This window comes from Canis lupus, chromosome 20 (genome assembly GCF_011100685.1).
Source record: "Canis lupus familiaris isolate Mischka breed German Shepherd chromosome 20, alternate assembly UU_Cfam_GSD_1.0, whole genome shotgun sequence".
NCBI lineage: Eukaryota > Metazoa > Chordata > Mammalia > Carnivora > Canidae > Canis > Canis lupus.
Genome location: NC_049241.1, coordinates 6,421,180 through 7,504,009, shown reverse-complemented (window position 1 = coordinate 7,504,009; position 1,082,830 = coordinate 6,421,180). Strand labels below are relative to the sequence as shown.

The 1,082,830-nt window shown below is 42.3% G+C and overlaps 8 protein-coding genes, 4 long non-coding RNA genes and 4 pseudogenes across 48 annotated transcripts; 6 read left to right on the top strand and 10 right to left on the bottom strand.

The window, feature by feature from the left end:
- The first annotated feature begins 46,398 nt into the window (after nucleotides 1–46,398).
- On the top strand, nucleotides 46,399–88,465 carry SLC6A1 (solute carrier family 6 member 1). 2 transcript variants are annotated; one of them, XM_038565636.1, is made up of 16 exons: nucleotides 46,399–46,475; nucleotides 68,638–68,700; nucleotides 69,844–70,173; nucleotides 70,719–70,850; nucleotides 71,439–71,539; nucleotides 72,408–72,517; nucleotides 74,124–74,256; nucleotides 77,067–77,201; nucleotides 77,426–77,529; nucleotides 77,814–77,938; nucleotides 79,304–79,416; nucleotides 79,813–79,944; nucleotides 81,795–81,897; nucleotides 83,361–83,461; nucleotides 84,197–84,364; nucleotides 86,071–88,465. In XM_038565636.1, exons 3-16 carry the CDS (start codon nucleotides 69,936–69,938, stop codon nucleotides 86,173–86,175), a joined length of 1,800 nt encoding a protein of 599 aa, XP_038421564.1. In that variant the 5' UTR covers nucleotides 46,399–46,475; nucleotides 68,638–68,700; nucleotides 69,844–69,935; the 3' UTR covers nucleotides 86,176–88,465. The 2 variants fall into 2 exon arrangements, with proteins under 2 accessions (XP_038421564.1, XP_038421565.1); XM_038565637.1 differs by lacking the exon at nucleotides 46,399–46,475 and adding an exon at nucleotides 64,628–64,743.
- On the bottom strand, nucleotides 50,397–55,459 carry LOC119864633. 2 transcript variants are annotated; one of them, XR_005374599.1, is made up of 4 exons: nucleotides 55,289–55,459; nucleotides 54,843–54,979; nucleotides 52,721–52,872; nucleotides 50,397–51,436 (listed from the first exon to the last, which is right to left on the bottom strand). It is a non-coding gene; the product is annotated as an uncharacterized LOC119864633 (long non-coding RNA). The 2 variants fall into 2 exon arrangements; XR_005374598.1 differs by lacking the exon at nucleotides 52,721–52,872.
- A 31,981-nt stretch (nucleotides 88,466–120,446) lies between the features above and the next one.
- On the top strand, nucleotides 120,447–130,320 carry LOC111091425. The gene is made up of 3 exons (XR_005374399.1): nucleotides 120,447–120,726; nucleotides 121,356–121,418; nucleotides 129,277–130,320. It is a non-coding gene; the product is annotated as an uncharacterized LOC111091425 (long non-coding RNA).
- A 9,868-nt stretch (nucleotides 130,321–140,188) lies between these two features.
- Nucleotides 140,189–195,057, bottom strand: LOC102151123. Of its 5 annotated transcripts, XR_005374595.1 has the most exons (8): nucleotides 184,058–184,106; nucleotides 180,256–180,313; nucleotides 175,042–175,194; nucleotides 172,793–172,882; nucleotides 156,776–156,893; nucleotides 149,622–149,770; nucleotides 144,739–144,915; nucleotides 140,189–141,699 (listed from the first exon to the last, which is right to left on the bottom strand). It is a non-coding gene; the product is annotated as an uncharacterized LOC102151123 (long non-coding RNA). The 5 variants fall into 5 exon arrangements; XR_005374592.1 differs by lacking the exon at nucleotides 140,189–141,699 and having other exon boundaries at nucleotides 144,478–144,915; XR_005374596.1 differs by lacking the exons at nucleotides 140,189–141,699; nucleotides 180,256–180,313; nucleotides 184,058–184,106 and adding an exon at nucleotides 194,669–195,057 and having other exon boundaries at nucleotides 144,478–144,915.
- On the top strand, nucleotides 194,470–269,330 carry HRH1 (histamine receptor H1). 8 transcript variants are annotated; one of them, XR_005374587.1, is made up of 5 exons: nucleotides 194,470–194,945; nucleotides 204,747–204,906; nucleotides 230,101–230,218; nucleotides 233,078–233,203; nucleotides 233,526–234,544. XR_005374587.1 is itself a non-coding variant. In XM_038565634.1 (3 exons), exon 3 carries the CDS (start codon nucleotides 266,493–266,495, stop codon nucleotides 267,954–267,956), a length of 1,464 nt encoding a protein of 487 aa, XP_038421562.1. In that variant the 5' UTR covers nucleotides 195,252–195,291; nucleotides 220,480–220,582; nucleotides 266,458–266,492; the 3' UTR covers nucleotides 267,957–269,330. The 8 variants fall into 8 exon arrangements, 4 of the variants coding, with proteins under 4 accessions (XP_038421561.1, XP_038421560.1, XP_038421562.1 ...); XR_005374586.1 differs by lacking the exon at nucleotides 204,747–204,906 and having other exon boundaries at nucleotides 194,472–194,945; nucleotides 233,526–234,541; XR_005374583.1 differs by lacking the exon at nucleotides 204,747–204,906 and having other exon boundaries at nucleotides 194,473–194,945; nucleotides 230,070–230,218; nucleotides 233,526–234,539.
- Nucleotides 248,235–275,224, bottom strand: LOC111091238. 4 transcript variants are annotated; one of them, XR_005374591.1, is made up of 6 exons: nucleotides 275,206–275,224; nucleotides 269,478–269,710; nucleotides 265,814–265,910; nucleotides 260,752–260,996; nucleotides 259,986–260,129; nucleotides 248,235–249,825 (listed from the first exon to the last, which is right to left on the bottom strand). It is a non-coding gene; the product is annotated as an uncharacterized LOC111091238 (long non-coding RNA). The 4 variants fall into 4 exon arrangements; XR_005374589.1 differs by lacking the exon at nucleotides 248,235–249,825 and adding an exon at nucleotides 252,865–254,534; XR_005374588.1 differs by lacking the exon at nucleotides 248,235–249,825 and adding an exon at nucleotides 257,808–258,530.
- Nucleotides 275,225–275,766: 542 nt separating this feature from the next.
- On the top strand, nucleotides 275,767–514,742 carry ATG7 (autophagy related 7). Of its 14 annotated transcripts, none has more exons than XR_005374579.1 (22): nucleotides 275,767–275,826; nucleotides 293,058–293,230; nucleotides 294,139–294,193; nucleotides 302,665–302,782; nucleotides 304,596–304,673; nucleotides 307,796–307,912; nucleotides 309,193–309,342; nucleotides 315,688–315,776; nucleotides 317,393–317,514; nucleotides 321,926–322,016; nucleotides 322,774–322,918; nucleotides 326,557–326,715; nucleotides 333,117–333,311; nucleotides 334,531–334,734; nucleotides 336,664–336,779; nucleotides 341,706–341,781; nucleotides 355,215–355,295; nucleotides 391,992–392,114; nucleotides 424,804–424,886; nucleotides 429,720–429,927; nucleotides 430,460–430,505; nucleotides 514,442–514,742. XR_005374579.1 is itself a non-coding variant. In XM_038565624.1 (20 exons), the coding sequence occupies exons 2-19, from the start codon at nucleotides 293,068–293,070 to the stop codon at nucleotides 430,490–430,492; spliced, it is 2,115 nt and encodes a 704-aa protein (XP_038421552.1). In that variant the 5' UTR covers nucleotides 275,767–275,826; nucleotides 293,058–293,067; the 3' UTR covers nucleotides 430,493–430,505; nucleotides 514,442–514,742. The 14 variants fall into 14 exon arrangements, 3 of the variants coding, with proteins under 3 accessions (XP_038421552.1, XP_038421551.1, XP_038421553.1); XR_005374578.1 differs by having other exon boundaries at nucleotides 429,668–429,927; XR_005374575.1 differs by lacking the exons at nucleotides 275,767–275,826; nucleotides 424,804–424,886 and adding exons at nucleotides 282,526–282,698; nucleotides 282,813–282,892.
- Nucleotides 460,278–461,017, top strand: LOC111091446 (annotated as a pseudogene).
- Nucleotides 514,743–515,445: 703 nt separating the features above from the next.
- Nucleotides 515,446–678,759, bottom strand: VGLL4 (vestigial like family member 4). 6 transcript variants are annotated; one of them, XM_038565627.1, is made up of 6 exons: nucleotides 678,407–678,759; nucleotides 663,424–663,500; nucleotides 559,309–559,498; nucleotides 523,674–523,896; nucleotides 518,622–518,745; nucleotides 515,446–518,226 (listed from the first exon to the last, which is right to left on the bottom strand). In XM_038565627.1, the coding sequence occupies exons 2-6, from the start codon at nucleotides 663,485–663,487 to the stop codon at nucleotides 517,955–517,957; spliced, it is 873 nt and encodes a 290-aa protein (XP_038421555.1). In that variant the 5' UTR covers nucleotides 663,488–663,500; nucleotides 678,407–678,759; the 3' UTR covers nucleotides 515,446–517,954. The 6 variants fall into 6 exon arrangements, with proteins under 6 accessions (XP_038421555.1, XP_038421556.1, XP_038421557.1 ...); XM_038565628.1 differs by lacking the exon at nucleotides 678,407–678,759 and adding an exon at nucleotides 677,481–677,509; XM_038565629.1 differs by lacking the exon at nucleotides 678,407–678,759 and adding an exon at nucleotides 669,085–669,103.
- Nucleotides 678,760–714,818: 36,059 nt separating this feature from the next.
- On the bottom strand, nucleotides 714,819–715,156 carry LOC119864568 (annotated as a pseudogene).
- An 11,908-nt stretch (nucleotides 715,157–727,064) lies between these two features.
- On the bottom strand, nucleotides 727,065–776,907 carry TAMM41 (TAM41 mitochondrial translocator assembly and maintenance homolog). The gene is given in 8 exon segments (NM_001206935.1): nucleotides 727,065–727,196; nucleotides 736,669–736,731; nucleotides 737,981–738,146; nucleotides 748,925–749,070; nucleotides 763,025–763,175; nucleotides 771,397–771,489; nucleotides 773,843–774,025; nucleotides 776,708–776,907. Coding segments are annotated over 8 exon segments (1,014 nt in total). The 5' UTR covers nucleotides 776,843–776,907; the 3' UTR covers nucleotides 727,065–727,119.
- A 6,947-nt stretch (nucleotides 776,908–783,854) lies between these two features.
- On the bottom strand, nucleotides 783,855–785,099 carry LOC100684637 (annotated as a pseudogene).
- Nucleotides 785,100–829,891: 44,792 nt separating this feature from the next.
- LOC119864631 lies at nucleotides 829,892–854,906 on the bottom strand. Of its 3 annotated transcripts, none has more exons than XM_038565620.1 (4): nucleotides 854,442–854,906; nucleotides 851,736–852,028; nucleotides 835,244–835,353; nucleotides 829,892–830,366 (listed from the first exon to the last, which is right to left on the bottom strand). In XM_038565620.1, the coding sequence occupies exons 1-3, from the start codon at nucleotides 854,813–854,815 to the stop codon at nucleotides 835,322–835,324; spliced, it is 699 nt and encodes a 232-aa protein (XP_038421548.1). In that variant the 5' UTR covers nucleotides 854,816–854,906; the 3' UTR covers nucleotides 829,892–830,366; nucleotides 835,244–835,321. The 3 variants fall into 3 exon arrangements, with proteins under 3 accessions (XP_038421548.1, XP_038421550.1, XP_038421549.1); XM_038565621.1 differs by lacking the exon at nucleotides 829,892–830,366 and adding an exon at nucleotides 832,806–833,206; XM_038565622.1 differs by lacking the exon at nucleotides 851,736–852,028 and having other exon boundaries at nucleotides 829,908–830,366; nucleotides 854,442–854,886.
- A 6,132-nt stretch (nucleotides 854,907–861,038) lies between these two features.
- On the top strand, nucleotides 861,039–1,061,819 carry SYN2 (synapsin II). Its single transcript, XM_038565619.1, has 13 exons — nucleotides 861,039–861,505; nucleotides 1,014,649–1,014,706; nucleotides 1,015,963–1,016,054; nucleotides 1,018,167–1,018,323; nucleotides 1,022,760–1,022,849; nucleotides 1,032,944–1,033,006; nucleotides 1,033,408–1,033,550; nucleotides 1,037,362–1,037,436; nucleotides 1,037,893–1,037,995; nucleotides 1,039,337–1,039,486; nucleotides 1,054,114–1,054,174; nucleotides 1,058,266–1,058,485; nucleotides 1,060,910–1,061,819. Exons 1-13 carry the CDS (start codon nucleotides 861,111–861,113, stop codon nucleotides 1,061,043–1,061,045), a joined length of 1,743 nt encoding a protein of 580 aa, XP_038421547.1. The 5' UTR covers nucleotides 861,039–861,110; the 3' UTR covers nucleotides 1,061,046–1,061,819.
- On the bottom strand, nucleotides 866,654–867,240 carry LOC119864632 (annotated as a pseudogene).
- Nucleotides 1,025,050–1,030,618, bottom strand: TIMP4 (TIMP metallopeptidase inhibitor 4). The gene is made up of 5 exons (NM_001314106.1): nucleotides 1,030,454–1,030,618; nucleotides 1,029,142–1,029,239; nucleotides 1,028,630–1,028,744; nucleotides 1,025,932–1,026,056; nucleotides 1,025,050–1,025,285 (listed from the first exon to the last, which is right to left on the bottom strand). The coding sequence occupies exons 1-5, from the start codon at nucleotides 1,030,590–1,030,592 to the stop codon at nucleotides 1,025,088–1,025,090; spliced, it is 675 nt and encodes a 224-aa protein (NP_001301035.1). The 5' UTR covers nucleotides 1,030,593–1,030,618; the 3' UTR covers nucleotides 1,025,050–1,025,087.
- Nucleotides 1,061,820–1,082,830: the final 21,011 nt, after the last annotated feature.

The window sequence follows — 1,082,830 nt, the reverse complement described above, 5'->3', positions numbered from 1 at the left end:
GGTCACCCTCCCAGCCAGATGTGACTCTCTGCAGCCTAGCTCTCTTAGACACATCAAATAACCAGAGCAGAGGGGAGTTGTGGAAGTGAGGTCAAAGGTTACTTCAGAACTAGGATTCTCAATTTTGTGGGTGAGGAGTAGGGAGGGAATGAGAATCAGGCACCAAAGAGCTGACCATTTCTGCTGACAGCTACAATTTTTGGAAAAGAGGGTCTGAGTATGCATCATGTTTCATGTCTAGACCTAGAACTAGGGACATTGAGACAAGTGGAACAGCCCCTTTTCTTGAACGTTCCTGCTCTTTTAGGTCAAGAGGACAGGCGTCCACACTCCTATGGACAGGAGTAAATACATGCAGGAGCTGTTCTTCCTTCTTCTTTCTAGCCTTTGTTAGCCAGTTTGAGCTCTGTGGTGTGACCCTGGGCAAGTCTCCACTTTTCCAGGCCTTAGCTTAGCCATCAGGAGAAAGGTGAAGAAAATGAGACCCAGGGAGGAGAAACATAGCTGACTCAAGATCCTCCTAGAAGCCCTCTGCACCTTCTCAGGCTATTAAAAATCAAATGGGTCCTTGACCTGGGCACCTTGCTTGGGAGCAAAGTCAATCTGTTGCCAACTCTTAGCCTTCTCTGCCTCTCACTTTTAAATAAGATCCACTTTGCAGGGGATACACATGCATTTTTTCTCAGAGCTCTCAGGCCGGCTGACGTGTCAGAACTACTCCCATGAGAAACTAGAGGGCAGAATGTTCCAGGGACCAAGTTTCCAGGCATTGCCAAGCATAAGAAATAAACTGTTCACTGAGCACCTACTATGTTCCAGGTGTCATACCTGCATTACTTCATCAGCGCCTTATAACAAATCTAAGAGGAAAATGTTATTAATCCCATTTTTCATATGGAGGAATTCAAGTTTAGAGATTATAAATAATTTGCCCCCCCAAATAATACCAGCTATACCTCCTGGAAAGTGGAGAAACTGGACTGGATCAAGGTTTGCTGGGTCTAAATAGAGCCATGAACCCAACCACCTAACCAAGAATATGGGACTTGAGCTATACCTTGAGGGATGGGAAGATTTCACCAGGCAGGAAAGAGCAATTGACATGAGGGAACAGCCTAAGCAAAAGTAGAGGCAGGAAAATGTCTTTGGGTGAACATGGTGGAAACCCAAATCCTCCCCATCCCTGGTCTACTTTTGCAACTTCACCAGCTCTGAGGGTGGCCCCTCCCCATTCTCTGAGAGCAAGGGGGTTAGGTAGCACTGTGCTCATCAAAGATGGCACCTGGTGCAAGTTCTGGCACAGAGTGGGTGCTCCATCAGACAGGGCCTTCAATGAACAAGTGCTTGGCTTGCCCCTGAGTAGGGAGCCACTGAAGACCCACCTGGTGCTGAAAACCATGCTGGGTCCCTTCTTATGTATTATCTTGCCCTCAATCACCTTGTGGATTGGCAAGGTGTTCATATCTACCAGTAAAGAGACAGGCTCAGAGAAGTAGAGTCAGCGGCCCTAGGTCCCAGAGCTGGTTAACAGCAGAGCTGTGGTAGCAGCTCCATGGGGTTCTGGCTCCAAGGCCCATGCACTTTCCACAGACCACTTTTGGGAGCCTCTGTGTGCCACCACAGCCACCAGCACTGATGAATCATTACAGGCCATGGAGAAACAGATGGTAGAGGTCAGGCAGAGAAATCAGAAAGGCTCTAGGAGCCTTGAATTATCTTTTGGACACTGGGGACCTCTGGAAGCCTTCTTGGTCTCCCAGAAATGATAGAAGGTCACTGGGGTTCACTGGGATGGACAAAGGGATGTTTGGAGGCTAGTGGAAGGGACCACTGGGGCCCTGGAGACCTGCAGGAGAGATTGAGAGGTCCTGAGTGAGGAGCCAGAATTATGTGGAGTCGTCAGTGAGAGACGAAGCCCCTCAGGAGTTATGGAGAGTTGAGCATTCTGGAGGGTGGGCACAGGAGTTGTAGGGGACCGCTGGGAAAATGAAGGACTGTTGGGGAGACACTTCAGAGTTGCTGGTGGCCATCAAGAGCTATACAAATAATTAGAGCCCTTGGTCATTTCTGGAGGGCACTGGAGCCGTGCAGAGTTCTGGGACTCCATGACCTTGCCCTCACAAGAGTGGAGCAGGCTTGGCTCTTCTGGAAATGCCCCACCTAGGTATGCCAACCAGCCAACGCTTGGCTTTTCTTATTCTCCATGGAATTTTTTCTGCCTTCTTTTCGGGTATTTTTCCAAAGCCAAACATTTCTGGAACGAGCAGGCTCTGGTAGCCTTGTCTGAGAAGGAGCTTGGGCCCAGTAGAGAGGTCTGGGCCTGATCTGTGGGAGCCCCTGGTCAGACAGTGGGAGGGGACAGAGGAAATAGTAGAGCACAGGCAAGTATCATTGATCACCTAAAGTATCATCTATTCAGTACCTACCATACACCTGGGATAGGTTTGGGTATTTTCCATAAGCCTGAACACAACCACTGCAGCTCTGATTTATTCCCATTTTATAGACATGGAAACAGGCAAAGAGAGGTAGGGAAAGAACTTACCCGACATCACATAGACTGAGCTGGAACTCCAAGCCAGGTCTATCAAACCCAGGGACCATGGTTTACTTCCCTATGGCAGGTGGCTATTGGGGTGGCCCGAGTCTCTAGCAGAGATTAGGCCCTGGGCCTCCCTCCCCTCATCACCACCCTCCCATTGGGAGTCCTGGGCTCAGGCAGACGTTGGTGGCAGCAAATCAGCCACCAGGTGGCACTGCTGCTAAACCCAAGCCCCCTCCCCAGGGTCCAGGCCCTGACTAGTGAGGTGGGACTAGGAGCTGGGACTCCAGGCCCAGAGGCCCCACTCTAGGTGCCCAGATGAGGGACAAGGAGGCTGCCCCTTGACAAAAGGGCGCAATTCACCCTCCTCACACTGCCCTACCTCCCTGCTCCTGTTTGAAGCATTACCTCAACAGCCAGACACCTGCTTTCACTTCTCAACTTCCCCACTAGTGGCCGTGTGGCCTCAGGCAAGTGACTTCACTCTCGGACTACAGTTTCCTCATCTGTGCAAACAGACACAATAGAGCCCTCCTGGCAGGGACATTGAGAGAATTATATGAGACAATAGTGCCACATGGCTGACACACAGAATCTTGTTCTTATGTGTCATTCTTCTCAGGACGACAGTCAGAAGGGCCCCCACCAGCGTCAGGAGACCCATGTCCTAGCTCTCAACTCTCCGTCTGCCTTGGGCGAAGTCACTTTGTCCTCCCTGGGCCTCGGTTTCCTCATCTGTAAATTGGGGTTAATCATAAGAATTCTCTTGTTTGGCTATTTTGAGAATTAAATGAGACAGTGGCTCTAGGACATTTGTTTTATGGAGCACCAAATGAACAGGAAAAATGATTATTGAAAATATTAATGTTTCCAGGGTGTTGTAGTTGGGTGGATATGAAAATGGTGATAAGGTATGAGGAGGGCAGGGCGGCCTCTCAGGGACTGGGTCGGGCTGTGGGTTTGCCCTGACCGTGTACCAGCAATTACACAGGCCCCATCAGCCAGGCCCTGCCATGCACCAGCCCAGCGCCTCCGCCCCCTCCAGTCCCTACTTCCCACTATCATCCCTCAAATCCTGCCCCCAACACATTTGGACACAAAAATATAGAACAGAGATGAGAAGGCTAACCACTGAAATATGGAGGGTGATCATCTTTGGGCAATAATGTTTGGCTAATTTTAATTTTCTCCTTTTTTTCTGTACCATCTAATTTTTCTTTAACAAAGAACTTCTATAGTTTTTACATTCCAAAAAAATAAAACCAATAAAGCTATTTTTAAAAATCCTCTCCTCGCCACTTAGAGGTTGGTTACAAAGGAAGACCCGGGTGGGGGGAATGAGGAAGGATTCTGATATGGTTGAAAGAAATGATGAGCAGGAGAAGGGAGCGGGTGTGTTGCCGCGGCACACATTTCTTTGGTCCTCTGGCTCCGACCTCCTCTGGGGGAATCTGGGCCTCAGGATGCAGGAGGAGCAAATGGAGCAGGACCCCTCCTCTGGGCCGCATATGCTCCACATTTCTGGGTGCTCCAGGCTCCAACATCTTCAAGTGTTGCAGGGAGAGCTTGCAGCTGTTTGAAGAGAGAAGGAGACAGACATGCAAGGCAGCCGCCCTTGGTTGAGGGCTGACCATGTGCTAATTACTGCCACTCCTTTTATCTCATCAGAACCCCCCTACCCTACCCACACATGTCCATTGAGGGAGCTGGGATTATTAGCCCAATTTACAGATGAGGAAGCCAAGGTATGAACTTGGGTATCTGACTGCCTTCTGGGTATCCTTTTGGGCGTCTGTTGAGGCCTCTCAGCAGTTAAATTCATCTCCTCCATCCCCCATGCATCACAATCTATCCCTCCCAGTCTCAATAAATGACACCATCATTCAACAACGTCCTTCATTCAGCAAATATGATTTAGCAATCACTATGAACCTGCCCTCAAGGAGCTAACATTCTAGTGGGAGGACAAGATAATGAACATTTTTAAAAAGGAAGCATATATAGTACAGCAGAAGATAATAAAGGATCTGGCTAAAAATGAAGTGGAGGGGCAGCCCCAGTGGCGCAGCGGTTTAGCACTGCCTTCGGCCTGGGGTGTGATCCTGAAGACCCCGGATCGAATCCCACATCAGGCTGCCTGCATGGAGCCTGCTTCTCCCTCTGCCTGTGTCTCTGCTTCTTTCTCCTCTGCGTCTTTCATGAATAAATAAATAAAATCTTTAAAAAATAAAAAATAAATAAAAATGAAGTGGAGCAGGGGTATAAGGAGGGCCAGGGAGTAAGGGTTTGGGTTGGAATTTTAAATGGGTTCGTAAGGAAAAGCCTCCCTGAGAAGGTGAGAAATAGAGCATGTGATTGTTAGGGGGAAGAGTGTTCCAGGTGAAGGAAGTAGCATTTGCAAAGGCCCTGGGGTGAGAGCTTCTCTGCAACATTCCCAGGGAACTAGGAGACCATATTGGCTGAAGCAAAGTGAACAAGGGGAAAGTATAAAAGTGAGGTAAGAGAGGTGAGGGGCAGATGACAAAGGACTGGTGTAGATGTGAGATCAGGAAGGTTTTGAGCAGAAAGACATAATCTGATTTCTGTTTTAATAAGATCATTTCCAGGACACTTGGGTGGCTCAGAGGTTGAGTGTCTGCCTTAGGCTCAGGGTGCGATCTCAGGGTCCTGGGATCGAGTCCCGCATTAGGCTCCCCGCAGGGAGCCTGGTTCTCCCTCTGTCTATGTCTCTGCCTTTCTCTGTGTGTCTCTCCTGAATAAATGAATAAAATCTTAAAAAAAAAAAACAGTAAGACCCTCTCGAGCTGCAGCGGTGGGCTTGAGTGGAAGCAAGGAGGCTAGTGAGGAGCTGTTAAAATCCAAGGTGAGAGATGATCCTGGCAGGACCAGAGGAGACAGAGAAGGACAGACATGATCAGATTCTGGGTGTATTTTGAAGATAAAGTAACAGGATTTCCTAGTGGAATAGAGGTGGGATATGAGAGGAATCAAGGATGACTGAAGGGTAGGGTCAGCTGGTCAAGTGAGAAATCCTCCTCACTCCCCACATTCAATCTATCTGAGAGTTTCTTTGGTTCTTCCTCCATGAAATCTCTCAAATCCACCCACTTTCCTACGTCTCAGCCACCGCTCTGGTGGGTCCACCATCACCTGGACCACTGCTGTGGCCTCGTGCCCGGCCTGCCTGCCTGCCTCTACTGCACGCTCTTCTTATGATAAAGTGCTTCACACCTTGTGCTCCCGGATGGGTGGGCCTGAGCCAGAACACCTCCCACCTCACTCACAGCCTCTGTCAGGGAGCTTTCCTTCTGCCTGAGAGTTACCACCCCAAAAGGAAATCGGGAGGGCAGGGGAGCTGGTACCAACAAAAGAGGGAAACCCCACAAAGTCTGCCACCCAGCCATACCCACTCAGTTCCCTGATAAGCAAGCATCAATCAAAGGGGAGAGAATGGTGGCCCCGGAGTTAGCAGGGAAGGCTTCCTGGAGGCGGTGGAAGGGATGGGTCTTTGAAGAAGCTCTGAGCCTAGTGATGTCAGGTGGTGGGCTCTGGCATTTCACAGATGTGGGTTTGAATCCCGGTTCCACCTCACACACCCTCTGGGCGACCTTCAGCACGTCCTTTTGTTTTTCTGAGCCTCAGTTTGCCTTATCTGCAAATGGGGACCCATAATCCTCAAGCCTAGAGATTTTTGCAGGATGTGGGAATTTCATTAGGGTGTTGGCTAAACGCAAGATACTGTCTCCTAGGGCCTGATCGTGCCCTCCCCCACGAAGGAATAGGCACAAGCCTCGGAGTCAGACGGGCTCTATTCCCACTCCGGCCCTGCCGCTTACCAGCCTAGTGACCTGGGGCAAAGCCCCACCGTCTCTGAGCCTCCGTTCCTCCCCCTGCAAAATGGAAACCACGCAGAAAATGGAAGCTGTCCATGCACGCGGCACATAGTAGGTGCCCAGCCAAGGTGCTAAGGAGTTTGGACTTCACCCTGGCCGCAGCTGGCCCCACTGCATCAACGCCCCCCTTCCTGGGCCAGGGCAGCTGCAGCCCCCCGTGCAGTGCTTTTTATCTGCAAGCTGCAGTGGGCTCCGAAGAGCTCGGCAGAGTCCCTGGACAAAGGGCTGTTTTTCCCGCGGATCTAAAATTGCCTCCCTCTGATTGCCGCTATACAAACCCGGCGGCTGCTCGCTTCCCCCATCCAGTTGGGTCTATTTCAAGAACACGCTGATTAGCGCTGATTGCGCCTTGATTATGGAGAGCGCATCGCTCAGCCCCCTCCCCAGGCTCTGCGGGGAGTACAGGCTCCCACACCCACCCGCCCCCTCCCCCGTGAGCCGCGCAGCGTCCCGGGGCCGGGGTCCTCATTCTGCCTGCACCGCCCACGGCACCGGGTGCAGGTCCCTGTCCCTCTCCCTGGCCTCGATTTACTCCACTGCAAAATTCTGAGTTAGAAACAAAAGGGGCTCCAAACAGAATAGTGCCCAGGGCAATGCGGCTTTAATGGTGGGCTTTTAGACACGTGCTAGGTCACCAGGGGGAAGGACAGGGTTTAGGCCGGAGACTGGAGAAGCACCTCTTCAAAAGACCCCCATCACACACATATGCACACGCGCATGCACATTCGCAAGCACGCACGCACACACGCACATTGCTCCTGCCTCGGCCTGTATTTGAGGCTGCCCTTGGCAGGATGGAATTGGACTTTAATAATGAGAGCTTCCCTTTGCTGAGCACATGCCAGGTGCCTTGGGCGCATTATCAAGTGCAAATGCCACAACTATTTTTTTGAGGCACGTGTTTTGTGTCCATGTGCAGGTGAGGACCAGGAGGCTAACAGAGGTGAAGTGAATTGCCCCGCATCGCCCAGCTAGAGAATGGCGAAGTCAAATTTGAACCGAGGTCACTGTGAAGGACAGCCTGTGCTTCTCACATCCCCACAGCACGCTCCAGATTCTTCGCCAGGTTGAAGGGAAACCACAAATGGGCGTTGTGTGTCAGATGCCTCGTGCTACTTATTTCTCCTATGCCAGTCCTGTGTGGTCTTGGAAAGGTATTTTCCCCTCCCAGGACCTGGTTTTTTTTCCTCTGTAACATGGAGAGTGGGCTCAGGGCAGCTCAAACCCTAGACCATTGCCCATGGCGGATGTACTGATTCTTGGAATAATCTAGAAGCACGTTTTTAAGATGCAGATTATGGACTTCATCCTTAGAGATATGAAATCACTAGTCCCAGGATGAGCCCAGGAATCAAGGTCCATGGTTCGGACATCAGTCAGTTCCACCCCAAACTCCCTCTCCCCAGCAGCCCCATCCATGCACAAGACCTGCCCGTCCTACTCTCTAGGGTCTGCAATCAGGCTTCTCCATAGCCCTGTTGCTCCCTGCCGCCAGCCCAACCCCCCATTATCTTGTGCCCAGACCACTGCCACGGCTTCCTCCTTGGACTCTCTGCTGCCCTCTGGTCCTCTTCGGTCCATTTCTTATACAAAAGACTGAAGGGTATTCTTGAAATGCCAATCTGAATACCACCATCATCAGCTTCACCCTCTGCCCCTAGTTTCCACCACCAACCCGCTCCCCATTGCTCCAGGACTAAACCCCACACTTTGCCTCCCCATTGCTCCAAGACTAAACCCCACACTTTGCCTACCAGATCCTGCAGGGACTGGCCTCTATTCCATCTCCAGCCAAACCACCACCAAACTCCTCCTTGCAACTCCCTGGTCCTCTTTCAGATTTTAGATCTCAACCCACTCTATGCCTGTCTGCCAGAGAGGGCCTTTGTGTTGCTGTTCTTCTAGAAGCACCTTTTCATCCTTCTTTGTCTAATTAACTCCTGCTCATACATTATATACAGCTCAAACCTCACTTCCTACAACTATCCTGGAGAGACTGGGCTGCTGGGAGGAGTAAGCTCCCTGTGCAGGGAGGCATACAAGACAATTCTGCTTATCTACTTGGAAAAAGATCATGGAGATTATCTGCTTTGGGTCTGAGCCCTAGATCCTTCTCCCCACCTAGGAGAGCCTGTAATTTTCTGGGACAAGGGGGCCCTTGCCCTCCTGGGGTGTAGGAGCCAAGGGGACAGTGGAAACCTGGCCCCTGGTACCCAGAACTCCAAGGAGCCTAAGCAGAGGACACTTGGCAGCAGTAGGGTCTCCAGAGCTCTGGCAACAAGATTGGAATTCTCATTAGATTTTCCACTTAAGGCACCTGGATGGCTGAGCAGTTGAGCATCTGCCGTCGGCTCAGGTCGTGATCCTGGGGTCCTGGGATCTAGTCCAGCACCAAGCTCCCTGCAGGGAGCCTGCTTCTCCCTCTGCCTGTGTCTCTGCCTCTCTCTCTCTCTGTGTCTCTCATGAATAAATAAAATTTTGAAAAAAAAAAAAAAAGATTTTCCACTTGGCCCCTGGGTCCTTGGCAGCCCTGGGAAGTGAAACAATCTGCCCCTGACTCCTGGTTGGTGGGCACTTGTAACATCCAGGGCGATTGCTGTGAGCTCCTCTCCCGTCTACTACTCTGAGACACCTTCTCTCTCCAGCAGCCTCCATCCTTCCTCGCCTCTCCCTCTCTTCAGCAGCTCCTCTCCCCTCCCCCTTCTGCCCCTTCCTAATGCTCACTCCTCTTCCTCACACCCACTCTCGCAGGTGGCTCTCGCCTCTGCACACTCCTGCTGGCTCCTCTCCCCTTCCCATCCTTTTTGTACCCTTCCCTGTCTCACTACCTGGTCCCTGTTTGTCTCCCTCTCTGCAGCTGCCCTTACTCCTATCAGTTTGCCCGACTGGGGACCTCTGTCCACCTGGGTCAGGGTGCCAGGGAGGGCTGCAAGTGCCAGGAATGGCCTCCCTATGGACGGAACAGGCAGGAAACTTGACCTGCTGCCCTTTGCTATTTTCCCTGGACTTCAAAGCCCCTACACCACTGTTAGGAGGTGCTCTCCAAAGTCTCACTCTTAAGGAAGAAGAGGAGGGAGACAGGATCCCTCAAAATCTCTCCCTGTGCAGAGCAGAGGGGCCCTGAGGGCAAGGAGGAGGCCCAGATGGTAAGGGGAAGTCACAGTGCCAAGAGGAACCTGGAGGCAGGGTGAGGGGCTTGTCTGGTTGGGGTTTAAGAACACAGGCCTGGGTTCAAATTCTGACTCTGACATATCCTGGCTGTGTGACCCTGGGCTAGTGACCTGAAATCTCCAAGTCTCAGTTTCCCCATCTGTGAAATGAAGGTAAAGCTAGTTTCTGCCTCCAAGGGATGCCATGAGGATTCCACGAGCTAATGGAGCACCAGACCCGACACACACATTGGGTGCTCAATAACCTTAAGGACAGCTCACAGTCTCAGGCCTGACGTCTGGGGTGGGCAGTGGACATCTGAGCCAGTCTCTGGGGTTTTAGATGAGCACTTGGAGGGAGGAAGCAGATTCTAGGCACCTTCCCACCCATCACCCTCAGGACCCAGTGCCTCCCCTGGTTTGGGATTATTCTCTCCCATGTTACACATGAAACAACTGAGGGTGAGCCCGTGAACGCTGAGCCCTTCAGGGACTGGGGCTCAGTGGGATGGCCCCACAGACCTGTCTCCCTCCACTTACTTGGTGCTGGGCCCCAGCCCTGAGGACTCTCACGGGGCCGGCGCGGGATGTTGGAGACCCATGCCTGGGGTGTGGGAGATAGGATGTTTGCCCAGACTCTGTGCAGAACCCCCCAGCCCCCCACCCATCCCCCGTTGCTAGGCAACGGCTGCTCATCCCTGAGGTACCAGCGAGGGAGGCTGAGCAGCTGGCTTCCTCCTTCACAGAGAGGCCAGCGGAAGCTGTGGCCAGGCCAGGCCTGATGCAAATCCGCGCCTCAGGGACGGGCAAGGACTTGCCCAAGACCACTGGTGGGGAAGGTTAACATCCCAGCACCAAAATGTCAGCACTGGTAAGACCCTTAGGAAGGCAGCTCTTACACAGCACACGCACTGTCACCCCTCAGTCCCTCAGCCAAGGCAGACGTTGCCTGTCCATGACCGTGCTCCTTCCACTGAGCCCAGCCTTAGCGTCAGAATTCTCCACACAGTGGTCGGGCCAGTCTGACAACGGCTCAGAGCTGGCGTGCAAGATCAACGTCTCTCTCATCTCTTCTCGGTTCCTACGGTGTCATTCTACAGACAGGGAAGCGGAGGCCCCGAGGAATGTGATTGCATAAAACGCACGTTGGGCCCAGGAGTCAGAACCCGAGGACCTGGCTCTGTGCTGTCTTGCTCTGTGACTGGGGCAAGCGGCTATGCCTCTCTGAACCTCAGACTGTACCGCCTGCAGGATGGGCTCGACCAAAGCAAGCCTTCCCCATAAACATTAGCTGGGGGAGCAGCTGCAAGCATCCCGCGGAGTGTCGGATGTGGAAGTGGCACTCAAGGGATTTTGCACCCCATCCTTCCTTTCTTGTCTGTCTCCTCGAGTGGCAGCAGCCAGGCTGACATCCAAGCATCCCCGCGACACACCTTCCTCAGTCTCAACCTGGCCGGCAGCTTCATTCCGGGAGGGGCAGATGTTTGCCCAACCAGTGGGTTTAACTGCAAGGGTTTGGCGGAGGGGTAAGGACTGGCGCTCACCAGGTCCTGCGGTAGCTGGAGAGGGAAGAAGAAGACGCCCCGTGTGGGTGGGGAATAGATACCAGGCTGGGGAGGGGAACGCTGAGGGGCACCTGCTGGGGTTCAGCTGGGGCTTAGGTGGTCTGGGGTCTGCCACCTTCTCTGCCCTTCCCTAGACTCCGATCCATCCCATGCCTACTTCTGCCTCCTGGTGGCTGCTGGAGAACCTGGCAGGCTCCCCCTCCGTCACCGCACACCGCGCCACATACCACACCACACACCGTATGTCACAGACATACCACACACCACACCTGTGACATGCCACAGACCACACCTATCTGAGGTGAGGTCATTCAACCCCATGCACAGGGACCGTCACTGGCCCCAGAGCCAGGCACTTGCCACCGGGCCACCAGGTCTCAGCTCCTCTGATCCAGGACAACAAGGCACAACCAACCCTAGGCCTTGCAGTCCCAACCGCTGCCGCCCTCACAGGGAGGGGCTGAGCCCTTGACACGGGGGGTCATGGAATCCACTGTCATCCCAGTCTCCCAGCCAGGGCTCCCTAAAGGCAAGGCCTTGGCCCGGGTCCCCTATTCACCCAGAGCACACAGTAGGTGGTCCTGGTAACTGCGCAGAGCGGCGTTGGTGAGCGTGTGGTGCCGGGGGCACAGAGCAAGCGAGCATGCCTGCTGGATTGGAACCTTCCCGAAAGCCAAAAACCGTGACACAGCTCAAGCGCCACCAGACTGAGAGAAGACGAGGCGCTGTCTGCGGCTCCTGACCGACTCTCCGACTCGACCTCGGAAGTCCCTCCCCTCCCTGTGCCTCCATTCTCTCCTCTGCCAATTAGGGAGTCAGAAGAGACGCTCAGATTCTGCAAGTCCAGCACCCAGGGATGCGGTTTATCCCTTGCAAGCCCTGCCCCTCGGGTGCATCTGGATTGGGAAGCAGCTGACCAGGAAGAGGGGAGGGAGAGAGTCTCCTCCTCCCTGGTGGGTCAGCTTGGGGTCACCTCTCGCTGGGGACAGGCCCTCTGCCCCGTCATGAAGGACATGGTGATATTGGCTGCCAGCATGGAGCGGGGATGAGGGATGGGAAGGGGGTTTTCGGAGAAGAATCATGCTGGAGGGAGCTTCCGGTAGAGATTCTTGAGACTCAAGGGTGGGACTTGAAATGAGAATGTCTGGGGGAGATGTGCACGCACCCCCGCACATGTGCACGCAGGTGTGCGAGCATGCATACACACTCCACACACGTGTGTGCGCGCACACACAGTTTTCCCCGCGGAGCTGGTTGTATTTTTCCCCCTGAAACGTTTCCGTGGTCTTCTTGATCTCATCTCAAATAAGATCTTTCCTGACCCAGCCAAGGCACACTGAGAGGTTCTGCTGTCATGCAGCAGGCGGCACGGGGCCGTGGGGGGCAGTGCAGGGGCTCTGGTGCGGGTGTGAGCGGAGGGGAGCAGCTGCGGGTCCTGGGTGGTGAGCTCTGCCCTGGGGCCCAGGTGTGGTGGCTCATGCCACCTGCAGGGAGCAGCCCCGGGCCTACCTGGGGGAGGGAGTGTCTCCCCTGCCCCTGCCCAGCGCCCTCTCTGTCTGGTTCTCACTGCACCTAATTTGGCTGAAGGACTTTGTCATAGCCTTCGTGTGTCTGTTTTGATGGCTTTGGAGACTCTCACCAGAACCACTCTTCCCCAGATCTCTCTTTACATTTTGTTAAAGTCATCTCTTCCCTCTGATTATGTTGAGTCCCTTTTGTCTTGTTTTCAAGGGATCCAGAAGTGGCAGTGAGCCAGGAGCAGGAGTGAAGACATCCAGTCAGAGGCGATGAGTTTGAGATCGGTTGTTAATCTTTCATTAACTCACTAAAAAAAATTTTATTGAGCGCCTACTCTAAGCTAATTACCACACTAAATGCAGCTTCTTGCCCCATGGAGAATATATGCTAATAAATCTAACCCATAAAAACATCAAATAATGATAATGCTGTGTGCCGGGAGGGGGTCAAGGACCCAAGACCGTGAATGTTAAGGCCAGGGGTGGGTTGCTCCTGACAAGGTGCTCAGGAAAGGCCGTTCTGAAGGAGGCACTCAATCAAGGGGAGAAGGAGCGAGCCCAGCAGAGCCAAAGGAACAGCATTACAGGGAAAGGGTAAAAGCAAATGAAATGCACGTTCCCAGGAGCAGATGCAAAGCGTGTGCCCAGGACAGGGAAGAGGCCAGAAGGACTGGGGGTGGGGGGTGCAGACGGCGGCACCACAGCGGTTAGGCAGGTGGGCTGGACCAGGGGTGTCTGGTGTGGTGGGTGCGGAGCAGGGGCTTAGGGGAGGAAATAGAATCAAGAAGAGTCGGTTTCTGCTTTGGGCGCCTGGAGGCCGCGCCTGTGATCTGTGGAGGGTCCACCATGTGCCAGATCCGTGTGCCGCCTCAGGCTGGCGTGCGGCCCATCGCTGCCTTCCCCGACACAGGCCTGAGTCTGCTGGCCAGGCAGGGCCCCAGTCAGCTGTTCAGGGAGCAGCTGCAAACACATGCTCCCTTGCTGCCTTCCCCTGACCCACAGCAGCTCCTGGCTTGTGGGCCCCAGGCGGGGACTCTCCTCGGAGACCCGCCTGCTGGGATTGAAGCTATGGAGCATTCAGGAGGCCTGGTGCTCAGAAAACAAATTCCTTCACGTTCCAGGGATTTCTGCCATTCTGTTCCCTGGTCTCCCATTCCAGGGGGACTCGACTCACGTAAAAATGGACGAACAGTTGGTCTCAGGCTACCCTCAGACTACCCCCCGCCCCAGAATTTAACTTGCACTTTCAGATTAGGCACCTCCTTAAATTGGGGCTCCCAGTCCCACCAGAAACTTTAAAAGAATCCGGGTTCTCAATACCCCCTCCCAGGGAATTCTGGATTCTTAATAAGTTTCTCTGTGTCTGGGAACCACGGCTCTAAAATAGAGAACTGGCGAGCCTGAGGGAAAAGGGCTGGAGGCCCTGGAAGCAGAAAGCCCTGGCTTAAATCCCAGCAAACCTACTGTGTGACCCTGGGAAAGTCGCTGAACCTCTCTGAGCCTCCGTTTCGTCATCTACAGCGGGGAAATTGAACATAATTCTGGTCCCTCCACCCATCGAGAGGATTCTTTGGAAGATACGTCAAGTTCCTGGCACATAGTAGGTGCTTAGTCAGTAACAGCAGCTTTCCCAGTTGCCTGTGAGGTATGTCCTTTTTGTGGATGTTTAGATAGAAATCGCCGGCTTGTATCGACTCTCCAAATGAACCCCAGGGCCGGCCGAGCTAGCCCCTTGTTCCTGCCCAGACAGGCATGCTGAAATCTCTCAGGCAGGTCTCCTTGACGCTGACGGTGCCAGGCATGTGCTTTCCCCGGCAAAGACAAAGAGGAAAAGACCTTTCTAGTGTCCCCAGTTGCCCTGTGGAATGGGGGGCAACCCCACTCACCCAGTCCGGATGGGCAGAGAAGGAGGGGCTTGAGGAAGGCTTAGAAAGAGGAAACAAACCCCAAAGTGGGTCAGCGCTGCCCTGGACACTAACCTATTTCCATTCCCTCCTGCCCACAGGCCCGCCGGCCACGGGACTGTCATCTTACATTCACTTCTCTCCTGCCGGAGACTTTGACCCCATTTTCCTACCTCTTGGCAGCGCAGGGGGAGAGAGCTTTGAACAACCTGAGCACAGATCACGGGGGCTGCAGGGAGGGCTGTATGGTTCATTCTGGATGTTCTAGGAGGATTTGTCACCCACATATCCTGACTTTATTTGGAGTGAGGATTATGGGGGGATCTGGGAGCACTATGGTAGTCAAAATAATGCAGGCTTTAGGGCAGCCAGCTCCTCTGCTTCTGAACCATGTGGTCTTGTGCAATTGGCTTCATTTCTCCTGAGCCTGTTTCCTCATCCGTGCAATGGGCTGTTGCAAAGGTTAAATGAGATGTTATCTACAAAAATTTTTCTGGGGGCTTTTCTCGGAGGAAAACTCCATCAACAGTGCTGCAGTGCTTATTCTAGCATAGCAGAGACTAAGGGGCCAGGCCTGGGAATCAGCCAGACCTGGGCTAGAATCCCTACTCTGTTCCTCCCAGCGGTGTGATTTAGAAGTGGCTTACCTTTTCTCAGCCTCCATTTCTTCATCCAGAAAATGGTGATGCTCACCTCCTAGGCCCATGAGGATCACATGCAGTGATGTTTGTAACAGTCTCGTGCAGAGGAAGCTCTCAGCCAGCAATAGTCATTAATAATGATAATTGGGGATTGGATATGAATCTATTTGCTACATGTTTATTAAGCACTTACCTGCTTGCATGGCAATGGCATCTAATAGAGAAGAAGACACCCAGGCCTCAGCGACAGAACTTACCAGTGGATGCATGGTCCCAATGTGGATTATGGCCCGACTCTATCTTCTGTAACTTCAAGTGGGGAACCTGGTTTAACCCAATCCCTTTGCTCTCCAAAGGGTGCTAAGGAGGGTGAGGGACCCTACTTTTTCCAGCCAGAGACGGCTCCAGGTACCTCAGTACACCATGCAACTTCCCCATCATATCTGCCCCCTTAATGAGCCTTGACCCCTACCCAAGTGAGCAGAGGGGAGGGGGGCCTTGAGCTTCCAAGGAGCCATGCATTCAGGAGCAATCAGCTGGCACTTGTGGCTTGGCTGGCTTCCCAGCTATCAATGACCTAGCAACTCAACTGCCACAGCTGCTGGAAACCAAGCTGTAGAGGCCACTTGCGCTGGGTGTCTATTTCTCAGCAGCTCTTGTGCCTGCACCTCCAGGATGTGAGACAAAATTCTGCTAAGACCCAGGCCCGAATGGGTTGCCAGAGGCAGAAGAAAAAACCGAGAGGAGTCTGTGGGCAGCAGACCCACAAGAGACCTGCAAGAGTTAAAAGAGAAACCCCCAGGCTCTGAGGATCAGGGGAGCATCATTCTCTGGGGTCCTGGGGATGCACTCTGCCCAAAAGCTCTCCCAAGGAAGTGACCTGAGCCACCTGCTCAGCTGGCCACATGCTGCTGAGATAGAAATCTCTCAGAACTCCTCGGGGGCTGGGCACTTAGGGACTCAGACTTTTGACCCAGGTTTGTATCCAACCATTGTCACTTACTAGCTGTGCTTCCGTATTTTCTACTGTAAAATGGAAACAATGATAGTACTGATCCTGGGGATGAGGGGAAGTTGGGAGATTTAAATGAGTTCATATATGTGAAGTGAGGAGGACAGGGCACATAGCAAAGGTTTAAAGAGTATTTATTTATTTGGGAAAGAGAGAGAGAACACAAGCAGGTGGAAGGGCAGAGAGAGAAGGAAAAGCAGACTCCCCGCTGAGCAGGGAGCCCAATGCTGGGCTTGATCCCAGGACCCCAGGATCATGACCTGAGCAGAAGGCAGATGTCTAGCCAACTGAGCCACTTAGGTGACCCGATAGCAAAGGTTTAGTGAGTGTCATCTGGTCTTATTATTCAGAGTGAGCAATCCTGCCAGTGCCAGGGGGCACAGACAGGTGAATTGTCATGGAGATACCCAAAGGAAGCCAACATGCATGGCAGATGCATTTGGTGGCCAGAATTCATCTGATACCTCTAGTTTTGACTCCCATGCTCTTGACCACTTTGATTTCCACCATGGCTGTCATTGTAATCTCCTTCTCACTTTATTCAAGGATGTGCCAGAGCCTTTACCTAAACATGAGGGTGCCCATGAAGCTCACTGGGACCTCATGGACATGCAGCTCAGAAGTACAAGGGTGTTAGCATCCCTGTCCCAGGAAACCCCTGAAAAATGGGGGCCTGGACCTGATGGACAATTCTGGAAGGATTTCTGTATACTCTGCAGAAGGTCTTGGTGGATTTGAGTTCTCTTTGCGACAATGGCAACCTGGCTCACACAACCCTACATTAGTGTCTCCTTCCTGGCCACCCTACTCCCCCACTCCTATACCCCACATCACCTTCACACAAACCACCTTAAGCAAATCCTTGCCTCAGATTCAGGGTTCAGGGGAATCTGAGCTTTGATCAGGAGCTTGGGTTCTCTGACTCTGCCATCTACACATGATATGACCTTGCCCAGGACCATGGCCCTTATGGGTCTTGGTTTCTTTGTTCCATGAGTAGGTTGGATTTTTGTGACTGTGACATGTGGCCATGAATGGTGCACTCAGGGAACACCCAGACTTACCTCACCCTCCACTTGTTCCTCTCCTCCCTCCAAGCCTTAGATCCTGTCCTTCCCCAAGCCTCAGGCTAAATCCCTCCCTCACCTGCTGTGGAATCTTCCCATCTTCCCTCTGTCTCACCCGGCACTATGTGTGATGATTCAGGGGTAAATGTCTGCACATGTGCACACATACACGTGTGTGTGTTCAAGTCCTGTGCCTACATGAACACCACATGTACAAGCACACACCTGGGGATGTGCGAGCCCTCTGTGTGTATGCACACACATAGGTGCATACTTTCTCAATATCCACACTGCAGCCTAGGAACTCTCATACAATCCAGCCACAGCTACTCCATAGGTAGAAAAGGCCCAAGGTGCCCACAGCCAGAGCAGGAGCCCCATAGGTCATCTGTCTGCAAAGCAGACCAGTCAGTCCCAGGGAGAGCAAGGGGGGCATGAGGCGGCAAGGTGCTGGGAAGGGGGTCAATCAAGAAGGAGGAAGGAAGAAAGGAACTTAGTTACTGTACCAAGTGCTTCATAGATGCCATCCTCTCTTATCCCTACAACCTCACAGACTAGGCAAAGTGGCAAAGGACAGGAAGACTCATAGAGACTCTGAAGTTCAAGTCCTGATTCAGTACTAATAAGCTTTGGGAAAGGGCCTTGAGGTCTTTGAGTCTCAGTATCCTCATCTATAAAATGGGGCTAATGATTTCTGCCTCTCAAGATTCTAGTGGATATCAGGGGAAAAAGAAATTATTTGCAAAGTGCTTTTAGCCTCGTACCTAGAACTGAGAAAGTGGTTATAAATGAGGGTTGTGATTATAACCAGGATGATAGAGATGGGGGCCAGAGACTATGGTCCAGACTCCTATCCTGTGCTCAAGATCCTCTTCTCCCTCACAACTGGCCCTTTGGTGGCACTGCTTAGCCCCTTGCCCTTGGCTCCATAAGGTGGAAGGCAGCTTTTATGGAAGCGTCATCCTCATCCCACCAAATGCACCCACTACTCAAAAGCAGAGCCTTGGAGAAGGCAGTTAAGGTCATGAGAGCCCCCCTCCCAGCCTTTCAGAGACAAAAATAAAGTGTGGAACTGTCAGAACCATTATGGAACTGTCAAAGGTATATGAAATCACTCCTGTGAATTATTAATAAGTCACGGGCCTAATTATTCAGTGACAGTATAAAAAGAGACAAAATGTTTATCAAGAGATAAAGTATTTTAAAAACCAAAGAAAAGATGTGAGCTATGAGGATAGTTGGCCATGAGTTTCCAGAACCAGGAGCCAGGAGTTAGGAGAAGCCAGGAGCCCTGGGGCAATGTTTCAGGACCATGGAAAGCAGTGTGGATGCCAGAAAGAGGGCCTCCTGCCACCATGGCTCCTCTGACCAGGGGCAGCAGCCCCAGATGTCTGGACCTCTACTCCTCCTCCTTTGGCTTTTTGCTCCAAATGCAATTGCCTTTGCCTAGACCATGGTTGGAGCTGGTGACCCTGCTGGCTGCGACCTCATCTCCCTAGACTGCTGTTCACTGTAGAAGTCATGGAGCCCAGTACCCCCATCATGGCAGGAGAGGCTGGGGGTACATCCTGAGGATAATCATCTTTCTCTGAGCAACTCAAGGTAACTAATCAGCACCATGATGTTGGCAGCTGTGACTACTAATGGAGTTAGAAGCTGTCAAACTGAAGGTAATAATTGTCTCCTTAAAAAAAAAAACAGTTAATTAGCATAATCAGGGCATAAACGGGCCAATATTCCTAACCCAAAGTGGGAGGTGAATATGAATTGTGGTGCCTTCAGGGACTCCAGTAGAGAAATCGACACCAGCCAGGAGTTGGGAGTCACCAGTTCAGGAGGGAGAGAAGAGGGCAGGAAATGTGTGTATTCAAGGCTGTTGCTGTGCAAGTGTCCACAGGAGATGTTGTTTTATGTAAAACGCACCCTTGTTTTCAAGGCATCAATGTTCACTTGGCATTTTTCCAATCCATCCTTTAATGTGTATTTACTGAGCACCTGCTGGGAAGGCAGCCAGGATTCATTCTTGACAAAAAAAAAATTTAAGTTCACAGAGTGTGCTCCCCATCCTCTAAGCCCCTCATCCTCCTTCCCACTCACAGAGAGATTTGCTATCTGTTGCAGAGTAAGGTGATGGCTCTAAGTTATACATGTCTGGTAAGGATCCATAAAGGGCCCTGGGAATTGAAAAAAAATAATCTCTCATGTCTCTCAAAGTTTTCTCTCAAATTACAGCAGGTAATGGCTCCCTGAGCTATGTGCCCTTCAGAGGAATACAAATAGGGAGAATGGAGACAGGCATGATACGATCCCAGTAAAGCAAACACTCTCACAGCACTTTCTGTGTGCTGGGCACTGACTGAGAATATACACACATTTATTTCATTCTCCCCACAGCACTACAAAATAGATACCATGATCATCCCCATTTTATGGAAGACGAAATTGAGGCACAAAATGGTTGAAGGACTTGCCCAAAGTCAAGTGCCAGCGAGTTGCAGACCCAGGATTTGAATGCAGCCTAACTCCAGAGTTTATCTTCTGAAATCTCAATCTAAAAAGAGGTAATAAAAAACAAAACAAAACAAAAACTAATAATAAATAAAAAATAATAAAAACAGGGAATATGCATAATGCAGCTAAACATTTGTTTAAAAAAAGGGGGGCAGGGGGCACAGGTAGCAGAAGGGAAGCAACATATGCTGAGCACCTACTATGTGGGAGGGGGAGGCACTGAGTTGGGTACTGAAGCCACCAAGGGAGCTGAGACCTCATTCCTATAACCAAGGCACCTGCAGGCTGAAGCTGAGAGTGAATGATACGCACAATACTGGGCTCTTGGACAGTCACTCTCATGCTCTGGGTTCAAATTCTGGCTCCTTCACTTATCAGATAGGTGCCTGGGGTAATGGTCTGAATGTGGGTTTCTCCAGGAGCTCATCTTGAAACAAGGTTTTAAGTTTAAATTGTTTGCTTGGGAGGTGAATATAGGAAGCATCAACAGTGAAGGGAGAAAATGTATTAGTTACCTACTGTCATAAGAAATTATCCCAACACTTGGCAGGGTAAACAACAAATGCTTATTATCTGATAATTACTGAGGGTCAGGAATCTGGAAGTAGTGTAGCGTGGCAGTTTTGGCTCAAGAGTCTGTCATGAGGTTTCAGTTAAGCTGTCAGCCAGGGCTGCAGTCATTTGAAGACTCAACTGAGGCTGATGAGTTCACTCCCAAGTTCACCCTCGTGGTTTTTGGCAGACCTGGATTCCTCACTGGCTGCTTACAACGTGGGCCTCTCCGTATCACAGCCCATGACACGGAAGCAGGCTCTCTCTAGAGTGAGCGATGGGGGATGGGCTGGGGACCAGGTGGGCACACAGATGAAGAGAGAAGCCACAATGTCTTTTATAACCGAGTCTCAGACCGACGTCACTTTTGTCTTATTGGATTGGCCACACAGACTAACCCTGATAGAGTGTGGGAGGGGCTGCAAGGCTGTGCAGACCAGGAGGTGGGGATTGTGGGAGCCTTCTTAGATAGAGGCTGGCTGTGGCAGAGAGACAGGGAGAAGCAACAGAAGGCAGGAGAAAGACATGTTATCAAGCCGGGTCCCACTGTGGACAGCTAAGAGCCCCCCTCCAGAGGCCCTGGAGGACAGTGTAGAACATGCCTCAGAGTCGTTGCAACCTAAACATGCGGACTCTGGGGTACTTTTCCATCCAATCCTCATCCATCAATGGTTGAGAACTGCTTCCATGGGCATTAAATCCAGCATTTTCAGCTTGTTCTGTGCACTGGGTAAGTATGATGGGGATGCGCTGCGGTAGTGACTCTCTCTTGCCTTAGACTCCCTAGGTGAGGTATTAAGAGCACTTGGATGATACAGTAACTGCGCAGTAGTCATGCCTGGCAAATGGTAGGTGTTCGATAAAGTATATGATGTGGCCAAAGTGGTCAATCTGATGGATGGTTATAAGGATGAAGGACAAGATGTCAACACTGCTTTAGTGAAATCCTGATTTCCTGACTCCCATTTGTGTGCTCTTTCCAGCTCAGCACATCATTTCCCAAACTCCAGATGATAACACTTCAGTCTCAGTGCTCTGAGGCTTAGGGGACCCCAGAGGCAAACTGAGGGAGCAGATTATTTCAAAAGTTCCTGCCAACATCAGCATCCGTAACACACATGGGACTCAAGATGCCCTCTGCGGGATCACCTTGGACAGCTTCCCAAGGCCTGGTCCTGGCACAACCCTGCCTCACCTGGCTTGATCCTCTCCTTCTTAGCAATGCCTCCCTCCAAAGTAGTAACGTGTCTTGAGGCCCCCCTGTGTGTCACTGAAGTAGTTTGTCTGAAGCCTCACAGCTACAAAGGGCCAGAGCCAGGACTCAAGACCAGGCATAACCGTCTTGGATAATGTGTCATTTCTCTGCCTCGGGTTCCCCATAGGTAACAAAGGAGCAAGGTTGGCTTGTCATGGGCATGGGACATGGTTTAATTCTCTTTTGTCACTGTTTTGAAATTCTCAGTATTTTTTGAAGATTTTATTTATTTATTTGAGAGAGAAAGAGAGAGCATGAGCAGGGGGAGGGGCAGAGGGAGAGGGAGAAGTAGACTCCCCGCTGAGTGGAGAGACTGATGCAGGGCTCAATTCCAGGACCCTGGGATCATGACCTGAGCTGAAGGCAGACTAATCCACCCAGGTACCCCTCTCAATAACTTGTTAACGAGGATGTTAGCATTTTCATTTTTGCACTAGGTCTTGAATATCGCTTAGTCCTGCGAATAGCACTCATTCCTGTGGGAATAATCATCGCCCAGCACCTCCCTCAGCTGGACGTGCTCTATGCCCTGCTCCAGGTCTACTCTCTAGCCTTCTCTACCCTGCCCTGTGGCTCAGGAGGCTGGCCTATGAGGACTACACCAGTCAGGCTCCCACGTCCTGACACATGGTTGTATTCAGCCAATGGGAGGCCCTGACAGGACATGATAGGGAAAGGAGAGTGAATGTGCTCAAGTCCAAGGGCAAACTACCCATCCCCCAGTGGGGTGCTTTCCCCGGGTTCCCTCCCTGCTGGGTCATTTCAGAGTGGCCGCATTTCTCTGTTAAAGCTACAGTTCCTGTTCCACAGCCCTGCCTGGGGCTGTGTTCATGCTCATCATGTTCCAGTAACATCTCCTTCCCTTGGTCCATTTAAGCCCATCATTGCTGACCTCAGGTGCTTTGTTATCTTTTGTTGTTTTCCCTGCTCTTTCCAGTCATCCTCCCTGGCCACAAGGCTCCCAACACATGCACAAATGTGCATGCACGTACATACCAATCCATTGAAAACAGTTCATTTGGTGAAATGTAGATAACCAGAGAGTGTTCTCTAGAGATTTCTGGCTTTGAGAATGAAGCTTAGAATGTAAATTACTCCAGGGACCTCTTGCTTCCAGCCCATGGGCTCTAGAGTGCTCTCTGATTCTCATCTCCCTTTCTTTACCCCCATTCCTTCTAAGACATCCAGCTTAAAAAAAAAAAAAAAAAAAAAAGACATCCAGCTGACCAGTTGGTCTGTGGAGGCTTCACTACCCCACTCTACTCCCCCCACCTCGCCCAAGACTTGGGTATCTGCAGCCTTGACCCTCCTCTGGGACACATGAGCTCTGCATGAAAAGACAGGAGCAGGACTTTGTTCCTCTCTATTTGGATGAGACAATCACATCTCAGCTCTATTGCTCCCTTCCGAGGGTAACTGGGACATCTTGCAAGACCAGGAGGTGTAAAAAGACCTCTACAAGGTGGCCAAGATGGTGCTAGGACCACCAGCCAAGGGTGCTAAGTGGTCACTGCCATTTCTCACAGCAGTGCTAGGAACCCTCAGAGGGCAAGTTCAGTTCCCTTCACTGGGTTCCAAATCCACCAGACTCCCAACAGCATAGATCCCCAAAGCCTAGAGAGCCCTGAGATGGCCTTGCTGCCCCAGAGCCATATCTGTCTTGTTCTCCACTGCATCATTGGATCCTGATATATGGGGTGGGGGCTCCATATATGTATGCTGAATGAATGAATGAATGAATGAGTGAATGAACCCTTCAGTCCATAAGCTGGCACAAACACTGGCTGAACTCTTCTCATATTTTAGGACTAACCTATTTCAGACAAGGTCTCCCTGCATGTATGGCCCAAGGATGCCCCAGAAAAATACACCCACAAGGCATTTTTCTCCCAGTGACCTTTTGACTCAATCAAATATACACTTCCTTGACCTGTGGCAATTCTAGTTGGAGGGAAGAAAATCCTTAACTATTGTAAGTAGTTCTCCCTCTCTCATGCAGCCCAGATCCTGACCAAGAGCCCCATTGTGAGGGCAGGTGGAATTCCAAAGGAAAGTTCCAGGAACACTTTTGAGAAAACCACAGACAACTCTTGGAATGGAGACTCTTGGCTGGGCTGTCAAAGAAAAGATGGCAGAAGTTCCCCATGGAGACTGCCCTTGCCAAGAATCCATGTGTCTTGAGTTTGTTTCCCTCAGGAAACAGACTTTGAGACAAAGATTTGAATACAAGAAGCTTATTTAGAGGATGACCCCAGGAAGCTCTGGTAGAAGCATGGGGAAAGAGTAAATAAATGGCTCATTACTGAGCAGGTTACCACTGTGAGTAACTGGGGACAATCCTCCCAGCAGAGAGCACACCTCAGCACCATCCCCTGGAGAGGCAGGAAGCTGGGTATCCATCTTCCATCTGCCATCCCTCGTTGGCCAACATTTGCCAGGAGCAAGAAGTTTTAGCATGTCCAGCCTGTCCAGCATGGCCAAGAGGAGCACTTGGCTGGAGAGGTGTAGGGCCTTGCAGTGGGAACTACCCATACCACCCCCCCAAAATGCACCATCTGTCATCCCACAATAGGACAGAGCCTCCTGTGAAGTGTGTCTGGGTCACTGGGTCACTATTGGGTCCATGGGTCTGCATGACTACCCTGTACAGAGCTTTGCCCTTTATACATCCACCACCACGGTTTTCACACAACCCCATGAGGCTGCAGGGCCAGCCATCTGCACTTCACAGATGAGGAAACTGAGGCATGGGTATGACATTGCTTTCTAAAGGTCTTCCAGCCAATATATGGACAAAATAAATGAAAACTCCTACCCTGACACGCTTAAATTCATGGAGAAGACAGACAATAAGCAACACAGATAAGTAGAATATATAGGGATTTTTAAAGCCTACTAGCTCTGTGTGTGTGTATGTGTGTATGTGTGTGTGTGAAGAAAAATAAAAGAGCTATATATATAAAATACAGGAGCTATATATATGTACAAAATATAGGAGCTATTTATATGTGTAAAATACAGGAGCTATTTATAAAATAAAGGGAATTAGGAATACTGGGGGGAGCAGTACAAAATGAAAGAGGCGATCAGAGAAATTTTCCCTGAAATCACGGCTGTGTGTCAGGGCTTGCAGGAGGAACCTGAGCAATGGAACTGAGTTCCAGGTAAAAGGAAGGCTCATACAAACCTGTGAGGTGACAGTCTGCCTAAGTGTGGAGATGGGAACCCTCAGGAGCCTAGTGCGGCTCCCCAACCAGGAAGCGGGCTTCTCAGGAAATGAATGGGGCCACAGGGCCATGATGCGGGCTTTGCAGGCCATTGTGGGGGGGCAGGCTTGGATTTCCACTCTGAGGAAGGTGGCTTCTGAGCAGGGTGGGGGCCCCAGTCTGACCTACCACTGCTCATGATCCCTCTGGGGACAGGTTTGAGAAGAGCATAAAGTCATGTGTGAATACACGAGTGAGTGTGTGAACCAGGGCATGAGTATCCTGATACCTTTGTACAGATCGGTCCCGCCCACTTACTTTAGGGAGAGATGGGAAGGGAGCGAGGCCAAGAAGCTGCTGGAAGCCTCAGCCACACGTGGAGTCTGGAATGCAGGCCCTGGAGTCAGGCAGCTGGGCCTGGCGGGGAGCTGATGGTCTTCCTGCGTTCCCAGCTGCCCCTGCCGGCCCTGTGTTCTCACCGCCAGCACGACCTCAGGGAGCTAGTGTGATCACAGACATGAAAGGGAGCTCCACGCAGAGAAGATGATCCTGCATCTTGTGACAACTGTGTTCCTCGGAGTGCCGCTTTCCAGAGGCCCCAGGCCATCCTGGCAGCCCTCCTCATCGCGGCCAGCCCGGGCAGGCAGCCCCAGGCAGCAGGCTGAGGGCAGAAGGCGCACAGCCAATAGGAGAAATGGCACACAGATGTCGAGGTGCCAACACTGTCCTGTGCGGGCACCCCTGCTCTGCAGGGCGGAGGCTCCCAGCTGCCTCCACAGCGCTGGGTAAGGATGGGCCCACCGAGGCCCAAAATGCCCCCCAAGAGAGCAGTAGCTCCTTAGAATCAGGCATTGTCTCCCCCACCCCACCCCCGTCTCTCTGTCTCTCATTCTCTCTGCCGTGTCAATTGTCAAGGTTGAGAAAGAGGAAGGAAGACAAGCAGCTGAAACTCAAATGGGAAAAGGATAAGGGAAAGAAGAGACAGAAGAATGGAAAAGAAGAAAGGGACAGGAGATCCCCAACTCCAGACTTCTTGCCAAAGGCTTTCTGTTCATGATTTCACTTAGGCCGCGCCACAGCCCTAGGAAGCCGGTCTCATCACTGCGCCTATTTCACAGATGTGGAAAATGAGGCCCAGAAGGGTTAAGTCACCTGCCCAAAGACAGAGCTGGGGTTCTGCGACTCACCGCTGACCCTGCCTGCACACCGCAGGCCGATGTACGGTGCACCATGAGCCTGGTTCCTCTGCAGGCTGAGGACCCGGCAGCCTGGGCTCCCCCCGGGCCCCCGGGAGTAGTGGAGCCTGAGAGAGGGAAGGCCTCTAGGTGAAGGGTTGGCATCCAACCACCAGGTCTCACTGGTTTTCCCACTCGGCTACCAGCCAGGGGATGGGCTATACTGGCTGGGGACTCTGAGAGGACTCAGACATCATCGGGTTCATGGGGCTACCAGTTTGGGGGCACACATGACCAAAACCCAAGGTGGAAGTTTCCAACTACTCCCAAACTCCTATGATCTTCACCAGGATTTGACTAATTCTATCCATTCCACTCCCTGTTCCCTGAGTCCCTGTCCATGATGGGCTCTGTGATTGATCCCTGGGCTCCAGTGGTGAATAAGTTGAAGTCTCTGCCCTCAAGGAGCTCTCAGCCAGGCTACACGGGGAGGCACATATGTATCCAGACAGATCCAGAGAAAGTTTACAAATTCCTCTCAGGCCATCTTTTCAGGGCTGATTGGAGAAAGTCAAGTGGGCTTCGAAGCATGATTACAAGTTTTCTTAGACCAAGAAGAAAGGCCTCGGCATTCCAGAAAAAGAGAAGAGCTTGAGCAAAAGTCCAGGGATGTGAAAGGTCATGATGTAGCCAGAACATTGCCAGGAGACCAAGGCAGAAGGAACAATTTTCAAGGTATGCTCCACAGCTCTTCATTTCTCTTCTAACCACGTAGTCTCCCAAAGTCCTCTCTACTTGCTTGAGCATGTCCACTCTGCACTCACTCTATGATCCTCAACTGGTCGTTTGCCCGATATTGGGGATCTCGCTCCCACTCTCCCAAAAAGTATACAAATATTCATTCAGAGAAAACATCTGTCTTTCTAGGGAGAAAATGAGCTTCTGAGAGTAAATGATTTTCTGCATGTTGTTACCCAAGAGATGGGAAAGTGTAATTTCATTTAACTGGTAAGCGAGAGTAGGGGAAGAGGCCACCATTCTAGCTAAGGAGGCTGAATGATTTAGCATGTTATGGGAGTGGATTAGGGTGCAGGCAAGAGTGATGAATGGAAAGGAGAGAGAGGCTGGGTCCAGATTAAGGAGGCCAAGACCCTGGGCTGAGCTGCTGACATGCTGCTGGGGGCAGGGGGTGTCCTGGGCAGCTAGGCCGGCCTTGACCCTGAGTGGCTCAGCCAGTGGCCACCCCAAGCTTGCTCAGGGTGAACACAGAGTTGGCGTTCAAAGCTGTCAGAAGTGATTAATTCGTTAATAGCACAGCCCACTGAATAACTGGCTCTGACTCAATGGCTCTTTAATACCCAGATTCTGATCGGGCCACAGATGCTAATCCAAGCCATCTGAATAAAGGGCCACCTCCTGAGAGGTCTGGCATTAACCTCTCCCTCACTCCCCCTGGCAGGGCACACAATCAGGACCTGGGGGAGGTGAGCAGGGGTGTTAGAATAGACAGCAGTGTGAGAACAGAGTGCTTGGCAACTCTGGAGAGACAGAGCCCTGGGGCACTTAGAGATGATTGGGCCTAACCCCTGCCACCTTACAGATGGAGAAACTACGTCTCAACAAGGTGCAGGGACTTGCTCAAGGTCACCTAATACGAAAATAGCAGAACTTGGACTCGACTCCAGGCCTGAGCCCTTCCGACTCTGTCCTTCTGTCTATCAGCCCCTGATGCACACCTGTGTACCAGTCACCACTCCAGGCAGTTGGAAAGAAAAGAGCATGCCACAGCCCTCACCTAACAGCAGGCAAATGAAGGAGACATTGCTGGAGGCGCAGCAATCTCATCTTATTCCACTCCACATCCTAGCCCCCATCCCAAGGCCTCGGACAGGGAAGATGCTTAATAAAACATAGGACAAATCCATTAGTGAGTGAGCTTGGTCATGCCAGAATGTGACCAGGTGTACAAACTGCAACATGATTTTGGAAGAGGAAGAGATCAAGAAAGGCTTCCTGGAGGAAGGAGCATCAGAAGTGGTATAGAGGCATAGACTGGCTCTGCCTGGGGCTTTGCCTAGCATCTACTCATTTTATCCTCACAACAGGAACCCAATGATAATTATAGTAATGATTATACCCATTTTACAGATAAAGACATTGAGGCCTGGTCAGGGTAAGTCCCTAACTTTACCCAAAGTTCCACAGTCAGGAAGCAAAGGAGTTGGGACTTCTTATTGAAGTCTCTACTCTCACCAGCATCGGGAGACCCTGCTCAAATATGTCCACCAAAAGGAAGTCTTCCCAAACTCCCTCAGATTATGGCCACTTGCTCCTTGGGACCCCCATCTCACTTCATCTCAGGATCACACTTGTCTTCTTCTTCTGTAGGCTCCAGTCAGCTGTGTCCAAGGCGGGGTTCATCACTGCATCACCTGCACCCACACCCAGCCTAGGGCTTTGCAGCCTAGTGGCCACCCACACATCAATACCAAGGGGACTTTCATCCAGTGAAATGTAAGGTCACAGAGCACTGCAGACGCTTATGAAGAGATTGGCTCACTTACCACAGGGGAAGGCCACGCTGGGCTGCTTATTGTTATTTGGATTCGACAAGCCCCCCTTCCTGGATTCAAAGCAATTCCTGCCCCCAGATAGGGGCAGACCAGAGAAGATCACAGAGCCACATGAGGCTCAAAGCCAAGTTTCCCTACCCCCAACTCCCCAGCAAGCGCTCCTTGGCCTTCAGAAACCTCACCACTCACTCATGGTTGAGCTCTGCATCCTTGGATAACATAGAAGCCCTTCCTAACAAAATAATTCAACCACAACAGTATCACAGAAGCACACAACTGTTCCTATTTCATCCTGTCCCTATCCTGTCCTTGCGTGCCAGACTAGCCTAGAGTGTGTTGGGGAATGTGTGAACCCAGGGGAGTGTGCGCACGTATGTGTGTATGTGTGTATGTGAAGTGCACAAGCCCAGCAGGAGTGTGCGTGTGTGTGTGTGTGTGTCTGTGTGTGTGTGAAGTACATAAACCCAGCAGGAGTGTGTGTACGTGAGTATTATTTCAGCCAGCCGAGGCTGTGCTATGCTGCTGTAACAAATGGCCCCCAGAGCTCCAGCGCTCACAGCAGCAGAGATTTATTTCCCAGCATTTACCAGTTAATTCACAGGTCATGTGCCCCCTGTCAGCTGCACCCTGGACCCAGACTAAATGGACAGCCTCCAGCTGGAATGCTGTGGGTCGCCACAGCAGAGGGAAAAGAGAACACAAGTAACCGTGAGCTGGCTCTTAGAGCTCCTGCCCTGAAGTGACACATGGCTCTCCCACTTCTCTTTCACAGGCCAGAGCTGGTCACGTGAGCAAACGTGACTTCAGCAGGATGGGAAGTGGACCCCTCCCTCAGTGAGAACTAGGAAATCTGTGAACAAGGAGAATATGAATCCAGTGTGTGAGAACCCAATTCAAATGACTGTTGCATCTTAATGAGTATTGGTTTATGTGAGAAGATGCAGGTGTGCAAACTTACCTGTTGGAGTGCCTTGTGTTCTGAGTGTAGACAGGGCTAGGTTGGCATTTCTAGATGTAAAAAAGTGTGTAAGAGTTGTGTACAAGAGCCTGTGGATGAATGGACAAATGTCGGTGTGTGAGAGAAGGAATGTGGTTCAGTGGAGTGTAAGCATGTGGATGTGCCTGCACGTGTGTCAGCATGTGTGCATATGTGTGTGTGCAAGTGTGTGGCGATGCGTGCGTGTGAGAGCATGTGAATACTAAACATGCATGTGTACTCACATATGCATGTGTGTGCACACCCATCCTGGCCACAGTACTGAGTCTGTTTGTACGTACGCTGAATGCCCCCCGCACTCACACCTAAACATATGCTCCCTTCCACAGGGAAGAGGCTCTCGCAGATGGGAGGTGAGATGCTCAATTTCCCAGCTGATGATTTAGCAGGTTCATTCACCCCTCATTTGTGGCCATCTGTCACCTTCCACACAGTGGCTGTTTCTACCTGGCCTGCACACTGGGTGCAAAGGAATGCTGGTAGGACCGGGACACAGGCATTCTGCCCTCAGTTACCAACTCCAGAGAATGGGGTCCCCCTCCCAGCCCAGGAATGACTCTCTTGGAACTGCCTTGGGGGAATGGGATCCCGGTAGGGGGCAGCCCTGAGTGGTCCCCAAGAACAGAAGGGAAGTAGAAGTCTCCAAAATACTTGGACTCCCCCAAACCTCTAGCAACCCTTTCCATCTCCCAGCTCATCCTCCCACTCTGATAGGAACCCCCAGCCAGAACAAACCAGCCCCTAATAATTGCTGAGAGTGCCCTCCTCTGGGTGCTGGTCCTATGCCAGGCTCGTGCTAAGTGCTTTACATGGACTGTCTCAGTTAATCCTCACAAAACCCGAGACAGGCGCTACTGTTCTCCCTTCTTGACAGATAAGGAAACTGAGACACAGAGAGGTGTCCAAGCTTTCCCACCCACTTGTAACCAAACTGGGTCTTGTGCTAACTTCTCCCTGTGCAGCTCTTCTAGATGAGTTTAGGGCTGTTCCAGGTCACCTCCTCCAGGAAGCTGTCCCATTTCACAGGCTGGAGGGATCGGGCCTGGGTCTCTGGCTGGACAGCAGCCCTGAGTGTGGATGCTGGAGGAAGGAGGTGGAGCAGGGTGCCCAGGACACCCCATCTTCTTCTCTGGCAACCACCCCACCCCTTTCAGGGGAGAGACCACCCTCTTGGACTGGCCCCTTCCCTTGGCCCTGCTTTCTAATTCTAACACATCCTTGAAATGAACCTTCTAAGCCCATGGCTGATTTTGTCATGTCCCAGCTAAACTACGCTTGGGGGCCCCGCTACCCTAGGGATAAATGTCCAGTCCCCCCAACACACTGTATCAGGCCCACTCGTCCAGCCTTGTCACCCCATGCTCCCTTTCTCTCCTGCTTTGAGTTCCTGACTGACATTCCTTTATCTCTAATCCTTTGCATACATACGGGACTCCTGGCTGAGGAAACAGCAAGTGAAAAGTGAAAAGGCCCCCGGGTTGAAGTAGGTTTAGCATGTTTGGGTTATGCCCAGGTCGCTGGAGTATAGAGAGAGCTGGGGGAGGGGAGGGTTTGGAGAGGTAGCAAAGCAATTCTTGAACATTTAAAAATTCTGTCCTTGAATGCTCTAGACAGCCTCCTCCAGAAAACCTTCTCTGGATTGCCACTCCTTGTACCTCTGAGCTCTCCCAGTCCCTACCCTGATGACCCAAATCAGTTCCTGGCCCCTTTAAGATAGAGGAGTCTTAAACCCCCTGCCTTGTCTTATTCAAAGGATGGTAAAAGCATTGTACAACTGGGTCCTTCCTCTGGTCCTGGGTCCCAGGGCCAAGAGAGCATCTGTGGGATTTATATAGGGTCCCAAACAGGACAGTGTCCTCTGTGTCAGCTCCAGCTCCAGTTAGCAAGTCTCTAGGGGAGACAGGCTGGACTGGCTGGGATGTGAGGCTTGGTTATTTATGGATTTCAATTTCCCTGGCTCCCTGTGACTCCCAGGAGCATCCCAGGGAGGCTGCAGAAAAATATTTGTCTGGGCCTAGAAGAAAGATTCAACTGCCAAATGAATCAAACATCCCCAGAAAGACCCCTGATCATTTTGGTGTCTGAGAGACCAAGGAAGACAGTGCAAAGGGCTCTCACTGGGAGTCAGAAAACCTGGGTTCTAGCTCTGGCTTTGCCCCAATTTTAGGATAGCCCTAATTTGGGCCCCAGTTTCTACCTCAATAAGAGGTGAGAGAGATTGATGTAGGTCAAGAGTTGACAAACATTTTGTAAAAGTCCATGTAGTAAATATTTTAGGTTTTGTGGGCCATAGGATCTGTGTCACAACTACTGAATTCTGCCCTTGTGGCACAAAACGGCCACAGACAATATGTAAGCAAACAGGCATGGCTCCGTTTCAATAAAATTTTATTTATAACAAAGAGGTGGTAGGCCCAAACTTGTAGATTACTTACCCCGGGTCCAGGAGACTCCCCTGGTGTATCAGTCAGGATAATTTAGGTTCCAGGCAACAGAATCCCAGCGCATACTGGCTTAAGTTAAACATTGTCTCAGGAAGGAGGGATTATTGTCTCACAAAAGAGAAACGTCCTGGGTAGATTTCAGGCATAGCTGGATCAAGGGACCCAGAAGCTAGAGCTAGAGAGGAATCCAGGTTTACACAACCTTGCAGGGGCAGAAGGGTGGTTCCCCAGAAGGAATTTAGGGTAGTAGATGGGCTGCACTTGCCTATAGGGAGTCTTCATGTGAAATAGAACAGCACCCTCCTCTGTGTGGACTTAGCTGCACACTTTGGCTTGGCCTATAGAGAACAGACTGGATTTTAGACCCACTTGCCCTCTTGGTGACGTGTGATGAAGGATCGGCACCACAGAATATGAAGCAGACATATGCTGGGAGTGGACACCAGAAAAGGTCCATATGCTTGTGATCCTTCCAGTGGACAGTCCGGGGGGTTCTTGGTGCGGGGTTTATACTCAGGGTTTCTTCTCAAGGTGTCCTCATTCCTTCTTGGATAACCTTTTAATCCTCACTCTCTCTATCCAGGCCTCACCACCCACCACCACCAGATTAATCTTCCCAATCTGCTAAGTCCTGGCTCAAGAACCTTCCTTTGCTCCCAGTTGCCATCAGAACAAGATCTTTATGTCTTAATCTGATGCTCAAGGCCCCCAAGATCTTATCTGACTTCTCCTTCTTAGCCTTTTCTCTTCTAACCTTCTATACTGGACTAAGAGCCCAAAACTTGAGTTAGCACCAGTTTTCTAATGAGCAGTGACCTTGTGTGACCTTGAACAAATTTCTTTCTCTCTGGGCCCTCAGCCTCTCATCTATAAATTGGGGGATGACAATGGCTATGTCTTGAAAAACATGAGTCAAATATTCTGCAAATAAGGATTATTATATCTTGAGTTGCCTAAGCTTCCCCAGCATATGGGTTCAGATGGGGTCCTGGAAACAGCTTAGCTCATGTTTCATTGGCTCTACATCCCCCTCATGTGGGCCCTATGACATCTTGCCAGTGCTCACCAACCAACCCATCAGTGGCAGTCACCTGCGGCATCCACTGTGATCTTCCTCTCTAGCAGCCACATTGGCTATTGCCAGCAAGGCTGTCCCCAACTGTCTTTACTGATGCCTGGGCCCTGGGTACTGTCCCCATGTGTCTCTCAAGCTGCTGGATAGATGCTTCAGGCAAGGCACAAATGGAACCTTTTCTCCTTTTCCATCATGCCTGCCCCCAGAGCCTGGTCAGAGCTGCATGGATCCATAGCCTCATGGGGACTCCCATGGAAGGGACCCCTCCAGCTTCTATGGCAGCCCCCTCCTCCTGGCCTATAGACCACCATGGAGAGAACTGAGGGAGGGGGGTGTCCGTGAACTTGCCAGATGGATCATATCTTTATTTTCATTAAGTCCCTTCCACTATGAATGAAGGTAACAAACCACGGTCATTTGGGCTGTATCTCTACCTTTGTGTGACCAACAGAAATCATATGCATGGTTTACAAAAATTAACACAAAATGGATCATAGATTTAAATGAAAAATGCAAAACCGCAAAACTCTTAGAAGATAACGAAGGAGGAAATCTATATAACAGTGGGGATGGCAGTAGCTTTTTAGATATAATACCAACAGCATGATCTAAGGTCTTCAGTAGGTGAATGGACAAATAAACTGTGGAAACATTGAAATATTATTCATATAAAAAGAAAGGAGCTAGCAAGCCAAGGAATACATGGAAGAATTGTAAATGCGTACTACTAAGTGAAAGAAACCAATCTGAAAAGGCTATATACTACATGATTCTGACTAGCTGGTATTCGGGAACATGCAAAAGTATGAAAAGAATGAAAAGATCAGATGTTGGGATGCCTGGGTGGCTGTTCAGTGGGTTAAGCTTCTGTCTTTGACTCAGGTCATGAGTCCTGAGGTAGAGCCCCTCATCTGGGTCCCTGCTCAGTGGGGAGTCGGCCTCTCCCTCTCCCTCTGTGCACTCTCTCTCTCTCCTGTAAATAAAATATTTTTTAAAAAAAAGCTTAGAAAAAAAAAGATCAGTGGTTGATAGGGCTTGGGGAATGGGGAGGGATGCAAAGGCAGAGCAGAGGATTTTTAGGGCATTGAAAATACTCGGTATTGTCCTAGCATGATGGATACATTTGTCCAAACCCATAGAATGTACAAAGCTGACTGAACCCTAATGTAAACTGTGGACTCTGGGTGACAATGATGTGTCAGTGCAGGTTCATCAGTTGTTACAAATGTACCCACTGCTTGGAGATGTTGGCAGCAGGGGAGGCTGTGCCTGTGTGGGGGCGGGGAGAGTGTGGAAATTGCTATACCTTCTTCTCAGTTTTGCTGTGAACCTAAAACTACTCTACAGAAAAGTCTTTTTTTAAAAAAAGCAAGTGGCAGAATGATAACTAGAGTGAGATGCTATATTTAGAATATAAGCGCACACACAAGAAACCATTGTTACATGTTTTCTAGGTATATATAGATGTATGCAACTGGAAAGGGAAAAGTCTAGAGGACATGCGGCACACTCTTCCTGTTGTAGCTGAGAAGGGTGGAGGAAGAAATGAAGATTAAGTGGTTGATCAAAAGCCCTTAAATATTGTAATAGTCTATAGGGAATATACACCAGAAATATTGCATCATTAATAGTATTTTATAAGAGGAAAACAAAGGAGAACAAAATAAGGAGAGGAAGGAGAGAGAGGGAAAGGAAGAGAGACCAGGGAGGTAAATGGGCAGAGAGAGGGTCAGGGAGAAAGTGAGGGAGAGGAGGAAGCAGGGGTGGGGAAGCAGGTTGCAGAAGCCCTGTGAGGTCCCCTCCCTCTGCACCCGCCAAGATCTCTCCAGTCCCATCAGCCTGGGGCAGACAAGCTCAAATCCCAGAGCTCTGCAGTGTTCTCTCCCATTAAGATGTCAACTCTTCTCCTGGTCCCCACCTGCCCCTAGCCCTGGCCTTCTGCAGAGGCCTTTATTCCTCTTATCAGAGAAAACCAGAACGGACCACATGGCTGGCCCCACGCCTGGCCCACTGATTGCAAATTGTTTCTGAAGGAGTGTTTAGCAGTGGGTTTTCCCTCTCCCAGGACTATTCTAGGAATGTCAATAGCTTCCGTTTGGAATAAAAATGCTGAATCCATTTTTCTCATAAATACTGATATTGTGATTAGCTGCCATTCTGATGGCAGATAATGAAAGTAGATCATGCATTTGCTGCTTCCAGATCTCCTAAGATAGAGATGTGTGGGTGCCACAAGCCCTGATGGGGCATCTGCTCTGTGCCAGGCTTTGAGTCCATGCACTCCTTCCACCTCTCCTTGGTAGTCGTGGCTGTGTCTACATAGCAGAGGAATAGACTGTGGCCCAGTGACATCATCCACCTACAAAGTCCTAGAATGAACTGAGGACTTCTCTCTCCAAGATCAGGATTCACATCTCTACACCCCAACTGCCCATTACTTTTGGAAAGCAGAAATTCTAGAAGATGAATAAGATGAGTAGACTCAGGGTAGTGCTCAGTGGCTCACCCCCATCAGGCATCAGCCCACCCCTTCCCCAGTGGAGAAGACACAGTATATTACCATAACCCTGCACCTAACCTTTTCCAGGGACTCTGGCCAACCTCCTACTCCTTTCCCTGCATCTCTGCCTGCGGGCTTCCCCATAACACCTATGAAAGTTGTTTTACCAAGTGCTCGCTGGTCCAGAAGTGTCAGGAAATTAGCACTCTTGGAGCAGTCTTCAACCAATGGCTGGCAGGATTTGGTGTATAGATACCCCAGCTCCCTCTCCTCTCAGGTGGGATGATTCTGAGGTGTATGTGGCACACTCTTACCTAGGTTTTCTCACTGGAATTGAGCACCAGTTGCCCACCAGCTAGTGGGCTAGGTCATGCACTCCGTACTGGCTGCCTTCCCTTCCCAATCCCACTTCCCTACTGTGTTCCCTAAGCTTCCCAAGTAGACCACTCCCACTCAAGTCCTTGTCTGGGGGCCACCTTTGTTTGAGAGAACTCAAGCAAAGAGCCCCTTGGAAGCCAAGATCCAGATACGTTGTAACCAAAGCTTCAGTCACCAGCAGCAAATCTCCTAGCAGGAATTTCCTAAGACGCAGATCTGATCCCATCCTTCAAGGCTCCCTAGGTTAAGTTCAAACTTTTTCTTCTTTTGCCTTGTTTTGTTTTGTATTGAGGTACAGTTGACATATAACATTATATTAATTTTAGATACAACATAATGATTTGATAAATGTATTTGTTGGGAAATGATCACCTCAGTAGATCTAGTTAATATTCGTCACTACACCGATCGTCACAGACTTTTTTCTTGTGTTGAGAACGTTCAATATCTACTTTCTCAGCAACTTTCAGATAGGCATTACAGTATTATTAACTATAGTCACCATGGATTCATTTCACCCCTATGACTTCCTTACTTGGTAACTGGAAGTTTGTACATTTCCACTCCCTTCAGCTACACCCCCACTTCCCTCCTCTGGCAATCACAGGTTCAAATTCCTTAAGGTGGTATTTGGACACTTAGAGGTTTTATCTGTTCAGAAATCCTTTTCCCTGGTCTGTTTACAACCTCTCAATTTGGGGGCGGGGGCAGGGAATTACTTCTTCAAACTCAGTCCAAAGAGAACATAGGAGAGATCTCATCCTTGGTTAAGAGTATATGGACTTGAATCCTGTCTGGTGATGTGAGTGGGTAGTTCATGGAGCTTCTGTTCTTTAGGTATATTCTTCACATGATGGGCAACAAGCTGAGTACCTCCCACATAGTCTTGTGTGGGTTAGAAGAGCTCATACACACAAAGAGTTGAGCACAGTGCCTGGTATATGGTTCTGATGTGCTGGTTCCACCAAGACTCCATGAAGATGGAGTGTGTATGAGTCAGGCTTAGCCAAAGAGAGCATCAAATACCTCTGACCGTGGCAGCTGGTTCAGTAATGCGTCCAAGTTAGTCCAACAAATGTCCAAGCTGGGAATTTTCAGGGAACGCTGGGAATGAGAGGGTTTTCCCTGTCAAGAAAATAAAGATATTTGTCTGGAGCTGTTGGTAGCCATATCGTCTACACATGGGGGAGAGGCTGCCCAAGAAATAAGTCAATTCTGAAGAAAGCAGGACCAAGAAAGGTAAAGGAGGGAGGGAGAGACAGAAAGCAGATCCAGGCAGAGAAATGGAAAGACAGAGACGTGGAGTAGATCCAGCTATGTGAACTGGATATATCCTTGACATTTTCGCTGTGCAAGCCAATAAGTTTCATTTTGTGTTTCAGGTAGTTTGAGCTCAGATATCATCTCCTGAAACCAAAGGGATTTGGAATGGAAACTTGCTTAAGAACTAAACTGAGTGAGCCAGACAGCCCTTTAAGATTCTAAAGCCAATGACTTTTTTTTTTTTTAAGATTTTATTTATTTATTCATTCAGAGAGAGAGAAAGAAAGGCAGAGACACAGGCAGAGGGAGAAGCAGGCTCCATGCAGGGAGCCCGACGTGGGACTCGATCCCGAGACTCCAGGGCCATGTCCCTGGGCGAAAGGCAGGCCCCAAACCACTGAGCCATCCAGGGATCCCTAAAGCCAATGGCTTCTAACTTTTATCTTTCGCGACATAAAAATTGTATCAAACAAAATTGTAAGTAGAAGCCCAGATTATACAAGTGGAACTGTTCTGGCTAAATCAGAGATGTGGGTCCTTGAGTCTGCCCACTGCCGCCCTCAACCACCACTCGCATGTTCCTGGCCTACAGGGGCACCTCCCCAGGAAGATCTAGGGACCAGTGGGAGCTCATACCACTGTCCTATCCCAGTCCCATAACTCTCCAGCTGAGGGGTCAGGAAATTCATGGCCATACAAGAGCTTCTGAAGCACTAGACTATGGCAGAAAGTCCTTGTCAGATGTCTACCACTGGCGGGCCAGTGGGGTTTCCAGGTGTATCTGGACATGGCATTAAACAACACTGACCCACAAACACGGAAAGTGACTTCCTCTTCAATTCATTTCCAATTTCTGTGTTCACACCAAAAAGAAACATTCACATCAAAACGAATGTGTGACCTTGGGCAAGTCATGGTTCTGTGCCACAACTGGAATCCAGGTGAACCTCTGGCTCCACCCTCAGCCCCCGGGTTTCTGAAGTTTCAGCCACTCACATATCACGTTCATTTTCGTTCTCATCATCCACACTTTAATTTAGGAATTTTGCCAGATTTGGGCAATAATCAGATCTTTCTTTAAAGCAACTCTCCTTGAAACAACAGTAAATTTATTTAAAAGGAAACATTTCACCACTGCAAATGGAAAGCCAATATCCTTTGCCAAAATAGAAACCAACTTAAAATCATGACAATAACAATAATAAGCAAAGAACAATGCTACTAAATTCTATGTTGCAGAAGGGAGGCTGCAGCCGGTTCTTTGTTAAAAAGGAAGATTAGCAAGTATTGGAGAGGTGTTAAAGGCATGGTAGCACCAATCTGAGCCTTTCTTTTTGATGTGACAGCCAGGAGCCAGGCTGAAGGAAGCCAAGGAGATAAATCTGCCTGCCATCTTTGGCAGCTAAGGCTGGAATAAAAAAATTTTGGGGTTTTTTTTTTTTAAACAAATATATGGGGAATTTAGATAGGAGTCCATTTCAAGGGCTCCTTTTTCCCCGTCAAAAGAGGCAGGTCCACCAAGGATCCAGAGCTCTTAAATAGGCTGCTGGCATACCCACCAAAGTTAAACACATCCATGACCAGCAATCCCATTCCGAGATTGAAAAGACAAGTCTGCAAGTGACTCTTGGCTTAAAAATGCATGGCATTTTATCAGCAAATCTGTAAGTATGAAAGAAGACCACCAGCCAGAAACGCATTCACGTGTGCACTGAAGGGCACATATAAAAATATTCCCAGCAGCACTACCTATTATTGCCCCAAGTGGAAAACAATATAAATGTTCATAACAGGAAAATATATAAAGAAATTATACTATAGTCATGTGATGGAATACCATATAGCCCTGGAAAAGATAAACTAATTCCTACACATAACAGTGTGGGTAAATCTTACAAACATGATACTGAGGGAGTGAAACCAGACAAATAAGAGTATGATTCTATTCATGTGAAATTCAAGATCACAACTAATTTATGATGCTAGAAGTCAGAAGAGTCGTTACCTCTTGGGGGTGATATATCGAGAGGGAATCTCTGAAAAGCTCAAAATGCTCTATGTCTTGCACATGGAAGTGTGCACATGTAAAATTTCACTGAGCTGTCCACACAAGGTAAGTATTTTCATGCACTTAAGTTTTAAAATTTTAATTGTAGTATAGTTCTCTATATTATACTATTTTCAGGTGTACAACTTAGTGATTATATATATTATGAATTGCTCACCACATGTGTAGTTACCATCTGTCACCACACAAAGTTATTAAAATATTACTGACACTTTAAGGTATGTATGTTATACCTCAATTTGAAAACTATATAGGCTGCTGGCTGAGCCAACAGATAAAGTGAGTTGGGCTGCTATGGGTGAGGAAGTAAGGTTGGTACCATCTGATTGCTGATGGCTTTTGTCACCCGGTTGTGGACAAGGGTGGGGTCAAGGAGGCACCCAAAGGCATGGCAGGTGGGGAACTACTTCCTCTTCATTTTCTTACTTAGTGCCCATTTCTCGCAGACAACACTTATCTCAAAAGCTGCCCAAAGATGCCATCATTTTTTAAAGCCGTCGAAAGCCCTCTACTAGAGCTGCCATTGCACAAACTGCTACCTTGGCTGGGCACTAGGCACTTGATGGCCATCACCTTACTGAACCCAGACCACCAGCCCAAGGAGCAGAGACACAGCAGAGAATTTGAGCAACTTGCCTGAGGTCACCCAACCGGGAAGGGGTGATGTGGTTTTTACCCCTTTCTGAATTAATTTTAAAGATCACACCTGCATCTGTATCACATATGAATGCTCTACAGACAAAGCTTCCCCCAAATTTCTTACAGAGGTGAGATGAAGTCAGATGAATGACATAGGCATTGTGATACAGTGTTAGGCTACTACTTGACCTTTGGGCGATTCTTCAGAGGGAGAATCATCTACTTCCCAACTGCAGTTGACCTTGGGTAACTGAACTAGAGGAAAGCAAAAGCAAAACGATTGTACAGGGGGTGACTGTATGCAGAGTTCCCTGAATATACCAGGGAACTGGTCCGAGCCAGGAGGGCACGAGGTGTCCCGCTGGCATCCAAGCCAAAGCCTGCAGACCGAAGAAGGGTCCGCCAAGAGAGGAGGATAAGGGAACAGTATTCCTGGCAGGGGGAATGGTATATGCAAAGATTCAGACTTGAGAACTTTTGGAGGGGGACTGAAAATAGCCTCAGGGCTGGATGCAGGCAATGAGTGTAGAGGGAATCAGAGTCCTAGGCTCTCTGCCCTGGGTGAGGATGAATAGTGAGCTCCTATTGTGTGCAGGGCTTGACGGGACAACAGTCACTGGATCCACCAAAAGGAGAGTGGTTACGTACCTACAGGGAAGCAGGAACAAGATCTATCTGGGGATATGAGAAAGAATCCACATGCAGCTGAGCAAAATTCCAGCAAGATTCCTGGCAGTGGTAGCATTTGAGCTTGCCTTCAACCCCCAACTAGGATCATGTCGACTGGGAAGGGAAAGCAAGGAGCTTCCTTGTGAATGGCACCTGAATAATGAAAGTATATTGGGTATTGGCCGTGCGTTATCTGGCTTTCTCCCAGGAACATTGTCAGATGGATGCTGTTATGATTCTCATTTTGTGGAAGAGGAAACTGAGGCCCAAGAAGGCGAGATCATTTGGCCAAGATCTGCCTAGCTGCAAAGCCTGCACGTTATCCAAAATGCTGCACGCTGCAGAGAAATGTTTATTGGGCCGTTCCCGCAGGGACAGGCTCAGCCCCCACCCATCACAGACTGCTATCCACCCGTCTTTTGGGGGGTTAACTCTTTGGAAGTGGCATTCTGTTGAAGTGTTAAAATATTGATCCCAGCGTGGTATGACACACACAAATATTTGAACATTCAGCAGCGAGGCGGCTGCCAGGGATCTGCCCCAGCGTGACTCGTGGGCAGGATAACAAAATGATCTTATGTCCTATTATCCCCTGTGAGGTTTATTGTGGGTTTTCAAGTGATTATACACATTACAGCTGTGGCTCTTTTGCTAATGGGGGAATTTCCTGCATGGAGGGGGGTGTGGTTAGGATAACAGCGTCCCTTCAGCAAACAAAACCTGAAGCTCTGTTTCCCCACAGGGGATATTTTCTCAGGTGGAAGGGATGCGTCTCAGTTTTACTATAATTTTGGAGAAACTCAAAGCGGGAATTCCCTCAAAGAGGGAGACAGTCTGCTGGAAGCAGTGGACAGGGGTCCAGGGCAGGAGGCCTGGGCCAAACAGTGGGAAGCAGACTTGGCACGACTTCCCCCTAAGCCTCTTCCCCAGCAGCCTGGTGACTCGGGATGGCAGAAGGGAGTGCCATCTTTTTAATTGCAGGTGAGCAAACGGGGGGCGCAGAGAGGGAAAGGGACTTGCCCAAGGTGACACAGAGGGTTAGTGACAGATCTCAGCATCCTCACCCCCAGATCAGGCCTCTCCCCACAGCACCACTTGTGGCCTTCATGGGAGGCAGCCAGCGTTGGCAGAATACCCCCAGGGGCAAGATAAACCAGTTTAATGGCTTAGTGGCTTTGAGGTGGCCCGGGCTTGAGCTGGGAGTCCAACTCTGCTCCTGTCTTGCTGTGTGGCTTTGGACCAGTGACTCTCTGGGCCTCTGTTTCCCTACATGTAGCACGTGTTCCAAAATGTAGCAGGTAGTCAACATCTTCCTAGTTTCACCATCACACACCAAGGTGCTCTCGAGCAAGTCACCTCTCTCTGGGCCTTGATTTACCCATTTCTAAAATAGAAGGACTCAACTAGGTACTCTCTAAGGACCGATTCCAGTCTGAAGGCCTGTAAAATATGACTTCATGAATTACCTTAAGGCAGGGAAGAGGGAAGACTACAACATTAATATTAACAATAACAGTTTCAACCATTTATTGGGTGAATTGGGAACTCTGCTAGGTACTGACCCGTCTCATGTCACACTTACAATGCTACAAAAGCTCCCTGCTGGTCTCCTGGCTTCCACTCTTCTCCCCGTCAATCCACCTTGCACATCTGGCCAGTCTCAACCTTTCTTACCTTACTCTTCTGCTCCAGCACAATCAATGGCTCCCCAGTGCCCCCAAGGTCAAGTCCAATTCTTTAATGTGCTGGTTAAGATTTCCATGCTCAGGCCATTCCCTCTCTAAGGAGTTTCCTATCAACTGTATTGTCTCTTTGTCTGGTCCTCTTCCATGCCTGGTACTCAGAGGTGCTTAATAAACATCCTTTAAGTGAATGAACACATGGGTGTAATGTTTCTCTAAATTAGGCTACTCAAACTTTAGTCATTTGCAAGCCACTTACAAGAGTTTTGTGAAATCTGTGCACTGTGTCTATTTTTATTTACTTAAATATTTTTCTTTTTTAGATTAAATAAATGTATCCCAAAAGGAAACTGTACATCATGCTATAACTAGAAGATCAGTATTGCTTGCCAGAAATAGGTCTCATTAAAAGAAATGCAAGGACAAATGAGCAATGCATTCACTTCTAACTAGACATTGTTGTCTACCAAGGCTGGAGTCCTAGAGTTTCTCTCTCTCTCTTAAATGGGATTGGTCAGGACTTTGGAAAAGTAATGAAAAATTAGTACCAACCTGAGACTTATCCCTGGACAAAAGTCACAAGCATGTTATAGGGAGATGAACACAGAAGAGCTTTTCCCTTCCAGATTTTTTTTAATTAATTAATTTATTTTTTTTAATTTATTTTTTATTGGTGTTCAATTTACTAACATACAGAATAACCCCCAGTGCCCGTCACCCATTCACTCCCACCCCCCGCCCTTCTCCCCTTCCACCACCCCTAGTTCATTTCCCAGAGTTAGCAGTCTTTACGTTCTGTCTCCCTTTCTGATATTTCCCACACATTTCTTCTCCCTTCCCTTATATTCCCTTTCACTATTATTTATATTCCCCAAATGAATGAGAACATATAATGTTTGTCCTTCTCCGACTGGCTTACTTCACTCAGCATAATACCCTCCAGTTCCATCCACGTTGAAGCAAATGGTGGGTATTTGTCATTTCTAATGGCTGAGGAATATTCCATTGTATACATAAACCACATCTTCTTTATCCATTCATCTTTCGTTGGACACCGAGGCTCCTTCCACAGTTTGGCTATCGTGGCCATTGCTGCTATAAACATCGGGGTGCAGGTGTCCCGGCGTTTCATTGCATTTGTATCTTTGGGGTAAATCCCCAACAGTGCAATTGCTGGGTCGTAGGGCAGGTCTATTTTTAACTCTTTGAGGAACCTCCACACAGTTTTCCAGAGTGGCTGCACCAGTTCACATTCCCACAAACAGTGCAAGAGGGTTCCCTTTTCTCCGCATCCTCTCCAACATTTGTGGTTTCCTGCCTTGTTAATTTTCCCCATTCTCACTGGTGTGAGGTGGTATCTCATTGTGGTTTTGATTTGTATCCCTTCCAGATTATTCCACTCCACCAACAACATCCTAACTACCACCTAATGGCCAGTCCACATTTGGGAATGCTGCTTAATGGAACCCACCACTCTAGCCCATGAGGGGTGCCTATGAATTCTCTGGAAGACTTTAACTGGGGATTTTTAAGAAGGATGAAGGTCCTATATACACTTGCCTCATCTTTATAGTATAGTGGCCCTTACCCAAACCCCATGGCACAGGAGACAGTTCTCAGAACTCCACTGAGATAAGAGTTTGTTGTTTGAAACCATCTGCCTGGTGGAATAAGGAGCTCCCATCATTGGAGACGTGCAGACAGATGCTAGACAGTCATGGGGGGAGAGGGGATGGGGAGCAGGAAATGTTGTGAAGATAATTCAAGCATCAGATGGCGGCCTATGAAACTGACCTGACAGCTAGAATTCGCTTTGGTATGTAGGCAAAACACATGTACTGCAATGAAAATAGCAGGGAATTAACTTCTGATCAGGAATTTAGAAAAAAGAGAGACAATCGTGAATGAGGTTATTCAGGAGACCCAAAGGCAGAAGGGGAGATGGAAGTGGTTATGATTATTTCTTTATATAGGTAATGCTTCATATTTCTCAATCCAGCTCTGGATTCATCGGGACAGTTTTGATTTTAAGCAACGGAAACTGAACTCAAACTTGCATAATTGACAAAAAGGAACTTAATGGGTTTTAAAATAACTAAACAGCCTACAGGCATGGCTAGATTCAGAGACCCAAACAATATTCATCAGGACTCGGTCCACTCTCCATCTCCCAGCTTTGCCCTGCTCTATGTTGGCTGCATTTTCAGGTAGGGTCTACTCCAGGTGTGAAAAGTGGCTGCTGGCGGCTCCAGGCTTGGGACCGCGGTGGAGGTCAAGCTTCTGTTCAACATTAGTTTTCACAAAAGTCCCAGGGAGACTTCTCACTGAGCCAGCCTACGCCACATGTTCCGTGCCCCCTCCCCATCGAGGTCATGGTGGCTCTGGCTATACCCAGGGCATGTGTCCACCTCTGGAAGAAGAGAACCCCACCCGGCCATAGGAATGAGGGGAGGAGGGGAAGTTCCCCAAATCAAAACTGAGGTGCTATCACCTGAAGAAGTTGGAATGAATGTCAGGCAAGCAAAAATAGCTTCCATTTTGCTACCTTCGTATCTTTGCTAAGAGTTGTGTCCCACCTCTCCATCCAGGCAGCTCCCAATCATCCTATGGCCCTCAGTTCAAATGGCCACCCCGAGCTGGCCTGAGATGCCCCTGAAATGTGTGCTCCTGGCAAAGCTTTTCACTCTGGGCTTACTTGGCTATTGGACAGAAGCCCATCTTCCATGCTGGACCAAGACCACCTTGAGATTTGTCTTGTCTACCGCTGTGTCCCCAGAGCATAGGACAGTGCCTGGCAAGTGGAAGCTCAATAAATATTTATTTGAAGTCCCAGTCAGTGGAGGTTATAAGCCTGTGGGAGCTAGTGACCAGTGAAGTGGGGGGAGGGACAGATGGAAGATATCAAGGAAGGCATTGGGATGCCATGCTTGTGGGTGCGTGTAGGGAAAGAGCCAGGAGAAGTCAGGGTGGTCATGGGGCCCCAGGATGGATGACCCAAGTGGGGGGCAAGGTGGGTAGAGGATGGCAAGTCCATCAGGAAATGCCAGCCCTAGGGGAAAAGAGAGGAGGTGAAGAGTAGGTCAGGGCTGGAAAGAGGGAATTCTATGAGTCTTTGGGAAACCCAGAGAGAAGGCCAGTTGTGACCCCAATTCCAGGAGCCTTTGTGAAAATGGAAGGGGGCAGCGGTGCCAGGACTTGCAGGCGGTGTCAGCAAAGGGAAGGGAGGGAGTCCTCCCGCACTGGGTTGGGATCAGCTAGGAGAGAGGCTTCTCCAGAGCAGGGTCCCTCAAACCTCAGACACTGCAAGTAGGAGGATGTCTTGGGGGTTCCACTGCCATCCCTCGGGTGTTTCTCCAGTTTTTAGTCATGTTTATCCACCTGTGCACCCACTTGTGTCTCCAGGACCAAACCCTGGTAGCAACCTGCCCCACCGTGCCACAGGCACACCCCAGACGGGCACCAAGGGCCAGTTAGCTTCGGGTCGGAAGTTGTGTTCCCCTCCTAACAGGCAGCGGGAGGCAGGGGCCCACCGCCCCCCCCACCCCCACTCGGGGGGCCCTGTAACCTACAGAGAGAAGAGGGGGCCAGAGGGAGGCAGAGAAGCTGAAAGGACAGACCAACCGCAGAAGCGGACAGTCAGGCTGGAAAGAGAAAGCCAAGAGGGGAGTCCGTGTTGCAAAGGAACGAAACCGAGCCCACGAGCGGCAGGCTGAGGACCCGAGGCCAAGGCCCGAGAGGCCACCCGAGAGACGGGGGAGGAGGGGCTGGGAGGAGGGAGAGAAGGGAGCAGCGGGTGGGCGGGCGGAGGGAGAGCCGGAGGGCGCGCGGGGAGGGCGCGCGGGGAGGGCGGGAAGGCGGGATGCGGAGACCCCGCGGCCGGGGCGGGGCGGCGGGGGGCGGCGGGGGCGATGGGCGGGCGGCGGGCGGCGGCCCTCCCGGGCGGGGCGGGCTCCCGGAGCAGCGCCCCGCCCCCGGCCGCGCGCTCCCGCCCTGCGCGCCTCGCTCCCCCGCCCGCCCCTTCCCCGCGTCCCTCCGCCCGCCCTCGGAAGACCGAGCCGCGCTGCGCGGAGCAGCGGAGGAGCCGACGAGCCGGGAGCGCAGCGCGGCCCGAGCCCGAGCGGCCCCGCGCCCGGAGCGCACCGGAGCGGCCGAGCTGCCCGCGCAGCGCCCGCTGCGGGCAGCGCAGCCCGGGCCGCAGGTAGGATCGGGCGCCGGCGTCGGGGCGCGGGCCGCGGAGCCCCGGACCGCCCGGGCAGGTGCGGCCGCGCGGGGTGGGGGCGGCCCCCGGGGTCGGGGCCGCACGGAGGAGCCCGGGCCGCCCTCCGACCCGACCGCCGACGTGAGCCCGGCCGGTCCCCGGGGGCGCGCGAGGGTCGCGAGGGCCCCCTGCCCCTTCCCCGTCGCGGGCACGCGTGGGCCCCCTCGCTGGCGCTGGAGCCTCCTAGCTGGAGCCGTCGAAGCGCCGCGTCCGTTTCCGGGGTGGCGGGGCCCCGGGCAGCGCAGGATACGAAGAGGAGCGTCCGGGGGCCGTGGCCACTGCTCCGTCCCGGGGTCCGATGCGCCGAGGTCGAGCCGCGCGCCTCGTTCCTTCTGTTCCTTCTCCAAGGGCCCTGGCGCGAGCGACTCGGGGACGGGTCACCTCCTTGCCTCCGGGGGCAGCGCAGGCTCTCCAGAGATGTTGGCCAAGGAGCGTTTGCCACCGCCGGGGCTGCGCGCACGCTAGCTCCGCCGCACTCTGCGCTCCGTACCCGAGGAATGTGGGGTGAGGGCAGGCCCCCGGAGGGTTTGGGGACACCGTCCCCTTGTTGCTGAGGAAACTGTTTTCACCTTCTTGTGTCCCGCATGTGCTCTCCGGGGATGGGAAAAGGGAAAGTGCCTGCCGTGGTTACCTACCCCGGGGCAGTGACCGTGGGGTCTCCATGTCCGTCCCCTTTGTGCCCACCATCCCTACGGGTGGCACCCACAGATGCCCTCTTCTAGCTTGGCTTGGTCCTCAGACAAGGAACTTAGACTGGGCAACCCCTTACTGAGGCTCTTAGCTGATCTCTTCCCAAGATAGACATGGACCCCAAGGAGAAAATTGGATTTTAAAAAGCCAAATGATAAAGCCCTGTTTCTTCCCGATATGGGGCTGGAGCACTCCCTCCCTCTCCTAGAAACCCCAGCCTCATCCCCATGAAGAACTGGGGTGGAGGGGAAAGCACTGAGTAAAATGGCTCCTGAGCTTTGGTGACAACCCCAAAATCTCAGGCTGTCGGGCTATGTGAGTGGACTTTGGGGTCGACCTTCATTTTTCTGTGACACACTAAGTGGGTGTCTGGAGAGAGAGGAGGTGTTTGGCTAGATGGGATGGTGGGTGCTGGGTATTGCTTAGGTTCTTCTTTCTCTTTGGGAACTTTGGGGAAACGTATTCACAAGGGAGTCTGAGAAGGCTGCCCCGACTCCCAAATTCCAGAACAAAGGAGATCAGTGGGAACTACAGGCAACTTGTACCCTCTGTGTCTCTCTCTCACTCTCTCCCTTTGGAGCATTCTCTCTGGGAAGGGTTGACCCCGCCTCTGCTCTGGTCTGGGTCTGAGTAGTCCCAGGCCCTCCCTCAGGCAGAGGAGGAAGAGGGGACGTTGCCCTTAGAGGTGCAAGTCCCAGGAGGAGTGGGAGAGACCTTTCCTCAGAGCATCCAGGGCAAAATGGCTGAGCCTCTCTTGAGTCTCAGAAATAAATTGTCAGGCAAGCAGCAAACAAAGAAAGAGCTCTCTCTCTCCAGCCAAGCGCTGGCTCGGTGGCCAGGGCTTGGAGGACAAACAGTGAGTCCCAGGCAGGGGCACACAGCCGGGCTTGTCTGGCAGAGAATCTGGAGAGTGGGGCGATTCCTAAGAACCACACAGGAGAGAGGCAGCTGCTGTGGGAGAGGAAACCGGGACCATCCGTCTTGTGTGCAGCCCTTTATTCCCAGGCTGGAAGGTCTGGTGAGAAGTGGGTCCCCAGCAGCTCAGGATGGAGCTGAGAGGGGCATCTAGAGGCCCAGAAGGAAACAACTCAGAGGGTAAAGAGAGGAAAGAGCAAGTCCATCAAGGCAGAAAGAAGCACAATAGCTCTGTGTCTCCGGATTTCACATGCCCGGCAATCAGGAACCCCAAATGTCATCTGTTTATGCGTGGCCCAGCACATAGCAGGCACTTAGGAAGTGTCTTAGAATAAAGCCTGCACCGATGGAAGGTGACGACAGTGCTGGCATGGACCGACCTGCAATACCTTTCTATGTCATTGAGCCAGGGAGGCTCGAAAAGGTGGACTCTGAGACTAGAACCAGCCCTGGCTCAGTTGGCTTTGAGCTGGGGTGCTGCCATTTTCTGGCCCAGTGACCTTGGGTAAGTTCTCATCCCCACTGGAAGGAAGGGAGGAATGGAGTACTGCAAGCTTCCAGTGTGGCCAGCATAATTCCGATAATAACCTCCTGCAGCCGCTACTCTTCTAATCCCCGCTTCAGAGGTGAGGGAACTGCAGTACCGAGAAGGGAAGTGACTTGCCCAAGGTCATCCAGCTGGGAAGAGGCAGGGCAGGGATTTGAACCCCAATCTTCTGATTTCCTGGCCAACACTCTGCCCCTCTCCTGGGTCTCTGGGCCTCAGTTTTCACCTCCATAGAGTGAAGTGGAAGGGTGATCGTGAGGATTTAATGGCTGGCAATGAGGCCTCTAGGTCTGCTGTCTGAGCAGTGGCTGTTTCTCTACCTTCCCAGCATAAGTTAAGAGCTTGAATAAAGCACCAATGTCAGGTGGCTTCTCGCCATCATGTAAAGATACTGTTTGTAGGCTTGGCTGTGAGCTCAGCAGCTGAGATAGAAATGTCCCAAGCCACTTGGAATTCGGAGATGTCTTTTTCCTTCTTCTCTTAGCACAGATATGCATCACAGACCAAGTGCCAACCATTAAGCTTTGCCCACCGCCCCTAGCCCCCTGCATCCAAAGTCCATCCTCAAGCCCCGTCCCCTTTGTCCTTGGGAGCAGATGGGATGCTGGAGCCCCTCCCTGTCACCTGGTCCCAGGTGTGCCCACCTTCCTTCCCTTGGATCACCAAAACCACACCACCCCAGCATCCCTGTCCTTCAGCTACAGCTGCAGTGCCAAACCCAGTTAGAGCCCTTTAATCGCCTTATTCCCCGGAAGGACACGGAGATGTGTCAGCAGGCCTGTTTTTGCCCCTGTCAGAGCAGCCCCTTCAGTCCCCCATGCAGACTCACCGGAGCTTCTCTGTGCCCAGAGAATGGTGGACAGAGCACAGCCCCTGCCGTGATGAAAACAACCTTGAATTGACTCCAATTGCAAAGAGCAGCAGGGCCCCTCTCAGTGAGGAGATCGGCAGACGTCCACTGCTCCGTGGCATTCCTCTGCACCGGCTCCTCAGTGGGCCCAGCACTGGTGCTCCTCACTGTTAGCTTTTTGCTCCACTCCCTGAAGGTTGCTGAGAGGTGGAGGGAAAGAGTGTGGTATCTAAGAGGGGGAAATGGCTGGGAGGCCAGATGTGGACCCCAGCATAGGCCTTCCCAGGAAATGTGGCCTCTGTGAGCCTTGTGAACATCCAGCATCTTTGCTCAGAGCTCACCTGCAGACCTCAGAGCCAGGGGCAGGTTGGCATGAGAGTCAGTGGGAAGCCAGCTAATAGTAGGGATAAGGCCTGCCTGGCATAGATGGTAGGTGTGAACACAAGCTGTGATATTTCAGCACAGACTTGGATTCAGTCACAAACGGAGAAAAAAAAAAAAGAAAGAAAGAAAGAAAAAAAAAAACCACTAAACATTGTTCCAATGATAATATCGTCAATAACAATCATTGCTAACAGTTATTGCAAGTTGACGATCAGCCAGGGAATGTGCTGTGTGCTTTACTTACATCTTTGCATTTAATTTTCACAAAACCCCGTGGGGTACATAGGGTTGTCCCTGTGTCCCTGTCCCTGTTTTAAGGAAACAGAGGAAGAGAGGTGAAGGTGCTTGCTGCAGGATTGCTAGGCCCATAACTGGCCCCTGGAGGCCCAGCTCAACTGCCATGTGCTGACATCCCTGCCCCGGAAGAGCGCTCCCCCCCCCCACCCCCCGCCCCAGTGCTGCTCACTTGGCAAGGACCACACGCCCCATTTATGGAGCTGCACAGTTAGAAAGCACTCCCCCTTTGTTTTCCAACAGTTGAGCTTGGCCACAGCTCTGGGAGGGTGGTGGTGTTCTTTGGGGGAAGCCAGGGCATGGAGAGATGAGTTGTGCCCAAGGTCCCTCCGCTGCTAAGGTGTAGAACTGGGATCTGCACTCGGGTGCCCTGCCTCTCACAGCATATTTGTGAGCTAGACTTCAAATTCACTTGAAGCTGGTTTTAATATTGTGCACCCAGCCACCTTTCCCCAACTCTTAGGTGTCCCACAATTTGTCACCACCCTCTCACTGCTCCAGAAGTCATTGAGAGTGGCCGACGAAGTCATCAGCTCTGTTTACTGTGATCTGACATGACACGAAAGTGGCATCCAATTTGATGCGAGCCGCCTGCATCGAATGGCCTTCTATTTTTACATTTGTCACAAATTGGAAATTACAAGGAGGCCAGGTCTTGCAGAGTGATTGGCTGGGGCTCTTTGAAAGCAGGGGGCATGCAGCCAGGTGGAACAGGCCACATTAAGGTGCCAGGGGCTGGCTGGCTGCCAACGGGGCCCCCAGCTTCCGGGGCCGAGTGGAATCCTGGCATACAGACCAGGCTGCAGGAAGCAGGAGTTGGTGGCTGTCTTGGACGGTGACCTGCAGCTCTGCCCACCTGTCTGTGCATGGTGTCTGCAAGATCAGTGTTGCATGCCAGCTCCTGACACAACTGAGCCCTGGCCAGAGGGACATTCAAGGTCAAAGATGCCCCGAAAGACATTGACAGCAGGTTGTTTTCATGGCCTTATTGTTTGGTAAGGAGGTTCTGTCCAGGGAGAAGGCAGCAGCCACGGGAGTTGAGTGACATTTGGTATCAGTATAGCAGTTTGCTGGAACTTGGTGCTGCTAAAACTTCTGGTCATCACAAGAGTCCTTTGCAGGTTGCAGAAAAATGTTCTTGAAGCTGTTCTGTCTTTTGATCCCGTATCAAATATTCCAGGGGAAGAAAATGCGGTCCTTGATATCCTGGAGAAGAATCGTCTGTCAAACAAAAAAAGACATTTTTTTTTTTAAAAAAGCTAGTTTTCTCAAAAAGCCCAAGTCAGAATGACCTTGACTCAAATGAGGTCTCTGTATACATGTGAGTACATGCACGCCTAACACTTATGTAGAATTTTATAGTCCAAGTTTGCAACAGCCCTGGGAGAGCCAAGTGAAAATATTATTGTTATTATTATTGCCATGATTATCTCCATCCTTTGGATGGGGAAACAGAGACTCAACAAGCCCTGAACACAGTTATCCCCAGGTGACGGGATTCACCTCTACTAAACCCAAGTCTGAATCTAGCAAGTTGCCCCTTGAGAAGGAGCCCGACGAGCTTAATCCATGCAGACTGAACCCCGAGCACATAGGGACTGATCTCAGGATAGGACGGGAAGGCACAGCCCTGCAGTTCAGGGGCGGGTGGGGAAGAGCCCCGGCATCGTTTTCGCCTTCCCTCTAGTTCTGAGCTTGGGCCAGAGGTTAACATCTCCACAATTATTCCCAGAGTTTGTGGAATCTGATATGTGCTCATTTGGCCAGGGGGGCCCCCAGCGGTAGCCAGATTTGGGAGGAAAGGAAGGGATGATTATTCTCAGTGCGTGAACACAAGCATGCTTATCTAGGTAGATTTGGGTGAAAACAGATACACCAGGGGCCCTGTGAGGTTGTCTAGAAGGATCTCAGGGCCTCGGCAACCAGGAAGGGCATGAGGAAGCATCCATAGGTGAGCCTTGGGTTGTTTGGGACCTGCTGGAGGTGCAGGCTGAGTGGTTCTGAGTCCTTTCCAGTCAAGAGGATAGGAAAGGGGACGGAGTCACTCATTCAGGCCATTACTGCACTTCCCCCTCTGTCCTTGCTGAAGATTATGAAAAATCAAAGTTCTGGGAGCTTCCTTCTGGGGTGTTGGGGGGCAGGGGCGCCTGAGAGTTTAACTCTTCCTCTCAGCCACCGAGTATGGAGTGCCCCCCTGGGCACGGGTCCTGGACCGCCTGAGGCCGGTGAGAAGAACCGCCTGAGGCCGGTTGACTAAAGGAATCTGATCTTTAGTCAACTCTATGCCCCTTCTCACGGGCATAGGGGGATAGCTGTTACTGTCCCCGTGGGCCAGAGGAGGACCTGGAGGCTGAGGTAGACGGAGTCACTCACCCTGGCTTGCACAACAGAGTTTGAACCCAAACCTTGCTGATGCCCCCTCTCCATGTGCCTTTTCATGCTACCCATTGCTTTTGGAAAGCACCTGAGTGGAGTCACAGTGGAGGAGGCAGGGGCTTGACTCACCGAGGCAGAGAGTAAACTTTACAAAATAAAAGCCACCAAGGCCAAAGGTTCCCGTGCCCTTGATTATGAGGTCCAGCTTCCCTGCTGCCTAAGTCCCTTTGCCCCTTTGCTCCCATGTCCGATGTTTTCAGAGCTTGAGATCAAGGACTTGCCTGTGATTTAAAAACAGGAAAGAAAGTAGGCTTGGGAACAGGGAAGTTGTCCTACTGAAGAGTATTATGTGAAGATGACATTTAAATGCATGCATTTTTAACAGGTTGGTAGCAGATGATCGGATAGCTGCAAGCCTTGACTTTGAGGTCTGACTGTGATCCAGGCACTGAGCTGAGTATTTGACAAGCAGTGTTCTAGGATCCTCCATAAGGAAACTGAGCCCCGGGGCGTTCTCATGGTTACCCAGGATCGCCCCACTGACATGCCACAGAATTGCCACTCAGATCTAGATCTGCGGGACCCTGAGGCTTGTCTTGGGGTCCGGGCAGGCTTCAAGCTTGCAGGGGATAAAGGGCAGGGTCCTTCCCCTCTCTGGACTTTGATTTCTCAGTCCATAAAGCTAAGGGATTTGGACTGGACTGGACGATGAGCTGCACCCAAGCCCGGAGCCGGCTCTCCAGGCAGGGGAAGGGCGGCTGCATGCCCCGCTTCCTCCTCCATTTCCCTCATAATAGCCTCCCGAGACTAATGACTGGGGAAGATAAAGCCCTTTCTCCAAATGGCAGTGAATGCCACTAATGACAGAGCAGATGCAGCACTGTTAATTATGCCGCGGGTATTAAATGAAAATGCCAACCTGGGATGAGTTTAATAGTGCTGCTGGGCTGGCAGTGGCCATGCCTAAAAGTGATGCCATGGACCTGGGCCGAGGCACAACCACCCCCTCCCCAACTGTAGGTCCAAGACAGGAGCCACAAAGCCTGTCCACACTGGTTCCTTCCCCAGAGCGGAGTCCACGGTGGCTCCTTGAAGCAAGAGATGTTGGTGGCCACTTGGGACATTTTCATAGAGGCCTCTGGGGGCCTGACAGGTTATCCTCAGGGGCAGATGTGGGCAAACACCTGGACCACGGTGGGTGGCCCAAACACGGTGGGTTGTGGAGACAAACCAGGCGTTTCTGGCCTCTCACAGTCAAAACTACACATTCCCTATGAGCAGGAATACTGTGTCTTCTGGCATCTCTGGGGTTCAGCATAGTTCGATACATCGTATTACTCCCTTTGCTTTTTATTATCTTCTTCTTCACTGAGTCTTCTTCAGTGAGAGCCAGAGGCCACTATCAACTGTGAGATGAGAGTGAGGCAGGACAGGCAGGTAGACCAGCTCTCACACCAACCTGGCCTTCCTGGACTGCAGGACTTTCCACCTGTCGGGCAACCATGGACAACCCTTTTGCCTTCTAAGCCTTAGTTTACACATCTGCAAAATGGGGAGAGTAAGGCAAAACTATGTCTCCTAACCAACCCCAGCTCTGGACCCCGAGGGTCACGGAGGTTGCATAAACATCTGAAAAGTGACGTTTGGTGAACAATTCAGCAAAGGAGTTTGGTCACTGAAGGCAGTTTCTGGTTCTTCTTATGGATTTAGGATGTCACCCAAACCTCCATCCACTCCCCAGTAGCTCCAGTCCCCTGCCTCCTGCCTTCTGGACCTGGATAACTGTTTCTTGGGTTTGTCTAGGCCAGAGAAAGTCACACAATCCACTCATTTCAGACACCCCTGTGTTACAGATGAATAAACTGAGACCCAGAAGGGAGGAGCCCCAAGGCCATAGTCTCTAGGACACAAAGCTTCTAACCCCTAACCCAGTGCTCTTTCCCCTGCCCCAAGCCAGCCCAGCTCCACTGTTGAGAAATTATTAAATAGAGTTGGTGGAAGGACTCTGGTTGCCGTGACAACGGAGCCTGTGTCCTCGGGAGATAATGGCGTTGTACAGGCAGAGTGATGTGTGTTGAATGCTGATTCGGGACCTGCTGGAGCGAGTGAGCAGGAGTGCAGAGGGAACTGTGTCTGGAGTTTGAGCTCCCCCAGCCAGGAGACTCAGGCTGGGTAGGTGGGGACAGCCATGGGGGACCCTTGCCCTCCCTAGTTCCATCTTCCCACAACCTCAGCAGAGAGAGATAATTACCTTCTCTTCATGAAGGCACGAAATACAGCCAAGAGAGGTGAAGGGACTCTTCATCCGGGTCACACAGGCAAGACATGAGATTTAAACTTCAGACTGGTGTCAAAAGTTGAAGCACCGGGGAGGACCTGGAGGGGCACCTAGAAAGGGCGGGCGGTGGGTGGCATCAGGAACCAGAAGGAAGCCGGCTCTGAGCCCTGCACCCAGAGCACCTCAGCCCCCATAAAGACTGCTGAAGAGGGTGCTCGGGATTCAGATGGGCCCGGGATGACATTTCTAGCCCAGGAGGAGTGAGGAACCAGTATGTCACGGTAGCTACCCATCTCAGCATTGGAGCCAAAGTCAGATCCCACCCTGCTGCTTCCTAGCTGCATGACCCTGGACAAGTCACTGTACCTGTGTGGACCTCTGTGTCCTCATCTGCAAAACAGAGACCATAACAGACTTACCTCATAGGATCGTTCTAAGACCAAATAAGGTAAGGTAGATGGAGCGTCCAGCCCTGCTCTTGAGCGTCCAGCTCCATCAACGGTAGCTGTGATTATTAACCAAAGAGGAGAGGGTAGGAGAGGGATCTGCTCCCAACCGTGTATCAGCTTGTAATTTGTGGTGTTGGGAGAGTGAAACTGGCTAAAATGAGTATGAGAATGATGAATAACAGAGCTCTTCATTCCGGGCTAGTGAATATCAGCAGAACAAATGAACAGCCCCCGTTACCAAAAATATACATAAATATTTTGCATTTGGAAAGCGTGATTGATGTACCTCGCTGCAGCACGCTGTCCCTAAAAGCCCATGTGCAAACCATGCTAGGGGAAATTGCCTTTTCTCTGTGCCAGCTATCTAAATGACCCCGTGCTGGAAACCCTTTCGGAGAATAAATACTCTCACCCACGCTCTTCATTTCTCCCTCCTGCACAGCTGGTCCCAACTGTTTACTCCTCTCCTTGGGGATCGGGGAGCATGGGGTTAACACCCTGAGAAACCCCAAAGTGCATCATTTGCATGCTGGCAAAGATGTGATGTAGCTGGCAGACAAGCCCACTCCTTTTGGGAGGCAGAAAGAGGGTGCCGAACCCAGGCCTTTGCTGTTTTGAAAGCGGTGGTGAGAGCTGGGATCCTGAGGACTTGGAGGCAAGCAACCATTTTGTCTGTTTCCGCAAACCTGTCTGAGCAAATCCCCCGGGAGGTGACAACCTGTTTCTGGATTTCCCGAGAGGGAAGGTCATTTGTTCACTGCTGATCCTGGGGCTGGATGACAGGGCGTGAGGCAGTGAGCCTGAAGGCCCTGGATTCCCGACCTGGGGAGACTCGCTCGGTGGGCGCGCGGGGAGGCGCACGTTAGCGCGGATTGGAGCGAGTGTGCTGATTGCGGGAAAGGTACACATGTCCACTTCGGGGGAGTCGTGTTTGATGAACCATTCGCTTTGAGAGTTTGATTGGATCGGCATTTCCCAGTGGCTGGCCCTGTTCCCTTCTATTGATTGCCTATAGGTTAAGATAACTGCGGCATCGTGCCCAGGACTTTTCCCCGTAGCTGTCAAAAACAAAACAAACGATTCCAGCGCTAATCAAGTGGTTGATTATGATACCTGCCAGGTAGCAACCAGGTTCTGTGTTAACCGCTTTACATATTATCTTATTTAACCCTCATAGTAGCTGGAAGTAGGTATCATCACCTCGGTCTTAGAGAGGAACCCGTGGTCACACAGCATCTGAGCTGAGGCTCAAAACCCGGGTTTTTCCTGTTCTCGGCCCGTGCCCTTAACCATGAGCCTGTTCCTCCTGCCCCTGTCGTAGCTGCCAAATCAGCTTCTGAAGACCCTGTGACACCCCCAGCGGAAGATATTCATGAGTTTCTTCATTGGCCCTGGACTTAAAATGCACTCAGTAAAAATCCCATTTTCCCAAATGGGTAGATTTTTCTTGCTGCATGTGAGTTTTTCGCTTTGCAAAGAAGGGGAGATTCATACTATAAAGATTCCTCTTGAAAGCTAAGTGAATGAATCAAGAACAGATGCACTGGCTAAAGTGAGCATTCATTTGAGGCTTTTAAAAATAAAATCAGCTTTTTCTTGTGGGAGATATCAAGACCCTGGAATCTGACCTTTAGTCAATTCTGAAAACACACACCCTCCTCATTCTTGCAAAATATGCTAAAACAGTGTCCCTCTACATTAAAAAAAAAAAAAAAAATTCCAACTGAGCTTGTGTTAAGAGAAGACAGGATTTGTTGTTTCCCAAATATAAATTACAATTACAATACTGAATATGCTTTTTTGATCAATACCATCCACCCCTGGAGTTTTGCCCATCTCCTAGGGAAGTTCGGGAAAGAGTAACTTTGTCCTTCTACCACTTAGAGGAAGAGCTTTCTGGAGTGACTAGATTGCAAACTCAGGACCCACTGAGAGCCAGGCAGGTCAAAGAAATGACTAAAGAGGTCAGGGAGAGGGTAATAGTCATGGCAGGACGTACAGTAAATGGGAAAACACAGACCTACTCCCTTCCCCCAATACCTGCCCATCCAAGTTTTAAGGTTCTGATATCAGTCAACCAGACACGCATAAAGGACCCATTCGGCGCCCCCACAAGCCATCAGTTTGAAATCCCCGCTGCTTCTTATTGTGACTTTGTGCGGGCTTGGTCCAGACGGTTGACCTTTGGGGTCCTCAGTGTGTTCATCTCTAGAATGGAGCCAATAAGCCAGCGGAGTTGGAAATGGAGCCCCAGATGTGGGTGCTTGATAATGAACTGAAGGAATGCCAGGAGCCACAGCCACTGAAGTGCTCTTCTGTGACACACAGTCAGCTCTCCATTTAGGTGGCGTGTCTGCGTGTGACTTATTACAGATTATCATTTAGTTCGGCCCGTGCCTGCAGTACTGCGTTTTCCTTTTTCCCCAGTCTGAGATTTTGAAGGGCGTTTATCTTAATGCCCTTCAGAGTCCTTCAAGCACATCTTGAACAGGAGAGAACAATTATTCAACACCCTGATTTTCTCACAAGTGTATCTAAAAAGGCAAAGAGTGATGTAAAAGAACGCTAGGTGGTCATCATGTCACTCTCATTTCCTGATCAGAATTAATCCTTTCTGACTGATTGAGCCCGGGCCTTTTCAGAGGCAGCCCCCAGAGCGCAGCCCTACAAGATTGCACGTTCTCGACTGAGGGAGGGAGGAGGAAAGGCGCAGCCTGGAACAGGACTGCGAGAGCCCCGAGGCTGGTGCCTGGCGCAGGGTACCTCCCAGTAGGTGCCTCGAGCCCTCCAGGAGAGCACAGACCCATGGGCTGGCCCACAGAGCATCCAGTTAAACCAAAGGGAGGAAGCCAGCGTGGCAGGCCCTGCGGCCTCTGGCCAGGGTCACAGCTCCTCAAATGCTCAAGACTGGGGCTCTGCAACCACGTTTCTTCCTGCTAAAACACAGGCCCCCTCCTTCGCTGGTTCTCCGGAGGCTCCAGTGAGATCCCAGAGTAGAGCCTCGTGCAGCCCACAGGAAAGGGACAGCACCCCATCTCCCCTCCCTCCACTGCCCTTTTTATGTTTCTTTTTCCTCCCATCTTCCTCCTGTGCCCCTGCTCTCACTGCTTGCTTGCTCTGCTACTCACCTCTCCCTCTGATATTCCTCACTCTCCTCCTTCCTGCCCTCTCTCCATCCCTCCCCACCCCTCAGCACCCACCACCCACGGAGGGCTGGACTCTGTGCCCCAGGCACCTGCTGGAGCTGCCCCACTCAGGTGCCAGCGGAGGAGGTGAGTCCCGGCTCTCCTTACAGGGAGCCCTCAAGAGCTCATCTCTTGGCAGTCCTGTGACCTCATGGTAGGACCCTGAGCTGGCTGCAGGGGAAGCATTTATACCACAGAAATCAACCTTTTGTTTGCTTTCCCCGGGGCCTGCCTGGGACCCCCCAAGATGCACACCCCCTACAGTGCCCAAGGTGAGGAGGAGTGATTAGAAGCATGCTACTGCCTCCTGGATCTGGGAACGCAGACAAGGTGCTTTACTACTTTGAGCCTCAGTTTCCACATCTGTGCAATGGGGTGTGGAGAGAGGTATATATGATCATCTGTGAAATGCACTAAATGTATTAAGCATTTAATAAGCATCTAGTGTGGTCCTTGTTCTTATTACAGGACACATTGCACCCCCTTTTTCCTGCATTCAAAACCCTTTACTGCTGCTTTCCACCTCTCCAGCCCCAGCTCCTTAAGTCACCTCAGCTTCTAGCCAGCCATGCCTGGCTCCTCACTGGTCCCAAATACATTATGCATTTTCACCTTCTTCTCTCTGCCCACAGTGGACCAGCAGCTAGACTTGGGGTAAGACAAGGACTCCAGTCCTGCTTCTCTGGCTCTGATTATAGAGAACCCCCCACCTCTGTCCCCTTCTGCCCGAGGGACACAGTGCCATCCTCTCCCAATTGCCTGCCAAGGGGGCCAACCCTCCTTCTCTAGCCTGACAAAGAATTTATCACATGGATTGCTGGTTACCTGTGGCCCAGCCATCTGAGAACTCGGTGGCAGCAGAGCGAGACCCCGACTGGCATCTTTATTCCCCTGCACCTAGTGTGGGACCTGCTCCCCAGGGGCATGCACGGTCTGTGAGGGCTGGATTAGACTGAACATTGCCTTGACAAGAGGAGGTGCTCAGTGGGGCTTTGCAGACAATTAGGGGCCAGGACAGATGTTAGTAAACCACTGATTGAGCTAGACACACAGGGTGAGATGAGAATCAGGACACAGATTGGAAGGCGCCCTAGAAGGCGCAGTCTGGCACCTCTCCTTGCACACGGAGGAGAAGCACAGCACAGAGAGCAGAAGGGGCTGGCTAGAGATCACACAGCTAGCACTGTGTGCAGTGGATTCCCCCGGGGGCCTGCGGCTCCCAAGTCTGCGCCTGGCCATGCTCCCTCTTTGCCCTGCAGACGTGGCCTGAAGGCCAGCCTCCTTCCTGCTGCACCCAGAAGCCACATGTGCAATTGGAGGAGAGCTGGGGACTCCCAGAGGGGATCACTACCCCTTGGGGCTGGCTCCCCTTGCCCCCGGGGACTCTATAATTAGAACCTCTAGCCCGTGGGGCCTGGTGAGAGCTGTTTAGCCTGGATCCCAAGTGGCCTCTTATTGGCTCCTGGGACACTGGCAGGCTTTGCCCGATAAAACCATGGGGACAAGTTAGCCTCTCAGGGAGCCAGGCCTCCGCAGCCTCCCTTAGGGTTTCTTAAAAGGAGTGGCAGGCCTTGTCCTTGTGAGGGTTTGCCCTGGAGGGAATTGCTTGCTGGAAATAGGCCACTCTTACCCTAAAGGTGGGGTTTGGGGGTTCCATGAGTATCCCACTAGAGACAGCAGAGTGTTTAAGGTCATGTATACAGGACCCCAGCTGCCTCATCTTAGCTCCCCTCGCCCCTAGATATGAGACCTTTGGCAAGCCACTTTAACCTCTCTGTGCCTCAGTTTACCCATCAGTAAATGGGGAGGGAGTGATAATACACAAAAATTATTTAAAGCAGGCCCTGGCATGTTAGTAAGTGCCGGGCTCACTTCCTTCCTGCACTCTGAGCTCTTCTTTTCCTTTCCTTCTTTGTTCATGAAAAGTTGGGAATCTTTTTTCCTGTGTGCAACCACAAAAGAAAGAGAAGCTCAACTCCTTGGAGTTTAGTTCATTGTTAGATGGGTCTGTTAAGCCTCTAGCAGTTATAAAGCTGATTTTTTTCCCTCACTGCTCGTTGGGGGTGTGTGGGTGCATTCTCTCGCCTTCTCCTACATTCCAGCTTTGGGGGGGACCCTGGAAAACCAGAATTCCAGGCTCTCAGAGGCTTCAAGTAGAGGGGAAGGGCTTGAGTCTGAGTTTTCTCATCTGCATGGGGCTGTGAGGCTGGGGAAACTCATCTATGTGCAGTCACATCTCTTCCCCTCAGAACCCAGCCGGAAGGCTCGAATAGGTGGTAAGGCTACATCTAAAGACTTTGAGAGCTTCACCCGGCCTATGTCTGGGAGACCCCTGCTGGGTGAGCAGATACCACCATATTGTGAGAGGGCCTGGGTTAAATCCTGTGTGACCTTGGGCAGGTCATTTGGCCCCTCTGAGCCTCATACCATCATCTGCAAAGTGAATCTAGTGATCATTTTAGTTTCAATGCATTTAGCACTTGCTGGGCCAAGCACAGCCCTAGAAAATTCAAACCCAGTCCTCACTCTGTGTGAAGTGGTTACTGTTGGCTCCATTTCCCGATGAGGAAATGAACACTTTGAGAAAATAAGTAACTTACTTGAAAGTCACAGCAGGATGTTGTGAAGCCAAAGGCATTCAACAGATGCTACTGAGAAATGCAGGGGGGTCTGCAAATTACCTCTCAGGTATGTCGAGGTAGATGAGTTCGAGCTGAGATGTGGAGCTGCTTTCCTTCATCTCTTGAGTATGAATGTGTAGTGAGCTGAGAATTGATTGGGGCGGTGGGGGTCTGCAAGGATCATACTGCTTGTGTCCTGTGTGACCTTGGGCCAGCCACCAGCCCTCTCTGGGCTTTGTTCTTCATCTGTAGACTGCTGGTGTAGACCAGGTGTACCAGTGTGGCAGAGAGCAAGTCTGGAGCAGGAAGGAGGCTGCGTAAGTCCTGGCTCTATGCCCTATTGGCTGAGGGTCCAAGAAAAGGACCTACCATCTAGACCTGTGGCCATCCCGTTTGCCTGCAGCTCGCACCCTGGCCGATTGACTCCTCACCCCCAGACTCGGGTCTCTGAGACCTAAGTCCTGAGGCCTCCTGGACCTCTCCAACTGCCCCTTCTACATCAAAGCACCTTCTCCAGGGAACTGTCCCTGACCTTCAGGGCAGGTGGTGTCAAAGGCTACCCACAGCACTTGCATCCGCCTGCCCACTTCCATCCTCCCTCTAACCTTCTGCACATGATTATCAGCTATTAATTGGTCCTCATATTTGTGCAATGTTTTTCAATTACAAAGCACTTCCCCAGCCATTCATCTCTTTGAATAGCAACCTAAGCTGCTGTTTATTGAGCACTTCCTGTGCACCAGGCCCTCTGCTCTCACCACCCTCTTTCCATGCATTATCTCGATTCAGAATTTCACAACCATCCTATTGAGTACAAGAGTCCATATTTACAGATGAGGAAACTGATACTCAGGCACACTAAATATCTAGACCCCGGTCACACAGGGATTGGAACCAAGCTCTGTGAAATAATCAGTCATCCCTAGCTGACAGTTGCCAAAGCTTCTGTGTACACCCAAATCACTGGGACTTTGTTAAAATGCAGCTTCTGATCCCATGGGTCTGGAGTGGGGCCCAAGATTCTGCATTTCTAACAGACCTCTGGGCCATGCCAATGCTGCCTCTTGGAGAACCACACTTTGGATGGCAAGGCCTTGAATCACCAAGCAATCTGAGACTGTTTTACAATAGTCACAGGCTGGTGAGCCTCAGTTTCCCTTTCTGTCAGATGGGTGAAATAGCCTCTGGCTTACAGAGATGGCATGAAGGCTGTATGATACAGCACCTATGAAATGCCTGGCACGCAATAGGTGCTCAATAAATGCTGGCTCTTCTCCTTTGATAGGAGCTGGCATGGGTCTAGATACCCAACAGATGCTCAATAAAGCCTGTCCAATTTATTGAGCCTAGCATTTTTCCCTAAAGCAGAGAATAAACTGCATTATGTTTCCCTTTGGAATGAAGCCAAACCCAATATTAATTTTTTTCTTGAACTGCAGTGTTCCAAAAAGAAATAAAAGCAAGTAGAGTGATTGCAGTATGAAGCAAGCCTCTGTAATTTCTGTAATTACAGAATGGGAGCAAGACAAAGCAGGAGTATGTACAGCGTCATGGGAGGGAGTGGGGCCCCTACTCCCAGGCCTGCTGCTCCCGCGGTTGCCTTCCCGGCTCTTCATGGTGTCCCTACTCCCTCTGAGCCTCGTTCTGGATCCAGCCCTAGCCTTGGACAATGGCAGCTCTGAGACACCGGCCTTGGCCTTTTGGCCTCTCCCCAAGTCCCCACCCCACGCAGCCACCAGTCCCTCTGATGCAGAGGGACAGAGAGGAGATTGTCCAAGGTGGCTGCCACACAGTCCCCTCCCCCCAGCCTGCCATCTGTGCAGGGCTGGGCTGCTGATAGCCAATCTGCTAGCAAGACCAGCAGGCCCCACTTCTAGAATTAATCCCTGGTCCCACTCCTCACCACCTCTGCCCTGGCTGCCACCATTTAGGTCACTGTCCTCCCTCACCTGGACTCAGCCCCTTAATGAGCCTTCCTATTTCTACCCCTGCCCTTCTGTAGCATCTGCTGGGCAGCCACAGTGAGACTCCTACATGTAAGTCAGATTTCCCCCACTACTTGCACCCTCTACTCTCTCCTATCCTGTTTAGAAGAAAATGTGAACTTCTTGCCATGGTCTCTGAGACCTTGTGTGATCTGGCCCTTGCCCGCCTCTGACTAGTTCTGTTCCCTCTTGTACTGGACTCCAGCCAGCACAGCCTCCATGCTGACTCTCAAACATGCCAAGCTTATTCCTGCCTCAGGGCCTTTGCACTTGCTGTTCCCTCTGTTTGAAATACTGTATCCTAGAGAGTTATATTTCTGGCTCCTAATTCAAACTGAAAAAGTTTTTGTTCAGGCCAGATAAAACAAGCCCAAGGGCCAATTTTGACCCATTTTGCCACTTCTGATCTAGAGCTTCCCAATTTCATTTTTTTTTCTTATAAAGCATTTCCTCACTGAGGGATTGGCAGAGGTATTCTCTCTGCTTGGTTTGGCCCCATTTTTATCGATAGCTTTAGGACTTGGTCTCAAACTGCACATCGAGGAAGGAACATGTTCATGGGAACATTTTCACCACTTTCCTGCCTCGAGTCTCTTTCTTTAACTCCTTCCCAGAGCTTCCCTGAGTGAGTCTTCTTCTGAAATACTAATCTAATCACATCATCACCCCTGTTGCATTCCTGCTACTGGTCCCTAAGTTCCTTAGCCTGGCTTTCAAGGTCCTTTGCAAACTGACCTTCCTATCTTCAAACCTCTCTCTTTCTGTTCCTGCATTTCCCTCCACTTGGGAGGCCCTTCCCTCTTTTTGAGCTTGTTGAATACCTATTCACCCTCCAAAACCCAGTTCAAGTGTCCCCTCATTTGGGATGCCTTCTTTTTTCAAAATTAATTTATTTTAGAGAGAGAGAAAGAGAGCAGGGGAGGGGCAGAGGGAGAGAGAATCCCAAGCAGGCTCCACACTGAGTTTGGAGCCCAATGCGGGGCTCGATCCCATGGCCCTGAGACCATGATCTGAACCAAAACCAAGAGTTAGAGCCTTACCTGACTGATCCTCCCAGGCACCCCTGGGATGCCTTTTCTGGTTTAATTAAATCATCTCTTTGAGGCCCACAGTGTCTTGTTCATACAGTCTTACAGCACATATCTCAGGGTACTATGGTTGCTTACACGTGGAGATATTTCTCCTTCTAGGTCATGACCTTGTCAAGGTCACAGACCTTGTCTTATTAATGTTTGTGACCCATGTGTCCAGCCCAGCTCAATGTACACATTAGGCCCTCGGTAAATATTTACAAAATGGAATCTTTCTGCTGGCTTCTGTTACTTCACTGATTCGAACTCTGGTTCAGAATACAGAGTGCTTGAAATGATTGCTCCATCCTCATTTCAGCACACAGCATGTGCAAGTAAATACTTGCTGAATGAAGGAAGGAGTGAATGTGTAGGGGAGGGAATACAGAGGATGTGTCACTGTGGTTTCACATTACAGTGCCCTTTTGAACATTGCTTCAGCGGGATTCAGTTAATAAAACATTAAGGACTTGGAGCATGTAGGCAGGTTCTTGGTCTGCAGCATATGGTCACCTGACGTGGAAGAACCAGAAGACTCTGAAGATGGCCCCAAATCGTGAAGTGGTGAGAGGCATTCCTTTTACCCATCCTGCCAGCAGGTAGAGCAGAGTCACATGGTCCAGGCGGGTGGAGAGATGCATGGTCCTACTGCTGTAGAACACAGCTGTCCTCTGACACTGGGCGGCCCCAGTGTCAGAGGACAAAACGGGAGCCTATTTCAGGAAAGAGGAAATAACAACTGGCTGGAGGGTGGCTCCTACTTCAGAGATCCTTCATCTTCTAGAAGGATAGCCAGATTCCTTTGCTGTGAATTTGCACATGGATGTGCTTTCTGTGTGCTGTTTCTCGCGAGAGAGGGAAGCTGGTGTCAGGAATGAAAAGGGACAAGCAGCTACTCCTGGGGTATGTGAGTGAGGCCCCTTCTGGAAGTGCTGTCTGTAAGCCCTGGGCCCCAGGCTTTTTGACTAACAAGGATCCCTTGATCACTTTCCTCCTGTCTATTAGATGCTTCTGACCTTTGTTCTTGCCAGACTTGACTAGCCACAGAATAATTCTTTATTTTATTAACCAAACACACAAGTGGACCTCTCTCAGCTTCTGGCTGGCCTAGGGTGATGACCTGGACCATTCTCCAGATGGTATACAGAGAGCCCAAAGCAGGGAGATTTGAAATTTTTATTAGCTATTTTTCCCCACGGAGGCTAAAAGGACAATTTCCATCAGTCTTCTGAAAATGCTGCAAGTCTCTGGAGGGCCTTGGATAATAAGCTCTCGATAAATGTTAACTGCTGTTAGTAGTAGTAATATCATCATCACTGTGCCCATCATTGTGGTGATGAGAACGGCTGGGATGGCCTAAACCCTCCCTCTGAGCCAGATTATTCTATCGTAGGCTTTACATGCATGATCTCATTTACCCTTTACTACAACTGTACGAATGAAAGATTATTATTATTTCCCCATTTTACAGATGAGGATCAAAACGGGGAGGAACGGGCCCGGCGCTTGTAACTGTCTAGGGGAGCCGAGGTCTCTGACGTAGCACCATCTCACTGCCTTGCAACTCAGGGGCCCTTCTCCATAGGAATCCCCAAGGAAGCACCAGTGTATCAGTTCACGGCCTTATGCTGTTACCTTCACGTTTTGTCTTCTAAAAGGAAAACTCCACATACGGTTGTGTGGTTCTTTAGAGGGCAGTTACAGCATCTGGCTGAATCTTTCCCATATTCCGAAGATAGCGTGAATGCCTTCCTCACGCTGAGCTCTTTAAGCGGCCACAATCTCTGATCTCTCTGGCCTTTGCACGAGGAGATGCTAAATGTACTCATGGAGAAGACCGTGGAATAAACCTCCTGGTGAACCAGAACTCTGCTTCCTTCCGACCCTCTACTTTCCTCTCTGTTGATGCTGAATGGTTTCTTCAAAGGACATACACACCACATTTCATCCCATTAAACACAGCCTGCCATCTTGCCTGCTTGCTAGGGAGTGAGCCACAGCTGTGTCTGTCTGTCTGTCTCCCTTCCTGTGTGGTGTGGCGCAATCTGAGGTCCAGTGCACAGATTTTGGAGTTTGGTTTGAGTCTCCATGGATAATCAATCAAGATATAAGTATAAGAGTGTATCCAGAGCAGAGGCTGGAAGTTGTTCCCATAGGCTACTGGCCTACCTCAGAGCTCAGTCAAGTTGGTAGAACAGAGATTCAGGACTTTAGCAGGAATCCCCTGAGCCAACATGAGCAAAAACAGGGCACTTATTTTACCACAGTGGGGATGCTTTCTTTGTAAACTCTAAGCGTAGGAATGTAGTCCGTTTTAAGAAAGCCTGGAATGGCAAAGATAAATGCTGTCAAGACTCTGCAACGTTTGACCTCAATTTATTCTTTCCTCCTCAGCAGACCAACTCTCCCTGCTACTCTGAGTACAGGTGGGCAGAAGATAGCTGCCTAAGAGTTCCCAATTCCCCCAGACAGGCTGGCCTTCTTTCTCAGCCTCATGCCAAATTACCAAGGAAGGAGTTTTGTTTGACTAGCCAGAGTCAGGTGATCAGCCCCAGTCCAAGGTGTTTGGATCCTTTTGAACAAACATGGTGGCTGGAGCCCACAAGGGTAGGTCATGGGGACAGTTAGGGGCATCACTGATTTGACAATTAATGGCTAACCCCCCCCCAACACACATATACACAAAAGGGGGTCCATTTTATTTATTTTTTAAATTTAAATTCCACTAATTAACATATAGCGTAATAGTGTATTATTAGTTTCAAAGGTAGAGATTATTAATTCATCAGTCTTTTCTTTTAAGGATTTTATTTATTTATAAAAGACACAGAGAGAGGCAGAGACATAGCAAAGGGAGAAGCAGGCTTCCTGTAGGAAGCCCAATATGGGACTCAATGCCCGGACCCCGGGATCACACCCTGAGCCAAAAGCAGATGCTCAACCACTGAGCCACCCGGGTGTCCCAATTCATCAGTCTTAATATAACACCCAGTGCTCATTACATCATGTGCCCTCCTTAACGTCCATCACCCAGTTACCCCTTCCCCTCACCTCCCACCCTCCCTCCAGCAACCCTCAGTTTGTTTCCTATGATTAAGAGTCTCTTATGGCTTGTCTTTCTCTCTGATTTCATCTTGTTTTATTTTTCCTTCCCTTCCCCTGTGATCCTCTGTTTTATTTCTTAAATTCCACATATGAGTGAGATATAATAGTTTGCCTGTGTCTGATTATTTCGCTTAGCATAAAACCCTTTAGTTCCATCCACATCATTGCAAATGATAAGATTTCACTGTTGATGGCTGAGTAGTATTCCATTGTGTATATACACCACATCTTCTTTATCCATTCATTTGTCCATGGACATCTGGGTTCTCTCCATAGCAACAGTGGATGTTGCTGCTATAAACATTGAGGTGCAGGGGCAAGGGGGTCCATTTTAGCCTCCCCTTTCCTAAGGCTGCTCTCTCTCCTGCATATCCCAAGACTTCCTGGTAGACCAGAAGGTGGGCTACCATCCCTGACAGTGGGAGGTCACCCTACCTGAGTCTGGAGTTCCTTCTGCTGGTGCCATGCCAAGTCAGGAACTAGTTAGGCATCCAAGCCAAGCCTGTTGGTCATGTCTGAAAACAAGAAACAGGATTCACTGTAAGGTTTGGATTCCAAAGGTAATCTGGTTTTCTGTGAACTCTAGGAAGAGACCGTAGTGTTTGGTAATGAGGACTGCATGTGAGGAGCTGGGAGGTGAGTGCACCCCAGTCAAGATCCTCCCCTGTAGGGCAGAGCTGAGGGAGGAGGCCATTGGGCCTGAGCCACACACTGCTTTGGCTCTGCTCTTACATTTCAGAGGCCTCAGACCATTGTTCCACACAGTCCTATTTGCTCTGAAGGTTCCGTAAGTTTATTCTGTGTCATTAATTTAAATTTTTTGTAGAAAACTAGAGATAATTATAAAAATCCAGAAAAGCACAAAAAAGGAAACAAAAGTCACATATAAAGTAATCACTGTGAATGCCTGAGATATATCCTTAGGGTTTTGGAGGTTTTTTTTTTAACGAATAGATTTGGGGGTTCCTACTAAATAGGATCCTACTAAATAAACTATTTTGAGGTCTGCTTTCTGCACATTTGGTCAGGGGATGGAGAAAAATCTCGGCTGCATCTGTTGGCTCCCCAATGGGCTACAGCCCCTCTGTTGATATCTTTTCCTTCTGATAAAATGATGGAATGCCGTCCCGTGTTGCCCTCATGCCCACCCCCCAGCTGTCCTGAGAGGGCAGCGGGCCCCTTCCAGCATGTTCCTAATGCCCTGTGGCTAGCACCACACTGCATGGACTCACACGGTCACCCAGCTGGGGGGCTCTGATGGGCTTCCTGCACCCCTACTGCTCTTGCCCCAGGGCTGCCCATTAGCTACCACTTGCCAGTTCACTGTGGTCCCTCCTCATCTCTCCTTTGTAGGCTTGCACCCAGGGGTTGCAGAGGGAGCTGCTCTGGAGCTGACTGACCCACCAGGACCATCAGGTAACACCCACAACCAAAACAACCATTTGTGGAATTCTCTTTCTAAACCAGTCAGGTGAAAAATACCCATACGACCATTAGAGCTTATTTTTGCCACAATTCTACAAGCCAGATAAGATTACTCCCATTTTATAGATAGAGAAACTAAGGCTAGAACCATCAAGAGCGATATCTAGGGTCACTCAGCTTATAAGGTAGACTAGAGTTTTGAATCCAGGACCGGGTTGGGTCCAAAGTCATACACCATTCTCTGCTCCATGCTGCCCCTGGAACTAAAGAGACAAGAAGAGTGCAGAGTGTAGGTGGAATGTCTTGGGTCAGAGAGGTCATGTAAACCAGTGATCGTTCTTCACTTGAGGGCTGGGACTGGCTCCCAGCATAAGAATCTCCTTTTGCAGAATTTGTTAAATGTATAGATTCAGGACTCATCTTGAGATTCTGATGTGGAACATCTGAGGTGGGACCTGGAACTCTGTATCACTACAGAGCTTCGCAAACAACTTGGAAGCATAGCCAGGCTTGGGGACTGCTGACAAAATAGTCCCAAGTCCCCGCCATTTGCCAGGCACAGGAGCCTTGCTGAATAAGAGAAGAACAACCACCTGATGTCCTATTAGTGTACTCCATTTAGAAGATAGGAAGAGCGGGCTCCAGGGAGGTTAAGCAGTTTTTTCAAAGTCACAAATGTGAAAGAGGACTTTGACCATAATTAGATCTGTGCTCACTTTCACCCACCACCTGTAGCCCAGTCACCTCCGCATTTGGCCCCAGGGTAAGCCCCTCCGTGGCTTACATTCGCGTGGTTTCTATGGCCTCAGGGTTCCTCAAAGACGAGCAACACTTAATATTTCTGTCTGGAAATTTGCTCTCCTTGGTTTCTTCTCAAGGAAGACACATACCAGGGGACATATGACACAGATGCAGATCTGAAGTTGATTTAGGAGCTATCAGGACAGCCCCGCCCGCGCCCCCCCACCCCAATCTGGAAACAAAAGTCACCGTCCTTCCTTCAGGAGAAAGAGGGCTTATGAGAGAGGCTTCTCTACTCCCTAGGTTGTGGGTTATTTTATTTGTGGTATTTTGGGGCAACTCCAGGATTTTGCCATCCTTCCACGCCTGTCACCCCCGCCCCCATTCTCCTAGGGTGACCTTGAGCCGCAAAACTGCTGTCTGCGTGGACTGGGGCCGACATCACACGCCCATCTACCAGGACCTCTGTGTCCAGACTCCGAGACATGGCGACCAATGGCAGCAAGGTGGCCGATGGGCAGATCTCCACGGAGGTCAGCGAGGCCCCCGTGGCCAATGACAAGCCCAAAACTCTGGTGGTCAAGGTGCAGAAGAAGGCGGCAGACCTTCCGGACCGGGACACGTGGAAGGGCCGCTTCGACTTCCTCATGTCCTGTGTGGGCTACGCCATCGGCCTGGGCAACGTCTGGAGATTCCCGTATCTCTGTGGCAAAAACGGTGGTGGTAGGTGCTGGCCTGGCAACCTCCCAGCCGGGTATGGACCCCTTGAAGGGTATCACCCTTGGGCATTTTCTGGGACAAGCTTAGGGGAGGGGGCCCCTTAAAGACCAGGCCCCATTTCCTGTTTTTATTTCTTTACCAAAAGATTGCAAAAAGTTTACCTCTTCATTTTGCAAAGAACGAGGGATGTAGCTTGAGCAGAGGATATTCTTGGGCCTCGTTTTGGCTATGGGTGCTGCTTTTTTTTTAAAGACTTTATTTATTCTTGAGAGACACAGAGAGGGGGCAGAGACACAGGCAGAGGGAGAAGCAGGCTCCCTACAGGGAGCCCGATCTGGGACTCGATCCCGGGACCCCAGGATTACGCCCTGGGCCAAAGGTGGCACTAAACTGCTGAGCCACCCGGGGCTCCCCCTGGATGCTCCTTTTAAGGCAGGGTGTAAGGAAATTGTGGCTGGGGCCCCAGAACGCCCTGGCGTGATGCTTCCTCTGAATGGGGCTTCTCCAAAGCCTTGGGACTATGAGCATCTCTCTTCTCAACCCCACAGGAGCCTTCCTAATCCCCTACTTCCTGACACTCATCTTTGCGGGGGTCCCGCTCTTCCTGCTGGAGTGCTCTCTGGGCCAGTACACATCCATCGGGGGCCTGGGGGTATGGAAGCTGGCCCCTATGTTCAAGGGTAAGTCTGTGGAGTGAGGCCGTCTGGTAGTGCTCCTGCCCACAGAACTGTGGTGAAACCAGGGCCTTCCTGATGCTCCTGGCCACGCTGGAGAGGGACCTGCTTGGTTTACTTCTCAGCAGAGTGGAGCCCTTGCAGGGGCCAGGTGGCAGATGGCAGCCCCGGCTAAAATCTAGGGTGCTGGAGGTGGACAGGAGGGCCCAATCCAGAGACTCCATATGCACATCATCCTGCCCTGTCCTGTGAGCTCATTTCCCCAGCCAGGGCTGGGTACCACTTTCTTTGTTTCCTCGCTCAGTGCCTGACAGACACTCAGATGGATGCATGGAGAACCCTTCTTGCCTGGCAAGCTAAGACCCCTGTCCTATCTACAACCAGCCAGTGCTGGGCCTCAGACCCAAGTCCTCACCTGCCAGATGGGGGTGACCTTAGCCAAGCTGCTCCCTTGTCTCTGAGCCTCAGTGCCACCTGTATCCAAGGTCCAGTAAGCTGGTGGGCCTCATGGAAAATGATGAGAATGACGCTCACTGGGATAGTTATTATTATTACTCTAGGAAACAAATATCATGATGCTATGTCTGCTCCCAGGTGTGGGCCTTGCCGCTGCCGTGTTGTCATTCTGGCTGAACATCTACTACATCGTTATCATCTCCTGGGCCATCTACTATCTGTACAATTCCTTCACCACAGTGAGTGGCCCCTTGGACCATCCTCTGCAGAAGGAGCCAGACCCAGAGCCCACCCTGTGTTGGTTGGGACAACCATTCTGCTGGAAGAGCTGTTCCTGGGGAGGGGGGGCATGGTTTGTCTTCAGCAGCCCCTATCCTCCCCACAAGTCGTCGTAGCACCATGAACCAAGCATCTGCTCTGGGCCTGTCACTGAGCCTGGTGCTTCGTGTGGGCTGACCCCTAATCCTCCTGACACGCCCTCTTAAGGTGGCTATTGTTAGCTTATTTCATATGGACTCAGACTGCCTGGGTTCAAATCCTAACCCCAGTATATACCAACTGTGCAACTTTGGGGAGGAGACTTACCCTCTCTGAGCCACAGTGCCCATATTTATGAAAGGAAGGTAGAAATAAAACCTGCCTCATAGAGTTGTGAGGATTAAGGAGTAAATATGTGTAAAGGGCTTAGAGCTACCTCACAAAGCAGTGCTGTTAAGTGTTCACTGTTCTCATCAGTGCACAGAGGGCCAAACAGGCAAGATCTCTTACCTGAGGTCATATAGCTGGGAAGTGACATCGGGATGAACACACAAGACCTTATGGTGCAGCTTGGGAAGCTGGCTTTCAGAGTGAAATGATCAAGGTTAAAATTTTAGCTCTGACACTTAGGAGCTGTGTGATGTCGAGCAAGTTGCTGCCCCTCTCTGATCTCCAAAATGGGGATCTCAACATGATCTGCATCTGGGAGCTGATGGGAAGGGGAGGGGAGATAATGGATGGCTTTGAAGAGGCTCAGGGGACCATGAGGACAGATGAAGGGCTCTGGGACCACTGTCGCCATCCCTTGGGGGCTCAACAGGGCTTGTCTGTGCCACTGTGCCTTTGCAGACGCTGCCGTGGAAACAGTGTGACAACCCCTGGAACACAGACCGCTGCTTCTCCAACTACAGCATCGTCAACACCACCAACATGACCAGCGCCGTTGTAGAGTTCTGGGAGTAAGTGTGGGGCCATCAGAGCTGCGGGTCCTGTCAGCCAGGGCCAGCAGGAGACAGAGGTGACGGGAGCTGGTGATGTGCTCAGGGCTAAGGGAGATACGAGACAGAGTGAGGCCTTTTCCTCCGCCATAGAGAGCTGGGCCCTGGAAAAGGCCACTAGACACAAGCTCGAGAAAATGAATTCCTGCTTCCTCTCTCTTCCTGCCCACTGCTCCTGCCATTGGTCAAACCTGCCAGAAGCCAGAAGGCGAGGGAGCCAGTGATGGCTACATCACTAGCCTCCTGGGGTGTAGAGCAGGCCGGACAAGGGTGGAGAGTGTGCTGCTGGAGGGGAGTAACCAGCACAGGCCAACGAAATCCCAGTTCATCCTGAAAACCAGTCCAGTCTACTTAGAAACCCAGAGTTGTTTGCCATACAGGCACACGCTTGCGTGCACGCTCGCACACACACACACACACACACACACACAGTTCATATTGAGGCCATGCTTATTGTATCTTCAGGAGAGCACATCCTAGATGGTGTGTTGGGGTATTGCTTTTACAAAAAGGAGGTCTTGGGATCCAAATCTCTTTGGCGTGAAGGAAGCATCTGTGGCTGGCAGCTTGAAAGGGCCTGGGAGCGCCCTGGAAGGTTCCACTGCACCTTGCATGGGCTGCCAAGAGGAGCTGTGCTCAGGAGGTGTCAGAACACGTGATGAGAGTCTCTTTGTGCAGAAATGTCCTTGGCTTAGGCTGTCTCCTTACAAATAAAAATCAGATTCTTCTCCGGCTGCTTCTTCTTTCCAGCATCTGCCACACACATTCAGGATTGCACTGAACCATTTATTCAGTAAATATTTCTTGAGCCCTACTATGTGCAGTCTGGTTAGAGAAAAAGCAAACATAAACAAACAGGCAGTGGAAATGCCAGAAAATCAGTGCTAAGGGGAGGGGATGCACTGGAGGCCATAGGAATCCCAAGTTCGTACCTAGACAAGCCCAGGTGAGGAGTGACATCTATGGTGAAAACCACATTAGAAGAGAAAACCACAGGTGTTGGCAGGAGGAAGAGAATGTGAATGAAGGCTTGGAGGCAGGTGAGAGCAAGCCAGGCACAGGTGAGGGCATGGGAGTCATCCAGCCTGATGAGTGCTTGAGGGGCTTCGGGGAGAGCTGAGACTGGACAGAGAAGCAGGGCCAGCTCAGAGGGCCTTGCAAGGTCAGCCTGGGGAGGTTGGGCTTCATTCTGAGGACAGTAGGGAGCTATTCACTGCAGGGTTTTAAGCGGGAGGGTGACATGATCAGACATATAATTTAGAAGGGTCCCTGAGGCTGGAGTGGGAATAGAGCAAAAGTCACAGTGAGGGTCCTGTTAGGACAGCAGCCAAACAGGTGAGCAATAATCATGGCCAAAATAAGGCATCGGCAGGCCCCTTGAGCAACTAGTGCTTTCTATGGGTTAGTATAATGGATCCTGCATTCTCCAGCCCACTCCTGGGTGTCAATGATCACAGATGTCAGTGCCATCACAGTGGAGGATCTTTCATCCCCGGGGCACCCCCCCAGGTCACCCCAGCTCCCACCAGCCCCACATGACTTTCTGCTCCCTCCACTGTCCCACCAGGCGAAACATGCATCAGATGACAGACGGGCTGGATAAACCAGGTCAGATCCGCTGGCCTCTGGCCATCACCCTAGCCATCGCCTGGATCCTTGTGTATTTCTGTATCTGGAAGGGTGTTGGCTGGACTGGAAAGGTAAGGCATGTGCAGAGTGGGGAACAGAAGGGATGCATCTACAAGGGGATTTCTGTCCTAGACAAGGAGTCTGTGCTTCCAGGAACCCCACTGAACCTGGAGTGCAGAAGGTCCCTATATCTCTCTCTGCCTTGATTTTCTTTCCTGTAAAATGGAATTAATAACATCACCTACCTTCTGGGCAGTTGTGAGGATGAACTATGATAATGTAAGTCAGTTACACACAGCCATCACAAAACAGATGGTTAACTTTGCTCAAGGACCATTGAACAAACAGTCCCTGAGCATCTCTGCTGTCCACGCCATCTTGTTCTGGAGAGATCCAGAGATGAATATTCCACATCCCAGCCTTGGAGGAGGAACACAGATGGATCAATGAATGGATAAATACCCAGGCTCTGTACTGAAACATTCCTGAGTTCAGATCCCACCTTGGCTGTGTACTTGGCTAGGTGACCTCAGGCAGATCACTTCACCTCTCTGAAACTCAGTTTCCTCCTCTGAAAAATGGGGCTTGTATGTTGGCTTGTTAGGAGAATCAAATGGGATGGTGATTTTGCAAAATACTTGGCAACTAGCAGGAAGAATTGTACTTGTTTTTGTTTTTATTATCAGCAAGGGCAGAGCCAGATCAAGCTGGGGGATCTAGCCTGGGGACATCTGGGGAGCTTGCCAGTCACTTTAGAGGGAAGGGAACTGGCCTCACTCCCACCCCTTACCCCTTAAAGCCCCACCTCAGGGGTCCAGGGACAGAGGATTGCCCAGCCTCTCACTGGACCCTGGCCTGAAGGAAACTTAGAGGAAACCTCTGTGAGTTCTTACAGCAAAGCAAGTAAGGGAGAGAAGGGATTGAACAAAATTATGCTGGAGGAGGGAGGTCCAGGCTATCCAAGCTGATGTGAGCAAAACAGAACTTTAAGGAGCTCCATACTTGGGCATGAGTACAGTACGCTGATGAAAAACTGCCCAATTCCAGTCTGGTGGGACCTTTGGACCTACCAGGTTCTCAGATCCAAAGCCGGTGTCAAAACCTCTCCGATGTATCCCTACATTAGGCAGGCAGCAGGAGGGCACAGGTGTCTCCCCGCCCAACTTTAAGAAGTAGAAGAACATAGGGCCTAAGGGCTCCAGAAGAGAGAGAGGTAAGCTTGAATCTCAGTCTCCTGATACCTAGCTATTTGTGCTTGGGCAAGTCATTTTCCCTCTCTGTGCCTCAGTCTCATCTGTTAAGTAGCTACAATAATAGTACCTTACAGGGTTGTCATAAAGACTGAGGAGAATAATCTATGTAGAGTGTGTAGCATATGCCTAGCACCTAGCAGGCAGACAATACATGGTATCAATTATCTTTTGAGGGAGTCATCCAAGTCATCAGTAAACATTTATTGAACAGCTTCTGTGTACCTAGCCCCATGCTAAATGTGGAAGACAAATTCAAGTGCAAGACCTAGGCAATATATATTAAGTATATTGTATTTCCTATATAACTAATCTTTTCTGAGTAGGCAAGTTGATTGTACCCATTTTCCAGACAGAAAAAAAGCAAGCCTCAGAGAGAATAAAAAATTGACTCAATGTCAAACAGCTTATAGGTGCCACAGATGGCTTCGAATTCATTTTTCCTAATTCTAAGTATGGTAGCTTTTCCAGTGGATCATGGCTGCCTTTCCTAACTCTGGAGATTCTCAGATCCATTCAGGGAAATGAAATTAACCTGGAGAACAATTCATGCTGATCAGAAAATAGGGTCACATCAGACTGTGAGATAGAAGGGTTGCTGAGCTTGAAAATTGCTCATTCACAACAGTGGGCAAAGAAATGTCATTTCAGAAAATGACATCAGTCTTTTGATTATCAATTTGGCAGAAAAAAAAACATTTTAATGATTATACTCAGTGCTGGCACCTTTGTGGGGAAGGTGTGCTCTGAAATGCTGGACAAAGTTCTGTTTCTGGAAGATAATTGGGCAGTGTGGCTCACAAGCCATTGAGAAATTTATCCCTTTTTTAAGTCAGTAATTCTACTTCTAGAAAATTTTCTCAAGAATGGTATAATAATTTTGTAGACAAAGTTTTATACACAGAGATATCCAATGTAGTGTTAGTGAGATTCACATGAAGGGATAACAATAGGGACAATTTTAAAGAGGACGATAGAAACTCCTGAGGGACTATTTTACATGATTAAAAATCACATTGTTATGAGACAGTAAGACAATGTTTAGTAAGCAGAAATAAGGTATGCACTGTTTTCTAATTTTAAATATGTTAAAACAAAAGGCAAGCGCATAATTGGAGCATCACTTTGTAAGAAAATATGATAGCAATAGATACACAGCAAAAGTCTCAAAAGAGGAACATTAAAATGTTAACATCTGTGCATTGATATATTAGGCATTTATTTAGTGTATCTTATAAACCATGGACTGTTCTGGGCACGGGAAAACAAGTGAAGGAGACAAGCCCTCTCCTTCACCTAACTTAAATTCTAGGGGCTGTTGAAGGGAATTTTAATTGTGTGTGTGTGTAACTTGAAAATTTTCCTGATACCATGTTTTACTTGAACAGTTTAGACAAAAGTAAAAAAAAATAAAGGAGGGGTAGGGAATGGAAAAACCAGGTGCTGAGCTGGTTGGTTCAGACTCCAAGGAGAGGCTTCAGAAAAGTGGACAGTTAGGAATCCAGGAAGGCTTCCTGGACGAAGACAAACTGGAAGGCCCAGGGCCACAAAAGATATGGATGTAAGTGAAATGGAGAGGAGGGAAAGAATGGGTGCGCTGGAGGGGACATCGTTGCCAACTTTCCTCCCAGGTGGTTTACTTCTCCGCCACCTATCCGTACATCATGCTGATCATCCTGTTCTTCCGTGGAGTTACGCTGCCTGGGGCCAAGGAGGGCATCCTCTTCTACATCACACCCAACTTCCGCAAGCTGTCCGACTCTGAGGTGAGTGACCTTCCCAGGTTCCCCAGCCCCCACTGGCTGAGTTAAGGGCACACCTGAGTCCTGAGCCACCACTTACCAGCTGTAGGAGAAGTCACGCTATGCCTCTAACCTCATATGTAAACTGAAGGGGTTGCCAGGTACAGCTGGTTTCCACCTGCAAGAGGCCATGGGGCGCTGTGGCTATGATTATAATTTTGACTGTTTTTTGTTCATTCTTCCTCCAGGTGTGGCTGGATGCAGCAACCCAGATCTTCTTCTCCTATGGACTGGGCCTGGGATCCCTGATCGCTCTTGGGAGCTATAACTCTTTCCACAACAATGTCTACAGGTGAGAGAGCCCAGGAGTCCCTTCCTTTCTGGCCACACCCCCTGTAGGCCCGCCCCCGTGGCCTTTCTCCACTTTCAACTCCATTCCTGTCTAAGCCGCTGCCTGTGGCCACTCCTTCCGGGTTCCAGTCCCTCCCTGGGGTGGGGTGGGGCACCTGCCCTGCAGCCCTGCTCCCAGGCACCCCCTCCTGCCCCCGCCCCTTGGCCCCTTGTCCTTCCCCCGCGCACGGGTTCCTAGCTCCCCTGCTTGCCAGCCCCCCCCACGGCCACCTTTCCTCTCTGCAGGGACTCCATCATCGTCTGCTGTATCAACTCGTGCACCAGCATGTTCGCAGGATTTGTCATCTTCTCCATCGTGGGCTTCATGGCCCATGTCACCAAGAGGTCCATTGCTGATGTGGCCGCGTCAGGTCAGCGCCACACATTGGAGGGCCGGGGCTCCTGGGGTGGGAGGCGCCGACACCGGGCCTCTTTGGTCATCACCACCGTGGGCAGCGGCAGCGGGAGCCAGAGGACGAGCACGCAGAGGGAAGAGCCAGTAGGAAGGCCTAGAGTCAGGGATGAGTGCGGTGGGCTGGCTCCCTGGCACGGAGCATCACTATGTGCCAGGCTGAGCAGGGAGCGTTTCACATGGGCCATGTCCCTGAAACCTTCCCACGCGATGGAGTCCGTGCTTTTTTATTCCATTTACTGAGTGAGGAAACTGAGGCTCTTGGACCACATTCAGCAAACTAGAAAGCTGTAGAACTGGAGTTGAGCACGGACCTGGCTGACCAAAGAAAGCCCGGGCTCTTAATCGCCTGACCATACTGGCATTTCGACACAGTCCTGCCTTTTGCGGGGGGAAGACCCGACTCTCAACCCTGGGATAGAAACCTTGTTCCCACTCAGACATGCTCACCGCCACGACTGAGAGTCCCTAAATCTTTGCTTCTGTCTCACTTCCAAATGTGTTCCCACCAAGCAGGCTGTGCCCACTCGTGGTCATCGGTGCTGCAGGGTCCGAGGAGAACCCCAGCAACCCCTGCCTGCCTGCTTAGCCAAGAAAGCAGTGGGCATGAGGCACCCACTGCATGCACAGCAGAGTCCCTGAGGCTTGGGGAGGCAACAGGACTTGTCCCTCTGCCATCCTGGAGAACTGAGCTGGTCATGTAGAAAGGAACTTTCTCCTACTGTTGTCCTCATCTTCTCTCCAAGGGCCAGCTCTTTCCTCTGGAATTCCCCAACCACCCCCTTTCCTAAGCCAGACCCAGGGAGGTTATGATTTCTTTTCTTCTCCTTCCAGGGTTTCCCCTGATCTCTTGACTAACCCCCACCCAGACACTCAAACACCATATGTCCCATACTGACCTCTTTAAGCCGCCTCCTTCTCTGGGCTCCCCACTGTGCCAAAGGGCGCCATCATCCCATACCCAGGCCAGCCCCGGCATCATCCTGGATGCTTCCTTCACCTTCACTCTGCAAACCAACTAATACCTGCCCATTCCACCTGCTAGGTGTCTCTCCGTCTGGCCCCCTCTCTGCCCCTGTACAGTCCCCACCACCAGCCAAGCCACCACAGTCCCTCATTTCATCTCAGTGACACCCTGACCTCTGGACCTGACCCTACTGCCCCACCCCCCACATACACTGTATTCTCAGTGAAAGAGGAGCTTATAGTATTCACCCAAAAGGTTACCCCAAAGATAAAGCTGAGAAAGTGGGCGGTGTGCTGGGTATGCTGTGAATGCTCAGTACCTTTTATTTTCTTTTTCCTTTTTGTCCTCTCTCCATAGGCCCTGGATTGGCATTCCTGGCATACCCGGAGGCAGTGACCCAGCTGCCCATCTCTCCCCTCTGGGCCATCCTCTTCTTCTCGATGCTGCTGATGCTGGGCATTGACAGCCAGGTGAGGACACCCTCCCTGGCACTTCGAGGAGCCCCCATCCAGCATTGTCAGTCTGGGAAGAAAGCAGAAAGACGAGGCCATTGTCCATTGTCTTAGGCCCCCAGGAAGATAGCCAAGAGTTTCAGACCTCTAGACTGTTCCACCATGTGAGACTTCAGGGTGGATCAGCTCAGCCACCTTCCCCATTTTCCAGATGGTAAAACTGATGTCCAGAGGGGAGGGACTCTACCGAGGTCACAAAGAGGCAAAGGTGGAATCAGGCCTGGATCCCGGGGCTTCTCTGGCTCCGTTGTCCCAACAACGCCAGACCCCTTCCATCTTGTCCCAGAGAGTCAGGTTCTGGGTGGCTTGGGGCTGGGGTCTGCCGCACATGGCTGACCTTTGTCCACCTTGAAGTTCTGCACCGTGGAGGGCTTCATCACCGCTCTGGTGGATGAGTATCCCAGGCTCCTCCGCAACCGCAGGGAGCTCTTCATTGCTGCTGTCTGCATCGTCTCCTACCTGATTGGCCTCTCTAACATCACCCAGGTGAGTTCACTGGGCACCTGGCACGCCTCTAGTGCCATCTGCCCCAGGCCCACTTCCAGGTCCCCTCCACCCTAGCCTCACGCCATCCTACCCTTTGTTCATCAAGCACCAGTTCTGTGCCAAGCCCAGCATACACAGTAGTGAGTCAGATAGGGACCCTGCCTTCAGGGTGCAAGGGTGGGAGACACGACATTGAACTAGAAGTGCTAAGACACAGCTGGAGAATACAGCCTGAGGCACCCAGAACTGCTTCCTGGAGGAGGGGATATGGGGACTGATTTTTTAAAAATGGACAAAAATTAGAGAGGGATGCTTGGGTGGCTGTTGGTTAAGCATCTGCCTTTGCTCAGGTCATGATCCCGGGGTCCTGGAATGGAGACCTATGTCCTTAGGCGCCCTGCTCAGCCGGGAGTCTACTACTCCCTCTCCCTCTGCTCCTCCTGCTGCTTGTGTGCTCTCTCATAAACAAACAAACAAACAAACAAAATCTTTATAAGAAAAAATTAGAGAGTCAAGCTGGAATTAGGCCTTTGACATCGACACTGCCCCTTCTTCTTGCTCCCACTTTTCTTTTTCTATTGATATTAATAAGCAGTTGTCTCTGCACTCAAGGCCGTCCTGGTCTGGTCAGAAGGCATACACATACCTGATGCATTGTACAATAAATGTAAATGATCCTATAGCCATGAGCTCAGCCCTGTGAGTTTGCTTTATGATTCACAGAACTACCTCTGGATTCAAATACAGTTCATTCCCAGAACGAATTATTCCTCCATTATTGTTACTCACCATGGGCCTGTCATGACACTGGAGATTTAGTAGTTAACGTGACAGATGTAATATCTGCTCTCTTACAGCTTATGCTTTGGTGGACAAGACTGACATACAAATTAGATAATTTCAGAGAGTGTTCAGTGCCATGAAGAAAAGAGGGCAGTGGGACAGGGAATGACCAGTGAGGGTAGGAGGGATGCTACTTCAGAGTAGTCAGGAGAGGGCCCCCTGAGGAAATGGCAGTTGGGCTAAGACTGAAATGATGAGGAAGAGACAACCAAGGGAAGATGGAGCTAGGGGAAGAAAACATAGCAGGTGCAAAGGCCCTGAGGTATGCATGAGCTTGGTAAGTTTGAGGGGCAGAGGGAATGAGGGGATTGCTAGAGGGTACAGAAGCAGACCGTGCAGGAATGTACAGATCAAAGCCATTTGGATTTTCTTTTGTATTCTATTCTATTCTATTCTATTCTATTCTATTGTCTCAACTTCTTTTTTTTTTTTTTTGTCTCAACTTCTTGATGTGTTATATTTATGTTCTTTGCAAACCATGGAAGGTTTTTTTTTTTTTTAATTTTTATTTATTCATGATAGGCACACAGTGAGAGAGAGAGAGGCAGAGACACAGGCAGAGGGAGAAGCAGGCTCCATGCACCGGGAGCCTGACGTGGGATTTGATCCCGGATCTCCAGGATCGCGCCCTGGGCCAAAGGCAGGCGCCAAACCGCTGCGCCACCCAGGGATCCCATGGAAGGTTTTAAGCAGGGGAAAAACATAACTGATTTAACTTTGTGGAGAGATGGCTCTGATGACTAGTTCTTCTGTGAGTCTTCCAGCATTCCCAAAAATGAGGCATTCCTCTTCCTTAGACATTTTTCCCCCATTCCCAGGGAGTCGACGATCACACCCCCTCATAGTTACTAGGCCCTCAGTGCTTCTTTTAGTCTTCCCTCAAGCCTCCTCACTGCAGTGTTGTCTCACACCTACCTCGCCAGACTGCGAAGCCCACATTGGCTAGGAACTGAGTGCCCTGGGCCCTGGTGGAAAGTGGACCCCTCTCACTGCTTTTCCTCTCTTAGGGGGGCATCTATGTCTTCAAACTGTTTGATTACTATTCTGCTAGTGGCATGAGCCTGCTGTTCCTCGTGTTCTTCGAATGTGTCTCCATTTCCTGGTTTTACGGTGAGTGTCAACCCTCCTTCCAGCTTCCCTCCCTGCCTCCCTCCCTCCCTCATTCATTCATTCATTCCTTTCTTCAAGCATCATTCGAGATATACAGCGTGAAAACCAAGCCCTTTCTGTACATTGGTTGACAACTGATGCTTAAACAACCCTGTTGGGAACAGTACAGCCTACTTGTTCTGTGTATAAATACAGTAGAGCATTTTTCCATTACTCTTTTCACTACAAGACAGTACTGCAAATGTATTTTCTCTTCCTTAAGATTTTCCTAATAACACTTCTTTTCTCTAGCTTACTTTATTCTAAGAACACAGTACATAATACAGAGAACATACGAAATATGTATTGATCAATTGTTTGTTATTGGTCAGGCTTCCAGTCAACAGTAGGCTACTGGTGCTTAAGTTTTTGGGGAGTCAGAAACTACATGAGGATTTTCGACTGCATGGTGGGGTCAGCACCCCTAACTGCCACATTGTTCAAGGGTCGGCTGTATTCGGTCCTCACAACAATCTGATGAAGTTAGCAGAGGGGGTCCCGTGTTCAGGAGACACCGTAAGACAGGCTAAATAAATTCACTTAAAATGGGAGCCAAAATTTCTTCATAGATTGGGATAAGAGGGATTTTTATCTAGAAAAGCGAGACCAAAAGTACAAAAGAAAAAGTTCTAAAGTTAAATAGTTAACAAAAGTGGGGCCATGATTAAAGCATGCACTCCCTTAGAACAAAGAATGGAGGAAACGATGATTTTATTTGTTTACCTTGTGGACTGAGGTTCCAGACCCTGCTGCATGATGGTCAAAAGATCCTTCCCTGCACTTTGATTATCACAGCAAGGCATTGTGTTCGAAATGTTTTTCTGGGTCCCTCTTAATCCTTGATATTCACTGTACTTTCTTCACCACCTGCCCCTCCTTGTCATCCCCACCACTTCGCTCTCAACTGGCTTAATGCTGTGAGATTCTCGCTGGTCGGGGGCTTTGTTCAGAATCCGAGGGATGTCGGATGTCAGTCTGGGAACTTCAAAACACCTGTGGCATTCTGCAAGATTTGTGGTTCTTTGCAGGCCATCAGCAGTCGCTTATAGCATCAGATCAGCAGGGCTTTGAAGGAATGGCCTTGTCCACAGGGCTTTGAAGGAATGCCAGGCTACCTGTTGGGTGGGAGGGACTTTGAGAGAGGTGAGGACATGCTTTATAAGCATATCCCTTTGTTGGTGGACATTTTCACATGTAGGTGCCTGGCTTTCTTCCTGACATAATCCACCTGCTGGGGGTTATTGAATGATTAGATAGGGAGGCCCCCCCTAGAGTGTTAGCCCTATGTTACAAAGAGGCTCAAGCTCCTAGAGGTCAGGCGACTTGCCTATGGTCATTACTCTAAGAAAGTGGCAGACTGAGACTTTGAGCCTGCAGTCCCCACAACTCATTCATACCTCCTGCTCTCACTCCGAATGTCACAGGTGTCAACCGATTCTATGACAACATCCAAGAGATGGTTGGCTCCAGGCCCTGCATCTGGTGGAAACTCTGCTGGTCTTTCTTCACCCCAATCATTGTAGCGGTAAGGACAAGTCTTGACCAGCCCCATTAGGATGAGACCAGACCAGGCCCTGGGGCGACTCAGGTCCAAAGAGAAATTTCTGGAAGCAGAGGCACCTATTTCCTAAAAATACTACTACATCCCATTTGCTGAGCCTCTACTTTGTGCCCTATACAGCACCAGACACATTACATAGTCCTCGCAAACCTCAGCAAAATAGGCATTCTTGCCTTCACTTTGCTGCTGAGGGACCCGGGTTCACCCTGCCAGCATCACCCGGCTAGTTGGTGCTGCATTCAAACCAGGCAGGCCTGATTCTGAAGCCCCAGCCATGGGCTCAGGAAGGCTTCTCATCCTCAGCATCCTTTATTCCCTCACGCAGGAGGAAGCTGAGGCCTAAGCAGCCCTGGGGTGGCCGCCCCAGGTCCTTGGGGTGGGGGCTAGACCACTGGATTGGTCGTGTCCTGCACTCTGGCTTGCCAAGCTGATTAACTTGGAGGAACGGATGCCTTTTGCTACTGATCCTCCCCGGGGGGGGGGGGGGGGGGTCCCTTTCTCTATCCTGTACAGAGATGTCTTATGTAGGAGCAGTGGCCTTCGGTGCAGGATTCCCACATGCTGGGCCCTTGTGAGGGTCTGCCTCATGGCAAGGGAGGTGGTCAGTGGATCTCTCAGCTTCAGGGTCTGGGAAGGGGCCTTGGTTGTCCAATCTGGGTGACTAACTGTGTCCCATTCCCTCTCCTCCACCATCCGCAGGGTGTGTTCATTTTCAGTGCTGTGCAGATGACTCCTCTCACCATGGGAAACTACGTTTTCCCCAAGTGGGGCCAGGGTGTGGGCTGGCTCATGGCTCTGTCTTCCATGGTCCTCATCCCTGGGTACATGGCCTACATGTTCCTTACCTTAAAGGGCTCCCTGAAGCAGGTAAGTCCCTTCTTCACCCTTCAGATTGCTAGTCCCTTTCCCCTACCCTTGTGGAGATCACAGTCTAGTTAGGAAACAGACAACTCCATTTCCAATGATAGCAGAATGTTGGAAGTGCCAACATGTGCCAATCATACTGGGGAGATGGGCAAGCCCCGCCTGGATTGAGGAGGGTTAAAGACGGCTTCTTAAAAGAGGGGATAGCTAAGAAGAGGCCTAAGGATGAGTCAGAGTTAAGAGTAGAAGCAGAAAGAATGTTCCAAGAAAGGTGGATGGGAAGCATGCGCAAAGGCCCGGGGGTATAAACAGCATTTGGCGAACTGAAGGGAGATCATTGTGGCTGGAGGGTAGAATGGAGAAGGATGCAGAGGGGGTGATAAGAGAAGAGGTTGGGGATGTAAGAAAGGCCAGATCATGAAAGGCTTTCAAAATTAAGACAAGAACTTTGGACTTTATCTTGAGGGTAATGGAACGCCTCAAGAGTTTGAAGCAGGCGAAGGGTGGGGTCAGTTGTACTGCGGACTTACTCTAGATCTCTTTTGTGAGCTTTATAAAGACAAAATGTGGTCTTACCCTCAAGGAGATGTGCCTGCCAGCACATTCTAGGTCCACACTAGCTCTTTGTTAAGTTATATCAAATTCTCAAGTGAAACAAGGCAGTGCTGGAGGTACCCAGGTGCTAGAGACATTGATGGATTAAGGTAAGCTGAGAAGATTTCCCTGAGGAGGGGTGAATAATCAGATACAGAGGGCCACGGCTGGGAGGCCCCGGGATCAATGGTTCTCAACCTTATTTCTACTAAGATGGACCTTCCAGACTAATCAGAACCAGAAGAGGGAGCTCTGTGGTCTGTGGTCTAAGGAAGACAGTGTAAGGGAGGCTCTTGGACCAGCCTCCTCCTTTTACAGAGAAACTGAGGTCAAGCGAGAAATCACTTCCCTACCCCTTATAGTAAGTTATTAGGAGAGCGGAGGCTTGCAGCCCTTTCTTCAAATCCAGGCCCAATGCTTTCATTTTCCACAACCCTGGAGCTGTGAAAGGCAGTCAGGTCTTGGAGTGAGAGAGAGGCAAACGCAGTGCATTTGACGAGGGGTACACAGCCTGTGCAAAGGCCCAGGAGTGGGCACATCTGAAGACACGGTGCATTATCTGAAGTGACAGGATTTCAGGGAGTATGTGTAGAGAAGGTAGTGGGAGATTCATCCATTCAGGAAATCTGTATTGAACACCTACTGTGTGCCAGACAGTGTTGTCAGTGCTAGAGACACAGCTGTGAGAAAAAATAGGCAAAAATCCCACCCTCATGGGGCTTACATTCTAGTAGAGGAAGACCAGCAATAGCAAACTAAAAACATGTTAGATAGGAATGACTATGGAGACAGAGTAGAAAGGGAGTGCTGAGTGAGGCCCTGCTGGGAAGGTAACATGGAGCCAAGACCTAGGAGGTAGAGATCGAACTGTGTCATGATCTGAAAGGAAGGATGGATCAGACACAGGGCACAGCAAGTGCAAAGGCCCTGGGCAGGTATGTGTTTGGCATGTGAGGAGCAGCGAGGAGGCCAGAGAGTACAGAGGATGTGGGGACGAGGCCAGAGTCTGGGTGCGTTTTGAAGGCAGAGCAGGCCTTCCTGACTTGAAAAGAGGGTGGGGGAACGGAGAGGCCAGTCTTCCTCCTCCCAGCCCAAATTCTCCCTGGTGCCCACAGCGCATCCAGGTCATGATCCAGCCCAGCGAAGACATCGTTCGCCCAGAGAACGGTCCGGAGCAGCCCCAGGCCAGTGGCTCAGCCAGCAAAGAGGCCTACATCTAGGGGTGTCTGGCGGCTTGCCGACCCGACACTCACCCCCCAACCTGGCTGAACATGACCACCACTTGATGTCTGAAGATACCATCGATCTCAACCTACCTCGAGTGGCGAGTCCAGACACCATCACCATGCAAAGAGAGGGGAGGTGGGGGACAGTCACACCCCCGGTGGGCCCCGCCGTGGGCAAAGATACCCGATGGCTCCAGCACCTGCAGGCTGGTGACCTTTTGAATCCGGGCCCCATAAGCATCAAGCAATCAGCCTTCGTGACTGTGCAGTAGATCATTTTTATCCTGCCAGTGAGTGTGGTGCAGTGAGGCTCACACACTCGGGGCTTTTAGTCATATTCCTGACTGTTCTCTTACTGCCGAAACCCATGACTCTTACTCTCGGACTTTGCCGGAGTTTGGTTCCGTCGGAACGCTGCTCTGTACACACGCAAAGGGCATTTTGTATAATGGGGATTTCCAGGGAGAGCTCACCCTTCAGTAGCAGGGAGCCAGCGGAGCTCTTACTTTCATTTTTTTGTTTATCCTTCCCGAGGCAGCTTGACAAAAGCACCCCCAAGGACATCCATCAGTGTCCCCCCACCCCAAGCTGCCAGCTGAGCTGTGTCTCCAGCAATCTGCAGAGCATCCTCCCCGCCCCCTCCTAGCCAGGCCATGCTGACTGCACCTGGCCCAAGAGCCATCATTCCAGACGGCCCAGCTCCCTCACTCCGTCCTTGGAAAACTGCCACAAGCACAATTGATTTTTTTTTTATTGCCATTCTGGGGGACCTAAGATTCCGCTGGGGAAATTCCCTAATCAGAAGCCCCAGTTTTTCTTAGGCTTGCCCCGTTTCGTGGAGCACAAATCAGGTGCGGAGGAAATCAAGGTGAAGGTTTCTCTGTCCTTGAGTCAAAATGGATGCAGTTATCTTTCCAGCTCCCCCTTCAGCTGTGTCCTCACTGCCGCCCCAGTCAAAAATGCTGCCTTCTTCGTTCATATTCCTCAGCGGGAATCCCCTCACTGCCACTGAATCTCCCCAGCTACTAACTGAGGAGCTAGTGTTAATCCAGACCACCCCCACGCCCCCACCCCTCAAAGTGCTTCCAAGATTAAACTGCTTCATTGAGAGGTAGTATTTGTTTCTTTCCGGAACTGGGCTCCGTGGTGGTGGTGGTGGTGGTGGTGGTGGTGGTGGCGGCGGCGGCACATCAGGCAAAGACAGTTTCTTGCAAGCTCCAGTGACTCAGCGTTTCTCATTTGCCAGGAAGATGGGTTCCCATGTAGCAAATCGTATGTTGTGTCCCGTAGCTCCTTAGCTAGTTAGCTCACAAACTGTGTTTTACAACTAATCCTTAATAATTATGGTAAATAACTGTGACTGTGGGTTTTTTAATCTCTTGTCATTCTCATCCGACAGTGACCAGCATACCCGTTCTTGCAATAAGGTATTACCCTCAGAATATTAAGCACATTCTTGTAGAGAAACAAAAAGTACATGTACACATATAAAGGCACACACATATACATTCATCCTCCCGTGTGGTATATAGGGTCTTATCTGGTATCGTTTAGGAAATCTCAAACCTTTTCCTGAGGTCATCTGTAAAATAGTCTCATTGCTAAGGCATCCCAAATGCCAACTGGTGAATCCATGATCAAAATGCATATGTGTTGTTAAATTATAGGGTTTAGAATGAAAGGAACCCTTCACTGTGTCTCATGGTCCCACCCCCCCATCCTGTGTGAATTCCTTTAGATTAAGGGCAGGAAAACTTCTGACTTTCTCTTTGTTCTTCAATGTGAAACTAAGGCCGAGTCTTTCTAAGACAAATACAGTGTACTTAATGTTTGTATGCAAATCTAATTGAGATGTTTGGCAAGAAATCCCCTAACTGATTTCCATCCAAACCTACTTATAGAGCACAATATTACGTGTCGTACAATTCCAGTGAGAACTGTGAATATGTGTACCTTTTTTTAGTATTTGCCCTGGGGGAAAAGATATTGTATTATCATATATGCTTTTTTTGCAATAAGGGTTTATTCTCAGAACACCAAGTAAATCTATCTCTATATAAAAAAATATATGTAATATATACATATTCAAACTATATACAGAGCCTGTTTTAAAAAAATTACAGTATTATTTAGAAAAATTATCTGTTCTATGGACCAAATGTAAAATATTTATAAATGAAGATGCATTTTAAATGTCTATAAATGGTGTCATAACTAGAGCACGGGCGTTATGTACGTTTCTAAGAATTTAGAGGAAAAATAATAAAGGTTCTATGATATACAATGTCAGACCTTCAATTCTTTGAGCTGGGGGCACAATAGCTTCTTTCATTGGAACAACACTGCATACACACAGAACCATTTTTTCCCCAAGAGAGAGAGAGATTTGGGCTCAAATACCCAGCAAGAGGGACGCCTGGGTGGCTCAGTGGTTGAGCGTCTGCCTTTGGCTCAGATCATGATCCCAGGGTCCCGGGATCGAGTCCCACATCGGGCTCCCTGCATGGAGCCTGCTTCTCCCTCTGCCTGTGTCTCTGCCTCTCTCTGTGTCTCTCATGAATACATAAATAAAATCTCATAAAAAAAAAAACAGCAAGATACAGCTTGAGTTTGCCAAAAGTCCTGGAATGAGTAAATAAAAAAAACAACTCTGAGCTACATAAAGGAGATGTTTTCACTGTGAAGCAGGGCTCTGAGAGGTCACAACTCTGTTCAAACGAGAACCTGCTTCCAGTGCAGAAAAAGGCAGTGGCGCTCGAAGAAATGCTCAGCACCCAAGGACCCCTAGCCTGTGCTTTCCTGCTTCCCCCTTCTAGCCAACCACTCACACTGAAAATGATGGCATAGAAGGAAAGGGAAAGCTACCGAACCCCATACTTTCCCCGAGCATCAGTAAGTGGAAGTAGTGAGTATTGGCAAAATGTGCACGTCTCAAGAAGTGAAATCGAAACAACTCAGTCTTGTGCACGTCTCTTCTGTTGGGGAGAGAACAGAATACACGTGCATGTATTCCATTTTTGAAACGCATATTGTGTAATTCACATAAGAAGTACGTGCTCCTATATTGGCATTTGCATAGTATACAGGTGAACAATAAAATGTATGGTGAAGATTTAGATTTTAAATTTTCCTTTACTTAGAACGACATTAAACAGCAAATTTAAAAATGCCGTGACCAACCGAGAGAAAGACCGTGGAAGGAAAGAAAAGCCTTATATTTCAGTACCTTTATCAGCACTTCTTCCTCACTTGCTGAACAAGGGGTCCTGTGTTTGCCGTTTGCACTGGATCCTGCAACCAAAGGAATTGCTCTGGGGAATCATCTAGGGACGGCCATCGCCTGCACAGAGCTTCTGACTCTGGATGTGGGGTGGACAGTTGGAGCTGCCGGTCAGCAGGCCCCAGGGCAGGGGACAGTGAGGACAAGCTGATCCCTGAGCACTCAGATCTCTCACTGCCTTTGACTTTCGAGGCTTCCGGAGAGGAATGGCTCCTGCTTCATTTCTGCCTTCCAAATCTTGGGCAAATGTCGATTTTGGCCAATTCTCACTCAGAACCATACATGGAAAGGGACTCTGAGAAATGCTTTCAGCTTAACCAAGTAGAGACTATAATACAGAGAGTTCCCTTTACTCTCTCTCTCTTTCCTCTCTCTCTCCCTCCCTCTCATACAAACACACAAACACACACTAATCGTAATAATGAAATGATTTTGCTAAGCTGTTTGAGAATGACTTGTGGACATTTGGGGCCCTATTTGTTTTTAAACATGATCATGTGTCCTCTGAAGAAAGATCCCCTTACATAACCACAAAACCTTTATCATACTCAAGAAATTTCACAGTGTTACAATATTATTATCTTACCTACAGTCCGTATCCAATTTCTCCAATAATGCCCTTTAGAGCAATTTCTCTCTGATTCAGGATTGCACATTGCATTTAGTTGTTGTATCTCTCAGCAAGTGTTTGTGAGCACCTACTACCTGTCAAGCAGAGAGCGACCTTGGCCAGCCTGGCTTTCCCACCCCCCCATCCTTCCCCCACCTCTGAATGAAGTAGGGGGAGGTCACTCTCTCTTCCACTATCGTCTCTCCCAGGAAAGGACAGCCAGGATTCTGTCATGGGCATCACAAAAAAGAATGTGTTTCTCCCTTAGGAGAGCAGACACAAGGTTCACTTAAGGAAGCCACGTCCCCCGGGGCAGTGTCCCAGCTGCCCCCCGCACTTCTTTCTCTGGCTACTTCCCCGGGGCCTCTCTCCTTTCCACACCCTTCCTGGCCTTCATCCATCCCTAAGCCATAAGCATGTAAAGCACAAACAGAAGAGAATAAAATCCAAAATGTGAAGCTCACCTGTCAACCATGGCCACGGTGATGGCCCTTACGTCTGCCCCTGACGTCCCCCACACTGGGGTACTTCCTCCCTAGCAGCTCAGAGGAGAGACACAGGTCAGAGGTCCCCGGATTGAGAAGAACCTTGAAGGTCACCTGGTTCTACTGAAGCTTGGACTGTTTTCAGGGACTTGTTTCTTCAACAGCAATGTGCATACAAATCCCCTAGGAGATCCTGTCAAAATGCAGGTTCTGATTCCAGAGGTCCGGGGATTTGCATTTCCAATAAGCTTTAGGTGTTGTCAGTGGGCTTCCTCCTGCTCTTTACATGGTAAGAATTCAAAGAAAAGCCACCCAGCTTCTTTTTAAATACTCAGAGTGTTTGCCACCTCCTTAGGAAACCGACAGAAACCCAAACTGTTTTAGGCATAAAAAAGAATTTGTTAACTCAAAAAATTTCCATGGGCACTTGCTTCAGGCACAGCTGGATCCAGGTGCTCAAAGCATCAGGAATGCATCTCTCAGGACGCCTGGGTGGCTCAGCGGTTAAGCGGCTACTCAGCTTAGGGCGTGATCCTGGAGTCCCGGGATCGAGTACCACGTCGGCTCCCTGCATGGAGCCTGCTTCTCCCTCTGTCTGTGTCTCTGCCTCTCTCCCTCTCTGTGTGTCTTATGAATAAATAAAATCTTAAAAAAAAAAAAAAAAAGGGAATGCATCTCTCCACCTCTCTGCTTTTTTTCTGGCTAAGCTTCCACTCTCTGACTGTTTCTACTCTTAATGAGGCTTCCAGAAGTTTCAGGCTAACATCCTATCAGATGGGCAACCACACCATAAAAGTGAGATTTGTCCCCAAAACTTCTGTCACAGTGCAGGGACTGAGTCGCATTGAGCCAGCCTAGATTGCATGCCCGTCTCCTTACCAGTCAATGTGACCAAGAGGATGGGATGGACTGACTGCCAGGCCTGGGTCACCTGGCCATCTCTCGAGCTGGGGGATGGGTCAGTTGCACATAAGCATGTGAACTAAGAATGGGGGCAGGAGAGGTGGGTCACCAAAGGAAAAAGGGGGAAATAGATGCTGCACAAGCAAACAGGATAAAGACCCCCCACCCCCGCCCCGAGAAACCCACTATCTCTTCAAATAATCCTCTGCAAGTCCTTCCCTGAACAGTTGCGCCCATTTGGTCCAGTTTCTAGCACAAGTCCTTTGTGCTGTGATGCAGTCCGGAAGGCAGATGGAGAGGAACGGGGTGTGTGTCTGGAACAAGTTGGGATAGTCCAGGGTGTGGCTACTGTTGGGTGGACCCAGAGGTGGAGTCAGGAATGCTGCCTCCACTCAGCCCAGACCATCACCGTGGCCCAACTAGCTCCCCTGCAACAGACCGCTGACTTGTCTGCCTGCCCCTCGTCCTGCCCCCATCACCCACCCCGCAACAGCAGCCAGAGTGATATCCTGAAAATGTAAATCAGATCGTGTCATCTCCCTGTTTAAGATTCTCCAATAGCCTCTCCTAGCACATTTAGAAAAATGTTCCAGCTCCCTACTCCGACCTGTAATGCTCTCCATGATCTGATGACCACTAACTCTCTGATTTCTTTTTTTTTTTTTAAGATTTATTTATTCATGAGAGATACAGAGAGAGAGAGAGAGAGAGAGAGGCAGAGACACAGGCAGAGGGAGAAACAGGCTCCATTCAGGGAGCCTGATGTGGGACTCGATCCGGGGACTCCAGGATCATGTCCTGGGCTAAAGGCAGTGCTAAACCACTGAGGCACCTGGGCTGCCCTAACTCTCTGATTTCAATGTGTACCACTTACTCCTGCATCAGTATTTGGCCATCTCAGTCCCTCAAGCCCTGCAACCTTGTTCCTGCCACAGGACCTTTGCACTTGTCCTTCCCTATGCTTGGAACACTGCCTAGGGGATGGGGGGAGGTCACCAAAGAGGCACCTGATTCAGCTTGGTTCAGGTCAGGGATGACTTGCTGAGGAAGGAACCACCTCAGCTGGGAACCAAAGAATGACTTAGCCATGGAACTTTGGTCCAGCTCTACTCCCAACCTGCCCAAAGATGAATGATAACAAAGACTTGGTGAAAGGAACGGAGAGGGCAGAGTAAGCAAAGACCCAGGGCTCTGGGACACAGAGGCAGAGAAGCACTCCTGGTTCTGTACTGGGGGGACCAGGCACACATTCTGCCTCTGGTCTGCTCTTCCTCTAAAGATCTTCAAGTTTGGTTCCTTTCATTCAGGTCTCTGCTCAAAATGTCACCTCCTCCCAGAAGACTTCTCTGACCACCCTAGCTAAAATAACACCCTCCCCTCTCTCTCTCTCTCTCTCTCTCTCTGTGTTGCCTAACTCTGCTTTATTTTTCTTATTCTCAACACTCATTGGCTCATTAATTTGTCTGCCTCCTCCCACTCCAACAGAAGCTCAGGGAAGGTAGGGGTTTTATCTGTTCACCGCTATGTCCCAAATGTCCAGGACAGTGCCCGACAGTAGGAGGTCGATGAATACAAGAATAAATGAATGAATGAATATGAATGGCCAGGGAATGGCAGCGTAACAGCCCTCAAGGTCACAGGCTTTGGAATCAGACAACCCTGATGTGAGAGTCCTGGCTCTGCCACTCAATCTCCATGGAACTCTGACCAGGTTACTTAAATCTCTTTGTGCCTCAGTTTCCTCACAAAAATGTGGTTAATGTGAAACGAGTTAAGAAAAGCACAGAGGTCAGCCCCTGGCCCAAAATGAGCACACACGAAACAGCAAGTGTTATAGCAGTGGTCCCCGAGACACTCTCCTGGAAGGACCTCGCTCATCAGGGTCCACCCTCTCCCCCAACACAGACCTCCAGGATTTACCTACCACACTGTGGCTTAACAAGCAAGTCCCCCTTTTGATTAATCAGATGTGGCTGCTAAAGAGAGCTCCCGATTAGCGTGAGGTAGCCAGGGTGACAGCACTGAGCTGGTATCATTCCAGGCAGAAGCAAAGCAGGCGTTTTGGGTGCACAGCTCACCCTGACAGTGCATTGTTAGGTGATTTCCTCTGGGCTCTGCATAACATGGAAAAAGAGGCTCCAGATGCCCCGCTGGTCTTTTCAGGGATCCTCACAGATCCAGGGCCTCAGATGGGGTCTGAACCCACACAAGTCCACAGCACATTTTCTGTGGACTTTGTATCGCCCCTCTTTAAAATCAAAGCCACACAGGTTGCTTTGAGGAACAAACTTGCAAGCAAGGTGACCACGACCCTTGCTCAAGCAAAAAAAAAAAAAAAAAAAAAAAAATCAGGAAAATGGCTCATGGTCTTGAAGCTCAAATTGTTCTCATCTCTCTATTCTTCAGGAAAACCCGTAGTGGTGGAAATGCCACCAAGTCCATTTTTAAGGCCTGTGTGCTTTCCTTTTTAGTTTTGATTGAAGTATAGTTGAAATATAGTATTAAATTAGTTTCAGGTGTACACCATACTAATTCAGCTATTTTTTTTTAATTCAGCTATTAAACACATTATGAAATGTGCTCAGCATGATAAGCACATGACAATGTTATTGACTGTATTCCCTGTGCTATACTTTTCGTCCCTGTCACTTATATATTTTATGATTGAAAGTTAGTAGCTCTTAATCCCCTTCACCCATTTTACCCATTCCCCCCACCCATTCATATCTAGTGCTAAATTGCCTTCCAGGAAAGTTGAGTCTGTTTTCCGTTCTCCAAAAAAGTAAGAAAGTATCAGAAGTGATAATCGCTCCACACCCTTTCCAAAAGCAGACCTTGTTATTTTCAAAACTCCTTACCAGTTTCACAGCCAAAGATATCTGAATGTTGGAGCTTAGATGTCTTTGAATGTCACTGATGCTGGTCTTTTTTCAAGTGTTTTCTGCCCTTTTATATTTGTTTTGTGAATTTACAGTTCCTAGACATTTTGTTTTTATTTCTTGTTTGGAAGTTTGTTTGTTTTTTTTAAATATTGAGAACATTAACACTATATTTTCTATGTTAAAAATACACATTAAATCTTAGACAGCTAAATCACAAGACACAGATGTAGATGTGTAGGTGTACATATGTGAGTGTAGATGTAGATATGTAGGGGTAGTAGTGTGAGTATAGATGTGTAGATGTGGGTTTGTGGGTATGGGTGTAGATGTGTGGGTATGGGTATAGATGTGTGGGTGTAGATTTGTGGTTGTGGGTGTAGGTGTGTGGGTATAGATGTCTGGGTGTAGATGTGTGGGTGTGGGTGTAGATGTGTGGGTGTAGGTATAGATGTGTGGATGCCAATGTGTGCAAGTGGGTGTATGTGTGTGGGTGTAGATATGTGGGTGTGGCTGTAGATGTTCAGGTATAGATATGTGGGTGTAGGTGTGTGCATGTAGGTGTAGCTTTGTGGGTCTAGGTTCATGGGTGTGGGTGTAGGCCCGCGGGTGTGGGTGTAGACGCCCGGTGTAGGTGTGGGTGTGCAAGTGTGTGTGTAGATGCGCGGGTGTGGGTGTGGGTGCACGGGTGTGGGTGTAGATGCATGGGTGTGGGTATAGGCACATGGATGTGGGTGTAGACCTGTGGGTGTGGGCGTGTGGGTGTAGGCACGCGGGTGTGGGAGTGGACACGCGGGTGTGGGCGCACGGGTGTGGGTGTAGATGTGTAGGTGTACATGCATGGGTGTAGGTGTAGGCACACAGGTGTGGGTGTGGGTGTGGGCGCGCGGGTGTGGGCGTAGGCACACGCGTGTGGGTGTAGACGTGTGGGTGTGGGTGCACAAGTGAGCGTGTAGACGCGCGGGTGCGGGTGTAGGCGCGCGGGTGCGGGCGCGGGGGAGATACGCCCCCGGAGCCGTCCTCCTCCGAGCCTGGCTTCGGGCCTGCCTTCTCGAGCCGAGCCGAGCCGTGGCGTGAAGCCGGGCACAGGCGGTCCACGGAGGGGGGGGCGGGCGCCTCCTGCGGGGCCTTCCTGGGGCGCGGGCGATTCGTGCCTTCCCACGGCCCAAGTCCTCGGAGCCGCACCCGGAAGGTTCTCGACGCACAGGCGGGGCCTTGGGAGACCCCACGGCATCGGGCGGCGTGCGTCTCGGTCCTCAGCCGTCCCCTTGTGACCTTCACAGAACCTTCCGGGACGCGCCTCGGGCTCGGGCTCGGGCTCGGGCTCGCGCAGCTGCTGCGGGAGCTGCTCGGGTGCGCCCGTCCTGAGCCCCTGCTAAGTGCAGGTGCTGAGCCCACAGCCCCCCGAGCGCGTTCTCGTTTGACCTCGGGACCCATGAAGGGCAAGGGGTCCTCACAGCGGCGGCCCAGCCTCACCCCTGGGATCCCTTTCCCTTGTTCGCGCTGTATACGTGCGCCTTCACCCCCATATCAGCACCTCCGGTCTGTGGCACAGACATGGGCATTACTTTTTATAATGGGAAATTCATAATAAACTTTTTTTTTTTTAAATCACAAAGCCACGTGGGCTTGCCAACGTGGGGGAGGACAGTTTACTGACAAGAGCATCTCATTATCATGCACGTACAGTGAAGGACTGTGCATATTTTGCTCTTGGAGGCGAGCGTTCTTATATTAAAAAATGCTAACGGGGACATGGGTGAGCAGCCCAAGCACGACGGAGAGTTCTAGTAACATCGGGACACTGTCTAACAAGAAACCAGGAGCTCCAGCAACGTGATCAAGGGAGGTTTCTTTCATCTGATGTTTAAGAGGATTTGCTGGTGTTTCCCTTGAGGTTTGGGTCAGTTGGGGTCTGAACAGAAGCCGACACCAGGACAGAGTCAGAAGCACAGGAGGTTTACTAGGGTAGATGCCTTTGAGTGACACAGGGGGAGGAAGGGCAGGAGCAGGCAGGGGGACGCCCCGCTGGGCAGCTGGGCACCTGGGCACCTGTGCCAGGAGGGAGCAGAGAGGAGGCCCGGGTAGGAAGAGCCTCAGCCTGCAGGGCTACACAGAGGCAGTGCCGGCCAGGCCCAGAAGCGTTCTGGGTCACTGGCTGTCACTAGAGGAGTCCACACTGGGGGACTGTCCGGCCCCAGCACCTCCAGCATGCTAGGCCCGCGGCTGCGGCTCCTGGGGGAGTGTGGACACGTTGAGAGTTGCCACAGCTAGAGGCCGTGCCAGCTATACTCCACTGCAGCTCTGCAAAATACAGAAATATAGGGACAAGGAAAGGGTAGCCACGTTCCCTGATAGTGTTCCACATGCCTAGCCCTTTCTCAAGGGAGGCTGTTTCCTATCCCACTGCCACCCTGCACAAAGATGCAGGTCATTCTTTCCATTTATAGATGAGTATCCCTGGGATTCAGACGGGGAAAGCAACGTCCCCAAGGCCACACAGCTGCAAGTCATGGGGCAGACACCACAGTGGCCTTCCCTTGGGCAGAGCCACATACAGGGCACCAGGCAAAGGTCTAAGACCAGCCAGAGTTAAGCCAGAGGGTGGTCAGGAAAAATCTGTGGCCTAAACGTCAGAGGCTTCTGACCCTTTTCTGTTGGCGCCTCAGGGATTGGCCCCACCCCTTGTGCCAGCCCCTCTGGGTGCAAGCGGTCTGCACCCACCCCTGAGTGCGGGGAGCTGTACTGTGTGGAGGCACAGCGGAGGTGACCAAAACCATACCAGGCAGCACCACCCCGAGGCCCCAGCCCCCAGAACCGGAAGTGCATCTTCAGAAGAAGGCCTCAAGCCAGCAGCGCACCAGAGGGTCAGGAAGGGTGTCCGATCAAAGGCTGATACCCAGGCCCATTTCAAATGTTCTGATGCGGGAAGTCTGGCCTGGGGCCCAGAAAATTGCCTTCTAAAAAAGCAGCCCAAGCTTTTCTGATGGAGAAAACTGGCTGCCAATCGCATCAAGAAACACTGTTTGAAACAACCCAGGAACCCAGATTGAGGGACATTTTACAAAACAACTGGCCTATGCTCTTGTAAAATGTCAAGGTCTTAAACAACAATGGAAGAAATTTTCAGGTTAGGGAGAAGTGACAGCTGAATGCCACACATGGTTCCGAATTAGATTCTGAGCCGGAATAAAAAAACAAAACAAAACCATTTTTTTTTCTTTTGCTCTAAAGGACATTTGTGGGATGATAGGTGAAATTTGAATAGGCTATGTAGATTGGATAATTATATTATATCTGTTAATTTCCTGATTTTGATCCATGCACTGTGGTTATGTAAGAGAATGCCCTTGCTTTAAGGAAATGCATGCTGCAGTATTGAGGGGTAAGTGGATATCAGGTCTACAATGTATTCTCAAATGATTGAGGTAAAATGATAATATCCACATATGCATGACTGTGTGTGTATGCAGCGGGGGTGGCGGGGGGGGGGGGCGGCGAGAAGGAGTGCATGACGCAGCAGGAAAAGGCAGGGAAATAACCCTTGAGGGATCTGTGGGAAGGGGATACAGAAACTCTTTGCACTAGTTTTGCGACTTCTAAGTCTGGAATTATGTTAACAAATGACCGAGGAAGAGCCTGGGCATCACCTGCATTTGATGAGAGCTGTCCAGGGGTTCCTGCAGGGGTGTAGGGGGCTGGGCCACGAACACACAGGCTTCAGTTTGGAGCAGGCTCACACCTTGCTCGCACACGCCTGCCCATCCTGTAACTGCCCTCTTCTGGAAAGCAACTCTTTCAGGTCTCAGGTGAAAAGTCCCCTCCTGCAGCTTCTCAGGAGCAGCAGAGCACCCAGGCTGTACTAGATGCCTCCACCATGCTCCCTGGCAGGTGCTCCCCTCACTGCTTGCTCACTTGTCTCCCCCACTGGCCCAAGGGGAATAGACTGTGTCTTATTTGTCTCTGCGTCCCCAGTCCTGGCACAACGTTTATCGCAGACCAATGCTCAAAAGACTGCTTTGGGTTTCTTATGGCTGAAATCCAGCATTTTGCAATACATACTCGCTAACAAAGCTCTGCCTTCCCTGTCTCATTGGCACCCATAAAAACTTGTAAGGTAGCACTGATTACTCTCATTTGTTGGATGAAAAAATGCTTAGGAAAACGAAGTGACTTGCTTGGGAAAAAAATGTATTGAATGAATAAGTGAATAAGGCAGAGGGTGCAGATGTTCTGGGATCCCAGAGAGGCCATAGTTGTGTTTAGTAAGGATAAGGGAGGGGTCCCAGGAGATAAGCCCCAGTTCAACTGAAGGAAGCGGAGTCTCATGATCAGGACTGTCCTATAACACAAGTGGCCTTGGTAGCAAGTGAGCTTCCCTGTCCCTGGGCTTATGCAAGCAGAGGGCCCCACCTTGACAGAGATGAAAAGAAGATGAGAGGTGGCTGCACAGCAAGCAGGGACCCATTCTGCAGGACCCAGAAGCAGATGGCTTCTGAGCTGATCTGGTGGGAGAGGAGACCTGGGACTGGGACACGGTGGAAAACCTGAAGATGAGTTTTTGTTCCCCTTCCTCATCCTCCACCTTGCCCCCACTCCAAGAATATCATTTCCCCAAGGGCATGTGGCCAAGTCCTGGCCCATCGAACATTAATTTAAAAAATTGGCCCTTGCACTTTGAATATTTTTAAGCTGAGTCTTTGTACCAAGACAATGGTCTCATTTGACTTTAGTTGAAACAAGGGAGCCGACCCCCAGTCAGACTAACAATGGTCACGTGGGACCTGCAGGCGGCCCCATCTGGGGCTTGAGGGCCAACCTGGACATTCATAATCGAGTCCTCTCAGCCTCAGCCAGAACCCCGCCTCCAGCATCCATCCCCAGCCAGCTCTCCACTCCAGGTCCCCAGGAGCCCTCATATGGGACCTTCACCTGGGGGTGCCCCCTCCCAATATATCTCAACTCAAGTTTCTCCTGTCCCCCACCCCGGGCCACTGCATGGTTCACCTGACAGCTGCAGTGTCCTGCTCTCTGGCCTCTGTCTTCTGCTCTTCACCTTCCAAACCATTCTCCACCCACAACTGGAGAGCTTTTTCTAAAGCTTAAGTCAGGTGGTGAGACTCTCCTGCTGAAAAACCCGGAACATCCTCCCACTGCGCTGAAAATCAAGTTCAAACTCCTTGCCGTACTCTGTGGGGCCCTGTCTGACCTGGTCTCCAGCCCCATCCAGCTCTGCACACTCAGCTGGATGTTCTCATGTCTGGGTTTTGCTATCAACTGTCCTCCCTTCACTCTGCCTTGAAAACTCCTACTTGTATTTCAGAAGCCCTCTGGAACACCCCCTCCCTGCAGACCCTTCCCTGAGCCAGCCTCCCCACCCCCCACCCCGTGCTCTGGAGGTGTCTAGACCCACCTGGTTGTGCACAAATATGCACAGTATTGGTATCAGCTCTTCCACACTCCCTCTGCAGCTAGACTGTCGGTTTCATGAGGACAGGGACTGTCTTGCTCATCATTTCCCCAGCACCAAGTGCATGCCTGTCACATTATAGAGGCTCGATGAATGTGTTGACTGAAGTGGGCAAATGGATGAATCAGTGAGAATACCAGAAGCCCGATTAAACTGTATTCCCCACAGGAACAAACTAGCACATATGATATAAATACACAAATGTAAACACAAATTAATGCTCACATGGATGAAGGCCTAAATGCAAGTAAAGAAGTAAGTGATAGAACATCCCCCCCCACCCCAAACGTGTAAAGCTATGGTTCTCAAACCCTGGCTTCCCGCTGGAACCACATGGGAGCTTTTAAAATAACTGGCCCAGGCCCATCTCGAATCAGTTAGCTCAGAATCTTTGCAGGGGAGGTGGGCAAGACTTCAGATTTTTCAAAGCCCAAGTGACTGTCACAAACAGCCAGGGTTGAGTGGTTCTCGAAGTGTGGTCCCTGGACCAGGAGCATCAGCTTCACCTGAGAAGGTCAGTGTTTCTCAAACTCAGCCTAGGCAATCTCCTGACCCCAGAGCTCTGCGGTGGGCTCCTGTCATCTGCTTGTCTGACGAGTTCCCGGATACTGCTGGTGCTGCTGGTTGGGGTAGCACTTGAAAGCCCAGGGGGCTCGAGAGGCATTCTCTCTCCCCAGTCCTGAACAGAGAAAGGAAGATGGAAGGTCGGGTGGGGGAGTGGGGGGGACGACAGACAATGCTTGCTGTTCTGGGGTCAGGAGGCCATGGATGAGGGGGGCAGATATTGTTATATCAATTTTTTCCCTTTTTCTTTACTTTCCCATTTCTGCAGGTGAGGAATCTGAAGCCTGGGGAAGAGCAGTAATTTGCCCAAAGGCTGGGGATCAAATCTCTAAAAAAAAACAAAACGATGAAACAGGATATTTATTGAGCTGTTGCTAAGTACCAGGCACAGTTCTGAACTGGGGGATCAGGCCTCTTAACTCAGCCCTGCTTCTTCAGAGTTGACACCAGCACCCCAAGGGCAGAGCCTAGGGATGAGAGGTCTCTGGTGAGGCCTCAGCTCCAAGTTAGCATACCCTGGTGAAAAAGTAGATTTATCCTCTGCTTCTTGAGCCTCCAAGGTCTGCCAAGACCCAGAGGGAAAATGATGAGGAGCCAATGAGGCAAGGCAGCCAACTGGACGCTCCCTTCCTCGGGGGTGCTCAGCCTCTGCGCAGTCCATTCTCGTGTCTGCCAAGGTGGTCTCTGGAGACAGCATGAAAGACACAGCTGGCTGGGAGACAACAGCCCCTCTCCCACATCGCCTGCTGGAAGAAACCCAGATCCTGTTGAGCTCTGCCCCAGCTCCAGAAGGTAAATCTGGATTGATCTATGTTGATTATGAGAGTCCATTCTCCTGGGCAAGTGATTGGTGGAGTCCTAGGCAGCGGAGCAATTATGGCCAATGAAGTGTGAAGAGCAGACTGGAGGAGCGAGGGAGGGGGTTTTTGTTGTCGTTTTTTGCTTTTGAAAATAGATGCTGAGAAAGGTGAGCCAGGGGAGGATTTGCCTAACACACCACTGGGATGTCCAGGGTTAGAACTCTGGGGCTCTTCTCATGAATCCCAGGGCTGCGCCCCAAGGCTGAATGCTGCCTCTCCTCTCTGCACCTACTTCTGCATAGCGTCCAGCACCCACGTTGTTCTCATTTGTTGGCCAGCCCACCTCCTCCTGCCAGGCTGGGGTCTCCTGAGGGCAGGGTGGGGTAGTAGGTGCTCAGTGAATCTTGATTAACCAGGAAAAGTATGGGGCTCACCGTAAGGGTTGCCCACCTATAACCATTCCTCCCTTCTTGCATGTTGATGGAACCCAATGGTATTTGGGTAGTGATGGGCTCTGTCACTGAGGACAGATCATGACTGGTCTAGTCTGCTGGTTCTCAACTCTGTCTGTACATCAGAATTATCTGGGGAGATTTTTAAAAAACACCCAGCCTGTGCCTCATACCTAAAGATTCAGGTTTGCTTAGTTGGGGATTTAGGCATCAGTATTTTCTGAAAGCTCTTCAGATTACACTAAGTGGCACAACTAAGGACCCCTGGTCTAAGCCAATCATGGTAAATCCAACCACCTTTGCCAGATGCTCACTTCCTCAGTCTCTCCTAGCTACAGAGGTGCTTGTGGCACAGTTGTGTTGGCATCCCTACCCTATCTCTGCCCTGAGTACACTAGAATGTAAACTTCACAGCAGCATGGGGACTTTCTAAGCTTTTTCTGTAGGCCTCAGGGTCCTGGGGCATAAAACAGGAATGGAAAATGAGAAAGTATCTAAGGGGAAGAGGGAAAAGGAGTTTCTGGGAGAGATATTCCTTCCTGAGAAAAAGATAACAGAGCACTCCTCCTCTTCTTCCTGCTATGAACACAGTTGCAAGGAGCATCATGTAGGGAGATGGAGCAGCCATCTTGTGATCATGAGGTAAGAAGATAAAAAGTAAAGGACACTTGTGCTTGATGACATCATTAGGCTATTGAATCAAATCTGCCTCCTGAGTTCTTATTAGGCAAGATAATTTATTATGCTGTGTGAGCCTCTATTATTTAGGTTTTCTGTAACCTGTAGTTGTATATATCCCAACCAATACCAAAAAAATAAGAGAATGGAAAACCAAGTGAGTGTTTTTCCCTATTAGCTCCCTTCTAGGACCTCCTCACCAGCCAGAAATGTCTCTTCTCTCAGATTTCCCCCCTCCACATCCATATATTTGCCCCCAAAGTCCCTCCTTTCATTCTTGGAGCTTTTCCGGGTAGCACTGTGCCAGACCTAGATGAGCTTAATCCCCAGCTATGCCACTCACTGCTCTGTGACCTTGGAAATAGGACTCTCCCTCTCTGAGTCTCCATTTCTTGGACCACCTTGTAGAGAACCTGTGAGAGAGAGACAAGGTGCTGCCTGTGAAGTTCAGCGTTCAATTCACAGCACATGCCCAGAAATGAGCTACTCCTAAATGTTATTATTTGCTAAGTCATGTCCCCCAGAGATTGCTCCCATACACTCTTTCTCTCCTGGGCCCCTCCCTCAAAGTCTCTAACCACCCTTCACCTTTCAGTTATTATGTACCATAATAACTGAAATTCACTGCACACGTATTCTGTGGTTGGCAGTGTTCTGAGCCCCTAACACACGAGATCTCATCAAATCCTCACTTAAACCATAGGGGGTGGGTGCTATCATCATTCCTGTTTTATGCCCCAGGACCCTGAGGCCTACAGAAAAAGCTTAGAAAGTCCCCATGCCACCGTGAAGTTTACATTCTAGTTTACTCGGGGCAGGGATGGGGCAGGGGTGCCAAACAGAAATTCAACAGTAGAAGAGATGTTACATGCAAGGAAGAGCAAGGAGAGCTCCCTGGCGGTGAGCTGCAGGGACCCCTGTGGGCTGGAGTGTCCGGGGAAGCCTTTCCTCACAAGTCCTGCCTCTTCTCTCACCATTCACCATCCCTGTCACCCACTGGGGACACTGACGTCCCCAACCCCTGATGCTCTTCTACCTTTGGCCTTTGCACATGCTATTTGCTCTACCAGTTTCCTCCTCCTTTTGTCCAGCTGGTTAACTCTATCTCTGCCTTCATGTCTCGGCCTAGGTGGCCTTCCTCCAAGAAGACCTGGGCTCCCCACATATCTCTTGGGAATCTGAAACTCATGAAGCGAGAAGAGAGGCAGTAAACCTTTATACATGCCCAGCTCTCTGAGAGGCAAGTCCACGTTCAGCCCTTCCAGTGACTTCCCAGACCAGACAAGGCAGGCTTTCTCAGTCCCGTTGACAAATTAAGAAACTGAGGACCAAAGAGGACAAGAGACCTACACAAAATCACACAGCATTCTTTCGGTCAGAAAACAGGCCCTGGACCGCACCTGTGGAATTTGGCAACAACAGCAACAAAGATAATATTGCATGCTGAGGGCTATTTGGCACTTATTGAGAAGGGCTCTCAAAGTTTATATGTATTAACTCCTTTAGTCTTCACAACGACCTATGAAATAGATATTTTTATCCTCAGTTTATAGGTAAGGAACCAGGCATGCAAAGAGATGAGAAACTTGCTTTCCCAACTAGCAAATACTGATCAAGTCCCAAAATACTCCTCTTTTCACACAGTAACTAATGCAACTAGAGCGATCTTCCTCATCCATTAAATCCACAAAACTTTAAAAAATCATAGACAGGGGATCCCTGGGTGGCGCAGCGGATTAGTGCCTGCCTTTGGCCCAGGGCGTGATCCTGGAGACCCGGGATCGCATCCCACATCGGGCTCCGGGTGCATGGAGCCTGCATCTCCCTCTGCCTGTGTCTCTGCCCCTCTCTCTCTCTCTCTCTCTCTCTCTCTGTGTGTGACTATCATAAATAAATAAAAAAAAAATTTAAAAAAAAATCATAGACAGCAGTATCAGTTAGAAAAAAAAAAACACATTCATGCACGTTGGACAGACACCTAAACTGATTTTTAAATATCTTTCTGAAAAAAAAAATCTTTCTGGATGTAATTTGGTAAAAATACATGGTAAGATATATAGTAAGAATATTTATTCCCTTTGACTCAGCACTGCCACTTCTAGAAATCTCTTTCTTAGGAGGTACTCAGAAATGTGGGACAGAATTGCAGCAAAAGGAAAGGAATTCACCTAGATGTCCAATAGTAGCATTAGTGGAATAAACCATGGCACCCCCAGCCCATGAAATATGACTCAGCCATAGAAGATGATGTTATAAAAGAGAAATAGATGTCATTTTGGGGAGAATGTTCAAAATTCAGTTATAAGTAAAAATAAATTGATGCAAAATTATCTATACATAATATCATTCACATTGCGTTGTGCTGTATTATTATATACAGGGAAGGAAACCTCTCCAAGCATTGACGCTGTGTGCAGCAATACTGGCTGAATTTATTGAACAAGCTGGACAGGGTACAAAATGAATTAATTCCTCCTCATAATGGTCCCTGAGATAGCCACTGTTGTATTATATTCCCATTCCACAGATGGGACCAGTGAGGCACAAGAAATTAAGCTCCTCACCAAGGCAAGGACTGTCTAGCTCCAGAGTCCACACCCAGGCCCACATCTTCTATGCCCTACTTCTCTACATACCATCTCTCGGTATGACATTATAGGTACATGGGTAAAACTTTTTCTATGCCTTTAAAACTTTCTTCTAAGTTGTTTACAACAAACATCTATCACTTATATGATAATAGAGAGGGAAAGGCAATGAAATAATCTGTGTATGCAAAGTGTTAGAAAGTTCTGGAAGGCTGTACACACTCAGGTGTTATCCATGATTATCTTCAGCTGGTGGGAGGACTGGGGCACTCTGGGATCCTCATTTTGCTCTATTTTGTCATTTTTCTGTAGAAAGGGAGCACATGAGTTGTTTAGAAGTTGGGTATGTTGGGTATCTGGAGCTTGCATGAGGTCTGCAGTGGCTTGGCCTGATGTGATAGTGGAGGGGGCACTCCAGACCCCTGCCTGCCTCCTGCCCACCAGCACAGGCACGGCTGCTCCCTCCCCCAGGAAATGTGGAGAGCCAGCACCAGCTTGTGTCTCTCCTCATTCCCTCCCAAGAGGGCCATGTCCTTGCTCATCTGTGACTTTCAATTAACCAGGCACCAGGCTCCAGCTCAGAGGCTGAGCAAATGTTCTGAGGAAGAAAAGGGAAAACAGCCCGATAACTCCAGGAGGACATTTCCTTTTAATTAAAGTGAGGATCCAGGTGGCCCTAAAAATCCCTTTCTGATGAAAGTACAGTTGGCCAGGATGGCAGAGCAGGCAAGAGCAGGTGCTTGAGGGAGCAGGGATGTGGGGGAGGGAGCCACCCTCCTGTCCCTGCAGTTCTCTCCTGATCCCTTAGAGCACTGAGATCTGCTCCCTGCTGTGAGGAAGGGTGGCTAATCTCAGAACCCAGGACCCCCTGAGAGAGCCCGTCCCCAGAGGTGGGATTATTGCTGACACTCTGACAAGTGGAGGAGTGGGGAAGCGGGGACCAGGTGAGTGCAAGAACAGGGCTTGGCCCATTAAGAGCACTGGGTCTCCAGGCTTCCTTACTCTTCTCCCTTGCTGGGCCAGCCTGGCTTCTGAGAGTTTCTGTTCAGATAGAATAAAGGGGAGGAAGGACTCTGCTTGGGGATTGTGACTTCTCTTGCGCCAACTTCCCAGAGGCCTGTCAGCCTAGCTGGAGGCACACCGGACAGTGGGTGGTGATGGCTACAATTATTGCAGCTGATATGCATTGAAAGTAACTGCTGCCCCTGGGGGTTTATGAATAGGCGTGCAGACTTTGGGGCTCAGCCTCTGTGAGTTTGAATCTGGCCTCTGCTACTCCCTAGCTATGTGGCTGAGGGCAACTTAATTCACGTCTCTGGACCCCAGGTCCCCCAGCTGTAATAGAGGGGTAATAGTGAGGCCTGTCTCACAGGGAATAAAATTAGTGAGTATGTGTCCAGTGTAAGGACAATGTCTGGCACATGGCCTACATTCACTAAGTGTTAGCATTATTAAAACACCACAATTATACAGGTTAATTCATTGATCCACCCCAATATCCCATGTGGTGTCATTTTCACGAGCTCTCTTGGCAGATGCAAACAGAGGCACAGAAAAGCTAAGTAACTTGCCCAAGTGCACTCATCTCACCTAATAAGGAGAGGGGCAGGATTCAGACCAGGCCCTCTGGGCGTCATCTTATTCTGCTTCTAGTGTGGCTGTGTGGAGGTAGAAACAGATGTGAATCATGCTCATCTGCAATTTTTTTTTTAAAAAGATGATGAATATTAAAGGAGCAGCTCCCAAAGTTGAAGAGCTATGGCTCGGGGGTCAGGCCAACTGGCATTCAAGCCTCAGTGTGGTTGCTTCCGAGGCACCTGCCTTTGGGCAAGTCACTTGGCCCCTCTGTGCCTCCATTTCCTTGTCTGGAAAATGAGACCCCTGTCGCTTCCCAGGGCTGCAGTAGAGTAAGAAGCAGTGCAGGAACAGTCTCTGGGAGGGTCACTGGGTGAGATGGGAGGAGAGTGGAGGGGCACCAGGAGAGGAGCCTGTCCCTGCGGCCCCCAGACCCCTGCCCTGGGAGGGGCTCCTTCTCCCTTCACCTCCACCACCAAAACTGCTACACTGCTTCCTTGAAGAAACTCTTCCCAATGTCCCCCAAAGTCCACTGCTAAAGTTTCCATAGCCTAAGCTTCTTTTGTTCAGCATTTACCATATTCTGTTGTAATTACTTTAGAGTGTGTCTCCTCCATTGGATACAGGGAACTTTGAGGATGGGGACCAGGTTGGAGTTGCTCATTACTGAAATAATAGTTCCTGGGGTAGAGGATCTGATGGATGGATGGATGCATGCATGGATGGATGGATGAACAGTTGGGTAGATGGATGGAAGAGTACATGAATGAGTGGATAGATGGATGGCTGGATAGCTGGAAGAGTGGATGGATGGATATATGGTTGGGTGGGTAGATGAATAGATGGATGGGTGAATAGATAAGTAGGAGAATGGAGAGAAGGAATGGTATATTGGGAGATGAATAATAGAAGGATAGAGAGATTAATAAATTGATAGTGGATAAATGTGTGAATGGTTGGATAGATGAACAACTGGAAGGCTGATGAACACAGAGATAGATGTTGGTCCTTCCTCTATTATTACAGGAAGAAAAACTCCAGTCTTAAGATCAAGATTTGGAAGGCAAAAAAAAAAAAAAAAAAAAGATTTGGAAGGCTCTGTGCCTGCCCCCAGCTCTTATTTTCAGTGGTTACAACAAAAGTAACATATTCTTAAACCAGACTTCTTTTTTAAAAAAATTCAGGTAAGATTCATATAACATAAAATTTTACCATTTTAAAGTGAACAATCCAGCGGTATATTCACGATGTTGTACAACTATCACATCTATCAGGTTCTAAAATATCTCATCACCCCAAAATAAAACCCCAGTAAGCAGCTTCTCACCATCCTCCCCTCCCCCAGCCCCTGGCAGTCACTAACCTACTTTCTGCAAAGGACATTTCATATAAATGGAATCATACAATCTGTGACTTCTCGTGTCTGGCTTCTCAAATCAGGCTTATTGTGGGCAACAAAAACTAGCTTCTGAGGTTGGGGAGGAAGCTGTGAAACGGCAGTATGACCAGCCCTGCCTGGCCACTTCACTGGGAAGGTAAAAGAACTGATGGAAGCAGCCCGACCTGAGAAGCAGGCCAAGACCCCAAGGCTCCAGGCCATGAAGTGGGCATGGAGAACATGCCAGCCTCTCAGGGTTTGCCAAGTACCTGGCTTAGGGTCTAGCAGGCAGTGAGTACTTAGTGGGAATTGGAGTGACCTTTATTTAATGGTGTGAGGGGAAATAAGGATTCTCTTCACCTCCTAGTCCTGTAATGGTCCTAGAGAGGACCTTTCTTTCCTCCACGTCAATAAACACCAACAAATGCCAATAAACATGGAGCACTTGCTATGTGCCAGAGACTCTAGCACGCCTTTCACTTACTCTTCCCGACAACCCTGCAGAGAGTCTATCAGAAGACTCATTTTACAGATTTGGAAGCTCAGAGAGGCCAAGACACTCACCCAGTGTCAACACAGCAGAGAAGCCTCTGAGCTGGGCTGGAGCTGGTGTTTATCCCGCGCCATCCCAGTGCTCTTTCCCCTGCAACATGCTGCCCCTTCCTCTCCTCTCCTTTGCCGGGGGCTTTGCTTTCTGTATAGGATTCAAACTCTGAAGGATGTAGGCCCCTGTGTCCCACCCCCTGAAACCTTCTTAATCACCTCCTGCCCCGAGAGTCCCCGGCAGGCTCCCTCCCGCTGCTCACCTCCCGGGCGGCAAAGCCTCTTCGCGGTACGAGGCTGCCACCTGGTGTCTGTGCCGAGTGCAGCAGCCCCAGAGGGGCCGCGGGCAGCCTGGGATTTCCCTGCTGGGGAGGGAGCACTGCCTGGCCTGGAAGCAGCAGCTCGGAGAGGAGAATAGGGCGGGGGGCGGGGGTGGGGTGGGAGTTACTGGGTCCGTTTTATGTGGGCTGTGTCTCTGGCACCGGCCCGGTGCAAGGTGCTTCACCTCCACTGATCTCATTCAATGCACACTTCAGCGCTGCAAGAACTACACCCTGTGTATGTAGCAGGGGTTCAAGAAATACGTAGGGCAAAAAGATAAATGCCAGATGATTCCACGTACATGAGGTCCCTAGAGCAGTCACTTGCCGAGAGACAGGAGGTAGGATGGAGGTTGCCAGGGGATTGGGATTGAGGGATGGGAAAGGGGAGTTAGTGTTTCACGGGGACAGAGGTTCCTTTTGAGAAGATGAGAAAGTTCTGGAGATGTGTGGTGGGGATGGTTGTGCGAATGGACTTAATGCATTAGAGCTGAACACTTTAAAATGGTAAGAGTGGTGAATTTTATGTCATGTGGATTTTATCACAATGCAGAAAAGAAATTGTAAGAGTGAATAAGAACCGAGCAAATGGACAAAGGAATGCATAATCACAATAACGGGAATATTTGCTCAGTACTTAGCACGGGTCAGTCATCATGTAACATGTTCTTCAGCTCGGAGGTATATTTATCGAGACGTGTCCAGCAGTGCTAGAGGCTCTTGGGGATCAGTAGCGAGCAAAGTCCCTACCATGATGGAGTTGGCATTTTGTGGGAAAGATAGTAAACAGGGACTATGAAGGTGTCAAATGGTGCTATGTACTGATGAAGTTAACTTGCGTCTCAGGACCCTGAATATAGAGGCTGCCCCAGTGGCCCAGCCCATAGAGGGCTGGACAGGACACACCTAAGAAGCCTAACGCACACCCATCAAATCCTCCAGCTCAGCTTTAGCTAGCTGACCTGCCTTCCCCAGGGAATATAGGACCTGCTAGCCTTATAAGGAAATGCTCCATCTCGTAGCCAATCATGCCCCGTTTCCCCATTGTCTCTTCTGAAGTTCTATAAAACTTGCCCTTGTCCCAAATCCCCTCAGAACAGTGCTCCACTGCTTGTGAGGCTCTGTCCTCTCCCAGTCCATGGATTGTTTTCCCTTAAATAAAGGACATCAAACCCATTGCTCAATTGTTTTGTCATTTTACAATGCTATACAGAAAAAATAAGGCAATGTAAAAGGACGAAAAATGTCTCAGATGGTGATGGGGGAACTCTTTCCGGCAGATGTAACCTGGGAAGGCCTCTCTGTGGAGGTGGTATTTGGGTGTCCTGGTTTGATCCTCACCACACCCCTGTGAGGTAGGTACTGTAATTATACCCATTTGACAGATGAAGCATCTGAGGCATGGGGTGAGGGGTGCTCAGAGTTGCCCTCTTAGGAAGTGGTCCAGCCCAGAACTGAATCCAGGTCTGTTGGAGCCTAGCCATGAAGCTCTTAACCACACTGAGTGAGGACAGTTATCAGTTCACATCCCGAAGGCAAATAACTTTGACTCTTTTAATTAATTAATTAATTAATTGAAAGAGAGAATGAGCAGGGAGGGGGAGAGAGAGAAACCCAAGCAAGCCCCATGCCCTGTGCAGAGCTTGGTCTCACGACCTCCTGAGTGAAGTCAGGACTCTGAGATGGTGACCCTGAGGTCATGAGCTGAGCTGAGTCGGATGCTTGACTGAGTGAACCACCCAGGCGCCCCAAATACTGCAACTCTCCCAGGGCCTCAAAGCTCTGTCCCAGAGTGTGAACCTGGAGCTTCCCTCCGGACCCTCAGGTGGCAACAGAAGGCTCAGACCGGTACGCGTGTCCAGCAGGTGGCGCTGCTGCCCGACCCAGGGCCCACAGTCTCACCCAGGTGGGGTCAGTCTACGCAGGCTGCAAGGGAGGATGGTGGGTGGGTGGGTGGGTGTATCAGGGCATAGGATCCGCCTGTGAGACTAGGCGGGGCGCTTCAGATGAAGATGCCAAGTATTGCCAACATGCTGTGTGTGAGAGAGACGGGCCCACTTCAGAAGGTCAGGCCTGTGGCTCCCTGACAGCTGAGAGACCTCTGGCCAGGTGCTGGGTCTCTGCTTCCTTCTGGGAAGATGCTCTAACAATCCCTCACAGGTCGTTGGGAAGATCCAGGGAGCTCATGTGCTCATTCATTTGAATGAGTTGCCTCCTCTCTGCCAGGCCCCTGGGATTCAGCAGGGATCAAAGCTGACAAAAAACCCTGCTCAGCCCTAGGGGAGACTCTATTCCAGCAGAGAGACAGCAAAGAAGAGAAAGAAGGCAAGCATTAAATCATGGAAAGGTGATAAGGAAAACCAATAATAAAGCAGAAAAGGCAGGTGGGAAATGTGCATGCAGGGGGCCAAACACTTAGTGAAAACACTCAGGGAGCTCAGGAGCACTTTGCTGAAAAGGTGACATTTGAGCAAAGGAGGTTAGGGGCCACATCATAAGGAAACACAGGGCCATGATTCTGGGCAGAAGAAATAGCACCCTGAGCAGGAGAACGTGCTTGGTGTGCTGGAGAGACAGCAAGGAGGCCGGCAGGACCCGGGCCGGGGTAAGCGCGAAGGGGAATCTGGACAGGGCACCAGAAAATGAAGGGCTTTCCCAGCCACAGTGGGAGGAACTGGGCTTTCACCATGAATGAGATGGAAAGCCAAGAAAATTTTCAAGAGTGGAGTGCCATGACGCTTACACAGCAACAGAGTCCTAGCTACTCTATAAAGAAAAAGTATGGTGCATAGCAGATGCTCAACAAATGGTGGTTTGCGTTTTTTAAATAGATACAGTCAGAGTAAACAATAATTGTAATTCTGGGTAGTAACCCCACAGCCCAGCTGCTTAAAGCAACAAAGATATATTTCTTACATTACATGTCCAACAAAGGGTTGGCCCCAGTGGTTTGGGGTGACCTTCAGTTAGGGATCCAGGGGATTTCGGCGCCACCAATCTATGACACTGATGCTTTGACAGAAGCCTTCAGGGTTCATCAAGCCAGGGGAAGAGAATGGTGAAAAGTTGAAGAGCAATAGTACCAACTAGATGCTTCTGACTTGAAATGATTTATATATACTCCCTCTCACATTTCAGTGGTCGGAATTAGTCACAGACCCATGCCCAGGGGTTTATTAGTCAGGATTCTTCAGAGAAAGAGAACCAAAAGGAAGTCTATAGATATCCCAAACTATCTATAGTTCCATTTGTAGATCTCTATGTCTATGTACATAAAGAGATTTATTACAGGAATTGATTCATGCCGCTGTCGAGGCTGAGAAGTCCCACAGCCTTCCATCGACATGCTGGAGACCCCGGAGAGCTGGTGGTAGAGTTCTAGTCTGAGTCTGAATGCCTACCTGCCAGGGATGCCTGGGTGCCTTTGGCTCAGGGTGTGATCCCAGGGTCCTGGGTTCAAGTCCCAAGTCAGGCTCCCCACAAGGAGCCTGCTTCTCCCTCTGCCTGTGTCTCTGCCTCTTTCTGTGTGTCTCTCATGAATAAATTTTTAAAAAATCTTTAAAGAAAATGCCTACTAGCCAAAGAGCTGATGGTTTAAGTTCCAGTCTGAAGGCAGGAGGAGAAGAACAATGTCCCAGCTCAACAGTCAGGCAGAGACAGAGAGGGAATTCTCTTTTTTTTTTGCCTTTTTGTTCTCTTTTTGCCTTTAAAAAAAAATATTTCTGCCTTTTTTGTTCTCTTTTTGCCTTTAAAAAAAATATTTCATTTATTTATTGGGATCATGCCTTGAGCCGAAGACAGATGCTTAACCACTGAGCCGCCCAGGTGCCCCTATTCAAGCCTTTAATAGAGGGGTGATGTCCACCTGCACTGGTGAGTGAGACTCTTTTACTCCACCAGTCAGTTCAAATGCTGATGTCTTCTGGAAACATACTCACAGATACACCCAGAAATAATATTTAGCCAGATATCCAGGCACCCCATGACCCAGTCAAGTTGATACATTAAATTAGGCATCACAGAGTGGGAGAGGGAAGTGTCACCTTCCAGATACTCAGAGAAGGGCAGTTAGATTAGCAATGGACACCACATTGGACGTTGTTGCTTTCTAGTGTTGTAATCTTTTAAAATATTTGAAAGTTACAGAACTCCCACTGGAGGGCTAAGTACCTCTACTTTCCAGGGAGGGAATCTATGCTGACATCAGGTGGAGGCCCTTAAAAAGATCAGAATCAAGGGATCCTGTCTGAGTCAATGGCTTCCCCATCCACCCAGCTTCTCACGTTGGGAACCCAGGCATCATCGTGGACTCTTCCAAAGGTCCAGTCACCACTTCCCATGTCCAGTCACCACTTCCCAAGCATCTTTACCTCCTAAGCCACATCGCAAGTGTATCCTTATCTTTCAACTCCAACCACAGACCACTTCCCAGCTCCGATTACAACCATCTCTCACCACGTAATATAGCCAGTCTCCCACTGGTCTCCCCACCCTGGTCTGCCGGCGTGGTCTCTCTCAATGGCCACTCCCAGCACATCATTTCCCTGACTTCTCCCCAGTGGCCCCAGATGGTATCATTTAAAAACCCTAGTGCTTTTCCTGGCATTCAGACCCTTTGGGATCCAGCCTTCTCTTACTTTCCAGCCTGATCTCATACCATTTCCAGCCACACATTCCGTGCACCAGGCTCCCTGGTGGTGTGGCTCTTCTCTCTGCTTTTCCTTGCCTCTGTGCTTTTGGGCATGCTATTCCCTCTACCTGCAATCCGTTTCCTCTTCTTTTAGGGGAGAAAACTCCTGCTCATTGTTCACCTACCTTTTGTGTGAAGCCTCCCCAGTGTCACCCTGGCAGAGGGACTGAGCCCTGCCACACACACCCACACACACACACACACACACACAGCACATCCTGCCATACCACCCACCATGCCGTGTTGGCGTTTGTTTCCATAGCCCCCATCGCCCCCACCAGAAAATACATTTCACATCGAAATCCAATACCCACAATCATATGCACAATGGACGCAAAAGTTTCTCAAACACTATTTTTCCCTTGCTACCTGCTATGCACACTAATATTTTCAATTATAGTCTATTCTGTTTCATTTTTTAAAACGAGCTAGTCAACCCATTAAATTCATTTTGCTGCAGTCTGAAAAACACTGCCCTGGAACCTCCTGCCGGGCTGCAGGGACTGCATCTTTAATTCTCTCTCCGACTCCCAGAGCTTAAGACATTAATAAATGTTTGTTTAAATAAATAAGTAAATAAATGAGGGGATAGTTATTTAAGTGTGAGTGGAGGAGTGAATAATTGAGTGAGTGAATAAACTGATGAGTGGATAAGAGAATTGATGAATCAGTGAAGGAATGGATGAAGTGATGGCTCTGTTGCGGGGACAGCCGCTTCAGCCAGTGGTTATAGCTCCTGGGGAGCAGATTAAAAATGCAGGTGCATCTTAGACCCACAGAATCAGACGTCTGCGACGGGGCACAGGAGTATGTCTTTTTGACGGTGCATTTTGCCCAAGTGATTTTGAGGTGTGTTAAAGTTTGAAGATGCTGTTGAAAGAGACATAGCGAAAGAGGCAGAGCAGAAGCCCCAAACACAGAGAACTACCTCCCTGCCTCCTTCCCTGCCTTGCTCCTAAAAGGAAGGGACTTCCGGCGACCCTGCTCCTTCGCCACCTCCAGCCAGTGGTGAGGGGGCGACAGAGCCCCAGCCACGCTGCTGGCTGACGGAAGAGCAGGAAGCAGCAGTTGCCATGGCAGCACATTAAGAGAAGCAGAGCCACCTCCAGTTTCTGCATCTGGAAAGGGTCAAGCCTTTGGAACATGGAGTGGGAAGGGAAATCACTCCCCTGGGATCTTTATAATTAACAAAACCACAGCACAGTGCCTGTTACAAAACCCTTTCAGCAAGCACTAGCTTGTGGGGCACTCTCACAAGGTAACTAGCAAATGGTGTTCCCATTTTACAGATCAGAAAACTGGGGCTGGAGTCACTTGCGAAGCCAGTCAGTGGCAGAGCTGGTATTTGAATCCAGCCTTCCAGATTTCAAAGCCTGTGCTCTTGTCCTTCTTAGGGAGTGACAGACAAGGACACAGAGACTCCAGAATCCCATTGGCATTGGGGCTTGGGGGTGGGGTCACATGCATTGACTTGGCACTATCTGCAGCCCACTATGCTTGGTACCCATCTAGGAAAGCTCACATTTGTGTGGTCACACAAGGAGAAAAGCTCCCAAAACATGTCCATGCATGCATGCATGTAGCACAAGTATACACACTTAAAGAAGGTATACACACACATGCCTTGCATGCACACACACTTATGCCTGAACACACTTATATTCACATACAAATACACATATACCTGTGAACATAGAATGCCTGCTGAGGCTTTGTGGTTGTTTGTCATACAGATTTATTATAGCAATGAATGACTGATACATACATACACTACAAGGGAATTTGTCATGCGGTGTATCGGCCTTTTAAAGGCCCTACGAGGAGATCCCAGCAATGTGTTTACCTAGTCATATGGTTTTATAAAATTTTCAAAAGTAATACTCTTTTTTATGTAATAGCTTGAGATGTAATTCACTTACTACCAGACTTACCCATTAAAGTGTACAATGCTGGGTGGTTGGGTTTGTTTGTTTGTTTGTTTGTTTGTTTGTTTGTTTTAGCATATTCACAGAGTTGTACAACTGTCACCACTATCTTATTCCAGAACTCTTTCATCACCCCCAAAAGAAACCCCATACCCATTAGCTGTCACTCCCCCATTCCCCTGCCCCCAGCCCCAGGCAACTAATTATCTATTTTCTGACTCCAGATTTGCCTATTCTGGACAGTTCATATAAATTGAATCAGACAATATGTGCCTTGTGTGTCTGGTTTCTTTCACTTAGCCTAAGTTTTCAGGATCCATTCATGTTGTAGCCTGTGTTGGTACTTCATTCTTTTTACGACTGAATAACATCCCATTGCATGGGTATGCCACTTTTGGTTTGTCCATTCATCAATTGATGGGCCTTCAGGAAAAGCAGCACATTCTAACCACAGTCAGTTAAAACTACTAGCTCTTTCCTCTCTAACTCCTTTGGTCACATGACAGGTAGCATTTTGGGGCCATTGAGTTGGGTACACCTTTAGTTTGGGACCAGTGGGGTATAACATGTGGTTCACATTCCCTTCCACGGACAGTTTATTATTAGCAATGCTGGCATAGTGATGGCTTCCAGAAATCACGCTGCTGCCCTAGTGCCACCTGCCCCAGTTCATGACATGAAGGAGTGAGATCCCTGGTTGTGCTGAAAGATCTGTGCATGCCCTGGTGCCTCCTATCCTGGAAATATGTCAGTAACAAGAGAAACAAGACTGGAAATGTACAGAGCTGGAAATTAGTCTTGGAAATGGAAGTGGGACATTCTTGTCATCATCAGACGTGTAGTATTATAATTGGATTCAGTTCTCATCGACATCTAGTCAAAAATGAAGAGCTTATCTAGGAGTATACAGCCAAAAATATAAATAAATAAAAGGTAGGAAATGCATTTCAGGAAGTTAACTAATACATATTATTCTAGGTGCAGTGATGTTTCTGGTATTTGTTGGTTTTTTTAAAAGATTTGTGACACTCTGATTTCTTTTTTAATTCCAAATACATATTCACATGGGTACCTAAATTTGTATTGATCATTTTGAAATCTTTTACTTAAACAGGGTCCCCCCAAATTATATAAACTTTAAATCCCACACCCTTCTCCCCACACACATACAAAATGTAGCCCCATCCTTGCTATGCACCAATGCCTGTCCGTGTTCCTCCATGCACCTAGAGCAGGTGCTCTTACAGGTCAGGGATGGCAGATAGAATAGCAGCCATTTCTTACGGGGTAAGTGAACCCTAAGTTACATATATGATCCCACCTGGCAAACTTTTCTGTAAAGAGCCAGATAGTTGAAACGTTTTATTTTGTAGGCTGTATGCAGTGTCTGTTGCCATGACTCAGCTCTGCCATAAGCAATACTCAAATGAATGAGCAAGGCAATATTCCAGTAAAACTTTGTTTACAAGAATATGCAGCGGGCCAGAGTGAGCCTGAGGGCTAGAGTTTGCAGACCTAGCTCTGCACCCAAAGCCTCATGAGGGTGGGGTGTGATTTTGTCTTCCTCACTACTAAACCTTGGGGGCCTCCCAGCATGGCTGGTGTGGAGTGGGATCCCTGCACACACTAGTTGGCCTGTACTCTCTCAGTCTGCTGCTTTGTTTCCTACTCCTCCGTCTCCCTCTGTCCATGAACACTCACCAGGCCTCAGCCTTTCAGAATCACAACCACCTCCTCCCAAGTGAGTCAGGCAAGGAAAAGCACCTCGTGCTCTGACAATCAGCTAATTGGCACAGCTCTACCAAGCACTCAGGCGGTGAAGGGAGCTCTGCACTTAATTCAGCCTTGCTCTCAAGGCTCACCACCGACCTGGGAGAGCCGTTAAGTTGGAGGGACCGAGGAAAGCTCAGGGACCAGCAGAGCTGGCAGCTTGCCAGCCACAAACCTCTTTCTCCTTTCTTGTTATTCATTCATGCACTCCTGCAGGATTTTGAGTGCCAGCACTGCACTAGGCACAGGAGGGCTGAGCTTGTGGTCTGTCTAGCAAGGGAGACAGAAAATTAACACTAACATGGTCACTGATGCATGGAAAATAGCCAAAAAGTTGTTAGTGAAGCAAATGAACGATCAATCAAACAAAAGAATGGAAACAAGGATTGGTTCCACCAGCAAAAAACAGGCATATTTTCCTAGGGATAAGCACAGTAGGCTTGGGGCCTCAGGATGAGCAATACAACCTCTCAACAAAGGGAGGCCCAACTAGGAGGCAGGATTGATTTGCCAAAACAAAAGGCGTTAACAAAAAATTTATTTCGAAAAATAGGCAGGGGGTCTGAACAGACATTTTTCCAAAGAAGACATACATATGGCCAACAGGTTTATGCAAAGGTGCTCAATGTCAGTCATCATCAGGGAAATGCAAATCTAAACTACAATGAGATAGCACCTCACATGTGTTAACACAGCTATTTTCAAAAGACAAAAGATAGCAAGTCTAGGTGAGGATGTGGAGAAAAAGGGACCCTCGTGTATTGTTGGTGAGAATGCAAACTAGTGCAACCACTGTGGAAGACAGTATGGAGGTTCCTTAAAAAATTAAAAATAGAACAACTGTATGATCCTACAGTTCCACTTCTGGGTATTTATCTGAAGGAAATGAAAACATGAATTCAAAAAGATATCTGCACTCCCATGTTCACAGCAGAATTACTTATGATAGCTGACATATGGAAGCAACCCAGTGTCTGTTGATGTGATGGATGAATGAATACATAAATCGTGGCACATATATATAATGGAATACTATTCAGCCATAAAAAGAAGGAAATCTTGCCATTTGTGACAACATGGATGGATCTTGAAGGCATCATGCTACATGAAATAAATCAGAGACTGATAATACCATTTGATCTCACTTATATGTGGAGTCTAAAACAAGAACAAAAACAAAAGCAAGTCATCGATAAAGAGAACAGATTGATGGTTGCCAGAGACAGGGGATGGGAGATGGGGGAAATAGGTGAAAGGGGTCTAAAGGTACATACTTCCAGTTATAGGATAAATAAGTCTTGGGGATGTGAATGCATAGCATGGTGACTATAGTTAATAATACTTTATTGTATATTTGAAAGTTACTGAAAGAGTAAATTTTAAAAGTTCTCATCACAAGAAAAAAAATGTGTAACTATGTATGGTGATGGGTGTTAACTAGACTTATTGTGGTGATCATTTCACACATATATACAAATATCCAATCATGTTGTACACTTGGAACTAATATGTTATATGTCAAGTATATCTCTGGGTGTGTATGGCGGGGGGAGAAAGGCATTGGAAAATGATCAGCCTTGTCCACAGGGAGCTTGGAAGTGCCTCACTAAGACTCAACCTTCAGAGAGGATCCTGTGCCAAGAGCATGAGGCACCAGTCATTCTAGAGATCAGGACACTGAGACCCAGGGGGAGGGGAGAGTTGACTATGGGAAGCTTACCACCCTATGTTGGAAGTTAAGTCTAGTATCCTTCTAAGAATATAATGTAATATGAGCCTGTGTTCCTGTTCAAGCTACAATTCCATGGGAGTGATCAGTTACTTATTCTGGAATTCACAGTCCAGGGGTAGCCAGCTGGCATCCTCTCCAGAAAGGCCTCATTGGCTCCAGAAGGCACTAGGACAAGAGCCCCGTTTATCCTTGATGTTGATCAACACTAGAGGTTTTGCTGATTAGCATAATGACTGTTAAAAATAAATGGGTTCTTAGAGGTGAAATCAGTGGCTTGTTAGCCAGCTTAATGGATGCTAGAAACAGGCACTTGTTGATGAAATTGATGAGATTCAGAAGATAGAGCTTGGCTAAAAACATTTTAGAAATGCTCCCTCCCTGGCATGGATATGGTCTAAGAGTCCCACAAACCCTCAGGAGGGCACTCCAGGCTGGTCCCTGTGGATCTGCATCCAGCCATTGGTGTAGGGTGATTCTGGTTGTCTGACATGGATTCTAATAGTCACAGAAATGTGGCTCTGGAATATTTTTACATCTGCCTCAGATTTATTGAACTTAATAGCACATCGTATGCACTGTTTGGGGCCTATTTGCTCCTAATAGTTGCTTAATAAATGTCATTGTGGTAGAATTCTGTTCACCAGTTGCTTTTATTGTAGCGTGGTAGCAAGGCAGTGGGGAAGCAGCAAATCCTCCCTTGGTCCTAATTGTTAGCTATTGCTATTGTCCACCAGAAAAGAACTTCAATCATGCATTTCAGATCACATTCGTTCTTTTTTATTTTTATTTTATTTTATTTTTATTTTTATATTTTTACATTCGTTCTTTTTTACAATAATGGCCCAAAGAGTCAGCGACCCTGGAATGAGATCTAACTTCCAGACCATTACTCCATCACTGTCAGTTGGAAGGGGACTAGATGTAGCTCTATCACCTATTTGAAGGCCTGTGCTGGCCCCTGGCCAGAAGCCATTTGCCCAGTGAATAAGATGGCTGGGAGAGAGCAGGTTAAGTGTGGAAAATACCTTAGACTTCCTGAATTTCATTAGAGATAACTGTGCATGAGATCCCTCTTCTTTGGTCACCAAAGGGCTTTTTAGAGTCACCCCTCCACCTACTGAAATTAATGAAAGGAAATCTCACTTAGAATGGAGTGGGGAGAGGTACCTGGGTGGCTCAGTGGTTGAGTGTCGGCCTTTGGCTCAGATTGTAATCCCGGGGTCCTAGGATTGAATCCCACATGTGGCTCCCTGCAGGGAGGAGCCTGCTTCTCCCTCTGCCTATGACTCTGCCTCTCTCTGTGTGTCTCTCATGAATAAATAAATAAAAGCGTTTTTTTAAAAAAAGTTTTTTTTAAGGAGTGGGGAGGCCAGCAAGAGGCGCTCTCACATCCTACCGCTCCTTGTCAATTGCAGACCCAACAGGAAAAGAGGGACCAAGCAGGTGGATGCTATTTTACTATCCCAGCAGGAGGAAGAAAGGCTTTTCTCCTCCCATGGCAACAGTTGCAGCCAATGAGAGGCAGTCATGACTCAGCCAATGAAAAGCCACGATACTTCCAGGGCCCAGTTTATACCAATAGATGTTTTGCTTATAACAGCGCTCCAGCCTCCCCCCCTTTCCCTTATAAAGGAACCTTACTCTCTATTCCGTGGGCTACCTGTGGTTTTGCTGGGTCTTGCTCCTGCAAGGTCTCAGTTCTCTGTGATTTCCAGATAAACCTTTTTTTTTCTTTGCTGGCAAAATAACTGGTAGTTTTATTTTTAAGATTAACATTAGTGGGTGACCAGAAGTAGGATCCAGAGAAGACCCCAACAACACTCTATGCTGCTGAGCGAACAGGGGCTGGTACCCACGGAGCCAGTTGAATTCACTGCTTTCTTGCCCACCCTGGAGTCTGAGGGTAAATTTTCTCCTGCGTCTCAAGCCTATCTTTTGTGTTTGAGCTCTGTGGGCTTTATGAAGGGTTTAAGGTCTTGGTCTTTTTTTCTCTGAGAGTACTGGGTTGCCCTTCAGTCTGACTCCTTTTCAGAATCAGACTGTTCCTGTTGAAACTGTGCTGGTTAGAAATTTCTTCTCTTTGCTGTAGAGAGAAGCCTCGAAGGAATGGGATCTCTGTCATCAAAATGTTTGCAGGGTGGTGCCACAGCCCCCTTTCTGGGACCCTGGTTTTACACTTAAAAACTATGGTCCCTCCGTATGTGCATTTATAACTAAAAGGACTGAACAGAAAGTCATTTAGAGGGTGCCTGGGTGGCCTAGTCAGTTAAGGATCTACATTTGGCCCAGATTGTGATCCCAAGGTCCTGTGACTGAGTCCCTTATTGGGATTCTTGCTCAGCAGGAGCCTGCTTCTCCCTCTCCCTGCAGCTCCTGCTGCATTTGTGCATGCTCTCTCTGTCAAATAAATCTTTAAAAAATAAAAAATAGAGGGGCGGGGCAAGATGGCAGAGGAACAGGGTCCGCAAGTCACCAGTCCCCACCAACTTACCTAGATAACTTTCAAATCATCCTGAAAACCTACGAATTCAGCCTGAGATTTAAAGAGAGAACAGCTGGAATGCTACAGTGAGAAGAGTTCATGCTTCTATCAAGGTAGGAAGATGGAAAAATAAATAAATAAATATAAAAGCATGGCAGGGGGGTTGCTGCTAAGGCCAGGCAGCGAGAGCCTCCAGGACAGGAAAGCCCAGTCCCGGAGAAGCGGGAACTTTACCAATCTTTCTGTATGGAAAGGTGCTCACAGGGAACTCGGGCAGGGTCCCAGGAGGGGCAGTGGAGCCCCCAGGTTCCCAGGGTCACTAACAGAGAAAGGGTGCCGGGGGAGAGCATGCCACACCCCACGGGCTGAGCTCCCTAAAGGGCTGGAGTGCAAGCCCAGCAGGCCCCGGGAGCACTCAGGCGGCAGCTCCGCACAGAGGAGGCCGGGCGCCCCGGGAGCGCGATCCCAGCGGTGCAGGCCCCAGAGCCCAGGGCGCTGGGGGACACAGCCCAGGATCCTGTGCTCCCCCCGGGACAGGGGGAGGTCGGGAGGGCCCAGGACAGCGAGGATGCTCCTGCCACCAGGTGACCCTGAGCTGTGCAGGTCAGCGCCCCCTGCCCCTGGAGCATCCAGGTCCCTGCGGACTGGGAGACTGCGGTAGTTACTGCGGGAGCTGACACTAGAGCTGGGGAGCCGGCCGCCGCCACTTTTGTTGCTCCTCCTGGTGTCACCTTGTGCCTGGGACTGAGCGGGGCCACCAGGGAGCAGGGGCCTCACAGGATAAATGGCTCCCACTGAGCCGTGCACCTGGCAGGGGCGGGGCAGCTCCCGCAGGTGCACACACCTGAGAATCAGCACAGCAGGCCCCTCCTCCAGAAGACCAGCTGGAAGGACAGGGGAAGAGCAAGTTCTTGGCTGAGCAGCGCTAGAGAGCTCCTGGGGAAGTTGAGGGATTTACACTATATAGAACCAGAGGATACCACTCCTTGCTTTTTGTTTTGTTTTGTTTTGGTCTTGTTTTGTTTGTCTTTGTTTTGTTCTTTGTTTTCCCTTTTCCTTTTTTTCCTTCCTTTTTCCAGTACAACTTGTTTTTAGCCACTCTGCACTGAGCAAAATGACTAGAAAGAAGAACTCCCCACTAAAGAAAGAATCAGAAATAGTACTCTCTCCCACAGAGTTACAGAATTTGGATTACAATTCGGTGTCAGAAAGCCAATTCAGAAGCTACTGGTGGCTCTGGAAAAAAAAGCATAAAGGATTCAAGAGACTTCATGACTACAGAATTTAGATCTAATCAGGCCAAAATTAAAAATCAATTAAATGAGATGCAACCCAAACTGGAGGTCCTAACGATGAGGGTTAATGAGGTAGAAGAATGAGTGAGTTACTTAGAAGACAAGTTGATGGCAAGGAAGGAAGCTGAGGACAAAAGAGAAAAACAATTAAAAGATCATGAGGAAAGGTTAAGGGAAATAAATGACAGCCTCAGAAGGAAAAATATATGTTCAATTGGGGTTCCAGAGGGTGCCAAAAGGGACAGAGGACCAGAAAGTATATTTGAACAAATCATAGCTGAGAATTTCCCAAACTTGGGGAGGGAAACAGGCATTCAGATCCAGGAGATAGAGAGATACCCCCCCAAATCAATAAAAACTATTCAACACCTCAACATTTAATAGTGAAACTTGCAAATCCAAAGATAAAGAGGAGATCTTTAAAGCAGCAAGAGACAGAGATCCCTAACTTATATGGGGAGAAATACTAGATTAACAGCAGACCTCTCCACAGAGACCTGGCATGCCAGAAAGGGCTGGAAGGATATATTCAGGGTCCTAAATGAGAAGTACATGCAGCCAAGATACTCTATCCAGCAAGGCTCTCATTCAGAATAGGAGAGATAAAGAGCTTCCAAGATAGGCAGAAACTGAAAGAATATGTGACCACCAAACCAGCTCTACAAGAAATATTAACGGGGACTCTGTAAAAGAAAGAGGAAGCCCAAAGAAACAATCCACAAAAACAGGGACTGAATAGGTGGTATGATGACACTAAATTCATATCTTTCAATAGTAACTCTGAACATGAATGCGTTTAATGATCCCATCAAAAGGTGCAGGGTTTCAGACTGGACAAAAAAGCAAGACCCATCTATTTGCTGTCTACAAGAGACTCATTTTAGACCTAAGGACACTACAGCCTGAAAATAACAGGTTGGAGAACCATTTACCACTCAAATGGTCCTCAAAAGAAAGCAGGGGTGGCAATCCTCATATCAGCTAAATTAAAGTTTATACCAAAGACCGTAGTAAGAGATGAAGAGGGACACTATATCATACTTAAAGGATCTATCCAACAAGAGGACCTAACAATCATCAATATTTATGCCCCAAATGTGGGAGCTGCCAAGTATATCAATTAATAACCAAAGTTAAAACATACTTAGATAATAATACACTAATACTGGGAGACTTTCTGTAAATAACAGATCTTTTAAGCACAACATCTCCAAAGAAACCAGAGCTTTGGGATCCCTGGGTGGCGCAGCTGTTTGGCGCCTGCCTTTGGCCCAGGGCGCGATCCTGGAGACCCGGGATCGAATCCCACATCGGGCTCCCGGTGCATGGAGCCTGCTTCTCCCTCTGCCTGTGTCTCTGCCTCTCTCTCTCTCTCTCTCTATCATAAATAAATAAAAATTAAAAAAAAAAAAAAGAAACCAGAGCTTTAAATGATACACTGGACCAGACAGATTTCACAGATATTTACAGAACTTTATATCCAAATGCAACTGAATACACATTCTTCTCAAGTGCACATTGAACAGTCTCCAGAATAGACCACATACTGGGTCACAAATCAGGTCTTAACCGATACCAAAAGATTGGGATTGTCCCCTGTATATTTTCAGACTATAATGCTTTGAAACTAGAACTCAATCACAAGAAGAAATTTGGAAGAAATTCAAACACGTAGAGGTTAAAGACCATCCTGCTACAAGATGGAAGGGCCAACCAGGAAATTAGAGAAGAATTTAAAAGATTCATAGAAACTAATGAGAATGAAGATACAACAGTTCAAAATCTTTGGGACACAGCAAAAGCAGTCCTGAGAGGGAAATACATCTCAATACAAGCATCCCTCAACAAACTGGAAAGAACTCAAATACAAAAGCTAACCTTGCACCTAAAGGAACTGGAGAAAGAACAGCAAATAAAAACTACACTCAGCAGAAGAAGAGAGTTAATAAAGATTCAAGCAGAACTCAATGAAATAGAGACCAGAAGAACTGTGGAACAGATCAACAAAACCAAGAGTTGGTTCTGTTTAATAAGAATCAATAAGATAGATAAGCCATTAGCCAGCCTTATTAAAAACAAAAAAGACTCAAATTAATAAAATCACAAATAAAAAAGGAGAAATCACCACCAATACCAAGGAAATACAAACGATTTTAAAAACTTCTTATGAGCAGCTATATGCCAATAAATTAGGCAATCTAGAAGAAATGGACGCATTTCTGGAAAACCATAAACTACCAAAACTGGAACAGGAAGAAATAGAAAACCTGAACAGGCTGATAACCAGAGAGGAAATTGAATCAGTCATCAAAAACCTCCCAAGACACAAAAGTCCAGGGCCAGATGGCTTCCCAGGGGAATTCTATCAAATGTTTATAGAAGAAATAATACCTATTCTACTAAAGCTGTTCCAAAAGATAGAAAGAGATGGAATACTTCCAAACTCGTTCTATGAGACCAGCATCACCTTAATTCCAAAACCAAAGACCCCACCAAAAAGGAGAATTCTAGACCAACATCCCTGATGAACACAGATGCAAAAATTCTCAACAAGATACTAGCCAATAGGATCCAACAGTATATTAAGAAGATTATTCACCAAGACCAAGTGGGATTTATCCCCAGGATGCAAGGCTGGTTCAACAGTCATAAAGCAATCAATGTGATAGATCATATCAACAAGAGAAAAAACAAGAATCATATGATCCTCTCAATAGATACAGAGAAAGCATTTGACAAAATACAGCATCATTCCTGATCAAAACTCTTCAGAGTATAGGGATAGAGGGAACATTCCTCAGCATCTTAAAAGCCATCTACGAAAAGCCCATAGCAAATATCATTCTCAATGGGAAACACTGGGAGCCTTTCCCCTAAGATCAGGAACACGACAGGGCGACAGGGATGTCCACTCTCACTACTGCTATTCAACATAGTACTAGAAGTCCTAGCCTCAGCAATCAGGCAACAAAAAGAAATAAAAGGTATTCAAATTGGCAAAGAAGAAGTCAAACTCTCCCTCTTTGCAGATGACATGATACTGTACATAGGAAATCCAAAAGACTCCACCCAAGATTGATAGAACTCATACAGTGATTCGGCAGTGTGGTAGGATGCAAAATCAGTGCCCAGAAATCAATGTCATTTCTATACACTAACAATGAGACTGAAGAAAGAGAAATTAAGGAGTCAATCCCAATCACAACTGCACCCAAAAGCATAAGATACCTAGGAATAAAGCTAACCAAAGAGGTAAAGGATCTATACCCTAAAACTACAGAACACTTCTGAAAGAAATTGAGGAAGTCAAAGAGATGGAAAAATATTCCATGCTCATGGATTGGAAGAATTAATATTGTGAAAATGTCAATGCTACCCAGGACAATTTACACATTTAATGCAATCCTTATCAAAATACCGTGGACTTTCTTCAGAGAGTTGGAACAAATCATCTTAAGATTTGTATGGAATCAGAAAAGACCCCGAATAGCCAGGGGAATATTAAAAAAGAAAACCAGAACTGGGGGCATCACAATGCCAGATTTCAGGTTGTACTACAAAGCTGTGATCATCAAGACAGTGTGGTACTGGCACAAAAACAGACACATAGATCAATGGAACAGAATAGAGAATCCAGAAATGGCCCCTCAACTCTTTGGTCAAGTAATATTTGACAAAACTGGAAAAAAGACAGTCTCTCCAGTAAATGCTGCTGGGAAAATTGGACAGCCACATGCAGAAGAATGAAACTAGATCATTCTTTTACACCAGACACAAAGATAAACTCAAAATGGATGAAAGATCTAAATGTGAGACAAGAATCCATCAAAATCCTAGAGGAGAACACAGGCAACACCCTTTTTGAACTTGGCCACAGTAACTTCTTGCAAGATACATCCACGAAGGCAAAAGAAACAAAAGCAAAAATGAACTATTGGGACTTCATCAAGATAAGAAGCTTTTGCACAGCAAAGGATACAGTCAACAAAACCAAAAGACAACCTACAGAATGGGAGAAGATATTTGCAAATGACGTATCAGATAAAGGGCTAGTGTCCAAGATCTATAAAGAACTTTTTATTTTTATTTATTTATTTATTTTTTTTTTATAAAGAACTTTTTAAACTCAACAGCAAAGAAACAAACAATCCAATCATGAAATGGGCAAAAGACATGAACAGAAATCTCACAGAGGAAGACACAGACATGGCCAACAAGCACATGAGAAAATGCTCTGCATCACTTGCCATCAGGGAAATACCTCAAAACCACAATGAGATACCACCTCACACCAGTGAGAATGGGGAAAATCAACAAGACAGGAAACAACAAATGTTGGGGAGGATGTGGAGAAAGGGGAACCCTCTTGCACTGTTGGTGGGAATGTGAACTGGTGCAGCCACTCTGGAAAACTATGTGGAGGTTCCTCAAAGAGTTGAAAATAGAGCTACCCTAGGACCCAGCAATTGCACTGCTGGGGATTTACCCCAAAGATACAGATACAGTGAAACGGCAGGACACCTGCACCCCAATGTTTATAGCAGCAATGTCCACAGTAGCCAAACTGTGGAAGGAGCCTCGGTGCCCATCGAAAGATGAATGGATAAAGAAGATGTGGTTTATGTATACAATGGAATATTACTCAGCCATTAGAAATGACAAATACCCACCAATTGCTTCAACGTGGATGGAACTGGAGGGTATTATGCCAAGTGAAATAAGTCAAACGGAGAAGAACAAACATTATATGGTCTCATTCATTTGGGGAATATAAAAGATAGTAAAAGGGAATAAAGGGGAAAGGAGAGAAAATGAATGGGAAATATCAGAGAGGGAGACAGAACATGAGACACCTAACTCTGGGAAAGGAATAAGGGATGGTGGAAAGGGAGGTGGGTGGAGGGATGGGGTGACTGGGTGACAGGCACTGAGGGGGGCACTTAACAGGATGAGGACTGGGTGATATGCTATATGTTGGCAAATTGAACTCCAATAAAAAAATAATTTAAAAAAATTTAAAAATAAAGTAATTTAGAACACCAATGCCCATTATGGGGAATTGATATCTTTCCAAATTTGTTTTACTCAAAATTAAGTTAGACAGCCACTGCTCCAAAACCAACTGACAAGAAGCCAAAGGGGATGGCCATTTTAAATGGGACCTCGAGGCTTCCAGATGTTTTCAGGATTCTAAGTTTGCCTCCTTGCAAAATACTCTAAGTTAATTGAGGCAAACAAAAAAAATGAGAGGGAATCAAAACAGCTTCTTAGGCCCCTTTTGTTCTTCCCTGTCTTCATAATCTGCAGCCACCTTGTGCTCTGGTCCCACCTCTCTTCTCCCTGCCAAAATTCCCTTTTTCTTCCACTCTCTCCCCACACCCTGCTCTCCTGAATTGATTAAAGTCTGCCTTTTTAAAGTTAAGTCTTCTGAGGCCCTAAGTAAAGCCCCAGTTTTTTTTTATCTTCCCTGGTCTTCCTTCTCATATTGCAAGCCATAGTTAAGGAGTTTCCTAAAGTGACTGAGGACTCCCTTAGGTTTGCCAGAAAATTAAGTGTAGTCATTCCAACTTACCCTCTAGGTTTCTTAGATTTATATCAGTGAGTTCACATGCTTGTGGGTGAGGGCCAGGCTTCACATTGGCCAGACATTGGATGAAACAAGCTGGAAGGGAACCTCCTGAAGGGAATTCAAAGAAACCACTAACTTTTGGCAAGATGCTAGAACACTCTCGAGAAATCTCCACCGCAAAATTGCAGTAGCTTTTCCCAAGCCTGCTGATTGGAACAAAATTCCAGCTTGTGCACAAGAGCCTGATGAACCTGTTCATAACTAGTACAATCAATTCCAAATTGTCTTTTAAGAACATTCTGGTCTTCCTTTAGATGTTGAATCCACCCAGGTGGCATGTGACGCTATGCTTATTAACAGGTTGAACTGGGATCTTTCTCTTTTAGGTCAAAGGGCCAGCATCGAATGGGAAACTGCCCTCTCCAGATTTAGTTAAGATAGCAGGCCAGCTCAAAGACTCATCCTAAATGAGTCACTTTTTCTTTCTAAAAGAAAAACCACTACAATTCTCAACTTTCAATTCCAGCAAATGAAGACTCCTCAAACCAACCCAAAAAAACCCTAGTTTCTTGTTTTGCAAAAGGCCAAGTCACTGGAAAAAGGATTGTTAGAAATGTTATGTGTTCCAGGTACTTTCAGCCTTCTAGTCAGTATTTGCAATGCCCTCCTAATTCCCATTAAGGAGGGTATGAGAAACTACAGGGGCTCTTCCCAATAGGCTTGGAGAAACCACTCTCCAGATTGGAAGGACATTCTGTCCCTGTTGACAGCAGAGCTACACTCTTGGCGCTCAACCCTCTGCTATAAAGCAGCCTCTGCCTCAGAGTGCTAAAACAGCTCAAATAGTGGCTCAACTCCTAGACCTCAACAGGTTCCTGTCTCTGAACCTATTCCCTAAGCCCTTTGAGAGACACGCATCCTTTTCTCCTCAATTCCTCTGCCCCTAGCCATTTATTGGACTGAGATTTCTTAGAAAAGGAGTATGCCAGAATTTTTTTCTTCCAAAAGGAGGTAACAATTCTAGAATTTGACAGCAGTAATCAAAATAGCTAATGGGGGGAATTAAATGACCCTTTGACATTTTTCTATTTGTTCCTTTTGGATCAGCTACCAGTCTCTTTACGGGCAAGATCCTCAATGATGCGAGCAGAATCCACACTACACCTTCTCCATCAAGATTCCAATAGATCCCTCAAAAGTCTCTTCTCATAATTAATCAGTACCCAACAAATGAAGAAGCCTTCAAGGCATGAAGCCCACAAAAAATATTACAAGGCTCAGGGCCTCATTATCCCCTGCACTAGTCCCTGTAATACCCCTATTTTACCTGTGAGAAAACCCAGTGGCTGAGGATGGAGGTTTTGCCAGGACCTCTGAGCAATAAATACCATCCTTATCCCTTGGCACTGTGTTCCTAGCCCCCATATGCCACTAACATCCTATTCCCACTGAAAGCATTTTCACTGTAATTAATCGGTGCAGTGTAATTTTAGTATTCTAGGTGATAAGGATAGCCAAAATCTTCTTACTTTCACTTGGGAAGAACAGAAATACACCTAGACAGTAATGCCAGTGTTTCAGTCTTTACTTTTCACAAACCTTATAGACTAATTTGGATGAACAGCAGGTTCTACTTTGTTATAATACGTAGATGATTTACTTCTCTTCTTCCCTTGCTGAACCAACCACACCCAGTTGTCAAAACTCTTGGCTTTAAAGGGACATCAAGTTTCCAAAGAAAAATTTCAGTTTATCAAACTTAGGCTCTATACGTAGGGAATCTGATCTCAAAACAAAAACTACTTTTGGATTCAAATGAAACCCCTCATGACTGCTTAATGCTGACAGGTTACCTTTCTAATCCCTGTGGCAATTCACAGGAAACTCCTCTAATTAATGCAGATTTTCATGGTTTACTGATGGTTCCTATAAAAAGGATGAAAATGATAAATACTGTGCTAGTTTATTATTGCGGCTCCTTTTGAAGTCATCAAGACAGTACCTTTACTTTGTGGCAAGTTCAGCCCAACAAACAGAATTATATGCCCTACTTACCCTAGCCAAGGGTGAAATGACTAGCATTTATGCTAATAGTTGGTATGCCTTTGGGGTTGCTCATGACTTTGTAATATGGAAAAAAAACAAATTGCCTTTATCGCCTATGGGAATAAATTAAAAATGTCTATGTCCAGAATTTGTTAAAAGCTGCACTTTTTAAAAAGATTTTATTTATTTATTCATGAAAGACACACACACACACAGAAAGAGAGAGAGAGAGAGAGAGGCAGAGACACAGGCAGAGAGAGGAGAAGCAGACTCCATGCAGGGATCCCAATGTGGGACTCGATCCTGGGTCTCCAGGATCACGCCCTGGGCCGAAGGCAGCGCTAAACTGCTGAGCCACCCAGATGTCCTAATGCTGCACTTTTGTCAGCTGCTCTAGCTATTAAGGTTCCTGGGTGTTTTAGACTTGACTCTACCTTGCTGATATTTCCATCAAAACCTGCCACTGTGAGGGAAATCAGTAGCTAAATCTCTATCATGGTCCAAAGGAACATTATCACAAATGATAATTTTAGAAAAACTGACAGGAGATATGTAACAATTGGCTCCAGAGAGGGGAAAAAAATAATGTGAATCTTATAATTGTCAGCTCAATAAAGAGAAAAGTCTGGTTTGGACCAAATCATAATCTAGTCTTACCAGAAAATTTTAAAATTTCCATTACTTACTGCTGTACATGCATCAAACATGTACCTGGTCTACTGACAAGGTGATAGCATTCATGGACCAGCACTGGTGTGAAAAGTTAATATGACCATAAAAGGCGCCTGCCTCATTTGTCTCACTTGTCCAAAGTACATTCTAGGGAAACCTGTTGGCACAAATGGGTTTCATACAACTTCCTCCTCTCACAAATAAGTATGTTTTAATCGTGGTCTGTATGTTTTCTCACTGGACCAGAACTTTCTCTTGTAGATCGTCTAATGTTGCTTCTGTTAGAAAAGATTATCTCTACCTGAGAACCCCTTTCAAACTTGTCTTGGCAAATCGCTGCTGTTTAGCCAGTTTTACAACACTAACATCAAGCACACCACCCTCAACCCTCAGCATTCGTTGCATGCACTAATTTGAGTAAGACTCAACGGGAAGAATTTGCAGAGACTCTCCAAATACCTTGGCCTAAAGTACTGCCATCAGCCCTTCTAAATCTCAGACCCACCCTCTTGGGAACTCAGAGACACTCAGAGTCTTTGAGATAGTCCCAGGAGAGCCAAAGCATTTAGCCCTGCCCCCTTTGACCCAGAGTTGATAAAAGAAAACCTGTTTTGGTAATGTAAAGGCCTAATTGCTTCTATTGAAAATAACCAAGCTTTGGTAGAGCAGTTTTCACAGCACACTCCTGAGGGTTGACCTTAAGCATCACACCTTAAAACCCAGAGATTGCATCAGTTAAAGAAAATAGACCCTCAGAAAGACCTTTCGGCCTCTCTGGAAAGGCCCTTATCATAAACTACTAATCTGTGCCACTGAACTCCAGGGAATAAGACTCTTGGATTCACGTGACACACCTAAAAAAAGCACCAAGCCCCTGACCAGAGCTGTATACAATCTGGTGGCCTGAAAGTAAAGATTTCCTGGAACTAAAGTGGATAACATCCAACAACACATCAAGAGCAGGCCTGTACCCCTTTTTCTCACTATTCCTTCTTTCCAAAGCCTTTGAGAGTCCATGAGGCAAGAAGTGCAGAAAGGAAGAAAACAGATCTACTTCTCAGCAGTGTACCCCATGCCCACCTGGATCAGTAGCAGAGGTACCACGTGGAGAAAGTGCCCTGCTGGACAGTGAGAAATGCAGCTTTGGGTGGGTGTCTGGAAGGAGCCCGGGGCTTTGGGGAAATGTACTGCTCCAGGAAATAATCCTCTAGGACTCAGACCAGCAGAAGCGCTGGGGGCCTGGGCTATGGCAGATGAGCCACCGCTCTGATAGGCTGGTGAATTTGGAGCTGTTCCTCCACCTGGTATCCTCTCCCAGGCCCTCCAAACTGCATGGAAAATGTCACCTCCTGTACCTGACTCATCTGGGTCCAAACTCTGAGTCAGCCTGGGCTAGGCTGGACAGATGCCCTTGGGCTCCTTTCATGGATAGGACACTGGGGAAGCTGGCTAGCCTTCTGCAGGGATGATCTCCCCTCCTCTTGTTGGGACACTGTCAGGAAACTCTATGCCTCCTCTTCAGTGGTCTTGGGCACAGTAATAACCTTGATGACACAACTGTATACATTGGCTTTTTCCCTGCCCTGTCCCACCACCTTTCTCCCTACTTGCTGATCCCCAGGACAGCCCCTTTTCCAAATAAACCCCTGAAAACCAGGTCCCCGCCTTAAGCTCTGCTCTTTAGGAACTCGGCTGAGGTCCTCCTCATGAAGGCTTTCCCTGATCCCTTAGAGGAGGCTGGGTCATCCCTATACACTCTGGCAACTCCCTGCATCTTCCATTCATAGCTTTTATCACCCTTGCTATTAAGAAACCTTTATTTAGTTATCTATTCATGTCTCCCTCCTACTTAGACTATAAACTCCACAGGCCAAGAAGAGTCTATTTTCTTAACTGCTTTATGTCCAGAGCACATAGCAGGTGTTCAATAAATATCTGTTGAGTAAATGAATGATGGATGCATAGCAGGTGGAGTGGATATAATTGCTATCACCAGTTCGTCCATGTTGTTGAAGCTACTAAGAACCTCTCTGCTGAATGTCCTCCCTTGCGTGGGGACAAAGCCCCATGGGGCTCTCCTGGGGAATGAAGGAGACTTCGAGTCCTTTGACATTGTAAAGCCTGAGCAGAAGGAAGTGAGGACCATGGTAACAGTACCCAAGGGAGTGCTGGGCCCTTCTTCAATTGACCTGTGAGAAGTTGGGGGAGGGGGAATTAACATTTATAGAGCATCTACCATGTGCCAAGCACTTGGCTGTCATTATCAAATGTCCATGTGCTACCCTGTATCCTACAACACTCCCTATAGCCCATGACGAGCTGTGAAGAATAAGGCCTACTTCAGCTCACACTGGAGAATTTACTATTGGGTGAGTAAACCATGCACCAGGCCCTTATCTCAACAACAGTAGAAGATAGCATTCACTACCCACAAGCAGGTGCCTCAGTAACATTTCTAGGGAAGGATGATTGTTATCCTCATTTCACAGGATCCGAGCAATGAAGTCACTTCCCCAAAGACATGTAGTTTTAAATGAACAAGAGAGATTCAAGCCCAGGTCTATCTGACATCAAAGTCCAGATACTTTGCCTTTCCCTGGAGAGGGCCTCATTAACCACTTTTCCAGATGGCCAGAGGAAGGCATAGGGAGCCAGGAATCCTGATTGTTTCCTGGAACCTGGGGCTGTGCCTTCTTTGCCTTCTTGTCCACATGCACAATGCAGGCATGGAGCGTACAGGTTGAGAGCCTGAAGAACACTAAACAAATACCAACATTCCATTAAAGGCTGGGAGTCCTATTGATGCCCTTAGCTAAACTTTTACTTCCATGACAACTACAGGACAAAAACAAGCCAGGAAACGCTACTGGCCAAGGCAGATCCTAGGCCAGAGGGTGGGCTGGGGTTGGGCCCCAACTGTCATGACCCTCAGGGGAACCATCAAGGTGGGCATACTCACCCCTGTTTTCCAGAGGAAGAAAGTAATGTTCAGAGAGGGGAAGTGCTTTCCGAGCCTCCTACAGTTGCTAGGTGACTGAGACAGGATTCAACACTTTGCCTGAACCCAGCGTCCCCATTCTTCCCAGTTACCACATTGCCCCCATTAAAAAACAAAAATTCAGCTGTGTAAATTTATTTATTTATTTTTTTAAGATTTATTTATCCATTCATGCAGACAGAGAGAGAGAGGGACACAAGCAGAGGGAGAAGCAGGCTCCATGCAGGTAGCCTGATGTGGGCTTGATCCCAGGACCCCAGGACCACACCCCGGGCCAAAGGTGGCACTAAACCACTGGGTCAGCGGGGCTGCCCCAGCTGTGTACATTTAAAGAACAAACTGACTTTATTCAATGGTTCAGGAATCAGGCACCATCCCATTTAGCAGTAGGAAGGAGTTCCATGATGCAGTAGAAAAGGCAAGGTCTTGAAAGGTGAAGAGGAGGAAGAAAGGAAATTATTAGCAAAGTGTGCATTGTTTCAGGCAAGGTTGCCCTCCTGAAGGGGAGCAGAAGGGCAAATTATCTCACTATTTCACCAGTGCTGACCAGGTAATTCTATAATGACTGGTTTAAGTTTGCATTTCTGGGGGCATAAAATTGGTTAGGTTAGGTATTAAGTCTTGGTTTGCATTTTTGGATTAATCTTTGTGATCTTCACAGGCCAAGACCTTAGGTTCACAATTCTTAAATTGTCCTCTTCATTCCTTTCTTGACATTCCAGTCTTCAGGAGATTCTTTGCTTGGTGGTTCATGGCTACAGATAGGCATTTAAATCTTTTGGGAGAATACAATGCACCAGGGAGATTATGATGGTTATTATAAGCAAGATAATTCTCAATGTTTGGACTGTGGTTCAGAACATTGGTCCCCAAGACCCGAACTGATTGAAATCAGGTGAGTCAAAGAAAGGCTCATTGGAGGGCATCACTATTTTAAGCCAAGTGGTTTGCTCAGTGATATTATGTGATTGAGTTTAAACTTCCCCAGAATTGTTAATCTGGTTATAGCAGGTTATGTTGGCCATAGCACAAACACCTCCTTGTTCAGCTAAATGGTAATTGAGCTGTCCTGTTTTCAAGACAGCTTTGATGAGAGTCTAAGGATTTTGGGGGGCATCTATTGTTTTAACAGAGGATTCTGTAATACTTTCAAGAGTAAGGAGAAATTCCTGATCATAGCCTCATTTACATTTACCTTGAATCAGGCAAGTATTGAAGAGTGATTCCTGAGTTATGTGAGTTATGTGAGTTAAGTGAATCCTGAGTTATGAACGCTTCCTGGCAATTCCTAACTCATTGGTGTAAATTCAGGAGAGTTGACCAATCAGGTGTCTCTATTTGTGAGCAGTTAGGGGCACAGTTAAATAACTTAGGAGGCATTGTCCAGTTATATAACAGCCATCTAGGCATTCATAAATCCATGGAGAATGATAACTACTGCAGGCAAAGGCAATACCTGCTGGGGCACACACCACTTCCTGATAAGGTGGCATTGTTAATAGACAAGTTTCTGATGAAAAATCCAACAGTCTGAGAAGTAAAGCCTACTCCTCTCAGCAGTGGCCTGGGGGAGTTGCATAAGGGTGTTATCTTTCCAGGCCACTGCCAGAGTAAAGGAAAGAAAGGGGGGAAGTTTTTGTTAAAGTATGAAGTCTTTATTTGGCATCTTGGGAGGAGGCAGTCTACTTCCATGTCAGCTCCTTCTCCTGGTCAGTTGGATTCAGATCTCCAGTGTTTGCACAGGACATAGCCTTCTTCAGGTAGAGCCTTCTTCAGCTGTGATATGTGGACACAAGGTTCAAGTCCTTGAAGTTTGGCTGCCATCCAGGTAGGGAAGAGGCCCTGGGATAGTCTTTCCAAGGAGAGTAAAGGGCTTGTTCTCAGTGATTCCAAATCAAAAGGGTGGGAGAAAGTTAGAGACATTAATTTGATGCATCATAGCCAGATATTCAAAGAAACTAGAAGAATTCTCATGCAAACTAATGAAAATGAAAGTGCAACTATTCAAAATCTTTGGGCTATAGCAAAGGCTGTCCTAAGAGGGAAACACATTTTAATACAAGCCTCCCTCAAAAAAATTAAAAAATCTCAAATACATAAGCTAAACTTACAGCTAAAAGAATTGGAGAAAGAACAGCAAATAAAGCCTAAACCAAGCAGAAGAAGATAAATAGTAAAGATTAGAGCAGAACTCAATGAAGCAGAGACCAGAAGAACTGTAGAACAGATCAACAAAACCAGGAGCTGGTTCTTTGAAAGAATTAGTAAGACATGGGATGCTGGGGTGGCTCACTGGTTAAGCATCTGCCTTCCGCTTAGGTCGTGATCCCGGAGTCCTAGAATCAAGTCCCACATCAGGCTCCCTGCATGGAGCCTGCTTCTCCCTCTGCCTATGCCTCTGCCTCTTTCTCTCTCTCTCTCTCTCTCTCTCTCTCTGTGTGTCTTTCATGAATAAATAAATAAATAACACCTTTATTAAAAAAGAATTAGTAAGACAGATAAACCCCTAGCCAGACTTATTGAGAAGAAAAAAGACTCAAATTAATAAAATCATGAATGAAAGAGGAGAGATCACAACCAATACCAAGGAAATACAAACAGTTTTAAAAACATATTATGGGCAACTATATGCCAACAAATTAGGAAATCTGGAAGAAATGGATGCATTCCTGGAAACCTACAAATTGCCAAAACTGAAACAGGAGGAAATAGAGAACCTGAACAGATCAATAACCAGTGAGGAAATCGAAGCAGTCATCAAAAACTTCCCAAGAAACAAAAACCCAGGGCCAGATGGTTTCCCATGGAAATTCTACCAAACATTTAAAGAAGAAATAATACCTATTCTACTAAAGCTGTTTGAAAGTATAGAAATGAAAAAAAAATGAAAGTATAGAAATGAAAAGAATACTTCCAAACTTGTTCTATGAGGTCAGCCTTACCTTGATCCTAAAACCAAAGACCCCACAAAAAAGGAGATTTATAGACCAATATCCCTTATGAACATGGATGAAAAATTCTCACCAACATACAGTCAATAGGATCCAACAGTACACTAAGAGGATTATTCACTGTGACCAAGTGGGATTTATCACTGGAATGCAAGGATGGTTCAACATTCATAAAACAACGTGATAGATCACATTAATAAAAGAAAATAGAAGAATCATATGATCCTCTCAAGAGATGCAGAGTAAGCATTTGACAAAATACAGCATCCATTCCTGCTTAAAACTCTTCAAAGTGTAGGGATAGAGGGACATAGCTCAATATCATAAAAGCCATCTATGAAAAGTCCACAGTGAATATTATTCTTAGTGGGGAAAAACTGAGAGCTTTTCTCCTAAGGTGAGGAACACAACAGGGATGCCTGCTGTCACCACTTTTGTTCAACATAGTGCTAGACGTCCTAGCCTCAGCAATCAGACAACAAGAAGAAATAAAAGGTATTCAAATTGGCAAAGAAGTCAAACTCTCCTTCTTTGCAGATGACATGATACTGTATATAGAAAACACAAAAGCCTCCACCCCAAGATTGCTAGAACTCATACAGCAATTTGGCAGTGTGGCAGGATACAAAATCAATGCCCAGAAATCAGTGGCATTTCTATACACTAACAATGAGACTGAAGAAAGAGAAATTAAGGAGTCAATCCCAATTACAATTGCACCCAAAAGCATAAGATACCTAGGAATAAAGCTAACCAAAGAGGTAAAGGATCTATACCCTAAAAACTACAGAACACTTCTGAAAGAAATTGAGGAAGTCACAAAGAGATGGAAGAAAGAGACTGAAGAAAGAGAAATTAAGGAATCAATCCCATTTACGATTGCACCCAAAACCAGAAGATATCTAGGAATAAACTTAACCAAAGAGGTAAAGGATCTATATTCTAAAAACTACAGAGAAAAAAAAAAAAATAAAAAAAATAAAAAAAATAAAAAAATAAAAACTACAGAACACTTCTGAAAGAAATTGGGAAGACCCAAGGAGATGGAAACATTCTGTGCTTGTGGATTAAAAGAATAAATATTATGAAAATATCTATGCTACCAAGGGCAATGTACACGTTCAATGCAATCCCTGTCAAAATACCATGGACTTTCTTCAGAAAGTTGGAACAAATCATCTTAAGATTTGTATGGAACCGGAAAAGACCCTGAATAGCCAGAGGAATGTCGAAAAAGAAAACCAAAGCTGGGGGCATCAAAATGCCTGACTTCAAGCTATATTACAAAGCTGTGATTAAGACAGTGTGGTACTGGCACAAAAACAGACACATAGATCAATGGAACAGAATAGAGAAGCCAGAACCGGACCCTCAACTCTATGGTCAACTCCTCTTCGACAAAACAGGGAAGAAGCCAATGAAAAAAAGTCTCTTTAATAAATGATGTTGGGAAAATTGGACAGCCACATACAGAAAAATGAAACTGGACCATTCTTTTATACCATACACAAAGATAAACTCAAACTGTGAGAGATGTCTTGGTGGCTCAGTGGTTGAGTGTCTGCCTTCAGCTCAGGGTGTGATCCTGGGGTCCTGAGCTCCCCATGGGGAGCCTGCTTCTCCCTCTGCCTATGTCTCTGCCTCTCTCTGTGTGTGTCTCTTGTGAATAAATATATAAGATCTTTGAAAAAAAAAAGATCTAAATGTGAGACAAGAATCCATCAAAATCCTAGAGAAGAACCCAGGCAACACCCTTTTTGAACTTGGCCACAGCAATTTCTTGCAAGACACATCTATGAAGGCAAAGGAAACAAGCAAAAATGAATTATTGGGACTGCATCAAGATAAAAAGCTTCTGCATAGCAAAGGAAAATAGTCAACAAAACTAAAAGACAACCTACAGAATGGGAGAAGATATTTGCAAACTACATATCAGATAAAGGGCTATTATCTAAGATTTATAAAGGCTTATCAGACTCAACATCCCAAGAAACAATCCAGTCAAGAAATGAATAGAAGAAATGAACAGTCATTTCACCAAAGAAGACATACGCATGGCCAACAAGCACATGAAAAAATGCTCCACATAACTTGCCATCAGGGAAATACAAATCAAAACCACAATGAGATACCACTTTACACTGGAGAGAATGGTTAAATTCACAAGACAGGAAAAAATAAATGTTGGAGAGGATGTGGAGAAAGGGGAATCCTCTTGCGCTGTTGGTGGGGATCCAAGCTGGTGCAGCCCCTCTGGAAAACTGTGTGGAGATTCCTCAAGAAGTTACAAATAGAACTATCCTACAGCCCAGCAATTGCACTGTTGGGTATTTACCCCAAAGATACAGATGCAGTGAAATGACAGGACACCTGCACCCCAATGTTCACAGCAACAATGTCCACAATAGCCAAACTGTGGAAAGAGCCGAGATGTCCATGGGCAGATGAATGGATAAAGAAGCTGTGGTATACACACACACACACACACACACACACACACACACACACGATGGAATATTAGCCATCAGCAAGGACAAATACCATTTACATTGACATGGTTGGAACTGGAGGGTATTATGCTAAGTGAAATATGTCAATTGGAAAAAGATAATCATCATATGGTTTTCACTCATATGTGGAATATAAAAATAGTGAAAGAGACCATACGGGAAGGGGGAAACTGAGTAGCAAAAAATTAGAGAGGAAGATAACCCATGAGAGACTCCTAACTCCAGGAAACAAACAAAGGGTTGTAGAAGGGGAGGTGAGTGGGGGAACAGGTTAACTAGGTGGTAGGTGACAGGTGACAAGCATGAGGAGAGCACATGACAAGATGAGCACTGGGTGTTATACTATATGCTGGCAAATTGAATTTAAATTAAAAAAAAAACTAGAAGAATTCAGAATCTAGTCCAGTTGAAAGATATGTAACAAAACCTAAAAACAATTTACAGTACTAAACTCTAATAGCTGCAAAGGTACAAACATAATTTTTCTTCCTATAATTATCCCCCAATTTTTAAAAGATAATCACAGTAAAACATTTGTTTGTGTTAAACTTGGCCTGATTGGGGATCCCTGAGTGGCACAGTGGTTTAGCGCCTGCGTTTAGCCCAGGGTGCGATCCTGGAGACCCAGGATCGAGTCCCACATCAGGCTCCTGGTGCATGGAGCCTGCTTCTCCCTCTGCCGGTGTCTCTCCCTCTCTCTCTCTCTCTCTCTCTCTCTCTCTCTCTCTCTCTGTGTGACTATCATAAATAAATTAAAAAAAAAAAAAAACTTGGCCTGATTATTTACATAAGTGCATTGAAAATGGTGATTGACCGTAAAAGCTCTTTTTAAGACTGTTTTGCTGAAACCTTGTGAGCAAGGTACCAGGTTGACTTTTCCAAAAGGTTTTATTGGTTCCATAAAGTCAATCTTAAAGTGGAGACTGCGGGCTGGAACTGAGGAATTGCGGACTGAACCAAAGCCCAGGGATTCGCATTCCAGATGGAACTGTCTGCCAGTAAGTCTACCCATTAAGCTCTGGTCTGGAAAGTCAATTAGATTGGGAGTTCAATGCAAAACGAACAGAGCTCAGAATCAAGAGGGATTTACTCATGGATCTCAGAAATGGCAAGAAAGGGAGTGATCTCAACAGGGTTTTTACAGGGCACCATGCCTGTTTCTTGCTGTCCCCAAATGCCATCACTTTGGATTTCACTTTAGATCCCACAGCTACCAACTGAACCTGTTAAACAAATTCACCTGAATAAATTTAAAGATTAAATTGGCTTTATTCAATGGTTCATGAATCAGAGAGCATCCCCATCAGAAAAAAAAGCTCTACCAAATCTATAGAAAAGGAAAAGTTTTTAATGACAGAAGGGGAGTGAACAGAGGAAGTTTTTAGCAAAGAATGCAGTTTCAGGCAAGGTCACCCTCCTGAGGGGAATGGTGGGGCTCTATCAGATGGGTTTTCTCACCTTGATCTGGATGGGAGTTATAGCAGTCTAAACAGGGGAAAACTTCATCGAGGTGTACACCTAAGATGTATGCATTTTCCTTTACTTTAATAACAATCTCAGTATATGTAATTACATAAACCGCAATATATAAACATTCAAATATAAAAGGATAAAAGTCTGAGTGTTTTGCTTCTAGAACTATACATAGTTAAAACCGTGAGAAGTGTCCAAATGCCAAGTTTTCACAAAACAATTGACAAAGTATACCCGTGGGTGTGATTATGTCCTCAAAGGAAGAAAAATGATCTGACTTTCTTGATAAAAATTTCTTGGTGTGACCAACTTTAGAAAATGCCACTGTGTCCAAGAGGCAGGAGGAAAAAAAAAAGTTTCGGGTTTGACGCAGTCTGTTTAAGGCCCAGGGCAGCCAAATCAGTCCCACGAGGTGGGGAAGCATGCAGGAATATGGTCAGAGAGCAGTTTTCCAGATGTAATAGGCACCAAGCCCTGCCCTTCTCGGCACAGCTAGAAGTTGTTGGGAAGCGGACATGTCTGGTCTCGGGCCTCGCCCTGCTGCAGACCTTTGAGGCCCTCTGGGGGCCATCTGCCTGTCACCTCCAGACTGTGTTCTCACCTGAGAAATCGCAGCAGCTGCCCTGGCAGCGTCCCAGGGGCCACTTTTGCCCTGTTGTATATGTCTGCTTGGGCTGTTGTCTGTGACAGCACCGCAGACTAGCCAACTTAAACCATAGAAACATGTGTCCACATGGTTCTGGAGGCTGGACATCCGAGATCAGGGTGTCAGCAGGGTGGATTTCTTTTGAGGCTTCTCTCCTCGGTTTGCAGATGGCCATCTTCTCGCTGTGTCTCTTCGTGTGGTCTCCCTCTGTCTGTGTCTGTGTCCCAATTTCATCTTTTTATAAAGACACCAGACATCCTCTATTAGGGCCCATCCATATGACCTTACTTTTCCTTAATGACTTATTTATTTACTTAAATTACCTCTTGAAAGGCCCTATCTCCACAAGCAGTCACATTCTGAATTTCTAAGCGTTCCAACTTCAGCATGTGAATTAGGGGGTAGGGTGTGCTTCAGCCCATAATACTCATCAAGGACACTTTCTGCCCAATTGCCAGAGGAAGTCTTCTAAAAACTCAAATGTGATTGTGTTTCTTGCCACTTAAAGTACTTCACATCCTCCTGCCATCCTCAGGATACTTTTCATACTTTTCATCTGGCATCAGGACCACCCCCCTACCCCCCCAGCCCCAGTCTGGCCTCTGTCTACCATCCCAATCTCATTTCTCACCATTCTCCCTTGTTCTCTCTGCCCACCCCTGCCTCCTTGTGGTTCCCCTCCTGCCCCAGGGCCTTTGCACAGCAGGTCCTTCTTTCTAATGTGCATGTGGCAAAGTCACTCATTACAGAATTCATTTCTGACTAATTCTCACTCCTGCACATGATTCAGAAGTGATGTTTTTACCCATTCCTCCTCTCCTTCTCTCTCTCTCTCGCAAATCCCTTTATAATTCTGAGTGCGATTTCTGATATTTCCAGGAACTTTTGTGTTTCAGAGCCTCAAACAGAACTTTCCAGGCCTCTGCAAGGGCCCTCACCTACCCCAGACTTCAGCTAGGGAGGGAGGTCTATGGAAGGAGGCAGAGGTGGGGGCTGAGATCTGACTAGGGAGGAAGGGGCAGGAAAGGAATGGAGGGGTTCTCAGGGTGGTCATTTTTGTAGGGAGGGAAGAGATATTGTGTCCCTGCCTTTGCAGAATGCCTGGAGAAATAGCCCTGAGACCTTGAGTGAACTCATGAGGGTTTCCACATTCAGACATATGCTGAAGGAAGGGAAGTTTTCCTAAAGAAGACTTTGGAGGCAGTAGGGGCTGATGGAGCAGAGAAGCAGGCCAAACAGCTGCCTCAGGGAGCAGAGGGAGACATGGTGACAGTAGCCTTCATGTGGACAAGGGAACAGGCCTCATCCCTGCTTTCCCAGCAGTCCCAAAATGCCCTCATCCCTGATTCTTGTTTGAGCCTAAAACAGGGTAGCCTGCCAAAACATAGCTGAGACTGAAATGCTTGCCAAGTGAGTGTGGCTAGAGGGACACCCTTAAGTGACTGAGACAAAATAATGTGTTTTTTTCATATGTCTATATGTGTAAGCTGATGCTTTACTGGTCAATGTTATGTCTCAACTCGACCGGACCACAGTGGCCAGACATTTGGTCAAACATTGTTCTGGATGTCTCTGTGAAGGTGTATTTTGGATGAGATCGACATTTAAATAGGTGGGATCTGACTAAAGCAGATTGCTTTTCATAATGGGGGTCCATGCCTAATCAGTTGATGGCTTTAATAGCATAAGGACTGACCTCCCCTGAGCAAGAAGAAATTATGCCATGCAGGAGGCCTTTGGACTCAAACTGTGACTCTTTTCTGGGTAACCAGCCTGCTGTCCTACCCTGCAGATTTTGAATTTACCACACTGCCACAATTGTATGAACCGATTCCTTAAAATAAATTTCTATGTAGGTGTTCTGTTGATTCTGCTCTTCTGAAGAACTCTAATATAGCACCACACGCTTTTTAGCTCCACCCACCCAGGGAAGATTGTTCATATTCATCCTTCCTGTGTCTGCTTTTAGACAGCACTTCCTACAGGAAGTCCTCTCAGGCCACCATAAGTCTCACCCCAGAGCTGCATTGGGTGGCTCCTTCGTGTTCCCATAGCAACATGTACATTTCCCATTGTGCAGCTTTCATTTTCCCCTGACAGAGCTTTTCAAACTGAGTATTATTTTCTGTGTCCTCAAGTAGATTATGAGCAGAAATGAAATCTGTTTTACTAACAGGGCCTGATACATAGTTGCTGAATGATGAATGAATGAAAAGAATAAGTAGATGTATGAATGCTTGTATGAATTTCTGCCACTGCTGTTAATAAATTACTACAAATTCAGTGGCTAAAAACAACATAAACTGATTGTCTTGCAGTTCTGGAGGTTAGGAGTCTTGACACCTGTCTCCTTGGGCTAAAATTAAAAGTGTCAACAGGGTGGCATTCCTTTATAAAGGATCTAGAAAAAATCCCATTTCTTTACCTTTTCTGGTTTCTTAGAAGCTGCCACATTCCTTGGTTCAAGGTCCCCTTTCTCCATCCTTCAAAGCCAAGAATATTGCATCTCTGACCTGATTCTTGAGTTTTTTTAAGGACTGGCATGGTTAGGTTGGACCCATCTCTATATAGGAAAATCTCTTTGTCTCAAAATCCTTAATTTAATAATATCTTCTGAAGTTCTTTGGCCATGTAGTGTGACTTATTCACAGGGTCCATCCAGGGATTAGGATGTGGACATTTGGGGAGTGTTCTTGCTATCCCAGTGCTCCTCTGTTACTTTAACAGACTGCTCAGATTTCCCCTTTATGGTCTCCATCTCCACTAAGAAGCATTGGAACACAGTTCAGTGCACCCACCTGACAACTGAGAAAAGAAGCCCTGGAGAAAGGGGCATTTGTTTGTTTGTTTTTTTTTAATAAATTTATTTTTTATTGGTGTTCAATTTGCCAACATACAGAATAACACCCAGTGCTCATCCCATCAAGTGCCCCCCTCAGTGCCCGTCACCCAGTCACCCAGTCACCCCCACCCCCTGCCCTCCTCCCCTTCCACCACCCCTAGTTCGTTTCCCAGAGTTAGGAGTCTTTATGTTCTGTCTCCCTTTCTGATATTTCCCACACATTTCTTCTCCCTTCCCTTATATTCCCAGAAAGGGGCATTTGAGTGCCTACTGTATGCCAGGTGCTGTGCTAAGGAACCTCTTGTGGCTTGTCTTCAAGCAACCAGAGAAGAATACATTATTGTATATATGACGCTACTGAAGGACTCTTCAACGCAAAAGATGGAAAACCCAACACAACTTGCTTTAGCAAAAAAACAGTGATAACAAACCCCAATGAGGTATTCAGGTCCAGCTGGATCCAGGTGTTCAAAGGATGTTATCAGAAACCTTCCACTCTATCTCATGGCTTTGTGTTGGCTCCTTTCTTGTCAGGTTCTCCTTTCATAGAAGCAATATGGCCATGAGTAGCCCAGAATACAAACCCTTGCCGGAGATCTCTGAAACCCCTGTGGAAAGAATTATTTCTCAACACTTCCAACAGAAGTCCTCGAATTGAATTCCACTGAACCTTCAGGGGTCCAGCATCCATCTCTGAACAATGAGGGCCTGAGGATGGAATATGCTTGTAGGCCAGGGCTGAAATACAGGCCTAGTTTGGAGGCCAGCCTTTCCCAAACACAGGGCCTGGGTGTGCAGGGACTGCTCTCCAGAAGAAGCAGGTACTACTACCAGAAGTGACAATGCCTATGTGTAAAGGAAGAAAGCCCTCACTATCAGGGAAAAATGCCAATTATCATCATATCCATTTTATAGGAGTGGCAACTGGGGCACAAAGTGGTTTGGTACAATGCTCTAGATCACATAGCTGGGAAGCGGCCATGCCAGGACTCAAGCCCTGATCCCATTCCCTTGCAGGTGGCAGTTCTAGAACTCAGGGCAGGGCTCCTGCACACCTGGATCTCTCTCACTTTGTCTCAACACTCAGACCATATCAAGAGAGGCACTTTGCTTGTTAGCTGCCTCCCTGGACCTCAAGGTCAGGCTGGGATTGTGCTGTCTGTGCCCTGATATTTATGTCCTGTAAGTGCCTCCTCTCCTGCAGAAGCACCTCTAATCAAGGCAGGAAATAGGTACTGGCCACCAGCTCCTTTGAAATCATCTGTGGTGACAGATTTCACGTGAGTCTTCATCCCATCTTAACACATTTCCAAACAACAGACACAGCTTACTGGCAAAGGCTCTACCTCATGGAAAACCCTCTTTCCAAGGAAAGGGAGGCCGGATGGTGGGGACAATGAGGGTGGTCATAACAGAGATGAGTCTTCTGGGAGGTTTAATAGCTGAGAAAAAAATAACCAAGCCTTTGTAAGGCAGTTCCTGGAACTAGAGCCAGAAATTAAAAGGATGAGTATCCCCTCCCAGAAGGTAAAGAGTTTCATTAGGGTAAACAAGTGGGATGAGCAAGACCCCCATGGCAGGTGGTGAAACTAGGAAAGTTGTTCCCCCAGGGATGACAGGACCAAAAATACATTGTTCCAAAAGAGGGAAGGGGCAAAGAACAAACATTTACCAAGGGCTTACTCTGTGCTAAGTATGTGACATCATGAGGCTTACTTCTCCCAGTCATTATTCTGAGCAGGCACATTAATTTATCCCTTTAAGTTTATTATTTTTGTTTTATTTTTTAACAGAGAAGGAACCTGAGGCTCAGAGAGGTAAGGCAACTCGGTCAAGAGCACACAGCCAAGAAATGGCAGAGCTGGATCCAAACTCAGATCTTTCTGATTCCAGTCAGTGTTCTTTCCTCCCATGATGTACACACAGTAGGTTATGAGAGAAAATGTGGACCTCCCATGAACATTTTAAACTCACTGTTTCTGGAAAGCCCCCATCAAAAGCAGAGTGCTGGGGTGAACAGACCAGATGATGTTCAGTGGTCAATGCTCAACTTCTTAGGAGCATATAATAGAGAAAATGTCAGGAGGCAGAGTGTGGAGAGGTGACCGGAGGCTCCCTCATCTCCAGTAGGTGTATTTAAAGGTCACACAAGTACATGGCAGGAAGGCAGAATGATGCAGCAAGCTGGTAAGACCAGATTATTGGTAGCTGCTGTCCCAGGTTCTTCAAGGGTTCCCCATCACTACCTCAGCTTCTGTCCTCAGAAACCCCAAACTTTCCTATGATCCAGGAACTAAACGGGTCTTCAGGACCCAGCTACCCTGCCAGCTTCTTTTTGGCTATTAAGTATTTTTGATATTGCTCTTGCTTAGATGCATAGACTTTCAATTCTCACTCTGCCCTGGTCCTTAAAAGTGCTGGATCTGCAGTAGGCAGGGCACACACACTTGCAGTACTACATGCCATTTCTCATGCATCTAAGAAATAATTACTATTTCTTCACTGCCTATTGCCTATTATTCACTTCACTCACAGAAGCCCTGGGAAGTGGGTATCTTACCCCTTGAATATGGGCTGTTGGGACCCCAGTCAGGTCTCCATAACCAGGCCAGTATACCCACCACCAGCTGTGTAGATGTTGCCAAGAGCTCAAAGCTGCCCCCATCTCTGGAAAATTGTACTATGCTGATAGAAGTCTCACCAGTAGATTACACCCCTCCAAGAGCTTTCCACAGCCAGTGTTGAGAAAGGGATGCAAAAAACCAGCTCCCCATTCCACCTGGGGCTGTGAACAACTTAGTAGTGCAAGGAGTCCCACAGTCCCCAGGGGATCCGGCTGAGGCTGGGCCCTTTTTTTTTTTTTTTAAGATTTTATTATTTATTTATTCATGAGAGACACAGAGAGGCAGAGGCACAGGCAGAAGGAGAAGCAGGCTCCACGCAGGGAGCCTGATGTGGGACTCGATGCCAGGACCTCAGGATGATGCCATGGGCCGAAGGCAGGTGCTAAACCGCTGAGCCACCCAGACATCCTGAGGCTGGACCTTACCTGGGGTCACTTTCCCCCTGGGCCCCTCCCTCTTCCCTATCCTGTTTCTCTCACCCCTTACAAGTTTTCCCTCAGTAAATCACATGCACTCAAAGCCCTGAAACACCCCTACCCCATTTTACAGGACGAGAAACTAAGCCTTACCTAGAAGGACCCCAACTTGGTCGGTCCCCAAAGTTCAAGCCCTTTCTGCTTCTTTCATCCTGTCTGCCCAGAATGACAGGTCAGGAGCGGAAACCCTCGTCCCCACAGGGATGGGCAGCTTTTCCTCCCTCAGCAGCAGCCCTGGGCTGCCTTGGCAGCATCAAGGCTCCTGTTGCCTCCCCCACACTGAGTCATCAACCATGCAGAGCAGTGACAAATCATAGAGCAGAACTGGGCGGCTGGCTGGCACTCAGAATGGGATTTCTCAGAAGCCTCAGCCCTGCTCAGCTCAGGAAGGCAGGGGTTTGGGAGGGAGGGGGTGGCTCCTCTTTACTCCTGCCTCACCCAGGACTGGAGACCCGGGGCCTAGGCGCTGCTCTGCCTCTTCCAGTTGAGCATCTCCTGAGGGACAAACCCTCCAAGGTGTTTCAGGAAGGATGGGGCAGGTGGCAAAGCCCAGATCCTAGGAGCTAAGCTGACTCGGCCACCAAAGCCACCAGTAGGGTAGCTGGAGGCAGACGATGTCCCTGGAATGCACCAAAGGCTAGCCACACACACCCTGTTTAGTTAGACCCCTGTGGCCCAGAATGTCAGAGGCAAACTCTTCAACTATGAATTCCTGCCTCTTCCAATTTGGCTCCAGACACTTCCTCTCTAATCGCCACTTCTGCTCTCATCGTTTTCATTTCTTTTAATTAAAGAAAAATTTACATACATTGAAATGCACAGATCTTGGGTGTATCAATAAACAGAATTGGGTAAATGTATACACCCACGTAATCAACATGACTCTCGGCATACAGAACATTTCCATGTTCCTTTCGCATAGGCAATCACTGCTCTGGTTTCTATCACTGTGAATTAGATGTACCTGTTCATGAAAATCATATAAATGGAACCACACAGTATGTACTTTTGGGGGGTCTGGCTTCTTTTATTCAACATCATGTCTTTAAAATCCATCCATATTGGGCAGTTATGCCTTCCTTCCCATTACTAAGTGGTATTCCATTATGAATACATCACAATTTGTTTATCCATTCTCCCACTGATGGCCATTTGGGTGATTTCTCCTTTTTGGCTTATGAACAGACTGCTATGAATATTCTTGAACAACTCTTTCTGAGGGCATTTGTTTTCATTTCTTGAGGATTAATAACTAGGGGTGGGTGGGTGGATTGTAGGGTAGGTATTAACTTTGTAAGAATCTAACAAAATGTTCTCCAAAGTGGGTGTACCATTTTACACGCCGACCAGCAATGTTTGATATCTCGAACTGCTTTATGTCCTCACAAACATCTAGCGTTTCAGTGCTGTTAAATTTAGAAGTGGCATTTCCCTGATGACTTACGAAGTTGAGCACTTTTTCACATGCTCATTGGCCATTAGGATATATTATTCTATGAAGCATCTGTTCAAGTCTTTTGCCTATTTTTTAAAAAGCTTTTTTATTATTTATTTTTGCTAACCATTTTCATTCATAAATTGAAAAGAAATACTCTACAACTCATCCTGTCTTAGGAATAATTAGAAATTGATTTATTTGTGCTGTGATACACATAACGTGTTCTCAGGTTGGGGCTCTCTTTATTCTATAGTCAATGTCTCTTCTAGAGGATGAAATCTCTCTGGGAAACCTCTGGCAGAGAGGATGGAGGTCATGATGTATCCTTGGTTGGTACTATTACATCTTAAATCTCCATGGAGAACACTGGACTTCACATTGTCCGTGTACTTTTTTCTAGCTCATTGGCTGAGTATTTTAATACTTTGTAATCAAATTTGTAAAAGTTGAATCAGTCATCTTCTATTGAGATAACTTAATTATTGGCTTCCCATCCAACATCTATTTCCCCCTTCCTTCTAATTCTTACTGTGTTTAGCACTCATTCTTTACCCATTCAGCCATTTGCTGCAGGGAAGGTTGATAGCACCCCAAGATCCAGGCTGGGCCTCAGTGACTTGAAAGTAAGTGTGTCCATTGGAGGCTGGGGTGGGGGGGGGGGGCGGGATTTTCCTTTCTTAAGAGAAAATCCTAAGAAGGTGAGCTTTCTTTTCTGCCTCAGGACATTGTTTTGTCTGGAGTCCCTTGAAATAGCCTACTACCAGTCTAAAACATACCTGATACTTGAAGACTGCTGAGCAGAGAGATGTACCAAAATCTGAATCCTTGACACCAACATTCAGCTACTGAATCAGTTGATCTTGCGGGCTCCATCTGCCTCTGGACTGCAAGCTTCTTGAGTCAATAGCCTTTCTTATTGATTAAACTAGTGGAGATTTTATTTATGTTACCTGCAGCTAAAAGCCTTCTAATACAAATGCTGTGTGTATATGCTATTCTTTTAATTATTTTATTAAACTATATAACAAAGAACAAAGTATATGGTTTAGTGTTTTTAGTATAGTTATACAGTATATAGTATAGTATATACAACTCGTAAGGTTATGCAACCATGTCTGCTATTTGATTCCAGAACATTTTCACCACCCCAAAGGGAACCCTGTACCTATTAGCAGTCACTCCCCACTCCCCTCCCCTAGCAGCATCTGGCAACCATTGATCTACTTACTGTCTGACTCTATGAATCTGCCCATTCTGGAAATTATATATATATGATCATACAATATGTGGCATACATACATGTGGCATACATGTTTGGCTAGTTTTTGTTTTTTGTTTTTTTTTTTTAAGATTTATTTATTTATTCATGAGAATCACAGAGAAAGAGGCAAAGACACAGGTAGAGGGAGAAGCAGGTTCCATGCAGAGAGCCGGATGTGGGACTCGATCCTGGGTGCCAGGATCACGCCCTGAGCCAAAGGCAGATGCTCAACCACTGAACCACCCAGATGTCCCTGGCTTCTTTTGCTTGGCATAATGTTTTCAAGATTCTTCCATGTTTTTATCTTCATTCCTTTTTCATGGATGAATACTTTTCCATTGTATGGATAGACCATATTTGTTTATCCATTCATCAGTTAGTGGACATTTGGGGTGTTTCTACCCTTTTGTCTCTTATGAATAATGCTGTTATGAATATTTGTGCACAATTTTTGTGTGAACATATGCTTCCAATTCTCTTGGGAATATACCTAGGAACGATATTATTGGGTCATATGATAACTTTCTGTTTTACTTTTGGAGAAACTGCCCATCTGTTTTCTACAGCAGCTTGCACCCTTTTTACATTCCCACTAACACGCATAAAAGGCCCAGGATCCCTACATCCTTGCCAACACTTGTTATTCCTGGGTTTTATTTTTCCCTTTTATTTTAGCCATCATACTAGATGTGAAGGGGTACCTCACTGTGATTTTGATTTGAATTTCCAAATGACTAATGATGTTGAGTTTCATGTGCTTATTGGCATTTGTACATCTTCTTTGGAGAAATGTCTTTTCAAATCCTTTGCTTTAAAATTGGGTTATTTGTTGGGGTTTTTTTGGGTAAATATTTATTTATGCATTTGAGAGACAGAGAGAGAGAGAGCACAGTGGGAGAGGGACAGGGAGAAGGAGAGAGAGAATGTCGAGCAGACTCCCTGCCAAGTGGGGAGTCTGACGTTGGGCTGTATCTCAGGACCCTGAGATCATGAGCTGAAATCAAGAGTCAGACTGAACAGACAGACTGAACTAACTCAACTGACTGAGCCACACAGGTGCCCCTGGTTTATCTGTCTTTTTATTGTTGAGTTGTAAGTGTTCTTTATGTGTTCTGAACATTGGACTTTTATCAAAGATATGATTTGCAAATATTTTCTCCTGTTCTGTGGGTTGTGTTTTTCACATCCTTGATGGTGTTATTTAAAGCACCAAAGTGTTTAATTTTGATGAAGTCCAGTTGATCTATTTTTTATTTTGTTGCTTGTGCTTTTCTCTTTTTTGGTATATTTTTTATTGAAGTTTGATCTGCCAACATATAACACCCAGTGCTCATCCCATCAAGTGTCCCCCTCAGTGCCTGTCACCCAATCACCCCATCACTCCACCCACCTCCCCTTACACTACCCCTTGTTTGTTTCCCAGAGTTAGGGGTCTCTCATGTTCTGTCTCCCTCTTTGATTTTTCCCATTCATTTTCTTTCCTTTCCCCTATAATCCCTTTCACTATTTCTTATAGTCCCCATATGAGTGAAACCATATGATTGTCCTCCGATTGACTTACTTCACTCAGCATAATATCCTACAGTTCCATCCATATCGAAGCAAATGGTGGGTATTCATCATTTCCAATGGCTGAGTAATATTCCATTGTATATATAGACCACATCTTCTTTATCCATTCTGTCGATGGACAATCAAGGCTCCTTCCACAGTTTGGCTACTGTGGACATTGCTGCTATAAACATTGGGGTGCAGGTGTCCTGCCGTTTCACAGTATCTGTATCTTTGGGGCAAATCCCCAGCAGTGCAATTGCTGGGTCGTAGGGCAGGTCTATTTTTAACTCTTTGAGGAACCTCCACACAGTTTTCCAGAGTGGCTGCACCAGTTCACATTCCCACCAACAGTGTAAGAGGGTTCCCCTTTCTCCACATCCTCTCCAACATGTGTTGTTTCCTGTCTTGTTAATTTTCCCCATTCTCACTGGTGTGAGGTGGTATCTCATTGTGGTTTTGATTTGTATCTCCCTGATGGCAAGTGAGATCTAAATGTGAGACAAGAATCCATCAAAATCCTAGAGGAGAACACAGGCAATACCCTTTCGAACTTGACCACAGCAACTTCTTGCAAGATACATCTAGGAAGGCAAGGGAAACAAAAGCAAAATAGAACTATTGGGACTTAAGATAAAAAGCTTCTGCACAGCAAAAGAAACAGTCAACAAAACTAAAAGACAACCTGCAGAATGGGAGAAGATATTTGCGAATGACATATCAGATAAAGGGCTAGTATCCAAGCTCTATAAAGAACTTATTAGACTCAACAGCAAAGAAACAAACAATACAATCATGAAATGGGCAAAAGACATTAAAAGAAATTTCTCCAAAGAAGACATACACATGGCCAACAAGCAGATGAGAAAATGCTTGTGCTTTTCATGTCATAGCTAGGAAACCCATTGTATAATCCAGCTAAAAATAACACCAGTTTCCTCTAAGAGTTTTGCAACTTTGGCTCTTACACTTAAGGTCTCTGATTCAATTTGCATGTGGATGTCCAGCTCTACGATCCTTTGTTGAAAAGATAATTCTTCACCTGTCTTGGCACTCTGTCAGAAATCAGTCATAAATGCAGAGGCTCATTTCTGGACTTTCAACTTCCAGATGTATATATCTATCCTCATGCCATTACCACAATCTTGATTACAGTATGTTTGAAGTAAGTTTTGAAATTTGGAAGTATGATTTCTCCACCTTTGTTGTTATTTTTGAAGGTTGTTTTAACTATTCTGGCCCTCTTGCATTTCGACATAAATTTTAGGATCAGCTTATCAATGTCTGCCAAAAAAAAAAAAAAAAAAGGACAACTCTAATTTTAATAGAGAATGCATTGAATCTGTAGAAAAATGTGGTCGGTATTGCCATCTTAACAATATTGTCTTACCCATGAACACAAATGACTTTCCATTTTTTTAAGTCTTTTTTAGTTGCTTTCTAAGTGTTTTCCCTATAAAAGTCTCTCACTTCTTTTGTTAAATTCATTCCTAAGCATTTTAATCTTTTGATTCTAAATGGAATTGTTTTCTTAACTTCATTTTTGGATTATGCATTGTTAGTACATAGAAATATAGTTGATTTTTGTACATTTATCTTGCATTCTGCAACTTCCCTGCACTCATTCGATCTAGTAGTTCCTTCCTTCCTTCCTTCCTTCCTTCCTTCCTTCCTTCCTTCCTTCCTTCCTTCCTTCCTTCCTTCCTTCTTTCCTTTCTTTGTGATTTCTTCTTCTTCTCCCTCTTCTTCTTCTCCTCCTCCTTTCTGATGTTCATTCCTTAGGATTTTCCATATTCATAATTATGTGAAGACTTTTCTTTCCCTTGCCTAATCTTCCTGGCTAGAACCTACAGTACAATAGTGAATGGAAGTGATGAGAGTACATACCCTTGACTCATTCATGATCCTAGAGGGAAAGCTTTCAGTCTTTCACCAATAAGTATGCTATTAGCTGTGGCTTCTTCATCGATGTCTTTTATCAGGTTGAGAATGTTCATTTCTATTCCTTCCGGGTTGAGAAGTTTTTGTCATGAGAAGGTTTGGGTTGTCAAAAGCCTTTTCTGCAACTCTTGAGATGACTGTGTGATTTTTGCTTATTGTTCTATTGATATGATTAAATAATTTTTGGATGTTGAACTAACCTTGCCTTTCTAGGATAAATCTGACTTTGTCATAGTGTGTAATCCTTTGTATAGATGGCTGGGTTCTGTTTACTAGTGTTTTGCTGATGATTTTGCATCTTTATCCACAAAGGATGTTGGTCTGTAGTTTTCTTATGACTTTTTCTGGCTTTAGGTATCAAGGTAACATTGGCAATTTGTTATTCTGAAAGGTTGGTAATAATTTCTGCTCTTTCATTCCTGATTTTAATAATTTGAATCTTCTCTCTCCTGTCCTGATCATGTAGCCAAAGGTCTATCCATTTTGCTTGTTTGTTTGTTCAAAGAAACAACTTTTGGTTGTATTAATTTTCTCTATTATTTTTCTGTACTCCCTTTCACTCATTTCCACCATAACGTTTATTATTTTTTTCTTCTGTTTGTTTTTATTTCAATTTGCTCACCTTCTAGTTTCTTAAGATTGTTAATTAAAATTGGGTTACTGATTTGACATCTTGCTCCTTTTTTTATAGGTATTTACAGATGTAGTGATTTTCTAATTTCATTCAAGTGTAGGCCAAGAACACACTTTATATGATTTGTCTTTAAAAAATGTATCAAGTTTTGAATTATATTGAGACTTATCCTATGGCCCAGTTTATGATCCATCTTAGTGAATGTTTTCCTGTACCTTAAAAGAAGGGTATTCTGCAATTATTGGGGGGTTGAGCTCCTAAAATGTCAGACCAAGAGGATTGATAGTGTTCAAAGTTTCTATAGCCATACTGATTTTTTCCTACTTTTTCTTCACTTGCTGAGAGTTGTTACTTTGCCAAACATGATGATAGATTTGTCTGTTCTTCCCTTAAGCTATGGGGTTTTGCTTTACTTATTACAAAATTATGTTATTAAGCGCCTGTACATTTAGGATTAAATTGGCTCTCTTGTCCTTATGAAAAATCTCTCTTTATCTTTGTTAGTTCTCCTTATCTTAAGTCAGTTTTGGGGTGTCTGGATGGTTCAGTCAGTTAAGCATCTGCCCTTGGCTCAAGTCTTGAGATTGAGCCCTGAGTCGGGGCTCCTTGCTTGGTGGGGAGCCCGTCTCTCTCTTTGTCTGCGTACCCCTCCCCCTGCTTGTACTGTGTGTGTGTATCAAATAAATAAATAAAATCCTCTTATTTTTTTAAAGATTTCATTTATTTATTCATGAGAGCCAGACAGGCAGACAGAGAGAGAGAGAGGCAGAAACACAGGCAGAGGGAGAAGCAGGCTCCATGCAGGGAGCCCAACATGGGACTCGATCCCAGGTCTCTAGGATCAAGCCCTGGGCCAAAGGTGGAGCTAAACCGCTAAGCCACTGGGGCTGCCCTAAAATCTTCTTTAAAAAAATGAATTGTGTCTGATATTTACATAATATCAGCTTTTCTTTAGCTTACCGTTTGGAGTGGTATATCTTTTTCTGTCTTTTGTGCTAGGACATGGCCCTAGTGCTTGATCTTTACTCTTAAGGTGTGGCCTTTCTGAGCTGTCAACTTAATGTCCAAGATACTCAGTGAGGTCTGTCCACTCTGGGATGGAACTCCATCAGGTGACCACCAGTGTCTGGGCCTTGCAGACTCTCCCTCTACATGTGCACTCCAGTCCTTAGCCAAGGATCTACCAGAAACCCCCACATGGACTTCTCCTCCTCCCCACCCCCCACCCACCGCCATCCTCCCCTGTGTAAATCCCTCCCCTCTGGTTCTCTGACCTGAAAATGTCAATTACTTCATCAGATTCAACTCTGCTCTCTGCCACCATCCTACACCGTGATCTGGAAAGTGCCTCTAGGCTAAACATCATGGTGAACATGAGGCTTCACTCATTTGTTTCCTCTCTTTCCATCTGGCTGTTGGCTTTTTCATGGATGAAAAGTGAAATTCCCATTCTTAGTTTCTTTAATTTCATAAATTAAAATGCACACAGTAAAAAAAATAAAAGCGTATAGGAAGTTATCTGGTAAAGAGTGTCTCAGCCATCTTGAATCTAAATATCCCACTTTCTCTCCCCAGAGGCAACCAATGTCACCAGCTTCTTAACTATCCTCTCAGTGCTATTCTCTAGATGCTCCTTCTGAAAAGCAGGAATTACAGATATCACAAACTTGCTTTAAGAGACACCGCTGATGTCCTGCCCTTACCCCATGTCCTTGCAATTTCCTGACACTCTACGCTGACTACTTCCAACTCTAACTACCTGGCTTTCTTTGCCTGCAGATTTCGTCTGGTCACAGGAGTCCTCTCAGCCTGTGCCAGGGCAGGCTGCAGTGCCAGGAACTTCATGCCTCCCTCTAAGAACTGACCTCAACCAATGGCTAGCAGGAGTTGACACATAATCGTGCCATCCTCTTGCCTCTCCACTGGGATCACCAAGGTGCATTCAACACTGTCTCCCAGAGCTCCCCAGGGGGATTGAGTCTCAGTTGCTGAAAAAATAATCTGCTCAGTAGCACACACTTTGTTGTCTTCTCTCCCTTTCCCATCTCACTTCCCTCTTTCCTCCCAGTGCTTCCTGGGATAAACTATTTACTAGGTCTGTCTCAACGTCTGCTTCTAGGGAGAAGTGACCCAAGACTGCATATCTTACAGTTTGATTTGTTTACCTAACAATGTATGTCTGAGATCATTACATTGTTTCCAGCATCCAACCACTTCTTGACACTACTGTGTGGCTCAGGCCACCATTATCTCTCCCCTGGTTGCTGCAGTGACATCCTGAAAGGTTTTCTTGCTTTTGCTATTGTGTCCAGTTCCTAGCTCATCCTCAACACAGCTCTGGGGGTCCTGCTGATTCTACCAGGGTCTCTCCTCTGCTTAGAGCCCTCTACTGGCTCCCCATCATACTCAGAGTAAATAATGAAGTCCTTGATAGCTATTGGGGCCCTACATGAACCGACCTCACCTATTCTCTCCCCATTACTTTGTCCCAGCCATTCTGGTCTCCTAGGTTTCTGGAATATACCAGGTATTCTTGAACTCACCTGGTCATTCTTGAGCCTTTGCTCTGGCTATTGCCTCTGCTTGGGGGAACTCTTCCTCAGGTATCTTCATTTACTTCCTTCAGGACTCCATTTTGGTGGATCTTCTCTGTGAGGCTTCCTCAAGAAACAAATTATTTATTTATTTATTTATTTATTTATTTATTTATTTATTTTCTAAGATTTTATCTATCCATTCATGACAGACATAGAGAGAGAGAGGCAGAGACACAGGCAGAGAGAGAAGCAGGCTCCATGCTGGGAGCCCGATGCAGGACTCGATCCCGGGACCCCAGGATCGTGCCCTGGGCCAAAGGCAGGCGCCAAACCACTGAACCACCCAGGGATCCCCCTCAAGAAACAACTTAAATTTTAACACCTCTCTCTCACCATTCCTATCTTCCTTCCTTATCTTATTTTTTCCTATCACATCTCAGCAACATGTAATGCCCTGGAATCACCTTTTTTCTCCTTGAATGTCTTTTATTCTCTCACTTGCCAAACATAAGAACAATCTCAATATAGTGCGCTATTACTACCATCATCATCATTCTGTTCAGACCTGGTTTATAACCTGGGCGCACCATGCCATAGTTATTCACATGTCTGTTGTCCTCATCAGGTGTTCTCCAAGGGCTGGGCTCAGGGCTCTTTGAGCTACATGTCCGGGTGCCTAAGACAGGGTCTGACACAGCCAAGGCCCCTGTAAGTGTTTAATGAAGCCTGGGTCCTTTTCCAGCACTATGTATAGAGCAGGCAACAGACAGCTAGAGCAAAATGAAACCAGAATGAGAAAGCTTTCTTTGAGCATCTAGAATTGGCATGACTGCCCTCAGGGCAGAGGGAGGAAGGCCCCGATTGATTCTCTAGGCTCACTGGTAAAGTCCTCGACACAAACATCAGGACTGCTGGGGAGGCCTGGACAGAGAGACAGGGCCTGGAACTCAAGCTGAGCTGAGTTTCAGTCCAGATCTGACACCATCTGTGTGACTTTGGACAAGTCCCTTCATCTGCATGAGCCTTGTTGCCTCATCTGTAAAATGGGCATGACAACACTTACCTCAGTGGTTATGTGTATTGGGGTACCACTAAGGCACCTGACACAAAATGGATGCTACATATATGACCATATGAGGCAAATTTTTACCTAGCACTTCCCATAGGCCCGGCCTTGGAAACAACCCTTTATAAGCACAATCTCCTCTAATCCTCACAATACACCCCACCAGGGAGATGCTATTATCACCTACCTTTTACAGATGAGGAATTTAAGGCTTAGAGAAGTAATGTGATTTTCCCCAAAGTGACCGAGCTAATTAGTTACTAAGCAGACTTCAAACCAAATATGTCCAGGCCAGAATCTGTGTTCTTAACTGTATTCTCCCCACTTTCTGCAGCCTTTCTTAGGTATTTCCTCTCTTCTCCTGCCCCTCAAAGACCAGGAGATAGCATTACCTAGAGGCCAGGGACCTGGGTATTGATGATAAATGACTTTTCACCTCTATCATTTACTGACTATATGGCATTGAGCCAGTTATTTGCCCATTCTGAACCTCAGTTTCTGTATTCATTTCCCAAGGCTGCTCTAATGAATTACCACAACCCAGTGGCTTAAAATAACACACAGTTATTATATCACAGTCTGTAGTTCAGAAGTGTAAAGGGCTCAGCTGGGTACTGTGCTTGGAGTCTCACAGGCTGCAATAGAGGTGTTGGCCAGTCCAGGCCTTTGCTGGAGGCTCTGGGGTAGAACCCACTTCAGAGTGGAGTCAGGTTGTAGGCAGGATCCAGATGGTATGGCTGTAGGACTGAGGTCCCTGTTTCCTAGCCAGCTATCAGCTGGGAGCCAGCCTCTGCCTCTAAGGGCTGCCAGCACGCCTCAGGCAAGCCCAGTCTCTTCCATGCTTTGGACCTCTCTAGCTGCTCTATCTGCTTCTTCTTTGTCACTCCAGCTCAAGAAAGTTCCCTGCTTTTAATAGCTCATGTAATTAGATTGGGTCCACCAGATAATTTCCCTATTTTAAGATCTGTAACTTTAATTACATCTGCAAAGTCCTTTTGCCATGTAATATAGCATATCCACAGGCTCTTGGGATTAGGCCATTGACATCTTTGGGAGGGGCTGTTCTGCCTTCCACAGTTTCTTTTGTTCCTTTATTCAACACATATTCATAAGCGATGTAGCAGATACTGTGAGTGCTGTCAGCACATGCCCAGCCCAGCTTCCCACAGCCAGCCCTGCATCACCTGGCCACAAGCTTTTCCCAGCCAGATGCCAGAGTGATTTCGAAGAGTCCCCTAGAGTAGGACAGAAGTGCTGGGGAGCTCACATACACCCAGCAGCAACTGTCAACCTATGGCTGGTGGAATTAGTGGATAAATCCCCAACTCCATCCCCCTTCAGATGGGGTAACTTGGAGATGTGTGTGTATACTGGCTGCTGGCAGGCTTCATCTCCAATTGCCCAGGGTGGTAACTTAACAGAGCACGCTTTCCCCGCTGCCTCCTCGTGCTTCACTCCTTCCTGCTTGCCTCAGATCTCGCCAATTTTTGCTGCTACCCTTGTTGCAGGGTCTCCTCTGGGGGTAACCAAGACCAGCATTTGTGACATGACAGCCATGTTCCCCATCTCATAGCATCCCTGTGAGGATTAAATGAGATAGTGCTTGTAAAGGCTTCATTATAATACTGGCACACAGTGAGCACTCAGTAATTGGCTGACTAGATCAACAACACCTCTGCTAATAGTAATCACGTCTCAGACCCAACTCTGAGGCCAAAGGCCAGGCCAGTGGCTGGGCAGTTTAAAGGGAACCAGTCACTCTACAGGCAGATCCATTATCAAACAGGGACTAAATTGCCTGGCTAAGTGCAGAAGAAGGTGGTAGGTGTTGTTATAGCAACTGATGAGCCTTTCTGTGTCCTCAAGGCCAAGTGGGCGGTGGAGCAGGGGAGGAAGAAGCTCCTCAAAGGATACCATCAGGAAGCAAAGGGGGGGGCAGGCCAAGGGAAGCCCCACTCCCTGCTCCATCCTGGCCTGAGAACCATGACTTCTATGCCCTGAGACTAGCAGGGGGCCAGGCAGGCTGCTTCCCTGCTGGGGTGAGGGGCGCAGAGGTGATCAGAGGCCAGGCAGGGGGGAAAAGCATGCAAGCCATAGCCCTCAGGCCCTTAGCTCTGAATAATCACAAGGCTATAAGCTTTATGGACACAGGAAAGCAGGTCCTCACCCTGGGTGGAGTGAGTGCTCTGGAAGTGCTATTCTAAGAATAGAATCTGAAAGCTCTGGAATGGGACTGGTCTGGCCTTGTAGACCTGGATAGAGGAACTTGCTAATGACTAGTGGTGCAGCCACATCCAAGCTAAGAAGCCAAGTCACCTCTCTTCCCTTTCTCCCTTCCCTGCCCCGTATGATATTGATGCATATCTTTGCATTGTCATCCTCTGTGAATTTTGTGACCTCTCTCCCATCTGTCCATCCATCCATGGGTATATTGAACTCTGCCATATGCCAGGGACTAAGCAAGGCAAGAGAATCATGATCTTGGCCTTCTTGAGACTCATGAGCTCATGGGAGAGGCAGACATACAGACAGACTATGGCCATCCAGAGAGGAAAACACACAATGTAGGTGGTAGACCAGCAGTTCCCAACTGATAGCCCATGGGATGAATTCATCCCACGGAAATTTTTTAGAGTATTTTAAAAATAAGTACATTTAGCATAAAATTCTTAAGTTTTAGGTTCTCATGAAAAATAAGGTGATCTGGTAATCCTGAGCCTCATGGTGACATCACTAGAACCTAGTAGCATAACCCCTCATGTTCTCTCCAGTTCCCACTGCCCCCTATTGTCCTACACCTGGCCCCAGGCATTTCAATCAACTTGCCAGAAGTAGGGTCAGGACAACTCAATACAGCAAAAAAACACCTCAACCTTAAAGGTCTAGCCTCTGAATAGCTAACAAGGCTGAGCTACAGCCCTTACTCCAGGGATGTCATAGATGGAGATATGTCAGCCGGGGTGAGTTGGGAGAGAAATGTTCAGAGAGCACCATCCTAAGCACAGGTTCTGGGACCCTCAGGCCAATACCACCAGGTATGCAGCCCAGGAACATTGATAACCCAGCCTAACCTCTGGCATAGGAACCCTGGTTGCCACATCTGCTTCTCCAGCTTTGCCTGATTCAGGGAATTCTTCAAGCTCACTTCACAGCTCTGAGGGTTCTGGACTGTCACTCTGGGTGTCTATCAGAACCTGGATTAAGTACTTAACTATGCTATGTGTTGCCGGAGGTCTGTGCGTCAGTTAGGAGTCTTAGAATGCAAACTGCAGAAAGAGACTCAAGCTAATGTAAGCAAAAGGGAACTAAGTGGATTCATATTGGGGGGCTTGGAACTGAGTGAAGGTTGGAGAACCTGGCTGGGATGGAGGCAGGAACCCAACCAATGTCAGAGGGCTAGGATGCTAGGACCTCTAGAGTGGGGCTGTAGCAAGGGCAGTCTGGTCAGGATGTCACCACCTGATGAGTCAAGTCCAAGTGCTTTCATGTCTTTGTCCCTCTGTTAGAGTTTCAGATTCCCAAGAGAGATGATCAGTAAGTTTGTTGGTAGGTCCTGGGTCAAAATTTTAGGCTGGAGGAAGGTTCCTGTCTTTACTCCCATTAGCTATACCAAAAGGTGGAGGTAAGTCCTCAAAAGAAAATTGTCAGGGATTGGAGTCAGACTCCTTTGAATATGCCTTGTTTTCTAGACTTGGCTTGGGAAGCATCCAAAAATTTTACATGATTATAAAATAAAAGTTTTAAAAATCACTAAAAGTGAAATACAACAAGCCTTAAAAAGGAAAACATTGTGGATGTAACCAGACAGGGAAGAATTATGATTGAAGACACAGTAATTTGACTGTACACCCATAGTGGGATATACCTGAAGAGCCCTAAGGACAAAAATAGCTGCAAACATAGCCAAAAAGTGACAAATGTGCTAAGGACCTAGCATGTGCAGTCTCCATGTGAGACTCTAGGAGACACTAGTGAATAAGGCAGACATCCCTACCCTGGTGCAATCTCTCCCTTTCCAACATCATCCCAACTTCTTTAAAATACTTTTTTATTAAAAAAAGAAAAAAAACTTTTTATGATGCAAAATGTCAAACATCCACAAAAGTAGGCAGAATGGTATAATGAGACCCATAAGTCCTTCACCCAGCACCCCCATTATCAATCCTGTTTCATTTCACTCCATCTCTACTACTCTTTCCCTTCCCAGATTATTCTGACAAATTCTAGACTTCATATTATTTCAGAATACCTCCATGAATATTTCAGTGTGTCTCTCTAAAAGATAATGACTCCTTGAAAGAATAAATAACCACAACACCATTATCACACCTAGAACAAATAACAACTCTTAACAGCAACGAATACTCAGTGTTCAGATGTCCAATTATCTCATAAACATTATAAAATGCTTTACAGATTGTTTACAGATTGTTTGCTTCAACCAGGATCACAGAAGTTTCACATACTGTGATTAGTTGATATGAAGACTATTAATTTATGGGTCCTCCCTCCATTTTAAAGGGGAAATTTTCCCTTTAAAATTTATTTCTTGGGGCGCCCGGGTGGCTCAGTGGGTTAAGTGTTTGCCTTCAGCTCAAGTCATGATCCAGGGTCCTGGGATAGAGTCCCACATTGGGCTCCCTGCTCAGTGGGGAGTCTGCTTCTCCATCTCCCTCTCCTGCTCCCCCTGCTTGTGCTCTCTCTCTCTCAAATAAAAAAATAAAATCTTTTTTTTAAGATTTTATTTATTTATTCATGAGAGATGCAGAGAGATTGGCAGAGACACAGGCAGAGGAAGAAGCAGGTTCCATGCAGGGAGCCTGAATCAGGACTCGATCCTGGGACTCCAGGATCGAGCCCTCGGCCAAAGGGGTGCCAAACCACTGAGCCACCCAAGGATCCCCTGAAATCTTTTTAAAAATGTATTTCTTTTTTTTTTTAAGCTAGATTGCTTTTTCTATAGAGTTTTCCAAAAAAATCAGTTTGTGGACTTTGCTGATTGCATCAGGGTGATGGTGTTCACACATTCCTGTCTTCTGAATTTCCTGGAAACTGGTAGTTGAGCAGAGCTGTGCCGTCCAGGACAGTAACCACCAGCCACGTGTGGCTACTGAGTACTTAAAATGTGGCTCATCCAAGCTGAGATGTGCTGTATGCATACAACACACACCAGATTTCAAGGACTAAGTATGAATGAAGGATGGAAAACAGTTCATCAATCATTTTTTGGTATTGATTATATATTGAAGTGATAATGTGTTAGATATATTGGGTTAAGTAAGAGCTGCTATTAAAATTAATTTCAATGGATAGTCTTTCCTCCTTTATCGAATATTAGTTGACCATAAAGTTCAGGGTCCACTTCTGGATTCTCTATTCTGTTCCACTGATCTATGTGTCTGTTTTTGTGCCAGTACCACACTGTCTTGATGACCACAGCTTTGTAGTACAACCTGAAATCTGGCATTGTGATGCCCCCAAATATGGTTTTCTTTTTTAAAATTCCCCTGGCTATTCGGGGTCTTTTCTGATTCCACACAAATCTTAAAATAATTTGTTCTAACTCTCTGAAGAAAGTCCATGGTATTTTGATAGGGATTGCATTAAACGTGTATATTGCCCTGGGTAACATTGACATTTTCACAATATTAATTCTGCCAATCCATGAGCATGGAATATTTTTCCACATGCAGAAGAATGAAACTAGACCGCTCTCTTTCACCATACACAAAGATAAACTCAAAATGGATGAAAGATCTAAATGTGAGACAAGATTCCATCAAAATCCTAGAGGAGAACACAGGCAACACCCTTTTTGAACTTGGCCACAGTAACTTCTTGCAAGATACATCCACGAAGGCAAAAGAAACAAAAGCAAAAATGAACTATTGGGACTTCATCAAGATAAGAAGCTTTTGCACAGCAAAGGATACAGTCAACAAAACTCAAAGACAACCTACAGAATGGGGGAAGATATTTGCAAATGACATATCAGATAAAGGGCTAGTGTCCAAGATCTATAAAGAACTTATTAAACTCAACACCAAAGAAACAAACAATCCAATCATGAAATGGGCAAAAGACATGAAGAGAAATCTCACAGAGGAAGACATAGACATGGCCAACATGCACATGAGAAAATGCTCCGCATCACTTGCCATCAGGGAAATACAAATCAAAACCACAATGAGATACCACCTCACACCAGTGAGAATGGGGAAAATTAACAAGGCAGGAAACAACAAATGTTGGAGAGGATGTGGAGAAAAGGGAACCCTCTTACACTGTTGGTGGGAATGTGAACTGGTGCAGCCACTCTGGAAAACTGTGTGGAGGTTCCTCAAAGAGTTAAAAATAGACCTGCCCTACGACCCAGCAATTGCACTGCTGGGGATTTACCCCAAAGATTCAGATGCAATGAAACGCCGGGACACCTGCACCCCGATGTTTATAGCAGCAATGGCCACGATAGCCAAACTGTGGAAGGAGCCTCGGTGTCCAACGAAAGATGAATGGATAAAGAAGCTGTGGTTTATGTATACAATGGAATATTACTCAGCTATTAGAAACGACAAATACCCACCAATTGCTTCAACGTGGATGGAACTGGAGGGTATTATGCTGAGTGAAGTAAGTCAGTCGGAGAAGGACAAACATTATATGTTCTCATTCATTTGGGGAATATAAATAATAGTGAAAGGGAATATAAGGGAAGGGAGAAGAAATGTGTGGGAAATATCAGAAAGGGAGACAGAACGTAAAGACTGCTAACTCTGGGAAACGAACTAGGGGTGGTGGAAGGGGAGGAGGGCGGGGGGTGGGAGTGAATGGGTGACGGGCACTGGGGGTTATTCTGTATGTTAGTAAATTGAACACCAATAAAAAATAAATTAAAAAAAATTAATTTCACTTCTTGGGAATCCCTGGGTGGCTCAGCAGTTTAGCACCTGCCTTTGGCCCAGGGCATGATCCTAGAGACCTGGAATCAAGTCCCACATCAGGCTCCCTGCATGGAGCCTGCTTCTCCCTCTGCCTGTGTCTCTGCCTCTCTCACTCTCTCTGTCTCTCATTAATAAAAAAAAAATAAAATCTCGGGGATCCCTGTGTGGCTCAGTGGTTTGGCATTTGCCTTTGGCCCATGGCGTGATCCTGGAGACACAGGATCGAGTCCCACATCAGGCTCCCTGCATGGAGCCTCCTTCTCCCTCTGCCTGTGTCTCTGCCTCTCTCTCTGTGTCTCTCATGAATGAATAAATAAAATCTTTAAAAATAAATAAATAATAAATAAATAAAATCTTTTAAAAATTAAAAAAATTAATTTCACTTCTTGTTTCTCTTTTTCCATGTTCTTTCTAGAAAATTTTAAATTACATATGTGACTTGTTTGACTTGCATTTGTGTGTATTTAATTGAACAGTCCTGAGCTAAGGGCTTGATCAGATTTAGGTTCAATTTTCTGGCGATTTCAGGGCGATGCTGTGTTCTTCCATCGGTGGCACTTAGTATCTGCTGGTCTCCATTTTTGTGATGCTTGCAGCCACTGATGTTCAAAGCCTGGTCCATTATTCTTTTTGGGGTTGAAAATTATGATAGTCTTATGCTGTTACTTCATCTTTTATTTATTAACTGCCATTCTACAGAGGAAAACTTCTGGTCCTCTTAAGGAATGTACGTCAGCTCCTTAGAGAGGCTTCATAGTACTCCCTTTCATTGCACTATTGGTCTCCTTCGTGATCCTTTTCACCATTTGTTATTATCGCTGTATCTGCTTGCTAGCCTGTTGATGGCTGCAAGCCCCTGGAGGGGAAGGATGAGCTCTGGTTTCCTCATCCACAAAATCCCGAGGTCCCCACTCTGAGGAGGTGCTAGGGAAGTACCTGTGGCACGCAGGGAGGGATGGTGAGATGGACAAAGCCCCAAACCATAACACAGGACCCCTGAGCTTGGATCCCGGCTCTGCCACATGCCACACATCAGTCCAGCCTCTCGGAGCCCTCACATGGGGCAAGCAGGTGGGCAGTCCAGCTGCTGGAGCATACTTTCAGCTCTGAGGGGCTCTCATGCTGCACAACTGGCCTCCCTTCAGCTCATGCTTCTAGAGGCCTCTCTCCCGCCCAGGGCAGAGCTGGGGCCAGGTGGCAGATGATTAAAGCGACACCCCACAGCTAAGAAATCCAAAAGCTAATTAACTGCAGCTCAGCACACTCAAAGGAAGGCAGTCGGGCCGCAGCACTGATGGTGGGTGGCGTTAATACCTAATGGTCTCTTCTCTTCTAATCGCTGCCTTTCCCTCAAGTTCCTCCTGTTGCCCAAAGCACTTTAAATCAAGCAAAGAGCATCCACAGAGCGTTTGTGAGCCCTATCCCCTGGAGGAAAGAGGCCAGGAAACAGAAAGCCACCCCACCAGGAGCTAACAAGGAAGCTGGCCTGACCAGATTTAACATTCAGGGAGGAGTGAAAAAGCTGAGCAGAGCAGGGCAGGGTGAGGGTTTGTCATACGTAACTCCATTTGCCCCCCATGGCACGCAGGATCATCTCTACCAATGGGATTACCCTGCCTGGCCTTTGGGACACTGAGGCTCAGGATCAGGACTACCTTGGCCAAGGTTATAGAGTTAATGAGGGGCAGGGCTGGGAAGCCAAACCATACTGATTTATTCATTCACTAAAAATAGTGACGGGACACCTGCCGTGTGCTGGACAGTATGCCACACGTGGAGAGCACATAGGTGTCTTAGGGCAGGTTCCCAGGAAGGGGAGAGCCAGCCAGGATGCTTATGTACATGTGGGGTGGGAGCTAATGAGGATGCGACCTTCCAGGGAGGTTGGCTTTAATCTGGGCCTGGCAGGTGTGCAGCGCTGAATTGGCCCCACCTTGAGGTAAGGGGCAGGATTTTTTTTTTTTTAAGATTTTTATTTATTTATTCATGACAGAGAGAGAGAGGCAGAGGGAGAAGCAGGCTCCATGCACCAGGAGCCCGACGTGGGATTCGATCCCGGGTCTCCAGGATCACGCCCCGGGCTGAAGGCGGTGCTAAACCACTGAACCACCCGGCTGCCCAAGGGGCAGGATTTTGCACCTGTGGCAGTCACTGGCCGCAGACTCTCCTGGGTGTGGAAGGCAGGACCTCCCAAGCAAGAGGGCTCCCGACTGGCGGAGGGCAATTGTAGCGCAAGACCTCAGCGAGTAAGAGAAACATTAAGGACGGGGACACACATAAATGGCAACAGCTCTATGCATGTGGCAAAAGCCAATTATTCCTGCTATGGATCTGTGCTGAAAACAGCACTGATGCTGGATAGATAGCCAGGCCTGCTGAGGTCACCTCTCTGTCCCCCGCAGCCCCCTTGTTAAGCTCCTCTGAGACCCATGCAGATAGTCACGGACGCAGTTCCTGGCCACCCCTCTCATGATTGGTTTCTTGAGTTCTTTTTCCTTCCTTGTTTCCACACACTTAACATTCTATGATAATAAAATTGAGAGCCAATCTGGACTCGAGGCGTCACGTTGGCACCTGCACCTCTAGGCGGTGCCTGATGGTGTATCCCCTTCCGGCCTCTCATTGTTCCAAGACATTGGACTCTGAGTCATCACTTCGCCTCTCATCAGAACACACCACACCGCAGGCAATTCTCCGGAGCACTGGGAGGGGCGCGGAGGGCACACACTACAGAAGGTATATCAGGAGAAACCCTTAGAAAACTGAGACCTCCTGACACCACCATATAAGGATACTTGCACTTAGACTTCTCATGGGAAATAAAAGAGATTAATAGTTATTGGTGACAATTTTGTGAGAACTACTACGTACTGAGCAGTGTTCTAAGCATTTCAGATAGAATAGTGCGTGGGGGGGGTCAAAACTTATATTCTGATGGGGGACAGGACCACCCTGCTGCACAACTCTAGGAGGTGCCATTGCCCTTTACATCGTAGTCTGTGTAAATAGTGACTTCTGGAACTGTGCAGTGCACACACACCCTGTGCAACAGGACACAGCTGTCCCAGTTGTGAGAGACAGATAATAAACAGCATAGGTAAGTACAATATGTACCACAGTAGATGGTGAGAAATGCTGAGGAGCATAACGCACAGAATACAGAAAGGGTGTGGACATGTGGGAGGGTGCAATTTTATACTGGGTGGCCAGGGACAAACTCACCAAGATCACTGCCTCCGTCAGCACCCCAGCAGGGAACTGCTGGCACACCAAAGTGGGTCATTGGAGGAGTGTTAGCAGAGAGACTACTTACTATGATGTGGGCAGGATGGAGAGAAACCACAGGGATGGTGGAATGAGGCTAGCAAGGGAGAACACAGGACAGAAGACAGAGGCTATGGCAGAGAGGCCACCTGACAGGGCCACAGCTGGCCTGTAACAGTCTCCTGGGAGGGAGCACAGGGAATAAATACCTGGCCTCACTCCTTATGGAGCCTTCCATTGGCCAAACCCAGTGAAAGCTAGAGGGCGAAGGTTCTGTTGATCTAGTCCCTATTGTAAGCACCAGGAAGACGGAGCAGGGTGGAAATAGGTGTTGAGAAGATCCAGGCATGCAAACAGAAGCTGCACAATGACATTAGACCAGAGACCTGAAGGGGATAAGTTTGAGTGGACATCTGGAAAAGAGTATTCCAGGCAGAAGGAAGAGCATGAACAAAGGCCCTGCGGTGGGAATGTGCCCAGGGCATCTATGCCACAGCTTACTGGCCTCTGGCTGTAGCAGAGGAGGGCAGCAGACGAAATCACAAGGTGATGGGAGGCTGTGTGGGGGTGACTGTCTAGGCTTTGAATGAGATGAGAAGCCCTTGGAGGGTGCTGAACAGAGGAGGGGTATCCTCTGGCTTCTGTCTTGACAGATCCTTCTGGCTCAGTGCAGAGATGAGGCTGCAGGGGGCAGAGGTGGGGGCAGTGAGAGCAGAGAGGCAGCTCTGCAGCAGCCCAGGTGAAAGACAGTGCAGGCTGGGACACAGTGACAGGAGCAGAGGTGGCGACGTGTGGTTGGATACTGATTCTATTTTGGAGATAGAGTGACGGGCTTTTCTGATGGATTCGTTGTGAGGTCTGGGAGAAAAAGAGCTTGTTACTCTTGTCTGTTATCCTTCAGCAACTTATTCATAGCTGATGTGTGCCTTTCCTAGGATGTCGCCTGGAGGAGAAGCTGCAAGATCTGCCAATTCCCTATGAAGCCCTTTTGGGGATTATTACTGGCAAGGGGCAGGCGATAGACCATAAGGGTAGTGTTGTGGTTCTGCTTAAAAGTGATGTCTTTGTCTCTTGTCTGATATGCTTGGCATTGAAGTGATGAGAAGGCTGGGATTTGCTGCATAATAATCCGGGAGTAAGCAAGGCTACAGAGGAAACGGAATCAGCCATAAACACAGAGTTACTGAAGTTGCCTGATGGCACGTGGTATCAATAACACCTTGCTCTCTACTTTTGTGTAGTTTTAATTTTTCCAAAACGAAAGGGGTTTTTTAAAAATTTATTTATGATAGTCACACAGAGAGAGAGAGAGAGGCAGAGACACAGGCAGAGGGAGAAGCAGGCTCCATGCACCGGGAGCCCGACGTGGGATTCGATCCCGGGTCTCCAGGATCACACCCTGGGCCAAAGGCAGGCGCTAAACCGCTGCGCCACCCAGGGATCCCCGAAAGGTTTTTTTTTAAAATCCCTATTGTAGATCTTTGTGATGGAATTGTTCTGTATTTTGACTACAAGAGGAGGGTCACCTGAATCTACAAGGAGGATAAGTTTGCAAAAAAACTGCTTCTAGACACACACACACACACACACGAATGCATGTAAAACTGACATCTGAATAAGGGCAGCAGATTGTTGTAATGGCAATATCCTGATTGTACTATTAGGCTATACATGTGAAAGGTGTTACCATTGGGAGAAATTGACAGAAGAATATATTAGCCTTCTCCACAGTATTTCTTAAAATTGTATGTAAACCTACAATTACCTCAAAAAAATGTTAAGTCCCTCTGAAAGACTATAGGAAAAGTTAACAAGTATTGGAGAGGATGTGGAGAACTTTTGAAGGCTTGTGGATTGCTGGTGGGAATGTGAAAAATTGCAGATGCTGTGGAAAACAGTGAGGTAATGCCTCAAAAAATTAAACATAGAATTACCCTATGATCTAGCAACTCCACTTTTGGGTATATACCCAAATAATTGAAAGCAAGGATTTGAAGAGATACTTCTATGCACATGTTCATGGCAGCATTCTTCATAATAGCCATAAGGTAAAAAAATAATTCGTATTTCAACCGATGAGTGAACAGGCAAATAAAACGTGGTAAATTTATACACGAATATTATTCAGCCTTAAGAAGGAAGGAAATCTTGACACACACTACAGCATGGATGGACCTGGAAGACATTGTACTAAGTGAAGTAAGCCACTCACAAAAGGACAAATAGTGTGTGACTCAACCTCTGTGAGGTCCCTAGAGGAGTGCAGTTCATGGAGATGAAAAGTAGGATGGTGGGTACCAGGAGCTGGGGGAGGGGGTCGGGAGTCAGTGTTTAACAGAATTTCAGTTTCGGCAGATGAGAAAGTTCTGGGGGTGGATGGTGGGGATGGCTGCACAACAGTGTGAATGGATGCATTGCCACTGAACTGGACACTTAAAAATGGTTAAAATGGCAAGTTTTATGTTATGTATATTGCAACAATTTTAAGAAAGATTAGGGGAAAGCAGTTTCATTGGTATTTCAAAAAATGTAAGAATGGAGGCGCCTGGGTGGCTCCAGTTGGTTAAGTGTCTGCCTTCAGCTCAGGTCATGATCTTAGGGTCCTGGGATCAAACCCCATGTCAGGCTCCTTGCTTAGCATGGAAGTCTGCTTCTCCCTCTTCCTCTGCTCCCTACTTATGCTTGCTCTCTTTCTCTCTCTCTCTCTCTCTCTCTCTCTCTCTCTAGGGCTCTCACTCTCTTGCAAATAAATAAATAAAATATTTTTTAAAAAAAGAAAATTCTCTATTAAAAAAGGTAAAAATAGGTTATAATCTAATGTCAACAGATTCCCTTATTCTCTGCCCTGAATGACATAATCAAGGGCGGAGGGAAAGCTATCGACAGATTCTTCCAGGCGCCCTGTGTTTCCATTTCAGTGCCATCAAAAGAATACCAGGCAGCGGTCTTCCAGACATTGGTGACATCCCCGACATGGGTGTCCCTAAGATGGTGAGAAATCAGTCACCAAACAGTTAACCAACTCTTATGGTGCCAGCCATACAGGGGGGATCACCAGGCTCTGATGACATACGATGGAAGCCCAAGCAACCGGTTAACTTCCACATAGCCTTCAGATCCTGGCTCTAAAGTCCCTTTCTCAAGGAGGTCTTCCCTGGGCTATATGGGGCTTCTCTATTTCAGGATCACTGTATATCCCAGTTTTCCTAAGATAGTCCCAATAGATGCCAGTTGTCCAGGCATAATTATTAACAGCATTCACTTTCACTCCAAAGGGTCTAGATTTAGATGGTGAACCAAATGGTCACCTACTCCTGATAGACACTTTTAGTGTCTTTTTTTTTTTTTCCCTTTTAGTGTCTCTTAATTGTGACTGGTTCATTGTGTGATGCTGTCTCTCCAGCTGTGCTATAAAAGCTCTTGGATGGCAGGAACATGCCTGCCTTGTTCACCATCATAGTCACACTGTCTTTATGTTTATCATGAGCTCGATAACCTTGCCTGGACAAATGAATGTTTCCATTGTTGGGTAAGTGTCTGCGGTGGCCATGGAGCTGCCCCTTTAAGACCCCCTCCTGTGCAGTTGGCTCACTGCCTCCACTTGCTGTCCTAGTTGGCTCCTAACCACTGAGCACAGTGGGGGTATCAGAGCTGGGCCTTCCCTCCCAGTGGAGACCTCTAACAGACAGTCTTTGTTTGGGGGCTCCCCATTTTTCCTGGCCTTGGCTTTCTCTGCACTACTCACTCCTGGACTGGAGGCCTCTTCTCAGCTTTCACAGGTGTCCAATTGCACTTGGATCTGAGGCTCTCCTGTTGCCTTCTGCTCCTCCTCCCCTTCATTATTCCTCACAAGTGTCTCCCCCACCAAATCCTTTGCATGCCTCCTGTCTTGGGGTCTTCTCAGGGGATCTGGACTGGTGCCCCCTCTCAATAAGACTGTGAGGTGGGACCCTCCAATGGTCCAAGGCTCTTCTCCCTACCAAGAAAGACACCCCCTTCCTCTGGAAGGATGGAGCCCCTGCCCAGCACGCTCTCTCACCACTCATGTTTGGCACTGATCTCTGGCTGATGCTCTTGTGCTTCCACAGATTTTTCTTTGTTGTTTCTTCACTTACTCTTGGCCAATTAACTCAAGAAAATATCTCTCTCCCTCTCCCTGTGTCTCTCTTTTTTTTCCCCTAAAGAAAATAACTTTATTTCTATCATTCCTTTTTGAAGAACCAAGGAAACATAGAAGGTATAAAACAACACAAACAGCTGCAATTCGCAGGGATGGGGTGGGAAGGGGCGGGTAAAGGAAAGAATGGCACAGCTCTTGAAAGCAACAGCCTCCAGGATGGCCTGAGCCACATGAGGGGTTGGAGGGGTGGGGGGCTCTGAGAAGACAGGCTCCTATGTCCTAGCTTGGACCATAATAAATCAGAATCCTGAGGGGGTGGGACCCTGGAATTTGCCTTTTCAAAACAATTTTTCCCACTAATATTCACTTTGCAAGGTCTCGCCCTAACACCCAAGGGAACTTTGGTAATATTTCCTCTCTTCCTCCCTTCCTCCCTCTCCCTCTCTCTCTCCCTCTCTCCCTTACTCTTCCTTTCTCTTTCTCTCTCTATGGGTCTGAGCTTTTGAGGGTTTCTCTCCAACTCTTACTTTCTTTAACTCCCTCTTCCAAAAATTAGATTTAGGAACATGAGTTTTTCCTCTGACAAAAACTGAATAAAAAACAAGTTAAGAGTAAGATAAGAAGCAACGTACAACTTGTGAGGCCTTTGACAGTGTCCAGACATTGTCTTCAGCATCTTCACAAATGTCTCGTCTCCTCTAATTAAATCCACTTTTCTCCAGCTGCAATATTTGAGATCAATTAAATAGATAAGGAGTATTGATTAAATGGCTCTACCTCCAGCAGTCCACAAGCTTGGCTGCACATTAGAATCCCCTGGAAGCTCCTGAAAAACAGTAATGCCCAGGTCCCACTGCCAAATGATTAAAAAGGTGATACCACCCTGGTCCAGAAGGTTCAGATTTCATTGTTTGGAGGTGGAGCCTGGGCATCAGCTTCCTGAGGGTTAGAATGTGCAGCAGGTTAAGTTCCACAGGCACCAGAAAGTTTCCCATGTGCTTTAGTGAATTCTGTCAAGAGAATGCTGCTGCCTCATTTCACAGGTGAGGAGCCTGAGGCTTGGGGACCGGGATGAGAGGGGCGAGTAGAATCCAGAGATCCCAGGTCTGTGCATGCTGCTGGGCAAGGGGAGCCTGAAGCAGAGACAGGAGAAGAACTGGCAACTTCCCCCTGTCTTCCCCCTCCCCCCATCTACCTCCACCCATGCAATTCACCAAGTGTCTTTTTTGGTGTCATTCCCTGTAGTAAGACTTAAGGCCCAGTGATTGTGGTTTTTTTGTTTGTTTGTTTGTTTTTGTTTTGTAAGCATCCTGTAACAGTTATCCTATTACTGTCACCTCAGAGGTCAGAATTTTATTGTCATGGATTTGACTCTAGAGCCCAGCACAGCGCTTGGCCAAAAGCTAATGCTTCAAAATTGTTTTGTTGAAATATTGTTTGGAAATATGTTGGATGGGATGAATGGATAGATAAACAGACAAGTGGACAGATGTGAATGGGTGGTGATAAGCAGATAAATGGATATGAGTGAATAGATAGGCAGTAGGTTAGATGGATGGATGGATGGATGGATGGATGGATGGATGGATGGTTAGATGAGTAGGTGAATGCAAGAATAAATTTGTCCACAGCCTGCCTTGTGTCACAAAGAATTTGAGATACTCAAAAGGATTCAAGATACTTATAGTAAAATTAAAAACTAAAATTTTAGCACTGTCCCTGTACCTGGATTTACTCTAGGCAATAGAATGCATCTGTGAGCAAGAGACGAAGATTCTTCCCCTTGTGACCCTTCAATTTTAGCAGCATGAAACAGACAATAAACAACAAACATAACAAATGACTAAATTATATAGAGTATGTTAGAAGGCTAAGAGCTATTGATGAGAGAAAAGAGCAGGGAGAGATGGAAAAGCCAAGCAGGCAGGGATGGGATGCCATTCTAAACAGGGAGATGAAGGATGGACTCATGAAGAAGGTAACCTCCGAGCAAAGATCTGAATGAGGTAAGGAAAGGAGCCCTGAAAGGGCTAGGAGGAGAGCATTCCAGGTGGGGGAATGTTCCATGCAAAGGTTTTGGATGTTAGTGTGCCTCTGTGTATCAGCAATAATGTTAGAGGCCAAGCACCTGGAGCAAAGTGAGTGGAGGGGAGAGGGGGAGTCCAAGGTCACAGGGTGGCCAGGTCACATAGGGCCTTGTAGGTGATGGTGAGAACTTTGGTGTTTTTGCTGAATGACAGGGAGCCACAAGAGGGTGTTGAGCAGAGGAGGGATGTGACCTGGCTTAGATTTTAAAAGGATCCTTCGGGGGGATCCCTGGGTAGCTCAGCAGTTTGGTGCCTGCCTTTGGCCCATGGTGTGATCCTAGAGTCTCGGGATCGAGTCCCACGTCGGGCTCCCTGCATGGAGCCTGCTTCTCCCTCTGCCTGTGTCTCTGCCCCAATCTCTCTCTCTCTCTCAATGTGTGTGTGTGTGTCTCTGTGTGTGTGTGTGTGTGTGTCTCATGAATAAATAAATAAAATCTTAAAAGAAGATCAGTTGACCTTAAATGTAAGAGTTTATTTCTGATTTTTTTTTTCTGAATTTAAAAAAAAAAAAGGATCCTTATGAAAACTCTTATAATAAATCAGTAGACCATGGGAGATTGGAATCGAAGCAGAGCGAGCTATGGGAAGTCATCCATCTAAGAGGGGATGGTGGCTCACAGGGGATGGTGGGGGCAGTGGAAACGACAGAGATAGTCAGAATCTGGGTATATTCTGAAGGTGGACCCAGCGGGATTTCATTTGGATTTGGATATGGATGTCAGAGGAAGAGAGGAATCAGTTTTGATATCGGGGCTTTTGGCCTGGGTAACTGCGAGTAAGGAGTTGCCACTCACCTAAATGGGGACAGCTGGCATCAGGTCAAGGTTTTGGGAGGGCACACAATCAGGAGCCTGGTCTTGGACACGATGGGTTTGGCTGTGCATTGGCTCTCTGGTGGAGATGTCAAACAGGCAGTCACCATCATTGGAATTTAAGAGAGGTCTAGGCTGAAGACATAAAGGTGGAGTCACTTACACATAAATGGTATTGAAAGCAATGACATTGGATGAGGTTACCAAGATCATGATGCAGATGGAGGAGAGAAGAGGATCAAGGACCGAGCCCTAGGTCCTGTCAGCATCAAGAGGTTGGGGAGAGAAAAGAACCAGTGAAGGAGAAGCAGGGGAAACCACTGAGCTAAGCAATGACTAGACGAGCACAGGGTCCTGAAATCAGATGAGAGAAATGAGCAGTCAACTTCGCTAACCCAAGTAAAAGACGAGATCTGAGAAATGAGCATGGATTTTGCCATGAGGCGGCCACTCGCCATCTTGACCAAAGGGACATCCATGGAACAGCAGGAGTGGCCCTCTGATTAGAATGGATTTACAAAGAACAGGAGGGAGTATTTGCAAGGATTGAGGATGGACAGTTCCTTTGAAGAGTTGTAGTACAAAGGAGAGTGTGATAGTTTGTTGCTTGGTTGCCCCCGGGGACCTTGTCTCCTGGTATTCAAGGAGGATCTTGGATCTAGGCTGTCCCTGTGACTGACTTTACCCAATTAAATGTGGCAGAAGCCACACTGTGCCAGTTCCAGGCCTAATTCATAACATGGCCTGGAAGCTTCTGCACTGCTAGACCCCAGGCAGCATGCTGTAAGAGGCCCAAGCCACACAGGTAAGCCATGTGGAAGAGAGAGTGGAGGTCTTGCCCTCGACAGGGCCAAACCAAGCTCCAGCCACCAGGCAGCTCCAACCACAGGCCTTCGGACAACTGAGCCCAGTGGAGCCTCCAGAAAGCTACAGCTGCAGCTGACACCACACAAAGCAGAATAGCTGCCTGGGGGAGCCCAGTCAAGGGGGCATAATAAAACAGTTGTTAATTGAAAGAAGTCATTAAATTTGGGGTGGACTGCCATAGAGCAATACTAATACAAACAGGGAGACGTAAAGGGATAGTCAAGGGGGAAGAGGAGCCAAGAAGATCTTTTTTAGTAGTGATGGCATCACTGTTTCTTTATTGAATTATAATTGACATATAATGTTATATTAGTTTCCAGTGTACAAGATAGTGATTGGATATTTTTATACATTACAAAATGATCACCAACATAGGTCTAGTTACCATCTGTCCCCATACAGTCATTACACTATTATTGACTGTATTCCCTAGGCTGTACATTATATCCCTGTTACTTATTTATTTTATAAGTAGAATTTTATACCTCTTAATCCCCATCACCTGTTTCACCCATCCTCTCACCCACCCCCTGGTAACCACCATTCCTTCTCCGTACCTAGGAGTCTGTTCTTGTTTTGTTTTGTTTTGTTTGTTGTGTTTCTTAGATTCTGCATGTAAGTGAAATCACACCATATTTGTCTTTCACCGTCTGACTTATTTCATTGAGCATAGTCCCACTTGTTTATTTTTGGTTTTGCTTCCCTTGCGTGAGAAGATAGATCCAAAAGAATGTTGCTAAGACGGATGTCAAAGAAATTACAGTCTATGTTTTCTTCTAGGAATTTTATGGTTTCGGGTGTTACATTCCAGTCTTTAGGCTATTTTGAGTTTATTTCTGCATATGGTGTGAGAAAGTGGGTCAGTTTTAATCTTTTACACGTAGCTGCCCAGATTTTTGTTGTTGTTTTAAAGATGGGAGAAATAATGGCGTATTTGTATGCTGATGAGAATGATCCAGAAGAGATTAAAAATGATGGTATGGGAAGAAAGAGCAGATGAAGGGGGCTGGGGTCCAGTGCACAGAGACAGGTAGTCGAGCTCATGGGCTGTTCACCTGTGGCGGCAGGTGGGAAGCCTGAGTACAGGGGGTGGAGACGCTGGTGGAAGGGTTCTCTCATGGTCGGTGTGTGGACATTTAGACCACTTCAATTTTGTCAGTAAAGAGGCAGTGGAGAGTGTGGGCGGGGGCAGGCACTATGAATTTAGGGGAGCAGAGAAGTGGAACAGTAGTCTAACAGAGCTGGAGACCAATGGGTAGGTAGGTAAAGCCTAATTGCCACGCAGTACCAAGGGCTCTCTTGACATTCAAGGTCACGAATTTTAAAGTGAGTCCAGGCAGAGTGGTTGTTTAGTGCAGCTGTGTGGGGGTGGACACAGCATTGGCTGAGAGTGGACATGATCAGAGTGGTAGCTTTGCCGAGCAAGTATGGAAAACACACACAAAAAAAAAATGTATGGAAAACACAAATAATAAATGAAGAAATAAAGACCTGGGGAAAGCAATTTAGATTATGAGCTGAAGACCAGAGGCAAAATTAAAAAGCAGACCAAGGAAGGACAGGTGAGGGGAGGGAGGAAGGAAGGAAAGAGATAAAAGAAAGAGGGAATACAGTCATGTTTTAGACTGCTATTATTAGACAATTGCATTTGAGTGTGGATTTGAGACAAGTGCATTTGAGGTTCAGACCCTGTCCAGAGAACATATTTAGATGGAAAGGTCAAGGAGGGAGCGAGAAAGGTGCCAGGAGCCTGAGACAGACAAGGAGATGACTGCTTAAGCGCCTGCCTTAGCCAACCCCCTCCTCATTGCAGTCCCCACTCTGCCCCAAGACAAATCTGTTTCCTTTTAAATTTGGTTTCAGTTCTCTTCGCTATAGGATGGAGGGAGCTTCCCTCCCCAAACCTCCCCTTCCCAGCTCATTAGGGGTTGTACCGCCAGAGACTTCTCTCCCCAGAACATCTTTAGCAGCCAAATCCAGCAGGGAGAAATATTTTCAGCAGCTTGGCAGCAGGAAAGCCAGCTTCTGGCTTCCAGTCTGGGAAAGTAAGGTGGCCAGCCACACACCGCTGGGACCTCAGTGACCTCTTGCCAGAGGCACATCTCACAATTCTGGGAAGAGGGCACCTGGGTGGCTCAGTGGTTGAGTGTCTGCTTTCAGCTCAGGTCATGATCCTGGGGTGCTGGGATCAAGTCCCACATCAGACTCCCTGCAGGAAGCCTGCTTCTCCCTCTGCCTATGTCTCTGTCTTTCTTCGTGTGTCTCTCATGAATAAGTAAATAAAATCTTAAAAAAAATAAAAAAAAAAAGAATTCTGGGAAGAGAAGCAGAATGCACCCTCCCACACCTTTCCACGTATCCCCAGCACAGTCGGCTGTTCCCCTGGTTCCCAGCAGTCACCTGTTAAAAAACACAGACAACAGGACCCCTATCAGAAGCCATAGTAGGATCCAGAAATCCTTGTTTTCAACAAATTCTCCTAGTGATCTTTAGCCACAGCCAGGGTTGAAAATTACCAATTTGTCTCTTTAAGTCTCAGTTTCCCCATCTGTTCTACAAGTTAACACAACAGTCTAGATGTGCCTTCCAGACACATGTGTTCTTTGAGCTCCAGAACAGCCCCAGGGGGTGCCATTATTTCCAGTTTTGAGGTAGGAAGAATGGGGTTTTAGTAGAGGCACACGGATGAGCGGTGGGCCACGATATCTTTAGGGCTTTCTCAGTGCTTGGGTTTGAGGAACCTAGGAGGGTCCAGGTGGCAGTGGAACCTGCCTCCCAACACCTAGGGCTGACTCAGGCTCTCACACACCCCAGAGACTCAGATGAGACTGCTGAGTACCTAGCAGGCCTGCCCGTCCAAGTCTGAACATGTGGCTGCAGGTGCATGATTGAAGTCCTCTCCCCTCCCCCACACAAACTCCCAGCTCTTCCCTGACCTATTGCTGTCCAGCCCATGACCTATTTTGGAGTTTCTCACTGACATCTCCTTACTATTTCCTGTGTCAGAGTGAGTGATTTCGGCCCAGTGTGGAGGTGGGGTGAGTTGGGAAATTGGGAGAAGGTTCAATCTGCTGAGTTAAGAAGGAGGGTGGAGAAAGCCGTCTAAACCAAGTGCCTTCTTTCTTGACTGTAGATGTTGTTGGTGAGGGAAGACTCATGATGGGATTCTTTCTTAAGAAAAGTCACTCTGCTCCTGCGCTGATGGAAGGGAAAATGGACTGGAAGAAGCAAGTTGGGATGTCTAGGGGCAATTATCGAGCTATTGAAATCTTTCAGGTAATGGGGAGGGGGCTGGACTGGGATGTGGGGGCAGGAGACAGGAGGGAGATGAGGGCTACAGTGGGAAATTGGCTGGTGGTCTGAGGGGGCACTGGAGTTTCCCTCCTGAAAGTCTGGGTGATTGTAGGTATTGTTCATGGAGATGGAGAGCCCAAGAGGGAAGGGACCATGTTGTCTTCAGACTTACACCCTGAGTGCCTGGCAGGCAGGGCACTCACTGTAAAGGTATACTGAGGTACTAGCATGTCCTCTTGGGTGAGACCTCTGGGGAGCCACTTGTTTCCATGGTGGGAGAGTGTTCCATGCTCTGGCACCAGGGGTAAGGTCCCTACCAGTCCCAGAGGAGCCCTATTCATCAGAAAACAGGAGGAAAGAAAAAGGGAACCCCTAGAGAATGGGAGGAAATATTTGCAAATCATATATCTGATATGGGTCTAGTATCTAGATTCTATGTAGAAGTCTCACAAAAGCAAACAACTAAAAAGTGGACAAAGGATCTGAATAGACATTTTTCCAAAGAAGTTATATAAGTGGCTAATAAGCATATGAAAAGATGCAGAATATCATTAGTCATTAGGGAAAAGCAAATCAAAGCCACAATGAGATACCCTTTCACACTCGCTGGGTTGGCTATATAAAACACCAGACAAGTACTGGCAAGGATGTGGAGGCTTTGGAACTCAAACACTGGGGATGGGAGGGTAAAATAGTACAGCTCCTCTGGAAAGCAGTTTGGTGGTTCCTCAAAAGTTAAACATAGAATTATCATAGGATGCAGCTATTCCATAACCAGATGTATACACAAGAGAACAAAAAACGTATATTCACACAAAAACTTGTACAAGAATGTTCATAGCAGCAATATTCATAACAGCCAAAAAAAAGGCAGCAACCCAGTGTCCATCAACTAATGAATCAATACAGAAACATGTAGAATGTCTACACAATGGAAAATTATTCAGCCATAAAAAAGGAGTGAAGTAATGTTACAACATAGATAAATCCTGAAAGCCATAGATAAACTTATGCTAACTGAAAGAAGACAGTCACCTCAGACAACATGTGGTAAAGTGGATTCCATTCATATGAAAGTGTAGAACAGGGAAATCTATGGAGATAAAAAGTAGATTAGTGTTGCCAGGAAACGGGGGAGGGGGGAATTGGGATATATGGAGTTGTTTTTTTGGGTAATAGTAGACAGTGGTGATGGTTGCAAAATATTGTGAATATTCTAAAACCACCCAAGAAGCAAAATAAGCTGCTTTAGGCGCAGTAGTTGACTTTGGCCCCAGCTCCACCATCCCTCACTCTGCACAACCCTTCTGCTGCAATTGCACCCAACACCCAAATTCCTTCAGCCAAACCTCTTCCACACACCCAGACTTCCTCATTCTTTCCATTCTGGCTATATTCCCTTTTTGCCTTCACACCTCCCAGGAGCCTCCCAGGGGCTCACCCTGCCCCTCTAGGCCCACCACACCCCATCCTCTGCACTATGCCACCCCCCACTTCAGAACCCTGCTCCCTGCTCACCTCTTCCCAGACCTCCCTTAGATGAACCCTACTAACTCCCTATCAGCCCTTAGCACTTGTAAAGACACCCAATTGCCAGGTTCTAATCTGAGCTCTGCCACTTAAAGCCTGTGTGACCCTTCAGAATCCTATACCTTTTTCTGGGTCTCAGTGTCCACATCTGTAAAACGTACATTGCCATGTGTCTTAGTCGGCTTAGGCTGCTGTGACATACCCTGGACTGGGTGGCTTAGACTACATAAATTTATTTTCTCACTGTTCTAGAGTCTAGAAGTCTGAGATCAGGGTGCCAGCATGGTCGGTGAGAGCTCTCTTATAAGGCACTCCTGTCATAAGACCCCACCCTCATGACCTCATCTAATGCAAATTACCTCCCCAAGGCCCCACCTCCAAATACCTACCATATATTGGGGGCTAGGGCTTCAACATATGAATTTGGTTGGGAGAGGGAAGACACATTCAGTCCATTAAACCAAGCTTACTTGACAGGTGGGATTCCATGGAATTCTGAAGGTATGAAGCTTAATATATGCCAAGTGCCAGACTCTTATTAAGGGTTATTATTTTTCATCATTACTGTGTAAATGTGTGTGTGTTTCTCAGCAACAGAATACCATACACTATTCATAAGCATCTGATGCCCACTAATCAGGTGCTCAAGGGCAGGGGGTGTGTCTGCTGCTTTCGGAGTGTTCTCTCAACCTACGAGAAAAACTACCAGAAACCAGATCCAAAATTCCTCTCTCCCTCCTGGGATCCTAGAGCCATATTTGTCTTGGGTCATACGTATCTGATTTTCTGACTCTCAGGCCTGACCATAAAGCTTTTCAGCTCAGGGGCTCTGTAGGGAGAAATTTCACTGCCCTCCACCTCAGTTCTCTTGTCTATAAAACAAGCATAAGAATACCGATCTCATAGCATTACTAGGAGGGCTTGATGAAAAACCACATGGTAAGCTCTCAGTATATGTCAATGATAAAGATGAATAAATATATTAGTTACCTGATACTGTATAACAAATTGCCTCAACATTTAGTGACTTGAACAATCAATAATCATCTATTTTCTCTTGTGGTTTTAGTGGGTGAAGAATGCAGAAGTACTTTAGATGGGCAGTTCTATCCCAAGGTCTCTCATGAAGCTGAGGCTTCAGTCATCTGAAGTCTTGACTGGGCTAAATAATCCAGTTCCAAGTGGCTTGCTCATATGTTCCCAAATTGGTGCTGGCTGTTGGGGTTGGGGATGGGGCTTGGTTCTTCTTTCCACAGAACTCCTTAAGTGTCCTTACAATATGGTAGCTGATTTACCCAATGAACCATACAAGAGTCCAAGGAAGAGCTGCAATATTTTTTATCATCTAGGTTCAGAAGTCACACACTATCACTCCTGTGGTATTCTATGGGTTGATGCAGGCCCATCCTAATTTAATGTGGGCTACACACAAACATAAATACCAGGGGGTAAGGGGTATCAGGACCCATCTTGGGAGACTATCATAGATGATGCCAAGTATATTCTTCATGTGAGATCAGGTGTCCAACAACTAGAAAGTGGCATAGCCAGGATTTGAATTCAATTCTATCTAGCTCAGACTTTGAGGTCTTAACCACCATCCTTTGTTGAAACCCATTTACTTCATGCAAGCAATCACTTACTCATTCAGCAAACCTTGTCTAAGTGCCTACTCTACTATGAGTGCCCTAGATGCTAGCAATGCCTCTGTCCTCAAGGAAACCCAGTCTGGAGGGTGTGTGGATGGCAGAGCTAGACCCAGCTCCCAAGTCCCTTGGTCTCTAGTTCACTGTTCTTTCTGTTCTGAGATACTTGCATCAGAGGGGAAAATCACTGCAGCCTTGCAACTCTTTGGGCAAAAAGTGGTGGAGGGGAATTACAGAAACTGAACTGAATGTGGAACCAGGAGTCTGGGTCTAGGTCTGTCTTTGACATCGATTTGTAGGATGCTTTTGATAAGTCCCTTCCCCTCTCTGGGCTCAGCTTCCTGACTTGCAGAATTGTCTGTAAGAAACTCACCTGTGCAAATGGTTCACTTAGTACCATTTATTAAGCACATACTACAGACCATGTACTGGTCTAAGTGCTGGGAACATGAGGAACAACGTTCCTGCCCTCCCGCTGCCCTCCTACATTCAAATGTAGGCTGAGAAACAATAAACACAAACCAACAAAGAAAAAGACCATTGCAGATAGCCATGAGAACATGAAGGGTGAAATGATAGGCAGGGGGCACTACTGTGTTCAGGGAAGTTTTCTCCAAAGGGCGGCAACTGAGTATAGATTGAATGATGGTGAGGTGACCATGGAAGGATTGGCGGGGGCAGGGTGGGAGTGGGGGAGGAAATGACTGTCCCACTTAGAAGGACCATCAAGTGCAGAGGCCCCAAGACAAGACAAAAGATTGCTCTGTTTGCCTGCAGCAAGGAAACTACAGTGGCTGGAGGGTAGGGAGCCCAGGCAAGAGGGTGGGACTTGAAGACAGAAAGGTGCAAGGGTAGATGACAGGGAGACTTGTAGACCTTGGGAAGGTGTGTGAGCTGAATTTTAAGTGGAATAGGAAGCCCCTGAATGATTTTTAATAAAGATTATTTAATGTGCATCAAAGGGGCCTCTACCTGTTGTGTGGGGAATGGGTCACTTGTCTCTCATAACATATTCTTTCAAAAGTTTTAATTAACTTTTTTATTGTGATAAAATAGACACAACATAAATTTTACCATTTTAATCACTTTTGAGAGTACAATTCAGTGGCAGTAGGCACATACGCAATGTTGTGCAACCATCACCAGCATCCGTTCCCAGAACTTTTACATCACTCCTAACAGAAGCTCTGTACCTCTAAAGCTTTTCAGTGGAGCCTGTGGTCATCAGAACTTTTTCAGTTAAAAGTGACAAAAAGCCCAACTCAAATAGAATTACACCAAGGAGAGAAGTGATTGGCTCACAAAAGTGAAAAGTACAGGTTAGTCTTCAGGCATGGCTGGATCTAAAAGCCCAAGCAATATCATCAGGCATAGGGCTCTCTTTCTTTCAGCTGTTTACTCAAGTGCTGGCTTTATTCTCAGGCAGTCTCTCTCTCTCCCTCTCTCGATTTTATTTATTTGTTCATGAGATACACATACACACACACACACACACACACACACACACACAGAAGCAGAGACATAAGCAGAGGGAGAAGCAGGCTTCCTGTGGGGAGCCTGATGTGGGACTGGATCCCAGGACTCTGGGATCCCAACCTGAACCAAAGGCAGACACTCAACCACTGAGCCCTCCGTGTGCCCCCAGCCGTTCCCCTTCTTACTGACAAAGAGAGCCATCGGCAGCTCCAGGCTTCCATTCCACCAGCTAGGCAACCCCAGAAGTAAATAGAGGATTCTTTTGCCAAGAGTTCCAGCAGAATTTCCAGGGCTAACTCTTATTGGAGCAATCTGGGCCACGTGTCAATCCCTGAACCAATCACTGCATTCCACCAGAGAGCTGGAACTTGCTGATTGGCCAGGGCCACATGTCCTACAAGCTGGGAAGTGGAATCACCTCCACTTTAGGTACTTGGCCTGAGGTTAGGAAGGAGTAACTTCTCAGTCCCAAAGACAAGGTTCTGTCACAAGGGAAAGGGGCCAGCAGGGGCTGCACAGGCAAAGCATCTGGCTAACCACTACAACACTTACAGATGTTACCTCCTCTGATCTTTTTCTCAGCAGTTGGCTCCACTACGACATGAAAGACGAGATCCTGACAGTCTCCTTAACTTCCCCCCACTATTACAGTTGCCAAGGTCTACCTCCTCAGTGTCCTGGAAGCTCTTCTCTCAACCCCAAACTCTTTTTCCCCTGCCCTAGCTCAGACCACACATCCCCATCTCTTGGATTATTGCAACTCCCTCTATATACCACTGACCTCCCTTCCTCCTGAGGGAGGTTTTCTAAAGTCCAGGTCTGACCACAACTGTTCAGGCCCCCACTTTGAGCTCCTCTTCAGCTTATGAGGCTCTGTCAGATCTGACTGCTGCTGCTTTCATCTGCAGTCTCATCTCCCCACCCCCACACCACCCCACTTAAGTCCTCTTGTGACTCATCCCGTCCTTTGGCATGCTGCTCCTTTTGCCTGGAATGCCCATAGCGACATCTTTTGCTTGACTTTCAGTTCAAGTCCTTTGAAGTTTAGTTGAGCTATCATTTCCTCCAGGAAGTCTTCCTTAGGGACCCACCCCTCCCTCCACACACCCATCCCACACATGGTGTGGTTAATACCCCTCCTGGGCTCTCACAGAGTGCTATGTGTTTACCTCTTCATAGCACCAAGAGTGGCATGTTATTTTTGAAATATTAACCTCTGTTTTTTAATTAAAATGAGATTTTTAGAACTGATTTACACATGGTAAAATGCACAAATGTTAAAAATTTTTACCTATCTCTACATACCTGTGTCACCATCCCAAAGATCAAAGTATAGAATTTTTCTGGCACCTGCTTCTAGTGCCTCTTCTAAGTCACTAACAGTCCCATTCCCCACCCCTCTCCTAGAGGTAACCACTTCTAAGACTGTAGATTAGTCCTGCAAGTTATTGAACTACATATAAGTAGAATTGTACAATATTCACTTTTTATGCACTGGTTTCTCTTATTCAAAATAATGATTTTTTTTTCTTCTGTGTTGTTGTGGGCAGCAGTAAGTAGTTCATCTACTTTTATTGCTATATAGTATCCTGTACTATGAATTTGTTTATTCAAACTCCTGTTTGAGTGGATATTTAGGTTGTTTCCAGTTTGGACTATTAGGAATAAATCTGTTATGATTTATGTACAGATTTTGTGGACATGTTTTCATTTCCCCCAAAGATATACCTAGGAGTGGAATTTCTGGATCATAGGCAGATCTATGTTTATTAAAGCTGCCAAGCAGTTTTCTAAAGTGCCTGTACCATTTTGCATCTCCACCAGGCATGTATGAGAGTTCCAGGGGCTCCACATTCTGGCCAATACTTGATGTTGTCACTCACTTTTATTTCAGCTATTCTGATTGGGGCGTGGAGGAAGCTCATTGAGTTGTTTTCCATTTTTGCTAATTTCTGTTACCCAGAAGTCTTATCTTAAGCTGCTATCTCAAGGCTACTTTCTTTTTCTGGCTGTGCAGGAAAAAAAAAAAAAAAGAAAGAAACCAAACTCTTTTCCTGGCTTTTGAGTTTCAAAACTCTAGGATCTCAGGAGCAACAGGAAAAGATTCTTGTGTACTGATGACATGATTAATAAAGGGAAATGCAGCGTATTTAGGGGCAAGGCTCCACTTCTCTGAAACTAGGCAAGAGTTTCCAGATGTAAAAATGTGTTAAGGAAACCTAACTCAGAATTGGAGTAGGGAAGCCATGGTTGCAGCTTGCATAGTGCAGCAGGAAGAAGGAAGTTTTCCCTTGGGCTGGCAAAGACAAGCTGCCCTCATCTGCAGCCAATGAGAGGCTGCCACCACTTCAAACTCATTTTTCTTCCAATGAATTTTGTTCAAAACAACCTCACCCAACTCCCTTTCTTCCTCTATAAAGAACACTCTCTTCATTTGTTCTGGGGACTCACTTATGATTCCTTTGCTTGTCTCGAGTTGCAATTCCTCTACTATTCCTGAATAAACTGGATTTTACTTACTTTTTCCTTTTAAAAGGTTGACAGAGACAAGGGTAGGAGAGACAGCTGGAGCAGCAGCAAAGGGGGAGGTAGATGGTACAAACTCCTGAGGAAAGGCACACTTGAACTTGCCCCTTCACTGGATAGGGCCCGGAGCTTGGAGAAAGAGCTACAGAGCTTGGAGAAAGGTCCCAGATTCCCCACATAACTTCAAAGAGATTGAATGTAGAAAAACCCATGCTCTTCTCCTAAAGCAAACTCTGGCAGAAAAATGGCCATGTGGCTGAGCAGAAGAATCTTAAATGCCTAACAGAGTTTTCTATGCCCCTGGGGCCATGGGAGCTGAGGTCAGACTATGATTACCTCATTTTACAGATGGGCATATGACAGCCAACATTTACTGAGCACTCACCATTGCCAAGTAGTGCTCTAAGCATTTTTCATTTATTAACTCATGTTATCCTCACTACAACCCAATGAGGTTAATACTACTATTATCTTCATATTACAGATGGAGAAACTGAGGCATAAAGCAATGAAGTGACTTGCTAAAGATTGTGATAAGATTTGAGTCCAGGTTGCTTGATTCCAACACACATGTGCCCATCTCCAGCCCATTCCAATGTCCATTTCCAGCTGTGTGCTCATGCTCCCTGCATGATCCACTCCGCCTGAAACCCTCTAACTTCTCAACTTCTGCCCATTCCACTGGTGAACTCTTCACACACTTGATACCTCCTCTGACTTCCTTGATGCTCAAGAGTAGAAATATTCATTCCTCCCTCCCTTCCCTCCTCTGTTCCCATAGCACTTTACTTTTAGGAATTGTGTAAATTAGGATTGGGTTTATCTGTATGAAAGAGAAACTTCAAAATAATGGAGTGATAAGCAAAATAAGTTTCTCTTTCATGTAAAAGAAATATGGAGGTAGACAACCCAGGGCTGATACAGCAGCTCTATGGTTTCAGTGACTGAAGCTGTTTTATTTGCTCCATCATCTGAGTATGGGGCTCCCTTCCTAAGGTGACATTACAGGTCAAAATTGCTGCTAAAGTTCCAGCCATTGCATCTACATCCCAAATGGTAGAAAAAAGGAAAGGAGCATTTGCTTGATCCTTTTAAAAAGATTTCCCACACAGGCAAACCTTTCAGTGACTGAGCTGCCAAATCTGCACATGCTGAGCAGAGACCCAGAAGCAAAGGCTCCAGCTACGTGGTGCTGCTTTGCTTTTCTCAGCCACAGCCATGCAATACTCCTTCCAGAACAGGCTGTGCACAGAAAGCATTGCCACACTGGCTGTGCCATCAGCCACATGAGGACCATGCTTTGCGAGATGTCTTTCCACCAGGGGAGGTGAGGACAGGGAGACAGAGCTTACTTGTCACTCCAGGCCCCCGTCCACTCCACTTCGCCCTACAGGTTCCGGAGTCTGATCAGCTTCTCCGGACAGCCCCGGAAATCCACCTGCAAGGTCCACCCGGGAAACGACCTGAGCCGCTGGGGCCCCACTGCCCCGTGCCCGCGTCTGCCGCCAGAGGGCTTGCACTCAACATGTCAAATGTCCCCAACAAGCACACCTTTATTTTAACACATGTTTTCCAGACATGACCAACTGCTTTATTTTCCACAATTGGGTTGAATGAACAGTGGGCCTGGCTCACAAACAAGCTTGTGTCGACTTTAACTTGCATTTAGATGTTGCAGTTGCCCAAGACTGACGGGGCCCTTTTACAGGGGACCCAATGGTCCTAAATGCCTTCCAAACAAACGCCAAGAGCACAGGGCTCTGTGTGCCCTGAGCACGCACTCTGGATGAGGCATGGCACTAAGTGTTTCAAACACACTGTCGCCTCACTGCAACTTCTCGGGGTCCTAGGAGCTGAGTGCCGTCACTCGTTATTCTACTTATTCTACGGCTCAGAAATCCTAGAGTCAGGGCCACCTGGGTGGCACAGCCATTGAGTGTCTGCTCAGGTCGTGATCTCGGGGTCCCACATCAGGCTCCCTGCATGGAGCCTGCTTCTCCCTCTGCCTGTGTCTCTGTCTCTCTCTCTCTGTATCTCTCATGAATAAATAAATAAAATCTGAAGAAGAAGGGAGGAGGAGGAGGAGGAGGAGGAGGAGGAGGAGGAGGAGGAGGAGGAGGAGGAGGAGGAGGAGGAAGAAATCCTACAGTCAGAGGTGGGACATCACCCAAGGCCAGTAAATCATAGAGAGAAGATGGGCTCCCAGGCAGCCATCTGCAAAGCTCACACTTGGAAACCCACACCTTCCCCTGCTATTTACTGAATGCTCACTAGAGCACAGTGCTCTCACCCTTCACACACCCACACACACAATGAATGCCAGGTGTCCTCCTTCCCTTTGGTCTTCCATCACACCCACACTTACACACACATGCACTTGGAAACTGCATTAAAAAGCGTGTTTGCAAAACACAAACACATGAACGATCATCCGTGCCATTTTAACATGTAACAAAAACTGAGATCCCATCGTATTTCCCTTTTTGCCTTGGCCATCAGGAAACCCAAAGCAAAATTCATTTTTCAACAGTAACACTGTCTTGTTTCTGGATTGTCTGGTGCATTTTTTTTTACCTTCGTGGTATGCTTTGATTGTGTCTGGCTCTTCACTGTATGTCACTGCAAATTCTTTTTCAAAGTGGGCAGATATAGTAAATAAAAATACTGAAAGCCATGGCCCATGCTTTCTGCTGGGGCTGGAGAATATGGAAAAATAAAATAAAAATAAAAAAAATAAAAAGATTTCCCAGTAATTCCCAAAACATTTACCCTTACATCTCATTAGCCAAGATTTAGTCACATGACTACACCTTGCTGCAAGGGAGGCTGGGAAATCCAATCTTTTAGTTGGATATTGAAAGAATGATTATTAAGAGGCAGTCTTTGCCACATCATTACTGTAGCATTTATCCACACTATAACTGGGATATTTTATTTGGATGTTTTTCTCCACAGATAGAATATCTTGAGGGCAGATTCTTGTCATCTTCATCCTCACATCCCAAAGTCAAGCACATTTGGAGACACTTGAGATGAAGGAATAAGTGACTAAGTGTTACCTTTCTTTAGATGCCCCAGGGGCCCATAGCACAGATCTCTGCTCACAGCAAGCCTCCAAAAATTGATTGAAATGAATTTACGTGTTCTTAACCTCAGTTTCCTTATTTTTAAAATGGATATAAATGACTTCAAAAGTTAATCCCAGTTTAGGGATAATTAGAGTCCACTGTATAAAATTTGAAAAATACAGCTAAATATTAAAAAGTGAAAACCCAGCCAGAGATAGAGGTTGTATGTAGCTTCCATTTTCACTATTTCTTCTGCATAAACACATAGACATGTTTTGCATATGAATAGGATCCCACTGTGCATACATTTTATAACCAGCCATTTTCACTTAAATAACGTATGACTGAACTTCTGCTCAAGACAAACTAGCTTGCAGAGAACAATCCTCTCAATATACAACTGGAAAATCCGGCTGGAAAAAAAAAAAAAAAAGAAAATCCGGCTGGGAGAGCTGTTAAAAAAGAACATAAAAATCTGCTAAAGGCATCAAAGAGCTCTCCAGGAAGCCAACACCTGAAGGATCAAGATCCCAGAGTGAAGAGAAACACATGGAGGGGAGCCCAGCATTCCATGTGCTTTCCCCCGGAATCTGCCAATTCCTAAGTAACTAGGTGGAGAGACAGAAGCTGAGAAACAGTAAAGCTGAGCAGGGTTTTCGGCAGTCGTACAGGGCTGGAGAGGCAAAAGTAATTTATGCTGAGCCCATTTCTAGGCCATACATGTTCTCTGGGAGCATATATGAAGATTCACTGGAGCTCACAGACATTTTTTATACATAGAGTTTTGGCCTTGGAAAGAACTCCAGAGATAATATAACCAAACACTTCATTTTAACAATGTGGCAACTGAGGCCCAGAGATGCTGAGTGACTTGCTCAGGGTCACACAGCAAATGGATAGAGCCTCCTGGTACAACCTTCTTGGATTGCCCTGGTCTGCAGCTGTTGTTACTACTCCCAGCCATAAGCTCCCATTCCTCTCACACATCCTAGCGAGAGAGAGAGAGAGAGAGAGAGAGAGAGAGAGAAGAGAAGAGAGGAGAGAGAAAGGGAGATAGGACTAATTAATCTCACTTCTGATTTGTGATCTTTTAATAAATGAAAGTGCTTTTCTAAAAGGAAACCAAACACATCCTTTTATAACAATTATTGGACATTATTCCTAATTACCAAAGTAATACAAATTTACTAAAGAAATATTGGGAAATATAGATAAGTTAAAACCAAAAGCATCTATTCTCTCCTTCCCACTATGCCTTATATAACCACTGTTAAGTTTTTTATACATAAATAGGTATATTTTATTTTTTTCACAAAATGAGTTCACACATACCTAGTCTTCTGTAACTTGCCCTTTTAACTTAACATTCATGTCATAAACCATTTTCACATACTTCCATAATGTCTAATATGATCTTAACAGTCCTATAGTTAGACATTTGGATTATTTTCAATCTTTTCCTCTTACATGCAATCCTCGAATGAACATCTTTATGTATATCCTGGTGATATTCATTATTATTTTCTCAGGAAAAACTGTTAGAGTGTGGAATAATAGGCTGAATATATTTAAAGCCTTCAATATTTGGTTCCAAATTGCCCTCCAGGAAGGCTGTATCAATTCACGCTTCCACCAGCAGTGTTCACTCCAAGCCTACTCACTTTACTTAAGTGGGCAAGAAAGGGGCAGGTCTTATTCCAGGTTGATATTTGCCATTCTTGCTCACCTTCCTTTAAATGCATAAGCTTCACAGCATGCCAATCTAACTAAATTTAGAGTGGAGAAGTCACTAACTGCCCAAGGCCAAAAACTTTGAAACTGCATCAGGGCCAAGTTGAAGGGGCAGTTTTAATAATTCCACATAACATGCTTGCCACTTGGCCTACTTTGGCCCTGAAAGATGAACATCTGTTCTCACAAACGGAGCAGGAAATAAAATAAGAGAAGGGCCATCTTGCCTTCTTTGGGCAGCTGTCTGAAACATAACCACTTGGAATTCTCAGCACCCAGAGTACAGAGTCCCCAGAGGAAATGGCTGAGTGCTGGGTGGGGAGTTGGACTGAGCACTCTGCCTATGTCTACCAGTCCATTGCTTTTTGCTCAGTCTGGGAGTCCAACATAAGTAGTATTCGTTTCCTCTGGGTCTTAAGGACTTTGTGATTTCCAGTGTCCCCTGTGCTAATGCAAAGAATACTCCTTTGATTAGTGACAGACCTAAAATTTCTCAGCTGAGACTTTAACTAGAATTTGTTTCAGTTCAAGGGACATGGATTTTTTTTTTAATTTTTAAAAAAGATTTAATTTATTTATTCATGAGAGACACACAGAGAGAAGCAGAGACAGAGGCATAGGGAGAAGCAGGCTCCCTGCGGGGAGCCCGATGCAGAACTCCATCCCATGACCCCAGGATCATGACTTGAGCTGAAGGAAGACACTCAACCATTGAGCCACCCAAGTGCCCCAGGGCATGGGTACTATGACTGGGCTCTGTGACTGGTCAGCTGGGTCACCTGGTCCATTCCCCTCTCCATGTGACCAAGGAAGCAGTTGGTCTGGATTTGGCAAGCCATGAAACATGTTTCCCACGAGAGAGATCTCAGGGTCTGAGCACCCACCACAGCCAAGCACTTTACACACATGAGCGTATTAATCCTAACAATGCTCCTTAGTAACTGGACATCTGGGCCTGTCTAGCACCAATGCCCCATTATTCTGTTAATAGCACCCTGACTTTCTTTTAGGGACCCATCCCCTCCAGTACTCCTAGTCCCTGTCAGTTAGGAGGGGCTGACCCCACTCTCTGACACTTGCCATAGGCATGTAACTCAGGCTTAGCCAATCAGAGCAGTTGTAATGGGTTCAGCCTGGACATGTGACCCAATCCAGGCCAATGGAGATCAACCCTGGGATTTTTGCTGGAAGTATTGGGAAGTGATCTCTTTGTCTTGAGTTTGCTTAATTGGCCATTTCTGCTTCCCTGCAGAAAGACCCCGCCTGCTAATAAAACAGAGTCAAGACACAAAGGGAGAGAGATTCATGACGACTTCTGTTGAGCTCCTGGCATGCACTATGGTCTGAATCCAAAACTTTTCAGTTCAGAACTCTTTTTGGCTGAACCTGGTTATAATTGGGTTTATGTGCCCTGCAACCAAAAGAATCATCATTAAAATCCTGGATATGATGCAGATGTTATCACTCTCATTTAACGGATGAGGTCGTTGAAGATCAGAGAAGCAAAGTAAGCCCTGAACTCACAAGTGGTAGAGCAGATTTTTTCATCTACCGCTTCTTAATCTGTACCTCTAATCTCTGCTCAGGGGCTCAGACAGTCCCCCTTTCCTACCTTCCTTCCACAAAGCACAAAGCACGGAGGTAGGGGCAAGCTTGTGAAGCCAGGCCAAGCCAGGTTCCAGGCCTGGTTCAACTGCTTCCTAACCTAGTCTGATCTTGGAATGACTTACTAGACAGACTCTGAACCGGTCTCTTCCCCAATTTGCGCCTCACTCTTCCCATCTGTGAAATAGGAAATTAATAGTATCTTGCTGGCAGGATTGTTGTGTGGAGCAGGTGTAGTGCATTATGTCTAATGCTCTTAGAGCCTGGCACATGGTAAATATGACAAAGGGCTTACTGTTATTTTTCTCCTGCTGCCTGTATGTTATTAGTAAGTTGGTTACCCACCTCCATCCCACACAACCAGGATGTGGCCTATGTTATGATATGTCAGTTCCAAACTATACAACAAAGCAACACATACTGTGCTCCCCAGGGGCTTCAAATAATGTCTGACATGCTGTTTCTAAAATTCTGAAGTTTCTAAAAATGGTGACCACTATGCGCTTAGCAGGCCTAAAACCAGCCCAGGAAGTAAAACCTTGGAGAGGGATTCCAAATAATCAAGCTTTATGAGGAACTGCAGAAATGAGACGGGATGGCAGTGGACCCAGCCATTTCTAAGCGCCCCCACCCAACCTCTTGCTCCCATCAGCCCCACAGCTATAGGGGGTAGACTGCATTTCCCTTAGAGTATATAACAGTCGCTCCCCCAAGGGCTAGCTCAATTCCAAAATGGCATCCATCTGGTAAAGTATAAAATACGGAGGCCCTGGAGAATCACCAGGCAATGGATGGGGGATCACTGTGGATGCAGAGTGAGTCCCAGTTGGGGGGTAGGCTAATCAACAGAGGTCTGGTCAGAGGAACAAACAAGGGGAATCCCTTGCCTCTTGGATTCGTGAAAGTCAGTAACATGGCTTGTTGGCTATCTTGAACCCAAAGTCTCCTATCTCTGGGCATCATCATCAGCCCTTTAATCCCCACCTTGAAGAAAGGCTCCGCAGTCTATGAGCCACCACTTGAGGACTTGCTAAGTCCTTTATGTAAAAGACCTCATGGGACTTTCCAGCAGCTGCAGTGAGATGAAGATTACAGCGCAGTCAAGATGATCTTGCACCTTGTAGCCAGGTTGCTACAAGGTTGGGTGGATACTCAGTCCTCCTCTATACTAGCTGTGTGACCTTGAGCAAGTTATTTAACCTCTCTGGACCTCAGTTTTCTCCTCTGTGAAACAGGAATAACAATAGTTCCCACTTACTCAGGGTGTCGTGAGGATTAAGTGAATAAACACCTGTAGCACTTAGACGAGTACAGGGCACCATGACAGCTGTTTTCATTACCCTCATTTTGCACATTGAGGCGGAAAGGCCAGAAAGATACAACATCCCATGCGTATCTTGTGAGGCTGAGCCTCAGACTAGCTCCATGTGACCCCACAACGACTCAGTGGAATTTACCTTCTACCCAAAGGAAGCTAAAAGCCCCACCATGCCCCAAACCCATACTCCCCCCCACACACCCTCAACACAGGGTTCTTTCCTCCTCAATACCTTTCTTGCCCTCTGAACTTGAGTGTCTCTTTCTGAAGCCTGGAGATAAGATCTGAAGTCACAACTGCTATGAGGTTCAGATGGAGTTTTCCTCACACTGAGCAAAGAACTCTTTGCCTCTCTTGCCTGGCTTTGGAACTGAAGGCAGCCTGTAAGGATTCTCAGGCTGCCAGAGGCAGGGGCGGAGGCTCCCGGGGACCTGCGGAAGAACCACCCCCCTACCCTCACCCAGGCAACCTCCCCGGGCCACACGGCTAGATTCAATCTGGCGCAGGCTGCTAATGGAAACACCTTGTCATTTGGAACGTGAGCTCACCTGGAGGGGGCTACGGAGAAATGGGGGAGGGGGGCTGGCGTTCCAGACCTTGGAGGTCTCTCCAGTTCCCCAGGAAACCTCTCGGGCAGGGTCCCTATCCGGCAGTCTTGGTGCTTCTCTGGCTGGCTCTGTCCGTCTGTTGGTATATCGGGCGCTCCCGGGGTGCGTGGAGGTGGGGCCTCACCGTCTGCGGGTGGCTCTGCCAGACATCACCCCCTCGGACTTTCGACCTCGCCTTCTCTATCTGGACTGACCTATTTCCGTCGCCCACTCGCAGGTGAGCGTGGGCTCGGACCCCTCTTCTCTCTCTCTCTCGGTTCTGACCGCCTGTCCCTTCTGCGTGTGTCCAGGCTCGAGGAGCCCGAGGCGAGAGCGTGTCGCGCCCTCTCGCGCCCCCTCCCGGCGTGGGGCGGCCCCGGAGCGGCGAGCGGGAGGCGGGGGCGCTGCAGCCGGCGGGCCCGGGTCCCCGCCCCCCTTCCCGGCGGGCCCCCCTCGGCGCCGCTCCTCCCCCGGCGCCCCCGCCCCCGCCCCGCCCCCCGCCCCCGCCCGGCCGCCGAGCGCCGAGCGCCGAGCCCCGAGCAGCCCGGCCTCCGCGCCTCCAAACTTTCCCCGGAGCCGGCGCGGTGAGTCAGAGCGGGGCGCGGGCAGGGCTCGGCCGGGGCGGACGCGGGGCCGCGGCGGCGGGCGAGGCTGGGCGCCGGCCCGTGGGGTCTGGGCGGCCCTGCGGAGCGGCGGGGCCCCCGGGGCGGCCGGCGCGGGGCGGGCGGGCTCGGGCTCGGGCTCGGGCTCGGCTCGGGCTCGGGCTCCGCGGCGGCTCGGGGCGGGTCCCGCCGCGCGGCTCGCTGCCCGGCACCTCCCGGATCCCCCGGGTTGCGGCGCGCAGACACCTGTGGCTTCCCCGGCTCGCCGGGGTGCGCGCCCCGAGCTTCTGCCTTCGGGCCGTGGGGCGGCGAGGACGGGCCCCCAGCTTTCAGAGCCGCCCCTGAGTTTGATGCTGCCCGCAGCCCCAGCCCATCCGATGGGCGCGTTATCTGTGCCGGGCGCTGGGCATCCATTACCTCTTGGGATTCTCCCGGCCACGCCAGCAACCAGGTATTGCTGCGCCCGTTTTACAGGAGACGAAACTGAGACTTAGGGAAGGAAAGTTGTGCGCAGGAAGGCAGCCAAGTCAAGGAGAGAGCCGGGTTTTCGAGCCCCAGATGGCCCGACCCTAAGCACTTGAGCGCACGCGGGCAAGCCCGAGGTTCAGCGTCACCAGGGGTCCGGGATGGGAAGCATCAAGCCCTGCGTCTAGGCTGCAAGCCCAGGAGGGACGGACCACCTCCTCCTTGCACCCCTCGGAGGAGCCTTTGGAACAGTGGGTGGCCATTACTGCCAGGGTCTGGATTTTGGTGCCCGAAGGGCACCAGGGCTGCTCTTTGAGGGCAAGAGTGAGAGGGAACCAAATTCTGGAAGTTGCTCTAGATTTTTCTGGAAGGAGCCAAGGAATTCGGGAGCAGGGGCTGAGCGCAGCAGTTCTTTATGGAAGCCACTTTTTGTCTCCGGGTGATAACCCATCTCCTACCCCACTCCCCCTGTCCCACAAGAAGAACACCGCCCCCCCCCCCCCCCACCACCACCACTACCACCAATCCCTTCATCCCTGAGTGTCCGCTCAGCCTGGCAGCTGGTAGTGCAGAGATGCTCCAGGCAGGGTCACTGTTCTCCGGCAGGGGGCTCCCACCTCAGCCTTGGAATCTGACATGAGGGGACCAGTGCTTGTTGTACTATGTGAGCCTGGCTGGAAGATGCTGAGGTAGCTCATTCCTTGATGTGTGTGTGTGTGTGTGGGGGGGGGGGGGGGGGGGGCGTAGGCCCTTGTGAGTGGAGCACAGATGGAGGGTATCTCCAGAACGTGAAAAGAGAGGAGTTGGGGGTCTGACATATTCCCATTCTTGGCAGCCAGGGACCAGCATGCACCAGGAGAGGGAGAGATAGAGGACTGATCATAGTGTCATTATGCATTATCCCATTTAGGTCTCACAGCAACCTTACAAGATAGGCGCTGTTACTACTAGCCTCATTGAACCTATACTCTGGTGAGGCTCAGGAAGGTTGAGAATGGAACACAAATCTTACTTGATTCCTTCCAGGTTATCAGTGAAACTCAGGCTGCAGATGGGACCTTAGGTCCCTCCTGCTTGTAGCTGGCAGCAGCAGAAATAAAGAATAGGGTCTTTGATGCCTGTGCACCACTCTCCCTTTTCTCTGATGGGTGTCCTGCAGGAGGCCTCCTGCTGAATGGGTTATCATTCACAGGAATCCCTGAAAACCCCAGGTAAATATGCTAATACGATTGAGGGCTTGCTAGGCCCTTATATGAGCCCAAGGCTGTCTGAGGCTGCCTGGCTTTATCAAGAGGTATTTCCCCTGGAGAGAGTCTGTGGACAGAAGAGAGAAAGCCTGGCACCATTTTCAAGTGTGATGCAGAATCTTTCCAAGGCAAGAGATGGCCCAGCACTCCCTGTCCATGATTTCAGAGCTGGGTGGAGACTTGAGCTGCCGGCAAAGGAGCCTGCAGCCCTGAGGAGATTGGGCAGTCCTGAGCTGGGAGTGGTTGGTTCCTCCTGGCTCTCAGCTGAATGTCCAAGGGAGGAAGAACTTGTATTGGAACTTCCTGCCTCTGCACTCTCTCAGAATTCCATGTTTGCATTTTCCTTTTCACAGCTGAGTTGTGCCTGGTGGAAATGGAGTGGCCTTTCGATAACACAGAGGAGGGATAGCAAAGAGAGCAAAAGTGTGGATTCTGGAACGGGTTCAAATTCCAATGCTCTTTATGAACTCTGTGGCCTTGGGCCAGTTGCTATGCCTCTCTGTTCCTCAGTTCCCTCATTTCTAGAATAGGAAGATTCATAGAACCTTCCTCACTAGGTTGCTGAAAGAATTGTGTTTATATGCATGAAGGCTTTAAATGATGCATGTAATACGTAAAAGTGCTATTTAAACATTAGTTGTCATGGTGGTTACTATTAAGGTCCAACAGGACCAAATTTGCTTCTTGGCTCTGCCTTCTGCAAGCTGCCTCACCAGTGCAAGCCTCTGGCTTTCTCATCTGTCGAGTGGGAGACATAAGTGTGTGTCCCAGAAGTCTTAAGTGTAGTTACAAGCTTTAAATAGCCTAACACCTGCTATCTAGGGGGCAGACTTAGTGAAACTTCTGGCATCCTGCTAGGTGCTCAGCAAATGCTGAGCATCACCACAGTTATCATTGTTATGCTGAACCACATTCCTTCACACTGTAGCTTGAACTCTGTACTTTGGCTTGGTTTCATGGGCACTGGGTTTGGGATAGTTTTCTGACCTTTCTATGGGTAAGAAAAGGATTCTTTCTATCTTTCAGCTAGGTTCTCTCTTCATGATCATTTCTCAGTTCCAAGCATGGGCCTCTTGGTGGTTGTAGGATGGCAGAGGGTAGGTTTGAAATTCATTTCAGGGAATCCCTGGGTGGCTCAGTGGTTGAGCATCTGCCTTTGGCCCAGGGTGTGATCCTGGGGGTCCCGGCATCGAGTCCCACATCAGGCTCCCTGCATGGAGCCTGCTTCTTCCTCTGCCTGTGTCTCTGCCTCTCCTTCTCTCTGTGTCTGTCATGAATAAATAAATAAAATCTTTTTTTAAAAAAAGAAATTTATTTCATAAGGTGCCCTGCCCTCACCAAGGCAAAGGCCCCAACACACCACTCGAGCTGCCTTTCAGATTGTCCTACTAACTTGAGATATTTTGTGCACCTTTCAAGTGAGTGGACATATCCAGAGTTCTGAAAATGTCCCTTTAAGACAGGATGGTGAGGTTAAGAAGAAAAAAAAAAAAAAGCTCAGGGTTACAACCCCAGCGCTTTGAGCTGAGTGACCTTGGGCCAGTCTTTTCATCTGCAAAATGGCCACTAATCATATTTCCCAGTGTCTGGTTCCAAGGATCAATGGCAAGATGGAAAAGCAGAGAAAAGAAGGGAAAAAGTAGATAGTATAAATGGCAAAGAATTACATGCAATTGTAAGTAATTCTCATTAGCATTCAGGCTGAGCATTAGTTGTAATTGCTCCTGATCCAAGACGTTTTATCTGAAAGATGTACCTGGCAGAGGATCATTCAAGCCCCAGTCACCTGCTGCCCTCCCTTTCACAGTGATGCTGAGCATTTCTGAATCTCAGGATGTAATTATAATAAAGCTCCCGTATCTTATTTATAAGTGACTCACTTCTGCCATTAATGGTGACAGAGGACTCAGGCACACACTCGTTGGGAACAATACTGCTGATGCCGTTGGGGGGGGGGGGAGCGGTTCCAGGGTGCCTCTTCTCTTTTATGCATTTATCTTCCCGGCTCTAATTCTCCAGTGATAATGCACGAGGATCACGTGGGCTGGGATCGAAGCTGACAGCTCTCAATTTGTGTAGCAGCTTGCATGGCAAGGCCCTTTGGAATTTTACTCTGCCAGCAGAATGGATGTTAGAAATCACTACATCACAACAGAGAATGGAGTAGAGGAGGTTGAGGAAGACACCTTCAGGGAGTAGCTAAAAGTGTAGACTCTGGCTTGAGTTCAGTTAGAGTTTGAATCTTGGTTCTTCCAGTTCATTAGTTGTAGCATGACTATTGGCCATCTTCCCAGCTAAACTATCAGTTTTGATCGAGCGGGGTCCATGCCTATCTTAATTCACCACGATATTCACAGCTCCTAGTGCATAGAAGGGGTTCGTGAATATCCAGTGAATGAAGAATTGGATATATGAATGACAAGTTGCTTGATCAAGCCTCAGCCTTCTCATCTGTAAAATGGAGTTAATATAGCACCCACCTTGTGGGTTGCTTGAGTACTGAATGAGGAAATGCTACGCACAGAATAAATACTCCGCAATGCCTTTGATGATAAGTTGTTGAGCAGAGTCTATGGAGAACTTTTTCCTCACACTCAGACCAACAAGAGGCAATAATACAGGCTATAAGGATCCCTGTATTTATACAGTACTCTACAGAGTGCTTTCATGTCCATTGACACCCCCCCCCCCAACAACTAGACAGAATGACTACTTCTGTTTTACAGATGAGGAAACAGGTTCAGAGGGGTTCGTGGGATGTCCAGAAGCAACAGGAAGTAGAATACATGACAGTTTGCTCTGATCTGCTGCTTAATATGACTGAGCCCTCTGTTGCCCCCAATGGGGGCTGGAAGGTGTAGTATTTAGTCTTCCATGAACATGGTATCTCTCTTCATCATTTCAGATATCTTTAGTTTCTCATGGTATAGTGTCCTAATTTTCCCTTGGTGGTCTTACACCTCTTTTGTTAGATATATTCCTAGTTATTTGATATTTTGCATTCTATTATAAATTATATATATGCATATGCGTATTTTTAAGTTAATGTTTTCTTGGTTACATTTTGGAAAAATGTGTTCTCGTTTTGTATATTGATTTTGTATCTAGAAATCTTGCTAAGCTCTCTTACTAATTAAAAAAATGTATTTGTAGATTCTTTTGGAAACAATGTTAATAGAATTGTAGAATATTTTTCTTTTTTTTCAACCCTTTCAGTTTTTCTTTTCTTTTCTTCTTTTCTTTTCTTTTCTTTTCTTTTCTTTTCTTTTCTTTTCTTTTCTTTTCTTTCTTTCTTTTCTTCTTTTTTTGTTTTAACTTGCCTGACAGCCCTAAGACTTCGGGGACAGTGGGCATCTTGCCTTTTGTAGTTCTTATGGAGTAGCTGTCCACATTTGACAGTTAGGTATGTTTAGTCTAGAGTCTTGGTAGATAAAGGAAGTTCCTTTCTAATCCCATTTTGCCATGTGTGTTTGGGTTTTTTTTTTCTTTCTTTTCTTCTTTTCTTTTGTTATAAATGGACATGTTTTTTCTTTATCTGCTCAGATAGTTACATGATTTTTCTTTTTCAATCTGTTAACATGGTGAACACACTGACTTTTACACTTCTGGAATCAACCCAACTTGGGTCATCCTGTAGTATATTTGTTGCTGGACTCTTTCTGCTCACCCTGTTGTTGAGGACTTTCACATTATGTTTTCATGAGGGAGATCCACTGGTGATTTTTCTTTCTGGTGCTTACTTGCCAGGCTTTGGTATCAAGGTTATGCTGGCCTCGTGAAATGAGTTGGGCAGTGTTCCCACTTCTTCAGTTCTCTAGAAGAGATTGTGCAAGCTGGGTGTTACTCTTATGGAATATTGGTAAACTCACCAGTGAGGATCCAGAGGGTAGAAACTAAAGAGAAAGGTGAAGAAGACAGCTGGTTTCAGCTCTGTCCAAAGTGAAACTTCCTAACAGTGAGAGCTCAGGCTGCCTCAGGTAGAGGTTCAGGGACTATGAACCCCAGCTTTCATGAGTGCTGTGGAGAGAGCCCAGCCTAGGTCACTAGGTAAAGTTTTTGCAACCTTGGACCCTGGATGAAGGGAGCTCAGTCCAGGGTGAGACTCTAATGACTGTGAGCTCTGCTTCAGTGTCTTCCTACCTCTAAAATTGCCATGGCTGCAGACAGAGTGCTCACAGTGAATTATTATTCCCTGGTGCCCACAGCTGGAGGGACCTGCTTCCACGGACCATTCATCTTCTAGTTGGTAGGAGAGGCTTTCTGTCTCTGTGATACCAGTTTGTCTGGAATCCCCAGATTGAGACCTGGGACCACTTCCCTCCTGCTGATTCCCCCATCCCCTTATCCCTCTGGGGTAGCTAGATTTGGGCAAACTTCTCAGCCACACCTTCCCTCAATCTTCTTTTACTGAAGCACCAAGGCACTGTGCTAATTTGGATCATCTCTCTTAATCCTCATACCAGTGCTATAGGGTAGTGACTGTTATCCCCATTATTCATGTTAGGAAAACAAGGTTTTTGGTTGTCATTATTTGAGTGGTTTCATATTTCACATTAAATTGTCCTTCTCTAAGCTATTTGAGTTTGGGTGTGAGATAAAGGTGACTTAACTTGCTTGTCACATATTTAACTAATTGCTCCCATCCTGTTTATGGCACCTTTCTTCCCTTCCTCAGCTGTATGCTACCTATATCAGACCCTAAGGCCCTCTGTATAGTCAGAGGCAGAGGTGCAGCATTGTGCAACTCCAGAGGACACCGTTCATATGGCTTCCAATCTTGGGCATCAGGGGTGTATGACCTGGAAATCATGTCATTAGGAACCGGTCTCTTTCCAGGCTATCTGTTTTGGTGTTGAGCTTTCTGCTGATTCTAGTGGCCGACCCATTGACAGGATCATGGCAGAAAACAAAGGGCAGATGGCAGCTGGTCATAGTGCAGGTGAAGGTGAGGGGCAGGGACCACACCACACTGCTTTGATGATTATCTATGTACTGTATGTTTTAATAGCTGGCAAAGACGTTTGCTTCCTTTGTCTTTTTTTTTTTTTCTTTTTTCCCCCTTCTTTTAAACTTTTCTAGGCAATTTTTGCTTGGCTTATTCTTTCTGAGAGCTTTGTTTATTTACTAGCTGGCTTTTCTCTGTCCCTGGAGAAAAATCATCATTAAATAAATCCATCCTGCTATCCCTCGCCCTGACCTACGTGAAACACAGTCCATCGCCAGCCCACACACGTGGTCTGGAACATCTGCCAATATGACTGTTGATCTTGGGCTGAGAATGGAAGCCTCAGTTTCTTTCCTCTGTCCTTGGCGCCTAACTGCCTGAATGGTGAATCTAGGCCCAGGGGGCCTAACATGGGCCTCTGATGGATCTGGTTTCAGCCTCCCTGGAGTACGATGGTCTAGCTTTTTTGTTTTTTTTTTTTAATTATTTTTTTTAAAAAAATTTAAAGATTTATTTATTCATGAGCGATAACAGAGAGAGGCAGAAACACAGGCAGAGGGAGAAGCAGGCTACCTGCAGGGAGCCCAATATGGGACTCGATCCCGGGTCTCCAGGATCACGCCCCGGGCTGAATGCAGCACCAAACTGCTGAGCCACCCAGGCCGCCCGGTCTAGCTTTTTAATGTGCCTCCCATGAGCTCCCCAGACTTTTTAATGTACCTCCCATGAGCTCCCAGAACAAAACAAGCTCATGTGAGACAAAAAGAGAGAAAATGTTGTATATGTAAATATAGTATAAGTGGCACTCATAAATTCAGTTTATGGTCAGAGCAAAGATTCCAGGGCCGGATGACATAGGTTTGGATTCTGGCTCCACCACTTGCCAGAGTATGTCCAGGGCAAATCTCCCACCTATTTTTCCTTTGATCCCCTCAACTATAAACTGGGGTTGGTGACTATATTAACTTATGGCATTGCTGCAAGTAATAAGTAAGTCATGAAATTAAAAAGAATTCATGTTTGGGGGCACCAAGGTGGCTCCGTCGGTTAAGGTCATGATCTCAGGGTCCTGGGATCGAGCCCTGGGATGGGCTCTCTGCTCTGTGGAGAGCCTGCTTCTCCTTCCCCCACTCTCACTCATGCTCTTGCTTGTTGTCTCTGTCTCTCTCTCAAATAAATAAATAAAATCTTTAAAAAGAAAAAGAATTAATTTTTGAAAAGGATTTACCATAGAATCTGGCAACTCATAAATGTTTGTAAAATAAACTAATTAGTAAATAAATATATTACATGGACTTCTTTTCCCCTAAGAAATTGGGAGTCATTTTTTCATGTTCCAGAATAAACCCAACTGAGTTTTAAAAGTTGAAATTGTGTTAATCCTGTGCATCAATTTCTGACCCTCCTTGTGTGATTAGTGTTTTCAGTGTGAAGATACTTTCTCAGATTAGACTGCAAGCTCCTTGAGGGCGTGCTAAATGCCCCTTCACTGAAGTAGAGGGGTCATGGAAGTGAAGTGGTAGTGAAGTGGTCATTAGTGGTAGTAGATTTGGTGGCAGTAGTAAGGGTTTCACATCAATATTTACCTCTTTGGCCTCAGAGGAAGCATTGTAACATCCCTGGCCTCAGTTTCCATATTTGTAAGAGGGGAATAATAATAAGAGAGCCTCTTCTCATACACTTAGAGTATCTGATCTTCTCATCACCAAGGACTCAGCTGTCCCCTCTGTGGAGAGACCTTACCAGACCACCCTGGTTTGGCTACCTATCCCCAATTCCAATCTGGTTCCACTGCATTAATTTTCTTCATAGCCTCCATCAGACTTCCAGCCCTAGGGCTGTCAGGATGTCATCTGCCTGGTTTATTGCTATACCTGCAGTGACTGCATTACTTAGCACTGGCACCTCGCAGGTATAGCCCTAAAAACTTATTGGTTGAAGAAAGTAAGATCACAGCTAAAAGCATTTTTAGGTGTGTGAATGCAACAAAGTACCAGGTACATTCGCCATCTTGGTGGTGTTCACTGCCAACTGCATGATCAGGGCAGGGAGGCTTAAGGCTCTGCCTGTGTCTCTGCCCCTCTCCCCCGTGTCTCTCATGAATAAATAAATAAAATCTTAAAAAAAAAAAAAGGAGAGTCATGACCCTTCTGAGCCTTCCCATCCAGCTGACCAAGGAAAGGAGCTGCCATCTATTAAGAAAGCACAGGAAGCCAGGGCTTCCCATTTATTTTGTCCTTACAGTCTCAATTGTCTTACGAGATAAGAATTAGTGTGCACATTTTATAGATAAGAAAATTGAGGTCTGAGATGTTGACTAACTCACACTTGTGCAGAACTGGAGAGACCAGTAAGGAGGCTCTTGTAGTCATCCAGATGAGAAAGGATGGTCACTCAGATCAGAGGGTGGTGGCAGTGAGGAGAAGGGACAGACTGACACTTTTGGAACAGGTGCTTTTTTTTTAGATTTTATTTATTTATTCATTTATTCATTATTCATGAAACAGAGAGAGAGAGAGTCAGAGACAGAGGCAGAGGGAGAAGCAGGCCCCATGCAGGGAGCCCAACGTGGGACTTGATCCCGGGACTCCAGGATCACACCCTGGGCTGAAGGTGGTGCTAAACTGCTGAGCCACCTGGACTGCCCTGGAACGGGTGTTTTAGGACAGGCAGATAGTTGAGTGTGGGGAGTTTATTGGGGCATTACTTGAGGAGAGTGTTAAAGCAGTGCCCTTGGGTAGCTTGTGGATTTTTCTGCTTGTGTTTCACATTTTGGGTAGAAAAGACATGATCCTTCCAGGCAGAGATTATGTGAAGAATTAAGAATTCCATAGGACCACATCTGCACATCTCAGCGGAACTGAAACTGATGATCACTCACTCTTAATTGGAAATGCTGGCTGGACCATGCTGAAAGAGAATGAATGAAAACACACAGGGGTAAGGTTGGGGTAAAGGGAAAAGATGCCTGGGTCTGTAAGAGGGTCCTACCCACTCCCTCCCCCATTTTCTCCCTCCCTCAGTATTGACAGTTCTGCACCACTGTCCTTTCCTGTTCCTCCTGGAGCCCAGCCCCCTCTGCAGCCTCCCTATTGCAGCCTGGGCTTAGGCTTTGCTCTCCCTCCCCAGGAGCCCCTCCAGCACCCTGCTGCCTGCCACCCCCTCCCCCCGCCCCACACACATGCTGAGGGCTCTTTGCCAGGCACAAATCTGAGCATGTTACTTCCCTGCTCAATATCCCGTCACATCCTCTGTAGCCATTAAATAGATTGAAACCCCAGTATCACAACATGAGATGTCCATGGTAAACATACCAGTAAGTGAAAAGAGGACGTGGAAGGATAGCTGTGACAGCATAGAATGGGACAGTGTAGTGGTCACAAGCATGGGCTCTGGAGCCATGCTGGCTTTGCACCCCAGGTCTGCCTCTTGATAGCTGTGTGACCAGGGCCAAGCTCTTAATGTCTCTGTGCCTCAGACTTATCTGAACAATGGGAATGGCAACAGTGCTTACTCCCAGAGGGTTGAAAGGGCTAAAGGGGCTTAGCCCAGTGCTTGGCTCCTAGCAGCACTCAGTAAATGCCGGTCATCATCATGGCCATAACTGTATATGTTTATATACATTTATATGCACCTCTCTCTCTTTTCATCCCACTCTTCAGAACTCAGATTAGAAGTCTCCTCTTTGGGTGCCCGGGTGGCTCAGGGGTTGAACATCTGCCTTTCGCTCAGGTCATGATCCCAGGGTCCTGGGATTGAGTCCCACATCAGGCTCCCTGCAGGGAGCCTGCTTCTCCCTCTGCCCGTGTCTCTGCCTCTCTCTCTGTGTCTCTCATGAATAAATAAAATCTTTTAAAAAGAAAGAAAGAAAGAAATAGCTTCTTCTAGGAAGCTTCCCTAAACATCTCCTTCCTCCTCTAGACCCCCCCTCCCCAATCCCACTTAAGGGCTAGGCTAGGACTCCTCTCTGGACTCACAGCACCCCTGGTCTTACATCTACCACACATATTACCCCCTTATTGTAGCCTTCTGTCTCCTCAAGGCTGTAAGCGGTCCAAGGATACAGGCTGTGGCTGCTTCCTCATGAGATCCCTGGTACCCATCACAGTATGGGGGGCATAGTAAGCGCTCAGAAAGTGTTTGTTGAATGAATGGATGGGTGAATGAATGAATGCAAGCAGGGCTTTGAAACCTAAGGTTTCAGTCAGTGGAGGTGTAGAGGAAGGCCTTTTAGGCAGAGAGAAGAGCGTGAGCAAAGGCACGCACAGGTGGGAAGGAAGGCACACTGAGAAGAGCAACCAGGCGGGTCCGGATACATCGTAGAGTGTGATCACGGGGTGACAGAAAGTACTGAAGGTAGGAAGGTAGGAAGGGAGCACAAGAAATGTCCTGTGTAAACAAAAGGAAAGTAGATGTAATAAGGGTGGGCATGGAGAAGGAAGTGATCTATGGAGGGGCATCATGCCCTCCTGTCACTCATACCCCGATCCCCCAGACTGGCTGAGGTGCTTCTGTGATGCCGTGTGTTCAGCCTAATGTAAAATAAACACGTGGCTTACCTGTCTCTTTCCACCTGCAGACTGTGAACCTCTCAAGGTATGGAAAGTTATGTTTTCTCTCTTTTTTCTAAAACCTTCTTGCCCACAAAGATAAGCTCTTTGCTCCTCCATGCCTACTATCCCCTGCCATGTAGGGCTATAGACGTAGATTGTGTTGGGCATTCTGACATCTGGATCCTAGTATAAATCACTCTGGTTTTTGTGGGAGCAGAGGATTTATACCTTCTCTACTTAACCGAACCATCTATGTGACTCTGCTTCCTTCATGGAGTTCTTGTATCAAGCCCAGAACAGAAACAGCCTTTGCAGTTCACTCCTGGGTCAGATGGGGACATCGGTCTTTTGAACAGAGTTCCTGCAAAAGAAAAAGTTCTCATTTAAGTTCTTGGGGTTAAATGGAATCCTTGCCAAACCCAAACAGGTAGTGTTGCCTAGGTTCAGCAGGAGAGGTATGGGAAGGTAAAGCAGGAATTGGAGTCTGTGGGGATCGTGCCCCTACCGTGTGCTGGGGACACTGCAGTGGATGGACAGCTACGCCCACTGCCTTTACAGGGTGGTGGAGAAGACAAGTGCTGGCCAGGGAACAGTGAAATGGGATGTGAGGTTCTCAGGCAGGAAAGTGCAACCCTAAGGGGAGGCTCAGAGAGGCTAAGTGGCTCGCCCAAGATAGCACAGCTAGTTTAGCCAGCCTGGCATTTGAACTGAGATCCTCTGACATTTTTTTCCTAGTGCCATGAAGCCCCTAAAAGGTAGTTGCCTAAAACATTTTAGATGTTTTTTTTTTTTTTAAGATTTTATTTATTTATTAGAGAGAGAGAGAGAGAGAGGCAGAGACACAGGCAGAGGGAGAAGCAGGCCCTGTGCGGGGAGCCCGATGTGGGACTCAATCCCGGGTCTCCAGGATCACACCCTGGGCTGAAGGTGGCGCTAAACCACTAAACCACTGGGGCTGCCCCTAAAACATTTTAGAAATTGCTCCACATAACGCAATCCTGACTCTTCACTTGGTATCCCAGATTACATTCCTCCATTTATTTCATCCCCCTCTAGAGTTAAAAAGTGGATCTTTCTAGGTGTGTGAGTTCCAGGGTAGGTAGCAAGAATAAGTCACAAAATTAAACCCAGGGTTAATGGAGAGCTCATTGATACCAAGAGATTTCACTGTTTTCTTTCTGTTACAAGCAGAAAAAGTGCCCAGGCAAGTAGGGAAAAAAACTCAAATGAACATTTGGCCCTGGGGATTGAGGCAGGAAGCTTGAGCGAGTTACAGGCATTTGGACACCCAGGTTGCCTGGTCAGTGCTGAGTTCCCTAACAGCGAGCTCACCCTGCCAGTTCTGAGCACTGAGGGCTTTCTGCGTCCTTGGTCGCTAGGGGAAACCAGGCGTTTTCCTGGTGAATGCATCTTACACCCTTTCATCCCAGACACAGAGCTCTGTGTGTATCTGCACACTAAATGTTACTTTGAAAGCACTGCAGTTGGGAGCAGATCTCAAGTTCTATGCTTGTTATTTTACAGTATTGCCCTCACACATCTTATTGGCATCACCTAACACAAGGAACTGGGAATAATGGTACACATTGAGCATCTACTATGTGTCTGACATGCTGAGTGCTTTATATTTGTCACTTCATTTGGCCCTCTAAATAGCCTCCTGTGGTCAGGACTGTTGTCCCTATCTTAATGATGAGGAGCCCAGGATCACACAGACAAAAAAGTGGAAGGACTGGGGTTCCAAGCCAGATCTGGCTCCCATGGGGGCCATTGCTGGGTTTGTGCAGACTATTCTCTTTCTAAGACTTCCCACATCAAATCTGAACTCCAAGCCAGAGTTCTGTCCATGAGCACTTTGCACACTGGCCCCATCCATACTGGACAACTCACCCTTCCCCAGATGCCCCTTGTGCCTCCTCATCACCATGGCTTTGCTGCCACCATACCTCCCACTTCCCCTGCCCACTCAAGCCCTAAGTTCCCTCTGAATTCTACCCTTAAAACAAGTGAATTCTTTATTCTTTATTGTGGGAATTCTTTATTGTGATAAGTACACATAACAAAGTGAGTGAATTTTATGGTTTGTAAATTATATCTCAATACAGCTATTCAAATAAAGCAAGAAGGGAAAGGAGTCAGGGGAATGCTCATTGAGTTCCCCCTTCTGTGATACCTCTTCCAGGAAGGCTTTCCCATTAGCAGATTATTTGGGGTTATAACGACCAGAGTTGCACCCTGGGGTTTATTGTCTGCATATAGCGAGATGGGAGGAAGACAAAAAATAGTGTCACCACCATGTTGCCAGGTCCCACGAGGACCTTGAGGGTTGTTTGGATCCCCTGGAGACTCATTAGCTTTTCCTGCCCCTGCAGCAGTGTCCTCTGCTCCCATCCCTAGGACAGGGACATCCAATGAGGGCCTCAGCAACCTGCTCCTTAGCTTTGGCTCTTCTTGCTGATGCCAACTGATTCTTATTTTTGATTTACTGTACCTTTCATTCATCAACAAATTTATTGAGCACTTACTGTGTACTAGGCCCTCCTCTAGGCACTTGGGATGCTCAGCAGAACAAAGCAGACAAAGATGCCTGTCCAGGTGGAGCCTATGTCCTGCTTTCTGGATTCTGCTAGCCCATGACATCGGTTGTGTCATTGTTTCTGGGACCTCATGGCTTTTGATGTTTGTCCCCAACTTCTCCAACTGAAGCTGCTCTGGATATTGCACATTCTGGTTCAAGAAACAATCTTATAGTTCAGTTAGCCAGTATTTCAGTGTCCAGAAACTTTGCCCCAGGCCACTGTACAGATAACCCATGAATGACTGTCAAGGACTGTTCTGGATGCTAAGATACAGGGATGAATGAGACAAAAGGTGCTGCCTTAGCGCTTATGCTCTAGTGGGAGGACAGGCAAAAAATGAATCAACAAATGAATATAAAAGGCAACACTTTGAAGAGCAGTAAGTGATAAACAGAGTGGGAGAATGAAGGGTATCCATTTAGAAGGGTGGCATTTGAATCAAGTAAGGAGCTGAAGCATGCTTATATCTGAGGGAAGAGCATTCTGGGCAGAGGAAACAGCAAGGCCCTGGGCTGGAGGTGGTTTGGAATATTCTAGAAAGAGGGAGGAGGCCTGAGTAGCTAGAGCAGAGTATGCAAGGGCAAACATAGGGGATCAAGTCAAAGTCACGGGGCCAGGCATGTAAGGCCTTCTTGGCAATTGTGAGGACCTGGCTTTCGTTCAGAAAGTACTGGGAACTTCCAATGACATGATCAAATGTGTGATAAAAAGCATCACCCTGGCTGCTGTGTGGATGATATACTAAAGGAAGAGAAGAGTGGTAGTAAAATGACTTCAGGGAGGCTAATGCCATCATTCAGGCAAGGGGTGGTGGTGGGCTAGACCAGGGTATAGTGTAGATGTGATGAGATGTGATGAGCTCCCGGGACTATTTTGAAGAAAGAACTGAGCATAATGGTTGTCTCCCTGATATACTTTCCCTGCCAGTTGTCCAGGCAGATGCAAGTGCTGCCTCCTGTCTATTCCTGAAGTGCTTACCTTGGGTGTCACTGATGAGTTTCTATAACAAGTAAATGAGGATCATTATTGTTAGGAACACAGGAGGTGGGGCAGCATGCAGGGGACACCTCTAGGTTGGATTTCTCCCAGTGGATTTTGGGCAGCCCTGGCTCTGCTCTGGCCAGAACCCTGGGATTGGGAACTTTCCAGTTAGAAATGGAGGGCAAACCCCTTTACTGAAATCCAAACAAGAGCCTGGAGCTTGCCCTACCGTACTTTAGTTCTCACAGCCCCTTGGAGTAATGGAACTCACCAGCCCCATTCTGCGGAGTCTTGGAAAGGTGAAGGGATTCACCCAAGGGCCCGTGGCAAGTGGCAGACTTCAGGCCCGAACAGCTGGCTCCTGGCCAAGAGGCAGAGTGGTATAGTGATTAAAGACCTGGGCTTGGGGCTACAGAAGTCTAAGTTTGAATCCTGGCTCTGCTCTGTGTGATCCTGAGCATGTCTCTTCCCCTTTCTGTGCTTCAGTTTCCTTAGCTATAAAATAGGACAATACTGGGTTCCTTGCTTGTTGGGGTGAGGTTCTAAGGGAGGGGCTGGATGTCAAGTCTTGGGTGGGACCTACATAGAGTAGACACTCAACAGCTAAGACCTCTCCTCTGTTGCCCCCAGGCCTGTGTCTCTGGCTCCTGCCTGGCATCCCTGCCAGCATTTTGAAGTAGATGCCTCATTGCCAGACGCTGTCATGGAAACCAAGAGATGGGGGAGTAGGAGAGGCCTAGGAGAGATCTGGGGGAGGGGCTGTCATTCCCTTGCTCACCCTCTGGCCCACCTCAACCAGCTCATTATAGCAGTGATGGCTCAGAGGAACAGACTGGGGGCGGGAAGCCAGGCTGTGATGGATCAGACAAAGGCTAGCTGGGCTCAACTGGAGGCTTTGTTCCTATAGGGAGTGTGGGACACAGGGCACCACCTGTGGGGCCACTCACAGCCACCTCCCAGGCCCCCCAAGGCTTGGGCAGACTAAAGCCGGGATGTGACTCATTCTGGAGTCCCTTATCCACCTGCTGTTCTTTCCACCCCCATCAAGAGGCGACACATTCATTGTCTTGCCCTTTGAAACAATCTCCCTACCACATCTCTGTCAAGTCAAAGCCGACAACCCTTCTGACTGTTTCTCTGAATTGATATCAAAAACGAGTTGCTCACTGTTTTGCAGCAAGAACAGTTCCATTTGGAGATCTAGTCCCACTCTCTGGGAGTCCTTCAATAATTAGATCCTTTTTGACACCTTGTCTCGAAGAAAGAGTCTCCTTGCCCCTTCTCTTTACCCCAGCCCTGTGGAACTCCATCCCACAGCTCTTACTTCCTCTCCACCCACCTCCCAGCACGTGGACACTGTTAGGCTCTCCTTCCCTACTTAGAATACACACTTCAGGGATGCCTGGGTGGCTCAGCGGTCGAGCGTCTGCCTTTGGCTCAGGGCGTGATCCCAGGATCCGGGATCGAGTCCCACATCAGGCTCTCTGCAAGGAGCCTGCCTCTCCCTCTGCCTGTGTCTCTGTCTCTCTGTCTCTCTCTGTGTCTTTCATGAATAAATAAATAAATCTTAAAAAAAAAAAAAGAATGCACACTTCAAGCCCTATTAGCTTTGGAGGAATTCAGCAGAAGGACCCCAGGGCTTGGAGTTAACACAAAGCTGTGTTGAAATCTCCACCTGCTCTGCCATTGACACATCATGTGACAGGTCAGTGGCCCCTGTGAGTGCTAGTTTTCTTATCTGTTCAAGTGGGGGTTGATAGCTGGATCTGCCGCACAGGACTCAGTGAGTTAACCCAGGTGAAGCAGCTATAAACTGCATTACCGTTCATACCTTTCTTTAAACTCAGGAGCAAGGAAAGAAGCAGGAAAAAAAAAAACCCAGAACACATGGTGTTTATAAAATTAAGTCTTTTCTCTTTAAAATGGGAAGAATCTGTGAAACTCTTTCCTTGGAGGAGATGTTATCGGCTTTGGAGCAGTGCACCAGACATGTATCGCACACCCACCATGTGCCAGGCTCTGTGCTAGGCCCTGAGGAGACAAAAGGAGACAAGGCATGATTTATGCTTTTGAACTTGCAGCATGGCAGGGAAGGCAGGCCCGCATACAGTCAGTCTCCTGGTAATGAGCTATGCGTATGGTCTAGATGGACACAAGGCTTATGGCTGCATGGCTGTCAGTGGGGTGTGCCTCAGGGTATGCCAGCATAGTTTTCAAAGATGAGTAGGATGTAATTCAGCAAAATAAGGTAAAAGGCGCTTACAGGCAGAAGTCAGTCTCAACAGAGCAAAATAGCATTCCAACCAAATAGCATGGTGCGTGCAGAAAGCCGTAAGGAGTTAGGTTATCCAGAGTATAAAACAAAGCTTACTGGCAGGGTGGGTGGTAGGAGATGGACATACCTAGAGAGATAAGCTGGATCATTAGGGATTGTCTCCCTTGATCTAACGTAGAATCTTTTCATCACAATGAGTGAAAGATTCAGGGTGGCCAGGAGACCCAGTGGGTGGGTGGAAGGGTTTTCATTGCCCATTTATTCTCTGAAAACTTGCGCTTGGTGGAGTGATTCTAGGAACGGCAGTGACAATGTAACTTGGGAGCTTGTTATGAACACAGAACTTCAGGCCCTGCCCCAGACCTGCAGAATCAGAATCTGCATTTTGGCAAGATGACACGTACACACCTTAGAGAGGAGGTGATGCAGTGCCGGAAAGCATCCAGACATCACCTGCTCTGCTTCCAGTTCCCTGGCAAGGGTGGGCTTATTGCTCTTCGAGCAGTGCAGGACCTTCGAATAGGCATGTGTCATTGGTCTCAGATGAGGACCAGGAGGGCATTGCTCCAATGTGGGGACTTCCCTAAAATGGGAGATGTCTGAACCTCTTTTACCACCTCCCTGTGGTCTCTTGTCTGGTCTCAAGCAGGATTGAGTGGGATATATCAATACAACTTTCTCTCTTAGTAAGGAGAAAGCTTTTTTCTGTTCCTTGTTAAAAAGAGTCTCCAAAATAAAAAATATCTGGGCAGGAGATGTGGTAGGTGCTATTTACCCGGCTCCTTCCATGAGATGGTCTGTCTTCAGGGACAGAGTGCATGGACCTTATGGCCCCTTTGTTCATCCATGTGTTCTCTTGAGAAAGAGACAATGACTACAAAGTCTCCCACATTTCCCAGGACCTTGAAAATAAGGCCAAGTGATTTGGACTTATACCAGGGCACTAGAGAGACATTGAGGATTTCCAAGGAAGGGAGTGTCAAAATGTTGCTGATTGAAAGACCACTCTGCCAGCAGTGAGGAATTGGCAAGAGGGATCTGGAGACATCAGGGCAGAGGCTGATATTGGGGTCCAAGTGAGAAAGATCAGACCTGGCTCTGGCCAGTGGCCCTATTTGGTGACACTGCACCAGCACTCAGAGAGCCCATACTTTGTTTTGCTAAGTGGGTAATGTCACAAGAATTCTGGGTTCATACCCTATCTAGTCTGTTGGAAACAGAAGCAGCTGCTAATTTTGAAGCAGTCACTTAAAACGAGCTGAGAATAAGATTTGGAACCCTCTGTGGGTGATGTGTACCCAGTGAGGTCATCTGTTTAGATTTGGATAGTTTAGGAACTCCTGGTTAGACTCTTGGCCTCTCCCGGGAACTCCTCTGAATTCTCACAGTGGTTCCTGGGATGAACATGAAGGGTCTGCCGAGGACTCAAGACCCCTGGCCCAGCTGAGAAGGGAGAAGAAGAGAGAGAAACAGAGCCTCAGAAGTCCTTCTGTTGTCTTTGGTGAATCTTACTAGGAAGAAAGTAGAACAGTGTTTCCCAAAGTTGCTCTGTAGAACCCTGAATAGAAGGATATTCCATGGCTACATAAGTGTGGAAATGCTACATATCATATCCTAAAAGATTAGGGATTCACAATGCCCGGTAAAGGATGAGGCTTTAGGTCAGTCAGACAGGACCTGACTTTGAACCTTAGCTCCACCACTTACTGTGTGATCTTGGGCAGTGAACTCTATTTCTTGGGTTGATGCAGTCTGCAAAATGGGAATAATGGCAGTACCAATGACGTAAAGTTATTGTGAACATTCATGAGATAACGCATAGCACCTGTCTTGCACATTTGGAAAACTAATAAAAGCTTTTAAATTATTATTATATTTTTAATGTTATAAAATATTATCTGTAAAAATTTATTTTAAATATATAAATTACTATTGTCTTATTATTTTACCTTTAAAGGCTCTGAGAGATCCTGCAGTAAAACCTGCTTGACTTTGATTAACTTAATGTTTCTGAAATTTAATTTCGGAGTGGCCCTTTTCACGTAACATACAGGACTTTCTAAGGAATTCATGCTCTGTGGGACTCTGGGAAATACTGATTTTTGTGTTTTAGGAACAGTCTGGGGAAACCAATATCTCTGAACCAGGATCCAGCCTAGATATGGATTATTCTGGGTGTAAAGAGTTGTGTTTCATTCTCAGTTCCTTCTCCACCACCTCTTCCCCCAAGATTGTGACTCAGGAATAAAGATATGAGCTAACTATGTGAGAGTTGTAGAACTAGCAGTGTGGGTGAAGCTTGAGAGTCTAGTCCAGGCCTTGGAAAACTACTCATCCTTCAATGCCTCATTCCAATGTTAACTTTTCTCAGAAAACTTCCCACCTTGACTGGGCAGAATTAGTTGGCCATTCCACCATGATAAGGTCCATGGCCTCTAGAGCAAATGTCATACTCAACACGTACTACATTTAACTATAGTTATGTTACATGACCATCTCCTCCCAGCTAGACCGCGACATTCTTTGGGGCAGGCATCCGTGTGTGTGTTGTCTCAGTCCTCTCACCTCTTAGACAACACTTGATCAAGACCAAATTTCTTTCATCACCTTCTCTGAATTCCTAATGACCCAGCCAAAGAGAAGAGGTATGAAGATATGGCTCTGGGTCTTTTGAGACTGGGAGAGGACATCTCTACTCTGACAACTCTGCTGGTTCCCATTGCCTTGGTGGAAGGAATCAGTTCCCTTTAATGGCCAAATGCATGGTTCAAGGCCTGCCTGGGGTTCCTGAGAACAGAGGCCAGGAAGCAGGATGTGAAAACTGGGATTACTCAGAGGAATAGAGAAAAGGTCAGTGAAAGAGCAGAGACCTGCCAGAATGATGATAAGAAAAGCCAGCTCCCAGGGCCCACTCCAGAGTTTGTATGCCATGAACTGTAGCTTGGTGGCTTGTGTAGAGCTGGTTGAGGGCTCTGTGAATGCCTAACCGTGGGTGGACTCAGCCGTTTCAACACTCTGAAGCTGGCATGGGCCTGGTGCAAAGGGGCCCCGGCTGACCCTGGAGGCTCAGAGGCTAGAGCCAGAACCGGCTGGTCCCCACAGCATATGCAGGGCATGCCAGGGCCGGAGCAGCAGTGGGAAAAGTAGGGAAGGTGAACTCAAAATCAGCTCAGAGACTGGAAGACTTTTGGACAATAGAACACGCTCCACCCCCACTACCCAGGGCAACATTCAGTAGCTAATCAGGCCTGATTCACATGGTCCCAACAGGGTGTCTTGGTTTCATGGTTCGTATGGATCTCTCTCAGTGTCTGGGGATCAGGATGCTGAGCCAGACTGTAAGTGGCAGGTGTGGTTGAAACGCTAAGGTCTGTTCACAGCTCAGGGTTCTAGCTGGGGAGGATTCCACAGAGAAACAGCAACAGCGACATGATAAATCAGTTCCTGTTGTTACTGAGCACGTAATTTGTGCCTTTCCACAGTCAACCGTGTTGAACCCTCACTATACTCCTTGGAGGGGCTGTTTCATTCCTATGTTGCAGACAAGGAGGCTAAGGATCAGCAGGATTATACAAACTCCCCCAGGTCATATACCTTGTAATCAATAGAGCTGGGTTTCAAGTTAAGTCTTTCTGGCTCCCAAACTCTGGCTCCTATCCATAGGCTATACTCTCTGTCCTCCCAAAGAAATGGGGAGGATTCCCACTTGTGTGGACTAAACCAGTGGTTCTGAATCCCTCAGACCCAGTGCTCCCTTTTATTACCAATAGTCCATGATGCCCTCTTTACCATCCTGAAATGCAGTTCCAACAAAGATAAAACAATCTATCTTCAAATACTAAAAATAGTAGTAACAGTAGTAATGTAATTAGTAGGATGTAATGTACTACAACTAATATAATTAGTAGAAACTAATCTTATGGTAAAGGAGAAATGAAAAGAAAACCATTTATAATGTAATAGTAATAATACATATTTCACTCCATAAATGCTTGGGCATGCCCACACTCGAAGATTTCCTGAAGTGGAGCAGGTGCCTGCAGCCACATCTAGAATCAGGTAAATGCACAGCTACAAATGCAGGTGGACATAGGTGTGTTGAATTGGCACATTGAATGCCACCAAGTGATTAAACCCCTGTCAAGCTCCCTCAATTTATCAGTGTATCATCTTCCCTCAATTTACATGATGAGAGCAATATTAGACAATTTAGAGCAGATTAAAACCATGCAATGAGTTCTTGTGTTTGCATGTAAATGGAAGTAGGGGTTCTGGATTTAGATAATTTTAAACTTGTGTTTCCATCTCCAGATAGTCCAGGGAACCTTTGAAAGGTAGGCAGGACAAAGGACAGTGCTTGTTGTATGGGACTTAACTGGCTGCTGCCCACTGAATGACAGTTGTGCCCTCCACATCATGGTAATAACTCAGAATACCTCTGTCATTTCCAGATGCTGCATAGGTGATACCCCCAAACACCACCACCACTGCTGCCACCACCACCGCTGAAAACCATTCTTCTAGGTTAGCATGGTCCGGGGTAGCGTCCAAGGTTTAGAGAGGTACATGGGCACCATGATTCCCACCCCACCATGCTAGACTCTGCATTGCAGGCATCTGGTGACAATTCCAGGAGCCACCTATTGGTGAACCTGAAGCATCCAGTGTCTCAGGTTGGCTCAGGGACTGGACAGGATAGGAAAGAGAGAAAAAGAAATGAATGACTACTGAGTGTTTACTGTCAGCTAGGCACAAGGTCATACTGTTAATGAGTGGTGTGAAGCCAGGATTCAAATAGGACTGACTCCAAAGGGGATCATCTCTATTGCACTTTTTAAAATTGAGGTTGTCATGTGGGAGATTAATGTAATGGGACTATTGGATAGTGTTAAATACTCCAGAGGACAACATGGAGTAAAGTACGAACGCAGTCCTGGGTTCATCCGCTGAGTAACTTTGAAATGGCACTTCCCTCATGCTTTTCTGGTGAACTCCTGCTCATCCTTCAAAACCCACTTCAAATATTACTTCATTTGTGAATTATCCCTGTCTCCTCCAGGATGAGGGAATAGTCCCTCCTCTGGGCTCTGGGCTCCCATCATTAACTCACTACGACACTTACCACCCTGTGTTTTGTTTCCTGCTGTCTGTCTCCCTTACACAGGGATGATGAGGTATAATGATGAGCTCCTTGAGGGAAGAGACCTTGTTGGATTCATTTTAACAACTCCACCCTCCACCCACAGTGCCCAACACAGAACCTTCCAGGTGCATCACAGGCATGAAAAAGTGCAGAATTTATGTTTGATTGAATCAATTCACTTTGCCTGCTAAGTTGCTCACAGAGCAGACCCTTCATACCAGGTGACTAAGTAGAGCAGGTCACAGTCACCTGGGATTTATGAGCTGTTTATGGCTTCCTTTAAACACAGTAGCTTCTCAGTTGGCACAGATACAGACAGGAGTCAGCCTGTGCCTTCGGCAATTCAGCCTCCCTCTGAAGAAGTTTATCCAAAAGAGTTCCCTCCATGGGGGTTCTTTCAGACACATCTGCTTCCTGCAGGCATCTGTTATCTGGGCCCTTCCATCCCCACACCAGAGCTTCCAGCAGCCGAAGAGGTGGCTGGATTACATTTAGGAGGGAGGAGGTGCTGTTTGCCGTCCCCGTCATCGTCCTTCAGCCCTCCGCCTCATATGTACTTTATCCTCTCATCTCCCTGGGAACCAGGTTCATGTCTTCCTCAGACTGTGGTCTCTGGATGCCATCCTTTCAGGGTCTGGCTTGTTGTCCTCGCCCCTGTGGGCCTATACATTTGGTCCATTCCCGAGCCTGGTCTACGGGCGCATCCCCACTAAAGAGGGTGCCAAGGCCATGGGCTTTGGGACCAGACCTAGTTTCGAATCCCAGGTCCCTTACTTCCTACCTAGGTGCTTGGAACAGACGGTATTGGTGATCTACAGTATTTCCAAACAGTGTCTGTACAACCTCCCTCCAACTCACTGTGCTTTTGGCTCCAAAGGCATGGCCTGTGACCCTTCTCTGGAGGGCTGCTGTTGGGCCATGAGCCATTTTGTCCACAAGTGCAGAGATCCAGAAGTGTCCGAGAATTCACACTTCCACTCCCATCTCCTCGGCCCTGGACCAAAGACATCTGCAAACCCATCTCCCCAACCTGGGCTGGGCCAACCCTGGGCTGTGGCAGATGCTTCACAGCTCCTGCTTAGGGTCAGCAGGAGTCTGCTTGAGATCATCACATACCCGCTTGGCTCTTTCTCCCCCACCCTCTCCCTGCTTTTTCCTCAGATCCTGCCTTAATACAACTCTCACACAAGAATCCTCGTCTCTGGCTCTGCTTCTGGGGAACCTGGATTAAGACAGTGACTCAAGCAGCCCCTTCACACTTATGTGCCTCAGTGTTCTCTGAAACTTGAGGCCAGTAGTGCCTATGCCTTAGGATTATTGGCAGGATTGAGTGAAAGAGTGCAGGCAAGGTGCTTGGCACATGGCGTGGAGGATCCTTTAAGGATCCCTAATTTTAAGGATCCCTTTTTTCAGAAAGTTAGCCGAGTGCATTGGTCTGGGGAGTGAGAGCCCCAACTTCTGTTTTGAACCTCCTGATTGAGTCTCAGGAAGTTTCTTTGCCTCCCTAGACCACAGTTTCTTTCTTTTTCTTTTTTAACAGCTTTATTAAGACATAATTCACATACCATATGATTCATCCATTTAAAGGGACACAGTTCAATGGTTTTTCATATGTTTACAGAGATGTGTAGCTATCCTCGTGATCTAATTTTTTAAAGATTTTATTTATTTATTCATGAGAGACACACACACAGAGAGAGAGAGAGAGGCAGAGACACAGGCAGAGGGAGAAGCAGGCTCCATGCAGGGAGCCCAGTGTGGGACTTGATCCCAGGTCCCCAGGATCACACCCTAGGCTGAAAGGGGTGCTAAACCGCTGAGCCACCCAGGCTGCCCTATGATCTAATTTTAAGACCTTTTTATCACCCTGCAAAAAAGCCCCTATCCATTGCAATTATTCTCCATTTCCCCCCTCACCTTGGCGAACTCCCCAGACCCTGACAACCGTGAATCCACTTTCTATCTCTATGGACATTTCTTATTCTGGACATTTCCTATAAATGGAGTCATATAATATGTGGTCTTTGGTGGTATCTGACTTCTTTCACTAAACATCATGTTTTCAAAGCTCATTCATGTTGTGGCATGTGTCAGAATTTCACTCTTCGCTGTAGCTGAGTAAAATTCCATGGTATGGATGTACCACATTTTGTATATCCGTTCATTAGTAGATGGACATTTAGGTCGTTTCCACATTTGAGCTATTATGAATAATGCTGCTATGAACAAGTTTTTTGTGTGACTATGTTTTTATTTCTCTTGTGCATATATATAGGTATATGCTTAGGAGTGGAATTTGTGTCATATATGTTTAACTTTTTGAGAAGTTGCCTATTTTTCTAAGAGGCTACATTATTTTACAGTTTCATCAAAATGTATGAAGATCCTGATTTCTCCATGTCCTTGACAACACTTATTTGTCTTTTTTCTTTTAGCCTTGCTGGTGAGTGTGAAGTGATATTTCATTATGGTTTTGATTTGCATTTGTCTGATGGTTAATGATGTTGAGCATCTTTTTATGTCCTTACTGACCATTTATAGATCTTTGAAGAAAGGTCCATTCAGAGTCTTTGCTCATTTTTTAATTTGGTTAATTCCCTTTTTATTGTTGATTTGTAAGAGTTCTTTATAGCTTCTAGATTATTTTTTCTTTATCAGATATGTGAACCCTCATTTCCCTCATCTATAACTTACTGTTTCCTGGATTATGATACAAAGTATGTAAGATGCTTGATAAATACTGGATAGCAGTTAGTAGTTATCATTAATAGAACATTCTTAAGATTTCTTAAATATGTATTGATTTATGTAATCTCTATATCCAATGTGTAGCTTGAACTCTTGACCCTGTGATCAAGAGTCGCATGCCTCTCCAACTGAGCCAGCCAGGCACCCCAATAGAACATTTTTTTCATTCACAAGGCCAGATAAACCTCTTGATATTAACCAATCTGTCCTCCCTTCTTTCTACCCATTTCACAGATGAAGCAATTCGGACCAGAGAGAAAAGTGACCTTCTGCTCTTGGTTTCAGAAATGGTCTGAAACATATCTGTGGTGGAGCTCAACTGCATGACCTTGGGCAGGTAACTCTTCTCTGTGCACCTCACTGTTTTCATCTGTAAAATGGAGGTGAACGAGGGAGTTACAGCTGGCCTGCACTGAGCAACTCCTATGTGGCAAGCACAGTCTGAAATGCTTCCATGAATACCATCTTGTTCAATCTTCCCAACTTCCCAAAGTCATAGGTGTTCTTTCCTGTCCATTTTACAGATGTAGAAATCGATACTCAGAGAGGTGAAGTCCCTTGCCTGAGAGCTCCTGCCTGGGAAGTGACAACATCGGGATTTTCTAACCTCAGTATCTGTCTTCTCTTTGGCTGCTACCCAATGACTCCTAGGGTACTCCATCTCTTGGGTTGCCCCAGGAAAGCACCTTTTCTCCCCCCTTTTCTCTTTTCTGATGTTTATTGTGATTGTATCAGAAATTAATAACCACAGAAGAAACCTGAGGAAAAAAGAAAAGGCATTCCTACTCTGGTCATATATGATGCTTTCATCACCTCTTAGACTTGAAGGATTTTGAATGCAACGTAGGCCCAGCCAAGTCCCACCTTATAGAAGTGGTGGCCTGGGGAGGCTAGAAGTTCACCATTCCCAGGACCAAACTTCGCCTAGACAGTGCTGGGTTTGGGAGGCAAAGATACCTTGGGCCCCACCTTCTAGAAATCAGGAAAATCTATGTTCCTACTAGTTAGGTGGTGGGGGTCTCTTGGACAGTGGGTGGGGGGGACTCAGATTCTAAAGCAGTGGTTCTCAACCCAGAGTGGTTTTGCACCCACTGGGCATTTTTCTGCGCTGTTTTTGGTTGTTGGGACTTGGAGAGGGTTGGGAGAGTGGGTGCTACTGGCATCTAGTGGGTAGATGTCAGGAATGCTGCTAAACATCCTATTATAAGGCCCAGGACAGCCCCCCAAACAAAGAACCCTTCTGCCCCAGAGTGGCAGTACAGAGGCTGAGAAATTCTGTTCTAGGCAGATACAGTTGTAGGATTGGTCCTGCTCTCCCCAGGGGCCCATGAAGGGGCAGGGACCTATGTATGTGTACATGGGGGTGACTCTACTCCCCAGGAAGATCTTCTTTACTTGATGCCTGGGGATCCTTTTCTTCTCCTGCCCCTTCCTATGTTTTAGGCTGGACATTGCAAATCAGCCTGTAACGAAGCCAGGAAGTGGGAAAGCTTGCTTTGTTGTTTTAAAGCACCCATGATCCCGCTTCTACAGGCTCAGAGAGGCAGGTGATGGAATGGTTGGCTCATTTCTTGAAGCAGGGCACCTTGTGAGTGTCTTGTTCACTGCTCTGTCTCCAGTGCCCTGCACAAGTAAATGAACATAGCTGGTTCTCAGGCAGGACTTGCTGTATGAAAATGATTGGTCAGAGAAGATGCCTTCTGTTGGTGTAAGAGCTGCCCCAGTCTTGGCAATGGCCAGCCTCCCACCCCCCAACTTTCACCTCTAAATTCCATGTTAATGTAATGAAAGCAACTAGTAAACTTTATTATATCTGATGGGCATGATTCTAAGGCCTTTCTTTTTTTCTAAGACCTTTTACATATGGGAACTCAGGTAGTTCTCACACAACCTATGAGATAGAAATTGCTGTTATCCCCATTTTATGGATGAAGAAACTGAGACACAGGGAGGTTAAGTAACTTGTTTGCAATTATACAGCTCAGAAGTAGCAGAGGCTGAATCTGAACACAGGTGGTCTAACTGCATCCTCTTTATCACTAAATGTTTTGTTCCCTTTCTTAAGAACTGCCTTTGAAGCACAGCCTACCCTCCATGCCTCATGTCTTCGGGGCCAACTTTCTCCCAAATAGACACAAGAAGTTCCCAGAGCTCAAAGCTTTTCTAACATATTGGGCAATATTAATGGGAGTGGAGGAAGCACTTTCCTAACTTACCCAGATAATGTTTTTCAAGCACAAAGGAGAGAATCAGACTAATTGTGATAGGATAAATGGGCATGGGGCTTATCCATGGGGTTTCTGTCTTTGTTCTTCCACTAGATTTAGTTTTTCTTAAAATGAATAATGCTCGTAAGAAAAAACTGCCAATAGCTGACCATTAGATAGCAAGCCCCAAATGCACACCCTCAGATAAAAACCTGGGTGGTTCAGAGAAAATTCAAGTGCCTCTGGGTACTAGCACTATAAATTCAGACTCAGAAATTCTGGGGTGAGGCTTAGGAATGGGTATTTTTAACAAGATTCCTGGGAAATTCTAATGTATGGCCAGGGAACAGGAGCCCCAAGCATAGAAATGGTGGGCCTGGGAACCTAACTTTTCGGTCACTGAGGAGTAAATCAACTCCTCATCATTGATAAAAAGCATCCTTCAATTTCTGTCTCAGAATTGCCTCCTCTGGGAAGGCCCCCCTGATTCATGGTAGGTAATTGCTCCTTCCCTGACCTCCCACCACATTTGGTACACCCATTACACTTGACATCACAGAGTAGTTATTTATTTGGCCTTTTTGAGTGAGAAAAGTCTTATCAGCCTCTGCACATCCAGTGCTAATATGAAGTTGATATTGAATGAATGCTTATTGAACAAATAAATGACTAAGCATCCAGGCTGCTTTGGCCTCCATCCAGAGCATCTCGTGGTCTAGCCTACAGTCTGAAAAGACCTGAATTCTCACTTCGTGACTTTCTATCATCTTGACTTTTGGGCTACACATGGGCTCCAGGTGATCTTTAGTTTGCTCATCTGGAAAATAGGAATAATGCTTTGCTCTTGGGAGGGACTTAGATGATACAGGATACAGTGTGGTGATGGTCTGTGAACCTGAGGTACCAAGCTGGTGTGGGGTGAAGGAGGAAGGTTCCTGTTCAGAGCATGGGCATTCTGAGAGATGAGTGATTGGAATAAACCAATCTCAGGGTCATTACGGTGAGCCCCACTGGCCACTGAGAACAAAGATATCTTTTTCTCTGCTGATTAAGGTGGCAACAGAATGATCTTAGTAAATCATAAGTTTTCCATCTCCTGTGACACAAACACAGGGGCCTCTTAACAAATTGGAATTAGCCATTTGGAAAGTCACCTGAAAATGTGTCTTTAAGTGTTTTTTTTTGTGTGTGTGTGTGGCAGCAAGCAGGTGCCAGGTCTCCACTCATCCCCTCCCTGGCTCGCTTGCTTCCCCCACCCCTGTTGTTTATACCTGGGCTGCTGGCATAGGCAGTCCCCATGACCCCTACTTGACTTATTCCTTTGCTTGGAAGTCAGGTCGTGGCAGAGTCATCTGCACATCCCCAGCCCTTCTGTCAGGCTGCATTGCATGCTTATTGACTTTACAGGTGAGTAAAGGGACACCCAGAGGAGAGTGGTGTGTTAGCCAAAGTCACCCAGTGGTGCCAGGGGGGTGGAGCCAGAACCAGGAACACATCTGGGAACCCAGAGGAGAATGGGGTGATAGGTGATCCCTTCCTATAGGAAAGGATCTTTCTGGAGCGCCCCCCCCCCCACTTTCCACTTAGGCTAAGGGGGAAGTACGCAGCTCTCAGTTCTCTTGAATAGATGTATTGTTATACTGTGGCTCACAATAGTTTCTATGAATATTGGGCAAGAAGGAGGACTTTTCAGAGTACCAGGGTTTGGGAAGAAGGGAAAGGTGTGGCAGGAACATTGATCTACTCTTGACTTGTTTTGGGTCCATGGGCAAGCCATACTGCCTCCATGAATTGATTTCCATAGCCATGATCCACTCACCTACCCCTGGGTGACCAAAGGACCCAGAGGAAGGGTTCAAGACAAGAAGGGTTGGAAGCATTGTCAAGAGATGCAAACATCTCATCGTCTTGTCCTGGGCAGTCCTGTCCTCTCTTCTCTTTCTTCCTCTTTCAAGTGTGAGTTCATGGCCTGGACATGACCTGGGGTTTTCCCTTAAGTGAAAGGGCATTTGTAAATGTCCTCAAAACAAATGTTGTCTATAAAACTAGAATATCTGTTTCAATGATAAACTGTAGGGTAAGAATGACAAACATCTGCTGAAAGTTAGAAAAAGAGAGAAAACCATTTTTGCTGGTAAATTATTACATCATCAGAGAAGACTTCTTTTTGACTTGGGTCTTAATTTCTCACCATGCCTGGCATGGTGTTAATTATATCTAATATGCCTGGCACGGTGTTAAGCACTGTGGAAGAATCAAAAGTGAACAAAATTTGGCTCCATATCACATAGAGTCATGCTTATCTAATAGTACACATGTTCCCCTACATTTCCTGGCCCCCTTGCAGGCAATCAGGGCCAGTAACTAGTTCAGACTAGTCAAGTCCAAAGCACTTAATTGGCACTCTCCGTTTCCCTGTGGTGTTAATAACAGTATTTTAGATGATGAAGCCTCTTCATCCTGGTTCCCTGAGTGACCACATGGATCCCCTGCTGACCTGCACTGGCCACTTAGCTTGAGTGAAAAATTAACCTTTGCTTGGTTATACCTCTGAGATTTGGGTGTTAATTTGTTTCTGCAGCATAACTCTTCCTGTGCTGACTAATACAGTCGCTATATGACCTCAGTAATACCAACTGCCATTTATTGAATGTCCTCCTATATACCCAACCACTTGACTTGCTCCATCCCATTTAATCCTCACAGCAGCCCTGTGAGAGAGCTCCAACTGTCTTCATTTCTCCAATAAGGAAACAGAAGCTCAAGGAGCCTTGCTCAGCCAGGGTCATGCATCTAGGAAGTTGCAGAGTTAGGGTTCCACCTCAGGTCTGTCTGACTTCAAGGCTAGTGTTTTCTTTCTAAACTAGTTTCAAGCTCAAGAGAGCTTTGATAAGAAAATATATTGTGTGAGGTGAAGGCTGGAGTTCAGGGAGGCAGGACAAAGGGAAAGTAAGTCCATTGTTCAGGATAAGAAGGAACATCCATGCTCAAGATCCCAAAGTAGAATGCTAACATGATGGAGAGACAAAAATGCAACTTTAAATATTACTTTGGTAGTGACCTCCCCTTGATGTTGTGTGTAAAGAAGCCATTAGTACCTGACACATCACTGCTGTGTATTCCCACCAGTGAGAAGAATCCCTAATGTGAGCCGTTTGCTGTTTCACAAATATGTTAACATACAAACAGGGTGAAGTCATAGACATTAGAACAGAACGGGACCTCCCCTTAACCTCGGCGTTGAGAAGGGTGAAGCCTGGAGCTAGGAAGTACTCTTTTTCAGATCACATAGTGTGTTCCTGGTAGCTGTGCTAGCTGTGCCTCAAACACTTCGCCTGAGTGTTTGCAGAATCCACAGAGGAAAATGCATGTGTGCTCTGCTTTTCCTCTACTATAAGATCCTAAATGTGTCCTGAAGGTATGAGTAGCATTGGACTTAGCACTTGTCTCTATCCTTTCATGCATACATTTAGCAAAAACTAAGTATTTGCATGTGACTGATCTCTTCTGACCTTCACAGAAACCCTTTGAGTGAGCAGGGCAGATTTTGTCTCCATTGTACAGATGCCAGAAAGGTCTCAATGAGGAGTGTTTTGTTCAAGGTCACATGGCACATGTGTAACTGTAACCCAAATTCTTTACTCTCAGATAAACCTGTTATCCTTCTGGATCCAGGGGATACCCTCAAAGTCATGTTATAAATCAGCTCAGTGATTAAGGGAATGGCTCTGCATCCATAATCCAGCTATTCAGTCCTTCTGTGACTCACTTTCTTCATCTGTAAAGTTAGGAGGATAATAGTAACTATCTACCTCAAGAAGAATTAAGTAAACATATACAAAACTCTTAGAATAGTGCTTAGGACATAGTGCTCCATGGATATTAGGCAAGACTCTAATGACATGCTTGGCATCCATGGATGTATAGTTTGGCAATTCTCAAAGGACCTTAGTGGTCCATGATGTGTAACAATTTGTTGTTTTGCCGAGGCAGAAGTTAACGACTCACATGGAATGATATTGTGATGATCATCTTAAAACATGCATGCGTACTTTTTTATGAAAAGTTATCAATAAGGGAGTGAAAATAGTGTAAATCCAGGTAACTGGGGGAGAGACAGGCAGGAAGCATGTGCCTCTAGAATGGCTGCCTGTAGGCAGAGAGCCAGGAGCCTTTCAGGAGCAGGACAGGAAGTCTCTGACTCTTATGGATGTTGGTAGAAGGGTGTCATCCAGATGGCATTTAGCAGGGGCCCTGGAACACCCACTCCAGCCCGGGAAGTCCCTGTAAGTGCCCAGAGGACACAGAACAAAGTATCATTCTGCAACTGTGGCTCCAGAAACCCACCTGGATGCCAAGTAAGCATGACCAGACCAGACTGGAAGGGCCCCTTCCCTGGTCCTCACTCAAGCCCCAACACTTAGCACCCCAGTAGTGGGAAGAGACCCAGCCATCCCACACTATCCCAAGGCTAAGCTAACCTAGGCTCCTCACTTCAGGCCTCCTGAGGACAGGGCAGTGGGCTCATGATGTGGCAGGAAGAGCTGGTCCTGAAATTTATTGGGTTGATACTGGGTTGTCCAGGCACAAATGCAAATAGATAATGTGGCATAAATTAGTGCATTGGGGTAAAATTGGCCATGCCCCAAGTAAGCATTTATGAGCTGTTTGTATGAAGGATGGTTGTTTTCCCTAGAAGTGAGAGAGAATGATATATTGTTTATGGTGGTATGGTGCAGAGAATCTGGAGACAGGAGGCAAACAGACCTACATCCAGATCCCACCGTTGACACTGTGGTATTCTGCATTTGGACAAGCGATCCCATTTCTCCAAGCCTCAGTTTTTTTTCAACTATAAAATAGGAATAGTGCACTATTATTATTTACTTAATAACTTTCTAAGTCAACTCACTTCTTAGTTTAAGCCTCCTCCTGAGCAATAGTAGCCATGAAGTTATGGGTTTGATATGCTTCTTTTTCTGACATGCTTTAAAATATACGTGTAACCAGTAAAACAACAGTTTTCTTTGTATGAGACCAAAGAAAGAAGAAAAAGAAAAAAAAAAAAAAGAATCAGTGTACTAAGCAACATTGATATGCGCACCACACTTGGGGATGCCCAAATGTCCAAATTTAATCCCCAGGCTGTCCTGTCAAGAGCAGAACTACCCTTCTTTTTGAGATAAAGAAATGGATTTCCCTCTCAACAGCACGCATCCAATCAGTAACTTTGAGAGGTCAGCTTGACATTCCTTCAAGATGTTTTCTTTTCAAGAGACATCTTTCAGATCCTCAATCTTCTTGCCAGTTACCCAAAAGAGCAAGATGTTTTAGGGAGTGCTCCTTGGAGCACACAGTTTCCTTCAAGGTTGTTTTCCTTTGGAAAAGATTCATATTCATCTCAGTCCCTTGTAAGTCAAACCCAAACCTCCAACGTGAGGAGGAAACATAAACAACTTTGAATGGGGCTGACTAGACGGTGCCAGCGGCGAACCTTCAGAGCCAATTTGTGCTTCCAGCCAGACCACATTTAGGCATATCTGCCATGTGATTCCTTGACAGCCTCTCCTTGCCCAGCTCACCTTTGCACTTCTGAGTTGGCTAGAAATCCCCTCCACTTCCACAGAGGGCATGGGGTGACCTCACGTGACCCCCTTGGAGCTCAGAAATCTACATGTATTCATCAGAACCAAGCAACTTCGACGATGGTGTGGCTTAAATTATGGGGCCTCTGGAGACTCCAATCCTGGGGCATTGCGGCTTGCCTTTGGAGTGGTCTCACCTGTGAAAGCCTCAGTTGAGGTGTGTCGCAGAATTCTCTAGGACTCTCTGGGCCGCAAGAGACAGAAGCCACCTCAACCAAAAAACTCCTCATAAAGGTATGGAGGCATCCTAAAGAAATCAGGCAGGACTGCAGAGGAGCCTCAGGAAGGAAGGGCCCACAGTGTAGCAGAGCTCCTCTCCCACTCCCCTGTGGCCCGCTCTCTCCCAGCTACTTCCTGTGTGTCTCCTTCATGCCCTGTTCTGAGCAGGTCATCTATCCCCGCTTGCAGCATCCTTGGGGAAGGAAGTGGCCATCCACAGTTTTAGAGTTTTATGCCACCCAGAGAGAGACTGCAATGCTCTATTGGGCCCAGTTCCACACCCCCGGTGAAGGGACTAGACACTCTGGCCCATCAGTCAGTCCATTTTCCTCCCTGTAACCAGTGATCTCTTTTTAAAAATACTTATTTATTTCTTTGAGAGAGTGAGAGAGAGAGTATGAGGAGACAGAGGGAGAGGGAGAGAGAATCCCTGGCAGACTCCCACTAGGCAGACCCCTACTCAGGGCTCCATCCCAGGACCCTGAGCTCATGACCTGAGTCGGATGCTCAATCACCTGAGCCACCCAGGCACCCCATGATCTTTTCAAAATGTAATCTGGTTATAGTCTTCTTCCCCCCATATTTGTCGTATTTGTCTGTATTATGATATTTGGATTTTTACGTGTCTACCGCCATTCAACTGTTCACTCCATCAGGATGGGGATAGGTCCATTAATTCTCCCAGCACATGGCCAGTGGTCCTCAGCAACAGCAGCATTCGTGCTGCAGCCTTTAACTAAGTCATCCCTTGGAGCCTTTCAGAGCAGCCAAGTCTCAAACCCATATAAAATATTTGAGATGCTGGGGATCCCTGGGTGGCTCAGCAGTTTAGCACCGCCTTCAGCCCAGGGCCTGATCCTTGAGTACCGGGATCGAGTCCCACGTCAGGCTCCCTGCGTGGAGCCTGCTTCTCCCTCTGCCTGTGTCTCTCCCTCTCTCTCTCTCTCTCTGTCTCTCATGAATAAATAAATAAAATCTTTAAAAAAAATATTTGAGATGCTGCCCTTTTAGAGACTGTTCAGGATGCTGTCATAGGAAATTATATCCCAAATCAGAAGAAGCCATTCAGCTACTCAAATTGTGGTCCAGGCAGCATCAGCATTGCCTGGGAGCTTGTTAAAAATGCAGAATCTCAAAACCTACCCCAGCCCTACTCAGTAGAAATCTGTATTTTAACAAATGGATTCATGTGCACGTTACAGTTTGAGGAGCAGTGCGTTAGGACATCCTTTTATATGTTCCTATAACCTCCCTTGATTTCTTTCTACTTACCAGTGCTTCTTTAGTGCTGAACTTCTTCTTCTAGCCTGTGAGCCTCCCAAGGGCAGGAACCTTGGCTGCTTTGCCCAGCTCTGTAAACTCGGTGCCTGGGAGGTAGGTTGGCATACACAGGCCAGGATATTTTCCCCCGAAATTATCCCCCAGAAAAGGGCCCATCCAACATCTTTCATATTATAGAGTGCTCCATAAATTACTTTGTTTTGAACAAAAGGTACTGTCTGGGAAAGGCACATAAATGTGAAAATGACCTCAATGCTAGTTTGGATGTTTATAGAGGTCATTCAGCGGATTCAATGGATGATGGGTAAAGAAATGCAATCCAATTTAGTCATCATTTCTGGAAAGTATGACTTCACAATTGAAAAAGCTAGACAGCACTATACATGCCTTTTGAGGACCATCTTAAAAAGTATTACATATATGGTTATGTTGTAGGGTCATGACATACAACCACAGAATTTTTTTTTTAAAGCCAAACTGTTCATCAAAGACTTCTCTCCCAGCTGTGTACTGTTGCTGATGCTACAGTGTTAGCCTCCAGGAGCTAAAGAAGAAAGACCACAACTGGCAGGTCATGCCTGGGAAGACCCTGCCCTGCCTTTTGCCAGCTGGTGATTGCAGGTGACAATTTTACTTCCTCACCTGGGAAATGGGATGCTGTTCCCCAACTCTGCTTGTCTTTTGGCATCATGTATCCCACTAACTTGCAGAGGACTGGGTTGACTAGCTCTCTGCGGGGCCCTCCCTTCTTCCCAGCACCCTCCATCATGTGCCCCCTGCACTACCTGTGGCCTCCGCTGTATATAGCACATGGGATGTTGTGGCCCTGGCTCCACCTTCTGCAAAGCTGTGAGGTCAGAAGAGCTGCAGTTTGTCCTGTGTGCCCTCACACTTTCTGTTCTTACACACCCCTCCACCTTGCACCACCTCCATGTGCTTGCTTGTTGCCCCCCCCCCCAACAAAGTCCTACCCAGATCTGCTTCTGTCCCCTCTCGCCTCACTTTCCAATTCCCCATACTCCAAACATTCACTCTCTCTGATCTAATTCCCTCCTCCAAGAGCATAGGAATGACTGAGAGATATATAATATCCATTGCAGTGGGTTGAACATCTGGTTTTGCCTGGCTTCTGGGTTGGATGTGCAGGTGGATGGGAGTGCCATTCACTGGAATGGAGAGGAGGAGAGTGGGGACTTCCTGTTGAAATGTCTGACTGAATGGCCCAGGGAGCTACTTATCCCTGGGCTCACCCCTTAGAGCCCTGAGGCCCAAGGCAAGAAAAAGTACAGATAGTCCTGGGGGTGGCTGCGGTAATGGATTTTGTGGGAATGTGGGAGTTAAGCTTGTTTGGATCCACATTATAAGAGATCTTTATGGAATCATCCTGTGGGACATGGGGATCCAGTGAAGAGTCAGACAGGATGGTGGCATGATCTAATCGGTGTCTTAGGAAAATCCCTCCAGTAGCAGCATAGAGAAGGGACCGGGGAGGGCAAGACTGGAGGCAGACAGACCAGTTCAGAGAGGGGCAGAGTATTCCTGCTCTGGGCCACCTGAACGGAGGCAGTGACATGAAAACAACAGGTGAGGGTTGGTGTGTAAGAAGTTTCCAAGGCAGAAACAGGGTGGTGAGGAAAGAGAATGACTGAAGGTGACTTCCTACCTTTCAGGTGCGTGGCTGATGAGGTGTGGGAGGGGACCCCGTCACTGATGTGGGTACCCCAGAAGGGGGTTTGAAAGTGCCAAGTTTGAGGTGCACTTCCAAGAGGAGTTGTCCAAGAAGCATGTAGATATCTGGGCAGAGTTTAGGCAGATGTGGGCAGATTTAGGAGCCACCAGGATCAAAAGTTAAGGCAGGGATACAGAAGGCTAAAGCTGCTGTCCAGATGAGAGGCAATGGTGGCCTGGTCCAGAAACAGTGGCAAAATGACCCAAAGAGGTGAATGGAATTGAGAAGCATTTAGGAGGCAGCATGGGCAGCACTTAGAGATGGTTGGAATCCAAGAGGTGAGGTGGAGGGGAAGGTCAGGGATGGTTCCCAGTTTTCTAGCCACAGCATCTGAGAGGAGAGCACTCCCATCCATGGGACAAGATGTAGTTTAGGGGGAAAGATGATGACTTAGTGTAGGTTCTCCTCAAAGCAGAGCTTGAGGCAAGGATTTTGGTAAGCACTTTATTAGGGAGGTATTCCAGATAGGAATTGGAAGTGAGCCAGAGCAAGGAAGAATACTGATGGAAGGTGTGTTGGCACATGGATTACTGTTGTGAGCAGTGCCTCAGCTCACCTGGGAACCTATGACAGACTCTGGGCCATGCCTGTGTGTGGTCCCCAGAAGCTGGTTTTACATCGCTCCTGGGGTGTTAATTCTCCAGCACTTCATCCTGCTCTTCATTAGGGATAGAAAGAGACCTTTCTCTGATGGTATAGACAGGTGTCTTGGAGTAGACCGGAGGTATGGATGGGACACCAGAGGCATTCGCTACAGGTGATGAGACAGCTCAAATGGGTTGAGTCTCAGGCATCTAGGACTTCCAGCTTTAGATGTTCCCAAACAGAAGATGGTGACACTGCAGTAGCCATCAAGGATTCCTGACACTGTGCTCTGGAGGGGTGAGGGTCTTCATATGTGTTTATCTTATTTTTTTTTTAAGATTTTATTTGTTTGAGAGAGAAAGTGGGAGAACATGCACGTGCATGAACAGGGGGAAGGGCAGAGAGAGAAGCAGACTCCCCACTGAGCAGGGAGCCCGATATGTTTACAGTCCTCAAGTATCAGTGGTCTGGTGGGACCCACAGATGAGCTCCTCTCCCACCCCCGGGACTGACTGCAAGGCCACTACTTAGAGCTCAGTCCACCTCTCACAGAACAGTCATTAGCTGCTTGTACAGCCCTCCCTCCCTCTCTGTATAAAGAGAGTGCCTCTTGTCAACAGTTCCAAGAAGTGGAGCTAATTAGGCAAAGAGGAAGCTGGGGACCTGGAGAAGACAAACTAAGGATAAACTAGAGAATGAAAACCCATAGAGTTGGGGTGGGGTGGGGAGTGCCACCACCATCACATCAGCCAAGTGTGTAAGTGAGAGGAGAGCGAGTGGAATGAGTACTGGCCAAGGAGTTGATGCCATGGCCCTCGACCACTATACCCTCTTAGCCACAGAATGCAGGCAGGTGTTGAATGTGTTCGCGTTTCCATTTCTTGACCTTTGTGGTGGGATAATGTGCTTCACCCAGCACTACCCAGTAGAAATAGGATGCCAGCCACAAATGTAATTATAAATATCCTAGGAGCCACATTTTAAAAAGCAAAAAGAGGCAGGTGCAATTCATTTCAATAGCATATTTTATCTAACCCAGTATATCCCAAATACTATCATTTGAACATTGTAACCACTGTAAACATTTATGAAGATAATTATCAGATATTTTACATTTGGGGGCGTGGGGCTAAATCCTCAAACCTGTGTGTATTTTACATTTACAGCACATCTGAATTCGGACCCACCGCATTCAAGGACTCTCTAGTCAATATGGCTGTGACCACTTACTGGGTGGCCCAAGTCCAGCCAGTCTTGAGGAGGAGCCAGTTGGATCCCGCCCATCTCTCTCGGTGCATCTCTTCATTGTAGAGTCCAATCCTCACAATATGCTAATTATGATAATTGAGAATTTATGCTGTCAGGTGTCAGGTTTATGGACTTGACCTTATTTGAGCCACACATTCTGTGAGACATGTAGTATTAACCCTGTATTATTTCTGAGTGTAATAGTTCATGCTCTGAAAGGTCAAGCAGTTCACCTATGGTCGTATTCTCCATTAGTACTGACCCTAGGATTTGAACACAAATCTCTTTGACTCAGAGGTCTTGCATTTCTGTTTGATGCATACTGCCAGTCCCAGGGGTCATCTCTCTTTCTCTCATTCACCTCAGGGCCTTTGCATGCACTGTTCCTGCTGCCTGCAGTCTCCTTGCCTGGCTAACTCCCACTAAGGAAGACACACTTAGAGAGGGATGGTTCTTCCTCAGGATGTTGTCATGTGCGAGTGTGACCTCTGAGCTCCTGGCAGCCATCTTGTGACCAGGAGGTGATCTGGTTTGAGGATATTCCTGACAGACACCGAGGATGGCAGAGACAATGATGTCTTTGAGGTGTTGAATTAACCAACTCTGGAGCTGCCCTAACTCAAGACTTCTTGTCAGAGGGAGAATATATTTCCTTATTACATAAGCCAAGTGTGTTGGGGTTTTCTGCTACTTTTAGCCTAAACCATCCTAACGATTACACTGTACCATGGAGAAACAGTATAGTCCGGGACCGAGTGGAGAATACAGCAGGGACATGGGCTCTGACTCCAGCACTGAGGGGCCTGGGGTATCTTTTGTGCACAAATTGGATGCCACTTTCACACAAAGCCTTCCTAGAGCACTGCCCTTCCTCCCCAGCCTCCGAGGAAGTCATTCCTCCTTACTCTGGACTCCTCTATGTATCTTTTTTTTTTTTTTTCCTCTGTGTATCTTGATAATCTATTCATGTGTCTTCTCTCCCTGCTGCTTGTGAGCTCCCCAAGAGGAGGGCCTGTGTGTTGGTCATTTTTGTATCCCCCCAGTTATATCCTATGCATAGTAGGTGCTTAAAAATGATTGAGGAATAAATGGAAGGGCAAATAATATTAATATTTCTACTTCCTAATTTGTAAGACAGAAAGCATTTCCCTTAAGCATTGCACCTGGGCTGACAGATGAGTAAGTCTTTTTTCCTGCTCTGGGGCTCAGCTTTTCCATCTGTAAAATGGGAAGGTTGGATTAAAATCTCCAGCTCTAAAAAACCTCCATGACTTGATAGTATTTTATATTAAGCATCTGTTCTGTGCAAGGCTATGCATTACAGGAAAGAATCAGACATGTTCCCTTCTCTTGAGATACTCAGGGTCTAGGGTGGAGGTTCTTTACCTTTGCAGGGTGGCGGGAATAGATCCCTTTGATGGCTTCTCCCCACAGAAAAATGCTCCTGCCCTCTTCACATCTGTGGGCAGCCTTAGGAAATCCTTTCAGCTAAACAAAAACCTCCAGAGGCCTACACTTGTCTTCTAGCCCTGTCTGAGCTGGAGCTAGAGGGGACAGAGGAGACTTCAATGCAAAAGAGGAAGTAGATGTGCAAATAAACCACTCATCTCCAATTTGAGAGGTGCTGAAACAGACCCTAGGGGACAGCAGAAACTACAGAGGAATGCAGGGTAAAGCCTTGCTGCTCATGTAGGAATTCACCAGGTTCTCAAATGAGAAAGACCTCTTGGTGGCCCAGCAGACAGACAGCACATGCACATGCCCCGGGGTGTGCAAGGGTGCTGGGTTTTATGGATGCTGAGTAACTGTGCGGCTAGAACAAAGCAGAGAAGAAACTGGATCGATGGTGGAGGCAGTGGAAGGGACAGATAATGGTGGGTGGGAGAGAAGCCAAGGGGAAGTGGCCAAGTATTGGATACTCTGGGGCGTGCTCTATGGGTGGGGATCAGGGCAGGAAATTTCTGTAGAAGTTCACAAGGATCTAAGGTCAGACCCGGGCCTTCCAAGAAACAGGCTGAAAAGTCAACACAGCCTCAGATTCTGTAAGCTCAAGGTGTTACCAAGGCTGTCACTGCACCCTGAGAGGGAACCTTCCAGGCAGAAAGCTGTCCTGACTGGGCCTTGTCATGTGTCTGCTGAACTGCCAACAGGAAGCAGCTCTAGCTTAGAAAAATAAAAGCAGAGAGCTTTTCCCTTTTACATGGTCCCATGGTGACTCTTAACTCTGGCCCTTGTACCTGGCCTCCAGAGGCTGTTGTTAACATTTTGGAAAGTTAAAGGAAATCATTTTCCTGCTGTCTGGGCCCCCGCGGGCCTGGCTTTTTGCTGGAATTGCTTGGTAAGGTGTCTCTGCATGGCTCCCCTCACGCTGGGCAGGCACCAGGAGGATAAAATAGAATGCCTTTGAGTAATTCAAAGCTAGGAAAGTGGATGTTTTCCCTTAATTCATGTAGTTTTGAGGTAGATGAAATTGTTGCATGGCGGGAAGATTAAAAGGGGCCTTTGTCTGGGAACAAATTAACTAGATCATTTCTAAGGTTTCTTCCAGATTTTACATCCTGATCCTATGTGGTATCAGCTTCTGGGCTCCCTACACTCTGCTGTGCCCTAGCCAAACTGCTCTTTGAGCTAGCTACACGGCTTCTTCTGAGTTCCTTAATCAAAAGGAATGGGGGCATGGAGTGATGGTCCATTTGTAACTATCGTGTGCCAAAAATTGTTTGGTCATTTCACAACACCATGACGTGAGGGTGGGATTATGGTTTCCATTTGACAGATGCATTCAGTGAGGCTCGAGGAGATGTGCAGAATAAACAAATATGAAGGAAGGACCTGTGTGATAAAGCCTAAGCCAGGAGTTGGAGAAAAAACAGAGAACACAATGGAAGTGTTTCCCATGCTCGTGGAGCTTATTGTCTAGTAGGGGAGAGAGGGACTCTAGTGAAATAATCTCAAAGATAAATGGTGTCGGGAGAGTGTAGTCAGAGCTAGGGAAGGCTTCCTGGAGGAGGTGACACTTGAGTTCAGATTGGAAGCATGAAATGAGTAAGTATTAAAGGAGAGAGGCAGGGGCCAGGTGATCGAAGCAGAGGGAAGAGCTCTTGCAAAACCCTTGAGGCAGGAAAGAGTGTAGAGCATTCCAAGGACTCAGAGGTGTGTGTGGTGATAGCATGGAGGGGGATGATGGAAGTGGTGCAGAGAGAGAGGGCACAAGAAAGAGAACAAACTAGATGCTAGGTTCTGTGCCAGGTGCTGTTGTACGCGTGATCTCATCTGATCCCAGGAGCCACCCAGAGGCAAGTGTTTTCACTATCCCATTTGATGCAGAAAACTGAGGCTCTGAGGGGGCGGACAGCTGCAGTCCCACAGCTGGTCAGAGGTGGCCAGGCTGTGTACCACATCCAGTGCAAAGCCCAGGCTGTCCTCGGCTTCCCATCTCAGGGGTCTGGACACATGGGCCACCATCCCTGCACTACGCCCACCTCGACTCTCCTCGTCCAGGTGTAGGATTCCCCGCAGGGAAAGCCCAGCCACGCTGTCCTCCGCCCCGCGTGCTTGGCTTCTGGCCTGATCCTGTGGCATCCTTGCTTGGAATCAGAGCGAGAAACTCAGGGTCTGGTAATTGTATTCCATTAAGCCTAATTAAGATGCAAATTTGTACAGTTAATGAAGAAGGCAATTTGGAGGCAATTTCGCTGTGACACAGGACTCTCTCGTTGGTGCCTCTCTTCTCAGGAGGTAGGTCTGAGGTTATGGAAATGTATGCACTGCCACCCACCAAGCTGCATCTGGCCGCTCTCCAGGGAGAAATTCTTCCTGCTGGGGAAGCACCACCCACCCCAGGTGGAACACACTGAAGAAACTACTCAGATCACATAATCCCAGATGTGGGGATCACCCGGTTCTGGGCCCCTGGACCCTGGATGTGGGGTACCGAGGTTCCAGTTTTCTGGAACCAGACTGTCTAGCTTTAAATCCTGGCTCCTCCCTCACCAGCTGTGTCTTTGGGCAAGTTTCTTTTTCTTTCTTTCTTTTGATTTTATTTATTCATTCATTCATTCATTCATTCATTCATTCATGAGAGACATGCAGAGAGAGGCAGAGACACAGGCAGAGGGAGAAGGAGGCTCACCGGGAGGAGCCTGATGAGGGACTCGATCCTGGATCCTGGCATCACGCCCTTAGCTAAAGGCAGAGGCTTCAACCACTAAGCCACACAGTTGTCCTTTTGGGCAAGTTTCTTAACCTGTCTGGGCCTCAGTTTCCTCCTCTGTGAAATGGGACAAATAGCATCACCTGATGAGGTTGCTGTGAAGATGAAATGAGATAATGCATTAAATCATTTAGCAAGCCCTCGGCACATGAATGTGGGACATTTTCAGTAGCTCTGTCACCTACCCATGCTCCAAATGGGAAGGAGTTCTGCCCCCAAACCCTCAGCTCACAAACTTTTTTTTGCTGCTGTCAGAAGTCTGCTGTCTTGGAGTTGGACTTTACTCAGGTCCTGGGTGCCCTGTCCCTGCGGTTCACCTGGCTGCGCAGTGGGGGCACATTCAGCAGCTGACCTTTGACATGGATTGCCACTTGTCGGTTGGCTGTTCTCCCATCCTTGGGTGCCAAAATTGGCCTGCTGGTACCTGAGTCCCTGTCCTCCCACCACCCGGTCCCCCTGTACCAGTGGAACTGCAACTGACATCATCCTGATTATAGCCAATATTTGTTGTGTGTTTGCTATGCCAAGCTCTTTGCCTAAAATTATATTATTTCATCCCCACAACCATTTACAGATGCAGAAACTGAGGCTCAGAGAGATAGAGTGACTTTTCCAGGGTCACACAGCTGGTATGATGTCGATGTCTGTCCCGGCTATCTGTCTGGTTCCTAACCTGATTTTTAAGCCCTCTAGTCCATTGCTCTACAGTTCCCAGGTGCCTGTGGTATGCTATCTGTAACCTCAAGGGGGCATGCAGACTTGTAGGAAGGAACAAATGGGAGGACACACTATGACAGCAGGGTGGAAGTGCTGTGGTGGAGAAGCCAGGGGAGTGGCATGTGGGGGAGCATTTGGCTGGGGAGTTCAAAGGATGGGTAGAAGCCTCTGGAGATTTACAGTGGAAAGGGCATTCCTGGAGGTGGGTGACAGCAGGAGCAGCGACATGGGTGGCAGTGCATACATTTCCCATAACCTCAGACCTACCTCCTGAGAAGAGAGGCACCAACGAGAGAGTCCTGTGTCACAGTGAAATTGCCTCCAAATTGCCTTCTTCATGAATGTATTGAACCTAGGACTCAGGGGTTGATGATGGGCAGGGAGTGGCAGTGGGATGGGCAGGCAGGAAAGGCAGGTAGAAGTGAGATCATGCTAAGCCCCCCAGGCCAAGCTAAATCAGAACTCAGCAGAGATTTAGTGATGTGTTCAAGACTCAGACAGACCAGGGCTAGAGTCTGAACTTTTCCACATACCGGCCGTGTGACCATGGACAAGACTTTACTTCTCTGAGCCTCGGCTTCTTAGTCAATAAAATGGAGGGAGGTGGTAATCCAAAGGCCTCCCTTTCAGAGTGGTTAAGAAGATGCACAGAAGATTAGCACGGTATTTACAAAATGAAGATCCAGTATGCACACACTGCTCCCCTCATTTGGGGGGTTGGGGGCTAGGGAGCCACTGCAAGACCCAAAGAAGAAGAGTGGCCATCCCTACATGTCCAGTGTGTCTGTCTAGCCTGTGCCCTGATAGCTGTCAAGAAGGGTAGGCGTTACGGGCCACCGAGACTAGAAGTTTATCGTTTCAAGGTGAGAACACTCTCCACTTTGTGGAAGGTACACAAGAGCAAGGTGAAGAGGAATTTAAAACTGCGAATTTCAAACTTTCACATTCCCTTCACAATTTTTTCGTGTCTCTTTATTTCCTGTTCTACCTGTTGTTCCCTTAACACTTTTCTTGAAATCAATTTTAAGTTGACTTTTTTTTTTTTGTCTTAACTTGTCCCAACACAACACTATCTATTAAATCAAACGCTTTTTAAAAAGTCACTTAAAATCCTTCTACCAAGGTAAAACCAACTGTGAATTTTCAGGGAACTTCTCTCCAAGGATACACACTCATCCAATTTTGCATAATAGAGTTACATACTATTCAGTAACCTTAATTTGACAGCCACGAACATCTTCCCACCTCCACAGAGCAAGCACGTGATTATTAACAGCTGCATATGTTCTCAGTGTTTCTATGAACCAATACTTAACCAATCCCGTAATGATTGTCGTTGATAGAGCTTCTGGTTTTCTAATGATATAAACAGCCACAGTGAACACCTTTTTGTATGCTGTGAGATGCAGGATTCTCAGAAGTAGGGATCCCTGGGTGGCGCAGCGGTTTGGCACCTGCCTTTGGCCCAGGGCGCGATCCTGGAGACCCGGGATCGAATCCCACATCGGGCTCCCGGTGCATGGAGCCTGCTTCTCCCTCTGCCTGTGTCTCTGCGCCTCTCTCTCTCTCTCTCTGTGACTATCATAAATAAATAAAAATTAAAAAAAAAAAAACCATATGTTTAAAAAAAAAAAAAAAAAGGATTCTCAGAAGTAGAGCCACTGAGGAAAAGGATGTACATTTTAAAGACTTTGAATAAAAAAAACCCAAAAACCAAAAACGAAAAAACACCAAACTGCCCTCCAAGAAGAGAGCCCTAATTTATACCACCAGCTGTGAGAGACCAGCTTCCCGCACACTCATCTACCTTGTATTGTTCATGAGGACATGAAAATTTTAAAAGCCCAATTAAGAAATGCAGTTGGCCCTTGGACAGCACAGGTTTGAACTGATAAGTCCGCTCACACATGGAGTGAGTACAGTACTGTAAATGTATTGTTTGTATGTTCTCTTCCTTACAAGGAAGAGGAAGTACAGTACTATATTGTAAATGTAAACAGTATTATATTTTATAGTACTGTAAATGTATTTTCTTTTCCTTATGATTTTCTTAGCATTTTCTTTCCTCTAGCTTACTGTAAGAATACAGTGTATAGTTTATATGTAAAATATGTATTAACTGACAACTTGTGTTATCAGTAAGGCTTCCAGCTAACAGTAGGCTATTAATAGTTAAGTTTTGAGGGAGTCCAAAAGTTATACATGGCTTTTCGACTGCATAGGGGGTTGGTGCCTCTGACCCTTATGTTATTCAAGGGTAATCTGTACTTAACAAAGAGATTTGGAAGTTATTTATTTGTGGTGGTAATTTTTAATTGTGTAGAGATTCTGGATTCCTTTCTTGGCACTGATCTCATAATAAAACTGCTTCTGGTCTGTATGATGGAATTAAATCTACCAATAGTTTTACAGTGTTTGGCTAATAGCCCTGTGACCTCTAGAATCTCTTCTCTCTTAACTTGGGCTGCCATAAAAGTACCATGGACTGGGTTCATAAACAACAGACATTTGCTTCTCACAGTTCTGGAGGATAGGAAACCCAAGATCAGAGCATCAGTATGGTCAGGTTCTTGGCAAGGGCTCTCTTCCTGGCTTGCAGACAGCCACCCTCTCACCGTGTCCTCACATGGTAGAGAAAGGACCCTCTGGTGTCTTTTTTTCATCTTATAAAAGGCACTAATCCCATCATGGGGGCTCCATTCTCACAAACTCATCTAAATCTAATTACCTCCTAAAAGCCTCATCTCTAGATACCATCACATTGGGAGTTAGGACTTCAACATATGAATCAGGGGTGGGAAGAGATACAAGCCTTCAGTCCGAGATATCTTCCATAAAGACAAGTTTGGGAACCAGTGGGCTAGGTCATTGCTTTTAATGTGAGTTTTGTCTCTCCAGTGGTAGCCAATAAGCCCGATTATTTATTGAGTGTTTACTATACACCAAGCTCTGTTTGGTACACTATCTATGTATTGTCTCAGTGGACATCCTTACAAGGAAAGAATTATTTCATTTTACAGAGGAGGATCCTGAGGCTCAGCTAATGAGAGATGGAGCTCAGATTGGGAGGCTAACTCCAATTCTCTGCCCATTGTCATTCTGCTACATGCCCAGGTAGACTGTAGGTACAACTTCTGGCGGGTAGGGGTTTCTCTTGCTTGCTTCTGAATCCTATTCCAGTGTCAACACAAGGCAGATAGCATCAAGTCCAGCTGTTAATGGGTAGAGCAAAGGCCTTAGCCTTAAATGACTTGGGTTTGAATCGCCCCTCTGCCCCTTACCAGCTCTGTGGCTTTGGCTTGGGTTTTCCATCTCTTAAATTGGATTCATAATTCCTACCCCTCAAAACTGCCTTAAGGACAAAATGAAATAGTGTACATACCCAGTACATAATAAGCACTGAATAAATTTACTATTTTGGGTATATTCATTTAGTCCCTCAAAGACCCCGGGATCCAATGAGTAGAGCGCCATGGAGTTAAAGATGGTTCCATGGACTCTCATGTATAATAACATCATCTGTTCACTTATCCATTCACTCAGCAAATATTGATGGAGTGCCTTTACGTGCCAAGCATCAAAATCCAGCGGTGAACAAGATAAAAGGCCAGCTCCCCAAGAGCTAACCTGCTAGGGGGATTGAGATAGAAGATAAAGTAGCAGGCAAATAAATCTATTCCATTAATGCTGGGTGCTATGAAGAAAAAAAGAAAGTAGGGTAAGAGGAAAAATAAGGCAAGCTAAGAGGTTAGAAACAACAAGAGGCTTGGGGAAGAGAATTCATTAGACAGAATGGAGAGGAAGGTGGCATCCAAGCACAGATATAAATGAACTTGAATGCAGCATGGAAAAATTTTAATTAGCAAATTTGGTGCCTGAAGCAAGCAACTAACAGGGCTCTCAAACCACTATTGTAAATCCTGAGGAAAGGGTGCCAGCCAGGAGCTCTAGCTAGTGGCCCCCTATTCCAGTGATTATAATAATAATAAACGTCCATTGAGCTCTGTTGTTTCCAACTGTTAGGAGAGTACCTATTGCCAATATGTAAATCCAGCAAGTTGAGAAAGGAAACAGTATTTCATAATCAGGATTAGGCCTTGTTTTACCTTTCACATCAGAGCACATCTGGTACCCTCTCCAGTCATGGCTGTCCCCCGAGCATCTGCAGTCCCAGGGCAGCTCCTTCCTGTGTGGGACCCAGAGAGCAAATCCTGGGTGGTGTGGTAGCTCAAGTCAGGATAATAAATGCAGATGGTTGGGATGAACATCAGCAAGGACTGGGATTTCAAGATTCTCCTCCACTTGGATTTACCCAGGAGAGTTCCCACCCCTGCCAGGAGCCAAAATGTACTACTTATAGTCAGAAAGGATTGGGGGCCACTTTCTGCAAGCTTAGATGCAGAAAGATTGGGCTCTTGGTGCTATTCCTACAGTTTGCGGCAGTGTTTCTCAGTCCGCCAACATCAGAATCATTGAGGACTCCTTATTAAAAACTCAACTTCTGGGCCTCATGCCAGACGTCCTGGGTCCAGTTCCCTGGAATCTGCCTTTTAACAGGCTCCTTACTGACTGCTATGCCCTCCAAAGTTGGGGGATGGATGGTTGGTGGGGGTACCCATCAGAAGGATATTCATAGCTGGGATTGTTCTGGGACCAGCAGCGCCTGTGTCTGTTCCTGGTCAGGCTGGGGGTTGGGGCCTGGCCATATCCTCAAGTTTGCATTTTTGTCTCAGAAAGAACTGCAGTAAGAAGGAAGGCAGGAATTTCAGGAGATGGTTTCTGTCATGCTGTGAGGCACTGTGTGTGAGAAGGTTCTGCTTCTAATGAGAAGGAAAAAGAATAAGCATACATATATAATATATGTTAAAAATTTATATTATATATAAAAAGCATTATATATGTGTGTGTGTGTGTGTGTGTGTGTGTGTGTATATATATATATATCCTCCAGAATATAGGCAAATGTGTGACTTTCAAATAGATTGTTTTCTAGCCTGGACACAATTTTCGTTTCTCTCTGGTGAGTCATTACAGAAGTTGCCTTTTTCTCTCTGCCTCTTTCAAGCAAAGAACACATTTCTTGGAGGGGCTGAGACCTCCCCAGGAACAGGCCTGGGAAGTTAACATTTGGCCAAGTCCAGTGAGAGGAGCCACTGAGGTAACCAGAGAACCCCAACCAGCCACAGAGCCTCCTGACAACCGAAGGGATGGCCATGCCATCCCTGTCAGCTCAGATCTTGCTATCTCTTGTGGATTTTGGCTGCCTGGCTGCCACCCTGCTGGTTTTAATGAGAAAATGTCCCCAAATGCCTTTTGACACTCATTCAAGTCAGAATCAGAAAGTTTAGCATAGTAATAAAGAGCATGGGTTCTGGGAACCATCCTCCTGTGGCTCCCCATTTCACTCAAAGTCGAAACCCAAGTATCTACCCCTTCTCTAAGGCCCCAGATGATTTCATCTCTTCTACCTCTCTGCCTTTCTCACTCACTCATCTCCAGCCATCCTGATATCCTGGGTGTTTATCAAACATGTCAAGGATGTGTCTACCCCAGGTCTTTTGCACAGGCTGTTCCCTCCTCCTGTCATGCTCTTTTTCCCAGATCTTTATGTGTTTCATTCCCTCACTTCCTTTAGGACATAATAATCCCAGACATAATAATCCCCTTGTTTTCTCAAAGCATTTGTCACTACCTAATGTAGTGTTTATTTACTTTTTTTTTTTTTTTATGAACTGTTTCTCCCCTGTCCTATCTCTTTGTGAATGGACACTTTGTGTAAAGTGATTACTGTTATTTTTCCAACATCTGGGAATGGGATGAACATCAGATGCCTCCTGATTCTCTGGTATGTGTCTAGTATATTACAGACCCTTAATAAATAATGATTGATTGATTGATTCATTGAATGAATGCTTGGCTTTGTTACTTGCTAATTGTGTGACCTTGAGATTCTTAGTATCTCTGAGGCTGAGTTTCCAAGTCTTTAAAATGGACATGGTTATAGAGGTAGAGGCTTACGTGTTAAATGAGACAATGCATATAAGTTCTTTGCACGGTGCCTATCACAATTAAAATTCTCAATAATGATGATTGACCTTAGACTATTATTACTTAGATCTATAAATTAAGATAGAATGTACTAAAGAAAATGAGAGAGGTGTGCAAAAGACTGTCATATTGAGAGATGAGAGGTTCTGACCAGGCCAGCTAGTAGGAATCAGGAAATCATTTCAGAACGGGGCCCACTTGAGTTGGGCCTCTGGGTTGGGCAGGATCTCAGTAGGTCAGTACTGATTTTATATAATGGTGGTACAGGAAAAAGGAACAGCATGAGCAAAGAGGCAGGAAGCAGAGAGTTCAGGGACTGGTCATGCTTGCTCCTGGAGTGGGGAGTAAGGTCCTCTTTCTTGACCTGGATGGTGTGCATCTTACAATAACCTATTGAATAAATTCATTAGATTTGTGTTGTTTCCTGTGTTTATGTTTTTTAAAAAACACACTTTTAAAATAAGAATGGGGGCGCCTGGGTGGCTCAGTTGATAAAGCATCTGCCTTCAGCTCAGGTCATGATCCCAGGGTCTTGGGATTAAGTTCCAGGTTTGGCTCCCTGCTCTGCGGGGAATCTACTTCTCCCTCTCCCTCTGTCTGCTGCTCCCCCACTTGTTTCTCTCTCTCTCTCTCTCTCTCTCTCCCAAATAAATAAAATCTTTATAAATAAATAAATTGAATTAAATAAGAAGGAAGGGTGTATTGGATACAATCAGATAAAAATCCAGTTTCTGCCTCCTGTCAGCTCTCTGACCTTTGGCAAATTACTTAACCTCTCTCAACCTTGGTTTCCTTCTCTGGAAAAGAAATTATAATAGTACTTAGCTCCTAACATTGTGCTGGTCATTTAAGAAGAGAAAGCATGTAATACCCTAGCACACACCTGGACCCCAGTAAAAGCTATTAATGTGAATTGGTGGTCCTGGGATAAGGAGCCCTGAGTGCTACCCCTGACTTGCTGTGTGATCTTGGCAGAGTCACTTCTCTGCTGTCTGATGCCTCCTGATTCTCCTGAAAATCCCATCCCTTGTAAGAACTGTAGCTGATTTTGGTAGGCTGCTTGCTGGGCCCCGGGTGCTCCAGGCTGAGCCTGCCCGTTCTTATGTTTCCTCCAAACACGCGGAACCTCCAGTGGCCCCAGGAAACAGCAGCAGTGAGAGGTATGGAATCTTTAGCACTTCCCCAGCATGCCGGTGGCAGGTGAAGATGTGCTGGAGACACACAAGGCAGAGAGGCAATAAATTGCTTTCAGTTGTTTTAAGGAGGGAAAATGGTGCTGCTTTTACCCTTTAGGCTTGGGCTGCCTCTTGTAAGCTTTGTTTGCCTCAACTGCCTTTCTACTGGTTTTTACCAAGTTGTGTGAGATTAAAGAACAGAAAGGGAATAACCTGGGAAGGGTTCCCTGCCTATCAAAGGGTCACTTTTCCTAGCTGGTGTCCTTCACAATCCTGCTTCCTTGGGACCAGGAAAGAGACGACCAACCCCTGATTCCTCTTTTTTTTTTTTAAGATTTTATTTATTTATTCATGAGAGACACACAGAGAGAAAGAAAGAGGCAGAGACACAGGCAGAGGGAGAAGCAGGCTCCATGCAGGCTCCCCCAAAGTGGGACTCTTTCCTGGGACTCCAGGATCATGTCCTGGGCCAAAGGCGATGCTAAACCACTGAACCACCTGGGCTGCCCCCAACCCCTGATTCCTTGACTGAACAGAGAAGAGAAATCAAGTCAAGTGGAGTCACTAGGGTGGCTGCTCCCAAAAATATGAGTTTGTGATAAAATGTAAAATGTAGCAATTCAGTGAATGCCTAGACAGCTGCTAGATACTCACATTCAATCTACCTTGAATTCCCAGGAAGACTCCCTCTAAAGATCCCCTTCGACTGACAAATCCTTTCACGTTAGACACAAACCTATCCTAGAATGCTATAAAAAGTTGCTTGGGCCAGATCCTTTTTCATCTTTTTATAAAACTGATCCTCTGTACCCATCAAACACCAGCAACCTCTTTTCCCTTTCCCCAGCTCTTGCAACCATTATTCAACTTTCTATCTATAACTTTAAGTGTAGAATCATACAATATATGTCTTTTGTGACTGGCTATTTCACTTAGCACAATGCCCTCTAGGTTCATTTTTGTGTAGCAAGGGTCAGAATTTCCTTCCTTTTTGAGGCTGAACAGTATTCCATTGTATGTATAGACAATATTTATTCGTGTGTTCTTGGATATTTGGAATGCTTCCACTCTTTGATGCCACTGTGAACATTATATCAGTTTTTCCTTAAAATTAATCATATATTCCAATTATTATGTAGGTGTTCTGATGCCATGGGGTACTAACAGTCAGCCTCTCTTTAATACCTACATCCTGGTCTCAGGAACTGGGGAAATAGCAAAGTAGCTGGAGGCAGGGGCCAGGACAGGAGTGAGGGACAAGCCAGGGTTGAGCCAGGACAAGGAACCAAAAAATGCTGTACATTCACAGCTATAATGTCCCTGGATTGGTAAGGTTTTCTTGGCAACCATTTATGAAGTAGATATCCATTTAGGGAAAAGATGGCAGGCTCACAGGAAGGTACAGTGGTCCGGGTTGCTGACTGCTGACATGCTGTGTAGCCAGGACCAAATTACAAACCTGTCCAGGCAGAGCAAGTGGTCTTCTCTATCCAGTGTGGTGTCAAGGCACCAGGAAGCATCCATCTTTCATTGTGAGACAATGCTACCTCTCCCTTCTAATCAAAGTGCTTCAGGTTCCACCATTCAGACACATTAGACGTGCAATAAAGAGTTGTCCAAATATGTCACAAAGGTTTTCCCTTTACAGAGCAGATGTTCCTTAAAGGACTTTTAGGGTTCATCTAGCTTGATAGTTATCAAACTTTACTCTGAGGAGCTTCTGGGGATTCTTGGACAAAAATGGAGGGAAAGAGCCAAGCAGATGGGGCTCCGGGACTCCCACTCCTCTCCTCCAGCCAGAGCAATATGCTTTTATCTGATTATAAATTTTTATAAGGACCAGTCGTTGTGCTACCAAGAAAAGTGGTGGGAGCTTTGAAAGCCTCTGATCTAGTGAGACCCCCTTGTTTGACAGGGGAAGTCCAGAGAAGTTGAGAGAAGTGTTCGAAGTCACACAGCAGATTCATTCAACAAATACTTAGCAAACACTTACTATGAGCCAGATGCACAGGAAACAAAGATGAGCAGACAAATCCCGTGCCAGGATCTTTAGGATGGATCCCCCCCCAGATTTGTAGAGGATGGGGATTGGGTACATGGGGACCTGTCGATAGGGAAGGGAACAGCCTCCCCCCCATCCACAATGTGTGCCCTCTGGATTATCCTCACACCCCACATATGAGTGATGCCATAACTCCTGTACATGCAAAAAAGGAACAGATCTGTGTTCTTTTTAGTATATTTTCCTCCCACCATATCATTCCATCCTTGCTAAAGCCCTGTCATATATGTACCTACTATATGCCAAGCAGTACTGGCATATGAGGCTATCAAACTGATGAGGACATGGCTCTTGCTGCCAACAAACTCCCTGCATAATAGGGGGGAGAAAAGCTCTACACAACTGACTACACTATAGAGTCAGTGCTAAACACCACTCTTGGCATCTGGGTTAGAAAGGGAATGTGTCTCTTCCCTACAATGTTAGGGAAGTGGCATTGAAATGGGGCCTCTCTTACCTTCCCATATTTTCAGTTAGGAATTTGGGTGTTGGAGTAAGGTAGCCCTTCAAAGCCCAGCTGGGCCACACAGCCAGGGAGCTTGGGCAAGGCACAAGAACAGAGTCTCATCTGAAAAATGAGAGTGATAGGGTGCCTGGGTGGTGCAGTTGGTTCAGAGTCCAACTCTTAATTTCAGCTGAGGTCTTTATCACAAGGTCATGAGATGGAGCCCTGTGTCAGGCTCCATGCTCAGTGGGGAGTCTGCTGGAGAGTCTCTCTCACCCACGTTTTCAGAAAGATTATCTGCCCCCTCTAAAAAAAAATGTGGATGATAATAACAGCTCCTTCATGATGGGGTTGCTGTGAGGATTAAATGAAGCTATGCATAACAAACTCTCAGCTTCAATAGATGTAGCTCATATTTCCAGAGTTTACAGATAAGGCGATGGTGGGAAAGAAGCATTCCAGACAAAGGCACTGCCCAGGCACAGTGCCAGAAGGGCAGACAGGCAGCTTGCACAGGACACTCCGTCTGCTGATGCCAAGAGCACTGGAAAGGAAGGTGTGCTGGCAAATGCCACAGGAAGGTGGATCCAGGTGGCAGTAGGGCTCCTCTCATCCCAACTGAGGACTTGGGCCCCCCAGACTCATTTATTAGCTCTCATCATTTTCTTATAGGACCCTTAGGATTTCCTTGATACAAGATCCTGTCATCTGCAAAGAAAGAAGTTTTATTTCTTCCTTTCAAATCTGTATACCTTTATTGCATTCTCATGCCTAATTGCTGGGCTGTCTTTAAATCCTTTTATTTTTTGACTAGGTGAGAACCAGGCCTGGCTGGGGTCAGAGGGAGGGACAGACTACCCTTTGGAGAGCTGGCCAGATATAACCATGTGAGTGCCAGGGCAGATCTCTCAAGCACCACTGTGACATGCACTCCCAGGCTAGTGAGCAGAGGGGAGAACACTGGGAAATGCTTTTCTGTAGCACTCATAGCTGGAGCATATTTCTAGAGCTTTCAGTAACTGTTTATTGAGCAGCTCCCTGGTTCTTGGGAGGACACAGAGATGACTCAGACTTAAATTTGGCGCCTACGGTCTAATGAAAAAGTCTGCTTAGTAATTACGGAATTACAACCCAACTTGACAGGGGTTATAAGAGAGGTCTCTACAAAGTTCAGAAAAACCCTGAAGAAGGAAGCCAATGAACCCTTCTCATGGAATTGAGAAAGACTTAAAGGAAGTGACATCAGAGCTCGTTGTAAAGAATTAATTGAATGTGTTCCTTTCCTCAGACTGAGAGAGAAGGACCAGGGATCCCAGATGGAACAGTGTTTGCAAATGTAGGGGTTTGTGAGAGCCAGGCCTTTGGAGGCAAAGTGGAGCCCCACAAGAGGAGGCTACATGGGAAATTGGACCCAGATGGAAAAGGCTCTTGTGTGAGGTCAAAGATTCTAACATGCCACTAACCACTGCCTGGCCCTTTCTCCTGGTTTCCCGAGTAGAATCTGTTTTTGAATGCTTGTCTCTTGGGCTTCTGTGGTGCTGATTGGAGTAATGGGAAAATAAGAGAAATCAATGGGAAGATGAAGTAGATTTATGTAACAAATGTAAGGTACCACTCAATAGGTCAGAAAGATCAGAGTGTAGATGGGAGAAAGAACACAAGTGGGGACCAATGCAAGCTACAGTTTTTGAGGGGAGAAGGGGAATTCAATGGCAAACAGCTGACATAGAAAGTGACACAATAGGGTAGTAGATGGGGGAAGAGGTGCTTTAGTATTGATTGATTGATTGATTGATTGATTGCCTCTTTAGGAGTCTTCAGTAAAGGTTTAAGTCATTTTCTGTTTTCTTCCTGGATGTTGGACTTAAATTTCTTCTGATTGTAGTACCATGGTTAGACTGGACACAAGACAGCCCAGTTTCATTTGGTTTACCCTTGTCTATGCAGCGGGGTCATCCTCTGTATCTCTTTTGTGGTCTCACAGCCATAGCAAGCCATTAGAGTTTCTGTAGGAAAAAGAGGCGATTGGATGGATATGTGGTTTTCAGAAAGATTATCTGGCTTCTGCATGTGGGATGGGCTGAGGGGACCCAGATCAGAATCAGGATGACCAATTCGGAAGCTGTTGAACAGTTGAGCAGAGATATTATCAAAGTCTGAACCAGAATAGCAGTGACACAAAGGGTCATTATCTCTGCTTCTCAGTAATCTGTGGTACAGATCTTAAAGCAGCTCTAAGTATGAGAGGACAGCAATTGGAAAGGAAATTCTCTTTAAGTGTGAAGCAATTTAGAGCTTAATCATATCCTAAGGTCTTAGATTTACTTTATGTAAATATACACCCAGAAAGCAGTTTATTTAAGTAGAGTAGGGTTTCACCTGTGAGACTCAACTGACTCTGCCACCTGTGAGACTCACCTGTCACTTCTGCAGTGCTTGGAGAGATCTAGACTGGACCACTTTTTGGTGTGTAGACTCACTGATACCCTCCAGGAACTTTCTGTCGGGAATTTATGGAGTCTGTCCTTCCATTTGCCAAAGGAAGCAGCTAGAAGTAAAATTTGCTGTCTGTCCATGGAGAGATGGTTGCTGTTGGTACTGGCCAATTAACCAGCAGGACAGAAAGTTCTTGGGCAAACAAGGACACAGACCCAGCTTTCCCAAAGGCACATTAGAATAGGGGGAGAAGTGGGAGTCTTGCTCATGTTTCCATCTCCAGCAGCGTGGCCTAGCATAACACCTGCTACTGCATTCTTGCTTAATTAATAGTTCCTGAATATATTAATGAATTAGCATAACATGAAACCCTGAAAATGGTCATGTTGGGTCAGGACAGTGATGTGTTAAAAGAATTCATCCATTCACTCATTCATCATTATTGAGCTCCTCCTACCATTTAGCTTTGGGTTAAGCAATGGTTCACAGTCTTGGCTGTGTTTGGAAAGTTTTCAAAAATCCTGATACACCAAACGAAGAAAATCAGGATCTTGTCTGAGGGTGGGAGCAGGATATTTGCTTTTTTTTTTTTAAAAAAAAACTCCTCATGGGATTCTAATGTGTAGCCATGGTTAATAACCTCTGAACTAGGTACCAGAATAATAGGTCACTATCATATTGTCCCTGCCCTTGTAAGGGTCAAAGTCTAAGTGAAAGATACCTAATGTGTTCATTCATTCATTCATTCATTCATTCATTCATTAGAACGCAGAGCATTAAATGCCTTAATAGAGATATGGGGGATGCCTACATGGCTCCATCAGTTGAGGATCTGACTCTTGGTTTTAGCTTAGGTCATGATCTCAGCATTATAATTTCAAGCCCCACATCAGATTCTGTGCTCAGCAGTGGAGAGAGGGGAGAGTCTGCTTAAGATTCTCTCTCTCCCTCTCCTCTGCCCCTCCTGTCCCCCACCACCCCCACTCACACATGTGTGCATGCTGCCTCTCAGATAAATCTTTAAAAAAAGATACAAATATGGAAAAAATACTGTGGGAACCCAGAGGAAGAAACGACTTAGATGTGGCAATAGGGTATAGGAAAGCTTCAAAGAGGAAGGAACTTCTAAGATGAGTTTTGTATGATAAATAGAGATTCAGAGGTGCCTGGTTGGCTCAGTCAGAAGAACATGCAACTCTTCATCTTGGGGTCATGAGTTTGAGCCCCACATTGATATAGATGACATAAATAAATAAACAAACTAACTTTTTTAAAAAAGAAGTTCATCATCCTCCTTCCTTCTTTCCCTCCCTCCCTTCCTTCTAGCCTTCCTCCCTTCTTCCTCTTTTCTTCCCATATTCTTTTTAAAGATTGATTGGTTGATTGATTGATTGATATTAAATAGCATGCATGAGCAGGGAGAGTGGCAGAAGGAGAGGGAGAAAGAGAGAGAGAGAGAAGCAGACTTTCCACAACCCTGAGATCATGATCTGAGCCAAAATCAAGAGTTGGATGCTCAACTGACTGAGCCACCCAGGTACTCCGCTTTCCATCTTATCAACCTTTATCAACCATCCCCCTCTTTCTCCTTCTCATCCTTCTCACCTGGTTGTTGCAGGGCAGCCTATCAAATAAGCCCAGAAGGAGAAAATAGTATGCAAAAATGAGGCCCCCACTCTGAAGGAACCTCCTCTCCCAGGAGGAGGAAATAACATGTGCAGATCCCAAGGCTGAAAGAACCTGAAGTGTCTGGGGACTGTGGCTTCATTTTTACTGGAGTATAGTGGATCAGACATGAGGGAAATATCATGCCAGTCGTCAAAAGAGTTTGAACTTTTACTAAAGGCATTTGGGAGCAAAACGATCCTGTGATGAGATTTAAAACAATGCTTATCACATTTTAGGTGGTACCTGATATGACTATAAATTGTACACAGTCATGACATTGATTAATATTGACTCACACTGGTTTTTGATTCTTTTGGTTACCTGCAAGAGAGTCTCAATTTAGCGCTGGTAGATCTTTAGTACCCACATTATAAGTACTCATGTTTTGTTTGTTTTTTTAATGAAAAGCAAAATATCTGGCTAGAATTTAATCATCTTGTTTTGTTTTCATCCTGTTTATTCTTATGGAAAGCTTCTATAGACGACAAAAAAATAGGTGACTGGATTTTCATATGTGATAGTAAAATAAACTTAAGCTTAAAAAAAGTAGGTCTATATATATATATATATATATATATACACACATATATATATAATATGTATAAAAAGGAAATAATGGTATAAGATATGCATAGACCCAGCAAAGATTGCAAAGATTACAATGGGAGTAGGTAAGTAACTGATGTAGAGATCCAATTAATTAATTTTTCATTTTATGGGTCATGCTTTTTGTGTCAAGTCTATGAACTCTTTGTTTAGCCCTGGACCCTGAAGATTTTCTCTAAGGAGTTTTTCTACAAGTTTTATAGTTTTATTTTTTAAGAGCTTTTATTTATTTGAGGAAGAGAGAGATAGAGGAGAGAGACAGAGAGAGATCCTGAGCAGGGGGGAAGGGCACAGGGAGAAGCAGACTCCCCACTGAGCAGGGAGCCAAGGCAAGGATCAATACCAGGACCCTGGGATCATGATCTGAGCTGAAGGCAGACACCTAACCGACTGAGTCACCCAGGTGCCCGTTCTTTGTTTTACATTTAAGTCTGTGAACTATTTTTGAGTTAATTTTCTTATGAAGTATGAGGTTCTGAGTGAGGTTCAGTTTTTTGCCTATCGATGTCTAACTGTCTAGCACCACCTTTTGAAAACACCCTTTCCCCAGTTAAACTGATTTTGCACCTGTGTCAAAAGTCTCTTGGGCTTATTTGTGCAGGTCTGTTTCTTGATTCTCTATTCCATTCCATTGGTCTGTGTCTACCCTTCTACTGTCTTGATTACTGTAGCTATATAATAAGTCTTGAAATCAAGTAGCCTAATTTCTCCCATTTTATTCTTCTTTTCAAAAATCATTTTAGCTATTCTAGTTCCTTTGTATTTCCATATATATTTTAGAATGGTGTCATCCATATCTATAAGACACTTGGCTGAGATTTGGATAGGGATTGCATTAAATCCATACATCAGTTTAGGAAGAGTTGACACATTAATATGCTGAATCTTCTAATCCATAAACACTGTGTATCTCATTTATTTAAATATTTTATTTCTTTCATCAGCATTTTGTAGTTTTCAGCATATAAGCCTTGTACAAATTCTTCTTCTGAGAATGTCTTGATTTCCCTTCATTTCCTAAGGATATTTTCACCAAGTATGAGATTCTGGGTTGACAGTTCTTTTCCTATGGCCTCTGAAAATAATTGTGTCACTTTCTTCTCATCTCTATATTTTCTGATGCGAAATCTACTGTCTTTCTCATTATAGTGAGGTGTTTTCTCTAGCTACTTTCAAGATTGTTTTCTTTGGAAAGCCAAATTTTTAAAAATTTTAAATTATTACGTATCCTGGTGTGGGTTTTGAGAGGAGGTCATCCTGTTTGAGGTTCACTCAGCTTCTTGATGAAGGTTTATGTCTCTTACTAAATTTAGAAGTTTTCTTCAAGTACCTCTTCATCCTTACCCTCTTTCTTGTCAACTTCCAGCACTAAGCCTACATGATGTTAAGTCTTTTGTTATATAGATCACTCTACAGATCTCTGGGACTCTGTCCTTCCCCCACTCCCATTCCAGAACTTCCTTCAGATGTTCAGATTGGGTAATTTCTGTTGTCCTCACTTCTGGTTCACTGATTGTTTCCTCTCTTGGTGTTGATCCCAACCATTGAGTTTTTGTTTCAGTTATCAAATTTTTTTGTTCTAAAATTTCCGTTTGGTTCTTCTTTTTTTTCTTCTGTTTCTTTGTCTGGAGTTTCTATTTTTTTTTTTTTCATTTGTCTCAAGCATGTTTCCATTTGCGTATTGAAGCATTTTTATGATGGTTACTTTAAAGTGTTTTTTGGGTCATCCTAGCATCCCTGTCATCTTGGCATTGGTATCTATTGATTGCTTTTAAAAATTCTGTATGAATTCTTCCCAGCTTTTCATATGAGAAATTATTTTCAACTGAAATGTGGGTGTTTTAGGTCGGCATTTGAGACTCTGGATAAAAGTCTTCTGTTTTATCTGTGTTCATGAGACACTGCTCTGGCAGGGGAAGCAAGAGGTGGTGGGATGAGGGTGCTCTTCCTCATTACTTGGAGGTGGGGGTAGAAGTCCAGGTTCCTTGTTCAGCTTCTTTGACACCTGAAGAGGGAGGGTCTTCATTACTCATGAGCAAGGACAAGTTCTAGCTCCCTACCAAGCCTCCAGGAATAACTCCCTGACTAGGAGGGGTAGAGGTGCCTCTCCTTACTGTTCTCCATGTGCCCTCCACTGACTTCGGGTGGGGGAGGGTAAAGGGGGAAGAGGGTGCAGGTTTATCTCCACCTGATGAGGATGGAAGTCCCTATTAGGGACTGTAGGGACACCACCCCAGTAGGAGGGTCAGTCACCTTGTAGCCTGACAACGATGGATATCTTGGCTCCACTTGGCTCCTCTGCTGGCCAGGATGGGAACAGGGCTCTAGTATTTTTTTTTTTTTTTTCTCTAGTATTTTCTGTGGAGTTAGGCTGAAAGTAGACTAGTTTTAGTCTAGAAGTTTTCTATTTTGCTAGGCTGTTCCTGGTCCTTTGGCTAGACACAACAGACTTTTGTTGGGGCTTTTTCTTTTTTTTCTTTTTTCTTTCTTTCTTTCTTTTTTTTTTTTTTTTTTTTTTTTTTGGTCTATGACCATTGGTGTTTCTGAGCTGCCAACCTTCATAACTCAAAGTTTCAGATATATATGGCCAAACAAAAACCCAGGGAATTCATCACTGTGTCATTCTTTGGGTCCTGGGATTCCTAGCTGATCTGCCTTTGCCTCTCCATCTTTTAGATTTGTCTCATATTAGCTTTAAATATAATGTTCAAGGTTTTTTTTAATTGTGTTTAGCAGAAAAATAGGAAAAAATACCTGTACTCTATCTTCCCTGAAACAGATGTCTCAGTATGTTTTAAAAGGTCTCCAGGTAGCCAAGGTTGAGAACCACTGGAATAGGCCATAAGTTCCATGAGCACTGGGGTTGTATCTGTGAAAGCCTATCACAACATCTGTGCCCGATGCCTCAATAAGGAGTTTTTGAATGGATGGATTGGTGGAAGGAAGGGAGGATGGTTGAATGGACGGATGGATGGGTGGGTGGATGAATGGGTGGGTAAATGAGTGCATATGAGAATGGAATGAGCAGCTAGACTGATTCACTCTCACCTGTGCTCCACTTTGCACAAACCTCGGCCTAGAGACAAGCCTGGCCCCAGCACCCGTAGGGTGCTTGGCCAGCAGGTGGCACTGAGGAGCCCCAGGTGAGGTGCTGGGACTGCCCAGCTGCGCAGTCAGGCAGGGGGTCACTTGACTGAAAGAGACAGACATTAAAGAAACTCCCAATTACCTAGGAACTCTCTCTTGCAAACATCTCATCTGCCTCTCCTTTTTCTTCTATCAGCTCTTTTATTTACTTCAATATCATAAATCATTCTTTTTTTTTCCTCAAGAAGAAAACAGCCTGGATAACTTTGGTCTTTGAAATGCCTTTCTCAAGGCTTAATCTCTGGGGATTTGGAACAAAAATAAAGCATTATTCATTGTGTCCTGAAATGATACGTGTATGCAGGCTGGGCCTGGTGTTGTGTACAGTGTCCTTGTCTAATGTTAGCACGGATGTTCATAGTTCTAATGCCATGAAATCTTTATTTTAAGCATATGTTACAGCTCTCTCTCTCTTACTATACTGAAAAGGTAAGTGGGTTAGGGCAGGTGGGTGTCACTTGGGCCATTAAGGGACTTGTTTTTCAGTCATCTTTGGATCTTAGTGTGGGGTACCAAGCCCTATAAACTCCAGAAGCCTGTTTTTTAAATTAAAATGGAAGCAAAAAATGATTCCTTTATCCTAAGGTCATCAGCACTGTGAGGATTCAATAAAGCAACATGGAAACCATCCTAGCCCAATGCTAGTATATAGGAAACCTTGGAAATACTACTTTTCTTCTCCTTCGTTGCTTTTCAATGTCAGAGGGTAAGAGAGGATGGAGCTGGACTTTTATATTTCTTTTGTTTGCCATAATAAAGGGATAATTACCCTTCAGCTTCCCCTTCCTGGCCTAATTTCAAAATCCCAGCCTGTCATACTAGGGATGGAGCATGGGAGAGCAGACAAACAAGTCCAAATTATATAGTGAGAGAAAATCATGGAGGCACAAGAAGAAAGAGTTGATATAGCTAAATCATGTCCACACTTGGGCTTCTAAGAATTAAGAAGTTATGTGTAACATCTCTCTGTGCCCTCTCTACAAGAAACTGTAAGATACATTTTATCTAAACTTAGTTCCAACTAAAGCTGTCTTTCTGCTAAGAGACTATTTTACTTTCATTCAAAGGACAATAGAATCTTGTAATTGATCCTGTTTTTCTTCTTTGCTCTGGCTCCTGGGAAGCTCAGAGTCAGAATTGTGGCCCAATTCTGGTGGCTCTTTAGGATCTAACCTGAGTTTCATCCTTATTTGGCTAACACTCCTTTATTTCCCTTTAAAAAATCCTAGTGCCTGGTAAGTATTTTAGGGAGTAATAGTAGTATACCCAAATAGGTTTTTAAAACAGACAGAGGTCTGGAAATCTAGACAGCCTCTTGCTTGTACCACTGAATTTTTTTTAATCAACTTTTTTGAGGTATAATTTATATACCATGAAATTCACCCATTCTGAGTAAATCATACAATTAAATTATTGTTAGTAAATGTCCACAATTGTATAATCATCAGAATTCAATTTTAGGACATTGCCATCACTCCTGAAGACTCCTTCCTGTTTCCACCCCCCCAGTCTCAGACAACCACTAATCTACTTTCTGTCTCTCTGGGTCTCCTATGCTAGACTTTTCCTGTAAGTGGAATCATACAGTGTGCTGCCTTTTGTGTCTAGCTTCTTTTACTTGCATGATGTTTTTCTAGTTTATCCATGCAATAGCATGCGTCAGCACTTTGGGTTTTTTTTATTGACAAATAATATTCCATTGCATGGACATATCATATTTTGATTATCCATTCGCCAGTTGATAAATATCAGAGTTGTTTCCACTTTCTGGCTATTATTAATAATACTAGAAACATTCACATGCAAATTTTTGTGCTGACAAATATCTTCAGTTCTCTTGAGTAGATATCTAGGTATGGAATCATTGGTTATTATGGTAACTGTATTTAACTGAGGAACTACCAGACTTTTCAACAGTGGCTGCGTCATTTTACATTCTACCAGTAGTGAATGAAGATCCTAATTTCTTGACATTCTCATCAATGCTTATTATTGTCTGTCTTTTAAAAGTATAGTCATCCAGTGGATGCAAAGTGGTATCTCATTGTGGTTTTGATTTGCATTTTCCTGATGACTAATGCTGTTGAGCATCTTTTCATGAGGTTCTGAGTCATTCCTATACCTTCTTTGATGAAACATCTATTCAGATCCTTTGCCCATTTTTAAATTGGGTTATTTGTCTTATTACTATTGAGTTGGAAAAGTTCTTTATATATTCTGGATACATCAGACATATGATCCAGCATATACAGGAGGTACAAATATATTCTCCCATTCTGTAGCTTCTTACTTTCTTAGTGGTGCCATTTGAAACACAAGAGTTTTAAATTTTGACAAAATCCAACTTGGCAATTTTCCCCTTTAATGGGCTATGCCTTTAGTGTTGTATCTGAGAAATCGTTGTCTGACTCAAGATCTCAAAGATTTTCTCCTATTATTTCTTCTGATAGGTTTAAGAGGTTTAGCTGTTACACTTAGGACTATTGTCAATTTTGAGTTAATTTTTGTGTATGGTGTAAGGGGATGAATGCCATGACTCCTGTGCTGGAATAACTAATCTCTCCATATGCAAAGATGAATCTAGACATAGCCCTTCTGGGTCAGATGATATCCTCTAGCCCAATCACGTGACTAGAGATCAGGTTTATTTGGTAAAAATTTGGCTGCCAGGGCCCACCCGTAGCTGGATGATGGTTCTCAGGGAAGGAAGCTTATGAGCTGTGGAAATACCCCAAGAGGAGTCTATTCCAGGGTCATTGTCTTATATTCAGCACTCCAGATTCTCTATGAACTAGCTTGACATTTCCAGCTTGGGGACAACAGGTCAGATCCTCAAATTTTGTTTTTGCTTGACCTGTGTTCAAGAAAACAATTGAATAATTGATGTTTTAAAACAAAAAGATTTCATGTAAAAATTCAGCTTTTATGCTTCATTTTAAAAATAGGCAGATCTGAGCCTGCAGTAGTAGTTGGTGGCGTCTGAGCAAGAGCTGTCCTCTTTAGACAGAATATACTCTACAGGTTGCCCCAGGCCCCACCACTCCCTATTTTTATTAAATTCCCCTCCCTGACTCTGTAGACATTTGAATGTGTACCTCCACCCCCAGAACAATCTTCAGGACCTTTCTCTGCCCACAAGGTCATCTACCTCTTGTATCTTACCCAGAGGCTAACACTTAACCCACCACTGCCCTAGACTCAAAGTCAGGCATGTTCCTGCAGTACGGGGTTCATAATGGGATTTTGCTATTTGCAGTCTGCTCTCTGTACTACGACCAGTGGCACTGATAAGCCTAGGTGTTTTATGGAAATTATGCCTTGGTAAGACTCAATTAGAATATGTAGTACTTGGGGTACTTTTATGCATGGCACTTCTCTCTCAGAGTTAAAGCAAAGAAACTAATGTTCAGACTTGATGAAAATAAGCTGCCAAGGCAAATGGTTCTCAGAGGGGAGAGCAGTTTGGAATGAGGAGTGGTGGGTGAGGCAATTTAGAATGTATCAAGAAAGGAATCCCAAATTCTTACTTTTCACTAAAGAAAATAAACAATGGGGCAGCCCCGGGTGGCTCAGCGGTTTAGCGCCACCTTCAGCCCAGGGCCTGATCCTGGAGACTCAGGATCGAGTCCCATGTCAGGCTCCCTACATGGAGCCTGCTTCTCCCTCTGCCTGTGTCTCTGCCCTTCTCTCTCTCTCTGTGTCTCTCATGAATAAATAAATAAAATCTTTTTAAAAAAAGAAAATAAAATAAACGATGTGCTAAGAATATGGAAGACCTTTCTTTAAAAAATTTTTTTCCCGATGGAATAAATCTATTTTATTTTATTTTTAAAAATGGATGCTGTTCCTATTTTTCCCCTTTATAAAACTAGGATGCTCTCAGTGTTGATATCTTGGGAAATGCCAAAGATAATAAACATCACTCACTACCCAGAGAAAACCACTGTTAATATAATGTAACAGAGACTCACCTTTGTGTAAACCTGATAATGGAATTGACATAATCCTGGTGAAACAATGTGCGTTGTAAATTTAACTTCATCATAAGCATTTTTGATATTACTAATGGCCCTGCATAAATGTGATTATCAATGACTGCATGATATTCTATTCTGTAGCTATCCCATAATATATTTAGTTCCCAGATGTTAGATTTCTTTCCTTCTATTGCCTATCATAAATGATGTTGCTGGAGGCATCCTTGTGCATAAATCTGTATTCATGTTTTTGATTCCCATGAGAGAAATTTCCAAAATAAAGTTTCCAGGAAAAAGAAGTTACTGATATTCATCAATAGCATAAATCTTACCTCCAAGTTTTGTTCGTTTAGACATCCTCGTGAAAAATAGGCAATTAGATCCTTCTCCATGCATCTCCTGCTGCTCTTCATTCGTGTCTTGCTTTTTCAGACCCCATCCAACAAGCTTCTGTTCTGCATCCCTCGTGTGCCAGCCTGGTGCCAGCATGGGAGAATGGCAGTGAATGAAAACGTGTGGGCTCTGTCATGAAGGAGGGTGTGTCCCTTGATGCTCATGCGTGTCTCATGTCAGAAACAGAAATAGTGGACACTTTCCATGTCCCAGAGGTGGTCCCTTTTTAGGTAGGGAGAATCAGCTAAAGAAAGAATGATAAGCTAGGTGATGTCAAGGGGAGTGTTAGAAACATTGTGGGGACTTAGATGCTTCAAGGCAAATGGTGCTCCCTTTGGGACAAACAACACAAGCAAAAGCAGAGAGGTGTAAAGAGCTTTCTTATCCCTTGTCCCCTGATGCCTTCCTGGGCTCATCGTTCCAACGATTCCCTCCCAGTTCCTTGAATTCAGCTCTGTACTTTTATTCTTTCTTTTCTTCATCCTTAAATTCCTTTTCCTTCCTCCTGGTGAACTTCTACTCATCCTTTGAAGCCCAGCTCACACATCACTCCTTCTCCAGTGTTCTTCCTGACATCTATATTCCACCTTGAGAGAGGCTGTTCCTCTCTCCTCTGTCCTGTCATCTGCTTTGATCTTACCTCAGTCATCATATTTGTCCCAGTTACATTCTAGAAGTTTTCATTTTTTGATGCTATTCACTTACCTTTTGTCTTTCTTCTCATGTTAACTGGAAAACTCCTTGAAGTCAGGGATCTGGTTTGGCTGTGTGTGATAGAAAACCTAAGTTATCCCAGAGGTAGAGAGTCCTGACTGAGTTGGAAGCTCTGCAGTCACCAAAGACCTCAGCTCTGTCCAAATTGCTGCTTCACTGTTGTCATTATGTGGCTCTTCCTCATGGTCCCAAGAAGGCTGCTTAAGCCATATTCATCCTATTGCCATTCCAGCCAGCTGGAAGAATGAAAGGCCAAAGAAAAGAACACATTCTCCATTTAAGGTTGCTTTCTGGAAGTTGCAAGCTACATTTCCATTTCTGTTTCATTGGAACTTAGTCACATGGTCATACCCAGCTACAAAGGAGCCTGGAAAATGTAGTCTCTATTCCAGGCAGCCATGTACTCAGAAAAAATAGAAGTCTATTCCCAAATAGAGGAGAACTGATACTGGAAGACTATGAGCAGTTTCTGCCACAGTGAAAAACAAGGAAGTTGGGATGATTCCCCTGAGCCAGACTGGGCCAGCTGTGGGATCGTTGTGTTATTCACCCAGAAATGGAAGAAAACAGCTACTATTAATTGACCACTTCCTATATGTCAGGCACTGTATGAGGTGCTTCTGCCCCATTTGAGAGGTGAGGAAACCTAAGACTTGGCAGAGTGAAATATCTTGCCCAGCTAAATAGGGCAGAAATAGGATCAAAGCAGAGGTTAACTGGTTTGCAAAGCTTGGGTTTTTAACCATTGCCCAATTCCTCCATCCAAGTGAGCTCGAGCTTTCTGTGGATCAGCATTGCTGAAATAGGATGGAAAGCAGGGAATATGAGGCCACTGGGTGCCTTCTTTAAAGTGTAGCATCTCTTCAAACCCACCAGTTCTTCTTGCCTCCCCTTCCTATCACAGAGATCCCTGCCTATTGGTCTCTTTTATCCAAAATCAACATCTGCAAGTTTTGTTTAGGTAAATAATTGCCCCTGAGAAAGAAGGAGTATTTCTAATTTGGAATCAGATCCAGGCCACCTCTTCTTGCATACCTCCCATGATGGGGAGCTTATTATCTATCAAGGCAATTCATTGAATTGTTAGATAACATCTATTTTTAGAAAGTCCTTTTTTACCTTGAGCAGTAAGCTATATTCTTTGGCAGTTCATGGTGTTTATTCTTCAATTAGACCAGTAGTTCTCAACTAAGGATTATTTTGCCTCCCAGTGGATCTCTGACAATGTCAAAGAGATATTTTTGGTTGTCATGACCAAGAAGAGGGTGAGGATACTATGGCATCTAGTGAGCAGAGGCCAGGGATACTGCTAAACATCCAACAATACAGGACAATCCTTCACAACAAGGAAATATCCAGCTCAAAATGTCAATAGAACAAAACCTGAGAAACAGTTAGATAGACTGAAGTTTGAACCTGGACTTCACCAGTCTCTTCCTAGCTGTGTGACCCTAGCTGTGTGACCCTGCATCGGTTGCTTCACCCCTCTGAGCCTGACCTGACCATTTCCTCATCTCTATCTTGAGGATCATCACAAGACCTCTCTATGGGCTTGTGGTAGCCATTTAATAACTGATATCTGAAAGGGCTTGACTCCTTACTGTCATAGCTGCTCCAGTCAGCATTCCCAGGATGTGGAAGATACACTGACTACCTCTGTTTACTTGCTGGCACATGGACCTGATTGGATTAGACTGTTTGTAATCACTCTGGAAAAAGTCCTGCTGCAGCTAATAGTTTTGGAATGGAGCCATTGCCTTAATTCAAAAATGATGGCTTGCTTATGCACATGAGCCTCTTAGAGGAATGGGGTTCATTTCTGCTTGTCACCCAGTCCTCATTACCTGGGGATTAGCAGAGCTTTCCTACCCCACTGCCTCAACTGACCCTCCCAACAGCCCAGGGAGGGAGGTAATGATGTTTTCCCTACTTTTCAGTTGAGGAAATTGGAGTCATGGCTGTTTACCCAAGCTCCACACAGTCCACCAAGTGACAGAGCCTGGGGGGGAACTCTCTTCTTCCATCACTTGCTTCTCTAGGGACACAGAGCTATAAAGAGTCTACAGGTGCCCACCATTTCTTCTCCAACTGGCCTGTCCAAAGTGCCTCTTCTAGCTTCCATTCTCTCAGAGCACACTATCGCTTGCATCATCTCTGTAGGCTTGGCTTTGATCCCAGAGAGGGTACCTCAGAACCCAACAGAGTCTGGGCAGCCCAAAGGGAGCATGACCTCCTGTGTAGAATGAGGTGCAGTGAGGATCCATGTCCCCAAATAATTCCTACGCTCAACTTGATATTCCTTTGGCACTTATAGAGAGAAAACCATTCAACCATCTATTTTTCAAAATGCAGATCCCTGAGGCAGGGGAAATCATCTTACATTAGTTACCTCATGGGGTAGGACATGTTCAGGGATTGTGTAAGAGCACCAAAGACAAGGAATGGCATATGGGCCTGTGACCCTGGCAGTCACACAGGCTATGTGCTCAAGAGGCCTCCTGTCTTGGTTTCATATTCTGCTGTTGCCATCTTGAAATTCTCTTTTTTTAACTTATATTTTTTAAGGATTTTATTTATTTACTCATTAGAGACACAGAGAGAGAGGCAGAGATGTAGGCAGAGGGAGAAGCAGGCTCCCTGCAGGGAGCCCGATGTGATACTCGATCCTGGGACTGCAGGATCACACCCTGAGCCAAAGGCAGATATTCAACTGCTGAGCCATCAGGTGTCCTCATCTTGAAATTCTAAATAATTGTTTAATTTTTAATTCTGCCCTGGGCCCTACAAATTACATAGCCAGTCCTGAGTTGGACATGAAGTTAATATTGATATGGCTGCTCCTGTTGACTTTTTGGGCACCCACTTTTCAGGGATCCCTTGGGCTTCCCCTTCCTTCCCTGACACCCCATCCTCCACCTCGCATTCCTCAGGGGAGCCAGGTGCCAAGATTGGTCTGCATACAGCAGGTGGTTGCTGCAGTTGCCTTTCCAGGAATCCTGAATTCCATAGCATCAGAAGACAAAAGTGGATTCTCTTGTTCTAGAGCAGATCACTGAGCTGAAATGAACCTTTCACCAGGAAATACCTGTTGAATGAGTAAGTTCTGAGCTGAGGTGCTTCATAGCACCCTGCCTCTCACTCACTTACTCATCCACTTAACAAATATGTATTGATCTTTTGCTTTTATGTTTATGCAAAATAACATGTCCAAGCTACAAAGGAGAACATGTGATAAAGAATCAAGCTTACAGTGATAGGTGAGGATAAACATATATATGCTACATTAATTTTCCCCAAGATTTTACTATGAAAATGTTTGATAAAATAGAAAATTTGGAAACATCTCCAAATGTTTAGGTAGGGTAAACACCTCTATATCTATCACTTGGGTTATAAATTAATATTTTGCTTCTTTCTGTTTTATTATATGTCTGTTCCTTTATCCCTTCTTCTAATCAACTATCCATCCAACTTGTTTTTTTCATTTCAAAGTAAGGTGCAGACTCAATAGATTCTCACCCCTAAACGCTTAATATCCAATGGTAATTTTTAGTTCAGTGATCTCAGTTCAATCATAACAACCTTTTTTTTTAGCCAAAAGGAAAAAATCAGTGTTTTTTATATAAAAATATCATTTTCTGTCAAATTATTGAATGACAAATAGTATGTGCACGGTGAAAAGAAATTCTCATTTCCCCTCTGTGTGCAATGAGACAAAGAGAGAAATGAGAGAAGAGAATTTTCCTCAAGTCAAAAAGGAAAATAGAGAAACGAGACACATCTATAGCAGAGAGAGTGGTTGGAGCTACCTTGGGAATACCAAGGCTATGGGAGTGTCTGGAGGAACTGCTTCCTGTTTCCTTCCAACCAAAATCGAAAATAAAATTGAGATGAACTTCCTTAGCCTCTTTCCTCCTTCTTGAGGTGGCTGCAATCTATTCCAAGGGATGTGAGCTTGGTCAGGGCTGAAGGTGAAGCTGCAAGGTCCTGGTTTGGGATGTGGAGGTGGAGAAAGAGAGAGGCTGAAGCTGTAGATTTGGAAGCTGTTATCTTCACAGAGCTGATGGCTGGGGTGGATGGGGGTGAGTGGGGAAAGCTCTCAGGCAGACATCAGAGAGTGACAGGAGCAGAGAGCAGGACTGGGTCACAAGAGCAGAAGGTGATGCTGTTCAGAGGAGGCACACTCAGAGAAGCTGGAGGGTTGCCCTGATGGACAGTTTGGAGCTGGAGGAGAATATGGAAAAATGCCTAAAGCAGACTCTAAATAGGATAACTGGAAAAGCCTTGAGAGATCACCTGTGCCACCTTTCACGTTTGACCCGTGAGGAAATAAAGACTGAGAGGTCACTCAAAATATCAGTGGCAGAGCTGGGGCAAAATCAATGCTACCCACGTGGTGCTTTTCCAGCAGAGTAACTCAAGGGTTCCTCTTACAAGGAACAAATAAATGTATTAGGGCCTTGCTTTTTATCATTAAAAAATCATTCAAATTTAGCTTTTTTCTCAAGAATTTATCTGGGTTTGTCTTAATGTGAAAGTAGTTTGTTTTTGCTAAATTATTGAGAGAGATTTGCACTCAGGGCTTCTCAGTTTTCTTCAAACTGTATCACTTTTTGATGAATATCAAAATCTCACAGCCTCTTCCAGAAATTTTAAGACCTACTTCTACCTCTCACCCCAGTTGAGGATCACCAATAACAGGATACAATGTGTTTTCAGTACAGCCTTATTAGCAAGGAAGGTTTTGTTACATATTACTTTGTATGGTTTATATAACGAAAAAAATTTCAAACACAAAAGCAAAATAAATTTAAAAGGTAAAATATGCTTTCTTAAACCACATAACTCTTCTCATTTGAGAACCATTAGTCTAAAGAGGTGCTAGTTTTATTTCCTGCTTTTTGTACCATTGTTATCTCCCCCATATCAGTTACAGATGCTTTTAGCTACAAGTGAACACTCCCACAACAGGTGACTTAAGCAAAGAAGACATTTCATTATTTCCCACTAAAAACCAATATTAAGGAAGTAGATTCCAGGGTTGGTTTAGCACCTTAGTGATAACAGGACTCTGAGTTGGTGTTTCAGTGGTTTTCTTAGCATTTCCCTGCTGTCCCCAAGATGACTGCCATAGTCCCAAGCATCACCTCCTGTCAGGAAGAAGGGGACAAGGAGAAGTAACACTTTTCCTGCTTTTGATCATTTGTCAGAGAGGAAGAACTTTCTAGAACCCTTGGCTCTGCCATGAGACTTCTGTATCTACTTTCTTTGCCACAGTCATGAGGCCTAGATCAGCCACTCCTAGATCAGCCACTGGCTAAGAACTAGAATGCCATGTCCAGCTAAGACCAGCCATAATGCAGCCCACCTTCCCAGAACACATGCAACATAGGACTTAAACTTTGCCTTGCTTTTGCCCAACTCCCTCACTAGAATGTAAACTCCATGAGGGCAGAGATTTTTGTTTTGTTCACTTCTGTATTCTCAATGTCCAGAAAAATGTCAGGAATTCACTGACTAGTCATTGAATAAGTGAAGAAATGAATGACTAAGGGAGAAGGTGATCTAGATTATAGGTAACCAGCAGTATCTATTACCCCCAACAGCATGCAACCCCAATTAGATCAACTTGATGGTACCAAGTGACTCTACTGATCTCCAAGGCTCTGATCTTAATCTCTGTGTCTCTCTTTCCAGGGAGGGAACCACAGCTGGAGGCTGCTCTTGTGCCAATGAACCTTCCCAATTCTTCCTGCATCTTCGAAGACAAGATGTGTGAGGGGAACAAGACCACCATAGCCAACCCCAAACTGATGCCCCTTGTGGTGTTCCTGAGTGCCATCTCCTTGGTCACAGTGGGACTCAACCTGCTGGTCCTGTATGCTGTGCGGAGCGAGCGAAAGCTACACACCGTGGGGAACCTGTACATTGTCAGCCTCTCTGTGGCAGACCTGATCGTGGGAGCTGTTGTCATGCCCATGAACATCCTTTACCTCCTCATGTCCAGGTGGTCCCTAGGCCAGCCTCTCTGCCTATTTTGGCTTTCTATGGACTATGTGGCCAGTACAGCATCCATTTTCAGTGTCTTCATCTTGTGCATTGATCGTTACCGCTCTGTCCGGCAGCCCCTCAGATACCTGAAGTATCGTACCAAGACCCGAGCATCAGCCACCATCTTGGGGGCCTGGTTTCTCTCCTTCTTGTGGATTATTCCCATTCTGGGATGGCATCACTTTATGTCACAGACCTCAGGACACCGGGAAGACAAGTGTGAGACAGACTTCTATGATGTCACCTGGTTCAAGATCATGACTGCCATCATCAACTTCTATCTGCCCACCTTGCTCATGCTCTGGTTCTATGCCAGGATCTACAAGGCTGTACGGCAGCACTGTCAGCACCGAGAACTCATCAATGGATCCCTCCCTTCCTTCTCTGAACCTAAGCTGAAGCCAGAGAACCCCAAGGCAGGGGCCAAGAAACCAGGGAAGGAGTCTCCTTGGGAATTTCTGAAAAGGAAGTCAAAAGATGCCAGTGGTGAGCCTGTCTTGAAGCCACCATCCCAAGATTCAGAGGAGATGAAATCCCCAAGTGTCTTCCGTCAAGAGGAGGACAGAGAGGTGGACAAACTCCAGTGCTTTCCACTTAACATTGTGCAGGTGCAGACTGAGGCAGAGGGGAGTGTCAGGAGTTACGTAGCTATCAACCAGAGCCAGAGCATGCTTGAGATGGATGAACAGGGTCTGAACATGCGTGGGGCCAATGAGACATCAGAGGATCAGATCCTAGGTGATAGCCAGTCTTTCTCTCGGACAGACTCAGACACCCCCACAGAGTCAGGATCAGGGAAAGGGAAACCTAGAAGTGAGTCTAGCACAGGCCTGGATTATATCAAGTTCACTTGGAAGAGGCTCCGCTCACATTCAAGACAATATGTGTCTGGGTTACACATGAACCGAGAACGAAAGGCTGCCAAACAATTGGGTTTTATTATGGCGGCCTTCATCCTTTGCTGGATTCCTTACTTCATCTTCTTCATGGTCATTGCTTTCTGCAAGAGCTGTTGCAATGAGCGTGTGCACATGTTCACCATCTGGCTGGGCTATATCAACTCCACGCTGAACCCCCTCATTTATCCCTTATGCAATGAAAACTTCAAGAAGACATTCAAGAAAATTCTGCACATTCGCTCCTAAGGGAGGCGACCAGGGGTTGCAACCAAAGTGACACTTAGGATGGTCCCGAAGAAAACAGAGGATGAAGGCCTGTGAGTTGCCAGGCACCTGGGCTTTCTGGAGTCAGAAGAATAGTCTTAAAGACTAGGTAACTTAGAAAGTTCTTAGGCACCATTGACAGAACAGCAGATGGCAGTGGTCAACAGAGAGAGCAGGATGTATCCAAGACAATCGGATCTGGATGAGTTCTCCTGCTCCTCAGGAAATGTGAGAGCCTCAGACTCTCAATGTAATTCAAGCTTGCAGACTGGAATTAATTGGAAACTGAAGGGACACATGGAGAGAGTTTTACTGCAGAATTAGATGGAATTCTCAAGCCTTCCTGGAATGGAGTTATAGGACTGTGCAGAGACCTTACATATGCGGATAGATGCTGTCCCTTTCCAGGGGTCACCTTGATAGGCATTGACAGCTATTCCATCGTGACTGTCACTTCTCAGAACACCTGTCCTCTGAGGCTCTTCTACAGTTTTCTCCAGAACCAGTGTCTGAACCACGTTGGAAATTCTACCTTATTGTTTCTCATTCCTACATATCTTAGAGTTGGTAGGACACTATGCAGCTTGATTGTTTTCAATCCCACATTCCTTTTGACTATTAACAAAATAGTGATAAAAGCTACCCTCAAAAGAAAGAGAAAAAGGGTGCTTTTTAATGGTTGCACAATAAAAAGCAAACAAAAAATGGGAATGGGGAGAAGAAAGCCATATTTCTTGAAGGCTGGGTCATGTTTATCTCATTTAAGCTCCATGACACCTCACCGCAGGAGGACGGTATTACTAGGGGAGCAGATTGAGGGACATAGCTAGTTATGTGAGGGAGCTAGAATGAAAATCCAGTGGGGTAGTGGGGCTGCGGCTCGTTGTAACACATTTCCTCCAAAAGGCAAAAATGTGTCCTGTTAAGTATACAACACACGCATGCACACACACACACTATTCCTGAGAGTGGTGGCAATTCTCAAAAGGATGTGTTGAGAGAAGGAACAGCTGACATAGAATATGCCTGAGGCTGCAGAAGGTGATACTTTGAAGGAACAGTTGCATTTTTATCTGTGAGTTCTGCTGTGTTTGTTGAAGAAGTCATCATGTTCTTTTATAGTTACAGTTCTTCAGTAAAAACTAGCAAAGTCATGGAAACATACAGTTTTCCTTGGGGTTTATATCTCAATCTGGTTGTGATTTATATTTTAAAACTTAATGGCAAGCTGTCATATATGTAGCAAAATGGAGTGCGTGTACAAGCTGGTATTTTGTGTCTTGTGTTCCTATTTGCATGATCTGTTACAATGACAGATTTTTACCTACCTAAAATATATTTGAAACTATACTGTTATGACTTTGATTTATTTAATTCTGCCTTTCTGAGTCTCTTGGACTGAAAAGATGTATTGAAACGTACTGTCAAATATTATGAGATCTAATACAGCGTTTCTCTTTGGTTTCTGGTCACATTCGTAAATGTCTTTAGAAAAGAACTTACTTTTTATAACAAGCTTCACTCTGCTTGACATCTCCCAAAGCTCTGCTTGCTCCAAACTTAGGAGAGCCAAAGAGACCTTTATCCTGGTTTTAAAAGCTGCAGCCAGTCTGCTCCCAGGTCAAAAAAGGTTTCTCAAGTGCCCATTATTTATGTTGATGTATGGTAGAGGCAACTAGTGAAGAGAAGTGTTTATGAGCTCTCACTTTGGGCTGAAGAGACTTAGGAATTTGAGCCTGACAAGAACAAGAAACAGTAATTATAAATGGTCAGAGCATAGGAAAACAAGACCCATGCATTATTGAATACAATATTTATGGTGTGTGCAGAGTGTCTGGTACACAGTGGGGACTCATATGTATTTTTTTCATATGTAGTTTTAAAAATACTGATCTTACTATGTGCGAGGCCCCATGCTTTGCCACCATGATCTAATTTAACCTATATGCCAATCTCATGAGGGAAATTTCTGTGTTTTTACAACTAGGCATATTGAGGCACAGAGAGAAATTGAGGAATGGGAAGGCAGACAGAAAAAGAGAAGTAGAAAGTGGCAGACAGAAAGAGCATAAACCGAGTGGCATAATACTAATACACACAAGAAAAATCTACATTCAAGAACATATTCTGCATCAATGTATTCAGAAGTTAAATATATTCAAAAGAAGAATAAACCATCCTTAGCTCTTGATAAATAGAAATTCCTTCAAACGATTCTCTAAAGACCACATGAAAACCAGTCAACAACTGCATCACATAAATCTTTAAAAGCTTGTGAAACTACTCCATATAATAGAAATTGCTATAGATCTTAGAAGTTGGTAATGTTAATAAAGTGTTCATTCAGAAAATCCATTAGTCTTCAGATTGGCCGTTTGATAGATTGGTCATTTGGCAACTTGGCTGGCAGACAATTGCTGATGTCTCTTTTGAAAATGGGCCTTCCAAAGGTAGACTTAAGTCCTAACACAGGGTAAAAAGGATGTTGAGGCTCTTTGGCTGAGATGCATTCTAAGTTCTGTAGAGAAATAATGCTGTTAAGATCCAATTTGCCAATATGTCATTCCACAGTTTCTTGAGCTTTCAAAGCCTAGGCTACGCAGCATATGGTTCCCATTGTGGGGAGCAGGTGCTCTCCTCAACTGAGCTGCAAGTCAAATGATGAAGGTGGATAGATCTGAATCACTGTTTCCTTGAATAAGTGTCATGGGCCTCATTGCCTTGCTGTGTCTGAGAATATTCTCTGCCTTTTTAAGGGTCCTGGTCTTGCATCTTTCATGATGCTCCATCATCTTGGTGCCCCAAGGCATGAACATCAGTTCAAAAGTCCAAAGCTTAGAGTGAAGAATCATCCTGTGTCTACCTCTACTGCAATTTACTCTGAACAGGTTGGGGTGGGGTGGGGTGGGGGCAGATGGCACACGTAGTACAAACATGATTGGAAGACCAACAGTTCCCAGAGAGGTGGAATCATTGTGAGCTGGGCAGAAACTCCAAAAAGGTGTTCACTGTAAGTATCTTGAAGTCCAGCAGAGGGAACAAGCTTATAAAGTACAAACATCAACCTATGCTCATATATGCCTTCACTCTATTGAGTGAAGCCTAAATATGGGTGGGTGTCATCCTACTGGGGTTTTTGAAAGTCAATTTTGTTGCATTGCACCAAAATTAAAATTAAAATGCACCCATTTAAAATGTAGAGGTCAATGAGTTTTGACAGATGTACAGACCCATGTCATCCCCATCTCAATCAAGATACAGAACATTTCCATCATCCCAAAAAATTCTTCATGTCCCTCTGTGCCCCAGACAACTACTGATCTGACTTCTAATCACTATGGATTAGTTGTGCTGATTGTAGAACCTTGCATAAATGGAATTATATGTAATTTTTTTGTCCATTTGTCAAAGATTTACCCACATTTCAACTGGGTTTATGATCATCATCATTATCATTGAAGTATAGCTGACATACGATGTTATATTAGTTTCAAGTGTACCATATGTTATTTGACAGTTCTGATTGAACTGGATCATCTGGATGATTACTGAATGCTCACACAGTAAATGTAGTCACCATACAACGTGATTATAACATTAATGACTATATTCTCTATGCTGTACTTTTCATTTCCATGATTTACTTATTTTGCAATTGGAATTTTGTACTTCTTAATCCCTTTCACCTATTTTGTCCACACCCCACCCTCCTCCTTCTGGCAACCACCAGTTTGTCTCTGTATTTATGAATCTGTTTCTGTTTTGTTTGCTTATTTGGTTTGTTTTTTAGAATACATATATAAGTGAAATAATATAGTATTTGTCTTTCTCTGACTTATTTTACTTAGCAAAATAGGTTTTTCCTAGGTCTTTTCATGTTGTTGCAAATAGCAAGATTTCCTTTTTTTTTTTTTACAGCTGAGTAATCTTCCAGTGTGTGTGTGAGTGTGTGTGTATGTATTATATCTTCCTTATTCTTTCATCTATCAGTGGACATTTTGGCTGCTTTTATATATTGGCTATTGTTAATAATGTTGCAATAAACATAGGGGTATATACATTTTTTCAAATTAGTGTTTTTGTTTTCTTTGAGTAAATGTCCAATGGTGGAATTACTGGATTAAATTTATTTTTATTTTTAATTTTTTGAGGAACTGCCATACTGTTCTCCACAGTGGTTGCACCAATTTATATTCCCACCAATGGTGCACAAGTGTTCCCTTTTCTCCAGGTCTTCACCAACACTTGTTATTTGTTTTTTTGTTGTTGTTGTTGTTTTCTTGATACTAGGCATTCTGATTGGTGTGAGAGGATATCTCACCATGGTTTTGATTTGCATTTCCCTCTCTCTCTCTCTCTCTCTTTTTTTTAAAGATTTTATTTGTGCATGAGAGACAGAGAGAGAGGCAGAGACACTGGCAGAGGGAGAAGCAGGATCCCTGTGGGGAACACTGATGTGGGACTTGATCCCAGGACCCTGGGATCAGGACCTGAGCCAAAGGCAGATGCTCAACCACTGAACCACCCAGGTGCCCTGCATTTCCCTCATGATTAGTTGATGTTGAGCATGTTTCCATGCATCTGTTGGCCTTCTGTATGTCTTTGGAGAAATGTCTATTCAGGTTCTCTGCCCATTTTTAATTGGATTATTATTATTTGTGCATGCATGCATGTGTGTGTGTGTGTGTTGAATTGTGTAAGTTCTTTATCTGTTTTGTATATTAACTCCTTATCAGATATATGATTTGCAAATGACTTCTTCCATTCATTGCCTTTTGTTTTGTTGGTGGTTTACTTTGCTGGGCAAAAACTTTTTTAAGATTTTATTCATTTATTTATGAGAGACACAGAGAGAGAGAGAGAGGCAGAGACACAGGTAGAGGGAGAAGCAGGCTCCATGCAGAGAGCCCGATATGGGACTTGATCCCAGGACTCTGGGATCATGCCCTGAGCCATAGGCAGACGTTCAACCGCCGAGCCACTCAGGTGTCCCAAAAGTTTTTTATTTTGGTGTAATAATAGTTTATTTTTGCTTTTGTTTCCCTTACCTGAGGAGACATTTCCTTAAATTCATTGCTAAGGCCAATGTCCAAGATATTACTGCCTATGTTTTAAGAATTTTATGGTTTCAGGTCTCATATTTAGGTTTTTAATTCAATTTGGGTTTATTTTTGTGTTTGGTGTAAGAAAGTGCTCCAGTTTAATTCTTTTGCATGTAGCTGTCCAGTTTCCCCAGCAGCATTTATTGAAGAGACTGTATTATCCCCATGGTATATTCTTGCTTCCTTTGCCATAGATTAATTGACCATATAAACATGAGTTTATTTTTGGGCTCTCTATCCTGTTCCATTGATCTATGTATTTTTTGTGTGTGTGCCAGTCCCATACTGTTTTTATTATTACAGCTTTGTAATATATCTTGAAGTCTGAGATTATGATACTTCCAGCTTTGCTCTTCTTTTTCAAAATCCACTTTGGCTATTTGGAGTCTTTTGTGGTTCCATACAAATTTTAGAAGCATTTTTTCTAGTTCTAAGAAAAATGCTATTGATATGTCAATTAAAATTGCATTGAATCTGTAGATTGCTCTGGGAAGTATGGACATTTTAACAGTATTAATTCTTCCAATCCATGACCATGGAACATCTTTCCATTTGTGTCATCTTCCATTTTTCATCAATGTCTTAGAGTTTTCAAAATATAGGTCTTTCACCTCATTGGTTATATTTATTCCTAGGTAATCTTTTTGGTGCATCAACTTTTGAAGACAGAGAAAGAATTACACAAGCAAAGGAAGTGTGAGGGTATTGATGGGGGGGGGGAGATTTATAGAATATGCTTAAAATATCAGAATTAGTTTGGTGTGACCCAAGTATGCAGTCTGAGGGGGCCATGGCAGGAGAGGAGCCTGCAATAAGGAAAGAATTTATAATAGTGAATTTTACCTGGTCCCTGTGCTCTTTAAAAAAAACAAAAAAATCCTTTTTCAACACGCTTTCTCTACTCTTTTGTGCTCTAGAAAGGGTTTACTGCAAATAAATATCCATTCCTGTATGACTTAAACTAAGACTCGTGGATACCTTCCTTGTGACAAAGCAAGACAGTCCTTCTGAATTGGTATTCTTTGCCTTATAAATGTTTAGCTGAACTACTTGTATCTGCTGATCAATCGAAACAAAATGCGTTGTTAACCAACTTTAGTTAAGCTTTGCCCATACCTTCCAGGCTCCTTATTTTTGACATACTCTCCACCTGAGTCACAACCCCTCCAGAAAATAGACTGACCTTAAGGTAAAACATTCTCTGATCTACTACTATCCAACCAAGCCACCCTTTCCTCCTACTCTCTCATACCCAGCTTTTTCTACCCTTTTTCACTCTTCCCTATTAAGGAAAAATTCTTTTTGCCTAACCCTTCAGACACTTGAAGATCTTTTAGTCAGAGGGGTCTCCCTATTACAAGAGGCCCTTCCCTCCCCTTATCCTTCCCCTTGCAATAATCCTTTCAAATAAAGTATCTCCTTACTAAGTCTGGATTTGTTTTCTTATTTGACAGAGTCAAACAGGCTTCCATTAGAATCCTATCCCCAAAGCTCTGTAACCTTCAACAAGCCACTTAACTTTTCCTAGTCTCTGTTCCTTTATGTGTAAAATGGGGACAATATGACACCTATGTTTCAGGAAATTTGTGGTGATTAGAAAATGTGAAATCCTGAAAACATGGGAGATAATAGTAGTCATTACTCTTGTTAGGAGTCTATTGAGCTACATCAGAGTCACTTTCATTCCTTATGAATGAATGGCCTTATATGTCACATTAAGTTTATACTCACTATTGTGTCTTCAATACCTGACCAATGCTTGGCATATGGTATATGCGTGATAAATAATTTGGAATGAGTAACTTTATCCCATCGACAGCAGGGAGCTATGGGAATATTGCCTAGTTTAGAAAGAAGAGGTTAAGGGGCACCTGGATGGCTCAGTGGTTCAGCCTCTGCCTTCTGCTGAGGTCGTGATCCCAGGGTCCTGGGATCGAATTCTGCATCTGGTTCCCCAAGGGAGCCTGCTTCTCCCTCTGCCCGTGTCTCTGCCTCTCACTGTGTCTCTCATGAATAAATACATAAATAAATCTTTAAAAAAAAAAAAGGGAGAGAACAGGTTAATCACTGACAATCTTTTTTTTTTTTTTTTTTTTTTTTTATCACTGACAATCTTCATGAGCTTTTACCTATTAAAATTCTCGTCTGGGGATCCCTGGGTGGCGCAGCGGTTTGGCGCCTGCCTTTGGCCCAGGGCGCGATCCTGGAGACCCGGGATCGAATCCCACATCGGGCTCCCGGTGCATGGAGCCTACTTCTCCCTCTGCCTGTGTCTCTGTCTCTGTCTCTCTCTCTCTGTGTGACTGTCATAAATAAAAAATAAAAAAAAAAAAAATTAAAAAAAAATAAAATAAAATAAAATTCTCGTCTGTCTCCACACCTCCTCCTTAATGACGCCTGGGATATGTCTGATGGTGTCTGTCCTGGAAAATGGAAATGATCCTAATTCCTCTACACATTCCCACCGCTGATAAACCGGCTCATCACACCTAGCTCAGCTCTCCCTGGAGCCCCTCGCCCACCTCCTGACCTCCTGACCTCCTGACGCTCCGCCTTCCGTGCAACTCAAGCTCCTCCCACTCAGCCGGGTGTAGGGGCTCGTTTACCAGGTCGGGTCCCCGCCTCCGTGTGCGCACGCGCACCACTGGCCGGGGGGGGGGGGGGGGGCGGGGCCACCCGGGGCGGGGCCATATTGCGTCATCGGAGCGCGCGCTGCGGACGACGCCGTGGTTGCCGGAAGTTAAGCGGCGGTAAGTGAGCCGCGCTGGAGAGGCAGTGGCGGGGTCCTGCGCCTGGCGGGAAGGGGCGAGCTCGGCGGTGAGGGCAGGAGTCTTGGCGGCTTTCGGGATCCTCCCTCCCGCGGGGGGTCTCTAACTCCGGCTCTCGCCGTCCTTCCGCAGCCACGTCCCCCGGACTGTGGGACTGGTTGAGCCCGGGCTCTTCTGACTGGAAGGCTCCTGCTGTCCTAGGTCAGGCCCTCCCGTCGGCTGGCAGGCGGCGCTCTGAATCTCGGGGGTCGGAAGGCCGGAGACCGGACGCCAGGCTTCCTATCCTGGCCTTGCCCGCCTTTGCCGTGCGGCTTTGGCGAGTCAGCGCTTTCGGCCTCTCTTGCCTCATCTGTAGAATGGGAGAGCGAGAATAACGTCATCTGTGAGGCGGGGGCATGAAATGAAGTCCGTTCTTTTGTCAGGGCTTCTCTGAGCCGAGGTTCTCGATTCTTCAACGTGGCCCAGGGGTCACAAGCTTTAATGGTTATTCAGTCAGGTAAGGCAGATGTAGGTGTAAGGAATTTATTTCCACGTCAGGAGCAGACTTCTGTTTTCACCGAGTTGAGTTTTCATGGTGCAGTACTGACACGTATGAAGTGGGAGAAATGGAAACAAGACTTGGGTGCTGCACGCGTGTGAGCTCTTGATCATTAAACACAACTACAATTTTTTTTTTCAAGACCAATTTTTAGAAATTGTGGGGTTTTGGGGGTTTTGTTTGTTTGTTTTTACTCCGCAAGCTGAAACCAGACATATATGTGACTGCCAGTTTCAGATCCCTGGATACCAGGTTCCCTTTCCCATTGAGTACTCGGATTTCTTTTCTTTTTATTTTTTTTTTAAAGATTTTTATTTATTTATTCATGAGAGACACACACAGAGAGAGAGAGAGAGAGAGGCAGAGACACAGGCAGAGGGAGAAGCAGGCTCCATGCAGGGAGCCTGACGTGGGACTGGATCCCGGGTCTCCAGGATCACGCCCTGGGCTGAAGGCAGGCGCCAAACCGCTGGGCCATCCAGGCTGCCCCTGATTCCTTTGATGACACCATTGCCCACTGGTTAAATTTCGTAAGTGGCAGAAAACCCACTACCTCTGGTGATTGTTCGGTCTTCCCCTAGCTTTGACTTGAGTTCTATGTTGAGCCGAAAGCAGCTACCCACGATCTCAGCTCATTGTCCACCATCCTTCAGGCTCCTGGGATCTCCCTTCCACCTGATTGCCCACACACCTTTGAAAGCTGCTGGTTTGTCTTCCCCTTCACACCATTTCTTCTCCAGGCTGAGCACGTTTAACTTATGTACCCATAGTAAACTCCGTAATGATGGAGAATCTTGTTTATGTGCCAGGCAACACTGTGAGCATTGCTGGTGTAGAGGTAAAACCAGACAAAAACAACAACAAAAAAAAACCTGTTTTATGGAGCCTACTTTTTTTTTTTTTTTTAAAGATTTCATTTATTTATTCATGAGACACACAGAGAGGCAGAGACAGGCAGAGGGAGAAGCAGGCTCCATGCAGGGAGCCTGCCCTGGACTGAAGGAGGCACTAAACCGCTGAGCCCCCCTGGGCTGCCTGGAGCCTACTTTTTGATCGTGGTGGTGGCATTTGTGGTAATTGTCAATAATACCCATCTTTTAGTGGGCCAAAGGTGTTTCAGATCCTGTTAGATGCTACAGAAAAAAGAGACCGTAATGGGATGGAGAGTAACCAGGGGTTAGTGAAGGGAGTTTTTGTAAAATCTAGCTGGTGAATTCTAGAGGCAAAGTCTCTGAGTAGGTGATTTTGTAACTCACATGCGAATGAAGAAAAAAAAAAAAAAAAAAAGCCAGCCTTGTGAAAGCTCATCTTGCCTAATTGTTCCTTCTATCCCCCGGTTCTGTGCTGCGGTCTTGTTAAGCCGTGTACAGGTTGTGTCTCACTTGTGCCCTTTGTTCCTGCCCCTTCAGCTCCTTCTGCTGCCTAAAAACAGCTCCCCTTCCTCTTCCACTTTCTTGGCCAACTCCTCCCTGCCCTTCACGTGACATGATCTCAGAATTCTTTAAGGAGTGAAGTACAGGCCTCTCATTCAAGATGTACATCCCCATCCTCAAGGAGTTAATTATTTTTTAAGTCAAGGAGATAGATAATAGCACTCTGGTATGAAGCTAGAGTAGAGATTTGCCAGAGGAGGACTCAGAGTGACCGTAGGTCAGGATGAGGCATCAGAGAAGGCTTCTGTGAGGATGTATTGGTTATGAAGGTTGAGCAAGATTAGTCAGAAGGAGAGGAGTGTGAGGTGGGATGATATTGCATTGGGAGTGGTGTGAGCAGAGAGCTGTTGGTGACTGTGTGACTTGCAGGTAGTTCACCTAGGCTAAGAGGGGACCATGGAAAGGTAAGCAGGAGGCAGGTCACAAAAGGCCTTGTGGGCAATAGAGGATTATATATTGTAATATACGATTAGGATCACAGACTTTGTGATCTAAGTTACTTGTGTACCTAAGCTGGCTTTGCCCCAAGCTAGTTTTGAGACCGTGGGCAAGTTCCTCCCTTTCTAAGCTTCAGTTTCCTCACGTGAAAGCCAACCTCCCAGGGTTGCTGTGAGAATTGAACGCTATATGTTAACCCACCTGATGTTCGTAGATGGTAAATGATAAACTGTAGCAGTTAATATTGCCATGCTAAGAAATTTGGACTTTATCTTGAAAGTGTGATGTTGGAGAGTCCAGGCAGTCTAAAAAAAGGAATGTGACATGCTCTCTTATATTTTAAATTACCCAGGAAGTTCCATGGGGATTACACTGGGGCCAGCTGGGAGACCAGTGAGGACACTGTCGCTTTGGTCCAGGTGGCAGAGGAGGGAGGCCTGAACCAAGGCAGTGGCTGTGCCGAGAGATGCATGGGTGGGTTTAAGGGATATAGGGAGTGGGATTTGCTGGACTGGCAACCCTGTAACACCACGTGGTGAGAGGAGGGAGATGAATTGGGATATGGGTGGGTGCAGGGGATGAATCCTGTGTGTGGACCTAAGTAATAACAAAGTTCTTTGATGAGTGGTCCTTGATTGGTTATCCCTGACCTCCGCTGAGATTTTATGTGGAAGTCCAAATGGCCTGTTTTCTCTACTATTAGTCATGGGAAGTGAAGTTCAGAAATGCCTTCCTCCTTTTTTGTCTCCTAATCCTTCTCACCATCTCTAGTATAAGGCCTGGTTGTGTACTCAAGGGAAAATAACGAGATGCTGCTTTGTTAGCCAGTGGACAGTATGCGTCTCCATGGTCTTGGCAGACTGGGTAGCAACAGTGCAGTGTCAGTCCAGCTCCAATGATCACCTCTGGGTTTTTCTCAACGCCTTCTTTGTTGTGCTTACCCTCCTTGGCACTCATTCCTGTTTGACAGTCTCTCTTTGAGAGTGTGGTATGCAAAGAAAGATCTCTTTCTTCCGGAGTCTGACCATACAGACGGCTGTAGTTTTTTTGGTGACCTGAGGCCCCCCACCCCATCTCTGTTGTAGTCACATCCTGCGCTCCTGGCGCTGCTTGGCACTCCCCACGTGTGTTTGGACAGCTCTTTTGCCTGGCTCCTGCTTGTCTTTCATTTTTTTTTTTTTAATTTTTATTTATTCATGATAGGCACACAGTGAGAGAGAGAGGCAGAGACACAGGCAGAGGGAGAAGCAGGCTCCATGCACCGGGAGCCTGACGTGGGATTCGATCCCGGATCTCCAGGATCGCGCCCTGGGCCAAAGGCAGGCGCCAAACCGCTGCGCCACCCAGGGATCCCCCTGCTTGTCTTTCAGATTTGCATTCCTCCCCTAGCTGCCTAATGTTCCCTTTGACTTCACTGAGTTGCAACATCAGTGAAGGCTCCTCAGCCTCTATCATTTACAAACTTAGCTCCAGCTGACCCTGTCACTGTGCCTCATTCTGTGAAAGAAATATGTTTAGGGGTAATTCTTTTACTTGTGCTGAGATTCCATCTCTTCCTTTTCCTCCAGATCTGGTTCCATCATTTATTCTGTTTCTTTCCTGCTTATCCATCCCTTCTCATGTAAATATCTAGTAAAAAAACAAAACGTCTTCCCATTTACTTCAGCCACCATGCAACCTCATCCCATCCACATTTCTTGACTTCCTGAAGTCATCATTTGCTAAAATCCTGCTTCCACCCACTCGTCCTCCAAAATTGCTCTCCCTAGTCTTCACACCTCTGTGTTACCAAAACTTCTGAACATTTTGCCTTCCTTATCTTTTGAATTCTGAGCACATCTAATATTGCTGATATTCCTTCACTTATGAAAACCACTCCTGCTTTGTGCTGTCTTTCTGGCTGTTTCCCCCTGTATCCATTGTAGGTTTTTTCCCCTCCTTTTGTCTCTTAAATGCTAGTTTTTTCCAAGGCCCTGCCTTATACTCTGTGCTCTTCTCACTCACAACTTCAGCTCCCACTTACATACCAAGGACCCCTGTTCTGTATCCTGAGCTGGGATCTCTCATGAGGGCCCATGCTCAAACTCAGTGAGTCCAAAATGAAGCTCATAAGCTTCCTTCCAAGACTGCAAATCTTTTTTTTTTTTTTTTAAAGATTTTATTTATTTGTTTGAGAGAGAGGTAGTGAGAGAGAGCAGAGCAGGAAAGAGAGGCAGAGGGAGAAGCAGGCTCCTCTCTGAGCAGGGAGCCTGCCATGGGCTTTGATCCTAGGACCCCAGGATCATGACCTGAACTGAAGAGAGATACTTAACTGAGCCACTCAGGCGTCCTCCAAGGCTGCAGTTCTTTTTACATCCTTTACTCTGACTCATTCTCCTCCTTCCATTTAGTCATTCACACCAGAGCTCTGTTGTCATCTTGAACTTTTACCTCTCATGCCATCCAGGCAGTCATCAAATTTCTACAGATTCTCCTTCTTTTGATAGTCCCCCAGATGCTTTAGAAAATGTGTCCTCCGTTTTCTCTCCCACTGCCTTAGTTTGGGCTCTTCTCACTTCTTGCCTATATTCCCTACATGAACACTAGCTCCTTGCCTTGTCTGGCACCAGGTGCCCTTTCTAAAATACAGATCTTAGCTAAAAAACAAATCCCTGCTTTTTCAGTCTAATTTGGATATCGCTCCTTCCTCCTCCCATAACAGCCTGTACAGATACTTACACCATACTGTGTGGTGCTTGTTTTATCCACAAATTGCTCTACTGTCATTCCTGGTCTTAGTAACCCTCAAAACTTAGATCCTGAAAAGCAAAGACCTTAGTTTTTTTGCCATTGAGTGCTGAAATATAGCACGGGAACTTGTGCATGATATTATGTTTATTTATTTATTTAAATATTATGTTTATTGAGGGAATAACTAAATGGAAACCCCTCTGTCTTTGACACATGTTTTGTTGGTAACATTAATTCTTTTTTTGAGTGCCTCCTGTGTCAGTTACCTGCATTTTCTAATTGAATCCTTACAATGACTCGGTATAGCAGGTGATATCCCATCTTATAGCTGGAGAAACAGGCTCCAAGAAGTTAAATGACCTCCCCAAGGTTGTGTGCCTAGATGTAGCAGAGGTGGGATTTTAACTCAGGTCTCTCTGGCTCATGAAGCCCTTCCATTGTCATACTGCCTCCAGCGTATCAGGCTGCATCTTTGCCCAGTAGTTTTTCTGGACTTAGATTTAAGACTCTATATTTACCTCTGTAAAGTTTTTAGTCTTGTTAAAATAGGCCTGTTGTATCAGGTGGTCAGAATCTTTTCTATTCTGAAATTTTGTTATCCATTATATTGCCTATTCCTTCCTGCTTCATGTCATGTGTAGAATTGGTAAGCAAACCCTTAACATTATTCAAGTCACTGGTAAAATGCAGCAAGTATACTTATTGAATATATTTGTTTACACCGTTTCTGTGTGTTTCCCTGCTCTAAACCACTAACACACAGTTCAGTACACATGAAATACTTAGTAAATATTCATTGACACAGATAAATAAAAATAAATTGGACCAAAGACAGCCAGTGACTTATCACCATTAGCTCCTTTCTTCCTAACATTGGTTCATACCTTAACCAGAATTCTTTGAATAAGATTATTTTTTACCAGTTTTTAATCCCTCTGATTATGTCAGTATATCCACTTACAACATCTTCATCTTACCTACTAGGATATTTGGAGCATTCTTGTCAGAGACTTTGGCTGAGGTCCAGATATCCTATGTCCCTATGTCTGTGGTTCTTCTTTGATCAAGGAAGAAGTGCGGTTACTCTGTCATGACTTGTTCTTAAACTATAGTGGCTTCTTATGATTACTTGGGCCTGCTTCATACAGTTCTGCAGGTTGTGCACTGCACAAGAGGCCACGTCTGAGGGTGTTTATGTCATAGGCATCATGGGTTTATTTTTTATAGTGTTAATTTTCTGACATACAAGGGTAAAATGTCTTGAGCCAACCCATCAATGTATTAAGGAAGTTTTTTAAGGGAAGGAAGTAAAATATCTTGAACAAGGGGTGCAGTTTTCTAATTGTACAAAAGTGCCATGTGGTCTAGAAAGGCCCACATGACACTTCCTGGGAGCAAAACCTCTGTCCAGTGGGCTGGAGAGCCCAACCTTATTCTCATCTTTGGAAATTAAATATTTTGAAAATCTGGTATCAAGTGTTGGCTTGGCCCAATTTTTCAGCCCTTCTTTTCCAGGACTCTTTAAATATCACCAGAACTGAAAATCAGAGTCTCTGTTACTCAGAAGCTAGCCTGCATAACTCAGCCTGCTTTTAGGAAACCATCACGGATTTTACTTGTTGGTTGACATAAGGTCTCCACAGTGATTCGGGTGAATCCAGGTAGCAGTCCCTCATATACACGACAGAGCAACGTGACACTGTTGATTGGTGCAGGTAACAAAAAGTCTTAAAAGCAGGTATCATGCATCCAACTTTCTTGTGTTGTTTCTCTCTCCTGTCTCACAGCCTTTCTCAGCTTTTACAGCTTTTGCTACCTCTCCTTCATAGGCTTCCCATGCCCTACAAGGCTGGTATCCAGTGCATCCATTCTCAAAAACTGAGGCTGAACAAGCAGACTATATATGAAGGTAAAGATTATTAAAGCAGAAGGAAAACAACTGCCAGAAGTAGCCAATGAGAATGAAGGTTACAGTTTGAAGACTGGGGAGGTGACTGTCAGTTCTCTGATTGACTTCTTGAAGAAGCAAATAATGCCAATCTGTAGGGGTACACATAGAGGTGAGGGAGACAACTCATCCGTAATAGCAGTTATCATGCCTGCTATGATCACAATTGTGATCACCTCACAGTACAGTTACCAAAAAAAAAAAAAAGCCATTTTAGATGACTTGGTGTCTTGCGGAGACATCGGTTTGGCTCAGGGGCATCTTGATTCTAATGCAATTTTTAAAAGGAATCGAGGCTTCTGAATCAGCTGATTCCTCTGTAGGAATCCTGAGTTTTCATCTTTTGGTAAAGGCTAATAATCTGTCTTCAAAGTTTGGAACTTTGCTCCCCTCCTCTTGGAAGGGAGGGCTTGTAAATCTCCTTCTTTGGCAGCCTTGCACATTATTTCCAAAATTCATGAAGATGCAGAGCATCACTAGCCAACAAAACATGCATTGGCTCCATATGCCAAAGGGGCCCTCTCCCACTCCTGGCCCTCTCTGCCTCTTTTTTTTTTTTTTTTTTTTTTTTTTAAACCCATCCACAGCTAAGAATATACTGCTTGACAGTGGGACTTGGCCATGTGGTTTGGTGCTTATTTTAATGACTGCCAGAGCTCGCGGCCTGTAGCTGTGAGAATGAGAACAGAAGTCTGCTCTATGTGCTCCATTTTGGCCCAGAGGAGGTACTTCAGGGCCAAATTGTGGTTATTCTGGCACTTCTGCTAAGTGAATGGCCCCACGCAACCTCAGAGAAATTGAACACAAAGTGCTCCTAACCCTTAGAACTTGTTCCTCTGCACTTCCCCTTGATGGCCTATAGCAGGATACCATCCGTTCCATTTTAATTAATCTCTGCTGTGAGTGCAATGCTCCTTTGAGGGAGGCAGGGCTTCAATGAGACGTGTTTAAGGCAGAGAAAGTTTTCATAGTGAACATGGGGAAGGCAACCACATTAGTCAGGCTCTGTTGGCTAACGTAGGAGGGATGTGTTGACAAGAAGAACTAACAGCACTACCATGTATTGAGCACTGGCTGTGCCCAGCACTGGGATAGGTACATCATACTCTTTCTCATTTAGCCGTCCCAACGACCTCAGGGCTTGGGTATAATTATCCTTATTTCGGAGATGAGGAAATGAAGGCAGAGGGGATAAAGTTCCCTGCCAAGGCTCCTCAGCCAATAAGAGGTGGAACTGGAACTTGCATTTGGGTTTATCTGAAGACCAGACTCCCAACTGCTGTCACTTTAGCATCCTTTCTCTGAACCATTAGAAGCTTCCCTGCCCTCCCAAAGCAGATGAACAAAAACCCAACAACACACACATGGACAAATTACAGCAATTTAGTACAGTTTGGCTGGCCTCTTTTTCTGCTATCTCTCCAAGGATCTAGTTTCCCTGAAGACAGGTTTGTTTGTTTTATCACTATGATTGTTGTCTATCTTCTACCAATTTACCTTCTTCATTTCCAGAAATCCTACACTGGCTTAATACTTGCTGTGTCCAATCCTATTGGCCCCCCGCTGGAGAAAGACCAGTTGGACAGACTCACCAGGGAGCATTCCTGCTCCAATTAATTATATAACAGCAAAGCCAAAACTCTTCTGTCTTCAGCTTCTTTAATAACAAATGTCAGAGAAATTTATGGAAATGATATTTCATTTAGACTTATTTAGAGCAAGAATTTCTTTTCACCAAAGCTAGATTTAAAGAGGTAATCTGTTAAGTATTAAATGAATACAGGCAGTTCTCTGTAGGGTCACTGTAGGACTTTCTTTCTTTCTTTCTTTCTTTCTTTCTTTCTTTCTTTCTTTCTTTCTTTCTTTCTTTCTTTCTTTTTAAAGATTTTATTTATTTATTAATGAGAGACACACAGAGACACAGACACAGGCAGAGGGAGAAGCAGGCTCCATGCAGGAAGCCCTACGTGGGACTAGATCCTGGGACTCCAGGATCACGTCCTGGGCTGAAGGCAGGTGCTAAACTGCTAAGCCACCCAGAAATCCCCAGGACTTTCTGAATATAGGACTTTCTGTTTTACTTTTCTTGTTCAAGTGTAGTAAACATATAGTAAAATGCACTAATCATAAATCTTTAAGCTCATGGGTTTTTACATAGGTATGTGCCCTGTAACCACCGCCCAGCTCAAGTTACATAGAATATTTCCAGCTCCCCAGGAGGCGTCTTATTGTCCTTTCTCAGTCACTAGCCCCACCCCATCCTGGATTACTTTTCTAATTTCTATCATGTTAATTGGTTTTGCCTTGAGTATATAATAACATAGGCTAGGTGTGTGCAGGTGTTAAAATTGTCTTCATATTTTATTTTGGAACAGTTTCAGACTTGCAGCCTTACAAGAATAAGACAAAGACCTTTCATGTGCCCTTCTCCCAGAGACTTCATCCAGATTCTGTCCCAATAGCATCCTTTATAAAAGCAGAGTATCAACCCAAGATCACATGTTGCCCTCAGTTGTCACATCTTTCTCTTTCACTCTGGGACAATTTCCTAGTCTTCCCTTGACTTTTAAGACCTTGACACTTTGGAAGATTGTAAGCCCATCTAAGTAATTTTGTAGAAGGTTTTCTAGTTAGGGTTTACCTGACGTTTCCTCTCGATAAGCTCCAAGTTGTGTTTTTAGCCGAGTGCTATAGACGTTTGTGTTTTTCATGGCATTCCATCACATAGCATACATGTCTGTTTGTCCCATTGCTGCTGATGTTAACTTCAATCCCTACATGAAGATGGAATCTGCCAGATTTTGTCACTGTAGAGTCACTTTTTCTCTCTTTTGATTAATCATTTTTTTGGTGAGACTTTGAGACTGAATGTAGGCTTTTAACTTCTGTAGCCATGGGAATACTTTCAGGAAGAAAGATTGATTCTTTACTGATTTTGTATTTGGTTGAGTAAGGTTTCATTTCAATTGATTTGTACATGCATATCTCTTGCCCACTAAGATCTTAGTCCTAAAATACAGTAATAAGTTTAGAGACCTTCTAAGTCACATGGCCTATTTCCATATGTTCTTCATGATTTCTTACTCTCATCTCCATATTCCATGGTAATAAGCTTAGAGTTTGTCTTCCCAATTGCAGAAGCCTGGCTTATTTCTTACTCTTGCTTCTCTTGTGATAGGTACCCATAAAAGGTTTCTAGAACTCATCTTAGTAGCATTTGAGAGCCACTCTGCAAGGGAGTATGGTATATTGAGAGGAATATGAGCCAGGATCTGAATCTGTAGAATTTATAATCAGGTTGATGAAAGTAGACAGATCAGCAGAGAGTCAGACAGTAATACTAAATGTAGAGGTAGCTTAGAGACAGGAGTGATTAACCATAGCCAATAGCAGAGCAAACATGGAGTAAAGAGAGTGAAAGGCAGCTTTGGGAAGCCTTTCTGGAGCAAATAATCTCCAAGCTGGATTTTGAGAAGTGCTAGTCACAGAGGCAAGGGTGCCTTTTAGACAGGGGGAGCAGTTTTTTCAGAGTTGCCAAGGCAGCACAGCAGTTGTGTTACAGGAGAACCAAGCAGCTTGATGTTTCTTCAGCATCTAGTCAGAGGAGTGGTGGGGCCTCCAGGGTGGCACCAGAAAAGTTGGGAGGCAGTAGTAGCAGGGGTCCTGGAAAAAGTAGGAAGGAAACTGAGGGTCCTCGAACTACAGCCTGCAGGTTAGATCCTGACCAAGGCCTTTTTGTGTGTGTGTAGTCCATGAGCTAAGGATTGTTTTTACATTTTTTAAGAGTTGTAAAAAAGGAGAAGGAACTATGACAGAAACTGTTCTGGCATGCAGTGTTTAAAATATTTACTATCTGGCCCTTTTCAGAAAAAGCCTGCCAAGCCCTCGTCTCGTCTGATTGCCTGATACAGTAATCCTTTGAACAATATGACTTGGCTAATAGTCATCTAATATATGCTCGGACACTTCCACTAATGGAAAATTCATTATCTCTCCAGCCAATCTGTTTCTTATTTGGACAATTCAGGCTATTAGTAATTTTTAAAGTCTGCTGTAATTTATCTCATTATAGCATCCATCTATTGGCCTTTTGTGGGGGAAGAGTGCTATTATTGCATGTCAACATTTACTGAGCTCCTAATATATTCTAGACAGTGTGCTGAGTGCTGAAGAAAGATGAGTAAGAGACATGGTTGTTGCATCAGAGCTCTCTCAGATGTTTCTTGGAATTAAAGCAGCTATGCTGGTAGTTTTTGGTGTGTTTCATTCCCCATCTTGCCATTGGGTTGGGGCTTTTTTCTTTATTTCTGTATTATTCCACATACACACAATTCATTGAATTTCAAACACTATACAAAGGGAATAGGGCCATACAGTGAAAATAAGTCTCTCCCCACCCTTGTCTCCTGATTCCATAGCTGCTTTCTTGGGAGGCAACCATTGTTACCCATTTCCTGTAGGGATTTGACTTTAAAGAACAGCAGGGGATTTGACTTTAGAGACTTAGAAATGGTAAAGAAACTTTTGGTAAGTACTCAGATAGTGGTGTTTTTTGAGCTCCCACTTGGGTAAATTGCTGAGTGTGATTTCATTTTGTTTTCATAAGACCTGAAATTTGCACCGCCTTTGGGTGGTACACACAGACCCAGAGAGTTTGTATTGCTTAACTACCTACCTGCTACTTCAGTTAAATCTTGACTGGCTGGATGTTTTGATTACTGCTGAGCTTTTTGTTCATGACAGCATTGAATCCTCATCAAAGCCTTTCCTCTTTCAGTGGAAGTGACACAATCCCATCTTGTGTAACTTCTGGGTTTCACATCCTGAGTATGGTAGAAATAGTTAGAAATAAAGTTGAGGGACCCCTGGGTGGCTCAGCGGTTGAACATCTGCCTTTGACTCAGGGTGTGATCCCCGGGGTCCAGGATCAAGTCCCACATCAGGCTCCTCTGGAGAGCCTGCTTCTCCGTCTGCCTGTGTCTCTGCCTCTGTCTCTCTCTCTCTCTCTGTCTCTCATGAATTAATAAATAAAATCTTTTTTTAAAAAAAAGTTGAACCACATTTATATTGATGCCCCTGTCAGTTTCCTTCCTTGAATATGTCAGTATGTGGTTTTGAAATATGATAGAAGTAATCTTTAATGTTCTAAGTTAAGTAAGCAGAGGCCAGAATTCTCACCTTGTGCTGTCTTGGGTTGTATAGGCATGTAATTTTTTAGGAAGCACATGATGTTTGGATATAGGTTAGTGACACATAAATTACTTTGCACCTATTAACTCACTGCTTCCTCCAGGATTCCATTTTGATCATTACTTCTTAAATTTTTTCTTCCAGCTTAAGGAAGATAGCAGTGTGACACAGATATATGGGTTCCTAAGTGATACATTTATACTTGAGTATGGTATTTAGATATTTCCAGCAGTGTCCTCATCACATGTTGCTGCTGCTTAGGACCTTTCTGTTTTCTTAGCCTGTCAAGCAGCAGTTCAATGGCTGAATACCAACCATATCCTCTTGTGAAATAGACTCTTGGGTTCTGTTTGAAATTTCTCAAAGATCAAATAAGTCAGAAAATGTTTGAAGGATGTGCCTCTTATGCAGATTACTTTGTTAGTATGCCCATCTGTTATCTCCTTTTTTTAAAAAAAAAATTCTATTTATTTATTCTTGAGAGACAGAGGGAGAGGCAGAGACATAGGCAGAGGGCGAAGCAGGCTCCATGTGGGAAGCCTGACATGGGACTTGATCCCAGGACTCCAGGATCATGCCCTGAGCCGAAGGCAGACGCTCAACCACTGCACCACTCAGGCATCCCCCATCTGTTATCTCCTAAGTGATCTTCCTGATTTACTTTTACCCAGCTGTTGAAGTGCAGTATAGATGAGAGTTTTCTCTTTTGTCTCGCACTGGTAAAATTTCATGGGGATGACCTTAGCAGATCATCCAAATGATGATGAGTTACTGTTGACCTTTAAGAGTAAGTTGGGGATGACTAAAGCATGTAGGGGCCTGATGACCCATCACACAGAGGCTTTCAAAGATCCATTTGTACCACTGTATGCTTCTGTGTTGATTTCCTTCCATGTTGGATGATTACTCTGACTGCAGTGTTTTTCTTTTGACTGTTGGAGAGGAAGTTAGTATGTAAATGTTTTTCAAAATGGTTATCTTTTAGTATATATGTGGCTGGTGGGCAATATAAAGGCTCTGAAAAGGGGTGTCTTCCTTCAAGGCAGTACAGCGTAGTAATGACAGTTGGGGCTTTGAAGCTGGTTGACCTGGGTTATAATCTTAGCTCTTCTCCTTTCTGAGTGACTCTGGGCATGTTACTTGATATTTCAGTGCCTCCATTTCTCTTCTGTAAAGTAGGCACAATGCAACCACTTCGGGGATATCATAAGATAATGTGTAAAATGTTTAGTGCTTGGCACCGAATAAAGATTCACTTAGAATAGTTACTAGTACTGCTATTATTTAAAAAGTTATAAAAAGAGTATGATAAAAAAAGCAAGTATGAATCATGATGGTAAATGCTCTAATGGAAATTTTCTTTTTATTTTTTTAAAAATATTTTATTTATTTATTCATGAGAGATGGGGGGGGTGGTTGGGCAGAGACAGGCAGAGGGAGAAGTAGGCTTCTCACAAGGACCCCAATGTGGGACTCGATCCCAAACCCCGAGATCATGCCCTGAGCCGAAGGCAGACGCCCAACCGCTGAGCCAGTCAGGCATCCCTCTAATAGAAATTTTCATCTGTCATCATGGGGAAGGGAACCATGGATGCCCACTGACAGTGGGCATTAGTGAGAGCTTTATAAATAATCTTAATTAGATGAGAAGGAATTTTCCTGGTAGAGATGGGGAGAGGTTTCCTAGGGAAAGGTGTAGGGCTGGAAAACAAGCAGACTGAGACAGTGTGGACACCTTACTCTCTGTGGAGTTAGGTGGTAAGCTTTTGTTTGTTTAAAGAAGGGAGCCCCCATGAGCAGATCAGTCCTGGTGGCAGTGTGACATTTTGTTTGGAGAGTACAGGGACAGAAGGCAGTGACCTCTGAGCATGTTACTGCAGGAACTGAGGTGTAAGATGGTGGGCCTGACATGTGGCAGCAGGGATGGAGAGGAGGGAAGCCGATTGAACAGGAAGCACGAAATTGTATGAAGAGTGTGGACATATGGAATTGGACCCTTGTCCTCCCCAGTTCACCCCGCTTTCCAACCTGTATGTCCTTCTGTGGACTTCCTACTTCTCTGAACCTCAATTTCTTCCCCTGTAAAATTGGGACGGTCACTTCTTAGGGCTTTCCGGTGGAATACATTCAGATGCACACTCCTGCAGCAGTGCCCAGTCCTGGGCAGTGCTCAGTAGCTGTTCCCTTCCTCCCATTCTAGAGGCCCATTTAAGGGTGAGCCTCTAGCAGTTGCTGACCTCCTGAACGTGAGAGAAGAAGTGAAGATGACTGAGGTTTTGGCCTCAGATGTAGGTGATACTATTAAGTATCTAAGGTGATACTATTAAGTAAACTAGGACAAATTGGAAAAGGGATAGAGGGCAGCCTGGGTGGCTCAGTGGTTTAAGCACCTGCCTTCCGCCCAGGGTGTGATCCTGGAGTCCTAGGATCAAGTCCCACATCGGGCTCCCTACGTGGAGCCTGCTCCTCCCTCTGCCTGTGTCTCTGCTTCTCTCTCTCTCTATGTCTATCATGAATAAATAAATAAAATCATTTAAAAGAAAAAGAAACATGTAGGGTCCACTTAACCATGGATTCTTTAAAAAAAAAAAAAAAGGAAAAGGGATAGAATTTAGGGAAAAGAAATGTTCAGATTGGAGTTTGTCAAACTTGAGATGTCTCTGAGGAATCCAAGTCCTGGCTTTAAAACATACTTATACAGGTAACCCTTGAACAACATGGAGGATAGAGGTATAACTTTTGACTCCCTAGAACTTAACTACTAGTAGCCTATTGTTGACCAGAAGCCTTACTGATAACATGAACAGTCAATTAACACATAGCTTCTAGGTTATATGTGTTATATACTGTATTCTTACAATAAAGTAAGCTAGGGAAAGGAAAATATTATTAAGAAAGTCATAAGGAAAATGCATTTATAGTACTGTACCATATTGAAAAAACTCCATGTACAAGTGCACTCATGCAGTTCAAACCTGTGTTGTTCAAGGGTCAACTATATATGTTGGTCAGTTGTATCTGGCATATAGATAGAAATTGATATAGAGAGGTGCCTGGGTGGTTCGGTCGGGTAAGCATCTGCCTTTGGTCAGGTCATGATCTCAGGGTCCTGGGATCGAGCCCCACATTGGGCTCTCTGCTCAGGTGGGAGTCTGTATCTCCCTTTCCTTCTTCCTTGGCTCTCTCTCTCACACACAAATAAACAAAACCTTAAAAAAAAGAAATTGATGTAGAAAATGAATAAGTTTGCTTTTGAGAAGCTTACAGACCAAGGAGAGGTCTGACCATGGAATCTTTCAGAAACCAATAGTGGAAAGCATTGTGGAGGAAGAATAGAGGGGAGTGATTGGAGGAGGCTGTTGGGTGTTCTAACCCCATGTTTCTCAACACGAAGGCCTCAGGTCACCTATATGAAGGTCTGTTTTCTCTGTTGGGCATTGAAGCCCCGGTGCATGGGATCTATGAGCTTTCCCTGGGCCTGTGGAAATAGGTGTGACCTGGGAAAAGATGAACATTCGGAGAGTACAGAATTATAAAAAGCTTTTCAAATAACTAAAAGCCAGAAATTGTTTAACATGGGGCGGGGGTACATTTAAATATGTTTGAAATGATTTGGAGGTGGGGCCTCCAAAACTAAGAGTGGCAGTGGCCTAAAACCATCAAGATAGTATCAAACTTGAATCAGACCTGCCAGTCCAACCTGGAGACTCCTCACCTTCACCCTGGTGGACCCCAGGACCTTCACCCTGGTGGACCCCAGGCGTCCTCAGTCTTTAATAAGCCCTCACACTGGGAAAAGTCTTTAATAAGTCTTTAATAAGCCCTCACACTGGGAAAAGTTTGAAAACCTTTGGTCAGATGTCTGAAGCATGATTTGAGAGTGCATACTGAGGCAGTGGAAGTTTTAAAGAGCTTCTTCCCTGAGACTTCCTCCCAGTTCTGCCCCATACTCATCTCTTTCTGGATTTTTAGCACTTTCATGTAGTGATAACTTTGCATTTTACCATCTAGTTATTATCAATCAAAAGCTCATTACCTCTTAATTTCAAAATCAAACAAGTTTGTAAAACTGAAAGCTATGTAATAATCTTGGCTCAAAATTCAGACAATAAAAGATGTGAACTGTTGTCATCTAGCATGATTCTTCATCCATTCTGCTGAAGAAATGTTATTGTATCTGGTCATAGGGAAATTAGGGTGGAAAGTGAAGAGACCTCTCCCACTTTTGCTTTTTGGATATACTGAGTTCCTCTAGTATTGTACTTCTCTAGCTGGGGGTGGTATCCCCCTGAGAGTGTGCAGAGACAGGGGAGTTATAGTGCGCACATGCATGATTGCCTGTAGGGTCATATTTATTTGATGATATCGAGGGATGGGGAATGAAATATTAAAATCTGTATAGAAAGAAAATGCACATTTTCCATGCATTTAAAAGGTAAAATATGTGATATAAAAAAATGCAGGTTAGATGGGCAAAAATTTCTTCATTCTCCTCAGCGGGAGGTGCTCAAGTGCTGCTGTCACTCAGAGGTCTGACAGTTGGCTCTGTTGTGTTTCTGGCCAATTGGGCTTGGGTTTTGTACTTGTGAAGTTCTCCAGGACCATACAGGAGGGCAGATATTTATGAGACAGGGATTATGTCAGGGAAGGAGTAGCACTTGTGCAGCATCAGACTGACTTGAATGAAAAGGGAAGATGTACAGAGGTAAAGGCCAGAAAGGCCTCAGAGAAAGGGCTTTACTTTACTTAGACAATCAGTTGTGTCATCAGGAGGTGAAACTTGGCAACATAGGCAGATTACTCAGGATGGTTTTCAGTTATGTCTTCAGGTAGCCTGTGTATCTCCCATCACTTTTTGTTTTGATTATGCCTTATTACACATGTTTTCTTCCTCATATTTTGTACTGTTTTGCTGTGTTCTGTTTTGTTTTTTTAGGAGGCACCAAATGATGGCAGCAGCTCTGGGGGATCCCGGGCTCTCCAAATTGCTGTTTGCTCCCTTTAGCAGTGCCTTGGATGTGGGATTCTGGCATGAGTTGACCCAGAGAAAGCTGAATGAGTATCGGCTAGACGAAGCTCCGAAGGATATTAAGGGCTATTACTACAATGGTAGGCAACAGTAAACTCCATCGTCTTTTGTTATGTTCTCTGCCCTCCAGTTTAGGATCAGCTTTCCTTCAGAAAAGGGACACCCTTGTCTTTTATAATTAATACCCTTCACTGGTTTCTATTTTACTTCCCAACTGTCTGTCTTTAATTAATTAATTAATTTTTATTTGAGTGTAGTTCACACACAGTGCTATGTTCATTTCAGATTTACAACATAGTGATTTGACACGTTTATACATTATGCTGTGCTCACCACAAGTGTAGCTACCATCTGTCACCATACAATGCTACTACAATAACATTGGTTATATTCTTGAGGCTAAACCTTTTGTCCCCATTTTACTTCCTGACTTTTAACACAAGTTCATTTTCACTTTTCCTCTGTTGTGGGGAAAAGAAAGTGATTAGTGAGACTCCAGTTATTAATCCAAAAAATCAATATCTATTGCTTAGAATTGCTGAGGGAGGAGATTGGAAACTCTTTTTTTTCTGATGAAATTTTTTTAAAGATATTTATTTATTCATTCATTCATTCATGAGAGACAGAGAGAGAGAGAGAGAGAGGCAGAAAGAGAGGGAGAAGTAGGCTCCATGCAGGGAGCCCGATGTGGGACTCCATCCCAGGACTCCAGGATTACGCCCTGGGCTGAAGGCAGGCGCTAAACTGCTAAGCCACCCAGGGATCCCCTGTTGAATTTTTTTTTATATTCTTGATAAATTCCTCAAATTCAGAAAAGCTCTGGCATCTTTCACTAAGTCCCTATTGAATATGGATGACCAGGAATTTGGACAGGAATTTGGACAGGGCACTTACTGCTCAAGAAAGAGAACAAAATTATTCACAGATGTTTTAGTTATGAATGCTATTGCTGACTCATAATGGAAAATGTAATAATGCTTCTGTCCAGGTGATTCTGCTGGGCTGCCAGCTCGCTTAACGTTGGAGTTCAGTGCTTTTGACATGTGAGTATTTTTCTGCTTAAAATCTAAAATGTTTGTTTTTTGTGAGGAATGAGCATCCTTAACCTTGCACCTAGGTGGGCTGCAGGGAGAACTGGGGGAGCCACCAGAAGCAGGGCCATCTCCTCAGCCCCCATTGCACAGAGACATGTGCTAGATGCTTAGGGACTACTGGATTATTTTTTCAGCAGATAATTATCAGAGCTTATTAGGTGCCAAGTATCTAGATTGATTGAGACTTAGATAATATCCTTTCTGCTTTTGATTTTAGTTAATATTTTGTGATTCCTTATTGGTACTTCTTGACTTACTCCTTCAGTTGCTTATCCATGGGCATCAGTGAACATTTATTAGGCTACTTCTGTATACAAGCCACTGTGTAAGGTATTATACAAAGAAATATGACACATACCCCCAAAAAGTTGTTAGTTTTTTTTCTTATTGGGGGCCATAGGGAGTGCTGGAGAGAAGAGAGATATTTATTGACTTGATTTTATGGGTGTTTGCACATATGTAATCCTTTCAGACCTGCCAGATGTGACTTTTCTTTTTTTCCAGACAAAGAAACCATGGGTCAGAAGGTAAAATGGCTTGCCCAAGGTCATAGGTGGCTAAATTTAGGAAGCAGAGATGAGAGAAAAGTGAAAACTATTTCCCAGGTTGTAGTCTGAGTAGCTGGGGGCATTTTGTTATCTTCCACAGAAATAGACCAGGAGGGGGATTTGATTTTTAGGAGGATGTACACTTGGTTTAAAACATATTGAGTTTGAGATGGCATCATCTGGCAGAAATGTCCAAGAGGCACTGGAGTTAAGGAGGAAGGGTCATCCATGTAGAGGAGATCATGAGGCTATCATATAAGAAGAACAAAGGGCCTGAACAGTGAATGAATCTGATGAGGGAGTGCAAGAAGGAAGATACAGAACTCTCAAAGGAGATGAGAATTGTCGGAGAGGAAGAAGAACCAGAAAAGTGTTACAGAAACCAAAGATGGATGCTTTCAGGAAGGAAAGAGTTGATCAACATGTGAGAAGCAGAAAGGTCAGTGTTCAGTGCAAGGGCCATTGGATTTGTTGATTAGGCTGTTTGTAGTTCCAAACTGAATTCCACACGGGAGGGTGGAGCTGAAACAATATTGAGGGGCTATACAACAATTAATGGTTGAAGAATTGAAGGCTTCAGGGTGGTCAGTGTTTTTTGCTTTCTCCACATTAGCAGTGTCAAGATGTAGGCTATGAGAAAAGCCAAGCGGTCTTTGTAAGGACTGCCTGGCTTTTGAAAGTAGCAATAGTCAGAGGTTAGGGTATTGCAAGTAAAGTATCCCTAGAATATATTTTTTATTTTTATTTTATTTATTTGTTTTTGGCTTTTTTTAGTTTTTATTTTAATTCCAGTTAGTTAATACAAGGTATTATATTAGTTTCAGGTGTATAATATAGGAATTGAACAGTTACACACCTTACTCAGTGCTTATCATCACATCGTACTCCCTAATCCCCATCACCCATTTAACCCATCTCTTCATCCTCTTCCCCTTTGCCATCCATCCATTTGTTCTCTATAATTAAGAGTCTGTTTCTTGATTTCTCTCTCTCTCTCTCTTTCTCTCTCTCATCTCCTTTGCTCATTTGTTTCTTAATTTCTTAAGTAAGTGATATCATATGTATTTGAGTTATTTCACTCTCTGGTTCCATCCATGTTGTTGCAAATGGCAAGATTTCATTCTTTTTTCGGGCTGAATAACATTCCATTGTATGTATCTACTGCATCCTCTTTATCCATTCATCAATTGGTGGACATTTGGGCTGCTTCCATAATTTGACAGTTGTAAATAATTCTGCTGTAAGCATTGGGGTGCATACATCCCTTTGAACTAGTGTTATTGTCTTTTTTGGGTAAATACCCAGTAATGCAGTTACTGGATCATACAGTACTATATCTTTAATTTTTTGAAGAGGCTCCATAGTGTTTTCCACAGTGGCTGTACCAGTTTGCATTCTTACCAGCAGTGCATGAGGATTCCTTTTTTTCCCATATCCTTGCCAACACGTGTTGTTTATTGTGCTGTTGATTTTAGGCATAGAATATATTTTTAAAATCTCTCAAAAAGTCAACACATTTGATTCCTCTATCTCAAATTGCAAAATTTAACTGTATAACATAAATTCAAGCTGATACTAGTCCTTTCCCCTATCAAATCCCACGTAAATGAGGGATTTGATATGCTGAAATAAATAATATGCCACACTTTGAGAGGAAAGAATGGCTTAGGAAAAATAAACAAAACATGGTCCTGTTAAAAAATATATTAGTCTTTATATCTTTAAAAGGTATGTGTTGGTGTTTCTTGTTCTCTTCAGACCTTTCTTGCTCTGTAATAAATTCCTTGTGATTGCTTGTCAAAACAAATCCAATCCTGATAATCTCTCTCTTGTTTTGGTAGAGATTAGTTTACCTTTGAAGCAATTATAAGATAATAAGAAAATAACCCACAGTGTACAATCATTAAATTATCTGAAGATGTTCAAGGGGGCATATCAACAGTGTAGTTTTAGTGTGATCTGGAGAATCTAACATTAATTGCCAGTTAGACTTGCTCTCATCTTTATTTTGTTATTTTTTTTTAATTTTTTATTTATTTATGATAGTCACAGAGAGAGAAGGAGAGAGAGGCAGAGACAGGCAGAGGGAGAAGCAGGCTCCATGCACCGGGAGCCTGATGTGGGATTCGATCCCGGGTCTCCAGGATCACGCCCTGGGCCAAAGGCAGGCGCCAAACCGCAGCGCCACCCAGGGATCCCTCTCATCTTTATTTTGGAACTAGACTGAAGGGTTATATTTTTTAATAGATTTTAATAATTTTATTCTTTGGAACAATTAATTATAGGAAAAAGCAATTCACAGAAGTTAGGTTTTGATCTTATTACAAAATCCAAACATCTTAAACTTGAACAATCCAGAAATTTTAGTTGATGAAGGTAAGAAAATCTGATTGGGCAGCTATGACTTTCACATGAATGGCTCGCTTTGACTAGTCCCATCTTTTCATTGTGCTGTTAAATACCCGCAGCGTACAAGGGTGTGTGCTAGGTTGTTGGGGAGATGGGCTGGAATGAAGCATGCCCTAGTGGTGGAGCTGGAGCTGGAGCTGGCCGACCTGAATCTGTAGCGGGTTAACTCTGTTACCTAGAGTAAGTGCTTTTAGTTTCCTCATCTTCAGTTTCCTCATCTCTGGCACTTGGCTTCTGACATTCCTTCTGGTTTTACAAGTCTGTGATTTTCTGAATCTGTCTTAGGATGATTGGTGCTTTTGGTCTGAGTGTTTGTGTCCCTGCCAAAATTCATATGTTGAAAACCCTGTGCCCACAGTGATGGTATCAGGAGGTGGGGCCTTTGGGAGGGAGTTAGGTAATGAGACAGAGGCCTTATAAGTGGGACCAGTGCCTTAACAGACCCCCAGAGATGGATACACATCATCTACCACTTGAGGACATAGAAGTGTGTAGTCTGTGACTGGAAGAGGGCCTTCACCAGAACCTGACCATGCTGGCACCTTGATCTTGGATTTCCAGCCTCTAGAACTATGAGAAATAAATTTCTGTCATTCATAAGCCACCTGGTCTGTGATGTTTTGTTATAGTAGCCCAAAAAGGCTAAGAGAGCTAGGGAGTTTAATGTAAGTGCTTGGAGCTCCACAGAAGAAAGGAGTTCTTCATATCCAAATTATTTTCATTATATTCTTTCTTTGTTTTATTGCTGTACATCTGCATGGGTTTGTAGGGAAATTGTTTATAAATCTGTTCATCAGATGTTGAATGCCTCTTATGTGCAGGATGTGTAGGTGGTAGGAATGCAAAGACTTAGGAAACACAGAGCTCTGGATAGAGGTAGAAGATAAGTATTTGCATTGTAGTATGTTCTGTGCTGTAATAAAAGTGAAGGTGTAATAGTTATTTCAGAAATACTTATTGATTGCTTCCTCTGTGTTTTGACAATAGGATGTGCTAGGCACTGGGCGTGCAGAGAGGAATAAGATACAGCTGAAGAGCTAAGCGTCCTAGTACTCATTTATAGATGCCAAGAGTATCTCAGCTTTTCATAGCATCAGGTAAATCCCTTATCCTCTGAGTCCCTGGAAGCCTAATGGGTGTCTGCCAGCAGTTAGGACTATAAGGTCCTGTTCTCCACATTCACATTAGGTGAATTAGCAGTCAAGTAGTATTTCATCAGTCATCAACCATCTTGCACTGGAGAGAGCTGTCTTAGGGTAGGGTGTACTGCCAAACCAGACCCCAAAATGTAATGATCCAAATACAGAGGAGGTTTATTTCTTGCCCATTTAATAGTCTAGGACTGGGATTCAGTGTTCTTCCCTCTATGTTTCCATCATTCTGGAGGGCTTGTCTGTGTGTGCTGCTTAAAACTGAACTGAATCTTGGGGGCCACCTGGCTGACTCAGTCAGTGGAGAATGTGACTCTTGAACTGAGGGGTGGGAGTTCAAGCCCCATGTTGAGCATAGAGCCTACTTAAAAAAAAAGTATCTTAAATTCTGCATATGAGTGAAATCAGGTGGTATTTAAACAAAACAGATGAACATAGGGGGAGGGAAGGAAAAATAAAATAACAGAGAGGGAGACAAACCATGAGAAGACTCCTACCTAGAGGAAACAAACTGAGGGTTGCTGGAGGGGAGGTGTATGGGGGAATGGAGTAACTGGGTGGTAGGCATTAAGGAGGGCACTTAATGTGATGAACACTGGGTGTTATATGCAAGTGACTAATCACTAAATTCTACCCTAAAACTAATACTGTACTATATGTTAACTAATTTGAATTTAAATAAAACCTTGAAAGAAAGAGAAAAAACAAGTAAAAAAAAACCCACCAGCAACCTGAATTGTCACTTTTTACCTTGCAAAGCAGAGACATGTGTCACTTAGGTTCCATTGGGGAGAGCGTGGGCCCTCACCTGTGTTGCAAGGAAGACTGGGAAGCATGGTGCCCCACTACAAGCAGCATATATGTACTCTATTTCTGCTTAAGAAGGGAAGAATAGATTTCAGTGAAAAATCTCTGCATAAATGTGAAACTGACCCATTAAAACAAGAGTTTTCCTTTCTATGGGCTTCTTTCCCTTTAGGAACATTTATCTTTGCAGTCAGAAGAAATATTTTCTTTCCTAAACCTCAAGTTGGACTTAATTAGAGAAATAGAAGGCATAACCCTTGCCCTCAAAAAAACTTTAAAAAATTGTTAAGGGGGATCCCTGGGTGGCTCAGCAGTTTAGCACCTCCCTTCGGCCCGGGGCGTGAGCCTGGAGTCCTGGGATCGAGTCCCACATCAGGCTCCCTAATGGAGCCTGCTTCTCCCTCTGCCTGTGTCTCTGCCTCTCTCTCTCTCTGTGTATCTCTTATGAATAAATAAATAAAATCTAAATAAATAAATAAATAAATAAATAAATAAATAAATAAAATAAAAAAATAAAAAATAGTTAAGGAAATGAGACTCATATGCAAAATCATCTGGGCAGGATACAGGCTCTTAATCTCTGCAATCTTGTTAGCCCCTAACACAGATCTGACATGTACTAGTTGCTCAAATAACTGTTGAAATCAATTACAAGCAGTCTAAATGCATGGTTGTCTAAAATGGGATGTGGTGTGGTTGGTGGGAAAGACAGCAGTGGAGTCTGTTAGCGGATATTGCAAAACAGATTCTCAAATTATTACAGCAAGCAGGAGATAATGGCACATGCCCCCAGACTGAGTGTGACTTCTAGGTTCCCAGAGTTCCTCATGGGCATGCAGAGCTGTGCATGTGGAGCAGAGATTCAAAAACTACCTCTGTCTTTCTTCTGAGGGATTTATTCTGTCCTGGCCACTACCCTGCCTGTTTTGAGGGCTCTGGCTACATGCCTGCCTTTGGCCAGATGTGAATAACAGGTGCTAACCAGCTTCAGTACTTTCCTCAGTAAGTCCCAGGAGACTGAATGAAGTGAAAGCCAAGTTTCTAGAGCTAGCATCCTCAAGCAGGCCCAGACTTGTGGCCTTTCTAAGATCAGTCCTTTACCTGGTTAGTCTGCACCGCATTGTGAGTTTGCTGCTGGCTTTCGTATATGGGGAAGATTTCTAATTCTGATCTTTTAACAGTGTTATTGAGATATAATTTACATATCATAAAACTGACCACTTTCAAATGTATAATGCAGCAGTTTTTAGTGTATTCACAAGGTTTTGCAGCTGCCACCACTAATTCTAGAACATTTTCATCACTCCAGAAAGCAAGCCTATACCTGTTAGCAGTTACTCTACATTCTTCCCTTCTCCCACCCCCCCACCCCCCAGGCCTAGTAACCTTTCTAACCTAGAAAGTCTACTTTCTACCTTATGGATTTGCCTATTCAGGGCATTTAATATCAATGGAATTTGTAAGAAACTAATAAGTGTCTAGGACCAGGATGTATACTAAATTCTCTTGTATCCAAGTCCAGGGCTCTTTCTACTCTTCTTCTGAGCCATCTGTGTGAAACAAGTGAACTTGAACCTGGAGAGCTTGGCAGAATGGCTTTTCCTCCCCCATCACTTTTTAAATTCGTTTCCTTGGCTACCTTCCCTGGTGGGACTTTACTCCTGAAAAAGTCTTCTCCTTTGAAGCTTCACCTTGTCCTCACTGATTAACCTGCATGAGCACTATGTTCTAGGAGCCTCATCAGTGTGCTGGCAGTTGCTTGACTTTTCATGATGACACTTTGGCACTGCATTCACACACCTGGGACACTCCAGCACTTAGGAAGAAGGGTACCTTCTTCTTGTGCCTGTATCAGAATTAGATCAGAGCTTTGTTCTTTCTGTTTCAGCAGTAATTCATAAAGCCAAGTCTGAATGTCGGGGGCCTAGTATACCAACCACTGTGCTTCTTTCCTCCTCCCTGTCCGCTGAGTCTTGCCCTTTTGTGATTTCTCTTTCTCTTCAAAACTGTTTTTTGATGTCCTCCTCCCACGTGGATGAAAAATATTTTATTGGAGTAGAGTTGTGAGAAACAACATATGATTTGCTGACTTGTCCGCCTCCAAGGGAAAGCTCTGGCCATTGAAAGGTACTTTTTCCTTAGGACTTGGCATCTGAGCCCTGCAGGTAGCATTTGCCACAGCCTTTGCCACCCATCACACCCCTCCACACCTGTTCTAGGTTTCCATCTTTTCTCCTCGCAGCCCCTGTGAATCCAATTTTACACAGACTCCAAGAGATATGAGGTCTTTGAAACTGTACAATCAATAAAAATGCATTCTTTCTGCAGCAATTGTAATTGACAACAATATTAGGCTACTAATGAAATGGGTATTTTCATTTAGCATCTGTAACCTCTGAAACACAAATTAATCATTTCAGGGAAGAGACCAGATGTTTCCACATCTGAGTTTGTATTCAGAATTAACTCATCTTCTGCTCCCCTGATTTTGATTACTCTGTATCATGTCACATGATAGATTGGCAGGTAGCCCGGGTATGACATTATCTGGGTGACTCAGACAACCACTAGGAGTTTGCTCTGCAGTGGCTCTGTGTGGAGCCTGTTTGGGTGGGGTGAGGTCTGGAGACATGTTCCTTGCCCTCAGGGAGCTTACTGTCCTCTAGTTGAGTGTGTATGATGGTCAGTCTTTAAGACACATTAAAATGTGGTGCTTGGGATGCCTGGATGGCACAGTCAGTTTAGCGGTTATGCCTCTGCCTTCAGCTCAGGTCTTGACCCCTAGGGTCCTGGAATTGAGCCCTGCATTGAGCTCCCTGCTCAGTGGGAGCCTGCTTCTCCCTCTCCCTCTGCCTGCCACTCCTGCTTATGTTTTCTCTTTCTGTCTGTCAAATAAATAAAATCTTTAAAAAATAAAGTAAAATAAAATAAAATAATAAAATAAAATGTGATGCTCATTTTCCTCTGCCGGCCATAACCAGAGAAATGGGAGGGGCTTCCTGGAAGGGGAGGGTTTAGAGCAGGGCCTTGAAGCCTGAGAATGTCTGAGTGGGAAGTAGACAGCTCAGTACCTTCAGTACCTTGGAGTCTGCTAGTTCTGGCTTTAGAATACTGCTCTGCCTTTATGTGACCTTAGGCCAGTTACTTAAGCTTTTAACTGGGAGAAAGAGCTGTTAGGAAAATTCAACACTTGTATAGTTCTTGGCACAGTAGAACTTCAATAATTGATGTTTCCCTTTCAGGTTAAAGATGGAAAGAGTAAAAACTAGGTAATGAACTTATATTTGAGGGTGGAGTGGTGGGCAGTGGAAGAGAGATAAGGGCAAAGGAATATACAGGCTTTTTTCATGCATATAATGCCTATTTTTTTAGTTCTTAAGCAAGGATATTCATCTTTTCCCAAAGAAACATGTGATTAATCTTTCTTTACCCTATAGACCACTGTCCTTTGTCTCCCACTGCTATCCTGGCTGTGCCTGCCTAACCATGTTTCTCCCCTGTCCAGGAGTGCTCCCACCCCAGCCCACTGCTGCCCGGCTGTTGGAACGCTCTTTAATACCAACACACTTGAGGCTTTCAAGGCCGCAGATAAGAAGCTACTTTTGGAGCAAGCAGCAGATGAGGTGAGCTGGGAAACGATGGGGTAGCATGGTAGGTCCAGTGTCTCTGATCACGTACATGGGTCTGGCATGGAAACAGGCATAGAGCAGGTACTTAAAGATAGCTGTGGGCTCTGGTTTATCTCAGAGAGTACTTGCAGCTTTCCCGTGTTGGCAGGAAGGTCAGGGAGAAGACCTTCAGGCTCTCAGCTGGGGATAGGCTGGAAAGTCCCGGCAGGGTAGTTGTAAAAAGCTTTGCTGCTGCTTTCAGTTAGCATTTGGAAGCAGCTTGACCCAGCCCTGAGAGTTCTGTTCCTGTGTCTGCATGCCTTTGTGTTCTCTGTTCTTTGTGCTTCCACTTTTAAGCACTGTAATGCTATCAGAAGTAATTGTAGAGTCTCTCTAGGATCTTTCGGGCTCCATCTAAACTACTCCATCTGATTTACAAGGTCCCTGTGGCCTGGCCTCTTTGGCCTTTCTCCCCTGTCATTCTTGCCCTTACCTTCTCTGACCCCATCACAATAAATCACTTACAATTCCTTTCCCTACTTTTGTTCTCACCCCTGTCCTTGGGATATAATATTCTCTCTGCCAAGAGTGTCTTTCCCTTACTTCTTCACATCTGAGTGTTAGGAATTAAAATAGGAGAACAGTTTATTCCTATCCTCTCTAACCTACTTAATCAAGTGGTCTTCACACTAGTCTTAAAATAGAAAAGAGTCTTATTTATGTAGATGCCATGGTCAGAGAAGGAAATCTTCTCCCTTTGGTCCTGAGGAAGGCATCCTTTACATCCCTTGAGATGGGTATAGCTTGTGATACAGGTGATGATGGTGGTTTTCCTTGGCCTGCAGCTTCACTGCTTCTAGGCTCCTGCTCTGGCTGCACATTTCAAAGCCTGTCTCCAAAGAGTGGGTCAGGTTCTCATCCATCATCAAAAATCACAGATTGTTCCCCACAGAAATCCCACCCCTTGCCCTGGGGCTCAGTCTTTACCTCCGTCGACACTCCCCAGCAGTTTCCACACCCTTAGTTTCTCAGAAGTGGGGACCTGCTCTTCTCTGGTCCAGCTCCTCCAAGGTTATTATGTCGATGGCAGGAACTTCTCTTCCACTCAGTGGCTCCTATTGGTGCAACTGTTTGCCTTGCTTAGTGACAGAGTTTAGCAGCTAATTTCAGCTGCTGAAACATCTTGTGATCAGCAGCTACAAACCATACCAGCTCTGCTTCTGGTCGCAATACTTGCTGAGTATGCATAAACTCATCATTCTCTTTCCTTCATGTCTCAGGGCAAGATAATTCCTCTTCTAGAAATCTCCTACATCTAGTTCAGATCACTGCCTCCTAGAATCCCTCCTTTGCTCCTTGCCCTTCCACCTGCTCAGCCCAGTTTGGTGGCAGATCCACCGAATTCCAGGAATTCCATATCCCTTTGAGGTAGCATGTCCTAACTGGTGGTGCACTCGGACATTTATGCCTATCTCCCTCACCAAATCCAAAGCTTCTTGAGGGTAGAGACTGTGTCTTTTATTCTGTAATCCTGATGTGCCTGGTAGCTAGTAGGCAGTAAACATTTGTTGGGGGAAATAAGGAAGGCATGCTTGCCTCCTTGGATGCTGAGACTGACAAAAAGGAGGGTTATTGGGTTTTTTCAATTTTTCAGCGGCCACAGGGAGTGTGGCCAGAGTGAGGTAACAACCTACTTTACTGCCTGGGTTAAGTGGTGCTGGGCTTGGAGGAAAGAAGAGCTCGAAGCTTTTTGCCTCTGTGCTTCACTTGAGAGCGAAGTTCAGAGATGCCTGAGAACCTGCCTTGACACTTCTCTTTCTTATGACAGATATGGGAAGCCATAAAATCAGGCGCTGCTCTTGAAAACCCTGTCCTCCTCAACAAGTTCCTCCTCTTGACATTTGCAGTAAGTAAATGGACTCTTGGGTACATTTAGACTGCTGAAATGCACTGGCCAAGTCCAGGCTGCCGATAGGACGCTGTGCTCTTTTCACTGAAGCTACTACCTGGTATAATTGAAGTCAGAGCTGTTCAAGAAACACTCATTTGATAAGTGGCCCCATAGTGCTGGCACTTAACACCAGTGCAAAACTAATTCATTCTTACTGACCATACTGATCATAATCACATGGTTTGTGTAACATGGTGACCCATGTCTTGTCATTCAGGACACAATAAAGTCAGCTTCAGGGAGTAGTGGTTCTTTGTTGCTAATGTCTTTTTTCAGTACAATCCTGTGGAGCTCAGTTTCTGGGTCCATCAACATAAGGAAAAGGTGACATCTTGGGGATCATGGCTATCCCCCAACAGCTTCTGGACTAGAGGAGTTCACACTACATAGTTTGTCTGTACAGCTGTGTTTCTTTTTAAGAATGAAAAATGTTTTGTGTAAGTGTAACATCTGTTGCCTAGGGAAGTAGAGGGAAGGACCTGGTCTCTATGATGGGCAGTGTGGGAAAATGTAAGGGTGGATTATAGAGATATCAGCCACATACACACCTGTGTATGTATATGTTTGTATGTCTGTGTATATATCTGCCCAAGACAAAGGAGAGAATGATAAAAATCATACTGAAGGCCATGCCAAAGGGTGGCTATTATATAAGGAGCACATTACCTAACGTGTTATAATGCTTTCTGTGTAATAGCGAGAGAGAGAGAAAAATGTTTAAATTCAAAAAAAAAAATTGTTTAAATTCTTCATGAGATTATTGGCTGCAATTTGGCATTAATAATTTGCTTGTAAATTTGAGCAATTTTGTAGATCTGCTACTAAGAGATAAGTAGTGCTAATTAAGGATTTCTGGGTTTGTTACTTTAATATCGATATATTTTCTGTACCAAAGAATTCTCAGTAATAGAATCTGACAATTTGTGTTTAATGAGAAAAATAACATTAGCTCTTACTTAAAGTTTTAAGGCATTTCCTAGAGTTAGTATGTGTGTTGGCCCTGCTGCCCTTTTTACTGATCATTCTTACCTTGCCTTTAAAAAAAAAAAAATTAAAAGTCTCTATCTTTTAAAATCTTCAAACACAAAGGGCTTTATGTTTAATTTAATCGAGGTCCTTTGTATCCTGAAAAGAATTCTAAGAAATTCAAGCCTTTTGACTTTTGAAGATGATCTGATAAAGCTTCTTAGAAATTGTGAAGTTTTTCATCTTGAATTGTTTAACCTTTGACTAAAGATCAGTTATGACAAATCATTTAAGTATAAAGAAGAGAGAATAATCTCTGGAGATGTTTTTACTTTCCTTTCTACTGTTTTTAGGACTCAAAGGAACAGGCACTTCATTCATTTCAATTTTGTATTTTGTTTTGCTGCTGTCAAAAGGGAATTTGTTCTTAGTTGATCGATTAATGGCAGAATTAGAAACTGGAAACTATAATTACTAGACTTCCTCATCCAGACACACGTTTATATATACATTTATATTCAAAAAGTTATCTAGTACAATTTCATTTATATGAAAAGCCCAGAATAGACAAATCCATAGAGGCATGAAATAGGTGACTGGTTCCAAGGGGGGGGGAGAAGAGAGAATGGGGAGCTCTGTGGATGGGTTTTTCTAACTAATAAATTGACAGAGGTGGGAGGGGCTCTGCTATTAGAGTTTCTTTTTGGGGCATTGAAAATGTTCTGCAGTTGAGTGGTGGTACAACCTTGTCAATATACCAGAAAACCACCCAGTTCTACACTTGAACATGGTAAATTTTCTGGTATGTGAGTTTTATTTCAATAAAAAGTCATCAAACAACTACCTATTCTTTATTCTTAGCAAGATTCAAGAAGCAATATTGATTAGCCAATAAATAGACTGATGGAGAAGCTGCCAACTGCCCATATAACTATGAGATCCCACCATAGGAGTGACTTAGGCCACAAAGGCTGCAAGAATCCAGAGGCAAGAGCATCCAGCCTGAGTGGGAAGTTTTCAAGATCAGCTTCATGAGTCATTGTCTCTGCCTTGCATCCCTTGGTGGAGGAGTGGTCAGATACATCCCTGAAGATGTAATCTCATGTCACTGATGTTCCTTTGTTCTCAGAACCTCTTCTGTGACCTGTGGCATTAATCATGGACTCACTTTGTCTCTGCCTCTACAGCTGTCTAAGGGCTGGACTGGGTTTTACTTATCTTTTTGTCAGAGTGTCTAATGTATTGCTTTGTACATAGCAAGTGCTTAATAGTTGCTGATCCAGGGATCCCTGGGTGGCGCAGTGGTTTAGCGCCTGCCTTTGGCCCAGGGCGCGATCCTGGAGACCCGGGATCGAATCCCATGTCAGGCTCCCGGTGCATGGAGCCTGCTTCTCCCTCTGCCTGTGTCTCTGCCTCTCTCTCTCTCTCTCTGTGACTATCATAAATAAATAAAAATTAAAAAAAAATTTAAAAAAAAAAAAAAAAAAAAAAAAAAAAATAGTTGCTGATCCAAATTTCACCAACGAGGCATTTCTGAAAGCATCATTTTACTATCCCAGGCATATGTAGGTTATGGATAGCACAGCTTCTTCAATAACATGCTCAATGCATTTGATTATAAAGAGTGGTAACCATGTTTGGTGGTTGAGCCTCCCCAGATGGATTATTGAATATGGATGATTGGTACCATGAACAGAGTAAATTTCAGAAACAGAATCTTGCCCCCTTCTCCACCACTCAGTATTTTTGTTTTATTGAGTTCTTCTCCCCCTCTGAGCTTTAGTTTTCTGTCCATTAAAAGGGATAATAGTTACTTCCAGGAGTGGTTTTGTATATTAAACAAGGATGATGATCATTGTCAACACTTTCTGTTAGCAAGTGGCTGATATGTTTATCATGAGATATTCGTGTGTGGTGTGTAGGAATACTTTAAGAGAAATTCTGTATTCTATCATGAGGTCTATAGAAGATGAGACTTTCTGACCAGCTGATCATATCTTTTGTGCATCAGTGTGTCTGTCTACATGGCAGTGGGGAATTACATTAATAGTTGCATTTCAATTTAATCATTGGTGCTACTCTGATATCCTCTGTCATATTCTTTCTTCTAGGATCTAAAGAAGTACCACTTCTACTACTGGTTTTGCTTCCCTGCTCTCTGCCTTCCAGAGAGTATACCCCTCATCCAGGGTCCAGTGGGCTTGGATCAAAGGTTTTCGCCAAAACAGGTATCAACAAATAAAACAAAATGCAGCAAAAATTGGACTTAACACACTTGAGTACTTTAGTTCATTCTAAAGACAGATAGGCACTTGCTGAATGAAGAGATGGTCACTGTGGAATCCTCCATACATGGTACTAGGAGCAGACTTATTCACAACATGTGAATAAAATCATATTTTATTCAATTTAATCATATTGTAAAATCATATTGAAAGAGTAGTGAGTGATATTTTTTCAGATTTTCAGTGACATTTGGTGAAAAGCTAAGCTGGTGGGGAGGAGTTATAGGAATATGTTGTTAAGTCTGCAAGAATTTGCCAAAATGTGGTTTTCACTTTCACTGTGAGGATCCTAAGGCAGTATACTTTGGAAAGAGTCTTTGAAACCAAACAAAAGACATTCTACCACCCTCACACCATGTTGTGGAACATCAGGAATGGCACATGCAGAGCTAGTCTTTGTGGTCTACGAAAGACAATAAGGTCATCAGAGATGATCCTGAGAAGAGCAGTGAAAATAATCAGGCCAGTAGAACACAGATCCTAAACCAAAGAATTCTGATTGCTATTGAGGCAAGGATTGTGGTCATGTCAAGATGATCTGAAAATCATGAAGCACGTCAATCACTAAACCATGAATTCTAACACCAGGGAAAAGCCCTTATTGATGAAAAAATAGTAATAAGTTTGTTTAGAACAAATTGAAGGTTGTTTTGTGGAACTAATTTCCCAAGAAATATAAGTGGAGGAAAAGGACTATGCCATAGGACTGACTGCTGATGGATACAGTGTTTCTTTTAGGAATGACATGAATACTGTAAAATTATTGCATTGATGGTTGGGTAATCATATGAACATGCTAAAAACAGCTGAATTATGCACTTTACGTCGGTGAATTGTATAGTAAGTGAGGTATGTGTCAATAATGCTGTTATTTTATGGAAAGGTTCAGGGTAAAATTCATCAGTGGTGGATTCAGTCCTTGGTTTTTAAAGGAGCTCTCTCTACATCTTTGTGATTAGCATCTTAGGGAACGACCATACTGCACCATAAAATGTCCCCTCGTGCCCCTGTCTAAGACACACCACCGTGCACATGGAAAATGCTACACAGAAGTGAAGGGGTATTATTTGAAGTACTTATATGTTCATTTGTTGCAGAAGAATAACAGGGGTATGCTCAGTCATTTCTAGTCTCCTGCCTTTAAAGTGCCTTTTATGTTAATTTTAAGCTCAGAAGTAGATATGTAATTGTCTGGAGAATAACTCAATGTTTCCTGTTCTTAGATTCAAGCCCTTGAGCATGCATATGATGATCTTTGTCAAACAGAAGGAGTCCCAGCGCTACCATACTTCTTAATCAAGTATGATGAGAACATGGTACTGGTTTCCCTGCTTAAACACTACAGTGATTTCTTCCAAGACCAAAGGACAAAGGTCAGAGAAACTCTGAGTTTCATTTTATTAGCCCTAAAAAAATCTGATGTTCATGTCGTACGTAGTAAGACCACTGCAAAATTCAGACTCACTTAGATTTCTTTAGTCCTCCAAAGAATGTGGTGGAACATTCTGTATCTTCATCCTCTCCCACCCTTGTTCCCAAATCAGCTTCTCCTCCAGATTTTCCTAGCTCTGTTACACCTCAGAGTAATTTTGGGTTCCCTACTTCCTATTTGTGATAAAGTTATTTCTGTTTTCCTTTCTGATATTTTAACTTATTTTATATTTTAACTTATTTCCAGAGTTACCAGAGTCTCTTTTTATTGTAGAACTTAGCGTAGTACTGTTACACTCGTTATCAACATCCTTTCTGATAGAGACATCAAATTTTTGACATTTAGTTTTCTCATAATTTCATCACTATTCAAAGCCTCCCTGTGCATCAAATTACTGCCTTCCCCCCACTTATCTTGAATTATCTCCTTAGAAAGGATTCCTAGATAGTTACTTAGTGAAAGGGTTTGAATACTTAAAGGTTTACCGTCAATGGTACACCGGTAAATGTTTGACAGCTGACTCTCAGGTAGGGCAAAACCCTGATTGTATAGTGTTTGCTTCTTTCCGTGGTGCTGCTACTCCCACTGTGGCCAATTTCAAGCTACTAATGTGAAGTCACAGAACATGGAGATGGCAAGAGATGGTAACGGTTGACTCTTCCAAGTCTGCCTGCACCAGCTCTGGCACACCACTGCTTATCTGTCACAGCTCTAGCACACAAACCATGCCAGTTCTTGGTCCTGCCAGCTGTGCCCCCTTACCAGCTCTGGAATGTTGTACATTTTACATATTTGCATCAGTTAAAAATGGGCCTTGTTAACGTTCTTATTTCCCCTCAGGGAAATAATGATTCTGCTGAGTAGTCACAGTGGCAACTGCGTCACTAACAACAATTACTTGTCCTTCAAGCCAGTGCTTGTGATTCCATCAAAAACAGCCCATATCACTATTCCGTTGCCAGTCTTTTTGGAAAGCTTGCTTGAGTCTTTTGCTTTCTGCAGAGCAGTTACTGAAGATTGGATGTTTGGGAAACATTTTGTAATTTTAACAACATTAGCGTTTAATTCTAGGGTTTTAAAATCTTTGGACAAGAACGATAGCAAAGGAACAGCAATTGATATGCTATTAGCGGGCTCTTTCTTCACTTAGCAAGCTCCACGTCTTGGCAGCCATCTGTGACATTGCTGTGCATTAGATACTTGGATTTTTGTCCTTTTCTTTTAAAACCTGTAATCGCCTTTGCGCATTTCCTGTTATATCAAGTGTTTGAGTAATAGATGGCCATTTGTCAGATAAACGTGTTTACTGAAGTTACTCAAGTTGACAATTTTGCCCTTTTCTCTCTTACACTGTACTTTCTCGGCAAATAGCTGGGTGGACCATAGCCAGAGCATGACTGAGCTACTTCAACGAATTGCATGCTCTCAGCCAAGTAGAAAGGAGCATTTATTTCAACAACCTTCTGAACAAATGTTTTTTTTTTTTTTTTCCAATTACATTTTGCTTCTTTCTACTGATTTGTATTACAAAAGGAAATGATTTGCCCAACTTCACACAATGATTGTGTGACAAAGCCAGTTGGAGAACACAGAACTCCTGGCCCATGATGATTTCTGACTGTCACTACCACCAATAAAAAAAATCTATTTACCCAAAGAGTTAAGCTGGCTTACCTACTATTGTGCTGACTAATTTCTACAGTAATTGACGTTCCTGATTTGGTTCCAAAAGCACTTAAACATTTTGGAATAACTTTTGAATCATCAAAGAAATATTAAATAATGTTCAGCCTAAATGTCAAATGGATTCTGTAATTTTCCTGTCTGGATGTTTGCTTTTTGTACTCATGCATGCCTCATGTGGGTAGGAGAGTTGCTTTGTTTATTTATTTTTTTAAAGATTTTATTTATTCATTTATGAGAGACACAGATAGAGAGGCAGAGAAGCAGGCTCCATGCAAGGATCCCGGTGAGGAACTGGATCCCAGGACTCCAGGATCACGCCCTGGGCCGAAGGCAGGCACTAAACCACTGAGCCACTCAGGGACCCCTAGGAGAGTTACTTTAAAGCATTTCCAAGTCGACCTCCCTTTGTGGGTGATAGATTCTCTCCAGCAGTTCATTCCTGTGCTGTAGCTCATCTTAGGTCAGGTTGCTCTAAGAAACCTGTTCCTGGTTTTTGCTGCTCAGAAAAAGTTTTTTTTGTTTGTTTTTTTTTTTGTTTTTTTATCACCTTCTTATCTCATTGTTTTTGTATTTAGTGTCAGAAATATGCTCATTCTTTGAAGTTAGGCACCCACTTATAGTACCTTATATGATATTCTTGTTTCTTTCTTTTTTTTTTTTTTAAGATTTTATTTATTTATTCATGAGAGAGAGAGAGAGAGAGAGAGGCAGAGACACAGGCAGAGGGAGAAGCAGGCTCCATGCAGGGAGCCCGATGTTGGACTTGATCCCGGATCTCCAGGATCAGGCCCTGGGCTGAAGGCAGCGCTAAACCGCTGAGCCACCAGGCTACCCTGTTTCTATGATTAAAATTCACTTAGTCCCAAATCTGCATTTACAGATGATAAAACCCAAGTGTAGAAAATATTTGATAAACTGGAACTTATTCCTTCTTTTCTCTGCCAGTTAGGAAAAAGGAACATTGAGACTGAGGGTACATCTATACTATGTAACAGTAACAGATTGAACCTGCAGGGACTACAGTAGAACTTATCTACATGGCTGTTAGTGTTAGCATTTGTTGAGTGTTTGCCTTGTTTCCAGTCTGAGTCCGGGCAGAGTTCTCCAAGGAGGAGAAACCTAAGGCATAGAGAACTAGTATGAGAGTAAGTAACTTAGGGCATCTGCTAAGAGTCCATATCTACTGAGTCACATTTGAAAATTGAAACTCAGAATCTCAATGCAAACAGGATTTTCTGGATTGATATTATCTAGATTCTTCCTAAATAAAAGTTGAGTAGCCTTTAGATACCCAGTAAGATGAGCCTAATAAGTCTGTGTTGCCTTATAACATATGTAGGATTTTATTTCTCTTTAATGTTCTATAAAGTTTTATAATTCTGGAGGTAAAAGGAATCTTTTGAGATGAAATTATACAACCCATGGGGCACCTGGGTGGCTCAGTGGTTGAGCATCTGCCTTTGGCTCAGGGGGTGAGCAGGGAGCCTGCTTCTCCCTCTGCCTATGTCTCTGCCTCTCTCTCCTTATCTCTCATGAATAAATAAATAAAATCTTTAAAAAGAAAGAAAGGAAGGGAACGAGGGAGGGAGATACAACTTGTTGTATCCTTTTTTTATAGGTGAGGACAGAATTTCCCCCACCATCAGTTTTCCTCCCTACGTTAGTATGCTTGCCTACTCACCCCCAAGGTCTGAAAATCAGTCAGTGGTAGAATTAGAACACATGCCTTCTGACCTCTAGCTGATGCTTTTTCCACCACATCAGGTCATTTTCTTCTTCTAAGCTGTTTTAAATGTTCCAGAAATAGAATGCCAGTCTCTCCCTTCTCCCTCTTTTCTTGCTGGATAATAGAGTTGTAAATGTCTTTGATGAATTTTTAAAAATGTGAAGTCGAAGGAGTGATTACTTTTAAATGTAGTTTGTCCAGTAGATGCTGTCTGTCATGACTGTCATGACTGAAAGAAAGGAACAAAGCTGAAAGGTATCCCAGGTGGTGGTGGTGGCCAATGGGACCAGAACAACTCAAGGGAGAAAGGGAGACAGCTTCTGCATTCAGAGGGAGCCTTAGGGGGAGTGCCTAATTCTTTGAGTTCTCTCGCTTCTCAGAGCAAATCCCTTGAGATTAAACTGTCACATTCTCACCCAGCAGGAGAATCCTAGTGTTAAAATGTCACTGAAGGGAGAACCTGTACTGTTGAGAAGGGAAAGGGGAGGAAAAGGAGCTAGCCAAGATGCTGCACCATGGCTTTATATGTGAGCTTCAGATCTCTGTTGGTCAGCCATCACTTCCTTCCCTCCAGCTGCCCCCCAGGATCCCTGCCCAAAGATAAGGTGTAAGGGGTAGAGCTTTCCAGATAGTGGGACCTAGAGAAATGGCCAATTCTGTCATTTTTTCAGCACTGTTTGCTTAGTATCCAGTACTGTGCCAGGCACCAAGGATGGAAAGATGCATATGTTAGACATTGCTCGAGCCCTCACAGAAGCCAGCAAAGAAACAGATACGAAAGGCATCCTCCATTCTGAAATGAATTTTTCCTTTTTTTAAAAGATTTTATTTATTAATGAGAAATAGAGAGAGGGGCAGAGACATAGGCAGAGGGAGATGCAGGCTCCCCATGGGGAGCGTGATGCGGAATTCGATCCCAGGATCCTGGGTTCACAACCTGAGCTGAAGGCAGACGCTTAACCACTGAGCCACCCAGACATCCCTAAATTGCATTTTTCCTCACATTATTATTTTTCTAAAGTCAGGAATTGCTTGCAGTTGTTGCATATATTTAATGGTGTTTACTCTTTTTTTTTTCTGGTTGGAGAGTGCATTTTATAGTCTGTGGTGCCTTTGAATCAAGAAAATACCAAGGTTCAACAAATAATCAGTTACCATAGGAAAAATATAGGACAAAATATAGCATGCAGATCACCTGGGTCCTTGTTAAAATGCAGATTTGGATCTAGCAGGGCTGGAGACCAGAAGTCTGAGATTCTGCATTTCTGACAAATTCCCATGTGATGCTACTGTTGCATGAACTGCATTTTACAGAGAATGGAAAGACATAGAACCAATCCAGATTTTCTAAGGTAATGAAAGTGGCCCCACAGACTTTTTATTCTTTTGTCTACAAAAGAGAAATAACCTTCTCTAGTGGTTTTCAGAGTATGCGTGTGGACTGGTCCAAGTGCACCAGAATTACTTAGGCACTTTATACAGATACAGATAGCTAGCCTCACCACTGGAGATTTGGAGGCACTAATAATGAAGCAGCACTACACATGTACAGGGCTTTTCATGTCAGTACTATATCCTGTAATCCTCATTACAGCCCTGTGAGGTAGGTGCACCCTTTGATTCAGGTTTAAAAAGCTGAGGCCTGGAGTGCCTGGGTTCCTCAATCAGTTAAGTGTCCTCCTCTTGATTTCAGCTCAGGTCCTGATCTCAGGGTCATGAGATTGAGCAGTCTGTCAGGCTCTGTGCTCAGCGGGAAGTCTACTTGAGGTCCTTTCTCCCTCTGCCCCCCCTCACCTCTTAAAAAAAGGCGGGGGGGGGGGGGGTTGGGGGGAAGCTGATGTCTAAAGAATTTGACTGATTTGCCCTAGGCTACTCACATAGTTAGGGGCAGTACTCAGAATAATAGTTTCTGCAAACTCTGTTTTTAAAAGCTTCCTGGATGCTGGTGTTTCATCTCCCATGGAAAAGGAAATCTCGGATAAAGATGTTCTGTGTTTCCTGAAAGGATGGTTATATATTTGAATCTGTATTGAATTAAGTATGAATCCGTCAGTTTGCATTAAAGGCATGAAATACACCTAGACAAAGAGCTTCAATGTTAGGAATGAGAAAATTTCACATAGAGAATGTAGCAAAAAAAGAATATCCTTGGAATAATACAATAATTATCTGATAAGAGTAAAATTCATTTTCAGAAATATTTATTGAGCACAGATGAAGGCTAATTAATTGTCCTTCAATAGGAAATAGAAAAAAGTTATGGTGCACCAGTACAATGGAATGCCCTTCAGCCACTACTGACAGTGGTTGTAGAATGACATTTATTGGTGTGGAAAGCTTGCAATAGAATAAGAGATAATAAAACAATATTTATAACATGATGTCATTTTTGCTTAGTAGTAAAAATTCCTTCCTGCCTGCCTTCCTTCCTTCCTTCCTTCCTTCCTTCCTTCCTTCCTTCCTCCCTCCCTCCCTCCCTCCTTCCTTCCCTCCCTCCCTCCCTGCCTCCGTCCCTCCGTTGAGCAGTATAGTAAATAAGTGGAATTGTTTGGGCTCGTCTCATTCTTATAGAACTAACTGGAACTAGAGTAATCAAAATTCTTCCCTCTAAATATATCTAGTTCCTACTATGCTGGGCCTACTATAAGGTGTGGGAGAGTGCAGAGAAGAATTTGACAGCCCCTCTATCTAGAAGTTCAGCAGTCTGGTGTGTGATCCTTTTGCTTTCTTCTCTTCCCTCTAGCCCTTCATCAAATGTCTGATTGTTAATGCTTTTGCAGAATAGCATTAAAGGGAAGAAGAAGTCTTAGCAGTGTCTATACTGTGAACCTAACATGATACTTGACTCACTCAGAAAATCTTTTCTGTTCACAGATAACAATTGGTGTATATGATCCCTGTAACTTAGCGCAGCACCCCGGATGGCCTTTGAGGAATCTTTTGGTCCTAGCAGCTCACCGATGGTATTTACATGTGTGTGTCTGTGTCTGTCTGTCTCTGTCGATCTGTTTTTGACATTGTGTTTGCCTCTGCCTGTGTCTCTTTTTTCCCATATGCATTTTTTCATTTCTGGCATAGAAACCAGATAATAAATCAATCCATCAGTCCAGTTTCCATCAGTGGTGAGCCCCTAAGCAGGTATGTTACAGAGCTGCAGACTCTGACCATATTGCACTAAAGACATTTCAGAGTAGGGCAGGGTGAGCAGCAGAGGTTCCAAGCTGGAAACTCTCCAGCCCCTTCCTCCAGACGTCTGGGTCACTCTCAGATAGGATTTTCCTTTGCTACTGTCTTCCTTTTCTCCTAGCCCTAAAATAATGAAAACAGGGTATCTAAGAGGTCAGTATACATTTGAAAAGATGCTCAACATCATTAGTCATCATGGACATAAAATATAATGAGTTTCTACTCAGTAATAGAGATACTGAGGTACCATGCTGAGATACTACTATATGCCTACCAAATGACTTGAAAAAGATGACAGTACCAAGCATTGTCAAAAGATGTGACTCTCACATCTCATTCACATCACAAAGATGTGAATCTCTCCTGCAGACTGCTTGAAAAGTGGCAGCATCCACTAGAGTTAAAACTATGTATGGCTCAATGATTTTTTTTCACAGGTAGATAGTGCACAGAAATGTGCATTCATATACAAGCAAAACATACATGCAGGGATATTTATAGCAGCATTTTTCTTTATAATCAAACACTGGGAATAACCCAGATGATGTCCCTCAACATGAAATGGTTAATAAATTGTGACACAGTCACTGCAACAGAATGGGATGTTATCGTAAATCTGAGTGAACTGCTAATGCACGTGTCAACATGGATGCCATAATTTTGAGTCAAGGTAAGCTAGACCTTAAAAGAATACACACACTAGATTCTTTCCGTGTAAAGATCAGAACAGGCAAAACCCAGGAATGGACTTAGACATTAGAGTAGCAGTTACTCTTGAGGGAGGTAGCCAATGACTGGGAGAAGGCATGAGATAAGCTCTTTTATTTTAGGACTTGTGTACTTATCTTCGTATCTGTTTGACTTACATAAAAATGCTTTAAAAAAATGAAGATAGCTAAATTATAGATTGTCCCTAGAGGGGGAATGATTGCACTTGGTTATCCAGATAGTGTGTCTGTAGAGCACACATGGCTTGCTAACTACTCCTGACTGAGGAGCTGTTTCATAGAATGTGAGTTCAGAAGGGGAGAAGGGGGAACCAGGAGAACCTATGTGTGTCTTAGAGGTTCTTTTTAATGTCCTGTAAGCTTTATTTCCCCTGCACTTAAGATGCATTTGTCAGAATTATTTATTTGCAATGTGATTGTCATCTAAAATTCACTTAGAAAGAAATCAGCCAATTCATTGTTCAGTCTCTAAACATTTAGATAAAGGAAAACATGTGGATGTGTTCAGAATCAGAGGTTAAGGCCATGCCCCAAGAGTGTCAGGGAGGCATAATTAACAATGAATTGAATACTCTCCAACTGGCTTTGCTGAAGCTCTTATGTGAGCTCTTTCTTTTCCTTCCTTTAAAAAAATGAATTAATTAAAATCTGGGACCTGACATCAGGAGTAGCTGTTTCCAGTCTGTTGAAGTCCTCTGCTTCCGGGACCGCACCATGCAGGGAATGAGAGACATTGCCCACAGCATCATCTTCGAAGTGAAGCTTCCAGAAATGGCATTTAGCCCAGGTAATTTGCAGGTCTTTGAGAATGCATATAATTATCATATATCAGAAACCGAAGCAAGCTTAACTTTCATCCCTTCACAATGGCAGCAGAAGGTAGAAAAAAGTACAGCTTCTACCTTTTTGCCCATGGGAACACCTCCCTTGAACAGAGGGCACACACTGCTATTCAGAAAGGAACAAAGGCAGAGAATGTCCTCAGGAAATTTCCTCCAGACCTTTTTTTTCTTTCATTCTTGAGGATTCTTTTCCCCCTTAGTTTTTGTTTCACATAAAATCTTTATTCCTGACCTTTCTTACGGGAAGAACAAAGTATTAATACATTTACGTATTCATTTGTTATATAAAATTATGTGTGATCCTGCTGTCCATGTAGCAAACCAGTCAGCAGAAGTGCCATTTCTCCTTTCACGTTTAGTATTCTTCTTTAGATCCAGGGTGGTAGACGGTAGCTGTTAGGAAACTTTAACTCACAGATATTTTACAGGTGTGTGTGTGTGTGTGTGTGTGTGTACACATACATTTATGTATTTATATGCATGTTACAAAGATAGAATACATACTCAAATTTGAGTAAAATAAAGATAATAATATCCACCTCATGGAGTCTCCCTTAGGACGAATATGTGTCTTATGTAAAAGAACACTAAGTCTGGCATATTATAGGTATTTAATAGATGCTAATTTATGTTAATTTCCTATCTTACACAAAGCCCAGCACTCTCCAAAATGATCTCAGATTTCTGTGACTTACATGCTTTCCAGGGTACCTTTATACACGTTATTTAATTTGCTCTTTACCACCTCTGCATTGTTCCAAGGCGCATTGCTTTCTTTCTTCTGGGGGTTGTGTGTCTCAGAGAGAGACAGACAGAGAGAGAGAGAGAGAGAGAGAGAGAGAGAGAGAGTGTGTGTGTGTGTGTGTGTTGGGGAGGGCAGTGTTATCACCTCCTCTGAGATGTCTTCTAGAGTGAAGTCAGAAGGTTTCAGGATTGACTCTGAGGGCATTTTATTGGTGATTCTTTGCCACAGCACTGATAAATGTCTTAAATAGATCTCTGGGAAAGGTTGATGATGGATTCAGCTTGGTTAGGCAAAGAAAGGCTACAGGTTTTAAGTTGAGAGCCCTAAGAAATCCTCTGCTTCTCTGCTGTCTTTAGATACAGGCATTTGATTTAGCACCCTCTTCTGGCACATTCTAAAATAGCTTCCATATGCTGTTAACTGAGGTACCATACCTGTGTGTACTAAACCAACAACTGTAGATAGTTCTAGGGGAATGGGTGAGTTAACTAACAATGTGTGCCTGGTCTGTGCCTGACAAACCACCAGGTGCCTTCCACACTACTCAATCCTGCCAGCTATCCTATAGAGTAGGGACTTTTGTTTTCCATTTTTATGATAAAGTCTTCATATGATTCTTCCTCCACAATCCCAGCAATCTTGCTGATGTTTGGTGAAGCTAGCAAAGCCCAGAAACATTGCACATCTCCTTTTGAAAACTATATTTTCGGGCAGCCCTGGTGGCTCAGCAGTTTCGTACCGCCTTCGGCCCAGGGTATGATCCTGGAGACCCGGGATCGAGTCTCAAGTCAGGCTCCCTGCATGGACCCTGCTTCTCCCTCTGCCTGTGTCTCTGCCCCTCTGTGTGTGTGTGTGTGTGTGTCTCATGAATAAATAAATAAATCTTAAAAAAAAAAGGAAAGTATGTTTTCTATCATCCAATAATGCCTTCGATACAGCTTCTTTATGCTTGATGTTGAGTGTAGATCATTTACTTTAGAAAAGGCAAATTTTCTTTCTTTTTTTGTGTACATTAATGTTTTCCCTCATAGCTCTAAATAAAACTTTATTTTTTATTTTTCTTAAAAGACTAATTTATTTATTTGACAGAGAGAGAGAGCATGAGAGTGGCAGGCAGAGGGAGAGGGAGAAGCTCTCCCCGCTCTGCGGAGAGCCCAATGTGGGGCTTGGTCCCAGGATCCTGAGATCATGACCTGAGCTGAAGGCAGATGCTTAACCAACTGAGCCACCCAGGCGCCCCTCTAAATAAAGCTGAATAAAACTTTGTAAAGAGTTATTCTATATCATAGTGTGAACTGAAGGTTGTTGATGATAGTATTTTTTATTATTTTGAAGACAACCCATAGTTGCAATGGCAGTGACATAAAAGTATAATTTTAATCATCCTTTGCTCCTTGTGGCACAGTCAAGTCCACTGTCCATTGTTGATACAAAAAGTGTCCTGGCAGCCAGCTGAAGAAGGCAACTGTCTCTGCTGAGAGTGGGAGATTCTTCATTTTAATTCCTGTCCTTCATGTTTTCCTCCTGCTTGTTTAGCTTTTCTCCTAAAAATATTTTTCTATTAATTTGGGGCATGTCTTATGGATGTAGTTGATACAGAGGCAGACAAGATGTACTAAACACTATTGATAGATTAAATATATATCTTTTTCATTATTAAGCTTAAAGTATATCTAATTTTATTTATTTTTATATCTTAAAGTATATCTAATTAGATAATATAGAAATGGCTATAGCCATTTCTATAGCCATATAGAAATGGCTATAAGGTTTTGATTACAGAGATGTTTTCATTTGAAATGAATTTTTTTTTTTTTTTTTTGTCCTATGACTTCTTATCTGTAACAAGAGAAAACTTAGGCCAGAGTTATTAGTTACAGTACTAGACTGTGGTTCTGAAATCTTCAAGGTTTTGGCTATATATTAGAAGCATTTTTAAAATTTAATGTAAGAATAGTTAAGGAAAACAAACAAAATATGAATTTAGTAACATGTCTGAATTCCTTTTCCCAGAAAAAAAGAATTTTGAATTCTTGACTTAAGAACTCATCTATTTTTTTTAAGATTTTATTTGTTTATTCATGAGAAACACAGAAAGAGAGGAGGCAGAGACACAGGCAGAGGGAAAAGCAGGCTCCCTGCAGGGAGCCTGCTGCAGGACTCAATCTCAGGACCCTAGGATCCTCCCTGAGCCATAGGCAGACACTCAACCATTGAGCCATCCAGGTGCCCCAAGAACTCATCTATTATATACGTTTTAATTTTTTATTACATTAAAAAACAAAAAACCCACATCAGAGTGCCTGAGTTAAAGTGGGAAGGGATATTTGTTTTCTGGCTCCTTGCTACGAATGATATTTCCAGCCACAGGGAAACCCAACTAGCTTTTGAGGATAATTGGTTCCAATGTTTTCCATCGGTCATCTTATCCCAGAAAGGAAAGATTGTGTTAAGGAAATCTATACCTTGTAGGTCCCATAATTACATTGAACAATACTGTTTTTAAAAACAAAGGTCAAAAGCTAGAAGATTCCCAAGGAAAGAAAATAGAAGTGTTGACAGCAATCTAAAAGTAGGAGAAAGGCCAAAGAACACCAACATACAAATTAGAAACATATGATTCTTCCCAGTAGTCCTATACATTTTTAAGTCAGGGAGTTTCTGTTCCTTCACAGACTGTTACTTAAGGCAGACATTGGAGGGGATGCTAGCAGCATGGGTTATCCTCCTGATAAGGAGTTGAGGCTTTATTATGAATTTCAGGTATTTGATGAGAAAGGGAGAGTGACAGAGGTCCTAAGATGTGAGGAGTATAAGAAAGTGAGTGGCTGCCATTAGCAGGTCTCCACCAAGGAATTCAGGTCACTGTTAAGGTGAGAAAGTAGCAGGAGTATTCTAGAAAGCAAGTGAGACACTTAAGAGGACTTCGTAATAGTAGACTAGAGCAGCCACGGGACCCTTATCCTCTTAGATCAGACTTTGAGAACTGGAATTGGAAGTTCAGAGGCACCCATAGCAGAGATTAAAAGAAGTTAGTGGAGAAGAGAGAAGTCAAGGAAGGGGAAAGTCTGAATGGATAAGGATATACTTAAAGGAGAGGACAGCTTAATAGAGGGACAGGCTAGGTGTGCAGTGACCGTGTTGAAAGACTGAGCAGCAGGACATGGTAAGGATGAGGAACAGAAAGGATGTACTGAACACAAAGCTTCAAAGCCTGGTGGGAACTTCAGTGGAAAGTGCAGTCATTCTGGCTGGTCTTCCCTGGATAGAGAGCCCCCCAAAGATACCTATCCCAGATAGGATGGTCTATTTTGGTGCGTAACTTCTGGGAACTGCAGAAGTTGACTCAACTCAGGCCAGAGTTGAGGGCTATTTCAGAAGCACCTTTACATGAAAACCATGCTCAGGTCTGGTGGTCTCTCAGCAAGGGTATGGCTAGTTGAGGAAGATGGCGAGCAACTGCAGCAAGTATGCACAAATTCAGATCCTGGAGCCTCTGTGAGAAAGAAGTGAACTGAAAACTTACTAATGTGTCGGCCATCTTGCTACTTGACTTGCTCATTTTTTATTCTTTCCTCCTTCATTCAACTCACTATTGTATTTGCCTTAAGATTGTCCCAAGGCGGTCGGATGGGAAAAAAACCAGAAAGGCGGCATGGGACCGAGGATGGTGAACCTCAGTGAATGTATGGACCCTAAAAGGTATAGTTTGGAAGCTGTTTTCTCCAGTGGGGCTGTTTGTCACCAAACACACAGCAGGTTCTGTCAGGCGAACCGCATCACTGAGTTCAGTGCAGGGGATACCATTCACATTGATGAGTGTTACTCCACTGACTCTTGATTGAAGCGTGTTAGTGCGAATTAATATCCTGATGGAGATTTTGAAGGATGCACAATTCATCTGCTCTCTACACATTATAAATTTTGTTCTTGCTTTGAGCTGAGACTCTCGAACCTAGTTACACCAATACCTACTTTTAGTCCTTTATTCATGGCCCTTTAATTTAGTCCATTGGCCTACATTGAAGGACATTGTAAGAATATTTCATGGAAACCAACGTTGTATTGAAGGGATGATATAAGTGCACCCTTTTTTGAGGGGACATATTTCTTGCTTTTCAGTATTAGGGAAAACTTTCCTCTTAAGTTGCTGGTGTCTTTTTTATTTATAGATATAATAACTCCTATAAGTGGTCATGTTTGCATTTTTACTTTGGCTGCTAGGGGCTCAGTATCAAATTTGTGGCCTATCACTAGCAATTGCAGTGGTCTACAGTGGCACACATGTTGTGTCATTTCTCCTCCCTATTGCCCTAAAGCTTCATCTTATTTTCCCTTTGATCCCATTTTGCTCAGGATTTGTTCTTCATTTTCTTATAGAGATGCTTTCTATCTTTTTAGGGTAAGATGGGGGCATAAATGAGTGACTGAATGAATAAATAATTCTGTCATTTTCTAGGTTAGCTGAGTCATCAGTGGATCTAAATCTCAAATTGATGTGTTGGAGATTGGTCCCTACTTTGGACTTAGAGAAGGTTGTGTCTGTCAAGTGTCTGTTGCTTGGAGCCGGCACATTGGGTTGTAATGTAGCTAGGACATTGATGGTAAGTTTGTGGGGGCCAAATGGTACCTCCAAAGCTGTGTATACCAGTTTGCTTCCTACCTCCCAGATTCCCCTTTTCCTCTTTTTCTCACTCCCTTCCTTCTCCCCTCCCTCTCTCCCTTCCTTTTTTTAATTTATTTTTTAATTTTTTTAAAATTTTTATTTATTTATGATAGTCACACAGAGAGAGAGAGAGGCAGAGACACAGGCAGAGGGAGAAGCAGGCTCTATGCACTGGGAGCCCGACGTGGGATTCGATCCCGGGTCTCCAGGATCGCGCCCCGGGCCAAAGGCAGGCGCCAAACCACGGCGCCACCCAGGGATCCCATCTCCCTTCCTTTTTTATCTCAGTTATCTTTTTAACTAAAAAAGAAACTCATACTTTTATTGTAAAGTAGAAACAGAAAGTCTTTCTCCACCTTCATCTCAAGTCCCATTTCCCAAAATTAAACAGACTTCCTAGATGAGTAAACAGTAAAGCACTCCCTGAAGTTTTCATAGGCAGATACAAATATAGAGAGGGACCTTTGTCATCTTTGCTGTCATTTGTTTATTTGTATTTATAAAAATTGGATCATGGCATACTGTCTGTAACAGGTTTTTATTCTTCATAGAAAAGTAATTGTGGTTCTCTATGTGTTCTGTATTATGTATATGTAGTATTTTGTTGTATGACCATGTCCTCAATTTTTTTCAATTTCAGCATATTTTTGAGATGCTGCTGAAATGAATATTTTTATATCTTTACATATGTATGTGATTATTTCTTTAGGGAAAAAAAAAAGCCCCAGTAGAAATTATTATGTTAGAGAGAATGTATTGTGTGTGTGTGTGTGTGTGTGTGTATGCACACACACTATGTATATATAAGTTTTTTTTCAAGCTAAGTTACCTTCCAAAAACATTTTACTAGCCTGTACTTTTAGAACCATGTACAAAACAGAGCTTTTTAATTTGTTTCTTTTATTAGTGAGAGTATATCTTTAATTTTATTTCCTTTGTGAATATTATTTATTTTATTCATCTAAATTTTAAAATATATTGACACAAAATACATATAATACTCTCTTAGCATCTTTTAAAACTCTGTCTTTTAAAAAATCTTTCCTCACTCCCAAGGTTGCATGTTTACGTTTTCTCCTTTTTCCTATTATTCAGACTTTCCAGAGAGGATTGTCTGTCTTATCAGTCTTTTTGGAGGACTCAGTCCTTGATTTATTTATTAGTTTTATAGTTTTTGTTTTTGTTTTGTTTTGTTTTGCTTTCAGATTCATTAATATCTGTTTTTATCTTCATTAATATCTTCCTCTTTTTGTGAAATTTATTTTGTGTTCTTTTTCTGGCTTCCAGAATTAGGTGTTTAGGTTTTCTTAGCATTATTGAGAATTATAAAGTCATTGGAAATCTACCATAGAAAATTTGTAAAGTGTAAAAGTTATAAAGCAGAAAAAGAAGACACCCATTTTCTTACCACTTTTTCACTTATTTCCTTTAATGTTTGTTAAATATATATTTAAAAATCTTATTTGATTTATATAATGCCCTTCACTTTTATTTATTAACATTGTAAACACTTTCTCATGTAATTAAAAATAATGCCTGTAAAGCGTTTTTAATGTCTATAGAATATGCTTTTTTTAAAAAAAATTATTTATTTATTCATGAGAGACACAGAGAGAGAGAGAGAGAGAGAGAGAGAGGCAGAGACATAGGCAGAGGGAGAAGCAGGCTCCATGCAGAGAGCCTAATACGGAACTTGATCCAGGGACTCCAGGATCACGCCCTGGGCTGAAGGCAGGTGCTACACCACTGAGCCACTCAGGGATCCCCTAGAATATGCTTTCTTATATGATGAAATGTAATGTTCTAAGATACTCCTCTTATGGTAAGCATTAACATTGTTTCCAGTATTTTACAACTGCAAATTATGTTGTGGAACATTTTTGTTAATATTTCAAATTGCTTCCTAGGGTAGATTGCTGGAAGTATTTACTGAGGTTAGATTGCTGCAAATAGGCCAAAAGATATGAACATTTGAAAGATTCTAGAAACATATTGCCAAATTGCTTTCCAGAAAAATTATATCAGTTTATATTCTCATCCAGTACAATAGCTTTTCATCACCACATCCTCACCAGCATTGACTATTACAGTTTTCTTTAATCTTAGCTATTTAAACTGTGTTAGCATTCCAGGAAGCCAAAAGTTGAGTGTGAATGCCCCCCTGGATGTGGCTAACCCATGGCCTGTTTGTAATTTACTTGGCTTTCTTTCCTTTGCCCAGCATCTTCCTAGACTGCCTTCCACTCAGCATTGCTTTAAGGGATGTAAAAATACTTCAGAAATAAATGTGTCGGGGATCCTTGGGTGGCTCAGTGGTTTAGTGCCACCTTCAGCCCAGGGTGTGATCCTGGAGACCCAGGATGGAGTCCCCCATCAGGCTCCCTGCATGGAGCCTCTTCACCCTCTGCCTGTGTCTCTGCCTCTCCCTCTCTCCCTCTCTCTCTCTCTCTCTCTCTGTGTGTGTGTGTGTGTCTTTCATGAATAAATAAAGAAAATCTTAAAAAAAGAAAAAAGAAATAAATGTGTCCAAATCAAGCACAAGTGACTTTTGGATTTTCTGTGTCTTTTTTTTTTTTTTTTAAGATTTTCTTTATTTATTCATGAGAGACACAGAGAGAGAGGGATTTTCCGTATCTTTATTCTGCCTCCACGGTAGATTGCTTTGCTGGTAAAAGTCACTTATAAAACCGGATGAGTATGGGCAGCCCCGGTGGCTCAGCGGTTTAGCGCCACCTTCAACCGAGGGTGTGATCCTGGAGATCCCACGTCAGGCTCCCTGCATGGAGCCTGTCCTGCCTGTGTCTCTGCCTTCATCTCTCTCTCTGTATCTCATTAATAAATAAATAAAAAAAAAAAACAAAAAAAAAAAAACAAAAACTGGATGAGTAGACCAAGTTTACCAGTGGGCTTTCAACACAGATAACTGTGCTTTTGAAAAGATAGATTCTGGCCTGTCCTCAACCCTGAAAATGAACCTTGGATTCTTGTTGACCATCCCCTTGGAAACATCAGTTTAACTGAGTTTCTGAGTCTCTGCTGGAAGGATATTGAAATAAGAGAGAGCAGAATCAGCTTTGTAGCCAAAATCTTCTATGACATTATACAATGGGAAATAACTCAGAAGTCATTTTTCTGAGGAGTTAATTCAGGATTTAAGTGAGTTTTAAGTGAGCTGTTATTTATACTTAATTATTCATTAAGGGAAAGCAAGGACATTTGGGGGCTCATTGCTAATCCTTTTAAGACAACAGCTTAGACAATTCCTATGGGACTTACCTCCAAATTTTTCTCTGGTGTTACTGTCAAAAATAATGAGTTATTAGTCAGACCCACTCTGACATTTCTTAGTCTCATTACTGCAGGAAACCAGGCACCGGGTATATAATTATTTTGTCTTTTAAAGGAAGTTGACCCTCCGTTGATCAAAAACTGAATTTGCACAATCCTTTTTCTGAAGTTTCCTGTATTTTGAAGTTCCTAAGCTACTCCAAAGCAAAACCTCTTTTAGGGATTTCAAGAGAGACACCCTGTGACATGTTTGTCAGAAACACACCATGATCTCTTGTTTCCATGCAGGGTTGGGGTGTCAGACACATCACATTTGTGGACAACGCCAATATCTCCTACTCCAATCCTGTGAGGCAGCCTCTCTATGAATTTGAAGATTGCCTAGCAGGTGGTAAACCCAAGGCCCTGGCTGCAGCAGACCGGCTTCAGAAAATATTCCCTGGAGTGGTACGTTGATGTTGTTTGGGAACGTCAGAGCTTGTCTCCTGTAGTTTCCTACTGATTAATCTTGGGCAATGAAGGTCCTGTGGTATTGGTAAAAGAGAGTCAGACATTTGTCACTTACTACCCAGGCCTTCATTATATGGCCAGGCCTCTGTTTCCTCATCTCAGAGATGGGCATCAAAAAACAAAACTCATATATTGTGAAAATAAAATGAAGAATGTATGAAAAAAATGCTTTTGTAAGTTGCAAAGCATTATCGGAGTCTCATTTGAAGAATTTAGAAGTATGATATTTTTATATACTGCCTTATCCCAAAGGGATTCTTGGTAGCTCAGGTATAGGATTTTATTTCTCCTTCATTACCAGAATACTTGATAGTTACTTAGTGCAGTTTTATGAAATTAAATTGAATACAAGTCTGCACAGAATGAAGATCTGGCTAAATATTTAGCTTTTTACTCAAGCTGCTGGTTGTTTTTGAGTTGCATTATTTACTTTAAAAAAACCAAATAATAAGAGACAAGCCATTCAGCTCATTCAATTCAAAATCTCACCAGTTTTTTTCATAGGTCATCCACAAAAGGAAATGTGCATCTTGCATACTTAATCAGTTTATATGACAGAAGTTAGGTTAGATGTCTCCAAAGCATCTGCTAATACTTAAAGTGCCACAAGAGGCTCTCAGCCTTACCAACAACAACAAAAAAATTTTTGAAAAAAGACCACTTTCTCAAGGTTTTTCTGTTTAATTACTCAGTATTAGATTCATTCATTTTAATTTTTGCTTTAAAAGAAGCAACTTGATGGTTTTGTCCATTTCATCATTGATCCAGAAGAACATCATTTATTGGGTTTAATTCAACACCATTATTTAAGCACCCACTGTGTCCCCAGCTAGGTGCTGGAGGCCAAAAGAAATAAGAGTGCTAGAACCCTATCATATTAATTAAGTTGCTGCTACATTATTGCATATCGCACAGTCCTAACATGAGAGTGCCTTATTATTATAAGCATTTATCTCATACTCACAGGTCTGCAGAGTGGCTATAGCTGGACTCCAGTCTTTAAGTCAGGTTCCAGTCTGTGCTATGTGTTATAGTTTTAAAATCTAGGCTTGAGGAGCAGCAGTCATTTGGGTCATGCTCTTCTTACAATAGAAGGTGGAAATGAAAAAGGATTGGTGAAAACGTATCATACCTCTAAAAGTCTCAGTTCACTGGTGACACAATGCAGCATTCTCCATCCCCATGCCAAAGCTGGTCACAGGGCCAAACCCAAAGTCCAGGGGTATACTTTGCCTTCCTAGTGGGAGGTCCTGCAAAGTCATGTGGCTAAGAGTGAAAACATTAGTGAGAGGCAGTGCATGGTTGGGAAGAATAATCCAACCTATCACTGGAGAGTCTTATGAGCTCCCCTCAGGGCCCAGAGAGACCTGACTTTGAATCTCACCTCTGCTACTTAACTAGTTGCCTGAAATTTTTCCTTGTCCAGATAGTCTATGATCCAGTGCAGTCCTCCCTATTTATCTGTTCAGTTATTCTTTTACTTATTCATTAAATACTTAAGGTTTTCTGTGTGCTAGGAATTGGGTAACAAAACAGATAAAGTTCCCTCTTCTCTGCATGGAGTTTCTGTAGTCCAGAGGGGGACATGGTCAAAAACTAATTTCAGGGATGCCTGGGTGGCTCAGCAGTTGGGCACCTGCCTTTGGCTCAGGTCATGATACCAGGATCCGGGATTGAGTCCCGCATCAGGCTCCCTACGAGGAGTCTGCTTCTCCCTCTACCTGTGTCTCTGCCTCTCTCTCTCTCAGTCTGTGTCTCTCATGAATTAATAAATAAATCTTACACACAAAAAAAACAAATTTCATAAACAGTTGTAATTATAGTAAGTGCATGAAGTAGGAGCTCAGATGCTATAGGGACATTTACCAGGCAGCCTGACCTAAGCTCAAGATGCCCTTGAGGAGCCAAAGTCCTGCAGGATGAGTAGGGGTCAGCTAGATGAGGACAGCAGAGCTGTCTGTGCAAATGCTGGAGGCAGGAGGTGGCATAGCACTTCTGTGGAGCTGAAGGAAAACTAGGGAGGCTGAAGCATGAAGGTCAAGGAAGATAGAAGGGGCTAGGGCAGAAGCTAAAGCCAAAGCTAGGGCTGACTCACATGGAACCTTTTGAGATCAAGTTTACTTTTTCTTGAAACCACCAGCCCACCAGCGTTGAGTGTCCTCCTTGACACTTAAATTGTGCTATTCTGCTTTCCCTACTGGGTTATTCAGTCCTTGAGGCCAGGAGCCAGGTCTCATACTTTTACCCTTCCTGCCTTATCAACAATAATAGATAATGTGTAGAATCCATTAAGGTCCTGGTGTAATCCATCATAATCTCACCTACCGGTTACTCAGGCTTATGGTGCTTTCTTTGTATGTTCAGTTTGGTGGTGTTTATTTCTTTCAACAGATACTCACTCATCACCTTTCTCATGTCAGGCTGCAGACATGTCCTAAGTGAACAAGATATTGGAAGAACTGCTCTGCTGCAAATACCCTGTCTAATCTTGGGGTTGAATTAATTCAATAGGAAAAAACCTGACCATTAATAAATCAAACTATTTGAAGTTACTTTTTTTTTTTTTAAGACAAGACAATAAAATGTAGGATTGTGGAATTGCACTAGAGATTTTCAAACCCGGGAGACAGAACATGAGAGACTCCTAACTCTAGGAAACAAGGGGTGGTAGAAAGGGAGGTGGGTGGGGGTGAGGGTGACGGGCACTGAGGGAGGCACTTGATGGGATGAGCACTGGGTGTTATTCTATATGTTGGCAAATTGAGCACCAATAATAGATAGATAGATAGATAGATAGATAGATAGATAGATAGATAGATAGATTTTCAAACCCAACTCTGAATGTCTGTTATCAACCCTGATGAGTAACTGGTATTGGACCAGCTCTCCTGCCATAAACAATTATGCAACTGGGTAAAATATAAAAATGACTCTCTCTGGACAATGAACAATAGGTAGTGAAAGACAGTGGTCATAGACAGAAAGAAAAGCAAGAATGTTTGTCTTAGCCCATCACATGGAGGCACTCTCTGGCCCATTCCCAAGCCCATGAGGAGCCCAAGGAGATGTTCTTGGGCTTGATGAGCTGAGGAAACCGACATCCAATCTCAGAGCAGCTAAGGGAGCTGGAACATGCAGGACAGAGTATCAGACATGTGGGAGCTGAGCAGAGGAGGAGTGTGGGCAGCACCTTTGATCTGATCTTTGACCAGATCAAGCTGCGTGTGCTCAGGGCATGACTTTGTAAGGCTGGGTAAAAATGCACCATTGTCTGTTGTGGGCCGATTGGAGATTCCAGAGCTTCTCCAAGTCCAGGAGACATTGGAATCCCCACCTTTCCAGAATGGAGTGTCTTCACTGAACACCTTGAGCCTTTAGGTGACACTCTAGTATGTCAGAGCTCGGCATAAAAGCTAAACTATAGAGCTCCCAGGAGAAAGCAGCACAGTATGCTTGTGATAGGCAGAGATTTCCTAAGACCCAGGAAACACTGACCCGTATGTGTAAAAATGGATAACTTTGGACTTCATCAAAACCTAAAACTTCTGCTTCCCAATTGATGCCATTAAGAGAATGAAAAGACTAGTCAAAACCCAGAAAATACTCACAGTATGTCTATTTGGCAAATAGCTATTACCCAGAATCCATAAACACAACTCCTATCACTCAATAATAAAAGGACAGACAAGGGTTTGTTGGTTTGTTGGTTTTTTTAAGGTGCCAGAGACTTCTGTGCAGGCATTTATTTCATATTGAAGATCTATAAATGGCCAATGCACACACAAAAATGCTCAACATCCATGGTCTCAGGGAAAGAGGAATTAAAACCATGAAAATACATCACTACGTACCCACTAAAGTGGCTCAAATTAAGAAGACTGACAGGGCTAACTGTTGTCAGGTTGAGGAGCAACCAGAGCTCTTGGTCTGCTGCTAAAATAACCACTTTGTAAATTAGTCTGGCAGGTTTTCATGAAACTGCTCCTAGCCGATGACCCAGAAATCCCCACTCATAGATGTTTACCTGAAGGACATGAAAACGTATATACCCTAAAACACTTACAAAAGAATGTCCATAACAATTTTATTCATAATAGCCCAAATTTAGAAATAACCCAAATATCTGTCAATGAGACATTGAATAAACAAATGGAGGTATATTCACACAGCAAAAAGGGAACATGCTCTTGATACTTAACAATTTGGATAGACCTAAAAAGCATTATGCAGGGTTAAAGAAGCCAAACACCAACAGATATATACTGTAGATACCATTTATATGAGGTTCTAGAAGAGGCAAAACTAATCTAGGATTTAAAAAGTGATTGCAAAAAAAAGTGATGGCAACAGTGGTTGTCCCAGTGGGAGTGGGGAGTAAGGGGCACAGGAGCACGTTCTGGGGTCATGCAAATATCCTATGTCTTAATAGGTGTATGCAGTGGTTAATCTGCAGTTTGTTGAAACACAGCCAGCTGTATACTTGAAATCTGTATATTACAGTTTCTGTAAATTATGCTTCACCCTGGCTACACATTTGAATCATCTGGGGAGTTTTAGGAAATATTAATGGCAAGTCCCACTCTCAGAAATTCCAATTTAAATAGTCTGGGGAAAAGTCTAGCCATTAGGAATTTTAAACCTCTCTGGGTGGTTCTAATATGCAGCCAAGGTTGAAAACTTCTGTGTTGAAACTTGCTGAATTCTGGCCTTAGGCATGTCGACCTAAATGGTGGGCTGAGAGCCAGTCCTAAGTAGGCTTACTGGCTGAAATTTTAGCAAGTAGAGAATCATTTAGGTCAGTGAAGTGAGTATGGCTCTGTATTACTGAAAAGGTCAGAATTGGTGTTGAGTAATTATGCTTGATTTTGGTGTCACTAATATACCAAAAATACCTTTCTGGATCAAGCCACCACCATTTAAGATACTTTGTCAATTGTAATAAGACAATAAGGTATTAACATTACTGTGATCTTTGCTTAAAGTTTACGACACTATTTGGTATATGGTAAATGCATCTTAATGAGTGAATTAATTAATGAGGGCCAGAAAGTTGTCTCTGTGGTGTTCTCATTGTTAAAATGGACTTGTTTTGAACCCTCTTTCTGAAGTCCTTTCTGTCTGGTGTCTTTTCCTGTAACTTTTTTTTTATGGTTTTAAATAGCATTGCTTTTGCTACCATTGTCCCTTTCTTGAATTCCAGAGATTAGGTTTAAAGTTTAAGATAAGGAGAGAATAGCCACAATCCACAAAATAGATTTTTTCCTTTGTGAAAGGACCTATTTATTCTGGTCCTCTCCCCTGCCCCCCACCAGTTGTTTTTCAGGTAAGTGACAGGTTTTGGCAAATGAATGATAAAGCTAATGTTTTCACACTCCTCTTTGTGGCCAGCGCTATGCAGAGGATTAAGGATGCAGTTTGTGATTCTAGAACACTTTCTTTTCTGTGGACAGTTAATGTCCCTGGCTTCGCTGACACCCCTATGTGACTCACTGTTAATCTGCCAAGAACTGTGGGGCCAGCGGGGGACCAGTCTTACAGAGCTGTTCTAAAGCCCCTATGAAAACTCCTGAGTCACCACACTTGCAGAGAATCTGGGCCACCAGGCAACTTCTTTCGACAGGGAATGAAGCTTCACTTCAGTACCGCACTCTGCTATAGCTCACCACCACCCCCACCGCCCTGTCCCCTCCAAACAAATATCTGCACACTCCTAAGTAGATTTTCTGGTCATAAGTTAGCAAGTGGAGTTTTTCAGTTTAGAGGATTTTTTTTAAAGTTCATATACCTCTAAGATTAAGACAAGACTATCAGTCATTCTAATCTTATGTGAGTTTATTAAATCAAATGTTTTTTGTTATAATATCCTATTTGAAGAAGTTATATATTAAGGAAATGGCGGGGGTGGGGACAATTGGGAGCAAGTAGGGAGAGACAGTTGGCCAGAGGGCACTTTGATAGAGGTTCTTGTCTCAGGTTCTAGGAGAAAGCCAAGAGTACGGTTTTTTCCAGTGTCCTCCTTGCCTCAGATGGGATGTACTTCCCTCCTTTTTTGGAACTAGGATCCATATGTCTCTGCTTGCTACTTTATCCAGGCTTAGGGACCCTGGAATGACAGGAAAAGATAGTCTAGGATGTAGAGGTGAAGAAGGTACAGGGCACGGGTAGCAAAATCACACATAGAGAAATTTCTGGTTGCAGGTGACCACACATGCATGCTTGTAGCTATGGGGAGATATGGGCCCTAAGATATCACCTATATATTTGCTTCAGACGTCTATATATCTGTTTAGACATCTGTATATCTGTTCAGACATCTATATATCTGGGTGTTTCCCCAGAATGCCAGAGGGTTCAACATGAGCATCCCCATGCCTGGACACCCAGTGAACTTTTCAAGCGTCACCCTGGACCAAGCCCGCAGGGATGTGGAGCAACTAGAGCAGCTCATTGAAAGCCATGATGTCGTTTTTCTGTTGATGGACACCAGGGAGAGCCGGTGGCTCCCTGCCGTCATTGCTGCGAGCAAGAGAAAGGTAGAGTGTGTGGATCCTGGGACTTTCAAGTCTGAGTGCGACTTAATGTACCATCACCCTGGAGGAAGATCTGCCTTCCCTCCAGAAGAGAGATGTGCTGTGTATAACCTAGTGACATGGTGCCAAAAGGCTTCTACTGGCAGATGCTATCTTTACCTCACATACCACCATCTAATATAATAGGTTTCTCCTATTATTTAATTTTCATAGCAACCCTTTGAAGTACTCTAGAAGGGATATTCTACTTAGATTAAAATGTAAGTTCCAAGCAGAAAAGACCATCTCATTTACTACTATTTGGTCACTGACAACTTCAAGGACCGACAGTATTGAATGGTTAATTAAATCATGGTACATAAATGTGATGGAATACTATGCAGCTGTGCACAATTATGTTCTCAAAAACTTTAATAACATGGAAAATACCACATTACAGGATACAGTATTGTATATATTTAATATGAACTGTTTATAGCTATAAACAAACATTTCTATCTGTTTGGTGAGGGATGAGGGAGAGAAAAGAAGGGAGAAAGGTGGTGGAAGGAAAGAGAGAGAAAGAACACAGTAGGAAGAAATACCCCAAATTATTAGTAGTATGTGTTTGAGCCGTGAGATTGTGAGTAATTTTTGTTTTCTGATATACTTTTTCCTTTTTTTTCCAACCTATATAACCAGAAATATGAGAGGAATAAGTTATGACTAAGAAGTTCTAGTATAAATGAGAAACAAATTGTCCTTAAAAAATCTGTGTGACAGTTGAATTGTATAGTGTGTGAATTATATCTCAGCGAATCTATTATTAAAAAAAATGTGTGTAGGTATGTCAGATGATAGTGTAATGGTAGAAAGAATAAAGCTGAGGACTCTCAAGACTTGGTTTTATGCGTTTACCTCTTACCAGCTAAGTGACCTTGGGCAAGTTACAGAAATAACTACTCTGACTTTCATTATCCTCATCTGTAAATGGGAAATGTGTGCTGGGAATTTTAAATGAAGCAAAATAAAATAATTAATGTTAATCACTGGTCAAGTGTTTTGCACTTAATAAATCCTCAATATTGGGTTGTTTTTACTAACGTTGGCTTCTAGACACTAATTACATTCATATGCAAATACTTATAAAATGAATTTTAAAAGTTGACCAAATATGAAATTAGCCATGGTTTAAAATGTAAGTGTCTCTTAACTGTAGACTTTTATTCCTCAAAACCCACAGCTGGTCATCAATGCTGCCTTGGGGTTTGACACATTTGTTGTCATGAGACATGGCTTGAAGAAACCTAAGCAGCAGGGAGCTGGGGACTTGTGTTCTGGTCACCTTGTGGCACCTGCAGACCTCCTGGGCTCATCCCTCTTTGCCAACATCCCTGGCTACAAACTTGGCTGCTATTTCTGCAATGATGTGGTGGCCCCAGGAGATGTAAGTGGATTTCTTTGTGCTTCTAGATATTTCCTACAACTGTCTTGCCCACTGGGGCAAAATGGCCCAGCTCTTTCTCTTGTGACTATTTAAATTTTGTCTATTCTTTAAAAAAAAAAAAAAAAAGATTTTATTTATTTATTTATTTATGAAAGACACACAGAGAGAAAGGCACAGACGTAGGCAGAGGGAGAAGCAGGCTCTAGGCAGGGAGCCTGATGTGGAACTCGATCCTGAGACCACGGATCATGCCTTGAGCCAGGGGCAGGCGTTCAACCGCTGAGCCACCCAGGCGTCCCTAAATTTTGTCTTTTAACAAAGAGAAGAAGTCTCCAATTTGGGGGTGACGCTATCACACTACAAGCCTTGATTGGCGTCATCAACTGTGCACAGCTGTTCCTTGTTCACTAGCATAAACACAGTGAGCAACCATTTTTCCAGCAAGGAAACTGGAGGATAGACTGGTCCCTGGCAGCAGTCAGCTCTGTCTCCTGTGCATGTATCATTGAAGAGAACATTAAATGAGGTGTCTGAAGACCTGGATTCCAATCCAGGCTTGGACACTGCCTTGCAGGATAATTCCAAATAAGGCTCATAGGCTGCCTGTGTTTCTGCAGAAGGGGCTGGGCCCTATAAGATTGTCAGATTTAGCAAATGAAAATAGGATTCCCAGTTAACTTTGAATTTCAGGTAAATAAAGTTTTAGTATAAATTTTTGCCATGCAATATTCAAGACCTTCTCATATTAAAATACTATGCATTGTCTATCTGAAGTTCAAATTTATCTGGGCATCCTGTATTTTATCTGCTAACCCAATAGAAGAGGGAAAAATATTTTAACCTATTCATAGTGCAAGGTGGGTTGAATATGAAAGTGCTCTGAACAGCAAGTAGTACCCTGTTCAAATATAAGATTCTGTAGTATTAATGCCAGCACACAAGGCCCAGTCTGTAGGAATGGTCTTTTATCAGAACAGAGAATCATGTCCAGTGAAATAAAGCATAAGTGTTTCTGTGCCCTTCCCTTCATTTTCCCCTTCTTTAAAAATGTATTCCTTAATAACTCCTGCCTTTTTTGGAAGATTGGCTTCTATGGCCTCCCAGTATGAACAAATAAAAGATAAATATTCTCCATGTGAAGAAGGATGACTTGAGGATCTTCATCAGTGGTGTTATAACACATAGCTGGCCCTGTTACCGCATCATTACCAAGAAGTAGGATAAAGGAATCAATTGCAGTAAAGTCGTGTCTGTTCATAAGGGGAAAATTTCAGAGTCAAAATTATCCCTAACAACCACCTCTTAATTTGCCTAAAGTTGTAAGACTAGAATTTCTTTGGTTGCACTATTGAAGGGTTGTATTTGGAGCCATGTTGTAGCAAAAATACTTGCATTTCAACCCAGGGTGAAATGATGGGTGACTTGATGGGTGGGTGACATGATGTCCACACTGTGAGAGGCACGTAGGAACTGAGGACTGCAGGAAAGGCAAGTTATTGTCCCACCTCACAGGCAGTCTGAGGCACTGGCTCAGTTAGAATGGCAGGGCAAAATCATTTGTACTATTCAAGTGATTATTCCTCTCTGTGTCTCTGTCCTTCAGCTACCAAGTGCAGTGGGGTTTGAGTCAGTTAAAAGAGCATATGATGCAACTCCCTATTGGGGCAGCTAGGCCCCCAATCTTTAATTAGTTTGTAACTGTTACTCCTTTTTGGCAAAGTACCTCATTTAGTTACCTGAGTTGTATATTTTGTTTTTTTCTTGGTACTTGCAAGAAGCAGTATTATTTGAGGCTGAATGTTCTTTGTCCACACTGAGTGAGCATCTGGTTATGTTATATAGCTTTACCAGGGAGGAGGTTCATGCTTCAGACAGCACAGTTGAGTGGACTAGAACTTTGAGCACACATCAATGATTGTTTCTCTCTAGTCAACCAGAGACCGGACCTTGGACCAGCAGTGCACTGTGAGCCGCCCAGGACTGGCCATGATTGCAGGAGCCCTGGCTGTGGAATTGATGGTTTCTGTTTTGCAGCATCCAGAAGGGTGAGCTTACTATTTAGAGATGGTCATTTAAACAAAAAGCTTTTTGTATCTCCATTGGGCTTTTCTCATCCTGACTCCTCTGAGAATTGTGTTGCTTTTTAAAGCCGTCCTCGAAAAAACAAGACTGAAAACCCTAGTCTGATTCTTTTTTCTTGGGGAGCTTGTCATTGGACCTTTGGGGCTCTATCTCTGGATTCTTCTGGAATTGAACTCTTCTGAGTTATTTGGTAACTGATGATAAGGAAGAATAAACATTTTGGTGGGGGCCGTAGGGACCCTCATGCTTTTATTCTATTAGTAGGTTTTGATCTCCTTAGCCCTGAACGTTTGTAAGGCAATACATGAATCACATGTGATAGAAATTGTATTGGGCTGTATGTAACATCTTCAGTGACTTGGCCAAATGGGACTTTATTTTGTTTATGTGGCAAAAGCCTGGAGGCAGGCAGTTCAGTGTTGGTACAAAGGCTTTGTTAGGCCCTCAGGGACTTCGGTTCCTTATTAATCACTCAGGTACCCTTAGCATTTTTCCTTTTGCCTGCCACCTTGTGGTCGTGACTACATATTGCTTCTGTGTTAAAGTTAACACATGTCCGCTTGGCTGAGGCTGCCCCCTTTTATCAGAAAGGGAGACAGAACGTAAAGACTGCTAACTCTGGGAAACGAACTAGGGGTGGTAGAAGGGGAGAAGGGCGGGGGGGTGGGAGTGAATGGGTGACGGGCACTGGGGGTTATTCTGTATGTTAGTAAATTGAACACCAATAAAAAATAAATTAAGAAAAAAAAAGAAAAAAAAAAGAACTTACCCGATTCACCCATGGATTCTTTTTTTTTTTAATAATAAATTTATTTTTTATTGGTGTTCAATTTGCCAACATAGAGAATAACACCCAGTGATTCTAACTCCTGTATCACACGGCCACCCTTCACTACAAGGAAGACTGACATATATGGTTATTTTGTCTGGACACATTACCTCTCTAAATAAAGTTGTCTTAAGATAGATGTGGAGAATGGATATTGGGTAGGCAAATAGCACTGTCTGCACACTCATTTTTTAAAATTATGCATATATTTTAAATCCCAGAAGAGATTGTTTTATGGTGGTATTCATTATGTTTGCTAACATTTTCCTTTTCTGTTACTTTTCATTTTCCTCTTCTATCTATCTTTGAGCTTCCAGCCAAGGCTGTATTATCCTTCTGTCAGAAGAATGCCCTTTATTATTTCTTTTAGCATCCCTAAAAGGAATGCTAGTGACAAGATACTTCAGTTTTTGTTTGCCTGAAAATGACTATATGTTTGGAAGATATTTTTGCTGGGTTTAGAATTGTAGATTGGTGATAATTTTCTTTTAGCACATTGAGAGTATAATCTTGTCTCTGGTTGCTTTTATTGTTGAGGAGTTTGGTGTTTATCTCACAGAGGCTCCTCTGATACAGTTTGTTTTTCTCTCTCTTTCCCTGCCCTTAGTTGGTTTTAAGGTTTTCTCATTGCCTTTGCTTTTCAGAAGTTGGACTATGGTATACCTACTTACGTATTTATTCTGGTTGTGCTCTCTAGTGCTTCTTGAATCCATGGCTTGATGCTTTTCATCTATTGTGTACAATTCTCAGCCAGTATCTCTTAAAATATGGCTTCTGCCCCTTTCTGTCTTCTTTCCTTTTGAGTCTCTAATTGTGTGTCAGAATCAATCTATGCCCTTTTTTGTATATTCCAGTATTTGTCTTTCCTTGCTTCAGTTTGCCAATTTGCTTTTTGGCTTATCTTCCAGTTTGCTAATTCTTTTTCCTTCTGTGTCTAATACCATCCATTGAATTTTTAATTATTTTATGTTTCAGTTATAAAATTTCCATTTGATCTTATACATATCCTGATCTCTGCTGAAATTGTGATTTTGATCTTTTTCATTCCTTGAAAACAATTATTATTTTCTTTTAAGCCCTTATCAGGTAACTCTATTATCTGGCTCTCCTATGAGTCTGTTCCTCTTGTCTATTATTTTTTTGGTTTTTGGCTTTTGGTTATGTATTACCTCCTCCAGTATCTGGTACTGTTTCCTTTTTTTTTTTTTTTTTTTTTAAGAGAAAACCTTTTTTATTATGGAAAATTCCAACATCTATGAAAGAAAAACATATATAAAATAATAAATCCCATCGTATAGACCACCTAGCTTCAACAGTTACCAACATATGGCCCATCATTTGTCTATACAGATATCCACATTTTTCTCTCCCCACTGGCTTATTTTAAAGCAAGTCTAAGATGTAGCATTTCATTAATAAAAGGTATCTTTTTAGTGTGTATATCTATTTTACATATAAAAACAAAAGTAATTCCTTCATATCACCTAATATACAATTAGCTTTTAAATTTCCCCAGTTTGTTTCTCAAAAGGAGGGGAACTGAGTGGGAAAAATTAGAGAGGGAGATAAACCATGAGAGACCCCCAACTCTGGGAAACAAGCAAAGGGTTGTGGAAGGGGATGTGGGTGTGGGGATGGGGTAAGTGGGTGACAGGCACTAAGGAGAGCACTTGATGGGATAAGCACTGGGTGTTATACTATATGTTGGCAAATTGAATTTAAATTAAAAAAATTCCCTAGTTTCTCAAATCTGCTTGGTTATTATTATTTTTTTTTCTTGCTTGGCTAATTTTGACTACTGGACATTGTATATGAGAAATTGCAGAGATGATGTGATTTACATTTCCTTCTGGCAAACTGCTAGACCAAGTCCTAGAATGCTTAAGTCCAATTAGGGTTTGTCTATTTCTGGTTCACTCTTTTTCCTAGCGTGTAACCCCCATCGGTCCCAACCCAAAGCCCAGGATATTTTCCATGATTCCTCCTTATTGGCAGACCTCAAGCTCTAGTTTTTCCTTCCAGTTCATTTGTCTGTCCAGCTTCTGATCCTATAGCCAGTGCTTTTGGAGGTTGGCAATCACTTTATGGCAGAAAGTTCCCTTGCAAATGCCTTGTTTACCTCTATGGGCGGCTTCTCTCCTCTCACAGATCCCAGCTCTGCAATTCTTCCCTACTTTGGTAGCTGTCAGGCTTTCAAAGGTTTTAATATTGTATCTAGCTTTCTGTTTGTTTTCAGTGAAAGGTTAGTCATGACTACCTAGTCTATCAATGACATACAATTTTTAAAAATATATTTTTTTAATTTATTAAGCACTCATTGTGTACTAACTTGCATGTGAGAGTAGACAAGTGAGCAGGCTGGTACATTTTGTTTCAACCTGACTTTGGCTTTATAGCAGACTATATATTTACCATACTATAGATATTTTACATTAAAGATATAAAACTTACCACATTTGCGATCTGGACATCCAGATGCTCTAATCAAGAAGATCTTATTACTTTATGACCTATAAACAATAGAACTAATTCATCTTGTAATAAGTAGAAGTGGGATAAAATTAAATTGATTTCAAAAATAGAATCAGTAATTTTAAGAAAGAAAGAAGGAAAGAAAAGATGAGAAAGGGGTGGGGGAATGAAGAGGAAAGGAAACAAAAAATAAAAAAGTAAAAGAAAAATGATTAAACAGTTTAAGATTCTCTCCATATCTGCCCAAGTGTCTGCTGCCAAGTGTCAGCTAGCGTAGGCAAACTGAAGTCAAATGGGTATTTACACCTGACTGTCTGACAAATACACTGTGATTTATTTCATTTGTCAGACACTTATTACATAGTGCTTACCTTGTGCTAGGCACTGTTCTAATCATTTTGCAGAAGTAACTCACTTAATCCTCATAGCAAACCTATTAGGAAAGAACTATTACCTGTCCCATTTTTGAGGGGGGAAATTGAGGCATAGGGAAGATAAGTTGCTGGAATTCACAAAGCTGGGCTTTCACTCAGTTTGGCTCCAAACTCTGTTTTTAATCATCCTGCTATGCTGTTTGTAACACAGGCAGGAGAGACTTGAATTTTCGAAAGATTTGTTTTTCCAATTCTCAGAAATTAACATCAAATATTCTATTTACTTTATGACTCAACAGTTTTTCTACACAATTGAAAAGATGACCCCTGTACAATGTTGGTAGCATACATAGCTAGTCTAGGTGCAAGAGAGTTAAAGGAAAATAAAGCAGCTTTTTTTTTTTTTTTTTTAACTTCCTCTAGTCTCTGTCATCCCCCTGACCACCCCTGCCTTCTAAGTGTTGTGTGGCCTCCTGACAGGACATATCTGGGATAAAATCTTGGAGAGCTGATTGTGCCATTCCTTGACACTGACCCCTCTGTGTGTTCTCCCTGGTCATAGGCTAAAACCAGGCCCTTCTGTGCCGTAAGAAAACATCACACCGTCATTCAGGAAGGAGTGCATTTGTTCTCCTGCCCCATTAATTCCTTACTGTTTCTGTCTCCTTCCTCCATTTTCATAGCATTCATATCACCTCAAGAAGTTATGGTTGGAAAGTTTTCCATTTCAAAATTTCTGTACAAAAATGTGCCATGGTTTTTACAAGACTATCTCAGAGTAAGGGAGTTAACATTAAACAGCTTATCACGTGCCAGCCACTGCACTTGGCAGTTTTTCTAACTTATTCCTAATTTATGCTTCATAACTATCTTATTTTTACTTTATAGGTAATGGACCCAGAGCACAGAGAAGTTAAGCAATCTGCCTGTGGTCACAAGCTCTGGCTTTTCTAACTTCAAGACGCAGGGATGTGTGTGTGTGTGTGTGTGTGTGTGTGTGTGTGTGTGTGTGTGCACGCTCTCACGCATATGTGTGTGTGAGCTCTTCTTCTTTCCTTCCCTTGGAAATTAGGTCTCCGCTAAATCTTGCTGCCTTGCAAGGGTGTTTTCAGTTATCCTTATAAATCTCCCATGGTCCCCCTCCAGACCATCCTCACAGATGTCAAGCATTAACTTTTATTAAATGAGCACCTCTAATTGTTTTCATTTCTCAGGGGCTACGCCATTGCCAGCAGCAGTGATGACCGCATGAATGAACCGCCAACCTCTCTTGGGCTTGTGCCTCACCAGGTTAGTGATTTGGAAATGAAGTCATCATTCTGGACCTGGTGCCAGTGGCACAGGGGGGAATGCATTCAGGGTCCCTTCATTGTCCACTCAGCCCACCGCTTTTCCACCCTCCTTATTCTCCAGCTGCCCTTGAGTTTCTGTGGGAGTGCTTTCAGACTACCTGGAAAGTATCCCATTCCACAGGGATGGTGATGAGGAGAAATCATGAGCAAGCAGCATCACCCAGAGTCTTGGATGCATTAACCATATTGACCAGAGGTCCCATAATGGAGAAGCAGCAGCAAGAACAGACCCTGGAATCAGCTGGATGGCAGTTTAAGTCCCAGCCATGCAATTATTGAGATGGCCTTCCTTGGCCAAGTCCCTAAACTTATCTGAGCCCCTGTTTCTCCATCTATGCAATGTGACAATAATACACCCCTCATGTGGTAGTTGCAGAGATGAGAGGTGATGTGTGCAGAGGGCTCCGCAGTGGTGCCTGGTGTGCCATAGGCCCTCAGTGAAGGGTGCTTGCTATTTTTGCTGTTGTTTATTATTGATTCCCTAGCCACATAAGAAGCCTTATGGGTATGCATGGGAAAACCATTAGAGGTGTCAAAAAGTAAGGTTTCTTCTCAGAAAAAGAATCTGAAGTATCATGAGGAAGATTCATCACAATGAGCTGTTGGTCGGGGAGGGGGGACAAAAGGTGGTGGAATGAAAATTTCAAATTCATGTTGCCCGGTCACTAGTTTTTGTTACTATGTTTTTGGAGGGATGAAGACATTTTCCAATCTTACCTTTTGGTAGTCATTTCTCTAGGACCCATATGTGTATTTCAGTGTGTAAGAGAAAGGCTGTCTCCATGGATGAAGCAGTGAAGGTGCCTGATAGTTCTGGCTGAGGGTCATGCAGACAGACTCACGTGAAGCTGAGGGCGAGAGTAGGGTGGCGCATTCAGCCCACATTTGTCTCCTCCTGCCTCCTGTCATCTACGATAGCCCTATCATTTTTCAATTGAGGATTTGAATTAGAAGAGGGGAAATTATTTGCCCACAGTCACAGAGAGGTAGTGGATGAGCCAAAACATGAACCTAAACTTGACACTCCTACTGGTGTTCTTCATGAGGTTTTATGAGTGAAACTTCCCTGGCCTGCCCATTGGGAGTGTTACCTTCTGGTCGCTACACCAGCCCTCTTGCAGTAAGTCGCCCGTCAGATACCATGTGTTAGGTTACTTACCCTCCCAAAGCCTCGTTTCCCGTATCAGTAAAAGCAGGTGTCTTACCTTGTATCCAGGATTATGCCTCCCATAAGGTTTTGTAAGCCATAAAACACAGTGCAAGTGTGGCTTTCCAGTCTGCCTCACACGGACTGTGTGCCATTGTGTAGCATTTATCTGACATGACTGTGTTCATCTTTCTAAAAACATTTCAGGCAGGACCCAGCAGACACTATAATACCTCTCCATGGCAAGAAAGCTGTCCTCTAGAGCTGACCTCTGCTACTTATGCTCGAAGCTCATTTGAATCCCTACCCACTTCCCCTCTTCACATGTCTCTACCCCTTTCTCCTGACCTTGAGCTGTGCCCTCATCGCCCTTACAGATTTCATACTGAGAAAGGCCTTAATTAGATTTTCAGTCATGCCCCTGCACTTCTCTCCTTAAGTCCTTTATGTTAAATCACCACAGCTGTAGTTTCCTTAGTTCTGAGGCCAGAGGGCAAAACAGTCTCTTTATAGAAGGGGTCCAGTGTCAAAATGCATGTACCCATGTTTCTAAAGTACTATGGCAACTAATCCCTCTCAGTGTCATTTACCCCCATTGAGCCTCACAATTGTTTGTCATTCACCAACTCTTCTAGCTCTTTCTCCTCGTTTTCAAATGTCTGAAGGATTATTTTGGTTGTTGGCCATCTCTTCATTTGGTCTTTTCAAAGGCTGAAGAATAACCCAGCCATATATGGGAAAAGCCCAGCGCTTGTGTGTGATTAGTTGCTTACATTATTTCAAGTTTCAAGCCTTTATTTTTAGCTACTATCTAAAAAAGACAGTGGAGAAAGAACTTTAAAATTAATCAGTGTTGTGTGGTTCCTATTTATAGACTTTAAATTTCTTCTTTTTTTTTTTTTTAAATGGAGTGAGTCCATTTCTGCAACTGTGTTTTGATTAGGAGAACATCGTTTCCACAAAAACACTGGGCTGTGTTGCAATGCCCTGCTGCAGACTCAGCACTTCTCTCCTCCTCTTCCTGGCTCTCCAGATTTCCTCTTGGAGAGGAACTTGGTAAACCCCTTTGTGTGCCTTGCATACAAAGAACAACCCGTGAGTTCCCTGAGCTCATTTTTTTTTTCTGTTCCCCAAAAGAGAGTGTGTGTTAATTGGCCCCTGTGGAATGAGCTGTAGTAGAAAAGTGATAGCCCTTGGATGGGAATCACAAGGCCCCCCACTAGCAGCTCATTGTGTAATCTGGAGAAAGTTGCTTAACTTAGCCTGTGGGCTCTGTGTCTCTGCTTTCTGTGTCAGACCAGGGAGGCCTGAGGATTACTTGGTTGATCTGCCTGTGGAACCACAGGCAGAATTTGGCCCATCCAGAGATTGGCCAAGTGTAGGAAAAGGCTTGATTAGGCCCTGACATTCAGTGATAGCCTGAAAAAAACTTGATTGATTTTGAAAACCATGAGAAAACCATTTGAGGGTAAGAAAATAGGCTTATGGGCTTATTCTTTTTTAAAACTGTCTGGCCCAGTGTACATAGTAGGGATTGTGCAAGCAGCCAACAATAAGCATAACTCTTTTTGTCTGTAAAGGCAATGATTTGGGTAATTTAAATCATCATTTTATTGATGTATAAAGTGTGTCAAATCCTACAAATCATTAAGTATACAACTTGAATTATCACAAAATAAACACTACTCATGTACCCAGCATACAGATCAAAATAAAATGTTATCAAGTATTCCCAAAGCCCCTTCATGATTCTTGCAATTATGATTGCATACTTCCTACGCAGAGGCAAGCATCTCTTGATTCTCAACACTGTGGGAGACTTTTGTCTAATTTTGAACTTTCTTTTTTTTTTTTTTTTTACAGGTTTTATTTATTTATTCATGAGAGACAGAGAGAGAGAAGCAGAGACACAGGCAGAGAGAGAAGCAGGCTCTATACAGGGAGCCTGACGTGGGACTTGTTCTTGGGTCTCCAGGATCACACCCTGGGCTGAAGGCTGCACTAAACCGCTGAGCCACCCGGGCTGCCCCAATTTTGAACTTTCTGTAAATGAAATCATCTAATGTAGTATACTCTTTGGAGTTTGGCTTCTTTTGTAGAGAGAACTTTTTCACTGCAGATCTTACCATAGTATTGTTCCTTCTGCTTTCCATCAAGTAGAATCTTTAACAAAAAAAAAAAAAAAAAAGTTATCTTTTCCTGGCTTTCAGGGTGGTGGCTGAGTTCCATGAGGTCAGACCCTTTTTTTCCTGGTTCTTTGGTGCTGGCACAGCTCAAGAGTTATAAAAGGTACAGGCTACTCTTGATATCTCCAGGAAGTTGGTTTTCAGGTTTATAAGAGATCCTGAATGTGACAGAAATTGGAAGCCTGTGAAGTTACTGATCATTTGACTAGACCTCCCTCAAAAAATGAAAAACAAGGTGGCACTACAACAGTCCTCCAAACACCATGGTCATTAATATAGCAGTCAGCTTTTATCCCGCTTGTGGACCAGGCAGTTCACATTTTTTGTCTTTGGGTGAATGTACTCTTGGCTCTCAAGTACTGATGAATAAAGACCCTGAATGTGTATGCCCTTCCTAGGGGTTTAGACTTGCCAACCCCATGGTTCTCTTGGGCTCTTGGATTCTTTCTTTTAATTACTTTCAGAAACACAGAACAAAGCCGGAACTAGGGCAGGACCCTGGGAGAGACCTGGCCTGGGAAATCTCTGAGACAAGTCTGAGACAGAGCTGGGGTTCCTAGCCATTCCTTGGACTGCTAGTTATTTGGCTTGTCTGCATAGGCTATGCCCCCACAAATCCTCAGGCCTTTAGCTTTGAATAAGCTCTTCTTATGTTGTCAGAAATGCTTATCGCAGTGTGCCTCTAGGGATATGGATGGACTGAACTGCTGAGGAAGGAGATGAAGAAGATAAGCAATAAAAGCCCATTTCCTGAGATGTAGCCCAAGAAAAGGAGTCTCCTTCCCTCTCTGCTTCTTTACCCTTCCGATTGATGATAATGGGAATGGCAGGAAAAATAAATTGTCTAAATGTCTGCTGTTTCTCCATATCAGATGCTGTGATTTGTGACCTATCCATCCTCTTAGACCGTTCAACCATCCCTTCAGCAAATGATGCCCAAACACTGTGCCAAGAACCTTGATGTTCAGAGAAGTTCAGCAACTGACACAAGGTCACCCAGTGTTTATTTCCACTTGGTTTTGGAATGATCTAAGTTGAAGGATATACTCCAAGCCATGTGGATGTAGTGGAGCCTCATTCCAGTGGGAGGCCCCTAAATAGAAGGAGGGATCTGGGTACAAGACCTGACAATGTCTGTGCTTTGTGTGGGGGCCCTAGAAAAAGAGAGGGTGATAGGCTTTCTTTGGAGAATGACAGAGGCAATGAATTACATATAGTACCAGAGTTCAGATGTGTCTTAGAGAGCATCTCTCATCCCAGAGGACTTGGACATAAGTTTATCAGTTCAAGGATGTTACTTGTGCTCACCTGATGAGGTTATCCTGTTTGAGAGGTCCCGTGTGAGAGGCAGCCTGTAGGCTTTGCAATCATATGGATCTGATTAGAATCCTAGGTTTGCTTCTTAATTGCATTTTCATCCATTCATTTTTTTGTCCTTATACAAAAGATTTGAGACAGCTCTTGTCACTTGTTACTGTGTGGCCTTGTGCAGGTTACCAATCCTCTCTGAATTTCACACTTTATGCCAGTAAAATGGGAATAATTATATAATAAACTCCTGGAACTAACATACAGATTACATCACATTTACTAAGCAATAGCACAGTTCTGGGCACATAAGGGATACTAGTAAATGTTTATTTTATCTTTCTCTTTCACTTTGAACTAAAATGGTAAAATAGAGCTTCTGTGTTCTCCTAAAGAGGGAGTTACAAAGATTCTTCATAAAACCCTGGAAGCATTGAGTGCATTGGAAAGAGTTGAAAAAGATTAACCAGCTCTATTCTGCAGGCTTTTTCTAAGAATAAGGCAGGCTCATTTCCAGCTCAGTCCTTCTGTCCCTCGGTGGCTCCATTTCAATAGCAAGAGGTGGATCATTGGTAGTCGCTGACACTGTTGTCTGAAACAAAGATGACTGACTATGCAGTGCCTGGGATTTTGCAATTGCTCAACTCCCCATTTTGGCATTGATTTTGATTAAGATTCTTTATTTTTTTTTTTTTTTTTTTTTTAGATTAAGATTCTTTCAACAGGGGATCCCTGGGTGGCTCAGCAGCTTAGTGCCTGCCTTCGGCCCAGAGCGTTGATCCTGGAGTCCTGGGATCGAGTCCCATGTTGGGCTCCCTACATGGAGCCTGCTTCTCCCTCTGCCTGTGTCTGCCTCTCTCTCTCTGTGTCTCTCATGAATGAATAAATAAAATCTTTAAAAAAAAATTCTTTTCAACATTCTAGAGTAATCTCTTGGAGTTTGGAGTTCGTCTTTATTTATGCAGACTCCAACTCTAGAAATGTTGCCAGATCTGATGGAAACTGGTGTGAAGTCAGTGCAGCAGGTTCAGTTGTGGCCGCACTGTACCTTCTCAGGGTGGCTGTTTGTCTGTGGACATTGGCTCTCTGCTTCCCATCAAGGCGGGGTGGGCTTACAGCTCAAGCTGATTTTACTCAGCTCTGGTGTACACACCGCCAGCAGTAGCCCAGAATGGAAGCAGCTCCTTCCTATACCTGATCTATTTATTTTGTAGCCAATTGGCTATAAATGACTGAAGATCTAATTTCATTTACCCAGACCCTGATAGCCACCAGGTACTGAGTTTTTGTTTTTGCAGGACTTTTTGTTTAATTTCTGTGCTTTCTTTTTCTTTCCTCCTCTCTTTTTATTTCCCGCATGCTCTGCAGCTCTCTTCCCCAGGCTTTGGAGCCAGAAGGAATAGAACTCAGATTCCTGGCTTTGCCACTGAGTGGTTGTGGAATCTTGGGCAAGCCATACTACTTCCCTGAGAAAGTCACAGAATGGTTTTGAGGGTAAATTGAGATAAATAAGTGAAAACACCCAAGAGCACAGGATGACAATAGTGCTCTCCTCCTTCTCTTCCCATTTTCCACATTATTCCAGAACATGCCTTCCCGTACAGCTTGCAAGAAGAAGAGCAGCTGTTTCTTTGAAAGGGAAAAAGGAGAGGGGTAAACACTGTAGGGGAGGCATAAGAGCAGCGGCAAAGATGGGCGAGAAGAGTGCTTGGTGAGTTTGAGGACCTGCAGGGCTGCAGGTGTGCCTGTAACACAGGGCTGAGAAAGCACAGGAGGATGGCGTGGGTGGAGGGGAGTCAGTCAAATCCTATAGGCATTTGAAAGCCATGGATCCTCACCCCAAGGGCAGTGGAAAGCCAGTGAGTGGAAAATCAGGAGATGGACATAATATGGTAAGATTTGGCTGCTGCCTAGAGAATGGCCTAGAGGAGATCTGAGCAGGTCTGGATATAGACTTGGAGTCTGCTACCCATTAAGTGAAAGACAGCCTAATCCAGGGGTTCCCACATCTGACTACATCAGAGTCACCTCTGGAGCCATTTCAGAATCACATTTCCTGGCCCTTTTCTGGATATACTGAATGCCAGCCTCCAGGGACGTTAGAAAAAAAAAAAAAATGGCTTCTTGGTGGCATCCTATGGGACAAAGTACATTACTTTTCAAGTTAACACAGACCAAATTCTGCTCTTTGAACATACCTTTGAATTTTGTGCTCCCACCAACTCAAGTTCTGTTTACAAAAGGACCCTTGCCACCTTGTCCCCAGCCCACACCACTAGCCCAAGCAGGTGTTCCTGCCTGTGAGCCTATGGAGCTAATTAGGCACAGCACAGGTGTGCCTAATGACTTGGGCTGGGACCACGCCCACTGTCCTGCTGGAACAGCTGGGGAGGGAGGCCAAAGAAAGTTTAAAGGCCCTCCTCTGAGACTTTTGCATATCTCCTGCCAGGTGTTTCATTTTGTTTTGTTTTGTTTTGTTTTGTTTTGTGTTTTTTTGTTGTTTTCTGGTGAGGGGAGCTTGTCCTTCTTACAAGGCAAATACCACCAGTGCCTCACTACTGTTGGACAACGGCAATTTCAACTCAGGCTGCTTTCGCCCTTGATGGAACCTGGGGGCCATGAGAGCTAAGGGAGCCAAGAAATGACAGCTAATTGTATTTCTTCTAGGTTCTGTCATTCCCAGGTGGGCTTTTAAATATTCAGGGGGGTAGCAAAAATTGGAGAGCTGATTTGTGCATGATTTTTTTTTTTTTTTTCTGAGGAAGGCAACACAGGAAACGGATGCTGGAGATTATTTTGAGGATGGGGAGTTGGGGGCAATAGGGACTTATATTTTTCATTTTGTGCCTTTCTATATTTTAAAAATGTTAAGATGATAAACAGGTTTTTTAATTACCCTTTTTGAGGTATAATTTATATAGCTCATTTAAATGTACATTTTAATGAGTTCTGACAAGTGCATACACATATATAACCACTACCACCCCAAGTGAGATGTTGAATCTTCCCAGTCAACCCCAAAATTTCCTTTGTGGCTTTTCCCAGGTAATACCCCACCCTCATCACCAGGCAACCACTGATCCATATCCATGCAGGCCATTTAAATTTCTTCCTTATTCTTTCCCGTATTAAGAGGAAAAAAACTTATTGTAAATTAAAAAAAAAAAAAAAAAAACATGTAGAGAAGCAGGCAACATTTGGCTCCTCTAAGAAATCTCTTACTAGCCCCAAAGCTAGATAGAGAGGCAAGGCATTTGTGTTTGTAAAATCTACAGTTTTTCCCCTTCAATACAGAGGAGGTCACGTAAGAGGAAATTAAATATGTAAATATTTTTTAAATATGAAAATGGGAGTAAATATCCTGTTGAGCATGAGTTGTTTTTTGTTTTGTTTCCTGTCATGTGCATTGCTTTTATTTATAGGTAGAATTTTTAAAAAGCTGTTTAGTGCTAACCCTCCTGTATGGAAAGATTGACAGCAAATACTAGTAATAGAATAAAAGTTTACAGTGAACTGTGTGCATTCCCCAAAGTTAGAGAATTTACCTTGAGCAGTATCCAGAGGGCTTACTTATTATTAGTTCTTGTGTGGATAGAGAAATGACTTTACTATCATTTCATAAAACCTTTTGAATGTTATTTTAGATGTGGGCAAAATTTGGTGAGTGTGGTGCTATTTTTAGAAAATGTGGAAAAAAATGAGAAGTTTGCTAAAAGCTGCTTCCATCTGTTTTCTGACGTCTAACAGGTGATGTTGAGTGGTCTAGCGCAAACCACAGGAAGGTGTAAATACAGTTGGTAACTAAAAGCTCCTGTTTCATGTGCTTGCCTGATGAGAATCACCTGGGGCTCTTATTAAACATTCGGATTCTCAGGCCGTACCCCAGGCCTTACCCCAGCCCTTTTGAATCAAGTTCCAGAGAGGAATTATTTCTGATCAGGCAAGTTTAGAAAAACACTGAGCATATTGCTTCACATTGTACACTTCTAAGTAGGAGGTGATGGTGAATTTTTCTCTACCCAAGCTAAGGACAAATTTCTAGAATTTCTTGGATTATGAATTGGGGAGTGGCCGCTTAAATAGATGTGAACATATTAGGATTTTGCATAGGGTACCTGGATTTTAGATTGCTCTGTGATTTCTGTGTGTATCTAAGGAAGGAAGGTGCTAAAACTTTAAAATAACAACCTCTGCTCTTCAAGTTTTATACGATTATTGTAGGATTGAGGGAATGCAGAGCTTTTTGTGGAAGTTCTATGCACTTTTAATACTGGGGATTTAAAGCATTGTTGATGGGGAAGGGCTTCATATTGCCTGGAAAATGTGAATGGTGCTAAATTGGAGTTCTTCTTGTGGTATGAGACTTGTTTTCTCTGTATAGTTCAAATATGAGTAATTTGGTAGGCTTTGGGATGTTTGTATTTTTCTCATTTCATAATAATATGTAGCCTCTTTTATAAACATCTCACTGTGCTTTGGGCAAATGCAAATAGTTCAACCTGTGTCTTGCCCTTTAAAAGCAAGAGAAATAAATGTTTTTGTTAATTGTAGCACACAAACTGATTCTAAAATTCATATGGAAAGACAAAGGACCCAGAATAGCCAAAATAATCTTGAAGAAGAACAAAGGTGGAAGGCTCACACTTCACCAGTTTCAAAACTTACTACAAAGCTACTATAATCAAAACAGTGTTGTACTGTCATTAGAATAGATATATAGATCAACCAAATAGAATTGAGAGTCGAGAAATTAATTCTTATATTTATGGTCATTTGATGACCATTCAATTGGGGAAGAATAGTCTTATCAATGAAGCATTGGGACAATTGGATTTCTACATGCAAAGGAATGAATTGAGATGCTGGTCTCCTACCATATACACAAGTTAATTCAAAGTGGATCATAGACATAAATGTAACAGCTAAAACTATAAAACTAGAAGAAAACATAACCTTCATGACCTTGGGTTAGACAAGGTCTCTTACATATGACACCATAAGACAACCAAAGAAAAAATAAATAGGACTTTATGAAAATGAAAAGTCCTGTGCATCAAAGGACACTGTCAAGAAATTGAAAAGATGACCCAGAGTGAGAGAAAATATTGCAAATCTTATCTGAAAAGAAACTTGTATCCAAAATGTTTTTTAAAAACTCTAAAAATTCAACAATAAAAAGAAAAACCAAATTTAAAATTTGTCTAAGAATTTGCAAAGTCATTTCTCCAAAAAAGATGTATAAATGGTCAAGAAGCACACAGAAAAATGTTCAGCATTATTAGTCATTAGAGAAATGCAAATGAAACCACAGTGAGATACCACTTCAGACTCACTAGGATGGCTGTAATCAGAGACAGTAACAAGTGTTGACCTTATAGGCGAGAAAGTAATACAGTATGGTCACTTTGGAAAACAGTTTGGCAGTTCCTCAGAATGTTAAACATACAGTTACCATGTGACTCATTAATTCCTAAAATAATGGGAATTCTTGTATATACCCAATTTTGTAGATACCCAAAAGAAATGTCCAACTGATGAATGGATTAAACAAAATGTGGTATATCCGTATAATGGAATATTATTTGGCAATGAAAAGGAAGTACATATCCAGGATATATATGGATGAAAACTTGCTAAGTAAAAAAAAGCCAGTCTTGTATAATTCCATTTATAGGGAATATGCAAAATAGACAAATCAGTAGAAATAGAAAGTAGACTAGTGGTTGCCAGGGCCTGGGAAAAGTGAAGAATGGGGACTATTTTGGGGTTCTGGATTTATTTTGGGGGTGATGAAGTATTCTGAAATTAGATATTAATGATAATTGTACTATTCCATGAATATACTAAAATCCTCTGAGTCGTATACTTTAAAAAGATGAATTTTATGGTACGTGAATTATGTTGTAACCTTTAAAAAAAAGATTTTATTTATTTATTCATGAGACACACAGACATAGGCAGAGGGAGAGGCAGGCTCCCTATGGGGAGCCCAATGCGGGACTCCATCCCAGGACCTCGGATCATGACCTGAGCCACCCAGGTGTTCATAACCTGTTGTTTTCTTAAAATAACTATTACACAGGTATTTAGTGATAAATATCAAAAAGAAGGATTTCAAATGATGGAGACATGATCTCTAAGCTTGGTGGTAGGTAGATTGAGGATTTATGAAAGGTGTGTTTGCATTGAGCAGCTTTTAAGGAAGATGGAGATTTGGCTGTGTAGCTCTTTCCAAAAAGAAGAGTTCCAAGTCACAGAATTTAGCATGAGATAAGGTCAGGAACTTGGGAAAGTCTTTGGAAGGAAGTTGTAGTTCAGCTTAGTAGCTGTATGGGGATTGTGAGCAGTTTCAATTTGAGACATAATTAGAAAGACAGGATGGTCCCAGATTAGTGTGTGTGGGGGTTTCTGAATGCCAGCATAAGGAATTCTCTGCCATATTTGTTTCAGCTATAGAAATCGATAAAGTGACACACCTAGGAGCTGTGTATTACAAAAATTATTCAATGGCAGAGTGTAGCATTATGTGGAGAGGAGGGAGCTCACCTATGAAATACCCATTAGGAGTCCGATGCAATTGGTTTGAGAAGAAGACTTTCCTTTTTGAAATTACCTAAAACTAATTACTTTGAGCTCTGGGCCTTCTGATACCAGCTTGGTGAATTTAAAAGGCCTCACACACAGATGTTATTTTACTTCATTTCCTGGGAAAATGAATCACAGTTTCCTAGTAAAGAGCTGTCTGGGGGTGCTAAACAATAGTGTGTGGCCCATGCTTGGCCAATCCATTCATTTTGGTTCCTTTTTCTTCTGTTGCTCACCACCTGTGTTTTTTGTTTTTATTTTTTTCTTTCCTGCCTTCCTTCCTGCTCTAGCTTGGTCTTCTGTCTCCCTTCCCTTCAGCCTTACCTCCCATCTGCAAATATGAGACAGTTTAGCAGAGAAAATTACCAATATTTCTTTATACAACATAAAACTTGTTATTAGCTGTAGGAGAAAAAAGGATGAAGAAAACCTTTTTGCGAAGCCTATATGGAGACATTAACATAGGCTGTATCAACAAACATTTTAATGGAAAATGTGTAAAATATAGTAACATTTTTGGAGAATTTAATATAAAAGTTTATATATATTATATAAATATATAAAATATGAAAGTAACTGAGAAGTGAGAAGGCTCACTTTGCCAATATTTTTAAGCCTCTAACTTCTTGATCTCATGAGGGTCTCAGCATTCCTATTTCTGACTAATCCTTCTTAGAAGTTTGAGGTCTCCTGTTTTGGTGTCCTTGAATAGCAAACTTAAACCCAGACTGTGCCTCCAGTACTGTATAATGAAATGGTCACTACATTCCTGAGATTTAGGGAACTAAAAGATTGTCACATTTTCAAAGCTCACAATGAGGCCATCTAACTAAAACCAGCTGTCTAATTTATCATTTCTACCAAATGCTCTTTTGATCTTGGATTATACTGATAAGGATATTTAAAAGATAGCCATAGCCATGTCTGTACAGGTTCAATTTTCTAGTATGAACATGCAATTAGACCATTAGATCCAGTGTGGGTGTGAAGATGGAGTTATCTCAATGCAGAAGGAAGCCTTTTTCTTTAAAGAGTTTGTCAGGTTTTGTTTGTTTTTATTTTGGGGGAGTGTTGGTAGGGCAGCCAAAGGCAACAAGGATATGTGGCTTGGTTCTTTTGCTCTATTCAGGTGAGACTGTCAATTTGTGCTGAGACCTAATATTGAAGACAAACCTGTGGTATCCTGAGAGAAAGGGAGGGAAAGGGTAGGTAGCAGAAGGAAACTGGGCCAAGTTGAGGGTTAAGACGCCTCCTTTTGAATCTTAGCTTTGTCACTTTCTATTTTCCTCAGCCAACTTGTGTCACCTTTCTGAGCCTGAGTTTTATGAAGATGGGGGCAGTTGGGAAGATGAAATAAATTAACTCATGAAAGGATTCATGTTATCTGATTTACTATAAATGCTGAGTCCTGTGAGACTTCATGGGGTTTACCATTCATATTTTTCATAATAATATGTTAATGATCTACGCAGCAGTTTAAAACTTCCCATTTGGCATACTATAGTTCTAGAGAGATATGATGTTCTCAGTAAATTACGTAAATCATAGTTTTTGAAACCTGGTTATGGCAGATATCCTGGGACAGTGAGTTGCAGTCCAGAAATTTATGCTCAAGGTGGCGCTGTTTCCTCATAAATTTGGTGATGTTTTGCATTGTATCCCTGTCCCAACTCAAGCAAGTAACTAGATGTATATTTAGGACCATCTCTGCCTGATGTAGTCTCCAGACCTTCTCACCTGTGATGCCCCACCCAATATCCTATCCAGGTACACACACTTACCATATTCACTGTAACATGTATGTGACAGTTGCACCATCATGAACTAGTTAACCTGTTTTATTTTTTAAGACATTTGTTACAATGATACTTTACAGCATATCGCTTTCTTTTTGTATTTTGGAGTTTTTAGGTCTCAAATACGTAAAAAGATTGTGGGGCCTGGTTCTTGATGGCATAAAGGACATGATACAGTTCTTCCTCAAACTGATTATAATACAAGGAAAAATGTCCATGCTGAACTTCATTTTTGCTAATCTGTGTCAAGACCACCATATTATTTCCCACTTTTTGTCAGAAACTACAAATATATTTCACAGGTATGGGCATTCTGAGCTTGATGTCAATTGTTTTGCTTTGTTTTTAGATCCGGGGATTTCTGTCACGGTTTGATAATGTTCTTCCTGTCAGCCTGGCGTTTGACAAATGTACAGCTTGTTCTTCCAAAGTAAGTCATTCGGCATTTGAAGGACTTGTTTTTTAAAATGAGCCTATCATCTTTACTAGCCAGAGCACTGAAACCAACTGAGGACTTTTTGGAGGGGGAGAGGGAAGGTCTAAAATACCAGAGGAGATTTGTCATTCATGTGTATTCATTGTCACAGAGAAATCAGCCTGAGAAAGTTTAATTTATAGTGTACAAAGAGAGATTGAATTAGATATTGTAGATATCTGTATCAATACTTGCCTCATAATAATTTTGGCTTGAATATGAACGTTACTAGGTTTTGTTCCTCCTCAGAAGTTCCTTGCTCACATGGACCATCCTAGAGCAATTTGTAAGTGTTATCAGAGGAGGGAGTTAAACCAGGCAGTCCTCGTGGTTTTGTCTTTGGGAGATCTACATAATGACAAAAAGTAAACAGAGATTAGGGGCCTGGCTAGGGAGCCCATAAAAGGGCCCCTTTTGCTTTGATCTTTCCAGAGGCTCTAAAAATAGAGCTGGTATGTACCCCATTGTAATGGGAAACGGCTGATGTATCTCAAAACTACAGTTGATGGCATCTCCTTTTTTAACAGGCCTAGAGATAGGCTGAGTTATTTGTGACTTTATACTGTGTGTTATTGCTAATTTTCTTTTGTATGCCTCTTTAAGCCTTCTGATGCCCAGTGATTTAACTTGGGCTTTTAAAACTCAAGCTTTTTGGTAAGACTTTCATGTACAAGTGTTATGCAAAATAGTATTAGGGTCATTAACCCCTAAGTCTGGCATCTCACTTCTAACTCAGGATTTCTTTGCCTTGGCCTACGACATCTAGCAGTATGGAAGGGATTGAGGTCTTGGGAAATTATCTCCATTCTGAGTTGATAAGCTTTTTTTTTTTTTTTTTTTTTTTTTTAAGACTTGACTTGGTCATATCCTATGAGAAGCATAATCCTACCCAGTCTTAAAAAATTAATTCAGATTGAGAATGCTGATAAATTTGGTTAATTTTAGGTGTTCAAACATTGAGAATAACTTTTTTCTTCAAAAAGTAAACTAAGCTGTTTTATCATTGTGCATCCCAAGCATCAATATTGAGATTTAAAGCTTGCCATTTGTCAGTAGTTACCCACAAGCTCATTCTTTTTGCCATCTCTTTGAGGTATCTTATATCTGTTCACATCAAGGCGTCAAGGATATCTGTACACTTCTGTCTTCAGAAATGCAGATTTTAGGATTATATGTTTTTTAGAGAGCACATTATTTTTCTTTGAATGGCTAAGCTAATTGGTCTCAAAATAACTTGGCAGTATTAGTTTTCATACTGAAATCATTTGGCACAGGTGCCAGAAGTTTTTCTGTGGCTTTATGTAGATCATGCATCTCAATGAAATAAAGATAATTGGGTTCTGTAAGTGAAATGCAAACACTCATTCTTTTTTGTTCTCTTTCTAATTAAATTAGCCCTTGAGATACTGTTTATGAAAGAATCACAGGCATACTAGCTAACTGAGGTCCCTTATATTCTTTGAAAGAATCGCTTTGCATTTTTCTTTCACACTTATTGTAAGCATTAAACTAAATATAGGTATCACTTTTTTGTTAGCGAAGTTAATTCCTCTTGGTGGTCATTCTGAGAGTCCTGCTTTACATAAACATGCTGGACGATTTAATACAAACTGCCTTGAATTTTAACAGCTGTGCTATTCCCAGAGCGATCACTTTTCATGTGGTCTGGGTATTAAATTTCTTTTGTGCTGAAAAGGTTGCTTCACTGGTGCATGTATTTCCTTACAGTAGAAACACAGCATTTACTTACTTGGCTAACTTCTTTATTCGCTTAGGAGAATGTCATTCTCTATTATCTGCAAACCCAACATTAATACTTTGAAATGACAAATCCAATTGCAGTTTCATCTCTGTGCATGTGAATTTTTCTTAATACATACTTAGCATAATATTTTCATACTGAGTCATATCATAGTTATTGTTTCAAAAAGATTCTTGGGGCTAAAAATGACTTTTTAAAAATTCTCCTTTGATATCCATGAAGTAATTTTTTTCCTTTGGTAGTTTTTGGTATTTTTGCCTCCCCTCCTCCCCCCCCAGACCAGAGTCATACTTGTGTTTGATTTAACACAAAGACAAAGATGGGGAGATAGAATAAGTTCTGCTGAGTGATAATGCTGTGTTCCTTAGCATATTTTATATTTGTGTATGTGTGTGTGTGTGTGTGTGTGTGTGTGTGTGTGTGTGTAGAGCTTTTATAAGGCCTGGGGAGAATGCAGTTCTCTGCTATGTCAGGGAAGGCTGAATCATCCATACACAAATTGTTTATTATCTTGTTTGGTTTTAACTTGGCATGTAGCCAGATGAATTGTTCTTACAGAAAAAATACTGAAGAATCTGGAGGGAGTTGGGTAGTAAAGAGGCACTTTCTTTTTTTTTTTTTTTTTTAAATTTATTTTTTATTGGTGTTCAATTTACTAACATACAGAATAACCCCCAGTGCCCGTCACCCATTCACTCCCACCCCCCGCCCTCCTCCCCTTCTACCACCCCTAGTTCGTTTCCCAGAGTTAGCAGTCTTTACGTTCTGTCTCCCTTTCTGATATTTCCCACACATTTCTTCCCCCTTCCCTTATATTCCCTTTCACTATTATTTATATTCCCCAAATGAATGAGAACATATAATGTTTGTCCTTCTCCGACTGGCTTATTTCACTCAGCATAATACCCTCCAGTTCCATCCACGTTGAAGCAAATGGTGGGTATTTGTCATTTCTAATAGCTGAGTAATATTCCATTGTATACATAAACCACATCTTCTTTATCCATTCATCTTTCGTTGGACACCGAGGCTCCTTCCACAGTTTGGCTATCGTGGCCATTGCTGCTATAAACATCGGGGTGCAGGTGTCCTGGCGTTTCATTGCATTTGTATCTTTGGGGTAAATCCCCAACAGTGCAATTGCTGGGTCGTAGGGCAGGTCTATTTTTAACTCTTTGAGGAACCTCCACACAGTTTTCCAGAGTGGCTGCACCAGTTCACATTCCCACCAACAGTGTAAGAGGGAGGGTTCCCTTTTCTCCGCATCCTCTCCAACATTTGTTGTTTCCTGCCTTGTTAATTTTCCCCATTCTCACTGGTGTGAGGTGGTATCTCATTGTGGTTTTGATTTGTATTTCCCTGATGGCAAGTGATGCAGAGCATTTTCTCATGTGCATGTTGGCCATGTCTATGTCTTCGTAAAGAGGCACTTTCATTCCAATTTCTGTTTATTGTCTTACAAGACTTTCTAAAATCTAAAAGCACGGAATTTCAAAAAATCTTATTTGAAGGTATATGAGTTGTTTTTAGTTCTAAAAAGGAATTTAGTGCCAACTAAAGTTTTTGTGGATTGCTACCATAGGGAAAAATAGAATTTTAAAACCAATATTCTTGAAACAATTTCTCATAATACACTTATTTAGTTATTAATAGCCTTACATCTAAATATTTTGGGGGAGGGGACTCCTGGGTGGCTCAGCGGTTGAGCATCTGCCTTCAGCTCAGGGCGTGATCCTGGGGTTCTGGGATAGAGTCTCACATCAGGCTCCCTGCATGGAGCCTGCTTCTCCCTCTGCCTATATCTCTGCCTCTCTCTCTCCTTGTCTCTCATGAATAAATAAAATCTTTAAAAAAAAAGTAAATATCTTGGGGGAGGTTAGGGTGTTTTGAGGGTAACTTTGTATTTTGATATGATTTCATACTTACAGGAAAGATAGAAGAATAGTACAGAGAACCTTCTTACACTCTACCCAGATTGACCAGTTGTTTGTTTACATTTTTGTCCCACTTATATATGCATACTCCCCTCCCTCTCACCCTGCTTCCTCCTCCTCACCCTTCTCTTTTTTCTTGCAACTTTGAGAGTAAGTTGGAAACACTGTGTCCTTTCCAACTAAATACTTCAATGTGTATTTCCTAAGGAAAAGGCTATTCTCTTACCTAAACACAATATACTTTTCAAATTCAGGCAATTAATTTAATGTTGCCACAATATTCTTACCTAATCCACAATCTATATTTTAAATGTTGTTACTCGTAACAGTAACAGTCTTTATAGGTTTCTTTTCCCAAACCAGTTCAGGATCAAGCATGCATTTAGTTGTCGTATCTCTTTGGCTTCCCTCAATCTGAAAAAGTTCCTTAACCTTTCTTTCTTTGTCTTTCTTAACCTAAATATGTTGATATTTTGCCAGTTATTTTGTAGCATTTCCCTCAATTTGATTTTTGTCTCCTGTTTCCTTATAATTTGAGTCAGGTCATGAAATTTTGGCACAACTACCAAAGACGTGATGATGTATCATCATGTTAGGAGGCACATGATATATTTTATCCCCTATGGTGATGTTAATTTACCCTCTCCCATATTTGTAACTACCTTCCCCAATGGTGAAAAACCTGGATCTCATTATCCTGCATGTATTTACTCACTTGCTCCAGTCTAGAATACATAGAAAATAGTTTCAAAATTGCTAGCTCATACCACTCCAGAAAATAAACCTACTAATTAGAGTTCAATCTTTGTCCATGGTTCTTTTTTTCTAGGTAAAATTTATATACACTAGAGAGCATGAATCTTAAGAGCAAACAATCCTGTAAGTTTTGACAAGTGTATACATGCATGTAACCCACATTTCAATCAAGATATAGAATGTTTCCATCGCCCCAGAAAGTCCTCTTATCCCCCTTCCCAGACCATCTCAAGGAAGGAGGACAGTATGTTGAATGTTGTGACCATTCTCTTTCCCTATAAGGGGTAAGCTAGGTACCTTCTGGTATTTTATGCAACAATAGCCTAGTTTCTGGATCCTAGAGGTTGATGAGAAACTTCTTTCAAATCTGTAGTCAGGAACAGGACTGTGCCTGAGGGGATTGCATGTGGATATTCTTCTTGTACAATCTGTCACACACCCTTTGTGATACTACAGGAATAGCCTTGCATGAAGAAGCAGGTCCCGGTCTTGGTTTTCATACTGTCTGGGACCTGCCCACTGCACAGATGCAGCAAGCTGTGCCCAGAAACCTGATCTGGGGATTTTAATTAGCAATTAGCAACCCTAATAATACACTTTGGTGTTTACCACGCCATGGGTCTTCTATTGATGGGTTCTGATTAAACTTCCCACAGTGACTTGCTATTAACTTTTTGTGTGTGCCTATGTACATGTATCTTGAGTGATAGAGAGGGTGTAGGAATAATACACTTTGGTGTCTTCCTGTAATAAACTATACGGGTTGTGTGTTTGTTGCCAATCTGTCCATTTTTTGGATATTTTGTAATCAATGTTTTTCTAACCTATTTCTTTGTTACTTAGGTAGTATGAAATAACAATACTCAATTTAGCTGTTTTAACTTTAGGGAAAACCTCTGTCCGGAAGCAATCTCTCTTGCCTCAGGTTCTACAAATGCACCCTTTCCAGGATAGAAAAACAAATCATAGATATGCAAAGAGAGGTAAAAGTCTTGCTGTATGGCTGTTAGTAGGTTTCATTCATTCAGCTGTCATTTGAGTTCCTGCTAGGTGCCAGAAATACAATGACTTAAAAAGAACGCTATCTAGAGATGAGACAGATCTGTAAACCAGCAATGATTTCCCTTATATAGTGGTATGCTGTGCAGTCAAAAGTGCATCCTTTTGTTGGGGTGTCCCAGTACCCATTAATTTTTCAAATAGAGACCAGGGACAGCATTGCAGAAAGTGACTTTTGAGTTGATGTTAAAGGATGAGGAGGAATTTCTAGAAGCACATGGGAGGGAGGTAGACCAAGAGGGGAAAGCATTGTGGACAGGTGGAATTACATAAACAATAGCCAGAAGAAAGAAAATATGGTACATTTATGCAGTTCAGTATAGCAGTTGTGACAGAGCATTGGACACCCAATTCCCTACAAACTGTCCTCTCTGTGCCTTTTCAGTTTCACTTATTCTTGAGTTGGAATCTAGTGTACTTTGTCTAACATTTGAGGATGCTGTTTTGAATTTTACAATTCCATATAAAATTGTTTCTCACCTAACACCAAGCCTAGGGGGTTTCCTAGCCTAAGGAATCCAGCAGCTGCAACACTGTGGTGTGGAGGCCAGGAAGTTGTTCAGGGGATTTCCAGGGTCCTGGCTCTGAGTCCCTTGCTGGCTGCCTGAGTGACCACAAGCAAGGTGCTCCCTGTTCTGTCCGCCTCCGTTTCTTCTTTTGTTAAATGAGTCAGTTGGATGAGATAAGCTCTGGCTCTCTATTGACACTCAAAGTTATTAGCTTTTATATTTTCTTTACTTAATTTTATTCTTTATTTCACAGCAATCTATTTGAATGATGGAAAAATCAGAAAATATATTTAGGTTAAAGAAGATAATCGACTATTCCAGGCACTCAGACTACAGTTAGCCATTGACCTCTACCCTACTAGACTTAAGGGGAAAAAAAAATTCTATGTAAGGAAGTATGTGTAGATAATTTTTTTCTCTGAACATTCCTATTTTGTGTTTGAAATTAGCTTTAGAGAGGGATTTATGGTGTTGCACCAACACTCCCTGCTTCTCTGATTTGATAGGGTTTTAAATCTCAATCATTTATAAGGACTGGCCAGAGCCCAATCGGAAGAGCTCTCCAAAGTTTGTGCCAGGAATTTTTTCATACAGCTTCTCAGTGGCAAATATTACTCAAAACTGGGCTGCAGCCAGGCTTTCCTTCTCCTTTCCAAAAGGGACATAAATCTCTGATTTGGAAAATGATGAGTAACCCCCAGGTTCTCCTTTTCCTATCTCATTTACCCAGTGAGGCCTCAAGTCTTCTGTTGTAACGTGTGATGGATTCCATATGCATGGTTGTGTGGTATAAACTGTATCCTACATCTTGTGCTTAGCAACTAGTGTTTCCCCAATCTCCAGAACTGCTTGGTTCCCAAAAGGGGACAGAATATCTAGCCAGAGCCAGTGTGGCATATGTAGCTGCAAGCCCTAACCTCGGAGCTCTTGGCTCTTCACCTCCTTGAAAAACCTTGGACATTTCTCCCTTTGCTTTAATTTCCTCATCCATAGAGTGGGGAAAATATTTTCTGTTTCCCAGGGAAATTGCAATGACTGACGTGTATCCAGTTCCCTGTGACCAAGTAGCAAGGCCTTTGCCCACTCCTGGGACTGATGTTGACATCAGAAATAAGAAAACAAAGACCCCTGTGATTTAAATAGGTCACCTGGGGTGTGTGGAGCCCCTTCCAGGCTCACTGTACAAGTAGGTACAATGAGAGGCCTGAGTGAAGGTCAAGGCTGCCCTGGTTTTGAGAAGCTGCAGAAACCTTCCATCGTGACTCATGACAGATAACTGCCAAAACCTTCCCCTTGATTCCAGAGAACTGAGCCTTGTCTGTTACTTTTGACCAGTGGTTTTCTGAGACCACCTAATTGGTAGTTAAGTTTGTACTGCTTATTCTTCTCCCTGTCACCTGTGGTTACCAAGACATGCCTAGTTTGCTTGAACACCTTTTTTTCTTACAGGATCCTTTTACCATCCACACCAGAAAGTTTAGAACTGTGTTCTTAACCTGGTTCCACAGGCTGCCCAGCCCAAATATAATCTTCAGGGTGTTGAAAATCTGTGTTCCTTTTAGTTTGGAATAAATTTCATTTACTTTTAACCTCTCCTCCTCTCCTTCACCCAAGCCCATCCTTTGACGGAGTGGTTCTTAAAATTTTTGAGTCCTGGACCTTGTTTAGACTGACCCTGCTTCCCTGAAAAAGATGCAAAGCCACACACAGTTTTGCAGACAATTTCAGTGGTTTCATGAAGTCCCTGAAACCTTCCTGTGGATCCTAGGAAAGCACCCTTGTTCTATGAGTTTTTCTTTGATACCATTCCCAAGCTGTTCTGTATGAGCCACTGGGGAATGAGTGTTGTAATCAGCCCTACCATGACCTCTTATATGGCTTTGGAAAGTTGCCATCTCTCTCTGGGGACTCATTTTCCTCAGCTGTAGTAAAGAGAGATTCAGGAACTCATCTACCACTGGGTTTTGTTTTATGACTCTGAAATTATAGAATCTCTTGATCAACTATTCCATTTCTTTAGGCCCAACTAACATTTAGGATGGGGAAGATACTGACCCTGCTACCAGTGGACAAAGAGCCGCAATTATCCTTTGCTCATGTTCCTTCTTATATTTTTATTTACACAAAACCTATATTTATATTTTATATTTTTATATTCATAACATGTGTGTTGTCTTTAGAAGGAAGAGAGGGAGGATCATGGTAGTAACTGCTGGGTTTTTTAAATAAGGGAGCCATCAGCTTGAATTGGAAAATCTTTTATGAATGTACATACTTATACATACACAGTTTGTATACAGCATATAACTCTTTAAGTTGAATACTGAAAACACCCAGATACATATTATGTGAATTTATTTTAATCACTATTGTCATAGCAGTTCACTTGAACAAACATTAGAGCTTCTAATTTATGATACATTTTTTAATGATACAGAGGCAAATAAGAGCCTCTGAAGTGTCCAGTGATATCCTTTTGGACAAATAGTAAAATTATATGACATGATTGAACAACTTGCTATCCCAGAATTATCTAAACATCTTTACTCAAGAAATGTACTAGCTTGGAAGGCAAACTAGTTTTTAGTAAATGATAAAACCAGTTTTTAGCATTTACTAGTTTTAGTAAATGATAGTAAACTAGTTTTTAGTTTGAATAGTAGGAAAAAATCACGATTTAGTAGATGAATAAATGAACAGCAAGACAGGATAAGAAAAAATAAGATAGTTTATGTCCTCTAGGAACTCACAGTGTGGTATGTAGCTAAGACTCAGTAGCAGAATGCCCTTTGCCTATTAGTGCAGAGGTGTGATTTATCATTATGCCGTAAGTGGTAGCTAATTACTGCATGTTACATTTCAGTGTTCTGAATATTTACCAGCTGATCTTCTTTTTCAGCTTTTACTGTCTCCTTTGCTTTAGTTGATGCTTTCGATGATTGTTATTATGTTGAAAGATCACTTCCAGAGGATATTAAAAGAAGGAGCCTTTGGGATTCGTCAGAGTTGACCTAACATTTTATTAAAGGACACATTTTGGCAATGAATTCTTTGAAGGGTTTTGCTTACTCTCCTGCAGGATTTTTTTTAGAGTCTCCAATTTATTTCTTCTAAAAGGCCTTCCAATATCCTGTCCAGGTATTTCTAAAAGAACTTATCACCACAGCCTTTTTTTGCCATAGAAGATATGAAAGAACTGTTGGAGAACATCCTATTCCTAAAGTTACTGTCCTTATAACTTGCTTACATAATATTTTGTGTGATGATAGTGATAAATGGTAGTGTCTGGCCTGCCCTAGTTTAAAAAAAAAATTTTTTCTTTTTAAATTTTAAATTCTGTGCTGCACATGGGGCTCAAACTCATAACCCCGGGATCAAGAGTTGCATGTTCTACAAACTGAGCCAGCCAGACATCCCTCGTCTTCCCTAGTTTTAAGTAATTTTTTCATCATAGAAACTAAAGATTCTTTCCTTCACAAGGAAGGAAAGACTACATTATTTTTCTTTTCTAGAATATCTAATGGCTGATTAAAGCATACACCAAAGTTCGACATCTTGAATTTATGGCCATCAGACTAAAATTGCAAAATATCTTCCCTGTGATCCTGAAATGGCTGTAAGCATGCCAAATATAGACAATCAGTGGGAGAACAGACATAGCAAGTTTTTTCAAATAAGAGGGACCGGGCAGCCCGGGTGGCTCAGCGGTTTAGTGCCACCTTCAGCCCAGGGCGTGATCCTGGAGACCCGGGATCAAGTCCCACGTCAGGCTCCCTGCATGGAGCCTGCTTCTCCCTCTGCCTGTGTCTCTGCCGCTCTCTCTGTGTCTCTCATGAGTAAATAAGTAAAATCTTAAAAAAAAAAAAAAAAATACGAGGGACCATGTAGAAACTACATGAGTGCATATCCAGCGGGGTCTTGAGGAATGGCAGTATCTCTGGGATCACTGCCCAGCCTCCCATGAGGACTGCTTTGAAGGGTATGTTGCATAGTCCCAAGACCTGTAGTCAGAACTTATCTGTCTGTCCTCATGACTCTAGACAGTCTTGATGTCTTTGTAGTTGACTCTGGATTCACCAGAGCATTTGGATACTTTGAAGACCTTTGTCAGCACTCCAACTTGAGATAGAAATCTATGTGAATGCATATTTTTATGTTCTTTGTAAAGGCAGGAGAGAAAATTTGGTTTCTCTCCGTCCTTAGTTGTGCCTGAGATTTCCCTGTCAGCTCTTTCATGAAGGACTCTGAAGGGGAAATGGTAACAAAAGTGAGAATTAAGGCAAGTTATTCATTGTTGCGTTAATACTTTTCGCATATCCCAAACATGGGACGTGAGCTTAGCATCACTCTTTATGGGCCCATATTTAGATTTCCTTTTAGTTCAATTTGACCTGACAGACTTGATTTCAATCATAGTACAAACAGATTTTTAAAAATAAGCAAGTACAAACTGACTTAATAGTAGAGTAACATGTTAGGAAGAAAACAAAAACATAACACGCGTCACTTGGCTCTACTAGAGGAGTAAGTTTTATTTCCTAACATCTGCCATTCTTTACCTAATTGCTTACTGCTTGTTTTTGAGAATATTTCAGTAGGCCCTTAATACCTGAAAAATGAGACCTGTGACGCCCTTCGTGCAAAAGGACTGCAAGTCCCAAGAAGTGGCCCTTTCACAGTGTCCCTGAGGGAGGCTGTGTGCTTGTTTCAGTTCTGTTGTACTCACACAAAACAGTTGACAATTCTTAGGAAATTGCTTCAGATCTCAAAATATTTTCCTCTTAATAGCCTCAGCAGTGGTAAGTTCTTGACCTTTGAAGGGTGGGTTTGAATTTTGGAAAGGCTAGAAGTAATTTGAAGCTGTGTGTTGTGAATCAAGAGAACAAGCAATTTGCAAGAAAAACTTCAGGAATTAAAAAACTGCAAGAGCTTCAAACAGTTTATGGATCTGAATAAGTGAAACTACTAGTTGGAAGGGAAGTCAGAGTATGCTAACGTTTTGGCTACAAGCTGGCTGAGAGATAACAAGACATTTTAATATGGTTTGTGCCATAGAAATGGACATTAGCTTTAGAGATAACACTGCCTGCTGTGTGACCGATGAAAAGTATCTCAAACATTCTGTGCCTCCCTTGGGTGGAAAGCAGTTAAGATAACCTTTTTAGTGGCAATGAAGATTAAATCAGACCTCATGTGCCAAGTGTCCTATAAGTGTGCCAAGTGTCCTATAGGTGATACTGTAAATGGTTTTTTTTTTGTTGTTTTTTTTGTTTGTTTGTTTTGTGGTTTTTCTCTTTATTTGAGAGAGAGAGAGAGACCAAGCACAAGTGCAAACAGGGGGATGGGCAGAGGGAGAGGAAGAGCATCTCAAGCTGACTCTGTACTGATCTCAGAGGCCCTACAGGACCCAGAGATCACTGGAGCCTAAATCAGGAGTCGAATGCTTAACTAAGTCACCCAGGTGCCTCAGTACGGTAAATGTTTTTTGTTTTTTTTGTTTTGTTTTTTTTTAAACATTTTTTTTTATTTATTTATGATAGTCATACAGAGAGAGAGAGAGGCAGAGACACAACAGGCAGAGGGAGAAGCAGGCTCCATGCACCAGGAGCCCGATGTGGGATTCGATCCCGGGTCTCCAGGATCGCGCCCTGGGCCAAAGGCAGGCGCCAAACCGCTGCGCCACCCAAGGATCCCGGGTAAATGTTTTTAATTGTTCCTTCTTACAAGCAAAACTCAGATGCCATTTCCATTTCCTTTCACAGAAAGGCTCACTTTGTAATTTACAGCCAAAAAATCTTTCTATCTTTAGAGGCTAAAAAGGGAAGGAAACAAAAAAGGATGAGCAGTTCTTTTAAAAGGGCATGGCCTCGAGAGGTGAGCAAATACTAATATACAAGTTATTAGATTTTGTCTTTTTCCTTCCTTTTCGCTTTTCAAGTAGGCATTTAACTTAGGGGTTTCATTGTTAACCAGAATGAAGCTGAGGTTTAATGTTCCCAGGAATGTGCACTAGGGGAAGAGATGAATCCTCTTATTTGGTGAAATTTCTGTGCATGTATCTGACTAGTGTCAGGCCCACAACTCTAGATGAGCTGGCATGAATCTTGGGGAAGACTTCTTGGTTATGTTGCCTCTGAATTCTGAATTCCTCTGTGCCCTCAGAGGGCAGGGGCATAAGAGAATCAGGGTGGTAGTTCTGTGGCAGCACCAGGCCTGCTGCTGGCAGTACTGTTGTTCTTGCCCTTGTCCCACATTGCTCCTCAGAAGCCTTTCTCCAGCCTCAAGCATCTTGTCTTGTCTTATTGTGGCTATAAGTGGTTAGAGCAACATGAGCAGGGAGGACCAACTGGCTTGGCTTCATCTCCTCAGATGCCGCAGTGTTTCTGTCTTCACCATTTTATGAATGTCTTCTCGGTGCCCTTTCCAAGCTTCCCAGGAAGTGTCTAGCAAAAGGGCTACCCCAACTATCAGGCCCAGAGCTCATTAGGCTCAGAGAAATGACACAGAAACCCAAGATTTCCAACCCTCAGTTCACTTACATACATATTAAGCATCTCGCAATGATGTGGCAGAAATAACTCAGTTTTCATAGAATTCCAATGTCCTTGGGAGAGTTATGGGGTGGAGGGTGGAAAGATTCCATTTAAAATTTTTAGTGGATTGGCGGGATGAGCATTGGGTGTTATGCTAAATGTTGACAAATTAAACTCCAATAAAAAAAATTTTTTTTTAAATTTAGTGGAGGACGCCTGGGTGGCTCAGTGGTTGAACATCCATTTGCCTTTGGCTCAGGGCATGATCCCAGGATCTGGGGATCAAGTTCTGCATATTTATAATAAATAATTTTTTAAAAAATCTTCAAAAAAAATAAATGACATTTTTAGCAGTTTTGAGGACTGATTGGTTAAGCTCCATGGTGAACCAACTGGTTATCCTTGGGAGACTTGTCCTTTTAAAGGAGAATCCTGACCCAGAAGAATGTATTTCTTACAGTCACATTTTCAGACTGACATCAGGAAAACTGTGTGCACTAGAGCAATTTCTAGGTGCCCTCCAGCACAGGTGTGGGGGGGGGGGGGTGGGAATGAGAGTTTCAAAGTTTTTCCTCAAAAAATTGTTATGACAAACATAGTTGATTTGACTGGGTTAATTTTCAGCTTAAATATCTTTATTTTTTTTTTTAAAGATTTTACTTATTTATTCATGAGAGACACAGAGAGAGGCAGAGACACAGGCAGAGGGAGAAGCAGGCTCCCTGCAAGGAACCTAATGTGGGACTCGATCCTGGATCCCAGGATCATGCCCTGAGCCAGAGGCAGACACTCAACCACTGAGCCACTCAGGCATCCCTCAGCTTAAATATTTTTAAAAACATTTGGAAGGTAGGGACATGCAGCTGCTGAGAATCCAAGACAGTACTGTTTTGAAAATGAAAATGATTCTGGTTTGGATTTATTTAAGGAAGTAGGATAGTTGCCTCCCATCTATCTATTCCTTTGAATACAGATACTCTTTAAATGACATCATTTTGAATAAAATATGGAGTCCAGGTGGTTTGGGGGCAGTCAGTGGGAAAAGTTATATATATTTTTAAAAAACAACAACAACCAAAATAATGCAATGCATTATTGCATTCCAAGGGCCAAGAGACAGAATGATGGTATTTTTGGCAGGCTTCCAGGCCCAGCAAAACCCACACCCCAAGGCTGTCTCTGTAGCTTCCTGTGGTTTTCCCACTGAAGAGAAACAGCCTTTTTTCTTGGATAGTCCAGGAGGGCAAGTCTGTACATTAGCTTGATCAGCATGATGCTCCTGCTTTGAGGTTATTGCTCAACAGGATCCTTTTCGGGAATTTGATGCGCCACAATTGTTACAAACTAACATGCATTTTAATCTTTTTGGTAGAAATCAGTAGCTTCCTATGGTTACAGGTTATCTAGTTACTATGTGGTTTGTAACAATAAAGTCAAGTCTCAGACCAGATTTTGTCACACATGTGAATATTTATTAGCAAGCAGACACAAAAGCTGGTCATTCAGCAGTTCTTATAGACTGAGAAAAGCCCAACGTCATCCTTTTCATATGTATCTCACATCAAATATTCAGTAGAGACAGATCCAAACATATTCTTATTAAAGGACATATCTAACCTGTCAGTTGGATGAGGATGGAATCTTCTTCTGTTAACTGTCCAGACCTAGGACCAGAAGCTTAGGCCCAGAGTGCCACTGCAAAGGGTGGTAGGCTTCCTGGTTTGTCCAACTCTTAGAATCCACATGTATATGTAAAGGTATATTTCCAACCAGCCCATCTATCTTGAGCACTATTATTTTCATTAGAAAAAATATTGCCCCACTCCCTCGATAATACTCATTAGAAAAACCCTCCAGTGTAGATTTAGGTAACTATAACTAATTAATACACTCTGATTTGGGAGTTTGGATCTCTTCTGCTTAGTCCTTCAAATGTGAACCAACCACACCCAGATGATGCATTACTCATTAGGGTACCTAGTTACCCCTAGGAAGTAGAGAGTGTATGGTGCTCATCATCCATGTACACTCTACATATGCTGAAGTATTTTAAAATAAATTATAGACAACATAACAGTAGGTATCTCTTTATTTGGACCTGGAATATTGTGTCTTGTATAATGTTGCCAGACATTAATGAGTGACCTGAAATTTCAGTTGACCACTGACTGGCCTGCTATGATGAATAAACCAGAGCCATGGATGAATGGTTCACCTGTGGAGCAGAGAAAGAGAATTAGTTTTGTAGACTTTTTCAAGCTCTTTTGCATTCCTCTATCTAATCTTCTGATATGCATGAAAGTATTTCCCACCCAATTTTGCAGAGAAATCTTTTTTTTAGAGTCACAGAGGAAATAGGAACTGTAACTTGAACCTTTGTTTTTTATAGTTCCTCTGTACTATATGGGTAGATTGCCACCAGGAAGAGCTGTCACAATTCTTCAAGGAATACCATAGAGTTTTCACTTTGGGGCAGGTGTGGGCAAGGTAAGGCCATGTGCTAAGGACATAATACATAAAAGAATATTGAGAGATTAGTAGTTTAACTCATGGTAAGCCATATAATTCAAACCAGCTGTTTTACTGAAATCACCTAAAGAAACTAGATAAATCATTTTTTAATCTTCTTAAACATCAAAGAACTAGTAAATTGTGAAGAATTATTAAGTTGAGACTTGAGAGAGAATCTGAGCCTAACAATGGTGCCTCTTTTGTCTTATGGGCATTTACTGATCAAGAAAAGGAAGTTGTGGGCAGCCCCAGTGGTGCAGCAGTTTAGCGCCGCCTGCAGCCCGGGGTGTGATCCTGGAGACCCGGGATCAAGTCCCACATCAGGCTTCCTGTATGGAGCCTGCTTCTCCCTCTGCCTGTGTCTCTGCCTCTCTCTCACTCTCTCTGAATAAATAAATAAATTAAAAAAAAAAAAAAAGGAAGTTGAGAAACTGAGCTCACCTGTGGTATCCTTTCAAGGTTAAAAACTGTAGCCTGGGCATTGTCAAGCTTAGGAAACGTGGTAAAACACTCCCTCCTTTGAGTTGGGACTCCCTAAAGAGATACACTGAGGAGTAATGGTAACTGGAAGTAAATCAACTCTCACGTTGGCTGCAGCTCTGTTTTTGCATTATCTGATAGCTCACAAACTTTAAGGTTTACTTGGATTAAGATGACTGCATGTAGCTAATGCCCACAGGTGCCAGGTAAAAGCAATGAAATCATATCAAAGAATATCATGATCCCAGTCTTCAAATTACTTCTACAAATAATTTTTCAATTATAGTACCCAGTCACAATCAGAAGTAACCATGCACACAAAGAAAGAAGACACCAAACATGAAAACTAACAGAAGCAACAGACAACATAAATAGACTCACAGAGATTCTAAATATGAGACTTACCAGAAGCACACTGTAAAATACTACATTTTCGGGATTAAAAGAAAAAGCGCCAAACTTTATTTTAAGCAGAGACTGAAAACTCCAAAATGTGGCTTTGGATGTTTAAAAAAAAAAATCAAATTCTACAACTAGAATACAAAAACAAAGTGAACATTTTATAGGCTGTCAGACATAGCAAAGAGCAAATCAGTGACCTGAAAAAAATGGGTTAGAAGAAACTTCAATATTTAAAGTGAAGCATGAAGATACAAAAAGATGGGAAATATAAAAGGTAAGGTAAGAGTGCTCTTATCACTTAGTAAATTACAAGGGTTTCAGGAGCTCTGAAACCCAGGGGCAGATACCAATATATATATTTTCCATTCTCTCACAGAAGCATACAAAAAAAAAGTCAGTGATGGTAATTGAAAATCTGATCAACATGATTAAAAAACCTATTCTAATGAACACATTGCCCCAAACTGTGAGGTACACATTCTTGTCAAGCACAGATATTTTATAAGAATTTTCCATAGCCTGAATTAATGAGCAAGTCTCAATATCAAAGACTGAAACTATACCGAATATATACTTTTAACCCAATGTAATTATGCTAGAAATCAGTAATAACTCAATAACTAGGAAAATCATTGCCATATATTTATTTGGAAACTCAAGTGTCACTCCTAAAGTCATGAATTAAAGAAAGATATAATGGAATTTAAGAAATATTTTAGGGATGCCTGGGTGCCCAGCAGTTGGGCATCTGCTTTGGCTCAGGGTGTGATCCTGGAGTCCTGGGATCGAGTCCCACATCAGGCTCCCTATGTAGAGCCTGCTTCTCCCTCTGCCTGTGTCTCTGCCTGTCTCTCTCTCTCTCTCTCTCTCTCTCTGTCTCTCATGAATAAATAAATAAATAAAATCTTTAAAAAAAGAAAGAAAGAAACATTGTAAAGGAGTGATAAATATTCCATGTAAAAATTTACAGGATATAGGTAAAGGAGTAACCTGATAGAAAAATGGATAGCCTTAAAATGAAAAAAAGACCTGAAACTAGTGAGAAAATATTTATCTGAAGAAGTCAGAAAAGGCAGCACAACAAATACAAACAAGCCAAAGGTAGAAACTAAAGAGAAGAGCAAAAAGAAGATAAAGCCAAGTAGTGGAAGTATCTCTAAAATTGATAAGCCTCTGCTGAGGCCAACCATGAGGAGACAGAAAACACAATTAGCCTGTATCTTAACAACATAGTATTGAATTTTTTAAAAAGATTGTTATTCATTAGAGTGAGCGTGCATGCACACATGCATATGAGGAGGGGAGGGGAAGAGCAAGAAGGAGAAAAATCTCAAGACTCCCCACTGAGCACAGAGCTTGTGTTTGTGGCTCAATCCCATGACCCCCAGATCATGACCCAAGCCAAAACCAAGAGTGGGACGCTCAACCAACTGAGCCACTCAGGTGCCCCTAACATAGTATTGAATTTTTAAAGGTTAGATAGATACAAAGGAATAAATGCCTAAGTTCAGCATTCAAATACAACAGAACTAAGAGATGGTGTTCAGGAAGCAGATTTAGGTGGAAGAATTAAAAAAGAAGAATAAGGAAGTGGTTATCATACAAGTCAGTGTTTATCTGAGAGAGGTAGATGGGGTGTAGTGATTGTAAAGTGCGTTTTGTGGGGACTTCCAATGTGCTGATGTTCTCAATTGTAATACAGGAGTACACTCTACAGTATTTTAAGCTATAACATTTCATGTCTGTGTTATTTCATGACAAAAAGATTAACAAACATGCTTGTAGGTGTTTTCTCGCTCACCCATCATTTACGTTATTCTTTTAGCTCTACACTAAAGGGTCTCAAACTAACACATTGCTTTTTAGAGAATGCTCATTTTAGCTAGAAGGTTTCTAACACAAGAGTAGAGGTGACCTACTGGTAGATCACACAGCTCAACAACCTTAGGCCGTAGGGACCAAGTCCAAAGGAACTTACTTACACCATACTTAATTTAAGCCAGTGTATATAGATTTTTTGAAATTGAGATTCTACTATGTGTTCCTTCTTATTCTGGGCACCTGAATACAGAAGCCTACAGGGCAGGCCGATAAATACATGAGTGGAGTGAACTAGTTTGAAGATGAGAGGAAATGAATGGGGACTATGGCCTGCTAGAGCACAAGTTCTCTCTGAAGAGCAGTGAGGATCCAACTCTGATTGATCACTGACTTGTGGAAATTTGGGAATAAAGTTGCTATATCTTGTTATTTCTTTATTTGAAGAGTAAATGGAAATCTATATTTTAAAGTCAAAGCATCTGATTCTTAGTATTAATTCAAGCATATATTTTCCCCAAATTTTCCATGAATCAAACTAAACCAAACCAGTGTCTGGGCTATTTCCAGTCAATGGCCATTAGTTTATGGCAGTGACATCAAGGGCCATGCAGATAGAGATAGAGAATAATATATAAAATAATATAATCAAATGCCTAGTTTTTTCTCAATGGACCTTTCCTGCCAAGTATGTGCTTGTATAATTCTCAGTTCCAAAATTAAAAGAAAGTCACTGAACCAAAATTCACACATTACAAAGTCAGGGTAATAATTTACTTAATGAGAGCTGGCTCTCTGTGCAGGGAATCTAAAAACTTTTTACCATAAAGAATTTATTCGTCGGGCTCCCGGTGCATGGAGCCTGCTTCTCCCTCTGCCTGTGTCTCTGCCTCTCTCTCTCTCTGTATGACTATCATAAATAAACAAAAATAAATTTAAAAAAAAAAAAAAAAAGGGATCCCTGGGTGGCGCAGCGGTTTGGCGCCTGCCTTTGGCCCAGGGCGTGATCCTGGAGACCCGGGATCGAATCCCACGTCGGGCTCCCGGTGCATGGAGCCTGCTTCTCCCTCTGCCTGTGTCTCTGCCTCTCTCTCTCTCTGTATGACTATCATAAATAAACAAAAATAAATTTAAAAAAAAAAAAAAAAAAAAAAAAAAAGAATTTATTAAAGGGATTGACTTAAACTGCTAAATAAACAGCAATATCACACAGTAATTTCTTTTAGGAGGGACAGCTAAAGATGCGTTTTTAAAGTTAAGGGAACATACATGCTTCTTCATGGGTTGAATCTAAGAGAAGGTCCTCCTGCTTAGATAAGGGAAGCATTTCCAAAAATGTGGTCCTAAGACCTACAGCATCTGTGTCTTCTGGAAACTCACTAGAAAGGCAGATTCTTAGACCCCACCCTATACTTAATTAATGAGGCACTAGGGGTGTGGCCCAGCTCACTAGGGGATTCTGATGTGTGCTCCCAGACCAAGGCTCAGTAGTTTTTGTGCTTTGTGACTTATTTTGAAGAATGGCTTTAGAGAGATGTACATTGTTAAAGTTTCAAGTGTTTTTTTTTTTATTCCCCATTCTCCAATTGATCCTTTGAAGAATATCTTCAGTTTGTTATAGTCATGAAGAAACATGATTTGGGTTAGAGAAATGACTGAGAAAGAAAAGTTCTGTCCCTAAAAATTCCATTTTAAAATAAAGATTCGTATACAAGAAAGATACAATCGTACCTTCTCTTTGCCTTCCTTATCCCCTAGTCATAGGATGAAATAGATGCAGTTTTCAAGGATATTTTTACTGTTAAGGGCATTGGGGGAAGGTAGTAAGACAAATAGATTATCAAGAAAGATTATACATTTTTTAAAGATTTTATTTATTTATTCATGATAGAGAGTGGCAGAGACACAGGCAGAGGGAGAAGCAGGCTCCATGCAGGGAGCCCGATGTGGGACTCAATCCTAGGACTCCAAGATCACGCCCTGGGCTGAAGGCAGATGCTAAACTGGTGAGCCACCCAGGGATCCCCCAAAACATTATATTTTTAAAGATGGTGGGTATTTCAGCTTGTTTGTGTTCAGATGAGAATATGGAGAGGTAGGGAAAATTCTTGTCTGATTCCTTTTGTTTAGATAATGAAGGATAAAAGATCACTTAAGAAACCAACATCTAGGGGGATCCCTGGGTGGTGCAGCGGTTTAGCGCCTGCCTTTGGCCCAGGGCACGATCCTGGAGACCCAGGATCGAGTCCCACGTCGGGCTCCCGGTGCATGGAGCCTGCTTCTCCTTCTGCCTATGTCTCTGCCTCTCTCTCTCTCTCTCTGTGTGACTATCATAAATAAATTTTAAAAAATTAAAAAAAAAAAAAAAAGAAACCAACATCTAGGGATGCCTGGGTGGCTCAGTGGTTGAGCATCTGCCTTTAGCTCAGGGCATGATCCCAGAGTCCTGGGTTCAAGTCCCACACCGGGCTCCCTGCATGGAGCCTGGTTGTCCTTCTGCTTGTGTCTCTGCCTCTCTCTCTCTCTATCTATCTCTGTATCTCTCATGAATAAATAAATTTTTATTTTTAAATAAATCTTTAAAAAAAACCTTCTACTTAATGTACACTTTTTTTTTTAAGATTTTATTTATTTATTCATGAGAGACACAGGAGAGAGCGAAAGAGGCAGAGACACAAACACATGGAGAAGCAGACTCCATGCAGGGAGCCTGACACAGGACTTGATCCTGGGACTCCAGGATCATAACCCAGGCCGAAGGCAAGCACTAAACTGCTGAGCCACCCAGGGATCCCTTAATGTATGCTTTTAACTTATGTATTTTCTAGGATTTTTATTTGTCTCTGTGAGTTATTTGTATTTAATTGGGATGAATAATCTTCCTTTTACATATTACTATTAATTCTTAAGTAGATAAGATAGTCCAGTTCTTTCTCCCTAACTTGGTTGTATAAATTAGTAGTGAAATGATAAAATAAAAACAAACCAACAAAACATCAGATATTAACAAGCCTGAGACCAAAGAATGAATATCACAAGGGTAAAAATAGTTCTGCATGCATCGTGCATTACAATAAATATTTGATTATCTCCTTAACAAAAGATAGCACCCCTGTACACTTCTCTTCATAGTAGCATTATTCACGATAGCTAAAAGTGAAAGGACCCAGTGTCCATCTATAGAAGAATCAGCAAACAGAATGTGTCTATCCATATAACAGAATATTATTCAACCTTCCAAAGGAAGGGCTTTCTGACACACACTTCCTCATGGAGGAACCTGGAGGTCATTATGCTAAATGAATAAGCCAGTCCCGAAAAGACAACACATGATCCTAAATAAGGTATATAGTCAGATTTCTAGATGCAGAAAGTAGAATGGGGGGTTATCAGGGCTGGGGAGGGGAAGGGAATGGTGAGTTGGCATGTAAGGGGTGTAGAGTTTCAGTTTTGCAAGATGAAGAGGCTTTTGGAGATGGAAGGTAGTGGGGATGGTTGCACACCATTGTTAATGTACTTAATGTCACTGAACTGAACACTTAAAAATATTTAAGAAAGTAGATTTTATGTATTTATTTTACCACAACAAAAAAAATTGGAAAAAATAAAAGATATTTCTCATACAGAAACATAGTGAATTTCTCCCAAGAAGCCTGTAACCTAGAGCAGGCTCTGTAAATATTCAAACAATGTATTGAGTGACTCGGGCTATAGTCACTTTTTTCTTTTTTTTAAGACTTTATTCATGAGAGAGAGAGAAACAGAGAGAGAGAGAGAGGCAGAGACACATGCAGAGGGAGAAACAGGCTCCATGCGGGGAGCCTGATGTGGGACTCAATCCCAGGTCTCCAGGATCATGTCCTCCGATGAAGGCGGGGCTAAACCGCTGAGGCTCCTCCCCCTCCCCCCGGGGCTGCCCCCGCTATAGTCATTCTTAAAGCGCTTCTTCTTTGCATTTTTCCAATTCACCTCCTTGTGGACTTCTATCGTATTTAAAATAAAACCCCCTCAGGTTTATGACCTGCCATAGTAGTGGAAGTCTAAAAAGATAGATTAATTGGTCAGAACATCCATTTGTAAGTACCTTGATCATTATAGTACCATGCTCATTAAGCAACTCAATTTTGTAAGATTATTTAAGAAAACCTTATTTTGTTGTTATGATAGAATTAAAAAGAGCTGTTTTATTTTTAAAGATTTTATTTATTTGTTAGCACAAGCAGGTAAAGTGGCAGGCAAAGGAGAGGGAGAAGCAGGCTCCTTGCTGAGCAGGGAGCCTGAAGTGGGGCTCGATCCTGGGACTCTGGGACCGTGCCCTGAGCTGAAGGCAGACAACCCGCTGAGCCACCCAGGTGCCCCAAAAGAGAGATATTTTAGATTTAGATAAAGTTACGGTAGATTAGCTTATTTTGGGGGGCAGGGGTAGAGAAAAATAGCTTTTCCACAAAGGGTCTTCAGTAGTTCTTTGATCTACCACTACTCAAAACTTGAAGGTTGTGAAACCTTCTAAGAGTTTCCTTTTTCTTCTTTTTTTTAGAAGACTTTATTTATTTGAGATAGAGCAAGAAAGAGAGAGAGTGAGCACAGAAGCAGGAGGGAGAGGGAGAAGCAGATTCTCCACTAAGAGAATGGGAGATGGGACTCTGCCGAGGGGCTCAATTCTAGGATCCTGCGGTCATGACTTGAGCTGAAGACCAATGCTTCACCAACTGAGCCACCCCTTTTCTTCTCTTTCTCCTCACTATATATGTTTGTCTTTCCAAGGATCTTCAAAAGTATTGTCACTCTTTTAAGATGATAAACTAGACTTGGTACTTATTTAGTTCCAAACAATTCTAATTGGAAATGGCACATTTTTAAGAAACAATCCACAGATTAATGGGGAAGATTAAGTGTGTCTGTCTGTCCATCAGCCCACTCCTCCATTCCTCCCTCCAGATAGTGTTTTTTATTATTCCAAGCTGCTTTATAGACAGCCTACCTTGGATCCTTATACTAACAGCTCATTATGGGTCTTTTTTTTTTTTTTTTTTTTTAATTAAGGCATAATTCACAGGACACCTGGTGGCTCAGTGGTTGAGCATCTATCTGCCTTTGGCTCAGGTCGTGGATCGAGTCCTGGGTTAGAGTCCTGTATCGGCTTCCCCACCGGGAACCTACTTATCCCTTTCCCTATGTCTCTGCCTCTCTCTCTCTCTCTCTCTCTCTCTCTCTCTCTCTCTGTCTCATAAATAAATAAGTAAAATCTTTTTTTAAAAAAAAGCACAGTTCATGTATCATAAAATTCATCACTTTAATGTGTGCAATTCTTTGGTTTTTAAGTATATTTACAAGTTTGTGCAACCATCACACTATCAAATTACAGAGTATTTTCATCACCCCCCCCAAAAAAAAGCTCCAGACCCCCAGTACCCATTAGTAGTCATTCCCCATTCCCAGCTTCCCCCTGATCCTGGCAAGCACTAATCTACTATCTGTCTCTATGGATTTTCCTATTCTAGACATTTCATGTAAGTGGAGCCATACATGTAGCCTTTTGCAAAGAGCTTCTTTCATTTAACATAATGCTTTCAAGGTTCATCCATAATGTAGCATGTGTCAGTACTCCATTTCTTTTTAAGACTAAAAAATACTACATTGTATGGATATACCACATTTTTTAATCCATTCATTAACTGATGGTTATTTGGGTTGTTTCCACTTGGCAGCTTTTATGAAAAATGCTGCTACAAACATTTGTGTATAAGTTTTTGTGTGAACATATGTTTTCAGTTCTCCTGGGTGTATACCTAGAAGTATAATTATTGGGTCATATGGTAACTCTGTTTAACATTTTATAAAATTGCCAAACTGTTTTCCACAACAGCTGTACCATTTTAAATTCCCATTAGTGAAGGAGGATTTCAATCTCCATCTTCTTGTCAACGCTTGTTTTTGTCTCTTTTTTATTATAGCTTTCTTACTGGGTGTGAAGTGATATTTCATTGTGGTTTTGATTTGCATTTCCCCAGTGACCAATGATGTTGAGCATCTCTTCATGTGCTTTTTGGTCATCTGTCTGTCTTTTTGGGGGGAATGTCCATTCACTTCCTTTGTCCATTGTTAAATTGTTTGAGGGGTTTTTTGTTGTTGTTGTTGTTTTTGTGGTGGGCTTGGCTTTTTATTGAGAAGTTTTAAGAATTCCTTATATATTCTGAATACCAAACCCTTATCAGATACCTAATTTGCTAATATTTTCTCCTATTTTTGTCGCTTATCTTTTCATTTTCTTGATGTATCCTTTGACGCATAGTAGTTTTTGATATTGATGACATCCTTTCTTTTTTTTTTTTTTTTGGAGGGATGGTAAGGGGGTTAAGTATGGTTTTGTTGCCACATCTAAGAAACTGTTGTCTGACCCAAGCTCATAAGGATTTACTTTGATTTCTTCTAAGAGTGTAACTGTTTCAGCACTTACATTTAGATCTGTAATTCATTTTCAGTTAATTTTTATATTTTGGATGTGGTGTTTAACTTCATTCTTTGGCCTGTAGATATTCAGTTGTTCCAATACTGTTTGATGAAAAGAGTATTTTTTTTTTATCCCATTAAATTATCTGGTTATTCTTGTCAAAAACCTAAGGGTTTTGACAATCCATTTGACAATGGATTCTATTCCATTGATCTGTATGTCTGTCCTGATGTTAGTGCCATCTAGTATTGATTACTGTGTCTTTTTTTAAATTTTTGAATCATGAAATGTGAGATCTCCAACTTCATTCTTTTTCAAGATTGTTTTGGCTATTCTGGATTTCTTAGGTTTCCATATGAATTTTAGGATCAGCTTGTCACAGTCCTCACCTACTAAAAGCCAGCTGAGATTGCACTGAATATTAGATCAATTTGGAGTATATTGCTATCTTACCAACATTAAGTTATATAATCCATGAACTTGGAATGACTTTGTATTTATTTAGTTCTTTACTTTTTTCAATGTAGTTTTCAGTGTACATGTACTGCACTTATTCGATTAAATTTATTCCTAGTTTGTTTTTTTTTTTTTGGATGCTGTTAAATGGAGTGGTTTTCTTTTCAAGATTTATTTGAGAGAGAGAGAGAGACTGTGAGCAGGGGGAGGGGCAAGAGAGAGGAATAAGGAGAAGGAGAGAAGAAGACTCCCCCTGAGTGTGGAGCCCCCATGCAAGGATCAGTCCCATAACCCTGAGATCATGACCTCAGCTGAAATCAAGAATCAGATGCCCAACTGACCAAGCCACCAAGGCACCCCTAGATGGAGTGGTTTTCTTAATTTTTTCTTTGAATTATTCATTGCTGGTGTATAGAAATACAATTGATTTTTGTATATGGCTCTTATATCCTTCAAGAATAGAATGTACTCTTGTACTCAAGAGTAGGAGTACTTGATGTACTTTTTTGTTCTAAGTGTTTTGTGGATTTCTTCGGCTTTTCCACATACAAGATGTCTTCTGAAAATAGTTTTATTTTTTCCTTTGTAAGCCAAATCCAATCTAGACAGATGCTTTTATTTCTTTCTTTCTTTTTTTTTTTTTTTTTTTGCCTATTACCCTAACTCTATAGAGCCTCCAATACAATGTTGAATAGAAGTGGCAAAAGTGGGAATCCTTGTTTTAGTCCTGATGGGAAAGCTTTCAGTCTCTCACCATTAAGTATATAATATTGGTGTTTATTAATGCCCTTTAGCAAGTTGAGGAAATTCTCTTCTATTACTAGTTTATTCTTTATTATCATGGAAGGGTGTTGGATTTTGTCAAATGCTTTTTCTGTGCCTATTTAGATGATGGTGTGGTTTTTGTTCTTTATTCTATTAACAGGTTGTATTACATTGATTTTCATATGTTGAACCAACCTTGCTTTCCAGGGATAAATCTCACTTTGTTATGGTGTATATAATCCTTTCTATGTGTTGCTGGAGATTCAGTTTGCTAATTAAAAAATATTTTTTTAAATTTCCTTAAGTAATCTCTATGCCCAACATGGGGCTCAAACTCACAATCCCAAGATCAAGAGTCACATGCTGCTCTTACTGAGCACCCCAGTTTGCTAATATTTTAGATGAAGATACTTGCACTCATATTCATAAAGGACATTAGTCTTTTGTTTTCTTTATCTCTGATGTCTTTGTCTGATTCTGGTATCAAGATAATAGTGATCTCAAAGTGAATTGAAACATGTTTCCTTCTTTTCTATTGTTCAGGGGGATTTGTGAAAGATTGGTTAATTCTTCTTTAAATATCTGGTAAAATTCATCGGCAAAGCCACCTGCTTTTGGGCTTTTCTTTGTGGGAAGTTTGTGATTACTAATTCAGTCTCTTTACTTTTCATGAATCTATTCAGATTTTCTATTTCTTTTAGAGTCAGTTTTAGTACTTGTCTTTCTCAAAATTTTTCCATGTTTATCTAGTTCATCTAATGTATTGGCACACCATTGTTTGTAGTACTTCCATATAATTTTTATTTCTGAAATATTGACAGTCATATCCCCTCTCTCATTCCTGATATTAGTAATTTGAGTCTTTTCCCTTTAATTTTTGGTCAGTCTAAGTAAAGGTTTGTCAGGTTTGTTGGTCTTCTGAAAAGATTTTATTTCTGCTCAATTATTTCCTTCTTCCAGCTTGCTTTGTGTGTAGTCCACTTTTTTTGCTTTTTCTTAGGTTGAAAAGTTAGATTATTGACTTGAAATCACTCTTCTTCAATATAGGCATTTATAGCTATAAGTTTCCCTCTGAGTGCTGTATTTCAATGCATTTCATAACTTTTGGTATGTTATGTGTGTATGCGTGTTTATTTTTGTTCATCTCCAAGTATTTTCTAATTTCTCTTGTGATTTCTTATTTGATCCATTGCTTTTAGGAGTGTGTTGTTTAAATATCCATCTATTTGTGAGCTTCCCAAATTTCTTTCTGTTATTAGTATCTAATTTCATTCTATTGTGATCAGAGACTATAATTTGTATGATTTCACCTTTTTTTCACTTACTAAGACATACTTTATCATCTAATACATGTATATCCTAGAGAATGTTCCATTCTTTGAGAAGAATATGGATTCTACTAATCCTGGATACAGTTTATATAGTGTTGTTCAAGTCTTTTGTTTCCTCAATGATCTCTGTTTAGTTGTTCTATCCATTACTGAGAGTGTAGTATTGAAGTCTCCAACTATTATTGTGTAATTATGTATTTTTCCCTTCAATTCTATTAGTTTTTGCAAAATGTATTTTGGAGCTGTATTGATAGGTACACATAAAATTATAATTATTTTATCTTTTTTAATATATTGATCTTTATCCCTAGTAACAATTTTTGTCTTAAAATCTATTTTGTTTGATATTATTTTTTTTTAATTTTTATTTATTTATGATAGTCACATAGAGAGAGAGAGGCAGAGACATAGGCAGAGGGAGAAGCAGGCTCCATGCACCGGGAGCCTGACGTGGGATTCGAATCCCGGGTCTCCAGGATCGCGCCCTGGGCCAAAGGCAGGCGCCAAACCGCTGCGCCACCCAGGGATCCCTTGTTTGATATTATTATAGCCTATCCACTTAACTGATTTTTGGTTTCTGTTTTCATGGATTCTTTCTCTTTTTTAGGCAGCTTTTTTGAAATATCATTAATATATACAAATTTTACATATTTAAGGTATACAACTTGCTGTGTGTGTGTATATATATTGAAATGATCACCACAACTGAGCTAGTTAACATATCCATCACTCTAAAGAGTTACCATTGTGAGAGTGGGTATACCTGTTGAGAAGTTTAGTATGAGGTCTGTCCTCTTGGCAAATTTCAAGTATGCAATATGGTGTAGTTAACTGTCATCACCATGTTGTACATTAGATCTCCAGAACTTTTATCATGCATAACTTAAACTGCATGGAATATCTTTTTCTAATCTTTAATTTACAGCCTATTCCTGTCTTTGAATCTAAAATGAATCTCTTGTAGACAGCATGTAGTTGGATGATGCTGTTTGTTTTATCTGTCCATTCTACAATGTCTGCCTTTTCAGTTGGAGCATTTAATTCATTTATATTTAATGTAATTACTGATAAAATAGAATTTACATCTGGCATTTTTGCTTGTTTGTTTGTTTTGGGGTTTTTTTTTTTTTTTTGGTTTCTATGTGTCTTATGCCTTTTTTCTTTCTGTATTCCACCTTTTTTGTGTTAGATATTTTCCAATGTTCCATTTTAATTCCCTTGTTATTTTTTCTTACTATATATATATATTTTTTTCAGTTGGTGCTTTTGATGGCTGCTCCAGAGTTTACAATTAAAATACTAATTTATAGGGATCCCTGGGTGGCGCAGCGGTTTGGCGCCTGCCTTTGGCCCAGGGCGTGATCCTGGAGACCTGGGATCGAATCCCACGTCGGGCTCCTGGTGCATGGAGCCTGCTTCTCCCTCTGCCTGTGTCTCTGCCTCTCTCTCTCTCTCTCTTCTCTCTCTCTCTCTCTCTGTGACTATCATAAATAAATAAAGATTTAAAAAAAAAATACTAATTTATAACAATGTGTTTTGGTTTTAACGTCACCTTAATTTGAATACTAGTAAAAACCTTGCTCCATTGTACCTTGGTTTGCTTCCCCTTCCTTTGGGCTTACTGTCACAGAGATTAAATCTTCATATGACAACATAAATGTATAATTATTACTTTATGCATTTGTATTTTATTGTATTATGTATCTGTATTTTAAATCACAAAGAAGAAAAAATCACAAAGAAAAAAGACATTTTTCTTTTATTTTTATCTATGTAGTTTCCTTTACCTGTGTTTTTTGTTTCTTCTTATGGATTTAAGTTACTGTCCAGTGTCCTTCCATTTCAACCTGAAGTACTCTAGAATTTCTTACAGGATAGATTTGCTGGTGATGAATTCTCTTGTTTTTGTTTATCTGGGAATGTGTTAATTTCTCCTTCATTTTTGAAGGTTAGTTTTGCTGGACATAGAATTATTGATTGACAGTCTTTTGCTTTCAGCACTTTGAATATTTCATTCCAGTACTTTTGGTCCCTGTTGTTTCTGAAGAAGAACTGGCTGTTAATGATTCCCTTTACATGATAGGTTATTTCTCACTTCCACTTACAAGATCATCCCTTTGTCTTTTGACAGTTCAATTATGATGTGTCTAGGTATAGGTCTCTTTGAGTTTATTCTGCTTGGATGTGTAGAAGAATGTTTTTCATCAAACTTGGGAATTTTTTTGCCATTATTTTTTCAAATATTCTTCTGCTTCTCTTCTCTTCTGAAACTACTTTTAGGCATATGTTGGTACACTTGATGAATGTCAACAGGTCTCTGAGGTTTTGCTCAATTTTCTTCTTTCTCCTTAGACTGGATACTTTTTGTTTTGCTTTGTTTTGTTTTGAGAGAGAGAGAGGGAAGGAGGGAGGGAGAGAGAGAGAGAGAGAGAAAATGCATGCTCAGCATGGAGCCTGACATGGAGCTTGATCTCACAATCTCAAGATGATGCCCCAGCTGAAATCAAGAGTCAGATGCTTAACCAACTGAGCTACCCAAGTGCCCCACAGACTGGATATTTTCAGTTGACCTATCTTCACTCATTCTTTCTTTGCCATGCCTAAAACTGATTTCAGTCTCTGTAGTGAATTTTTCAGTTGTATTTTTCAACTCCAAAATTGCTCTTTGGTTCTTCTTTATAATTTCTCTTTATTGATATTCTCTATTTTAGTGAAGCATCACTTTCATGCTTTTTTTTTTTGTACTTAGACATTGTTTCTTTTAGTTCTTTGAATTTACTTAAAATAGCTTTTTTTCCCGAAGATTTTATTTATTCATGAGAGACACACACAGAGAGAGAGAGAGAGAGAGAGAGAGAGAAGCAGAGACACAGGCAGAGGGAGAAGCAGACTCCATTCCATGCAGGGAGCCTGACGCAGGGACTCAATCCCGGGTCTCCAGGACCACAACCTGGGCTGAAGGTGACGCTAAACCACTGAGCCACCCAAGCTGCCCTTAAAATAGCTATTGTAAAGTCTTTGAGTAGTATGTTCCCGAGAAATGGTTTCTAGTGACCATTTTTGTTTTTGGTTTGTTTCTATGTATGGGACATATTTTCTGGTTTCTTTACATATCCAGTAATTTTTGTTGAGAGCTAGATGTATTACATAATATAATGTGTTAACTCTGGAAATCAAAGTCTCTCCTCTGCCCATTTATTATTGTTCTTTGCTGCTGCTGCTGTTGTTATTTAGTGACTTTTTTACTGTTATTTAGTGACTTTTTTACTGAACGAATTTCATTAAGTTGATGTTCTTTGTCCTGTGTGACCATGAAATTTCTGCTGTTAGTGTGGTGTCATCTGATGATTAGAGATTTTCTTAATTTCCTTGAACCAGTAAATCACAGTCTTTGCCGAGATGCTCTGTGTGTGTATTGGGGAGTGTTTTCAATGCTGAACCAGGCATTTAAGAGTTCTGCCTTTACCTTTCCTCTCCTGCTTGCACAGATACTGAGGGTCAACTAGAAGTGAGAGCTTACAGCCTTCTCAGACCTTTCCTGAGCGTGTGTACAACTTTGGGCATACAGCTCACCATATGCCTGTTTACAGTCTTCCAGATTCTCATGATATGTTGGAATTTTTCAAAGTCTCTTATGATATTACCCAGAATTTTGTTTTACACTCTTTGGTTAGTGCGTTGTTGCAGCAACTATTATGCAGGTGGAGTTTTCTGAAAATGGAGCTTCGAAGGAGCTTCGAACTCCAGTCTGCCCCCTCTAGTGGCTGCCAGGCTGGTTTCTACTATGATTCTGTATTAGTGTTCAAGGGTACAGTTGAGCTAGAAGGTGGAAGGGGTGGGAATGGAGCATGTTAAAAGCCTCAAAGCCCTTTGTTTTTTTACAGAAATTCAGATGTTTTCCTGAATATAAATACTCCTCAGACTTTGTCATTATTCTCTTTTCTCTTACAAAGAAGAGGATTTACAAGAGGCTCTCACTCTGCTAACATTGCTGACATCACTATGTGTCATCTTGTCATATATTTTCTGTATTTATCAAACCCTAGTTGGCAGTAATATTTTTAAAGTAATAAATGCATAGCATTTCAGTTTCCCTTCATAAACCATTCTTTGTCAGTGATCGAAGTCGTGAGATCCCTTTTGTGTCTTAGTAGATAGGGAAACAGGAATGGAGTTGCGTCTCCATTTTAGAGATGAGCAAACAGGCTCCTAAAGGTGAAGTGTCTTGCCCAGTGTTTCCAGCTTGCTCCCAGTTAAGTGTTAACTCCCAGTTAATCAGTTTCTTTTCTTCTGCCCAGTTGACTCAAGCAGAATTGTGATTTTGGTATATGAAAAAAACAAGATATGATAGTTGATTTTTATATATTTTTTAAATTTTTTGATAGCTGATTTTTTAAATGCAATTGTGTGTTATACCATAAGAAGTTTAAAGACTTAAGTGTTAGAACTTTTATTCCATAGTCAGTTATCTCAATGTCGATACTGTTTTCTGTTTTCACTTGAACTCTTCCACGTCCTTTAATTTATAGTTGTGCCCATTTCGCATTTGGATGCCTAAGATTGTACACTATTCAGAGACTTCAGGGAAACAACAAGAGACTTCCTTGTTCCATATTTTTGATATGCCAGTAATACCATTACATACCCTGAACTCAGATTTTTCTTTTTTTTTTTTTTTTATTTGGCCTTATAAATCCTGCCTATGTCCAATTAAAGTAAGTTGACAGCAGCAGATTTAATTAGATTGATAGCAGGCAGCCTGGGTGGCTCAGCAGTTTAGTGCCGCCTGATCCTGGGGCCCAGGGCCTGATCCTGGAGACCCAGGATCGAGTCCCACGTCGGGCTCCCTACATGGAGCCTGCTTCTCCCTCTGCCTGTGTCTCTGCCTCTCTCACATGCGCTCTATGTCTCTCATGAATAAATAAATAAATCTTTAAAAGAAAAATAATTAGTTTAATAGCTATATGTTTCTATGTGAAGCTGTTTTCTCATCCATTATTTGCTTTATATCACTGAGATATATAGAACAGAAACAAAGTTATCCAGCATGTGGTTAATAGTTGGAAATGCCGTCAACCCTCAGTTATCATGGATAGTATGAGCATTTCCTTCAGTTCTTTTGGCAACTTAGTGTGCCCTGGGAAGTGGGATCAGAATATAAAAGGGAAGAAAAGATCATACGGAGTGGAATTAATCAGGCAAGACTTGATGCAGGAGCTGGTACTTGAGCTGAACTTTGATGGAAGTGAAAGATCTCCCTTGGAGGAAGACTGGAGGTCACTCTCAGTGGTTAACACCAAGAAGGAATAAGAAAGGAGCTGGGAGCAGTAAATGTGGGACAGTAGTTTTAAGGGCTGCTGAAATCAGAGCTTTCTTTCTTCCTCTTTGATTCTTTTTTATTATGGTGAGAGAAATCCCAAACACCAAGAGACAGAAACTGATCAGGGGTTTCCTGGTCTTATTAGTGATGTTTCCAGCTTGTTATCCAAAGTGGGGCTTCTCCACTCTGGAATGGCTCCCTTAGCAACAGAACTGGAAAACAGAGGAGTTTGCCCTCCTTGGAGCAAAGCCTCTGCAGACTACTGGGTAACTGTCCATCTATCAGATGGGAGTGTTTTGACCCTTCTTTGTGGATTCTTAGAGGATGGGGATCAGAGGTCCTGGTGGCTTCCAGCCATAATCTTTTATTACCCAATCTGGGATATTGGGCTAGCTTTCCCTGAATATTTTAGAGATCATGACACATGTAGATTTTTAAATCATTTGGAGTAAGTAAATACAATTTCTAAACAACAGAGACTTTGAATAAGAGGTTGCAGACACTGCATGAAAATACATAAGCTAAAAGAAGAAAACACATAAGCCTTTTTTTTTTTTTTTTTTTTTAGGTTGGGTACTCAGTTCCTGTATTCTTGTTTAAAAATAGGCAAGAGTTGTAGACCATGAATCTCTTCTGCTTCTCGAGAAATGGAAATCATTGTGTGGTATTATCAGGAGATCTTACACCCTGTGAAAGGCATTCTTCAGAGAATTGTCCAAAGTTGGAAGGTTCTAGAGGGACTTAAATGCCTAGCTGGGGGGGGTAAGGTTTGATCTAGTAAAGAGCTGAGAATTTCAGCACGAGACTCTCTCTTAAGAGAGTCTACTATCTTTGTCCAGCAGTATGCATGAGACATGAATAAAGTTAACCTAGCCTTATAAAACAGTTAAGTAAGGAAAATCATGTTCATCAGGAAAGGATCTATATCTTTATATACAAAGAGTCATTATTATTTCTCTACTTAGCAAACTCTCCCAGTACCTTCAGAGTACTTACAATCTATCAAAATGGAGTAAGTACACTTCTCAGGACCATGTATTTTTTAATTACTTAGGAGGTGCACTATGTTTTATGTAGACTGACATGTTGTTGCAATACCCAAATTCATTGTGATAGTATCTTTTTTGGGGGTGAGGAGTAATTTAAAACACATTTTCCCCTTTAAGAAGGTCAAACTATAGGGCAAAATATCCTTGTACCTTTTATAAGCTGCTTATACTCCTAACACAGATTAACTTCCCAGCACATAAAGGGAATACTAGAAAACCCTTGCATGATTAAATATGCCTCTGGAGGATTAAGTTTTTCCACATACTTTTGAAGCCAGAGCTATGAATAATGTTTCAGCATTAAACTTTCTGTATGTCTTGATTATGGGGGAGGGTTTTGCTCCAACTGTTCTTGCTGTTAGTTTTTCTGCTATTCAGATTTGCAGCACTGCAAAATTATCTGTGGAAACATAGACTTGAAATCTGAAAGGTTGATTAAGGTACAACAAAGTATCATCTCTGGAATTATTCTAATTTTTTTCAAAGTTTTTATCCATTTTTCAAACCTGTTTCTTCTTTTTCCTTACTGAAAACCTGGCACAAAGTAGCTAATTAGTGAGCTTAGTGGTTCAGAAATAAGTGATCACTAAGCACATAGTATTTATCATTTTGAAAAAGATCACTTAATTTTCATGCATATTTTTCTAAGACAAAATTCTTTCTTGCAAGGAATCTCTTTACTCCTGAGGGATTCAGTTACTATGTGCCTTTTTATCCAGGTGTTGGGTTGTCAGGTTAATTTACTGGGGTTCATCAGCCAAAGGCTTTGCTTTGTGTACCTTGAGGCATACTGATCACCCTTTTCTCCTCTGTGATTGCCAGTGTATCTCTTCCTTCCAGTCTGCAGGTCTTACCTTACCATCCTTGGCTTTCTTCATTGGTACTCAGCAGCCCCTTGATTTATTTGACCTCTCTTTTACCTTTATCTTTTCAATGCCCAAGTTTAGATGAGTCCTTTACCACATTTCTCCCAAAACTTGTATTTTCTGTCCTGAGAAAGGGCTTCCATTTCCTTTCTTGCATTTCCCACACAGCTGTCCCAGACCATCACCACTGTCCTGAAGCTCCATGGTCCACCCCATCCCCTTCTCTGGCAGCAGATGACCTTGCTGCCTGCTTTCAGACTCCAGGGCTTCTCACCCCCACCTCCCCGCTTTTCTAACTTAACACTACAGCTGCTTTGTTTCCTGCTAAAGGAGGGCTGCTCCTCCTAGCTCCAGCTTCATCAGGGCTTCAGAGTTCTTTCTCTTCTTCTGAGACCTTTCTCCAGCACTGGGGAAAAAACAGAGATTTTAATATTCAAATAAGTAATACATTTACATGGCTTTAAAAATTCAAGTAGTATTTACAGAGGTAACTACTTGACACCAGTTGTGTGTGTGCGTATTATTCCAGAGATCTTATATGCATGAACAAGCATACACATAGGTAAATTTCCCTTTCTTCCTCTTTCCTCCTCTATCTTTGTTTTTAAAACATTAATAGTAGACACGTGGTGTGGATATTGCTTTTAATATTTCTGCATGTCTTGGAAATAAGTTTACATCAATACTATAGAGCTACCTCATTCTTTTAATTATGCCCTTGATTGTAAATACGCCATAATTTTGTTAACCAGCCCCCTATTAAAGAGTAGCTTCTTCTAATCTTTTGTTATTGCAAACAATATTTCAGTGAGCATCATTACATGTTGACTTTTTTTTTTTACTCATGGACAACTATATCTATATGAAAAGTCTTTGAAGTGGAATTGTTGCATCAAAGGGTTTATACATTTTCATTTCTTTATGGAGGAATTTTTTTAAATTGTTTTCTATTTCTTATTTTGCTTCTCCAGCATTTCTATTCATGTGCCATTGATTTCTTGGATTTATCTTCAGTGTCTACTTTTTGATACATTCATCTCTATTTCTTCTGAGTTCCGAGAGAATTCTTGAGACATTCTGGTTCACTGTTTCCTTTCTAACATTCAGAATTCCTGTGATCTTTGAATTTTTAAATATGATAATCATTATTTTGTTCGCTTCTAAGAACTCATACATTCTCATATTGTTCACCTATCAAGACTGCAGGCCTTTAATCTTTTCATCAAAGGACAACATGTTATACAAAAAAAGTGCTTGATGCCTTTTCATAAAGCACACCAACACCCAGATAAAGAAACAAATGTTGTCAGTATCTGGAGCCTTCCTTGTTCCTCTTCCAGTTACAGTCCCTCCATGAGTAACCACTCTCCTGACCTAGATTCATTTTGCCTGTTCTTTTTTTTTTTAATTTTATTTATAAAAATGTAACCATACAGTAAATATTGCTTCTCTCTTCTTTAACATGATGTTTGTAAGAATTATCTATATTGTTGCCGGTAGGTATAGTTTGTTTTCATTGCTAAGTAGTATTCCATTGCATGAATATGCCAGTTTGTTCATTCATTCTACTATTGATGGATGCCTGAGTAGTACCTAGTTTGGACTATCATGAGTAGTGCTGCTATGGACACTTTGGGTCTTCTGATGCACAACTGTATACCTTTTTTGTAGATTATTATATTAATATATTTATATATTATATATATGTTATATATATGTATAAAATCATGTCTAGGAGTATAATTGCTTGATCACAGGGCATATAAATGCTAAGCCTCTAAATCGCTTTCTCATTTTGCACTCCCGTGAGAATCCTAGTTGTTCTACATTCTTGCCAGTACTTGGTATCTTCTTTTTCATTTTAGCCATTTTGGTGTGTAAAAAGTAGGATTTCATTATGGTCTTAGTTTTCATTTCCCTAATCACTTGTAATGTTGAGAGCAACTTTTCATATGTTTTATTGGCCATTTAGGTATCCTCTTTTGTGACATGCCTGGTGAAATTTATTTTTACATTTTTAAGCTATTCTGCTTAAAAAATATATATATATGGTTAGCCAGTAGATCACATTTCACACCCATTTATCCCTCTCTTTGCCTTTATCCTTTTTAATTTTTTTCTTGGCTCTTTTCTGGCTTGTTATTTTTTTCCTTAACAATTGAACATTAGAAGTAGGTAACCCCAGGGGCACCTGGGTGACTCAGTGGTTGAGCATCTGCCTTTGGCTCAGGTTGTAATCCAAGGGTCCTGGGATCGAGTTCTACATTGGGCTTCCTGCAGGAAGCCTTCTCCCTCTGCCTATGTCTCTGTCTCTTTCTCTGTGTCTCTCATGAGTAAATAAATAAAATCTTTAAAAAAAAAAAAAGTAGGTAACCTCAGCTTTTCTGGGAATTTTAGTGAATTTGCATGAGACTTAAATTTTATTTGAAAAAATTGTCATCTGAACTGGAAGACAATGTCATTGTTTCTAAAACGAGAAAAATGATAAATACTAAGCCCTCCCAGTTTTTGCCCACCAGATTGCATTATTATCCCCATATTTAATTCTAGTTTTAGTTTCATTTTTGACAGGTGCTTGTAGAAGTGAAAATATTGTAATATGCTTTTAAAACCTGCAACCTCTTTTTAAAAATTATAAATGTTTTACAGGTTCTTGATCAATATGAACGAGAAGGATTTAATTTCCTAGCGAAGGTGTTTAATTCTTCACATTCCTTCTTAGAAGATTTGACTGGTCTCACATTGCTGCATCAAGAGACCCAAGCTGCTGAGGTAAGAATAAAGAAAGCTCTCTGTACTGAGGACTGGTGTGTTTGAAACCTACTTGATACTCAGGTTTATGGAAAAGTAAAGAAGCAGTTAATTATGATGTTTTTCCTTAGAACAAACATGGCTAAATAATTTTTCTAATTATCAGAAAAGGAGGAACCTTTTCAGTTGCTGGATGTTGATGTGTGCAGATTGTTATATAGTAGGTGCCCAATCCACATAATTAAAGGGAGTAAAGGTTATGGATTTTCAAGCACCTCTGGTCCTCTCTAAAGACTAGCCATGCCTGTGGCCATGGGAGAGTTGGCTCTGATGTCCACACATCAGAATGTAAGACAGTAAAGACAAGGGCTCTGGCCATGTTCTTCAGAGAGGATATGCCTGGCTTTTATTTCATAATTAGATACATCTTCTGAGATCACTGAACTCTATTATAAAATGGCTTCCGGGGGATCCCTGGGTGGCACAGCGGTTTGGCGCCTGCCTTTGGCCCAGGGCGCGATCCTGGAGACCCGGGATCGAATCCCACATCGGGCTCCCGGTGCTTGGAGCCTGCTTCTCCCTCTGCCTGTGTCTCTGCCTCTCTCTCTCTCTCCGTGTGACTATCATGAATAAATAAATTTAAAAAGAAAAAAATTTAAAAATAAAAAAAGATAAAATAAATAAAAATAAATAAAATGGCTTCCCCAGTCACAATCTGAGAAAATTATGCTTTGTCACTTAGAATATATTGCAGATCTTAATTTCTTGTGTAGAAGTTCTTAGGAGAAATGTAGCCTGTCTTAGCATTTCCACAAGCTACATAAAGAAAGCCTTGAGTGCCTATGTCATGATGGAGTGGAACACTTGCAAAGATGCCATTAGTTCTATTGTCCTCTTTATGGATTACCATCCCATTCCCCCCCTTCCTGGGGTTGTGTCTTCCCCATTGGGGCAGTCCCCAGTAGTCAGTGAATAGACATTCAGACCCAATACTAGACTAGCTGATGGCAAACTAAGGCCGCTGTTTGAAAGATTGGAGCTAGTAGCACTAAGGAAAAGAGGAACTACCAAAGTCATATCCTCTGAGGCTTTCAGCAGATGGAGGTGAGAGTTTTAGGCACAACAGAGAAGCAAGATACTATATCTCAAATACTACTTCTAAGACTGGAATCATTTCTGGGATGCCCGGCTGGCTCAGTTGGAAGAGCATGCAACTCTTGAGCTGGGGGTCATGCGTTTGAGCCCCACATGGGGTGTAAAGATTATTTAAATAAATAAAACTTTAAAAAAAAAACCTTGAAACTAGTTCTTCTTTAACTTCCCTTGGTGTCCTCTGGGCATTCAGTAGTTGTAGTATTCCACTTATAACCAATAGTTAGATCTACATATTGTCTCATAGCTTCAGTTTCAGAAGATGAATGGCATCTCTGCTGAACTTACAGAGACTTGAGATTTTTCCCTAGAACTGTGATTGGTTCCCAGACACAGTTCAGAACATTATGTTGCTCATGGCCACCTTTTTATCCTTTGAGTAGCATTGTACTTACTGCCTGATGATGAGGTAAAAATAACTTAAAGATGTTTTCAACCATGCAATCGTTGACTAGTTTGCTGAAGGAATATTTCTCTACCCAGCTAGAAATAATTCATATACTTCTCTTTCATTGGCTAGATGAATTGCAACTTAAAATTGACCCCAAATTTCACTAATTAAAACAGAGCAGATGCTAGGATAATGGGCAGGTTCCTTGATGAAATCTGGCTTGTTTTACATTTGAGTTGGTCAAACATTAATAGCTTTTTCAAAGACCCAGAAAGAGAAGGGGAAGTTTAAGAGAACAATAGTGACTAAATAGATGGTGGGGCAGGAGGGGACATGGCTTCATCCACAAGTCTGTTTTCTTTTTGAAGTTTTCCTCTACTAAATTATATTTATAGTTTTGGAATCATAAGCTGCACATCCGATTTTTGATTAGAGATGGTAGACTGGTTGGCCTGTGAGCCAGATATGGCTTGCAGGTGTGTTTTGTTTGGCCTGCCCTGTGTGTTAAATTCTGAATAAAGTCAACATTTAAAACTAAGGAGTTTTACATAAAAAAATCTGAATTTTCCCATTTCCGACTTTGAAAATACCAGATCTGGCAAGCCTAGGCCTGCATTTCTTAATAGTGATGGTTAGCTGGAGCCAGGATGCAAATTATGTAGATAAATAATGTACTTTATATGAAATTTAAAGATGTAAAAAATATTCTGCATGAAAAGGAAATCTACATTTGTCCCTTACCACCTAGTTTCCTTTCTAGAGACAAATTGCTTTTTTACCCAAAGTTGTTGCTTTTTTACCCAAAGTTATTTTTTAAGTGCTATTCTCCATTTAAACAATGCTCTCAAGTTAATGACCCTAACAAAGGTGTTAGAATTTGCAATCCTGGGGCAGCCATGGTGGCCCAGTGGTTTAGCACCGCCTTCAGCCCAGGGCCTGATCCTGGGGACCCGGGATCCAGTCCCACAGCAGGCTCCCTGCATGGAGCCTACTTCTCCCTCTGCCTGTGTCTCTGCTTCTTTCTCTCTGTGTCTGTCATGAATAAATAAATAAAATCTTTAAAAAAAAAAAAAAAAAGAATTTGCAATCCTTATCTTAGAAAAGGATCATTCTTTTTCCTTTTTGTTTTTTAAGATTTTATTTATTTATTCATGAGAGACACAGAGAAAGAGGCAGAGACATAGGCAGAGGGAGAAGCAGGCTCCCTGTGAGGATCCCAATGCAGGACTTGATTCCAGGACCCTGGGATCACGACCTGAGCTGAAGGCAGGCACTCAACCACTGAGCTACCCAGGTGTCCCCATTATTTTTCTTAAAAAGCTTTAAATGGGGCTGTAGGTTTTTTTTTTTTAATTAAAAAAATTCTTGTCATTTTATTTCCTCTTATTTTCTATCATAGCAAGTATACTCTTTCATCCCCCACCCCCATTTCACCCATGCCTCCACCTACCTCCCCTCTGGTAACCATCAGTTTTTTATAGTTAAGAGTCTGTTTCTCAGTTTGTCTCTCTCTCTCTCTCTTTTTTTTTTTTTCAGTTTGTTTTTGTTTCATTATTTAAGTTCCACATATGACTGAGATCATATGCATATTGGTATTTGCCTTTTTCTGTATGACTTATTTCACTTAGCATTATATTTTCTTGATCTATTCATGTTGTTGCAAATGGCAAGATTTCATTCTTTTTTTTTATGGCTGAATCATATTCCACTGTAATTTTACCACATCCTCTTTATCCATTTATCTGTCAGTGGATACTTGGGCTGCTTCTGTAGTTTGGCTATTATAAATAATGATGCAGTAACCATAGGAGTACATGTATCCCTTTCAATTAGCATATTTTATTTGGGGGGTAAATACCCAGTAGTGTGATTAATAGATTGTAGGATAATCCTATTTTTAATTTTTTGAGGAATCTCCATAATTTCCATAGTGACTGCATCAGTTTCCATTCCTACCATCATTGCATGAGGGTTCCTTTTTCTCCATATCCTTGCCAACACTTGCTGTTTCTTATGTTTTTTATTTTAGCCATTCTGACAGATGTGAGGTAATATATCATTGTGGTTTTGATTTGCATTTCCCTGATGATGAGTGATATTGAGCATCTTTTGATATGTCTATTAACCATCTGGATGTCTTCTTTGGAGAAATGTCCATGTCTTCTGCCCATTTTTAAATTGGATTATTTGGTTTTGGGGTATTAAGTTGTATCAGTTCTTTATATATTTTGCATACTAACCCTTTATTGGATATGTGATTTGCAAATATCTTCTTCCGTTTGTAGATTGTTTCCTTAGTATTGTAGAGTGTTTCCTTCACTGTGCAGGAGCTTCTTATTTTGATGTAATCCCAATAGTTTATTTTTGCTTTTATTTTCCTTGCCTCGAATATAAAAATTAGTGAAACGGAATAAAGGGAAAGGAGAGAAAATAAGTGAAAATATCAGTGAGGGTGACAAAACATGAGAGACACCTTACTCTGGGAAATGAATAAGGGGTAGTGGAAGGGGGAGGTGGGCAGGGGGCTGGGGTGACTGGGTGATGGGCACTGAGGGGGGCACTTGGCGGGATGAGCACTGGGTGTTATGCTATATGTTGGCAAATCGAACTCCAATAAAAAAATTTTTTTAAAAAATAAAGAAAATATTTTCCTTGCCTCAAGAGACATATCTAGAAAATGTTGCTATATTCCATATTGGAGAGATTACTATCTGTGCTCTTGTCAAGGATTTTTATGATTTCAGGTCTCACATTTAGATCCGCAATCCATTTTAAGTTTATTCTTGTGTAGGGTGAAAGAAAATGATCCAGTTTCATTCTTTTTCATGTTGCTATCCAGTTTTCCCAAAACCATTTGTTGAAGAGATTTTTTTTTCCATTGTATATTCATTCCCCCTTGTTGAAGATTGACTGTATAATGGGTTTATTTCTGAGTTGTGTGTGTGTGTGTGTGTGTGTGTGTGTGTGTTTTAAAGGTTTTATTTATTTATTCATGAGAGACACAGAGAGAGAGAGAGAGAGAGAGAGAATGGCAGAGGGAGAGGCAGGCTCCATGCAGGGAGCCCGAGCCGACGGGGAAGTCGAGTCTCCAGGATCACGCCTGGGCCAAAGGCAGCGCCAAACTGCTGAGCCACCGAGGCTTCCCTATTTCTGAGTTTTCTATTCCACTGATCTGTTTCTTTTTTTATGCCAGTACCATACTGTTTTAACTGCTACGACTTTGTAATGTAACTTGAAAACATGGAATTGTGATACCAATTTTGCTTTTCTTTTTCAAGATTGGTTTGGCTATTTGGGGTCTTTTGTGGTTCTATACAAATTTTAGGAATGTTTAGGGGTGCCTGGGTGGCTCAGTTGGTTAAGCATCTGACCCTAGATTTTTGGCTTGGGTCATGATTTCAGGGTCATTGGATTGAGCTCTGCATTGGGTTCTGTGCTCAGTGCAGAGTTTGGCTGGGATTATCTCTCTCCTTCTCCCCACCTCCCACCAAAATAAATACATAAAATCTTTTTTTTTTTTTTAATTTAGGATTGTTCTATTTCTGTGAAAAATGCTATTGGTATTTTGATAGGGATTGTACTAAATCTGTAGATTGCTTTAGGTAGTATAGACATTTTAATGATAGTTGTTTTTCCAACCCATGAGCATGAAATGTCTTTCCATTTCTTTGTATCATCTTGAATTTCTTTTATTAGTATTTTTTATGGTTTTCAGAGTTCAGGTCTTTCACCTCCTTGGTTAAGTTTATTCCTAGATATTTTTTTGTTTTTCATGCAATTGTAAATGGGATTGTTTTCTTCATTTCTCTTTCTGCTGCTGTATTATTTGTGTATAGAAATGCAATAGATTTCTGTACATTGATTTTTGTATCCTGTGGACTTTACTGAATTCATTTATCAGTTCTAGTAGTTTTTTGATGGAGTCTTTGGGTTTTCTGCATAGAGTATCGTGTAATCTGAAAATAGTGAGTTTTACCTCTTCCTTAACAATTTGGATGTCTTTTATTTCTTTAGTTGTCTAATTGCTGTGGCTAGGACTTCTAGTACTATATTGAATAAAAGTGGTGAGAGTGGCTATCTTTGTCTTATTTGTGCCCTTAGGGGAAAAGCTCTTGGTTTTTCACCATTGAGTATGATATTGGCTGTGGGCTTTTAATATAAGGCTTTTATTATGTTAAGATAGATTTCGTCTAGACCTACTCTGCAGAGGGTTTTATTTTTTTTATCATGAAGGGATGTTATACTTCATCAAATACTTTTTCTCCATCTGTTGAAATGATCATACGGTTTTTATCCTTTCTCTTATTGATGTGTTGTATCATGTTGATTGTTTTGTGAATATTAAACCAGCCTCACATCCCAGTAATAAATCCCACTTATTCATGCTGTATGATTTTTTAAAATATATTTTTGAATTCTATTTGCTAATATTTTGTTGAGGATTTTTACATCTATATCCCTGAGACATATTTGCCTATAGTTCCCAATTTTGTGGTGTTTGTTTCTGGTTTTGGTATTAGGGTGCTACTGGCCTCAAAGAGTGAATTTGAAAGTTTTCATTCCTCATATTTTTGGGAATAAGTATTAACACTTCTTTAAATATTTGATAGAATTCATCTCTGAAGCTGTCTAGTCCTGGACTTTTGTTTGTTGGGAGTTTTTAGATTACTGATTCAATTTCTTTGCTGGTAATCAGTCTGTTCAAATTTTCTTTTTATTCCTGCTTCATTTTTGGGAGGCTGTATGTTTCTCAGAATTTATCCGTGTCTTCTGAACTGTCTGTCTATCTGATTTGTTGATATATAGGTTTTCATAATAGTCTGTTACAATTGTTATTCTGTTACTTCTGTGGTGTTGGTGGCGGTTTCTCCTCTTTCATTAGTGATTTTGTTTAAATTGATTTTTCTCTCTCTTTTTTTGAAATGAGTCTGACTAGAAGTTTATCCATTTTGATCTTTTTAAAGAACCAGCTTCTGTTTTCATTGATCTGTTCTATTCTTTTAATTTCTGCATCACTTATCTGCTCTAGTCCTTATTATTTCCTTCCTTTTGCTGGGTTCAGGTTTTGTTTGTTCTTTTTTCTAGCTCCTTTAGGGATAAGGTTAGGTTGTTTATTTGAGATTTTTTTTGCTTCCTGAGGTAGGCCTGTATTACTATAAACTTCCCTCTTAGAACCACTTTGCTATATCCCAGAGATTTTGGACCATTGTGTTTTCATTTTTGTTTCCATGTAATTTTCAATTTCTTGTTTGATTTCTTAGTTGACCCATTCATTGTTTTAGTAGCATGTTATTTAACCTCCATGTGTTTGTGCTTTTTCCAGAATTTTTTTTTCTTTTTCTTTTTTTTTTTTTTTTTGGTGGTGGTTGATTTCTAGATTCATAGCATTGTGGTCAGAAAAGATACATGGTATGATTTTGATTTTTTTTTTTTTAATTCATTGAGACTTGTTCTGTGACCTAATATATGATCTGTTCTGGAGAATGTTCTGTGTGCACTTGAAAAGAATGTGTATTCTGCTGTTATAGGATAGAATGTTCTGAGTTTGTCTGTTAAATCCATTTGGTCCAGTGTGTCATTCAAAGCCACTATTTCCTTGTTGATTTTCTGCTTGGATGATCAAATGTAAGTGGGGTGTTAAAGTCCCCTGCTATTGTATTACTATTATTTCTTTTATGTCTGTTATTAACTGCCTTATGTATTTCAGTGCTCTAAATTGGGCTGTATTTTAAGACAAAGCTCAGCAGAAGGCCTCTAACAATAAAACGCATTGCCCCCTACATTATTTTACAATACTATGAAAAATATGTATGTGTGTGTAAATAAATATATATATATCAAAATCTAGGTGAAGGTAGTGTTTTGGTTTATGTATTTGATTCCCAATGCATTAAGAGGTATTTATTAATAAAAAAACAAAATTCTTCATTCCATATAGAAAGGTCCCAATTTATTTATTTTAGCAATGCAGTCAAGAATGCCCAGTTAAGGGCAGCCCGGGTGGCTCAATGGTTTAGCGCCACCTTCAGCCCAGGGCCTGATCCTGGAGACCCAGGATCAAGTCCCACTTTGGACTCCCTGCATGGAGCCTGCTTGCTCTCTCTCTGTGTTTCTCGTCAATAAATAAATAAAATCTTAAAAAAAAAAAAGAAAGAAAAGAATGCCCAGTTCACATCTTGGGCTTTTTTTATGCCTCAGTATTGGAATTACAAAAGATTCAACCAGATAATTACATGTGAGTGCATCATTTTGAATGTTGTTTATAAAATATGTGTTTGTACACATACTATTTTTATAACAGGAATTACTGAACACCTTTAAAAAATTTGATAGCAAGTCACTGTGCTGGTAACTGAATACAGAAGTTAATGAGATGAACTCATAGTCTAATATGAGAAACAGATGTAAATAGTGCATTCTAATATCAAAAATATTTTTAGTCATTTATATATATTAAGTGCTCAGAGAGCACTTACTCCTGCCTGGGGGAATAGGGATGTCAAAGAAAGCTTCACACAGAAGGGAACAAGTATTCCAGTTAAATTTTAAAATTTAATTTTTTTATTTAATTTTTTACTGAGCTATAATTGACATTCAACATTATATTAGTGTCAGGTGTTCAGTGTAAAATGATTTGATATTTGTATGTATTCCAAAATGACCATCACAATCAGTCTAATTAACATCCATCACCAGTTAGTTTTAAGGGATGAATAGACTGTCTTTAAAAATAAAACTGGATTGAAAAATAAATAAATAAATAAATAAAAATGGGGAGGGAAAGGAGAGGGAAGGGGTGGAAGGCATTCTAAACGAATAAAGGTCTCAGAGGCCAAGAGTCTTTAGTGTGTTACTCAGAATCATGAGCACGTAGTTGGAAGCAGAGTTATCTGAAATCAGATAAGGTGGGTTTTTTAAATAACAGCTTTATTGTGTTGTAATTCACATACCATGAAATTTACCCTCTTAAAGTATACAATTCAGTGGTTTTTAGTGTATTCACAGAGTTGTCATACTACTCTTACTTCTAAGTTTAGAACATTTTCATCGCCCAAAAAGAAACTCCATGCTCATTAACAGTCACTGCTCATTCTGCCTTCTTTCCAGGCCTGGCAACCACTACTGTACTTTCTGTCTCTATGGATTTGCTTATCCCAGACGTGTCATGTAAATGAAATCAAACAATATGTGGCCCATTGTGTCTGGTGTCTTTACCTAAGCATGATGTTTTCAAGGCTCATCAATGTTATAGCAAAATAATTATTTTTTCATTAAAGAAAGAAAAGTTTTGATGCTATTAAACAATCCCCTATCCTTTAACACCTGTGGTCTATCTCCCAAAATATAGACCCTTTCTAAAGGAAGAATGCAGAGCTGATCCTACTAGAGACTATAAATCCCTTTCTTTTCATAGAAAGGAACACAGGAATAATGGATTTGAAGATATATTCTGAGACAATCACCCAGATTTAGTGAGATTGACTAATGCAACCCAGTTTTTCACACCCACCTTTCTTCCATCATCAAATGGCCCCCAGATGATTGTCATTATTTTAGGCTAGTTTACTATTGTTACCACAGTGCTGTTGAGATTGAAATTAACAGACAAATCACCAGGTTGGTTTCTGTTGGAGGAGGGGTGAGGTGTAAGGTGCAAAATAGGGACTGTGAATGTGGTGATGGGGCCAAGGGAGGGGCAGACAGATCAAACTTACAAAGACGAGTTTATTTGGGGGTAATGGTGATTTTGAGGTAATGGCATAAATGAATGGTATTAGAGATAGGATGGTGATAGAGCCTGGGGAAAAAGAGGGAGTCTGGTAGATGGATTTAGCTGGTAAAGAAAATTATCCTGTTTCACTGAGTGCAGTGACGAGAAGCTATTGAGCTAGTATTTAAATGAGGAATGTGTGTGATAGATTGACTGTCTTGAGTTGTAGCTTAAAAAATTAAAAATACTCCTCTCATAAATGTTTTTGCTAATGTTACGTCTCCTAAAGAAGAGGTCTTGGATGGAGACAGTCCTTAGTCTATAGTCCATCAATCTGCCAAATTATAGTTACATTCTACCCATGAGGTATTAGAAGGCCCTATGGAGAAAAGCCCCCCACCCCCCTCAGCTTTTGCCCTCTTAAAATGTTGCTATCCAAATAGGAATTTTGCAAACTTCTGATCCTTACTTTTTGAGAATGGGTTTGGATACTTGGAGATTAACCAGAGTTCCCTGTTGCTTATCCCTGTCTGTTTATTCCAGTTGGAATAAAAGGAAATGGCCTTAAAGTTGACAAAGTACAAGATATCCAAGTCATGAAGCTGTTGAAGTGCTCACCAGATGCTTTTAAAACTGCTGAATTTGTTGAAGAAAGGCTCAGTGTAAATCAAACACACAAATTACTTAGCCATCTTTTCATAAAATTTGCTGTGACTTAATCTTTTTAGGGTTATTTTTCATCAAGTACCTGTTCACATGTACTGAATTAGTTCCAACTGTAGGTTCAACATTGTGCTGGGGGAAATGCCAAATAATTTTCAAACCCCATCTAGAGAGAAAAGACCGATTCATAAGAGAGGTAATAAAGCAAGCTATATCCTTGAGAAATTCAAATAACAAAATTTCATAACCCAATTTCCCCAAAATACTTTATTCTCATTTTTAAAGGTTTGCAAGTTACGTGACTCCAGGATTACTTTTAGGCTATGTTTTCTTCCCTTGCCTTGACTGTGTCATCAATATTTGATGCTGTGTCATGCAGTTACGATTTTAGGATTGCAGTTACAGCACTTCATTAATAGAATTTACATCTTTGTCAAGTGTTTGCTAAGCAGAACTTTTTTCCTGCAGAATCAGAGATTAACGAATGATCATTAAAAAATAGTTGAATGCCAACAATAACAAAGATGTAAAATCATGAACAGGCTGGCAGAAATAAAGAAGGCTGAGCCAAAGGGTTGATTCTGAATTAAAACTCAGGTTCTGACTCATCTACTACAGAATTCAGAATTCTGGAAAATAAAGTGCCCATTTCTCTCATAGCAGGAAAGTCATATGAAAAACATTATAGTCATGTGATATGACTTCATTGGCATGACAATTTACTATTCAGCAAAGTAAATAACACAATTAACAAGTGTTTCTGCTGGGCCTTTTGCACTTACACTGAGTTTTTGGCCTTACCCCCTCACAGATGGTTTTGATTTGGTTCCTGTGGAATATTTTTTTGTTTTGTTTTGTATTTAACAACAGTCAGATATTTATGTACAGCTTCATCAAGAACCTCTGATGACAAATATGCTTTTGGAGGCCAGTAGAAGCTGTGGGAAACCCCCATGTCAGCACTTAGACCTGTTTCCAATGGAGAGAAATTGCTGTGGGGACTGACCTAGCCTGCTCATGAACCTAGTTTGCTTTTCCCACAGTCTTCTGCTAGCCCACTTCCAACCTGCACTGGCCAATCCTCAGACTGTATCCTGCTTTGGTTTTACCTTATGAAGCAATCCCTTGAGACACAGCCTTGGCCTTCTCTCCTAATTTGAGAAAGGCAGAAACAGCAGGCAGAAAGCCATTTAATTCTTAGATTGGAAATAAGAGCCTGGTTTTTGAAATAAGGCTTGGCAGTATCCCTTCAGAACTCAGTTTATAAAATGAATCCCTTTTATTTGCTGTCAGAGTTATCTACATAGATTTGAGATGTTTAGATAAGTTGGTGTTGGAGAAGGATCCAATTGGAGGATAAACGATGAAGTTTGGGTAGAGTCCCCACCCTTCCAAAGAGCAGTCTTGGATGGTATAATCCATTTAGAGATCTATGGGGGAGAGAAGAAGAGAATCATAAATGCTAAGAGAAGAGTTAAAATGGCAAATATTAAGAAATAGAATATGGGTACTGCATCCTTCTATAAATTTCAGTCCTTGTTCTCCTCATGTTCTCCTGAGTATTGGGATAAATATTCAAAACTTGAAAATTTTGTTTATCAGTTTTTTAAAGGAATTGAGCCATATGTGAAATTCTTTTTAGTTCTAATAATCCAGTGGTTTTGTTTCAAATATAGCTGGTGAGACCAAGAAGAAAAGAGATGGCCAAATTTTTATGTCAAAATGTTTTAAAATGTATCAAGATGATTACTTTTTATACATTTTATAACTATTCACTGTTATCTGTCCTATCTGGGTTGTCATGGCTAGAGGCATTTTTTGTTGTTGTTGGATTCTTTAGAGATTTAGATCTATTTGAGCCATATCATAACATTTCTCATACCTTATGTTGATTGGTAAATGTAGCAGTATATATAAATTCAATATGATGTAAGCCAGCATCATAACTCACCTCATTGTCCGCCTTGATGCCCTGGACTTTTGGCTTCTTTATAAACCTAAACCAAAGTTTCCCCACACCATAATCGAGTGTGTTCCTTGAATCTGCCACTCACAACCTCTTGGTACAGCTTCCAAAGATGATCTCGAAAGCCCTTAAGTAATGATAACATCTTCAGAATGTTGAATGTATAATATTCAAGCATTTTCTTTAACAATAAACCACATTACACTATAATACTCATAGAGTAAATGAGTAGCCTGAACCGTGACCTGGTCAAAGGATCTGAGTCCATATTACAGCTTCGCCAAATAACCAAGACTGCTGCCTTTCAGCCATGTGCATTGTGTGGGGCAAGACCATGAGCAGGAGGCCTGTGGGGTTCTGCAGGAGCCTTGGGTCATTTGCCTGATTTCACGGAGTTTCATTTTCTTCATTTATAGAATGGGATCAATAATTCCTGCTCCTCACAACTGCTGTGAGCATTAAATAAGAAGGTATCTAACAAAAGAAAAGAGACAAATTGAAGTACATCAAAATTTGAAACTTTGTGCTTTAAATAGTTTTTTGCAAGTCATATATCTGGTAAGGAACTGATATCTAGAACTTACTGGAAATTCTTTCAAAACTCAGTAATAAAAGGACATAAGCCCAATTAAAAACTGGGCGATGGATTTAAATAGACATGTCTCAAAAGAGGATATGCACATATCCAATAAGTACATGAAAGGAATGTCAGCATCATTAGCCATCAGGGAAATGAAAATCAAAACCACTGAGATACTACTTTGTACCTACTAGGGTAGCTATAATCAAAAAGACAGCAGTAAGTGTTGCCAAGGATGTGGAGAAACTGGAACCCTCATACATTGCTAGTAGGAATGTAAAATTGTGCAGCCACTTACAGTTCCTCAAAGAGTTAAACACAGAGTTACCATATTGCTCAGCAATTCCACCCCAAGGTATATAACCCAGAGAAATGAAAACATTTGTTCATACAAAAAGATGCACACTGATGCTCGTAACAGCATTGTTTACTTGTATAATAGCCCCAAAGTAGAAACAATCCAGAGGTCCATCTAGTGAATGGATCAATAAAATGTAGGTGTTAGACTGGAAAATACTGGAATATTATTTGACAATAAAAAGAAAAGAACTACTGACACATATTTTAACACAGATGAACCTGCTAAGTGAAAGAAGCCAGTCACCAAAGGCTACATATTACAGGATTTCATTTACATGAAATGTCCAGAATTTAAAAATCCATATGGATCTCTTCTGGAGGTGATAAAATGTTCTAATCTTAGATTATGGTGATGCTTGCACAGCTGTGACTATACTGCAGCCACTGAGTTGTGCACTTTAAATGGGTGAATTGTATGGCATGTGAATTATATCTCAATAAAGGAGTTTAACCAAGAGAAGAGAAAGACAGCATGGAGCCCCAGTGCACATAGCTAGGACTCTGTGTGCTTCCTTCTTTCCTTTTCTCTCTCTGGCTTCTAAGGGCAGTGTTGATTTTCTGTTGTGACAGGCTGTCAGATCATGTTAGCTCATTGTTTGTAGAAATGAACTTTGTGTAAATATGATAGTGATTTTTGTTCCCATTTTTGTTGTGCCTCCATTTTCCAGGCCTTAGTCTCTGCTCACCTTATTTCACCCTGTCTTGCACTATGGCTAGTACATACACACAGCACATCACAAACACACCCACACACTTTCTCTTTTCCTGAACCATTTGAAAGCAAGTCCCACATACAATGATACCTCACCTCTAAATTTTTAGCATGAATCACCTAAGAATAGTTATTCTTTTCATATACGCAGAATACCATTATATCACAGAATAATGGACAGTAATTCCATCATGGCATCTAAAAGCCAGTATGTATTCCTATTTTCCCAGTAGTCCACAAAATTTTTAAAGTACCTTTCAAACCATTATTTGCTTTTTTCCCCCCACAAGTTTGTAACGTTATACTTTAAAAGTTTTAAAAAATAAAAATTAAGGGGCACCTGGGTGGCTCAATGGTTTAACGTCTACCTTCAGCTAAGGTCGTGATCCCCAGAGTCCTAGGATTGAGTCCCACATCCAGCCCCCCACAGGGTGCCTGCTTCTCCCTCTGCCTATGTCTCTGCCTCTCTCTCTCTCTCTCTCATGAATAAATAAGTAAAATCTTTTAAAAATAAATAATAAATAAAAATAAAAATTAAGCGTCAGTTACTTGGTATATAAGCTTGATCTTATCTCTAAACTCTTAACACCTTGATTTCTAAAAGGAAAATACAGTTCTCCTATTAGGTAGCATACCCCAGAGCTTCTGCTGCTCTAGACAGGCCTCTTCCTGGTGAGGTATCTCTAGGTATCACCTTGGCATCCTGGTCTGAGACAGCCTCCATAGCCAACCAGCCCTGAGTAGTGGGTGCCTCTTCATCCTCCCATGGGGATACCCAATGCCTAAGGCTTTTGAGGAGGTGATCACAGGACTGTGAAGGCTTTTTTCGATATTTTGTAAAGCCAAACAGAAATTAAACATTTAAGACGGGAGCTTACATTGATCTGTCAAGCTGGTTTTTCTGAATTCTGTTGTCTCAGAGTGGAATGGAATACTGGTTAGCCTGATCCAGCCAGAAGCTCTTTTTGACAGATATATGCCTTTGAATTATAAAAACAATTAGATAAAGTCATGCATTTTGTTGGGTAGTAGCAGTTTTTCAAGATGTAGTCTGAGACAGAGAAAGTGGGGGTTAGGGCAGCCCCGGTGGTGCAGCGGTTTAGTGCTGCCTGCAGCCCAGGGCGTGATCCTGGAGACCCTGGATCGAGTCCCATGTCAGGCTCTCTGCATAGTGCCTGCTTCTCTGTCTTCTGCCTCTCTCTCTGTCTCTCTCTCTCTCTGTCTCTATGAATAAGTAAATAAAGTCTTTAAAAAAAAAAAAAAGAAAGAAAGTGGGGGTTAGAGGAGAGCCCCTGGCCCGGGGCGCCCACTGGCCCTGACTTCTTGACTGTATCAGCAATAGAGGGTCCTGGGGAGATGTTCCTGCAGTTTGCCCTGTGACCATTATTTCAGGGGCTATATTTTTACAGCTGACCCTTCTCATTTGCAAACATAACAGCTGCTATTTTGAATTTGGGGGGTTTCCATGTTTTGATACTGTAAAATTAAATTGACTCTTGGCTCTAAGATCTTAGTTTTGATCCATCTTGCTTTGCCATTAACTGTGGGACAGCAAGGAGAGAAGGGATGTGAGACATTTTAAGGTGTATATTGTTTTTAAATTAAGTATTATTGGGGTTTAATCATGGCTTCTGTCAGTCAACAAATGTTGACCCCTTGTCAAGTTCATGGCGGTGTGGGGATTCAAAGAGGTACACACCAGGCCTTCAGGTGGCTGACGTGGCATAGTTAGGGTAGTAGAAGAGATGAGGCTGTGAGGCAGTAGGTGTGCACAGAGAGCTAGACACATGGTACAGTAAGTCCTGCAAGATTTCAAGAGCATAGGATACAGAGAGTGCTCCAGGCAAGAGTTAGATTTTGAACTAATCCTTGGAGGTTGGCTCTCCAAGTGTATGAGAGGAGAATGTGAGAAGGCATTCCAGAATGGGCTGTGGCACAGGAGCATCCGAGATCACTGATGAAAAAAGTACCAAGAGAGACAACAATTAATACTGATTATGTTATCTGTATTTCTCATGGAACTTTTGTACCTAGCCTTTGATGCCCTAGACCTTACATTTTACAGCTCAGAGGAGTGAATGGATTTGCTAAGTTGACTGGACACTGTTAAATCTACATCTTCAGGTTTACAATATGCTTCATGTACCTGAGAGCAGACAGGAAGATACAGATGTGTTCTGCTTTACTAAGGGTGCCTCTGCTTTCAGATTGAGCAGTTTCAAAGAGTAGTTTGCTTTTTGTTTCCTCCCAACTGCATTCTTGAATAGCATAATTTCTTTCACTGTTCCATCCTGGAGCCTGGTCAGCCAGCCTCTCTGTGCTTTCTTATTCTCGAACTGTCTTTAAGAACAGCCTGGCATCTTAAAATCTGTGGGAATGAGATTTTACTCATTCATGATTCCATCTCCAGACTTAACCAATGGGAAAAGTGCAGATAAGAGACAACTTGTTTCTTCTGGGCCTTTACTTTTCTCCTAATTTGTAAAGAGAAATTAAAGGCTTGTCCCTATTTGTCTTTATTCAAGCATCTGGTTAAAAACAATCAGTGCTAAACTAGAAATATTTAGATTTTTATTGTCACAAAACAAAAGTCATTGAGTTTCTAATTACATGTATATTAAACTGCTGTGGATTGATTTATTTTTAATTATGCCACTAAACTTAAGGTCTTTGCATTTATCTTACTGTAATCTCAGGCATACCTGATTCTGCTTAGCATTTTATTAGAAAGTTTTAAAAATCTTCAAAAAGATTTTTGATATTTTATTTTCATAAAATATACATATGTAACATTGATGATACTCTTTGTCAAACTAACAGTTCTAAGCATTGAATTGATGTCTTAAAGCAGCAGTTCAATACCAAGTTTTTAGAGATAAGTATTTCAACTTTCCAAACTCAAATATTGATTGGTTTATTTATACTCTGCTCCCTCCTTCCCCTTTCTCTTTTATTTTCACTAGAAAACATGTGGTATATAAAATAGAAAATATATAGTATATGAAAAGCTTATACTTTAATACCATGAATGCTAGGCTGAAATGATACTAAGCCTAGCTCCCTTCAGCCCTTAGCAGCATGGGCCTAGAAACATAGTGTTCTCATGGAAGGAAAGACAGGCTTTGAGTCTTGAAGAGTAGGAATTTGCCTGGTCCTGCCTCTAGTTGCATCATTTCCTCTTGTCTGGGCTATATCTGTAAAATGGGATAATACGTACCCCCACCAAGTTGGTGTTATAATGTGCTCTGAAATCTTAGAAATATAATATAAGCATCAGTTCCTGTAAGCTAACTGCAAATGAACCAAATGGAAAACTGCCATAGTTTTTTAAGTAAAATTTTTCTTGATATATCGTAGACCTTTGAACATGAATGTCTTGAATTAAACTTTAAACAATCATTAACCCTTAAAATAATTTGTATTAACTGGATCTTGAGTATCAAAGACATTAGCAACAGACAGTTTTGTTATACAAGAACCTGTAAAAAACTACTTGATTTCAATTCAGGTATAAGAATACACATTAACTTTCAAATAAATCTGGGTAAAACCCCTTAATATGAAAAAGTTACAACTTCTCAATTAATTGTGATCTTTAAAAGAATATTCTTACCTATTCTGAAATTCACTCCTCAAAAGGACAGTTGAATAGCTTTGTCTCTCCCATGCTTCCATGTGTTCACTGTAGTTCTGTTGTGTGTACTTCTGTTCCCTTGCCCCGCCTTCTCCCCATTCCAGACTTGGTCGAGCTGGTCCTTCTGGTAAAGTCCTGTTTCCTTACCCATGGAGTCTCTCTGGTTCCTGCTGGTTCTTCCAATTCAAGTACCAACCTCCTCTGAGGAGTGGTTTCTGACTCTTTTCTTCCCAATGCTGGAGTACACATGAGATTCTGTAAATGAAAGTCTGAAAGCACCATGTACATTTGGGGTGGTTTGTATTATTACTTGTGAGCAGAAGACTAACTGGATCCAAACAATGCTTTAAGGAAAATGAAAATGGCGAAGATCAAGAGATTTCTCCCCCTGCTTTTTTCTTTTATGTCTTAGTATTTTCAAATGAGCTATCACATAAGCCAGAAGAAAGCATAAAGCATTATGTATACAAGAGAATGATTATCATATTCACATCCAGATCAAAAAAATACAGTGTTTCCTTTCTCCCCTCTCATATTTGACTTCCTGGATCACAGCCCTCAAGGTAAATGCCCTACTAACTCTTGTGATATTTCCTTGCCTTTCTTGACAGCTTCAGTTGGGTGTATGAACAGTATAATTCACTTTGCCTGCCTGACTTTGACCTTGTATAAATGGAAATAAGTCTTATATGATCTTTTGTGTCTTGCTGCTTTTGCTCACCATTGTGAAGGTTACTCATGTTGTGTGCAGCCAAAGTTTGTTCCTTTTCATTGCTATATTCTATTCTGTAGTTTACATATGGTGTAGTTTTCCAATTCTACTGTAGATGAATACCTGTAGCCCTTCCAGTTTTGTACTATAATAAAGAGTGTGGGTTGGAGTGTTGAGGTTTTATATATATATATACATATATATATATATATATATCGATCAATCTATCTATATGTCCATATCTGTCTATCTATATAGGTCTATTTACCTATCTATCTCCTGGGCTACATGTGCAACATTTCTCTAGGTCAGTGTTTCTCAACCTTTTTTCCTTTATCACCTCTCCTAAGAAGAAGGCTTAATTAAATTTTTTTTAAAGATTTTATTTATTCATGAGAGACACAGAGAGAGAGAGAAAGGCAGAGACACAGGCGGAGGGAGGAGCAGGCTCCACGCAGGGAGCCTGGTGTGGGACTCGATCCCAGGATTCCAGGATCACACCTTGGGCGGAAGGCAGACGCTCAACTGCTGAGCCACCCAGGGATCCCCGCTTAATTAATTTTAAACTGAAAATTTTAAATTTAAATTAAGTTAATTAATCCTAAAGAGTAGGGTTTTGTTGAGTAGAGCTGAGCTTTGTGGCGGGGCCACAAGCCATTGTGATAGCCCAAGATTTTTTCACCTATCAAAAATTAAATTTTGTTCTTTTGTGGGAATAATACTACCCCTATTGAAAATGCATGTACTAGGTTTTATAACTAAGATCAGAATTGTTGGGTCATGGAAAATGTGAATCTTCAACATTATTAGATCATGGCAAACTGTCTTTCAGAGCAATTATACCAATTTAAATGATTACTAGTAGTATATAGGAATTTCTGTGGCTGCATATCCTTGCCAAAATCCTGGTACTATGATATTTTAAAATGTTTCCCAATCTGTTAGATGTATAACAATATTACATTATGCTTTGTAAAAAAAAAATGTGTAGTTTCTTAATTATCAGTGAGGTTAAACAGCTTGTGTTTATTACTTATTTGGATTCCTCTTCCCTGATGGTTTATTTCTCTATTTCAACTCTAAAAATTCTTGTATGTTCCACTTAGGTAACTCTTGTTAAAACACATCCTATTAAAATAGGGTGATCTAGTTACTTCCTTGAAAAACACAATGGAGCCCAGAGACCTGCATTCTAATCCCAGATGAGCTATTTGTCTTAGAGTCCCATATCTTTGGGACTTAGTGTCCTCATATACTAAATAAAGAAATTGGATTAGAGAGGTGCTTCTCAACCCTGGCTGCCTATTAGAATTGTCTTTTCAGTAATACCGATGTTTAGAGCATACTTCTACTAGAAAGTCTGAGTCAATTGGATTAGAGATTTCTATATCCCTTCCAACCCAACATTGCATGATATTGATAAAATAGTTTTGAGTCATCCTTCTGTGTGTTCCCTAAATTAGTCATGCCAGGGGACTATTTCTCTGTCAAACTATAATCTATTTTTGTAAATGAGTTATAAAGAGGAGGAAACTTGGGGAGCCTGGGTGGCTCAGTTGGTTGAGAGTCCCACTCTTGGTTTCGGCTCAGGTTATTATTTCAGGATTGTGAGATTGAGCCCTGCATTAGGCCCTGTGCTCAGTGCTGAGTCTGCTTGAGATTCTCACTGTGTCCTGCCTGCTTGTGCTGTCTTTCTCTTCTCAAATAAATAAATCTTTTTTTTTTTAAAAAAAGAGGAAACTCCTAAAATTTAGTCCACAAAGGAAAGGTAGTGTCAATGTTCAAAAAAAAAAATTTTTTTTGTAGCTGATTTACATGCAACACTAAATAGAATTTCTTTCATTGACACCTGTCATGACAAAATACACATCCAAAGACAATGCTAAGAAATTATAAATGAGCCTTAGAATGAGCATATGTCTACTTATGGTGTCTGGGCTAAGTACAGCCTGATAAGGCTGAACTCATTAATTCCTGACATTTGGCTTTTTCTGTAAGATCCTATCCCATTGCCAGAAGCCAGACTTTCAATTCCAGTCAGACAAGGAGCTGTTCAGGCCTGGAACCAAGGCACAGAGTGAACCAGCTGTGCTCCAAGAAGAGTTGGTCAAAACCACTGCTCTCCTGGATTGCACTGTGGGTCAGTGGTTATTGGGGCTGAGAGGAGTACCACGAGAGGGCATTATACCATTCCATGTACTTCTGTGTGTCTTCAAAAGTTCCCCAAACAAAAAGTCTTTTTAAGAAACCCCTTTCCTGGTGTCCATGAGCCCTGTTTTTTTGTGCCCACCTGCCTCTCATAATGTGTGATTGCATGCAATCAATACCTGGCACTTGTGTGGCACTTGTATTTTTCAGAGTGTTTGCTTGCATTTACTCAGTTGGTCATCATAGCAACCATTCAGAGAAAAGCCTTTGGTAGCCACCTAGACCCTGGTTGTGATGGCAGAAACCAAAAGCTCAAATTGGCTTTAACATATATGAAGAATGTGTAGGTAGGCCATGGAATCTTGGCTTCAGGGACTCGACATAGAGGGGTTTAATGTCACAGCCATCTTTCTCTTTATTGCTCATCTTTATTCCCTATTTGTTGGCACCATTTTCTCTCACCGCCAACAAGTTCTCTTTCTTTTCTGTTTAGCAAAAAACACATTCTCAGGCAGTTCCAAATCTTATTCTTCCTTTAGGAATATCTTCTCCAATGGCTCCAAAAGGAAACCCCTGGGACACAAACTGTGACTGACCAGGCTTGAGTCACATGCCTTCTCTGGACCACTTGCAATAGACAGGGCTGCACTGCTGTGATTGGCCAGCCTGGGCCACAGGCAGGGTGTGGGGATTGGTGGCATCCCTCAGAACCGGGTGGTTAGTGGGAGAGCAGCATCGTCCTCCCCAAAGGAGGGCCTGATGTGGGTGTGGTAGGTGCAGGCATATATAGAGACATCCATTTTATTCTTAAGTCTGCTCTTTTGTCTGTTCTCCTCCCTAAACAGTTCTGCTTTTCTATTAGCAATTTCACATCAGCAACTTTGTTGCAAATTTTGAAATTCAGCTCCCCAGATTTAACCCCAACCTCAGCTTACTCTGGTTTCTAAATTTACCTCATCTTCTCATCAGACCACAGATACCCTAAGAGCTCTTTATTCATTGAGTCCTTTACAAACTAGCTGCTCAGTCTCTCTCACAACCAGCCTCCAAAGGGGGAAAGAATTTTTCTCCCAAATTGAAGCACAAGGATTGTCCCTTGCTCTCTAGTACGCAAATGTCTAATTCTAGGTTAACACTCTGTTGTTCCTTCTCCCAAGTTCCCACATACCATGGTGAGGCCGCACCTCCTTGGGTGGGGAAGGGATGTGCTCTGGCTGCCTCTGCTGACCAAGTGTGGGCAGAGGAGCTGAGGACCGGGACCAGTGTGCCACTTCATTGTTCAGTCCAGATGGTGACGGTCAGTAACAGTGTCGTTGCCTCAACACATGGGCCTTTACTCTCCTCTGCAGTCTAAAAAATTACTTACCATGCTGCAACTTGTTGATAAACCCAGATCTGTAATTAGGAACATAAACGACACAATACAGGCCTCGCACAAATGAACAGTTGTGGGGTATTATGGGCCCCTGTGGATTATTTGACTAAGAAAAGGAGGGGGGGGAAGCTGGTTGCTGTTGAACAAATTGCTACCAGATGTAGATTTCAATAAACACCACACTGTTGTTCCTTTGCCCGAAGGTGCTATGAATTTCTTGAGGCAACAGAGTAATCAGTAAACTGGTGACTGTTCCAACATGAATGGAGCCTCCTGGTGTTCCCTGGTCCCGGGTGTTTGTCCACAAAATGCAAGGCAGACCCCAGGGGCCTCTCTCCCTACCTGACATTTTACAGGAAAGGAATATACTTAAAATGCAGCCACACATTCCTGTGGAACCTAAAAGAAGCCCGGAACTCTGGTTAGAATGTCACAAAAAGAAACCATCAGGGTTGGGAGAGGAGACTTTAGGAGTCTTTAGGAGACTAGGGATGGGTGGTTTTCCTTACAGATGTTACTTGTAATAACCATGGGAGGAACCTGCCTCAGTCAATAAATATGTGAGAACCTGCCTGTGCCACATGAGGAAGAAAGGCCACTTTCCTTTTCTTCCCTGAACTTACAGATAAGAGGCAGAAGGGAATTCAAACAGTAGTAAAAAATAAAAATTAGCCTTCAGTGTCCTGCCAAGGAGTCCTGTGTGAACTTGCAACATGGAAGCAGCTTTTCCACCTTCACCAGCTGTTGCCATGGGCTGGCCAGCACATGAGCCTGAGAATTTGAGACTAGGCGGTCCTAGAGCCATCATACTACTTTGCTATACCTTGAAGGGAATGGGAAGGGGGCGGGGGGGGGGAGAGAAAGAGAGATGGAGAAGGAGACTAAGAGTTGGAGAGAGAATGTGATTGAATTTAGTTCAGTATAACAGGCTTGTTATGTTCCATAGAATAGAGTTCCCTGAGCTTTCTCTTGGTTATGGCTAATAAAAACTTAAGCACCAAGTATATGGTTGGCCTAAATCCAACATATGTGTCTGTGTCACTGTGTGGTTTTCTGATCCTCTTTTCAGTTAGATGTTGAGCTTCTTGAGGGCAAGGACCACTTTTCCCCCTTATTATTATTGACTAACAGCTGCTTTGCACATAAGGTATACATGGGTTGAATGCCCAAAAAGGCAGTTTTACATGAACAACACATCAGCCCCTGAGAGAGCATTTTTGTTTTGGATTGTATGTAGGAGCTTGAGGGGCATAGGAGCTTGAGGGGCATAGGAGCTAATCAGAAGTCCAGGGCTTGAAGTAAGCTCAGCAGCAGCAAGTTTGTATTTGGCCCTCAGTTGACAAATCTCTGCCTTGAATTGAAGTCTGCGGGGGCTCCCCATCTCACAGGGTGGTCTGTCTTCTTTGGAAAGTGATGATATGATGGCTAACATCTAAGAACTTACTGTGTTCCAGATGTCATACTAAGCATTTATTTGGATTATCTCATTTAATCTTCACAACCCCTTTTTATAGAGAGGAGGAAATTGAGGTGTATACAGGCTAAATTGTCCAAGTTCATGTAGCTAGTAAGTGTTGGAGCCAAGTAGTTTGGCTCCAGAGCCTGTGTTCTTAACTACTGCTCTGTTGGGCCTGCCTATAGCTAGTTGTATCCCTCTTCTAAATGGCAGGCCTTTGTATGTTTGGCCATGGTTTTCACACCTCCCAAACTTCTGTTCTCCAGATTTTGCTTTGGTAAATCATCATAGTATATGGGTCCTACCTTATCTAGTCAGAAACCAGTTTTTGCCAAAGTTTGAAGACTCTCGGGGTCTAATTTCTAACAGCCAGACTCATAAGATATTAATGTATAAGTGAGGCTGTTTAATTTGTTTTGTCTGCCACTCCCCATGTGTACCTGGGGAGACAGTTGGTAATCTGAAGATTTCATGATCGCTCCACTGGAGAGCCTGCTAATTTCTGGACAGTAGCGGAGACATGAACAAATTCTTGCACAAATTCTGAGACTTTTTCAAAATCCACATGGACCCTTTACTATCTATAAATAATATTTTAGAGTTATGTAGGTTGTAGCTTTCTTAATTAAAATGTATCTCCTGATATCACTCCTTTGTAACTTTGATTGAAGATGGAAATTCCCAATCTCTTCAACTGCTTTTCTAGTCTCTTCAGATGACTAACTTCCACACATGGCTGATTTCCTCCAGGGTATGTCAGTTCTTATTCATTCCATTCTGCAAAGCTAACCTTATTTTCAAGATCTGCAGAGAGACCTCTATATCCCTCCACCCTCGGATATGCTAAATACAATCATTATTGCACAGGAAAATCCCAAATACCTTATTAGAAACTTGAGAAAAATATTCCTTTGATGCGTGTGTGTGTGTGTGTGTGTGCATGTATGTGTGTGTGCATGTGTGTGTATTTTAATTCCCTTATGGTTAACATACAGTGTAATTTAAATTTCAGGTGTAAAACATAATGATTCAACACTTCTATATATCACCCAGTGTGCATCACCAGGGGTACCTTCCTTAATCCCCATCACCTATTTAACCCATCTCCTACCCACTGTCCCTCTGGTAACCATCCATTTATTCTCTATTCCTTTGATTTTATTGGAAAGAAAAAGACAACCTGGGTGCATTTAAAAACACCCCCAAACTTCTGAGTCTTTGCCAAAGACAGAATCTTTTCAAAAGGTCAGGTCAGTTACAGGTGCTTGATTAAATAGGAATAAAGTAGACATCTGTAGGCCTGGTCAGCACATGAGATGGAGTACTGGGCACCATCTACTCAATAGAGTTGAACCCAAAGGGAAGTGATGGACATTTTGGCCTGAGTATCTCACTGGTACAAAAGCCTCTGCCGGCTAATATGTATGTGGCTATTGTGCCCAAGAGGAAACGCTGAGAGTTCTGGGCTCAGCAATTGTTTGTTGTTGAACTGTGAGTAACTAGAAGGCAGGCATTAGATTTTACTTAAGCCTGTGATTCCAGCACAGTGTGAGAGCTCATACATAGAAAATACAATAAGGGGTCTTTTTTAAAAAAATGAATGATATCCAATTTATATAAAATATCCAGAATAGGCAAATCTATAGAGACATAAAGTAGATTGATAGTTGTTGCCAGGAGCTGGTAGGGGTGGTGAGTTAGGAAGAAGGGGAGCATTGGGACAAAATAGGGGAATAACTCCTAATAGGTGCTGGGTTTCTTTTGGAGATGATGAAATGTCCTGGAATTCTATCGTGATGATGGTTGCACAACTCTGTGAATATACTAAAATCACTGGATTACACACTAAATGAGTGAATTGTATGTTATGTGAATTATTTATCTCAAACTCCATTTAAAAATGAATGGGAAAGTGAAACTCACTAAAAGACCCACTAGACATGAATTGAAACTATAGTAGGGAAAAGACTAGAGGCATTCTGAAAAGCAAATTAATTTATGCCAGTTTGATCTACTAGAGTCCTTTGGAGTTAGCCCTTGAGGACTGGAGAATCAGCTAACTAGCTTGAGATCCATAATAAAAAGTGTTTTAAAGTTAAGTCACTTTAGGGTTGAGAATTTGTTAAGATTGGGGGACTGAGGTTTACAGGGTAGTCAAAGAGCTGAACACTTTATTGGAACAGTAAGAATTGCAGATATTAGTGTTCAGACCCATTCTGTTTAGTATTTTTTATGCACAGTAAATCTCCAAGTTACCAATAATATTCCACAGTTCGCCAGCATTCAGTAAGCACCTACTCTGTGCCAGTTGGCAAACCAAGGGAGGCCCAGTTCTTGCGTGCTGGAAGTGCATGGTTTTCCCGGGCTGCCGCAGGCACAGTTCCAGTCTGGTAGGGGACAGGCCCACTAAATGCCAAACTGAGCAATCCGGGAAAACCACAGAAGATATTGCAAACAGCCTCTCCTTTTTTACCAAGCATGGAGTATCTGCAGCTCTACTATGCCTAGAGAGCCATACTCCAATGAGAAGATTCAATGTACAGTAGAAGTAGGGGTGGTCACTTTGATGTTGAAGGGGCTCAGAGGTCTCTGGATTCCCAGGGGAGAGCAGAGAGAGTCATGGGCCTTCTTGCCATGGGGCCCAAGCACTGGATGTCCCTGAAGTGCAGAAAGTCCTGTCCACGAGCTTTATTAACGTTTTTTCTGCCAAGAAATAAGCCAAGAAGTTTCAGAGTAATCCAGAATCATCCTCACAAAAGATAATACCAGAAAACTCAGAGGGATAAAAAGATATGCTTGCTAAAAAAGACTATTTCCCAGCTTCGGCTGGCCCTTAGAGCCAACAAAAGCAAAGGCTCATCAGTATTTAATGAGAGAGAGGGAACAGCTAGAAAGGGGTGGAGAAGTAGACAGAAGGAGGCTATTTAAAAGGCCCTAAAGTGCTGCAGCTGTTTTGGCTAATTTTTCTCATTTCAGTGATGTTCCAAGCTCTTTGTCTTCTCTGTGGGGCGAATTTCATTTGTCTCTCTCGTGAGTCATCCTGCCCACAAATAATCTCTCTTGGAGTAGCCCTTATGAAAATAGACAATTCATATTGCATTGTGTGAACTGGCAGTTGTGTGTCCCTTCCCTGGGTGGGCTGCACTGCGTCTGCTCTGCCTGCATCCACATATGTCAGGACTTCTAAGGTCTAGCACACCCTCGGTGTGCTCAGTGACAAGGGGTCACAGAAGGAGACATCTGGACTCTCAGATTGAGTCAGGCTGCAGACAGCAGGCCCTGGTCAATTGATGGCTCCCTCCTTAATGTTTTAGATTTCATAGACGTAACCTTCCCCACAAGGGTTTTAGGGGAATTATCTGTGGAAAAGTAAACATCAGAGGAAATTCTGTGTAAGTAAACACTGTCATTTCAACTTAGATGTCATTGCAAATTGACCTTTACCTTTTAGATAGTATTTTCTTTATCTGACCAGCAGATTTGACCAACCAGCATTTTTCTTTAAGATTTCCTAGGTAGGACAGCCCGTATGGCTTGGCAGTTTAGCGCTGCCTTCAGTCCAGGGTGTGATCCTAGGGACCGGGGATCGAGTCCTACATCAGGCTCCCTGCATGGAGCCTCCTTCTCCCTCTGCCTGTGTCTCTGCCTCTCTGTGTCTGTCATGAATAAATAAATAAAATCTTAAAAAAAAAAAAAAAAGATTTCCCTAGGGAGATGCTGAGCTCTTCAAAGTAGAGACTACAATGGATGGCTATTGTGTTTGCTGCTTAGCAAAATTACTCTTCCCTAATGATCACCTTGGTTTTATTCTGAGAGACCATCTAGGACATTACTTTAATTCCGTGTGTTTGTCTGGTGAAGTTGGCTCCACCCTTGGCTTAGGGTTGCAGCATGTAATTGTGGTCCAGGTCAGTCAATACATCATATTTCCATGGGTCTGATGATTGGTGCAGAACTGGGCATCTGACCCAGTCATGACCAATGAGATCTAATGAGCCTTTGGCTAGGAGGCTGGGGTCAGGGCTTGGAGCTTTGCCAGTGTGAGCTCTGGGCTGGGGCAGTTCTCTAGTAATTATGAGTAGAGAGCCAATTTGAGCATGAAGACCACACATGGAAAAGAGCCAACTCTAACTGAGGAGGGAGAGGGTGAGGATGAGGATGGTCATGGTGTTATCCTCTAAGCCCTCAGCCAAGTTCCCTGAAGACACCATTATCCTGGTCTTTCCAGGCGTGTGAGCCAAAAAGTTCCCATTTGGCTTGAGTTAATCAGGGTCAAGTTTGCTGTCCCTTGCATGAGTTTTAACTCATTCAGGGGCAGCGTTTTACTCATATCTAACATCTAGCATAGTGCCTAGCATGTAGAGGAAGCTCAGTATGTGTTTATTTATGCACAAATTTTCTTTCAGTTGAACAGATACTTTTCGAACACTTACGAGGAACAAATGTATTGTTCTGGCTGCACTGTCCAATATGGCAGCCACAGGCCACATGTGGCTCTTTAAATTTCAGTTAATGAAAATTAAACAATAAAAACTCCAGTTCCTAAATCATGCCATCCACAAAGCAAGTGTTCAATGCTCCTTTCCTGGACAGTGCAGATACAGAACGCTTCTATAATTGCACAAAGTTCTATTGGAAAGTGCTACTGTAGAGAATACAAACATATGTAAGACTCAGATCATAATTCTAGGATGCTGTATTTTTGCAGATGTTTGTTTTGAAATGATCGATAGCACAACATACAGAACAATAGTCTGGCTTACTTGAAAGGAGTGATTTATGAAAGGTCAACTTTTATTTCTCTCGTGTATAATGATTTATATACAAATTCTAACACAGTAGTATAATGAAAAAAATTACCATATGGAGCCACACATTATACAAAATGAAGTGTGTATAAATGTTCTTTCATGCAAGAGCAACTAGCATTTCCTAGACCTGGAAACTGAAGATACTTAAAATGCCTTGTTGACTTCTGGAGCCTTTTTGGGAAATAAGTCATTGATTTTTAAGTGGGCTGTCACTGGAGAGGTAAAGTCCTAAAATTTCTCACAGAGCTCATTCCTTCTTCTTACCCAGTAAGACTTGCACGTGCCAAACCATAATGATGGCCATACTAAAGTACCCTGTTCCAGAGAAATCAGTTTCTGGCAGGTAGCTCCCAGACACCTAGTGATCCTCTTCAGCTCTTTGATGTCCCACATCCAGCTCTTCAGCATCCCCTCCCGCAGAGTAGGGGATCTGAAGCAGATTCTGACTTCAGCATTACTCATTTTGAAGAGGAGTGGAAGCAGCCTCCCAGCCAGCCATTCCTTACTCCAATGGCACCCATTTCCCCTGACAGCTGTGGGAGAGGCTGACAGGTTGTCAGCATGCTGCTTCTTGTTGACCTGGAAGCCAGCAGCACTCACAGAGCTGAATGGATTCGGCCCTCACCAGAGTGAGAGTCTGCCCCTCTGATTTCACCCATGCTGAGACCAACTATGTTTTCTTTTTTTAATATTTATTTGTTTATTTGAGAGAGAGAGAGAGAGAGAGAGATACAAAGAAAGAGAGAGCAGGGGGGAGGGGAAGAGGGAAGAGGAAGAGACAGTCTTAAGCAGACTCCATGCTGAGCACAGAGTCCAACATCGGGCTCAGTCTCATGACCCTGATATCAGGACCTGAGCCAAAACCAAAAGTCAAATGCTTAACTGACTGAGCCACCCAGGTGCCCCACAACTATATTTTCAGCTTCATGTCCCCAGTTCTCCCACTGAAGGCTCCCACCTTAACCAAATTTGTTTACTCAAAGACCAGAGCATCTCTGTCCTTTGGCTTGTACTATGTTCCTATCCATCCACCCCGCCTCCAGTAAATGTGTTCTCCTCAAAACTTTAATACCTCTTTCAAATCATCCAAGCCAGAAATTCTCTATCCCTCTTTTGAGCCTCTACAGCATTGTGTGTACTGTTGTGTTTTTTTATAACAGCTTTATTGAGATGTAATTCACATACCCTGCAGTTCACCCTTTTAAAATATACACTTTAACTTTTTAAATATATTCAGAGTTGTTTTTGAAAGATTTTATTTATTTATTTATTTATTTATTTATTCATGAGAGACACAGAGAGGCAGAGACATAGGCAGAGAGAGAAACAGGCTCCTGCCTGCAGGCAGCCCTATGCAGGACTCGATCCCAGAACCCCGGGATCACAACCTGAGCCGAAGGCAGACACTCAACTATTGAGCCAGTCAGGTGTCCCTGATATATTCAGTTAAGTAACTGTCACCATGATCTGTTTAGAATATTTTCATTGCCCCAAAAAGAAAGCCTGTACTCCTCAGCAGTCAGCCCTCATTTCCTCTGAGCTCCATAAGTAATGACTGATCTACTGTCTATATCTATAGATTTGCATTTTCTGGGCAGGTCATATAAATGGAATCCTACAACATGTGGTCTTTTGTGACTGACTTCTTCAACTTAGCATAATGTTTTCAGGGGTCATCCATGTTGTACCATGTGTCAGTACTCCATTCCTTTTTAAGGCCAGGTAATATTACATTATATGGATAGACTACGTTTTGTTGAGCCATTGGTCAGCTGCTGGACATTCAGGTTGCTTCCATTGGAGACTTATGAACAATGCTGCTATGAACATTTGTGTACAAGCTGTTATGTGAACATACATTTTCAGTTCTCTTGGGTACATACGTAGTAGGAGTAAAATTGCTGGGTTAATGGTAATTCTGTGTTTTGTACCTGTTTTGGGGGACATCATTATATATTCTGATATTTAAATCCCATGGTATTTTATTATCATTATCTTGCCTAACTTATGAAATTTAAACCTTTGAGGGCAGGGGAAAAAAAAGCCTTTTTTTTTTCCCCTTTCTACTCCACCTAGTACTTACCATCATATCTACCTAACAAAAAAACACGGTCACTGTTAGGACAGGGAAATATAATGGAAAGTAGAAAGTAGTGGCATTCTCTTCCTTGGTTAAGCCTAATTTATGTTGCTCCTTTCTGTTAGTGCTGCATGTATATTCTTTTCAAAAGTGTTTGGTCTCCCCGAGCCCCAGCTATTAGAGGTGAATGACCTGCAAGTGCAGATGATCAATGTACAATACCTACAGGTTTGTATATTCTGAGGGAGATGTACTTTGAGGCACAAAGAAAAGACAGCTTCAAACCTGTCTCCTTGCAGACAACACTGTGCACTGTTCCCTGCTGCCAAGAAAGGTCAGCATTTGTGGGGGTAATAATGCACCTCCACAAAGCAGGGCTTCACAAGGCCTTTATTCATGTATCATTGTTAATTAAAACGTTTAAAGACATAATAAAAGCCATTAAAAGAAAAAGATATCATTCTACTTTTTCTGCCCTGATCAGACCCTAAGAAAACAGCTTTAACGAAGGAGAGAAAGGATGCCAAGTTTATAAAACAGAGGCCCTGCATCTGTCTTTAGGTCCACCTTGAAAGGGTAAGATCAGAAGTATTTTTTTCCCAAACTCTTGCTGGCAGGAAGAACTAGACTAGGGCAGCATTGTCAGGAGCAGATGCTTTTCTCAGTTGGTGAAATCACTACGTGTGATAAGCAGCTGCTCTGGAGCAAGGAGTGCAACACCTCTGTCTGATTCTCTTGCAGCAGATGGTAGCTGTGGGTGATGATGAACATAAGATGGAAGGCTGTGCTTCCCAGGCTGAAAGGAAAAGTGCGAACCAAAGAGGAGTGCCTCTTATTGGGACATAATTGGTCTTTCGTGAGCCTTTATAAAGAACTCTTACAGTACCTAAAAGAATTGATCACCCAGGAGTTAAGTCAGTGCTAAATGAAAGCAAGAGTGTACTTTGTTTTGCTCCTCCGAGTGGGGAGACTAGGGTTCTAGCACATACAATAAGGATTTCCAGTTGCATAGTATCTAATAAGCTCATAGTACCTATCCTCGTGTGGAGATGATAGATAAGTTTGTGTGTCTCTCTTATCATTTGCTCATGGCCACATGGAGGATTCTCTTGGGAAGGATTTTTGAGGCCAATTTCAGGCTCAGCAGGGAAGATGATCATATATTGAATTAGTGGTGTCTGTCATGAACACCTAAGAGATTCAGAAGTAGCACGTGTGTTCAGTAGTTGCCCTAGACCTTGAGCTCCTCAATAACAAGGTAGTCTAGTCTCTGGACCTGGCAAAGAGTAAATCAGCAGTAGGTGTATATTGGTTGAATGAGTGATTTGATTTCCTAGTTTTAGAATTACTCCGTAATTCTAAGTAAATGACACATGTTAAATGTCTTAACAGTAAATGAATTTTTTGCAACAGAAGTATTTCCCAGAGAACTTTGATTATCATGGAGCTTTTGCCTTGATGTTTTCAAAATAGCTTTCCATTTTGCTACAGTGAAATAATACATTTCAAGAGTTTCCACTTAAATTGGCTACTCAAAGCAGATTTTCTCATTTTCTATTTCGGTGGCCTAGAGTGGCACGTTGGTATTTTAGAAGGAACACCAGGCTAGAATTCAGGTTTGGATTTTACTTACAGCACTTTGCGGCTATAAGCTAATCACCTCTCCACTCTGGGTCTCTGTGCCCTCCAAAAATATCACAGAACTGAAGTTCCATTAGCTCTTTGGCCCTGTGAACCAGGGTAGAAGATGAAAAAGAGAATGGGTTTCAACAAGATAAGCTTTCTCTCTTTAGCCTAGCTGATTGTTTCTCTGACTTCAGCTTCACTTTCTATCCTAAGGGCAGTGATCTCAGGCTAAGGAGGAGGAATGACATTTTTAATTATGATCACTTACAGTAAAGTGTCAACTCAATGAAAGCATTTTCCGATATCTCTACAGAATAGGTTTGCCCTATATTCCAAGATGATTGTGGTACATGTGATACATAAAAATGTATCATCTCAGACACGTCTTGGCTGACATTCACCAAGAATCTGACAAATAAATGTTTTTATATTTATGTACATTCTGCCTGTTGAAAAATGTATATATAAGAAACTTATACTCAATACCATAGAAATAATTAAACCTAAAAACCTTTAGAGTAAGAAAGGACAAGAGCCAAGTTTATTTTTTTTAAATATATATCATTATTTTAAGATACTTAAAACTATGGAAAGCTTCCAAAGTTGAACATGAAATGTAGCTTCATGGTTCCTGGCAGCCAAGGCAAAGGGGGAGGTAATGGGCTACCTTGTTCTCCTTGTCTGACAATAGCCAGTGTAATAATTTGCTTTAGGGGGAAAAAAGGAAAATGCAAGCTCAATTTGTCATCCTGCCGTGCTTATCAAAGCAATAGCTATCAGTTAATAAAATAAAATAAAAAAACAATTGAATTGTGAATAAGAGTGCCAACGTAGACCAAACCTTATTTTGCTGGTTGTTTGGTGGCTTCTAGACAGGCCACATATAATAATAGCAGCTGGTGCTTACTCTTAAGGTATTTCTATGCCAGACACTGTTGTAAGTATCTTACCTATGTTAAGATATGAAATCCTTATAACAACCATGAGAGTTCGGAACAGTGCTTTGAGGTCTGTGATCTTAACCACTGCACCACACTTCCTCTTATGTCTCTGAAATCACTACAGAAATTTAACTCACCACCAGTTAGCTCCACTCCCCAGCTCTGAACCATCTCAGGAAAGAATGTTTCATTTATAGCAGCAATAACCAGTTTACAAAGCAGGCAGCTTAATAACTGGGTGGATCCGTTGTTTTCTCTCTAAGTTAACGGGTTCTTTTTTATGTTGTTTTAAGGTAGCATCCTGAGTTCCAAAAACAGTGTAGCATTGCTTTGCACATCTCACTGTTGGTGTGAAGAGCATCATATATCAACCATGTGTCCTCTTGTTCCAGGGTATCTTTAATCTACATCAGGGATGCTGAATCAGCCTGCTCCAGCAGGGGAAGTGGCCACCTGGAAAACTGTATTGAGAAAGGTTTGCAAGCCTGGTTCAGATGTCATGAGAGAGAGGTTCATGGCTGAGTGTAACTTCTGCTTTGGGCAAGCACAAGTTCATGTCTTTGCCATCCGTGATCTAGTTCAGGATCAGAGGCTCCCTCTAAACTGCATGGCTTCTAAGGTTATTTTTCCTTCAATAGGAGAACAAGATGTAGTGATTCACACAATTCATTAATTCATTCTACAAAAATTTATTGAATCCCTGCTTTGTACAAGACACACAATAGAAAGATGAATAAGTCATAGTCTCTGTGTCCACAAATTTTATTCTAACCAGAGACCTATAAATTTTAACAATTTCTATACAGTGAAATAATAAGCATTCTTAGAAAGTGGTGTGGGAGCACAAAGGAAAGAGCTGCTGTTTATGCCTGGGAAGAGCGGACAGGCTTCACAGAAGGTGCCAGTTAGTCCAAACCCTAACTCAGCCCATGTGTATGGAACCTGTAAGGGAGTGTGTTTTGACAGCTACCTGACATGACTGACATCTCCCATTGTTTTTATTTAACTATCATATTCAGAATACATACAACACTACCATTAGTATGTCATTTCTTTTGAGTCTCACTGCAGTTATACACCCAGGAGAGGATGAAATTAATCCATCATATTGGGTCAATGTTTTACAAGCTTGGCTCTGTGATCTTTGGGTAAGATAAAGCCAGGGAAATAGGGAATCAGTACTGGACAGGTGAAATAGGATACCAAATGGGAAAATCAGAAATGCTGGGGATGAGACAGCATTGGCATTTCCCCCAGACCAGTTCTGTGTCCATTGGGAAATTATATTCTCTGTAGACATATGAAAATGGCGGAGAGCAGTGGTTGGGGTCAGAAATTGCATTACAGGACGTGAAAAACCCCAAATAAAGTCATTTTGAGGCTAATCTTTATATTTTTTAAAAGGATTTTATTTATGTATTAATGAGAGACACACAGAGAGACAGAGACACAGGCAGAGGGAGAAGCAGGCTCCACCCAGGAAGCCTGACATGGGACTCAATCCTGGATCTCCAGGATCAGGCCCTGGGCTGAAGGTGGCGCTAAACTGCTGAGCCACCCAGGCTGCCCTAATCTTTGTATTTAGAAAGAGATTTGCCCTAATCCTATTTAGGATTTCTATAACAAATTCTCTCTCAGGAGAAGTCGCAAGACTTTCATTTTTCCCTTCTCACTGCCTTGTGAAGACAAGCATTTAAAATCCCCATTTGCAGGTGAGGAAATGGAGTATGTGGTATGGATCACACAATGAATTGAGCCAAGACTCACAAGGAAGTACTTGTTCTGTCTCTTACCCCTACGATTGCCTATACATTTAATGCTTAAAATTAGGACAATTGTCCTTAGTGATTTTAAGAAAATAATGAAGATTTATTTTCTACTTAATCGTCAAGAAACAAAAGATTAAAACTGAAGAGACACTTTGGAGATAATCTTATTCAGTACTCTCGTTCTAAGATATGGAATCTGAATCCAGGGGACAGCTCCTAGAAATTTGAGAGGTCTAGCCATTAAAACCTACTCAGGAGGGTGGGCAGTGGGGGTGACTGGGTGGCAGGCACTGATGGGGGGCCCTTGACAGGGATGAGCACTGGGTGTTATTCTGTATGTTGGCAAATTGAACACCAATAAAAAATAAATTTATTATTAAATAAATAAGTAATAAACAGGGGAAAAAAAAAGAAAAAAACCTACTCAGGAGCACCCGGGGGGCTCAGTTGTTGAGTATCCAACTCTCGTTTCCAGCTCAGGTCATGATCTCAGGGTCATGGGATCAAGCTCTGTCTTGGGCTCCATGCTCAGCACAGCATCTGCTTGGGATTCTCTCTATCCTTCTCCCTCTGCCCCTCCTCCAGCCTGCGCATGCAGTCTCTCTCTCTCTATCTATCTCTCTCTAATACATATATACATACATGCATAAAATCTTTAAAAATTAAAAAAATAAAACCTACTCAGTCCTCATGATTTCTGTTCCTAGCTGGAGGCCAGTGCCTCCAAGCTATTTAAGAGCCTCTGTGTATCCTTCTGGGACTCAATTTAAGGACTTTTACTGGTACCTACCCTTAGTTTGCATTTGAGTTCAGAACCTTCCTGTCACCATTATTAAGAGTCCTGCCTCCTCCCATAGATTTCTGTCCATTTATCAGATGCCCACCATTTCTGTAGCAACTGCTCGCTTCTGTTTGCAGAGGAAAAAAAAAATCCAGCCTTTGCAGTTCACAAAAGACTCAGACTGCTGACCAAAAGGGTAAGAGATCTCCCTCCATCCCTTCCAAAAGTGTAATATACTAGTTCTGCCGTCCTTACCTGCTTCTGGCTAGGCCACCTTACAGGGAAGCATTTCTTTCTTGCCCCTTATGAAAGGTCGGAAGAAGTAGACAGTGCCTCCAATAATCTGGTGCTTTCTTAAATCCCCTAAAGCTCTGGCCTTGATAAACCCATTGTTTTACTGCCTATAGCCACAATTGGGAATTTTTCGGCCCTAGATGGTGGATTCTTTTAGCCTCCCCTCCTGCCTCATCCAGTGCTTTTCTGCTCACTTTCAGCTCTCCATTCCTGGTACCATTTCTAAATTTATTCAGGACTCTGTTGGTTTCAAGTGAAATAGACCCAACTTGAATTACCAGAGATCAACAGAAATACTGAAAGAAAAATCCATCAGGGGCAGCCCCTGTGGCTCAGCAGTTTAGCGCCACCTTCAGTCCAGGATGTGATCCTGGAGCCCCGGTATCGGGTCCCGCATCAGGCTCCTTGCACGGAGCCTGCTTCTCCCTCTGCCTCTCTCTCTCTCTCTCTCTCTCTCTCTCTCTCTCTCTCTCTGTGTGTGTGTGTGTGTGTGTGTGTGTGTGTGTGTCTCGTGAATAAATAAATAAAATCTTAAAAAAAAAAAAAAAAGTCAATCAGGCCCACGTTGGGAAAAGCTGCAGTTCAGGAGTAACAAGAGCAAGTGTTGTCCCTGCAGACAGGCCTCTTCTGCAAGATAGGATATATGGCTGCTGGCAGCTCCAGAGCCTCCTAATTCAGAGCTGCAGTCCCCTTGATGTCAACTGGCCACTCCAGTCCTGGATTCAAAATCCAGGGCCCAGCTTAGGTCTTTTGCTCATCTTGGGGCCAGTCAGGTTGGCCCAGAGAGCCAGGGCCTGTAAAAGAACATGGTTAGCAGTCCCCATCAGAAGGTATTTGCCATTACTAGGAGCCCAAGGGTGCTGAGCATTGAAAACTAAGGGTATCTGAAACAAACTGAGAGTCCGTCCTGAGAGGAATGACTGAGTACAGGTTGAAAAACAAGACGCGTGATATGCTTTTAAAAATATTTATATATTAGGGACACCTGGGTGGCTCAGCAGTTAAGCATCTGCCTTCCAGCTCAGGGCATGATCCTGGAGTCCCGGGATCAAGTCCCACGTCGGGCTCCCTGCATGGAGCCTGCCTCTCCCTCTGCCTGTGTCTCTGCCTCTGTGTGTGTGTGTGTGTGTGTGTGTGTGTGTGTGTGTGTGTGTCATGAATAAATAAATAAAATCTTTAAAAAAAAATATTTATATATTAGGGGGTGCCTGGGTGGCTCAGTTGGTTAAGCGTCCAACTCTTGATTTTATCTCAAGTCATGATCATAGGCTTGTGAGATGGAGTCCTACACTGGGCTCAGGTTCGGCACAGAGTGTGTGTGAGATTCTATCTCTCCTCCTGCCCATCCCCTGCTTGTGCACACATGCTTGCACACTTGCTCTCTCTCAAAAAATTAAATAGATAAATCTTTAAATATATATATTCAATAAAGCTTTCCTAATCAACTTTCCCTTCATTGACTCTCCTGATTAATTAACTATGCACTCTCTTGTTAAAGTAGTATCTGGTACCCTTAGAAGCTGGATGCTGCCAGCTAGTAGGCTGGTTTCTAGAACACCTGCATGTTTCTGCTCCCATCAGTTGAGGGGTGTGCTTTCCAAAACCTGAGAATGCCAGATGGACTTGTAATTATACATTTAATTAAACATTCTCCTAGTGAAAAAAAAAAAAAAAACAATGCAAGAAGAAAATTACTGCTATGAAAATTAAGTTTAATTTGGAAAGATTTGATGAGCCAGTAGCTAGAAGCAATGGCTCTTCTGCAGTGGGAAAGAGGGCTTTTACCTTTTATTGTAGAAGAGGTTCTGGAGTCTAATCCCCTATATTGAAATTCTAGCTGTGTAACCTTGGGCATTAGCAGCAGGAGCATCTTGAGACTTAGACCTGTATTGTAAAATGGAAATAATAACAGCCTTGTTCGGGCAACTGTTAGTATTAAACAAGTTATTTCCACTAAAGAATTTAATAAGTTTACTTCTTTTAATAACAATTAGAAGTGCTTAACTATAAAGAAAAGTCACTTTTAATCAAATCAATCCCTGAAAACCTAAATAATTTTTTTAATGTAAAAGGACACCTCTATAAAGTTCTAGAGGTATGTGAAAACCCGAATCTATAGCACCTCCTTCTTCCTATGTTTGGCTTTGTATTTAAAAAAAGAAAAAAATTTTAAGCCAGGGAAAAAACTAAAAAAGCAGAAGAGATAATTAGAAAGTCTCCATGTAGCTTTAAGGAGCCTCTGGGTTGCAGCAGAAACCATGCTGGCTCTATTCATAACTTTGCTTTCTGGACCAGTATTCTAGAAGTTGGTACATTCTTTTCATTTGTGCCTTGCACAGAGGGCAGTAAAATTTAGTTCTAAGTATATTCTGGGCATCTGGATTCTAGTCAGCATTTCTGGCTCTGTTTTAGAACCTAAAGTCTGCGGCTTATTCCTAATGTGGAAAATGGAATAATCCCCCAGGCACAAGAAGAAGAACTCCCAACATTCAGGCTGCCGTTACTATAGCAAGACGGTGCTACAGACATCACAAGACTTGTTATACAAGGAAACATGATTACAGCGGATTAGAGAAACTCGCCAGAGCCTTGAAGGATTTATTACTTTTTGAATTCTGAATGAGACATAAATATGTTTTTCCCCTCTTAATTTTGGACCCCATACGGAGAAGGTGAGAAAATTCTTCAGCAAATTCTAGAATGCTTAGTTGCTAAAGATTGGTTGGGTATTGTGTCCAAGTCATATTGCAAAGGGCATGAATGCTTGCTTGGCAGAGATGCAAAAACAGTCACTCCTTTCTGTCTGCACTGCCAAGTTAGTTACTGCCTTGACTCCCAGTGGGAGAAAAATGTAGCTCCTTGGGGAGTCTTCTGGAAGGCAGCATGGTGTAATGGAAAAAGCAATATACTCAGAAGCATGAGGCCTGGGTTGCAGCTTCCACGCTTACAAGCTCTGTGATTTTCAACAGGTTACTTAAACTCTCCTATCAAATATACAGACAGTAATCCCCCTCCCAAAGGGTGGCATTAAGGATTAAAGTATGTTAAATAACATGTAGAAAATCTCAAATGTTAGTTGCATTAACATCAAAATGGAAGCTGTAGTATACTCATTTGAGTTCATGAATCTCAGAATTTTGCTGATCTCTTAAAGAGAGGGAATTTTAAAAATAAGGGTGGTCTGTTCTCTTCTTTGTTCTCCAGATTCTTTGGTTTCTCTGGAAGCTGAAGAGATAACATGGGGTAGCAGGTAGGAACAGCTTTGGAATCAGACAGACTTAAGTTTAAATTCACTACTTGTTAGCTATGAATCACTGAATAATCCACCTGACTTTTGTTATCATGTTTCCTCATCTATAAAATGGATATAAAAATAGCGCCTCAACTATTCTTTATCCCTTTACCCCATTTTATTCTCTGTATGGCACTTAATCACTATCTGAAATATTTGTGTTTATTTCCTGTTTCCCACTCCGGCCCCCATTCAGATATAATCCCCAGGGGATCCCTGGGTGGCTCAGCAGTTTAGCGCCTGCCTTTGGCCCAGGGCATGATCCTAGAGTCCTGGGATCGAGTCCCGCATCGGGCTCCCTGCATGGAGCCTGCTTCTCCCTCTGTCTGTGTCTCTGTCTCTCTCTTTCTCTGTCTCTCATGAATAAATAAATAAAATCTTAAAAAAATATATATATAATCCCCATAAGGGCAAAGACTTTATATGTATTTTTGACCACTTTATATGTCTTGCCTAAGGTAGTGACTTGTACGTTGTTGTTATTCTTTTCATTCTTGACTTCTGTTTTTTAAAAATTCCCCTCCCAGTGAGATGCCTGGGTAGCTCAGTGGTTGAGTGTCTGCCTTCAGCTCAGGTTGTGATCCTGGGGCCCTGGGATCGAGTCCCACATCAGGCTCCCTGCAGGGAGCCTGCTTCTCCCTCTGTCTATGTCTCTTCTCTGCCTCTGTGTCTCTCTTGAATAAATAAATAAAATCTTTAAAAGAAAAAAAAATCCTCTCCCAGTATCATGGCTAAATTTATATACAGTAGCTGAGTTAGAAACCAAGCAGGGATGTTTTGCATTTGGAAATACCTGTGTTCTTACAGTTGAGTTTCTATTTCCTAAAGATGCTTACTCAGCCTTCCGTGGCACAGTTTGACTTGTGACATCAGAAGATTGACAGGCAGAAGTCTGACTCAGCTAGGAAAGAGCATGATTGTGAGCCCTGTGAGCCCTGCTCACCCTTTGAGAGATGGCTGGACAAGGCTCAAAAAGGTCTTGTATTTCAGTTCATCTAGGAAGGTATTTAGCAAATTATTTTTAACCATTTGGATCTGGTACAGATCATTTGTGGAATCTGCTGTCTGTGCATAAGTGAAGAATGAGAATGGGAGAAGTAGGTGGAGCTGAGAGAAAGAGAATAGGCTTTCCTGCTGCTTCCCAGGGGAACCTGGTGGCTGGCTCCCTTCCCACTCCACACCTCCAGAGCATCCTCCTTGACTTTAACATACCTAGCACAGTGGACACCACTAAGATTCCAAGGTGCTACATAACCCCTAAGAGTTAGGCCCTGTGACAGATCAGTGTTTGGGCTCAGTTTCCCCTCATTCATTTGCCCTCTCCCTATGAAGAGGGGGCATTCATGGCAATGAACTGCATCCTGAAGAAAACTAAGCCCCAAGAAGAGGAGCTCTTGACTCTCCCACCTCATTCTTTCAAGTCCTATGAACTGGTTTGTCTAAACTCCCACAGGACCATGATAGGCCTGCAGGTGGGGCAGGGATGGTTCCTGAACACTCACGAGTTGTACACAAAAGGTTGCATGTACATGTGTTATGGAGGGGAGGTTCATTGTCACTAAATTCTCAAGAGATATCTTTGGAATCACTGCCCTAAGTGAACTGACTATATTTTTTTAGTGTTTGCAAACTCTGCAGCTTTGTTCCTCTGGCACCCAAAGCTCTGTGTGGGTGGGTTGAGGATAGAGATGCTGAAGCAGTGTACAGCCGCCCAGTCTTGTTGGGTTTTTGCATTATGGCTCTCTAATCTCTTCCTGAGTTTGCTCATTTGCACAAACTATTAAGCCAGGCTCATTGGTAGCCAAGTCCCAACTTGTCCAGAAAAAGGTTTGGTTGAAGAGGGCAGTAGGAAATTCTATAAAGAAACTATCTTTGTAGATGTGGCTTTAGGAACAAAATAAACCAGATCATCAATAAACCTGCTTGTCCCCTGAGTTTCTTATTTCAGTTACAAAACATTCCCTAGCTTTTCGAGGAGGGGCAACAATAGAACAACCTTTTCACTGAGGAGGAACAAGATGAGTACTGCATTTCTGTGTCTAGGAGCATGAACATCTGTTTCACCCTTCACTGTGGCCTGATTGGATTCCTTAGAGGCCTTCCGAGTTAGTGCACTCGTGTTAGTCCATGCACTTTACCTGGTAAAGTGCCTCTGCCTTGCTCTTACCACAAAATTCTATTAACTGGAAGTTCTGGAAGTCCCTGGAAGTGCAAAGCTGCTGGTAGGTTTGAGGTGTCTTTTGTTTCTTGGCAGTGCAGTGATGTCATCTTCAGCAGGAGTGTGGCAGCTTCTGTGTATTGGGTATTTTTCACATCCCAGGTTCTGTGCCGTGCTCTCTTATTCAATCCTTATTCCAAGATAAATGTCTGTATTCCCATCTTAAAGATGTGGAAGTTGAGGTTCAGAGAGGTGTATTCAGTGAACAAGTTTTATAAAAAGTATAGGGATGCCATAGCACAGAGGGCCCTAAGGACCGCTAGCAGATGTGAAGCAGACGCCCGTCCCTGAAGCTAAGTTATGAGGTGGATGGAATTTAGTTTGGGAAAAGAACTTAGGTGGAGGAGGATGAGACCTGGAATCTGAGGAAAGCACAGAGGTGTATTACCATCTCCCTATATTACTCTTGTTCTGTCTTTGTCATTAAGATGCAGATAATCGTCTTGACCAGGATAATTCTCCAGTTCTCAAGTTATCTGTATGTATATATTTATTGTTTTTCAAGTTGGAACTATAGACACTTGCCTCCTAGTCTAGTCTGGCTTTACATCGAAGTCCCACAGCCAGTTCCCATTGACAATCACAGGCTCCAGTGAGTCCTTCAGTCCCTGTCCCCTCCAGCCCACCCTCCTGCAGCCACCAGGCATCCCTTTCTGACACATAGATCCGAGCATGTTACTCAGGGACTTGTAGAGGCTGAACATTGCTTCAGGATAAGATTGGCTCCTCAGGGATCCCTGGGTGGCGCAGTGGTTTGGCACCTGCCTTTGCCCCAGGGCGCGATCCTGGAGACCCGGGATCGAATCCCACGAATCCCACGTCGGGCTCCCAGTGCATGGAGCCTGCTTCTCCCTCTGCCTGTGTCTCTGCCTCTCTCTCTCTCTCTCTCTCTCTCTGTGATTATCATAAATAAATTAAAAAAAAAAAAAGATTGGCTCCTCAGAGTGGCAGTCACAGCTCCTACAGCAGGCTCTAGCCTACCTCCTAAGCTGCCCCATACTTCCACCTATCCCTTGGCACTCATTCTCTCTACTTGACAAACGCATGCTCATCCTTCAAGCTTTCATCCTTTCTGAAGGCCCCCCTGGTTCCCTTCTCACCCTTGTCACATTGGATCATAATCGTCTGCTAGTTTCTTGAAAATAAGAATAATGTCTTGATTATCTTTATATCCTCAGTACCTAGCATACGGCACTTACTAAGAACATTTTTGAAAGAATGAATGACTGTTTGACTCTTTTTGATGGTGAGGTGAAGGTGAAGGAACAGGGACATAATAAATAGAAGGTCTCCTTCTGTCTACAGAAATCTCACAGTGCAGTTGTCTCATGTATACTGCTGTATCATACATATGTATATTTGATGCAATAGGATTGCTGGCGTGAGAAATATAGGTGGTTTCCCAGCATCTCACATATTCTAACTCTTCCCCCCACCCTTTTTTTAAAGAGAACTCAGAAAAATACTTCGTGGATGGCTTTTTTAGATAACTCCTTTAGGATTAAACTCTACAGAATTAATTACTGTTACCAGTCAGACTCTTTGCGTTGGAAGTTAGACACAAACTCAAAGAAATGTAAGCAAATGTGAAGATTTGTATGTTCAAATAACTGAAAAATTCGTGGGTAGTTCTAGCCTTAGGTACCACTAGATCTAAATGTTCAAAAAGTGTCAGTGATAACTTTCCCATCTTCTACTCTTGCCTGGCTTTACTCTATACTGCTTTATTCTTAGGCACTCTCACCTTGGGATAACAAGATGGCACTAATAGCTCACGGCTTCTATCTCCAGGCTTAGCAACTCCCGTGGAAAGAAAGCCTTCTTCCCATTGGTCCTAGCTTAGGTCCTGCGTCACCGGTTGCTAGTGACCCAGTTACCATTTGGGGGGCAAGGAGGTAGCTCTCACTGGTCAGAGCTGGATATGTTTCCATTTCCTGTGGTGATAGGGTAAACAGCCCACCAAAATCACACAGCCTCTGAGAGGCAGGGAGAAATTGGTGAAAAGTTAGGAAACTTGTGTTGTTATCACAAAGATGATGATAAAGCAGGCTGAGCAAACAGAGTGAAAGATATCCTTTTTGCTAATATTTCTAATATTTCTCTTATTTCCTAGAGCTAAATGGTGTGATAGACCCCAAGCAGGTGGCTTGTCTTTTCCCTTTTTTCTATAAATACCCCCCACCCAGGACTGTTGAAGATAGTTTACTGCTTTCTTGCACTTACTTTTCACCCTAGCCTTTGTGATTGGCCAACAGCTCTATTGTATGTGTCAGAGCCAGGGAATGCCAAATGGAGGGATTTGAACACAGCAGTTTTTCATGATGACTTGCATTTCCTGATAGGATCAAGAAATACTTAAATTCCTGATGATTTTTAATTGGAATCCTGTCATGAGTTCTCAACTACTATATAGATTTAAAGCAAATACTGTTCTCAAGAATATGCTTTCCCTTTACTTTCTGTAGTTAACCAGTGATTTTTTTATCTTCAGCAATTGCTTTCTTCTAATATTCATCCCTGACTGCCACTTGTCACCATGACCAAGGCATAAAATAACAATATTGGTAGATCCTTCTTAAATGGGGAGTAATAACAGAACATTACAGCACTTTGGGCCTTTTTTAATCTTTTCCAATTGATAGTTTGTTTTCTTTTCCTACTATGCTTCCTAAACTTGTTTCCTGGCATGCTTTCCACCCCAATTTGGTTGCCACATAGTATTTTTGAACTCCTACCACCTACCCGACAGAAATTGTAATTTATTGAGTACTTGTTTCTGTTAAGTACATCAGTAGACCAAAATTTCATGAAAATAATCCCATTTATTTCTCATAGCAATGCTTTGTGGGATGGGTGTCATCACCACTTAAAAGAGGCAGAAATTAAGGCTAAGAGAGGATAAATAATTTGCCAAATATCATAGAACTGGTGGAAGACCAGGGATTCCGTTGCAAATCTGCTAAATTTCAAAGCCCTTTCTCCAAGAATTAGACTAGGAACTCAAACATATTGGAAAAGTAGAAGCTCCAATTTATGACCTGAAGCCAAAGGGTAAGACTAACACATTGGAAACAGTGAATTAAGATACTGTCACTTCTAAGTGCCATGTGATACAGTATAATTGATGGTGCTCTTCAAGTTCAGAAAATGGTGAATTCTGCCTCTAGATCCCTATCTGAACTCCTTTCTGAACATGACTAGGCATATATAAATACTAAGTCAAGATTTTATTTTAGGGGCTCAGTCAGTTGAGCATCAGACTCTTGGTTTTGGCTCAGGTCATGATCTCGGGGTCATGAGATTGAGCCCCATGTCAGGTTCATGCTCAACGAGGAGTCCGCTTGAGAGTCTCTCCCTTTGCCCCACCCCGACTTGTGTGCATGCGTACTCATGTGCATTCTCTCTTTCTCTCCCCCCCCCGTCTCTCTCAAATAAATATCTTCTTAAAAAAGAGTTTATTTTAAATGTTACCCTGGTCCCAGTTGTACAGTATGCTCATTCACCACTTTGTTTACTGTGTGCCATAAATTTAAGCATTTATGTCTGCTCAGCCTTCTGTTGAACCCAGAAACATTTGTGACCTCTAAGTGTCTTTACACATGTTCACCCCTATGACCCCTGCCTTTTAGGGTTCATGACCTTGATAAACACAGGTCACAGTTATGAGCTCTCCATTGTCCGCCTGATTTGACAAGACTTTAGTCCAGGGAAGATTTTTTTCTATACCCTGGACATCTAGGACTTGGTTGAATTCAGTGCACTTCAGTTCAGCTGAGACTTACTGAGTGCCTAGTAAAGTGGCAGCCGGTATGTCGGGCCTTGTGGGGAAATACAGCTTATTCATTCACTGCCTGCTGTTAGGCTCCTTGTAAGTACTCGTAGTCAAGACACACAGGGCAAGGTCTGTGTTTTCATGGAGCTTCATACACAACGAACAAAGATGCTTTCAGATAATGTCGAGCACAAAGATGCAGACAAAACAGGGTGTTAGGGTAGAGTGAATTGGCATGGGGAGCAGAGGAGGAGAAAAATAGGGGTCAGAAGTTAGACAGTTTAGACTGGCGGGTGAGTGCAGACCCATCTGAGAAGGCAGCTTCTGACTTGAGACCTGAAGGCAGACCCTCACATGTATGCAGAAAGAGACTGGGCAGGGGGACCATCCTGTGCAAAGACCAATGGTGGGAATAAGCCTGTTCAATTTAAGAAAGGGGGGTGGGGGAGGGGGGAGAGAACATAGCCAGCATGGCAAAAGCACAGTGAGTTGCTGGGGAGTGGTGGGAAGCAAGGTTGGAGACACAGGCAGGGAACAGGTGATGGGGCTCTCCTAGGCCATGAGAGAGAGCTTGTGTTGTGTTTTAAGCAGGAGAATGACAGGGAGTGATTTGCATATTTTTTAATGCCTTGACTGCTATGTGGGGAATGGATCAGGGTGTAAAAAACTAGGAACAAGAATGTTTGGGGTGAGTGGCTGAGCAAGATGAGTTATGTCGTTATAATTATCGATGTTATCACATACCTGGCAGAGGAATTTGAATTTGGGGTTTCTCCTAGAGGCAACAGTGTGTGTCAATAATGGCTCCTGCTTAGTGAACATTTATCAGTGCCAGTCACATGGCTTTCTGTGCATTTTTCATCAAGTCCTCTCTCACATGAAGAACCTTATAAGCTGAGTTTGGTGTCAATGTTACCTTTACCTTTTATAAAGGAAGAAACTGTGATGAGGAGAGCCTAGATGCTGACCACTCACTAGCGAGGAAAGGGAACAGGGGCAGCACAATGGCTAGACCCCAAATTCCCAGAAGGGGGCTGGGAGGCTCCTTAGGAAGCACACTGGAGTTTGGTGGTGACTTTGAGATGCAAAGAAGAGCTGGTTCCAGGTGATGGTGAAGAGCCTGCTGTAGGAACACACATCCCAGAGCAGTCCACATGCTGTCAAACTCTGCAGGTAGTGCTGTGGGAGAGCCTGGGATAAAATGGACCATCAAGCCATTCCCCCAGCAGTGTACAGGCCAGGTGATGAGATGCCTCTAACACAGACTAAAAAGCAGGAACCTTTTGAAGGAGAATTTGTTGATACACTTAACTTACAATGTCCAAAGTCCTGGTGTCTTCACTGAATTCCTATACCTTCTCCTAAGTCCGTTTTAAGTTAGAATGGTCTCAGAAAACCTGTCCTGATCTGTCTGCCCTTTACCCCCAAATAAGCAAGTAGGCATTTTTTTCCTACCCCCAGTTCATCTGTGTCCTTTGTCTCTGTTTCTCTCTCTGTCACACACACACACACACACACACACACACGCACACGCACGCACACACACCAGGAACTGGGCTTTCTGGGGCATCTCAAGAGCACCAGGGTAGCCTCTTCTGCTCTGTGTGTTCACCCTGGGACAGAAATGATCCCTAGCTTTGATATGCTTCCCTCAGGGGCTCAGGGGCTTTTCACAGCCCCAAGACATCATCATGACCTCCTGAGGAGTGGCTGTTTCTGTGGGCACCTGACAAGGGTCAAGTCCTGCTCCTTTGTATCCTGAGATACTAGGAGAGCTGTTGGAGCCCAATCTGCTCTCATCTATAGGAACCAGTTTTGGTTTTCTTTTGAGTTATTTTCTTCCTTCTTGAAAGCCTTTAGCATTCACTCTAGCAAAATCTGGAATCTCTGGTGTTTATTGTTGGCCAGGCTCCATATCAGCTGGTAGAAAATGGTTGCAGTTCTAGGAATTGCAGCCTTAATTTGTTAGCCAAATACTCCACACATCAGCAGGGGCAGTAGCTGTCAGTTGATCTGAGTTTTATGTGGTGAGATTTTTTTTGTTTTTTGTTTTCCCCCCTCCAATGAGAACTACTGTTTGCTAGCTGAGATCACCAAAATCATTTCAATTTAGGACTTTGTGTGAGAATATAATTATACCTCCCAAAGATATGGGTCTGGTCTAGTAAAGTGAGGGCAAAAAATAAGTAGGGTCAGTAGAAGGGGAATGATTACTGGTACCAGGTAAGTTGAATGGCATCTCACCGATTTTCAATGATATTATACAAATCAAATAAAATGCTATTCCCTTTTATTTTATTTTAGCTAAGTATTCTTATCCAAAATGAAAATCAGATGTTTTTCTTCTTTTTAATTTTTTTTTCCAAAGCAAATGGTTACAAACACTTACTTAATATAATTTACTGAAGTTTTTTTTTTTTTAAAGAACATTTACATTACTTTCTTTTATGCATGCAGTAACTTTTGATCAAAACATGACTCCACTCTCTTGTTTAATGTTGAGCATCTGGATTAAAGGCTTCTTTTAATCTTAAATACAGATTATGACTCTCTTTCCCTTTAAGCAAACCGCCATAAAACCTTGGCTCTTTTCCAGTTTTCTTTATTAAAGCTCTCTTTATTATAGTGTTTTCGGATGGTAGTCATTAAATGATTGTTATGCACAATGGGCACTTGATTATAATTATTTAACTGGCAATCAGTTATTGCAGCAATTTGGTAGTGTAATTAAAAGGGAGCATGTTTGTACCTGCCAGCATCTTTGAGATGTTCAGCTCTGGATTAGCGAAAGAAGCAGAATCTCAACATATGGAGAGGAAGAATCAAGCCCTTCTATGAATGGAAGCTTTTCTTTTATTCTTTCCCAATCTGGTTCCTGGCCTTTTGTTCCATAAGGTAGATGAAGGATACTGATGAAATGAGATGTGGGTAAGAATTTTTGGGCTACAAACTCCTGAATCAATCAGTAACGAATGTAAATCTGCTCCATGTGCTGAGAAATGCTAAATGGGAACATAATTGTGCTCTTTTTTAAACACAAACATTTTTCCTCGCTCTGTTGTAGGCATATCAGCATTCCTTTCTTGACCTATAAATTGATATGGGATGCCACTAGCAGAACATTGGCATAAGTGGCACCTGGAAAGCCATTAATCACTAATGTTAGTAACACACTTTGGTTCCCAAATTAGGATGGGCCGCTGCATGATCCAGAACTCTTTCCATGTGACAAACATCTAATCCTAACCAACCTTAGCAAAGAGTACATTTCTTGGCTTAAGTTATGTTATTGGAACCACTAATAGGATGAAAAAAAGAGCTGCAAGAACCAGAGCTAGAAACTGGGACTCGGTCCCTCCTGAGACTTACTTTCTGTTCATTTCTCAGTTGAGTCTGCCTGTGCCTGGCCTTGTTTTTAGGATAGGTTTCTAGACTTCTCCCTGTGGTAGGAAACATGGCCATCAGTAGCCCCAGATTCTAATCTTCCTTGCTGAGCAACTCTATTAGTAACATGTGTCTTCTGCCTTTCATAAATTGGCCTCAAGGAAAGACTCCCATTGGCCCTAGTGAGTCATACTCCACCCCCTGGACTAATTCCCAGCCCCAAGGAAATGATACCATTCGATTGGCCAAGCCTGGGTCGCATGTCATCCCTGGGGGCAGGGTAGGGAAGATAGAGTCTCTCTGATTGACAGCCCTGTCGGAGAACTTAGTATGTCCCCATAGGTGGTTCCCTAGTGACTAAGAAAAACACAATGGTTATTTAGAGAATGAATATGAAAATCTGAAGTATCCAAACCTAATAAATAGTCTCTGCCTGTTTTTCCAAAGTGGATCTCCATCTTTCTTTTAGATATATTCGACCTTTGTAAGACCGAGTTATGAAAGAATACATCTCAGTTTCAAATGATTGCCTAACCTCACCTGCAATCATTCTTGAGCCCGTAATAGTGCACTTTAAGGGCAAGGCCCTAAAGAGACGGAACAGACACAAAGATGCCTGCTGCGGTGGCACAGCCACCAGAGCTGCGTTATTACAGGGGACTAAGGATCCCTGGTTCCAGAGAGCACAGTTTTCAACTACTGCCTCAGAGTACCAGACTACTTACCACAATTCTGGATAATACCAATTTTCCATTTTTCTCTTGGTTTAGTTCCACGTTTGAATCTGTGAGGGCAAAGGCTAAACAGTCTTAAAAATGGCAGACTTAAATAGCAAAAGACCTTTAAAAAGTAAGAGAAAACATTAGATGAAAATTTAAAAGTGCTTTTCCTAATCTCCCCCCATACCAACTGAACATGATCTAATCAATAAGGAAAGTATGAATCATCCAATTTTTAAGCATGTGAGGGAGATAATCAAAATGTGCAAGTTCAGACTTGAATAAAAATAAATTCTCAATTTCCTATTTATCTTATTAATCATGCACAATTTTTTGGTTATGTTTTTTTTTCTTTTTCTTTTTTTTTTTTAGTTATGTACAACTGAGATATTTAAGCTCGGGGCAACTTAAACTAATGGAATACTACCCTACCTGAACTCTGGGGTGGGTATGCAGCATCAGCTTCTTCAAATCAAATAAGTGTGTGTATATTTACACACACACACTCTTTTAGTTTGTGGATATTGGACAGTGCTAGAGGAGTTTCTTGGGAATCTAATCTTCTCAATGGCAAGCTCTAGCATTGCCTTTGCCAGTAGTTGAGTTCATACGGACTTGATGCCAATTTTCTTTTCACGTATGTGAAATAACAGTTTGGCACATAGCAAACAAAACAGTGACACCATAGAGAAGACTAGTGCTTTTTAAGAAATGAAATGGGCAGATTCAGAACTAATTTTTTCTTTAGGTGAACTTAGTTTAAATTAAATTAAATGTTGCAAGAGATTACAGTATTTTTGTGACTCAAAAAGTCAAAGGCCATGGCAATAAAGTATTTTCATTTTATAGAGTTTTTCTTGGAGAGGCTGCGTGCCATATGACAGCAGAGTGCTTAAAACCCAGAGGCTGGTGCCAGCACAAAATCCAAACATCATAAAGTTACTTCCAAAGCCTGGATAATTATCGGTCCCCTCTCTTGGAACAGAGCATCTCTCAACTAGTCCAAATCTACCAGCTCAGAATCACCTTCCCAGCCTAGGGTTTTGAGTATGAAACATTGGGTAAGGTATAGTCTCCAGGAACGAAAGGAAAAGTTAATGAACAACAATTGTCAGAAGAATCCAAAACCACAGACATGAGTAGTGTCCCAATGAACAGTTTTTTCTCTGGCAAAATTTATTACTTCAATTTTTTTTTTCTTTTTTGCTAAAGAAAGGTAAGGTCAACCAGTGGCCCAGTGGCCATAGCTATGTGCATGCCTGGTCCCTCAGTCATTTTTTGAAAATCCAGCTAACCTGTCCCCAACAAATAGCCTACCTCCAGCCCTCTCCACTTAGGGCATTGTGTCTTTACCACATTAGATCATTCTGAAGTAAAGGAGCTGCTTGTTGAGGCTTTGCATGCTTCTGTGGTGCCCTGAAATCAATAAAAAGCCTTGTGATCCATGCTTCTCTGCTTCCCCAATTTCACACAAAAGGGTACTGGGGAAGCCTTTGCCTTCTTTCCAGGCAGCTTCTATGCACAGAAGCTCTCTGAAAGATTTGCTCACCAGGACTTCAGATTCATGCTCTTCAGTGAATTTCCATCAGAGGGTCACTGCCAAGTCATACAAATCTGTCAAAGGAAGCTTGTCTAGGAGAGTACTGAGTCCCTCTCCACAGAGTGAGTGACAGGGCAACAACTATCCTTGAGTGCTGGCTAGCCAGCCATCTCTTCTTTCCCACCCCCTTCACTAGACTTCACTACCACCTGCTAATGCATCTAAAAGGAACAAGAGGTCTTAGTCACAACAGATGATTAGAGTTGATGCCAGAAGAGTAAACAAGTCATAAATTACTCTTAATTCTTCTTGGCTATGGATGCTGTTAGTCTTTAGTGATGGAAAAATATACTCACTTTAATCTCTTTTATTTATATAATATAATAGTTGGTCCTCTCATATGACTATAAATCTCACTTTTCTTCAACAAGCATTTTCTAAGCATGTGCTCCGGGCAAAGTACTGTGAAAACTGCTACTTTAAGAACAGATACAGGAGTTCATGTTTAGTGGGGACAGAGTTTGGAAAAATGAACAAATTCTGGAGATGGATGATGGTGATGGTTGTTACAGCATGTGAATGTAGTTAATGCCACTTGAGCTGTACTTTTTTAAATGGCTAAAATGGTAGATTTTATATTTTTTAAATGGTAAGTTGTATTTTTTACCACAAAACCAATTAGGGATCTTAAATTTTTTTCACTCAGGATTAGTTATTTGTTGTACGTTATAAGTTCCACCTATATCCTATAACAAAATAAAATGTGTGTGGGACTACCACAAAAACCTAGAGTTCTACATTTTTTTGTATTTTACATAGCAAGTACTGAGATCATTATGTCACTGATTTCTCCTGTTGTCAAAAGAGTATATAAGGTCTTATTTAAGTTAACAAATTACTATCTTCTGTAATCGAGGTGAAAACAGAATCTCAACAAGTGCATTGTATAACAAACCCCTGAATTAAGCCTTACACTTAACGTCCATACCACAGTATCCCAAAACGGCCAGAACTTTGTTGAGCTTGGTGAACGGAGACTCCGATTCTGCCTTGAGACCAGCTAAAGTGGAGAAAGCCTTGATCTTCAGAACTCTGATTCCTGCCTCTACCTTTGGCCAGTGGTATGACTGTGGACAAATCATCTCATCTTTGTGGGCTGGCTGCAGTGTTCTTACCTATAAAATGGGAGTGAAGATGCCCGCTGTAAAGTCTGTCAGGACCAAACAGGCAGACATTTGTGAGAAACTTAGCACTAGGCTGGGGGTAGAGTAGGTGGCAAATCAGTGCCATTTCCCTTGCCCCTGAGACTTTTGTGACAAAGGACTGTAATGCAGTAGGTATCTGAGACAGCGTCCAGAGTACCCTTTATCCTCCACGTGTGGAAGCATGTGAGACACATCCTGGAAATCTTTTCTCCCTCTCTGGTCTCCTATCACTCTATATACTCTGCTCTCCTGGTCTGCCTGCCTTTAAAATGGAAAGTTCATGATGCGAATATATTGATGTTGTGAAAGAGGGGAAATTGCCCACCCCTGGCCCAGTGCCAGAAGCAGCTGTGGAAATGGCAGCAGCGCTCAGTGTCTCATGGTATTTGGGTCTGCTGCCTCCTTTGAGACCCCAAGGCCTCAGCCTCGCTTCTCAGACCCACTACCTTTCCCTAGAGTTAGAATGTCTTCCCTTTGGTTTCCTTTGACCTCTTGTCCCTCGGTTGGAAGCTAGAAGCAAAGAAAGGTACTTGTTACCCCAGACCTGTGTCTTTTCAGCTGGTAGCTTGGCCCCAGCAGACCCTCTTCCTGCAGGTCTGAAAAGCTGTGTCTGGGGACCATCACCCTTCCTTCCCGTGGGTTCATGCTGTCCCAACTGGCTCTAAGAGACACCCCAGCTTTGCATCAGGCCTCACGAAGACCTAGAATTCAGCTCGTTGAAAGATTACTTTGATGGGTGGTATAATTTCTCAGCTTCCCCAAGTTAACAACATCCTTTTGTATCTTATAAACATTGGAGTGATAAAGAGCTGGGCACCCCTCTCATACCAGTACCATAAGTTAAAGGGGATGATAGTAAGGCTAGTACGAGGCTACCAAGCTGGTGGTTCTCAACCTTTTTGTTATTTTTTTTTAACTTTTTGAGGGTTGTATAATTTATATACAACTAAATCTTGATTGTGTACAAATCTGAAGTATACATCTCAATGAATTTTTCTGATCTGCACACCTGTGTAAATACTACCCACACTGAGATTCAGAACATTTCCAGTACTCCAGAGCCTTGGACCCATTTCTTGCAGTAACCCCAAAGGTAACTACTGCTTCAACCTCTTATCACCTTAGATTGCATTGGGTTCTTGACCTTTTTGCAACTATGCCCACCCCTAAATCCCGATTTTCTACTTAATATCATTTAAGAATTCGAAGTTTATTATGTATTAGATAGCCTGCTATGATCAAAAAGAAACAAAGTAATAGTCATATTAGAAATGCTTTTCCTACGTTCCCCACCTACACACACATTCTAATATGCCCTCTACCCCCACCAGCCACAACCCCCAACCAGGTCATGGTCAGGGAAGTGAAATCCCCATCTTTTCTAGCCAGTCATGCTCTATCCCAGAGTCTGAAAAGGAACAGAAACAGATGCCCTAGGACCTTAGTCCTATTTCCCTGGTGTCCAAACCTCACGGTATAGTGTTTTCTAAGCTGAACAAGAGTGTGGTTCTTAGAATCATCAAATAGCCACTGAGCTTCCAACATGTTTAGATTCCTGTTTTCCTTTTTCTGTCAAAGTGGGATTATCTTTCCCCTGATTATGTTTTCAGTTCTCTTGGGGATGGGGAATGCATTTGATGAGGACTATCACCATTGCACTCCCCTTGTTAACGTTGACCATCTTGAGCTGTTTCTACTAAGGAATATTACAAGAAGATGATTTTATAGGAGGTACACAGAAGCCCCCATTTTGGCATGCACTGCCTTACTCAAATCCTTGTATTTAAAAGTGGAGCTTAGTCTGTTTATCCTACAGTAAAAATATCTACAAGAAGCTATTATTATATTGACATTGGAGCCAAACAGGAAATCAGAGGATTCACAAATGTTGTCTGCCTTAATGCGATGGGTTTTCTACATTCTGACTTTACAGCCAATCAGGATAGACTCCACAAAAGGATTTAAGGAACATGTTATTGACATAATGTGTATTTCTTGGGCTTTGCAGGCTACATTGTGTTCCCCAAGTTCTGAGGGCAAAAGCAAGAGGGAGACTTAAGAGAGGATAAACCCAGCAAGAAAATTGAGATAGATTCCATCATTACCATGAAAATATAATTATAATGTATATGGGGGAGAATTTGGAATAATTTAACAATGTACATAAGCATTTATTATATGGATGGTATTGCATAATGTAGTTTGCAGCCCAAAGGGAAGATGATGTGTCAAAAGGAATAAGTTCTCAAAACTTTTTCAGCATTTTTATCCATGATTTAGGTTACAACAGAATAGACACGTCTAACTAATTCATGGGTGATGCTAAACCTAGAAGGGCACTAAAATCAGGATCTAAAGAGATCATGATGGACACAAGGCTGAACCTAGAAAGTTGAAATATAACAGGCACAAGTGTAAATCCTTAGATCATTAAAAAAGCTTCTGTGAGTCTAGAATGGGAGAGACACAATAAATAGCACCTGTGAGGAGAGATCATGGATGCTTGCAAGTACTGTGTGAGTGAAGCCATGGTATGAAGGGGCATAACATACAGCTTCTGTACTGCAAACTCCCATTTCTCAAAACTGAATGGCCAGTATCCAAACCTGGATACAATACTGACCTCATTTCAGATGACTGCACTTAAAGATGCTGAAAGATGTTGAGAACCAGGATCAGAAACCATGTTACCTGGAACATTCTCAAATAAAAGAAGGGGTAGTTAGTTGGAAAAAGAAAAAGGACACCTATGTCTGATCCCCAAATATCCGAAGGCTGTCCCGTATGTGAGGCACACAAGGCTATGCCCTAGAAGGCCAGCTTAGGATTAGGGAGAGGTTACAGAGAGAGTCTCTGGTTCCATTACCCATACTTGAAGCTGCTGAACAGAAGAAATAGGTGGCCTCATGAGTGTGTGTGGGTGTAAAGGACTCACATTTATGGAGGATGGACCTCATACCAGTCGTAGGGCCCCAGTGGCCACTTGTCAGAGGGTTTGTGAGAGGGATTCATGCACTAAAGATCTTTGGAACAAGATGCCCTAGAAACAACCCTGATGTTCTATGGTTGTTCATAGGTGCACAGTGAAGGCTCAGGTGAGCTCTAGTAAGGTGGTCATGAATTAGAACATCTGGGGAAGAAGGCAGGGACTGTCATGGATCTTGAAGTGTGACAGAATTGAGGAGCACCCAGTGAAGGTAGGCAGATATGAGGTGATGATGGGAGACGATGAGAGAGAAGTTTGGGTAGATACGGTGGGGCAACAGGATGGGAAACCATAGCAGATGAAGATTTGGGTACCCTTACTCTCACGTGGTCTCCTACAAGGACACAGAGTGAAGCAGACTCCAACCCCATGATCTCAGTGATATTGGCAGCTCCCTGTTCTGTTGGTTGACAGGCAGTGGAGGTGTCCTGACCAAACTACTCAAAAGTTATTTTTTTTTACAGATTTTATTTATTTATTCATGATATATATATATAGAGAGAGAGAGAGGCAGAGACACAGGCAGAGGGAGAAGCAGGCTCCATGCTGGGAGCCCGACGCGGGACTCAATCCTGGGACTCCAGGATCACGCCCTGGGTCAAAGGCAGGCGCTAAACCACTGAGCCACCCAGGGATCCCCTCAAAAGTTATTTCTGCTGAAGAGTCATAGGCAGTTTCCCTAAGGCCATGGGGAAAAGGCACCTTGCTAGCACATCAACAGTGAGGCTTTATTTATCCACCTGCAGCCTTATCCAAGATTTTGCGTCTGTACTAATGCTGACTCTACACTTTCTGAAACTTTAAGGTAGTGTTCCCAGTGGCCGTCACTGTCACAAAGTTTGTGTTTTGCCCTTGTTCATAAATGTGGCTTTAGAGAACCCTTCTTAGTTCTGGCCACCAGCATACTTTATCTAGTTTTATTTCCCACATTCACTCTTTATTTTCTCTTATCCGAGTGGCCAGTAACGAGATAAAGACCATATCCAGGGAATGTTGCACTGTAAGGACTTGCATTGTATTACCTTTTGCAAGCATATCACATTTTTATTTCCAGGCATTTTTCCACAGCGGTGTTATGATGTAAGTTAGAGCTCCTTCCCTGTCTCACAGATGAGTAGAGTAATGCAGGAGAGGTGAAGTGAAGCAGGGAGAGTGATTTCGTAAATGTGGAGAACAGCCCGTTTTATGAACAGAAAGGCCATTGGAAGTAGGACGTTTTGCTCTTTAAAGAAATGTTGGCAAGGCCAAGTTAAACAGGATACGGCATTCTCTCCAAACGTTTCCACCACCACGCCCCTCTTCTCACTCTGGGTGCTGGTGGGTCACTTCCTAATCTGTGAATGGGTTCGCTGACCTGTAAGCAAGGGTGGGAGGTAGAGATTTCGCTTGAACAAACTCATCCAGGGAAGTCATTGTGCTAGTTTCCCAAGGATGAGATAGTGTTTTTTTTCTTCCCCCTCCTTTTCCCTCCCCCACTTCCTCCACCATAAAACAACCTCAGCCTCCCTACCCTAGCAAAAGCCACCCAGAGCTGTGTTTGGAAGCCTACTGTGGCTAGGTTTATCCTGGTCTTCTTTGGCGGCCATGGAGGCTTTGTGCCCCCACTAGACCAGTGCCTCTAAAAAGACATTTCAGGGCTATCAAAGAGACTGTAATATCCGGGGGCCATTTAAAAAGCTAGAGACATCTTCTGTGACTCATCACCAGGTCCGGACATTTAATAATCCCATCACCCTAGGAGGTCCCCAATACTATCTCATTTGATCTTCTACCCAATTTGAGTAAAGAATCAGTAGTGCTGATTGTGTAGAATGCATTATCATTCCTTCTGAAGTTGGAAAGGAAAAATAAAGCTGTCATTGCTTGAATTAAAATAAACACAAATCCATAGGACTTTCTTAATGTCCTTTCTGATGTGGCCTTTATTGGGTATTCTTGTGTTTGTAACTGTGTCAAGTTCTAAGCAGTCATTTTGCTCCCTGATTTCCCCTGATTTTCCATCATCTTCTCCCTATCATACTTGGATGCTCCTACTCTGTCTTCATGCAGCTTGTACAGAGCTTGTTTATTCCCTCAAGACACAAAGCAGATATTTGCTTAATTTTTATTTTAAATGTCTGTGAATCGTCATCATGGGGCAGCTTTGGTACATGAAGCTCATTTTTGTTCCCTAGAAGTCTCTGCCAATATTCCGGTCTATTGTATACATTCACTGCTATTACAGTAATAATAGTTTACAGAAGCCCAGATTATGATATTTTAATAATATAGAGCCCTTTGTTGATATAAATGCTTCATGCAAATTGGAATGAAATATTAAAACCACAATTTTGGCTCGACTTATCATTATACAAAAAGATTGGACCTGATTCCTCAGATAGAAATGAGCCCTCTTTGGCAATTCAGGATTTCTTCATGTCTCACATCATAGAGCCCTCATTTTAAGAGTGAAGAAGTGGAGGCCTAGAATGACTCTGAGTTTTTGGTCAAAATGAAATTGGATTCCAGGTATCCTGGCTTTCGATCCAGTATTTTTTTCTCCTATTCTATGTTTAACCCCTCTTTTTTGTATACTTTCCTAGAAGCAAGGCTATGATCTCCAAGCAGAATTTCTGTAAACTCAATTCCAGTGTGCCTCAGTTAGAAAGAATCCTAAAATAGCAATTATCAAGGCATGCAATCAAGGGCTATGATTCCTGTTCTCAGGATTATAGCTTTGAGAACTTTCCATTGTGGACCTCATGTAGTGTGGCTGCTGAAGGAGGGTACTGACTCCTATGGTGTATTATATCAGGCTTGTCCTATACAGGCACATTGCTATTTCAGGTGATATAATTTCCTACCTTCTCACCCTCCAGTCCATCTATTACTCTGCTTGGATTAATCTTCTGAAAATGCTGGCTTTTAATGTATTACTGCTGGGACCAAACACCCAGTCAAAGCTCTGAACTCCTCAACTGCCCCTCCAAGGCCCCCCACCAGACCAGTGTCCTCACCAGAACAGACCATAGTCATTCCCAATCCTCTCTATTCTTGTAAAGGTTCTCCTTCTCCTGTCTGTGGTTCAGGCATTCCCACCCGCCAGGGGCCTGGCCAGTCCCACTTGTTTGACTCTGTCCTATGCTGTGCTCCAGTCTGACCGTACTCCCTCCACTCTGATCTCCTGAAATGTGTACTGATTCTATGAGATTGTATAACTGTGACATTTGACATCCTAATTGCATTGCTGTCATATGAGTTCTGGTTTCTAAGACTTATCTATGAGCTCCCAGAGAAATTCTTAGACTTCTCAGTTCACAGTGCTCTCAGTGTCTCAGAAATTATTCCACAGAGCCCATTAGGCCAAAAGAAATACACAGAATTTTCATTTATGAAGCAATTATGACTCAATAAGTAGTCCTGGCCTAACAATTATTAGCCCTTTGAAAAAAATACTGCACATAAATTGAAAAAAAATCATTGTTTTATTCTGAAATAACCAATTATTTACTAACAGGATCTGTTGGGTACTGCACAGCTTCCCAAAGCTTAGAATCAGATAAGATACTGCCACATTCCTTTCCTGTTCTGTGTTGATTTTCACATAATACTATGATGATATGACTGCCAAAAACCCAGTTTTGCAGAGATATGAGGTCATCAAAAGGAACATAGCACAAACTATAATGTTGAAGCTGTATGCTACCTTGATCTGGTGCCTGACAGATATTATCTGTCACATTTTCCTGAAAAGTTTAAAATATCCCATCCCATGATGCAAATTCACTGCCCTGAGGCACGCACCTTGGGAACCACAGCTCTAGTGTAGTATCACCCTTCTCTAATGTGTTCCGCAAAGTGCATTGAACAATGCAGTCCTCATAGGAGTAGCCAATTAATACTTAATGAGGACTTTAATCCTTGGGCATCTGCTAGGGACCATAAGCACCAACAACGTCAACTTCAGCAGTGTATGGAGTTCCCTGGCATGGCAATAATTCAAATTAAATCCATTTGAACATCTTTTGGGGATGTTGTAAAGGAAATTCCTATACTAAATGGAGGTTGGCTTAAGTGCCCTTTAAATTCCTTTCTATTGCTAAGGTTCTTTAATTCAGTAGAAACAATATGCCATGTAAGACCCACATAAGCACAATTGTATGATGAAGTAGTAAGGACGAAATGTCTCAAACTCCCAGGCCAAAAATATATTTGAATAGAATTCAAATACTTGAATTCTAACATGCTGAATTTGGTATGGATGTGGAGACATAAAACTGCTGTTTCCTTGACTTATAAAATAGATTCATTAATAAACCTTTTTCTTTTCAATTGCCACAAAAATTAACCATATATAGGACACTAAGAAAGCTACATTATATATCAAAAAAAAGTAGAAATAGCACAGAAAACATATCTGATCACTCTGTAATATAACTAGGAAGCACAAATTTAAAAAATTAAAACACAAAAATAAAACATCACTGGGAATTTTAAAAGCTCCTCTTGGGTTAGTGAGGAAATCAGAATGAAAGCTGTAGACAGTCTAGAAAATAATGTGAAAATTTGACACAAATTTTTTTTGACACAGCTAACATGGTACTTAGGAAAATTCACCAACCTAAGTTCTAATGAATAACAAAAATGAATGAAAATAAAAGAAATTATGCATCAAACTTATGACATTATTTTTTAAAAAAAGGAAAATTAACCCAGGGATGGCAGAAGAAAAATATTAGAAAAGTGCCTTACACACAATAAGCACTTAATAGATGTTACCCATTATTATTTACCTGTCACAAAGATTGAGAAATTTCTATTTGGATGCAGGAAATTCTCCTGGATAGATGGTAAATTTGAAAAGCAAGGTTCACTTTTGAGGTAGTTGGGGAAATTTGAATATGGGCTCCACATTAAGATATAGTATTGAATTAATGTTAATTTTCATGGGTGTGATGATTATTATGGGTGTGTAGGAAGACACCCTTACTCTTGCAGGACACATGCTGATGTATTCAGAAGATAAGTGTCATGATGTCTGCAGTATACCTTTCATTGGTTCAGGGAAAAAAAATAAACATAGATTAAGAGAAAAATGTGGGAAAATATCAATATATTTATGGGAGTAGGATGGGAGTATTGATTCAGGTTTTCTCTAAGTTTGAAACATTTCAAAAGAAAAAAAATTGCCAAAAACCAGGATAAAGAATACGTGTGGTATTTTTTTTAAGAATCGTGTATATATATGTGTGTGTGTTTACATGTTTATATTCTTGTACACCATGAACTCTAAAGGTTATACCAGAAATTGAGAACAGTGGTTGCTACTAGGGAAGAGAATTGGTTGGCTTGGGACAGGACTGAAAGGAGACTTAGCTTGTGAATCTTGTAGATGTGCTTCCATTTTCTATCTTAATGGTGGGGGAAGCTATTATAATTTTTAAAAAATTTTAAACTCCACGTTGTATGCTCAGTTTCACTGTTGTGCCATTATTGGATAAATGAAATAATTTATGCCCGGGGGTCAGAAACTACGTAGGGAGTGCCTTATCTCCAGGCAAACTTCTTGGACAGATTCCTCCTTGGACTGTCCAGACTTCACTGCGGGTTTCCTGTAGGCAAGCAGCCGGCATGCCTCCTGCCCCAACATCCCGCCCCCTCCCGCACACAGTGCCCTTTGGCTTTTGCTCTGTGGGGGTTTCATGAAGACGTTTTTACAGCTGGTGGAAGGTGGTAGGCACATGGGATGGTCCTCAGAAGAAAAAGGTGTGGGCTTCCTGTTTTCACTGTGACTCAGGCAAGCCGGAAAGCATTTCTGTGGAACACTGTTAATAAATAATTTGCTCACTCTGACACCGGTGAGGCTCTCCAGTGTCCGACTTCAGGGCAAGAGGCAACTGATTTCAAGGTTTCCTCCTTGGTGAGAACCAGAACTGAAAGTGTTTTGGATGTAGCTTATGGTGCCAAAGATTTCAGAGCTGGAAGGGATGTAACTGAGAGATCCAAACCACCCACTTTACAAATGAAGCCACCGAGGCCAGGAGAGGTCCACTGACTTGGACATGTGGCACAGCTAGTAACCATACATCCCCTGAGCCATCTCTCCAGGGTTCCTTCCATAACGCTGCAGCCTCCTGAGAGGTCCACAGGGACTCACTCTGTGGCAGGCATGAGACTTGTTACACTGGGCAGTAGGTGTTGCAGCTGATCTGCTTGCTTGGTCTCAGAAGAAAAGCATACAATGCAGCTTATAGCTGAAGAGTCAGGATGGGAGTAGGGAGGGTTAGGGAGGCAAGGTTCACTAAGAACAGTGTTTTGCCCATGCAAGGCCTGGCAGGGAACCCAGTACACCTCTTACTTAAAAGAGACTGATAAACTCATGGTGGATTTTATCCTTTGCACTCAGAGCATTAAAATACCTAACACTGGAGATTTTACATAGAACATTTGAGAACTTTTTTTCACTATTAACTTTATTATGAAATACTTCAGGCATGGAAAAAGACTTAGTGAATGTGATGAAAGTGTACATACCACACTGAGCCAAAGAATGACTAGGATGGGGCATCTGGGTGGCTCAGTAAGTTAAGCATCCAACTCTTGGTTTCAGCTCAGGTCATGATCTCAGGGTCATGGGATTGAGCCCCAAGTAGGGCTCTATGCTGAGCACAGAATCTGCGTGTCCCTGTCCCTCTGCTCCTCCCCCTACTCAGCTCTCTCTTTCTCACCTTCTTACTCTCTCCATCTATCTCTAAAATGAATAAATAAAATCTTTTTTAAAACGTAAAAAATAATTAAAATTTTAAATTAAAAAAGAAAAAAGAGTGACTGGGATATTTGATTGAAGCCCCACCTCCCCTTCCCTGATCACAGGCCTTCCCTCTCCCCTTCCCCCAGGGATAAGCCTCACCTTGAATATGCTCCTTATCATTCCTCTGTGTGCCTTTATAACCTGACTGCATGTGTGATATCTCCCTAGATAAGGTATTGCCTTGTTTTTCCTACAACTTTATATAAATGATGGCACATTGTACATCATTTATATAATGCCTTCCACAACTATTTTTTTCCACTCAAGAGTATATTTTTGAGATTCATCCATGCTGCTGGTAGAGCACCAGTTCACCCATTTTCACCAGAGCATTTTATTGTTGACATATTTGAAAATTATCTATTCTTCTGCTGAAAAACATTTAAATTGTTTCCAAGCTAAGCTTTGAAAAAAAAAAAGATTTTATTTATTTATTCATAAGAGACACAGAGAGAGGCAGAGGGAGAAGCAGGCTCCATGCAGGGAGCCTGATGCAGGACTCGATCTCGGGACCCCCAGGATCACGCCCTGAGCAAAAGGCAGACACTCAAGCTCTGAGCCACCCAGGCATCCCCTAAGCTAAGCTTTTGATACAAATACCCCAACAAACATCCTTGTACTTGTTCCTTGTACACACAGTATCCACCTTTTCTCACCATTGTTATATCCTTCATTGATTCACAGACTGAACAAATGATTCTTTCTGTTTCAGAAATTCATGATTCAGGGGCACCTGGGTAGCTTAGTCTCTTTCTCTGTGTCTCTCATGAATAAAGAAATAAATAATCTTTAAAAAAAAAAAAGAAGCTAATGATTCATAGAAGCAGGTCTTTATCTGAGAGACAGCACTTTGATTTACCTCAGAGTTTTTAATTTGGAGAGTGCTCTTGGAAATCACCTGGGAATTTTTTTTTCCTTCCAAATAAACTCAGGCCTTTACCTCAGACTTCTTCTCAGGGAAGAAAAGCTCCTCTTGAAAAAGCTCCTAGGGATCCCTGGGTGGCGCAGCGGTTTGGCGCCTGCCTTTGGCCCAGGGCGCGATCCTGGAGACCCGGGATCGAATCCCACATCAGGCTCCCAGTGCATGGAGCCTGCTTCTTCCTCTGTCTGTGTCTCTGCCTCTCTCTCTCTCTCTCTCTCTCTCTCTGTGACTATCATAAATAAATAAATAAATAAATAAAAAAAAAAAAAAAAAAAGAAAAAGCTCCTAATGACTGAGGCCATCCACACCTATTTAGTACCCTGCTGTACTTTGGCAAGCTATATTCCAGACTCTGGTCATGGCTCTCTAGACAGTGGGCAGACCCGGAGAGAGGAAATGACCTTTCAGCAGAGTACACACTGTGCACCACTGTGGAGCAGTCCTGGCCTGCTGGTGATACCATTTGACTTCCACCCATATCATCCCTTCTAAGTACCTATGTTTATGGCAGGCCAGCTGATATTTCTATTTCTTCTATGTTAGAAAAGGCTCATCTTCTGTAACCCCAGATACTGGGGCAATCAGTTACTCCCGTGTCAAGCTAGACAGGGGTTACAGCCCTGCCTTCAGTAAGGTTGCATTGTGGTGCTAAAGGCTTCAGGCACATACATTTATAATTGTAACACCAGAAATATAAAGACTGCTAGTTGTGTACAGGGGAAAAGTATAGAGTGTCCAAGAGGGAATTGATTCCAGTTTGGGGACAGGAAAGACTTCACAGAAGATAGGTCATTTCAGCTTTATCTAAAAAGGCTAACAGGGCAGCCCCGGTGGCTTAGCGGTTTAGCGCTGCCTTCAGCCCAGGGTGTGATCCTGGAAACCCGGGATTGAGCCTCATGTTGGGCTCCCTGCATGGAGCCTGCTTCTCCCTCTGCCTGTGTCTCTGCCTCTCTCTCTCTCTATGTCTCTCATGAATAAATAAATAAAATCTTTAAAAAAAAAAAGGCTAACAGAGAAGATGAACAATGAGAACAGTAGGTTCAAAGGCACAGATACTGCCTTTTTCAGGTAACTAGAGGGTAGGGTGTATGTAGGGATGGTGCAGAGAGATGAAACTTGAAAGGTAGGAAGGTGAATGGTTGAGGCTAGTCTGGGGAGCATGTTGAATGGACTTCATCCTGATGAATTGGGGAACTCATAGAATTGTGTTAGGCAGCGAAGAGACACAGTAGAGACTGTTAGAAAAATGCCTTTAGCAGCTGGGAAAGACATGCATTGGAAAGGGACAGGTGGAGGCCTGAGCAAGAGACAGGAGGAGGCAGTAGCAATAGAAAGAAGGAAGGAAAGGATGAATTTGAAGGCCGCTATTTGGTCAGGAATGAGCAAAATGCAGATCGGTAGGCAGAGGGCAGTTCCTGTTACTTACTCTTTTTCCGTTTCCACTCATTTTGCCAAACTGAGGTCAGACCAGAGGTAAATAGCAGCAGTGTTTGTATCAATACAGTGTTTGTATCAATAGGGGTATGAAAATGAGAGACAACAAAATGGAGTATAATATGGAAGTAAAGGCATAAACATCTACAAAGGACAAGAGTTTGAGGCATATGAAAGAAATGAATCTGAGTTAAAATTAGAATCATCCCATATCTTAACTCTCGTGTGTTGATTTCTGCACATGGTCAAGTCAGCAAAGGGGGCAAGTCCTTTGTGTTTGGAATCAGGGAGCCAGCATTTAGTGTCCTTGCCCTGCCTCTTGACTATCCTTGAGACCCTGTACATGCCATTTGACCTTTCTAAGACTGCAGTCCCTTCCAGTATAAAATAGGATTTGTCTACTGCCCCAGGATCTCTTCCAGAGCTAATGTCCTCTAGTCTCTTTTTCTTGCCTGATTGCCCTGGCCGTGGACAGGCCCTATTAGCTTTTAGAGCTTAATTCTAGGTTCTGTTGTGACTTTTCCTTGGACCTATGGGTTATTTAGACATGTGTTGCTTAATTTCCAATCACTTGGAGATTTTTCTCATCTTTCTGTTCTTGCACTTTAACTCATTTCCATGGTGGTCAGAAAACATGATTTTAATCTTTTGACATTTGTTGAGACCTACTTTATGGCTAAGATTATAATCTATTTTGGTAAATGTGCCATGTGCACTTGAAAAGAATCTCTATTCTGCAGTTGTTGCATATACTCTTCTATGTGTGTCAGTTAAATTGCATTGGTTAGTCATGTTCAAATCTTCTGTATCCTTACTGATATTTTGTCTGCTTTTTCTGTTAGTGAAAGAGGTGTGTTAAAATCTCTAGTGATGACTATAGATTTGTCTGTTCCTTCTTTTTACTCTCAGCTTTGTTTTATTTCTTTTAAAGCTAAGTTATTTGATCATAAACGTTTAGAACAGTAACATCTTTCTGTTGCACTGACCCTTTTGTCATTGTGAAATGTCTCTAGCTATTTCTCAGGATCCTTCTTTAATATCTACTTATCTTATATTGACATAACAAAAACTTTCTTTTCGTTATTTGCCATGGTATAAATCATTTATTTTCAACCTGTTGAAAAGTAAATTGCTAGGGGTTTTTAGTTGCATCTGTGTTTTTAAAATTACAATCTGATAGTTTTTGTCCTTTAATTAGATTGTTTACACTGCTTATATACAATTACTGATTTAGTTAGATTTAATTCTCTTTTGTATTTGTATTTGTCTGCTCTGTTTTTTCCTCCTTCATTCCCTTTTCTCTGACTTTATTTATTTTTAAAACATTTTTCATGTTTTTATGTTTTCATGTTTTTAATTCTTTTTTTTCTAAGTCAACTCTACCCCCAATATGGGGCTTGAGTTCTTTAGTGGTTATTATAGAACTTTCCGAATTAATCTATTACAGTTTACCTCACCATTGCCTAAGCAAGCAAGAAATTTAAAGTGTATTCCCTTCCCCCTCTATTTCATTTTTGTTACACTTGCCATGTATTTTATTTCTACTAAGTAATAAACCTCACAAGGCATTATTATCACTGTTGTTTTTAATAGTCAGTGACCTTTATATTTATCTATATATTTACATCTTGGAGCTACTGTTTCCTTCTTAAAATTGTGTACTTCCATATGAGAGCATTTGCCCTTGAGCCTGAAGAGCATCCTGTCTTATATTCATCATACAATTTGATATTACTCATAGACGAGTTCTCTACAAGAAACGAATACTCGTTTGTTTTATTTTTCTGAGAGCATCTGTACTGCACACTTCTTTCTAAAGGGCATCCTCCATGGGTATAGAATTTTTAGTTGACTTTTTTTTTCTCAGAACTTTTAAAATCTTTTATTTTGTGTAATTTTTCTTAAGGCAACATTCTTTCTTTTTTTTTTTTTCCACTTAAAAAAAAAATCCAGTATAGTTAACATACAGCATTCTATTAGTTTCAGGCATACAGTAAAGAGATTTGATAGTTCTATGACTCAGTGCTCATCATGATAAGTGTACTCTTAATCCCCTTCACCTATTTCATCCATCCCCCACCCACTTCCCCTCTGGTGACCATCAGTTTTCTAGAGTCTGGTTTTTTTCTCTTTTTCTCTTTGTTTTGTTTCTTACATTTCACATATGAGTGAAATCATATGGTGTCTGTCTTTCTCTGACTTAATTTCACTTAGCATTTTACGCTCTAGGTCCACCCACGTTGTCACAAATGACTAGATTTCATTCTTTTTTTAAGGCTAAGTAATATTCCTCTGTGTGTGTGTGTGTGTGTGTGTGTATACCACACACATCTTCTTCATCCATTTATCTGTCAGTGAACACTTGGGTTGCTTCCATAATTTGGCTATTATAAATAATGCTGCTGTCAAAACAGGGGTGCATTTATCCCTTCAAATTAGTGTTTTTATATTAGGTAATATGTATTAGTGCAATTACTGGATCATATGGTAATTCTATTTTTAATTTTTTGAGGAACCTCCAAACTGTTTTCCACAGTGGCTGTGCCAGTTTACATTCCCACCAGCAGTGTGAACAGACTCCTTTTTCTCCACATTCTTGCCAACATTTGTTGTTTCTTGTGTTTTTTATTTTAGCCATTCTGACAGGTGTGAGGTGATATCTTATTGTGGTTTTGATTTGCATTTCCCTGATGATGAGTGATGTTGAATGTCTTTTCATGTGTCTGTTGGGCCATCTGGATGTCTTCTTTGGAGAAATGTCTATTCATGTCTTCTGCCCATTTTTTAGATGGATTAATTGGGTTTTTTTTGTTGTTGTTGTTGAGTTATAGAAATTATTTATATATTTTGGATACTAGCCCTTTATTGAATGTGCCACTTAAAAATATCTTCTCCACCCATTTAGTATGTTGTCTTTTAGTTTTGTTGATGGTTTCTTTCAACGGGCAGAAGCTTTTCATTTTGATGTATTTGTGATAGTTTCTTTTTGCTTTTATTTCTCTTGCCTCAGGAAATCTATCTAGAAAAATGTTGCTACATCCCATGTTGGAGAGATTATTGCCTGTGTTCTCTTCTAGGATGTTTACAGTGCCAGGTCTCACGTTTAGTTCTTTAATCCATCTTTGAGTTAAGTTTTGTGTATAGTGTAAGAAAGTGGCCTAGTTTCATTCTTTTGCATGTAGCTGTCCAGTTTTCCCAACACTATTTGTTGAAGAGACTCTCTTTTTCCCATTGCATATTCTTCTTTTGTCAAAGATTAATTGACCATATAACTGTAGGATTATTTCTGGACTTTCTTCTTTTTTCTTTGATGTATGTGTCAATTTTTGTGCCAGTAACATACTTTTTATTGCCACAGCTTTGTAGTATTTCTTGAAATCTGGAATTTGGGATCCCTGGGTGGCGCAGGGTTTAGCGCCTGCCTTTGGCCCAGGGTGCGATCCTGGAGACCCGGGATCGAATCCCACGTCGGGCTCCCGGTGCATGGAGCCTGCTTCTCCCTCTGCCTGTGTCTCTGCCTCTCTCTGTGTGTGTGTGACTATCATAAAAAAAAAAAAAAAAAAAAAAAAGAAAGAAAAGAAAAAAAAAGAAATCTGGAATTTTGGTACCTCCAACTTTGTTCCTTTTTTCCTTTTTCAAGATCGTTTTGACTATTTGGGGTCTTTTGTCTTTTGTGGTTCCATATAAATTTTAAGATTATTTGCTCTGGTTCTGTGAAAAATGCTATTGAAATTTTGATAGGGGTTGTATTAAATCTGTAGATTGCTTTGGATAGTATGAACATTTTAACAATATTTGTTCTTCCAGTCATGTGGAAAAACACTTGCTTGTGTCATCTTGAATTTCTTTCATCAGTGTTTTATAGTTTTCCGAATATAGGTCTTATACCTCCTTGATTAAGTTTTTTCCCTGGTATTTTGTTATTTTTGGTGCACTTTGTAAATGGGATAGTGTTCTTAACTTCTCCTTCTCCTATTTCATTGTTAGTGTACAGAAATGAAATGAATTTCTGTATATTAATTTTGTATCCTGTGACCTTACTGTAAATTCATTTATCAGTTGTAGTAGTTTTTTTGGTGGAGTCTTTAGGGATTTCTATATATATTATCATGTCATCTGCAAATAGTGAAAGTTTCACTTCTTCCTTACCATTTTGGATGCCTTTAATTTACTTTTCCTGTCTTATTGCTGTGGTTAGGACTTCCAGAACTATGTTAAATGAAAGTGGTGAGAGTGGACATTCTTGTGTTGTTCCTGACCTTAGGGTGAAATTGTTTTTTCCCATTAAGGATGATATTAGCTTTGAGGTTTTTTTCATAGATGGCCTTTATTATGTTGAGGTATGTTCCTGCTAAACCTACTTTGTAGAGGGTTGTTTTTTTTTTTATCATGAATTTGTCAAATGCTTTTTTTCCTTATTTTTTTTTTTGCATCCATTGAAATGATCATATGGTTTTTATCCTTTCTCTTACTGACGTGATTTATCACATTGATTTGTGAATATTGAACCACTCTTGCATCCACAGAATAAGTCCCCCTGGATTGGGGTGAATGACTTTTGTTAGTGTATTGTTGAGTTCAATTTGCTAATATTTTGTTTGCATTTATGTTCGTCAGAGATACTGGCCTGTAGTTCTCTTTTTGTTTGTAGTATCTTCATCTGGTTTTTGTTTTAGGGTAATGCTGGCTTCACAGAATGAATTTGGACACTTTGCCTCCTCTTCTGTCTTTGGGAATAGTTTGAGAAAAATGGATATTAACTCTTATTTATTAGAGATCCTACCTGTGCCTCAGTTGCACAGTGGCCTTCATTGGTGTCCTCTGCAAGTGCTCCATGGCCTAGTGTCCCCATCCCTGCCACCTGTGATCACAGGCCAAGGCCTTCCAGGGGTCATCACCAAGATTTCCACCCACCCACAAGCAAGAGCTTGGTAGCCATTCCCCCCAGCAGCTGACTTGTGGCCACCTGCAACTATTACCAGCACCGCCTGGATTCCACTTCCAGCAACAGCTCCTGTGGAAGTGCAGAGTATCCTGGGGAAGCCACCCCCAACCACAGCAGTTTCCTCAAGGCCCACTTGGATCACTGGTGGGCAAGCTTCTTTTTTTTTTTGGTAAGTCCACTCTCCCATTCATGGCCATCGTTTTGGAGTCCCCAAAACACTCAGAATATCCCTAGGCCTCCAGTGGCACAGTCACCTGTGACTTGGCTCTGGAAGCCATTAAGGAAGCAGCCTTGTGTCCAGCCTAGCAAAGCCAATACTAGGCCCCAATCCTGAGTGGCCACCACAGCCACCAGGCTTCAGGAGATGCTAGGCTCATCAGAGCCATTAGCCTTCCCTACCCCTTCCCTCCATGTAGAGTAGGCAGGCTGCAGCAAACAGAAGCAGTTAAGTTCTTTTATATTAAAACAGCAAAACACCAAAAAGGGAGTTGAGAAAACCCCGCTCTTACTATCCATGCCAAATGCAAGCTTTCCTGACACCCTGTAACCATGTGCCTTACACCAAATGGAAAATAAATTCTAAGGAGCCAGTAAAAAAGAAAAAAAAAAGATTTAGAATTCACCTGTGAAGCTGTCTGGTGCTGGACTTTTGTTTTTTGGGGATTTTTTTTTAAATACTGATTCAATTTAATTCCTGATAATCTATCTGCTCAAATTTTCTATTTCTTCCTGATTATGTTTTGGGAGGTTTTATATTTCTAGGAATTTGTCCATTTCTTCTACGTTGTCCCAATTTGTTGTCATGTAGATTTTCATAGTATTCTCTTATAATCCTTTATATTTCTGTGATATTGGCTGTTATTTCTCCTCTTTAATTTCTCATTTTGCTTGAGCTCTCTCTCTCTCTCTCTCTTTCTTAATAAGTCTGGCTAAAAGTTTATCAATTTTGTTGATCTTTGCAAAGAATCAGCTCCTGATTTCAATGATCTGTTCTATTGGGACTTTTTAGTTCTATTTCACTTATTTCTACTTTAATCTTTATTGTTTCCTTTCTTCTGTTGGTTTGGGGTTTTGTTTGTTCTCCTTTTTCTAGCTTTTTTAGGGATAAGGTTAGGTTGTTTGTTTATCTTGTTTCTTGAGGTAGGCCTGCATTGTCATAAGCATCCCTCTTAGAACCACTTTTGCTGCATCCCAAAGATATTGGACCATTGTGTTCTCATTTTCATTTGTCTCCATATGTAATTTTGATTTCCTCTTTGATTTATTAGTTGAGCCATTCATTGTTTAGTAGCATGTTTTTAACCTCCATCAACATTCATTATTCGTTCTTGTTTCCTGGAACGTAGTGTGTCTTTTTTTTTTAAGATTTTTTTTCTTTTTCTTTGCTTTTTACCAATTTTTGTTAAACCTAGGTTTTGTTCTGTTTATTATCTTACCTGAGGATCACTGAGCTTCTTGAATCTGTGGGATAGATATGTTTCCTCAGATTTTGAACATTGTTTGGCATTTTTTCCAAATTTGTCTTCTTTTCCATTCTTTTCTTTTTCTACCTAATGGAAGTCTAATTACATGCATACTAGATCATCTGACGATGGCTCAAATCTATATTACTTTCTGTTTTGCTTTTTCTGTTCTTTTTTACCTTTGTGCTTTATTTTGGATATATAATATTGACAATCTACTGGCTCACTAATCCTATCTGCTGTATATCTACTCCACTGTTGAACCCATCCAGTGAGTTCTTAATCTCTGATACTGTTTTTAGAAGTTCTGGATATTGTTTTTAGAAGTTTTAGAAGTTTTGGATTTTTTATTTTTATAGCTTCTAAGTTCAAATGTTCTATATTTTCATCTGGTTTTTCTATCTCTTTTATTATGAATATATTAATCATAGTTATTTTGGAGTCTTTGCTAAGTCAAATATCTGGATCAACTCTACTTTTAATCAGTGTTTTATCCCTTGATAATTGGTGCCTTTTACAGTTTTTAGAGAGTGAGTGGCAATATCTAGCAAATATTTATTATATGCAAGACATTGTACTGCTAGATTTACTCCAGACTATCTTATAGTATTCTACAGAGTGTTTAAATTTGTTCAGCCCACTAAGTTACTAGAAAGCCTTATTTAGGGAAGATCTATTTAGTGTCCTCTTACTGCTATGTGTGATTGATAATCTTATGGGTGACTTTTGTGAGTTATATGTAAATGTTTGGTATGTGTCTTCCACTCTGCCATCACCCCAAATCCAACATCTTTCCAATACTGTTTAATACCTGGTATTTCCACTCAGCTTCGGCTTCATAGCACATGTTTCTCCCAGACTTTTAGGAATCTCAGCCACGACTCAGTAGCCCAAGAGTTAGCCAAGTATTCAAGGGCAATTTCCCTATAGATTTCTGGGTTCTATCCCTCACATTCAACCATTGCTACCACCCTGCTCCCCACCTTAGCAGCATCGAACTTTTATTTCTGACTCATCCCTCTATCAAAACAATTGCGCCCTGCTTGAGTTTCTGTGTTGGTTGCTCTCTGATCCTGGTAACTGTTATATTATATATTTTGTCAAGTTTTTATTGTTTCTGGCAAGAATGTGAGTCTGATACCATCTACTTTATCGTAGAACTAAAAGCTAACATTTTGCTATCTTGGTTTCAGTTACATTTTTTGAGACATTCATTTTAAAAGGCACAATTTATGGATAACTTTTATTTTATGGTCACTTCATGGTAAATTTGTTATTCAGTAATGTTTCCCAACATTATCATTTAGATAGAAAATGACTATTTTTTAGCAGTATCTTGATTAATGTATGAATGTTTCAGTTGGCCTATTCAGAATAGCTTTGGTGCTCACTGTATTAAGACATACCTTCTTTGGCATTTGCATAATTTGAAAATGGTCTAGTGCTGAGAGTCTGCTCAGGCTTGACCCTGTTTTCCTGGTAAGCATAATCCCAGTAACAAAAGTGACCTGTTGTCCTGGGTGACTCCCAAAATGGCAGCCACTAGAATTTAATTCCTTTGGCCTTAAATTTTATCTCCTGTGAAAATTCAGCCACTTCAAAGGAAGAATGGCAGAGTAGCCTGTATTAGTCATTCACACAAAAACAACTTCTCAGTACCCTTCTTGTAGAACTGGTTGAACAATAGCTGGGGAGAAGCTTTTGTGGTTACTCCTTGATGTCTGAGGCAGTGAACAGGGCCATACAAGGTGAGAAAGTGTACATAAAATAAAAGGAATAAAAAAGATAAATCTTATTATTGTTATAATCCTCCCCAAGAAACTAGGCTCCTTCAGTTTTTTTATATGTTTCTTCAAGAAGTTATTCGTGCAATGTGATAGGAACTATAGCAATAAAGCAAAGTCTAAAATGATATAAATAGGCTGATAATATACAGTAAAATCTAGAATGAGTAAGGTAGGCTGAGGGATGCCAGAAATTGGTGACATTGGTTTTTTTCTAGGAGGGCTTTTGTGTGGCTGGACATTAAGGATGAGGGAGAGAGACTTCATTTTGTAATCTCTTTTCCTCCTGAAGCTTGAACCGTATGAATGTGTTACTCAAAAGAAAAGAGAAGAGAAAAAAGAAAAGATCAAGCATGTTTACTTGTTACCTTTCCTATAACACCCTAAGAGTAAAGGGATATGTTTTTTGACCTTCAAAGATAATAAGAATAGGAGTATAAACACTGGCAACAAAAAATTTGGAATCTGGAAAGATGATGCTATAGACTAAATATTTGTGTCCCACTAAAATTCATAAGCTAATCCTCAGTGTGATGGTATTTGCAGGTGTGGGGCCTCTGGGAGATGACTAAGTCATGATGGTGGACTGCTCATGAATGGGATTAGTAGCCTTATAAAAGGGACCCCAGAGAGCTCCTTTACCCCTTCTACCTTATGAGGTTACAGTGAGAAGATAGTCATCTATGACCTAGGAAGCAGGCTGTCACCAAATGCCAAATCTGCTGGTACTTTGATCTTGAACTTCCCTGGCCTCCAGAACTGTGAGAAATAAGTGTTGTTGCTTAAATTACCCAGCTTTTGGTGTTTTTGACATAGCAGTCCAAACTAAGACAGATGGACAACAAGAAAGTTAAATACTAAGCCAGCCAGTAGAGAAAGCGAAGAGTTTCCATAGAGCTACCTGAAGGCTTGGGAATTAGGGACAGTAGATACATCTGAAAATGGGAGGTAAATACGAGACTTAAAACAGGAGGGTTGGGCAGCCCAGTGGCTCAGTGGTTTAGCGCCACCTTCAGCCCAGGGCATGATCCTGGAGTCCTGGGATCAAGTCCCACGTCGGGCTCCCTGCAGGAAGCCTGCTTCTCCCTCTGTCTACGTCTCTGCCTCTCTCTTTCTGTGCCTCTCATGAATAAATAAATAATATCTTTTTTTAATTAAAAAAAAAAACAGGAGGGTTGGTTGAATATCTTAAGAGGCAGTTAGATCCCTAGCCTCTCACCCTAGCTTTGCACAACTCCCTATCAAGCTCTAGGTAAAAACTGAAAGTTTATTTACTGGTGAGAGTATAACAGAGTTTCTAGACAAGGAAGGATATCAGAGTTGAAAGTAGGATGTTTAACACTGAAAACATGGGATTAAACTAATGTTTATGTATCAAATACAGAGAGATTAGACCCTCTCTCCACACTGGGCTCCCATAACACAAGTCATCAAGCTTAAATACCTTCTAGACAGGAGAGAGGATGCTCCATCTCCAGAGAATCTGATCAACTCTAAAAAGAAAGTGTCAGGAGCTTTGTGACATGATAGCTCAGGCTGATGACCCTAGAGTGAAGTCCGTGGTAGACCTCAAACAGCTTTTGAGTAATTCCTTAAATAGGAGCAGAAACTGTGTATTTCTAGGCATCTCACTTGAAAGACAAAGAGTTAACCAAATTTGAAGGAAACAGACTATGTTAAGAGATGAAAATTTTAGATACTCCAAGATATTCTTCTATTATGTATGTTCTCATTGAGACAAAAGATGATATTCATGGAACAAGAACAAAGGGCCATGAAAAGGGATATTCAGATAATGAAAAAGAACTCTCAGAAATTAAAAATATAGTTAAATTTAAAATTCAACAGAAGGAGTAGACAACGTAAACCAGATTATCTTCCAGAAACTAAAACAAAAGGACAAAGAAATGAAAAACAGAGGAGAAAGAATAAGCAAATTATAGATTGGGGTAGGAATGTCAACATCCAGATGATAGAAGTTGCAGAAATCAAAACAGAGAAAACACACTGGAAGAAATAAAGAAGGAATTAAAGTAAACTTCCCAAAATTGAAAGACTCGAGATTGTAGACTGAAAGGGTCTACTGACTGGCCAGAATAGTAAATGGCAATAGACTAACACCAAGGCCCATCATGATGAAATTTCAGAATGGAGGTCAAAAAATACCTACCACTTAAAGTGAGGAAAAGTAGGGTCATATGCAAAGAATCCAGAACCAAAATAGTTTTTGATTTCTCAGTAACTACACTGGAAACCAGAAGCCAATGAAACAGTGCTTTCAAAGTATGAAGGTAAATTATTTCTAATCTACAATTCTGTATCCAAACTGTTAACTGAGTATGAAGCTAGAGTAAAGATATTCTCAGATACATAAGCTCTCCAAAAACGTACCCTTTATTCACCCTTTTTGAGGGAACCACTGAAGAATGAACTCTAGAAGAACAAGAATAAATCAAGGAAGAAGACACGGAAAATGGGAAAAGGCAAATGGCACACAGTGGAACCCTCAGAATAATGGTGAGGGGAAATCTCAGGATGACCTGAAGCAGTAAGGGCTACTAGAACAGTTTGGACCAGGGCAGAGGGCTCCAACACAGATTTGTTAAGGAGCTGAAATTATGTAATGTGTCTGAGCATTTATTTAGGAGATTTAGACAATTGGCAGAAAGTTTGGGATTAAATTGTAAATAAATCCTTAAGAACAAAGTAAAACAAAAAAGACCATTGTTACCTCAAGGGAAAACAGCCTTGTAGATGAAATGAAAAGTAATCCTAGCATATTACACAGCTCACCTTGATATAGGAATTAGATACTGATCAAATGGAATTATAATTATGTTGGTAAGATGAAAGGAGGAGAAGGTAAGAGTTTGTGATTGTGGGGGTGATAGGTGCTTTAGTGGAAGATAGCTAAATCCTCATTTACCAAAATGGGAAATAGATACATAATGCTTAAACCCAGGGAGGAAAAAATCATGAAGCCAAGAAGTAACCATGTAGACATTAAAGATTTTGTACCCAATTCCTATTGGGGAAAGGGTCCCCCATACCTCACAATTCTCTGACACCAGCTGGGTGTCCCACAGTTCAACTCAGTTCTGACACTATCTACCCAGAGATAACATCAGTTTGCATCAGTCCCACAAGACTACCTTCCACTTCAGATGCCAGTTACAAGTCCACATTATTATCCATACTTCTGACTAAGGGGCTATAAATCAGAGGTTCTTGTGACCCCCTTCCTTGGGTTCAATTAATGTGCTAGTGGCTCACAGAACTCAGGAAATCATCTTACCAGATGACTGAGTTATTACATAGGATATTAAAGGATGTGAATCAGTAGCCAGATGAAAATATACATAGGGTGAGGACCCAAACAAAGGAGCTCAGTCCTTGTGGAATTTGGGGCCCAGCACATGGGAGTGTTCTAGATCACCAACTTGGAAGGTCTCTGAATCTCAGCCTTTTGAGTTTTTATGGAGCCTTTACTACATAGGCATAATTGACTACATCTTTGGCCATCGGTGACTGATTCAACCTCCATTGCCGCCTCTTTCCTCCCCAGAAATCAGGGGGTGGGACTGCCATCCAGAGCATTTAAAATGCTGGAAAGTACATGGTGTGGTGGTGGTAAGATCTGGAATTGACTCCTGGCTCTCTTATCTTTGTGACTTTAGCAAAGTCACCTAACCTCTTGAGAATAAGATAGGAGCAATAATAATCACAGGGTGATAATAGATATCAGGCAAAATTATGTGAATGGGAATGCCTTGTAACTAGAAAATTCCTATTACAATTCTTGGTTTCATTAGTGAGTTTCTTTATGTGGTAAGTTTGTACAAATTTACCTTCTGTCCCTGAGTTGCTATTATTATAATGATTCTAGGTAGGCTTGTGTATTAGTTAAGGAGCAGGTTAAAGTGCTAATAACAGACCCCAAAATATGACAGTTTAAACAAGCTTAAACAAGACAAAAATCTGTTTCTCTCTCATTAACAGTGTAGAGCTGTGCTATCCAATATAGTACCCACTAGGTACCTGTGGCTATTGACATTTAAATCAATTACAATTAAATAAAATTTAAAATTCTCTTCCTCAGTTTCCCTGGCCACATTTCAAGCACTTAGAAGCCACTTGACTGGAGGCTATTGTATTGTATTGAACAGCGCATATAGAACATTTTCATCATCCAGAAAGTTTTCTTGGGCAGCCCTGATCTAGAGGAGTGGTCCAGAACCTTAAGGGCGGGTTTGCTCTACAAGGTCATCCATGGACCTGAGTTTCATTAATACTATTTCTCTGCCACCCCCTAGGTAAGGCTTCATAATGTATTTTTGGTCCCATCCACCTTTGGCACTATGACAAAGCCTACAGACTGCTTCACAGAATAATATTTTTAAATGTATACACATAGAATTACAATGGAAATTAATTATGTTGAAATATAATTGTCAAAGTATAAAAAATAAAATGAACTCATGATATAATAATATGTCCTTTATTAATACACCAAGTAATGATCTAGTGGCAAATCTAATGGCTACTGTAATTTCAAGGTATTAATAAGTATATGTGATTTTTCAAGATAGTCCATAACAAATATAATGTGATATGAAAATATAATTTCAGTTGGTGACAGTCATAGATATGGCAATAGCACTTATGGTTTGTTCCATACCTAATAACTGAAGGAAATGCTAAATTTCAGATAGAGGTTAGTGAAAAGAAAGTCATATAGTTTTCTTCCCATCCAGATTTACAGACCAACATTTCTACCTATGGACCCCTCAGGGGTCTATGGACTCCAGATATAAGAAGCCCTGCTGGGTGATGTCAAAGCTGGCTTGACAATGCCAAGTCCACCCTCTAGAATGTGGAAAGGGGAGGGTAAATGATTTCTCTTTTAAAAGACATGACCCCAGAAAGTTAGTTAATTAATAAATAAATAAAAATAAATAAATAAATAAATAAATAAATAAATAAATAAAAAGACGTGACCCGAAAGTTGCTCCCATCCCATTGGCCAACCGCCAGTCACGTGATCACCTGTAGTATAAACCAGCCTGGGAAATGTAGTCTTCAGGCGGCAGCCCTGTATGTTGTTATTAAAAAGCTGTTAAGGGCGGGGAGGGGGGGATCCCTGGGTGGCGCAGCGGTTTAGCGCCTGCCTTTGGCCCAGGGCGCGATCCTGGAGACTCGGGATCGAATCCCACGTCGGGCTCCCTGTGCATGGAGGCTGCTTCTCCCTCTGCCTATGTCTCTGCCTCTCTCTCTCTCCACCCCCCGCCCCCCCCCCCCCCGTGTGTGACTATCATAAATAAAAATAAATAAATAAATAAAAATAAGCTGTTAAGGGGGCAGCCCAGGTGGCGCAGCGGTTTAGCACCACCTGCAGCCCAGGGTGTGATCCTGGAGACCTGGGATCGAGTCCCACATCGCACTTCCTGCATGGAGCCTGCTTCTCTCTCTCTCTCGCTCTCTCTCTCGCCCTCGCTCTCGCTCTCTGAATGAATGAATAAATAAATAAATAATAAAATAAAAAGCTGTTAGGAGTTCTGCTAGTAAAAGAAGGGAAGAAGCAATATTAGGATAAATGGCAGTCTCTGCCACAGCTTGGTTCATCACTGTGGAATAGAAACAAAAAAAATGTGTTTTTGCTTTTCAAAAATGGCTGTTTATTCTCTGACATTTTGTGCATTTTCAGATCTGAGTCAGAAATGCTAGGAAGAGGGATCCCTGGGTGGCGCAGCGGTTTAGCGCCTGCCTTTGGCCCAGGGCACGATCCTGGAGACCTGGGATCAGATCCCACGTCGGGCTCCCGGTGCATGGAGCCTGCTTCTCCCTCTGCCTATGTCTCTGCCTCTCTCTCTCTCTCTCTCTCTCTCTCTCTCTCTCTCTCTGTGGCTATCATAAATAAATAAAAAAATTAAAAAAAAAAAAAAAGAAATGCTAGGAAGAGTTTCACTCTTAGGAGCTGTGGACAGGCTCTCACAGTGTTACCAGTCCTGAGGCATACAGTGTGCAAGGGATGTAGCAAATTTGTAGCTGGTATTCCCCAATTCTGTACATCTGCCTGTAATCACTGGCAACATTGTGACTAGCTCAGAGACAACAGTCTCATCCATGTCAGAGTGTGTTTACCCCTTCCTCAAAGCCGACTCAGTATGCCATGATCTGTACTGTTAGGTATCTACTCCTGTCACCAGAGACCAATAGTCCATCTGTAAGAGAGCATAAAAAGTAGAAGGAGGCAGGCTTTTTCCAAACAGATACCTGAACAAATGCCCTTTAAAGTTTAAAATAACAAGTCCTTGGGTTGTATAGGCCTTTAACTTTTCAGAGATCTTTTAGTATCTTAACTCTTCTCATCTTATTAAAGTATCCAGATCATGAGAGTTTCATTTTTCTTTTTTTTTTTTTTAAGTTAGTTAAATAAATAGCAATTCTGACACAGCACCACATGGCTGACAGCTTTTAGCTTCTAAAAGAAGAGTTTAAAAAGGCATACTTACAGGCTAACCCAGTTGGCTTCTGGCTAGAGGGAGACAGAGCTGGTCCAAGCCCAGATAGCACTTAAAGGGCCAGGCAACCCCTCATGCATGCCTCTCATCTCCACCCCAGGAGAAGTTTTCTGATGGAACATGAATGCTCAGTGTTATTTTCTTTAAAGTCCCAGATTGTGAGCTCCCAAGGGGCAGGCACTGGATTCTTCCTAGCCCGCACAAAGCCTGGTGCAATTCCCTGTACATCACAGGCACTAGACTTCTGCTTGCTGACAAATCGCTTCTATTTTATGAGCGCTTATAATGGCCTTTTAAATAAGTGTGATTTTAAGGTTTGCTGAATGAAGAGTGGTTTTTATTTAGTCTTAGGGTCACCAGTTGTCTTAGATTTTTGGTCACCGTTCCCCCTATCCCTCGCTAGTTTAAAAATATGATTCACTAGGAAAATATGACTCCATTGATTGAATTAATTTTAGAGCCAACTTTTCAGGAACCTATCTATTTCTGTAAAGTGAGATCCACTTGCAAGTGTACCATTTGGTGCCAGCACTCAAATTTTCCCTGACTCAGTTGCTCCAGCGGTGTTTCAAATATCTTCCCATAAATCAGGCAGCCAGTGCCCCATACTTGTGAGGATTATTTACAGGGTCTTGTGATTCAGCCCAGGATCTGATAGTGATCTTGGTCAGGTGATATAAATAGGCTAGGATTTGCCAATGGCTATTTTTATAAGGGAAGCTTTCTAAGTTGATTTCTTTGAACCCAGAATGACTTTCTCCCTCTGGCTCCCCTGTTTTCCTCTACCACTGGGGAGATCCTCTATTCTGCAAGCCTGTCTTTCCACCTCCCTCAGCCTGCTGGTGTCTGCAGAAATTAGAAGAAAGATACGTGCCTGACACAGAGTTGCCTGAAATCCTATATCTTCACCCCCTTTCAGTATCATCTTTCTTTCATCCGGCCCGAGAATGGCACCCACCCCGCCCATCTGGCCACAGAATCTCTGGGACTAGCCGCCTTGTCTGAAATGGATATCTACCAGCATTCAGGCAGAACAATTCCCTACATTCATACCTGAATGTATATTTTACAATATTACCTTTTGTTTGTCTTTGTAGATTTGCCCCGGCCCCAAGTTGGGGCGGGGTGGGGGTGGGGGGACAAAAACCCAAATCCTAAGTTCCTGCTGATGAACCAAACTGCCTCCTTTGAGGTAACCTCAACCCCATTTGTGACTAACATCCCTGTCCTAGGTGATACAGACATTAGAGTGCCAGCTCAGGCCTCCCCCTGGGAGATGTCTTGGCCCAGGGCTTCTAGAGTTCTCTTCCCTACTTGTGGGGCACTGCCCGCCTCACCACACACACACACACACACACACACACACACACTACTAGCACTGTCAGCCAGGAGAGTCTTGCCTTGCAGCACTGCCCTTTCTTTGCATCCTTTCCCCAGGTTTTCATGCCATAAACAGCACATTCTCAACATGAAGCAAAAATTGATCCTGCTCTTTTTCATCCTGTGTTTTTGACCATGGTGTACTTGGCAGTCCAACTTCCAGGCTTGGGGATAGAATTGATAGTTTCAAGTGTAAGTTAAATTGGTTGGCAGTATGCCATGTGTAGCCTCAGCATCCCCCTCCCCCGATAATTTACCAGAATCTGTGGCTTCATCCACCCAGTGGCCTTGAGTGTCTCCTTAACTTTACAACTAGCTTGCCTCTGGGAGCCCTGCCCCCATTCCTTCCACCCACCAGCCAACTCTGAGGGCTGGAGCTCTTTCTCACTTCTTGGGCCAAGTCTGGAAGTAAAAGAGATTGTTTCAGTCTCTGAGTTCCACCCCAGGGTCAAGGGCCCCAGAGCTTGGTGCTGCAGTCTGGCCAAAGGGACCACGGAACCAGGTCACCAATGATGTCTATCCACGCTCTGAGCTTTGGTTCTGCCTTTGTCTGGGATTAATGTTCTATCTCAGAATAATAAGATCAAATAAAATAAAGTATTATACTTGAAATGCTTTATGAAAGGCAGAGAGCATAACAACAGCAAGAATAAAAATAGTAGGTACTATTTTATAGGCATCTGTCATGTTCCAGTTACTTTGTTTAGTGCTTCATGGGAATTACCTCATTTAATCCTGACAACTACTCTTTAAAGGTATTAGTAAAAAATAATAATAATAATTAAAAAAATAAAGGTATTAGTATGCCCATTTTACAGAAAGGAAAGTGAGGCTTAAAAAGATGAAGTTATTGGTGGGTTCACATACCCAGTGAAAGTGGGAGAGTCAAAATTTGAATCTGGCCAGGCTGGCTTTAAGGCCCATGTTCTCATCTATTAAGCAGAATATTTCCCTTCTCATTTCAGGATTGGTAAGAGAAACATAATTAACTTCATAGATGGGCATTTATAGTGTTTTGTTTGGGATACCGACTTTCCCTACCATTTTTGGATCAACAAGCTGTTTCCTGTGCTCAGGCCTTATTTCCAGAGGAGATGGAACTTCATTTTCCTCCTGGGAGAGGGAGACATGAGATGTGTCTGCCTGTTCCAGGAAATGCCACCTACTCCTGTCACCCACACTGCACCACCCCGATGCACTGACTATACATTAGCCAACTCAACAGTGACTCTTATATAAGCCACTAGCTGTCAGGATGACTAAGGCTCAGACAGTGCTCACTGCATTTCTATTACTGTGGTTGACAGAGGTAGGGCATTTAGACCTGCTCTGCTTTTCAGAGCCGTTGGCTAGGTGTGAGTTCACCAAGTTCCTGGCATAGCACACGGCTAGCCACAGAATGAGACATAAAAGTCTTGATCCTTGTGTGACCACCATCCTGTTGCAGAGACAGGACAGGTGTTGTGACTAATCAGTGTGTGTATATTTGGCAGTACAGAAAGAAATGGATCCAACAAGAGGATTCAGAGAAGGCGAAGCCCCCATGAAAGAGTGCGATCTTGATGCTGGTGTGTGTGGATAGAATGGTAAGGAGAGTGAAGAATGTTCCAAATATGAGAAATAGCCAGGGGTATATGGTCAAGGTTTCAGAATGCTGTATTCCTGGGAGGCTTTGGTATAAACTTGGTTTTAATCTTAATTCAAGAAAAGACACATAATAAAACTTGCCGCTTTTCAGAGTGTTTATGTCTTAACTGAGAAATGGTGTGATTCCATTCAAAATGTCTTAAGTATATAGATACAAGACCAAGACAGTGTCCCACAGGTATTGAGGGAATTGAAAGATTGTGGTGTTGGTGGTTACACAGTCATAGGTGTATGTAAAACTAACAGAATTGATCACCCTGAAATGTCAGGTTTTTTACCATGCGTAAATTTTTTAAATAATTTTTTTAAGTGTAAAAGGTTAATCCTTCCTCTCAAACAGCTTACAGCTTAATGAAAAATAAGATAGTAAACTGTCTTCCATAGTTAAATACAGTGTATGTGACAAGAGAAATTGGACATTGTGGGGCCTTGAAGCCAGCACAGACCACTGCTGGCTGTGGGAAACCCAAACCGTCCTGACAGTAGGTGGCATATGCAGGGAGATCTCAGAGGGGGAAACTGCCAGAAGAAAGGCATGGGAGCAGGGAGGTGTGTTTTGGAACAGCTCTCACTCCCTTTGGTTGGTTTGGTTTGGTTTGGGGTTGTTTTGTTTTGTTTTTTAACATACAACATAATTTCTAAGCTGGTGTTTGCTGAGCATCAACTCTGTGCCAAAAGAGTACTTGAAGACTCTGAGATGAGTCCCCATCTGCACCCCCACCTCACCAGAGAACATACACAGATGGCAAAACAGCATATGAAAAGATGCTCCATATCATCTGTTATTGGGGGATTTGCAAATTAAAGCAATAATGACATTCCACTACAGACCTATTAAGATTGCCCATATCCAAAACACTGACAACAACAAATGCTGGAAAGGAAACAGAGCAACAGGAACCCTCATTCATTGCTGGTGGGAATGCAGAAGGGTACAGCCACTTTGGAAAACAGTGCAGTAACTTCTTACAAAGTTAAACACGCTCTTACCATCCAGCAGTCATGCTCCTTGGTATTTACCCAAATGAGTTGAAAACTTATGTCCACACAAAAATCTGCGCACAGATATTTATGGCAACTTTATTCATAATTCCAAAACTTGGAAGCACAGGATGTCCCTCAGTAGGTGAATAAACTATGATACATCCAGACAATGGGACATTATTCAGTGCTAAAAAGAAATGAGCTATCAAGCCACGTAAAGACATGGAGGAAACTTTAGTGCATATTACTAAGTGAAAGAAGCCAGCCTACAAAGGCTACAGGCTATAAGATTCCGACTATATGACAGTCTGGGACGGGAAAACATTGGAGGCAGTAGAAGATCAGTGGTTGCCAGGTGCTGGTCGGGGAGGTGGTGAGGGAACAAGCAGGCAAAGCACACAGGAGTTTTAGGCCAGTGGAAAAAACCTCTGTCCCTGTTCTTAAGGGTATCTGGCCTAGCTGGGGTCCACAGACACCCATATCAGAGGGAGATGGAGGACATACCCAGAAGAAGCCATGGAAAGGAACTGGGACTCTAGGAAGGGGACTTCACTAAAGGCTTTCTAGGGGACCAGGTACATCTAGGGTGTGATTAGAAAGCTGCAAATAGAAAGCAAGAACATTCTAAGGCCACAGAAACTTGATGTGGAAATGCCCAGAGATGAGAGAGAGGAAGAAAAACCATCTGTGACCTGAGAGCTCAGCAGAACTGGGAGGGATGGGCAGGGAGACTGAAGCATGGATGGGCTAGGTCATGCAAGGCTTGGTCAGGCACACAAATACATGGAGATTTCATGTGGAGAGCTGTGGGGAGAACCACGGAGTTTTGAGCAGGGTGACATGATCACATAGATGCCTGCTTCAGAAAGATGGCCACAGGGCAGAGGACAGATTGCAGATGAAGGGCTGGCTCAAGGAGGACAGAGGCTTGGCTAAGACCAGGCCAGAAAGAAGTGGATGGATTTGAAAAGGTAGAATGTGCAGGCACCAGTGATTGGTTGGGTGGTAAGTGAGAGCAAGGACACTGGCACCTCCATGGGCTTTGGTTATGGCTTAGACAGCCAGCAGGGATGGGAGCAGTGGGTGAGGGATCCACAAAGAGAAGATGAAGATCAGGGAGAGGAGGGTTGGGGAATAAGGCTAGAAAGGTGGATTAGAACTGTGCTGTGGTTGCCAATGTGCCAATTGCCATGAGGGAAGCCCAAGGAAGGCACGGTCTTGTTACAAATCACTGTTTTGTTACTGCTCTTTTCTTTGATACATCAGACTTCAGCCAGACCCTGAAATATAGATGGACATCTGGGAATTGTTAGATTCTAGAATAAACATTTGACAGCCTTTGCATTCCCAAAGTGGCCCATACCCAAACTGACAATCGGGTGCTTGCTAAAGCCTGGAGAAAAACTTGATATGAGCCCCAAAGCCAATGTAGTTAAATAAAAGAGAATAGCTTTTCTTGAATTTTAGCAATTATTTCTTAAAGTATTGAATTTAAATGATAAGGTAAACAGCAGAAACAGCCTTAATCTTTCTTGACCCCAGTTTTCTCATCTGGTAAATGAAGGAAACAGACCTGTTGATCTCAGAGTTCCCTTCCAGCTCTGAAATTCTAGCCTAATAAAATTTTTCATCAAGATTAAAAAAAAAAAAAACTCTATGTGAATAAACACAGAGTACAGAGCTATCCCTTATTGAGCCTCAAACCTTTTTTAATCCAAAATTTTAATGTTGAAACTCCAACTTGTCAGATTTCCCAGAGTGTAAATCCTCTGGACCTGTGTGCTGTTATTGTTTGAAAACACTGTAACCTGTGAAGCTGTGACTGAGGGAGGAAGAAGGGAGGCGGAGAAGGAAAGAAGAAGGAAGAAGGGGAGAAGGAAAGTTCTGTCTTTCCAGCAATGAATTTCCTGATACTAATGCAACAAAAATCGCATAACCATCTTGTGTCCTATAAGGAACCCAGGTGCAATTATAATCCTCAGTTTTGTTTGTCATAACCAACTTTACATGCTCGTTTAATCCTCACAGCTCTATGATGTGGGTAGGTTTAGTTATCTTCCTCACTTTGCAGATGAGGAAACTGAGGCAGAAAGCGGTGGAGTGACTGGCCTGAGCTTACAGTTAGTGAATGGCAGACCCAGGATTCAAGTCAAGGCAGTCTGGCTATGGAGTGCATGCTCCTGAACACTCTGTCCTGCTATTCTCACTGTAGTTACCATTGGTGTGGAGTGTTCCAGTTTCAAATACCCTCTCCTATGGTCTTCATCAACCAATAAATAAACTGTGGAGATAAAACCAGTATTTGGTTATCTAAACTACATGCCTTACGAGAAACAGCCACAGTTATCTTGATTCACATCTTTGTCCATATTTTAGGCCTAGATCTTTTTTTCTTTAATATTTTATTTATTTGTGATAGACATAGAGAGAGAGGCAAAGACACAGGTAGAGGGAGAGACAGGCTCCATGCCAGGAGCCCGACGTGGGACTCGATCCTGGCGTCCCAGGATCGCACCCTGGGCCAAAGACAGGCGCTAAACCACTGAGCCACCCAGGGATCCCTAGGCCTAGATCTTATAACCATCTAACTGTTTCACTTGTGAAGTTGAAGCCTTGCTAGGTTACCTGCAAGTGTTTTCCAAAGCTGTGGGATTGGGCCAGCAAATGTGTAGGAAAGTGTTGGAGTGGGGTATATCTCTGTTTCCACTCAAGGCTGAGCGAAGATTTGGTTGCCAGATATTTTTTTCCTGGCCTCCGAATGCCCCCACACTGTTGCTAGTGAGAGAGGTTCTTGCCTCTTGAGGCTGTCGTGTAGGTAGCTCAAACATAAAGAAGTCATTCCTAATTATTACCACAGCAGGCAGTGTCATGGGGAATGGCCAAGGCAAAGGGAATGATGCTTTTGCCTGAGAACGATAGGGGCCCAAGCCCTGCCAAGAACCTCAGATATAAATTGAAGGAATGCATAGAGGCAAGGTGAATACCAAAGAGAAGTATCTTGTACTCTTGGGGAACCTCAGGCTCCCACTATCTTTGCTTCCATCTCACATTGCCCATCCAGTCTAATTATAATCAGTAGCAATAGCAGAAGTACCATTTTGTATTTTACAGTTTACAAAATGCTTTAACTTGCTCTGTGTCTTTTGATCTTCACAACAAACCTGTGAAGCAAGTGATACTCACATTTTACAGATGAAGAGATTCAGAGAGGTCCAGAGTATAGTGGCACAGATGGCACCTGTATCAAAATCAGCAGGCTTTCTACCACACCTTAGGAGAGAATGGGGCTGTAAGAAAGTCTGTATGTCCTTTTGGGGATAGCTAGCAGTAATTGCTAACTTCATATATATATATATATAAATATATTTTATTTAAAAAATAAAGATGCATAGACCTTACCTTGGATGTAACATAAGAGAACCCCAAGTCTGGGTACCTGACATACGGATTTTGGAAAAATAAAAGCAATTTTGATGTGCACCAAAGGTGAAAACACTTGCGTTCAGAGTTCTTCTAAATGTACCAGAATAGTCTGACGAAGCCTCATACCCATCAAAGCAAAGCACGTAAATATTCCCATGGAGAAAACACATCTAAGATTTGATCCCTGATCTCCAGGAACTTCTAATCTGGTTGGGATAAGACATATAGACAGGCAGAGACACTCAACACCATGACACTGGTCTCCCAATGTCTGAGACCTGAGTAGTCAGAGTATCACAAGAGAGGCAGGAGGAGGACATAGATGGCTGGTTTGGGTCAGTGAGGTGATCAGTTTGGCCAGAGCAAATCATTCACATGAGCAAAGACGTGGAAGATAAAGCTTCCCATATAGACAGAAGCCATATCGTACAGGACTTTCCCTGCTGAGTTGAGGTATGAGGTACAGATTAACCCTTGGCAGTGGATAGATTTGGTTTTAAAGTAGAATGTAAAAAAATAAAAAAAAAAAAGTAGAATGTAATTAGACATGTTTTACAAACAATCCTCATTTTAATGATGAAGAAATAAATAGATGAGGATAATTATTTAAGACCCTGTGCTTCCTTGGTGGAATAGATCTGGTTAGTGAATCTTATTCAGATTTTGTTCTGATGATTGCAGCCAAACCTCTTTCTCAGTGCTGAGGGATACACTGCATACAAGTTGTCTTACATTCGTGCTCACAGTATTATTTGCTGTCAGTAAAGTTAGTTGGTGAGAGTTTTCATATAACCTTAAACATTTTTTGTTTCTCTCCCCACTTTCAAATAATGATACTTTTTATTGGCATTTTAAAATGTATATAGTTTGGAGACCACATTCGTATGTACGTACACATTGAGGCTGTGCTGGTCTTGCAGTGACTATGGGAGTAGGGAGCCTGCCAGCTACCCAAATGGCAGCTCTGTGCTTGAGATTTTGCACACAAACTCATTTAACTTTCATAAGAATCTCATAAGACCTTATTAAAAAAAAAAATCTTGTAAGACCAGGAAGCTGAGGCTCACCAAATTCAGTAAACTTAGCCAGAGTCACACAGCTGAGAAGGGACAGAGCTGAGATTTGAACCCACTTCAGCGAGATGCCCCCCCCCCACCATACTTTTCTACTAAGCATGCTGCTTTACCATGACAGGGGCACCCCTGGATAAAATTCCTTCTCTGCCAGTATGCTAGTAGAGAACTAGCATGTCTGAAATCCACTGTCTTCCTTTTGTTTATTCATTCAGTAAACAAGTGGAGATGATACATCCACCTTCCCTCATGAGGACATTTTTTTTTAAATTACTTTTTAGAGAGAGCACCTGCAGGTGGTGGGGGAGGTGAGGGGGAGGGACAGAAGGAGAGGGAGAGAGAGGAGGAGAATCTCTAGCAGGCGGGGCTGGATCTCATGACCATGATATTATGACCTGAGCTGAAACCAAGAATTGTTGTGCCCAAGATTGCGAATCCAAGAAACCACCAAGGAGCCGACGCTGATGCAAATACGTGAGGGTTTGTTTACAAGCTCGAACTTGGGTCCAAGTATACTCCATGCAGCAGAGCAGGGACTTGGACCCCGAGACTAAGAAGCATAGTAGTGTTATAGGGGTCCATGGCCAATGAGATTGTAACATACGTAGAAAGTTGCACAGTCATGTCGGTCCACACGCAGGTGGCCAATTGAATCACGATTCACCCTATAGTGACCATTTGAACTAGCCTATTATTCTGGTTAGAATTGGCGCGCAGGTTTGGCGGGCAAAAGAGGGGTTTTCATTCGTTGGCGGTTAAAGGTCAGAGGTCCCGCATTCCTATGTGTGCTAGTTTCTGATAAGGGTGTGCTTAATAGCTAAACTAGGGTGAGGGAGTGCCTTAAACAACAGGCAGGTGTCGTGTGGGGGGTTTTACATGAGATGGCGGGTGTAGCACAAAATGGAGTTAGTCCTGCTCTGCTTGTCCAGGGGTAGGGGATTTTTGTTAGATTTCCTGGGTCCCACAGAATCAGATGTTCAATGTCTCAAGAATATTTTAAGGATTAGAGATAGAATGCCTGTAAGGGTTTTGGCCTATAGTTCAGCAGTAAGTACCTGCTAAACAGTAGCCTTTATGGCTACTACTAGTGGCTGCTGTGTCAGGTACCATACCAGATGGACTGGGGAAATAGATGTGAGGAAGTTATGTCCCTACCCTGGAAGAGCTCATAGCCCAGTGAAAGAAATGGCCCCAAATGAATAACAAGCATATATTGAAAGTAGGACCTCAGCACAGACTCTGCACCTCTGAGGCTGTCCTCTTGCCTCACAGTAGAAATTTCAGTGACCTGACAAGCTTGATTCTGGAAACCATCGTGGATCCAAGCTTTGGCTTATCAGTAACCAGAAGTGTGTTTGGGATGTAGCTTTTCCCTCTTAAAAATTCAGTATTCATTAGGATCCCTCACCTTCCAATGCCTCACATCTCATTCACCCCTGAGAACAAGGAACAGTTGGTTGTGAATCCTCTCCAGGGGGCCAACACTCTGCAAACACTGGAGCATTTCCTAGCATGAAGACTCCATAACTCAAAGGAGCTGTTGTTCCAGGCCACACGTGGGGATTTGAGGGGAAGAATAGTGGAGCGGACAGCTGTGGATTGTCAGATTCCCAGTTGCCTGTTCTGTAACATGGGGATGATGGCAAAACTGTCTAACAGAGGTGTTGGAGGGATAGCCCCAACACACCAAACACACCATCGATCGTGAGTTAATAGGTATAGCATATTAGGGATCTGTAAAGCACTACACAGAAATGAGTTGCCATTAGTAAGGATGAGGTGGAGAGGCCAGGACCATGTGAAACAGCTGGATGGACTGGACAAGAATGCCACTGTGCACACCATGTGCTGACAAAGGTCTAATGGAAATCAGGATTCTAATTGACACCAGCTTGGGAAAGGGTGGCTGAGAACAGCGTCACAGAGGTGGCGACTCAGTCTCCGAGATTATGGACGTGCTGTCAGGGAGAAGAATAGTCACACATTCTAGATGAGAAGAAAGGCACGCAGAATAGTAGGACAGCAGGCAGGAGCAAGCTACATACGGGACATTGAAGACCTTCTAACACAAGACTCTGCACCCAGTCTCTTCTTTCTAATCCCTTGCCAGAGCCTGCCAGAGGATCAACTTTGCATGGCCATTCCAGGAAGCTTTGTGGGGAATTATCCATGCATTTAGTGACTCTAGATTGGTTTCTGATGACAACAGTAACAGAGTAGTAACAGCTGTGTGTCGGGCACCTCCGGTAGCGCAGCGGTTTAATGCTGCCTGCAACCCGGGGTGTGATCCTGGAGACCCGGGATCAAGTCCCATGTCAGGCTCCCTGCATGGAGCCTGCTTCTCCCTCTGCCTGTGTCTCTGCCTCTCTCTCTCTCTCTCTCTCTCTCTCTGTGTCTCTATGAATAAATAAATAAAATATTAAAAAAAAAAAAAACCTTTGTGTGTCAAGTGGCCCTTTATGTCCTTGGTCTTCACCACAACTGCGTGAGATAGCTACCATTGTTACTCTCATTGTTTTAAAAGGGACACTTGGGGATCCCTGGGTGGTGCAGCGGTTTAGCGCCTGCCTTTGGCCCAGGGCACGATCCTGGAGACCTGGGCTCGAGTCCCACGTCTGGCTCCTGGTGCATGGAGCCTGCTTCTCCCTCTGCCTGTGTCTCTGCCTCTCTCTCTCTCTGTGTGACTATCATAAATAAATAAAATTTTTTAAAAATTTAAAAAAATAAAAGGGACACTTGAGGGGCTGAGAGCTTATGTGACTTGCCCCCAGGTAATTAGCTAATAGTGGTTGAGCCAGAGTTCCACTTCAGAGGGGTCCATCCCCATAGCAGGAGCTCTTAACTCAGCAGTTATTCTTGGGAGGAGGAGATTTTTATGCCTCCTAAACCCATTCACCTCCTTTTATCTGCTTATCTTCTGCTTGAAAACTTTCCAATGGAAGGGTTAAGCTACAGCAGAGACTAGCACTTATCTTTGGTGGAATGTCAGGGAACCCTGACTTCCTGAAACCAAGAGTCGAGTATTTTTGGAGCCTACCATCCTTTTGTGTGCTGGCTACATACACAGTTCCTGTGCTAGGAGACACTGGGGAATTCCTAAATAAGCTCAGAACTTGGTACTCAAAGAGGAACAATGAACCTCACAGAGTTCACAGCTCTGCAGGTTGGCCAACTGAATCAGCAGGGGATGGGCAAGGCCATGACACACCTCTCCTATGAGTGTCTTTACAGGGCTGGGAGGGGCTCGGAACAGGGGCAGTCATTCCCCAAGGTAACAGACATGGTGTTCAAGGAATTTAGATTAAATTCTATCAAAATGGCCCACCCAACTTTTTAAAAGTGTTTACTGGGCAATTCCATGTGACCGTGAATAATGAATTCAAACAAACCTCAACCTTCAGACTAATCTATTGAATGCTCGCTGTGTGTCCTCTACTCTGAGTCTGACATGCCTGTGTTCAAGCACAACCCACGTTAGTCAGGGGCAGGGCTGCCAGGAGATGTAGGCAGGCATTGATCACCTGCACTGTTTTGATTCATGTTTCAAAGATTTCACAAATCTTTGACAAATTAATGGACAAATCTTTTCACAAATTAATGGACAGCTCTGGATCTAGAATCAAACGGTGGAGGTGAAATGCCAGTCGGCCACCCACCAGCCATATGACCTCAAACCACTTGCTTTTCCTATTTCTGCCTTGTTTCCCCACCTGTAAAATGGACACACTGAGACCTCTTAGTGCTTTTTCAGAAGGGCTAATGAAATTGTATGATCATACTTTGTAAAATACCTGGAATTGTTGATGATGTCATTTTGTGTCATATAGGAAATGCTTTCTCTGATTCTTGTAACACCCATCTCAGGTCCTTTCTGAGAACATCCCCAGGCTGTAAGGATCAACCAGAAATTCTGATGATGGTTTTATAAATGGTTTGTAAATGTTTGGCTTATAAACTACAATTAGTACCCATCCTTCTTCATTCTTTGGTGGAGGGATGATGGGAGGAGGAGTTGTCCAATTCTGTTAAAATAATCTTCCTAAAACTCTTACCCTACAATGATTTTACCCTCTATCCTGGTGACCCATTGCATGCAAGGCAAATCCATCTAGCTTGTCTCCAGGCCTAGAGAGAATAAGGGGGAGGATGCTTTCTAATTTGTACCATATGCAAGACTGTTTCCCAACCTACCTTTGGGCAGAGGTGAAGTACTCTGCAGTGTTTGATTTAGCGTAATGGGGAAATCTGCTTTGCCATTCCTCTGGGAGCCTTAAATGTTGATTTGCCTTTGGGAGGGCAGGGCTTCGGTGAAACCTGATTTACTGCGTCGCCCTGGTACCGATTTCCTTTCACATACTCTAAAGGAAGTGCTCTGGTAATATTGGCAAAGGTTTTTAAATGTCAGCTCTGGAAATGAAACTGCACCTTGTGATGTTAGAATAATTATACCATTCTCGATCTCTGATTACAGCCAAAACAACAGTTGCTAAATCCAGCTAACATGGAAAAACCAGACAAGAAGGGGAAAATTCAACCAAACCCATGGCAAGGGATAGAGAAGGAAGCCTTGGTGGGACACAAAATCTTCTATTTTCATTTGTCTCGTTCTAACTGGAACACCTTGTGCCCCCCACCCCACCTCTGCGCAAACCCCCACCCCTTTGTTTTCTGCAGGCATAGGCCCTGCATGTTGACACTAGCTGTGGGAATTCTGTGATTTAACAATGAGTTGAAAGAACTGCTTTTATCATTTCAAGTATGCAGCCCCAGGCCAAAACAGGCAACAGTTTGTAAAAAGTCTGGTTCAAAAGCAGTTTGAAATATTCTGTTTTTCTCACATGCATGATTCCATCAAAAGGAGCCCCACACCTCTCCACTGTTCTGGGTGCCCGACCCCTGATTGCCTGGCAGGCTCCCCCAAGTTAGCAGACTGGCCCAGTTAACCAGCTCCCCTGGGTTAACCTAAGATGAAGAGCATAAAATGAAGCCAGCATTTCCCTCCAGCCTCTGACAGAGCAGCCCATTCCACTGTTGGCACCATGGGGTAAATGTGCATTGGAGAGCTGAAAAATGGGGTTAGGGTCTCCTTGACTGTGGCATGTTAGAGAAACAGAAAAGTGTCACATTAAATGGTGGCAGCTGCTGCATGTTTCTGAGAAAAGCAGAAGAATTCTAGTAAAGAACATACAGTCTGTTTTTAACACTACTAATAAATACCATGCATTCTGAGTCTATAGCAGCCACCACCACCACCCACATTATCCTGTCATCTTCCAGGTAAGGGTCTGTACTCTAGACATCATTAAGAACACAACTGTTTATCAGGGAGCAAATGCTGAAAACGACAGAGCAACAAACCCACATATTCTGTGTTGTCCTCAGCTGCTTCAGGATTTAGGATGGAACTTAAGGGACATTTATTCCTCTGTCTGTTCAAATCATGTTCACATTAGCTATTTCCTGAGGAACAGAAAAAAGAACCCCTCCTCTTTGCTCTGAGTGATTGACTTCACACAAAAGAGATTTGCCATAAATCCCCGGTGGGATTTTTGCTGCCTTGCCCTAGTATTTGATAGGTACTCACTTGTTTGTTAATTGAACATCTTTTATGCATCCAGTAGGAAAATCTAATTATAGACTTATTTTGAAGCAGAGGACCAGGGACTGAGAAACTTTGTAGCTTTTATCTCCTTTCACATGAAATAGGATTCACCTCTCACAGGATGATTCTGAGGATCTGCAGCGTTACTGTGCTAGTTGACGAGACTCATTGAAAGAAAAAACTGTTCCGACTCAGAATGTCTCTGTCCTCCAAATTTGTAGACGTCCACACCGAGCTGTTTTCCAGTTCTCTGCAGACACCGTCTACTTGCCCTGCAAGTCAGTCTGATTCTGGAGGTGGTGTCATATCCCACAGGTTAACGGCTCAGTCTCACAGGACTGCCCCTCCAGCCCCCCACCCCAACTTAAGATGCCACTTGAAAATAGTTACACACAACCTATGTCTGATTTGGCTTACAAATCAGGGATTCCCATGACCCAGTCCCCAGATTCAGTGATTTACTAAAGCAGCTCACAGAACTCAGGAAAACAGTTTACTTACCAGTTACTGGTTTATTATAAAAAGGCAGAACTCAGAGGGCACCTGGGTGGCCCAGTTGGTTGAACCTGGGACTCTTGGTTGCGGCCCAATCGTGATCTCAGGTTTGTGGGATCCACAGTCCCACGTTGTGCTCCAAGCTGCTTGGGATTCTCTGCATCTCCATCTGCCCCCTCCCCTTTCCCCTACTCACATTCTCTCTCTCTCTTTCTAAAATAAATAAAATCTTTAAAAAAAAAAAAAAAGAAAGAAAAAGTACTAAGAAACAGCCAGATGGAAGAGATACCACAGAGCAAGGTACAAGGGAAGAAGTGTGGAGCTTCCATGTCCTCTGGGAACATGCCACCTTCCCAGCACCTCCATGGGTTCAACCCCGAAGTTCTCCAAACCTCATACTTAAGGGGATTTTTATGAAGGATTTGTCATGTAGGCATGACTGATTATTCTTTTTTTTTTAAGATTTTATTTATTTATTCATGAGAGACACAGAGAGAGAGGCAGAGACACAGGCTGAGGGAGAAGCAGGCTCCATGCAGGGAGCCCGATGTGGGACTCAATCCCGACGCTGAAGGCAGCACTAAACCTAAACCACTGAGCCACCTGGGCTGCCCATGATTGATTATTCTAAATCTCCAGCTCCTCTCCCCTCCCACAAGGATGGCAGATGGGGTTGAAAGTTCCAAGTTTCTAACATGGGTTGGTCTTTCTGGGAACCAGCCCCCCTTCCTAAAGCCATCTAGGAACCCACCAAGACTCACCTCATTAGAAGAAAAGGTGCTCTTGTTACCCAGGAAATTCCAAAAGTTTTAGGAGCTGTAGCCAGGAGTCACAAAGACCAAAATATGTTATTTCTTTTTTGGTGGTGTTTATCCATTCATTTATATATTAAAGAAATATTTTCTAAACCCTTCCTTTGCCTGAGACTCAGACTTGGTACTAAGGGCACAGATGAAAGAGATTTCTTGCCTTCAGGGAGTTTCTAGTTTAATCGTCTCATTCACATTTTTCCTTCTTTAATAAAGCTGTCAACTTTTATCCTCCAGAACTATTTTCTTTAGATGCCCCAAAACTTTCTAGGGCAAGCAAGATTCTATTCAAGTTTCCCTTTCTTGAGGCACCTGAGTGGCTCAGTGGTTGAGCATCTGCCTTTGGTTCAGGTCGTGATCCCGTGGTCCTGGGATCGAGTCCCGCATCAGGTTCCCTGCATGGAGCCTGCTTCTCCCTCTGTCTGTCTCTGCCTCTGTGTGTCTCATGTATATTAAATAAAATCTTAAAAAAAAAAAATCTTAAAAAAAAAAAGTTTCCCTTTCTCCATGAAGCTTTCTCAGACCGAGCTAGGCTCTGCATTTCAATTTCTCCAACTACAAAATAAAGCCCAAAGGGAGCTAACAGTATTTCCAAAGATGCTTATGAGGTTAAAGTAGAAAATTTTTAAAAGACTTTATATCTTTTAGGAAAAATTTACCAACCAGGTGTCACTTTACTGTCAACTCTAAGATGTGTTTGCCTGGAGAAATTATTGTTTTGTCTTTTTGTTTGTTTATTGTTTTTTGGTAACAACTTTACTGAGATGTAATTCATATATTATACAATTTGCCCACTAAAAGTGTATAATTTAACAGTTTTTAGTATTTTCAAAGAGTTGTGCAGCAATTTTATTTTTTTATTTTTTTTTTTTAGCACTCAATTTTAGAACATTTTCATCACCCTAAAAAGAAATGCATACCTGCTGGCAGCCACTCAGCTCTTCTTTCTTTTATCAATATATTTCTTACTGTGCACAATAAATATCATACTCAGTAAACCATAAAATGCTTGCCGATACAGATGTGATTATTGCTGATCGTTTTTCCAAATTCACAGGCAGAGTGTGAGATTCTGTGACCTTGGACCATAACCTTCACTAATAGTAGAATTTTGTCTTTTGTTTTTAAATTACCAACTTACAAACAGTGAGATTGTTAGTAATGTCTCTGATTTCCTCCATTACATTTTTCAAATTGGTTATTATCCATATATGGCAAAACCATTGGTTGTTGTACATTGCTTATATGTCCAACATTGTTGACCTATCTCATTAGTTTTCACGGTTTGTCTGAAAATCCGTTTATTTTTTATTTGCCTCTTATTATTTTTAAAGGATTTTTTAAAAGTCATCTCTATACCCTTTGTGGGGCTCAAACTCAAAACCCCACGATCAAGAGTTGCACACTCTACTGACTGAGCCAGTCAGGGTCCCCTGCAAATCTTTTTAGATTTTCGACATAGAATGTCAAATCTTTTTCAACTAACAGTAGTTTAGGCTCTTCTTTTCCATTTTGTATACCTCATTGCTTTTTCTTCTTTTATTTCATTGGCTAAGGCTGCCAAAATAATGTTAAATCAAAGCACTAATAGCAGATTCCTTGAATTGTTCCTGACTTTACTGAGAATGCTTCTAAAGTTTTACCATTTTCATGATATCCACTATAGGTTTTATTAGATTAAGAAAGCTTCCTTTTGTTACAGATTTGCCATTTTGCTAAAATTGTGAGTGAATGTTAACTTTTCTTGATCTATTAAGATGTTTAAATTTTTCCTAAAAATGAGGAGTATGATATACTAACATACTAGATTTTTTAAAATGCTGAGCTATCTTTGCATTCCTGAGATACTGTCATTCTCCTCTACCTGTCTCTTACTATCTCCTGTAATTAAGAATTTGTATTCTTGGGAAATCCTGGATATCACTGACATTGGATTATTTTTCATGTTATGCAGATGCCTTACAACCATTATCAGTGTGTATAAGGATTGAGTGGGAAGGAACACAGGCACAATTGTTATAGTGTAGGACCCCACAGAGTTTACTTAGGAAGCAAACATATCAAAGTTTGAGAGACTTATATCCTAGAAAGGACTTCCAACTGCACTGGAAACAGTACACTGCCTTCCAGCTTTAGGATTTTTCACCCTTACCTATGCAGAAATGCAACAGGGAAATGATTTGGCATATATCCTGTTTCCTTGCCTTTTGGCTTGAAGCATTATATCTTCCCCACTTTGCCCTTCACTTGAGGGTCACCCATGAGTTCATTTCTACTTCAGTTGTGGGCTTGCTATCACCTTCTCATCTTGGGGACTATGGAAATACAATATATGCAGCAAAGAAAACCAACACATTAATGAAGTAAGGCTCTGTTTACCATTCTAATTTCACAAGACAAGATTGTCTATACTGAACCCTATTTTCAGCCCACAAGAATGTTGACTTCATTCAACCAGTATCTATTGAGCTGCTATTGTTAAATCAGCAAGTGCCAGCCCCTGCTGATGTGTCCAGGTATATCAAAGTTTCAATGGCACGTACCTTACAGAAGTATAAGTCATCTCTCCTGCCTTCAGGGAGCTTAGAGTCAGTCATTTATTATCACTAATATTTAGTGAGTCAGATAGCCATGTACCTCCTCTGTGCCATTCACCATCAGAGACCTTGAGAAGACTACAGAAGGTTTGTCTTTTACATCATAGTGTAACATCAAGTCCAGTAGGAGGGACGATACAAAGTACACATAGAAAATGTTAAATAACAGAAATTCAACTGAGTATATTTTCAAGATCTAATTAGCTTTATTGAGTGATTTATGAATCAGGCAGCCTTTCATCTAGCAATAGAAAGGAGCTATATTGAATTGCAGAAAAGGGGGATCCCTGGGTGGCTCAGCGGTTTAACACCTGCCTTCGGCCCAGGGTGTGATCCTGGAGTCTCAGAATTGAGCCCGCGTTGGGCTCCCTGCATGGAGCCTGCTTCTCCCTCTGCCTGTGTCTCTGCTTCTCTCTCTCTCTGTATCTCTCATGAATAAATAAAATCTTAAAAAAAAAAAAGAATTGCAGAAAAGGAAAAGTTTTTTAAAGGCAGAGAGGAAACATACAAAAAGGAAATTATTAGCAAAGGATGCATTGTTTTAGGCAAGGATGCCCTCTTCAGGGGAACGAAAGGGGTCTATCAGCAGATTACCTCCTTGTGCTGACCAGGAATTTCCAAGTTGACTGGTTAAAGGTCACATTTGGGGGGAGGTTGTAACTGCACTTAGGTTGGGTATTAAGTCTTGGTTTGCTGATGTGAGGCTTAGCACAAGTGACTCCATTTCAGATCTGTTATTTCTTTTCAACAAAAGTTAAAAGGCACATTACAAGAATGAGGTCACAATTGAAGGACATAAGTCATAAATAGAATGTTGTTGAACTCCCATAACTACACAAGCAGTCAGACTGTCAGTGGGGACAAGGGAGGTAGAAGAGGGCTTTCTGCAAAACAGATAGAATTGCAAAAAGTGGGCCTGCCTGGGGGACATTTTGGTGAGAAAAATACTGCCTTGAAAGCAGGGAATGGTACATCCAGGTGACAGTACATCCAGCATAGCTAGACAAGAGGGCACATGATGGGGGAGGAAGGAAGGATTAGGAATTAAGATCCTGAGGGTCATGTTCTGGGACACTCAAAAGCCCGCCTGGGTAAGGAGTTTGTATTTCCCTTTGAGGATACTGGGACAGAGGTAGCTCTGTGACATTGTCACCTTCGGGCACTGGCTCTCTCCCTGCTCTTTGCCCTGTTCTTACCCTCACAGTGACTGACAAGAGAGGAGGAGCCTGCAGCCTTCTCTCATACTCTCTCCTTTTCAATTTGAAACCAGTGGAGCAGGTGTGCATTGGCATCTGTGGCCGTGCCTCTAGCTCTGGCTGAGGGATCTGGGGGGTTGGGTTTGAGGCAGGCCTAAGGACTGCATGACCCATGTGGAGAGGGCCAGCACAGATGGACTGTAACATCCTTCTCGCCTCCGCAGACATGACTCAACAAACTGTCTTCTCTGAACAATTAATCTGGTTGTCAGAGCAGCTCACAGGGCGAGCAGCCACATGTTCTCCACAACAACAGCTCCTGGTGTATGTGTGCGGACCTCCTCCTGTTGAGCGCATTGCCAGCCAATGTGCTGAACATGCTAATATCAACTTTGAGGGAAGTGCCACCTTTTGAATTTAAGGAGCCACAGCGACCTGGGTTATGTCTTGGCCCAGAAGTACTTCTGGAACTCCTTTGGTTGGTTTTCTGAGAAACTCAGATGCTGATTTGGGAAGTAATGATTTCCTTTAGTTGAAAACAGAAATGTAAGAAAAATCAAATTATTTCCAACCGGTACCCAACCTGGACCTCATTGTAAAATGCGCTCCCTCCTCTGCCTTCCCGACTCTGCTGTCCATCAGGTGACCCCCATTTACCCCAATTCTCTTTAGTGATAAATAGTAACTCATTTGTTTTATTCGTCAAAATGACGACGGCCTTCCTCCCTGTGGTGGTCCGGGTGAGCGTCCCCTCCCCACAGGACTGTGGAGTTAGGTGGAGCCAGGTTCACCTCCCTCGGTCCAGTGCTCTCAACTATTAGGCTACAGAGTCAAGCCTAAAACCCACTTGTCCTTATCAGGGCCTGGCACTGGGGGAACAGGCGGCTGCGCACAGTCCCTAGCTAACGATAGGGTCCTAGGGGAAGCGAGAAGGAAGAGTATGGGGAGGTGGAGGGGACTAGGCCTGCTGTCCTGCCTGAGAGATGAGAAGACATGAGGACAGGAGGGGACCTCACTCTCACTTCATGCTGACACTTATTTACCTCTCAAGCCTATGTGTGCAATCTGCATGGTGAGGCAAAGCACCTTCCTCACAGCCCCACTTCAGGCCTTTTCTGGATGGCATCAAGAGTATCACCCTTTGGTAATCATCCTTAAGCCCAAGAAATAGTCAAATGGTCTACAAATCTGTGTGTCAGCTTTCACTAAACTTCACTGTGACAGCAGAGCATTTTGAAACTTCCTAAATAGATAAAACTAGGCCTACTAATAATAGTAATAATAGTACCTAACATTTGAGTGCCTTTTGTGTGCCAAGCACTGTTCCAAACACTTTGCTAGCGTCACATTCAATCAATTTAAATTAATTATCAAATCTAATTACTTGATTTTCCCCCAGAATCATCATGTAGAAAGCGACAACTTGTTAAAACTTAGAAATGGAAAGGTTGCATGTCGTGCCTACAGACAGATGGGTCCATCATTAAGCCTCCTGTGCTAGGCAGTGTGCGAACCTGCAGGCACAAGTGGGTGGTCTTGCCCTCAGGTGCTTGAGAATCAAAATGGTAAGAAGAGAATTTACACAGGGTGCCTTGTTCTTTTATTCCTTCATTCCACAAGCATTCGCTGAGGCTGACCTGCTGATTTATGTATGGTTTATGATTTATTGAGCAGTTACTAGCACTATGTGAGTTGCAGGCACAGAGAACAGGTGCAGCCCCAGGTCTGGAGCACATCACCTGCAGCAGGTAAACCAGAGGTGCCCTGTGCTGGGTACCCAAAGAGGAGAAGAACAGAGGGCTGGGTCTGGAAAGATGAATTGGAGTTACAGAGAGGGAGATGGAATGGATAGTTGAGAACACTGGCCTCTCTCCCAGAGTTAGCAATCGTACCATGTCCCTGTGGGCTAAGGATGGATCTAGGTAACATAAGAGTGGTGTTTACCACAGTACCCAACAGGCAGGAAAAACGAGCTGAGCTGTTAAGAGAGTAAGGGGCTCTGACAGAGGCCCCGAGTTTTATTCATTTGTCTGTATGCCATCTCCTAGCCCCCAGTGTTGGAATTGGCTCATTCAAGCTGGGTACCCAAGTGCTAAGATGGAGAGTTACCCAGAAGGGTGGAGAAGAGGAGCAGGCCCCAGCCTGAGAGGGGAGGGCTGGAAGAAGGGGCCCCAGACAGGAACAGCCTAAAGGGGTGCCTTGTGCAGAGCAGAGAGAGAGGGTGTGGGCTTAGGGCTCTGCACTGGAGTCACTGACCTCAAGCCCCACCACCCCAGTGCTGCCTGGGGGTATGATCTGCCTGGAGTGGTCTCTTTCTCTGGAGGCCACACTGGGCTGTGGTCCCCCAGCCCTACTCTCCAGGATCCTTTCATCATCATGGTGCATGTGCATTTAAACTCAGCAAGATCCATGCCAACGAAAACAAAGAAAATGATCTCTCAGCGGTTATTTATATTGTAAACCTCCTCTGGAGTGACTTTTTTCCTAGTTCAGCTTGCAATAATTTATTAAGGAAGATAAAGTGATTTTTAAGTGTGATTTTAAAGAGCTAGGCCCATGCATGAGCTTGCTTTGTGTTATTCTTCTGCTTGGGTTTGATGCTGTTCCCAGTGTGAACTTTCATTTACCTCCTTCTCAGGGTGGTTTGGGACCCCTGAGAAAAGCCCTGTTCTGTGAAGAGTCACTCATTACGTAAATACATTGGAGCAGAAACTCTTCTGAAAAGACTGAAAACTGTCATTAGAAACTTCTTCCTGAGAAGAGATAGGAAGGAAGACACAGAACTGATTCTTTAAAGATTTGAGTTTTTGAAGCCACAGTCATTGGTTTATTCTTTGTTAACCAAAATGCAGCCTTCTGGACTTAATGCCTGGTGTTTATCAACAAACTAAGAAAAGAGAAAAAAACGAAAGAAACTAGAAGCGGGGAAACACGGAATTGTTTTTAAAGTGGATTTTTTTTTAATGTATTTTCTTAAAGATTTTATTTATTTGGGGATCCCTGGGTGGCTCAGTGGTTTAGCGCCTGCCTTTGGCCCAGGGTGTGATCCTGGAGACCCAGGATCGAGTCCCACCTAGGGCTCCCTGCATGGAGCCTGCTTCTCCCTCTGCCTGTGTCTCTGCCTCTGTGTGTGTGTGTCTCTCATGAATAAATAAATAAAATCTTAAAAAAAAAAAAAGATTTTATTTATTTGAGAGAGAGCATGAGCAGGGGGAGGGGCAGAGGGAGAAGCAGACTCCCCACTGAACAGGGAGCCCAATGCAAGACTTGATCCCAGGACCCTGAGAGATCATGACTTTTAGCTGAAGACAGATGTTTGACTGAGCCACTCAAGCGCCACTAAAAATGTATTTTTGAAGAGATTGAACTACCCTTCTTTCCTGTTCTTAAATTTTTAAGCTCTTCCAAGTTATGACAATTTAAAAAAACTTGTAGGGTATAGTAAGATTCAGGTTTCCCACCATCAGAAATGTGTAGCCACTCAAGAATTTCAATACTTCTGAGCAGTTGGGGCTGGAAAAGTACTGACCAGAGAAGAAAGCCTCAGGCTGGGTTCCTTGGGGCTCCATGTCCTCTCCTCCCTCCCGGTGAGAAGCTGTGCGTCTCTATCCAGTTGGCATGGCTGTCCCCCATCTTCACCTGCTGAGGATGTTCAGTCTGAACAAAAAAGGAACTTGGGATTCTAACAACACATAGCGAAAAGCTTCTAGAGTCTTAACACTGTGCCCTTCTGCTGTAAGTTAAACTTCACTGATTCTGTGGCAGCAGGCAGATGTTCTGCACAAGCATCTATATTTAGGTGTGGGCATGAGATTGCCAAGGTAAAGAAAGGCATGGTTGGTGTCACCTCAGCATGCATTTTGTCTTGGAACAGAGGCCCTGTGTTGCTCTGGGGGTTGGACTGTCTCACAGAGGAGAAGGCCTCTGCCCAAAGCCTAGGAATTGGAAGGCCTCAAGAGCCCTTCCTGAATGACTGTCCTTCATGCTGGGTGGCTACGTGCTGCCAAGCAGGACCTGGACACTGTGCTTTCCTATTTGCTGTCCTTTAAGGGAGCTGCTGCACACCCTTTGTTAGCAGGCCTGTGGTAAAGCCCAGAATGACCCAGCCAGGTCTGATGGGTTATTGCTTCTCAGAAGATGTTCTTCAACCCACAGCAGGAAGCTATTCTCACCTGGCTCCATCTCCTGTGTTGCTGAGCACCTGGGGAACAGAGACCCAGTCACTGCCTGCCATCACATACCTGGCTACCTTGGGACCTTTCTAGTGTCCCTCTCCGCCGCCACTCAGGGGCCTGAGCCAACCTGCCTTTCCTTTCCTTACTTCCTAACAGGGTCTCTACTCTAGCTGGCCGTCAGCCCTCTTCCTAAACCTCCTTACCTAGTGCCTTTGTTTCCCTGTATTGTCCATCTATGCTACCAGTTCACATCCTCACTCACTGTGTGAGTTCACATCCTCATTCACCTCCTCCAGGAAGCCTTCTGTAAAGGGCCAAATGATTTCTTCCTTGGCTGCCTTGCTTGGAGTCCTCCTTCTCAGCCATGGTGGCATTCCTTCTGGAATGTTCCATCCTTTTGGGTTCTAGATCCAGACATCCCATGCAGAGCCTTAGCTTAGCTTAGCTTCTAGCCCTCTGCATCCTCTGACTCAGAACATTCCCCTGGGCCCATCTATTAGAAACCCTGGCTAGTATTATCCAAGGTGTGCATGATCTTCCAGGCTGCCAGGTCAGGGGGAAGGGGGCATCCCAGTCCTCCTTGTGTCCCTAGTGATACCTAGCACTATGTCCAAGGCCCTAGCATAGAACCCCAACTTCTGTCACCCTGAAAGTCTCCTGCATCAGCCCCTCCAAGAGCAGGTAAAGGAGCATGTGTGTAAGAGGAGATTCAGAGCGAGCCTTCTTTCGCAGATTTGGGGAGGTGATGACAGGACAGTGGCCTTTATTGGGAGCCCTTGGGCCAGACTGAGATGATTGCTGAAAACCCAGTGGGAGGACCCAACTCTTCAGGTAGACATGGCATTGGAGACCCGGGCTCTCTCTGAGGAGGGCTTGGCCCTATCAGTTTTCAAATCTCCAGGCCCAGGCTCTTTGGCACAGAGGTTGGGGGAGCCTGGGATGAGGCTGGGCTTTGCCTCCTGGGAGAGCTATGGAATGTGCTCTGTCATGCCTCCCAGAGTACTTTGGAACTCCCCTGGACCAAGGCTCCTAGTAATCTTGTATACTCACTCTCATGGTGAAATCACATCAGTCCTTTTCAAAGAATTTCTGCTGAGCCCACAAAAAATGAGCCCCAAAGTTTAACGTCTTCAGAGGGAAAAAAGCAGTTCCATATGGGATGAGCAGAGCCCCTGGCCAAACCAATGTCAAGCCTGGCCGCCATGCCTGGCCATGGGCTGGGCCTCCATTCTTGGGTCAGGAGGGACAAGGCCTCAAGACTGGCCAGTGGGGATGAGAGATTTCCCCTCTTTGCTGAGTAGGTCAAGGCCAGCCGAGCCAGTAGGAGGAGTTTGGAAGGTCTGCCCTAGGGCCCACTGGAGCAGGACTGGAGAGGAACTGAGAGCCTTCCAGTGCATTTGAAATAGCTCACTAGGGATAAATTAGGTTGCAAAAGAAATGTCTTTAAAGACTGCTCTTACTGCTCTTAGTCTTTAAAGACTAGCCATCTCCTCATAAGCCCTTGGCTGGCCCAATTAGCCCTACCCATGTGGGCTCGAGGAAGTGTGCCCACCCTGTTCCATCAGCAGTGACCATCATCATGGACTCCTTTTGTTCCATCCTGCCCGTGGAGCCTGGATTTCAGAATAGGTCAGTGCCTTCCCAGGACCTTCCCTGGGACTGCAGAGGAAGAAAGTCAAAACTTCCCTTTCCCAAGAAAAGTGCCGAGTTTCATGCACACCTAGGGAGGATGTTTGTGTTCTGTGGAGGTCGCTGCCCTTGTTTTCAGAGTAAACTTCTGTGTGAGTACACTCCGAAAGGGGGAGTCCATGGAGAGGGGACCCTCTCACCTCTGTTTCCACAGGCGTGGACCCAGCCGGAGCCCATGGCTCTGACTTAGGAGAGCGCAGGACCACCCTGGTAGTTCAGGGTTCTAGACCTAGCTCTGCCTATGACCTCACTGAGGCCATGCCCAGAAGGGTCTCTGGGCCTCAGTTTCCCCCTCTGTGACAGTGGGAGCTGAACCTGACACATGTAAGATCATCTCCAGCTCTGACATTTTACAATTCTGATCTTAGGTGTTTATGAATATGCTGATTATCCCTCCAAAATATACTTCAGATATGCACACTGCACTCCATTTCTCCTGGTACTATGATCATGTCACTTCTTGCGTAAGTTCAGTGGTTTAGAATAAACCGAGACTCTTCACCATGGACCCTGTGATGGAAGACTTCCCATGACTCTGCCTGGGGCTTTTCCCAACCACGTGCTCTGCTGTCACCCTCTGGAGCACGCCACACCCCCTCCTGCCTGTAGGTCTTGCACCTGCTGTTTCCTCCATCCTTAGCCACCCTCCCTCTGCCCTTTAATGGGTTGGCTCCTTCCCATCTTTCAGATCTCAGCTTAAATGTCACCTCCAAGAGGCTCGACTCAAAATCCTTGTCTAAAGTAAGTGTTCCTCTGTTATCCCACCTCTCACTCTGTGTTTATTTTCCTTCTTGGTGCTTAAAGGTCTTGGAGCTATTTTCTTGGATCTGGTTTTGTGCTAGTCTCTTGTTTGCCTGCACTAGAATGTCGGCTTCACACAAACAGGGACCTGCAAGAGTGGGGGCCTTCCTGATGGCTACTGAGCACCCAGCGCCTAGCATAGTGCCTGCTGCACAGGGGTGTTCCATAAATGTTTGTTGAGTGGATGCATGGTTAAATGGATGGATGCTCCTCCATATAAAGAACTCTATTTTTCCTCCTGACCACTCAGGCCCATTTTCCCTCAAGGGTCTGGCTGTAGCAGGAGGGGTGTTATAAGACAAACCAAATTCCCCTATGAAGCCCTTAGTCAGTAGCCAAGAGGTGTTTTTAATCCCCACTCTACTCTGCTCCTGCAGCCTCAGCACAGTTGAACCAGATTCCTTGAACATTTCCTAGGGATATGCTCAGTGCCAGGTTCTGGGCTAGTGCTTTCCAATCATTATTTTATTGACCCTTGGTGACCTTTGAGAGGTCGATGATAGAAATCGAGTCTCAGAAATTAAGTCACCTTGCTTAAGATCATAGAGCTGAAATGTGATGGAGCCTTACCCCAGGGCCGGTGCTGTTTCCTTCATACCCCATGTCACTGAGCCAAGCTGCAGCCCTGAACATAGCAGGGGCCCAGGAATGGTGGAGGGAGGGCCAGCAGGTACTGGTGTGTGATTCCAGATGGCCTCTGTGGCCCACCTAGCTAGGAGAAACAGTGCAGACTAGGGCTGGCTGACATCCCTGAGTGTCATGGGAACCTAAGGTAAGGTATTGGCAATCCTAGAAACACAGTGTCATACAGAGCACAGGGGCTGTGTTTGGATTAATGATAATAGAAAGCCTAGGGGACGGGTTGGGTGATGCTGCCCCTCAGCCATGACCTGCAGCTGCGTCAGGAAGGCCAGCAAAGATGCTATCATACAGCTGCCTGCCCTTCAGGGGATAGTTCTCTTGGTAAGACACCCACATGGAGCCTCGAAATAGACCTGTTTGCCAGAAGCTGCAGTGGAGAAGGGAAGACAAGGCATGGAACCACAAAGACCTGGGTTTGAATCCTAGCTCTGCTGTTTACTGGCTGTGTGACCCTGGGCAAGTCATCTGTCCTCTCTGAGTCCTATTTGAATATGACACAGAATCAGCACTTAATAATTCTTGTGCCTGTGAGTGAGTGAAGGAATATCATCTAAGATGTCCTCATCCTGAAAGGACAACAGAAAAGAGGAAATCGCTTCATGTTATTTTTAGCATGAAGAACTTTATTTAGGCTATTGTATGAGATCAATTACCTACAACTTCCAAGATCTTATAAAAAATGTTAATTATATGAACAGGGATTTTTTTTTCTTCAGGTTGTAAAGTTGTATTCTCAATAATTTCAAATAACAGCACCTACTCATGTGTTTCATTTAATTATTACAACAACCCTATTCGGGAGATACAGTTTGGCTTTGTTTTTCAGATGAGAAAAACAACCACAGAGAGATTAAGCAAGTTGCCCAAAGTCACACAGCTAGCAAGTGGCAGAGCAGGGACACCATCCAGGAAATCTAACTTCAAAGGCAGAGCTCTTAGCTCTTGAGCCAAGTGATTTGATGTTGCTTGGTGATTAAAGGTGAGCCCCATGTAGGATGCAGGGGGAGAGAAGGCATGCCATTTAGCTGAAGAAGCGAGGGAATGCTGGATTGTGATGATTCTGTTCCACCTAAAGCGACTCAGAAACACAACTTCTAGATAAAATGTCTGGGAAACAGTGTCAGAACTAAAAGGGTAGAAATGGGGTCCCCCTTTAGGATTGCCAGCCCTTTGCCATTTGGGAAAGGACAGTATTCCTCTATTATATTTTTTGAAACTTATAAATATGTATTTATATTTTGTGAATTCCTCCTTTTTAGCTGTTTTGCTGAATTTTTAAAAGATCAAACTTCTTATTTATTGTAATTCACATGTAATAAAATATATGTAAAAGCGTACATTTCTATGAGTTTTGGCAGCCTTACACATACCTATATAACTACTACCACAAAATAGGGACAATTTCTATCACCCCAAAAGGTAAAGATTTACTTGGGGCCTTTCATAGTCAAATCACACCCAGCCCCAGGCAACCAAGGGTCTGCTTTGTGTCATTATAGATCCCACTTATATTTTTTAGGGCTCCATACAAATGAAACCATATTTTTTGTTTTACTTTATTTTTATTTTTGTCAAGACATACAACTGTGTAAGTTTAGGGTGTGCAATGTTGATTTGATACTTTGATATATGGCAATAAGGATACCACCTTAATGTTGGCTAACTCCTCTACCAAGTTAGAATTACTTCTTTCTCATGGTGGGGAAAATTAAGATCTAGTCTCTTAGCCTTAAAGTGTGTAATATAGCATTGTTGACTCTAATCACTGTGCTGTGAATTAGATCTCTGGGTCTCATTCATCTACTGGTTGCATGTTTGTACCCTTAAACCACCTCCCTCCCACCATTTCCTCACCCCGCAGCCCCTGGTAACCACCATTCTACTCTCTTATTTATGAGTTGGGCTTTTTTTTTTTTTTTTTTTTTTACATATCAGAGGTATCATAAAGTATTTGTCTTTCTCCAACTTACCTCATTTAGAATAATGCCCTCAGGGTTCATCCATGCTGTCACAAATGCCAGGATTTCCTTCTTTCTCATGGCTGAATAATAATTCAATTGTGTTTCTATACCACATCTTCTTTATCCATTCATCTGGTGACAGACATTCAGATTGTTTCTGTAGCTTGACTATTGTGAATAATGCTGCAGGGAGCATGGGGGTGAGTGCATCAATCTCTTTGATATCATGTTTTCGTTTCCTTTGGATATATACCCAGGAGTGGGATGGCTACATCAAATAGTAGTTATGTTTTTAATTCTTTTTTTTTTAATTTTTTATTTGTTTATGATAGTCACAGAGAGAGAGAGAGAGAGAGAGAGAGAGGCAGAGACACAGGCAGAGGGAGAAGCAGGCTCCATGCACCGGGAGCCCGACGTGGGATTCGATCCCCGGTCTCCAGGATCACGCCCTGGACCAATGGCAGGCGCCAAACCGCTGCGCCACCCAGGGATCCCTATGTTTTTAATTCTTAAAGGAGTCTTCACACAGTTCTCCATAGTGGATGCACCAGCTTGCATTTCCACCAGCAGTGTGTAAGGGTTCCCTTTCTCCACACTCTCAAGGATACTTAATCTCTTATCTTTTTGAACATCATTATCCTAACAGCTATGAGGTGGTATCTCATTGCTGTTTCAATTTGCTTTTACCTTATGATTAATGATGTCCAGCACCTTTTCATGTACTTGTTGGTGTCTTTTTGGGAAAAATGTCTATTTAGTTCCTCTGTCCATTTTGTCATCAGATTGTTTAATTTATTGTTATTGAGTTATAGGAGGTTTTTTAATATATATTTTGGATATTAACCTCTTATCTGATACATGGCTTGCAAATATTTTCTCCCATTCCATAGGTTACCTTCTCATTTTACAGGTTTTTGCTGTTGTTGTTGTTGTTGTTGTTGTTTTCTGTTTTGTTGGGTTTGCTGTGCAGAAATTTCTTTGGATGACGTCTCACTTGTTGAGTTTTGTTTTTGTTGCTTTTGAGCTTTTGGTGTCACATCTAAAATAATCATTGCCAAGACCAACAATCAAGGAGCTTCTTTCCTATGTTTTCTTGTAGGAGTTTTACTGTAGGAGGTCTTGTGTTTAAGTCTTTAATCCATTTCGAGTTAATGTTTATAAACGGTGTGAGGTAGGGATCCAGCTTCACTGTTTTGCATGTGATTACCTAATTTTCTCAGTGCCATTTGTTGAAGATACTACCCTCCCCAATTAAGTGTTCTTGGCACCCTTGTCAAAAATTAGTTGACCATCAAAGTGGAAGTCTATTTCTGGGCTCTCAATTCTGCTCTGTTGCTCTAGGTAGCTATGTTTATGCCAGTACTACACTGTTGTAATTACTTAGCTTTATGTTACAGTTTGAGATCAGGAAGTATGATGTCTCCAGCTCTGTTCTTCTTTCTCATGATTGCTTTGGCTGTTTTGGGGTCTTTTGTGGTTCCATACAAATTTTAGGATTAATTTTTTTGAATCATACATACTAAGTTCTCTTCTGTCTGGCTTCTTTTGCTCAGCTGTAATATTATTGAAATCCATCCATGTGTTTGCATGTCTCAGTAGTTTGTCCCTTTTCCCTGCTGAATAGTATCCTGTTTTATGAATACACCATAATTGTCTGTTCACTCGCTTATTGTTGAGCATTTGGATTGTTTCCAGTTTGGGACTGTTAGAAATGGAGCTCCAATGTGTGCTTAAGTACAAGTTTCTGTGCAGACGTATCTTTTCATTTCTCTTAAGTGATTTACCTAGGACTGGAATTGCTGGGTTTTAATATAAGTATACATTTAATCTCTTAAGAAACTATCAAACTGATTTTTAAAGTAGCCATACTATTTGCCATTCTCACTGGCAGCACTTGAGAGTTCAGGTTGCTCTGTCTCCTGGTCAGCACTTAGTTGGTGGTCTTGCATTTTAGCTAGTTGGCTGGGTATATGGTGGTAGCTTGTGTTTTTTTTTCTTGCAGTCCTCTGATGACAATGGATGCTGAACATCCTTTCATGTATTTATTTGCCATCTATATATCTTCTTTTTGTGACATTTCTCTCAAACCTTTTGCCACAGTTTCCATTGGGTTGCTTACCTTATTATTGGTTTGTAAGAGTTCTTTACATTTTCTGGACATAGGTCCTTTGTCAGGTATACGTACGACATATATTCTCTCTATATCTTTGGCTTGCCTTTTCATTTTCTTACTGTCTTTAAGCAAGAAAAAGTTCTGATTTTTGACGAAGTCAAGTTTATTTGTTTTTTATTTTATGGTTCATACTTTTAGTATCTAAGGATTCTCTGTCTCATGAATTTTTCTATGTTCTTTTTTAGAAGTTTTATACTTTTACATGTACATCCATGTTTGATTCATTTTAAGTTAATTTCTGTGTATGGTTTGAAGTAAGGGTTGAGGTTCATTTTTCTCCACATGAGTACCTAATTGTACCAGCCCCATTTGTTGAAAAGACTCTCCCTTCCTCCTAGAATTACTCTGGCATCTTTGTTGAAAGTCAGTTGGCCCAGTGTATGTGTGGGTCTCTTTCTGCTCCTCTACTCTTTTTTGCCCTTACTTCAGTGCCTTACGGTTTGATCCTGCACCTTTGTACAAGGTCAGGGGTGGGTGTCTGTCTCACCGCACTGTCTCTCCTGGGGGTGCACAGAGGACTCCGTGCAGGGATACCAAACATTTTCTTGAATGTCTGCCAGGGACTGAATCAGGGCCCTCTCATGGTTTTCTAGGTCCCCTGCCTTAGCATTATGTAAAGTCTCAAAATTATCTCTTACCACATAAAGTCTATATATGTTTATATCCTGCCCTCACCTCACTCTGGAGTTCTGAGCTCTCACCCGTTTCTCCCTTTCCTTCACCATTTCTCCAGTATTGACCCCAAAAGCCCCTTGAGGTAGAGAACAAAGATGCTAAAGTGTCTGCCTTTTTACAGGGGCACTTTTCAGAAAGTTTTCTAAGGAACTGAAAAAGAAGAACTACATAATGGAAACCATTTTGCAGCCTCCAGCATGGCCATTTATCTCAATAACCATTTCATTTAAAATGTGGGCCAAACATATAAATCATATCTTGAAAGAAAGTATGTTGGTGCCACAGAAATTGCCCTGTATTCTTACCACCTAATTTGAAAAATGTGTTTTGAAGCTGGGAAGAAAGCAAACAAGCCTGGGGCCCGGCTGCCTTCTCCCACACGTCCCCTTCCTCCCCTCCATCCCCAAAATAAATCCACACTACTCCCCAAACTAAGTAGAGAAGTTGAAGCATGGAACACACACCCTGTTGTTAGTCATTCTCTGGGGCTGCTGCTGCTATTTTGGAAGTTTTGCCTTTGAATGTCACTTGATGATGAGGAGTTGAGAGCCCAGAAACCAGGCTGCTCCCCATCAGTCCTTGGACTCGACTGACCCCTCTCAGCCCTCCGTTGCTCCCTTGTCCTCCGGCAATAAACATTCGTTGGAGCTCTCAGATGTTGGTACTCCTTTAGGGACCTCCAAAGGGCAGGCACTAAATATAGCAGGGCTCCAAGGCCCACTGTCCAGACCCATCACAGGGGAGACATTGGGCAGCCGGTGCGGGGGGGCTGGGAATTCTGGGGTCTCCCATGGAAAGCTCACAAGGAGTGCATGGCTACAGGGGCAGCCTCTCCTCCTGGCCTGAGGTTTCTGACGGTGCCAGTGGGCACTTCCACAGCCAGTGCACTCACCCCCAGGGGCCCTCAGGGCTCTGCAGGCTGCGTTGTCTTCTGGTCCCAAAAGTGCTATGTGAGCTTTGTGAAAAGCTCCAAAATAAAGAATAAAATTGGCACCCATGACTCCACCACTTGGAGGTTATTCTTCGGTGTTGCTCTTTCTAGCTTTTTTTTTTTTTTTTTTTTAACCACAGGTGAATGTGATTGGGGCACATGGTTTTGTTTTCTCTCTTAACATATCCCTTTCTGACAACTTTCTCGTATCATTAGAACTTGCTTGAAAACATGTTAAATGCCTGCCTATTGCTCATCCTGTACACGGGCCAAGGCTCTCCCACCCAGTCTCCCCTGGTGTGGTGGCGAGGACAGGGCTCCCAGTTTCTCTCTTCTACCCCAGGGGATGGCTTGAGACTCTTGTCCCCCAGGAAGCATTCCTTCTCCCCCTGCCTGCCCCCGTCCCTCTCTTCTGGCCTTGAAGGCCCATTCAGCTCCTGGTGGGAAGGTGGAAAGGAGCAGCCTTTCCTCAGGTGGATTGTCATGGAGTGTCCCTGCCACTGAGTGTTGTCACCTGAGGTCTGCACCTCCCCAGGTGGAGGGGAGCTGCAACCTTGAACTTCTTTTCTCTTCTTTCTCCCCCGAGCCTGGAAGCTGCTCTTAGCAACCCCCCTTCTCCTCTGCTTACCATTTATGCTTCCCTTAAGATGACAACCCTCCGGGTATGCTCCTCCCACCCCCAGGGCGTCCTATATAGCCCTGTATCTTTGTGTTTGAGGAGTTAACTATATGCTTGGTACCTGGACCAGTGACCTTAGGAATGGCTGAGTGCCTCCTCAGGGCTTCTCTGAGTGCAGGCCTGCTGTGTCAGCCTGTCTTTTCCCCCAGATCTAGGTTCCAAAACAAGAGGCCATTTTTCAGGCCCCCTTTTGTCAGTTGCAGCCCAGAGCATCTTAGTTGGGGGGGGAGGGGAGCTGTGGGGGAGGTTTGGGGGCAGAGGCCCCTTGAAGATGGCGTGCAAGCTGCATGTGTTCACAGGCCCAGGCCCTGCCTCCTCCCTTGATGTGCCTTTGATCAGTGGTGCAGCCAGACAGAGGCATCCTCCCCACCCCACCCCACTGCAGGGGGAGAGGCACCCCATCTTGCTGCCAGCATGAAGCATTTCCTTTCTCCTTTGTCCTCCCTCACTACTGGCTGCCCAGTGTGCTTTGTATAAGTCATTGTTTGCATCTTACCAGCTGCCTGGGCCACAACTATTTCTTTCTGGTAAAACCTTAACCTTGTGCTGGAGCCCCTGGAGCAGTGGGGTCAGGGGGCAGTGCATACTGCGTCCCTGAGTTGGCACCTGTGAGGATGGAGATGGGAAGTTCTCCACCAGAAGGCACTGGAAGTTGCCCCAAAAGTTCTAGCTACCCCCCGTCTTTCTTCCCTCCTGCAACCCTCAGCTGCCTGGTGTCTGGGAGGCTGAGTTTGGGGCTGAAGTTCCATGAGAAGAGAGGCTAGGTCATAATTCCTCTCCTAAACAAGTGCCCAGGAGAGGTCAGGCTGGAGGAGATAGTGAGTGTCTGGGGTCTCAGGGTGGAAGAGCAAGCGGGCATCCTTAAAAAGGAAGGTACCAGAGCAGTCGTATATAAGAAAAGGGAGTGCAGAGCCCTGGGGATGGAGTGGGGAAGGAATAATTTCATCTCCACTGAAGGAGGTTGTGACAAAGGCATGTGGATGGAGTGGTGACAGCAAGGGCACCTAGAAGTACCCTGCAGGCCATGGTGGCTGATCCCCAGGGTAGCCCTAGCTATCTACTCCAGCCTTCCTTATGCAGACTCTCTGCCCTTCTCTTCTCCCTTGTTTGTCCTTGGTGGCCATCACCTGCTTATACCAGCTAGCCTAGCCAGTTCACGTCAGCTACCTCTGCCTTGGCAAAAAGGCAGAAGGATCTTGAAGTTTTTGGGTCCCCTGGTACAGATAAAAAGCTGGGGCACATGGTCTATCCTTTTGCATTCTGGACTTACTGTGAAAGAGAGGTCAGGGTTATTCCTGAGTTGGCCCACGTCCCCATGGTGTGATTGAGCTCAGGTGGGAATCTAGGAACTGAGGAGTCAGAACCTGGGCCTTGAACCAGGCACACGCTGCACAAGTGGACACGCTGCATGAAAGGCCCCCCAACTGCTACATACAGAGCATCCTTTCAGACTAGCACTCATCCTGTACTGGAGCTCTTAGGATCTAGAAGCAAGAAGTGTCTGCCATGGTGCGTTGCCATGGTCTGGCTTGGGACCTGATGGGGAGGCCCAGGAAGGAAAACAAGGGTCTCTGCTCTGGAGCCCAGGCCTCCCTTTGGAAAGTTAGCTCTGCTGCCTGCTTATCCCCATGGGCTCCTGCCAGGAGATACCCACAGCCTTTGGGGTCTGGAGGGCAGGGGACTGACTTGCCAGAGTCCCCAGCAACCATCTGGACTGAAGGACCCTTTCCTTAGCTGTTTGATTCTTGGGTATTATGTTCACACCAAAAATCGCCCTTTCTTTTCTTCACTGTGGTATCATGTGCAGAGCAGATGATTCTGAGTCACCGTTGATTCAAAGGCTGTGTTTTGGGTCAGACTCTGTGCCAGCACCTGGGACACAGCAGTGAATTGAGCCTGGGCCCTCCCCTCAGGCAGCTCACACTCCCAGGGGATTTAGGTAGACGCACAGACCACAGTGTGCTGACAAATTATGGGAGGGGCACTGAAGGAGCCAGATGGGTTGTTCATACTGAAGAATGAGGGGAAGTGGTTTCAGCTGGGGGGTTTCAGCTGGGGGATCAGGAAAACAGCAGCCACACACAGGCCAGAGCCAGCCAGGAGACGAGGTCGTGGGGAGGGGCTCCCATGCCCAAGGGGAGTGTCTCCCATGCCCAAGGGGAGTGTGTGCAAGAGCCCTGGCAAAGGGAGGAGCACTCAAGCTTAGGTGGCTGGGAGCAGGTGGGCAAGGAGTCCTGGAAAGTGAGCTCGAGGAGGTCAACAGGGTCATGCATGGGGGGCCTAGTGGCACAGCAACGAGAATGGATTGCACTCTCCCTGTGTGAACAGCCCTCCAGGGACCATGGAGATCCAGGGAGAGCAAGTAGGGGCCAGTGACCAATGAAGACAACAGATCCTATTGTCTGTGGGCCTCCAGAGTGTGCAGAGTGACCCTGAAAACAGTCCTTCCTTGCTCTCAGGATACCGAGGGGTCTCCCCTCAGGGGCTGTGGCAAGGCCTGCGGGTTACCCAGAGTGAGGCAGGGGACTCTGCATCTGCTCCTCCTCCCTCTTTCCTCCTCCTGCCAGGCTGCCGCCTCCTCTCCCTTCCTGTCCAGGAACCTGACCTGAGATATCAGAGACCCAGGGCGGGTCTACAGTGTGCTGGCCATGGGAGCCCTGTAACCACTGTCCTCTCTCTGGACCTCGGCTGTGATTGGGCCCTGCCCTGGCCAGCCCTGCCTGGCTAGGCCTTCTGGTGGCATGTCCTTGGCTGCCTGGCTCCCAAGTCTTTATGGAGCTATCTTCTGGGTGCCTCCTGTCCTCTTTCTCCACAGGCGCCCATGGTTTCTCAGAAGTGCTCAGAAGGGGCTCGCAGACTGCCAGACCCCTGCCCCTCAGACGAAATGGGGCTTAATGCCCTCAACTGTTTCCCATAGTTCAGAGGAAGGTACTGACCACCTGGACAGGCAAGAAATGAAGGACAGTGCCCCACATCCCTGGCTTAGTGTCACCTACCCAGGAAGCATTTTTTTGAATAAGTGATTGTACATGAGTGAATGAATGGAGAGCTAATATAGTGTGAGCTGGTTGGAAGCATGATGGAGCCTTCTTTCTTTCCCCAGTGGACTGAACCCTGGCTGGGAAGTCTTGGGGAAGTCCTGGCTGATGTCCTCATCTGGTCCCCAGCCAAGGCCAACCCCTAGACCCCTCTGTTTTGTGTCCTTCCTGAAGAAAGATGCATACCTATGAAGATCCCAGAGAGGAGGGAGGGGGAGCAGGGCTGCTCAGAGGCCCAGAGAGATCTGGATATTTCCATTTTTATATTAAAAAATAAATGCCCAAACTGGATTTCAGAAACTGTGGTATATTTTAAATGTTTACATTTAACAAATGAACACTTTTAACACACATACACAAATATAATCATGCCATTCAAAGGGTAATTACAGTGTTTATAAAAGAAAAACTTTAGTTTGTGGCAGGCTCCAGGCAGTGTGGTCCAGAAAGGGGACCCAAGTTTGGAATTGGATGATGAACAGCTCCTCTCAAATGTGTCTCATTTGGAGAGAGCAGAAAGTGAAACCATAGGCCCCCCTGGGGTTGTGTGGTCCAGCTGTCTGTCCTACCCGCCCTCTCATGAGGAGTCCTGATGTTGGAAGGTCTCCGTGCTTCGAAGCAGTGGCCCTGGCCCCGCCGTCCCCCGCCTACATGGGCTTGAAGTGGCGCAGCACCTCCTCTGGACAGACCCGCTCCCTGCTGTGGGACGGCTGGGCCTGCGGAGGCCAGGCCTTCAGCCAGCCAGGAGCAGCCTGGGCCTCGGGCAGGAGCCTGGCCTCGCCTCCTGATGGAGTCAAAGACAGAGGTCAGGGGACCCCTGCAGCCAAGATAGGTTAGAGGCTGGCCTGGCCTTTCCCAAGCCCTGGGTGGACACGTGCTTCCCGTGGGTGCTGTCCAGCCGTGGGGCCACCCATTGTGTCAGCCTAGCTGAATGTCAGTCCAGGAAGCAGGTTCAGAGACTGGCCTTCATTGGTTTGTTTGTTTGTTTTATAAGGAATTGTGTTTAACAGTAAGGAAATAGTGAGATGAGGGGAAAAGTCTCAGTTTCCCCCCCTTACTAGCTGGGCCTCCTTGACCAGTTACATAATTTCCTCTGGACTTCAGTTGCCTACGTTGTACACGGTGACAGCACTGTCCTCAGGCTCTTGAGAACACTGAGCACACACATGCTTTGCTAGTGACATCACACCGTCCGGACGGTCCACATTTCCATTCATCAGTCGGTAGGCATCTGTGGCGTTTCGACGTCCTATTACGAGTAATGCAGTGAATGTTTCTAGGTAAGTTTTTGTGCAGACATAGGTTTCTGTTCTCTCGGGTGCACACCCCACGGTGGCATTGCGGGCCACGTGATCGCTGTGTTTGGCTTGAGGAGCTGCCAGACAGTCTTCCCCAGTGGCCGTGCCATGGTGCGTCTTCCCCAGCAATGCCTGAGGTGCGAACTGCTTCAGGTCCTCTCCAGTCCTGTCATCTGACTTGATTAAAGCCATCCCATCAGGTGCAACATGGTATCTCCTCACATTTCCAATTTGCATTTTCCTCATGACTGATACCACGTCCAAGGATCTTTTCATGTTCTTCTCGGCCATTTATGTTTGTCTATGCAGCTCCTTTGCCCGTTCATAAATTAGGTTGTCCTTTCACTACTGAGTCGTAAAGGATCTAGAAACAAGTCCCGTATCAGGTGTGTGATTTGCACGTAGTTTCTCCCGTTCTTCGGGCTGTCTTTCCACTTTCCTAATAGTGTCCTTTTAGGCGCAAAACTTTGTACTTTTGATGAGGTCCAGTGTATCTATCTTTGTTGTTGTTGTGTTTTTTTGTTTTTTGTTTTTTGTTTTTTTTTTTGCTGTACTTTCAGTTATTTTTGTTTTTAATTTTTGACTCTATAAACATGTAGCTGATGCTCAAATTACAAGGGATGCTCAGACCACCCTCGCCTCCATCCCACCCACACACTATAGGGAGCCAGTAAAATTAATTTCCAGTTTATCATTTGTGTTTTTATTTTTGCAAACTTTTAAAAGAATGTAAGATGTTCTTATTTTCTCTTCCATCTCACACAAAAGGTGGCATGCCACAGACACTCTCATTTTTCTTTCTCTCACTAAGGAAATCCTGCAAATTACCCCATCCTGTTCACTGAGCTTCCTTGCTGTGTTTTAGGGCCATAGTGGCCAATGTGCAGCAAATGGCTTAGTGAGCTGGTTCCCCACTGAGGGTCATTTGGGCTATTTCCGATCTTTGCCTGTAACAATCCACCCAGCCGTGAATCACATCCTTTTTTTTTTTTTTTTTTTTTTTTTAATCACATCCTTTTGTATTTGTGGAGGCATATCTTTAGGACAGACTCCTAAAAGTCAGCCTGCTGGGTCAAAATTTGAGACAAGTAATTTCTGTTGAATCCTCCATAGAGGTTGTGCTGTTTCCATAGCACTGGCTTCTAAGGGGAGTGTGCTTTCCCGCTGGTTCACAGATACAGTGAACATATTTGCAAGCTTTGGGATTTGTGCCCCTCTGATAGGTGACAAAATGTTCTGTGCAGCTTTTAAGCTTTTTTTATTTTATTTTTTTAAAGATTCATTTGAGAGAGAGAGCAGTGAGAGGGGCAAAGGGAGAGATGGAGAGAATCTTAAGCAGACTTCTTGCTGAGGGTGGAGCTGACGTGGGGCTAGATCTCATGACCCTGAGATCATGACCTGAGCTGAAATCAAGAGTTGGACCCAAGTTCAACTGGCTGAGCCACCCAGACACCCTTGTTCTGTACAGCTTTTTTTTAAAATCAACTTTATTAAGGTATATATAATTTGTGTACAGTAAGATGTACCCATTTAAAGCGCATAGTTTAGTGAGTTCTTCCTCTCTTTTTTTGTTTGGTGAGTTCTGACAGACAATCTACTTCCTGTCATCATAGATTAGTTTTGCCACGTCTACAATTTTATATAAATGGATCCATATGGTTTAAGTCTTTCATGTCAGGCTTATTTGACTCAGGACAGTGACTCTAAGATGCATACATGTTGCTGCATGCGTTTGTGCGTTCTTCCTCGGATGGTAAGCAGCACCCACTGTATGGCTGTACCAGTGTGTTTCTGTTCGCCTGCCAGTGTACCTTTGGGTTGGTTCCAGTTCGTGCGTGTTAGGAATAGAGCTGCTGTGAACATACTTGAACAAGTCTTTTTGTGGACACGTGTTTTCATGCCTGTGCAGTAAATAGGAGTAGAATGGCCGCACCATACTGTACTTTTAACTTTAAAGTCAGCAGACCTGGGCAGCCCAGTGGCGCAGTGGTTTAGCGCCGCCTGCAGCTCAGGGCGTGATCCTGGAGACCCGAGATTGAGCCCCACATCGGGCTCTCTGCATGGAGCCTGCTCCTCCCTCTGCCTGTGTCTCTGCCTCTCTCTCTCTAGCTGTGTCTCTATGAATATATAAATAAAATCTTAAAAAAAAAAAAAAGTCAGCAGAACTTACTCTCAAATGGTTCTTCCACTTTCTACCCCTGACAGCAGTACGTGAGTTCCTGTAGCTCCACACTCTCACAGACCTTTGGCGCTACCAGCCTTTTTCATTTTGGCAGTTCTAGAAGGTACAATGTGGTGTCTCTTTGTGGTTTGCATTTCCCTGAGGACTAAGGATGCTGAGTCCCTTTTAAGGTTCTCACTGACCATTCTATTTCCTTTTTGGTGAAGTGTCTGTTCACATCTTTCACCCATTAAAAAAAAAAAAAAAAGGTTGCCCATCTCTGTATCACTGAACTGTGGGAGTTCTTCGTAATTCTGATTACAAGTCGTTTTTATATACACTGTGGATATTTTCTTCCAGTCTCTGGTCTGCCTTTTCATTTTCATAGTGGTATCTTTTAAGAGATCAGAAGTTTGGGTTTTTGTGAAGACTCAGTATTTTTTCTGCTGTGTATTTATTGTATCCTAAGAAATCTTAGCATTTCTTTAATTCTGAGTGGCTGAGCCCCTTTTCTTCTATTTAAAGACTATTTGTGTATTTTTTTTTTTCTGTGAACTGTCCATGTCTTTGGTCTGTTTAAAAAAAAAAAAAGAATCCATTTATTGGTCTTTCTCTTCTTGATTTGTAAGAGCTATTTATATACTAGGGAGATTAGCCCTTTACTGTCTGGTGTGGTATTTTCTTCCACTTTGTTGTCTTTCCGACTTTGCATGTAGCTTTTTCTATGCAAAATTCCACAATTATGTGTTTTCACATAATCCAGTGTATCTATTTTATTGCTTATAGATTTAAGGCTATAGGCTCCTCACTCCTAAGTTACAAAGGAATTCATGTTTGTTTTATATGGTTTCACCATTGTACACTTCGATTGGTTTCATTTAGAGTGGATTCTGATGTACAGTGAAGCATGGGATCAATTCTGTCTTTTTGCAAATGACTGTCCAGTTATATCCATATCATCTATTAAAAACTCCATCTTGGGACGCCCGGGTGGCTCAGTGGTTGAGCGTCTGCCTTGGGCCCAGGGTGTGATCCTGGAGACCCGGGATCGAGTCTCCCATCGGGCTCCCTGCAGGGGGCCTGCTTCTCCCTCTGCCTGTGTCTCTGCCTCTCTCTCTCTCTCTCTCTCTGTGTCTCTCATGAATAAATAAAATCTTTAAAAAAAATGTCCATCTTTTTCTAATGATTTGGGATCACCTTCCCCAAACCTTTATCATTAAGATACTAAATGTCCATATGTCCTGGGACATTCTTTTCTGTTGTTTCTGGGCTCACTATGTGCCATTGGCCCATCTCTCTTTTCCCGTGGTGACGCAGCCCTCTCGAAGTTGTCAACTTGATGACCTGCTTGAACATCTAGCAAGTGAACCTTCTCATTGTTTTTCTTTACCAAGGTTTTCCTAGATATTTTTTTCCCCTCATAAACCTTAGGACCAAGTTGTCTAGCTCCAGAAAAGATATGTGTTGATTTTTTTCAAATTGAGATCGTGGTAAATTTCTGTATGAAAGTGGGCAAACCTGACAGGCTTTCTTGTCATCAAGTCGCCCCGTGTACACACAAGGAGTGTTTTTCCCAGTTTGTTCCAGTTTACTTTTCCCAAGGCCCTGGCGTGGACTGCTCTGCGGCTGGGATGACAGGTTTTTCATTTGGATGTTATCCATTTCGTGTAGGTTTATTCCCTAGGAGCTTCTCTTTTTCATCGTTCTCACAATGGGTTCTTCCTCTCACTGTTTTTCAACTGGCTGCTGTTTGCAGATACGAAGGCTAGAATTGGTTGTTGGTAATTTTATACCTTGCTTGTCTTACTGAATATTCTCTATTCTTCTCGATATTTATTTTCCTGGGTTTTCTAGGTGTACTTGCATATCATCTACAAAAAGAGATCATTTATCTCTTCCTTAGGGTATGATTATTTTTAAAGCTTTGTATTATATATTGCCCAATCTCTTCTTTTGAAAAATATGGTACCAATTTATGTTCCTGCTGGAAGTGTTTTGCCACTCTCTTGCCAGCAATGAGTATCAGCATTTTTTAAATCTTTGCCAATTTAATACAACCTTCATTCATTACGAAGAGGACATTCATGGGGCCCCTTGCTGCTGGGCCCCTTGCTGCTGGGCCCTCTGAGGACAACCCAGCCCCAAGGCCTTATTCCAGGGTGAGATGAGACTAAAGTTTGTTTTTTTCCTCCTCCAGCTTCACTGAGGAAAACTGACAAAAAGTATATAAATTTAGGTTTTACAAAGTAGTGATTTAATATATATTATGCAATGATTGCAACCACGAAATTAATTACCATATCCAAACCTTCACATGGTTGTCGTGTGTGTGTGTGTGTGTGTGTGTGTGATGAGAACACTTAAGATTCTATTCTCCCAGTATAATCGCCATGGTGTAGGTGTAGACTGGATCTCCAGAACATATTCCTCTTGTAACGGGAAGGTTTGTACCCTGTGGCCAACATCTCATCTCCCCCTAGTCTCTGGCAACCACCCAGCTGCTCTCTGGTTCTGGGAGTTCGGCTTTTTTAGATTCCATCTATAAGTGAGATCATATGGGAGCGGTGGAGGCTTACATTTCTGGAAGTTTACAACTAAGACTGCTGCCTTCCTGAGCCTAGCTGATGGGAAAAGGATTGGCTGCCCTAGTGGAGAGACCCATCTCAGGCCCAGGGAACTCTTTCTGGAAAATGCCCGAATGGTTATGTAAAATCCATTACCCCTCACTGCCTCCTTCTGTAGAGTCCTGTCATAATAAGCCCTTTGGGTGCCTGACTTGATCCCCTGCACAACCTGGGTGGGGCTAGGAGCGAAGGGCAGAGCCAGCTCCCTTCCTGCTCCTCCTCCCCTGCTGCGTGCACGGGCAGGGCTGGGTGCTGAGGACCTTTCCCTGTAGCTGAGATGCAGTCGAGTCGATGATAAAATGGATGGAGCTCCTGCGTTTCCATAAAGCCCTGTCCCGGGCCTGGCCCCCAGGTGTCCTATGAAAAACCCCATCCATTCAGAGGACACTATTGACCCAGACTGCCCGGGCCCTGGCTGGCATCCCTCCCACCCCCAGCAGGTTATAGCCCACTGGCCGTGGCCACCGCCTCCTTGCAGCCCACCCCAGGAACGCTTGTTATTCACGTAACCTTTTCCCACACACTGTGCTCCCAGCTCACACCTGACTTGCTGTGTGATCCCAGGCCAGCCATCTTACCTCTGAATTTGTCTCCATCTGCATTTCCCAGGCTGCTGTGCAGCAGAGGAGGGAGTAGTTGCCACAGCTCTGTGCAGCCACAGCACGGGGAGGGGCTCCACAGGTGTGTTTATTGGATGACTGAAAGAACGGACGAGCCCCCCAAGACACCCTCTGGCAGCTGATTTCACACTCAGATGGCCTGAACCAGAGCCACCATTGTGACACCAGGGGCTCCTCAGTACCGCCTTTGCTCGAGATGCAGCCACGCCCTCATACCCCTCTGCCCCTCCCCCCCAACCAAACCCACCTGAGGGTCCAGGCCCTGGAGTCTCATTCAAAGCATGCTCTGGATAAGCTGGGCGGGGAGCTGGGCCCAGAGAAGGGCAGGGCCTGCCTGGCCTCACTGGGGTTGCTGGACCCCAGACCAGGCCCCCCCCCCCACATTGCTGCTCCTGCATGTGTCTGGATCTTTGCTTGTGCCTTCCCACTCTGCTATCTTGGGACAGTGGGGTGTACGTAGAAAGGGGGGTGGGTGGGAGAGGCACACGCAGCACCAGCCCTCAGCCTGGGCAGCTGAGGCCTCAGGATAAAGGAAATTTCCTTCTCTATTTATTTTCCACATCCTTGACTTTGAAAGCCAAGCTGGTGTTGATATTTACCTTGGCCGGGCCTCCCCATCTCCCCGGGCCAGCCTCGTGTAAACATGATGTTCCTTCTCTCAGCTCTGCTAGGGCTGAGGTGGCCTTTTGCAACCAATTCTAGGAATTTTGAAAGTCTGAAGGCGTAAGTTCAGGGACCAGCCCCCTAGGGAGCCCAGGGTGCAAGGAGCCTTGGGGGCCTCTATGCCTGCATTGGCTCCCTCCTAGGGATTCATGCAGACGGCCTGCAGAGAAAGAGGTGGCCAGGCAGGGCCCAGCAAGCTCGCCGCTCCTAAAAGCGCCCCACTGTCCCCTTATTCACGCTGCGCACATGAAGGTTGGCCCCAGCAGTCTGGGGCTCCCCAAAGAGAGAGGGACAGAGGCAGGGCCAGGCTGTCTCCCCCAGGACTGGTGGGCCGAGAGCTTACTCCCAAGGGACAGCCAGCTGCAGTCCATGTGGCACCTAGACCACAGCTGACCTGCGGCCCAGGGTGGGAGCCTGCGGAGGTGGAAGGGTGTGTCCAGGCAGGCCGCTGCGCCTCTGAGCAGGGGACAAGCCGGAGGCCCCGCCCTCGGAGACAGGAGGCCACTGTAGAGGATGGCTCGGGGCGCTGCAGAAGCCAGAGGGCGCAGGGCCTGGCGGGGATGGCTGCTGGGCGCGGCCCTTAGAGGTGAGGGGCTCAGGCCCCGGCCCCCCGGCCCTGCCCCCGGCTGGCTGCTGGTTTGCTCACTTCGCAGTGAGGCCTCGGACAAGTGCCTTCCCTTCTCTATGACTTGCTTTGCTTATACAAGAATAGGGTGTCTGTCCTCAGTGACAAGGGCGTTGTGAGGCACACGGTGTGTCCTCTGCCAGTGGGAGCCAGCATTCTTTTGCTTGTTGTCATACTACCCAGATCTGAGCCCACATGAGCGGGTGCCCCCAGGCGGCTGAACACTGAACATCTCCCCCTCTCCACACAGATCTGGGACATGAGCGACGATGAGACCGTGTGACATGGCCCACCTGTGTGCGGCTGGCTTCTCCCTGGCTGCGCGCCGAGGAGCCCTGGGCTACCGGAGCAGGACAGCTGCCCCCAGGACCGATGACTCTGGGCCCTGCACCTTCCAACCTTTGTGGTCTCCTCCTCTGCGTACCCTGAGGGCCGGAGCCCCCTCTCCGCTGCCCAGGAGCTTCTGGGGTTCTCCAGGTCTCATGATTCATGATCCTACCAGTTCTGAGCTAAATAATAACCTTGGCTTTGGCGCTGACAGTGATCTGGGACTTGGTTCGTTCCGCGAGTTCTTTTTTTTTGTTGTCAAGTGTTTGATGGTTGAAACTCCCAGGATCCTGCCCATCTTGGTCCCCGTGGGGTGGCAAGGAGGACAGGAAACAGCCCAACACACACCAACTAGGGAAATGAGAAGGCACCTCTTTCCGGCAGCCACTGTGGGGGGCAATGCCCAGAGAAGGGCCCCTGGGCACCAGTGAGGGCTGATGTCCTTGCTGGGGTGGGGGGCAGGACAAAAGGGCCTGCACTCGTCCCGATGAACCCAGAGCACCAGTAAGGACAGGGCCTGCCACCTACACAGTTGTTCCACCTCCTGGCCTGTCCTCAGCTGTGGGGAGGAAAGAAATTTCTGCTGCTGTCTTGAGCTGGTGGAAGGCCCAGGAACAGGGCTCAGGGCCACAATCTGGTACCCTGGAGGAGGCCTCACACCACCGGAGGCCACACCCGCCCCCCACCCGTGGACACCCAGAGCTAGGGTGTGGGAACTCAGGAGAGGGAGGCACCCCCTCCACACTTGTGTTTTGGGGTATTCTCTTCGGTGTCAGGCCAGGGACCCAGGTCAGCATGCATGTGAAGGCTGAGGGGCACCTTGCAGGTCAGACTGTAAGTGGTGCTTCTCGTGGAGTCAGAGCTACGTCAGGAACCACCCGTGGGGGTGTCGTCGCACGCAGGGGCAGGTGGCTCACACACACAGCCTGTGGTTTAAGAGCACTTTATTATTGTTCTTAAGGCTACTTTTAAGTACAAAAAAAAGATGGCCTGCCAAACCTTTTTTTTTTCTTCTTCTTCTTCCAGGAAAAACAGGCCACAGAGAATGGTATATTACAGATTTACAAACATGGAGAGAACGGTCAGAACGCACTGCGACGGCGAGGCTCTGTGAAGAACTCACTGTGCTCCTCCTGAGGCCAGGGAGTGTGTCCTTTCCCAGTGAAATGTTTGGTTTTCTGCTTCCCCGTGCGCCCGGGGCCCCCCGCAGGGTCCCGCCTATCCCAGATAGGTCAGTGCCGGGGGCCGCCGCCGCGGGGCAGCTGCCCGAGGACCCGCCCTTCACAGAGCCCGCCGGGGCGGCTTGCCCGCCGCAGCGCTCAGTAGCCTGGAGCAGTAACAAACTAGTGGCTATTAAGGCAGATGCAGTGTTCTCATAGAATAACTGTGTTCCTGCACTTTTACAGACACATCTACGACAAAAAAAAAAAAAAAAAGATCAACTTTTTTTTCCAAACAAAAAATATGAATGATTACAATGGGAAAGGGGAAATTAAATAGCTACATATCATTAACAAATTAATTGTTCTTCAAAAAATACCTACAAATTTCTCTGTACATTCTTTACGCACAGCGTAATGATGGTCTTAAAGTTACCTATATAAAAAAAGTGTTCTCACCGATTTTTCCTACAGAAAATATAGGGGCCCAAATGCGAAAGCCTGGAAGCCCAGTTACGTGGGGGTGAAATGTGTGTGCAGGGGCAAAAGAGGGGCCTTCCTTCCGCCTGTGGAAGGACCCGCAGCCACCCTGTGACCACGAGAGCCGATCGGCTGACCTTTCCGCCCAGTGACGACTTTCACAACCGGCTAACCTCCATTTCTCTTATACTGAAAACCAGGCTCGAGGGCTCCCGCAAGTCCACAGTGCCTCGCAGGGGAGGCGGGCCCGCCTGTGTCACCCGGCCAGGCGACTTGGTAAGCCCTCTGGAGGCTGGGCCGTGGTGGGGTGGGGGTGGGGTGGGGTGGGGTGGGGGGGATAGAAATGTACGTTTACCAAAAAGAGGAGCAGCTGTTGAACATCCACAGCTGTGTCCGTCATGCTTTCTTCTTCGCCTAACCTCTAGTTAGTAGCTATTACTCTAGCAAACGATAATAAATGCAGTGATAAGTGTATAGTCAGAGGAATGTATACTGCCTTGGCCCCGGCGTACGAGGAAGCGCACAGAATACCATATCACAGATTGTCAGTAATCTGCTGTTCAGCCAAGAGGGTGGGCAGGGAGCGGTTTCTGCGTGGAGGGAAGCCGGAAGGAGACACAAACCCAACCCCCCTGGGAGCCAGTAATAAGCAGAAAGGGATGCAAAAAATAAATGTCAGCCTGCAGCAAAAAATCTCCAGCATCCCACACCGCGGCTGACCCACGACTGGCCCGCCCGTCTCCAGGGCTGCCGGCCCCACGCTACCTGGGAGCAGTGGGAGTAGCAAACACGAATCTCAGAGTACAACTGTACCAGCAGTAAGTAGATCCAGGACCATAACTGACAAAAATAAACTAATTCTGAAAAGAAGCTAATAAGTATTAAGGTTCTTGTTTACTAGATCTATACAATTAATAGAAACCAGCTATTTTTCTCCATTAAAACATGCATCACGTTGAAAGCACTAAAGAATCCTCCAGCCTCAGCTCTAGTCTAACAAACTGCAGTGTTCAGGAAAGGGAGAATGCCCGTGACGGTAGAGTCTGCAGTCCAGTTGCAAGCACCTGAAATCTAGAGAGAAAGACCTATAACCTGTATGAGACTTCCCCTTCCAAAGCTGTTTTGTCTAAATTAAAAACAACAACAACAACAACAAAAAACACACAAATGGTCAGAAATGTCATCCTTAAACCCTTTGTTTTTCAGCAGTTTGCCCTCAGAGTACTAGCATCTCACATAAAGTTGTCAGGCAGGCAACTTCAGCCCTCCTCCAATAGTGCAAATCAGACGCGACAGTTCTCTGTTCTCTTCAAGTAGACGCACGCACGCACGCAGACGCACACACATGCGGGCCGGACCAAACACCCAGTGGAAGCGAAGCCACACACACCCCGGTCTCGAGAAGCAAATTAAAGAGCACGAAGCATCTGGGTCACGAATGTCATGGCTTGTGACTGAGAAAGCGTGCGCGCGGAGTCCCGCCCAGTCAGGGCAGCAGACCTGCGTCAGAGGTTTCTTTGGTAACTGAGGCAGGGAGGCAGGACGCTACCTTAGATGTTCAGGGGCAGCCCCTGCGGTCGTGTTGGAGGGCCCCGCGTACGAATACCAAGCAAGTACAAAAACATAACCAAAATCCCCACGACATGGTTTTTGCGAATAAACCATCCCTTCCCCACCCTTCCCCCTACCCCACCCCCACAATATTTTTTTTTTGTTTTTCCATTTTTTAAGCACTGACTGTTCAAAGCTCAGGCAAACCATGCAGACTGACATCTTGCTCGAGGGTGGAGCTCCCTTCAGGAGACCACGGAGGGGGAGTGACTGTGGCTGACCATGTGCGCAGAGGGGCTGGCGGGCTGGCCCCTGCGGGAGGCCGACTCAGGACTGCTGGACGCGCCGTCCTTGGCCGCCTTGATCTGGAGCCACGTATCGCCCAGGGCTTTAGCAAAGTGGTCGTCCACGGAGCCCGTGATGGACACGGAGTTGGGCGCCGGCTCGGGCTCCTTGTAGTTCTTGCCCAGGCTCCTGCGGAAGTGCTCCTCCACCACGGGGTCACAGGTGGCAGTGGCTGCGGGGGCAGGACAGCAGGCGGTCAGGGCCGTGGAGACGCGCGTGGGGCCCGGCCCCCACCCACCGGGCTGTTCTCTGGGCCCGTGACACGGCAATGTGCCCGCCTGGGCTACGCAGGAGTTCAGAGACAAGAACAGGGCTTGTCCCAAGTCCGGTGGGATCCTGGAGGCCCCTTCCCGGTCCCACTCAAGCCAGACACAACCCATGTGCCACGTGCTCCAAACCACCACTGTTTCAGCCTCAACAGAACAAGCTCCAGGGGTAGTTGTTCTGTCCAGGGCACAACGTAGGACGGATGCAAACACTCTGCTTGAGCCACGTCCAAAAAAATAGCCCCCCCTCCCCGCCCCTCCCGCCCCGCCGCCGCCTCCCGCCCACCGCAGGGTGACTTACAGCTCGGCGCCCTCCGATAGCTGGCTGGCCCGGCCGCCACGCAGCCGCTGTGTGCGATGGGGCAGTGGGAGAGGTTGCAGTTGCGAGTGCTGGCGGAGGCGCACGTGATCACCGAGGGCCGGTTCTGGGGAGGAGAGGAGGCTGCGGTTGGGGTGGCGCGGGCGAGGAGCGCCGGTGCTCAGGCCGGCCGGCGACCCCGGGCCTTACACACCTGCCAGAGCTGAGGCTGGGTGGTCTGTGTGTCCCTCCAGCACCACAGACAGGCACTCCTCCCACCTGCGGGGCATCAGGTGCCACCCCCCATCGGGTCCCTGCCCTGCTGCCCTTCCCCACAGGAGGCACAGCGAAGCCCGGCCTCCTGCCGCCTCCAGCTTCAGAACGAGTGCACCTGCTAAACCCCAGCAGACTCACAGCGCGTGGGCCTCCTGGGGGGTGAGAAACCTTCACGGCTCCTCGGCTCGGTCCCCAGGGCGCTCAGGTCCCCGTGGTCCACGGCTTCTAGGCACAGTCCCTGTACCCTCCCGGCAGGCTCCCGGCTTTTGCTCAAGCCAGACAGCTCGAGTGTGTTTCTACGAGGACCACACCAATCCCGACGGGCATGGGAATGCAGGAAGTACACCTGAGGGTGAATTACGTGCCTCCCACCCCTGGCCCAGCTGGCTCTGCTGACACTCTCCCTCCCCACGACCAGTGCGCTGCCGGTAAGAACTCTAGTTGTCCTTTAAAACCCTGTTCAAGTCTAACCGTGTCCCCACTGAGCGAGTCGGGCATCCTTCCCAAGTGTGCCCAGAAGACCCCGGCACCGGGCCCTCTACCCCGTGCACACTTTGGAACAAGGACCAGGAAGCGTTCCTGGATCCCCAAGGCCATGGCACGGCATCCAGGACAGGAAACACCTGTGACTCCAACAGCTTCCTCAGGCCCCAGCCAGGGAAGACCCCTCCCGACAGCGCTGGAGATGGGCGGGCGGGGGGGCCAGGCGGAGTTCCAAGACAACTAGAGGGGACCCAGGGAGAGCCCCTCAAAGGGCCCACAGATGCAAACAGTGTCCACGCGGGGGGAAATTGTGCTTGCCTACCCCCGGCCTCTCCTTTAAAGATGTTCAACAGGCAGGACAAAGACACAGAAGGCTTGTGCGCACACCTTCCCACGATGGGAAATGAACAAGAGTGAAAAACACGTCCTGTGATAAAGATCTGGATCCACAAGAATGAGCCAGGACGTGCTTGGGTCTAACCCGCAAGCACTGCCACCCAGGCCGGGGGGAGGTGCGGCTCCCAGCACAGGGGGAGGAAAAACCGGAGGTCTCGTTACCAGCTCGCCACATCAGGCGTGGGGACAGAGGGAGCCCGCACACTGGGCGGGGGACAGGGCTGAGGCCAGGTCCACGTCCCCTCAGCGGGCAGCAGCTGCACAGGGGCTTGGAGGAGCGCCCGAGGCCACCTCCTGAAGGGTCCCTTGGCCCCTGAGCCTGCGGTCTCCCTGCCTGCCCGCTCGCAGAACACGGCCTCCATCCGTGAGGCAGGCCCGGGCGGCCTCGTCCAGAAGTGACCTTGTCCTGCTGGCCGTGCTGCAAATCTGACCCGGCTGGGGCCAACCACTAAGCCAGACTAAGAGACTCGGGCTGACCGGGGGCCAGGCGCGAGGCCGGCGCTGTGCGCGGAGAGGCAGAGGGGAGGACGGGAGACCCGGACGGCTCAGGGACGGGGAGCCTGGCTTCCTCCCCAGCTCTCCCGGGCAAGGGCTGGCCCTTCCTTCCTGAGCCCGCTGAACCCCCACGCCCCAGGTCCTCCCAATAAAACTCCCTTCCTTTTGTGCTTACGCCAGCTCAGGCTGGTTTTTGTTCCTTGCAACTAGAGTCCTGACTGACGCAAATGCCCCCAAACGCGGTCATATTTTGGGGAGAAACGTAAGAAATGTAAGGTGTCAGGGAAAGCTTAGAATAAAGCTAGAATACAGTCAACGCCCAGCCTTTACGTCAGCCACTCCAGGGTGGAAAGCGGCCCCTGAGCCGGAGAGCCCCGGGAGAACGTGGGGATGCTGCGAAGACATCCCAACCTCGCTGGGAGGGGGGCAGCACACCGTCTCCAGGACACCTCCTGGCTGGGACGAAGGCAATGGCATGGACAGAGTGGGCAGGGGGCAGCCCCCCCAGGACACAGCTCCCAGGACGCGGCGCCGCACCACCCTCCCTTCCCTCCCCTTCCGAGCGCAGAGCGCAGGCTGGGCGCCACACACCACCTGGAACAGGCTTCCCACTTCCAAGATGCTGAGCCCTGGGAGCTCACGTGAAACCCCGCCCCCCCACCCCCTTGTTTTGCAGACCCGGAAGGCGAAGGCCAGAAATGAGTAACCTGATGGAGCTCCCACAGCAGGCGGTGGCCGGGCCAGCTCAGACTTTGTGACCCACGCTCCATGCACCCCTCACCCCACGCACTCTGGCTGCACACGGAGCCCCAGGCTGCCCCGGGGAAAGCGCATCCAGAGGAGAACCATTCTGCTGTCCCCGGGCTTGTTAAAATTTAGCCTTATCTGTGTCTCCTCATTTGCTGCGGTCATCAAAACCACTCTCGTGGGCTCTTCCGTAGCATTAGGACACACGATCCCCTCAGAGCTGCCATCACCAAAACAAGAAGTGGGGTGACACTCTCCCCAGACGTCCCTCTCTGTAAACCTTCCTTTCCCCATTGCCAGAGATCTGAGTCACATTTTCCACCCAAAGAGGAAGGCTTCCAGCGCCTGCCCTGCTCAGCCCATCCTGCCTGCCCTCCACACAGAGCTGTGCTATTGCTCCAGGAAGCCCCTCCCCGTCACTTCCCTGGCTCAGAGCTTCCCCACCAGAGCCACCCCGACAGCTCACAAATGAAACAGAACCCCCAGAAATGCATGGATGCCTCCCAGGTGCTGGAGAACAAGGACCATGCAGCTCATCTCTGTGTGGTCTGCAGAGGAGCTGGCAGGGAATTAAGGAAGCCTCAGAGTTAGCTCAGGCTCCAGTGACCAGCCAGGCCACACCACATCGGGCACAGCAAGGAGCTCGATGAATGGTCACCATGTGAACAAAACACATGGGGACCAGCAGCCACGGTGGGAGGGCAAGCTGCCCTCTGCTCCACCACCAACCCCAACCTTAAAGTAAAGTTTAGGTCTGGGCCACCGTGTCAGGGAAGCCAGAGCCATGGTACCCATCCCGGGAAAGCTGGGGTCTCGTTCCACGACCACCTGTTTTGCTCTCCATCCAGGAATCCCCTAAGAACTCAGGTGGAAACTCAAGGTTCTCAGTCCTAGAAAACCCACTCAACAGCCCCCATAGCACATCTGATGGGCCAGGGATCCTCTTGCTAGAGTGGGCAGCCAGGCACGTTTTACAGAAGGGTCGAGGAGACCATGGTTAAAAGGGCCAGGTTACTGTCCAGCAGTATACTTCTCACACAGCGGATATGACCAAAATCAACCAAAAGAACCTCAGAGTCATGGAAACCTATGATCCAAGCCAACACTAAAGCTTCAGAGACAGCTGTTCCAGGCAGATAGTTCCAGGCATTCTGGGGAGCTTCTTCCCCCAAGCCAGCATGGGCTCAGAGACTGAATTCCCAGTGGAGTCCCCATGCCCACATCAAGGACCCCCACCCACCACATGGCAGTGGCTGCAGCCAGAAAGCTGAATTCCCTGATCCTACAAATTCTCTGATGCTTAAAGCACCTCTCCTGCAGCCTCTGAGTGCAATCCTCTCTGCACACACCCATCTCCCTGACCAGGCTGCGGGCTCCCTGCAGGCTGGACCTGTAGGATACACAAGCATCTACACAAGCATCTCTATCTCTAGGGCTTTACAGAGCATCCAAAGCACAGTTAGCATAGTAAGTGTACAACAAAGAACGTAATGACAACCTGGCCCCCAGTTTCTATCAGGTATAAGTGGCTGTCTCCTCCCACATTAATGGTTTAAGCACTATAGTTTTTTGATACCAGTCTCCCCTAGCCTAAAACCAGTAAGTGCCTCTAGTTTCCTTGCCCAGCTTCGAGCATTCTCCTCTTGCACACAGGAGGCATCTACCCGGTTTCATTAAATGAATGAATGAATGAAACATAATGGGATGGAGATGCCTGGCTCCCACATAGGAAGTGCAACTGCCTGTCAGCCTTACTGGGATTCACAGGCACCAGCACCACCTCTCCCAATGCCCAGAGCCCAGCCCCGGCAGTATTAGAGGCGCCGCAGGGAAGCAGTGGCACCCCCAGCAGCAGGGCCTCCAGCTGCACCCTGCATCTCCTCAGGACACAGCACCTGCCTCTGCTCACTGCCCGTCAGTCTTGAACAAATGTTGACCGGGAGCCTATTGGGTCACAGGCCCCAGCGGTTCACAGAGAAACGCCATGGGCTTATGTGGGGATTCCAAACCTCGATGCTAATGCTTCCTGTTATATTTCCCCAGGAGCCCAATTTTTGAAATACTGGGTTTTTTTAATCAAGCAAACAGTGTTTTGTTAAGTAATAATGTAATTTCCTTATTTCCCTTTAATAAAAAACATCCCTATCTGCCAATCACAGATTTCTCACCAGCATGAGCTAATAACTGCTCTGACCACTGGTTTTATAGGATTCCAACCCAAAGCAGAGTTACCTGACATTTAACTTCATCAGCGTGACCTTATATCAGGTAAAGGCAGGATTTTCCTTGATCCTCCTAGAAATAGGATTGCCAAGGAAGACTGCTGAAAACATAGCTAATCTAATCCAGCCCTGCCTTGTGCAAAGAAACTAAGCCCCAGAGATGTTAACCATCTTGTCCAGGGCTGTTAGTCCTGGGAGGAGAGGCCCAGGCAGGTCTAGGTAGGAATCAAAACGCAGGTGGCATTCAGTGAAAGGACCCCTGCTGCTGCTCCCACTCCTCCTTTCCCCCACTGAATGGAAGCTAAGCACCACCTCTCTCACCCCCCCACACCCTTCCCCCGGCCCTCCGCCCTGTGCTCTCCAGCCAGGATGTAGTCCCCAAACCCCCGGACCTCCTATCCGCCACCAACCTGAACCCTACTGGACACAGGCCTACCTGCTGCCGCTCCACCGGGGTCAGCGTGGGCGAGATGCCAGCTGGCCTGCTGGCGTCCATGCTGTTCTTGGTCAGTGCTAGGGGCTGCTCCATGCTGAGGCTGGGGAGTGATGTGTACAGGTGGTTGCCATGCAGGCTCATGGTGGGGGCCACAGCACGCTCGATGGGGCTGCGGCTCCGCTCCCGGGGGTCTTTCCGGCAGTCTCCATTGGCAGTCTTGTTCCTGAAAAAGAGGAAAGAGCACTCAGATGGGAAAATCTGGCATCTTCTGAATGGTGAAGGAGCTGCCGGCCCTGTGCCAGGTGCTTCGGCTGATTATCTCATTGAATTCTTCACTGTGCTGGGGATAAATATTTATTACCACCATTTCCATTTCCTGAGGCTCAGGTCAAACAGCTCATGAAGAAGTAAGGAGCCCCAGCACTAACCCAGGTGGGCAAGACTCCAAAGCCCCTTGGTGCTGGGAGGAAGTAGTGTCCCCAGGGTATGAAGTCGGCTCTGCTGGGCCATCCAAATGAAGATGGCACCCTTCTGCTCAGCATCCTGCCCCCTGCACAGCTGGGTGCCTATCAGAGCCCTTCTTGCTCAGAGCCTGGAGAACTAGCCTATGTGCTCGAGCCAGCTTGGTTTGACAAGGATCTGCCATTTCAAAAGAACGAAGACAACAATGACACAAAGTCACCAGACACCTCCTATATGGTAGATCCCGTTCTGGGCCTCCAGCAGCGTGAGCTCTCCAGATCTTCCCCACAGCATGAAGGAGATGCCGCGACTACCTCCTTTCCAGAGGACAGGACTGAGACTCGGGGCAGTGGTGCCGTGGCTGGTAAGTGGTGGCATCTGCCCTGGCTTATGCACGCCACCCTACGTCCAGAACACACGAGCCACAGCAGTCTGCTCCAGCCAAGTCCCTCGATCGAGGGGCACCCCCGAAGACCTCCGCTGCACGTCTAGCACTTGGCAGGTACTGTGTGGAACATGGACAGGGCTGTAAACACCACCCCCACCCGCAATCTGAGTGGCCTCATCTAAAGGCAGCATGCCATGCTGCAGCTGTCAGGGAGCGACGCAGCGCAGGGGACGAGGAAGGCACAGCCTGTCAAAGACCAGGAACGCCATTTCAGGTTGGGCCCAGGTCCCTCCTGCCCTGTTTATTCCAGAGGTTCTTTCTACCTTGGGTCTCGGCCCCTTCAGTCTACCATGTTCTTTGCTGCCAGCACAATCTTTTTTTTTTTTTTTTTAAATAACAAATGTGGTCTTTTAACTAGAAATGTGGTAGATCAAAATGTCAGTGACTTTTCTTTAAGGAATGCAAATTATTCTCAGACTCTACAGGCAACCATCCTCTTGCCTCAGTGGACAACCAGTTGTATAGCATAGAAGCCTAGGCTCACGTACTAAGAAACCCAGAGAAATGAAGTCACAGCCCGCCTCACTGCCTGAATAAGACAAAAGGTATTTTATACCCGGGCATGCGCACATGTGCAAAAGCACGCCTCGTCCACAGGAGCCTCACGGGCAGGTGTAGGGAGTATCACGGAGCGAGCCGTGTACCCGTCGCCCCATTCCCCGAGGGGGACATCCTGTAGAACCGCAACGCCACACCCGGGCTGCTGACACTGCCACCAGCTGCAGGCCCGATTCAGACGCCCGGCCTTACTCGCATTCATCCAGCGGGATCCTTTTATAAAGTAGCTCCAACCACGTCACACCCGTAGTTGCAACTTTCGGCCGCTCAGGACCCCCTTCGAGGCCTTTCCCGCTCTGGCCCTGACCACCTTTCCAGCCGCACGCCCTCACGCCCTGCACGCTGCAGCTACAGCAGTCTTCTCGCCATGCCTCAAGCAAGACGCACCGCTTTCTGCCTCGAACCGTGTATGTTTTGTGCCGCTTGCCAACTCGCACACACCGCTCGCTGCTAACTGGGCTTTCGGTCCCTAAGCGCCCTGCGCAGACTTTCTAAGATTATTTATTTATTCATTCACTCATTCATTCATGATAGACATAGAAAGAGAGAGAGGCAGAGACACAGGCAGAGGGAGAAGCAGGCTCCATGCAGGGAGCCCGATGTGGGACTCGATCCTGGGACTCCAGGATCACGCTGTGGGCCAAAGGCAGGTGCCAAACTGCTGAGCCACCCAGGGATGCCCTCCTGCGCAGACTTTTAACAAAGAACCCATCACACCATCATTAACAGCCTTTCGTCCGTCTGTCCACCCCTCACCTCCCCAGGGTTTTTTTTTTTTTTTTTTTAAGATTTTTTCATGAGAGACAGAGAGAGAGAGAGAGGCAGAGACACAGGCAGAGGGAGAAGCAGGCTCCATGCAGGGAGCCTGACATGGGACTCGATCCTCAGTCTCCAGGACCAATCATGCCCTGGGCTGAAGGCGGCGCCAAACCGCTGGGCCACCTGGGCTGCCCCTCTCCCCGAGGCTTCTGGGAGTACACCAGGCCCTGCCCACCCTGTCCCCATCCTGCCCAGCACACTGCCTCGTGGGGCAGGCCCACAGTGACCACACTAGACCACGGAGAAGCAGTACAGGGGTGACCTGGAAGGAAAGGCAGGCACTGTGGCCGGGGAACTGAGGATGGGCGGTATCGTGGGGAAAGGAGGGCTGAGGAGCCGGGTGTCCGGGTGGTTCACACCCTCCGATGGGTTCTGTGCCTGAGCCATAAGCCAGTGGGGGCTGAGCAGGAAAAGCATGAGACGTGGCAAGTCCTGCAAGCCCCAAGCTTCAGCTCTGCACGCCACCGCTCAGGCAAGCCACCGAGCCTAGTGTCCTTATCTGCTGTGCGGTCACAGTAAAATATTCCTCGGAGGAGCTTCAGCGGGGCCTGAACAGAACACAGACGCAGACAATCGTGCTCGCACGGTGCAAGGGGGCAGTGGACACAGTGAGGCCGAACTGGCTGTAGGCTTAGGGTAATTCACTGCATAAGGCACAGCATTTACTTTATGAATGATTTTTCTTCCTCTTATCCTCTGGTTGACAATGCAGAATGACTTGAAAGCAATTAGAGAATAAATCGTCAGCCTATTAAGACAGTCACGGAGGACTGTGTTTTGGTATGTTCCACACTTGCCACAAGTACCAGAGCAATTGTCAAAGAATTACAGTACCAAACCAAACAAAAACACTTAATTTTGAAACCAGCCCGTACCTAATTCCATCTTCCTGTGATGATTCAGAAGACACTTCAGGCCTTGCCAGTGAACGCCTCCAGGGCTATGGTCGCAAACAGCCACTATCACGCAGGACAGCTGAGGACGTCCACCGGGAAGGCTTCCTGCCCCTCGAACCCGAGACCAACCAGGCTTTACCCACACGGAAATGTATTGCTAAAGATACAATTTTTCAAACGAGGAGAAGACGATATCATCACACTCCTCATCTGCATCATCAGGTTTCCTTCGAAATTTGGGATAAAACTTAACGGCTGGCAAGACACGTAAGCTGCCTCCTTTACTCGATCTTCTTTCTCCCCACTCCCCGCTGCCCAAGCAAGTCCCGGGAGGCCACCGCACGAGCCGTGGGCGCTCAGGGGACCAATGACGAGCTTCCCAGTCCCAATCCCCTCCATCCAGTGCAGACTCGTTTATCACGCGGTGTTAACTGAGCCCCTGTTTCGTGACCGCTACAGAAAGGAAGACCCGGCCCTGGCTCCTCGCGGGCACGCGGCCGGCGGCAGGGGCAGGGGCAGGGGCTCCAGGCGACAGCGGAGCATCGCAGCCCGGTGAGGGCGGAGGCCGGACAAAGGATGAAGAGACACCCCAAGCTCCGGCGGCGCCCAGCTCCACCCAACGTCAAGGTCCCCCGAACCTCACGGCCAGGGGGCAGCCGGGGACGCCCCAAGGTGGCAGGCAACTGTCTAAAGGCATCGAGCTACCAGGGCAGAGCGGGACGGGCCAGGGCCACACCCCCAGAGGCCTACTCTGAACCCGCACCGCACCCACCCGGGAGCTGGGGACAGGACTCTGGGGCAGCCAACCAGAAAAACGGTCAACGGCAAAGGTGATGCAGTGGGGCGTCACGGATCAGACAAGACACCGACAAACACAGAAAATGTCTGAAGAACTTGCTGTTTAATTTTAGTAAAATTATACATTACTCACATTTCCAGCTCATCTTCCTGGTTCCCGGAGCTCACAGACAGTCACCGTTTTCCATGTTTCCCCCCCAGTGAATCATACCCCAGCTCCACGGCTTCCCAGAGGGTCATGTGCTCTCACGGGCAGCAAACCACACGCTTCCTGCCCGGGAGGTCCGGGCGCCCCCGCTCACGAAAACCCGGTGCGGCCGCGGCGGCCCGAAGGGCTCCCCGGTGCCCCGCAGCCGAGGACGGGCTGCTGGCTCCGTGCACCCCGGCCCCTTGCTGGAAACCCACGCTCCTCCTGGGGCAGCACAGCCACGGCCAACTCTTCCCAGGAGAGGAAACAGAGGGGGACAAACGTAGAGATGAGGTAAAAAAAAGAAGATGCCTGTCGCACGTTCCTCGGGGACAGGGTGCGGAGACGGATCCGTCCTGCTCTTCCGCCCTCTCCGAGCCCAGAAAGCAGGCGTCCGCTGTGTCTGGGGAAAGCGCAGGGACACGGCGAAAGAATCCACCACGTGGAAAACCTGCACCGCGGCCATCTGTATTCTCATTAAAATGAGATTTTCCTGCCCTTAAACAAATAAGAGCTCAGAGTTGAAACCAAACCCTTGGGAAGGTATTACTTGATGTTCTTGGGCCTTAGCTGAATTCCATGAACTATCGATGGCTATTAAATAAACCAACGTGGGTCTGAATTCTTCCAGCAGCGGAGGGGCTATGGGTATGAGGCATTTTAGCTGGTGCTTTCGAGGAAATATTCTGGGCCCTGGGGGCCCGCATGCTGCAGCTCTCTAGGCTCAGGTGAATGAGGCAGGGCCCAGTCCAGACCCCGGGCGCAAGCCCCAGGGAGCACACAGAGCAGCTGTGGGGCGCCAGACCAGACCCCACAGGGGCCAACTGAGCAGTGTAGTGCAGATGTACGTTCCAAGCAGGAGGGCGCCAGGAGCAGGGCTGAGGCCGGGGGAAGCAGGGGCGCATGAGACAAGGGTCCCAGCCGAGATACAGCCCTCTCCCCTGCGCAGTCCTCCTCCCACTCCCACTGCACTCCTTAGTGGGCCAGTCGCCCTCTGGGAACCTACAGGACAGTACTACACCTTCCCAGCCCAGCACAGACAACAATAATAAAGTCAGGGGACGCCTGGGTGGCTCAGCTGGTTCAGTGGCTGCCTTTGGTTCAGATCATGGTCCCGGGGTCCTGGGATCGAGCCTCACATGGAGGCGGCAGAGAGGGCCCTGCTTCTCGGGAAGCCTGCTTCTCTCTCTCCCTCTCCTCATGCATGCTCACTCTCTCACTCTCAAATAAATACAATTTTAAATAATAATAGTCAGTAAAGCATCTTTAATTTTAAAAAGCTTCTCAGACAACATACTTAATGCCACTGAATGGCACACTTAAAAATGGCTAGAGGGGGGCAGCCGGTGGCTCAGCAGTCCAGCGCTGCCTTCGGCCTAGGGTGTGATCCTGGAGACCCAGAATCGAGTCCCACGTTGGGCTCCCTGCATGCAGCCTGCTTCTCCCTCTGCCTGTGTCTCTCAATGAATACATAAATAAAAATCTTAAAAAAAAAAATGGCTAGAGGGGCACCTGGCTGGCTCAGTTGGAGGAGCACATGACTCTTGATCTCAAGGTCACGAATTCAAGCCCCACAATGAGTGTAGACATTACTAAAAACAAACTTTTTTAAAAAATGGCTAGACTGGTACACTGTATGGTAAATATGCTTTACCAGAATTAAACAGAATAATGATTTTTTTTTTAATTAAAAAACATAAAGCATCCCATGGCCATTACTTACTGAGTTCCTCGGGTTTGGGTAGATGATGCTGTCCCTACAGCTTTACACAAAAGAGGAGCAAGATACAGAAATAAACACTTAGCCAAGGATGGGGGTGGAGGCAGAACATCAACCAGACACACGGGCTGCTCAGCCATCCTCCCTCCACCACCTCCTGCTCCACCCCAAGCTTCCAGGAAGCCTTCCCTGACCCCCAGACACGCGTGATAGGCCCAGCCCTGGGTGTCCTGTCAGCCTTGCTTTCCGAGGAGCCGGCTCCACGGGACGCTTTGAGGGCCCCGCAGGCCTCCTGCTCTGCCCTCTCCCCAGCACCCAGTGCAGGGCTGGGCACACAGTGGACATTTAACTCGTCATTGACTAAGTGAATTATTAAAGTACCTATATTACGTGTGCATCCAGTGAGCAGCATCTGTGGTAAAAGAAAAAGGAATTAAGGAAATTTCAGAGGCAATGCCCAGCAAGAAGAGACTGTCTGAAAAAGCAGAATTTATATATTGAGAATAAACAGTAGTGAAATGTTTTCTCCCTGTAAGTACCTTCCTCGTTTTTGTCCTCCCACCTCCCCCACCCCCCATTGTCCCTTAGGTCATCATGCACCACCTCCTGCTTTCCCCCGTGAGCAGGGTAATTCACTGCTTCCCAACAAGCAAGAGGGCACTTGGGTGTGTCTCTAAGACACCCTGGTCAAGCCTGTCACTCCTTGGTACCAACTACAGACAGGAAGCGGAGGGGGCAGTGACACCACCAGGGAAGGCAGACACACCCTCCTGGGTAAAACATGACGAGCTGTGTGTCGCAGGCAGGAAAAGTTGGGAAATACTGGTACTCACAGTGTCCCAAAGACACAGAACCATCTGGGACCTCTGCTTCAACCACACACATGACCTGGTCGGCAGTAGAAAGAGGACGGAGACCGCCTTTGACTTTAACTGTGGGGAGACACTGTGTTCCATATGACAATGATCATCACTTAATATCACTTAACAATCAAGAAAAAAGCCAGGGCAGCCCGGGGGGCTCAGCGGTTTAGCACCACCTTCAGCCCAGGGCATGGTCCTGGAGACCCGGGATCGAGTCCCACGTCGGGCTCCCTGCATGGAACCTGCTTCTCCCTCTGCCTGTGTCTCTGCCTCTCTCATGAATAAATAAATAAAATCTTTAAAAAAAAAAAGAAAAAAGCCAGAGCCCTACCACCGTCAAAGGTCCAAGGGAACCAATCCCACCTGCATGTGGAGGGCGCTGCAGCTGGTGAATCACACTGTTTGCGCATCTATGCACCCACATAACCTTTTCCCCTTTAGCTCTCCACAAAAGCAGCCATCCCCCTTCTGCTAGTTCAGATTTCAAAAAGCAATCACAGGGATCCAAACCACACACTGATTTGCTCTATCGCAATGACATCTGCGATCTCTAGTCCCAAAGGCAAGCATATACCATTGCAATGTCGCCCTTTGAAAGTTGTGTCCAAAAATATAATGCTGCAAAGTTAGGGAATCCCCCTTTTTACCACTATAATCTTTATTATATAAGCTATCATTTATTGAATGCTAATTGCCAGACCATATTCTAGATCTAACTGTCTTATTAAAGCCCTCACTACAGCGCAGAGTTAAGTATCATCCCCATTTTATAGATGAGTGAACTGAGGTTCAGAGAGGCTAAGGAGTTCATCTAAAGTTGCAAAACCAGTACAGTACAAGGATTTTAATTTTTATGTGACTGGCTCCAAAGCCTTTTCCTTGCAGCTTTTCCTCTCAGGAGAGGGGCAGAGCAGGGGGGAAGATGACAAAGACCTATGTACCCACCGCCCAGGATGGACAAATGAAATCACATATGGAATTCGCTTTAGACCTTCTCTTTCCTCTTATGGGAAATTCTGGCAGTAACCAATGCAGCAGAACATGGCAGACACAGCTGGAGCCCTTCCTTCATGCGCCCCCCCGCCCCCGCCAACTCATTCCCCCTCTTCATCCCTAGATGCACCGCTGCCCTGTATTTGGGGAGTCTTCCCATTTGTGCTTATGAACTCTCGCCACCTAGTCTATCTGTAAATACTATGAAGCACGTTTCAAATTGACATCATGGTATCAGACTGTATGTTCTGACTTCAAATCATGCTCTCCTCCCTCACGTGGTTTTGGGGCTCTACTCACGTCCTGACCTAGATTATTTCCCTGCTGCATGGGATTACTTCGTATGAATACACCATGATGTATTTATCCATTCTTCTACTGACAGGCATCTGGACCATCTCTGCCTTGTCCTTATTATAAATAACCCCGTGGTGCTTCCATCCTTGCAGATCTCTGTCCCTGGGTGCAAGGGTTTCTGGGTGTCTCCCAGGAAGATATTTAGAAGTACACCACTGGGTTGCAGAGCTCACCACCTTCTAGACGTCAACAGATGTTGCCAGAACCCTTTATGACGTAGCTGTCCACTCTGCACCGCCTCTGCTAGCAATGTGTCACCACCTCGGCCGATGTGCGGCCTCTATGCTGTCCAGCTTCAGCGGCCCGTGGATTTCTACCATTCTTGTGGTACACAGTCATTCCTCCTTGATGTTTTCACTTGCATTTCTCCAGTTACCAGTGCAGTTGAGCATATTTTCATATATCTATCGGTCATCCTACTTTCTTTTTTTTTTTTTTTTTTTCATCCTACTTTCTAGTATAGATTGCTTTGAATTTGTTTTGGGTTGAATTGTGTTTCCCCCAAAAGATGGTGAAGCCCTAACCCCCAGGACCTGTAAATGTGATCTCATTTGGAAAGAGTCTTTGTAGATAATCAAGGTAAGATGAGGTCAATATGACTGGTGTCCTTATAGAAAAGCGGGAAATCTGAACAAAGTGACACACACACAGAGGAGAAACAATGTGAAGACGTAGGGAGAATGCCATCTACAAGCCAAGGAATGCTTGAGGCTACCAGAAGTCAGGAGAGAGGCAAGAGCAGATCCACACTCACAGCTTTCAAGAAGGAACCAACACTGCTGACATCCTGACCTTGGACTTCTAGCCTCGAGAACTGTGACACAATCTACTCCTCCCTCTACTTTGTGGTACTTTGTCAGGTTGTTCCTGGGAAACCAATACAATTTCCATGGCTTTTCCACACCATTGCTTTATACATCTTTAGACATTCTCCATAATCACGGTTTTTTCTGCTTTATCTATAATTAACACATGCCACCCCCCACCCCCTGCACGAAGTCTTAAAGCTTCATTTTCAAAGAGATTCCTAAGATCCACTGGACTTTGCCATGCAGGCCTGTCATTATGAGGAATATTTAACCAGCACCAAGAAATGACAACACAAGTTAAGACAGTGTGTGTGAGCCCAGGGCTGCCAGTGAGAAGCTGGAGAGCAAGCTGCCCCCTGACCTCACCTCCAAGAGCAATTCAGGAAGGCAGGAAAAGCATCCCCACCTGCCCCCGCATACAGGAGGGAAGACGGTTGTCAGCCAAGTTACATTGCAAAACCTTTTGGCTCGGTAACATTTTGGACAGATGACAGCATGAATGACCCACTAGATCTTTCCATCATTCCTGCATTGATGGGTCCATCGATAACCAACCCCTCAAGGCCATGGGCCAACTGTGAGTACTGTCCCCCTTCTCACATCAATGCCTGTGCAAGCCCTCTGGGGCTCCCACCACCATTGCCTTAGAACATGGGGAGAAATGGATTTGAGAGGTGGGCCAATCACCCAAGGTCACAAGCCTGGTAGGTGGTGAAGTAGGAACTCAGATCAGGCCACCCTTTCTCTTCTGCCGAACTGCCTTACAGGGGCTTCAGAAATAACACATTTCTCTAGTGCAGGGAGAGGGGGGAGAGATCACAAATAGTGTAAGAGGAAATATGTATCTAAGTGACATTTCCGCTGTTACTGACTTGGACTCTGTGTCTATAATTGAGTCAAGGGTTTCCAATCAAAGCCTTCCCAAGAGTGAGAGGCACTAAATTAGTGTAACGATATCTCCAAATACTCTCCAGCCTTTGAGACTCCTCAGACTTCCCTCCATTCCTCCAGCAGGTCAGCCCTAATGAGCGTTTTGTGAACTCCTGTCCTTTCTTCGGGAGACAGGAAGGAACTCTGGGGGCAAGTGGGTCTCTCCTTGAGCACAATTACTATGCAGGTCACACAAGGGACCCTGCGGCACTTACCCAGCACAGCCACTTAAGCTCCTAGATAAAACCAAAACATTAAGCCTTAAGAGATAATATGTTTTTTAAACTATTTTAGTCAGAAACCTGTCTGAAACACCCTGCAACTTCTTCCCTTTCTTGGTGACTCAGGCTCCTCAGTATAAACACTGCTCCCGGATGTGATGTAGCAGGCCTCCACGGGCCTGGATGGAGTTGTTTCAGACTGCTCGGCCGTTTGCACTCTTGGGTCAGTGACTAAAGGGTCACTCCTGGAGAAGCGTGCCTGCCACTGCTGGTGCTACCACTCCTTACGCCGGGCCAACAAACTAGGCAACTAGGTATGCTAGAGTACTGCGTGAAGTAAGAGAGGATGGGCCGAGGGAGCACAGGGCCCACCACAGCACCCTTCCCCATCCCCCGCTCCAGCATTCAGAGAGCTGACCTGCTGCACAGAGGAAAAGCTTTCTAGCGCTGTCACCCACAGAAAGCAAGACTCCCAGAGATGTCAGCAGGCAGGGCAGCGCTCTCACAGATAGCCCGGGGACTCAAGCCACATTTCCAAACAGCTCAGCCCCATGTAAATAAGGCATTGGTTGTCTTTGACTAGAGCTGTCTGCACATGTTTCCCATCATTAGCTGAGACAAGAGAAAAGTTTGAGAAAAGAGGTCAGCCTGAGAACATGACTTGTAAGGCAGCTCATCCCCCTCCCCATGCTGGCAACTACTGCCACCAAAGGAAGGGGCCTCCATGTGTGAGCCGGGGCCCAGGATCCATGTGCACAGCCAGCACTGCTTACTCTTCGGACAGATCACAGGTCCCACACGTGTACACTCAGAGTTTCCAAGTGAATGGAGATGTAGCTGAAATTAATAAAATATAAATTAATTTAAAATTCCTACTGCTACTATATTGGTAGGAGCTTTCATCATTATGTATTCTCTCAATGAATGATGTTTAAAAACTACAACCACTACCATATTTTTGGCATTAAATGGAGTCCTTGGAACCAGAGATGGGACGGAAAACATTATGTCTTCCCTTCTATAACTGAGCTACTACAGTGTCTGAGGTGGACAAAAGCCTAGAAAAGACCATCTACCTCCCCTTCACAAAATCAGAGGCATCAACCTGGTGACACTTTGCTCTGCTGTCCTAATTTAGGGAATGCTTGGGTGAGCTGGGGCAAGGACAGGAGAAAGAGGGGGAGCAAAGGGATCTGCCCACCAAGACTGTCCAGTGCCAATGCTGGCTCTACTGGGGTCAACCCAGGGCCTCAGCTCTCCCTGCTGCTTCCCACCCCACCTCTCAGTCTAAGATCCACAGGCAACACCTTCCTTGTGCTAGCAAAGTGGTGTGGGACCATTACTTTACACACCCTCCTCAGGAAGGCAGAGGAGGGAGGCATCCCCTTTCTCAGCTATCCACTGATCTGAGATCCAGGGGGAAGAAAGGTCCCTCCAGACCTCCAGACACACCTGGAATGAAACAAATGAGGGAGAGTAACTTCCATGCACGATATGCTGCTCAGAAGACTCCATCAGTCGGTGTCTATACAGTGCCTGGTACACAGTGACTAACTTCTGAACCAACCAAAAAGCACATGAATTCTTAGGAAAAACCAGCACTAACTGGTCTGAACAAGACAGAGGAGCTCATGAAGCCGGTGACCAGAGCAGCTCTGGTACAGGGGTAACTTGGAGAGCCAACTCCCGCCATTGCAAACCACTCCCACCCTGAAAGGAGTGGTCTGAAAACACCTTCCATCGTTATTTCTGCTTCCATGCTTCTGGTTTGGTACCAAGCCATCTGTCATAACTCCGTTCAAGTTCTTCAGAAGGCTCACTCTTAGTTTACTCTGCAATTTGCTGCAAATCATTGTAAAATATTAGAGAGCCATTTAGCAGAAAGATGGGACTTTTTGTCCTACTCAAAGGAAGAAAACTTCAAGGTAAGATGGCTGTGAATAAAGGAGAGTGGGTGGGAAATCTCAGCATCCCTAAGATGGCCATACTGCTATTTTTTTCTTAAAGTGTAGCTGACCCACAATGTTACGTTAGTTTCAGGTGAACACAACATGGTGACCCAATATGTCTATACATTATTCTGTACTCACCACAAGTATAACTATTAGCTGTCATTCCACAACCCCATGACAGTACCACTATGTTCCCTATGCTCTGCCTTTCACTCCCGTGACTCATTCATTCCATAACCAGGGGGGTGGCTAACTTCTTAAACACTTCTGGGGATGGGCACTAACTTCCTCTTCAGGCATTTCACTCAAGGATTGAAGAGCTTCAATGAAACGTTCATCCTCACAATAAATGAAATTTTCTTTCCAGTATGATTCTTTGGTCAAAGGTCCAAAACTTTGGGAAGCCTCTGGGAAAACTCAATGAAGTCTTTTTCCTCTTCCTACTCCTAGAAAACTGCTGTGTTAGCCCTGCCATGCCCAGATTTCTCTTCACCCAAGAACTGCTCCAAATTGTCCCAGACCCTTTATCATCCCACCATCCATCTTCACATGCCCTACAAATTAACATTTGTAGGTGTGGTGCACATAAGTGTGGTGCCTAGAACTAAATATAATACTCTCGATGTGATCTAACACAGAGCACACGGGAAAAGATAATTCCCTTCATTTATGGTAGCATATTTCTGCACCAAACATCAGGACAGGGACGCCTGGGTGGTTCAGCACCTGCCTTTGGCTCAGGGCGTGATCCTGGAGACCGGAGATCAAGTCCCACATCGGGCTCCCTGCTTGGATCCTGCTTCTCCCTCTGCCTATGTCTCTGCCTCTCTCTCTCTCTCTCTTTCATGAATAAATAAAATCTTAAAAAAAAAACATGACATAAGATCTAATAAGTAAGAATTAAGGTCAACAGAACAGAACTCGAAATCAAGATGATTTCAACACTCTAAGTCATCTAGAACCACACTTTTAACAGCATTACCCAAGATGCCAACAGTTCCTTCAGCACCTGTGTCATGTTGTAAGTGTGTGGTCATCTAAATCCCTCCTCTTCTTTTTCCTTTAACTCAGCTGTATTTATGACCCCACCTTGGCAAGGATTACAAATGAGTTGCTACCTGTATTTGCATCATCTGTGCTTGCACATCAGACATACACTGGCAAATGTCCTTCCTATGTTTGTTGCTCCTCCCTCTTCCCCTATGCACACCCACCCAGTCACCTTCCTGCACCCGATGCTGGTGCCAACTAGCTCCACATGATTTTATGACTTCTTGATATGAGGGGTTATCCAACCTCAAATTCAGTACATTTATTCAACACTAAACAAAAATTAGCCAGTTTTTCTCTCAAAACCAGCCACCTACCTTGACTGACATCAGAAACTTTTGGGCTAAATAATTGAGTTAAGTTACTATATAACTATACTAAAAAGTTTGAAAATTTAAGATGGTTTATATGAAGTGATTAAATATTCATCTAATAAAATATAATGAGGGATCTATCCAATAGTCTTTAAAATAGTAGTAATGAAGAACCTCAAGGATCTTTTATCTGAGAGTAAATTATGTACTGCATTAATGCTAGGCATTTAGTGCATTAATTCCCTCTGAGCATCTAGGCAGTCCAGGTTGAACCCCATTTTTCAAAGACTAGAGGAAAAGTTGGCCTTTAAAAAAAAAAAAACACAGATTACATGATAGGAACAAGATGTGAATTAATGATTATTACGAGGTCCCACAGGTGCTTGGAAAGGCTATTACAATTGATAGGCAAATCACACATCAATCTCTATTCTTAAAGCAAAGTGCCCAAGGGACCTTAAAAAAACCAAAACACAGATGGCCTATTTCATTTCTGAGTTATAAAGTTGTATTTCTTTACAAATATTCTCATTTGAAAACTTCATGGATTTCAGTACTAATTAAGCTGTCCACTTAGTTTTATTGTAACATCACTAACATCTAAAAGCCATCCCCTGGCTACTAAAATCATGTCCACATCCCAAACCTGGAACCTGGAAGAGAAAGAGGGAAAGGAACCTCCTCGGGAACCTGGTGATTCTGTTCAGCACTGAGGTGGCATTTTCCCCCAAACTCTTGAGTTGATGATTCTAGAACACCTTTGAAGAATCCAGAGGACCATCATTTCCTAATACCCCAGTGACACAACCCCTCTCCTTTTCTTGGGAAGTACAAAACCAAATGGTAATGGTTAATTCTAACTACCCTTTAAAAAAAAAAAAAATTTTTTTGTTTACTTAATCACAAGAGACAGACGGGGGGGGGGGGGGCACAGGCAGAGGGAGAAGCAGGCGCTATGCAGGAAGCGGGACGCGGAACTCGATCCCAGGTCCCCAGGATCACGCCCTGGGCCGAGGGCAGCGCTAAACTGCTGAGCCACCAGGGTTGCCCTCTAACTACCCTTTAAATTAAACTTACCACCTCCAAGAGTCATCACACTGTGACTCTCTTATTATTAGGCACCAAATATCATTATCTCCAGGGAGCTGGACTTCTGCTGTCTTCCAAACCACTTACCCCCTCCTTACACACTGCTTCTCCCAGCTAAGTATGGAACACATAAGAGATTTATTATTGTTTACTCAAGTGAACTAAAGTTAATCATTAGTTCTTAGATTTTTTTATTTTTTTATTGTGGTAAAATACACATAAAATTCACCATTTTAGTCATTTTTAAGTATGTCATTGAGCGGCATTAAATATATTCATGTTGTTGTGCAACCATCACCACCATCTACCTCCAGAATGTTTTCATCTTCCCAAACTAAAAGTCTATCCCCATTAAACACGAACTCCTGTCTCCCTCCTCCTTTGTGCAACAACTACTGTCCTACTTTCTTTCTCTATGAATTTGACTCCTCGCATAAATGAAATCTTACATTATTTTTGTCCTTTTGTAACTAGTATATTTCACTTGGCGAATGTCTTCAAGGTTCATCCGTGTTGTAGTGTGTGTCAGAACTGTGTTCCTAAGGCTGAATAATATTCCATTATGTGCATACATATTCTGTTTACCTGTTCATCCACTGATGGACATTTGGGCAGTTTCTACCTGTTGGCTATTGTGAACAATGCTGCTATGAACATGGGTGTGCAAATAATGGCTTGATCCCCACTTTCAATTCTTTGGGGAACATACCAGTAAGTGGACTTGCTGGATATGGTAATTCTATGTTAAATTTTTAGTCCTTACAAGTTTTGACAAATCATCTACATGTTTGGCCCTCTCTCCTAGAGAAAAATAAAAGGTTTCCAGAAGGATGGGTCTGGCCCACAACAACAACAAAAATGCAAGCCTTGGTAAACACAGTCCAAGTGGTCTATGAGAGAGATGCTCATGAATAATGTAAATATTTGACATAAAAATTAAGTAAACAAAGAACAGCCATCACCCAGCCCAGTAAATTCAGCAAACTCAAGCACACACAGCGACTGCAGTCAGTGATGCTGTAATCACCAGTGAGCATTCTGGAGACTCACAAGCTACATATTTGTGGTTCTCATTTCTCACTATGGGCCTTTAAAAATTACTTCAAGTCATCCAAGGATGGCTAATGTTAATAATAGTAATAACTACCACTTGTATAACATTAGTGTACTGTTTTACAAAGTGTTCTGCACATATATTATAGTTAACAGATCTTCAGTCTGCAACTCCTCTGTACTGCCCGGAAAATGTATTCCTCCAACGATGAAACTAAAACCCTGTGTGCCAACCTGTGCGGGCAGGTACAGGCACCTGGATGCCGAGCTCCTGGGAAGTCGGTTACTTCGCTCTGTTTTCACCTGAGTTTGGATTCAGAGCACGGAGGGGCGGGGAGAAGGGGGTGGCGGGAGGCCGCTCTGTGGAGTTATCTGACAAGTTACTTAGAGATCAAACAAAAGCACTCATTTTCTACTAAAAAGTGAAGGATCTCTCAATCACTGATTAACGCAACTTACAGAGAGGGGACTCGAGTAAAATTTCCACGGAGGGAAGTGGTCAGGTGGCTGAGGTCAAAACCTCCAGACTGCAATCGTGGCCCAGGGCTTTCATTGCCCTTGTAATTTTCTTTAAGAATAAATGTTAAACCTAAAACATCCCCCCTTTTTGGAGGCGATCCTGGCAGCTGCAGTGAGTGGGGAGAAAAAGCACCCCGTACTCCCTGAATCAGCGGCCACTCAAACTATGCGCCACGGTCTCGGGCGGTCCCAGGAAGCCCGGCCTGGCAGGACATGTCAGCCATCACCTGAAGCTCGCTTGCTTCCAATCCATTAAGGCAACAGTTACCTGTGTGCCTTAACCCGCGCGGCTCCCACGTGTCATGGGCGGCCGGCGGCAGGCTCCGCTGCCAGGCCCCTCAGAAGCAGCGCGGGACACGCTCTGGTTGGGACCAGGTGCCATCTGGTGACGGGGAGGGCTGGGCAGGCAAGTCAGCGCTGCCCCTTCGGAGCACGGTCAACCCTACCTCTCCCAGGACTTGCTGCCTCATAGTTTAAATTAATTACAGCTGAAAATACAGGGCTGCCATCTGGTTTGAAAAAGCAAGGATAAGGGAATAAAATGAAAGGGTTTTTGGTACTAACCTCACTTTAATCATTGCCAAAGAGCATGAAGACAGCCCAGCGTCCTCCCACAAGAAAGCCTTGGGCCTCACAAACTTGGCAGGCGGGCCCCGCGCAGAAGTGGGTGAGCAGGGCGCCTGTCAGAATAAGAGTCCCCGTCGGAGAGGCGCGCTGCAAGGTGAGGGGCCGGCCTGCCCCGCGCCGCGAGCAAACTTCCCTGCGGGCCCTGGGATGGGTTAGTAACTCCGGGGAGGGTTTATTTACACAGAGGGTCTTGCCAAAACGTTACATGCATCATTACAGTTCCATTCTGTGCGCAAATAGATCTGCTGTCGGAATTATAGCATGCGATTTCCTCTTTCTTTGTTTCTCCATCTTCCATAACATAAGGCTTTTATGAAAACTCTAAATAAGGCTAAACAAAACACAGGAGAGGAAGGTTGCTGGAGAAGGGAGCCAGCTCTGACGGAACCACGCATGCAACTCCATGGCACCCTTGCATCTGGCCCCTTAGTGAAGGAATGTCAAAAATCCTCATCCCCACCCCCCGCTGCAGCCACAACTAGTCTCGCCTGTGTTTTGTAGGAAGCAACTTCCTTCTGCTTTCCTCCTGCCAGCAGAATCCTGGATGGGAGGCTCTTTTCTATGAGGACTCAGGCTGCAGAGAGACGCTGACTGTGGGCACTGGGGAACCAAAGGTACCACAGCAGTCCTCGCTTTGTCTTGACGGCGGCTCTCGGTGGGTGCAAAAAACTGCCAAGCTTGCAGCTTTCTAGATCAACCGAACTCAGCATCAAGTGGCCTACCACGTAGGGCATCAAGCCGGATTTTCAACCCAATTTAAATCTTCTCCTGCCCATCACCTGAGCTTTTTTCCCCCCCAACCCAGGTGAGTTTTGCAAACAAAACCTGGATGTACCTGAGTCCAGCTGCTTCCAGAAAGGAATCCCCATGGAGGAACAATGGTGTTTATTGGAATAAACTCTAACAGATATAGATTATAGCCTTTCATAAACCACAGATCAGAATGGTAACCGAGAAGGTAAAAACAGATTACGAAGATAAGCATTTCAGTTCTGGGGGAAAACACAACTTCAACCCAAAAGTGATTTGAAAGTTGTCTTCCAAATCCTGCCCTGACACAATCATTGTCTATAGCAACAGTGTCCATAACATTCAAAATCTCAGGAGTGTAACTTTCGAGTAAATGGTAATCTGTCAAACCACAGGAAACATCTGGTAAAATGGTTAAATAAAAACAGAATTTAAACTTTTGATTTCAGAGCTTACTTATGGTACCCAACAAGAGGCTATTAAAACAAATACCGAAAGCGCTCTGGCCACGCACAGTACTCAGTGATATAGTGAAAAACGTTCTTGAGGGGAAGGGAGGAAAAAGCAGACAAGTCAGCAAAGGCAGGCGGTGGCCCTGCTCCTCACAGAGTTCCGTCCTGTACATCATCACCAGGCACAGCTACGTTCCCTCCTCTAACCAGGGCTGACTCCTTCCCTGCACACCCATCAACAAACAGGCACTTGGGGAAAATATTGGATAAACTGAGCTAAAGAAGTTATACACAAACAACATGCTTTCCTCCATTCCACAGCAAACATGCATCAAGCAGATAGAATTACCCTACCATCGAAACACAGCAGACATATTACAAGGTACTAACACATTTCAGTCCCAGAACACTTTCGAAGCCTCTTCCATTAATATATATATATTTTTTTGAATGATTCAACCATTTCCAAGTTTTTAAAAATCTGTATTTTAAAAAAACAGTAATGTTGAAAAGCAAACGACAAACTAGGAAAATGGTTATTTTCCTAACATCTGATGAAGGATGCTTGACATGAAAAGTTATAACACAATAAGAGAAGATGAATGCCCTAATTAAAATAGAGAGAGAGAGAGAGAGAGAGAGACAGGGAGAGGGAGAGGAGAGGGAGAGGGAGAGGGAGAGAGAGAGAAGATACAAAGTAACAAAGGAAACCCAAGTGGCCAATAAGCATGTGAAAAAATCATTCAAGTTCCCTAGTAGCAGAGAAGGGAAAAAAGGCAAGTTACTACAATGATTCCCTATGAATCTAGCAAAAATTGAGTACATGGTAATAGTCATTTTGTGATGATGCAGGGAGACGGGCACGTGCAGACAGGTTACTAGTGGGAATGTAAATCAGAGAACCTGCTAGGGAATATACCAGCCAAAGCAGAAAAGGGTGCCTTCTGACCCAGAAATTCCAATTCTAGAAAAATGGGAAATATGACATAGGCACAAGGATGGATCTACATACATCATCCCAGAAGTTTTGCAAATAACAGTGAAACACTGTAAACAACCCAAATATCTGCATTTGTTTAACAAGTTCTTTTGGTTACAAGCAACATAAAACAAAGCTAGCTAGTTGAAGAAAATAAAGGGGAATTTACTGGAAGGATACTGTGCTACATTTCTTGGAAATGAAAGAAGAGTCAACCAATCCTGGTAAAGGAAAACAAAAACAAAAACAAAAATGAGGCAGCCCCAGGACCTTGGCAGCAGGAGGTAGAAGGAGCTCTATGCTCCTGTGAGCAATACCCAGAGCAACTGCTGCACAGAGCACACCTGCCCTCTCCCAGCACCACGGCAAGATGCTTGGCGGGGAGGCACCATGGCCAACCACTCCAGGTCTTAGACTCAATCACCATGAATAGTACCACAGTCCCCTTTCCAGGTCCTACACATATACTGGAATCCAATCACAGAGTCATGGAGGAGTTATTGACAACAAGTCTTAAAAATTCTGAGACTTTTTATTAGATACCATATATGCTGCTGAAAATTAGAAGATAACTCCCCAACACACACACACCCAAATGGCACCAGTTTTCAATCAAAAGACTTCACCTGAGTTTCCAATGAATTATTTCTCAGTAAGAAATTGGGGATCTTACAGGAAAGCAATCTACTGACGTTTTGAGTTTTATAGGTTTAGGGAGAAAAGGAACAGAGAATGCTCCATCTCTGCCATGAATAAGTGAAGGTACTAGTTCTGTTTTTGTCATTGTTGTTGTTGGAATTGTTGGAATTAAACTGTTGGAATTCCGGGGGTAGAAGTAGAACTGAGCCTTTGGGGCATTAGTAATAAAAGTCTATGAAAAGGTGATTTGAGCTATCTTAGAGCAGGCAGGAAAAATTAAATGTATTGCATAAATTTCAGCCATCTTGTGTTCTAGATCCTTTGCCTCCTCCTCCACCATGACTTCTCTCCCTTCCCCCTCATCCCCCCCACCCCATTCCTGAGCTCTCACTTCCTACAATATAACAATCACACACGTATACTGAATACTGCCTTTATTTATCATCCACAATGCCACCCCTCCCAGGGTTCACAGACAAACAAACCAACTCCCTGCCAGGCGTCCAACTACTGTCCCAAGGGGAGACCTCACCTCACCAAGGTGCTGAGACTTGTCCCTGCCAGGTCCCCTTTCCATTAGCCACCAAAATGCCATCATCATCCACCCCCGCAAAATGGAGAAATCTGTTCTAAATGAAATGCAGAGTATGACTTGTAATCGAATCCTGCATTAAAAAGAAAAATCTATAAAGGACATCACTGAATGTGAATATATTTGTATATTAGATCATATCATTGTTAAAACATATATAAAAGGGAAAGCAAATTTGGCAAAATATTAACTGGTGAATCTAGTGAAGGGTATTCATTGAAATAGTTGTTCAATGTTTCTGCAAATCTGAACTTCTTCCAAAATAAAAAATTGGGGCAGGGGATGGTGGAGGGAGTAAAAGATGACAGGTCAGATTATCATCAAATTTGGATGGTACGTCTAGAATTATCTAATAACCAAATGTAGGCAAAGTGGGATGTTGTGGGACTTTAGTTTTACAGAAGAGCCCACACAAGGATACGGGGAGGAATTGTGTGATGGAGAGGAGCATGCCATATATTTGAAGATGCCATGAGCAAGGAAAATGTTGGTTTCAAATATTAGCCTCAAAATGAAGTCCTGAAGCAGGTTGGATGATCCAAACTGCCCACCCTGAATTGTCAAAGAGCTACTTCTCATACTGTGTAGCTTGCTTAAAGGTATGTAACAGCAGGAATTTAAATACATTCTTTTAAGATTTAACCATGGTTAAGGAGTAGTTCAATGATCGATAGTCCAAGAAGGCCACCTACTAAGAACTAAGTGGGAAAAGGGAGTTTGGGACAAATCACCAAAATTCTTGAAAATCACCATAAGGAACCTGGATTTTATCTTGTTCTCAAAAAGAAGCCAGAGACACCACCCACCAATAAACTTTACCGTGTCCTCCAAATAAGCCCTCAAGATTACCTGCTGACCATGGCACCATGCAGCCATCAGCCCCTTTCAATTAGGTCTCCACTCCCAACCTTAATCCACATTTGACAGACAGCTCTGAGAGAATGCTGTTTCCATCAGTTGATATAACTTACTCTAAAGCTAAAAGCCTAATACAAAACGATGCAAGATCATTCAAAACCAACACACAGGGAACTAGAGCTGTCAGTGATGCCAGCCCAAAGCTATCACAAACAAACAAAAAAAATAAACAATTCTATTAGAATAGCCAATACACTTTGGCTTTGAGAACTTTTTAGGTAGATTTGAAAAAATACCAAAAGTACTGAACACTTGGGTAGATATTTGCTTGCTTTTCTAGTAGGAACAGATCTAGTCTTTGGGTTGATTTCCACCCAGAAGACATGTCTGGCCACCCCTCTGCATTGGGAGGTGAGCCCAGCTGAAGTGAATTTCTCATTTCCATATACCTTACATTATGTACACACTGGCATCAGAGCACAGTGCATAAGAAGAAATATAAATAGAGCAGTGGGGAAAAAAAAAACCCACATTTCATTCATACAATGAACTCTGAAGACTTATTACTCAAAGTCAACATCAGGAAAAGATCATTTGATCCAAAGCAAGCATCACAAGCGGAGCTAGTGATTCGTAAACTGTGCATTTGCCCAGGTTTGCATTTCCTGTCTTGGGGGAGCAAGGGATAGGGAAAGGAAAGAGTGAAGGTAGTAATGCTCTGGTTCTCTCTCTTCCAGCATTTTTCCTCAACTAAACATCAAGGCTACAAGAAAACACAGAAGCACAGGAAGTGGTGCCACGCAGGATTTATTACATATGTAAAAGCAATTCTTAAAATCTTTCCCAAAGGGAGGAGAGTTTTAACAATGCTCCCAGAGTGATTTGTTTTTCATTCAAACACTTATTTAGCACCTAGCAGGTATCAGGTACTGTGCTGGGTGTTAGTGGGACAGACACTCAGCTCCTGCCCTGACTCAGCTCCTGCCCTGGAAGGACCTGCAGTCTGGGGAGGGGCACAGACTGATGGCCACACAATTATAGCAAAGCATTACCATTTTATATAAAGAAGTGTTTATCTTGAAACAAAAGGAATCACCATTTGCCAAGAGCGGGAGGCAAGTATACCAGGAAGGACTGAAGGCACATGGGCTCACTTCAGCAAGTGGGAGCACACAGGGAGAAGCTCCTGCTGACAGTGGTCTGTTTGCTGTTTTCTGCAGCTGACTAGAAATCATGGAAGATTTGAGGAGGAGAGTAAGAACTTCAGAAACCTTCTGAAGTGCCACGACCAGCAAAGAAGGCACTATCATGGAAATGAGGGCCTAAACTATGGCTAGGGCCAGTACCATCATGGGCAATATTTAGCAGGGCATGCCAATGGGTTCGATATGGGAGATGAAGTGGGAAGTGGGAGGAGGTGACTTCCGGGGCAAACAGAAAGACAGCTGTCCCATCAAAAAGATGGGAAGAAGAAAGGAGCTACTAAAATCAATTCCAGCAAAGCAGCGCTGACCCGAGGAGTGTACACAGTATCTCAAATGCAGATGGCTCTACAGGTATGAAGGGTGGCCTCAGCTAGACACGAAGATTTGAGAATCCTCTACCTGGAGTGGTAATCTAGGCCATGAGTTGGCAATGTGACTTCATCAGCAGGGTCTGTACAGTGACAAGGATGGAGGTCTGCAGAATGGCAGTAATGCTGAGTCTTTGAAAGATCCTGAGTGAAGTGGGCACAAAAGTAGGAGAGCAACCAAAGAAAGCAAGAAAGGGGCCATGGGAGACGAGGGAGAAAAGACTTACAAGGAAGAGGGAGTCCAATAAGGAACTTCAGGTTTGTTTCTAGTGATGAGTAGGTCACCAGTGAACGAGGGAGAGAAGTTTCATTAAAATTATTGGGAGAGGGGCGTCTGAGTGGCTCAGTCAGTTAAGTGTACGATCCCTGCTTGCAGTGCAGGTCATGATCTCATCAGAGTCGTGGAATCAAGTCCCACATTGGCCCCTCACTCAATGGGAGTCTGCTTCTCTCCTCCCTCTACCCTTCTCCCCCTTGTACTCACTCACTCACTCTCTCTCTAAAATAAATAAATCTTTAAAAAATATATAAAACTGGGGAATCCCTGCATGGCTCAGCGGTTTGGCGCCTGCCTTTGGCCCAGGGCACGGTCCTGGAGTCCCGGGATCGAGTCCCGCGTCGGGCTCCCAGCATGGAGCCTGCTTCTCCCTCCTCCTGTGTCTCTGCTTCTCTCTCTCTCTCTCTCTGTGTCTATCATAAATAAATAAATAAATAAATAAATAAATAAATAAATAAATAAATAAATATTTTTTAAAGATTAAAAAAATATATAAAACTGTTGGCAGAGACCACAGTACTAGACTGGGAGGTGGATATGGAGTAGAAATAATATGCTGTCTAGAAACAGCTCAGAGAGGGGGAGAAAGCTAAGGATGGATGGTGAGACACATAAGGTCAAGGGAAGACAGGACCTCAGACTTCCTCAACTTCTCTGAACTCAGAGAACTTCCCTAAGAGCCCCAGACAGGAAAGATGGCACCCAATAGCCCCAAATCCAGGAATTATACAATCATTTCATTACAACAGTTGGTACAACAGTACAACATCAGACCTTGGTGAATCTGAAAGTTTATAACAGAATTTTGAAATCAAGCAAAATGCTCATTTTGTTAGGCAAGCGTGCTCCCTGGAATATTCCTAACAGGTCTCATGAAAAGGGATAAAAGATTCCATGGCTAGTTACCCAATAAATCCTGGGCTAGCCAATGTTTTCACGCATTGGACCTCTCAAAGCCTAATACGTGCCATGCATGAGCAGACCTGCAAGATCAGGTGATGTACTTCCCAAATTTAGGCCAGGGAACCCTTTTTTCCTTGGAGCATCTGCTGGCAAGACTGTTCTGAGATCATCTATGGGTAATGGTGTCTTGAATCCATGAGGACTGTCACTTCAGTGGTCACATGCAGCTGAGAAAATGATTCTTGCTGAGTTAGAACACTCCACAACCATTCCTTGATGGGTTTAATGTCAGAGACAAATTTAGGGAAGCAAAGAGATTTCAGTTTTCAGACTTGCTTCTACAGTGACCTGACCTTGTAAGAGCTGGTTTGTTTCTTCCACTTGACCTTCAACCAGTTTCTGGAACTGGTTTCTATGTGGATCCATTAGTTACATTTCTTAGATCGTTTCAAGGAAGGGAAGGCAAGAGGAAGGATAATTTTGAGAAGAGCACAGTAGTGAAGTCAGTTCCCCTCCTCCCCTTTTTTTAAAGAGTTATTTACTTGAGAGGGGTGGGGGAAAGAATCTCCAGCAGACTCCCCAGTGAGCACAGAGGCTGGACCTCATGCACCTGAGAGCACGTCCTGAGCAAAACCCAAGAGTCTAACCAACTGAGCCACTGAGCCACCCAGGCGCCCCACATCAGTTTCCTTCTATTCTGCAGTATATTTTGCCTCTGTCGGCGCTATTGAAGGCTTGGATCCAGAATACAGATCCCTTGTTTGGCAAGGTTTCCAACTACTGCCAGACTCAGAACACCACTGCAACATTAAGTTCTCTAATTATGCTTTGGAGACAATTGGTGAAGAAATTTCAAAATAGAGGGCGGGGGTGGGGAGGGTTGGTTTACCCAGGGATCTAGCAAAGAAGATAGAGACCGAGTACTGGCACTTATCAAATAAAAACTACACCAGACACAGAACACTGGGCTTGTTAACTACCTTCCTATGTTCCAGCTGCACGTAGCCCAGGCAAATGATGGATTTACAATCCAGATCCTAGAGGAAAATAAAAGAACCATCGGTACTCACACACAAGCAATGTTTCTTAGCATTCCTCTCTCTGGTCCGTGGTCAAATCTACTCAAGCGACAGCACTTTCTATACTTGCAGGACAGACTGGCTTTGGATTACAGTAAGAGGTCTGTGTGGTCATAAAGCAACATCAAGACTAATCCTCTAACTTATAAAAATAGCTGCCATTGTGTTCCCAGAGCAGAAGCATCTTCAAGACAACGGCACTCTGAAAAGAGCTTCAGAGCTCGGAGATCAGGATAGGAGGGAGAAACAGCCAAATCTTGTATTGTTTTGTTTCCTCAACTTCTGAACAAATGCCTCTGACTTACTCTGCAAATAAAAACACTCCTTTCTTTCAATTTTAATGTGCCGTTTTAAAAAGTGACTTTATACATGCTAATGGAAGGTTTCTGCTATATCCCGAGTGTTTTTTAATTCCTCTCTAGGAAAAAAAGGCCCTCCTGTTTTAAGGTTCTGGTCGCGCTTTTATATTCTTTGTGACACAGATCAGCACCACAGAGGTCCCCAGAGCAGACCAAACAGGCAAATGAGAATGGTCCTGTTTTTCTCCTTCTTTGACTCTTGGCACTCCTGGCATTTCTTTACTCTGTGAGTAATTTGGCCAGAAAAATACCAGTAGCAGGATGGGTATCTCCCTTTCCAGCTCTCTGCAAAGACTCTTAAGGCAGAAGTGATGCCTGCTGGGAAAAGGCTGATGTCAGCTCTTAAGAGCACAGCTCCCTGCTTGGATAAGGAGGTCTTTGTTTTCGGCTGAACTGTGAAAATGAGAAAATGCCTCTAGCCTGACAAACAAGCAACCCACACAACACAGGTCAGGCCTGTGACCTTTATTTAAAGGTACCACACTTCATTAGCAAAACACTTGCATGGAACACACAGATGCGCCTTTAATGTCACATGGGAGCAGGAGCGGCCATAAAAAATCAGCTTCGTTTCCATCCCTGTTAAGGCTGGCCCACGGCTCCAACTACCGTGTTAGGGGCAAGGTCTCACTCTAAATGGTTCTTAGATTATACTTCCCTAACATGAAACATTTATTAAAGACCCAGGCTCCCTTCTCATTTATTTTTTTTTAAGTAAATATACATATTTGTTGCATGCAGAGGGGAGAGACTTTTTTTTAGTTCTAATTTAACATTATCTCAGTTTCTGAGTTATTTAGGATAACTAGAATTAAGGCTATTAAATATCCTCCTGAATCCCCCAGAACCCTTTTGGGGGTACCTATAAGATTGTGTGTAGAAGTATAGAATTTCAAGGCTAAAATGTTCCAAGTTTGGATGATGCCAAGAAGGATGTGGGAGAAAAGAGAGAGCACATAGTTGGAGGGATTCTATTTCAAGAGCATTTGATTTATGAAATCTGGAAGGGGAAAAAAATGTGTCTCTATATACTTAAACCAAATTTTGAACTGCTCCAATGCAAATCTGTTAGATTAAGGTTACTATTGGCCTGTGCCACTAACTTAAAATTGGGTTAGAAGTTTTAAACAAGAATTAAAACAATTTTTAGAAGATTGATTTATTTATTTGAAAGAGAGAGCAAAGCGAGCGAGAGAACATGAATGGTAGGGGGAGTGACAGAGGGAGAGGGGGAAGCGGATTCCCTGATGAGCAAGACTTACTTGATCCCAGGACCCTAGGATCATGACCTGAGCCAGAGGCATCAGACACTCAACCACTGAGCCACCCACGCGCCCCCCCAAAATTAAAACAATGAATAAGCCCTTTCCTGGGCATAAACGAACAAACAAACATGCTTATTCTTTTAGGGCTCTCACCTGCACAGACACACCATTTCAAGCCTCCTCCAGGGAAGCTAAATAGGAGCTCTTCTTCAGCCATCTTTGAAAGGTCTCATCACTGCTCTGGAAGGATCTGCCTTGCAGAGCATTCTTATTACTGACAGCCTTATGCCCCCATCCTCGTTACTGCTAAAATAAAGTCTCCACCTCTCATCTCCAAAGCATCATTAGTAGCATTTTGACAGAGCTTAAATAGAAAATCGTCCAAAACTGAAAGGTGGGGCAGCCTGGGTGGCTCAGCGGTTTAGCGCCAACTTCATCCCAGGGCGTGATCCTGGAGACCAGGGATCCCTGCGTGGAGCCTGCTTCTCCCTCTGCCTGTGGCTCTGCCTCTCAATCTCTCTCTCTCTCTGTATCTCTCATGAATAAATAAATAAAATCTAAAAAAAAAAAAAAAAAAAAAAAAAACCTGAAAGGTGTTAAGGTCCTATATCAAATGATTCATAGAGGATAGATACTTATGCTATTAAGTAAATGTAACATGGTCTCCAAGAGCACTGGCTTTAGGATCAGACAGGCTACATTTAATTCCTGGTCCCCTGACCTACTAGCTAGCTGTGTGACCTTGACCAAGTACAGAACCTCTCCGGGCTTCAGTCTTACCATCTGTAAGTGAGGGATAATCATAGTATCCAACATCACGGGTTTGTGAGGATGAGATGAGATTATGCCCATAAGGTCCTCAGCACAGTGCTTGGTACACAATAAAGAGTCAATTGTCACTGTTATTAATAAGCCCCGATGCAAAGGCTCTCATGATTCTCTGGATGCTGCAGATCCTGAGCTGTCACCATTCTCAGTAGGGAAGCATGCCTCTCTCCTAAGGCTTTTGTGGACTTGGAACACAACTGTAATACACTCTGTCTATAAATATATGTTACTGTTTACCTTACAAAGTCCCAGTTGCCAGTAGAGTCAAAGTACCAAAATAACCCCAACTTTTCAATTTCCTCTGGGTCTAGTTTTAATACGAAATAAGGAATTGCCCTCTTCACTTTCATGGAGTTTGTGGAATTGTCCCTTGGTAAAGCATGTCCACATATATCCAAACTAAAGGTACTAATGAGATACAAGACACACAGAGTCACCAAAAGGAGTGTGATAATGTTCCCAAGGATTTTATGCATAGACATCACAAACTATAGATATTCTAGAACATTTGAGGTACCATTTATACAATCAATTCCATTGCAAAAAAACAAACAAAATCCAGGTGAAAACCTCAACGCTCACTTTTTTAAAATTTTTATTCATTTATGATAGTCACAGAGAGAGAAAGAGAGAGAGAGGGGCAGAGACATAGGCAGAGGGAGAAGCAGGCTCCATGCACCGGGAATCCGACGTGGGATTCGATCCCGGGTCTCCAGGATCGCGCCCTGGGCCAAAGGCAGGTGCTAAACCGCTGCGCCACCCAGGGATCCCCTTCAACGCTCATTTTAACCAGTAATCAGTAAGTTGTGTGTGTGTGTGGGGGGGGGGGGGTTTCGTTTTTTACTGAGTTTCCATTATAGGACCAGCACTTAATTTCAAAGGCTGCCTCCAACCTTTTGTCAAGCTGAAAGAATGACTGGTTTTGAGTTTGTTTGTTTCTCCTTCTTTTCTGTTCATGCTTATGGAGGGAAGAGTGAAGCTGAGGGATGTGGGAAGGAATAAGGGTAAGGAATGGAGGGAAGGAGAATGCAAAAACAAAAGGAGGAAATAGAGGAAAAGGAAGAACAGAGGAAACAGAGGAGCCCAGGGGCTGCATAGGCACTCAAGGAGAAAGCAGAATTGGCTACAAGAAGCTGCAGAAAGACTTCAAAAGAATGGCCACAGAAGCAAAGACAACAGCACTGGACACATTTCACACCAGGGCAGTATCTCAAAGGAGCACCACCTATGAGGAGAGGCATTGTTTTCTTTCACTGGCCCTTCCCCATGCAGTGTGGACTGCTAACTCAATCTGTGGCAAATTCAGCTGGTTAGAGCACAAGCTTAGTGACCATGGCTTTGATCCCAGTGTGAGCTTACAGAGTTTTGCCCCATCTCAGGCCAGAGGAAACTACTTTGTAACTGTATAGCATGGATCAGAAGAGGATGCCCCCGACCCCACCCCCAAGCTGGGACAGGAGCTGGGACAGAGCATGGTCTCTTGAAAGTGGATCTAATTCACTCCAACACAGAAATTATGTAGTGCCAGGATCCCTGGGTGGCACAGCGGTTTAGCGCCTGCCTTTGGCCCAGGGCATGATCCTGGAGACCCGGGATCGAGTCCCATGTCGGGCTCCCGGTGCATGGAGCCTGCTTCTCCCTCTGCCTGTGTCTCTGCCTCTCTCTCTCTCTCTCTCTTTCTCTCTCTCTCTGTGCGTGTGTGTGTGTGTGTGACTATCATAAGATAAAATAAAATAAAATAAAATAAAATAAAATAAAATAAAATAAAATAAAATAAAATAAAATTATGTAGTGCCTACCATGCACTGGACATTGGATTGGCAAAGTGTCATAAATATAAGATGTCTGTATTTAAGATGCATGTAACCTTGCCTCGGGTAAGATACAGCTATGGCAAACAACTTTTGGTTCTGGTGTCACACACAAAACGGATAATCCCAGCTCTACCATGTTGGACACATGATCCTTTCTGAGCCTCAATTTCTGCTTCTGTAAGTAATAGAGCTCTTACACACACACACACACACACACACACACACACACGTCTAAAAGAGTCACATTTATTGTGAGGCTCAAGTAAGATAACAATATATTTAAAGTGTCTAGCATAGGATGAGTATACAGCACTCAATAAATGTTCCCTTCCTCTCAGAGGTGACTAACTGAACAGCACAACAGCAAACCTTCAACACACACAAACCCTGCCACATACCTTCACACACACACAAAGTTGGAAACTGCTTCATTTCCAAAAGTCATCTTAGACTGTACTCTTCAGCACTGAACTCTCAGTCAAGCAGCCCAAATTAGGTCTCAAAATCAATGAGTTTAGCCTGCTGTTTTAGTCCATCAACTGTCCGCCTTCAGGAGTTTTCTACTGTATGGCAAATACACAAAATATTACAAATGCACAAGTTTATCTACTGCAGCATTATCAGTATTGTAAAAATGCTGGAAGTGACCTAAACGTCCAAGTGAGGGGCACCTGGGTGGCTCAGAGTTTGAGAATCTACCTTCAGCTCAGGGCGTGATCCCAGAGTCCTGGGATCAAGTCCCACAGCCAGCTCCTCTCAGGAGCCTACTTCTCCCTCTGCCTATGTTTCTGCCTCTCTGTGTTTCTCATGAATAAATAAATAAAGATCTTTTAAAAATATATATAAATGTCCAAGCAAAGGGAATCAGTTAGCTGAACGTTGGCACATGCATGCCATGGAATGCTATGCAGCTATAAACAAGGATGAGGCAGTGGCATGAAAAGATTTCCATGGTGTATGGTTGAATGAAAGTTCCAGAGCTTAAATGAGCATATGAAGTGTGTTACCTTATGTGTAAGAAAAAGTCAGTGAACTGAGAAACCATTCATGTATCTGCTTACTTTAACAAAAAGAAACACAAGAAGGATAATAGCCTAGAAGAGGAAGGAGCAAAAGGGAAGGAGAAGACAGAGGAGGGAATAATACTCCTCACTCCTCCAAGTACTTTTATTTTTTAATATTTTATTTATTTATTCATGAGAGACAGAGAGAGAGAGAGAGGCAGAGACACAGGCAGAGGGAGAAGCAGGCTCCATGCAGGGAGCCCGACATGGGACTCGATCCCGGGGTCTCCAGGATCATGCCCTGGGCCTAAGGTGGCGCTAAACCGGCGGAGCTACCGGGGCTGCTAAACCTGGCGGAGGCACCAGGGCTGCCCATCCTCCAAGTACTTTTAAATATAGTTTTCACTTTTAGAAGCACGTTGATGTTCTACATATTCAAAAAAATAAAATGAAATCAACAAAGATGGAAAAAATGTATAGCTGAATGCAAACAGAAACGAACGAACCCAACTATATATTTCAGTTGGCACAACACTGAAAGGGAGAGAGGGGAAGTCAATGGCTCCAAAGTTACAAGTGCTCTGTTACACCCTCAGCACAGAACCAAAAAAGAAGTGCCAACAAAGGTTTGTTTCTCAAAGTGATGTGGGCATAGCAATTCTGAAACTATTTTATGTGAGCTACAGGAATGAACAATAAGTAAATGTTTTACTGGAAAACAAGGAGATGCAAATATGGAATGGGAAATGGGGAGGAAGAAATCTGTGGCATTGGACTAGAATTGAGAGTATTAATATGAACTCATGATTTCTTAGCTCTTTCTCCTCAAAGAGTGTTGTTCAACAGAACTTTCTGTGATGGTAGAAATATTCTATATTGGTGCTGTACAATATGGTAGCCACTAGCTACATGCAGCTGCTGAGCTTGAAATGTGGCTGCTGAGTAGGAAATGTGGCTAATACAACAGAAGAACTGAATTTTTTATTTTATTTCATTTTAAATTTGAATTGAAAAAAAAAATTGAATTGCCACATGTAGCTACTGCCTACTAGCTACACAATTAAGTTGAATTGAGTTAGACAACTCAAATCTAAAGGCAATGATGCCATAATAATACTTAGCACCCAGATTTTGGCTTCTAAATCCTATTCTCCACTAAAAGGAACCAGGTTCCCTAGGAAAAAGGGTTGATTCCATGGCTGGTATAAGCAAGTTATTAAGAGGAGGATAATGTTTGCCAGAAAATAAATGCTTTAAAAAAAAAAAAAAAGGCACATAACAAGGACACAGGAGCCAGCTGAAAGTGCTCTTATTCACCAAATTAGGGACAGCTATAAAACTGAAATCCATGAGTCCACATGGGTCCTGGATGGAGGAAAAGAGAATTCCTACTTAGTAGATCATGCTTGACTACCAGGGCCCTAGAAAAAAATTACTTATTGTCATTTCTACGAAAGGAATCCCAATACCCACACCCCCATGACTTACTTAACCACTTTCTTTCTAAGAGACACAGTATCTTTCAACTTCCAAATAAGACACTCATGTTCTTAACACTTTTCTTAAGAAAAAAAATTAAACAAAAAAAATAGGCTGCTCTGAGTCATCATATCAACAATAAAGTTAATGAAGAGTTCAAATGACCCAGGCTATAAGGAGCTGGAACAAGAGTCCAGGAATTTTCAAATTCCAAGTTCTGGAGAAATTACTAAGGAAACCTCTCTTCTTTCTCCTCCTCCCTGAATTAAGTCAGATGAAATTTAGTCATTCTCTGTAGCTTCCTACTCTGGCTCAGAGACATGCAATCTCGCCTCTTCTCTACTGGAAAATATCTCAATATGATGGTTATAATGAAATACAGCCAAGGCTTGCATTTTTGAAACTCTTACTAGCTGTCAAAACTGTTTTTCAACAACACTCCATGCCCAGAATTATTGTGATTTCTTTAGTGATAAAATAAACAAAACATACTTTCATACACAATGTGAACATTATAATCTTTTTTTAAAGTTTTTATTTATTTATTCATGAGAGACACCAAGAGAGAGGCAGAGACATAGGCAGAGGGAGAAGCAGGCTCCCTGCAAGAAGCCTGATGCGGGACTTGATCCCAGGACCCCGGGATCACGACCTGAGCCAAAGGCAGATGCTTACCCACTGAGTTATCGAGGTGCCCCATTTTATAATTTCTTTTGTTTTGTTTTTTTATTTTTAAAGATTTTATTTATTTATTCATGAGAAACACAGAGAGAGGCAGAGACCCAGGCAGAGGGAGAAGCAGGCTCCCTGCGGGAAGCCTGATGCAGAACTCGGTCCTGGATCCTGGGATCAGGCCCTGAACTGAAGGCAGATGCTCAACTGCTGGGCCACCTAGATGTCCCCATTTTATAATTTCTTAAAGAGACAAATATACCAGACATTCTTTTCCAAAGAAATATCAATTTGTAATTTCTTATAAAAAAATTCTTAGACATATCAAAAAGAAGAAAATACACTATAGCTCAAAGAGGAAAGATTACCTCAAGTCCAACAATACCAAGTACACTACAACATGAAGAAGAGATACAGCATCTTTCCAATTTGCCTACAAAATCTGTAATTCAGCTCTTAGAAGATATAGATAGAAACACTGTTACTGTCATCGAAATGAATAATTATCACAGGTGAACAGTGACACCAGAATGAACTCGATCACATCTTGATCACCTATAAGTTCAGACCGTGTGGCCCATGGGGATGCCGCTCTTCTTGTTTGCCTAAAAGTCTGCACGATGACATCAATTGTGAGTGCACGTGAAATCTAGCTATTTTATTATTTACACTTTAATTACTTATAGTGCCCCCACTATAATATAATGATAACACAGGATGAATTATTTATATTCATCTGTACTAAGGTCATATTTGCAAAGACCCAAGGAGTTACAAAATCATTTTCTGTTTCAACACTTTAATAATAATATTCATAATGACTGAAGCTGGGTGCTTACTACATAGATGCCAGGCACTGCACTCATCCTATGAAGAAGGAACTATGCTTACATTCACTGAATGATAAAGAAGCTGAAATTTGAGCCCAGACCTTCTGAGTGAAATTCACACACTCTTGGGCATTAAATTCACCATAAAAGTATTTTAATCTCTATCTGTATTATCAATATCAGAATAAGAGATTTAATAATAATAAAAGTAATAGCTACCATCAACTGGGTATCTTCCTGCACCAAACTTCCTGCATATGCTGATTCTCATGCTCACGACAGGCCTCACATGAACTATTCTCATTGCCATTGTGCAAAGAAGGATATTGCGCCCAAGCAAATTCAGTGACTGTCCAAGTAAGTGGCCGAATTGCTATTTAAACCAAGGCATGTTTGCTCACAAAATATACTGCTTCAGGGCTAGCTAGCTCCCCTTTGCTTCCAAATAAAAGACCAAAGGTCTCCTATTCGGGTGGCAGGAAAGAGGATGGCAGAGGAGAAGAAATTCCTAGTAACAGGAGAACGAACAACTAGTTCAAGCGCCCAGGATCTCAATTACGAGCCTCTGCCTATTTGGGAGAGCTCATTGTTTTGCAGGGCCTTGTTGCTGGATTCCTGATTGTAGCAAATTCCAGGGCTCCAGACTGCAGGCTCAGCCTCTGACTAACACTACAGTGATTTATTTGAGGATAAATACCTCTGTCAGTATGTCTTATGACTGAACACAACAGTCCAAGCGGGCTGGAATGCACGGAATGCTCAGGACTGCTGGCGCTGAGGCAGCACAGGGCCGCTGGTGTTATCGGCTACCTCTCACTGCACTAGGTCTCCTCCAATGAGAAAACAGGAGCTCTCTGAGCAGTCACGTTCCTGCCAGAAGCAGTCGCATCCTCAGAAATCAGAACTGGGGAAGCCAAGCATTTTGAGTAATTTCAAAACATCAATTCATGCCTGGGGAAGGGAAAAAAAGAGTAGGATCTTTTTACCTGGCTATACAAAGCTACACCTTCTAATAATCAGGACTACCTCACCGCCTCTGACAAGCTCCCCTATGCTGATAATACCAACTGGTTACTCAGTTGCCAGAGCAGACTCTCCAGGCAGCTGGCTGGCTGTCTCCAAGTCCTGAAAACATGTGAAAAGACATTCCACTCCCTTTGCGGGGTATGCGTGTTCAGAAGGGAGTGCAAAGGGGTAGCCAGAACAAGGTGCACAGAATCAAGCTATTTTCTTTTTTTTTTTCCCCAATTTTTAAAAAAGATTTTATTTATTTGACAGAGAGAGAGCACAAGCAGGGGGAACGGCAGGCAGAGGGAGAGGGAGAAGCAGGCTCCCTGCTGAGCAGACAGCCCTATGTGGGGCTCCATCCCGGGACCCTGAAATCATGACCTGAGTGGAAGACAGCTGCTTAGCTGACTGAGCCATCCAGGTGCCCTTGCAAGCTATTTTCCTAATATAAACGTGGTAAGAGCTGTACAGATTCAATGAACCCTTTTGTTTCACAAATAAGGAAACTGAGGCCCAAAAAGTTGGAGCAATTCATGTCACGATCATAGAGAGTGCTGGTGGCAGATGGAGAACTAGCCCCAAGACTGGCTCTCTGGCAGCTACAACAGGCTCACATGCCAGACGTGATAAGCAGTACCGTATCATAAACACAAAAAGCCATCTTCCCCACTTTAGAAAGGTCTCAATTTCGTACCATGAATACACAAGGTGAGAACTGACCTAATCATTCCCCCCTCCCTTTGCTGCAGCTTTGCTTTCATAATCAACTGTGGCCTGGAAGCAGATGACCCTCCTTCTGACACACCATCTGAAAGTCAACAGCAGCTAACGCTACATCACAATGCCTACGTCATTTACCTCACTGCATCACGTAGATAGTTTATCATCTCATATCATCGCAGGATGAAGAAGGGTGGGTACAGTACACTAGATATTCTGAAAGACCACATTCACATAACTATTATTACAGTATGTTGCTATCACTGTTCTATTTTATTATTGTTGTTAATCTCTCACTGTGCCTAATTTGTAAGCTAAACTTTCTCATAGGTATCTATGTCCAGGGAAACATGCAGATTATATAGTGTTTGGTACTACCCATGTATCAGGCATCCAATGGGAGTCTTAGAACACATACCCCGCAGATAAGCAGGGGGGGAAGGGAGGGGTCTACTGTACTTCTTAATGTGTACAATTCTCAACTCCTAAGCAAAATATTTTACAAAGTCTGTTCAGGCGCTAATCTGTCCTTCCATTTCCTGGCTCATAAGACATTCACCATAGACTGATTCTCCTAACAACCATCAGTGGTACAGATAAGAAAACGCGGTCTTCAGACAACCACCACCACCCCACCCCCAGAAGCTGGAAGAGAAAGTTAACATCTATGGGGAACGAACACACACACACACAGGGTCATACAAGTAAGTTAGAAGGAAAGGAAATGTCATCTCTCCGCAAATTATTAAAGATGGTTAATCCCTTGCCTGGCAGGTAAGCACTGTTCATCCTTTCACTTCACACAAAGCTGCGGGAGAACGTGGCCCCAGCACAGAGCGCGGGGAAGCCAACGCCAAAACCAACTTCACTGCAGAAAGATGGAACTTACAGATGGGGGTTGAAGATGCGACTCATCTTAGAAGCATGGTCATTTTCACAGTCCAGGTCATCGTCCCCTTGCTCCACACTGAACTTCCTCTTGCTGGGACTGATGGGCGGGGGGCCTGTGCGGTGACTGGTGAGGGCAGACGCCACAGGGAGGGTCTGCATCCTGGGTTCTCCCCTGAGAGCAGCTTCACCTACGCAAAGAGAGATGATGTCGTCACCAAACAGAAGAAACCACCCCCCCCACCTCAGTGCCCCGCTTCCCCGCCCACCCCTTGCAAAACTACTCCCAGTGGAAAGTTTTGGCAACAGAATGGGCTGCCTGCCATTCTCAGAACATGGCCTGAGCGGGAGGTGAGCTGCCAAGCACAAGACATTTTACATAAATGTGGTTTTCTACTCAGTAACTCACTACCCCCACTCCCACCCCACCCCCCTGCTCCAGCTTTACTGAGATGTAACCGACATAGTGCACTGGGCAAGTTTAAGGTGTAAAAGGTGTCGATTTGATACACTTACATATTGCTAACACCTCCAGTATGACACATAATTACCTTTTCTGCAATAACTCTTGAAGGTAGAGTTTAATATTAAAAGTTGCAATAAAGTAACAGAAGAGTAAAAGTACTGACCACAAACCATCCCAAAAGTTAATTTAAAACAATAAAGGTCTTTTGACGTGTGGGTATTCAGCTCTAAAACTGTAAGAGAATGACCTAACACACGTTTCATTAGAACATGACTAGAGAAACTCACTTTTCTTGCCTATTACATTTTTATTACAATTTTGATATGTTACTTTTTTCAAAAGAATGAGGAAAATTTATGAGTTAATAATTCACATATTTGCCCAAAAAGTTAAAAGAAATGAAAACACATTGTTTAATGAAAAACAAACATTTCATTCTTACAGCACACTAAAAATGGCACACTGAATGTATTTTGACTATTATCAGCACAAAGTGCATAGAATTTGTCATGAGCTTAATACACAGGTGCAGTTCTCAAACTCAAAGTTAAAATCTCAAGTGAGAATTCATATTGTGATCTGATCCAACATCTTGGTATTTTCATTCCAACTACTAAAAAGACTTTGTACTGGGTGGTAACTTTATGCATCATTATTAATTAAAATAAGCACAACTCTATTATAATGAAGGTTTTATACCTTCTAAAATTTATAAACAAGAGTAACTAACATACACTTTAAGAGAAAACTTCAAGTTTTCTAAGTCATATGGGGGGTACCTAAATTTTTCACAAATAATTACCTTTTTGTCATGTTATTTATTCATTCATGCTGGTCTCTAAGGCATGACCAATTTTTTTTTTCCACTTGGTCACAGTTTGAGAGACATATTAGGATAAAGTGAACTTCATCTGAGACTTCATAGTACCTAAGAAAGGAAATCTTTGTTTGCCACCACTAATTTTCATATCATCACAGATGTGTGGACAGTTTTAACAGTCCTTTGCTTCATACACATATGACAAATATGATTTTGTTAGGGAGAGGAGTGAAGGAAAAGCCTCCTGAATGTTTACCAGGAAAAATAAAACTTTTGCCAATTTAGTCAGCAAGATATAAACTAGCAAATATACAGTGACCCCATAATACACCTCCAGGCAGGATTTCTTTTAGAGATTTTGGCCCCAAAGCAAACTGGAACTTTCCATTTTAAATGAAATATCTAAAAACAGGCCATATGCTGGCCTGCCACATTCAGACATTCAGTGGGGTTTTGGTTGTCTTCTACTTCCTATTTATGAACTTTTGGTTTAAAAAAGCAAGCAAACGGGGCGCCTGGGTGGCGCAGTTGGTTAAGCATCTGACTCTTGGTTTTGGCTCCGGTTGTGAGCTCAGAGTTGTGGTATCGAGCCCTGTGTCAGGCTCCGTGGTCTGCACCAAGTGAGCTTAAGACTCTCTCCCTCTTCCTCCACCTCACCTCAAATAAATAATAAATCTTTTTCTAAAAAAGCAAACAAAAAGCCATGCTAATATTTATATTGTGATAAATCGGAAAATATTATTTCCAAATATGCTCCCCCCTCTTGTACCCTCCTCTTCCATGGAAAGGGAGAGGGAATTTCCAATATAAAGCGTCAGTAGCCAGGCTAACTTTTGGAGGATCCCTGATGATACCCCCAGGAACCTGACAATTGCAAATCAAGCCTCATCAAATGGCACAGGGCCACCATGCCCTCCACCCTGTGTTTCTCCACATCCTTGGCAGGTTTAGCAGGGATGAGGAATATTCGGGCTCTGTGTGGACCCCTGGGCTTTGGGAACCATTTTATCAGATGCCAGATGTGTAGCAACAGTAGTTGCCATGGAAACCTGCCACCACAGCAACAAATTCGAATCACTCCAATAAAGAGCCACTCATTACAACACTAGCATACACTGCTAAGCGAAAAGCAGAAGTCTTGGAGTTAGGACAACATCCTCACTCCACTCTCCAATTTCCATCTTAGTATAAGCTTGTTTGTGCTTGTTTGCAGTTTAAGTTCACCAAATGGATGCACTGCTTACCTTTAAGACCAAATGGCTGGTGTCTGACATAGAAAGAAGAAAGGAATCCTAAAAACACTGGGATTTCTAACCTGATAGGTAAAGGATCCACACAGGAACCACAGGTGGTTCCTCATCCTTTAGGGGCTGTGACAAAACTATACCAAATCCCCTAAAGACAATGGGACATGCATGTTGCTAGCACTGGAATCCATGTTGTACACTTGGATTCCCTCACTGGACAGAGAAAACTATGCCCCTGGACATGCAGTGACCTACTTAGGCTCACACAGTTAATGGGTTTACTGTAAGCAAAAGCCCATGCCCTCTGCTTATCAGAGTGACATCCCCTCATAAACACTAAGCAAGGCCTACACACATCCTCATCCAATACCTTATATTATAAAATGGGATTTGCTATTATTATTGCATAAGTAGCAAAGGAAGGTTAAAATTATTTTAGTAAAATTGAAGAGAACACAGTCTGGGAATCAAGACACCAGTAGGGACATTGTCACTTTATGTAGGGCCAGGCGAATACAGACACACACTTCCCCTCTAAGGCCTGACTACTACAAGGGGATGGACTAGCTAATACTTAACACTCCTTCAGCCCTCAGAATTAGTAGTAACCCAATAAATGATCAAATACCAACCAGCCAACATTTACTAAGCAATTACTTGTGTAACATTGACCGAAGGCATCAAAATGCAAAATATGTGTCTCAAGGATCATGTATTTAAAAAACCAAAAAGTGAACCCATGGTCAAATAAACTTGAAAACAACTAGATTAAACCATTTTCACAGGAGTTTCTTCACTACAGGCCTTCTTGTCAGCTTCTGAGCCAGAGACACGGCAGTGCTGCTTTTACTTGCCCCCACCCCCACCATCCTACACATTTCTGTAAACTCGGTCTTCCATGGCACCATTCTGGGTATGTCAACTTACCAGGACCCCAAATAGCCAAGGTCTTGCCAGTCACAGATAAAATAATCTCCAGGCTGCTTCTACATTTACAATTAACAAGTGGCCCACCGGCTTCCCAGCCTTTTTTCCTAATATCCCTCTTGGTAATCTCTGAAAATGTCAGCCCTAGAGGTTAAAGCAGACTGGACACCACTGCACAGAGATCTCACTGTCTAACCCTAAGGCCTTACTCAGCTTCTTCCTCCGATCTTTTTTTTTAAGATTTTATTTATTTATTTACAGAAAGAGAGAGGCAAAGACCCAAGCAGAAGGAGAACCAGGCTACTTACAGAGAGCCCGATGTGGGACTCGATCCTCGATCCCGGAACCCCAGGATCAGGACTTGAGCCAAAGGCAGACGTTCAACTGCTGAGCCACCCAGACGTCCCATTCCTCCGATCTTCTTATACTTAAATCCAACACACCTGGCAAAGGCCACTTAAAATGCCTCCTCTGTCAGGTTGTCTTCCTTGACTCCTCAATCTAAAAGTCATCACTTCTGAATACCATAGAAAATTATCCCTACGTGTTTCCTTTCCTATTTGGTTTGTGTCCCTTGAAGCAGGGAACATTTAATTCATTTTATACACTTGAGAATGCAAAGCACAATCCTTGCACATAGTAGATGGATGGTAAACACTGCTTGAATGAAATCAATGAGTCTGGGCAAGGGGGTGCCCAGGTTAGAGAGGTATAAGACATGTTAAAGATCAGAGATATCATAGAATAAGGAATTTTAAAAGATCCACTTAATATATTTATATAAAGAACTCTCAAAATTCATCAATAAGAACTTAAAAATAGGAAAAGGTCTAAATAGCCTTTCTCAAAGAAAAATAATATAAACAGCCAATAAGCACATAGAAAAATGTCTAACATCATTATTGATCAGGCAATAAATCAAAACCACAATGAGCTACTACTTTACACACACTAGTAGGGCTATACTCAAAAGACAGAAAGTAACAAGTGTTGACAAGGACGTGAAGAATTTGAAACTCTCATGCACTGCTGGTGTGAATGCGACGGTGCAGTTGCTGTGGAAAATAATTCTGGGCAGGTCCCTGAATGGCTAAATATAGAGTTACCATATGAGCCAGCGACTCCTCTCTGAGGCATACAACCAGGAGAAGTTAAAACACATATTCACATAAAAACTTATACATGAATGTTTATAGCAGCATGATTCATAATAGCCAAAAACCCAAATGTCCACCAGCTGATGAACGGGTACAGAAAACATGCAATCTATCCATAGGATAGAACATTGTTCAGCCATAAAAAGCAATGAAGTACTGATTCATGGATGGACCTAGGAAACAGTATGTGAAGTGAAGGAAGTCAAACACGAAGAGCTTATACTGTCTGATTCCATTTACGTGAAATGTCCAGAAGAGGCAAATCTGAAGAGACGAAAAGTGAATTTTTCTACTTTTTGGGTGAGAGTAGAAGCACTTGGAAGTGACTGCCAGTGAGTGCAGAGTTTCTTTTGGGGGTGATGAAAATGTTCTAAAATGGATTTTGGTAAAGGTTGTACCACCCTGTGAATATCCTAAAAACCACTGGAGTGTATAGGCTAAATGGGTGAATTATGTTGCTATATGAATCTCTCAATAAAGCTGTTACCCTCACCCCTAAAAAATAAAAATATAATTATAAGTAAATGATAAAATACTCTAGTATTATATTAGTTCCTCCCCTCCCTCAGGTTTTTCACACTGAACTGCTACATATGAACAAGTACCCATTGATTTTCTCTGGTATAAAACAAAATCTTTTGTTATTACAGCTACAGCTCTCTACAATGTTAAAGTCAGAGTTTTTTTTAATATCATTAAGTTAAGAAAAGGCAAAGCAGGGAACCGCTTGAGGTTATGCAGGCCCTTGGATTCATCAGAGTTCGATTAAGCTCCAGCTCAGCTTTTAATCAGACTGTGTGAGCGCCTGCTGCCTGCCGAAGGCTGTGTGAAGTGCTGTCAGAAAAGTAAATGATGAAATTTATACAGACCCTGACCACAAGCAGGGGAGCAAAGAATACACACCAAAAGGAATTTATCTTGAGGTGTAAAAGACATTTTGCTCTTGAACTAATGTGTATTCTACATTTCACAATGGTTCACTAATTGAAAAGGGAGAAAGGATTATCTTTCTTTTTCAGGAATAAACAGGAGAAAGGAGATCTGAGTAACCCTGGGTTTCAAGTTTCTCAAGCTGGCCTCACTATAATTGTCAATTTAATTAAAAAAAAAAAAAATTCTGGGGCAGCCCGGTGGCCCAGCGGTTTAGCGCCACCTTCAGCCCAGGGTGTGATCCTGGGGACCCAGGATCGAGTCCCACATCGGGCTCCCTGTATGGAGCCTGCTTCTCCCTCTGCCTGTGTCTCTGCCTCTCTCTCTCTGTCTCTCTCATGAATAAATAAACAAATTTTTTTTAAAAAAATCTGACTATAAAAAGGAAATTCCATTTTTTAAAAATGTATTTGGCCTTTTTAATTAGAGATGAGTTACTAAAGGAAAATGCCCAATAGATACAAAGATTATATAACTCCTGTTTTTAGTCATGGTGGCAGCTCTAATACAAGAATCAAAAATGTTCTTAAATATGTCTTCCAACAGAATATGAGCAAAGATCTTTGGCCCAAGATTTCACAAGAATCAGCATACATGAATTTCAATTTTAAAAAGTTTAACAGAGGGCAGCCGAGGTGGCTCAGCAGTTTAGCGTCTGTCTTCGGCCCAGGGCATGATCCTGGAGACCTGGGATCAAGTCCCACGTCGGGCTCCCTGCGTGGGGCCTGCTTCTCCCTCTGCCTGTGTCCCTGCCTCTCTCTCTCTCTCTCTCTCTCTGTCTCTCATGAATAAATAAACATAATCTTTTAAAAAATAAAAATAAGTTTAACAGAGAAATAAAGACAATTGCTTAGCTTTATGATGTGCCACATAATGATTCTGGTGAAATATCACAAGAAACCTCTGCTTTCGAGTCAGAATAAAGCAGGAGAAAAGCAAGGCACAGGGACAAGATCCAGGAAGATGTGGCCTAGAATCCTTTAAAGATTCTAAGACTTCTTATTTCCTTCATTTTAATAAAGCTACTTAAGGTTTGTCTTATAATCATATATTAATAAGCAAGACAGCTTCTTTCTTAGTGGAACACAAGATAATGAGATGTCTTAGACTGGATGCACTATGGAACAACTAGAGGGCCTTCAAAACAGAACTCTGTCTCGTTAGCCTCTGTTTCTTCATTTGTAAAATTAAGTGGTTTGATTACATCACCTTGATGGCCTAACTTCAGCTCTACATAATGTACATCTCCAGTCTACATAATGTACATCTTCCAAAGTTAAGTCATACTTTAATTGCTAATCAAGAAACACTAAACTTTTATAGGATACACTTCACACAACAGGAGAAAAAACTGATTCCATCAAATATTAAGTAACCTACCCTACCCTGTCCTTGAAGAAGATGTAATTAACAATCCAGTACACTTTTTTTTTTTTTTAATTTTCATTTATTTATATTAGTCACAGAGAGAGAGAGAGAGGCAGAGACACAGGCAGAGGGAGAAGCAGGCTCCATGCACCGGGAGCCTGATGTGGGATTCGATCCCGGGTCTCCAGGATCACGCCCTGGGCCAAAGGCAGGCGCCAAACCGCTGCGCCACCCAGGGATCCCGATCCAGTACACTTTTAATTCTCAGTGTTCAAGCTTCACTTGCTCAAATACCATAAGAAAATTATAGTGGAAATAAATATGATCAGATCCATGGAATGTGGATTTAACTTTTATACAACTGAAGGCCCTTGGCCTTCATCATGGAGATGAGGTAACTGATGTGGTTATTCTAAGGGATTCCAAGGAAAAGCAGAGGTGGCTTTAGAACCCAGGTCACAGTGCTGAAGAGACCAACTGTGTGGACCAACTGCCATAAAAGGACTGTGAGTACACGCAAGACTGTGGCATGTTTCATGAGGAATTAATCAAAATCATGGCATTTATTGTCATTTTTTGGAGATTAGTCAAACAGCACAAGGCTGAAATGACAGTGTCTTTGTGTTTATGGAGAAGGGGAAGGTACATCTGTACTTAAAAAACAAAAGTATCTTGCTGTAACTTTTAAGGGTAGATTTTTCACAAAAATCTGTATTGCCCTCCTTGTTCAAAAGCTTTCTTCCACAATTTAAATCGTTGTTGTGTTTAAGACTTTATGTTCTACTCCCCTCCCCAGCCCTTTTATCATTTTTGAACCTAAATCAAAGTAAAACCACAGCTCAGTTCTCTCACATACACATACCCGCAAGCCTCTGGGCTACGTGGAAACGTCTCCTGTCTGACCACAGCCCACAGGGACCAGACTGACATCACCCTCCTGGTGAGAGACACCCAGATAAAACAACTGCACTCTCCTCTCACACTCATGACGGTGCAGGGCAGCAGCCCCAGCAACCCGGGGCTTATTCATTTTCTTTCAAATAATACTTCTTTGTCTCAGAGACTAGCAGCTGGAGCGAAGACAGTGAAGTCAACCTCTTTCACACAGTTCAACTGGTGGCTATCCCCATTCTGGTTCTCTTTTTTCTTTTTGTAAGGAGGGCTGTTAGGCAACATGATGAAACCCGGGCGAGCCAGCAGAGATAAAAGACGTGACGTAGTGTCTGCCAGCGGAGCAAGGATTACAAGCGATTCTACAACTCAGCCGACCGCGCCCCCTCGCCCCCACCCCTCACCCCCCACCCCTTTCCCACCGCCACCCTCAGGAGCCCAAAGCCACAGCTGGAGACTTGCAGAGCCCAACCCCACATCTGGAGGCCAACCCTCAGCGAAAGGTCACTCTTGTGCAGTCAGCCAGGCGGGGGAGGCCAGACCCCCAGCTGAGCACAATTTGAGCAGCTTTGGTCTTTTCTTTAGAGCAGCAAGGAGATGGCTCAGGAAAGGGAAAAAGAAAAAAAACAAAAACAAAAACGCTTACGGTATATTGCTGACTGCTAATAATATAATTAAGGATAAGAAAACACAGTAAAATGTGGAGTTGAAACATAATGCCATTGTAATCAGAATTACAAGTAATCTAAATAATCCCATAAGCATTACACTTTGTCAGAGCTTTCCTGTAACTTATATCAGTATGTTTTATTTTTAAAGCATTTAAAAATATAATGTTATCCCAGTTTTTTTCTTACGATAGTCCTAAAATGGAAGAAGGGAAGAATGATTCCCAAACTATATAGCTAAGGAGACTAGTGTTTCAAGAATTAAGTAAATTGCTCAAGGTCACAAAGCTGATCCAGAGAAGACCTAGCAGGAGAAATATGACATTCAGATCCCTCCATTTTCATATTCCTTTTAGCTGTGCAGGATGCTCTACACATTAAAGAAAAGAAGTGGGAGGAAGACAGGTGAAAGGGAGGAAGGAGGAGCAGCAGGGTGGGAAGGCCGGAAGAGAAAGGCAGGAAGGGCAGTATTATGGGCTGACTTGTGTCCCCCCAAAATTTGTAAGTCCTAACCCTAGTACCTCAGAATGTGACTGTATTTGAAATAGGGTCCCTTCAGAAAAAATTAAGGTTAAATGAGGTCATTACAACGAGTGCTAATCTAATAAATTGATGCTCTTCTATGAAGATATTAAGACACAGACACACACAGAAGGAAGACCATATGAACATGAAGGTAGCCATCTGCAAGCCAAGGACAGAGGCCTCTGAAGAAACCAGCCCTGACCTCAGACTTCCAGCCTCCAGAACTGAGACACAACAAACATTGGTTAAGCCCCCTGGGGTGCTTTGTTATGGGGCCAGAGCTGAAGAGCACAAGGACAAAAGACTAAGGAGGGGAGATGGGTGGTGAGGTGTGAGGCCTCTTCAGTTTAGAACCCAACAGCTTCTGCCACTTAGTCTATTCCACCTGACCTAACATGGCAGGACTGGTCAAGATGGAAGCAGTCTAATGGACAGATGCCACTTTGGAATTAGAAGCCACAGAGGAGAGGAGAACAATGGGTCAGCACTGATAGAAAGTGGACACCGTGGCTGGGTTCCAGGAAAAGTGTAGGCTCAGGCTGAGCCTCAGTGCAAATGGACAGGGTGCTGAGCTGCACAGGTGAAGGGGAGAGTCCCTGCAGAGCCAGTCTGGATGGCCCCTGCTCCCAGAGAGTGGCGGTGTGGCTAGTGCATCGGGGTGGAGAGTGCATACAACCTTTAACATTTTTAAATATCTATAATTCTGTAGGGACTAGAAGGGAAAGGGTAAAAAATAACCCCGGAGGAACAGTAAAATGTCTCAAATTCTCGGTCTCCATTCTGAATAGACAATAAAATACTTTATATAAATTGAACAGAAATTAATCTGAATATCAAAAAGCACTAACTAAAGATATTTTAAAGTCAGTTAAAAATTATTATATTCATACCCATATGTTGCTATTCATTTAATTAACAAGTTTTCTACCACTTAAATAATTTTGTTGTGTTTGGGGTTAAAAAAATAAAGTCCCTCTAATCTCATTTACTCTACTGAATTCACTTTACAACTTCACTCTATCTTCATGGATTATGCAACACTGTAACCTAGGGGGCACCTGTGTGGCTCGTTTGTTAAGTGTGTACTCTTGGTTTCAGCTCAGGTCATGATCTCCTAGATAGGAGACTGAGCCCCATGTTTGGGAGGGGGGCACTCAGTGGGGAGTCTACTGCCCCTCCCCCCCAGTAAATAAGTAAATATTTTTAAAAAATACTGTAACCTCGGTGAAATTATCACAAAGTAAGAGAACTGAAATTGATGTCTTATTTTATATATCACTTCAGCTTAAAGAAAAAGTCAGGTATCTTAACAATGACACAATGAGGCTGAAGATCAGCAGATCTCGGTATCAGGCTGGGTTTTGGCTTCGTAAATCATAACCAGGACTCAAAAAGATCAAACAATTGTCTGCGTCCTTGGTTTCCTGAGCCAGACCAATGACCACACCAACTTCTATTCTTGGTCCTCCAAGCCTAGACTGTGGCTCTGACAGCTGCAAAAGGATTCAGAGTAAATCAGGAAGCCGAGGCTCAGAGTGCGAGCCCTGCTTTCCTGTACTGATGAAGCCGGAAGGGCTGTGTCTGCCTGGATATTAGAACATCGACATAATGTGTCACATGTCCTCACCAATCCCTGTCTGAGGGCTCGGCACCAACACATGACACGGTAAAGGCAGCTGGAGAACCTTTTAGTGCCAAGCATACAGAGCCTTTAATGGAAAGGGCCTCTTAACAGTGGGAATTCTTCACTATATGTACCAGAAAATCTACTTTTGTGACATGTTACTTTTAGTGAGAAGGAGGAGAGTTATAGAAGTTTTTACAGATGGTATTAGAACCAGGCTCAATTTCCTTGGTGGCAGGCCTCATAAACGTGTACAAGGAGTCATCAAACAAGGTGAATTGAAAAAGGCTTGTTCTAGCCTCTACAGTCGAGCTGCCTCCTGAGGAACTCCAGTTGCCATAAAATAGAGATAATAAGCTGTGTGGAAATGGGGGCACCTGGGTGTCTCAGTCAGTTAACCATATGCCTTTGGCTCAGATCATGATCTCAGGGTCCTGGGATCTAACCCCACATAGGACTCCCTGCTCCGTGGAGAGCCTGCTTCTCCCTCTGCCTCTGCAACTCTCCCTGCTTGTGCACTCTCATGCACATGCTCTTTCTCTCTGTCAAATTAATTAATTAATAAAAATCATTTTTAAAAAGATAAAGGATGAGATGATGGGGGCAAAGGAGACATTTCCAACGGTCACTCTCACTATTCCTATTCACTATTCATCTCCTCCCATAGAGTTAGCACATACAGTTTCCACCAACTACCTGAAAAGGTCAGGAGACACAGTGTCAAGGAGCATGGGTGAGTAAGCATTCCCAATCTATTGCACCAGGAGCCAAGAGGTCCTTGGGGCAGCTACCTGACTTCCTAATACTGTTTACACGTGTGTGAAAATGACCATGTGAACCCACACATGGACCCTGAGCTAGTTCAAAGATTAAACAAGAAACTTGGTACAGTGCCTGGCACATAGTTGGTGTTCAGTAAACTAGCACCATTTCCTTCCCAGGCACACTTCAACTCAATATGCTTGCTTCTATATACCTTTCTCTCCACTAGAATGGATTCAGAATCCCTGTCAGCCAAATCATATTCATCTCCACTTTCAAAAACCCAACCCAGAGGCATGCTGCCATCCCCAACCCCAAGAGTACCTCTCCTGACACCATCTGTTAAAGCTGGTCGACCTAACAGTCCTGAGTGACATTCTAGCACTGCCTGCCTCCAATTCAACAACTACAGATTTTTACGCAATACGTGTGCTACGGTCTCTGAAGATAAATAGGCAATCTTGTTCTCTACAATATATTCTAGTCTGGACCCTGAGGAATAACATGAGGCTCCCAGGAACCAATTCAAAATTCTTACACAAATTGGCATATGGACCATTCAAAGTCACATATAGGCTTACCTATTCCAAATATGAAATCTCATTATCAGCTCCAAACCCCCAACAGAGCTGAAGTGGGTAAGTAGCTAAGATGTGACAAATATCCTCAAATACCTCAGAAAGCCATTCTGCTACCCCACAGAGATGCATTAATTCACTGTATTACTTATCATTGCTAAACATGCTGGTTTCAGAAGCCACAGAATAAATTTTCCAAGGATTAAAATAGGACACGGTTCAAATACTGAGAGTGTGACACACAATACTTAGAGAATGAAAGCAGCATGAAGAACTCAGGCATGCACATAATTTAAGTGCCTAATAACCATGAAGACTGTAAAACAAGCCACTTAGAGTAACATTCTGTAAACTTTATCGGTGAAAGATTCAGGCATTTGAGTAACATTTTTCCAACTTTCTATTTCAAAAAAATTTTTAAAGCTACCGAAAGTTGAATGCACAATGAATAGCCCACTTCCTATGCCTAAATTCACCTAGTATAAGCATCTTGTCAGTTTATCTATACACACTTTATCTGCTATAACTGCTATAATCTTTTTTTTTAACTGCTATAATCTTGAAGTAACTTGTACATATTTCATTCCTAAATACTCCAACAAATGTCTTCTAAGAACTAAGACATTCTCCTTCATCACTATAATACCATTATGACACTCAACAAGGTAAAGCTGATATACTATCATTATCTAATATCCAATCAAATTTTCCCAACTGAATGCCTTCTTTTTGGAGAGTATGGGGGAGTGGTGGGACAATCCAGATCAAATCAAGAACCACACACTGCTAGATGTAGTTGTCATGCCTCTTTAATTTCCTTTTATCTAAAGGGACTTTATCCTTTTTCCTCTTTCATGGCACTGACATTTAAAAATGATCAGACCAGGGGTGCCTGGGTGGCTCAGTTGGTTGAGCATCTGACTCTTGGTTTCAGCTCAGGTCATGATTTCAGAGTTGTGGGATTGAGGCCCCCATTGGGCTCTGCATTCAAGCAAGGAGTCTGCTAGAGATTCTCTCCCTTTCTTTCATTCTGCTCTTCCCCGCCCCCCACCATTTTTGTGCACACACTCTCTCTGAAATAAAGAAATCTTACAGAAAAAAAGATCCAGACTGATTAGCTGTCCTACAATTTGTTGTGGCCTACTGATTTCCTCACAATTACGTTCGAGTTGAACATTTTGGGCACAAATACTAGGGAGGTGATATTGTGCGCATTTCATTGTATCACATCATAAGACACCTGGTGTCACTTTATACATTGCTGGTGAAACTAATCTTGATTACTTGGTTAAGATGGTGTCCACAGGATGTGAGGGCGATCTGGCTGCGACATCTGTCACCCCATTGATCGCCAGGGTTGATTCGGCTGATCTGGCTGGCTAGGCGGGTGTCCCCTTCCTCCCTCACCGCTCCATGTGCGTCCCTCCCGAAGCTGCGCGCTCGGTCGAAGAGGACGACCATCCCCGATAGAGGAGGACCGTTCTTCGGTCAAGGGTATACGAGTAGCTGCGCTCCCCTGCTAGAACCTCCAAACAAGCTCTCAAGATGGTGTCCACAGATGTCTCTGCTATTAAAAAAAAAAAAGTAGCCTTCCCCCTTTTGTAGTAACAATGTATATGTATCTTGTCTTGGGGCAGCTACCTGACTTCCTAATACTGTTTACACATGTGTGAAATCTGTCATTATCACTCAATCTCTTGCTCACTTTTTATTTGCTATGCAAGAGACCAGAGCTAAGCTGGATAAAACATAAAGTTCCTGATTATAAATCAGCACAAGTCTGATTTGGGATATAATATTTTCATATAAAAGACAATGAAGAGCACCTGGGTGGCTCAGTCAGTTGTGCATTGGACTCAGTTTCAGCTCAGGTCATGATCTCATGGGTCATGAGGTCTGGCCCTGCACTGGGCTCTGCACTCATCAGGGAGTCTGCTTGAGATTCCCTCCCTCTGCTCCTCTTCCAAGTTGCATGTGCATGCTCTCTCTCTTTCAAATTAATAAGTAAATTTTTATTTTTTAAAAAAGGCAATGAACAAATATATAAAAAAAAGTACTCAATGTTATCAGAAGCTGGCTTATACTCTTCCTAGAATACAGTAGGTGAAAAATAAATATCTGTTCAATAAGTGATCTGTATGGTTCAAACGCTACTGGCACTAACCTCATGTTTCAGCTCTTCCTTCTTCTCACTTCACCTATACCTTGGGCAGAGAGTATCTGGCCATGAGAGATTAAAATCCCTGATGGACTGGACTGCTGAAATAAGGTCTGAAGTTCTTCAACCTGTTAGTCTAGGCCTCCACAGTCATCCCTCTGGCCTTGCACCTATCTCTTTCTGGACCTTACTGTCTGGGTCATGTGCTGTGTTCTTAATCATGTCACCCAACTAGATCACTACTTACATTTTGACAAAGCTGGTAAGCCAACAAGCCACTAGATAGACTCACGTTCCAGGGGCAAACCCTAGTCTGTTTTCCTTTGCTCTGAAAGCTGCCACTCAAGCTCTCTTCTTGAGATGATCCTCCTCACAAAATGATATTTAGTGGGATTTGTAACCCTGCTTATCACCCCAGAAACTGACACATGGAGCTTTTAAAGGCTAATTGCTAATTATTGATGCTAGTCCCAATCTAAACAAAGTATGAGATTTTAGAGCTGGCAGGAGAAATGAAGGGATACTTTTCACTCAATACCATTTGACTGGTGTGTTTGCAGTACTATGCCAGGAACTAAGAAAAATACAAAGATGTTTTTCAGATCTGGCCTTTGCCTCAAGGAACTATATAATTCTTGTAGGACTGGTAAGTCATGGAGATAAATAACTATAAAGAAAAATATTTAAAATGCCAAAATAAAAGAGATATTCTTTAAATGGATGAATTATATGGTGTGTGAATCCTATCTCAATAAAACTCTTACAAAAAAGAATAATAATTGAGGACCACAAAGAGCTTTTGACTGTATAGGCTAAATCTCTCAATAATTACCATATCAGGAATTACAATGGAGAAAATACTCAGGTATTAACTAATTTGAAGATCAAAATAAACTTAATACATAAAAAAAAAAAGGAGGAGCTGTGGGCATTTTGTAAAAGGAAGGAAGACATTAATTCTAGCTCTAATAGAAGTAGGATTTGAAAAACAGGATTTGGACACTTGAAAACTGTGTGAGTAAATGGAGAGAGCAAGGATGATGTCATGTGTGTGCACGTGTACACGAGGTCAACCTAACTGGAATGAAGGGCTCATTCCTTCTAGCAGTAAAGAGTCAGGGCTATATAGACAGATGGGTCAGATAAATAAGGGCTTTGAACACAGCAGAACGTTTAGACTTGGTGTGACAAGCAACTGATAGGGAGCCATTGTAAGTGTTGACACAGCTAAAGCAAACCTTCAGACACTATGCTAATGACTTCTGGGATGGACACACCTGAGCCATGGAACAGGGCAGTAATGTATGTGTAAGTGGGGTGGCCAACTATGTTCACATCTATGAGGGTAGTGAAGAGGCAAGTCCAAGAGACACTTTAAGGAAAGATCTTCTTTATAAATTGAGAAACTATACAAACTGGAAAAGCCAGAAAGCTACACTCTTTTTTTACCTTATCAACATATAAAAGGAAAAGTAAAGATTGAGTTACCAGTTAAGTCCATATTTTAGGTTCTCCAGGTTGATCTACAAGTCTAATTAAGTAGTCTTCTACATCGACATTTTTGTTATGACATTTTCAATATTCTAATAAGATTATTTTTATTGTTGGAGGGAAAAATGTAATATGCCAAAACTCATTTTCTTCAAATAAAATAATATAGATGTCTATTGCTTTAATTGCAAGAGTTATGCAGAGTTTCCAATTGTCCATAAATAATCCAAATTCATTTAATAACTATTTCTTGGGTAACATCTGAGTTGTAAAGAACAAATATCAAGCCTGTCAAATAATAATGGATACATACAGAAGAAAAATTCTTAACAATGATTTAAAATAGACTCAGATGAAATCCACCTTATTTAAAAACACACACACACACAATTCTAAAAAATTATAACATCTTTCATTAAATTAGTGTCAAGTTTATATACAGTTGTTAGTTTTTTTTTTTCCCACAGCATGCAGTATACTTTGGAGTCCTTTTATGGAAAAATTTTACTAATTATAGTTAACATAAGCTATTACTGAAAGATGTTTGCATTCCCCAACCAAAAATTAAACACTATTGGACCTGAAGTCTAAAAGTATAATAACTAGCTTGAAAGAGTATTAAACCATTTATTACAGATTTACTGGAGAGGCAAACAGTTCATTTCATCTATGAATAAGAGTATCTAATACCAAAATGTATTTTGATCTCATATTAAGAACAAAGGAATAATGGTGGTAATAGCAAACCCAAAGAATATGTGAATCTAAAAAAAAAAAAAAAAAAAAAAGAATATGTGAATCTAAGAGTAACTTTGTAAAGGGATTATTGCAGATTTGTTTCCTAGATTTTAACAGTAACTGGAAATAAGTCTTATGCAAAAATTATATTCAATCAAGGAGAACTTTTTGTATCCTTATCAAGTGCCAAGAAAAGATACTGTTAAATAATAGACTAAAAAGTTTTAACCATTAATCTGAAAACAAATGATTTCACTAGCATGCAGAATTTGATGCTTCCCAAACACAATACACCCCCATGATGCTGAGAAGTTTTATAGGTGAGTTTGAAGATGAAGGGGGTTTCCCAAATTAAACAACTTAAAATATTGCAGGAGGTGATGTTGCTTACATTTCACTTCATTCTCTCCATCCTGTCTACCCCCCTCTACCTCTCTTTTAAAGTTTACATTAGCCAGTGAGCAAATTTTATCAATGAAAGGCCAGGAAGGACTGACTCCTCTGGTATGTTTACTTAAGATATGAAGGTCAAACAACCACTGTGCTCATAAAAGTTGTGGCTGGTTCAGGGCCTACACTTCAGGTCTCTCCTTACCTCCAAGTGACTCATTAGGAAGCCAAAGAAAGAAGAAAACTGAGCTGATCAAAGGCTGGGCTGTCATTAAGTGAAAATGAGCAAAGATGAAAGGCTTGCCCTCCACTTCAAAGGTACAGCTGAGGCTGGGTGAGCTGACAGCATGAGTCCTGGGATCCGAGGTACAGACTGCAGAGTAATGGACTAGACATTCCTGAAGCTGCTGCATGCCCGCTATGTAAAATAGAAATGCGAGGACAAACTCCAATGGCTTCCTCCTGAATTTACAGAGGGGTGGGTAATCCAAAAATATAAAGTGGCAGAAACATCATTTCCATATTTGGATAAATGAAAATTTTTAAATGTGATGTGGTTCAATGATGGCTAAAGACAGTGGCATTTCTGAAACAGTGTGCATTTACATTTAAGCAGAGTTTCTCCATATGCCCTCAGCTGTGTAAGGAAACAAATCTTAATTCTGAGAGGTCCTGGATGAAGCAGTAAGACCCATTTCCCCAGCAGTTTAATGCAGGATGCTTAGTGTGTTGATGCAGACCACCCCAGACTTTGTCCTGAGGCTTTCGGGTGGGAGCAGAGCTGGTCTACAGCCACACTAGGGATAGGGAGAAGGAGTGGGAAAGTCAAGTGGATTTAGGATTTCACCCCAGTTCCCTCATCCTACTCTGTCCCATCTTTGTACCCCAACTTCCCCCCTCATTCCCAGTACCTCCACAGACAGAGGCTCCTTCAGGCAGGAAAGATTAGAAGGAGCCCTTAAGTCATTTGATCTCATCTCCATCCCAAGACAGACTCCCTGGAATGACTACAAAATGGGGTAAATGTGCACTCTCTACCCCGAGCCCTCTAACACTTGAAACAACCTTATCTATATGGTTTTGACTACACTGGAGACTTTTCACCAATTTTTGCAATGCCTTCCCATCCTGTAATTTACTGTTAGTAACGGAAGGGCATGTAAGTACAGAGGAAGCACAGACAAGAGAGCCACCCACTCTGCCCCAAATTAATAATCAGAAGGATAGGTAACATTTAGGAGCATGTACTTAGCGTTCCAAAAGCTTATATGCACAAATTCATTTCATCATCCCAATTACCTATGAAGTAGGTATTCTTACTAGTCTCATTTTAGACAGGAGGAAATGGAAGCAAAAAAGTAGCTTAGCAAGTTGCCCAAGGTTATATGCCATTCAGAGAGGCTTAAAGGAACAGATGGTGCTCCAGCTGTGTCTTGAAGGATGAGTAGGAGTTTTCCAGGAGAAAGTGAAAGAGCAGTAAAGTGACAAATCAGGGAAAGACAGCCCCGTTAACAGTGATAGTGGGGAACAGGTTCAGCTTTGGCCATCTAAAGGCTTTAGCACCTCAAAGTCCCCCTCCAATAAATGTTCATTATAGATAAAAGTTAGCTTGCTATGCAGACCAGGTCCAGACAAGGTCATGAGCCCTGCATCCTCCCACTTCCAATCAGACTGGTGCCCCTAGGGTTCTCCTGCATGGAAATTCTGCTGCTGGGCCATGCTCAAGTAGGTTGACTTTATTTTGCAGGCGTTCAGGAGCCAATGGTGACATCCAACCTGAAAAGCAACACACTCACATGTATATATTGCCATCCACACATCTGCCCTTGCTGCTTATCTTCACCTAGACAGAGATGAAGGGGCCCAGGCCCCCCAGGCCCCAAACACCCTCAGCCACAACTTATTCTCTGTAAAGATATCTTAATTTACAACATGTATGATGCCAACTTGCTTTTTATACAATAACTAGTACTGATTATAAAGAAAACATGATACTAGACTGTCAGCTCCTTGAGAAGAGCAGAACAGGTCCCCTAGCACTAGGCACAAAGCCTGGTGCTCAAATATTCATTGGATGACCTACAGGTGCCATTAGTAAGGTTCATCAGCAAACTAAGAATATTTTGCAAAATGTTTTCACTTGTAAGTAAATCACACACATAGAAGACTGCAAATAATCAAATGAATGGAATAACAACACAAACAATATTCTCCCCTTCAAATCTCCAAATTGTATAATAGCTTTATTAAGATATAATTCATATACCACATAATGCACCCATTTCAATATCCAATTCAACGTGTTTTAGTGTATGCATAGGGTTGTACAACAATCACCACAATCTAATTTTAGAATACTTTTTCCCCAAAAAAAGACACTATATCCCTTAGCAGTGACTACCCACACTGCACCCCTTCTCCAGTCCCTGGCACCCTGGCAGCTACTACCCTTTCTTTCTCTATATATTTGCCTATTCCAGACATTTCATATAAATAGAATCATAAGTGTGGTCTTTTGTGTCTGGCTTCTTTATATATATATACATATATATATATATAGAGAGAGAGAGAGAGAGAGAGGGAGAATTCCTTTTTATTGCCAAGTAATATTCCATAATATGAGAACTACCACATCTTATTTATCCATTTATCAGTTACTAGTTGAGGGGTATTCATATTGGTCCTATTTTTTGGCTATTCTGAATAATGCTACTACGGATGTCTGTGGACAAACTTTTGTGGGGCTATGTTTTCAATTCTCTTGGGTGTATACCTAGGAATGGAATCACTGGGTCAAATGGCAGCCCTGACTTTAACACATGACGAACTACCAAACTGTTTTCCTAAGTGGCTGCAAGATTTACAATACCACGAGCAGTATATGAGGGCTCCAATCTCTCCACATCCCCATCAGCACTTGTTATTGTCGGTTTTATCTTAGCCATTTTAGTGGGTATGAAGTGGTATCTCACTGCAGTTTTGCATTTTTCTAATGACTAACAATGTTGAGCCTCTTTTCATGTGTTCACTGACTACTTGTATGTCTTCTTGACATATCTTGAAATATCTATTCAAGTCCTTTATCCAATTTTAAATTGGGTTACTGTCTCCGTATTGTTGAGGTATAAGTGTTCTTTATATGTTTTGGATACAAGTCTCTTACCAGATATAGGATTTGTTCTTCCATTCTGTGGACTGCCTTTTCATTTGAATCTATTATTACCATTATCTAGGGCCTTCAGACAGAAACAAAAGACCCTTACACAAAATCTGACCCTTATTCTTACCTCTTCCATAAGGCATGAGAATTTTATAACAAATGTTCTTCTAAAAGCTATTATCTTTCCAAACTGTTATCTTCTTTTTAAAGATTGATTGATTGATTGATCGATTGATTTTTGAGAGAGAACGAGTGCACGCAGCAACGGAGGAGAAGGGCACAGGGAGAGAGATAAGCAGGCTCCCTGCTCCTCAGGGAGCCCAACGTAGGGCTTGATCCCAGGGTCCAGGATCATGATCCGAGCCAAAGAAAGACACTTAACCAACTGAGTCACCGAGGTGCCCCTCCATCCTGTTTCCTGACAGGCCAACCTATGTTGGAACGAGAGGGCCCAGCTATTACCAAATACCCACCACATCTGCCTGGGCAGCAAACTCCAGGAAAATAAATAACAGTGATGCTCACCATAGCCACTCTGCCATTTTAGAAATTCAATCCATCTTCTCAAAGCCTTGTTTTAATGGTTTTACAAAATAAATAGACTGTCACGCTATTAATAGATTGCAGAACCTACATGTGTCTTGCCAACCTATTTTCTTTAAAACCATGTTGACAATGATTGTTAAAACTGCTCCCATGCTAGAACGCTCCTAAATTGTTTCAGCCTTGACACAAGGTCAATGGGAATTAGACTAATGAAGAAATAAAACAAAACTGAAACATTTTAATTTGGGGCCTACTAAACTATATTAAACTTTTGGCAAATAAAATGGATGAGTGGTTGCAACCACTGACATTTATATTTCACTATTAGTTCTCCAGGGTCCATATTCTCTCTGTGCCATTAACCTTTAGGGCCTAGCTCTTTGTCAATCTCACTTCAACCATGCTTTCTAAGGATTACAGGATCAGTAATTCCACAGCACATTATGGCACAGACCCAGTCAAATCAGAGAGACAGATGTGTGCTCATGTAATTGAGAGGCTTCCATCTGTTGCATTGAAAACTGAGGGGTGAGATGCTCTCATTTTCTTTCTTACACTCACTCAGAGTTGTTCAGGCTTTGGATGGCCCATTTACTTAAGCACTCAGTAGTTTAGCAAATATCTTAAACGGCTAATGTTTCAATCTTTCTGGCCAAAGGTGCATGGACATTTATTGAAGATGCTCATGTTAAACCAATTATAGATCCCAAGTGTGGCTGAAAGCACAGAGGTGATAATCCCAAATGGAGAAAGTGACATCACCTCATACATATCCAAACCCTAGCTTCCACATCAACCCACACATAATCAAGTTACCTCACTGAGACAGCAGATTATCTATTGGGATAATACCAAGGCACTGTAGACCTGCTGGAAGGAAAAGAAGAAAGAATCCATGAAGCAGAAGTAGTAAATGTTCTTGTTTTAGTGAAGAGTTGAAAATAGGTGTTGTATACAAAAGAGATATTGTATTCTTTATCTCAGGATTTTCTGTAAATTTTAATGACTATTTCCATGACTATTCAGATGAAATGGACTCTATGTGACAAATGTTATTACTGAAAATTTGGAAATAAATTCACTTTTGGTTAAATACAATCTTGATCTACTGAGCTCCTATTTAGAGCAAAAATGGTTCTCAGTTTATTTTTATCAATCTATGGAAAGTCTCCTTATTGTTTCTCATTCTGTTACTCTTAATCTCCATCTAGAACAAAGCTTTTGGAAGTGTGGTCCCTGGCCCAGCTGTATCAGAATCCCCTGAGATGCTTATTTAAAATGCAGGGGGGCCTGGGTGGCTCAGTTGGTTGAGTGTCTGACTCTTGGTTTTGGCTCAGGTCATGATCTCATGGGTTGTGAGATCAAGTCCCGCCTCAGGTTCCATGCTCAATAGGGAGTCTGCTTGAAGATTCTCTCCCTCTGCTGTTCCCACCTTTCCACTCATGCACACACTCTCTCTAAAATAAATAAATATTTAAAAAATAAATAAGACAAAATAAAAAGCATATTCCTAGGCCCAACCCCAGTTGTAAAGAAAAAGTAGTGCAGGACCTCTAAAAATATGTAAGTTTGGGGATCCCTGGGTGGCTCAGTGGTTTAGTGCCTGCCTTCGGCCCAGAGCATGATCCTGGAGACCCGGGATCGAGTCCCACATCAGGCTCCCTGCATGGAGCCTGCTTCTCCCTCTGCCTGTGTCTCTGCCTCTCTCTCCCTCTCTCTCTATGTCTATCATAAATAAATAAATAAATAAATAAATAAATAAATAAATAAATAAATCTTTAAAAAATAAAAATATGTAAGTTCAGCATACTCCCCAGGAATTTTCCTGCATTTTGCTTGTATCTTCTCTTATACCTCTTCCACTCTCAAAACGGATCAATAGTATAATCAAGCAATGCTATGATCAATCATTTCCAATTGCCCAAGGGGCATTGCAACAGTGATTGATAGAAGGGAAAATTGATGACTGTGAGTATCTGAATGCCCAAGCATCTAGTCAGGAAATGCCTGAAGAAGCAGAGTTCAGAGGATAGAGTTTAGACTCTTCCCATTACCACCAATAACATGTAAAATAGCTAAGATAGTCTTTAGGAGAGCTCACCTCTGTTTTCAAACAGAGACATATTTCTCTAATTATTTTTAATATTCACTTCTTCAGATGCTAGAATTTTTAAGTTAAATGGCCCTCACTGGTGTCTCAGTTTCCTTATTTGGAAAATGGGTCAACCATCAGTGGCCTTATACTCTCTCTAACGTGTATACTGCCCTCAACTTACTGTATGTCTTTTGCATGACAAAACAACTCATCCCCCTAATAGCTTTGAATTATGCAACAAAAGCTTCAAGATATGCAATAAATATCAGATTACAGATTCTGGGACCACCAATTCATAAATTCCTCAAAGCCTAGAAAAACAAAGGGGCAGGAAAGGGAACAAAGAGATCTTTCTACTTTAACCCCTAAAACTAGCCTTTACTTGCTCTTCAGGAAACTGCTCACTTTCTCCCAACTAGCTCCTCATAATTAAACTGAGGCCAGCTACAAAGCCCCTGTGATCCCTCTCTGAGAGATCACAGCAGGTAAACTGAGGACAGTATTAAGATCTGCTCAGCATGACTGGTATCATTGGAGGAAGAGATCAAAATTATCTGGCGGGTCTGCCTTGTAAAATATCTCAATTCATTCTGTAAATACAAGCATAAGAAATTAAGTAAAAATAATTAAGAAATAAAATAATAAAATAACTTAGAAAAAAAATCACATGCTAACTTTTACAGGTTTCTCTCTTCAAAACTTCAGAAGCACCAGAGGTTTTTCTTTTTGTCCTAGATTGTTTTTCAAATGCTACTTCATGTCAGAAGGGATCACTCATGGGAGCTGCATGTTGCTATTTGTGTCAGATCATTCATCTATGGCAGCGCATTTCCTTTAAATCCTACAAGTAGGCCTTCTAAGTAGGATTGCTAGCATTTGGCAGTCTATCTTACCTGACCCCATGACAACTGAGTACAAAATTATAGAACACTTAGTTTATAACCCATTGTGGTTTGGTTGAATGACATTTGGTTCTTAAGTCTTTCAAAGTACAGTCTTCAAAATGTCAAAGACCATCTGGCTAAAGAGAGATAAAGATATTGATGTAGATATATTTTTAAAATTTATATATAATGTGCATATACTTTATATAATATAAATTTACAAATAGATACATAGCTATATATCCATGTGAAATTACAGATCTAAAATAAAAAGCCAATTTCACTGCCATACACACACACACATATATATATGTAATTTTATATATACACAAAATCACCACATCCAAAGTGTAAATTATTCGAGGGTAAGGAATCTACCAATTACACAAACTGCTATTCCTCTGTGCAACATATAAAACATATAAATAGGTAAATGAAGCTAAATGGAATAAAAACAAAGCCAGAGATTAGTCTACCTGTAAGCAGAAATTATCACTCAGATACTCAAAATAAACCATGCTATTGCTCTAGAGAAGTTATACCACTGGATTGGGACCATGGCATCTTGCTGGGGTTCATGTGCAAATCAGCAAACAAAATGGCATGTTTTTCTCTTGCTTTTTCATAGCTGAAGAAGAGCAAAGAAGACACTGTAGTCAGTATAACTGCTCAGCCCAATCTTTACCCAGAAAGTATTATTACTTTTTTTTTTTTTTACAGATTTATTTATTTGAGAGAGAGAGAGACAGCATGTGAGTGGGGGAAGGGAGAGAGAGAGAGAGAGAGAGAAGATCCAAGCAGACTCTGGCTGAGCACAGAGCCCAACACAGGGCTCGATCCCACAAGTCATAAGATCAGGACCTGAGCTGAATCCAAGAGTGGATGCTAAATGGCTTGAGCCACCCAGGCACTCCTCTATTACTGCTTCTAAAAAATATTATCTTTTGGATAAATAAAATGTGGTATATGCATACAAGAGACTGTATTCAGCAATAAAAAGAAATGAAGTATTAACACATGCTCCAATACAAGTGAACCTTTCATCATGCTAAGTAAAAAAAGCCAGTCACTAAAGACCATATATTGTATGATTCCATTTATATGAAATGTCCAGAATAAGCAGATCTACAGAAACAAAAAGTAGACTTGGGGTTACCAGGGCCTGGTAAGGGAAGGATGGAGAGTAACTACTAATAGGTACAAGGTCTCTTTGGAGGGTAATGGAAATATTCCCAACATAGATCATGGTGATGGCTACACAACTGTGAATGTACTAAAACCACTGAATTGTAATACTGTAAGGGTGAATTCTGTGGTATGTGAACTGCATCTCAGCAAAGCTGTTTAAAGATACTAAGTTTAAAAATAACTATCATCTTAAAAAAAAAAAAAAACTATAGCAGAAACAGAGCCAACAATGAGGCAGGTAAATATGGCAGCTCTTTATCTTTCTAAGATTCTCAGTGAGCCCCGGGCATTAAAAGAATTAACCAACTGTCATAGCTGTAGAGGTAACTAAAATGAGGTAAATCAAACATGGCAGGAAGAAAAGACACACACACACACACACACACACACACACACACACACACACACACAAATGTGCAAAATGAAAAAGGAAAGAAAGACCCCTACACACATAACACAAAATCAAACAACAGAAGTCTCCATATGGGTGCATGAGTATTTAAGTGTCATTCATCTTACCAGAGGTTCTCTCATTCTCCTGTTGTTAATTAAAAGATAAGCCCTTGCAAAGGCAGGAACTTGAAGTTGTGTTTCCTCATGACACATAAGATCTAGCATAGCTGGAGATTTCATAACCTTAACAAGGCAGTAATAAGTATTTTAAGGTGCCATGACTATTTCCCAGGCTATATTCTAAACACCACTGTCATAGCTATGGGCTGTGATTAACCCACCTCTTTAATGGGAATGGAAGATTCATTCTACAGAAAATCACTTACAGACAAACTAAGTGGCATTCACATCTTCCATAAAGTGAAGAACTGGTTGCTGGAAGGTCACAAACAGCCACTGCACTGTGTGACATAGAAATCAGCGAGCAAAAAACACAATAAAGACAAAGCCAGAGATTGTCTACCCAGCGTAACAAAGTATCTCAGCCTTCTAAAGCACGGTTCTATGATCTCGAATCACCACACATTTACTTAGTGCCTGCCACAGTCACAGTGAAAAGTGCTACTGGTGGAGGACACATAAAAGATAACAGACTCCATGCCCTCAAGTAACTTACAGTTTAGATGTGATGTTTACCTATCTAGATGGCAGTGAGAGTGAATTTAAAAATTTTTGGTAGGCATGCAAACGAGTCTTGTCATTTTCAAAGTAGTCATTCTAGGATGATGTGAACCTACTTATTCCAAAGAAAACTGTCACTGATTAAAAGGTATTTTCCAACTCCACTTGTGGAACTGACTTTAAAATAACAGAAAAAAAAAAAACCAGCTCATCATTTTATAGGCATACTTACATAGAACTGAGCCTAGCAAACAGTAAGTACTCTACAAGTGTCTAATATATATATAACATATAATATGTAATACTTATGTGTATATATATACATACATAAATGCATATACATATGTATACATGTATATACAATCACCAGCCACCATATAAAATATTCAAAAGAATGCACCTCAGACCTTGAAGGCAACTTCTAAAAAAAAACCAACAATGTTCTGAGAATGAGATCACCACAATGTTAGGTTAAATGTGTAATTTTCCAAGGCAATTATTATGAAGACAAGTTTGAACACCTTACTTATTCGGATGTGTAAGTCGTTACATTTGTTTGCTTTTAATGTCACACTCTATTTACATTAAAGATAACAAAATACAAGGTGATATAACTCCCAAATGAATATTACAGGCTATAAGCCCCACAGAAATTCAAAAAAGGGGGGTATAAACATCGTCAGACATGAAGGAGGACAAGGTATCTTGTTAGGCACTGAGGATTTAAAAGGTTACACACAGTGCAATTCCTGCCTATAAAAAGTTTCAGATACAGTTTCATAGAGGGAGGCTGAGCTACACTCTGAAGGGTATACAGAATTCACATAGCTGGAAAGAAGCAGGAAGAGCATTCCACATTGGGGGAAATTAAAAGAACCTACAGAGGGAATGGTAGGCAAACCAGAAGATAAATCTAACTGGAGCTAGAAGAGCTTAATCTCTGAGCTTTATTTTAATAGGCCAGTGGTTGGATGAATCATTACCAAATACAAAATAAAGGAAAGTAACACTACACTAAAGGAAAGTGCTCCCAAAAAGAGTCCTCTGTGCCACGTTGGTGTTTGTTCACATCCCTCAATCCGGCTGCCTGCTGGTTTCCATGGCTTGGATTTACCCATTTGGAAAAACAACCCCTCCTTTGACAATACCAAAATCACTACCTCTGTCTGAAATTAGACAAGGAACACACATATTCCAGCCTCTTAGGCAATCAACCCATCGAAAGTAAAGAATACATCTTTTCACAAAAAATATGAAACAGCAGTGTCATAACAGGTATTTCAGCAAGTAATGAATTTTAAGTTAATAATGAAAAACATTTTAATATTGTCTATAAATCTCCAGCAAAGTTAAAATTTAAAAGAGCAGCTACACCAAGTAATGGTAAAGATGTACAGTTCTTGGAACCTTTATACAACACTGGTAGGAGAATAAAACGGTACAACCACTTTGGAAAACAAATGAGAGCTTCTAAAAAAAGTTACATATACCAATGACCCAGCAATTCCACACATACGTATCCAAGAGAAAGGAGTTTATTTGTCCACAAAAAGGCTCATATGGAAAAGTTCAGAGGTTGTGCCACAAAGTGAATGAATTTAAGAGCTATACTCCTAAAAATGGTTAATAAATTTTAGCACATGTATATTTTACCACAAAAATGTGTAGAACAATTTTATTCAGAATCATTAAAAACTGGAAACTATCCAAATGTCCATTGACCTTAAAATAGATGGGCAATCTGTGACATACAATGGACTACAGCACAATAATACAAAAGAAAAAACTATTGATCCATACAATATGGATGAATCTCCAAAATACTATGTTGAGTATAAAAAGTTGGAATCAAATGATTCTATTTATATGAAGCTCAAGAGCAAACAAAACTAATCTATGGCTATAGAAGTCAAAATAGTCCTTGTCTTTGGGGGATATGTATGACCTATCCAAGGAAGCATGAAGGAACATTTCCAGGTGATGGAAATGTTCTAAATCTTGATCCGGGTTGTTCTTACAAAAGGTATAAATGGGAAAAAAATCATTATAAGCCATGCCCTTAAGATTTCACCACCATCAATTATACCTCAATAAAAACAAAGAAAGAAACCAAACAGGTGGAACACCCCAGTAGTCCATTATCCATAAGAAGCCCAGGTTTGCATTTCATCTAGACCTCCCCAGATACTCTTATCACAAAATTAGAGCTCACAAGAAAAACTCCCCCTGAGGTTTGTAGGATCTATTCTATTCAGGGCAGTAACTTTAAAGTTCTGACCGGAATAGTTTAAGAAAAACATATGATTTCTCGAGCCTTTTTAAAACTCACCAATATTTTTTTTTTTTGAGAGAGAGAGAGAGAGAAAGGGAGGAGAGAGGCAGAGGGAAAGGGAGAGAGAGAGAGAATCTCAAGCAGGCTCCAAGCTCAGTGTGATGCAGTACTCGCTCTCACAACCCTGAAATCATGACTTGAACCAAAATCAAGAGTCAGACGCTTAATTGAGTGAGCCACCCAGGTGTCCCAAAATTCACTGACTTTTTTATTCTAAATATATTCTATTCCTCTTAGGACCCAAACAAAAATTGATCTTTTAAAAAAAAAAAAAGAAAGAAAGAAAGAAAGAAAGAAAGAAAGAAAGAAAGAAAGAAAGAAGAAAGAAAGAAAGAAAGAAAGAAAGAAAGAAAGAAAGAAAGAAAGAAAGAGAAAAACGTGTTAATACTACAGTAAATGTTAGTTCCCAATATAAAAACCAGGTACAATGGAGTAAGGCAGTCTGACTCTCTGACCATAGTTTAAAAACCAGGCAAAAGATTCAACTTCTAATATTTCAAAGGAAATTTTCTAAAAGTTTCCTGGATATCCTTTTAAATCCTTCACAATATCATGGGGGAAATAACCATCCACTCAAATATATGCTTTGAAGCTTCAAAATAAAAGCAGTCACTTTTGAAGTACGGATACAACTATTCTAAACAGCAGATCAGCTAAGAGACATCAACCTGTTAATAATGACACTGTTCATAATCTGTAATTATCTTCTTTATTTATATACCTGTTCATGGTCCATCTCCCCTGCTAGAATGTAGGCCCCCAAAATCCGAGGATGTTGCTGCTTATTTTGTTAACAGCTATATCCCCAGCACATAAAATAGGACCTGGCACACAACAGGTATTAAGCATTTTCCCATAAATGTTCAGTTATTTATTTAATAGACCATCCAGAGTGCAGTAACTAGAAAACAATCATTTACAACCAACTAGTCCACTTCCAATGTTTCTCTACAGAAAAAGCCTTAAACAGTTTTCTTTCTTCCTCCCTTCTTTTTATCCCTCCTTTGCCAGCTGCCATTCCACTCTCTTGTGTTACCAAGTAACTGACTATCCCTGGATTAATCACACAAAATTTCAATGTTTCTCTCTTTAATAAAACGACACTGGAGTAGATGCATACCTAAGCAGATGGGATGATGCTTGGTGCTAAGAACAAAGAGATAAAAGACAAAGTCCTGGCCCTCCCAGATCTTACAGAAAGGCAGACAGAGAAGTACATAACATAGTGAGATAAATTCTCTGACAAAAGCATGCGTGGCATGCTATGAAAATACAAACACAACACCTAATTCAGCTAAAAAGGAAGAGTGAGGAGGGTCACTTTCTAGAAGTCTCTACACTTGAGAGGGATGAATAGAAGTCAAGACAAAGAGTGGGAGACGGGGATGAACTTCAGAGATAGGCCACGGTTCCCTCAAAGGAAATACAGCTGACCCTTGAACAACATGGGTTTGAACTGCTCAGGTCCACTTGTATGCAGCTTGTTCCCAGAAAATACGTAACAGTACTATAAATGTACTTCCTCTTCCTTACGTTTTCTTACTAACATTTGCTTTTCTCTAGCTGACTTTATTCTAAGAATGAATACAGTATATAATACACATAACATACAAAAATATACATTAATCACTCTGTGTTTTATTATCAATAAAGCTTCCAGTCAACAGTAAGCTATTATTAGTTAAGTTTGGGGGAAATCAGAAGTCATACACATGTTTTCAAGTGCACGGGGGACGGGGGGCAGCAGGCAGGTAGGCACCCCTAACTCTTATGTTGTCTGAGGGTCAAAAGTATATATTGTATACACATTGTATACAATATTGTATATTGATATATCTGGACTACAGGGTGCGGTCGAAGGAATAATTAAAGATAGGTAAACAGTAAATAAGGGATGGCACTCTGGTAATATTATGTATAAAGGCCAAGAAGGGAACAAGATTAGAAGCAGGGGTCAGTTATGGAGTTATTTTAGGAATAAAGAAGAAAATTGAGGGAGACCTAACTAACTAGAACAGTTCCTAGAACCTCTTCAACTTCTCATTCTGCCCTTTGTTCCTCAGTGACCATTCTTGGCTAGAGCTTCACTTATGCTCTATCCCAAAAGAATATTGCCAGCCCTGGCCTCTTGTCTGAGCTCTAGACCCATATATCTAATCCTGTAATGTTTAGCTCTTCTTTGAAATTTCAAAGTTCCTTCAAACTCAACATATCCAAAACTAAACTCACGATCTCATCCCAGAACCCAATCCTCTCCCTGCGTTTCTCATCTCAGCAAATGGCCCCCTCCCCTCACCCAGACAAGATAGAAACCTAGGAGGCACTCTCCATGTCTTCTATGTCCTCTCCCCCATCCTCTGCTCCAGGCTCTCACCATGTCCCGTCAGTCTTCTCCCTAAATATTTCTTAGTTCAACTACTCCTCTCCTTTTCCATGACCACCACCACAATTTAGGTCACCACCATCTCTTGCTTAAACCATCGCAGCATGTTCACATTCTCTCCTATTTCTACATTCTCTCCTTCTTCCCTTCCAATCTGTTCTCAAGCTGCAACCAGTTTGTTTGTTTTGAATGTTTATCAGCCTGCCTTGTTTTTTTATACCCTCCTACCAACACCAGGAGCTCCCTGTCGATGTTGCTTACCATATGCTCACCAGCACCTCATTCCCGATAGAGTGCATACTCAAAAAGTATTTGAGCCAAGGAATGTAAGAAGTTTACAATTTTGGAAGGAGTCCACACCAAGTGGTACTAGGAGATTCAATTAGGTAAGGACTAAAAGGTGTCCACTGAACTTTCCATTAGGATATATATCACTTAGTGGCTTCATCCAGAACAACTTTATAGAGTTGTAGGAGCAAAATGAGATGAAATGAGATGCCAGTGGATTGAGGAAAGATTGGGCAGAAGGGAAGTAGAAATAAGTTGACCATACTCTTCCAAAAACTTGGATGGCAAAGAAAAAAAGTCTAATAGCTGCAATGAGGGTGGGAGCAGGGGCGCAGGTAAGATTTAGAGATGAATTTGGTTTTGTTTTACAGTTGGGAAAGACTTGTGTGCATAAGTAGATGATGAGGATAAAGAACCAGGGGAGGAAGAAGAGGAAATCGGAAACAGATCATGCGTAAGTCCCTGAGGCCAGAAAGGCTGGGACCCTTCTACTGGTAAGCACCAATAGAAGAATTAGCCTTTCACTGAGCCTAAGGGAAAGAGAAGAAGGATGAAGTTGGGGGCACCTAGGGGGTTCAGTCAATTGAGCATCTGCCTTCGGCTCAGGTCATGATCTCTGGGTCCTGAGGATCAAGCCCCGCATTGGGCTGTCTGCTTAGCAGGGAGTCTGCTCCTCCCTCTCCCTTTGTGATCTCTCATCTTCACTCTCTCTCTTTTTTCTTTTTTTTTTTAAGATTTTATTTTATTCATTCATAGAGACAGAGAGAAGAGAGAGAGAGAGAGAGAGAGGCAGAGACACAGGCAGAGGGAGAAGCAGGCACCATACAGAGAGCCTGACGCGGGACTCGATCCCGGGTCTCCAGGATCACGCCCTGGGCTGCAGGCAGCGTTAAACCGCTGTGCCACCGGGGCTGCCCATCCTCACTCTCTCTCAAATAAATAAATAAAATTTTTTTAAAAAAGGACTTGGATTTGGAAGAATCTGCAGATGGAAAAAACAAGATGTGGTGGTTCTATTTTCTCCTTAAAGGATACATAAGCTCTCTTCCAGCTCTCTGAGAAGGCCCTCTCCCCCTCTGTGTTGAACAAAATACAGAACCAAGCACAGTATGTATGTGTATCACATTTATTGCTGGATACCAAGAGCCACGTTTGAGGTCTGCTGTTTGTTCTAGAACTCCACTCCACCTCCCTCCTACCAACATCAGTCATCTTTTACTGGTATATGGCCTCTCAGAGAATAAGGGCTCCCATCGTGATCTCCAGAAAGCAGTGGTAATTGTTCCCAATTTTGAATTCAGTAAAAACGGCGCTAGAAAACTTTTTATGGGTTTTATCCTGAGAATGGCTACTGTTTTTCATTTCTTTTGCTCTCTGCTCAATAGAACTTAGAGCCTGATACAGCTGCTATTGCATATTCCTTTAATAAAGCTGCTCAAAGCCCTCTAATGGGTGATTTTAAAGACTGGCAAAGAGGTCAAAACTTTCAGCAGGGAAATAAAACAAGAGTTCCCTGTGGGGTCAGCCAATAGTTTATCAATTACTCATCAGAAAAAAAAACAATCACTTAAGAGGACACACAGAGTAAGAATGAGAGAAAATGGGTACCTGAAAAAGCTGCTGACATTAAAATAAAATTTTAAATTAATCCCTTGCCACGTTAATAGTGCTGCCACATAATGGAAGACATGTTTGTTTTCAAAAGGGGGGGGGGGGGATGTCCAGAAATTTGCACTCATCACTCCCTCAACTGTTATCAGGGAAGAAGCACAGGCTCACTCTGTCCAGCTGGATTTGGGGTAGTGTAAACAACTTTGCTAAATTGCTTGGCAGAATGGATCTGCAACAAATCATTAAATTCTGGAATTCACTCTATTAAAATCGAATCATTAGCCAAGAACAATTAACAGGCAACTATTTTCATGCAAAACAGATATAAAATAAAAAATCAGGAGCAATACATATGGATGATTCTTTCTCATTCATAAAGTTAGATGGTGCATAATGCAGACTATTGTTTCAGATCTTTGTTGCCCTCGGACAGCCATCTCTCTACAATGTAGAGTATTGTTTGAATACTGGAACAACTTAAGCTTTTTCTGTGTATCTAAAAGTCCCTGGATTAACATCCAAAGAAATCTGGCACTGTAACAAAGTTGACTTGTAACAAGTCTCAGCCTTTAAGCAAATTGCTTATTAATGCAGAACGAAAGTCGTTGTTCAGATCCTAATTAAGCTATGTATCTCCTCAAGCGTCCCCCACTTTGCACTCTCCAAAACCGTGCAGAAATTCTCACACATACAATTTCCCATTACAGCATGGATGGTAGAAGGCTTTTAACAGGTGAGGTAGACTGTGAACAAAACACAGGCTGAAAAAAAAAAGTTCAGACCAAAGGGTCACCAACTATGTTTAGCAGACAGTGAGCAGCAAGTGAATGAGAAGGATGCTGGGGCGTCCACACATATTCCACAGCCAAGATTTCCCACACTTGAAGATAAGCTGGCTTCATATGGAAAAGACATCTCCACTACAAAAAAACCTCATAAGCAAGACACAAAAGAGGGCACAGAAAATAATTTCAGTATAGGGCTCAAAAAAAGAAAAAGGAAAAACAGACAAAACTAATTTATTTAGAAGTGCACACAGATAGTAAAGGTATAAACAACAGACATGTTACAATTATGATGACCTCTTGGGGAGAGGAGGAATTTGAAAAGGAAAGAACACTTGAAGGAGGTGATTTATTATTTCCTGACCTGGTGGTGATTATAAGGTTGTTCGTTTTTAAACCACATATATGTTTTATGCATGTTTATGTACACATGACATATTTCATAATAAAAAATGTTAAGAGACAGAGGGACGACCCCAGACTTAATACACTCCAGAAGAACACAGGCATTCTATATACGTTTAAGAGAATGGATACTGGGTGGGAAAAGGACTGGATTGAGTTTTCTGTGATCATTTACTGATATATTTGTTTGTTATGTTTACAGACTTCTTTTTTTAAAAATTTAAAATTTTTTTAAAACTTAAAATTTTATTTATTTTTGTTTGTTTGTTTATTTATTTATGAGAGAGAGAGAGGAACATAGTAGAGGGGAAGGACAGAGGTAGAGGGAGAAGTGGACTCCCCACAGAGCAGGGAGCTTGACATGGGGCTCGATCCCAGGACCCTGGGACCATGACCTCAGCCAAAGGCAAATGGTTAACTGACTAAGCCACCCAGATGCACCTTACAGACTTCTTTGTAAACAAAATAGTAAGAGTTCAGAAAGATCATATAAATTAGCAACAAATTAAAGATAACTTGAAGAATAAATTATCTACTTTATTGAGGGTAAATATGCATTCTTTCAACTAGTAGTAATTCACATTGTTAGGATTTAAACATATTCTGTAATACCCCAATAATGTACCAATCTATACCATTCTTTTAAAAAAGGAGGGGAAAGTGCAGAAAAGAAGGCAAGATAACAAAGCAAATGGATGGAAATGATTCCTTAGAACTTAGCAGAACATGTAACATTCTGGAAAGCAAAAAGAGACCAAATGGAGAAAATAAAATCATTTTTCAGGCTGGGGGGTGGGGGTGGGGTGGTTGATAGGAGTTCATTAAGAAATAAGAGGGATTGGGCGTCTGGCTGGTTCAGTCAGTGGAGCGTGCAACTCTTGATCTCCAGATTTTAGGTTTGAGCCCCACCCTGAGTGTAGAGTTTACTTAAAAATAAAATCTTAAAAAAAAAAAAAACCATGAGGGAGAGGGACTAGTCTGTAGGACAAACTGATGTTGATCAGCAAGGCTAGAGAATACTTCCAATGAGCTCAATATGCAAAACAGAAATGCCATTTACATGAACAGTCATTGAATAAATGTTCAGATACGGAGATAAAACAGATATAACCAGAAACAATCCCTGGTAAGACTAGTTTTATATATCTGTATACATGCAGACGTGCTAAGTCTGGATCTAATTTCTTCAGACAAAACCAAGTTTTCTGCAACAATTGAGCAGAACAAGGCTATATTGAGAGGCTATATTGAGAGGTTTTGAATCTTCTCACATGCTGGGGGGGGGATTTTTTTTTTTTTTTTTTTTTTTTTTTTTTTGTATCTTATGGTGTGTTTAAAAAAATCCTTACAGCAACAAATCGCAACACCCTAGGAATAGAAGGCCATGCAGACAATAGGGAAGGGAAGGAGGAAGGAAGGAAGAGAAATCTGCCTTCCAAAACAAAGCCATGTGTAGGCTCCAAGAGATAAACAGCCAAGTAAAATAATCCTTCCAGAGGACAGGAGAGAAACAAGGGTGGGGAGCTGGAAGGAAGGAGGATATAATCACACCTTCCCTTCACAAACTGTAATTAGAAGAAATACAAACTGGCCAGATCTCTTGCAGGAGATCTCTTGGGCTCACCTGGGCATGTTTTACTCATCAGGCTCCTCTCGGCCGCCTCCTCCCCCCTTCCCCTCTCCCCCTCTCTGGGCTCCCCCCTCCCCTCCCTGCCTCTCCGTCCCCATCCCTCTCTTCCCCTCTCCCCTCCCCTTTACCTCTCTTCTGTCCCTCTCCCTCTCCTCACTCTGGACCCTCTCCTGCAAATAAAATGCTGAAGTAAAATGAATTTCCACAGCAAAACAGTTGCAGATGTTCTACTTCAGAATACATCCCTGGATCAAGAGCTGGTCACTTGATATGCAGGGCTGGGGAACATAGGCGGTCTCAAATGGCTCTGCTCTGTGGCCTTTTCACCTTAACAGTACCCAGTACTCTAAGTTTCCTGATGCCTCTGAACTCATTAGACAAAGAATGCTAAACTGCTGCTAGTTAGACTGGCAGAAAACAAAAGAAATCCGTCACCCAACCTTGCTCCTATCTCTGGCACAGTCTCACTCAACAACTCGTGTGCATTTTCCTTTCAATTCCAGAAAATTAATTTAAGTGTAGCCTGTGATGAAATAAGTGATAATTATGTTCTAAAACAATGAAGAGCTCAAAATGTGAGGAACTTAGAATACTCCACTCTTAAGCTTTCAGATGATCACAATATGCAATTTATTCTTACTTTCTCCCAATATAAATCGCACTATTAAATTAAAAGGGGAGAATTCTTCTACCAAATTACACACTAATGGCTCTTAACCCATAATTAAAGTATCACTAACAGCAGCTTAAAGCCATAGCCAACCATGAGCACATTTATTAGGACCTATGTTTTCAGCACCACGTAATTATGTAAATATAACCATCAGCCATCTTGAGAAAAATCAATGGTCTAACCAGTTCTCTACTCCCTTGGGAAAACACTCTTTGTGAACTGGCATTACCCAGGGCCTCCTCCTCTGCACAATCAGAAAAAAAGTAAAGAAAATCTCTAAGTGCCAGAGCAGCAGGGAGAACGAATTCCAACAAGGCTGGTCACCTACAGTTCTCATTACTCTCTTTCGTGACATCACAACAGCCTGGGAACCTAGGCCAGCAACTGGCTTCAAAGCAATGAGGACTCCAGGACAGGCTCACCATGCACTCGTAATCTAAGATGTCATCCCCATGCTGGGAGCTGGGAGCTGGGAGGGTCTGCACTACAGAGCCGGTCCCTATCATCAAGGAGCTAATAATTAAGGAGACAAGACATAAAATGATTGTGGAGAGGCAGTAATGCTACAGAAAAAGCAGAGACTAATCGAAACCACTGAGCCCTCACAACAACTCATTTCTGCTACAAACTTTCTGAATAAACTTGAACAATTTAACTCTCTGGGCCTCAGTTTCCCTGGCCAAAAAAAAAGTCAAATGTCTAAGATATACCTAAGGCCCTGTACAGCTCTGCAATAATTAGATAAGGAATACAAGATATATATAACAAAGTACTAAATTATACAATAGTGACTATGCTGCCACTGGAGAGATTTCATGGATTTTTTTTTTTTTTTTTTTTGAGTCAGCTACTTCCTGGGAGCCAAATCAGGCACTGTGTCAGGACGCCAGGATACAGTGGTGACCAAGAAAAAATGCCCTGCCTTCATGAGGCTTCCAATCTACTAGTGGAATATTCTCAGGAATTCACTGGGGAAAATTGAAGGCCGAGGTTAGCCTATGACCTTTTCATGGAGATACAGGCAAAATTGGGGTTCAAGTGGGTATAACTTGAACATTCAGTAGGATCATGAGTGATTAGCTGGTAAACTGTTGAGTGTGGTAATAAACCATAAGGTTTTTGAACAGACTCATTAACACAAGCAGAGTTCTACTAATTTGTTCATTACCAATGAAGGTAATTGGTTTCCAGAAATTAGCCAGATTCTTTCTGCCCTTTGCCAATCCTCTCCTTCTCCTATCCAATGGGTCTCACCCCAAACCTATCTGAAGTTAATTTTTTCCTTTATTTTCTTCTTCAATTATGCTTCCAGGCTACTATGGTGAAAGTCAGGTGCCAGACAGCAGTCACCAAGCAGTGTCCATATTTGAGCCATTTAGAGTCATCTAACTGTAGGACTTTAGGAAGGCCCTGCATGCTACAAAATAATTGGCTAAAAATGATCTATTTGTGTATATGTTGCCACAGAAGCTGAAGAAATGACAGTGCAGACACATGGTTTAATTTGCAGAGTACGGCAGTGTACAATACAACTAAGGAATTTGGTATAACCTAGAGAATAAGAATAACCATCCGCATCTTAATTTTTAAAACTAAAACCTCAGAAAATTAAATTGCCCCTTATTCTTAAGAGATGTAAAACCTGCCTGTGCCGTAAATGAAATCAAATGCTGCCTACACCAACTGTACATTCCATTTTCCAAATAACTTCCCTGGAATGCTGGTGAGCTGCTATGTTTAATATGAATATTTCCAAAGTACTGGATTTAAAGAAATAGCAATGGTTCCAACTTTTCTTACCAAAAAAAAAAAAAATTCCCATCTGAGATTTATGCCCATCCTCAAAACACCCTTTTGAGTTCAGAGCAGATGTGTGCAGTGTTTATACTAAGAAAACCACCAGTACATAAACAACCCACTAAAAACACCACTCAAGTTTTGCTGTGCTTTTCTTCATTTCCTGTGTATTTATTTTGGTGTTAATATAACGTTAACTTTCGTAGTAAGGAAAATAGCAGCAGATGTTTAAACCAAACAAACTATAGCAAATCATCCTACATATCTACTCAACTTTCAAAATCAAAGTTTCTTCCTCCCCCCAAAAGAGGGAAGCTTCAAGCAGACTACTCTCAAGTATATTACAGACTACAGAACAACAAATCAACCTGGTGGAGCTTTCCGTAAGCCTTTCCTCACCACCCCCAACTAAAGACATAAAAAAGTAATGTGGTATCAATTTCCTAGCAATCCCTCTATCCCTCTCTTAAGCGGATCGTTATGTTTTATTTTGTTTTGGTTTGGTTTGAGAATATCATATTACACAATGACAAAGACAAGCCACCAGATATTGCCTTAAGACTTTGTGATTTCTTGATCACTGAAAAAAAAGATGTTTTTAAAAACTGCAGTATATTAATTTCACAAGAAATGAGCCCAGTCACTCGCTACTTCCACCACCCTGAAGAAGTCTGCCTTTTTTAAAATGAGTGATTTCAGAAGTAACACGATAGTTAAAAACAGCAGATTCAAAGAAAGCAAACACCAAAATTCTCATTAGTGGAACAAGCAGGAGTTTAAATACGTATAACTTTTTAGAAAAAATTTTAAGTATGAGATCCTTATCCTGAGTGAAATAAAAAACAGTATGAATGAGATTTTATGTTCCTTGAAGGGGAAAGGGTAAGTTTTCAACTGACTAGGTAACAGGCCTGAAATTTTACATGAAAAATACAAGTTTCCTCAATGTTTTCTTTTTCAAAAGAAACGTTCAGTTCACTATTAAGGGAAAACATGGAAACTCCTACTGAATCAGAAAGGAGATGTCTCCTCCTCGATTTGTATTTGGTTACAACAAAAAACGCCCCTCCTGCCAAGCTGAATTCCCCCGCAGATGCCTCTCCGGCCACTCAAACCCAGGCCATTTCCACTTTTTCAAATTGCACGTAGATAATGTTCCAACAGATCAAGAAATCGCTTTTTCTCTTCTTCCTACCAACAGGGGCAGCTTGAAATGCTACAAGGCGGTGGGGAAACACCTCACAGTTTAGCAGGAGGTGATAAACAAGAAGAATTCTGAGTAGGTTTCTTTCTTTCTTTCTCTCTTTCAATTTAGCTTTCTGGTTGGTGTGTTGTGCAATCACTTCCACAAGGGACCGGAGTGTGGAGGGAACATCCTTCAATGTCAGAACTCTCTAGAGCAGTACAGGAAATGGGAAATCAGACAAAGAGCCAGTCTGTGCTTTGTGACATGGGTGCCCTTCCAGTCCCCCAAACTGAATAGAAAAATTCTTCATTGTTTGGGACAATAGCTCCTGAAAACAAAAACTCACTGTAACTTTCTGTTCCCCTCTACATGAAAATCCAAAGCACTGACTGGAATACAACATGAATACTGTAGATAGTGTATGTTTAAAATAAGTATCAGAGCTGGGGGTGGGGGAGGTGACCAACTCGTTTAACTTTTCCTGGTCCTAGAAGTTCTTCCTCTAAAGAGAGCACCAGCAGAAAACAAAAATAATCATATTATCAAGAGTTAAAAATTTTGAAGAGTTAATGTTGCAAGCAAAAGGGAAACTTTTAACAGTTTATATTTCACTGCCTTCCCTCCCCCACTGTAACCCTGAAAGCTAAGATAGAAACAGCAAACTTTGTATTGAAAATAGTGCATAATAAATACTCGCCTTTCAAAGCACCCTAAAATCCCAAGAAAGAGAGCAAAATACACAGAAGGCATTCAGAACCCTAAAGGAGGAGTGGCCTTAACAAAAGCAATAGGAGAGCAATTTCTAGAACAGAACCTCTACCTTCGTAGCACAGAATGCCGATATTGTTGTTCATCTTGTCCAAGTACTGGTAGTTCAACAGGTCCATCTTCATAAATAGCATTTATTGGGCTAGCACAGAAAACCAGCTCTTTGCTTTCCGCCCCCAAAGAGTAGGTTTCAAAAATCAATTATTACTGAGTAGCTCCTGGCTCTTCTCAAACTTCACAAAGACAGCGAGGCCCAGCCTCAGACGATCAAAACAAAGTATGTAAAAGTAAAAAAAAAAAAAAAGAAAGAAAGAAAGAAAGAAAAGAGAAAACAAAAACACGCCACCAAAAAAATCAAAGTCACACGGAAACCCTTGGAGGGTTTATTTGTAGACAGTATAGGTTTTGTATCCTCGATGGAGCACTTAAAAACCGTTTCGGAAGTCTTTGCAGGTCTTTCTTCGCAGTAGAAAAGGGGTGAAGACGAAGACCACGAAGCACATTTCCTCGGACAAAGCCGCGCTCGCCCTCCTCACAGCCCGCTGCAAGGGAACCGCGCTGACATGCTGGCTATGCTCGGTATGACTCGAATGCGAGCGAGCTTCCTCTCCCCGCCGAGGGCCACGGAGCATGCTCACTGCGCCCCGCAGCTCCTCAAATGTCAGGGATATTTTCTGCACAAGATCAGTCTCTAAATGCATTAAGTGCTTGAAAGAAAGAGAAAGAGGAGGTGGAGAGTCTGAACAGAGGGGCCGGGGCAGAGCTGCTCTGGACAGGAAGCAGCCCTGCCACTGCAAGAACCCTAGGAGGGAGAGAAAACCCAGGAAGTTTCTTTTTCGGGAGCTGAGTAAAAAAGTAAAAAAAAAAAAAATCCATCATGGAAGCAAACTTCCACAGAATTTAACCTTGGCTGGGTCTTCACTGTGGGGATTCGGGAACCCAGGCTGCTGCGTTTGCCGTGGTACATATACCATGCGTTATTTGGAAGGTTTTTTGTTTCTTTTAAAAATTGGTTTACGATGTCCTTTTACACTTCTACACTTCGGGCTGTATGTTTCAAATTTTGATCTGAATGTTACATAGAACTTCTCTCCTGCTCCTCATGACATGAACCGGGCGGAGATGGTATCACTTTTTTTTTTTTTTTTTTTTTGGTATCACTTTTTTACAGCAGAGAAAACTGAGGCTCAGAGGGATTAAATGACTGACCCAGGACCCCAAAATAGTTGGTAAAACTACTTTTAGGGTATTTTTTCCCCTAATAATTTTCCTTAAAGAAAAAAAGGAGGGAAAGAGAGAAAAAAGAGAAAACAGAGAAAGTGGTTTAAGCAAGGAAGACCAAAAGCCTATTTGAAATGACGGGTCATGAGGAGAATAAAGGCATTTTCATTCGGCACATATGAAAGCTGTTTCATCTATTTATTAGGGGCCAGTAGCATGTTGCTATGCTGTTCCTATACTGTTAAACTGGGGATCCTGGGTGGCTCAGCAGTTTAGCACCTGCCTTTTTGGCCCAGGGTGCGATCCTGGAGTCCCGGGTTCGAGTCCCACATCGGGCTCCTGGCATGAAGCCTGCTTCTCCCTCCTCCTGTGTCTCTGCCTCTCTCTCTCTCTCTCTATCATAAATAAATAAATAAATCTTTAAAAAATAAAAATAAAAAAATAAAAAATAAAACCCTTAAACTTCGTATCTCCAGTATCTAGTACAAGTAGGTACCCAAAAGCTGTTTACTGATGAGTACATCACTGAATGTCCAGAGCCTTTAAGCGCACAAAGAGCACACTAGCAAACAGAGGGAGGAAATTGTTTTATCTTAGCAGGCTGTAGCTAGCTTTTGGCACCATAAATTGACTAATAATTCACCACAGGAAGTGTCTGTGTATTGATATGAATATATGCTATTTGGAGATTTAGAAAATATCAAGGAGTGTCATACTGTAGATCAAGACCTGAAATTTTAATATTCTACAGAGCTGAATAAATAATTTCAGGGGATTTTTAAAATCCATCAGTAGTTGCATTTTGGATGACAGATGTTCACAGCAAATTGTTCTAATCAAATCTTATTAGAAGATTAACAAAACACCCAATACTACTGCTATCACTGGATAGCAGCGGGTGAAGTAGGCAACAGAAAAATCAAGATTTCACAAGCTTTCATTTATAAGGGTATCTATTAACATTGGGTTACATATTCTAGATACTGAATAAGCTGTACAGAAAGATATATATATATATATATATCATCAATTATAATTAAAATAATGGTATTTGGCAGGGAAGGTCAGAAGAAAGCTCTAATAGCATCCACAATACACTAGATTATTGCATTTCAAACAATCTTAATATCTTTAAGCACCACATTCAAATTCAAATGGTAGTTTTGGAGTACAATTACTCTGCTGTTCTTTGACATAAGATCTCAAACAGAAAACACGATGACTCATTAACATGTCCCTATGGGAGAAAGTTGGCTGCACATAAAAATCAATGCAGACGTTTAAAAAAATCCTGATGCTGAGGTAGCAGCCCAAACTAACCTGAGGAGGTGGGACCCAGGATCAGTATCATTTTTAAAAGAGTCCCAGGTGATTTTAATAAGCAATCAAGGTTGAAAACCATTGCTTTTATCCAAGAGGGAAAAAAAAATTACCTCCCTTAAGATACTTCATTTTATATACTTATTTTGAGGAAGAAAGAGTTCTGTTTTTAAAAATATAGTGATTTAGGGGCGCCTGGGTGGCTCAGTGGTTGAGCATCTACCTTTGGCTCAGGTCATGATCCTGGGGACCTGGGATGGAGTCTCACATCGGGCTCCCTGTGAGGAGCCTGCTTCTCCCTCCATCTATGTCTCTGCCTCTCTCTGTGTCTCTCATTAATAAATAAATAAAACTTTTAAATAAAATAAAATAAAATAAAGTGACTTAACCATATTCAAACAATATAGTTATAAAAATATGAGTACTTCATAATTTTCCCTAAATGATGCTATGTCGCTTGGAATGTGGTTCTCAGGGGCACCTGGGTGGCTCAGTCAAGCATTTGCCTTTGGCTCAGGTCATGATCCCAGGGTCCCAGGACTGAGTCCTGCATTGAGATCCCTGCTCAGTGGGTAGCCTGCTCCTCCCTCTCTCCCACTCCTCCTGCTTGTGCTCTTTCTCTGTCAAATAAATAAAATCTTAAAAAAAAAAAATGTGGTTCTTAGTTTCTGAGTGGCAATCATCTGTGTGGACAGTCCTATAGCTCTTGTCTGTCTACCTCCTTGTTCCCTGCTCCTCACTATCATTTTTCCAGATATATGCTTCGATCCTAACCAAGTCTAGACTTTTTTTTTTTTTTAAGATTTATTTATTTATTCATAGAGAAACACAGAGAGACACATAGAGAAACACAGAGAGACACGGGGCGGGGGGGGGGGGGGGGCAGATAGAGAAGCAGGCTCCATGCAGGGAGCCTGACGTGGGACTGAATCCTGGGACTCGATTCTGAGACTCCGGGATCACGCCCTGGACTGAAGGTGGTGATAAACTGCTGAGCCACCCAGGCTGCCCCCAAGTTTAGACTTTAAGAGCAAGGACTACAGGGGCACCTGGTGGCTCAGCAGTTGAGCATCTGCCTTCGGCTCAGGTCCTGATCCTGGGGTCCCGGGATGGAGTCCCGTATCGGGGTCCCCAGGAGGAGCCTGCTTCTTCCTCTGCCTGTGTCTCTGCCTATCTGTGTCTCTCATGAAGAAATAAATAAAATCTTTAAAAAAAAAAGAAAAAAAAGAAAGAAAAGAAAAGAAAAGAAAAGAAAAGAAAAGAAAAGAAAAGAAAAGAAAAGAGCAAGGACTATAGCTTCTTCATTTCTTCAAGGTCAGTCTGGCCTAAGCCTGCCACATTAGGTAGGCCATCAGTGAATATTTGGTGAATTAAAATCAGTAAGATTAAAACATCTCACAGGAATATTCTCTATCCAGCCTCCCGCCCCAGCACACACTGGAATACCTAGCGTTTTCCAGATTGGTTTCTGTAGACATCTTTTGGGAACCACAAGTCCTCACATTTGAGGAACATTCATCTGGATTCTGAACGCACCTCAAGTTATAGTTGGCATACTCAGTTTACAAATCTGAATCCTGGAAAATGTCAATGCTTCTCAAGTTCATTCACAGGCTAATGATATATTCATAATTGAAGTACCAACAGGATTGTTTTTAAGAAATGGGAAAGACTATTCTATATTTTATCCACACAAAAAAATCAAGTAGGAAATTTACTTTTTTAAAAAACAATGAAGAAATTTGAGCTATCAGATATTTAAAACATAAAGCAAAGAACATTTTGGAGGTAGAAGTGGGTACAGAATAAGTAGCATGGGGATCCCTGGGTGGCGCAGTGGTTTGGCGCCTGCCTTTGGCCCAGGGCGCGATCCTGGAGACCCGGGATCGAATCCCACATCGGGCTCCCGGTGCATGGAGCCTGCTTCTCCCTCTCCTATGTCTCTGCCTCTCTCTCTCTCTCTCTGTGTGTGACTATCATAAATAAATAAAAATTTAAAAAAAAAAAAAGAATAAGTAGCATGATACAAGTAATGCAATAAAATTTTTACTGAAAAAACTTTAAAAACTGTAATATGTTCAGACTAATCTGGAACAGGGAAACATTTTCTAAGGCTGAAAATACAAAACAAAACAAAAAACTCCTTAAATCAAAGAAAGAAAATACAGAGGAAAACATTGAAGACTTTGACTGACTATACAAGTTTTAGGTGTTTGTACATATAAAAACCATAAAACCAAGTAAAAAAAACAAACAGAAGAATATATTTGTAACATACATTATGGTCCATGAAGGATAAATGTTTCTGATCTATAAAGAACATTTAAAAGTAGAAAGAAATAAAAGAATCTAAATATTTTTTAAAGAATGCAAGAAATGAATGGTCAATATATTTTTGAAAAACTATTCAACTTTATTAATAAATTCAAATTTTTAGGGCGCCTGAGTGGCTCAGTAGGTTAAGCATCCGATTTCAGCTCAAGTCATGATCCTGGGGTCCTGGGATGGAGCCCCAAGTTAGACTCCATGCTCAGCAGGAAGCCTGCTTCTCTCTCTCTGTTCACCCCTCCCCCTGCTCTCTCACTCTCTCTCTCAAGTAAATAATCTTTAAGAAAAATACAAATTTTAAAAAAATTAAGTGATTTTGCATCTGCCAAATTAACTACAACAAAGACTTTTCAATCTTATTAAATGCGCTGGTAAGGTGAGATCCTAGTACAATTTGTGTTCACTGCTAGTGACATGTTAACAGATAATGCCTTTCCTCTTTTTTGTTTTTAAGAATTTTTTCCATTTATTTGAGAGAGAGAGAGAGATCAATGAAGGAGAAAGAGAAGCAGACTCTCACTCCTGAGCAGAGAGCCTGATGCAGAGCTCGCTCCCAAGACCCTGGGATCGTGACACGCCTCAGCTGAAATCAAGAGTTGGATGCTCAAGGATTGAGCCACCCCCCAGATAATGCCTTTCCACAAAGCAGTCTGGCATTTATATCAAGTTATTTGTAGTGTCAAAAATGTTCATATTCCTTTCCTCACACTAGACTCTACTTCTAGAACTCTGTCTTAAGGAAATACTAAGGTTTGATCAAAGAGTTACATGAGGATGCTTACCAACCTTTTACTTATAATGCTGAAAACTTGAAAACTTAAAGTCCAAAGAGACTGCATTAAAACTACAGTATATTGGAGCACCTGAGTTGCTCAGTCAGGTAAGTGTCTGACTCTTGATTTCAGCTCAGGTCATGATCTCAGGGTCGTGAGATTGAGCCCTGCGCTGGGCTCCACACTGAGTGCAGAGCCTGATTCTCTCTCTCTCTCTCTCTCTCTCTCTCTCTCTTTCTGTCTCTCCCTCTGCCCCTCTCCCCTGCCCCCCTACTCAGCTCTCTATCTGTTGCTCTCTAAAAAACAATAACAAAAAAAATGCAATATATTAATAACAAAATATTATTGTTATTATAATTCCTTCAAAACTATTATGACATGAGGGATCCCTGGGTGGCACAGCGGTTTGGCGCCTGCCTTTGGCCCAGGGCACGATCCTGGAGACCCGGGATCGAATCCCACATCAGGCTCCCGGTGCATGGAGCCTGCTTCTCCCTCTGCCTGTGTCTCTGTCTCTCTCTCTCTCTCTCTCTCTCTGTGACTATCATAAATAAATTTAAAAAAACTTAAAAAAAAATTAAAAAAAAATATTATGACATGAGGAAAGGCTATACTATGTTCTGTATGATAATACTACTACATGTGTTAAATGAATATAATCAAAATAGAATAGAACAGGGGCACCCTCAGTGGCTTAGTGGTTTAGCGCCACCTTCAGCCCAGGACATGAATCTGGAGACCCAGGATCGAGTCCCACTTTGGGCTCCCTGCATGGAGCTGGCTTCTCCCTCTGCCTGTGTCTCTGCCTCTCCCTCTCCCTGTGTCTCTCATGAATAAATAAAATGTTTAAAATTAAAAATTTAAAATTTAAAAAATAACAGTAATACATAGTGTACATAGTGTACTACACCAATTTTGCTTCTATACGGAGTATATACACATATATAGGGAAAAAGTTTGCACATGTATTAAAAATACTATAAAGAATACCAAAATAGGGCAGCCCAGGTGGCTCAGCAGTTTAGCACCTGCCTTCGGCCCAGGGTGTGATCCTGGAGACCCGAGATCGAGTCCCATGTCAGGTTCCCTGCATGGAGCCTGCTTCTCCCTCTGCCTGTGTCTCTGCCTCTCTCTCTCTCTCTCTCTTTCTCTCTCTTTGTGTCTCTGATGAATAAATAAATAAAATCTTTTAAAAATAATACCAAAGTAACAGTGCCTATATATTTGAGTAGTGGGCATTTTTGACATTTTTCTGTATTTCTAATTAACCTACAGAGAGTATATGCCATATATAATCAAGGTGAGGGTGAAGGAGATTCCTCACTTATTAAAAAGCAGGCACATAATGAGAAAATATCCCCTGGTAAAGGCATGAACAGTGGATCATATGTATCTTATTTTTAAATACCATAATATATCTTTTTGATTTAGATTTAACAACTAAAGATTCCAAACATTTATTTAGACCTTTGTAAGACTCAAAGATACTTATGATGTTTTTTTCAAATGTGTCCTAAAGGGACTAAAGAGAATCTCCCTGTACTTTAAACTTTCAGAGCAGGTGGATATGTATGCACATGCTGTCCTCTATTGTTTACTAATTATTTCACTTATCAGTATCAATTCCCCAAGACCTCGCTTTCTTCTGGAGAAAAAGAAAACAGAGTTTCAGTTCTTGGTATAAACCTCTCCACTGCACACAATAAGTGCTCCATACATGTTCACTATGACAGCATCTCGGCATCTCTGTGGAATAATGCTGGCCAAACGATGATAGGACCCCAGGCTGATTACTAGATTCAACTATTCAGTTTGCTAGACAATTGACTACCAATTTAGAACAGAACATCAGAACCGTGACCTGCTTGATAAATGCTAGAAGATAAAATTCACTCTCCAGACACTTTTGTAAAAACAAAAAGCTCTCATTAGAGCATGTGCAGAGAAGGGAATTTTTTAAGTTAAAAATTTAAATTCCAGTTACTTAAGATACACAGTAATGTTAGTTTCAGGTGTACAATACAGTGATTCAACGCTTCCATACACCACCTGGTGCTCATCACAAGTGTCCCCCTTAACCTCCATCACCTATTTAATCCATCCCCCCACTCACCTGCCCTCTAGTAACCATCAGTTTGTTCTCTGTAGTTGAGACTGTTTCTTGCTTTGCTCCTTCGCTTGTTTTGTTTCTTAAATTCTACACATGAGTGAAATCATACAGTATTTGTCTTTCTCTGATTTTGCTTAGCATTATACTTACTCTCTAGCTCCATCCATGTTGTTGCAAATGGCAAGATTTCATCATTTTTATGGTAGAATAATATCCCACTGTATGTACGTATGTATGTATACACACCATATCTTCTTTATTCATCAGTTGATGGACACTTGGGCTACTTCCACAGTTTGGTTATTGTAAATAATGTTGTTATAAACATTGAGGTATGTGTATGAAGAAGAGACTTTTTTCTTTTCTTTTTTCCTTCCTTTCTTCCCCCCTCCCTGTCTTTCTTTCTTTTTTGGCGGGGAGGGTGCAGAGGGAGAGAGAGAGAATCCCAAGCAGGCCCCAACACTGGGCTCAATCTCACAACTCTGGGGTCATGACCTGAGCTGAAATCAAGAGTCGGACGCTTAACTGCCTGAGCCACCCAGACACTCCGAGAAGTGCATATTTTATTTTTTAAAGGTTTTATTTATTTATTCATGAGAGACAGAGAGAGAGAGACACAGGCAGAGACACAGGCAGAGGGAGAAGCAGGCTCCATGCAGGAAGCCCGACGTGGGACTCGATCCCGGGACCCCAGGATCACGTCTGGGCTGAAGGCAGGCACTAAACCGCTGAACCACCCAGGGATCCCCAAGAAGTGAATATTTTAATGTTAAATCTAACAATAATCTCTTCAAAGACACTGGGAAATATAAATAACCCTACAACGTTATTGAGTTCCTTTAATGGACTGAACTGTTCTCTTTTCCCCAGGATTTTATGTAAGCTAGATACTTAGTTAATGCTTTTAAAGTTTTCTCCTTATCACATGTTTATCTTTTTTAAATCACTTCAACCTAATATATGAATAATAATCAAAATAGACCTAATCAAAGGAAGAAAGTAAGTTTGACTATACCTTGACCTAAAGTTTTAGTTGAACAAGAAGCTGGCTATAGAACAATATTTAAAAGCATCTCTAGAATCCACTGTCATATACAGATACATTCCTCAGTATAATATGAACAATAGCAAGAGTAACAATGATGATGTTCATACAACATTTTCTTGGGCAAGGCACATTTCCTTTTTTATCTAATTATACTAATTACTAAGACAAAGGTTGTAAGAAGGAAAGCACAGAAAAGGGATTAAATGAACATCTAGATTGAGTGTCAAGAAAAAAGACTTAAGAAACCAAACTTTCTTTTCCGTTAAATATTGTTCAGAATGCAAAGTTCTGTGGCTCCTCAAAGCCTAGCTAAAACTCCAACTTCTTCAAGAACCCCATTAGCTAGGATTAATCTCTATAATCTGTAATTTTAGATATACTGCACTTGGGGTGCCCAGGTGGCTCAGTTGGTTAAGCATCTGCCGTCAGCTCAGGTCATAATCTCAGGGTCCTGGGATCCAATGCGCACTGGGCTCCCTGCTCAACAGGGAGTCTAATTCTCCCTCTTCTTTTGTCTCACCCCTTCACTCATGTTCTCTCTAATAAATAAATAAAATCTGTTTTAAAAAAACAGATATACTGCACTTAATTCTAAAACAAGGGAGATGGGACACCTGGGTGGCTCAGCAGTTGAGCATCTGCTTTCGGCTCAGGGCGTGATTCCGGGTTCCAGGATCGAGTCCCACATCGGGCTTCCTGCATGGAGTCTGCTTCTCCCTCTGCCTATGTCTCTGCCTCTCTGTGTGTCTCTCATGAATAAATAAATAAAATCTTAAAATATATAAAACAAGGGAGACTATGAGATAATATATGTATCTCTCTCCCACCAGTTTATAAAGACTGCTTTGCACACAAAGGTCTTCAACAACATGGCTGTTGAACTAAATAAGATACCTAAACTAAATAATTTTCAAATGCTTCCAGTATCAATGAGGTGAACCTACATATCTATCAGTTTTCCTATCTTAACTGCATTTTCTTTTGAGGAAATAATTCCTAAATATATAATAAAATATTGCTTATTTTTCTAACTTGGAGTTGCTCACCGTAGAATGATTAAAAATATATACTATTTTGCAAACTTTTTTTTTAAGATTTTATTTATTTATTCATGAGAGACAGAGAGAAAGAGAAAGAGACAGAGAGAGAAAGAGAGAGAGAGAGAGAGAGAGAGAGGCAGAGACACAGGCAGAGGGAGAAGCAGGCCCCACTCAAGGGAGCCTGATGTGGGACTCGATCCCAGGACTCCAGGATCAGGCCTTAGGCTGAAGGCAGGCGCTAAACTGCTGAACCACCCCGGGATCCCCGTCAACTTTTTCACAAAAGTAAATACTATTGAGCTGTATATCTTGATTTCTTTTCTTTCTTTTTTTTTTTTTTTAAGATTTTATTTATTTACTCATAGACACAGAGAGAGAGAGAGGGGCAGAGACACAGGCAGAGGGAGAAGCAGGCTCTATGCAGGGAGCCGGATGCGGGACTCCATCCCGGGTCTCCAGGGTCACACTCCAGGCTGCAGGCGGCGCCAAACCGCTGCGCCACAGGGGCTGCCCTATCTTGACTTCTTTGTTTATAAAATAGTACCATTTCTAAGTTAAAATATTCAACTTTTTAAAATTATTTATTTATTTGAGAGAGAGAGGAGAAAAAGCGAGAGAGAGAGAGCGCAAGCAAGGGAAGGGCAGAGGGAAAGGGAGAAGCAGGCTCCTGGCTGAGGGGGCAGGATTATGACCTGAACTGAAGGCACAGGCCTAACTGCCTGAGGCACCCAGACACCCTTCGACTTCTTTTTTTTTTTTTTTTTTTATGATTTTATTTTTAAGTAATCTCTACAATCAACATGAAGCTCATATCAATCAATGACCCGAATATGGAGAGTCGCATGCTCTACAGACTTGGCCAGCCAGGTTCCCCAAAACACTCTCAACTTCTATTAAGTTTTACTAGATTACTTACTCTAGTGTAGAATTTTAGCACAAATATATGTACTTCAAAAAAAAAACATAAAATGGTGCTTCAAAGATTTAAACTTTCAATACAACAGCGCCCTCTGGGGGTGAGTTTTAAAATGTAATGACAATTTTGAGAATGCAAACCCCCACAATTTGGGCCATTTTCACCTGATAGACCTTATATTTCAAACACAATAAACCTGTTAATTTATTTATTTTTAAAAGTCACAGCAAATATATTTCTTTTAAGTAGACTCCACATTGGCCTGCCATGGAGCCTCACAGCAAATATCTTTCAACAATTACTAAACTTTGTAAAAATTAAAATACTAGCAAAACCAATTCAATTAATATCAAATGATTGAATAGGAAATCTTTACTGACATGAATTTAAGATTTTTTTAATTTAAGATATTAATAGTATTTTAAAAGTATTATTTTATATCTTATATATATTTTGAAGCATAGTGGATGTACAATACCATATTGGTTTCAGGTGCACTACATAGTGAATCAACATTTATATACATTACCAAGTGATCGTCGTGACAAATTTAGCTACCATCTCAGGACTGAAGTCTTAAACTGGAATAAATCAGTACTGGGAGAAGGAATTGAATCAATTAGCATTCCCAAGGAAGGAGAAATCTCTTGCAAAACACCAAATCTTGTAAGTTTTACAACTAGTACCTTATATGCTTGACAACGCAAATGTTTTGTTGCAAACAGAATTATTATTTTACAGGTTTTCATTACTAAAAATTACTTAGGTTCAGTAAAGCCCATCCAAAGAACTTTCACAAATAAAATATTATTCTGATATTCACATTCTCACAAATCATAATCATCCATAAATGTATTCCTTCAAGGCTGGCTGGAACTGCCTTCCACAGTAAAAATCAGAGATGAAATCCAAAGGAGGAAGAGTACCAAAATATATAGCATTTGAAGTGCTAACATCAACTGATAGTCCCACAGTACCACAGCCTTTAGTACTTCAGTATGCAGCATTTTTCTACCTCCAGAATCTGGAGGGTAGAAATAGAATTTCTACCCATTCCACCAGTTAGGATCCCATCCAGAAAACAGACCCCACACCAGGTATTTTAAAAGAGAATTTTAGGGGCGCCTGGGTGGCTCAGTAGTTGAGCACCTGCCTTTGGCTCAGGTGGTGATCCCAGGGTCCTGGGACTGAGTCTCGCATTGGGCTCCCAGCAAAGAGCTTGCTTCTCCCTCTGCCTATGTCTCTGCCTCTATCTCCATCTCTCTCGTGAACAAATAAATAAAATCTTTAAAAAATGATAAAAAAATAAAATAAAAGAGAATTTTAACGCTCCCCTGCCTTGTGCCCCCTTTTGGTCATTACCCGCATAAGGTAACTAATATCCTAACCTTTCACAGCATAAATTAGTTTGATCACTTCATGTAAATAGAATATGTTATGTACTGTGACTGGGTTCTTTCACTCAATTTTATGAGTGTTATCCTTCTCTTTTTTTAAAAAAAAGATTTTATTTCTTTGAGAGAGAGAACATGCAAGCAGAGGAGGGGCAGAGAGAGAGGGGAGGGAGAGAAAGAATCTCAAGCAGACTCCCCACTGAGCATGGAGCCCATCAAAGGACTCAATCTCATGACCCTGAGATCATGGTCTGAGCTGAAATCAAGAGTCGGATGCTCAACCAACTGAGCCACCAGGCACCCAGTGTGTTACCCTTATTTTTATGCACAGATGAAAAATCATTCTTTTTCACTGCTGTATAGCATTACATCGCCCTACCAGAGGAGACTTCTTTCATTCTATTGTTGATGGGCATTGAGTTAGGCAGTCTCTATTTGGGGGCTATTATAATATGTTTGCTACAAATCTGCTAGTGCGTGTCTTTGGTGAGCATATAGCTGGGTTTTTTTTTGTTACTGTTGCTATTGCTATTGTTTTTGTAAAGTCTTAAAATCAGATATTTATACTTTTTATATTTTTTCTGCAGCTTTACATTTTATCTTTTTCACCTTAGTTGCCACACAATGACAACAAAGCAGTTGTACCAATACAGAGTCCTGCCAGTGGTGTATGGATTTCAGGTTGTACCTCATCCTGGCCAACACTTTTCGATCTTTTTCATTCCCACTATTCTGTTAAGTATGGAGCAGCCACACTGTGGTTTTACTTTATACTCCTCTGACCAATAGTGCCTCTCAACCAGGGCAATTTTGCTTCACTCCCTTCCTGGGAGACATTTGGTGATGCCTGGCTGTCACAACTTGGGGCTGTCACTGGCATCTAGCAGCAGATGGAGGCCAGCAATAATGCCAAACATGCTATAGTACACAGAACAACCCCCACAACAAAGAGTTAGCTAGACCAAAATGGCAACATTTGGTTTCTTCATTAATAAGAAACCCTGGTTCAAGCAAACCATTATTAGAATTTTTCTTCTTGGCCATATAATCAGTGGCTGATACAGCTCAAGAAGTCAATTTCCTATTGTCTCAAAATGTTATTTTCTCCCTAAAGATGAAGGGATAAAAGACAAAGGACAGTACTAGGTGTTGGGCAAGTACATGGCGTAGCATTAGGTTCTTTTACATACTTGGTGTCTTTTTTAATCCCCACAACAATGCTATCAGGGACTATCACAGTTTTACAGATGAGGAAGCAGATATCACACAGGCTAAGTGGCTTGTCCAAACTCACAGAAGCGGTGGTAGCTCTGGATTTGAAGCTGTGCTTTTCTACTACACTCCAGGTCTTACTTTTAACTAAAAATAAGAGTTTTTGAAGGCTATAAGGACTATTAACTTAGAAGGGGCAAGTTTCACATTAGATCTGCAGAAAGCAACAGAATAAAAACTGGGTACAAGGCACCTTGGTGGCTCAGTCTGTTAAGTGTCTGACTTTGGCTCAGGTCTTGATCCCAGGGTCCTGGGATTGAGCCCCACATTGGGTTCCCTGCTCAGTGGGGAGTCTGCTTCTCCCTCTCCCTCTGCCCTTTCCACCTCTCACGCTTGTGCGCATGAGCACTCTCTCACTCTAATAAATAAAATCTCTTAAAAAATGTTTTTTAAACTGGATATGAAAAACAGATCATCTGCAATGTTAAGATTAAGGCATGCCTGTAATGGGGCACCTGGGTGGCTCAGTGGTTGAGCGTCTGCCTTCGGCTCAGGTCATGATCCCTGGGTCCTGGGATCAAGTCTTGCATCAGACTCCCTGCAGAGAGCCAGCTTCTCCCTCTGCCTGTGCCTCTGCCTCTTTCTGTGTCTCTCATGAACAAATAAATAAAACCTTAAAAAAAAAAGACAACGCTTTTAAGAACTGTACCTTAAAACTTTTAAATAAATCCATCTTCCTCATAACATTGTGATCTCTTTAAAGCTACATCATGTCTTATTTTTCTTTGTATATGCCCCCAATGCCTATGGGAGTAGGCATTTAAAGTTCCCTGGATCTGACCTAAAGCCCCAGTGAAGGAAGACAGAGTCTTCATAAAGCAAGCAGATGGCTCAGATTTTTTTTTTCACCTAGTCAACTATATTTAGTAGCCTAAAGTAGAATAAAAAGGGTTTTGTTGCAAATGTTTTTTTTTTTAAGATTTTATTTATTTATTCATGAGCAACACACAGAGAGAGAGGCAGAGACACAGGCAGAGGGAGAAGCAGGCTCCCTGGGGGGAACCCGAAGTGGGACTCAATCCCACAGGATCATGCCCTGGGCAGAAGGCAGGAGCTCAACTGCTGAGCCACCCAGGTGTCCCTCTGTTGCAAATATTCAGTTGAGTCAAACAATAGTCAATGCCATCAAATTCTTTTCACAACACAATCAGATTTTTCCAAGGATGGATTGGCACACATAGCCCCGTCAATCACCCTTTGGATGTTTTCACTGATGCTTCCATTAGTGAGGACATCGCAGCCTTAGGGCACCAGTAGTTCATCAACTAGAAGAGCAGTTTCCCATCCTGGACACCTATCACAATCACCCAGGAGACTCAAAACCATGCAGGCCCCGGCAATGTATCTGGAGGGTGATTTAGTAAATCTGGGGTAGGACACAGTGGGGCCCAGAAAGATGTATTTTGAATTTACGCCCAGGAAACAGCTGCACTCAGTACAGTCTGAAAATAGCTCCCTACATCATTTTCACATGCGCCCCTCTCCTTGATGTTCAGGAGCTCTGCAGTGGGAATGTTGAGTTGAATTTAGTCAAGTGCCTGGCTGAGGAAACCCCTTGCCTTCCACACCCTCCAGAGTTCAAGGACATCCCAATGAGTTACTCCTGGGCAGGACTAGGGGACGACTTGAGCCAATCTTTTTTTTTTTTTTTTAAGATTTATTTTTATTTATTTATGATAGACAGAGAGAGAGAGAGAAAGAGAGAGGCAGAGACACAGGCAGAGGGAGAAGCAGGCTCCATGAAGGGAGCCCAACGCGGGACTCGATCCTGGGACTCCAGAATCGCACCCGGGCCAAAGGCAGGCGCAAAATCACTGAGCCACCCAGGGATCCCCTTGAGCCAATCTTAGACACAGCTCAAATTCCTTCCCACTAGGAAGCTGGACTGTGAACCCCATCATCTCAATTTACACATTGTGTCTTGCTTTACAAGGAAGAGACCAACAAATCCCCCTTTTCTCAGCCTGTCTTCTTCAACCACTGACACTCAGTAGCCAGAAGAAAACTTAGAGATTTATAAACTGCCGACACTCAACTATTTTAATACCAGAAATGTATATACCAGGCTTTTCTGCTTACCTACAAATGGGTAAGGGTGTGTAGTGTGTGAGGGATCCTGGAAATGAGACAGGGTATTTACTGGAGGAGCAGAACAGCATTTCCACAGTATGTGCGTCTAGTCAAGGCTGGTGATGGTGAATTTTTAGTAACGTGCAGCACCATGAACCTTCCTGAGGAGGACTCAACTGTGATGTCACATTCCTATGCTCCTCTGGTTAATGGCCATTGCCTCCCCAGCACCTAGACCATGCCTGGCATCTGGCAGGTGATCAATAAAGAACTAGGTTTCTAACCAGGGTCAGAAGACTGATGACATTCCAGCCTCCCAGAGAAGCACTGACAACTGTGGCCACAGGAACAGTAAACCCCAACCCTGGGGAGGGAATGAGAGCCAAGGGCAAGGGAGAAGAAGGTCTAAGAATTAAGGACTAAGCCAAGGAGGAACAGCTGCAGGGGAACATAGCCATCCCCAGAGGAAGTCAGGAATGGGGAGGCGAAGGAGGAGAAGCAGGTAAGACTGGAAACTGATAACAATAATGAGCCTACGTTTTGTCCTCTGCAATCTCAGACTGGCTTTCCAGTAAAAATAAAGAAATGAATGAATGAATGAATGAATGAATGAAAAGAAAAGAAAAGAAAAGAAAAGAAAAGAAAGAAAGAAAGAAAGAAAGAAAGAAAGAAAGAAAGAAAGAAAGAAAGAAGAAAGAAAGAAAGAAAGAGAGAGAGAGAGAGAGAAACGGCACTAGGATTGGGAGTCAGAAAAGTTAGCTTCCTAGTTCTTAGCGAACTCTCCCTCTCCCAGGCTTCATTGCCTTCTCTGCAAACGGGGTACGATAGAACTTCACTTGCCCATCACCCATCACACAGGCTGTCAAGGACCCAGGGAGCCACGGCTATTAGAGCATCGCATGAACTACAGAACACGTACGAATGTAGGGAACTGTTCACGCCATTCCTCACGCAGATGATGAAGTTTCTTGGTATCCCACAAGGAGAAGCAGAGCCTGTTCAGACAGTAAGACTGCCCTGGCCACTCCCTCCCCCCGAAAGAACTTCAAACAGAAACATCTATAAAAATGTGGGAACAAAGGTCGTCTTTTTTGCTGGTTGGCAGTTTCCTTATGCTTAATTAGACTTCTGTGGATTTCTGGAAGGAGCATCCAGGAATGCCCCTGCCACATACCTCCTCTGTGCATCCTGAAGAGGGGAAAATAATTTAAGACGGCTGTGGATCTGCCAAGGAACCCACACACATCATTTTTTTTTTCTTAATTTTAAAAATATGATCGTGATGCATGCCTCACTTAAATTTAGTATCCTTACCCTAAAAGTTGTCAAATATTTAAAAATCACATTGATGACTTATCCATTATTCAGATGAAACAAAACCTATCCTGCAGACTGCATTAAAAACAGAGATGTAGGGGCATCTAGGTCACTCAGTCGGTTAAGCATCTGCCTTTGGCTCAGGTGAAGATCCTGAGGTCCTGGGATGGAGCCTCCCATCCCATCCGGCTCCCAGCTCAGTGAAGAGCTCCCAGCTCAGTGAAGAGTCCGCTTCTCTCTCACCCTCTGCCCCTCCCCCTGCTCATGAGCTCTCTAATAAATAAACAAAATTGTCAAAAATAAAATAAAAACGGGGTCTAATACCAGAACAGATTTACTCTCTTGACATCACAGAAAATGTACCACATTACTTATATACTTCCCTAAGCCTCACTCCTTTCTAATGCACTATATGTCCCACTTCAATATACAACATCCTTCCTTCAACCTCCTCTGTGCATGAATCAGCCTTAAAATCCTAGGGTTCCGGTTAATTCATCCCTTCCTTTTGTGCCCTTATCCCTACCCAACCATAGGCTGCCATGTTCATTTGCAATCTCAAGACAGAATCTCATGTTTTATATAATAAATGGCAGTATTTACTATTTAGAGATGGCTTTTTCTGCTGGGTTTATGGGTGGTTTTTCTTTGGTTTACTGACTGAAAGCACGTGGAGAGAAAGAGCACACTGTACCTCCCAGGGCAAAAAAAAAAAAAAAAAAGAAAAAACAAAGGGAGAGAGAGAAACACACACACACACACACACACACACACACACACACACACATATTAGCCAACAATGGACATGAAGAAAATTGTTTAGCTCATTTTCCTGATGGTTTGAATTGCAATACCAACGATAACAACAAGAGGTCTTAAAGTAATTAAAAGTTCTACATTTCTTGGGGAGGACATGAAGGCAAGACATCTGCTCCCTAGGGGGATCGGACTTTTCAGCTCAATAAGAATGAAAATACCTAAAACTCCTGGTTGTCTTTAGCTCTCGGTTTGGTTTCATTCTAGGTAGTTACCAGAGGGTTAAGGAGCCTAACCAGTTCACCATAAAAGTTTCATGTATGATCCTATTACTTTTGAATGGCTATCAGTGTTCTTTGCGACTCTCCTTGTTCAAGACTCCTGTCACAGGATATCTGTGCTAACAGCCCTGTGGTACAGGTTGCCAACAAGAAAATTATGATCCTTGTGGCAGTAATGCCGATTTACGCAGCATCAAAATAAATGATTCTTCCTGTTCTCTGCTCTCCATTTTCCCAGGAAAACAAGTTTTAAAAAGAGAGAGAGAAACATGAGAAAATAGAGCTTTGCACCTGCATGCTTAGTGCTGCACTTCCCGCACAAATAACCAAATGGCCATATTTTATTTATAGATGCTCTAAAAGTACAACTGCTTCCAAAGTGCAGGCTAAAACACTTCGCGTTTGGCCTGGAACCACCAAGGAAAGGTACACCAATATATTTTCCTTTGGAAGGCTGACACATAAAAAAGAAAAAAAAAGAAAAAGAAAAAAAAAAAAAAAAAAGAAAAAGAAAAAGAAAAAGCTTTCTTTCCCGTGTTTAAGCAAACCTTCCAATTCTCTTCCGGCAGAGCACTGTAGTGTGTTTGCTGCTTTAATATCATCATTAATTAAAGAACCAGCTGCCAACTTTAATAGACTGGGAAGGCCACAGAGAAAAGGAATGAATACACAAACTCTTTCTAGACCTTTCTTTTTATTCACCTGGCACGTGGCCCACTACTCTTCATGAAAGAAAAATCAAGCCTTCAATTCTCACTCATAAATGCACATTTATTTAGTTCACAAGGAACAAAAAGATAAGAGAGTCTGAATAACTTGCCTAATATGCAATTATAAAGTATTGACATGCCTACTGTGTGCACTTAGTACATGAATGTGAAAATATCTTGAAGACCTGAAAAGTGCTATTTGGCTGTTGCTAAAAGACACTATATAGAGATACCTAGAATTTTTGTTGTTGGTAAGAGTGTTGCTGAGCCCCAGAAGGAGAGACATCCAACCAGACCATCCATATTCATCTGACCCCTACTCTCCAAACCTTAGGTACAAATTTATCCTGCCCAGGATCATAGTAGAGGTGAAAATCTACCCAGCACAGACACAATCTTACTGCCTCCAAGTACTGTTTACTTGTCTTTGGGACTCTAGACATATGGCAAGCAAGACATCCATAAAAACATGGCCAGAGGGCGCCTGGATGGCTCAGTCAGTTAAGTGTCTGCCTTTGGGTCAGGTCATCATCCCAGAGTCCGAGGTGGAACCCAATGTCCAGCTCCATGCTCAGCAGGGAGTCAGCTTCTTCCTCTGTCCCTACCAATGCTCATGCTGTCTCTCTCTCTTTCTCTCTCTCAAATAAATAAATAAAATCTTAAAAAAAAAAAAAATGGCCAGAGCCACATTAATGCTAATACCACTTCACTGGCCTAGAAGGGATGGGGGCCCAAAGATGAATAAGACACAGTCCCCGTCCTTGAAGAGCATATACCAGAGGGCAAACAACAAGAACTATAAACAAACCATAGGAAGCAAAGGAAAGAGAGATACTGTTTTTTGAAGGGATTTAGGTGTGGCTTCACAAAGAAAATGGCATTTGTCTGGGCCCTCACAAGAATAGGATTTCAAGGCAGGGTTGAGGGTCAAGACATTCCCAATGGTATTTCCCAAGACACAAACAAAGTAAAATATTTACTATAGCTCAATGAGTTTTCCATAGACATATTAAGTGAACTTCAAGGGATTACTCAGGGCAAAACTAGCTTAAAATATTGAAATAATTAAAATGTGCAATCCTGGAGGCCAGGAGCTAGTCAGAAGCAGGTTCCAACCTTGATTCTGCAAAGGAGTAGCTATGTGAGTTCAGGTGTATTACATAATGCCTCTGATCTCACTTTTTATCTTTGAAAAATGGGGATGATGCCAACACTTTCCACAGACTGATCACTCTCTTGGGATGCCACCACTTCCATGATGGCATTGTTAATACAGTCTGCTATAATCTCACATGGCTTTATCTCCTGGATAGACCAAGTACTCCCTGAGACCCAACTTCTTTGCTTATTTACTCTGAAACAGCCTGCTGCTACTATCAGCAGGCACCCACAGATGCCAAATTCTCTTCCTTTCTATTGAATTTCTTTTTTTTTTTTCTATTGAATTTCTATTCACTATGGAAATTCTTTCCTTTGTACTATAAAGTATACTGTCACTCAAATTCTGAAATATCCCTATTTCAAAATTTGAGTTTCATCTTTTACATTTCAGCATATCTCTATCTCAGTAGGATTTTTTTTCTATGAATAATGTTATAGATTTTAAAAATATATCTATCTCTTTGGGGACCTGGGTATATGAAATGCCAGTAAAAAATCATTCACATTGAGTTCTAAAAATTAAAAAACTTTGAGATCCAAAGACTCAAGTTTTATGTTAACTGAACTTTCATTTCAGCTTTGCTTCCATAATACATCAAGAACACAGAACACAAGAGCTGCCTGGGTGGTGCAACCTGGGTGTCTGACTCTTGGTTTCGGCTTAGGTCGTGATCTCAGGGTTGTGAGATAGAAGTCGGCTTAAAAGACTCTCTATGCGTCTCCCCCACCCCTGCACTTGTACTCTCTCTAAAATAAATAAATAAATCTTAAAAAAAAAAAAAAAAAAGGAAAGAACACAGAACAACAAACAAAACCCAATTCATCATACAGTTGTTTCATCACAGTAGCTGTGGGACCAACAGCAAAACTATGATACATGAAGGTCCTCACAAAAATGAATACACAGAATAGAGAACCCAGAAATGGGCACTCAACTCTATGGTCAACTAATATTCAACAAATCAGGAAAGAATATCCACTGGAAAAAGGACAGTCTCTTCAATAAATGGTGTTGGGAAAATTGGACAGCCACATGCAGAAGAATGAAACTGGACCATCCTCTTACACCATACACAAAGAAAAACTCAAAATGGTTGAAAAATCTAAATGTGAGACAAGAATCCGTCAAAATTCTTTTTTAAAAAAAATATTTTATTTATTTATTCATGAGAGACACAGAGAGAGGCAGAGACACAGGCAGAGGGAGAAGCAGGCTCCCCATGGGAGCCCTATGCAGGACTTGATCCCAGGACCCTGGGATCACAACCTGAGCCAAAGGCAGATACTCAACCATTGAACCACTCAGACATCCCAAACGTCCAATTCTTGATCTCAGCTCAGGTCTGGATCTCAGGGTCATGAGTTCAAGCCCCATACTGGGCTCCACACTGGGCTTGGAGCCTACTTTAAAAAAAAAAAAAAAAAAAGGCAAAGAAACATTACAAGTAACAAGGTGTTTGAGAAAACATACTAGGAAAATTATACAAAGAATGTTGAAAGTAGTGAACCAACATTTCTCTATAAGATTTACCAAAAAAAAGAAGAAAAAGCATAAACTCTGAAGTAAAAGCTCTATTTTGAAGAAACAGTATGACCACATGGAAAGATGAATATAGAAAAGTTCAGGAAAGAAACAAAAAGGAAAAATTCGGCTGTGACAGAAATAGATGCCACATTAAAAACAGTAAAATAAACAGGCATGGATAAACACCAGATCAGGTGTATGAAGGACAGGCTTCAGGAAATCACAGGAGTTGATTCAAGGATAAGAACACACCTTGCATGGGGCACCTGGGTGGCTCGGTGGCTGAGTGTCAGCCTTTGGCTCAGGTCGGATCCCAGGGTCCTGGGATGGAATCCCACATCCGGCTCCCCACAGGGAGCCCACTTCTCCCTCTGTCTCTCATGAATAAATAAATAAAATCTTAGAAAAAAAGAAAAAAGAGCATGCCTTGCACGTTTGCTGTAAGCTTTCTGGAAAGCAGATAAGAGAGCTACGAGAAGAGACAGTCTTCTCGGACTCATATGATGTACCCATGCAGCTTACTACAAAGAAGACTGACCCAAGGACAAACCCACATACTCAGGAAAATCACAGGGAAATAAAGCCAGAACCTGATAACATCAGGATTCTTTGAATCTCACTGCCCCTGAAGTCCATCCTACCTTCAGACTTTGCAGCTAAGTGAATTAATAAGTTCCTTTTATTTTTAAAATCATTTTGATTCAGTTTTCCATTACTTGGAACTGAAAGCTGCTTGATGAGGTTTAAAAAACTATTTTAAAAAGGCAGAATTTGGGATCCCTGGATGGGTCAGCGGTTTAGCACCTGCCTTTTGCCCAGGGCCTGATCCTGGAGTCCCGGGATTGAGTCCCACGTCGGGCTCCCTACATGGAGCCTGCTTCTCCCTCTGCCTCTCTCTCTCTCTCTCTCTTTCTCGGTCTCTCATGAATAAATAAATAAAATCTTTAAAAAAAAAAAAAGGCAGAATTTTCATAATTTTAAAATGACATACTGGGAAGCTGAGAAAAAAAAACTGAAAAATTACTCAAAACAATAGGAAACCGTAGTAAAGTGGCTTTTTATAAAGTTAACTTTTATAAAAATCCAGTATGAAAATAATATGTTGTGTGTAGTAGACACAATCTGATGGCTAACTCAAAATACACAGTCAACTCCCTTCTCCTTTATTACCTCCACTAGGGGGGCTAGGAAGCCTAAATACTCTATTCCAGAATTTCTTATAGCTAGGAGTAGCCAGAGAACACAGGCCTGGCCAATGAGACATGAAAACAAGTCTGCTATGAGCTTCTAGGAAAGCTTTTGTTTTTCTTAATAAAAAGGCCAGTTTGGGCTCATGAGAACCCTTTTCCTCCCCTTCCTGAGTTACTGTCTAGAATGTATATGTGATACCTGGAGATATGGCAACCATTTTGTGACCATGATGCAAAAAGCCTGAGAAGGCTACAAAAGAAACTTACCACTGGTTACCTTAGAAAAACTAGGAACTTGAGAGGGGAGAAATTTTCTTCTCTGACTGAATTTTTCTTTTCTCTAAACATTTTATAATCAAAACTGATAAATAATTATTTTGTAACTACAAGAGGAGAGATTGATTACCAAGGAATCATGCAGAGTAGTTAGGAGGTTTTAGACAAGGGACGAGGTCAAAGTTGGGTAAGCAAAAAGCAGGGGTGGGTGGGTAAGTTCAGGCTACCAAAATGACATGAGCCATGAGTTCAGGAAAGGGTTTGGGGTGGCAGAAAGCAGTAGAAAATATACCTGAAAAGATATAAGGGGCCAGAGGATGAAGACCAGGACTATATCAGGCTTGACTCTGCACAGTAACACACAGTAGTGAAGAATCGCCATTGGTTCCTTTTGGAGAGACGGAAGGATTAATATTATAATAAAAACAATGGCTGAAGATCAGTCTAGGATATAGAATAAGCCAAGAAAGAAGCAAAAGGAAAAGGAAGTGAAAATCACAACTAATTCATCCTGCTGAACTCCCAAGTTTCAAAATTAAATTAGCAGTACTTGATAAATACATATATATACATATGTATATGTATATGTATATGTATAAGTACGTGTGTATATACATATATATGTTGGTAAATTATGTTGAAGAATTTGGACAGCTCTGTCATTACGCACTATTTCTTTATGCAACAATATTTCTGAGATTAGCAAAATGATGGGTTTCGTTTTTCTGTGCTAAACACTAACATAAGACAACACATTTGCCATTTCTTTTTCCATTTCCTTTTAAGCATAAATTCCATCTAAACAGCTCCAAAAAGGAGAGTAGCTAGACACAGACCAATCCCTGGAAGGAAGGCTACCAAAGTCCAATCTACGACTTTTGCAGAGAGGTAATAAAAGAGCACGAATTTAGTAATCTGAAGACCTGGATTCTGGTTTCAAGTCTACTTCTAGCTCCCTAAGTCATCCTAAATAAGTCACTTCTTTTTTTTTTTCTTTTTTTAAGATTTTATTTATTTAATCATCAAAGACACGGAGAGAGGGAGAGAGAGAGGCAGAGGCACAGGCAGAGGGAGAGGCAGGCTCCACACAGGGAGCCCGATGTGGGACTCCATCCTGGGTCTCCAGGATCACACCCTGGGCTGAAGGCAGCGCTAAACCGCCAAGCTAAACCGCCAAGCTAAACCGCCAAGCCACCGGGGCTGCCCTCACCTCTTCTTTCTGCACTCTCATTTATAAAACAAAGGGACTGGACCAAAAGTGTGCTATAATCCTTTCCAATTGTAAAACTTTATGAATAGGTTAAACTTAGATCTGGCAGCAATGGCAGCTGAGAACCTGGGGCCAGCACTAGAGGGCTGGGATTGAACAACAGAGTTCGTGTAGTAACAGGTTACCAGTGACACTCAGAACACACATCATTCCAGTTGGCTACGAAAGACTTCCTGAATACTGAAGAAGTCCTACCCTTAGGAACCTGTATGACCCAGTTCACATTTATCTTGGATATGGAGATCTTAATAGCTATAGTTATATATTATACATAACATACATAAGACTGTTGAAAATTTTGTATATAATTAGTTGATAGTACAAAGAGTAAAAATTCACCCAGACTACCATCATCTTAATGTATAATTGGTTTTCATTTTTTTATACCTGTTCTTTCTCTTCCATTTCTTTAATATAGTAAGAAAACATAGTATGTGCATGTAATAAAGTATTATTCGGCCTTAAAAAGGGAGGAAATCCCGCCATATGCTACATGGATGGACCTGGAGGACATTGTGCTAAGTGAAGTAAGCCAGTCACAGAGGGACAAATACCATATGATTCCACTTACATGAGGAATCTAAAACAGTCAAACTCATGGAAAGAGTAGAAGTTGGTGGCCAAGGGCCAGGTGAAGGGGGAAACGGGGAGTGGCTGTTCAACAAGTATCCAGTGTCAGTTCTATAAGATGAGTAAATTCTAGAGCTCTGTTGTACAACATGGTGCCTTGTAGTTAATAATACTGTTCCGGGGGCGCCTGGGTGGCTCAGTCAGTTAAGTGTCTGCCTTTGGCTCAGGTCATGATCCCAGGGTCCTGGGATGGAGCCCCGCATTGGACTACCTGCTCAGAGGGGAGTCTGCTTCTCCCTCTCCCTCTGGCTGTCGCTCCCCCTGTTTATGTTCTCTCTCTTTCTGTCAAATAAATAAATAAAATATTTAATAACAATAATAATAATAATCCGTGCACTTAAAAATGTGTTAAAGGAGAGGGTGTCTGGGTGGCTCTGTCAGTTAAGCGTCTAACACTTGGTCATGGTCTCAGGGACATGATCTCAGGGACACGAGGTCATGATCTCAGGGACACGAGGGTCATGCCCCAAATTGGGCTCAGCACTCAGCAGGGAGTCTGCTTGAGATTCTCTCTCTGTCCCTCCCCCAGTTTATGCATGCTTAATCTCTAAATAAATAAATAAGTAATCTTTTTAAAAATGTGTTAAGAGGGTAGGTTGCATGATGACTGTTGTTACTACAATTGAAAAAAAAAACCTACTGAAGACTGTTATTCACGATCACATTTTTTGCGTTTATACACACTGCTGTGGTAAGTCATCTAGCAAATAAATTTGTATGCCTTTAGGTGAAAAGGCCAGGTAGATAAATTGCAGAAATCATATATTCAGTCTTACAGTCAGGGTTTTCTTTATATCATCAATGTCTTAGAAATGGATTGTTTTTTTTCATTGTTAATTAAATTAATACAATGATTTAATTTTTGTGCTGAGGTATTCTCTTTTGTAAATCTACATCCTCAAGTACCTTAATATTTTTTTATTTTTTTAAAGAAATTTTTGGGTTGGAGAGAATGTTTATAGCACTGGGATGCGACCCATGCACATGTAAGTAGTCGGGTGATAGCTGGAATACAGCCAAGTTGTGGCTGCACAGATATCAGAAGTCTCAATAGAAAACCATTTAAAATTGTTTTAACTAAATGGTAGGAAACAGACTTAAATGTTTAAGTATTTAGTTTGAGCATTTCCCTGACCAATAAATAAAGCCAAAGCATCTCAGATTTGGAAAGGATCTGGGGGCTACCTAAATATCACCTCCTCACTAGAGTTGAAGAAGTCACTATACAAAAGATCAGTGGGGGCAGCCCCGGTGGTGCAGCGGTTTAGCGCCGCCTGCAGCCTGGGGTGTGATCCTGGAGATCCAGGATAGAGTCCCACATTGAGCTCCTTGCATGGAGCCTGCTTCTCCCTCTGCCTGTGTCTCTGTCTCTCTCTCTCTCTCTCTCTCTCTCTGTGTCTCTCATGAATAAATAAATAAAATCTTAAAAAAAAAAAAAAAAAAGATCAGTGGATGGTGCCCCTACCCCACCCCACTCCTTAGCTCTAGCTGTTGAGGACTCAGGACTCAGCATTTCACCTGTGAGCCTTTTATTCCATTCCTAGGCAACTCCTACTGTTAGACATTTCTTATTTCCAGCAAACTGAAATCAATTCCTGTAATTTCTACCCACAAATCCCAGTTAGACCCACTAGAACAGCACTGGATAAACCTAATCCCTGACCTAAAACAAGAATATTTGTCATGTAGAAACTAGCTCTTCTGTCTCACCTTAGACCTCTCTCTGTATTAATTAACCCTAGTTCCTTCAACACGTATCTCAGTCTTAACCACAAATCATTCTGCTCCACTTCCTTCTTCCTGGGAATGGAGTTTGTTACTGACTCTCTTTTAAAAAATGGTATACAACTGAACACCGTATTTCAGGAAAGGACTGGCCAACAGAACAGATTACTGCTTCCTATGGTCTGATTCTTCCATACTAGTGAGACTTTACTTTCTTCTGTTTCTTCCATTTTAGATTATGTCCCCTCAATTCCCTCCTTTAGATTCCTTGCTGTTTGCTCCCAGGAGGAAGTGAAATAAACCAAAACAAAGCAAAAACAAAACAAAGACACCACAAAGCATGACATACTATTCGCTAGGTAGGTTTCAAAAGGTCTCTGAGAAAAATTACAACTGGTAGGACCTGTCTGAACAGAGAAATCCTATGCATCAGAATCCAAAGAATAAATTACCTAATAATTGAAATTCTATTTGCTCGTGTATTTTTGCCAAGTACAACTATGGTACAATCACATTTAGAAACAGACTCCTTTAAATTGCTATTATCTCATCAAGATAAACATTTTAACTCCTTGACAATTTAAAATGCCTAAATAGCAAAACTCAGTGACACAAGGCATACACAGGCTTAACAATTCAGGGTAGGTACAAGAAGCAATTACAGCAGACTCCTATTTATTTGAAGTTTGGGAGAAACAGAATATTAATTAAAAGCTCTGGTTAACTGAGTTACCCCTTTAAACAATTACTTTTCAATTACTTGGAAGACAGTCATGGAACAATTATTTAAATAAACATTCAGAGCAGAGCACATGTAGAACTACAGTTCAGCCTTCCTCTGACGTCCCTGAAGGCTTCAAGCCAGATCATCAATAGGAATATCAAGTATTTTGGGCTAGGGCTATGTATAAAGCAGGTAATGAGCTCACAACAATTTATACTAATAATTAGTAATCATCTATCCCAATTTTCTAAGACAATCCCAACCGTACATATTTTTTCCAGTATAGGCAATTCCTTTAAAATACAGCCAACTAGATAGAGATGCTCTACCTTAGTAATTCTCTACCTTAGCAGTAATACCCATATAACATATTCACAAATTAAAAAAAAATTGTGAAGTGTCTTAGTATTTTACTTGAAAAATGATTATACCTCTCACATATCTAACAAAGCGCCTTAAAAAAAAAACTCCCTAACACAGAAACACACACACACATATATATATACAAAAATACTCATAACTGCATTGTTTATAATAAAAAACTAAAAATAATTGGAAATTATAAACTAACAAAATAAGTTACAGTAAATCTATAATGAGGTAGGGGGCACCTGAATGGCTCAGTAGGTTAAAGTTAAGTGTCCAACTCTTGGTTTTGGCTCAGGTTGTGATCCCAGGGTCATAACATCGAGCCCTACATCAGGCTGCACGCTGGGCATGGAGCCTGCTTAAGATTCTCTCTCTCTCTCTCTCTCTCTCTCTGCCTCTCCTGCTCACACTCTCTCTCTAAAAAGTAAAATAAAAAATAAAAGCTTAAAACAAAATTTTTTAATTAAAAAATAAAATGCTATAGAACTACATTTAGTGATATAGACAAATGTTCACAATAATTCTAAGTGAAAAAAGTAAGCAATACATATGGTTTTGCTTCAGTTTGGTTTTTTTTTTTTTTTAAGATTTTATTTATCTATTCATGAGAGACACACACAGAGAGAGAGAGAGGCAGAGACACAGGCAGAGGGAGAAGCAGGCTCCATGCAAGGAGCCCGATGTGGGACTCGATCCCGGGTCTCCAGGATCACGCCCTGGGCTGCAGGCGGCGCTAAACCGCTGAGCCACCGGGCTGCCCTCAGTTTGGTTTTTATGTGTGATTCCACTTTTGTTTTATACACATAGTATATATAAAAAATTGTATATCTAGGGGATCCCTGGGTGGCTCAGCAGTTTGGCACCTGCCTTCGGCCCGGGGCATGATCCTGGAGTCTCGGGATGGAGTCTCGTGTCGGGCTCCCTGCATGGAGCCTGCTTCTCCCTCTGCCTGTGTCTCTGCCTCTCTCTCTTTCTCTCTCTCTCTCTTTCTCTCTCTCTGTCTCTCATGAATAAATAAATAAAATCTTTTTAAAAAATTGTATATCTAGCTAACAATACATAAATATTATATATTATTTTATTTTTGTGATATGTTATCTATTTGTACAAAAAATTGTTTGAAGCCTATATACTAAAACTAGTAAGTCATCTTGTGGGCAGAAGGGAGGACTTCAGATAGTTTTTGTTAATTGTTTTATATATATTTTCTAATTTTTAACAAATAAGCAAAAAAGCAAATGATCATAAGCTTATATCATTTTTTACATCTCTACTATTGGTTTATTTTCTGTCATTTGTCTCTCTCTCAGGAGTCACAGAAGTTTATTGCATAGGGGCACTTGGGTGGCTCCCGTGGTTGAGAGTCTGCCTTTGGCTCAGGGTGTGATCCCGGGGTCCTGGGTCCTGGGATCGAGTCCTGTATCAGGCTCCCCACAGGGAGCCTGCTTCTCCTTCTACCTGTGTCTCTGCTTCTCTCTTTGATGAATAACTAAATAAAATCTTTAAAAATTAATTAAATAAAATAAAAAATCTCTGAAGATATGCATACCCTGTGTATCTACACATACACATGCACACACACAGAGTCATTTGTAAAAACAAAAAAACAAAAAACTCCTCCAAGGGTTTCTGATATGCCCTAGAGGTAAAATGCTTTCCATATAAAAGAGACACTAGTCTAGACTTTGGTGAGAGAGGCAGACTTGTCAAGAATTATTACTGGAAACAATTGCCTCAAAGAGAACATAGTTCTCACCAGAAATAACTAGAAAAGAATAGATGTTAACCCTTGAGATTTGTCCAAAATGACAGTCTACCAGCCCCAAATGCCTGCAAGTCATAGAATTCTCTTTCTCAGAAAATAAAACAAATAAATAAATAAATAAATAAATAATAAATAAATAAATAAAATAAAATAAAATAAAATAAAAAAGAAAAGAAAACCGACACCTTAATTAGCCCAAGTGTGTTCCCATTCTCTTTTTCCTCCAAGCACGGCAGCATCTTCCCACATTTCTTACAGGACATACGTAGCACCTTTTGGAGATTTTGTAGTCACTACTGGAGATTTCCTTTAATGTCACTAGTTAATTTTTGTATAAATTTGATTAATTCCAAAATAAAGTTCCAAACAATGCTTACCAAAATGGAAGAGATGTCTTTACTTTAAAAATTTCACCATATTCAAATCCCAACATGCCTCATGCACCTCTAACTTTGCCAAAGCCAATTTACACCATGCTACCAGCCCACGACCTAGAGATGAGTAACTTCTGAGTGGGCAGAGGGAGCTGGCCAAGCAGCTGTGGAGGAAGGAGATCCTTTACCAGCTCGCTCCTCTATAAAGAAAGGCAAGTCCTGTCCATGCATGAAGGTGACTAATAAAGTCTGTAACAGAATACCACCAAGTCTGGGGAAGGATAAGCTGGCATTCAGTACATATTTATTGATCACCTACCATGTGCTGGCACCATAGTAAGCTCTGGAGATTCTATAGTGGATAAAATAAGACAAAAATTCTGCTTTCATTGATTGTACATTCCACTGTATGTGAGAGACAATTTAGATAAAAATACAACAGAAGGGGCAGCCCGGGTGGCTCAGCGGTTTTAGCGCCGCCTTCAGTCCAGGGTGTGATCCTGGAGACCCGGGATCAAGTCCCATGTTGGGCTTCCTGCATGGAGCCTCTTCTCCCTCTGCCTGTGTCTCTGCCTCTCTCTCTCTCTCTGTGTCTCTCATGAATAAATAAAATCTTAAAATAAAATAAAACAGAAATGTGCAGTCAAGTCATAGATGGGGAACAGGCAGGGGATAGGAGGACTGCTCTGAGAAGATTCATTTGAGTGAAGATACAAAGGAAGGGAAGGAACAATCCATGAGGATACCTGAAGGAAAATCATTCTGTGCTGAAGGAACAGCAAGTGCAAAGGTCCTGAGATGGGGCAGAGGGCGGGGGCATGCTTCCAGGAGTCGTGAGGAGGCCAGCTTGCCTCAGAAGTTATAAAAGAACATCAGCTCTTATCTCAGCATGAGAGGGAAAGCCACTGGAAGATTTTTTAACAAAGGAGTGACATAATCTGATTTACATTTTTTTTAAAGTAAGCTCTGTCCAACATGGGACTTGAACTGAACCAGGAGATCATGTTAGTTGCATGTGCTATTGAGTGAGCCGTCCAGGCACTCGGATCCAATTTACACTTTTAAAGAATCACTCTAGCAATAGAGTTGAGAACAGATGGAAAGTGGATAGTTAGTAGTTGACAGCAGCTAGGGAGCTTCTGTGGCATTCAGGCAAGAGGTGAGTGTCTGTGGTCTAGGGTGGTAGCAATGATGATGGCGAAAAGTGGTCAGATTTGGGATACATCTGAAGGTAGATGAAACACAATTTGCTGGTGGGTAGTTTGTGAGAAAAAGACTATCAAGAATGACTCTAAGCATTTTGGCCTCCAAATAAAACTGTTAAATGTATATTTGGTAGAACTACTGCTGAAACACTGAAATCGGACTTGGAATCCAGAGCCAAGGAGACCATAAGCTATGACAGGTCTTCTACAGAGACCTATAAACCTATAGGCTTCTAAGGCTCCATAAAACACTCAACTTAAGAATAAATTCAACTGGGGCAGCCCCGGTGGCGCAGCGGTTTAGCGCCGCCCGTGGCCCGGGGTGTGATCCTGGGGACCCAGGATCAGGTCCCGCATCGGGCTTCCAGCGTAGGGCTTGCTTCTCCCTCTGCCTGTGTCTCTGCCTCTCTCTCTCTCTCTCTCTCTCTCTGGGCCTCTCATGAATAAATAAATAAAATCTTAAAAAAAAAAAAAAAGAAATTCAACTGCAATAATTAGCCACTTACAAAATGTTAATGCTACCATAGTTTTACTGTCTTACTTATTTACTTATTTGCACTCTAGTCTTTGTAGAGGTAGGTATATATTTTTAAGAAATGTATTTGCTCTCATAAATCACTAATAATACATTCTTTAGTTCTCAGTCTTAGTAACTTCTCTGCAGCAAAAACTACTAACTCCCCTTGGTGGAAGAAGTTCCTCTCCCTACCTCTGCGATGTTCTCCTGCCTTCCTGATTCCTTCCCTAATTTCATTTTCTCATTCAACACACCTTGATGCTGATCTTCTGCAAAGTGCCATCCTCCTTTATTTCTTCTTCTGTCTCAACAGCCTTTCACTCTACAATTTTAAATCAATTCACACATCAATCCCTTGAGAGGAAAAAGCACACAGATTTCCATCTCTAGCCTGACTCTCTTTGGACCACAGTTTGCTATTTCAAATGGCATCCCTAACAGTTGTGCTTCATCTCCTGCAGACTCTCAAATCCACAAAGTCCTAAACTAAAGTTCTAATCCTCACTGTTCTCACTGGCTGAAGCCAGGAGGCCGTGACTTTGAAAGACAGGCTGTACAGCTTGGGCCTCTTTTCTAGATAATACAGAACAAAATAAGACTGGTGAGTCTCCTGATAATCTTTCCTTATCTTTTTCCCTGAATTTACATAACATGTTATCTGTCTTGTTTTTATGGTATAATGTCACATTGTACCTGATATAAAGATAAAAAGTGATATAGCCTATTTATTTACTGATATATACTATACACATACACATACTACAATATATACTATTTGCCATTAATCTACTTGCTTTATCTTCCCTATTAGACTATGTAATCATTTAGGACCTATTTGATTCACTTTATATAATTTCTTTTTTAATTTTTTTAATTTTTTTATTCATGAGAGACAGAGAGAGAGAGAGAGAATGACAGAGACACAGGCAGAGGGAGAAGTAGGCTCCACGCAGGAAGCCTGACATGGGACTCAATCCTGGGTCTCCAGGATCAGGCCCCAGGCCGAAGGCAGCGCTAAACCGCTGAGCCACCTGGGCTGCTCATCACTTTATATATCCTGTATAGTACCAGGTGCACATAGACTTTATGCACCACATTTTCACAAAAAAGGGCCCCAATATTTGTTGTATCACAAACAGATGTGAAAGATAATGAAAAGTGACCAAACGTCAAAGCCAGCTCATTAATAATTTTTTCAAAAGGCATTTCCTTTTAAACTGTCTAGATACCATTACCACCTGGACTGCATTGTCTTCATTATGCAATTGAAGGTTCCTTCCAAATAGAGAACTCTTCTGAAATATTTCATGAGGGTCTCAAATTCCTACCTTTAAGCCACAGGAAACAACCCATTTCTTTAAAATATAAACAGAAACAAGTGAACAACAACAAAAAAGAGCAAAATTAAAAGTATATTTTTGAAGGGAGAGAGAATTTTAAACATCAAAACAGCTTTAGTCTCATCTTCTGAATCCAAAATATGGCCTCTTCAATTTCCAAATGCACCATGCTTACTACTGTTCCTGGAAACCTCATTAAAAGGATCAGATCCATTGCATCAGATCCTTGCTACTGAAGTGAGGCACCAGCACTACCAGCAACACCTGGGAGTTTGTCAGAAAAGGAAACTGATGGACCCTCCCCAACCTACTGAAGCAGACAAAGTCTTTAGGTAAAACGCTGGAAGGATGGCTCTGCGTTACATCTTGAAAACAATCCTCAAAATGTCATCTCTCATCTAAAACCTTCAAAGGCCACAAGATACAGTACAAACACCTTAACAAAAAGTGAAGGATTTTCATAATGTAATTGCAACCACCTCCCCATTATATCAATAAACATGTGCTGACTGCCTGATATATGCCAGGTACTCCTGCAGGTAGCAAGGATGTACCTGATGTCCCTATTCTCAAGGAGCTTAGCTTCCCATGGGGTAAAGTGCCCCACCCCCCATGTTCTGGTCATATTACCTAGGCACCCTTCTCCAAATGTATCTGTGCGTTTTACTGACTTCATGCCAGGGTTCATTCTGTTCCCTTTATTTAGAATTTCTTTTTTCTGTAAAAACTCCTTTCAATTCAAAGACTATTGGTAAAACCACTTCCACCCATCCCATGGCCTGTGTCCTTGACTAAATATCAACCAGATTGAAATAATCTCTTCTTTGGGCTTCCACTGATCCTCTAACACAGTGAGGATTGCATCCCTAAACCGTGATTCATATTTAAACATCTCTTTCTCCTCCACTGGGCAGTGTGTACCTTAAGGGCAGGACCATATATTACTCATCTTTGTAGCCTTAGCACCTAACACATGGCTTGAAATAAATAAACACTTAATTAAATGTTTTTCAAAACGCAACTCAGACACAGAATATTGTCTTTGTTTAAAGCTCTTCTTTGAAAATTTTTACATTTTCCTCTAGTTTATCATCTTTTTTTTTTTTCAAAATGACATTAAATGACAAAAAATATTCTTTGAAGACATCATTAGAATTTTAGGAAACAGGGACACCTGGGTGGCTCAGTGGATGTGCATCTGCCTTCAGCTCAGAGTGTGATCCTGGGATCCCAGGATGGAGTCCCCCAACGGGCTCCCCGCAGGGAGCCTGCTTCTCTCTGTGTGTCTCTGCCTCTCTCTCTGTGTCTCTCATGAATAAATAAAATCTTAAAAAAAAAAAAGAATTTTAGGAAACATCTAGCCATTTAAACAACTGATGCAAATTAAAGGGGTGATTAAAATAGCTATTCCAAAAAAAGGTAAATATTAATAAAACTGATTATTTTGGTGTATTTCATAAACTCTTCCCTAAGGCAACTCCAAAAACATCTTGAACTATGACAGTATTGCTGTAATATTTTTATCCTGGAGTAATGGTTAGAACAACATTCTTTGACTGTATCAATTTGGCATAATTCTTTGAGACTAGAATCCTGCTTCCAGAAGGTATGACTTCCATTAAGAAGACCACAGTGGGCAGCCCAGGTGGCTCAGAGGTTTAGCACTGCCTTCGGCCAAGGGCGTAATCCTGGAGACCTGGGATCTGGTCCCACGTCGTTATCCCTGCGTGGAGCCTGCTTCTCCCTCTGCCTGTGGCTCTGCCTCTCTCTCTCTCTCTCTGTGTGTCTTTCATGAATAAATAAATTAATAAAATCTTAAAAAAAAAAAAAAAAAAAAGAACTTTTCTGGCGACCTGTGCACGCTGTGCACGCTGACTGGGAGTCAGTCTCCTCCCTTATCCTACACCATGTCAAGGACATCGTGCTGAGACAGGTGGAGGGAAGACAAAGTAGCAACAGCAGGAGTCCCTGTCCTTAAGAAGATTATACTCTGGTCTCCAGCACAAATGGTGTTTTCAGGAAGTAATGAGCCATTTAGACAAACCTACCGAACTTTTCTTTGCAAGAAAAGCACTGTGTTACAATTTTGCTAAGTTAATTAAGAAAATGTGAAAAAAAATTTAAAAAGTGGTAATTACATGAGGTGATAGATGTGTTAATTCACTTAATTGTGGTAATAACTTCACAATGTGTACATGTATCAAATCATTTAGAGTGTTATACACTCTAAATATATACAATTTTACTTGCCAATTATAGCTCACTATAGCTGGGGGGAAAAAACTGAGACTCCTCCCTCTCCCTACTCCCCAAAAAGAAAGAAAATATAAAAATACATGTTTACCATGGGGTAGAGAACTGCGCTTCTCAAATTTCAGCGTGCACATGACTCACTGGGAGATCTGGGCACAATGCATCTCCATCGGTCCCTCTGCTGTGAGGACATGAAGGCATTTCTAACCAGCTCCCAGGTGACCCCACAGACCACAGTTGAGCAGCAAAGAGGGAGAGAATATATTCTCTGCAGCAATGTGCTTCCTAAAGGAGCTGATTTGAGAATATATCATCTAAAAATTCATTTTTTAAAGATTTTATTTATTTATTCATAGACACACACACACGCACACACACACACACACACAGGCAGAGACAGGAAAAGGGAGAAGCAGGCTCCATGCAGGGAGCCCGATGTGGGACTCGATCCCGGGTCCCCAGGATCACACCCCAGGCTGCAGGAGATGCTAAACCACTGCACCACGGGGGCTGCCCTAAAAATTCACTTTTTAAAAAAAATCTCAACTGGGAAAATTCCACAAAGCCAGGCCCTGGCTCAAAGCCCAGGATCCCAGCCACACGCCTCTTAAAAATAGGTTTTCAAAATGCCTAGCATTTTTTCAAAAAGAATAGAATATTTGGCTAAAATTCTAGCAAAGCTCTTGATACCCATACAATTATTATTTTATTAACTTCATCCTTGTTTCAATTTTCACTTACTGCTTACTCTGCCATTAAAATGGGTCACAAAATTTCCAAATCTCTACTGTTCTTGCTTGCCAGGTAGATAAAATGCCTTTTGCCATCTGCTTATCTCCTACAAAGCAGAGGACTTTTTCCTGGCAAGTTTTCTAAATTCTTTTGTTTTTGTTTTTTATTTCAGCTTTTTTGAGGTATAACCAACATATAAAATTATAAGATATGTTTTAAGTGTACATCCTGGTGCTTTGATATACATATATATTGTGAAAGGATTTCCCCTATCTAGTTAATTAACATATCCATTGTCCTACTTGTTTACTTCTTTACTTAGGTGAGAACATTCAGCTTGTCTTAGCAAACTCAATTTTACAATACAGTGTTACCGACTCTTGTCATCATGTTTTACATTACAGCCTCAGACCTTATTTGTTTAATAGCTGAAAGTTTGAACCCTTTCACCAACCTCTCCCTCTTTCTCTAAATTCTTCAAGATTCCCAATGGCACATAGTATCATGCCACAAAGTAATGGAATTAGGAAGCCAAGAACTTTTGGACTTTCTGAAAGTTTGTGGTTACTTCGAATCATCATCCCAGAGAAAGGGCAATTAGGAGTCCTCTTTGCAAAGCACAAACTCTATTTAACAAAACCAGAATTTAAGTACAGAAGGTCAACTTTGAATGAATCCAGGATGCAAAGATATTTTCAGACACCCAGGAAGTAACTTGACTTTCTAAGACTGTGCTCTCAGAATTAAAATAGCTCAAGAAGAAAGCATATGCTTCTGTTTAGTGTTTTTCCCCCGTTGTAAATTCTACTTTCCTATTATTTTCTTATTTTTTTAAAGACTTATTTACTTATATTGGGGGGAGGACAGAAGGAGAGCATGGAACCCAACGTGGGGCTCAAGCTCACGATCCTGAGATCATGACCTGAGCCAAAACCAAGAATTAGATGCTTAACCAACTGAGTTACCCAGGCACCTCTATTTTCTTATTTTAAAAACAATATTCATTCTCTATCTTATTCACTATCTCTGGAGCAATATCCTCAGCAAATTCTCACAATTCCCGTAAGTCTTGCAGCACAGGCACAGGTTTGCAAGTCAAAACTTGTGCAAACATCACCTGTCAAACTTCTGTAAGGTAAATGACACGTGCATCCTCTGATCTCTAGTCATCATTCCTTGCTGAGACTTTGCTAAAATTCTTAGCACAGCAAGAGAGACTTTCAAACAGCTTTCTCTAGGCTCCTCATTTTACAGGTGAGGACACAGAACCGAAGACATTAAGTGACTCACTCAAAGCCACACTGCTACTGAAATTGAGTCTTCTGGGTTCCTCATCTGTGCATTTTTAAATACTTCACAGGGAGGCAGAGGCAGCCAACTTTGAGAAATAAAAGCTATCTGTATACATTTAAAGAAGTTACCAACTTCTTTAAAGTTAGAAGTTAATAGCAACAACAAAAAATTCTATGAAAGGAAAAAGGAAAAAAGAGAAGGCTGAACTCTTAGCCTTAACTGAAAAATAAAGGGCAGACATCACACGGAATACTTAGGCCAGTTACTCACAGAACTGAATATAAAACAGCAAGCTCTCCCTCATCTGTTCTCCCAGGCCAGGTTCCACAGCAAGTCTCTGCTATTCAGCAAAGGGAGGAAATCTGTTCTTGTGGAGGACGATTGAGCAAGCAGAGCAAGAGACAATCAGTGAAGGATCATTCATAACTACAAGAATTCAAAATGAATTTCTCAGAAAAACTTAAGAGTATGCAACTAACTTTTCAACATGTGAACAAAGACCACTAAACTTCAGTCAAGATATTCATCTATTATTTAATTAAATACTTCTATTTTATACTGGAGTCAATCAAAAGAAGCATCCCAGACTGAAGAAAGTTGAAAGCTCCATCTAGCTCCATGAGAGAAAGGTTTCTGGATTGTTCTCCTTGTTGTGTCCTAGTGCCTAGAAGAGGGACAAATAGGAGAACAGATGCTCCACACATAACTGAATGAGTGAATCAAAGGGAAAAAGAAAAGCAAGTTGCAGGACACAAAGAGATGCATTAAATCCACTGGGATGGCCGCTTATCGGAAAATGGGGATACAATGTAATATAGATAAGCCAGAGCTGCCAGAGCTGAACTTTTTATGGATCAAAGAGATAATAAGACTTGATTTGAGGTTCAGCCAACGAAAAGAGAAAAACATTGAGGGAGATAGGAAAAGGTTGGGATAGAGAAGAATGCTTAGCTTTTAGCCATTAGCAACACACTCTACCTTCAGAGACCTCAACAAAACAAGCTGAGAGGCCAACACCTGCCTTTAGGTTCTTAGGTCCCCCCACTGAAATGACAAATATTTACCAGTAAGCATAATTAAACAGGAAGTCCAATTCCAAATAATAACTATTAGTTTGGAAAGAAGGAATCTGGGAATCCCATTTTTCTAGATCCTAACCAAAAAAGAAAAAGTATACATTTTCAGATTAACCTCAATTAACCTGAGGATGAAAACAAATAATCTTACAGCAATCAAAAAACAACATGGTAGGGCAGCCCTGGTGGCTCAGCAGTTTAGTGCCGCCTTCAGCCCAGGGTGTGATCCTAGAGTCCCGGGATTGAGTCCCACATTGGGCTCCTTGCATGGACCCTGCCTCTCCCTCTGCCTCTCTCTCTCTCTCTCTCTCTCTCTGTGTCGCTCATGAATAAATAAGTAAAATCTTTAAAAATAAAAGAAAAATTAAAAAATTAAAAAAAAGAAAGGTAAGGGCTTAAAAATAAGTTAAATGTATTCCTTATTTTTATGCTTTTTGTAAAGAGATCTTCAGGTATTCTGATTCTAACTACATTTACTTTTTTTAACTGAAATATAATTAACACATAACTATGTTAGTTTCAGGCGTGTAACACAATGATGCAACATTTGTATGAACTGTAAAATGATCACAATAGGTCTAGTTAACAGCTATCACCACACAATTACAATGTCTTCTGATGAGAATTTTAAACATCTACTCTCAGCAACATTCAAATATACAGTATTGTTAACCATAGTCACCAGGCTGTACATTACATCCCTGGACTTACTTATTTTATAATTGGAAGTTTGTACCTTTTGACAAACTTTACTCATTTCACCTGCTATGCTCCTCCCTGCCTCTGGCAACCACCAATCAATATGTTCTCTGTACCTATGAATTTGGGTTTTTATTTAATTTTTTAAAAATTTTTAAATGTTTTTATTTGATAGAGAATGAGTGAGAGAGAGAGAGAAAGAGAGAGAATGTAAGTGTGAAGTGGGGAGTGGGGAAGTGGGGAGTAGAGGAAGAAGCAGACTCCTCACTAAGCAGGGAGCCCGATTTGGGGCTGGATCCCAGGACTCCAGGATCATGACCCAAGCTGAAGGCAGATGCTCAATCAACTGAGCTACCCAGGCACCCTTGTTTTTGTTTTTGTTTTTTTAAGATTCCACATATTAGTGAGGTCATATAGCATTTGTCTTTCTCTGCCTTATTTAACTTACCATAATGTTCTCGAGGTCCATCCATAAAGTTACAAAAAGCCAAGAGTTCCTTTTCTTTATAGCTGAATAATATTCCATTGTACACACATACACTACATTTTCTTTATCCTTTCCTCCACTGATTGACATTTAGGTTGCTTCCAGGTCTTAGATAATGTGGATAATGCTACAATGAGCATGCAAGTCCATACATAACTCCTCAATATCCTGTTTTTGTTTCCTTCAGATAAATATCCAAAAGTAGGACTGCTGGATCATATGGTAGTTCAATTTTAATTTTTTGGGAAACCTCCATACTGTTTTCCACAGTAGCTGTGCCAGTTTACATTCCCATCAATTGGACACCACAGGTTCCCTTTTCTCTACATCCTTGTCAGCACTTGCTGTTTCTTGTCTTTTTGATAAATACCATTCTGAGAGGTGCAAGGTGATAGCTCATGTTCCTAATTTTTAAATATTCTGTTATAAAAGCACTGTATACTTTTTATACATTTATACTTTTAACACTTTTCTCAAGAGGCTCACCAGAAGCAAGGCAGAGCAAGTATTAGTCCCACTTAGAAAAATGGAATACAAAAAGCTTAAATAAATAACACAGTTATCGCCAAAGCAAGGGCTAAAAAATAGGTCTCTGGGGCAGCTCAGGTGGCTCAGCGTTTGAGCGCCTCCCTTCAGGCCCAGGCCATGATCGTAGAGACCTGGGATCAAGTCCCACGTCAGACTCCCTCCATGGAACCTACTTCTCCCTCTGCTCTGTCTCTCTCTCTGTCTCTCTCTCTGTCTCTGTCTCTCATGAATAAGTAAATAATAATCTTTAAAAAATTTTTTACAATTAAAAATAAGTCTCTGAAAACCATTATATATTTAGCTTCAATGTTTTTCTACTCATCATTAGCTCAATGTTTTTCTACTTCAACAAGCAGCCCCACAATCATTTACAAAAGGTGACAGTAAAAGAGGGATTTGCAAAGGGAAGGAAGCCGATAAGCATTTCAAGTGAAACTCCATGCAAACACTTTCGAAGCCTATCACACTCTGAGTACTGTTCTAAATGCTGTGGCTTAGCCTTGAAGACAAATTCTCAGCCCTCCTAGAGCTTACATTCCAGTGAGGGAGAGAGAGGATGCAACACAAAGGTGTTGTTGAAAGGTACAAACTTGCAAACCAGTATATAAATAAGTCCTAGAGCTCTAATGCACAGTATAGTGGATACAGACAACAATATTGTATTACAATCATCAGACTGGCTATGAAACTAGATCTTAATTATTCCAAGACACAAAAAAGAAATGATAATTATGTAACATGAGAGAGATGCTACTGCTACATGGCAATCCTATTACAAAATATGAATGTATGAAATCAACATGTTATACATCTTAAATTTTTACAATGTTATATGCCACATATATTTCAATTAATAAAATGTAGGTTATACAACACTACAAATATACTACTCTGTAAGCATACTAACCACCACTGAACTGTACATTTTTAGTCAGTCATGTGGTACATCAGTCTCAATAAAGCTGTTTTTAAAATGCAGTTTATAAAAAAAATAAAAAAATAAAATGCAGTTTATAGAGGCACCTGGGTGGCTCAGAGGTTAAGCATCTGCCTTCAGCTCAGGATGTGATCCCAGGGTACAAAAGGCTCCCCCACCCCACCCCAGGGAACCTGCTTTTCCCTCTGTCTGTGTGTCTCTGCCTCTCTCTCTGTGTCTCTCATGAATAAGTAAAATTTAAAAAAAATAAAATAAAATGCAGCTTATAGAGGATTAGTGAACAATGGGGTTGGGTACTGAACCTCAGTTCTGTGCTACTTTAAACCCCTACCTAAGTAAGGATAGCAGATTGATTTCACATCCCTCCTTGGCTCCCAGAATGCTGGCAGTTAGGCTTCTGAACTCTAGAGAGCTCTAACAAACTCAACCAACCCAAGATAAAAGATGTACAATACTGAGACTGGAGGTTCCCCCAACAGATGGCCCTCAAAGATCACCTACAGTGGGGCTCAGAGTACAAGCTTCCCTCTGTCTTTTACCGAACTCAGTCATTTCTTCCCTGACCTTAATCATGAGTACACAAGCAGATATTTGAGGAAAGCTACTAACATGTAAGAAAGAGACCAAATCAAACAAAAAAGAAAGCAACCCAGACAACTCAAAGACCGTGCAAGAAGGAAATTTTTTTCAATGTATTAATTGTCTCCAAGAGACATAGCATTGGTGAAAGAGGGTGTAACTTTTAAAAAGAGTTCTAGAAAATTAAAATAATGATAGAAGTTTTGAAAATAATCAATAGAAGGGGCACTTGGGTGGCTCAGTTGGTTAAGCATCTGCCTTTGCATCAGGTCATGGGTCCCAGGTCTTGGGATGGAGCCCCACATTGGGCTCCCTGCTCAGCGAGTAGCCTGTTTCTCCATTTCCCTCTTTCTCTCTCCCTCCCTCCAACTTGTGCTCTCTTTCTCTCTCAAATAAATAAAATCTTTTAAAAAATAAAAAAAGTAAATTACTAATTTCATAGGCCAGCTTCAGTGCAAGCTATTGTTCTCGGAGCTCAGATCTCAAGAATAGAATCCCTAAAGATTCACACCACATAAAATATCTCTGACCCATAGCTAAATTCTTACTATCATGGTATTTTTCACTCCAGAGATAATATAGTATTAATTCTGACCTACATTCTAATTATCTTCCAGCAGGAATGCCATTCCTGGTCACAATGTTGCTTTCCTTTTAAACTGCCTTTTGTTTAGCTGTGACCCTCAACATATCATCCTAATCCAACTAAAAGTGTAAGAGAGCTTATTATAATGTTCTCTCTACTTGTTTAAGTTGTAAATTTTCCATAAAATAAATTAAGTACATTCATTTTTAAAAAAATCATAGCCCAGAGATGCTCCTTAGAAAAGGCATCTGATTTTTAAATATTCCTTACTATTACAACCATGTGCTATTTTCCACAGCAGCATGATAATCAAATATCCCAACACACTACCAAATTCATACCTACTAAGAAAAAAATATATTTAATTTCAAGTAAAATAATTATTTTGCTTAAAGTACTACACAAGGATACTTTGGGAAATCAAAATGTGTGGGAGAGACCGATTGACTGACAAACAAGTCTGAATAGAAGGCAGACTACACTAAGATATAGGGTCCCATAATATACTAAGATTGATCCAGAAGGGCAATGGGGAGGATAGTGGGAAGATACCATGGGCTGCCTTGGTGGATACTACTTTTTTCTCATGGACAGCACTTATGCCAAGTCCCTTAATAAAAGTCTAAATAAAAAGTGCATGATTAACTCCCAATACAATGTACACTTACACCGAAACATCATACTGGAAAGGATATGCACTATGGAGGCAGTCAAGTCTGATTGCCCCCCATCTCTGCCACCAACTGGCTATGAGATAACAAAGTCCTGATTTCTGCCAAAGCAGATACCTCCACATCATTACTTAGCATGACATCTGACATGCAAGAAGCATTCAATAAATGGATGGATGGAAGGCCGGAATTACTGTAAGGACTGCATGCAGAAATGCTCACACCATTGTATTAGGTACTTAGTAAATGGCAGCAGCCTTCCCTTCCTTTTCCCCTCCCCTTCCTTTCCATTCCCAGTGGTTATCTGCTTTGCTCTTATCTACTAGGATTTTCTCTCCCTCACAGATGAGCCCTTCCCATGGAGTTGACTATTATTCTTCCTGGAATAAATTCCTAAATGTACATTTCTAGAAATGATAATCTGACCAGATATCAATAATGTTTTGTCTTTTCCCCAGAATTAATTTCCCTTTTAAACTTTTCTTTTTTCTCAACCAAGCAACCAAAACTGAGCACTTACTCATAAGTTCTATACTGTACTGCGCTGAGAATATAGAATCCTAACCTCAGGAATTTAATATGTACTTGGAAATAATAAACTAACAACATGTAAAACAATAAATAGAAAATAGTAAGTGACTCATTTCCTTCCAAAAGTTTCCTTAACATTCAACTATATGTGATGAAATAAGAACCAGAGAACAGTTTTGTTTTGTTTTGTTTTTAATTACAGGACAGCCATGATAGAAGCATACATACAAATTTGGACCTAGTGATTCCTGTCTGGAAACTCACTGTAAAGAAATAACCCTAAAGGGGAGAAGGGGATGGAGAAGTTGTCTGAATAAAAGTGTTCACTGTAGCATCATGCACAAATGGGATAATTAGAAATAACTTTAAAATTGAAGAATAAAGGAGCATCTGGTTTCGGTTTTTATTATTGAAGTACAGTTAACATACAATGTAATGGTAGTTTCAATTGCACCACATAGGGGTTCGATAATTCTATACATCAATGCTCACCACAGTTAGTGTAGTCATCATTATTGACTATATTTTCTATGCCTTAGGAATTTTTTTTTTAAGATTTTATTTATTTATTCATGAGAGGCACAGAGAGAGAGAGAGGCAGAGACACAGGCAGAGGGAGAAGCAGGCTCTATGCAGAGAGCCCGATGTGGGGCTCAATTCCGGGTCTCCAGGATCTTGCCCCGGGCTGAAGGCGGCGCTAAACCACTGAGCCACCCGGGCTGCCCAGAACTTTTTTTTTTTTTTTTTTTAATCCCATGACTTGTTTTATGACTCAAAGTTTGTTTCTTAATCCCCTTTATCTATTTCATCTATCTCTCCTCTGGGCCACCACCAGTTTGTTCTCTGTGTTTATGAGTCTGTTTAGTTTCTGTTCATTTGTTTTGAAGATTCTACATATAAGTGAAATTATATGGCATTTGTCTTTCTCTGACTTATTTCACTTAGCATAATACCCTCTAGGTCCACCTATGTTATCACAAATGGCAAAGTCTCATTCTTTTCTATGGCTGAGTAATACTCCAGTGTGGTGATAAGTGTGTGTGTGTGTGTGTGTATCACATATCACATCTTCTTTATCCATTCATCTATAGATATACACTTAGCTTGCTTCTATATCTTGGCTATTGTAAATAATGCTGGAATGAACGTGGGGGCGCATATATTTTTACAAATTTGTGTTTTCATATTCTTTGAGTAAATACCCAGTAGTGGAATTGCTGGATCATATGATAGCTCTATTTTTATTTTTTTTTTTAAGATTTTATTTATTTATTCATGAAAGACACAAACACACAGAGAGGCAGAGGCACAGGCAGAGGGAGAAGCAGGCTCCATATAGCGAGCCTGAAGCGGGACTCAATCTTGGGTCTCCAGGATCAGGTCCTGGGCTGAAGGGGGCGCCATAACCACTGAGCTACCCGGGCTGCCCTATTTTTAACTTTTTGAGGAACCACCATGCTGTTTTCCACAATGGCTATACCAATATGCATTTCCCACCAACAGTGCATGAGGGTTTCGGTTTTTTTCCACATCTGTGCCAACACTTATTATTTCTTATCCTTTTGATACTAGCCATCCTGACCAGAAAAAATAAAATACGATAAAAAATGAGAGGAAGGCAAACCATAAGAGATGCTGAACTCCAGGATACAAACTGAGGGTTGCTGGAGGGGAGGAAGGTGGGGGAAGGGATAACTGGGTGATGAGCATTAAGGAGGGCACTTGAAGTAATGAGCCCTGGTATGTAATGAGACCTGGTATGCAACTGACAAATCACTGAATTCTACCTCTGAAACTAATAATATGATATATGTTAATTAAATCGAATTTATATTTAAAAATTTTTAAATAAAATAAACAGTGTTTGGAAAACTGTACATCTTAAATGCAAAACAATGAACTGGATCCTTATCTTACACCATATGTTAAAATCAACTCAAAAGGGATGAAAGACTTAAACACGTAAGAAATGAAACCACAAAACTCCTAAAAGATAATAAGCTCTTTGATATTAGTCTTGTCGATGATTTTTTGGATATGACACCAAAAGCACAAATAACAAAAGCAAAAATAAACATGGATGATTGCATCAAATGAAAAAGCTTTTGCACAGCAAAAGAAAAATCAGTAAAATGAAAAGGCAACCCATAAAACAGGAAAAAAAAATTGCAAACTATGTATCTGATAAGAGATTGATATTCAAAATATGTAAGGAATTCATACAACTCTATATCAAAAAAAAAAGTACCTGATAAAACAAATGGGCAAAGAATTTGAATAGATATTTTTCCAAAGAAGATATACAAATAGCCAACAGATATATGAAAAGGTGCTCAACATCAACTAATCATCAGGGAAATGCAAATCAAAACCCCAATGAAATATCACTTCACCTGTGTTAGGATGAGTATTATAAAAAAACACAAGAACAAATATTGGCAAGGACATGGAGAAAGGGAAACCCTTGTAAAACTGTTATAGGGAATGTAAATTGGTATAGCCTCTATGGAAAGCAGAATGGAATTTCCTCAAAAAATTAAAAATAGGACTACTGTACGATCCAGCAATCCCACTTCTAGGTATATACACTAAGGAAATGAAAATAGTATCGAGAGGAGATACCTGCACTCACATGTTCACTGCAGCCTTATTCACAAAAGCCAAGATAGGGAAACGACCTAAGTGTCCATTAATAAATGTCTGGACAAAGAAAATGTAATGTGTATATGTATACAGTGGAACACTATTCAGACACACACAAAGAAAAAATCCTGCCATTTGTGACACAATGGATAAATCTGGAGGACATGTGAAGTGAAATAAGCCAAAGACAAATATTATATGATCTCACTTACACATGAAATCTAAAAAAAAAGTCAAGCTCATAGAAACGAGAATAGAAAATTAATTGCCAGGGGCTAGGGGTGGTCAGAGAAATGGGAAGATTTTGGTCAAAGGGCACAAATGTTAATAAATAAGTTCTGAGGATCTTATGCATAGCATGGTAACTACAGGTGAAAATACTGTATTTATACTTGAAATCTGCTATCAGAGTAGATCTTAAGTGTTCTCACACACACACATTTGCTAATGTGAGGTGATGGATGTATTAATTAACTTGATTAATTATTTACATTGCATACATATATCAAACCATCATGCTGCACATTTTAAGTATATGCAATTTTGTCAATTATACCTCAATAAAGCTGGAGGAGAAAAGAGAGAAAGGACATCATATAAGAGATAGGTGAGAATATGAGGCATTTCAATAGGGGTAAAGAAGAAACTTAAAGGAAATGTGGTAACTTTCTTCAATTTTCTTAAGGGCGGAAATTAGAACAATTCCAAGATTGGAAGAGGTATTTGGAGTAGCTGAGAGAAGTGTATCTAAGGTGAGAAAGTTATAGAGATGCAGATTTTTACTTAATAATAAAAGTGCTCAAGGGGTACCTGGGTGGCTCAGTTGTTTAAGCAGCTGCCTTGAGCTCAGGTCATGATTCCACAGTCCTGGGATGGAGCCTCTGCCCCACCTCCCACTCCAACCTCCACCACCACCACCCCCACCCTCTCCCTGCTCCCCACTCCCTGGCATTGGGCTCCAAGCTCAGCAGGGAGTCTGTTTCTCCCTCTCCCTCTGTCCCTCACCCTGCCCTGCTTTCTCTCTCTCTCTCTCTTTCTCTCTCTCAAATAAATAAAATCTTTAATAATAATAATTTTTAAAATGCTCTAACTCCTTAAAGTGTTCAACACTGACAGATGCAGCTACATAATAAAGTCTCCATCTCTTACATTCAAGCAGAGGACAGACAGCTAAAATTAGTATTTTCTTTCTTACTCAGAAATATGATATTTTCTTTTATTCAGATCATCTTCATGTCATTCAACAGTTTTATGATTTATTCATGTAGGTCCTACATGTTTCTTATTAGTATTTTCCTGAATATTTCATACTTCAGGAATATTGCAGAGGGCACCTGTGCATCAGAAAGAAGACTGAACAAGAAAATAATCAAGGCCCTATCTCCAGTAATCCTAAATTAGCATCCATTTGCAAAGGTCTGCTATTAGCTGGGTTCACCAGAAAACAGTCTGAGACAGGAGAAAGTGGGAGGACCCTGCAGGGACTGCTCAGGAGCCCAACCTCTCCCTCTGCTCCCATGTTCTTCCCTTCCCCCACAGGGATAATCCTGACAGCACCCCCAGCAAACTTCCTGCACACTATGTCCATCTATTCCACGAAACTTAATTGTAAAATGCTTTCACTACTATGGATTGTAATTTTTTTAAGTTTAAAAAATACTTGCTCTAGTTATCGCAATGCCAATATTACCCCCATTTTAATTACTTCACAATTATAATACAATTTATAGAGATTTTTAGTGCCTGATATAGCAAGTCCCTTCGCTCCTCACCCAAATTATTTTTCATAAATTTTGACATAAACTTTAGAATCAGGGCAGCCCAGGTGGCTCAGCAGTTTAGCACCGCCTTCAGCCCAGGGCCTGATCCTGGAGACCGGGATGGAGTACCATGTCAGGCTCTCTGCATGGAGCCTGCTTCTCCCTCTGCCTGTGTCTCTGCCTCTCTCTCTCTCTCTCTCTCTCTCTCTGTATCTCATGAATAAATAAAATCTTTAAAACAAAAAAACTTTAGAATCAGTTTACCAATTTAAAAATTACATCTGATATTCTGATTAGGGTTATATTGACATATTGAATCTGATTAGGATAACATAGATTAAAATGAATGTTACTGACATCTTTATTTGACTGAATCTTTCTTACTCAGAAATATGGTATTTTCTTTTATTCAGATCATCTTCATGTCATTCAATAGTTTTATGATTTATTCATGTAGGTCCTACGTGTTTCTTATTAGTATTTTCCTGAATACTTCATATCTATGGTTGGTATGTGAATAAGACTTTTTTAGAGATAATTTGCACCTGGTTATCACAAGTGAATAAGGGTAGTATTGATTTTTTAGATGCTACTCTTATAACCAGACACCTTATTTGAGTCTTTTATTAGTCCTAGCAGTCTTTTTCCCATTATAATACATGGGGACATTAAAATTTTTCTAGTAGAAAAAAAAAAATTCTAGTAAACTGTTTATAAACATCTGAAAATTACCGTTTTGCCTATAACTTTTCAGTTTTTAAAAATTCACTAGCTGGAATCCCTGGGTGGCGCAGCGGTTTGGCGCCTGCCTTTGGCCCAGGGCGCGATCCTGGAGACCCGGGATCGAATCCCACGTCGGGCTCCCGGTGCATGGAGCCTGCTTCTCCCTCTGCCTGTGTCTCTGCCTCATTCTCTCTCTCTCTCTGTGACTATCACAAATAAATTTAAAAAATTAAAAAAAAAAATCAAAACAATATATTAAAAAAAAAAAATTTCACTAGCTAGGGATCCCTGGGTGGCTCAGCGGTTTAGTGCCTGCCTTCGGCCCAGGGTGTAATCCTAGAGACCCGGGATCAAGTCCCACATCAGGCTCCCTGCATGGAGCCTGCTTCTCCCTCTGCCTGTGTCTCTGTCTCTCTCTCTCTCTCTCTCGAATAAATAAATAAAATCTTAAAAAAAAAATTCACTAGCTAGAATTTAGTCCCTATCAAAATACCAACAGTACTTTTCAAAGAACTAGAACAATTCTAAAATGTACATGGAACCACAAAAGACCCTGAATAGCCAAAGCAATCCTGAAAAAGAAAAACAAAACTGGAAGTTTCACAATTCCAGACTTCAAGTTCTATTACAAAGCTATAGTGAATAAAACAGTATGAGACTGGCACAAAAACAGACACACAGATCAATGGAAAATAATAGAAAACCCAGAAATAAACCCACAATTATATGGTCAATTAATCTTCCACAAAGGAGGCAAGAATATGCAATGGGAAAAAGTCTCTTCAACAAATGGTGTTGGGAAAACTGTCAACTACATGCAAAAGAATGAAACGGACCATTTTCTTACATAATACACAAAAATAAATTTACAATGAATTAAAGGCCTAAATTTAATACCTGAAACCATAAAAATCCTGGAATCAGGATTTTATGACTTTTATGACTCCTGAGACAAAGTAAAGTAAAAATAAACTACTGGGACTACATCAAAATAAAAAGCTACTGCACAGTAAAGAAACAATTAACAAAACTAAAAAACAACCTACTGAATGGGAAAAGATATCTGCAAATGAAATATCCAATAAAGGGTATCCAAAATACATAAAGAACTTATATAGCTCAGGGGGATCCCTGGGTGGCTCGGTGGTTTACTGCCTGCCTTTGGCCCAGGGCGCGATCCTGGAGTCCTGGGATCAAGTCCCGCATCGGGCTCCCAGCATGGAGCCTGCTTCTCCCTCTGTCTGTCTCTCTGCCTCTCTCTCTCTCTCTCTCTCTCTCTCTGTCTATCACGAATGAATGAATGAATACATACATACATACATAAATATATAAAAGAACTTATATAGCTAACACCAATAAAACAAATAATCCAATTTAAAAATGGGTGGAAGACAGAAACAGACATTTCTCCAAAGATATCCATATGGCCAACAGACATATGAAAAGATACTCAACATCACTCATCACCAGAAAAATGCAAATCAATGAGATATCACCTCATATGGGTCAGTATGGTTAAAATCAAAAACACAAGAAACAAATGTTGGTAAGGATGTGGGGAAAAAAAAAAACCCTTGTGCTCTGTTGGTGGGAATGCAAACTGTTGTTGTAGAAAACAGTGTGGAAGTTTCTAAAGTTAAAAATAGAAACACCCTATGATCCAGTAGTCTTACTACTTGATATTTACTTAAAAAATACAAAAACACTAATTCAAAGGGAAACATCTATCTCTATGTTTACTGCAGCATTAATTACAATAACCAAATGTGGAAGCAGTCAACTCTCCATCAATAGATAAATGGATAAAGAAAATGTGGTACGTGTATGTGTATATGTATGTTTGATAGAGTATTACTCAGCCATGAAAAAGAATGAAATTTTGCCATTTGCAACTACACAGATGGAGCTAGAGAGTATAATGCTAAGGGAAATAAGTCAGAGAAAGACACCATATGATTTTGCTTGTACGTGGAGTTTAAGAAACAAAATAAATGAGCAAGGGAAAACAAAGAAAGAGAAACAAACCAAAAAAAGATCCTTAACTATGGAGAATAAACTTGATGATTACCTGAGAAGAGGTGGCTGGGAAGATGGATGAAATAGATGAAGGGGATTAGTACACGTACCATGATAAGCACTAAGTAATGCATAAAATTGTTGAATTACTATATTGTACACCTGAAGCTAATATAACACTGTATGTTAACTAAACTGGAACTAAAATAAAATTAAAAATTGGGAAAAAATCTGAAAAAATTTTCACTAGCTAGAACCTTAAGTTCAATGCTATTTGAGTTGTCTTGCCCTGACTTAAACTGTTTCACCATTAAACACAGTAATCATAGGTTTCTAGTGGGTTACTTTTATCAGTGTAAGGAAGTCTCTTTTGATTCACATCATGCTAAGAGTTTTTTTTCATAAATTAATGTATTTCATCAAATACTTTTGAATTTCTGTCATGATTATATGATTTTTCTTTTAATCTACTAAAGTAATACAAATAATTTACTACATTCTAAGAGCCCCTGTTATTAACCTATCCTTGCATTCCTGTGATGCAGTTTACTTCGATATATATTACTTTTAATACACTAGACTGAACTTCTTAATATTTAATTTAGGATCTTCATATCTATGTTAGAAGGGAAATTGATTTATAATATCCACATACACTTTGGGCTTTCCTGATCCACTTCTGATATCATAGCTGTATTACTCTTCAGAAGGAGTGAGAAAGTGCTCTACACATAGTGTTATAAGGAGATTTATTTCTTGAAGATTTGTTAATTCCACTTATAAAACTATCTAGGGAGTACCAGGGTGGTTCAATCGGTTAAGGGTCTGCCTTCAGCTCAGGTCATGATCTCAAGGTCATGAGAATGAGTCTCGACTCAGGCTCCCAGCTCAGTGGGGAATCTGCTTCTCTCTCTCTTTCTGCCTCTTCCCCCCTGGGCCTGTGCTCTCTCTCTCTCTTCTTTCAAATAAGTAAATAAATAATTCTTTAAAAACCAAACATCTGGGCCTCATATCTCTGACTATCTTTTCAATTTTTCCTATAATCACTGACTAGTTCAGATTTCCTATCTTCCATGATCCAAATAAAATTATACATGTCACTTACATTTTTCATTGTTTGGTATATGTATATATGTATTCACTTGTATATTATTTTCATCTATACTCATAATAATACCTTTTGTCACCTGTAATGTTCTATAATTGTATGTATTCTCTTTTCCCTAATCAAATTCACCAAAGATTTATGTCATTTATTTGGCTTATTAAAAAAAAAATTGGTTTTACTCTTTAGGTTTATTGATTTTCATTTTTATTTATAAAAATAAAAGCAAAGATCAATTCTTTTCTTTCTACTTTAGCGTTATTACTACTACTACTATTACTATTACTATTACTATTACTATTACTATTACTATTACTATTACTATCTTGGTTGTTCATTGGGTCCACTAATTTCCTATTCTTTTTTTTTTTAAGGTTTTATTTATTTATTGATGAGAGACACACAGAGAGAAAGAGGCAGAGACATAGGCAGAGGGAGAAGCAGGCTCCATGCAGGAAGCCCAATGTGGGGCTTGATCCTGGGACTACGGGATCACACCCTGAGCCAAAGTCAGATGCTCAACTGCTAAGCCACCTGGGCAGCCCTCTATTCTTCTTTTTAAGATTTTATTTATTTGACAGAGCACACAAGAGCACAAGCAGGGAGAAGGGCAGAGGGAGAGGGAGAAGCAGACTCCCCGCTGAGCAGGAAGCCAAAACATGGGGCCAATCCTAGGACTCTGGGGTCATGACCTGAGCCAAAGGCAGATGCTTAACCGACTGAGCCACCCAGTGCCCCTGCTTTTCTAATAAATGCATCTTCTCAGTCCTCCTTTGGCCTCATCTCACCAGAACTTCCATCTGATGGATGTTTGAGATCTCTATTACTTCCCTCAATTCCTTGTGATATTCTATAAAATTTTGTTGCCTATCTTCCAGGTCACTAAATTTGTCTTTAATCATATCTACCCAATTCTCAAGGTGATTTATTTAATCTTTTAAGTTAATAATCCTATTTTAAAGTTCCATGGACTTTATTGCATAAATAATATTTTTTCATAGCAGGCTATTACCTAACATATTCACTACCTCAAATCTTTTTGAAGATACTAACATGTTTTTAGCTTCTCCTATATTCCCCAAAGTCTGCTTACTCTGGGTCTTTCTTTCATCCTATTTGCTTTCCTCGAATGCCAGATGATCCTGGGATATTCCTTCATACTTCAGCAGAAAAGACTAGTTCAATCACCAAAGGCAGCTAATGCATGTCTCCTGGCTAGCTAGCACTGGGGTCTCTCCCTGGAGAGGAGCAGCTGTAGGCCCTAGGTAAGAGGACAAGAGGTGTCCAGCAAGCAGGCTGTGCTTTAGGGTATATGGGTGGGAAACACGTAAGAGAGCAGGCTGGGAGACAAACACAACCTGCCTAAATAAGAGTATTTCCTCTAGTGGTGAAGGAGTTTTGTGACACTGCCTACAGGAAGGCTTACATCACCTTGCCCACCCAGCTTTTGGTTGGGGGTGTCCACACCAATCTTAAACTCTATTCTGCTGCCCTCTCAGCTCCCTTCATCCAGTTAAGGAATCTTACCAAGGCAGGGTGTTTACTTTCTTTAGAGCATAGTTCTCTGTTCTCTGCCAGAGGGTCATTGTCATAAATGCAGTACTTGAGTTTCATGAATTTGGCTCTAGGGCCCCTTCCTGTCAGTAGTGGTTAGTGGCTGTAAGCTCTGCTTTTAATCCCATTTTCTCTTGCACCTGTGCTTTGGGTTATGATTTTTTATTTTTGTTTTTATTTCCTTTTGTCAATCTAATCCCATCTGTTTTCAGTTTTCCAGGAATTCTTCCTACGTTTTGGTCTACTACAGGTAGGCACCTTTTCTGGTTTTCTAGCAGTGTGACAGATTTTTTTTAAATGTCTGTATTTTGGGCAGCCCAGGTGGCTCAGTGGTTTAGCACTGCCTTCAGCCCAGGGTATGATCCTGGAGACTGGAGACTGAGTCCCAGGTCGGACTCCCCACAGGGAGCCTGCTTCTCCTCTGCCCATGTCTCTGCCTCTCTCTCTCTCTCTCTCTCTCTCTCTCTGTCTCTCTCATGAACAAATAAATAAAATCTTTTAAAAAATAAAATAAATAAAAATAAAATAAATGTCTGTATTTTGTTATTTTAAAGGATTTTTATTAAGAGGGGAACTAAAAACATTTGTTCAGGCTACCATTTTACCCCAAAAATCCAGTTTGTCCTCTTAAGTTCCTAAATGAAATATTCCTTTGTAACTTAAACTATTTTACTCAAAGCACCCCAACTACCATTTTTGCCAAGGAAAAGAAAAATCATTCTTCTCCACTCTTGCTTACTGGTGAACAAAACAGATTTCTGTTTGTCAAGTTCATTTAAAAAGTGACTACAAGGGACTCCTGGGTTCCTCAGTGGTTGGGCGTCTGCCTTCAGCACAGGGCATGATCCCAGGGTCTGGGATTGAGTCCCGCATTGAGCTCCACGTTGGGCTCCCTGCATGGAACCTGCTTCTCCCTCTCCATGTGTTGTGTCTCTGGCTCTCTCTGTGTCTCTCATGAATAAATAGATGAATCTTTAAAAAAAAAAAAAGTGACTACAATCCAGTTAAACATGGCAAGTTCCATGAAAGAAGTGACATTTAAGTGATATTTTTCAAAGGGGAAAAAAACACATATAAAGTTTGTGAGAAAGGCAGTCCTAGAGAAAGAAATAGGAACTTACCCAGATTTCAAATGGAAAGATTTATTTATTTCATTTATGAGGAATTACGAGTTTGGTCCAATAAAAAGGCAGTTACAATAAATCTAAAGCCACTAAGCATGTAACAGTTTGATCTTTCAAACTTGATCTTTCCCTAAAAGTGTAAACCCAAAGGTATTGCTTCTGCAATACACACACATCCACTATCAAGTCAATAAGTATTTCATAAGTGTGTAACATAAATCTTTAAGAAAACAAAATAAGGTGAAGCAAAGATGTGGCCTCTGTCTTTTAACAGAAAATCTGATTGGGAAGAAAAAAATACAAACATATCCAAATTCGTTTCCATATTAAGTCAATGACAGATACCAGGAAGTGGTTCAATGTTAAATACCACCATTTCAGCTCTTAAAGAATTGCTATAGTATTCACAACTTACGGGGGAGGGGGGGCTAATCTAGATTTCTTTTTTTTTAATTTACTATTATTATTTTTTAAAGATTTCATTTATTTATTTATGAGATACAGAGAGAGAGAGAGAGAGAGAGAGAGAGGCAGAGAGGCAGAGACACAGGCAGAGGGAGAAGCCAGCTCCCTACAGGGAGCCTGATGTAGGACTTGATCCCAGACCGCAGGATCACACCCTGAGCCAAAGGCAGATGCTCAACCACTGAGCCACCCAGACGTCCCTAAATCTACTGTTATTTTAGGTTGTACTAATAGAAGTATTAAAACTAGACCAGAAAGTACGTACTAGATAGATACTCACAGGTCAGATCTTCAGCAAGGAAATGACTGTTTGGCTCACATGGAATTTTAAAAATCAATACATTTTACATAAAAATTCAGGATTCAATTTGTCTTGAAGAATCAGAAAATTTAACAAATCCAGCCCCATATTCCCATGTAAAAGCAGTCACCAGGAGCCAGTGCATGCTGGTAAACGGTAGCAACTGGCTCTGCTGGGAGGAAAAACCCAACAAGCCCTGCTCCGTAGCTCTTGCCCCAGTGTAAACACTCCCACCAGGGCTGACTGCAAGCTTCTCAACATTGTGTCCTGAGGGGAGACGTGCACAGCCGGCTCTCCTGACAGCTCTGACACGACAGTGACTGGCGCTGGGTTGTGGCTGCCTCTTGCAAAGCGGGAGAGAGCCTTGTGTTCTCCAGGATTCCCCTGCTCCCTACAGTCTTCAGCGTGGCTGCCTCACGCACTTGGCACCAGGCTGCCCTCCCAGTCCCTCCGTCCCTCTGTCCCAGAGAACTCCAGATCAAGGCTGGTGGTAGTACCAGGTACACTATCCCCAGACCACACACAAAAATCATTGTTTAAGTCTGAATGTACCTATTATAGGAGGGACGCCAAGGAGCCAGAGTGGCGGAGTAGACAGTGACTCCCAAAGGTGAGCTTAGAAGGCCTATTCCGCAAAGATCCGCTGCGGAGTGCGGAGGAGAGCCCGCCCAGCCCGCCCAGCCCGCCCAGCCTGCCGCGGACAGCGCCTCGAGCTGCAGAGAGAGACGCGGGAACGTGCTGGGAAGCAAAGGGGACGCCGAGGAAGGCGGGCATCAAATGGAAAACAGAAGGACTTCATCCAAGGATTCTTGACTCTGACTTTTTATTTATTTATTTTTTTTTGACTCTGACTTTTTAAATTGAATTGCAAATGACACTACAATAGCTCATTACATTTTTATAGGTATTAAAGGAAAGCATGGATTTCTAAAGGCTGAGAAATATTGGTTTAAAGAAAACATAATAAACCATCTTCAAGTGGCTAAAGAGCTATTTGGTGGAAGAATCGATTTCCAACATCCACTGTTAATTAACGAGCCATTATTTTCACCAGTGGAGATCCATTTCTAACATTTATTATGCTAATTTGAGCTGGTATAAAAGCACAAAAATAGCAGAGACCTTTGTAATAGCTGTCTCAGGAGGGTAGCCCTTCTGATTGTATGCCAGGCGCCTGGAAGGCAAACTTTGATTAAAGCAGCTGACCACACCTAGAGTGTCTTAAGTTAGCACGTAAATACTATCCCACCTTAGGTTTTATGCACCTTTTAAAAGTAACGCTTCTGCTTCCAGGCGTCCAGGCGTCCGGGTGGCTGAGGGGTTGAGCGGCTGCCTTGGCTCAGATCATGATCCTGGGGTCCTGGGATCCAGTCCCGCATAGGGCTCCCTGCGGGGAGCCTGCTTCTCCTCCCTCTGCCTAGGTCTCTGCCTCTCTGTATGCCTCTCATGAATAAATAAATCTTTTAAAATTTTTCTTTTAATTAAAAAAATAAAAATAAAGCTTCTGAGAGATATTTTCAATGCCATTGTTCACAAAAGGGAAATAACTGAAAAAGCACAAAGCATATTATTAGTGATTCAAACCTTTAAAAAGGATAATAAATTCAGTCCTTATTTCGAAAATCAAAAGGAGGCTTGAAGTCAGAGGAAGAGGTAAGCTCCCCCAAGACCTCATGACTCTCACCCCTGGAGTACCCTGCACTCCCCAGCAACAGCTGACACTCAGTTATTAAGTGCACCTCTGGCAATCATAGTGTGTGACCGCACATGAAGACACTGAGAGAAGAGGCACACTTTGAGCTTTTTCTTTTTACGTTTTTTTTTTTTTTTTAAGATTTTATTTATTTATTCATGATAGACACAGAGAGAGAGAGGCAGAGACACAGGCAGAGGGAGAAGCAGGCTCCATGCACCGGGAGCCTGACGTGGGATTCGATCCTGGGTCTCCAGGATCGTGCCCTGGGCCAAAGGCAGGCGCCAAACCGCTGCGCCACCCAGGGATCCCTTCTTTTTACATTTTAATCCTGGATTAGGCATCCAACTTTTTCAAGCTTAGTTTTCTTTCTGGGACACTCCCACTCAACCTACTGCAAAAATTCCTGTTATAACCATCAAATGAAAATGTTTTGCCAACTATTAATTATTATCAAGTGGAATATAGTACTCCTTTCAATTTGTACACTATTAGTAGTAATAGTGATAATTATAATGAGTCATTTTTGCTAGTGTTAAATAAATTAATTCCTTAGAGATGAGCCTTTCACTACAGCGGTTACTTTATTACCAACAGATGTTTATTAAATGCCAACCATATGCATCAAATGGTACATGCTTGGAATACAAAGCAGTATGGAACAGGATCCTGGCCTTGAGCAAGTCTAGGATCTAACAGACTCAGAGAATCTTAGGTCAGCAAGTGTGGCCACCCACCTACCACCAAGTCTCTCCTGCAGAGACTCTGAATAGTGGTTATGTCCTCTCTACTTGAACTTTGGCAGTAAGGGATCTGTTACTTCGTGAGGCTGCCCATACCATCGGAATGTCTTAACTGAGAGATATTTACTGGAAAAGAAAGCTCCCTAAAAAGAGAAGTTCTGTGGCAGTGAGGATCTGAGTCATGGACACACATGAGAAAGCAGAGTCCCTGCAGTTCTTGAATATGTGCCACCACCCATCCTAACATTTGGTTGATTATAGCTACTAATTATTCCTGAAATGCTATTTACTGGTTGAAGAACATTTTCCAAAGAAAAACCTTTTGCTAACTTATTAGTGGAAGTAGAATTTACAGAAATCTTTTATGTATGTATATATGTATGCATTCATGCATTCATTCATTCAGCAGTCCAGTCTTCAATGCCTTTTCTCTGAGAAGGCATACAGCAGAGAAATTAAGGGTTTAGGCTTCAGAGTCGGGCTGCTTGAGTTTGAATCTTAGAGCTGCCACTACCACCTAAGGATCCTTATTTATTAGTATAGTGAATTATTATAATTAGTATTCACATTATTTAAACTCTGTAAGCCTAAAAAAGAAAATTAAAAAAAAAAAATCTCTGTAAGCCTTAGTTCCCTTATCTATAAAATGGGACTAATCACAATATCTACTTAATAGGGTTTTTGAGGGAACAAAATGAGATAATACAGTGATTAAACTGAGGTCCACAGACAAAGCTCTGAAGGCTGTGAGGAATTTTCACTTGTGTTATTTCAATGAGAATCTTTTTTTTTTTTTTTTAAGAGAAACAGAGTGGTATCCTTTTTTTTTTTTTTTTGGTATCTTTATATGATACACAAGTGTATGTTACAAGAATTTCATCAGGCACAGGAGCCTCAGGTTTAAGGCCTCAATGTTAGGTAAAAAAAAAAAAAAAAAAAAAAAAAGGCATGGTAAAGTTTTTACTTTAACATCTAAAATGTCACTTGTCATAAAGGAGGGTGTAATAGAAATTGTCTTTAATAAATCATATTTTAAGTTCCCCTCATTTTCCTTCCATTAAGATGCTAAGTTTATGTCTGAGCATGAAGAAAGAAAAGATCATGGCTCCCCTGTGGTCAATGAGAATCTTTTTAAAAACCTAACATAAGCAGGGGCAACTGGCTGGCTCTGTCAGGAGAGCATGCAACTCTTCTTTAGGCCATGAGTTCAAGCCCCATGTTGGGAATAGAGCTTACTTTTAAAAAAAGAAAAAGAAAATCTGGGGGTTAAAAATCAGATATTTACTATACAATGAGGTACTGGCACATGATTTCAGAGACTACGTTTGCATTTCTTCCTGGTCTAGTGAGATAAGGACAGAAATAGGCCTAATATGAAATTAAAACATTTGCATTGAGAAAGCCAACTTATGTCACTCACCACCATCTGTACAATAAAGTATTTTTTAAAAGTTTGAAAAGATAAAAGTGGGGAGGAAACTGTGTCAGAGGGCACATAGCAGTACAGGCATTGATGAAGCAAACCCAGTGTGACAGCAGGACCACACTAGTGGAACAGGCTTCAGTTGGAGCAGATAGCTATCTGCTGTATCATGGCTAACTTTTATCACTATATTTAAATTATAAATTCATATTCTGGTTATGAAATTGTAAAAGAACTATATGCATAAAGATTTTATGCCTAGTTTTAGGTTTATATATATTTAAATAACATTTTAATAAGGATAACCATATTGTGATTATGCAAAAGAATGTTCTCATTTGTAGGAAATACATAACGAAGTACTTAGGAGTAAAGAGGCATGCTCTCCCACTTTCAATTGTTTCAGGAAAAATAATCTGCATATATATACACATGTATATACAAATATATGCACATATGTTTGAGAGAGAGACAATGATAACGGAAATGGGACAAAATATAAACCACTGGTGAATATGGTTAAAGAATATAGGATAGCCAAGGAATTACAGCACCTTACATGTAGGAGGACCTAGTCCCTCCTTCTTAAAGATCCAAATCCAGGATTCTCCCAGAGTATTTTTCGACCATTACCTCAACCGGGAGAAGGGATCCAATGACAGAATCACCTGGTAAGGCATTTTCAGAATGCTTCCTTCCTCCCTCTCTTTGGGAATCACTGCCACAATGAACCACTGTCATGGATGAAAATGCATGGTATCTCTCTTGGGTGTTTTAAGATATAAAGGATAAAAATCACTAATGCAATAATTAATGCCATCAAATTAGGCTACAAATGATCAGATGCGTGTTCTCTCAATTACTGTCTATGAAGCAATCTCAATAGAGTGGTAGTACAGCTAGGAGCACACATTAGGGAGCAAGATGGAGTTAAATAAATTTAACCAAAGGAGAGTAACCATTTCATTGAGTACCGCTGTAAAATTTGGGAACAAGGGTGCCTGAGTGGCTCAGTCAGTTAGGTGTCTGCCTTTGGCTGAGGTCATGATCCCAGGGTCCTGGGACAGAGCTCTGCATCAGGCTCCCTGCTCAGTAGAGAGTCTGCTTCTCCCTCTACACCCCACCTCATGCTCTCTCTCATTATCTGTCTCTCAAATAAATACATAAAATCTTAAAAAAAAAATTCAGGAACAATTTAGACTGAGAAAGGGAGGAACTGCCTCTAATGGAGTAGTCACATTTGCTCACAACTGGTGTGCCAAGTCTTCCAGTACTCTTGAAAGAGAGTATGATGATGTCATTCCTGTCTAGTCACCAATGTATTCCAACATGTCTGAATAATCTGGCTCACCATATTTTCATGACCCTGTGTGTTAGTCAAGTCTTCCCAGTACCTGAAGGGAGGAGCCAGCAGCGAGTTTATCCAACAAAGGGGATATAAATCAAATCCTGTTTTTTCAAGTGTGGGTCCCAATTCATCGGTAGATCCTAAAGTCTATTTAATGAGTCATGACCCAATTCTCATTTAAATAGAGTAGAATATAAAGATCAAAACAGGTATATCACCATGCAAAGTCAGGGTAATTTTTGTTTCATGTAGCTTTGCTATCATTTATGTCAATATATCAATACAAGGGTCACAATATGCTTTTTTTTTTCTAAGATTTTATTAATTCATTCATGAGAGACACACACTCACACACACACACACACACACACACACACAGGCAGAGACACAGGCAGAGGGAGAAGCAGGCTCCATGCAGGGAGCCTGACGTGGGACTCGATCCCGGGTCTCCAGGATCAGGCCCTGGGCCGAAGGCGGCACTAAACCGCTGAGCCACCTGGGCTGCCCTTTAAGTACTTCTTTATTCTGTGCCATAATAAAAAATGTTTGAAAGCCACCCTAACAGATGAAGAAAGGAAAAACAACAATAAGAGGAGAAGAAGAGGGATCCCTGGATGGCGCAGCGGTTTGACGCCTGCCTTTGGCCCAGGGCGCGATCCTGGAGACCCGGGATCGAATCCCACGTCAGGGCTCCCGGTGCATGGAGCCTGCTTCTCCCTCTGCCTGTTTCTGTGCCTTTCTCTCTCTCTCTCTCTCTGTGACTATCATAAATAAATAAAAAATTTAAAAAAAAAAAAAAAAGAGGAGAAGAAGAAAGAGAGAAACAAATCAAGGTACAGATCCAGTTGATCTAGAGCACCCATAACCTGTGCACACAGCAACTAGATTACTTTATTGATGCAGAGGCTGATCACAATCTTGCAGGAAGGAAATTTATCTGAGAAAACAGTATGTGAGTGCAATTGATCATTATGTTATAATTAATCAGACAGGCTTCTTTTTCTCCTTTTTAAGGCAAAACAGACCACAACCTATATACTGAAAATGCATCTGGGGCATTGGTCCCCCCTTATAAGAAAAGCTTGCACTCCTAACAGTGCTTTACTTGGAAAGATTACGGTAATTTGTGATCATTTAGTCAACTTTCAGTGACCTTCCCCAAGTGAGAAGTTTGTGAATTTCTAGGATCTGGTGAGTACAGCAGCACCCCCTGCCAAGGCTGTCTTCTCTTCCCGTTCTCCCCACAATCATACCAACCTTATCATGCTTTTTCTGATCATACACATGCTCATCAGAGCAGATCGAAAGTGCTATTCCCTCCACCAAAATCCACAAAACCAAAACTACCCATTTCTTAAAATTATTATTATTATTTATTTTATTTATTCATGAGAGACACAGAGAGAGAGAGGCAGAGACACAGGCAGAGGGAGAAGCAGGCTTCATGCAGGGATCCTGACATGGGACTCGATCCCGGACTCCAGGATCACACCCTGGGCCAAAGGCAGGCACTAAACCGCTGAGCCACCCAGGCGCCCCTCTTAAAATTATTTTAATCTAAGTGAAGAAGTCAGCAAAGACAAGATCTTATCATCAGAAGCTACATGAACAAAGTTACCAAAAATATTTTGTAAACATTAAGATAAAATGAAGTATCATATTAAAGACGCCACAAAGTGTTGGTCTAACAACCTCAGTAGTGTCTAAGTGTCTTGTCCTCAAATTTTGTTCAATTTTGACCACTAAAAACTAGACCTGACAAAAAGTTGGGGTCTTCCCAGCACCAGCATTAATCACAAGTGAAAGGAAAGATTCCTCCAGCACACGAAAAACGGGCAATCTCACATTGTATTTTCCTTAAGTACCTTCCAGGATTACCCTGGATGCTGATTAAATCAATGTCTCATGAGCAGTGGAATGATTATTTTAAGTAAATGTATTCCTTCTAGGCCATCCAGATAAATGACTATTGTGTTACTACAAAACCACCATTTCACTATTGACTTCAGCTCTACAGTGTACCATTGAGATATTTCTTTTATTCTCTGCTAGTAGACATAATGAAGCCTTAAGGCTATCAGGTATTATAGACTCAAGTCCTAATAGGTACTGTTCTCTTCAAAATGTTCAAACAATAACATCTTCAAAAATGCCTGAGTTTTTGGTTCTCTGTGAGCCAAAGAAAAGACAATCATTTAGGTCACCTACATGAGTCGGGAAACTGATCCCAAGTAGTAGAACATTTTTCTGTTTGTAATAAGACACCCAAATCAGATTACATACACAAGACTTTTTTTAAGTGTTGAGTGTAAGAGCAATTTATAACAAAAGCTAAAATAGAATTAATCTAGGGCAGAGAAAGCTGATTCAGGCTGAACAAGCCCAAGTAAGTCTTAAGAAATCTACTGGAAGACTCTGAACTTAATGCTCAACTTTGCCTATAAATTGCATAAGTTTTCACATACTTACATTATTAGGTAACAAAAAATACAATGAATTCCTGCTTTTTGAGCTCTGTGCTCTTGTGGGTAGTGATGTACAGAACACAACGGTAAAAAGGATTCTCAAAAATGTTGCCTACATATTAATAATAATGATTATAGACATTTTTGGACTTTTTCCCTCTTCTTTAAGTGTAAAAAATGATCCCGAGCAACTGAAATCATTCCAGAGGGATTCCAGAATCATGCCAGCCCATTCCTAAACCAATTGGAAGCACCAGAGTCCAAAGAAGAATATTCCAGAATAAAGTCTACTCTGTGATTCATTCTGGCCTTGCATATGCATATATCCTTACTCTGCAAATCACTACCGGCTGTGTTGAACTCAAGAGAAAAGTAAGAATTCCTCTCTCCCTTGGCATTATCATTCATTCTGTTTCTATCACCAAGTATGCCCAGTCTCCCCCTACTATATATACATTTTACAGCTGCAGGAGTTAAGTTCCTATGCTTCATAAAGGCAGTGGCTATTTCCTGTTCATCTATGCATGCCCCTTATACATAATGATTCAATCATTGCTCATTGAATTGGTCTCCAGCCTGAAATCAGTGACCCTCAAGCTGAGCTCTGGGGCTGAATCTCTAAGAAGGGTGCTCAAAAAGGGAAAAAACTTTAACTCTCTACCCCCAAGACACAAAGGGCTGTCTGGAGGTCATTACTTCTATTTATGTGTATAAACATAATCTTGTTTTACTAATCCTAAAGAAATGTGGGCATTATAAGAAATTCAAAATACTGTCTTGCAAAGGTATAAAAACTTCTAAATTAACTATATTCATACTTAGTGAAGCTTGTAACTAGCTATTCAAGTCAATAACATGTACTGCAATCTTAGAGGCATAAAGGAGTTTTTGTGGTTTAGATAAAAGCCTACAACCTGAGCTGCCTCTCCTTAGCTCAGTGTCCTTGGGAATGACACCTAACATCCCTGAGCTTCAATTTCCTTAGCAAGGGATAATTATACCACACCAAAAGGTAGTTATATCCTTCCAACAATCAAAAGCTAAGTAAATGTAAATTATGTAAGAGGTTGAAAAAAAACAAACAAAAAAAGCCCTCTAATTGTTATCTCATCCAATCACTAGTCTAAAGATAACCTTGCAAGAGTTGTTGGGAGTAGGAGAGGGTGGGAAGATACAGACACAGTGATTATACAGAAGACTAGACTAAGTCCTACCAGAAGCCAACAAAGTGCCAAGAGAGGACACAGCATGGCAGTCCCCGCCAGGAGCTGACAGCTAAGATAAGCACAATCTACAATAGCTCATTTAATCCTCACAAATACCTCGTAAAATGTTGTTACTTCAGGTGAGTGAAGAGGAAACTGAGGCATAGAAAAATACACAAGTCTTAGCCGGTAAAAAGTCAAGAGTTTACATTTTAATGCCATGCACCTTCCAGCCTGCCGATTCATTAAGAACTGGAAAGTAGTTCATTTTTAAGAACTTCTAATTATGAAATCTCAACCTCAGATATTTTTTTGTTATTAGCATTTTAGTGCTTACAAAAAGAACACTTAACTTTGTTCTCACGTAAAACAGCCAATCTCGCAAAAATTGTTCAGCAAGCAATTTTTTAACATTGAACAAGAATGCTTAAAAACAAATATGCCTTAGGATGAGCAGGAAAACCACTTTAACACATTGTGGAATAACTTTGTGGAGGACAATGTCATGTTCTCTTTCCTTTCATCTGTCCTCCACCACAGTAGTAAATTTTTCCACACAACATTTGCTCTTTCTCACCATTGCAAAAGGAATTTTCAAGACTGTTTTCCATTATATGCACCGCGTATTACGTATGACAAGAAGGATCTTGATTTTTTTCCACCTCTAATTCTCTGCTGGTCAATTAGTCCATCAAGCAATACATATTTATCTAAACTTCCAGAGACATTTAAGAACTATCTCCATCCTAGAGCAAGGAAGTCAGAAAAGACTTCCTTGAGTTAAGCCTTGGAGCTCCAGCATCCAAAGATGACATTCATAAGACTTACATGTTCTAGCATTGGAAAATAAAAATGAAGGTCCTAACCTGCTATCTCTGAGGAAAACAACCCAAACTAACTGCATATAACCATAAAACCATGTTGGAGAAACACATGAATCTATTATAACGCAGGAGACAAGAGGGCACGGATAAAAATCACTTTAAAATAGGTTCCTGACTTACGTTTTTCATCATCAGCATGCACTAGAGATGCTGCCCTTGACAAAACATCCAATGGTGTCTCCATTCCTGGTTAGAGCCTAGAAGGAAAAAAAAAAAAAAGATGAAAAAAAAAGTTAAAAAGAATTCAAAACACTCTTTTAGAATTCTGGTAGTTAACAGGATTCCCCCACTACATGCAAATCCTAATTCTGAGGATGAAATTCTTCCCAATCTGTGAAGAAATCCAATGGATTTGGTTCAGGCACAGACAGAGCAAAGGGTTAAATTCCATTCAGTGTACTAAGCTAAACCTTGCGGATTCCAGGAAGCAGCCAGTGTTAGCGCTAAAGGAGGGATATTGTGAATATTCACGCCCATGTTATTTGTGCTTATAAATGTTTATGTGTGTGCATAACAACAAGCCCATACAGACATACCTAGTAAAAAAAAAAACAGTTTCAGAACAAAGGCTGTTCTATGAATGTAGCATTACTACCAGTCTGAGATTTCTGTTGTGGTGGTGTTTGTTGTTGGTTTATTAGTTCTAACAGAAATTACTAAGATTGAACTGTTCTGTTCATTCACCTCCTTCGCTGAGAGACTGCATGATCATATCACTTAATATATTCAACATACTCACGAAAGGTCTGTGAATTCCAGTGCTGAGTTAAGTGGTGTTTTAACTCTGAAAGGTATCTTGATTTTAAAATATCATGTGTTGGGGATGCCTGGGTGGCTCAGTTGGTTAAGCATCCAACTCTGGGTTTTGGCTCAGGTCATGATCTCAGGGTTGTGATATCTAACTCTGTTTTGGGTTCACTCCACTGGGCGTGGAGCCTGCTTGGGATTTTCTCTCTCCCTCTCCCAGTGCCCCTCTCCCACTAAAAAAATAAATAAAATAAAATGCTTTTAAAAAAACAAATAAAATACCATGTTTATATGGTATTTATACTTACTATCACCACCACCCATCACCAATTTTATCCTGTGTTTTTTAATAAGTTTTATTTTTTCATTGTTTTCTTAAATTACGGAATACACATAAAAGTAAAAACTGCCAAAGATTTAAAGATGGTGGAAAACCTAGAAAAATCAGGCCACTTTGCCCAGTTTTCCTTTTCTGGGTTGTTTAAACATGCACATGCGCACATATACATAAACACAGAAACAGAGGCACACGCAATTATTGGAAAAATAGGCACACCCTATTAGTACAACTGAGAGAAATACCTTTAAAAAAAAAAAGATTTTATTCATTTATTCATGAGAGACACACAGAGAAAAAGAGGCAGAGACACAGGCAGAGGGAGAAGCAGGCCCCAAGCAGGGAGCCCAACATGGGGCTCAATCCCGGGTCTCCAGGATCACACCCTGGGCTGAAGGTGGTGTTAAACCGTTGAGCCACCCGAGCTTCCGAGAATTACCTTCTTAACTATGCCCCTTTAAAGACACTCAGCATTTATTCAGCCTTCTTCAACACTTACTGAATACCTACTGGGTATGTGCCAGTTACAAGACATGACAGATAAGCTGGCTTTAGAATTTCGTATTTCAGGTCTTCAAAGAAATATTAAGTCTTGCCTGGCAATGTAACTTCATTTAATAAACATTGTCTACCAGGTGCTAAGGCAAAAAAATAATAAAAGGCCAGTAGTTGGGCAGTCTGGGTGGTTCAGAGGTTTACCGCCACCTTCAGCCCAGGGCATGATCCTGGAGACCTGGGATCGAATCCCACGTTGGGCTCCCTGCGTGGAGCCTGCTTCTCCCTCTGCCTGTGTCTCTGCCTCTCTCTTTCTTTCTCTCTGTGTGTGTGTGTGTATGTGTGTGTCTGTCAGGAATAAATAAATAAAATCTTTAAAAAAAAAAAAGAAAAAAGAATCTAGTTGTTTAAGATAGTGTTTTTGAGTGACGCCCCCGTGGCTCAGTGGTTGAGCGTCTGCCTTCAGCTCAGGGGTGATCCGTGTCCTGGGATTGAGTCCTACCAACATCAGGATCCCCACAGAGAGCCTGCTTCTCCCTCTGCTGTGTCTCTCATGAATAAGTAAATAAAATCTTTTTTTTTTTTTTTAAGTGTTTTTGAGGGCAGCCCCGGTGGCGCAGTGGTTTAGTGCTGCCTGCAGCCCGTGGTGTGATCCTGGAGACAGAGGATCGAGTCCTGCGTCAGGCCCCCTGAGTGGAGCCTGCTTCTCTGCCTGTGTCTCTGTCTCCCTCTCTCTCTCTATGAATACATAAATTTAAATAAATAAAAGTGTTTCGCATTATATGTTCATATTTTATAAGGAAAATTTTTTCTAGAAGTTTAGGAAACACTGAAGTAAACCAAATTAAGCAGCTTATTTTCCTTTCTGCACTTCAAATATGTTGCTATGGCTTCCTTCTGCAAAAGGCTAAGATAGTGGGCATAGTAGCTCTCTCCGTATGAAATCTCTCAGGGTTCCCGGCTGGCTTAGTCAGTAAAGCCTGTTGACTCTCAACCTCAGAATCATGAGTTCAAGCCCCACATGGAGGCCTACTTACAAAAAAGAAAGAAAGAAATCTCAAATTTCACTAGCCATTCTATTAACCTGAAACATCTCTTAGAGAACACTTAGGAAAATATGGATTAAGGTAAAATGTGCTAACCGACAAAATAGAGGTATAAACAAAGTCCTATAGAAATACAGAAGAATTCTGACTCTGTGGACAAAACAACCATGAGCTAAGCCTCTGAAGAATGGATATAAAAGTTCTGCCAGAATGGAAGTACAAAAGATGAATCTATTCAGGAACAAGTTGCCCATATTGGCTAGAAGACCAGAGTCAGACGGGGACAGGAAGTACGAGACAGGGATGAGAGTTTCAATTGGCCATGTCATGGAAGGGCTGAGTGCTCTCTGACAAGGCTTGGGTTCCAGGGCTTCTGGGTGGCTCAGGTAGTTAAGTGTCTGTCTTTGGCTCAGGCCATCATCCCAGGGATCTGGGACTGAGTCCTGCATTAGGCTCCCTGCTCCACAGGGAGCCTGCTTCTCCCTCTCCTTCTGCAGCTCCCCCTACTTGTGCTCTCTCTCTCTCTCTCTCTCTCCCCCCACTCTCTGTCAAATAAATAAATAGAATTAAAAAAAAAAAAAAAGACTTGGGTTTGATCCTGTATGCATTAAGGAGCCACCGAAATCTCTAAGCTAAGAACTAACTTGGTCATCTACGTGTTGTATGAAAATTTTTCTGGTAGCACCATGTAGTCCCATTCTATAGAATGGGAAGACAAAGGCAGGATAAACAATTTGAAAGATACAGCTATGTAGCATGCAGAAGGTAATGAGGGGTGCTATTATGGGAGCTGTGGGGACAGGAGAAAACCAGAGACAGACTGACAGGTCTCAAGATGTGAGAGGAGACAGACAAATACTGTAGAGTCTCTCGAATGTGGAATCTAGAAAACAAACTCACAGAGACAGAGAACAGTTTGGTGGTTGCAGGCAGGGGGAGGGGGAGAGGATAGGTCAAGAAGGGAGTGTGGAAAAATAAATAAATAAATTGGTGAGTCATACCAGAAATGGGGGGAGGGGGCAGAAAGGAAAGTGTGAGAGGAAAGTCAAAGCAGGCTGTCAGTGAGTGCAAGGGCAGCAATGTCACCAACCAGAGTTCATGTCTTCTTTCTCAGAGACAAGGTAAGATGAGTACAATCGGAAGAATGAAGGAAAATTCATGACATTCACGTTCCTAATCTTCTTGGCAAGATAGAAAAGATCATCTCCTGAGAGTAAGGACTTTTGAACTTGTCCAAAGGTGGAGAAAGCAAAGAAAGGCTTGAACAAAAGGACAGGAAAAGGCGTGCTGAACCCCCCAAGAACTGTTATCTTCTCTTCACCTGAACCAGTTTCCCATTCAGGCAAGAACTGGGCTTAAAGTCTTTCATTTTGATTAAGTAGATGCTGATAAGCATTCTAGTCCATAATGCACTGTGTAGACTCAAATTCCTTAATTTTCCTGAGGTTGAAGGGCAAGGGTTTTGAGGGACACTCTCTTCCCAATCAAACTCCTGCCTCTCCTGTCACACAGTGAAAATTCTAAACCTGAACAGATATACACTGACACATGCCTCCAGTTATGCAAATGACACATAGAAGTGTTATACATAGAAGCAAAATATCAAAGAATAAAAACATCAAATGACACAAAAAAGTATATGCAGAGTTCTAGCATCTCAGATTACATATTTAAATTTATTCAGGTACTATGAAATCCAAACCCCCAAGCAACCTAACGTTCAAAGTAGGCAGATAAGAGATTAGATGGTTAAGGTTCACCTAAGAGGCACCTGCCATCTGCTGCAGCCTTATTTATGAAAGCAACCAATTTTTATGACACAAGTATTCTGAGTTCAGGGAAGTACTCAGGAGAAGTAAAAGAGAAACAGAAGATGTGATCTCTGCTTTCAAAGAGTTATGATCTTTTTTTTTAAGGAGTTATGATCTTATTGGTGAACCTAAAGTATAAGAAATAGGATAACAGACAAAAAAAAATTTTTTTAAGGAATGGGATAACAGACAAACTTAAAAGAGCATAATAAAAGACAAGACATAGTTTAAAACCAATGTGTGTATTGTGTGATAAAAGAGAGCTCAGTGTCAGCTTAAATGTATACCTTGTGAACATCTACTTTGTTTTGTGTGGGCATGTGTGTGCTTCAAAAAGCCACTTCAAAGATTTCCTTCCAAAGCTTCACTCCCTCAGGCTATCATGCTCCTCTCTGACCTCTCTTACCTCAATCACACTGTCGGAGTATTTCCTGGGTGCAAGGACCCTGTCTTATCCTTACATGTGCAGTCATGTTGGATCAAAAGCCTGAAGAAAGGCTCAGAGGCAGGAATGAAAACCAAGACAGGGAAACTGAGACCATTCCGGTCAGAATGGAGAGTCCTGATAAAGAAGCAGTAGAGGTGGGCAGCCCCGGTGGCCCAGCAATTTAGCGCCGCCTTCAGCCCAGGGTGTGATCCTGGAGACCTGGGATTGAGTCCCATGTGGAGCTCCCTGCATGGAGCCTGCTCCTCCCTCTACCTGTGTCTCTGCCTCTCTCTTCTGTCTCTCATGAATAAATAAATAAAATCTTAAAAAAAAAAAAAAAAAAAGCAGTAGAGGCTGAGTTTGGGTGAGTTCAAAATGGGTAGATGGAGGAACAAGCTGAAGGCTAGCCCAACAGGTTTATGCTGAATGTAGTATGCAACAGGCAGCTATGATTAGCCCCTGAGCAGGCTGGTGATCTGATGTTAATGAGATTTTTGTTTAACAGTTCTGGAGAAGATGGTTTAACTTGATAGAGTGAAGTGAGAAGTCACTGGAAGTAGGTCACTTAGGAGGCTTCTATAGGAACCAAGTGTGAGATAAGAACATTAGGGGCTGGTTCAGGTGGGAGATGAAGACCAGCAATTAGGCATTATCTAGCCACAAAAGACCTAAGCAAATACAGGTAGAAGATAACAGTAATAAAAAAAAATTAATTAAAAAAAACCTTATTGAAAAAAACCCTTATTTATTTTACGGCTTGTTCAATATTCACAATTCAAAAAAACCAATAAAACATGTTAGTAAAGTTGCAGAAGGCTGGGGGGAAACAATGGTTACAGTATTTTATGGAGGGTCACAGCACACTGAGAGGCAAATTAGCAGAGTGGTTATTTAAGAGGATGATCTTTGGACACCTACCTGAGTTTGAACTGGGCTCAGACACTTCCTATTAGTGTGTCCCTGGAAAATGACTTTATCTCTGAGTGTCTGTTTCCCCATCTGTAAAATGAGGATATGAATTCCTATTACCTCCCTCATAGGGTGTTATGGAAAGTGGATGGGCTTTATATGTATCAATATGTCAGAATGTATGCAAACATTTTAATAAGTTGCAAATGATGGTGGTAAGTGTTTTGAAAAAAGGGGTACTGACAATTACTTTACCTGGCAATCGATGTCTCTGAGATGAATGAAAGCTGCGACCTCAAGGAGAAGAATTAGTCTTGTGAAGGGAGGCAGGAAGGAGACAAAGAGCATTTGCAGAACACCCAAAACAGAACCAAACTGGGCTTGGAGATGTGGAGGGAATGACCTCAGCCCAGGGAACAAGGGGGAGAGAACAGGAGGTAGGCAGGGAGGTGGGCAAGGGCAGATCAAGCATGCCCCTTTAGGGCATGACAAAGCTGAGATTTTATTCTCAGTGTAAAGCCCTTGAATGGTCTGAACAGTTTTACACAGAGGAGAGAGATGCCTGGTTTACTGTATATCCTTTATGAACCATAAATCATCTACTACCTTTTGCAAAAGATTATGCAACCTCCAGAAAATAAAGCTAAGTAGATCCTAGTACTTAGGGATCCCCAAGTACATCCCAGTTACATGTTCTCCTTTCTGTGATGGTTTTTACAGTATAATATCACAATACCCAAAAACATAATCGCTTGAAATGCTCACACCTGAAACATTACACCATTCACGTGTGAAGAAAATACTTTTGGAAAAAAGACATCATGTACATCTGAAAAGATACTCTACTCTCTTGCATTCTGTTTCCAGTCTATCCATTTACCTTCTCAGGAGATTACTGACAAGTATGACCATTAGTCATCCTGAACAGAACACACATTTTGTTTTGTTTTGCAAGCAATGGTCAGTATTTTCTCTGTCAGCCCATATTCTTTTCTTCAAACTCCCTTATTGCCTATAATAATGCTCCTACAAAGAGCTTAAGATAGAGAATTGGAGAATAAGAGGTCAATTCTAAAGCTACTAAAATTTAGGGACATGCAGTGATAATGACAAGCTCAGCTATAAATCTGAAAGCCGTTATTTTGGACTTCCACAAAGAACTGTCCCTTTTTGATCAACATGAGGACTTTAAAAGCACCTGTCTTGGAAAGAATCACAGGGTGTATTCTTTTTTTTTTTTTTTTTTTTTTTTCAGGCAAAAGAACAGAATTTTAAAATATGTTATAGAAATGTTCTAAGGAGTTTTCCCAGGTGAAAGCTACAGCACCAGGCCTGCCTCACTCCATGGCTCTGCCAGGAACGGGGACCCAACTACAGTATGATTTAGGAAAGAGTGTGAGAACATGGAGCAACTGTCCTGGCAAGGGGTGGAAACCGGTGGGGGTGGGGAGAAGCACATTCAAACCTCCTGATGTTCCTGCCACACTGTCACTTGGCCAAAACCCAGAAACAGGAAGACATCACTACCGTGGAATACTGATAGCATCTCCAGCTTCCAGATGCACACTGTTGAGTATCTCTAATTCCTATTGGCCCTGTTCCATCCCTCTATTCCCTGCAATCAGGGCCACTTCCTGGGATAATCTAAACCAGCCTCAGCTAATAAAGCACAACTGGAGGACAAGCCTACAAGTATGAACTCTCACACCATAGCAGGAGGTATATGACCCTTTTGGCCATCAAGAATTTAGAGGCTTACATTGTATATCTCCTATTTCTATAAAACCTATATACAAAAAAAAAAAAAAAAAATCCCTATATACAGATGTTACAGAAAAGGAAATCCACTGCCCTGAAGCAACTTACACCAAATATGTATCACACTGCGGTTGATTTGGCTAGCTGTCCATCTCAGTGAGAAGGAGAACTGAAATAAAACTTCAGACCAAATCATCACCAGATTCGGGCAGCCACATGGATGTACATGGATGGGCACATGAAGAAGATGAGTCTTATCCTCCTGGCTATTTCTTCTCCATTATGCGTCCATTTGATGCCCCACTAACTTCTTGCAACACATTCTTCCCATTAACATCCAATTCTCAGACCACCCCTCTATGTTCTTGCAGAAAATATCTCTCATTAGTGTAATCTTTTTTTTTTTTTTTACTTTTCACACTTTACCATCTGTTAAATCAATGGAGCCAGGACATGAGCCCTACTTTTAACACTTTCACTCATTCAGTCAACAATCACTGTTTTGTTCTAGGCCCTGCTCTACAAGCTCCCACTGATTGGATGGGCCAGTCATTTACCTTCCCCAGACCCCAGTTTCCTCACTTAAAGAAAATGGCAATAACATTGTTCCTTCATATGGTCACAAACCCAGTATGTGGATTAAGTGATACAACATAACCAAAAGTACCTTGTAAACTCAAATGAGAAATAGATGTTATACCCATGCTGCCACCACACTCTTAAGGCTACACAGCACATACTTTTCCAAAACACACATATATATTACTTCACTGGATTCTCACTGTAAGTTGGCCACATAGGATTATTAATATTCTTCTACAGATGAAAAACCAAGGTGCCAAGAATATAAGTGACTTCCTGAAGAAGCTAAGACTAGAATCCAAGTCCCCTGACTTATCATCCAATGCTATTTTTACTATACTTCAGCTGATTTTCATAAAGACGTTTGGAGAAAAATACTTATTTCTTTTTAGTTTCATTAAGTTACACCTCACTTCCCCCAAAAACCCATTCCATCATCAACTCAAGGCAAGACTTCTAGTCTGTGCTCTTTCCCCCTTATACCTTGAGATACATCAGGCAATAAATAACTTTATAGTTCCTAAAGTAAGTAAAGGGAAAACAAACCCTCCCCTCTTGGAAATGAGAGAATGAGGCCATATTTTACTTTCTTTGAATAGAGACAGGCATGGAGTCACAGGAATCATAACCAAGCCAGGTGAGAAAATGCTCACAGTCTGCTGGTTCTGAAGTGAAACAAGCGACCACTGGCAGTAGCCTGCTGCCACAGGACTCCATAGGGCTGCAGCTACACAGCAATTAAACATAAGCCCTCAAGGCTTCAGGCTCCATGAACAGGTTCAGTATTGGGAAGGATGGTTTCTACTTAGTCATGCTCCAGAAAACCTGTTTTGGGGGGCACCTGGGTGGCTCAGTCAGTTAAGCATCTGCCTTCAGCTCAGGTTGTGATCCCAGGGTCCTGGGATAGAGCCCTGCATGGGGCTCCTTGCTCAGCGGGGAGTCTCCTTCTCCCTCTCTTTTCTCCTTCTGTGCTCCCCCTGCTTATGCTCTCTTGCTCTGTCAAATAAATAAGTAAAATCTTAAAAAAAAAAAAAAAAACTATTGTTGAGTTCCAATGGTAACTGTTAGAAATCTGTAAATGATATTTTCAAACTTTCACCGTACTTGTATTTCTCACAACCTTAAATTGTATACCACACTACTAAATATAGACCAGCCCTCATTAAAAATACTCTTTCAATAGTCATACTGCCAAAGAAAGAGTATGAACAGATGGATCATTTGCTAGGCCAGCGTTCCTCACCTAGGCATATCCCTGGCATGAATAATTGACCCATACTGCCATAATGTATAGCACCCACCAAGTACAATACAAGAGCTTGGCCAGCTTCCACTTACATTCAATTCCTCACTTCTATATATAGCCACTCCTGAAAATTTATTTCAAGACCAAATGTAGTAAATCTGAACAATATACCTACATGTTCTATGCTTATTTCCAGAGAATTGAAAATATGTGTGTATAAAATCCCTAGTTAGGCTGCATAAGCCCCAGAATGAGAGTCAGCTGATGGCAGTCCTTCCATTGTCCTTTATTGTCCATTGTCTTATAAAACTTGGTAAGTTGGGACAGTTTTATACCCTTTCCATAATGATATAATGCTCTTCCTATGAAAGCTCTGTAGGAGGCAGTCTATAGATTGGACAGCCATCCAACTCTCGCCCTCCGAAGTGGGGGATACATTAGATGTCGGAACAAGGTAATCTCAGGTAACTGCCATTAATTACTCCGCTCTGCCTACTGCTGGTCTCCACCTTCTATCATCTCAACAGAGACTGAGATCCCAGGCAGTTTGGGCTGAATAAAATGTACCACTCTGGATGGAAACTCCAGAATGAATCCCCAACTCAACCACTTGGGGTTTTCTGATGCTAAAATGGCCCAAGGCTTGACTCTATGGACCTCCTTAAGCACCCTTTCCCCAGGGATGTGTGTGTTAGGAATATGATATTTAGTCATCTTGATGACCCTGGCAACAGGAGCTGCCAAACAGGGCTACCACACAGTAACTAAATCCTCAGGTCCTATAATACAGTTTGGTATCAGTGTCAACCATGCACCTGCACAGACAGTATGAAAGCTGACCATATGCCAGTTGAGAGCCCTGTGTATAAGCCCAATGCTGCAAAACTAAACTTAGATTACAGCATATTTCCTGACGTTTTCTATGAGGCTGCATGCCTGGTAAAAATCTCACTGCTGGCTGAAGTTTACCTACCTTACCAAAGGGTCCCCTGGAAACTGTACGGTGCACCCACACTAACACCACTGTGTCTAAGTGAAAGAAAATAAAATTCAAGTCTGGACTTTTAGAGCAGAATACCAGTTCCCACCATGTCTTGACATTACTGTAAAAAAAAAAAAAAAAAAAAAAAAAAAGGACTATCCTTTTCTTTCTCATGTTTAGGCTATTGTGAATCTGTGTCTTTATTTCTAAGACTTCAGCCTTCTACAGCACTCCACATGAAATAAGGGAAATTTCCTGGCATTTTTAGTTTAGTCTGGGTATGCTTGTTCTGACATTTCTTTTATTAGGATATTTAGAATTTCCTATTCACAAGTCCTCTTAAGGACCTTTTTTTTTTTTTTTTTTTTTTTTTAAGTAGGCTCCACACCCAGGATAGAGCCTAACATGGGGCCCAAACTCACAATCCTGAGATCAAGACCTTAAGCTGAGATCAAGAGTCGGATGCTTAACCAACTGAGCCACCCAGGCATCCCTCTCAGGAACCTTTTACCCCCAAGAATGAGAGACATGAATCTGCTTCAAAGTCCAAGTTGGCAAACTTCCCATAATACCTAGCTCTAACTGTCCACTGTTCCAAATCTCAACCCAGCCTATTAAGACCTAGATGAATAACCCATGACACATCATATCATTAGGAAGCGCTCCAGTTATCAGCATCAGGATATATGCTCAATTCTCATTATTCACAGCAGTCACGCTCTCTAAAGTCTCCAAGAACACTGAATTAGCAAACACTGAACCACTGTTCCTAGGGGAAGTACACCTGTTGAGGTTCCTTTGAGCCGCTGGTTACATCAATACATTAACATTGTTTTAGAAGTGTTTTTGTGGGATCCCTGGGTGGCACAGCGGTTTAGCGCCTGCCTTTGGCCCAGGGCGCGAACCTGGAGACCCAGGATCGAATCCCACATCGGGCTCCCAGTCATCCCAGTGCATGGAGCCTGCTTCTCCCTCTGCCTGTGTCTCTGCCTCTCTCTCTCTGTGACTATCATAAATAAATAAATAAAAATTAAAAAAAAAAAAAGAAAAAGAAGTGTTTTTGTTTAAAGACACCTTATGTGATACGACGGGGAAAGTCCTGCAAGTTTGGATCTGGGCTTACAAATAAATTTTAGTGAGTAAACAAACTCAGAAATCCGAGGATAGACAGTATTCGGTTATCAGACCCAAGGCTTAAGACACAGTATATTCTACAAGGTTTTCCTCCCTTGAAAAGGAGCTGTCAAACCGCATCCCAGGTAGCAAGAATTTTTCTGGTTTCAGCACCTCCCACTTATACTCCTGCTTTTCCTACCTTAGCAGTTTATACTCTCAAGATTAGGCAGTCCAATTCTAAGCAGTCGTTGTTGCTGTTGTTGTCTTCATGTGGACAGATTCTAAATGGCTACAGACTGTTGGCAGCATTCCCTTTTCTCACCTATTACATGCTCACAAATCGACTTCTCGACCTTTAGATGGGCTCTCTAAAACAATCACAAATGAGCTTCGGTTATGCACAAACTTAACACACAAAAACTTTCTTTCACCAGGGTCTGCACAGGGTGTCTAACAAAGACCAAAAAACCAGACTTGATATGTTAAAATCGCTATAGTGTCATATTTTTATTTACATTAAAATTTTCCCAATGTATGTCACTTTTACCTCCTGAATTCACAACTCTCATTGTTTTATGAAGTCATAGTCAAAGTCTCAAAGCAATTTTTAGGATGGTTATTTAATTTATTTTACTAAGGCAAACTAGAACCTGCACAGCAAACCGATCCTGGGAAAGATACTGAGAAAAGACACAAAGTAAAACCTTCCTTTGGATTTGTTTTTGCAACCACCAGAGGTTGGTAACATGGCTGACACCATAAGCAGTGAAAAGGAATTTCCCCTTAAAGCACTCTTGTCAAACTGAACATCTGAAAGTGAAAGTTTTGGTTTCATAATGATCACGTCTGTAAGAAGTGTCAAACCCTTCAGGTAATCTCACAATTCTAAATCAGTTGGGGGAAGTGCCAACAACTGTTATTAAGAAAATCTCTCAAATCTTCAAAGACATTTATAAATAACATAATACAACTCCTCTTCAAAGCACATCATTCCTTGTAATTCCAGAACTTCTGTGATGTATTGGGACCAGATACTACCACCCTCTTACAGAGGAAAAGCAAATACAAAGATTATGTAAAAGTAACTTCTTCTGGTCACAAACTTAGTAGGTGACAGAGATTGGATTTAACGTCAAGTCTCCAGAAATAGGCCAGAGCTGTTTTTACTACAACATTCACAGTTTTGGAATGTAGTCCATGGTTATTTATAGCAGAATTATCTTCTTAATTGTATTGTGTTTTGGTCAACATAAAAATTAGTTTGCATTCTCTTCCAAATGGAAAGCAAAAGCGAGCTGCCCCAAAGTGTGACAAAAACAGTGGCAGGGGAAATCAACCTGGGATTAAAATTGCACTAAAATGGGCAGCCTGGGTGGCTCAGCGGTTTAGTGCCTGCCTTCAGCCCAGAGCATGATCCTGGAGATCTGGGATCGAGTCCCACGTCAGGCTCCCTGCATGGAGCCTGCTTCTCCCTCTGCCTGCGTCTCTGCCTCTCTCTTTCTCTCTATGTCTCTCATGAATAAATAAATAAAATCTTTTTAAAAATTGCACTAAAATTAAATAACCATTTGAGGGCTTTACATCCTTTCTACCATGGGGGGGATGATTTTTCAGCCAGATGCAACAGGAAACAGAAGAAAACGAACACGAAATTATGTCTTGAGTATGAGACAAGAAATTTCTGAAGAAAGTATTTCTAAACGCCTTATTTAAAATTAAGGCACTGAGATTTAGAGATGATAAATAACGTGTGCCGAGATCATGTCATCAGCACAGCCCTAAGGCACTGACCCCAAAGCTCCCTTTCAACTACCCACGCTACTCCTCGCAGTCACGCGCGGCAAGGAGGAAACAATGAACATTACAAGTTAGTGGACTAGAGCAAAGAGTTCAAGTGTGGTACGCTAACACGGTGTGCAAAACTGACCTTCAAACACTAACAGAAAAGCTATCGTTCCTTGGTTTTGTCTTTGAATGTTCAGAGGAACCAAATGCAACCCTTCATTCTCGTCAAGGTAGGCTTGGGTTTTGAAAAAGACTTGCAAGATCTACAAACTGGAAGATCGCACCTTTCAGACAGAAGGTAGCAACCAGCTGCGATAAAAACTGGAAGAGCCGCCTGCACTCCCGGCCCCTGGGCTGCTGGTTCTTATTAACCACAGAGAAGGAAAATACAACCAGCAAACACACAGCACCGATGATCAAAGTGAAACCGATTTTAATCATCTAGCTTAAGTAGACGAATATATGCCAGTAAGCGCATAAAGGCTAATAGCCCCAGCAAGTACTGTCATCCTAACCTAAGATCATTTCAATGTCTCAGCGTCAGAAATCAGAGGAGACTTTAAGAAAAAAAAAAAAAAGGAAAAGACCTTTGCGTTTCGGCGAGGCCTGCACTCGGTGCTGGAAGAGTGCGCCGTTCCGTTTTGGGGCAGGGAGCACAGGGAAGCGCAGGAGGGGAGCCCCGTGCCGGCGGCCCCGCCCGGCCCCTTCCCGCAGCCCTGCATCCAGCCCTGCTCCGCCGCCCGCCAGGGCCCCCTCCCGGCCCTCGCCCTCGCGCTCCCGGGATGCCTGCCCCGGGGACCCCCCTGGAGCCGGACCTCCCCCGGAGCCCCGGAGCCTCGCGAGCACCCGCCGGCCCCCCCCCCCCGAGGACGCCTTCCGTCCGGCTCGGACGCCGGCCCACCCGAGCCCCCCGCAGGCCAGTCCGCCCGCACTCACCGCCTCGGGCCGGCCGGGCCCCGGGGGGCGGGGGCGGGGCGGGGGCGCACTCCGGGGCGCACTCCGGGGCTCGCGCCCGCGCTCCCGCACGGCCTCCGGCTCCGCACACCCACACCCACACCCACACGCACACGCACACGCGGGCGGCGCGCGCCGAGCCGGCTCCGCGGCGGACGCGAGCGCGGAAGCGCGAGGAATCCCTGGAATGAGGCGCCGCCCGCCCTCCGCGGGGCTCCGCCTGGCCCGCCAGGACACGCCCCGGACACGCCCCCGGACACGCCCCTCCCGCCAGGCAGGTGGGGGCCGCGCCCAGGTGAGCCGGCCGGGCGGCGGGGCGGGGCCTCGCACGCGGAGCAGACCCCCCCCCCCCGCCGCGCGCCGGGCTGCGGCTAGCACCTACCCCGCGGGTGCCGCCGGCTGCCGGCCTGGAGGCGCCGGGACCCGGCATCTTACACCTACCTGTACCCCCAGGGCCCAGCGGGTGCGACACACCTTCAGGGTCCACGCACAACCGAACCTTGCGTGCGCGTCCAGGTGCGCGCTGCTGTGGACCAGGCGCGTTCCCCACACGCACCCAGTGGGCTCCGCACACGTGACACCGGCGCCCACGGCCGAGCCGTACCCCGCACCCATTGCACCCGCTGCCCCTTGGCCGCCACGCGCAGCCAGCCAGCGCCAGAGCGTTTGAGCCCGACCTGCGGCACCTACGCGGCGCTGGCTTCGGACCCGCACGCGTCCTCTCCCCGACCAGCAGCCCCCGCCCTCCGCGCCCACGCCGGCTCGCCCGCAGGACCGCGGTGCACGGTGCCTCCCGCACACCGGGTCTCCCCGCTCCCCGGGACGCCGCCCCGGACCGCTGCTGCCTCACTTTCTCCTTACCCACACCCCCACGTCGAACTGCCCCGACCGGCCGGCGGCACACGTACCTGCAGGTACAGGTCGCGCTTGCTCGGGGAGTGTGTGCTCAGGTGCCACTGCGATCAGAGCGGCCGCTGCAGTCCGGGGAACTCAGGCGCGGCTCGGTTTCCTCCCATTACAGCATTTTACACTCCACCACTCACTCCACTTCACACACACACACGCACACACACACTCACGCCCCAGGCGCCCAGCAGCGTCTTTCCTCCCCCTCCCTCGCCCGGAGGAGGAAGTCCTAGTAAATGAAAACAGTGTGGAAGGAGGGAGCAGAGGAGGAAAGGGAGGGAGGTCGGAGTGGATAGAGCCCCCTCCAGCCGCTCCAGAGCAGTGTTTGCTGTGTTTGGCAAACTCCTGGAGTCCACAACCCGGGCTGCTCTGCAATGTGCCTGGGGAGGGGCAGAGGGGAGGAGGTGAAACATTTCTAATTGGTGCAGGTTCTTATTACAGCAGCAGCGCAGACATGTGACCACGAAAAGAAAAGCCCTGTCTTTAATTTTTTCCTGTCATTCTCTAGAGATTTGGGCGGGGCGGGGGGGGGGGGGCGGTAAGAGGGGTGGAGGCCTGCTACTCCAGTCTCCAGCAGCCCTTGCCCCATTGTTTTCTCGTACTGCCACAATTAAGAAAACATTTGCTTAACATATCCAGCCGCTAACTTCATAAAATAAATAGTCAGAGACTGGACTTCCTCTGGTTTGCTTTAAATGGCTTCATGTTGCTCGCCTTCTGGCTGTTCTCAAACCTGGGTCGGCATTAGGAGCTCCTACTACAGGACTTTCCCTGGGAGAAAGAAGGCTCTGCTGAGAGGCGATGATAGCAATAAAAAGAAATACCAGCTTACATTAATGCTGGCGGGAGGGGGGAGGGGGGAAGGCTTTGCCGTTTTCAAACTGCTTTTGCATCTATTACCTCATCCAATCATATCAAGTCACAGCATATTACCTCATTTGATCTTAGCCCCTGTTGGGTAGCAGGACAGGTATTAGTAGTTCCATTTTACAGCCAGGCTCGACAGTTTACCTAAAGCAGGTAGGGGTGTTGCCTGTACCAGAGCCTGGGTCTTATGGCCCCTTGTGCAATACTCGCTCCTCCAGGCCACTCAGGACCACTGTAAATGCACAACCCAAGTGACAAGTCAACCCAAGCATAGCTGACCCTGGTGCCCCAGTTCCCAGATTAAAATTCACAAATTAAAGCTGGGAAGGCTCCCAGCCTCCCCAAAGATATTTTTATTTAGACTCCATGTTAGGTCATCAATAGTCTCAGACTAGGAGGGGGGGGGAAAACCACCCTGAAAAGATTATTAAAAGGAGGTTTTCATCCTGCCAAGTTAGGGCAGGGTATGAGGAAAGAGTGAGGGCTGCCTGGGCAGATTTCAGGAAGTGTGGCAGGATGGAGAAAGGGCTTGGGATTTGGACAGAACTGGATTTGAATTCAAACTCTATCTGTGTTTGTTAGAGGACTTTGGGCATGTTATCAAGGTCAGTGTTCTTATCTGTAAAACAGATAATAATTCTTACCTTAAAGATCCGTTGCCGGAACCAAGGACTAGGCATAGGATTCCATGAATACTCACATCCTCCTTCTCTCTTCCTACCTTAAATCCAGTCCTGCTGTGGCACCTTATAAACAGACCCCCACCTTAACATGGAGGGATAGGAAAATGATTTGCCCAGATAATGCAAATGCATAATGATAGCAACAATAATACAACTGCACATTTATAAACTGGCTTTGGGGTTTACAAAGTGTTCCCACATATCATTATCTCATTTGATTTCTATGACAATTCTGCCATTTGTGTGCTGCTAAATGATTTCCATTTGGGGTCAGTGTGGAGGTCCTAAAGCTGCCTCTTTAATTTCCATCACTGCTCAGAGCAAACCTTACTCTGCAGATAAATCTTGGGGACAGAGGGCCTTTTCTCATGGATGTGATCAGTCTTCGACCTTTCCAAGAATCAATCTCACTGCTTCTCTTACATCAGCATTAGTGTGACTTCGCTCTGACAACATCTAAGCATGGTTGTTTAAGCCTGGCTGTTTTAGTTGTGCAGAAGAAAGACACACTCAAGTCATCCTGAGGAAAATGGGGTGTGCCTTCAAGGTATAGATGGACTGGAACTGGAACCTGTCAGGTACACAGACTATTCACACGATGGGATATTAGCAGCCTAAACAAATCACTTATACTAACGTGTAGCAATAGGAATGAATCTTTCTTTGTAAAGATTTATTTATTTATTTGAGACAGCATGAGTGGGAGGGGCAGAGGGAGAAGGAGAGAGAGAATTTCAAATAGACCACACTGAGCCTGGAGCCCTACACAGGGCTTGATCTCACAACCCCGAGATCAGGACCTGAGCTGAAACCAAGAGTCCCAACACTCAACTGACTGTGCCACCCAGGAGCCCCTAGAAATTTTTTTTTAATTCTATTTATTTATTAATTTAAGAGAGAGTGGAGGGAGGGACAGAGGAGAAAGAAAGAGTACTCAAACAGACTCCCTGTTGAGTGCAGAGCCCAACACAGGGCTTGATCTCAGGAGCCTGACATCATGACCAGAGCCAAAATCAGTAGTCAAATGCTTAACCAACTGCGCCACTCAGGCGCCCCCAGAAATTTATTTTTTTTTCAAAGAATGAAAAAGAAAAAAAAATTAAAAAGAATAAAAAAAGAATGAAAAAAATCCACGAGGTGGGTGAGTAGAGATTGAGAAAAAACAAAAACCCAGGCACCCCCAGAAATTTATTTTTTGTAAAAAAGAGTGAAAAATAAAATAAAATAAAAATAAAAAAGAATGAATAATCCACGAGGTGGTGAGTGGAGATTGAGAATAAAACAAAATTCACCCTGAACTGATCATGGTTGAAGCCAAGTGATGGGTACAGGGGGGTTATTATACTGCTCTGTCTACTCTTGTGTGTGTTTGAGATTTTTATATTAAGACATTACAAAATTAAAAGGAAAAGAAAGGGGCAGCCTGGGTGGCTCAGCGTTTTAGCGTCTGCCTTTGGCCCAGGGCCTGATCCTGGAGACCCCGGATCGAGTCCCACGTCAGGCTCCCTGCATGGAGCCTGCTTCTCCCTCTGCCTCTCTCTCTCTCTCTCTCTCTCTCTCTCGAATAAATAAATTAAATCTTTAAAAATAAAATAAAAGGAAAAGAAAGTGCCAAGGATGGAAAGAAGCTCTGTGGACTATAATCCTGCCTCCTTCATGGGCCACAGTGTCGTTGGGCATTCTTCCTCTCTGTTTCTCTGGGCCTCCCCCACCTCCATTTAATTCCTTCTCATCCCTGCACCAAGGAGTTTCCTTGTCACTTTGGCTCCTGTACTACTGTTCCTACTGCTCCTTTTGGCTTTTGTTCCCCTGGTAATGGACTCCCTTTCTATCTTCAGAGTTCAAATTGTTCACAGAGATAATCTGATTCTTCTCTTTCTAGTAATCCTAGAAATGGCATCAATCTGATCTGCCTTGAAGTGGGGTATCCGTGAGGGTCTGTGAGGGCCCATGACATCAGGCACAGTCCAGCAAGGAGAAAGGATAGGGCAAAGGAGAATGGGAATTACAGGATGTATAACACAGCTGCCAGCAGGTGGAGGGGAGCGGCACCCAGAGCAATGCAAGACTTTGAAAGGCCCTCAGGAGTTCAATTGAGAACAAATTCTCTGCTTTGCCATTTGTTCCTTAACGATTTGTTAAGGCTCTCCAATTACTCAGTATTGTAAAAACAGGGGTTTTTTCCCACACCAAATTCCCAATTAATAGTTTATTTTCCAATTTGTTCTCCCATGTTATACTTCCAAGAAGGAAACTGAGGAAACACCAAGATGGCTCCCCACTGAGTTGCTTGTAGTGCAAACATATAGTCATCATTCCTATCAATGCATTAACCTGCCATGGAAGAATGTCCTCTTCTGCCCCAGCCCTTTGCTTATATAATGTGCTCACATGAATGTCTCATTTTTTTTCTTCTCTTCACTCCAAATTATCCCACAAAGATCCCTGAAGAGACAGAAGATATGGATTCTCATTCAGAAGATGTGTGTTCTCTAGGTGACAGTGGGACCCCCTTAAAGTTATTGGACACCTATGTGTCTAAGTCTCCACACCTATGAAGAGCTTAGATCAGAACAGGTTTGGCAAACAGTTGTCATCTTGAGCACCAGCTCTGTCTGCAGTCCTCTCTTGAGAAGACTCTGAAGCCACAATTGAGGTCCAGTGAAAAAATAAGTGTCAAGATTGATTAGTAATGTCTGCTATGGGCACGGAGTAGAAACTGGTGTACTGAATGTTGACCATTTCTGATCTAGAGGAGCTCTAAAAATCCCTTCTAGCCATAACTTCTCTTTTCTCTTCAAGTGGGAACAGGTGAACTACTTTTCCAGAGGCCAAAGTAACCAGTGGAAAAAGTCAAATGATCTTATTCCAGTGTAAGAATACAGAATAAGAAATTACCTAGAGGTACCTGAGTGGCTCAGTCGGTTAAGCACCTGCCTTCAGCTCAAGTCATGATCTCAGAGTCCTGGGATCAAGCCCCAGTCAGGCTTCCTACTCAGTGGGGAGCCAACTTCTCCTTCTCCCCTGCCCCCTTGATCATTCTCTCTCTTTCTCTGCCTTCTCTTTCACTCATTCTCTCTCTCAAATAAAATCTTAACCAGAAAAAGAAATTATCTAAAGTAATAATGATACCTAACATTTAATGAGTACTTACTATGGTCTGGACACTGTTCTAAGTGCTTTAAAACAATTATTGAGTTCAAGTCTCACAGCAGCCTTATGAGGTAGGGACTGTAAATATTCCCATTATTGAAGCAAATTAAGACACTGAACCACAGAGATGTTAAATAATTTGTCCAAAGTCTTAAAAATAATAACAGTACAAGTAGAATTAAACCTGGGAGTCTAATTCTGGAGTCCATGTGCTTAACGTGTCACTCCACATCAGACATCCCCTGGAAGCTTGCTAGGAATGCCGATTCCCAGACCAACTGATTTAGAATCTGCATTTTGGGACACCTGGGTGGCTCAGTGGTTGAGCGTCTGCCTTTGGGTCAGGGGGTGTTCCCGGGATTCCAGGATCAAGTCCCGCATAGACCTTCCTGCACGGAGTCTGCTTCTCTCTCTGCCTATGTCTCTGCCTCTGTGTGTGTGTGTGTGTGTGTGTGTGTCTCTCATTAATAAAAAAATCAATTAACCTTAAAAAAAAGAATCTGCATTTCAACAAGCTTCCCAGATGATTCATAGGCACATTACCCTTTGAGAAATGCTGATCTACACTATATTGTCTTCTAAGAGGACATTAGCTACCGTTATTAAATATTTACAATACGCATGTACTGTGCTACACATTATGCCTATATAATTGCATTTGATCCACATAAAAATCCCAGAAGAGAAATCTTCCAAGATCAATGGATTGATCAATGTCAATATTCTGGCTGTGATATTATATTATATTGTAGTTTTGCAAGATGTTACCACTTGGGGAAATGATACATAGGATCTCCCTGTATTACTTATCATTGCATGTGAATCTATAATTATCTCAAAATAAAAAGTGTAGGGCACCCTGGGTGGCTCAGCAGTTTAGCGCCTGCCTTCAGCCCAGGGTGTGATCCTGGAGACCCGGGATCGAGTCCCACATTGGGCTCCCTGCATGAAGCCTGCTTCTCCCTCTGCCCCTGTCTCTGCACCTCTCTCTCTGTGTCTCTCATGAATAAATAAATAAAATCTTAAAAAAAAAAAAAGCGTAACTAAAAAATCATATGATGTAGGTTTTTATTTTTATTTTTTCCCATTTTTATCACTGAGGAAACAGAAGCTTTAAAGAGGCTAACCTGCCCAAGTTTCCAAATAAGGATTAAGGTCCTACTATGTGCAGGGAACTTTTGTAGGCACTGGGGATATGGCAGTGAACAAACATTGCCCTCCCTGAGCTATTATTCCCCCCCCCCTTTTTTTTTTCTCAGCTATTATTCCAATGTGGGCAGTTAGAATTTAAACCCAGATGTGGGTTACTAAGTCCTCTACTGCTCAGATTTCAGAATGTGGTAAATGATAGAGCTTTGAATGGTTAACACATTTGCAGAATTTCTAGGCAGATGTGTAGGAAAGGATCTAACAGTACCAGGCACAAAGTAAGCACTCAGTGAAGTCCCTTTCTTTCCTTCCTTGCAACCATCTTAGGGCCCACAAATGAGCCTCACCTCTACCATGACCCAACACGAATTTTACCCTTCACCAAGCAGTGATGGGACCATTTGAGTGGTAGTAATCCAAGTCTCAAATTGTTTGTGGAATTCAATGAAGGGGACACTCCGAGGTTTGGAGAGGTACCATTTGAAATCTGTCAAGGAGTCAGTGGTGAGTATTTTCTGAACATCAGCTCTTTTCACAGCATGGTTCTGAATGGACGCCCTTAAGCAAGGCAAGACTTATGGCCAGAACAATTGCTTAGACTTCAGCTGAGTGATATCTGTCTAACTTATCCAAAGATTGGATTCATCCTCACACAAGGAATTTTCCTTCAACTACTATAAGAACAATTCACCTTGGCAATAGATGCTTGCCATCTTTCTTAGAGACAAACAAGTGGTCTGGGCAAGGACATAATAGGAGCCATTTTCCAGGGAAAATAATGTTGTAGATGCTGGATTCAAGGTCATTGAGAGTTTGACCACAGGTAACTAGCTAACTCTCAGACAGAGAATGGTTTGAGTCAGGGAACTTACCAGAAATGAGCATGTGTTTTTCCTTTGAGTGTGGAATCACTCAGAGGACACCACCATCTAGGAGAGAAATTCTTCAAACCAAGATTGCCATGTCTCTCTTGGCTCCAGTTTCTTGCTTTGCATTCGGCTCTTACAAGCATGTGCTATACATAAGCAAGAAGAAGATAAACAAGGAAGGAAGAAGATCAACATTCTTGGGTGCCAACTACATGCAAGGCACTCTGCTGAGCATTCCCATTTGACACAACCTGAATCCTGTGAGGAAGACATTATCAACCCCTTCCTACAGATGAGACAATGGGGGCTTAGAAAGGGTAAAACCTTTGCCTTAGTAGTACAGAGCCAGGATTCAAACCAACTGTCCTGATCCTGATTCAATAACCTTTCAGCGATATCACTAAGTTTACCCAGAAACAACTCTATTGAGAATCTCTAAGTAAACCATTAAATCTACTCTTATAAACCAACACTTCATCTCTGAAGGCAAATGTCTCCTCTTGGTGGCCCATCCTTGGTGGGCTACTGTATGGAATTGGAATTTACTGAGGTTCTAACATCATTTTTGACGTTGTTTGTCAAAGGATGGACAAACACTTGGAACATGAGAATTGCTGAGACATCAGCATCAGCCAGACCAGAGTTCAAACCTCAGTCCCACCATTGTCCAGCTGTATGATGCTGGTCACACACTTGGCCACTGCCCACCCTTCCATCTTCTCTCCTATACATTGGGTATAATTCCTACTTAGAAAGGTTTGGTAAGACAAGTATTGACAGACAAATACAGACAAAGAAAGACAAATATTGTATGATCTACTTATATGTGGAATAAGAAAGAAAGGAAAGAAAGAAAGAAAGGAAAGAAAAAAGAAAGAAAGAAAGAGACAAGAAAGAAGAAGACGAAAGAAAAGAAGAAAGAAAGAGAAAGACTAAAGAAAGAGAAGAAGAAAAAAAGAAAGAAAGACACAACCGAAAAGAATAGACTCCAGAACGAAAGAGACAAATAACAAAGAAGAACGAAGCTCCAGCACCAATCCGCCCGCACCGAAGAAAAAGAAAGAAAGAAAGAAAGAAAGAAAGAAAGAAAGAAAGAAAGAAAGAAAGAAAGGAAAAGAAACCAAACTCATAGAAAAAGAGACCTGATTTATGATTGCCAGACGCAGGGTTGGGGCATAATAGGAGGAAGGTGCTCAGAAAGTACAAACTTCCAGTTACAAAATACATGAGTACTAGGAATGTAACGTATAACATGATGACCACCTTAACACTGACATATGGTATATATTTATATATTTGAAAGTTATTAAGAAAGTAAATCCTCATCACAAGGAAAAAAATTTTCTTTTTCTTTCTTTGTATCTATAGGAGCTGATGGATGTTAACTAAACAATGTGGTGATCCGGGATGCCTGGGTGGCTCAGTGGTTGAGTATCTGCCTTCAGCCCAGGCCTGATCCTGGAGTCCTAGGATCGCATCCCCCATCGGGCTCCCTGCATGCAGCCTGCTTCTCCCTCTGCCTGTGTCTCTGCCTCTCTCTCTCTCTCTCTCTCTCTCATAAATAAATAAATAAATAAATAAATAAATAAATAAATAAATAAATAAATAAAATTTTAAAAAACAAAACAATGTGGTGATTGTTTCACAATATGTGTAAGTCAAGACATGGTATCCAGGGTTGTGGGTCAATTATACATCATTAAAACGGGAAAAAAAGAAAAAACTCTAATTGGCAAAAAAGATTCAGGGTTTTTAAAAGTGTTAAAGTCAACCCTCCTTAGGCTGATGAATTCATATTAGCTTGAATATTTTTTAAAACGGGTATTTGCAGGGCAGCCTCGGTGGCTCAGCAGTTTAGCGCTGCCTGCAGCCCTGGGCGTGATCCTGGAGACCCTGGATTGAGTCCCACATCAGGCTCCCTGCATGGAGCCTGCTTCTCCCTCTGTCTGTGTCTCTGCCCCTCTCTCTCTATGTGTCTATTCATAAATAAATAAAATCGTTTTTCTTAAAAAAAGGGGGGTATTTGTATACATTAGAGCAGTTGCATACTCAATAAAAGTGGCCTCAGTTCAAAGTCTAATGCGCTCCTACTGTATGTAGTGCTGGCATCCCCAGTAAGCAGACTGTGTTTGTATTTAGGGCACCACAATGTACAAACCTATTTTTTAAAGAATTTGATATATACAAATAAATAAATACTCATTGTGGGCAACCATGTCTTTTTTACACTATGTTTACAGTTTAATATGCTTCTGAATCACATATATGAGGAGACACCATAATCTTTCCAGTGTTTATTGGCAGTAAGGGAAATGGGTTTGGGTCCAAAATAGATGAGGTTTCAGCACAGAGAGGAAAAAAGAAGGGCAAGTGTTTTTTTCCCTTCCAGAGTGGGAGCCTGCAAAGCACAGCGAGCTGATGCTCGTGGTGGTAGGTAATGTATTTCTATCCCCTGGAGCTGATTCAGAAGCCACAGGGCTGCTCAGCCTGCCTTCCTTCTGGGTCTCCCCAACCCACTAGTCCCCTATCTCCGGGAACTTTGTGTAGACCATGGGGTTGCACTGTGAGGGGCCTTATCTAATTGGGGCAATTCTTTCTCCCTCTCTCCTTCCTTCTGACTTCCCATCCTCCTTCCCTCTCTCCCTTCCTTTTGTCTAGGGCACCCTCTGTTTGCCATTTACCATTCTAGATATTGAAGCTGTGGCTATGAATAAAACAGATGAGGTTCTGCCCTGAAGGAGTCTAATGGAGAGGTGTAGGGGAGGAGGTGGAAAGAGAGATAATTAGCCATGAAACATAATTTAAGTCACATAAGTTAACTTAAAATAATTTAAAAGAGTGATAAGAGCAATGAAAAACAAAACAAAACAAAAAAAACCATGATCATGAAATAGAAAATGACTGGTGGCAGCGGAATGGCCTCAGTCTGACAGCATGATCAGGGAGGGCTTCTATGAGGAGATGACATTTGAGTTGAGAACTGAATGATAAGGAGGAACCAGTCATGCCATGATCTGGGGAGGGGTGGGGGAGGATTTCCAAATTGAAAAAATAGCAAGTGCAAAGACTCTGGGACAGGAATATGTCGGCCATGTTTGAAGAACTATATGAAGGCCTGGGTGACGGGACCATAATAAGTGAGGGGAGAGACAGTTGAAGTAAAGTTAGGGAAGTAGACAGGCTATAGTAAGGAGTTCAGACTTTATTCTACATGCAAGAGGAAGCCATTTGAGGGGGTTTAGGGAAAGTGGTGACACAGGTTTGGGTTCTTAAAAGACCTCTCTGATGGCTGTGCAGAGAAAGGGCTGTGGCGGTCCCTTACGCCTTTTGGGTTGTATAACAAAAATACTATGGACGGGGGAGCTTAAACAACAAATGTTTATTTCTCACAGTTCTGAAGGCTGGGAAGTCCAAGATCAAGGTGTCCTGTATGTATTTGGTATGAGAGCCAACTTCCTGGTTCATAGGTGAACATCTTTTTGCTGTGTTCTCACATGGTAGAAAGGGCAAGGGGGCTTTCTGGAGTCTTGTATAAGGGCACTAAACCCATTCCTGAGGGCGCAGCTGTCGTCACCTTCCAAAGCTCCCCCCACCCCAACACCATCACATGGGGATTGGGCTTCCGCATATGAATCTTCAGGGAGCACAAGCACACAATCTGTAGCTAGCAGGGAGATAAAGGCAAGGAGATAAGGTAGGAGACTTTCACAATCTTTCAAATGAGAGAGGAGAGTGGCTCACAACAAAAGAAGATATGGAACATTAAAAAAAAAAAAAAAGAAGAAGAAGAGATTAAGGAAGCCAGATGGACAAATTTGAGGTGTATTTTGGTGATAGGTGTATCCGTTAAGGCAATGTCAGCTACTGCAAGAGTTGACCCCAAAAGCTTGGTGGTTTTTCACATAAAGTCTAACAGGTGTTCTAAAAAAGACACCTAAAGGTGTCTAAAAGGCTATCCTGCAAGTGGTGACTCAGTAACCCAGGATTCCTCAGTCTTGTGGCTCTGCCAGCCCCCAAATCTCAAGAATCCTTTGCAAGATCTTCATCCAGCAGATGGAGAAAGAGAGCATGGAGAGTGTACACCTGTGCTTCTTTGTGCGCCTAAACACAAATCACTTCCGCATAATCCCATTGGTGAGAACCAGTCAGATGGCCTCATCGGAGTGATGGGGAGCTAAGAAATGCTAGTCCCCAAGTGGGGAATCACTTCTGGTTGACAGTTCTATACTATGGAAAGGGAACTCAGATCCTTAGTGCCCAACAGGCCATTTCTATCATGGTAGAATTGGCAAATTTTTCTGATGGATTGCACATGGGAATTGAAAGAAAGTGAAGCCCCCAGGGTGATCCCCTGGCTTTTGGCCTGAGCAAAGGTGGAAGGTGGTCATTAACTGAAATGGAAATTTGGGGGAGGAGTAGATTTATACTAGAGGCCGGAGATATCAGAAGACCCATTTTGGCCATATGTACTATGAGCTGCCTATGACACATCCAAAAGGAAATGCTGGAAGGGCAGTTGGGTTAAGTCAGGACTGCAAAGGAAGAGTGAAGACTGGAAATTTAAATTTTGCATTTACCTTTGCCAGGACTTCTAATCCCAACACCTCCTCTTATAGGTAGGGGCCCTTCATTACCCTTGACCCTCAATCATTAATGCAGCGGCATAACTTTACTCCTCTTTAGAGAAAATGCTTGTAATTCTATAACCCATGAAATGACAACTATTACTATTATATGCATTCACTCATTCAACATATAGTTTATTGAGTGTCTACTATGTTCTGGGCACTGTGGTTAGTAAACCCCCATACGGATGCCATTTTAGTAGAAGATGATAAAAAAAAAAAGTATACAGTGTGTCAGTTGCCCTGGAGAATAATAGTGTGGGGTAAATGAGAAAGTACCAGGGAAGTTAGGTGCCAGGGCTATTAGAAACAGAAAGACTTCTATAATAAGGAACACTTGAGCAGAAACTCGAAGGAAGTTGAGAGTTTATGCAAACATAAACGCCATTGCAGGGGCTCATATCCAGATAACCCAACGTTTGCTTATACCACTTTTGTGTCTATATGGAGGACGTATGTGCCAGGTAAGGGCAAAGCAAATGCAAACTCCCAGAGCCAGAAGAGTACCTGGGATGTTCCAAAACTAGCCATGAGGCCATGTGGCCAGAGTGAGGAAGAGTGGTAGAGGTCAGAGAGGTGGGGGGGGTGGGCAGGCCATGCAGCGGCCAAAACGGATTTTTTTTCCCAACGCCTTCATGTAACTGGAGAAGGAGGGAGAAAAACAAACCTATTTCCTGGTGCAGAAATCTTTGCAAAGAAAGCAACACACAGTCAATAACTTCCTGTGCGACTCCCAAAATGAAACACTTTCAAAGTGGAGGATTTGCAACCAAAATAAGAAAGGGTAACAGTTTAACAACATTGAGCTCAGAATGCACAACGTTTCCTCTTGCTGCAGGTTTTCTTCACAGTTAATTGCAGCCACATGTGAAGCCCTCTTGGAGGGGAAGCATTTTTAGCAAGCACCATCAGAGACCCAGGCACACACTTCCCATCCCCTCATGCCTGGAGCTAGACCATTTGCATGATTAGCTCAGGAGGATGGGAACCTTAAAATGCTACAATGATAAATACTCTGTTTTCTGAATTTCAACTCCAGAAACTGAGCCAGAGGCCTTTTATTAGCTGGTCTTTAGAACACTAGAAGAAGCTGGTTTAAATGGGGAAAAAATGTATATTTTCAAGGGATACACAGTTTCTCAGGCCTGTTAAATTACCTTGTATGGTTTTCTCTTTATCTGCTCACTATGGTGAGAGCCATGAAACAGAAAAACCAGTGGTAAAGTCCTAGGCCTTTCAAAGCTGCTCTTTCTTCATCACTGTGGGACTCGGGACAGTGCTCAGCAATGACCGCAACATGTGGGTAGGGTTATACAGTTGATGTTCATGAGGTTGTCTTAGTTAATGCTGACCATCTCTGGAACTGGTCCCATTTTTTCTGTTTTATGGGAAAGTGTGAATTGTGAATATCAACTAGGTTTTGGCTGCCCAGCACCTAGAGGTCCTTCCTATTTGGGGGAAATTCTTCATTGCCTAGGTCTACAGAAGCCAAAGGGCTGCTCCCTGGCAGCCAAGAGGTGGACAAATGGTTTAGGTTCAGCCAACTAGATGTTCCTGCCCAGGATCTTGGTGGTGGCAGTGTCAAGAGTCCTGGAATGGAAGTGCCAGGGCCAAAGAGGTGAATCCAGTGCTGGCAGAGTCAGAGCTGCTTCCACCCCAGATGGTTCTGGGGAAGCCCTGGCCACCTTCTCTAGCTCTGATATTTTGAGTCTGGTTCTCTAGCCTTCTCACCTGTTTTTTAGCTACCCAATACCCATTCAATAAGCTCCATTTCTGCTTCTATTCCCATAGACCATTTCTGTTCATCATAACCCAGAACCCTGGCTTAATATCAAGTAATTTGCAGTCCCCCAATAAAGAACAAAAATTCCAGACTCCCAGGGTTGAAGTACATTATTTTTGTTCTCATGTCACTTGAATATGCATAAACTCCTTAGAGGCTATAGCGACTATCAAACACAAACACATTAGCAAGGTAAATACAAGCAAGGCCACAAAATCACCAATGTTGACATTAACAGCATTGACCTAATATGACAGATGGTGCTGTTTTATGAAACTAAATAGCTATTAATAATATGAATGTGAAACTGACTAATATGGGCTCATGTGTTTTCATTTTATTACTGCCATGGGCCACTTGATGATTTAACCCTTTTACCTTTTTTCTCTATTCAAAGTGATCTCTGTGAACACTTCATTCATACATCATATCCTGAGGTCATTTGCTCTTTACTTTGGATCGGTACACCATTCACTAATGAAGACCACTGATGTTCTTTGGTTCTTTGGGCTGGGACCATTAAAATTGTTCTACTTGGCTCTGATGCCATTGCAAACATAAACACAAATGCAGAGGCTCAATCAGCTGGAAGGGTCACCCAAATAACCCAGTATTTTCTTATATCAGTTTTTTAAAGATTAGCATCAAGAATACTAAATTTTAAAAATTCCCCAACAAAACTCATAAATTCCTTAGGATACACTTGTAAACCTCAGTTTCAGAAATCATGGCAATATAGTTAAGGAGCATAAGCTTAAAAAAAAAAAAAAAAGGAGTGTAAGCTTTGGAGTTAAAGAACAAAAATTCTAGTTTTGAATCCTAATCCTATCCTTTAATAGTTTTAGAATCGTGAGCAAGTCGTAATCTGAACCTTAATTTTCTTACCTATAAAATGGAACAATAATACTTATCTTTCAGGACAATTGTATTAAACAAGATGATTGTGTAACTATAATAAATGGTGGTCATTATTGTTTTCGGTGTCCTAGTTCAAACTGGTTAACACATTTGCCCTGGTTCATACAACAAGTAGGTCCCAAATACAGACCTGGAACCCAAATCCCCTCAACACCTCACGTTTTTTTTCTAAAAGCATCTGTACTGCGCAGCGTGAGGCCCCTAGAGGCAGCTGCCTACCTTTTAGGGCTGTGCTCTAGGGAGCTTGCTGTGTCTGAGAGATTTACACTCTTCAGGAAATTACTCATTCCAGGTTAACTTTGTTGATGATCATTCAAAAACATGATCACATTATTCCCCTACTAGGAAATTGTCCATCTCCTATTCCTTATATCTATGGTCCTCCCTATGGGGTCCCCTGATCAGCAGGGACTTGTTAGAAATGCAAATGCAAATTCTCAGGCCCGATCTCAGACATACTCCAGCAGAAACTGGTGGTGAGGCCCAGTAACCTGTGTTTCAACAAGCCCCCTAGGATGATCCTGAAGCACGCTAGAGGTTTGTTTTTTTTTTAAAGACTTTATTTATTTGTTCATGATAGACATAGAGAGAGAGAGAGAGGCAGAGACACAGGCAGAGGGAGAAGCAGAGGGAGAAGCAGAGGGAGAAGCAGAGGGAGAAGCACAGGGAGAAGCAGGCTCCATGCCGGGAGCCTGTCGCGGAACTCGATCCCTGAACTCCAGGATCACGCTCTGGGCCAAAGGCAGGCGCTGAACCGCTGAGCCACCCAGGGATCCCCCGTGCTAGAGTTTTAATTAAAACTACTGAGCTATAGGACCCGGTCCAAACTTCCTCAGCACAGCATTCAAGTTTCTTCCTGTGCTGATCCCAGGCTACTTTCCTAGTCTTCTCGTAGCACTCCTGAAAATACCTCATGCTCCAGCACCATCAGATTTTACTTTCTGTCTTAGACATGACAGCTCTTATGCCTTGGTACATGCCATGCAGTTTCCTCTATTGGGCATTTCTTCAAAAAGTCTCCTCCTCTGTGAAGCTTTCCCTGATTGCTTCTAGGCTGGATGTGTGGCTCTGCAGCCTTTATGCCATAGTTCTATTACATATAGTGGGGGTTATCACATTGTATTGTCTTTCACTAGTTACTGAGACTGCTAGTTACAAATGTTATCCATCTTCTCCCTGCCCCATCAGGAGAATGCTGATTTCCCAGCTCCCTTGCAAGACAGCAGTGGTCAATGAGATGTAAACAGAAGCTGATGGCTTCGGGGAATGGCTCGATGATTCAGCTGGCAGGTAGTCTGCTTGCTGCCCCTTCCTCCCTCCTTATACCAGCTAAGCTGCATGGCCCACCTTGCAACCACAGGTGAGCTTGAGGCTGGGCGACCAGGCTAAGGATGGCGGAGAAAAAAGATAACAGGAGTCTGGGACCTTAGTAATGTTGTGGGGCCACTGCACCATCTCTGGACCTTTGTCCTCTGGCTTCAGGTTACATGATATTCAAATAAATCTATTTCTTTTTTTTTTCTTATTCTCTTTCTTTTTAATAAATCCTTTTCTTATTGGAGTCACTCACCCCACCACCCCACCCCATCCCATCCCATCCCACCCCTGCCAAGTCTAACAGTACATCGTCTCAAAGGCAAGACTGTCTTACTTATTGCTGAATCGATGTGTCTGGCACAGAGCCTGACCCATAGCAGATGCTTAATAAATGCTTGAGGAAAGAATGAAAAAACAAATCCTTATTATTTCTGTTGCAGGAGGAATCAGAGCTTATACATTGAGCCTAAAATTGCCTTCCTGGAAACTCTGGAAAACCACATCAGGTTAAAAATAAAGACAGATCTTCTAAATTTTATTTTAAATTAAAATGTCACAGTTGTAACAGAAACCAGGATAACATTATCCTAGCGCTGGACAGAAAATCGGTGCTAAATGAAGACATGTGTCACTCCTGCTTAAAACCTCACAACAGTTCCCCACAGCTCTTAACATCTTAAGTTCCTAGTATTCTCTGGTTTTTCACTGTTTTTAAAAAATGCTTATAGTGATAGCTGTAGATGTAACTGTAATAAATAATACAGAGAGATTCCATGTACCCTCTGTCCAGTTTTCTCCAAGGCAAACTATAGTACAATATCAAAACCAGAAAATTGATACTGATACAGTCCACCAATCTGATTCAGGTCCCAGTTTTTGCTTGTACTCATTTGTGTGTATGTGTGCACACGTATGTGTGTGTTTAATTTTTACCATTTTATCACGTGTAAGTATCCACATATCCACCTCCATAGTCAAGACACAGGATATTTCTAACACCACAAGGATCCTCTGCATTGGTCTTTTCTACCCACACTTACTTCCCTCTTACTGTACCCTCTCTCCCCATCCTTGACCCCCGGCAACCACCAATCTACTCTCCATTTCTAAAATTTTGTCGTTTTAAAGTGTCCTATAAATGGAATAACACAGTATGCCACCTTTTGGGATTGGCTTCTTTCCCTTGGCATAATTCCCTGGAGATCCATCCAAGTTGTTGTGTGTATCAATCTTTCCATTCCTTTTACTGCTGAGTCATTACTACTCAGCGTATGGATGGACCACAGTTTGTTTAACTGTTCACCTGTTGAAGGACATCTGGGCTATTTCCATGTTTGGGCTATCACAAATGAAGATGCCTATGAACAGTCATGTATAAGTTTTTGTATGAACATGCCCACTTTTTGAATCCCTTCCTATGATTGAAGTGTTCCCTCCCTTAGGAGTCTCCCTGCCTATTGAAGACAGAAGCCAGAAAAACTCATTTTCCCAACTCGTATCCAAGGCACTTAGGCTCTGTCCATCAGATATAGCCATGTGAGAATTTGTTCACATATGAGCTATGTGAGGAAGTAGATACTCTGAGACCATTTTTAGACAAGGATAAGAAAAGAGGGCAGCAGTTACGGAGGTCTAGATGTTCACATCACTGTAGCCAGTGAGCTTCAGTGACTATACCAGTAGGGGGTTGGCAGTGGTGTCTTTGGTCAAAGTCCTGGGGGCGGGGGTCTGGGCATTGTTTTTGTTCCTGTGGCTTCCCAGCCCCACTTAATGACCCTCATGGGGAGCTGAGCTACTTAATATTCTTTTCAAAGTTTATTTTCTGGGATCCCTGGGTGGCGCAGCGGTTTGGCGCCTGCCTTTGGCCTGGGGCGCGATCCTGGAGACCCAGGATCGAATCCCACGTCGGGCTCCCGGTGCATGGAGCCTGCCTTCTCCCTCTGCCTATGTCTCTGCCTCTCTCTCTCTCTGTGACTGTCATAAATTTAAAAAAAAATTATTTTCTGCTAAATAAGCTTGAGTAGATTCTGCTGTCTGCAACGAAGAACTCCAACCAACCTTCCTTTCTAGCCTCATTTCTAGCCACTCCTTATACCCAATGCTCCAACTATCCTACATTACTTCCAGTTTCCCAAATATACCTTATTGGCTTCATGTACATCCCCATTTACAGCACTTCTCCTATTGTATTAAACTGTTTACCTCTCCGGCCATTCTCAGAGCTGTGAATGCATGCCCAGCCTCTGTCACACTTCAACTGCTCTTAGGATATGCTCAACCAATATTCAGGTAATTATTTATCTTCGTCTTTGATGATATAAGAACAATGCCTGTGACCAGTACTATTATGGTCACTTTGAAACTCTCAAGTTTCATTATCTATAAAACAGAATAACATTACTAAGAGAAGTTTAAAACAACAAAACAACCTGATTTAAAAATGGGTAAGGCATTTGAACAGATATCTTTTCAAAGAAGATACATAAATGACCAATAAATACATGAAAAGAAGTTCAACATCGCTAATAATTAAGGAGATGCAAATCAAAACCACACTCAGTAGTATGGCTGCTACCAGAAAACTCCAAGTGTTGGTGAAGATGTGGAGAAATTGGAACCCTGTGCACTGTTGTTGGAAATGTAAAGTGGTACAGCCACTGTGGAAAACAGTATGGTAGCTCCTCAAAACATTTAAAATGAAACTACCATATGACCTAAAGATCCCACTTTTGGGAATCTATTCTCCACAAATTAGGGCAGCGTCTCGAAGAGATGTTTGTACATTCATGTTTGTATCAGCAATACTCACAGTGGCTAAAAGGCGGAAGGAAGCACCTGAGTGTCCATGGAAGATGAATGGATAAGCACAATGTGGTTAATGTATACAATGGAATATTATTCAGACTTAAAAATGAAGGAAATTTTTAAAAAAGATTTTGTTTATTTATTCTTGAAAGACACAGAGATCGAGAGAGGCAGAGACATAGGCAGAGGGAAAAGCAGGCTCCCTGTGGGGAGCCTGATGTGGGACTCGATCCCAGGACCCTGGGATCACGCCCTGAACCAAAGGCAGATGTTCAACCACTGAGCCACCCAGGCATCCCAGGAAGGAAATTCTAACACATGCTACGTGGATGAACCACAGGACACTATGCTATGTGAAATAAACCAGTCACAAAAAGACAAATACTATATGAGTTCACTTATATGAGGTAGAGTAGTCAAATTCATGGAAACCAAAAGTAGAATCTTGGTTGCCAGAGAATGGGAGTTACTTTTTAATGGATACACTTTCAGTTTTGCAAGATGAAAAGTGTTCTAGGGATGGACAGTAGTGATGGTTGCACAACAATGTAGACGTACTGAATGTGCCACTGAACTTTACACTTAAAAATTATGAAGATGTAAATTTTGTTATGTATTATTTTTTATAAATATTTTATTTAGAGTGTGTGTGCATGCGTGCACACATGTGAGTGAAGAGGGAGAAAGAGAATTTTTTAAAAAGGTTTTATTTATTTATTCATGAGAGACACAGAGAGAGAGAGAGAGACAGAGACAGAGACAGAGACACAGGCAGAGGGAGAAGCAGGCTCCATGCAGGAAGCCTGACGTGGGACTTGATCCCAGGTCTGCAGGATCATGCCCTGAGCTGAAGGCAGGTGCTAAACTGCCGAGCCACCTGGGCTACCCAAAGTTATCAGTTGTTCTCTTTTTTTTTTTTTTTTTAAGATTTTATTTATTTATTCATGAGAGACACAGAAGAGAGAGAGGCAGAGACACAAGCAGAGGGAGAAGCAGGCTCCATGCAGGGAGCCCAAGGTGGGACTCAATCCCAGGTCTCCAGGATCACACCCTGGACCAAAGGCAAGCGCTAAACCACTGAGCCACCCGGACTGCTAAATAAAACCTTTTTTTTTTTTTTTTAAAGATTTTATTTATTTATGCATGAGAGACACACAGAGAGAGAGGCAGAGACACAGGCAGAGGGAGAAGCAGGCTCCATGCAGGGAGCCCGATGTGGGACTCGATCCCGGGACTCCGGCATCAGGCCCTGGGCTGAAGGCGGCGCTAAACCGCTGAGCCACCCGGCCTGCCCCCATCACTACTGTCCATCCGTAGAACACTTTTCATCTTGCAAATCTGAAAGTGTATCCATTAAAAAGTAACTCCCATTCTCTGGCAACCAAGATTCTACTTTTGGTTTCCATGAATTTGACTATTCTACCTCATATAAGTGAACTCATGTAGTATTTGTCTTTCTGTGACTGGTTTATTTCACTTAGCATAGTGTCCTGTGGTTCATCCATGTAAAAATTTTAAGATTTTAATTTATTTATTCATGAGAGACACACAGAGAGAAAGAGGCACAGACAGAGGCAGAGGGAGAAGCAGCTCCATGCAGGGAGCCTGACGTGGGACTTGATCCGGGGTCCCCAGGATCACGCCCTGGGCCGAAGGCGGCGCTAAACCGCCGAGCCACCTGGGATGCCCCCAATAAATAAAACCTTAAAAAAAAAAAAAAAAAAACCCTGTTTCCTTTGCTTTATGATTAGGGTTCCCCGGAGGGCCTCTGAATTCTCTGCAACTCCACCCTACATAGATAAGTCACAGGGATGATGAATGAGCAAGTCTAGTTATTACAGTTGGTCAGGATCTGTTGGCAGATTTTTTTTTCCTTTTCAGCTATTTCTTACTTTTTTAAAAAAGATTTCATTTCTTTATTTGAGAGAGAGAGAGGATGAGCAGAGGGGAAGGGCCGAGGGGGATGGAGAAGCAGACTCCTCTCTGAGCTAGGAGCCCTATGTGGGGCTTGCTCCCAGGACCCCAAGATTAAGACCTGAGCCAAAGGAAGATACTTAACTGACTGAGCCACCCGGGCACCCCAACCATTTATTTCTTTTTATTTAGAGTTGTGTTCAACACAAACCAATCCCATAACATGAGAAATGCTATGAATCAAAGCATAAACACAAAAACACAATGTACAATCCAACACAGATGTATAACATTCAGATATGAAGCAAGAGGGAGTATTCATTCATACCAAAGTAGCTTGAGATCTGCAGGAGCTGTTTGTTTCACGTTGGTTTCTGAGGATGGCAAGAATTGATTTTGGTTTTTAAGACTACTGTGACCATATTGGACACTGGAACATCTCGGCATCAGTTTGTGCCCACATGGACAGAAGACCTCAAGAGTGTCTATTTCTTTTTCTTTTTTTCCAAAAATTTTATTTATTTATTCATGAGAGACACACAGAGAGAGAGGCAGAGACACAGGCAGAGGGAGAAGCAGGCTTCATGCAGGGAGCCTGATGTGGGACTTGATCCAGGGTCTCCAGGATCATGCCCTGGGCTTAAGGCGGCGCTAAACCGCTGAGCCACCAGAGCTGCCCAGGAGTGTCTATTTCTAAAAAGCTTTCTCTGGGGATCCCTGGGTGGTGCAACGGTTTGGCGCCTGCCTTTGGCCCAGGGGTGCAATCCTGGAGACCCGGGATCGAATCCCACATCGGGCTCCCGGTGCATGGAGCCTGCTTCTCCCTCTGCCTGTGTCTCTGCCTCTCTCTCTCTCTCTCTCTCTCTCTGTGACTATCATAAATAAATAAAAATTTAAAAAATAAAAATAAAAAGCAATCTCTGTATTGAGACAGATATAAGAGATCTTTCCAGAATCAAGCCCACAGTAGGCTTCCAATCCCTTTAGACCTATGTTCTAACTCTCTGAAAATATTTATCAATTGTGACAGTTGTGCTGATTGCATATCTCATCCTCGTAACTAAAGACTTGTGGTTTGGATTGACAGCCTATTTCAATAAAACCTACTGATGCGTCTAAGTATTAACAGACTAAAGCCCAGTTCACTCTCAGCTTCCCAGATGCACAGCTGACATAATAGTTATATTGGTCCAGAATCTTTTTCACCCATAAGAAGAATTTATTTACTCTTGGAACTGAAATGTTCCGAGGGAACTGGCTCCAGACAGCTTGTTTCCAGGGATCCCACCTGTCACCAAGGCCTCAGTTAACTCCCTTCCTCAGATCTCTCTCCCATGGACCTTGTTTATCAGCAGGCTCCACGTTCTGTTCTGTGGTAGTGAAATGTCTACCGCAGGTCTAAGTTGCATACTTCCATACCACAACATCCAGAGGAAGAGAAAGAATCTTAGAAGCCCTAGCAAGGGCAGCCCACTGGCTCAGTGGGTTAGTGCTGCCTTCAGTCCAGGGTATGATCCTGGAGACCAGGGATCTAGTCCCACGTCGGGCTCCCTACATGGAGCCTGCTTCTCCCTCTGCCTGTGTCTCTGCCTCTCTCTGGGTCTCTCATGAATAAATAAATAAAATATTAAAAATTAAAAAAAAGAAGCCCGAGCAAGTATCTTCTTGGATCACTTGGCTGTGATCTGGTCCTATGGTGAGCTCTGAGCCAAATGCCTAGGAGACAAGCACATTACTATGACCAGTGAACACTTGTTCTGCTGGGATCAGATCCACCAAACCACATGGTCAAGAACAGGGAAGAACAAATCCCCCAAAGGACAATCAGGGCAGCATTAGTAGACTCTGGAAGGTAATCACACGTTTCCTCTTGAGCAGCTTCCTCTACACTTTGAACTGACCAGCTTAACACTAAAGAACATCAAGTCTGGACATTGGTCAGTCCTTAGCTCGCTGAAACTCCCTATAGCCTTTGCCACTGTTGATTCTTCTTAAAATTTCTCACTCTAAATGTTCTCAACCCTGATTGCCATCTAAATACATTAAGGCCGAGAATTTTACATTAACCAATGCTTAGGCATTCAAATTCTGTGGGTATAAGGTTAGTGCAAGGGACAGGCTTCGTGGGTGACTTTGATGCAGGCAGTCCTAATTGAGAACCACTGTCCTAGGCTGCTGTGACACTCTCTTCTGGCCCATTCTTTCATTCTGCAGATATTTACTGAGTGTTTACTAGGTGCCAGACACTCAGGTAGGTGCTGAGCGCACACAAATGAACAAGGCAGACCAGCTCCCTGTCCCTGTGGAGTTTATATTTTAGTGGGGAATCTGAGAGAGGCAAATGAACAAGTAAATGTTCCAAAGATTTTAGATAGTGCTATGAGCCATGAAGGAAATAAATCAAGAAGTGATAGGAATGAAGAGCTACTTTAGGATAGTCAAAAGTGGCTGCCCTGCATTATTCACAGTAGCCCAGATATGGAAACAATCTAAATGTCTATCAGTAGATTAATAGATAAAGAAAACATGGTATAAATAAACAATGGACTATTCTACAGTCTTAAAAAAGAAGGAGGGGTGCCGGGGTGGATCAGTTAGTTAAGCATCCGACTCTTGATTTCAACCCAGGTCATGATCTCAGGGGTGTGAGCTCAGGCTCCACATCGGGCTCCATGCTCAGTGCAGAGTTGACTTGAGATTCTCTCTCCCACTCCTTCTGCTTTCTCCCTGCTCACATATGTTCTCTCTCTCTCTCTCTCTCAAATAAATAAATCTTAAAAAAAAAAAAAAGAAGAAGAAGAAGAAGGAAGGAAATCCTGCCATTTGTGCCAACAGAGATGGACGTAGAGGACATTATAATAAGAGAAATAAGCCAGACATAAGAAGAAAACTGCTGTGTGATTCCACTGATGTGGGGAATCTAAAATAGTCAAATTCATAAAAGGAGAGAAAAGAATGGTGGTTTCCAGGGGATGGGAAATGGAGAAATAGTAGACGTGATAGTCAAAGAATACAAAGTTTCAGTTACTCAAGATCAATAATTTCTGGAGATCTACTATACAGCATAGTGCCTGTAGCTAACAATACTGTACTGCATACTTAAAGTGTGTTGAAAGGATAGATCTTTTTTTTTTTTTTAAGGATAGATCTTATGTTAACTGTTTTTACCACAAACAAATGAAATAATAATAATAATCAAGGGAAGCAGAGGAAGCTTTAGGAGGTGATGAAACCATTTATGGCTTTGATGGTGGTGATGGTCACAGGTATATATATTTATCCCCAAACTCACTGAGTTGTATACATTAAATCTGTACAGCTTTTTCATGTTGATCACACCTTAATAAAATGTTTTTGTTTTTTTTTTTTAAGTAGAAGACTGCCCTGGAAGGTGGTGTATATCAGAAAGAGCAGACCTGAAACAGGAATGCACCCCAAGAAAGAGGAAGGTCGCATGTGTCTGATCCAAGTAAGGAAGGCGGAAGACAAGGAGGTAAGTGGACGGCGCAGTACCTTGCTGGGCTCCTTGGGCAGCAGTAAGGAACCCAGATTTATTCTCAATGCCCTGGAAAGCCTCACACTCTCCTCATAAGTCTCTTGCATGTCTCTGTGGGGGTTTTTGTGAGCTGCTTTTTCCCTACATGAGGCATAAGTGTTAGTGCTCTCCCAGCTTCTTTCCCTGCCTGGCCCCCTGCTCTTCTCATTCTACCTGGGTGAGTGGGGAAGTGGGGGATCTTGATTGCTCTCAGTTGGGAATTGAGACCTTTCTCCTGGGCTTTGGACTCACATGTCAAACACAGGCTGGACCCTCCATCTGTCTGTCCCACAGGCTCCTCAAACTTGTGCAAAGCCCTCCTGCAGCACTGCCTTCCATCTGCTCCATGTGCTGTCTCTCCAGCTCAGGTAATAATGCTACCTTCTACCCAGACATCCAACCTAGAAACCTTAGTGTCCCTGTGAGTCCCTCACTCTTCCATGCCTCCTACAGCCAATCAATTACCAATTTTCCTTTAAATTTCCAAAAGATTTTTCAAATCTCTTTTTGTCACTGTCCTGTCTAATCTAGAGACAGTGCTAAACCAGATACCATAGCTCTTCCATAGATGGCTGCAACAGCCCCCTAACGAGTCCCTCTCCACCACTCTCCATCATCCTGTTCCCCTCTAATGTGCTCTTCACACTGGCCACTAGGGTGAACCTGCTAACACATGAGTCTGCCCCGATGTAACTGCGTAAGTCCAACTGCTTGTGGGGTGATGGGATCCACTTTCTCTCCCTTCCTTCCCCATGCTTTTCTTCCAGGCCTTGACATATGCCTTGGCTGGGATAACAAAAGGAAGTCTTGGAAATGAGATCAAAGGCAGACAAAGAGATGAGAGGAAGCACAACAATGCACGGACATAAGAGATAGGCAGAGGGGGCCCCTCTCTTGGTTTTGTAGAAAGTCCAGAACTTGCAGATACTTCCCTGACATGACCTACAAGCCCCCGGGCCATTCACTGCCCTGTTCAGAGGATCCATGCAGAAACTAGGGAGAGTGGGCTCCTGGGGGGCGGGGGGGGGGTGGAATATGAAAGGGCTAAGGGACTGGGGGACCATGAGGGGATGGCTCAGGGGTCCAAGTACCCATGTTGGAGGACACATTCCTGTGAAGGAGCTAAGAAAACAAACTAAGATGAGGAGAACCTGCTCTGAGCAATAGGAGCACTCTGCAAACAGTCAGGTGCAAATGTTCAGCTTGAGCTTGAAGGCAAGAACCATTTCCAGTGCACTTACAATCAATGTCTATTCAATGGCCACACCAAGGCTGCTTGATGATGTACTCCTCCTGTCACCATGAGGGGGACTCGCACCACCTGCCGTCCTCCCATACACCTTTTCTGCCTCATCTCTCACCTTCCCCAGATGGACTCCTCCACTCCTGTAAGGCATCTGCTTGGTCATGCTTCTCTAATATGCCATGTTGTTCTTGCTACCTGCAATGACTTCGTCCCATGAAACACACTCCTCTGACCATCTTCTTGCTACTGTCTACTCGTCCTTATGAAGGACATCAGATGTTTGAATATTTCATAACAGGGAGAAAAGATGTTTAGGCATCGCAGTCCTGGATTAGAACTCCAGCTTTAGAGCAGCCTGGGTGGCTCAGTGGTTTAGTACCGCCTTCAGCCCAGGGTGTGATCTTGGAGACCCGGGATCGAGTCCCACGTCACGCTCCCTGCATGGAGCCTGCTTCTCCCTCTGCCTGTGTCTCTGCCCACCCCCCACCCCCGTGTCTCTCATGAATAAATAAATAAAATCTTAAAAAAAAAAAAAAGAACTCCAGCTTTACTTTTGACTCAGCAAGACCTGAGCAATCACTGTGTCTATCCTATTATCAGTAAAATAGAGTGACAATCCTTTCCTTGCACATCTTTCTGGCACTCAAATGGACTTACATAAAGTGCCTGGTATGTAGTAGGTACTCATAAAATGTTCGCTCTCTTTCTTGCCCTTGAGATACTCAGTAAATGTTTGTTCTAATTTCAGAGTCACTGAGCAGTTCCTATTTGCAGGATGCTACTAATAGTATCTGATAGTGCTGCCCTTTCCTTCTTCCTTGACTTCTCTTCACTGGTTAGCTTGAATGCAATTCTCACTTACTATGTGTTGGGAGCGATGCACTTTCCATGTGGAATAATAGGCCAGAGCTATCATTTAATGGGTGTCCACCCTGTGCCTGGCCTTCACTAGATGTTTTTCAGATAGTCTTTTGGTTAATATTCACAGTGATTTTTAGGAGATTGGTAGAATTAATCACTATCCTATAAACAACCAACCTGAAGCTCTGAGAAGTTAAATAGAATACCCTGAAGTCACACAGCCAGTAATTGATAGATCCAAGACAGAAATCCAGTTTTCTGATTTCAGAGCCCATGTTCTTCCAAATAGAACACATTTCCTCTCATGAGATAGATTAATACTACTAACATAAATGGCTAAATATAAAAAATGGCTAAATATTTAGTGATTATCTATGTGCCAGGAACTATTATAGGTTTGTACATGTATTAATTTAATAAACCTTGGCAAGAATCCTACGAAATAGTTACTATTATTATTCTACTTCAGAGAAGTGAAGCATCAAGAGGCTAAAAGACTTGCCCAGATCACTAAGCTGAGTGTGTGTGTGTGTGTGTGTGTATAAAATATGTCATAGAACACTGCAATTTCAAGCTGTCTTCTTTCCTTGGAGCATAAGATCCACAATCAAATGACAAGAGAGAAACTGGGAGAGTTTTACAAACAATGAAGGTTAGTTAGAAGGATGTGAGCTGTTACACTGAAGTTCAGAGGGGAACTTCTATGAGTACACAAGATTTAGAAAGCAGTGAGCAGAGGCACTGTTCTGGAGCTCTGCGTGTGCAGTGGAGGGCACCCTCTCCCTGCCATGGAGGTCTAAGCTAGAGCCTGAGGGTCACATCATGGAGGGTGAATGAATGGGGAGACTGAAGTTTATCATGCATCTCTGGAGACCTCCAGAATCATAAGCCTTACAAAGATGATTAGCAGCCCAAGACAGCAAGGACAGCCTCTTCCAACCAGCAAACAGAGTTGACAACTTGCACGATCCCTTGGGAGTGTGTCACCATGATGTCACCTTGTTTATTCCCCGCATGGGAATCAGGCCCCACTGGGGTTTGATTAACTGCCGGCCACAGGCAGCAAAATGACAATGCTTTTTAACTTATTCTTTAGACCATCAGGAGCCCTTCATCTAAAAGTCACTCATAAGTAAATCACAGGGTTGTTTAATCTTTGCTCTGATTCTGCGATTTAGAAGCAATTCTGTGTCACTTCCTTTCAATCATTGGACATGTCACCACTTAAGTAGAGTGTGTAAATTATTCACGCAGAGAACATGTACTCACTGAGAGTATCTTATATGTCTGTTCACTGAGGAGGGGCTCAGGATATGTTGGTGGACAAGAATGGTCCAGTCCCGGTCGGTGAGGGAATGGTCCAGTCCCGGTCGGTGGAGTTGGGAAAGGGGATATTTAAGAAGTAACCAGAGTTTATTAGAGCTTATTAAAGGCAGTGAACAGAGAGCCATGAAAGCATACAACAAAGGTCTCAACTCAGTCTTAGGAAGGCAGAGGATGCTTCTCTGCAGAACTGATATCTGAGTCCTGGAGGTTGAGGAGGAGTGAGGCTGGTACAAGAAGTAAAGAAAAGCATCATGAAGGCAGGAGACAGCAAAGTCCAGGTTCTCTGCAGGAGAGAGAGCACGAGGGAGAACACTAGACAGAGGCACGATAACTTGGTTATCGTGGTGGGGTCAGATCATGCAGGACTCTGTAGGTCAGGTTTAGATGTGAAGGATTCCAGGGGCACCTGGGTGGCTCAGTCAGTTAAGCTTTGGACTCTTGATTTCAGCTCAGGTCATGATATCAGGGTGGTGAGTTAGAGCCCTGTGCAGAGCCCCACATGCCTGGGCTGTGTGTTGGGTGTGGCGCCTGCTTAAGATTCTCTCTCTCCCTCTCCTTCTGCCCCTCCACTCTCCCTCTCTTAAAAAAAAAAAGAAGAAGAAGAAAGAGAAGATTTGAAGGGTTCCATGGCTTTTCATTTTTTATGGCAATGGAAACATTTAAGGATTTTAAGCAGGTAATGACATGATTGTATCTGCAGGTGGAGAATCGATAGAAGGCAAAAAGGGAAATGGGCAGACGAGTTGAGAGGCTACCACAGCAGTGAAGCTGAGAAACAAAGATGTTTTGGGCTATAATCGAGGTGGTGGGGATGAAGAGAAGTGAAGGGATTGGAGAGATTATTTAAGAGCAAAATTTAGCAGGATTTGATGAGACTGAAGAGTGTAATGGCCGAAGAGCAATATTGTTCATCTTTCACATAAAATAGTTATCAGGGATTCACTGGCAAACACTCGGTATTACTCAGGTCCATTCTGCAGTATTTAAATGGAAGGAATAATTGCCCATTTAGGAACTTAGAGGTTGATCAATGGAGCTTCCACTCTTTTGGCAAACAATTACCAGCCACTTTTCATGTGCCAAACACTGCACCAGGCATTGGGAAAACAAACAAAAATGTAACATCGTCTCTAGTTTGAAGTGGCTATTGTGGAAACAGCAATATGACAGGAAGCAAAATGACAGGAAGACATAGACATGGCTTCAGATTCCCCCCTCACTACCTCCTAGAACATTTGGTTGAGCTACTGTAAATTTCTGGAGTCTCAGTTTGCTCCCTGCAACATGGAGATAAAAATAGCTGACTTCCAGAGTTGGTGTGTGGATCAATGAGAAAATGTGTGGAAAACAAATGCTGTGTGGGCTCAATAAAAATTCATTCCTTCTACCCCACCCCAGCTTCCATGTTTAAGCATCTAGACTAAGACCAAATTCTACAAATCAGGTTTAGGAAAACATCCCTCAATAGAAAACCCACTCAAAGATGGTGGACCCAATAATAATATTTCCAGAACATGCGATTATAGCATTTCTGGATGGGCAAGTTGCTGTCCTCTCAGGAAGCTTTTCAATTTAAGGAAATAACTCCACTGTTGAACAAAGCTTGTTTTCTTCCCTCTAATGTAAGCAATTGCCTACTTTTCTCCCCAAAGCCAGGAGGCCTTTTCTCTGCCTTTTCTGACAACCCAACAATGAGAATAACATTCCAAAATACACTCAAGGAGTTCCCTCCCTGGTGGCACCTATAATCCTGAGCTCTACTTGAGCTCAACCACCCATCGAATTAGGAGCTTCTTTTTCTACTCTTTATTCATACTTCATTGTAAATAGTTGTATTTTTCATTTTCAGCATTTTCTTCTCTTTCATATCCATTTTCTCATTTCTTCCCATTTTTATTTTTTAGTGTTTTGTCCTTTTATAAAAAAAAAAACAGATACTGTTTCTTCCTCTATCCCTTAGAGGACTATAAACATAATCATCTTAAAGTCATCTTCAGGTTGCTTCATTATTTCCTTTTTACCTGGAATGAATTTGTCTCTTGGTTGTTGGTTCTGTTTGGTTGTTTGTTTTAGCATTGATTTTCCTTTTTTCTTCTTTCTTTCTTTCTTTTTTATTTTTTAAAAGATTTTATTTATTTATTCATGAGAGAGAGAGAGAGAGAGAAAGAGAGAGGCACAGACACAGGCAGAGGGAGAAGCAGGCTCCATGTAGGGAGCCCAACGTGGGACTCCCAGGTCTCCAGGATCAGGCCCTGGGCTGAAGGTGGCGCTAAACTGGTGAGCCACCCAGGCGCCCTTAAATAAACCTTTTTTTTTTTTTTTTAAAGATTTTATTTATTTATTCATGAGAGCAAGAGAGGCAGAGACACAGGCAGAGGGAGAAGCAGGCTCCATGCAAGGAGCCTGACGCGGGACTCGATCCTGGGTCTCCAGGATCAGGCCCTTGGGCTGAAGGGTAGGGCTAAACCACTGAGCCACCCAGGGATCCCTTAAATAAATCTTTTAAAGTAATCTCTACACCCAATGTGGGGCTTGAACTTACAACCCTGAGATCAAGAGTTGCATGCTCTACCAACTGAGCCAGCCAGGTGCCCCAGCATCAATTTTTTTTATAGACTTGGGTAATGTTGGTTTGCACATTCATTTTAAGAGTGTGTTTTCTCTCTTGACCACCCCATGGTCCCTGTTGCACTCTTTCCCTGCCCAGCAGTTTCCAGTTGCCAGAGTCTGGCCTTTCACCTTGCTGAGTGTCCTTGTCATTTCTGTTGCTACACAAAAGCCCAATCCCTGGTCATCTCTGCCTGCTTCCCCATCCAGAGCCTGGAAGGCCTATTTATTACACTGGTCTGTCTTCCATTTTTGCTCCACAGAGATTTTTTTTTTAAAGATTTTATTTATTTATTCATGATAATCGCACACACAGAGAGAGAGAGAGAGATAGAGAGGCAGAGACACGGGCAGAGGGAGAAGCAGGCTCCATGCTGGGAGCCCATCGTGGGATCCGATCCCAGGTCTCCAGGATCACGCCCCGGGCCAAAGGCAGGCGCTAAACCGCTGCGCCACCCAGGGATCCCTCCACAGAGATTTTTATTGTAATTTTTTAGTGTGGTTATGTTTTCCTCCCTCTCTTTTCATACTTTATCTATCATTTCATATATTTGGAGCAGATGAAAGCCTCAAAGCATGACCTTATGAGATCATCTTGACCAGAGGCTTCCCAGATCTTCTGCACATACCTATCTTAGCCCATTTGTTATATGGTATTATAATTGTTTCCATGGCTGACTCCATCACCTACCTAAAGTGATAGATAGTTCAAGTGGCAGAGCCAGGACTTGAACCTCAGTCTATATACTCAAAGGCCTCTTGTCTAGAACACTAAGGAATACAGCCCCACTAATCCCCCTATCCCCAGGGCCTTGCACAAAGTCTAGCACAAAGTAAGTGCTTAGTTAGTGTTTATCGAATCACTTCACCTTTAGGCTTCCGTTGCTGTCTTCTAGATATATCATAATCTTACTTTGCGGGATGCCTGGGTGGCTCAGTGATTGAGCGCCTGCCTTCGACCCAGGGCATGATCCTGGAGTCCCAGGATCAAGTCCCACATCGGCCTACCTGCAGGGAGCCTGCCTCTCCCTTTGCCTGTCTCTGCCTTTCTTTCTGTGTCTCTCATGAATAAATAAGTAAAATATTTTTATTTTATTTTATTTTATTTATTTATTCATGAGAGACACAGGGAGAGAGAGAGAAAGAGGCAGAGACGCAGGCAGAGGGAAAAGCAGGCTCCATGCAGGGAGCCCGATGTGGGACTCGATCCCGGAACTCCAGGATCAGACCCTGGACCAGAGGCAGGTGCTAAACCACTGAGCCACCCAGGCTGCCTTAAATAAGTAAAATCTTAAAAAAAAAAAAAAAGGAATCTTACTTTGCTTTCTACTTGCCCCCCATCATGCTAATGTAGTGCACCCTTCTTTTTGGATATGTAAGGCCAAGAATACCTACTTCTTGCCTATACTGCCCTTCGTGTGCCCATGCCAAACTCATAATCAGAACTCTCCCTTATCTCCCAGGCCTTGCTGCATGATTCCTTACCTAGCACTTCAGGCATGCACTATTTTTTTTAAACATTTTTTTAAAGATTTATTTATTTATGATAGACATAGAGACAGAGAGAGGCAGAGACACAGGAGGAGGGAGAAGCAGGCCCATGCCGGGAGCCTGATGTGAGACTCGATCCCGGGACTCCAAGATTGAGCCCTGGGCCAAAGGCAGACGCTAAACCGCTGAGCCACCCAGGGATCCCCTAGGCATGCACTATTATTTGATGAGCATTTGCCTTCTGATGTGGACACAAATTTCTCTTTTATGAATCAAAGATCTTAAAGTTCTTGAAAGACAAAACAGGGAAAAATTGGTAAATTAGACTCCTCCAGTGGTGTTCTTCTTTTCTTTTGGAATTTTTACTTCCTGCTCTAATTTTGGCCTAAAATGCGTAACACTATAATTCAAAATAATAATACAATGCTGTGATCCTGGGTTATCTGTAAACAGCCCACAACTGAGAATGTTCTCTATAATTTCCTATAATGTTACCTTATATTTGAATACAATTCAATTTATCTTAGATAATTTCATACCAAACCCATGAGGTATGTATTACTATTCATTTCTTACAGATAAGGAAAGTGAAGCACAGAGAGTTTAAGTGACTTGACTGAAGTCACAGTGGGTATCAGAACTCCAGATCTTTTCATTTCTAATCTTTGTATTGCCTAGTACATTAGCCATATTTCTACTGTTCTACTGTTTTTCTAAAACTATACAAGTGCCAGAAAGATGAAGATGATCTTCATTATCATTTTTGTTTTAATATTATCTCCTACTGATAAGATAAAACATTCATAGAATCACTGATTTTTTATTTTTTTATTTTTTTTAAAGATTTTATTTATTTATTGATGACAGACACAGAGAGAGAGAAAGAGAGGCAAAGACACAGGCAGAGGGAGAAGCAGGCTCCATGCAGGGAGCGCGACGTGGGACTCGATCCTGGGTCTTCAGGATCACACCCTGGGCTGAAAGCAGGCACTACACTGCTGAGCCACCAGGGCTGCCCTGATTTTTTATATATTACAGATCTCTCTGGGTTTTTTTCTGTGGGTTTTGTTGTTGTTTGTTTGTTACATTTCATAGGTACAGTACCAGGTGTGCCTGAGGACAGGGATTGTTTTGCCTCCTCTGTGCTCGGTGAGGGGTCAGGCCCTGACGCACGTTTGCAGAGATGTTCTGCACAGTTATCCCAAAGGTCACACAATCTTACACAACCTTAAAGCTCAGGTTTCCCAGGCAGGTGCCGATGTCACACAATCTTACACTTTTCAATAAAGAGTAAATGTATAACCAAATTTGATTTAAGTCATATACAAACCTTGTCATATACAAGACACCACATATCACACACATTTCTAAAAAAATAAGTTTTTTTTAGAATACGTATCTTGAGTTTTAGCAAGGAAAATACTGTCAGATTGTCAGATCACGATTTGTATGAAATGCTTCGTGACTCAACCACCAGCTGACCTCAGGACACAAACCTTAGCTGGCCTCACCCCTCCTGTGTTTTTTCCCACACTGTTTTTGGCTTTCATTAAAAATAATATTAGCTTGAGCCTCCAATGTAACCAGGTCTTTGTTCTCGTCTTCCTATTGATCCTCTAGCAGAACAGTGACAATAGAAGCCTTTTCTCCAGCTCTGGTGAAATACAAGCCCATTATCAAGTGAGCCCAAGAACCTACTGGGCTTAGAGCTCTAACCACCAGCTCCAGTCACCTACAAAAATATACGTCAGGAACAACAGCGCATAAATCGCCATGCTTGGTATTATCGTCATCATAATAACTATCTTGTATTGAGAGCCCTTACAATGGGGCATGGGCAGGTACTCTACTGAGCCTTTTACATGAATGAGTTATTCCTGTAATTTTAATTTTCACAACAAGTCTATGGAGTAGATACTACAATTTTCTTTTTATAGAAAATGAAATTGAAATTCAAAGAAGTTAAACACTTATCCAAAGCCACAGAGCTAGCTACAAGATGTAAAGACAAGATTCAAAACCAAGTTACTTCTTGTTTTGAATCTTCCTAATATTCCACATTAAATATTAAGCATTTAACACACACACACACAGAGAAATAAATGAGTTGAGTTGCAGGTCACTATTTGATAAGATCATATTGGGTAGCCATTTATTGGGGGTAGCCATTCAAATATTCATTAATGATTTTAGTTTTTTTTTTTTATTTTTTGGGGACAATAAATATTTTTGTTGCATCCAACACTTTGGTCAACTTTTGAAAAAGTCATAGTAAAGGTTTAGGAGCTAGGTCTACGGTTTCTAAGAAGTAAAAGATGCCATCAAATAGCAATATCATTTAAGGAACATGGACATGATGTTCTGGGAAATTCTTTTTTGGGGGGGTATTCTTATTTGGGGAGGAGAGAAATAGAAAAGAGGAGGAGTATGGTTTTAAATTAAAGTTTTAATTTTTAGATCATCGTAGATTCACATGCAATTGTAATAAATAATAGAGATCCCATGTACTGTTTACTCAGTTTCTCCCAGTGGTAACATCTTGCAAAACTGTAGAACAATTTCCCAACCTGGAAGTTAAACTGATAGAATTCACCAATTTTAGCTGTTACTTGTTGCAGAATACTTGAAGAACAACAACACTGTATAATCCACTACCATAAAATTAACCTATTTAAAATATACAGTTCAATGGTGTTAGTGTATTCACAGAGTTGTACAACCATCACCAGTGTCTAATTTCATAACATTTTTATCAACCCAAGAGGCAACTCCCTACCCATTAGCAGTTATTGCTCATCGCCTCCCCCACTCTCATCCCCACTAAACCCAGCCCACCATTAATCTATTTTCTGCCTCTATGGATTTGTCTATTCCAGACATTTTACATAAACACGATTTTATAATACATGGCACTGGGGGAATCCCTGGGAGGCTCAGTGGTTTAGTGCCTGTCTTCAGCCCAGGGCGTGATCCTGGAGTCCCGGGATCGAGTCCCACATCAGGCTCCCTGCATGGAGCCTGCTTCTCCCTCTGCCTGTGTCTCTGCCTCTCTCTCTCTCTCTCTGTGTCTCTCCTGAATAAATGAATAAAATCTTAAAAAAAATATATATATATATATGATACATGGCATTTTGTGACTGGCTTCTCTCTCACTTAGCGTAATGTCTTCAATATTCATGCATCTTGTAGCATGTGTCAGAATTTCATTCCTTTTTAAGGTTGAATAATATTTCTTTTTTAAAAAGATTTTATTTATTCTTTTAAAAAAATATTTTATTTATTTATTCATGAGACACACAAAGAGAGAGGCAGAGACACAGGCAGAGGGAGAAGCAGGCTCCATGCAGGGAGCCCGACGGTAGAACTCGATCCCGGGTCTCCAGGATCACAACCTGGGCTGAAGTTGGCGCTAAACTGCTGAGCCACCTGGGCTGACCTTATTTATTTATTCTTGAGAGACACACAGAGGAGGCAGAGACACAGGCAGAGGGAAAAGCGGGCTCCCTGTAGGGAACCTGATGCAGGACTCCATCCCCTGGACTGGGGATCAGGACCTGAGCCAAAGGCAGACGCTCAACCACTGAGCCACCCAGGCGTCTCGAGGTTAAATAGTATTTCATTGTATGCACTATGCCACATTTTATTTATTCATTTATCAGTCAGTGGACATTTTCATTGTTTGTACATTTTTCCTATTATTTTCCATGTTTTTGTGAGGATGCATGATTTCATTCCTCTTGAGGATATGCTTGGGAGTGGAATCGCTGGGTCACTTGGTAACTATGGACCTGTCAAATGGTTTTCTACAGCATCTGTACCGTGTTGCATTCCCACCAGCCGTATACAAGATTCCAATTACTACACATCCTCACTGACATTTGTTATTGCCTGCCTTTTTTTATTAAAGCCATACTGGTGGGCATAAAGTGGGATCTCATTGTAGTTTTGATTTGCATTGCCCGAATGGTTAATGATGTTAACCATCTTTTCATGTGCTTATTGGCCATTTGCCTATCTTTGGATGAAGACAGACTTCTTTTAAAAGTCCTAAATGTACTTGATGAATAAAGTAAATATGCCAATGTATTAACTGCATTTTGATGTTAGAATAGAAAGGAAAAAATACATGTATTTTATCTATTTACACACTCACTCAGTAAGACATTTTCTGGGCATCTATGATATTTCACCTACCAGGAAGTATGGAGATGAGAAGAAACCAGATAGTTAGTCAATCATGAGAAGTGGCGTAGATAAGACATTACAGTCAGGTTCCTGGTGCTTCTATAAAGGTCTGTTTCTGACTTACTTGTAACATCCAGATGATTCATCTTCGTTCCTGTCGAAGGCAGAAAGGCACTGAGACAACGTCCCTGATCTCTAAGTAGTTCATTGTCTAGTGGTGGAGACAAACACATAAACACATCATGCAATCCCGTTTGGTCAATACAATGGCACACATCTATCCAAAGAGCTATGGGAGCATTGAGGAAGGAGCAATTAATTCTGCTGGGCATGCAGGAAGGGAGTACAGGGGAGGTGATATTTGAATTTGGTCTTAAAGGATGTTTAGAGGTTTGGCAGATAGAGAAAGTGGGAGGGCATTCTAGGCATCAGGCACACCATGGACAAAGGTGTAACTGTTGATGTCAAAGTTCTGCAACAGCAGAGGTGAAGGGTGCATAGGAGGGATGGAAGGGAATGTGGGCAGGTTGGGTAGAGCCATGCCAAGGAGTTCTGTTTACAGACTGTTGATTTTGAGTTTTTTTGTTTCGTTTAAAGATTTTTTTATTTATTCATGAGAGACACACAGAAAGAGGCAGAGACACAGGCAGAGAGAGAAGCAGGCTCCATGCAGGGAACCCAATGCAGGACTCAATCCCAGGACCTCAGGTTCATGCCCTGAACCAAAGGCAGATGTTCAATCACGGAGCCACCCAAGTGCCCCTTGTTTTTGCTTTGAAGAATGGTGTGATTGCATCTGAGGCTTGAGAGATCATGCTGGGGGCAGCCAGGTAGAGGAATTAAGAGGTTTGCAAACTCTGTAAAGGACCAAATAGCAAATATTTTGGTCTTGCCAATACACGATCTTTGTCACAATGTCTCACGTTGGCTCTTGTAGTGTGAAAACAGCCATAGACAATACACAAATTTATAAGCCTGTCTGTGTCCTAATACAATTTTATTTATTTATTTATTTATTTATTTATTTATCCAGCAAAAGTGGTTCGACTTTATTACAGGGAAGCTAGGGAAGAGTGGGGCAAGTGAGGGTCTCTGTCAGGAACTGCCATCGCTAAGCAGGACTGCCAGGCCCCAGGTCTGTCTGGAAGGCAGAAGAGGATCAGCGTCCTGCTCCCTTTGGTCCATCATGGGCTCAGGGGTCCAGGCCCTCACTACTTGGGGCCGAAGTAGGAAGCGGCCTTTCCTGTTTTCTCCAGGGTCTCCAGCAGAATGTCCACGCTGTGCTCAGAGTTGATGCAGACCTTCTTCTTGGGCAGGTCAATGTCAAACTCAACTCCTCCCGGTTTGTTGAGCACCCGACTGACCGCGTTAGAGCATCCTTCACAGGTCACATCCACAGAGAACTCGTGCTATGGCATGACTGTGGATGGCGGGTGCTGGTGGTGGTGGTGGCGGCCTACAGTTTTATTTATAAAACCAGGTGGAATGGATGTGTGTGTGGGGGGGTTGCAGGCTGTGGTTTAGTGGCTCTTAGATTAGACCATGGGAAGAATGAAAACAGGTGGACCCCCAACTATCCAAAAAATTCTCTCATTAGTGGTGAGAATCAAAATAGAACAAAGGAAGTGGGACTTTTAACTGACAAAGAGGGTATCTTTGGACTTCAAGAGGAGCCGGGTCTTCAACATGGGTTGGGATGGAAAGTGGAACTCCGCTTCCCACCCACCAGCCAGCTCACATCTTCCATTCAGGCCACTGGAATTCTCTGCAGGTCCTTGTGTCAGCAAGGTTGGAGAGACAGAGTCTACACTAGCAATAATCCTGCCAAGGAACCCACAGCCCAGGCAAGGAGAAGCCTGGGTAATAACGTGGAAAGGCTTGCCAAAGCACCATTTGGCCTGAGACAGGAAGGCTTGATTCCGGTTAATTTAGGTAAAAACAAAGTAATTTAAGTAAAGAAGAATGTGTTGGGGGCTCGTTCTAGAACTTAGAAGCGGGATGAGCAGTGCCCCTGGGCTGGAGCCAGGAGCTGCAGAGTGAGGGCAAGTGTCTCCCGGTCTCTCAGGGTCTGCTGCAGGCTTTGCAGAGCAGTTTTCTCACCGCCGTGTGCAGATGACTGAACAGTCAGCACGGGGGAGAGGCCGGAGGGGGTCTATGAGTGGCCCTATAAAGATACGCAGGCTTGCCAACAGCCCTCTAAAAAGTTTTGCCTGCTGACAGAAACTGTCAAGCGTCTTTGCTCTTGGCCAGGATTGTGTCAACCCGAGGTAGGAACGCTGGTTGTCGCACACTAATCAGCCACTCTGATTGGCGGCTGGTGACATAATAGAAGTTCGCGGGCGGGCTGGGCGGGCCAGGCCCTGAGGCCCGGAGCGGGGAGGTGGGGCACTGGGTGCCGCGGTCCGGACGGGGTGGAAGGGCGAAGGCGGCCGCAGGGGGCCCAGGCGGCAGGAACCTCACACAGCTCTCTCTCTTTTTTAAAATTCTTTATTTATTTATGATAGTCACACACACAGAGAGAGAGAGAGAGAGAGAGAGAGAGAGAGAGAGGCGCAGAGACATAGGCAGAGGGAGAAGCAGGCTCCATGCAGGGAGCCCGAGGTGGGACTCGATCCCGGGTCTCCAGGATCGCGCCCCGGGCCATAGGCAGGCGCTAAACCGCTGCGCCACCCAGGGATCCCACATCTCTTAAGCCGTTGAGCCGTTTGAAATAGTAAAGAGCCTTCAAGGCCGTGAAACCCACGCGTGGCCCCAAGGGGCAGCTGGTTCCTCTGGGCTCCCTCGGGCCCTGCGCACCAGGCCCCCCGCCCGCCCCCGCCGCGCCCTCCCCGGGCCTCCCTGCCCCGCCGCCCCACACCCGCGTCCCCCGCGCGGCCCCCCCCACCTCGGCGAGTTCTCCCGACCCAGCAGAGCCGCGGCAGCAGGAACAAGCAGGGCTCGAAGCCCCAGCCGCGGGCCTGCGGGAGCGCAGTGTTTTCTCTACAGGAACAGTAACTAGGACGCGGCCGGGCTCACCTGTGAGTCACGCGCACCCTCCCCTTGGCTGGCCACCAAAAGAGGAGAACACGTGCCCCCACCGGGGCCTCAAGGGCACAACGTGGGGCATTTCAGAAACGCTCTGGGTTTGCAGAAGAAAACAGCACAGCTTAGGGAAGCTGCTGGAGTTGGGGTTCTCTGCCTGGCTCGCGGCAGATTTGCTGCGTGACTTTGGGATCCTCTGTGAGTCTCCGTTGCCTCATCTGTTGCACGGGGGAAACAATTCAATCGTTTCTCTGCCTCTTCTAGCTTAGTTTTTCCCCACTGATGGGACACTGGTGTTTCAGGAGTTGGACAAAGCATTCTGATGTGAATAACACTAACAATACTTGTCTTTTATTAAGCCTCCTACTATGGGCCTGGCACTGGGCCAGGAATTTCACATACATTAATGCTAATCTTGAGACTAATCCTACCAAGGAGGTATTATCTCCATTTTAAAGAAGAGGAAGCAAGCAAAGTTCCAAGAGATTAAGTAACTTGCCCATTGTCACACAGTTAATACTCTTGATTTAAACCCAGGTCTTTTTGGGACGCTTGGGTGCTCAGCCAGTGGAGCACCTGATTCTTGATCTCAGGGTTGTGAGTTCAAGTCCCACGTTGGGCATGGAGCCTACTTAAAAAGTAAAGCAAAACAAAAATAAACCCAGGTCTTTCTGACTCCAAATATCTTACATGTGATCTTTTTTTTTTCTTTTTGATTTGCCTTAAAAAAAAAAAAAAAAAAAAAAAGCTAAAGGCTGGTATTTTTTTTCTCCCAACAATTTTCTTTGATGACTACTATCAAGTACTAGCAGAATATCCAAGCTACTGGCAAATGAATACCGGAAATGGATATTGTGGAGACACCTGAAAACTAGATCCTGCATAGCTCAATAGCTTGTTTCTCCTATGAGCCAGTGCACTTACAGCTGTGATTTTATAACAGTATGCACAATTATTATTATTATTTTTTTTAAGATTTTATTTATTTATTCATGAGAGACACACAGAGAGAGAGGCAGAGGGAGACATAGGCAGAGGGAGAAGCAGGCTCCATGCAGGGAGCCCAATGTGGGACTCAATCCTGGGACCTCAGGATCATGCCCTGAGCTGAAGGCAGATGCTCAACCGTTGGCAGATGCTCAACCCAGGTGTCCCCAGTATGCACAATTAATTGAACAGATGTTTCTAGCCTGACCTAGAAGTGAAATCCATCAATGTATTCTGAGCTAAGTCATCATTCATATAATGAGGCATAGAAATGCCAGTGTTTCATCATCTTCTGCAAAGGGAGCTGACATGCAGGTTCTCTGTCACCTACAACAGGTTTGAGCACCCTTGCTCTCTGACTCTGTGAATGCTCAATTTACACACAGGAAAACTTCCTGGACAAAACAGCAAGGAGAAGTTGTCTTGCCACCAGAAAAATACCAGCTCTGGGAGGTTTTTTCTTCCCTGGGAATCAGAAGGTATTCTTTCCCTTTATATGTGCACCTGGCAAGTTCCTTATCAAACCAAACTGACCCAGACAGGCTCCCCCAACTGCCAACAAAAGCAGTAATTGAGTTCCAGAGTGGCTATTAACTAGATGGCTGTTAACTAGTGCAAGGTCTACTAGTTGTGCAATGGGCAGTAGCAGAACTACCAAAGCAATCACAAGTCGAGCAGGCCGAGGGGTGGAGCCTGCACTCTCCCAAGACTGCCCCCGGACCTTACCTCTTGCCTTTGGAGGTCCAGGCCATGAGCCAGAATACTTTTCTTATTACTATCTCCAAATGTCTTCCCTATATTCCCTGAAGGCTTTGAAATCCTGCTTACCATCTTCATTTCTATCACATTGCCTGACGCCATCCTGTCTTTTTTTTCTTTTTTCTTTTTCTTTTTCTTTTTCTCTTTCTTTCTTTCTTTCTTTCTTTCTTTCTTTCTTTCTTTCTTTCTTTCTTTCTTTCTTTCTTTCTTTCTTTCTTTCTTTCTCTTTCTTTCTTCTTTCTTCTTTCTTTCTCTTTGTTTCTCTTTGTTTCTTCTTTCTTTCTTTCTTTCTTTCTTTCTTTCTTTCTTTCTTTCTTTCTTTCTTTTCTTCTCTCTCTTTCTTTTGATTTTATTTTTAAGTAATCTCTACATCCAACATGGGGCTAGAACTTACAACCCTGAGATCAAGAGTTGCACATGACACCATCTGAGCCAGCCAGGTGCCCCAAGATTTCTGATATCAATGTGAATAACTCACCCTTGAACTATGTTTTCCACGACTGCATTACAATTTTATCAAGGTGGTCAGGACCTGGCAATTCTGTAGTCATACTTCCATGTATAAACTATCACAAATTTTAAGAGATGTGTGTGCTGAGAAGTTTTAAAATAAAATCATACCACTATGCCAGTGGAGGTAATTTCATTTGGATCCAGATGTCATGATTCTTCACTGAGCTCCTACTGTGCGGTAGGTGTTACTATGCACATTGTCCCATTCCAAAGGGTACCATTGGAGCTTTTACTTTTATATTCAGAGCTAACATATTTTTTAAAATTTTTATTTTTATTTATTTTAGGGAGAGCATGAGCAGCAGAAGAAGGAGAAGCAGGCTCCCCACTGAGCAGGAAGCCTGATGTGGGGTTCCATCTCAGGACCCTGGGATCATGACCGGAGCTGAAGGCAATTGCTTAACTGAGCCACCCAGGCACCCCAGAGCTAATCTAACTCTAAAAAGGGTTTGGGCATCTCCAAAAAGGGGTGGAGGTGCTACTGTGTGATGCCAGGATTAATACTGCTAGTTTTATAGACGCTCAGAAAACTGAGCATTAGAATAAATGTCCCCCAGCCCACCGAGTAACTGGCATACTGGAAACTTGACCTTAAATCTGAGAAGTATAATGAGAAAAGCAGAGTGCAGATGGGACTATTAACACCTACCTGGCAAGGTTATTGTAAAGAACTTGATGCACTTATGTGAAGTGCTGGACAGCAGGAAGTACTTATGCAGGCATGACCTTTATCCCCCCTGGGTCCTTCAGATTTGGAACCATTAAATCATGCTTCCTCTTAATCACTGGGATTCATCAGGGAAGATGCATATGTAAGTTCTACAATAGATAAAATGCTACCTTAGTTAACCTGAGCCTCACACCAACCCTTGCAAGATAGTGATTATCCCTATTTGCCAGAAGAGGAAGCCCAACTTCTTGGAGGATAAATGAGGGCCACTTCTGATAAGCTGGTGCTCAAATTTGAACCCAGATCTGATTACCCCCAGAGGTCACACCTTTCCCTTAAACAACATGGTCACTTTCTGAGTTAATAATTAATCTTCTCATAGCCGTAAGCATAGAAAGAATATGTATTGGGACGCCTGGGTGGCTCAGCGGTTGAGCATCAGCCTTCATGATCCTGGGATCCGGGATTAAGTCCCACATCGGGCCCCCTGCAGGGGGCCTGCTTTTCCCTTTGCCTGTGATTCTGCCTCTCTCTCCGTGTCTCTCATGAATAAATAAATATATCTTTAAAAAAGAAAAGAAAAGAAAAGAAAGACTATGTATTTCCTTTCAATAAGTTGATACTATGTGGAAATATTTGGGAACTGGAAAGAGGGGATGCTTTCTCTTCTGTTCTGTGAATTAAAAGGAAGGAGAAATTGAGAAGAGTGTTAGCTACATAATCATATGTACATATGTAATCATATGTAAAATAATCACATAGTTTAAGGTTCACATGCCAACCTGATGAAAACAGCCTGCTTAGTACATATTTTTAAAACAAAATGTATTTTACATTTATAAATGAGTTAAACATTTCTAAAATACTCATTCTTTTATTGGAAAAAAGTCTTTTGCTTTTTTGGTCTTGAATAAAAATATCTGGAAAACATATGTTTGCTGTTCTAGTTAAATAGAACCATCAAAATCACTACATTTGTGCTAGCTATGACTGTACTCCTAATTAAAATAGTGAAAAGATGACCTCAACGCCCCACCCCCGACCTGCAGAATTGGAAATGGGTCACTTCTCAGTGAATTCACAGTTATCTGCTTCGATTAACTTCATAGTCTGGAATCGCTCCAGAATCTGGAAAAAACAAATTATTTGCAGCATCTGGTCCTCCCAAAAAGGAAATCTTAAAATTAACTCAGAGTTAGGAAAGATGCATAATAAGGTTATGTTAAACAACTCGAGTGCACTTACAAAAGAAAAACTTAAATGGAATCTTCCAGGGATCTGCCAGGGATCAAATCGGGTCAAAATAAGTATTGAAATCACCATGTAAATGCATCTGATTAAAAAGTTCCATCATGGTCTTTGAACTAAGACCTAGATTGGAACCCTGCTCATTTGGTTCCAACCAGGTTTTCAATATAAAAGACATGCAATTGGCCAAGGGATGAGGGCTAGAGCCTCCAATCCCACCGGACCAGGCTGGTACGGTAAAGCAGAGTTTGGAGGGACAAGCTTCCCTCTCCTGTAAGATGAGGGAAAAGAAAACGTAGGTCTTGCTGTACTGCTGTGAGGATTAAATTAGATAATGCCTGGGAACAAGCGCTCAGAGCCAGGCTTGTGGCTGTGAAAGACTGCACGAATAGTAACCATTGTTACTGTGGGATCTCCGCCCACTTGCTTTCTTTGCAGGACGTCAGGACCTCCTAGTAAGCTCCTCTTCCTTTCACACACCCTTGACACACCCACAGCTTTCTTCGTTCCCATCTGTGAGGAAGCTAAGAATCCCACAAACAAAATTGCACAGCGGCATCTGAACGAGGGAAGTGAAACAGAATGGGATGTTCCTGCTTCACCATTTTCCTGACCAAACTTTTGTAAGAGTTTACTATGGGCAAGGCGTGGGTGACCGGAAGAATAGAATGAAGAGGGTTCTACCAGCCATCAAATGAGAGAAACAGCCTTCTTCCCACTGTAGAAAGAAACCAGCATACAGACTGTCAGAAAGCGTGCCTGATAGCAGTGCCCACTGGAAATCTAATGGGAGCCACACATTACCTTTCTTTCTTTCTTTCTTTCTTTCTTTCTTTCTTTCTTTCTTTCTTTCTTTCTTTCTTTCAAGATTTTATTTATTCACGACACACACACACACACACACACACACACACACACACACGAGACAGAGACATAGGCAGAGGGAGAGGCAGGCTCCCTGTGGGGAGCCCGATGTGGGACTCGATCCCGATCCCGGGACCCCAGGGGATCATGCCCTGAGCCAAAGGCAGACGTTCAACCGCTGAGCCACCTAGTCGTCCCATACTTTTCAATTGTTTAGTAGTCCATTCAAAAAAAAGCAAAAAAGGGGGATCCCTAGGTGGCTTAGTGGTTTAGCTCTGCCTTTGGCCCAGGGTGTGATCCTTGAGTCCCTGGATCGAGTTCCACGTCAGGCTCCCTGCATGGAGCCTGCTCCTATCCTCCCTCTGCCTGTGTCTCTGCCTCTCTCTCTCTCTCTGTGTGTGTCTCTCATGAATAAATAAAATCTTTAAAAAAAAAAAAAGGAAAAAGGAACAGGTGATATTAGTATTAATATTAGCATTAATATGTTGGGGCAAGGTAGTCCAAATAATTATTTCAATCAATATAAAAAATGATTAATGAGGCATCCTGTATCTTTTTGTCATGTGATGTGTAATCTATACATATACCACACCTCAATCTGGACCAGTCATACTTCCAGGGCCCTGTGGCTCCTTGTGTCTGGTGGCCACCATATTGGGCAGGAGGTCTGTGAGCCCCCTAGGGAAAAGTGCTCACATATAGTGTTAACACTCACAAAAGTGTTAACATATAAATGTTTAATGTCTGAAGGTTTCCTCTCTCTTTATACCATGGAGGCTCTGAGGTTTTACCAGCTGAAAAAGGTCCAGAAGTCCTGTTTGACTGCAGCGCCATTCAGATTTCCCTCCAGCAACAGAGCAAACGTTCCTCCAGCTGTCCAGACTGCTGACGGCTGATGGCTCACAGCTGAGTGTTTCTGTGGCCTCTGTCACCAGCCAAAGGAAGTTGCCTCGCCGAGGGTAGGGCCCACATCCAATAACCAATTGTTGCCTTGGTAAGAAAGCCTGACTGCCTTGTCTCGACTTGGGACCACCCTGTAAGGTCCCCCAGTTCCAGAGCCACCCTGGAGGAATGGCTGGGCCCTGCTGCAGCTGCAACCCAGCTCAGCTTGTCCCTGCGGTGTTCCTCACTTTCTTACAGGTATTGCTCTGGAGAGCATGCTTCACTTCACACCTTCTGCAGGGACGTCCCCTTTTCAGGGCCTGTTTCCCAGGGAATGCACCGAAGGCTTCTATCCCCAGTGTTAGTTTGTTCTTCACAAGGATGGCAGCGTTATTAACAGATCGCGGCTCTTGTGTGTCATACTTGCACAAGGACATTGTAGTCTGTGGGCCTCTTGCCAGATGATCGACTTTGTAATGTTGTGCCCAAGATTGCGTATCTGAGAAACCACCAAGGAGCCGACACCGATGCAAACACACGTGGGTTTATTTACAAGCTCGAGCTTGGGTCCAAGTATACCCGACACAGCGGAGCAGGGACTTGGACCCCGAGGTGAGTTCCAGCTTAGTTTTATGGGCTTGTCTAAAGGACCTCCAGGAGGGGGGGGAGGAATTTCTCAAGTTCTGTTTACATTCTAATATGGGGCTTTCAAGGGCATTAAGCTCTGTTCTCATTCTAATATGGGGCTTTCTAGGGTGTTAAGCTGTAAGCTGTTTTTTTCCTGTAACTGAAGCAAGGTAAATTTCAGCTCTTATTCACAGGGGCCTGGGATGGCTGTACTTGTGCTAACGCTGAACCTAAGGTGGAATGGCCTTAATTTTCTCGGCCTCCACAGTAACTGCACCAAAGGAGGAAAATTGTAATCACCGTGAATTCCCTCTTACAAGTTGCTCCAGTTTTAGGAATCATACTTGTGTCTCCGATTTCTGTAAAAGAACAGGGAGAAACTTGCCACTCAATATACGAGTGAGGTAAGATTGGATGTCACCATGGCCCATCACGTTGGCCCTGCTATCTCACACGGTGGTTTGTAGATTGTCAATTCAAAGGTCCCAGCAACCTGTCTGAGACCAACACTGGCCCTGAGGCAGGCTGAGGAATCCTATCTTCCAGTGGAGGTCTACAAGCAATGCAGCTAGTATCCAAGAATTCTCTGGCTTAGCATCAGAGAGGAAACCAGCTGACCATCTGACCCTATGATTTGTCTCCTTGTCCCCAAGTCTAGCTTGGCTTAGAGATGACAGGAAGCTCTGGTGTGAGATCCTCAAACAAAACCCTAAATTCTCAGGCAAAAAAAAAAAAAAAAAAAAAAAGTCCAACTCCTGTTCCTGTCACCTCCTTACTTTTCCAGGCTTTGTGCTCATTCTTACTCTATCTTTGCTTACTTAGCACCTCACATTCCTTTGAGACCATCTCAAGGGATCTCTCCTCCATGAAACCTTCAATTTTTCAGCATTGATATATGATTCACATACCATACCACTTACCATTTCATGTACTTTAGCAATTAAATTTAAGCACAATTCAATGGTTAATGCCATATTCACAGAATTGTGCAACCATCCATCCCCAAAATCACTTTTAGAACATTTTCAAAAACCCAAAAAGACACCCTGAATCCCTTACTTGTCACTCCCAAGCCCCCTAGGACCCACCTCCTGCTGTGGGGAACCACTAATCTATTTTCTGTTCCTCCATATTTGTCTCTTCTGGGCACTTAACATCGATCAAATCCTACAAGATGTCAGGTGTGGCTTATTTCATCTAGTATTATGTTTTCAAGGTTCGAATATGTTGTATCATGCTGTCAGTACTTCATTCTTTTTTAATGCTGAATAATATTCCATTGTGTGAGATATATCATATTTCATCTGTCCATTCATTGGTGATGGATATTGGGTTATTTCCACTTCTTGGCTATTGTGGATCATGGTGCTATGAATATTCTTTTTTTTTTTTTTTTTTTTTAAGATTTCATTTATTTATTCATGAGAGACACAGAGAGGCAGAGACATAGGCAGAGGGAGAAGCAGGCTCCTTGCAGTGGGCCTGATATGGGACTTGATCCCAGGACCCCAGGATCACGACCTGAATTGAAGGCAGATGCTCAGCCACTGAGCCACCCAGGTGCCCCTACGTTGTAAATGTCTTTTTTTTTTTTTTTTTTTGGTAAATGTCTTTATATCTTCTAGGCATAAGTGCCTTATCAAATAAATGATTTGCAATTATTTTCTCCCATTTTTCTGTGGGTTGTCTTTAACCTACTTGATGGTGTCCTTTGAAGCACACAGTTTTAAATTTTGATGAAGTTACATTTATCTATTGTTTTCTTTTGTTGCCTGTGTTTTTGGTGTCTTGTCTAAGAAGCCATTGACTAATCCGAGGTTATGAAGATTTAATCATGTTTTCTCCTGAGTTTTATAGACTTAGTTTATTTAGGCTTTGATCCATTTGAGTTGATTTTTATATATGGTGGGAGGTAAGGTTCAACTTCATTCTTTTGATGTGGATATCCAATTGTCCCAACACCATTTGTTGAAAAATCATTTTCTCTCATTTATGCCTTGGTGCCCTTGTCAAAAATCAAGAAATCAACTGATTGCACGAAACCTTTTTTTGACACTCCCAACTGAATGAGGACCCCACTGCCAATCCTGTGGCAGAGAGAAATGGGACATGATAAACTCTGGGCTGGCTCTTAAAGTTTTTTTCTCAGAAGTGACATGTCACTATTCCCACTTCATTGGGCAAAAGAGTCATAAGGCCAACCTGATATCCTTGGAGGAAAGAAAATTAGTCCTCCCATAGGTGGGGAACTGTAAGGAGGGAAAATAGGTTATTCTGGGGAACAGTAATACAATGTAATGCTTCCTCACCATCCCCTGTATGACTTGATACCTTGCTCTCCCGATTTTTTTCTGACCTCTCCATTACCCCTTAGATTTCTTGCCTGTTCCTTTCATGTTGGTGTTTCCCAGTGTTGTGAGCTTGGCTCTCCTGTCTTCATACTCTACAGATTTCCTGGGGGGAGTCTTATCCACTCCCATCTATTACCTGCCAACTCTCATAGTTATACTTTCCAGCTTCTGACCTGTCTAGCCGACTATCTACTGAACATCCCCCACAGACATCTCAAACTCTGTGCCCAGGCCTGAATTTATCGCTGTCTTCATGCCACCCCCCCTTTGAACCTCCTCCTAAATCCCCAACTTGGGAAATAGCACACAACTCTCCCAGTTGCCCCAGCCTGAACCTTGGCACCTTTTTTTTTTTTTTTTCAAAGATTTTACTTATTTATTTAGAGAGAAAGAGCACTGGGAGGGGATGCCACTAACTGAGCCGCTCACACGCTCTGGCATCTTCTTTATATTCAACCAAGGTGTATTTTTTTTTTTTAAAGATTTTATTTATTCATGAGAGACACACAGAGAGAGGCAGAGACACAGGCAGAGGGAGAAGCAGGCTTCATGCAGGAAGCCCGACATGGGGGTCGATCCCGGGTCTCCAGGATCCCGACCTGGACTGAAGGCAGCGCTAAACCGCTGAGCCACCTGGGCTGCCCCTCAACCAGGGTGTATTGAGTCTACTTCCTGAGCATCACTTGAATATGTGTCCCTTTGGTCCATTCTTGATTCTCTCCTAGACGGTCATTATCTCTCAGTTGGATAATTATAATCTTGCCCCTACTTCTTCTTCTTTTTTTTTTTTTTAAGATTTATTATGAGAGAGCGACAGAGAGAAAGAGAGCGAGAGCGAGAAAGAATGGCAGGGAGGGGCAGAGGAAGAGGGAGAATCTTCTATGGAAAGTGCTTAGAATACTGCCTGACACTGTAAGTGCTTAACCCAGTATTTGCCATTACTTTAAAAGGGGACTGTCACAGGCTCTTCACCCATAAGTCACTGTGCTACACACTGTCTCAGAGAACAAAGAGAAACATAAAAAGCCTAGGTTCAGGAAAATGTGAATGTGACACTTGTGAGCTCTCAATGGAAAAAGCCAGGTGAAGAGGAGACTTGAGAGACAGAGGGAGCAAAACTTCCCTGCCTGTAGCCCGTTGGCTGCATGTCCACAGTGTATGCAGTTTCTCAGTTTATGAACTCTCATGTACCAAAAACACAGGCCACAGCTAAAGCTCTTATGCAAGCAGGGCACAGATGGTTTCATATGCAAAGAGGAATCTTCTCTTCTCATGCTAGGTCCTCAAAAGTATCTGTACCTCCCCCCCAATAAATGTCTAACACATACATTTCAAAATCAAATATTATACAAACCAAGGTATCTATAAATTCAAGCAATGGGTCAAAGTAACAAATACTGTTCCGTCAAAAAGGATCACTTTATTAATCTATACATAACACATATAAAAGCAAGCACAATCAGGATGTTTTCCTCAGCCATCCTTTCCACATTTTGTGTAGTTTTAGTGAACTATAAACCACTGATTTCTTCATGCCTAAAAGACAAAAAGAAGAGATGGTAAGAAAATTGGTGCTTGTTGACTATGTACTCAGCTAGAGCTTCCATAATATCCTGATCAGAGGCCTGTCTTTGGAGTGAGGCAGTAATGAGCTGACTGGGGGGCCCAGGAGACCCCGGAAGTCAAAGATGATTAAAGGTTACCATGATCAACATAAGGGGAAGAGATTCTGATTTAGGCATCTACTCCTACAGTGGCACAGATACCGAAGGTACCTGGGTTACTGGGATGAGTGAATCTTTTAAGTTACTAGTCTATCATCAGCCTCTGACTTGAGTAGCTCTTTTAAAGAGAAAGAAAAACAAAGACAAAACTCTGTATGTAACTGGGCATCCTCAGCCCCCTTCCTATGCCCACATTCCGACCACCCCCAGATCCCTGCTGCTGTGTCACTGCATATGCCACCAGCCTGACCAGAATGAACATGGGTTCTATCACTTTCCTCCTATATACTCATCCCCTTTCAGAATCCTCCTATAGAAGTGCCTTCCTTGACACCTCAGGCAATTCAAATGTGGCTCCTCCTGGTCCCACAGCAGCTGTGCTGACCTCTCACTCAGCACTTACCATACTGCATGGTGCTCAGTCAGCTTAGTGACCTGGTCCTCTGCCTAGACTGGGAGCCCCTCAAGGACAGGGAGCTTGTCCCATTCATCCCTGTATCCCCATCACCTAGCACATATAGGCACTCAGTAAATGCTTTTGAAATGATGGAACAGATGCCCCTCATGAGATATCTGACCTCCTAACACCCCTTCCCCTGCACCTACTTAATCCCACGTACCTGAGGAAACCAGAGAAGAGGCTCTCTGGGGGTTAATGGGACAGAGGTAAAATGGGGTACAATAATGGGATGCTATTTGTCAGGTCTAATAGGATCCTATTTGCAGATGGTATTATGGGCTTGACTCCCTTTGTACTGAGGATGAGATCATTTAGTCTGTGTTTCAAGGTGTGGCCTAAAGATCTGATCAGCCTTTTTCCCCATGAGATACAAATTGTGGTCTATACTGCAAGTCTGAAATGCACACCTCTGGCAGTTCACTTTAATCACTGGTAAGCACTGTGGATGAGGTAACAGGATTAAATCTGGAGACTCCCAGTACTGGAGTTTGAGTGGTCTCTTGAAAATACCTGGGCCTGTTACCTGTAAGCTGCCCAGTACACTCAGAACCTCTGAAGAAGCTACTGCAGGCAGTGGCAGGTAAAAAGGCCGCATACTAGGAAAATCATTAGCGAATACTTCTAAAAACTCTGGCCCAGCTTGTCTACTGTTTGCAAACCGACTTAGCCTAATCAAGAAACTCAGAGCACATTTCTCTGTCTCCACCTCTTTTAATTTTCTCCCTGGAGCAACCACTTTGGTGAACCTCACCCACTTGAGCATTGAGACTGGAAACTTCTTACGTAAGGTGCTTTTTAATACTCCAGCCAGAACCAATCGAGAAACTAAGCAGAACACAGGTAGGTGCATACAGTAAAGTTTAACACAGCGATGCCAGGGCACTGAGTCACAGCTAGAGGAAGATGCATCGGCCATGATAAGTCCCAGCTCAACTTCACAAACCTAACATACAGACACGGTGGACTTCAACATTTTTCTTTTTTTTAAAGGTTTTTTTTTTTTTTTTAAAGATTTATTTATTTATTTACTTCTTTGTGATAGACATAGAGAGAGAGGCAGAGACACAGGAGGAGGGAGAAGCAGGCTCCATGCTGGGAGCCCGATGCGGGACTCGATCCCAGGACTCCAGGATCGCGCCCTGGGCCAAAGGCAGGCGTCAAACCACTGAGCCACCCAGGGATCCCCCCTCCCTTTTTTTTTTAAAGATTTTATTTTATTTTATTTTTTATTTATTTATGAGAGACACAGAGTGAGAGAGAGAGAGAGGCAGAGACACAGGCAGAGGGAGAAGCAGGCCCCATGCAGGGAGCCCGATGTGGGACTCGATCCCGGGTCTCCAGGATCACACCCAGGCCTGCAGGCGGCACTAAACCGCTGCACCACTGGGGCTGCCCTGGACTTCAACATTTAAGGTAAACATCTGAAGTACATGAGTGTCACCATGTAGCCATGTTTTGATGCTACTACATAGAAACCTCCCTTCAGGGGATCCCTGGGTGGTTCAGCGGTTTAGCACCTGCCTTCAGCCCAGGACATGATCCTGGAGTCCCGGGATCAAGTCCCAGGATCTAGTCCCACATCGTTCTCCCTGCATGGAGCCTGCTTCTCCCTCTGCCTGTGTCTCTGCCTCTCTCTGTCTCTCATAAATGAATAAATAAAATCTTTAAAAAAAGAGACCTCCCTTCATTAAAAACATTCTCTCCCTTCGATGGCTCTGCTGGAGATTCTCAGAAAGACTGCAGCAGGGCATTGTGTTAGGGCACTAGAATAGGAGTCAAGAGATGTGAGTTCTAGTCCCAACTGGATGACAAACTTACAGTATAATGCACCTTCTCTGGGCCTCAACTTTCTCATCTGTAATGAGACTGGTTAGACTAATTTGGGGTTCCCTAACAAGGGGCCATAGGCATGTTTCAATGTCAGTCTGCAGGAGAGTTAAGAAGCAACCGGGAAAGTTTGCTGTGTGTGTGCACATGTGTACTTCTGTGCCAAGGGTAGTTTTCATCAGGTTTTCACAGGGAGCCAGGATTTGCAGAAGGTTAAGAACCAACAGATTGGAATGAAGGATCTTTTCTGTCTTAATATTCTTTTTTTTTTTTTTAAGATTTTATTTATTTGAGAGAGAGAGAGAGCATGTGTGTGTGTGTGTGACAGAGAGACAGAGAGAGAGAGAGAGAGAGCGCGCACACGAGCAGGAGGGGCAGAAGAAAAAGCAGACTCCCTGCCGAGCAGAGAGCCCAACCCACCGCTCAATCCCAGGACCCTGGGATCATGACCTGAGCGGAAGGCAGATGCTTAACCGACTGAGCCACCCAGGCGCCCCTCTGCTTTAATAGTCTAATTGCAACACAGATGGAAAACTAAAACTCCATGAAGTTCTGGTGGGCAACATTTCCTATACAGGACACAAAAGCTGCTACCCATAAAGGACAAAACTGACAAACTGGACTGAGTAAAATTAAAAACGTCTTTCCATCAAAAGCTGTCATTGAGAGAGTGAAGTGACAGCCCCCCAAGTGGGAGATTTTGCATTACATAGATCAGAAAAAGGACCTGTATCCAGACTATATAGGAATTCAGTAAGAAAAGGTAGATAATTCAATAGAAAAATGAGCAAAGGACTAGAATAGGCACTTCACAAAAGAGGATATCCAAATAAACAGGAAGAGATGCCCAGCTTCATTAGTCATCAGGAAAATAAACTTATTTTAAGAATTCTCAGGTTGGGGGGATCCCTGGGTGGCGCAGCGGTTTGGCGCCTGCCTTTGGCCCAGGGCGCGATCCTGAAGACCCGGGATCGAATCCCACGTCGGGCTCCCGGTGCATGGAGCCTGCTTCTCCCTCTGCCTGTGTCTCTGCCTCTCTCTCTCTCTCTCTCTGTGACTATCATGAATAAATAAATAAAATCTTTAAAAAAAAAAAAAAAAAAAGAATTCTCAGGTTGGGATCCCTGGGTGGCGCAGCGGTTTGGCACCTGCCTTTGGCTCAGGGCGCGATCCTGGAGACCCGGGATCGAATCCCACGTCGGGCTCCCAGTGCATGGAGCCTGCTTCTCTCTCTGCCTGTGTCTCTGCCTCTCTCTCTCTCTCTGTGACTATCGTAAATAAATAAATAAAATTAAAAAAAAAAAAAAGAATTCTCAGGTTAAATAATAAGCAAATCACTAGAAAAAAAAACTTAACTATTATCACGTGTTCTTCTTATTTAAAGTGTAGGTACCAAAAAAATGGAAGAAGTGTTTTAGTTACAAGAAATCAGAAGCAGAGGCTAATCCATGATCCATTCTCTTGTGTTCCAGGGAAGGGCTGGTAAGGAACCCCTCAGGCATGCCAGAAACTTTTTAGGAACAAGACTAAACCTGTCTTGTTAATTCAGGTGAATCCTTTGAAGCTAGAAAGGTAAATAGGTATCTGTCCCCAGAGTCAATTCTGACTGACCAGAAAGTCAGGTGGGGAAAAATAAAGCAAGATTTCAACAATTAAGCTCATCCTCCTTCCTTCCCAACCTCCCCCAGCTCTGGGAACGGCACTACTGTCCACCACTTCCCAAGCTAGAGACCTGGGAGTTATCTTTGACTCCTCTCTCTCCTTCACTTTCCATATCCCTTCAACCATCTGGAACAGGTAACTTGCCCTCTAAATATTACATGAATCCCTTCTCTCTGCCTATACTGCAATGACTTGAGTTCAGGCTACCTAACTTCCCCTGACTGGCTGCAACCATAACTAATCAGTTTCCTGTGCAATCATGTTATCTCCCTTCCATCTGTTCTCTACTCTCTAGCCATTGAGGTCTTTCTACAATCTTTCAGTGGTTTCCCTCCACCCTCAAAATAAACTCTGAATTCCTCCGCCTGGCTTTTCAGGCCCCCCTTTGCTGGTTCCTGCTTACTTCTCAGACTTATCACTAAATTCCTCCATCTCTCTTCTATTCCCATACCAGAAAACTCAGGTTAATAACGCGAAGGCTGCTGGTGATCAGAAGACAGTTTGCTTAGCTGGTCTTCTGTGACCAGTTTGAGATGTGATGCCATCTGCTGCTACCATGAAAAGAAGAGCAGGCAAGTATCAGGAGACTAGATGGCTGTTGACTTCTCCTGAACTTCTGGTGAGTTGGGCTAAAAGGGGAAAATGGTGTTTGGCTTTGGAGGCATTTCTGTACTCACCTTAGAATATGGGTGTTATCTGATGATGAGGGGATTTCAAGGGAACTAATGAAGAGTGTGTGGACCATATGAGAACAGGCAACTATGTTATCCAACACAGTTTATTAGAAAAGGTGATCCTCTGGGTTGGTTATAGATGCCTGGCCTCTATCTTTTCTAGGACTACAGTGATATTTAGATCTAGACTTGCCCAAGTTTATAAAACATCCACTAGGTACATACTGAATACTCTCAGAACACATAGCAAGCTGGGTATTACCATCCTCTCCATTTCAAGGAAGAAGAGCTAATTAACATGCTAAGTTACAGAGTGAAGAAATGAGTGGCTACAAATCAAGTCCAGGTCTTTTGACCCCAGGCTTAGCTCCTCAGTTAGCTATCTTTCTGAACTACACTGTACTTGTGTATAAAAGGTATTCACAGGGCGTCCCTGGGTGGCTCAGCAGTTTAGTGCCTGCCTTCGGCCCAGGGCGCGATTTGGAGTCCCAGGATTGAGTCCCACATCGTTCTCCCTGCATGGAGCCTGCTTCTCCCTCTGCCTGTGTCTCTGCCTCTCTTTCTCTGTGTCTCTCATGAATAAAGTCTTTAAAAATATATATATTCACTAGCTAAGGGGGAAGGCTGAACCTTCCTTTTTACCCCCACTGAGTGGGACCATTCAAAAGGGGAGGGGTGAGAACGGCTATTAAGGAATCCAAACTCCATCAAATACACACGTGTTTCCACCCTGCAGGTGATGCATCAGTGAGCTGAAAACCTGAACACAGGTGGAACTTGGAGGGTTTTGCCTTAGCAAAGCAAGCAGAACAGCAACAGGTCCTCTCTGTGACCATGAGAGGACTTCTAAAGAACAATGTGCAAAAGCACAGAGGTTCTGAAACTTGCTCTCAAGTCAGAGGGCAGAGAAACAGTAAACCAGCCACTCAGGGCCTTTCGTTGCTAGTTTACTCCGACTGGAGACCTGGTTAATGGGTAGGCGAATGCCATCTGAATATGACAGTGCAAAGAGGTCTATTCTAAAGAGGGGTCCAGAAACTTTTAGGTAATGACACCAAAAAGACAAAAAGTCCAGGCAGTGCTAAGTGATTTTATTCATCACAAGATGTTATTTACACAACCTGGTGAGGCAGGTATAATTATCTCTATGAAATTAAAACTGAGAAAAATTAGGTAACTTGCCCGAGTCACAGTAGTTAAGTTAGAATATGAGCCCCAGTCTCTTGGCCTTTGGCTTGGGCCACCTTCACTGTGGGTTCACAAGCACCATAAAACCAGAGGAGCCAGAGCATAAGGTAGGTAAACCCACAGACTTTGAAGGGATGCCCATCACTTTCCACAGTTTCTGCACCTGCAGAACAGGCTGCATACATTCTGCTACTCTGGCCTTCCAAGCTCCAATAAGGCATATTTAGGAAGGAGAGGGAAGCAGGCAGTGAGCAGGCACAGAAACCAGCACTGGGCATTAGGACAGCCACAGGAAAACTGGGCTGTGGCTTCTGTGTCACCCACTGCCCTCTGCTGGCCACTGGAAAGAATGGGTGGAAAGAGGACCAAAGATTCATTTCAGGTTGAAGTGCCAAGAGGAGACAATGATGGATTTTTAAAAACGTTTTATTTGAGAAAAGCTCAAACTTATAAAGAAGTGTAGAATATGTCTCATGTTTCTTTACTCAGCTTCAACAATAAATCAACTCCTGGCCAATCTTATGTCATCTACTCCTAACCTCCCTCCCTCTACCATGTTTTTTTTTAAAAAATTCATTCATTCATTCATTCATTCATTCATTCATTCATTTTTAAGATTTTATTTATTTATCCATGAGAGACACACACACACACACACACACACACACACACACACACACACAGAGGCAGAGACACAGGCAGAGGGAGAAGCAGGCTCCACGCAGGGAGCCCGACTCGGGACCCAACCCTGGGGCCTTCAGGATCAGGCGCTGGGCTGAAGGTGGCGCTAAACCGCTGAGCTACCGGGGCTGCTCCATGTTTATTTTCTTTTTTTCAAGATTTTATTTATTTATTCATGAGAGACACAGGGAGAGAGAGGCAGGGACACAGGCAGAGGGAGAAGCAGGCTCCATGCAGGAAGCCTGATGTGGGACCCAGTACTGGGACTCCAGGATCACGCCCTGGGCTGAAAGCAGATGCCCAACTCCTGAGCCACCCAGGCACCCCCACATTTCTATTTACACATCTGTCTCCCCTTCTAGATTATGAACTCCTTGAAGGCAGTATGGTGTTGTGTTCACTTTTGCATCCTGGCATGGCTAGCACATTGAGGCTCAGTAGATGGTCACATGAAGAAAGACCCAACTGTCAAAGTCCATCACTTGACAATATCAAGTGTTGGAGACAATGGGGGGGAAAAGAGAACTCTTGTTTCCTACTAGTAGGATTTAAATTGATATAATCACTTTGGAGGGCAATGTGGCAATATCCAAAGATACGTTCAAATGCTTAGGCCCATAAAACGAGATCAGGATATTTTAAATTAAAAAAAAAAAAGTACATTGAGGAGCACCTGGATGGATCAATTGGTTAGGTATCCAACTGCTGATTTTAGCTCAGATCATGATCTCAGGGTCCTGAGATTGAGCCCTGTGTAGGGTTCTGCACTCAGCGGGGAGTCTGCCTGAGATTCTCTCCCTCTCCCTCTGCCTCTGCCCTTCTCCCTGCTTATGTGCACACACGAGCTCTCTTTTTAAAATAAATTTTAAAATCTTCAAATAAATAAATAAAAATGTACGTTCAGAGAACAAACGAACAAAAAAACAGAAAGAGCTCTTGGAAATTAAAAATACAATAGCAGAAATAAAAAAACTCAATAGAGGGCAGCCTGGGTGGCTCAGTGGTTTAGTGTCGCCTTCAAGCCAGGGCGTGATCCTGGAGACCCAGGATCCAGTTCCGCATCGGGTTTCCTGCATGGAGCCTGTTTCTCCCTCTGCCTCTCTCTCTCTGGGTTTCTCGTGAATAAATAAATAAAAATCTTAAAAAAAAAAAACAAAAAACCCTCAATAGATGAGTTGGAAGCTAAAGTTGAGAAAATCTCTCTGAAAGAGCAAAAAGACAAAGAGATAAAAAATAGAGGACAAAAGAAAGAAAACCAAAGGGCTCTTTGAGGAGGTCCAAAATATGAAAAAAAAGGAGTTCCAGAAAGACAAGAAAGAAAATAGATGGGAAGAAGGTAAAGAAATAAAGGAAAAATTTCTTATATTCTTATTTTCTGAGTTTCCAAAATGAAAGGATAGTGAGTACCCAGGAAAGTAGATAAAAACGATTTATTATCAAAGCGCATCACTGAGAAATGTCAGAGCCATGGGGGCAAGGGAAGACCCAACTGGTTTCCAGAAAGAACATATACCACAAACGACTGAGAATCAGAATGGCTTTGGACCTCAACAGCAATTCTCAAATGAGAAGATAATCGGAATAATGATATCGAAATTCTTAAAAAGATGATTTCTAATCCATCTCCAGCCTAAGTGTTGATTATATGTGAGGGTAAGCTAAAGATATTTCTAGTTATACACAGTCTCCTGATTTGCCTCCTTGCATCCTTTCTCAGAAAAGTACTGGAGGCATGCTTCACCAATATGAATGTACACCATGAAAGTAAGAGACACAAGAGACGGGAAACAGGGGATCCCTCCCATGAGACAGGGGAAGACTATCTCCGTGGGAAAAGAAAGTTGTGCCAGGAAAGAAAAGTGTATGATGTGGCTCACCTGTGAATCACAGTAACAGAGTCATACACCATAAACTCTGACAAGTGGCTTCACCAAAGCTATACAGCAACTACATGAGGACCAAGGGATGGGAGGGGTGAGCTTGTGTGTGACAGGGCGGATACAAGAGCTGAAATCTAATCTCCCAGAGTGAGAAGTCCACAGCTGATGCCGACAACTGGAAAGGAGAGGAGCAGCAGGATATGCCTACTACTTAGACCCTTGCAGTGGGAATAAAACCAACCCACTAGAGGGATTAGCAACATCTGTCTCTGGAGAGGGGGAAGGGCAAGGTACTGCTGCTTCTGCAACATCATGCATATGTGACTTCCATAAATCCTAAAACAAGGGGACAACGTGCACACAGGAGTTATTCAGAAGACTGAAAGGGGTAGTAAGACTTCCAACAGTACCTCACATGTTTGGATTGGTTTAGACCAGATGACAGTGCTATTTTGCCCATCTGTATGCCACTGCTATGTCCTAGTTCATGACCATCAAAATTCAGCACTTCAGAGGTACTTGCAGGATACAGATAAAGCTTTATATCTGAATCAGGAGTGCTGAGGCCACTCCATCCAGTAGATACATTAAGCCTGGATTTTTGAAAAGGAAATTATTTTACTTTGCAAATAACTGATGTCTCTAAGAGGACATTATTAGGTGTTGGTTCAGAGGTTCTTCCCTGCCTTGTCTGAGAGCTCTCATAATCCAGAGCTCCAGAACTTGTCCTAGCTGACAAATAGAGGAGATAAATGTAGCAAATGGTGATCATGAGCTTTATGTAGAGAATTGTACATTTGTGTAATAGGCCTTTTTATGCTTTATGTGTAGGTTTTTACCTGTAACCTTTATTACACTGTGAATTAAATGTAACTTTTGTGAAAAAAAGCATGGACTTTCAAAAGTTCTTACCAGCAGTGAAAATGCCTTTGGTGCTCTGTTTCATACTAGAAGGTCTCACAATTGCTGAAAGCCCTGTGAAAAGAAAATCAACAAGGATGCCAAAAAAAAAAAAAAAAAAAAAAAAAAAAAAGCCAAATGTTAGTTATCTTAACATTTTTAAAATCTAAAATTAAATATTCTTTCCAGTTATCCAATAAAACCAGCACATCCATCTCTGCCCTGATGTTGCAGAATGACAGTGGAAGGGGTATCATGATTGAGGACCAGGAGACCAGAGTTGCCAGGCATGTCAGCAACCAGCTGTGTGAGTTCAGGCAAATGCGTGGTCCTCCCTCACCTTAATTAAAATATGGGGTGGATTAGGTCACCCTCAAAGGTCATTTAATGACTTTAAATCTGCTTAAGGGTGCTAGTTCTCAACCCCAAACCCACTGGTTCTGCCTGGGAGAAAAACTTACATTTTAAAAACATATATGTGACTCCTCAGGGAAGAGCAATAGCATAGTCCTTCACCCTCTCACAAAGGCAGCAGAGATCATATGATGACCAGAATCATGTTAAAATGAAAACAAACAGCATGCCTCCTCATTTATCTTCAGAATAGGTACCTGGCAATCTAAATGTATGCTCTGACAGCCTGGGGCAGGTGCCTGGGAGACTGTGTCATTGGCAAGTGCATCTAGGGCAGTAGCTTGCATCCCTGAGGAGCTCAAGAAATATTTACTCAGTAACACAGGAGAACGTGCTCATCTGGAGAAGGGAGTCATTTTCAATCATGATTATTTCTTTACTGACAGCCTTGTAAATTATCTTTAACGCCTCAAAGAGAAGTGGGTCTCTGAAGATAAGATTTTTGGGTAAACACTGGGAAGGCCCTGGGCCATGTAAGAGGGAGCTGACTGAACCCACTATGAGACACATCGAACAGGAGTCGGCTGATGAAAGCTGTGTTCCTGATGTTATAAAAGCACTAAAAATGTCACTAGCCTCCTTCCTTCTCAGACCACCATGAAGAACACAGAGGAGTCTTTGGAATAACTTCTAGAAGTTATGGTCTTGGAACCAAAACAAACATTGTTTCCCCCTTTGACAGTGATTTAGGACCAAGGAATCTGAAAACAGAAGTACTCTCACCGCGGTACTTCAAACAAATGACAATTTAGATTTGGAAAAAACCCAGGTTGTTAGTGCTTTCTTCTTCCCTGAGACAATCTGTCTCTCGATCTCACTAGGCACGAAAGAATAAAGAATACAGCTCAGTCACAAAGTCTGCTTTTAACCCATGGCCAGCACTTCCTTAACGTCAAATTCATAAACATACCTAGTCTCACCACTTCTCCACAGTCGGGATCATGAGCAACTTGTAATAAAGTTTCTTCCACATCTCTGTTTTTTCCAGGAGGGTCCATAATATGATTTATTTGTCGCTGTAAGGTTTTGGGCAATGTCATTAGCTGAGTGAATTGTCCTTCTGGGCTTTTATCTATCTAAGGGGGAAAAAAAGAAAGATGATATCTATGGGAAGTTCTTTGAATTCTATAAAGATTCAAAGTCATGGCTTCTCTTTCAAGTCACACAGACATGCACGAACCCATCCCCCAGAATGGGGAGCATGCTAAGGAAACTTGCTCCTTTCTGAAACTGAATGCACAAGAGTTCAGATTCTAAGGTCCTTCAGAAAGGCCAACACTTTTCCTGTGATATTATCCTTTTACAACGAGAAAAGAGTAGAGGCCCCTTTCAAGCATCCATTTCTGACTCTCAGTTTTAAAATTTCTTTTTCTTAAATCCAGCGGTAAAGGAAGGAAGGCTGCCGCTAACACTCACTGAGGCTCAGCAAATCCAGACACTCAGACTCTCTCTCTCCCACTGTAAACACAGGGGCACTGAGTGACACAGCCATGGTCATATAGCAGTTGGAGAGAGAGGCGTCCAACCTCGGGTCTCCTGCCTTCTAGGCCTTTTACTCACCATGCTGTATTTCATAAACTGTAGGAATAAACTGATGACAGGACTAAGCTTATTGGCTTTTAATCTCCTGGTACATAGTAGGTAGTCAAAAAACACTAGTTGAGTAAGGAAATGAATAACTGCATCAATAAAGCTTAGTTGTCATTATTTCTTAAGTAGGGTTAAATTACACCAGTGGTTTCTGTGCCCCACATATTCTAGATACATCAAGTTGAAAGAGAAACACAGAAATAAAACACACAAACTTTGCATCAGACTTTACTCCGAATCCAAAGTTAGTCACAGAGCCAAGGCCACACCTAGCTTCTCTAACTTCTAGTCTAATATACTTTACTTCACAGAACTAAGTTTTTACAAAATCACATAAACATTGACTGCCTGCCAAGGTAAGAACCAGTAACACTGGCCTCAACGGCTCATCTCATCATTTGTCAGGCAAGAAATCTGTCCTATATTTTTTCAACAAATGTTTAGGTTTTAACTTTGACTAAGACAACAGTAAGAAAAAAATTTGACAAATTAATTATTAAATTAAGTATTAAATTTTAGATTCAGATTTTCCAGATATGATTTTTTATTAACACTTAGAATTCACTCATTCTACCACTCTTTTTTTCATTCAACAAGTACTCATTGAGTACTAATGTCTGGATTTCCTAGTCTTCTATTAAATTTATGCAAACAAGAACAAAGGACTATTATATAGTGGCTCCAGTAGAAGTAAAGGGGTTTTTTAACCTGAATATTTCATATTTATCATTAAAAGGATTCTAAATTCACAGGATTTGAACTCTACTTAGCTTTGCTTCACTAAATGACAAAAAATGTGCATATTACTATAAAATATATTAGAAATAACATTTATAGACTCATATTTTGGGGTTAAGATTGAGCAAGGCTTTATCTATGAAGCTTTCAGGAATTTTAGAGATGTCAAAATGGCTTTTTAAGTTTGTTTATTTATTTATTTATTTATTTAGCTGCTTCTTTCTTTATTGGACACTTTGTAGATGTCACGCAGGTCTAAAAGTTACACTGTTAAATAATTATTTAAAAACTGACCAGGAAAAAACAAAACAAAACAAAACAAAACCGACCAGGACTAAAGCCCTGGTCCAGAGCTCCAAACCAGAAGCAGAAAGGAATGGGGGCAGTGGGCTGGGGGTATTCCTGCAACATCACCAAAACCCAGACAAGGACCCTAAGTTCTTTCACAGGCCAACCCAGGATGTGGGCCCTTGGGCTAACCCTCAGGTGCCTCTGGCTGCATCACTCTCAGGTCAGTAACCAGCAAGGTGCTGGCAGAACAGCCAGCTGAGTCCAGACATGGACAAAAGTAACTGGAAGGACAGGAGATGGACAGGTACTGTCCAGCTGTAGATAAGGATTAAAAAACATATTTGCCACTGCTTTCTCTTGAGGAAAATAATGCACTGGAATTTTTGCTTGAAAGACAAAATATTAGGTGACATGTTCAAATAAATTGTTAAATTCTGGGTAATTCTTCTTACTCTTTGATTCTCATTAAAACATGGAAGTGAAAGCATTCAGTTAAATCATGAGAGTCAAACTGCATTTTGAAAGCCAGTACAGAAAAGACCATATAGTGTATTGTTGCATTTATATGAAGTGTCCAGAAGAGACAAATCCAGAGGCAGAAAACAGATTAGTGGTTGCTTGTGGGGAGGGGAAGCTAGGGACTGTTAATGGATGTGGGATTTCTTTTTGGAGTGACAGAAATGTTGTGAAATTAGATTGTAGTGATAGTTGAACAACTCTGTGAATACACTGAAAACCACTGATTTTTATGGTATGTGAATTATAGCTCAATAAAGCTGATGTTTTAAAAAAGCAGATGTGGGCATATGATACTGGATTCTGTGTTGTACCACTGTCATTTCACTAGCTGCTGGGAAAATTGGCTGAATCCCACTCTTAGAGTCCTTCCCCAGACTTGTCTTCAGCCAAAGGGAGCTGCCTGGATCCAATGACTGGACACTGCAGGAGTACAAAGGCCTGGCCTTTTTTCCCCAAGTGGGGACAACTAGGAAGGCCCATTTAATTCCACAGTGCTACTGCAGGATTAGATGAGGGATTGTTTCAAATCCACTCAATCCCGATGCTATGCAATAGGTACCAGGATCGGTGCAAAGAGTATACTCTATGATGGCATTTTAGAGCGGTCTTACTATGGAAGGCCAAGTAGAAGACTCTGAAGCTGCCACTTTGCCTCTTATCCAAGACAGTGATTAAAAACAAAATCAAACAACACCACATCTCAGGAGGAAATACAGAGATTAGTGCTATCTGTAAACCTAAAGGATACAGGGGTATGATGTTTAATTTTGTGTCACTTGGCTAGGCTATAGTGATCAGTTGCTTGGTCAAATATTAGTCCAGATGTTATTATAAGAGTATTTTTTAAAATATTTATTTATTCATAGAGACACACACAGAGAGAGATAGACACAGGCAGAGGGAGAAGAAGGCCCAATGCAGGGAGCCCGACATAGGACTGGATCTCGGCTCTCCAGGATCACGCCCTGGGCTGCAGGCGGCACTAAACCCGCTGTGCCACCCCGGCCGCCCTATAAGAGTATTTTTTTTTTCTATAAGAGTATTTTTAGGGATCCCTGGGTGGCACAGCGGTTTAGCGCCTGCCTTTGGCCCAGGGCGCGATCCTGGGGACCCGGGATCGAGTCCCATGTAGGGCTCCCGGTGCATGGAGCCTGCTTCTCCCTCTGCCTGTGTCTCTGCCTCTCTCTCTCTCTCTGTGTGACTATCATAAATAAATGAAAAAAAAAATTAAGAGTATTTTTAAAGATATAATTAACATTTAAGTCAGTAGACTCTGAGTAAAGCAGATTCCCCTCTATAATGTAGGTGAGCATCATCTAATCAGTCGAAGGCCTTAAGAAAAATGACTGAAGTCTCTGAGGAAGAAGGTGTTCTGCCTCCAGATTGCCCTCAGACTTAAAACTATGACATACTCTTCCCTTGGTCTCCAGGTGTGCTGCTGGTATGCTCTGCAAATTTCAAACTCTTCAGCCTCTATGATTTAATTCCTTAAAATAACTCTCTCTTTTTTTTAAAGATTTTAATTTATTCATGAGAGACACAGAGCGAGAGAGAGAGAGAGAGAGAGAGAGAGAGAGAGAGAGGCAGAGACACAGGCAGAGGAGAAGCAGGCTCCATGCAGGAAGCCCGACGTGGGACTCGATCCTGGGTCTCCAGGATCACACCCTGGGCTGCAGGCGGCGCTAAACCGCTGCGCCACCGGGGCTGCCCAAAATAACCCTCTATAAATCTTACTGGCTCTGTTTCTTCGGAGAACCCTAATATGAAGACTAATTGTCTCCATCATATTTCCATTAAGTCTGGCCCTCACAAAATCCAAATGGGTTCTGGAAGATTATACCAAAACTCAATCAAGTAGAAGTCCCAGTGATGTCTGCTCTGCCAGATATAGTAAATCTGCTAGAGCAAGACACAGAACTGCAGGTATCTGGATGAGGCCAAGACCTGGGGAATGCATTCTTTTCCATCTTTATTAGGAAGGAGGATCAAAAGCAGCTTGCATTCATGAGACAGACAATAGTATATCTTATGGTTTGCCTCAGGGATATGTTAACTCTCCTATCCTTTGTCATAAGATATCCCAACGAAACTAGACTATTTGGACATTCTGTATAATCTCAGGCTGATCCACTACATCAATGGTATGTTATTACTGTTACCTGGGAAATAATAAGGGGCAAGTACATTGGAGTCCCTGGTAGATAAATGTACTCCAGGGGGTAGAAGATAAACCCTATGAAGTTACAGGAGTCTACTACCTCAGTGAAGTGTTTAGGAGTCAAGTGGTCTGGAGCATGCTGGGACATCCCTCTAAAGTAAAGATCAAATTTTTGGATCTGATACCTCTCACTGCTAAGAATGAAGCATGATGCTTGGTAAGCCTCTTCAGGTTTTGGAGGCAGCATATTTCACACTTTGGCATAATGTTCAGACTTAATTACCAAGTGATATGAAAGGATGCCAGGTTTGTGAGGCTCAGAGCAGAAAAGAGGTCTCTAACAGATTCAGGCAGCAGTGCAAGCAGCCCCCACTTGGGGCACAGAACCCTATAAACTCTATAGTACTAATGAGATCTTTGGTATCAAAAGAAGCCACAGGAAGCTTGTGGTAGGCTCCCAGTAGGACAATCACAATGTAAACTACTAGGGTTCTGGACCAAGGCCATGCCATCTATGATAAAGAACAATATATCATTTGAAATCAGCTCCTAGATATGAGACCCTGGTAGAGATGGAGCTTCTAACTATGGGTCATCATCAAAAGACCATGTGTCAAGAACTGCCATCATGAGTGGAGGTCTATCCTATTCATCAGATCTTAAGGCCAGGCAGGCTCAACAGTAATCTACTGTAAGATGGGAGAGGTCCACTAGCATTTGACATGAGTAAGGCCAGAAGGCACAAGTAAGCTGCACAAAGGGAAACCTAGGGCCCCATAATATCCACTCTGCACTGTTGTACCAGTGTATACCACCCTATTTCTTCACTGGTTCATGCATATGACTACATGGAAGGTCTCTTGTGATTGGCTTTTGGAGGATAAAGGATGAGCTTGCTGCATGGATGATTTGGCTTAGTACGTACTAGCTGAAAATGATACATTACAGCTTCATCCATGGATAGGCCTGAAAGACATTAAGGAAGGGAAATCCTCCCAAATGGGTATGCTTCAGATAGTGCACATGGTCACCCACTTTACATGGAGAATGTAGCCCCAGGTAAGAACACACACAGACCCATGGGTATGAAGCATGGTTTGCAGGTTGAGTGGGCCCAAAAGGAAAAAGACTGGAAGACTGAAGACAAAAAACTAGGGAGAAGAGGTATGTGGATGGACTTATGGGAGGAGCCCACTAAGCATGAAGAACTTTGTATTTTGGTACAAAGAGAGGATTCTTCACATAAGAATCAACAATGACCAAAAGAACAATTCAGAGAGTTGATTAAATAGCCTGACATTCCAGTGCAGGGACAATGGCTCATAAAGGAGTAGCCATGATGGCAGGAATAGAGGCTTTGCCTAGGCAAGGCTGACTTAGCTACTGCTGCTGTTAGTCTATCCTGACAGCAACAGAAGCCAAAGCTAAAATCCTGATAACAGGACCATCTCCTGAGACTAACCAGTCACTTGGTGGAAGTTGACTACATTGGACTCCTTCCACACCTGGGGCAGTAATTAATCTTAATTGGAAGTAACACATATTCTGAGTATGGGTTTGCCTTTCCTACCCACAGGACCTAGCCAGTACCATTACAGGGCTTACAAACGCACACTTCACCATTGTGGTTGTACCATGTAACATTACACATGGAACCCATTGTAGAACAAAAGAGGTACAGAGGTATGGCGATGGGCATAGGACCATGGCTCCACTTTTCCTACCATACACTGCACCAAAGCTGCCAGACTGATAGAGCAGTTCTCAAAAAGGGGAAATTTGGGGCCCACAGAGCAAAGAATTATAAAGCCTAACATGCCAACAGTACCCTCATTAAAAAATCCTGTTAGGGGATCCCTGGGTGGCGCAGCGGTTTGGCGCCTGCCTTTGGCCCAGGGCGCGATCCTGGAGACCCGGGATCGAATCCCATCTCGGGCTCTCGGTGCATGGAGCCTGCTTCTCCCTCTGCCTGTGTGTCTGCCTCTCTCTCTCTCTCTCTATGACTATCATAAAAAAAAAAAAAAAAAAAAAATCCTGTTAGAGCAATGAGGAACAGCTGAACCAGCAGCTTGGAGATGATACCCTGTGAGAATGGGGTGCTGTACACATCCTACACTAATGCCTGTTATACAGTACCACGTTCCCAACTGATGGAACACATAGATCTGGGAACCAAGGTGTGAAAGAAGTAGGTCTGCTTCCCATCATTCCCAGTGACCCACTCAGGAAATGTGTGTTTCCCATCCCTACAACTTTAAGACTTTAAACTTAACGCTATGATTGCTACCTCCTCTATTCAGATTCAGACATGGAAAGGAGTCACCATAGTGGCAGAAGTAACTGATCCTGATCATCAGGGGTAGGGCTGCTGGTACACATCTCTCAGTACCCCTTGCTCTGTTTAGATAGTAAAGGGAAAGGCAGCAACCCTACCCTGAAATGGGCAGGGTGACCAGGTCTCAGATGCCTCAGGGATGAGGGTCTGGGCTACCTCGTCTAGCCCAGCACAAGTACTAGATGAGGGTGAAGGGAGTTTGGAATGGGTAGTACAGGAAGGAGCAGGTGGGTGTCAGTTATAGCCTCAGCAGCGCTAGGAACTGTAGCTCAGTCACACAACATCAAGAGAAGAGAAGAGAAGAGAAAGAAGAGAAGAGAAGAGAAGAGAAGAGAAGAGAAGAAGAGAGAGAAGAGAAGAACGGAGAAGAGAAAGGAGAAGAGAAAAGAGGAAAGAGAAGAGAGAAGAGAAGAGGGAGAGAATAGAGGAGAACGAGACAGAGGAAGGAAGGAAAAGGAAGGGAGGGAGGGGGGGAAGAGGGGGGAGCGGGGAGGGAGGGAGGGGGAGGAGGAGCGTGAGGGATGGGAGGGAGGGAGGAGTGGCGAGGAGGGGTGATGTGAGGGATGGTATGGAGGTATTGGGATGGTGATGGCGGAGGAGGAGGAGGTCCTAATGGTATTTCTTTCTTCTTTCCCTGTCCCTTCTGCGTTTCTTTCTCTTTCTTTCTTTCTTTCTTTCTTTCTTTCTTTCTTTCTTTCTTTCTTTCTTTCTCTCTCTCTCTCTCTCCTTCCTTCCTTTCTTTTCTTTTCTTTTCTTTTTTTCTTTTCTCTTCTTTTCTTTTTTTTTCTTTCTCATGAGAGATGCAGAGAGAGAGAGGCAGAGACACAGGCAGAGGGAGAAGCAGACTCCATGCAGGGAGCCCGATGTGGGACTCGATCCTGGTACTCTGGGATCATGTGCTGAGTCAAAGGCAGACGTTCAACCTCTGAGCCACTCAGGGGTCCCCACTAACCTTACTTTTCCCCAGGATAAGAGATCAATTAGATTGTGCAGCCTTTCACAGGCCATAGTAAGGAATTTGGAAATGTTTATCTTCAGGGTCTAAAGAAAATTCCCAGCCCTTTCCCCTTGCTCAGTTTTCTGAAAGTTGGCAGCTAGGCATATTATACTTCCTGATCTGAAGCCAAGGAGCAGATGATGTCCCTTTGGAGAAATCTTTCAGATACTGACATTAAAAGAAACAGAGACAATGTAGAGAGCAAGATAAAACTTCAAAAATTATAATAAAGACCACTAAAGGGATGAGAAAAGATATATATTTGGAAAACAGGAATAGGATGCTATAAGAAAAAAGGAACATTCAGAGGAAATTAAATATTTAATAGTAGTGCTAGAAGATCAGTTTGAGAGATTCTTCTGGAAAGAAGAACAAAAACCCCAAAGAAAGCAGAAGGAGGAAAGAGAAATAAAAAGGATCAAACAAGGAGGTCCAACAACCAGCTAACAGGAATTCCAGAAAGAATGAAGAAAATGGATATGAAGAAATTATTATAGAAATAACAAAACTTCCTAGAATTGGAGGTCATGAGTATTCAGACTAGAAAGGCTCATAAAGTGCCAGAATAATAGTGAAAAACACATATACAAAGACAGACTACCATGAAATGTAAGACTGGAAAAAGATCCTAAGCATAGCATTGTCCAAGAGTTAAAAAGGTCATTTCCAAAGGATAGGCAATCTGAATGTCATTAGACTTCTTAACACAACACTTATAAACTAAAAGAAGTAATGCTATGACTTAAAAAGTCTGAGGGAAAAATTCCAACCTAGAATGTGATATGTAGCCCAAACTATCAATCAGTGCAAGGATAGAAGGTTTAGATGTACATGGTCTCAAAAAATTTACCTTCCTTGCAACCTATGTTAGAGAGGTACTAAAAGGTATACTTCACCAAGATTAAAGGGCCACTAAGAAAAAAAAAGAAGATAGAAGATGCAGAAAACCAAAACCTAACAAAGGAGAGAGGCAGAAAGAACCGGCAGGGTGATAATGAAAAGATGCTCTAGGAGAACAGCCACTCAGCAAGCCTAGAAAATAGCCCATCCAGAAAGAACAGGGCACACAGAGCTCCAGGAAGAAATGTCCCCAAGAAAAACAAGAAACAGAAAAAACCTGATGTATTTGTCTATAATGGGGGAAGCTATACAGATTTGTAAGAGGGTATGAGTTAGTGACAGGTACAAAGAAAATCAAGCAGATGAAGAAAATGAGACAATTATTAACTCCAAGAAAAACAAATCTGTATAGGAAAGGAAATTTCATAGTAGCATATCTCAGCAATGAAGAAAAGGTAAGTTTCATAATAATGTAAATATTGAACATTAACCCAACCAAAAATGAAATAACCGTATGTGGAGCAAGAGGGATTGAGGCAGGAAGAGGGTGTGTGCACATGTGCACAAGTGTGTGCTTATTAATGGAAATGACAGAGGAGAGTAAAACAATACTCATCCTCCAGACATGGATAACAAAAATAAAGTATAAAATAAAAAAAAATCAAGAAATAACAGTCAAATCATATTGTTTAGAAACCCGGAGGTAAGCATAGGACCCACTAACAAGATGAAAGCAGTGGGCTCCAGGAAGCAGCATGGAGAACCCAGAAGGTGGCCAGTAGGGAACTGCTACTTTCTGTTATAAACCGTGAGGTCCCATTTGGTTTTTAAACCATGTGCACAGGGATCCCTGGGTGGCTCAGCGGTTTGGCGCCTGCCTTTGGCCCAGGGCGTGATCCTAGAGTCCCGGGATCAAGTCCCACATTGGGCTCCCTGCATGGAGCCTGCTTCTCCCTCTGCCTGTGTCTCTGCCTCTCTCTCTCTCTCCCCATGTCTTTCATGAATAAATAAAATCTTAAAAAAAAAATAAACCATGTGCACACATTACCTCGAGAAAAGTAAAAAATTCTTGCAAAATTTGTTCAACTGAGTGGAGGGTATTCTGGGCATTTCATATTACTCTCATTTTTTTTGTTTAAAGTAATTCCTTTTTCTTTTTTTTTTTGAAAGTTCCCTTTCAGTTCTAGAAATTACTTAATTCCATATTCAATATAATATTAGTTGCCCCTGTTATTTGGAAGAGGAAGAACATTAAAAAGGTAAAATACAGGGATGCCTGGGTGGCTCAGCAGTTAAGCCTCTGCCTTCGGCTCAGGGCGTGATCCTAGAGTCCTGGGATCGAGTCCCACATCGGGCTCCCTGTATGGAGCCTGCTTCTCTCTCTGCCTAAGTCTCTGTCTCTCTCATGAATAAATTAATAAAATCTTAAAAAAAAAGTAAAACACAGTGTTCTTTACGCTAAAGATAAAAAAAAAACCCCAACTCTCTGGTTTCTATAGTTTTATCTATTTTTTATTTTTAAAAAATATTTAATTTATTTATTTATGAGAGACAGAGAGAGAGAGAGGCAGAGACATAGGCAGAGGGAGAAGCAGGCTCCATGCAGGGAGTCCGATATCGGTGGAACTAGATCCCAGGACCCAGGGATCATGCCCTGAGCCAAAGGCAGACGCTCAACCACTGAGCCACCCAGGAGTTCCCAGTTTCTATAGTTTTTTAAAAAATCTTAAATCCAAATTATTTTCCTCAAAGGAAAAGTTCTTTAATATTTATTTTCAAATATTTAATAATATAAATTTTAAGATATCTAGAAAGAAAGTTTCATTTATCAAAAGGAAAACCAAGACATAATAAACATAAGTGAGGAGAAAAACATCAGAGTATGTATAAGAGTCCATTTATATAAAACAAACCCAAATAAAAAAAGACCAAACTTGCTCATACATGTGTATATGTACAAATAAATACAAAAATGCATGCAAAAAGATCTAGGAGAATATATGCCAGACTGTCAGTAAATTTACATCTGGGGAGGCCAGCGGAATTGGAGATGAAGAAGGAAATCTGAGAATTTTTCACTTATTTTGATTGGTAGTATGCATAAGAAGAGTTTCAAATGCCAAAAAGGATGTACATGATGAAGACGGGTCCCTCTCCCACATTAGCCCCAGGTTCCCTTCCCCAAAGGCGGCTTCTTATTACTACTCTCTTATGTTACCATTTAGCATTATTCCAAATACACAGACGAGTATGTTTACATATGAAACTTACTTTTTAAACTGTAAAATGTTGTCACACTAGTCATACTACTCTAACCCTTACTTCTTTCTCTTAAAATCACTCTTGCCTTAGAAACAACATAAATTATTTCCCACATACGGTTTACCTCCAGTCTGCCTTGCTGGATTTTATACACCACTTGGGGATTGTCCTGCAGTATGTTGCCATACAGCTCACGAAAGTGGGCTATGTTGGGCTTCACAATATTCAACACTTTTGTCTTATCCTCTCCAAACACCATCCGAAAGTCGCCTGGTTAAAACAAATGGATAAACAAATTTTCCACTAAGAGTACACATCCTGACCTATAAACTATAGCCCCACATTCATCTGACGCTAGCTCCAGATGACTAGCATCCCACATTCAAAACATTTTATTTTCCTCTTTTTTTTTTTTAAAGATTTTATTTTATTTATTCATGAAAGACACACAGAGAGAGAGAGACAGAGACAGAGACAGAGATACAGGCAGAGGGAGAAGCAAACTCCACACAGGGAACCTGCCTGATGTGGGACTCGATCCCAGGACTCCAGGATCACACCCTGCGCCAAACGCAGGCGCCAAACCGCTGAGCCACCCAGGGATCCCCAATTTTCCTCTTTAATTAAAACCATGAATACATTACCCAAGGAATGCAGGCACTTGGTTAGGGGGAAAACAGACCCTCTCAAGTCATAAAGCCCTTTAGGGGATCCTTGGGTGGCTCAGCGGTTTAGCGCCTGCCTTCGACCCAGGGTGTGATCCTGGAGTCCTGGGATCGGGTCCCGCATCAGGGTCCCTGCATGGAGCCTGCTTCTCCCTCTGCCTGTGTCTCTGCCTCTCTCTCTCTCTGTCTCTCATGAATAAATAAAATCTTAAAAAAGTCATAAAGCCTTTTATGCTAGTTAAAATGCAATTACCTAGGTGCAAAATGTAATCATCGGAAGCTGATTTGTTTTTGTTTTTCCATCGCAGAAGCACCTGTACTTATAATTTTTTATTCTGTGAGCAAAACTGTCTGTGACCAATCACAGAGCTGCAGTGTCTCACCTTAGACATGTCTTTGCAAATGCTACTTGCTACTGTTTATTCAGCTTGAACCTCTTACTGCATTTGTGCAAGGGCTTCTGCGTACTTTATGAATATAAAGAACTTTACCATATTTGATAAGGGCAGGAGCAGTGAGTGTTAAGAGTCCTACCTCGTAAGAAGAGGTTTACATTTAAGATTAACTTCTTGAAAGCAGATGTCTCTTTTTAAATTGCAAGTGGTGAGAAATAAGGAATGTTACATTTGCCTGTGGGATGAAATGAGCTGCAGAATAGTTCTGAAGAATAGAGGCACTTTTTTTTTGTTTTTAAGATTGAGAGAAAGTGAGAGAGCACAAGTGGAGGGGGAGGAGCAGAGGGAGAAGGAGAAGCAGACCCCCCCCCCAGTGAGCAGGGAGCCTGATATGGGAAGAGCCACTTCTGACACAAATTTGAAGTGCCCAAGCCTGCTTATGCCATTGGCAATTACCAGCAAGGTGTAGAGGGAAAAAGATGATGAAATGTAAAAACTTTGAGGGAATGCCTACTGGGCTAATGTGTGTTCAAAATAGGCTGGGTACATGTGAAGGCTTCTCAGGTGAAGCCTGGTGAAAGCACTCTGAGTGAAACCTTTGTTGGACAGGTAGAAAGTCCAGGAAAGTAGTTAGTTAGCAAGTGTTGGCAGGTACCCAGCTGCTGAGGAATTCCAGGGGATCAGGTGATGAAGTAATTCATCATTTGAACTAGGTCACTTTTTTTTTTAAATTTTTTAAAATTTTTATTTATTTATGATAGTCACACAGAGAGAGAGAGAGAGAGAGAGAGAGGCAGAGACACAGGCAGAGGGAGAAGCAGGCTCCATGCACCGGGAGCCCGACGTGGGATTCGATCCCGGGTCTCCAGGATCGCGCCCTGGGCCAAAGGCAGGCGCCAAACCGCTGCGCCACCCAGGGTTCCCTGAACTAGGTCACTTTTGAGGGTGAAGTGGGCATGATGAATAAATACCAGGGTAAGTAAAAATTGGGCAAACCCAAACATATGGTTACCCTTGCCAATTTATCTCCTTGGAGGTGGGGTGGGCAGGAGAGGAAGGAATCATTGAAATTATTATAGGCCAAAACAGGTATTACTAGACCAAACTATTGTTTTGGAAAAAAATAAAGATACTCAATAGTATGTACTTCAGTAAGGAATAAAATATGCTAGGTTTTAAAGCTTCAGAGGACCAATTTATGCTACAATTTTGTGGAGAGCAGCTGGACACTGCAAACTTCAGGAAAACAGATTTACAAACAGCCTCTGGGATCCAACCTTTGTGACATGAGGTCTGTTCAGGGCAGTGAGTAGAAGTGAGTTCCAGTCATAACAAGCTGCCCTAAATATGGACGAACTTATTTTTTCACCTTTATTTTATTTTTAAAAAGATTTTGTTTATTCCTCTGACAGAGAGAGAGAGAGAGAGAGAGAGTGAAGGGGGGGGGGCAGCAGAGGGAGGATAAGCAAGCTCCTACTGAGCAGGAAGCCTGATGTAGTGCTCAATCCCAAAATCCTGGGATTATGACCTGAGCTGAAGGCAGATGCTTAACTGACTAAAGCCCCCAGGGGCCCCTTTTCACTATTATTTTAAAGAGAAAGAGAGTTGTTACGTAGTTAAATCCTGAGATGATTGCTAGTGAGGGTGTAGAGAAATTGGTCCTTTGACATAATACTAAATTGGTAAAATCCTTTGGAAAGCAGTAGATGAAACAATCTCATCTCTAGAGAGTGAGCCTAAAGAAACAGACCCAAACAGAGGTCCAGAGGTAATGCTCACTGAGCATCTGGTTAAGTGCCAAACATTGTTGCAAGTGCTTTGCTATATTACTTTATTTAATCCATACATCCCTATCCTCTCAGATACTATTCTATCCTCATTTAGCATCCGGGCAAAAAGGACAGAGATGAAGTCACCTGCCTGAGATTTCCCAGTAAGTGAATACACTGCATACATAAAACTATTCACTGAGGCACTCAATTATAAAAGCGAAACGCTGGAAGCAGCCCAGAAGTCCAACAACAGGGGAATGGATAAGTTACAATGGAATCCCATACCCTACCACAGAACAGTGTGCAGCCATTAAAAATTACAATACTCACACACGGCTAGATGAAAAATGATTATATAGTAGTAAGAAACTAAGACAAAAGTACAAGAAGAAAACAACTTCGTATAAAAATAGGAAAAAACAAGACAGAAAGATTACATAAAAATGTTGTTTTTGCTCTAATAAGCACATATTTATTATGGGTTGTTTTGGTGTGAGTGTGTTTTACGCTGTTACCTTGTTTAGTCCTGGCAAAGCCTCCTAATGAAGGTACTAAGTATTCCCAATTTTAAAATTGAGATTGAGGTGCAAAGGTCCAGCCACCTCTCGGTATCAGAGTAGTGACATTTTAGGTGACTAGTGTTACTCTACTTTGCAGTTTTTCACCATTTTCCTCACTTCTATAATGTTGGCATATTACTTCTAGCATTTTTAAATAGATGCATGGGATGCACAGACATGCTAACTTGGCAAATGTGCATGGAGAGGCAGCTGGGTTAACTTTCAATCGTGTAAATCCTTATGGTTTTATTCAGAGCCCATAAATGGATTCTATCAATCTTGGAAGGGTTAAATGTCATCGGACTCTGAATCCAACATGGCTGGCTCTGAAGTAAAAGATCAGTTTGTTATCACCACTGAGTTCTAAACGTGTGTGTCATTTCTTTTCTTCCTGTACATTCAACAAAGAGTTCTTACATTTTAGATAGTAACTGAGAGTGGCTGTATTTCACTAAAACGTAAAAGCAAATGAATCCAAATCCTCCCCCAAAGAACATCTGCATGGAAAATACTCTTGGGATGCCTGGGTAGCTCAGCGGTTTAGCGTCTGCCTTTGGCCCAGGGTGTGATCCTGGAAATCCGGGATCGAGCCCCACATCGGGCTCCCTGCATGGAGCCTGCTTCTCCCTCTACCTATGTCTCTGCCTCTCTCTCTGTGTCTCTCATGAATAAATAAATAAAACCTTAAAAAAAATACTCTTGATCTGAGAACGTGGACGGGGGCTTATTCATCCCTGTACCTCCAGCTCCTTATGCACTGCCTGGCACATGGAAGGTACATTGACAAACGTCTGCCGAATCGGATTTCTCCAACTGTTGTGCAGCAGAACTAGCTCAGCCACAGGGAACCACAAGCAAATGGGCTTATTACTCATTTCTTCAGAACAAAATGAATAAAATTGTGGGCACAGCATGACCCAGCATTTTGATCATAAGAATCAATTTTTCTTACCTCCAGAGATGTTTGCAACAAAACACAGGGATTGAGAAAAACTGACTGCTGACTTTTATTTTATACCTCTACTGGTAAGTTTAACTCTTGACTGCTCAAGCCAGAAAACTGCCAGTCTAGTAACAATGGACAACCAAAAGGATAATTTCTCTTTGACTTTGAAATGAAATAAATACAGAGGCTTGTAAAGCATCTGTAGTTGGCCTGCTCTGTGATTCCAGCATGCTACCAGCGGCCAGGGGCCTTAGTATGAATGTAGGGATGTAAGGGGCTGCTCCGTACAGTGGAAAGTCTGGCAGTGCCCTGTGGTGACTGGAGATTGACTGTTCTGAGTCAGCTCTCTTACCTGGAAAATGGCTGTAACCAACATACTGATCTCACAAGGTTATTTTTAGATTTAAATGAGTTAAGGCAGCAGACAAGGCTTTGTAAAGAGTAAAACAGATTATGGTTGCTATGATATCCATATGGGATGAGGAAAGGATGGGGGAAGAGGGAGCCCTTGAGTCTTTGAAAATAATAACTGGCTAACTTTCCCCTAAACTCATTGCAGTACTGCTGTTATTTCATTCAGTTCAATAGATATTTAAGTGGCTAGTAAGTACCAGAAGCTTTGCCAGATGTTAGAGATAAAAAGATACATGCCCTACCCGAGGTAGGAGGTGCTATGAAAACAGATCATTTCACTGTGGGTTGCAGAGGTGGGTATTTCTTATATGGTAGTATTTAAGAACAGTAGCTCCAAACTGGATGTTAATACAGCAGAATTTTAAAGAAAGATTTATTTTATTATTTGAGAGAGAAAGAGCATGTGAGGGGAGGGGCAGAGGGAGAGCAACTCAAGGGGATTCTGTGCTGAGCTCGGAGCCTGACATGGCACGGGGCTCAATCTCACAACCCCGAGATCACGCCCTGAGCTGAAATCAAGAGTTGGACGCTCAACTGACTGAACCACCCAGGCACCCCAAATAATACTCATTGTTCTTTAAAGATTTTACTTATTTATTTAAAAGAAAGCATGAGCAGAGGGAGGGGCAGAAGGAGAGGGAGAAGCAGGCTCCCCACTGACCAGGGAGCTCAGCTGGGGCTCCATCCCAGAACCCCGAGATCATGACCTGAGAAGGCAGATGCTTAACTGACTGAGCCACCCAGATGCCCCTAATATTCATTTTTTAACAGCTTTCCTTTTTTTTTTTTAGGGTAGCTTTTTTTTTTTTTATTTTTTTTTATGATAGTCACAGAGAGAGAGAGAGAGAGAGAGAGGGGCAGAGACACAGGCAGAGGGAGAAGCAGGCTCCATGCACCGGGAGCCTGATGTGGGACTGGATCCCGGGTCTCCAGGATCACGCCCGGGGCCAAAGGCAGGCGCCAAACCGCTGCGCCACCCAGGGATCCCCAACAGCTTTCCTTTTAATATAATTCACATATCATATAATTCACCTATATAAAATAATTTTTTTTTAGTATTTTTAGTATATATCAGAGGGTTATGCAACCATCTAATTTTAGAACATTTTGGCCTCCCTAAAAGAAACCCTGTACCCATTAGAAGACACTGTCTCCCTCCACCCTTTCAACCCCAGCACTAGACAAAGACTAATTTACTTTCTGTATCCATATATTTTCCTATTCCATTTTATATAAATGTAATTGTACAATAAATGGTATTTTACGACTTAGCATTATGTTTTTAAAGGTCATCATGTTGTAGCCTGTGTCAATACTCATTCCTGTTTACGGCTAAATAATATTCCATTGGATGGATGGATGTATTACATTTTTTTTAAAGATTTATTTGTATTTATTTTTGATAGACATAGAGAGAGAGAGAGAGAGAGAGAGAGGGGCAGAGACACAGGCAGAGGGAGAAGCAGGCTCCATGCCAGGAGCCCGACACGGGACTTGATCCCGGGACTCGATCCCGGGACTCCAGGATTACGCCCTGGGCCAAAGGCAGGCGCGAAACCAGCGAGCCACCCAGGGATCCCCTGTATCACATTTTTAAAACCCATTCCTTGTCTGATGGACATTTAGGTTGTTTCCATTTTTTAGCTATTTTTAATGAATAGTGCTGTGATGAATATTTGTGTACAAATTTTCATGTGGATATGTGTTCTTGTTTCTCTTGGGTAGATACTTAAGAACAGAGTTGCTGGGCCATATAGTAATATTTTCAGGAATGGCCAAAGTGTTTTTCCAAAGCAGTTGTACTACTTTACAACCCTATCAACAATGCATGAGAGTTTCAATTTCTCTCCATCCTTGTCAACACTTGTTCTTGTCTTTTTGATTATAGCCATTGTAGTGGGTATGAAGCACTGTTTCTGGGGTTTTAACTGGTATTTCCCTAATGACTAATGATGTTAATCATCTTTTCATGTGTGTACTTGCTATTTGTATACTTTCTTTGAAAATATGTCTCATCAAATCCTTTGCCCATTTTAATACTGGATTATTTGTCTTTTTATTGCATTCCAGGAATCTTTTATATTCTGGTGCTATTCTTTATCAGATATACAATTTGTAAATCTCTTCCATGTTATTAGTTGCCTTTTCACCTTCTTGAGGGTATTGTTTGCAGCACAAAAGTTTAGTTTTCATACAGTTTTCCCATTTATCTGTTTTTTATTTGTTGCTTGTGCTTTTGGCATATATCTAAGAAACCACTGTCTAACCCAAAGTCACTCTGCTAAGAGCTTTTTAGTTTTAGCTCTAAGATTTAACTCTCATATCCATAATCCACTTTGAGTTAACTTTATGCATAGTATGAGTCACGGGCCCAAACTCATTTTTCTGCATGTGTACAGTTAGAATATTATCTGACACACAGTAAGTACTTCATAAACATTAGGTATTATTGACAATTACTATCCCTTCTGGAGTACTACATTCTCAGAAATTAATCAGTGACTGAGCAGAGTTCCATCTGAGGCTTCAGCAAAAAGCTCAAGCTTGCCAAGCATAGAGAAATATGCTCCCAAATTACTGAAATAGTCAATCTCTAATATGCAAGTTGTCCAGTGACACTGCTTGCAAGGTTTCTGATGGTGCGACTCTCGTGGAATAAATCTCAATAGCTCTCTAGAGAAAAAGTTTCTTTATTGGCTTTTACCAGGATCCAGAAATGAGGATGTTTACTCACTCTTTAGAGGGCTGGCACCCATTTCTAATTTCTTTTCTCCAAGAATCATTCAACTGGCAACTTCCTCGCTTTGTCTTATTCCTAGAAGTAGCTGAGCCTGTGTTCAGACAATCTGGCATTGAAAGAAACCCATTCTCTCTCTTACACAAGAGTGTTTAAAGGTTTTTTTCACTCCTTAAGGACAGGAAAGGGCCAAATGAATCCACCTCATCTAAGCAGATTCTAATGCCTGCAAATTTTTGTCATTATATAACAAGTTTAGTAATTTTTTAAAATTTTTTATTTATTTATGACAGTCAGAGAGAGAGAGAGAGAGAGAGAGAGAGGCAGAGGGAGAAGCAGGCTCCATGCACCGGGAGCCCGATGTGGGATTCGATCCCGGGTCTCCAGGATTGCGCCCTGAGCCAAAGGCAGGCGCCAAACCGCTGTGCCACCCAGGGATCCCAAATTTAGTAATTCTTATAACTCACAACAAAATTCCATTTTGGAGAACATATCCGAGGAAGTTAGGGGCCCCCTTTACCCCCTTCCCCTACCAAAGTAATTTCTTTAAAGTGATTCACAGCAGTGGCATTAATAAAACAATAATAAATGGAGCTAACCTGAGTATCCATCTATCACTGAATAAGCAAACAATGGTGTCTCAACCTAAGAAAAACCTGTGTGGCCAGCAATGATATGGGAACAGTAATAAATAATACCAATCATTTTCTGAACACCAACTCTCAATGAGGTATGATGTTGGGGACTTTTATATATATTATCTCATTGAAAACCTTATTACAAGACAGCTATTCTGTTTCACAGTTAAGAAAATAGGCTCAGAAGGGTCCAAGCACTTTTACAAAGCCAGTTTTCAAATTCAGGTCTGTGGTCTTTCCCTTTCTTTTATCTATTACACAAAGTGGCTATGTGAGTACACATATCTAAAATAACAATGGATAACATTTAGTGAGCATTTACTATGTACCAGCTACTCTATTAAGCACTTTACATGTATGATTTGATTTAATCCATATAAAATCCTTCTTTAGAGATGAAGAAACCATCACAAGGAGCTAAGAAACTTGCCTGAAGAGAAAAAAGTAAGAGTGCAGCTAGGTTTTGAACCCAGGCCTCTGACTCTAAAGCTCCAGCTTTTAAACACTTCACTAATTCTGTCTTCCACGAAGTAATATAATGTTAAAAAAAAAAAAAAAAGCAGCAAGGTACAAAATAAGACAATTAATTTAAGAAGTTAAGGGTTTAGGGATCCCTGGGTGGCTCGGCGGTTTGGCGCCTGCCTTTGGCCCGGGGCGTGATCCTGGAGTGCCGGGATCGAGTCCCGCATCGGGCTCCCGGCATGGAGCCTTGCTTCTCCCTCTGCCTGTGTCTCTGCCTCTCTCTCTCTCTCTGTGTCTATCATGAATAAATAAATAAATAAATCTTTATAAAATAAAATTTAAAAAAAAAGAAAGAAGAAGTTAAGGGTTTAGGGGCACCTGGGTGGCTCAGTGGTTGAGCATCTGCCTTTGTTTCAGGGCCAAAGTGATCCTAGGGTCCTGGGATCGATCAGGCTCCTCACAGGGAGCCTCCTTCTCTCTCCGCCTGTATCTCTGCCTCTCTCTCTGTGTCTCTCATGAATAAATAAAATCTTAAAAAAAAAAAAAAAGGAGTTAAGGGTTTAATGTCAATTATTCTCACAAGAACTTATGCACTTCGCTGAGATACTATTCTAATTTAAGCCCTTATCACCATTCACACTGTATCCACCCAACAAAGATATACAGGGTGCTTAGTCTGTGCCCCAGTGCTGTTCCAGAGACCGAAGGAACAAGGCTGGTTGGACACGGGCACCGTCCTTACTATACTCCTCTCTGCCTAGATGGCTGTCCTGTGGGTCCTTCTTGTGGGTCTTTAACCACTGGTGTTTGGTTCAAATGTCACCTCCCGCTGAAACCTTCCCTGGTTACACTAATGTAAGCCATGCTTGCATTCCTCCCATATTCTAGTGTTGCCATGAGTTTGCTGTACAACTTTTCAACCAGAATGAAAGCCTCACGATGGCAGGGACAATAGCTGCTTTCTTTACTTCCTTCATCCATAGAGGTAAAAGAGTGCTTGGCACAGGAGACTCTCATCCTTTCATTGGCTCAATGAGTAAGACTTCTCTCTGTTTTTAGTCCCTCTCCCTCCTGCACAGTGCTGGCAAAATGATCTTTCTGTAGCAACAAATCTCCCACCATCTTGCACTGCTTGAAACCTCCGTGGCTCCTAGTTGTGTATGGGGTGTCAAATTCCAGTCTCATTTAACTTTGTATTCAATGCCTTGTCTGGCCTGGCCAGGGCCTAACCTCTTCTCCAAAACACCTGAGAGACAGTGGAGTTAAGTGGTGAAGACCGTGGGCTAGAATTCCAGCGCCACCACCCACGAACCTACCAGACAGATCTGGGTCTCAGTTTTTTAATCTTAAAATAAGGCAATAAATTAGCACACAAATCAAAGGAGGACTGTAAGGATTAAACTAGTTATTAGATCAAAAGTATTGAGAGTTGTTCCTGCCACATAACAGTAAGTGCTATTTTCTTCTGCCATGAGCCACAGACTTCAGTCACATCAACCTATTCGTTCTTCCCTAAACAAGTCGTATTCTTTCACACTCCCTGCCTTTTCTACACGTGTTGTTTTTGAAGTCTATCACTGACTCACTATGACTGCATGCTTATTAATGCGAAGTTCTTTAGAGAAGAAATTATAGCTTTAATTCTTCATGAGGTATGGGACGCTGATTCATTTGATAAATTGTTAAACCAGGATCATTATGTAAAATTAGTCATTTTAATAGTTCGTACTTACATGAGAAAGGTCAAGGTGACCCTTTAAAGCTCATTTGGTTTTCCTTTTCTGTTTACTTCAACGCTGACTTCTAAGAATAACTGAAGGATTAGAAAGCTTTCTCCTTCCCAGTTTTGCAGGCTCTCATCTTCCACCTACTCCTTTCTCACCATCATTTACAACAATAATGTCATCAATAATGACCCCCAAGGCGGTCAAAGTCTTCCTTAAATACTATATAAAAAGTAAGGGATTATTACTACTACTAGTAATACACAGATCCTGCCTCTGCTAGTAACTACTGGCAGGAACTTGTCCAATAACATGGAGAGAGATGCTGTTTCCTGTCTCCACATCCCTACCCACTTCCAGGGAGAAATGCTGACCTCTGCAGCTTAGGAACAACGTATTGTCTCTCAAATGGAAAACAAATGTCAAAATTGTAAATAAAGAGGAGATTGGTGGGTCGTTTGAAAGTTTGTAATATTCTGAGGGCTTGGGAGTTTTGGGTGGTTTGCCATCAGGACAGAATCCAATCAGTTCAAGGATACTGGATTCTCAGAAGTCTAAGAAAGGGAGGAGGAAAAGCTTACCTTTTAACACATAGCCTGGGGCAGGTCTCTTACTGATGAAAGGCATCTAGCTGTAGGGCCTAGATCCTTCCCCATCCTCACTATTCTACTCTAATTTCGTTTATTATGGATTAAGTAACCATTAATTATATAGTGCCCTGGCTTAGGAACATCATATAATGTTGTCTTGATGGGAAAAATACATTCCCAGTTCTAAACAACTGGCTTATAGAAAGGTTTTTTGGAAAATGTCTCATTCATAAGCTAGGGATGGCCACAGAGTTGGAATGAGTTCCCTCTGGAGAGGATGTGCCAAGTATTGTGTCCTAAGTTTTACAGTAAAAAGAAGCCAACCTCAGTGAAATGAGTAATGTTGGATCCTTGGCCAAATTCTCAGATCCAAATCTGGATTAAGCAATAAATAATACAATGGCAAGAGAGAAAGAGACGAGATGAGAAATGGGAGAAACTGGAAGCTGAGAAAGCCCAAGTCAGGTTCACCGAGATTAGGACCTACCTCTTAGGAAGCAACTCTCTCTCTCTGCCCTTCTCCCAGCAGCTCCAGGTGGGCTCTTGCCACCATGAGATCTGAGCTCAGACATCGCCACCCCAGAGGGCCCTACCTGCCTATCCAAGGTAAAGGCCCTCCTCTTGATTTCTTTTCTTCTCTTCATTGTACTTACCACTCTCTGAAATTACTTTCTGTACTGTCTGCCTCTGCTTAAGGGAACATGAACTCCATGAGGAGTCTTACTCATATCATGCTCACCGGTGTACATCTAGGGCCTAGCGTAGCATGTGGCACATGGAAGGCACACAGGAAATATTTGTTTGCTGTGTGAGGATTCAACTATAGAATAAAAGATCAATCTATCTACATATCTATCCTCCCCCCTTCCCACCTACCAACTTATCTATCTACTTACCCATCTACCTACTGTGTCTGGTACAGCACTGCTACACAGCAGCCCTTAATAAAAATTATAGAAGCAGGAAAACAGACAATGATAGTGTTCTGACTCAGCAAGCACTCACTGAACACCTTGTACATGTCTCACAATACAGGAGAAATCAGGAGTATAAAACACGGCTCTTCCAGGAGGCAAAGTAAAAGTCAGCTAAAGATTGATACCTGCTTGAATGCTAACTTGAAGTCTGCTAATAGGTAAAAGCAGTTATGCCATTCAAGAAACTTCCTTAGAAAATGTTCAGAATTTATAGGAACTCCTAGAAATCCACCTCACATTATGCTGATGTTGATCACAGGGGAGGAGATGGAGGAGTGGCAGTGGTGTGGGCAAAGTAGAAATAGGCTCTGCATCATTCTCCCACAAAGTTAACCCTTCATAAAAGGTTTTGGGTCCATCTTTTTTTCACAAGGGAGCATGGAGAGGGAATCATCCTTACAAGGTGACCACGTTTCCCACACGTTGCATGCAGGCCTATTCATTCTGGTACCTAGCCACAGAAGCCTTTGCCTCTGCACTTCCTGTTGAAAGGCAGGGCTGCTGCCATGTAGAGCTAGAAGCCACCAAGACCGAGGTTACATCACTTTCTTTCTCTCCACTGTTGCAACTGCAGCTATAGTCCTGCTAGCTGTATTTTGGGAGAAAGACTGATGAGCAAGGTCTTTAAGGTCTCTTTCAGCATTATACTTCCATGAAATCTTATCTATACAGGGATTCAGAAAGTGAGTAAACTGCTTTTGCAATGTTTTCAGCATAGAGTTCTCTAACTCACACTCAAAAGTTGGGAAAGAAGATATTTATTATTTTCAAGACAATGGTTTCAAACTCTTTTTCAAGTAGCAGACTACTTTTTTGTAAGTGAAGTTTTACAGGGATCCTTAACACATTAAACAGGAAGGGAGGCTCCCCTCTGGTTGCAGCAAGGGTGAGGGGCCAGGGGCTCTATTGTCTCAAGAGTTTCTCTCTCCCTTTGAAGGGGACTCTGACATCTCTGAGGAACACAACTGGTTTAAGGAGAAATGAAAAGGAAGTTAAGATTTAGATAAATAATGAATGGGGAAGAAAGGAAAGCTTTTCCTTAGTACACAAGGAGAGGTGGAATTCTAAAGTTGCCACTTTGTAATCATCATAGTAAAGACTGGTTGGAGCAAGAATCACCAATGAAAGCTCAAACTAAGAAGGAAAGTTTGCTAAGAAACAGGGTGTTTGATCTTTAAATGTCTCCCCATGGATTGCTTAGAAGAGCAAAAATTATGCTTATCAGGGCATAAGCATCACTGGTCTGAGACTTCAAAATGTGAATGTCATATAAAACAAAGAAAAAAAAGTGTTCCAGATTAAAAGAAGAGACAGGGCATCTTAATAAATATGATCCTTGACTGGATTGTGTACTTGAGGAGGAAAACACACTACAAAGAACATCACTGGGACTACTGACAACATATGAACTATGGATCATCAATCTGATAAAAGTACTGTATCAGTGTTAAATTTCCTGAATTTGATAACCATGCTGTGGTTATGTAACAGAATGTTCTTGCTCTTGGGAAACATATTGAAATACTTGGCCCAAAGGGGAATGGATATGTGTGACCTACTTTCAAATGATTCAGAAAAATAAACCAAAAAAATAATATAGTATTTACAGTTTATAGAGGAGGGCAGTGGTTTTCTAAGTGGGATCCCTGGAGGAGCACTGGCATCATCCACTGACCAGAAATACAAATTCTTAGGCTCCACCCCAGAGTGCCAAAGCAGCTCTGTGGGGGCTGGTCCATATCTGTTTTTCATAGGCCCTCCAGAGGATTCTGATGCACAATGGAGTCAGAAAACCACTGGGATGGGGACACCTGGTGGTTCAGTGGTTGAGCATGTGCCTTTGGCTCAGGTTGTGATCTTTGGATCCTGGGATCAAGTCCCACATTGGGCTCCCTGCAGGGAGCCTGCTTCTCCCTCTGCCTCTGTGTCTCTCATGAATAAATAAATAAAACCTTAAAAAAAAAAAAACATTGGGATGAAGAGAATAACAAAAATGTGGTGAGACATTAAAATTGGTAAATCTGGGCAAAATGTGTATGGGAGTTTTTTGTATTATTATTGAAATTTTCTGTCAGCTTGAAATTGTTTCACAATGAAAATGATTAGTAACAACAAGATTACCCTGGGGTGACCTACATATAGACACAGATGTGGAGAGGCAGAGACCTTGGAGGCAAGGATGTAAATCACAGGGTTCTTGCAAATACCTGCACAGGAAGTGGTGGGATCCAGGAGTAGGGGTGCCACAGCTTCAGCATAGGGTGAAGAGCGGGATGTTTGTTTGCATGGTCTTCAAACAACACATCTCCTTCTTGCACAAAATATGAGCACCAAATCTACTAACCTGAATAAGAGAGTCCGGCAATCTCTATAAAGAGGTCTTCTTCAGAAAAGCTTTCGGGGAGCATGAGGAAAGCCGTGGTCACAGCACTCCTCAGATTTTTATCGAGGGCTGACCTAAGAGCAATATTTTCATTCATTGCTATGATTTTCACCTGCAAAAAAAGTAGAACATTTAGAAGAAAAATTTCAGAAGTGGACTATCGCTCAAGCTACGGTTTACACATGCACTAGAACTGTCCCAAACCCTTAGCCCTGAAGATCTTGGCATATTAGGCCAGTTGACACAAAATAATCATTACTCTAATAAGCAATCCCAGAAGCTTATGTTTTATGCCAGAATCAAAGATATATCATGATACAGGAAAGAAAACAAAGTAAATATTTCTCTTAAATGAGGAAACTCTCCATGGGTTTTGAAAAAGAGTCAGTATAAATGGAATAAACATCCGTTGGGAAATTTTGTATTTTTAAATTTTATAATCTCATTGTTCTTTACTTAATTTTATGGTAGGCAAAGGCATTTTACTTCTTTATTTAGAACTCACCTCTGTTCTTATCCATATATAACCTAAGCACTTCACGCTTTATTTTGAACTGATTTTGAGCCCAACTAAGGAAGAAAAGGAAAGAAAATTAGCTACAGTAGAAACAGCAAGGGCTTGGGAATAGGTATGGGCTCAGGTCTAGGTATTTACTAACTGTGAATTTGGGCAAATTAACTTCTCTGAAGTCCTCATCTATGAAGTGGGGATAAATGTGCGTCAAAGATTGTTACAAAGACTGAATAAAATAATAACTGTAAAGTACCTAATGTACAGTGAATGCCATGATCAATAAAAAGGATTTTTGTCTTGAATATGAAGCAGAAAGTGCTCTTTGATGTTCCTCAAATCCATTAAAATACAAATTGTTCCAGTTTGTTCTGAGATTCTGTTTTGAAGACTGCACTGCAGTTAAGAAAATCTGTTCAAGACCCAGGTCTCTTACTAGCTCTATGACTATGGCCATAATTCCCTATCAGTAAAAATGAGGTTAATAACAGAATCAAATTGATAAGGTTGTGGGTTTAAATGAGATATTCCATACGAACCCTTAGCTGAAGTGAGCTTCCTTTTTTTTTTTTTTTTTTAAGATTTTATTTATTTATTCATAGAGACAGAGAGAGAGAGAGGCAGAGACACAGGCAGAAGGAGAAGCAGGTTCCATGCAGAGAGCCTGACGTGGGACCCGATCCCGGGTCTCCAGGATCACGCCCTGGGCTGCAGGCGGCACTAAACCACTGTGCCACCGGGGCTACCCTGAAGCGAGCTTCCTTCAGTGTCTTTCTTGCGGCATAATCCCAGAGCTTTCCTGGGCCAGGGGTTCTCACCTTTAGCAAGCACCATAATCAATTGAGAGAGCTTCTTAAAATACTTATTATCAGGCCCATTCCCCAGCGTTTCTGATTCAGTAGGCCTGAAAATGTATATTTCTTTTTTTAAAAATATTTTATTTATTCTTTCATGAGAGACACCGGGAGAGAGGCAGAGACACAGGCAGAGAGAGAAGCAGGCTCCATGCAGGGAGCCGGACGTGGGACTTGATCCCAGGTCTCCAGGATCAGGCCCTGGGCTGAAGGCGGCGCTAAACCACTGAGCCACCCAGGCTGCCTGAAAATGTACATTTCTAACAAGTTCCAGGAACCACATTTTGAGAGCCACTGCTCTCAGGTATATACTTAGAAGACGCCAAATGGCTCTTCTGAGTGGTTGTGCCAATTTATAATCCTGGCACTATCTTTTTATATGATCAGGCTGCCTCTGACTGTTTATAAACGAGGAAAGGGTCTAGAAATCCCTAATAAGGACTCTCACCTGTCTGAAATGTATCCACCTTCTGTGACCATTTAGTGTTGTCACAAAATCTTCCCCCAATCTAGGAAATAGGGCTTAAGTTGCCTTTTATCTGTCAAATAAAGATGATTTCTGAAAAAAGCTAAGATGGCACTAAAAGACATATAGTATCAGAAACTAAATTAAAATTTTATTACACAGCAAGGAGAAAGGATGATGTGTATCTCAAAATACAGTTTATTCTTTAATTGTCAAAAAGGATATTATAAAACATAACTGTTTTAATAACTTAAGAACCTAACTTCTATTTTTCACCTTTTGTCCCTACTTTTTTTCTAAGGGAATATTTATAAAATCCAAACCTCCCATATGGTAGGTAAGCCACTTTATTCAATATAACCAACTCCTCCCTTGTAATTACAGCACTTAATAGCCCTTAATTAAGCCTTTCAGCACATGGGTGAGTTTAGCATTATTGCAATCATCTGCAGAAAGGAAAATGAAGGTGCAGTCCAGTAGCATGACTTGCCCAGCATTGCATAATGAGCTGATGGCAAAAATCAGGGTAACACCCTTATACTTGGCAGATCCAGCTCTAAATATTTTGAATTATTCTCATGCATTCAGTTAGGGATCTGTTCTGGCTAACTTTTTTGTTATGGTTGTCCTGGTTAACTTACCTTGAAAGATGATTAAAAGAAATGTTAAGTTCCTATAGAACTCCTATGGTCATTCCTCGAATAACTTTCCCAAACTCTGTATTCCATATAGAATCATGGGTCTAGGAAGGCAACCTCCTCATCTTACTAATGGGGAAACTGAGGCCCAGGGGGTTAAAAGCTCTCCCCTTGAGAAGCAGTGGCACACCAAAAGAGGACCTAAGTCCCTGATCTATCCAGAGCTCTTCTGACAACCCTGTGAAGCCTGTTTAGTACTTCCCAACTCCTGTTCTTCCTCCTCATTCACCAGGTCCTGCTCAATAATTCTTCATCCTCTCTCTCTTTGGTGGCTTTTACAGAAACTCAATGGAAACAGAAGTTAATCTAAGATGCTAACAAATCAGTATGTTTGGAGAAATTTTCCTATTCAATGCAATACATTTGTTCTCCAAGAAAATTGTTCTACTTAGGTTGTAAAAAAGCAGTCTGTTTGCTTTTTAAGGTTAAAAGAGTAAAAATAAAAGCATCCTTACACAAAGGAAAAATGTCAATTCAGAAGACTCTGCTACTGGGCTGATCTGCCTCTCCAGTGTAAAGTGACCTAGGAACTTGTCTCCGTAGCACTGTTATTTGTGGTTCAGAGTGAAAAGCCAGTGAACTCTTGGGACACTGCCAGAGAGGCCTGGGAAAAAAAGAAAGTCCTTAGATTTGTGAATAGCTGTTTGTATCTTACTGGGAATGCCCCGACCTGAACCGCACAGATAGCATTAGCACTACTGCCAAGGAGAAAATCGTTACTGGAGAGAGGAAGGGGCAAATCTTGAAGGGACTTTCAAAAGCTCAACTTGAGAGATTTGTGAGTACCTTTCAAGATAGAAAAAAAAGAGTCACATGTAGTCTCCATTATAATACAGTCACATGGAGACTGTCCTTGAATTGCAAACAGTGAAATTATAGTCACAAAGAACACAGCTCTACCTAGTGTTTAAATACTCAACCAGTAACCAAATGACACTTCCCACAGAAGTTTTCCATTCCAAATGGCCAGAAAAGTTAATTTTCCTAAATGGCCACTGCTTATTGACCATGAAGAAACACTGAACATTTGAGCTGGATGAAACCTTATCATCTACCTGCTGGACTGTGGGTTCTTCCAGGGCGAGTAATGTGGTGTTATTTTTTTATTCCTTTAGCAGCACCCACAAAGAAGAAACTTAGTTGTCTCTTGAATAAGTAAATTAATGGCTTAAATTTTGCATTTCAAAGGCTAGGGGTGCAATTATTTGCTTACAGCTGGGCAGAGCCAAGACCAGTAAGTCAGGTTTTCCAACTCTCTTTCAGGAATCTTTAATATCATTGGGATTTTTCTATCCACAAAAAAGTAAATCAGTGAAGTTACAAAATGGTAATAATTGCAAAACTCAATACTAAAAACCATTGTTCACTTTAAATGAACAATGTATGAATTGTATGATATGTGAGTTAAGTCAATAATTTGATATAAAAAAGCTATATTACTAGCAAAAAGTGAATATTGCAATGAATACATTAAAATAGAAATTTTCTTAACAAAGTAGCAAAATACCATTCTATGTCAATGAGAATGCTTTATAAAGTCAAGCCAAATTATCTATACACTAAAAACATGAAATACAAAAATCCAGACATGATAAATTAAGGAAGTGACTATTAATATTAGAGTTCTTTTGACTTAAAAAAAAACCCTGTCCACAAGATTCTATTAAATTTCATGGCTCTTTCCTTGAAAAATGACTTGGTAAGTGACTCAGAAACTTATAGCTGCAATAGAAATAAAAATGACTTATCTAACCTCAACTACATGGTAAGTTAATGGTAAAGCAGGATAGAAATTTAATTTACACTCATTTTTTTTCCAGAAACGCCCATCTTTTTAAGCAGGGTACTCCTGTATATTTAAAAAATATTATTAATGAACTTTATTTTTTAGAGCATTTTCAGAGTCACAGCAAAACTGGAGAGTACAAAGAGTTCCTATATACCCTCTGTGTAATCCTTTAAAAGACTTGAGAAATTCTGTCCTATTTGCAATATGGAAGATAATTTTAGAGCTTTAGATGATAACTCCTTATTTTAAAATATATAAAAATAAAAAATTCGCACTCATATTCTCACAATTCTAAACCTTCACCTATTTTTTCTTTTGTCCACTATGCTACCAATCCTTTCTTTTCATGGTATTTGTGTTCATGTTTGATTACTATATGCTGCCACCTAGCGGTGAAAATCATTGGCTTAAAGATCGATACCACAGAGCATCCTCTGGTTAGCAGTGATTTCCATGTGACAGGGAAAATGCTAATGGGTGAGAGTAAATTCACCCATTTATTATTTTTTTATTTTATTTTTTATCATGTATTATGTTCAACACTTTCAAATGATTCTTAAGATAGCCTAATTTTCTTGAGTTGTTAATAAGCCTGAAGAATAGTCATTGTTCTCAGTAACATTTTCTTTTCCAAGTTAGCTCAGAAATGCAGTTTTTATCAAGATGAGTGTAGCAGTTACTACTGGTCACGAGTTGCTATTTTTATTTTATAAGGATATGTGACATTTAGATGAAACCTGAGGTCATTTCCAGTGCTAAATTCTGAGATTTCATGGCATTTCATTTTCTAAAGCTATTTTTTTTAAATTGAAATATATTTTTAAAAGATTTTATTTATTTATTCATGAGAGACAGAGAGAGAGAGAGAGAGAGAGGCAGAGACATAGGCAGAGGAGAAGCAGGCTCCACGCAGGAAGCCTGACACGGGACTCGATCCTGGGACTCCAGGATCACGCCCTGGGCCAAGGCAGATGCTCAACTGCTGAGCCACCCAGGTGTTCCAGAAAATTGAAATATTCTAAGCACAAAGCACAGTACAGAGAATAACACAACATTTTCACATTCAATATCTCATTTTATCTCAAAATAACTCTGAGATAAGCAAGGACAAAGAGAAAGGAACAATCATTTCCTTAGTATCTACTAAGTGCCAGGCATTTTAGATCTAGGCATTTCTTGAATGCCGTTAAAGTTGGTGTGTGCCCAATCCACAGAGGAGGATGTCCCAAGGCTCAGGGAAATTAAGTCACTGGTGCAGGGTCATATAGCTGGGGAGCATCACAGCTGGGACCCAAACCCTAAATCTGATTCTAAAACACTCATGCTCTTTCCAGCATTATTATTCTGCCCCCACTTGTCAACACCTTTGTGAAGGCAAGTACTGTATTGTTACTCCATCCTACAGATAAATTACCTGAGGTTCAAAAAGATAAAACAAGTTTTTCAAGTTCACATAAACAGCTAACAAGTGACAGGAATAAATAAGACCCAAGGCTTCTAATTCTGCTTTCATTACTCTTCCCATCAGTCTGTATTTTGTAAATTTATTTCATTTTTTAATCTTTTTTATTTTTTAAATAATCTCTAATTACAACTTGAGGCTTGAACTCACAACCTCAAGATCAAGAGTTGCATGCTCCACCAACTGAGCCAATCAGGTGCCTTCATATTTTATAAACTAAAAAAAAAGAGAAAAGAAAAAAAACTTGGAAAAAAATTAATATTTACAAATCTTCAATGACATCTATTCATTCAATTATTTTACTAATTATCCAGCTTTACTGGATTATCTTTACTAATTATCCAGCTTAGAATGAGAAATTCATCTACATAAATATGAAATTATTAAGCCAACTTTTCTGGACTTTAAAAAATGTTTTTGCTGGGGTGCTAGTGGCTTAGTCAATTGAGTGGCCAACTCTTGATCTCAGTTCAGGTCATGCATGATCTCAGAGTCCTGGGACAGAGCCTCAAGTCAGGCTCCACGTTCAGCAGGGAGTTTGCTCCAGAATTCTTTCCCTCTGCCCCTCCTCCTGCTTGCTCACATGCCACACACACACACTCTCTCTCTCCCAAATCTTTTTTTTTTTTTAAATATTTTATTTATTTATTCATGAAAGACACAGAGAGGGAGAGAGGCAGAGACACAGGCAGAGGGAGAAGCAGACTCCATGCAGGGAGCCAGATGCGGGACAGGATCACGCCCTGGGGCAAAGGCAGGTGCTAAGCCGCTGAGCCACCCAGGGATCCCTCTCTCTCTCAAATCTTAAATTCTGTATTTGCATTTGCAAATCTTAAAAAAAATGTTTTCACTGAAGCAAAGATTACATACAGTAAAATGCACAAATCTTTTTTTTTTAAGGTTTTTAATTTTATTTATTAATGAGAGACACACACACAGAGAGAGAGAAAGGCAGGCAGAGACACAGGAAGAGGGAAAAGTAGGCTCCTTGCAGGGAGCCTGACGTGGGACTCAATCCTGGGTCTCCGGGATCACACCCTGGGTTGAAGGCCGCGCTAAACCGCTGAGCCACCGGGGCTGCCCGAAATGTACAAATCTCTAGGGTACAGCTTGACGAATTTTTATATATGGACATACCCATATCTGTTGCCCTGGATCAAGTGTTTCTGGGTATTTTAATGAGCTACACTATTAAATTCTAAGTCCAGAAGCAAGGCAAGAGAATTGTGATCCTTGTGACTACCTATGTATATCAATAGAGATTGGGGTTGGGGGGGCGGTGTCGGGAGAGGAAGAGGGAGCCAGAGAATCTTAAGAAAGCTCCACACCCAGCACAGAGCCTGAGGCAGGGCTCAATCTCAGGATCCTGAGATCATGACCTGAGCCAAAATCAAGAGCTGGATGCTGAACTGACTGAGCCATGCAGGCGTCGCTCAATAAAGATTTTTATGACACAATCAAGTGAGCTAAGGTTGTATAAATCTCTAATCTTTTGCCATAACTGACAAAAAGGGGAGCAGCAGAATCATACTTATGGAGACATCTGAGAACAATCCACATACTTGATTTTGGGGCCTGAGACCCTCTAACAGCACAAAGAAAATTGTTCCTTGCTGTGAGATTAGCAACTGTGACTATTTCACATAGTTCTTAAACTATGAACAGATTCCTTCATAGAAAATAGGCTATATATAAAGGAGAAACATAATACGCAAATACAATGCCAAAAGTTCGAGTCCTTTGGGGCACCTGGGTGGCTCAGTTGGTTGAACATCCAATTCTTGATTTCAGCTTGGGTCATGATCTCTGGGTCATTTGATCAAGTCTCAACTCAGCAGGAAGTCTGTTTGAGATTCTCTCCCTCCCTCTCCCTCTGTTCCTCTTTCTGTGCTCTCTCTCTAGCTCACTAAAATAATAAATAAATAAATATTAAAAAAAGAAAAAGTTCAAGTTTTTATCACTTTCTTTTCCTGTTTTATTTCTATTACAACCCAGGAGGAAGCCCACCTCTTCTAGCAGCATCCTAAATGAAGGAAGAACCTTATAATAGGATCTTACCACTGGCCTGAGGAGGGTAAGAAAGGGGATCAGAATCTACTCCCTTTTGAATGACTACCTGGTTCATTGATTTATTCAACAAGTGTTTGCTGAATGTTCACTATGTATCAGACACTGTCCCAAGCATTGCTGGGATACATCAGGGGGCAAACAGTGCCCCATGGCACTTAGACTCTGAAATGGTGATCTGAGTCATGCTGACAGAGGCTCCACTGAGGCACTAGGCACCTCTTTTGCCATCCTCCCTAGCCCAAATGGCCTGACACCGAGCCTGATCCATTCAGACAACTAGAGTATCTTTAGAGAGAAGACAGGAGTAGTGTGGGTAATATCTTGATATTGTTTGGCACAGAATTCTATAAGGAGTAAAAGGAGTCTGAAATTCATTTCTGTTTCTTGGAGTTCCATCTCATTGCAATCAAACACATCAAAGCAAGTCAGGTTCAGAGAGGAAAGACATCCCTAACTGTGGCAGCCAATAAGACACTTGCTCACCGGTTTTTGCAGTCGTCCAGCAATATATAAGTTATTCCAGTTGAGGAGATCATCAATCAAAATGTTAGTGCTAATGACTCCGTATTTGATAAGCTAGAAAAGAGAAGATATGGGCATGAAAGACAGCAAAATACCACACTCTTGCTTTTGCAAATGTAAAATATAAGGAAAAAAATTTCTGACCAGACCTGCACCTTGATTTCCAAAGCCACTTAAAATCTCTGCCTTGTGCAAACACACATCTCCATCAGAATCTTTCACAATGGATTAGTTTCCAAGGCTGATCTGTTCCCTCAGGGATGAGGTGAAGCGATCACTATCTTCACTCAGGCTCCTGTGATGTTAAAGGCACAGTGGCTCTTAGAGGCTATCTAGCACATATTGGTACTCACTGAATTGGAAAGAAAAACTGGGTCTGCACCACAGGCAGTTTGAGAAGTGAAAATATAGTTCATGCTTCTCATTTTAGAAATAAATGAAATAAATGGTGTACCCATTATTTACCATTAATAGCAGAGTAAAAACTAGGTCCCTGAATGTCAGTCTGGGCTTCCAACGTTCGTTTTATCACAAAGTACAGGAAATTTTCTTTAAGTAGAAGTTTTCACCAACATCCTTTATGTGGTGAATTTCTCTTTCACCATTGAGTATTTCAAACACTTTTATAATTACAAAGCCACATCCAAAAATTAAACCTCTTTATCAGAACTAAACACACGGAATTATGGCCAAGCTCATTTCAAAAGCAATTTGTACAAACCCTGAATGTAGTTGTTCCAAATTACAGAATCCCATTTGCTTCAACAACTAACTTCAGACTCACATTGCTAAACTTCAGTAGCCAAACAGCCTTCTCAGGCTACAAATATCTAAAAAGTAGCTAAAGAATTTCAATTAAAAAGCACAGTCCCTTTGGCATATAATTATGCCCTAACATTTGCTTACTGGAGCTTATAATATTGTTTGAAACCACTAATTAGAGATAGGCTCAGCATAATACTAATTATGGAGAAAGAACAAAGCTACGTGCTTGGCAGACTAACGTGGATGTGGAGAACTGCACTGAGCAACCATGTTCCCTCCAATCTGGCCACGTTATGGCAGAAAGCCCTTCTTGCTGCTGGCAAGTAACAGCTGGGAGGTAGTGGAAACACCACTGACCTGTAAGTCAGGGGCCTGCCATATCAAGTTGCATGACCTCATGGAAATCATGTCCACTCTCTGAACTCTCATTTCCTCAACTGCAAAATGCAGGTGAAAAGTAAACAATCAGGAAAGTAAACATATGGCCCAGAGGCTATGCAGACATCACCAATCTATCATAGTACTCATTCCTGCCAAGTTCAGACAGGTTTTCAAAATCCTTCTCAAGTCAGTAATCCAACCTCCTGCTTTTCAAAGCGTGGTTCATTGACCGTAGTATCAGCATCACCTGGGAGCTTGTCAAAAAATGCAGAATCTCAAGCTCCATTCCAGACCAACTGAATCATAATCTGCATTTCAACGAGATCTTCAGGTGATTCATTGACATATAAAGACAGCTTGAAGCAATCAGCAGCATAGAGCAGAATTGGCATAGCTGGTGGAAACTGTCGATGGCAGCCTGGCTCATCTCTAAAGATTACAGGACTTAGTCCCCCATTGGTCCTCTTGGGCTGCAGTCCTGCCTAGTTCTTGGAGCTCTCTTAGAGACTGGGCCCCTTCGTGTGAAAAACAGTTCAGCAGGGTTCCTTCTGTTCCTTCTGGGATCTGTGCTTCTTATCTGCTCTCCAACAGGGAGATGGGGTGTATCCTCAAATTCCATCCACTTGCTGGCACCAAAAGGTTCCTATCACATGACACCACATTCTCCTGACTACCTATGACACCCTCATCCTTCATAGGCCTCAGTATTCATCCCACTGACCAAACCAGTGGTTCTTAACATATATTTTCCAGACCAGCAGCATCAGCATCATTTGGAACTTAGAAATGCAAATCCTTGGTATTAAGGGAGTAAATCTTAAAAGTTCCCATCATAAGAAAAAAAATTTGTAACTATGTGTAGTGATGTTAACTAAACTTATTGTGGTAATTATCTTGCAATACATACAGTGTATTAAATCGTTACTTTGTACACTGAACACTAATACAATGTTATACAGTTATATCGCAATTAAAAAAACACAAATTCTTCAAACCTCACCCCAGACCTACTGAATCAGAAATTCTGGGGTGGGGCCTAGCAATCTGTGTGTCCAAGAAGCCCTCTAGGATGTCTGATGCTTGCTCAAATTTGAGAACCACTGGCCAAAGGCAACAATTAAAGACAGTCTCTCTCAACCATCTTTATCCAGCAGGAATGTGAACATTTCCTGACTGCAAGGACATACATATTCAGCTGGTATTCTAATATTTAATTTAATAATAACCACCCAAGTTAAGACAAAGGTCCAAAGTCACTTACCCTACCATCACACATGATGAATGGATTATAGTAGACTCCAGCACCATAGTCATTCTGGACAGTGGTGATAATCTTGGGCCCCAAAACTTTCAGGAAAGAGTAATGGTTCCAATTTTTTTTCAGGTTCTTTGAATGCCATGCAACAGGGTCATCTACTGTGAAAACAAAGTCCAGCATGGCATTCTGGGAATAAAGAGGAGAATGATTTTAGTTTTAATTCCTCAAAGACACCTAGAGTGGAAAGCTTGCCAATATGGCTAATAAATAGAAGCCCTGAGGCTGTCATCAGAAATTTAAGCAAGTCTCTGGAACCGATCTGAGCTTGTTTTCATCAATACACATAGTAATGGCAATACTTCCTTAATATGGATTGTCCTGTATCGTAGTTCATTCTATCCTCAAAAATAATCCTACAAAGTAGGTATTGGTATTATCCCAATTTTATAGGAAAGGAAGCTAAGGCACAGAGTAAGTTCCATGCCCATAGACACAAAGCTAGTGAGTGGCAGACACAGTCTGGTTCCAAATTCTGTGTGCTAAACCTTATGCCACCCAGCCTTTCATCTAAATGTAGCTAAGTGTTCCACTTTTCTTCCAGGTCAAATAACACAGAATGGATAAGCTCTGTAAAGTATTATATAATGGCAAATAAGTTACTTTAACTCTTACCTACTCACCAACCACTCACTGAGCACCTACAAGGAGCCCTGGTAGATTGGGGGTAGAGGTAAAGGAAGTCTACTGGGGGGAATAGACACATTCTCACTAAGTGAATTTGATAGTAGAATGCAAAATGTACTAATTTCACTCAGGATGAGGTCAGAAGAGGAATGAGAAATTTTGCTCTGAAGTTAACGTTCTTCAAGCCTCTGGTAAGTCTCAGTCTTGAAGAATGTGCAAGAGTTCAGCAGGCTTGGTGGAAGTATTAAGTATGGGGAAGGGAAGAGAGTCCTGTTAAAGGAAAGTATGCTTGGGGCTCTGAGAGCTAGGCATATTCTGGATGCTGCTTTTGGTTTGATATAGCTGGAACAGAACAGAAGCAAGGGAGACCAGAGAGGGAGGCTGGGATACCACCTTCAAAAATTTTCCTGCAGAAGAGCTCAATGGAGGGAAGAAAGACTACAGGCTGGGAAACCACATAGGGGGCTAACTGCAAACTCCTAGGTGAGAAACGAAAAGATATTAAGTAAGGCATTGAGCGTAGGGACTGATCTGAGAGAGACTTCATGCTGGAATCTGTAAGACTTGTTATCTTGTAGCGAAGGAAGGTGAGGCAAAGGGAAGAAAGAGCCTTTTCAGAGTAAAATCTTCATGGAAAAATGAAGAGGTGGCTATTGAATCAGGAGGCTAAGGCCCGCTCTAGGTTTCTCAAAAGCCACAAACTACCAGTGAAACTTAAGATTTGGGGTGGATGGGCAGCCCGGGTGGCTCAGCGGTTTAGCACCGCCTTCAGCCCAGGGTGTGATCCTAGAGACCCAGGATCGAGTTCCACGTTGGGCTTCCTGCATGGAGCCTGCTTCTCCTTCTGCCTGTGTCTCTGCCTCTCTCTGTGTCTCTCATGAATAAATAGATAAAATCTTAAAAAAAAAAGAGAGATTTGGGGTGGACGTATTTTTTAAAAAATAATTATGTCAATGTATGTTAGAAAAAGTAACTAGCCTATAATAATCTATAATTTCTCATACATCTACAACTTAGAATTTTTCACATGTTGTCACCTTAAAGCAAATACTACTTAAATACAATATAGCTGGGAAACAGGAAATCCAAGCAACAGTATAGATGGCCTTAGCAAGAAGTGAACAGGCAAATTTTAACCTAAACACAGATTACAGCCAGGTGTTCAAATCCAGGACGCCCTATGGCAATCATTTCCTTAGTTTAATAAACTAAGATGAAAAAAAAAAAAAAAGAAAAAATAAACTAAGATGACTATGAATTGTTATGCTGTGCATGACCTACAGCAAGTAAAAAATCTCGTTTGCCAGAGAACATCTCTAGACTCTCTTGCTCCTTTCATGTTGATTTAGCATACGCTCTACAGCCTTAATGGGGAAAGTCTGTAACGGCCTCATTTAAATGAGAATATTTGCCTGGCACTCCGCTGCTTTATGTCTTGAATCTTGTCTCCCCATTGGAAGCACTCTCCCCCCCCCCCCTTTATTTACAGGAACAAAAGTCTGCAATCATTAGGAAATCTGTACCCTCCCTGCTGTTACGCCCAGGCAACTTTGAAGAGTAACAGGACCTAGTCCTAAATAATTTTCCTGAGCATGGGTAAATAAATATATTAGTCACCCGCTAACTTTTGCTGGTAACTTCACTGCACCTGCCCTGGCCCTACAACCAGTCCCGCCAGCTTCCTCAACCATCTAGTACCTCCTCCCACGGCTATCGATGCGACTCTCACATCGAACTGGCTGTGCATTAGAATCACCAGGGAAGTTTTTTAAATCCCTGAAGCCCTGGTCTCATCCCAGACCAAGTACATCAGAACCTCCTCAAGCGGAGATTGTATTCAAAAGGCATCAGCATTTTTGAAAGTTTCTCAGAAAACTCCCCAATGCTCAGCTAAGGCTGAGCACGCTGGGCTGGCGCCGGGCAAATAGCTCCCGTCCTCCAGCTTGCCTCTGCACCAGCTTTTCCCTCTGCGTGATCGCATCTCCTGTTCTAGAGCGAAGTGGGCTCCCACTTATCCCTCCAAGCTCAGCTCATGATGTCATTACACCAGGAACACTCTGCTACGGTTTGCACTGGACACGTGGATCGCGCCGAGCAGAGGGGCAGCTCTAAGGCCCGGGATGCAAAAGGGCCTTCGTGAGGACAGGCCGACTGCGGTGGGGCTGCCCCCGGGGCCAGGCTCACCTTCTGGTCTGCACTGGGCCCCACCTGGCGGTACACCCCGGAGCCGTAGGCGAAAGCCAGGCTCAGCTCCTCGGGGAAGTGAGACAGGATCCTGCGGAAGGCCACCCCCGAGCTCTGCAGCGCCTGCAGCGCCATGGGGCCAGGCTCAGAGACAGGGCCCCGCGGCGGAGCAGGGCAGCGGGCAGCGGGCAGCGGGCTGGGAACGCGTACTGGGGCCGCCCAGGAAGGCTGGCGGGACGGAAGGGGGGGACCAGCCGGGACAGCAGACGGCAGCAGCCGGAAGCGGGGGCTGGAGGGACCGCCCCGCTAGGCCCGGAAGCGCCGGGTGCGGCCCGGGTGGGCTACGGGTCACGTGGGCCGAGGGGCCAGTCCTGGCCACGCCTCCCGCAGGCACGCGCGCTTCAAGGGCTCAAGAGAAGACGCTCCTCCGCGGGTGGGGACGCCAGGGTTCCGTGGAGGCCCCTGGTGGCGGGAGGAGCGCACTGCAGGCTGGCCGCCTCGACCTGGGTGGGACTTGGGAGATCCGGCCGGGGAGAGTGTCATCTAATTGAACTGCTTTTCTTTTTTAAATAAAGATTTTATTTATTCCTTAGAGATTTTATATATTCATTAGAGACACACACAGAGAGGCAGAGACATAGGCAGAGGGAGAAGCAGGGAGCCTGATTCGGGACTTGAACCTAGGACCCCAGGGATCACGGCCTGAGCCAAAGGCCAACGCTCAACCACGGAGCCACCCACGTGCTCTTAACTGAACTGCTTTTGAGCCTTAAGAAGGCTTTTTTTTTTTTTTTTTTTAAGATTTTATTTATTTATTCATGAGAGAGAAGAGAGAGAGGCAGAAACACAGGCAGAGGGAGAAGCAGGCTCCATGCAGGGACCCCAATGTGGGACTCGATCCGGGGTCTCCAGGATCACACCCTGGGCTGCAGGCAGCGCTAAACTGCTGAGCCACCCGGGCTGCCCAAGAATGTTTTTGTTCTCAGCTCACACATTTCAGTACATGGCTATAACATCATGCATATGTACTGCCGAATACTTTTTAATGAGGTGAAATTCATGTAACTAAAATAAATGGTACACTCCATGTGTGATTCAGTGGCATTTAGTGCATTCGCAGTATCACACAACCATCATTTCTATCCACCTCCAAAATCAGAGATTTTGAAGGTTTGAGGAAAACACACGTAAAATTAAAATCATGTCCAATTCCACCATCCAGAGATTATCATTGTTAAGATTTGGCTGTGATTTTTTTCTGACAAAAGCTCTTTTCAAATCCAGTGATGGGTATGAAAGTGTTCCATGAATGGTAAGGGACTGCACCAGTGTTCTCTGATATTTGTATTTAATTCTAAGGGTGGAGAAGAGTCTTTGCCTTTGCCTCGGGGACTGGCTTCACAGAGAAGCATATCAAATGCAATTTCTGGAGGAAACAGGATGCCAGGTGAGACCTCACCTGTTTATGTATAACTGGAGAAACATCCAAAATCACAGGAGGTACTTTAACTTCCAGGACAGAGACTTTTCAAATACTCTTTTCTTCTTCCCTGTTGTACTCTACCTTTCTAAAAGCAGAAATAGTGGGATGCCTGGGTGGCTCAGCTGGTTAAGCAGCCCACGTTGGTTTTGTGCTCAGGACATGATCTCAGAGTCCTGAGATGGAGTGCTGTGTCAGCTCTGCGCTGGGTGTGGAGCCTGCTTCAGATTCTCTCTCTCCTTCTGCCCCTCACTCCTCCCTCCTTCTTTCTCCAAACAAACAAATGAACAAACAAAAAGCAGAAATAGCAATAGCTAATTTGGGTAATGCTGATGCCAGTCACATGCAGTTTTCCTTAAGTCCCCTCCACTACTGGGTAGGGGGAGGATATTGTCACCATTTTATCGATAAGGAAGCTGTTAGAGAGAAAAAGCAGTGTGCTTAGATCACATTAGCCTGTGGCAAAGGTGGAACTAAAACCCAGGGCTGAACATCAGCCTGGATTGAAATGGAGAAAAGAAGGAGCAGAGAGAGAAGTTAGGATGCCGTTACCATAGTTTCACCAAAACTAAAGATGCCTGGCCTGGGTGATAGAGGCAGGGAGGGGATTAATTCAACTTGAAAAAAGATTATGTGAAAAAAACAAAAACAAACAAAAAAAAAAAAAGAAAAGAAAAGAAAAAAGATTATGTGAATTCAAACTCTGAGTCCTGCACTGAGGTAAGTGCTGAGGATTTGAGATGTCTGGAACAGGGCTGATGCCTTGCAGGAGCTCAGAGTCTGTAAAGGACAAAGACAAGTAAACCTAGAACATAACATGCAGTAATGAAGCTGGGGCACCCCAGCACTCCATTGGACCACTGATAATGGAACGTTAATCAGCTTTGGGGGTGCAGGGAGAAACCAGAGAGGGTTTTACAATGATGGCATCTGAGCCAGGGCTTGAAGAATGGGTAGGAGTTTATCAGACAGAAGTTAGATGGAAGAAATTCTACTAAGAGAGAATTGATAGGGCATAGCGACAGTAATAATAGGTGGTATTTATTTATTTACACTTCCCAAGTGTTTTCTGTTTTAAAATATTTTTAACTCCAGTGTAGTTAACATACAGTGTTATACCAGTTTTAAGTATACGTTATAGTGATTAAATAGTTCCGTATATCACCCAGTGCTCATCAAGAAAAATCCCTTTTCCTTTTTTTAAAGATTTATTTATTTATTCATGAGAGACACAGAGAGGCAGAGACACAGGCAGAGGGAGAAGCAGGGAGCCCAACGCAGGACTAGATCCTGGAATTGCCCTGAGCCAAAGGCAGATGCCCAATGGCTGAGCCGCCCAGGCGTCCCTCATCAAGATGAATTTCCAAGCGCTTTCTATACTTACCTCTTTTCATCATTTCAAAGACCCTCATAGGCAGGTTCTCTAACATGAGGAAACGGAGGACCCAACAGGAGAGGCAAATTTCTCAAAGTCACACAGTTAGTAGAGTGGCAAAGTTGGGATTTGCACCTAAGACTCTGGCACTCCAAAGGCTAAGCTCTTTACCACCATGTTTTAGTGCCTTCTAAAATGGCTGGCCTGTGAGACAAGAGAAGAAAAAGGAAAATCAGCTGCTTCTACTCTGTCAGCTAAGGTTGAGGAACAGCAGCAAGAGTCAAAGGGACAACCCAGAAAGCAGAATAAGGACTATGTCTCAGTCTCCCTGTGTGAGCACAGTCATGTTGGTTCATTCTGATGGTTTAGTACCCTTGCCCAGATTGCCAGAATCTGAAAGATTCTGCAGAATTACATTAAACCCTTTCACCTAAATACAGTGAGTAAATCTCTACCAGCCATGTTTCTTTCATTCTCCCCTTGAGGAAATCCTTCAACTTTTGTTTTTTTACCCCCTCTCTTTGCAAAAGCAATTGATGCTCATAAAAATGTAAAGATTACAAAAATATTACACCATCCCCCAGAGATAGCCACTGGTAGTCTTTGGGACATATTCCTCCAGATATTTTTCTACATATATATTAACATCAAAGACATTTTAAAGTGGAATCATATAAGGGATACCATTTTGCAATGTGCCCTTTTCACTTAACATGTCAGGGACATCTTTCTGTGTCAACTATGTAGATCTATCTCATTTCATCTATTAGCAGCGAATTTTTCTAAAATATGGATATGCCATCATTTGTTTAAATATTTTCATATTTTTAAAAAAAATTTTTAAATTTTTATTTATTTATGATAGTCACAGAGAGAGAGAGAGAGGCAGAGACACAGGCAGAGGGAGAAGCAGCCTCCATGCACTGGGAGCCCGATGTGGGATTCGATCCCGGGTTTCCAGGATCGCGCCCTGGGCCGAAGGCAGGTGCCAAACCACTGCGCCACCCAGGGATCCCCTAAATATTTTCATATTAATTGGATAGATTATTTCCTTTTTTCATACATGCAAACAATGCTACAGTGAACCTCTTTATACATAGACTTTTGTGTACATGTGCAAATATTGCTATGGATTCCTAGAAGTGGAATTGCTGGGTCAAAGGGTCAGCACATTGCTAAAATTCCCTCCAAAAGATTGTACCAATTCACACTGCTACCCATGAGGTTCAGCCTTTTATATAAATAAAGATTCTGCAGTGTTTCTCCATTTTTCTCCCTTACAGATGTTCACAACTAATTATCAGTAATTTTCATTTTCAAATACTTTCCTTCTTGATAATGCAAAACCACCAGCTGGAAAGTTCCATCACATGCCTCTGTGCCTTTTGCCTCTCCCCAGAAAGAGGCAGAAGCAATAGCAGAGAACACATTTGTATTCTTCAGCAGAAATCTCCTTGCTTCTAGAAGTTCATCCGTTCCCTTTTAAATTACCATGGTTTGCTAAGTTAGAAGCTATTAAAAAGCCTTGGTGTTCTATTTAATAGCTTTAGGGTTCTGCTGGAACTCTCATACCAATGAAATACAAATGTTAGAGAGCCATTTAAACTACAGATAAATGCTACTTGATTTGAATGGGAGCCTCATTATTCTGATTTAGCCAGCTGCTGGCATTGTATCTTTAACAATGACCTTATCAGGTTGGGTTTCAGTAGGACAGTGCTCACCTATTCCATCTTTAAAAAAGCTCCATGATAGGGCACCTGGGTGGTTCAGTGAGTTATGAGCTGCCTTAGGCTCGGGTCATGGTCTCAGAGTCCTGGGATCGAGTCCTGTCCCACATCGGGTTCTCTGCTCAACAGGGAGTCTGCTCCTGCCCCTCCATCTGCTTGTGTTCTCTCTCCTTTCCTGTCAAATAAATAAAAATCTTTAAAAATAAAAGTCCTGTGAAATATCTATAACCTTTATGCCTTACTTTTTCATTTAATCAGTGTTTAAGTAAAAGACAAAATATTTCGGAAAAGAAAATCCAAACTCTGTGATTCTTATGATTAACCACATGTTCGATGTATCTGCTGACAAAGGTGAGAAAGAGGGGTTTTGATCTTTGTCAGAGAGTCATCCTGTCACATCTGTCCATTCTTAATTGATTTTTGATGTAGAATAACTGGACCAGACTAAGGACATCTTTCATTATCTTTAGTCTCTGATCAGGGGCCCTCAGGTACCACCTGAGCTTGAATCTGGCTCCAAGATTGGACAGCTGTGTGACCGTCGGCAAGACAACTGAGAAGCCTTCTGTGCCTTCTTTTCCACATCTGTAGAATGGCCATAGTAATAATACCAACCTTATAGAATTGTTGGGACAGTAAATGAAATGGTATCCAGGAAGTACATAGAATAATCCTGCCACAGAGTAAGCTCTCAAATATTCTTCCTCTCATTGAACTCTTAAGAGACAATATACAAGAGCAAGTAAGGAGCATCAGTAAACCTAACATCTTTATGGTATTTAGCATTTTACAAAAAGTGCTTTTCTGGACATTATTTAATTCTTAAAGCAAATCCTGGGAAATGAGTGGTTATTATTCCAATTTTACAGATGGGTAAACTGAAATGTAAAAAATGAAGTGACTTGCCTGAAGGCACAGGGCTAATGGCAGCCGCTGCTAATACAGTCTCCAAGTCTAATCCTTTCCCTTTTACACCATAAAAATAACATAAATCATTCATTTCCCCCAAGGAATTCATTCATTCATTCATTCATGTATTTTCTTATTGAAACCTTCCTCTTCTTTTAGTCCTAGCTCACATATCACCTCCTTCCAACTGGGAATAATTGTTCTTCCCTCTGTACCCACATAATCTTTGCTTATATCTCTCCAGCCCTTGTCTTAAATATCAGCTGTGTCCATTAAGAACAAGTATATAAGGCATAGGGACTCTCTGAGGCCAGGCACCATTTCTTTTTTGTCTTTCTACTCTTTTATGCCTAGCATAATGTCTGAAACAAAGTTTCTGAAATTGAGAATGTCATAGGCTGGTGATAAAACTAAACATATATACAAAGCAATTATAGTAAAATGCAGACAAGATCTATGCCACAGATGTGGTGAGACAGCCCTTCAGGGTTTCTGGGAAAGCTTCTTGTGGGGGAAGGTGATGATTGGATGAGGTCTTTAAAGATGACCAGCAGTTCACCAGACAAGAGTGATAACAGAGTAGTAGTGAAAATATTCCAGGGAGGGACACCTGGGTGGCTCAGTGGTTGAGCATCTGCATTTGGCTCAGTGTGTGATCTTGGGGTCCTGGGGTAGAGTGCTGCTTTGGACTCCCCTTGGAGAGCCTGCTTCTCCCTTTGCCTATGTCTCTGCCTCTTTGTGTGTCTCTCATGAATAAATAAATTTTAAAACAAAAACATTCTAGGGAGAAAGAACAGCTTCTACACTGCATCTGGGAATTCTCACTTTGGGAGGATATTGTGTTTTCCAATGGACTTCTGGAAGATCACAGACTCTAATGGTATCAAAGAAATGAATGACTAATAGTAGAAACAGAGGAAGGAAACAGAGCAGGTATCTCATATGAGAGGCAGTATAATACAGTGATCAAGAGTGAGGACTCTGGATCCACTCTGCCAGGTTTGAATACTTGGCTCAGCCACTTATTATCTGTATGACCTTGAGCAAGTGGCCTGTGCCTCAGTTTCCACATGTATAAAATGGGGGTAATAATAGTGCTTACCTCACAGGGTTGTCACAACAACCAAACTGGTTAGTATATATAAAGTGCTTAGAAAAATACCTGATATGTAGTAGGTATTTTTTAAAAAAAGATTTTATTTATTTATTCGTGAGAGACACAGAGAGAGACAGAGGCATAGGCAGAGGGAGAAGCAGGCTCCATGCAGGGAGCCCGATGCGGGACTTGATCCCCAGCCTCTGGGATCATGCCCTGAGCCAAAGGCAGACACTCAACCACTGAGCCGCCACCCAGGTGCCCCTGTAGTGGGTACACATATATATGTGTTTGTTATTATTATTAATTATTATAATTATTTAATGTCCTTGAAATTTAAGCAAGTCAGCAACTATCTACTTATCTCTTTGTAAAACTGGCCCTGAATTATGGGAAAAACTGAGTTGGCAAAGACCCCAGTTAGAGGAGAGAGAGTTAATTATTGTATCCCAAGTCCATCTTTTTTTTTTTTTTTCTCACTGTCTTTGATCAGGTCTTTATTTAAAATTAGGTGTCCAAAATGATTTGACTTTTATGGAATAAACAAATACAAGTTTTTAGGTAGAAGGCTTTTTCTCTTCTGTGGTGGGTTTCTTGTCAGCTGCTGGTTTCTTGGTAGCTGCAGCCTTTTTTCCTACCAAAGGTTTCTTTGGCTTTTTCACACCAAGAGCCTTCTTTCCTTTCTTCCCTACCATGGCCTGGAACCCCCTTCTCACCTGATTTGGCTTCAAAGGCTGCTGCCACCTTATCCATCTGGAGTTTGTGATTCTTGGCCTGGCGAAGAATGGTGTTCCGGCGCGTGGTCTTTGCATACAGGTTTAGCTTCTACATAATTCTTAGGTTCTTCAGTGGATTCTTCTTCAGGACTCTATGATGAATCTTCTTGCGTGGTGCTTGGAGGGATCTCTGGATCTCTGGGCTTTTCAAGATTCTGCTAAATTCTGTATTAAGCATCTTATGCATGGCAAGGTTGTAGTTACTCTTGAGGCAGGCAGCCTTACGCCAAGTGCCATACAGATTGTCTAACTTGTGGAAAGCACTTCCAGTCCAAATGCAGAAGTGTCCCACATGCCCACCAGGAGCAAGTTTCAGAATGTTTAGTTTGCTTACATTAAGTAAAATAATTCCAGGGATGTTTCTGAAGGCCTTGATGATACCATTGTCTTCATTGTGGATGATGCAGGGTCCCCTGCACTGGATATGACAACGGTTTCTCATTTTGCCCTTGTCAGCTCTCATTCGCTGAGAGGCATAGACCTTTTTGATATCATTCCAGGCTTTAAGTTTCTTAAGAAGCAAAACAGCCTCCTTGGTCTTCTTGTAGCCTTCAACTTTATCTTCAACCACCAAAGGAAGTTCAGGAACTTCTTCAACATGATGACCTTTAGACATGACTAGTGCTGGTAAGGCTGAGGCAGCCAGGGCACAGCAGATGGCATATTGCTTTTGTGTTGTGTTCACTCTGCGGTGCCAACAGCGCCAGGTTTTGGTTGGTGCAAATATGCGGCCTCCATGACACATATTTCCAAGAGCACTCTGGCCAGAACAGTGAGTCCCACCCCTCGAACTCTGGGAATTCGAGTCACAGCTCTGCCAGTACCCCAAGACTCAGCACTGGTTTGATGACTTGCTAATTCACTGACAGCATATGGCTGTCTGTTGTTTTTGTGCAAGTTGGTGTGAACAAAGTTCACGATATCGGGTTGAATGGGAGCCTTAAACACAGCAGGCAAAGTAACATTTTTGCCAGATGATTCCCCCTTTTCGGAGTATACAGATATCAATGGATGAGCACACGCCATCGTGGGGAGAGGAGAGGAGAGGGCCCAAGTCCATTTTAGCCACTAAAGTCTGTAATCAGGATTTGGGATAGAGCAACATGTCCCAAAATGGGCTTTCATTGAATTATTACTATTTGGAATTATTTGGGAAAAAATTTCATGATCAACTAAGTTAAGGAAACTGTATTAAATAGAGGCAAATAGATTTCTTTACTGTGGGATTTCCCAGAGTATTAATAGATTAATATGCATTGTGAATCACTCAAAGAAAAACAGAACATGCAGCACTTTCTAGTTTCCCAAACCATGTTTTCCTCTTCCCTCTCTCTCCTTCTCTCCCCCTCCCTCTTTCAAAATCTTTTGGGATTAATATTTCATGGCATCGGTTTGGGAAACATTGGTACCAAGCACTCCTTTGCTGTCAGATAATCATCTCAAGGTCCCAAACCAATCAAGACTTATTTATGCAGACCTCTTTTGCCTGCAGGAACAAGAGGATGCCATAACCTAAGAGATACATTAAGGAGAAACATGAATAACTGTTATAATTTGTGGTTATAAAATCCCAAGAATATCTATGCCTTTGTCTGAGGCTGTCTTTGTTCAGACTCCAAGCTGACAAAATTCTAGGAATGATCTTCCTATTTAGAATGACATTTTCCGGGGATCCCTGGGTGGCGCAGCGGTTTGGCACCTGCCTTTGGCCCAGGGCGCGATCCTGGAGACCCGGGATCGAATCCCACTCATGCTCCTGGTGCATGGAGCCTGCTTCTCCCTCTGCCTGTGTCTCTGCCTCTCTCTCTCACTGTGTGCCTATCATAAAAAAAAAAAAAAAAAAAAAATTAAAAAAAAAATTTAGAATGACATTTTCCAAATCTCCAGGGTCTGAGCATGTGACCCTTTGCCTGGCATCTTACTAATTTGGGCATCATCTGGGCCTTTTCATGGAGAGAAATGATTGAAGAAGTACTACGGCTGGTGCCCACACTTCTTTATTAGTACTTCCATGCTGAAACACCAAAGCCATATGGAGAAAGTTCTCTTATTAGGATGTTATTTCTTTCCTATAACTTTATCTTAAAAATTATCATGACTTTTTGTTGATTCATAGCTCTGTGAATTTGAACACATGTATAGATTTATGTAAACAAATCAGGATATAGAACAGTTCCCTCACCCCAAAACCATCTTTTTGTGTGCTTATTCAGCACCATCTGTATATCTATTTTGGTGAGGTATCTGTTCAAATCTTTTGCTTATTTTATTGTAGTTTTTGAATTGTTTGTTTTCTTGCTGCTAACTTTTGAAAGTCCTTTGTACATTCTGGATACGAGTTCTTTGTCAGATATGTGATTTGCAAATACTTTCTTATACTTTGTGGCTAATCTTTTTATTTTCCTGACAATGTCTGTCACAAAGCAAAAGTTTTGCTTTTCATTCAGTTCAATTTGTCAATAGGGAAAAAATTTTCTTTTAAAGATCATGCTTTTGGTGTCATGTGTAAGAACTCCGCCTAACCCTTGGCCACAAAGCTTTTTTCTCCCATGCTTCCTTCTCAGAGCTTTATAATTTTAGGTTTTACAATTAGATCTATGATCTATTTTGAATTAATTTCTCTATTAGTTGGGCAGTTTAAATAAAGATTTATTTTCTTACATAGAGATATATAATTTGTCCAGCACCAGCTGTTAGAAAGACCATTTTTTCTCCCCCTTCCTTTTTTCTTGTTTTTTTTATTATTTTTCTTTTTTTTTTAAAGGATTTTATTTATTTATTTCATGAGAGACACACACAGAGAGAGAGAGAGAGAGAGGCAGAGACACAGGCAGAGGGAGAAGCAGGCTCCACGCAGGGAGCCTGACGTGGGACTCAATCTCTGGACTCCAGGATCATGCACTGGGCTGAGGGCGGCGCTAAACCGCTGAGCCACCCGGGCTGCCCCCCCTCCTTTTTAAAAAGATTTATTTACTTATTAATGAGAGACAGAGAGAAAGAGAGAGAGAGAGAGAGAGAGAGAGAGGCAGAGACGCAGGCAGAAGGAGAAGCAGGCTCCATGCAGGGATCCTGATGCAGGACTCAATCCCGGGACTCCAGGACCATGCCATGGGCTGAAGGCAGGCGCTAAACCACCGAGCTACCCAGGGATCCCCCATTTTTTCTCCCTTAAATTGCCTTTTCACTTTTGTGAAAAATCAATTGGTTATTTTTTATGTGGTGTATTTCTAGACTCTCTTCTGTTCCATTAATCTATATGTCTGTTCCTCCTTACTACTGCATTGTCTTGCTTAATTGAGATTTATAATGCCTTAAAATTGGGTAATGTTATTCCTTCAATTCTATTATTTTTTTCCCCAAAATTGCTTTGTGTTCTAGTTCTTTTGCCTTTCCTTATATTTTAGCACCAGCTTATCTATATTTGCAAAAATTCCACTGGGATTTGTATTGGATTATGTTAAATCTGTAGATATATATGGGAAAAAAATGACTTCTTCACTAGGTTATAGCTTCCAATCCATGAACATGGTATATCAGTTTCTCCAATTATCCAGGTTTCTTTCATAGTTTCCTTATTTTATCACTTTAAATATTTTCTGACCTTTGGCCAGAAAGCTGGAAATTTATCTATTCTGCTCTGCTGCTCACTTCCAATGAGTACACCTACATGTGGGATCAAGAAAGAGAAAAATAAGCAGGTTTGCCCCACCTTTTTAGGACCACATCTCTTCTGATCAGAAACTCTCAGAGTTTCAGGTTCCTGTAAGTCTCTATTGCCACAACTATCACTGCCATTGCCACACAACCTAGTGCACAGAAGCTGAGAAAAGGAAAGAAGAAAAAGAAGAAAACATCAGGCAACACCCTTATGTTGCTCCTACTGCCATAACTAGAAGACTTCTCCCTGTCCATATGAATGTTTTCTTCCAGGTTGGGGCTGTGTTGAGTCCAAGCTGGAAGACATTGGAGTAAAAACTGAAGTGGCAAACTCTCTTTCAGTTTAATTGGAATTCTAGTCTTTTTTTCCTAATTTGTATTTATTTTTCAGAGACCTCAAATATCTGCTTGAAGCATCATGTTTAGGCCTTATAGTTGCATTCAGTGGATCACAGACAATAGAATGAGCTTATTCCATCATACCCAGAACAAAAGCTCCTTTGATATTATTTAAATAATAAAACTTAGGATCTAAGAGATTAAGGAAACATTTTTAAGGTTACATAGAAAGTGATGAATCTGGGATTGGGACCACATTTGAAATCTCCGTGAGTATGATCTATACAAATAGTCTACATGTTACATATTTTTTTTAAAAATTTTATTTATTTATTTATTTTTTTACTTTACATGTTTTAAAAGTCAGGTTTATTGAGGTACAATTCAATTACAGTTAAATCACCTTTTATTTTATTTATTTATTTTTAAAGATTTTATTTATTTATTCATTCATGAGAAACACACACAGAGAGAGAGAGAGGCAGAGACACAGGCAGAGGGAGAAGCAGGCTTCATACAGGGAGCCCGATGTGGGACTTGATCCCAGAACCTCAAGATCACAACCTGGGCTGAAGGTGGCGCTAAACCACTGAGCCACCTGGGCTGCCCTAAAATCACCTTTAAATAGTGTTACGAGTTCAATGAGTTTTGACAAATATATAGTTATGTAACCACCAGTATAACCAATCTATTAAATATTTTCATCACTCCAAAAGGTTCACCATTCTCCTTTCTAGCTAATTTCTTATCTGTATCTCTAACTTTTGTCAACTACTGAAATGTTTCTATCTTTATAGTTTCATCTTTTTGAAAATGTTATAATGGACTCATACAGAACACAGGCTTTTGTCTCTTGCTTCTTTCATTTAGCATTAATATTTTTGAGATTCATCCACAGTGTGCGTGTGTGTGTGTGTGTGTGTGAGAGAGAGAGAGAGAGAGAGAGAGAAAGAGAGAGAGGCAGAGACACAGGCAGAGATAGAGAGAGACAGAGAATGAAGGAGAGAATTTTTTTCTTTTTTTAATTGCCAAGTAGTATTCTGTTGTATGGCTAGACCACAGTTTGTTTATCCATTCACCTGCTGATGGAATTGGACTAATTTGTTCTAGTTTTAGAAAATTATGAATAAAGTCTATATTCTTTTATAAAAAGAATAAATTTTATTTATTTGAAACAGAGAGAAAGAGAGAGAGAGATAGAGCAAGCACAAGCAAGGGGGAGGGATAGAGGGAGAGGGAGAGGGAGAAGCAGACTCCTGGCTGAGCAGGGAGCCAGATGCAGGACGCCAACCCAGAACCCTGGGATCATGACCTGAGCCAAAGGCAGACACTTAACCGACCTAGCCTCCCAGGCGCCCCTAACGTCTATATTCTTGATCACTATACAATGTGTCCTAGAATAACATAGTTAGATTTGAAAGGAATCTTCAAGATGGAATGGCTTATTAACCCCAGTAATCTTAATGACTAGTTCCATTTACATACTATGTAAATGGAACAGACCCTGTTCCACAGACCCTGTGCTAGGCATTTTATACACTCACATTGTTTCTTTGTTTACAATGTTTAGATAACTTCCCAACCTTCTCACCATGAAGGACCCATATTTGTGAGTTCCTGGTGATGTATTTATTCAACATAATGAGTGTATGTGTGCATTTATATGTCTGTGCCAAGCACTGGCTGGACCCTGGGAAACAGGGAAAAACAGAGAAAAGAAAAGACATAGTCTCTACCTCAAAGTCTACAATCTGCTGTGACTATATCCTATGTACTCTATCTTTTGAAATAATTTCTATCACACAAACTGCATCATTAATTAAGTGTAACTCATTCCTTCATCTGTAGAACACTTGGGGTAAGAGTAAGGTCATAGGATTAGCAAACAAAATATTTCTGTTCCCACTCTTATGCTTTGAGAGGTGTATTCATTTGGATGCTTTCTGTTACATGAAACAATCTGGCTTCAAAGTAGCTTTAAATAAATTCAGAGGTAAAGTAGGCTTATTGCAGCATTCACAGTACTCCAAATGTGGAAACAACTGATGTGCTTGTTAATGGGTGAATGGATAAAGAAGATGTGGTGAATATATATAATGAAACATTATTCATTCATGAGAAAGGAGATCCTGCGATGTGTGACAACATGGATGGATCTTGAGGACATTATGCTAAGTGAGAAAAGCCAGAGAAGACAAATACTGTATGATGTCACTTGTATGTGGAGTATAAGAAGCCAAACTTGTAAAAACAGAATGAAATGGTGATTGCCGGGGATCCCTGGGTGGCGCAGCGGTTTAGCGCCTGCCTTTGGCCCAGGGTGCGATCCTGGAGACCCGGGATCGAATCCCACATCGGGCTCCCGGTGCATGGAGCCTGCTTCTGTCTCTGCCTCTTTCTCTCTCTGTGACTATCATACATAAATAAATAAAAATTAAAAAAAAAAAGAAATGGTGGTTGCCAGGGACTGAGGGGTGGAGGATTAAGAGCAGTGTTGCTCTTAAGTGTACAAATTGCAGCTAATAGTAATTAAGTCCTAGAAGATTTAATGCACAGTATAGTGAATATAGACAACAGCTTTATATTACAATCACCAAACTTGCTAAGAAATGAGATATTAACTATTCTAATCACAAGGAAGAAATGGTAATTATGTGACATAATAGAGATGCTAACTATCACTACAGTGGCAATCGTATTACATGTATAAATGTATCAAACCAACATGCTGCACACCTTAAATTTAAACAATGCTATGTTAATTATATTTCAATTAAAAAATAATCTGCTACTGAGAAGGAGAGAAGGGACAATAAGAATGGACAGTAGGTTGATGTGATGGAAATAATCTATGTTTACCACACTTCTTCCTTCCTGGCACCTGGAAAAACTATGTTTCTCAGTTAGATTGGAGTCCTGTGATTGAGATCTGGCCAATCACAGGAGGAGGCAGATGAAGTGATGTGTACCTCTTCCAGGCATCACTCTTTAAAAACATCTCATGCACCTTCCTATAATCCTTTTCTTCCCTGTAGTTAAGTTGGCATACTTGTGATAAGGGTGAAGGCTATCTAAACTACCCTGGACTGATATGTGAGCAAGAACTAAACTTTTATGGAGTTAAACTCCTGGGGGGTTATTTAGTACTATAGAATAGCAGAAGTAATCCTGGTAGATTAGTAGGGCAATGGTTTTTAAAGTGTGGTCCTCAGGGGCACCTGAGTGTCTGCCTTCGGCTCAGGTCATGATCTTAGGGCCCTGAGATGGAGCCTCCGCATTGGGCTCCCACTTAGCAGGGAGTCTGCTTGTCTCTCTCCCTCTCCCTCTGATCCTCCCCCTGTTTGTGCTTTCTCTGTCTCTTTCACAAATACACACATACATATATTCATACATAAAGTCTTAAAAAAAAAAGTGTGGTCTTCAAACCAGCAGCTTGGGCATTACCTAGGATCTTGTTAGCTGCTAATTTTTCTGGTTCCCTATCCCAGGCCTATTGAAAAAAAATATTTGGGTGGGGGGCAGGACCTAGCACCCTGTGGTTTAACAAGCCCTCCAGGTGATTCTGTGGCATTCTACTGTTTGAGAACTCTTAATTTAGGGAATTAAAGGTGTCAGAAATTGCTCTCTGGTCTTCTCAGTTGCCTTGTAGCAGGTGCCATGTTCTTCCTCTCCTCCCCCAGCTGCTGAGCTTGATTTCAGTTGTCATAGAACCTGAAGACACTACTGCTTCAGCTGTGATGACATGTTTATCTGCCATAAGTACCTGTGCCCATTCTGGTATGACATCCTTCTCTTCTCCAGATGTAGGTGTAGTGGCCCAAGCTCAAACTACTGTGCCCTTTGCTGGCTCTGAAGTACTTCTCCAGTTGGCTTCCATGGTGACAGTCCCCTCCCCTGCACCAGTAGCTCTGTTACATAAGCAGCTTAAACCCATTCCTCCATCTTCTGTAAAAATTATAACTAATATCCTGTGAAGCCTGATGTTTTTTTATTGCTCTGGACAGGCTTTTGGAAGGTAAAAGAATAATTTTATTTGGAAACATTGAAAGTAACCAGAGGATCTTTTAAATTACATTTGAAGTCCACAGGGGTCCTAAGACTCTGAGCTAGAAGTACGACTGATCTAATCCTACTCACCTCATTTTAAGATGAAGCCATGAGGTTCAAGGAGGTGCATGGGCCACCCCAGTGCCTCTAAATTAAGTACCAATATCTTTTTTTTGTACCAATATCTTTAACGATGTTTGACATTTAACGATCAACATGCTATCTTTTTTTAAAAGATTTTTATTTACTTATGAGAGAAAGAGAGAGAGAGGGAGGGAGAGAGAGGCAGAGAGGGAGAAACAGGCTCCATGCAGAAAGCCAGATGTGGGACTCGATCCCGGGTCTCCAGGATCACACCCTGGGCTGAAGGCGGTGCTAAACCGCTGGGCCACTGGGGCAGCCCAATATGCTTTTTATTTTTTATTTTATTTTTTAAAAAGATTTATTTATTTATGAGAGAGAGAGAGAGAGAGAGAGAGAGAGAGAGGCAGAGACACAGGAGGAGGGAGAAGCAGGCTCCATGCCAGGAGCCCAGCATGGGACTCGATCCCGGGACTCCAGGATCACGCCCTGGGACATGCTATCTTTAAAAACATAATGGTATGTTTAGGTAACTGTAAACATTCTTTCTTTTAATACTGATAAGATACACATAACATAAAATTTATCAGGTGAACCATTTTTAAGTGTACAGTTCAGCAGCATAAAGTATATTCACATTGTTGTGCAACCATCACCAGCACTCATCAGCAGAAGGTTTCATCATTCCAAATTGAAACTGTACCTGTTAAACACTCACCCTCCATTCCTTCCTCCTCCAGCCCCTGAAAACCACCATCTAATTTTCCCTCTCTATGAACTGGACTACTCTAGGTACCTTGCATAAGTTGAATTATATAGTGTTTGTCCTTCTGTGACTGATTTACTTCACTTAGCATAATGTCCAAGTTTAATCCATATGGTAGCATGTGTTAGAATTTCTTTCATTTTCAAGGCTAAATAATATTACATTGTATGTATAGACCACACTTTGTCTATCCATTCATCTGTCAATGGACACTTGTGTTGCTTCCTTTCATTGTTTGGCTCCTGGGAATAATGCTGCTGTGAACATAGGTATACAAATATCTGTTCAAGTCCCTGCTTTCAATTATCTTGGGAACATACCAAAAAGTAGAGTTGCTGAATCATGTAGTAATTCTATTGAATTTTTTGAGGAATTGCCATACTTAGTATCTGTCTTTTTGAGTACAGTAGGTGTGAAGCGGAATCTCATTGTGGTTTTCATTTGCATTTCCATGATGAGAAAGGGTTTCACATTTTACCCAAGGTTTTTCTTCTAAGAGTTTTATAATTTAAGCTCCTGTATGTCTTTGATTCATTTTGGGTTAATTTTTGTATATGATGAAGTAAGGTTCCAACTTCATTCTTTTGCACGTGGATATCCATTGTTCCAGCACCATTTGTTGAAAGATATGTTTGTTCTTCCCTGAATTATCCTAGCACCTTTGTAAAAAACCAATTGATCATAGATGTAGGGGTTTATTTCTGGGTACTTTTATTCCATTGATCTATATGTCTATCCTTAGGCTAGTACCCCACTGTCTTGATTTCTATAGTTTTGTTTATTCTGGATCCCTTGAATTCTACATAAATTTTAGGATCAACTTTTTAATTTCTGCTAAGAATCTGGGTTAGATTTTTTTTTTTTGAGAGAGAGAGAGGGAGGAAGGGGAGAAGGAAAGGGAGAGAGAGTCTTAAGCAGGCTCCACACTCAGTGCACAGCCTGATGTGGGCCTAAATCTCACGACTCTGAGATCTGAACCAAAATCAAGAGTTGGATGCTTGACTGACTGAGCCACTGAGGCCCCGAAGCCAGCTTAGATTTTTTTTTATAAGGATTGTACTGAATCTGTAGATTATTTTGGAGAGTCCTAATTATTTCACAGAGTCTAGTTTTTGTTGTGGTTGAGGCAAGCACAGAGAGAATAAAGAAATAAGCTTCTCAGTCTCAGACCTGATCCTTAAAAGGAGGTTGAAGCACAAGTGGAAGTCAGTGAGAAGAAAGGAAGGGGTAGAAGGAAGCATCTGAGACTGGTGAATAAGCATGTACAGTGCCTGGAGTGTGTGTGTGTGTGTGTGTGTGTGTGTGTGAGAGAGAGAGAGAGAGAGAGAGAGAGAGAGAGAAACAGGGACAGAAAGATGAAGGACATAGAAGAGATAAAGAGATAGACAAGGACAGAAGGAAAGATTTAAGGGGGCTTGGGAGAGAAAGAAGAGAGATGAGACACAGAAACAGAGATTGAAAGATATTGAGACTAAGAGAATGAAGATAGGAGATGAAGCATTAAGGAAGTGCAAGTAGCTCAGTTCTGTGGAGTAAGTGGAATAAGTGCTGAATGATAAGTCTGGAGAGATAGCAAAAACTGAATCATGAAGGACTTCTAAAAGCAGACTTAATCATTTTCCTGGTTTATGGAGTCAGGATTCTATTTATTGTGTGCTCCCACTGTAATGGAGAGAATGAGGCTTTGGGGCTAGAGTTAACAATGTCAGCTCAGGCCTTGTGTTCAACAATCCTTGTGTATTCACCTTTCCCCAGAGAATAGTTACCAGAGCAAATGGCTGCAGATCCTTTTAGAAAAGGACTAGGGGATCATTTCTGTGTATACTGGCTGTGGTGTTGCAAAGGTCCTTCCTCCTGGGGACCTAGCCTCCTATTCAGTCAGTGGATTCTAGGTCCAAAACCTGGCCCAGGTCTGGAACTGGGCAAGGGATCAGACTTTTTCTTAGGATAACTGTCCTAAGCCTCCAGATCATTCCTCCTTGATTTCCTCTGATTATACAAGCTGCCTATCTATTTTGCCCAAGGATGTTGTGCACTATTAACTAGCTCTGTGGGTCAGGCCCCTTGGCTGCCACTCCAACCCTGCTGTTTACTATGATAATTGCATCCACCTGGCTTCTGGAGATTAAATGCCACCACCTGGCCTCTATTTTGGGGTCTTATCCCCTCTGCTGCTATTAGTGAACCTAGATATTGCCATTCTTTCCTGCTCTTAGTCTTGGCTTATGAAAGAGCCATTTATCACAGAATTTTTGGTGATGCCAGTGTCCCCATCACCAACCCATTCTCCAAGTCTTGGTAAATGGTGTAGCCTCTGGGCATTCTATGGAATATAATCTTCTGGTGTGTCTTTTGGTGTGTCATGGTACATCCACTTCCCTGAGCATTTTAATAGTATCTTCCATGGTCAGCCATGGCAGTTACAGCTTCACTTTGCATGGGCCATCACTTTTTTCCATGTTTTTCATAACCATTTAAAGGGGAATTTGTATCATCTCCTGGAGTTCTCTGCCAGGGTGTTAATTCCTGTATTAGGAGAGAGTGTTTGGCAATCAATAATACTCTGGAATCCAATCTTGTGTACTTGATCATAAGCCCCCTTGACCAAACATTCTTGGAATGTTTGGTATTTGAATGTATTATAGCTCTTTGGGGGTGTAGCCTGCTTCCTTCCCTACTGGCTCTGCCATGTCACCTAGCTATAGGCCTGGTGGCCAGAACAGGAGGTGGGGATAGATCCTAAGTAGAGGTATTTGTTGTAGAGAGTCGTCTCCATGTTTTCCAAGTAAGAGGTGGGGGGAATGCTCGCTCTTAATAAGAAGGGTGGACCACTTATACTGGCTCAGGGCTTCTAGAGGAAGTCTAGATCAGATGTCGCCTTCCTGAGTGTAAGGGGCCCATGTTTTCCCAACCCCGGCCATAATCTTGAGTTGACAGATCTGCCTTGATTGAGTAGTTAATCTTCCTTGGAGCTTGGACATTCTATTAGGTCTAGGCCTGGTTCTTGGTCTCCACCCTTCTGCTGCTGTAAGCTATCAGGAGGTCTCTTGGCTTTCATATGTAGCTTTTCTCTTTTCCTGGGCTTTTTAAAAAAGTTAAAATCAATTTGCCAACATACAGTATAACACCCAGTACTCATCCCATCAGGTGCCCTCCTTAGTGCCTGTTACCCAGTCACTCCTCACATGTAGCTTTCAATTGCTTGTTGATCCAGAAGCTTTTCATGATCTCTATCAAAGACATCAATTGTGTTATGCAATAACTGTCTGTAGGTTAAATTGTGGCTCCCAAAAGATCTGTGTACCCCACACCTCAGAATGTGATTTTACTTGGAAATAGGGTCTTTACAGGAATAATTAAGGGTCTTGAGATGAGATTATCCTGGATTAAGGTGTGCCCTACGTCCAAAGCTGATGTCCTTTAAGAGAAGGGACAGGGAAATTTGAGGGACAGAGGGAAGGCAGTGTGAAGACGGAGGTAGAGGTTGAAGTTATGAAACCTCCATGAACACCCATGAAGAGAGACACATGGAGCAGATACTCCCTCAGAGGCTCCAGAAGGAACCAGCCCTGCTGACTTTTCAATTTGGGACATTTGGCCTCCAGAACTATGAGAGAATATGTTTCTGTTGTTTTAAACTGCCACATTTGTAGTAATTTGTTACAACAGTGCTAGGACACTACTGCTCCATCCAATCCCACTGTTCTCATAGCTACAATAAGCCCATACTTCTAAACACCTAATAGATCACACCAGCTCATGTTTCCATCAGTACATGCCATCCTGATTCATCACAGGTGAATGTTTTAACAATTGGATCATCAGCACCTTGTGCTGAGGGCTGTCTGTGCTCTACCTACTGTTAGTGATGGAGTCTTCACTGGTGAGTGATTTAGGTCTAAAGCCTCATCTATTGCCTGTTTTCCGAGACCTCTCCTGCTACTAGCTGTCGCAGATTAGATTCTCTGTAAGCAGTTGCTGAGACAAGGTTTGGCATGCAGGATATTTAATAGGGATCACTAGCTGTGGCAGAGAAAGAGTGGAGGTGGATTGGGTAGAGGGAAAAATTGAACTGTAATGCAGACATGAGAAAGACTTGGCTAGCCCCGCTGGGGCTACATTGCAGTGGGTCCATTTCCATTGATCCCCACCTACAATCGGTCTTTGGATAAGGACAAGCCCTGAAGCCAATCTTGCAGGAGATGACAGCTGGGGCAAGTCCTTCTTTTAAGGGGCATATGGGCAGCTCATATCTGTGTTCACTGCTTCAGCATAAAGGTGAAAGAAGTTTTATCCTCATTAACAGTTGAGAAAACTGAGTCTGACAAAGGCTGAGTAACTACTAGCCCACCATTGGCAATTAGCAGAAATCAACCATGAATCTTCCAGAAAGAAGGAAACTAAGATTGAGGGTTACTGTGTGCCAGGCACTTTAGGAAATTTCACATGTATTTCCCCTTGGGTCCTCATAACCTTTAAAGGCATTCATTACTTTCGCTAATTTTAGAAGGGAACTAAAGCCTAGAGGAGTTAAGTATTTTGCCCAAGGCCAATGGGATTGGTAAGAAATAGAAATAGCTAGAATTTGAACCTAGGTCTATGTGATTCATAATCCTTTAAGAAGCCAAGAAGGAACGTTGCCTCTCATGTTCTTATAGTCAAAAATCCAGAGAGGAGCATTCCATAATTAGCTGGAGCTCAACTATTATCTAGTGAAAGGCAAAGTGTGTTTCTAGTCTTTATTTAGAACAACGGGATTGCAGGCAAAATCTGAATCAGATATCATCTGGCAGCTTTGCAGGAGGCTCCTTGTTGGAAGGTTTGATTTCTTCTTGGATGATGTGGAATGAGATAAGTGGTTAGTCATACATGTGACAGAAAAACAAGACTGGCTTACTGGAAAAAGCTAGAAAAAAAGGGCTTTTTAAAATAAGCACTGACTGTTTGCTATGAGAGAATTCTGGTGTTAGAGTCAGAAAGGCTCAGATTTTTAAAATAATTCTTTTTTCTGATTACAAAAGTAATTTATGTTTATTATACAAGGATACTGAGCAGCAAATAGAAGAAAATTATAATCATTTAGATCTCTACCACAGAGCTAATCATTGCTAACATTTTGACGCTGAGCCTTCTAGTTTTTTCTCTTGTGAATAAATACCCACTGATATATCTATTTATGTAAAATATATATGTGCATTTACATATAATTATGTTTTATAGGTCTTATTTTTACCAATATGGTACCTATAATGTACAGATTACTTTTTAAATTTACTTTTTTTCAGATTACTTTTTTTTTTTTAAAGATTTTTTATTTACTGGAGAGAGAGAGAGCAAGAGAGAGGGACAGGGTACAAGCAGCGGGGAGGAGCACAGGAAGAGGGAAAAGCTGAACAGGGAGCCTGCCGTGGGGCTTAATCTTAGGACCCCAGGATCGTGACCTAAGCCAAAGGCAGACACTTAACTGACTGAGCCACCCAGACATCCCTCAGATTACTTTTTAAAATAGTATCCTTTTGTCTGATTAAAAAGCCATACATGTTCACAGAGAGAAGTGGAAAATACAGAAAAATAGAAGAAAACAGAATTCATCTGTAATGCTACTTTCCACACTATTGCCTGATATTTTTTAAAATTAGCGCTAACAGCGGTTTAGCGCCTGCCTTTGGCCCAGGGCGCGATCCTGGAGACCCGGGATCGGATCCCATGTCTGGCTCTCGGTGCATGGAGCCTGCTTCTCCCTCTGCCTGTGTCTCTGCCTCTTTCTCTCTGTGTGACTATCATAAGTAAATAAAAATTAAAAAAAAATAAAATTAGCGCTAAAATGGAGCTCTTGAATCAAATTTACAAGATCCTCCTTTTTTTTTTTACTGAGATTTAATTAATATATAACATTGTAGCAGTTTAAGGTGTACAACATAATTTGTTACATGTATATATTGTGAAATGAATACCAGAATAAGTTTAGTTAATGTCCATAACCACTCAGTTACAGATTTTTTTGTTGTGATGAGAACCTTTAAGATTTATTCTCTTTGCAACTTTCAAATGTAATATACAATATTAGTAACCATAGTCACCATGCCATACATGACATCCCCAGAACTGATTTATCTCATAACTGGAAGTTTGTACCTTTTGACCTCCTTCACCCATTTTGCCCACCCTAACCCACAAGACCCCAGTGTTGCTCCACTGCTTCCTGTATAACCAAAGGCAAATCCCTAATTTTCTCTTGCAACCTCAGTTTCCTCACCCAACAAAAGGAAATTATGATAGTGCCTACATCACAATGTTGTTGTAAGCAATGCAGATAAATCTCTCAGTGTTGTGCATGGTACATCATAAGTAGTCAAATTTGTCTGTCATTACAAATACAATTATTGCTTGTTATTATAAGAGGAGAACATATTTAATATAATAATAACTACTCTGGGTGCCCTTTGTATTTTCAATTTATCCTTGACCCTTTCAAAATCTACCCCACTTCATTATTTGGCCATCAGCTAAGCAACTGTTTTCAAACTATATCTTGTGTCAGAATAGCCTGGAGGGCTAGTTAAAACACTGCTGAGCCCTACTCTCAGAGTTTCCCACTCAGTAGGTCTGAGGTGGGACCCAAGAATTTGCATTTGTAGCATGTTTCCTGCTGATGTCGTTGCTGCTAACCACCAAGCTAGATAATTCTGGGACAAATTATCCCAGGAAAGGGATGCGTTGGCAGAGGAAAGAATGCTGCTTCTGGCTTTTGAGTTCCCAAAGCCTAGGCTTTCAAGAAAATGAAAAGAACTCAGCTCATATTCCGATACATTTGAGAGAAGAATTTGAGGACTCACATCAAGGCCTCTTGTCGTCAAAACTGCAGAAAGGTTTTCTGTACCAGGAGAGGAGAGAGACAGAGAGGGCATGGAGAGGTGGAGGGTTTGTGGATTTGGACCTGAAAGAACCACGTGGACAGGAGCTGAGCCAGTCTCTGCTCACCATCCAGCTTCCCCCTGTATGAATGCTGTCCCTTACCTATAACCGGAAGAATTTGGGAGATGAGTCAGTGTCCATGGGCTACCCCACCTCTTTTTTTAAGGGTTCTGCTGTCTTTTGCTTGAGGACTTCTTTCAACAGCACCCAGTGAGTTCCTGTGGGAGTAATGCCCACCTGCACTCCAGGACTTGGCTCAGTCTCTGTCCAGCTGCTTTGTACAGGGCATGGAGTAACTATGGCAATACCTCCCCTTAGCACATTCATAGATACTCTTAATCCATCTGAGATGGAGAGTGGGGGCTGGCCTTGATCTGAAGGCCCAACATCCATAGAGAACCCCATAAATTAGTCTCCTTAGATTTCTTCTCCCAGTCTCTGACCTGAACATGGGCAGGTGTTGGTGATTCCATTCCCCTCTAATCATCTTAACAGGTGCTACTGGTTTGAACTCACTGGTGGATGTAACTAAATCATAAATAGTGACTCAACCAATAGTGGATTGAGTTTTGGAAGGGCAGGGACTGCAAAAAAGGGGAGAAAGGGGAGAAAAGTTACATTTGATTGAGCATCTACTATGGACCATCCTCATGCAAGACACTTTCACCTAAGTATCTCATTAAATCTCCACCACAGCTCCAACAAGCATGTGCAATAAACCTTATTTAACAGAAGAAGGAACTGGGAATCAGAAAGTAGAAGCAACAAGTTTAGGCCACTCTGAAAAATGGAAAAGCCCATACACTATGAAGATTCTTTACCTGCCAGGATGTTTTCAAACTCCAAGCATCTTCTACTTCCCAGGGCAATGCCTCCTGTCTGTCTGGATCATGGACTGCATCATATACAGCCTGAGGCTTCACTTGGCAAAGGAGGGTGCATGGCATGCTTGGCAACTTGCCTTGAACCAGTTAGCAATGACAAGAGCTAGACAGGACATGTAGAATAAAGTCACTTACTAGCTTCATGTGTTCTTGGGCAAGGGACAACCTCTCAGTTTCTACAACTATAAAATGGGGATAAGCCTATATATTTTATATGGCTGTTGTGAGGGCCAAAGTTGATAACACTTGAAAAATGGAATTGACACCTGGAGAAAGAGTGGGTGGACTCAGAAAAATTTGCATCTTGTCCCCTTTTCTAGGCTATGCAACCTGGTATTTCTGAATTTCTTCATGGGATTGGAAGAATTGAGTGACAAATGTTAAACAAAAATATTTTCCACAGTACCAGTAGATCCTCAACAACGTGAATTTACTGATTCTTCCCTTCTCATCTTGAAGTGATCAGTAGAAGATGGTTGGATAGATGGATGGGCAGATGGGTGTATGGATGAGTGAGTGCGTGGATGGATGGGTAGATGGGTGGATGGATGGATAAATGGATGGGTGGATGGGCAGATGGAGGAGTGGGTGGATATATGAACAGATGGGTGGATGGATGGGTGAATTGGTAGATGAATGGATAGATGGATACAATGGCACTGTACTTATACTATAGGTTCTCCCAGGACACGTTACCCTTCTTTACTCACGTTTGCTTTTTTTTTTTAGCACCCACAAAAACTTCCTGAGCAATAGATGTGATTATCCCCTGTATACAGATAAGGAAATCCAGAAACTGAGGCTCAGTGAGGTTGAGCAATTTGTCCAGGATTCGTCTACTGGGAAGTGACAATGCAAATATCAAATCCAAGTCTGTTTTAGTTTGAGAAAAGGAATGGGAAAAGAGAGGACAATAAAAAAGATGAAAAAGAAATGACATTCTTGGTGGATATCCAAAGGTAGAAAATGAATAGAGACTAACAGAACTCAATTTACCATACATTACCTTCTGCATTCTTCACATTAACATTGCTATTAATGATTTCTAGGTGGTACAACTTTCTTCAATTAAAAAAACTAAAGCATAATTTATATACAGCAAAATCCACTCTTTCAGTGTTTAATTCTACAGGTGCTGACAAACATATACAGTTGAATAACCACCACCACAATCAATATATAGAACAGCTCTATCCCCCACTCAAATTCCCCAATGTCTCAACTGATGGCAGCTTCTAATCTGTTTTCTGACCTTATAGTTTTGCCTTTGCAGGAATGTCATCTAAATGGAATTATAAGATATTTGGCCTTTAGAGTCTGGCTTAATTCACTTGGCATATCTGCATAGTACATCTCCAAATATTTCCTAGGTTCAGTCTCTTGATTTTAATTCTCGTAAACTCTTTGTTTTTTTTTTTTTTCTTTGCTAGGATACAGGGAAAAAAATTCTGTAATTTTCCAAAGGCAATTTCTCTTTAAACAGTGGGAAAAAAGGTAAGAGGTGGAGAGAGAAGGAAGGTTTGAGTTTTGAGTTTTCTCTTTAAATCGTCTATGCCCTAGGAAGCACAGCATAGAGTCTGGTTAACTTTTTATAATGTCAAACACAAAAACCCGCTTAATCCTAGGTGATAAGTCATTCCCAATTAAACCTTCAGGAGACTTTTTGGAATTGAGGCAACAATAAAGAGAAATGAATCTTGATTTTAAGCAATGTAAGGACGAATCCCCATAAATAAGGTACTTGCTTGGAAGCCATGTGAGACAGTGAATTGGTTGGAAGCAAGCAGAACAGGTAGGAGGTGACAAGGATAATAGAGGATGTGGACTTTCATTGGCTAGGGGACGTGAAGACCAAGGGGGAAAGTTCTGTATCCATCTATCTTTCCAGGAACCCATTAATCATTCATCTATTAATCCATTAATTCAACAATTATTTTCTGAGCATATATAAACATACAAAAATGAACAAAATGTAGTTCTCCTGCTCCTCCATGGGGTCACATGTAGATACACTTGTGAAGGACATACACTGCATAACTTACATCGTTGTCTCTCGTGAGCTGTGCAGTGTATAACTAATGCTGTTCTGCCACAGTCTAGACAAAAAGAAAATCAAGTAAACAAACAGTTGTGGTATAGTATTTAAGATAAGTAAGAAGGGAGACTGTGTAAGCAGAGAGGAGGGGGTACTTAATCAAGTCACTGGACATTGGAGTGGACTTCACTTAATGCTTCCTGGAGAAAGTAATATCTAAACAGAGCCCTATGGAAAAATGGAAGTTAGTGAGGTGAAAATGTGGGAATAAAAAGTCCCAAGCAGAGGAGACAGAATTTGAAAAGCCCAAGAGGCTTTCCCTTGCTTGGTACATCCAGGGATCTGTGAACAGTTTATATGGTTGGAATGAAAAAGGAGGGATAGTCAAGGAACATGACAGATTGATTTAAAGAGAGGGGCCACATCAGAGGAGGTCTTATAGGGGAGGCTACGAGCATGGACTTCATCCTGAGGCCATTAAAGACCAACGGGAGAAGGATGTGGCCAGAGTTGTTCTTTGGTATGATCACTGTGGCTCCTGTGTGGAAGATAGGTTGGAAGTGGACCAGACAAGAAGCATGGAGTTTGGTTAGGAGGCTTGGGATGAGAGGGCCTGGAGTGAGGTTGTGGTAGTATGGTAGTAGGTTTGGGAAGAAAGGGACAGAGATGAACTATATGGGGAGGTAGAATTGTTAGGATTTGGTGATTGATCAGATAAAAGAGGCGACAGAGAGTCTAGGAATGAGAGGTGGCTTCAGGTTGCTGGCTTGACCCTTGGGGAGACAGTGGGGCCATTTACTGAGCTGAATGATGGAGGTGAGGTTTGTGGGTAAGATGATGAGCTCCATTTGGTATATGATGAGACAGGTGCCCGTGGGAACTACAAGTCTTGATGAAGGTAGCATATAGAGCTCCAATGCCCAGGAGGGTGATATGGGGGCCTTCATCCTCGACAGCCATTGGAGGCGATCCTCCAGGGTCTTTGTGAAGAGTGAGAGGAAAAAGAGACCTAGAATAGACCTCTAGGAAGCACTGAGTGTAAGAGACACGTTGAGGTCAAGGAGAGGAAGCCAAGGAGAGCGACCCCATTTTCTTCTTCCTGCTGCTTCCTAGGTTGTCAAGTTTGGCTTTGGCCAATATAGAGTGGGGTCAGGGTGATTTCTGAGCTCCAAAAATATTCATCACAGCACCCCCAATAGTTGTCACAGAGCCTGGCAAGTAAAGGTACTTATCTGATGGTGGTTGAGAAAAATGATTGAATTAAAAAGTGTGACTATAAAGCATGAAGACTTTAAAAACAATATTCTAGTGTTTATACATCTAAAAACATGCTCCCTGCAAAGCAGTTGCCTTATGAATATTTATATCATATAGGAAAATCCTCTTAAAGTATGCAAGCAAAGGCAGATGCCACTTAGAAAATGATCTACATATCTGACTACATGAAGTAAAAAGTGTAATTTAGAAAAACATTAAAGATTGAAAGGCAAGTGACAAATTAAAGAAAGCAAAATATAGGACATACAAAAGGTGGGCTTTCTTACTTATAAGCATGCCTAACAAAAAGAAAAAGATAAATATTTCAACATGAAAATAACCAAAAGTTATGAATAGGCAACAAATGCAAAATAAGAAACTGTAAAAAAGTTCCATCTTATTAATAGTCAGAACATTCACCTTAAAATAAGATAACATTGTTCACTTACCCGCTTGGCAATGAATTTTGAAAGTTTTAAAAATATATGTACTCTTTCATCCAGAAATTCCACAACTAGAAATTTGTACTAAGGCAATAATCAGGGGTGTGCAAAAATATATATAAATATGAAAATATTCATTGCATCATAATTTTAGTAGCAACAAAATTGGAAATGACAAAAACAATGACAGGGAATCACAGATGACTTTCTTTTCTATTTTCTACTCTTTACAGTAAAGATAAATGGCCTTTGCAATTTAGAAAACAAATAAAAGCTGCTTTTTTTAAAGAGGGGAAAAAACCCTGTCACCTTAACTACAAATATTCTTTTGGAGGGCTGCCACTGTTCAGAATCTTCCAGGGCCCATTGTGCCGCAGTCTTGAGACCTAGTATCTGAGACATATAAGAAATTGATCCTATTATTCCTTAAGCTTCACTTTATTTTGGGTCAAATACAGCCATGATTCAGTTCCATCACGCATCTTATTCATCTGCTTCTATATCAAACGACTTTAGGGTCTTGTGAAAAATCACTCTCCTAAAGTACGGAAATTTCCCCTTCACTGAAGAAATGCAAAGGAATGCTGTTTGGATTTTAAGAATATATATATGCTTATCATCATGCTCAGCATATGGAGCTCAATAAATAGTAGCAGTTGTTATTCTCATTTTCTTATTTGGTTTTATTTATTTCCTCAGTTGTCTAGGAGGCCAGATTGCTGAGGCCAGATGGGTGAATTCTCCAGCCAATGCTTTTGAAAAATACTGAGTCATTCCATCACTTTTTTTGGGTGGACACTCGGTAGCCTCCCACTTTAAAATATCAAGACTCCAGGAGCCAGAGTAGCAAATGAATAATGTCTAATCAACTGCCTTAGCAACACCCACGGACTATCGGAGTGGACATTGAGTAGTTCCAAAATACACATCAATGTATGATCTTTGAGGTAAAACGTGGAGTTTGGAGCCGAGCCTTGGTCTGCCCTCCACTGCCTTCTAGTGGTGTGGAGGGGGGAAGTGCTGTCTTGCCTGTTGGTTCCACTTAGGGAAGACCGTGGGTTGCATAGTGTCACCTCTAGAGGGAGCCTAAGCTTGTCTTCTCCAACTCCAAAGCTGAGTCTGGTTGGAGGTGAGAAGATAAAGGAAATCTTAAAAACAGGCCTTGGAATATGACAGACCTTTGACTTAAGCTTTGTCACTTACTTGTATGACTTTGTTACTCTCTGAGTTTCATACTCTGTTAAAAATGGTGATATAATAATGACTGTTTCATAGGGGTGTTTTATGATGGATCAAGATAACAAAAATAATCACCTAAAATAATGTCTGATGCATTGCTCCACAGATGGTACCTCTAGTAAAAGATTCAAAGCACATAGTTAATAAACGCTGCTGGGGTCGGGGGTGTAAAGAGATCATAAATAAACTGGCTGGGGGGGTGGTTGGTGAGGAATTCTCTTGATTTTTTTCTTTCCTTAAAATTTTAGGATTGCACTTTTCTTTCTTCCCTCTCATGAATCCAGTGCTGGGACTGCATCCCCTACAGGTAGGCTCTGGTCCCTTAGAGGACCTATCCATGTTGGATAGAGTGGAAAAGAGGGGTAGAGTGGATGGCTCAGGAAAGCAGCTCTGCACAGAGTCAGAAGAGCCAGGATCAGAGTGTGGCTGGAAAAAGAGAACAGGGATAGTTAACAGTTCTCATTTTACATATCCAATCTGATTTGGGGAGTAGATGAATGTGCTGAGAAGGAATCTGGAGCTGCATTCAAAAATGAGCGTTGTGACCAATTAGCAATGTCTGTTGCAGTTGCAGGATAGGGAACTGGTGGCACATATGCCACATAGCTGCTCCTTTGTGACCTGACAAAGTGCTGTTCAATTACAGCTGATTTGTAAGCTATTAGAAACTGGTCTGTGACAAGGTAAGAGCAGAAACTGAGAGTACATGCTTAAACATTTTTTATAGTAATTTGACAGAGTAATTTTAGTGAATCTATTGAATCTAATAATAAAACATTCAGGCTTTTATTTTGGATGTCTTTTTTTTTTCTTATTTTTTTCCTAGTAATTCACTTTTATTACATTTTGTAAAACTATCAGTCCATGACAGATTGAGGGGGAAAAAAATCATTCTTCACCAAAGCCCTGGCTGAGAGCTACAGGTGAAAGGAGACTTTTCTGCTTCTATATGGACTACCAAGCTCATTAGGCAAGGTGACAACAATGCTAAGAGTCAGCCTTCCTTAGGTTTCTGCAAATCTCCCTTAGGAACCTGCAGCACTAAGTAACTGGGGCAGAGTTCAAGTTTGAGATCTTGGCTGCCTTTGCTTCAGAGAATGGTCAGTAATCTGAATAACTCCCACTTGACTTTTTTACTTTTTGTCCTCCCAAAGGTTGATTGCTTTTGGGAAAACTGAGGCAGCTCAAAAAATTCTTTTTTGAGAACATAAGTTCTCACAAAAAGTTTCCAAGATGGAGTTGTTGGCATATGTAAATAGCCTCCTGTGGAGACTAAGGGAAGAGAATGTACACATGCGGGTGTGTTTACAGACCTCCTTTGTGGCAGGCCCCGAGATGCATCACTGAGTGAATGACCCAGGTGGCAGTTGTGATGGACTGCCTGCCATCTCAGTTCTGGATTCTCAGAGCTAAGGTTATGTTTATTTCCTCTATTCAACTTGGCTATGGATTTGGGCAATCTGATTTCTATAGCAGGCTGAGCAGCCTAGGGAAAGAATGACAATTCTCAGGAAATCATTTATATTGAAATCATAAAATAAGACATGCATCGTGGGGGAAAGCAGATGAAAGCTGAAAGCTTAGCAGAACATTGTAATCATGTAGGCAGACAATGCAAAGGAAGGATGGGTAGGTGGATGACAGCCCTCCCCCTCACCTGGGAGCTGTTTCAACTCACCCAGAAGCAAGAATATCTTTCCTGCAGCCAAGATTTTGCACAGTGACTCTCAAGTCTCCATGCTTAAGGAGTGTGGAACCAGTATTGGTAGAAGTCACATGATGTGGTAGTCTAGAGGCTGGGCTGGAGTTTGACAGATCTGGGTTCAAATACCGCTGCTTCCTAGCTGTGCCATTATGGGCAAGTTGCCTTACTATGGTGACTCACAGTTTGCCTCCTCCTTAATATGGGGAAAATATTGGGACTGCCTCCTAGAGTACTCAGGATATGAGCTGACAGATATTGAGGGCCCACTGGGGGCTTTCCCTTAGCACACTCTTATGGGAGTGGGCTCTAAAAAGAGTTGAGCTGAGTTGAACATGAGAGTCCATCTGGTCTAACTCCTTTATGTTTTCAGATGGGGAAATTGAAGCCCAGAGAGGGGAATGAAATTGCATAAGATTAAATTTGCCAAGTAGTGCCGGGATTGGGTTTAGACTCCAGGTTTCTTGACTTGCCAGCTAGCTAAAAAAATTTGAAACTGCTTTGTCATCAAGTTGAAAATGGTCAAAGCCAAAATGGTTTCCTAATTTTCTAGCTTCTTTATGTGTGTAGCCAGGGTTCCAGCTCAAGCCTGAGTGGAGATTCAAATGAGAAGCTTGGCTCCTGGGAAGGAACTCATCCTAAGGAGAATGGCACCTAGCATAACGAGCTTGATTTACTAGTAAATTATGGTCTTCAGATAGGGCCATGTGCAGAGTGGTGGTTCTCACTTGGTTCTGGGCTCAGATTCAGACATGTGTGTCAAGTCCTTGTAAAGGAGAGGATTGTAAATGCTCTGTTCTACTAAAAATTCTGTGATGTTTGAGCATGAACATCATTACTCTGTGACAGTTCTGAGGGTAGCATGAAAGGAGTTGGGAAGCATTAGCTCCACCTGTCTGCTGTATCAGGGTAGTTTGCCACAACTGACCAGGCTTCAGTTGTGGTAGAAGGTGGTGTTGTCCAAAGGGGACACAGGGATACTCAATGTGGGCAAGAGAGAGCAAGCAGAGGCCTGTCATGGTAGAGGTAAGTCTTTTTGAGTTGTGGTAGACAGTGCTAGTTGTCTACCCAATACCATTCCCTCTTCTTTGATAACTGAATTGCCATCTTGTTCAAAGAGGCAATGTGTCTGGTCCAGATTATGGATCTGGTCTAAGTCAATGATGACAATAGCATATCTCCTTTCCTAGGCTCTCTTGAAGTTGAAATGGCCATGTGACCTAATTTTGGTCACTCTGCCTTTAGGGGCAATCTATTTTGGGACTTCTGGAAAGTGTTCAAGGTATAAACGTGGCCCCCTTTCTTTTTCTTCCTGCTGGAATGGATTTGATGGCTGGAGCTTCAGCAGCCATTTGTTTAGACTCTCCATGAGGTGACTCAGGCAAAACAAAATAAGACAAAACAAAATGAAATGAAACACCCTCCTATTTGTTTATGGCACAAAGGTCAGGTTTTCTGTTCTTTGGAGCAGAAAGCATTCCTAATTTGATAAATAAGAGCAGATAAAGAATATGAGCTGTGGGATCCCAGGAATGTGGCCTTGGTAGGGAAGTTGGTTCTACAGAGAGTTCTGGTGTTCTGTATAGCAAGTTGGATTATACCATTGTACTTGTGAAATGAGCTCCAAAGCAAGAAAGATGGATAAGAGGCATAGTTATTAGAAAGGAAACAACAAATACATCCTCATGTCTAGATATTATGATTGTGTATGTAAAAAAAATACAAAAGAATCTACACAAAAATGATTACATTAATACTTGAATTTAGCAAGGCCACTGGATAAAAGATCAGTGTACAAAAATATTATTTCTAAATACTAGCAACAAACAATTGAAAATGAAATTTTAAAAATCTATTTATAATGGCATAAAAGGCATCAACTTTCTAGGAATAAATTGAACAAAATATGTATAAGACCTAAAAAAACCCAAACCCTACTAAACATTGAGAGAAATTAAAGATGATCCAAAAAAAGAAACAGAGGGATATTTCATTTGAAAGACTCATTATTGTAAACATGACAATTCTCACTACATTTACCCATGATTTTAGTGCAACCTCAACTTAAAAAAAATTCCAGCAGGAATTTTGGTGAATATTGACAAGCTTGGCAAAGAGTTAAGAATAGCCAAAGCAATCCTGAAGAAGAACAGTTGTCTTAATTACTAGAGCTTTATGTTACGATCAAATGTGAAGATGTAACATAAAACTTAGTCATTTGGACAGTGTGGTACTAGCCCAAGGATAAACCAACAGAGTGGGAAAGAGAGGCAACTACATTATCTACATTTCTCAAATATGAGGAATGAAAGAAACTAGATGCAAAAGGGTACATGCTAATGATTAGATTTATATAAAAATTTAAAAAGGACAAAGAGAGTAGGATGTTTGATAGTAGGAATTTGGGAGAGAAGTTACCCTGGGGTGGAGGTTAGGGACTATAATTGAGCAGGAGAACACTTTCTTTTTTTTTTTTTTTTAATTTATTTTTTATTGGTGTTCAATTTACTAACATACAGAATACCCCCCAGTGCCCGTCACCCATTCACTCCCACCCCCCGTCCTCCTCCCCTTCTACCACCCCTAGTTCGTTTCCCAGAGTTAGCAGTCTTTACGAGAACACTTTCTTGATCTGAGTATTGGTAATGGGCAATATTCACCCAGTGAAAATTCTTGAAGCTGTACACATATGATTCATGCACTTTCCTAATTTCTGTTATCTTCTGTAAAATGTTTACAATTAAAATTTTAAAAGAGTGTAGGCTTTCAAATCAGACAGGTTGGGTTCAAGTCTTGACTTAGCCTCTTATTGTCTGTGTTCTTGGAGAAGTTACTGAACGCCTCTCTTAGTTTCTTCACAGGTAAATTGGAATGAAAATAGTACCTATTTCATTAAACTGTCTTGAGGAGCAAAGAAATTAATACATATAAAGCCCTGAATACCATTTCTGGCAAATTGTAAGCACTCTACAAAAACTGGCTATTCCTATTCCTATTATGTGATCCATTTGCAACCTAAGCTGATGAGAAGCAAAGGTTACACTTGACAACTGGGGACGGAAGGAAGAGATTCATGTCTAGGTTTGTAGCCAGAATGATACAAAATTAAGATGGTCTCCCAAACTATTTGCTTGTATGCTTGCTAGCGGAAGAGTTTCCAAAACCAAGATGCATCCAAGCCAACAAAACAGCTTGAAATCCACCATGGATTCCAGTTATTCATTAGCTCCTTAGTTGCCTCTGAATTTGAGGAAAGAGGTTTCCTCATTAGTTTGCAAGTTTAAAAAAAAAAAAGGCAAGCAATTCAAATTCTTTGCTCACTACTTTGTTACCTAGCCTAAAATTGAAGACTGGTCCCAGATTTCTGCTGTTTCTTTTGCTAAGACATTCCTAGTTGTGTGTTGCTAAAGGGCAGACTTAGGATTCATGATGATTCTATAGAGGTCTTTGCTGGCTGGTAGGTTGGATAGACCTCTCCCAACTATCTGCCTGAAGGCCTTGTCTCTAATTATGGAAGGAAAGCTTTTGTCCTCCTGTGAAAGGGTTTTCAGGCTTCAGAGATCAGATGGGAGGTAGATAATGTTGTATCCTGGGAATCACCTTGGTAGAGGACATAGAACCATAGTGTGCCCTGCGGTGGAGGGCATAAAATAAGAACGAGTAACAATCCTGCTCTTTAGAACCAAAACCTGCCAGCTGGTTCAAAATGTCACCTGTTCCCTTTTTTTTTTTTCTAAGCTAGGAAATTAAATGGCCACACCTGTAGTTTCTGCTTGACGCCTTTAGAACTGAGTGCTTGTCTTTCCAGATCCCCAGGGCAAATTAAAACAGCTGAAAGCTCTGATGAAAAACCAAAGACAAGCAGCTCAGAACAACCTCGCTTTCTCTGGTGCTGGTGCCCTTCATAGCTGAGCACTATGTTAATTTGTTTCTCTCTTTGGAGGTGTTCCGTCATCTCAAAAATCAGTCCCTTTCCTCGCTGGAGAGCAGGCACTTGGAGAGATGGATGTGGGTACAGAGAACAGCTGGGCTCTGTGTCTCCTTAGCTCAGCGGGGATAATTATTACACTGCTTAGTTGGAGGAAGAATATTTCTTTCTTCGTTTAAAGGCCAAAGTAGGCAGTGATCTATGAGGCTCAGCTACAGAGTGAGAAGGAAAATAGAAAGTGGTTAAGAGCTGGGGTGAGGTTCAAGCCCTAACTCTGCCTCGGACTAGCTGTGTGACCTTGGGCCTTGTGAACTTGAATCGCTTCACCTGTTCAGAAGGGCCAAGAGCACCAACTCCCTTGGGTGGTGAAGATTAAATGAGATAAAGTGTGGAGAGTACTTAGCATGGGGTCTGGCACACTCCAGGTCCTCAGAAAATGACAGCTTTTAGTTTTATTCATGTCAAGTGGTACCTCTCCTGGCTTCTGAAATTATAGCCATTTTTCTTTGACATCCTTCTCTGCTTTGAGTCTTCCAAATGAATTTTGCAGTTAGAATGTTTGTCTGTCTCCGGTGGTCTGGTATCCTAGTTAATCCGGCTGTGGACGTCTGTTCCTTGGAGACATCTCACCAAGGTAATTGGCAAGAAATTGAGTTAGGGGCTGCTACAATTTTCTCAAGGTTGTCCAATCATGCCTCTCTCGTCTCATGGCTGGGGCAGCCTGGCTTTTGTCTCCATCTTCAAAAAGCTGGAAGCGTGGTGTGAGGTGAGTTCAGGCTTCAGTAGCTGCTTGTGACATTTGGAGGACTGCCAGAGGGAGAGAGACATGGCAAACATCCACATTTGTCTGCTTTGGTCTGCCCACAGCTGGTAGAGTAAGAGCAGGCGTCTCGCTCTTAGACTACACCCTCCTTGTGCTGGTGGCTTGGCTCACTTTGTGCTTCCAGGTTTAAGATTTGGGCCCCAGCCTATGCTACCTCTTTGTGCCTTATTTCTGGGGTCCATCCTCAAATAACGATAATATTAGTCACTATATCAATTACTATTTTGTATCTTCTTCTCATAAGATACCTAGCTGTGGGGCACATCCTGGCCTGGCCACTTAGCTCTATGAGTTTGAACTATATGACTTTTCCCTAAATCAGTGGTTCTCAAACTTTGTTTCTAGTAGAATCATCTAGGTAGATTTTGAACATTCCAATGCCCAGGCCCTACTAATTGCATCAGAATGTGTGGGGGTAGAATCCAGGCACGAGCATTTTTAGCTAACCTCAATGTGCAGCTTTCTGGTGGGGACCAGCAAGCTGATCCCCCAGCCTAACCCCTTCCACTTGGTGTGATCCTCAGACCAGCTGTGTCAACATCACAGGCAAGGTTGCTAAAACTTGGGCACCTCAGGCCTCCCCCCAGACTACTGAATCAGAATCCCCAGGTGATTCTCCTATACATTGAAGTACATGGGAGAAGCACAGAATAAGACTTGCTCTCCTTATCAGTAAAATAGGGGTTATAATAACACCCATTGTGTTTCTCAAACTTACCTGCAGAAGAGTCACTTGGAGTGCATGATGAAAATACAGATCATTAGGCTTTACCTCAGTCCCACAGAATCAGAATGTCCAGGGTGAGAATCTGTGAATCTACGAATATCGTGTTCCCTCTCGGTGATTCTTACAACCAGGCAAGCTTGGGAAACACAGAGTCCTAATCCTCAAAGGATTATTGTCAGGTTTGAGAAAATAAAGCTCTATTTTTGTGATTATTGTCATATGTCGAGGGTTTACTATTGTGTGACACAGTGCTAGCTGCTTTGTGTATATTCTGATTGAATGAGATAAATATTGTCTCCATTGTACAGAGAAAGAAACTGAGTTTCAGAGAAGGAGAGTGACTTGCTCTAAGTTACCCAGCTGAGGCACAACTAAACCAGGCTGTTCCAAAGCCTGAAATCTTTACCACTCCCTGCTATCATAGAAGTTCAATTAATGCATTTCTTCTCCTTCAAGAAGAAGAAATTTCACCTTCAAGCCAGCTATTAGAATTTCAGATTCATCTACCACATCATGTACCTGCCCACCTGGTTTATTCACCAAGTATTTATTGAGCACCTACTATGGACCAGGCACTGTACCAGGCAGTGAGGATGAAGCCATGGATAAGGTAAGCACGGCTGACTGGAGCTTAGAGTTCAGTGAGGGAGACAGATAGTCTGCAAGAAATCCTATAAATGGTAATTAATTACAACTCAGACAAGTGCTGGAAGGACCACATACTCTAAAAGAAAATAAGTTACCCAAATCTAGTTTGTGGAGCCAGGGCAGATTTCCTGGTGGAAGTGGCTTTGATGCTGAGTCTTGAAGGATGAACAGGAGTTACCAGGCAAAGAGGTGAGGGGGACAGTGTCCCAGGCAGAGATACCAGCATGTATGAAGGCCCAACAGCAGGTTGTGTTCGTGGGATGGACAGACTCAAGCTCTCAGCTTCTGACCTAAGATTTCATGGACATGAATCTAGTGTTTGCCCTGGCATCAGAGTGATCTAAAATACAAATATTGCCACTCTAGCCCTCTGTTAAAAACCCCTCTATTAGATCCAGTCCCAAAAACTTGCCCAGGAATTAAAGACCCTTTGATGATCTTTATCTCACAGTCTACATATTATTTTTTCAATATCTTCTTTCAATGAGTCTGTGTCTTATCATAAGTGGCTCATGTTCTGTCTATTCATCCATCCATCCACCTACCAGTCATCTATCTATCTATCTATCTATCTATCTATCTATCTATCTATCTATCTACCTGTCATCTATTTTGGAGAAGGAGAGGACTATTATTAGGATGAGGACTATTACTCATTATTCAATCCAGAGCTCAAATGTCACCATTCCCCAGATGGAATTAGTTGACCCCTACTCTATGCTCCCATGGCACTATATTCATACTTTACTATAGCCAAAACTGACTACACACAGGTAGGTACTTTTGGGAAGTGTTTTATCTGCGATGACCCAGATTATGCTTTAGGTAATAACAAATTAGCCATGAATCTCTGTGGTTGAACATAACAAAATTTCTTTTTAACAACTATATTGAGGCAAAATTCATATTCCATAAAATTCACCTAGTTAAAATGCACAATTAATGGCTTTTGGTCTATTCACAGAGTTGTACCACTGTCACCACTACCTAATTTTAGGACATTTTATCACCCCAAAAAGAAACTCTGTACCTTCTAACAGTCTCTCCCTATGCTTCTCCCAACCCAGCCCCTTGTGACCACTAATCTGTTTTCTGTTTCTGTGGATTTGCCAATTCTGAACATTTCATATAAATGGAATCCTACAACATTTGGCCTTCTGTGTCTGGCTTCTTTCACTAAGCGTAATGTTTTATGGCCTTGTCCACCTTGTAGCATGTAACAGTAGTTCTTTTTATGGCTGAACTATACTTGATTGTATGGACATACACATTTAATTTATCCATTTATCAGTCGATGAACATTTGGGTTGTTTTATTTCTGGGCTATTATGAAAAATGTATTTCTTGATTGGTCAAAGTCCACTGAGACCCCAACCAACCCCTAGGGTAGAGTCCTCCATGAGCCAACACTCACTGGGTTGGGCCACTTCAGTTTTGTGGCTTCATTATCTCAACACAAGGCCTCTACATTCATTGTGGCAGGGGGAAGAGAGAAGCAATGAGAACTCACATCTACTTGTAGGTGCTTAGGCCTAGAAGTGACATATGTAGCTCATGCCTACAGCCTGCTATCCAGAACTTGGCATGCAGCCCTATATAGTCTATATAGTTGCAAGGAGGCCAAATAGTGTACTCTTCTTGTGTGCTCAGAAAGAGAAACACAAGGCCAGATAATGATGAGCACAGGTAATGTCTATCCCAGGCAGGCTAATAATTTAGCATCCCTTCAAACCATTATTCTTAAATATTTGGTAAAGGAATTTAGAGAAGAGACTGAATGTTTGTTGGATGTTAAGAATGAAAACAAATACTCCTCTTGGCAGTATATAGTCTCTCTGTTGTCCAAGCAAAACAGCTCTGGGTTCAAACTTACATCTCTGTTCAGCAAAACAAAAGGCCTGCCATTAATCTGAACACTTCTCCCTAAAAGGCTAGTTATTGGTTTGGCATGCTGATTAAGAATCAGTGCTGAGTGTGAATCTTGACTTCATAATACTGGACACATAGCAGGTATTCAATACAATCCCACAATAATATTAACAGCAAAGAGTTATATAACACTTCAATGTGTCTGTCAGGCACTGTTCTAGGTGTTTACATATATTAACTCACTGAATCCTCATAACTGCCCTATAAGGTTAAGTACTATTTTTATCCTAAGCAAATTGTGGCACAGAGACTTTAGGTAACTTGACACACAGCTAATGAATGTCCAAGCCATGATTTCAACCATTTGTACTCAAAATCGTACACTACTAAGAAATTACTTAGCAAACTGATTGAGTTCTTTAAGTCTGCTTTGAAATTAATTTGCTTTAACTCTAAAGTGGCACTGTACAAGTGATGGCTCTGTTGAAAGCACAGCTGATTGCCTTCTACTTTGGCACATGCTTACCCTAGTTCATAATAATGCAAGATTAAGATTTCAAAAGTGGTTGAGCTTTTGTGTTATGGCAATAGTTACTATTATTGTGATTAATTGAGCATGTACTAAGCATCAGATACCACATAAGTTTTCATTCATGCTGTTTCATAAAATTACTAGGTTAGCTCCATGAGATAAGTAATAATACTATTTTCTTTCTATCTTTTTTTTTTTTTTTTAAGTAATACTATTTCCATTTAATAGGCAAAGAACTTGGGGCCCAGAGAGTCGAAGTAACTTGCTCAAGGTATCATGGATTGTAAGGAGTGGAATCAGGAATCAGACTCAGATGTAGATGAAGGCAAAGTTGGAGCTCTTTCTACTGGGTGACACTTTCCTGGGGGTAGCAGGTGGGAAAAGCTGGGCAGAGTGTGAGGAGGGAGGGCAGAGGAAAGGGGAGGCAGGATGGAAGTCAAGAGGCATGGACAGTCAGTATAGGCTCAACGGGAACTCCACTCAATGTTGCTTGAAACATGGGCAATAGGTCTTTTGTGTCTTGCTTAATTAACTTACACTTGCCTCTTTGTTAGTGTAACTGTGAGGTTTCATTTATAAACTCCCCAATCTTTAACAGCAAGTTGGTCTAGTAGAAAAATCAGAAGATTTGATTTTTCTGAGTCTGGATAGGTGCATTCTTTTTTCAGTGTTAGCAATAATTTGACATATGTCCTTGAAAAAGTAATTTTACTTCTGAGCTTTACATTCTCTTAAGACAAGGAGAAGATTAGCTAGAACAAGGCATTGAGAGGATCAAATGAGGCAGTGCATTTGATTTCTAAGCATTATTTATTTGCATTTAGTTAAATGAGTTTAGCACTCATCATAAACACTATTTGTCAATAGTGGAAAAATTGGAAGACACAAAGAAGCAAGAATTTAAAATAGTGTAAATACTCTTTGTGATAGGCTCCATGGGCTGGCTAATCTGATGCTAAACTACCCCCTTCTCCCCTCCCCAGTTTTTTTAGCCTCCCTTGAACCTGAGATGGCCATGTGACCCAGTTCTGGCCAAAGAGATGCAAGTGTGAGGCTTTTGCTTTTTCAGTACAAATGAACAGATGGGGTTTGTGCCATCCCTTCTTTCTTGAATATGGCATGTAATGTGTGAGTTGCAACCACACTGAGATCACAGAGAAAGGCCAAGAGAACTGCGCAGATGCTAGCCCTGACAATGTTGTGTGTTGAGCCAATGCCAGCATCCACCTACCTCCATACTTCTTATTTTGTGAGAAGAATATACCCTTGGTATTTTTTTTTTTTTAAATTTTATTTATTTATGATAGGCACACAGTGAGAGAGAGAGAGAGAGAGGCAGAAACACAGGCAGAGGGAGAAGCAGGCTCCATGCACCGGGAGCCCAACGTGGGATTCGATCCCGGGTCTCCAGGATCGCGCCCTGGGCCAAAGGCAGGCGCTAAACCGCTGCGCCACCCAGGGATCCCTACCCTTGGTATTTTAAGCCACTGTTAGTTAGGTTCTTTGTAATTTCTATCACAACTGTTACATTAATATACTTCCATTATCTGTATCTTATCCCAAAGATACAGATGCAATGAAACGCCAGGACACCTGCACCCCGATGTTTCTAGCAGCAATGTCCACAATAGCCAAACTGTGGAAGGAGCCTCGGTGTCCATTGAAAGATGAATGGATAAAGAAGATGTGGTTTATGTATACAATGGAATATTACTCAGCCATTAGAAACGACAAATACCCACCATTTGCTTCGACGTGGATGGAACTGGAGGGTATTATGCTGAGTGAAATAAGTCAATTGGAGAAGGACAAACATGATATGGTCTCATTCATTTGGGGAATATAAAAAATAGTGAAAGGGAATAAAGGGGAAATGAGAAAAAATGAGTGGGAAATATCAGAAAGGGAGACAGAACATGAGAGACTCCTAACTTTGGGAAATGAACTAGGGGTGGTGGAAGGGGAGGTGGGCAGGGGTTGGGGGTGACTGGGTGACGGGCACTGAGGGGGCACTTGATGGGATGAGCACTGGGTGTTATTCTATATGTTGGTAAATTGAACACCAATAAAAAATAAATTTATAAACAAAAAATATATACTTCCATTATCCAGAGATCATAACTAATAACACCTCAGTGTGCACCCTTTCAGATCTTTTCCAATGCATATGTAGCAGAAAAAAAATTTTTTTAAAGTAGGCTCCATGCTCAGTGTGGAGCCCAAGGTGGGGGTTGAACTCAATACGCTGAGATCAAGAGTCAGATGATTAGTGGACTGAGCCACATAGGTGCCCCCAGAAAACTTATTTTGAATTATTAAGAGCTTGCTTCCTCCTAATACACGCTAACTCTACCTTTTGTGTTCTAGGCTCACATTCAAGCATTTTCCAGGTATTACTCAGGGCGGGGAATAAATTATCTAGAAAAACAAAAAGCCAAATTCTTGGCTATTCTTAAGGTGACTTGAAAATCTACAGCAGGGACAAAATTTGGAAGCCAATGTACATTGTCCAATGCAATGAGCACACAAGAGCAGGGATTTTTTGACAGAAAAAATGTTTATCTCTAGTTTTGCGACAGCCTGATTTTATATATAAAAGAGCAAACCTGAGAACCTCAGAGGAGTGTTTGGAAGATAAACTCCAGAATGAAGAAAATGTAGTTTCAAAAAAAAAAAGAGAGATAAGTTGGAATATCTGGAAGGGAAAAGAGCATTGGAGGAATGAAAACAGCTGACATATTACATAGATTCAGAGGAGGGATCAGAGCTCTGGTCCACACCTGAGACTGCAAGTGGATATTAGGAATTCTAAATAGCTTTAGTGAAAATACAAAAACAGAAGGCACTTGAGCCTCTCTTCCCAGGATATATGTTCATTAAAGTCACTCCATATCAAACCTGGCACTTTGAGGGGCAAAGTTGCTTGGGTAGGGGTAACATGTTGAAGGCATCCTTTTAGATGAGGGAAACATCTAAGAATTCCCCAGTGACCCCCTGTGATGGGTACCAAACAGGCTGAGAATAAATTGGGAAAAGGTAGAACAGAAGTACATAGGCTTTTCAACTGACAACCAGGAGAAGACTATAGACATTGGCAGCAGATGCCAGAGCTTGACAATGGGGACCAGATGAGATAACTGCAGAGGCCAAGGAAGAGCAGAGGGTAGCACAGGACCAGATGTCACTCTTCTGAATTTCAGGGCAATGCATCTGCTCATGGAAGAAGTGGAAAAACAGGAAGGAACAGGAAATGGGGAGGGTCTTGAACTGCCCTCCTTAAATCAGGAAGTGTCTGAGTTACCTTGAATGATAAAATGATAAGATTAAGTTTTCTACAATTAGCAGGAATGTGGGATAAGAGTCTAAGGCAAATTCAGTTTAAAGAAATAGTTTTTTTTTTTTTTACATCTAAGTATGTATTCTGTAACTTTTAGCTCACTCTCATACATACTTGTATTTAGAACATAAATGTAATTTCTCTAATTTGGAAGAATATTGAACAAACTATTTGTAAATATCTGTTTCTTCAACATATTGAGAACATCTCTTTATGTATACAAATATTAATTTGTAATAGTGATTTCTAAAATGTTTATAGAAACCTTTGAGAACCTGGTAAGAATTATATACCCAGAAAAATACACATATGTACCCACACAAAAACGTCTCTGTGTAATTTAAGGGTACTGTTTAAGAACACAGGTTAAGAATTCCTTGTTTGCAATATAATTTCCAATAACTGAATATTATACATTACATGGCCATTCCATAATTTATTTAATCAACCTATTGTTGGATAGTTAGACTCTAGTTTTTCTTTATTATAGATGATCTTTATGATAAATTCCTAGAAGCAGAATTGCTAGTCCTAGTAGGATTATTTGCACTGCAGGTAACAGAATACCCAAATAAAAGTGGTTTATTCTTTTCACCTAACAAAAGATTCAGAGGAAGCAGACAGGTGTAGACTCAGTAATGCCATCAAGGACCCATATTTTGTTCCGCTACTCTTAGCTTTTTGTCTTGTCGCTTCATGGTTTTAATATGGGTGTTGCAGCACCAGATATCATATCTTTGTTTAAGGCAAGAGAATGAGGGAAAAGGAAATTCTTTTTATCAGGAAAGCAGACTTCTGTGTAAGTCTCAATAGCCAGAACTAGTCTGTATGACTGTAGGTTTCTAAGGGAGGCTGAAAAAGTAAATATTTAGTTTTTTAGACTTTTATGGTAGAGGCAGTTACGGGAGAAGAGTGTTGGTGGTGGGTTTTGGTTTAATCAATCTGCTACACAGGGCCCAAATTTTAAAGGAGTTGATCTACAGAGGCAACATAATTGAAAGGGCTTTATAAACCAAAAACTTCTATACAAATGAGGTATATAATTTATTAGAAGTGATGCTGTGTTTTCTCAGCAGATCAAATATGTAGTATTATTGCTAATCCCTGAGCAACTGCCTTGCTAATTGGCCACCTCTGCTCAGAAATACATCGTTAAAAGGCTCTTTTTATAGGAACAGCTTTTCCATATCCAGTGACCAAATTACTTGTTTACACCCTGTTTTGATATTTCAGTCACCTCCCACTGAGGTGTTAGGGAAACAACGTCAGGCATGGGGCCCAAAGACCTGAGTTTATTTCTTAGCTCTGTTACCTGATCACAGGGAAGACATTTCTCTAGGCCTTGGATTCCTTACCAGTAAAATGTGAATAATAATTTCTATTTTATAGCATTGGTAGAGGAACCAGATGAGATTATGGATGAGAAAGTTTATGAAATAGAATGTAGATATTGGTTATTGTTAAACAGTCATTCTTAACTGGCCACTCTGGGACCTGTTGAACCAAGGCCCAGGGCCTGTGATTTGCTGGTAAATAGACTCTTCAAGTGTTTTCCCCCTTAATTTGTAGGGTTTGGTGATATTCATGAAATAAATTTTCTCACCATGGTCAATTTCAAGCTACCAACAGTTTAATAATCAGCTGTAATTTTGCAGATAATTCACAGATATTTAACAAATCTTTGTGTTAGTGGGTATAAACCGGTTCCAGTGTACTACTAGCCCAGAGCACAAAATCAGCCACCTTGCAGCCAGGTGTCCTAGCTGGGTCAGAATCAGCATGTAGATACACCTGGCAGGAGTAGTTAATTTTCATTTCATTTCATCCCCAATATCTATCTTCAATTTTCATTTCATCTCCAATATCTATTTTCACATACACACCTGGATATGTGAAAAGTATTTGTAGATTCTAAAGGGCTATCCTCATGAAAGTTGTTTGATGAACTGGTTTTTAGTGGTGACTAGTCCTACACCTCTGAACAAAGGATTAGAGTTACAAGAGAAGTAACTAATCTTGAGAACTAATCTTGTACATGCAATTCTTTTGGTTGATCAGTGACAGAAATCCAACTCAAACTGATATAAGTAGAAAGGAAAGCTTCCCACATTAATATGGCTAACAAATCTACAACAAAGGAGACAAGAATATACAATGGAGAAAAGATATTCTTTTCAGTGAATGGTGCTCGGAAAACTGGACTTCTACATGCAAAATAATGAAACTGGACCACTTTCTTATACCATATATGAAAATAAACAATATGGATTGAAGACATAAATGTGAGACCTGAAACCATAAAATTCCTAAGAGAAAACACAGGCAGTAATCTCTTGGACATTGACCTTAGGAAGGTATTCATGGAACTGTCTCCTCAGGCAAGGGAAACAAAAGCAAAAATAAACTATTGGTGCTACTCCAAAATAAAAAGTTTTGCATAGCAAAGGAAGCCATCAATAAACCAAAAAGGCAACCTACTGAATGGGATAAGATATTTACAAATGATATATCTGATAAGGGATTAATATCCAAAATATGTAAAGAACTTATAAAATACAACACTAACACCCCTCCCCCAAATAATCCACTTAAATATGGACAGAGGACCTAGATAGAATTTTTTTCCAAAGAAGACATATAGATGGCCAATAGACACATGAAAAGATACTCAACATCACTCATCATCAGGGAGATGCAAATCAAAACCACAATGAGATATCATGTAATACGTGTCAGAATGATTAGTATAAAAAATACAAGAAATAGCAAGTTGGTGAGGGTGGAGAAGAGGATCACTTATGTACTGTTGGGGGAATGTAAACTGGTGGGAATATAAACTGATGCAACCACTGTGGAGGTTCCTCAAAAAATAAAAAATAGATTTAAAAAATAGTAATTCCACTATGGGATATTTACCCAAAGAAAATGAAATTGTTAATGCAAAAAGATATATGCACTCCTATGTTTATTACAGCATGATTTACAAAAGATGAGATATGGAAGCAACTCAAGTGTCCATCGATAGATGAAAATGGATAAAGACAATATGGTGTAGATATGCATGGAATATTACTCAGCCATAAAAAGAATTAAATCTTGCCATTTGCAACAAATGAATGGATGTAGTAGGTATTATGCTAAATGAAATACATCAGACAGAAGAAAACAAATACTCTATGATTTCACTTATATGTGGAATCTAAAAAATAAGCAAACAAATAAAATCAGACTCCTAAGTACAAAGAACAAACTGGTGATTGCCAGGAAGTGTAGAGGGGGAAATGAGCAGAAGAAAAAGAAATAAGAAAAAAAAGAAAGAAAGAAAGAAAGAAATAGGGGCACCTGGGTGGCTCAGAGGTTGAGTGTCTGCCTTTGACTCAGGTTATGATCCTGCAGTCCTGGGGATCGAGTTCTGCATCAGGATCCCTGCAGGGAGTCTGCTTCTCCCTTTGCCTATGTCTCTGTCTCTCTCTGTGTGTCTCTCATGAATAAATAGATCTTAAAAAAAAAAAAAAAAAGAAAAGACATAAAGAAAGCTTATTGACTCACATAACCAAGATGTTCAAGGCTAATGGTTCTAGGCAAGGCTGAATCCAGGTGCTCCAACAATGTGACCAGGATCTAAGGCAGGCTTTCCCATAATAGTGGCAAGATAGCCACTAGAAGTTCCCTGGTTAGCAACCCTGGTGAAAAGAGAACACTTCTTTCTTTGATAGTGTCAATAAAACTCCTAGGAGTTGCTGATTTTTCCAGCTGGGATCATGTGCTAATCTCTGAGTCAACTCTAGTTAACCAGAGAATATATAGTACTTTCATTGGCCAGGCTTGAACCACATACTCGTTCCTAGGAGCTGCAGATGTGGTCTGCCCATCTAAACTACGTGGACTGAGAGGGGAGGGTCTCCAAAAGAAAAGTAAAATTCTGTTACATAAAGAAGGGGGAATCAATGATTGGCAGATCCAAATAGCAAATGTCCAGTATAAATGTATGTGCTTCCTGTTGTTCTGGGGAGATCTGTGTGGCATGAAAGACATGTTCCAAATATAGCTCAGATATCCTTGGACTTCATCAGCCTGTGGTTCCCATGGTCATATTAACATTAATACTCTCTCTCTCTCTCTCTCTCTCTCTTTTTAAACTACTTTTAAAGGTGGCCCCTCAGATATTTCTCAAAGTCAAAGTCCTTTTGGGGTATGGTCATATGGACTTATAAATCAGTCTGGGCTATTGCTTTAGCAAAACTTCCCAGCCAGTGCTCTGCTGTTCGTTGCTATACTCCAGAACCATAAGATGAAAAAGCTGTGGGCTCTGCTGCTTAAGTCCACAGTCCAGGTGGGAGATGAGCTGAATGATAAATACTACATCCTGAACATTTACTAGAGATCAGGAATTTAACCTGCCTTTCTCCTTTAATCCTGTCAATAGCCCTTCGAGGTATGTATTAGGACTGGCACTTTACACGTGGTAAAACTGGAAGCTAAAAATCTTGTCCAGGCTAACTCAGCCAGTAAGAGGTAGAGTATGGATCTAGTGTTCTTTCTCATTTCCCTATTTACCTTTGGGCCAGAAGCAAATCTAACTCTATTTGATATTACCCACAACCCTAAAATAGTATTTCCCTCACAAGAGATGCTCAATTAAAATGGAATGAATATAAGAACCCATACATGTTCCTCCAAGGGCCACTGGTCTGAAAGAGTGAGTTCACTGGCATAGGACAGTGTTATGGGCTGAATTATTTCCTCCAAAATTTATTTATTACAGTCCTAACTCCCCAAACAGCAGAATGTGACTGTATTGGGAGATAGGATCTTTAAGGAGGTAATTAGGTTAAAATCAGTCCATTAAGGTGGGCCATTATCCAATACAACTGGTGTCCTTCTAAGAAGAGGAGATAGGATACAGAGCCATACAGAGGGAAGACCGTGTGAGGACTCAGGGAGAAGACAGCCATCTGCAAGCCAAGTGAAGAGGCTTCAAAAGAAACCAACCCTGCAGACACACCTTGATCTTGGACTTCTGCCCTCCAGAAATGTCAGAAAATAAACATCGAGTTGTTTAAGGCACCCAGTCTGTGGTACTTTGCTATGGCAGCCTAGCAAACTAATACAGCCAGGAATATCTTAAGAAAAAAAGAGTCACAATGAAATGGTATTGAGAGAGAAGAACAATACCTTGTGTTGGTTTTTAAAAAAATTCTCTAGGTAATAATACATGCACATTCAAAAGGCATGAAGCCTCCCTCCTACCTCTGCCCCGCCTCCATCCCCACCTGGTTTCCCTCCTGGGAGGCAAATGGCCACCGTTGTCTCAGGTCTCCTCCAAATTATTCATTTTTTTCTTTCTCCACAAATGTATATTTAAATTACTTTTCTCACCCTACACACACTGTTTTGCACCTTGCTTTTTTTGTTTAATAAAACATCCTGATGATCCTGCAATAATGACTTGAACAAAGCACGTTTGGAAAGTAAGAAAAATACCCTGGTGAATCACCAACATGATTAAAAACTAAAAGCAGTGCATTAAAACAGCACCGCCGCCCTGTCAGATATTTTAAGCCTGCTGCATTCTGTGGAGCAGGGGGGAGAAGCATCAGAAGCAGGTGAGATGGGCACGGGCTGGAGAGGAGCCTGACTCTCTTGGGAGGGCAAACCTGCAGTTATTCATGCCACCCTTAGCCCTCCTCTCTGCCCTTCTCTCCCTCGCACACAAAGTAGGTCAGCTTGAGAGACACTGCCTTGAGCAAGCAGGAGGGAGAATGGTCCATGCTGAGTGGGAGGGCACGATTCTGGGCCCATATTGGGATGCCATCTGTAATTGTAGACTCTCAGAACTGCAAGAGATCTTAAAGATCATCTTGTCTAATTCCTTCACTTTACAGATGGGGAAGCTGAGCTCATGGGGGAAAAAAAGGAACCTACCTAAGGTCATATAGGTAGGTGGAGACCTAGCAGGAACTAGAATGTGGATGTCCTGCGCCTCGGGCCAGTGCTCTTTTCATGTCATCACAATGCCTCTGTTGGTTTTGTAATCTTTGTCTAGAGATCCAGATTTTACTTTGTTAAGCCCTGTGTATCTACCCTCGAAAGTAAAAGAATAGACTCTGGGGTCAGACTGCTTGGGTTTTAATACTGGTTCCCCCCACCAGCTGGGTGATATGGGGCAAGTTAATTAGCCTTCTTGTGCCTCAATTTCCTCTTCTGTAAAATGGGAATTATCAGAATATCTACCTCTTAGGGTTGTTGACAGGTGGCCATGTTGTATAATTCCAAGCAGCACAATTCACAGCACAGTCTTAATGTAGATGATATACGAGTGGTACTTTCTAGAGTTGTGCAGTGCACAGCCTACAAGGATGTACACTGTAGGTCCTGGCTGTGATAAATTAATGAAATCATACTGTTAATATTTAGCATACAAAAAGCTCATTAAATGTTGTTTATTACTATCACCATCATCAATTTTATTGTCATCATGAAGGACCATTTGCCTTGTCTTTTTTTTTTTAAGATTTTATTTATTTATTTGAGAGAGAGAGAGAGAGAGGGAACATGAGCAGGTGCAGGAGCAGAGGGAGAAGCAGACTCCCCACTGAGCAGGAAACCCAACACGGGGCTCCATCCCAGGACCCTAAGATCATGACCTGAGCTGAAAGCAGCCTCTCAACTGACTGAGCCACCCACGTGCCCCTTGCCTTGTCTTTAGAAGTAGCAAGAAATGGGAGAACTGAGGAGAAATGTCATCTTTTCATAATTTCAGTTCTATTGTAAAGGTAATAAGCATTCAGAACAGAAAACCTGGAAAATACATACAAGAAAAAACCAAATAACAAAAATGAAATAATCTTACCAACCAGAAATAATCTTTTTTTGATGAATGGTGTGTTTTTTTCCAGATCTTTTTTCCCCCCTGCCTGCTTTTTTACTTACTAAAACATTGGGAATGCTTTCCTAAGTCAATATATTCTCATCTACAACAATGGCTTCAATGAGAAGACTATAGCATAGTGGTTAAGAGCATGGACTCTGGATCTAAATGGCCTGTGTTCAAATGTCAACTTTGCCACTTAATAGCTGTGTGACTTTGGGCAAGATAATCAACTTCTCTGTGCTTCCGTTTCTTCACCTGTAAAATGGGGCTAATAATTCTAACATCTACCTTCTAGCATTGTAGTGAGATTAAATGAGTTAACATATCTAAAGTCCTTAGAAAAGCACTTGGTACAGAATGTCACATTATTGTTTTTAGATCAGTCCATTTTAAAAAATATACTATAATTTGCTAAGCTGGTCCCATATTGTTGGATCTTCAGATGGTTTCCATTTTTTTCTTATCATAAATAATGTGGCCGCAAATATCTCCAACCATGTATCTTTGAGCACATCTATGGTTATTTTATTAAATTCTTTGAAATGGAATTGCTGATTTATAAGAGGATATACTTGCCAAATTAACCCAAGTTTGTACCAATTTATATCCTGGCAGCATTTGAAAGGACAGGATACAGCATGACTCCTTAAGGTCCTGGGAAACAACAGGGGACTGTGAGGACGCAGATTGGAACTACCGAATGTGCCTTAGCTGTCAGTAAATCCATGTAGTTTCCTGGTGATGCCATGTCTGCCCTTTGCAGCCTAATACCACGTTTTCCAAACTTCAATCATTTCACCACCACCTTCATGATTTTATCCATATCTAAGAACCATCTATACTATATTTAATATTTAAAAATAGACTTACTTTAAAAAATACATTTGAAGTTTAAAAGAAAACTTTAAATCACTACTATAAATGTAAAACCAGAATCACTCCCATAAAAAGAAAGTAACTATAAAAACTAAGTATAACAAAGTATAACAAGAGCAAAATGTTATTAAATTGTGGCTAGATACTGCTGCCTGGGAAGGCTCTGAGTTCCAGGCTCTGAACCTTGCATTGTTAGAGAGGGGATTAGAAAATTAGAAAGTGCTAGAGAGGTGTTAGAGACTTACTACCACCAACTTGACATTTTCCCTGTGGTATAGTCAGAAGGATTAAAAGTATATTGAATAGTGATTATTAAAAAAGGTTTTATTTATTCATGAGAGACACACAGAGAGAGGCAGAGACATAGGCAGAGGGAGAAGCAGGCTCCTTGTGGGGAGCCTGATGAGGAACTCGAACCCAGGACCTTGGGATCATGACCTGAGCTAAAGGCAGACACTCAACCACTGAGCCACCCAGGTGCCCTGAAAAGTGATTTTTAAATGAAGGGTGGGGGAACATGTGATTTTAATTTGAAGGAGCTAGGAATTTGCCTCCTAAAATTATCTCTATAACAATCATTTTCCTTACTTGGGAAACATCAGACAAAATTGCCCACTGAGGACTAGCTTCCTAGGTGTGAAAGAACTCCCACTCAATAACTCTGGTAAGAGTGCTATAATTATTACCTCCATTTTACAGATAAAGAAACCGAGGCATGGAAAGTTTAACTACAATATCCAGGACTGCAACAACTTATCAGTAGGAGAACTGGGATATAGAACGCAAGTGTCTAAGTTCCTAAATTATATATATTGGTATATTAATATATTTATAGTATGAAATATATATATAATAAATACACATGAATGGTAATCGATGGCCCCATTGCCAGTTATGAGTTGCATCCCTGGTCTCTCATAGCTGAAAAGGTATAGACAATGGAACTCATAACCATTGGACCCCCATAACCCTGTCTAATAACTGGCTACTCACCTTGCTAGCTTGATCCTGAATTGACCTTGCTCTAACCTTGATCCCTATTGACTAGACTGGTAACTTTGAGACTCTGAGCCCTATTGACTAGACTGGTAACTTTGAGACTCTGAGCCCCTCTGCTGGCACTCGTAACTGAAGACCTTGCACCCAAGATGCTTGGGTTTAGAGTTAAGTATTATATTTTTGTGAGCTACGTAGGGGCTATAGTGGAGAAGGGAATGACTTTGCCAAGGATGTAGAGTGAATTACTGGCAAAGCCTGATTTAAAACCCAGATTTGCTGAGTCCCACTTGGATCTACCACATCCTGCAGCTTTCTTAAGTTACATGGACAGTTTCCCTTCATATCAATTATTATTCGCTTTTCCCAGCAATCTGGGGAGATAGGTATTATTGTGAGTGCTTTATAAATGAGGTAACTGAGGCTGTGCTTAAGGTCACATGGCTAATTGTATATACCAGAAGAAATTCTGTCAGAAAGGGGCATGCTTAGGACTAGAACCCAGCCCTGTTGGCTTTAAGTCCAGATTCCTTCCTACAAAATGCCACATTATCTGTTTCAGCTTACTCAGTTTCCTAGGTCCTAATGCTATCTCCCGTTTCCTAATTTTCAATCTTACCTCTTTTCCAGTAGGGATGGGGGAATGGTGCCAAGTATAAGTGATTCAAACTGATGTGTGAATGACTAGACCTAGCTTCATAGGTTTCCCCATATGGGTATGTTTGCACTTAGAGAAGTTGTCCTTTAGTGCAATTGAGGAATTTACTACTATATTTGTAATCTATTGCTGCATAACAACCCTAAAACTTAGTGGATTGATATAATAAATAATCATTTGTTGTCTCTCACAATTTCTGTGAGTCTGGAGCTCAGGACAGAAAAGAAGTCTTGACTCTGCTGGATGATATGTTGGTCCTCAGTTGCAAGACTCAAAGACCAGGGGCAGAAATCATCTAAAGACTCATTTACTCTTATGTCTGGTAGGTGGTGTTGGCTGTCGGCTGGAACATCTGTTGGTGGCCTATCCATGTGGCCCGAACTTCCTCTCAACATGATAATTGGGTTCCCAGGGTAAGTATCCTGAGAGAGACCAGATAGAACTCATATTGACTTTTATGACCTAGTCTTAGAGTTCATGCAGTATTATTTCTTCCTCATCTCATGGATTGAGGCAGTATCAAAAGTCTACCCAGTTTCAAGGGGAGGTAACATGGATTCCACTTCTCAGTGGAGGAATGTTGATATCATATTATAAGAACTCGGGGGGTAGCCATGTATTGGTGCAACTGACTTTCAAAAACACAATTTGGCACAACTCTCTAATGGTGGGATTTCATGCATGTGTCTGGTCTACAGGAACAGATTTTGGGGCAATGCGGGGGTCCTTTTTGTGTGGCTCAAATCAGATCTCATTGCTCCTGGGGTCACTTTGCTCCAGCTTCCTACATGCATAATTCTGCTTTTCTGTGCTCTGCATTTATCCTGCAGGAGGTTGTGATCCATTTTTCTCAAAGGGCTCAGACAGCCCTCACCACTGATAGGCAGGGGCATGATCCTGCCTGCCAAGAGGACCTGACATTGACAATGAACAGAAATAAAAAGTGCTGATTTGCTTCTGGGCCATTGGATGGAGCCCAACCAGCAGTGACTAGAAAGTTTCCTGCTTTGAAGTAGGACTTCCCTGGCTGGGCCTTAGGAGAAGCTTATGGATTGAAGATAGGCTCTGCATAAGACAGTGTTGTGTATTGAGGGAGGGAGGTATCAAGATCTGTCCAGCAAAGTGGTGGCAGTTCCAGCATTTCGATATGGGGGGACTCTATGGGCAACAATCTGGTTGGAAGAAAGGATTGGAAATTCCATTTGCGTAACACTTTACATATATTTGAGAAAGCATTAGTTGTCTATTTCAAAGATGTAGGACAGGGGACTGTCTTTGGATTTGACCCTGATATAAAGATTGAAGACTGGAGTAGTGAGACAGCAAGGGAAGGCAAACAGTAAAAGGCATGTTATCAAGCCAGCTATCACCATGGGTAAAAGGAGCTTATCTTGCTGGGGAAATAACAGGAACCAGTGTAAAACTCTTCCCTATGGAGTTATCTCACCCAAGAGGAGACAGAGTTGGGGTATTGGTGTTCCAGTTGCCATCAGAACTGTTCCTGTAGAGCAGGATTTAATTCCATCCTGCTGTTCTGTTCAGAGAAAGCTTACAAGGCTTTGGAGGAAGTCTTTAGCAGAGATGCAGGAGTTGGCGGTAGGAAGGTGTCTGGTAAACATTCAGGTGCCAAGGAATATGGGCAGGGCATTGATGATGTTTCCTATAAGAAAGGGGAATAACCATTCCAGTTTTCCCAGACTAAGGGGGTTCTGGGATGTGGGACTTTCAGTTTTAAACCCAGGAAGGTCCCAGACAAACTAACATGAGGAGATCACCCTACCTACAGGGACAAAACAAAATGAGGAATTAAAGCCCAACCATTACTCAAAACTCCTGTCTGGAAAGAAAGGATCAAAAAAGGATTTACAGATGATAAAAATGTTCCAGAATTACAGTTGTACCTCATTTTATTGCACTTCACCTTATTGCACTTACTGTTTTTTTTCTTACAATTTTTTTTAAGTTTTTTTTTTTTTTCACTTATTTATGATAGTCACACACACAGAGAGAGAGAGAGGCAGAGACATAGGCAGAGGGAGAAGCAGGCTCCATGCACGGGGGCCTGACGTGGGATTTGATCCCGGGTCTCCAGGATCGCGCCCTGGGCCAAAGGCAGGCGCTAAACCACTGCGCCACCCAGGGATCCCTTTTCTTACAATTTGAATGTTCATAGCAAATCTGTGCATGGAGCAAGACGCTTGGTGCCATTTTTTCAATATCACTTATTTTGTGTCTTTGTGTCATGTTTTGGTAATTTTCACAATAGTTCAAAAATTTTCATTACTACTATATTTGAATTTTGGAATCTCATATAAAACTATACTGGATGAGGAGTTTCTTCTTAGGGATGAGCAAAGAAAGTTTTTATGAAATGGAAGCTACTCCTGGTGGAGATGCTATGAAAATTGTTGAAATGACAACAAAGGACTTAGAATATTACATTAACTTAGTTGCTAAAGCAGTGGAGGTGTTTGGGAGGATTGGTTCCAATTTTGAAAGAAGTTCATTGTGAGTAAAATGCTATCAAACAGCACTGCATTCTACAGATAAATTATTTATGAAAGGAAAGTGATTTGATGCAACAAATTTCATTGTTGTCTTATTGTAAGACATTGCTACAGCCACCTCAACCTTCAACATCTACCATACTGATCAGTCAACAGCCATCAACATTGAAGTAAGACCCTCCACTAGCAAAAAGATTACAACTTGCTGAAATCTCAGATGATGGTTAGCATTTTTTCTCAATAAAGTATTTTTAATTAAGGCTTGTACAATATTTTTTTAGACATAATGCTTTTGCACATTGAATAGACTATAGTGAAACATAACTTTTACATGTACTGTGAAACCAAAAAAAAATCCATTTGACTCAATTTATTGTGATATTTGCTATTGTGTTAGTGTGGAACCAAACCTGCAAATATCTCCAAGATGAGCCCATAGATAGTGGTAATGATTGCACAATTTTATGAGTATACCAAAACCATTGGATTGTACACTTTGAAAAGGTTAATTCTATGGCATATAAGTTGTATCTCAATAAAAAAATGATTTATACAGTATAGATGTATAGATCAATAGAATAGAACTGGGAACTTGAAATAAATCCTTTCTTTAAAGATTTATTTATTTATTTTAAAGAGAGAGAGTGTGTGCATGTGAGTCAGGGAGGGACAGGAAGAGAGGAGGAGAGAGAATCTCAAGTAGACTCCCTGCTGGACACAGAGCCTAACCTAGGGTTTGATCTCACACTCCTGAGATCATGACCTGAACCAGAGTATGACACTCAACCATCTGAGCCACCCAGGTGTCCCATAAACTCTTATTGTTACAGTCAATTTATTTTTGACACTTGTCATTGGATTTAGGGCCCACCAGGTAATCCAGGATGATCTCCTCCCCACTGGATTTAGGGCCTACCAGGTAATCCAGGATGATCTCTTCCCCACCCTCACAAGATTGTTAGCTTCTATAAAGGCTTCCCCCCCGCCAAATAAGATTATGTTCATAGGTTCCAGGGATCAGAATGTTGACATACATATCTGTTTGGGGGTCACCATCCAACCTACCAGAAACCCCATTTTACAGGTGATGAAACTAAGTAACTTACTATAGCAACAAAGCTGGAAATAGCAGAGCAGAGATATAGACCCAGGCAGTTGGGCTCCAAAGCCCACGTTTTTAATCACAGAGAAACAAAGGGACAAAACCAGATAAGACTTTCCCAGTCGCATGTTGAAGGATGGATGGGAGAGAAGAGATAGGTGGCACACAGAAAAACTAGGAGGCATAATAAGAATCTGAGCAGACATTGAAGAAGAAATGGACTACGACAGTGACAAAATGAATGGAGAGAAGGGGAAAAGGCCCTGTGTCCTATCCTAGCCATTGGTTCTTCCCTAGCCTTTCATGTGGGCTTCAGGCCATAAAACTTGTTTCCTTACAGGCTGGGTTACGCCTTTCCTGCCCACTGTGTTGGAGATGGGATTGAGGGATGTCCCTAGAGATGCAGCTATGAAATCTTTTATCTCCTCACCCTTCCCTGTACACTCATTTAAGTAAAACTGGGGAAAAGGAACCTCCAGAGGTGGTCTTGACTTGGGTTTGCATCATAGTCAGATGTGTGTCTTGGGTACTTATTTGAAGTTGGGTGTGTGTCTTAGCTTTAGTAGTTACAAAATACCACAGATTGGGTGGTATTTTTACATAACAGAAATTTATTTCTCATAGTTCTGGAGCCTGGAAATCCAAGATTTGCCATGGGAAAACTGGAGATGCAGGAGAATTGATGGTGTAAATTCCAGTCCATGTCCATGTATGAAGGCAGGAGAAGACCACTGTCACAGTTCAGAGCAATCAGGCAGAAAGAAAGAATTCTTTTTTCACTCAAACTTTTAATCTATTCAGGCCTTCTGTGGATGGATTAGATGAGGTTGACCCATACTGGGGAGGGCAATCTGCTTTATTTATTCTACCCATTCAAATGTTAAATGTGGTCTGTCAAAGAAATAAAATCTTTAAAAACAAAACAAAACAAAGACAACAACAGAAAAACCCCCAAACAAATGTAAATCTCAGAAATACCTAGATAGACAGACACATAGACACACACACAGACATACAGACATACCTAGGGACTAGAAATAATGTTTAAACAAATATCTCGTTATCCTATGGCCTAGTAAAGTTGTCACATAAAATAAACTATCATAAATCAAAATATGTCTTAGTCATTTCAGGCTACCATAACAGAATATCATAGACTAGGTAGCTTGAGCAAGAGAAATCTTTTTTCTCACAGTTCTGGAGGCTGAAAGTTTGAGATCAGGGTGCCAGCATTGTTTGGGTTCTCTTCCTGGCTTGCATACGGCAACCTTCTCACTATGTCCTTACATGGTGGAGAGAAAGCAAGTGCTCTGGTGTCTCTTTTTATAAGGAAACTAATCCCATCAGGAGGGCCTGACCTTCATGACTTCAACTAAACCTAATTATCTTCCAAAGGTCCCATCTCCAAATATATAACACTGGAAGTTAGAACTTCAACGTATGAATTTGGAGGGGGTACACAATCTAGTTCATAGAAGTACGAGAGTGAGAAGAGCTATCTTTTGGCATAACTTCCCTCCAAGCACCAATAGCACTCTCAGACCACCACCAAAAGGCCAACTCCTAAAAATCTAGCCCCTCCCTACTTTTCAGAACTTAGCTCAATCCTCCTACAACTACCCTCTGTTCCATCAGGTGACTTGGGGCTTGTACCAGTTGTTTGAGAAGTCACGAAAGTAATGGATTTTATTTAGCTAGTGAGACTGGTAGGTAAATCATGACACTGTAGAATTAGGCATGGCCCAGTAGAAAGAATAGGGAATTGGAATCCGACAGATGTAGGTTCATATTATGGTTCTGTCACTTACTTGCTCTGAGACCTCAGCCAACCTATTTAACCCTTTTCAGCCCCTGTCTTCTCATTTATGAAAAAGAAATAATGATAATGATAATGATAGTGATACCTATTTCAAGGGGGAATGTTGTGAGGATTCAATGAAATAATGCCTCAAATGCCATTACAAGTCTTTCTAAATTCTTCACTCTGCTTGTTGGTGTAGACAAACCCGAGGGAAATCAGGGTGAAGGGCTGAGTTGACTGAGAATTTCTCTGAAGGGAGCAACCTCATTTTAGGGGAGAAGAGCCTCCCTTTACTGGAGGGAAAAGTGTTGTGGCTGAATTTCAAATATTCCCTCCCTCTTCTGGCACTGTCAAAGCCTACCTCCTTGGTGGAACCCTGTACCACTGTAATCACCTGTCTGGCTTTCTACCTCAAATCTCCTCTCACCGATAGCTGAGACCCTCAACACTCCTTACAGCTTCAACATCACCCTGACTTTAGGAAGAATCTAAGGACACCAAGGACAGAGGAAGAGCATCATCATTACAATGAAATATTATTTTCAGGGCTTATATTTATTCTGTAAATAAAATCCATTACTTTCGTGACTTACTACACACTCGGTACTATGCTTAGAACTTTACATGTGTGATCTCATTTAGTCCTCCAATACATTTGAGGTAGGTTTTGCCATTTCCCTCATTTTACTGATGAAGAAATTGAGGTCTAAGAGAGTTATATGAAATGCAAAAGCCTCTTGAGCCTCAGCTCATTAGATTAGGATTGGACATCTGATCCAGTTTGAATCACTCAGATTCTCTCGCTTAGAAATTGAGAATTGAATTTGAGATGTTTGATAACATCTGTATGTAAACTTGGGAGCTATGGGGTGGTCATTAATGATTAGATACACACAAAGATAGAAATTCTGTATAGAAAAATAATGTGGCAAGCACATAGAAAGAAATAGGTGAATGAAGCTCTGGAGAAGGAGAAGATGAGAGAGACTCCCTGGATTTCCCAGTTAGACTTCTTGCCTGTGTTAGTCATGACTCTAGATATAAATGATAGAAATCTGACTCCTCCTGGCTTAAATGAAAAAGAATCAATCCACTGACTCTAAGAATAACACTGGGTTCAGGCTTACCTTGATTCAATATGCTCAATGTTGTCAGGAACTCGTCTCTATTCTTTGGATCTTCTTTCTTTCGTGCTGGTGTCAGTTTCAAGTAGGCAATTTCCATGGTAGAAAGATAGCTGCCAGAAAGAAGCACCAGGCACAGATTATTCAGGTTTCATCTCTGCCGAGAGTGTCTCTTTCCCAAAAGTTCTCACCGTTGAGTCATAGGCTGGCTTGGGTCACATGCCCAACTCTGAAGCTATCACTATGTTCAAGGAGATGGAATGCATAATTGGCCAAACATGATTCCAGGGGTTGGAGTCAGTTCTACTTCAAATCACATAGACTGAGAGGAGAAAAGTAGCTCCTCAAAGAAACACTCCTTAAAGGAAGTAGGACTGGATATAAGGCAATAGATACAATAGGTGCTCATCATAGATTACTCTATTCTTAAAATAAATTTCTTTCCTTTCTTTTAGCCAGGTTAAGATGGTTTTGAAAAGAAATCTGTTATTTGTGTTTTAAAGAACCCTTGACTGAGATAGTCAGATTTCTACCATATGCTTCCAGATCTCCTGCCCTACTTTCTATTACCCTTCTCTACCCAGCCACCAGCCCCAAAGTCTTGTCTGCTCTTATATCTAATTGTAATCACAGATAAAGATTGGTACATTTTTTCTCCACTTCACCAGCCTGATGCAGAGTACCATCTGGAGGCCATGCTGGAGATGTGAGATCTTTAAGATAGAAAGAACTTGGTTTCTTAAAGAACCACCTGTCAATCAGGAACATAAATGTTGGAGTACATTACACAAAAAATAATCTGTTGTGTTAAGCTGAGATTTGATGTGTTTCAACAGATACCATTATCTTTACTAATACAAAAATAAGAAGGCTAAAGTTTAAGGACTTTAGACTTGACTTTCAAGGCTGGTTAACCTTACCTATCAGGGGGTCTTAGCTGCAAACAACAGAAACTGAGTCTGGATTACACAAGCAAGAAAAGAAGTAATTGACAAGACACTGGATACCTCGCTGAATTGCCAGCAAGGCTAGGGATCCAGGATTGAAAAGTGGGCAGGAACATAAGGAAGTGATATAGCCAGAAACACAGACAAAATCAACTTTGGAACCAGACTGTTGGGGACATTGCCACTCTCATTGCTGAACACTGGACATTTCAGGTTGCACAGCCTATATACCTGCAGCCCGGGATACCTCTGCCACTTTCACCCCTCGAAATTGGGTGTTGGGGCTGCTACTCTGTTTCTTTTCGTATCAACTCCAGGTTCAAAATCCCAAATGGGTACCTCAGCTTGGCCAAACTAGGTCACATGCCCAGTTCTCTAGTTGTTAGAAAGTCTGAGACAGAGAACATATCTCGATTCTCAGCTTCTACATTGGGAGGCCACTTTGCCTTCTACCAAGTGTTAGAAAGAAGATTTCCCAAACTGGAAAGAGAATCAACCAAATTCCCTCTCCAAAATTATGCAAATCCAAATCAGCAGCAACAACTACTATAATTACTACTGCTACTAAAATGAATGTCCATGCTAGGGACCACTGAGGAAGGGTTTTAAATAGAGAAGTGACATTATCAAATATATGTTAGAAAGATTCTTTTGTTGGCTAAATGTGGATAGGATTTGAACTTCTTCCAATTTTCCCAAGCTGGGGGTAGGGAAACAAATGAGGAGCTGTTACAAGTGCTTTCTATGGAAAGCACATCAAGCATCAGCTGGGAGCTTGTTAGAAATGCAGAATCTAAGGCCTCACTCCTGAGCTGGTCTAGTGCAGTGCTTTTCAAACTCCAAGGTATGTATGAATTATCCAGGGATCTTATCAAAATGCAGATCTTGATTCTGTAGATCTGGCCGGGGACGAGGGGTGAGCTACAATTCTGCCTTTCTAACAAGTTCTCAAGTGATGCAAATCCTGCTGGTCCAGGATCACATTTGGAGTAGAAAGGACCTAAGTCAGACAGGATGAGGGCTTGATCTTAGATTAATGGCAGTGGGAATGGAGAGATTCCAGATTCTAGAATTATGAAGGAGATGGAATTGACAAGATTAGGCAATGGTTCTGATATGTGGTAAAGTCAAGAATGAATTCTAAGTTTCTGGTTTGGGTAACTAGATGGCAGAGTTTGGGGGATTTTCTTTTTTGTGGATCTACATTTCTCGTAAAGAAGTTTCATTTAATTGTGCATTAAAGAGGGAATAGAAAAGAAATCAATGCTACTGTAAGGAGCCCATGTAAGTAAGGAAGTATTTTAAAATATGATAAGCATCTTTAACTTTGGATAAATATACACTCTTTAGTTGAATAGTTGCTTGGGTATGATCCAATGCTGAATTATTACAAACTATTCAGTTGCTGGAATCCAACAGCATTTCCACAAAGACTTAATAAAATATGATATTTTTTCCTCCTTGTTAATTTAAGAACTAATCATAGTATAATGCTGACCAGGTGTGACATACTGATTTCTCTTTAAAAATAGTTTCCAGGGAGCTGATTATGAAAACATAAGGGGGATAATGTGTTTCTTTCAATACCGAACCCAATTAATTTTAGTGACTCATAAGTGCTAGGGTGAGAAATTAGAATATTAAAGCTACATTTGTTTAAGAAAGAAATCATTTTCCTTCTTTTCAATAGACTTCTAATTGTTTTGGACATAATTTTCTCTCTGAAGTTAGGTTGGAGAATTCAGTAAAACTAAAGGAAGGTTCATCCCCAAGCTTTATTAAAAGACTATCCAACTATCTGGTGACAGGCAGCTAGCTGAGGAAGAAGTGATCCCCCTTTAACAGAAAGCAATGATAATAGGTAATACTTATTGAGCTCTTTCATGCACCACACAGCTCATTGAATTTCTCATAACACTCTGAGATATGTACGTTTATTTTATTTTTATTGAAATATAGTTGAGATTTAACATTATATTAGTTTCAGGTGTGTAACATAATGATTTGACATGTGTATACACTGACAAATGATCACCACAATAAGTCTGGTTATCGTCTGTCACCATACAAAATTATAAAAAAATTTTCTGTAATGAGAACCTCTAAGATTTCCTTTCTTAGCAACTTTAAAATTTGCAATACAATGTTATTGACTGTAGGTCATCATGCTGTATGTTTATTTATTTATTTAAAGATTTACTTATTTATGTATTCATGAGAAACACACACAGAGAGAAAGACAGAGAGACACAGGCAGAGGGAGAAGCAGCCTCCTCCCAGAGAGCCCAATGTGGGACTCGATCCCGGATCCTGGGATCAAGCCCCAAGCCGAAGGCAGATGCTCAACTGCCGAGCCACCCAGATGTCCCTCCCATGATTTATTTATTTTATATCTGGAAGTTTGTATCTCTTGATCCCCTCAGCTATTTGCCCACTCCTCCATCCACCCTCCCTTCTGGAAACCACCAGTTATTCTCTGTAACTGTTAGTTTCGTTTTGTTTGTTTTGTTTTTTTAAAAATTCCACATATAAGTGAAATCATACAGTATTTGTTTTTTTCCTGTCAGACTTATTTTGCTTAGTGTAATACTGAGGTAAGTAATTTTAATTCTCATTATATAGATGGGGAAAATAAGGCTTAGTGAGTGAGGTTCAATGATTCATCAAGTTGTCTCAGATGGTAAGTGACATGACACGCTCATCCAGGTCTGACTCCTTACAAAACTACCGAAAAATCTACCTCTGAATTCTAGAATGTCAAATAAGAGAATATAAGATACGTCTTCTAAAGCTTATGTATAAGGAAAGAAAGGTTCAGGTGATTCCTGGTCCAGGAATGCACCACACTGCCTTTTAGTGCAACCAGCCAAATCTATAAAGTTGGTGAAATGGATCTGATTTATAATGCATATTAGTGGTTCCCTATTGGTATGACTTTGAAAGCCCTGGGAAGACTGTTTTCCCCAAGATATGCGTTCCCCCATTAGAGATGGTCTCTGAGGTTCTACCATTAAATATTAATTCCTCTAAGTATTAGGCCATTCTTATAACCTTGTTAAAATGCAGTTGCTCAAGCATTCCAGTGTGGATACGCGTACACTCTTTCCTTGAGAGAGTTTTTAACTGGGGAGAGGGAACTAAGCAGGGGAATAGGAGCAGACTAAGATGAGTCTTGGGGCAGGAGAAAAGGAATAAGGAAAAAGATAAGAAAAAATAGGGAGTCTGAGAACCTGAATGACAAATCTCTCAAAATACTTTGTTGAAGAATTACTTTAGACTAAAAGAGGACTCTCAGAGTTGGTGATAAATTTTTGTTTTGAATACAGATAAAGACAACATGAAACAGACCTGATTTTTTTCACTAAGATGGCCTACAAATACAGTGTAGATATGCAGCAGAATCACAATGAGCCTGGAGAAAAAGCCCTTAATCTGACACTTCCTTATTTCCTGACCCTGAGCAAGTCTCTCCACTCCCACTACCCAGCTTTAGCTTTTAACCTGAGTTGCTGCCAGGTGGGGCAAGAGAGGAAGCACCAGAACTGAGAATTGATTTGGCTGCTGGTTAGATGATATTTTTGAAACACTCTGAATCTGTTCTAGCAGTAAATCCTCCTGGAGCTTATCCATGCTGGACATGTGGCAAGCAAGGTTGACATTAAACATTCTTACAGAGACTTCTCAATTCTCAGCATCTTCTCTGGTTCACATACATTCCTCTCTTGTTAGAGATCAGGAGTGGAACAGCCTCATTTGTCATTCTTAACATTCTTGTTTGGCTAGAGAAGTCTCCGCCACACACTTTTTCCTACAGGGGTCCTTTGTCACCTCTGGGTGAAGCAGAAGGAGAAACAGTTTACGTAATGGCATGGTCACACTGATGCTTCGAACTAATTTTTCTCCAATTACCACATTTTCTGACAGCTTATTTAGAAGTTGTTACCATTTTTTTTTTAAGCTGGAGAGCTTTCAGTGATAGATCTAAGTTTATCAGAGCATAGCTTTAAAGAACACATTTAAACAGAGCTTCAGATTTTAAAACAGAGATGAGAGCTATTTCATCAATGAGAGATTTGGAAAGAGGGTGATTCCTCCTCTGAGGAACCTAGTGAAAGATATTAATATTTGGGAATTTCCCCAATTAAACTCACAGGTAAAATCCTTTCTAAGGCATCTTACCTTAGATTGTGGCTCAGCTTGACACAGACCTCTCTGTGTGACAAACCTAAGTGACAGACCTATCAACACAGCTGATCAGAGAGAAAAGTCTGACAAAATAGGCAAGGCGCTGACCACTAACAGGCATTTATGTAGTTGGTGAAACCAAGGGTTTGACATAATCCCTCAAACCTTGGATATAGTTGTCTCTTGTTGTTACAGGGCCAGGATGGGAAAGAAGGATGAGTTGATTAAGATAAAAACTGGAGATAAACAGTCTTCTGCTATGAAACGAGTATAGGTTTAAGAGTCAGAAGTACCTGGGTTAGAATCCTTGCTTTGCTACTAACTAGCTAAGGGAATTTAGGGAGAGACCCTACACTTCTCTGGGCTTCAGAATCCTCATGCCTATGGTGGAATTACGTACAGGTGGATGGGACAAGAGGATGCAACGGAAGTGCCAAACACAGGGCCTGGCATATGACAAGTTCTCAGTACTTGGGTTAAGAGTACCTTTAAGATCATTTCCTGGCATCTACCCCCAATCTCATTCCTAATTTTCATTTGGCTCCGCCCCATCCAATGTAGTCATGTCACTCTGGCTATACCTCAGCCCACTTCTCAGACTCTGCATACTAGAGAATAGAGAAAGCGGTCATTGATGCAGTGTGGCTTAAGGGCATCACACAGATCTCAAGTGGCTCTGGTGACTCCCCATTGCCTCAGAATCAATTAATACTCCTTAGCAAGGGAGGCAATGTTGTGGTGAAGAGCTCTGCCTCTGGAATTAGCTGGGTTTGAATCCCAGCTCTGCCCTATCCTTCCTATTTGACCTGGTGAAGCTATTCACTTTCTGAGCAACAATATTTTCAGTGGTAAAAAAAAAAGGGGGGGGGGATTATAATAATGCCAATTTCATAAGGTTAAGATTATGTACGATAATGCATGTGAAGTTTTCAGCATGGGCCTGGCACACATCAATCATGTAGTGTTGTTATTATTTATTATTGTTATTATTATTATTTTATATTGTTGATTTTTAAATTTAAATTTTTTTAGAGAGTCAGGGAAGAGATGGGGTGGGGGGATGGAGAGAGAGAATCTTAAGCAGGCTCCATACCCAGTGCAGAGCCTGACACAGGGCTTGATCTCATGACCCTGAGATCATGACCTGAGCAGAAATCAAGAATCAGATAACCAACTGACTGAGCCACCCAGGTGCCCCTTTACATTTAATTTTATTATTATTTATTACCACTTGGTCTGAATTTGCTTGTTTAGCTTTATTTCCTCCAGCTATACTTTTTTTTTATAATAATAAATTTATTTTTTATTAGTGTTCAATTTGCCAACATACAGAATAACACCCAGTGCTCATCCTGTCAAGTGCCCCCCTCAGTGCCCCTCATCCATTTACCCCCACCCCCTCCCTCCTCCCCTTCCACCACCCCTAGTTCATTTCCCAGAGTTAGGAGTCTTTATGTTCTGTCTCCCTTTTTGATATTTCCTACTCATTTCTTCTCCCTTCCCTTCTATTCCTTTTCACTATTATTTATATTCCCCAAATGAATGAGAACATATAATTCCTCCAGCTATACTTCATACAACACCATGCTTCAGCCACTTTGAAATACTACCAAAAAATTCATTGAACAGTATAGCAGTTATAATTAATAATACTGTATTATATAATGCAAGTTGCTGAGAGAGTAGATATTAAATGTTCTACAACAGAAAAGAAATGGTAATTATGTGATGTGACAAGGGTGTTAGCTAATGATATCATAATCATTTTGCAATATGTAAGTGTATCCAACCAATATGTTGCTTAAACTTATATGTTATATGTTCATTAAAACTTAATAAGCAGTGGAAAAAAATCTAAATAAAAAGCGCATTGAGCTCCTACTATATTCCAGGCCATTTCTAAGTGTTGGCTACTCACCCAAGAATACAACTCAGTTTCTTAAGACACAGGGGCTCATGGCCAAATTAAAGTCTATTTGCTGTTTCTTTCTTTCTTTTTTTTTTTTTTTTTTCTATTTGCTGTTTCTGAAAGTTCCTCATGCTTTTATGTCATCTTTTTGTAGATGCTTTTCCTGCTGCCTAGCAAGAACTTTCTTCCTTCTCTCAGTGGTGATCTTGTTTATCCCTTATTTTTTTTAAAGATTTATTTATTTATTCATGAGAGAAACAGAGAGAGAGAGAGAGGCAGAGACATAGGCAGAGGGAGAAGCAGACTCTTCGCAGGATCCCGATGCAGGACTCAATTCCAGATCCCCGGATCACGACCTGAGCCAACAGCAGCTGCCCAACCGCTGAGCCACCCAGGCATCCCTTCTTTATTCCATAAAGTCAGCTTGATTGTAAATATTTCTGGATTCCTTGAGGCAGAACTGAATGTTCTTTGTGCTTGTGGATTCCATAGCACTTTGCATGTAATTCTAATACTTATTGTAATTGTATTGTAATTGTAATCAGAGTGTTTATACATCTGTTCCTGCTGCTAGAGTAGGAGCTCCTTGAAAGCAGGGGTCTGTCTCACTTATTCAACAATTATTTATTAAGCCTTATGTGCCTGGTACCATTACACATGCTCAGACATCAGAGATCTAATGCATGTTCCTGCTCTTAAAGAATTCATAGTTTAGTAAAGAAGCAGCCATTTAGGGATCCCTGGGTGGCACAGCAGTTTGGCGTCTGCCTTTGGCCCAGGGCACGATCCTGGAGACCCGGGATCAAATCCCACCTTGGGCTCCCGGTGCAGGGGGCCTGCCTCTTTCTCTCTCTCTCTATCATAAATAGATAAAAGTTAAAAAAAATTTTAAAAAAAGCAGCCATTTATCCATCAAATACAATTCAAATTGTTATAGGGCATACCCATATCAATCTCATTAATCTGTACGTTCTTTATACCCAGGCTCTGTGAGTTAACTTGATTTGAATTCCATCACCAAAAACATTTCCTCTAATGACTGGTGACAGTACTGAAATTTTACCAGTTTGTTTCCTTTAGGTCTGTTTTTTTTTTTTTTTAAAAGATTTTATTTATTTATTCATGAGAAAGGCAGAGAAATAGAGAGAGAAGCAGGCTTCTCGCAGGGAACCTGATGCGGGACTTGATCCCCAGACAAACATTCAACCGCTGAAGCTGAAGGTAAACACTCAACCGCTGAGCCACCCAGGTGTCCCTAGGTCTGTATTAATCAGGATTCTTTTGGTTGCAGAAACCCAATTCAAATGAATGTAAGCAGAAAGAGGAACTTATTGGCTTATTAAGGAAAAGATGAACAGCTAAATGATGTGAAAAGGCAGGGGAGGGCAGCCCTGGTGGCTCAGTGGTTTAGTGCCGCCTTCACCCCAGGGCCTGATCCTGGAGACCCGGGATCAAGGCAGGGGAATCTGCATTTCAGGAAAAAGTGACATCAGAAGTTCAGTGCCAGGATTCTCTTTATGTCTTTTTTCTTAGTTATGTTGTTGTCATTCATTGTTTTAAAGATTTTATTTAGTTATTTGAGAGAGAGAGTATGAGCAGGGGAAAGGACAGAGGGAGAGGAAGAGGGACAAGCAGACTCCCTGCTGAGCAGGGAGCCCAAAGCAGGGCTCCATATTAGGACCGAGATAATGACCTGAGTTGAAGTCAGCTGTTCAACCGACTGAGCTATCCAGGCACCCCTTTGAGGTCATTCATCTTTTTTAAAGGATTTATTTATTTATTCATGATAAGAGACACAGACTGAGAGAGAGAGACAGACACTAGCAGAGGGAGAAGCAGGCTTCTTGCAGGGAGCCCGATGCAGAACTCGATCTTGGATCCTGGGATCACGATCTGAGCTGAAGGCAGGCACCCAACCACTGAGCAAGCCAGGTGTCCCGTTGATGTCATTCTTAATGCCAACCAGCTTTCTCTGTGTATGGTGGTGCTGAAGGTTATGTAAATGCACCACCCAGATCTCCTTGAGGTGATCATGAGTTTGAGCCTGAGAAACCCGAAGCTACAGAGAAGTCACTGACCAAAGGTCCCAGCTGCTGAAATTCATTTCTTCTATTTGCTGCAAGGCTATGATCCCCTTGGGTTGCTCCAAGATAGTGACTGAAAATGTCAGGCTCCTTCTAAGAAGACAAGAACGCTTTGATGATTGATTTTTGGCTTGATGATTTCCCTACCGCCTTGTCAAACCTTCCTTGGACTGGCTCCTAGTCTTGGTTGCTACTTTTCCTTTCTTTGTCACCTGAAGTCAGACTTGCACTATAGTCTAATGATTCTTTCAGCCTTTCTGCCTCCCTTTCCATTTTCTCTGACTGGTGATTTGCCCAATAAAATCCTTGCACATTCAATCCTGTTTTAGTGTCTGTTTCTCAAAGTACTGAAATAACAGACTCCTTTAAGAGAGTTTGTTATAGGGAGCAAAGTTGACTGAAGAACCTCGTCCACTCCTGTGGACCCACAATAGCATTTTGCTGAGGCCATGCTTCCCCCAATTATTTCCAGCCAATAACTAAGCATGGTGGGGAGGCTAATGCTGGTCTATGCCTCTAATGCAGTTTTGGCTTGACAACTCCCGATGGGCCTGGCCAAGTTCTCTTAGAACTGTGCTGTGGTCTAAGGCTCTTCCTAACCAATCCTCCTTCCTTCCCTCTGTCCTTTCATAGGTGTCAGTTCTGCATTGCGCTCTGAGGCTCCTGCTGCCCTACTCCTGCTCCCTTCCCTCTATACCCCACAGGTGTTTCTTTAAGAAATATCTTCCATATCTAATCCCATCCTGGTATCTGCTTTTCAGAAGATCTGAACTGACACAGGTGGTAAAAAGGGCTTTGAATAAGTCTTGCATTTTTGCCTTATAGTTACCACCCTCATTGAGACTAGTTATTATTCTTTAGTTATTTAAAAAAAAAAAAAACTCCCAGAGAAAGACTTTGATTGGGTTAGCCTGGGTTAGGTGAGCCAATGAATTGCAGTCAAGAAAATGAGTCATGTGAAACATGGCAGCCATGTGGATGGAGTTTGGGAAAAAGTACCCAAGATCAGGTGGGGGAATAGGATGATATACAGATTATGCAATTAAAAATTTCCACAGGGTCTTGGAGACATTGCAGGTTTTCAGAACTCCTTGGAAAATCCATGGTGAAGATGGATGTTAGACTTATTCTCAAACTTTATCAGCTGGGGTCTTTTGGGTACTGATGATGGTGAACTGAGAATAAAGCATTAAGGATGGTACCCAGGGGAGAAGAGCAGCATGAAGTCTGGGCTAAGAGCTCTGTAATGGAGGGGGGATGCAGTAGAGGCAAACTTGTAGGGGGCCAGCCTTATCTGAGTCCCCCTTAATGAAGAAACAAAGGTACAGTCCTTAACTATCCTAATGGTTATGCAAATGAAAAATTATTCAGAAGCCCTAAGGTCTAAAGTCCAAAGGAGAGACAAAATACAAAAACCCAGAAGGGGCCAGAGGCAGGGATCAAAGTCTGGGAATGGAGCCAGGAGTTCAGACCTAGGAGATAGATTGGGTAGGCAGATTAGATAGCAGGGAGGATTGACTGGCCTTGAGGGATTGTCTAAGGTATCAGCTACCATTTATAGCTTGCTTTTAAGTTCTGGCAAGAATGTGGTATGTGGGTGGGATAGTCTCATTGAAAGGACCAGGGGTGGAACAGCATAGCATAGTGCAAACTGCACACATTGAATTCTTATCATGAGCCCAATTGAGCCATAATTATAGATTAGAATATTTGGAGCCTTAATGGAATTTTCCAGGAGAATTCAGGGCCAGTGAGCCCTGTGCAAGTCAACAGAAATCTGTAATTCTTAGGTATCAGAGGCTTTAGGAAAGAAAGAGAATAACTGCAGAAAAGGATTTGAGGTATTTGTTTCTTATGGGTCTGAGATAAAAGGAGATGACTGTGGCTGTCAGCGAGAAATGTAGACACGGCCTCATAGGTGTCAAGGTTAGGAAATCAGAGATGTAGGATCTTGTATTTATCCTGCACAGGCACTAAGCTGTGACATACACTCTCTTCGAGGCACATGCAAGGTGCTCTTTATGCATTTACTATATGCCTGATATTGTCCTAGCATTTTTCATGCATCCCTTCTTTGAACCTCAGAAAAACCCAATGAGATAATTACTATAATTGTTTCCATTTCACAGATTAGAAAATTGAGGGCCATAGAATGAAGTCAATTGCTAAAGTCACATAACTAGCATAAAATAGAGCTTGAACACCAAGCTCCAGATGATTGGTTACCTCACTAAGCTCCCCTACCCTGTTTTTAACTCCCTTAGTTACCAACTTCATTTGTTTTTCTATGTATCCCTTGGATGCCCACAGTTACCCAATCAGCTAGTACCCAGGGTCAAATCGATTATTACTAAAAAATGACTTTCTTCTTTCTAACTTGAATTTTTTTGAAAGTTAGGTAACATAGGCAGATGGCATAAAATTTAGAGATAAAAAGAACATACAGTTATTTCCCATCACCCAGTTAACTGATAAGCATGTTAGAAAAGAAGACAGCAGGTCCAAAATGGAGTCACTTGTGCTAGACCCCATGTCAGCAAACCGAGACTTAATACCTAAAATAGTTGCAGTTTCAATCCTCCAGGAATGTAAGCTTTTTTAAAAAAGATTTATTTATTTATTTAAATAATCTCGACACCCAACATGGGGCTCGAATTCACAACCCTCAGATCAAGCACCATATACTTTACCAACTGAGCCAGCCAGGCACCCCAGAAATGTAATCCTTAAGCAGTCAACAGGGAATCACCTGGTCAGAACTAGTGAGATAATCTGCCCAATAGACCCTTTTCATTCCCCTTAGGAGGGTGACTTTGCCTGAAACAATGCATTCTTTGCTAAGTTCTTTTACCTGCTCCCTTTCTGCCTTAAAATTTTTTTTCTTTAACAGGGGTGCCTAGGTGGCTCAGTTGGTTTTGCATCTACCTTTGGCTTGGGTCATGATCTCAAGGTCCTGGGATTGAGCCCCGCATCAGGTTCTCTACTCAGCAGGGAGCCTGCTTCTCCCTCTCCCTCCTTCTCATGCTCTCTCTTGCTCTCTCTCTCTCTCTCAAATAAATAAAATCTTTAAAAACTTTTCCTTAAACAGTATGGAGTTTCCTCAAAAAGTTAAAAATAGAACTACCCTATGATTTACCTAAATACAAAATACTAATTCATTTTTTAAAAAGATTTTATTTATTTATTCATGAGAGACAGACAGAGAGAGAGAGAGAGAAAAGCAGAGACATAGGTGGAGGGAGAAACAGGCTCCCTGCAGGGAGCCCGATGTGGGACTCGATCCCGGACCCCAGGATCTTGCCCTAAGCCAAAGGCAGACGCTCAACCACTGAGCCACTCAGGCGTCCCCAAAATACTAATTCAAAGGGATACATGCGCCCTAATGTTTAAAGCAGCATTGTCTACAATAGCCAAATTATGGAAAGAGCCCAAGTGTCCATCGATTGATGAATGGATAAAGAAGATGTGGTCACATATATAAATCTATATTTTTATATATGGACTATTACTCAGCCATAAAAAAGAGTGAAATCTTGCCATTTGCAACACGTGGATGGAGTTAGAGGGTATAATGCTAAATGGAATAAGTCAGAGAAAGACAAATATATAATTTCATTCATATGTGGAATTTAAGAAAACAAAAGGCAAAGGGGAAAAAAAAGGGAGAGAGAGAGAGAGGCAAAATGAGAGACAGATTCTTAACCATAGAGAACAAACTGATGGTTATTAGAGGGGAAGTGGGAGGAGAGATGGGTGACAAAGATGAGGGGATTAAGGAGGGCACTTGTGGTGAGTGCCAGGTGTTATATGGAAATGCTGAATCACTATTTTGTACACCTGAAACTAATACTACACTATGTTAACTAAGTGGAATTTAAATTAAAACTTAAAAAACCTTCCTTTTCTACAGTTCAGCAGAGCTCCTTTATATTGCTTGATGGGATGATGCCTTGATCCATAAATCATTGAATAGAGCCAATTTGATCTTGAAATTTACTCCATTGAATTCTTGTTTAAAATGCAGGAGGTTTAGAAGTCATTTATATTTTTTCTTTCATGTCTATTACCTATTTGCTGTAGAATTGTTTTTTTTCCCCTTACTGATAATGTAGAAGCTTTAATTATAAGAGAATTAGTCTTATGCCTGTGGTATGAATTGCCAGTATTTTTCCCAGTTTGTCTTTTTGCCTTTTCAATATGTGAAGGTTTTTTTCCATGAAGAAATGTTTTGGCAGTCTAATTTATCAATTTTTAAAATTTTATAACGGAGATATGTCATTCTTAGTTCTTCCTTACTCCAAGATTATAAAACAAAACACCCTACATTTTCTTCTATTACTGTTTTGGTTTTGATCCATATGAAAACTTTTTGATGTAACGTGTGAGATATGGATCCAATCTAACTTGATATCTTCAAGTTATTCCAACAATGTTTATTGAATAATCTTGTTCCCCATTGCTTTGAAATGCCACACTTATTCTATACTAGATTTCTGGATATATTTAGCTTGTTTATGAGTTTCCTATTTATTGATCTGTCTCTTGATGTATAAGTACCACATTGTTTAAATTATTGCAGCTCAATACCGTGTTTTAATATTTGGTAGAGCTAGTCACTCTTTCTATTCTTCCTTTTCAGAATTCTCCTATCTATTCCTGCTCTTTTCTTTTCTAAGATTTTATTTTTAGGTAATCTCTACATCCAATGTGGGGCTGAAACTTATGACCCTGAGATCAAGAGTCACATGTTCTACTGACTGAATGAGCCAGTCACCTCTTTGCTTGCTTTTCTATATCAATTTCAAAGTCAGCTTGTCTAGGTTCCCCCCCCCCCCCCGCCCCAAATCTGTCAGTATCTTTTCTACTGGAATTGCATTAAATTAAAGATAAATTTAGGGAGAAATGACATCTTTATGATGTTGAATCTTCTTTTTTTTTTTTTTTAAGATTTTATTTATTCATGAGAGACAGAGAGAGAGAGAGAGACAGGCAGAGGGACAAGCAGGCTCCATGCAGGGAGCCTGACGTGGGACTCGACCCCGGGTCTCCAGGATCACACCCCGGGCTACAGGCGGCACCAAACCGCTGCGCCACCGGGGCTGCCCTGATGTTGAATCTTCTGACTCAAGAAAAAGATATAGCTTTCTTTTTTTTTAAGGGTACTTTGGTGTCCCTTAGTAACATTACTTTTTTTTCAAATAGATTTTGAATATATCTTTTAAAGTTTATTGATGGATAATCTATCTTTTTTATTGCTCTTATAAATATTTGTTCCCTTCCTCTGTGTATTCTAGCTGGATGTTCTTTTGGCAACAATTTAAAATCTCCACTGTGGCAGTATTTCCTCAGGCTATCTTGAGAAACATTATATCTTATTTGATTTGGGTTCCAGTTCTTGCTGTGAGCTTGCAGACAAGACCTAGACCCCTTGAGACAGAGATGGCCTTTGAGGGTTCTGGCCCAGTGAATACGCTACCCATTCACCTAATCTCTTCTAGAATGGGTACCATGAATACTAAAACAGGTTAATGATGTTATATATATTATAAGCAGCTACAAATCTATATGAATTGAATGTCTTTTCATCCACTGTAAAGTGTCCACGCTAGGGTGGAATATGGCAAATTAAAGCTTATGCTGCTTCAAGCTGAGGTAGATTTTTCTCTGGTCCTGACAAATGGTCACCTTGAGGAAATTGATGCAGCATTCAGTATTACACTTTCTAAAGATGTGATTTTTCTCTTCGAAAGGAAATAGGGATTTGTATCCTCTTAGGAAAATGGAATCTTGGGCTGGCATTGGAGTTTGTCAATGTTTATTAGCATTCTCAACCAACATTAATATTTAATGAGCACTTGTTATCTATGTGCCATCCTGTGCTGGGGCTCTGGACACTGAGATGAATAAAGTCACAGTTTTTGTCCTAGAGGAGCTCACAGTTGAGTCGGAACAAAAGGCAGAAATTCACCTTAATGAACTAGCTTAAATAGTCAATAGAGTTAAGATCAATGTGCTCTGGGAATGCAGGGAAGGGGTTGTGAAATTTATTTGGGCTTAGCAGTATTGGCTTTTAAACTGGGCCTCGAAAGATGAGAACTAGTTTGACAAGGGTAGCAGGTGGTACTAGTATTCTGTAACTCTCTACTTGAGCACTAACTTTGGTGAACAGATATGCCTGGCTCTTGCAGGCTGCTGGGGTAGCTGATGCTCCCAGGGGTGCACTCAACTAATCTTGAAGGGGATTTGGCAGATAATTGCCCTAGTTTTCTCACCTGTTGAGTGTAACTCCGAAGATACGTTTTACAATAGCTACCAGGGTTGCTGAGTTGGATTGGGCCCCAGCCACCCAAAGTGGTAATCTGCTCAGTAATGTATTTTTTCTTAGCTCTCTTCCCTTCCTGGTCTCACTTGTCCATGTCCCTACTGGAGCTTCCTGGGTATCACCTCTGAGCAAAGTATTTGCACTCAGATTCTAGTTTCAGGGTCTGCTTCTGGGAAACTGACCCAACAGGGCAAAGAATAGACAGGGTGCTTTCCCAGAAGAGGGAAGAACATTAGTAAAGGCACAGACGTATGACAGCATGTCATCTGCCCATAAAGCAGATGCAGATGATAGTAGACCAGTTCAAGGAAGGCTAGGAAATGAGCAATTTGAAGGAAGAATGGTGGAATTGGAATGGGATTTTTTTTTTTCCCAGTGTAGAGCCCAATATGGGCCTTTAACTCAGGACTCTGAGATCAAGACCTGAGCCGAGATCAAGAGTCAGATGCTTTTTAATTTTTTTGGATATTTGAATATTTTATTGCATATTACAATGGAACATTTCAGTAGGAATCTTTCTGCTATTTATTCACATCAAGGAAGATGTGGTTGGTTGATTTAACACTGAGTTTTCCAGAGTAGGGTCCATATTATGAAACAAGAGCTTGTGTTACAATTGCAGAAATTATCCCAAACACATCTCATACAACCAAACTATTCTCGTAAGTTTTCTCCATCCTGATCTTGCTCACTTCCTCATTTGAGTTATTGAATTTGAGAGCTGATTCTATCCTTTAAAAGGAATCATTTTTATATGCTCATAGTCAAGTACCAGAAAATGAAAGAATGCCAGTAGAAGCAACTATAAGAAGTGTAAATTTACAAATGTAACACTTAGGCCAAGAGTAGGATGCTTAACCGATTGAGCCACCCAGGTGATCCTAGGATGGGATTTTATAAAAGGCCCTCAGATGATTTGGTGGTGGGTAGGGGCACTGTTTGGGGAGCAGGGAGAAAGAAGACCTTCATCTTCTCCTCCCTGGTATGTTGTCTAAGGCTTTTGTCCAAGCTCCAGCTCTGTAGAGCTATTGTGGGCCCAGGCCCTCACCTGGGCGAGTGTCACGTCCTCCTGCCCATTCCGTAGTTGCCTTCATCACAGGCCAGGCAGGAGCAGTTGCCTGGATGCAGCCGCAGTCGCTGGAGGTGGGCGGAGCTCCGTCAAGAGCCGCGCTGTTGCCAGGTCCGGGCGGCTGTCTATCCCCCGCGGCTGCACAGACAGAATTTTCCTTCCTGCAGCTGCGCCTTAGCACTCTCCACTTGCCTGTCTCTGCTCTCCATGCGGGGCTCATCTGAGGCTTCCTATTCAGACAGTCATTGATATTCCCATCCTGTTGTTGGCTCCTGTCAATGGGGGGAATTGAGAGGCTTTTGCAGAACAGGCTGGGGAAGAAACAGGTGCTTTTCCTGTCTGCCTGGATACTGAGGGGTCGATTTGTTTGTTTGTTTTTGAGCAGGTTTCATAAGCAGTCTTTGGCCTTATTTTCTTTTCCTTCTGCCTTTTATTCTTTCATCTCTCTTTCTTCCACCCTTCCTTTCTCCTGCCAGGCCCTAGATAAGGCATTCTGGATTCAAAGATGATTCCATTGAAATCTCTGCCTTCAGGAAAGATCTCAGTTTAATGAAGGAAAACAGAACATGACCCCATAATTACAATACCATGTGCTGAGTACTACAATTGCATTATTTATCTATTTTAAGTATTTGTTGAATGAAGAAAGAAAAAAATGAATATTAGGGCATGGAGGAGGGCGGCATAGTCAGGGAGGGCTTCACTGAAGCTGTGGTGCCTGAGCTGCATTTGGAAGGACTGGTTGTAGTCACGAGCCCCTGGTAACTACCATGCACCATGCTAGACCCTTTTTGCTCAAATCCTCATGACAACATTATGAGGTAGATAGTCCTAAGGAAGAAGAAAATCTCAGGGATATTAGATGAATTATCTGAGAGCATAGATCTGCAAATGGTACAGTGAGGATTCTAAAATAGCTCTGTTTACCACAAAGCCTGTGGTGGTTCCACTGTGCCATGCTGCAAGGCATAGGGAAGGATATCTCAAGTAGAGGGAACAGCGTGGCCAAAGGCTTGGAGGCACACTAGAGATGGATGACATATGGGATAATTTTTTGGAACCCTTGGCTGTTATGCTCTCTAGTCCCCAGCACTTTCCAAAGTGCTCACTCACTGTGGCTTGTAGGAAAAGCAAGTGGCAAGTGAGTGTTCAACTCTTCCTCCTAAAACTCAATTAGAGTTTGAATCTCAGCTCTTCTGTGACAGGTTGTGTGATCTTGGGGAAGTCTTTTCCTCCTCAGAGTTTCTGTTTCCTCCTTTGTTTAAGTGAGAGCATGAGTCTTACCTTGTAGAGATGTAAGAATCCAAGGCAATGTGTGAAATGATCACTATGATCTATCTGTTCAAGGTGACTTTAGGATACCCTGGACTGGCTCATGATGGAGGGATTGGCTGAATCATCAGGCAAAAGGACTTTTAGATAATTGGATGGGGGAATGCCTTCCATCCTTCAAGAAATGAGAATGCTGGCAGAAAGCCTACTGCTAGCCTGCTTCAAATGGACCAGATGCTATTTTGGAGATGAGAAAAGACATTCTTTTGACACTGGCAGTGTAGGGAGAAGATAAAAACCAAGGAATAGGAAAACCAACCCACCCCTGATCAGGAAAAGGGGACAGGCAAGCCAGGCAGCTGGTGTCTCAGCTCTTCAGAGGGCCTCCAGCCCTGGTAAAGAGTCCTGCAGACTCTGGAGCTCAGGGGAGGGGATGGAGAGAAAATGCTGATGGGCTTTCAGGATGAATCACACTCATTAAAACAACAGTCAAGTGTTTGACCTTGGACTATGACAGTTTTTCTCCGATCTCTGGAGCTGGCTGTTTTCAAGAGAAGAAATGGGGCCATCTGCTCAGAGCTGGTCCTGGCACTAAGGAAACTTTCCCTGGGGACAGCTGTGCAGGAACTCATACAATGTGGTGTCAAGGGTGGGGGTGGAGGAAAGGTTCTTAATGGGTAGATATACTAAGAAGTAATGCCATTGATTCCTTATGGCCTTTCACCAATAAACAAGTGGATGTCTTTTTCACACAAATCCTCAGATATTATAACCATGTCTTCAAAATAAATCTTCACTTAGAACATAATAAGTTTTGAGCCTCTGAATCTCATTATGACCTCTTCTTTACACCTGAGGAAACTGAGACTCAAAATAAAATTGACTTCAGAATATTACACAGCTATTAAGCTATTAAGTGGTAAACCAAGGATTCAAATATTTGTCTCCAAACCAGAACATCTGTGTCACTATATTTCTTTCTTTAAAGAAATTGCTGTCATGAATATGTGCCAGGCATTGTATTGAGCACTGTTTTGTACATGATCTTGCTTAATTTTCTTCAAAACCTGCAAAGAATGATTGATCCCACTTTACAGATAAATAAACTGAGTCTCATTTTAAAGAACTGCATGAGATTGTTTTGCTAATAAGCAGCTGAGGCAGAGGATAAACCCACATGGATCTGACAGTAAAAATCTAATTGGTTCACAATCTAAGTGTAGCTGAGATTATAAACACAGCAGCTCATTCACTGGCATCTTGTAAATATCTCTTCCTACCACCTGGCAGGAACCTCCTTGAAGATGAACTGTAACAGAAGTAGAGGCCTTCTACACCCACTCGGTACAAAAAGCTCAGCGCTGTCCCTGGGGTGGGTTGAATGCTAAGTGGAAAGGATGCTCTTTCACTTACCCATGAAGTGGTGTGAGGAAGCAACTAGAAAACAACCTCTGATGAATCCTCTGAGTTTCCCAGGCAGGGGAGACCCACTCTGTGCTGCTCCTCTGTGCATGACAGTAATGTTCTTCTATCACCATGGCAACAACCAATACACCCGCATCCCACAAGAGGCCAGAGCTGCTCTGTGGGGAGCTGTGGTCCAAGCTGGGTAGGAGTAGGAGTAGGATGTGTGGGGGGAGGGATGTCTCATGAGCTTGATTCTTTTTGCTTGAAGCTAGCTTGTTCCTGGAGGCAGGAATGTTTATATAGGATACCAAGCCTCCTATGTCTGCAGGATTTGGGGCAAAGAGAGTTGACAGAGAAGCTGAGGAGAGCCCTAAGGGCATATTATTTCTTCTTTGGATTCCAACGAAATGTATTTATTAGGCAAGCTACTGATGAATGGCATCTTTCTAAGGGGTCTGCCAGTATACTCTAATGGAGAATCCCATGGGCTTTGTAAGCAACCAAACCTACCTTCCAGCTCTGCAATTTTTGAGTTCTAAGATCTCGTGTTAGTTAGTATAATGTCTTCGAAGTCTTATTGCTTCAATTGTAAAAAGGGGATATTTAACACCTCCCTTGAGGGAGATTAAATGAGATAGCACATGGGCAGTTTCTGGCATGTGGTCAGCATCTAATCAGTTGTAGTCATTATTGTGTCCTTTATATTGCCAGAGAAATGGAGACTTGGCAAGGGGATCACCTCTGACTCCTTTAAGTCAGGGGAAGACTTGGAGTTAGAATCCTTGCCACCTGTTTCTCCTGGGTGCCTCTGCTTCTCTCTTTCTCTCTCTCTTCCTAAAGTCATGCTCAGTGTTTGCTCCCTAGACTCAGCCACTGTATTCCCTGGCTCAGCCTGGTGACATCAGGTGCTTATTTTCCCCTGTGGGACTTCACTCACAGAATTTCACAACACTAGACCTTGGGGATCACCCAGCTCATTTTCCAGGCCAGGAAATGGAAGCCTGGAGAGAGAGAAGTGCATTGTTCAAGGTCACCCAGGAAGGTAGAAGCCATTAGTTGAAGTGACTGTTGCATATATTTTAGCAGGTATGACTAAGCCTGGGAATAACTGCAAAGGATCCACCTCATGCTTTCCATGAATTCTCTTGGGTGTATAACTTTAGGATAAGTATGTGTGTGGGGAGTCCTTTTTTATATTTTAGTTGTGGTGCTGGCGAGTTCTGTGCTTCCCCTGGCGTCAGAAATATTAATAGCTAACATTTGCACAGTGCTTCACTGCTTATAAAATACACTCATATTCTTGATCTTATTTAGTTTTCACAATAGTCTTCAAGGTCATTATGATCATTGTATCATTCTTTTACAGATGAGAAAACTGAGGCTAAAAGTGATTTGTTCAAAGTTACACAGTTACCATGAGGTAGATTTAGGAATTAAATTTATATTTGTGTGTGATTCCTAATTATAGCAAACCAGCCCAGCTGACACAGCCACCTTTGGAAAATTCAATGTCAGGGACATAGTTGTCCTCTATCCTGAGGTTGTGGAGAAAGGAATCCACAGGGCTGATTATCAAGGAGGGCTACCTGAACAAAGGTGACAATCTCAGTTCAAGTGTGTTCTCCAAATGACAGGTAACATGAGTCTGGAAAGCAATACTGATGCCTTTTCTGGTAAAGCTTTTCACTTTCAGCGTGTTTCCTCCCTGTTTACATAAGAGGCCCAGAAAGCTGAGCAACTTGTTGAAAATCACAAAGCCAAGTAGTGATGGAATTTACAGTTTCTGAATTTCAAATTCGTTGTATATCTCTTTAGGGCAGGTGGAACTGAATGGGGTCCCTGATTCTGAGAAGTGAGCAAGGGCCAAAAGTGGTGTGCTCTAGTAACTTTTGTTTGAGAGGACACCTGGACAAGTGTTTGGTCAGCTGGCTTGATGTGCCGGCTTTTCCTTTAAGCTTTGTTTTTGAGCTCTGCCTGCCTTTCTCCCCGTGAGCATTCTCTGTTGCTGCATTGTTGTTCAGGGGAAGAGAGAAATCAGAGAGGCGATAAAGCATTTAAATTGGTTCCTGATTTTAGCAGGATTCTTTCATCTGCTGTTCACAGATGTGTGCCTGTGTTTATGATTCAGTGGGAAGATAAAGATTATGCAAGGAAAGGCCTTACAGAGTCCCAGGCTTCTAAAACTGGTAGAGACCTCTGAAATTCTGACATTTGGCTTAGTTGGTCTCTGAGTGATTCAGAAAGGTGAGAGAGACCCTTCTACAGATTACTCTGGGAGAAAGGACTTCTACCTAGACATGGGAATGGCTGGTTGGTCTCAGGGGGAGATAGAGAGAAAAGGCCTGAACTGTGTCAGAAGTTTATATTTTGTAGCATTTTCAAGTCCTGCTTCTCTTTTAATTCTAGAGAAAAGGCAAGACATAAGATAGACTAGAAAAGCTATACTCTTCCTGTATCTGGAACCGGGATTCACAGGTAAGGATAAGGGAAAGATTTTCATTATGGCTCATTAAAAACAGAAGCTCACTTACAAGCAAGTGTCTTTGCATACTGCACCAACGCTTCTTGGCAACGACTCAGAGGAATATGGAAAATATTGGTTTAAGCAGATGTGATTTACAGTTGTGCCAACCAATCAAAATCTTCTGCTCATATAACAAGTGATTAATGACCACACATTCCCAATTATAAAGCAATAGTCTGTCTTCCCATAAGAATGATATTCTCATTAAAACCTACCGGAAAATAACAATAAACTCATGGAATATTTGATAAAATATTAAAAAAAATATTTATTCATTCATGAGTGACACAGAGAGAGAGGCAGAGACACAGGCCAAGGGAGAAGCAGGTTCCATGCAGGGAGCCTGATGTGGGACTCAATCTCAGGTCTCCAGGATCATGCCCTGGGCTGAAGGTGGCGCTAAACTGCTGAGCCACCCAGGCTGCCCTTAATAAATATTTTTTCAATGGTCTTATAGGCCTCCATTGTATCAATGAAGGAATCTAAACCTAAGTAGTTCTTTGGGACTATTCTGGTCTAGCACTCAAGATTGGGACACTAATTGTGTGTTAAATGTTATATCAGGCTTTATTGCACATTTTGAGAGAGGCATAAGAAAGATCTTTCACGATGAGGTGCTTGTCATCTAAAAAGAAAGTTGGATAGACACTAACAACATAAACATATGCACAAATATAGCCTGTCAGAGCCTCCTTACAGATATTTAAGGGCATACTTAAGGACAGGAGCTATTCTAAGGATCAAAAAATTTAGTGATAACACAGGTGAGGTCTTTGTCTTCAAGGAATAGAGCAATACATTCTCATCACTTATCCAGTTCAGCTTTCCTGTCTTGCTTTTCCTATCTTCTCTGCCTTGAATGCCTTCTCTACTCTGTCCTGGGTATCTGAATTCCAGCCATTTCCTAAAGACTGAGCCCTATTTCCCCTGTGAAATCCTCGCATACCTCAGAGATCTTTTCTTCCTCTAGCTCCTTTAACTCTCACTGCCTGCTCCAATTTCTGGTCATTCACAGACTGCTTTGCTCTGGCTGGCTATGTGTTCACATGTTTACGAGCTGTCTTCTTAAGGGCATAACTTGGGTTTTATATATCCTTGAATCTTTATCCATGAGTGCTTAGCATAATACCCTGCATGTATTAGGTACTCACAACATGTTTTTTTAACTGGTTGATTTTAAAATATTATACATACAAGACTAATGGTTAAGGGGAATTACTTAGCGAAATATAAAAAGAAGATAATCCAAACACCTGAAAAATCAAAATGATGCAGTATATGAAATGCTATCATTAGAGATTCATGCCTTTGAAAAGTTTCCTCTGACATTCTAAAACATACTTACCGGAAGGGCAATACATTAAATCAAGTTTATTTAGTTATTAGTGATGATGTATCAATTTTATTCTCTAATAGACTGAGCTGGGTAAGAGTACATATCAACTCTCAAACAGCTAAGTCCTTACTGCCATGCCAAGGACCATGCTTCATGTTGGGGTCCAAGGTGACTAAAACATAATCCTATCCTTGAAAAGCTTACATTCAACTCACCAGCATATTTTATTATAATTTTTTAAGGGGCTGTGACAAAACCAAACACAGGTATTGAAACACTTAGCCCACCTTGGAGAATTGAGGGAAGGCTTCCTGGAGGAGTCATCAACTAGCATTCCTCTAGCCCTTCTCTGCTTAGATGCTTTCCCCACTTCTCTGCTGCTTCAAGACCCACCTCAAATGTCACCTCCTCTGAGAAGATGTTCCTTTTTTTTTTTTTTTAAGATTTTATTTATTTATTCATGAGAGTGTGTACACACACACACACACACAGAGACACAGGCAGAGGGAGAAGCAGGTTCCTCACAGGGAGCCCGACACGGGACTCAGTCCCGGGTCTCCAGGGTTATGCCCTGGGCCGAAGGCAGCACTAAACCACTGAGTCATCTGGGCTGCCCATGAGAAGCTCTTCCTAAACCTTATAGGCAGAATGCTTCCCTCACTCCATGGTTCTCCTAAACCACCTTGCCCAATGGTATTATAGCATTCCTCATATCTTATTGTGGTTAATTGTTCCTGTGTCTATCTTCCCCATTCTCTCCTCTAGCCCACATAGATTGTGAACTTCCCCCAGACAGGGGTGACTTCCCATTCATATCAGTCTACGAAGCACTTTCCACTGCCTGGCACATGGTAGACAGCAAGACCCCTGTATTATTATAGTTGGGCCAGAGACCTCTTGAACATCACTGGGTCTCTGGCTTAGAGTCAGATTGTGCATAGGTCCCAAGTTGAGTGCCAGGTGGGATGCAGGGAGCAAGAACTGCCTGCCAATATTAATGATAAGCTGCTCATTGATTCTATTCAGTCCAACAGATACTTACTGAGAACTAGTTCAAATAAGAATAAGAATCTAGGGGATCCCTGGATGACTCAGCGGTTTAGTGCCTGCCTTCAGCCCAGGGCATGGTCCTGGAGTCCCGGTATCGAGTCCTACATTGGGCTGCCTGCATGGAGCCTGCTTCTCCCTCTGCCTGTGTGTCTGCATGTCTCTCATGAATGAATAAATAAAAATCTTAAAAAAAAAAAGAATAAGAATCTAGCCACTACTACTAAATACCTACTGTGTGCCAGGTGCTTTATTTACCCAGTCTCATTTATTCTGTGTAACAACTTTGAAAAGTGTTACCTCTGTATAGCATAATGTATAAACTCCTTGAATCACTATGTTGTACACCTGAAACTAATGTAACATTGTGTGTCAATTATATGAAAATTAAAAAAAAATTAAAGTATTATCGTCTTTTATCAGATAGGGATAGCCTTTTATCATAGGCTAATTTGCCTGCCTGAGGTCCCATATCACCCAGAGTGGTCTGAATATAAAGTACTATATCTGCTGTGTCTTGTTCCAGTACAACACATGGATTAAGGATCTCTCGTGAGAGGTGAAAACAAAGGTCCAGAGGTCATACCAGATTCAGGGAACACACATGGGAAGGTAATAATCAGAGGTCTTCTTGGAGGTGGAAACAGATGTATCTAATTAGTGAACTGGAAAAAAAAAAACAAATAGAAAGATTTTGAAGAGATGAACCTCTTGGTACTACCTAGGATGCTCCACTGCCTATCAGAGAGGGAAACACAGAGGGGGGCACCCTTAGGTATCCCCCTTGCGGGGAGGGGGTCTTCAGCCTTATATACGGCCTCTTCTCTCTGGTCCATGAGGAGGGGAAGAGAAGAAGGTGTTCTTAAGTGAGCCAGCCTTAAAGTGCAGTCACCAAAAATGCGTCTGCAGACCCGGTGACGGGATCTGTCAAGTCTCTGTCACCGGATGGATGAAGGGGGAATGGGGAATGTCCTTGTCTCCAAACACTGAGGAAGGGGTGTGTTTTGTTTTTTTTTTTTTTTCTCTCTCTCTCTCATCCTAGCGGTACGTGTGTGTGTGTGTGGGGGGGGGGGGCAGATTATTCCTTCCTCCGTCACCTGGAGTTTGAGGAGATGGCACCTTTCTCCCAGCTTTGAGAAAGGAGGTGGTTCTTTTCCTTCCCACTACGGGGAGTGTGTGCGCGCGTGTGTCTGTGCGCGCACGCCAGGGGAATGGCTCCTTTCTCACCTCAGGGTGGGGAGGCTGACACCTCTCTTCCTCCAAAGGGAGTGGGGACATTTTCCTTCATCTGAATCCCAGGTGGGCCACGGCTCTTTCAGCCCCAACCAAAAAGGTGGTAGGCGTCTCGGCTCCCTTTTCCGTATTCTCAGGGAGCAAGACTGTCTGCCACGCTCTCTCCACAGAGCTCCGCTCGGGCCGCAGGAGCGCTGGCGACCCCCGGCCCTCAGGGACCCCCACGGCTACGTGCAGGGCGCCGGGGCAGCGGGGCGGGGGCGGGGGCGGGGCGGGGGCGGAGCCAGCTCTGCGGCGCGGGGCGGGGCGAGCGGCGGCCCCGCCCCCGGCCCCGCCCTCCCCCTGGCGCGGAGCCTCGCGCCGCCCGGCCCGCCCGGCCCAGTGCACCGCGGCTGTCTGCTGGGCTCGTGCGCCGCGGACCGGGCCGCCTCAGCCGCCTCAGCGCCTCAGCGCCTCAGCCGCCGCCGCTGCCTCAGTCTCGCCTTCCGCGCCGCCCGGCCCCGCCGCCCCGCGCGCCCCCAGCCCCTCAAGCCAGATGATGAACTTCCTGAGGCGCCGGCTGTCGGACAGCAGCTTCATCGCCAACCTGCCCAATGGCTACATGACCGACCTGCAGCGGCCCGAGCCCCAGCAGCCGCCGCCGCCGCCGCCCCCCGGTCCCGGCGCGGCCTCGGCCTCCTCGGCGCCCCCGGCCGCGTCGCCGGGCCCCGAGCGGAGGCCGCTGCCGGCCCCGGCCCCGGTGCCCGCGCCGCAACCCGCGCCGCAGGCGGCCGCGGCGCCGTCGGTGGGCAGCAGCTTCTTCAGCTCGCTGTCCCAAGCGGTGAAGCAGACGGCCGCCTCGGCCGGCCTGGTGGACGCGCCCGCGCCCGCGCCCGCCGCCGCCAGGAAGGCCAAGGTGCTGCTGGTCGTCGACGAGCCGCACACCGACTGGTAGGTGCCGGGCCGCCGCCGCCGCCGCCGCCGCCGCTCGGGGCTCCCGGGGCTCCCGGGGCCTGCGGGCAGCTGGAGGCCGCGGGGAAGCTGGCCCCGGGGCGCCAGGGAATCGGCTCTGAGCCCCGAGGAGGGGGGTCCGCAGGGTCCCGCAGGGGGAGACGCGGGCGGGCGGTGAGTGTGCTGAGGCGGGGGGCGGAGGCGCCCGAGACGCGGATCCCGAGGTGAGACGCGGCCGCGATTTTCTCACAGCCCTCACGACACGAACTACTTTATACAACAGGCGGGGACGGATCTTAAAAAAAAAAATAGAGTTTTGTTCGGCTTGGTTTTGTTTTTTGTTTTTTGAAGGGGTGGGGGTGGGGAGACGGAGCCGACTTTCAGCCAAGACACGGAAAAGCTCAGGTGGAACACTTAAAGACCAATAAAAGGCCGCCCACAGAGTGAGGCGCTGCGTGAATTTTCGGTGGGAATGGGTGTTTTGCGGGAAGAGGGTGACGGGGGTGGGGTAGTGCTCACCCGGCTGGGGGAGGCCTTGTGTCGGCGTGGTTCTCAACGCTGGTCACAGGACAGGTGTGAGAGCCCAGGTGTTCCGGGGTTTGTTCCCAGGGAGCGGGGCTGAAGTCCGTTGCAGAATAATAAAATTCTTATGTTTTGCGCAGCAGGGAGGGGATTTGTGAGTTTTTGAGTTTGTTTTTGTTTTAGTAAAAAAACAAACAAACAACAACAAAAAAAAACCACGGGTGTGTGGGGGCGGGGGGGGAGGAGGAGGTTGTGAAAGTGATGGTGGGTTTTTCCAGCCGGGAAGATGATGCCCGAGGTCAAATATTCAGTATGGTTAAAAGAGCGCAAATAGACCTACCTTAATGCAGGAGATAGCAACTTTGTGAAAGCATGAATGGGGTTCATTTAAGACAGATCAGCTTAAAGAGACTCTATTTTATGTAGCAGAAAGTTGGCCCAGGAGATGGCTGGGGTGCGTGGCGATGGAGAAATTGACTACTGAAGGGCTTGAAGAAATGAAGAGGCAAGGGATCTGGGTTGCTTTTTCTTCAGGAGTACGAGAAGGGTTTTATTTTTTCTTTCTCCCAAGGGTTGGGGTTAGACACTGGACCCAAGCACTTCCTCCCAAGAGTGAGGCACAGAGGAACCACAGAGCTGTTTATCTCCATTTTCTCTTTTGGCTGCTTTACTGCTTTTCTCTATCATTTTTCTCCCTGGGAGACTTGGAGGGAGGGAGTACTGGCGTGGGTGTAATGGAAGTGGGAGGTGGATGTGGAGATGCACTCCTCCTGGCCCCTAATATGACTGGTCTGAATAGTCATTTGGGTGGCTTGTGTAGTTGCCTTTTCTCAGAACAATGGAGTAGAAAATCTTAAGGGACTCGCGTTAGGAAATGACAGACACCAGCAAGAGTGTATGAGGAAAATATAAAAGTATATAATGGTACCATTGGTAGCTCCCTAGGAGGATTACTCTTAGTTCAAATCAACAAGTGCTCGTTAAGTGAGAAAGGTAGGTAACCGAGCTTTATTAAGCTTCTGTTCTATGTTAAACCCTCCACTAGGGATCCCTGGGTGGCGCAGCGGTTTAGCACCTGCCTTTGGCCCAGGGCGCGATCCTGGAGATCCGGGATCGAATCCCACGTCAGGCTCCCAGTGCATGAAGCCTGCTTCTCCCTCTGCCTGTGTCTCTGCCTCTCTCTCTCTCTCTCTCTCACTGTGTGCCTATCATAAATAAATAAAAGTTAAAAAAAAAAAAAACCCTCTACTAGGTGCTCTAATATATATCTCCTTAAATTCTCAACACAAAACTGAGGCTTACAACAGGTGAGTAATGTGTTCCCAGTCATACAGCCAGCAAGTAGTAGACCAAGGATTTGGGTGAACTTGGGCCCATCTGACTCCAGTATTGCCATTCCACTGTGCTATTTTTGCCTCGCAATTATATTATTGGCAATATTAATTGGCTCCCTCTACAGGGTAGGCAATATAGGGTCTTACTAAGAACTCGCATTGAAATTTGGGAGACAAATGGAAACATGAAAAGTTAAAAAACAATTCTACAATTATTATTTTGGACCAATGTTCCAGGCATTCAATAAAAGAGTGATTGTGAGAACCAGAGTTATTGGAGAAAGCTTTACAAGAGTCTTCAAGAAAGGCCAGGAAAAGGAGGGGATAAGTGGGAATGATAGTGATGCTTCATTTTTTATGCAAGAATCTGACACTCCTGTACCTTGTCTTGATCTATCCTGTTGAACGCATTTGTTTTGGGTTTAATTACCAATTAGGTACCCACAGATAGCAAGATACTCATTTGTATGGGTATAATGTGGCTGCTGATGATAAATGTTTAGCATGAACTGCTTCAGCAACTTAGGATTCAAAACTCTTTTTGGATACTATTTTTTTCTAGGAAGACAGCCTGCCTGGCATGAACCAGAGAATTTGCCTTGCCCTGGAGACTAGACTTCTGATGGAAGTAATAGAAGCCACTTTCCTTTGGGCTGACTCCCAACTGTTTTCTGATTTTCTCTGAAGTAATAACATTGATTTATTAAAACTCATAAACCCAGTTTGAGTCTAGTGCTTGACAGTATTTCACGCTTTTCTGTTTCTGTGTTTAATAGCAATTCTCAGGATTACGGATTTTGTCTCTTGCCTAAATTTGTTAAAAACATCTCAGTTAAATATCATTGAATGGTTTTGTTGAAAGTTCTCTATAAGTTAAGAAGCAGATGCCTGCTTATGACAAGTAGTGACTTAAAAAGGTTCTTTTTGCTTTAATGGCAAATTTTAGTAAATTTGTCTCAGCTAAAGCTATCTAGATAGCATTCAGTGAGCAGGTATCATATATGCTCAATATTATTTTCCTCATGAATAGGAAGTTAGAGTGTAGCCTCCTAGGAGAATTTAAGAATATTGGTCCCATTTAAATTACAGAATGCTAAAATAAAGAGGGTTTTAATAAGCACTTATATAATTGGAGATTTAAAAGAAGGGCTTAAAGTAGGCAGCCTCTCAGGGCAACCTTAATATACAGCAGATTCCTCCAATTTTTTATCAGTGTAATTTTGGCAATGGAATTTGGGGACTTTTCCATGACTAAGTTCATGGGAAAAATTGGAGGGTGTTTCAATCTCTTGCTTGAAATGTGTTCTCATTGGTTGGTTGAGATCTTTAGATTAATTGTACTCTAAAGAATCATTGGATAAATGTATCTACTCCACTAAAAAAATGAAATCAAGCTCCTAATCATTAGTAATCATTACTAGTGTAAAAAAAAAAAATATATATATATAGCCTGAAAAGGCATGTCGTCTTTTATGGTCCATACCTAAATTTAAAGTGCAGTTAAGACTGAACTCTAATTATCTTTGTGCTTAAACAAGGAACAAATGTCCATTTGTATGTTGTTATTTTTTTTTCTGTATATTGCACTCTCACTGGTGAAGAGGTAAGTTTTCTCTCAGATTTTCCCCTGTCTCCATTTTCAGCAATTCCAATTCCAGGGACCAAGTGAGCTTTTTCATCTTAGCAAGTCTCAATGTTTGATTTGAAAATCAGCATAGCACAGGCATTCTAGAGTTTATCTAGATGTTCTAGGGACTGTAGATATGGTAAGTCCACAGGTGTTTATTGAACACCTTCTCTATATAGGGTATATATGCTAAGATAAAGGAGACATAGCATCTGTCTTCTAAGATCTTTCTGTTCAGATGGATAGATATAATACATACTTTTTTAAGTTGAGTAAAAACTACCCCTTGCATTTTGGCATCAACCAGGAGATTTTTTTTTTTAAGATTTATTTATTTATTTTTGATAGCACAAATGGGAGGGGCAGAGGGGGGAGAGAGAGAATCTCAAGCAGACTGCTTCTGGAGCACAACACAGGGCTTGAACCCTTGACCCTGGGATCACCATCTGAACTGAAATCAAGAGTTGAACATTCAGCAGCTCAACTGACTACACCACCCAGGTGCCCCAGCCCCGGAATTCTTTGATATATATTATCAGGTCTTCATACCTAATGGATCATAATTTTCATAAATAAACATCCAGGTGATTCACATGCACATTAAATGTAAGATGCACTGATCTAAAGGATATATGATTAGTAATAAAGGTGTGGCAACAATTGTTATTATCATTTATTGAGCAATTGCCAAATGGGAAATGTTGTACTAAGCTCTTTACAAATATAATTGAATCTGTACCACAACACTGTAGTACTATAGAAGTTTAAAAGAGTGAAAAATACATGTGATCTATAGTGAGAAGGGAATGCTTCATGAAAGTATCGAGTTTTGAACTGAACCTTGAAGAATTTGAATAAAAAGAGATAGGTTTGGCTCAGTCCAGAGTGGATAGTATAAGGAAAGTACAGTGGTAGAACAAAGAGAGACAGTGAAGAGACTGGACTGATGCATTATCTAGGCAGCACCTATTTCCATGCTTTAATGGTCCATCTTGGGACATACCATTAAGAATAGGGGAATTCAAAGTACAGTAGTCTGGACCAGTGCTCGTGAGAGGCTGAGAACTTGGGCGGGGCTAGGATGGGGGGGGACTCAACTGAGGATTGAAGCTTCTGTCTACTAAATATTTTATCTGTCTTGTTTCTGACTTGTGAACACAAACATACTGATTCTATAAAGTTTCATTGTTCATAATAGCAGTAGGCTGTAGCTTAGAATTCTAGATTATTAGAGCTGGAAGATCATCTGGCTACTTTTATAAATGGGAGAAATCTTGATCTGAAGAGGGAAAGTGACTTGTTCAAGGATAAGGATCCTCAAATAGTTAATGGCAAAACCAGAACTACAATCTAGAACTTCAGGCTCTCTACTAAGCCTTTTCCCCCCACTATACCACAGTATCCCTCTATTTTACCATCTTTCTACCTTCTTGTTATCTTTCTCCATTCCTGACTCTTTCAAGGACTGATAGGGACTTTTTGCCTTTATAATTATAACATTTGAACTTGAAAGAACCTGAATGATTATCTAGTGTAGAGAAATGGAAAGATTTGGCCAAAGTCCAATAAGAAGTTAGAGAATGGGGACTAGAAGTTATCTGACTCCAACTCAAGTTTCTTTCTCCTCTCTCTCTCTCAAACTGATGACTTATTTAAAAAGTTGATTTAGGCATCTGCAATGGTTACTTCAACCTTGACTCCTGGCTCAATAGTGAGGGAAGTAATTTGCTTAACAATCTCAGAAGGGGGATCCCTGGGTGGTGCAGCGGCTTGGCGCCTGCCTTTGGCCCAGGGCGCGATCCTGGAGACCCAGGATCGAATCCCACGTCGGGCTCCCGGTGCATGGAGCCTGCTTCTCCCTCTGCCTATGTCTCTGCCTCTCTCTCTCTCTCTGTGACTATCATAAATAAATAAAAATTAAAAAAAACACATCTTTCACAAAAACAACCAACTTAAAAAAAAAAAAAAACAATCTCAGAAGGATTGTGCAGATGAATACGTTGTTGTAGATCGTCATCTGAAAACAATCCTGGGTCTTAGAGCTTTAACCACACGGAATTTTTCTTGTGATTCTGAGAGTTTTGGTAGGCATCCAGACTGGTCCTTTCACTTTGAGATTTTTTTCCTTTTCACCTCTAATCAAGTCAGCACATACCGTCTTTGAAGATTTTAGGTTGCAACTAGAGTAATTCTAAATCGCTGAATTGCCACCTCTGGTTCCAGGGTGTCTTCCCAGTGCCTTTAAAAGCCATGACTGCGGAGCAGCTTCCTGACTGATTTGTTCAAACAGCAGTGAGGCAGAAGCAGGAGCAGGAGCAGGGGCATCCAGGGCTCCACTGTAGCTAGAACCACGTCTTTCTCAAAGAGGTCTATTGATACTCTTCAATCACTCTTTAGGCAGAGCTCTCAAATTTAATCCTTTTCTCCTTAAAAATATTGTCTTTGTCTACTTTTAAAGATTCATTTGGGGTTGGCTGGGTGGCTCAGTCAGTTAAGCATCTGTCTTCAGCTTAGGTTGTGATCTCAGGGTCCTAGGATCGAGCCCCATATCAGATTCCCTACTCAGTGGGGAAGTCTGCTTCTCCTTCCACCCTTTTGCCCTACTCCTGCTCTCTCTCAAATAAATACATATTTAAAAAAATAAAGATTCATTGTGGAATTCTTAGTAAATACTTTAAAAAGAGCCACATGAGCATCACACTATATTCACACTGGCAGTTTCATTGTCTTATTTGTATTGTTGTTTCAGCAAAGGTAATTGTAAAATGGTTGAAGGAAACTCAGTAACTGAAGTCCAACATATTAGTTAGTAGTACTGTGCTATAATGATGGGGACCCATTTTTACAGTAGTGTTCCTGTCTACCTGGGATTGCTTTTTGTCTTTCTGTACCCAAGTTCAGATCAGTAGTTACATTATTAGCCTTTTCAGTATCTTGCTAAGCGAAAAGTAATGGAGGCCTAAAAGATAAGTTTTCCAGAATTATATATCTTCCTCTCAAATTGGTAAAACAGTTTTAACTGGGGTATATTCAATGTAGTGGAGCACCTAACACAAGCCACATGCTGGGGATATAAGAATAAGTTGGACATAGGCTTTGTTTGCTAGGATCTTCCAGTCCAGTAGGGGAGAGGATGGACATTTAAGTAGAATTTATTATAGTATGGTAATTAGCATCCATAAAGGTGGACTGTCCTAGAAAATGAAGCTGTGGTTAGAAATGTTTGTGCCATTGTATATCCTTAGGTAAATCACTTTGCCTCTTTGGATTTTGATTTTCTAAAATCTGTTCAATGACAGGATTGAAACAGACATTCTGTAAGATCCTTTATAGTACCACTGTATTTGCATGGTACAGTTTTTGTGTCATTTTCTTTAAAAAAAAACTTTATATTTTATGGCATAGTGCTTGTAAATCCGTGGAAGAAGAGGCATAGGTCAATAAGTGACTAAACATGTCTTTGGATGAAAGGCTCATCTTTGAGTACTAGCCATTCAGTACCTCTTTCTTACCTCCTCTTGATGGGATTTAGGGACTTGTGGTTAAATTCCTCTTCCTGATCTAAGAACTTTTATATACATACATTGAAGTATTGGCTGACAGACTTTATATCTTGATCCCTGCCATGTATACTATGCTAAGGAGTTTATACAACATATGGATACACATTATCTCATTTTATCCTCACAGTGATTCTAAACAGTAGAAAGAATATTTCATAGATGAATAAACAAACTCATAAAAGTAGTCACTTGCCCAAAATTAGCTGTTTAGGTCATAGCAAATAGCTATTAAGCTGAAATGTCATGTTCTAAACCCTAATTGTTAGATTCCCACACATACAAGATGAATTTGCCAGCAGAAAAATTTTTTGTTATAAAAAAGGTTTCTTTTGCAAAAGAATTTACCTCATAATTCGCTTAAATAGTAAGCACCCCACTGCTTTTGAAATTACTTTACAAAAATTTTATATGTACATAGCTTTTTCAGGATCATATCCATTACAGAGTGAGGGTGTGGTTAAACATAGTAGCCTCAGGATGGAATGTTGCATCACACTAAAATCTTGTGAATAAGACCTGCATAATCATTGGGTGGCATTGTCTGTCATCCTTTAACTTTCCACGTAGATGCAATTGAATGCCAGAAGGCTACATATAGCTTTCTAGAGAGAAGAGAGGATGATATAAAAGGCTTTTCTGTTCTGCAGATACTACTACAGTGCAGCAGGAGGACGTAACTTAGAATAGTGCAGGTGACCTATGGAGGGAATAAAGAGTGAGCAAATACTATAGATCTCTGAACTCTAAAGATGCCAATGCAGCATGACTAAGAATAGGAGGAAGTATACTGGCCTTGGTGTTTGTGCTTAACAGCAGGCATTTCTGAAATTGTAATCAGTTCACGTAAAATTGGAAAGCAGATTATGATTGTATTCAATCATTTTACTCTTTTCTTCTCTTCAGTACGATGAAACAATGTGAGGGTCAGAAGACCTAGGGTTGAGACCTGGCTCCACCCTTAACCATATGACGTTAATCAGAGTTACATAACCTCTCTGAGCCCCTTTTCCTTTTTCATTGTAGACTTACCATATGCCAGACACTGTTCTAGGTTCTGGAATAACACAGACAAAAATTAGTTCCTTTATGTGTGAAATGGAGATAAAAACATGTCTATCTCATAGCTATGTTGTGAGAATTGAATAAAATAAAGTTTTGGAAAAGCACCTTCTAAAGGGTAAAGAGCCATACTACTGATTGTTGCTTTCTTCCCTGTTTCCAACAGCAGGTACCCAACCTATTTTGGTCCCTTTGAGTTCCCCAAATTTTAGTGTGCAGTTTTCTTGACTATTGTGCACACTTTAAGGATGAAGAATCTATATGTTTTTTAAATTGAAGGCTACTGGCTCAAAAGCAAAATTTTTGAAGGCTTTCTTTGGTATTTTTTGAAAGGAAATATAATTTAACTTTTTTTAAAAAAAAGATATTACCCATTTGGCTCAGCTATTTTTTAAAAAGATTTTTTATATTTATTCATGAGAGAGAGAGAGAGAGAGGTGCAGAGACACAGGCAGAGGGAGAAGCAGGCTCCATACAGGGAGCCTGATGCGGAACTCGATCCCGGGACTCCAGGATCACACCCTGGGCCAAAGGCAGGCGCTAAACCGCTGAGCCACCCAGGGATCCCCTGGCTCAGCTATTTTAACCATAAGGGACAAGACCTCAAATTCTGATTTAATAAATTCTAAAATAGCTCTGCTTCAGTTTCACTTGTGACTAGGGAAGAGTGGTTACAGAGGGAAATGAAGACAGAAACAGAATGGCTTTGAAAGGTGTGTCTGTGTTCTTTTCTCCTATTCACATTTCATTCAAAATATTAAAGCAAAAGCATTCACAAATACTACAGTTAATTTTCTTTTTAACATTCTTCTCCAACACATTGTTGCTTATGAGGCTCATTTATAACCTACTCCAGTTTATCTTTTCAGCTTCATTGTCACTACTCTCAATCCTAAACTTTTGCTATATCCTGGATTACACTCTTCTGAACACATACATGACTTTCAGGATTCCATGCTATTATTACATAGTTCCTGTAGAATGCTCTTGTTCTGCTTCTCTATCTTACCTCAATGCTCATTTTCTTTATTCCATTCTCAGAGCGTGAGGATGCTGTCGTCTTGTTTAAAAAAAGACCCAACCCCTCTGTGCTCTCCATGTCTTTGCTCTAAATTTCACCCCTTTTTCCTCCTTTTCATTCTCTCATTTTCTACTGGTTGCTCTGTCCTTGTAAATAAATAAGCAGAATGTGCTCTCCACCTTCTTAATCATTCTTCCAGATGGGAAATAGCAATCTCACTCTTGTCTCTACTTTCTTATCATATATTTCCCCTCCTGCACTGACATCTTCCATCTCCATAATACTGAAATTGTTCTTGCTAGGTTATCTCATTGCTAAATCCAAAGGAAGATGTCAATTTATCCTTTCATGGATTGGCTTGACACTGTTTATCTTCCATTTAGAAGTCCCTTGGCGTCTGAATATGGCAATCTTTGTTCATACCTGTCTTTTTAAAGTTCCTTCTTACTCTTTGTGTTCTTTTTCTTTGCTTACCTCATTAAGTTTTCCTCAGAGTCCCATCTTCTTCCCACTTCTTTTTTTCACTCTGCATACTTTCCCATCTACTCTCAAGATGTCAGTTAACCTCCTAAATGCAATCAGTTTCCAAATCTCCGTCTTTAGACCAGAACATTGTCTGGACCTTTACACACATGGTTAGTTGCCTACTGGATGTCTCCATTTGGATGGTTGGAAGTAACTCAGGATCATTTGTTCCAGTGTTGAAGACCTTATCTCTCCTCCTATTCCAGCTCTTTTTTTTTTTTTAATTTTTTTATTTATTTATGATAGTCACAGAGAGAGAGAGAGAGAGAGGCAGAGACACAGGCAGAGGGAGAAGCAGGCTCCACGCACCGGGAGCCCGATGTGGGACTCGATCCCGGGTCTCCAGGATCGCGCCCTAGGCCGAAGGCAGGCGCCAAACCGCTGCGCCACCCAGGGATCCCCATTCCAGCTCTTTTCATATTCTCTGTCTCAACTGAGGACACTGACACACTGACGTTTGCTTATTCAAGTTCTCATTAATTTCACCTAGAACTTGCAAGTCTTATCATGGTTTTTACTTAATAGCTTGAATGAACTATTTAAAATATGAATCTGACTTATTCATTCCTTTTCTTAAAGCTTTTTGTGTCCTATCCCATTTCTGATAGGTGAAGTTCATCACCTTCCTGTGATTTGACCCATGCATTCTTGTCCAATCTGCTAACCATTTCCATCCCTAAACTTCAATTTACAGCACTATTGAACTATTTGTAGTTCCATACACACATTATGGCATTCCTTTCCTTTGTCCTTGTTTATGCTGTTCACTCCTGCAATTATCTATCTTTCTCTTTGCTTCTTTTTCTTGAGTAAACTCATATATCTTAGAGACTGAGATGAATATTTCCTTTTTTTTTCAGAAAGTCTTCTCTTACCCCCTGGATATATTAGGCACCTCTGTCCCCTCCATGCTTTCAATCATGTGGATATCTTTATCACTGGACTCAACACAATGATCTATTTGTGTGATGGAGAATTCTTTGCAGCAGACTTAGTGTTTTATTCATTTTTATATCCTTAGCATTCAGCAGTGTCTGACACATAGTTTGAATTCAGTAAATCTTTGCCAAATTGAGCTAAGGATAGAGAGATCCAGAGAATGAGAAAAGGGATAGAAAGGAACAAGGGTGAGAAAAAAGTATTCTAGGATAAGAGGTATATGTTGTTATGTTGGAAATCCTCTTTATTCACTGTATATACAAGCATTAGAATGCTTTTGCTCTTATGCTGTATGAAATACAAATTAACTTAGTTACCAGTTTTCAATCAGTCCAAATCATAAATCTTTAGAGATTTGACTCTGAATGAGAGCCATAGCAGCCCTCAATACTGTAAAGTATTATCTGGCCCATGGCAGCTTTGAGCAGAGTAAAGGCAGATGAAATAAAATTAAGGACTGAGGTTCTCTTCCCTAGCCTATATTGATACTTGGCTCTCATGGAGCTCATTTTTTTGAAGTTAATTCTGCCTCCCTCCCCCACCATCCAAAAAACTTTTCCTCAGTATAAAACACTCTAGGGATGCCAGGGTGGCTCAGTGGTTGAACGTCTGCCTTTGGCTCAGGTTGTGATCCTGGAGTCCCGGGATCGAGTCCCACATTGAGCTCCCCTGAGGAGCCTGCTTTACCTTCTGCCCATGTCTCTGTGTCTCTCATGAATGAATAAATAAAGTCTTAAAAAAAAAAAAAACCAAAAAACCAATCCAATCGTGGGACACTCAAGCTGCTTGTTTCTTTCTCTTTAGTGAAAAAAATTCCTTTGGATTATCCGAAGGATAATTCTGAGGAATTAAACAGCATTGTGACTGAAAAATGTTGAATACATAGTAAGCTTTTCATGATCTGACTCTGCTTACCTCTTCAGTTCTACCCTTTTTTGATTCCCCACCTACTTTGATAGCTATGACCAACTACTTAGGTTTAACTGAATCTGCCATGTCCCTAAATTTGTACTACTCCTACTACCTGAAAGGCTTCTTCTGTGTTTTTGCCTGGATAATCTTCAAGATTCAATTCAGTTGTTGATTATTGAAGAGTCAACAAGAACTAGACTTACTCATTTCTTAATTCTTTCAATTTGTATTAGAAATCATAATGTACTTAGTTATGTCATAGCAATTAATTTATTGTGTTATAATCACATTTTATCTTCTCATCTCCTCACCTTCAACTCTGAGATCCTCTTGAGGACAATGACTGCAACTTTAATATTGATATCCCCAGCATTTGGTATGACAAAGAAAGTTTTCAATAGTTATTTGTTGGACCAATCAATGACTTATGAAAAAATTATGAACATATGAATGATGATCAAAAGCAACTCTTCAGCTCCCTGTAAATATAAACAAACAATAGCTGCATTAGCCAAAGTGACTATTCATTAAGAAGTGATATATTAAAAAAATGTTTTATAAATTATAAAGTGCTATAAAAGCATTAATTATTATTACTAGCCTCCCTTACAAGATGATGTACCTATTCTTCCTCTCTCTAACACCCTTTTTGTTTTTAGATGGGCATAAACACTCCATGCATGTTTTCTGGAGAACAGCCATTTGCTCTCTATTTCTTCCCCCTTTTCAGCATAGGCTGATGTCTTTGTTTAGTTTAGACTTTCTCAAATTTTAGGGCCTGTTCTTTCTTTTTTCCTTCTGTCTAGGACCATTCTTCCATTCCAGTCCTCCTAAGTACAGATATAATAACTTTCCAGGATATATACCCCATATTTATTTCTCTGCTCAAGGGACCTAGCAACTTTATGCAATAACTTTAGCCTGGGGTTATCCTGCAAAAAGAGGCTTGGGCTTTGTGGGAGGAAATTGAAGTGTCTTTTTTCTGTTGTGGACTCAAATCCTTGAAGGGCCCTAATATTAATAATGAAAACTCAACTGAAGACTGTTTCTTTTATACTTCCAGGTTCCAATAATAATCCAGAGAGGAGCTGTATGTGTAGGGGCAATCATGCTGGAGCATGCTGTGCCTCAAGTCATGGTGCAGGGCTCCAAATTTGTGCACTACAATGCAATTCTGTAATGCAATTCTAGGGATACATATGAATAGGTTTCCCTTTTTGGCCCCTATCACTCCCTGATGGTGAGAATTTAAGTTCTGTTGCATTCTGTGCTGCAAAGTGTTAAAGTATTAACACCTTAACTGTTGGACAAAAGGGCATCAGTGAAAGATTGATCTGCTAATCAATCAGCAAAAAGCTACTAACTTTAGTGTGTTAGTTGCCATGAAGCTCACAAGGCCAGTTAAATACTTAAAATCAGTTAATTATAGAGTATATGCTTTCAGCTTTAAGAAGTTGTGTAGAATCTCAAAACAAAAGGAGAGTATAGTAGAAGGAGCTTTGTAAACATTTAAAATATCCAGATTCAATTGTCTACTCTGCCAATTAATTTTTTTTGTGTCATCATAGGCAATTTAACTCCTTAAGCTTCAATTTCTATTTCAAAATTTAGGGATTTGGGTTAAATCACCTATCTTCAGAAGTTCTTAGAAATCAAGTGATTTCTACAGTATAGAGGTTTCAGAGAAGGAAGAAATTTCTATGGGCTGATGAAGTCAGAAAATGTTTCACATGAAGGGTAGATCTGAGCTAGCCTTTGAAGGCTGAGTGATTAGTGAGGAGAAGTTTGGATAAGCAGTGTGGGAGAAATGATGGATGGTAATACCTCATATATTGGATATACTCTGACAGGCAGGTGCTGTTCTAAGTAGATGTATTAACTTATTTACTAGGTTATGAAATAGATTATTGTTATGAACTTAATTTTACAAATGAAGAAACTAAAGCTCATAGTGAGTCCAGGGTTTGAACCCAGGTAGTCCGGCTCTGAGTCCATTCTCTTACTGAATATACTGTGTAAACACTAGATAAATCGTGTTTCAAATTTCTTGACACTAAACACCTTGATGTTTCTTATCCTCAATGACAATGACACACATTTGACTTTGGGCAATTTCTTGTTCTCTCTGAACTTCAGTTTCTTCATCTATAAAGAGGAAATAAGACATATCTCAAAAGATTCTTAAGACAATTAGTCAAAGTAAACTGAAAATGTCTAATGCAGTGTCCGGGACATGGAGAGTTCAGTAATGTTCTACCATGATGAGCAGATTTTCACAGCAGCTTTAAGACAACAGCTTACCATATGAGTATTTATAGAAGACTTCAAATCAAGTAAAATAATTTGTAGACAGATTTCTATGACACTAAAAATAATTTTGAAAAATAGGACAAACCTAGATGAATATTCCTTCATTTTGGTTGTATTAGTTGCATATAGTTTAGAAAACACCGATTACTAGTGTTTTGAAACAGCCTCTGGGGAAGATGTTTTTGAGATGGCTTATTTGTAGAAGTTTTATTCTTTGAGTCTTACCACATCCATTGTCTCATTTAATCCACCACACAATAGTATTTGTGGGGCACAATTTTTTTTTGGAACAATTAATCTTAAATTTTATTTTATTTTTTTATAATAAATTTATTTTTTATTGGTGTTCAATTTGCCAACATACAGAATAACACCCAGTGCTCATCCCGTCAAGTGCCCCCCTCAGTGCCCGTCACCCATTCACCTCCACCCCCCACCCTCCTCCCCTTCCACCACCCCTAGTTAGTTTCCCAGAGTTAGGAGTCTTTATGTTCTGTCTCCCTTTCTGATATTTCCCACACACTTCTTCTCCCTTCTCTTATATTCCCTTTCACTATTATTTATATTCCCCAAATGAATGAGAACATATAATGTTTGTCCTTCTCTGATTGACTTACTTCACTCAGCATAATACCCTCCAGTTCCATCCACTTTGAAGCAAATGGTGGGTATTTGTCATTTCTAATGGCTGAGTAATATTCCATTGTATACATAAATTGTGGAGCACAATTAATGTTATTCTCATTTTATGTATAAAGGAATTAAGATGGAGTCGTTACCCAAGCTCACATAGCTAGGAAATGATAGAGTCAGGACTAGAACTCAGATCTTTGGCTTTGGATCTTGTATACTTTACTATGGGCTTCCTGTACTGAGTTGCAAGTGCCATAGAACTAGGTGGATGGCTAATCTAGTTGGAAGCTTAAATGACATGGGCAAGAATATCAGTTCTTCCAGCCATTTAACAAACTTCTTTGTTTTCCGAGGGTGTTTAGCTTAATGATTTCTCTTTAATACTACCTCAAGGGTCTCTTGCAGAAACTTCTGGGTTCTAACACAAAAAGCTAGTGAACATTGTCATGGAAGGTGATGACAGGAAGATTGAGACTGGTATTCTTTGGAAAGAATGGAGCCAAAAGACCTTAGGGAAGCACCATGGTATTCTGTAAAGCATAGATTTGAAGTCATGGTCTACCCATGTTAGACCTATTGTCTACTTGTTATTCAGGCATAACAAGTTTCTGAATCTCAATTTCCTCATCCTTAAAATTGTAATAATAATACCCGTCCTTCTTTCTTCATAAGATTGTTGGGAGGTCAAGTTGCAAACTGTACCATATAGATTTAAATATATATGGATTGAAACTATTGCAACAGGTGGGATTGAGAGTTGATATGAGGAAGAATTTCTCAATTTCCTCTTAAGTATTGTCATGGACAGTTATGAGAAGTAGGAGTTTAGGGAAGCAAATATATTTTTCCTAGAATCAGGGCAGTTGATTATACTCAAAACTGTGGAGGTGGTGATTTTTAATTTAATCTTTTTTTTTTTTTTTTTTTTTTGCTTTTCTATGCCTTCTCTCCCTGTTGATACCTTTCATTCTGTGTCCACAGACATATGTTCTATAAATGACCTGGGACCCATTCCAGAGGTAAACATATTTTCTGAAACAAAACTGGGACATGAGGTCTTATTTTTCAGTGTAAGAACTAGTATGATTGACTTTTAGGTGCTGAAATGTGGGAATTGGGGAAATTTTGGTGGTTGGAAATTCCTTGAAGTTAGGAGGTTCTTGGGAATTGTAAGCCAAATTATTGTTGGCATCCCTATTTCCTAGTCTTTAATTTTCAGCAGACTGAGTTAATTTTTGCTTAGCCAGGAGTTGTTAATGGTTATTGGCAATTGGTTATTGGCAATTCCTTTTCACAGGTTTTTGCTTTTTTCATAAAAGGATCTGGAAAATAGAAAAACTCTAATCCTATCTAATGAATAGTGGAATTTCAGCACTCAGATTGGGGAAAAGGAGAATCATTCTTTATTGCCACTTGCTCACATGAAAAGTCTACGCTTTGAAAGAATAAACTGTGAGTTGACTTGGCAAAGTGGGATAAGACTGATTTTCCTGTAGCTTTCAAATAGCTAATGCATTCAGATTTGCTTGGAAAAAAAATGCACTCAACTTAACTTTGACCCTGGAAGGAAATTGTAGCATTTAAAGATTCTGTAATAAAGTCATACATTTAAATAAAACTTTATTATTTATTATGTACTCTGACTTGCATGTGTCACTTCACTTAGTTGTTACTTTAACCTTGTAAGTTGGTATAACTTCCTGTTATAATTAGGAAACCAAGGCTCAGGTAGATTGTGATTCACTTATAGTTACAACTTGAAATAAGTAGAGCTACATCTAAAATCTAGATTTTTCTTTGTGTTCTTTTTTCCATACTCAGTGTCCCTTTTCTCTATGCAGCTAAACTCCTTTCTGAGCTCTACATTAGTCAATTTTGACACTTTTGCCTAAAAGCACTGAGGATGGATAAAAAAATTGCTTAAGCTGGAAAGAGCCTGTATGGTCTGTGACAGGTGCTGCGTAGGTTGGTTGAAAAACAACTTAAAGATTAGCTCCTTTCCCAATGTGTTTTTGTTAATGCTTATAATATTTTTATGACTTAGAATCCTTCTCGTGTCTTTGGTATATTTCAGACTGATTTTAAGTTGTCAAGAAAGGAGATTTTCACTCCAGAGCCCAGTTCCTTTAAAGCTTCTTATTTTTCTTTGTACCTGGAAATTTATTTCTTAGCCAGAGTTCCAGGTGGTCACAGACTTAAGTTCCTACTAAAAAGACTGTTCCCTGCTGATCTATGTTTTTCTGCCTGCCCTTTTTTTTTTTTTTCTTATAGCCTGTCCCTCTTGCTACATCCTACCCCTTAAGTCCAGCTTTAGTTATATGCAAGGTTCTGAGAGTCAAAGAGCAGTGAATTTAGGGGTAGGGAAAGGATATGAAGCTCCTGTCTCTTCTGATTCCGTGTGTTCCTCTCAAATCCTGGAAGTACCCTACTGCTGTGTCTACTTCCCAGAACCCCGTGTCTTTCTCCAGACCCTTTAGGAGCATCTCGGCAGGGGCCTTGAGGAAATAAAGACTTCCCAGAGACTTTTTAGTGGTTGGTTTGGCTTTTCCCATATTCAGAGCTTAAAAAAGACACATAGAGATCAGCCTTTTGTTTACTTTTAGTGGTCCACTTCCCCTCCCCTCCTTGGGGGTATTTATTGTGAGGTGTTTCCTATGTATTTCATTCATTCTTTCATGAATTATTCTGTAGGAAGTGGTGCTGTAATGCTTGTGCATAAGAGACTTTGACCTGTCTTCGCAAAGCTTATACTTTGAGAAGACAGTCAATTAAACAAGCAATGTAGTAAAGTGGGATTTATTGACATATCAACATGATTAAAGAAAGTTTTAAGTAGGACATATTTCTCTCATAATTTTACCATAGCAACAGAGCAACTACTTTCACATTTTTCTATATTCTCTTCCAATGTATTTGTCCATATGCAAACATTTTTTTATGTAATTGTGATTGTTGTCTAACTATAATTTCATATTTTTTCTGCTTATACTTTTTACATATTGTTACTTACATATTTTCTCATAGCTGTTGTACCATGATTTATCCAATTATATTTCTATTAGATAACTGTGTTGACTTAGAATTTTTCATGATTATTACATAGTAAGGCTATAGGCATTTTCAATTTTCAGGAAAGTAACTACTTGACAAAAAAATTATGACATATATAGCTTTTGATATTTCTGTACTGCTTCCTATAAAAAGCTTTTCCAGTTTGTAGTCCCTCAACTGTTTTTACCTCACTTTCAGCCCATTATTATTTTTTTGTGTTAATAGGTATAAAAGCAGTATTTGAATGTTTTAACATGCATTTCTATGAGTACAGGTAAGGTTGAATGTTTTCCCTAATGTTTGTTTATAAATGTGTGAAACAGTTGCTCTGGACTTTTGGCAGTTTATTTGTAGATTTGCTTACTTGGTGGTTTGATTTTGTTTTTTGTTTTGTTTTTAATTTATTTATTCATAAGAGACACAAAGAGAGAAGCAGGCTCCTTGTGGGGAGCCTGAAGTGCTACTTGATCCCAGGACCCTGGGATCACACCTTGAGCAGACACTCAGACAGACACTCAACCACTTGAGCCACCCAGGAGCCCCTTGGTGCGTTTGATTTTGAATGGGACATTCATTATTGATGAAGAGGAATGGATAGCAGTGGCTAGAATGTCTTCTTGGGAATTTGGTCTAAGCAAAAACTTCTGTGATTGTGGAGTCAAGAGTCAGATTGTTTGAGCTAAAGTCAGTACTACAAGTAGGGTTGACACCTGTGAAGTCTATACTAGACTGTGAGTTCTTTAAGGGCAAAGGCCATGTTTCATTCTTTGCCTCAGCTTTTAGCACACTGGCCAATAGTAGGCCTCAAAAAATTGTTGAAGGAATATGAATTTCTTGGGGGTACTGTAAACTCCTCTAAATATTATTCTCACCTCTTCTTAAATTGCCTAAACATTCACATTTTAGATTTCTTCTTTGGATCTTAAAGATTTTCTAATCTTGGAGGCCTAATTCTAATCTTGGAATTTATTAATACTTATAGGAGGATGACTATGGTGCTCTCAGGCAACATCTTGGAAATTATAACCCCACCATGAGAGCAACACTCTGTAGGGATAGAATATAGAATAGACACCTGGTGGTGGAGGGGTAGAGATAGGGATGAGAGAGATGCTCAGAAGAGTAGTAGGAAGTTGTCAGAAAAAAAATGTCATCTATTGCAGAGAATCCCAGGAGTATGAGAACTAGAAAGTAATCTTAGTGGTCACTAAGCCTTGGTATATTTATGTATAAATGTCAATGAAAATGCCTGCTTTCTAGGGTTATCATGAACTTTTATTGAAATAAAGTAGGTTATGAAAGTAGGTTATGAAAGCTTTGTGAATTCAGAAGTGCTATGTGAAAAAGAATCGTTATCATTATCTCATGTAGGAAACCAAAAATAGGGAAATGAAGTTACTTTTATTTATTCCCAGGACCTGGATTTATTCTTTATATTTTGCTGCCAATCTTTATCATTTGAAGATGAAATAGAACTTTCTAAAGTATTATTTTCCCCCAAGAAAATAGTGAGGAAGGATGGAGAATGGGGTGGGGGTAACTTTGGGGGAGGGAATAGGGGTAACTTTGGGGGAGGGATTAAGCTTTTTATCACTTTTGTAAACGATGAATTTTTCTGCCTAAGTCCTTTTCCTAGAGGCAAATGAAGCATAGCTAGAAGAGGAAGTTGGGATCTGATAAGAAAGAACTTTCAATGCAAAGCTCAGAGATTTTTTCCTCTATCTCATAGTTGGTGGGGATAGTGAAGATTTTGGACCAAGAGAGTGATTCAATCAGTGCCTTCCTTAGGAAGATATCTGGAGACTGTTGAAAATTGGGAGGAGGAAGAATTTGTGTTGGCCTGGAGACTTTAGGGAGTGTGTTTTGGTTGTCCGTCTATGAGATACTAGAGGCTTATAATAATGAGACCATGACAGTGAAGGAGTGGATATAAGGAGATCAGAGAGTGTAGTCCTAGGCTAAAGGAGTTCTGGAACCTTATGACCTTCAGTCTATTATCTCTCCCAGAGGTTCGTTTTCCCTTTTTAAACATTGAAGTATAAAAGTGCACAGAATAATAAGTTTATAGTTCAATGGGTTTTTTCAAGTATAAAGCACAACTCAAGTCAATATATACAGCATAACCAATACCTGCTAAACTGATAGAGTACCTCCTCAGTCATTACTTCTCCTCCTCCAACAGATAACCACTATTTTGACTCTTTTCATTATATATTAATTTTGCCTGCTTGAGCTTTATATAAGGAACCATGCAGTATAAACTCTTTTGGATCTAACTTCTTTTGTTTGACATTATGTTCATGAGATTCATCTGTTTTCTTGTATGGAGCATTACTTCATTCTTTTTCATTACTCAGTTATATTCCATGGCTTGAATATATCACACTTTATATATCTATTCTGCTGTTGATAAATACTTAACTTGTTCCCAGTTTGGAGATTCTGTGAAAAATGCTGCTGTGAACAAATTTTGTATATGTCTTTTGGTGAATATAGGCTCTTGTTTCCTACCCAGGAGTGGAAATTTGCTGGGTTAGGGCAATATGTATGTTCAACTTTAATAGATAGTATCAAACTGTATTACTGAGTTTTATGGAGTTTACCATTTGAAGTTCCCACTAGCAATCTATAAGAGTTCCTTACCAATACTTGTGTCTTTGTCAGCTTGGGTGCTATAACAAATAACATAGGCTTCATGGCTTTAAAAACAGAAATCTATTTCTTACGGTTCTGGGGGTTTAAAATCCAAGATCAGGGTGCTAGCATAATAAAATTCTGGTGAATGTCCTCTTCTTGGCTTATAGATGCTGCCTTCTTGCTATATCCTCATATGGTAGAAAGAGAATTCTGATCTCTTCAAACTCTTAAAAGGGCACAAATCCCTTTATAAGGGCTTTGCCTTTATAACCTCATCTAAACCTAATGACTTCCCAAACACCCTACCTTTAAATGTGATCACATTGGGGGATTAGGGGCTCAACATATGGATTTCAGGGGAGGGGTTTGACACATTCAATTCATTATGAATTATATTACTACTCAGTATTGCAGTATTTTAAGTATCAAAAGCTTTTATGTTATAAGAAATTTGAACAAAAAGGGCTATATCTAACACCAGAGAATAGAACTACTGGTTATTGAATGCCTGCTATGTACCAAGTACTCCCTAAGTGCTTTTACTTACATTGTCTTGTTTAATCAAGATGATACTCATGTGAGATCAGTGTTACTGCATTGATTTTACAAGCCATAAAACATACAGGTTAGTCAGGCAACTCATAGTTGCCAACCAGAATCTAGCCTAGGTCTTTTTAAAATTTATTTTATTTTATTTTTATTTTTTTATAATTCAAACAGCACACTGCATTGTTTAATAGAAGGCGATGAAAACCTACCCATAGGGCTTAGCCTAGGTCTTGAATCCAAACCAGTCACATCACATAGAAACTACATTTTGTCAGTGAGGTGCCTTTTGCTTTCTTTTTTTTTTTCTTTTTTGGTGGGTGGGTGGGGCTCTTCTTGAAGACCCTGAAAGCCCATAATACAGGTGGCCCTTTTCTGAGACTTAGTACTTAGCTGGCCCTACAAACAGTAGCCTCCTGACCAGGCAACCCTCTCTTCCCTGCTCATCATCTCCAGTGCCTCAGGCCCTTTCTGCCTCCCGAATGAATCTCTAATCCAGTCATTAAGACTGTCTCAAGGTAGGTATTATACTGGCATATCCTTTGATCTAGCTGGCAGGCTGATGGAAGAAGCTTCTGTAGAATTTTTAAGGATAGTTAAGCCTCCAATTTCTCTCTCACACCAGTTTTTTTCATGTGGCTTTTTAACTCCAAGAGTAGGAAGGCAAGAATGACATATAATAGGGCTAGAAGGTAGGAGACCTGGGTCCTGGCCCTAATGCTAAATTGTTGTATGCTTTTAGATACAATCTTTCCCTTCTCTCGGTCAAAGTTTTTATAATTTATACAGAGATAGGGTCAGATTGGAGTTAGAGTTCCATGGACCATCCTCAGGGCTGACTGGGAAGACTCAAGTAAGAGATACTTTGGATCCTCTATATATTAGTATGAGCTATTTTTTTTAAAATTTGTTGTATATGTATTGAGCTTCGTCCTGAGATTTTAGTCAAAGCAAAGTATTACATAACCAATATATGCCTGAAATCCACTAGACTTACTTAGAATATCTCTTATAAGTTAAAATATTACTTTGTGAAAGATTATGAATGGCACGACTAGGATGAGCAAAATATCATCTTTAACATTTTCTTTTTTAAAAAAGATTGATTTACCTATTTGAGAGAGAAAGAGCAGAGGGAGGGGCAGAAAGAGAGGGAAAGAGAGAATCTCAAGCAGATTCCCCACTGAGCCCTGATGTGGGGTTTGATCTCATGACCCTGAGATCATGACTGGAGCTGAAATCAAGTCAGACACTTAAACTGACTGAGCCACCCTGGTGCCCCTCAATGTTAACATTTTCTTGGTATATGCAAGGCCTTCATGTTATCCTCTGACTGCCATGAGGGATAGAGGAGGTATAATTAATTTTGATCTAGGGTAGGAGGTTGGGAAAGATTAGTCAAAGAGGGAACATCTGAGCTAGATTTAAAGGAAGAAATTCACTGGGTAGATTAGGAGATTGGAGGGAATAAGGCATTTCAGGTAGAGGAATGAGGCAGGAAGGCATGAAAAGACATTGTTATTTTGGAAATATTGTGGTCTTAGTGTAGATATTGTGTATGATGAAAACGGGAAGAAAGAGGAATGCTATGTGATATAGGTTGAGGGGTCAATGGAATCCTTTGTAAAGGGACTCGAACATTATAGTTACAGTGATGAAGACTAATGAAGAATTGTAAATATCATTTGAATTAGAACTGCTTAATGAATTTTGGGTTCCTCTAGACTGTGCACTCTTGATCCATACAGCAGTATTTGGATGGTAGTATGCAATTGTGAAGCTCACACACTTAGAAGTTATTTTGATAAGAAAGAGCCTTGGTGACCTGGAGTCTACACTAATTTCTTATTCTTGATTGGCTTAGAGTATTAGATATATTTGTAATGCTTGTGTAAAACAAAAGGGTAGGGGAATGGAAGAGGGCCAGCAAATTGATGGCAGCAAGTTTCCACACTGTAATAAACTCAGTAGTGTCCTTACTATTAAAACTTGTCATCAGAGGTGGAAGTGGCAAGATTGTAATTTTACCTCCTGTGTAAAAAATTGAAGTCAATCTTGTAGGTCAAAAACTTCCTAGTTCCTCTCCATAACAGATCTCTTCATTCTGTCCCTGAAAACACATGTTTATTTGTAATGCTTTGCATTCGTGGTAATTAGAGCAGTGTGCCTTTTCATTCTTCTGACAAACACTCATCTCCTTGCCTAGCGAGGCTCAGAGCCATGATGTAAAGAGCCTATGAATTGCATTAGGTTGGGAATCAGGTTCCCAATTAAACACATATAAAGATGTTCCACCCATTTGCTTCTTTTAATCATTTGTGCCTTTGAGATGTCCCTAGGTCCCCTGAGTTCTATACTGGTTGAGGACGTGTTTCACATTGAGGCACAGTATCTGCCTGTTGGGTCCAGTGTCAGCTTCATCCATTTTACAAAACTGAGAAGGAGTGAACTGACATTGAAAAGTTACTATGACCAGGCACTTTACATTCATTTTCTAGTTGAATCCTTACACTTTCAAAGAGGTGTTATTGCCATTTTACATATAAGCAGATGGTTAGGTAACTTTCCCAAAGTTGCATACAGCTAGAAAGTGCTAAGTGAGGATTTGAATTTTTGTTTGAGTTGAAAATCCATCCTTTTTTTTCCTACTTCTTGACTCTGAAAGCAGAATAATTATTCTATTAGAGTTATTGAAATTTCACCTCTGATTGGGAAAAAGCTTAGGGGAAGGACTTTAGTCATCAAGGTCAAGAAAGAGGTTTTGGAGAATCAACACTCAATCAGACATAGAATGTATACAAAGTAATGAGTTAAGCAATTCTAGTATTTACCCCTCTTGGGAATGAAACAGATTATGCTGTGTTCTTATACCTGTGGATATCTGTTTTTCCCAGCACTATTTGCTGGAAATGCTCTTCTTTCCCCATTGAATTGTCTTGACACACTTGTTGAAAATCAGTTCACCATAGAATTATGGGTTCATTTTTGGATTCTCAGTTCCATTGATTCATCATCTATCCTCATACCAGTACCACACTGTCTTCATTATTTACTTCTGCAGTAAATTTGCTTAGTAATGTGGAAAGTGTAAGAGGAAAGTATAAGTTCTCTAGCTTTGTCTTTTCCAAGATTTTTGTCTATTCTGGGTCCCTTGAATTTCCTTATGGATTTTAGGATTGGTTTGTCAATTTCTGCAAACAAAGCTGGAATTTTGATACAGATTGCATTAATTTATAGATTAATTTGAAGATATTGACATCTAGCAAGTTTTTCAATCCACGGACATAGTGTCTTCCCATTTGTTTTGATTTTAATTTCTTTCAATAGCTTTTTTTTTTTTTTTAAAGATTTTATTCATTCATGGAGACAGAGAGAGAGAGAGAGAGGTAGAGACACAGGCAGAAGGAGAAGCAGGCTCAATGCAGGGAGCCCGACGTGGAATTCAATCCCGGGTTTCCAGGATCACATGCCCTGGGCTGAAGGCGGTGCTAAACCTCTGAGCCACCCGGGTTGCCCTTTTCAATAGATTTTTAGTGGTTTTCATTGTATGGGTCTTGTACTTCGTTTTCCATATTCACTCCTAATAATTTTGTTCTTTGTAAATGGGGTTATTTTCTTAGTTGAATTTTTTTTTTCATAAAGACTTTATTTATTTATTTATGTGAGAGACACAGAAAGTGGCAGAGACATAGGCAGAGGGAGAAGCAGGTGTTCTCTTCAGGAGAGCCTGATGTGGGACTTGATCCGAGCACTCTGGGATCACACCCTGAGCCAAAGGCAGATGCTCAACCACTGAGCCACCCAGGTGTCCCTCTTGATTGAATTTTCTTTATTTAATCTTTGAATTATTCATTACTATGTATTGATTGTGTCTCCTGAAACCTTGCTGAATTCATTTATTATTAATTTATTTATCTAATTGTGTGTACATATTCCTTAGAATTTTATATATGCGAGATCATGCCATCTGTAAGTAGAGATAGTTTTACTTCCTCCTTTCCAATTTGGATGTTTTATTTCTTTTTCTACCTAATTGTCCTGGCCAGAATCTCTAGTACAATGCTAGGTAAAATTAGAGCAGACATTCTTTGTTTTACTCCCGATCTTTAGGGAAAGCCTTAGTCTGTCACCATTAGCATAATATTAGCTGTGTGGTTTTTTTTTTTAATTGATGCACTTCATAAGGTTGAGGAAGTTCCCTTTGATTCCTAGATTGCCAAGTATTTTTTTGATTGAAGGATGTTAGATTTTGCCAAATGCTTTTTCTGTGTCTATTGAAGTGATCATGTGGTTTTTGTCCTTTATTAATATGGTGTATTGCATTGACTGATATTCATATGTTGAACCAACCTTGCATTCCTGGGATAAATCTCACTTAGTCATGGTATATAAACCCTTTTATATATTGCTATATTTGGTTGGCTGACAGTTTGTTTATAGCTGTGATATATTTACTAGATCTGACATTATATAAAGAGAAATGGAAGTTGCCTCATGTTATTCCACCAACTCCTCTGTGCTACCACTTTGCTAAAGGCCTTACATGATGTTACCCTATTAAAAATTTTACCTTTGTGCTAAATGGAGGTCATTTAATCTTTCACTGTATGCTAGGCAATGGTGTCCCTATTTTGCAGGTGACAAGACAAAAGGGCAAAGATTTTTTTGTTTTTTTTTTTCTTCCGCACGTATCCTCCCTTAAATAGGGATTGATGCTGCAAGAAAAAGAATTGAGACAGAACCAAATAAAACAATGGATTTTTTGAAGGTGCATCTTGAGTTATAAAACTAGCTTTATGTATGTAGTAATAGAACTGGACCTGGTTATAATCATGGACTAGAGATCTTATATCATGTGAAGTGTCGGGGGTATAGAGAAAGAAATTAAAGTTTTTCTTAATTGTATAGGTACTCTTTTTTGAGGTCAGATAGGATCAGAACTTAACCCCTAAATCAAAGCCATCTTTAAGCCTCAGGTTTAAAGAAGACATGTTTCCTGCCCTTAAGTAATTAATGGTCTAGTTGTGCATGACATGCACGCTGTACAGTAGGCCTCTAGCAATGGTCCACATTAACCAGGTGGGCACTGGTGTTGGAGGAGCCTGCAATATTCATTGTGTGCTTTAATAACAACAACAACAGCAACAACAATAATAAAGGATGGAGTGATTAGGTATAAAGTATACTGGTATGGGACACAAGTTAGTGATTTGGGAGATTTGTGCTCATGTTTCAGGAGAAGAGATTCCTTGAGTGTTCAAGAGTTTGATTATCATGAATTAGGATTGTGTAGGCATTCAGCTTCCTAAAGGTGATTGGAATCTGATGAGAGATGGGCTGGTTAAGTGTGTAGTTGCAGACAAAAATGGCAGTGAAAGTAGATTTTGGAGTGGAAAAGTGGGGGTAAGAGGTTTTTGGATGAGCAAATTAATCTCATTTTGATGAATAGGATAGAAGAATGGTGATTGGTTACTTCTAATGGAAGCCAGGGTGAGGCAAGAGGGTGTGGTAGAGAGCTTTAATGGTATTGGCAAGTTCTATTCCTTAAAGTGAATGGTAGGCCCATGAGAGTTTTTTTTTTTTTTATTAGTAGGCTTTGTAACTTCTGTATATACTACAATTTTAAGTATATCTAGTATTTCATTCAAAAAGAGAGAAAGAAAGAATGAAAGGAATAAAGGAAAATAATTAAGTCCCAGCAAGGAACTAGTGTGCTAACTATGGAAATGCCAGGTAACCTTTGCTTAATATATGTTTTATTATAGCCATCTTGCCCATTTGGAGTCATTAGTAGAATATGTGCTTCTCTTTTCTCTTCTATAACCTATAACTGAAAAGGTAATTGCTCAGGGCTGGGTTTTGGGAAGAAGAGAAAGATGAAGGTTTGAAACAGATTTTGTTTCTGCTTCTCAGAGGAGAAAGTGGTGAGTGTGGGAGGGGGAGCTCATGTGTTCAGGCATCAAACTTGGCAGACGACTCCCTCAGAGCAGATGGAGTGAGGATTTCATCACCTGACAGACTGACTCAGACCTGCCTCCCTGCAGCCAGCCACTACTGGGTATGGTTTGAATCTGAGTCAAAAGCTGCAGGATTGTATTATTCTTCCTTCTACTCTAGCAGTGGATAACTCTAACCTTAGGTGAAGAGCTGCCCAGGACTCAGGAGGACCAAGTGTTCCTTCAAGGAGCTGACATTTGACCTCAGTCATTTGCAGAGATAGTGGCTTTGGTGTATTGGGTATTTCTTAGGCTGAAGTGTTTAAGCAGAAGCTGTAACTCCCAATGGATGTTACTCCCATCCATGTTGCTTTAGAGAGGATTTTACACTAGATTGGATAGCCTGTGTGTCCTTCATGCTTCTTTTCTGCCGAGATGATGAGATGTGAAATGGAAACTTCTGTACAGTCCAGTGATTGGTTTAGTGAGGTCAGCAGAGGAAAAAATCCCTGGGAAGGACTTGGAATTACTGCTTGAGAAGTAAGCAGCTTTCCAGAAATTATGGATCTTGCTGCCAGTCACGATTTTAGTAACCAGTGAGAATGAAACATGTTCTGGATTAGGGCCACAGCCTTTGAGTTGGTATCCTTGCCTTTAGTCTCTCTCCTGCCAATCTAGACTGTACATGCTGCCAGACTTTTTCCCCCCTAAAACCCTGCTTTCATCATGGCTCTCTTCATTCAGTTACCTGTAGTAGCTGCTGCTCTGTGTCAAGTCTAGGCATATTGTCTAGCTATGAAGTTTGTTACATCTGGCCTTAATGTCTTATCTTCTTCCCTAGCATTCATTCCTTTCTTCTTTAGGTAAAACCTACCTATTTTGTAAGACTTAGCTCAATTTCTTCCTCTTTCAAAGTAGCATTGGTTGCTGTCTTCTTGGCTTGGTCAAACATATGGTCATTTCCAAATAATTCAGTATAAATTAGTTCATAATCTTTATTTGTTTATAAGTATTGTGCTATGAGCTCTTTGAAGTCAGTAACCATGGTATTTAAGATGATGCCTGGCAATTATCATTATATTTTGTTAAATAATTAAACATTGAAAGTTTTGTAAATAATAACTGGTATTTGTATATTATTTTAGAATTCACAAAATCCCTTCACATTTATTATCTTAATCTCCCCTCATTTTTTTGATATTCCCATTTAAAGATGAAGAAACTGAATTTTGAGGAGTTGATGTAATTTGCCCAAGATCTTATGGTTGTTACTGGTAGAGAGAGAACTGGAGCCCAGGTTTTTGGCTCTGTTGAAAATACTGACTTGCCTCAGGCTTTCTTAAAATCCCAGGTTTCCTTAAGGTATTTGTTGATATTGTTATTCAATTCCATGGAAATATTACAGGAGCAGTGAAAAAAAAAAATGCCTTCCTGTGACCTGGACAGTTACAAAAAATGTTGTGAATGTTTCAAACTCAAATGAATCTGAAGAAGGGAGGTTGGATGGGTTGAATAGTGTCTCCCCTCAAATTCATGTCCACCCAGCAACATAGAATGTGACCATTTTTGGAAATAGAATCTTTGCAGATGTAATTAGTTAAGGATCTTGAGATGAAATCATCCTAGATTCAGCGTGGGCTCTAAATCCAAAGGCGGTGGTACTTAGAAGAGGGGATCCAGAGAGAAATAGAGAGGAGAAGGCCATGTGGAGATGGAGGTAGAGATTGAAGCTATGTAGCTACAAGCTAGGGAGCAAGGATAGCCAATAGAAGCTAGAGGTAAGGAACCCATGGTTCCCTATAATCTTTAGGGGGAACATAGTCTTGCCAACATCTTGATTTCAGACTTCTAGCCTCCAAAACTGTGGAAGAATAAATTTTAGATTTAGTCACTACATATATGGTGATTTGTTAAGGCAGCCTTAGGAATCTAAAACAGAAGGGAAGAAAAATTAGTATTTATTGAAAGATCTCTTATATACCAGACATGTTCTAGGCACTTTAATATGTTATTTAAATATTTTATTTATTTATTCATGAGAGACACAAGGGGAGAGAGAGGCAGAGAGACAGGCAGAAGGAGAAGCAGGCTCCATGCAGGGAGCCAGATGTGGGACTGGATCCCAGGTCTCCAGGATCACACACTGGGCTGAAGGCAGGGCTAAACTGCTGAGCCACCTGGGCTGCCCACCCCCGTTTTTTAAGAGGGAGGTTGGAGAGGGACAGAAGAAGAGGGAGAGAGAGAATCCCAAGCAGACTCCCTGCTGAGCACATAGCCCAAAATGGGCTCAATGTCATACTGAGATCATGACCTGAGCTGGAATTAAGAGCTGGATGCTCAACTTACTGAGCCACCCAGGTGCTCCTTAAGACTATCATGTGTGGTCAGCAGTGTGTTTTTTTTTCTTTTCTTTTTTTTTTTTTTTTCTGTTAATTGCCTGAGGAGCTATTTTGTGGCTCTCAGAGTGACTGGGCACTGAATTATGATGGTCTATCCCTACTAGATTGGTTAAAGATATGAAAGGGGGACTAATCAAAAGAAGGCCAGAAGTCTCATATGACCTTTCTTCTGGAATTAGCTTTTAACATCTGCCTCCCTCAGCATCTTTACCTATTTTTCACCCCTACATGTTCATACCTCCTTCATGATACTTTCCTAGATTCTTCTCTAATATTCTTTATCTCCTTTTCATCTGAAACTCTGTAGCAGTTTATGTTTCAACTCTATTGCACTTTAAATAGTCTATCTCTTATTATGTGATTTCTGCCCCTGTATATTGTAGGCTTCTTGAAGGTGAAGATCTTGTCATTTTTCTATCTTCCATATTACCTACTACATACATCCTTACACATAACATCTGCTAATTAATTGTTAGTTGAATTTTAGTTTTCCTCTTCTCCCTCTTTTCCACTTTCCAGGTTATGCCTTTGGAAGGCAAAGTTTATCTTTGGTCTCTTCCTATATTCCTCCTTAGGAAGGAATCATTATCCTTTGTGATGTACCCCACACCATCTCTAGGCCTTCTTGTCCATGAGTCTCACTTAATTCTCCTCTGAAGTGATTCCTGTGCTGTGACTTAAATCATTTTTATAGGAGATTTATCATAGCTCTTTCATAATATGTTGTATTTGATGTTTTCTTCCCAAACTGCAAACTCCTCAAAAGGAAGGGTTTTTCTTGCTCATTCTTATACCCAAATGACTCTTAGCTTTTTGCTTCACATTCATTTAATGTTGGTTGAGTGGATGAATTAAAAGTGTTTTTCTTCCTAGGGTGTCTATTTTTCTAGAGAAACTAGTAGCTCAATAGACCTTTCAAATCCTATATAATTTAGTGGTAGAATTCAAAAGAATATTAATAAATAGTGAGGTAGAGATCTGGATTGGGAGCTTTTTGATCCTCCTAAATACTTGACCTTATAGGTTATCTACTATTTCCTGTGGCTGATCCTGCCAGGTATAAATGGGAAGTAGATCATAAGGTCACGATCATCTTGAAAAGTGATGTTGAAACTCTCCATATGGAGCAGAATTATATCCTGGAGAGTTTTGTGATGCTATCTTTTCATGAAAATAGCTTTTAAGAGGCAAAGCAAAAACATTTTAAGCTTTAGATAATTCAAGGCTTGGAGCTGGTTGAGATCCCCTTTGTAGTGTCTTCCTTCTGGAAGAATGGTGTAGTATGATAGCATAGTACAATAGAACACTGAATTGGAAGTCATAGTGCAAGTTCTTGTCCCAGATATGACTCTAATTTGTTATATAATTGTGGTGGACTTTTGTTGTTTTTGGCCTCCAGTGTCCATTTCCCCTCGTTTTAGCATTAATACCCAAATTTTACTCTGGGGAGCCATTTCCTCTCCAGAACTCAGAGTTTGAGCTTTGGACAGAGCCCACTTTATCCATGGTTCCAGAGATAGACATGTGATTCATGTTTTGCTGACTAAAGTACTACCTTCTTCTAATCATGGAGATTTACTTAAGAATGGGCACCAATCTCAGTTTGGATCTATGACTCTGATTTTAGATCAGTTCTTTAGAGAAGATATGTATTCTTTATATACTGGACATGAACCTGAGAGGATATAAGACCAGGGTCCTCAGGAGAGGTTCTGCCTGGGAGATAGCCAAAACAGATGAAGAATGACCAGGTCCTTTTAACTCCTAGAATCTGTTGAACTCAAAACCACATATTTTCAAATATGTGAATTTAGTAAACTATATTTTTGCCTAGTTTACACTTGCAAATGTAAAAGTCCTAACTGAAAAAGTGAATTTAAATAAGCTTTTCTGAGTTTTTATTTTATTATTTTTAAAATGAGTATCCTGGACTCATTAAGAGGTAGATTTACTTTTAACTTGATACTTGTTTGAAATAAACTGGATTTTTTTTTCATCAGAATACATTAGATTGGTGGTATAGATGTTCTTGGTGCCATTAAATTGTTTTTGTGTTTCCCTAGAGGTAAATATGATCCCTGATGTTTCAGTGGATATATAAAATCATACTGTTGGCATTGACCAGCTTTATAAACTTGGCCAAATCTCAGCCTCTGAATTTTAGTTTCTTCTCATAGGATGTTGATGCTGATAGCTCTTTAGTTCAACTCACAAAGTCTAATGGTGGAATGAAATCAGAGGGTTGGAAGAAAAGCATAATTTAGGTGTTGAAGGATGAGTAGAATTCAGATGAGGTGAGGTAAGGCATGAACATGAACAGTATGAGCGAAGACAAAAAAGAATGGGAATTCTTTTGTAAGTCAAACTTGTTTGTACTCCTGGTAGAATATTGTTTTTCATTTTGTCTATCCCACTACATGAGTAATTAGAATATTGAAAGATTTGAAATAAGATCTTTGTGGAAAAGTAAAGGGTTCTAGAAACATGACTTACTAATTCTCTAAAGTTGTTTTTCTCTGTGGTCAAAATAATTCTAAGGAACTATTTCCCATCCTTTCATAGGAAAGAACTAAGGGGGGATAGGTATGAGAAATTTGGAGTCTTATGATGAATTTATTTAACCATTAGAACCCCTCAAAATAGGAGGAGACTTTTTATCTTGGGTCATGATCATTTAGTTTTATTGAAACATCTGAGATCTCTAGAAAACCGTTGGCATCCCTTTTAACTATAAGTCTACCTGGTCATGATTTTTAGTTGTGAACTGCAGCACATTTCTACTAGTGGAGAATAAGAACAATACCTATAATATAGGTTTTCTGTATTTTATTGTGCTCTGTAGGTTTATAGGACTTTTAGAGCTGAAAGAACAGTAATATAATAACTGTTTATTGAGTACTAGTTGTGTGCTAATCTCTTTACATATTTTAATTCTTAAAATTATTCTATAAAATGGTATAGTTATTTCTATTTTGTGAATGAAGAGATTGAAGATTACAGAGGTTAAGAAATGTACTCCAGGTCATTTAGCTAAATGGCATAACTGGAATCATTAGAACTTAAAATCTGTACACCTTAAAGATTATGTGATCCAGAGGTTCCCACCTAGCCTGGGCTTTCCAAGTGGTTAGTGATCCTGAGTTTTAGTCCCCTAAATTTCAATCCATTAATTCCACTATACCACCACCAGGGGGCTGTACCTGTGGTGTAACCAAATCTACGCTAAAAATGAATTTAACAGTTTAGTGCATTGAATATTTTATTTATTTATCTACCTATTATTTATTTATTTTTAAAGATTTTATTTATTAATGAGAGACACTCAGAGAGAGGCAGAGACATAGGAAGAGGGAAAAGCTGGCTCCTTGTGGGGATCCTGATGCTGGTCTTGATCTGATGACTCCCAATCACAACCTGAGCTGAAGGTAGATAGAGGCTCAACCACTGAGCCACCCAGGAGCCCTTATTTAATTTTTAAAAAATGATTTATTTATTTCTTTGAGAGATAATGAGAGAACAAGCAGCGGGAGGGGCAAAGAGAGAGAGGGAGAGAGAGAAAATCTTCAGCAGACTTGCCTCTGAGCACAGAGCCTGTCTGGGAATTAGGCCCCAGAACTCTGAGATCATGACCCTAGGGGGAGCCGAATCCAAGGCTTAACCGCTGGAGCCACCCAGTGGCCCCTGCCTTGTGTGTGTGTGTGTGTGTGTGTGTGTGTGTGTGTGTGTGTTTTAACTTCAGCGATTGCTTAATGGTTAAGATGTGAGTATAATAAATTAGAAATATCAGAATTTAAGATTTCTCTGACGCAATAAAAGACAGTAGATAAAAAGTAAAGTTCATAAATTTGTCATTTGCTGCAAATAAGAATTTTGTTTGTAAAATGAGTTAAAATGGGATACTAAGAATGAATGAAGAAAATATATTTCCGGTTTCTTTTCTGGGTTAAATAAGTAAACAGTCATACTGTTTTTCTATTTGACTAGATGGTTTTTGTTTTCTTTTGGTTTGGTTTTTTTGTCCTTGGAGGATTATATTTCTTCGAGAGACTACCACAACTGCCACCACTAATAACAATCATTCAAATAACATTTTACATTTTACAGAGTACTTTTGCTTATGTTATTGCCCTAGACAAAATTAACCTTTCCATCTTTTGTCTTCCCATAGTCTTCTGCACATAGCCCTGCACTGTATTTAAACTATTTTTTATATGTCATTTACCCCCCACAATCCCTACCTACCCCATTCCCAGAATAGTATTCATAGTCAGCTGATTTGTGGGCCTTGTGGAGTTGGAGAACTGCCATGTTGGGTGGTGGGGAGCTCAGGACTGCCTCCCAGAAGCACAAGAAACATCTATGCAGAATTTGAATCTGCTGGAGTTATGAAGAAAAAAGTTAAAATCAGTTATGGGTAGAAATAAAATGAAGCTTGAATTTATAGTAGAGTGTAGTGGGAAAAGAAGTTTAGACTTTGGAGTCAGAGGACATGGATTTGAATTCCTTCCTTTCCTCATTTACCAGATATTCATTCATTCTCAAAGCACCCTGTACTTCTCCTTAATGGTGGTATTTATCACAATGGGAATGAAATAATTATTTGTGTAATGATTATATTTTCCACTAGGATATATATTTAATCAGGAAAGAAACATCAGTATTGTTCAGTTATATCCTCTGCACCTAGCACAACAACTGGTATAGTTTATGTGCTCAATAAATATTTGTTGAATGAATAAATGAATGAATGTCTAGTAAGTTGGGGGGAGGGTTAAATTCGCTTGACCAAATCTGAAGATTTGGAAAAGGTTTCGCTGAGGATATTACATTTCAACTGAGACCTAAAGAATGAATAGGAGTTTGCTAGGCAAATGAGAAACACATTCCAGGAGAAAGAACATTCATGAAGTTTCTGAAAGGGAAAGAGTATAATGTGAAGAAATACATTTCGATGTGACTGGAATGTAGAGTGGGGAGAGTGGTGTAAAATTATATGAGAGAAAACAAAGTTTAGATCATGCAGAGGCTTATAGGTTTTGATAAGTATTTGTACTTTATTTTCATAGAAATGGGAAACTATAACAGATTTGATAGATGAGAGCCATGATTAGATGTTCCTTTTGAAATGACTGCTCTGGCTGTAATCTAGTGGAGACAGAATTGGAAAAGGAGAAATGTGAATGCTGGGAAACCATTAAAAGGCTATTGCAGAAGCCCAGGTGAGAGCTGATATTGATTTGGACAAAGATAGTAGCAGTGGAGATGGAGAGAGGTAGAATAATATAAGAAATATATCAGAAAATGATGATTGATTAGATAGGAGGTGGAGAGAGATGTAGCAAAGTATGTCAACTAGATTTCTGGGTGGGCACTTGGGTGGATGCAAGTGATGTTTACTGAGATGAGGAATGCTAGAGAGCCTAAAGGAACAGATTTTAGAGGGAGAAGAGACTTACTTTAGACAATGTTATATTGAAGTGCCTATGAGACATCCAACCAAAGGATGATTATGGGCAGTTGAGGTATATGGATTTGAATTTCGGGAAAGCATATTGTGTTTCATATGAGGACAGAAAGAACTACCTTATTCCTTTTTTAAATGACTGTATGGCATTTCATTGTGTATACTAAGGTACTATGTGTCAGAAGTAACTGAAGAAAAGGTAAATAACATGGAGAGAGAAGAAGAATTGATAATATGATTTTTAAGGGCAAGAGTGAATGAGGTGGTTTTGGTCTTATTTATGAGGAGGGCCACTTGATTTATTATTTTAACAGAAGGGATGGAGGAGAATATGGATGAAGATACAGAAAGTTGTGTAGATTGGATGGTGGGAAGTTGAGTATGTATCCATCTGGTGGATTCTATTTTCTCTGTTAAGTAGGAGGCGAGGTCATCTACTGAGAATGAGGAAGAAGGACGGAAGAGGTGCTATTTGAAGGGAATGAATAGGATTTAAAATTACCATGTCTTTTGGCCAAACATATGATTTATTGACAGTTGAAAGCCTTGTTGAAGTGCCAGTCTGCCCTTTTTTTTTTTTTTCATTTTTCAGCAACCTGGAGGATACACTTGGAGAAGGTGGATAATTGAGCTTATCAGGGGTTTCTGAGGTTTTATCAAGTGGAGGGGATGAAAAAGAGAGGAAATCAAGGTTCTTGAAATACTAGGTCATGGAATCCAGGTTGAATAGAGAGGCAAAAGAAGATAAGGGGAGAGAGGATTGGGACAATGGTTCTTAAACTTCAGGGTGCATCAGAATCATCTGGAGGATTTATTAAGATGAAGTTTGCTTTCATTTGTAAAATGTAAAGTTCTGATTCCTTTCTCACTTGGTTGTTATAGATATTAAGGAGGCAGCATGTGAATTTTCTCTTTAATTTGAAGAGAGCTGTGAACATACTTCTTGCTCTAAGCTGTTCAGATTTAAGGTGGATCAATAAATTAGCAAATAATTGGTATGAAATAGGTTGGTTTTTTGGTACCAAATCGTGAAACTCTGTGGAGTTACATAATTTGTATATTCCAATCTTTTGCTTCTGATTTATAGGCAAAGTGCCCATTACTTGTCTTTAGTGGATTGAGCATTTTATGTGACCCCAGGTAAAAAATTTAGTCTCTTTGTGCCTTTTTAAAATGACATAATGTTTCATATATTTTACTTTCCCAAGGGAATGGTGTGAGATTTCATTATTTTTTTAACTACAAAAGTTTTTGATTTTCTTAAGACTGTTTTTAACATATAGTCTCTATTTTAGTTATGGAATCCAGTGATTTATTATAAAGATGATCACAATAGGAATATTTATTGAACACTAATTGTGTACCAGGCATTATTGTTCCATTATTGTTCCATTATTGTTCCAGTAAGGCAGCCTAAGGAATGCTTACTTAGTAGGCACTTTAATGCAGTATTTAATTTAATCCTCTCAGCAGGCTTATGAGGGGTATATACTGTACTTCCCCATTTTACAGATGTGTCAGGTGTGACTTAGGAAAGGTAAGTAATATGCCCAAGTCATGCAGCTAGTAAGTGATAGCTAGGGTTCAAATCCAAGTTTGTCTAATTTCAAACCTCTGTTTATAATCACTGTACTGGAATTGCAGCAATCAACATAGTAGTGTCTACTTTTAGTCATTATATCAGCTGGTTTATTAATTTTGTAATCACATGCCGACCTAACCTCTGGAAGGTTTATGTATCAGTCTTTTAAGTTCTGTGTAAGTTGGGATTGTCAGGGTTTAATGAATATGCAGGTGAGACATGGTGAAACTGGAAGCACTTGATGTTTAGAAATGCTTATGGTACCATCTTTATCATTCAACAAATATCTATGAACACTTCAGTTATATCAGGCCACTGTGCTAGGTGTATTAGAAGACAGTCTGAATTCTTACTGGCTTAGTATATTGGAAATTTAACATTGGGACTCAACAGAGAAGTAGAGAGGAATTGTGGAAAGAACATTAGATTGAAGGTTAAGACAGCTGGCTTCTAGTCTGGTACTGACGTGCTATAGATGACTTGGATATTGTATAGAAAATGGTACAGTACTTCCTGTGAAGTGGCTAGTATGTGCTGAATGAAAACTGGTTTGGAACTCATTTTGTTTTGCAGTCCTGTGATGTTCTCTGTTAGAACATTCATCTCTTGTTCATTCATATATCCATTGGGCAATGCATATATTTGTGTCACACCTCTGCCTGGGTGGTTGATAGATTTGGAAACATGCTTAAGTCCAGAGTAGAAGGGCAAATACCAGGCAGAAATGAAATCAGTACCCTGGAGAGCTCCAAGTGGGCGCTGGACCTGCACAGCACAAACGAATCCAAGTCTTCTGACTTGCAGGCCAAAGCTTAGTATATGATGATGGACCTACCTGTCTTTGACTATTTAAGTTTTCTCTCAATAAAAACAGTTCAGATTATTATAGTACAGAGTATGGGTAGCAAAAAAAACTTAGCTTTCTGGATGAATAGGAATTTAAGATGATCTCATAGGGCTGTGGCAAGGGGATGTTTAGGTTCTCTTGGGGGCTTTCAGTAGAGAATATTTTTTATTGGAATATAAACAGAGGTCACTGTGCTGAGAGATGAATTGCAACATTGTTCTGTATCTCTGAAAGAGGTACAGGGACTGATAATTTCTCCTTCAGAAATACTGCTGATCTAGATTTGGGTAGCAGTGGTCTGTTCCTTAATTCTGCTGCCCCAATAAGTTTTCTTAGTACAGATGAATCATCAAATCTCATAAATGAAATGTCTCAGAGTTCCTGCGGTCTGCCTCCTTTATTACATGGAATACTTTTAGTTCTGAGCTATTCTTCAACATTAAATGGATCCTAGGTCTTTGAAACAGAATACTCAGACTTGTTCTTGCATCACCCCACTTGGAGATGGCTTATTCAAAGATCTTCTTTGGACTGAAGGGAATATTTCTTAAATGGGCCAGTTGTAAGGAATGTCTTTAGAAGCATACTGTACAACAGCATCTGCTTCAAGGCTTGCCTGTACCTAAGGTATTAGAATCTCACCTCTTCAAGCAAAAAAAAAAAAAAAAAAAAAAAAAAAAAAAAAAAAAAAAACCAAAAAACCCCCCAAAAACCAAACCAAACAAAACAAAAAACAAACAAACAAACAAACAAAAAACCAAAACAAAAACCTCAGGTATTCATTCAGCTTCTCCAAGAAAGAAGTGTTTCAGAGGCCAAAACTCCTATTAAATGCACCACATATTTCCCATGGGGCTATTGCTTTTGAATTAGTTCCCTGCTGGTTTCCTCTTCCATTCTGTTTCTGTATGTTGTGCTTTTTAATAATGATAACTCTTTCCCTTTGGTGAGTGGTTTCTTTTTTTTTTTAAGATTTTATTCATTTATGAGAGATATATACAGAGAGAGAGGCAGAGGGAGAAGCAGGCTCCCTGCAGGGAGTCTGATGTGGGACTCGATCCCAGGATCCTGAGATCCTGAACTGAGCCAAAGGCAGATGCTCAACCACTGAGCCACCCAGGTGCCCTGAGTGTTTTGGTTTTAAAGCATGTTGCCACATCCTTATTTAATCCTCACACCAATCATGAGATGAATATTATCCACATTTTAGTATCTAGATTCAGCAAACATTTATGAATTGCTAGCTACATGCTAGACATTTCTCTAGGCTCTCTCATATTTATGATTTTTAAAAGTCCCATAGTATCTTGGTAAGGTATTATCCACATTTTATAGAAGAGAAATTAAAAGCATAAAGAGGTTAAGTAAGTAACTTCTGTTCCATGAATTTTTTTTTTTTTTTTGGTAATACCTGCTACCTGGTTAGAACTGTGTTTAGCTCTTAGGGAGAAGTAAAAGACATGTTTGATGTTCTCAATTTCATGCAGTGTCAGAGGGGGTCAAGATTTGTAAAGACAAGGTAGAATTTATTTTTATTTTTTAATTTTTTAATAATTTATTTTTTTATTGGTTTTCAATTTGCCAACATACAGAATAACACCCAATGCTCATCCCGTCAAGTGCCCACCTCAGTGCTTGCCACCCAGTCACCCCCACCCCCCGCCCTCCTCCGCTTCCACCACTCCTAGTTCGTTTCCCAGAGTTAGGAGTCTTCCATGTTCTGTCTCCCTTTCTGATATTTCCCACTTATTTTTTCTCCTTTCCGACAAGGTAGAATTTAATCAAATATTAAAATTAACTGCTGGGGGCACCTGGGTGGCTCAGTTGGTTGAGCATCCAACTCTTGATTCCTGCTCAGGTCATGTTCTCAGGGTCCTGGGGTTGAACCCCACAATGGGCTCCTCAGTTGGTGGGGAGACTCCTTGGGGATTCTCTCTCTCCCCTCTGCCCCTCCCCCTGCTTGTGCACTCTCTTCCTCTCAAATAAATCTTGAAAAAAAAAGTTAACTGTTGGTTATACTTCTAAGAAAAAAAATTAAGTTGATTCCTGGAAGAAGGCAATAAAACACAAAATCTGAGTGGACCAGAGAAATTAAAATTAATACAAGTTGATGGAGAGAACTTAATAGGTCCCTGATCTGTGGATAACAAGATAAAGAGTTAGTTTAGGAATGGTAAGCTAGATAGGGATATGGTGGGAAGAGATATTAGAGGCAGGAAAACCAATTAAGAGGTTGTTTTAATCTAAATTACCCATAGGAGCCAGGCATGGTCATATCTTCCTCCTTCCTAGAGAAAAGAGATTGTAACATTCTTGAATTCTTAGCTTTGCCCCACTCAGTTTAGCTTTCAAAGAAATGGTAGGTAGAGGATTTGAACTGATATCTATCTTCTCTTCTTTTGATCCCGAAATGCGGTTTTGAACTTACTGTGGTTCTCATGCCTCTTTCTGTTTTTCAGTATACTTCCACAAACATTTCATTTTACCTTTATAATAGCCCTGCTGCAAAAGGCATGACAGGTATTATTTCCATGTGGCAAGTGAAAAGACTGAGACAAAGATAAATTAGACAACTTGTGCAAGTTCACACACTGAATTACTTTAGAGCAGGGAATAGGATTGTGATTGTGTGATCCTTCTTTCTCATTACCGGGTAGAGATAACTTTAGCTCTCACACTCCTCTACTCTCCATCCACTAAATTTAATTATTCTACAACTTGTACTTATATCAGAGATTAGTATTTACAGTATTATAATTGTGTAAGTATTTTCTGCAGACCTAGATGATATATTGTACTATGATTACAATGCTTACTTTACAAACCTTACAGACTATTAATACTCTGATGTTTTTCCTTGAATAATTTTTACAAACAAATTAAAATTTTATATAGTTTCATCCGAATCCGTTATACATTTGTGACTTGCTCCATGTTCCTTAGACAACAGAGTTTGGGGAAGCATAAATGCTAATTCTTTATTGGGAGGTACAATCTCAGGCAGCAAGAATGAGGATGGAGGAAGCAAGGCAGGAAGAATGGGAAGCAAATGCAAGATTATGCATTACTTCACTGGCTACTGTTTTACAATAAGCCATGAAGACATAACAGCTGGTCATTTGGCAGCTTCACCTACTCATCCACTCAGGACATTTCCATATGGGCTGTATTAAAAGTTGCACTGCTACCAGAAAAAGGCAAAGGGATTTCTTTTGGTATATTTTTTATTGGAGTTTGATTTGCCAACATATAGCATAATACCCAGTGCTCATCCCGTCAAGTGCCCCCCTCAGTGCCAGTCACCCAGTCACCCCAACCCCCCGCCCACCTCCCTTTCCACCTCCCCTTGTTCATTTCCCAGAGTTAGGTGTCTCTCATGTTCTGTCACCGTCAGTGATATTTCCCACTCATTTTCTCACCTTTCCCCTTTATTCCCTTTCAATATTTTTTATATTCCCCAAATGAATGAGACCATATAATTTGTCCTTCTCCAATTGACTTACTTCACTTAGCATAATACCCTCCAGTTCCATCCACGTTGAAGCAAATGGTGGGTATTTGTCGTTTCTAATGGCTAATATTCCATTGTATACATATACCACAGCTTCTTTATCCATGCATCTTTCAATGAACACTGAGGCTCCTTCCACAGTTTGGCTACTGTGGACATTGCTGCTATAAACATTGGGGTGCAGGTGTCCTGGCTTTCACTGCATCTGTATCATTGGGGTAAATCCCCAGCAGTGCATTTGCTGGGTCATAGGACAGTTCTATTTTTAACTCTTTGAGGAACCTCCACAGTTTTCCAGAGTGGCTGTATTAGTTCAATTCCCACCAACAGTGCAAGAGGGTTTCCCTTTCTCCACATCTTCTCCAATGTTGTTGTTCCATGTCTTGTTAATTTTCACCATTCTCACTGGTGTGAGATGGTATCTCATTGTGGTTTTGAATTGTATTTCCCTGGTGGCAAGTGTTGCGGAGCGTTTTCTCTTGTGCTTGTTGGCCATGTGTATGTCATCTTTGGAGAAATTTCTGCTCATATCTTTTGCCCATTTCATGATTGGATTGTTTGTTTCTTGGGTGTTGAGTTTAATAAGTTTTTTATAGATCTTGGATACTAGCCCTTTATCTGGTATGTCATTTGCAAACATCTCCCATTCTGTAGGTTGTCTTTTAGTTTTGTTGACTGTTTCTTTGGCTGTGCAGAAAGAAGCTTTTTATCTTGATTAAGTCCCAATAGTTCATTTTTGCTTTTATTTCCACCTTGCCTTCAAGATGTATCTTGCAAGAGGTTGCTGTGGCCAAGTTCAAAAAGGGTGTTGCCTGTGTTCTCTAGGATTTTGATGGATTCTTGCCTCACGTTTAGATCTTTAATCCATTTTGAGTTTATCTTTGTGTATGGTATAAGAGAATGGTCTAGTTTCATTCTTCTGCATGTGGTTATCCAATTTTCCTAGCACCATTTATTGAAGAGACTGTCCTTTTTCCAGTGGATAGTCTTTCCTGCTCTGTCAAATATTAGTTCACCATTGAGTTGAGGGCCCATTTCTGGGTTCTCAATTCTGTTCCATTGATCTATGTGTCTGTTTTTGTGCCAATACCACACTGTCTTGATGATCACAGCTTTGTAGTACACCTTGAAATCCGGGATTGTGATTCCCCCAGGTCTGGTTTTCTTTTTCAGTATTCCCCTGGCTATTCGGAGTCTTTTCTGATTCCACACAGATCTTTTTTTTTTTTTTAAAGATTTTATTTATTCATGAGAGAGAGAAAGAGAGGAGGGCTTAGACACAGGCAGAGGGAGAAGCAGGCTCCAAGCAGGGAGCCCGATGTGGGACTTGATCCCAGGTCTTCAGGATCATGCCCCGGGCTGAAGGTGTTGCTAAACCGCTGAGCCACTGGGGCTGCCAAGAAAGAAGTCTCCACACAAATCTTAAGATGATTTGTTCCAACTTTATGAAGAAAGTCCATGGTATTTTGATAGGGATTGCATTGAATGTGTACATTGCCTTGGATAGCATAGACATTTTCACAATATTAATTCTTCCGATCCATGAGTATGGAATATTTTTCCATCTCTTTATGTCTTCCTCAATTTCTTTCAGAAGTGTTCTGTAGTTTTTAGGGTATAGATCCTTTACCTCTTTGGTTAGGTTTGTTCCTAGGTATCTTATGCTTTTGGGTGCAATTGTAAGTGGGATTAACTCCTTAATTTCTCTTTCTTCAGTCTTAGTGTGTAGAAATGCCACTGATTTCTGGGCATTGATTTTGTATCCTGCCACACTGCCGAATTGCTAGCAATCTTGGAGTGGGGTCTTTTGGGTTTTCTATGTACAGTATCATGTCATCTGGGAAGAGGGAGAGTTTGACTTCTTCTTTGCCAATTTGAATGCCCTTGATTTCTTTTTGTTGCCTGATTGCTGAGGCTAGGACTTCTAGTACTATGTTGAATAGCAGTAGTGAGAGTGGAAATCCCTGTTGTGTTCCTGATCTTAGGGGAAAGGCTTTCAGGGTTTCTCCATTGAGAATGATATTTGCTGTGGGTTTTTCATAGATGGCTTTTAAGATGCTGAGGAATGTTCCCTCTATCCCTACACTCTGAAAAGTTTAGATCAGGAATGGATGCTGTATTTTGTCAAATGCTTTCTCTGCATCTGTTGAGAGGATCATATGCTTCTTGTTTTTTCTCTTGTTGATATGATCTATCATTTACGAGTGTTGATTTACGAGTGTTGAACCAACCTTGCATCCTGGGGATAAATCCCACTTGGTCATGGTGAATAATCTTCTTAATGTATTGTTGGATCCTATTGGCTAGTATCTGGTTGAGAATTTTTGCATCTGTGTTCATCAGGGATATTGGTCTGTAATTCTCCTTTTTGGTGGGGTCTTTGTTTTTGGAATTAACATGATGCTGGCTTCATAAAATGAGTTTGGAAGTATTCCGTCCCTTTCTATCCTTCAGAACAGCTTTAGTAGAATAGGTATTATTTCTTTAAACGTGTGATAGAATTCCCCTGGGAAGCCATCTGGCCCTGGACTTTTGTGTCCTGGGAGGTTTTTGATGACTGCTTCGATTTCCTCCTTGGGTATTGGCCTATTCAGGTTTCCTGTTTCTTCCTGTTCTAGTTTTGGTAATTTGTGGCTTTCCAGAAATGCATCCATTTCTTCTAGATTGCCTAATTTATTGGCATATAGTTGCTCATAATATGTTTTTAAAATTGTATTTCCTTGGTGTTGTTTGTGATCTCTTCTTTTTTCATTCGTGATTTTATTAATTAGAATCTTTTTTGTTTTTAATAAGGCTGGCTAATGGTTTATCTATCTTATTAATTCTTTCAAAGAACCAACTCCTGGTTTTGTTGATCTGTTCTACAGTTCTTCTGGTCTCTATTTCATGGAGTTCTGCTCAAATCTTTATTAACTCTCTTCTGCTTAGTGTAGTTGTTTTTGCTGTTCTTTCTCCAGTTCCTTTAGGTGCAAGGTTAGTTTGCATATTTGAGTTTTTTCCAATTTTTTGAGAGATGCTTGTATTGCGATGTATTTCCCTCTTAGGACTGCTTTCGCTGTGTCCCAAAGGTTTTGAATGGTTGTATCTTCATTCTCATTAGTTTCCATGAATCTTTTAAACTCTTCTCTAATTTCCTGGTTGACCCTTTCATCTTTTAGCAGGATGCTCTTTAGCCTCCACGTGTTTAAATTTCGTCCAAACTTATTCTTGTGATTGAGTTCAAGTTTCAAAGCATTATGGTTGAAAATATGCAGGCAACAATACCAATAGGTTGAGACCTGATTTGTAACCCAGTATTTGGTCTTTTCTGGAGAAAGTTCCATGTGCACTTGAGAAGAATGTGTATTCAGTTGCGTTTGGATGTAAAGTTCTGTAAATATATGTGAAATCCGTCTGGTCCAGTGTGTTATTTAAAGCTTTTGTTTCAAAAAAAAAAAAATAAAGCTTTTGTTTCTTTGGAGATGTTGTGCTTAGAATATCTGTCATTTGCAGAAACTACCATGTTGAAGTCTCACAGTATTAGTGTATTATTATCTAAGTATGTCTTTACTTTGGTTGTTAATTGATATACTTGGCAGCTCCCACCTTAGGGGCATAAATATTCATGATTGTTAGGTCCTCTTGTTGGATAGATCCTTTAAGTATGATATCGTGTCCCTCTTCATCTCTTACTACAGTCTTTGGGATAAACTTTAATGTATCTGATATGAGGATGGCTATCCCTGCTTTCTTTTGAGGACCATTTGAATGGTAAATGGTTCTCCAACCTTTCATTTTCAGGCTGGAGGTGTCCTTAGGTCTAAAATGAGTCTGTTGTAGACAGCAAATAGATGGGTCTTGCTTTTTTAATCAGTCCAAAACGCTGCATCTTTTGTTGGGATCATTAAGCCCATTCATGGTCAGAGTTACTATTGAAAGATATGAATTTAGTGTTGTCATAATACCGATTCAGTCCCTGTTTTTGTGGATTAGTTCTTTGGGCTTCCTCTTTCTTTTACAGGGTCCCCCTTAGTATTTCTTGCAGAGGTGTTTTGGTGGTCACATAGTCTTTCAGTTTCTGCCTTTCTTGGAAGCTCTTTATCTCTCCTTCTATTCTGAATGAGAGCCTTGCTGGATAAAGTATTCTTGGCTGCATGTTCTTCTCATTTAGGACCCTGAATATATCCTGCCAGCCCTTTCTGGCCTGCCAGGTCTCTTGGAGAGGTCTGCTGTTAATATTTCTCCCCATATAAGTTAGGAATCTCTTGTCTTGCTGCTTTAAGGATTTTCTATTTATTTTGGAATTTGCAAGTTTCACTATTAAATGTCGAGGTGTTGAGTGGTTTTTATTGATTTTTTTTGGGGGGGGAACCTCTCTGTCTCCTGGATTTGAATGCCTGTTTCCCTCCCCAAATTAGGGAAGTTCTCAGCTATGATTTGTTCAAATACACTTTCTGGTCCGCTGTCTCTCTTGGTGCCCTCTGGAACCCCAATTAAATGTAGATTTTCTCTTCTGAGGCTGTCATTTATTTCCCTTAACCTTTCCTCATGGTCTTTTGTTTTTCTCTTTTTTCCTCAGCTTCCTTCCTTGCCATCAACTTGTCTTTCATGTCACTCTTTCTTCCACCTCATTAACTCTTGTTGTTAGGCCTCCAGTTTGGATTGCATCTCATTTAATTGATTTTTAATTTTGGCCTGATTAGATCTAAATTCTGCAGTCATGAAGTCTCTTGAATGCTTTATGCTTTTCTCCAGAGCCATCAGTAGCTTTATAATTGTGCTTCTGAATTGGCTTTCTGACATCGAATTGTAATCCAAATTCTGTAACTCTGTGGCAGAGAGTGCTGTTTCTGATTCTTTCTTTTCTTCTTTCTAGTCATTTTGCTCAGTGCAGAGTGGCTAAAAATGAGATGTACTGGAAAAAAAAAGAGGGGTACCCTCTGGTTCTATATACTGTAAATCCCTTGACTTCCCCTGGAGCTTTCCAGTGGTCAAGAACTTTCTCTTGGCAAAGGGATTTTATCTGTTTATTTCCCCATATTTTCTGTCTTCCACTGGTTAAAATTTGTCCTGTGAAGAATAAACCTCCTCCCCACCCTTCTTGTTTACATCATCAAATGTATGTTTGGCAATTTTGGGGGGAAGCAAGATTCTTCCTTCCATAGTATGATACTTCATCCGAATCTGGAAGTTGTGGGAGAAGCCAGAGACACCCTGAGTGGAACTCTTTGAGCCCACACAGAATCACTAGGGTGCCAGCTGAAGAAAAAGTGAGTAAAACCAAGAGAATCTGACAAGGAGCAAGAGATGTGTCTAATACAATCATCTACTAACAATATCTGAAAAATCTACCAATTCTCCCTCCTCCCATCTGCTCCCTGTCTGGGAATCTCTTCCCCCTCATCTCCCCAAAATCTGTTCTGTTGTAATTTGCCCTATTTGCTATCTAGGCCTATTGTATTCTGGGACTTTTTTTTTAAATGCTGTCCTGGGGAATAGGTACTATTTCATGGATCCCACTTCTTCCTTTTGGCTTTACTTTACTCTCATTCTTCAGAGGTATAATTTCCAGGAGTTTTTCAAGGAAGGGTGCCTAAGAGATTAATCTTCTGAGAAATTGTGTGTTCAAAACTGTTGTTATTCTCCTTATACATTTGGTTTATGGTTTAGTAGAATATAGAATTGTAGGTTGAAAATAATTTTTCTCTAAAATTTAGAAAATTACTGCTTCTTTCTTTTAGCATCTATTACTATTGAGAAGTTTAAGACTGATAGGTCAAGAAGGCAGAATTAAAAATTTAAAAGCTTTTGGAAGCCTGGGTGGCTCAATCAGTTAAACATTCAACTCTTGATTTCAACAAAAGTCATGATCTCAGGGTTGTGAGATCAAGCCCTGTGTCAGGCTCCACATTCAGTGCAGTCTACTTAAGATTCTCTTTTCCTCTCCCATCTGGCCCTCCCCCCACTCAAACACAGACTCTCAAATAAATAAATAAATGAAATCTAAAAAAATGCTTAATGCTTTATGCTTGACATTTTGGATATATAGATTTTTATATCTAACAACTTAAGAATACACCTTTCCTCAAATATACATGGAACATTTATAAAAAATTAATGTGAATGTGATGGATGCCTGGGTGGTTCAGTGTTGAGTGTCTGCCTTTGGCTAAGGGCGTGATCCTGGGGTCCTGGGATCAAGACCCACATCTTGCTTCTCCCTTTGCCTATGTCTCTGCATCTCTCTCTGTGTCTTTCATGAATAATTAAAATCTTTTAAAAAGTTAATATGAACAAGTAATAGAGAGTATATCAAATTTTAAAAATAGATATAAAAATGATCTTTGACTACAACACAATGAAATTAAAAGTTAATACAGAATGTTAAATTTTTAAAACTTTCTATGGTTTTGAAAAGGGGGTGTTTTGAAAAGACTTAAGGGGGTGCCTGGGTGTCAATTGCTCAAGCATTAGAGTCTTGATTTTGGCTCAGGTTATGATCTCAGGGTTGTGGGATCCAGCCCCCAGTTGGGCTCCATGCTTCAGGTGGAGTTTGCATGGGATTCTCTCCCCTCCCTTGTCCCTCTCCCTCTTGCCCCTTCCATGTCCCTCTCCTTCTTGCCTCCGTGCCCCGTGCTGTCATTCTCAAATAAATAAATAAAATCTATAAATAAATCTTAAAAAACCCACACAGACTAAGTAGTTAATGCAATTTTAAAATACCTAGAGCTGAATGATAATGAAAACATTACATAACACTGTTGAGGTATAAAACAGGAGTAGAGTCTAGAAGAAAATTTATCTTTTAAATTCATGTATTAGATGAGAAAGCCTTAAAACGAATGAGCTAAGTGTCCATTTTATGAAGATAGAAAATAAAGAGAATTAACTGAAAGGAAAATAGAAGTACATAAAAAATGGATTTCTGTGTACACAAAAAATACTTGCTAGTATTTTGTGATTACATAGACTGTGGGTCGATTTTGGGAGAAATTACATCTTTGCAATTGTGCATCTTCTAGTTCACAAACATGTATTCCACCATTTTTTATGCTTCTATAGCCTCTCAATTTCATTTTGTGATTTCTCAGTGTGGAAGTCTTTGACACATTTTGTTTTCTTTATCCCTGAATGCTTGATGGGTTGTGGATTTTTTTTTTGGATACTATTATAAATAGCAATACTCTTAAATTTTTCTTTCTATTTATTGGTTGCTGGGACATAGAAATAAATACTTTTTTGCATAAAAATGACAAAATTAGAGCATTACCATTTTGCAGCTCCTAGTGAACTAATATATCTAGGCATTGAACATCAGCAGCTGTTAACATCACAAAAAAGAAACAAGCAGAAATTATGCACTCCTGATAAAAGAACATAAAGGGATCTAATATGAGTCTGATCAAGCCTCTGGGTCCAGCTGCCAATTTGTAGGAAATACAAAGGGCTGAGGAATGTATTGATACTCCTTGTGGAAAATTCTGTGTATGTGCGACTGGCTCCAGGTTCTTCAACAGATGTAGCAAAAGAGAAAGAAATAGATGATGGAAGGAATCCTGTGACTTAAAAGGGATTTAGAAGACCCATACAGTTTTTTACTTTTTTATTTTTTTAATTTTTAAAAAAGATTTTATCTATCTATCTATCTATCTATCTATCTATCTAATCATCTATCTATTTATTTATGAGAGACACACAGAGAGAAGCAGAGACATAGGCAGAGGGGGAAGCAGGCTCCCTGCAGGGAGCCCAATATGGGACTCCATCCCAGACCCCCGGGATCACACCCTTAGCCAAAGGCAGATGCTCAACCACTGAACCACCCAGGCAGCCCCAGTTTTTTTTTTTTTTTTGATGGGCATCTCTATAATGTCTAAAACTGTACACTCAGGTGCAAACATAAGAAAGTGATTACTATAAAGTCAAGATAGAGGTTATTTTGTGGGGATGGGAGTAGGTTAAGGTTGTGATAGGGTACTGGGAGAGCTGCTGGGGTAGGCAAAATTCTTTTTCTTAATCTGGATGTTGGATACATAGGTGTTTGCCTGATAACAACTCATCAAACTCATTAAGCAATACATTTTTTGTATGGCTTTCTGTATGTTTTATTTTACAACATAAAGGTTTTCTTTTTTTAAGAAATGGAGACAACAAACATATTTATGGCATCCTTTTAAATATTTCTTTATTTTGTTTATTTGAGTGAGTGAGAGAGAGCACGCACAAGCCAGAAGGAGAGGGAGAAGCAGACTCCCTTCTGAGCAGGAAGCCTGATGTGGGGCTCAATGCGGGGTTTGATCCCAGGACCCTAGGATTATGACCTGAGCTAAAGGCAGACACTCAATTGACTGAGCCACCCAGGCACCCCTACAACATAAAGGTCAAAAACAATATCTCTTCTGTGGTCTGAAATAATGAACAAGATGATTAGTGGGTAGAGAGGTGGAAAGAAGGGAGCTATGCTTGGCACTGTGTTAGGGTGTTTCACAGATATTATCGTTATATTCAAAGCCATCCTTGTTTCATTGAAAGTCAGCCTTTGACACAAGTGTTTTAAAAAAGAAAACCCCCAAACTATCCTTGTTTACCAAGTCTCATAGAGATTAAATAAGTTGCTCATGGTAATGAGAGAGTATAAATTCAAGCCCAAACCTGATCTGGTTCCAAAGTAGAGTCCTTTTACTTTTCTCGTTAGACTGATGTTGGCAAGTAGAAATGTGGGTGGTATACTAATTTCTCTCTAAATTAAATGGCAATAATATCTATCCTCCAATTAGTCACCCTTCTGAAAAGTTGTGTGCTTTGTGTATGTTAAAAATTCTATGGAAACATGTATATTCTAACAGAAGATAATAGTTTTTAAGAAGATAATATCAGGAAGATACAGTGATACTTTTAAATCTGCTTTTTGGGGATTTGTTTCCTAATGAAACATGAACAAAGATATTTGAAATAAATTTCAAGTATAATCCATCAGCTGAGCAATACCAGAACAATTTTAAAAACATAGATTTTGGGGTAGCCCCAGTGGCCCAGCGGTTTAGCGCTGCCTTCAGCCCGGAGTGTGATCCTGGAGACCTGGGATTGAGTCCCACATTGGGCTCCCTGCGTGGAGCCTGCTTCTGCCTCTGCCTGTGTCTCTGCCCACCCCCTTCTCATTGTGTCTGTCGTGAATAAATAAATAAAATCTTTAAAAAATTCCAGTGTAGTTTACATATAGTGTTATATTAGTTTCAGGTGTACAATATAGCGATTCGCCAATTTTATTTTTTTATTCAACAATTTTATATATCACTTAGTGCTCATCATGATAAATGCACTCTTAATCCCTTTCACCTGTTTCACCCATCCCCCCACCCACCTCTCTCTCAGTAACCATTAGTTTGTTCGCTGTAGTTAAGTCTGTTTCTTGATTTGTCTTTTTTCTTCAATTTTTAAATTAAATTTCACATGAGTGAAATATGTCTCTCATATTTGTCTTTGTCTCATGTATTTATCTATCCATGAGTTATTTCACTTAGCCTTATGCCCTCTAGATCTATCCATGTTGTAAACAGTAAGATTTCATTCCTTTCATGGCTGAGTAATATTTAATTATAGACACATACACACCTCTTTAACCATTTGTCTACTGATGGACACTTGGGTTGCTTCCATAACTTAGCTATTGTAAATAATGCTACAGTAAATATAGGGGTGTATATATATTTTTGAATTAGTGTTTTCATATTCTTTGAGTAAATATCCAGTAGTGGAATTACTGGATCTTATGGGAATTCTATTTGTAATTTTTTGATGAATCTCCATGTTGTTTGTCACAGCAACTGCACCAGTTTGCAATTGAGTTTAAATTTCTTATCTATAGTATCTGTAAGGACATGTAGATATCAGTAGGCTATCTGGTGGTTGAGCTGATAGACCATTTGCATGTTTTTGAAATAATAGGTTTGTGTAAGTTGAAGATCTTGACAACATTAACTACATTTTCTTTCCAGCAAACTAAGGATCCCTTTAATGATAGTAAATGATTTCTAAATGATTCTCAGCTGCATTATCAAAGACATTAAATTAAGATATGCTCTTATGCTGTGTGTGTGTATATATATATATACACACACACTATATATATATATATATATATACACACACACACACACATACACACTAAAAAAGGAATCAAGACTTAGAATGTTTTTTCAGAATGAGTGTCAGTTATTACAGTCATTAACCTTTGTATGTTTGCGTGGTGTAAGATAACAGTAATTTACTTCTTTTCCTGACAAGCAATTGTTTCTTCTCTGTTAAATATGCCAGTGGCAGGAAATTCCTTTCTGGAGCAAACTGTTCCTTGCAATGATGGATAGCTTGCCTCTATTATTTTCTCTTATTCTAGTATCATCCCTTCTGATAACAATTAAGCTCTAGCATTTTGAAGTGGGCCCAGTGAGTAAGTCGAGATAAAAGCATCGGGGAAGGTAATACAGAGGCAGTGTTCAAACAGGGAAGGAGGCATGGGCAGAGAGAAATCCAGAAAGGAGCCTGGGTACTGAAAATCTATTTGATAATTTTGTTTTTCTGACCTAGTCCAAAGATTCTGTTCTAGTGTTGTAACAGTGAGAATCATTTCTAAAAAGAACACTCACTTTTATCATCCCCTCTCCCCTATCACATGCCATGTTCCAAGATTGCCTCCTCATTCCAGTTTTACACTAGTTTCAACTACTTTCTCATTTTATAAAACCATCTTGCAATGGGTCCCACATAAACATCAGCTGGAATGAGGGAGCCTTAGTATTTGGCCAAGAGCTGAATCCTAACACTGAGGCATAGCTAAATCTACCTGCCAGGTTATATGCATCCCATATAATATGTTGCTCAAGTGATTCCTCAAGAGGCAACTGATTAAACCATAAGGATGAAAATGCAAGTAGCAGGTATCAACTCTGATATGTAAAGAGCTTAGAAATTATTTCTTCCATTCTTACACAAAAAAACAGCTGAACAAAATGAAAATCAGTGATTTTTCTTGGAAGATTTTTCTTATTTCTTACTTAATAAGTAAGTTTTCTTATCAGCAAACTTAGATTGCTACCCTAGAATATGAGAAGACAGGTGAATCTAGAAAGTCACAGTTGAGATCTGCTTACCTGGAACAGAAGCTGCAGGAGTCACAAACTTGGTAGGAACACTTAATTGATAATTGATGACTTGCTAGAGGCTGAGTGTGAACTAGTTTGAGAATGAAAAACTCCTGGGGCCCCAATCTTAGAGAAGATTAAGGTTCTTCTTAGAGCAAAAAACCTACACTTTCCTGGGTTTTATTTATTTTTTTAAGATTTATTTATTTATTCATGAGAGGCAGAGACATAGGCAGAGGGCAAAGCAGGCTCCTGGCAGGGAGCCCGATGTGGGACTCCATCCCCAGAACTGGGATCATGTCCTGAGCCAAAGGCAGATGCTCAACCACTGAGCCACCCAGGCATCCCTTTCCTGGGTTTTATATCCAGGAACCCCACCAAGTTCTCACTGTGAAGAACCAAGAAAGATCTCATCTTGATTCTGGCAGGAAGAGAAGAGGAACCATTATAAAATATACCTACAGCCTTCATAATAAAGCTCTCTTCTCTGGGGCAAAAGACTACCAGAGCCTTATCCTACCTGGGGAAGGGACATTTCTTCAACTCTACCCCTCTCTAAATATCTCACTTAAGTGAGGAGAGAAGAAAGAAACTGAGAAAACACTTGTGAATAAAAACAAAAAAGACTTGTGAAGGTCACAGCCTAGAGAGACAGGCCCACTAAAAGATTGAGATTTAATCATAGATTATAGAATGCTTTCTCTATTTTACTACCAGACCAATAGAGCTCTGATAGAATAACTAGATTATAGCCAAAGGACCTATAAGACATACTCTATTTGAGGTGGAGTTCTCAGGGAAACCACAGCAACAGAAGAGACACAAACAGGGACACTAGAGGAATTTGAAGACTCTGGCATCTCCTGCTACAGCAAATATTATACATCTCTGCTTTTAGCCAGATTAACACAAAACTTCACATTAAGGGCCTATTTACCCTAGTTCTGATTCCTGATAAATTATGTCTGGCTTTCAAGAACAAATTATAAACCATGCTAAAAGAAATAAGAAAGCACAGTCTGAAGAGATAAAGCAAATATCAGAAACAGATTCATATGGCAAAAATTTTGGAATCATACAGGAAATTCGAAGTATTGATTAATATGTTAAAGACTATTTGGAAAAGTAGACAACATGAAGGAATAAATAACAGGAAGAGATGAAAACCAGAAGAATGAAAAATGTTAGAAGTGACTTCAGCATTATGGTGTTGTGAATAGTTCCTTTCTTTCTCTTTTATTTACAACTAATTGGATTGTTTATAGCCAAAACCCCCCATATACAGCATTTCAGGACAGCCAGGATATCCACCATTTGTACACTTGAAAGTGTGTGGATTGGACCTTGAAGGAGGCTGTGGAACAAGGGAAGTGGCAGTGGAGCTGGTGGCAGCAGAGCTTGTGGTAGCAGAGAAAGAAGTGGCAGGTCTAGCAGTAGAATAGCAGGATCTTTATGGCACAGGAGGTGGAAAGTGAAGGTGCTTTTAAAATATGATGTGCTCTCAATTTTAGTGATCAGTCAACTCTGGTAAGAGAAACTAAAAACTTGTGCTATAGCACCACCTTCTGGAAAGCAAAAGAAAGAATTACCAACCTGTTGAACTGTTAGACTAGAAATAAAGTCCTTCCTAAATAAGAAAGTTGTTTCCTGGGAAAGTTGGATGGCCACATGTAGAAAAATGAAACTGGACCATTTTATTACATTATACACAAAGATAAGCTCAAAATGGATGAAAGACCTAAATGTGAGACAGGAATCCATCAAAATCACAGAAGAAAACACAGGTAGTAACCTCTTTGACCTCGGCCACAGCAACTTCTTGCTAGACAATGTCTCCAAAAGCAAGGGAAACAAAAGCAAAAATGAACTATTGGGACTTTATCAAGATAAAAAGCTTCTGCACAGCAAAAGAGACAGTCAACAAAACTAAAAGGCAATCTACAGAATGAGAGAAGATATTTGCAAATGTCATATCAGATAAGGGGCTAGTATCCAAGATCTATAAAGAACTTACAAAGAAAAAAAGAACTTACAAAACTCAACACCTAAAAAACAGAATCCAGGCAAGAAATGGGCAGAAGACATGAACAGACATTTCTCCGAAGAAGACAAATGGCCAACAGACACATGAAAAAAATGCTCCACATCACTCTGCATCAGAGAAATACAAATCAAAACCACAATGAGATACCACGTTACACCGGTCAAAATGGTGAAAATTAACAAGACAGGAAACAACAAATGTTGGCAAGGATGCGGAGAAAGGGGAACCATTTCTCTTACACTGTTGTGGAAATGCAAGCTGGTACAGCCACTCTGGAAAACTTCATAAAGTTTCCTCAAGAAGTTAAAAATAGAGCTATCCTATGACCCATTGCACTACTAGGTATTTACCCCAAAGATACAAATGTAGTGATCTGAAGGGGCACCTGCACCCCAGTGTTTATAGCAGCAATGTCCACAATAGCCAAGCTGTGGAAAGAGCCAAGATGTACATCAACAGATGAATGGATAAAGAAGATGTGGTATACAATAGAATATTACTCAGCCATCAGAAAGGATGAATACCACCATTTGCTTTGGCGTGGATGGAACTGGAGGGTATTATGCTGAGTGAAATAAGTCAATCAGAGAAAGACAATTATGTGGTTTCACTTATATGTGGAATATAAGAAACAGCACAGAGGTTCATGGGGGAAGGGAGGGAAAACTGAATGAGAAGTCATCAGAGAGGGAGGAAAAACCATGAGAAGACTCTTAAGAAATAAAACAAGATCATAGCGGAAGGGAGAGAAAAATAAAACAAGACAAAATCAGAGAGGGAGACAAACCATAAGAGACTCTTAACTATGGGAAACAAACTGAGGGTTGCTAGGGGGGAGGTGGGTGGGAGATGGGGTAATTATTGGGTGATAGGCGTTAAGGAGGGCATGTGATGTGATGAGCACTGGGTGTTATGTGCAACTGATGAATTTGTGAACACTACATCTGAAACTAACGATGTGTACTATATATTGCGTAATTGAATTTAAATTAAAAAAAGGTGTTTGCCACTTCAAATGTGGCAGACGCTTCTCATGAACACCTTGAAAAGTCTTGGTAGTACAGTATCACAGAAAGAAAATGACAGTTTTCTAGCATTGAACTGAAAGATGTAAAATATAGTGATCTAACAGATAAAGAATTAAAAAGACCTATTATGAAGAAATTCAATAAGTTACAAGAAAAATTAGAAAGGCAGTGCTGTGATTTCAGGAATAAAATTGATGAACAGAAGGAGTACTTTACCAAAGAGAAGGAAATTCCAAAAAAAGAACGAAACAAATTCTGGAGCTGAGGAACTAAAACAATAACCTGAAAAATGTATTAGCATGAATTGGAAATAGAACAAATCAGATGAAAGAGAATTAGCAAGCTAAACAACAGGAATCTAGAAATGATTCAGGTAGAAGAAGAGTGAGAAGTAAGATTTTTAAAAAGTGAAGAAAGCCAATGAGAGCTATCAGACTCCATTGAAAAGCCAACATAAGACTAATGAGTATTCTAGAAGAAGAGAGGATGAAGGAGGCAGAGAATTTATTTAAAGAAATAATAGCTGAGAACTTTCCAAACCTGGGGAAGAAACTGGATATTCAAGTCCACAAAGCTAATAGAACACCTTTTTAAATCTCAATACAAAAATAGTGTCTTTAATACACATTATATTAAAACTGTTAAGTCTATGGTAAAGAATTTTAAAGGCAGGCAGGGGAAAAAAGACAGTAATCTGCAAAGGAATACCCATTAGGCTATTGGCAGATTTCTTGGCGGAAACTCTACAAGCCACCAGAGTGTGGAAGGACATATTTAAATTACCAAAAGATAAAAACTGCCAACCAAAAAGGCAATCTAGGGATTGGGAGAAGATATTTGCAAATGAAATCTGATAAGGGGTTAATATCCAAAATATATAAAGAACTTACATAACTCAATACCAAAAAAACACCACAAAAAACCCAAACAATCCAATTAAAAAGTGGGCAGAGACCTGAATAAACATTTCCAAAGAAGATACACAGTCATTAGACATGTGAAAAGATGCTCAGCATCACTACTCATCAGTGAAATGCAAACCAAAACCACAGTGAGATAATACATCACACCAGTCAGAATGGCTAGTATCAAAAAGACAAGAGATAACAAGTGTTGGTGAGGATGTGGAGAAATGAGAACCTTTGTACACTGTTAGTGGGAGTGTAAATTGGTCCACTAAGGAAAACAATATGAAAATTCTTCAGAAAATTAGAAATAGATCTACCATATGATGCTGCAATTTCACTTCTGGGTATACATTCAAAGGAAATGAAAACAGGATTTCAATAAGATATATGCACTCCCATGCTTATCACAACATTATTTATAATAGCCAGGATCTGGAAGTAATCTAAATATGCATAATTGGATGAATGGATAAAAAAAAGTATGGTGATATACACAATAGAATATTATTCAGCCATGAGAAAGGATATTCCTCTGTTTGCAACAACATGGATGGCCCTTGAGCATACTGTGCTAAGCAAGATAAGTTCAACAGAGAAAGACAAGTACTATATGATACCCCTATATTGGAATCTAAAGAAGTTGAATCTGTAAACAAAACAAAACACACACAGTAAAATGGTGGTTACCTCAGGATAGGGCCTGGGGGTAAGAATGATGATTCTTAAAGGTATAAACTTGTAACAAATAGGAAATGAGCCATAGAGATTTAATGCACAATATAATGAATTGAGACAATAATCTTGTGCTATTATGTACCATAGCTATCACTACATCTCAACTAAATTATATATATAAATGTATCAAAATAACATGCTGTATACCTTAAACTTCTACAATGTTACATGTCAGTATATTCAATTAAAAAAAAAGAAATGCCAGGAATAACACTATAACACAAATGCTTTTGTGGGTTACTCATTAGACTGAGCACAGCTAAGGGAAGTATCAGCATGCTTGAAGATATGGTAATAGAATTTTCTCAGAAATGCAAAGAGAAGAGTTAAAAAAGCAGAACAGGGATCCCTGGGTGGCGCAGCGGTTTGGCGCCTGCCTTTGGCCCAGGGCGCGATCCTGGAGACCCGGGATCGAATCCCACGTCGGGCTTCCGGTGCATGGAGCCTGCTTCTCCCTCTGCCTGTGTCTCTGCCTCTCTCTCTCTCTCACTGTGTGCCTATCATAAAATAATTAAAAAAAAAAAGGCAGAACAGAACATCCAAGAATTATGGGGCAATTTCAACAGATTTAACATATGTATAATTAGAATATCAGAAGGAGAAGAGGGAACAGAATAAATATTTGAATAATAATGATCAGAAATGGATGCTGAAAAAGCCTTTCACAAAATGCAACACCATTCATGTTAAATACTCCAGCAAACTAGGAAATAGAAGTGAATTTCCTCAACCAGATGAAGAACATCTTACCAAAAACCTATAATTAATATCATAGTTAATGATGAAAGACTGTATGCTTCCTCCTGAAAATTTGGAATAAGAGATACATGTCCTTTCTCACCATTCTTACTCAACACTGTACTGAATGACCTAGCTAGTACAATAAGACAAGAAAAGGAAAAAAAAAATGTATGTAGATTGAGAAAGAAGAGATAAAACTCTTTGTTCACAGATGACATGATTCTATGTCAAAAATTAAGAATCAACCAAAAAACTCTTGGAACTAATAAGTGTGTAGACCAAGGTTTCAGGATGCAAAGTTAATAAATACATAAAAGTTAATTGTTTTCCTATGTCCCAGCAATGAACAATTGGATTTTTTTTTGTTGGACAGTGAAACTGTTCCATGTGTTATTGTAGTTGTGAAAACATGACACTGCATTTGTCAAAGTCTTTGAAACTCAAAAGCTCAGAGCGAACCATAGTTTTTGGAAATTAAAAAAAAATCATATAGGAAGTTGAGTGATCCCAAGATGAATACAGACGGTAACAGAGTTACAAGATGTATGAAACAATCTGAAGTGAGTAAGGAGAAAAGGTACCTAATGTAGCTGTGACAATGAGTAGAGTTTTCAAGACTAAAGGCAAATGAAACTGTACATGAGCACTATACTCTAGTTGATAATCTTGTATCTCATGGGGGTATGGGTTAACAATATGATACTACTATATATGTAAACTGAAAATGAATGATTAAGTAAATGGTTGGTAAATAGTAGAAGCCAGGTTTTTCACTATTAGAGTGGAAGTTTATGGATAAGCATGGGAAGGAGGCTAGAAAAATCCATATAGTAATGGATTAGATTTGAAGACATCATTGTGAACTTCATGTTTAGCTTAATGTAGATATAGGTAGTTCTATATGGGAATGTTTATAGTTATTAAAAAAAAAAAACATTGGTGGGGATGTGTTAGAGGAGCACAGGAATCAATTGAAAGAGTTCCCAGTGGCTAAATGTAGAACAAATTGAGCAAAAATATAAATAGAGTTCTATTGAGTTATAACCCAAACTATGTAATAAATGTGCATGGGTTCATATTGATATAAATAAATGATTGAATAAATAAATGAGAAGAGAAAAAATTTCCTTATAATTACAAATAGTTTGTGTAGATTCTCTGTCATTGAGGATGTAGAGCATAACTGACTATAATGATGATGACTATAATAAAAATAACAAGCGGTAGAAAGGATGTGGAGAAATGGGAACCCTCATAAACTGCTGATGTGAGTATAAAATGGTGTATTTGGGAAAACATTTTGTCAGTTCCTCAAAAGGTTAAGCATGAGGTTACGATATGAGTCACCAATACCACTTCTAGGTACACCCAACAGAATTTAAAACATATGTTCCTACAAAAATTTGTACATAAATATTCATAGAAGCATTATTCATAATAGCTATAAAAGTGGAAATAATCCAAATGTCTAGCAAATGATGAATGAATAAACAAAATGTGGTTTACCCATACAGGGGAATGTTATTCAGTCATAAAATAGAATGCAGTACTGATACATGCTATCACATGGATGAACCTTGAAAACATGCTGAGTGAAAGAAGCCAGTCACAAAAGACCACATATGGCATGATTCTATTTACATGAAATGTCCACAATAGGCAAATCTGTAGAGACAGAAAGTAAATTACTGGTTGTCTGAGGATGAGAATGGAGCATTGTGGGTGATTGCTAATGGGCACGTGGTTTCTGTTTGGGGTATTAAAAATGTTCTACAACTGGATAGTTGATGGTGGTTGCACAAACTTCTGAGATATTAAAAGCCCCGGAACTGTACACTTTAAAGGGTGAATTTTATGGTATGTGAATTATATCTCAATAAAATAAAAAAGAACTAGGGAAATCTGAACAAAGTATGTACTTTAGTTAATAATGAATAAGTGGCTCATTAATTATAACAAATGTACCTTACTAATGTAAGATGTTAATAGGGGAAGCTTGGTTTGGGGTTTGTGGGAACTCTCTATATCATTGTCTCAATTTTTCTGTAAATCTAAAGCTGTTCTAAAAAGTAAAGTTAGTTTTAAAAAATGAAAACAGCTGTTTTAACATCAGAAGAGAAAAGAAACAAAATCTCACATATGAAAACAGAAGGATAGTTAGAGCTATTTGTTTTATAAAAAAAAAGATTCAAAGGGAGAAAATCTCTAATCAAATTGCAGAGCATGAATTGAGTATGTTCACCAAAATTCTTGGAGGCATTGGTAGAAAATATGACTGACTCCTATGCAAATATATCATATTTACAGAACTACCAAGTTTTTCAGTCCAAATGATTCCCTCTCTCTTCCCCAACACAATTTGCATATTGATATCAGAATGTTTGTAGTGTGCAAGATATGGAAATAAGTATGCTGGAGTCTTAACATCGCAGGGGTGGTATGGTAGTTACATTCAGAATATAGAGTATTACATTCTGTTCAAGAACTTCTTCACAGGCTTTATTAAATTCTATTTCACATCTTCCTAGCAGAGAAAGGACAGACACAGGTTTTTTTAATATATTTTTTTAAAGTAGCCTCCACACCCAACATGGGGCTAGAACTCAGTACCTCGAGATCAAGAGTTGCATGCATGCATGACTGAGCTAGCCAGGCACCCCACAGATGCAGATTTTATTAAGGGAAACAGAAAAGAACAAGTCTGTGTGAGAGTTTTAACATAAGTCATTCAGTTACGATAAAAAGGGAAAGTTATTCCTCTTATTGTTTCAACTTTGTCTGATTTTCTCCTGTGAAATTCTTTCTATCCTCCAAGGCCATTTCTTCTATGAAATCTGTTTCTCTCTAGTCCATATTATATCCCTTTATTGAATTGCTGTAACTATAATTGGTATCACTACTTTTTACTTTTTATTTTTTTAAGGATTTATTTATTTATTTTAGAGAAAATCTTCATGCAGTCTCCACACTGAGGGCGGAAAAAACTTTGTTTTTTAAATAAGAGTCTGTTAGAAATTACATTTATTGATTATTTAGGTTACCAACATATCATCTGTATGATATGTTTGCTTTTTGGGAAGAACCAATGGGAGAAACTCCTTTAAGTTCTTATTATGAAGCATTAGTTATGCCTCCCAAATAACTGGTTAGTTTTCATTTAATGATGCTACAATTCTGATTGGTTTTTCCTTGTTGCTTTGTTATACAGAAACTGGGTGCCAGATTTATTGTCCATAACTAGCAATTGTATATAGGAACTTATGGGATATTATTGTACTGTTCTTAGTCCTAGCTTCACCATGGTCTACTGCTGCTATATGCCTTGTTTTCACACCATTTATAATTTATTTTTATTTTTTGTCGTGTGTGTTGGGAAGCACTCATATCCTTTGTGAAAGGATTTAAACATTAAGATTACTCATGGGTATGTGGTTATAGCTGTTATGATAAGAACAATAAGTAGAGACTTGGGCTCTCATATGAGCTGGGTCCCTAATTAGTCATTTGCTTTTCCTAGCCTCAATTTCTCCACTTGCAAAATGAAGGAATGATGTAATTTCTAAGGCTATTTTCTGATGTAAGTATGTGTGTCAGTCTCATCCCACTAACTATGTCAATGTTCTGTGACAGCAGAAATGGTTTCTCTCTTACAGAGTATCTTACATGGGGCTGAATACCTATTAGGATCTTAATAAATTTTTTTTTGAATGGAACATTTTTCTAGGCACTTTTTCCTATATGTGGAGTCATTGTTATTGGTATTTTCAAGTTGAAATAAAACATTTTTACTAAGATATGGGAAGGTATTTTTATTTCACACACTCTCAGAGATGCAGACTTTTCTATGCTGCAGGCACTATTAACTATTTGCACATATTCTAGGGCTTTCTGTAGGGCCTTGCAAATGAGTAGCTATACTTATGCCAAAAGCATTGCTATTTTGTTTGGCCCCATTTATCAACTCAGTTACTACAAACCTCTGTAGTGTACATTGATGTAGTAATATAGGATTGTCAGGCATTCAGGGAGGAGATAGCAAATGTGTATCATTGATGCATTATCATTGATGAAAGCAGAGTATGAGGAAATTTAAGAGAATTGAACTTGGAGTTCCAAGTTTTGCTTTTGGCTCTGCCTCTGATTTTTATTTTTACTTTATTTTAAAATTTTAATTCTAGTATAATTAACATACAGTGTCATACTAGTTTCAGGTGTATAATATGATTCAACAATTATTTACATTACTCAGTGCTCATCATGGGAATATGATGTGTACCTCTTATATTTTTACTTTTGAAACAATAAAAGTTGTTGGCTTTTAAAAAATCTGTTCCCAATATTATTGATCCCAAATCATTTACATGTAATTTCTGATCTTTAAATCTTAGGAAAATAACATGTCTCTTAGAGTTTTAGATTCTTCATCTTCACATTGAGGAGCTGAACAAAATCATTGCTGGAATCCCTTCTAGAGCTAACATTTGAGGGTTTATATGGCTTAAATATTAGATCGAAGATGATAGATTTTGCTTGGAGCTCTTAATGTTTTATAAAAGTATCAAGAATCATAACTAGATTCATAGCTTGAACCCCAAGCACTAAGAGAATCAATATTTTCTCCTAGATAATACCTCCTCAATGATTGCCTCTTAGCCCGTTAAGCAGTATTACCTCCAAAAATGATTTCGCTTCAGGGTCCTTTACAGGTCTATTATAACAGCAAGGTTTAAGTGAAGTCACACAAATCCAACCTAAGAATTTGATTGCATTGGTGCTGATGGTGTTCGGAAAACTGTCAAAGATTTAGTGGGTATCTACCCAACACTTTAGGAAGATTTATGCTGCTCAAAATGAAGCCTCATTGAACTGATGGAGGGGGCATTCCAAGTAGCATCAATTTCTCCCTCTGTCCTGAATCTTTCCCATTAACGTATCATAAGCTCTGGCTCATTTAGCTTTAACAAAAAAATGAAAAAAAAAAAAAAAAAGAGAGAGAAAAAGAAAAGTTCCTTGACACTCATACTCCCAATTTCCTTCTTCCTTTCCTGAAAAAAACTTCTCAACTCAATCTGTCTCTATGTCTTCACTTCTCAAGCTTTCTTTAAATTTTTAAAGTGTGGATGAACTCAATTGTAATAAATTTTTTGGTATGAACTTGATATCTCTTTTTATGGAAACATTTAAAGTTCCACTTCATGTCTGAAAATATTTTCATACTACTCTTGCACTTAATTGATAATTTGCTGGCTTTAGAATTTCAGGTTAGAAGATATTTTCCCATAAGAATATTGAAGGCATTGCTCAGTTATCTTCTGGATTCCAGTATTGTTCCTGGGAAGTTCAAAGTCACTTTGATTTCCTGATCTTTTGTCTGTGATCTATTCCCAACCCTTTTCCCTGAAAGCTTTTAGAATTTTCTCTTTGACTTGCTCTTCTGAAATTTATAATGATGAGCCTTGGTGAGAATCTATTTATGCTAAGATCTATGGAGACATTTGTTTCATTCTGGAAAACAAGTCCAATTCTGGGACACTTTCTTAAAATTTTTCATTGTTGGTTTTCAACCCATATTTGTCTGGCCTGCCTTTCTAGAACTACTATTATTTGGATGTTGAAACTTCTGAATGAATCAGGTAATTTTAATTTTTTTGTCTTCTGTTTTCCATGTCTGAGTTTTTTCTGTATTTTTAGGAAAATTTCCTCAACTTTTCTCCCAACATTACTATTGAGTTTCTTTCAGTGATATTTTTTTCAAGAAATATTCTTATTTAAAGTGTACACTTTAATGATTTCTATTATATCCAAGAGTTGTGTAATCATCACAATTGTTGATTTTAAAACATTTTCTTTACTTTAAAAAGAAACTACCCATTAGCAGTCATACTCCAAGAAAATGCCACGTTGTTTTCCCGAGTTGATGGACATCTGTGTTTTTGGCTATTATGAACAATGCTGCTATGAACATTTATGTATAAATTTTTGTGTGATATATTTTTCATTTCTCTAGGTCATTTCCTAGTAGCAGAATTGCTTGGTCAAATGGCAACTCTGTGTTTAACTATTTGGGGAATTGCCAAAGTGTTTCCCAAAGCAATTACACTATTTTATATTAGCTGTGTATGAAGGTTTTGATTTCTCCACTACCTCACCAGCACTTGTTCTTTTCTGTCTTTTTTATTGTAGTCATCTTGGTAAGAATTGGTATCTCATTGTGTTTTTTTTTTCTCATTGTGGTTTTGATTTGCATTTTCTTGATGCTTAATGATATTGAACATCTTTTTGTGTGATATTGACTATATATTTTCTTTGGAGAAATATCTACTCAGGTCCTTTGATCATTTTCTAGCTGGCTTATTTGTCTTTTTATTATTGAGTTGTAAGAATTCTTTATTGTAGATACTAGACCCTTATCAAGTATATAATTTGCAAAAACTTTCTCCTCTGTTGGTTGTCTTTTTCACTTTATTGATAGTGTCTTTTGAAGCACAAAGTTTTTAATTTTAATGAGCTTCAATTTATTTTTCCTTTTGTTGTTTGTGGTTTTAAGGTCATATCTAAGAAATCATTGTCTAATTCAAGGTTACAAGATTTATGGTTGTCTTATTAAGAGTTCTGTAGATTTTGCTTTTAGATTTAGTCCTTTTATGCATTTTGAGCTAATTTCTGCATATGATATGAAATAATACAAATTCATTTTTTTACACATAGATATACAATGTCCCACCACCATTTGTTAAAAATACTTTTCTTTATTGACTCATCTTTGTACCCTTGTCAAAAATCAGTTCATAAATGTGAGGGTTTATTTCTGGGCTTCTATCATGTCATATGCAAATAGTGAAAGTTTGACTTCTTCCTTGATGATTTGGATGCCTTTTATTTCTTTTTGGTCTCTGATCGCTGTGGCTAGGACTTCCAGGACTATGTTAAATAATAGTGGTGAGCGTGGATATCTCCATCTTGTTCCTGACCATAGAGGACTAGTTCTCATTTTTCCCCGTTGAGAATGATATTAGCTGTGAGTTTTTTTTAATTATAAATTTTTATTTATTTATGATAGTCTCACAGAGAGAGAGAGAGGCAGAGACACAGGCAGAGGGAGAAGCAGGCTCCATGCACTGGGAGCCCGACGTGGGATTCGATCCTGGGTCTCCAGGCGCCAAACTGCTGCGCCACCCAGGGATCCCTAGCTGTGAGTTTTCGTAAATGATCTTTATTATGTTAAAGTGTGTTCCCTCTAGCTCTACTTTGTTGAGGGTTTTTTTTATCATGAATGGGTGTTGTACTTTGTCACATGCTTTTTCTGCATCTATAGAAAGGAGCATACAGTTCTTATCCTGAAAACTATAAAATGCTGATAAATGAAATTGAAGATGATACAAAGAAATAGAAAAACATTCTATGCTCATGGATGGGAAGAACAAATATTGTTAAAATGTCTATACTACCCAAAGAAATCTATACATTTAACGCAATCCCTATCAAAATACCAACAAGCATTTTTTGCAGAGCTAAAACAAATGGTCCTAAAATTTGTATGGTACCACAAAGGACCTGAATAAACAAACCAATCTTGAAAAAGAAAAGCAAAGCTGGAGGCCTCATAATTCCAGACTTCAAGTTCTATTACAAGACTGTAGTGATCAAGACAGTGGGGAACTGGCACAAAACCAGACACCTAGATCAACGGAACAGAAAAGAAAACCCACAAATTGATCCGGAACTAAATGGTCAATTAATCTTCAACAAAGCAGTAAAGAGTATCCAATGGAAAAAAGACAGTCTCTCCAACAAATGCTGTTGGGAAAACTGGACGGCAACATGCAAAAGGATAAAATTGGACCGCTTTCTTACACCATATACAAAAATAAATTCAAAATGAATGAAAGACCTAAGTGTGAGTCAGATCCATCAAAATCCTAGAGGAGAACACAGGCAGTAATCTCTTTGACCGGCTATAGTGACTTCTTACTAGATCTGTCTCCTGAGGCAAGGGAAATAAAAGCAAAATGAACTATGGGACTTCATCAAGATAAAAAACTTCTGTACAGCAAAGGAAACAATCAACAAAAGTACAAGGCAGCCTACAGAATGGGAGAAGATATATGTGAATGGCATATCTGATAAAGGGCTAGTATCCAAAATCTATAAAGAACTTATCAAACTCAACACCCGGAAAACAAATGATCCAGTTAAGAAATGGGCAGAAGACATGAATAGACATTTTTCCAAAGAAGACATACAGATGCTCAATATTACTCCTAATTAGGGAAATACAAATCCAAACTACAATGAGATATCACTTTACACTACTCAGAATAGTTAAAAATAACAATACAAGAAACAACAGCTGTTGGTGAGGATATGGAGAAAGAGGAACCCTCTTACACTGTTGATGGGAATGCAAACTGGAGCAGCCACTCTGGAGAACAGTATAGAGGTTCCTCAAAAAGTTAAAAATGGAACTACTCCTCCACTCCCCCAAAAAGAACTACCCTATGCTCCAGCAATGGCACTACTAGGTTTTTACCTAAAGAATACAAAAATACTAATTGGAAGGGATAAATACACCTTGATGTTTATAACAGCACCATCTACAATAGCTAAATTATGGAAAGATCCCAAATGTCCCTTGACTGATGAATGGATAAAGAATATGGGGTATATGTGTATGTATGTATACATTACACATACACACAATGGAATGTTACTCAGCCATAAAAAAGAATGAAATCTTGCCAAAATAATTTATAAAGAAAAGCATATGTGATGCCTGTGGTTTTTGCAACACTAGGTCACATGTGAGAATTTTTGTTTTGTTTTGTTAAAGATTTATTTATGATAGAGAGAGAGACACATACACACACACACACACACACACACACACAGGAGGAGGGAGAATCAGGCTCCATGCTGGGAGCCCGAAGTGGGACTTGATACCGGGATTCCAGGATCATGCCCTGGGCCAAAGGCAGGCACTAAACTGCTGAGCCACCCAGGGATCCCGCATGTGAGAATTTTGAAACAATGAGTTAGTTACTGTGTAAAGAGCACATAGTAATAATAGGCAATGCTCCTTGAGTAGTTGCTGTCAGGCACTGTTCTAAACACTTTATTTGTTTTTAGAGCAGAAATCATCACAAAAATTTTTTGAAAACCAATAGGTATTTTTCATTAACAGGTAAGTAGAAGAAAAGCAATCATGAAAAGTATAGCAATGCTGATAATAGAGTGTGTGATTTGTTTCCAATTTTATTCTAAACACTTTAGAACATGTATTAATTAATCTTCAAAACAATCTTGTGAGGTAGGTACTATTATTCCCATTTTATAAATGAGGATACTGGGGAACAATCTCAAGTCACAGCTAGTTACTTGTAGAGCCAGGACTAGAACGCATATCTGACTCACTCCAGAGTTTGTGCTTTTCTCATTATGCTATGCTTCCTTTAGAGACAGTAAAAAGCAGGCTAGTAAGGAGGCTAATGGAGTAATGCTGGTGTGAGGTGATAAGTGCCTGGACTAAGTGCATTTATGTTATAATAGTTCTTGGGTTTTCTCAGTACTGATTTCATATAGTTTCCTTATCCCCATGAGCCATGAAAACGTTAGGCAAAAGCCAGTGTTATGGCATGTAAAATATATTTCCCAGGTTGCTTTTTAACTTAGAAGTAATTTTTTTTATTAGACTATATGAGCCAATTTATTATGGTAACCTGATCACCATGGGAAATGAGAATGAAGAAAAAAATTTCAAGGGTATAATGCTAATAACAGTTACTTTTTAAAGATTGTTTGAGAGAGAGAAAGCAGAGCAAGTGAGAACATGAGTTGGGGGGAAGGGGCAGAAGGAGAGAGAGAAGCCAGCTCCCCGCTGAGCAGGGATTCCCAATGTGGGACTCTATCCCAGGATCCTGGGATCATGACCTGAGCCAAAGGCAGATGCTTAAGCAACGGAGTCACCTAGGTGCCCCATAGTTACTTTTTAAATCAGTTACTGCCAGATGCCAGACACTGTGCCAAGTGTTTTACCTGTCTTAATTAACCTTAATTAATTAATGCCATGGCTAGAAAAGGTTAAGTACTTGTCTAATTTCATATGGCTTCTTAGTAGTAGGTTTTTTTGTTTTGTTTTGTTTTTTTGTTTGTTTTTTTTAAGAGAGAAAGAGATGAGAGTGAGGAGCAGGAGAGGGAGAAAGAGATTCTTAAGCAAGCTCCACACCCAACATGGAGCCTGATGCAGGGCTTGATCTTACAACCCTGAGATCATGAGCTGTGCCCAAATCAAGAGTTGGATGCTTAACCAACTGAGCCACCTACACACCCCAGTAGAATGGTTTTGAACAAACATTTATATCATTGCAAGCTCTTGAACTTCCCATTCCAAGGCTGTGGAAATGAACTGAGTTTACCCTTATAGTTTACTGATGTTAAGATTACAACACGTCAGATGCCTCTGTAGCGACAGATGGTTTGGAGGAACAAAATTGATCAAAATTAACTTTGACCTGGGAAATTGTGTAGTTTTGAACAGATGTTAAGACAGAGGAAGAAAGGGTATTGAGGGAAGTAGCTGCTAACCAATGAATTAGAATTTGACAAAGGGAGAGGTGTTGCAAAGAGGTATGGTTTCCTCTCTGACTTTATTTCTGATTAACTTTACAGCTCACTGCAGGATTGCAAACAAGGGACAATCTTACCAGTGTCGCCTCCATAATTTGTTCTCTACAACTAGTTAGTTTAGTAGGTTAGATTAAGCCATGAGCTTCATGTCAGTGAGTCCGCTGAAATGAATTCACTCTAAGGAAAACTCCTGTAAGAGTAATCCTGGCCACAGATTTCAATTAAATTTTGCGTAAAATATTTTAGGGTATTTGCTGTCTCAATTGTGGTGAAAGAAAAATCTTCAACTATAAGAATTTGAAGACTGATAATTTAGAGGAAAGATAATTGTTAAGTAGTATGTAGAAAGTAAATATTTCAATGTATTTTCACTGATGAGAGGATTTATTACATCTGGATTTTAGAAGCAGAGCAACAACAAAGTTAGAGAGCAAACAACAAAGTTTAGGCAAAGGTTAATCTGCACTGTTAGCCTAGTAGTGCTTGACATATAAATACTTGATAAAAGCTCATTGAATAAGCAAGTAAAAAGCTGCCTTTTATTTATGCACACAAGTTGTCTTTTTTAATACAATGTTGTATGTCCATAATATCAAATCCCAAAAAGAGCTACTTGAAAATGGAATATGTGTTATTACTTTCTGCTAGTTTCTGAGGGAGTGAGCTATTCTTCTAGGTATTTTGTGTTTCTGCAATAAAAAGGTAGCTGAAAGATGATTTACTTTTTCTGGCATTCCTTAGCTTACTGCATATTATTGTGTTGTTCATTTCAGATATTTGGACCTTTAGTTTCTTCCTTTCATTTACTTTTTAGTTGTTGCCATTGCTACCAATGCAAATTGCAAATGTTCTAAAAGAACATTTGAGAAGGCAATTTATATCATGATCAGCACTTTGTAGTAGATCCAAAGAATATGTTCTGTATGTTTCTGGGGTTGGAAAAAGTTCTGTAATTGGATTGATGATTTCTTTTTTTTTTTTTAATAATAAATTTATTTTTTATTGGTGTTCAATTTGCCAACATACAGAATAACACCCAGTGCTCATCCCATCAAGTGCCCCCCTCAGTGCCCATCACCCATTCACCCCCACCCCCCGCCCTCCTCCCCTTCCACCACCCCTAGTTCATTTCCCAGAGTTAGGAGTCTTCATGTTCTGTCTCCCTTTCTGATATTTCCCACACATTTCTTCTCCCTTCCCTTATATTCCCTTTCACTATTATTTATATTCCCCAAATGAATGAGAACATATAATGTTTGTCCTTCTCCGATTGACTTATTTCACTCAGCATAATATCCTCCAGTTCCATCCACGTTGAAGCAAATGGTGGGTATTTGTCATTTCTAATGGCTGAGTAATATTCCATTGTATACATAAACCACATCTTCTTTATCCATTCATTTTTCAGTGGACACCGAGGCTCCTTCCACAGTTTGGCTATTGTGGACATTGCTGCTATAAACATCGGGGTGCAGGTGTCCTGGCGTTTCATTGCATCTGCATCTTTGGAGTAAATCCCCAGCAATGCAATTGCTGGGTTGTAGGGCAAGTCTATCTTTAACTCTTTGAGGAACCTCCACACAGTTTTCCAGAATGGTTGCACCATTTCACATTCCCACGAATAGTGTAAGAGGGTTCCCTTTTCTCCGCATCCTCTCCAACATTTGTGGTTTCCTGCCTTGTTAAGGATTGATGATTTCTGACAGTGTTTGAAAAATGGAAAAAAAAAAAAAGAAAAATAGAGAATCAGAATCTCAGAAGTATTTTTCTCAATAACCATCTAATCTACTCTTCTGCCATCATATATGTCCCCTCCCAGACCAATCTCTAGCTTTTACTTATGTTCAAACTGCTTGCCTAAGTGGATTGGTTTGTAATCTTCCCCCCCCCCTCCTATATGCCACCCTTTCTTCAAGGCCCAAGTATTATTTCCTCTAGTGAGCTTTCCTAAAACTCACATTGTTCTTGTATGGTTATCAGTTTGTCATTAATTTTAGCATTTGTTCTAAGGTGTAGAACTGAAGGGCCAAGGGGCAGAAACTAAGAAAGACAGAATAAGACTCAGTATCTGTCAAAACACTGTGTCAGAGAGTCCCCAAGATGATCCTAGATTGGATGATTTGCTCACTAGGAGTACTCTCAGAACTCAGCTTATAGTCATTCACAGGTATGATTTGTTACAGAGAAAGCAAAATCAGCTAAGACAAAAGATCCTGTGGTGACATCTGGAGGAAACAGGTGCAGCTTCCTTGGTGGAGTCACACAGGATGTATTTAATTCCTGCAGCATTAAGTATTATGACAAGTGTGAAATGTTGTCTACCAGGGAAGCTTTATTAGACACTCAGTGCCCAAAGTTTTTACTAGGGGTTGGTCACATAGGCACCCTCTACTTACCATATGCCATCCAGACCCCTAGAAAGAAAGCAGATAGTCATCATAAACCACATTGTTTATATAAATAGTTTAGGCACAGTGACCATTCTTATGAACTTTGACAATGGTGGTACCCTCCTGAAATCTAAGTTCCTAGGTACTAGCCAGCCTTGCAAGCAGGACCTTCTAAAAAGAGCATTCTCAAGCCTGGTATGTTGACTTTTTATGGTATTAGGGAGACCTTTCTAAAGTGCAGACAGAAAGTGAAATAGGCTAACATTAGCAAGTAAATATTACCTTGTTAGTAAAAGGCATTGACAAATAAGTTGGATAAAAGTTGTATGAAAGGGACACCTGAGTGGCTTATTCACTTAATCATCTGAGTCTTTTTTTTATACATATATATATTTTTTGTATTTTTTTATTAGAATTCAATTTGGCAACATATAATATGCAGTGCTTATCCCATCAAGTACCCCTCTCAGTGCCCATCACCCAGTAACCCCACCCCCCTGCCCACCTCCCTTTCCACTACCCCTTGTTTGTTTCCCAGAGTTAGGAATCTCTCATGTTCTGTCACCCTCTGTTGAGTTTTCCCACTCATTTTCTCTCCTTTCCCCTATAATCCTGTTCACTGTTTTTTATATTCCACATATGAGTGAAACCATATATGTTTGTCTTTCTCCGATTGACTTGCTTCACTCAGCATAATACCCTCCAGTTCCATCCACATCGAAAAATGGTGGGTATTCGTCTCTTCTGATAGCTGAGTAATATTCCATTGTGTGTGTGTGTGTGTGTGTGTGTGTGTGTGTGTGTATTCTTTATCCATTCATCTTTCAATGGACACCGAGGCTCCTTCCACAGTTTGGCTACTGTGGACATTGCTGCTATAAACATTGGGGTGCAGGTGTCCTGGCTTTCACTGCATCTGTATCTTTGGGGTAAATCCCCAGTAGTGCAATTGCTGGGTCTTAGGGTCACTCTATTTTTAACTCTTTGAGGAACCTCCACACAGTTTTCCAGAGTGGCTGTACCAGTTCACATTCCCACCAGCAGTGCAAGAGGATTCATCTCCTTTCTCTACATCCTATCCAACATTTGTTGTTTCCCATCTTGTTCGTTTTCACCATTCTCACTCGTGTGAGGTGGTATCTCATTGTGGTTTTGATTTGTATTTCCTTGATGGCAAGTGTTGCAGAGCATTTTCTCATGTGCTTGTTAGCCATGTGTAGGTCTTCTTTGGAGAAATTTCTGTTCATGTCTTTTGCCCATTTCATGATTGGATTGTTTGTTTCGTGGGTGTTGAGTTTAATAAGTTCTTTATAGATCTTAGATACTAGCCCTTTATCTGATATGTCATTTGCAAACATCTTCTCCCATTTTGTAGGTTGTCTTTTAGTTTTGTTGGCTGTTTCTTTTGCTGTGCAGAAGCTTTTTATCTTGTGGTATTGGCACAAAAACAGACACATAGATCAATGGAACAGGAATAGAGAACGCAAAAATGGGCCCTCAACTCTATGGTCAACTAATATTCGACAAAGTGGGAAAGACTATCCACTGGAAAAAGGACAGCCTATTCAATAAATGATGTTGGGAAAATTGGACAGCCAAGTGCAGAAGAATGAAGCTAGACCATTCTCTTACACTGTACACAAAGATAAAATGGATGAAAGATCTAAATATGAGAAAGAATCCATCAAAATCCTAGAGGAGAACACAGGCAATACCCTTTTTGAACTTGGCCATAACAAATTCTTGTAAGACTCATCTATGAAGGCAAGGGAAACAAAAGCAAAAATGAACTATTGGGACTTAACTAAGCATCTGACGCTTGATTTTGGTTCAGGTCATGATCTCCAGATCATGGAATTGAGCCCCAAGTTGAGCCCCAAGTTTTCATGCTCAGTGTGGAGTCTGATTGAGATTTTCTCTCTTCCTCTCCCTCTGCCCCTCCCCCTGTGCTTGCTCGCTCTCGCACGTGCTCTCAAATAAATAGATAAAATCTTTTTAAAAACACTTGTATGAAAAAAAAAAAACTTGTATGAAAAGTTAGAAAAAAAAGTTTTAGAGGAGATCTATCCATTGCTACTGTCCAATTCTAGGACTTTTAAAAAAAATCACATGAAATATGTTATTTTGTAGATTTTGTTTTTATTTATTAATGAGACACACACACAGAGAGGCAGAGACACAGGCAGAGGGAGAAGCAGGCTCCATGCAGGGAGCCCAATGTGGGACTCAATCCCAGAACTCTGGGATCATGCCCTGAGCCAAAGGCAGACACTCAACCCCTGAGGCGTCCCATGACCTGAGTTCTTACTTATGCTGTCACTCTTCACTTGTCTCCATCATTCTTCTTATCTGTTTATAACAGACTTAAACTGTTTGATCTCAAATGCTCTGCCTACCTCTCATATATCTGCCCCTTGAGAGACTCCAGTAGATTACTTTGATTATTAAGAAGCTCTTGATGTATGTATTGAGGTAAAAATCTGTCCAGTCTAACCATTCCTATTGTTCTTAATCATATCTTGGACAGATCTGCTACATTTCTCACCTAAGATGCCTGTGATTAAGGGTTCCACCACTCCTGGTGTTGGTGCTAATGAATTTTTCAGACTAAAGTTCCCTTAGGTTGATGGAATTGGGGCAATAAGGAATGGGGAAACTCTTGGGATAGATAAGGACAAGGGAAATGTTTGTTCCTTCCTCCCACAGTTTTCCCTAAGACTTGGAAACCTTCCAGGTTTAGGAGTACACTCAGAAAATACTTAACGTACTTGAATGTTCCTAAAACTCCTGTGTCCCTATAATTTATATCTCTGTGGACTGTAGTGATTCTCCCTGAACAAAAAGAGCCTATGTGTGGACTGCTGTTGGCCCTTCATCATCTCTTCTACCCAGTGATCTCTCCTGAAGATGGTGCAGAGCCCAGTCATCTACTAATTTTAATCTGTCTGGAAGCAGGAGCCCACTGGGTTTAAAAAAGACCTAACCTTTCCATCTACCTATCAGAATTACTATGACATCTAAATTTTACAACCATAAGATGTCAATACTCTACCAATTAGAAAATGACCAAAGCTAGGGAGCAAGAAATCTTTAGAAGCCATATAATGTTTTTCATGGGTTGAAATGGGAAGAGGAGAATACTAAGACAGTTTGTTGTTCAGACATGTTTCTCCCCATTCATGTAATTCAGAGATCTATTTTGGCATCCCTATTACGTAGTCATCCATGTTTGAATTAAAACCATTCATTGGGGGATCCCTGGGTGGCGCAGCGGTTTGGCGCCTGCCTTTGGCCCAGGGCGCGATCCTGGGGACCTGGGATCGAATCCCACATCGGGCTCCCGGTGCATGGAGCCTGCTTCTCCCTCTGCCTGTGTCTCTACGCCTCTCTCTCTCTCTGTGACTATCATAAATAAATAAAAATTAAAAAACAAACAAAAAAAAACCATTCATTAATCAGGAGCTTATCTGTATGCCTTGAGATAATCAATTTGATCACTTTGAACATTTTTTATAATGTTAAGGTGAAAGCTGCTTCCCTATAACATCTAACTATTTTTACTTTTCCTAATTATATGTCTTAGTGTCATTCAGACTGCTCTGTTTTCCTGAGGAAGCCCTTTACAACATTGTTGTAGCCTCCAAATGCCTCTGGAAAATGTAATCATTAAATTCATATTCAAATTAGTTAATCAGATTCTTTCCTTCAGGATGGTGGATCAGATAAGAATCTAGAAGGAATAATTAATTTTAGAGCAATCCTGGCTGAATTTTGATGGGTTCCTTGGTCCTTGTGAATTAAAAAATCAGTAGCTTCTTAAGAGATCTACATCCAGAGCTGATGAATAAAGTCAGTCTCTGACTGTGGCCTTCAGAAAGGCTTAAGCCATTTTCCTGCAAATGTGTTATTTTTATTTTTTCTTCACTTATTATATTATTTTTTTCTTACCAATAGTTTACTTTTAAAAGTATTTATTTAAATTCTAGGTAGTTAAAATACAGTGTAAAATTAGTTTCAGGTGTACAATATAGTGATTCAACACTTCCATAAAATGTGTTGTTATTTTTAAATGACCATGAAGGAAAAACAGAAAAGAGGTCCAAGATGGTGGAGTAGGAAGAACTGAACTCATGGATCATTTCCCTCTTAAAAACATGTGAAAACTGCTTTCCACAACAAAAGATAAAAGGGTTATATTGAGATGAGTAGGAGAGGCAGAGATAAGATCTTACACAAAATCCTACCCCTGGCCTGGGGACCACAATAGGGAGGGTTTCACCACACAAGCACTTTTCCTGGAGGAAGGAAGGGTCAGTGCCCCGCTTTGGGCCCCTCAGCCCCTGGAAACTGAACTGAAAAGATGAGCCTTGGAGCCTCTGGCTTGGAAAATCAAGGCAGCAGATGTCTGGGGATCCTAAAGTGCTATTGAAAGTGAGATTCCCCTCTTGAAGGGCTAACATGTGGCCTCACTCACCTGGCGACCCAGTGAAAAACCATAGTTTGGAAAGTCCCTAGACTATGTGTGTGAGAGATTGACTTGCTGATCTAGAAGCATCAACTAGAGAGGCAGGGGATAGCTGGAACACTCCCCAGAGATGGAGGCATTGGCAGATATCATCGTTGCACTCTCCAGATAACCTGTTAGCACAGGCAGGATGAGCTCGGATGTGGCAGTCTCCCACCAACTTGTTACAACCTGTGAGTGTGACCAATCACAGTACTGGCTGAAGCTGGAGAGCACAGACAGTTGCAGCACTCTCCCACTCCCTAGCTGGAGTGGGTGAGCACAAATGGTTTTAGAGTTCTCCTGCTCCCGAGGTAATATCTGTGAACATAGGCAGTTGTGACACTCTCCTTCCCCCTGGCTGGAGCTGGCAAGTGCAGGCATTGCCTGCTCGCAGTCTAAAGTCTGTGTGTGTAAACAGGGCACTTTCTCCATGGGTTGCTGAAGCCTACAGGCACCTGCAGTCAAGACATTCCTTCCCCACACAATGCCCCTCCTACCCTGCCTTGCTGCTTTTCTGAAGCTTGTGCCCCACCCACTACAATCCATAGCAGCTTTGCTAAAGCCAGCTGGCCTATGCAATCTACATAGGAGACACTGCTTGACTGCCTGGCCCTGGTGGCCAAGAGGGCTGGTGTTCCAGAATTCCATAGGAGTTAAACAATCAGGAAGACAGTTCTTGGCACTATACTACTCCCAGGGCACTGCACAGACAACAGACTGAAACAACCCCAATCTTCCTATGAAAAAGGCCTCTTTACTTGACTTAGAGCTTTAGAATTAGGAATAGGCTTCAGGTTTCCCATACATTGAGAGGCTAAGGAGGCACTCTCAGGGAGATACCATCTTTTTGCATACACTTGGCCTCACTATAGATCTATGAGACTTCACAGAAAGGAGCTAATATGTTTGGAGCCCCAAATTTTGCTGCCATAGCCCAGGTAACACTTCCAGATCTCTTAGCTTCCAATTAGCCTAAAACTAGGTACTAAATGAAATTCCTCTGCTTGGAATACTGCTGATAGGTCTTGGCACACCTTCAACAGTGGGTACATATCAAGGATAAATCAGGCAGTTTAGACAATTAAAAGTTTCGAGAAACAACCAAGAGATAGGGCAAAGTTGAACAACAGGGATCATCATCTATATACAAGGCCACTCCTTTAAGACTGAGAGGTAGCTGTTTCGTTTAATACATAGAAACAAACAAGAGTCAAGCAAAATGAGGAAACAGAGAAATATGTTCCAAACAAAGGAACAAGAAAAAACTTCAAACAGACCTTAAAGATATGGAGATAAGTAATTTACTTGATAAAGAGTTCAAAATAATGGTCATAAAGATGCTCGCCAAAGTCAGGAGAATGGATGAACACATTGCAAACTTCAACAAAGAGAAAACACTACGAAGTACCAAACAGAAGCCACAGCTGAAGAATGCAATAACTGAACTGAAAAATACATTAGAGGGTTTCCACAACATACTGGATGAAGTAGAAGAATGGATCCATGAGCTGGAAGATAAAGTAATGGAACTCAACCAGACAAATCAGCACAAATTAAAGAATTTTAAAACAATGAAGATAAGCTAAGGGACCTCTGGGACAACATTAAGTGGGTTAATATTTGCATTATAAGGGTCCTAGCAGGAGAAGAGAGAGAAAAGGGGGCAGAAAACTTATTTGAAGTTATAATGGTTGAAAACGTTCCTAATCTAAGGAAGAAAATAGACATCCAGGTCTAGGAAGCCCAAAAAGCTCCGGAAAAGATGAACCCAAGAGAGCTACACCAAAACACATTATGATTAAATGTCAAAAGTTAAAAAGAGGAGTGCCTGGCTGGCTCAGTCAGTTAAGCATCTGCCTTCAGCTCAGGTCATGATCCCAGGGTCCTGGAATCAAGTCCTGCATTGGGTTCCCTCCCTGCTCATCAGGGAGCCTGCTTTTCCCTCTTCTCCCTGCTTGTGCTCACTTTTGATATCTCTGTCACTATCTCTGTCTTTCTCAAATAAAATCTTCAAAAAAAAAGTTAAAAAGAGAATCATAAAAGTAACAAGAGAAAAACAAATGGATACATACAAGGGGAACCTCACAAGGCTATCAGCAGATTTCTCAGTGGAAACTTTGCAAACCAGAAGGGAGAGGCCTGACATTCAAAGTCCTGAAAGGAAAACAAAACAAAACAAAACAAAACACCAAACTTCCAACTAAGAATATTCTGCCTGGCAAGATTATCATTCAGATTTAAAGAAGAGATAAAGAGTCTTCCAGACCAGCAAAAGCTAAAAGAGATCATGACTACTAAACTGGCTTTATGACCCTAAATAGCCAGAGGAATATTGAAAAAGAAAACCAATGCCAGGGGCATCACGATGCCGGATTTCAAGCTGAATTACAAAGCTATGATCATCAAGACAGTATAGTGCTGGCACAAAAACAGACACATAGATCAATGGAACAGAATAGAGAAGCCAGAACTGGACCCTCAACTCCATGGTCAACTCATCTTCGACAAAACAGGAAAGAATAGCCAATGAAAAAAAGACAGTCTCTTCAATAAATGGTGTTGGGAAAATTGGACAGCCACCTGTAGAAGAATGAAACTGGACCATTCTCTTACCCCATAACAAAGATAAACTCAAAATGGTTGAAAGATCTAAATGTGAGACAAGAATCCATCAAAATCCTAGAGGAGAACACAGGCAACACCCTTTTTGAACTTGGCCACAGCAACTTCTTGCAAGATACATCTATGAAGGCAAGGTGGAAACAAAAGCAAAAATGAACTATTGGGACTTAAGGTAAAAAGCTTCTTTCTGCACAAAGAAACAGTCAACAAAACTAAAAGACAACCTACAGAATGGGAGAAGATGTTTGCAAATGACATATCAGATAAAGGGCTAGTATCCAAGATCTATAAAGAACTTATTAAACTCAACACCCAAGAAACAAACAATACAATCATGAAATGGCAAAAGAACAAATTTCCCCAAAGAAGACCTACACATGGCCAAAAAGCACATGAGAAAATACTCCGCAACACTTGCCATCAGGGAAATACAAATCAAAACCACAATGAGGTACCACCTCACACCAGTGAGAATGGTGAAAATTAACAAGAGGGAAACAACAGATGTTGGAGAGGATGTGGAGAAAGGGGAACCCTCTTACACTGTTGGTGTGAATGTGAACTGGTAAAGCCACTCTGGAAAACAGTGTGGAGGTTCCTCAAGAATAAAAATGGAGCTACCCTTCAACCCCGCAATTGCACTATTGGGGATTTACTCCAAAGATACAGATGTAGTGAAATGACAGGACAACTGCACCCCAATGTTTATAGCAGCAATGTCCACAGTAGCCAAACTGTGGAAAGAGTCATGATATCCATCGAAAGATGAATAAAGAAGATATGGTGTGTGTATATATATATATACACACACACAATGGAGTATTACTCAGCCATTAGAAAGGACGAATGCACCAAGACACCTGTATCCCAATGTTTATAGCAGCAATGTCCACAATAGCCAAACTGTGGAAGGAGCCTCAGTGTCCATCGAAAGATGAATGGATAAAGAAGAGGTGGTATATATGTATACAATGGAATATTACTCAGCTATCAGAAGAGACGAATACCCACCATTTTTCGATGTGGATGGAACTGGAGGGTGTTATGCTGAGTTAAATAAGTCAATTGGAAAAGGACAAACATTATATGGTTTCACTCATACGTGGAATATAAGAAATTGTGAAAGGAATTATAAGGGAAAGGAGGAGAACTGAGTGGGAAAAATTAGAGCGGATGACAAAGCATGAGAGACTCCTAACTCTGGGAAACAAAGGGTTGCAGAAGGGGAGGTGGGTGGGGGGTGGGGTAACTAGGGGACAGGCAATCAGGAGCATATTAGATGGGATGAGCACTGGGTGTTATATGTTGAAAAATTGAATTTAAAATTTTAAAATGTAAAATAAATACACAGATACATACATACATACACTGGCCTTATAAGAAATAGTAAAGGAACTTACTTATGCTGAAAAGAGATGGCACTAATTAATAACAAGAAATACCCAAAAGTAAATATCTCACTGGAAAATGTAAATATATTGTAAAGGTAGTGGATTAATCACCCCTAAAGCTACTAAGAAGTTTAAAAAGCAAAAGTAGTAAAATGAACTAAAACTATGATAATTAGTGAAGGAATACATAAAATAAGAAGATACAAAAAGTGACATCAAAAACAAAATGTTGGGGGGAAGTCAAAATTTGGAGTTTTGAAATGTGTTTAGATTTAAGTTGGTATCAACTTAAAATAGACTGTTATATACATATGATGATACTTGTGAACCTCAGAGTAACCAAAAAGCAAAAACTTATGGTAAATAAACAAAAGAAAATGAGAAAGGAATCTAAACATAGCATTGAGGAGTCATCAAATGACAAAGGAAGAGAGAAAGAGAAGAAAGAACAGAGAGGACTATGAAAATAGCCAGAAAACAATTAACGAAACAGCTGTAATTAGGGGCACCTGGGTGGCTTAGTTGGGTAAGTGTCTGACTTTGATTTTGGCTCAGGTCATGATCTCATGGGCCATGAGATTAAGCCCTCTATCAGGCTCCACACTTGGTGCTCAGTGGGGAGTCTACTTGCAATTCTCTTTCTGCCTCTGCCCTTTTCCCCACTCACACACTTTCTTTCTCTCTTCAATGAATAAATCTTTTTTAAAAAAAATGGCAATAAGTACACACCTATCAATAATTATTTTGGGGACTCCTGGGTGGGTCAGTTGGTTAAGCATCTGCCTTCAGCTCAGATCATGATCCCAGGGTCCTGGGATTGAGCCCCTTGTTGGGCTCCCTGCTCAGGAGAGAGTCTCCTTCTCCCTCTGCCCCTACTTTCCCACTCATGCTCTCTCTGGTTCTCTCTCTCAAATAAATAAAATATTTTAAAAGCTAATTACTTTAGATGTAAATGGTCTAAATTCTCCATTCAAAAACAGCAGCTGAATGGATTAAAAAAAGACATACCTGTATACTGCCTTTAAGAGACTTTAGAAGTAAGGACACAGAATGAAAGTGAAGGAATAGAAAAAGATATTTCACACTAATGGAAATGAAAAGAAAGCTAGTGTAGCTATACTCGGACAAAATAGAATTTTTAAAAAGATTTTATTTATTTGAGAGAGAGAGAGAGAGCATGAGCAGGAGGGAAGGGAAGAAGTGAAGGGAGAAGCAGACTCACTGACCCACTGAGCAGGAAACCTGATGCAGGACTCAGTCACAGGATCCTGGGACCATGACCTGAGCCCAAGGCAGATTCTTAACTGACTGAGCCACCCAGGTACCCTGGCAAAATAGACTTTAAAACAAAGACTATAATAAAAGACAAAAAGGAGCACTGCATAATGTAAAGGGGTCAATCCAGCAAGATGATATAACGTTTATAAATATATGCACATATAACATAGGAGCACTGAAGTCTGTAGCAAATATTAACAGACCTAAAGAGAAATTGACAGCAATGCAATAATAGTAGGGGATTTCTAAACCCCACTTCCATTAATGAATAGGTCATCCATACAGAAAATTAATAAGGAAATATTAGACCAGATGGACATAATAGATAAGTGTCCCATCCAAAAGCAGCAGAATACACATTCTTCTCAAGTGCACATGTAATATTCTCTAGGTAGATCACATGTTCAGCCACAAAAGAAGTTTCAATAAATTTAAGAAGATTGAATTCATATGAAGCATCTTTTCTAACCACAATGATATGAAACCAGAAGTAAATAATAATAAAAAAAACAGAGAAACTACAAATTCATGGAAATTAAATGTTACTGAACTACTAAGTCATAGAAGAAATCAAAAGAGAAATAAAATATTAGAGACATGAAATACACTAAAATTTATGGGAGGAAGTATACAGTTCTAAGGAGTGTATAGCAAAATTGGCCTACTGCAAGAAATAAAAGAAATCTCAAACTACTTAACTTTACACCTAAGAAACTAGAAAAAGAACAAGTGAAAGAACAGAAATAAAGATCAGAGTGGAAATAAATGAAATAGAGACTAATAAGAGAATAGAAAAAAATTAATGAAACTAAGAGGTGATTCTTGAAAAACATTATTATAAGTTAACAAACCTTTAGCTAGACTCACCACAAAAAAGAGAAGGCTCAAATAAGTGAAATCAGAAATGAATGAGAAATTAAAACTGATATTGCAAAAATATAAAGGATTGGGCAGGCCCAGTGGTTTAGCACTGCCTTCAGCCCAGGGCGTGATCCTGGAGTTTCAGGATCAAGTCCCACATCAGGCTCCCTGCATGGAGTCTGCTTCTCCCTCTGCCTGTGTCTCTGCCTCTCTCTCTCTCTCTGTGTGTCTCTCATGAATAAGTAAATAAAATCTTTAAAAACAAAAATACAAAGGATCATAAGAAATAGCCATGAACAAATTATACACCAACAAATTGGACAGCCTAAAAAAATTCCTAAAAACATACAATCTTTCAGGACTGAATCATGAAGAAATAGAACATCTGGGTAGACTGATTACTAGCAAAGAAATTAAATCAGTTATCAAAAGCCTCCCAACAAACAAATGTCCAGAATCATTGTTCTGGACATCATGTCCTAAAAAAAATTTATAGGTCAATATCCCTGGTGAACATAGATGCAGAAATCCTCAAGAAAATGTTAGCAAGCTGAATTCACCAATACATTAAATGATCATAAACCATGATCAAGTGGAATGTATTCCAGGGATGCAAAGATGGTTCAACGTTTGCATTTCCATTTATTGAAGGGAAGGCCCTTACCCTATTGTATATTCTTGCCTCTTTTGTCAGAAGTTAATTGACCATATATACATGGGTTTACCTGGGCTCTCAGTTCTGTTCCATTGATTTATGTGTCTGTTTCTATGCCAAAACTATACTGATTTGATTACTATAACTTTGTAGTACCTTCTGAAATTAGGGAGTGTGATGCCTCTGACTTTGTTTTCTTAAAGTTATTTTGGCTATTTGGGGTCTTTGTGGTTCTATACAAATTTTAAAATTTTTTTGTTCTAGTTCTGTGAGAAATGTCATTAGGATTTTGATACAGGGCAGCCCCGGTGGCGCAGCGGTTTAGCGCCTCCTGCAGCCCGGCGTGTGATCCTGGAGATCCCGGATCAAGTCCCACGTCGGGCTTCCTGCATGGAGCCTGCTTCTCCCTCTGCCTGTGTCTCTGCCTCTCTCTCGCTCTCTCTGAATAAATAAATCTTCAAAAAAAATTTTTGATACAGATTGCATTGAATCTATAGATTGCTTTGGATGGTATGGACATTTTAACAATATTAATCCTTCCATCCATGAGAACAGAATGTGTTTTTGTCCATTGGTGTCTTCAATAAATGGTGTTTTAAAAAACTGGACCACTAACTGCAAAAGAATGAGACTGGGCCACTATCTTACCCTATATACAAAAATCAACACAAATGGATTAAAGACTTGCTTCTAAGACCTGAAACCATAAAACTCCTAGAAGAAAACAGGTTGTAAACACCTTGACATTGGTCTTAGGGATGTTGTTGTTTGGATCTGACTCCAGAGGTGGGGAAAAAGGGCAAAAATAAATTATTAGGACTACATCAAACTAGAAAGCTTCTGCACAGTGAAAGAAACCAACAATGAAATGAAAAGGCAACCTACCAAATGGGAGAAAATATTTGTAAGTTATATATCAATAAGGTATTAATATCCAAAATATATAAAGAACTCATATAATTCAATAGCAAAACAAAAAAAATAAATAAAAGCAAACAATCAAATTAGAAAATGGGCAGAGGATCTAAATAGACATATTTCCAAAGAAGATATACAGATGGCCAAAGGGCATGTGAAAAGATACTCAGCATCACTGTTGAGTATCATCATGGAAATACAAATCAAAACTATACTGAGATATCACCTTATACCTGTCAGAATGGCTATTATAAAAAAGATAAGAAATAGGAAGTGTTGGCAAAGATGTGGAAAAAAGAACCCTTGTGCACTATTGGTGGGAATGTAAGTTGGTGCACCTACTATGGAAAGCAATATGGAGGTTTAAAAAAAAAATTAAAAATAGGGCAACCCCGGTGGCTCAGCAGTTTAGTGCCGCCTTCAGCCCTGGGTGGGATCCTGGGGACCTGGGATCCAGTCCCACGTCAGGCTCCCTGCACGGAGCCTGCTTCTCCCTCTGCTCCCCCCCTCATGAATAAGTAAATAAATAAAAATCTTTTAAAAAATTAAAAATAAAACTATGATGATCTAACAGTTTCAGTACTGGGTACCTATCTGAAGAAAGTGAAAACATTAAATTGGAAAGATACATGCATCCATATATTCATTGAAACATTATTTACAATAGCCAAGATATGGAAACAACCAAAGTATCTGTCGATGGATGAGTAAGTTGTGATATGTTATATATAATGGAATACTATCTAGCCATTAAAGATGAAATCTTGCCTTTTGCATCAATGTGGATGGACATTGAGAGTATTATGTGGAGTAAGGCAGCCAAAGAGAGACAAATACCATATGATTTCACTTATGTATGAAATCTGTAAAACAAAGTAAACAAAACAAAACCCAGACTCATAGATACAGAGAGCAAATAATAAGTCATGGGGATATAATGTACAGCATAAAGAGTATAGTCATGACATTGTATTAAATGCTGAATCACTATATTCTACACCTGAAATTACAATGTCCAAAAAGAGAGATGACACAATAGAGTTAAAAGAATACTACATAGAGAGTCTGAAGACTCAAGTTAAAGTCCTGGCTCTGCCACTTCCTTACCATTAAGACCTTGAGCTAGTGAGTTAACTTCTCTGTGCATGAGAATTTAGCTGTAAAATAAGAGAGTTGGACTAACTTTCAAGTAACCGAGACTTGGCAACTCACAAGTAAGGGAATCGAGCTAGAAGCCACTGAATGGAAAGTCATCTGAGATGACAGCAGGGATAGCATGATGTTCCTGGCTGGGAGCCTGATAATGAAGCATTACTTCTTATTGTACCTTGGCCTAGTTGAAGTTGTGGTGTTTTATCCTGATTGTGCCACTGAAATACTGATTAGGTAGTGCTTTTCTAACTTCCATAGATATCCCTATTGACAGAGAAAGGCAAACACCAGGTTCTTGTGGAAGAAGGGAATAGTACAGCATTAAACAGTCTGCTTCAAGTTGGGTAATAGATAAATTTAAAATGTTATAGTGAGACAATCTCATGTAAATTTTAAAAATTCCTTTCTGTAACATATTTTTGTTTTACTATCAACATTGAGTTTTAAATTATCTTTAGGAAAAGAATATTCAAAACTATTTCCTTTGTCTCTTCCTCTCATAATCTCAGTAGACAGGAGGCCTAAGTCTGGAATAACGATAAACACTAAACTGTTTATAGTAGTTTATGTTCAGTGGAGAGATAGAAGAGGACTTTGAGTTAAGTTTATTTACATTTTTATGTTGAACTTATTGCGCGTATATATTCAGAAAACGTAGAATTTTTAAAAACACCCCCCTTTTCTAAAAAAAAATCAGTGCATGAAATTGATATTACAGGAAGAGTCTCTATGCATATTCTGTGGAAATATCATTATTCCAATTTAAGGAGCATTGCGCAGTAGTAAAATATGACAACCTTGCCCTAATCTTTTCTCAGAAATATTTTGACATTATAGCTAAAATGATAGTTTTTAATGTTAACGTTACCAAAACTGTTTGCTTTGACCTGTATGGGAAAATTTTATTACCCCAACTATCGAGAGGAGAGGTGTGATTGTTATAGTCTTTTTGAGAAGCAGTATGATGTAATAGGAAAAGGACTGGGCTTTGGAATAAAAAAAAATATCTTTCTATTTATGTGTCTATATCTGTGCAAAAAGCCAAAAATGCCAAAGAAGTTGAGTTCTGTTTATGAGTTATGAGACCTTAGCAAGATATTTAACTTCTCTTAAACTTCCATGACTTTATTCAGAAATAATCCCTGTATTCTTTTAGTGTTGTTATGAAAATAAAGTAAGATAATATATGGATAAATGCCCAACATAACACTTGGCATATACTAAATACTTAATAAACTTTCTTTTCCTTACTTTTTTCTTCTTGTTGAGGAAGCACTTTATTCCTTTCAAAAAGCTTTCAAATTCAAGGTCCATTTGATCTTCACAGCTCAAGTGATAATCATCCTTACTTTAAAATAAGGGAAGGTGAAGGATGTCCACTTGCACCACTCTCATTTAACATAGTCCTGGAAGTCCTAGCCTTCAGACAATACAAAGAAAAATAAAAGGCAACGAAATTGGTGAGGAAGAAGCCAAACTTTCATTATTTACAGACAACATGATACTCCATATAGAAAACCCAAAAGACTCCACCCAAAAAATTGTTTGAACTGATACATGAATTCAGTAAACTTACTGGGTACAAAATTAATGTATAGGAATCTGTTGCATTTCTATACACCATTAGTGCAGAAGAAGAAAGAGAAATCAAGGAATCAATTCCATTTATTACTTCACCTAAAACCGTAAGATACCAGGATCCGATACCTGTCAGAATGGCTAAAATTAACAATGCAAGAAACAAGGGATGTTGGAAAAGGTGTGGGAAATGAGGAACCCTCTTACTTTGTTGATGGAAATGCAAACTAGTACAGTCACTCTGGAGAACAGTATGGAGGTTCCTCAAAAAGTTAAAAATAGAACTACCCTATGATCCAGCAATGGCAATTTATACTGATGTAGAAGGACACATGCACCCTGATGTTTATAGCAGTATTATCAACAATAGACAAATTATGGAAAGAGCCCAAATGTCCATCCACAAGTGAATGGGTAAAGAAGTGGTAGCATATGCAGACAATAGAATATTACTGAACCATCAAAAAGAATGAAGTCTTGCCATTTGCAAATGACATGGATGGAGCTAGAGAGTATTATACTAAGTGAAATACATCAGTCAGAGAAAAACAAATACCATATAATTACACGCATGTGGAATTTAAGAAACAAAACATGAACATGGGGGAAAAAACAAAACAGAGGCAAATCAGAAAACAGACTAATTACAGAGAACAAACTGAAGGTTGCTGGAGGGGAAGTGGGGGAGATGGGTTAAGTGGGTATTAAGGAGGGCATGCGTTTGGAGAGTACTGGGTATTTTTTTTTTATTTTTATTTATTTATGATAGTCACACACAGAGAGAGAGAGGCAGAGACATAGGCAGAGGGAGAAGCAGGCTCCATGCACCAGGAGCCCGATGTGGGATTCGATCCCAGGTCTCCAGGATCGCGCCTTGGGCCAAAGGCAGGCGCTAAACCGCTGTGCCACCCAGGGATCCCGAGTACTGGGTGTTGTATCTTAGGTGATGAGTCACTAAATTATAACCTGAAACTAATATTACACTCTATGTTAACTAACTGGAATTTTTAAAAAGCTTGAAAAAAAATAACAGAAGGTGACAGGACAGGGAAGGTGACTTATTTGAGATCACTTTCAATATAAGCAGAAGAGCAAGGACTTGAAGCCAGGTCTTTTGATTTGCCACAGAGCTTTTATTCTGTAATTAATTTGGTGGAATTTTTTTGTATTTAAATTGGATTGCAGGTATTAGTTCTGTCAAAATAATAAAATCTCAAAACTTGGTGGAGACTTAGCAATGGTATAGCCTCTGTATCTTGCCCCTTACTCAACATCTCTGCCAGCTATTTATTGGAATAGATGATTTTACCATCAAATAGATACAAGGCAGTAGCCTATATAGAAGTGTTTAAAGCATTACTTGAAGTTGTGAGGTATATGGGTATAGCAAAATGAACATCAAGCCTTCTAATAAGAACCTCTGGATTTGCATTTCAGATCTACTTTGGCCAAGTCACAAAATAAATAATTGTACCAAATAGGTATTAGGGCAGCCCGGTGGCTCAGCGGTTTAGCCCTGCCTTCAGCCCAGGGCGTGATCCTGGACACCCGGGATTCAGTCCCACGTTGGGCTCCCTGCATGGAGCCTGCTTCTCCCTCTACCTGTGTCTCTGCCTCTCTCTCTCTCTCTCTCTGTCTCTCTCTTTGAGTCTCTCATGAATAAATAAATAAAATAAACAAAACAAAAAAACCAAATAGGTATTAGCCATCAATAGAAGGAGATGTCACCATAAAGGTAATTAAGGCAAATTGCTACAGATCGGTCGTTATTTTTTTTTAAGTAAGTTTTGTCCCCTTAAATATGTTATCTTTAAGTCTGCATATATATCTAAGATCAGTGGCTTCTTGGAATTTGAGGTTATTAGGATCACCTATGAGGAATTAGTGGGAAAAAATATTGAACTGTTATCACTGTTAAACAGAGCACCAGTATTCAAACTTTCTTCACTATGTTTTAAAATACATTAGATAATAACCCTAAAGATAATTAGGGTTTAGATTCAAGTATGGAAAAAACTATGTGCTCTTAATTTTTCAAGAGATGGTTGAGACATTATCTCTGCTTTCCTTTTTTTTTTAAGATTTTATTTATCATTTATTCATGAGAGACACACAGAGAGAGGCAGAGACATAGGCAGAAGGAAAAGCAGACTCCCCAGGGGGAGCCTGATGTAAGACTTGATCCCAGGATCCCAGGATCACGACCTGAGCCAAAAGCGGATGCTCAACCACTGAGCCACCCAGGTGACCCCAATCTCTGCTTTCCAAAAACTTAACCTAGTAGGAACTATATATATGAGAGCAATTAGCCATAATAAATGAGAGAAAGACTTGCTTAGAGAGATCAGAGGAACGCAGAGGGAGAAATAATCTACCAAGAGGGTCACATGAAATAACTTTGAAGGATGAGTAAAATGTTTTGAGATAAACAAGAGACTCTAGTGGGGATGTGACTGGTTATTCTGACCAAGAAAATAACATACATAAAAATGCAGAAGGATCAAAGTGCATATTTTAAAGTGGTAGATCTTATGGTATGACTTGCTACATGGAATGGAGTTGGCAAAGAACGACTTCAGAAAAGCAGGATGGATCAAGATTGTAAAAATCCTTGTAAACCAGGCAGAGCTTGGCTTGAAGACATCTTTTAAAAATCCAGAGTGAGGGGATCCCTAGGTGGCTAAGCAGTTTGGCGCCTGCCTTCGGCCTAGGGCGTGATCCTGGAGTCCTGGGATGGAGTCCCGCATTGGGCTCCTTGCATGGAGCCTGCTTCTCCATCTGCCTGTGTCTCTGCCTCTCTCTCTGTGTCTCTCATGAATGAATAAATAAAATCTTTTAAAAAAAATCCAAAGTGACATGATCAAATAGAGCTTTTGGAAGATGAGTTAGTATGGCTGGTTAAGGCTCGATTTCCTGAATCTTTGAATGATGGGAAGGATAGTACTTCAGGCCTTTAGAACTCACTGCTTGCTTGGAATTAGAGATTCTTAGAGGGGATCTTAAGTGTTATTTAGTCTAACAGTTATATGTCTTCTTCTGCATCAGAAATTCATGCAGAACTTGCTTTTAAAAAATTAAGATTGCCAGTTTCCACCATAGATCTCTTTTAATCAGACCCTCTGGGTTGGGATCTTTGATTTTTCTTTCAATAAATTTTCCAGGTGAATTTCATAACTAGTCAGAGCTGTGGAACAATGAGAATCACAGGTTTAGATCAGTCTTGTTTCTCATCCAATTTCCACTTCATGAGTGGAAAATATGTTTCCAGCTCTTCTGTTTCTTAATTCACGTCCAGAATTTAATTCAATCCACCTTCACTTCTTCAACATTTTCTTGACCTGACATTTTCCTTTACATACCTACTTGCAACAAAAACCAAGGCAAAATGAACAATAGTAACAAAAATACTCAGCCATTTATTGTCCACCTATTATACCACTGGATGCTTATCCATGTTTACCTTATAATTCTCAAAATAACTATGTAAAAGGTATTGTTAGTCTGATTTCTACAGGGGTTACATAACATTCAAGGCCACATAACTTGTAGGTGACAGAACTGAATCTTCCAACTGAAGTTAATTCTGTGCTTTATTTAATTTTTTCTGCTGCCTCCAGTGCCACCTTTTACTGTGATTCTGCTGAATAGATCATTTAATCAATTATGAGATCTACAAATTTAGGTCCTCGGATCCAGTCTGGCCTGTGTGAGTTCCACCATGCTCTCTTGTAGCCAAATCCTTGTCCTCATCATGTCCTCATTCTTTCGTGAAGTATTCTTACTATACTTCTTTCTATTGAGCTCTTTCCAATTCTATCTGAATTCAGAACACTTATTAGCTATACCAGTTACTTTGAATCCCTTCACCACTCAGATTATTTCATCTCTCATATATTATTTCTTATGTCCGTAACCAGACAGTAGGCTTCTTAGGATAAGGTACTGTATTTCATGTATCATTGTGTTCCACATCCTAGGTGTTTCAAAATGTTTTACACAGTTGGTACAGAATAAATGTTTGTTGATTGACAACCTGAAACATTTGGGAGATGAGAGAAGGGACTTTGGATCAGAGTTTGAGGTTTCTTGACTAGTACCAAAGAGCTTTTGGAGCTCTGAAAGTAGATTATAATATTCCTTTTTCTACATTTTCATCACTTTTCTGAGCAGGAGACCTAACGACTCTCCTTCTCTACGTTCTGTTGGCTATCCTAAAAACCCTTCTTTCCTGGTCCCCCTTTGAGCTTGCACTTACCACTTCCCTGTTTTGGGCATCTGTGCCTTCGTTAGTAAAATAAGATCAAAGTAATCATTAGGTTTCTTTCCAGCTCTAATATTCTATGGTGCCGTTGTCCAGAAGCTCTGTTGAATGATGAGGCAAATTATTTTCACATTTCCTTGTCATCATAGAGCCAAATTGGTTTGATTAACAGGTTTCTGTAGAATAAAAACTTCTTCATCCAACCCCTAGACTTAATGGGTATATTAGTATCAGTAGTCTCTGTAGGTTTTAATCAAAGGAATCTTCAGATATAGGAATGATGATATTTGTCAGTATTAGCTGCAACTGAGAGATGTAAGCTAAGAAAATGTGATTGACGTCATTAAACCCATTCTGACAGTGTGATATTATTCTCAAAGCACACCTCAGCATCTGAATTATTTTTATCTCATGTAGGTCAGAGTCCGGGTCTTGTTCCTCTTCCCTGGGAAGGTGGGTAGACAGTTAATGATGGTTTTACCTACCAGGACATTTGGTTTTAATAATGGTCTCAAATGTTGCTTTGTTCCATTGGGAACTTAAAAGAAAACTTAGTAGTAAAAATACTTCGATGTAGGGGAAAAAAGGCACCTTTTGCTGAAATCAGGTTGCTCACATCACTGGCCCCGAGCATGTTATTCTTCTTTCCACATCAGTATTCTTTTTTTCTGAGTGCCCTGCCCCTCTTTGCTGACATCCTCACTAAATATCCTAACTGTACTAATAGGTTCTTTTCAAAAGCCCACTCCCATCCCCATCTCCCCAACAGTCCTTTATCTTTTCTCTGTAATTCTTTTTTTTTTTTTTTTAATTTATTTATTTATTTATGATAGTCACACACAGAGAGAGAGAGAGAGGCAGAGACACAGGCAGAGGGAGAAGCAGGCTCCATGCACCGGGAGCCTGACGTGGGATTCGATCCTGGGTCTCCAGGATCGCGCCCTGGGCCAAAGGCAGGCGCCAAACCGCTGCGCCACCCAGGGATCCCTTTCTCTGTAATTCTAAGAAGCCTCTGTATACAATTTAATGCTTAGTTCTCTACTATCTTTTTATATTATTATCTCATTGTTTTATGTGTGCTCATTTGTCTCCTTAAATTATTTATTTTTTGAAGGCAAGGGGCAATCTTTGTTCATTCTGTAATCCTAATACAACTGAGATGGTCCCCGAAACAGTATAAAGGAGGGAGTGAAGGAAGTGTAAGGGACTTAACGTTTATTGAACTTACATCATATACTAGGGCTATATGCCTTATTGTTTATTTTTTAATCTTTGTAACAGCCTAAAGTTAGGAAATCTTAGGTCCATTTTACTCCTAAGGAAACTTCACCTCAGAGAGGTTAGATCAGGGGGAGGGGAGGTCAGAGGCAGTGTCAAATCAGACGTATTTAGTATTAGATTCCTCCCTCTTTGCCATTCACTTTTTGTATTTCTGCAGAAAGTTAAGTTAACCTGTCTGACATTCAATTTCAAGATGGAGATAAAACTACCCTGTTGAGAACTTGTGAACCTTGATGAGAAAGATAATATAAATAAGGAGTCTTTGCGTGCTTGGCCCATAAGCAGTTAATGAATGAGACATTTGAAGGTAGAATGGACAGGACTTGCTATTGGATTAGTTATAGTACACAAGAGGGAAAAAAATAAAGTATGGCTCCTGGTGTCTGTCTTGAACAACTGAGAAAATGATATAATTTACAGAGAATCTGGGACACTAGAAGCAAAACAGTTGTGAAAGGGAAATGTTGACTAATTTTGACATGTCGAATAGGTAACTGAATATGCAAGTCTACAGCTCAAAGGAGTGATCCGAGCAAAGATACAGTGTTAAATCTGGGAGTTGCTGGCCTATATGTAGTAACCGAAGCCCTCAGGAAGAAGAGAAAGATAAAGAGCAGAGTTACGATAACTATATTCTGTAGAACTTCAATATTTAAAAGTGAGTAAAGAATAACCCAACCAAGGCAACTTTAAAAAGGCAGCCAGAAAGATTGGAAAATCAGGGAAGTGTAATGTCAAGAAGCCAAGAGAAGAAAACATTTCAAGAAAGAATTGTCACATGATATCTTTCTTTCTCGCTTTCCATTTACTCTTCAACCCAGTACAGGCTGGCTTCTGTACCATCCTCTCAACTGCACTGAAATGGCTCTTTTCAAAGAACCATTATCTACATTTGGACACATTTAATGGGCATTTCTCTATCCTCATTGAACAGTGAGGATGGAACAGTTGACTGTTCCCTCCTTTTCCTTACTTCTGTGGCTCCTCTTTTTTAGTACCCTTTCATAGTTATTCCTCCTCCTGATCCCTAAATGTTGAGATTCCTCAGGGCTCAAAACCAAGCCCTTATCTCTCCTCTTTCTGAAAATTCTTTTCTTAGGTGATCTCAACCATTCCTGTAGATTTTTTATTATCTTGAACTGATAACTTCCAAATTTTTATTTCTAGTAAGATTTCTCGTATGAGCTTCAATTTTTTACATGACATCTCCACTTACATGTCATGTATATATTATGTATATGCATCCCAAACATAACTGTTGAAACTCTGTCCTCCTCAACTCTTCTTTTCATTGTAATAAATAGTACCACTTGTCTGGGGATCCCTGGGTGGCTCAGTGGTTTAGCCCCTGCCTTTGGCCCAGGACGCGGTCCTGGAGTCCCGGGATCAAGTCCCATGTGGGGCTCCTGGCATGGAGCCTGCTTCTCCCTCTGCCTAATGTCTCTGCCCCCCCCCCATGTCTATCATGAATAAATAAATAAATAAAATTAAAAAAAAAATAGTACCACTTGTCAAACTAGTCAGGCTTGAACTTTGGGGTCAACTTCACTTCTTCTCCCTCATTCTTGACATCTAACTCCAAATCAGATTTGTTCTATTTCCAGAATATCTCACATTATCACATTTCTAGGTGGTCTAGGTCCTATCAGATTTCACCTACACTCTTAAAGTAGACACCTATCTACTTTTTCTGCTCTCAGTCTTGTTTTCCTATAATTCTTTCTCCATACTCCAGGGAAAGAGATCTCTTACAGATATAAATTTGATAGGGCATGTATGAGTTAAAGATGAAATTAATCACTTTCACATTAAAACATATTCTTGTTGGTTCCTTCAGAATCCTACAGCAGTTTAGGGGGTGGCTTGGAAGAGAACCCAGGTGTCTAGAGAACCATCCAGAGCTCCAGAAGGACACTTAATAATATGATTCCAAGTGACATTTTCTCAAAGTTAAACAAAAAAGCCATGTGCTGTCTCTTTATTTATTTTGTTAATTATAAGACTTCTATTAGATTTGTATCATAAAATTCATCAGCTTCTGCTTATGCCTGAGGGCTCAGTGCCTTTGATGAGATTGGTTCTTACTATCAGCAGAATGATAACTTCTTTATTGAGAATAAATTCCAAAAACATTTTCTCAGTTCCTTCTTTATGTTAAATTTTAGGTGTATAAAGATGAGTAAGGTGTATACCTTATATCTGTCCTCAAAAGTCAAGTAAAGAAGACAGGGTAGATTAAATATTAGCTGTAATAGATGCACATAAAGAGGGTTGTGGGAGAAAATGCAGGAGTGATTTGACTCTTTGGTAGATGGAGTGAAGAAGACCTAACAGAGGAGTTGATATTTGAACTAGATCATAGGGCAGCCGGGGTGGCTCAGCGGTTTAGCACCGCCTTCAGCCCAGGGCGTGACCCTGGAGACCCAGGATCAAGTCCCATGTCGGGCTCCCTGCGAGGAGCCTACTTCTCCCTCTGCTTGTGTCTCTGCCTCTCTTTCTCTCTGTGTCTCTCATGAATAAATAAATAAAATCTTAAAGAAAAAAAAATGCAGACTCTCAGCCACCTTGTCCTCCTGAATCAGAGTCTACATTAAAAAAAAAAAAAAAATGAACTAGATCATAAGGGACGAATCAGCATTTGCCATAGCAGGGAGAGGGCATTTTGGAAGAAAACATGATCACAGGTGTAAAAATACATCAGAAAACGATAAGGAAATATTTCATAAAATTACACAGTGACTCTAAACCCCAGAGGAAAGAAATTGTGCACCAGAAAATAAAGATTCTGAGGAAACAGAAATAAGGAAAAGTAAAAAGTTAATCAAGATAAGAATTGCTGAAGTCAAGAAGGAAACAGTTATGTCAGTGAGAATGATTGAGTGCAGACCTCTTTTTTTTTTTTTTTTTTTTGAGTGCAGACCTCTGACAAATCTCTCCATGTAAGTGATGTAATTACCTCTATGAATCAGTAAGAAAATAAAGCAATGAACTTTTTGGGCAAAACTTGTCAAAATCTACTTTGTCAGAACTATGGAAATTAACTATAGGTCTACAGCAATCCAAAGAGCATTTTCAAGAAAAATGTCTGAATCTCAATGAGAATGAGTATGGAGCTCCTTCAAAGCCCCATACCCAAAGAATTGCCATTATTTGACTTGTTTGATGGTTTCCTGGAAGACTCCATTTGCAAGGTTTGTCTTTATTAACCTGACTGGAAATTTGCCCAGTGAGAAAAGCCTTTTCTCGGAGTGGGTGGGGGGGGGCATTTTCTAAAAACAATCAGTGGCAATTGCTTAACATCATGACTGCTTGAGGTGGTAGAAACTTAAAACGAAAAGTTGAGGAATCTGATGTCCATAGTGGACTTCAAAAAGCTGTGGAATATTACTTACAATTTAGAAGGTCATGCACATGTGCAGGGCTGTGTGCATGTGCTGGATTTGTAGGGTATAGCAGAGTTGTAAGTTGCCTGGCTGAATACTGAAGTCCTATCCCAATACACAGAGATCCCTCAGGAAAGACTAGATTTATTGGTTCCAGGCATTTAAGGAAATCTCTGTTTAATTATTAACAGACGGCTAAGCTAACCGAGCAGAGACTTCACTGGCTACACACAAAGAATACAGACTTTTCCCATCAAAGTCAGTAAACAAACAAACAGCAGCAGTAGCTCTTTGACTTATTCCCATGTGATCTCATTTATATACGGAATTTAAAAAACAAAAAAGCACAACCAAAGCAAAGCAAACCAGGGTCATAGATATAGAGAACAGATTGGTGGTTGCCAGAGTTGAGGGATGGGGATAGGACAAATGGTTGAAGGGTGTCAATAGGTACAAACTTCTCATTGTAAATAACTTATGGGGATATACATCATGTTGAGTATAATTATTAATACTGTATTACATATTTGAAAGCTCCTAAGAGAGTAATATCTGAAAAATTCTCATCACAAGAGGGGCACCAGAGGCTCAGTTGGTTAAGCATCTGCCTTCAGCTTAGGTCATGATTACTGGGTCCTGGGATCAAACCCCACATCAGGCTCCCTGCTGAGCTTCTCCCTCTGCCTGCCACTCCAACTACCTGTTCTCTCTCTCTCTCTCTCTCTCTCAAATAAGTAAATAAATAAATCTTAAAAAAAAAAGTTCTCATTACAAGAAAAAATTTGTAACTGTGTAAGGTGATGGATGTTAACTAGACTTACTGTGATCATTTCAAAATGTATACAAATATTGAATTATGTTGTGCACCTGAAACCAATATAATGTTATATGTCAATTATACCTCAATTTTTAAAAAGAGTTAAAGGAAAATATGAGAATTATGTATCCCCAAATAGAGAATAGCAATGAACAGGGAGTATATAAGAGTATATAAAATATATATAAAAGATATATGTATATATAAAGATATATAGTAATGTAAGGGGATATACAGTATATACTCTGCAGTTTAAAAATATAATAACTGGGGCAACCTGGGTGGCTGAGCAGTTTAGCACTGCCTTCGGCCCGGGGTGTGATCCTGGAGACCTGGGATCAAGTCCCACGTCGGGCTCCCTGCATGGAGCCTGCTTCTCCCTCAGCCTGTGTCTGTGCCTCTCTCTCTCTCTCTCTCTCTCTCTCTCTCTCTCATGAATAAATAAATAATCTTTAAAAATACATATATATATATATATATATATATAATAAATGAAAAATTCACCAAGAGGTTCAACAATAGATTTAAGCAGGCAGAAAAAGAATCAGTGAACTTGAAGATTGTTCAATTGAGATTATATAGTCTGAAGAATAGAAATAAAAAAGAAAGAAGAAAAATGAATGGAGCCTCAGAAACCTATGGAGCATCATCAAGCATACCAACATAAATATAATGGGAGTCCTAAAAGGAGAGAGAAAAAGCAGAAAGAGTATTTGACAAAATAATGGTTAAAAAAGAGACTATAAGGAAAAGGAGGGAAACTGAGTGGGAAAAATTAGAAAGGAAGACAAACCATGAGAGACTCCTAATTACTGAGAAACAAACAAAGGGTTGCAGAAAGGGAGGAGGTAGGGGGATGGAGTGACTGGGTGAAAGGCCCTAAGGAGAGCACTTGATGGGATGAGCACAGGGTGTTATACTATAATACCCAAGAAGCTCAAGAAGCTCCAAGTAGTATAAATTCAAAAGAGATATTCACCTAAATCATCATGATCAAATTTTCAAAGCCAGACCCAAAGACAATCTCAACAGCACAAAAGAAGTGACTTATTTTATTTATTTATTTTTTTATTTATTATTTTTTAAAAAGATTTTATTTATCTATTCATGAGAGACATAGAGAGAGAAAGGTAGAAACACAGGCAGAAGGAGAAGCAGGCTCCATGCAGGGAGCCCAATGCGGACTCGAGCCTGGGTCTCCAGGATCCGGCCCCGGGGTTAAGGTGGCGCTAAACCGCCGAGCCACTGGGGCTGCCCGAGAAGTGACTTATTATGTATGGGAATCCTCAAAAAAATTTACAGCTTATTTTTCATCGGAAATGATGAGGCCAGAAGGCAGTGGGATGACACATTCAAAATACCAAAAGAAAAAGACTGTCAATGAAGAATTCTGTATCAAACAACATCATCATTCAAAGTGTAGAAGAAATCAAGACATTCCCAGATTAATTGAGATAGAGAAAATGAGCAAGAGAGAGAGAGGCAGGGAGAAAAAATGAATTCATTGCTGGCAATGAACAGATTTTTTTTTTAGATTTTATTTTTTTGTATTTTTTTATTGGAGTTCGATTTACCAACATATAGTATAACACTCAGTACTTATCCCATCAAGTGTCCCCCTCAGTGCCCATCATCCAGTCACCCTATCCCCCTGCCCACCTCCCCTTCCACTACCCCTTGTTTGTTTCCCAGAGTTAGGAGTCTCTTATGTTCTGTCACCCTCTGTTGAGTTTTCCCACTCATTCTCTCTCCTTTCCCTTATAATCCTGTTCACTATTTTTTATATTCCACATATGAGTGAAACCATATATGTTTGTCCTTCTCCAATTGACTTGCTTCACTCAGCATAATACCCTCCAGTTCCATCCATGTCGAAAAATGGTGGGTATTTGTCTCTTCTGATGGCTGAGTAATATTCCATTGTATATATACATACATTCATTATCCATTCATCTTTCAATGGACACCGAGGCTCCTTCCATAGTTTGGCTACTGTGGACATTGCTGCTATAAACATTGAGGTACAGGTGTCCTGGCTTTCACTGCATCTGTATCTTTGGGGTAAATCCCCAGTAGTGCAATTGCTGGGTCTTAGGGTCACTCTATTTTTAACTCTTTGAGGAACCTCCACACAGTTTTCCAGAGTGGCTGTACCAGTTCACATTCCCACCAGCAGTGCAAGAGGATTCATCCCCTTTCTCCACATCCTCTCCAACATTTGTTGTTTCCCATCTTGTTCATTTTCACCATTCTCACTGGTGTGAAGTGGTATCTCATTGTGGTTTTGATTTGTATTTCCCTGATGGCAAGTGTTGTGGAGCATTTTCTCATGTGCTTGTTGGCCATGTGTAGGTCTTTGGAGAAATTTCTGTTCATGTCTTTTGCCCATTTCATGATTGGATTGTTTGTTTCTTGGGTGTTGAGTTTAATAAATTCTTTATATATCTTGGATACTAGCCCTTTATCTGATAGGTCATTTGCAAATATCTTCTCCCATTCTGTAGGTTGTCTTTTAGTTTTGTTGACTGTTTCTTTGGCTGTGCAGAAAGAAGCTTCTTATCTTGATTAAGTCCCAATAGTTCATTTTTGCTTTTGTTTCCACCTTGCCTTCATAGATGTATCTTGCAAGAAATTGCTGTGGCCAAGTTCAAAAAGGGTGTTGCCTGTGTTCTCCTCTAGGATTTTGATGGATTCTTGTCTCACATTTAGATCTTTCAACCATTTTGAGTTTATCTTTTTGTGTATGGTGTAAGAAAATGGTCTAGTTTCATTCTTCTGCAGGTGGTTTTCCAATTTTCCCAGCACCATTTATTGAAGAGACTGTCCTTTTTTCCAGTGGATAGTCTTTCCTACTCTATCGAATATTACTTGACCATAAAGTTGAGGGCCCATTTCTGGCTTCTCTATTCTGTTCCATTGATCTATTTGTCTGTTTTTGTGCAAGTACCACATTATCTTGATGATCACAGCTTTGTAGTACACCTTGAAATCCGGGATTGTGATTCCCCAGCTCTGGTTTTTTCTTTTTCAATATTCCCCTGGCTATTCGGAGTCTTTTCTGATTCCACACAAATCTTAAGATGATTTGTTCCAACTTTATGAAGAAAGTCCATGATATTTTGATAGGGATTGCATTGAATGTGTACATTGCCTTGGATAGCATAGACATTTTCACAATATTAATTCTTCCAATCCATGAGCATGGAATATTTTTCCATCTCTTTGTGTCTTCCTCAATTTCTTTCAGAAGTGTTCTGTAGTTTTTAGGGTATAGATCCTTTACCTCTTTGGTTAGGTTTGTTCCTAGGTATCTTATGCTTTTGGGTGCAATTGTAAGTGGGATTAACTCCTTAATTTCTCTTTCTTCAGTCTTAGTGTGTAGAAATGCCACTGATTTCTGGGCATTGATTTTGTATCCTGCCACACTGCCGAATTGCTGTATGAGTTCTAGCAATCTTGGGGTGGAGTCTTTTGGGTTTTCTATGTATAGTATCATGTCATCTGGGAAGAGGGAGAGTTTGACTTCCTGCCAATTTGAATGCCTTTTATTTCTTTTTGTTGCCTGATTGCTGAAGCTAGGACTTCTAGTACTATGTTGAATAGCAGTGGTGAGAGTAGACATCCCTGTTGTGTTCCTGATCTTAGGAGAAAAGCTCTCAGTGTTTCCCCATTGAGAATGATATTTGCTGTGGGTTTTTCATAGATGGCTTTTAAGATACTGAGGAATGGGGTAGACCCGGTGGCACAGCGGTTTAGCGCCGCCTTCAGCCCAGGGCATGATCCTGGAGATCCTGGATCAAGTCCCACGTCAGGCTCTCAGCATGGAGCCTGCTTCTCCCTCTGCCTGTGTCTCTGACTCTCATTCTCTCTCTGTGTTTCTATGAATAAATAAATAAAATCTTAAAAAAAAAAAAAGATACTGAGGAATGTTCCCCCTATCCCTACATTCTGAAGAGTTTTGATCAGGAATAGATGCTGTATTTTGTCAAATGTTTTTTTCTGCATCTATTGAGAGGATCAAATGGTTCTTGTATCTTCTCTTGTTGATGTGATCTATCACGTTGATTGTTTTATGAGTGTTGAACCAACCTTGCATCCTGGGGATAAATCCCACTTGGTCATAGTGAATAACCTTCTTAATGTATTGTTGGAATCTATTGGCTAGTATCTGGTTGAGAATTTTTGCATTTGTGTTCATCAGGGATATTGGTCTATAATTCTCCTTTTTGGTGGGGTCTTTGTCTGGTTTTGGAATTACGGTGATGCTGGCCTCATAAAAAGAGTTTGGAAGTATTCCGTCCCTTTCTATCCTTCAGAACAGCTTTAGTAGAATAGGTATTATTTCTTTAAACGTTTGATAGAATTCCCCTGAGAAGCCATCTGGCCCTGGACTTTTGTGTCCTGGGAGGTTTTTGATGACTGCTTCAATTTCCTCCCTGGGTATTGGCCTGTTCAGGTTTTCTATTTCTTCCTGTTCCAGTTTTGGTAATTTGTGGTTTTCCAGAAATGTGTCTATTTCTTCTAGATGGCCTAATTTATTAGTGTATAGCTGCTCATAATATGTTTTTAAAATTGTTTGTATTTTCTTGGTGTTGTTTGTGATCTCTTCCTTTTTCATTTGTGATTTTATTAATTAGAGTCTTTTTTCTTTTTAATAAGGCTCACTAGTGTTTATCTATCTTATTAATTCTTTCAAAGAACCAACTCCTGGTTTTGTTGATCTGTTCTACAGTTCTTTTGGTCTCTATTTCATTGAGTTGTGCTCAAATCTTTATTATCTCTCTTCTTTTGCTTGATGTAGGTGTTATTTGCTGTTCTTTCTCCAGTTCCTTTAGGTGTGATTTTTTTCAAATTTTTGATGCTTGTATTGAGATGTATTTCCCTCTTAGGACTGCTTTTGCTGTGTCCCAAAGATTTTGAATGGTTGTATCTTCATTTTAATTTTAATTAGTTTCCATGAATCTTTTTAGCGCTTCTATAATTTCCTGGTTGACCCATTCATCTTTTAGTAGGATGCTCTCTAACCTCCACGTGTTTGAGTTTCTTCTTATGATTGAGTTATAGTTTCTATTTTTTTCCTTATTAAAGATTTTATTTATTCATGAGACACACACACACACACACACACACACACACACACACACACACACACAGAGACAGACAGAGAGAGAGAGAGGCAGAGATACAGGCAGAGGGAGAAGCAGGCTCCATGCAGGGAGTCTGATGTGGGACTCGATCCTGGGTCTGCAGGATCAGGCCCTGGGCTGAAGGTGGCGCTAAACCGCTGAGCTACCAGGACTGCCCTTGGTTGAATTTTAAATCTATTACAAAATCGAGCCATAGAATCTGACATAGGGCTTTTGTTTGTTGAAAAAACCACGATTTTAAAGCCACTCACAATCCAGATTCCTCGACATGCCTTCCAAGATCATGCATATGCCTAAATCTCATCCCTGAGAATTGTTAGCTTCAAATGATTTAAACCCACACAACACACATAATCTGAGGTTTTAAAGTAACAATGGGGGCATCCTTACTTTCTTATTCTTTAAGATTTTCCCTTCCCTTGACTACTTTTCCTACATGTGGTCCTAGCCCCAGGTCCATGGCCACCCCTTCTCTTCTCTTCTAGTGACAATGCCTCCCTCACTTCCTACCTTTTACTGAAGTTAGAATTAAATGTTGAGTTATAGTTTCAAAGCATTGTGATCTGAAGATATTCAGGGGACAATCCCAATCTTTTGGTATTGGTTGAGACCTGATTTGTGACCCAGTATGTGGTCTATTCTGGAGAAAGTTCCATGTGCATTTGAGAAGAATGTGTATTCAGTTGCGGTTGGATGTAAAGTTCTGTAAATATATGTGAAATCCATCTGGTCCAGTGTATCATTTAAAGCCCTTGTTTCTTTGGAGACGTTGTGCTTAGAAAACCTGTCCTTTGCAGAAACTACCATGTTGAAATCTCACAGTATTAGTGTATTATTATCTAAGTATGTCTTTACTTTGGTCATTAATTGATTGATATACTTGGCAGCTCCCACATTAGGGGTATAAATATTCATGACTGTTAAGTCTTCATGTTGGATAGACCCTTTAAGTATGATATAATGCCCCTCTTTATCTCTTACTACAGTCTTTGGGATAAACTTTAATGTATCTGATATGAGGATGGCTACCCCTGCTTTCTTTTAAGGACAATTTGAATGGTAAATGGTTCTCCAACCTTCATTTTCAGGCTGGAGGTGTCCTTAGGTCTAAAATGAATCTCTTGTAGACAGCAAATAGATGGGTCTTGCATTTTATCCAGTCCAAAACCCTGCATCTTTTGATGGGGTCATTAAGTCCATTCACGTTTAGAGTTACTATTGAAAGATATGAATTTAGTGTCGTCATAATACCGATTCAGTCCCTGTTTTTGTGGATTATTTCTTTGGGATTCCTCTTTCTTTTACAGAGTCCCCCTTAATATTTCTCGTAGAGCTGGTTTGGTGGTCACATATTCTTTCAGTTTCTGCCTATCTTGGAAGCTCTTTATCTCTCCTATTCAGAATGAGAGCCTTGCTGGATATAGTGTTCTTGGCTGCAAATGAGTATTCTTCTCATTTAGGACCCTGAATATATCCTGCCAGCCCTTTCTGGCCTGCCAGGTCTCTGTAGAGAGGTCTGCTATTAATCTAATATTTCTCCCCATATAAGTTAGGGATCTCTTTTCTCTTGCTGCTTTAAGGATTTTCTCTTTATCTTTGGAATTTGCAAGTTTCACTATTAAATTTTGAGGTATTGAACGGTTTTTATTGATTTTAGGGGGGGAGACCTCTCTATCTCCTGGATCTGAATGCCTGTTTCCCTCCCCAAATTAGGGAAGTTCTCAGCTATGATTTGTTCAAATACACTTTCTGTCCCTCTGTCCCTCTTGGCGTTCTCTTTGGGAACCCCAATTATACATAGATTCTTCCTTCTGAGGCTGTCATTTATTTTCCTTAACCTCTACTCATGATATTTTAATTGTTTTTCTTTTTTTTTCACCAGCTCCCTTCCTTGCCATCAACTTGTCTTCTATGTTGCCCACTCTTTCTTCCACCTCATTAACCCTCATTGTTAGGACCTCCAGTTTGGACTGCATCTCATTTATGTGGTTTTTAATTTCAGCCTGATTAGATCTAAATCCTGTAGTCAGGAAGTCATTTGAATCCTTTATGCTTTTTTCCAGAGCCACTAGTAGCTTTATAATTGTGCATCTGAATTGAGTTTCTGACATTGAATTGTAATCTAAATTCTGTAACTCTGTGACAGAGAGTACTGCTTCTGATTCTTTCTTTTGTGGTGAGTTCTTCCTCCTAGTCATTTTGCTCAGTGCAGAGTGACTGTATGAGCGGGGTGAGTCAAGAATATCAACCACAACCTAAATAAATTTCACCCTAGATGATTCTGATGAGGTCAGAGACCAGAAAATGAAAACAAAGATCAAAATGTAATAAAACAAAAGGACCACTAAAGTAATAAACAAATTTAAAAACAAAGTAGTAAAAAAATAAAAGGCCAAGAACCCCAAAGAAGAAGAAGAAAAAATAAAGGGGAAAAAATGCAAAACTAAAGAAGAAAAAGAAAAAAAGAAAAAAGCAGAAAAAAACGGGGGGGGGGGGGGAACTGGGAGATGGTGGTGGTGATGAAGTTGTAGTGGAGGCAGAATGTAGTCTACCTGAAGGTCCTAGAGGGTGATCCTCTTGGTTCTGAGTGTATTAAGTTCTGTATTATAGAAGATGCTCAGTCCCAAATTTATATAAACCAGACATACTTGTAGAGAGCTCCAACATTGATCACCAAAACATAAATGAGATAAAAGAGGGGGGCAGAATGGGAATGAAGAGAGAAGATAATCTCACAGAATGAACCAGCATGGTATACCACTTGGTTCTGGGTGCACGCTGGTCATGTTAACTTCCACCATTGTAGAACAAAATGAGGCAGAGAAAACAACAGAAAACAAAACAAAACAAACAAAAAACATATCTCGTATATCTCCCAAAATTAAGTTGAGTATGTTGAAGGGAATCTAGAAGTGGAAAATATAAGACATGTAATTGTAGAAATATGAAAGTCAAAAAGGAAGAAACTTAAAAATGAAGAGATGGTAAAATATTGTGAAGGTGGGAAAAGAGAAAAAAATTGGAAATTTTTAGTCTGATATAAAAACGAGTTTTACTGGAAAAAGGGGGGAAAAAGGAGGGGTACCCTCTAGTTCTATATACTATAAATCCCTCGACTTCCCCTGGAGCTTTCCAGCACTGTTTGGTCAAGAACTTGCTCTTCCCTTGTTCTTCCAGCTGGTCTTCTGGAGGAGGGTCTGCTGTACTGATTCTCAGGTGTCTGTGCTTGGGCGGAGATGCCCCGCCCCCTTCAGGGTGCGGGGCTTAGTGAGAGCTGTTTATCCTGGCAATGAATAGATTTAAAGTAGATTTAAAGTCACAGATAGGTGGGGGAATGGGGTAAATGTGTGATGGGCATTAAAGAGGGTACATGATGTAATCAGCAGTAGGTGTTATATGCAACTGAAGAATTACTGAATTCTATATGTGAAACTAATGATACACAGGTTAAAAGTGAAAGCATGAAAAATATATGCTATACAAATAATAACCAAAGGAGTGGGAATGGCTATACTAATATTGGGCAAAAACAGACTTGACAAATATTGTTACTAGAAACAAAAAAGGATATTATATATTGGTAAAAGATCATTCTGTCAGGAAGACAATTATAAACATACATCTAAATATATATACAAAGGCTCAAAAAAAAACCTGACAGAATTGAAGGAAGAAATTGGTAGTTCAAAAATAATAGTTGAGAACTTAAATCCTTCACTTTGAATCATGGATATATTACTTAAACAGAAGATCAGTAAGGAAATAGAGGACTTGAACAACACTAAAACCCTACTAGACCAAATAGGCATCTGTAGAGCTCTTCATCCAACAATGGAGGAATGCCCATTCTTCTCAAAGCATATGAAACATTCTTCAAAATAGACCATACAGTAATCCATAAAGCAAATTTCAATAAATTTTAATGAGTTTAAATCATATAAAGTATGTTCTCCAACTACAAGAAAATGCAATTGTAAAGCAATAACAGAAGGAAATTTAAGAAATTCACAAATATGTGGAAACTAAACATTCTTAAACAACCAATGAGATAAAGCAGAAATCACAAAGGAAGTTAGAAAATACTTTGAGATTAATGAAAACAAAAACAGAGCATACTAAAATTCATGAGATGTGGTTAAAACAGTTCTTAGAGGGAAATTTATAGGTGTACGTGCCTATTTTAAGAAAAAAGTGATTTTTATTTTTATTTTTATTTTTTAAAAAGTGATTTTTAAATGTATAATTAACCCTTGACCTTAAAAAAATAGAAAAAAAGAGGAAGCTAAATCCAAAGCAAGCAGAAAGAAGAAAGTAAAAATTAGAGTGGAAAGAAATGAAATAGAGAATAGTAAAAAAAAAATAGAGAAAAATCAATGAAACCAAAAGTTGATTCTTTGAAAAGACCAACAAAATTGACAATTCTTTTGCTAGATGGACTAAGACAAAAAGATATAAGATTCAAATTACTAAAATCAAGAATGTAAGAGGGGACATTGCTATTGGCCTTGAAGAAATAAAAAGGATTTTATGGAACATTATGATCTCTTATGGCAATAAATTAGAATCTGGTTAAAATGGCAAATTTTTAGAAAGACAGAATGCTGAAACCAACTCAAGAAAAAACAAAATCTAAAAAGACCTATAAAATTAAAGAGATTGAATTAGTAATTTTTAAAATAATGCCATAAAGAAAAGCTTAGAACTAGATGGCATCACTGGTGATTTCAGATATGTATATTTTTTTAATTTTGCTAATTGCTTAATTTTTTTTATTTATTCATAGAAACACACAGAGAGAATGAGAGGCAGAGACACAGGCAGAGGGAGAAGCAGGCTCCATGCAGGAAGCCTGACGTGGGACTCGATCCAGGGTCTCCAGTATCACACCCTGGGCTGCAGGCGGCGCTAAACCACTGCGCCACCGGGGCTGCCCTCAAACAGATATTTAAAGAAGAATTAACACAGAAGATTTCACTGATCTTTCACAAACTCTTCCAAAAAACAGAAGAGAAGGGAACATTTTCTAGCTTATTCTGTGAGGCCAGTATTACCCTGATACCAAAACCAGGTAACACATTATAAGAAAACTACAGAACAATACTCCTTATGAACATATACACAAACATCCTCAACAAAATAACAGGATTGAATTTGGCACTATATAAAATGGATTATATATCTCAGCCAAGTGGGATATATCCTAGGAATGTAAAATTGTTCAACATATTAAAATCAATGTGTAATAAGCATATTAATATAATAAAAGCCCACATGATCATTTCAATAGACACCAAAAAAGCATTTGACAAAATCCAACACCTTTTCATGATAAAAACATTCAGTAATCTAGGAATCAAAGGGAACTTTCTCATAAGTTCTCATAAGAAGTCTGATAAAGGACTTCTATAAAAAAAATCCACAACTAATATCATACTAATGGTGAATGAAAGCTGTCCCCTAAGATCAGGAATGTGACAAGGATGTCCACTTTGACAATTTCTATTCAGGTTTTTTGTTTTGTTTTGTTTTTACTAACCAGGGTAATTAGGCAAGAAAAAGAAATAATCTTCTAGATTGGAAAGGGAAAATTCAGTTGCATTTTTATGTGCTAGCAACTAATCATCTGAAAATGAAATTTAGAAAACAATTCCACTTATAATAGCGTCAAAAGGAATAAAATATTCAGGAATATATTTAACAAAAGTGCAAGACTTATACACTGAAAAACTATAAAACATTGTTGAAAGAAATTGAAGATTTAAATAAATGGAAATATGTTTATGAATCAGAACACATTGTTAAAAGATGGCATTACTCTCCAAATTGATCTGCAGATTCAGTGCAGTCCATACCCAAATTCCACTTGGCTTTTTTTTTTTCTATGCAGGAATAAACAAGCTTATTTTAAAATCATATGGAAATTCAAGGGACCCAGAATAACCAAAACAGTCTTTAAAAGGTACGATTGGAGGACTCACAATTCCTGATTTCAAAAGTTACTACAGAACATGATTACAAAGCTATTGTAATCAAAACAGTGTGATACTGATGTCTGGGTCAAGCGTATAAACATATAGGTGAACTGAATAGAATTGATTGTCCAGAAATAAACTCAATATCTATGGTCAATGATTTTTTTTATGATAGTCACAGAGAGAGAGAGAGAGAGAGAGAGAGAGAGAGAGAGGCAGAGACACAGGCAGAGGGAGAAGCAGGCTCCACGCACCAGGAGCTTGACGTGGGATTCGATCCTGGGTGTCCAGGATCGCGCCCTGGGCCAAAGGCAGGTGTTAAACCACTGCGCCACCCAGGGATCCCCTGGCCAATGATTTTTAACAAGGGTGCCAAGACAACTCATTGGGGAAAGAGATCTTTTCAGTAAGTGTTGCTGGAGCAACTGATTCTTTACATGCAAAATAATTAGATTGGGCTCTTACCTCACACTATATCAAAAACTAACTTAGTATAGATTATAGACTGAATTATTAGAGCTGAAACTAGAAGATGCTTAGAAGAGAGTAGACTCCTTTGAGAAACTATCTTAATGTGGTTAGCAGTAAAGTTTTAGGGTCAGGAGCCAACTTCAGAAGACACAATGTTTTTAGTCTGTAGATCCCAGTGTTGATATCAGTCAGCCTTTTTCTTCAAGGCTAATTCAGCCTTTGGGGCTGTTTTTTTGCTTACAATTCTCAAGTTTAGTTTGCACTGAATTTTTTTCCTTATTTTTTTAAAATTTTTAATTCATAGAGGGATGGGGAGTAGGGGAATTTGGAGATTTTCCTTATGTTTTTGAGGGTCTAATAATGGTTAAAAATGATATTTTTATTGTAAGTTATCAAAGATCTAGTTATAGAAAGAATCTCCAAAATATCTCTGCTATCGTGCTGACAGTTTATTATAGTGAAATCCATACAGTCCCATCCCCAAAGGCAGCAAACATCTTCAACTTCTTTGCTTTTTCCAGAGATATACTATGCTTATGTAAGTAAGATTCAGACTCCCAAGGACTTCTGATAATAGAACTTGCAAGTAAAGAAAGTAAAATCTTTATGAAGGACATGTTTGAAGAAATATAAAATTACTAGGAAGACTTGAAAAAGAACAAAATAGAACTTTAGAAATAAAGATTATAATTGAAAAAAGAAACTCAGTAGGTTGAATTGAATAGCAGGTTTAATATACCTGCAGAGAAAATTAATAAATTTGAATACTGAACTAAAGAAATTGCCTAGAATACAGCACACAGACAGACAAATAGATGGAAAATATGAAAAATGAAGTTATGTGATATGGAGAATAGAATCAAAAGTTCTGAAATCTATCTACACTGTTACCCCAGAGAGGAGGGAAAAAAGAGAAGCATTATCTAAAAGGATAATGGAAAGAATTCGAGCTGATAAACCTAAATCTCCAAAGAAAGCACAAAACAAGATATTTTTACATGTGGCGAAAAAACAACCACCTTACACTGTACACTATGTGGTGAAACTAGAATACCTAAGAAAAAGAGAACATCTTGAAAATAATCAATAAAAAGATCACCTATAGAAGAACTATAGTTAGACTTACAGTAGTCAGGAATGCTCTTACAAATTTTTTTTTTTTTTTTTTTTTTTTGCCTATAAGCAATAAAGATTGCTTTCCTTATTCTGTGAAGTTAAGTGTGGCATGTAACTTTCTTTGGGCAATGAAATATGAACAAAATGAATGTCACTTCCTGAAACACCAGTATGGAATTCATCATTTCCCTTTTTCCTGTCTAAACTATTAATGGAAGAAGATTTCAAGAGAGAGCCTTTGAAAACCCGAGTCCCCTGGTAAAAAAAGAAAAAAAAAAGAAAAAAAAAAAAAAAAAAAAGAAAACCTGAGTCCCTGAGTGACTGAGGGACAGAAACTTCTGCAATTTGTGTAGAAAATGTAGTGTGAGCAAGAAATAAACTTTTGCTGTGCTGAGCTGCAGAGACTTGCATGATTAACTACTGAAGCAAAACCTAGCCTATTTGAGTGATATGAATTACAGATCCTCAGTAACAATAATAGGAGCCAGAGGAACTAAGATATTTCCAAAGTGATGAGAGCAAATAAATGACAGCTTAGAATTATGTAGTTATTAACACTTATTTAGAATTTACAATGTGCCAGATACATTTATAAATCATTATCCTCATTTTATGGATGAGGAAACTGAGGGCCAGAGAAATGATGTGAATTTCCTAAAGTCTACAATTAGTAACAGACAGCACAGGGATTCAAAATTAGGCGTCTGCTCAGTCCACTAATTTAATACTGTCTCTCAAGAATGAATGTGAACCATTTAGCAGAGATTTGTTTAAGGAATGTTAGGAATAAGGAAAATAATCCCAGAGGGAATGTCTGAGATGTTAAGAAAGAAAGGTGAGCAAAGAAATTAAGAAATTTTTCTCTGTAAGTCTAAATGAATATTGTCTATATAAAATAATAATGATAATGTATAATTATGGAATTAAAAAAGACAATTAAAACCCCAGACAGGGGATCCCTGGGTGGCTCAGCGGTTTAGCACCTGCCTTTGGCCCAGGGCATGATCCTGGAGTCCCGGGATCGAGTCCCACGTCGGGCTCCCGGAATGGAGCCTGCTTCTCCCTCCTCCTGTGTCTCTGCCTCTCTCTCTATGTCTATCATAAAAAATAGAGAAATCTTTTTTTAAATAAATAAATAAATAAAACCCCAGACAACAATTGCATGCCAGTCTAAAGGGGGATGATTGAAGTAAACTATCCTAAAGCATTGCTTCTGATTACTTGGGAGCTTAGAAATGCAGAATACCAGGCTCACCTCACAATTACTGAATTGGAATTGCTTTTGTAGCACACTCCCAAGTGATTCATATGAAATTAAAGATTGAGAAGCACTCTTCTAAGGTCCTTGAATTGTTTAGGAAGGGGAGTATGATATCAATTAAGTTCCAATATAATGAAAGGAAACAAATGTAATTTCAAGAATAACTAATGAAAGAAAAGAAATAGCATGTATATAATTTCCAAATTAGTATACAACTCAGAAAATTAACAAATTAAAAAAGAAGAGGGCAGGAAAAGAGAAAAATATGTACAGGGCAAATGAAAAGCACAGTTGAGTTGAAGTGTAACAAATTCCAATAAATATAAGTGGCCAAATTTACCAGTTAAGAGAGAGAAAAATAAAAGATACATTATCAAATAGCATTTAAAAATAACCCGACCATATGCTTTTTACAAGAAACACACCAAAACATAGGTCATGAAAGTGAAGATATCAAAAAGGTATACCAGGCAAACACTGAACATAAGAATGCTGAGGTAGCAATAATACCTCTACAAAACTATTTAGAAAGGAAAACAAAAAAGGTTGGGTAACCAGATTAATATAAGAGAAAATACATTTTAGGGGAAAAGACTCAACCAGAAAATTAATTCTAAAATAATCTTGAAATATATAGAACAAAGCTGATAGAACCACAGGGAGAAATTTACAAATGCAATATATCGCTAGGAAATTTCAATATATCTTAATTATTTTAAGGTCAAGCATCAAAAAAGCAATAAAGATATAGAACATTTGAACAATATAATTAATATGCATGATCTAATAGGCATTTTACAGATCCTCCTTTCAACAATTAAGAGAAAATACATACAATTCCTATGATAATGTTTTGTTGTATTAGTTTTCTATTGTTTCTTGACAACACCCATTATTAGTTCACAGTTTTGTAGGTCAGTAGTCAGACATAGTGTGGCTGTGTTCTCTGCTGAGGCTATCATATGTGGTAGCTGAGCTACTAGAGAGGCAAGGGAATAATCTGCTTCCAGTCTCATTCTTGAACTTGGCAGAATTTAGTTCCGTGTGATTATAGGACTGAGATCCTATTTCCTTATTAGCTGTCAGCCAGAGGCCACTCTCAGCATGTAGAGGCTGCCTGAATTCCTTACCATGTGGCCTTTTTTTATCTTTAATCCAGCAATGGCACCTCAAATGTTTCTTGTGCTTCCAATCTCTGACCTCCCCTTCAGCCACCAGCTGGAGAAAAATCTCAGCTTTTAAAAGGCTTCTGTGATTAGGATAGGGCCACCTAAATAATCTCCTGATATTAAAGTCAATTGTGCCATATAATAACCTGTCCACGGGAGTAAAATCCATCCTATTTAACAATCCCGGGATTACCTTGGGAAATCTGGGGTCACTTTAGAGTTCTGTCTACTGCATTTGTGTAATATTTTATCTAATTTACTAGATGGAGTCTTTAGGGCAGGTTAATGCCTGGCACATAATAACATTTAGTAAATACTGCTATTTACATTATCACTGACTAATTAATGTATTAGAAGTATGAGATTACAATATTATTCATGTTTAATCCCTAGTATCTAGTATAGAGTATGATTTATAGTTTTAGTAAGTATTTAGATGAATAAATAAAAGAATGAATAATTCAGGGCAATGGCCACTATTCTGATGGTTATATAGCATGATATATTTTTGTAAAATAATGTATAATTCAGTTTGCAATTTCTTTGTAGTTTTAATAAAATTATAGTCTTCAAGTTTTTTTCAGTTGATGCTTTAAAAGCAAAATTCTGCAAATTATTCACATAAATATCTTTTATATTTTTCTTGGTATAGAGAAATGAGCACCGGAATAGGAAATGAAAGATAGATTCAGATCTTGACCCAGCCACTAACTAGAGGTGTGTGTGTGTGTGTGTAGGGTAAAGACAATTTAGATTAGATAATCTTTTTTTTAGATTAGATAATCTTTTAATTCCAATGTCCAATGCTACTATTTCATATACTACTCAACTGTTCACACATATTATTTCACATAACAATGTGCCTTGTACATTCCAGGTACCCAGCAGAAATATTCAAACTAGAGGAAAAATACTTGAAGTTAGGCACCAGAGAGATTAATGGATGCCAACAATAGCTTCCAAGACAAATTTATCTTTGGAATTGAAAGTTTATTACCCTGGGACTGTCTAATGTTAATATTTTCCTTCCTGCTTGAGTAGCTTTTTAACCTGCAGTTTTGAGTGATGGTTATTGTTGCAATTTAATGACATTTGCTCAGCCCTTATTGACTATCTGCTCAAATAATAGATTAGCAGATACTAATCCCATCAGAGGGCTTGTCTGTGTAATGATGTCACTGTAATCAGGCTGGGTAATTTAATTCTCTACTTAGCTCAGTTGTTAATGTTCATCCAGAGAGGTCATTCCCATTTGAGATGACTCAAGTGGAGGCTTCTGGCATATGGTACTGTATTTTAAAGTATACTACATAAGGAGGAGCAATATGACTTGTTCATTATCTCTTATCTTTCAGTGTAGGATGGTTTTTAACCTAACATTTCCTAAAATCATTTGATTACAAAAACCCTGCCACAGAACACCCAATAAATCTCATAGAACACAGTTTGGGAAAGGCTGATTTTTTTCTAATCTAAGAAACTAAGCTCAACTCTTGGAGCATTATAGAATACTTTTATTAGAAATAGCCTTAGAGGGATCCCTGGGTGGCTCAGTGGTTTAGCGCCTGCCTTCGGCCCAGGATGTGATCTTGGGGACCCAGGCTCGAGTCCCACATCGGGCTCCCTGCATGGAGCCTGCTTCTCCCTCTGCCTGTGTCTCTGCCTCTCTCTCTCTCTGTCTATCATAAATAAAAATAAAAAATAAAAAAATAAATTGTTAAAAGAAAGAATGTGTGTTCTACATAAGGACCTGAATCCTTCATAAATTATTATTTTTAAAGATTTTATTTATTTACTATGAGAGACAGAGAGAGAGAGAGAGAGAGAGGCAGAGACACAGGGCAGAGGGAGAATCAGGCTCCTTGTAAGGAGCCCAATGTGGGACCGGATTCGGATCCCGGGATCACACCCTGAGCTGAAGGCAGACACTCAACCACTGAGCCACCCAGGCGTCCCTTCATAAATTATTTAGTGGGTTTTTTGGGCTTTGTTTTTAATTCTGTTTTTTGTTTTGTTTTGTTTTGGTTTGGTTTTGGTTTTTAAGATATACTTGGTCTGGGAACCAGTTTTTCCAGAGCTTTTCTTGACCCTCTACTTAAGGGAGAGAGGGAGGAAATAGATGGAAAGTTTCGGGGAGAGGAGTTATATGGAGAAAACTCAAAATACCTATTCTTAATACTGAGCTATTTGAATAAAAAGAAAATGTGTCCATAATGAGGATCAATGAGGCAAGACTCAATGAGGCTTGCAGATTGCCCCTCCTTAGAGCTTGTAATCCCATCTCTAAATACCTATTTCTTTACATATTGAAGTTTTTTTAAGTTTGTTTGTTTATTGATTTATTTAGAAATCTCTATACCTAACGTGGGGTTCAAACTCATGACCCTGAGATCAAGAGTCATATGCTCTTCTGACTGAGACAGCCAGAAGCTTCCATGTTGAAGATTTTTCATTCTTGCTTTTTCTTGTCAGAAAGTGCCATTGTCAGAAACCATTTTAAGGGAATATTTTCAAAGAAATTTAATGAAGTTAGACTCAGGATAGGAACACAATTAGGGATCTGGGGACATGGAGAAGTGTAAGGCAAGAAACAGAAAGAAAGAGATACAGGAGACATAGCTACCAAAGGCACTGTACTGGAAAGTACTTGGACTCTGAAGTCACCAGACTTTCTGATTTTGAGCTATGTCATTTGAGATAAGGTATTTAATTTCTCTGGGCTTATTATTTGTTCTCTAAAATGATGATACCACTTATCTACAGGATTGTGAAGATTACATAAATCAGAGTATGAGTATTATCATATTCATCAAACAATTAGAGTTTGCCTGTGGCAAGTGAGATTGAGAAACATTTTTAATTTCTCCTTTTTTTGAAATGTTTATGATAATTATGGGGTATCAGAAAACCAGTAAAGATATTTTTGCTTTAATATAAAAAATATGTGAAGTGCCTGACATTTACTAAGAGCTACAATTCTTTTTTCCTCTCTTCTTTCCTTCTTTACCCAACACACTCCCCACCACCAGAGTTGCTTGATTTATTTCTTACTACCACCTGTTTCTTCTGTAAGGAAGAGAATAATATGCCACTATACAGACAACTCCTTCCTGGGTTTGGGGTAGATACAGGATGAGAGAAGGAAACTCTGCCTGCAGAGGCTCTTTGACTGAGGCAATAAAGCATACAGATTCAGGAGTTAAGCTCAGGAGAAATTCAATATGAATTTGTATACTGACTCCTATTATTTACTAACTGAATAAACAAAACAAAGTTTAAAAATTTTTTTTTTATTTATGATAGTCACACACACAGAGAGAGAGAGAGAGAGAGAGAGGCAGAGACATAGGCAGAGGGAGAAGCAGGGTCCATGCACCGGGAGCCTGACGTGGGATTCGATCCCGGGTCTCCAGGATCGCACCCTGGGCCAAAGGCAGGCGCTAAACCACTGCGCCACCCAGGGATCCCTTTAAAATTTTTTTTAAAGATTTTATTTATTCATTTGACAAAGAGTGAGCAAGCAAGTAGGGGCAGAGGTAGGCAGAGAGAGAGAGAGAGAAGCAGGCTCCCCCCAGAGCAGGGAGCCCAATGCGAGGCTCCATCCCAGGACCCAGGGATCATGACTTGAGCCAAAGGCAGACACTTAAGCAACTGAGCCACCCAGGCGCCCCTTTTAATTTTTAAAAATTTTTAGAGGGAAAGAAGGGGAGAGGCAGATGGAGAGGAAGAGAGAACCTAAACAGACTCAGCACTGAGCATAAGCATAAAGGGGGTGCTGATCTCACAAGCCTGAGATCGTGACCTGAGCTGAAACCTAGAGTACATCACTAAACCGGCTGCACCACCCAGGCATCCTCAGAGAGAGAATATTTATTTATTTATTTGTTATTTTTATTAATAAATTTATTTTTTATTGGTATTCAATTTACCAACATACAGAATAACACCCAGTGCTCATCCCGTCAAGTGCCTCCCTCAGTGCCCGTCACCCATTCACCCCCACCCCCCACCCTCCTTCCCTTCCACCACCCCTAGTTCGTTTCCCAGAGTTAGGAGTCTTTATGTTCTGTCTCCCTTTCTGATATTTCCCACACATTTCTTCTCCCTTCCCTTATATTCCCTTTCACTATTATTTATATTCCCCAAATGAATGAGACCATATATTGTTTGTCCTTCTCCGATTGACTTACTTCACTCATACCCTCCAGTTCCATCCACTTTGAAGCAAATGGTGGGTATTTGTCATTTCTAATGGCTGAGTAATATTCCATTGTATACATAAACCACAGCTTCTTTATCCATTCATCTTTCAATGGACACTGAGGCTCCTTCCACAGTTTGGCTATTGTGGACATTGCTGCTATAAACATTGGGGTGCAGGTGTCCCGGCGTTTCATTGCATCTGCATCTTTGGGGTAAATCCCCAGCAGTGCAATTGCTGGGTCGTAGGGCAGATCTATTTCTAACTCTTTGAGGAACCTCCACACAGTTTTCCAGAGTGGCTGCACCATTTCACATTCCCACCAACAGTGTAAGAGGGTTCCCTTTTCTCCGCATCCTCTCCAACATTTGTGGTTTCCTGCCTTGTTAATTTTCCTCATTCTCACTGGTGTGAGGTGGTATCTCATTGTGGTTTTGATTTGTATTCCTGATGGCAAGTGATGCAGAGCATTTTCTCATGTGAGTGTTGGCCATGTCTATGTCTTCCTCTGTGAGATTTCTCTTCATGTCTTTTGCCCATTTCATGATTGGATTGTTTGTTTCTTTGGTGTTGAGTTTAATAAGTTCTTTTTTTTTATTTTTTTATTTTTTTATTTTATTTTATTTTTTTGAGTTTAATAAGTTCTTTATAGATCTTGGAAACTAGCCCTTTATCTGATACGTCATTTGCAAATATCTTCTCCCATTCTGTAGGTTGTCTTTTAGTTTTGTTGACTGTATCCTTTGCTGTGCAAAAGCTTCTTATCTTGATGAAGTCCCACTAGTTTATTTTTGCTTTTGTTTCTTTTGCCTTCGTGGATGTATCTTGCAAGAAGTTACTGTGGCCGAGTTCAAAAAGGGTGTTGCCTGTGTTCTCCTCTAGGATTTTGATGGAATCTTGTCTCACATTTATGTCTTTCATCCATTTTGAGTTTATCTTTGTGTATGGTGCAAGAGAGTGGTCTAGTTTCATTCTTCTGCATGTGGATGTCCAATTTTCCCAGCACCATTTATTGAAGAGACTGTCTTTCTTCCAATGGATAGTCTTTCCTCCTTTATCGAATATTAGTTGACCATAAAGTTGAGGGTCTACTTCTGGGTTCTCTATTCTGTTCCATTGATCTATTTGTCTGTTTTTGTGCCAGTACCACACTGTCTTGATGACCACAGCTTTGTAGTACAACCTGAAATCAGGCATTGTGCTGCCCCCAGATATGGTTTTATTTTTTAAAATTCCCCTGGCTATTCGGGGTCTTTTCAGAGAGAGAATCTTAAGCAAACTCCATGCCCAGTGCAGAGCCCAACTCAGGTCTCAATCTCACAACCCTAAGATCATGACCTGAGCCTTCACCGATTGAATCACCCAGGTGCCTCTAACCAAAACAAGTTATCTTGACGAAACTAGTTTTTTCCCTTTTATTTATTTTTAAAGATTTTATTTATTTTAGAGAGAGAGAGAGAGAGCATGAGCGGGAGTATCAGAGGGGGAGAGAGAGAGAAAGAATCCCAAGCAGACTTTGTGCTGAGCATGGAGCCTGACTTGGGGCTCCATCTCACAACCCTGAGATCATGACTGAGCCCAAACCAAGAGTCTGATGCTCAACTGACTGCACTACCCAGACTCCCCTGTTTTTTTTTCTTTTAAAATGTCAATAATTATAATACTTACCTAATAGAGTTATGGTTTGTATATATTTAGCATAATATCTGGCACATTGTGATGCTCAATGAATGTTAATTGCTATCATTGTTATTATCATCAGTATTATCAGTATTATCAGTATTGTCATCATCTCATCCCACTGAGATCCCCTTCAGGTCCTTAGACAATCCTAAATAAACTTTTAAAGAATTAGTGATTCATAAGCAGTTTGATAGAGTGGCTCAGAGAAAATGGTCTTATTTTTTAGCAGGTCTTCCTTTACAGATCTTTCTCTTCTTTATCTTAAATAGGACTTCTGACTGAAAAGCTTTGAACTGGCTTTTGGTGTCAATGTATAGCCCACTCTACCTGCCTTCAGAATAGTCCTAGTTAGTGGGATGCTATTTAAGGAAGGGAAATCTGAACTCCTTAGCCATCAGTTCACTGTATTAGGCCATTTATCTCTGGGGGATGTTGACTACTGTTCCATGAATCCTTGGTCAGTGTAGTATGATGAATCATTGGCTGGGAAAAGGACTCCCAATGTCTGATAAAGTGAAATGGAATCTGGACATAGCGTCATTGTTGTATCAGCCAGACTTCTGGGAACGCAATTTTTTAGAAACTACCTAACCTAACACATTAGGAGAAACTCCTAGGTAAGATCCCTGGGCAATTGTTGGTATAGTTTATCTTTTTAGAATCTCTAAGAGGAGGATAATGTTTAATGCTAAAAAACATGAGAGTGGTGTAACTTAAGGAGAGGCTTGACAGTGGTGCTTTGAGTCTAGATGAGAAGTCCAGCATTCTCCTTGGAATTTGAAAGTACCTGTGTGCAAGTAAAATATCATGCTGCAAGTTAACTATCTGCCATCCTCCTACCCATTGTTCTAGTTCTTGGATCAACTCCATTGTCTTTGAGGGATTCCTGGCAGCTTCATAGTCCGAATCAATTAATTCATTTTATTCCTTTATTCATATTTATTTAACTACCACTGACAACTAAATTGTGATATGGGCTTCCTAGGTTTAGTTTTAATTCATTTCATTATTTGGGGGGTCTCTATCCTGTGCTGAGACACAGCTTGCAGCTATGGAGGGCATAGACCCATAGGCTGTACTTTCAAATTTTTTTCAGTGAAGTTACAGGGCTGTTAACCCATTGAAATATAAGTGCTAAGAATCTCTCACATTTGCATAATATTTGCAGTTTGTGAAATATACATGATTCTCTTTCAGTTATCACAGTGAGCTGTATAGTCCTTGTTAACCACTATGTAGATTTTGTAGATGAAGACTCTTAAGCTACAAAAATAATAATGTGTCCACCAGGGTCTAAGCCTTCCTCTAATAAATGGTAGAATAAAACATGAACCCATTTTTTTTCTGCCTCCAAGTGAAAATTAATTTGATTATGCCTGAGATGCCTCCATGGATATCTTACTATACTTTAAGAATTAAGTCATTTCAAGTTAGTATGTGGTATGTACCTGTGGTACATACACCTACTGTTTAGTTGGTTCTATGGTAGTCTGGAATGATCATGGATTTTAATGATCAGGGAAGACCTTGTAGAGTAGATAAGATTTGAGTTGGGCTTAAATCAATGGAGGGACTGTGAAGGAGTTTTTGGTGTTTGTTCTTCTGAGTGACAGGGCTTTCTTGCACAGAAGTCTTTGTGCAAGTTCTAAACTCAGTGGTGGTGATCTTTATCTGTCTGCCATCCTTAAAAAGCATTTTACCCTCCTCTCTATTCAACTCTCTAGAAATAATTGTGGCCCAGATAGGCATCCTAGTTCTGTATGTTGATATCTTCATGCAGTATTTTTTTTTACCAAAGTATTCCTGTGGAGAAGAGAGTACATATTGTAACCCAAATAGCTGCTGGCATTAATTTGAAATATTTTATTTAAGTCTTATGACTTTATTTTTAAATAGATGTAAAATTTGCACTCTTCTCCATAGTATATGTAATTGTTTGAAAAAGGGAAAAAAGTAATTAAGTAAAAACAATGCTTTATTATTATTTATTATTAATTTAAATAAAGACAGGCTTTATTTACCTTTCCTCTTTTCTAATAATTGTGGTATAATGAGTGAAAGTTCACCATTTTAACTATTCTAAAGTATGCAATTCTAGTCTTAGTATGTCTTAGTCTTAAATGGTATTTAGCACATTCACAATGTTTTGCAGCCATCACCACTAATTCCAAAACATTTTCATCACCCCAAAAAGAAACTCTGTACTCATTAAGCATTCACTCCCACCCCACAGCCCTGACAACCACTATTCTGCTTTCTGTTTCTATGGATTTGTTTATTCTGGATATATAATATAAATGAAATCATACAATATGGTCTTTTGTGTCTGACTTCTTTCATGTAGTGTGTTTTTAAATTTCTTTCGTGTTATATATTATCAGTACTTTGTTCCTTTTTAGGCTGTATTTTGCTTAGTCATCAGTTGATAGGCATTTAGGCTGTCTCTATCTTTCCCGATTAGAAATAGTGCTGCTGTGAACATTTGTGTAAAAGGTTTGTTTGAACATTTGTTTTCAGTATATTTCCTATATACCAAGGAATGGAATTGCCAAGTCATGTTAATTGTATGTTTAGCTTTTGAGGAACTGCTATATTGTTTTACACAGAGCTGCAGCAATTTATATTACCACAAGCAATGTATGAGAATTTCCATTTCTCCACAAGCTCACGAAGACTTGTCCATCTTTTTTTATTATAGCCATCCTAGTGTGAAGTATGATGTCTGTGAATTGATATTGTGGTTTTGATTTGAAGTGATATCTTAATGTGATTTTGATTTGCATTCCCCTAATGACTAATGATGTTGAGGATCTTTTCATGTACTTGATGGTTGTTTTTATGTATTCTTAGAAAAATGTCTATTCAGGTCCCTTGCCCATTTAAAAAGTTGGGTTGTTTGTCTTTTTGTTGTTAAATTGTAAGGATTCTTGGGACACCTAGGTGGCTCAGCGGTTGAGTGCGTCTGCCTTCCGCTCAGGGTGTGATCCTGAAGTCTCAGGATTGAGTTCCACATCAGGTTCCCTGCGTGGAGCCTGTTTCTGCCTCTGCCTCTGCCTGTGTCTCTGCCTCTCTCTCTCTCTCTGTCTCTCATGAATAAATAAATAAAATCTTTAAAAAAAATAAATTGTAAGGGTTCTTTGTATATTCTGGGGACTAGACCCTTATCAGACATATGATTTGCAAATATTTTCTTCTGTTCTGTGAGTTGTCTTTTCATTTCCTGATAGTATCCTGTGATGCACAAAAGTTCTTTGTGAAGTCTGATATCTTTTTTTTTTTAGTTACTTGTGCTTTTGGTGTATATCTAAAAAAGCATTGCCTAATCCAAAGATTTATTCCTATGCTTTCTTTTAACAGTTTTATCATTTTATATCTTACACTTAAGGCTATGATCCATTTTGAGTTAATATTTGTATGTAATATGAAATAAGGGTCCAAATTTACTCTTTTGCATGTGGATATCCAGTTGTCCCAGCACCATTTATTGAAAAGATTGTTTTTTACCCATTTATTAGTCTTAGAACCATTGTCAAAAATCAGTTAGCCATTGATATATGGGTTTATTTCTGGAGTCTTCATTCTCTTCCATTGATCTCTATGTCCTTCCTTATGCCAGTACCCCGTTATCTTAATTTCTATGACTTTGTAATAAGTTGGAGTGTGATTGAGTTCTCCAACTCTGTTCTTTTTAAATATTGTTTTAGTTATTCTTAGTCCCTTGAAGTTCTTTTTTTTTTAATTTTTTAAATTTTTTTAATTTTTTTTATTTTTTAGTCCCTTGAAGTTCTATATAAATATTTGGATCAGTGTTTTCATTTCTGCAAAAAGACTATTAAGTTTTTGGTACGAATTACACTGAATCTATAGAGCACTCTGGGAATATGGCCATCTTAACAATATTATGTCTTTCCTTTTGTTTAGGTCATCTTTAATTTCTTTTAGCAATGTTTTATAGTTTTTATTGTATAGACCTTTCACTCCCTTGGTTAAATTTGTTCCTAAGTATTTTATTATCTTTGTTGCTATTATAAATAGAATTGTTTTCTTAATTTTCTTTTCAGATTGTTAGTTGCTAGTGTATAGAATAAAGCTGATTGTTATATGTTGATCTTATATCCTTTAATTTTGTGAATTCATTTATTAGCTCTAGTTTTGGGTGTGTGTGGATTCTTTAATTTCATGTATAATGTGTGAATTACATCCTTCCCCACTTTTAAAGAAATATTATCCATTGCATCATCCTATTTCACTTCAATGAGAGTACATATTTCTTTTGTTTTCACTTTATAATTTACAAAATGCTTTTACATCTAATTTTATTCTTTTGATAATAAGATGGCCAATAATATCCCCTTTTATAGATAAGGACACTGAGGCTTTCAGAATTTAATGATTTACTATAGGCTCACACAGTCTCAGAGCTGAGATCTTCTCACTAGAGGCCCAACATTCTTTTGACTGAACTCTAATTTCTTTATGTATTTGCTGTAGTGAGTAGAACTTGGGTCATAGCAGTTTTCCTATGAATTTGAGAAGCCAATTCTGTGACTAGGATCAGTATGCAGTAAAATAAAAAATGAAACCAACATATATTCTCAAAAAGACTCATGCAAGAATGTTCATAGCTCTTTATTCATAATAGCTCCAAACTAGAAACATCCCAGGAGTCCATCATGGAGACTAAACCAACAAATTCTTATATACTGGAATACTACTCAGCAATAAAAGGAACAAATTACTGAGCATAGAGCACATGAATAATTCTTAAAAGATTAGGCTGAGTGAAAAAAGCCTCACTGTATGATTTCATTTATATGAACTTCTAGAAGAGGCAAAACTAATCATATCAGCAATGCCTTCTGGAAATGTTGGGTTGAGGATTGATGGGAAAGGGGTATGAGGAAGTTTTCTGGGGTAATAGTTATGTTCTATATACTTATAGGGGCTTGGGTTACATAAGGGTGTGTTCTTGTCAAAACATAGCAAATACATTTAATATTTGGGCATTTCATTGTATATAAATGTTATTTCAAAAGAAGAAAAGAATCAAGTATTAAACTTTGTTAATGATATGCATGTGTAAGTATATAAGGGAAAGTGTATTGACATTTGCAGTTTACTTTGGCATTGATAAAAATAAAAGATGGATTAATGATAGAGGTATAGACAGCTGGACAGATATGTCATAAAGCAAGTATGGTACAGTAGTCTTCTCTTATTCAGTTTCAGTTACCTGTGGTCAACCATGGTCCTCCTGACTTGTTCAAAAGGTCTATAGTAGCCTAGCACTACATCACTATGCCTACATCATTCACCTCACTTCATCTCATCACGTAGGCATTTTATTACCTCACACCATCACAAGAAGAAGAAGGGTGAATACAGCACAATGAGATATTTTGAGAGAGAGTTACATTCCCATAACTTTTATAACAGTATATCATTATAATTATTTTATTTTATTATTAGTTGCTATTAATCCCTTATTGTGCCTAGCTTATAAATTAAACTCTCATAGGTATGTATGTAAAGGAAAAAATAGTACATATAGGGTTCAGTACTATCAGGTTAAGGCATCCACTGGGGGTGTTAGAATTTATCCCCCTCAAATAAGTGGGGAGCTCCTGTAAAATGTTAATGGTAGAATCTAGGTGATGGATTCTCTATAAAATTCTTTCAACTCTCAACTTTGCTTTTTGTTTGAAATTCTCTGTAATAAAATATTGAGGAAGGAAAGGAAACCAAATTTGGAAACATAGTTCCTCTTCAAGCACCCTCTCCTACCCACCTTCTCCTCAGTTTCATAAAATGGGCATAATGTTACATAAATGCTGGGCAAGATGAAGGTAGCAAGAGTTCACTCACCAGGCTCTGAAATGACATGACAACTTTCTATTATCTCTAACTACTCTTTTATCCTGAGACTCTATGTTGTTACCCAGGGTCTGTCCACCACATGTGTTCCCAAGAAACTTGCCTGTCAGTCTTCATTTTTATCCCTAATTATGAAACCTCTTTCTGTTAGAGAAATATCTTACTGCCTTGAAAAGAGCTCCCTGTTGTCATTCCAAAGAATCATCTAATTTTTATTGTGGAAAGGCATTTTTTTTTTTTGTGGAAAAAATAGTCAATTGGGAGGCAAGAAACTTGTATTCTAGAGTAGACTCAAGTAAATGATGTGTGCAAGGTCAAACAATTGATAAGCAGTAGAGCCAGATTTTGGATGCAGGAGTGCTACTTCCAATATATCATACTGTTGCTCTTTAGGACCTAAAGGAATGTGTGGTGGAGTTTCAGAAGGCAAGGACATTTTTCACTTTTTAAATCTGCTCTATGGACATCTACTACTTTAGAACCTAGCCCTGGAAGTTCCCCCTCAACTTTTGGGGGAAGAGAGCTTATAGCCAGCTCTTAGTAGCAGCATAAAAACAGTTTCAATCTTCATATCCTTAAATTATTCTCCTACTTTAGTTACAAAAAGCTCTCCTAGAAAATTGACTGTGAAAAATAGGAGGTTTCTCTGCCATATGTCAGATGAAACCTTTCATGGTTTCAGGAATTCCTAGTGTTTAGAATCTCTTTAATCTTTATTCATTCTGTATTTGTAATAACCTGTTCAAGGTCCTTGTTAAACAACCAAACCCTGGGAAAAGCTGTACAAGGGCTTCAGAGTTCCAATTTACATAGAAACTTAAATCCCAAGAGCTTCTGATAAAGAATCTTTGATGTTTGCCTCCCTAATTTTACATTATGGCAAGAGATTATGTTTGGAGAATATTATTTTGCTCCCTAGGATACCACTCATCTTCCATAGTACCACATACAGTAAATAGGACATAAGTAGACATTCTGTGAACTTGTGATGAATTGGGGTAACTATTGGTTTCCTCAGAGCAACGTCTGGACTTGTACATCTCCTACTACAATTCTTCCTAGAATAAAATAGATACTCAAAATTATTTAAAGAATTAATTGAATCGAGATTTTTTTTACTTCACTTTAAGGGAAGTGTCTGTTATTTTAACTGGACATTTCTCAGCCAAGAATATTGGGCCCCTGAATGAGTCATCAATCAGAATCAGAGGGTTAACAATAGCCTAGAAAATATGAACTGAGCTTATGAGCTGATTCATGGAGCTGTATGTCAGTTCCTTTTGGAAATCTAGCTTTTTGGAGTGGCCTAGATTAATCAAAGACTAATAATACTGAACCCATAGTGCCCACATAGAAATAACTATAGATCTTCCTGAGTTTCTGCGAAAAGGAAATGATAAACTCCTCCTTAACCATGTTTCCAGGCTTAAAACTAGGGATTTTTGGGAGGATGCTGTATTTCCCATTGCTGGTATGGAAAGGGGGAGCAGAGAGAAAGGTTGGGAGAAGAGGGGAAGAGAATGGGGACACAATTGGGAGAGGAAAAAGGTAGCTAGTAATGCAGAGAAAAAAGAAAGATGACCTGAGAGAATAGTGGCTGTGACCTCACTCTGGTTTTGTGATTGGTCAGTAATCGGTTGCAAATGAATTTTTGCTGGAGAATGGTTTCCTCATAGTGGCCAGAAATGCACTTGGGTTTGACTCTAGTAGTCACCACCCTCACAATGCTTTTCAAGTCTTGTGGGGCCTTGGGATCCAGAGTGAGCTTTACATGTTTTGTGGAGAAAGAGGGGAGGAATAACTTTAAATAACTGCTCTCTTCCTCCACAGTCAAGTCTCAGACATCCTAGAGAGGTTCCTCTTGTGATTAGATGTTGGCGTAAGCTTTAGAGTCTAGGGCATTCTTGATTAGAGTTTAACCTCAGGGGGAAGCAAAGGTCACTGCAATTTCAAGGTCACCCAAGAATTTTCTGTAGGTTAAGTATATTTGATGAGAGTTACATAAAACCAGTGCAATTAGTTAGAATCACGTATCCCTTTCCCCATCTTTGTAGATATGTGAAAAAACTCACTTAAGATGTACTATCACTGTGATTTCTCCGTGCTCACAAAAGCTTCAAAATACAAGATCAATGGGTCTTGTATTCCTAGAGAAAACTTAAGAGCAATTTCTTCCAGTCATTTAACATACATTTTTTGAGTGACAACTTTGCTAGGTGCTTTAGATTCAATGTTGAGATAGAGGATTTGGTCCCTAAATTGTGCTTTACCAAGATATGATCTTTAGAAAAAGGAATATCCTAGTTTGTTTGTATCTGGTCTCAAAATCTATGAAGAAAAGCTGGAAATTACTTAGACATACTGCCCTGGATTTTGTACCAATCAGTGCTGGCTCATATAGTGTCTCATCATTCATTGTTTATAAAGGCCCTGGAAGCAGAGAACTAACTATATCCCGGCCCACCTTCCCAAATAGTATTGGGAACTGGAACTAATAGCACTTTGGATGATATAAGTGGGTAGTGCCAGAAACTGTTATATAATGTGCTAAAAATTCTGCCTTGTGGTTGCAGTTAGAGTTGTCAAGTTTTAAATCCTCTCCCCTCCGTTTTCTACCTTTTGCCCTTCTGGGAAGGGATAGAACTTCCTATCCAGAAGTACGTGACATCTTCCCTAGAAGCAAGACTCAGCCTTTCTAGGGGGAGTTGGAAAATGGGGATTCCTGAGTCTTCCTATCCTGGCCCTCTGTGCCACATTCTACTTAGTCTTAATTCTGAGTTCTACTACATGGAGGATGTTAGAAGATATGGTGGTTATGGCGATGAATGTGGCATGGATATTGCATTAAAAAATGTAGTCTGATGAGGCAGATAGGGTATACACAGGAAAAGGTAAATGAAAAATAAGAGGGCAGATTCAGACAAATGATGTTTGTACAGTAAGAGGTAGCATGGAGAAATGGAAAGAGCAGTAACCTTACAGTTAGAAGACCCAGGTTGAAAGTCTCAGTCTTTTTTTTTTGTTTTTAAGATTTTATTTCTTTACTCATGAGAGACACACAGAAAGAGGCAGAGACATAGGCAGAGGGAGAGACAGGCTCTCTGCAGAGAGCATGATGCATGGGACTCGATCCCAGGACCCCAGGATCATGCACTGAGCCAAAGGCAGATGCTCAACCACTGAGTGACCCAGGTATCCCTGAAAGGCTCAGTCTTATGTTCATAAGCAAATAAACCTTTTTTGCCTTAGCTTATTCATCTATAAAATGAGGATAATAATCTTCACTGTGCCTAACTCTCAAGGTTGTAGTAAGGGTCAAGTGAGATAGTATGAGAAACTTTGGAAAACACAATTTAAAATACAAACACAGGCAGACAAGTGGAGAGTGATCTTAGCCTATTTTACAGATGAGGGAACAGGCATAGAGAGATGAAAAACTTACTGAAAGTCCTACATGCTTGTTAAACAGTCACCTGTAGTTTAGACACAAAGCAGAATGACGTTTTCCACTTTCCCCCCTCTTTTATAGACCTTGTTAAGTAGCCAGTATGCTGTTGCCCCCACATAAAGTGTATTTAGGTTTAGGGTGAGGAAACTTAGGGATCCATATTTTATCCAAAAGGGTATGGATTGTAGGGATATGCTATCATCTTATTCATTTGGCTTGGCAAAGGTTTAACATTGCAAGCATAAGCCTGGTGTGAAATTTTAAATTTTCTAGTAGCCACAGTAAAAAAAAAAAAAAAAAAGAAGAAAGAAAAGAAAAGAATAATGTTTTGTTTAACACAACAAAACATGTGATCAATATAAAACAAATAATTAAAGAGATATTTACATCCTTTTCTCATACTATATCTTTGAAGCTGGAATGTGTATTTTGCCGCCCAGCACATCTCAACTTGTATTAGCTGCATTTCAAGTGTTCAGTAGTCACATGTGGCTGGGGCTATTCTACTGGACGATGTATCCTTTCATAATCTCCTTTTTCCCATCTCTCAATTCTGGCTTTTTTTAGAAGATTTTATTTATTTATTCATGAGAGAATAAACACAGAGAGAGAGAGGGAGGCAGAGACACAGGCAGAGGGAGAAGCAGTCTCTGTGCAGGGAGCCCGATGTGGGACTCAATCCCGGGTCTCCAGGATCATTCCCTGGGCCAAAGGTGGTGCTAAACCACTGAACCACCCTGGCTGCCCACAGTTCTGGCTTTCTAATGTTCATTCCTATCTTCACTATTTTCTCTTAATGGATCTGTTTATTTTCCGTTTCTTTGGTGTTAAAGAGCCAGGCTTCTTTTCTAAGTGCCAGGTATCCTTCTTTGGTCAGGTAAAAAATTCTCTTCTAGCTACTATTTGAAATCAGTTAGTGTTCCTTATACCATGCCTTTCTTTCTCTGTGAATATTCAGCTCTTTTGAACTGAGTTTTCCATCTCATGTTACTTATGTGTCTGTCTCTTCTACTTAATTTTGTTCAACTTATGGACAAAGATAATGTTTTATTCATTTTTCTGATCCCAGCCACCTAGCACAGTTTCTGGCCCCCAGTAGAAATTTGACAAATTTTTAGTAATTGAACAAGTAAATCAGTTTTTTCCTGGATATCCCCCCATCTCCTTCTTCTTCAACAGTGATTTTTCTCTGTAATGATAGTTTTTGTTAAGGAGCTATACTGTGGCACATAAAGACCTCCCTTGTTATTTGTGGTTTTAATTATTTGCAGGAAAATAAATAGCCAGAATGTTAATCCATATTCCATAGTAGTTTCCAGAAGCCCTTTCTTTAGTCACTTTTTAGGGTTATCTGATTTCACCTATGTTGGGAAAGCCTTCGGAGTCTATTAGGCTTTGCTCTTTACCTGCCTACTCGATTCCTGATGTTTCTCCCAGGTTCATTTTCATATCCTTCTTGCCTTCATACCTGCCTGGACTCTGGATATACTCTGTCCAGACTTTCCCTTCACTCTGAGGTTCTTATGCAATCTCAGCCCCAGTTGACCTGAAGGTGGGAATTCCCTAAGAGCAACTTAATGCAAAACCACAAAGTCATAGAACCCTGAAGTTAGAAATGATCTAAGAGATTCACTTCCAGGGGTCTTTACACTTTTTTAAATGGCTGATTTTTTTTTAAAACAAAGCTTTAGGCACAACTCTATATATATAACTTGTGAAAATGGAGTTGCTTTAATGAAATACAGCTAATGGTTCCAAGAGTTAGTTTGGGGTTCCACAGGACATGGTTTGAGAACCAGTAATCTGGTTCAACTCCTTCACAGTACAAAAGAGTAAACAAAGACCTAGAGAAGTGAAACAACTTGCCAAATCCACACAGCAAGCTAGTGACAGGATCTGGACTAGAACCCAGGTTTTCTTTCCAGGTCAGTGTGCTTTGAACCACAATTTACGGTTTGGAGCTTCATTTCCCAAGGGGAGAAAACAGTAACAATGAGTCTTTTATTTTACTCTCCTTGATGAGATCTGACAGAGTCCACCTCTTCTTCTCCTCTAGTAAGTCAGGCTGGCCCCCTCTTGTTATTGTTTTTCTCTAGAACCCAGGCTGGGGCTTGCCTTAGCCTTTGTTCTGTTCCCAGTTTTTGTAGTGCCAAGAAGGATAGAGAGAGAGCGGATTCAGGCAGGTCATGGTGGCACAGATGTTTCCTGTCCCTTGGCTAGTCTGGCTGTGTCTTTCAGAGGCAGCTGAATGCCACGGCCAGGTGTGTCTTTCAGGGCCTTCCAAGCCCTTGGAGGTGGTAGGTGTTTATAACCGCAATTTCCTCACTAGTGTCTGTTTTTCACAGGCCTCTAGCCACTACCTGAGGGAATACATCTAAACTTCTGCTTTGGGAGTCATCAATCATTCAAAGCTCTCTGGATCTGGCCATAATTTACCTCTGTATTTTTATTTTCTAGTGTCCCCTTCATGCATCCTACATTTTCTCCCGGAGTTCTGTGTTTTCTTCCCTTCCTCCTCACCTTCACCTTGATCTTGTAAGATCAGGCTTAAATGCCACCTTCTTTAAGAAGCAATTTCCAACCTTATACAACCTCCCTCTGTTGTAGTTTTATAACTTTGTAGCTACATCTCCCATCATTCCCTGCCTCAGGGACTTTGTACAGCAACTTTGTACATACCATGTTGTTTCTCACTTCTGTGGCTTTGCTTATACTCTTCATTTGCCCACAATTCCCTGCCCTAAGTTTTTACTTCACTTTTGCTTGGCTAACTCCTATTTAGGATGAGCACAGGCATCACTTTTTTCAGCATGGCTTCCTTGACACCTCCAGGCTGAGTTAGGCTACTTCCATAATAGAATATACCTGTCTCTACCTTTGTACTTAAGCAGTATATTTTATCTCTTTGTATCTGACTCTCACACTAGACAGTGTTCCAAAGAGATATCTATGTCTTTTATTTTCTATTTCTAGCATCTAGCAACATCTCACTAATAGTAGATGCTTAATAAACACTGTGGGATCAATGAATAAATAATTTTTATACTGTTTTAATACGCTTATACTATTATAGTATCTACATTTTTAAAAACACTTTTTGTCTACCACTAGACAAGTTATGTGACAGCAGGGACAGGGTTTGAGTCTTTGAGTCTTACTCACCTTTTTGTCTCTCACAGGGCCTTATTCATTATAGGTATATCAGCTAGGGTTTTCCAGAGAAACAGAACCAATAGGAGATATATAGATATTTAGATTTATTTTAAGGAATTGTATCAAATGTAACTTAAGGAATTTTAAGGAACTCAGGCAAGAATTGATACTGTAGACTTGAGTCTGAAATCTGTAAGGCAGGCCATCAGGCTGGCAACTCAGGCAGGATTTCTATGTTAATCTTGAGCAGAATTCCTTCTCTGAGAAACCTCAGTGTTTGCTTTTAAGAACTTATACTGATTGGATGAGGCCCACAAACAATTATCAAGGATAATCTCTGTTACCTAAAATCAACTGGTTGTGAATATTAATCACATCTACAAATTACCTTCACAGCAACATCTATGCTAGCATTCAACAAAATAATAGGGGACCATAATCTAGCCACAAATTTTTTTTTTTTTTAGCCACAAAATTTAATCGTCACAGTAAGTGAGCAATGTTTGCTGAATTGATGTATGCTTTTGAGCTTCTATCTGAAGCTCAGAAAAAAGAGTAATCTTCTGTTTCCAGCAGTAATTTGAGCTCACTAATCTGAAAATTCTCCATCCACTAAACTCCTAACAGCTCTAAATAAAAAACAGTAACATTCTTTAAAATATACAATTAAATTTGCAAGAAAGCAAGAGGCTCTCTGGAGGCTAAAAAAGGAGATAGACTGAGTAGTAAGTCTATAAGATGATGTCATATCAGGCCTCTTGGGATATCTATCTTGGTAACCTTAGGACTTAGATTTTAATACCCACACAAGAACAGGAGATGTGAATCTTCATGAGACACATTAACACTGAGACCTACAAGTGAGCCTTGGACCTTCAGTAAAATGATGGATTAGAAAAAAAAATCTCCTTAACATATGGACACAATAAAGTTGTCTATCTCAGCCTATGCTCTGATATAAAAGAAAAAAAAAAGGAGTCTCTCTCTGACAACTCAAAACTATAGTCTTTCTTAAATTGGGTTTGGAGTTTGGATCTATACTACCTGTGTAGTCTGAGGTCCTACAAGTTGATGAATTAACAAAAAAATATTTCCAAACAACAATTCTGGGTGTCTAGCAGAAGAAAACATGAAGTTTCTCAAGATGATATAAGATCTAACATTATAAGATGAAAAAGGTCTATACCGTTAATATATTTAAAATTAGTAAGAACAAAAAATAATTTAAAACCGAATATTAGGCAGGACGCCTGGGGGCTCAGCGGTTGAGTGTCTGCCTTAGGCTCAGGATGTGATCCCGGGTAGGGGGATCGAGTCCCACATCAGGCTTCTCCATCTTTCTTTTTTTTTTTTTTCTTCTCCATCTTTCTATGTCTCTTTCTCTCTCTCTCTCTGTGTCTCTCATGAATAAATAAATAAATAAATAAACCTTTAAAAAAAACATGGCATAAGGCATATATGACAAACAGAAATAGAAAAAACATAAACATAATCATCAAAATTAAAAACATAATGTACTATTTAAACAGGAGATTCAATATTGCTAAAGAAAATATTGGTGAATTGGAAGTTCAGTCAGGAATTATCCATGATGCCTCTCACAGAAACAAAGAGAAGAAAAAATATGAAAGCAAAGTTAGGAGACAAGGAGAATAGAATGAGAATATATGTTTAATAATAGTTCTAGAAGGAGAGAATAGAGAGAATGGAAAGAGGCAATATTCAGAAGTAATGCTTGATATTTTTTCAAAAATAATGAAAAATCTCAATTAGGTCTTTGAATTCCAAAGGATAAACAAAGCTACTTCTAGACATATTTTAGTGAAACTGCATAACTGCAAAGACAAAAGTAGATCTAAAGAGCATCCAAAGATAGAAGAGATAACCCACTAGAAATCACAAACTGAAAACAGTGACAAAATAAACAAGGAAATGATTTCCTCAAAAGCTGAGAGGAGGAAAAAAGTTCACTTAATCTAGAATTTTCCAGCTAGTTAAGCCTTAATTTGAGAATAAGAGTAAAATGGAGATAATTTTAGACAGATAAAGACATCAAGTTTACATCTCAGAGACCATTTCTAAAAGGAGTACTAAAAATGGATAATCTCCAGGAAGCAGAAAATTGAATCTAAAAGGAAGCAGTAACATGAAAAAAGTAATAGTGAGGACAGAGATGGTAAACATATGAGTAAATAGAAAACAAAACAACAGAAAAACTCGACTGTATGGAATAACAACAAAAATAATGACCAATTTAAGGAGTATGAAAACAAAGTGAAATTGAAATATTGGGCAATAGTAATAAGTGACATGGTAGGGGAGTAAAGAGAAAAGAGGAGTGATCAGTCTTAAAGCACACTAAAATTTGAGAGGATAGTAGAGCTACTGATTAAATTTATACTTGAAAAGTAAAGTATACAGGTTAAAATAAGAGTTAAGTGGAACTGCACAAAGATTAGAAATAAGATGTGTAATTGCCAGACTATTAAAGTGAAAAGACTTGTACCAGGAGCCCCATACAAGAAAGAGTAACTCTGCATACTTTCTAATAGTAAACATCCAGAGTAACCTAAGTGTCCATCATTGGGAGAAAAGTTAAAATAAGTTTGATATATTCAAACAATGAAAATTAATGAACCAGAGTTTTATATATTGCCATAAATACACATAAAAATTACAACATTGAGTGGGAAATGGCAGCTTACAGGCAGGTAGATAGTGAATAATACCACTTTTTTACAGCCCCCAAACAAGTAAAAGAGTACTACATATCGTTTATCAATACACACATGTAGGGGCCCCTGGGTGGATCAGGTAGTTAAGCATCTGCCTTTGGCTCAAGTCATGATCCCCAGGGTCCTGGGACAGAGCCCTGCAGCAGGCTCCCTGCTCAGTGAGGAGCTGCTTCTCCCTCTTCCCCTTCTTGTGCTCTCTCTCTTTCTCTCTGTCAAATAAAGTCTTTAGAAAAATACACACATATAGTAAAACTATATAAATCTGTATATGGAAATAATAAACACGAATTCAGGATAGTTATCCCGGGGGAGGAGAAGTAGGGGAATGAAACTGAGTAGGAATGTGCAAGAAATTTTAATAGCGAATCTTACATTTCTTTTTTAAAAAAATTCTGAGGAAAATGTAGAAAAATGTTAAGATTTGACAAAGCTCGGTAGTGGGATAAACACGTATTTGTTAGAGCATTCTTTAAATATTTTTGTGTGCTTGAACTCTTCATTTAGCAGATTACTTAAATTTGGAGAAATGTGCATAGCTTTTAGAAAAGTGTATAGTTATGTGTATAACTAATTCTAATTAATTAAGTTCATTTTTTCATAGTAAGGCATGATATAAAGTGATGGCAGAAATTTAGACAGATACCACTGCACCTGATTAAAATGTATAACTTTAAAGAAATAAACAGACTTGCATTTTTCCAAAATCATGTTTTCTCCAAGTGGTAATTTGCCAAGAGAAAATAATGTTGAATGTACGATCTCAGATTTGTCCAACTTCCAATATTTGCTGCTTAATTCAGGTTTGATCTGACCAATCCAGAAGATTTCATCATGTTCTAGTCATCATGCCCTTATAACATAAACTGGAATATATTCAAAGAAGAGGCTTCAGGTTGAGGTTGTTTGAGAGAATAGCGGCCATGTAGCTTGGAGAGGTGAAGTCTCAAGGAGGTCTGTTCACTGTCCCCGACGAGGCAGACATTACAAGAAAGGAACAGACTGGTTTTATGTGGGCAGAGCCAAAACTAAACAGCAAACTCCAAGATATGGCTCAGTTTAAAAATCAACTGACAGAAAATGAAAACAACAAAACAGAAAAATAGTAATTTTTCTCAGGACCCCTTATTATGAACATTGTAGAGTAGATTCGTACATTGATGTGGGAAGTGGGATTTGATGACCTAGTTTTAAGCTTCCTACACATGAATGATAGACAGACTATTAAGTCTTAAGCCATTAAAGTGAACATAGTCACATACCAGAATTGTTGACACAAAGGGGAAAACTACTCTTGGCTTCAGGATGTCAGCTTTATTTTAGGAAAGTCTCCAAAGTACAGAATCTGGAATCTGGGAAATAAACAACATTCAAGTAGAAATCTCCCTTCAAGGCAGTACTATTAAGGTGTCTGTTTCATCATTCCCCAAATTCCAAATTATTGGACTCACAGGTCTTTAGAGGCCTCTCCCCTGGTCACTGACAAACCAGGAAGCAAGGAACTGGCTCCATTTTACCTTTCAAGCCTATCCTAATGGTCCTTTACTCTGACATATGCATATCCTGTATTATACCATAACCTGCTAACCATCACTTAGCAGGTTTTGTGAATTACACTTTCATGCTGTAATACTTTTAAGCTGTTTCTCTACTTGAAATGTCTTTTCTGCATCACACATTGAAATCCTACTAACTGTTTAACTCCTGTGCTGTTAGAACCTGAAAATTCCTTTAGAAGCCATGTTATTAAATTTCCACATTTTACATAAGAAGAAAATGTAATTCATATAAATTTCTAAACTACACGAAATTTCTCCCACATCATACTATAATCAGAATTTATCACTCCCTTTTCTGTACTATAACACAAAAAGAAAATCATGTTGAATGTTTGGGACTTTATTTGTTCTAAATCAATACCTTTGAAAGTTAAGTATCTTGACTCTAAAAGAGCACAAGGAATTTTTTTGTTATAAAATACACATAACATAAAATTTACTATCTTAATCATTTTTAAGTGTATAGTTCAGGAGTGTTAAATATATTCACATTGTTGATCAACCAATCTCCAGAACTCTTATCTTGTAAAATTGAATATCTATATCCATCAAACAACAAATCCCCAATGAGCACGAGGAATTTTTAAAAAAGATTTTATACTTACTTATTTGAGAGAGAAAGAGAGAGAGTGTATGAGTGCAGAAGCTGGGGCAGAGGCAGATGAAGAGGGAGAAGTAGACGCCCCACTGAGCAGGGAGCCTAATGTGGAGCTCGATCTCAGGACCCTGGGATCATGACCTGAGCTGAAGGCAGATGTTTAACTGACTGAGCCACCCAGGCACCCCAAGTACAAGGAATTTTTTTTTAATTTTTTATTTATTTATGATAGTCACAGAGAGAGAGAGAGGCAGAGACACAGGCAGAGGGAGAAGCAGGCTCCATGCACCGGGAGCCCGACGTGGGATTCGATCCGGGGTCTCCAGGATCGCGCCCTGGGCCAAAGGCAGGCGCTAAACCGCTGCGCCACCCAGGGATCCCTGTTTTTTTTTTTTTTTTTTTTTTTAATTTTTTTATTGTACAAGGAATTTTAAGTTGATGTTTTATCCTGTAAGGTGTGATGAAAGAAATAAAGTATATATGTCATAACTAAAAGGAAACTGAAAACTTTAATTTTAAGAATTGGAGAATTATGTAGAAGCCTAATGAAGAAAATATTTTTTTCTTAAAATCTGCTATGGAAAAAAAGAAGAGAATTAATATTTATAATGGTTGATTATTAGTGAGAAAGTTACCAAATTGTATCTAAAGGTGTTGGTTGTCTTTACTATTTTGGGGGGTTTATTTTGTTGTTGTTGTTTTTAAGATTTTATTTATTCACTTGAGAGAGAGACCATAAGCTGGGAGGAGAGGGAGAAGCAGACTCCCCATTGAGCAAAAGGCTCCCCGACAAAGGGCTTGATCCCAGGACCCTGAGATCATGAACTGAACCCAAGACAGACACTTAACTGACTGAGCCGCCTAGGCAATACTCTCTTTACTATTTTGTATAAGTATCTATTTTTAAAGCTATATTTTTATTACAAAAGTCATACTTGCTAGGAAGCCATTTTAAAATAATAATAGACATTTGTATGCTCAGTTGTTTTTATTACAAAATTGTATTTATTCAAAAGTAAAAGTTTTAAAAGCATGCATAAAAGTGAGTATCTTAGGGGCACCTGGGTGGCTCAGTCAGTTAAGTGTCTATCTTCAGCTCAGGTCATGAACCCAGGGTCCTGGGGTTGAGCCCCACATGGAGCCCCAAATTAAACCTCATATTGTGCTCTGCATCAAGTTCCCGCTCATGGGGGAGTCTGTTTTTCCCTCTTCCTCTGCCCCTTTCCCCAGCTCATGCTTTCTCTCTCTCTCGTAAATAAATAAAATCTGTTTTTTAAAAAGTGAGTATCTTAGAAAACTATTAGTAAATTGTTAGATTTTCAAAAGTGAATACTCTTAAAAATTTTTTTGGATAATTTCATATTTTAGAAGTCAAGTGGAGTGATTAATAAGATCTGCTCTGGAATCATGGTCATAAGCCCTGAATCTACCACTCAGCAGTTGTATGACTGGAACAAATCATTATTTCTTTGCCTTAGTTATCTGTTAGATTGGGAGACAATATTATCTACCTTATATGATTGATGTGAGAATTGATTCAATAAGATGTGTAAAATCAGCATAGTAACTAGTGCTAAGTACTTAATACATATTAGCTATTATTAATTTTGCAGTAGTTAATTTAATTCTGGTGCTTGGACTCTGCAATAAATAATCTGCTCTACTGCTGTAATTTCTATTCTTTGTGCCAGAGCTTGGTGAGGTCTATAGTCTTTCCTTTCTCTACCCCCACCCAGTGCTTTCCATGTTGTTGGACAAATAGTGGGTACTTAATCTAATAAATCTTTATTGGATAATTGTTGATAATATTTTTAAATATTTTTTTTTAATTTTTTTATTTATTTATGATAGTCACAGAGAGAGAGAGAGGCAGAGACACAGGCAGAGGGAGAAGCAGGCTCCATGCACCGGGAGCCCGATGTGGGAATCGATCCCGGGTCTCCAGGATCGCGCCCTGGGCCAAAGGCAGGCGCCAAACCGCTGCGCCACCCAGGGATCCCAGATAATTGTTGATAATATTTTTAAAGGTTTATAGAACGTATTTCATTATAATAGCACTCCATAGTAAACTCCTTTTCAAAGAAATATATTCAATGCTAAGTAAAAATGAACTGAGTTTTCAATCAGTTTGGGTTGATTTTTAAAACTACTCTTTTGAGCTTATTAAATGTGAGGAGCATTTCAATGGATCATGAGAGGGGGCTGAAAGAATGGACAAATTCATTGAGGAGAAGAGAGCCAGAACAGCACCATATATCTTTGCATTTTTATACCAAGGCATGAGCTTCTTTCTGGACAAAATTTGGTGTAACAAGAGGAGCACTGGATTAAGAAGAGATGAGCATTCCCATAAGGTCCTTGTGTACATTGGTGATACAGTAGTGAGTATAGCTGTCTTCCATGGGGTTCTCACCGCATGACCTTGGGCCATTTTTCCTCTTTAAGCCTCAGTTTCTTTGCCTATAAAAATGAGAGAATACCATCTAAGATCCATTTCTTCAGTCAGAATATGCATGGTTCCATGTTGCTAAACTTGGGTGCATCTGGGAACATGTGACATATCTCTTCCAGGACAGTGCCAGTTATTCTCCTATCCTGCCAAAATTCAATTGTTAATACCTATTCTGGTGAGTAATATCTCCTCCAGAATTTGTGCCAGTTGGAAAATTGTAGAATGGAATGTGCCACCTGGGTTTGGATTTGGAAATCCAAAGTATTGTTGCCTTAAGGTATAAGGATGTTTCTACTGAGCCATGGTGGTGAGGAGGCTGCTAATACTAGCCATGGCAGTTTTCACTTGGACTAGGAAATGAAGGTTAAATCTCCTGTGCTAATAATAACAGAATGAAGAGAGCTCTTTTCTAACTGCCTTCCAGCAATTTGCTGTATGAACTGTAATGCAGTATCACAAACAGAATCAATGTATCCGTAAAGTGTTAAAAATAAATAAAACTTATGCTTCTGAATGCATAGCTTTTATTCTTTATCATATTTGATTTCAAAAGCACTCTGAATAGATTTCAAGTCCTCAGTTTCTACCCTGTAATGTCACTTAGGGATCTCTGTTCAATTCCAATGTTCCTTGATTTTGCGAGTTGCCTTTCTTTCTCTAAAGGGGCAGCATGGTGGAATGGAAAGGCAACAAATTTTACCTCTAAGTAGGTATTTGACCTTGAGTTAAAGTATTTCCCCTCCCTGGGCCTCTGCTTCCTTGTAAATAAAAGGCCTCTAAGCAAAATTTTCCCTCTCAGAAGGCTGAGGAATTATGTCATTAAAGTCTCATATAAGAGTAAAGTTATATAAACACTTTAATAGCTAGTATGTTGATTTGTATCTAAAATAGATCATTAAGACAGAGGATAGTCTCATCAAAAATGGAGTAAATGACCATATTTCTGTCTATAATTATAAATGCCTGATCAACATTCAAATAAAGAATCCATTTTGTTGAAATGCTCTCCATTTCAAAGGACCCACACAAGCACATTATTTAACCCAATGATTTTTACATAGAAAGGGGGAAGAAAAATACTTACAATGTGTGAATGCGTGCTGTGCTAGATACTTTACATATTTATATTCATTCAACAAATATTATCTGGCACATAACATGCACCAGGTATTATAATAGAGCTGGGAGTGGGATTGATACAGTAGTTACCATGACAGCAAGGTCACTGTTGTCATATAACTTACATTTTGATCAGAGAGATGGATAATAAACAAACAGTCAAGGAATTTTTTAAAAATATTTATTCATTTATTAGAAAGACAGTAGGGGGAGGGGCAGAGGGAGAGAATCCTCAAGCAAGCTCTCCGCTGAGCAGAGCTCAAGTCACGGAGCTTGATCCCACAACCCATGAGATCTTGACCTGAGCCAAAACCAAATGTTGGACACTCAACTGACTGAGCCACCTAGGTGCCCCTCAAGGAAATTTTTAAGTAAAGATAATGTCTTTGAAGATTATAGAAAGAATGACTGGGAGGGGATAGGACTACCTGAGCTCAGGTAGTCTGGAAAAACATAATACAGGTGATGTATAAGCTGTGTAAGACATATAAGATGGTAAGATGCAGCAGAATTTGCAAATGTCTAGAGGAAAGATATACCCTGCAACAAGTACAAAAGCCCAAAAGAGATGGTAAATTTATCATGTTTGAGGAATACATTAAAGACAGGGTCGTTTAAATCTAACAAATTTTAGAAATGCATATTATCTTTATCCTATAGATAAAGTTACAGAGAAATAAAGAGCCCAAGTTCAAGTAGTAAATTGAGGATCTGAGACTTAAGCGCAGGTTAATCTGGCTCTTAAAATCCACGCTCTTTCCACTGAGCCCTACCATTGGGCAACTCATTGAAATGCAGCCCATCTGAAGTCTAGATCAAGGTGGCAGCTTATTCAGTAAGAACCTCTTCCCAGCCTCTAGAACAGTGAGAAATAAATGTCTATTGTTTAAGCCCCTAGTCTATGGAATTTTGCTTTAGCAGCCTGAGGAGATAGATATCTGTATCTATATATCTATATCTACATATAGATAACATAAATAGGTAATAAATGCATAGATAATAGGTAATATATATTTCTGCCTTATATCTATACTTCTATCTGTAGATCGTTAGAGAGTATAGAAAGAGATAAGTAAATAGGTAGATAAAGAGAGAAAGATTTGGGACGCCTGGGTGGCTCAGCGGTTGGGCACCTGCTTTCAGCTCAGGTCGTGATCCCAGGATCCGGGATCCAGTCCCGCATTGGGCTCCCTGCATGGAGCCTGCTTCTCTCTCTGCCTATATCTCTACCTCTCTCTCTCAATCTGTGTCTCTCATGAATAAATAAATAAATCTTTTTAAAAAAAGAGAGAAAGATTTATTATAAAGAGTTCACTCACATAGTTATAGAGACTGAGAAGTCCCAAGATCTGTCAGCAAACTGGATACCCTTGAGAGGTGATGGTATCATTTCAGTCCCAGTCTGAAGGCCTAAGCACTAGAACGCTGATGATGTAAAGCTAGCTGATGGACTCAATCTGAGTCCAAAGGCAGAAGACTGATGCCCTAGTCAAAGACAGGCGGAGAGAGTGAATTCTTTCTTACACCATCCTTTTTTTCCTATTCAGGCCTTCAATGGATCAGATTAGGTACACTTACACTGGGGAGGGCAATCTGCTTTACTCAGTTCTGACTCAAATGTTAATGTCATCCAGAAACGCCTTCACAGACACACCCAGAATAATGTTTAGCCAAATATCTGGACATCTGTGGCCCTGTCAAGTTGACACATAAAATTAACTATCCCAAGTATGCTTTGGTTAAGGCAGAGGTGTGTGTGAGAGTGAGTAGTTGGGAAGTAGGGAGGAAATATAAGATATTATGCACCTTCAGAAGGCTTTGATACAGTAGGAAAAGGCATACATAGATGAAAAATCAGTGGATTATACTAAGCTGTGTCTCTCTAAAGTGACAAGTAAATAAGTTTCAGACTAAGCTTTCAGAGGAAAAAGAAACTACCGTAGGAGAGGAAGACAAATTTCATAAAGGAGGCAGAACTTGTTTTGACCTTTGAAGAATGAGGAGAGGTGATTTCTTTTTTTAAACAATAATTTTCAAGTGATCTTTAATAAGTTTTAGGATACATGCAAAGATAATTCATAATATTTATACCAGAAAAGAAAATAGGAAACTGTCTATCCAATTTTATTGAGGCCAGAATAATTTTAGCAATAATTTGGCTAAGAGCAAAGGGAAAATTTACAAATTTAGATTTACTTACTAAATTTACTTACAAATTTAGATGCAATTATTCTCTGTAACATATTGATTCATGGAATCAATTAGGTATCAAAAAGACATTATATAATAAAGTAAGACTTACTTCTGGATCCACTTGATCTTAGCCAAAAGGCTGAGAAACAATTACTTTCTCGGATCCAAAGGTTGGGAAAAAAAAAGAAATAATACAAGTTCCACAAACACTCTTTCTCCCCAAATAATTCTGTGAAGCCAGCATTATTACTTTGATACCAAACCAAAGCCACAAACAAAAGTCCCCAGTAAATATAGATGCAACAATACTTAATAGCATTTTAGCAAATTGGATTCCATAATATATAAAGAGGATCATGTATGATAACTCAATGGAGTTCATCTGAGGAACACAAAGTTCATATAACATTTGAATATCTATCAATGTAATTCACCACAGCAGCAAATGTAATAAGAAAAAATATGATCTCAATAGATGCATAAAAATCCTTTGAGATTACCGTGTGTGTGTGTGTGTGTATGTGTGTGTGTTAAGAACTCTCAGTAGATTTCAGGGTGGTTGGTTGGCTCAGTTCGCTAAGTGTCTGCCTTCTGCTCAGGTCATGATTCCAGGATCCTGGGATTGAGTCCTGCATGGGGCTCTCTGCTCAGTGGGGAGTCTGCTTCTCCATCTACTTCTGCCCCTCCTCCCTGCTTGTGCTCATCTTGTGAACATCTGCCTTTGGCTCTCTCACTTTCTGTCTCTCAAATAAATAAAATCTTTTTTTTTTAGATTTATTTATTTATTTGACAGAGAGAGAAAGAGAGATCACAAGCAGAGGGAGTGGAAGGCAGAGGAAAAGAGAGAAGTAGGTTCCCTGCTGAGCAGGGAGCCCAATGTGAGCTTCGATCCCAGGACCCTGAGATCATGACCCAAGCCAAGGCAAATGCTTAACCAACTGAGCCACCCAGGCACCCCTCAGATAAATAAAATCCTTTTTTTTTTTTTTTTTTTTTTTAATGATAGTCACAGAGAGAGAGAGAGAGGCAGAGACACAGGCAGAGGGAGAAGCAGGCTCCATGCAGGGAGCCCGACATGGGATTCGATCCTGGGTCTCCAGGATCGCGCCCTGGGCCAAAGGCAGGTGCCAAACCATTGCGCCACCCAGGGATCTCAGATAAATAAAATCTTAAAAAAAAAAAAAAAAAAAACTCTTAGCAGATTTCAAGTATACAATACAGTATTGTTACATGATATACATTATATCTCTAAAACTCATTCATCTTGCCTAACTGAAACTTTGGAATCTTTAACCAACATCTCATTTCTCCCTCCTAAGCCCCTGGCAGCACCCTTCTACTCTCTGCTTCTGAGTTTGACTATTTTATATTATGCATGTAAGTGAGATCATGCAGTATTTATCTGTGTCTGGCTTATTTTACTCAGCATAATGTCCTCCAGGTTCATCCATGTTGCAAATGGTAGGATTACCTTTTTAATGGCTGAATAATATTCCATTATATGTATACATCACATTTCCTTTGTCCATTTGTCCACCAGTGGACATTTAGGTTGTTTCCATATCATGGATCTTGTAAGAAAGAGGTAATTTTTTTCCTTTTTTTTTTAAAAAAAGATTTTATAATAAATAAAATCTTATTTATCTCTCAGATAAATATATCTGAGAGAGACAGAGTGGCAAGCGAGGGGAGGAACAGTGGGAGAGGGAGAGAATCCCAAGCAGACTCTGCACTGAGTACAGAGCCCAACACAGCTCAATCTTATGACCCTGAGACCATGACCTAACAGGAAACCAAGAGTCAGACACTCAGCCAACTGAGCTACCTAGGCGCCCCAAAAGAGGTGATTTCTAAGTGGACCGAAGCACAGAGGCAATAGTTTGATGAGAGGTAGTTGAGAAACAGTGTCTTAATGATAGATTGATGTAATAGTACCATTCAGTGTTTGGATGGTGGTAGGACAGGGCTCCTACATATGCTTGTGCAGGTTTTTCACTATACAGGGGTATTTGAATAAGGAAACTAGTGGGGGATGAAACTCAGCTCCACTTTCTTTTTGTCAAGTTAAGTACCCTAGTACAGGAGTGTATCCACCTGGAAGAAGGAGTATCTTTTTTAAAAAATATTTTATTTATTTATTCATGAGAGACACAGAGAGAGGCAGAGACACCGGCAGAGGTAGAAGCAGGCTCCATGCAGGGAGCCCGACATGGGACTCGATCCAGGGTCTCCAGGATCACACCCTGGGCTGAAGGCGGCGCTAAACCGCTGAGCCACCGGGCCGCCCAGGAGTATCTTTTTATAATTCATGCAAAAAGTCTGGAGCTGTCTTGAAGGATGGAAATAGATGAATTTGAAATAGAAGGGTGGGGCCAGATTATAGAGAACATTCCTTTGTATCCAGTTTGCTAAAAAGGGATGGAAATATGCAGCTTTGATGGTAGTAGTAATTGTGATTATGATTTGTGACCCTATGCTGGAGTTAAACCTAGAGATTTGTCAATGCTAGGAATCATGTTCATCTAGCATGAAATAAATCAATATCTTTTAAAAAATTATATTTGCTTAATGTTTATCTAAAGTAAACTTCATACTGACCCATTTTGCTCCAAAATCAAATCAGCCTGATTTAATTTTATAAGCCAGTCATGGAAAGAGAATCTGTCCCATGACTCTAAAGCATTCTGTTCTGTAGCTCCACTATAATTACAGACAAATGCATCTAATCTTCCCATCATGTGTTCTGAGTTACAGGATTCTCTTTTTTCTTCTGCATTTGATAATGTTGTTATCTTGTTATACTGCATCATTTAATTATTCCCCAAAATAGAGATCTTCAGAAAATCTGCTCAGAAAAAGTGATTTGGTGTTCCCAAATCAAGTCACAACCAGGGTGCTTACACAGAAATTAGTCGTTTTCAGAGCTTTGAGATTGCTGTTTTCCTTAAGGGGTCTCATCCACCACCTAAGGCTGCTGCAGTCTTCCCACAGATAACTTGAGGAACTTACATATGTAACTCCAGAGAAATTCACTATGTAGGTATCCTCAGAGACCTACAAGCCCAGGATTCTTTCACAACGAGCATTGCTAAACTCTCTGATATTAACCTCCAAATGTCTAGCTATATTCAATTTAATAACTCCATAAACACTTCCTGAGCATCCAGTATGTGTCAAATACTAGGACAGTATTGCAAATGCAAAAAGGAATAGAGCACAGTCCCCACCTGAGGAAGTAAATAATTTCTAAATCTGATCATCAGAAGGACTGAAATTTAATTTTACTAGCCCTGCTACCTTTAATCAAGTCACTTAGTTTCTGAGCCTCATTTTCCTATAAAGCCAATAACATTGAGACAGCTTCCCTATAAGGCATGAAATAACATGAAATAAATAGATTATCTGGGATGAACGACAGTGAAGTCATTCAGTGTTGTCTTTCCCTCCCTCATAACCATCTGTCCCCTTTAGATCCTTACCTTTACAGACCAAAGAAATTATTTCAGTCTTTCCTAAAATCAGGGCCTTTACATTTTGTTTCATTTTTCCCTAGGCCATTTTTGCTTTCATTATGTCATTTGTTTTTAGATAAGTGGACCTAATATACTGGGTCAGAAATATGAAAGTACTATGACTTGTACAAGATGAGGTCAGAGTGGGGACGCCTGGGTGGCTCAGTGGGTGAACACCTCCCTTTGGCCCAGGGCATGATCTTGGAGTCCCGGGATCGAGTCCCATATTGGGCGAGCTCCCTGCATGGAGCCTGCTTCTTCCTCTGTCTGTGTCTCTACCTCACTCTCTCTGTGTCTCTCGTGAATAAATAAATTAAAAAAAAATCTTAAAAAAACAAAAAACAAACAAACAAACAAAAAGATGAGGTCAGAGTGTAAGAAAGCCTTACTGTTGGGTTTCCAGTAAACTTTCTTTCTTTCTCTCTTTTTTCAGATCATTTATTTATTTATTCATGAGAGACACAGAGAGGTGGAGACATAGGCAGAGTGATAAGCAGGGTTCCTGCAGCGGGGAGCCTGATGCAGGACTCCATCCCAGGACCCCAAGATCACACCCTGAGCCAAAGGCAGACACTCAACCACTGAGCCACCCAGGTGTCCCTCCAGTAAACTTTCTGATGATACCCAACATCTTTTAACCTTTCACTCTCGCTCTTTCAGTGGTTTGCCTGCGACATCGTACAGAACCGATGTCTTTTTTTTCCCCTGTCATTTCGGTTTCCTTCACCGGATTGTAGTCGAACACTCATGATCCTGTGATAAAATCATTTTCCCCGAATGTGTTTTCTTACACTTAGTCACATTAAAACTCCTCTGCCACTTTTCTGCCCACGTCCACATCTTCTTTCAGTTTATCCCTAATCAGCTTGGCATTTTAATCCCTGGAAGAGCTCAATGCCATCTGCATACTTGGCAGTTTCCCCTTGTACTCCCTTCCAGATCATTTATATGAATGTTAACTAAGACACCATGCAGCTTGCTTTCTATCTAAGAAGGACCTTAGTTGCAGAGCATTTGATTGAACAGCTTAATCACTGAATTCAGGGCACCTGGGTGGCTCAGTGGTTGAACATCTGCCTTTGGCTCAAGGCATGATCCTGGGGTCCTGGGATGGAGTCCTGCATCAGGCTCCCTGCAAGGAGCCTGCTTCTCCCTCTGCCTATGTTTCTGCCTCTTTCTCTGTGTCTCTTGTGAATAAATAAATAAAATCTTTTAAAAAAAATCACTGAATTCATATCAAGGAGTAGCCACATAACTTTTTATCCAGAAAAGTGTTCACTTATTCCTGTTGTTTGCTTCTTATTCCTAAACCAATTATCCATAACAGACATATCTCTCCACATATGGAAAGAAAGTTATATGGTTCGTGAATTAGAAAACAAGTCCGAATTTGAGTGAAGAATTCCTTTACCAATGTTAAGGCCCTACCTGACTATCTTAGGTCTCATTTATATCTCCAGAACATCTTTAGTAGGAGCCCTATACCACTTTCTATGACTTCATTATATCCTCTTAGTTAATATTTTTTTAAACATCTTTTTAAATAACTGTCATTTTCCAGCCAGCTTCAAAGTTCCTAGGCCTAATCAATCAAATGATTGAGTTGCCAGATGAGTGTTACGCAGTTTGTTCTGTACTGGTAAAACCACGTTCTGATATCTAGTTACTGCATCAGCTTCCCAAATGATCCCAAGGCCTGGTGTGGTCCCTCCAGTCTTTCCCACATTCCAGATAAGGTAGTCTCTCAGATTTTAGACACAACTGATTAAGTCACCTCCTGGCTTAATATTTTTGACAGCATTTTTGGAGACAATTGAGAAAATTTGAATATAGACTCAGTAAAGTTGTTAAAAGTATTTGCCAATTATTAAATAACAAATTAACTATTAAAAAGTCATTACCCTAAGATAGGCCAATTTGTAGATGAAAGTAGATTAGAAGTTACCACGGACTGGGGGCAGGGGTAGGTAGGTATGGGCAGTTCTTGCATAATGGCTACAGAGTTTCTATTTGGGAGGATGAAAAAATTTTGGAAATAGTGATGATGATTGCACAGCACTGTGAATGTATTTAATGGCACTGAATTTTATTTTATTTTTTTTTAAATTTTAAAAAATTTTTATTTATTTATGATAGTCACAGAGAGAGAGAGAGAGAGGCAGAGACATAGGCAGAGGGAGAAGCAGGCTCCATGCACCAGGAGCCCGATGTGGGATTTGATCCCAGGTCTCCAGGATCGCGCCCTGGGCCAAAGGTAGGCGCCAAACCGCTGCGCCACCCAGGGATCCCCTGGCACTGAATTTTAGACTTAAAAATGGTTAAAGTGGCAAATTTTCTATATATTTTGTTACGTTAAAAAAACAAATCACCACCCAGTTAGAGGTAGTACTTAAAATTTTATAGAAGGAATGACATGATATTTGGGATTTGTTTTAAAATGCTCAGACACTTGGGGCAGCCTGGGTGGCTCAGAGGTTTAGCGCCGCCTTCAGCCCAGGGCATGATCCTGGAGACCTGGGCTCAAGTCCCACGTCACACTCCCTGCATGGAGCCTGCTTCTCCCTTTGCCTGTGTCTCTGCCTCTCTCTCTCTCTCTCTCTCTCAAATAAATAAAATCTTAAAAATAAAAAATATATTTAAAAAATAAAAATAAAATGCTCAGACAATAGTCTCAACAACAGTGACGGCGATAGATGGAAAAGATTGGCAAAATGTTGATAACTATTGAGGGTAGTTTTTTCATAATAAAAACATTTAAAAAAAATTTTGGAAGCTAGCCATTAAGTCCTAACTATTCAGCCTGACATCTGAACCCTTTGCCAGTTCAATGGTTCCATTTCTTGGGACCTGCAGCTCCCACTGCTCTGCCAACAGTGTCCTTCCCTGAAGTCAGGAGGTCTGCTGCTGTGCTCTGTGTTCAAGTAGCCCCTCTGCCTTTACACTCAGCCATTCAATTCAAGTCTGTTCCTCCTTCTCATGTGGCAAATTCCTACTCAACTCTTTAAGACTTAGCTCCCTCTCTGGAGCCTTCCCAGACTTCTGCAGGCAAAGAAAACTCCTTTGAGTTCCAAAAGTGCCTTGTTGGTACTCCTGTTACAGCTTATACCCTGTATTTACGTATATACTTCCTGTCTATATTTCTGTTCTCCACAAACCTGTGAGCTTCTTGAAAGTAGAGGGAACTTATTTTTCATCGTACATGTTTCTGTGCTGAATGAAACTTCTGTTGTTTTAGTTGTGTGCTTTAAATAATTTTTAAAGAAAGATTGAAAGTTGGGCATGTGAATACTAGTTATAAAGCTTAAGAGTTGAAAGGGACCTTAGCAATGACCCATTTTGGTAATGGATATCATTCTCCTGTTCTAGATGGTGCTTTCACTACTTGGGAACTGCTAATGCATTTATTACAGTTGCAGCACCTCCCACTGGATACTCAGTAAATTGTTGCTGAACTTACTGACAAATCACAGCCTTTCTTTCTAAAGATTGCAAAAAGCTAAATATCTAGCTTGAGGGACACAGACTTTCTAAAAGAAACAGTGAATTTTCACGCATAGTTAGTCAAAGTGGCAAATAAGCACCTGGGTCAGTGGGATTGGTGGCTATTCAGCAAGCTAAGTGAGTGCGTGAGCTGGGACCACAGCATGTCTGCAGTACACATCTTGCCAGTGGGTGGCGACAGGACCTCACAAACTTCAAGACCAGCCGGCCCAATTTTACCATAGGGTGGGAAATAGGAATCCTCTAGTATTTCTAGTGTGCTTTCTAACTTCTTGATGCCTAGAGATGCTTGACTGGAAGAACAAGCCAGTTAGACGGTGAGTGCCAGAAGCTAAGCACTGTATTAAAGATAAGTATCCAGACCAGTGCCAGGCATTTCCTAGGTGCTAGACTAGTGCCAGAGCTCTAAGAATGCTTGTTAGTGCTTTCATATTCTAGCTTGAGGTTTTTGATCCTTATACAAACCTCAGGCACCTAGGGAGGATTTACACTATAGACTGTTTTTAGGCCCTTTAGTTCCAGTGTGGATGGAGATTAAGAAAAGATTTTTGTGTAGGGAAGGACAGGGAAGAAAGAACATGACACCCTCAGGTGTTCACATATGAGAAGAGAGGAAGAGGCTGGGCCTTTAGAGACAGGCTCAATTCACTGAGTCCTGAAGGTGGCCCCTTCTGGTTTTCTACATTTGTCCAGCCAAAACTATCACTCCTGCCTTGGTGTCCATCAAAAGATGAATGGATAAAGAAGATGTGGTATATGTATACAATGGAATATTACTCAGCCATTAGAAATGACAAATACCCACCATTTGCTTTGACGTGGATGAAACTGGAGGGTATTATGGTGAGCGAAATAAGTCAATCAGAAAAGACAAACATATGGTCTCATTCATTTGGGGAATATAAAAATTAGTGAAAGGGAATAAAGGAGAAAGGAGAGAAAAATGAGTGAAAATATCAATGAGGGTGACAAAACATGAGAGACACCTAACTCTGGGAAACGAACAAGGGGTAGTGGAAAGGGAGGTGGGCGGGGGGTTGGGGTGACTGGCTGATGGGCACTGAGGGGGGCACTTGGCGGGATGAGCACTGGGTATGCTATATGTTGGCAAATTGAACTCCAATAAAAAAAAAATCACTCCTAACATCTCGAGTCAATAAGCAAGCCTTGATTGTGATCTAGGTAAGTACATAGCTCAGTGAAGGAGTTGGAAATTTATAGATATGATCATTATGTTTGTATAGGTCTTAGCTCAAATCATATAAGCTGTCAATAGGACATAATCATTATTTAAAATCATAAATGTTCTGGAAAATCCAGGGCTCACATATGGATGGATGGTCCTTACTCTGAGCATTATTACATAATCCAGTTGTCTGAGCTGAGAGTGGGAGAGGGATGTCCCAGGTTATTGGACAACTGAGTTTGAAAGTTGGTATCAGATGATAATACTATGAGCCAAATATCGTGAGCAGACAATAAATGGGATGAAAGTTCAGAAGAGGAAGAGGCCGTGTTGGCTGTAGTAATAGTAAAACAATAATAATACCTGGTACATAAATGTTTGTTGCATTTTGCTAATAGTACTTCATATTTGCATAGCATTTCAGAGTTTCCAAAACAATTTCATGTCAGTTATTCTCATGTGACTTTATTAAGTCTTCACAACAACATGTGAGTATGGTATTAATAAATGAGGTAAAATACATAAAATACTTGGAATATTGGCTAGTGCATAGTGAATGTTTGCTTCAGTATTACAATTATTATTAACCCTATTTTATACATGAAGAAACTGAGGCTCAGAGAGGCAATACTTGCCCAAAGTCACACAGCTGAAAAGTGGTAGAACTATGCCTGAACCCAACCCCACTAGCTCCTATTTCTAGACCTTTCTCCATTATCCTATGCATAAAACAGGGAAAATTTAAGTTAAGCTTGCCTAAGTTGGGCCAAGTTTTGAGGGAGCCTTAGCAGAGAAGTGCCTGAAATCCTTAGCCTCACAAGCCCTAGTTGGATAGGAATTGGTGAGCATATTCATTGCCTTGAATAAGAAGAGTTAAATCTAGAAGCCTCTACTCATTTTAGCAGTAAGGTGATATGGTTCCTTGACTGGCCCATCAAGGAAGCTGCAAGCCATTAAACCCACATAGATCCTCAGCTGCTAGGCTTGTTAAGAAAATGTTACAATAGAGGGAAATTGACAACACAGGCACCATAGATATTTTTAGTCTGTGCTTCAAGGATGTACATCTAAGGTTCTTTTTAAGATGGAGCAAAGAAGGTGAATTTAGGCTGATTTTACAACACTGCCAGTCAGAAAGTCCTACTCTGAGCCCAGTTTATGTAAGGAACTGTGGGGGTTGGGAGAAGGAGAAGGGAACTAAAGGAGGTGAAGTAACTTTCCCAAACTTTCAAATACTGAGAAGAATGGTATATTTTTCTTGGGGGTGGCATGGGGTAGGGGGCAGTGTTGCAATGTCAATAAAAGCTGTAACTGTGTTCCTTGCACCAACAATTCTGCAATAAATTGTTTATCCTTCTAATGTACAATATGGTAACTATAGTTAATAACACTGTATTGTATACTTGAAATTCTCTAAGAGAGTAGATCTTAAGCATTCTCACCACACACACACAAATGGTAACTATGTGAGGTGACAGATGTGCTAATTAACCTGAGTGTGGTAATCCCATTTCACAAAGTATAGGTAAATTAAGTCATCATAATGTACACTTTATTTTTTTTAAAGATTTTATTTATTTATTTATTCATGAGAGACACAGAGAGAGAGAGAGAGAGGCAGAGACACAGGCAGAGGGAGAAGCAGGCTCCATGCAGGGAGCTCCATGTGGGATTCGATCCTGGGAATCCAGGATCATGCCCCAGGCCAAAGGCAGGCACTACACCGCTGAGCCACCCAGGGATCCCCACAATGTACACTTTAAATACAAACAATTTTTTCAATTATATCTCAGTACAGCTGGAAAAAATATTTATCCTGTGAACACATTCTTTTTTTTCTAGGGATATATATATATAAAGATTTTATTTCTTTTTCATGAGAGACAGAGAGAGAGAGAGAGAGGCAGAGACATAGGCAGAGGGAGAAGCAGCCTCCATGCAGGGAGCCCGATGTGACATTCCGGGATCCAGGCATTCCAGGATCATGCCCTGAGCCAAAGACAGATGCCTAAACCCTGAGCCACCCAGGCGTCCCCCCTCCCCCCCCCCAAAAAATATATATATTTTAAGATTTTATTTATTTATTTGAGACAGAGTGCACAAGCAGTGGGAGCAGCAGAGGGAAAGGGAGAAGCAGACTTCTCGCTGAGCAGGAAGCCTGATGTGGGTCTCAATCCCAGAGTCCTGGGGATCTCTCACATCATCTCTCACATCTCTCACATCTCACATCTTCAACCTGAACCGAAGGCAGATGCTTAGGCAGATACTTAACTGATTGAGCCACCCAGCGCCCCTGGATACATATATTTTTAAGATTTATTTATTTGTTTTAAAGAAGAGGGGGAGGGGCAGAGAGAGAGGGAGAGAGAAAGCACACTCCATCAGCATGAAGCCCAATGCACGGCTTGATCTTAGGACCCTAAGATTATGACCCGTGCTGAAACCAAGAGTCAGAGGCTTAACTGATTGTGCTGCCCAGGAGACACTCCTATGGATATATTCTTAAATGTTATCCATTATAGCATCATTTATAATGGTAAAAACAACACAAAAACTGAAAATCTAAACACTCACCAATATATATTGCTGAAATTACTGTATGACCCTCTAATGGAATTTCATGCAATTATTAAAAAGAAAGAAATCCATCAGTATGTGCTGAAAGCATTTCACTAAGATGTATTTCTGAGTGCAATAAAAATCAAGGTTCAAAAAGGAAGAGTTTATGTAGCATGACGCTATATGTATGTTAGAAGGATATAGGTGCAGACATTTTCCCCACACTGGAAGGATATGCTTGCAACTGATAATTGGGATTATGTGTGATGAAAAAGAAATGGGAATTGAGATACTTATTTTTTATCGTATTCTTTTATGTACTTTTAAAGGTATATTGATTAATTTCACCATATGACCTTTGTGTTTTTGTTGTTGTTTGTTTGTTTTAATTTAAGCCACTGCCTAAGGTCATAGAGCCAGGAAAGGGTACAGCTAGGATTCCCACCTAGACTGTGATTTCAGAGCCCTGTGATTCACAATTCCCCTGGATTCTAACACACTATATCCTAACAGTGCTCTCTTAGTATCAGGATTTTTCATGAAAAAACCTGGAACCTAAATTTCCAAACACTACAGCTAGGAGAATGTGCCGTATTTGCCTGCCATCTTTGACTCCTTTTCCATAAGATTGTGCTCAGCCAACAGAGGTCAGTGACCTGTAGTCAGGAAACACAGACTAAAATTTTCAACAGGACAGATTACCTTAAGGAAAAGGCATTAAGATCATTGGAGAGGTGGGGGCGGGGAAAAGGCATGAAAACAGTATCGTTAGCCAACTTGGTCAATGGGCAGATGCAGGAAGTGGCAGATAAACCAAGCCAGAATCTATAAATATACTTCAACATCAGTGTTTTAAACTCACAAAGTAAGTTAGCAAATTAAAATACTTGGCAACATGTAAGCCAAGATAGATATAAACTCTTAGTTGTAAACTTAGCTCCTATGAACTTTTCTGTGGTTTGGCCATATTATTTTACTTCTTCGGGTTTTAATTTCCCCATCGGTCAAACAGAGAGTACTATCTGCCCCGGCTGTTTCACTAAGTTGTGAGGAACAAATAAGGCAAGGAATGTGCTTTGAAAGTGCAAGGTTTCATACAGAATGAGAGGTTGTTGTTAATGTCTCTGAGACTAACCTCACGGAACAAGAGCTATTTTGAGACAGGAAGCATCAGAAAGCATTGCTGGTAAAAAGGTAGACATATCTCATCAATACAAGAAAGGAACCTCCAGGGTCATTTACTCCATTTCTCCTTTTTAAAGTCCTGGATAAAAGCATACAGAGTCCAAGATCTATAGAGGAGTGATACTCCAGGGTCATTTACTCCATTTCTCCTTTTTAAAGTCCTGGATAAAAGCATACAGAGCCCAAGATCTATAGAGGAGTGATAGTGCCATGTATAGACTATCATGTAAATCCATAAATAAAGAAATAAGAACAGTAGCCAAAGGGACAGGATGGGGTACAGGCCCCTTGCTGGAGGGGATTGCTGAGCTATAAATGTTGAACAGGGTTCTGGAAGCAAGCTGATGAAGCTTAGTGAAGTATTGGGGCAAAGGTTGAGGGATAGTCTTCAGTGATGATGGCTGAGTGCCTCTGAGGAACAATTTGAGGATGGCCAGGGACTTGAATAGGACAAATGACAACTTCCTAGAACGGACTGTTCCAGAACCCAGAGAGGAAAGGAAATAGCCTGGCCTCATCCTGGGTAGTTCACAGGAACCAGGGTGGGAAGTATTTGTAGTGGAACTAGTGCTCGCAACATTAAGTCCCTTTGAGCGGAAGAAGGAAAATGGAGAAAAAAACATGCAGTGCAACACACAAATCAGTTTTTGTAAGGGTGGGAGTGAAGATGGAGAGAATGAATCAGCAGAGGGAGACAGTACTATATAGTCCCAGGAACACAGGACTCAAACTTGGTTGTGAATATTGGCTCTGTCACTAACTTGCCATGTGACCTTAGATAGGCTATTTTTTCCCGAGTCTTGGTTTCCTCATCTCAGAAATGAAGACCTTTATCCCTATATAGTAAGTTGTTATGAGGATTAAATGAGATGTTCTTGAAAGCAATTTTCACACAATTCCTAGAACATGATGCCCAATAAATGTTTATCCCTTTATTTTGGAGAGAGGCTTTTAGAAACCTCCAGTGAAACATAACTAATTTGAAATTTCAAGGCACTGGGAAAGACCAACCTCACTAGCAGGTATAGTGTGGAAAGGCCCTTTTACACATGGAAAACTAGTGTAAGTGGATAGATAAGAAAAATCTTGTGGGAAATGGGGAGATTAAAGGTAAAGTAGGAATGGGTATCAATATAAACATAAACATGGTCCACTGACAAGGGGCTCTGAAGCTCCTGAGGCATTAATGTGAGGTTCCTTTAGATCTGTGACAATATAGGAAAATAATAAGTACTGTATAACTCAGACTGAGTAGTTTTCTTAACTGAAATTCAGAAATACAGTATAGGTTTTCTGTTCAATTATAGTAACTTTCCTCAGCCTCCTAATTTTTAAAATTTCTTTTCCGGTATAATTAACACTTTGTCATTCATTGTCCTTTAATCCTTACTTTGTTGGTTATATTTGCCTCTTAAATTATTAATTGCCTCAAATCCTTTTTGAAAGTATACATATGAAGCAGTAAAATGTTAACAGTTTCTTTAAAAACTAAAATTCCAGGATGCCTGGGTAGCTTGGTGGTTGAGCATCTGCCTTTGGCTCAGGTCGTGATCCTGGGGTCCTGGGATTGAGTCCCGCATCAGGCTCCTGCAGGGAGCCTGCTTCTCCCTCTGCCGATGTCTCTGCCTTTGTGTGTGTGTGTCTCATGAATGAATGAATGAATGAATGAATGAATGAATAAATAAATAAATAAATAAATAAATAATAAATAAATAAAAATCTTTAAAAAAAAAAAACACTAAAATTCCAAGGGTGGATCCCAACTAAAAAATCAGAGTGAGTTGTAGGATGGGGGAAGATAAGAAAAGTATAGAGATGTGTGAGACTGACCTGATCTTTACCAGGAATCATATTAGGGAAACTCCTATTTCTAGACTTCCTTTTTTTTTTTTTTTAAGATTTTATTTATTTGTTCATGATGGCACACAGAGAGAGAGGGAGGGAGGCAGAGACACAGGCAGGGGAGAAGCAGGCTCCATGCAGGGAGCCCGACTTGGGACTCCAGGATCACGCCCTGGGCACTTAAACCACTGAGCCACCCAGGCTGCTCTCTAGACTTCTTTTGTAGCCCAAAGATAAAGGGTATTATCATAAAATCCCAAAAGCTGGGAGTGAAATAGTGCATTGGATTATTTTATGGATGGGTAAACTGAGCGTAAAGAAGTGCTTTGCTTGAGGCTGTCTCATCATGCTCTAGTAGTTGAGTTACGGTCCAACCCTATCCCAGGTCTCTTGACTCTCATTCTGGGGTTCTGTCTGCTGTGATCCTTTTCTTTATGATAGTAAATTTATGATCTCAAATACTTGTACAAAACTAACTTGTGTGGGTTGTTTTCTTTTTCAGGGCCAAGTGCTTCCGGGGTAAAAAAGTCCTTGGAGATTATGACATCAAAGTGGAACAGGTAATTACCCTGAGGCCCAGTGTTACATCTGCGTCATCATTGTTCTCTCAACATCTCAGAGTGAACCATCTAGTTCTTCAGAGTCGTCACTGGATTCCAGGCTCTCCATCTCCTTTCCCCCACCCCTTTCCCTGGGGCTTTTCTCTCTATGAGATATGGCCATGAAGGCTGCCTTTCAACTTCCCTGATTTCTTTTCATGGTCCTGTTGTCTGTAGAAAAGCAAGGAATGTGGTTCTTAGGGCCTCTTGTAGTGCAGGATTCTCAGGCTAAGGAAGACCTTAGGAGAATGTCTTCCTGGGACACTTGGCCACATCTCCATATTGTTGGTGACATAATATTCTTGGGTTGGTATATAACTGTCATTCAGTTATGCACCTGCAGTAGTGCCTACTTGTCATGAAGCTACACTTCAGAGAGAATTTTTTAAAAACACCTTCTTCATTTAATGTAGTAAAGCCCTGAAAGCCCCCCGCCCCCTTTTTTTAAATCTTCCTCTACCCTTTGCTTCATGATAAATAGAGAAGTCCATTTGGGTGGAGAAGGGGATGTCCAGTTTCAACAATGCATGTATTTTCTATGTAATAATAGAAGTTATTCATCATTCCTTACACAGTGTGCTATAATTTACAGAGTACTTTCCCACCCATTATTGCATTTAGCTCTTAAAACAACTTGTTAGATAGTCAGGATTGATTAAAAATTATTCCCACTTTATAGATGAAACAATGGTGTCCCCTCCCACCCTTGCAGGAGGACAAGTGACTTGCCTAAAGTCCATGTTGCTAACTGGGGGCAGAGCAGAAGTAAAACCCAGTTGCCATACTAAAATCTGGTGTTTTTATGTTGAAACTGACAGAGGACATGTTGCCCCAGTTTGCACTCCTACTTTGTAGAAAGGCAGCACAGAGGAGTCAGAAGACCTGAGCTTTGTTCCTATCTCTACCAACAATAAGTTTTGTTTGTCCAGAAAGTCATTTAACTGCTTCTTTATAAATGGGGAGAATTATCTTTGTCCTCCTTGCCTCAAAGACTTGCTATGAGAGTGAGATGAAATCAGTTTGTGAAAATGCTTTGAAAACTGAGTAAATGTTTGGTGGGAGGGCTGCTGTTGTTCTGTGGAGAACTTGGTAAAGCCAAGACTATGGCCTTAGTTCCCTACTATTTTTATTTATTTATTTTTACAATTTTAATTGTAGTAAAAAAATGTATATATAACATGAAATCTACCCTTTTATCCCCTACTGTTATTTTCCAGGCAGAATTTTCAGAGCTCAACCTGGTGGCCCATGCAGATGGGACCTATGCTGTGGATATGCAGGTACTCCGGAACGGCACAAAGGTTGTCCGGTAAGGTTCCTTCTGTCCTCAGTGTCCTGGCCTTCAGAGTTATTGTCTCTGGTTTGCAAAGGTGGTTTCAAAGTCAAGTGTTGGAGCGGGATGGGATATATTGTACAGAAGTTAATGATGTATGCTATGTAGAAGTGGTAGAGGAAGGCAGAGAAAACTAGCTACTGCTCTCAGAGAGCTCTTAATCCAATGGTAGAGAAAGAACTCAGGACTCATTCAGAGGTAATCAGATTCCTATCAGAGGGTTCTAGGATTCCAGCGCCACTTCCACCAGTGTGGTTTTTGTGCTTTTATCTCTGTGTATATTTACCCTGGAAAATAGGATTCCATTGCTTTAAAAAAAGGTTTGAAAATTCTAGTTCAACCTATTTTACTTTGATTTGCTTAGATTTACTCAGTGAGTCAGTAGAAGAGCCTTGTGTTTCTATGTGAATTCCCTTAACTCCCAGCCCTGTATTCTTTCTATATTCTTCAGTCCTGGGAATTCTGATAGGAAAGTCTAAGTTGGAAAGGACATTGTATATGGAAGAAAAATTTGTAGTTACAGGCACTTACATGCCGGGTGGTATGCTGGGTAACTTATAGATGTGACCAAGTTTAATACAACAATTTTGTGAGGGAGATCATGAGAATTCCAGATGGGAAAAAATGGTTTCCACAGTGTCATTTTTCCCAGGGGCTCAGCATGGTATCAGGTTTTCAGATTTCAGAATCTTGCTCCAGGAAGAATCTTTACTTCATCCTCTTCCCTACCTCAGTCTGCAGCATCCTGACACTGAGGTCTCCGATGTCCAATAGGGACTGGCTCAGTGACAGGGAAGGCAAAGTTCAGGTGTCTGGAACCTAGCAACAGGAAATGTAAACTCATCCATCCTAGAGATGAGGACAGAAAAAGAAATGTCCATCCAGGTGGGGAGTTAGCTCAAGAGAGAATGATGGGCCCCTACAACTGTAGGTAGAATGAGTCATAGGGATATATGCATACAAGCAGGTGGTGACAGAAAGTTCCATAGCAGGGTTCCAGGAGGGATCTGGCAAAAATAAGACAGGCCCTTCCAGTTATAAGTATAGGAACTTAAGACCTGGCCAGTGTAGGAAATCTAGGGCTCAGTACCTAAAACTGCCATGTAAGATTTGACTTTGGCTAGTTTCCCAGAACTGGTGCACAAGGAAATCAGAACAGCTCCAGTATATACCATCCTGACTTGATGCTAAGTTCCTTGAAGAGGGCATGGGCATGAAGTTTAAGGAGAGCTTCTTCCACCCCCACTTTAAAAGACCAATCTCTGAGCCCAGGTGGTACTGCAGCTGTACGTGGGGGGATGGATGGGTGCCTGGGCAAAGAACCAGGTAGGTATTTGCATATTGTGTGAAGCTGGCAAGCTCCAGAGCCTTGAGGGAGAATGCTGCCACAGAATGGACTCTCTGGGAAGGTGGCGTTCCCCTGGAGTAAGGGCATGAGCAAGGAGCGGCTGAGGAGTTTTGCTGGCTAGAGGGGAAATGCAGGGAGCCTTCCCATGCATGGGAACATTCTGTACTCCCAGTGCTTCCTGTAGCCATTGCTCAACCTCAGTTCTTCGAAAAATATTTGCACCCCTCCCTAGCGTACACTTTGGAAGAATAACATTGGAAAGTTTGGCATCTGTTCTCAGCCAGCCTGGACCCTTGCTCTCGTGGGGACCTGATGAGGGCATTGCCTATTTTAAGGAGCAGCTTTAAAGAGTCAGAATAGGACACTGAGATCAGGAATCTCCATAGCAGGGTGGTGAAGTCAGGCAATATGTCTTCAAAGTCTACTGGGACCCTCTTGGAACATGAACTCTGAAGCCACAAGAAACTTCTGCTCTTTTATTGCCCCATAGGGACCACATAAATTCTTGTTCACTTAAGGTGTGAGGGTCTGAAAATGTTTCTTCCCTCCTGAGGGAATTTGTACCTTAGAAAAAGACAATGCTTAATCCAGAGGAATGAGAGCTTCAGATATCTATTCCTTGAATCTTCTTTAAGAAGTGCCATAATACCTAACTGTCTAGGGCTTTGGAAATAGGAGGTAAGTTGGCATATGACCTGAGGTGCTGGTTGATGGGAAACTTGCCTCTACATTTTTACCAGGTCCTTCCGGCCAGACTTTGTGCTTATCCGGCAGCATGCATTTGGCATGGCAGAGAATGAGGACTTCCGCCACCTTATCATTGGTATGCAGTATGCAGGCCTCCCCAGCATCAACTCACTGGAATCAATTTACAACTTCTGTGACAAGCCATGGGTGGTGAGTGAGGTCCCCTTCCCCCCAGGTTAAAGGGTTGGATCCAGGTCCTGTATCTCCCAGTCCCCCAGGAGGCACCGCTGGTAATCAAGATACACTCGGCACAGCTGAGAGGATGTAAGAGGAGCTTCAGATGGGACATGGGGTAGGGTGGGTGCTAAAACATTATCATGGGCTGAGGTATCTTTGCTGCAGAGTGGACCTTTGGCCTCACAACAAAGTCACGCAAAGATTCTGTAAAGAAGTCCTTATAGGTCTGCAAGTGATGCCCTCAGTCATAAGATGCAAGAATAAAAATACCGTTTCTTGCCTCTGAATGGTCTATTAGAAAGGCCTGAGGCCAGTGGGGATCCAGCTCCTACAACTGCGGCTCCAGGCTGCCCTCTTAGAAGGAAACACCTGCTCCTAATCACATCCTCTTCCTCTTGTTTTTCAAAAATCACTTCAGCTATCACACTGGCTTGCCAAGGGTCACTGTAAAGTGCTCAGACCCCAAACCTCTCCATCACCCAGGGAATTGGAGGGGGTGTTTTTTTTTGTTTTTTTTTTTTTTAATTAGACGGACCCATTACCTCTGCTCTTGATGGCTTCCTCACACTTGAACTCACTGTTCCCTTAGAAGCCAGGGAGACCTGACAGTGTAAGACAAAGACCAAAGAATGAGGAGTCAGTGGGAGCTGCTATGGTTGAGGAAGGAGGGTTGGGTTCCTGATCACCACTTATTCAGCCTTTCTCTGTGGCCTGAGGCATCTAAGAATCCTAGAGTTTTGCAGAAACAGGCTAAAAGTGTTGTATGATTTGAATGTGTTACTAATCATGGAAGAGCATATTTGAGGCTTTTATCAAGTTTGTTTTCTAGGGATCTCCCTTTTCTCCCTAGTCATATAACCTTCCCTACTGCACATAATAAGCCCTAGTCCTTTCCTTCCCCACCCTTTCAATACCTGCTAGAATTTGGCTCCCTCATAGCCAAAGGAGCTGATTCTGCTATTGCTAGTTCTTTTCTTGTTAAGTAATCCTCTCTGTGCCTGATTTCTTTGTCTGTAAACTAGGAATAATAGTAGTATCTGTCACCAGTTTGACAGTCTGGTTGTTATATTCTCCTAGTATTTAGGATCTCTTAAAGAAAATAGTCCCCTGCTTTATGTTCCAAAACTATGCCAGAGGCCAAGGTGGGAGGATTAGAGAGCCTATGCCTAAGGCTTTGTCCCTCCTGGGATCTGGGATCTGGTGAGGGTTCACATTCTCACCCATTCACAATCGCAGCACATTGCCTTTGGCATCACATGAGAACAGCAAGGCTCCCTGGCCAGACACCAAGTTTTCCCTTCATTTTCATTAAGCAGCTGCCCCATTAATGGCATTTTATATATTGTTCTCTGTTTGTTAATGGGAGTGAACAAATTTGGTGACTATAAAAGGAGGGTCCCTCTGAGAGGATGACTTTTGACCATATTTTCTTTATTTCTTTATTGTGGCTGTTTTTGGTGTGAGAGGAGGCCTCAGTTGGGTTGTCAAGGCTCTGCCTTGCATCATTGTGTCTCTGAGCACATCTACTGTTATAAATTGGTCAGGGTAGGCTATGCCCTGGAATTTTGGAAGCAGAAATAGCCCAATCAATGAAGGTAGCATTCCAGAGAAAGCAAGAATGCCACCATCCCATATGGCTGCAAATTTATCTAAAAATCCTATCACTCCATCTGGGTTTTTTAGAGGCAGAGACACAAGAGTTGAATTAAAGCATTTATTTTCAGGAGGGCTAAGGATAACATATTAAGCTCAGACTGATTCTGAAATCTCATTTCTTCAAGAAGTCTTTCCCGATTCACTGAAGAAGTGGTGGTAATGAACAATTATCTTCCTATTCATTGCCAACACCACCCCCAGCTCCAAAATCCATTCTTTTGTCTATGCATAAAGGAAATAACCCTTATCAGATATTACATTTGTTTAATTGGTAACTGTGTGCTTGTGACTTAATCTAAGTTTCCAAAGGAGGCAGGGGTTAGATGCCAAGTCCAATACCTTGAGCTGACAGGGACTGCTGGAGATTAAAAGTGGAGTGGAGTAGAGTAGGGTGAGCTCCCACGGACCTAACTAGCTCCCACGGACCTAACTGGCTGCCATTTTAGTTTTGCTGTTCCAGGACTCTGGGATTTTGCCGTGGGCCTTCTTGGCATTGCTGTGGTGTCTGTGTAACTCTCCCACATGCTGGAAAGATGAGGCCCCACATGCCTCAGTGCCATGCCAGGGCGTGGGCTGCAGCAGGACAGAGGTTGTCAGGCAGAGCTGGCATCCGCTTGCTGGCGATGCTGGAGAGCTATGGGAGCTCAGGCAGGTATCCAGAGGCAGGAATCTGGGCAGGCAGGACTTAAAGGTCAGATGGGGTGATGGGAAGAATCAGAGAAGGCAAGAAAAGTCTGAGGGGTTGGTCTTGACAATCAAAGCAAGTTGAAAAACCAAAGAATGGCAAGGACAGCAAGTATAATGGAGAATGCAAGGAGCAGGAAGAGACCTACCTGGGTGCTGTCCTGCAGTCCCAATTCCAGGGGTGATCTAGGAACCTGTGCTCTCCTTTGCTTCTTTAGCTTAGCCTCATCTCCTCATGTGTAAAATGAGATGTTTGGTCTACAAGATCTAAAGTCTCTCTTTTTTTCTTTAATATTTTATTTATTTATTCACGAGAGACACAGAGAGAGGCAGAGACACAGGCAGAGGGAGAATCAGGCTCCCCACAAGGAGCCGGATGTGGAACTTGATCCTGGACCTTGAGATCACTCCCTGAGCCAAAGGCATGATTCTCAAAGGCTCAACTGCTGAGCCATCCAGGCATCCCTAAAGTCTCTTTCAATAACAAAATCTTGAGGGTTTGAGAGTCCCTGAATCATACTTTCAGTTCTGGAGGAGGCCTTCAAGATCTACAGTCAATAGCCGTTCCACAAAGAGGAGTGACCCAGAAATTCCAAGATTTTCCAGTATTTCAAAAATAAATTCTATCCTTGCCAACAAAGGACCACAATATATGATCACTTAAACTGCAGTTTGATAATGGAGTTTGGGGGGAAATATAATAAAATGGTGTTCCCTTATGGCAAAAAGTTTGAGGAACTGATTAAATTCACTCTTTTCATTTTATATATAAAAAAAATGAGAGGAGAAATCATTTGCCCAAAGGGCACCTAGCAAGTTCCAGACAGAACAAGAACCAGAAGACTTCATTTTTCTAAAAATCCATTCTAAGTTTCTACTCCTCCCTCCATACCTTCTGTCCCCACTGGCTCATGTACCAACATCCCTTATAGAGAATAAGTCCTGAGCTTTTGAAAAATATTCTAGCTTTCCTTTCTCTGGTAAATAGAAGGCAAGTCTGATCTGGCAACTTTTCCTTCTAGCAGTTCCAGATATCAGTGGTTAGATTGTAAACTAACCTAAGTAGCACTAGAGGGAAGATGCTGGATTACCTCTGCTGCCAAGGCACTGGAGATAGGTGTTTGAGTGGGTGTGTGTTTGAATGGATTGAGCAGAAAAGGCCTGTGTGTTTACTATGGGAAAAGCATGGTCTCTGCAGAGTCTGAAAGGCAGCCATGTGAAGAGTTACAGATCAAAAATAAAAGGGCCTGGCTATGAATACGGCTCAACTATTATGTGGCCTTGGACAAGTGATCTCTCTGGGCTTTGGTTTCTTCACTTATAAAATGTGGGGGCAAGGGACTCCAGGAGGTGCTAGATGTTTGCCAAAGGGTTTTCAACCCTCACACTGTAAGTATGTGTACCTCACCTCTTCTTTGTAGAGTTGTTCTGGTTTCTCATAGGTGAAGGATCCAGTGAGTTCAGTTCTTAAATGAGTAGTAAGTCCTAGAGAGACTAGGTCTATCCATCCTGAATACCATGAGCATGAAAATCTTCCTAAAGAATAGCTTTATTCATGACCCCTGCTCCAATTCTTAGGACTTCAGACTGCCTGCAGAAAAAAAAGCTATCATTCCTTTCCTGGCATTTGAACTTTCATGACTTGTCCCCATGTTACCTATTTAGCTTTATCAGTTGCCATCTCTAGAATGCAAGTGTTTAAGTTAGAGACCCAAATTTCAATCCCAGCTTCATCTCTTTGCAGCTCTGTGACTTTAGGCAACTTTTGTACTGTCTCTGAGCCTCATATGTAAAATAAAGATTATAAAATACCTAATTCATCAATTTGATATGAGGAATGAATGAAATATCCTTAAAATCATATAGGTACTGAATGAATGTTAGTGCATTCTTTCTCCCTTCCCCAACTAATGCATATGTTCTTTAAAAATAAGAATAGTATACCTCTTTTATATCCTCAGTGTACAAAGCCTCCAACATAGCAAACCCAATAAATATTTGTTTGATAGATTGATGTTTGTCTGTTGCATTTGTCTAGATAAGCTGAAATATTTGCTTCTCTTTTACAGTTTGCCCAGCTGGTGGCCATCTACAAGACATTGGGAGGAGAGAAGTTCCCACTCATTGAGCAGACATACTACCCCAACCATAAAGAGATGGTAGGAGATTGAGTGGGGACTTTAGTCCTCTGGTGTTTATATTCTGAGCTTGGTGATTATGGGGCTCTAAATGCCTCAGCATTTCAACCCCCCGAGACTCTGTTGGGGATTAACTGTGGACCTGCTTTGTGGGGCTAGAGCACCTGAATTTTAAATGCCAACCTCTTGCTTCCCAAATCCGGAGACCCAATAGGGAAGAGCAGAAACAAAGGCATTTTATGAAGCTGAAAAAGTAAGAAATCTTTGGATCAACAATCAGAAGATCCTGCTATTTTGGGTTCTAGCCATTGCCCTGCCACATGTCACTGGACTAGGTTAGAGTCCCTGTGTGTGAGTTTCCCAATAGGAAAGTTAAATGGGCATCATTATTTCTGACCAGGATATCTAATATGGTACTTATAAAATGTAAGTGAGATTAAGTAATAGTCTTCTGGAAAAGTGTGAAGCACTCCTCAGATGTAAGGTGTTGTTCCTGTTATTATTCACCAGGCCCTTCCATTCCTTTGGCTTCCTCAAGATTGAGATAAGACTGGGCTAACTAACACTGTGCCTTCTCTGAGGCCATGCTAGGATGTCAGAAGGGGCAGAGAGATGGCATGGTTGGTTGGTACAGGACTAAAGCTAATGTGTTTCCTTTAAGACAACTTCTAGCTCAACTGTCTTCTTCTTCTCTGTCCCTACATCCTCTGCCCCAGGCCTGAAAGGTCAGTTGGTGACCACTAGTTAAGTCAGTTGCTTAACCCACCAATGGAGACTTTCTGCCATAACATTCTAGTATTGTACTGTGAGACAGTGATCATGTTTGTTCCCTTTCCCACTCCCTGCTCCAAAAGGGATCTCCATTTGAACAATTTCTGTGAATCAAGAACCTTCATTTGGCATATGGAGATGGCGCTGCTTATTAGCAAACCACACATAAAAAATGAATAGCAACCTTGGGCCTTGAAAATAACTACCTCCTTCATCTTTGCCAGGAAGAGGCTCTGGAACTTTAAGGCCTCATCCTTAATAAATCCTTGAGGTGAACATAAGGGCTTTTCCCTTTCAGGGCAAGCTAGAAGCCTTGCAGAATCTAAGGAACCTTAAGGGATCTGTACTTGGAGTTCTCAGAGACTGTAACCCGCAGTGATATGGGGACTGAACTGAAGGGTAGACAGGGAATAAAACTGGCTTTTCTCCTGCCATAACGTCTAGCCAGGGCTGACCACTGAAAACAGTTGCAACAGTTGCAAAACACATTCCCCATCTACCATCTTTTCCCCCAAGTGTCCTTGTGTTACTTTTCTCCTGTCCTCTATCCTGAAATTTGCCCTCAAGAGAGGACCTGCTAAGATCTCTCTGAGGTGTCAAAAGCTAAAGGGGAATTTCATCTTACAATAGAAAAGCTTTTTTTGGCTTAAAAAATTCTGAATTAGGAATAAAACCATTAGTAATCTAGTAGAGAAGGGCTTTCTAAAAGAAACAGAAGAGAAGCTTTATGGATATCAGTGGAGGGCTTTAAGGATAGTTAACCTGCAGAGACCATACCTAAGTCTATTCTTGCCTAAAGAGGCATGCTAACTGGACTAGATCCTCTGCCAGGAATGGTATCGAGGAGATTATAGCATGTGGAGGGAGGTTAGGCCATTGCAGGTCTCATGTTTGGTGACTGTATCCCCCAAGAGTTTCCCTCAAACAGATAATAGTATATGAGAGGATTAGATTGAGTGGGGACATGAGTAGAGGACATACAGCCATAGTGGGTTGTTCTTTTCATTCCCCCAAATCAGTTTGTTCTGATTCTGATTCTGTCAGCCCACTTTCTGGTATTGTACATCACAAGGCTACATCATCTCATATGTATAATAATCATTTCTCCCCTATCAGATCAGTTAAGGTAAGAGAAAAAGGAATAGAAAAGGGAATAGTTCTGACCTAAAAAACAAACTAAGCCAGAATCAAAATTTTCAGTAACAGCTTTCAGCTCGACTAAAAGGGTTTGGGAGGCAGGAGAGATGGGCTGAAGGCTGGCTAGAAAAGTCATATTACTTTCCCTGGCCCTTGACAGGTGCTGGGCTGGCATTTGGATACAAGCTATAACATACCCCATCCCTATCCTAATTCTAGCCAAACTATCCATTGGTACTTTCCATTGGCTGGCAGTGATGAGGCAGGTGGTGACAGCCAGAGCTCCACAGGGAAGGAAAACTGGCTTGGGCTTCAGGATGGTTGAAGGGATGTGATGGTCACTGGCCCCTACTAGGGCTGGATGATGTCAACAAACTCCTTCCTGAGGAGCAGGCGGCCCTGGTACCAGCTGCAGGTGCCATCAACATGCTTCATGCAGACATAATGCTGGGCTTGGTACCCATAGAGCTTCCGTTCCAGCAGCCAGTCTGTCCAGAGGCACTCGTTAGGGGCTGAGATGGTACAGGGCACTGTATAGCAGGTGGTAATCTAGAGTCATAGCCACACAACATCAACATGAGTAGGGTGTTCTTTTTCCATTATTGCCTTTCAGACTCCTACATATGCTTATAACCCAGCTCAAATGCCCCTGACTTCTGAAGCCTTTCCTAGTCCCCAAATTTCCTCCTGAGTCCCCTTTCCCCAATTTCCTAACACACAGTATTGCCTCTCTAATGGTATCTTTGGAGTCAGACAGGCCTCAGGGTTCTTAGTCTACCACTGACCTTGAGCAAATCGCTTCACTTCCTATAGCATTAATTTCTTTGCCTTAAAATAGAAATCTGAACTCTTCATAAATTTGTTATAAAGACTAAATTAAATATTTTAAATAGATAGACATTACAGGACCTGGCAAAAAGTAGACTCTCTTTAAATGGTAGCTATATTATCTCATTCTTTATATGATGGCCACCTTCCCAGCCAAAATGTAAGTACTTTGGGATCATGGACTATGGACCATCTTGCTTCCCCATCCCCAACTTCATACAGAGCTTGGTCCATGTATTTGGTTCAAATACAGTACAATACATGAGTAAACACATGCACAAAGGAAGGAATACATGAAAAGTGAGGCTGCAAGGCTCAAGACCCTTCCCTCACCCCCCAAAGACCTTGCCAATGGACATTCCCTTACTTGGCAGCCACAGTTCAGATGGTAGTGATGATTCAGACTTTCTCTCTGCAAAAAGGACAGGTTCTCCCAAGGTTCGATATAGTTGCACAGGTGGATGAAGACTTTTCCATCACTGAGGACCTGACCTTCAAGGGGAATGGAGGAGAACCTAGCATGAGGAATCTGCTTGTGGACCTCCAGGAACCCAGGTCCTCAAAGAGCTCAGAAATGCCGCTTCTTCAATGGCTTCTTGGTGGCATGAAGCTCAATTAAAGAACCAGAAAAAACTCTGTAATTTACATATTAAAGATGTTAACAGATTATGTTCATATGAGAGAGAGTTGTAGGATGAAGGCCTTTAATGTGGTGCAGAGAGCTTTAAAGTCAGACTGTTGGTACAACCCCCTTTCTCTCATTTACAGCTGTATGACCTTCAGAAAGTCACATGACTTCTCAGCTCAAAGATGAAAGTAGTAAGTTGTCGTCAAGATGAAATGAGAGAATGTAAAGTTCCCAGCACAGCTCGGGCCCACAGAAGCTTCCATAAATAATAGGTCCCTTCCTCTTTCCAACCCTTCCCAACATCTACACAGCCTAGTCTCCTGCCTTGTCGATACCTATCCTGGTGAGTCTCTCCCCTTCCCCACAGAAAAGCACGCCTTCTTTACTTATCAAACCCTTTCCTAGCTTCCAAAGACCCTTTTGAGTACCACAGTGTCCTCAAAGCCATCTCTGACCACCCTAGCCCATATCCCTCTTAGAACTTCTGTCACTCATTTATTCACTGAGCAACTGCTATGACTTAGTCCCAGAAATACATATGACGGAATCTCTTTCCAAAGGAGCTTAATAAACAGTAGGGCAGATAGATAAGTAGATAAAAATTATCCTGTTCTATAAGAATGAACAAAGCACAATTATCTCTATCTGTGGAAGGGGTGAGGGGCAAGGAAGGTGTCTCAGAGGAGATGATGCTTGCATTTGGCCTTGAATGGGTGGGTAGGAGTTCACCTGCCAGACAAATGAGGGAAAGGAATTCTGGACATTTGGACTGCCCTGTGCAGGGTGGAGCGGCACAACCCAGCAGAACACCTTCTGCAACTACAAGTAGTTTATTTCAGCTCTGGGGGAAATGAGGGGCTGGGAACTGTCAATCACACATGGCTGGAGACAAAGCTGGAGAGGTCAGCAGTGTTCTGGTCACAAGGACTTTCAACATTAGACAAAAGAGCTTGTGCCTTCTTCTGAAGAGCATGGGCCACTGATGACTTTTCAGAGGACTTGTATTTTGTCATTTATCCCCACCTATCAGTGAGACTTGACACTGAGGACAAAGAACATGTCTTCTCCTCCCCTGAATGCACCACAGTGCCTGGCAGAGAGCTAGCACACAGAGGGAATGAAGTAAGTTTGTCTATTAATCCTGGGACCTGGAGGCCTCAGTGGCATGCCCTTGCCTCTGTCTCTCTCATCCAGAGGCTCCCAGATCAACACAATTCCACATCCTTAGATCTGGGGAGCCTCTACCAGTGTAGCTTCTAATGGCTATGACTTCTCAAGAGCCAAGCCTGGACTGTGAGCTCCTTGAGGACTGTGGCTTGTCATTAAGTCTCTACACTCCTGCCCAAGGCCTGGCAGTGAGTGGGTGGTCGTTATTGCTGAATGGATGGACAGATAGTGGAAATTCCTTCTGTTCTCCTCACCTGCTGTGTTTTTCTTTTTGTTGCCTTCTTTCCAAATATTTTTCTTCTTTTAGGGGCAATTTAGGTCCCATTTACACAGTGAAGTTTTCCTTATTGTTTACAACCACACAGATACCTCTTTTCCCTAAACTATAAAATAATTTAGTATTGTGTTCATTCACTCACAGAGTCATATTCTTGTGTGGTTTCTTAACTACTCTGTCCCAACCAGTTGAGTATGGAGACCTGCCTGGGCCCAGGTTCATAGAGATTTGTTAGAATTGTTAGATTCAAGGCTTCTGTTAAAGACCGTGCTTTACTGTACCCCAGAATATGGTCTTTAATGTGAGTTAGCCAACGAGGCTATGAGCCAAGATCATGACCCAACATAGCAACCTAAAGTTAATGCCATTATAGACTACAGTAACTATAGTATATATGTTGTGGGGCAAGGTTGCACATGCACAATCCTTGTTTGTTCTGTGAAACCAAGGCATCACCTATAGTATACAGTGTCCAGTTTGGGGTCCTGTGTGAGGGTAGGGACAGGGACAGTGTTTATCCCATTTTGAGAAAGTGGCCAGGATAGGAAGGGGTCTGGGAACCATGACCAGCAGGCCTAGAGCTAGAATGCATGTATTTATGGTCCTCAGGCCTGTGAGGGATTATCATAGGCAGAGGGCAGAACTGAATTCACAAGGGGCAGTTTCAGAGTGGCATATTTTTGGCTTAAGATATCAAACTTAACATCAATTAAAATTGTTTGAAAATGGAACCAGCTGCCCTAGGCTGGGAGAGCAGCTTGTCCTTAAAACAGTGAAACAGTGGCCAAGATCACTGTAATAAAGACTCTTCATTGAAAGAAAGGTTACCACAGCTTCTCCCAACTCAGAGGCTGCCTCTTAGTAATACAACTCTGTTTTATGCCCAAGAAAATGCCACCTAGCTCAGCTTGCTGCCCAAGGAGCCCTGGCTCCTTCTTGACTGCTTTGCTTAGGACAGAGACTATTAGGGCCACTTGTTGGTCTTTAACTTACCAGTCAAGAGATATTGCTTCTGGCTGTTAGCTTCCAGTTTCACACCACAGAGGGAGGAATCAAAAGGTGTATAGATATACTGAACATCCTTGACTTTCTCAAACCCTTTAAACATCTGAAAGGCAATTACAAAAAACAATATTTAGTCAGTGAGTATACTTTTTATCTTAACAGGAAAAACTCACTTCTCAATCTAAAAAAAAAAATTTTAAACAAAAGTCTAGTTCAGGATTTGGCACACACAGATGGCCCACCTGGATCATTTCTCTCTTATGAAAAATCTAAACTTTGGTTTATTCCAGTGAGAATACCTCTAGTAGCCTCACGCATAGGCAGCTGTAGGACTAGATGGACCCCTAAGGGCCTGTGGGGCCTCCTCCCTGCCACTTCAGCATCAATACCCCAGGATCAATGAGCCAGGTTGCCTGACCTACCAGCCCCACTCCCAGTACACAGACCCCACTCCTCCCAATAGCCCGAGGGGGTTAATGCCCTGTCCTGTCCCCATGTACCTTTATCTGTTTGATTTCATACCGGATCATTTTTTGAGTGTCAGTAGGATCTGGACTGGCAGGAACTACCTTCTCACTGGATATTTTGGCCCTTATTGCTGCATAAGAAGAGAAAAGAGGGGAACTTCAGCAACCTGTTGAAGCAGTTCCATCTGGCATCTGGATGACCTCAGCCCCCTGAAGAATTTTATGAGGGAATTCTGGGTTTAGGTCTTGTTGGATTGTACGGAGGACCATGTATATAAGAGTGGGGACCTGTAAACTCCTCCTCTGCAGCTGCTGGAAGTTCTAAACCCCTCAGGCCTATTAGGTCTCTTTAGAATATACTTTATATTAAAGTATAATTTCTATACTTTACCTGCATAGCCTAGATTGCAGTGGGTTGGAGGTGGGCATCAGGATAGAAGAAGGAAGAGGAGCCCCTTGAGAATAGTCAGTTTGCAGTCATCTACTTACATAGTCTGAGGCCTCAACAGAGTCCACCCAGACCTGATGTTGGTAAATGTTTATTGAATTAATAAATATGTTCTGACCCTGCACAGAGGTAGTTTATCTCTCGCCATTTGGGCATTAATCAAAAACTGGTTATAAAATTCTTCTCTGTGCCTGGTCTAACACTAGGTAATAGTACTAGTCCATACATATGGTTAGGACAGGGTCTCCCATCCTGCAGAACTCTTGGTCTAGTAGAGAATACATTTACAAAGAATAACAGCACAGTATACTGGCAGTACAAAAATGTTAGGGATACTGTGGTAACACCAAGGAGTCAGGAAGTCTTCAGAGAAGAGATACCTAAATAAGACCTTGATGGATGAATAGAAGTCTGCCAGAAATTTAAAGGTATGGGGGAAGGGCATTCCAGGCAAAGGAAAGGGAAGGGGCAAAGGTGTGTGTATGTTGGGGTGGGGTGCATGGAGTAAACAATTATAGGCTTGGTCACAGTGGGATGTTTATAATGAATGCCCAGTCCCCTGGCCCTTATTTCCCCCTCCCCGCATCCAGTAGTTCAGAATAATCACTGGATAGCTCCTGTGACTTGTTCAGGGACACTCCATAATTGCAGTAGGCAGGGGGCAGGGGTTCATTAAGGGGGTCCCTTACACTTTCATTTCCTTGCAAGTCAGCCAGGCTCTGAGCTTGCAAGGTTGCTATGGCGCCGGCCCTGCCCACCCATCAGCCCCAGTAGGAGGCAACTGGTGCAGTATTTGATCTCCTCCCTTTTCCTTCAGACTCCAGGTCTACAGCTCAGCCCCAGACCAACCCCACACAACCACCCCCTGCTGTGGACCTCTTGGGCCTCCGGACTCACCAAGCGCGGAGTGGCAGACGTGCTGCTGGGGGTGCGCAGGGGCGCAGCTGCACGCCTCACCCATCCCCGGCGGCCGCAGCAGTGCCAGCAGCCGCAGCAACAGCGCCCAGCTCGGCGCGGTCCGGGGGCCCCGGGGCATGACACCGCAAAGCCCCGACTGAGCCTGCGAGGACTGTCAGACCAAACAGACCCTCCAGGGCGCATCCAGAAGCGTCGCGCCCCCCACCCCAGGCTTTTTGAGGTGGACCTAGGAGCAGTCCCGCCCGGATGGGCTCCTCCCTCCTTTGGCAGTAGGCCACCCACGGCTGCAGGACCCACAGCTCTCCTGACTGGCAGGCTCAGTAAAATGAAGAGGGAAGCCAGGAGAGAGGCCTCTGGCCTCTATTTCCCTGCCTGAGCAATTAAGCCTTATAGAAGTAGAGGGAAAGCACTGAGAAAGGATGGTGTCAAGGCAGAAAGAAAGTGAAACAAAGACAAATGCACGAGGGCAGAAAGACCCAGGGCTTGTGATTCACTCTGAAGGAACAAGAGTGAGGAGAGGCACAAACAGAAAGTGAGACAGGCAGAGTCAGAGAGAGGCAGACAGAATTACAACAGGCAAAAGAGACAGTGACAGAGAGGACGGACCTCTTGCTGAGCTGCACACTGGGAATGAGACAAGCTACTCAGGGCTTCTTTCAGCTGCAGGAAGTGTTTTCAATGCCCTATTTATGAGGCTCCAAAGCAACAGCAAACAGTAATGGAATAGGACAGAGAAAGTTGGGGTGTGTGTGTGTGTCTTGGCGCTGTTGGCTGGGGGGTGGGGAGAGATGTCAGAGAAAGCAGCCTGTGCTTTAGAAACCCTTTCCCATATCCAGAGCCTCAGACTCTGCAGATGGCCGAGGACCGTGCTCCTTGCGGGCGTTATCCCATCACCTAAAGCAAACCTGGGACTTCAAAGCCCTCTCCAGACCCTGGATTCTCAGACCACTGATTCTTGTCTCGTGTCATTATTCACTGGAGAAGACTGAGTCTTGTCAAAGAACCAAGGCTCATGGGGTCACTGCAACCAGAGCCTTGTCTGCTCTGTTTGACAGAGCATAGGGCTCCAAGTCTCCAAAGGATAAGAGACCCAGGAGATTATTGTAGGATATTCCCACACAGTGCTGAACTAGAAGGTGGAAGGCTAGGTTCTGATTCTGTCACAAGGTAGCTTTGCAACCTTTGCCTCTCTGGCAACCTCTACCTCACTTTCTTCCCCATTATATAGGCTTGAACTACATGTTTCCAAAGCCCTTTGAAGCTCTTTGCCCCAGCTTCAACTAGTCTCAGCCAGAAATACTGAAATCCTCAGGTTGGGTGTTCCCAGTATCTGTCCACACCCAGAATTCCCATAGGAATCTGACTTTTTATCAGAGTTAACTTTAAGTTTTTCAAAAGATATCTTCCCATTTTGATGTGATAGTGATGTTTGAAAAGAAAAGAATTGAAAGAGAGCTGAGTCTGATTGAGAAGGATGAGATTTGGGGACCAGGTTGATTCCTCATATAACACTCGAACCAAGATAGAGCCTGATGTATTGGATGCATGGGAAAAGGCATCCAGTCCAACCTCTTTGTTTGGCAAATGTGAAGACAAAGTGACTTGTGAGGGAAAGTGACTTGCAGAAAGTTAATGGCAGAGAGGACTAGAGTGCAAATATCCTGACATATGGTATAGTGCTTCTTCCACTCCACCCTAGTACTTCCTCCATCACCACCTTGTAACCACTTGAAATCCTGCCTTTGGAGGATAGTTCTCCTTTTAGGTTTCTATTGTCCTTCTGTTAAAGTATGACTATCCCAAAATAGAGTTTACACTTTTAAGGATGTCTTTCAAATTATAAGCATGCTGAATTCTTAAGTCATTTCTCTTCCAAACCCCAAACTGGGCAGAAAGAGGGCTTAGCATCCTAACGCTGTGTTTGGTGGTGAGTTTGGAGTGTTGGTGAACAGTGAAGACACTGAAAGGAAGGGAAAAGGCCAGGTTCAGAATAGGAAGCTGGACATTTGAAGGGGAAGGGGAGGGTACTAAAAGGTATATGACAAAGGGACATTAAGATTCCAAGATATATTTCTTTTTAAATTCAGGTTTACTAAGATACAATTTATATACAACAGGATTCACCCTTTCAAAGATGCTTTTTTTTTTCTTTTTTTTTTCTAAATTCGCTTTGGTTAAGGACTGATCCTGCCCAGGGTTTGTCTAATGCAGAGATTGAAGCAATGAATTTTGAAGATGTGGAGTACTGAGTGGCAGAACAGGGTTCTTACAGTTCTGCTACTAGTATGCTATGACTTTAGGCAGGTCACTGTCACTCTACAGACCTCAGTTATTTAATTTGTAAACCAAGTAAGTTGGTCTAGTTGTTTAAAGGACCCTTCCAAAGGTGTTACCAAGAAAAATATCTGTAAGATTCCACAGAGATGAGGCACAGTCTGACCAGTTCATTCCTTCCTCCTCTGCTTTCAGCTGACACTGCCCACATTCCCTGTGGTGGTGAAGATTGGCCATGCTCACTCAGGCATGGGCAAGGTAAGGCCATGGTAAGGGTTTGCTATGCTTTGGGGTTGAGGCCAAGAAGGGCACTTTTCAGAGAGCCTTATTATGGATTATTCTGCCTCCTTTCCCCATTTATTCTTTCTAAGGAGATGATTTGGCCTCTCTGAAGCCATGAGTGTTACCCAAACAGACCTCTTCCAACAAGCAGAGTACAGGCCACTCACTTGGGTTCTTGGGCCCTTTACAGCAAGTGTGGCTCCTGAGTTCTAGGAGGGGAAACTAGAGAGGAGGGGTGTCCTAGGGAGATGTGACATCCAGGTTTACATACAGATCGACAACATCGTGATGGGTTTAGAGGCTCAGAGCTCTTGTGACTCTCAGTGTATGTATTGGTATGTCTCCTTTTCTTCCTCTCTGCCTTGCTCCAACATTAGGTCAAAGTGGAAAACCACTACGACTTCCAGGACATTGCTAGTGTGGTGGCTCTCACCCAGACGTATGCCACAGCAGAGCCTTTTATTGACGCCAAGTATGACATCCGGGTCCAGAAGATAGGCAACAACTACAAGGCTTATATGTGAGTGGGGCTGGGGACCCAGCAGATACTCTTCACTTTCTCCTCAGCCCAGTGGAATATCTGAGCCTCCAGATAGCAGCCAACTCTCAGTTTTGCCTCACCTGGACCAAAAGGCAGAGACCAGAGAGAGGGTGCCATTCAAGTCAGGGAATCCTAGCCTGAGTTCCTTTCTAGTCAGAGGAGGTCCCATTAACTAAGATGAGAAATAAAATGAATATTTATTTTATTCATTTATTTCATTATTCATTTATTCACTAGCTTCTAAATGAAATTTGACATCTCTTCAGTTATAAACCACAATAAGCTATTGTAGTAGCAACAGCACAAGTGCCTTTGTTACTAAAGGTAATCACAGAGATTTTTGATTCAAACTACAGTTACGCCAGGTATCTTTAAATACCAGTTATTTTTATCACTACTCAGGAATCATGGTAGTTACTAGAACTGTCACTGCATTTGTACCTGAAAATACTTTTGTTATTTACAAAGAAATATATTGTTCTACTAATTGCAGATTTGTTTAATATTTTGATAATTATTTTAAATAATTGGGTTTCTTTGTTATCTTATGTACTTTATTTTATACATTCACATATCTTATATATTTTTATATATTGAAAGGAATCCATAAGCTTCACCAGGCTTCCAGAACTCAGAAAAGGTTAAGGAACTCCTAAATGAAAATATATAGCCCTGGAAACACTCCACAGCACTAAAAGCCTAGTAGTTATGAGAATAGATGACTTCTCCACCTAACTATGTCCATTTGCCAGAATGGAAAGTTAAGTTTCCTTCATTCGAATTTAGAGAAAGAAAAGATTTAAAGATGACCCAATCTTCTATAACGTACATAAGAATGCAAATAGCTTACAATTCCAATTTTGGAAATGTGAGCCTCTCACTTTGTAAAACCTACAGGGTAGTATTTCCTTTACAAATGAAGAACATTCTAACATACAAATTTGTTTTTGGCCGCTCAGCACTTAAGCAGACTTTAAGCCTAAACAGCTTCCCTTTCCCTTGTCCATCTATTTCCATTGTTCTTGTCTCCCCTGGTTAGTGTTTGTACTAAATCCCACCCCTGGAATTAGTTAGGAGCCATGCCCCTCCCTCCCTTGTCATAACTCTGCACACACCTCTCTTTTCGCCCTTTGCACACATGGGAATTTCTATTATCCTTTAAAGAGCTCCCTGGGCAGGAACAGTAAAATCATCTCTGCAGCCCCATCAACTTGTGCAGCAGCAGGCACAGAGGAGGCACCCAATAAGTATTCAGGGAAGAGCCCTTGTACAGAACTGAAGCATAGAATCTTTTTTACTTTTTTTTTTTTTACTAGATTGCTACTTTTTAAAAGTTTATAATTTTTTATTTAAAGTCTTGCTGCTTCAAAAAGCAATTTAGGATTGTTTTAAAAGTATACATGATATAATATAATTTAAATGACTATTGTAAAAAGTAGCTAAAAGAAGCAGAAAAATCAGTATGTGTAGGCACCTAGGAAAGCAGATTTCCTACCCTTTACTTTTACAATCCCCTAAATTAAAAAATACAACAAAATAACAAAGTAAAATCCCCTAAATAAACACAAAATGCTTATGACAGTGGAGCAAAAGTGTCTTGATCCTTAAAAGGATACACCTCATTTTTAAAGGCTAGGATTTCCAAAAGCAATTTCAAAGAAGCATAAGAAAAGAGAATCCTCTATTAATGATGAAAGGTGGGCAGCCAAAGAAGCTTTAGAAAACATTTACTTACTTTTTAATTTGCAAAGGACAGTGATTTAGGGGAATATTCAGCTCCTCTTGGCTCCTCTTTCCCAATCGTTTATCTGTTCCCTTGCTTTCAGAAAGAATTGACCTGACAATAGCCAAGATAAGATTTGAGAGTCTTCCCTACTCCCTTAGCTCTCACCATGGAGATCCAGAGACAGCCATGTTTGGTGGGAAGAGGGTACTGTTACCACTCTGCTCTCAGTAGGCCATAATGTGCCTCTCTCTGTGGATGTCAGATGACCTACAAGTCCTGAGAGGTAGTTGAGCTGTTACTGAGTGGCTTTTGGGTGTCCCTGATGCTCTCCCATGCAACCTAGGTAACCTAGGATGGATCTGTGCCCTGCATCTCATTGTTAGAGAAAGGTGTGAAGTCTGAAGGACATTATTATTATTCGCTCAAATTTCCAAGCCCTTATTATGTACCAGGGTCCTGTTCTGGGGACCAGGAAGTGAGTGACTCTCTGCCCCTACCATTGAAGAGCCCAGCCTGGTCACAGGGACACACTCATAAACCACCAATATTGGGAAGACAGTGTTAGTTTTATTATGATCTATCTTTGTGTCACTACTCAGATTTTGGAAGTCATTCATCTGTTAGTTGTTTATGTTTTCTGAACTAGGTAGTAGGGTATAGGGGAAGCACAGCACAATGAGGGAACCAAGAGTCTTGGATGTTTTTCTATCTTACGTCTAATATGACTGTATACACAACATTGGGCAAGTCATTTAACCTTTCTGAGTCTTAATCTCCTTGTCTATAAAGTTGGGGCAAGAATGTCAGCCTGCTCACAACAGGGGTTTGTACTGAAGGCTCTGGTGTACTGAAGCTCTGGTGAAGGTTTGTGGAGGAAGAACCTTGGAAAGCAATCAGTACTGTATAAGTGTGAGGGGTTGTTATTACCACATCAGTTGACTCATTAGGCCGCCTCAGGGCTCTGAAAATTAGCCATATGTCTAGGTTTCTCAGTGTCTGAGATCAGCCTCTGGGGAAGGTACTCCTGGGAACTGCTGGGTGGAGACTACCACATGCATCCTCTCTCCAGACAGTAGCAAGTAAGAAGGACAGCACATGAACGGTTTTGTCAGTAGTGTGACAGGGCTTTTCTGTCCTCTAGGCCACTCCTTCCTCTTGACTGTGTCTGAGTGAAGACAAATAATTAAGAAGGCCTATTTTTGGTGTTTTACAATTTATTTAAAACTGTATCAATTGATCCTCATGACCACCTCATGATAAGAGGCTCAGAGAGGTGAAGTGATTCACCCATGGTCACCCAGGCAGTCAAGGGCGAATCCAGACCAGAAACCAGGTCATCCACCTCCAATTTAGTCCAAGACTAGTTGACTTTAACACCTGCTTGTGGATGGAGAGGGTGCAGAGGGTGCAGAGGATGCAGAGGGCATTTCAGAGAAGATGGTGACTTGATTCCATCAGCTGCATTTGAATGGATGAGGCAACTTAAGCCTGAGGAAGTTAACTGACTTGTCCAGAGTCACATTGTTAAAATACTGTAGACTCTCAGAAATCAACTATTGAATAAAGAAATAAATGAGCCAGTAAGGAAGCCATGGGGAGATATTCACAAGAATCTTGAGAGCATTCCCAGGATCAATAGAATTCAGTTTGTATATGCCGAGTCAGCCCAGATACTAAGTGGATAGGCTGCAAGTGGTTTACAGACTTGTGGACTTAAGACTTAGCTCAAATAACTAATGTGAAAAGTAGATATAGGACTTTAAGTGAGGTTCAGGCAAAGTCCTTTAGGGGTTCAGGAGAGCAAGTGCTCATCTGATTGAAAAGATCAGGAAAGCCTCCATGGAGCCGCAGCAGTCTGGGCTGGACTACAGAAAGAAGGAGGACATTGAGGTTAGGGGTTGGCAGGGCATCCAGGTTCTAGGCTCAGCAGACAGGTGCCTGGGCTACTTATGCGAGAAGCAGGTAAGTAATTTTAGCAGTGAACTAAAATTCTGGAAAGTCTCATGCCCTCCCCTTGCTGATGTGGCTCACTGCCTGTCCTATTCTGGTGGCACCTTATTGCAGGAGGACGTCAATCTCAGGGAATTGGAAGACAAACACCGGCTCTGCAATGCTGGAGCAGATTGCAATGTCAGACAGGTGAGTGAGCAAAGGAGTCCACTCCCTAGCCCAGCTCCATAGTTGAAGAGGTGAAAGAAATGAGCTCTGCCTAAAAGGAGCCTCTAATCAAGATAGAACAGAAAGGCCTAAGCAACCAGGTAACAAGATTAGGTAGGACTTGGTTATATGCTAAATTATAAAGATAGAATGGACATGATGTAGAAGCTCCAAGAAAGGAGTAGTTACTCTGCACTGGAATAGTCAAGGCCACCTAGAGTAGGTGGGACCTGCTTTGAGCCTGGAAACATGGGTGGAATCTGGAGAGCAAAGTGAGAGAGCACTGTAGAGAGGGCAACATGCTTGATGGGGGTAGAGGGAGGGGAGGAGGAGAGGTGAAGGGATGGATGAGGTAGAGGCACCAAGGAATCATGAGTAGCAAGCAGGCTTGAAATGAGCTAACACCCTAGCCTCAGAACACCATCCCATTCCTTCCAGGTACAAGCTGTGGGTGGACACCTGCTCTGAGATGTTTGGTGGCCTGGACATCTGTGCTGTCAAAGCTGTACATGGCAAAGATGGAAAAGACTACATTTTTGAGGTAAGTCTGACACAAAGAGTATCTCAGTAAGAGACAACTTCCAAGGCTAGAGGCCAGGCTCTTGGCTTCAGAACTATGTGAGTGGCCCAAACTACATTTAGATTACAGTTTATCTGTCCAGGGGATGGTTCCCAGACAACACTACCAATGGATGTGCATAGTGAAATACCTCCACCAGTGGGGAGCTATTGTTTCCAACCAGCTAGGCTGATCCACCCAATGGGGAAGAGATGCCAGATTTGGGTCCCTGGGGTCCAAACCTAATGCTATTTCTCTGGGAAGACTATAATGATTTACTATTTTTGGTCTCCGAAAGCTGGACTTGGGAATCATTTGGTTCAATCTGCTCATTTTCCAGATGAGAAAACTAAGGCCTAATGCCATGACATGTGCTCAAGGCCATGGAGTAAATCAGTGTCTCAACCTGGGCTAGAGCTCAGGTCTGCTGGATACAGGATATCCTTAGCATCTCTCTGAGCCTCAGAGATACTTTACTCAGCCTGGTCCTCTAACAAAACTTGACGGACTCCCTTTTTCCATACTAAAAGAAAGTCAGTAGCAGTGTGAATCCTTCACACATGTTCCTGCCCAATCTTCTGGGAGCAGGAAAGGCTCCTTGCCAGGAGTTGGTGATATTTGCAAAGGATTAGTGTCAGGAGCCCAAAGTGGGCTTCAAAATCTACTTCATGATCTGTTTGGCATGTAGTATTTGGCATGTAGTATTCTAGATAGTCATACCCCCTCTCTCAGTGGGACTCAGTTTTCTCATCCATAAATGAGAGTTGGACTATAGAGTCTATGATCCTGATTAGGTGGACAATTCCTAAAGGAGGAAAACATTTACCTGGACCTTGAGGTACAGGAAGAATTAGGATGGCAGTGAAAAGGGAAGGCATCCCAGGTCATGAGCAAAAGCAAAAATCTAGTTGTTTAATGGGTAGAATATGTGTGGAGATAGAAACTGCATGGGTGAAAAATCTCGGAGATGAAAACTGCCTATTCCTAACTAGAAAGTTAAAGTAATGACCTTCATGTATTCCTGCTCTCCCTGCCAACAAACCTCTGAGCCCTGGAATTATGCTATCTCCATGCTCTCTCCTTTTCACCGCTACCTTCAGCTACCAATTTTTCAGTCTGAGCCCTGGCCTGGGTGAAGTCTGGGGGAAAGGACCCAAGGCAAAAGTTTGCTGGAGTTGGGGACAGAGGTGCTATTTCTGCAAAGGAACATGCTTCCAGCTCAAGAAAAGAACACTGGTTTCATCCCCAACCTATCTCTGATGCCTACTCATTCTGAAAGATATTTCCAGACCCTTTCCTAACTTGGGCTACATCTTCCACTAGGTCATGGACTGCAGTATGCCACTTATTGGTGAGCACCAGGTGGAAGACAGACAACTCATTACTGAACTAGTCATTAGCAAGATGAACCAGCTGCTATCCAGGACCCCTGTTCTGTCCCCTCAGAGACCCTTAACCACCCAGCAGCCACAGGTAAGCAAGAGGAAGAGACACAGGAGAGCCAAGAACCATTCCCAGGTCCACTGTGGCTCCAGGATGGAGGAGCCTTCTCATTAGCAGTCTGCGGTATCAGCTATTGAACTGTCCAGAAATAGATTACTGGATTTCCTCTCTGAACTTGAAGTCTCTGGAGAACCAGATCCCATTTCCCTTAGGATACTCCCACTTTTGGATGGGAGATCTTCAAGAAAGGTTGGGTCCTTTCACCAGCTATTCACTGTCTGTGAGGAGTCTGCCACATTTATAGAGAAAGAAGGGTCTTTATCAGAAGTCTGCTGGTCTAGAGAGAAGAGAGGGTCAGGTCCCTCATTCTGGAAGAGAGTGACAAGGTTAAACTCAAATTAGAAATCTGCTTTCCTTGCTAAAACTGAGGTTACAATTTTTTTCCTTGCTAAAAAGGCAGCTTTTTTCAGTTGACTATGGTGTGTGACTCATGGCCAATCACATTCACAGCGACAGTCTCCCAGCTGCAGACCTGGTAGGAAATCCACATTGAAGTTTTTGTGGCTGAGTCCCTATGGCTCTAGAATGGGACAGAGAAAAGCAGGAGTGGGCATCTGAAATCTCATCTAGGAGATAACTCATTTTGCAAAAATACCCCCAACTATCTTCACACTGAACTTTTTCATAATGAAGTGATAAGAGCTTGGGACAAAGAATCCAAGAACTGAGTCCTAGTCTAACTATTCCCCTAAACATCTGTGTGACTCTGGGGAGAAGTTACCACCTTTTCTAGGGCTCAAGTTTTATCACTTGTACATGAAAAGCTCTCAGAAATCTTTCTTTCAAAATCCTACTTCAAACAATTAAGAAGGTAAAATAGAATAGTGATTTCAGAGTGCAGGTTTTGAAAGGAGAACTACCTAAATTTGAATCCTGGACCTTCCATGTATTGGCTTTGTGATCTTGGATAAAGTACTTATAGGTGGCTCAGCAGAGATGACAATGGCACCCTTCTCCTAGGGTTATTATGAGAATTAAATGAAGCACCTAAAATACAGCATATATATAGTATATCATAAGTGCTCAATAAAGGTTACCTGTTGTTATTAAGTAAGTAAGCAGCCTCGGGGCTTGGGTTCCCTGCAACTTCAGGCTTCAAGATCATTGCTCCATTTTCTAAAGATCAGTGCCTCAATGGGATTATACTGTAACCGGAAGCCAAGTAATTGGATTCTGGAAATTCTTTAGTAAGAAAGAAGAAAAGGAGTGGGGAGGGGAAAAAACAGTATAAACCAGCCTGGATTATTTTATATAGAAGCAAATTCCCCCCACATTTGTCTTATCACTTGAATGTCAAAGAATCATAGTATAGGAAGATAGTTGATATTCATAATAATGGACCTGAATCATAAGGAAACAGTTATATTTAAGTCAGTATTCCAAATGTTGTTTAAGAAAGCTAGAGACATAAAGTATAAGAACTATTTCTGTAGAAATGGCTAAAATAGGAGAGCCTGAATGACTTAGTTGGTTTAGTGTCTAACTCTTGATTTCACCTCAGTTCATGATCCTGCAGTCCTGGGGAATCTGCTCTCTCTCCCTGTCCTTCTTCCTCCCCCCTCTCTCTGAAATAAATAACTAAATCTTTTTAAAAAGAAATTATTAAAATAAAACTGTAATAATTGGTAAGTCATTTCTTTCTCTGGATCTCAGTTTCTCCACCTATAATATGATATCTAAATACGTTTTGAACTCTGAAAATTTCTTTGAGTAGAATACTGCTAACCTTACTCATGCTGCATAATGAGAGCTTCTGGGCTAGTAGACTTACTCTGGGTATCCAACTTGAGAGTAGTCCCCTGCTGTGGGATGCTATCATACATTAGCTCTTATGGGTGTTTTATACCCTGTATAGCTGGTGTCACATGTGTCAAACCTCTGGGCAAGTTTAAGAATCTGTTTCTGTATGTCAGGAATGTTAGTCACCAGAGAATTACAGTGGGGGCAATTAAGAGAACAAAGATTAATTGTTTGTTAGAGATACAAGCCCATTATTTAAATGTTATACTTAACTAGAGGTGATTTAAAAAGATATTCCTGGTTAAAAAAATATCAGATCTGTGGTTAGATTTTATGATTTTGTAAAGCTTAGGAATTTACAGATTGTTGCTTGTCACTGCCCTAGAGGAAGAGTGGCAGGTATCCCCCTTCTTCCCTTTAGCCCTGAGAAATACAGAGAATATCTGGTTGTAGCTTAAAGAACTTATGACAGAGTAAGTCCAATGCTCTACCCAGGTGAGATTAAAAAAAAAGGGGGTGGGGGCTGTTCTGGGATTTTGTGAGGATCCCTTAAGTACTTTTATAAATAGACCTGTGCAAAACTCTCTAGGCCTTCTATAGTGAAGTCATTTTGAACTAGAATGGAGAGGAGACCTGAGTTCAGCCTTGTCCTTGCCACTGACTTACCAAGTGACTTGGGTATATATCTTCCTATTTCTGTGCCTCAACATCTTCATGTGTAAAATGAAGGACTGAACAACAACAAAACCCTGCTAAGATGTCTTCTAGCAATGAAATTTAAATTATACAGAAATGACATCTGAAGCGTAAAAGTTCAGTAACAAAGAGAAATCACCAAAAAACCCTTTGCACCCCAGGAAAGCATTAGCTCTTCTTTGATACAAGCCCCTTACTTTGCAGGCATTACATATTGCAACCTAAATATTCTCAAGAAGAAATCTAGAAAATATCAGAATCAAGTCAAGAAACATATTAAGTAATGAGCTTTCCTAAATATAGGGGCTCCTGCAAAAATCCCTCATAGTAAAAGCCAGACTGACTCAAGGATAAGCTTTTCTCTGCTCAAGCTCACATTCAAAGCTACAACAGGATGTTGTGGAAAGCACCCTGTGCTGGGAGTCAGAACATGTGGGAGTTAGTTGTACTTTATCATAAAAGTATGTGACCTTGGTAAGTCATTTCCCATCTCTAGACCTCTGGTTCCTTGCCTTATAGAATTAGGTTGAATCAGATGATATCTAGATCCCTTTCAATTCTAAGGTCACGTGAAACCTGGAGTCTGCCCAACTGCAAAGTCTGACAGTACAGTTCTCCACAAGACTTACTTCTCACTCCTGACACCAATAGAGTTTAGAGAGTTCCCAAGAATTCTTGGGAAGGACTCACATAACTTACCGCAAACTGTTGTACTCCCAGGTGCATAATAGGAGGGTATGGATCAAAATTAACCAAATGAAAATGCATAGGACAGAGTCTGGGAGTGTTCCAAACATGAAGATTCCACTGTCCTAACATTCCTGTGTCCATATGTGACAGTACACATGCTGCCAATCAGGGAAGCGCATCCAAGATTCAGTATTCACAGCTTTCATTGGTTTTCAGGTCGTAGGCTTGCTTGATTGATTGATCACCTGCTTGAAATTGGTCTCCAGTATCCCCATCCCTGGAAGTCAGGTTAATACCATGTGGCCTCAGGGACCACTGTGAGTTACCTCATCAGCATTTATTATCATGTGTGGTCTGAGGGGCTCTCACCACAAATAACAAAGACACTCCTATCACTCAGGAAATTCCAAGAATTTAGACTTCTCTCCCAGGAGTGGGGGTACAAAGGCCAGATATCTCTTTGGGCAAAGTCAAATCTTTACTACAGACATGATTAAATTAAATTAACAAATGTCTCTTAAATATTTTGAGAGGGCCATGCTTTATTCAACTATACTTCCACTGACCAGCACAGGCCTAGCCCAATGTGTGTGCTTAAAATTAGAAAGCAGACTTAGGGGTACGATGATGAATGAGATACAGTTCCTGTCCTAAAGTTGTTTAGATTCTAGATTAAAATCATGACTAAATTCACATTCGTCAGATGGTACCTTCTTGTATTCTCTGTTAGTGTCCTCTTGAACCTTGTACCTTGACCCCAGGCCACCCTAAAGACAGAAAGTATACCGCAGTCTGTCACATTTGGCAAAACACTGCAACTTGGGCTTGAGGTTATGACTGTACTGGTCATATTTCTACCTTCCATTCTCCCTAATGATAACACATTTCCACTGGTTATGACTGAGGAGACATTTCAGTCATCCTGGCTCCAAGCCCATGGAGCTGTCAAACCAGATTGTTTTCATATTGCCACTATTACATCTGCCAGTTTATTTGCATCTTTAGCCACATGAATCTCTTCTAAGGCCCATGGTCCATGAGTGTCCTTTTTGCTTTCAAGTTATCCCTCTCTTCTCCATCATCAATTTCTTCTTTTCTAGACAATTATCACATCCACCCACAAACATCTCCCATTTAGAAAAATAAAGTAAAAGCCAATCCCACCATCCTACTGAAATTGCTCATGTCAAAAAGTGACTCCTTGTCACCTAGTTCTCATCTTTCCATCTCCTTATCTTACAGGACTTCTCAGTAGCCTTGATACAATTTCCCACACTCCCTCCTTCTTGAAACACTTTCCTTTCTAGGCCTCAGTGATCCTGTTCTTGCCTAGTTTTCATTCTACCTCATTGGTTTCTCCTTCTCACCTCCTTTGCTGGCCCCTCCACTTCTGCTAAACCTCCAAATGTCAGTGCCCTAGAACTTGGTCTGTGTATATTCCTTGGTGATCTCAACCAGACCATATCTATTTCCTGCCCTGACCACTCCTTGAACTCCAGATTCACATTTCTAACTCTTGCTTGACATCTTTATTTACATGTCTAAAGGCATCCTAAATATAACATGGCTAAAGCAGAACTCTTTTTCCCCCCTTAAATTTGTCCTTCCTTCTAATTTCTCCAAACAATTCATACAGGCATTCTTACCTACCTCTTTGCCTTCATACCATCCTAGCTCTTCCTCACTGGTAAGGTCTTTATATGAGCTGTGTCCTCTCTCTTAAATGTCCTTCCTTTTGTTTTTGCATGGCTGGCTCCTTCATGAGAATATAACTGAAATTTCCTCAGCTATCCAATCCAAAGTTTGGATCCAAATCACTGGCTACCACCCCTGCTTCTTTAATTTCCTGCATAGCACTTGCTATCAGCTAAAATCATTCCCATCAGTCCATTTCTTTGGCTCTTCCAGTAGAATGTAAGCATCTGGAGAGTAGGGGTCTCTTCACTTCTGTACCTCTAGGGTCTGCAGAGTAGCTAGCACCTGGTAGCCATTGAATACATCATGGGTATACTAAGGAAGGGTGGGTGAGAGTGATTTAGACAAGTGCAGTCAGTAGGAGAGTTAAACAACAATAACAAAACTAAGTCTGGCTACTTTTTTATTATTATCATGTGATAGCACTCCTATGCAAATGACAGTGATTAAAATATTCCTCCTACCCAGACAAACCATTCCTCTTCTCCTCCCCTAGATAAGGCATTGTAGCACAAATTTGTTGAATGAATTTCCAGATGGAATAACTGTCTTTAACAGCCCTTACAGCATATTGGAATTGGTGTCAGGATCTTATGAGTGATTTTGGTGGTGTGCATATGGAAGAGATATGAACCAAGGAATATTACCTGGGTCCCAGCCAGAATTCTGCATGATATGCACTGAGCCCTTAGCTGCTGTCACTAAATCACATAGCATTCCTCATTGTCAAGTCCCTCTTTTTGGCCTCTTTCTTCTGTGGCTCTGGCAGCTCAGGCTGAAAGAGCTTCTGGCCTGAGTCACAAGCCCTAAGAGCTACTTCTTGCCCAGTATTCTAGGTCAAGACCAAGACAGGCAATGACTAGCCATTTATCTACCTTTCTCTTTCTCTCTTTGTCTGCAGTCCCACCCTTACAGCTTTCATTAATTTGACTCTAGAAGAACTAGCCCGTAAAGGGGGCTGAGGGGGAGATTAGTAGAGGGCCCAACTTGCCTCCTTGTCAGTCAGGCACCTAGCCCAAGATGGATTAATTATAGAAAACAAAGAGCAAAGTCATTGGAGTGGACCCAGGCTAGCTGCTGTGCCCAGTTCAAAGGGATAGGGTGGGTTTCTAAGAGGCATTGGCTGTGTTGCTGAAAGTAGGGAGGTGAGTGGCAAAGCCTTATCTGGCTAATGACAACATACATGGTCTCAGCCTGACTGGACTGCCAGCTTCGGAGCTGCCCTAAGAATTGGCCAGGGCAATTGTTGGCTCTGAAGTGCTTCAGGGAGACTGTTTTCAAGGTGGCAGTGACACCTGGTGGCCAGTGATGGCCAAAGCCTCCAGGCTATATAACCTCCCTGCAGGCCCTGTTCTCCCATCCCCCACACACATTCACTGACCCCTGGGGTCTGCCTTCTGGGTCTGAGCTGGGCCTTATAATCCAGGGCTGTAGAGAAGTATATGCTGTTCCTGAGGCTTGGGAATCAGGAAGAGAACCTCAAGTAGACAAAGTTTTCAGGTCATACCAGTAGAGGTGTCATCCTGGGGCTCTCCATGTGTTCATCTTTTTAAATTTCCAATCATACTGCTTCCATTTTTATTATTTTCCTATAAATTCTTTCAGAGTCAAAGGGCTGAATTGCTAATGCAAGGATTTCAGGCACCAACGGGCTTTCTATTTGGCTTGTGGGTTATTCCCATGAGGAGTGATCCTAAGACTCGGTCTTTGGAGGCATTAGTACACATGTGGTGTCCAGGAGGAAGCCGAGCCTCTTCCCCTACTGTGAGCTGATCAGATCACACTTGCAATGTTGTTTGCAGTCTGAGGGCCACAGTATAACATGGACAACCTCTAACTCTAACTGGAATGTGCTCAGAGGAAATAACCAGGAGGTTGAGACATTTGGCAAACCTTTGAGTGAAAGTTAAAGGAGCTCCAGTTGAATAGCAATAGCCTCAAGAAGCTCATGATTTAGTACCATCAGTGCCCTTGTGGCTGTAATGGGAGAGGACTGGTGCCAAAAAGCTAACCTGACAAAAGACAGGAGTAAATTCTCTAACACTAGGAGAGAAAAAGGCTGCTCTGGGAAGTGGTGTGTGCCTGCCACATCATTGCTGATGTTTATTCAGAGGCAAGATGAGCCATTTGTCAGGAATATGGTAAAAGGGTGGGCTGTGGGTTAGGGCTGTTGGAGCAGGTAGCATAAAATCTTCCAGATCTAGGATGCTGTGTGCTAGCCACAGACCTGGAAATGGCAGTGATGAGACTTCAAAATTGAGGTGCTGAGGTCCATAAATCTGCAGCCTCTGGCCTCTGGTGGGACATTCCCCCAGTCCCTTTTACTAGTTCTTTGGACTAAAGAGATACTCAAAACATTTTCAGCTAGGTCTTTCCAGTGACAGAGGGTTGAAAAGATGAAGTCTCTAAGTACAAGGACACCAACACCAAGGAGGGGTTTCATTGTGGTCTAAAGTGCCATACAGTTAGGGAAGGGCCACGACTCAGATCCCAATCATGGGACTAAGAGGGACTTACATAGCTAAGAAGAAGTAAATTTAGGACAAATGAAAGGCCTTCCTGCTTCCCACAGCAGGACTGGCTTTAGGGAATTTGTTCCCCAGTGAGCATAAGCTGAAAATGTGAGGAGATTTGAGGCAGGTTCAGATAAAGTCACTAGTGACCAGATCCCTTAGCAGACTATTCAGGGAAACTGACTATTTTAGGGATGTCTTAACTTTTAAGGGACATCTTTAATCACTTGAAGCTGACACTCTGACCTCGAGTGACCTGGCCCTTAGTGCCCCCGTAGGTCTTGTGGACTGCCCCCTTGGGACACTTCTTGTGTCCTTAGGAAGTCACTGATTGTGGGAGGGCCCCAATCCAGGAGATGAGCTCTGCCCTTGGAGTAGAAATTTCCTTCATGAAAGGAGGAGGAGGAGGAGCTCATCCTTGGGAACCTTTTATAACCTTTCAGTGGAAGGAAGGTAGGCACTGGTAACTGCTAGAGTGATCTCAGAAAGATCCCAAGGTGCCTGAAAACATGCTGTCCTTTGCTCCAACTGAACCTACAACCTCCCAACCACATTCCTTCCTGCAGCCTCATTCCCCCTGGGGTCCCAGACTGGGGGAGCGGAGCCTGGGGGAGCTGATCAGAATAGCTCTGTGCCATGTCAGGCAAGGAGCTTGGCCTGGCCTCTTTCCTGGGGCCAGACCTTGAGACCCTTTCCCAATTTCCTGTCTCAGATATGCTGAGCAAGCACAGGCCTTCCTCCTTGGTGGGGGCAGCTGGACACAGGCCAACAACTCTCAAAAGTTGAGTCACTCAGTGTCTTTCCTTCCTCAACTTTCCATCCTGCTGGGACCTGAGATAGGAGCTCCTGTCTCCCAGCTTGTCTGCTGAAAGCCAGAGGATAGCAAATTAAAGGTGCCTTTGACAAGACCCCACAAACCCTCATCCATGGGCTTGGTTTCTCTCCTAGACCAGTGATTTCCTGTCCATTCACCTTAAGAGCTAATATTTACTGTTCTAAAATGACTCTTCTGCATCTTCACAAGCCTTGTTGGAACAAGTCAATGATATACAGAGGGCATGGTATAACCTAGCCCAGAATCCCCTACACACTGAGCTACTATGTAACAGGTGACAGGAAGCCACCCAAGGATACTTTCTCCATCAATGCATTAAATTCTAGAGCTTCATTAGAGTTGCATTCCTTTGGATTGATATTTATTATCATTTCTATAATAGTAATGATGCTTGTTTATATCATTGCTTTGACTAGCACTGTACAGTTTACAAAGCACAGACATTATTTTGAGTCTCACCACCCTTACATGAGATAGTAGGGCTCATGTAGGATAGTAGGATAGATACCAGATAGGGCTGGTATGTCTGTCTCTGTTTTGTACATCGGTAAAGAGAATGCAAACGACTTGTTCAAAGTCATGCGGTTTATAAGCAGGAGAGCTGGGTCTTCTGGTCCCCAGTTTAGGGGGACCCAGTTTAGGGAGTAGTATACAATACTATGCACTATGCCTTTTTCATGTCCCCACCAGAGCACTGGGGAAGGTAAGAATGGAGACAGCTGGGCCTTTGTGACCTTGTGTAAGGGAAAACCTTGTTTTCCTTCTCCTGACAACCAAGTGATAAACCTGCCAATCTAGAGGAGTCTCTGAGCTACACCTGCCTTTCCTGCCTCCCTGACTTCTCAGACCCACCCAGTGCGTTCAGCAAAGTGGGATACCAACCCAACTGGCTTTGATGGAAAGCGGTAACACACTCTACTTGTCAAGTGCTTCAAAGCCTGTGCCTGTAGACACCCCTGCTCAGACCCAATAGCTCCGGGGTCTTGCTGGGCTTAGACTCTGCAGCTAAGGAGGGCTGGTCTTCTATCTCAGACACCTAAAGAACTGAAAAATACAGGAAAGTATTAATGGAAACCAGAACCAGACAGCCTATGGAAGTCATCTGCCTATAACTTCATAACATCCTCCATAGCATCTCTGACCAGGGTTTTCCTGGCCCTGCTTAAACACCTCTAAGGCCAGGAAGCTCACTATGCCCATTATTCCTTGACCTTTGATCGGATTTACATTTGATCTTCTACTCAGTCTTAGGTGCTTCCATGGTTAGGTCACTTAATCCTTGCAATTGATCTGTTTGAGGAACTGAGACTCAGAAATTAAGTAACTTTCCCAAAGTCACATGAGGAAAGATGTCATTTCCATACTTCTCACCATGGGTACAGCTCCAGGTACCCATTTTTCCTCCATGTATCTATTTTAATTCCACTGATGTCCCCCTTATTTTTTTTAACATTTTATTTATTTATTCATGAGAGACAGAGAGAGAGAGAGAGAAAGAGCCAGAGACACAGGCAGAGGGAGAAGCAGGCTCCATGCAGGGAGCCCAACATGGGACTCCATCCCTGGTCTCCAGGATCAGGCCCTGGGCCCAAGGTGGCGCTAAACCGCTGAGCCACCTGGGCTGCCTGATGTCCCCCTTAAAGGAACAGCCAGAACTGGTTGCATTGCTCTCTTGTGAGGCTTATCAGCTAAAAGAGCAATGGACCTGTGCCCTCCCCTCCTTGAGACACTGAAGCCCCTCTAACTGCATCAAATTTTTGGCAGCAGCATTATAAATGGAGACCCTCTGAGCTTGTTATCATTCTATAAAGCCATAATTGTTTGGGTTTTTTTTTTCTCCCTTATGCTGCTGCCAAGGCTTTCCCTTTGACTATAAGGGAAAAAGGCCCTTCTTTTTTTCAGTACAGCTAAGCACAAACATTGGACTACACATTCTTACCTGTTTGAGTCAACTCAGCTTCCTGAGGGAAACTGCAGCTCAGTCTGGCCATGAGCTCCTGCTGTGGGTTGGCTACAGTCCAGTCTTTGACAGTGACGCCAGAGTGGCCAGACTTCTGTGGAATTCAGCATCCCAGGCAGTTCTTGGTGACTGGAGACAGATCCCATGGTAGCCAAACCCCACGGGAATAGCCCTCAGCCCCAACAGATGGATGGCTTATGGGTGGAGCCAGAGAGTCTCAGCCTAGCAACGGACAGTCCTAGGGGACTCTTCTTCTACCCCTCATAGTCCCTGGGAAGTCTTCAGTCCACAACTTCTGTGGAGCCAGAAAAGGGTGAAGCTTCCTAGGCGCCAGAGAAGGGTGGCCAAGGCATATTCCCAGGCTCCAGTTCAAAGGACTGCCTCTGGGAGCTCTTCCTCTGAAGCTTTTGGAAGGGAACTTTTGGGATCAGTTCATCCATGTCTTATTTATATATTTCTGAAGCTGAGGAGAGCCAGGGCCAGCCTTCATTAGTATGATTACTCTGTCAACTCATCCAATGAGTGTCTGGAGTTCTACCATTAGAGATTAATCTATGGGATTTTAAAGGGTTTCTCCTCTCCCCACCTCCCCTCCCCCCGAATCATAAATTTCAGGGTAGAAGGAACCATAGTGTTCACCTAATATATCTCATGTTTAGTGAAGGCATATTCTCTACGATATTTGGTCAGCTGATTCTCTAGCCTCTACAGGAACACACCCACCTTCCAAGATAACCTCTTCCACTGATTTTACTATAGAAAGTTCTTCCTATAACTGAAATTCTACCTTTCTGAAGCTTTTGCCCAATGGTCCTGGTTCTGATCTCTTATTAAATGGTTTTCCATAACTCTATCTAAAAATAAAAATTTTCTTGGAGGAGAACATCTTAAGCTGTTCTTGACCAATGCCTGAGATGATTGGCAGCCATGCGTGGTATGGGGTGAGGCCTCAGGGAAGGAGACTGGCAAGAGCCTATATAGTGGCTCCACAAACAATATGAATTTTGCTGTCTTTCGTATGAGTATTCTTCTCAGGCAATGAGAAACCATAACACTGATAGATTGTCAGGGAGATCAAAGGAGGCTTTACTATCACAACTAAATAAGGTTCTCTAAAGCCTACGAATAGAGCACTGCAAGGGGTATTCCATCATGGGCATAAGACTTGGGTAACAGAATTTCAGAGGAAATTCCTCATCAATATCATTGTCATCTATTGTATTTTACTTAGAAACTACAGAGGCCAGTGCTTATAGATATCTTGATAGATGGATGGACAGATAGAAAGATAGATAATCTCACTTCACATCACAGAAACCTTTTGAAAAGAAGTGGGTACAGAGGGATGAAATAACTTGCCCAAGGTCACAAAGCAATTAAGTGGCACACCTGGATTGAACCCAAGGTCTTCACAGCCCAAAAGCCCAACTTCCTCAGTCACTCTGCTATCCAGTCTTAAAGACCTACTGCTGGAGACCTAGGCAGCAATGTGTGTGTGTGGTGGTGGTGGTTGGGGGCTGGGAGGGGGATTGAACCCCAGCCCCATCTTAGCATGCCAGAAGCCCAGGTAGAAAGGCCACCCTGTTATCTATGCACCCTTTATCAAACACTGTACACTGTATCCTGGCCCCAGACTTAACTGGCTGGCAACCAGGTCATGAGAAAGAAGAGATCACAGTGGGAATGAACTCTTAGGCTTAAAATGTCCTTGGGTTAGGAAGTCTTGATGGAAGCAATATCTGCTTCTTTGATGCTTGTTTTAACTTTACCTTCTGTACCTGATATACAGGTACACATAGCAGGCCTCAAGTTTAGTTCCCTAACCTGAGCATTTTCAGAGCTGCTCACTAGAGTTGATACCAAATACTTACATGGTTTAACTTCTATGATCTAACAATATGCCTCTCCTAAAGAATTATACTCTAGTCCTTGTTGGATTTTCACCATTATTTTACTTGCATCATTTATTTAACAAGCATTTATTAAGGATCTCTTATATACTCAGCCCTATGCTTGATGGTGTTGGTAAAATGATGATAGTCTTGAATTTTTCAAAATATTCCTAATTCTAACTATTTTAACTTTTTAAATAAATAGTTCCTGTTCCAGGCCATATGTCCCTATTTTTCTTTAAAAACAAGGGCATTGCATTTGTTAAGAATTCATGAGAAGATGAAGATACATAGTCTGTGCCTGAAGGATGTGTCAGTCTTCTTGGGCATATCATCTAGGCTTTAGGATCACAACACAGCATTACAAAGACCCTCTTTGGTAGTATGAGTTTCCTATATGCTGTTTCAGGATTTCAGAGAAGAGATCATAGTCAAAAGGGGCAGCTGAAGGGAAGATTTCATAGATGAGGAAGAAAATTACTTAGACATCTAAGATGTTTTGGATGGGATTGGTAGAACAGGTGCAAAAGTATTCCTGTAGGGTACTCAGCACAAAAAATTATGTGTTCTAGCCTTGAGAATAAACAGTGAGGGATCAGGCCTGGAGGGAGCCAGTATGCTTAAGACATGAGGGAGAGAGAAGGCTAGATTGGCCAATTCCAACCATGCTGAAGCAAGTTTTAGATGTCAGCCTGAGGGATGTGGTTGTCATCCTGCTGGCAGGTTGTCATCCTGCTGGCAATAGAAGAAAATATGACTATCAGATTGCCTGGCCTCACAGCCCAGCTGCATTAGCCTCTACTGTGTGACCCTGGATAAATTACCTGACTTAGTTGGGCCTCAATTTCCTTGTCTAAAAATTAGGGATGTTGATAATAATAGCATCTACCTCAGAGAGGTCTTATGAGGTATGCAATATATCAAACTGCCCATCGTGTACCTGGCACATAGGTAGTATTAGCTATAAATTATTAAAGCAGTAAAGTGGCACAATTAGGGAAGGAGCATAAGAGGACACTAGGTAGGCACGGGATAGATTAGAGAGAGAGGAGACTATCTGGTAGTGTAGTAGTAGTAGTCATTGCCTAGTAGTCTAAGCAAGAAATGGTACAGGCTTGACCAGCAATAGTCAGGAAAAGGTGGTGAATCATAGATACTGAAAGGGAAGAATGGATGGGTCTTGCTCCTGACTGGATGGTGTGGTCTCTAGGTGATGTATTGGTGGTGGGTATTTCGGTGCCAGAGCTCAGACCAAGCATCTTGGATCCCATGACAGTATTTGGAAGAATGGGAAGGCAAGTGTTGTGCTTGCTGTGATCTGTGAGAGGGTGGAGATTGTAGATAGAACAGGTACCCTCTGATGTGGTGGCACTAAGGACATTTCAAAGGTCCTCTGCCTCCTACTGCCCCAAATCCTCTTAGTAAAATAGTTTTAGACAATGGTGTTAAAGACCATGACACTGGAGAGGGTAACACTTCAGTTCTTCTTGAGTGGAGCTGAAAAAGGCTGGAGAGGAGACTGATGGTGAGAATGGGAGACCCATAGGAAATGGGGAACAGGAGAAGAAACAGTTTTCATGTGGGAGTAGGGCTGAGGGGCACGTCACAAGGGAGAGGAGCACTGAAAGAGGAAGCGGGAGCATGCTGGGGACATGCTCAGCCCATTTCACAGCCCTGCCCCTGCAGCTCCCTCTGTGACATCACCATGAGCACACTTGGCAACTCTTAGGCTTTATAGAGCATTTCCCTTGTACTGAATTTAAGCTACAACTGCTCACTGCCTTTAATTCAAATGGTAGACAAACTGAAGTCACATGCATCTTCAATCCTTTCAGGGCATAATCAGAATCACAGCTGGGAGGAGAGGAAACATGGGAGTGGAGCCATGTTGTTGGGTAAAATGTAATTATGCTATCTGAGAAGGAAAAACAGCTTGGCCTTGAGCACTTCTACAAGCATTAACATCTTACCCCTTCCCTCTGGGTAAAGGAGGCTTGGGGGAAACAGAAGACTGGCCCCAAGTCCTTCCCTAGGGAGTTCCAGCATAGCCCAAAGAGTGGATCTGACCCCAGAGCCACCTCCAGAGCTGATTCCACATCAGAGTTCATTCCACAGAAGTGAGGCAAATCTGGGCTCATCATCTGGTCCAGCTCCTAATCTCAGGGCCCTGAAGTGCCTAAAGCCCAACCCAATCTCTGGACTTCGGTGTCGATCCTCCCTTTCCTTCAGGAAGCTGGGCCTGTAAGTATTGAAGGAACTAGACAGCAGGCAGCCACCAGAGAAGAAACCAGGTGCTGTTAGAAGACCCAGAGCATCTAGAGAGAATAAGTCTAAAAAGGAGGGAAATGAAAAGGGGGTTTAGGAGGTCTCAAGCCCACTGCCTAGGAACCTTGCCCCAGCAACACCAGAGAGGCTGAGAACTCCTTTGAAGTGTATTTCTGGAACAGCAGAAGCCTTTAGGCCAGATCCCATGGATCCCATCACATCCCACTGCACTCATGCCATGGAGCCACAGGGTTTCTCTTCGGAATCTGCTTGCAGTCTTGTTTTTATCTCTTTTGCATTTTGTCTTCCAGAGTGGAACACTTAAGGATCCGGACTCCAGCAAGACCCCACCTCAGCGGCCAGCCCCCCAAGGTTGTTTACAGTATATTCTCGACTGTAATGGCATTGCAGTAGGGCCAAAACAAGTCCAAGCTTCTTAAAGTGATTGGTAGTTCATTTTTCAAAGCAGAAATTTTAAGCCAAAAACAAACAAGGAAAGAAAGGAAAGCGGGGAGGGAGCAACAGACCCTCCCTTTGGTGCCGTTTCTGCATTCTTTCAATACTGACTGGACTGTGTTTTCCTATGCAGTGTCAGCTCCTCTGTCTGGTTGTTTACCTGTTCCTGTTCGTGCTTGTAATGCTCACTTATGTTTCTCTGTATAACTTGTGATTCCAGGGCTGTTTGTCAACAGTGTACAAAAGAATTGTGCCTCTCCCAAGTCCAGTGTGACTATCTTCTGGGTGGTTTGATAGTATTTTTTAAAGTATTACATAATGTGGGGTGAAAAAGGACTGGGGGGTTGGACAGGGGAGAAACAAAGACCACAAAAATAAAACCCAACTCCTCTCCTCCACCTTCCCAGGCTCAGATTAAAGCGCCCCCCACCCCCTGCTTACCTCCATGAGTGTGCTTGGGATCTTCAACGAATTGTGCTTTTTGCTTCCTTTCTGCATGGCTAGGGTAAATAGAAGTTTAAGAGATTTTCAAGGTCTAATTTCCATAGCTTCATCCGTTGAATCTGAAGGCATCCACCTTTTTCTCCATTTGCTAAAATTTGGTGCAGTTTGAGTTTATGTGAATAGGCTGGCTGTGCCTGTAGAGCTCTTGTGTTTTTAGTGATGACATGAAATATAAAGAACAAGCTATTTCCGGGAATGTGTTTTGTACTTTATATCCCAGTGTACCTTCTTTTTTATTATTAACTAATTAGCTATGAGATTAGACAAAAAAGAATGGGGCCGCTGATGTGCAATATCAAAGTGAACTTGTGAGTATTTTCTGTGTGTTGATCTCAGTCCCCTAAGTTGTTTTTCCTTTGTTGCTGTTTCTGAATTGGCTGTATTATGTGCTTCTGTGGAATTGAGGCTGATTTGTATTCCCCAAAGCCTGACTTATGTACAGAGATGATTCTTTAGCAATTTTGGACATAGGATGCAGGAAGCTACTGAAAGTCTGAGAAGGATTCGACCATCTTGCTCTTGACCTCTCCCTAGGCAATCATGAGACCAAATGAGAAATGTCCCATTTCACAGAGTGGGTACACTGCCTACAGAACTATGAGGTAGATTTCTGCCTTCATTTTCAGCTGTTACAAGAGCCCCCCCAGAGGCCAGAGAATGGGGTGTTTTATCTTTCCTGGAAAGACCTATCTCTGATTTTAGCTTGGGTGTGTTTGGGGCAGAGGCTCCACAGCCATGGCTCTTGAAGAAGCCTCACCAGTTTGTCCTCTTTCCTCTGACACAGAGTTCCTGGGCTATGCTGAGGCAGTTAATGAAAGCAGTGCCTCATCTTGCCATCTCCTAGCCAGGTTGGGACAGGCACTGAGTGGTCTCCTCTAGGATGGAGGTCCGTGGGAGTTCATGCCAGCAGTTTCCATTTTAAATAAGTGCTTCTAGCTCTACTGTTACATTCCTCTCACTTCTATGCTGACATGTTACCGTTCTGGATTCCAGGTCTGAGGAATAAATAGTATTGATAGTATGATGTATGGTTCAAGGGCACATGCCCTAGTTTCTCCTTTGGTTGCTGGCAGATTCTGAGGCTACAGAGAAATGCACTGAGTGTGAGTGTTCTCATCTGTGATCCCTCCCTTAGATGGTGATGGTGATCGATCTGTTGTAAATATATACATATATGCATTTATGCACTTCCAGGTGAGTTGCATAAGAATCAGGTCCTTAAATACCTCCCAATCTGATGAAATGGTAGAAAGGAATAAAGCAACATTTCCCAGAATGGAGGAATACATTTTTATTTTTGTATTTTTTATTTTTTGTCCAAGTGGTGAGCTGATGGTGGTGTTGCTTCTCTGCATGTTATCAGTGTGAACATTCAGGTGCTTTTCATGTGACATTTGTGAGCCACAAATACAAAGTTGCCATTTGAATTCAGTCAGGCTCCAGAGTGGTGTTAGCCAAAGTTTCTCAGGTCGGGGAGAAACTGATTAGGGCTCCTACTGCCAAATGGAAGCAGGCAGCATAACCTGACTATCATGTGCCCTCAGGCAGCATGCTAAGGGAGAACTCTGTGGCCTGGGGGACATCCATGTCACAGTATAGGATTGCTGTTCAGGTGTTTTGTATCCATTTATTTTCTGATGTTGTCCCCTTTTTTTGTACCAATCCAGCTGGGAAAACCTCAGCCAATGCTGGAAGTGTGATTTAAGTACCTCTCTTTTGTGACTCTCTTGTACAGCTTAATGTGCAATAAAGGAAAAGTTATATCTGTCTTCAGTGTTAAGTTGTAAAGTTTCTGGCTATTCAAGTATCTCTGTGCAAGTGGGAAAGAACTCAGGTTCCTGGTATAAGAGGTTGAGCTATCCACCTGCTGTACTTTGCAAGAAAAGGCTAATACAAATGATGCCAAACTTTGGAAGAGGCAAAAACTGGTTAACATGAAATATGCTGGTCTGTCGGCTTCATCTTCACTGGTTATCCAATTTGAACTTGGAACTTCAAGTTTTCAATCCCAAATTACATTTATGTATTTATTTATGTAAAACTAACTCTGGTATTCATTGGTAATTGATACAGTGGAGCCCACGCCATGTATTAAGGAGAGGCGCTGATAATCAGGGGTGCACAGTGATGTTGATGTATAATTCTGCCTCTCCAGAGGGTATGGGTATTCTGGTGTTTCTAAGATACTAAGTTACAACACAACTCTCTTAGCTCTTGAGTTTCCATAAGCCTGCTCCTTCTAATGGGCTCATGAACGTGGATGCTGAGAGTGAGACTTGAGAAGTTGGGTCTCTCAGGCCAATTATGCATCATTTCCACTAGTCAGTATGTACTGATGGGGGCATCTTTTGACTTTGGACTGCAAGAACCACCACCACCACCACCCTGCCCCGGCCCTAAGTCTGAGCAAGCAGGTATCATACTTACTGCCTTACTGCCCCAGAGGGAGGATGGCCTTTTTTTCCCTCCAGGCCACCAGGTGGTTTTCTGTCTTATGCTGAGAGAATGGTATCCTGGTCCTTTTGGGGGTGGGGATAAGGGTAAGGGGCTGCTTCTTTGTGGGATGGTGACCACAACAACCCCAGGGGAGAATAGGACTTGGATTTCTGGAGAATTTCACCACATACACTGGGGAGAGGGTAGAGGCTCCTGAGGATGGTACTATGAGGCAAAAGAGTACATGGAAACAGAAGATTCCCCTAGTCATGTGCTTGAGTTAATGTTAAAATGAAGCCCTGGTTGGGCGGAGCATGGCAATCAGACATGTGCAGGTCAGGAGCTGGACAAGGCCCTGCTCCGTAAAAACAATGCAAGTCTGTGATCGTTAATGATCATAAAGCACACAATACTTTTTTTTTTTAAGCACACAATACTTTTTGAAGAACTTTCTTGTCCATTAACATCTTTGAAACACTACCAATCTTGAAAGACAACTAAGACTAGAGATTATTTTTTCATAGTTTGATGGTTTATAAACACCAAGGCCCAGAGAAGTTTGCTGACTTGCTCAGAGAAGTTTGCTGACTTGCTCAGGGAGTCACTAATAGACTGTGTCTTGGATTTTCTGATTCAAAGCCTGTGCTCTTTCCATTGCCTTTGTACTGCGTCTACTGTGTGGAACTTGAGACCTCCCAGTAAACCGTGGGGCAGGTTGCCCTATACCTGAGGAACCTCTGGGGAAGAACGGTGGGGTCCCTCTGTTCTGGGGGGCCTTCTGTAAAAAAGCTTGCTTCTGGTCAGGGCCACTCATCCCATGGTTTCTTCCTTGTCCTCCTGATTTCTGCTGTGCCTGAGGTGCTGTGTGTCTCAGGAGGAGCAAGTAGTGGCAGATGTATGAGGGAAACCAGGGACTGGCTCTGGAGCCCTACAGAGCCTCGGGTAGCTTCTTATAATAGAGCTTATCCTTTTGATAATTAACTAACCTCACCCTTTAAGACATAGATTCTAATAAGGAAACCCTTTGATACGGCTAAATTATGAAGTTTTTCTTGTACTGAACCTAGGGGGCCCTGGGCAACCCCAAGGAATGCAACCCCCAGGCAAGGTGCTGCCTCCACGCCGGCCTCCCCCTGGACCATCACTGCCACCTTCCTCCTCTTCTTCCTCCTCCTCTTCTTCCTCCACCACCCACGGAGATGCACCCTCCAGCAGCAGCTCCCTGGCAGAGGCCCAGCCACCCCCGGCTGCTCCACCACAGAAGCCCCAGCCTCACCCACAGCTCAAGTAAGAGACAACTCAGCAGCTCCTTCCCCTCCCCTCTTCCTGCCCCTCCTCACCGGCCTTAGGCTCCAGAGCTGCTAGAAAGCACCCTTGTTCAGGCTTTCTTCTACAGATATTTTTGTGGGGCTTTTTTTGGTTTTGGTTTTGGGTTATTTTTTGGTTGGGGGTATGGTTGGGGTTGATTGGGGAGGGTAGAAAAGAAGGAAGTGAAAGTCTAAGGTCTAGCTAAAAGCTCAAACCCTCCCCTTTCTTCCTGGGGAATGCCAATAAGGCAGAGTTACTGCCCTTTTCCTATTCTTATATTAGCTTAGAGTGGTTCTTTCTTTCTTTCTTTCTTTCTTTTTAAATCCTGTCTCCCACTCTTTTTTCCATTCCTTTTCTGTGCGTGTGTGCATGTGTGTGTGTGTGTGTCAAAATTTTTTTTAAAAAATCCTCTTTCCTGCCTCTGACTCAGAATTTAGGGTGTGCAATCAGCAAGGCTGCCCAGAAGGAAAAGGGGGAAGTAGTTAAATCCATTTCAACTTTTTACCTTCAGCTTTGTCAGAAGGAGGTCAGTTTCTGGCGTGGCCATCAAAGGAAGGCCCAGCTAGAGACACCCTGAGGAACTCCATCTTCTTGGTCTTCCTCACTCCTTAAAAGCTCCCCCTACACAGTCCTGCTTCAGAGGAAGAACTGAGGGTTCATGGGAAGCAGTATAGCTGTACTTAGGATGGAAAGCACCTGAGTTGGATGGTGCCCTCTCCCCTAGAACCAGAGATACCTCTCTCCACTGTCCCCACACAGACCTCTGTCATCACTGTCAGCAGAGACAGGTATGGCCTGCAGGGATGGGAGTGATCCATCTGTGCTTCTCAGAGTGAGGTGATGGGAATCTTCAGGGAGGGAGGGAGAAAAGAAAGCTACTTAGACATGGTCTGGTCATGTATAGTTGAATAAACTGCTCAGAGATTTGGTTAGGATTCAGGCTCAGGTAGTCCAGATGACCACTTTCTCTGGGTCTTCCAACCCTCATGACTGGAGGGGCATTATCCACTACTGCTCCCCAACTCTGGCCAGTGGCACATTTCACCTCTCACCTGCCCCATAACCTCCCCTCAATCCAATTGTTTTCTGCATGCTGACTTTTAAAATCTCCCTTACCTTCTCATTAGTCAATTCTAGCCCTAGTCTGAGGGCTGATCTTTGGGTTGTCACTGCCTTTGGGCTGAATTTGTTGAATAGAGCCAACAAGCAAGAGGCTTATATGCCATGCCCCTGGCTGTGCATGCAGAGGAGGCCCTCCTTCCCAGAGGCCAGCATGTTTGGGGCTCATCCTCAACCATAATGGAAGGCCATCTGTTCACAGTCACTGTAGGAGAGAAACTGCTCACACTCCCATAGAAGGGAATGTTGGGGACTGACACCAAATGTAGAGAAGGGTTGGGGGCCCTAAGACATCAGGAGAAGAGTTCTATAGCTAGAAATCATCAGGAAAGAGACAGTGAAAGTCAGGGAGACATGAGAGACCACTGGAGATACCATACCTTGTATTTTCTTCTCAAGTACTGGGTTTGGCCTCCCTTTGACGTTCTTGTCTTTTTCCTCTCTGAATCCCTAGGTCTCAGGGGAAAAATAGATTCCTAAAATGTGTGTGATTTGAGTTTTTAATGAGAAAACTGCCTAACGTCCTTGTGTACACCTGATATGTATCTCTTTTGCCCCTGGATATCCTGAACTGCACCGACCTCATATTAGGGCTCCTCTGAGGAAGGCTACAAAGGATGGTCATGTCCATTTTAAAAGCAGATAACTTGAGGCCTTAGTTTATTCCAAGTTTATTTGGAATCAGAGAAGAAAAAGCAGAGTATAAAGACCGGAGAAATCCTAGAGAGCATTTTACAAAACATCTGCACATGACAGATGAGAAACCAAGTCCAGAGAAGCACAAGACTGAGTGAAGGGCAGATCCAACACTTTGACCCAGGTCTTCTGATGCTGGCTTCACCACTAGACAGTTGATGGAAAAGAGAGTGCAGAGAGTCTAAGGTCCCCTAGTTGCTATATTTAATCAGAAGGAAAAGGTATGAGATTCCTAGATTAGTACTTACCAATTGGGACCTCTGAAATGTAGCTTGTAAGCCATTTAGTTTAGCATTAAGTATAAGAAACAGCTTTTAAGTCGCTCCTTCTCCCTCTTTCCTTTCTCTTTTCCCCCCTCTCCCTTTCTCCCACACTGCCCCCATCCTTTTCTGTTTAGCAGCACTGAAGGTGAGGATGATAGCACAGGGGCCTCCCCGGGTCCTGGCAGCACTCCACTGGCTTTCTCCTCCGTCACCCTGGTCTCCCTGGGGTGGGAGTGGGGTTCGGTTGTATATTCTCATGTCACCGTCTTTCCCTCCCTCACTGGGAACACCCTCTCTCACATTCTCTCTGGTTTTTATCTTCAAGCAAGTCGCAGTCCCTGACAAATGCCTTCAGCTTCTCTGAATCCTCCTTCTTCCGGTCTTCAGCCAATGAGGATGAAGCCAAAGCGGAGACCATCCGGAGCTTGAGGAAGTCCTTTGCCAGCCTCTTTTCAGATTAGCTCTCCAGATAACACGGGGGCACCTAGCCCAACTGGGAAAGGCATCTATCTGAGACATTTGCCAATAGTCAGCCACGCTTGGTGGTGTCCCATGACCTTGATGTGTGTGGCCCTTTCCTCTGCTCCGTTGTGCTAAGTGATATTGTGCAGCTCAGAAAAGACCATGCGAAAGTCTCAGGGCGAGTGCCTAACCAGCAAGGGGCACCTGACATCAGAGAGAATAGAGCTGCTTTCCTGTAGTCCTAAGCGCTTCCTCTGAGGTCATCGTTTGCTGTGAGTTTAGTGGCCTTATTGTGACAGCGCCGTCATGTCTTATTCTTCTTCATGAAACAGGATTCCCTTCACTGAGGACTCTTGGTAGCTTAACCTCAGATGCAGTGCTAAGCATGCCCACGGTTTAGTCAGTGCTGCCTATTTGGGGATATACTTACCCCAAAATGCTCTTGGCTCTAAGTGTTAGGAACTTACCCACACTTGGATTCCGTGTCGTACATGTGTAGCTGTTTAAAACACACCTGCCCAACACAATAGATTCCTCGACCACTCTCATGGCAAAGCACCTTTAGTCTGTTGATACTGGAGAGAACAAGATCCCCCCTACCTTTTCTCTCCTCCGGAGAGCAGTTCTTATGTGCGTGCTGCAGTGATCTTGAGCTCCGAAGCTGCATTGTAGAGAATGCATGCCACTGTAACAGCAGTATGCCAAGTTTTGTGTTCATCTCCAAATAAATGTTAAGACATTTGGTGTAATAAAAGCAGCAGCATTAACCAGCATTTGATTCAGCTGTGAGGGATCCCCTAGGCCACCCTTTTGGCTGAGAGAGTATATGTGAGACATACGTGTGTGCTTGCAAGTATAGGGAAGGGAAAAGTCTAGGAGAGTGAAGCTGTTTTTGCCAGTATGTTTGTGAATGTGTTTATGTGTGACTGACTGTATGCAAGTGGTTGAGAGCATGGCTATCCTTTAGATGTCACATATGCTGGGCCTCCTTGACATCTTCCAGTGAATGTTTCCTGCAGGACAACTGAACTTCCTTTGGTAACTCAACATCTCTACCACTTTTACTAAATTTGTGGCCTTTCTAGTAAGCATAGCACCCTTGTTCCTATGGCATCCAAGTTAGACCTACTTGTCTGGTCCATCAAGCTCCTCACCCAAAGCCACATGGTGGTGCCAATGAGGCTGGACCAACCAGCTCTGAGGAATGGAATCCCACAAGCCTGGCCTCAGGCATCCTAAAGAGGTCTGTGATTGAGGGTGGGCTCTACAAGGGATTTCATTCTGGCTTCTTCACAGCTCACATAAGAGTAGGCTCCCAAAGATTACAAATCCTGTGAAGACAAGCACCACATCTGCACTAATAAATGGAAACCAGTATATTAACATTATATCTATATAATTTCCAACACATACCCATCCTGACTCAACAAAATAATACTCAACTGAATGCCGCTATCTTGTTAACCCTCCTCATAAGCAGTAGATGCCGAAAGGCCAGAGAGTGAAGTTCTCTGGCACCAGGGTCTCCTTTCTAACTCAGCCCATGGTTTCAAGGTTCAAGGATCCAGAACTCTACCTCCTTCTTACAAAAAATCGGAAGTAGAACTTCCCATTGAGTGGCTCACTGGGTGGGGTGGGAGGTGTGTGGAAGCCCTCCTCCCTCAACAACATACATAACTAGAGAATGAACTATTAAACTAAAGAAAAAGGTGGGGGGCAGAGAACTCCCTACACTCCAGGGAATTGATCTTCAAGGTTCCCTCTATTTCCAAACAAGAGTCTGCCATTTGTGGTCATTTCTGTCCCCTCAATTCTAAAAATGTTTAGTAGAATGCATTCATTTCATCAAAAAGCATTTCTTGAGCATTTACTATGAGCATAAACACTGTGATGGAGTCAAAGAAATGTTTACTAACATTTTCATAGTGCTTACTAAGTTTCAGGCACAATTCTAAGGTACTTAACATATATCAATTCATTTACTCCCTCCAAGAATCCTATATTATAGGTACTATTACTGTTTTACAAATGAAGAAATGGAGGCACATCAAGATTCAATAACTTGATCAAATTCACCGAGCTGGCATGCAGTAGAGCTGAGATTTGGATCCAAGCAGTATAGCAGTATAACTCATGACCTTGACAATTTTGCTGTATTATTTTTATTTAATCTAGCAAAGGAAATAAGATATAATTTTATTAAATTGTATGTCATGTGAAAGCAAAATAAGAAATACACACAAAAATTCTTCACATCTATACCTTCTTCCTTCTTTTACCTTCTTTCTATACATTGGCCCCAGGAAAGGAGCAGCGGGAGAAGGTCAGAGAACTTATTAGTGTTGACCCCTTGTCTTAGAACCATGAGTAACATACACAATGTATCTTATTCTGATTGAATATAGTTCTGGTTCTTAAAAAATTACTCATTCTTCCACATGTGATGTCAGACCAAAAACCACAAATGGCTTATTTAGAAAATGAGTCAGCCAGGAACTGCTAGGGTGACAAAAAGGGGAGGCATTTACCATAGGTCATGTAGCACCCTAGTCCAAAGGACACATGGATTCTACTCAACCCTTAGTAATGGGGTGGGGTCAGAGGTGGGGGAGTTCCATTTAGAAACACTCCTCTTGGCACATAATAAAGCTGGCCTCAGAGATTGGGAAATTTGCCACTCACCACAGTCAATAAATATTTAATATTGTGATAAAAATAAACAATCTAAACCTGGGATCTTCCAAGGTTGGTGATAGTCCACATAGATCTTGAAGCCTTCAGTCTGTAGGCCAGTCATGACCACTCTGCAGCCCTCTAGGCAGCTCATGGGGATTCCCTACCCATATCTTTACCCCAGATTAACAAGGATACAACACTTCATCCCAGCCCCATGGAACTTCCCATATCCTTGGGTCAAGATTAACTAATTCTGCATATTTATTTGCTCACAACTCTTGTTTGTATATTTACTAAGCTCAACACATTTTGTGGGAAGAATATAAAAATGGATTAAGCAAAAATTCTGCCCTTATAAAATTTACCATCCAGTAGAGAAGGTAGCATATATACAAATATAAAGAAGGAAGTGATCAGTGCTGTAAGACATACACAGTCAAAATGTTAGTTTGGGAAAAAATTAAGCTTGATAGGCATTGGTAAAGAAATAGGAGTCAGAATGCTTACACATTGCACATGGGAACATATGTTGGTACTACCACTTAGGGGAACAATTTGGCAATATTTAATGCATAAACCCTATTACTCAATAATTCCATTTCTAGACATCCACTTGCACATGTACTCAAGAAGGCAAGTAAAAGGATATTAGTCACAGCACCATTTATGAAAAAATGGAAACAACCAATTGTCTCTCATGGAGGAATTAGAACATAAATTGTGGTTTACTCATAAATTGGAATACTATATAGAAGTTAAAGAAATAAAAATATTTGTGGAATTCAGTTAAATTCAGATAAGATGTGGAAGGAGAATGAAAAAAAAGCCAAATAAATGTAAAATGCAACAAGCAGTACAACAAGCAGTAGGTGTTATGGGGGTGGAGCATACTTCTAGCTTGAGTGTCAGAGAAGGGGAGCACCCTACTAGTGAGTTGTGAGCAGCCCACAGGATGAGGAGACATGCCCACTAGAGAAATGGGGTGAGCACACAGAATACAGTCACTGAATTTTACAGCTGGAGGTTTCATCTAGTCCTATCCTCTCATTTTACAATTGAGAAAACTGAGGCCCAGGGAACTTAAGGAGCTGGCCAAGGTCATGAAGAAAGTTAGTAATAACAGTAAATGAGTCTCAGTTCTAGGTGTCTGATGGGCCATTTGAGACACTGTCCTTCGTAAGATAAATGAATAGGTTTCACTTCCAAGAGCCCTCCAGGGAGGCCTAGGCTTACAGAACATTTTAGAAGCCAGGAAAGAAATGGAAGAGACAGTGTTGGGCCACAGGAAGGGGCTAAAATCAAATCTGAATTTAAATTCTGGCTTTGCTAATTATTAGCTAATTGACTTTGATTATAGCTTTTATGTGTCTCAATTTTCTCAGCTATGAAATTAGAACAGTAGTACCTTCCTGAGGAGATTATTTTAAAGATTAACTGAGCTAAGCTTCATCAGTAAATTGTGTTGGGAAAACTGGACAGCTACCTGCAAAAGAATAAAACTATATCACTTTCTCTCACCATACATAAAAATAAACTCAAAATGGATTAAAGGCTTAAATGTGAGAGCCGTTCTTCTAGACAAAATTCCTGGAAGAAAACAGGCAGTAATTTCTTTGACATTAGCTATTAAAACATTTTTCTAGATATGTCTCCTCTGGCAAGGGAAATAAAACAAAAGCAAAATTAAACAAATGGGACTACACCAAAATAAAAGGCTTCTGCACAGCAAAGGAAGCTGTCAACAAAACAAAAAGGCAGCCTACTGAATGGGAGAAGATATTTGCAAATGATATATCCCATAAGAGGTTAATATCCAAAATATATGAAGAACCTATAACACACACACACCACACACACAAACCCTGAATAATCCAATTAAAAAATGAGCAGAGGATCTGAATAGACATTTTTCCAAGAAGACCTACAAATGGCCAAAACACATTAGGAGATGCTCAACATCACTAATAATCAGGGGACTGCAAATTAAGACACAATGAATTATCACTTTATTCCTGTCAGAATTGCTAAAATCAAAAATGCAAGAAATAACAAGCATTGGCAAGGATCTGGAGAAAAGGGAACCCTTGTGCAGTTCCTGGGAATGCAAACTTGTGTAGACAGATGGGGTTTCCTCAAAAATTAAGAATAGAATTACTATATGACCCAGCAATTCCACTACTGGGTATTTACCCAAAAAAGGAAAACACTAATTTGAAAAGATATATGTACCCCTCTATTTATTGCAGTGGTGTTTACAATAGCCAAGATAGGGAAACAACTGAAGCATCCAACAATAGATGAATGGATAAGGAAGATGAAAAGAACACAGGAGACTCAATTGGAAGGCACTTGGCTTATTGCTAAATCCTAGTGGTCTACACCACCAAGCATCACCTGGGCCCTGGGCAGGTCTCTGTCCTCTGCCTCAGGCCATGGTGAGAACACATGAATAGAAGAAGAAAATTTCTTCTTGCCTCAGTTCTTACTCTCCAGAATTCCAGTTTTATATATCATTTATATCAGATGTGCTTCTCTTGGATAATCCTAGTCTCCAAAAGCTAAATCAAATCAACATTCAACTATTTTGAACAACTAGAAAGATTACCTGAGGATTAAGGAAACAATCTGTACAGTTGGAGGGAGAGAATGTGGCAGATGCGAGGCTTATCGTGACAAAAAAAAAAAAAAAAAAATCAAAGTTCCCTACATAAAGGCCCAAACACTGCACTATAGCAAGGAGGAACTCTGTAGAGGAAGGTACAACAGAAAAGAGCAGCTAAAACACAACAACAGGTTGTATGCATAATATAGCAGAAGCACTTCTTGAAGTTGTTGTGTTTTTGTTTTTGTTTTTGTTTTCGTTATTGCTGTTTTTGCTGGATTTTTTTCTTTTTTCTTTTCCTTTCCTCCTTTCTTTTCTGGACACAATGACAGATGGAGAAATTCACCCCAAAAGAATGAACAGGAGGTAATACTCACCACCATGGATTTAATCAATACAGATATAAGTAAAATATCTGACCTAGAATTTAAAACAATGATTATAAAAATACTAGGTGGGCTTGAAAGAAGCATAGAAGACACTAGAGAATCCCCTTACTGTATGAATGAAAGAACTAAAATCTAATCAGGCTGAAATTAAAAATGCTATTACTGAGATGCAGTCACAAATAGAGGCTTTAACAATGAAGCTAAATGAAGCTGAAGAGACAGTGATATAAAAGATAAAATAATGAAAGAATAAGGAAGCTGAAAAGAGAGAGAAAGACAACTAATGGATCTCAAAGGGAGACTTCAAGAATTCAGCAATTCATAAAGTGAAATAACATCCAGATAATAGGGGTCTCAGAAGATGAAGAGCAGGAGAAAGGGACAGAAAATTTATGTGAACAAATTATAGCTGAGAACTTCCCTAATCTGGGGAAAGAAACAAGCATTCAAGTCCAGGAGGCACAAAGGAACACCCTCCCCCCAACAAAATCAATAAAAATATGTCAACACTTCAACATATTATAGTGAAACTTGCAAAATTCAAAGATAAAAAGAAAATCCTGAAAGCAGTGCAGGACAAGAGGTCTTTAACCTACAAGGGCAGACACATAAGAGTGTCAGTAGACCTGTCCAGAGACCTGGCAGGCCAGAAAGGACTGGCATGATATAGTCAACGTGCTGAATGGGAAAAATATGCAGCCAAGAATCTTTATCCAGGAAGACTGACATTCAGGATAGAAGGAGAGATCAAGAGTTTCCAGGAAAAACAGAAACTAAGAGAATTTGTGATCACTAAATCAGCCCTGCAAGAGATATTAAAGAGGATCCTTTGAGTGAACAGAGAGCCCAAAAGTAACAAAGACCAGAAAGGAACAGAGACAATCTATAGGAACAGCAACTTTACAAAGGTAATACAATGGCACTAACTTCATATCTTTCAGTAAATACCGTAAATGTAAATGGACTAAATGCTCCAATCAAAAGACACAGGGTATCAGACTGGCAAAAAAAAAAAAAAAAAAAAAAAAAAAAAAAAAAAAGACCCTCTTGCTGCTTATAAGAGACTCATTTTAGACCCAAAGACTCCTCCAGATTGAAAGTGATGACGGGGTGAAAAACCATTTATCATGCTAATGGACATCAAAAGAAAGCTAGAGTAGCAATCCTTATATCAGACAAATTAGACTTTAAACCAAAGAATGTAAAGGACATTATATAATAATAAAAGTGTCTATCCAACAAGAAGATGTAGCAATTATAAATATTTATGCCCCTAACTTGAAAGTAGCCAATTATATAAGCCAACTAATAACAAAATTAAAGAAACACATTGATAATAATACAATAATAGGGGACTTTAACACCTCACTTGCTGTAATGGACAGATTATCTAAGCAGAAGATCAACAGTGAAACAAGGGCTTTGAATGACACAATGGACCAGATGGATTTCACAGATATATTCAGAGCATTTGATCTGAAAGCAACAGAATACACATTCTTCTCAAGTGCACATGGAACATTCTTCGGAATAGCTCACATACTTGGTCACAAATCAGGTCTCAATCAGTACCAAAAGACTGAGATTTTCCATGCATATTTTCAGGCCACAATGCTTTAAAACTTGAAGTTAACTACAAGAAAAAATTTGGAAGGACCACAAATACATGGAGACTAAAGAGCATCCCCCTAAAGGATGAATGGGTCAACCAGTAAATTAAAGAATTTGAAAAATACATGGAAGCAAGTGAAAATGAAAACACAGCAGTTCAGAACCTTTAGGATGTAGCAAAAGTGGTCCTAAGGGAAATATATAGCAATACAGGCCTTTCTCAAGAAACAAGAAAAGCCTCAAATACACAACCTAACCTTACACCTAATGGAGCTGGAAAAAGAACAGCAAAGAAAGCTTAAATCCAGCAGGAGAAGAGAAATAACAAAGATTAGAGCAGAAGTCAATGATATAGAAATGTTTTAAAAGGTAGAACAGATCAACAAAACTGGGAGATGTTTCCTTGAAAGAATTAATAAGATCAATAAATTCCTAATCAGACTTACCAAAAAGAAAAGAGAAAGGAATAATAAATAAGATCATAAATGAAAGAGGAGAGATCACAACCAACATCAAAGAAATATAAGAGAATATTATAAGAAATTATATGCCAACAAATTAGGCAATCTGGAAGAAATGGATGCATTCCTAGAAACATAAAGTACCAAAACTGAAACAGGAAGAAATAGAAAACCTGAACAGATCCAAAACCAGCAAATAAATTGAATCAGTAATCAAATATCTCCCAACAGGGGTGCCTGGGTGGCTCAGTCAGTTAAGCATCTGCCTTCAGCTCAGGTCATGATCTCAGGGTCCTGGGATGAAGCCCCACATAGGGCTCCCTGCTCTGCAGGGAATCTGCCTCTTCCTCTCTCTCTGTGTTCTCTCTCACTCTCAGTATCTCTTAAGTAAAGAAATTAAATCTTTACAAAAAATTGTTTTTAAATCTCCCAACAAACAAGAGTCTAGGGCTGGATGGTTTCCCAGCAGAATTCTACCAAACATTTAAATAAGAATTAATGCCTATTCTTCTGAAGTTGTTTCAAAAACCAGAAATGGAAGGAAAATTTCCAAACTCATTCTATGAAGCCAACCTTACCTTGATCTCAAAACCAAAGGTCCCATCAGAAAGGAGAATTACAGACCAATATCCCTAATGAACATGAATGCAAAAATTCTCACCAACAGACTAGCCAGTAGGGTTTAACCTATTGGCTATTTAGATTATTCGCCACAACCAAGTAAAATTTATTCTTGGGATGTAAGCGTGGTTCAACATCTGCAAATCAATCAATGTGATGCACCACATTACCAAAAGGACAAGAACCCTATGATCTTCTCAATAGATGCAGAAAAAGCATTTGACAAAGTACAACATCTTTTCTTGATTAAAACTCTTCACAGTGTAGGAATAGAGGGAACATGTCTCAATATCATAAAAGCCTTATATGAAAAACTCACAGTGAATATTATCTTCAATGGGGAAAAACTGAGATCCTTTCCCCTAAGTTCAAGAACACAACAGGATGCCCGCTATCACCACCAATGTTCAACATAGTACTAGAAGTCCTAGCCTCAGCATTCAGACAACAAAAAGAAATGAAAGACATCCAAATTGGCAAAGAAGTCAAACTTTCACTCTTCACAGAACACAAAAACCCCAACAGAAAATTGCTAGAACTGATATAGGAATTCAGCAAAGAGGGAGGATATAAAATCAATGCACAGAAATCCATTGCAATTCTATATATACTAACAATGAGGCAGAAGCAAGAGAAATCAAGGAATTGATCCCATTTACAATTGCAACAAAAACCATAAGATACCTAGGAAAAAACCTAACCAAAGAGATAAAGGATCTGTACTCAGAAAACTAGAAAACACTCATGGAAGAAATTGAGGAAGACACAGAGAAATGGAAAAACATTCTATGCTCATGGATTGGAAGAACAAAATGTCCATACTACCCTAAGCAGTCTACACATTCAAAGCAATCCCTATCAAAAGACTATCAACATTTTTTTACAGAACTGGAACAAACAATTCTAAAGTTTTCATGGAACCAGAAAAGACCTCGAATAGCCAAAGGAATGTTGAAAAAGAAAATCAAAGCTGAAGGCATTACAATTCTAGACTTCAAGCATAATGCAAAGCTGTAATCATCAAGACGTTATGGTACTGGCACAAAAACAGACACATAGATCAACAGAACAGAATAAAGAACCCTCAACTCTATGGTCAACTAATCTTTGACAAAGCAGGAAAAAATACCCAATGGTAAAAAGTCTCTCTCAATGGTGTTGGGAAAATTGGACAGCCACATGCAGAAGAATGAAACTGGACTGCTTTCTTACCACCCTACACGAAAATAGACTCAAATGGATGAAAGACCTAAATAAATATGAGACAAGAATCTATCAAAATCCTAGAGGAAAAAACTGACAGCAAACTCTGTGACCTCAGCCACAGCAACGTCTTGCTAGACATGTCTCCAAAGCAAGAGAAACAAAAGCAAAAATGAACTATTGGGACTTCACTGAGATTAAAAACAACAACAAAACTTTTGCACAGTAAAGGAAACAGTCAACAAAACTAAAAGGCAACCTGTGAATGGGAGAAGATATTTGCAAATGTCTTATCATATAAAGGACTGCTATCCAAAATCGATAAAGAACTTATCTCACTCAACACCCCAAAAAAACAAAAACCCTGGTCAAGAAATGGCAGAAGACATAAATAGACATTTCTCCAGAGTAGACATACAAATGGCCAACAGACACATGAATAAATGCTGAACATCACTCGGCATCAGGGAAATACAAATCAAATCACAATAAGATACCACTTCACACCAGTAAAAAGTGCTAAAATTAACAACTCAGGAAACAACAGATGTTGGTGAGGATGTGGAGAAAGAGGAACCTCTTATATTGTTGGTGGGAATACAAACTGGTGAGGCCACTCTGGAAAATGGTATGGAGGTTCCTCAAAAAGTTAAAAATAGAGCTACCCTATGACTCAGCAATTGCACTACTAGGTATTTATCTAGAGGATACAAACATAGTTATCCAAAGGGACACATGCACCCCAATGTTTATAGCATTAGTGTCCACAATTGCCAAACTGTGGAAAGAGCCCAGATATCTAGCAACAGAATAATGGATAAAGAAGATGTGGTATATACATACAATGTAATATTACTTAGCCATCAAGAAAGAATGAAATCTTGCCATTCACAATGATGTGAATGGAACTAGAGGTATTATGCTAAGTGAAGTAAGTCTGTCAGAAAAAGATAAATACCATATGATTTCACTCATTGATGGAATTTAAGAAACAAAACAGATGAACATAGGGGAAGTGAAGGAAAAATAAGAGGAAAACAGTGAGGAAGACAAATCATAAGAGACTCTTAACTACAGGGAACAAACAGGGTTGCTTGAGGGGAGATGGGTGGGGGATTGAGTAACTGGGTGATGGACACTTGAAGTAATGAGCATTGGGTGTTATATAGAACAGATGAATCACTGAATTCTACCTCTGAAATTAATAATATAGTGTATGTTAATTAAATTAAATTTTAATTTTAATTTTTTTAATTAAAAAAGATGTGGTGTGTATATACTACAGAATATTATTCAGCCATAAAAAAGATTGAAATCTTGCCATTTGTAACATGAGTGGACCTACAGGATATAATACTAAGTGAAAAAAGAGTCAGAGAAAGGCAAATACCATATGATTTCACTCATGTGGAACTTAAGAAACAAATGAAGATAGTAATAAACATTTGGAAAAAAGGAATAAACAAGAAAACAGACTCTTAAATACAGAGAACAAACTGATGGTTGCCAGAGGTAGCTGGAAAGATAGATGAAATAGATAAGGGGAATTAAAAGAATGCTTATCTTATGGGCAGTGAAAAATGTATAGAATTGTTGGATCATTATATTGTACATCTGAAACTAATTTAATACTGTATGTTAATTATACTTGAATAAAAAATAAATGAATTAATTAATCTAAAGTCTATTCTTAACAGTGGTTGGTGTGTAAGAGGATCACGATAAATCCTCTCTGTTTCATGAAGAGAACATCAGTGGAAGCCAGCCCCAAATCTCCCCTTGGCCAGGACTTCTCCAGGAGCAGCTAAACAAATGCCAATCATGCCTTTCTTCTTCTCTGGTAACCAGGTGGGCCTCTAGGGCAACTTCAGCCCATTAGATGCTTTTCCTAGGGCTATGCCTCTTTCAGATTAGGTTGGCTAAATTGAGTTGAGGGTAGACACCTAGGGAGGCAAATGCTGCTGCCCTAGGCATCCCACTAGAAAAGAGCGTGCATGTACAAACACACACACACACATGCACACACACAACAAAACCATTGCAGCTATGGAAATGACGACACAAATCCTGTATGACTCTAATGACCTAATTTTTAGATATGCATACCATGTGATCATTCCAACAGTGGTGTGGTTTCCTTCAAACAATTCCTTTGGGAGACTAAACATTTATTCCAGCAAGATGGATGCTTATGCTCAGAAAATGATCATCCTCAGCTCTGTAACCCTCAAATTTAAATTTCTGTGACTTGTGGAAGATCAGGAGTTCTTTACCTGGGAAAATACAGATTCCCATGCAGACTATTCTCTGTGTTGTACATTTTGTCAGGTCCTCAACACACAAAAAATGGTTAAGAATTATTGTTTTAGGGAGTGAATTTTGATTTTTAAAAAACATGTAAAATTATTTTTGAGTCAATCATGATTAAGCTAGATAATATGTAAGGCTCGAAACAAAATGCAACTACAAATTAATGAGATAATTTTGTGTGGTTTATAAACTGGTTCTGAAGGAAATTAATCCCATTAAAGGAGTCTCATATGTTTTGAATTATTTCTCTTTGAAATAAATGTCAAGCCCCATCAAGATTATTAATTTTGAAAGAAAAAAGATGCATTTCAACAGGCAAGTTCTGTTGTTTGTTAAAAATAACCTTATTACCGCCTATTCTCAAGCCACAGACCAGATTCAGAATAATATTTTCCTCCTCAAGTAATCATAGTCAGCATCCCTTACATTTGTATAGTATTTTACAGTTTATATAGCATCTTGCAATTTAAAGGCTTTCTACAGCTTATAAAGAACTGATTCATCTATATTTTTGTTAGATTCTCACAATAGCCCCATGAGGCTATCCTTTACAGGTGATTTCTGAGTGTCTGAGCTTTGGGCTTCAACTTGAATGGTACTCTTCCTTCTACAAATCTCCTTGGACTTCAAAGTCTTTGAGTGTAAATATGTGGGGAAAATAATGCAATTATTGATTCTGTCTGATGTACACACCCTCTTCAAAACCCTATCATTCTTTGAGAACTTGCTTTCTACCTTTTTTGGATATTGATATAGTCACACACATGTACATATGCACACACACACACATATGTGTTGGTCCACTGGTCTATATTTTCAGGAATCTTTTCTTCTCTTGTTTCACAGTCCATACTCCGCCCCCACCCCCCGCCTTTCACCTTTATCAAGAAATAACCTGCAACAGAGAGAGGGGAAGAAGAAACACCATAGAGCTCTTTCAGGAAGCCCACACCATCTGTAAATAAATGTTCCCCAAGGAACACCACCTCTCTCATTTTCATCCACCTCCATATCCATATATATATCTATTTTGATAAGAATGTCCACCTTTCAACTAACTCCTTCAGGCAGCTCACAATAGAAAGTAAAAGCCATCCCAGTGAATCAGGTCAAATTCAGTGACTGCCTAACAAACCCTGGTTGTTCTAGATCCAATTCTTTGGGAAAGGAGATTGCCTCTGCTGGATAACTCTTGGGATGACACAGGTTTGGATTCTTGGATCCATTGTAGAGCTCATGGATGGTAATAGAGAGTTGGAAGACTTGGTCCAAAGGAGCCCTGTAGATGGCTCAACCAAGCCTGACCTATCAATACTCTAAAGACTCTCTCTGGGTGCCTCAATGGCTCAGTCAGTTAAGCATCTGACTTTGGCTGAGGTCATGATCTCAGAGTCCTAGAATGGAGCCCCACATCAGCCTCCCTGCTCAGCGGGGAGTTTGCTTCTCCCTCTCCCTCTCCCTCTGCCCCCCTGCCCCCTCCAGTCATGCTCCCTCTGTCTCTCTTTCTCTCAAATAAATAAATAAATAAATAAATAATAAAATCTTTGAAAATAATACTCTAAAGATTCTCAAACCAGGCCTGAAACCTGAGTGGCTTGGTGAGTAGACTGGAATGACATTTGGGCTGCTCATTTGCCTTTGGAGTTCCACTGAGCTAACACAATATAACTCCTAAAGACACTTTTGAGCTGAATATTTAATACTAAAGCAGTGAATTTCTCAATATTATATTAGTAGGAAGAGGTCAATAGATTATTTCTTCTTAAAGGCTATTCCTTTATTCTGGCTCCAAAGGTATTATTCTGGAGTAAAACATTTTTTCACATCTCTTATTGTTACAGTCTCTTAATTGGGCTTTCTGGCTTCAATCTCTTGCTTATTTCTTTAAGGTACACTTCTTTTAAGATCTCTGATCATCAAAATCTTTCAGTGGATCTCCAGTTAGAGAGTGGAGACCAAACTCCCTATCTTGGTGGGTAAGCCCCCCTAGAGTCTGGCCTCAATTTATCAGAGAGGCATTTCTAATGGTTAAGTATTTGGGCTTTCAGGTTAGACAAACATGGTTTCAGTGCCACTTTACCACTTGTTAGCTGTGTAACCTTGGGCAAATTACCAAACTTCTCTAAACTTCAGTTCCCTTATTGTAATGATTGTAGTTGTAATATCTCATATGGTTGTTTTGTGGATTAAATGAGATAATGCATGGAAAGTGCTATGTACAGGTATCTCATACATATAAGAAAGATTCTAACACATTTTATTTATCATTATTATTGTTTTCCAATCCTATCTCCTCCTTTTCAGTTGCAGCTAAGCTGATATAAAATTCACTGTCCTTGTTTTTGCATTCTTGCTCTACACATATATTCCCTTTATCATTTTTAGCTATCTTCAGCTTCTAAAAAATTACTTTTCTTATCTTCATTACCCATCCAAATTATGTACATCGTTCAATACCCAGCTGAAATATCACTGACTACATTAAGTACTTTTTTTCCACCTGAGTAGTCTCCTATGATTGTTGTCTGTCATCTAAACTCTTACAATATACTTATTGGTTCTACTACTTACATAGATTTTTTGCAAGTTCACACAGTTTTATTAAAATGTATACATTTATTTCATATCTTTGTTCTATTCATAATATTGAACTCTTGTTGAGTATTTTTATATTGAATTGTTTTCTTCAGCACTTTTTCTATCAAAATCTATGTTTTAGGCTATTCTGAATCACATATTTTCCCCAACATTTTATCTTGAAAAATTTAAGATACACGGAAAGTTGAAGTATAAAACAAATATCCTTATACCCACTACCTATATTCCCCAAATTAACATATTACACTTGCTTTGTGCCTGTCTATTCATCCCTCTATGCATCCAATAGTCCATCTTACATTTTTAATGCATTTCATACTAGTTGCAGCCATCAGAACTCTTCACAAATCATGACACAGATTAGCTCCATCTGCTAAGGATTGTGAGGATGATCTACTTTATCTCTTGGCTTACAGATGAAAAAACTAAAGCCCTAAGATATTGGGCAATTAATTTAACATTGGTTAGTTAATCTCCAAGTATATATTGATTACCTATATGTGGGTCCTGGAGATATAATAATGAACAAAACAGATAAAGTCTTTGCCATCATGAGGCTTACAGGATCCTGAGATCTCCAGACCCTTACTACTGGTGATATCTGAACACTTTCATGTATAATAATAATCGCTTTTTTTCTACATGAATAAATGACAGTAGTTTAGAATTATTTTTCTTGAACATATAAGAGAAATCTCACAAATTCCTCCAGGGGAGACGAAATATTATGAGAGTTGAAATTGTAGCCTCTGTGGAAGAAAAGATTCTCAGAAACATGGAGATGTGAGCCTGAGCCCAAGAGTTAAAGCTGTGAACCAGAAACAGCAGTCTCCTGGGAGCTAGAGCAGGGACACCCAGATGAGGCTACAAGAAGCATATGAATTCAGGCAAAAGGAACCCTAGACTTGCAGAAAGCTCAATATAAGGTGGGACCAAGAATTACAGATACAAGGATTTCATTAAGAGTGGCCTCCCTAAGCTGGACTTTGTGCCTATTTTTATTTTTATTTTCTTAAGATTATTTATTTATTTATTCATGAAAGATACAGAGAGAGGCAGAGACACAGGCAGAGGGAGAAGCAGGCTCCATGCAGGGAGCCTGATGTGGGACTCATCCAGGGACTCCAGGATCATGCCCTGGGCGAAGACAGATGCGCAACCGCTGAGCCACGCAGGCTTCCCCTGTGCCTATTTTTAGAGTTGTAATTTCCTAGTAGACTGAGTATGTGTGAGTGAAACATGACTTTTCCTTAGGAAATTTCTAGAATTTCTCTCCTATTGAACAATTTAAGGATTTCACAAGATCTCCTCCAAGTTTGTACTGTTGGGATCTGTTTTTCTGTTTTAAGGTAAAGAAATGGGTCCATGGCTCAATTCAAGGGAATAGGTTAGAGATTTATCAAGGCTTTCAATCTGATCTTTAGAATTCCGAAGCCAGATTTTGGCCCCTAGGCTAAGTTCATCAATTGACGGCACATTTCCCTAAGACTGCCCTTTCAAAAAACATTGTTATAAATGGAGAGAGAGACTAGCTTTCTTCTTTCTTTTTTAAAACATTCTTTTTAATATTTTTTTGGTTGAGGTATAATTGACATATAACATTATATTAGTTTCAGATGGACAACATAATGATTTGGTATTTATATATATATATATTGCAAAATGATCACCATCTTAAGTCTAGTTAACATGCATCACCACACAGATACAAGGTTTTTTTTAACTGGTGATGAGAACTTTTAGGATCTACTTTCTTAGCAACTTTCAAATATGCAATATGGTATTATTAACTGTAGGTACCAAGCTGTACATTACGTCCCAATGACTTATTTATTTTATAACTGAAGTTTTTCTTTTTACACATCATCTATCTTCCCTAACCCCTGACTCCACCTCCACCTCTGGCAACCACAAATCTGTTCTCTGTATCTATGAGCTTAGTTTTTTGTTTTTGTTTTTTAGATTCTACATATAAGTGAATACAGTATTTGTTTTTCTGTCTTGTTTTGTTCAGCATAATGCCTCAAACTCCATCCATGTTGTCACAAATGGCAAGATTTCATTCTCTTTTTATAGCTGAATAATATTCCATCATGTATATATACCACATTTTTAAATCCATTTATCCAACTATGGATACTTAGGTTATTTCCATATCTTGGCTATTTTAAATAATGCTGCAGTGAACATAGGGATGCATATATCTGTCAAGTTAAGGTTTTCATTTTCTTCAAATAAATATTCAGAAGTGGAACTGCAGGATATTATGGTAGTTCTATTGTTAAGTTTTTGAAGCACCTCCATGCTGTTTGCCCTGTACACAAGGGTTCCCTTTTCTCCACATCCTTACCAACAATTATTATTTCTTGCCTTTCTGATAACAGCCATTCTAACCTGTCTGAGGTAATATCTTATTGTGCTTTTGATTTGCAGTTCCCTGATGATTGCTGGTGTATCTGTTGCCTATCTGTATGCCTGTTTTGAAAAAATAAAAAAGTTTATTCAGATCTTCTGCCCATTTTTTAATCAGACTGTTACACTATTGAGTTATATGAATATTTTGGCTATTAATCCCTTATCAGTTATATGAGTTGCAAATATTTTCTTCCATTCAGTAGGTTGCCTTTCATTTTGTTGATGATTTTCTCTTGCTGTGAAGAAGCTTTTTAGTTTGATATGATCCCAATTGTTTAATTTTTGCCTTTTTAAAAAAAGATTTATTTATTTATTTATTTATTTATTTATTTATTCATGAGAAACACACAGAGAGAGGCAGATATATAGGCAAAGGAAGAAGCAGACTCTCCGCAGGAAGCCTGATAGGGGACTCAACCTGGGACCCCGGGATCATGCCCTGAGCTGAAGGCAGATGCTCAACCACTGAGCCACCCAGGTGTCCTTGTTGCTTTTGCTTTTGTTTTTGGTGTCAAACCCAAAAAATTATCACCAAAGTCAATGTTAAGGAGTTTACTGTCTATGTTTTCTTCCAGGAGTTTTATAGTTTCAAGTCTTATTATATTCAAGTCTTTAATCCAACTTGAGTTAATTTTTGCATATGGTGTAAGATAGTGATCCAGTTCCTTTTCTTTCTTCTTTCTTCCTTCCTTTCTTTCTTTCTTTCTTTCTTTCTTTCTTTCTTTCTTTCTTTCTTTCTTCTTTCTTTCTTTCTTTCTTCTTCCTTTTTTTTTTTGATGTGGCTGTCCAATTTTTTCAACACTGTTTATTGAAGAGATGTTCTTTCCTCATTATATATTCTTGGCTCCTTTGTTATAAATTAATTGACTGTATATGTGTCCATTTATTTCTGGGCTTTGTATTCTGTTTCACTGATCTGTATGTGTTTTATGACAATACCATATTGTTTTGCTTACTATAACTTCATAATATAGTTTAAAATCAGAGAGTGTGATACTTACAGCTTTGTTCTTCTTTCTCAAGATTACCTTGGCTATTTAGGGTCTTTTGTGGTTCCACACAAAATTTTAGAATTTTTCTCTTTTATTTATCTTACATTTGGTAAATAGACTATTTGTAGGTGGCCCTAAAAAATTACAGATGTCATCAACAGGGAGGATTGTGAGTAGTTTGGATTATTGTTCCCAATTATTCACTCTTCTCCTTTCTTGTAAGCTGATGACATGTCCCCATGCATTGCTGAGGTGATTTGTCTCCCTATCCCACTGACATGGGATTTGGTTATGAGACCTGTTTTGGCCAATAGCATTGGAAATCAACAGAATTTACTCCATGAAAGCCAAATGATTTGGTTTTCGCACTTCCACAAAAATTGGTCAGACTGAGTCTCAGAATGGAAAGACCAGTGGAACAGAACTACCACTAGTTTGCAACTGCCAGCATATACTGTAAGGTGATAAAAGCATGTTTATGTTATTAACAATTGTTGTTATGGAGTTGTTTGTTTCTACAGCAAAGCTGACTGATATATATTACAAAAGCCTATTGAGACTAGCCCTTCCCCAAAGTTTTGCCTAGAGTAGATGAGATACTTCAAAACGTTAGGTTTTTCTTTCTTTTTTTTTTTTTTTTTTTTTTTTTTTAACTCTTGCAATATTGCAGGAAGGTGATTTGGAAATTAAAGGATACTAATTCAAGTGAATGAGAATAGTATAGAAAGAGACAGCAGGTCTGTACTGGGAATAGGTAAAAATGTTTCCTTGACTTTAAAATCTTTAGTTTGTTACATTATCCTTAAGCTCCCTAGAAAATCCTTTTTAAACTTTGGAGTTTGATTTCTCCCAGAATAGCCATGGCCTGTGAAATGACTAATAGTTTTATTGAAAAATTAAGTTGCTTTAAATATTTAATAAAATACTTTCAAGCACTATACTTGAAAATAAACCTTTTTTCCCAAGCAACTGTCTAGTGACATAGAAATCAGCAGACTTTGTTGATTTTTATCTGAAAATATGGTTAGATTCTCTTCCTATGGGATGGTAATATAGGCCAGCAATGCCTTTTCCAAGATCTACTGAACCCTGTGAGGACCATCTGGAATCTAATAGGAATTTTTAAATCTTGAGCATTCTAAAAACTCCTGAAATTCTAACTTCTTATTAACTGGGCACCATTTTAGACCATTTGACACTGTTTTCAAAAGCAAATGTCACCCTTATTTAAGTCCCTGTCTTTGTATCCTTGTACTGTTCTGGTTGCTCTCAGACCCACTTTTTCATCCATTTTGAAAAAACAAGACAGATAAAGCCCAAAGTGTCACTTTCATCAAAGCACGTATCTGACTCCTATGCCATTACCTAGAGCATGAAGGCCAAACCATAACTTATCAAGGCCCTCTGCAAATAAAACCCAATATTAGGTCTTAGCTTCCTACAACACAAACTCTCTACTCAAGATTAATGATCTACTCACTATTCCCCAAATATAACTTGTGCTTTTCCTGCTTCTTCACCCCTACTCATGAAGCTAAAGATATGTGCTCTCCCTCTCTCTCTCTCTTTCTCTCTCTCTCTCTCAACTGCTTGTCCAAATATTCCTCATTCTTTAAACCCTTGGTAACATTTCACTCATGAAGCTATCCATGACAACACAATCACCAGGAACTTGGTTTTCATTACTATCACAAGGAACATGAGATGATACAGGTTTTTCAGAACCTAATATTGCCTGACTTTGTGAAGTCAAAGGACAAGAATTTATTACAACTTCTTAGGAGATAAATAGCTTGACCATAAGGCAAAAAGATAAACACCACATTCAAGCGTATTCTATAAGGCCAGATTCTGCTGTGGGCATTTTTGTTGGAATTTAGGGACAAATACAAACACCAAAATCACCTTTTTATAGTAATGGCTACTGCTCAAGCAATCTTTTCAGAACCTGGAGATCTTTTAGAGATTGTGGGCTCTTAGGATAATAGAGAGTAATTCCTGTTTTGTTTTGTTTTGTTTTGTTTCAAGTTTTTATTTAACTTCTAGTTAGTTGGGATGCCTGGGTGGCTCAGTGGTTAATAAGCATCTGCCTTCAGCTCAGGGCATGATCCTGGAGTCCCAGGATTGAGTCCCACATCTGGCTCCCTGCATGGAGCCTGCTTCTCCCTCTGCCTATGTCTCTGACTCTCTCTCTCTCTCTGTGTCTCACTTGAATAAATAAATAAAATCTTAAATAAATAAATAAATAAATAAATAAATAAATAAATAAATAAATTCTAGTTAGTTAATATAGTGTATTATTGCTTTCAGGAGTAAAGTTTAGTAATTCAACACTTATATATAACACCCAGTGCTCATCACAACATGGTGTCCTTAATACTCATCACCAATTTAGCCCATCCCCCCACCTGCCCTCTAGCAACCCTCTGTTTGTTCTCTATAGTTAAGTCTCTTTCAGGGTACCTAAGTGTTTCAGCTGGTTAAACATCCAGCTTTTGGTTTCGGCTCAGGTTGTGATCTCAGGATTGAGAGATTGAGCCCTGTGTCAGGCTCACACTCTGTGAGGAGTCTGCTGGAAATTCTCCTTCCCCCTCTCCCTCTCCCTCCCCCTTTCCATCTCCCTTCCTCCTGTGCCCCCACCCTGCTCACCTGTGCTCTCTCTCTTTCTCAAATAAAATAAATATTTTTAAAAAAGAGTCTTTTTCATGGTTTGCCCCCTCTTTTTTTTCCTTCCACTCTGTTCACCCCTTTTTTTCTTAAATTCCACATGAGTGAAATCATATGGTATTTGTCTTTCTCTGACTTGTTTCACTTAGCATAATGCACTCTAGCTCCATCCACATCATTGCAAATGGCAAGATTGTATTCTTTTTGATGACTGAGAAATATTCCATTATATATTCCATTATATATATATATATATATATAATACATATAATATATGTTATCTATATATAATGTGGGATATATATATATATATATATATCCCACATCATCTTTATCCATTCATCAGTGAATGGACATTTGGGCTCTTTCCATAATTTGGCTATTGTCGATAATGCTGTTATAAACATCAGGGTTCATGTGTCCCTTTGAATCAGTATTTTTGTATCCTTTGAGCAAATACCCAGTAGTGCAATTGCTGGATTGTAGAGTATTTCTATTTTTAACTTCTTGAGGAACCTCTATGTTTTCCAGAGTGGCTGCACCACTTTGAATTCCCACCAACAGTGTAAGAGGGTTCCCATTTCTTTACATTCTTGCCAACATCTATTGTTTTCTGTGTTGTTAATTTTAGCCAGGTATGTGGTGGTATCATTGTAGTTTTGATTTGTAGTTCCCTCATGATGAGTAATGTTGAACATCTTTTCATATGTCTGTTAGCTATCTATATATCTTCTTTGGAAAAATGTCTATTTATATATTTTGCCCATTTCTTTTTTTTTTTCTTCTGCTCATTTCTTTTGTTTTTCTTCTGCCCATTTCTTAATAGGATTATTTGTTTCTTGGGTGTTGAGCTTGATAAGTTCTTTATATACTTTGGATACTAACCTTTTATCAGATTGTCATTTGCAAATATCTTCTATTCCATAGGTTGCCTTTTAGTCTTGCTAATTGTTTCTTTCATGGTGCAGAAGCTTTTATCTTGATGAAGTCCCAATAGTTCATTTTTGCTTTTGTTTCCCTTACCTCCAGGGATGTGCCTAGTAAGAAGTTGCTACAGCCAATATTAAAGGGATTACTGCCTGTGTTCTTCTCTAGGATTTTGCTGATTTCATATCTCGCATTTAGGTCTCTCATCCATTTTGAATTTATTTTTGCGTATGGTGTAAGAAAGTGATCGAGTTTCATTCTTCTGTGTGTGGTTATCCAGTTTTCCCAACACCATTTGTTGCAGACTGTCTT

Coding starts and splice junctions, on each gene's coding strand:
- SLC6A1 (XM_038565636.1), top strand. CDS start 69,936: ATGGCGACCAATGGCAGCAAGGTGGCCGATGGGCAGATCTCCACGGAG. Junction 71,540..72,407: donor TGTACAATTCCTTCACCACA/GTGAGTGGCCCC, acceptor GTGCCTTTGCAG/ACGCTGCCGTGGAAACAGTG. Junction 72,518..74,123: donor GCCGTTGTAGAGTTCTGGGA/GTAAGTGTGGGG, acceptor CTGTCCCACCAG/GCGAAACATGCATCAGATGA.
- HRH1 (XM_038565633.1), top strand. CDS start 266,493: ATGAACCTTCCCAATTCTTCCTGCATCTTCGAAGACAAGATGTGTGAG.
- ATG7 (XM_038565624.1), top strand. CDS start 293,068: ATGATGGCAGCAGCTCTGGGGGATCCCGGGCTCTCCAAATTGCTGTTT. Junction 317,515..321,925: donor AGAAATGGCATTTAGCCCAG/GTAATTTGCAGG, acceptor ATTTGCCTTAAG/ATTGTCCCAAGGCGGTCGGA. Junction 322,919..326,556: donor ATGTAGCTAGGACATTGATG/GTAAGTTTGTGG, acceptor GTTTCCATGCAG/GGTTGGGGTGTCAGACACAT.
- VGLL4 (XM_038565626.1), bottom strand. CDS start 598,986: ATGCTATTTATGAAGATGGACCTGTTGAACTACCAGTACTTGGACAAG. Junction 559,499..598,904: donor CGGCATTCTGTGCTACGAAG/GTAGAGGTTCTG, acceptor CTCTTTGCGTAG/GTGAAGCTGCTCTCAGGGGA. Junction 518,746..523,673: donor CCCCGGTGGAGCGGCAGCAG/GTAGGCCTGTGT, acceptor TCTCCTCCCCAG/AACCGGCCCTCGGTGATCAC.
- LOC119864631 (XM_038565620.1), bottom strand. CDS start 854,815: ATGCCCTTAGGGCTCTCCTCAGCTTCTCTGTCAACTCTCTTTGCCCCA. Junction 852,029..854,441: donor TTCCTCACACCACTTCATGG/GTAAGTGAAAGA, acceptor CCCCATTGACAG/GAGCCAACAACAGGATGGGA. Junction 835,354..851,735: donor AGGACGTGACACTCGCCCAG/GTGAGGGCCTGG, acceptor TCTTTCTGGCAG/CTATCTTTCTACCATGGAAA.
- SYN2 (XM_038565619.1), top strand. CDS start 861,111: ATGATGAACTTCCTGAGGCGCCGGCTGTCGGACAGCAGCTTCATCGCC. Junction 1,016,055..1,018,166: donor AACGGCACAAAGGTTGTCCG/GTAAGGTTCCTT, acceptor CATTTTTACCAG/GTCCTTCCGGCCAGACTTTG. Junction 1,054,175..1,058,265: donor TCAGCGGCCAGCCCCCCAAG/GTTGTTTACAGT, acceptor TACTGAACCTAG/GGGGCCCTGGGCAACCCCAA.
- TIMP4 (NM_001314106.1), bottom strand. CDS start 1,030,592: ATGCCCCGGGGCCCCCGGACCGCGCCGAGCTGGGCGCTGTTGCTGCGG. Junction 1,026,057..1,028,629: donor GAAGCAATATCTCTTGACTG/GTAAGTTAAAGA, acceptor TTCCCCTTGAAG/GTCAGGTCCTCAGTGATGGA. Junction 1,025,286..1,025,931: donor ATCTGAACTGTGGCTGCCAA/GTAAGGGAATGT, acceptor CTATGACTCTAG/ATTACCACCTGCTATACAGT.